The sequence below is a fragment of the Triturus cristatus genome, chromosome 5_2, assembly GCF_964204655.1.
Source record: "Triturus cristatus chromosome 5_2, aTriCri1.1, whole genome shotgun sequence".
Classification (NCBI taxonomy): domain Eukaryota; kingdom Metazoa; phylum Chordata; class Amphibia; order Caudata; family Salamandridae; genus Triturus; species Triturus cristatus.
This window is the reverse complement of record NC_140588.1, coordinates 143,107,381-144,260,813: the sequence shown is the minus strand read 5'-3', so window position 1 is coordinate 144,260,813 and position 1,153,433 is coordinate 143,107,381. Positions and strand designations below refer to the sequence as shown.

The 1,153,433-nt window shown below is 45.5% G+C and overlaps 1 protein-coding gene across 1 annotated transcript; it reads right to left on the bottom strand.

Annotated features, from left to right (window-relative positions):
• Positions 1 to 220,934: 220,934 nt before the first annotated feature.
• LOC146822729 (NFX1-type zinc finger-containing protein 1-like) lies at positions 220,935 to 1,113,708 on the bottom strand. Its single transcript, XM_085606285.1, has 15 exons — positions 1,113,340 to 1,113,708; positions 1,112,405 to 1,112,483; positions 939,679 to 941,436; positions 855,320 to 855,448; positions 824,376 to 824,524; positions 819,110 to 819,253; positions 732,083 to 732,218; positions 692,328 to 692,378; positions 637,914 to 638,164; positions 521,984 to 522,123; positions 467,730 to 467,884; positions 447,289 to 447,434; positions 408,742 to 408,852; positions 345,204 to 345,299; positions 220,935 to 224,860 (listed from the first exon to the last, which is right to left on the bottom strand). Exons 1-15 carry the CDS (start codon positions 1,113,706 to 1,113,708, stop codon positions 222,590 to 222,592), a joined length of 5,985 nt encoding a protein of 1,994 aa, XP_085462411.1. The 3' UTR covers positions 220,935 to 222,589.
• Between the last annotated feature and the right edge of the window lie 39,725 nt (positions 1,113,709 to 1,153,433).

The window sequence follows — 1,153,433 nt, the reverse complement described above, 5'->3', positions numbered from 1 at the left end:
TCCTTACATCCCATGGTCAGAAGATACAGAATGGTCAGTTGGTTTTGAGGTTGTTAGCCGCCCTGACCCTGCCTCAAGCCATAGCTGTTGTTAAATGCAGTGCTCATAAAGCAGTAGTTGATGATGTAGGTAGGGGTAACTCCTTTGCGGACAGAATTGCTAAAGAGACTGCCCAATCCAATACCACTTCTATGTTCGTGACGAGTTCACATAAAGGGATGATAGAAGCAGAGGCATTCAGTAACACTATAGACAGCGTGAGAGAATTGCAATCAGAAGCAACCCCTGAAGAACTAAAATACTGGCAAGAGCAGATAGGAAAGCTGGATGACAATGGATGCTGGGTTGATCTATCAGAAAGATGTAGGTGGCTGCTGCCAAATGCATTTGTAAATGCGGTCGTGTCCATGGCACACGGTCCTGCACATGTGGGGTTTCAAGGTATTTGCGCAATACTAGATCCTGTGTGGTATAATACCAACATACACAGGACTGCGAAGCAACTAGTTCAGCATTGCATGATTTGTCTACAGCATAATCCAGGGGGTAGCATCCCTGTTTTGACTGGTAGCTTTGCGCCACCCACTCTACCTTTTGAAGTACTACAAATGGACTTCATTCAGTTTGAACGGGTTAACAATCTTAAATATGTTTTGGTGGTGGTGTGTACATTTAGCAAGTGGGTGGAGGCGTACCCTACCAAGGAAAACACTGCCCTAGCCACCGCGAAGGCCCTAATCAAAGAGTTCTTTCCTCGCTATGGGGTGCCCCGGGTCATTTGGAGTGACAATGAGAAACATTTCAATGCTGACCTTGTTGAGCATGTTTGCAAGGGTCTGGCAATACAGCAGAAGTTTCATGCGGCTCGCCACCCCCAATCAGCAGGATTGGTGGAAAAATATAATGGGATCTTGAAATTAAAATTGGCTAAGCTGCAGGACACCACTGGTCTAAAATGGCCTGATCTCTTACCTTTGGCTTTACTATCTGTAAGGACCACTCCCCACTCCCGCAGTGGAATATCGCCATATGAAGTGATATTTGGTAGGCCCGCTAATGTATGAGGTGTGCCGCGACCAAAATCCTTTAGAGACATCGAGTATCCTATGTTGGCAGACTACCTTTATGCACTAACTAAAGACCTTCGTTCTATTCACCAACAGATAGCAGCAGTGCTGCAGCCTCTGCCGGAGGGTCCCGGACACGGCGTGGAGCCTGGACAGTGGGTCCTGGTTCGGAACTGCCAACGGAAATCGAGTCTAGACCCACGCTGGACCAAGCCTTTCCAGGTGCTTCTGGCCACAAGGACGGCTGTGAAGGTTGAAGGAAAGCGGCATTGGATCCATGTGTCTCATCTGAAGAAGGTCCCGCTTCCCTTGCCGGATGACCAACGGGACCAAAGAGAGGTGTTGAGACGCGAAAGCGGCAACTCGACCGAAGAGTCACCTCCCCCTGAAGCCCAAAGAGAAACGGATGGGCGAGCGGAGGGTGTCGTAAGTTCGGCGACGTCTGTAGAAGGTAATCAGGCATCTGGGGTTGTAACCGGTGACAGGGAAAGTCACACACTCAATCCTTTACCTGATCCCACTGTGCCTGTTCTCTTCATTAATCCTGAAACACCGGGTCATGTTCGTTATAACCTGCGGCCCCGGCCGAAAGCAAAGATCCCAGGCTCAGGCTAGAGAATGAAAGTGAGAGATCTGAGTAGCCTCTGGGAATAAGTAAAAACACTGGACTGAACCCGTTGAGAGCCTGGAACTGTTTGATATTGCTCTGTTCAAAAAGAAGATAGAGACATTGGTTGATTGGTGAGGGCCCAGGTGGAGTTTTCCTTTCTACAAGAGTTGCGCCAAGTACAACTCCAACGTGAGAAGTTTTTGTGTTCATTTTTCTTTTTGTGATTACATGGAACAATAGGAGTCTGCCTGTGAGGCTCTATAACGGACACAGGAAAGAAGCACCCTCCGGCAGGTTGGACTGCTTATAGATTTTCTGTTTCCCCGAGCTTAGGTTTGGACTTTTAGTGAGAATGTACCCTTTTGCTCGTTTTGTCCCTGAAGAGGAGCGTCCCATAGTACACCGCCCTTTGCATCCACATTTGCCAATGTTTTCCACTTGGAGCTTGCGCGCCAAGATTGTTTTTATTGTTATAATAATTGTCTCATTAATGTTCTGCTTAGGAATGTTCATTTATCTAGAGTTCCGCTATCCTGTGCATACCTTGGTTGCTACCACCCCCGTCCCCGAGGAGCACCATTTTCAGACTTTTGCCCCGCATAAAGAAAGACACCGCCAGACCTATGTAAATAATGCTTTCATTGAAATGTTGCACCAAACCCACAGTTCAACGAATACCACAAACGGCTGGGTATGTGGGCTCCTCCCCTCCGTAATGCACAAACATGATCTGTTCATTTCAATGCCGTTGTCGTATTTAGGCAGTTGTGAAGCATGGTTTAGATTATTGTCGATGATGTATGAACATTATGCAGTTGATGGACACCGATTTTCAGAAAAGGATTATGAGTTGATTCTGGCCTATATAGAAAGGCACCAGGGATTCACTCCAAATGCCGGAGGTACAGACGGTACTCTGGATCCTACAGCTTGTATGAATGTGTATATGGAACATGAGAATGACACCTGGTTAAGGGATGAAGTATCGGATTTTGTGTCCTTCAACTTTACCGAGTATTTTAGATATTTCCAGGAGCGAAATGTGTCAAATGAAAGAATCATCCCGGTCCCTGTGTTGAATAGTTCATCCTCCTTTTGCGTCCATGGTACTGGCCATTTATTGGTTGGTTATAGTAAATGTAACTATACCTATAGGTTACAAACCTTTAGCAGTCCACCTATACTCACTCCCCCGAATGTATATTTTGTATGTGGAGAAAATGCTTACACTTGGCTTCCCAGAGGATGGTCGGGTAAATGCTACTTATCCTTCTTATATCCTCCTGTTTATATAGCGCCTTCTGATTATCACAGATCCCACTCGCTGAATCGACCAGACTGATACCCCTGCCCAACATTTTGTTGATATAATAAAAGGGGTTTTGCCTATGTGGGGACCCATTCTGACCAGTAAAGAAATTAGAAGACTGTCCAGGGTAGTAGAGGGAGTAGTAAATACCACTGCTGGGATACTGACAAATATTACAGTCGAGCTTCAAGCGACCAGACTCGTGACGCTTCAGAACCGTCTTGTTCTAGATGTTATCCTGGCTGATCGCGGAGGAGCATGTAGAGTGATTGGCAGCTCCTGCTGTGTATATATACCTGACTCCGCCCCCTCAGTCCATCTGGCCATACAGAAGTTACATCGATTGGCATCCGAGATTCATACGGAGACCGGAACCTGGTCTATTTCAGACTGGTTCTGGGATCTCCATACCACTTGGGGTTGGAAAATATTCATGGTTCTTCTAGGAATAGGAGGTTTCCTTTTCACTTGTTGTATCTGCATTCAATGTGGGCCTGTTTGCTGCTCCTATTGTGCCACCCAGGTTCGCCTTGCCTTACCTACTCCTAAAGCAAACCCTGGTAAGGTAAATGCTCAACTAGTTCAGAAAGAGATACATGACATAATGCAAATAGACGAGGGAATTTTTGAAGAATAGCTCCATGAATAGCTACATTATGCTAACAAGGGCCGTTCTGTGGAATTCAGGCCAGTATATAAAGTTAGCATAACGTATCTAGGGTTGTGTCTCCCTCTATGTACATAGAACTGCTTCATAAGATGGCTTATTCTTTATAGTATCCTGCATGATAGAAAGGGCCGAAAAGCCACCGTTCAGCCATATTGGATCACGACTAACTATGCCTAGGTCACGTGACTCTCTGTGAATACTGTCTGTATGATTTAGCTCGTACCAGCCTAAAGACAGGGTGAATTGTATTTACGGCTGAGGCCCAAGGTCACATCTGCAGTAGGGAGTACTAAGCTAAATTCCCCTGTGCCCGAGACGAAAGGGAGTCACCCGGCCGACCTTCTTTGAACAAGATAGTAACCTTATACGGGCAGATGGTATGAGCTCATTGAGGAGCTCTAGGACTAACTGGTACTTTTCCACTTGCAATGCTTTGTATGCTGAATCTGTAATGTATATAAGTGTTGTTCTGTCAAGGAGCCAGCAGTCTTCTTCGGCGCACCTGATGGGTGAGGTTCGATGAGGCTCCTCTGCATAGAGTTCTGTTATGGCCAATAAACGCTTGAACCTTCTACGTTGCCAACTGCTTATTATTGACTTGAGATTGTGGGCCACTGGTAAGTGTGGCCCTTGGGATTACTATTAGATTACTTCAGTCCGTCTGAAAAAGTTGAGGGTACAGGATGATTTTGCAACAAGGCTTCTTTCTGCTCTTCTGTTTGTTCTTTCTGTACATTATCCTTCTTCCTGCACTTTTATTCGTCTTTGAGGACTTCTGTTGCTTTTTTCTGCATTTCTTATTTTTTCTTTCTGTGCGTTTTTCTTCTTTCTTCACATGTCCTATCTCTGTAGGCATAGTTAGAAATTAGCATTTAAAAAACCTTTGCAATTCACTGAAAAAACCATAGGTTTCAGGCACGTTATAGTTAGGAATTAGCATTTAAAAAACCTTAGAAATTCACTGAAAAAACCATAGGTTTCAGGGGCGTTATAGTTAGCTGGACTTTTCACTCGTACAAAACCATTGAAATTCCCCCGTTATAGTTAGTTCAGTTAACTATAACTCGCGCGCCCGCAATGCACTGCTGATGACGTCACATATTACATCACTCATGACATGGTCAGTGACATCACTCATGACATCACTGATGACATCTCAAATGACATCACTGATGACATCATCCTTGTGATAGAGTGGCAGACCTCCTCTCCCCCTAATATAACCTTTGAAACACACATTCAAAAATAGAAACTAAAATTTTCAAAACATTGGAAATACCAATATCAGTTACAACAAACTATTCAGTAATTCTAAGATCCACATACACATCCACTCATTCACCAACAGTCCTATAGTCACTCATACATGTACTCACTCATCATATGTACTCATACACCTATACATCCTGTTACACAACACCACTCATCCATAGAGTTACTCACACACATAGTCACTCATGCTAATAAAGAATCAAACATCCATTTACTTGCATATACAGTTATACACACACCACCACACTTACTTCTACAGAAACTTACACATACTTAGTCTTTTAAACAACCACTTATAGAAACACATACTTATTCATACAGGAACTCTTTCAATCTCTCACTCTCACATATACTCAGTTATATACACCAATAGTCACATATACTAGTTTAAAACATATGTAGTTACTCATAAAGACACTATTGAGACAGTTATTCACTCACTAACACACCCATGCACACACTCATCCACCCATACAGTCCTGCACACATGCTGTCTTCAACACATACAAACAGTGAGTCACTCATTCATACGCCTATGCACTACGTAATACCCCCCACCGAACCATAGAGACACTCAGATACTCATACTGATACTCAAAAAACCAACTAATAACCTATATAGACACTCATGTAGCTACTCACCAACCCATGCAGCCACTTATACACAACGTGAGAGACTGATACAGATATTTACATATTTAAACATTACTCACTAAGCCATGTATTCACTAAGATACACTTAACCAGTCAGTTATACAATCAATTTTTCAAAAACTAATCATCCATTTAGACACTTATATACCCATTTATTCTTCCATCGACCTTGAGATATACATATATAAAACATATGTAATTTTCAGAAAAACACACATTCACTGGATGATGCCATCAGTGATGTCATCAGTGATGTCATTTGAGATGTCATCAGTGATGTCATGAGTGATGTCACTGACCATGTCATGAGTGATGTAATATGTGACGTCATCAGCAGTGCATTGCGTGCGCGCGAGTTATAGTTAGCTGAACTAACTATAACGGGGGAATTTCAATGGTTTTGTACAAGTGAAAAGTCCAGCTAACTATAACGCCCCTGAAACCTATGTTTTTTTCAGTGAATATATATATATATAACAAATACCCTGAATATAAAGAATAACGTATGAACATAATATATAAGATATGAATCTAAAATATATCAAATAACTTATAAATATAAGGTATAAAATATAATATGTATATAACGCATGAAAAATGACATGATTTATAATGTGTGTATATAACAAATAATATTTGACAATAATATATAACATATTACGCATGAATATAATATATAGTGTTTGAATGTAACAATTACATTACACATATGACATTCAACATAATAACATATTATATAACAGAATTATAAATATGGCTCCAGGTTTTATGGTATTTATTTTTTTGCCATTTCCGTCTGTATTTATCCATATTTATTTTTGGGGCATTTTATCTGTATTTATCCACATTTATTTTTGCAACAAGCAAAAGACGACGCTATAGCTAGTATTTTTCCACATTTATTTAAATTGACCCCATATTTATGATGGAAGCACAGATCCCTGCTTAAATCTTAAATGGCGTTGCTAGTTCATAGGAGATGGAATGGGGTGTCCCAGCGCCAGCATACCCTAACGGGTGACCAGAAATGCTTTAGAAATGTACCACTGAATGATTGACTGTAAGACGAACTAACAGCTAGGGTCAGAAAGGGCAGATTTCCTCCTTCCCGAGCACATGGCAATGAATATGTTGTTCCAAATTCTGAGATAACAGTGATGGTTTTGGAAGTCAGACATATAGTGCTTTATAGCGCATTGCGCCTCGCTTCTGCTATTTCTAGAGTATGCAAGTAACATGCCTAGTTTCTCTTCCCCTTTTGCTCTCTGCCCATGATCTGCTCTCCACCTACTACCCTTGGGCACTTGGTTTTATCAAATAAATCTGCATTTGACACAATAGACCCAAAATGAAACACCAACAATATTTTTAATGGTTTAAACTTCTGTAAGAGATAGGTACAAATTTGAAAAAGATCCAAAACAACTCCCAAAGAGAATTACTGTACTCCTGGCCTGCTTTCGACCTGCATTTCTCAAGGGTAGGCTCCGCTCTTCTCTGGTTCTTCAGAGGTGCACCATAAGCACAGACCTCCATGAGGTACAGCTGCATGAGTTTGTAAAATGAGGTCCCTTGATAGCAATTAGGCACTAGGATGTTGCTGTGACATGAAAGGGTTCTGACATCCCAGATCATTCGAATGTCTGCCAGCCATAAAAGGTATCGCTTTTCAAGTTTACTTCGCAGGCTTTGTTCTCAAGTAAATGTTGGTGGATGCTGCACCCACTGTGACATCCTTAGCATTATTAGTGCATGTATTCATGTGGCTGCTCTTTTTTTCATGCCCTGTCACCACTTGACATGCCCACAAAATTTTCCATTGTGGAGTTGCCTTGGTGCTGCAGTGCCTGTCTACTGGAGTGTGTTAGGTATGCAATCAAAATGGAATCAAAGATTGTCATTTGCTTTTCAAGCATTGCAGCAGGACACCTCTGTTCGAAAAAAATGCATAATAGCTGTGTCACATGCATGACAAACCAGAGGCACTCCTCATCGTCATCATCACAGCTTACAAAGGTCCATCCGAATTCACTGCTTTGACATGTACCACTACATCGACTCCACTACATCAACATTGATAGTGTTAGGGTAATCTGCCGTCCAACTCATTGGTGCAGCCTCCTTCTCATGTTACTTCAGGGCAGGAGAACCCCATTCCCGGGGTCTTTTTTTTCTTAAAGTGAGTGGTCAGACGCCCCTCCTCCCAGAACTAATAGTGTCCCTGGAGACCCCACCCCCTGGTGCAAAGGATATTTGTAAAGGGGAGGTGTGCGCATGGCCCCCCACCCCGTGCCACAATGGTCCCCAGGGACACCACCCCCTCGGGTCTTTAAGGGAAGGGTAGTGAACAGCCCTCCTCCCCAAGCCAAGTAATGCACAGTGTTGTCCTCAATTATGTAATTTCAGATGTTGTAGTAATTTTATCAATTATATCATAGGACATGTTATGAGTGATGTAAAATGTGAGGTCATAAGCAGTGCAGTGTAAGGGCGTAAGTTATAGTTATTTCACGCTATTTGAGATAACTATAACTGATGAATTTCAGTGGCTATGTTTGTTTAAAATGGTCTGTGTTAAGTAACATTTTCACCTTACTATAACGTCCCTTTAAACATTGTTTTTTCAATGAATTTCTACGGTATTTTTAATGCAAAGTAAGATATTATTACCATACCTAACTATAACATCAATTTGACCTTTGTTTTTTCCAGTATATTTCCAAGTTTTTTTAAAATGCTGAGTAATATTTTATTATCATATGGAACGCCAGTCCCAAGTCATGTGCAGGTCCTGGCATGCAGCCAGGGACTGCACCCAACCCGTGGTGGACAGCGGACCCAACACAAGGCCCTGCCCCCAACCCCATCCCCACCGGTACCCAAATCCCGCTGTGCATGAGCTATGAGCAGCAGGGGGTTGGGTGCAGGGCTTGGCGCCCAACCCCCCAAGGGCAAACAGGACTGAATATAAAGGGTGTCATTTTAAGTAACGCATATCTACTGACTTTGTCAGAGTCAGAACACCAAAATATAAAAAGTGATCCTATTGGCTTTATGAAAATGTTAGGATATTAGCATAAATAAAGCACATTTATTATGATGAAATGTATATTTCATTAATTTCATTCATTCACAAAGTTTAATAAAAGTGATTGTTATTAAAAAGAATTTCATGAAGCTTAATTTAAAAAAAAGCATCAATATGTCTTTGAGGTTTTTCTTTTTACATTTTTCAAGCTACCAAGTGCAGTCATAGAACCACCCACAAGGGACTCTGCAGGCCAGCTGAAGCACAGAGCTGCAGCTCGAAGTGCTTTAGAAAATATGGTACACTCTGTTTGGGTCATGGATTTAATGACCCAGGAGATTAACTGGGTTTTTCTAATGTCTCTGGGGGGCTACTGACTCCCTGCAGCCCCCCACAACAATAAAAAACAATGCATGGCGGTACCCCTGCCCCTTCAAAAAACACCACCAGGCTTAAAAAGATATGTTTAAAAAGCACTAGCAGGGTATTATGGGGCACTCCATGCAATGAGGAGTTAATATAGATAAGCATCTTCTGGCACTCATTTATTATTCATTTTTTAAAATTAAAATATATATTGGGTGTCCCGGTGCCCACCAAGGTCACCCACATTTTTATTTTTTTGTTTTGTTGGTGGACGCGGGGGGAGCCCTAGGGACATCAAAGTTCCGCCAGAACCCTGCAAGAGGCCCCATTGGCTATGTAGCAGCCGGCAATATGTTTCTTTTATTTTTGTTATTATCTGGGGTACCACAGTGCCCATCTGGGGCACCCCACACCATTATTTTTGTTGAGGTCACATTGGGAGCCCCACGCCCCAGTAACCCCAGCCTGCTCCCTGCTACTGCAGGAGTCAGCATCTTGTGTTTTTTTATTTTTAAGTGGGGGGCTCCAGTGCCCACCTGGGGCTTGCGGGAGGAGGTTCATGCCCCATCAGCCCTGCCATCTCCCCTGCCTGCATCTATCCTGCGTACAGTGGGAGCCAGCATTGCTCTCGCCCAGTGGGAGCAGCTTTTTATTTTCCCCCGTCGGATAGGAGGATGTTACACTTTCCCTGCCTGCATTATCAGGCAAGGAAATGCCAAGGTCCAGGATGTTTGGGTCCCCGGGACACTGTCCCTGAGTCGGTTGCAGGGGGGTAGAGTCCCCCATGCCATAGAATGGCTCTGGGAACAAGGGCTGCGTGCTCCTCACTCCATTTTCAAAGTTGCAGCCCCTGGTGATAGGGTCCCTGGTGTTTCCTAAAGGCTTGGGGAGGGGTCCCAAGGGATATAAAATTGACCTCAGGGGATGGGGTCAACAGGGCCCGCAAGAATCTCGGGGAGATATCCCTGCACCCCTCTCCCCTTATTATACCCTGGGGCTAGGGTCTCTGGGGAGTAGTAGAGGTTTATTATACCCTGGGGTTGGGGTCTCTGGGGAGTAGTAGAGCCTGGGACATGCCTCCTCCTCGAAATAAACACATGCACCCCCCGGGGATGGGGGTCAAATATTTTTTAAGGTGCGGGAGCTTTTTACATTTTGTTACCCAAGATTCGCAGGTATTTGTGGATTTACTGCAAGTTTGATGTGTTTTTACAGTGAGTTAAGCAGCCCCCTTCCTCAGCAATAGTAATACATAGCATATCATATTCTGTGCATCTGCAAGAGTGGTTTATACCATGGTATATTTTTATGTGCATTTTTTTTTGCAGAGGTTTTTTCACCAAAACCAGGATGCAAAGGATTTAATTGGTGCAGGATGGTAAAATTGCATTACAGAGACCTCTTCACTATTACGAGAGTTTTTTCCCTATTTAAAGTAATTGTTACACACAATATGTGGTGCAGTAGAAAGGTTTTTTCTTGTGTCACTTATTTCTGTACTACGGTACTAAACTTGAACTTAATCTTTGCACTGTAATAATAAATATGTGAAGGCATGTTTATTAGTACAGTTGCTCTAAATTGCACTTATTACTAGACAGATAGATAGATAGATAGATAGATAGATAGATAGATAGATAGATAGATAGATAGACAGACAGACAGACAGACAGACAGACAGACAGACAGACAGACAGACAGACAGACAGACAGACAGACAGACAGACAGACAGACAGACAGACAGACAGACAGACAGGACAGGACAATACAAGACAAGATGCAGCGATAGCGCCTCTGTAGTTATGGCTAAGGAAACGTTTTTGTTTAATTTTTTCAATAACTTTCACACCATTCAACAAATCTGTATGGAACTTTGCAAAAGAAAAAAGGTGATCTACTTTGGGTCCTTTATGGCATGTTCTGTCAAGCAGAAGTCAAGAAAAAAGAGGGGTTCCAAAAGTGCCATTTTCCATTTATTTTCCACAGGATTCTTTTTTCTTTGATACAGAAACAGTTGAATGGAATTAAGCCACATTTGGCACAAAGGAATAACTTTAGTCAAGGATGTTTGTTTTTCAAATTTGTTGTAAATACTCAATAGTTTTCAGGAAATCAGCATTTAGAAAGGTGCTTGAGTAGGGCATGAAGAGGTTAAATTGTAGAGATATCTGGACTGTTAATTTACAGATATCTGTGAATCCTGTTTTGGAACTGTGTATTCAGAAATATTTGTAAAAAAAAGAAATAAGGGTATAGCCATAGATCCTATCCTCTGGCCAAGCCCTGTTCAGCATCCCTGTGTAGCGGGGATGGCTGCTTGTGAAGGGTTGGGGACTAGCCCTGGCTGGAAGCTAGGGCCTATGGCCAAACATCTGAGGCACATGGGTTTTGGGTGAGTGGCCAATCTCTGCTGTGTACTTCTGCTGTGTATGACTTATATTGGGCTTGGGACTGCACATGGTCAAAAGCCATGGACAGCTGGGTTTGGCCACCTCTGGCGGGATTCCCACAGACCCTGCCCAGAGGCCCCTGGGGCCAACGCCCACTGTGTACAGCCTTTGGTTTGGCTGCCCCTGAAAGGTTAGGAACAAGGGACTGAAAACAATGTGGTTCCATGTGTCCAAACAGTTCTCAACCCAGAAATCTAACAAGCAACCCTAACCCAAACTCCCTTGCAACTAAGAAGGGGCAAAGAAAATAAAACAAATCATACTTAGAACATATTGAACAAAAAATTGGGATAGAGTTCAAGAATTAGCTGAAGGGGAGATACCAATCAAACAAGACAAGTAGTTCTAACAGGGTTACAAAAGGAGAGTACAGCTCCATTAATCAGTTAATTTAAACTCTAGCTGGCATGTAGTCCCCTCCTGATGTCAATGAAAATAGCATCCTTTGAAGAGTCCTGGTCCCTAAGCCTGATCCAGGGATCTGGGTATCACTGGCGTAACAAAACTTGAGGGGGGCCCCCTGCAAGGTATGTCGAGGGCCCCCTCCAGACTCAATCAGGGGCTGTCCAGCCAGAGTATTGTGCTGAGGGGGACCCCTGGAGCGTGGGGGCCCCATGGACCTGTGTTACGCCACTGCTGGGTAGTGCTCTATAGACCTCTCAGTTTTTGCCTCAAATTCATAAGGGCTCAAAAGCGTTCCTTGGTATCATTACAAAAGGCAAGATCCCTCAACCAGGCAATATTCAGGGTTTTTGGTGCATTGTTTTGCGACAACTCGCCATCAGGCTAACACTAGAGCAAGTTCTGCAAATTTAACCTGCACTATTGTAAGACCAGAAACAATCCCCAAGAGGGAGCAGGCAACCCAAACCCCAAGTATAGTAGTTGTGTCTACTGTAATATTAAAACAAAGCCGGTATACGAGGTGGCATTCCCAAAATAGGTGTGTGAAGCGTGCATTGCCAGCAGCATAATGCAGACATTTTGAGCTAAGTTATGCGTTGACTGCAACTAACAGTGCTGAAGACAAACAGCATCTGGTCAAAAATTTGTCATCGACCAATCTACCATATGCATTTGAGAAAACCATCCTGATGCACAGATAAATCCTCCACTCATTGACCATCTGTAGTGTGCTTACCCATGTTTCCATCCTGTTTCTTGAAGGCTGAATTGTGTGTTTGTGAGTCACCCTCCTGAAGAAAAGTGTATAAATTTGTGATTTCCATGATTTCTCTCTTAGCTATCAGACGGAAACTAAATAGATCACAATTAGGGAGTTCCATAAGAAATATGACTAGTTCTTGACAAAGATAGAGCTCCCACTAACAGTGTGCCTTGGTCCCCACCGATGTCCTCACAAAATCCTAGTCCTTCACTGCCTTGAAGGAGGTAAAGATGCATTTGACAGAGAAATTTCTAGTGAGTTGGAAGCCAATCCAGTCCCAAGATGCTTGTTTGCTCACAGATATCCGAGAACCATGATCAAGACCGCAAAAAACAGGGTCTGTATAACACAGAAACCACTACTTTGTAATACCCAGCAGGTGCTTTAGATACCACAAATCTGGGGAAGCAGCTGAGTCTCAATGGAACGGATACTGGAACCAACACTTAGTCCAATACAAGGTTTGGTTCAGAGTTCACTTCATCAAACCAAGAATTTAAATATTTCAGCTGTGAGGCATTTCGGGCAGTACTCATGTTCAAAATATCTATGGTAAATTGCATGGGGAAAATACATTTATAGACCCGTCCTTTTTCTCAGCCTCTGCTTGACGAGTCACCCCAAAACTTTCCATACACCAGCTAAAGTGAGTTGGGTACTAGTTTTACCAATTTCGTGAAGATTCATCAAACAGTGCCAACATTTGTTTGCTCAGGTCAGTATCCAAGTCAAAGTACTACACAAGATGGATTATGACAATTACATTTTGCTGCAATTGAGCGATGTGAAATGTTATGTTAAACTAAGTGCCAATCCAATGCTGGATATAACACACAAAATCAATAGCTGTTTGAGGAAGTGGCATGAACAGAATCTGGTGAATGAGGATGAATATAAATATCTAACAATTGATCATCCAAGGTTTCCATGCCTTTATACATTACCAAAGGTACATAAGAGACTACAATTTCCCCCGGGAAGACCCATCATCTCGGGTATTGGAGCAATTGAGAAACTTTCGCAGTATGTTGATGTGTACCTTAGACCACATGTTTTTAACTTGCCCTCGTACATAAGGGATACGAAACATCTTCTTAATATGTTATTATGTTATGTGATGTAAGGTGGGAACCAGGCATGACCTTAGTGTCATTTGATGTAGTTTCCCTCCACACAAACATAGAACATGAGAAAGGCATATATGCACTGAGACACTTCCTTGTCAAACGACCAATTGACTATCTGATGCATTCAGAGATGTTACTGGAGATGGCACAGCTGATATTCAATAACAACGCCTTCCTCTTTATTAGGCAGTGGTACAAGCAGTCTGCAGGACCGCAGTTGGATCCAGATTTCCACCGTCCTTTGCTAACCTGTTTATGGGTTGGTTTGAGGCGGTGCACATCTGGGGACCACGCAGCCGAGAGTGGATCAGCGACATCCACTACTGGGGTCGTTTTATTGATGACTGTGTGATGATCTGGACCGGTTCACCTACAAGGTTAAATCAATTCTACTCCTTCCTTAATGATAGCGATGCTAATATGGCCTTTACTATGGTCAATAGTGAGACAGAATTGATATTCTTGGATGTTGAACTATACATAGCAGAGGAGAGAATACATAGTCGCATGCACCGTAAACCTACATCTTGCAATTTCCTTTTACATGCGGGCAGTTCACACCCTAAAAGACAAATTAACTTCATCCCATATGGAGAAATGCTAAGGCCTCGCAGGAATTGTAGTCAGGAACACAGCTTTAATGAGAATTTAGAGGATATGAAAGCTCGCTTTGCCCAACGGGGTACAGTAAGGAAGTGGGGAGTAAAGCTGACACTAGAATACGTAAACTAGATAGGGCTGATACCTTGAAGGACAAGAAAGACACCTGTAAGAAAAAAAAGGAGAATGTGATCAGGATGGTTACTAAGTATCATCCCCACTCACAGAAACTATATAATATACTGAATAGACACTGGTCCCTACTTACAGCAGACATGGATTTACATGAGTTTATGAAAGCTCGACCGAACATCACATATAGAAAAGGTAGTACAATTCAGAGTTTCTTGAGCCCCGGCTATCCATTGTTGCCAAAACAGGAAACTTGGTTACATACGAGAAACAAAAGGTTCTATAAGTGTGGGCACTGTACTGTGTGCAAAGTGGCCATGGATAATGTCAAGGAATTTAGTTTGAATAATTCTCGAACATTTGAAATCAGAATACCATTTGATTGCACGACACGTTATGTTGTGTATGTAATTGTGGCAGGATATACATAGGAAGTACCATCAGACCAGTGAGAGAGAGAATTTCTGAACACTTTAGAGCAGTAAAAAAGAGTGATATAAGATATCCGATTACGCAGCACATGTGTGAATGTACAGCACAAGGGAGACATCTGCAATTTCGTTACCAAGGGCTCCAAATGATACCGAGCAATCCCAGGGGAGGCAACAGGGAGCTCATGCTGAGACAGAGTGAAGCACAGTGGATCATGACCTTGAAATCGGTAGACCAGGGGCTGAATATCGATCATGAAATGCAGTATTTTCTATTAGTGTGACTGTGGTGGAGAAAACTGTAAAATAAGGGATCAGATATCGATATGTAGTACCTTTTATGCCTCAGAAAGCAGAATATAGTCAAGATATTTTGAATATGGTAAGGCAGAAAGGATCAACAGAAGTTCACACCTATGAGACACAGTATTCTTTCGGATTATGATTATGAAATATATGAAATAAGAATTGAACTAGTTGCATCTGCGAAAAGATGAGACATATCTTCATGAAATTAAATACAGATGTATGTATTTCAAGTTGATAACTGAGAATACAACGTAACTATAAGAGTCGATTGTGTAAATAACCAGACATGCCTCGTGTTGAAGACCGGTTCTGTGAATGGTTACAGGACTTCTTGATGATTGAGCTTACCTTGAAAGAGAATTTTATCAATTTGGTTTACTGGTGTTTTATTGATGTGAGATAGGATTAGCGCAGGTTTTTTTATTACGGAATAGTATCCGAAAGGTAATAGAGCAAGTGTTAAAAATAATGAATACTAATCTGACCGATGGTTCAAGAAGTGTGACAAACATTTTATACAGGAATATGGTGATTAATAGGAACGATCATGAATTACTAGCGACATTCATATTATAAGAAACTGAATTTCGTTATTGTATATAACCTCTAAGTGATATGGGACGTATATGCTAGGGGCCATGTTAGTTTTACCGTAATAACACGAACAAGAGGTTGATGGCGGTCATGTTGTGTAAGTGTAGTACACGGTTAAGCCAGTTTCTGAAAGTTTGTGGCGTGTTTCTTATTGTTCTTCAAAAATATTTGATATGATAGGAATGGAAAAGTATATGTGATCCATTTGACTTGATTATTTATTTTTTATAAGGGATACTCGCGAGACAGATTTACTTCTGATGAGTGATACTTGAAAAGTATGAGCGCCATGTTGGTGATACTCTAATACGAGTTGGGAGAAGTTGCTGGCGGCCATATTGGACAAGTTATTTACGGCGAATACTTAATTCAAATAAAAAAAGTCTTTGTTTCATATTAGAGAATTACTATAGGTTTGAAATAGAAATGAGATGCTATAATGACAGGTGAATATAGATAATGTTTGAGCATTGGGAGTTATAGATTGACATTATCATTCCCTATATAAAGGAAAACCAAGATGACGCCTGATCACCACGTCATCCGGAATCATGCATGGAGTACTCTCCGCATTAAGAGGTATGTTGGAAAGGGTTGGTTCGCAATGGCGATTAGACGTACGTTAATGCTGAATATATTTGAATTAGAAGGTACGGAGTTATGCCGAGCGTAAATGGTACAGCTGTGAGTGAAACTTGAATACTAAATGGCTGACGGTATCGATACCGTAATACTGTGGTGCTACCTAAAAGGCTGTCCATCTGTAGCTCATTCAACTCGATGATAAAGACTAAGAGTGCTGCCTAAAGTTATGTGCGATGGTTTGATTTGACCTGCGAATGTCATGATAAGTTAAGTTGAGTTAATTTTAGATGTTCTGAAAGGCTAGACGGTGCTTTTAATAAATGTTTATCACTTGTAGGCTGAACAATACGTGGTCTGGTCCTCATTGGGAAAGACGGTAAAAAAGAATTGAGGTGAGAGCTCTTTCTTTACAAATAGAATAGAATACTCTCTCAAGTAGCTGTGAGTGACCTAATATTTACATGGAATTTTTATATCTGTTGTTCAGGAAAGATTGGAAGAATTGATATATTTAGTGGATTTGAGAAGGTGAGCCCGATCATCAATACGTCAATATATGAATAGAGTGTGAAGTCACTCTTGGGGTTGCACAGGTGTCTATCTTATTAATACACAGTTGTTCTGGTTTGCATGAAAATAAAAGAAAACAAGAGAATAAGTAAATAGATAAAGAACTTTCTTTTCACTGAAATGTTTGATTATGTTCACTGAGTTGGCTTTTTTGTTTCTATGTAATACCCTCCCTGTAAAAGCCACTGTGGTTTGAGAAAATAAAGATTATGACAAGGCCTATGTGTCCCCTATGTGTTCCCCAACGTTTCGTGTGGATGTATGTCGTTACAACGCACACTTTTACAACGCATGCACTTACAACGCATTTTTTACAACGCACAATCCATTACAACGCATGACATTACAACGCATTACACTACAACGCATTTTTAAAAACTACCTTTACAACGCATTCCATTACAACGCATACTACCATTACAACGCATACCATTACAACGCATAATATTAAATTGCATTTAAGGTAAGTATTAGATAGTATAGGGGTAAAAATTACTTTTCTAACTCCAGGGGGTGCAACAGTAGGGTAAGTGTTGGATAATATAGGGGTAAAAATTACTATTCTAACTCCAGGGGGTGCAACAGTAGGGAAAGTGTTGGATAGTATAGGGGTTAAAATTACTATTCTAACTCCAGGGGGTGCAACAGTAGGGTAAGTGTTGGTTAGTATAGGGGTTAAAATTACTATTCTAACTCCAAGGGGGTGCAACAGTAGGGTAAGTGTTGGATAGTATAGGGGTAAAAATTACTATTCTAACTCCAGGGGGTGCAACAGTAGGGTAAGTGTTGGATAGTATAGGGGTTAAAATTACTATTCTAACTCCAGAGGGTGCAACAGTAGGGTAAGTGTTGGATAGTATAGGGGTAAAAATTACTATTCTAACTCCAGGGGGTGCAACAGTAGGGTAAGTGTTGGATAGTATAGGGGTAAAAATTACTATTCTAACTCCAGGGGGTGCAACAGTAGGGAAAGTGTTGGATAGTATAGGGGTTAAAATTACTATTCTAACTCCAGGGGGTGCAACAATAGGGTAAGTGTTGGATAGTATAGGGGTTAAAATTACTATTCTAACTCCAGGGGGTGCAACAGTAGGGTAAGTGTTGGATAGTATAGGGGTAAAAATTACTATTCTAACTCCAGGGGGTGCAACAGTAGGGTAAGTGTTGGATAGTATAGGGGTAAAAATTACTATTCTAACTCCAGGGGGTGCAACAGTAGGGTAAGTGTTGGATAGTGTAGTGTAATATTATGCGTTGTAATGGTATGCGTTGTAATGGTAGTATGCGTTGTAATGGAATGTGTTGTAAAGGTAGTTTTTAAAAATGCGTTTTAGTGTCATGCGTTGTAATGTCATGCGTTGTAATGGATTGTGCGTTGTAAAAAATGCGTTGTAAGTGTAGTGCGTTGTAAAAGTTGCGTTGTAAAGGTTGTTCCCCGTTTCGTGTACATGCATGTACGCCATGCATTTTCCCTCCATGGCCTGTCAACCATGATGCCTATGCTATAACGTGGCCTGCCATCAAGTCTCCCATGAGAGAAACGACAAATCTGCACTGAGGCCTACACGTTTTGCATCATGTTTTACTGCACTCGTGCCATTTTCATGAAAGCCCATTTTGTGGCTCAGCCGGAGCCCGAAAAGAGGTTTCAGGCCTCAGACGCTCTGAGAGCTGCAGCTGCGTTTCCTTGGCCTCGCACACTTGGGCCTCAGCCAAAAGGGCCCAGTCCGGGGTGCCGAGATAGTATTGAGCACGGTTATCTGCTTACTCCTACTGAATCACATGCCTGCCTGGAAAAGGAGGAATAAACAAAACCCGCCTGCAAAGGATAGAGCCTAGCCTTTCTGTCTCCCTTTCAGTGATTGCAAAGCTCACGTCAGTGAAAAACCCATAGCCCCCATGTAAGGCCCACGCAGTGAATAAAGAAATAGAAGCCACATCGGCTCTTGGTGATGGGCAACCTATGTCACAGATCAGTTCCTGCTCCGGACTTTAGATATCAGATAATACAAGATGTGCTGGTCGTCCTGACACTGAAGGCCTCTCTTCCAGACTCCCCGACTGCACAGCAACCTTCCCCCAGTTACACGTCAGTTACACATCATGCTCGAGTTGAGCACAAGTAAGGCAAAGTTCCAGTAAAGTTCCAGCTGATCACGCAACCCCCCTCCAGGTACCCACCCACCTATGACACTCACCTATGACTCATCAAGTGGACGCCCACATGGACACCCACCTTCACGCCTACTTACACGCCCACATGCTCTTATCTCATTTTCTCTTGCTCTGCCTGAAGCGCTCCTGCTTACGTATAATATTGAATGTATATATACTGTACTCTGTGAATAAAGTTGCAGAAGACCCTTCCTGATCCCTTGTGGTGATGGAACCATTCTCCCTATAACTTGAGTTATTGGAATAAAGCCCTTTTGAACCTGATACCACGGACTCAGCCTCTTGCTTTATGCATGATCCTATTGATACCTATAGAAATTATGAGTGCGTAATACTTTATTTACGACATTTATATGGCGCCCGAATAGGGACGAATCCCCTTCCCCATGCGCCGGAGATGAAGGTCCAGTTTTGCCCCCTTCTACAGCCGTGACGGACTTCAAGTGTACACGTCGCGGGTTTTCCCGCCAACTCCCTCAGGCCAACGGAGGAGACGGACTGCGACCAGGCATCCATACGAGGCGGTGAGGATTGCGGATCGTCCCGACCCAGAGCCCACCCTGCGAGAGAGCTGTGTCCGAGGTTTCTAGAGATCCGCCAAAGATACGCCATTCCCGCGCATGCGCAGCGTCGAGTGTCCGAGGCCTTCAAGTTCTGCTTCCCGGTGAGTTTCATGGGGGTTGCATAAAGACGGGTTCATTTAATGAACATGGTAAAGACGTGTCTCACTCGTGAGACCGGTATGGTTGTGCTGTATTCCAGTGCACAGAGTTTTCAAGTATTCAAGTATACAAGTGCATGCATAGAGTCATTCAAGTATTCAAGTATTCAGGTGCACCGATTCAACTGTATGAATGTTATTGTCTTAGTCAGGTTCAGTTAGGTTTGAATGTGTCAGGTTTGTATGTAAGATTGTTTCATTGTGATTTTGTTTTAGGTTACATTTCAACATGCCGTTGTTTTCGAAACTGCGTAAAATAGGTACTAGGAAAGGTGTATTAGAGGAATCAGTTAACATTCCGCCTAGAGACACACCTGGACATTTCATGTACTGTAAACATGGTTTAGAGGCCGTGTTGTTTTTAGAGCTATGGGTGGATTACACGAAGGATTTAGAGACACAGTATAGATGGCCTATCACGGGAACGTGGGATGCGGAATGCATTATGAAGGTAGAGGAAGAGCTATGGAAGAGAAAATGTAGACCTGCTCAGAAGGATGCCATTGAGTTTTGGCGCAAGGAGTCACATAGAAGAACAGAGAAAGAGTTCCACAAAGCAGAGAGAAGTAGACAGGAGTCTGAAAAAGCCAAAGAAAAGAAGTTACAGGAGGAAGGGGAGCGGGTAAAAAGAGAACAGGCTGAAACAGAAAGAAATACTGTCGTTGCTGGTATTTATCCCGTCCTTTCAGAGGAACTAGCAAGAGTGGCCCCAGTAGAAAGACCCGTTAGAGTGCCACCACAAGTACCCTGAAAAATAAGACCAACAGCATCCGAAGCGTTTTTTACCGCCTACCTAGAGGAATCCCCACCAGCATACCTAGACGGATCTTTCCCTGCACCCCCAACACAGGCCCAGCTCCAGGAGCTCGAGGACGGCGGGGAGGGATCCGGGACAGCATCAGGAGGGGGGCCGACTGTAAAAGTAGACATCTCCGAATGTATATACGATCCAGATCCAGGAAAGGGCAATATGCTCGTGATTTCACTAAGACTTAGACAAGCAGTCGCATATTTGGAAAAATTACCAGATATGGATAAAAACCTAAAGAAAATGTACAATTTCATAAGAACAGGGGAAGGTCCTGAGTACATAGCAGAGGCCACACAAAACAGAAAAGTAATTATTAAGAACTATATCCTTCGTTTCCTAATTAACTGTCTGATCAGGGAAAAAGACGAAGGTGACGGGGACGTACACCCTTGTTATATAGGTTGGAGTGATCACATAGATGCCGGTCAGCATGATAAATCAGGACAGACAGACAGCATGTTGACCAAAATCCGAAAGGCAATAATAGCCTCACACGAAGCAGGACCGGACGGAAAGGCTGAGTCATCCTCTGATGACGAAGCCGGGGACAAAGACAAAGTACTATACGTGGGCCATGCCCGACGGTTCGAGAGGCCCAAGGGCCTCAATTACCGTAAACAGGGAACGGCTATAAAAGAAAGATATTCCCTTGAGAGTTTATTCCAAACTACCGAAAAGGCCCTGAATAGATGGATAGGTAACGACCAGCCCCTCACCCCGACCGAAAAAGAACTAGCACGGTCAGCCACCCTGTGGGTGTCCCAATATGATACATATAATAATGATATAGTAGCCCAAACGTTCTTGAGCCTCCCACCAAACGAACAGCGCATAGCTGGTGTTTACATGGTCCAACATTTGATTACATCGTATGAGAGTCAATATTCTGATCCCGGTCTATTGTATAAGTTGCTGGACGACATAGTACTAGACAGGTGGACGAACATGGGTACTGAATTGATTAATGTCATCCTAGATCAGCGACACAAATATATAGAATTCGTGACTAGGTCCCTGCTTCCCGCTCCACCCCATGATAGGCGACAGTTATACGACAAGCTGAACCCCCTACGAGAGGTTCATCCTGTAAAAGATACAAACAATGTGCTACAACGGGTGTATTTCTACACCCCCTTGTCGAAATTAGAGATACTGGAAATGAAAAAGATGTTGCCCTCCCATGATAAAGACCCGGGGGGTTTTCACCGAGAACTAAAAGACATTCTCCGCTTAGGAGAGTATACATATGCTGAGATTCTAAAATTATTGAAAGTACTATTGCCTGCTGGTATTTACGAGAAGCTTAAAGAAAAGGACTGGGAGGTGGGAGAGAAAAAGATTAGCTGGGATGTGTTGGAAAGAGAGGATGCAGCCAGACCCCCGGGGGTTGGTCTGGGTCCCCGAGCTGAAGAATTACCTGAACTCCTTGTACAAGTTTTGCCTAGATTATTAGTTACTAAAAAGGAAGACTGGGATGCTATTTCAGCCTGTAAGCAGAAACCAGACGAGGACACAAGCGATTTTTACTCTAGGTTTGAGAAATGTTTTACTATCAATAGTGGCCTTAAGCCCGGTAGCGAATCATATCCCCCATCTTTTCGTGAGAAAACTAGTAGAAAATTCCCTACCCGAGATTAAGAATAGGGTACTGAAGGTTGAGAGTACTTGGCAAGCAAACAGCCCTTCACAAATGTTACAAATGTTACAATATCACCAGAACAGAATTAGAGAAGAACACGAGCAGGAAAAGAGACGCATGAAAGACACAAAGATGAAGATGCTGGTGGCCCAATCGGCACCGGCAAACACAAACACAAACAAAAGTAACGCGACACCAGTTAAAGGGAACTGTAATTATTGCAAGAAGCCAGGCCACTACGTAAATGAATGTGCAGTCCTGAAACACAATATAGCTATAGGTAAAACAAAGCCACGTCCATATCCTCCCAAGGAAAATAACACACATCAGATACGTTTCCACCGCCGCCACCGCCAGCCCATGCACCTGCACCCACCCACGCTACAGCACAAATGTATCAGCACGCTCAACCTAACTATCCAGAATACCAAGCATATTCATGAAGCAGCCTAGAGAGGGAATTCGACTTGCCCCTTATTCCAGTTCCTGTGGACCAAGAGGGTCCCTATGTACATGCACGTTAACTGGGACAGGATAAAAAGTTTTTGATTGACACTGGGGCGAGTAGAACTACCATCAGTCATTCCGGGGTTCCAGGGGCACCCCTCTCGGGCTCAAAGAGCATATCCCTGGGTTTTTCAGGAAAGCCAATTATTAATGAAGTTTCGGAACCAGTCTCTTTAGGAGTTGGTCCACTGATACATACAACAGACTTACTGCTTACTAAATCATGTCCAGAAAACTTACTTGGTATAAAGACATTAAAGGAACTGGGAGCAATTATCTGTTGCTCGCCAGAAGGAGTGCGACTGTATTTACGTGATTTCAAGGGACATTTTGTAATAAAAGATTTTGACATCAGGCTCCAAAATGTACCACAGCACCTATGGGCACAAGGTCCGACTGACGTAGGTTTCATGAACATTACACCACACCAGGTCACCCTCAAAGCAGGTGTAGTGCTGCCACGGATACGACAATACAAGATCCCACCTGAGGCTGAAGTAGGGTTACTGAAATTAATCGACGAACTCATTGCACAAGGGGTGGTGGTGGAGACTGATTCAAACATATGCAACTCACCTGTTCTTCCTATTCTTAAGCGAACTGATCCCAAAGCACCACCTGTCTATAGATTAGTTGTGGACCTGCGAGAATTGAACAAATGTGTAGTCCCACAGTACCCGGTGGTCCCGGACATTTCTTCATTATTGACTGCTATTGACGCAGAGGCTACGTTCTTTACAGTTATCGATCTGAAGAACGCATTTTTCAGTATCCCAATACATCCAGACAGCCAATATCTTTTTGGCTTCAGTTTAAAAGGCCGCAGCTTCAGATTCACAAGAGCACCACAGGGCTTCACAGAGAGTCCTAGCATCTACAGTCAGGCACTCAAACGACAACTAGACAGTATTCATATGCCTACCACTACAGCGCTGATACAGTACGTAGATGACATTCTCATCACAGCAAGATCAGAAACTGACTGCGAAGATGCATCACTCACGGTTTTACACTTTCTGGCTGACAAGGGGCACTGTGCCCCCTTCGAAGTTACAATTCTGTGAACAGCAAGTGGCGTACCTTGGGCACTTGCTGTCCAAGGACGGTAGGCGACTGACACCGGAACGTATTCAATTGATTTCTGGCCTTTCACAGCCCAAGACACAAAAGGAGGTACGTGCATTCATTGGCCTCACTTCATATTGCAGGCAGTGGATTTCCCAGTATGCTTACATAGCCAAGCCCCTAATACAGTTGACGACACAGGAGGCAGCTTCTACTAATGTCCTCCCTTGGACACAAGAACACACTGTGGCATTTGAAGAATTAAAAAGAGCTTTATGTCAAGCACCAGTTTTAGCGACCCCTGATTACAACAAATCTTTTATGCTTTTTGTGACAGAGCAGGATGGAACAGCGCTATCTGTCCTCACACAAGATCATGCAGGAAAACACAAGCCCTGTGCTTATTTTTCTAGTACATTGGACCCAGTAGCCCAGGCTTTGCCTGCGTGCCTAAAATCTGTTGCAGCAACGGCCTTAGCCATAAGACAAAGTGACTCGATAGTGCTGGGCCACCCCCTGACAGTACAAGTACCGCACGCAGTGGAGGTTCTCTTAACCGGACACAAACCCAACACCTGACTGTAGCGAGACTGACAGGTTATGAGCTGACGTTATTTCAACCACACATAGAGATCAGACGATGCAACATACTGAATCCTGCTACTCTTTTGCCCTCTAGTACAGAAAACGTTCCACCACATGACTGTGTTGAAGTAATACATACCGTGACTAAACCAAGACAAGACTTGGCAGATGTTGCACTCCCAGACCCTGACCTAACACTCTATGTTGACGGCTCATGCATGAGGACGGGGGCGGGAGAATTAGTGGCAGCGTATGCAGTGACCACTGCTACTGAAATCATAGAGACTAAAAGAATAGACATACTGTCAGCACAAGCAGCAGAGCTCATCGCTCTGACACAAGCATGCATAAGAGCTAAGCACTTGAGAGTAAACATTTACACCGATTCACAATATGCATTCGGGGTAGTTCACGATTTTGGAGTACTATGGAAAGAAAGAGGTTTCTTGACCTCTCACGGGGCCAAGATACAGCATGGCCCCCTTATACAAGCCCTTCTGGAAGCGATACATTTACCGACAGCCATAGCTATCCTGAAATGCAAAGCACATACTAAAGCCACAGATACCATTTCTCAAGGCAATGATCTGGCAGACCGAACTGCTAAACAGACAGCTCAGACCCCACTAGACATGACGAACTCACAGATACCATCAATGACCAAAGCCATGACAGTCAGGGATCCTTCCAGGGATGTACAAGATATACAGACACATGCTACTCTAGACGAATTAAAGAAATGGTCGGAACAAGGAGGGATACTGACTGATCAGGGTTGGATGACTAAGGGCAAGGCAACATGGTTTCTTCCTGATTCGATGGTACAAGTGATCCTAAATACCGCACATAGTCCTGCACACTTAGGAGAGAAAGCAATGCTAGACAGCTTACAGAATATCTGGTTCAACAAGCACCTGCGTGCTGCAGCGAAACAAAAGGTCAGAACATGTATGATCTGTTGCCAATTCAATCCAGGTAAAGGCATTCCGGTGGAACAAGGTGGATTCTCTCCACCTGACCATCCTTTTGAAGTCCTCCAAATGGATTATATCCAAATGAACAGATGTAGAGGTTACAAATATGTCCTGGTAGTTGTATGTGCACTCACAAGATGGACAGAAGCCTATCCAGTCCCTGATTATACTGCTGTAACTACCGCCAGACAATTGGTGCGAGAGTTTTTCCCACGTTATGGATTACCGCGTGTCGTATATTCCGACAACGGTCAGCCTTTCTCCTCTGAACTCATGAAGCAGGTGTCCCTTCTGTTAGGGTATACCTGGAAGTTTCATTGTGTGCGACATCCTGAAGCAGCAGGCCTTGTAGAAAGGCACAATCAGACCTTAAAGACAAAACTAGCAAAGATTTGTGCAGAAAAAGGTGTAGATTGGATGGTAGCCCTGCCGGTTGCCCTCTTTTACATGAGAATGGTAGCCCATTCTAGAACTGGCTTATCTCCTTACGAAGTGGTCTTTGGTAGGCCACCGAATATGTGGGGCACTCCGATGCCTAAAAAGATTACTGATGTTGATAGTAACATGCTGACAGATTACCTGGCTTCCTTGATGTCTGCACTACTCTCTTGTCGTTCGCAGGTTGCCGCCGCCTTCCCTGACAACACCCAGGTCAAGGAACACTCCATCGCTCCTGGGGATTATATTTTAATAAGGAACTTTGACAGGACGAGCCCTCTTGAGCCGAGGTGGAAGGCGCCGAAGTTAGTGCTATTGACCACAAGGACAGCCGTTAAAGTCGAAGGACGGAAAGGATGGCTGCATATACATCACTGCAAGCGCTACTTCGGGAATAACGACTCTTTTAAAAAGGAAACAAACTTTTCAGACTTTGAGCCCCCTTTACTAGAGGAGACTCCTCAGCAGGAGTACAAAGCTAAACTTAGATCTAGAAAGCCAGACCCCGTTTGATCAATTAAGTCCACTAGGTGATGAATCGGTTGAACATGTATTCTGACTTGCATAAGATCTCGGACAATGATAATCATAAAAAGAGCAAGATGAAAAGCAAATACTGTAAAATATTACGTGGTAGATGTATAGTGACTTTGATTTTTCTATCTCTTCTGTGCATCACGATAATATGTATCAGCTTAATACTACATGCTATTTTTCCTCCTATTGCCTCACTCTTACACTCCTCCACTAATGATACCATAAAGCACACATTTAGTGATCTGCCATCCTATGAGCTATCCTATCGACTTGCCCTGCGCAACAATACCTTTATTCAGATGCTGCACCATTCACATCAGACTAGCAATGCTACAGACTGCTGGGTCTGTGGCCGACTTCCCCCGTATCAGAAGGTGAAGGGAGTGTTGCCTCTTTTCCCTTTTCCGTTCTCCCATAATGGTTCTTGTGGAGCATGGTTTGCCTTAATGACATCCATCAACGGTGATGCCAAAGAATGTCACGACAAGGAGTGTAGGGGTGACTGGGTATGGGGTAACTTGAATAAAGTCATGAATGAAGCATGTTTCCCAGACGAAGAAGGTCTTCCCCAAAGAAAAGGTACAGATCTAGAAAATGAAGAGTATCAGCAAGGAAATGCGACCCTCGACTTTATAATGTTGAATGTCAAGCCCATACACAAAGTAGGTCCATCCTCAATTACAATCCTGCCAGTAAAAGGAGACTTGTGTGTCAGAAAAGAAGGCTCAGTACATTTGGGGCACAGCGAGTGTAATACTATAATAGAGTTTAAAGACAAAGGAAAGTCCTATTTCAGAGCATCACGACAGACCTACTTTATTTGTGGCCAGACAGCCTATGTACAGCTGCCCTTAGACTGGGGTGGGACGTGCTACATATCATTTCTTTTACCACCCGTTTTCTTGGCCCCATCGAACTATCATCAAGATCCCCAACTAGCACTTATCAGACACAGACGAGGGCTCGATGCCTCCGGCATTGACCAGACCGAGACAGCTTGGGAGCAATATACAGATTTCAACAAAGGATTCTTTTTCTTCATAGGTCCCGTCCAGAATAGTAAACTTATCCGCAGGCTAACAAGGATTCTAGAAACAGTTGTAAAAGAGACTGCATCAGCCCTGGGGAACTTGACCCAGGAACAGTCTGCTATGAGAATGGTCGTTCTTCAGAACCGCCTTGTTCTTGACGTCATCCTGGCGGATAGGGGCGGGGCTTGTAGAATCATCGGCTCCATCTGTTGCGTTTTTATTCCTAATAACGCACCATCTGTATACAAAGCAATAACAAGGCTCCACAAGATTGCCCAAAGCATACATCAAGACCCAGGCACGTGGACTTGGTCCAGTTGGCTCTGGGGAGTAATATCGGCATGGGGATGGAAAGTGTTGACCGTCTGTGGGTTAATACTACTAATGGTATTCAGTTGTTGTCTATGTCTGCAGTGTGGCCCGGCCATTTGCGGCCTGTGTGCTACTGCATGTGTTCCACGTCCCCATATACAAAGCATTGAAAATGGAAAAATAATGCTGCAAGGACAGATCGACTGTCTCATGAGAATAGATGTGACATGAAGGGTCCACTAGGGGACAAGGAAGGAATGAGAAAATATCGATTATGACAAGGCCTATGTGTCCCCTATGTGTTCCCCAACGTTTCGTGTACATGCATGTACGCCATGCATTTTCCCTCCATGGCCTGTCAACCATGATGCCTATGCTATAACGTGGCCTGCCATCAAGTCTCCCATGAGAGAAACGACAAATCTGCACTGAAGCCTACACGTTTTGCATCATGTTTTCCTGCACTCGTGCCATTTTCATGAAAGCCCATTTTGTGGCTCAGCCGGAGCCCGAAAAGAGGTTTCAGGCCTCAGACGCTCTGAGAGCTGCAGCTGCGTATCCTTGGCCTCGCACACTTGGGCCTCAGCCAAAAGGGCCCAGTCCGGGGTGCCGAGATAGTATTGAGCACGGTTATCTGCTTACTCCTACTGAATCACATGCCTGCCTGGAAAAGGAGGAATAAACAAAACCCGCCTGCAAAGGATAGAGCCTAGCCTTTCTGTCTCCCTTTCAGTGATTGCAAAGCTCACGTCAGTGAAAAACCCATAGCCCCCATGTAAGGCCCACGCAGTGAATAAAGAAATAGAAGCCACATCGGCTCTTGGTGATGGGCAACCTATGTCACAGATCAGTTCCTGCTCCGGACTTTAGATATCAGATAATACAAGATGTGCTGGTCGTCCTGACACTGAAGGCCTCTCTTCCAGACTCCCCGACTGCACAGCAACCTTCCCCCAGTTACACGTCAGTTACACATCATGCTCGAGTTGAGCACAAGTAAGGCAAAGTTCCAGTAAAGTTCCAGCTGATCACGCAACCCCCCTCCAGGTACCCACCCACCTATGACACTCACCTATGACTCATCAAGTGGACGCCCACATGGACACCCACCTTCACGCCTACTTACACGCCCACATGCTCTTATCTCATTTTCTCTTGCTCTGCCTGAAGCGCTCCTGCTTACGTATAATATTGAATGTATATATACTGTACTCTGTGAATAAAGTTGCAGAATACCCTTCCTGATCCCTTGTGGTGATGGAACCATTCTCCCTATAACTCGAGTTATTGGAATAAAGCCCTTTTGAACCTGATACCACGGACTCAGCCTCTTGCTTTATGCATGATCCTATTGATACCTATAGAAATTATGAGTGCGTAATACTTTATTTACGACAGGTTCTTATCCTATTATTTATGATGTCCCTCTTTCGGATAGGAAATACGATCTGAATCATTTTATGTATCCCTACGGGGCTCATATTCACCAGGGTGTTTGGTGAAGGAATGATAAAAGTTACGAATAGGATCTAAGATGTTTTTGTTTGTTTACTTATAGCCCTAATGAAGTCAGTGATGTAAGAACATCGTGATCTGACAAAACACGTGTTGGCTATATCTGAAGGCTATATTGGAAGATAAGAATTTGTGAAGCAGAAGAATTCTGAAGAAATAAAACAAATCGGAACTAAGAAAGACTGGACATATCGTATTTTCATACTTGTTGGTGCTCAGGAAATTGTGTTTCAAAGTCCTACACCTTGCAAAGAAGTTTCTAGGTTGAATACCCAGCAAATGGGAAAAAAGACATAAAGAAACTCAGGGAGAATAACCATTTTATGTAGAGCTATCCTAGCCACCAATGACTTGAAGAGGCTAATCCACTTCTCTATCTTGGCTTGAAATACATCTAAAACATTGAGCAAATAATATGTTAGGTTATCCTCTTCGGCTCTGTATAAATCCCAAAAATTGAGGGACCAATTAAAAAGACAATTAAAAAGAAGGTTACTTACCATAGTATGATCAGCCATCAACAGTGGCCTAGCCTCCAACTTGTCCCACAAAATAACTAATTCTGACACCTTAGCAAATTGGTTGATTTCCTACGACCTGATGAAAGTTTATATTTGGGTCTTACAAGTACTGGAGTATGTTGTCTGCAGATAAAAACAGCATAAACTTTACCCCAGCACCACTATCCCAAGAAATCTACTTTTCTTTTAGTAGTGGGCTGTGACTCCATTGCTAGAATATGTGAAACTTCAAATCTTTCAACTGTTGTTTTTGAGGCTTTGTTTAGGTATCTTACCTTTGAATAACTTTACGGCTAAATTTGCATCTCAATTTTCACAATTTTGTCTATGTGATAATCAAACAGTTGAAGATGAAAAACATTTTCTTTTAATATTTTCATGTATTCTGATTTGCAGAAAAATGGCTCAGACTCTGGAAGCTCAGCTCACCTGGAACTGATCTGACCATCTGCGCCAACTCACCACGCATCCACCAACCGAGAGCCAAAGAACATCCACCAAAAGCAGCGGTGAGAGGCACTGACTTTCAAAACAGCACGGAGGGACGGTAGCACCACTTTTATAATCATTGCTCCCAGGGGACAGACTGGCAGGTATTCAAGAGCCCGATGAAGAACAAAGTCAATTGATTCTGAGCATCTCACAACAGTCAGGAAGAAGCATATCACAAGCTCCAGTTGCACTAACCAAAAGCTGAAGTGAAAAAAGTACATAGGCAATAAAACGCATCCTCCAAATAGGCACAAACAGATAAATATAAACCAGTTTTTCCAGCAGAGATCCCAAGGCCAGCAACACTCCAACTGATATTGCAGCAACCAATTACGGGTCTTCAATTATACACCACAGAACGTCCAATATCTGACATTGTAGGATCTACCCCAGGATCAATTCTAACAGTCATCCATACTCTGCCATTCCTCATACGTGAAGACTGGCCAGTCAAGCAGGTGAACCTCACGGCCACTACAAGGATGGATCTGTCCATACAATCCATTGCTACCTTGGGATCAAAGAAGAAATGAGGACCATCACTCAACATAAACTGTGTTTTTATCACTCATTGGTGCCTCAACAGTAGAAAGAACTGTCTGTTGCATGAAGTCAGGGTAAAAACTAATATCAGTGTTCTCAGACTCCACAACTCTATCTTCTCGGGCAGCCTTACACACATTATCCCTGTCCTGGTGACTGATAAGTCTGGCTATAATGAGCCACTGGGTTATTGTTTGCTGCTGATGGGAGGCCAAGGGATCTGTGAGTGCTTCCAGCAATTAACACCTCAGAAAGTATAATATAGTAGTCCTTCTCCCCTTCTGGTCTTCAATCCCTTCAAGAACAACTTTAAAATTCCATGCTTTCTAGGTTGTTCCTTCTGTCTTAATGGCAGCTGACCCTCTCCTCAGTTGCACTGGCCCTCGTGACAATATATTCTACTTTCTGCTGTAGTAATTGAAGCTTAAAACAAACTGTGTCCAACTTCGCCCAAATTTGCTTGAAAACTCCCTTTACATCACTCAGAATGGCAAGCATCCCTCCACTGCAAACTCCGGTGAGACAACGGACTCCACCATCATGGAAAGCTATGCAGGCCTGCGGAGGGTGCTTCTTAAAGGTGCTGTTTATTCCTTTACCCTTTTCTGTTTCTTGCAGTGGTTAATGTGTGAAAAAAGAAGTGTGGAGTCTCTCATCAGGAGGCAGCTTGCACCCAGGGGCGGCTCCTTCGCTTAGGGGGAGGAGCGACGCCCGACCGCTCGCAGAGCATGACAAATAAAATAATAAACATTGTTATTATTATTTCATTTTTCTGAGCTACGGGGCTGGGTTAGGGCGGGACAGGGCTGGTAACACAGGGGGAGTGGTTCATGCACTAAGTGTGCATGACGGTTTGGCTGGCTGTTATGGCCTGGCCAAACAGTCATGCGCACTCTGCATGTTCTCCACAGGCTGTAATACACAGCCTGGATGGAGACCATGCACAGGCTGCATGACCCTGTCTGAGCGCCGAACCACGCCGCTCAGACCAATCACAACACTGCATTGCGGCGTTGTGATTGGCTTAGGCGAACCTGTTTGCTTCCGGACTCATCAGTGAAGGAGGAGAGACTGAGACGGCCGTGACGGAAGAGAGACAGAGGCAGCTGAGAGGAGGTAAGTGTTTTATTTTTATATTTTGTCCCCCTCCTGCCCCCCCACTCCCATTCCCTGCCAACCACCCCTGCTTGCACCAAACCATTGCTCCTATTCGCGCCGCCTACAACAGAATTAACTACTAACCATGGGAGAGGATATGGCGTAAAGGCCACAGCTGCCGACTTTGGAGCTGGGGAACTAGGCTTCAGTCTCGGCATAGGCTCAACATCCTGTAATTCTGGGCAAATCACTTAATCTCCTTCTGCCTCCAAAAAATGAATGTGTCCTTAACTGGTGCTCATGATAAGCGTCCAATACCTTTGGGTCGGGTTCATGCTATAAGCGCCGGTGTAGACAATCAAGTGCTGGTGCTGAGCACCGGAAACCACTGGCTCAAATTAAGCACTAAATTATTGTCTTCTTTTTAATACTGAAAAGTTTCCTAAACCACAAAGTAGACAACAAAAATCAGGGGTAGATTGGCTGCACATTGCTTACACATGGCAGCTCAGCTGTCCAGCAGCATTTCGTTAATGATGAACCTTGTTCAGCCTCCCCTGATGAGTAAAGCTGAGAAATTTTATTTTTCAAATCCTGGTGCAAATTTGTTTTGTTTGCAGGATTCACTTCTACCCATGGCATGACTGCAAATGCAGATCTCAGTTTGTGAAGTGAGAACTGACAACTGCACGTGCGTTCCCATCGCCAGCGGGCACACAGGCTCCCCTCCTGATTTAGACGCCCTCCTCTTTAATTGCTCAGCGCCATGGGCCTCAGTTAGAGCAGGGAGGTTCCTTCAAGGACTGCAGAGAACTATCAGCAATTTATTTACCTCATTGAACCTGCTATTCATGATATAAAAAATTAATAGATAAAACTAAAACAAAAAACATATATCCTTGATCGAAGTCCGTTGACAAGATTTGGTTAATTTCCAACCATTTGAATATTGGAACTATATTAAAAATGCCACAGAGTGTCAAACACACAAGAACGCTTAGACTATCCTGCTGTTTCCTCTCCCATCAAGAACCCATGGACTACTGTCTACTCTTAAAAATGTGTACACAACACTCATATACGGGGGAAGGGGTTCCTCGGGGACCTCTTCCTGTTTGCAAATGGCTTACCACCTCCTTTGAGTTGGTGGTAAAATATTAATGTTTGCGACCGGATTCCGGTCACAAAACATTAACACATTCCATAAGTAGATGGTAGTTGGAAGGGACACCCTTAACACGAACCTTTCAAATATCGATTGAGTATAATTTCCTAAATCCATTTGACTATTCTGAAATTTTGTGCATTTCAAAAAGTGTTTTACCAGTCGCAAAACGTAAGATGGCCCTGTTTTAGTGCTGTATACAAATGTAATAAATCAAATAAAGTACAAAAATAAAAATCAATACATTTTCATGGTCAAAGAATATGGCAAGGATGGGTTGATTGCCGCACATTTGAAAATAGTAAATACATTAAACGTGTCACGAAGTATAAAATACACAATACTCATTTGCTAGGCTTCAATATACAGAAGGCTAACAAGCTATTTTGTCAATCTTCTGGAGCAGCATGACAGTGATGTAGCAGTCTAAAGGGCTATTAAGCAGATTGACGGGAGCAGAAAACAAGATTTGCTACTTTTGTTGGTGAGCCCTGTCAGGGTGGAAAGTGCAGCTGAAAGATAGATTAATATGCTGGTAAGTGCAATCAATCAATGCTGTTATTTGCAGCTTTCACTGCATAGAAAAGACGATATGTTAAAAATTGATGCATTTTAAAAGCTTGAGAAAGGAACGAGCCCACCACATAAACAAGCATTGTGGTTATTTACATCTGTTTGAAGTCCCCAAAATATCCAGATCCACTGAAAGACGATTTTCAATTTTCAATTTTATTTTTTATGTTCGATTAGTTAAAATCATGACATGTATATAGCATAAAAGAGAGGTTGGATAAATAGGTGATACAAAAATACATTCTTAAAATTACATAAAAATTAACTCTTAAAAAGGAATGTTTCCCTTAAAAAGAACTGTGGTTACAGGTTCCAGTGCAAAACGAAACTCGAGGGGGTCCCCCTGCATACATGGATGGGCCCCACTCCGGATTTCAACAGAAGCTCTCGGTCCAGAGTACTGTGCTGAGGGGGCACCCCTGTACCGCGGGGGCTGCGGGGGGCATGTGTTACGCCACTGGTAGGCTCGTGTCCCATAAACCAGTTATTCCCCTGGTCCTGCTCGAGTTCCGCCCAGTCGGTTGAACTGTAGACAGTGCGGCTCGGATGGCGTCTCCGAATTTCCCCAACCTTGCAAGGGACTGAGGGGTGTTATCAGAGAAGCGCATGTCGGCTACCTCTCTGCAGAGTCTGAGGCCAGTGGTTCAACATAGAGGAGTGGCGATCGTTAGAAAGGTGGAGGCAGCAACAACACAGCAGGTGGAGCCAGCACTCAGAGTGGTAATTACACAGCCTACAGGAAGATAACCCGAGATAACACTGAAAGACGAACTTCTCAATAAGCCTGCTCTGCCTCCGGGGATTTCTCGTATCATTTTTCAATTTGAGAAATGTTCTGCCATATTTTCACATACTTTGGACAGGGTTTAAGGTTCCACTCAAAATCCAGTGAGTAATTCCATGATGCGATCAGAAAGTTACTGAAAGCCTTCACATTTTCCTCAGAAAAGAAGCAAAGCTTATCCAGAGAAAAGTGCTTGGAATCACGCGAAAAACTGCAGATATTGGCGCACAAAAATATTTGTGTGGTAACCTTATTCAGATGGAGAACATTTAAAAACTCACAATTATGTGGTAATACTGTTATGGTCTTTGTCTCAGGAAAGCAGTTTTACCCCTATTCACTTTCCTGTCCCCTTGGCCCCCATAGATCAGCCGTCGTGTTGTGCTTCTTGTTTCCTGCAAGAAGGCACCTCCCTCCTGTGGAGTAGGTCTAACAGGATGGAAGTCCATAGCGTGAGGGACCTGTCCTGCTATGTGTCACGCATCAAGGGTTAAACTGAAGCATTTTAGTGCTTGTTCCCGCACCTCTGCACTGAAATGGATTAGTCACTTAATTAAACCATCTGTGGGCCTTTTCCGCTCGAGGCCATACGAGTGGTGTATTTTTATTACTGGCACTAGTAGAGCCGGGGTCGAGAGAGGGATAGTTCTCATGGCTACACCAACAACTTTTTGAACTTGTATGGCTGCCATTTTGGCTGGTCCCTTCACCTCTTTCATGTGAACTGATAGACTCATCCAGTTCCAAGCAGGCTGAATGTCAACATGTAGTGTATCCCATGGAAGCCCATTACGACACCCACCCACCTTGGAATGTGTGGGAAGTCTCATGAGGGTATGTAGTGTCAGACTGCTCTAACAAAACCAATCAATGTATCAAGCTTGGTGCAGAATTTTGGTAGAAGTTGCTGCTTAAGTTACTACTGCTCTACATTTTATGCTCTGTTGTATTGCATGTCAGAATGCCCAGCAGTCCCTTCAGTTTTTTTGCACTGAGATGGAGCGGGTCTCTGGTGTTGGGAGCCTCTGATAGCTTGGCATCCTGGTGTCACTGCAAATGATTTCCATACACAGGCACTAGGAGCCATTGTAAGTCTATGGGTATCGGTGCACATCTGCAAACCTGAGGGGGCGGGGGGCTGAGACACATGTTTGATAGCCACACCAGAGTCACGATAATGACTTCAAGCACTCCGGCCCTTGGTTTTAAAACCTATGCCTCGTAACATGCGAGGTGCAGGGGGGCTGAGATATATTTGATGAACGCGAGGGATCAGCTTAATAGCTGATTTATATGACTTTCAAGAGACCATTATGTATGAAATATGTACCCTGCCTGAACAGAAAGCAGCACGCACTGTACTATTTCGCTGTGGTGATGCAGAAGGCTAATAACTGAACTGACCACACATCTGGATACCAGACAGCCCAGCTCGTATAGGGTTATTTGGGGTGAGACCTATGGTATATGACATTATGACCACAACATACCGAAAGACGTACATATATTTAACTCCTGTTAATGTAGAATCCTTCAAGTTCATTAGCGCATCGCAGTGTAGGAGAAGAGCAGTCTTTCATTTTTTGGAAGTAACGTAGGTAGCGTGACTAAGGTGTTTTAATCCCATTCTAGTCAGGGCGATGCTCCTGCTCCAACTCCAGTTTTAGAGAAAGTTTAGATTAAGTAGGGTTAGAATTTTGAGCTCTTTCCTATTAGCTGATGTTTAAAACCCACCTTTTGGTAGTGCAGTTTTGGTGATTGGTGCTTGACACTATCGGTATTTGGGCACAACACATGGGAGTGTACTCTGCACCCTCCACAATATGGGCACTTGACCGTAATTGGAACGAATCGGATTCTTGGACCATATACTCTCACCCTCATGGGGAAGGAAATTCATGTTGTTACCATTTGTCTTACAGGTACTACCGGATTATTCGTACAAGAAGTGGCAAGTAAGGTCCTTGCATGGGACTCTACCACCATGTATCACACATATTTCTGATAAAGAGCTGTGGTGAGTGTTAGTCTAGGGATCAAAGTCCTGATGAAGGCCAACAAACTAAAGTGGTGGCAGATAGGCTGCAACATGTTGACAGCAGATGAGATAACAAAGCAATAATCTCCCTAGTTCATCACAGGAGATGTTTTTTCACCCTGCCTTGGGGCGCAGAATAAAATAGAAAGGGACACTCCTAAGGTCGTTTTAGATGTATAGACTGCATGGTGGAATCCTTTGAGTGCGTGTTTTCAAACTACCAAAAAAAACATTGCTCCACACCTCACGTTGGTCTGTGCAGAGGTGTTTTAGCCTGCCCAATGATGAAGTATGCCACTATTAATGGGTGAGGGCAATTTTAAAACCACTCATGGTATCCCACAGAGGGTGATATACTTTTAACTTGACCTCCTCATCCCTGTTGTGTGTGCTAGGTTATTGGGAAGGGAGGATGGTTGAGGAGTTATACCTTTCACCCCTTTTTATTGTGTGTATAGCACATCTGCAAATCCCAGGACCCATTATAGCAGGCAGGCAGTCATTCTCTGCGGATAGGTATGTTTAGTTTGAACATAATGTGAGTGTCACTCAGAGTCCAGTCTGAAATCATTCACTAGAGCAGGGTGGGTAGTGCAGATCACAAAGGAAATGTTGGTACTGAAATTGCCAGGTACATTGAGCATATTAAAAGGAAAATTAGTGACCTGAAATAAGTACTTCAGGCACATTACAGTTGTCTTGAAACTGCCTTAGAAAAAGAAGTAAAAGGTGTCATTTTTGATATTTATATCATTACATGAGCATGCCACTCAAAGTGTTACACATAATGCATTGGAGTGCCATAAATAGGTATCCTGAAAATACGGAAATGTCACACATAAACAACATGAAAACTTGGCAGCTGTTGGGTCAAAGAACAGTGCTGAACAAACAGGATGCCATTTACCTGCCTTTGCTGTTCCACCTGACTTCCTAGGAACACATTGAACAAATGCAGCGAGTGGAATCCTCCCACGCAGGTGTGATTTGAAACCTCTGCCTTTTGGTGAATACCTCTCAACAAGATACCCTGACCTCCTTTTGCCTGTTAATTGGTTTATTGAAGAACTTTCTAGTCTGTGGAACTCTCGCTGGTGATATACCTTGCCTGTTCCTCATTTTTTAACCCATTGGCTATTGGTGTCTTGTGGGCACTGAGAACCAGTCCCAGTGTGTGCAGGACTTTGGGGCATATGCATCAACATTGCATTTTGCGATTACCAAATTGTGAATTTTACCAAATCGCAATTTGTGTATCACAAAACGGAATGCATGAAACAAATCGCGAATTCTTTGCTATTCGGTAATATTCGCAATCGCTATTTGTGATCCTGAAATACCTACTCGCAAATTTTGCGAAAACACTATTAGCGATTCGCAAATTGCGATTCCCATAATACTATGCAGTATGATGATGTCAGAATCAGGAAGTGACCACACCAATGCTGTTACCTGTATGCTGAGAGTGAGGAGGAGGAAGCAGACTGTTGGAGAACTGCAAATTTGCAATCAGCAACATGGCTTCAGAAACACCACAGAAGAAGAGAAAAAGGAAAAATAAATTCAGTGAAAAGCAGTTAGAGATACTAATAGAAGAAGTGGTGAGGAGCCATGATAAATTGTTTGGAAAACAGTCACTGCAGGTCCCAGAGTCTGAAAAAAGAAAATTGTGGCTGGGAATGCAAAGAAAATTAAATGCAGTGGGAGTTGCTCAGCGAAGCATATCAGATTTGCGCAAAAGGTTGTATGACCTGCGTAGTCGTGCTAAAGAAAGGGTTGCGGAAAGGCTCACTGAAGGCAAAAAAACTGGAGGCGGCCCATCCACCCAAACAACACCCACAGCCATGGAGGACCTTGTGGAGTCCACCCTGCAGCCAGAGGCAGTTGTTGGAGTAACCACAATAGATTCCTCAGCACCACCCAGTACCTCCCAAGGTAATGCACATGCTAATTAACATACACATTTCCGTGTTAGAAAACAAACAGCGTAAGTCAGATCTGGCTTAGCGCAGAACATAGTATTCCAGACCATGTTTTACTTGTAACACACAAATGCATTATAGAAATTTCAGTCATCAAACCCACAAGGGAAGGCTGGTGGGTAGCAAACCAGATCAGTTCAAATCTATTGTGACAGGCAAGCCAGTCTCGGCACACACTGTGTTTCAAAATAACTTTATTGAACAAAACAATGTACAAAAGTGAAAACATGTCCAAATATGCTAACTAATCATGCACTGTTCAACATCACAGATGCACGTGAATAAGAGTCAGAGGACAGTGATGGACATGCAGCACCAGAGAGTGAGTCTCAGTCAGGAGAAGAAATTGCAGTCTCACCAGCACCCACAACACCAGCTCCAAAAAGCGCAGGATCGCAGTGGCACCATTGCCTGCACTTGAAACAGGGGATGAGGGACAATCTGAGCATACAACAGCACAGCATGTGAATACACTTAAATCAAGACCACGTGTACAGCTGCAACGTAGGAACATGAGATTCAGGAGAAGCAGGGCAGCTGCTATGCTGAGAGCTGCCGAAGGCGAGAGTTCCACATCCACCAATGGTCTAGAGAGTGCCATGTTAAGGGTACACAAAGCAAAACCAAAGGGGATGATGGACGGAGTGTTGAACATTGAAGCACTCACCCCCAGTCAACTGATCTGGGTTTAATCCATCATCATTCTTTAGCTCACTCCGCCACCCCAGTTCAGACATGGCCATATGTAAATCAGTCTGACCCTGTGCCTCATGGGAACAGTCCAGCCCGAACTGCCAAGACATGTCTTCCCTGGACCGTAAACAAGCATCCTGGGACCGGTTGCGGGTTCATAACCCTCATCAACCAGGCTATCTTGAATCCAGTGGCAAAGTGAGTCAGGGGGCTTGGCAGTTCGGTCTGGACTGTTCCCATGGGGCACAGGGTCAAGACTGATTTGCATATGGCTGGGTCCAAACCGGGGCGGCGTAGTGGGCAAAAGAATGATGAATTTAACCCAGATCTTTTGACTGGGGGAGAATGTTTGCATTGTCAGCATTCTGTCCATCATTTGTTTGCTGTAACACTTTTCGCCCTAAGTGGGATGGGTATGCCCAGACGTGGGTCCCTTGCTCACTGTGCCACTGGATTCAAGCTAGCCTGGCTGAAGAAGGGTGACATACCCTGAAACCGGTCCCAGGATGCTTGTTTCCGGTCCAGGGAGGACCTGGCCTGGTAGTTCGGTCTGGATTGTTCCCATGGAGCACAGGGTCAAGACTGATTTGCATATGGCTGGGTCCAAACTGGGGTTGCATAGTGGGCAAAAGAATGATGGATTTAACCCAGATCTTTTAACTGGGGGAGAATGTTTGCATTGTCAGCATTCCGTCCATCATTTGTTTGCTGTAACACATGTTAAGGGTACAGCGCCTGCAAGTGAAACACATGCGGTCAATGCAGGCAAACCTTTCCATTCTTGCATGCAAAATGGGGGACATGAGTTACAGTACAAAGCATCTAACAACAGCTGTGCTGGAAGGTCGAAGGGAAACCAATGAACAATTTGGTGAGATGACTGTAGCACTCAGGGACCTATGCAAAGTTTTGAAAGATGATCAGGTGTCCCATTGCAAAAGACACCACAAAGTTCTTGGACGCTTGGATGGGTACACAAGGGTCATCAACCGGCTTAGCACTACAACTGCACAACTAACCCGATGTGCAATAGGCATGCAGTTGGAAATGAGCCATTGCTGCAGAGATGTTGCCAGGGGACTGATCCAAGTCACAAATGCTGTGGAGCAGATGCAGACCAATGCTGTTGCTGCCAGTAGTGTCATGGGGGAGGGTAGTGAGGATGCCTCCAGCTACAGTAGCAGCTTGGCACCAGTGACGGAATGCAGGAGGCGCAGCACACGTAATACGCCAGGATCAGAGAGCTTGCAAAGGGATGTGTCTGAGCACCCAGAACGGGCAATGGGAGTGCGAGGACTCAGGAAATAGTGTGGCCATGTCCACAGGAATCGTTTTTGATGAAGCAACCAGAAACTACATTTGTCTGGACTGATGTAAAGTACCATGACATACCATTATTTCTACACATCATTATTTTCAGGCTTCGCAAGCGTGCAATAAAACTACTGTTTATGTTGGGTTAAATAAATCTAGTTGGTAAAGTAATAGTGTTGTGTTTGATTTAATAAATACACACCTCAAAAATAATTCTGGGTAATTTCTGCACGTCGCTGTCTCCCTTCAGCTGCACTCGCTGCACTTTCTGCTTGGTGTGGGTGTATGTTCTCCTCATCCTCATCGGGGTCACTATCCGATGTTTCAAGTGGTACGCCTCTGGCAGTTGCTATGTTATGCAACATGGCACATGTGGTAACTATTTCACAGCAGATGTCTGGCCTGTACTGAAAGCACCGCCTGTTTTATGCAAGGATTGAAATTGACTTTTCAGCAGTCCAAAGGTCCTCTCAATCACATTGTGCATTGTCCTGTGTGCTGCATTGAACCAGTGTTCACTTGGTGTGCTTGGATTCAGGTATGGTGTCAAGATTAATGGACACACAGCATATGCGCTGTCACCTATGGAGAAACAGCCAATATATTAGTCACTGCTATATTTCACATGTAAAATGAAAATCTGCATAAGAGAGTGACATGCGTTTACCAAGCAGGAATCCTTCTCCAAATTCACCCCCAAAAAGACGTGTATGTATGCCACTGTGCCTAAACATATAGGAATCATAAGTCCTCCCTGGGTTTCTTGCCACTATGTCCGTGATGAAGTACTTTGCATTACATATCACTTGTATGTTCAGTGAATGATATGACTTTCTATTCCTGAAGATATACTCATTCACTGAGGGGGGACATATGGCTACATGTGCCCCATCTATGCAACCAATTACATGCGGGATGTTGGCTATCTGGTAAAAGTCCATTTTAGCTTCAAGCAATTCCTGTGAGCTAGTTGGGAATCTGATGTGTTGGTGCATCCTCAGCAACATAGCGTCCAGGAACGCATTGAAGAAACACGATAGTGAACTTTGGGAAACACCGCCAGCTGTAGCTATTACCCCCTGGAAGCTACCCGATGCTAGGAGGTGCAGAGAACACAGGACTTGCACATGGGTGGGGATGGCATGTGTCCTGCGAGATTGACGCTGCAGAAGTGGGTCTAATTCTGCAATCAGATCATGTATCATTGCTGCATTTAATCTATACTTCTCATAGATTTCTTTGTCTGCCCCAACAGAGTAACACGCACTCTGAAAATGTGCTCCTTTATCCTCCTTCTCCTCTGTGCTGCTGCTCTTAGCCTCATTCTCCTTGCCATGACGTAGAGCGCTGCCATTGTGAAACATTCTGAGGCCTTCTGGACCTGTTTAAATACTTTCCCAAATGTTTCCCACCTGATTTGATTATTTTTACCTGGTAAGTTGGTGGTATTTAGCGAATGCAAAATTGAGATTCCTTATTTATTCGCAATTTGCGAGTCTTCACGCATAGCTTTGCGACTCTGCAGTTGCGATTCGCAAATAAGGATTCGCAGTTTTGGAAATCGCAAAATACATAATCGCAAAAAATTGCAAATACATTGGAAAATCTGCGATTTTGCATGAAGCATTGCTTACTGCTATTTTGCGATCGCAAACGCCCATTTTTAGCAATTCGAACTGTTTGCAATCGCAACATAGCTTGATGCATCTGCCCCTATGAAACGATAGCTTTTTTTGGTTGCACTGCTATAACTGGAAACTCTTTATTTTGAATTACAACTGCTTTGCACTATGGTAGTGCAGGATATCACCTGTTTGTTGGCTTCCTGATGTGTGACACCCGAGGTTGCTGCTGTACAGATACATTGTAGGTAATGCAGTTCTAGAGTACAGTCATTTATTAATTATAGAAATTTCCAGAACTTGATTTGCATGCATCTATAGCAGTAACCCCTTTCCATTTCAGGGTCTATTTCTCTCACCTGATCAAGAAGTGATCCGTCCTCCCTTCGTCTCCTCCTTCAACTTCCATTCAGCATGAATTGCATTGTACTCCAGCCCATTGTGCTGAACCCAGAGTTAATTACTTTGAGGAACGCATTGTAGTTGGCTAGTTGCATACTCTCATTGGTTCATGCATGAGGCTTAGGTTAATGCCTGACAGTGTGAGAAAACCTTTTTCCATTCTAACCAATGGATTCAATTTGTCATTTTTGGGAGAGTTTGACTTAGGTATAAGCACAATTTGCAGATAAAAGTCAGAAAAATGCACTTCTACAGCATCTCATTCCTCTAATGACACTACTCCCAGAGTGCTTTTATAGTGATTCCCCTACATTTGCAACTTGTCAAACCCAATGCTACCTTTCTTTTTAACAAAACCTACTGATTTTACTACTGACCAGTTCAAAGTGGTATTATAATTGTCAATTTGGTAGGTGACACTTTAGAGTGGGCCAACCTTTACTTATGTCAGAATCATCCTATCATAAAAGATTATAATGCTTTAGATCAAGAACATAAATATATGTTTAATTTTCCATAAAGACAGATAGCCTACAGACCAATGCTCATCTTACAGGCCAATGTAATTGATCAAATCTGAAATCAACATTTTTGTAAACGTCTGGCAAACAGGCTACATGTTCTGCCTACCTTGATCCACCCAGACCAGTGCAGCTTCATGCCAGGCTGCATCATCTAACACTGCATCCTCCGGCTGCAGGTGGCCTTAGCCCGACTGCACCATATCCCAGACCTGTGCATTCACAGGGGAAAAACCAAGAACCTGAAGGCTAATACAGCTAGCCCAACTGCAGTCACTCTTTCAGACGATGCACTGGAAGAGGTTGAGGCCTTCACCTACCTGGGCAGTAGTATAGACAAGCAGGGCAGCACAGACGCACACGTCAAGGCAAGAATCGTCAAAGTAAGGGCGGCCTTCATTCAGCTAAAGAAGATCTGGAGCTCCAAGGACCTAAAGCTGCAAATCAAGATCAGTCTTTTTAAAACCAATGTCAAATTCACCCTTCTGTATGGAGAAGAAACTTGGAGGACAACAGTGACCACCACCAACAAAATCCAGACCTTCATCAACATCTGCCTGAGTAAAATCCTCCAAACCCGCTGGCCAAACACCATCAGCAGTAACAACCTATGGCAGCAGACATTCAAACTCCCTGCTCAAGCAGAAATCATGGAAAGATGCTGGGGCTGGATAGGTCACACCTTCTATAAACATGTACCAAACACCACCAGGCAAGCCCTGACCTGGAACTCTCAAGGTAAAAGGAAAGGAGAAAGGCCAAGAAACGCATGGCAGTGAGGCCTCGAGGCAAACTGCAAGGAGATAGGTTATACCTTGAGTCAGATTGAAAGAAAAACCCAGGACAGAGATTGCTTTAGCATCCTGGTCGATGGCCTATACCCCAGGAGGTGTAGTAGGTACAATTAAGTGTGCATTTTTGTTAATTTACTTCAAGAGGCTTTCGGTTCCATAGACTAGATTTTGGAAGTTTACCAAACTTGTTTACCCTAACCCGTCTGCCCTGGTCTGAATCAATGAATCAATAGAGTGCTGTCAGAACCCTTTCCGACACTCCGAGGCACGATGCAAAGATGCCCCTTATCCTTCTTGCTTTTTGCTTTAGCCGTAGAACCCCTAGTGTGACTGATATGATGTGGTGCTCAATTAAGTGGTTGGTGCTGGGAGTGAGGGGCAGAAGGCAGAATTGCACTGTATGCTGATGATGTCCTACTACTTCTCTCACAACCCCTACAGTCGGGCTTGCTAGTACTTGGGTACCTTGCATTGTAGAAGAGGCTTCTGGACTCTGTACTAATATGTCTAAATCCCCATTAATCCCGCTTAAAGGAGAAAACAATATCTCTTGAAACGTGTTTAACTCCGTAAAACCGCTCAGTTTTCAGATCCTAGGGACTACATTACTTTACTCTGCACCACTGTATGCAACTGCATTCTACACCAATGCACTCTACGCCACTTGACTCTACACCACTGCACTCTACGACTCTACTCTGCCACTGAACTCTCTGCCACTGAACTCTATGCCACTCTAATCTGCATCACTCTACTCCGTGCCACTCTACTCTGCACCATTTTATTCTATGCCACTACACTCGATTCTGCACCACTCTATGCCACTCTTCTACACTCTACGCCAATGCACTCTATGACACTCTAATCTACTGTGCACCACTGCACTCTGACACTGCGCTCTACTCCACTTCACTCTGCACCTCTCAATTCTACTCTGCACCACTCTACTCTATGCTAGGGCACTCTAACCCACTCTTCTATGCACCACTGCCCTCTTCACAACTACACTCTATAACACTTTACTTTACCCTGCAACACTTCACTCTACTCTGAAACTATCTACTCTATGTCACTGCACTCTGTGCCACTGAACTTTACGCCACTTTATTCCACTCTGCACCACTCCACTCTACGCTACTGCAATTAACACTGCGCCACTCTACTCTATGCCACTGCACTCTACCCTGTACCACTCAACTCTAAGCCACTCTACTGCACTCTACATTACTCCAGTCTATTCCACTACCCTCTATGCCACTCTACACCATTGCACTCTACGCCACTGCAATCTACTCTGCACCACTCTACTCTATACCACTGCATGCTACTCTACATCACTGAACTCTGCGCCAATGAACTCTACACTACTTTACTCAAAACCAATGCACTCTATGCCACTGCACTCTATGCCAGTCTACTCTGCACTACTTTACGCCACTTTTCTCTAGGCCACTCCACTCCAGTCTATTACCCTCCCGTCGATGACACTCTACTCCATCATACTCTACTCTGTGATGCTCTACTCTATTGAACTCTGCTCCACTGACAATCTTCTCAACTCTACAGCACCCTATGCCAAGTACAACACTACTCCCTCTATGCCACTCCATGCCACTTTGCTTCACTTGATTTTATGACACACTACTCCACTCTACTCCACTCTATGACAATCTACTCCACTGTACGCCACTCAACTCTACAACACTCTACTCCACTCTACGCAACACCCTCTATGCCCCTCCACTCTGCTCTACACCACTCCACAACACTCCATCCCTCTCCACTCTACGACACTCTACACAACTCTGACACTGCGCTCCACCCTACGCCACTCAACTCTACACCCTTCCAGTCTACGACACACTACTCCCTGCACCACACTCCACAACACTGTACGCTACTCCATGACACTCTACTTTACTCCTCCCCACTGCACGCCACTCTATGCAACTCCATAACACTCCCCTCTACTCCACTTTACTCCACTCCACGCCACTCTCCTTTACCCTACTAACTTTTAGCCATGCTGGACAGCATCCACTCTAGTGTACAGTATTGCTAAGACATCTTGGCAAAGCTAATAGCTCCTGCATAAGCGGGACCTATTGGCTTTGCCAATGCTCGTTTTCCCTACACTTTTTCTAGGGTGGGGGCCAGCTCACACTGCTCCTCTGAACTGGAGAGGCCGTAGCAGCCCCCTGCCCAATCTAGCACAGACTGTGTCGGGCGGCCCATTATCACGTACAGAATAACAAGGGGCCAGCAGAAGCAGGCACCGCACGCGCTGCGTCACCTCCAGACACAACCTTAGGGATGACAGGGAGGCCCGGCCTCCGAGCTCTCTGTCCTTCCATAGAGAAGGGGTTTGCTTTCCTCCAGGGGCCTATCTGTCTCTGGCGCAGCCTGTGTAGTGGAACGGTGGCCTGAGGCAAGAGCCCCCGCCCCTGCACCAACTGCTCATACTTCTGAAGCCGCTGGTAAGCCCCCCTAAACCAACCTTCTAAATACATGTTTTAGGGGAACAGCCATTACAACGCGGTTTTTACCACGTGCAGCTTTTACATCGCATGCGTTACAACGCATGCGATGTTACAACGCAATGACATTACAACGCAAGTCTTTACATCGACTTGCGCTAGATGGCGTGCTAACATTACAAATAGTGTAGTTTACTATCCCAACACCTTCCCTACTGTTACGTGGACTGGAGTTGGAATAGTAAATTACACTTTTCTAATGTTAGCACGCCATCTAGTGCAAGTCGATGTAAAGACTTGCGCTGTAATGGCATAGCGTTGTAACATCGCATGCGTTGTAACGCATGCGATATAACTGCACGCGTTGTAATGACACGCGTTGTAATGTCATACATCCCATGTTTTATGAAGGAATGGGATGCAAGTGACAGCACTGCAGGAGCTGAATGCGTGATGATCTGGTAGGAAGGCACAGTCTGTAAACTGAAGGTTTTCATGTTCCTGCAGTCTGTATTTCTGTTTCAATATTTGCAGTGAAAGAGCGAAGAGCGCCATTAGAACATGTGCTTTCATTGCTAAACCTTGCAGTGTCGCACTGCAACCTATTAGGAATCTGCCCCATGCTGGAGGTGTGGCTTACTTTACCCGTTTCTTTGAAAAATCACCTTTTCTTAAGAAAAAGTGGTTATGCCGAGTAAAATATATGATTGAACACTTGTGCCAAAACACAGCGAGTGATGGAAGAGTTTCTTTAATGCTGATGTTCTCAGACTCATTCCGAGTCCACCTGGTTCGAGTATTGACACTCTTACCATAGAGTGCTGCAAGAGATGCTGATTGGTCAGTTAATGGGCATATATTCAAGCTCAGCGTTAAAATTATCGCTGCTTTAGCGGCAGAAAACTGCCGCTAAAGCGGCGATAATGGGCTTGATAATACGCCCTGGAGAATTCCAATAGAAGCCCACGTTCACACCAGAACATGGGCTTCTATGGGAATTCGCAAGGGCATTTTATCAAGCCCATTATCACCGCTTTAGCGGCAGTTTTCTGCCGCTAAAGCGGCGATAATTTTAACGCCGTTTCTTGATAATATGCCCCCTGGGTGCATATTATCAAGCCAAGCGATAAAATTATCGCCGCTTTAGCGGAAAAAAACTGCCGCTAAAACGGCGATAATGGGCTTGATAATATGCTCTATGGAATTCCAATTGAAGCCCATGTTAGATGTGAAGGACATCTAAAATGGGCTTCAATTGGAATTCCATAGAGCATATTATCAAGCCCATTATCGCCGTTTTAGCGGCAGTTTTCCGCCGCTAAAGCAGCGATAATTTTATCTCCCGGCTTGATAATATGCCCCTTAGTTTTTTAACCAACAGAGAATTATGGCGCATATTATCAAGAAACAGCGTTAAAATTATCGCCGCTTTAGCAGCAGAAAACTGACGCTAAAGTGACGATAATGGGCTTGATAATATGCCCTTGAGAATTCCCATAGAAGCCCATGTTCTGGTGTCAACATGGGCTTCTCTTGGAATTCTCTGCGGCATATTATCAAGCCCATTATCGTCACTTTATCGGCAGTTTTCTGCCGCTAAAGCGGCGATAATTTTAACGCCGTGCTTGATAATATGCCCCTATATTCTGAGCTGTGTAGTTCAATTAGTTTCACTTTTTGGTATAGTTTGAGGTGTCACGCATGACACGAAGCTGCTTAGTAATAATGGGGATATTATCAAGAAACGGCGTTAAAATTATCGCCGCTTTAGCGGCAGAAAACAGCCGCTAAAGCGGCGATAATGTGCTTGATAATATGCCCTTGAGAATTCCCATAGAAGCCCATGTTCTGGTGTCAACATGGGCTTCTATGGGAATTCTCTGGGGCATATTATCAAGCCCATTATCGCCGCTTTAGCTGCAGTTTTCTGCCGCTAAAGCGGCGATAATTTTAACGCCGTGCTTGATAATATGCCTCAATGTTCTTTAATACCTGCATATTTGGATCGCCAGCACTCTCTGCAAGCAGTCCTGTGGGAACTACAAGTTAAGTTATGACCAGATGGCTTTTTTAATAGAACAAATGTGCTCAGACCCCTCCCCCCCACCCCCCCCCCCCCCCCGATGATAAAAAATCAAGATTGTTTTTTTGAGGACATACCTAGCTACTAAATGGTTCCATATCCTGCATGACACACCCATCCAGTTTTTCATTTTAATCAATGTCAGGTTGCATTCTGGAACATGTATGTTTTGTTAAAGTCAGTAGCATGCCTTTAAAAATCTAAGCAGGCGAAGTGTTGACAGTTCTAAAGCCAATTTGGCTGATGGGGTCACACATGACAGAGGTCCAATTGGTTGATGTTAATATAGCAGTTTGCAAGCAGTTGCTTATGTAAGCTTGTAATCTCACCACCTATCTCACACCTTTCGGTGAACAATAGTTACACTGTCACTGCCCTTGTTTTTTGCAATTCCATTGCTGACATCTTGTAAATTTGCATAAATTCTTATCCCAAAGCCTTCTGAAGCATCCCAAAGGTGGCGTCTTGGAACTACATGAAACACTGACAACAAAATCTTGTGGCTGGGCCAAACTGCAGAATAATGGATTTTCAATGCAGGAGATCACACAGCTCTCTGGTTTCCCCCAAGTCAGGTGTGAGTAGCACTTTTTTCCTTTGGATTTAAGCACTTGTAGATCTTCGTTTATAGTGAGCAAACAAATCACCCCACACGGTCAGCTGGAACTTAGGGGAATCAATAGGTTTCCCTGCACTTTTAGATGCCTAGGTGTTCAGGTTCACCCTGAAGATACGATGTCCTTGAAGGCAATCTGGGGGCGGCACTAAGGGCTATCCGGGGATATATTTTCCTTTGGAAACCCTACCAGTATCATTGATGGTCCGGATAGCATTATCTAAAATGAAGTAGTTTCTACTGTACTATTTCATGAACCTCACGGGTTGGATTAAATTTAGGTGGTTCAAGGACCTGGAGGCTCTGCTGGCAGCTTTCATTTGGGGAGCGCGGCGGCACAAGGTGAACTCAAGAACCTTGAAGATCCCAACTGGGGAGGGTGGATTGAGAGCCCCCGACTTCGAAGCCTATTATTTGGTGCCGCAAGTGCAATGGTTATCTCAGTGGCTGGAAGGGAAGCAGAGGGAAGATCCAGAAGACAAAGTAAAACCCATGACTGGAAGAGGTTCTCCTGCCAGACACAGGGCAACTTGAAAGCTTTGGTTTCGAAGGAGGAACATGCAAAAAAACAGGCATTTTGAGAATAGTGTGTTCTCTTTCAGATACATAATGGAGATGTTTTAGTGAATCACCTCTGCAGGAGGTAGGCTGAATCGAGCTGAAGTCTAGTAGTGAGTAGGCTGCTTATGATAAGTGGAAAGCAGTGTACTTTTGAATTTAGAACCCTCTGTGGTGGCACCCCATATGTTTCTATTATTTGAATGCATCCAGATTTTCCATGTTCAAATATTGATTTACTACGTTTTTGGGCGTGCGCACAAGGGGCGAGACCCTCTGGTCCCCGAAACTATATTTCACATTGAGAAGCGCTAACAGCATCTGGGCTGCTGCCCCCCTGCCGTTTCTACCTGTCAGTACCTTGTTTAACTTCTTTTAAATTCATAATATCTTATCTTAGGTATTTCTACTCATTTAATGTCCAAAAAGGTTTTCCTTTGTTTTTAGTTATGTTTTTGGGTTAATTCCAAAGTCAAGCAGCGGGATCAGGCAAGAGACGGAGAGAGCAAGACCGGGAGCAGTGGGTCCTTATCTGCAGCTCCAAATCCAACCAATCAACCTACATCAACCCCTCTTTCCTCTGCTAACCATAACACATTTCAATCAACAGCTTAGAGTGAAGGGTGTGAGGAGAGTTGAGGTTAAAGGGGTAAGCAGGAGCTTCTTGGAATTGAGGGTTAGCAAAAACCTCTGGCAACTAAGATTGAGGCTGGAGCTTTGGAGACCTGAGCGTGGAGCCTCAAGGACAGAAATTGAGAAAGGCTTTTGCAGGGGATTGTAGTGCGAGAAGGAGCATGTTGGGCTTAGGTGTAAGCGGAAGATCTGGAGATACAACAGTGAGTGGAAACCATGGGGCCATAGTGTGTGCTGAGCACCAGAAAAGCTGACAATAAACCGAAGTCTCAGTGAATCACATGGTCAGCATGGGTTCCACTGACTTTAGCGTGAGCAGGAGCTTTTGGGTAAATGTGAACCACAGAAACAGGCCTTGGGGTGAACAGGGATCTAAGCGGATCAGCGGGTGAGCAGAATTCCAAAGCAGCTAGGAGTGAGCTCGATTGCAAGGACACCTGAGAGTGAAAAGGAGCCTCTTGGGTTCTGAATGTGAGTAGTAGCCTCAGGGATGTGAGCTTGAGCAGGAATGTGGAGGACCGGAGAGTAGAAATGAGTTTAAAGGCCCTAAGAGAGAGAGGGTAGTTTTAGGACCAGCTGATGATCAAGAACCTAAGGGGCATATTTACAAGCCCCTTTCGCCACCATAACATCAATTTTAGTGACGTTGTAGAGGTGATGGGGGTTTGCCTTATTTGGCTTAACGCTGCTTTGTAAATAAGGCCCCTTTTACGCAGTAATAGTGTGAAAGGAGAGGGCAATGGGTGTTGCTGTGGGCATTCCACCGCAACAGCCATTGATTTTGACACTACCCCCAATTTACAACGGCAGAGTAAATCGGAGGCAGCGCCAAAATTAAGACCAGGCAAATCCTGGTATTATACAGGCGAAGCGAGGAGACAGGGTTTATTTGTCCTCGCTTTTGCTGTTTCCATGTGTGCTGCCTTGTGAAGCACACATAAAAACAACAAATTGCCTATGATTGTTTATGTGCAGGAAGGTCCTCGCGGGAGGCTGCGTTGCATTGCGGGGAGATTTGTTAAATCTTCCCCTAAGTGTCTTAGGGTGAGCAGGGCACCAAGGTCCTTGAGAATAAACAGGAGCCAGACCTAAGGATGAACATCATCTGTAAGTGACCTTTGGCTCAGAAGATAATGAGGATCCCAGCCAATGAGCAGTAGCTCTAGTGCCTGAGAGCAGGGAGGTGACTCAGGGATCTGAGTTTGAGCTCAGGCAAAGGGAGATTCAAAGACCTGAAGGTGAAAGTGAGATAAGGTAAATAATGGAGTTTTCAGTCCCGTCCATGTTACTGGCCCTACAGGTTAAAAAGACTTTATTTACAAAATGAGCCACCTGATAACAACCACGCAATGCTTCACAAGAGGTCATGGTCTATAAATGTGGGCCACTTTTTTGGAGTGCCCAGGCTTATTTTTGTTCCCAATCCGACTCTGTCAATATAGTCTTTATCTCTTACTCACTACAGTTTTGTGCGGGTTCCCAGGCAACGCAAAAGACAGCATCAATTTAGTAGTCATTTTAAGTTCCAAAGTGTGCAGTGCTAAATTGCATTCTTCAAGCGCCTGCGCAAACTGTGGCAAATATGGGCCTATAACGTAAATGCTGTGCATCATTACATATGTCAGTTACATTTCATTTCCCATATTCACATTTTAAGCACATGGACATTAACTGACTTCCCTGGAACGACATGTATGTCAATGACGTGCCAAGGTCAAATTTTGAAACCAGGTCCGAGGTCAAATTTGTAGTCTTAGGGGCAGATTTACAAGCCCCTTACGCCACTTCTGAGTCACTTTTAACATGGGAAAAGTGACGCAAAAGTGGCGTAAGGAACTTGTAAATCTGCCCCTTAGTCTGCAGCTTGGCCTAGACAACATCACTTCCCCAATATTTTAAAAGTAAGTTGTGATGTTTTTCGGATATTTTTAACTTAATCAAGGAGATGTTTGTGTATCTGTCTCGCTCTCAGTAAGCCCTGTCTTGGCCTCTACTTTGTAGTAAGTAAGTAAGTTCTTTATTGTCTCAATTAAATACAAAAAACACATTTACAATTCAATACATAAAGACATAACTGCATTGTTAAAAACTGGAGCAAAATAAAAAAGAACAAAGCTATTTACCCAATAGTCTGACTTTCGCTCCCTGAACCCCCACCCACCCAGGTATTTACGTTCCCACATCTTAATTGCTAAAGTTAAGTATTTTGTAATGTGACTGACAAGTTTGGAGCAGTGCCTCTAAAACAAAATAAAATTGCATCAGCTATCCTTCATATGCCTTCAATCTTAAAAATTGGTTTCAAGTGCTTCCTGCAGTGGTCGAGCATCCCAGGACACAGGCAGAGGAAATATTCCAATGTTTCGTGATCCAGATTACAAAACCGACACACGTTGGTGACTCTAAGGGGCGTATTACATAACCTGTCAAATTGGCTAAAAGGTAGGCAAAAAAGTCTAAAACGCAGGAATGATTTTTTCACCTTCTCATTCATATTAAAATGTACGTATGGTTGTCGCAGAATAGTATACTATCCCAAGGTGTACTTGCTATTTTTATATTTTGGTGACCTCTCAATGCCTGAAGCAGGAAGTGCTTATTTCTTGTTTTTTTTAAAAAGCCTCCATGCTGCTCTGGTCATTTTGTATAAAGCATATGAAGCAGGCAAGTTGTGTGTGGCCAGGAGATCCTTGATGTAATGTTGGGATAACGCTGCTTCTGTGTGTGGGTTTGACAGCTCTTTCTGATATAAGAGTTTAAGATCTCATCCTTCGCCAAATAACAGTCAATAAAAGAATTAATGTGGTTGATAGTGTTCAGGGCGAGAAAAGATGTGTTTTCAAACTAGAGTCTTAATTGGCTTTGTGGTGTTGAGTTCCATAAATTAAACAACTTCCTGATGCAGGACAGAAATATGGGGGCATATTTACAAGTCCCTATCGCCAGCACAAGGTCACTTTTAGTGGCGTGGTGACTATAGGGACTTCGCCTTATTTACAAGGCAGTGTCAAACCACTTAACGTGGCTTAAAGCTGCCTTGTAATAAAGGCCCCCTTTCACCCTCGCATGAAAGGGAAGGGTAAAGGGTGTTGCTGTGGGCGTTCCACCGCAACACCCATTGATTCTGATGCTGCCCCATATTTACAAGGGAGGCATAAATAGGAGGCAGCACCAGTATTAAGACCAGGAGAAACCTGGTCTTAACTTGGAGCAACGAGGAAAAATGTTCAATTGCTCCTTGTTTTTGCTGTTTTCATGTGTGCTGCGTTGTGCAGCACACATGAAAACAGCAAAAGGCTAATGATTGTTTATGTGCAGGAAGGTCCCCCTTCCTGCACATAAACAATACGTTTTTTTCAATGCCGCTTTGCAACTTCTGTGTGTGCTGCATTAAACAGCACACATAGAAGTTACAAAACGGCAGTTAAAGATTGGTTATGTGCCCCTGCACATAAACAATGCTCCCCTGCACACAGACACCCTTGCACAATGGTGCAAGTGTGCCTGCGTTGGCGCTAGGCTGCTAAGTGTAGGGCCAGAAGGGGAAACGCAGGACTGCACCATATTCTTGTAAGTATGGTGCAGCCCTGCGTTTCTAAAGTGGCGGAGTGAGGCGCTAAGCCACGAGGGCTAACGCCTCACTCCACCACTTCCCTTGTACGTATGGCCCACTGTTTCTACTTTTCTCCTTGTATCTGGAGTCCAGGACACTGTGTCATAAACAGGAGCTGAAACTAATTTAGTATTGGCAGCAGTTACTGCTGTTCCAAATGCTCCCCCGCCATATTTTAATGCATATCTTTTTATTGCTCCACTGATTACAGAAACTTTATGGAGCAGATATGATAAGTGAGAGGTCCAGCGTAATCCGTTATCTATTATGGCACCTAAGTGTGTGTAATTCAGGACCTATAAACCACCCATTAAAGTTTTCGGCATCCAAATCACATGACCTTTTTTTTATTGATGTTAATTGTATTTTTAGGCCGATTTGTGAGGTGGAAAGGATAATAAGGTCATCATCATATGCCATGTATGGAACTTTGATGTTAGACAATTTAGGTGCGTGGCCCTTATCCTGGTGTAGAACAATTGGAAGGCCTGAAATGTATAAAATAAATATTAATGGGGCCAGGATGCAACCTTGCTTTAATCTGTTGAAGGTGTCAATTTTGGTGCCAGCCCTCTGTCATCCAGGTGTCGCTGTAAAGGTTAATTAAGATAATTAATAGGCCTTGGTCTATCCCCCATGAGTCCATCTTAGCCCACAGCATAGATCTTTTTACCTTATTAGAAGCAATAGAGAAATCGGTAAAGCATGTAAAATGTTTTTTTTGTCTTATTCAGCTGTGCTTTCTGTGCTAAAATGGAAAGTGCCACTATATTGTCTGTGGTAGGGCATTTTGGGCGGAAACCCATTCTGATGGAATGTCAGTCTTTTGGGGCCAGAGGCACAAAAAGGTCAGTTTGCGATTTCCTTATTGGGAGTTTTTGCAATTAGCAATTCGGAAATTTCAAACACCCATGTACAGAATGTGTCTTAGACACATTTTGCAATTCCCATTGGGTCATCAATAGACCTACCTCATTAATATTAATGAGGTAGGTCTCGCTTTGAGACCCATTGGGAATGGCAAAAAATCACATGGATGGTGGCCTGCTGGGGTCAGCAGACCACCATGTCTGTGATAGCTTTTAAATAAAGCAATCTTTCTTTTTAATGCACCCCATTTTCCTTTAAGGAAAACGGGATGCATTTTAAAAATAAAAATGAAAAGTTTTCTTTTCATTTTTAAAATGCCTGCTCTTAAAAAGTATTTTTACATCCATTCTCAAAGGGGTAGGGGTCCCTTGGGGACCACTTCCCTTGTGCAAATGAGTTACCACCTCCTTCAAGGAGTTGGTAAAATGTGAAGGTTTTGCGACCACATTCCAGTCGCAAAACAGTCACACATACCACTGCGATTCGGTATCAGTAAGGAACGCCCTAAATACACCCATTCCAAATACCCAATGGCAAACCCTATTTGCAATTCGGTAATAGGTCACACAATCACAAATAGGGCCTCTGTACATACAGAAATACTTTATAGCAGCCGCAAACAGCCCGAATTGGACCGTTTGCAAACGCTGAAAAGTTTTGTACATATGTCCCTTGGACTCTTCTGCTATTTTTAGAGATTCATGACTATGGGCCTGATTTAGAGCTTGGTGGATGGGTTACTCAGTCATAAGTGTGACGGATATCCCGTCCGCCGACATCTAAATCTTATTAAATCCTATGGAATGTATATTTCGGTGAATGGGATATCCATCCCTGTTGTTATGGACCATCTACCAAAATATAAATCAGGCCCCTAGTCATAGGGTTTGTTTTGTAACCCATATAGGTTGGACAGGTATTCTTTTCAGATCCCAAATGGAATATATTAGTCTCCCCATGTTTTATAGGAGGTAGTTCAGCACCCACCAAAGACTAGAGGTCTCATTTATGAGGTTTTGTAGCAGGTCAGGGCCGCAAGGAATCTTGCTGCGCTGCCCTACATCAAAAGAAAAGGGCAGGAATGCACCATATCTATGTGATACGGTGCATTCATGTCCTTTTCTTCAGTGCCAGTGCACATTGGGCTGCCATGGTGCAAGGGTGCCTGCGTTGCAGGGCTGATTGATTTTGTGCAGGAAAGGACACCTTCCTGCACCAAAATAATCTTTTCTGGCTATTTCCTCTTTCTATGCATGCTGCCGAATGCAGCACACATAAAAAAAGAAAAGCACGAGGAAAAATTAAAACATTTCTCCTCCCTAATGCCACCCCTGTGGTGGAGTTAGGTTCTGATGCATTCCCAGGTTTACGATTTCTCGCAAATCTGGGAATGCTTCCGATTCCATGAGTGCTGCGTGGGAACACCCACAGCAACACCCATGGAACGCCCCTTGAACACAGTGTTCTGCGTGAAAGGGACACATATCTACAAGGCCATGAAAAGCCACGTATAGTGGCTTTATGTGGCATTGTAAATATGCCAGGGCTCATTGCACCACCGGAACATCAAAAAAGTGACGTCCCGGTGCCGCAAGGAACCTCCTAAATGAGGCCCTAGAAATTGTGCATATTTTTGTGAGGGTTGCACCTTGGAGCTCCATCCAAATCTGCTATTGATAACTTCTTTTGATCTTGGTAACTTTCTTTTCGAAGCAGTTTTGTAGTTATTTTATGGTCCCAAATTTTGTTGGATTGGGATCTGTCTTATAAAGTTGTTAGTTTTTCCCTAAATTATTTTTTTGACTGCAACGGGCTTCAGAATTTATGAAATCTTTTTTTTTTTTTTGGATTTGTTGCGGTCACAAAAATAAACATTTCAGACAGAAGTTTAGAGCACGTTGGGATATCCAAACACAAGTTTCCTGCCTAAGTATTTATATCCTTCATGATTTTGATGAAAAAGGTTTAGACCCAAATATGCGGTAGCTGATATTCAAGGTGGAGTTCCCAGCAATCCTTTTTCCTCCTTTTCCTGTTCAGTAATGATTTGATACTCCTTTATTATGTTGAAATCTGTCAAGTGAATAACATGTAGTCAATAACAGATTTTGACCCTAGTATGAAAGGTCGCTAATGCCAATTGATCTTTTGCATATTTCCCTTTCAGGTGTAGAAGACCCAGGTCATAGAGTAGAGTGATTAATTAAACTGACCAGTTCGGTTTTCTTTCAACAAATATTGCCTCAGGCTCTCCAATGATCTGGTTGGATGAATCCTCCCCACCTTCTTCTGCTAATTGTAATAAAATATTATTGAAGTCAACAGTTAATAACATAGTCACGTTTTTGGTTAAGTCGATTAAGGTTTCGATTTCGTTCAATATTATATTGAATTCTTTTTTTTAAAACTTTATTTATCATTTTGTAAACAATTCACATGGATCACGATACTTACAGGAACATGCATCAAAGCTTTTTGCGATCGCAAACGGAGCGAATCGCAAAAATCGGCCGTTTGCGATCGAAAAAATTGCTTTTGCGATGCATGAAACAACTTGCCACTCGCAATTTAAGAATTCGCAAATGTTTGTGATTTCTTAAATTACGATTGCATTTAAGGAATCGCAAATTGCGATTCCTTAACTGCAATGCAAGATGCCTTTAAAAATAGCGATTTCGCTATTTGGGCCCGCTAATTACCGTGGAATCATACCACATGGTAAATTGCGGAAACTTTGAAAAATGCACTAAAGTGCACTTTTTCAAAGTCGTAGGTTACACACACACATGTCCTTTGGACATGTGTCTGTGTAACATTTGTGCACACATCGATTTCAGGGGTGCAACGGGTATCTTCTTGACACCCTTTCACCCTTGAAATTGCATTCTCAATTTGCGATTCTCTAATTGAGAATCGCAAATTGAGAATGTCTTCCCATTTATTCCTATGGGCCTCTTGGCCCATAGGAATGAATGGGGAGGTATTCCTTAATTGCGACTCGCAATTTGCGAGTCGCAATTAAAGAATGTTTAGAAATCGCTATTTTTCAAGCGATTTCTACATGCATAGGCTTTTGCGATTCCTTAATTGCGATTCCTTAAAAATCGCAATTAAGGAATTGCAACAGCCAATATTGATGCATGTGCCAGTTAGATTGCAGGTACCTTGCTCGCAGAATCGGTGGAGAGTAAAGAACAGAAAAAAGAAAAATACAAAATTAATATTATACAAGCGAATATATCCATATTCGCTTGTATAATATTAATTTTAATAATGAACAGATTCATTCCCTTATTTAACAAATATGGTGCTCATCTGTAATATTAAAGTGAATTCTTTCCTGTTTTTTGCCACTGTGGGAGAGATGCATACATTATTTAAGTGAATCTGAAAATTGGCATCGAGCTTAACTCGTGCTGTGACTAGATTTTTAGATGTAAAGATGATACAATAGCTACCTATCCCCACATCAGTTTTCAGCAATATAGATAGGCCGCCTCTCAGCCTCCTCCTTTGACATTTTAGGACTGAAACAGCCAGGTTAACATAGTTTTGCAAAACAATATCCAAGGTATTCCACATCTCTTATAAACAAATTACATAATAAGAATTCATAAATTAACATAGATAGACTTCACTCTCCTTTATATGACAGTCCAGGCCTACAATGTTCCAGAAGCACACTTTCAGACAAACTGTATTGCTGACTGACCACCTCTTACCTCTATCAGGAGCATAGAGTAAAAGATCAGGCTTTTTTCAAACCTACTGGTAGGTTTACTAGTCTAGCCCTTTGCTGACCGTTTGAACAAATGACAGTAAAATTGTTAACTTTATTAGAATTTACTGGATCGGGGCCTTTGAATGAGGACATATAGGTTAGAGAAGACTTCCTTTTTTGGTCAAAACCGTTTTTTAAAATCATTTTTTAATAAATAAGGATATTGCATGTTTTCAGCTGGTTTGATTCTTTATGATTATTTCCCAGTCCGATAAAGTATTTTTCGCGTAAATCTTTTATAAAATGGTCTTCCGTCGCCCAACTTGTCCATGAAAACTCCGTCTGCTATTGAATATCTATCACAAAAATGAATGCTTAATCGATCGCCTGAGCCTATGTACTCAATCTCTTTGCAATGGTGTAGAACCGAACCATAAGTATATTGCTTCGATTTGAAATATCAAATGACCTGTCTGAAAATATAGGTTGAGGGAAAAGTTCAATAGAAAGGAAGTTGTTAATCCGGCATCCTGCCATGGTGTAGGCAGTTGTAGCTTCCTTCCCACCAGTTTGATCGAGACCCGTGCTGTTTCTGTAGTGTAGAAGATTGTTTGGAACTATATCTGAGTTGTGGTTGGTTAAATGATTTCCTGTGAACTAAACACTGTCAATGGCCCAGGATCAGAACTGGAGTGTCATAGAGTTTTTTTACTATTTATGTGATACCATCAGATATTTTCATAAGGATGTTTCTGTTGCCTCCAGCGATCTCCTGAGTTTCTTGTCCCAACGTTCTGGTCTTCCTACTGTCAATCTTTGAGGCACATATTTTCCTCTCTGATTGATTAGTTATCCTAATATTAATTTGATTAGTTAAGGTTTGTCTGTGATTTCCTACATCTTCTTGATCTGTGAAGTCTTGCCTACTTCTGATTGAGCCCAGGGGGCTTCATTATTGTTAGTTTTAGAGCCTGTATTATGCCGTAACAATGGATCCGTTTGGGAGCCATTAGTAGTGTTTTGTAGGGGTGGGCGAAGAATTCCGCTACGCCGGCGGAGTTTGCAGATTTTGCCTACTGCACGCGGAGTTCTGCTAAACTCCGCAAACTGAAGCCGAGAGGAGTTTTTTCTCTCACGCGAGTGGGAAAGATCACGCGCTAGATCTCCTCCCGGAAAGATTTCTCAATGTGGGCAATCGCGGCCGGTCGCGACTCCTGATGTTGAGAAATCTGCCTCTCATGTTGAGGAAGCTGCCGCTCGATTAGACCATCTACTCCAGAGGCAGAAAGAGGCAGCACCCTCTGGAGCGACGCGTAGTGTAGTTTGCGGTGATTTTGCAGCACAGGACAAACTTATGGTGCTAAAAATCAGTGCTCGCAGCGCGACTTAACACACACCGCCGCTCGCAGAACTACGTGGAGCGCGGCTGAGTTTTTTTCCGGCACTTTGCGGAGTTTTGTGAAGCAGAAGTCCTTAAACTCTACTCAGGCCTAGTTTTTTGTGGTGTGGCAGACTCTGAAAGTAGAGTGCCCTGAGTGGAGGTGGCATTATTGTCCTGGGGGTCTTTAGGCATGTTTTTTATTGGTGGGTTAGTATCAAACATTGAGTCGTTACTTTGCTCATTGTTCTGAAGTGTCTGATTTTCCCCAGCTACTCATTCTAGCCACTTTTTGTTTCGTTTATGCATTTTCTTTAGATGTCTTTTAATGATGTAAGGTTGAAAAACAGCCGATTGATTTTCAGATTTTGTGCTTACTATCAGTACACTTAAGTGACCCTCCACTTCCCAGAATTCAGCATTTTGTGGTGTGCCTAAGGTTAGTGATTTTTTTTGTTGATTCTGCACCGTTGCTTAGTGATTTATTTGAATGGGTCACCGGTGGTTAAATCACACTAGGGAATCAATCAAGAAAACATTTTTTTGGAGCCATTATATGCAGGCTTGGAGGACAATTTTCTTGACTGCAATTTATTCTCTTTTCCCGTCGGTCCTTGGCCTGTTTCGTAATTTTGTTTTCTTTTTGGGGGGACCCTTCTGTGTTTTGTGCTGTATCATACTAGGGTCCACACTGTGATATGACTAAGTTGCTGATGTTATGCTACCGCACTCAGCTAGACCTTTAAGTTTAAGTGGCAACAGTTGTAGTAAGTCGGCTATATGGTCAATACGAACATTGTGCTGTAGGTTTAGGGTTAGTGTATCTGCCAGATCGCCTTGTGTTATATTTTCTATTTTATTGCCTTTTAAAAATGTTATGTTTGTGGACATTTATGTTAGTATCATAGTCTAACTATCCATACATTGTCATTGAATTATCACTGTCTTTGATAGTTGTGATAAGGTGTTGCTTATGGCATTTTTCACTATGAGAACTGGGTAAGTAGGAGGGATATCTTTGTCAGAGTCAAAATCAATTTGAATGGATATTTCCAAGTTAGGCCGCAATTGGATTACTAAATGCTCCAACTCTGGTGGTGGTATTGGATGTTGCATTTCCAGTTGAATCGCAAGCTGTCCCTTTTGAAGGAGAATTTGTACTTGTGTGCCCAACTCATTAAGTAGGTCCTCCCCCCTTTTCCCCTCACTTCCGGGACTACGGGGTTAAAACCCATGATAACACGAGCGCGCAGCGGACGCGCGCAGTGGGCGCGCCGACGGCGCGTCAAAGGCGCGCCAAAGGCAAGCCCGTCTGCGCCCGTCCGCGCCAAGGACGTGCCTAAGCCTGTAACCCCTGCCCAAACTGTTCCTATACTTACGTACAGCTCTGAAGCTTTAAGGTCATTCAACATCCGGAGTGAATACAATAACCCTGCTGCCCCGGATAAAGTATGGGGCTCCTATACATGCCTCAAGTGTAGACAGGTGTTTCTTCACAGCATCCCCACAGTGATCAATAACTCGACCTCTACCAACCCTACTCGCAAAGTCGAGTTACAAGGTGGACTTATTAATGCAAGGTCACTTAGCAAACATTGCCAAGATATTAGGAACCTGATACTGGATATGCAGCTCGATTTCCTGTTTATCACGGAAACTTGGCTGAAAGAATGTTCAAATCCAGACATAGCTGTCGCCCTCCCTCCCAATTGCAATATTTATAGGAAAGATAGGACAGACGGCAGCGGAGGGGGACTAGCTATCATTTGCCATAACTCCCTCTCCTGCTCCATTTTAGACTCAGTCTCCTTCAAAGGCGCAGAAAGCCTAGGCTTTAATATTTCGCTGGATGCCTCACTATCATTGTCGGGTACCCTTATCTACCGACCACCCGGGCAAAGTACCACTTTCCTAGATTCACTAGGAAATGCTTTAAGCCAACCTCTCATTAAATACGCCAATTTTACAATGTTAGGGGACTTCAGTCTTCACTTGGAATCGAAAGCTTCTCCGGGAACCGACAATTTTTTACAAACTATCGAATTCCTCACTTTAAAACAACTGGTCGAGCACCCGACCCACCAGGCTGGTCACATCTTAGATGGGGTCTGCTCCAATTTTACTGCCTTTACGGTGAATCGTCCCATCCCATTAATTTGGACAGATCATTTGATGCTCCCTCTTAACCTTGAGTACTCGACGTTAGGCAGTCCGGTCTATACCCCCCCCAATCCTAAACCCGGCCGCAATTGGTCCAATCTTATGAACAACCCCAAGCTTCTGCCTCTTGCCCAGGCTTACATGTCCACCCTCACAGGCAACCCAAACCTAGACTCAGGCCACTTTTACACTTGGCTCTCCACCATTTGCAATGAATTAGCGCCCCTAGAGCTCCATGATCATAATGGTAAGAGGAAACCAAAAACGCAGAGACCACCGTGGTTCACTCCCAAGCTGTCCAAAGAACAATACCACTGCAAGCAAAAAGAGCGCAAATGGAGGAAGTCCTATGCGATGGAAGACAGGCAAGCCTATAAAACTTGTAGGAAAGTTTACCATGGCCTTATCAAATCCACAAAAAAATTATACTACTGAAAAGTCATTTCGGAGTCTAAACTCGACCAGAAATCTATCTTTAAAATAGTCAAATCCTTTATGAATCCCAAGGGTCTGCAGACGGACCTACCCCCCTCACAATCCTTCTGCGATAAGATTTTTAACTACTTCGAAGAAAAGATCTTCAATATACAAAAAAACTTCCCGCCCACCTCTTCTAGCATTGAGATTGAAACCACCAATCGGGGTCCAGCCCCCGCTGGGTTCTCTACCTTCACACCTGTTCCTCTAGATTCCACCTCTAGGGCGATAAGGACCTGTAAATCAGGCTCCCCATTGAATGCCTGTCCCCCCATGATTTTACACAATCTCATTGATATAAATAATCCAGTCATAAACCAAATTGTTAATTCCTCGTTAAATACAGGCATTGTCCCAGATGACTGGAAACTCGCCTTAGTTAAACCTCTCAAAAAAAAAGAAAATTTGGACGTTTCGGTCCTCTCAAACCTACGGCCCATTTCGCTGCTTCCGGTACTGGGAAAAATCACAGAGAGATTCGTGCTTAAAGAACTTTCCAACTTCATTGAGTCCAATAATATTCTCCACCCTCAACAATCTGGCTTCCGTCCGAGACATTCCACGGAGTCTGCCCTCTTAGAGATCACAGAGGTGCTAAAAACCCTTGCCGACTCAGTCAGGAAAACGGTGCTGATCCTTTTGGACCTTTCCGCCGCGTTTGATACCAACTCCCATGACATCCTTTTGGCTAGGCTCGAACGCGGAGGTATCACGGGCACCGCCCTGGCATGGATCAGATCCTTTCTCACCAACCGTAGACAAACCGTCTCGCTTGGCCCCTTTCTCTCTACAGAAAAGGCCATTGCTACAGGGGTCCCCCAGGGCTCCTCCTTGAGCCCCCTGTTATTTAACATTTACATGGCCCCCCTTATCTCCCTTATTAAATCGTTTGGCATTGAAGTCATCCCATATGCTGACGATACCCAAATGATCGTCTCCCTGGACAAAAATAATATAGAAGCCGAAACCAATTTCAAAACATGCCTTGCCCAAATTTTACAATGGATGAAGAACAACTATCTGCAATGCAACACTGACAAAACCGAAATTCTACCTATCGGTACAAATGTAACCTTCATCCCTAATAGATGGTGGCCGGAAGGCACCTCCACGCCACCTGAAACGGTTAAAGTAGCCAGAAACTTAGGAGTCAAGTTTGACTCCACCTTATCTTTCCTCCCCCATGCCCTTGCCACGGCTGGCACCTGCTTCAGCCTACTAAGGTCTCTGAAGAAATTCTTTGATCTCATTCCACTGGCGGCCAAGAAATCAGTCACAGTTGCGCTAGTCCTTTCACGCTTGGACTACTGCAACAGCCTGTTGGCAGGGTCTAACAAGTCCACAATAAAAAGAATGCAAGTAGCTCAAAATGCGGCAGCCCGTCTGGTCTTAAGGCTTCCCCGCAGATCCTCTGCTTCTTCGGCACTTAATACCCTGCATTGGCTTCCTATCCATAAACATATCCTTTTCAAGATTCTATTGATCACTCACAAAGCCACACGCAAGGCAGGGCCTAAGTACCTTTCAGCACGTTTCTCCACCTACACCACTACCAGGACCCTTAGATCTTCCTCAGCCCATCTCTTAAAAATACCCCTTTACAAACTCTCTTCTAAAGGAAGAAAACCTGTGGCCTACCTCGGCTCTAAAGCATGGAATGTTCTTCCTATCGGCCTACGAATGCAGGAATCAGAACCACTTTTCAGGAAACCATTAAAAACTTGGATTTATAACTTCCCGGACGACCGTTGCTTAGCACTTATTTAATTTCCTCCGTCATCTTCTTTGCTTCTTCCAGCTTCTCCACTTTGCTCCCTCAGCGCCAGGAGGCTCCTTACGGAGTGACAGTTTGCGCTTTATAAATGCATACTTACATTACATTACATTACATAGGTCAGGACCAACTAGTGAGTTACCTATATCTGAATGGTTGTTTGCTGCAATGGTGTAATTTATATAATAATAAAATGGGTTTAGGTCCACCACAAATAAATTTGTTCTCTGAGTCCAAGTCAGGTAGTTCTAGAAACTGCAATGCGTTGGAGCAGTTACTCATCTTATATTATTTTGCAGAGATGCTTCCTCACTTATTGCATTAGAAGGCAGAGCAACTTGACTTGTTGATGAGGAATCAGATATCTGTAGGTGCACTAATGAAAAGTATGACTTAATTGCTTTTGTTTACCTTTAGATGGCCCTTGCTCAGGGTACGTTGTATGTTTAGGCATCTCACCCACCCTGTTGGTCTGACTACTTGATGGTAATTTATGTGTGTCAAAATTTCGAGGTATCGATAGGTGCACTATTGTTACAAGCTGTAAGCGCAAACTGGCCAGGGGAGTTGCCCCTCCACCATAAAAAATTGACCCATATGGCGTGGAAGTTGGTGGGTGGGTCCATGGGTTGGGGAAGACGTTTTACCAGGGAGACCCCCTTTTGGGAGAGTACCGGTTTGCATCACATTGCTGTGTTGCAGGGGTTCTGACCCTGGGAACAAATTGGAATCTCCAGGCTGAGATACATTCCTGATAGTGATGGATTTAAATACTTTGCTGCCTTCAAGAGGAGTTTCAACTTCATGACACCCAATTTTACACAAATACCTGCAGCTTCGCTAAATGCTTATGCTCTATCTAGCACACACATAGGATATCCCAGAATATAGTCCCCTGGAGGTCAAAATATTATTGACCAACATCTTGCAACACAAAATCTTTGCCATCTATCGCTCCTTGGTGGGTCTACATCGCAGACACCTTTCTGGCCTTCAGAGCGGCTGGGGTCCATAACCTAGGCCCCACAGACGATGATTATTGGAGGGAGATGTTGACTTACACACGTGAGGTGGCAATCGCCTCTCAGTACTGTCTCATTCAAGTGTGTTATCTGCATAGGGTCTCCTACACAAGGGAAAGGTTGTGGAGCAGAGGCCTTATTCCATCCGCCGATTGTCCCACTATCAGACTGAGCAGGGAGACTTTGTGCATATGGTCTGGGGCTGTACGGTACTGGCCCCCTTTTGGAGCGGGGTGTTTGATTATTTGGAGGGCATGTTGGGCCTCTCCATAACACGATCCCCAAGGTGCGCCTTACTACACATCTTGGACGGCATAGATGGAAACAGGTACCGGTGGCAGCTCTTGTGGTTGGGCCTTACCGTGTCTAAGCATGATATTGCAAGGGCCTGAAGGGAGCCTCTGGCTCCCTTATTAGAGGTCTGGAAGGAGGGTTTGGATCTTTCTCTAGGCCTTTATCGTCCTGTCTACATTGCCAGGGGCTGCCCCAAGAAATATTTCAAAATTTGGGAGTGCTGGGTGGACTACCGTGGGATACGACTGGAACGTGTCCTCAGCTGGGGACATCCCTGAATGACGAAATCAGAGAGTTTATGACCTAAGGGCCGATCAGAGTGGGGGTGGGCAAGGGGGGCTGGGTAGTATGGAGCAAATGTCATCTTCTTCGCCTTCCTTTTCGACTTATGGGCAGTGCTAGCAGTGAATGCTTTATTGTTATTATTATTGTATGTTTTCTTTTCTTTTATTGTTATGATTGCTTTCTAGATGGCAGTCGTTATCGGACAGCCCCGCTACTTTGGTCATGCCATTGATGTGCTTAATGCTACTTTATTATTTCTACTTTACCGCCCTTTTGTATGCAAACTAATAAAAAAACGTTTGGACAAAAAAAGAATAGATCCATATGTTATAACTGCAGTGGTCATTGGTAACCTGTTGATCATTTTTTGTAGTTCTAGTCAAGGTTATGGCAGGATCTACAAGCGCCACTGCAGAGAAGGGGAATAATGATGACCTAAATTAATGCTTCCAATTGCAGAAAATGGAGAGGCAAGTGCGCCGTGGCTGGCTTCCTAAAGTAAAATAGGCTGATGCAATAGGTAAAAAGCGACACAGATATTCAGTCACTGACTTGCCTCCTACCATTAACCGCTCAGCGGCCACCGCCACAACCCACAGCTCACACCACCACCCAGAGCTTACACTCCATTTTGACAGAAGCGCACATGCTGTCTCACCGCTAAAACCAGCACCACCAGCACCGACAGAAAAAAGAGGGGAGTCCTTAAGACAAGACCACCCGAAATAGGCTGTAGCAGATCTTGTCCTCCAACACTGCTGCTTCTGCTTTTACCACTGGCTAACTGAGGCTACTGCAACCTCCAATCTACAGGTCCTGGGGCCACCACACTGCTTCTCCATTTCCCAATCTCCTATGGCTCTCCAAGGGAGAAGGACACGGTGACGGTCAAAACAGGCCATGAGATGAGAGGCTTAGATGTCAGGAAAGGTGAGTTAAGCAGCAGTTTGCAACATCCCGCGTCTGCCATGGCAGAATGCACAAGTGAAACATTGATGTGGTGAGCACTGTGGGTGGGCACGGCACGGGACACACAGCTAAGCATTGGCAATCTAGTGAGAGGCCAGTTTGATGTGCTATCTTAGCTCCGCCAATTAGTGTGGTGCTGCAAACTAACAGCAGCCTCCTGTAAAAGTGATACCGACAGGTGGCAATTACATATATAGAAAATTAGCCAAGGGTAGATGGCCACAAGGGTATGTTACACATATGCGGATGCGGGAGAGTTGTGTCTCGGGGGGAGGGCGAGAGGGCTATATTTTTGCTCTTCAGCAAACTCTTTAACATTTATTGCCTTCCATCATGAGGATGAGACTATGATGCTTCATACAATGAACACAATTTATAAGGTGTATTAGTTTATTCTTTGCTCCCTAAGAAAAAAGTTTGTTTAATTTCCAGGAAATCAGTGTTAGGAACCTTGACACTCTTGAGAGCTGAACCAAACACAGCACAGTATTCCTTAAAATTACAACTATTAGTCTCAATCGAAAACGCTCTTGGGGGGGCAGACTCACCCCCCACCCCAGCCGAGTACAACATGGTGCAAGTGACACAGTGAGCACGAGGCCCATGTATACCCAAGTTGTAGCTCGATGATGAGCCCATAACTAGGGTGAAACAGGTCCTGGGTTGCTTCTCTTTTGGTTCAGATAGGACCTGGCTTGGAAGTGCGGGCTAGACTGTTCCCATGAGGAGCATGGTCAAGCCTGGTTTGTATATGGCTGGGTCCAAACTGAGGTTGCATGGTGAGCAATAGAACAATGGGTTGAATTGCTTCCCCAAGCTATTGCCAGTGGTTAGATTTATTGCAAGCACCCTTTAATCACCTTTTGTGTGATCTGTCTATACCCTGGCCCTCACTGCGAGAAATGCGGAGTTTCCAATGAGCAGTGTAACAGGATTTACCATATCCATCAGCATTATGAGTAATGCAGGAAACCAGATGACCCATTTAGGTTCCAAGGGGGAATATTTTGGCAGCTCAGGAAGCCAGATTATTTATAGGTAAAGATGCGACCGAGCATGGGGGATCAGCAAAACAGGATGTGTTAAATAAGATTATCCAGCTATTTCCCTTTGGCCCTCAGGGTCCAACTCAGAATGCAGTGGTTTTCCAGCCCTTGGAGATGCTATTCTGGTGGTAATGGTATGTCTGGGAGACTGAATTACTCAACCCATTAATGAGCATCTAAAATAAGGTTGTCTGACCTTCCATTAGGAAATGCTTGTGTCTTCTGTCTCATCAGTGGAGAAAAGGAAACGATATCTTGGAAGTAGTGGTGGGACCTAGTCATTTTAGTTTTATTTAGTATCATCCATTACCAGCCTGCCTTTCAGATCAATGCTGGACTAACTCATCCTGCTGTCTTTTTTTTGCTGGTCTATTCGGCATGTAGGGGTGCGGCGGGACTGGGGCAGGTGGGGATTCGTCATGCAGGGGGCCAAAGCAACCTCTACTGCAGTTTATGACTGTGATGTACGACTATTGCAACTGCTGTTACTCCCTTGACTATCTGGTCCTATTGGATTTCTTGAATTCCCTGGATTCCCTGCATTCTCTGCATTACCCAGAGTGGCACAGAGTCATCCAAGGGTGTCCAAGGCAGCCTGAATTTGGCCTGAAGTTTGCCTTGTAATTCTAGGCCTCAGGTGAGCACGCAGAGAGATAATTATATTATAAGAAACATTTAAGTGGGTGTTGGTGGCTGGGCCCCGAGCCATTTGGAGAGCGAGCAGAGCACCATGCGGCGTGCTGTATCCTCAGAGGATGTTATAGGTGCAAATGTTTTGCCCTGCCTTGCTCTAAATTACATGAAATGTTTAAGTTGAGTTATTCGCTTCTATTCTAACATACCTTTTGGAGCCTTTTTAGAACTTTTAGTGAGTGCTTTCAGTTGTACTAACACATACCAGCTACATCTTCACGAGCACTCTAGCCTTTACACAGCTATTTACTGAAAAGATATTGATGAGGGGTAGAACATATAAGTCTACCAGAAAGAGGGTAATCCGGTGACGGTCCTCCACGCCATCGAGGGGCCTGTGCAGGGAGATATACAGTTTAGTCTTGCACCAAGACAAGGGTAGAAGCATGGACAAATTTGACCTCAAAGTGCCCCTAGTAAAATACTGCAGCCTGAGAAAGTCATGGCTTTTACAGAACTTAGTGCACCTCTTCGACGTTCCTCTATTGCTGTTGACAAGCTGAATTCAAATCGCTCTTGCTACTACAGGCAGACTTACCAGGCTAATCAATTACTGAAAGAAACTCAAAATTAAGGCCATGAAGCGAAGAAGGATAATGTAGCACAATGTGAAACTATAATCGAAGAGGTAAATAAGGTTGAGCATATTAAAAATATCTGTGAGTGGGCTAACTCTCTCGCTGAAGTCGAATAACTAATTGCCAGCTGTATTCCTTCAATGTTCAAGTACACACTGGTGGAGATTCAAGTGGAAACAGAGAGGTGGAAGTGGAAAATCCGAGGTGTTAGAGGAAGAGGGCGGGCATTTTATTTTTTCTAAAGAAAGGCGGAAGGACGACTAAGATTATTCAGTCAGATATGGTAGAACAAATGATTATTGGGTCTTGTAGACTGTCAAAGGCTTCAAAATAGATTTTGTAGAGATTTCTTTTCAGGGATCAAAGCCAAAAGAGTCAGTCCTGGACAAGGAGCACATGGAATTGGTGGATGTAGGGGTGGGTCAGAGGTTACAAAAGGGAGCGATAACAAAAATACACCAACCAGGAATAGGCTTTGCGAGTACTATATTTTTGGTAAAAAAGAAAAAGTTTGGTGCCCAGTGACAAATTTGCACAGCCTAACCAGTTTCCCAGGTTACAGACACTTCTGTCAAACAGAGTAAGAATTTTTTTATATTCAGATGGAGGGGTCTGTTCTATTAATTTCTTTGCCTTTCCTTTCAATTTTTCTTCACCCCTATAGTGCTCTACAAAGATTTGGCATCCAGTGGTTCCTTTTTAGGTCGAGAATAAAGCCAGCGCGCATGCGCTACTCTGCGAGAGCTGTTGTGGTGGAGTAGCGAATAGAAGCCCCCCCCACTCTTCGCCCATGTTTGCTATTGGCTTGTGTCATTGTCTGTCCTAAATGCTGGCTTCTGATTCGTAAATAGGCTTGTTAGTCCCTCCTTAGTACGGACTCCTCTTCATTTGTCACCTCCCATGGCGACTGGCCCCTTTACTGTGGTTTTTATTACATGGTACGTGTTATTTAGACTGTGAGCACTATTTTCTTTATTCAGTTTCTCTTACTGCAGGCGTGACGTGCTATGGTGCCTTCTTTAACCCCCCTCCCTACTGTTGTCATGCCTTGTTAACCCCCCCACCCGTTGTCCGTGCCTTCTCCCTACCCGCCCCCCGCCTGCCCTCCCTTTGTCCGTGATGCCTACCATTTGCAATGCAATAGGTCTCGCATTTACACAACATTGTAAATGACAATGCCTTTTATTTATGTTTTGTTTTTTAAAACATAAATAAAACGCATTATCATTTACAATGCCTATAGCTTAAACGCACGTAAATGCAAACCCTATTGCATTGCAAATGCTTGTTTTTAAAGAGAGGAGAGTGTTTAATCATTTATCTGGACGGCAATCTGTTAATGTCTCAGGATCATTCAGAGTTATTAATTCAGTTGAATTTTCGAAGGAACTTATTGAAGGATCTGAGTCTCATTATCACTGTGAGGAAATCTTTTCTAATACTGAGCCATACTGTAGAATTTCTAGGATCTTAGCAGACATTATTGTTGCCAGGAAAAAAAAAATTAGATAAAGGGGAAATTTGTTTAATTTTAAGGAAAGAGACATTGTCAGTGAGAGATCTGGCTCCTGTGAAATGTCTTCTACCTTCATTCATACAGACAATTTTTCTGGTCCCTTGCATTATAGGCCTCTAGAGAGATTTAAGACAGCAGGTTTAAGAAAAGGGTTGTGGCATGCTGTCAATCTTTGTCGAAGGAAACAGAGGAAAAGTTGATTTTGGGTTGGACAATTAAGCGGCTTGGAATGAACGTGCTATACTGGCTCTACTCTGGATTTTGTGCTAACGACAGATGCAAACCTGGGTTGTGATACTCAATTTGGCGATAAGGAGACAGGGAAAAGGCGGTCAGCAGAGAATCATATTTAGGGGCATATTTACAGGAAATGATGCATCACTGCACCAAGCAGCAATGTGCCAAAATTTCTTGCGCCTCTGTGAAAAATTCTTACAACACCATGGATGCGCCGTATTTATAATACGGGGTTCCATGGTGTAAGGTCCCAAGGATGCATAAGAAATTCTGATGCATCCGTGGGAAGGATGCCGCAAGGTATCCATCCCAAAAGTGGTGCATTGCTGTAGTTGGTCACAAAACTGACGCAACTACAGCAATGTGTAAAAAATAAGAGGCGATGTGTCAGAAGCAAGCAGCCTACTGTATGGGGACTAGTGTGATAGAGTGTGAAAAGTTAAAAACTCACCATGCACTTTATTACATTGGTCCTGGATGTCATGTATACAAGTCGGCATAGTGTACTTATGTGTACCACTATGCCTACGTATGTGTGGCATAAGTCATTAATGGTGTGTAATGCATGATTTACTGTGTTACCCGCCTTACGTGTGCACTTACCTGTTCAGGGTATATGACTTGATTGCAGATTACATTGTTTCAAGTCACTGCAGCTGGTCAAATTCCTTTGCAACAGCCAAAGCATCATTCCTACGCCTGGGTTTTAGAGGCATAGGAATTTTAACTCATCTCAAGCGCAGCGGCACACCTCCCAAAGATGTGTCACCTTGGGAAAAAAAACATAAATACCACCGCGTCAGTTTAACAGGGGATTTTACGAAGGAACGCCTACCTTGCATATATTAATTCTACTACGAAGCAGGCGATTCTGGCGCAACTGCCTAGATGTGTCACTTTTTAAATATGGAGCAAAGAAAGTGCCGCCCGAGTGTCCCAAAAAAATGACGCAACGGTGGTGCAAGCTCCTTGTAAATATGCCCCTTATTGTCTGAAACTGTTGACAGATTTTAATGCTTTGAAAAGTATTACAAATTCTCTGGTCGGCGCTGCAGTTTTGATATTGATTTGGATGGACAATGTGCCAGCTGTGACTTATATCATCCGTTTAGGTGGTAGCAGATCAAATCAATTGGCAGACTTGGCAAGGGACTGCTTCAAACACAAAATTTCCTTAAAGGTGGAATACTAACCAGGAATAGAGAATCAGGTGGTGGATTGGAATTCAAGATACCTAAGGGACTGCAGCGATTAGCTGTTGAGTCCTTTTATTACGTCAGATGGATTGCAAGGAATGGGATCCAGTAGAGTTAGGTAGACTTGTTTGTGAGCAGGCTTACATTTCAAGTAGAGGCTAGACCAGAGACATGTGTAATTCTTGTCTGAGGCTATGCATTCCCTCCATTTGCAATGATCGAGAATTTTGATGAAGATGTATTAATAGAGGTGTCAGTTAATCCTGATTACTCCATTTTGGATATTTCAATCTTGGTTCCCAGGAGTGGTGGAATTAGCAATAGAAGAACATTTTGTAAAAGCACTGAGATGAGATTTGTTGGTAGAACATCCGTAGTTTTGTCAAGAGTTTTGAACGTTCTTGACTGGATTATATGCAGGGAATTCAGGAATGTTCAAGAGTAGCTAAGGAACTTCTCAATGAATCTTGGCTTCAGGAACGAGGAAGAGAAATAAAGTTATATGGAGAATTTGGAGTAGCTCGCACCAGGAGAATGAATGTAGCCTGTGGAGGCCCCTACAGTTAAGGTGTCAAATCTCTTAGCAGAAATAATTCAATAAGGTATTTGTTACAGAATGTTGAATTGTTATGGATAGGCTGTTTCACCAGAACATTTGTTGGTGAATGGGCAAGCTTTGGTAGTAACGTTTTGATATAAGGTTATTAAAGGTATTAAACTTAGGAGACCTCCTAGATCTCATTATGATTTAGCATGGGATGTGAATTTAGTTTTCAACTTATTTGTATCATGGCCAGGGAATAATTTCCAGACTTTGCAGTAGTTATCTTAGAACTTGGCTACTTTACTTTATTAAATGTTTTTCAAACTAGTTCCAGAGATAAAGGCATTGGAGGTAGGTCACAGCTATTACCATCCTAAAGGAGTGCATTTAGGTGTGTGGAAGAGAACTAAAACTATGTCTGAACATGTGTTCTACCAGAGTTTTAAGAATTATGGAACGTAGTGTGTGGAGGAAAGTATACATGCATAGGAGAACTAGGTGGGAGACTTTAGAGCTTCAGGTAATGATCAGATGTTTAATTTCATAAGTCAAACTTACAAGGGAGCTTCTTCAGCCTCAACAGCAAGGGTGAGCAGTCTATATATCGACTTTTTAATATCGAGGGACATAAATATCGAGTCAAAAATATCGAATGTACAAAATATCGAAATAGATAATATCGATGTGAAAAATAGCGTATTTTTTTTTTACTTATATGTCGATGTAAGTAATATCGTTAGTAATAATATCGACATGTGAAAATATCGTCATTGTGTGTTTAGTACATATTTTGAAGTTGTTTGTATAAATAGTTAAAATGTATATAATATGAGAAATATTTATATTGTTTTAGGGGCGGGATGTTGGGTTATAGGGGATAAGGGTGGGGAGTGTTTTAAAAAAGTTAATTAATTTTTTTAATATATTGTAAAATTTAATTAGTAAATTTTATTTAAAATGTGAAATGTATATTTAATTTTAGGAGCGGGATGTTGGTTTATAGGGGATAAGGGTGGGAAGTGTTTTAAAAATGTATATATATTGTTTAATTAAAAAAAAAAAAAAATTTAGAAATTGTAAATTAAATTTAGAATTTTACAAATAATTTTAGGAGCGGGATGTTGGTTTATAGGGGATAAGGGTGGGAAGTGTTTTAAAAATGTTTACATATTTGTTAATTTAAAAAAAAATATTTAGAAATTGTAAATTAAATTTAGAATTGTACAACAATTTTTAGGAGCGGGATGTTGGTTTATAGGGGATAAGGGTGGGAAGTGTTTTAAAAATATTTATATATTGTTAACATTTTTTAAAAATTTATTTAGAAATTGTAAATGAAATTTAGAATTGTACAAATATTTTTAGGAGCGGGATGTTGGTTTATAGGGGATAAGGGTGGGAAGTGTTTTAAAAATGTTTATATATTGTTTAATTTTTGTAAAAATTTATTTAGAAATTGTAAATTAAATTTCGAATTTTACAAATATTTTTAGGAGCGGGATGTTGGTTTATAGGGGATAAGGGTGGGAAGTGTTTTAAAAATGTTTATATATTGTTTAATTTTTGTAAAAATTTATTTAGAAATTGTAAATTAAATTTCGAAATTTACAAATAATTTTAGGAGCGGGATGTTGGTTGATAGGGATAAGGGTGGGAAGTGTTTTAAAAATGTTTATATATTTGTTAATTTTTTATAAAAATTATTTAGAAATTGTAAATTAAATTTAGAATTTTACAAATAATTTTAGGAGCGGAATGTTGGGTTATAGGGGATAAGGGTGGGAAGTTAATTTAAAATGTTTATATATTTTTTAATTTTAAAAATTAATTATTTAGAAAATTTAAATATAATTTAGAATTTTACAAATCCCATAATTAAATATAGATTTCAGTCAGAATAGTAAATTAATTAAGTTCAGTGTCCAGCACTTATCTTAATTAAATATAGACTGGAGTGGGAATAGTAAATTAATTAAGTTCATTGTCCAGCACCTACTGTAATTTAATATAGTTTGGAGTGAGAATAGTAAATTTATTAAGTTCAGTGTCCAGCACTTATCTTAATTAAATATAGATTGGAGTGGGAATAGTAAATTAATTCAGTTCAGTGTCCAGCACATACTATAATTAAATATAGGTTGGAGTGAGAATAGGAAATTAATTAAGTTCAGTGTCCAGCACTTATTTTAATTTAATATAGACTGGAGTGGGAATAGTAAATTAATTTAGTTCAGTGTCCAGCACCTACCCTAATTTAATATAGGTTGGAGTGAGGATAGTAAATTAATTAAGTTCAGTGTCCAGCACTTATCTTAATTAAATATAGACTGGAGTGGGAATAGTTAATTAATTAACTTCAGTGTCCAGCACCTACTCTAATGTAATATAGGTTGGAGTGAGAATAGTAAATTAATTAAGTTCAGTGTCCAGCACTTATCTTAATTAATTATAGACTGGAGTGGGAATAGTTAATTAATTAAGTTCAGTGTCCAGCACCTACTCTAATGTAATATAGGTTGGAGTGAGAATAGTAAATTAATTAAGTTCAGTGTCCAGCAGTTATCTTAATTAAATATAGAGTGGAGTGGGAATAGTAAATTAAATAAGTTCAGTGTCCAGCACCTACTCTAATTTAATATAGATTGGAGTGAGAATAGTAAATTATTTAAGTTCAGTGTCCAGCACTTATCTTAATTAAATATAGATTGGAGTGGGAATAGTAAATTAATTAAGTTCTGTGTCCAGCACCTACTCTAATGTAATATAGGTTGGAGTGAGAATAGTAAATTAATTAAGTTCAGTGTACAGCACTTATCTTAATTAAATATAGACTGGAGTGGGAATAGTAAATTAATTCAGTTCAGTGTCCAGCACATACTCTAATTAAATATAGGTTGGAGTGAGAATAGTAAATTTATTAAGTTCAGTGTCCAGCACTTATCTTAATTTAATATAGACTGGAGTGGGAATAGTAAATTATTTTAGTTCAGTGTCCAGCACCTACCCTAATTTAATATAGGTTGGAGTGACAATAGTAAATTAATTAAGTTCAGTGTCCAGCAGTTATCTTAATTAAATATAGACTGGAGTGGGAATAGTAAATTAATTAAGTTCAGTGTCCAGCACCTACTCTAATTTAATATAGGTTGGAGTGAGAATAGTAAATTAATTATGTTCAGTGTCCAGCACTTATCTTAATTAAATATAGAGTGGAGTGGGAATAGTAAATTAATTAAGTTCAGTGTCCAGCATCTACCCTAATTAAATATAGATTGGAGTGAGAATAGTAAATTAATTAAGTTCAGTGTCCAGCAGTTATCTTAATTAAATATAGAGTGGAGTGGGAATAGTAAATTAATTAAGTTCAGTGTCCAGCACCTACTCTAATTAAATATAGGTTGGAGTGAGAATAGTAAATTAATTATGTTCAGTGTCCAGCACTTATCTTAATTAAATATAGACTAGAGTGGGAATAGTAAATTAATTAAGTTCAGTGTCCAGCATCTACCCTAATTAAATATAGATTGGAGTGAGAATAGTAAATTAATTAAGTTCAGTGTCCAGCACTTAACTTAATTAAATATAGATTGGAGTGGGAATAGTAAATTAATTAAGTTCTGTGTCCAGCACATACTCTAATAAAATATAGGTTGGAGTGAGAATAGTAAATAAATTAAGTTCAGTGTCCAGCACTTATCTTAATTAAATATAGACTGGAGTGGGAATAGTTAATTAATTAAGTCCAGTGTCCAGCACCTACTCTAATGTAATATAGGTTGGAGTGAGAATAGTAAATTAATTAAGTTCAGTGTCCAGCACTTATCTTAATTAAATATAGACTGGAGTGGGAATAGTAAATTAATTCAGTTCAGTGTCCAGCACATACTCTAATTAAATATAGGTTGGAGTGAGAATAGTAAATTTATTAAGTTCAGTGTCCAGCACTTATCTTAATTTAATATAGACTGGAGTGGGAATAGTAAATTATTTTAGTTCAGTGTCCAGCACCTACCCTAATTTAATAGAGGTTGGAGTGAGAATAGTAAATTAATTAAGTTCAGTGTCCAGCAGTTAACCTCATTAAATATAGACTGGAGTGGGAATAGTAAATTAATTAAGTTCAGTGTCCAGCACCTACTCTAATTTAATATAGGTTGGAGTGAGAATAGTAAATTAATTATGTTCAGTGTCCAGCACTTATCTTAATTAAATATAGACTAGAGTGGGAATAGTAAATTAATTAAGTTCAGTGTCCAGCATCTACCCTAATTAAATATAGATTGGAGTGAGAATAGTAAATTAATTAAGTTCAGTGTCCAGCACTTATCTTAATTAAATATAGATTGGAGTGGGAATAGTAAATTAATTACGTTCTGTGTCCAGCACATACTCTAATTAAATATAGGTTGGAGTGAGAATAGTTAATTAATTATGTTCAGTGTCCAGCACTTATCTTAATTAAATATAGACTGGAGTGGGAATAGTAAATTAATTTAGTTCAGTGTCCAGCACCTACTATAATTTAACGTAGGTTGGAGTGAGAATAGTAAATTAATTAAGTTCAGTCTGTAGTGGGAGTAGTATGTTAATTAAGTTTGGTAAATAGCAAATATTAGAATTAAATATAGAGTTGAATAGGAACAGTTAAATTAATTTGTTTTAATTTACAAAAAATCTGTAGATTTTAGTTTTGGTTGGATAAAAGATAGAAGTTATCAGAATGCAAAAACCATTTTTTTTTATAAAATAGTAGAAAGGAAAATAAGATTTGTTTTATAGTTGTTGGAATGTATATTCATTAGAGAGAAAATATTGTTTATTATTACGCATATTCTAATAATTAAATCATTGAAATAAACATGTAATAAAATAATTAATATTTAACATTTGTATTATAGTCATACTTTTTTTATAATGGATATATATTTGTTTAATGTATATTTTGGACATGAATATATGAACACACAAAATATTTAAAAATAAAAAAATCTGATTTTTATAGCTGTTTAATATTTATAAATTTATATTGTGTACTCTCAAAATTTTTAGAATTTAGTTGAATTTATAAGAAATTGTATGTTTTGAAATATATGATTAATATATTTTAATTATTAATATTTATATTACATAATTAATATTGAAATTGTTTACATTTTAGAATATGTATTTTTTTTTTTTTGGTATGTTGTAGATACAATATATTAATTATATCATGTTCATCTATTTATTTTGGTAATATATACAGTTTTATTGATATATTAATAAAAATATTTTATTTATTATATTTATTTTAATACGTTAAATAATTTTCACATAGATAAAAAAAATAGGTATTCTTTTTGAGTATTTTATTCTAATGTTTTACTAATTTTTAAAGTAATGTGTAAAGTTAAATAAATAGTTAGGGCATTTATTGGTATTTTTTTAGTTGTTATGTTTGTTTGGGTCTTTTATTTTGTAACCGCTCGCTGTTGTTTTGGGTTATTTTGGTCGAATCCAGGTCGCGGTCGGGAGCTGTTTCGCGTTTGAGAAGGTAAGAGTTATTTTCTTTATTATTAAATAGTTTTAAGTGTTTTGTGGAAGTAGTAATGTTGTAATAAGTGTGTATGGATTGATGTTTTAGAAGTTAGGGTGTTAGTAATAGTTTGTATACGGTTTTATAATTTACGTTGTGTTCCGTGTTTGTGGCTTTGTTAGTGTTTTGTTATTTCGGTGTGTTAAAGTTTTATAGTGTTTGAATAACGTTTGTAGTGATGTTGTTAGGTGCCTTATGTGTGTTTGTGTGTGGGTGGGAATGTTTGTTTCTCTTTTGTAGGTTTTACGGAGAAGATATTTTCGTCGGTATCAAACACCTTATTTTTTTTAAAGGAAGTGTGTATTAGTTGTGTTTACTAATCTTTATTTTACACTTCCTTTATTGTTCAGGTTTCCAGGAGCGGTTATTTACCTTTTTAATATTTTTCAGGATTTTTATGGTTAATGGATAGTCGTTTTTTTGCGTAGACGTTGTTTTCGATAAACAGTTGTATTTTTACATTTTATTTGGATTTTTTTTGGATACCTATGGATTTTGAACTACCTGGATTTATTTGGAAGGAATGTTATTATCCCATTGGAGTAACTACACAGGTAAGTTCATTTAAATATTTTAATTGTTGGTGGCCAAACCTTATATATTTAATATTGTTGTTGTGTACTTGGTTTGTTTAATTATGTTGTCTAAATATATGTCCATATAATTGATTTATATATTTTAGACCACATAATTAAATATGTGATATAATAAAGTGGTTTATTTATGTTGTGATAGTTGTTTTAGTAGAATTGTGGGTTAATATTTAGGAAAGGGTTTAGAAGAGAGTTTGAACTATTATATTTAAGTACTCAAGTCCTCTTGTGGATGGGTATAGCTGTACCTGTTGTTGTAGGTAATTATACATTTGAGTAGTTTGTCTAGATTGTTTTGGTTTTAATTGTAGGACAGATTGTTGCATTCTTAATTCTTGGAAACTTTGTTCCTTTTGTATGGCAATTAGTAGTTTTTGTAGTGTTGGAGTTGTTCTCCCAGTAGAAGTTAGGAATGCATTATGCCAGCCCTCGACGGCGTTGTTAGTTTTAGCTTGTTGGTTGAGTGTACTTACATATACATTCCACCAAGGTATTTGGAACTTGGGCTGACGTCTATGGCCTGATCTGTGTAGTCTCCCCACCCAGGTATCCTCAAAATAATCTAAGAGGGGAGATAACTTTACTTCATTTTGTTTGTAGAATGGACTTTCTAATAAAAGATTGTAATGTTCTGCAACATCTGTGGTTGGTACATAAGCTAGGGCTGTTAGAAGTTTTATTTGATGTGCAAAACATATGTTAGTGGCATATTCTACACCAAGGTGCCAATTACGATCCGGAAAAAAAAAAACCCGTGCGACTCGTATCCGGTCTTTTTACCGTACGAATCGTACAAGTCCCGTACGAACTGGCAATCACGATTCGCATGGTAAAAAGTCCATACGAACCGCATTGGGAATCATTCCCCACACATCCTCGGGTCGGAAAATGTGTCCGACACGTCCTCGGATGATTTACCGTACAAACGTGAAAAGTCAAGTCCGACCGAGGAATCACGATCCCACCCGTGCGTCCGAACTCACAACCGTATGGTAAAAACACCGTCCGCACCAAACTCCCATTGCAACCATGGAGATATGTGCCCGCATACGCGCCAAACACACCCCCCAGCATCCATACGTTCGAGTCGTACTCCCCGTTAATGTACACCCCCCCTGCATGTACACCCGTGTACGTGTCGAACCCCCACCCGTGTATGTACACCCCAGTACGTTCGAGTCGTACCCACACCCCTGTACGTGTCGTACCACCGTGTACCCACACCCCAGTACGTTCGAGTCCTACCCCCACCCCTGTACGTGTCGAACCCCCGCCCGTGTATGTACACCCCAGTACGTTAGAGTCCTACCCACACCCCTGTACGTGTCGTACCACCGTTTACCCACACCCCAGTACGTTCGAGTCCTACCCCCACCCCTGTACGTGTCGAACCCCCACCCGTGTATGTACACCCCATTACGTTAGAGTCGTACCCACACCCCTGTACGTGTCGTACCACCGTGTACCCACACCCCAGTACGTTCGAGTCCTACCCCCACCCCTGTACGTGTCGAACCCCCACCCGTGTATGTACACCCCAGTACGTTCGAGTCCTACCCACACCCCTGTACGTGTCGTACCACCGTGTACCCACACCCCAGTACGTTCGAGTCCTACCCCCACCCCTGTACGTGTCGAACCCCCACCCGTGTATGTACACCCCAGTACGTTCGAGTCCTACCCCCACCCCTGTACGTGTTGTACCACCGTGTACCCACACCCCAGTACGTTCGAGTCCTACCCCCACCCCTGTACGTGTCGAACCCCCACCCATGTATGTACACCCCAGTACATTAGAGTCGTACCCACACCCCTGTACGTGTCGTACCACCGTGTACCCACACCCCAGTACGTTCGAGTCCTACCCCCACCCCTGTACGTGTCGAACCCCCACCCGTGTATGTACACCCCAGTACGTTAGAGTCGTACCCACACCCCTGTACGTGTCGTACCACCGTGTACCCACACCCCAGTACGTTCGAGTCCTACCCCCACCCCTGTACGTGTCGAACCCCCACCCGTGTATGTACACCCCAGTACGTTAGAGTCGTACCCACACCCCTGTACGTGTCGTACCACCGTGTACCCACACCCCAGTACGTTCGAGTCCTACCCCCACCCCTGTACGTGTCGAACCCCCACCCGTGTATGTACACCCCAGTACGTTAGAGTCCTACCCCCACCCCTGTACGTGTCGTACCACTGTGTACCCACACCCCAGTACGTTCGAGTCCTACCCCCACCCCTGTACGTGTCGAACCCCCACCCGTGTATGTACACCCCAGTACGTTAGAGTCGTACCCACACCCCTGTACGTGTCGTACCACCGTGTACCCACACCCCAGTACGTTCGAGTCCTCCCCCCACCCCTGTACGTGTCATACCACCGTGTACCCACACCCCAGTACGTTCGAGTCCTACCCCCACCCCTGTACGTGTCGTACCACCGTGTACCCACACCCCAGTACGTTCGAGTCCTACCCCCACCCCTGTACGTGTCGAACCCCCACCCGTGTATGTACACCCCAGTACGTTAGAGTCGTACCCACACCCCTGTACGTGTCGTACCACCGTGTACCCACACCCCAGTACGTTCGAGTCCTACCCCCACCCCTGTACGTGTCGAACCCCCACCCGTGTATGTACACCCCAGTACGTTAGAGTCGTACCCACACCCCTGTACGTGTCGTACCACCGTGTACCCACACCCCAGTACGTTCGAGTCCTACCCCCACCCCTGTACGTGTCGTACCACCGTGTACCCACACCCCAGTACGTTCGAGTCCTACCCCCACCCCTGTACGTGTCGTACCACCGTGTACCCACACCCCAGTACGTTCGAGTCCTACCCCCACCCCTGTACGTGTCGAACCCCCACCCGTGTATGTACACACCAGTACGTTCGAGTCCTACCCCCACCCCTGTACGTGTCGTACCACCGTGTACCCACACCCCAGTACTTTCGAGTCCTACCCCCACCCCTGTACGTGTCGAACCCCCACCCGTGTATGTACACCCCAGTACGTTAGAGTCCTACCCCCACCCCTGTACGTGTCGTACCACCGTGTACCCACACCCCAGTACGTTCGAGTCCTACCCCCACCCCTGTACGTGTCGAACCCCCACCCGTGTATGTACACCCCAGTACGTTAGAGTCGTACCCACACCCCTGTACGTGTCGTACCACCGTGTACCCACACCCCAGTACGTTCGAGTCCTACCCCCACCCCTGTACGTGTCCTACCACCGTGTACCCACACCCCAGTACGTTCGAGTCCTACCCCCACCCCTGTACGTGTCGTACCACCGTGTACCCACACCCCAGTACGTTCGAGTCCTACCCCCACCCCTGTACGTGTCGAACCCCCACCCGTGTATGTACACCCCAGTACGTTCGAGTCCTACCCCCACCCCTGTACGTGTCGTACCACCGTGCACCCACACCCCAGTACGTTCGAGTCCCACCCCCACCCCTGTACGTGTCGAACCCCCACCCGTGTATGTACACCCCAGTACGTTAGAGTCGTACCCACACCCCTGTACGTGTCGTACCACCGTGTACCCACACCCCAGTACGTTCGAGTCCTACCCCCACCCCTGTACGTGTCGTACCACTGTGTACCCACACCCCAGTACGTTCGAGTCCTACCCCCACCCCTGTACGTGTCGTACCACCGTGTACCCACACCCCAGTACGTTCGAGTCCTACCCCCACCCCTGTACGTGTCGTACCACTGTGTACCCACACCCCAGTACGTTAGAGTCGCACCCCCAACACAACCTCCTAAGTACGGAGCGCACCCCAGGCCCCAACATCACAACCGCATGTACGAGTCGTACCAAGCCACACACAAGGCAAGCACCGTACAACCAAATGGCCCATGTACACACCGTACACACGCTCAAAACGCACATACACAACCAGGAAAAACCAAAACAACACAAGAATACACTATTTGAATGGCACAAAGCCACTAAACATGGCCAACAAACACTGAAAAAACACATACACTGACCTGCAACTGCCAAAAACAAACAGAGGCACTAAACACCACCACTCCTTATAACACACCCACCCAAACTTCAAACACAGCCACACCCACCAATGGACCAATAAAAAGGGCCCACACACACAAACCATGAGCCTTTGCAACAGACTCACTGCTGCTAGACACCACAGACAACTAACAGCACCTCACTACAAGCTTCACCACACCTTACACTTGCACATCTCCACACAACCACCTTCACAAACACACCCTCATCACATTCACACACACACACACACCTGCACAACCACACCCACACACCCACAACCATCCACACACACCCCCCACCATCCACACCCCCCCCCCACCATCCACACCCCTCACCATGCCCACTACCAAGAATCCAAAGTTCAGTAACCGAGAGTTGGAGGTTCTTGTTGATGAAATCCTCAGAGTCGAGCCACAGCTCTTTGGAACATTGGTCAGAAACACCAGCATGGTAGCAAAAACAGCCATGTGGCAGACCATCATTGATGCTGTGAATGCTGTTGGGGACACCAGAAGGACCAGGCAGGAATGCCAGAACAGGTGGTACGATCTGCGGAGGAGGGTCAGAGCCAAGAGGCAGGAGGAACACGACCAGGCCAACGCCACCGGAGGAGGGCCCTCCCGCAGACCCGTACAGTACCAGCCCTGGGAGGAGAGGGTGATGGCCATACTGCCGGTGGAGGCAGTCGAAGGATTAGAAGGACTCCGAGACCCGGGTGAGTACACAAACAACGCACCTCACATGGGGGGAACGGCATCCACAACCAAAATCACTAACAGGCACGCAACCACCCCAAGCCATCGCATGACTCAACCACACTCCATGAACACGCACATGCCACTGGCGCCACCATGCCCCATGCACCCAGCTGGACAATGTCAGTCACAGGCCACAGAAGACACCAACACATGACACGGTAACCCGGATGGCGGGAGGCTGGGCACCAAAAATCACATAGTGCAACTCAGAAGCAGACAACAATGCCCACTGCCCATATGGCCTAGGTCACAGCCAGACAAACAGTGTGTCCCAACACAGGAATGACTTGCCAGCAAATGGCGGACGCCTTGCATCAACACATGGGGGTGAAGGCACTGTTTCGCACATGACAGCAGCTAATGAACAGCCAACATTGTGAAAGAGTGGCAGCACACACCACCACAGCAGCAGCGCACACACAGACACTACACCCAATGGGTGCCTGGAGATCAGAAACAAACTCACTTCAACAAGCCAAGGCCCATTCAAAGATCTGCTAACAGTGTGTGCCCAGGAAGCTGGCCTGAGGTGACAGAGGGTGACACACAGAGGGAGGGAGAGGGGGACAGAGAGGGAGGGAGAGGGGGACAGAGAGGGAGGGAGAGGGGGACAGAGAGGGAGGGAGACACAGGAAGACGGACAGAGGGAGGAGGGTGACACACGGAGGGAGGGAGAGGGGGACAGAGAGGGAGCGAGACACAGAAGGAGCAAATCAGCCGTGTGGCGTGTGCGAATGTCTGCTCGTCAGCAGGTAGACTGCGTGCATGTAGACAAGGGTGGCCAGTCCCAGAACTCCCCCTCTTCCCCATGGCAAAACACAGGGCTATGTCACAACCTGTTCACGAGCACAACGACAGCTACCTGGATCACATAAGTGTGTGGGTCCACTCCATGTGCACATGTACAGTGCTACACGGAAGGCGCCAATGCATGGCTCGCCACACCTGCCCACTCCACTGCTGACTGCAGTCACACTTGACGCAGCAAGTAAGACTGTGCCACACATAGTTAAAGGGGCCAAAGTGGTTCCCAAGGGACACACCCATGCACAAGTGCACTGTGAGTGGAATGCAAGACAGATCCCAATTCCAAGAGGAAATGTCCCAACTTTGAAACAGATGAAACATGGATGTTGCATGGACCAAAATTAACATTGTCTCTCTCACACACAGGTCAACGTCGTGGTTCACCCCCCAACACTGGGGGGGAAGACTCACAGGACCCGGATCTGCGGGAGCCCGATCCCACCGGCAGCGACCACTCTCACCACTCTGTGGACGACCCCGACCGACCTGGCACCTCTGGTGTCCAACCACCTGCAGCACCTGCATCAGGTACAACTGTGCCAACCACCACCCCCACTCCTGCCACATCCCAGGAGACACCCAGGATCCCTGCCCCAACACCACAATGCAGCCAGGCTGGCCAGGAGGGACACGGTGTCCCGGGCACCCAGGAGGAGGCAGGCGACAACGCCAATGCCACCCCTCAGGGGTCCCGGAGACCCGATGTACCCACAAGTGCAGGCCAGGTGCAAGTGGGCAGGGGTGGTGGGAGTGGAGGACGGCGGAGGCGCGAGCCTGACCAGTTGGCTGGGGAACCGGTATTTGCCCATGTCCGTGACATCATGGACACATACCGGCAGGACACCACGGGCATGGCCCAGGTTGTGTCCATCCTCGAGGGGATCAAGACCCAGCAGGCCCAGCAACATGCCTGTCTACTGCTACACCAACGGAGGATGGAGGACAGACAGGCTGAGCAAGTGACGGCGTTCCAGGGGATTCACGATACACTCCGTCGGATGGCCGACAACATGGCCGACCCTCCCTGTGCCAGAAGGCGGAGAACATCACCACCCACAGGGAGGGATCAGGAGGAGGAGGAGGAAACATCCGATGGAGCATCCCAGACGTCGTCACGGCCTGCTGCTGAGGGTCCCCGCAGGAGGCCGGGTCGTCCACGGAAAGGACCGTGAGGGTCGGCGCTACATCACCATCTCCCAGGACACCTGGCCTGGCACCTGGGCCACTGGACCAACAGCATCACAGCATCAAGAGACATTCTCTGCCACATGGCCCTGCTGGTCACTGGCTGACCAATGTTGACAAAGACTGTGGCATGGACTCTGAGGATTTCAAATGGCAAGGACACCAACTCCCCTACTGAACTTTGGATTCCAAACTCCCGGAAAGCCCCTCACTTTGTCCCCCCCCCCCCCCCCCATAATAAATCACATTATGAAGAGTAGATGCCTGCTGGTTGCATAATTACCTAACATGTGTCTTGTAAAGTCTAAACATGCCTGAGTCATCTATTGTCTTCAACCATCCACACCCTGGGGCCTGAGTCTGGCACAGGACACATGGGTCACAGTGTATTAGGCAAGACAGACATGGAGCACCATACACACCCGTGATGGGCCCAACCAGCTGAGGGGGTGGCCGAACAACCGTGCTGACAGACACATTGAGTACAGCAACAGTCATGCGCAGAGGTCAGGGATCCAGTCCAGTGTCCTGGGGGGCACCCAGGTATGTGTAGACAGGTGGCAGAACCATGTCCTGCAAGCTTGAGTCCAGTGGATGCAGAGAATGGGGTCATGGACAACGTTGGATGCATGGGGATGGCACATGTCACAATACCCACACAGTCATGGACATCATGCCCAATACACAGTCTCAGCACACACACACAGCTTGCATCTTGCTACTCGACACATTGACACATAGCCACAATCAGGGAATACCATGCCAGACATGCTGGATGCACCGTGGCAACACACCAGCATTTGACTGAGAAGAGGCACCTTGGAGGCATAGGGACACCTTTATTAGTCATGTTTTCGGGAGTGCAGAGGCTACTTGAAGTACACATGAACACATCCTGTGGAGTAACATGTGGGTCCAACACTGGAACCCCCCTTCTGCAGCACAAATGTATGTTCGCCATGGAACTGGCACACAAGCCTCGGCTAACAGCTCAACACCCACAGCTGCTCACGGAGAGACTGCCATACACCATTGATCCGCTGATGTGGAAGTCCCACACCATGTCAAGCCAATGCTAACCGTATGTGTCCGAGGGCAGTGTCACACACATTGATGCCATCATCACAATCCCCTATCCCATCACTGATGACTGTCTACCAGGCAGACCATCTATTCAGGTGTACACAGCTGCATGTCTTGTCCCATGCTGATGCCACATGGCTGCAGAGGAACCAAACATCGACAGGGCCAGTGTGCATACATCGTGAACACCTGCCACACCCAATACACCCCTGATGCATCCCTTACCCTATGGAGACTTCCAAACGTGTCCGTGCCTGTAACGCTGAGTCAGCCCACGATGTCGTGTCCAGGAGGAATAGCAGTGCCACAACAATGCAAGCAGCAGACGGCATGCGCAAGTACCTGGGGAAGAGAGACACACAAGAAGTCAGCCACAAAAAGCACAGCCACTTGCATGTGCATTGACTCGACACATGTATGGATGACAACATGCTAGGTCACAATTATGACTGGGGAAATACTACCATCACGGCCACCATCACTCCAGTGACACACCCACACACACCTCTGACTCACGTGCCATACATGCAGGTGGACACACACATCACAACACATGGCACACGGGGACCAATGCGTGCACACTCAGACACTGGTACTCACCACTAAGCAAAGAAGTCGCGTATGAGCCGAGTCCGGATGTCCTCTTGCGGCTCCACATCCTCCACATCACTAGCCACATTGCCAAGCCCTTCGTCCTCCACGGGTGGATGGTCCTCGTCATGTTGATTCAGGATGAGTGGCACAGCTCTTTCAACTGCCATGTTGTGCAGCATGCAGCAGACCATGAAGATCTTGCAGACCTTCGCCGGGGCATATGGGAGTGCGCCGCCGGTCTTGTGTAGGCACCTGAATCGGCTCTTCAGCAGGCCAAACGTCCTCTCGATCACTCGCCTTGTCCGGCCATGGGCGGTGTTGTAGCGGAGCTGGGCCGGCGTGATGGGGTTGCGGAGAGGTGTGAGCAGCCAAGGCATGTTGGGATAGCCAGCGTCCCCTACATGGGAAGCACATGGGCATCGTTAGAAGTGGTGAAGCGGTCGTGCTGGTAGGTTATGCAAAATACAGGACAGACAGACTGTACCCACCAACAACACATGCCCGTTCGTTGCGCAGCTGCATCATCATTTCAGGCATCCTGCTACGCCTCATGATGTAGGCATCGTGTGCTGATCCTGGAAAACGAGCACAGACATGTGAAATCACCATGTTGGCCTGACACACCACAAGGGCATTAATGGAGTGGTAGTGCTTTCGATTGCGGTACGCCACCTCCCGTGCGTGTGGTGGTACCAAAGCTACATGTGTTCCATCTATGGACCCAATGACATGGGGCATCCCTCCCAGGGCATAGAATCCACGCTTGACCTCAGTCATCTGTTCAGGGGTTGGGAACTTGATGAAGTCATCCAGGTGAATCAACATGGCCTCTAAGAAATCATGCAGCACACGGCAGAACATGCTCTGGGACATGCCACCAACATGAGCTATGGTATTTTGAAAGGTACCCGTGGCAAGAAAATGTAGGGCAGCCATTACCTTCAGCTGGGGTGTCAGTGCCGTAGGATACCTGTGCTGCGGTTGCAGGTGTGGTGCCAGTCTCGCCGTCAACTCCACAATCAACGGTTGGGTGAAGCGGTAGAGCCGGATGCTGTCATTCTCCTGCATGGCAGCCAAGTCCGGAATAGGTCGGGCAAGAGGCGGCGCTCTGCAGTAATTAGGAAATGACAAGGAAGAGTGAGTGCACTACGACAACAATTCATATGTACTGAGCACATGTTAATCTGTCAATACACATATGCTACATAGGGAGTCAGGTATGTGCTACATGCCCAGGACACGTATTGCTGCCAGGTGACACTCCTACCAAGACCCAGCTACACACGGAGATTGTGAACCTCCACATGCCATGGCATGGGATTAGCTGTGTCCCAGTGCAAGTGAACTGCCAGACGCAAGACAGGAGTGACATACGCCCACACATCAGCAGCAGTAGGATGCCGATTGAAGAGACTGGTAGCGGAACACTGGATCCACAGGTCACATGACATTCCACTAGGACAGCCCACACACCTTGCCATGCAGGTGCACATGTCATGACTCACCACACATTCCTTGTGAGGATGCTGACATGTCCTTGTTACGCTACTCCGTGTCCCATGCATACATGTGCACCTCACTTCTGATACCACATGTGGCATGGTGTGCAGAACAGTGTGCAATGACTATCTACACACAGACACATGTTGGTTGCTGCAACGGCTGCAGCTTTTGAGGGTGCTCCAACATCAACCTGATGGGAAGCCCCCACACATACATGACATAGTCACATTGTGCACTGTGGGTAGTGACAAGTCAGGTGTGATAAACCCTGTACCGGGCATCAGGGGACACTTCCGTGTGTTGGTGTCCGTGCCATGCCAGTGACGCTAACCCCAAGTGTGCAGTACGACATGCACACATGTCAAAGGAGTCAAGGCCATGCCTGGCACACATTGCACCATCACACGGTACATCTGTACACATCTCATCATACATCTGGTGCCTTCTCCACTCAGGAGTCATGTGCCACATCACAGGCCGTCACACCTGTGCCCCACACATGTAGTAATGCACAGATGATGCCTTGATGTCAATTAATGGACAAGTATGTCCATCCATGGACAAGTATGTCCGCCCTATCCCTACCTGTGTGCCGCCTGTCACCACTGTGATGTGTGAAAACCGCTGTACTGCTGCGAAGAGGGCCTGTGTATGTTCCCATATCACTATGGGAGTGCTGCCGTATGTGTACCCATCGTGATGCAGAGCGTACAGGCATGTGTATGGCCCGTACCACTACGACTACGCATACGCGAGGCCACCCATAGTGATAGGGCCGTACTCACGCCTGTACGCTGACTATCACTATGGGTGGCCTCGCGTATGCGTACTCGTCGTGGTACGGGCCGTACACACGCCTGTACGCTCCCCATCACTATGGGTGTCCTCGCGTATGCGTACTCGTCGTGGTACGGGCCGTACACACGCCTGTACGCTCCCCATCACTATGGGTGTCCTCGCGTATGCGTACTCGTCGTGGTACGGGCCGTACACACGCCTGTACGCTCACTATCACTACGAGTACGCATACGCGAGGCCACCCATAGTGATAGTGAGCGTACAGGCGTGAGTACGGCCCCATAACTATGGGTGTCCTCGCGTATGCGTACTCGTAGTGATAGTGAGCGTACAGGCGTGTGTACGGCCCGTACCAGGACGAGTACGCATACGCGAGGACACCCATAGTGATGGGGCCGTACTCACGCCTGTACGCTCACTATCACTATGGGTGGCCTCGCGTATGCGTACTCGTCGTGGTACGGGCCATACACACGCCTGTACGCTCACTATCACTACGAGTACGCATACGCGAGGACACCCATAGTGATAGGGCCGTACTCACGCCTGTACGCTGACTATCACTATGGGTGGCCTCGCGTATGCGTACTCGTAGTGATAGTGAGCGTACAGGCGTGTGTACGGCCCGTATTAGACGAGTACGAATACGCGAGGAGACCCATAATGATAGTGAACGTAGGCACGCGTGTAGGGGCCGTTGCAATGCATTTGGGGTGCCCTTGGGCCCCGAAACGCACCGTACCTGTGTGTGACGCTGAAAATTACATAGGGGACAAGTATTAAGGCCTACATGCATGCTGGTTGTCATGGAGACCAAGTTCAAATTTCGAAATTGTTCTGGAAGGTGCACAGCAGAAGTCAGTTGGAATTCTTCTACTTTGTTGCAATGTGTTTGTGGGGCTGACATCATGCAGGAGAATGAAACCGATAGAGAACCCACAGACTGCTAGGTTTGAAGGGATTGGAGGAAACATAGGATGCAAATGTGAGTGACCAATCACTCTGTACCCCTGTGCATGAGATGGGCCAGCAAGGCAGATATAAGGCAGCCAGGTCCCATGAGGGAGCACTTGCCTGCACATCTCTGTATTCCACGACCCAGCTGCTGCTACTGATTCCCTGGAACCATGTCAAGGGCTGTGGAGAGGTCACAGCCATTCACCCTGGAGGAGAACATGGCTTTGGTGGATGTGATCCTCCCACAGTACCCCATGCTGTATGGGCAACCAGGTTATCAGGTGAGTGCAGTGTCCACTGGCACAGACTGTGCCCCTTTTTCGTGACTGTGACTTTTGGCATTGTGTCCAGGTGTGACCCACATGCTATGTACTGTAGGGGGGTCCCAGGGGTGGGAATGCCTGATGTCTCCCAGCAGTGCCCTGAGACAGGAGGGGTGGGGGCCTATCACTCCCAGCAGTGCCCTGAGACAGGAGGGGTGGGGGCCTATCACTCCCAGCAGTGCCCTGAGACAGGAGGGGTGGGGGCCTATCACTCCCAGCAGTGCCCTGAGACAGGAGGGGTGGGGGCCTATAACTCCCAGCAGTGCCCTGAGACAGGAGGGGTGGGGGCCTATCACTCCCAGCAGTGCCCTGTAACAGGAGGGGTGGGTGCAGAGTCCTCCCAGCAGTGCCCTGAGACAGGAGGGGTGGGGGCCTATCACTCCCAGCAGTGCCCTGAGACAGGAGGGGTGGGGGCCTATCACTCCCAGCAGTGCCCTGTAACAGGAGGGGTGGGTGCAGAGTCCTCCCAGCAGTGCCCTGAGACAGGAGGGGTGGGGGCCTATCACTCCCAGCAGTGCCCTGAGACAGGAGGGGTGTGTGCAGAGTCCTCCCAGCAGTGCCCTGAGACAGGAGGGGTGGGTGCAGAGCCCTCCCAGCAGTGCTCTGAGACAAGAGGGGTGGGGGCCTATCACTCCCAGCAGTGCCCTGAGACAGGAGGGGTGGGGGCCTATCACTCCCAGCAGTGCCCTGAGACAGGAGGGGTGGGGGCCTATCACTCCCAGCAGTGCCCTGTAACAGGAGGGGTGGGTGCAGAGTCCTCCCAGCAGTGCCCTGAGACAGGAGGGGTGGGGGCCTATCACTCCCAGCAGTGCCCTGAGACAGGAGGGGTGGGGGCCTATCACTCCCAGCAGTGCCCTGAGACAGGAGGGGTGTGTGCAGAGTCCTCCCAGCAGTGCCCTGAGACAGGAGGGGTGGGTGCAGAGCCCTCCCAGCAGTGCCCTGAGACAAGAGGGGTGGGGGCCTATCACTCCCAGCAGTGCCCTGAGATAGGAGGGGTGGGTGTGATGCACAGTGTGAGGCTGGATCTTTGATTGTGTCGTTGCCCTCATTCCACCTGTGTCCTTTCAATGGCACGTACTGCTTTTGCCCTTCCCCAGAGGATCATGTCCCTATGACAAAGGTGCAATGCGTTGGATGCATACTAGGCCTTGTTGTAAACAGCGAATGTGTTCTAATCTGTGTCCCTGTGACATGTGCCAGGTGTATTGATGTAGTGTCACTTGTCCATCCTCACAGGTAGACGCCTCTGCCAAGGAGCAGATATGGCTGGACGCCGTCAGCGCCGTGAGGAGGGCGGAAGGTCGGAAGCGGCGCCTGACCCAGGTGAGGAAACGCTGGCAGGATATCCGGTGCTGGACGCGGAGGATCGCACGGGTCCTGCTGGGGGACTCACCTGAGAGCCACAAGAACCGCGGGCGCCGCCGTCTCTCCCACATCCAGAAACGTGTGCTGGCGGTGGTCTTTCCTGACTTGGACAGGCGTCTACAGGAGATGCAGCAGCCGGAAGGGGGTAGGTACATGTGTGTGTTTGTTGTGTTTCACCAGCATTTGTAAGTGCAATGTTCCATGGATACACTTCCAGGGTTTATGGTGCTGTGCTGATCCTATCCCCCACAGACTTGCTGTGCTCTCCTGCCTCCCTTCCCCTCCTTGCAATGTGTTCCCTGGTCTGTGTGTAGTCGCTCCATCACAAGGTCATGTAGCCTGACACCTTCTACAAGTGTACAATGCCTGCAGCATAATGTGTGGGGGTGGTGTGTAACAGGATTTGGGACCTTACCTGTGCCCTGTACAGTTCTGGACTTGTGGGTTCCATGTCAGTTGGCACTAATGCTGAGTCCAGACATGGGAGTTAGTCTCTCAAGTGTGAGGCCTTACAGTACGCATGTCCGATGTGGTGGCCTGTGACATGATGTGCATGAGTGTGCGTTACGCATAGTGCAGGGATGTTAGCGTGTGTTGCAGTCATTCCCATTCACGAGCATGGAGTTGTGTGGCCACTACTGTCCCCATGGGCATTTTTTCCTAGGTATCATGTGTGTAATCCGAATATGTTGACAATCTCTGTGTCTAGAGCATAGGTTGTGCTCTGTGCCATTGTCCCCTGGCACCATGTATATCGACGTGCGATGTATTACAAGTGTCCACTGTACAGCCTGACCTGATTTTCCAAGTACATACTCACGGTGGCCAATGCCTGTGTGTCTTGTAGCAATCATCTGATGATGCCCATTTGTACATGATTCTTTGGACAGGCGCACCTTGGGTATTTGGTGTGCAACCTTGATTAGTTGCATCCCATGTGTATTTCACCCAGACTAAGAGATGTACGTGCTTCATGTGTCTCCATAGATTTGTCTCATGTAGGGGGTGGGTGGTGCGGGCATGGCCTACATGTCAAGACCTGTCATCTCCTTGCTAGGACTGGCCAGTGTGTGATGTTTGCCTGGACATACACTCAAGGTGCAGTGTGCCAGTCAGGGTGGGCATGTTATCAGTATTACCTATGCTGCATGTGCCTCTTGTTCCTGCCTATGGTCCCTGCTCATCCCTATTTGCTGCCACGCTGTGTGGTGCTGATGCAGTGCTGGATTGTCCCCAGGGCCTTGCTCCTCAGTCAAAATTCCATTTCATCTCATTTGCTAGTGTGTCATGCTCTCCATAGTTATTCCATGGCATGGTGGGTAGAGGAACTGTGTCTTGCATGCCCTACATATGTACCTTGTTTTGTAGATGTAACTCTTCCTTTGTATCAGGCTATGCACTGTAACCTACGTAGATTTGACTCATGTGACATATGTATACAGGTGTATGATAACTTTCTGTCTCTTCACCCTGCCCACAGCATCGTCGGGGGACACGGAGGGAGACATGGACACAGACGGCGTGGAGGGACGGAGCACCAGTGCCAGCGGTGACATCGGGGCTGGCACTTCGAGTGGGACTGAGGCGGTGGAGAGTGAACCCGGGGACCTGTCGACTGGCACAACAGAGTATGAAGCCGACGGGTCCGAGGAGGATCACTCCGAGTGGGCGGTGGCTGCACCACCATCTGACAGCAGCCCTACATCTGGCACCGCCCCCTCCATTGCCATCAGCCACCTCCCACGTGCTCGTGTCCCTTCCCAGCGTGCCCGGTCCCCACATGTCTCCTTCCTGCCAGGCACCGCACCCCCTGCCCCTGTCTCCACTGCTGCCGCCAATGCTGAGTCTGTGGACATCCAGCGGCAGTTGCAGATTGGTCAGACTGCGATCCTTAATGTCCTCCATGGCCACAGCCAGGTCCTCAACAACATGGAGGCATACTTGGAGGGCATTCATTCATCGCAGGCTGACCAACGCAACTTGCTGAGGTCCATAGACTCCACACTGACTGCAGCAGTGGGTCTCCTGCAGCGCTACGTCCCACCCCCTACCCCTGCCCCTTCCACACTTCCCACTCCCATGCCTGTCCCACATACACCCAGACGTAAACATGCACCCACCACAACAGACACAGGCACCACACCAGCAGGGAAGGTCCGCCGCACACCTCCTGACACGCACACACAGGGTGCAGTAGGCACACCCACTGGGTCGGGGGGCAAACGTGTGACACGCAGCCAGAGTGGGAGTCCGCATTCCACCCAATCCACTCCCTCCAAATCCCCTCCCCTCAGCTCTCCTGGCCACATCTCCCCCAAAGACTCCTTCATGGCCGCTCTGTCCCTGAGCCCCACAGTGACGCCACCACGCAAGCGGTCAAGGAAGTCCTCGGTCAGGGTGCTTGAGTCCCCCCCCCCTGTCCACATCCTCCCCCAGTGGCGCTGCGACCCATCCCTCTGACCCCCCCTCCTTGGGGCCTGTGGTTCCTTCGGGTGCAGGGGAGTCCCTGGAGGAACTTGCCAAGGTGTGCAGTGAGATCCTAGAATCCACCTTTGGCCCTGCCCCACCCCCTGTGGTGGAGTCCTCCATCCCTGCACCCAATTCGCCTACCCTTTGCCCTCCTGTCCCTGCGGTGCCTGTTCCTTCCCCCCCCATGATGCCCTCACCCCTGTGGAAGACGAGGACTCGTAACTGTGCAGGCAAGCTAGGGGACACGCATCCCACTGTGTCCCCCATCCAGCTCGGACTCCTGGACTGCCCTATGGCCTTTGTTATGATGGGACTTACGTCATACTAGTTTTTTGCTCATGCTGAATAAAGCTATTTATTTTTTTCCCTTGGAACACTCCTGCATTGCTGGCATTGCTGTTGGTGGGGCTGCTACATGGTTGTGGGTGTTGGTCATGTGTTGGGTGTGTGGGAAATGTAGTGGTGTGCTGCTCATAGGGGGGACCCTGGGATCAGTGTGCCTCACACGGTGTTAGCTACCTTTCTCCATTCATGTAAGCAGTTGCTGCATGTTGCAATTGTCCCAAGGTGTTTTCCTTCCTCTGTGTACCCTGACTTCTTCCCTGCAGGGTGTTCCCAATATTTAGTGCAGAGCTGTGAGTACATTAACTGGGTGTGTGACGGACTCCTTCACCTTGGCACATGCATGCTGAGCCATTCTCCAGCTGCATCATTCGTGGCATCCTTGGTAGTCATTGTACTTGTGTATGTGGACAATTGACATGACTTCATGTGTAAATGTTTTGTTTTTGGCCCTATGCATGCGTATACTTCCATCCTCGCACACATGTGGTACATGTACTGCAGGGTCTTTGTGCACCTGACTGACATTTGTGGGCATGGTATCTGTGACTACTCCACCCTTTGCGTTCCATGGGCACTGCTGGGAGTGATGGGCCCCCACCCCTCCTGTCTCAGGGCCCTGCTGGGAGGACTCTGCACCCACCCCTCCTGTCTCAGGGCACTGCTGGGAGGACTCTGCACCCACCTCTCCTGTCTCAGGGCACTGCTGGGAGGACTCTGCACCCACCTCTCCTGTGTCTGGGCACTGCTGGGAGTGATAGGCTCCCACCCCTCCTGTCTCAGGGCCCTGCTGGGAGGACTCTGCACACACCCCTCCTGTGTCTGGGCACTGCTGGGAGGTCTCTGCACACACCCCTCCTGTCTCAGGGCACTGCTGGGAGTGATAGGCCCCCACCCCTCCTGTGTCTGGGCACTGCTGGGAGGACTCTGCACCCACCCCTCCTGTCTCAGGGCACTGCTGGGAGGACTCTGCACCCACCTCTCCTGTCTCAGGGCACTGCTGGGAGGACTCTGCACCCACCTCTCCTGTGTCTGGGCACTGCTGGGAGTGATAGGCCCCCACCCCTCCTGTCTCAGGGCCCTGCTGGGAGGACTCTGCACACACCCCTCCTGTGTCTGGGCACTGCTGGGAGGTCTCTGCACACACCCCTCCTGTCTCAGGGCACTGCTGGGAGTGATAGGCCCCCACCCCTCCTGTGTCTGGGCACTGCTGGGAGGACTCTGCACCCACCCCTCCTGTCTCAGGGCACTGCTGGGAGGACTCTGCACCCACCTCTCCTGTCTCAGGGCACTGCTGGGAGGACTCTGCACCCACCTCTCCTGTGTCTGGGCACTGCTGGGAGGTCTCTGCACACACCCCTCCTGTCTCAGGGCACTGCTGGGAGTGATAGGCCCCCACCCCTCCTGTGTCTGGGCACTGCTGGGAGGACTCTGCACCCACCCCTCCTGTCTCAGGGCACTGCTGGGAGGACTCTGCACCCACCTCTCCTGTCTCAGGGCACTGCTGGGAGGACTCTGCACCCACCTCTCCTGTGTCTGGGCACTGCTGGGAGGTCTCTGCACACACCCCTCCTGTCTCAGGGCACTGCTGGGAGTGATAGGCACCCACCCCTCCTGTCTCAGGGCACTGCTGGGAGTGATAGGCACACACCCCTCCTGTGTCTGAGCACTGCTGGGAGGACTCTGCACCCACCCCTCCTGTCTCAGGGCACTGCTGGGAGGACTCTGCACCCACCTCTCCGATTTCACAATATGTACGCTCATGACATACACGGATGTGGATACGCTCCATGCATTCGAGGTGAGGGTACGTGTCTTACTTACACTGTTGGGGTGGGGGTACGCTCCATACGTACGTGGGTGGGTACGGGTCGTACTTACACTGTTGGGGTGGGGGTGCGCTCCATACGTACGCGGGTGGGGGGTACGAGTCGTACTTACACTGTTGGGGTGGGGGTACGCTCCATACGTACGCGGGTGGGTACGGGTCGTACTTACACTGTTGGGGTGGGGGTACGCTCCATACGTACGCGGGTGGGGGGTACGAGTCGTACTTACACTGTTGGGGTGGGGGTACACTCCATACATACGCGGGTGGGTACGGGTCGTACTTACACTGTTGGGGTGGGGGTACGCTCCATGCATACGGGGTGGGGGTAGGGTCCGTACATATCCGTCCCCACGCTGTGTGATGCTTGTGCGGGCCGTACCCAGGCCTTTGCCACGTGGGTACGAGCCGTCCCGCCATTGTTGGGGTGACGTGGGTGTGGGCGTGGTTCGACTCGTACCCACGCTCTTCAGGCGTGGGTACGGGACGTACCTGTCTGGTTGTGTTGCCTGTTCGCGTCGTGACGGACTTCCGTTGTGGCAGTCGCTGGCTTATCTGGACACGCCTCCACCCCCTCGTAGTGACCAGGGCATGGGAGTCAGGTATGTCCAGGGCATGTGTGCTGTGTGACTTTGGTGGGGGGTTTGTGGCCTGCCCTGGTCCTGCCACCCCCACCCCACCCCACTTTCCCCCCTCCCTTAGTTGGTCTGACCTTCTGCGGCGTCTGCGTCCGAACCTGTAGAGAAGGTCGATTGCTATGAGGGCCGGGATGACTCGTAGGTTCGGGTCCATGTATGTCCGTCGCGTACTGGTCCTCCTTGTTCGCGTCGTCCTGTCGCGTACTGGTCCTCCTTGTTCGCGTCGTCCTGTCGCGTACTGGTCCTCCTTGTTCGCGTCGTCCTGTCGCGTACTGGTCCTCCTTGTTCGCGTCGTCCTGTGTGTCCGTCGCGTACTGGTGGTCCTTGTTCGCGTCGTCCTGATTTCCCGGCAGTTTTTGGCAGCCGGAAAATATTCACCGTGCGGGATGACGTCGGTGCGAATCGTAATTCCTGGTTCGTGAATGGCAGGCTGCGAGCGTCCCGACGTCAGGTCGGCGCTTTCCCGGATCGCATTTGTATGTTTATTTTGTTCGGTCGGGGTTTTTTACGATTCGTACGGAAATGGTGTTCCCGTGCGAATCGTAATTCCATGTTGGTAGATTTTGACGACCGGGTACGCGTCGGACGGAGAATATGCTCCGTCCGACGGTTCGTACCCGGTTTTTACAGGATCGTGATCGGCACCTTAGTGAAGATTTTTGTAAATGTCTCCATATACATTGGTTTAGATGGAAGTAACATCCTTGGATAGCTGTATGGGGGTACAGTTTTAGAATGCAATTTATCATGGCTTGCTCAAAGTCTATGATAATTCTTTGAGGGTAAAAATCATTTGATTCTTGTTTTAGTTTTCCTAGCATTTCATTATATGTTGTGTTTTGTTTGTTAGGTAATAGTGCATAAATTAAAGGTATGGAAGTGTTGTGATATTGACCGTGTACTGTGTAAAGCTGGTAGAATGGTTTTGGGCATATTGTAAAGGTGCCATCCATCATCCATGTTTGGCATTGTTGCAGTTTAGTTATATTGTTTGCAGTAGCAAACATTATGATTCTTTTTTCTGTGCTTTTGTTATCAAAAAAAATAAAAGGTTCATTATTATGGGTGATAGTTAATTCTGGTGGAATGATGATCTCTTGAAAAGTTTTAGGGGATGGTATAGTTGTTGTGGTTGCTTTTTTGGTCCTAGCAATAGTTCTTTTTATAGAAGCAATTGATGGTAATTGGCCTCTTGCTTCTTTGGGCACTCTAGGTAATAGTTCTTTTAGGATTACACTTGTAGCAGTTTGTGAACCAGTGCTTAATTCTTTGATATTTTCAAGGGTTGATCTGACTTCTATTTCAGAGAGATTGGGTGGATGGTTATGCTCTCTTGTATATAGTACAGTTGTTTCTCTTGTTGTTGCTCGTCCGTAGCATTTGTTAGAATAATATTTAGAACACTTCCAGTTCACTTTTCGGTCCGTCTGCTTTTCTTGGGTGTATGTGTAACCCATGTAACACAATAGGAATTTTCCTTTCTGCGAAGTTATAAATTGGGCTTCTTCTGTCATCGTGATGTGTTAGAAATCTGGAAAAAATGTATATGAAAATATATGTAATAGTACTTTATATATTTAAATGAAAATAGCAAAAAAGCATTTTTTTTATATATACTTACCAAGTGTTTTTGGTTGTATTTGAATGAAGATGTTGTTTGTAGACAAAATGCTGTTTAGTTGATGTAGTCTCTGAAAGTTAAAGAACATATATTGTTTTGGTTGATTTCGTTTTTTAAGTGGGGTGGTATTGCTGTTTGGTATAGACTATATTTTTTTTGTTGAAACGTATTTTATTGTTTTACTAATCAACAACTCAAAAAACATTCCCCCGCCTTCACCGGTCCCGGAAGTACCACTCATTTATCATCAAGACCAATTATTCAGGAGAAGGAACAACCTTCCCACCCAGTTCTCTACCCCCCCCCCCCTCCCCCACCACATGTCAATGTACCCCCATCCCCTACCCCTCTTACTATGTGCCCCTCCTCCCTAATAAATAAGATGCAGTAGCCCAACCTCTCCCTAAGCAAACAGAGCCTTCCCTCATGCCCAGTGGTATAGACTATAGGTGTTAATTTATACAGGTTTTTTAAAACTTAAAAAAGAGAACATGGATTTGTTTAGGGGTTTAGGATGTTTTGGGGTTGGAGTAGGATTTAATTATTATTTTATAAAGTATTTTGATAGTATACTTACTTTTTAGTGAGTCTTTTCTGGCAATCTTCAATATTTTCTTTAGCTGTTTGGAGTAATATCTGTAGTGGAAACATAAAGAGATGGAATATATAAGTTAGTTATTTATTTGAGTAAAGATAAATTAGTGTTTTAGTTTAATTTGGCAGTTTAGTTAGAAAAGAATATTTACTTACGTTTTTAGAATAGTAGTAGGATGTAGGTTTCTTCTGTTTAGCAGAGTTTCTTCTTCGTTCAATGCTTTGGTTTAAGGCACAGTAGAAGACTTGTTTTAATTGGTTTATATAGTGGTTTTAAATTGTTTCTTGAATGTTATTGGTTGTTTTCTGTATGTGGCCTTTCTATTGGATGGTTTGAATTTTTTTTAGTTAATTGGTTTCCTTTTATGGAAAATGCTAAGTAAGAGTATATTTAGTTTTAAAGGAGGAGAGTTTTAAATCATTATATATAAAAAGATTGTTTATAATGTGTAGTAATTTTTTTTTAAATGTGTTCGAAATGCCAATGTGATAATTATTTCAGTGTTTTTTTATTATGTTGTTAAATATTGAGATCGCTATAAATGTTATGTTTATGTTTAAGTAGAATCTCATTTCAAAATGTATGTTTTGGGAAAATATTGTCTTTATGTTGTTTAAAGTGTTGGTTTTATTAGTATTAGAATTGTCGATATATTTAAAAAAAACGATATTATTGATGTCTATATTTTGGTTATCGATATTTGTGACATGTGTCATATTTATTTACTCATGTCGATATTTAGTATTGCGATATTTATGTGTGCGATTTTTGTGTGATCGATATAATTGTATTACGATATTGTAGTGTCGATATTAGTGTCGTTTTTTAAATAAGTATACAATGTCGATATTTTTGATGTTGATATATTTGATGCGATATTTGTGTAGTTCGATAATGTGTCTGTCAATAATATGTCAGAGATCCAACAGCAAGATAGGTGAGCTCTGTGATTTTTGAAGCTAGAGTGGATTTGATCAGATTTGGCACACATTTCTCCAAAAGTGCTATGGCAAGTATGGTGCTTTGGTGCGGTGGAAATCTAAGTGAGATTTTAAGAGCCGCATATTGGTCAAATGAGAGTGTGTTTGCGGTGTTGTATTTGTGACCAATTGAGCATGTTGCCGATGTGGGAATATACGGCTTTCAGCATACAAAATGGTAGTCTCCGGTCTTGTAATGAAATGGCAATTCTCCAAGTATGGAAGAGAGAATCTAGAATTCCAATAGAAGCCCATGTTCTGGTGTGAACCTGGGCTTCTATTGGAATTCTCAAGGGCATATTAACAAGCCCATTATCGCCACTTTAGCGGCAGGTTCCTGCAGCTAAAACTGTGATAATTTTAACACTGTTCTTGATAATATGCCCCAAAATGTCTGCCAGAAAGTTCCATAAGCGTTCCAGTCACGCCCATCGAAGTAAACGGCAATATCAGTCAAGGCAGGTAGAAACTAAAAGAGGCTGATCATTATCTAAGTCTTTGTCAAGAGGTTTTCCCACGTCACTGTCGAGTGACAGTGAAGAAGATGGGTGTGCAATGTTGATGCTGGCCACTGAAAGATGTGCGCATGTGGGTTTGGCTTCTTGCAAAGAAGAATACAAGTCGAAAAAGGATTGACAAGTGAAATTCTTTTGGACACTGTCCCAAAATCAAACTGAAAGTCAATGGTACTGTAAACTATTCATTATAGACAGTGGTGCATCGATAAACATCATGTCAGCCGAAAAATACCATGAACTGTCTATTGTGCCCCATCTCACACCATTGAAAAAATTGCAGGTACGTTACAACCTTTTCAACTCATGTTGGTTTGTTTAGATACAAGAGAGTGAGTTTGGGAGTGTCTTCAGCTGCAGCACTTTTCCAAGATGTCATTCATCACATTATATAGCCTGTCACGCATGCTTTCAATTACAGTGATGATATACTAGTATTTTGGGCCACATGAATGGAATATGATAGAGCCCTTGCACAAGTATGCCATCTACTTGCTGATGTAGGTCTTACGTTAAATGCTGAAAAGTGCAAATTTCCCAAAGCAAAACTAAAGCTCTTTGGGAACATTTTCGTCAAAATGGGGAATGACTCCAGATCCAGCCAATGTTCAGGCTTTGCCATCTACCTCCCCTCCATAAGATATAACCATGCTGCGTTCTTTTCTTGGGATGGCCAGCTACTGTTCCAGGTACATTTGTTTTTTTGGCACCGTGAGTGCCCCTTTGTAAATTTCACAAAACTGAATTTTCCATTTCAGTGATCACAGGAGTTTGATCAAAGTTTCAAGACAATTAAACATGCAATTGAAAATGCTACTGAAATGGATTGCTTTGATTCGAAGTTGCATCCAGAGAATGATGTGGATGTCAGCCCAATGGCCTTTCGGCAAGATTCTTACTCAACATAGTGGACATGCAAATTCACAAAGGCGTAATGCAGCGGATGCTAACCGAAGTTTGTCGCAGACTGAACAAGCTTACTCGAAACCTGAGACAGAAAACCCAGCTGTTGTGTGGGCTTACAAACACTTTCATGTGTTTCTGTAGGGGAAACACTATTTGGCAATCCAAAGGCCAAGATGCCCCCTCGCATTGAGACATGGGGGCTGAAATTGCAAGAGTACATAATTCTGCACCGGGCAGGGAAAGACCAAAACCCTGCCGACTACTTTTCTCGAGCGCCCATTCAGTGTCAGGATACCCCTTCCAAAGGGCCTGTGGTGGCCTACTTTAATTTTATTGTGAGATCCAGCACTCCTCTAGCTGTGTCCATGGAGCAAATAAGTTCTGCTACCAATGCAGACAGGAATCTACTCATCCTCAAAGACATTATGCATCAATCCTGGAGATCCCATGCTCGACCTTTTGATAACGACAGTGAATATCAGAAATTCAAGAATGTGCGTGATGAACTGTCCGTTACACAAGAAGGGATTATCTTGCGAGGTTCAAGAGCAATGTTCCCTCTAATATCTTTCCCCTGTGTGCTGCAGTGAATGGTCTCTGTGCACTGCAATCAAGGCCATGAGCGTCAAAGAAATGTGACAACTCACTAACCAAGTGAGTGTGCTACCAGAATCAGTGGTATTTGTCAGAAGTGTGATCACTCACCCTTTAACCCAAGATGACACCTCAGGGCTGACCCCTCGTCTGACTCTTAGCCCTTCAGCTGATATGAATTAATAAGTCGATAGGAGATGGAAGGACCAGGAGTGGACACTACAGAAAGTTAACAAATCATTTGAGTATTGTATTGCAATTACATTTATATAACACTTATTATTCCTAACAAGGTGAAACAAAAGCAAAGGTGCACCACCAAAGTACAAACAGGGAAAAAATTAGATCCATGTCCAAAGATACATTCTCCAAAGTTCTTCTTTTATTTGATATACGATAAAAAAACACGATCAGGCTGATCTAAATAGCCGACACGTTTTGTCCATACACTTGGACCTTGCATATAAGAAAGGTAACCAGAGGCAGGATGAAGCCAAGTCGGAGTCTGCATACGCGGTCGAAGCGTCTCCTGTTCGGTGGCGTCAGGACGTCGTCCTGATGCCACACGACAGGAGACACTTCGACCGCGTATGCCGACTCACTGAGGTTGGTTATGGCACATTGCCAATAATATTGGGCACAACCCACTTTGGTTGGACCAAGGATCACTACGACTTGGCTTCATCCTGCCTCTGGTTACCTTTCTTATATGCAAGGTTTTTTCTGCATGCCCAAGGAAATAGCCTAGTGGACAAATAATTTGATATCCGATGTGGCATAAACGTATTGATTCGTTTTGACCTCAGACCCTTACGCTCTACTTACATGCAGGGTTTTCTACTTGCTTGACACAATAGACAAACGGACGGGATTATTCTATATCCCCGACTACAGTTACTCTTTGGATAGGTAGTCGTCAGTTATCACGTGCAGGCCAACTATGCCCTGAAGAAGTCCAAGTGTATGGACAAAACGCATCGGCTGTTTAGATCACCCTGATCGTGTTTTTTATCCTATATCAAATAAAATAACTTTGAAGAATATATCTTTGGACACGGATCAAAGATTTCCCTGTTTGTACTTTGGTGGTGCACCTTTGATTTTGTTTCAAATTGTGATACTCCTGTATTGGATTGCATTGTGACAGTGGGTGCGTTACAGTGTGCACACAGATCTCTGGGTATTTCCAGCGCATAGATAACATATAAGGATAGAGGGTCAGGTGCTGTGGCTCATAGGGTTCCACTGTCTAGGTTTTTCTTAGTCCTAACAAGGTGTTGAAGTGCTTTATGCCAATCTGCACTTTGCTCAGAAGCCAAGGTAAGTGGTTAGTCCAGTGGTTATTTTTATAAAGGGTTTAGTATAATTCTCTCAAGGAGACCATTCCATGTCTCCATGCCCACTCTAGTGTCTTTGAGGTGGATTGAAATTAGTATCAGTTAGGTATGATCATTAGTGAGGGTGGGTATAGGAGTTCATGCAGATGGTCGCTTCATTCAGTAGATGAGCTAAAGCAAATTTGGTAGTGTTAGGATGTATGGTCCTATTTACCAAGAAGGACCGATTTCAAGCTTTGGGATGAGGTGAGGACAATTTGCACAACTAAAATAACATTCCTATGCCTCCACAGGGAAGGCATAAGGGAGGTGCAACGAGGAGAAATACCTTTAATTCTCCTCGTATTTCCTTTTTCTATATGTGCTGCATTCTGCAGTACACATAGAAAGAGAAAAACACCTTTCGTGATTGTTTTTGTGCAGGAAGGTTTTCCTTCCTGCACAAAAACAATCACCCCTACAAGGCACACACCCTTAGACCGTGGCACAACAGTGCTTGCGTTGGCGCATGGCAGCCCATTGTGCACCAGCGCTGGCGAAAAGGACAGGAATGCGCTGTGTCTTGTAGATACGGCACATTCCTGCCCTTTTGTTTTGACATATGGTAGCGCAGCACGAAGGCTTGCTGCACTGCCGTGCGTCAAAATATTGTAAATGAGGCCCATAGTTTTTAAACATGAACTAATAACATAACGTGTATTTGTAAAGCGCACGTTCACCCAGAGGTATCTTGGCGCTGAATAACAGATGTTTCTTGTTATCCAACTTAATGATACTCATTTTATCAACCTCAGATGAATGAAAGGCTGAGTGGACCCGCTGGGATTTGAACCTGTGACCATGAGGTCAAACACAGGTCTCTGCAATGGAAGCATCAGTTCACTGAGCCACCAGACCCAGCTAGACAGGTGTGATGTAAACCCTGTAGGTGACCCAGATTGTTAAAGTGCAACATTATAGTCTATTAAATCACACACAATAGGTTTTTGTACAACTGGTATTCTGAACTCATATATTTCAAAGTGCTTTCATATACAAAATGAACAAAATTGAGTTTTGTCAAATAAAATATTTGCCTAAGATAACACAACTTAAGCAGGGAAGCTATATTTTAGCAGGTTTTACTTTGTACAAATCAGCCGCTCTTTACTCTTTTATGCCAATGCTTTGATTTTACCACATTGTGCATTTTCTGCTGTTTTTATTTAGGGCGAGGCATTGGAACATTATACATGAGCACAGGTTACATTGTTTTTGTAAACCTGGGAATATTAAGTGATCTGCCCAGAATCACAGAATGTTGAGCGCTGCCGAGTATCCCCACCTTGGTTCATCAGCTCCAAAGTTAACAGCTCTGGCCATAAGGCCGCAGAAGCCACAAGGAATCGAGTTTGACAGGCCTGCTAAAGATCTAAGTGCATCTACATAAGAATGCACTTCATGACAACAGACCACATTGGTAACAGCCACCTGACTCTGCAGTCACACTTTCCCCCTCCAGAGGCACCATCAGAACTGCTATGGAAGAGCAGGTGTACTGCTCCTGTGACAGTGTGCGCACAGAGAAAGCTTCCTTCAGCTTCAATGATTTAAAAAGCTCTGGAAGTCTTTCTCTTGATGTGCACTCCAGCAGCGGTCCTGCGTGCCTGCAAACAGTGGGGTGTGTGGGCGCACAAGCGTGCACCTTACAGGGAACATAGGTCAAGAGTTATCATTCCTGAAAGTTTACGACAGCAGGTCATTGACGTGGCACATGAGAGACATCGTGGAATTGTTGAGAGAGAGCTCCAGGCTTGTCATTTGTGTAACTGTTTATCTCCCAAAACAACAAAGCATCCTTTGAACATGTCAAATCTTCCAAAACACATCTCAGAGATAATTGCAGTTGACTTCTTTGGACACCTTGAAAATGGCCATTACCTCATGGTGATTATACATAAGTACTCCCGGTTTCTTCTAGTGGAGGATCTTTCATCAATCACTCATGCTCGAGTCACGAGTAATTGAAAGACTAGAAGGCATATTTGCAACCTAGGGTGTTCAGTCCATTCTAAGATCTGACAACGGCCCACCATTCAATGGTTGGGAATTCAAAGACTTTCTTACTCCTTTGAATATAAAGCATCAGAAAAGCACACCTCTATGGCCACAGGCTAATGGAGGTGTTGAACGTTTTATGAGCACTCTTAAGAAGGCTGACCAGCGTGCTGCGCTAGAGGTTCTTGGGCTCAAGTCCGTTCTTGATTGTACTCTTTGTGCCTACAGATCTACCCCCATTCTACAATTGGCAAAAGCCCGGCCACCCTGATGTTCAGGGCAGCCATGGGTACCACGCTGCCCCAGTGGATCACTAAAAAAACAATTGATGCCCAGAACAGTCAACTCCTTGATTCATCTCACCAGTCCAAGAATGAAGACTTATGCAGACAAGCGTCGATGTGCTCTGGATATTGCATTTCAGAAAGGAGGCCATGTCCATGTCAAGCAGAGGCGGAAACGCAAGTCTGATTCTCCATTCGATGCTGATCCATTGCAAGTTGTGACTAGCAAGGGACACATGGGGACTGCTCACCATCCTGGAAAGTCAATTACGAGGGATTCCTCACATTTCAAGTACCTGCCTCAGAGACTGTTGGTTCCAGACATTAGGAGTGAGACTCTGTCATCAGAGGACCAGCAGAGCCCTAGGACTGCCTCAGTGGCTAGCTCACCAGTGCCTGCTGCAGCTGTTTCTCCTGTGTCTCCTCAGCCTCAAACCACGAGGTCTGGATGAGTGGTTCGAGCACCTCAACAACTCACTGAGGAGCTATGGTGTATATATGTTTTGTTTATCTCTTTTTTTAACAAAGGATGAAATGTAGTGTCTTGTGTACTATAAAGCGCAGGAGACCCTTATGCTCCCTAACAGACTTTGTAGTCTAGTGACGCAAGTGATTGGGTGTAGTTAAGTCATGACGGAATACTTTTCACTTAACGCTTACACTCTAAAGAATAAAGATGTATAATACTGAGCTCCGTGTGTGCTGTGATTCATTTTCATGCTACCGGGCTGGAGAGGACACAACACCTTGCACATGGTGCAAGGGTGCCTGTGTTGTAGGCAGGATTGTTTTTGTGCAGGAAGGGGCATCTTCCTGCACAAAAAAAATCCATAGAGGCGTTTTCCTCTTTCTAAGTGTGCTGCAGAATGCGGCACACATAGAAAGAGGAAAGAACGAGGGGAAATAAAGATATTTGTCCTCGTTACACCTCACATAGAGATGCATATCTTTTAGGCGCATTCCCGGGATTACCAGGTTTGGTCAATCTGGGAATGCATCAAAAACCATGGTATTTGCATAGGAACACCCACTTCAATGCCCATCGAACAACTCTCTCGTGCAGAGTAATGCAATGCAGCGATTTGCACTGCGTTGTATTACTCCATATTTATGAAGCCACTCAAAGCCATGCAAAGTGGCTTTGCGAGGCTTCATAAATATGGCTTAGAGGTTTGCGTTGTGCATGTGCCACGTTGCGTGGTGCAAGCATGACACAAACCCCTCATAAATATGCCCCACTGCGGCCAATATTACATGATCCTTCACTCCCACTGCCTGATTAGACAGGTGGATTAGAGAAAGATGATCTGATGTATTCAGATATCCGTCACAGTATTTATAAAGTATGAATGAATGAATAAATGTATTGTAACAATTAATAAAAATTGTTACAAAGAAATCGGGTGAAAATATCTCTGCCCGCACACTTTCTTCTATCTTAGTAATACATAATTAACAAATCTGTATAAAGTACATTGTGATTAATATTCTGTTAATGGCAGAAATTTAAATTTTTTGTAGATGTTTTATTTGAGGCAAGGGAGTTATAGAAGGTATGCCTGTGTTATTTGATTTTTATAGAAACTCAAGATTGAAATCAGAAGAAAGGATGTGCAGGCAAAAAGGACAATTTTGAAGCAACGAGGCATATCTAAGGGTATTGTGAATTTTCTCTTGTTTGCAGCTTCTAAATGAGGAATAAATGTGTGGTTGGGAGACATAGACTTATAGAGCATGTTGTGTTGGAGTTTATTTATTTGTGGTGTAAAAGTGTTCTTTAAAGTGCTGCTTGGGGCAAGCTAATAAAATGTAATGCAGAACATTAGCCTCCGTATCTTTAATGAAATCTACATTCTTTATTCATAATAATTGAAGAGTCAGCATTATTTAGAAAGAGGACGCTTTGGGGATTCCAGCAGTCACCATACCTAAACGAAGAAACAGTAGGAATAGGAACCAATTCCTGTCAGGCGTGCTTTCTTGTTTTTCAAATGGACTTACCCGTTCTGACACACTGGCCAGAAATACTCTGTGAGCAAGAAATACATGTAGCCTCATAGGTTACCAACAGCGGCTGCTGCCAATCTGATTTGGGGGTCACAGCGGGGACAAAAGAATAAAAAAATTAAAAACTTGCCTTTCACTGTTGGCCGCCTTGATCTTCTGCTCCCGCGCCGCACCTTGCTGTTCCTCTACTCCCAGCACTGCAGTCCCCATAAGCACAGGCTCCTAGACTCCCCAAACAATCCTAATGTTTCTCTCATGCAATTACTCCCAGCACGAGAGAAGCTCTGGGATTGGGCGGAGCGGGACGGTTTCATGCTCCAACAGGGACTGAGAGCATGTGCCCCTGAGCACTACTGATATCTCTGAGGAACAGCCTGGAGATACCAAAGTGCGCATGTTGGTTTGGCCATCCTAAGACGGCCGGCCAAACCGACATGCACACTTTCAGTGCCTACCACTCCTCCTACCGCTGCTGCTGATGCTGAGACATGATCGCCCTGCCCCAGACTCGCGGACTGGAAGTGAAAAATAAAATGACAATAAAATAGTTTTATTGTCATTTTATTTTTCTTCTGTCTGCAGCATTTCACACGTGAGGCAACATTCCACCGCCATAGTGGAGAAGCCGCCCCTGTAGGTTACACCCTAATTAACACAGAAGCTTTATCTCATACCAAACATGATGGTCGAGTACAGTTTGAAAGACCATGAGCCACTTGTACCACTATTAGCACTTCAATGCTCTAAAATGGAACAGGGAATTGTAGAGATTTGGGTAGTCACCTCAGATGAAGTTGTGTTAAACAATCAGAAGGTAATCAGATGGAAACATATATATTAAGTCTTTCTAGCCCTGTCTATATTCACTATGGGGGAAGCAAAATTAAAAGGAACATATGAAAGTGGCCCATTGTATGGGCTTATCGCAGCTCAGGCCTTTGTGAGACTGATTGACAAAGGTTCCTCCTTATTTGTCTCTATCCGCTACAGCATTTATTGTTATTGTTAATTGGGATTTGTAGAGCGATTAATCACCGGCAGGTCTCTTAGCGCTAGAGTAGCTATGGACCCCCACCAATGGCTACCTGTTAGTGCCCCGGTCAAAGCATGTGTTGTTCCCAGGCCTCTGTAAATAGGAGGGTCTTCAGTATTTTCCTGAATGGAAGAAGGGCTGTTTCCTTACTTAGTCTTTCTGGTAACTTGTTCCACAACTGTGGGATCAAGACAGAGAAGGCTCGCCCCCCCCCCCCTTTAGTTGTTGTGTTAAACCATGGACAGGTCAGCCGGCCTGCTTCAGATGACAAGAGGGTTCGTCCTGGGGCATACCTACCGAGGCGCTCCTTAATGTATATTGGGGCATGTCCATGAAAGGCTTTGTGGGCGATACACAGGCCCTTGAACCTAGATCGCTGTTTGACGGGAAGCCAGTGCAGCTGCTGCAACAGAGGTGTGGCTTGTGCGTGTCTAGGGAGCTTGAAGAACAGCCTAGCTGCATCAATCATAGCTACTTGCAGCTTGCCTAACATCTTTCCAACGAGTCCAATATCCAGAGCATTGCTGTAGTCCAGACATTTTGAAGCCAGTCAAAAAGCATTAGATCAATTGATTTGAGGAGGAACGTGAATTTAGGAAGCTAATGTTGAATAAAGCATTGAGGTAGCAAGATTACAGCTTGGGCAGTGAAATAGGTCCTCAAAAGCTCAGAAAAAGAACATAAGAATGTAATAGTTAAAAATAATAAGCAGATGCAACCACGCCCATAGGATGCACTGAAAATATCTGCCCATGACAGGGACAGAAAATGTTTTTAGAAATGGTAGCCTGGGGCTACCAAGGCATACCAAGGATGATTTTAACCAGTTATTTCGACCACAGGGTTCCCTAGTAAGTCATCCAGTCAGGCTTAAGCCTGAGGAGGTGAGGTGGAAGCAGTGACTGCCATGAAAAAATAAAAGAAGGTTCCAAGTAACCTCTATAAAGCTGCTATAAGTACTTGGGGCCTGTTACTTGCCCAGGTCTTTAATTCACTTCAGTGTAACAGCATAGTCCTTGAACTCTTAGAGATCAACTATCATAATATCTTTGTATAAAAAAAGGTTCTTGTTCTGATCCCTGAAACTATAGGTCAAATTCTGTACTTGAGGAGGCTCAAATAATCTATGGTAAAGTGTTAAGACATAGGGGACAAAAGTGAGTCCATTGTAATAACATTCTGTGTAACACACAATCCGGGTTCAAGTAAGGCATGGGGAGCTTCGAGCAAGTGTTTACATTACTCATAATAATCTATACAAAGTAATGTCAGCTTAAAAATGCCCCAATGAATGTGACCTTTATAGACATGAAGTCAGCTTCTCACGCGGCCAATCATTCCCTGCTAGATGATGTTAACCTTTGCAAAGTTTGCACAAGTCTTTAACAGCAAATATGGGCAGTTGGTTGAGTCCATCAAGGAATTTGGAATTTCATTTGGAATCTTGCAAGTCTATGTATTGTTCAGTTTATTCATCAATGATGCCAGTAGCTTCTGGTAGCCTGGATCTTGACAAGCCCAAATTGGGAGACGAAACAAATCCCCTTTCTTTTGTATGCAGATGATGCTGTATTATTATCTTTAACAGTTATTGATGCATTGTCTGCTAAGGTGATTTCAGCAGTGTTGTTTAGAAACAAATCTGGTCAACATCATCACAGTCTTTACTGCAAAAGGCCCTCTAAAAAAAACCTTTACTGTGAAGTCATCCGGCTACTGAAGAAGAGCCACTTTAATACCTTGAGTATCCGCAAAGATCATGGTCTTTCTTGGGCACAATAAAGGGTTAATGCGGAAAACTCCTTGAGTTAGAATGCTGGTGCTGTACTAAGATGCAAGGATAAACTTGGTTCAAACTTCTTAAGCACAGTTTTCCAGATCAAAGGCAGTCGCTACATATATCTATGCGGCATAAGTGAGAGGGTATACCAAAACAACCAGTATTCAGAGGCAAGAACATTGATTTCCGATAGCCTTTCTTGAATTAGATGTAGGAATCTTCTAGTTCCCATAAGACTCGATCTTGGCCTGACTTGCATAGGAAGTGTAATCCCAACTGTGAAAAATGATGCTGTGAAATAGATGACATTTTAATCTACACCCACAAATGTATAGAAGGGTCCTTTGTATTATAGGTGTAAATGGTCAGTAAATGTCAAGAAAACTCTTCAGGAGATCAGCTAAGGGGATTTATAGAACAACACTAACCTTGTTAATTCGACCATAGTCAGAGCAATCAGGAAAAGCACTGGACCTGCACCTTAGAACATTCACTTCAAAATACTAAATTGAGCTCCTTGTTACCGCGTATTTTTCCCTCCATTTGTATTGTATCTGGACAAGATTGCCCCCGGCATGCACCGTACATGTTACATCAGGTTTAGGCTGGGTACACTTCCGGTACCTGCTTATGTGGCAAAACGAGGTCCCCAGGAAAGAGCTCAAGGGAACTGTAATGTTAAAATAGTAGGAGTAAAAATGCTGTTCAATTTATGTTTTTGAATGATTACGTTGAGTAGAAGAATTTTGATACCATTGTTTAATCACTACGATATAGCTTTATGCTATAGGATAGTTGCTCTGTACGTATGGGAAGCTTGGTTGCAAACAAGGGATTTGTTTTATGAATAGAAGATGTTGTTAGGAAAACTCTAATTATTGTGGTATGGTTCAATTATTTGAGTTTGTTTTATATTTGGTGAACTGTATGTGTTGTTTTTGATTACGTATCCAGGTGGGGTGTATTGTTAATTAATTAAGCTTTACTTAAAGTTTAGGATGCGACAAATGCGACAGACATCTTGTCCGCCGTATTACAAGTGCATCATATCCAATGGTATTGTAATACAGCGGAACTCTAAATCAGGCCCTTGACTGTTAATACATTTTGTAAAGGGCACTTTCACCAACAGTGTCTTGGCGCTGTGGGGGTGTATCAGACGAATGGGATATGGCATCGTTAATGACGCAAATAGGCTTGTTTGAAAAGCCAAGTCTTTCGATTTTTCCTGAAAGAGGCAAAGTTAGTTTGTGAGTGAAGATATGGTGGCATAAAGTTCCCAGATGGAATGGGCTTGAACTGAGAAGCTGAGTCCACCCATTCCTTTCTTCCTGAATCTCAGGATAATTAGCAAATTATGTGATTAGAAGCAGAGCGGCTGATTATTTGTTTTGTTAGACCCTGGGGGTCCTCAACAAAGAGAGCTTTAAAAGTAAGGCCACATATTTTTTATCTGATTCTCTGTTACAGGGGCAGTCATTGATGCTCCCTTAACAGGGGCGTGATGAAGGAATTCTTCAGCGGTCTGTAAATCAATATGGCTGTTTGGTTCTGTATAGACTGCAGTCAATGGAACATAGTTTTTGGAAGGTTTCAGGGATAGTTCACTGTCAATAATGACTCCAAGACATTTCTGCTTTGTGATTAGAAGAGCTGCACTCACCTTGGCAGGCCAATATAGCTGATTCCAAAGACAGATATTGTTATTTTGAATCACTATTTCAGTTTTATCTGCATTGAGTTTCAATTGATCTTTTCCCATCCATTCCCAGGTAAAACACATGGGGGCTTATTTACAAGTTTCTTGCGCCACTTTTGCGTCATTTTTCCCATGTTAAAAGTGACGCAAAAGTGGCGCAAGGGGCTTGTAAATCTGCCCCATGGTATTTTGAAAGTTTTCCTTGGAGGCTGCAGAACCGTCAAGCCAAAATAGGATTTGGGAGTCATTAGCGTAGTTGTATGATCTGCAGTCTTTATCATCTAATTACTTAATTAATGGTCAAATGTATAGGTTAAAAAAAGTTGGGGGCTGACAAGGAGGACCCATGGGGCACACCATACTTCACCTGTACTACAATGGTCTTAAAGGGGCCAAGATGACCTGGTTGAGTGCAGTTAAGTATTGTGTACCCTTTAATTGCTTTTATTTATTGTATGACTTTTTAGGAGAAACAAGAAGGCTATTTACAAGTATCAACCTAACCTAAGGGAGAAAACAGGGACATCGGACTCCACCCTGTAGGCTTGTCACTCAAGTTGATCATGGATGTCTGCAGATGTAGTGGGTATCTACAAGGCAAAGGTAGCTGCCATAGCAGGCTCTATGCTTAAATGTAATTGTGAATGGCTGTATCTTATCAATATGAAAAACTATATCTCTAATGCGATTCTGTGAAACTTATAATTTCTGAAAACTGCAACAGACAAAGATTGAGTACCTCACATAAATATACATTAACAGTTCTCTGTATGACTTGAACAACTACTTCCAGCTTCATCACTTTGTACCCTATGGAAGATGAGTTATAGTTTCTAACTGATTCTTGTAGAACTGCAAGGTTACCCAACAATGTTAACATTCTGTTGCTCCCTAGAACTGGCCATTCGTACTAGCAATATAATGCTTTACTAGTTCTGTATTGCATTATTCTTGACATCTATACATAATTTGAGCAACATAGTCCAGTCAAAAGGGCTGATTAATATGCTGCCGGACGAAGCAATTACTGTCGCCATGGCAAAGTGCTTTACTCCCTCTATGGTGAAGGTACCCTGCCCGCCGTATTTAGATGTCTACTGCCTCTGCATTTCCAATAAATGCCATCATGGAAATGCATTTTATGTTTGAAGGTTAGCTCCTTCAATGGGACAGAGCCATCCGTCAAATTTACAACTTTTTTTATTTTCTAAAAGAAAGTCCCAAAGTGGGATTTTCCTTTTGAAAATAAAAATATTGACTAACTTTTTGTTTTCAAAAAGAAAATCCCAAAGTGGGATTTTCCTTTTGAAAAAAAAAATGACACCCTCACCATGGAAGCAAATTAGACCCAGATATCCACGATGGCCTCTGTCTTAGAGAATGCACAAAAGCTCATGGCCTGATAGTTCACTATCCGAATGCTGCCACCTAGCATGTTTGTTGAACATGCTCAGACTCACTCCAGATAGTGTTGAAATTCTCCGATGACTGACAGACTTTCCTTCTCTGGATAAAACTCAGGGGCAGATTTACAAGCCCCCTGCTCACTTTTGCGGCGCCGTTGCGTCACAGCGGCGGCGTAAACAAAGCGGCCAATTTACAACGTCACGCATCTAGGGAGATGCATCACGTTGTAAAGCCATGTGTCACATTATACCTGCGTCAAGTATAATGTATGCAGGGTGGGCGGTGCCACGCATGAAAGCCTCGTAAAAGTGACGCAGTGAAATCTACAAGATTTCACTACGCCACTTCTACGATGCCACTGGATCAAACCCTTACGCCGAGCGACGCAGTACAATAAGTATGGGCCTCAACATGCATTGCTGGAGTTGCATCGTGCTTGCCACACTACTCCAGCAATGCGTGTCTTTTGGGCCAACAGATGTGTCAGAATTTCTGACACATCTGTCAAACCTTGTGCCATGGTGCACCGTATTGTAAATACGGCGCACATGGCCGCGCAAGGGTATAGCAGGCTGGCACAGAAAAAACTGACGCATCTTTAGAGATGCGTCAGTTTCTTGTAAATCTGCCCCCAAGTGCATGAGGAATAGGAGTATTTTTTTCCCAGTGCACATCAAGTCCCACATCCTGACATGATCTTAGAGTATAAGATTGTGTAAAGGCCCCCATCTTTTAAGAACCTCTGCCATTAGAAGGGAGTTCTTTTGTGAGGTTGGTCTGTCGTTGTTGGATCACTGCACTCTATGACAACTTCAGAAAGCAGGTTCATCCAGTTCAATGTAGACCATGCAACCAGGTATTAAAAGAAAATGCCTATGAAGAGCATTACTGTCCCAGTGGTTCAAAGATAACTGGTTGACATTGAGATACTTGTGGGATTTCCAATCATTGAGAGGACAGCCAACTTGATATTACCCTACATATAGATTATGTGGAATGAGAGTTAGGAATCTACCTCTTTGCACCAAATAACAATTGGTCTTCTTGACAGGTTGAAACAGTTTCGGAAAGGTATGATTGGTGTCTGAAAGGCATAATATTTTTAATGTTTTATTGTATTTACTGAAAGTGTTATAACAAACAAATATTACGACCAGGTGTCATCATTTACACATGTGTACTATAATAAGCATAGGCCTCTGACAGTGATACCGCTTGTAGACCATAGTTATATACGACGAGGCAAATGGCGGCACATTCCCTATCGTAAGATTTACAGTGGCAGTGATGTCTTCACATTGCAAGGTACAGGAGACCCTCTTGATTAATCACGGTGAAGTCCCAGTTCCAGTGTACGCTTACTTGCCTTGGCCATAAAGTGACCATAGCCCATCTCAAAGATCGTGGTAATAATTATTCCCTCAATACACCCCTGGAATCTATCAATTATTCACAGTTATCGACTTTATGTCACTGTATGCATCTCCCGCTTCCTTGCCCATTAAGTAGCTTGATATGGGCCACTGTAGCTTCTGTGTCGACTCTGAGGTGAAAGCAAAACATTATACACCTCTGACTGAGTGTTGCAGTAGACCATGTCTGTATGCCAATCCTTTGCAGTCAGCGTCTGACAGGCATACTTGGCATCTGAACAGTATGAGTGGAGGTCTTATGGAACCCTAGAGAAGGAAGTGAGGATCCATGCACCCTGCCTCCTGTCAATGGTCATCACAGTCTTGTAAAGAGGAAGGCAAGAAGGGCCTGAGAAACAAGCCAGACACTTGCCAACCCTAATGATTTAGGAGGTAGGCTACTGTCTGTAGGACTTTCTACAACCTAAGTATTTTCACCTAATTCCCATTGCCACTGGCCTTCAATATTATCATTATCTTGCTATAGAACTAGCACACGTTTGGTACTCAGCGAGTCCTTCTCTCCCATTTAGACAGTGTCCCAGTCTAAGGCTCAGCTAGTTGACACTGACAGATCCAACTTCTAGCCAGTCAGCTGCCATCTTGCTGCATCATAAGCAAATGGAGTCTAGAGAAGGTGGTACTGCTGATGTTACTGAACAGCTCAGCTTTGCAGCAGCAGGTCATCATATCACCAGAGAATCACTACCCAGCAGCATCCTCTCGATCCATGTGGCCGCCGACATGGACACTACATAAAGCAAGGTGTGACACCTAGCCAAGTCAAGGCTGTGCTGCTCTGTCAAAAATACAGCAAGCTGATGAGAGTAACGCTGCGCTGCAGTTTCTAAATCAGTCTGTGAGTGTGGAACAATGTCTCTCAGTTGATTAACTTTTCCAGGTGTTTCCATCTGATGTCGCTGGCACCCAGTAGGCGTTTGTACAGATCATTCCGGTCACGTCATGGGCACGAGTATACTGCAGCCACAGCAGACTGGGCTGAATGGAGGGGAGTTGGAGTGCTTCCAGAGAAGATTGCTACATCTGCGAGCAGCTCCCACTACTGAACATGATTCCTACTACTCTGTAGGTGATCGCTGAGGATGAAGGAGCACAGAGAGCAATGAAACTGCTGTCTCATACAAGACTAGGAGGCTGACACACTCAAGGGTATATTTATCAAACGTTCATGCAGCGCAGCAAGCCATCTTGCTGTGCTGCACTGCATGAAAGGGAAAGGGCAGGAGTGCGCTGTACTTAACATTATACTGATCATTCCTGTCCTTTCCTTGCACTGGTGCACTTTTGGCTACCTAGCGCTAATGCAGGCATCCTTGCACCATGGCGCAGAACTGCCTGCGTTGTAGGCAGTTTTGTTTTTGTTCAGGAAGGGGCACTTTTTTGCACAGAAACAATCATCAGAGGCATTATCCTTTTTCTAAGTGTGCTGCAGACTATTTCTCTGTGTTGCACTTCACGGCATAGCATTTTAACACATTCCAAGGTTTACCAGTGTTGGCAAATCTGGGAATGCGCCAAAATCCAGGGGTGCAATGTCTCCGTGGGGCTGATTAATGCAATGCAGTGATTTGCGCTGTGTTAATCCATATTTATCAAGCCAGGCAGGGGCACGCAAGGTGGCCTTGCATGGCTTGATAAATCTTACTTTAGTGTTGCGGCACCATTGCGCCCCCTAGCATAGTGCAATGGCAATGCAACACATTGATAAATAGGCCCCTCAGTGTGTCCTTCATAGGCTTCAAAGGAGGAAGGATGCATAGCAGAACAACCTGCAAAAAAGAGGGAGGGAGAGAACTGGGAGAGAGAGAGAGAAAGAGAGAAAAAATATAGAGGAGGGGCACACAGGAAAGGTGAAAAGAAAAGGAATGAGTGAAAAAGGTCCCCTGAGGACAGTGGGTTCTGTTCACAGGACCTGTAGACAGGTACTGAATGGAGAGCAAACAGGCTTGCGGAAAAGATAAGAGAGATACAGATGGGGAACAGGAGAGATGACAGGGAAAGAAACAGAATAAGTAAAGAGGGGAGGGATAGAGGACTTAGGAGAGGGAGAAGGAATAGGAGCAGGAGGAAGAGAGGGCCCCTGAAAGCAGAGGGCATGGCTGGCAGGACTAAGGAGAAAGCAGAAAGTAGAGAAGAAGAGTGAGAGGGAAGAGGAGTGAAGTGGGGATCTGAAGGAGAGAGTATGACCAAGGAAGGGAGAGAAGGTAATAAGGAGCGAAAGATAAGAAGAAGGGGAGAGGGTAGGAGATTTGACGTGGGAGACGGTTGAAAGAGACAGTTAATAGCTCACGATATCATCTTGGTTAGAAGTCGCCCAGTGTTTCCTCTGATCCATGTTCCATAAATGTGATTTCCTATCATTTCAAACTCATGGCAAAGGATGTGATTTCCAGTAACGTCAGCATTTTGCTAATAAGTGGTTTTAGAACTTGAAAAATAAAATCCTACTTCTTCTTAGAATTTTGGAACTATGAAGTCAGTGAAGCTCCCAAATTAGTAAATTTCACTTATTCAACAACACTACATCATGGTGCACTAACAGTCAGCTTTCTATCCTAGAATTCAGTTATCCCTCCAAGCACACTTTGACTGTGCATTTCTCCATGTTTACAAACAAACATACATACATGCTAAACGACCTCTGCTTAGCAACCCTAGTGGTTTAGGGGACAAGCTACCACATTTTCTTGGCAAACCTACAGTCAGTGCTTAATTTGTGCTGGGGGAGGGCCACCAACACTTATTGTTGGGGACCGTCACTTATTTTTCCACATCAGATACTTACAGAGAGCAACAGAGGGAAAACACACAGATTGGAAAGGTGAAGAAGAGAAAGACAGAATAATGGTCACAAAGGGAGAACGCAGGAACCTGCAAAACTGAAATGAAGTGGCAGAGACTGTGTGGCAGTGGATTAAAGAGGCATGAGGTGGATTTAGGACTACCAGCCTTGGTATTCAGCGTGACAGCGTTTATTTGCGCCAGCCACAAGAATCTGATCAGAGCTTCGCGAACTGGCACTCTTTCCTTTACAGATTAAGCCGCACCTACTGCCTACAGATTCTTCTAGGTCATTCTACTGCTTTTTGGAAACTCCTGAATTAATATTTTCAAGAGGTAAATCCCAGCTCCCTAAGCAGGAACATAATTACCAACAAGCTCCTGAAAGCATTGGAGAATTACATATCCCACTAAGGGGGCATTGAGATACCTGTTGCTGTCCGACCCCACCACTATAATCCTATGCCTTAAACCAATGAATATGTAGACATTGACCGCAATAGATTTGAGGATCATAGCCAACATCTTACTAGCGGCAAAGCAATTACTAGCATTGCGAAGGAAGACCCCAATGATTTCTGCCACACAGGACTGGGTCAGTAAATTATGGACTCTAATAGCCATGCAAACATTGACGTGGTCCCTTGTAGACAAAGAACATAACTTTGAAACACAATGGCACCCGTTAGTTGATTATTTAGTGAATAAAGGTCCATATTATGGTTGCCCCAGATCTTTGAAGTCTTTACGTCTGACTGTTTGAAGGGGAACCCGTTGGTTGGAAACTGCACTCTGTAACTCATTTATAAAGTGTAAGATAATTTGATTTATATGGGTCTCAATGATGTATCTACTTGGCACTTTGTTTTGTTGTGCTGTCAGTGGTCCACTGTGTTTGTGATATATGGTTTGGGGTAAGCAAGAGGGGGAGCTTTCTTGTTGTAACCTGAACAACCAATAGAAGTTCTTGGGTAAAAAATACATAACAAGATACAAAGCACACAATAGAAAATAGATTGGTACCATAAAGAAAGTCCCTGATCAATTCAATCAATTCAATTCTTTATTCCATTATTAAAAACCAATGATCACAAAAGAAACAAAACAAACGCGGTTAAAAGGCTCCAATAAAAATCACAATATTTAAAAAGTGATGACATCACAATTCATCTTAATACACATAGATATTTAAAAAAATTGCAAGTAAGCGACAGATCTAAGAGGGAAAATAAATAGATAAGAATGCATCCTTAGGTCTCAGCATGAGAAATGGTGTTGGCGGGATTCTGCACATATACAGAACTATGCGCAGGAAACCAGGACCTAGGTGTATAGTGGTGTACCAACTACCCACTTTAGTGCCCAAAATCCCAATCTGACAAGCTATAGTGTCTCATTCGTTCTCCGTACTACAGTGAAGCTACCAATGATTAGACAACCCAGAACATGTCACTCCGACTCTCTCAGGAATCGTGGGAGCAAGAACACTCTTTCGCTCACTCACTCATACTTGTCCACAAAATGAGTAATCAGAGACACGGTATAGTTTAAAATGTTGGGGCTTATTTATGAGCCCTTGCGTCACTTTTGTGCCGCCGGTGCATCACTTTTTGAACGCACCAGTGGCGTAAAAAAGTGCACCTTGTTGCATCATATTTACAAAGTGACGCATCTAGGTAGATGCGTCACTTTGTAAACCCCTGCCAGACATTATACCTGCGCCAGGAATAATGTATGCAAGGGGGGCGTTTTGACGCACGAAACAGTCGTAGAAGTGACGCAGTGAAATCTATAAGATTTCACTGTGCCATTTCTTGAACGTTAATGCGTCAAAATCTTAAGACTGATGCAGGGACTAACAACATGGGACTTGCCCATGTGAAAGTACACATTGCTGGAGTTGCGTCACTTTTGTGACACACTCCAGCAATGCATCACTTTTGCGCCTACAGATATGTCAGAAATACTGACGTATCTGTAACTCCTTGCAACATGATTCGTCATACTGCAAATATGACCCATCATTGGTGTCGCAGGGAGAGCACAATGAAAAGTGACGCATCGCTGTTTTCACGCAGCGATGCGACACTTTTCATAAATGAGGCCCGTTTATTTTAACTAACGTGCTCTAAAATGCAGTACACGTGCCAGTACTATAAGCATAATGCATAAACACAATATAGTCAGCATTGTTACAATTCCATAGAATATGAACGGAGATATCATTTTATAAAGGTGGTTGAAAACTGCCTACTGTGCCTTGCCACCCTCCCCGTGCTAGGAACTAGTTTATTATAAAAAAGAAGACCTCTGGACTTTGTCAGGGGGACCCCATACCACCAAGTCTAGAAGCAAAGGTTTACATCTTTGGACAAGCACAGCTCTTCTCTCTGGAAAGGTTTTTCTCCAAGTGTCTCTAACATACATGTATGCAATATTAAAAGCACTGGATCTTCAGTAGTGCTGCTGTGTTTCGTGTTATGTCTAGGTGTGGGGGACTGACCAGAGCAGAATAACAAGGGACATTGTTTTTCGACCTTGTACATCATGTGCAGACGAAAACTACAGAGAACTGCAAGGAACGCGAAAAGCAGACGGTTCTCATGTGAAGAGGCACAAGCAGAGTTTAGTGAAAACAAAGTCATGTAGGACCATGTGCAAAAGCAGCAACATAGCCAAGCTTGTGCTAACTTTTATCAATGTCGGCCATGAATCCACCACCCTCACTACAATGGGCAACGAATGTGCAAAGGACAAAGTATATAAACAAGCATTCTACATCAAATCTCAAGATACAAAATGGTCAACAGACCATATTTTACATTTGCGAACAGCTGACTTTAAAAAACAACCTATGTAAAAACAGGTTCGTAAGTTGGCGGAAAAAATACATAGCTGGCATATACTGGGTAAAACTATACAACTTAAGAATAGGTTTCAAAAACGTTTTTTTAGGTGCTCATAATATTTCCAGAAAAAGAAGTGTACCAGGGTTTGAACTGAGTTCTGTTTTGCCAAACTGACCTAAAGGGAAACAAAGCATTGACCTGATTGATCCTAGCCAAAATTTAACCAAGGGGGACCTTTTCCATGGGTTGGGAACCTATGATAGATATGGTTCAATGAGAGAAGTTGTTTGGACCAGGGCTTAATCCCGCAAGGAAGATTTTCTCAATTCTTCTTGTTCTCTTGCTGAGGTCATATGTTTAAGAAATAGTATCATTCATTCAATTGCTTATTTTGGATTAAAAATCCATAAAACATACAGAACAAGATTAAATGATTTTTCATAAATATACAACTAAAAATGTTCATATGCATTCTCATAAAACACTTTAAATATTTAAAATGGTCAATTATTTCACAATCAAATTCTGTACAAAAGTTCATGTGTTAGATACCAACAGATTAACATTCCATACAATGTTATTGAATAACTGCTTTAAAAATATGAAACTGAAATTGCAGCATCCCAATTAGCATATATTGCACTGTGTGAATCCTGTACCAAATACAATAATCATTTTGGAAGCCTAAGTCATCTTTTGTGGCTCTGTCCGCTGATTCCGAATTATCAATCCAGCGTGCAAATATTTTGTTAGACTGACAGCAATCATCTCCCATGTATTTGTTTTTAATATCCTAAGAGCTGGGCCCAGTGACCTTATGCCTAGTAATCTGCAAAGAGGAATGATCCATTTTCTCCTTTGGACTTTATAAGCTACACAAAAAAAGTGTGGCTTAGTGATTCGGAGACAATACTTTTAAGCAGCAAGCGGTTACCGTAGCTAGCACCTGTTTCCATATCATAAAAGCTTTGAGGAAATTCTTCGATTTTCTGCCTCTGTCAGCTAGGAAAACAGTTGCTGTAGCACTAATAAACTCCAGGCTTGACTATTGCAATAGCTTATATGCTGGAACAAACAAGTCGGTTCTCCATAGATTGCAAATAGTCCAGCATGCAGCAGCTCGGTTAGTTCTACGTCTGCCGCGTAAGTCGTCAGCCTCAGCAGCGCTCAATGCGCTTCACTGGCTCCCTGTTGTTAAGAGGATACTCTTTAAGATCCTCCTAATCACTTTTAGGGCTTTTCACCACCAAGGACCTAAATACCTACAAAATGGTTTTAAACGCTACCATCCAGCACGCTGCCTAAGGTCTGCAGGGCAAAACCTCCTTGTAACCCCCAGATTTAAGCTGGTGACTAGAGGGGGTAAATCCCTCTTTGTACTGGGGACCAAAGCATGGAATAAGCTTCCTTTTGCTATGCGCTCCATGTCCCATGAAACCCAATACAGGAAGGCCTTAAAAACTTGGCTTTTTTTAAGAACTGACGCTGCATGTATGGCAATGGTTTAGGAATGTGATGTTTAGCGTGAAGTGTGTCTCTCCCACCAACCCGCTTCATCTGGGTTGGGTGAGCGCCTTGATACTCTCTGAGTGATAATGGCGCTATAGAAATACATTTTACATTACATTACAATACCACAGACAGGACAGATACTATTGGGGTTCTTGGAGTTAGCCCATCTAGCTGTATATTCTCACCTGGGCAAAATGAATATCTAAATTTTCGATATAGCTGTCTAGGGAGTGAGCCCTGAATGGCCTCTAAGGATGGGTCGTACAGAGGGACGATCATATGATCAAGGAATTGATCTAAAAAAGTCCCTGCTTTACTGTTCTTTACTGTTTCTCACCAGAAATGTTCTCTGCACGGTTCCTTTATTAACTGCCTTGATGTCAAATGAGTCTTCTGGAGAATCTCTGAGATTCTCAAGAGCGTGAGATTGGAACATTGTCTTTATGTACAACAGCCATGGAATCCTCATATGGTCATCTGATTTTAGAATCCCTCTAAGCGGGGCCCTATAGGGCTCCAATTCTGGTACTGACTAGAGGCTTTGCAAGAATAATAATGGTCGTGCCTGGGTGATATAAACTCATATCTTGCATTAGTGGGAGGTTTGGAGAGCTGTATGGAAGGTATGCTAAGAGCTTAAAGAATTTATTCTCCAGTGCTGCTACCTCATTGGCCGATTCATGGTCCCAGAGCTCTGCGCCATAAAGGGCAGCACTCTTCGCCCTAGTCTTGTTTCGGTCTTCCATCTAAGATTGTGTGACAAAGTCCCCCCCAAGTAAGTAAAATCAGGGGCCTGCTCTCGGAGAGTATTGTTAACAATTAGCCCTGGTTTGGTGGAATTATAGGCATTAAAAGCCATGGATTTTGGTCTTGCTTATATTCAATTCTAGGCCATGATCAACACAAAATTCAAAAAATTGGTTCAAAATTAATTGCAGGCTTCTAGGGGTCTTTAAAATAAGGAGTGTGTCGTCCACAAATAACAACAAAGGATATTTTGTAGGACCAATCTTAAGGGCATCATTATCTAGAAAATTCCAAGATTCTGCCAAATTATTGATAAACAAGGAGAAGACGGTCGGGTCTACAACACAGCCTTGTCGTACTCCCTTCTCTATTTTAAAAGCTTCTGTTTGTTCCCTCAAGAAATAGGGGCATATTATCAAACCAGGCAATAAAATTATCGCCGCTTTAGCGGTAGAAAACTGCCGCTAAAACGGCGATAATGGGCTTGATAATATGCTCTATGGAATTCCAAGTGAAGCCCATGTTAAATGTGAAGGACGTCTAACATGGGCTTCAATTGAAATTCCATAGAGCATATTGTCAAGCCCATTATTGCCGTTTTAGCGGCAGTTTTCTGCCGCTAAAGCGGCGATAATTTTATCGCCTGGCTTGATAATATGCCCCATAGTGTCTTGGCTCTGAGAATGTCTCCTTTGGTCAGGGTATGGGAGGAGGTGAATAGCTCGTCACAGCCGATATCACTTGCAACAGGTTTCACATATTTTATGCAGGGAATATAAATACCCTTATCGCACCTCAAACAATCTTGGATGATTTCCCTGTTTAGGCCTGTGTGACTATTGGCCCAGGCTGAAATCCAAAGAGTTACGGGTGCAACCATGATGAGATCTAATATATAGGTCAGTCCTAGATCCTTATGCATGAACAAATGGGAGGTTGATCAGGGGAGATCCAATAAGTGCCGACAAAATCTAATCTCCTCCACCTGAACCTTGGAGACCTCTCAATAGCACCAGATCCCAGCACCATTCGCTAATACTGGTAAGCATTTTCTTGAGTAGACTGCAGATGCTGGCTTGATTGGCTTGTTGCCTACGTGTTGGGCAAAATCAAATAAAGCACTGACTGAGTGGTTAAAGCTTAGGCAACAATTTGCTAAGCCTGGGTCCCAGGAATTTTTTGAGTCAAATAAAATTTCATGGAAGTTCGTAACCTTGTCTATACGTTTACTCTTTATCCAGAAGGAGCCCCATTTTGACAGTTCTCTCGGCGCATACCATGTATTTGGTTTTAGAGATGTTCACGTCTAGATCTAAATTGTCCATAGAAGTGATGAAGCTGTCAATTAATCCTCGTAACCTATAAGGGGTGTGTGTGACATCACAACAGAGGCATCCAAATGAAGAAGACCTAGGACTAAGATGGAATTAAACTGGGGAAGATCCTTGCCTTCAAATTGTAGGGTAGGGTTCAAACCATTAATATATAAGAGGAACAAAATAGGGGTGAGGATACACCCTTATTGGACGCCCCACTGAAATTCAAAGGTACTGGTATATTCACCCCCTGCCCCATACCGTACGGAGGCGTTGACCCCGTAATGTAGTGTCTGAGGGAAGTTACCAGGTCTTCGTCCAGACCCTGCTCCAAATGTATCCACCATAGTTTACTGCAGTTGACTCTATCAAAGGCGGTGCTAAGGTCCATAAATGACAGGAACAGCGCCCCTCCTTAGCTGTTGTGTACTTATTAATGATGAGGTTAAGGTTGAGACATTGCTCAACGGAGCCCAAACCCTCTTTAAAACCATATTGTATGGGAGAAAACACTTGATATCAACTGCCAAATTTTCAAACCTGTTAAGGACAATCTGCCCAAGGATTTTGACAGTTGAATCTAGGAGGGATATGGGACGATAGCATCGGGGATCCTACCGGCAACCCTTTTTATAGACTGGGGCAATGACAGCTGAGTGCCACGGGTCCCGGAGGCCGCTCTTAACAGCTGCATTAACCACGTTGGTGATGACTAGGGCCCAGAAATCTACATTTTCTTTATAGAGGTCTAAGCTTGACCAGCACTTGAAAGCTACACAAGTTCATGTTTAGCTCAGAGGGATAATGTCTTGCATGGGCTGGATGTCTGAAGCCATTTCCTCCCTGGTAGTTGTGAACCACTTATGCAAGGCCATGGAGCACATCATACCTCATGAGAAAGTATGTCATTATCATTGGTACAAGAGCAGAATATCTCAGTATGCCTTGGCTTCAAGCCTACCAGATTAGCCCTGGTTCCATCAAGGGGAAGTACCAGGCATGGCAGAGTATAATCAAGATATGTAGCAGCAATGGAGTAGCCAGAAAATTTAAATACCCCCACTTCAAACCAAAGCTCATATGGCACCAACCCTCCCCAGAAGTGTTCTCTTGTCTCTTCCACCCAAGCATCTACCCAGTCAGCCTTTCATCCTTCCATCCACCCGCTAATATCCAACATTTCCCCTTTACATTTAGTCATGCATTCATTCTTTCATCCATCAGTCAGTCTTTCACCATTACATCTGTCTGCCCATCAATATCCAAACCTATCCATCTATCGCCAACCTATCCATCAACCCAATCCATCCTTCTACCCTTTCACTCTTCTATTCCTCCATCGACCCTTTCACTCATCCATCCATCTTTTCACTTCATCCATCCACCTTTTCACTCAGCTGTCCATGCTTTGACTCATCCATTCACCTTTCTTCCACCCATCCATCCACTCATCCATTTACACTTTCACTCGTTCAACAATCCACAATCCACACTTCCACTCATCGATCCACCCATTCACCCTCCCATCACTCATCGATCCTTACATCCATCCTTTCACTCATCCAGTTATCGTATCAATGGAGCGGGTAGTGCAAAATTTTGTATACCCACCCCCATTCTGCATGTTTATACTAATTAGAATTATCTATTAATTTAATAGTATTAATGTGTTTGCCTGAAGTTTAATCAACATTACTAATGTATGAAATACACGTGGGATTTGCATTTTGCACGGCTAAATCATTTGTAATTAACATATGTATGCATACTAACATTAGAAAAATAGAATATCGCATGAAATATGTTGCTTTTGTGACGTTTTCGTAGTGTTGCACCAGATGACATCAATGGGTGAATATGAACGCCTTAAATGTCGCAATACGCTAGGTAATTACAAGCACATAGGGGAATTAGTGAGGTTTTAACATTTCATTTGTTATTTCTATGTATTAATTACTTTTTTGTGTTTGTTCCGCTTAAGTTGTCCTTTGGGCATAAAGTTAAGATGGCCACCGACATAGTCTGACGAGATGGCCACCATTCCACGAGGTTCCGGACGAAGTGCGCATGCGTTACAACATGCACCAGTGACCTCGACATGACCCTACTCTCGTTGTACCCAAGCAAGGTCACAATGGGAAGCTCGCCAAGTACACTAACAATGGACTGACACAAGGAACCGGATGGATCATGTATAATGACATAACCTCTTGAACTGTGTGAAACCTCACCGGACGATCCTAACCGACCAATGGGAGAAGCCCAAATTTTATAAAAATGTATCTTCGTGACATTACTTTTATTATAAAAATGACAGTAGAATAGAGAGGATGATTACGTTGCGTGCTTTTCTTTTTGCTGACGGAGACGATGGTGACGCTACTTGATGGCAGCGTTCCTGAATCTTTGACAGACTGAATTGCTACCCATTTCTTTGATGAATTGAGGACTTCCTAAAATCTATGGGCACTGATAGATGCTTGCACGGCTCTGGTCCTTGTCCGTTCTTGGGACTGTAGCATGCTGCATGAAGAACTTTCAAAATCCGACTGATTAACGACTAACTTTGATTACTTAGAGGACGACAAGTAGCCAGACTAGGTAAATATGGTGTTTTGTGATTTGCGTAAAGACTTACAAATGTACTAGATGGAACAAAATTCTTGCGTTAATTAGATAAACAAAATATTGATTAACGAGCAAATGTGTTTTGGTGGTTTATTGAGAGAAGATAGATCAGGATCTTGAGTGTGTTTTAGCAGGACTAAATCACCCTACCAATCCAACTAAATGATCCATTGATCACGTGGGAGGAGTATCTTAATGTTTAGGTTTACGATGTGTAGGGATAAGGATATTAGTGTATAGATGTGTAAATAATTTTCTCTCTATAGTTTATAAGGTATTCCTTTCATGTCAGCGCTTGGAATATTCTTCTCTCCTATAAGTGCAGACCAGTGAGAAGGGAAGTGTGAATGTTGGTGTTATGGGCCCCACCAATGAATGATGAGTGAATGTGTTAACGTGATGTTTGGTCTGTGATGAAGGGAGGATATCTGGTACGGGTTTTGTCTTGATTCCTGTTACCCAGGGTTCCGCGCTGCATCAGTTTTTCTCGTAGCAGAGTTATGGTTTTTATTATTTTGGTTTGATGATTATTGCTTGTAAATAGCTTATTGATTATTGATTCGTATTGGTTTATGTATTAACACTCTATGTTGAGTCGCGTCAGGTTCTATGTTGTTTGCATGGCTTCTGGGAGGTAGGAAGTCGAAAGTTTGTAACAGTTCCGTAGTAGGTCAGAGGTAAGCGCTGCTCTCGGGAAAGACGGAATTATTGTTGCCCTGTAGGTACACAGGGGAAACGTGTAACAAGTGAAGTTGCACAACGCATTGTCTGGGTTCGATTCGGTGACATCGTCGTGTGTTGCCATTAGAAATATCTCCTGTATGAAAGAAGTGTATGGTAGCGAAAGTCACCTGTGAAATTTTGGTCTTAGGTACCAGGAGCCCAGAAGGAGCTCTGATAACGCTTATCACTGAAAAGGTAATAGGTGTTCTCTAAGCTTGTTAGAAGGATAAAGTAGAGGGAAGTGCTACTTTATTAACGTATGCCATAATTCTGTAGTAGGACCAGCGACGGCCCGTGTAGGGCGTTTTACCGGGGCGGTGACGTGGCGCAGAGAAGGGGCAGGGTGGGGGGTTGCAAAATGCGGCATACGGCCGATTTCAGGTAAGTTACGAAAACAATTAATAAAACAAATTTTGTTGCACACGCAAGCAACTCTGCGCCACGTCATCGCCCCGGTAAAACGCCCTACACGGGCCGTCGCTGAGTAGGACAGACTGTTCGCTGTTCTCGGGAAATACAGAGTTCTGTGTGAATGAACTACATTTTTCCATGTGAAAGTGCGTGAATGAGAAGGCATTCGGGTTAATTATGAAACTCTGGTTTTATTTCTCAGGAGCATTGGTTCTCCAACTAGGTGTCTTAATTCTGGAGAAACAGTTAGCTAATGATTGCTAGAAGGGTAAGGTAGAGGGATGTGCTACTTTATCAACGGAAGTAACAATTCTGTTGTAGGGCAGAGGTAAGCGCTGCTCTCGGAAAAGACGGAAATCTTGTGAGAAAGGTCTTTTACTATTCCTTGGTTAGCGAAGCGGACGATGGTGGCGTTTTTATGTCGTTACTAACAGATTTGTGAATTTGAAGAACGTAAAAAGCTTACCGAGGGAGTTTTGTAAAGGAGGGGTCAGCAGGAGCAGGAGCTGCGACAGCGAGAAAAGCTGACGTCAGAAAAGCCGCGCTGGGAGTGGCTAGTCAGTGAGAAACGTAGACGCCCCTGATTAATGTGCTAGTGTATGCCACGCTAGGAGTGGAGAAGTACAGGGTGACGTAGACGCTGCTGATTGGTGTGCAAGTGTGAGACGCTCTGGGATTGGAGAATTGCAGAAGTGACGTAGATGTTCCAGATTGGTGCGTTAGTGTGAGTCACGCTACGATTGTTTAAAATAACAGAACAGTGGTAAGGAAAAGACTAGCGATACACGAAAGACAAAATGATGTATTACGATCCACCTGAAAAGGAGAAAAAGTCCTGGTTTGGGAAAATCAAGAAGTGGTTTAAAAAGGACAAACCGATTGTGACTAGGGAAGGACAATTGCTTCCCCCACCAAAAACCCCCGCATCTTTTATGGTTGCGAAATACGGATATCATACTTGTATTTGGTTAGACAATTGGGTAAAATACACCAAGAACGACGGAGTTTTAGCATTTCCAGAGCATGGTTCGTTTAATTTAGCGGTTTTGAGAAATTTGAGAGAGAAAATGATGAATCTAGAACCAAGACCTAGACCGACACAGTTTGAAGCACTGACAGAATGGGAAGATGAGATGCATAACAGAGAAAGACAGAGGAGTGGCGGAAGATATAAGTACATGTTTGGTAGATACGGGCATGACACTCATGATGAGAGAATGAGAAGGTGGCCGAATGCAAGTATGACTGAAGGTCTGTTTCCTGTGAGAACTGCTGTAAAAATTGGAGGTAAAAAATGTACGGAAAAGAGACATAATTTAGAATCAAGAGGGTATGGAGTGCATGAATCGGAGGATGATGTTCTTGATAACATGTTTTATAAAAATCCACCACCATATCAACCAGAATCTGAAATGTTGACACCAAGTGCCCCAATGAGAGAAACTTTGCAAATCATTAAGACTGAACCAGTTCCCCAAGAATTAGGGAAAAATAATTCCATCAGAGAGATAGAGAGAAAAACAGATGATAAAATGAGTGGTGAAAATTCAGCATTAACTGAAAAGATAAGAGAATTGACTAAATATTTAGAAGCTGTAACTGTTCCAGTGACTATAGGCCCTGTGATGCCTATTTTTATAAACAGAAAGATAGTGAACATTTTTTAACAGTTCCCTATAAGAGTAATAAACAGACTGAAAAGCCAAAGCAGAGCCTAAATGAAAATCCATGGAGACAGACAATGATCGAGCCAAACGTTTCGAAAAACCCATTTATAGGTCCAAATATAGCAGAAAGACATACAATGACAATGGAATCAGTATTAGAGACTCAAAAAGACTTAGAACGAAGTAATGTAGAGAAACCAGTAGGCCCATCTTCAGAAGAATTGAGCGAATGGTTGAGAAGCTTGCAGAGAAAAGACAAAGAATCCCAATCAATAGATGTGGCCAAATTACGAATGGTACAAGAAGAGTTAATAGTAGGTACTATCCCCACAGAGAAGTTAAAAACTTATCAGGATGAGGAATTACTGTTTTTGTTCAAAAGCGTAACATGGAGAGCAAAAAATCTGCATGAAAGATTAGAAGAAGTAGCAAATGAAATGGGTATAGATATTGAAAAGGTGAAGGATTTACAAAAACCATATCGAATAGATTTTACTGAAAAAGATATTGAAAATGTGAATACCACAGGATGAATAAGTCAGATTAAGGAGATAATTATTTTGTTGAGAAAATGGGGGGATGTGGATAAATGGAGAAGCAGGTGGTACCGAAAACGAGATGATGCCTCAGATAAAACATTTGCAGCGTTCCCTGTTAGAGAAAAGGAAAAGTTAGTAACAGAATGCCCCATGAGAGAAATTCCAGGAGGAGGATATGTACATGTTCCATGGACTAGACAAGATATTTTGTCATTTACAAATGATTTCCCTCGACTACGTGAAAAGCCTGTCGAGTGGTATAGACAAGTGGACAGATTTGTGAAATTATCTAAATTATTATGGATTGATCTGAATAGTTTATGTGACATAATAGTACCAGCAGATTTATGGGTAAAGTGTAAATTAATGATTAATTGGCCTACACAAGAATACCCTAGGGATCCAAAGACAGGAGCACCTGACCCCGAGGTAATGAAGAAATATGAACAGGTTATTACCTCCCAAAGAAACTGATTGGGTAAAAATAGACAGGACTCATCAGGAAAGTGTGGAGTCGGTACATGCCTATTATGAAAGGTTGATTTTGGCCTTTAAACAGTTCAGTGGTGATGAGAATTTGAGTGAGAAGGATTTGAGTCATTTTGTATACAGATTTGTATATGGTTTACATCCAGAAATTAGTGAGATGATCAAACAGCATACCGTAGATTGGCAAAACAAGAAAATAGATGAAGTATTGAGACACACAAAATATTTCAGTGATGAGATTGAAGCAAAACAGCGTAAATTAAAAGAGAAAGCTATGTGGGCACAAGTAAAAGTGACAGAGAGACAGGAAGCTCAGTTAGTGGAACAAGCGAATAATACAGGACCCAGATCGAAATTAATTCCTGGGAAAGGTAAGGGAAATTTTAATATAGAAGAAGCTAAAAAGAAATTCCCATGTCATAATTGCGGTAGAGTAGGGCTTTGGAAATCCGAGTGTAAATTTCCCCCAAGTACTAATAATGAAAATGCATCATTGAATCCACAGGTGCAGAATGAGGTGAGTGGTCAACCGCAGCGACAGCAGTAGGTTGTTACCCAACAGAATCAGGTGCCAAAACCGCCTTTTCCACAAAGCAAAAACTCACAGAAATACAGTAATGAGACAGGATTCTACAACGAAGAAGAGGTAACTAAGCTGCCGTGCGCTAGCGCTGTTTCGCAGTATTGGCTACAACGCGATGAGAGCGACTCAGAAGAAGGTTATTGACGGTGCCGAAGGGAGGAAGAAGAGTGCGTACCTGGCACAAATGTAGAAGTAGACCAGACAGGCCCATTTGTGGATGGGAAGATAAATAATGAAAATATTGCTTTCCTAGTCGATACTGGTGCTACTCGATCAACTGTTAGGTCAGCTGAAATTAAGAATCTTCCTCTCGGATGAAACGATCCAAGTAGTTGGTGTATCCAACAGACAGATTAAAACTTATCTTACAGAACCAGTGAAAGTTAGCATAGGGAAATTCTCTGAAAAGCACCGCTTTGTTGTGTGCGACACAAGTCCTGTGAATTTGTTAGGTAGGGATTTGCTGTGCAAAATTAATTGCACTATTTTCTGTATCCCTGATGGTATAGCATTTGAGACCCCTGATGAAGATGTGCTGTATAAGATGACTATGGCAAATAGGGAAACTGAGGTTACTGAAGCCTATGCTGTATTTAACCCTGATGAATTACCTAAAGAATTGAAACAGACTGTAAAGGCAGAAGTCTGGGATTTCACGGGAGAAGATGTGAGACTAATGAGAAATGTAGACCCAGTAAAAATAACAGTGAAGGAAGGAATAAGCTATCCAAATGTCTCTCAATATAAATTGACACCTGAGATAATTGAAGAAGTTACTCCTGTGATTGAGAAGATGATAAAACAAGGTATTTTGAGAGAAATAATGAGTAGTCCACGTAATTCCCCGATTATGGGACTGAAAAAGCCTAATGGAACGTTCAGGATAGTGCAAGATTTGAGAAAAATAAACAAAATCGTTATGTTGTGTTGTCCCATTGTACCAAATCCATCTATGATTTTGTATCAGATTCCCCATGATGCAGAATGGTATACTGTAATTGACTTATGCCATGCTTTCTTTTCCATCCCATTGCACCATGACAGCCAGCAAATTTTTGCGTTTTGTTTTGCGAACGCATTTTGGCTTGGTTCCGAATTTCACAAGGGTATACAGAAAGCCCCTCAATATTTAATCAGATATTGAAGAAATCCTTAGAAAGTCGAGAGATGCCCGAAAATTCAGAGTTAGTACAGTATATCGGCGACCTTCTTGTGGCGTCAAAGACTTGTGAAGCTTGTGTAATGGACACTATAGCCTTGCTGAGTCATCTGGCTGATGGAGGACTTAAAGTGTCACCATCGAAGTTACAATTTTGCCAAAAAGAAGTACATTATTTAGGCCACAATTTCGAAAAGGGACTGAGAATGATAACAATAGACAGAATCAGGATCATAAAAGGAATGAGAGCTCCCATGACGCAAAGAGAGGTGAGAATGTTTCTTGGAATGGTTGGAAACTGTCGCCAGTGAATAAGCAATTTCTCCCTGATTGCAAAGCCCTTGGTACGCTTGGCAAGTTGTGATGTGAGAGATCCCATTGATTTGAATAAAGAGGAATTGGCAGCATTTAAACGATTGAGAGATGGTTTGTGTGAAGCGCCAGCATTGGGAATGCCTGATTATGAGAAGGAGTTCGAGTTGTATTGCAGTGAGAGGAATGGATGTGCACTTTCTGTATTAATACAGAAACATGGAAAGCTGAGGAGACCAATTGCATACTTTTCATCAATGCTAGACCCAGTAGCTGTAGCCTTAACTGGGTGCTTGAAAGCAGTGGCTGCTACCTGTCAGAGTTTTGAACAGAGTGAAGGAATCGTGATGGGATATCCTGTGAAAGTGTTTGTACCGCATGATGTGGCCATCCTTTTAACAAGGAGTCGTACTCAGTACATGACACATAGTCGGCTGACTAAGTATGAGAAAGTCATATTAGGAGCAACAAATGTGAGTCTTGTGAGATTCTTGAATGTGAATCCTTCAACGTTGTTGCCTGATGCTGAGAATGTGGAAGTCAGAGACGAAGCGGACCATGATTATCTGGATGTACTCGATTTCTGTACCAAACCACGTCCTGACATAAAAGATGTACCACTGCCAGAAAGTGATTTTGTGATGTTTGTAGATGGTTCTTGCCTGAGAACAGATGATGGAATGTTGAGTGCAGCATATGCAGTATGCACAGTTGCAGCAGTAATGGAAGCATCCTACCTGAAAGGAGTAAGATGAGCTCAAGTAGCTGAACTTGTTGCTTTGACTAGAGCATGCAAGATTGGGAAAAGTGTGAGAGTGACTGTGATAACTGACAGTCAGTATGAATTTGGTGTGGTGCATGACTTTGGCCAAATATGGCTACAGAGAGGATTTTTGACATCAAGTGGAACTCCCATTAAGAATGCTGAAGTGGTTGGGAAGTTGCTTGAGGCGATACAGCTGCCTAAGCAATTGGCTGTTGTGAAGTGTGCTGCACACAGCCAGTCTGGCGATTACATCGCCATCGGCAACAAATACGCCAATGATATGGCCCAATACTGTGCACGTAATCAGAATTCAATTAATAGGGCAAAAGAGAAAGAAGTGACTTCTTGCACCTTAATGTTTGCTAACATTATGGGTACCTGGGAGGAAGTAAAGCAGTTGCAGGAGATGAGGAAATGAAGCAGTGGGTAAAAGCAGGATGTGCACAAAGGGAAAAGGACCATGTGTGGGTCTATTGGGATGGAAGACCAGTTATGCCTGATAGCATGATGTCTGTCATGGCACTGATGTATCATGGTCAGGGACACATAGGAAGAGATGCCATGATCAGGTCATTTAAGCAGACCTGGTACAATGCAAAATTTAGACTTGTAGCAGAAAGTCTTTGTCAGAGATGCCTTATATGTCAGCAATACAATCCTGGAAGAAAGACAGTAGTGAGTCTGGGAACAATAGGTCGAGAAGGATGGCCTTTTACCAGAATGCAAGTAGATTTCATTGAAATACCTCCCTGTAACAGGTTGAGGTATGTTCTAGTTATGGTCCGTTTGTGTTCTAGATGGGTAGAATTGGAATTGGAATTGGAATTGGAATTGGAAGTGCATTTGTAGAGCGCGAATTGCTGCCCGGAGGCGTCCAAGCGCTAAGAATACCAGTAATCCGACCAGTGGGCCCAGAAGTGGGAGGGAAGAGAAAGTTAGACTGAGTGAAATAAAAAGGTTTTCAGCTGTTTGCGGAAGGCCTTTAGCTTGGGGTTGGCTCTGAGATACAGCGGCAGGGCATTCCAGGCCCTTGCCGCGTTGTAGGAGAATGTTCTGCCTCCGGATCTGGTTCTTTTAATTCTGGGGGCCATTGCAAGGAAGGTCTGACTAGAACGTAGGCTTCTTGTGGGCATGTAGTGGGTGATTAGGTCCCGAGTGATCCTGGGGCCAGCGTTCCAGAAGGCCTGATGAGCTATACACATAGCTTTAAACATTACTCTCTGGCGCACCGGTAACCAGTGGAGGGATACCAGTCCAGACCTCACTGACTGTCTGCGGGGAAGGTCGAGTAGAATGCGTACTGCACAGTTCTGGACTGTCTGCAGCCTTCTCAGAGTGGCTTCAGGAGCACCAAGATATAGTACGTTATTAAAATCAAGGCGTGCCTGGATAAGACCTTGTACGGCTACTTGTTTGGCTTCCAGAGGGAGGAGAGGGAGAATTTTCTTTAACATCCTCATGATGCCAAAACAAGTAGCTGAGAGTTTTGTGGATTGTATATTAAAAGACAGAGATCTATCCAGCCAGACTCCAAGACTCTTGATGCTATTTTTGGGAGTTGGAGGAGATCCCAGACTAGGCGGCCACAGGGAGGTGGGGAGGCTGAGATCTGAGGAACCTAGGAGCATGAGCTCGGTTTTGTCCCCATTCAGTTTTAAGCAAGACAGGGACATCCAGGTCTTTACTGCCTCCAAGCACTCTCTGAGCCCGCCACGACCAGATGGACTGGCAGCCTGCGTCATGGAAACCACCAGCTGCGTGTGGTCCGCATAGGAAATGATCTTTATTCCAAATGGGCATTCCCAACAAGAAGAAATGATGGAATCACAGTGGCAAAATTGCTTTTGAGGGAATTTATTCCCAGATTCGGGTTCCCAGTAACAATTGAATCAGATCGAGGTAGACATTTCCATAATGAGATCATAACATTGATTTGTGAAGCATTAAATGTACGACAAAAACTACATTGTGCCTATCGCCCAGAGGCTTCTGGTGTGGTGGAACAAATGAATGGTACTATCAAAAACAGGACAGGGAAAATGTGTTTAGCCACGGGTATGAAATGGCCTGATGTCTTGCCTCTAGTACTCATGAACATTAGATCAATTCCAGACAGAACTACAGGGTTGAGCCCCCATGAAACTATCATGGGTAGAGCAATCCGTCATGTGTTCATACCAGTCAACAAGCTGTTGCCTATAACTGATGACATGGTGTTGGATTACTGTAAAAGCCTGGCTGACGCAGTTCATTCTGTGTTTCATCAGGTTGGAGCGGATGCCACCACCCTTGAAAGGAAGCAAGCTCATGATCTGAGCCCAGGGGACTGGGTAAGAATCAAAGTACACAGAAGAAGAAACTGTTTGGTTCCAAGGTGGGGAAAACCACGACAAGTGATTTTGACTACCACAACAGCTGTGAAGTGTGCTGGAATCAAGAACTGGATTCATGCAAGTCATACATTGAGAATCCCAAATCCAGTGGATAGCACAGAAAAATAATATTTTGATGAATCAGAATCGAGTCTGAATCAGATGATGAAGAGACAAGAACAAAAGAAAACCCTGAAAGGGGGGAATGGGAGTCAGATCTAACTTTTGTCCCGAGAGGTATTTCCCTGAGGAGAAGGTTACAGATTTCTGATACCAGCTCAGACTCAGAGACTGAACAAGGAACTCTACGTTTGAGAAAAGAAAAAGACAGTGAAAAGACAATTAAAGAAATTGCTGAGAGAGAAGTTCCAGATGAAAAATTTAGAGAAATTCCACCTGAAATAACAAATCTAGATGGACAGGTGCCAGATACAGAGAGAGAGGTAAAGATTTCTGAGGAAGACCCCAGAGGAGGTGTAGGGAACTCCAATATCCAGTTAGAGGAAGGGATAAGTAGTCAGCAGGAAGATTGCGTGCCGGAGACTCGAGGAGGGACAGAAGTAGGGAAAACGAAAGAAGTGGTGGAAAGAAAAGTTGTTGAAAGTAAAAAGCAAGCTGAAACAGAGTCAGAGGAAAGTGAAGACGAAGTACCAGAAGGTCGAGTCTTAAGAAAGAGAGCTTGGAGAACTGAAAAGAATGATAAAGGAAGTAAACTGAAAAGAGCAGCAAAAGACGAAGATTGGCCGAATAAAATAAAAAGACTGAGATATCGACTGACACGAGTAAATTCACCAAGAGCTGAACAGGTGAATGAGGTAACAAGTCAAGAGAAATTGAAAGACGAAGAAATAGTTGTAATTGGAGAAAGCAAAAGAACAAGGAAACCTAACCAGAAGTATAAGTCGCCGGAATGGACGTATGTGGCCCTGCCTGAAATAAAAGAAGAGGCGGATAGCCAAGGAAACCCAGAGGTGACTGTACCGAAAGTGGTTGAGGAAGACGAGGAATCGGAAATCCTGAGAGTTATCTTATCCGATATTGGAGAAGAAACGGATGTTCAGGACATTCTGTATTCAGATCACGAAGGAAAGGTGAAAGATGATGAGATGCCAAACTGAATGAAACAAGAAAGCTGATAATGGAAAGACAATAAAAAATGGGAAAAAGATAAAAACTGGTAGAACCAAGTAGGTGCTTAGAGCCTTGGGTTAGACAAACTAGTTGTGAAGTAGAAGAGGCTAAGTCAAAAGAAACTGCTAATTTTTACAAAAATGGCAAACACAGATAGTAGAAAAGGTAGATGTATATTTTTGAAGAGATGGTGTAAAATGTGTTGTTGTTGTACAGGATTATTAATGCTTCTGTGGAGTATACTAGCTCTGATGATCTCATTTAAGGTTACTATAGATACAATAGAAGGACATAGTGAAAACAAAACTAATATAGAAAAGATTCAAAGGGTAGTACCAACTAGAATAGATAGAAACTATTTGCATAAAGACAGCTCTATAACTGATTTTTCTAACAATGTATTTTTGAAATTATTGTATGAATATGTAAAGACAATGGACGTAAGGGACTGCTACGTCTGTATGCAGTTACCTGCATCTGTATCGGAGGGAGTGACCTATCACCACCTTCCAGTAACTTATGGAATAACATTTAGTGTAATAGCTAGTTTATTTTACCAAACAGGGAAGTTAGAGTATTATTTTTCAGATGTAGATAACATATTTTCACAAGTACCGTCAATTAACAAGCTAAACAAGGTAAAACCTGCCAAGGTATTAGGTGAATTTTTCTTAGAAACTAAAGAACTAACATTAGAGTATATATTTAGAAATAATTTGACTTGCAGTTTAAAGAAAGAAGAAAATACATTTTTGGATATGGTTGAAGAAAGGAGATTAAAAATGCAAAGGAAAGCATCTGAGGGAAAAGTGGAAAAGACAGGATGTTGAAATGGAAAAACACTTGAAAGGAGAAGCTAGTCCAACTATGGCTTTAGATTGGCCTCAGAAAGGGAAATTGTGTATTAGAAGGAATCAAACTGCATATGATAGTTACTTTGTAGGTAATAGCGAGTGCCATGATACATACCGAATCATGGGTAGATGGGGATTTAAAGGAGGAAGAGATACAGTTTTTCCTGGATTATACTTTATTTGTGGGAACAAGGCGCATTATCGTTTGCCAGACCATTGGTATGGCACATGTTAAGTAGGCCTGGTTTTCCCAAAGATTTTTCACATGGGAAGAGGAGAAGATGGTGTACATAATTTAGGTAGTTACTTAGCACGTAGAAAGAGAGAATCTTGGTCAGAAATTGTAGGTGATATCTTTGGAGCATTGATACCAGCAGCGGGAATATCTCTGAATGCAAACAAAATTAGAAGGCTATCAACAGTGGTGGATCGCTTGTCAACAAGCACCGTTGGAGGATTTTTATTGGTAAACACTGAAATGGTTGCCATGCATGCCATGGTAATGCAAAATCGACTTGCCCTTGATATATTATTGGCAAAAGAGGGTGGAGTCTGTGGAATGCTGAAAGTTCAACATTGTTGTACTTACATTCCAGACGAAAGTAAAGATTTGAAAATTTATATTAAAAATATAACTGATCTGCATTAGGAAATTGCACCACTGGAGGTTGAAGGTGTTTGGGAAAAGATTGTAAAGAAAATATCTGCTATTTTAATGGTGTGGTGATAAAAATCACCAAAGGGGAGATTGATGGAGCGGGTAGTGCAAAATGTTGTATACCCCCCCATTCTGCATGTTTATACTAATTACAATAATCTATTAATTTAATAGTATTAATGTGTTTGCATGAAGTTTAATCAACATTACTAATGTATGAAATACACGTGGGATTTGCATTTTGCATGGCTAAATAATTTAGCATACTAACAATAGAAAAATAGAATATCGCATGATATATGTTACTTTTGTGACGTTTTCGTAGTGTTGCACCAGATGACATCAATGGGTGAATATGAACGCTTTAAATGTCGCTATACGCTAGGTAATTACAAACACATAGGGGAATTAGTGAGGTTTTAACATTGTATTTGTTATTTCTATGTATTAATTACTCTTTTGCGTTTGTTTCGCTTAAGTTGTCCTTTGGGCCTAAAGTTAAGATGGCCGCCGACATAGTCTGACAAGATGGCCACCATTCCACAAGGTTCTGGATGAAGTGCGTATTCGTTACAACATGTACCAGTGGCCTCGACATGACCCTACTCTCGTTGTACCCAAGCAAGGTCACGATGGGAAGCTCGCCAAGTACACTAACAATGGACTGACACAAGGAACCGGATGGATCATGTATAATGACATAACCTCTTGAACTGTGTGAAACCTCACCGGACGATCCTAACCGACCAATTGGAGAAGCCCAAATTTGATAAAATGTATCTTCTTCACATTACTTTTATTATAAAAATGACGGTAGAATAGAGAGGATGATTACGTTGCGTGCTTTTCTTTTTGCTGACGGAGACGACGGTGACGCTACGTGACGGCTGCGTTTCTGAATCTTTGACAGACTGAATTGCTGCCCATTTCTTTGATGAATTGAGGACTTCCTAAAATCTAAGGGCACTGATAGATGCTTGCACGGCTCTGGTCCTTGTCCGTTCTTGGGACTGTAGCGTGCTGCATGAAGAACTTTCGAAATCCGACTGATTAATGACTAAATTTGATGACTTAGAGGACGACAAGTAGCCAGACTAGGTAAATATGGTGTTTTGTGATTTGCGTAAAGACTAATAAATTTACTAGATGGAACAAAATTCTTGCGTTAATTAGATAAACAAAATATTGATTAACAAGCAAATGTGTTTTGGTCGTTTATTGAGAGAAGATAGATCAGAATCTTGAGTGTGTTTTAGCAGGACTAAATCACCCTACCAATCCAACTAAATGATCCATTGATCACATGGGAGGAGTACCTTAATGTTTAGGTTTACGATGTGTAGAGATAAAGATATTAGTGTATAGATGTGTAAATAATTTTCTCTCTATAGGTTATAAGGTATTCCTTTCATGTCAGCGCTTGGAATATTCATCTCTCCTGTAAGTGCAGACCAGTGAGAAGTGAAGTGTGAATGTTGGTGTTATGGGCCCCACCAATGATTGAATGAGTAAATGTGTTAACGTGATGTTTGGTCTGTGATGAAGGGAAGATATCTGGTACGGGTTTTGTCTTGATTCCCATTACCCAGGGTTCCGCGCTGAATCAGTATCACTAATCTACCCTTTTACTCTATTCATCCATCCTTTACTCTATCATCATCTGTCCATCTACACACCCACTCTTTCACTCAGCTATCCATCCAGCTGTTCATGCACAGATCCATCCAACCTTTCACTCACTCAGTTTCACATTAATGATGAGCCTTTGTCTGCTGAATTGCAGATAGAAGAACTCCAATCCCACTGTATTTTCGCAGGGGGTTCACAATAAGAGTGGGTGATAAACTCCATTCCGCTGGGGGAGTTCGCACAGTTTTGCCTACTTTGCGCTCTGCTTGGAGGACGGAGTTCCGGAAAAACTCCGCCAACCACCGCATGACGGAGTATTTTCTCATGCGTGGCTCGCCAACATAAAGTTGGTGAGCTCAAGTGAGAAAATCAAGCGCTAGAATGCCTCCTGGTGAGGTTTCTCAAAGCGGGCAATGGCAGCAGGTCACTACCATCCGTGTTGAGAAACCTGCTGTCCGAGTAGAAAATCTACTCGAGCGGCAGAAGCAGTGTCCTCTGGCTCACTGCGTGATGCCGTTTGTGTGGATAAATACAGTGCATCCCTGCCCTTCTCAGTGAAGCAGGGCAACGCAGCAATGTGACGCTGCGCTGCCCTGTGCCACAAATTTCATAAATATGGCCCTCCATCAGTAGCACATGTAGTGGGAAGATTGACAGCAATTAACATACTGCTTAAAAACTGTTATTCTCTCAGATGACTGTCAATTGGGCTCTGGGGAAACAAAGCAAATATTGTGTCCTGTTCTGTATAAGGAAGCCATACTTTGGGTGGCAAAGCTAAACAGTTTCACTGCAATTCATCACAACATTCTACTGTACAGAATCAAAGAAACCTTGTTAAATAAGAAATCAACCCAACTTCAGTCATATTGCTCCTGGCCAACAACTAAGCACAAGCATACATGTGCATATTTAACTTGCATATGCATCTCTGCCTACAATGATGCCTCTCAACTATACTTTAATGTCAGAAATTGGAATATTAGTAGTAGGGGGTGAGAACACACCACAAATAATAATCACAGTTCGTGTTAGAGTGAACCACAAAAGTCACTAAATAAACCTGTGCTCAATCGCCCCGTAACTTGGCACAAAAGCAGTCAGGCTTAACTTAAGAAACTATATGTATTTATGCAGTATTTAAACAGTTAGAAACTGAAACCACAACACAATAAAATAATCGTAAACCAATGTAAAAAATAGAGATTATTCTAATAAATATAATCACAAAAATCCAATGAGTATAATTGGATTCATGAATTTTTAAAGTTTAAGGTTCAAAATAGAGCCAAAAAGCAGTATGCGCCAACCGTGGTATCTGGTCGTGCAAGACTGCGTCAAAGTCAAAAGTTAAGGCTGACTGCTATGGAGCGTGGGTTGGATACAGAAAAGAGGTTTCTTCCAGTGAAAAGATTTACCTTCTGACAGTCTCTGGAATGAGTCAAAAATCCTCAGAGAGGCTTGGCAGCAGGCTATCCATGTCATTGAATAGCTGCTGGAGAAGGTCTTGAAGAAGCTGTTGACTTACGTTGGGAAAGCTCATAGCGGGAGAAATGTGAATTTCCCGTCCAGAGAAGATCCTCACCAGTCAGTGAAGTTTTTGGAGCTATAAAATGTCCCGGATTTGCAGTACGTATGGACAGTCACACAGTTTGGTACCCATTTGATCAAGCTGCAGTGTAATCAGTTCTGTTTCCCAATTGTGAACGTAGAAAATTTGCATATAAAACTAATCACTAATGATGCTAAGTTGCCTTAGGTTTTAATACAGAAAAAAAACGCATTTTAAATGACACGCAGAAAAATTGTGAACAAGCATCAAGCTTGCATTTTTCCTGCCAGGCCTCTTCTTTCTATCAAATAGATGCTTTTAGGGAATTATGACCCATGCACAGGTATAATTCAGTAGCTCCACCTGAATGTGACTTACTTAGATTCTGTCATAACTGCACAATGCCGAGTCCATATTCTCAATAAACTAAAAACTGTCAATCAATCAATCAAGAACATTTATAGAGCGCGCTACTCACCCGCGAGGGTCTCAAGGCGCTGGGGGGGGGGGGGTGCCGCTACTGCTCGAAGAGCCAGGTCTTGAGGTGCTTCCTGAAGGAGAGATGGTCTTGCGTCAGTCGTAGGTGGGTGGGGAGGGAGTTCCACATCTTGGCCGCCAGGTAGGAGAAAGATCTTCCTCCGGTGGTGGTTCTGCGAATCCACGGGACGGTGGCGAGGGCGAGGCTGGCGGAGCGGAGCTGGCGGGTAGGTGTGTAGAACGTGAGGCGGATGTTGAGGTATTCGGGGCCCATGTCGTGGAGAGCCTTGTGTGCGTGGGTGAGGAGTCTGAACATGATCCTCTTGCTGACGGGGAGCCAGTGCAGGTCTCTCAGGTGAGCAGAGATGTGGCTGTGTTGGGGAATATCCAGGATGAGGCGTGCCGATGCGTTCTGTATGCGCTGGAGTCTTTTCTGTAGTTTGGCGGTGGTCCCAGCGTATAGGGCGTTCCCGTAGTCCAGTCGGCTGGTGACGAGGGCCTGGGTGACCGTCTTCCTGGTTCCAGTGGGGATCCAACGGAAGATCTTTCTGAGCATGCGGAGGGTGTTGAAGCAGGAAGATGTAACGGCGTTGACTTGCTTGGTCATCATAAGGGAGGAGTCAAGGATGAAGCCCAGGTTGCGTGCGTGGTCCGTGGGTTTGGGGGCGGTGCCCAGAGCCGGGGGCCACCAGGAGTCGTCCCAGGCAGAGGGGGATGGTCCGAGGATGAGGACTTCCCTCTTGTCTGAGTTCAGCTTCAGACGGCTGAGCTTCATCCATTCTGCGACGTCTTTCATTCCTTCCGGGAAGCTGGCTCTGGCGGTGGCGGGGTCATTGGTGAGGGAGAGGATCAGTTGGGTGTCGTCGGCGTAGGAGATGATGTTGAGGTTGTGTTTGCGTGCGATGGCTGCGAGGGGGCTCATGTAGACATTGAAGAGGGTAGGGCTGAGCGAGGATCCTTGGGGTACGCCGCAGATGATCTTGGTGGCCGCGGCGCGGAAGGGCGGGAGACGGACTCTCTGAGTTCTGTCGGAGAGAAAGGAGGTGATCCATTCCAGGACCTTTCCTTGGATCCCGGCGTGGTGGAAGCGGGTTGTCAGGGTGCGGTGGCAGACAGTGTCGAATGCGGCCAACAGGTCGAGGAGGATGAGGGCGGCAGTTTCACCGTTGTCAAGCAGGGTCCTGATGTCGTCGGTGGCTGCGATGAGGGCGGTCTCGGTGCTGTGGTTTGCTCGGAATCCGGACTGCGATGGGTCGAGGGAGCTGTTCGTCTCGAGGAAGGTGGTCAGCTGTTTGTTGACGGTTTTCTCAATGACTTTTGCAGGGAAGGGGAGGAGCGAGATGGGACGGAAGTTCTTGAGGTCTGTGGGGTCCGCAGTGGGTTTCTTCAGGAGGGCATTGATCTCCGCATGCTTCCAGCTCTCCGGGAATGTGGCGGATGCGAAGGAGTTGTTAATGATGTCCCGGAGTTGGGGTGCGATGATGGTATTGGCTTTGTTAAAGATGTGGTGTGGACAGGGGTTGGCTGGGGAGCCGGAGTGGATGGTGTTCATCATGTGGGCGGTGTCATCCGTGCTGACAGGGTTCCAGGTGCAGAGGGTGGTGGTGGGGGGCGTTGGTTCGGTGGATGGGTGCGTTGTCCGAGCGCCGAAGCTGTCGTGTATATCGGCGATCTTGCGGTGGATGAACGTGGCGAGTGAGTCACAGAGGTCTTGCGATGGCGTGATGTCCTTGTTGCTGGCGCCGGGGTTGGAGAGCTCTTTGACGATGCTGAAGAGTTCCCTGCTGTTGTGGGCATTGTTGTCCAGTCGGTCTCTGAAAGATGTTCTTTTGGTGGTGCGGATCAGCTGGTGGTGTTTGCGGATGGCGTTCTTGAGGGCTGTCATGTTTTCTGTTGATTGGTCGTGGCGCCAGGCTTTTTCGAGGGTACGGCAGGATTTCTCTTGGAGTTTTTGAGATTGTCGGTGAACCATGAGGCTTTCTTGCTGTCGGAGATGCTTGGAGGGTTCTTCAGTGGTGCAAGGGCATCGGCGCAGTTGGTGATCCACTGTGTGAGGTTGCAGGCTGCTTTGTTGGGGTCTGTAGTGTTGGCGGGTTGGTTGTGGCTCAGGGAGGAGGTGAGCTGGTCGGTGGTGATCTTGCTCCAGCATCTACGGGGAGCTTGTTGCGGGCGGTGGTGGGTCGTGGTTTTCCTGAAGTTGAAGTTGAAGTGGACGCAGCTGTGATCGGTCCAGTGAAGTCTGGTGGAGTGGCTGAAGGAGATGTGGTTGCTGGAGGAGAAGATGGGGTCAAGCGTGTGGCCGGCGTAGTGGGTGTTGACCAGTTGCTTGAGTCCGAGGTTGGCGAGGTTGTCTAGCAGGGTGGTGGTGTTGTTGTCCTTGGTATTCTCCAGGTGGAAGTTTAGGTCCCCCAGGAGGATGTAGTCGGAGGAGGCGAGGGCGAGCGGGCTGGTGCAGTCTGCGATGGCTTCGCTGAATTGTGTGAGTGGTCCTGGGGGTCTGTAGATGAGAGTACCTCTGAGGGTGGTCTTGGGGTTGGTGTGTATCTGGAAGTGAAGGAGCTTGGCGGTGGTGAGGGTGTCGTCGTTGTTGGTCGTGATGCGGATGGTGTTTCTTTAGACAACGGCGACGCTGCCTCCGGCTTGGTTGACGCGGTCCCTCCGGGTGATCTTATAGCCGTCCGGGATGGCTATGGCGATGTCGGGCGCTGAGGAGGCGTTCATCCAGGTTTCCGTGAGGAAGGCGACGTCCGGCGTTGTTGTGTCGAGGAGGTCCCAGAGTTCGACGGCGTGCTTGTGGACGGAGCGGGTGTTGAGCAGGATGCACTTGAGGTGGTTGTTGTTGGCGCCCGTTCTGGTGGGCGTGGTGCAGGTTCGGAGGCAGGTGAATTTGCAGGCTTGACAGGTGAAGGGTCCGTGGGTGCGCTTCGGGGTGGCTTGGTGGCAGTCGGGTGGTCGTCCGGTGTTGAGTGCGTTGAGGGCGGCGAAGTCGTATCTCAGTCGGGTACCCCGGTTCTGGCAGGGACCAGGGGTTCTGGCGCTGGGTGCGGTCCAGGCGCGGTCGGGCGCAGACGGGCTTGCGCGCCCGCTGCGCGGCCGCTGCGCGGCCTCCATATGAGGGGCTGTGGGAGGGAGTAGCAGCTGGGAGGCGGGAGCGGGGTGGCGAATGGGATAGCGGGGGGCGGGGCCGCAGGGACGCAGCGGCGGGAAGAGGGATACAGAAAGCAAAACGGGGGCAGGGTGGCGAGGTTTAGAAAGGGCACAACAGTGGCGGAAAGGTACAATCAAGGCAGCAGGTGAATAAACAGCAGGTGAATAAAACAGAGAGGCAACAGTGACGGCGAAAGGCACAGCGGGGGGCCTGGCCGCGGGGACGCAGCGGCGGAAAAATGCGGGCGGGGGACAGGTACAAGTAAACCAAGTACAGCACGGAAGTCAAGCGGGGGGCCGGGGGCACAAAGGGGACAACAGTGAGCAGAAGTAGGCAACAGTAAATCAGGGTCAGCGAGCCAAAATAAGATGGCAACAAGTCAGGGGGCAGGAACGGAGGAGACAGGAGCAATCAGGGCAACTTACAGCAAGTGCGGTGGCAGCGGGACTGCGTCACAGGGAGGACCGTGTGGCGGCTGGGGGGGGCGACCTACCTGGTGTACAGGGTCAAGGGTCGCTAAAAACTAAACTTTTCTTTGTCACATGTTCATATAATATTGAATAGAGAACTGTGTTTTAACAATAGATGCTTATAAGAAATATGGATGCTATTACTTAACAGATCTGCAAGCAAATATTTCTGTCTTTAGCGCAGTTCGTTGTTCCTCAGTGAAACATTTAATAAATGATAGACTGAACACTGCACTATTCTTCACTGAGAACCAAAGTTAGCTGGTCCCACTCGCACAAATGCTAACATGGTAGGGTACATTTCTGATAATGGATCGTGAGCTTCACATGTTTACCGCGGGAAAGGAAGAACGGAGTTGTCTACAGTCGGAAGATGCCTTCTAATTAGTTGGGAATTAATGGAGCTGCAACTTTGTGATAACATGTTATTCTCTCTTTTAAAATAGTGCATGTTTCTAGCCAGCTAGTGCACCCATTGCCCGTAGCTATTCTTGACTCTTTCTCCCATTTGCTGGGAGCTGCTGCTGACGAGGTTTGCTGTTGACTGACATTTTGCCGGTGACAATTTCTTTTCCTCTGCCCTGACAGGTGCAGCTACTGCTGTGTCTGTTTTCCTATTTCACCTGATTGAGACTTATTTTGTGCAGTTGCTACTGCGACTTTATACTAATACGTTTGGAGAGATGAGACTCAGCTGAGTTTCAAGAGCTACTCTTGATGGGGAGTTCGATATAATTAATGAGGTACAAGTTGTTCACGTTGAGATGTATAAGTATTTTGTTCGATTCTTTTCTAGCCTAATGGTAATTCTTAAGTATTCAGGTTTATACTCAGAAACGGTCCAGTGGACAGTTGTTTGCCACCCATCTCGTGGACACACGTCTTTCTCATAGGCCTGCAACACCCATATTGCCCTTTGGACAAGTGGTTATTTGTGTCGTAGCTGACCGTGGGCCACTGAATTGAAGCCAAGAATGCTGTTTATATTGTGCACTCTTCAAAAGCCATTACAAAGGGGGTGCGGGCAGTGTCTAGCGTCTAATGGTCCTTCAATACAATTAATTTACAGGATTTTAATTATAAATAAGCCTCACTATTTCACTAATAACAAGACAGTTTACGTGGCTACAGTAGATGGCGCCAGATATCAACGGTTCTGTTTTCTTAATACTTAAAACAGGTACCTATGTATGGCACCTGCCAAAAAACTGTGTTTAGAGTGGGCCGCTTTGCTTTGGGCATAGGCGTCGCAATAAATTCTGACAAGCCTGCGCTGGACAAGTTACTTTACTAAACACATACAATTAATTCAATTTAATTTGCCCAATTTGCCGTTGGTTGGTGAGAGCAATGTCTAAATCAGGGAATATTACAAGCAAATAATATACACGTTATTCGTAGACAGTGTTCTATCGCCGCCTTGTGATAAAATTGTGGAATGACAATGACATCAAATGGCTATTATATAATTTTGAGAACCCATAATCAAATAAATGTACAGGCGTTAATTGTTACCCGTTTTTTTATTTTAAATATAATTGTTGATTCATTCGTTAGAGTTTGCAAGAACGTCAGACCTGTTAGTGAATTTCTGATTTCAATGATTAAAACAAAATAATAAAGAGGAATTAACGAGGGCTTATTTTTAAAAAAAATTCAAGAAGTTAGGGCTTTTTTCGGTCTTTTAACAAATATACGGAGCGATAACAACGTGAAGGCAAATAACCCAACAAACCTATCATGTACCGGAATGCTTTCATTACAATTATGTTGAAAACCGGTACTAACTACCTAAATATAAGCTATCCAGGTTCCATTTGTAAAGGGTACTCAAAGTCTTTCTTCTGTATCTATTATGTAAGATCTCTATCACTTTAGGTGATGTTGGATCTCACCTCGAGGCTCTGTCCCTCAGAGCAGGAGGCCCTTAGCTAAGAGTGGCCACCAGTAATGAGAACACAAGAAAGTGGCAAAAGAAGGTTGTTTCTCCCTTTCAAAACTTTAGGGAAAAGTAATAATAAAACATTTTTTGATCGAACTGTATATCACACCAGGCTCATAGGCACACTTATGGGCCTATTTGAGGCACGTGAGACACTAATCACAGGTGCAAATTCCGACCAGGAAGCAGACCCGCTCTGAAGCCTCTGCAAAAAAGTGGTAGTTACACAAGCTGGTCGAGCATCCTTCTATAAGCTGGCAACTCTCTCACTTTGCAGACAGCACCATTCCACACGTAGAAGGCCGGTGGATGGGCCAATCACGATTTCACTATCTGGCAGCTAACCTCGCTTGTACATATTTTTATTTTAAACAAACTTTATTGGGGTTTTATTTAGCATACATCATATTGCAGTGATATAGTTGGTACATTTAAATGGTAACAGCACTAGAACATGTATTGTGTCTCTTGACCCTTACCGTATCAAGCCTTGCTTGTACAGATGTGCACATGTTGGGCCTATTTTCTAACAACCGTGTACCTCTGTGACTGTAGGTCGCATAAGGCTGTCTTGCCTGTAGTGGACGTGGAAAAGATTTACTACCTGAGGGGCAGTGGGGGTAGGGTGACCAGATTCTCAAAACAAAAAACGGGGACAGGTCATAGACATAGAAGTAGAACTACGGTTTGCAGTAACCATCGACATAAAAGTAGGACTGTTTGACAGCTGTCATAGACATAGAAAAAGGACTACAATGACAGCTCCCTCCACAGACCGAGATGAAGCATTACAGACAACAAATCCGCTATCTTTTATTGGCACCCCTCTCCTTTACACAGCAGCATTAGTACTTTTTATTACATTTACACTTTTAAGGACTATAGCATACATTTGCCAAAAAATCAATAAAACATCACAGGCTAGCAAACGCCAGATTTACTAGCTTTATCAGTGCTTGTTTCTATATCTGCGCGTCAGCACAACGTAAAGTACAACTCACCAATGTTGCTTAGTTGCTCATGACAGAAAAGCATCGGAGGTAAACTGCGGAATGCTAAATTGCCAAAGGGCAGCCATGGACCAATGTAAAAAAAAAACACTTCTCTCCAGGTATTACTGCCTTAGGGTCTTAAGTGTCGCAAAGGCTGGCCGACCACACAGTCCTCCCACATTTGCGTGGTCACTGCTGGGATGTCCTGTTACCTTACTGGGGTATGTTTAGTGCACTCTAGCCATTGGTATCATCTCATAGTGCAATAGTGTGAAGACCTGAGCAAAAAGCTCGAGCAGCGCTGCTCGCCTCTTCCACAGGCGTTAATACTGCTCCTTTAAGTCCTTTCCAGCTAAACAGTTTGCCGTGATCTGAAAGGTCAGTCAAAAGGTCAAGTCATAGCTTTGATACCGAGAACACAGAGCATGCATCAATTGGTTATGAATAAAACATGCAATGAGCAATGCATTAATCCTTGCACGGTATGCATAAGGGCTACTGAAAAGTTTGTATATCTATGAATACAAGCTACAGGACGAAGAAATATTGTTTTATCCAAAGTAGAAACTTTGGCTGGCACGATGACGTAGGTGGCGCTGCGTGTAAAATGTCTCTCTTCAAAGGATTTCCCTTCTTGCTACAGCGCTCACCTCAGTGACGACACATGCCGTAAACAGTGCAAAGAGAGCATGCGCGCGCATGCTCAACCGGAACAATAAAAAACAGGGACATTTCTGAGTTTAACCTGGACACTGTTTGAAAAAAGGGACATTTGAGTCACTTGGAGAAAAGTGTCGGGACACGGGGACACTTCTCCAAAAACAGGGATCGTCCTGGGAAAACGGGGACGTCTGGTCACCCTAAGTGGGGGGAACTATTAGGGACGAGGCTGAAGCCCGGCTCTTGGTAGAAAGCTGCTGAAAATCGACCATAGGACCATCAGAACGAAATCTGGACTTCTCAACATGCCAATACTTCTATGACCAGCTGACACAACTCCACTGCACAGTAACTCCACAAAAGAGAGAGTGCAACTGAACACGTCTCTATTAAAAGATTTGGGGGCATATTATCAAGCACGGCGTACAAATTATCACCGCTTTAGCGGCAGAAAACTGCAGCTAAAGCGGCGACAATGGGCTTGATAATATGCCCTTGAGAATTCCCATAGAAGCCCATGATGACACCAGAACATGGGCTTCTATTGGAATTCCCAAAGGCATATTATCAAGCCCATTATCGCCGCTTTAGCGGCAGCTTTCTGCTGCTAAAGCGGCGATAATTTTAACGCCGTTTCTTGAAAATATGTCCCCAAGCAACAAGCAACGTGGGGCCAGAATAGGGGTCATATTATCAAGCATGGCGTAAAAATTATCGCCGCTTTAGTGGCAGAACAATGCCGATAAAACGGCGATAATGGGCTTGATAATATGCCCTTGAGAATTCCCATAGAAGCCCATGTTGACACCAGAACATGGGCTTCTATTGGAATTCTCAAAGGCATATTATCAAGCCCATTATCGCCGCTTTAGCGGCAGTTTTGTGCCGCTAGAGCGGCGATAATTTTAACGCCGTTTCTTGATAATATGCCCCCAAGCAACAAGGGGCCAGAATATGGGGCATATTATCAAGACAGGCGATAAAATTATTGCCGCTTTGGCGGCAGAAAACTGCTGCTAAAACTGCGATAATGGGCTTGATAATATGCTCTATGGAATTCCAATTGAAGCCCATGTTAGATGTGAAGGACATCGCACCCCCACCCTGTTTGTTGCAGTACCAAATGGCGGAAGTGTTGTCTGTGAACACCTGCACTACTCTTCCTTTGACAGAAGGAAGAAATGCCTTCCGTGCTAGACGAATCGCCCGGAGCTCCAGAAGGTTGATGTGGAGGCCGAACTCCGCCGGAGACTAGAGGCCTCTGATCGTTGCCCCATCCCACGAGTGACGCATCTGTCACCACTGTGAACTCTGGTTGGGGAAGGGAGAGAGATCTGCCATTGACCCAATCATGGTTCGTGAGCCACCACTGCAACTGACGTGCAGTCCCCTCCGAATTCTGGACGACATGGGAAAGCTTGCCCTGATGCTGCGCCCACTGGAACTTCAGGTCCCACTGCAGAGCCTGCATATGCCACCGGGTATGATCCACCAGCAGGATGCAGGAAGCAATGAGGCCCAACAGCCTCAGGGTCATTCTCACCGAAATCCGGGACAGAGGCTGGAACATCGGTATCATAGCCCGAATATCCCGGACTCGTTGCTCGGGAGGATAGGCCCGAAACTGAGTTGTGTCCAGAACAGCTCAGATGAAAAGGAGCTTCTGAGAAGGGTTCAGGTGCGACTTCGGCACGTTGACTATGAACCCTAGCAAATGCAGGAGGGCCGCAGTAGTCTGGAAGTGGGCGACGACAGCCTAGGGCGAGCTCGCCTTCAACAACCAGTCGTCGGGATAGGGGAAGACTGGAACGTCTGATCTGCGCAGATGAGCTGCGACTCCCGCCATCACTTTTGTGAGCACCCGAGGGGAACTGGTAAGGCCAAAGGGGAGCACAGTAAAATGAAAATGCTCGAGGCCTACAGTGAACTGTAGGTAACGCCGGTGGGCAGGCAAGACGGGGAAGTGAAAATACGAGTCCTGCAAGTCCAACGCTACCATCCAGTCTCCAGGGTCGAGGGCAGACAAGCCCTGAGCGAAGGTGAGCATTTTGAACTTCTCCTTCCGGAGGAAGCGGTTGACGTCCCTGAGGTCTAAGATAGGACGTAGGACTTTGTCCTTCTTGGGTACCAGAAAGTAGTGGGAGTAACAACCACAACCTACTTCTGGGACAGGGACGCACCCGATAGCTCCCTTGGCCAAGAGAGCCGTAACTTCCTGACGGAGAAGGGCCAAGTGATCCTACGACATGCAATGGAGTGTTGGTGGCATAGATGGAGGGGTAGTCTGGAAGGGGAATGAGTAGCCCCTTCGGACTATCTTCAAAACCCACCTGTCTGACTGGATGTTGTTCCAGTAGGGGAGGTGATCGCGGATGCTATTGCCCTCTGGCAACTGGTGGACCTGAAAGGTCGGACTAGGAAGGCTTAGAGGCTGCTGCAGAGGGGGCCCTGGTGGACTGGCCCACCCGCTGGCCCCCAGACCCACAGCGCTGGGTCCCACGTCCCCAGCTGCGCAGAGGCTGAGCAGCTTGCGCCGGCCTGTGGCCCTGGGTGGAACGTGGTGGGGCACCCTTTCCGTAGCCGCGAGACTGAACAGGGCGAGAGGTAGTACTGAGGCCCAAGGATCGGGACGTAGCTCTAGAGTCCTTGAAGCGCTCGAGCACGGCCATCAAAGGGCATGTCCAAAAAGGTCGATTGGGCATTCCCGGAGCAGCCAGTCTCAGGGCTACTGACGTCGAAATCGTTCTACCCAGTGAGTCGGCAGTATCCAGCCCACAACGGATGGTGAACTTTGCTGCGTCTCTACCCTCAGCAACCACACAGGAGAGTACTGGCCGGATCTCCTGCGGGCACTGTGGCAGCACCTGTGCAACCTTGTCCCACACTGAGTGGGTCTATCGGCCCAAGAGACATGCCGTGTTCAACGACCGCATCTTCTTCCCAAGATGGTCCAGCTTCTTGGATTCTCTATCTGGACGAGCAGTAAGGGACGCGTCTTTAGAGGATGAGGCTTGGACCACCAAGGTCTCAGGGGTAGGTTGTTGGGAGAGGAAAAGTGGGTCACCCAGAGCCAGGCGGTGGCATCGGGCAATCATCCTATCCACAGGAGCCCCTGTCCTGGGCTTGGACCAGGTGCCCCGAAGTATGTCTTTGAGGGCCTCATTAAACGGCAGCAGGGGCTCCAAAAAGGCCGCTGCGGTTGAAGCACCTCAGTCAGGAGGTTAGTCCTGACTGCCACCATAGGAAGCTAAAGTCCCAAGGCCTCAGCTGCCCTATGCAACCCCACAGCGTAGGAAGCACCCTCCTCTGTAGATGTGGTAGGGGAAGAAAGCATACCAGGGTCTGGGTATGTATCCAGACCACTGGCGTCACCCAACTTGTCTCTCCAGTCCGGCTCTTCTAGCTGGTGTGCCCGAGGGTCAATAGTCCCCTCCCAGTCCTCCTCATCCTCCCCTGGCTGCCACTCAGGGTGAAAAGAAACACCAGGGTAGAACAGTGGTACAAAAGTACCCCCGGGCACCGGTACAGGAGTCGGTCAACGCTGGTCCGGCTCTGTGTCCATGTCGAGGGGGAGGACGGGGTCGATGCCGGCTGGGGACACAGCCAGCGTCGGAGGTGGCGGAGGCATCATAAGAGGAATTGGTGCTGGGGGAGGTGTCATGAGGTCGACCGGTGCCGATGCGAACCCAGGTCTGGATCCCTGGGGGCCCTGCAGCACCGGAGCAGCAGGCATCGAAGGCCTAGAGCCCCCAGCCGAGTCCTCGGGCCCGAAGGCGCAGCGGCGGAGTTGGGCTGCCCAAAGATGGAGTGGAGGGCTTCGTAAAATGCACAATGCTAGACAGGGCGAGCTCCGGCTCCCGGAAAGGAAGGGAGGCTCGGAGCCGTCCCAGCAGGCTCCACGGGCGGAGCCAAAAGACGGCGACCTTCCGCGTCCCGGGTCGCGTCGGCCGACGGACGTGGAGTAGGCGACGAGCAACGGTGCTTCTTTGCCTTCTTTTTGTGTTTTGACTTACCCGATGACGAAGACTTGGAAGAGGAATGGTGGTGATGACTCCGCGACCAGTCCCGCGACCTCCCTCTCGACAGGCACCTCGAGCGGCACGGAGCTGACTGCTGGGCCACCAGAAGCTCTCGGGACCGCTCCTGCAATGACATCGGGTTCAGGGCCCGACAGTTGTAGCACGATCTCGGGTCATGGTTGCGCTCCAGGCACCAGAGGCACACGAGGTGCGGGTCCGTGATCTACATCAACTTGTGGCAGGAGTCACAGGGTTTGAAGCCTGGCCGAGGACGGGTCATCCCTACGAGCACCAGGAGTCGGAAGACTCAAAAAAAGATGTTGACAAAAGTCAAAAAAGAGCTAGTCAAAAATGACTAAGGGTACCTCTCACTCCAGGTCTGCACTGGCTGGTGCAGAAAAAGAAAGAACTGGCGTCAGCACGCAGGGGCGGCGTCTAAGTAGATACCGCGACGTCACCACGGCAATCAAGATGACAAACGTGGATTCGACCAGCGTCACCTACCGACGCGCAGGGGTACTGCTGAGAAAAAATTCTCCGGATCACGTCTGACGCCTGGGGGTAATTCTAAGGTAAGGAATCTGTAACTAATAGTCTCTTTCAGATAGCCCATTCAATGGAGTCAAGCGCTTTTTCTGCGTCTAGAAATACAGTGGCTGCCCTCACATCCAGTTCTAAACGCTGCATGGCACCAAACAATCTATGGATATTATACATTATATTACGGCCTGGCACAAATCCAGCTTCCTCCAGGCGCACCACCCCCGGTTATAGGGGGAGGGTCTATTCGCCAAGACCTTGCAATATAGTTTAGTGTCGACATTTAAAAAAGATAATGGCCCGTACGAGGAGCAGTTATCGTGACTCTTGTTAGGTTTCAAAGGAGTAACTATCAAGACCTCATGCATCAGGGGGGGGCATCACAACAGTCTTTACCATTCACTCATAAAGTGTGACCAGATGCCGTATAAGGAGGTCCTGGTAGGCCTAAAAGAAAGGCCATCTGTGCCCGGTGCCTTGCCAGCCTGCATGCTGGTAAGTGCAGCACGTATCACCGTGGGTCGCAGAGTAGTCATCGGGTGCTCTCTATGCTCTACTGTAAGCCACGTCATAGCTTTAGGTAATCATTAGTGGCAGCTTCATCTGGTATAATGCGCGTGCAATATAGTTCATCCTGAATGCCTATGATCACCTTAATCTCTCTTCTCTTGCGCATCAGGGTCGCCAAAGAGGCCCCCAGGCACTGCACCTCCCCATACATCCAAGCAACATCATATTTGCCCATATGCTTGATCTCGCTGTTGGTTGTTTCATGGTAGTTCTCATTTTTAACCTTGAATTTCCCCAATATCCGGGGATATCCCAAACTCTGGTTCCTCGATTCCATGTCAGCTATCTCCCTTTCTAGGCGCATCAGTCTGCTCCTTAGCAATCTTGCATGTTTAGAGATTGTGATACCTTTAATGTAGACTTTAAAGGTCTCCCATACTGTGGCTAAACTATCGACCAACCCCACATTATTAATAAAGAACTCCTCTATGGCCTGTACTATTTCGGTCCTGGAAACTGAGTCAAGCAGGGAATAAGGGGGGAATCGCCAGTTGAATGCAGCGTCCCTCGGACCCCTGAGTTCCAGCTCCAAAATCACAAATGAATGAGCAGAATAAGTGCAAGGGAGCGGCCCACATTAATTTGCATAGGACACTAGGGCCAGATGTACCAAGAAAATAGCGCCTCGCAAATTGCGAGTTTTTTGTGACTCGCAATTTGCGAGGCACTATTTCCTATGTAAAACAGTGTATTTCACACTGTTAGCTATTCCAAATGGGGCCGCAAATTGAAAGGCTCGTTAATATTAATGAGCCTCTTGCAATTTGCGACCCCATTGGGAATGGCAGGCCCTCCCAGGTAAGGGCCTGCCATTCCCAATGGAATTCCAATTGAAGCTCAGGTTAGATGCCCTTCACATCTAACATGGGCTTCAATTGGAACTCCATAGAGCATATTATCAAGCTCATTATCGCCGTTTTAGAGGCAATTTTCTTCCGCTAAAGTGGCGATAATTTTATCGCCTGGCTTGATAATATGCCCCCTAGTCTCTAACAGCTACGGATCGGATCGGCAGTGGACCACGATATTAGATACAGTACCAGTCTCCAGAGTGCGTCCTGACCACTGCCTATCTAGGAACCCCACGCAGGAGTTCCCCATTTCTGATTCCATGAACTTCCAGAACAACCCGGGTTCCGAGTGTTTAGACTACTGTTCCTCTGTGCTACACGTATCCTCAAGGTCCCCAGAAGTGGCACGTGGAGATCTACGTCTACTCCGAGCCCCCTCCTTCTGCTTGATAAAGTGGAGTACTTGCTTCAGGTCTGTAATTAGTATGCTTTCCCCACGACATAACGCACAGCTTGGCAGGGTATAACATACAGTATTCTAGCTGGAGTTCGTGAAGGTTCCTCTTAGCTGGAACGAATAGCCGTCATGCCTCTTGGACTTGCTGCGTGAAATCTGGATATAGGGACAGGTCACTTTTAATCTTCGAAAAGAAGATTTACATTCTTTACAAGATTTAAATTCTTTACAACAGGGGCACGTTCAAATGTGTGCTTCAACACAGGTAAATTGGCCATCACAAACAATAGGGACGTACAAATTGCCACGACAGATCATAAACAGGCAGCCATCTCCCTCTCTTGCAATCTGACATGAAGGCAGATAATGATCTCTAAGAAAGAACCATCATGCAATCTTCTCTCAATCCAGCAGATAGAGAGTACAATTTGTTTCTGTAGATGAAGAGCCACATCTTTTTTTTTAACATATTTTTACTGGCATTTTGGATTATTCTTCCCAATATTATTCATGCACATCACAGAAATAGATTCCACATATGTATAAGTGAACATGGTAGGGGTATACAGCAGACATACCCATCCTGCATCGTACTGTCCACATCGCTTAACATGTGTTCCAGAAGAGAATTACATTTACGTTCCTCCTTTCCTGGCTGAAGTGTGATTCTCATTAGGTATACTTCAGAGTGTTGCCTAGCTCTGATTTCCAGTATTCGACACACAGTGCAAGAAACCACCCTGCCCGGCCTCACTGCTTCCATCCCCCTATACAGTACTGTCTGTGTCCTCGGTGGTCCCTCCTAATACCCCAGTATCTCAGACCACAGGTCCGCAATGGGGCATCTACACAGTCCTCTAGCATCTTCTCTGATGAGGGCTCTTTTCTCTGCTCAGGGCCAGGTTGTTACATTAGGCATCCTAGCCTCTAAGTGGGGGCCTCCCTCTGACTTCCATGCAAGCACTATGCACCTCTTAGCCAATGTTAAGGCTAAATTTAAGAATCTGGATCCCACCTTCTTCGCCTGATGCCTCGAGAACAGACCTAGCAGACAGGTGTTCTGGGAGCACACAAGTGAGCGGCCTGACACACAGGTCAATCTACGCACTACCGCCCCCCCAAAATGTGCACAGTGTGGGACAACTCTATGTCATATGCTCAAAATTGGCATCTAGGACCCCACATCTAGGGCACGGTCGTGGCCCACCTCAATAAATGACCTGGAGTCTATGGGGTGTTATGTAAATCATGTGTGTGTAGTTAAAATTGTGTAAATTTCTGGCATGTATTCCTGGATATCTGCTTTGGATATGCCGGAACCTTACTCTAATCATTGTTTGGCAATTCACGCCTCAGTAAGGCCACCGACCTAGGGCCTCTTATGAAAAGTGTCACATCACTGGTTGAAAACAGTGATGCAACACTTTTCATTGAGCCCTCCTTGCGACACCTTGGATGTGCTGTATTTACAGTGCGACGTTCCATGTCTCAAGGATTGATTAGATACGTCAAGAATCCTGACGTATCTGGTTGTGCAGTAATGACGCATTGCTGGAGTGTGTCAGAGAAAAGACGCAACTCCAGCAATATGTCATTACACATGGGCGAGTCCCATGTAAAAGGGCATGCGTCAGTCCTTACGCCCGATGTGAAGCAGGCATAAGGATTTGACGCAGTGAATTCGTAGAAGTGGCGCAGTGAAATCTCAAAGATTTCATTGCAGCACATCTACGAGCCATTTTTACAGGGGAATGCCCACCTGACGCAGGTATAATGTGGTGCAGGGGTTTACAAAATGATGCATCTCCCTAGATATGCCACTTTGTAAATATGGTGCAGTGTGGCGCATTGTTTACGCCACCGCAGCGCCACAAAAAAGTCATGCAATGGCGGCGTCAAGCCTCATAAATAAGGCCCCTAGTTCTTAAGGCCAGGAGTGGTCTTCGCGTCATTTCCAACAGTGCTCTGTAGAGCCATTTCACCAAATGACGTGCATCCTCCACAGTCAGCATCAACTGGAGTACTGTATGGGTCTTAAGACTCCTCCCTGGGGTTAGACCACAATTCACAAAATTACCTTGTCAGGGCCTCATACGTTAGGAATTGGCCTGGGAGCAGCCCATATTGTTCCAATAATTCTTCCAATGAGATCAGCGTCACCAGTTGAAAACAGTCCCCTACTGTAATTAGTCTTACGTCTATCCACGGCATCAGCTGTGGTGCACTATAGCATTTCTTTGTTTAATTTTTTTTTTAAATCAAGGTAGGACATATGAAAAAGACAATATAAACATAAATTGGCAATATGGTTATGGTGCCGGGGATACTTATTGCAAAAATAATTACAGGACGACATTTGCAGTCACATTTCTAATGTGTTCAGATCTCGTTTTATTGAAATCAAGGTAGGACATATGAAAAAGACAATATAAACATAAATTGGCAATATGGTTATGGTGCCGGGGATACTTAATGCAAAAATAATTACAGGACAACATTTGCAGTCACATTTCTAACGTGTTCAGAATTCAGATCTCGTTATCAGTATCCTCCCTCGTCCTCGGAGGCTCACATATCCCTCCCCTGTGGGTGTTCCATTTTTCCCAAACCTGCGTCCATTTGTTGGGGCACCCTCTAGCTTTGTATATGGTCTTTTCGGTGACCATACACCAGTCCATATCCTTACCCCACTCCCCTATACTCGGCAGGGTCTGAGCCTTCCACAGTCTCGCAATATTTTGCTTTGCCACCATCAACCCCAAGGTTACCCATATTCGTTCTTTGGAGCTCAGTTCGGTCGGACCCAGGCATTGAGGATAGCCAGTTTTATGTTGCAGCCAATCTTCAGCCCCAACACAGCTTTTATAAGTCTCACTACCGCCTCCCATTACCCCTGGATAATTGCGCACTCACAGAGTGTGTGAATAAAGGTTCCCTCCTGCCCGCATTGTCTTGCACAGCCACCATCTGAACTATATCCCATACAAACCAGTAATGGCCCAGACAGGTAGGACCTGTGAAGAATCTTCGCCTGCACCAAGCGGAGCCTGGAGGAGATGGCCACTTCCTGAGGCAAGGCCACTTCTGCCAGCCACTCATCGCCATCCAATCCTGCTACTTCGTGATCCCATTTTGCCCTGAGCTGGACCACGGGATCTTCTGTGTTGTTAATCAGCTTTTTGTAAATAAGTGATATGGCCTTCTCAGGCAGGTCGCCATCTAAAACTCTATCCTTGAGTGGGGAGTACTCCGGGAGTGTACTTCCTCCAGGGAGCACTACAAGCAAGGCATGTATAATTATTAGGTATCAAAAATGTTCAGATCGTTCCAATTCGTATTCCTGCTGCCACTGGGTGAAAGGGATTATATTGCCTGATTTCCACTTGTCTCCCACCTTGGATATGCCTATGAGATCCCAACGATGAAAGCCCTTCGAGAGAATAAGTCTACTCAGTTGGTCGCTATGCCAGAGTGGCGTGGCCTGCGTTATCTTTCCCTTCCATCCTAAGCTTTTAGTAGCAGCCTTCCATACATGCACTGCACCGCATGCCCGGTTGGGTCGTTCAATACTGGTTTCAGCGAACGCACATATAGAGCCCCCTCAAAGCTACTCCCAGGCAGAAGCCATCTGTCAATCTGGAAGGCAGGGTCACCCTGTGGTCCATACATGCATTGGTTAATTGCCGCGAGGTAAGACGCCCAGTAATATTTCCTGATGTCCGGTAGTCCAATCCCCCCATTGAACCACTTTAACGTGAGCTTATGTGTTGCAATACGGGGGGCTTACCCTCCCACAGCAAGTCCCAGTCAATTTCTTTGAAATACAAGGATTCAACGTGGTGAGGGGTATTATGCAGAGCATATATGAATCTGGGAAGGGATATCATCTTGAATAGGGCTGCGCGTCCCAAGAGGGACAAGGGGAGCGATTTTCAATGCAGGACATCAGACTTAAGATGCCCTAGGGGCGGCAGGAGGTCACACTGGTAGAACCTGGACGGTTCCTTAGAGACCCAGATCCCTAGGTACTTGAAGCCGTCAGTTGCTTCTACTAGTCGAAATCCCAGAGGGAGCGGAGGCATTTTCCCATAGAGAACATAGAGCACTGATTTGGTCCAGTTGCTTGTATAGCCGGCATATCTGCCAAACACCTGAAATATGTTCAGGACCCTGTTTAGGGATGCAGCCGGTGATGCCAGATAGAGCAAAATATCATCCGCATATAACGATATACGTTCTTCCCATCCAGGGGTCCATTTAAGGCCCCTGACAATGGGATCTCTACGGACCCACATTGCCAGTGGCTCGAGGGTCAGGCCAAAGAGAAAGCGGGAACAAGGGGCATCCCTGCCTGGTGCCCCGGGTGAGAACGAAGGTGGGAGATTTCCTGTTAATAACCACTATTTGGGCTAATGGTTTTTGGTAAAGGAGCCGAACCCATCTGATAAATTCTGGGCCCAAACCCAATTTATTGGGGAGTGCAAACATGTAGGGCCACTTGATGGTATCAAACGCCGCTGCGTCGAGTGAACCCACGGCCGCGTCTTCCCGTATTGTAGCAGCACGGCACAACACACAATGGAGCCTACGCAGATTGAGGGAGGTATTTCGAGCGGGCATGAATCCCGACTGGTCCGGATGAACCAGGTGGGTAATGACCCTTAATAAACGAGAGGCGAGGACCTTTGCCAGGATTTTTGCTTCGCCATTGAGCAAAGAGATTGGACTGTAGGAGGAGCATTTGTTGCTTAGTTTGCCCTCTTTATGGATAAGTACGATATTGACAATCCTCTGATCTGCAGGCAGTATCCCCACCTCCTTACTTTCAAGAAACATTTTGGTGAGATAGGGAGCTGTTTTACTCGTGGTAAGTTTAAATAGTTCGATAGGCAAGCCATTAGGGCCCGACGCTTTCCCGCCACGTAAGTCATGAATAGCTTTTTCAACTTCCGTAACGGTGATATCTAGATCGAGGTCCAGACGCTCTTCCGCAGTGAGCGAGGGTAGTGGGATATTATGCAAAAAGGAGGAAGCCTCCTCCTCCGTATGTGGCGTCTGGGACGTATAGATGACCTGGTAATACTGACCGAATGCATCAGCTATTTCTTGTGGAGCGGTGAGGCGGGAGCCAGAGTCTGTCTTTATCTCGACCACAACACAGTGGGCCTGGTCTATGCGGTCCAACCAAGCCAGCAGTTTGCCAGCTTTATCTCCAACGTCATAAATTCTACTGAGCGTGGCTCTGTGATACGATTTGGGGGCCTCAGTGGCAAAGTCAGTGTATTCCTTGAGTTTAATGCGCAGGTTCTGCCGCACCTCCTCCGAATCTTGCACCCTAAGTGCTTTTCTAAATGTAAGATGTCCCCCTCCAAACGGGTCACACCAGCACTCTTCTCTTTCTGCAAAATCGCAATTTGGGCCAGAGCCAACCCCGTATGACAGCCTTATATACCTCCCAGAGCGTTACAGGCAAATCTACTGACCCTTCGTTCTCCTGGAAGTAGAGGTCTGAGTCGCCCAAGATCTTTTCACTGATCTGTGGAATCTTAAGGTACCAGGGGTTGATCGGGGCCGTAAGGCCAATGGTGGGTTCCCCCACCTCCAGGCGACACAGGATTGGGGAATGGTCGGAGATCCCCCTGGCCAGGTGTTGTACTTCTTTGACACTGTCAATTTGGTGTGCTAGCGTCAAGACATAGTCTATATGTGACATACTACGGTGTGCGCCTGAGTCGAACGTGTATTGTTGCTCAATCGGGTGCAATCTCCTTCAGACATCCAGCAGGCCCATTGTCCCTAGGAAGCTGTGGATCCCCATTCGGGAAGGCGGGAAAGCCCTCTGGGGTCATCTATCAAGGGAATCAGAGACAATGGAGTTGAAGTCACCTCCAATTAACACTCTTTCTTCCGGTAACCCCTAAAGGAGATCCCCGAGGTCTGCAAAGGCCTGGGCATGTAAGCCCGGCAGCACACAGACTGAAAGGAGATTTACTTTATACCCCTCCCAGGTCCCAGAAGGGGCCACGAATCTACCAAGGCTATCAGTACGAACAAGGTCAATGGTCATGGGGAACGATTTTCGTAACAGTATGCCCACTCCCCGGGAGCCAGATCCAAATGCTGAATGCGCGACCAATTTAAAACCCCATCTCGACATGGCCTTACAGGCATTGCCAATCAAGTGTATCTCCTGCAAGCGAACTACATCAGGGAAGTGCCGTTTCAAGAATTGGATTACACTATAACATTTAATCGGGTCTCCATGAGAGAACCCTACCAATAGTAATGCTGGGGCATATAATGGTCTCCCGAGAGGATGTGGTCCGTCGGCTAGACTGACGACTTTGGTGCTGGAAACCAGAATTCGAGCCTCTGGGTCGCGTCTACATCCTGTGATTCTGGGCAAATCACTTAATCTCCATGTGCCTGAATGTGTAATGTAAAAACGGTGCTCGTGTAAAGCGCTCCAATACCTTCGGGTCGAGTTTGCGCTACATCAATATGCAACAACAAAAAGAAAAAAAAAGAAAAATTCCAGGTTATGATAGCAGCTCTCCTCGTCTCAGAAGTTCTACCTTTTGGGCTAAGAGTTTCACCAATAGTGCCTCCTGCTTAGCGAATCAACCCGTCTGCCCCATTTCCCCACTCTGGAGCCAGCCAGCCAGTGTCACTCACTGCAGTTGAGCTGACATATAGTAGAGGTCGAAAGCAGGGAGATTAGCAAAAAAATATGAGAGACACAGCAACATCACCATTTTAGACAGTAAAATCCTTGCCATAATGGGCAATTTCAAAGATCGTTATCGCTAGAAAGGAATACATGTCTTGAGGGAGCGGCGAGCACCCTCCAAATTCCCATTCCGTAGGTCATCCTTTAGAGTGAAACACTTAAATTCCCAAATAATTAAAAGTCACTGGAGCCCAGCTGAGCCCATGTGGTACACCATCCAGACTCCGTCTACCAGCCACCACTGGGAATAGACAGGTCTTAGCCTTATTCACTCGGGAAGCCCAGAGTACAGCGCAAACTCATCCAACAAGGCCATTGCATGCTGTGCGCCCGTTGAAACATCATTTAAATAAAGAGGTCATCTGCATACAATGATATTATATGCACCCTACCATCTACCGGCACACCATAACCTGCCCCTTACGTCTAAACAGTTCTGCCAAGGGTTCTATGGCCAGAGCAAATAGAAGAGGCGACAGAGGGCATCCTTGCCTTGTGCCTCTGTAAACATTATATGTTGCAGAGATGCTGTGCCATGTCTTAACTCTCGCTGAGGCAGATTATTACAATAGTCAAAACCATTTCCCCCATTGTTCTCCCAGCTGCATCCAGAGCATTACTATGTAAAGATAATCCCATCGCACCGAGTCAAAGGCCTTCTTTCAGTCAATCAACATAATTACAGTACAGGGACAGATCAGCAGTCCTAGGTGGTATAAGATATGGTATAGCCTACGAAGATTAAGGGATGTAATCCTCTCCGGAATGAACCCATTTTGGTCACTATGCACCAACCTCATCATACAGGGTAATAGCCGATGCGTCAAGACCTTACTGAGGACTTTAAAAGTCCATATTCAGCATGGACTGGTGACAGAAAGTGGAAACAAGGGCGTTCTGTTCCTTAGTCTTTGGAAGAGGGATTACTATTGCCTCCCTAATCGAGTCAGGCAATAATCTTCTGCTAAACGCCTCTGTATATAAGTGTTTCATTTGGGGGCTAAGGAACCAGCATATGTGATATGAAATTCCGTGGGAGGCCGTCAGAACCCGGTGTCTTCCTGTAAGACATATCCTTGATGGCGCCCCTGATTTCCTGAACCGACACTGGCCGCCCAGCTCATTCCTGGTTACCTGGTCCAGCTCCCATAAGGGTACCCTATCCAGGAAAGCTCTTAAACCATCTACATCCATAGGTTCTGGTCTTAAATAAAGGGATTCATAATACTCTCTGAAAGCCGCATTGATCTGCCCAGGGGCATAAAGTGGCGTATCATCCCTTGACTGGACCTGAGTAATAGGCTACCCCTGGGCAGTCTACGAGGTCCCTCCTCGTCATGTGCCCTTTCCATGTACACTTTGTGGTTGTGACAACGCAGGAGTCCTAGTGTGGCATTGTACAGATCCCTGGCCTCCCACTGATCCTAGTCTATGCATGTTCTTTTGCCCCAAAGCGTTATCTAAATCATGTAGCTTGACATCCAGATCAAGTAACGTATTATTAAGCTCTCTCCTTACTCCCACTGTCTGGCCCATGCAGTGTCACCTCACCACCACCTTAAATTCCTCCCATTCAACTGCTGTGGACGAGGTGGACCATTGATTGTGTGTAAAAGAATCTGTAACAGCTTTTGGCAGCGTGTCCCTAAAACATACATTTTTGAGTGACTGGGGGTTAAATCTACATGTGGGAATCTCTGGGTGGTGCCTGATAGATCTAAACTTCATGAGGTGTGGGCTGTGGTCAGAAACCTTATGGCCCAAGTATTCAGTATGTGCCACCCACTGGCTAGACTTGCCCTGGTGGAGCAAAGAAATCTATCCACCGGGTGTGCAGGTGGTGTATATGAGAGTTATAGGCCTAGTCATGATCTAATTCGTGCTGCACCCTCCAGATGTCCACCACCTCTCAGTGCTCCATCCAATTCCTAAAGCCATCTGTGACTTTATGCGCAGATGCCCCTTGTAAGGGAGGGGTAGAGCGGTCCAGTACAACGTCTGCCACACAATTGTAGTCACCTCCCATAAGGAGTTTGTTAGCAGCCATTAAGGCCAGTTGGGTGGATAATGTTTGTAGGAACCCTAACTGGACCTGATTTGAGGCATTTATGCTTTCCAACGTAATGTCCCGGCCCAGAAATCTATCTCGCACTAGGACATAATGCCTTTCCTTTTCGATCAGTTTGCGAGTGCTCAAAGGGTGTCCCTGCCCTAACCCATAAAAGTGCAAGGATCTGCCCTATCCACCTTTGTCTCAGTCGCTCCACCTCACATCCGGTGAGGTGTGTCTCCTGCAGCATAGCTATTTGGACTCCCCGCCTTCGTCAAATATCGATGGATGTTACTCCATTTAGAGGCCGAACCCATCCCCTGATATTCCAGGACATGGACGTAATTGTAAATTTAGGATCTGCAATTCATGGGGTCCACAGGTAGCGCTGCCCCCTACCCTCATTCCTCTCAACCTCCCCTGTAAAGGAAAGACAAGCATGCTACCTCCCGAGACATAATAGAACAACCCCAAACTAGAGTTACAGCCGCCCACCCAAACCTGTGAACAGGAAACGTTAGTAGTAGTATGCCGCCTCCAGAATCCAGGCAAGGGCTAAAACTAAACTGGTGGAGGTGGGCTGGACCCTGAAACACCAGAAGTGCCGCACATCCCTAGTCATCCGTAAGATGATATGTATATGTGAGCCCGGGTATAGAGAGCAGCCACCCAGTCCTTAAACAGCGTAAATCTTAACCAGTGTTATCCTATCACAACCAGCAGATCAACCTGACCTATAATGATAGGAAACATTGCAATATATCTTCCACCTCATTCAAGGTGCAGGAATACCCAATATAGCAGTAGGAGCACAATCAAAAAGTAGGATGTTAGCAGTCACATCCCTTGCTCTGTCCATTAGATCAAGTCCTCCACAGTCTGTGAAGTAACCTGGGGCAGGGCCTCATCATTACTAACACAGGCTTCAGAGTCAGACCCCAGACAGTCATTCCCAGATGGAGTCCAAAGTTCCTCTCGTGTATGCGTCCTCACCATTTCTGCCACAGCCAACAATGTTGCCGCTCGTTGCTGCTCTGGCTGAGATGGGGGCCGTTTTTTTCAGGGATCAACCGCAAGAAGATTTCCTGGAGCTCTTCCTCGTTCTTTGCCCAGCCGCCAATGCCCAAGGCCTGGGTCCGGGAAGGGCCGCACCTGCCGTATAGGCCTCCGGCCAAGCCCGACTGGGTGTGTTTTCCCATCTATGATAATCCGAAGCCTGGCGGGGAACATCAGGGAATACTGTAATCCGGCCTCACGAAGGGCTCTTTTAACTTATGCTGTGCCTGTACCCGAGCCGTAAAATCCAGGAACATTGATACTTTGGCATGGTCCACCACAAATGGGCCCTCCGACTAAGCCCTCTGTAGTATAGTGTCTCTATCTTTATGATCCAGTAATCTGGCCACCAGTGGTCAATGGAGACCAGGGTCAGCGGGCGTGCCAGCACTCTGTGCTGTTTCGGCCCTCTGCATCTTCTACACACTTTTCCAGGGTGTTCACTCTGTCTGACAGGTCTTCTACTTTGCGGACCAGAGACTTTTGTCAGGTTGTATCTCATTCAGGGAGGTTTCAAACCCCCCCCACCAGATCTGCTAGTTTGCGGTGTCCCACGTGTAGAAGCCTCAGGCCCACTGATACAGTACTTACTTCCTGCTGGAGTGTGAGCTTAGTGTCTGCGATAGCGGGCAAGTCTTTGTCAAAGAGTGCCTGCATAGAAGGTTCTGGGATGTCCTGGCCTCCCGCCTCCTTTTCGGCAGGTGGGGGGGGGGACTCCTCCACGCCAGTCTGCACTGTGATTCATTTAGCTTTCGGCTTGCCCATTATTGCACAGATGCCTCTGTCGCTGTCAGCTCCCAGGTCTAAAGCTTGGGACTTATTTGAGTCCAGAGTACCTCTCCATAAGCCTGCTGGCTGTGCCTGTATTGACTCCTCAAGAATGCGTGGCCCCACCGGTTCCAGAGCAAGGGTGGTCCCAACCTGCACCTGGCCGCTGTCACCCCGGTTCAAGTCCACTTCTCTCTGTTACTTCAGTGCCACAAAGTTGGGGTGCCCACCCTACAACACTGCCAGCCGCTCATGATGAACCCTCTTTCCCAGCCATCTGTCCTTGGGGGGGGCGGTCCTCCCCGGTGCCTCCACCTTCCTTACTTACAGCCCAGACTCATCCAGCATTGCCCACCGGGCTCCATGCCATCTCAGCAGAAGGGGTCTTCATTCAAAAAATGTAACGGCCCAGTAGGGCCTCTCTCCTATTACACACCAGGCTTCAGGACTGAGTGTCCCTTCATCCCACACCAAGGGCCTGCACTGGTCACCGTTCCCGATCCACCCACTAGGGCAGTGGGTCAGTCTCATGGGGCCCAACGTACCGTGCGGCATCCTGTCGGTCCCCAAGGAGGCCCCGCCTCAGCGGCTCCCTGGGGTACGAGGCTCTCCCTGAGGCTGCACCGTGTCTGTAGGTAGGCTTCAATCACAAGGCCCGGTGATTCTCACTAAGACAGCAGAGATTCCACTTCGCGGCCTCGCTCCAGTTTCCACCAGTGTCTCAGGAGGCCCCCTAGGACCTCTCCTCACATGCACCCGCCCCAAGGAAGGGGATGCATCCTTTTATTTGTTCTCCTCTGTGTTGTATACCACCAGTGGAGGTGCGGCTCTAGGTTGCGGATTGCAGCACTTCCTGCGTCCCCAGTAGGCCTCATCTCGCTGTGCAGCTCCTCCTCTCCCAAGCACATGTAGGGGTCATCGCTGCGTCCCCACAGGGCCTCCGCTCCAGCCGATCTCCACTAAGGCTCACACACCTTCAGGAAGAGCATGCCAGCCACCGTCATACAGGATAGCATCGGTGGTCTCCTCAGCCTACAAGACCCTCTCAAGAGAGTCCCCTCTCCGCAGTTGTTGTTGTGGCTGCTTTCCTGCAACCAGGGACATGGATGTCAGGAGGATTATCGGTGGGCCGGCGAGGGGCAACGAGCTCATGGGTCCTCCATGTTCAGCTCCCAAGCCACGCCCGAGCCACATCTTAAGTGGTTTTTGCATGGAGCAATCTCCGTGCCAATCACTGCTTTTCATTTCTATGACTGTCAGAAACATACATCTCCTTTAGGGTATGAAAGCATGTACTTTCTTAAAACACGTCTGAAAATTCCCTTTTGAGCAAAATTGTTGGACCAAAGACAATTCTGCTTCCATTAGTACATCTGCATGGACCAATCCACTAGGACACTCATTTTCTGATTCTACCACAATCCATGGCGATTATAATCCTTTAAAGCCCGGCTTTACTTGTAAACTCCTTACATCACCTGCTTCTTTCATTTGTTATCACAAGCTTCTAGAAAATGTTTCTGCATCTATGCCGCCACCTGTGCCAACAAGCACAGGACCACAGACAAACGCACCATTTTCTGACACTATCCGTGTCACTCTATGAAAGGCTTTAACAACTGCAACTACACCTTAAACTCCTCCTTGGATGCCATATTTACCTGCAGTCTCAACATCTTCAATCTTTAATCAGATAATGGCCTATGATCATCAACAGCTGGTGAGAACCAGTGTCCTTCCCTGAATGTTATTTTTTTATTTCTTTGGTTATAATGGGAAACTGGAAACATTGTCATCTTCATCTGTGAATTTTCTTTTGTTCCTGCACCTTTAAAAGTTTCCATACGTTTTTATAGTGATATGAACTCAGGAGAACAAGAGAAAAACAATCAGAAGCTGATGCTGTTTGTCTCTATACCTGTATTAAGCCAGCGTTTTGCATTCAATCAATCAGATTCCATTTTTGTTTTTTGTACCAAGCCACTTAGTTAAATTAGGTTTGTTTGATTTTCTCTTATTCCTTTACTTGGTCCTGTAATATTTTAAAGAATTTCACTCTGTCCAGAAAGGAGTGCATTGGTTCTTTTCCAGACTGATCTTGTGTGTATAGCCTGGTGCAGTAAGCTCTGAATAGGTTTCCTTTCTCTTTCATATCATAGGTGATGTGGCTCTGTGGATTTTCTGCTCTATTGTACTGTCTTTATTAATTCTAGCTTTAAGCTTATGAAGGAACCCACAGTTGAACCTATCCAGTCTCGTATACTTTGCTTTTCAAGGCCACAAGGAATTAGTCTGCTTTGTAGACTTGCAGGGTTCGCAATTGATCCCTTATTGTTGTGTGAAAACGTAGGCCTGCCCTAATGTAAGGTTGTTTGCCTTTTTCTGCAGCTGCTTTTAGATAATGATGGAGCAGGTAAAACAAAAATGTGTATACCTTCTCTATTTTGCATGAAAATACTAATGACGTAAGCAATTTATATATTAATTTGAATTAACTGAGTGCTGTGATTTATTAATCAACAAAGTGCATTTTTGATAAACACAAATTACACACGGGACTAATTGCTATCTGCATGGCAGAATAACTTAATGACTAAATGTGGTACGCCTATTAACAATAGGAGGAGTGGTAACAGAAAATTGCATGATTTATGTTGCTTTGGTGACGTTTGCGTTCCTGTTGAGACCGAATGGTGAGTATTATTGCTTTAAATGTCGCTATAAGCTAGGAAAATACTAATATATAATGGGATTAGTGTGGGTTTAAACATTAGAATCTTCATTTCTGTATATTAATTATGTTTTATATTTGTTTCGCTTAAGTTGGCATTCGGGCCTACCAGGCCATGACATTCAAAATTGAGTTCAGAAGTGGCCACCGTCTTGTGAGCGTGATGTCTACTGCACAGACTCGGATGGCTCCGAAGACCTCCAGGCATCCTCAATTCAGAGCACAGTGTTACTGGTCAAGGATAGGAACATGGAGGACTGCCAGATTTCAGTCAGAGTAAATTACTCGAAGAAACAATAGTCACCTATAATGAAGAATCAACATTGTTGCATGAATGACATAAACTGAGGACATGACCAAGCCGTTTCCCTGAGAACCCAAGACTATGAGAAAGTTGGACCATATTACAATTTTTGCAAGATTGACCAATCACATTGCTTCTCAGTTCAATAAATGTTTCATGTTACCCAGAATTTTATTATAAAAAGGGTAGTAGGATAGGGAGGGGCTAGCTAGTGCGTCCCGAGGGAAGAGTGTTTTCCAGAGGGGTGTCCAGATTTGCGTGATCGACTTGCTTGCACGATTGCTTGGTCCTTTGGATATCTTTGGGACTGTGCCGTGCTGAACAAAGGAACTTTTCGGACATTTAAATCTTGGCCTGCATTCGATTGGGACTATTTATCAAAAGAGATTTGAATTATGCAGAGCTAACAGAATTAGAGAAACGACCCCGATAGCAAGAATAGGTAAATATAAATGTCATGCAAAATTGTGTTGATTAATTAAAATGGAACTCTGGTTGACCAAAATGCTAAATTATACAACTGAAAGCAATTAATTAGATAAACTAAACATTGATCAACAGAGAATTAGTTTGTGGTTCTTTAAATAGAGCATTGAATAAGAATTCCGAAGCTTTAATTTTTTTTAGCTGGTTCTAAATCACCATCAACCAGTCCAACTAATTGGTCCGTCGACCAAGTGGTGCAGTGCCTTGATGTTAAGGTTAGGATTCTATGGGTATTGATTTATATATGTAAAAAATTGTAACATATTTCCTTCCCTATAGGTAATAAGGTACCCCCCCACATGTCCAGCAGGTACATCGCCCTCCTGCGTGCAGATTCCGAATGAGACATGCGAGTGTTGGTGCTATGGGCCCCACCAATGAATGCGTGTGTGAATGAGTAAGTGTGGTTGACGGATCTGTGACGCAGGGAGGATCTGTAAAAATTTTCGCCCCTTTCCGCTGGATCAGTTTTTTCTGGTAGCAGATTGATGGTTTTATTGCATTGGTTTGGTGATTATTGCTTATTGATTTTGATTTCTGATGATTGATTATTGAGTGCGGATGTTTGGTTGATTTATGTACTAACATTCTATGTTGAAGCGGGTTGCATTTTATGTCGTTTTTGAAGACTTCTGGGATGTAGGAAGTTGGATGCCCTGTAGGTACACAGGGAAAACGTGTGGCAAGTGATGTCGCACGGTGTACTGTCTTGTTGCCCTGTAGGTACACGGGGGAAACGTGTGACGATAGGAGTCGCACGACGCATTGTCTGGGTTCGAATTGGTAACTTCGTCGTGTCAGTTATCGGTAGGGATTTTCTGTGTGAAAGTGGTGTATGAATAGCGAGGGCCACCTGTGAAATTTCAATCTTAAGAACAGGAGTCAATTGTGAGCTCTGATTACGCTTATCACTGGAAAGGAAATAGGTCTCCCCTAAGCTTGTAAGAAGGGTAAAGTAGAGGGAAGTGCTACTTTATCAACGAATGAAATAATTCTGTGGAAGGGCAGAGGTAAGTGCTGCTCTCGAGAAATACAGAATTCTTGTGCGAATGGACTACATTTTCTGTATGAATGTGCGTAAGTGAAATAGCATTCGGTTTTATCGTGAAACTCTGGCCTTAATTCTCAGAAGCAGTGTAGTCTCCACGTGTGTTTTATCTCCAGAGAAAAGGTTAGCTATTGCTTGTTAGAAGGGTAAGGTAGAGGGAAGTGCTACTTTATCGGCGAATGAAATAAGTCCGTGGTAGGGCAGAGGTACGCGCTGTTCTCGAGAAATACGGAATTCTTGTGTAAAAGGTCAAAACTATATATTTGGTTTAGCGAAGCGGACAATGGTGGTGTTTTTATGTCATTACTAACAGAGTTTGAGTGAAAGAGAACGTAGAGAAAGTTTGCCGATAAAAATTGTAAAGGAGGGGTCAGCAGAAGCAGGAGTAGCGAGAAAGCTGACGTCAGAAAGACCACGCTGGGATTGGCCAGCCATTAAGAGACATAGATGCTTCGGATTGGTGCGTTAGTGTACGCCGCGCTAGGAGTGGAGAAGTGACAGGGTGACGTAAACGCTCTGGATTGGTGCGTTAGTGTGAGTCGCGCTAGGATTGGAGAATTACAAAGTGACATAGCTGCTCCTGATTGGTGCGTTAGTGTGAGTCGCGCTACGATTGGATAAGACCACAGAATAGTCGTAGAGGGAATCTAGCAATACAGAATAAGGAAAATGATGTATTACGATCCACCAGAGAAAGAGAAAAAGTCATGGTTTGGGAAGATCAAGAATTCATTTAAAAAGGATAAGCCGATTGTGACTAGAGAGGGACAGTTGCTTCTTCCACCGAAATCGCCCGCATCCTTCATGGTTGCAAAATATGGGTATCATACATGTATTTGGCAAGATAATTGGGCAAAGTATACAAAAGATGATGAAGTTTTCGCGTTTCCAGAAAATGGTTCATTTAATTTAGCGGTATTAAGGAATTTAAGAGAAAGGATGATGAGATTAGAACCGAGACCTAGACCTACTCAGTTTGAAGCATTAACAGAATGGGAAGATGAGATGTATGAAAGGGAGCGACAGCGGAGTGGCGGAAGGTATAAATACATGTTTGGTAGACTGTGTGGACAGGAGAATCATGATGACAGAATGAGGAGATGGCGGAGTGCAAATATGGCTGATGGGATGTTCCCTATGAGAAATGCTGAAGAGACTAGTAGTAGAAAGTGTACAGAGAAGAGAAACAATACAGGATCAGGAGGCTACAAGTATGGTGTGAATGAGTCAGAGGATGATGTACTCGAGAACATGTTTTATAAAAATCCTCCACCGTACCAACCAAATTCTACATTGTTGACACCAAGTGTGCCAGTATAAGAGGCACCACAAAATATAAAATTTGAGCCAACGCCACCTGAGGTAGGAAAAAACAATCCCTTTAAAGAATCAGAAAATACACAGGCCGGTAGAATGACAAATGTAAACTCAGCTGAATTAGCCAGAACAACCCTGGAGTTAACTGAAAAGATTAGGGAATTGACCAAGAATGTGGAAGCTGTAACTGTTCCTGTAACAATAGGACCAATGATGCCTGTCTTTGATAAGCAAAAGGATAGTGAGCATTGTCTGACGATCCCTTACAATAGATATAAACAGGCTGAAACGGGGAAAAGGAATTCAAAAGAAAATCCATGGGGACAATTGGTAGGAACTTCTGGGTTAAGTACTCCTAAAAATTTGACAGTGAATCAGAGTCCAACAAATAAAACATTAATGACAACAGAATCAGTACCAGAGTCCCCAAAGAGTCTAGAACAAGTGAGGAATGAAATTATCCCTGTATGTCCCACTTCTGAAGAACTAAGTGAGTGGTTAAGGAGCTTACAGCAAAAAGATGCCGAACCTCGACCTTTAGATGTGGCAATATTAAAAATATCTTTGGAAGAATTGATAGTAGGGACTCTTCTAACAGAAAAGTTAAAAGCATATCAGGATGAAGAGCTAATATTTCTATGTAAAAGCATAACTTGGAGGGCAAGAAATTTGCATGAAAAATTGGAAGAAGCGGCAAGTGAAATTGGTATCGATTTTGAGAAAATAAAGTCATTACAGAAACCTTATAGAGTAGACTTTGCTGAAAAAGACATTGAGAATTTCTATACCGCAGGAAGATTGACTCAAATCAAAGAGCTGATTGTTTTACTAAGGAAATGGGGCGATGTAGATAAATGGAAAAGCAGGTGGTTTCGGAAACGAGACGATGTAACAGACAAAACGTTTTCAGCTTTCCCAGTAAGAGAAAAAGAGAAAGTGGTAACTGAATGTCCCATGAGAGAGATCCCAGAAGGAGGCTATGTGCATGTTCCCTGGACTAGGCAGGACATTTTATCATTCACCAATGACTTTCCCCGTCTTCGCGAGAAGCCAGTGGAATGGTATAGGCGGGTAGATAGGTTTGTTAAATTATCAAAAGTATTATGGATAGATTTCAACAGTCTATTTGACATAATTGTGCCAGCAGATCTATGGGCGGAATGTAAAATTACAAAAGGTTGGCCTACTCAGGAATACCCTAGAGATCCTAAAACCGGTGCCCCTGATCCAGAGGTAATGAGAAAGTATGAACAAGTAGTCACCTTCTTGAAAGATAAAGTACCTCCAAAAGAAACAGATTGGGTAAAAATTGATAGGACTCACCAATAAGTAAAAGAATCTGTACATGCCTATTATGAAAGATTGTTGTTGGCTTTTAAACAATACAGTGGTGATGAAAATTTGAGTGAGAAAGATTTAAGTCATTTTGTATTTCGATTTGTGTACGGGTTGCGCCCTGAAGTAAGTGAAATGATTAAACAGCATACTGTGGATTGGCAAAATAAAAAAGATAGACAAAGTATTGAGGCATGCAAAATATTTTAGTGATGAGATTGAAGCCAAGCAACGTAAGTTAAAAGAAAAGGCCATGTGGGCTCAGGTTAAAGTGGCAGAAAGACAGGAAGCCCAACTGATTGCACAGGCAAATGGCATGAGCCATATGAAACAAAAACCCAATATTGGGAAGGGAAAAGGACAGATTAGTATAGAAGAAGCCAAAAAGAAATGGCCATGTCATAACTGCGTAAAGGTAGGGCATTGGAAATCCGAGTGTAAATTACCCCCAAGTGCTAATGGCGATAATGCATCATTAAATCTGCAGGTGCAGAATGAGGTGAGTTGTCAACCACAGCGACAGCAGCAGGCTATTACCCAACAGTGTCAGGTGCCAAAACCAACTTTTCCACAGAGCGCAAACTCTCAGAAATACAGTATTGAGACAGGATTTTACACCGAAGAACAGGTAACTAAGCTGCCGCGCGCTAGTGCTGTTTTGCAGTATTGGCTGCAACGCGATGAGAGTGAGTCAGAAGAGAGTTATTGACGGTGCCGAAGAGAGGAAGAAGAGTGCGTACTTGGCGCAACTCTGGAAGTGGACCAGACAGGCCCTTTTGTGGATGGAAAGATAAATGATGAAAACATTACTTTCCTAGTAGATACTGGTGCTACTCGTTCAACTGTTAGATCGGCTGATGTTAAAAAATCTTCCTCTCTTGGACGACACAATCCAAGTAGTCGGAGTTTCAAACAGACAGATAAAAAAGTATCTTACTGAACCAGTTAAGGATAAAATAGGGAAATATTCCGACATGCACCGCTTTGTTGTGTGCGACACCAGCCCTGTAAATTTGCTAGGAAGGGATTTGTTGTGTAAGATGAACTGCACAATCTTCTGTACTCCTGATGGCATAGCTTTTGAAACTCCTGATGAGGATGTACTGTACAAAATGACCATGGCCAATATGGAATCTGAGATTACTGAGGCATTTGCTATATTTGACCCAGAAGAATTGCCTCAGGAATTAAAGAAAACAGTGAAAACGGAGGTATGGGATTTCACGGGAGAAGATGTGGGACTAATGAGAAATGTAGACCCTGTAAAAATTACTGTAAAAGAAGGGATAAGCTACCCAAATATTCCTCAGTATAAATTGACCCCTGAAATAATTGCAGGAGTGACTCCTATAATAGACAGAATGATTGAACAAGGTATTTTGAGAGAAATAATGAGTAGCCCATGCAATTCGCCAATTATGGGTCTGAAAAAGACGGAACTTTCAGAATAGTGCAAGACCTGAGAAAGGTGAATAAGATTGTTGTATCATGTTGTCCCATTGTGCCAAATCCTTCTGTGATCCTATATCAGATTCCCCATGATGCAGAATGGTACACAGTCATTGATTTGTGTCATGCTTTCTTTTCCATCCCATTGCACCCTGACAGCCAAAAGATTTTTGCGTTCCAGTTTGGCGAACGTACTTTGGCATGGTGCCGAATCCCACAGGGGTATACAGAAAGTCCATCGATATTCAATCAGATTCTGAAAAAGTCCCTAGAAGATTTAAAAATGCCCAAAAGTTCGGTACTAGTCCAGTGTATCGATGACCTACTGGTGGCATCGAGAACTCAAGAAGCTTGTGTAGAGGATACTGTTGCATTACTGAATCACTTGGCAGATGGAGGACTTAAAGTATCCCTATCAAAATTACAATTTTGTCAAAAAGAAGTACAGTATTTAGGCCATAAAATTGAAAAATGGCTGAGAAAAGTGACTGCAGATAGGATCAGGATAATAAAAGGAATGAGAACACCAATGACTCAAAGAGAAGTGAGAATGTTTCTTGGAATGGTTGGGTGTTGCCGTCAGTGGATCAGCAATTTTTCGCTGATTGCAAAACCTTTGGTATGATTGACAAAGAGTGATGTAAAAGACCCCATTGAACTGAATAAGGAGGAGTTGAAGGCTTTTAAACAATTGAGAGATGGTTTGTGTGAAGCCCCAGCTCTTGGAATGCCTGACTATGAAAAAGAGTTTGAGCTCTATTGCAGCAAGAGGAATGGGTGTGTACTTTCTGTACTAGTACAGAAGCATGGAAAATTGAGGAGACCAATTGCATATTTTTCGGCTATACTAGATCCTGTAGCTGTAGCATTGCCTGGTTGTTTGAAAGCTGTAGCGGCTACTTGTAAGAGCTTGGAACAGAGTGAAGGAATTGTGATGGGATATCCTGTGAGAGTGTGTGTGCCTCATGATGTGGCGATCCTTTTAACTAGGAGTCGCACCCAGTTTATGACGCAGAGTCGTCTAACTAAGTATGAGAAGGTCATTTTAGGTGCAACCAATGTGAGCCTTGTGAGGTGTCTCAATGTGAACCCATCGACATTGTTACCTGATGCTGAGAAAGTGGAAGTCAGGGATGACGTGGATCATGATTGCCTGGAAGTGCTTGATTTTTGTACTAAGCCACGCCCTGATATAAAAGATGTGCCTCTGAAAGAAAGTGACTATGTGATGTTTGTAGATGGGTCATGTTTGAGAACCGACGAAGGGATTTTGAGTGCAGCGTACGCAGTATGTACTTTAGCAGCTGTACTGGAAGCATCTTGCCTGAAGGGAGTGAAATCAGCCCAGGTTGCTGAACTATTTGCATTAACAAGAGCTTGCAAGTTGAGAAAGAATCTGAGAGTCACTGTGATTACCGATAGTCAGTATGGCTTTGGTGTGGTGCATGACTTTGGGCAAATGTGGTCCCAAAGAGGGTTCTTGACATCGAGTGGAACTCCTATAAGGAATGCTAAAGTGACTGGAAAGTTGCTTGAGGCGATACAGCTGCCTAGGCTATTGGCAGTAGTAAAATGTGCTGCACACTCGAAAACCGCTGACTATGTGTCGGCAGGGAACGAGTTTGCGAATGACATGGCGCAATATTGTGCGCATAACCAGAATTCGGTTAATCGAGGCAGGGAAAAAGAAATGAATTCATATCCCTTGCCTTTTACTAACACTGTGAATACATGGGAGGAGGTGAGGAAGTTACAAGAAGAGGCAGGAGATGAGGAAAGGAAACAGTGGATAAAATCAGGATGTGCACCCCGAGAGACAGACCACGTTTGGGTTTATCGGGATGGAAGACCAATCATGCATGATAGCACGGTCTCTACCATGGCACGGATGTATCATGGACAAGCACATGTAGGAAGGGATGCTATGATTAGGCTTTCAAACAGACATGGTATAATGCCAAGTTTAGACTTGTAGCTGAGAGCCTGTGTCAGAGATGCCTTATATGTCAGCAATACAATCCTGGAAGAAAAACAGTGGTGAGCCTAGGAACGATAGGACGGGAAGGAGGGCCTTTCACCAGAATGCAGATTGACTTCATTGAAATGCCCCCCTGCAATAGGCTGAGGTATGTTCTAGAGTGGTAGTTTGCCTATTTTCACGTTGGGTGGACGCATACCCGACTAGAAGGAGTGATGGAATTACTGTAGCAAAACTACTATTGAGAGAATTCATTCCCAGATTTGGTATTCCAGTCACGATTGAATCAGATAGAAGAAAGCATTTTCATAATGAAATCATGAAATTGATTTGTGAAGCATTAAATGTACAGCAGAAACTGCATTGTGCTTATCGCCCAGAGGCTTCTGGTGTGGTAGAACAAATGAATGGCACCATTAAAAATAGATTGGGAAAAATGTGTTTGGCCACAGGTTTGAAATGGCCTGATGTCTTGCCTCTAGTGCTCATGACTATTAGATCTATCCCTGATAGGAATACTGGACTGAGTCCCCATGAAATAGTAATGGGAAGGGCAATGAGACATGTTTTCATTCCTGTCAACAAACTATTGCCTATATCTGATGACTTGGTGTTGGATTATTGCAAGGGGTTGGCTGATTCCGTTTATTCTGTGTTTCATATCTGATGACTTGGTGTTGGATTATTGCAAGGGGTTGGCTGATTCCGTTCATTCTGTGTTTCATCAGGTTGGATCGGATGCAACCACTCTTGAAAAGAAGCCAGCTCATGATTTAAGTCCAGGAGACTGGGTGTGAGTTAAAGTGCATAGAAGAAGAAATTGTCTGGTCCCACTGTGGGTAAACCACGTCAAGTAATCTTGACCACGACGACAGCTGTGAAATGTGCCAGAGTGAAGAATTGGATTCATGCTAGTCATACCTTGTGAATTCCTAATCCAGCGAATAACACTGAAGAAGAATACTTTGAAGAGTCTGATACCAGTTCCGAGTCAGATTCAGAGGAAGCAAGAACAGGACCAACTCCTGGAAGGGGGGAATTAGAATCAAGTCCAGTTGCAGCACCAGAGAATCTACCATTAAGGAGATTAGAGATTTCTGACACTAGCTCAGAGTCAGATACTGAACAAGTACAAGTACCTGAAAGTGTAAAAGAAAACAGTGAGGAAACTGTCAAAGAAATTCTCGATAAAGAAGCTCCACATGTAAAAACGAGAGAAATTCCACCTGAGGTCACAGAAATAGAAGGTGAGGTACTAGATACAGAGAGTAAGGGCAATATTGTTGCAGAAGACCCCCGAGGAGGTGTAGGGAAACCACACATCCAGATAGAAGAAGGGACAGTTAATCAACAGGAAGATTGCGTGGAAGAAACATGAGGAGGGATAAAATTAGATGGAGAAGAAATCTATCGAATATACAGGGTCAAGGTGGAACTGAATCTCTAGACAGTGAAGAAGAAGTACAAGAAGGTCGGGTCTTGAGGAAAAGGGCATGGAGAACGGAAAGAAGTGAAAAGGGAAGTAAGTTGAAAAGGCCAGCAAAGGAGGAAATTTGGCAAAACAAGATAAAAAGATTAAGATATCGATTGACACAAGTGAATTCTTCTAGAGCAGAACAAGTGAATGATGTGTCTAGCCAAGAAAAATCAAAGGACACTGATCTGACACCCTTGGAGAAGGGAAAACGGACTAAGAAACCCAACCAAAAGTATAAGTCACCAGAATGGACGTATGTGGCACTTCCTGAAGTACAAGAGGAAGCAGACAGCCAAGGAGGTCTAGGAGTGACTACACCAGAAGTGGTTGAGGAAGACGAAGATTCGGAAATCCTGAGAGTTATCTTGTCCGACATCGGAGAAGAGACGGATGTTCAGGAAATTCTGAACCAAGACTGTGAGAACGAAGAAAAGAGTGATCAAATGCCAGATTGAAGGGATGAAGGTTTCACAGAGATTAAATCACTAAGCAAGAAACATACCTGATAAGAACCAAGTAGGCGCTTAGAACCTTGGGTTTAGACAGAACTAGTTGTGAGTAGACGAGGCTAAGTCAAAAGACACTGATCATTTCCGAAATGGCCAACACAGAAGGTAGAAAATCTACATGTGTGTTCCTTCAAAGATGGTGCAAAATGTGTTGTTGTTGTTGTACAGGATTTTTAATGCTTTTGTGGAGTGTATTAGCTTTATTAGTTTCATTTAAAGTAACGTTTAAAACGATAGAAGGTTATAGTGAGAATAAGTCTAATATAGAAAAGATTCATGACACTCATCCAACTAAAGTTATAGATAGAACTTATTTACATAAGGATAGGTCCATAACTGATTTTTCTAAAAACGTTGTCTCAAAGTTGTTATATGAATATGTAAAAACTATGGATGTGAGAGATTGTTACGTCTGCATGCAGTTACCTGCATCAGTGTCTGCGGGAGTTACATACCACCACCTTCTAGTGACATATGGAATAACATGTAGTGTATTAGCAAGTTTGTTTTATAAAACAGGAAAACTAGAATATTATTTTTCTGGTTTAGATAAAAAAAAATCACAAGTACCTGTAGTTCCTGAATTGAATAAAGTTTTAGGTGAATTTTTCTTAGAAACTAGAGAATTAACTTTAGAAGCAGTATTTAAAAATAATCTCACTTGTAGTCTGAAAAGGGAAGAAAATACTTTTTTAGATATGGTAGAAGAAAGGCGAATCAAGATGCAAAGGAAGATACCTGAGGGAAAGGGAGAAAAGACGGTTTGGGACGTTGAAAGAGAAAAACACTTGAAAGGAGAGGAACTTTAGATTGGCCTCAGAGAGGGAAATTGTGTATTAGAAGAAATCAAACTGTGTATGATAACTATTTTATAGGTGCAAGTGATTGCCATGATACGTATAGAATCATGGAAGGATGGGGATTTAAAGGAGGAAATGATCTGGTATTCCCTGGATTATATTTTATCTGTGGGAACAAAGCTTATTATCGATTACCTGACCATTGGTATGGCACATGTTATCTAGGCCTGGTCTTCCCAAAGATATTTCATGTGGGAAGGGGAAAAGATGGTATGCATGAGATAGGTAGACAACTAACACGTAGAAGGAGGGAAAGTTGGTCAGAAATTGTAGGGGATATTTTTGGAGCCCTGATACCAGCCGTTGGGATATCTCTGGAAACACACAAAATTAGAAAATTGTCTACAGTAGTGGATCCCTTATCGACAAGCACTGCTGGAGGGTTTTTATTAGTAAATACAGAAATGGTTGCCATGCGAGCCATGGTGATGCAAAATCGACTTGCCCTTGACATTATTTTGGCCAAGGAGGGATGAGTTTGTGGAATGTTGAGGGTGCAACACTGTTGTACTTATATTCCTGATGAGAGTCATGATTTAAAGAAATATATTCGAAATATTACGGACTTGCTTCAGGAGAGTATTCCATTGGAGGTTGAGAGTGTATGGGAAAAGATTGGGAAAGGGTTTTCTACTATTAAAAACTTTTTAATAAAACTAGGTAGTTCATTTATTGGTAAGATTCTAATTCCAGTTACCTGTGTGATATTATTAGTATTAATACTCAGACTAGGATGTTTATGTATCAAAAGAAGAAAATTACAAAATAACATAAAAAGAGAAGTTGCTAAGAAAAGAGAGAAAGAAAGAAGGGAAAGAGAAATAGGAGACATAGAACTGGAAGAATGGAAAGAGAATATGTTTAAGAAAACAAGAGAGGAGGAAACAGGGGAAACAATCATGTGACATAACAAGACTTAAGAGAACTGAATTAATTTCCTTAAAAATTTTATAAGAATTTAGGGGAATTTGTGGTGATATTAAAAATCACCAAAGGGGGGATTGATGGAGCAGGTAAAACAAAAATGTGTATACCTTCTCTATTTTGCATGAAACTACTAATGACGGAATCAGTTTATATATTAATTTGAATTAACTGAGTGCTGTGATTTATTAAGCAACAAAGTGCATTTTTGATAAACACAAGTTACACGCGGGAGGTGTGGTAACAGAAAATTGCATGATTTATGTTGCTTTGGTGACGTTTGCGTTCCTGTTGGGACCGAATGGTGAGTATTATTGCTTTAAATGTCGCTATAAGCTAGGAAAATACTAATATATAATGGGATTAGCGTGGGTTTAAACATTAGAATCTTCATTTCCGTATATTAATTATGTTTTATGTTTGTTTCGCTTAAGTTGGCATTCGGGCCTACCAGGCCATGACATTCAAAATGGAGTTCAGAAGTGGCCACCGTCTTGTGAGCGCGATGTCTACTGCGCAGACTCGGATGGATCCGAAGACCTCCAGGCATCCTCAATTCAGAGCACAGTGTTCCTGGTCAAGGATAGGAACATGGAGGACTGCCAGATTAAAGTCAGTGTAAATTACTCGAAGAAACAATAGTCACCAATAATGAAGAATCAACATTGTTGCATGAATGACATAAACTGAGGACATGACCAGGCTGTTTCCCTGAGAACCCAAGACTATGAGAAAGTTGGACCATATTACAATTTTTGCAAGATTGACCAATCACATTACTTCTCAGTTCAATAAAAAGGGTAGTAGAATAGGGAGGGGCTAGCTAGTGCGTCCCGAGGGAAGAGTGCGTTCCAGAGGGGTGTCCAGATTTGCGTGATCGACTTGCTTGGTCCTTTGGATATCTTTGGGACTGTGCCGTGCTGAGCAAAGGAACTTTTCGGACATTTAAATCTTGGCCTGCATTCGATTGGGACGATTTATCAAAAGAGATTTGAATTATGCAGAGCTAACAGAATTAGAGAAACTACCCCAATAGCAAGAATAGGTAAATATAAATCTCATGCAAAATTTTGTTGATTAATTAAATTGGAACTTTGGTTGACCGAAATGCTAAATTATGCAACTAAAAGCAATTAATTAGATAAACTAAACATTGATCAACAGAGAATAAGTTTGTGGTTCTTTAAATAGAGCATTGAATAAGAATCCCGAAGCTTTAATGTGTTTTAGCTGGTTCTAAATCACCATCAACCAGACCAACTAATTGGTCCATCGACCAAGTAGTGGAGTGCCTTGATGTTAAGGTTAGAATTCTATGGGTATTGATATATGTAAAATATTGTAACATATTTCCTTCCCTATAGGTAATAAGGTACCCCCCCACATGTCCAGCGGGTACATCGCCCTCCTGCGTGCAGATTCCGAATGAGATGTGCGAGTGTTGGTGTTATGGGCCCCACCAATGAATGCGTGTGTGAATGAGTAAGTGTGGTTGACGGATCTGTGACGCAGGGAGGATCTGTAAACATTTTCGCCCCTTTCCGCTGGATCAATAACTTTCAAGTTGAGCTTGTATTAGTGCTTTCTATCTTTTGTCTTTTTTTCTATTGCTTTCATCTGGCTTCGAATTGCTGCTTTAAGAGGTCCCAATATGTGTTTGGAGACGTATCTGCTGTTTTGTTTGTGACCATGTAAGTGTCCATGGATGTGGACATTTTTGTTCTATTAGCTGCATCCTGAAGTAGATATTTATTCAGTTTCAGTGTCCTGTCCCTATGTATTTGTGTGCAAGTGTCAAATTGTAGCTATATGTGTGTGTGGTATTAGAATGCAGTTATGCCTGTACCAGTATCTGACACTGAGGCCAACGCTGTGCTGGAGATTAGAACCATACCTATTTTGGAGTAGGAGTGGTGAATGGACAAACACAAAGTGTAATTCCTGTCACCTGGATGTGCCACTCTCCATGCCTCAATGAACCACAACTCCCAAAATTGTTAATGGACCTGTTTGGTCATTTCCATGCTAGCAGATCAAGTGGGTTCAGTCCTGTTGATTGTGCTTTATAGTAAAGTACTGAAGACACCCATTAGTATTAGCTGCCTCTCTGTAAATCCTGAAAGTGTCCGTAACACCTTCTGTAGGAATCTATCTTGACATTAATTTGGTGAGTACAGGGTGACCATTGAGATCACTTCCCATTTAAACATACCTTTTATCATTGCACTACTCGCATTTTTCTCTACAAGCTACTCAAACACTACCATTTTGAAATAGTTTGCTAGGAGAATGGCCACTCCCTTTACCTTGGTGGGTATGTTCAAGTATTATTGATGCATGTATGTTTTGAACTGGAAATTACTAGAGTTGCCTCTTTTAAAGTGTGTCTCTCGCAGAGCTACAATTTCTGCCTTTTCAGAGGCTAAGAAAGTGTGGATCCTTTTCCTTTTTGAAAGGAGATTAAGCCCCTTAACAATTAGAGATCAGGCCCAGAATTGTGTTCATGATAGTTAATTGTCTTCGCTGAAGTCCATGTGATCTGGAATATTCTGGATCATGTATTCCATTCTGTCCTCCCCAAACCCGACACTTCCCAGTCATTTTGTCAAATCAAACAATCTTTTGTGACATGTACAATTTCAAGTAGCACCATAAGAAAACGATAACAACCCATTAGCAGGTTCATTTGCCACTCTCTGCTGTGGTGTTATGAACAAGCCTTTTGTCCGGTGACTGTAACATCAACTGTCATTTGGCGGAAGGTGTTTAATTTCTGAGTTTCCAGGCTTCATACTCCTGCGGAGCAGCATGTCCTTGGCTACTTCAGCTATCTCCTGATGGGCTTTAATTGCTCCTGCATAAAAGGGTTGAGCATCTTTGCAGGTCTCATTTCATTGTATCCTCTCTTTGAGGATTCTCTGCTGTGATCTGTGACAAAGACCTCCTGTATTTCTTATCACTCTCCTCATCTGTGACCTATGTTTGTCCATCTTGATGGATTTTCTCCACAGCTAGAAGCTTTCCTCTGCCATATAAACATGGTGGTCCTGCCACCAGACTGGAAAAACACTCCACATAGAAACATCCACAAAAATCTGTTTTTTTCATCATTGGGGGCACTAGTTAAGGGGTTCAGCATCCTCCTTTTCTCTAGGATTGACTGTGAGAGGTCTTGCAGTAGTCTGAGCATGTCTCAGCCGTAGTGGAGCAGTGAATGTTTCGTGCTTTCATTACTATGGCCTCCTTTTGCCACAATGAGGACAGCTTTAACACCATGTCTCTGGGCCTGGTATTAGAGTTGACCCCTCACTCAATACCAATTTATCCCTCGTTCATTTGCAATATATTGCCGAACAATGAGTGAACATAGGCAGTTATGTTCGTGCCGTTCACTTTTTCTATCATATTTCGGATTCTAATGTTGTTTCTACCAGCCCTGTTCTTTAGGTCATCACATTTAGGTTGCAGGATGTCCACTTGTGATTCTAACATCTTAATTTTTTGATGTTCTGTGTCGCTTCACGTGAGACTTCTTGTATGTTGGTCTCCAGTTCAACAACTCATGTGGCAATGTGCTCCACTTTTCAGCTCAGTATCAAGAATGTGTTATTGATACTCTTTTTGATGCCCTCCAACTCTTGTTTCAAGTCTGCCTTCCATTCCTCCCTGATTTCTTACAGACAGGTTGTTAAGTCACCTTTTGTAAGAGTGTTAGGCCTTCTCAGTGAAGCCTCTCAAAGAAAGTTCTCCTTCATCTAGTGCCTGAGAAGGAATCTATTCCTTTACCAGATGGCTTTAACTGCTTCTGTGGTATCCAAATTGTCACCTCTGTTAGGCACCCTGTAACAAATTGGATTATTGGTTGAGGTGGAGAAAACCCTACTCAAACAACAACCACAATCCTTGTCAGGGTGAACCACAAAAGTCACTAAATTAACCTGCGCTTAACCCTCTGACAGATTGGCCTAAAAGCACTCAGACCTAACTCAGTGACACTGTGTTAAGTATTTATGCAGCACACAAACAGGAGCAAAATAACAAGAAAAATACCAATCGAATTAAAAAATACAGTACATTTTAATAAATAATTTGAGATCAAAACTAATGGAACCACATCAGTAGACCCAAAGTTATGAATTTTTAAAGTTTTAAATGAAAATTAGCACCAAAAAGAACAAAGAGGTAACCAAGTTCTGGTAGTTCTGGTAGCCAAAGTCAAGAGTTAAGCAGAATGCGATGGAGCGCGGTTTGCCTACATGAGGTGGACTGAGCCTTGCCTCAGTTTACCTTCAGACTTAGAAGAAACTTTGCCAAAATATTCCTGAGAAGGTAAAGTTCAACCGGCAAAGGTAGCCGTGGTATCCGTGGAAGAGGTGTCGTCGTCGGGGAGGCGCTGGATAGAGTCGCTGTGAAGTTTTCCACCTTTAGACTTTGTCACTCTTTTGAAAGTTAAAAATCTCCAGTGGCACGAAGCTGTAGGCTGTAGCTGACGAAGGCACCACAAGCCCGGATACTCTTCTTCAGAGATCCTACTGAACAGGAATTGCTGCTGTGGAGAAGAACGTAGTGGGAGCTACGACAGACCGCTGATGCACCATGGGCAGGTCAGTGAGCAAGTAGGTCCTGGTCTCCTGTCACTTCTTAGACCCCTTTTCAATGAAATTGTTTTAAGTTCCAAGTTTTAGGTTTTGGCTGGAGAAGCACCTTTAGCACCACTTCCAGGGGTCCAGGACTTGTGGGCTCAGTACTCACTCCAGACGCAGGGTTCAAGGTCTTTGCCACCAAAATGACTGTACATGCCATCTGGCTATGCGCAGTGGGCTCAGGGAAGTACAGCAGCCCCATTCATTGTAGTGCTCACTGTGCAATTTGACCATGTGTAGCTGCTCTGTGAATTTTGATTTTGTTTGTAAAACAAATGTTCTAGATTCACAAATAAATAAATAAAATTAACTTATGGATTCAGATAAAGATTTGAGTACGACCCCCGAACTATCTAACTATGCAAAAGCCCTTTTGGAGATCAAAGGGATGGAGGGGTCGTATAGGATTCCCTGGTTGTCTAGCATCAAAACCCTGTTGTATGATCTTGGGATGTGTGACCTATGGGTTAACCCTGATACAGAAGTCTTCCCGGCAAAAAAGGTACTTAAGGATGCGTACTGGAATTATATTAAGAACAGGAGATGTGCTTCCCTTATAGGTCCCACAATGACTGTTACCTTCCTAGTTTTTAAGGATGACTCTGTCTACGAAAGTTACTGGGATACTATCTTGAAGTTCCTTGATCGTAAGTTGTATCACCAGTTCAGAGTGGGCGCTCTACCACTGCGAGGACTCACCAAAAGTTGGAGTCCTCTTGGTAGTGATAAATGCCCCTTTTGTGTAGACAAGATAGAAACTTTGGACCACTTCCTTTTTTGTTGCCCAACTTATCAACTTCCTAGACGTATCTAGCTTCGACCTGTATGTAGACTAATGAGTACTCGCTCTGCACAGGTCGCTAGTAGAATTTTGAAAACAGATACTTCCAATCCTATAGTAATTGGTGTTGCTAAATTTATAAGTTGGGCATGGATCCTTAGGGCTAAGAAACTGAAGCCGTAATCCTTGTTCTTTGCTGCCACACAATAGTATCTATTTTGGTCCTTGGGCTAATTGGCACGTCCCTATTTGTATTTTTTAACATGATGTGACTATTTTTAATCTATTATTTTTATCTACTATTTTAAAGGTTTTATAGTCTTTTTTGTATTGTATATGAAATTGTATTGTAGTCGAATTGTCTATTTGTGTAGTATGTCTTTTATGATGCAAATCGAATAAAGACCTTTTGACTGACTGACTGACTGAGTACTCAATATAAAGGTTGGCTCATGAGTTCTGTGGCAGGATCCAGAGATGAAAACATTTACTTTTTTGCCTCTCCGGGCCCTAGATCTACATCACCCCTGCGTTCAGGGCATGCTCCCCTTGCCCCTTTATGCCCCTCAACACTGTTTTTAAAGACACAGGTGTCAGTGCTGTGAATCCTGTAACGGCAACCGCAACAAACATTTACGGTTATTGACAGACAATATGATTATTCTGATTTCCAGAAGCTCCAAGGACCAGAAGATTCACTGACAATGTAATTTTACCCTCCGAAGTTGCTCAACACCAATTTGTAACCCAAAAATCTTAAAGACTATCAATGGATTTGTACCAAACCATAAAAAGGCCTCGTTCTGAGAAGAGTTCATTCTATCCTAGATTCATCCTAAATTTGATGTCTTTCCAATCTGTAGTTTTGCTGCAGTGCAGTGCGGTGAGGGCAGGGGGGCTTTAAAGCTGGGCATTCAACAACAGATCATTGCTTCAGTCTATGGGCTTAGGGGCAGAAGGCAAAGGAAACAAAAGAGCATTTATGTTGTTGTTTTGTTGATTTTAGCTCAGCTTTCGATCTGGTTGACCGTCGTATAATTTGGGCCAAATTAAAATATCAGGGTATTCCAAATTGCATAATAGCAGCTCTGCTGGAATTGCACAATGGGAACTGGGCCCAAGTTAAACTTGATCTAGATGGGGTCCTCTTGGGCAGAATTCCGTTGGGAAACGGATTAAGGCAGGGCTGTGTTCTTGCACCCACATTGTTTTCCTTGTTTCTAGCTGACCTTCTGGCAGAGTTGGCAGCGACTCATTCATTTTTCCCAAAAATGGAGGGTAGACATGTGTCGTGCCTACTCTATGCAGATGATTTGGCAAATTTGGATATGACCCAAGTAGGCCTGCAGAGGAAATTGATTCAATGTAATCATTATTGCAAGGCGAATAAACTGAAGGTAAATATGGGGAAAACAAAAATAATCACCTTTGGGGAAATAATTAAACTGTTTAAGTGGCAGTTAGGTAATAGCAGGGTAGAGGTCGTGACCTCTTACAAGTATCTGGGTATGACGTTTACTAGTCAGCTGTGTTGGACCTTGCATAAAGTATTGGTGGAGACGAAGGCACAAGCTATAATAAGGGGACTTATTCGTTTTAAAAAGACTTATGGTGGTCCTTCTTGGATTTCCCTTTTAACAGCCTATAATGCAATGGTCCCCACGTAATACCTCTACGGGGCTGAGTTACTAGCCATAAGTATGGAGGGAAGTTGGGAGAGGTGCAAAAGTAAATGTTTGTTAGCCCTCCCGAAAGGTGCAATGTCCCAGGCGATAAGATTAGAAGGAAATTTGCAGACATGGAACTTGGCATATAAAACAACTTTACGATTTTGGGATAAACTTTTGGTCCCGAGCACGCAGAAGATGTCAGCCCTCTGTGTTGTCTAAATAGGAAAGAGTGAAGTACATTAGGCTCAGAAGGTAAAGAAAAGACTAGAAGCCATAGCAGGATCCCTAAAAGTAGAATTAAAAATAGCGGAGGCCTTCCATTTCTCGAAAGCAGAATTAAAAATTGCCTGTAAAAAAGAATCTAGGTTGACTGATTTGAAGCATGTAAGGAACAGACCCTCAGCAAAGTATATGGTATAGATGTATGGGAAAATATGAATGCATTCCCGTATTTATCTGCATTACCAGACGCCTCGCTACGTTTAGAACTATTAAAATTCTGGGTAACATTAAACTTGCGTTATGCGAGAGCTGAGAAATTTGAAGTCTTACTAGACCAAGAGAAAAATTGTACATGTGGATTGCCTTCTCAAAAGTTCAATGTTCATTTTTTAATTGATTGCCATCATTTTATTCAGCTTTGTTGCTTGATTTTAAAACTTCTTTTTTTAAGGCATAACATAAACAGCTGCAATGATGCACTTGCACTTTTGTTAAAAATTGAATCTTTTGATGGGGCATGTGCACTGGCAAGATTTCTTAAAATATGTTTGGATTAGTGTCCCAATGTGTTAGATCATAGGGATTGGAGATTTAGTTCTAACATTGATAAACTGGTATTTATACGGTTGTATAATATGTTAACTGGTTTTAATTATGTTTTAAAGACTGTGTCTAAACATTAATAAAGTATGAATATATATATTAAATAACATAATTTGCAAACGGTGGCTGGTGGTAAGGGTAACTGTAGGGTTCAGAGGTTGGTAATGGTAAAGAGAGGTAAGGATAATTTTAAGGTTCGGGTGGGCAATGGTAAAGGGAGGTAAGGGTACATTTATGGTTTAGGGTGAGCAGTGGTAAAGGGAGGTTAGGAGTAAATAAAAACTAGGGGGATTATCCTCCAAAAAAGTATATATATATAATAAATGGGGTTCTGCAATCCCTATATGAAACCTGTCTTTAATTTCTTTATAATCGGCATCTTGTGACTCACTCAGTCGCCAAATATAAAGAAATTACATCAGGACTTGACTGTAATAGGTGATTACAGTTGAGTTCTGATGTCAAAATGCCTGCTGCCAAAACCACCAGCTGAGGGGAAAGGCTGTTTGAGGAATGAAAAATTAATTGTTGCTTTTCTTTTGCTGCAATGTTTGCTCTAGATGTATGGTGCCAAGCAGAAAGGAGATAATTATGGCAACATGTTTATTATTTTCACTCCTTGGGAAATTATAGAAAAGTTAGAATCTTTCTGCATGTTTCTACTTTTATTAAACTACTTCTAATATATTTTGCAACAAATATCTAACAGCTGTTTTGATGTGTTTAATTTTGGACCGCAGATTCTATTTTTATTCTTCATGTTTGCAAACAAGCTCTCTCTTTCATATGAAAGACGCACCAAGCATTTAGGTGGTTTTTGACAAAGGTGATGGTGTGACTATGTATTAGAAGAAATAAAGCACAGCCTGCTGTAGATGATAAGGATATTGCAAGTCGCCCTGGATTTTCATAGCCAGTCATGCGTGGTAAAGGTAAGCGTTTTAATGTCATACATTCTGAAAGTATGACTTTGGGGCTGTCATGAGTATGTATAAATGTGTTATTTGTGTATTGCGTATCTAGCCAAAAGGCAGAGTAGTACTGTACAATGTTAAACATAAAGATACAAAAAATTATTGGAGAGGGAAGGTAATCTGTGTGCTGTTCAATCATTTCTTGTGCTTCCTTCTCGTGCATCGACACTGCATCACACGTTATGTAAATGCCAAATGCAGATGCTCTGGAAATGTTACATCCCAACAACCTACAGACAGTTGAAGGCTTTGACAGTTTTGAGAAGAATGAGGTTGGGTTTCCGGATGTGGTGAAAAGCAGTGTGTAGTGGGCTATGTGAACTTGTGATGTTAGGGGTATCATATATATGTTTGGAACTTCCATGCTGCACCAAATGAATATAGCATTGAGTCCTTGGCGGGATAAGGCGCAGTCTCCATTTATGGTGTTCTCTTCTACTACACAAACACACACAAAGATTTTTCAGTAGCCACAACTTGTGCCTTGCATACATGCAGACATGACACACTGTGCATATCTTCAGCTTTGGATATCTTCTATCCCACAAAGGCCGTTGCTCACAGCCTGTGCTTGTGCACAGCAGCAACCACATGCAAGCTATGGCAAAGACCCAAGTTCTGTACCCACTCTGTCGAACCAAAACCACTTGCTCGGAAGGCAGGGATGAAGAGATGAAGAATTTGTTAAACAATTAAGACATACCACACATTTTGACCTCACTGATTACTAGAAAAAGAAACGTCCACAAAAACACATTCCAGAAAATCTGTCTCTTCAATACTCTTACATTATGTTGCATAAAACATATCTCCCTGTGGATTTTGTTAAATACCTAAGCTGATGAGATAACTCAATGGGTTAATGTACTTACAAGAAAAATTCCCATACTACTATCTTGCACATCACATATTTGAATTCCAGAAGGATAATGGGATGACAACTATGTTGGATAATACTAACATATATTATTTATAGCTCTGTGAAGCCCCATTATCATGGTAGCAAACACTGCAAGAAAAAAAATCAAAACTATTATGGAACTGACAGTATCAGAGCAGTTATATGTTGCTCAATATATAAATTAGAAAAAAGAATACAGTCTCACCTAACTTGCTCTTCTGGTCCTGCTCTTCTTGACATCTGGTTCCCACAGTGAGGGCACACAAGATCCATTATTATGCACTGATTCTCCTCTATCTGCCTGAATAACCGCCCTCCACTTGTAGGTTACTGCAATCGCCTCCAGATGAAAGATTAAGATGGATTACACTTCCCCATTTTCTACTACTGTCAAATTTGGTAAAGGTAAGCTGCCACCAAATGCACATTTTCATTTATTTATTTATTCAAAGTTTTATATAGCGCGAACATGACCCATGGGTATCAGAGCGCTTAACAAGTACATAGTGGTAAACAACAAAAAATAAAATAAGGACAAAAATGTGCTAAACAACAAACACATCATGGGGATACAATGAAAATAGGGGTAAACAAGGTCAATGCAAAGTACTTGGGTTAGACAGTGTTACTTCGAGGAAGTTTTAGGCAAATAGTAAAACAACTGTACAATAAATGATAGATCTCAACTAGTAAGGACTTACTATAATGCAACAATTCAGGAACAGAGTTGTTATGATAGAGCTAGATGGAGAGAGCAGAGTCATTGCTAAAGGAAAAAGGTAAGAATAAACTGGGTGGCTGCGAGGGTTGAGGGGTGATGAGGATAAAGTTCACTCGACAGCTAAGGTAAGAATTGTTTCATAAGGAAGATTTTTGCTTCATTCTTGAAGGCAGAAATAGAGCTCATTCTTCTGATGTGAGGGTGAAGCAAGTTCAAGATTCTAAGGGCCACTCCAGAGAAGGCTTTGTCATAGTTTTTCTTCTTCTGGAATAAGTGTTGTTTCAGGACTAGATCCCTGGCGCTCTGCAAAGGTGTTCATCCCCCGAAATTTTGATTTTTTTTTATCAAGATACATCAGTGTTTTGTGGTGGATGGCTTTGAGAGTAATACAAGCCAGTTTAAGTTGAATTCTGGCTTTGAATGGATGCCAGTTCAGATACCCTAGATGAGGAGAAATGTGGTCCAATTTCTTTGATCCTTTTAAGAGTCTTGCTGCAGCGTTGCGGCACGTTTTTAGGTACAGCAGTAGAGATCTTGGATAAGCCTGAAAGTGTAGTTCAACCATACTTGATCCTAGAGATGACTAAGGATTGTACTGCCATTTTAAGGTCAGTAGATGAAAAGAATGGTTTCTATTTCCTGTGTTAGCTCAAGTGAAAGTGGGCGTTTTTGGCCATCAAGTTGATGTGAGTTTGCATGTTTAAGTTCTTGTCAAGCCTAATACCAAGAGATTTGGAGGCATCAACCAGGACAGGAGTGCAGTTTAGAGCAGTGATTGACGTGGTCCATTCCTTAACATCGGCTGAGCTTTTGGATGGAGAAATCAAGAGGAATTCTGTTTTATGCGAATTGAGTTTAAGATCATAGCAGGTTAGCTTTAAGGCATCATCCATTGACTTGATCTCCTTCAGAGATGAAATCTTCATGTAAATTTGGGTATCATCCAAATACATGTTGTTTAAATGAGACAAGTCTTAACAGTCTGCTGTATAAGCATGTTGCAATATATCACTACGAAAAGCTCAGTAAATCTGTATTACCAACAGTAAAAATCGAAATATTGGTTTTTGCAGCACTCAGCTGATTGCAGAATAAACAAGGATACGTCTGAGTCATGAAAATACTCAACACAAACTGTAAGAAAGTGGGTTATTAGGTGCAAAGCATGTGGGTCCTTCACAAGTAATACGTTTACAACCTTCCATCTACTGGGAGCCAAGTAAACTGTTGTAGCAATTTATTTGCTCAGGGTTGCCTGGCAGAGCAGTCCAATGCCTTATCAGGAGAAGTGGTGTGAGCTAGTGCCACAGTCAGCAGGCAGTCAACAAACAACACCCAGTAACTCATTGTCCAGCCAGCGCTTTTATTCATAAAAAGGAAAAATACTTGATCTTGCATACAATACTAAGCACCACACATCAATTTACGAACATACAAATAATGGCCAATGGAAATACCTATGGTGATACCCTCCCAACAGATCTTACCCATAGCAAGTCCTGCATCCTAGAAACACCATAACCCCTACATATGCTAGACACAATACAGTGGGGTGTAGTTATCATAAGGCAAGTCTTCTGGCTTTGTCAGGTATTAACACATTAATAACAGCAGAAATATGTTATAATAAATTAATGCGACACCATTAAAAACACAGAGGTTGGTACCATTTTATGATGACACTCATTATATTCTCAATCATACACTTCAATTTTTAATTAAGTGTGTTCATGAGTCTATCATATCAATCAATCAATCAATTCGTCTTTATTCGATCATATTAAAAAGGATCATAAAAGCACATATAAATGAATCACATTTAAAACTAATTTTGTAATTCTGTTTTTAAAAAAGATACAAATAATTCATCACAATTTCTAAGATAAAGACGAAAATACATAAAATGTTAAAAAGAAGTGAGCCTTTTCATGTACTAACTCTGGGTACTTAGGTTATCATTTTTACATACTCAATGGCCTACACGCTGACCGTTTCCTCTTCCTCATGCAAGCCCACAGGAATGACGCGACTGAATAACAAACCAGAAAGTCGGTAAGTGTTTTCAGAAAGTATAATGCTACCCGGCACTGCTTAAAATTCATTGTCTTTAAAATTGGTTTAAGGTAGACAATTCTTTCCCTCTCGTATAGGCTGCAGAATAGGAATATTTGCAATTCTGTTTGAGGTGATAAATTGTCACGGGGCACAAACTTAAGTCAGTGTGGTTATATGTTTTTTCCGGATAGCCTATCATTAAAGGTATCCCGTTAGTACGAAACCTTAATAATATAAATCTATGCTGCATCCAGTTAGAGGTGGGTTGAGGCTATATGCCCGGGCTGCATATTTCTCATTTTGTTGTCCTTTTGTTTGTACTTGGTCATCGACATAAACATGTCACTCGCTCTCTGTTTGGAAACCTTCTTACAGGCCAGGGGATCTTTAAAAAGTTCGTGGAGACCAATCTCCCTTAGCAGTGACTCTACATAGTTGAGCCACCTAGACCTCTTCCATTTGTCCATTGCCAAATAGCTCCTTAGTATTAACTGATTCAATGGAACTGTATCTCGCCTCCAAATTGAGCGCCAGAGGAGGAGTTAGGCTAACTGGATATAGTATGAAATATAAGGTATGTCCAGTTCCAAGTGTAAGATACCATTTGAGAAGGAGGAGGGTAAACTCACTACAGATTTAAAGAATGCATTTTCAATAGTTTGTAGTGGTGTCGTTGCTGCCATACCTCACACCCCAGCTCCATAGGTCGCTGCTGCTTTAACTCTAGCCTGATATATGTTTTTTATCTGTGTTAGTGGTGTAGCCCCCAATTTTCTAGCAAAAACTTTTAAGGCAATGATACCCCTCTCCATCACCATCTTTCTTCCCTCCATTAATTTTGCCCACAACAAATCTTTGTCAAAAAGGATACCCAGATAGGGAAACGAGTTGACTATCTCGATTTTTTGCACCCCTGCACAAAAGTGCAGTACCTTTTCTTTCTTTGTAGCCCTTGCTATTAGTACAAACGAATTGGATTGGTTCACTTTTAGCTTAAGGGAATCCATAAAGGACACGTATGCAGCAATCAGCCTTTGTAGCCCAATCCCTCTTCTAGTGATTAAAACCGCATCATCTGCGTAAGCCAATAAAGGCGGCATTTGATTATCGAAAAGTGGAACATCCCTAGTAGCCACTGTCAATGCCTTTTCTACTCCATTTGTTTATGGGGGAAAAAGAAAAGGGGCCAATACACAACCCTGCCTTACACCCCGGGAGATTCTGAAAGAACGTGTGCAATCTCCATTTTTGGTGTAACACACTGATGCCGTTGCATTTGCATATGATTGCCTGATAAAATTTAATATGGCAGGTTCAACCCCCATCGTCTCCATTATGGACCATAGCTTATCATGGGCCACGCAATCGAATGCTGCACTAAGGTCCATGAAGGCCATGTACAACTTGCTCTCCTTCATTCTGGTATACTTTTCTATTGTCAGTGCTAAATTTAGACCATGATCTACAGTCCCCCTTCCCTGCTGGAAGCCGTACTGGGCCTGGATCAAGATCTTATTTTCTCTTTCCCCAATCCTCTAAACGAGAAAGGAGAAGGCGGCCCATAAGCTTTGATGTTGTATCCAGCAGGGAGATAGGTCTGTAGTTTTTTTGGGTCTGCCCTATCCCCTTTTTTGTAGATAGGTACTATCACCCCTGTGGACCACGAAGGGGGTGGAGCTTCCAGTACTATACTGTTTAAAACGTTTGTTAGTAATGGGATCCATAAATCTGAGTTATCCTGAGAGAAGTCTATTGGGACTCTGTCAGGTCCTGGGGCATTTCCCGAACTACATGAGTCCAGCCCTACTTTAACTTCAGTAAGTGAGAATGATAGAGGAACTTGGCTTAACTCCTGCATTGGTGCGTGACAATTTGATGTGCCTGGGTGTGAAGTAAAAATATTTTCAAAATGTAGTACCCATGCCTCCTCCTCAATGTGTGTGTCTAGATATGGATCAATTGGGGTCTTAAAATAAGGCGCATTTACCAACTTCCAGAACTCAAAACTGTTTCCAGATTTAGCTGCTTCATCCAGATTTTCTCATAGGTCCGCCCTAATTTCCTTTTCTCTTTTTTTCTTGCTAATTTATATGCGGCCCGCAATGTTCTTATTTCTCATAGTTCCTCAGCTTAGCTTTTAGAGCGTATAGCAGAGCCTTCCTAGTTTTTGTGCAAACAGGGTCAAACCAGCTCCCACCTTTGCCTCTATTTAGCACTTTTGTTTTTGTTAGAGCTGATTTTATATTTCCCAAGATATTACAGAATGCTGGTACAACTTCATCTGCTTGAGCGTCTAGGTCTAAACATAGGTAGATATCTTCTTGGGTATTTTCTATGATTTTTGGGACCAGCTTGGTTTTATCAATGTATGCCCATTTGAGCTGTACCCCATTTTTAGGTCTCGCTTAGCCCTGCGCATGCGCTGGCTCGGAGAGACATTTTGTATGTGTGTTTTTTAAGTGCTGCTGGCTGACCTAGCGCTTGCGTGCATGTGAGCGTGCACGCACGCAGCCACCATGCGCTAGGCCAGCTAGCAACACTCAGGAATGCCTTTAGCGTGTCATCGTGATCACTTTCGCTTTCACAGCGATCGCGATGACTTTCGTGTGGCCGCGCACGCACACAACTCCCACTGCTCCCCCTCCCCTACCACATATCACGTCTCGCGGCCGCTTGTTTAAAGCGTTTTCAGTATTGCATACAAGTCATAGTTGCTGCTTATTTATCTTACGCAACTACCAAACATTGACAAAGCCAATAGTCTGGACTTGTTCGAGGTATGATGTTACTTGTTGTATCATATATCTGGATGCAATGACAGAAACAGCAAAATACAAGTTGGGCGGCACACTATACTAAGCACAGATTTTTAGTTTACGTGTTTTAAAGCCACGCCCTTAATGACACTGGCCACACACCTTTGAGATAAACTTCCCCCGCCCAGTTCTTTCATCTCACTTAAAGCCCTGCCTGCAGCTGGGTGGTGCTCTATAAGTTACATATCTTCACACGTAAATATATACATACAAACATACATAATCCTTTAATTCCAAAACATATATTCCTAGTTATTGGCATTGTGGCTTATTTTAAACAGATTTGACAGTATACATAAAAGCTATAGCAACATCAGAATGATGTCTAGCACATCAGGGTTTCCTTTGCAGACTTATTCCCATGAAATATATAATTCCACACAGTATTCTCTTCCTATGGCTGACGGAACTGTGCCCCTTATGGCTGCTAAAACATCTGTCTTGCATAACCCAGGAAGGACATTCTCTTAGACGCCTTACCTTTCGAGGGATGCCGCTTAACTTGCTTGAAGCCCGAGAGAAATACTTTCTGTGAATCCCAGGCAGGAAATCATTAACCTCACAAGTGCTACGCCAGTAAAAGGTCAGTAGAAAGGTTGCGTATTTGCATGCACGAGTTCTTCAATTTAATACACCCTCACATTGGGGAAAATTCCCTGAAAAGCCTTAAAAGAGCTCCTTCCATCTGCATAATAACTTAAGGGTGTTAATCAAGACGACAAAAGCCCGCCCAGCATTTTCAGATCGGATCATTTACTTGAGGGATCAGATACTGACGCGGGTTCGGACCTGCTGTCTTCCATCTACACGGCCTTGGTTTTCATATTTTAAAAGTGAAAATGGCAGAAAGCATGAGTGTAATTGCTTCTTATTTTTCACAAACACTTCAGTTTTATGCTTAATAGTGTAATAGAAATATATCGCTCGAAGTTCACTTGAAGTCCGAAACATGATTATTGAACAAAAATCGCTATTCAGCAAGCCAGATGTTCGCCTGCCGTAATAACTGAGTCTCTATTTAGCCTCTAATGCTAACCCCCTACCATAATTTCCTCAACATCAATACATTTTCTTCACAAAGGAGGTTGAAGCAGCATACACCTAACAAATACACTTTGAATAACAGTTCTGAAAGATGATTCGGTTTCTAGTGAGAAAGAAGAACAAGCATTGCATAGACAATCGGTCTCGCTTTTGGGACCTTATAAGTATTAGTTATGCAGCACAATATCCTTGGTGCAACAACATCAACTGTTGCATGGCTAACCACTTATAAGGTCCCTAAGGCGAGACCTATTGGCAATGCCAATGCTTGTTTCTAGTTACAATAGGTGTATCCGCATTACTTCTCTGTTGTCTCTCAGGTATTAGTACATTCAATTCCATTGAAACTATGGCATGGTCGCTAAAAGTTGTAAAGATGGTATCTACCTTTGCAACCCTTGCGATAAGCGGGCCGTCAATAGTATGTAATCAATCGTTGAACCCACCCCATTTCTTTGGAAGGTTTCCGGGAGGATATCTAAACTAAAATCTGGGTCCCGGGTTATTTCCATATTTAGAGAAGATAATAGCTTATTTAGGCCATTACCGTAGTCACTGTGGACAAAATGTTGTATGGGATTACCCCGCATATCCTCGAGTCCACAAACATGGGCTATATTATGGTTACAGGGATGTATATTAAAATCACCTAACCATATAATGTTTGTGTTCTGAGACTTATTCCTGTATGCGATGTCATATATCATACATGCTGCAACCCAACTTTAAGACCCACCAACAGGAGATCTAGCACTCTGAAGCATTTTGAACAAAAATCCAAGCTCCAGAAATACTTCGTTTATTAAAACACCTCTCCAGGGTCATTCACAAAACCCATGGGAGACATAGGGTGACTCTTCTCAAGTGACATAACAAGTGACTATGGTTTTATTGGGGCCAACCGTTGTGCTAGGGTGACACCCTAACATGGGAAAATGGTGCCCAGTGGCCCTGCCCTTCTAGACACTTGAGTTAAATAAGCAAATGAGGTAGTCCCAGTGCCTTCTGAGGCATGCCTTTGGGCAATGCTTTTTTTTCACTTGCAGTCTTGAAGCACAAAATTCCTGATTCCTTTTTGTGTTCTATCATTATTTTCACCTGGGTGCCCCTTCCACTCTTGAGAGGCACCCGGATTGTACACAACGTAGGTCACACTGGAGCTTATCCTGTGCAGTTGGGTCAGCTCCTGCCACCAACACAGTTGGTTGCTGGTGCAGAGCTTGTATCTTCTTTCTGCTGCCCATTCTGCATGAGAACACTCTGTCTCTCATCTCTTGCCCACAGTCACTTCAGTCAGGGATTGCTGCAGTAGGTGCCTCCTGCCTACCCCAGGCAGGGGCACATGGAGCAGAGGAGGGCACCCAGTGATGCTCTCACCTGAGCTTGGTTGCGCTGAGTTTTGTTCCATGGGGTCTTCTTGGCATGCGGTCTGAGTCCTGAGGGGGTTGGAGGTCTTTGGGGTATTAAAATTAATCGAAGGATGGGACAGGTGCACTCTCCCAGCTGTTTCTGTCGTGGGTCCTTGGCCCTCCATGGAGTTCACAAAGATAAAGAGCACACACTATGCATGCCTGGTTTCACTTTTCTGTGCTTTCTCGGTCCCGCTGGGTCAATCTGGACGATTTAGGGGTTCTTTTACATCCGATGGCCAGCCCTAGCATCAAGGAGAATATATTTTCAGCATACTGGCCTCTAAAAGTTTGTATCTCTGCAGGAGCTTGCTCTTTCCACCCTTAAATTCTGTGCTGAGGACTTGTGCTCTATCCAGCACCTGGTGTTTTATCAGCCTGGGATCGGCTCCAGTGGCACACTGCACACCTTCAGGGCAGACTACCCTCAAAGCCTGCTCTCTCCAGGTCCCATAGCTTCAGTGATCACTTGAAGGGCACCCATGTCAAAGCAGGAGTCAGAGAGGTGGCCATCTGATGAGCGTTACCTCTGCAGACCCAGTCCTCAGAAGTTCCAGGAGAACCATTTTTATCCAGGGTCTTGTCAGCAGGTTCATCCTTTTACTGTCCCTCAGAAAGTATAAGGGGTCCAGCACCACTGAACCTAGAATTCTGAATCCACAGAGTGCCATCCAGTAAGGCCAGCTTACTTAAGGGCCCAAAAAAGGGGGCGGTCTCCTTTATGGTCCGGCAGAAATCTATCTTCTCTCTTTCTTCCCCGAGCAGAGGTTTTTAAGTGAAGTCTGAAGGTTCCAGAAGGTAGGCACCTCTGATCAATCCTATCAATCCACGGATGACACTCCACCCCTGTCCCAACCGTCCTGCACTGCATTTTGTGACATTGCAAGTTGACGACTTGAATAGGCCTGAGCCTGAAACCATGCACCTAAATATGCATGCACATAAAAATGTATAGGCCCTTCTTTCCAAAACTTCAAAGGAGATCCCCTTCTGTGATTGACTCCAGAGGTCTGGTTTTCTTCCCTTTCTACCTACTTGGTATGAGCCTTCCCAGGCGTGGTGCAGTGTAAAAAGTAATTATCACATGCAGATTCAGTCCAGGAACAGGCGCAATCACTGTCAAAGTGCCTAGTCTGTGGGGAGGACTTTGATCCTCGAGCTGGCCAGCAGAGTACTTAATTGGCACACCAGGGGGAAAAAGCAAGTAATCTAACTAGGAGCCAAGAAATATAACAAATCCTCAAGTGCCAGAAGGAGTGCAGATATGATAAAAGTGACACTGAATCTTTGCCTGGGATCCATTTTTACCATATCACACTAGTCTTCAGGCCTAACTATGGCAAAACTGGACTTGGATGCTGATTTTGGCCATAATGTATAATACTGTAAAGCTCACACTCGTTTCATTCATTCAATTCTTTATTTCGGTTATAATAACCATAAAAGAGTACCGTACAATATAAAAACAATCATTATGACAAAGTGCAGCATTTCTGGTGGGTACAAATAATCCATACATAAATACAATATACAGTATAAAAATTTTTAAATATTAATTTATACACAATGTTGGTTTACCAACCTTTTAAAATAAGAGTAAAACATTTTAAGAATTTTAAGAACCAGGCTTAGTGATGATACCATTACATTTTTTGACCATTCCTTTTCCTAATTATCGCAACATTAAATAAAAAACGACTCAGGCTAAATACTATCCTCTGTGATGTGTCGCCCTTAAATATTCTTTCCCCATCCTGGACACGACGAAGACCCAGGTTTAGACAAATAGGTTTGATCCATTTTATCCTTGGCCGCATATATGCAGGGCATATAAATAGGACATGGGTCTCATCCTCCTTTGCGTCCATATCGCACAATTTGCACAGGTCAGATTTATTATTATTATTATTGGGCGCCCACTTAGATGTTCTAGAACTGAGTTGCAAAATACCATAGCGATACTTTAAATACAGTGATTTAGCCAAAGGGGGTTCAATTTCATCCATAAAATATTCGAATTTGCTTCCACATTTAAAATTCAAAAATTTAAGGGTCAATGGTCCAAGTTTGGGGTTATGTAATACAGAGTTATAAATATAGTCCCAATATGTGTCCTTCAGCAATTTTTTGGAAGAATTGGTAAGTGAATCAGGATCTGTCCAAAAGTTGCGTAAGCCCAGCTTTGTGAACCAGTTTTCAATATACGCTAACCAAACCAACTGAGTAGCATTCTTTATTTGAATTATTTCCTTCAATGCATCTCTGTAGTCTGCAAGCTCATCAGTTGACCACAGGCGCACCCAGTACAGTAATGGGCGTAAGTGAGCTTGATCGTCCAAATGGCGTATATTCAAATCCCAAAATAACGGGACAAGAGGGGTACAGCCCGGGATCGCTAAGAGTTGCCTGAAAAAACTGTTTTCTTGGGCTGAAAAAGAATCTCGTGGTACATGGCCCCATAGTTCTGCCCCATATAGGGTAGCTGATTGAACTTTATATTTAAAAAGTTCAATAGCAGGTGATATTGCTTTAATAGGGCTACTTTTAAACTTCCTGATTATAGGGGCTTTATTTTGTATTAATGTTAACCTCGATTTTTCTATTTGCGGTTTCCAGTTCATTTTAGTGTCGAGGGTGATACCCAAATATTTAAAATTATTCACTTGTTCAATCTTTTCCTTGTTTACATTAAAGACTTTGTTAAACCCTCTGTGGGGGTTAATCGTCATAACTTTCGTTTTGGAAGCATTAATTTCAAGGTTTTTATCCAAGCAGTAGGTCCAAAATTTATTCAAGAGATTTTGTAGTCCATTAGGTGTCTGGGAGATTAAAATCGTGTCATCCGCAAATAATAGGGCCGGAACGGCTTGACCACACAACTTGGGAGAGTCATGCTCGCAGCCCAAGAGGGTTTCAGGGATGTCATTTACGTAGAGAGAGAAAAGGGTTGGTGCCAAAACGCAACCTTGTCGGACACCTCTCTTTATATTTATTCTCTCCGATAACTCTCCATTTGGCCCCCACCTTACTCTTGCATAGTTACCCTCGTGTAGCCTAATCAATTGTTGGCAGATGTCCCCAGGGGCGCCCATATCCCTCAACCTTTTCCATAACTGCCCCCTGGGAACCAAATCGAAGGCCGCTTTAAGGTCCACGAAGGCTACGTATAGATGGGATTTCCTTATATTAATGTATTTCCATGTTAAACATAAGAATCTAAAAACCTGGTCTACTGTACTAATTTTGGCTCTAAAACCTGCCTGGTATTTGGTAAAAATAGAGTGATCCTCAATCCACATATTCAATTTATTGAGAAGTTGACGCGCATAAATTTTTTGCAAGACATCTATCAAACTGATAGGTCTATAGTTTGATGGATTGGATCTATCCGCCTTCTTAAAAATGGTCACAATTTCTGCACCCTGCCAGGTTTCTGGAATTGGGGCACCTCTTGCAATATCATTGCTAAGTAGATTAATATAGGGTGCCCACAGATTGTTCTCGTGTTTCCAGAGGTCCCCAGGGATTTTGTCTGGTCCTGGGGCTTTACCTTGTTTAACTGAATTAATGGCTAGTATGGTATATGCCAGGCTAAATGTTAGCGTTGTATCACAAGTGTTTTGCCCTAGGTATTCATTTGTTATTCCTTCCTCCTCCCCTTCACATGAGTATAATGTGGAGAAGTGTTTAACCCAGACCCTTTCTTCTAGAAACCTGTCTCTGGATTGCACACCTTCTTTGTTGCCCTTTGCTATAAGGTTCCAGAACAACGTTTGATCTTTTGATTTACAAGCTTGAAGTAAGTCTACCCAAACTTGTTCATCCCATGATCTTTTTGCAAATAAAATAGTGTTTTTATAAAATGTTCTTTTTTCTCTCAAAATATTTATTTGCTTCCCTTTTATAGCCTTTATTAGTTCTAATTTAGCCTGCCGGCAGGCTTTGTTATACCAAAGGCTCTCCTTAGGCCGGTTAATCCGACAGGCTTGGCCTTTGTTGACCTCTTTTGAGAGGATTTTCCTAAGTTGCTGCATCAGATTCCTATGTACTAATGATACCGAGTGTTCCTCAGTATTGATGTTATCTAAGGACGACATAAGTTTTACATAAAGTACATAGATTTCTCTAATTGTATCGACATTACCCATTACAGCAGGCCATTTTAAAGACCTGCAATTGTTGGACTCCAAGGGCTCATGAATGGAAATATAATCACTAGGTATCAATACCTTAGGGAACATAAACAATGAGCCAGTGATAGTCAAAGAAAGAGGAAAGTGGTCACTTTCAATACGGTTGTCCACATTCAGATCTATGAGCATTGGCCATAGATTCAAGGAAACCAATATGTAATCAAGATGGCTAGTAGAACAACCTCTTTCAAAGGTCGGTTTACTTGGGCAATCAGAAGGGAGTCGACCATTACAGGAGCGTAGGCCATGTTCCATAATCAATCTTAACATCTGCAATGAACTATTTGTGCAAGGTGTTATATAATTTGTGTCAATGCTAGGGATATTATAGGCCTTGTCTTCTTCTCCATGGATATCATCTAACCCCGTAATGGGTTCAAAACTCCTATTAAGGTCTCCTCCTATAATCAGCATAGTTTTATGATCTAAACTGCGGATAAAACCATCTAGTTGGGCTATTGTATCTGATTCTTTATTTGACGGATGGGGTCTGTTGTAAATATTAATAATACAGATTGCCCGTCCTTTAGCGTCATTAAATTTTATAGCCAAAATATCAGGGCTATTAGAATCCACTTGTGTAAAGTCGATACCCAGCGTGATTCTTGCCCAGATTATCAACCCACCAGATGGTCTACCTTTATTTAAGTGTGATGCTGCTATATGGAATGACCTGTAACCTACTTTAAAAGAGTGTTCTACTCCCCATGTTTCTTGGAACAAGATGAGGTCCGCTTTGCTGATATAATTATGCCATGCAGGATCAGACAGATTTTTCTTTATACCAGCAATATTCCAAGAAATTAATTTGACCACAGCTTCCTTAGTACTGTCAGATTGGCTCAAGTCTATATTTGTAACGTCACCAGTTCTTGTTATTGGTGGACTAATATTCCCCACTTCTGTTTGCAGGATTAGGTTATTATCCTGTTTGGCTGTGTCCCTAGTAATACATCCATCCATAGTTGCCTTAATGGGTTTGACAATTAAATCATCCTCTTTATCATAACTTTCTTCAAGTCAATTTGCCTCGTCTAACCCATATAGCTCTGAAAAGCGATTATTTGTGGGTATCTGGAAAAAGTTGTCGGGCCCCCACGGCATAACTTCATATGCCGTGTTTGCCCGGCATTTATATGTACGGGTAGCCTTCTCACTGTAAAAATAATTAAGATTTTTAATTCTAATAGGGCCCTTGTCATTATAATATTCATCATTACAAACTAGTGCCACTACATTTCTATCCCTGAAATTGACTATAATCGTGTCTCCTTGTATGTCTTTTACCTTCCTACCTATCCAGCCAACCCTTCTGACAAACAATATCTCCCCATTTAAGTATCTAGGGATCGGCCTGTTCGTATTCAACCAGAATAACACTTTATTCTTTAACTCTTGGTAGGATTCTGCTTTCCCATTCTTCAGTTCAGGGACGCCAGTGAGTACAATTGTGTAGGGTAGTGAATCTGGTGGTAGGTCAATTGTTACCAAAGGAGTTTTTATACTTCCTTCGTGCTTATGTGTTGTTTTTTCTGTGCTTTGTGGTATTACAGCTTTTCCCTTCGTAAGCTTCCCTGCACTAGGTGTTGGACTTTTAGCACGTTTTTCTAACTTTTGTTGATTACAATTCAGACCTTTGCAATTTAGTACCTTTGTTGATTGTACTGTCAATCCTGCACTTACAGCACTTCCAGCACTTATGGTGCTTGCAGAATCAGCATTGGATAGTGGTAAGTTCTCTGGTCTCCCTCTAACTTCTACCTTTATCAGGTTCTTTAGGGAAGTAAAATTATCCAGAGTTAACTGTTCCAATTTCTCCAGCTTTTCATCTACCAATTTGATCCTTTCAAGGACTGGCAAAATCATTGACCTAACAATGTGCTCTATATGTGCCAGTGACCCATAGACACCCTCATTAGAAGCAGGAGTTATGGTTCCAGTAGGACTACCTGTAGTGATGATTTGAGTAGAACGCCCTTGGTTATCATTGGGCCTTACAGGTATCCTTTTTATGGAAGGTCTTTGCTTAGGGATTTCCAAATCTTGGGTTTTAAATAACTTTGGTTCCCTCCCTTTTTGTACTGCTTCTATTATTTTCCTCTTCGAAGCCCCACCAGTTCTTACTCGATTAGCAATACGTCTATTAGTTGTTTTGGACAGTGGGGTTTTGCTCGTTAAGGGTGGCTCTCTATATGGCCTCGTGTCATTGTGATTAGGGTGACAGATATTCCCATTTGCTAGCAAGGGTGGGGACCTATCTAAAGCAGTAAGGCTCCCACTCTTGTTCAATGACGTACAGAGGGAGAGGGCTGGGTCCTCCATGGCCACTGAATCAGTTGCTGGATCATATATCTCTACAGATGTATCCTGGTGCTGTGCAATTGATATGTGTGGCGCACTAGTTGCACTTGTTGCAGAGAGTGATATTACGGGAGGAGGATTTTTTGAAAATAGGATATTGTGGCTACCCTCAACTCCTGGAAGTCCTACATAAGAGTCCAGAAATGTGGATCCGGGTGAGACTATTGGCTGTTCATTGGAGGAAGGGTTTAGCGAAGCTAGGCGCATGTTAGGGGGAAGTGATAAGCGCCTCTCTGTGCTCTCTATGGCGGTTACAACGACGCCTATGGTTTTCTGCAGCATCCTATCGATCGCAGTCAGGCTCGGCAAGGGGACCTTAGTACCTTTGGTCTGCATTTCCATGGATCGTTTCTTCGTGATGGCTTTTTTTCCCATAATTCAGGTGCCAAGTCAGTCTCCTAGACAGTACAACAGTGATACCTTGTCAGTAGGGTCCTGGATGAGCAGGGACGCGCCTCGATAGACTTTAGGGAGTGGGCCCCAGCCCAGCCTCCTCCGGCCCCGGACGGCCACAGACGGTCCCGCCCTTGTCCCGGGCTTCTCCCGGCGCAACCCGCGCGCGATCCCGCGACGCGGGAGCAGCACCGTGATTTGAAGCGCCTCCTGGCGCGCAACGCTCGGTCACGTGGTTCGTGACCGCTGGGGCACCTGGGTCTAGTGGTTTTTGTGAACCAGTCTCCCCACTGCGGCCACGCGAGATGGAAGTGCGGCGGCGGGAGACCGGGACAGCAACAGGTGACAGGCAGCAAGGAAACAATGTCAGGCAGGCAGCGGGATCCTCAGGGCCAGCCAAGTGAGAAAAAGCAGGGACAGGGAACCCGCTCTGCCGCAGCAGCACCGTGATTTGAAGCGCCTCCTGGCGCGCAACGCTCGGTCACGTGGTTCGTGACCGCTGGGGCACCTGGGTCTTGTGGTTTTTGTGAACCGGTCTCCCCACTGCGGCCGCGCGAGATGGAAGTGCGGCGGCGGGAGACCGGGACAGCAACAGGTGACAGGCAGCAAGGAAACAATGTCAGGCAGGCAGCGGGATCCTCAGGGCCAGCCAAGTGAGAAAAAGCAGGGACAGGGAACCCGCTCTGCCGCAGCAGCACCGTGATTTGAAGCGCCTCCTGGCGCGCAACGCTCGGTCACGTGGTTTGTGACCGCTGGGGCACCTGGGTCTTGTGGTTTTTGTGAACCGGTCTCCCCACTGCGGCCGCGCGAGATGGAAGTGCGGCGGCGGGAGACCGGGACAGCAACAGGTGACAGGCAGCAAGGAAACAATGTCAGGCAGGCAGCGGGATCCTCAGGGCCAGCCAAGTGAGAAAAAGCAGGGACAGGGAACCCACTCACATTTAAGACCTACTGCAACAAGATGCCTATATGCAGATACCAAGCTGAGCTGGACAATAGTCCTACTCACTCATCCTGCACATATGTGTGCACGTGTTCATGTGCATCCAACCCAGAGTATCTTACCCTAGCTGCCCAGGAGCAGACCTTGTTTTGAAAGGCAAACACTGGAAGTTAGCACTCCCAATTCATTTTAACAGTTTCATGCTAATGACACTTCGATAGCGAGACTCACTCACAATAAAAGTAAAAAGAAAAGAGGTAGTCCAAAAGCAAATAATATAGGGGGTTAAATGTGTAGCGACAACTTTTCCTACACAGACCATTCCCTATAAATTCTGGTTTGTATAGTCGACAAGCAGATGATTAATACAAATAAAACCAAAAAGGCTTCCCTCCTTATCTGGCCAATGAAATGCACACATGACTATGCCTTACCACAATGGCAAAAATTAATTTAATTTTGACAGTCAAAATCAAAAAATGTCTGATGAAAGTAATGTATGACACAAAAACAAATGGCTAATGGATCTGATTCCTTCATCCCACTAATTACAGATTGCCTGAGCTCTGTCTAACAGCAAAGGTTGTCTCTGTTAGGCCTAGAAAATACGGGTAAGGCTCTTCATTGTCATTTATTACTTGTGGAAAACTGTAGGAGCTGGTGAAGCTATAAACGTGAATTTTCTGGGGCACACAAACAGTGACTCACTAGACCTCATGTTATTCATAATTGTTGTATATCAAAACAATGAGGCCTTGCAAAGACCTGCATCTTGTACATTTCAATATGTCTACTTGTAATTTTATAAACAACAGGAATTAGGGGGTCAAAGGGAAAAAGTTTATAGACCAGCAAGATGAAGATTCCCCATATACTAAGTAAACAGAGAGGTCATCTCTGGTCTAAGAAGGTAGTGAACTCAAAAGACCAAGGCAGGTGAATTGAATCCCCACAGGGATAATCCCGAAAGAGGACTGGAGCCCTCACTCACCAAGAGGTGACATGCTTCATCATCGGGTTCGTTCCTCCAGTGGAAAAACCTAGTTCCAAAGGGGGCTACAACCCCCTCACAAAGAGGGAGGAGTCCAGGGATTTTGTTCAGCGAGGATGAAGCTGTATGTACAAGGAGTAGTGTTCCTTATACTGTGAGTGAGGTAAAAGAGAGCAGTGCTAGAGAATCAGTGGTGAGAAAACTAGTGGTGAGAAAACTAGTGTTGAAGTTAAAACTGGCTAGTGAATACCAAAAAAGGCTTTACTGTGTAGGTTTCACTGTCAGGATTAAAAAAGTGCATAAGGTAGAGTAGTGGAGATTCGACACTCCTCTTCGCAATAGGTCGACATGTTTCAGCCCTTGGGGTCTATACAAGGATCTGGGCTTTCTTCAGGACCGGGTGAAAGATAAAGCTACTGCTGTGGTGTGCTCAAATTGAACAAAATAATAGTAATAATACTACACCGATGATCCAGGTGTTCAGTATTTATTGGGTCCATCTGAGGGAGATAAAAAAACAACAACTCCCCTGGTCAGAAAGGGTCACTACATATATACAGTTCTAGTAATGCAGGTAATTATATTATTCTGAGTTTTGTATAGCGCCTGGTTACCAGATAGGCATCCCAGCGCTTGATGGCACAAACCACTACTGCAAAAAACAGGGCCTACACGGAAAACAGAAAAGTTTTTAAACGTTTACGAAAACGGAGAATACTAGCTTCCGCGCGCAGTTGGAGGGGCAATGAATTCCACAGGGAGGCCACATTTATAGAGAACCTTCTGCCACCAGTTCTTGCCTTTTTCACCCTGCCAACCTGAAGGAGATGTTGATGGTCAGAGCGGAGAGAGCGAGAGGCCTTGTAAGGCTGGACCATTTCCTCCAAAATGGGTGGGCCCACCCCATGCAGAACTTTGTGGGCAATGCAAAGTGATTTGAATTTCACCCGGTCCCTCACCGGGAGCCAGTGCAATGTTCTCAACGCCGGGCGAGCAGATTGGCACCTAGGGAGACCCGTCAGAAGCCTAGCAGCCGCATTCTGCACTTGCTGCAGTTTATTCAGGGTAGCTTCCGGGGCACCCAGGAAAAGCGCATTGCTGAAATCCAGCCGCGAGATGATAAGTCCCTGGATGAGAAGCCTGCGGGTGGCTACTGGGAGTAAAGGCAAAATCTTCTGGGCTGAGCGGAGCAGGCCAAAACACACGCCAGCAGTCTTTTTGGCGTGGGTTTTAAAAGAAAGGTCCTGCTCCAGCCAGACCCCCAGGCTCTTAATCTCCCGCTTGGGGGAAGGTACCGGTCCCAGACAGTCTGGCCAGCTGCTGGGGGACAGAGATGGAGAAGAGTTCCCCAGCAGCATCAATTCCGTCTTGGAGCCATTTAACTTTAGGGCAGAGCTGCACATCCAAGTGTAGATCTTTTCAAGACACGTGTGCAGCCGGTCGGGATGGTGTGCCGACTGGGAAAGGCCAACCACCAGCTGAGTATCATCAGCATAACTGATGATTTTAATACCCAGCGGCAGTACCACACTCTCCAGGGGGGCCATATAAATGTTAAATAAGGTAGGGCTCAATGAGGAGCCCTGTGGCACACCACACTGGAGAGGGGATGAAGATGATTTTTCCTGGCCTTCCCATACCTCAAATGAGCGACCTTCCAAAAAGGAGGCGAACCATTTGAGGGCCAAACCCGTAATCCCCACCCCAGAGAGCCGTTGGAGAAGCACCTGATGGTCCACGGTGTCGAAAGCAGCGCTGAGATCCAGGAGGATCACTGCCACTGATCCTCCCGAGTCCAGCATGCTTCTTGCATTCTCCACGACCGCCAACAAGGCGGTGTCAGTCCCCTGACCGGGGCGAAAACCCGTTTGGGAATCGCCGAGAAGGGAATTGATTTCCAGAAAGTCCGAAAGGCGGCTGTTCACCAGCTTCTCAGCCACCTTACTGATACCCGGCAGCAAGGAGATAGGCCGAAAGTTAGCGAGGTCAGCGGGATCAAGGTTAGGTTTTTTCAAAAGGGCCTTGACCACCGCGCCTTTCCAACTAGGGGGGACTACCCCCTGGACGAGAGACAGGTTTATCAGGTCCGTCATAGGGCCACCAATTATAGATGACACCTGTTTGAGATATTTAATCGGTACTGGGTCTTTTGGGGAGCCGCTCTTCATAGACCCCAGAACCGCCAAAACTTCCTCCTTAGTGACCGGACCAAGGGAGGCCAGTTCCACCGATTGCGACTTACGTTGGAAGGTGGAACTGTCCTCCAAGGACAAGACCTCACCTGGCCGAGGAAGGGAGGCCAGTATGTTGTCAATTTTACTTTTGAAAAACGAGGCCAGTTCTGTACATTTTTTACGAGGATCCTCGTGGCGAACCGGAGGGTCGGGGGCATTCAGTAGCTCCTTAATAACCCTGAATGACTCTTTAGAAGAGTTAGCCGCCGAACCTATGCGCTCTTCAAAGAATCCTGATTTTGCCACCCGGATAGCAGATTTATACCTGCTAAGTGCCGCACGATATTCTTTGCGACTCAGCTCACTCCAGTCTCTCCTCCAGGACCGCTCTAGTCTCTTGCATCCCTTCCTCAGGGTTCTCAGTTCAGGTGAGTACCAGGGCGCAGAGCCCGTTCTCTTCCCCCTCGTGAGTTGTATCTTTTTAGGTAGAAGAGTATCCAGGGAATCCACGAGCCAGGTATGAAGGTTTGCGTCAGCAACTATAGGGTTAGATCCCAGGGAGGGCTGCGTGGCCTCCAAATGTAGCATCCAGGTGTCAACTGGGAGCCTCGACCAGGCTCTCTCCAGGGTGTGTACCCGTGAAACCACTGCAGTTGGACTATCGAATTGCCATATAGCGGACACCAAAAAATGGTCTGTCCAAGGCAGGGCAAGAGCCGAAGATGAAGTAAGATGGTCCAAGTTGGAAAATATAGGATCGAGCAGATGGCCCTTCTCATGAGTCATGCCCGAATTGGCCAAATTAATTCCGAACGATTTAAGGTCGTCAAGCAAATCGACTCCCGCGGCATTAGTGGGGTCCTCGAAATGGATATTAAAATCCCCGAGGACAACAAAGTTGGCAGTCGAAGAGGCAAGGAGTGCAGTAGTTTCAAGAAGGCAGTTATGGAAACTACCCAAAGGTCCAGGGGGGCGGTAGATCAACAAACCAACCAAAGACACAGTAGGAGACACCCGAAGGGAGAACTGTAAGCTCTCACAATCAGTCACCCCTCCATTCTGAATCTTACAGGCAAGCGTGTCTCTATAGAGGACAGCGATTCCTCCTCCCCTCCCTTTAGGTCTATCAAGATGGGCTATGTGGAAGCCCGGGGGGAGTGCTCTGACCATATCAGGACCAGAGCTGGGGGCGAGCCACGTCTCAGTAAGATACAGTACATCCAACTCGTGGTCTAAGATAAGAGAGTTGATTTCAATGGCATGGCTAGGCAAAGAACGGCAATTTAGTAAACCCATGGAAATAACAGAATTCACCGCCACAGAGTTGTGGCCGGTGAGACAGGCTCTACACGGTAGTAATGGAATAATTCCCATCTGAGCAAAGCTACAACTAATAGGGTGGGGCGACCGCAAAGCCAATAGGGCGTCCCTTCCATATCGAAGACAGGTGGTAAATGGAGCAACAGAGTCGGGTATAATGACAGACCCTGGGCCCGTCTGGGCCCGGACGGGCACAGACGGGCTTGACTCTGGCGAAACTCCGGCGATATTCCGGCGATGACGCTGCGTAATGACGCTGCGCGTCAACATGGCTGACTTTATACTCGTCGCGCGCGAGACTCTAGAAAGACTAGAGCGCTACCTACGCCTCCTACAATGTCCCCTCCCAAGATGGCCACTAGAACGAGACAGTGGGCAAGGACCCGCTAAAACGCGGTGCTTTATCCGAAATTAGGTGGAGGTAAGGTGGCAGCAATGCGGGTGTGTGAGTGGCTGAATTATAAAACCAGGGGAAAACCGAGTAACTAAATTAAAATAAAAGACAAAACGGGACGTTTTTTTAAAAAAATGTCTACAGCAGCGAGCTGCAACGAAATGGCAGTGAGTGCAAGGCAATCCAAAGGTGTTAAGGGTTCTAGTAATGCAGGTAATATATTTATAAAACATAAAAAATGCTAACCCCAAAAGTATGGGTCCCGCACTTACCCAAATAGTTTGGATGACACCCTCACCTCAACCTGGATACAACTCAGGGAAGGGGGCCCGCTCTATTATAAACAAAATGTGTGCTGTCAGAGTGTACAGACAGATCTCTGATCATATGGTTTACTACGAACACAACCACCCACCTAGTTACAACTACAGTATGGCATAAAAAGAAGAACTCAGGACAGGATTCAGTCATTTTAAAATTTGAAGAAAATGATTTTTTTTTATAAATAATAATTATTTTGGTAAACAAATAGGGAAACTGTTAGCTCTGTTAATGTAAGGAGAGAGTATCTAAATTCCAAGCGCAAAGGTTACCTGTCCGTCGGTACCCCGGGGCGGTCAATGAGTTGAGACCGGAGGTACCGAACGGCTGGCCAGGTCTGTGCTTATATAGTGAGTGGAAGACAGTGAATTGTTCCCACCTGTGTCAGTCAGGACCCTGAGGCGGCCAAGTATATCGCCTGGCTTAAAGAATGAGGCCCTGTCATGACTGAGCATGCTCAGTAAAGGAGACACTTATTCATAGCGCGGTGAGTGAGCATGCTCAGTGAAGGAGACACTTATTTATAGCGCGATGAGTGAGCATGCTTAGTGAAGGACATACTTATTCAAAGCCTGAAGAAAAATACTCAAAATTAAAATAAATTAAATTAAATGAAATAGAATGAAATTAAATGGCAATGATGGAGTAAGGCATTGCTTAAAGAGAGGGGGATAGTTCACAGTGTGAACGATCAAAGTAACGAGCAAAAAAAGGTTCTGCTGTAGTGTTGCGCATGTGCAGTGTCAAAGACACTAATCATAGCCCAAGAAGCAGATTTACAATAGAATCATCTCCAAAAGATGTTATATTAAGCACAACCTTGTGCAAATTTGAGGAAATGATTGAGTGGTGCGCCTCAGAGTAGGGTGCGGATACAAAGCATTGGTAGAGGAGAATCAACCACTGGAAATCATGTGTGCTGTATCTTATGTTGTGATGTAACAGATCAGTGGTATGATACATCTACAATAGAAGCCAGGGTATGTCATCATTCAGTCCATTGGCATCAGTACGTAGTTTGTGTACCCATTGTTGTTCTCTGATCAGTAAGACTTGATGAATGTCACTGATATGAGGGGGAATAGTTGGTTTCTCTAGTACCACCCAACTAATGTCATTCTCAGTGTGTCCTTGTGTAATGAAGTGATTGGTCATCTTAGTTGAACTTTTCTTGCATCTCCCATTGCTTTTATTTATTTAGAAATCTGTTTATTGAAGTTGCAACAATAGTCATTTAATACATCATGCAGTAGCTTAGCGCACAGTTACAATTAACGCATGGCATTGATTCATAAGATTATACAATCAATTGCAGTGATCCGTAACAATGGGGTGGCATTCAGTATTGTCTGAAATGAGTGGCCCCTGAGGCTACAAGTGAAATTACCACTGCATCGCATGTTTTGAGGTCCTACCCTATGTGGAGACTATAAAGTAGTAACCTTGGTTGGTATGTACATTCTCTCCAGTTGTTCCAACAAACAGATAACCAACTATTTTGTCAATAAACAATCTCTGTAGTTGGGGAGTTGTCCCTCTACAGATTAGCAACTAAAAGAACAACTGCAGCTCTCAACATGTGTCTAGGTGTCCCCCACCCACTCCCCCCCTACCAGGTCTCCCCCCCAGCCCCCGCCCCCCCCATAGAGAGCGTCATGTCGACAATGGCCTACGTGTTCCTATGTCTCACCACCTGCGTCAAAGCTGCAGTACCCCGTGCCGCGATACCCCACCAGGCAAGTTAGCCCCTTATCAACTAACGCAGCTCCCTCGACTCACCCCTATTGTCTGCCGATTCAGCTACGCCCAATTGCAACAGGGCCTGCAGCATCTCCCCCCACTGGGATGCGATGGGTGTCATCCGGAGCCCCAGTGTTTCCTCCCTCTGGAGGGCCACCTCCTCTGCCTTTGCCCAGACCAGGAATGAGCTACGCCATGCCTGCACATGTGGGGGGGTGTCTGCCTTCCAGCGCTTAGTGAGGAGCCTTTTTGCCACTACAATCCCCAGGTCTATAAATCGAGAGGCAACTTTAGCGGAGGGCGGTCTATGGAAAAGGTGCAGCAAATAGACAGCCCACTCAGCGGGAGTTTCCCATCCTGTGCATTTGCGGAGCGCCTCCCGTATTGCCTGCCAGTACGCGCTCAATGCTGGGCAGCCCCATAACATGTGAATTAGGCCAACGTCCGTTTCCGCACAGCGGGGGCAGCATGCATCCGCGCGATGGAAATAACTAATAATGGTGGCCGGTGTGAGGTATGTCCTGTGTAAGATGAAGAATTGTATTTGACGGAATCTCATGTTCCTGGGCACTCTTCTCGGACCCTGTAGCACCCTTTCCCATTCCTTATCGGTCATAGGGCGAGCAAGATCCACCTCCCATTTATCGCGTAGCGTCCCTAGACTCAACGCCGCGTGCGTCCGTAATACCGAGGCAAACCATTTAATCCGTCGCCTCCCTCGTCCCATGACATGAAGATACTGTACCACTAAGTGCTGTTCTGGCTCCTCCCGTAGGTCTCCCCATTGGCCTGCCAGTGTCTCCACCAGGGCCCGATGTCGGAGAAACTGACCTCGGGCTAGCCCTGTCTCTTACGCAAGGGTCGTGAATGGTAGAAGAGCTCCATCGCGGTATAGGTCCTCTAAGGTATAGATATCAGCTGCATTCCAGTCCCTCAGGTCCACCGCCCCAAGTACTCCCTGTCCACTAGGGGAGCCCTCCAAAGGTATGGCCGGTGCATAGGGGATCCTTGAACTGGTAAGACAGAGACATCTACGATAACATTTACAGGCCACCACTAGCAGCAGCGGCACCGGTCTCATCGCGTCTGCCGCCGGATGAAAGATCCTAAGTATCTCAGCCAACGACAGCGGGAGGTCCGCTGCCGTCGCCGTGTCATTGCGGCCTCTGTCTGCCAGCCAGCCAGCTACCCACTGAAGCTGCGCCGCCAAATAGTAATGCTCAAAACATGGCATTGCAAGCCCACCCTGGCCTACGGGGAGATACAATTTGGGCAGTGCGACTCTGTGCCGCGCCGTTCCCCATATGAAGTCTCTTAGGAAGCGTGTCAAGCCCGTGAAAAAGGACGCCGGGACGTATACAGGCAGATTGGCGAAATAGTACAGCAGACGAGGTAAGATTACCATCTTAACCAGTGCTATTCGGCCGGTGACCGAGAGGGAAAGCGTGCTCCAGAACTTCATCTGAGTCCTGATCGCAGATACGGTTCTTCCCAGATTGCCCTCAACCAGATCAGCCGGCTGACGATATATCTGGATTCCCAGATAGTGAAAGGTGTCCGGCTGCCACTGTACCTGCACTCCTCCAAGGCAGTAACCGGGGTCCCGAGTGTCCGCTCGAAATGCGTATAGGCAGGACTTTGCCGCGTTAACTCGAAGCCCCGAGAGCGCTTCAAATTCGGACAGGATGCATTCCAGCCCAGCAGGAACACAGGACAAGTCTCTGACAAACACCAGGAGATCATCTGCATGGAGGGACACCTGGTGTGTCGCATCTCCCAGTGGGATGCCATCCGCCAGCTCCTTGCGAATCGTCGCCGCTAATGGCTCCATCGCAAGCGCAAACAGGAGGGGGGACAGCGGATAGCCCTGTCTAGTGCCCCGGCCAACCGGAATGGGTTCAGATATGTACGGGCCAGTCCTCACCCGTACCGTAGGGCCCTTATATAGAAGAGCTGCAAGTTGGAGAAAGCCAAGCCCCAGTCCGAAATGCGACAGCGTCGCCACCAGATATCCCTACTCTAGACAGTCGAATGCTTTTTCCAGATCCAGGACCAGACAGCCTGCTCTGGGCCACCGCTGGACACCGTCAGTCGCCACTCGAAAAAACCTCCGCAGATTAAGGGAGGTACTGCGCTTAGGCACAAAGCCATTTTGGTCGCTGTGTACCAGTGCCGGTACCACCGGCGCCAGCCGTTCCGCCAGTACCTTCACCAAAATTTTATAATCCGTATTGATAGGGCAAGTGAACGATAGGACCCCAACTGAGTGGACTAACTCCCTCGGTGTCATGTGTGTCTCTTGAAGGAGAGCTATGGCCGCTGCGTGTCTCTGCAGGTATGCAAATATGGAGTATGTGCGCGCTGGTGTATGCATACCTCGGACATTCCATGTGATTACATTTGTAGTGGCCATACGGAACCATTATGATCTATACATGTGGCGGGGCCCAGGAACACCCACCCGGGGCGGGGGGCAGAGGGCACTCGCAAGTCAAACCAGAGGGCTGCATTAAAAACCAACAAAACAACAACGCACATACATGAAACTGTGTGCATGAACGAGCCAACAAGGCCAATATAACTGCCAGGGCAAACCCCGCTACGGGCATTCGTCCAAACCATGAGTCGACGCTCATAAAGTGCGACTAAGCCCAATGGTGGCTAGTGGGGGCTAGTGTGTGGTGTCAGCCGCTTCAGGGTACTCCCTGACCATGGTGCCTGTGTATATGCAGTGTAAGGGACTCCCTTAACCTGGGCTCGGAGCAGTACGGGGGGGGTTATATAGCCTGAATTACTCTAGCCTTCAGACAGGAGCCTACGCCTAATAGGGTATCCGTTCCTCCCCAGGCAGCTGCTTCCAAGCCCTCCCCCACCTTCCCCCCCTTCCCATCCCTTTTAGAAGTCCGCCAGCAAGACCCCTCCTCCCCTCATCTCACCACTCCGCTGTCCTCGCACTGCAGAGTCACCAGGTGTCAACCACCAGTCCTCATCGCCTGTCCCTGGGGGTTATGCGCCTCAGTGGACACAGCCTCTCCCGTGTCTGCACTTCACATGATATGCTCCGAAGTCTGGGGGGTCACCAGCGGCATCAGCTGGTCGTCAGAAATCACGGTGGACGGGGAAGACGAGCCACTGAACCCCGGGTCACCCCGATCATGGGTGATCGCTCCTCCTCGACCCTCAGGAGACCTAAGTGTGGCCACCGCAGCCAGCGCTTCCTGGTGTTCCAGTCTTATCCTCTCCGGACTGGGAGCCACTCCCAGGCTTAGTCCCTCTTCTCCTCTGGGTCCTTTTCCCCTCCTCTGCCGAGATCTCCTGCCTCGCTGTGTGGCTGGCTCCAAATCCGGTGGCCTCTGACCAGCGCTGCGTCCGGTCTCTTCCAGCCAGTCCCAGACCTCTGATGGGGTATCAAAGAAGCGTGTGCCTTCTCTCGTGGCCACTTGGAGGCGTGAGGGGAACAGCAAAGCGTAGGGGATCTCCAGGTCGCGTAGTCGGCGCTTTACCGCTAGGTAGTTGCTCTGGCGCTTTTGCACCATTGCGGTGTAGTCTGGGAAGAACTGCACCTGCCCACTGCCCACCTTGATTGCCCCCATCTTCCTGGTCTCGCAGAGCACCACATCTCTGTCCCGATAATTAAGAAGTTTAAACAGGAAGGGTTGGGGTCGGGCTCCCGGGCTGGGCCGTTGCTTTGGAACTCTGTGGGCCCGTTCCACTACAAATTGCGGAGAGAGTTTCTCAGGTCCAAGTAGGGCTCGTAGCCACCCCTCCACATATTGCTCCGGCTGACGCCCTTCTTCGCCTTCCGGCAGGCCCACAACTCGCACGTTACTGCGCCGAGAACGTCCCTCCGCATCCTCCACACGGTCTTCTAAGGCATGGACGCGGTCTATTAGGTCTTGTAGGGCGGCTGTATGGGTATTCACTACTGGCTGGACTTCTTGAAGGCTCTGTCCCTGTAGGGCCACCTTGTCCGTCAGTTTGCGGTGATCCGTGTGAAGTAGGGTGAAGTCCACTGTGACCTTATCGATGCGGGCCTCCAACGATGATTTTGTCTGCTCCAGCGTGGAGCCGATCTTCTCCACTGCAGCTAGCACCATATCCAATTTAGCTGCTAGCATCTCAGTTTGCGGTGCTGCATCAGTTTCTCTAGTCTGTGACACATGGCCCGAGTTGGCGGCCGGCGTCTGGCCATCCCTCGTCGTGTTGCGTAGCCTGCCCATGACCAGCTGCTGTGCTGTAGTCATCTATTAGAGGTCAAGGCGACGGGCAGATGATTCGAGTCCAGCAGTCGCGGGCCACCACTCCCCCAAAAGCCGGCGTTGCAAGCCCTCTGCCTCACTCCCAGATCCGGGGCACCAGAAGCAATCGTCCAAAGTCTGTCCGGGTAACAGATTGACCCCCACCTGGGGGTGTACACCGCTTATTGCTCCCTGGCCCAATGGGCCACATCGGCCGCCAATTGTCACCGCCGCTACGTCCCTGGGTCTCGCCACGGCTCCACTCCTCCGCACGGGCACTGACGCCTCTTTGGAACTAGGCTCAACCTGTGTCCTGCGTCACTGCAATCCACGGCTGGAGCCACTGCCCCGTCCACTGCCAAACAGCGTCTCAGCACCTCCAACAGGTCCCCAGCAGAGACCCCCTCCAGGCTACTCCTCAATGCCGGATGCGCTAGGGCCTCCAACAAAATGGCCGCCGTCTCTGGGCTCCATTCATCGCACCACGTGTGGTTTACCACCTCGCCACCTCTACATATCGGCCGATATTCCGAGCATCCAAAGGTCAGGCACTTCTTTGTTTTCACGCCTACCGCGCGCTGCCACCTCCACGTTGCTTCCGACCTGGCACAGTATCTGTAAGGGCACCACCCACTCCACCGTCTCCAGGGGTCCGCAGCCCGGCAGCCACCTACTCCAGGGTACCTCCGGCAGTGGAGTTAGAGGGACCCACACTCCACAGCTCCGACCAGTGAGTCTTCCCTCCGAGGCTGTCTGCCCCCGGCGTGCGATCCGCAGGCCGCCGCCCGCTCCGCTTTTCCCACCAGAGACGGGCCGCACTACGGCGTACTCACAGAGCTCAAGTCGTCCCAGTTCAGTAGCACATCTTCAGAGACTCGCCCGCTGTCCTCCTCTGTCCAGTGTGCCACCCCGGAGGCATACCGGCCGCACCCTGGTTCGTCCGCTCCCTACGTCACAACCACCGCGACCTAAGATCCATATGTGAAGCCACGGCGTGTAGTCGGTTGTGCGGCCGGCCGCTGCACTCCTACTCCGCCTTGCATTCGCCGGTCACAGTCGTCTGCCAGTGGCGCCAGCGCGTACAGCAGTCATGCGCTCTGGTTTTCACAGCGCTGCATCGGGGGGTGATCAGGCTACGTCTCCTCTGGCACCCAACGCCCAGCAGAGGCCCCTAACAGGAGAATTGGCAGGAGAATGGCACCGGCCGGTCAGAGCTTCACAGGCTCGAGGCCATCTTGTTCGCGCGTCAGACCACGCCCCATCTCCCATTGCTTTTATGTTCCAGAATTCTTGTCCTCACCTTTCTCGTTGTCATGCCTATGTACCGCATCAGGCAAGGGCATGTGATCATGTAGATCAGTTTGTCACTATTGCAATTAGTGTGTTTCATGGGCTGTTGGTGCCTATGTCAATTTCTGTAGTCTGTTTTGTTTGTGGGCACGCGGCACAAGAACCACATGGGAAATGCCCTTTAACTGCAGGCAGGCCCCATAAGGACAACTGTTTCTGTGTCTGTTTGGGCTGGGGTCTGGTGTGCACCAGCATGTCTTTTATGTTCCCCATACGTTTGAAAGCAAATAGTGGCGGTAGCAGTGATGTGGGTACGATGTTCAAGATGCGCCAGTGTTTGAGGATGGTTTTCTTGATTTGGTTGGAGAAACCACAGAATGTGTTTACACATGTCAAGCACTGTTGTGTTTCTCTAGGTGGTGCTACCTCAATAAGGGCTTCTCTGTGATTGTTGAGTGCTCTCTTCCTGCATTTGCGTATGATGCTGTGGGGATATTGCCTGTCTTTCAGTTGTGTGGACAGTGATCTAGCGTGTTCTTCATATTTCTCCACACTAGAGCAGTTGCGCCTCACACGTAAGGATTGTCCAAAGGGCAGATTATCCCAAAGGGCTTTGGGATGAAAGCTGTGGTAGGACAATAGTGAGTTTCTTGCCATGGGATTGCGGTACAGTTCAGTAGACAAAATCCCATTATCAGGATAGATTCTCACATCTAGGAATGGAAGACTGGTGTGTAAGAACTCATAGGTAAAGCGCAGAAATTCCATTTCTTGTATTCAGCCAGCTATGAAAATCCACGACGGTCTCGGGCGTCCCTCGCCAGACCACAAAAATATCGTCGATGTACCTCTTCCATACTATTATGTGATCTCTGTAGGGATTAGTTGGATGAAGCACTTCAGTTTGTTCGAACCGGTGTACATAGAGGTTCGCCAGGCTAGGGGCGAAAACACTGCCCATAGATGTACCTGATATTTGTAGGAACAACCCATCTTCGAATTTGAAGAAATTCTCCTTCATTGCAATAGTTGCACAAGACATGATAAAATCCAACGGAGTGATGGAGTCTAGGTGCTCGCCCTCTAGCAGAGACCTGATGGTAGTCAGTGTCTCGTCGGTTTTTCCACTGGAGGAACGAACCCGATGATGAAGCATGTCACCTCTTGGTGAGTGAGGGCTCCAGTCCTCTTTCGGGATTATCCCTGTGGGGATTCAATTCCCCTGCCTTGGTCTTTTGTGTTCACTACCTTCTTAGACCCGAGATGACCTCTGTGTTTACTTGTAATTTTAGCCCCATAAAACAATCTCCCAGGATTAAAAATTAGAGAACAAATAAATTAAAGTCAACAACTTTAATCAGTACACACTGGAATGTTTTGTGTTTATTGATATTCATGAAATGTACTGTGCATAATAATTAGGTTAACATAGCAAAGTGCACTCTATTTTTTTTCTAAACATTACATTATTTGATCTTCAGGATGCAGACATTTGGAGTTTTACACAATGGTAATCTATACAGCTTTTTGCAAGTCCTGACTTCGAAAATATTTTGAAAGGAAATTGTGTAAAACTTTCCTTTTCCTCTTAAGCACTATAACAGGCAGATTCAATATATTTTAATAGCGAAAAATCTTTTAGGATTACAAATCAAAAGTACATGGGAAGTGCAACATCTCAATCATTAGATTAGAAAGTATATAAATCATACCAACATGCAGAATCATAGCTGTTTCAGCAATAAGGAATTTAAGACACACACACACCGGTCACCACTCTCAATCTTCGTGAGGGAATGGGGATCTGTCATTTACATCCTGTAACGTTGATTACTTGAACTAATTCCGTTGTCAAGCATTTATACAAGATACTAAGTAACGCCTAGGAAGGAATGGTTGTGGATCTAAAGCTCACTCGGATACCAGACAAAAATAAAAATAGTGTGTAATGGTCAGTGACTGATACGAAGTTGCGACAGGTGGACAAGTATTCTGCCTCATATCCTGCCCTCTCCACAGTGTGAATCATCTCATATTGATGCTCCCTCAAGATTTCCTCCTACCCCTCCCTTAAGCATAAAAGAATGTTAAACATTCCACAAAATTAGGAGTCTGACTCTCCTGAAGTAAGTGTCTGATACAATTCTTTAGGCGCACAATGTTGCAGCAAGATATCTTCAATGTTGCCAGAGCAGCTGTTCTGCCATTATGCTGCAAATTTTCTGATTGCTATTATTCATCATTACCTGAACCTATTAACATGTTTATGGTGGCGTAACCTTACATGGTCTTATACACTTTTATTGAACTTAGAGACTAGAAGCCTCCTCCACTGCTTTTAGATGATAGGAATGAAAGTCCAACATTGGGATGCTGGTACTGAGTATCAAGTAATATGTACACGTTTCTCGCCCCTCACAACTTACCATCAGGCATCTCTATGAAAAGGCTAACAAATAACAGCGATAGTTCACAATAAGTCTAAAAGCAATGATCTGTAATATCAAAGTAGGATCCAAAGAAATGGTGCTTTAAACAACTGTCATTATAGAGATATTTAACATAATATAGCTCCGAAATCCAAAACATTCTGGGGCTTATTTACAAGGCCCTTGCGCCGCCCGTACGTCACTTTTTCCCATGTAAAAAGTGACGCAGCGATGGCGCAAGTGGCTTGTAAATAAGCTCCTCTATGTCAATTTCCCCTGCCAGAACTGGCTTTTTTCCTTCTAATTCTCTTTCTTCACAATCCTTTATTCTTTATCTCTTTCTCTGTAGCTCTCTTCTCCTCTGCCTCTCTGGAAATTAGGCTAACTGCAAGTAATCTAAAGGTCAAACCTAAAGGGCTAATGTTTCTTTTATTTATTTATTTGTTTATAATAACGACAGCAATATTTTATTGAAGAATGTTATGTATACGAATCTATTACACAGACCTTTCCTCAATTACTTACACAGATAGGTGCAAATTTGAGAGTTCAATACAGGTCTTTCTTGCCTATAGAATTTATAATGCATTGTTCAACTCCACTGAGTTGTCATCTTCATTATTTATGGAAGAGCCGCATTGTGGGCAAACAGGCGCCTTGAATTCGAGCTTCTGGGAGCTGTAAATATGCCCGCTAGCGCACTTGTGCCACCGATCTTGCCTAAGCAGGTTTGTGTCAAGTGTACATTTGTCATGTTGTATCGAAGACACAAGCTCCCCATTTAAGGGACAACGTGCTTTGATTTTACGTTGATACCTTAAGTAGACAGATTGAGGCTTCAACCTGAAGAGAGAGTCATCTGGCAGCGAGACTCTTGCGCACAGAAGCTCGGTCAAACAGGCAATACTGACTAGCTTATCTTGCTGTCTTAAAATATCTGATTTACTTGTGGCAGCTTCAATGCGGTTACTTAGATGTTTAATTTTATCTTCCACTACCCGCTGGAAATGGGGAGGTAGCTGGTCTGCGGCTTCTTCAATAATACCTATTTTATAGAAGCTGTTCATCTTCTCACAGATGAGAGAAATGTCATGCATGGTGATATGGGGGTCCATAAGCTTCTGAGGGACTGCAGTTATCCAAAGAGAAGACTGCAAAACGTTTTTATTGTCGTCAAGGAACGTTTCTAGCTCATGGACCCATGACTGTACAATCTTCCTCTTCACAGTTTCAACGTCAGACAGCGCCTCCTTGATTTTTGCGCCATAGCGTAGATTTTGGCGTATGGGGACTAGGCATTTGGGGCAGGTTTTTAGCCTGATTACGTCATCGGTTTCCTGCTGATTCATCCACTGGGTGAACCCAGAGACTTCGAAAATATGCCGACAATCCCTCAGCTGGATAAAGCGGGACTCTGGGTCGGCTTCTTTCCCAAAAAATAATTCCCTTACCTCCTCGTGGTTGCACTCCCTGCATAGCCTGGGGCAGGGTTCACCACAGAAACCAATGCAGGGATGACCGCACGTGCACAGTTTTTTACCACATGGCATGTCACAGGGCTCGCGGTCACAAGGTTCCCAACAGAGCTTAGAGCATGCGGTATGTGGGCACTTCCACCCACACGGTTCGGTGCAGGGAGGGCAAGGTTCGCTGCACTTACCAGAACATTTCCTGTGGAAACATTTGTTCGCACAGACGCGAAGGCAACAGGCGCAATTTGTAGAGCATTTACCACTACACTGGTGAGAGCAAAAGAGAACACAGCCACACTGTTCAGTGCAGGCAATGTGCAGTTTACCTTGAGCACACTCGCTGCAGCTGCCAGAACACATGTGACCACATGCCAACACTTCAGGACACTTTGCAAAGCAAGGGATCTTTTTACCTCTCAGTTTGGCTTTCTTTTGTATGCAGCACATGAGTGACCTATTGTGGCCGCACTCCATTTCTACCATAATAATCGCTGGGCAGTCCCGGGTGCAGTAGTCCCCACAAGTGTAGACACATTTATGACCACAGGAAAGAATTTTCGCACATGGTTCTTGACACATAAAGGTGCTAGGTTCTACAGAACAAGGAACATTTTGAACATGTCCACACTTTGGGATTTCCTTTTCCATCAGCACCATGCAGCTTCCACAGTTTTGGAAACAGATTTCCTGGCACTTGTGCCCTTCATCACATAGAATCTTTTCACATGGTTTCCTACATTCAAATTTTTTGTGCTCTGGATCATAAGGGTGGCACACCATTGTGCACGCATGGCCACATTCAAGGCGATATTCGCATGCTTCAAGGCACCCTCCTTCAGGAACACTGGCAAAATCCTCTGCCTTTGATACATAACAAATGTTCTTTGGGTGGTTTTCACAGCACAGCTTCAATTCCTTTCCTATTTGGCCATTTGACTTAAGTACCTCAATGATTTTTCTCCATAGTGGTACTGCGGAGAGCATCTGCATATTTCCGATGCAAAATAAACCTTTTTTGGCCCTTGACAACGCCACACAGACGCGGTTTGGTATCGACAGAAAGCCAACCCTACCTTCAGGATTACTCCTCACTAGCGAGAGGATGATAATTTCATTCTCTTCCCCTTGATACTTGTCCACCACACACACTCGGACACCCTCAAACTGAGCCCTGGGCATCAAGCTCTTCAAGCAGAACAGCTGTGCACTATAGGTGGTGAGCACAGTGATCTGTGAGGGCTCGTAGCCCTGGCATATGAAGTAACGACAAAGGGCTTTGACAAAGGCTGCTTCGTGTGTATTCTTGTGACTTTGACCCTCTTGGATGTGTTCTTCGAATTGATCATGCTCCACAAAGAATAGGTTCCCAGCAACTCCCTGGAAAAAAACATAGACACACTTTAAACATTGTGGTAGTAACACATTCAACTCAATGTCAAAACGCGACAACAATACATAAGACTGTGGTTTCACTGGGGTCTCTGGCATCCACAAAACTGATGAAAAGGAAAGGCACTGGCAGTCCATACAAATTTCAGATTTTCTCATCTACTTTTGTGGTGCTGTCTGTGGGAATTTTAATTTATATAAAGGAAACATTTGTTCCAACCACAGACACAATTACAGTACCTCCATATAAAGATTGTAACAAATGCACGTGTAAGAGGCACCTCCCAAATAAACGGGCTATTTATTCCAGATTTGCTCTAACTATGTACTTGATGCACCTCCAAAAGCACATAAGTAATCACTGGTGAAGTTTCATAGGAAAGAATAGTAATGTTGGCATAAACTGTGAGTAGCATATCTGTACATCAATGGTGACTCCTTTAATGGGATATGCAGGCTGACCAAAATCAGAGGTAAATCAAGGCTGTCCCATTCTCAGTTTTGTTTTGTGGTTTTCGGTGGCGTTTTTTCAGTGTTTTTGAACCTTTTGGAATCAGTGCTTATCAGTGTTTATTCAGCTGCCTAACACCCCAAAAAGACAAAAACTGTTTTCCAATGTTTACAAAACAGTTTTTTTTACAGTGAATATTGTAACGCACATGTTAACTTTAAAGTAGTAATGTGGGTATGTAGTGCTTTCCTATTGACAATGTGTCCAACAGATTTATGTTAGACTGTTTTAAGCATAGACAATCAGTGTACTGCACTGTCACATCTCATTATCCATCTCACATTTTATTCTCTCTCAATCTAACTCTGTCAGGAGGACTCTGGTCTACAGGACTATTGATGGATTCAAAAGTGATATATTCAAATGATTTATTAAACACATTTCTGGACACAGCTAGGGGTCATTCTTCTTCTCCTTACTGAATATTACAGCATTATAGAGGAGGACAACCATGTCAACAGCATATAAGCTTTTGAAACCTTTAAAATCTTGAATTACACCAGATTAAGTTGTAGCTCTGCATTCTAAGACACCTGAAACTTGATGATTTAAACATGCTCGCTACTGTTCGTCTTCATTATTTGTCTGGCTACATTAAGGTGGTGCTGCTTTTGTGCGGACATTCATAGCTGCCAAGTGCCCTCATGGCAATTGTCTCACTTTAAATAAGTGCAACCTTTTAATAGGCATCACATTGTATTCTGGGACTTCAAACTTTGATGTTAACGTAGCTATGGGTTAAAAAATCTCAGCAGTAAAGTGCAGTTGGCTAAAAATCCAGGATTAACTAAAGGTATCACATATACAAATAGGACACCTTGCAGCTATACATTTTGCTGGTATGTGGAAAGTCTTGTGTAATGTTTTAACCACTATCCGATGTGCATGGTGACAGTCACATTCTATTCACAGGATCCCATCACTACCTCTTACATTGATTGTCTAAAGCCTAGAATAAAGGTGACATGCTATTAACCCCGACTTGTTAGAAAAGGGGGCTGATCTATCAATGGGTTTTACTCAGCCTCTGTCTGTTTGTAAATATGACAGCTCATATTGCCCAATATTCTTATGATACAGTTATTTTACCAATCAGCGAAATAATTAAACACTGACAAAAGATCAAATATGATTTTATTATCTTCAGATTCTCTACAGTGTATAAAATAATTAGATCAGACCTAAAACATACTTCAACCCCTGCACCTTTAATTCAAGCACACAGAACTAGAGGAAACAAAAGGAAGACACAATATTTTAGTGACATCCCAATACAATTAAACGCAAGCAGATTACGTTTAGACCAGTTTTCTGGCTGCTACCTTGTATAACAAAGTTAAATTGTGTTGGCTCCTTCATAGAGAGACAATTTTTCACTCTCCCTCACTTTCCTTTCTTTAAACAGCATTTAGTTTGTGGTTGCGCAGGTGTTCACACTGATGAGGACTGTTTCCCTTTCAGTGGTGTTTCTCAGGTATTCTAGGTTTAAACTTAAAACAGGACAGCCTACATATGGTTCATTTAGTCTTTACTCATGTGTTTCATGAAACAAATCCTTTTCAGACATAAGGCTTCTGTCCAGGCAGTGCCCAGACTCCGCAGACCCTTCTGAAGATATGCATGCTTATAAGCTTTGGGAAACGTGTCACATGCACCATGTGTTGCAGTCTGTAAAAAGAACAGATGATGGACGGAATGCTGAACAAATCAAACATTCACCCCCGTCACAGATATGAGCCATATGCAAATCAGTCTTGACCCTGCTTCACACGGGAACAGTCCAGCCCAATCTGCAAAGCCAGATCCTCCCTGGACCTGAAACAAGCAACCTAGGATCAGTTTCGGGGTATCACCACTCAGCCAGGCTAGCTTGTATCCGGTGGCAAAGCAGGCACGGGACCCACATCTGTGTATACCCTTCACACATAAGGCAACAAATGCAAAAAGAACAGATGATGGACGGAATGCTGAACAAATCAAACATTCAACCGCCCCCCCCCCCCCATCACAGATATGGGTCAAATCCATTGTTTTTTGGGGCGCCATTCCAGTTTGGACCCAGCCGTATGCAAATCAGTCTTGACCCTGCTCGGGTTATCACCCCCCCATTAGCCAGGCTAGCTTGAATGCAGTGGCATAGCGAGCATGGGACCCACGTCTGCGTATACTCTTTCCACATAGGGGGACAAATACAAAAAGAACAGATGATGCATGGAATGCTGATCACACTCTGATATGGTTAGACAGGAAAAAAAGATGGTCTCTACTATGGATGAAAATGATATCAACAATAGGCGGGGATGGGCCTTCACCCCAAGATGTCTCCTTGGCAGACTTTTAGACAGACAAGATTTTGTCTTCCCTAGATAAGAACCATATGCAAAAGTATTGTCCAGAACCGCCAGTATCAGAAGGGTTATAAAGAAGGTGCTGTCCTCCGGTCATCCTACAAATTCATCTCCACTTCAGCTCTTCATCATGTTGCCTGGACTTTCGGAGGTGGCTTGCTTCAGATTCAAATTGATGCACAGGCACACCTCCTCTCCATTACGACTCTTGTTAATCTTTGGGATACATGATTTACGTTTGTGTGTACCCAAACTCGCCTTATGTTAGATGTGACATGATTGAGTGCCAGGTTTCTACAAGGGGAGAGAGGCTTTCACCAACAGCAGATCAATCTCCCAAAACTGAAATTCTTCCCAACAAAGGAAGGTGTCATTAGTGTCAGAAGCTGCGCCAGAATTCCCACGGAGGCAGAACGCTGCTAGCTCCCAATGCCCACCTCCCGGAACGCACTGTAGTGTACAATGGCTCCAGGCAGGGGGAAAGGGGAATGGGACAAGAAGAGACACTCGAGCTTTTCTGGACTCCTTCTTCTATTCTTGATTGAGTTGTCTTGGAGTACCTAATGCACAGAGGGAGATATCACTTCAATCTTATTTACTCTAATTACCTGGCAAACTCTGTTCTATCATCTAGTTACCTCCCCTACCCAGTTCCGCTGGAATTTGGGCTCCTCTTCTGATTCAGTCGACTACCTCTGGCAGGTGTTACTATCAACCTAATGCACAAGGAGATATAAATTTGATTAGGTGATCGCCTATTCCCTCTCCCTGTCTCTTGACTGATTGCCTCTCCTTCTCTTCTCTTACCTTATGGAGTCTGACTGAATGATATGTTGGGGGTTCTACTGCTAGAGAGGATTGCGCAGCATTTGGTAAGTGGTAAGTTGATTTCTAAGTATTTATGAACTATAGTTCTGATTAAGGTGATGCCATCCACTGGTAATCTTTGGCTTCCAAATGGAAATCGCGCAAAAAGGTAAGTAAAGGGAAACAGAGGGAGGAGAGATTAGGAAAGAACGCAAGGAGGGGTGAAACTGGGGAAAAACGCCTGCGTGCGTGGTCTCTTTTCTTTCAACAAGTTTGTATTAGAGTTTCTAGTCTTATTACAACTGTTCTTACTTGTTTCCTTGCAGTTCGGTCTCCAATTCTTGGCCTCCCTACGATAATCCTTTCGGAGCAGAGAAGGACACGGAATAACTTCTTGAAACTCTTCGGCTTCCGAATCTCCTGGAACTCAATAATTCACTTCTCACTTGAATCCTGGCCTCTCTCGGAACTTTTCTGGCACTTAGCTTTCTCACAGGAGGAGCATGAGGGACTTATCCTCCCTATCCTTAAACTCTGGACTTGTCTCGCCAAAGAATCTATTCCGCCACAAACGGAAGATAATTCTGTCACAAACGGAATATAACTCAACCAGGACGTGACGCACACTTGAAGTCACTCGTAGTCTGCAGAGCACGCCCAAAAACACAGCTTCTCTCACAGGAGTCAAATTGAAGTGCGCATTAGAACGCACGTTGCCGACGCACGGAATCTGGTCTCTCACGAGATTCGCGCATCAATCAGTCTTTAGATAGTTCTTGAGAATCAAGCGGCCATCTTGAAATGGTGTGGTTAACCCTAGTAGGCATTTGTCCACACGTTGCAGCAGGAGGGCTTAACCGTTACTCGAGATCTCTTCTGATCCCAATTGAAGGTAGTAACGGCATTCGCCTTTTCCCTGACAGTACCCCCTCTCAAAGACCGATTTATCGGTCCCGGCTTCAATGGGTATCGCAAATGAAATTGTTTTATCAGTCTTGGGGCATGTACATCAGCTGCAAGTTCCCAGGTTCGTTCTTCTGGTCCATAACCTTTCCAGTCTATTAAATAGACTAACTTGCCTCTAACCCTTTTAGAGTCTAAAACTCCCTTTACCTCATATTCCAGGTGTCCTATAATCTGCAAGGGGGGTGGCGGTCTTTCTACTCTGAGATTAGGAGCTGTCTTTTTTAAGAGGGATACATGAAAAACTGGGTGAATCCGCAACTGCTTGGGTAGTTTGAGTTTGCAAGTGACAGGACCCAAAACTTGTTCTATAGGAAATGGGCCTAAAAATCGAGGCTGAAATTTTCGGTTTCCCTTCAACCCAAGATGTCGGGAAGATAACCATACAGAATCTCCCTTCTGATACTGCGGGGCCTTTCTTCGATGTCGATCGGCTTGTTTCTTGTAACCCTCTTTTGCTTTCAATAGATTGGATTCCGCAACCTTGCGAGCAGAAGCCAATTCCATTAACAAGTTACTAACAGCTGGAACCCCGAAATCTCCCTGATTACAGAAGGGGTTTGGGTGTCTCCCAGAATTTAGAAAGAATGGTGAGTAACCTATCGAAACATTCTTTGCATTGTTGTGTGCAAATTCCGCCATCCACAGTAAATCTGACCATTCACCACCCCGATCCAAAAGAAACAGACGCAGATACTGCTCTAACTCCTGGTTCACCCTTTCAGTGTGGCCATCTGTCTCAGGGTGGTAACTGGTAGAATGCCTGACTTCTACACCCAACCCTCTCATAAACGCCTTCCAAAAGTGAGACACAAATTGTGGGCCACGGTCTGAAATCAGGATTTTATTGACCCCATGAATCTTTACAATATTTTCCCTGTAAAGTTTAGCCAACTCAGGGGCAGAAGGAACTCCTTTTACTGGGATAAAGTGGCTCATCTTGGTGAAGGTGTCTACCACTACTAATACTGTGTCATAACCCTTACTCCGAGGAAGGTCTACGATCAAGTCTAGCGTGACCGTATGCCAGGGATGTCTTGATGTGGGTAACGGTTGCAAAAACCCCTGAGGGGCCTGTCTACTTGATTTCCCTCTGGCACAGAGCTCACATGACTCCACATACTTCCTGATTTGAGACCTCATATTTGGCCACCAAAAATAGCGCTGGATTAAATCGACAGTCTTCAGAGTTCCTTTATGGCCGGCTAAAGGTTGATCATGACAGTCTCTTAGAACTTGTTCCTGAATCTCTTTAGTGGGCAAGTACAAAGCTCCCTGTCGATAAGGCAAGGAATCCTTGATGACTCTTCCTTCCTCTTGTCTTGCCCATTCGGTCATTTCCTCTGCTGACATCTGTCTGCTAATCTCTTCCTGATAGTTCGCAAAAGAAAGTGTGCACACAATCTTAGAGTCTGGAATGATTGGTTGGGGAGTTACCACATGTTCTGTATTTTCCGTCTGGATTCTGGACAAGGCATCCGCCTTGCCATTCTTACTCCCAGGGCGGTATGTAATCACGAAATCAAAATCTGCGAAATAAAGGGACCAACGCAACTGACGTGGTGTTAGTGTTTTTGCAGACTTAAGAAATTGAAGGTTCTTGTGGTCCGTGAACACTGTTATAGTGTGTCGGGCCCCGAGTAAATGATGTCTCCATTCAGTGAACGCATCCTTCACCGCCAACAGCTCTTTTTCTGCGATGGTATAATTAATCTCGGCTGGATTCAACTTCCGGGAATGATACGCCACTGGGTGCAGTTGTCCAGTTGATTTGTGCCGCTGAGACAGGACTCCTCCTACTGCTTGGTCGGAAGCATCTGCTTCCACAAAGAAGGGTTCACTAGGATCTGCATGCAGCAAGATGGGTGCCGAGGTAAAGCTGGTCTTCAGATATTCAAAGGCTCGTTCTGCCTCCGTCGTCCAACAGAACTTCACTCCCTTCTTGAGCAATTTGGTGATGGGGATGATCTTCTGCGAGAATCCCTGGATAAATCGACGATAGAAATTGGCAAATCCTAAGAATCGTTGAATCTCCTTTACATCTTTTGGTGATGGCCAATCCACCACCGCTTGAACCTTCTTAGCATCCATCAAGATTCCTCCTGGGGATAAAACGAATCCCAAGAACTCCACCGTCTGTACACTGAAAGCACACTTCTCTAATTTTACATAGAGCTGGTGCTTTCGAAGTCTCTCTAAAACCGCCTTGACGTGCCCAGGATGTTCTTCGGTATTCTTAGAATATATCAAGATGTCATCAAGATAGATCACTGCCACCTTATCCACCAGATCTCCCATGATGTCATTAATAAAGTGTTCAAAGGCTGCCGGGGCATTACATAGGCCAAAGGGCATGACCTGATATTCAAATAGCCCATATTTGGTCCTAAAAGCGGTTTTCCATTCATGCCCTTCCTTCATGCGAATTAGATGATATGCCCCTCGAAGGTCTAACTTGGTGAATATTTGAAACATTGTTGATCGCCTTGATGGTAATTGTCTGCCCTACACAGGAGCATCGTAAGGAATTTTGCCATGTCGCAGGGATAATTTGGATTGCTTTCACCTTATGCGACACAAGGATACATATACAAATCGATTCTTAGTCCCCAGACTGACTGGTTGTCGTTGTCCTGGTGAAGACCCGACTTTGATGCGTATAAATTCACACGTATTCCTAGGGTCGAAACGTCGACGTTATCTATTTGATTGATCCATGCAATTTCACCATTGGAATATTGAATAATACATATTGTGGTGTTTTATGCTACGAACCACGGATCATCATTCTTTTAATGTTTTTGTCTAAATATATGTTCATGATGTCAAGTCTATGTTGATTGTTTATGTGATTGTACACTATCGTTCACCAAATGTGTTTATGTATTGTCTTTTGGGTCAGTCTTATGTTGCAATAATAATCATGTACATTTAAAAATACATTTAAAAATATATTGAGAACGAAAATCACTTTACGTTGGTTAGAGTAATAATTGTTGTGTGTGTGTGTTTGCTTGTGATTGGGTACACTTTTTTGTAATAATCTTTTGTACACATTCAGTGTTCCTTAAATCAAGTTCACTCCCAACAGAACCAATTTTTTCCTTTTCATATACGTACCCAGGTTCTGAGGGTTACTGGGTTACCCCATTAAATCTAATGGTTGGTGAATATTTGAGCATCTTTAATCTGGTCGAGGAGAACAGAAATCAGTGGCAGTGGGTAACGGTTCTTGACAGTGACCCGATTGATAGCACGATAATCGATGCACGTCCTCAAGGAGCCTTCCTTCTTCAGAATGAAAAAGAGTGGAGAGGATACTGGGGACTGTGACGGTCTGATGAAGCCGTTGGCCAAATAGCGATCTAAGTACTCCTTAAGATAGCCATTCTCTGCTTCTGTCAATGCATAAATTCGACTGCAGGGCAATGCAGCTCCTGGTTCCAACTCAATGGTGCAGTCGTAAGACCGATGTGGCGGAAGTCTTTCCGCTTCCATTTCACTGAAAACGTCTTGGAATTCTAGATATTCAGATGGAACTTCTAAGGTATCTATGACCCCAATTGATTCTCCACTAAACGATAACAAAGTGGCCATGGATGGTTCTGGAATCTTGGACGGGGAAGCAAAGCAATGTTCAGAGCAGAAGATCGAATCCATATTGACTGTCCGATTTTCCCAATCTATTGTTGGATTATGTAACGTGAGCCAAGGAAGACCCAAAATTATCTGAAACTGTGGGGCGTCAATCAAATTAAATTGAAGGATCTCATGATGACCATTTGCCTGGATCAGTTCCACCAACTACGTGTGATGCGTGATTGGGCCTGAGGAAAGGTCAGTCCCGTCCACAGCACGAACAGACTCCTTTTGTTCCTTGCGCAGAGCCAGAATTCCCATCCTTTTCGCATATTTGATGTCACAAAAATTGCCTGTGGCCCCTGAATCAATCATAATGGCCACTCCACCTATTCCTTGATCTCGAAACTTCAAAGTAATTTGCAATATTAAATGTGGCGTCTGGGTCTGAAGGGTATTCATGATTTGATGAACCTCTGGAGTCTGGTCTTCCATTTTCGCCACCTGAGCGACTCCGCCTACAGATGGTTTTGAGAGTTTCCCGGTCTTCGGTCTTTTCGGACACTCTTTCACAAAGTGTCCAGGACCCCCGCAATACATGCATAATTTCTTTTGTCTTCTTAATTCTTTTTCTTCCTTGCTTAAAGGCCCGCGAACAGATCCTATCTGCATGGGTTCACTTTCTGCAGCTCCTCCCAAACCCTTACTCGTATCCGGCTTCGTTCTGTCAAACCGGGGAAGGTTCCAACGAAATTCTCTCGTTTTCCTTTCTCCTCTTCTTTCTGAACTTCGAAAGTCAATTTCAAGAACTAGATCTACCAACTCAGAGAATTCTGTGGGTCTATTAGGAATCTGTGCCAGAGTATCCTTAATTTCATCTCGTAACCCCCGATAGAATAAGGCTGATCTCTTCTCCTCGGGCCAATTGGTTTCAACCAATAATTTATTAAACTGGGTTAGGTAGGTAAGGAGATCCCTGTTCCCTTGGCGCAGTTCTAACAACTCATTATCAGTGGCCTGTGAAATTCTGCGCCTATCAAAGATCCTAAGGAATTCTGTCTTGAAACGTTCAAAATCATATAGAAAGGGGTCATCTCTAGAAACTAAAGGCATGGCCCAATTTGCAGCATCACCCCCCAAATAGGATAAAATAAAGGCTACTCGTGACTGGGCATCAGGGAAAAGAGTGGGGCGACACATGAAGTGTAAAGAACATTGGGTTAGAAAGAGCTGAGCCTTTTGAGGATCTCCATGAAATCTTTCGGGGGGGGGCCAATGGGATCAAGGGGGAAACCGAATGAATTACTTGAGCCACAGTGTGCGGGTCTTGAACTGGCTGGGCACTACCAGAAAATGTTGGGGTTGGAGGTGTTCCGGTGGAGATTTCATTAACTCTCTGGGACAATTGTGTGGTCTCTTGTCGGGAAATTAACAGTTCCTGTCTTAAATTCTTGTTTTCTTCATTTAGGGCTCCTAATTCCCGCTGAATTCCCTCTAACATTTCCCCTAATGCCTTCAAACTAAAACCCTCAGCCATTCTACCCAAGTGGGGAAATTTACAGGCACTTCAATCTGTCAGAAGCTGCGCCAGAATTCCCACGGAGGCAGAACGCTGCTAGCTCCCAATGCCCACCTCCCGGAACGCACTGTAGTGTACAATGGCTCCAGGCAGGGGGAAAGGGGAATGGGACAAGAAGAGACACTCGAGCTTTTCTGGACTCCTTCTTCTATTCTTGATTGAGTTGTCTTGGAGTACCTAATGCACAGAGGGAGATATCACTTCAATCTTATTTACTCTAATTACCTGGCAGACTCTGTTCTATCATCTATTAACCTCCCCTACCCAGTTCCGCTGGAGTTTGGGCTCCTCTTCTGATTCATCCGACTACCTCTAGCAGGTGTTACTATCAACCTAATGCACAAGGAGATATAAATTTGATTAGGTGATCGCCTATTCCCTCTCCCTGTCTCTTGACTGATTGCCTCTCCTTCTCTTCTCTTACCTTATGGAGTCTGACTGAATGATATGTTGGGGGTTCTACTGCTAGAGAGGATTGCGCAGCATTTGGTAAGTGGTAAGTTGATTTCTAAATCTTTATGAGCTATAGTTCTGATTAAGGTGATGCCATCCACTGGTAATCTTTGGCTTCCAAATGGAAATCGCGCAAAAAGGTAAGTAAAGGGAAACAGAGGGAGGAGAGATTAGGAAAGAACGCAAGGAGGGGTGAAACTGGGGAAAAACACCTGCGTGCGTGGTCTCTTTTATTTCAACAAGTTTGTATTAGAGTTTCTAGTCTTATTACAACTGTTCTTACTTGTTTCCTTGCAGTTTGGTCTCCAATTCTTGGCCTCCCTACGATAATCCTTTCAGAGCAGGGAAGGACGCGGAATACCTTCTTGAAACTCTTCGGCTTCCGAATCTCCTGGAACTCAATAATTCACTTCTCACTTGAATCCTGGCCTCTCTCGGAACTTTTCTGGCACTTAGCTTTCTCACAGGAGGAGCGTGAGGGACTTATCCTCCCTATCCTTAAACTCTGGACTTGTCTCGCCAAAGAATCTATTCCGTCACAAACGGAAGATAATTCTGTCACAAACGGAATATAACTCAACAAGGACGTGACGCACACTTGAAGTCACTCGTAGTCTGCAGAGCACGCCCAAAAACACAGCTTCTCTCACAGGGGTCAAATTGAAGTGCGCATTAGAAAGCACGTTGCCGACGCACGGAATCTCATCTCTCACGAGATTCGCGCATCAATCAGTCTTTAGATAGTTCTTGAGAATCAAGCGGCCATCTTGAAATGGTGTGGTTAACCCTAGTAGGCATTTGTCCACACGTTGCAGCAGGAGGGCTTAACCGTTACTCGAGATCTCTTCTGATCCCAATTGAAGGTAGTAACGGCATTCGCCTTTTCCCTGACAATTAGCTGTCAGAGTGCTTCATCTTTACTATGCCATGCAGTGCAGAGTCAAAAGAGGTTAGCTCTAGTTACTACCATAATGGGTCGGCTTAGCATGACCAGGATTTGTTTACTACAAGCTAGGTGCAGCAGAGGATAGTCAGAGCTTGCCACTTTTTACTTGGCCAAACACTGCCTCCATGTAATGCATTTTTATACTAACTAATTAATAAGAATAAACACATTGCTTTCCACAAAAAATCAAATGATTTTTCTAAAAACAGTAAGCAAAATCCTGAAATAGCTGTTTGATTGCCTTTAGTAAAAGGTATAGAACATATATAGCCTGAACAAAAACTAAAGTTAAAAGGGAATTAGGGTTGAGGAGCTTATCAGAGGCTACAGCACACCCCCTCAAATGACATGGTCGGTGTCTATCCACCAAAGGCTTTTTGAATATATAAAGTCATACTCTATTAACGTCTGTACAAAGATATCTACCAGTGTTTTACCTATGACTTAGTTGCAAAACGTGCAGAGAACTCCACAAGGGTAGGTTTACGTTTAGGTGTACATTTAGGCTAGGCAATGGGGTGTGGCAGTAAATGGGGGCAATTATACATAGTGGGGGCAGTAAAGGATGTGTGTGGCACAGGGAAGTACTCGCAAATGCCAAACACACGTACAAAAGAGTAACTCAATTTCTATTGGGTCAAGTTACACCCAAATCTACTCCAGTAGCACTACAGCCAAACAAGATCAAATTCCCACTAAGCCAGGAATTACTCACTCTCCACACGTGGCCTCTCAAAACTACTACAAGCGAGTCACATAGAAATGAGTGGAGACAGGCAAAAAAACACTTCCAGCACATAAAGGAAAATTTAAGAAAAAAGAAAAGAAACTATGTTGAAAAATAACCTAAAACATTGTTTAAAAAAAGCACATTATAACAGAAGAAGAAATGTATTTAAACACACAGACAGCAGTAAACATAGGCAGACATATTCACTTGAGAACGAGTTAAGTACATAAATAGACACAAGGCTAAATTTCCATTCAATATAAACAACAATTGTGAGTCCACCACATACATCAGCAGGCGAAATTCAGTGCATCATCTAACAATCGTACACAGCCTCCCAATATAAGGAATCTACCTACAGCCCACTCCTAGGTTATCTCTACATATGTCAATGCACTCCACTCCCTGGCCACTAGATCTTTCCAGAGGGTCACTGGAGACACAGTGGGCATATCACAGGCAAGTCAATCCCAGTGCTTGCATTAAGTACTGCATCACCGGGTAGGTGCACCAGTATATTTCCATGCCATAATCATTTATGGAAAGGCAATGGATGGCAAGGAAATTCTAAGAATTTTTTCCACTTAGGAAACCTAGGCTTAGGGGCAATAGATTGGCACACTTGAACCACACCACCACCAGGAGCACCATTTCAGAAAGAGAGAATGCTGGCACTCCTTAAATGTGTAAGCTGTCAGCGAAACCAGGGGCTGCTTCACTGATGTGCTTGCTCATTGCCTTTTCTGGCTGCCCGCAAGACACGTACATTTACATACACATCCAGCTGACTACTGTATTTCAGTCAACTGATGGGGAGTTTGGTGTCATTTGGCTACCAGCTAAATTGAACTAGCTCACTCAGGAGCTGCATGTGTACCTGGGGAATTGCTTGACAAAGATATTCACCCATAACTTTTCCTCATCACAATACAACCACAACAGCATTACTGATTGCAAGCATGTACAGAATGTCTGTAGTATACTTATGGTAATAACTATAAAATAGATATCACATTCTTTTTTTAAAGTGAGGTCAAGTATGCCCTCTATCCCCATTGACTCACCCCCTTCTAAAGTCCAGGAGCCCTGATTCACAAAGTTGCAACAACTTACGCATGTGCATGTGAGTCAGCAGAGAGAACTTTCAGCATCCGTAAGTGTTGCTTTATAGAGGCCACCCAGTGAATGATATCACAGGAGATCTCAAAACCTAAGTAGATGTCAAGCACCTGGATTCTCAACAGGAGCAGAAGTGACGTACTCTCCCAGTGCCCTCCTGCCGGCAGAACCCACTAGAGTATAGTGCAGTCTTACCAGCAAGGGGGAAAGGGGAATGGGAAGAGAGAAGAGACTACTCCTACAGCCACTATACTTTTTTGTAGGCTCCCACTACTTCTGAATGTCTTCTTTCGCAAGGAGGAATATCTAATGCACAGAGAGGTGAAGAGAAGGAACAATTAACATTCTAACTACCATATACAAGATTTGCTAACTAGTCAAAACAGGTATTTGCCTAGCATGAGCCTTAGGATTAATAGCTTATCTTCTTTACAATGTTAGATAATTGCAGTGAGAAAATAGAAGATATACAGTACTTTTTAGTTCCCTTGACAACTTCTTACTGTTCAGCATTCCGTGCAGGAACACATAGTTTGTAAAGGATTTTCCTCTTAATACTAGATTGTGCTTCCAATGAGTGAGCTCCTTGTAGCAGTATACTGTGTCGCTGACGCTTATTTATCTCCAGCACATTGGGCGCAAAAAAAAGGAAGCTGGGAAGGAAAGATAGGGAAGGTACGGAAAGGAGAAGCACCCGAAAGGATTTGTCATGCGGAGGAGGTTACGCAGGATGACAGCCCAGGAAGCGAGCGCTCTTACTATCTTACAGTCAATTCTCTGAAGGTGTGATAGCGAAAGCTGTCTCAAGGCTAAATAAAGTTCTGGGGGAGACGCCACTCTCCGACTGAAGGTTGAAAGCTGAGGATGGATGCGCTGAGGAGAGACACCGTTCTCCGACTGAAGGTTGACTGCCGAGGATGGTTGCGCTGAGGAGAGATGCCGCTCTCTGACTGAAAGTTGACTGCCGAAGATGGTTGCGGTGAGGAGAGACGCCGCTCTCTGACAAAACTGACTGCAGGAGACTGGAAGTGCAGGAGGAGAGGCGCTGCCCTCCCAAGGTCTCTCGATACTCTGAGAGTCAAGGTAAGTCTTTTCGAAAGAAAGAACAGAATTCCACAAGTGATGAGTTTTTGTTGAGAAGTACACTAGAACTCTTGTCCTTCCTGTGGTTCTAATTGAAGTGCGTGGAGCGTTGCTTGTGCTGCTGTCTTAACACTAGAATTCTCGCGAGAGTCCCCACAAAAACATTGAATATTTCTGTAAACACTGCAGCCATCTTGTATAGTGGGCCCTCCCGAGGACTCTATATGGTTATCCAATGGTTAATCACTGGACGTTTGGTAAGAACTGTAAGGTTGGATCCCTGCCTACTCCTCATGGGACCCTGCATAATAGTTACCACATTAATCAAGTTCCTGACAGTAGACATGATCAAAAATACCACATTCTGGGATGCCTATTGTTGGTGAATATAAAATATTCAGGGGTAAATACTGGGTAAAGGAGCACTGTTTATTTTCTCTCCACTGGATGGCCCCTTTACATGTCTTGCTTGTATGGAGGTGGGAGTTGGGCGGAGAGGTCACCAGCACCCCCTAATAGTAGTGTGCAAGATCACTGTAACCTGCTGCATGTCATACATCACCATGCAACAGGGCTTGCGTATAGACATTACCGCAAAACTTCAGCCCCATCCAGGTTTTCAGGGTGGGCCACAGTCCAGATGTCAATGTCTACTGATGTGTAACTGACTAGTGTTCTCACTTCACACCTGAGCTGCTAGTCTGTTTGCTGCATCAAAGTTGTTGGACAGTGTCAAGACAACGATGAAAGGTTGACTAAGTGATCATTAACATAAATCACTCTGGCACAGCACTGTTGCATTATCATGCTGTCACAACCAAGCTTTCATTCCTGAATGTAATTAGCATAAGCGCACACATCATTCACTTATTTCTCCACCTTAAATAAGTAGGAGTATGACTACAGCTGCTGAGGCACAATTTTCTACCAACTGTGACCAACAGGGAGTCCCTTGGAGGAAGGAAGGCCATTCATGAGCCGTAGTCCATACTGCTGCACCTTTTATCTAAGAACCCATAAAAGGGCAGAGGGACCCAGCATCTCCCCAGAGGAGGTGGAAGTCATGCGGGAAGGGGTTCTCAAAAGGTTTCCTCAGCTTTATGGGAAACCAGAGACTCAGCTGAGTAATACAGCTCCCATGGACATCTGGGAAAGGACTGCAGTACAGTGTAAAGTTTTGGAAGCACTGGAAACTCCTCTGGTGCTGGACAAGCCCTCTGCACAGGATTCTCCAAGCTTCATTAGTGCTACCCTTGGCTCAGCCTTCTACACTGGACAGTTCTGAGAAGAGATGAGACAGAAGTCTCTGCCCGGCGAGAGCCACATGAGCAGCAAAAGGGCAGTAAGTAATTTCAAATAGTAAGTTTAGTTTTTCATCCATGAATTACAAGTCTTGTTGTGTCATGTCTCCTGTCCTGGATCTTCTCAAGTCCATGTTGTCTTGGTGACTTGGTGTCTATAACTAAATGCTCCTGTGGGTACGTGGTCAGTGTATCTATTGTCACGATTTGTAGACTTAAGAAATTGAAGGTTCTTGTGGTCCGTGAACACTGTTATAGTGTGTCGGGCCCCGAGTAAATGATGTCTCCATTCAGTGAACGCATCCTTCACCGCCAACAGCTCTTTTTCTGCGATGGTATAATTAATCTCGGCTGGATTCAACTTCCGGGAATGATACGCCACTGGGTGCAGTTGTCCAGTTGATTTGTGCCGCTGAGACAGGACTCCTCCTACTGCTTGGTCGGAAGCATCTGCTTCCACAAAGAAGGGTTCACTAGGATCTGCATGCAGCAAGATGGGTGCCGAGGTAAAGCTGGTCTTCAGATATTCAAAGGCTCGTTCTGCCTCCGTCGTCCAACAGAACTTCACTCCCTTCTTGAGCAATTTGGTGATGGGGATGATCTTCTGCGAGAATCCCTGGATAAATCGACGATAGAAATTGGCAAATCCTAAGAATCGTTGAATCTCCTTTACATCTTTTGGTGATGGCCAATCCACCACCGCTTGAACCTTCTTAGCATCCATCAAGATTCCTCCTGGGGATAAAACGAATCCCAAGAACTCCACCGTCTGTACACTGAAAGCACACTTCTCTAATTTTACATAGAGCTGGTGCTTACGAAGTCTCTCTAAAACCGCCTTGACGTGCCCAGGATGTTCTTCGGTATTCTTAGAATATATCAAGATGTCATCAAGATAGATCACTGCCACCTTATCCACCAGATCTCCCATGATGTCATTAATAAAGTGTTCAAAGGCTGCCGGGGCATTACATAGGCCAAAGGGCATGACCTGATATTCAAATAGCCCATATTTGGTCCTAAAAGCGGTTTTCCATTCATGCCCTTCCTTCATGCGAATTAGATGATATGCCCCTCGAAGGTCTAACTTGGTGAATATTTGAAACATTGTTGATCGCCTTGATGGTAATTGTCTGCCCTACACAGGAGCATCGTAAGGAATTTTGCCATGTCGCAGGGATAATTTGGATTGCTTTCACCTTATGCGACACAAGGATACATATACAAATCGATTCTTAGTCCCCAGACTGACTGGTTGTCGTTGTCCTGATGAAGACCCGACTTTGATGCGTATAAATTCACACGTATTCCTAGGGTCGAAACGTCGACGTTATCTATTTGATTGATCCATGCAATTTCACCATTGGAATATTGAATAATACATATTGTGGTGTTTTATGCTACGAACCACGGATCATCATTCTTTTAATGTTTTTGTCTAAATATATGTTCATGATGTCAAGTCTATGTTGATTGTTTATGTGATTGTACACTATCGTTCACCAAATGTGTTTATGTATTGTCTTTTGGGTCAGTCTTATGTTGCAATAATAATCATGTACATTTAAAAATACATTTAAAAATATATTGAGAACGAAAATCACTTTACGTTGGTTAGAGTAATAATTGTTGTGTGTGTGTGTTTGCTTGTGATTGGGTACACTTTTTTGTAATAATCTTTTGTACACATTCAGTGTTCCTTAAATCAAGTTCACTCCCAACAGAACCAATTTTTTCCTTTTCATACACGTACCCAGGTTCTGAGGGTTACTGGGTTACCCCATTAAATCTAATGGTTGGTGAATATTTGAGCATCTTTAATCTGGTCGAGGAGAACAGAAATCAGTGGCAGTGGGTAACGGTTCTTGACAGTGACCCGATTGATAGCACGATAATCGATGCACGTCCTCAAGGAGCCTTCCTTCTTCAGAATGAAAAAGAGTGGAGAGGATACTGGGGACTGTGACGGTCTGATGAAGCCGTTGGCCAAATAGCGATCTAAGTACTCCTTAAGATAGCCATTCTCTGCTTCTGTCAATGCATAAATTCGACTGCAGGGCAATGCAGCTCCTGGTTCCAACTCAATGGTGCAGTCGTAAGACCGATGTGGCGGAAGTCTTTCCGCTTCCATTTCACTGAAAACGTCTTGGAATTCTAGATATTCAGATGGAACTTCTAAGGTATCTATGACCCCAATTGATTCTCCACTAAACGATAACAAAGTGGCCATGGATGGTTCTGGAATCTTGGACGGGGAAGCAAAGCAATGTTCAGAGCAGAAGATCGAATCCATATTGACTGTCCGATTTTCCCAATCTATTGTTGGATTATGTAACGTGAGCCAAGGAAGACCCAAAATTATCTGAAACTGTGGGGCGTCAATCAAATTAAATTGAAGGATCTCATGATGACCATTTGCCTGGATCAGTTCCACCAACTACGTGTGATGCGTGATTGGGCCTGAGGAAAGGTCAGTCCCGTCCACAGCACGAACAGACTCCTTTTGTTCCTTGCGCAGAGCCAGAATTCCCATCCTTTTCGCATATTTGATGTCACAAAAATTGCCTGTGGCCCCTGAATCAATCATAATGGCCACTCCACCTATTCCTTGATCTCGAAACTTCAAAGTAATTTGCAATATTAAATGTGGCGTCTGGGTCTGAAGGGTATTCATGATTTGATGAACCTCTGGAGTCTGGTCTTCCATTTTCGCCACCTGAGCGACTCCGCCTACAGATGGTTTTGAGAGTTTCCCGGTCTTCGGTCTTTTCGGACACTCTTTCACAAAGTGTCCAGGACCCCCGCAATACATGCATAATTTCTTTTGTCTTCTTAATTCTTTTTCTTCCTTGCTTAAAGGCCCGCGAACAGATCCTATCTGCATGGGTTCACTTTCTGCAGCTCCTCCCAAACCCTTACTCGTATCCGGCTTCGTTCTGTCAAACCGGGGAAGGTTCCAACGAAATTCTCTCGTTTTCCTTTCTCCTCTTCTTTCTGAACTTCGAAAGTCAATTTCAAGAACTAGATCTACCAACTCAGAGAATTCTGTGGGTCTATTAGGAATCTGTGCCAGAGTATCCTTAATTTCATCTCGTAACCCCCGATAGAATAAGGCTGATCTCTTCTCCTCGGGCCAATTGGTTTCAACCAATAATTTATTAAACTGGGTTAGGTAGGTAAGGAGATCCCTGTTCCCTTGGCGCAGTTCTAACAACTCATTATCAGTGGCCTGTGAAATTCTGCACCTATCAAAGATCCTAAGGAATTCTGTCTTGAAACGTTCAAAATCATATAGAAAGGGGTCATCTCTAGAAACTAAAGGCATGGCCCAATTTGCAGCATCACCCCCCAAATAGGATAAAATAAAGGCTACTCGTGACTGGGCATCAGGGAAAAGAGTGGGGCGACACATGAAGTGTAAAGAACATTGGGTTAGAAAGAGCTGAGCCTTTTGAGGATCTCCATGAAATCTTTCGGGGGGGTGGCCAATGGGATCAAGGGGGAAACCGAATGAATTACTTGAGCCACAGTGTGCGGGTCTTGAACTGGCTGGGCACTACCAGAAAATGTTGGGGTTGGAGGTGTTCCGGTGGAGATTTCATTAACTCTCTGGGACAATTGTGTGGTCTCTTGTCGGGAAATTAACAGTTCCTGTCTTAAATTCTTGTTTTCTTCATTTAGGGCTCCTAATTCCCGCTGAATTCCCTCTAACATTTCCCCTAATGCCTTCAAACTAAAACCCTCAGCCATTCTACCCAAGTGGGGAAATTTACAGGCACTTCAATCTGTCAGAAGCTGCGCCAGAATTCCCACGGAGGCAGAACGCTGCTAGCTCCCAATGCCCACCTCCCGGAACGCACTGTAGTGTACAATGGCTCCAGGCAGGGGGAAAGGGGAATGGGACAAGAAGAGACACTCGAGCTTTTCTGGACTCCTTCTTCTATTCTTGATTGAGTTGTCTTGGAGTACCTAATGCACAGAGGGAGATATCACTTCAATCTTATTTACTCTAATTACCTGGCAGACTCTGTTCTATCATCTATTAACCTCCCCTACCCAGTTCCGCTGGAGTTTGGGCTCCTCTTCTGATTCATCCGACTACCTCTAGCAGGTGTTACTATCAACCTAATGCACAAGGAGATATAAATTTGATTAGGTGATCGCCTATTCCCTCTCCCTGTCTCTTGACTGATTGCCTCTCCTTCTCTTCTCTTACCTTATGGAGTCTGACTGAATGATATGTTGGGGGTTCTACTGCTAGAGAGGATTGCGCAGCATTTGGTAAGTGGTAAGTTGATTTCTAAGTCTTTATGAGCTATAGTTCTGATTAAGGTGATGCCATCCACTGGTAATCTTTGGCTTCCAAATGGAAATCGCGCAAAAAGGTAAGTAAAGGGAAACAGAGGGAGGAGAGATTAGGAAAGAACGCAAGGAGGGGTGAAACTGGGGAAAAACACCTGCGTGCGTGGTCTCTTTTCTTTCAACAAGTTTGTATTAGAGTTTCTAGTCTTATTACAACTGTTCTTACTTGTTTCCTTGCAGTTTGGTCTCCAATTCTTGGCCTCCCTACGATAATCCTTTCAGAGCAGGGAAGGACGCGGAATACCTTCTTGAAACTCTTCGGCTTTCGAATCTCCTGGAACTCAATAATTCACTTCTCACTTGAATCCTGGCCTCTCTCGGAACTTTTCTGGCACTTAGCTTTCTCACAGGAGGAGCGTGAGGGACTTATCCTCCCTATCCTTAAACTCTGGACTTGTCTCGCCAAAGAATCTATTCCGTCACAAACGGAAGATAATTCTGTCACAAACGGAATATAACTCAACAAGGACGTGACGCACACTTGAAGTCACTCGTAGTCTGCAGAGCACGCCCAAAAACACAGCTTCTCTCACAGGGGTCAAATTGAAGTGCGCATTAGAAAGCACGTTGCCGACGCACGGAATCTCATCTCTCACGAGATTCGCGCATCAATCAGTCTTTAGATAGTTCTTGAGAATCAAGCGGCCATCTTGAAATGGTGTGGTTAACCCTAGTAGGCATTTGTCCACACGTTGCAGCAGGAGGGCTTAACCGTTACTCGAGATCTCTTCTGATCCCAATTGAAGGTAGTAACGGCATTCGCCTTTTCCCTGACAATTAGCTGTCAGAGTGCTTCATCTTTACTATGCCATGCAGTGCAGAGTCAAAAGAGGTTAGCTCTAGTTACTACCATAATGGGTCGGCTTAGCATGACCAGGATTTGTTTACTACAAGCTAGGTGCAGCAGAGGATAGTCAGAGCTTGCCACTTTTTACTTGGCCAAACACTGCCTCCATGTAATGCATTTTTATACTAACTAATTAATAAGAATAAACACATTGCTTTCCACAAAAAATCAAATGATTTTTCTAAAAACAGTAAGCAAAATCCTGAAATAGCTGTTTGATTGCCTTTAGTAAAAGGTATAGAACATATATAGCCTGAACAAAAACTAAAGTTAAAAGGGAATTAGGGTTGAGGAGCTTATCAGAGGCTACAGCACACCCCCTCAAATGACATGGTCGGTGTCTATCCACCAAAGGCTTTTTGAATATATAAAGTCATACTCTATTAACGTCTGTACAAAGATATCTACCAGTGTTTTACCTATGACTTAGTTGCAAAACGTGCAGAGAACTCCACAAGGGTAGGTTTACGTTTAGGTGTACATTTAGGCTAGGCAATGGGGTGTGGCAGTAAATGGGGGCAATTATACATAGTGGGGGCAGTAAAGGATGTGTGTGGCACAGGGAAGTACTCGCAAATGCCAAACACACGTACAAAAGAGTAACTCAATTTCTATTGGGTCAAGTTACACCCAAATCTACTCCAGTAGCACTACAGCCAAACAAGATCAAATTCCCACTAAGCCAGGAATTACTCACTCTCCACACGTGGCCTCTCAAAACTACTACAAGCGAGTCACATAGAAATGAGTGGAGACAGGCAAAAAAACACTTCCAGCACATAAAGGAAAATTTAAGAAAAAAGAAAAGAAACTATGTTGAAAAATAACCTAAAACATTGTTTAAAAAAAGCACATTATAACAGAAGAAGAAATGTATTTAAACACACAGACAGCAGTAAACATAGGCAGACATATTCACTTGAGAACGAGTTAAGTACATAAATAGACACAAGGCTAAATTTCCATTCAATATAAACAACAATTGTGAGTCCACCACATACATCAGCAGGCGAAATTCAGTGCATCATCTAACAATCGTACACAGCCTCCCAATATAAGGAATCTACCTACAGCCCACTCCTAGGTTATCTCTACATATGTCAATGCACTCCACTCCCTGGCCACTAGATCTTTCCAGAGGGTCACTGGAGACACAGTGGGCATATCACAGGCAAGTCAATCCCAGTGCTTGCATTAAGTACTGCATCACCGGGTAGGTGCACCAGTATATTTCCATGCCATAATCACTTATGGAAAGGCAATGGATGGCAAGGAAATTCTAAGAATTTTTTCCACTTAGGAAACCTAGGCTTAGGGGCAATAGATTGGCACACTTGAACCACACCACCACCAGGAGCACCATTTCAGAAAGAGAGAATGCTGGCACTCCTTAAATGTGTAAGCTGTCAGCGAAACCAGGGGCTGCTTCACTGATGTGCTTGCTCATTGCCTTTTCTGGCTGCCCGCAAGACACGTACATTTACATACACATCCAGCTGACTACTGTATTTCAGTCAACTGATGGGGAGTTTGGTGTCATTTGGCTACCAGCTAAATTGAACTAGCTCACTCAGGAGCTGCATGTGTACCTGGGGAATTGCTTGACAAAGATATTCACCCATAACTTTTCCTCATCACAATACAACCACAACAGCATTACTGATTGCAAGCATGTACAGAATGTCTGTAGTATACTTATGGTAATAACTATAAAATAGATATCACATTCTTTTTTTAAAGTGAGGTCAAGTATGCCCTCTATCCCCATTGACTCACCCCCTTCTAAAGTCCAGGAGCCCTGATTCACAAAGTTGCAACAACTTACGCATGTGCATGTGAGTCAGCAGAGAGAACTTTCAGCATCCGTAAGTGTTGCTTTATAGAGGCCACCCAGTGAATGATATCACAGGAGATCTCAAAACCTAAGTAGATGTCAAGCACCTGGATTCTCAACAGGAGCAGAAGTGACGTACTCTCCCAGTGCCCTCCTGCCGGCAGAACCCACTAGAGTATAGTGCAGTCTTACCAGCAAGGGGGAAAGGGGAATGGGAAGAGAGAAGAGACTACTCCTACAGCCACTATACTTTTTTGTAGGCTCCCACTACTTCTGAATGTCTTCTTTCGCAAGGAGGAATATCTAATGCACAGAGAGGTGAAGAGAAGGAACAATTAACATTCTAACTACCATATACAAGATTTGCTAACTAGTCAAAACAGGTATTTGCCTAGCATGAGCCTTAGGATTAATAGCTTATCTTCTTTACAATGTTAGATAATTGCAGTGAGAAAATAGAAGATATACAGTACTTTTTAGTTCCCTTGACAACTTCTTACTGTTCAGCATTCCGTGCAGGAACACATAGTTTGTAAAGGATTTTCCTCTTAATACTAGATTGTGCTTCCAATGAGTGAGCTCCTTGTAGCAGTATACTGTGTCGCTGACGCTTATTTATCTCCAGCACATTGGGCGCAAAAAAAAGGAAGCTGGGAAGGAAAGATAGGGAAGGTACGGAAAGGAGAAGCACCCGAAAGGATTTGTCATGCGGAGGAGGTTACGCAGGATGACAGCCCAGGAAGCGAGCGCTCTTACTATCTTACAGTCAATTCTCTGAAGGTGTGATAGCGAAAGCTGTCTCAAGGCTAAATAAAGTTCTGGGGGAGACGCCACTCTCCGACTGAAGGTTGAAAGCTGAGGATGGATGCGCTGAGGAGAGACACCGTTCTCCGACTGAAGGTTGACTGCCGAGGATGGTTGCGCTGAGGAGAGATGCCGCTCTCTGACTAAAAGTTGACTGCCGAAGATGGTTGCGGTGAGGAGAGACGCCGCTCTCTGACAAAACTGACTGCAGGAGACTGGAAGTGCAGGAGGAGAGGCGCTGCCCTCCCAAGGTCTCTCGATACTCTGAGAGTCAAGGTAAGTCTTTTCGAAAGAAAGAACAGAATTCCACAAGTGATGAGTTTTTGTTGAGAAGTACACTAGAACTCTTGTCCTTCCTGTGGTTCTAATTGAAGTGCGTGGAGCGTTGCTTGTGCTGCTGTCTTAACACTAGAATTCTCGCGAGAGTCCCCACAAAAACATTGAATATTTCTGTAAACACTGCAGCCATCTTGTATAGTGGGCCCTCCCGAGGACTCTATATGGTTATCCAATGGTTAATCACTGGACGTTTGGTAAGAACTGTAAGGTTGGATCCCTGCCTACTCCTCATGGGACCCTGCATAATAGTTACCACATTAATCAAGTTCCTGACAGTAGACATGATCAAAAATATCACATTCTGGGATGCCTATTGTTGGTGAATATAAAATATTCAGGGGTAAATACTGGGTAAAGGAGCACTGTTTATTTTCTCTCCACTGGATGGCCCCTTTACATGTCTTGCTTGTATGGAGGTGGGAGTTGGGCGGAGAGGTCACCAGCACCCCCTAATAGTAGTGTGCAAGATCACTGTAACCTGCTGCATGTCATACATCACCATGCAACAGGGCTTGCGTATAGACATTACCGCAAAACTTCAGCCCCATCCAGGTTTTCAGGGTGGGCCACAGTCCAGATGTCAATGTCTACTGATGTGTAACTGACTAGTGTTCTCACTTCACACCTGAGCTGCTAGTCTGTTTGCTGCATCAAAGTTGTTGGACAGTGTCAAGACAACGATGAAAGGTTGACTAAGTGATCATTAACATAAATCACTCTGGCACAGCACTGTTGCATTATCATGCTGTCACAACCAAGCTTTCATTCCTGAATGTAATTAGCATAAGCGCACACATCATTCACTTATTTCTCCACCTTAAATAAGTAGGAGTATGACTACAGCTGCTGAGGCACAATTTTCTACCAACTGTGACCAACAGGGAGTCCCTTGGAGGAAGGAAGGCCATTCATGAGCCGTAGTCCATACTGCTGCACCTTTTATCTAAGAACCCATAAAAGGGCAGAGGGACCCAGCATCTCCCCAGAGGAGGTGGAAGTCATGCGGGAAGGGGTTCTCAAAAGGTTTCCTCAGCTTTATGGGAAACCAGAGACTCAGCTGAGTAATACAGCTCCCATGGACATCTGGGAAAGGACTGCAGTACAGTGTAAAGTTTTGGAAGCACTGGAAACTCCTCTGGTGCTGGACAAGCCCTCTGCACAGGATTCTCCAAGCTTCATTAGTGCTACCCTTGGCTCAGCCTTCTACACTGGACAGTTCTGAGAAGAGATGAGACAGAAGTCTCTGCCCGGCGAGAGCCACATGAGCAGCAAAAGGGCAGTAAGTAATTTCAAATAGTAAGTTTAGTTTTTCATCCATGAATTACAAGTCTTGTTGTGTCATGTCTCCTGTCCTGGATCTTCTCAAGTCCATGCTGTCTTGGTGACTTGGTGTCTATAACTAAATGCTCCTGTGGGTACGTGGTCAGTGTATCTATTGTCACGATTTGTCATAGTTTATAAAATACATGTATTAAATTAAACAGGAGCATTGCCATGATATGTAGCTTTCTAAAGAATGTCCATGCCACCATGGTCCTATACATTTCTGACACTGGCACTTTATAGTGAAAAATACACATATGACCCATGCATATGTCTACTTCGTTCTTGTCATACAAGATCATAGACAGGGAAAACAGGACATCTTAGCCATTCTGACATTGAAACAGACACAAAATAATGATGTTAAGTTGTGTTCAAACAATGTACACTTAGTGTCAGTATACACCATTACACGTCTAACTTACAGTTATGTATGCTGCACCCATCATTTAGCACTACCACCTGTAACTCTAAATCATGCCTACATTCTTGTTTGACATCATGAGAAAAGGTGAGGGTGACATTGCTTGAGTAATTCAAGGCATTCCAAGTGCAAAGTTGATGTTTGTTTATGTTGAATTCTGGCAAAGCTATATGTTAGATGGGGAAGTGCCATGTGCTTCAGTTGCACCTTTATTGCCCATAGTCACCCACTTTTAACTGTGGGAATATCTAACTTGCATTGGACAGGAGAGCGGCGTACGTATCAGCATCAATCTCTGTAATAGTGTCTATTGAAATAACGGCAATAGGTGTACATGAAGCAGCATACAAGTACTCATGAGTCTTTTCTACTCTCATGAGTCATTTTCAGTGGGAAGCTAATAAGCTAGTGCGTAACAACTGGACTAGCAGCAAACACGGAAAAGGGTTTCAGCCACTTGGTGGGCACAGGAGGATACCACCACCACTGAAGAGGAGGGAGAGGAAACCAGCAGGGACAGAATGCTCACCCTACAAGAGACAAAGGTATAGGCAAAGATACTCCAGGCAGATGGCTGAAGATGACAGAGAATTTTGGACACCACATGCCACATGGAGTCTGAGGATAGGGCTTCTCCTGCCAATGAAAAAATAGCAATAGTGTCCCAAAACTGGGCCCTCCGTCATCAGGGCCAGAATGCCCCCTCTCCATCAAAAGCTAGAACCCCACAAGCCCTGCCACCCCTCCTCCTCCAAAGAGTGCTCCCTCAGAAGACTGGCAGCCAAGGGTGAGATTTGCCCCAGACATCGCTGAACCCTTTTGTGTGACCCAGCACCACCCACTCATTACTTCACCATGGATACTTTCTAGGAGGCTATGAGGCAGTTGTTTACAGGACAGCAGATCATCTACAAGACACTTGCAGAGTTGTTGGGACCAGTCAATGCCCTAAAAGAGTTGCAGGCTGTCTAGTGTCACAAGACAGGCTACCTTCTTTCCTTCTGGACTGTTACCATCACTCTCCATTTTCAAATCCACCAATTCTCATTATTGTCTTTGTGAGCACAAGTGCTTCTTGCCCCTCTATCACCAAACTACACTAGTGTGTTGTACTGCTCAGAACCTGCCACAGAACCTCACAATGCCAGTGCCAGGGGATGATCTCCAAGTGATCCAATTATCCTACCCAGAGGATGGCTAGGAACTTTAACGCTCATCCCAGAACAGCAGCGATAACGCAATGTCTTGGTGGGGAGACTAAATTTTGATTTAATTTGTAACTTTTATTTGGTTTCTGATAGATACTTTGGAGACATTTGTTGGGACTAATGCTTTGAACATTTTCACTGCTTTCCTTTATTTACTGCTTTGGATACTGTATGTAGATTTTTCCCTGGCATTGACATGTTTTATTTTCTGTTGGCCACTCCCGTCCAAGATGACTCATACTCCCTGGACTTAGGCACTATTGTGATACTGTTTCCCATCCCAGATGAAATTTGAAATATATATAAAATCCCCCCCAAAAATGCCCCATTCCTTTTTTTTCTTTTGAAAAACATTTATGATAAATAATGATTTTTTTAAACTTTCTTGTACGTGTTGTGACTATAGAGCAGATTTAGCATTTGATGGAGGCATGATGTCCAATAAGGGAGCAGAAAAAATAACCTCCATTGCACTGGCAAACCTCCGCCCACCAAGTTTAGATATCTTTTCTTGCTTGGTCGAGATCTCTATTCCTTCACATGAGCCACCTTTACAAAAGCTTCTCTGAAACCATTGAATGTGTGAGTTTGTTTTTATAAAACAAAAAATGAATGACCCTGACACTTTGGCAGTTTTCTACCAGGGTGTGGATCACATTTATCTCTTTTCTTCTTTTCTCTTGAGGACCACCAGACTTACTCTGGCAGTCCCAAAGAGAAAATAAAAAGTATGCAAGACCATCCACTCTAAATAGGGTGGAGGTCTGATGTACTTCTACCATCAACTAAAGGCTGTTAGAGCACTGGTGTAAGGTTTCCACCAGCAGAGTAAGAGGGGGCTCCCCCAGTGGAAACATGATCGTCTGACACACTATAGAAGGGTGCGTATGGACTGCCAGTTTGACAGTCGGGGTACTCGGCCACATTTGTGGTCGATTACCCTGTCTGCTAAACTCTAAGGGACCGATTCTGATCCAAGTCGGAAGGGCACCGAACGCGATCCGGCCGGAAAAACTATGAGCCGTATGCGTGTTTTCCGACCGACACGTACAGCTGTACGAGCGAGCAAGTACGATGCGAGCTACGTGAGATTCACCGACCGAGTCGTCTCCGGGTCCGAACCGCTTCGTACATCTCAGTCGGAAGCTAACCGTGACGTGCAATGGATGCGATTTACAACCGAGCCAGTACGATGCACGCGTCGGACAGTCTGTGCGAGCCGGAGTGTCCGGCTCGCAAAAGCTCCCGGAGTCGGACTTCAGGGGTCCGCGTCGGACTCCCTGACACCCGCAGCCCTACGACACGGACACAGGGTCAGACCTATGGGTCTCCCCAACACAGGCATGTACGGTGCGGATGGCACAGATGCATACCCACTGTAGGGGGCGCACTTGTTCGAGACGTGCACATTCAGTCAATGGGAGCCCATGTACGCGTCGTACAACCGGCTCCCATTGACTTCTATGGGAGTCCGACTGAACCGAGTCCGACAGCATACGTGCGCATCGTATTCGCTCGGTCGTACTGTAGGGGTCCGGCTGGGTCGGAAAACACTCCGGATCCGACTCGGTCGGAGTGCTTTCTGACCCGGATAGGAATCGGCCCCTAAATTGGGCCCTCTATTAAGAGTGAGTGTCACAATGCCGGTAGATGATGTGTATGTGTTGCATTAAGAGTGACTGTCACATAATCAAGATGCTCCAACACATTTTAGGACATTGCAAACATGAATCTGTGAAAGCTAATTTTCTATTAAAAAAAATAATGTGCTATATTTGAGCTATTGCTAATATCGAACTGTGTTTACATTATCTTCCATCTTGTTGACATGTCATCCTATATCACGTGATATTATTGTTGATTCCGCTTATAGAATAAACTGATAGTTTCACACAAGTCAGCACAAAAAGTTCTCAGAGAAAGTCTCTTGAACATACTAAGTCAAGGTCAAATTTTGCTCATCCTAGTTCTGTTAACATTGTATCATTTAAACTGTCTAACCAAAACTGTGAGAATGATCAAATCATATTGTATAGGTGGTGGGAAAATCACAGAATGCATTCTACTATTGTTTCAAACTTAATGAATAATGTGTTCCCAACGAATGTATGAACCCTATTGTAAAAAGTCCTATATAAGAGTGTGCATTTCTCTCACACGTAGTCGAGAGACCATACTTCCATTCTTAGAAGGCAAAATCTATACCGGATTTTAGACTGAACTATACTGAGTTCGTATGCTTGATTTATATGTTATGCTGCCAATTTCCTGACAACATATTTTGAATTTTGACTTTAACACTTGCAAAAAGCATTTAAAAAAAGATCTATTGTTTGACATTTTTAAAATAATGTTTCAGAAGTGTTATATGGACCCGATTTGATTCTATAGTGACTGTCCCAATTGGAGAGCACCAAAGATTGCGCTACAGGGACTACGCCTCCCCAAAAATTGAAACCCTAGCGTTGAATTTGTAAGTTTTCAGTTAGGAATCTTGTACGGGTTCCATGTGCTGACAGATCTTGGTAGCAGAGAACGGTTCTGATTCGAGCCAACCTTTGAGTCTATATTAATTGAATGTAGATCTGGGCACAGTACTGTCATGGTCCAGAAGGTTTGCCTTGAGATTTAAATTGACCCCTCCAACCTGATCCGGGTTTGAGAGAGACAAGCGGTGCCTGACAGAAAAACGACAACGTGAGCATCAATAGGGATTACATGAAGTAGGCAGCAAGGCATGTTGGGAGTTGTATGAGGCATTGTGAGAGAGGGATGCTATGAGCAATAATTGAGGATAAATATTGGATGGCTTTGATTGTTGGTCTTATTAGAGTTATTCTGGTTTAATTATGCTTTTTTAAAATTTTAGATGAGAGGTACCTCAAGTTAGAAGCTGAATTGTTAATCTTGACTGCTAAGAGAGGTGTACTGTGAACCACTATCAGTCACACCAAGTGTGAAATATAATTTTCTTGTGTGAGTGTATTAACAGTGCTCTGTAGTGATTCGCTACTGAGTTCACAAGGGATGGATACGCCGAGTTGTGACTTTCACCAGTAAAAAGCTCATGTTAGCGAGAGAGCAAGTAGAAAATCCTTCCCGGTAGAAAACTCTGCATAGTTGGTGCAGGGAAAAAGGAATAAAGTTGGGAGACATTAAAGTGAACGAGGTGTTGCGTCATTGCTGGGCTGCGCTGCGATTGGAGTGTTGTGTCATTGCTGTGTCTTGCTGTGACTGTCACTGAGTAGTGATAGGGTGACCTTTGACAGAGACACGCTGGGTTTGGTGTACGTGTTACAGAGACAGTCAGTGTGGAAAGGTTGAAAATTGAACCAAGACTACTTGAAAACTAAATTAAAATGGGAAATCCTTATTCAAAAAGAGAAAGATATATAAATAAAGAAGAGAAGTTTCCTCCAGAAGGTACCCCTGCTAGGGAAATGGCACAAATATACGGCAGAGATGGGGAATTATCCCCTGAGTGGAACCTTCCACATCCCACGAATAGAGAATTTTAGAAGGAAGATGTACAGCTTAAAGCCGCAACATAGACCTACTCAATTTGAGGCTTTAAATCTTTGGGAGCAAATGTCGATCAAGAAAAGGAGAAAGAAATTTTAATTTTAATTAGAGTTAGGGCTCACTCATGGAAAAAGGAACAAGATGTTGAAAACAGAGAAAGTGGAGAGAGGGAGTTATCGAAACAGTAGGAGCATATCCTCTATTGTAAAAGGAAGAGAAAGAAAAGGCTAAAGACAAGCCCGAGCATCAAGCAGATATAGAAAGTGAGATAGAAGATGGCCTGAGAGAATAATTGCTTAGCATTAGACCACTCTCATATAACACCACTCCTTCAGAAGTGCCGAGTGTCACTGCATTGATAATGCCCAAGAATACAGTGATTGTGGGATTCTTGGTGGAGCCTCGTGAGCCCCCAAGCTATATGGAGACCTCTGTCTTGTCTTCGAATCAGACCCTGTAGCAGTTGCAATAAGCACCTTACCTGTACATGGCATATTGCCCGTTTCTGTAATTGAGACCTCTGCTAACCTGACTCAATGTCAACCTGTCCCGGGTATACCCCAAGATGCAGCCCCCAAGTGCAGGAAGTATGGCTAGAGTTTCCTTTACCAAAGGGGAAACTTAATCAGTAGAGAAAGTCTGGGACATCCCAGAGAATGAATCGGTTACAGTTACAAACAGAATTTGAAGAGTTGGTAAAGAGAAATGTAGGAATGTATTATCTAGAATATTATGGCAAAAACAAGATGCTGTATTTGTGCAAAGAAGTATCGAGAGTGACAAAAGAGGTATATGTTATAATGGAAAAGGTGGCAATGAATGTGATGTTGATATAACGCAACAAAAGAATCTGCGAAGAAATGCTACAATGGATGCAACTGAAAAAGAGCTGTGGATGTTAAAGGTTAAAGGATTGAGAACGCATGTAAAAGAATTGAGGATATTAGAGAATATAGTGATACAGAAACAAAAGGGGAAAGAGGGAGAAGAAACAGCTATGGGTGAAAAGATAAAAGAGTTTCCATTATGAGCGTTTGAGAGAGGAGCATATGTACATGTTCCATGGTCTCATTCAGACCTCTTACATTTTAATAATCCACTTCCAAAACTGAACAGAAATCCTGATACATAGTATACCCAGATGAGGCAGATTGTTTGAAATAGTCATCCCAAAAGACTTGTGGGCAGAATGTAAGCAAGCTGTTATTTGGCCTAGGCAAGAACCCTCACGGTTGCAAGAGACTAATAACACTTCAACAATAGTTAAGACCAAATATGAGGCAGTAATAAGACATTTAGGGCCTCATGTAGGTAGCCAAATACCGGTCGGTAACGGCCGATTTTCGGTAAATATGCCGTTACCGACCGGTATTCAGACAAGTGAGATGTAGGAGTCCAAAAACCACTTTTCGGTAAATATGAGGCGGTAAATACCGATTCATAGTTACCGAATTCTAAAATACCGATTCATATTTACCGAATACATTATTAACGAATCGGTAAATATGAAGTGGTAAATATGAAGTGGTAAAAATTTAAAATGACATGTAGGAGCAGTCGGTAATTAAGAAATCCAGGAAAATCGGTAAATAAGAGTCGGTAATTAACACGGATGGAAAGCAGGTGGTAACCATCAACAATGCACATAAGCAATCCCAAAATGCAACAGCGTGGACAACATGGCCGCCATGTACGTCATTGCAAGGCGCCTACGTCTACAGGCAGCAGGACTGAGGGTGTGGCGACGGGAGGAACAAATCTACAGACAGCGCATCACACTATTCCAGCTGACTGATGCAGAGATACATGAGAGGTACAGGCTACACCCCGAAACCATCATGGACTTAATCAGGGACCTTCACCCACTCCTGGACCAGCCAATAAGAAGGGCGCACGCCATACCCCCACATGTGCAGGTGCTCTGCAGCCTACATCTGTTGGCATCCGGCAGTTATCAGGTGGTGATAGCTGCGGTGGGTGGGGTATCCCAGAGTTGCCTGTCACGTTTCTTCAGGAAGTTCCTGGATGCCATGATGCAGAGAATGCACCACTACATCAGCTTCCCAAACACACAGGCTGCACTGCAGAAAACAAAAACAGACTTTTATCACATGGCACAGTTCCCCCATGTCATCGGCTGTATTGATGGTACACACATCCCAATCTGTCCTCCAGCTGACACAGAGCACATCTACAGGAACAGGAAGTCCACCCACTCCATCAATGTGCAGGTGATCTGTGATGCAGGGAACATCATCACAGATATTGTTGCAAAGTTTCCTGGGAGCACCCACGACTCTTACATCTTCCAGAATAGTGGGATCTACACACGACTGAGAGCCGGAGAATTCGGAGAGGGATACCTGCTGGGTAAGTAACAGTGACGCCCCTTGAAACCTGCAAATCAGAGTGTATAGAGGCATGTAACTGATGGTTCCCTTTTACTCATCCAGGCGACAGTGCATATGCATGCCGTTCATTCATCCTCACTCCCTACCTACACCCAGCAACCCAGAGTGAGAGACGATACAACGTGGCCCACAAATCTACACGCAATGTGGTGGAGCGCACGTTTGGACTGCTGAAGAGCAGGTTCCGCTGCCTCCACAAGAGCGGAGGCGCACGCCAGTACAAACCCATCACCTGCTGCAAGATAATTGCCACTTGTGCAATGCTGCACAACCTTGCCACGAAAAAAGGTACAGATGTGGAACTAACATATTTTGAGGACAACGAGGATGAGTCAGGCCAGCCAGAGGGCAGCGCAGCTAGAGTGCCAACTGCAATCGATGGGAGAGAGAGACGGGCAGAGATCACATGCAACTATTTCTGAGTAAGTGAGGGGACACAGCGAGTCGTGAGAAGTCATGACGTAGTTTAATGTGGCACCACGCCATGAACACATGAACAGGCCAATCTGGCAATATGCCATCTATACAATGAGTATGTCCAGGGTTACGTCACCCAATGGCAAGTGGATAAGCAGGGCCACATCAATGTTTGCGCATACGCGCTGCAGTGGTGGATTGCACGGCCTGTGCATCCTCACTAGAGCCAACCCCAAGCCGCCTGCTGCTCCTGCGTGCTTCTGGGACGGGGGGTGTGATGCTGCTGCTGGTGTCGATGCTCTCCGCAGCATCCCCTGCAGCAGTTGTCGACGCCTGACTTGTCAATAGCACCCCTAGTGCACTTGTCACCTGCACCATCCCCCGTGACAGGTCGCTGCAGCACTGTGTTAGGCCCTCCTGCATCGTCACAGAGCGCCGGCAAAGTAGGGAAGTCGCAGTTGCAGACGGTTGAGTGCCCTGCTGGTAGTGTCCCTTCTCTGGCGTTCCCGGCGCCGTGCCTCGATGTCAGCATCTAATTTGCTGCACAACTGCTGGATTGACTGGGACATGTCCCGAATGCCCGCAGCCATGCCGCCAATGTTTGTGTCCATGTTGACTAAGCTTGTCCTCATCACCCGCATGTGCCTCTGGACTGACATTACTGCCTTTGATTGCAGGCGCTGTTGCTTCAACATTTGGCCCTCGAGCCCCAAGAAGACACCATGGCCGTCAGTGGGTGCTGGTGGACTCTGGACACGCGACCTGCGGCGCCCTCTTGCTCCCGTCTGTGCTGCCTGTGAGGTGTGGGGCACAGTGGGATGGCTCCCTTCCTGGGGCCCGGTGCGGTCTTCTGGGCCCATGCTGTTGTCTGACGAGGTGTCTAAGGCTCGTAGCCTGGCTGCTGGACGCCTCCTCATTCTCACACCTGCAAGCGGAGATGTGGCCGGTGAATCGAACATGAGTGGCGATGCTGGCTCTGGTGGTGGTGATGCTGGCTCTCGGTGAGGTGATGCTGGCTCTGTGTGCGGCGAGGCTGGCTGCGTAGGTGGTGCGGCTGCAAGTGGGCCTGCTCCCTGGTCTGCACTCGTGCTGGCTAGCGGTGATTTTTGTGGCCGTTGTGCCGTCTCCCCTGCAGCATGCCCTGTACTGCATGATGTCACATCTGTGGACAGAAAAACAACATTGGCTCAGTGTCCCCGAAGGGCTGCATTGCAAGCGTCACAATAAATCATTTCACATTCCAATCTGTCCTCTGTCTCCTTGTGCCTCGAGTGCGTGACATGCCTTGTTGCCCTGTGACATTTACGTCATGGTTAGTGTTGCCCTGACTACATCTCCCGGAATGCATTGCCTGTCTGCACTGACACGTGTGGACTGCAGTGTGATTCTCGTTTCACTATGGGGGATGTGGGATAGGGGTAGGGGCGGCTACATTGCTGTGCTTTCGTCTTACCTTGGTGTGTTGCGGCTCTGGCAGAGCTGTCGGCGTCCCCAAGACCCACGACGCTCTCTTGCTCGAGTGTGGCCGCCACCAGCTCCTCCAGTTCGGTGAGGGCAGGTGCCCTGTTGGTACCACCTCCGGTCTGGCTGGCCTCCTTCTGGATGTCGCCCATCTTCCTCTTGGTCACAATCCTCAGGTCATACCAGCGCTTTTTGAGGACCTCAATTTCCCTGTGGGTCACTCCCACAGCATTGACCTGCGCCTGGATGGCCAGCCATATGTTGCGCTTTTCGGCCTCAGGCACTTGCAGGGATTGCCTCCCAAACAGCTTCTGGTGCTGCTTCACCACCTCCTCCACCAGCACCTGGAGTTCCTTGGGGCTGAATTTGAGCTTCCTCCTCCTTTCCCCTCCGTCTTTCTGTGTGCTCTGGCTGGACATGCTGTTCGTTTCCCGCTCGCACATGCAACTGCTCCCTGCCTCTCCTCTGCACTCCGAGCCTCTCCAGGGTCGGCTAATTATGTACACCTGCCTGGGTGTGGCCACTTCGGCTAATTGTGTACACCTGCCTGGGTGTGGGCAGTTCCTGGTTGGGTGGGCTGTCGTTGCACAGGATTAGCTGTTTCGTCAAGTCATGTGATGTTATTTACCGAATCCGTACGTACCGATTCGGTATTTTCCGATTCGGTAGATACCACCTCGGTATTTTCCGATTCGGTAGATACCACCTCGGTATTTTCCGATTCGGTAATTATCACCTCGGTATTTACCGAATCGGTGAATTCCGATTCGTATTTACCGACTGTTACCGAATCGGTAACTGTTACCGAATTTTTACCTACATATAACTTACCGATTCTAATTTACCGATTCGGTACGGCTCGGTATTTAAGAACCGGTAAAATTTATTTACCTACATGAGGCCCTTAGAGACTAAAGTCCCATCAAAGAAAATTAGTTGACCAAGAATATTTTGAACTTCACAGGAACCTGAGGAATCAGTAACTGCATTCTTTGAGATGTTAATGCAGGTGTTTAGACAGCATAGTGAGATGAATGACCGTATAGGCTTAAATATGGCAGGATTTCTTGCTTCTTTTGTGTATGGGTCGATAATCAAATTACGGAAGGTGTTATATGCTGGCACAGCAAATCAGCAGATGAAATTCTACAATATGCCAAGTATTACAGTAAGAATCAAGAATCAAAATGAAAAGGATTGAAAGAAAGGTTTATGACAGGCTAGACCTAATTGGATCAGAATTTAGGGACGAAGGGATTCAAGTCTTCAGTACAGGTACCCGAGTTAGATCCAACTTATGTCACGCAAATATAAGGAGTTCACTTAAGTTATGGGGGAAACATACCTTGAATAGGAAGAGAGGAAGGGGAAATGCAACAGGGACTAATATAAATGCCTTGAAGAAAGTTACCCCGTGACACATATGCCATAAGGGGGGGCTTTGGAAGAGGGATGGTAGATATAATCCAGATCGATCTGGAATAGATTCCCAAGGGGTAAATCTGATTGGTCAAGAAGAAATGTCACCAGTCCCTAAACACCCAATGGCTGGTCAGAAAGTTCTAAAGGCTGGAGAGTTACCAAATAGTTGCATCCCAATGCAGATGCAGGGAAGTATTGCAAACCAACAGAAGAATTACAGAGTTCGCCAAAACCCCATGACAATGCAAGGAGGCCCAGTTCCCATGATGTTGGAAACTGCCTTAAATAATGACGATGTCTGAAGGGGGAGTGCGTACTTGGCGCAGTCCTAGAAGTGGATTAGAGTGGACTATATGTTGAGAGTACAAGACCCCCGAAAGATTAATTAGATTGTCGTTCCTTATTACATGTTTATTGAGAGTACAAGCAGTAAAACATTTACAGTATGTTAAATATTAATCTTCAAAACATGAAAAATCTATTGTTAAATATTAAATAGAACCAGAGAGCACAAATTCATTATAGACATCATAGACAATTAAAAATATTCAGGTAAATCATTAAGCAGCAGACAATCAACATGAGTAGAGTAAGCAACAACCTCTAGTCTGACGCCAAGTAATCTTTTAAGGTCCCCCAAATAAGATAAGATTTCACCATGGATCCCCCAGCCTTTGCTATCTGGCATACCAATTCGTACACTTCCATTACCTCTTTCCACCACTCCTCGTATGTTGGTGGGAAAGCAGATTTCCAATTCATCGCAATATCAAAAATCTAGCCAGAGAGAGGATATAAAAGACCCAGTCAGTAGTACCTATGCCCAACAACTTCATTTTCCGGGGTATTTATCACTCGAGAAGTTTGTACGGAAAGTATTTGCTGCTCAACCGAGAACCAGAAAAAAGAGAGTTTGGGTCAAGTAAAGAACATATAGACAGTATAGGCCACTCCGGCTGAGCAGCATGGGCAACTGTACGTTCCATTGTACCATTTGCTCAGATTGGAGGGGCTAATATAGAAATCGAACAGTGTACAACAGATCTGGCCTTTCAGTTTAGTAGCAGTAATAACCTTACAGAATCGCCCTGGTTCACTGTAAGAGTATCGATGTTATAAACATCGATGTTCTAAATAGCGACTACAAAAATATCGACTCCCATACCTAAACGGGTAAGTACAAAAATAAAGAGTCAAAAAATATAGATGTAAAAAATATAGATGTAAAAATATCGATTTAAATATATACATAAAATAAAATAATATATATTAAATATATTAAATAATAATTTTAACAAAATAAAATAAATGTATTATACAGTTTAACTAAATATAACAAATAAACGTAATTAAAAAAAATATAAACACAAACAATGTATTCTTATACATCTATTTACTTTAAAATAATTTGTTAACTATTATTTTTATTTACTTTTAAAACTTTAAAATTATATAAAAATAAAATATATATATATCAGTAATTTAAATTTAAAATTTCTAGAATAAATTAAAACAATAAACTAGTAAAAAAAAATTCAAACTTACATTTCCCAATACAATAAGTGCAACAGTAGGAAAAGTGTTGGATAGCGGAATAATTAAATTTACTATTCCATCTCAAGTGAGTGCAACAGTAGGGAAAGTGTTCTTACTCCAGTGAGAGCAACAGTAGGGAAAGTGTTGGATAGCGGAGGGGCATAAATTACTATTCCCAATTCAGCGAGTGCAGCAGTAGGGAAAGTATTGGATAGCGGAGGGGTACAAATCACTATTCCCACTAAAGGCATGAAGGAATGGAATTTTTAGAGACCGCCTCACATTGCTCCAGTACTTGTCAAGAGCAAACATGGTCTTAAGTCTAATGTTTTTGAAGAATTCTCTGCTTTGAAATTTGGTAAGACTATTGTTAGGATCATTCGCAACTAAAATGGCATGGAGTCAGTTCTCAGGATAGGGTTCATACGTAATGTGGATACGAATGGTCATACTGGCCCAGTAATACCAGTGCCAATCAGGAAGTTCCCACCCACCTTCAATTATTGAAAGTTTTAAACTTTACCTATATGGAACGTAAGGAGGTAGTGAACGGAAGAGATACAGGATTTTGGGAAGAATATTCATTTTAATTAGGTTATTTCCCCGAATAGGAAATTAGGTAAATGCATCAATTTGTCGTACCTGCGCATTATAATTACATTCATAGCATTGCTCAACGGTGGGTGCTAAAATAATGCCCAGATACCTTGCTAGAGTTGTCACCCTCTGATCACGGATACTTACTCCACCTACCAGAATAAGTTGTATTTAATCTATACCCTGAAACTTGGCCAAAATCTGATACTGAGGTGCCGATTCCGATCCGGGTCAGAAAGCACTCCGACCAAGTCGATCCGGAGTGTTTTCCGACCGAGCCGGAGTCCTGCAATCCGACCAAGCGAGTACGATGCGGCCATATGCTGCCGGACTTGGTTCGGTCGGACTCCATAGAAGTCAATGGGAGCCGGTCGTACGACGTGCACATGGGCTCCCATTGACTAAATGGGTACGTCACGCACAAGGGCGCCCCCTACAGTGGGTAAGCGTCGGTGCCATCCGCACCGTACATGCCTGTGTTGGGGGGACCCTTGGATCTCTCCCTGTGTCCGAGCCGTAGGGCTGTGGGTGACAGGGGGTCCGACGCGGACCCCCAAAGGCAACCACCCGGACGTTTTGTGAGCCGGACACTCTGGCTCGCACCAGCTGTCCGACGCGTGCATCGTACTGGCTCAGTCGTGAATTGCATCCATTGCACGCCGCGGTTAGCTTACGACTCGGTCGGTGAATTTCACGTAGCTCGCATCGTACTTGCTCACTCGTACAGCTGTACGAGTCGGGCGGAACACACACGTACGGCTCGCAGTTTTTCCGTCCGGATCAGAATCGGCCCCTAAACGTTCAACATATTGAATCGGAGGTTCCGAGCAGTGGGAGAATAATAATACATCATCTGCATAAATTGCCAGGGGGAAGCAAGCAACAGGTATGAGTTGCTGGGGAAGCTTCTACGTAAAAGCCTAAAAAATAGCTCCATATATAGAGCACAGAGAGGAGAGAGTGGACAGCTATGTTGAGTTCAGCATGAGATAGCAATAGAGGATGTCTATACCTGATTTATGCTAATCTGAGCTCTGGGGACCTTATAGATAGCCTTGACTATATTAATAAATCTGGGGGAACTTCCAGTAAAATTATCAATAGGTTTCTCAGCACCGAGTAGAATCAGTTTCAGTGGCTCCTGGAGATTCTCAACACATTCTATTAGTCCCGTAATTAGATTTGTATGAGAGGTTGTATCCTTCCCTGGAATGTTGTTTGGGGGATACAAGCTGAGAGATGATCCTATTGACCCGATTAACCAGAAGCTCGATAAATATTTAAGAATCAGCATTGAGATGGGAAATCGGCCAATACGAGCTACACTCTGTAGGATCTTTATCCTTTTAAAGAAATAGTGTAATGACAACTTCAATCCAGGAAGATGGAACCCTGACGGTATTCCAAATCCCTTGTAATACTTCCAAGAGAAGTGGAATGTTTGCGAATGCTAGAGTTTTATTTCTTTCTTACGGAATGCAGTCCTGTCCTGGCACTTTTCCTGATGGCAAACTAGTGATAACCTATCTAAGCTAATTAGCTGAGAATTCCCCATCCAGCATTTCCTCATTACTTATAGCTGGCTAGTTTGGGTACGTCTAAAGGGGCCAGATTGTCTTTGATATTGGCAGTGCTACACTCCAGCTCTTTTTGATACAGCTTAGAATAATAAGCCATAAAGATAGAAGAGATCTAAGAGTGATGAGTACAAACCTTGCCTACGGGATCTTGAATTTGTTCGTTCATAGACCTTGGAGTGTCAACCCAACACAGGCAGGCCAACAATCTCCCTGATTTCTCTACCATTTCGGAATTCATGTCTTGTGCTTGGAAGGCTTTTTTGTTTAGAGTCATTATTAAGGAAGAGATGCAGCCTCGCACGCCCATAATTTGTAAGTGTGTCGCTTGAGCGACTGCTGAATGGGCTGAGACCTGTATCATGTGTAGTTGGATTGAATTATTTAATTGGCCCCAGAGGGCTTTCTCCTCTTTGCTATCTGCTCTAGAAATCTGCATAATGAATGATTGAGAGATTCCCCTAATGTAGGCTTTCAGGACTTCCCAAACCACAAAGGGGTGAGCTGTTCCTTGATTAATAGCAAGAGATTCCTGCATGAATATGCGTAAATGCTCAATATAATCAGAGCGATCTAGCATATACTTGGGGAAGAAATATCAACGTGGATTGTAATTTTGAATTTTTCTTCTTGATTCCCACAAGAAAGTTTCCAATGAAACAACACTATGTGAGAATGCACTGTAGATTGTATTTCCAACTATGGACCAGTCTACTCTGTATTTGACTCCCACTTGACAGTGGACTAGAGTAGGTGATTCTGGTTCCATGGTGCAATACTTGTTCTCCTCGGACAGCCAGTGACATTCGCTGTAGTGTAGTACTCCCATGTTTTTCATGGTCTTTGTACGTTGGGCTATCTACACTTTTGATGGATGTCCATGTTTTACCTTTTTATATGGCATTTGATGTTATCCCCTTTCTTTGATGACTTTCTATCTAGTTAATTATGGACTTACTTTGGTCTATCTATATATAGATGGACGTTCATTGTTCATCCTTTCAAGATGGCGTTTGAACCTGCAATTTATGAGGAGACTGTTTCACCTTGTGTGCCTGGTTATCCCCTGCTGTTGGTAAATGATCCATTATCAAACTTGGCCCTCTTTATTTATTATGGTCATTGTTCTATAAACTTGAGACAGTTATTTATTTCATTTAAGCTACTGGGCCAATGTATATGTTGTAATTTGATTCCTTCTATCACTCCCATATCATGGCTGTTTATATCGAATCCTTTTGAAAACTTTTCTCTGTTCCAATATGGTGTTTATTCTAAGGATAAGAGGAACTATGGACCTTATAGGGCATGCGTGGGAATCCCCGCAGGTCCTCTAACGATCTCGCCAGTCGCCTAGCCATTCCTTATATCTCGACGAAAACTCGTGATTGGTTTGTGACGTTTCAGACGACTGGACCTGAACTGACAGCATGCGAGCTGAATCTAAACTCTGCTGGTAAGTTCTTGTAGGGATATGAGACCTAGTTGGGAGGGGTAACATCCTTCTTCTATTTTATGAGTGGTGGAAGCACGCTGAAACTTCTACACTCAATTCCATTACCTGGACGATATTTATCTGCACTTCTGATCTCGGGACAAGATGCAGCCCATATGCTTTAAAGCTGGTATTTGTTCTTCGAACGGGGCTTCCCAAATGGGGAATAGTAATTCGGACAGTGTTTCATACTAGTAGGAGAACTTTCGATCGCCTTTGAAAACCTAAGCAAGGTTTGATCAGTACCGTAATTGTGTAATTAGTGTTTGTAATATCGGCCCCATATTTTTACATGGTTTTTACTCTAACTTTATTTCTACAGAAGTATTCTCTTGGGTCATAGTGCTGGCCTATTGTAGGGATATCTTTGTATGAACTACACAAAGGAGCATGGGGTCTGGCCACTTCCACTGCTCACTTCCTCCAAGGCGTATTGGATTTTGTTAAGATATGCAACTTGTTCTCATACTCCTCATTTTCTCCCCTTCACCCTTGGACCTTTATCTGACAGAAGCAACATATTTCTGTTCTGTTTGTCTGTCTTTTTCTTTATAGGAGATGGCCTTCTTTATACAGAACGTTGGACACTCATTGTCCGTACACAAATGAGACATAGATATTTTGATATTTTCCTCAATCGTGAGTATTATTTCTGCTAGGGCTACCACATGTCTGATTGTTGCATGTGTTGGGGTGTCAGTTTACTCACACTAAGCTTTTCGGGGTATCAGCACCCTGGTCTCTATATGGTTGATACATATCTGAATACATACCTCAGATAGGTCTCTAAGTATGATTTCTGGATTCAGACCAATGTGCTCTCCTTTTGAAATATATTTTCAATTCTATCTTTATCCTTATATTCGCATGTGGTGCTATATTTCAGGGGTTCTTTGTACAGGTATGCCACTTTTACTTAACATGTATATTTTGAGCATTTTTAGGATTCTTTTGTTTTTCCATAGGATCTCGTCCTGAGTTCAATTCCCCCCCCCTTTTTGCTTGGTTTTCTGCTGTATTTTGCCTCAAAGAAGGAGTGACCAATATTGGGGTCTTCACCGAAATGCACTTCGGAGCATACCTATGACGGGAAAAAAGGACAAGAATACCTGAATTTATTTACTATGACGGCATTGACCTATTATGAAGTATTGAATATACAGTAGATGTACATGGTCTATAAATAGATTGGAAAAGAGACTGTTATCTTGGGTCCTGTGACGTTTCATTGTCATTTCCGTCTTGTTTTTAAAGGTGTTTTGCTGTATGAATGATATTTGTGGTATGATAACGATGTGTGCAATATGTGAGTAAGTATGAGAGAGTTAGAGGTCCATTAGCATGTAGGGCGGAAAAACACCCTGACCGCCATGGAAGCAGAAAACAACCGCCCGCTGGCCCCGTGGGAAACCCGGCGGCCAAATTAGCAATAACCGTCAAAAAAATCAGACCGTGGCGGTACGAGGCCCAGAATAAACGCCTGTAGCAGGCGGAGATGGCCAAAATCCGTCCGCAGCGGTCGGAATCGTGGCGAAAAAACAACAACCCGCCGCAAGTATAGTGGAGACACCGCCCCGGAAATTAGTATATCCCCGACGGGGTACGTACCGCTGTCTCCGACCGCGGCGGACGAACCGTCAAAAATATGGCAGACAAAGCCAAAACCCCACAAAAAGGCCAAAAAGTACACACAGAAAACTAGACATGCCTCCCACAAACACAAACCACACTCCAATGACACAACCACATGGCAAAACGAAAAATACAAATCCAAGGACAACACACCTGTCAGCAACACCCCAATTGGACACACCCACATAGCTGTGTATAAAACCAGCCCCTTCACTGACCACAATCCCATGCAAAACTCCAGGCGAGAAAGGACACATACCCCAACTGACAGGAGAGGCAAAGGACACAACATTACCAGCCACACCACACACAGCACCACCACCACCTCCAAACCAGCACAACTAACCCCCCTGCACAATACACACCATACACAGCATTACCACAACCACCACTCACACTCCTGCACCCACAATCACTTTGCACACCACACACCATGGCCACACAGAAAAGGCCCAAATTCACTGAGAGTGAGTTGAATGTCATGGTAGATGAGATAGTCAGAGTGGAACCACAGCTTTTTGGTACCCTGTTCCAAAAGACACCATTAGCCACAAGGACACAAATGTGGGCTAGGATAGTGCAAAGGGTCAATGCAGTAGGGACCACCCCAAGATCAAAAAAGGAGATCATGAAGCGGTAGCATGATCTAAAGAAAAGGAAAGGAGGAGCAAGAACCGTGAGCTGGCTCAGAGGACTGGCGGTGGCCCTCCCATTCCACGAAAAACATACACACAATGGGAGGAGAAGGTGCTTGCCATACTGGATCCAGAGAGTCTCACAGGAGTAGCCAGGGGAGTGGAGGCTGGTTAGTACAAACAAATGATTACCACCACTCTGCTATGTACTGCCTTGCACAACTACAAAGCTACACCACCTAGGACACACACCATCCATCTGCACCACACACTCACAAAAATATGGCTCACAGACCCAACATTCACCCACTCCCATTCACCCCAAACATAGCTAACAACATAACCATGGGGGCATGTGTAGGCAGACAGCACTACAACAACCACCATGCCCCCTGTCCCACACCTGAGCAGGATGGATTCCTCCCCCACCCCACCCAGGAGCAGTTGGAAGCCATTGCAGTCCACCAAACAAACTTACAGGTAGGTAGCCATCTTCACCATGAGGGTGTTTGTGCCTGGGAGGGCTGCACTACTACTCCCACCATGCCCTCTGTCCCACACCTGAGCAGGATGGATCCCTCCCCCACCCCACCAAGGGGCAGTTGGAAGCCATTGCAGTACACCAAACAAACTTACAGGTAGGTAGCCATCTTCACAATGAGGGTGTTTGTGCCTGGGAGGGCTGCACTACTACTCCCACCATGCCCCCTGTCCCACAGCTGAGCAGGATGGATCCCCCCCCACCCCACCCAGGAGCAGTTGGAAGCCATTGCAGTCCACCAAACAAACTTACAGGTAGGTAGCCATCTTCACAATGAGGGTGTCTGGGGGTGGGGGGCCTGCACTACTACTCCCACCAAGCCCCCCTGTCCCACACCTGAGCAGGATGGATCCCTCCCCCACCCCACCCAGGAGCAGTTGGAAGCCATTGCAGTCCACCAAACAAACTTACAGGTAGGTAGCCATCTTCACAATGAGGGTGTCTGGGGGTGGGGGCTTGCACTACTACTCCCACCATGCCCCCTGTCCCACACTTGAGCAGGATGGATCCCTCCCCCACCCCACCCAGGAGCAGTTGGAAGCCATTGCAGTACACCAAACAAACGTACAGGTAGGTAGCCATATTCACAATGAGGGTGTTTGTGTCTGGGAGACTACTACTCCCACCATACCCCTGTCCCACACCGGAGCAGGATGGATCCCTCCCCCCCACCCAGGAGCAGTTGGAAGCCATTGCAGTACACCAAACAAACTTACAGGTAGGTAGTCATCTTCACAATGAGGGTGTTTGTGTCTGGGAGGGCTGCACTACTACTCCCACCATGCCCCCTGTCTGTCCCACACCTGAGCAGGATGGATCCCTCCCCCACCCCACCCAGGAGCAGTTGAAAGCCATTGCAGTACACCAAACAAACTTACAGGTAGGTAGCCAGCTTCACAATGAGGGTGTTTGTGTCAGGGAGGGCTGCACTACTACTCCCACCATGCCCCCTGTCTGTCCCACACCTGAGCAGGATAGATCCATGCCCCTCCCCCCCACCCAGGAGCAGTTGGAAGCCATTTCAGTACACCAAACAAACTTACAGGTAGGTAGCCATCTTCACAATTAGGGTGTCTGGGGGTGGGGGGCCTATACTACTCCCACCATACCCCCTGTCACACACCTGAGCAGGATGGATCCCTCCCCACCCCACCCAGGAGCAGTTGGAAGCCATTGCAGTACACCAAACAAACTTACAGGTAGGTAGCCATCTTCACAATGAGGGTGTTTGTGTCTGGGAGGGCTGCACTACTACTCCCAACATGCCCCCTGTCCCACACCTGAGCAGGATAGATCCCTCCCGCACCCCACCCAGGAGCAGTTGGAAGCCATTGCAGTACACCAAACAAACTTACAGGTAGGTAGCCATCTTCACAATGAGGGTGTCTGGGGTGGGGGGCCTGCACTACTACTCCCACCAAGCCCCCTGTCCCACACCTGAGCAGGATGGATCCCTCCCCCACCCCACCCAGGAGCAGTTGGAAGCCATTGCAGTACACCAAACAAACTTACAGGTAGGTAGCCATCTTCACAATGAGGGTGTCTGGGGGTGGGGGCCTGCACTACTACTGCCACCATGCCCCCTGTCCCACACCTGAGCAGGATGGATCACTCCCCCACCCCACCCAGGAGCAGTTGGAAGCCATTGCAGTACACCAAACAAACTTACAGGTAGGTAGCCATCTTCACAATGAGTGTGTCTGGAGGTGGGGGGCCTGCACTACTACTCCCACCATGCCCCCTGACCCACACCTGAGCAGGATGGATCTCTCCCCCACCCCACCCAGGAGCAGTTGGAAGCCATTGCAGTACACCAAACAAACTTATTTTTGCTAATCAAATTTTTATTTTCTTGTAAAAGAACAAATTTAAAAGGCACATACAACAGACCAATTGAACTGGCATCAAAATGACGTATCATGGGCTCAATGCCAGGCAGTAGCAAAATCCTCCATCCCCTCCCTTGGCCTCCCGCACTCCTTGCCCATGCTCCCCCCCCCTAGAATAAGCCCCCTAACCATTTCCCCCATACTCTGCGAAACTTTTTAGGGCATCCCCGTGCAACATATAATGTCCGTTGTTGTGCGGCACACCAGTCCACGCCCCTTCTCCATTTAGCACAATTGGGTGGATCGACCTGCTTCCAGGCGGCAGCAATATCTCTTTTAGCCACTACCAGAGCAGTAGTTAGGAAATATTTTTCATTGCGGGATCCGCCCAAACCATCCGTTATCCCAAACAAAGCCATTTTGGGGTCATGGGGGCCCTCCCACCCCAGGACCTCCGTTAATTCAAGCTCAATCTCCCCCCAGTAGCTCCGCAAGCGCTTGCAATTCCAAACCATGTGGAAGAAGTCCGCCGGGCCTACCCCACAGCGGGCGCATGAAGCCTCCTGGGAAAGGCCTGCACAGTAGAGGCGCTCCGGGGTCAGATATGAGGCATGCAGATAATAAAACTGGATGAGCCTCAATCTAGCCGAAGTGGTAATCGTCCTGGGGGCCATAAAGGCGTCTCTCCAATCAGCTTCTTCCAATGGACCCACCCAGGTCTCCCAGCGCTGCTTCAGCCCTTCCCAGTCTACTGGGGTGTTGTTAACCAGGGAACGATAGATATGGGAAATTCCCCTCCTCCCAAGGCACCCCAGCATCACCTGGGCCTCAGGCGGGCTGTGGTCAGGGATCCGTGATTCCAGAGGGATGTGAGTTTGGACCGCGTGGCGCAGCTGGAGGTATTTATAGAATTGCGAAGGGTGCAATGAAAATCGGCCCTGAAGCTCCTGAAAGGAACACATGTGGCCCCCCCGCCACAGGTCACCTAAGCGAGAGATCCCTAGAAGGTCCCATGCTCGAAACCCCTCCAACCCGCTACCTCCCGCATCCAAGTCCCATGCCAAAGTGGTGTGACCAGGGTCAGTGTCCTTGTCCAGCGGGTATGCCGTAGAGCAGCACGCCATGCCAAGAAGGGGGCCCGCGTAACGTCCGAGAGCGACAGGGGGATCGCCGCCCCGTAGAGCATGTTTTGAATGGAGGAGAACCCCACGCGCTGTACCTCCAGCCTATAAGCCCGATCATCCCACCCGCCCGAGAACCAATCATGGACCACCAGAAGCCGAGTTGCAAGATAATACAAATAAAGGTTAGTCATGCTCAGGCCTCCATCGTATGAAGTAATCCGACAACGGTCCAGGGCCAGACGGGGCCTACCGCCACCCCAGAGAAACTTATTCGCTACCTTGTCCATCTCCCGGAACCAGGAGCGGGGGAAGGAGCAGGGCGTATTCTGTAGCATGTATAGGAACTTAGGGAGGATCATCATCTTGTAGAGTGCGATCCTCCCCAATGGATTCAATGGGAGCGACTGCCACTTCATCATGTCCGATCTGGTCTTGTTTACCACGGGGCCACGTTGAGGGCAAAGCAGAGCTCCCGAAGAAGGGTGATCCAGATCCCCAAATATTTAAAGGAGAGTCTCCGGAGGGGAATATCCGACTGCCAATCGAAGCACTCCCTAGACGGGTGCAACGGGACCAGGACAGATTATTTGGGGTTTAGGTGGAGGCCCGATGTCTGTCCAAAACGGCGAAGAATCTGGCGAACATGAGGGCCCGAAACAGCCGGGTCTGAGAGATAGAGAAGGACGTCGTCCGCGTATAGGGCAATCTTATCAGGGACCATACCCGGCCAGTCCCATCCGCGGAAAACTGGGTCCGATCGGACCAGAGCGGCCAGGGGCTCCATCGCCAGAGCGAAGAAGAGGGGTGAGAGCGGGCAGCCCTGTCGCGTTCCCCGCCCTATGGAAAACGTGCGAGAGAGAGCTCCATTCACCAGCACTCGGGCTCGTGGATCCGCATACAGGACCCGGACCATAGCACGAAACTGACACCAAACTAATTTACAGGTAGGTAGCCATCTTCACAATGAGGGTGTTTGTGTCTAGGAGGGCTGCACTACTACTCCCACCATGCCCCCTGTCCCACACCAGAGCAGGATGGATCCCTCCCCCACCCCATCCAGGAGCAGTTGGAAGCCATTGCAGTACACCAAACAAACTTACAGGTAGGTAGCCAGTACGTGCACACACCCATTTTTCCCAAATTAAATGGTGCCATATGACAACACCAGCCCTCACATTGCACAAAGAGCCATACCTACCCCATTGCCAAGCACAGTGTGCACACAGGTAAGCCAAGGAAACTGTCACAACCACCAAAGTGTGACATACCAATGCACAAGTAGAAGAAAGCCTGGGCACATTCATGCACAGCAACTAGTTACATGTGCATCCCCATGTGGCAAGTGCAACAAGGACCATTCTCAAAATATGAAAGCATGTGTGGTGGCACAAATCAAGATATGCACATGACAGGACAAAGGGAGCAGGAGATGACAATGGCCAGTCCATGGCCAGATGTGATGTCTGCTAGGTCAGACAACTAAACCATGAGTCCACAATTAAACACATGTTGTGCCAGGCCCTAGATGGCAACAAGTCCCACTAAACCTCAATTGGACACGGTTCGCATGGTATGCCCTGACACCTCGCACCATGGACAAGTAATGCTTGTACCACTGTATCATGTCAGGGAGCAAAGTACTGCACACAGTCAACTATGTGATGATATGTCAATTGTGCAGTGTACAAAAAGTGAATGACACACAGCTAACCCAAAGCTTGCCGGGTGCACTGCAATGACCATTTCCCATCTGACCCACAGGTGACCAAGAACTCACTGCCGAGGATAACACAAGCAACCTGCAGAGCCAGTCTCCACCCGCGGTACAAGGACTCTCGGATGTTGACTCCCAGGATTTCGTGGACGATGAGCTCAAGGCAGGCCCATCTGGTGTGCCAGGGAGCAACAGGTCCCAGGACCCCAGCGTCCCCCCCACCACATCTGCGGCAACAACAACTCCACAGCAGACCCCTGCTGACACGGCCTGTGTGGCCACCACCACCACCACCACCTGCCTGCAACACCCTCCCTGTACCAGAGGATGCCCCGCACACACCACCCATGGAGGAGGGCAGGGAGAGGATGCGGGTGCCCACAGTGGTGAGGCAACAGGTCCGTGGCAGCAGGGCATGTGGGAGGGGAAGGGTCACCCAGGGACACCAGGAGGCTGGGACCCAATCCCTGGAACACATCACCATAGTCCTGGGCGCTTACGAACAGGCCCAGGGACGAACGGGCCGGTCGGACAATCTGTTGCAAGAGCTCATCCTGCTGATGAGGTCCATCGACAGACGCATGGGACAAATCGTGGACCTCTTGGGCCAGCAAGTGGCGGTACTGAGGGACACGGATGCACCCCAGACAACACCTCAGCCTCCCTCTGGTGGGCTGCACAATGACAGTTCACCATCCTCCCCTGCACCCACAGAGAGGGGTGAGTCCTCAGACCCCACTGGCCCTGCAGAAGGCCCCCCCTACCAAACGACAAAGGCGCCGTCCCAAAAAGACCCTGGGAGTATCTGGAGGCCAAGCACCTGCCAGACACAAGTCACGGAGCCAGCCATGATGGCAGCCCTCTCCGCCACTGCATTGACTCTTTGGACTGTCCTACCCCACACTGCCTGGTGAATGGCATCTGCTTGTTGGACTGGGTCACCACAGCAATGTGGTGACTACTCGACCATCTCATCTACCACGACTGTCAACTCACTCCCCCCCCATGAAAATGTACACCCCCCTTGCATCTCACCATAGTAAATAAAATACCCTCACACACATGTTGTTCTGTCTGCTCCGTCTTCATTGCAGGGTGTACAGTCTTCAACATGATCACAATGGGCCCGATTCACAGAACTAACTTAAGACCAAAGTCCTAAACTTACTACCATTTTGGTATTCACAGAAGGCACTTACTCGTTTTGGTATTCGCAGAAGGCACTTACTCATTTTGGTATTCACAGAAGTTAGGAATCCTAACTTCAGGACTCCTAAATTCCTTCTGTGAATACCGAAAGTCTTAAAGTTAGGATTTTTCTAAATTTAGGAGTAGTATAGTCAGGACTCCTAACTTTAGGACTCCTAAACTGAGAAGAATCCTAACTTTAAGACTTTCGGTATTCACAGAAGGCATTTAGGAGTCCTAAAATTAGGAGTCCTAACTTTACTACTCCTAAACTTAGAAAAATCCTAACTTTAAGACTTTCGGTATTCACAGAAGGCATTTAGGAGTTCTAAAGTTAGGACTCCTAACTTCTGTGAATACCGAAATTAGTAAGTGCCTTCTGTGAATACCAAAATGGTAGTAAGTTTAGGATTTTGTCTTGAGTTAGTTCTGTGAATCGGGCCTAATGTACCAAGACCATGGGCTGTATGTAGGCAAGGAGAAGTCGAAAGCACCTAGGGAAACACAACAGAGCAACTGTCACTGGTCTGGGTGTGGCATCACAGACATCACACAAGCCCTAACACCAGGATAACCCAACATGCACATGGCACAATGGCACCCTAGTGTCACCATACACGTCCCGTTGATGATCCCAAATGACATGTCCTAGAAACATTTCCACCCACCACTGAGTCTACAACTGGCTGATGCTACAATTCTCACATGCCCCTTCATGACAACAGCAATCTCATCAGACAATGGGTATGTTGCATATTGCCACCCACCGTCAATTGAAGTAGCGGGTGATGAGCTGTTCACGCAGGTCAACACCTTCCTCCTCTCCACTGTCCTCATCACTGGACACGGCTTGGTTTGCAGGCTGGGGCCTTGGCTCCTCAACATCATCCAGGAGCAGGGGAATCTCCCTGCGAATGGCTAGATTGTGGAGCATGCAACAACAATCTGACACACCTTCCCGGGCGAGTATGCCAGTGCATCTCCAGTCTTGTCCAGGCACCGGAAACGTGACCTGAGCAGGCCAAAAGTGCGCTCCACCACATGACGTGTCCTCCCATGGGCCTCATTGTAGCAGACTTCAGCCGGGGACCTGGGATTCCGCAGTGGGCTCAGCAACCAGGGACGGTTGGGATATGCAGAGTCACCTAGGTATGACAAACACAAATAGACATTGCAATGTCACAGAGTCTCAGGGGAGCAGGTTACACACCCAGCACACCACACGACTAGGCATACTCACCCACAATCCATGCACGCTCTGGAAGATTAACCATCAGCTGGGGCACTATGCTGTTCCTCAGGATGTAGGAGTCGTGGGCCGAGCCTGGGAATTTGGCACTCACCTGCGAGATGGTGATATCTGCCAGGCACACCACCTGCACATTGATGGAGTGGTAATGCTTGCGATTGCGGTAAATGTGCTCACTTGCCTGTCGTGGCACAAGAGCGACATGGGTGCAATCAATAGCCCCAACAACATTGGGGATGTGTCCAAGGGGATAGAAGTCTCCCTTCACAGCTGTCAATTCAGCACCCCTGGGGAAATGGATGTATCTGTCCTAGTATAGCATCATGGCGGACAGTACATCACAAAGCACCATGCTGAACATCGGCTGTGACATCCCACCAGCGCTGGCCACAGTCTCCTGGAATGATCCTGTGGCAAAAAAATGCAGGGCTGCCATCACCTTATAAGTAGGGGTGAAAGCTGTTGGATATGCCCTGCGTGGCTGCAGGTGGGGCTCCAACAGATCACAAAGGGTTTTCAGGGTGGGTCTGTCCAGGCAGCATTTGCATATGATCGCAACATCCTCCATGTCCTCCAGCACCGTCAAGTGACAAATCAAATTTGGCCTCCTCCTATTGGAGATGATAGTGGACACATGTCAATACAATACACCAAGAGATGTGCACAGCATATCACGCTCTGCATGACACAACGACAACAATGACTGACATCTAGAGTGACTAACAGACCAGCTTACATGTAGGGACACCTTCAGCTACACAAAGGGCACACGTGTCAACTTACACAAGACAAGTACCTCAAACACCACCATTGGCTATGTGAATGCACATAGGGATATGGCCACAGTACACATGTGCACGCCTGGGAGTCTAGCATCCAGCATATGTGTAACTAATCAAAACCACTGTCCTACCTAGCTGCTGTACCGGTCACACCTTGATGCGTCATTACAACCTGGCACACATCCACCACACAATGACCACAGTCGGCGCTGGAATGATGAATGTGTTCATGAGCAGACATGAGAGGCAATGCTAATTAGATCAACATTCATCGAATCAAGCATTGCTGTGATTGTCACTGGACCTCAACACATTGACATGTGTAAACATTGTACAGTCCAGGACTACACTGTCCTGCCTACACCAACATCAAATCCTCAAGTGACATGTGAGTGGGTATAGACAAATGTACGTTACACACACACAAACATGGCATGTGTAGCCATCAGTGGAGTAAATTGAACATTGGCATTGTGTGCATAATGATGTGCCATTGAACATGTTGGTACTATGCACTGTTGATGTTTGACAGATGGCCATTGCCATTGTATGGCACCAATATCACGGTAGCACCCCCATTCACACCAGTGCAGTAGTCATAGGCATGGAGACATGTGGAAATGGCGGTTGGCATGCTCTGCCACCAGAATGGTGGTGCCTCGTGTCAATGCATGGCACCCATATCGCGGTTGCTACCGCCTGGCACCGGCGGTGTGTCACCAGCACCCCCATTCACACCAGTGCAGTAGTCATAGGCATGGAGAATGTGGAAATGGTGGTTGGCATGCTCCGCTGCCAGAATGGCGGTGCCTCGTGTCAATGCATGGCACCCATATCGTGGTAGCTACCGCCTGGCACCGGCGGTATGTCACCAGCACCCCTATTCACACCAGTGCAGTAGTCATAGGCATGGAGACATGTGGAAATGGCAGTTGGCATGCTCCGCCACTAAAATCGCGGTAGCGCACCCCGGGCCCCAGCGGTGTTACACCGCCATGGAGCTCGCCCTAGATCCAATGCAAAGCTCGATAGCGGTGGCATGATGCAATTTTGAACGTTGCGGTAGGCGTGCTCCACCACCGCGGAGGCGGTCATTGGCAGCATTTGAAAGATGCACCTTCGTGGTAGCGCACCCCGGGCCCCAGCGGTGTTACACCGCCATGGAGCACTCCCTAGAGCCAATGCGAAGCTCGATAGCGGTGGCATGATGCAATTTTGAAGGTCGCGGCAGGCGTGCTCCTCCACCGCGGAGGCGGTCATTGGATGCATTTGAAAGAGGCAGACCTGGACCACCAATTGCTGCAGATTGGCACCTTTGAAACGACCCCAGGGGGCTATATATGTAGGAGTGAGCCTCACATTGCCACTGCTCAGAGAGCCTGCTGCCTGAGACCCCTCACCTGCTGCTGCCTGCAGGGGCTGCTGCCTGACACCTCCCACCTGCTGCTGCCTCCAGGTGCTGCCTCCAGGGACTGCTGCCTGACACCCCTCACCTGCTGCTGCCTCCAGGGACTGCTGCCTGACAATCCTCACCTGCTACTGCCTCCAGGGACTGCTGCCTGACACCCCTCACCTGCTGCTGCCTCCAGGGACTGCTGCCTGACACCCCTCACCTGCTGCTGCCTCCAGGGACTGCTGCCTATGGACCCTCGCCACCAAAATCCCCTGCTGTTGTCTCACGTCCACAGTGATGGCAAGGACAGAGAAGATCCGTGCCAGTCCCTTCACGAGCGAGGAGCTGGAGGCCCTGGTGGACGAGGTGCTCACACAGTACCCAAGGCTATATGGTGCCCCAAATGTTGTGGTGAGTCTTAAACAGTGTGTGGTAGGGCAGGGGGGCCACACATGTAGTGGACTGATGCAGTATGCGCCTTGGAGTGTGGGGTAGTGTCATGCACTGCCTGACATGCTGTCTCCAGTGGGAGGGTGTGTGTACCCAATGCCACAGCTTTCCCTCCCTGCAAATGTAAGTATGAGTGACCTGTGTTGTGTTGTCAGCCATACAGTGACACAGAAGGTTGTTCATGCTGTAGTCAGGACAGTGATTGCTTGGCTGGATGGCTGTGTGTGCCCTTGTAGTCCATCTCAGTTTGAGCCCAGCTGGACAGCACAGTCCCCGTCTACAAAGACAAGGACACATCACTTCACTTACAGAGTATGACATCAGTCTTTTCACATTGCACTCCAGCTGTGGGCCATCTCAGCACTGTAGATTGCACACAACCGCCCTTGTGAAGGGCATTTTGTATTTGTGAGATCAAGTCCCTCAATGTGACATCCATGACACAGTTATCTATTCACAGGGCAGGGACATTGAGGGCTGCGCAGTCTTGGACACAGTTGGGTCACCCCCAAACACAGGATGATATGTGATGTATGTGTTACTCAACCCAACAATTGACTGGCGATGTGGGCAGGCAGGATTCAGTGCTGGCATCCTGCATGTGTGTGAGATGTGCAGGGATTGTGTTCCCCCTCACACCTGCATGCTTTAACATCAGATTTTCCCATGCAGGGGTCACATGTGGGCTGTACTATAGCCTCTAATTAAACTATTGTTGGATATGTGATTGTGTTGTATCTTGCTGCTATACTGATAGATGTCGGTACATGGCACTGTGTACCTGATCATTTCTCCCTCTTGTCTCCCATGCCTGCAGCTCAAGGAACACCAGCGTAAGGCCGTGTGGAGGGCCATTGCAGCGAAGGTGCGAGCCCTGGGGTCTTAAACCGACAGCGCACCCACTGCCACAAGAGATGGGATGACATCAGCCGGCTGGCAAAGAATGTGGCGGAGATGACCCTGGGACTGCTTCCTTGCACTGGGCGTCTGGCACGGCGCAGCATGACACCACTAATGGGACGCATCTTGGCGGTGACACAGCCTGAGCTGGATGCACATTTGAAGGAGCATCAGCAGCAAGCAAGGGGTGAGCATTTGGGGAGTCTGACTTTGGATGGGAGTGGCTGCATGTTTACAGAGCCTGTGCCAGCGCTGGCCTCTGTGATGTTGGTAGTGTGATGCTGTGGCATGTAAGTGGCTGCTGGCTTGGGTGTCTGTGGCATGCATTTGCCCTACCTGTACTTACAAAGTTGATATGCCTTCACATTACACTCTGAGTTGTGCTCTTCAGGTTTCTTCTGCATTGGTGTAGTCTTGGGAATCCCATGCGAGGGAACAGGAGTGTGCCCAATCTGACTGTGCGTACATCAATGCGTCCATTGCATACACCCATATTGGGGAGGGCTAGATATCTTACAGCAATGTGCAGCATTCTATTGTCCCCAAGGTACAACATGGTGGGTGGCATGGGCTAATGTCCATTGTGGACTGTCATGTAGTCTGGGTCTGTGTTGTCCCCTCCTTGTGGGAGACGTCACGCAGCTGCAGAGGGAGGTCCGTGAACTCCAAGACTCTTGTAACCTTACAGACCTTAAGCTAGATGACTATGAAGGCTGACTTTGCCACAATATCCTCCGCATCCTAGGAGTTCCGGAGAAATCGGAGGGGCAAACCCCAGACCTATTTGTTGAAGACCTCATTCTCAAACATTTGCAACCTAAAGGCCTTAGTAAATTTTTTGTGATTGAACAAGCTCACAGGGACCGGGGCGGCCGTCCAAAACCGGGCGCTCCCCCGCGGCCCATGTTGGCTTGGGTCTTAAACTTCCGTGATAGGGACGTAATTCTCCAAAATTCCAGAGCTGGCGCCCCCCTCCGCTATTGAAAATGCGGACATCGGGGGAGGAGCCAAGATGGCGACCGGAGCAGACGCTTGAGCGCCCGGCTCCGTCGGTCCGTGGCCTCGGACTACTATCCTGATGCCCATCCTCGCCGATTTTCGAGGTGCACCGTGTGCGAAGATGCGCTGACCGCGTTGCCGCTTTCCCGGAGTCTCAGCCCGCCCAGATGCCCGAGTTCTGGGTGCTTTTGTCCTCTGCACCGAAACCCTGCGCCATTACGGCCTTCGCTGGCCCCCTGGAAGCTCCGCAGTTGCCGGACCAGCTAGCGCTAACCTGAGCCCCGCGGTCCCGATTTCACCTCGCACCACGGATCGTTGCCGGACGAGCCCGGAGAGGGACGGCCGGACACCTTCTGCACCCTGTGCCGGACGGGCTGGAGCTGTGGGGTGGGCCCCTGTGCGGCGGGTCCCCTGCCCCGCTCTGAGTACCGCGCTGTGGGAGGCAGCTGCCCCCTTCACCTATTGCCTAGCCAGCGGCGGAGGGACCCTGCGAGAAGAGAAGCGATTGTCGGCCTTTCCCGTTGCGGCGTAGACCTGAGGGGAATTGACTACTTGCTACGACCCCCCCCCCGGCCATTGCACCGTATAGCGGCAAAACATGGCGTTTAGTGCCTGCTTGCGGTTGGGGGGCGATACTCCGGTCTCGCCCGCCGCCCACTTCGCCCCCTCTCTTCCGGACACCAGCTCCACTGTGCCGTCCCGGATTGCTGCCGCTGTGGGGGCCCAGCCTCCGCTTACATGCGGCTCCGTTCTGGCTGCCCTGCGGGACTTCCAACTACAGATGTGCGCTGGCCTGCAGGCGCTGAGTGAGCGGTTTGACCCCATACTGTCGGCCGCGGGTCGTGAGCGCACTGTGTGCCATCTACAGGGCGTGGGTCTCCCGGTGCTTTTGTCCGCTTGCGGGGACGCAACGGCGGTGTGTGACTGTGTTACTCTGGTGCCTTCACCTGGCGCTCCCGGCGCCCAGGGTACACCGCTCTACACCTCAACTGCGGATGCTCTGTCCCCCTGGTCATGGCTGCCTGCTTCATTGTTGCCTGCCTCACCGCGTCCACTGGACTATCCTGTTGAGAGATGCCTAACGGCTTCGGGGAGCCGTCCGCGGTGGCCCACTGCTGACTTTTTGTGGAACTCCTGTACCTTACTTGCCAGGTTTGGATTTTATGTGGTGCAAAGAGGGACCTTAATCGAGGGGCGGCGGCCATTTCGTGATCCTACTTCACCATCCTTTCACAAGCGACCATCTTGTTTTTGTTTGTTTGGGACACGGGGCCTTCATGCAGGGGCTGGTTTAATCCCAAGCCCGCGATCGGGCCAGGGCTAGACTGACTTCTAATGCCATGGTTTATGGACGGGCTGGCCTGGGACTGGAACTGTATGCATGTTATGCGCGCACTCGTTGCGACTTGTATCCCTTCGCTTACACTGTGGTGCCATGGTATCTTCGCATGCCGTTTTTTTGGCGTAGTGGGCTCTCAGTGTGTGGGGGCCATGACTGGCTGATGGTTTGGGGCGCTCTGGTGTCCCGTGGGCTCCTCCCCGCCTTCTTTTCTGTTTTCTTATTTTCTTTCCTCTATTCCTACTTTCTTTCTCCTCTATATTTCGGGTTCATTGGGCGACAGGCACTATGCTGGGGGGGGGTAGGCCGTAGCCTCCGCATTGGTGTAGGGTGGGGGGGTAATACTCTGTTCTTAATTAGTTCTATGGGCCTTTTTTCCTTTATGTCTCTGCGTTCTGCTTTCTTCGATTCTGGGTCCGGGTGCGGGGTGGATCGAGTGGGGGCGGCTCCGGAGGGGTGCGTACTTGCCCATGTGACTATCCTGTTATATTTCTGCACCGCCTCACTGTTTGAGTTTTTGCTTCAATTGTTGTTCTTCCTGCTGTTGCTGCTCTCCCGTGTGGTGAGGCTATCTTGCGGACTCGAATCTCCTTTGTTCCTATCCTTCATTGACTTTTTTCTTGATAAACTTATCTAAAAACTTAAAATTAACCTTCACTTCTCCTTCCCCGAGTGTCAAAGATATCTCCAGTATGTGATCCATAACTTGTTGTTAATCCTGACTGTTGACGCACGGGGGATTTAATGTGGGTATCAGTGCTTCATTGTATCGTGGCCGGCCTGAAGGTTGTAGGCCCGTATTTGTTCTTTCAAGATGCACGAATAAAGGTTTTTTGAAAAAAAAAAAAAAAAAAAAAAAAAAAAAAAGAAAATGCGGACATCTCCTTTTTCCTGGACTTTACAAAAAGAGTGTAGAAACAAAGGAGGTCATTCCTGTCAGTAAAACGCGACCTGAGAGAAAAAGGCCTAAAATACTCGATGCTATTCCCGGCGCACCTCCGGATTGAGGCAGAGGGAAGAGCGTGGTTTTTTGACCGACCGGAAGCAGAGGCAGAACGGATTGAATACAGAGGAGCAAAGAGCCCGACAGACCGAGGACCCGGGGAGCATGCGGACATTCGGCCTCCCTGAAATGGAGACCTGGACGATGGTGGCCTTCCAGAAAGTAAAAGGGAACATTAATGCAGGATGGGCGGGGGAGGGAGAGATATCTGTGTTTTATTCAAAGAGACTGGTAATTTTCATATGGCTATAAGTCATTAGTTCAATTGGGGTGCAACGTATATATTGGCTGGGGCAGGGGCACGGAGCACACTACTTTCCCCCCTGTCTTTTTTTCTTCCTTTGAATTTCTTTAGGGCGACAGGCACTCTGCAAGTTTCTTGATGGGTAGTTTCAAACCCAGAGTGCAGGGCAGCAGAGTGGGGGGTTGTTGGGGTAGAGTGTATTGTTTGTTTGTTTTATATTTTTTGTGTTTAGTCGGCACAGTAGATAAGTACATCTGCAATAGAACTATTGGAAAAGTGAACACAGAGGGTTGTTGGCATGTACATTTTCATACCAAGAATGATGGGGGATAAGGATGTCATAGTTCTGAGCTGGAATGTTAACGGGTAAGGGGACAAAATTAAACCAAGTGTAGTCCTCCAATATATTAAGAGACACGCTCCGGATGTGGTCCTATTACAGGAGACACATTTAGTTGGAAACCTGTGCAAGGCAATGCACAGGGGGGGATATAAAATGATTGCACACGTGGGATTCACATCAGGATCCAGGGGTGTGGGCATCATGACGAAAAACACATTCCCGCTGGCAGTGAGTTCCACATGGATGGATGATCACTGGTATGTGGGAGGGCCGTTTAATCACTTTTATGTTCATCTATGCTCCCCCAGGCTTACAGGGTACCATGTTTGCTGACTTGGGTGCGGTCCTACTCAAGGTTCCAGAGGGGCTTCTGATACTAGGGGGCGACTTTAACGCAGTCGTCTCCGGTACATTAGATAGGTTCCCTCCCCGGGAGGTGGGGCGAGCTGCCCGCTGGTTACCTGATTTCTTAGAAGCTATGGGCCTGGTCGATAGCTGGAGGCTCTATCATCCAGATCTGATGCAACACACTTTCACTCTGGGGCTCACAATAGTCTCTCCAGGCTAGACTATTGCCTTGTACCAGCCGCACAAGCCACCTACATAAGTGACATTAAACATTTAGCCAGAGGTATTTCTGATCGCTCACCACTTTGGATCCACCTACTTCTGGACCAGTGGACAGTGGGGAGACTGGCCCCAATCAACCCCTGGTACCTGCGTAACCCTAAGATCCGTAAAGACCTTCTTAAGACCATAGATGAATATTTCACCAATAATGTGGGATCAGTGACCTCCTCCCAGTCTCTGTGGGAGGCGTTTAAGACTGTAATCCGGGGACAGGCTTTATCGTTAATATCTGGCTCTAAGAAAGATAAGCAAAAATAAATTCTTCAGCTTGAGACAGAAATTTATAGACTGAAGGGCGACCTGGAGTCGGGGGTAACGCCGGATAAGCTTCATCTGTTAAGCCTAAAGCAGCATGACTATAAAACACTGGTCACGGATAGGGCTAAGTTCCTTAGTAGGGAGCAACAGGGCAGGCTTTATGATCTGGGAGATAAAGCCGGGAAACTCATCTCTTGGCTGGACATAAGGGAATAGGCAAGCCGCCTTGTTCCGGAGCTCAGAACGGAGGGAGACGTCCAAATCACGGAGCCAGAGGAGATAGTAGACAGGTTTGCCGAGCACTTTGAAGCAGTCTATACGACAATATCCCCTCACTCAGAGGCAGATTCGCAGGAACTGCTTCGTGATATCAAACTCCCTTGTCTCTCCCCTGATGACCGAAAATATGTGGATAGTCCCCTTACAACGGAAGAGATTGCTCAAGCAATTCGCTCGCTAAACTCAGGGAAAGCACTGGGCCCAAACAGACTCCCCATCGAGCTCTACAAACTTAGGCCGGATAAACTTGCCCCCTACTTGAAAACAATGTTTGAGGAGTCTAGAGAAGCAGGAGTGTTGCCCCTGGAGCAGAGGGTAGCTACCATTGTCACCATCCACAAGGAGGGAAAGGTCAAGACGAATTGTGCCTGATACAGGCCCATCTCTCTTTTGAACGCACAGCCCAAAATTTTGGCCAAGTTCCTGCTAACCGATTGGTAAAAGTGATCACCGACCTGATAATCTGGCTTTATGCCCCATAGAAACACAGCCCTCAATCTACGTAGAGTACACGGTGTGATAGCTAGAGCCCACACTCTTCGAGAACCAGCCGTGATTGTGTCATTGGACGCGACTATGGCCTTTCACACTATTGAGTGGCCCTATTTGTGGGCAGTCCTGGCTAAGTTTGGGTTTGGTCCAGAGTTCCTCCAGTGGGTACACCTGCTGTACTCAGCACCTCTGGCACAAGTGGTGGTAAACAATAAAGTGTCAGCTTCATTCCCGCTTAGTCGCGGAACGCGTCAAGGCTGCCCGCTATCCCCCCTCCTTTTTTCCCTGGCCTTGGAACCCCTTGCTGCTTGGATTCGTTGGGATCCAATGATGAGAGGACTGAGGTGCTCCCCCGGATGGGAGGACAGCATACCTTTGCACGCCGATGTTATTTTGCTTTATATGGCTTCCCCCCAAAAATCCATTGTGATCGTTCTAGATATTCAAACAGTCTTTGGGCGGTTTTCGGGACTCTCCATTAATTGGGGAAATCCCTGCTGTTTGTCCTGAGGGGGAACCCTCCTATTCCTCCACGAAACTGCCAAATACAAGTTAACACAGTTGGATTTAAGTATTTGGGGATCTTTATTTCCCTCAACCCTTCAGTTAGACATACACTGGAGGAAGCTCCCCATCTCACTCCTGGGCAGAGCCGCCCTCTTCAAAATGATGGCCCTGCCAAGATTCCTCTATGTGCTGCAAAACACTTTAGATATAGTTCCAGCGTCTTACTTCAGGGAAATTGGGGGCCTGCAAAGAGACCTATTATGGGACGGCAGACCTTGAATTGCATTAAACAAACTAATGCTAAACTGGTACGATGGTGCATTAGACTCCCAGATATCAGGAAATACTACTGGGCCTCCCAACTTGCGGCTATTAACCAGGGCATGTTCGGTCGTGCGGACGACCCGGGCTACGCCATGGATAAGTGGCTCCTTCCGGGTGTGAACTATAATAGAGCTCTTTACTCCCGAGCCAAGCGATTTTTATTATCGGGCCCCACGAAACACTCAGTTCAAATTTGGCATGACGCCACTGACTCTCTGGGATGGAGACACAAGTTAACATTAGCCACCCCTCTTTGGGACTCAAAGAAGCTTGGCGATCTCAGGAAAACGAAGGGCTTCGACAGGTGGGATCTTATTGGAATTTCGGTTATCAAGGATATGTGGCGGAAGGGAGGGGTCAAGACCTTCAAAGAGCTTCAAATTGAATGCTAACTGGCAGACTCGGAGTACTTCCGTTATATGCAGGTTCGACACTCACTCCAGTCCTCATTACCCAAAGGGATCGTTCCCCCGGAGGCTTCCCCGCTGGAGGACAGAGTTTTGGATGGTCATCTTCCTTATAAAACGATCTCACTAATATACAAAAAGTTAATTAACCACATGGCAGACCCTCTTAAAACACTGAGAGACAAGTGGGTGCAGGACGGGATAGAATTGGATGACGAAGACTGGCAATTGGCGGTATCTTCTCCCAGAGTGGTGACTATTCCAGCACGCTTAAGGCTGGTTCAACTAAAAATCCTTCACAGAATTTACATAACGGGGCCCCGATTAGTGAGCATGGGGTGGGCTGACATGGGAGAATGCAAAAGGCAATGTGGTCTTACCGGCACATACATGCACAATATCTGGGAATGTATACATATCAGCTCTTATTGGCTTCAAATACATGATATAATCAGCAAGGTGTTACACATCACTCTCCGTCCAGAGGCAAGGAGATGCCTTCTAAATATATGGGAGCCCACGGATTTGAACGCCTCGCAGACGCAGTGTGCCATTTTGGGGTTCATGTCAGCCAAAAGAAATATTGCTCAACTATGGGGGGTGGCACATCCGCCCACCCTGGAGGCCTGGGAAAGGAACCTCGATTGGTGTATGTTCAGAGAAAAAACGGTATATCTGGCAAGGGGGTGCCCCAAGAAGTGGTCTCACATCTGGGGCCAGTGGAATAGCTATAGAGGAGAGATCTGTATACCACCTCGTAGCATTGAACAAGAAGACCCTATCTCCCAGTAATGTTCCTCTCCATTGTAATGTATGTATATTCTTCCACCCATATGTATTGTGATGTATAATTTGCCCAATCCTCTGTACTGTACAATTTGCTGATGTTTGTTAATAAAAAGAGTTATAAAAAAAAGAAAATCATGCCGGATGGGTTGAGAATTCAACCCACCACGTGATCCTGTTAAAAGTTTCACCAAATGCAATGAGACAATATCCAATAAAGCAAGAAGCTAAAAAACAGGTCAGGGAGATCTTAGATCAACCTGAATACCAAGGGGTGATCGAACATTGCACCTCATCAATGAATAATCCTTTGTTTCCTGTCATGAAACCTGACAATACATATCGTTAGTTTTAGATTACAGACATTTAAACACTTGCACAAAGACATTCACTGTCCAAAATGCACACAGTGCCGCATTAATGAATAATATTTTGCCGAAAAAATACAAAACTACACTTGATATCTCAAATGGATTTTTCTGCCAAAATATAGCGCCTGAAAGCAGGTATTTGACCGCATTATCAGCATTGGGGTCTCAAGGACAATTTTGTCGTCTCCCCCAAGGGTATAAAAATAGCCCAGGGTTATTTACAGCAAGAGTAACAGAATTACTCCAAAATTTTGATGAGAAAGCATTGTCCTGAGTGGATGATATTTATCTGACAGACGATGACTTAAAAAGGCAGTTGACCCGGGCGAGCACCATAATCATGGGATTCGCCTCTGAGGGCTACAAATTTAATTTAAAAAACTCAAAATTCGCCCACCTCAATGTCCCATTTTTAGGATATGAGCTTTCTAGTGAAGAGAAAAAGTCTGGCAGCTAACTTTTTAAGAAAAGTGTGCGCTGCTCCAATCTCCAAAATCATTAAAAAATGTATAATCAATACTGGGATTCCTACATTTCGGCAGACGCGGAAAGAGTAAAATCTTTTTACGACTTAATAAACCTGACTTTTCAGTTAGACAATGGACAGAGGAAACCACAAACATCCTACGTTCACTACAAGAAGACATGATAGCTTCAAAACACAGACGCGGGTAAACGTATGCAACTTAGTGATCCGTGTACTAGTGGGTTGTTAGAAATGGGATTTCTGGTTGGCTAAGGCTTGCGCCAAAGCCAGGCACAAACCACCACTCTAGTCAGGGCAAGGGAGTTACACGCTAAAGATAACCCTTGCTCATCCCCTTGGTAGCTTGGCACGAGCAGTCAGGCTTATCCTGGAGGCAATCTGTAAAGCGTTTGCACAACACACACACAGCAACAACATACTAGGCACACCACAAAAGGAACTCCACATAAGGGTATTTCAAAAATAGCCTTTGTGTTATCATAAAACACATTAGAATAGTAATCACACAATATACACTGTGCCAACTGGCACTAGGCAATATTTACAGGGGATTTTATACAAATGACAGGGCCACTTGGACCACTGTCAAAACCATCACAAAGTGACCTTAGTAAATATAGAACATATCATAAGTGTAGAACACAACCAGTAATTACTGGCAAACACTGTACTCAGCATAATCCTGTAACACAAACCATATTATCCACAGTTTCACATTAGGCGTGAAATATATTCTGCGCCAACTTCATAAGTCTAAACGTATTTGACCATAACCTCCTAATCATAACTCACATTAGGCATAAATCACAGTGGAGAATAACCTCCCAAGCATAAACCACAATATGCAAAACCTCATAAACATAAACCACATTAGAGGCATCAATCAGGGTGCATAAATCACAGTACATGAATGACATTTCTTGCACATCACATAAATCACACTAGGGCCTGGCGCCCTATCAACCCAACAGTCCCCCTGGCCAACTGGCCTTTTCAAAGGGGCTCAAATGCCCTATGTCCCCAATGTTAGCGCAGCTGCCAATGCAGCAGAATCCACGTGTGCGCAATTGCGCTGGGGCAGAGGAGTGTATCTCACTCCTATCTCATAAAAAATGCCCCCAAAGAAATGTTGGCCTAAACGTAGCAGCTGACGCTAATTGCCATGCAGCTGGGATGCAAATGGGGCCTGGACACCCACTGTGCCCTTGGAATAAATATGCAAAACGTTGCAGCTGCCCGCGCTGGTACAGCACAGCTGGAAATAAACAAAGGGGCCCTGCTTTGGGGCTCTGCCAAACAAATCTGACCCCATTGTTGCAGCTGGCCACTGTCCGGTGGGGCAGCTGGAAATAAATAAAGGACCCGGGCACCCCTGGTTCCCCACGGGGGCCCTAAAACAATGTGACCCACGTTGGAGCGGCTCACTGTCAGGCGGGGCCGATCAGAAGATAGGCACCGGCATTTGTGCCTCTATCTCGCCTCCCCCCAGCCATCTCCACTCACCGGGCTGCGGGGCAGGCTCTCCTCCCGCTGGACTCTCCTCTCGGCATGCGGGGCTCTCTCCTGACATGGGAGCCCCGTCGACGATCAGGGATCAACTCGCCTGGCGTCCACCGCGCCGGGCCTCTCCTCGCTTTACCCGGGCCCCCTCCTTGGACCCAAGACTTTGACGTGGAGCTCGCGGGGCTCCGGACTTCGGCTATACGCGGCCGGCCCCGCCTCCAGTCAGGCAGCTTGCAAGGCTTTCGGGCCGGCCGTCCTGCTTTCCCTGGGTCGCGGCGGTGAGTCACCAAAATGCGGGGTGGGCTCCCCCAAGTTAAATAAAGATAATGGCGGCATAAAAGCGGGGAGGGCTCCCGCTATAAAAATAACAGCATAAGCGGGGTTGGCACCCGCGATTTAAAATAAGCATAAAGTGGGGTGGGCACCCGCTTCTAAGGCATCATGGGGGAATCCCTACGCTGGGGATTCCCTCAGCAGCAACGGGCAGTCCAGTGCTGCGGCGCTCCAGCGCTCCTCTATCAAGGGGAAATTAAAGCACAGAGCTCCCCTTTCAGGATAATTACAAATAAAAGCGCTCACAGTGCGTACGAGGTCCCAAAAACGTCCTTAGAGTTGATCGGGCATTGCTGGGCCCAGGGAGGTAAGCCCAAGCCCTCATGGCGGTTCCTCCTGGGCCCCAGCAGCAGCATGCCCCAGCAAGGCCAGGAACAAGCACCGAGCAAGAACAATTTCAAGGGGTCACAGCCCCTATACTTATACTACACCATCTCTTTGTCTGAAGTACAGGGCATGGGGGACCAGATGCAACTGGTTCAGGGGGGAATTGGAGCACTTTGTTTTCCAAGCTCCTCTTCCCCTTTGTCAGGTGGGGGCTAGGTAATCAGACACACCACAGGGGGCGGAGCCAGCATTGTACAGGCTGGGCACAGTTCTATTCCGAGTTAGGGGATTACTCCTCCCACTACTCCCAGCACAGATGTCCCATTCAGCCTAGAGCTGATTCCCCCTGCCCCTCCTGGAGCCACACACATCTCCCAGCCCGTGTCACTCACAAGCCAGACATGCAATTCACATTAGGCAGGCAGACACATAGCACACAGAAATGCCAACTTCTAAAAGTGAAAAAACAATCTCGGGTCAAGGCTTAAACGGCAGCAAGGCCTAGCCTATAACTACAAAACAAAAGAGCTGCCAATGCTGTCCATTATTTAACAATTGAATTCATAGTGTACTGATTGAAACATTAACACTAATGACTTTTATTGTCGGATTTAATCACAAATGTATTGAAATAATGAAAATCACATAGTGATACAATGAACCCCAAACCTAAAACTTATCTTCAAGTGCTATACATCAATTATTTTAGTGTGCAAATTTTTGCTTTTTTACGAAAGACACAGAAAAAAGACACTTTCTATTTACAACAAACATTGAAATAACATCACTCATACCCATTCATACAAATCCTATCTACACAAACAATATTGTTTCATAATACATCAGAAAAGCCATCTAAATGATTTAACGTAATTGAGACACTATTTGGTTTTTAGTAAGTTGATTGGCCTCAAAAAATAAGGTCGACGCGTTTCAGATCTCTTTTCTTGGAGAGATCCTCATCAGGACCAATGGTAGGCTGCACGAATGCAGACACGACCAAGAAATGGTAGTATTTCCAATTAGACTTGTGGTGTCTTGGTGGTTCTTGGACCCGACTATGGGCGAACAATAGGAGGATTCTTAGAACGTTGTGTTTCTCAGGCTGGAAGTTGTCGGTCTATTTATTCCTTTGGCTTTAGGTTCTTTCTTTGGAAAGTGGTATCCGAAGCGTTCTATCGCTCACTACCCTGGAAGCGTCGGCGTCTGTTGTAAATAGAAAGTGTCTTTTTTCTGTGTCTTTCGTAAAAAAGCAAAAATTTGCACACTAAAATAATTGATGTATAGCACTTGAAGATAAGTTTTAGGTTTGTGGTTCATTGTATCACTATGTGATTTTCATTATTTCAATACATTTGTGATTAAATCCGACAATAAAAGTCATTAGTGTTAATGTTTCAATCAGTACACTATGAATTCAATTGTTAAATAATGGACAGCATTGGCAGAACTTCTAAAAGTGGCATTTCTAAAATAACCACAATAAATCTGCACACAATAATGCACAGCATTTATTATTACATTTCCAAATATACTAAACTTGACCACACTGCTCCTTCCATATCAAGAATTACCACTGACACACTGAACAAATGCAAAAGTCTTACATCCGAGATGTATACAATGGGCTAATTCTCTTACTGCAACGGATGTTGAATACAGATTTGATCCAAGTCTAAAAACACAAGCATTTCTGCAATTCGAACAAGAATAGCCTCTACCGAATAAAATCTTGCCTCTAGATCAGTATGAATATATAATTTACACTGATGGATCTGCTAAACCGGCCATAGGGAGTAAGCAACAATACAACACAGCATGTGCCATCACTAAAGGTTACATGTGGGATGGAAAGTTCCATCCAAGTTGCACCAAAGCACAAGTTACTACTTGTGTAACGATATATCTGTAAGAGACATTAGTTAGTGATAGATTCCTTACCTTAGAATATCCCCAGGCGTCAGACTGGATACGGAAAGTTTTGCTAGCAGTACCCCTGCGCGTCAGTAGGTGGCGTTGTGCGGCTCCGCGTCCGTCGCTGGCGTCGCAAGCGCCGAGATGACGTCACGGAGACTACTTAGGCACCACCCATGCGCGCTGACGTCAGTTCTGTACACGACTTTCCGCGCCAGGAACGCAGAGCCATGCAAGAAACTGACAACTGGTGCCAATAAACTAGGGCCCTGAAGGGGATGACCTTAACCCTAGAAATCAGTTCGCAGAACGGGGAGGATGGGTGGGGCGGTAAGGAATCTATCACTAACTAATGTCTCTTACAGATATATTGTTACACAAGTAGTAACTTGTGCATCTGAAAGAGACACGTTAGTGATAGATTCCTTACCTTAGAATAGATACCCCAGCAATAACAACCCCGGTGGTGGGTCTGCGAAAAGATTACACCAGAAAGTCACGGAGAACAGAACGGCCAAAGAAGCCGTCTCTCCGGACCTGACTGTCAAGGCAGTAATGCTTGGTGAACGTGTGCAGCGAAGCCCACGTAGCTGCCTGACTAATGTCCTGCAAGGGGACGCCGTGTCCCTAGGCAGTAGTGGCTGCAGTCACCCTGGTAGAATGGGAACGCAGACCCACAGGAGGCTCTTTCTTAGCCAACGAGTAACAGGCCTTGATGCAGAGAACGACCCACCGAGAGATGGTCCGCTTGTGCACAGCCCGACCTCTTTTGGCACCCACATAGCCAACAAAGAGCTGGTCATCCACCCAGAACTGTCGTGTGCGCTGCAGGTAGAACGACAGCGCACATTTTGGGTCCAGACGGTGGAGACTCTCTTCCTCTTTCGAAGGATGCGGATGCGGAAAAGAAGGTGGCCAAAGTGATAGTCTGCCCGATGTGGAAGGGCGTGACAACCTTTGGCAAGAAAGAAGGACGGGTCCTTAAAACCACCTTGTCCGGATGAACAGAAAGGAAAGGAGGTGTGGAAGAAAGAGCCTGGAGCTCACTTACTCTTCTGGCAGTGGTGATATCTACGAGGAAGGCCGTCTTGAGAGTGAGAAGACGCAAAGGACAGGTATGAAGGGGCTCGAAGGGAGAGAACATCAGATATGTCAAGACAAGGTTTAAGTTCCATTGAGGCATTATGAACAGTACGGGAGGAAACATGTGCGTAATGCCTTTTAGGAAACGGTTAACAACCGGGGACTTAAAAAGAGAAGGCTGATCTGGAAGCCGTAAAAAGGCAGAGATGGCCAAAAGATAACCTTTGATAGTGCCCAGAGCAGAGCCCTGCTGGGCCAAAGAAAGAAGGAACAGAAGGACTTCAGAAAGAGGGGCAGAAAGGGGATCCACAGTCTTAGCTGTGCACCATGCCACAAACTTGTTCCACCTGCAGGCGTATGCTGTCTTAGTGGAGGGACGCCTGGCTGCCAGAATGACATTGCAGACTTCGGGAGGAAGATCGAAAGCTGGCAACTGTCGCCGCTCAATCTCCATGCATGGAGCTGGAGGCTGGACAGGTTTTGGTGGAGGACCGTCTCCTGCCTCTGCGACAGAAGATCCTCCTGAAGAGGCAATCTCTAGGAGACTGCACGGCACAGTTGGCAGAGTTAAAAGCATTAATACTGGTACTGGAAACACGGATCGCGAATTTCCCACACTGCTAGTGTGTGATTCTTTTTACTGTGTGCAATCATACAATGAATATTTACACCATTGGGAACAAAATGGGTCCAAAGACGCAAACTACCATGGGCTCAGGTGATTCATACACTGGGTCATCAACACGATGACATTCACGTTGAAGGGAATTCATTGGCTGATGAAGCTGCGAAGGGGGCTGTACACACGGCTTCCGTAGCTGCAATCACTCGTTCAAAAACAAGGATAGACGGTGAGTTTATGGTTGCTGTCATTGCTTCGAGCAAAGGCAGCACAGCAGTATTAAAGAAGTTTCCCCTCAAGTACTCCTACAAGTTAGATACAAACAACATTCCATATGCTCAGATTCCTGGAGTGAGGGACAGAGTGATACCAAATATGGATCGTAGGCAAGGTTTGATTATTGCAGCACACAAGGGTTTGGGCTCTGCGCATACAGGGGTTACAGCGACTATTTCATTGTTGAAACAGCGCTATTGGTGGCCAGGTCTAACAAAGAAAAATAAAAAAAGTCTATGTCTTGAAATGTGACATCTGCCAGCAGATGAAAGGCTCCACAATAACACGCCCAGCACAGACACCGTTATTAAAATCAGACAGACCTCTTGTTTATGTATATCTGGACCACCGCGGCCCCTTACAATCAGATTGGGCCTACAAGTATATCATGGCTGCAGTGGATTAATGCTCAAGATTTCCATGGGTTTGGCCTCAGCGCTCGGCTGATGCTCGAACTGTTATCAAAGATTTGCAAGTCTTTATAGGGACATACGCAGTTGGCACGTTACATTCTGACAGTGGCCTGGCGTTTAGCTCTTGGGCTTACAAAGAGGCCATGGAAAGTATGGGCGTAGCATTGCGGTACTCCTCTCCGTATTATCCTGAGGGAAATTCATTTGTGGAAAGGAAAAACCGGGACCTAAAGCAATCTTTAACAGCTAGGGTGTTAGGCAAGGGCGCTAGTTGGGTCAATCATATATATGGGGTACAACAAGCTCTCAATAACCAGCCAAGAAATTCTCTAGGGGGTGTTACTCCATATGATGTCCCATTTGGGACAAGAATGTGGGTACCTGATCTTGATTGTGAAGGCACAGTGGCGGATGAGAAACCATTTGATATTCATGATCGTTTGGCTGTTTTACAGGATCTAAACGAACCCAGGACACAACAAAGTAACGTCCACCTGAAACAGACCACCACTGGGGAAGTCACTGCAGTCACGGCAAGACCTGTCTGGAACCCAACAGTCAGGGATCTGGTCAGAGAGAAAATGGCGGATCAAAAAGAATTTGGACAATTATACAGAAAGCCTGTACCTGTCCTAGCAATTCAAGGAACAAGAACTGTACTTCCACCGCCTCTTGCCGTGAAAATAGAGAAAGGATTTGTCTCAATCGACTTAATCAAACCACAGTATGTGGCCGACACTGAGCAGTAGGCCTCGTGGACTCCGCTTTAGCAGACGCCCTCCTCTCGCTACAATTCAAGAAGTTCAAACGGAAAGACTCATCACGTTCGAAGAGCCTCCTGTATGGAATGAAGGACTATGCAACAATGCTACGGAGCTCGTTCCCCTTGAACCCGAAGTTCAACTTCAAAATCAAACTCAAGATAACACACAAGTGGCAATAAGACCAAATACCGATGTTTCTGTCAACATGCCTTGACAAAAGCAAACTACGATTTCAACGAATCCCAAAGCAATTCCTACAATTGATCAAACTGCTTCTGGCTACTTCATGAACTTTGATACGTTTTCCTTGGATCCAAGTGAACCAGAAACTACGCCAGCCCAACAAACACGCAAGCTGCAGATTACTGACTTACTGAACTTTCTCAAAAAGACTTACCTGGTATCGCCTTGGGTAGAACTCTGGGTAATTACTGGGATACTGTTGTTTCTTTTCTGGCTAGGCTTAGTTATAACTTTTAGCATGCTTATTAATGGACGATACCTTAACCCCTTCAGTGCCCATGACGAGCTGGACTCGTCATGGGCCGCGGTGGCGCTGTGCCCATGACGAGTCCAGCTCGTCATAGACCCCGCCCGCTAATGCAATGGCCGGCACTGGGCGGGGAAAGGGGCGGGCACTGAAGGGGTTAAACAAAGACCAGCAGCCGAAAAAGTTTCTGAAACCACATCAATCTTCTCATCGTGAACAAAGAGACTTGTCATCAGTGAACATCACAGCAGTTCCTATACCGGACAGTATAATTTGGGACAAGGTTGATTTCGATATATTCGGTCCAACTGAACTTTTAAAAATTTCTCATGTATTTAAAATTTCATTGAGTGGTGTCATTACCTTCAGTACATTTTCTGATGATTGGGACTCTGAAACTGTTAATAACATGTTGTCTGATTTAGAGAAAACTGCAGCATTTCCAAAAACTGGAATGCTAGAAAGTACTTCAGACTATGACACTATGTACTGTTACCAACATTATGGTCATCATTTCTTGCACAAATCTATAACACCTAGAAATGTTTTTGAGTACCACCAGTGGGAACATTGCCCTACACCACCAAAAGGTAGTTCACAAACATTTGCACAGAAATTTTCATATTTTTCAGGGTTTAACAATTCTGACCCGACATCATTTTATTATAAAGTCGCATCCACATAGGCACTGAAAATTGTGACTAACACTAAACAGATTTACTCTGCTTCCTTTATCGCCCGATTGCCAGAACAGGGTTTTGAGCTATGGAAGGACACAATAGACTTAAAATCAGTCTGGGGTTCTAGAGACTGGCAAGTCCAGGGAACAAAAGCGCTATTTAGAGCATGCCTCATTCCACAGCAGATTATATTTCTGAATGAGACTGTGCAACAGACATCCTGTCTTGGACTAGCCAAGAACAAGGACCTGAACACACCTCAGTTTCCAACAGCATCACAAATGGACGGGTGGTAATATTCAACTTCACAAGAATGGGTAGAAGTAGATGACATTTTTCGGTACAATAGATCAGATCCTAATTGGAAAAAATGGTTGGCTTGGCCCAAAGATACGGACAGATGTCAGCAAAGATTCTGGGGTACCACCGAAGGGTTCAGTATCCATAGCCCAGACCCACTGTATGTACAAAGAGAACATCCAGGGGTAGGGAAATCTCACAGTGTTGGCAAATTGTGCCTTGATTGGCTAGAAACATCAGAAACTCACAGAAGTAAAACAGCACTTATCCTTACTCACACTTTTCACTAGGTCACAGGAAACTATGTCCAAAACGTTTCATATATGCTGGCATTTATGCTGCCTACAATGACATTTGGAATATATCCCAACAAGAGGCCGCAGAGAGAATACGGGAAATAGACCATATTAACTTAGAGAAGGCATTAGCAGTAGTGGATAATGGGTTAACAACTTTGACATCCAGGAAATATTCCTTAGGCAACATTGTATCTTCTGCAATAGACATACTGGAACAATATTTGGCCATATTACAACACGGGCAATCTCAGTTACGTTCTATTATGTTGTTAAGCTGGACGCTGCAATCTTTGCGTGCAGGCTATGTGCCATGGCGTTTCATCAACAGTACGTCTCTGTTTTCTGAATACAATCTAACAGATAAACAGGTAGAAATTGTCAGCCCACAAGTCTCTTGAATGAGCCTGTGTCACAATAGATTCCACAGGAGGGAAGATGCGCTCTCCACACTCCTCGAAAACAGCATCTGGCGATTAAATGAAGAGACCCCGCCACAGATAACTTCCTCCGAAAAGTAGGGGGATTGATTAATGGAGTGATCACCACTCTCCCCCAATTTGAGGGACTGGTAATGCTCTTGGAGTACAACAGGACACACGGAGAGTTGCAAGGAAATAAGAAGATCTGTTATCCTAAATTCTGAGATTGCCAATATTCCTTGATATTGTGATACTGCATGTCAACTCCGAGAAAATAGAGATCCAAGCATCAGCCAACGAGTTCCAAAAAGGTCTCCTTATGGACGAGAAGGAGGAGTTACAGTCACTCCCCTTAAGGGTGCAGAAACAGGAGACTTGGACCACACTTGGGCAGTAGTAGAAATGAAAGATTGTCTGTCTATGTACAAATAAGCGGCTGCTCCAAAGTTGTAGAGGCAAAACAAACAAAAAAAAGGAGGTCCCTCAGTCTGTTACAACCAAGTAGTAACAGCGTTATCAGTGTTCTCAAAAACGGCTGAGAAGACTGGTAGGAAAGAGCGAGAGAATGAGGGAAATCTCTTCCGCAGCTGTGTGTGGATGGAGCACCCGGGAAACGTGTGTTCGAACCGTAATTGAATAACCACATGCTCTGAAGCAGAGTACTCAGCAATTGTAAAATCAGCAAGCCCAGGAGCGAAGGGGACGTGATGGCACATGTATTTCAGAGTTCTGCCGAGTCGGGGGTAAGTGGGGAGGGTACAGAGGGCGGAACGGAATGTCTGGGTAAGATGCGCTTACTGGGCTGAGCGACAGGGATCAGCCGAGCAGGAGCACGGCGGAGTGAGGAATTTCAGGACACGACCGTAGGCTTCTGGAAAGAGGTTGCAAAGATGCAGTGCAGGAAATAGCGCGCCCCAGACACAGTCAGGATTCAAATTGTTGCCGAGGATCAGGAAATAAAATAACAGGTCTTTCGGCGTCTTGACAAAAAAGGGGCGTGGTCACGGAATCGGAACAGTAAGCCAAGCAAAGGCTTGTTCCGGACACGTCACTATAAACAACAAACGGTACGTGTTAAAAGAGATACACTGTGTTTGCTAGCTCACCGAGTAGTAAGGGATCGTCTGAAAAGATCAGACCTTCTCAGAATCGACATGCACCACCACAATCCTGTACCCAGTCCCATGATACAGTACAAGAGGCCTGAGTCCTGACAGTTCTTCCACCCAAGGGTCTAATTATGGGGCGGGGTTTTGAGGGATGGAGTGCATGAACGTGCTCAGATGGCTCCCAGGATCTATCGTCTGAGGAATATCCCACCCAATCTATGCAATACTGTAGTTTACCCTTGTACCATCGGGAGTCTAGGATGCGTTTTACTTCATACTCCTTTTCACCTTCCAATATAACAGGAGGAGGGATTCTTCTGGTTCCGCGGAGGGGTTACATTTCTTTATTAATGAACTGTGAAACACCGGATGTATGCGTATTTCTGGGGGCAGTTGTAATTTTATTGTAACAGGAGTTAACACCTTTAGTACTACATAAGGACCAATGAATCGGGGCTGTAACTTTCTAGGGCCTTCTAATCATAGGTTTCTAGTAGACAACCACACCTTCTCTCCTATCTCATAGGTAAACTCAGGGCGACAATGTTTGTCTGCCTGCTGTTTCATCGATTCTTTGGCTCGTTGTAACTCCTTTTTGGGAGTCTCCCATGTGGACAAAAGAGATTCAGGGTGGGCTTTAACTGCAGGGATACTCTCCACAATTGGGGGCAGAGAGAAGGGGAGAATTCTGGGATGGTGTGCGTGAGAGAAATAAAAAGGAGAGATTCCAGTAGAAGAGTGTGTAGTGTTGTTATAAGAAAACTCAGCTAGTGGAAGGGCATGTACCCAGTTGCTGGTAATGGTGGTTAATAAACATTGTAGAAACTGTTCGAGGGTTTGGTTAGACTTTTCGGTCTGGCCATCGGTCTGAGGGTGATAGGCTGTGGATAATCTATGGTCAATTCCAAGGGCAGTGCACATTTCTTGCCAAAATCTGGACTTGAATTGCACATCTCTATCTGATATAATGATGGAAGGGAGTCCATGTAAGCAAAGTATTTGTTCAAGGAATACATGCACTAGCTCTCCAGAGGAGGGTATCTTTTTTAGAGGGATAAAATGGGCCATTTTGGTGAGCATGTCTACTACCACGCATATTGTGTTGTATCCCTGACTACGGGGAAGAGCTGTGATAAAATCCATACTAATGGAATGCCAAGGTAAGGGCGGAATAGGTGTAGTTCTTAGCAATCCAGCAGGGGCACAATGCAAAGATTTTTGTCTAGCACAGACCGGACATGAGTTAACAAGGGTGGTTGCGTCTGTAGTCATCCCCTTCCACCAAAACCATCTTTGACAGGTCTGCAAAGTCTTTTCTCCTCCGGGATGCCCAGCAAGGGAACTATTGTGGCACCATTTTATTATTTGGAGCTGTAATGCAGAAGTGGGTACAAACAACTTGTTTTCATGGTAGTGCAACCCTTCTTTAACATGGTTTACAGGATCGCTTTCCCATTGAGCTGCAGGAATTTCAGAACAAGACTCTATTAACTTTTCCAGGAATATCGACGGTTGGACATCCCTAAGGTCCCCAACTCCAATGATTTTATTGCTCGGTATGATAGGGGGATGGATATCCGGAGTAGCTATTTTTCTAGTCCTAATCTAAATAGTGCAATAGCTTTCCCATGTTGTGGCCCGGGACGACAAGTAATAACAAAATCGTACTCACTAAAAAATGAGACCCATCTCACTTGTCAGGGTGTTAGGGCTCGAGCTGATCGGAAGAACTGTAGGTTTCTGTGGTCTGAATAAATTATAACGGTGTGTGGTGTACCCAACAGAAAATATCTCCATTCCTGGAAGGCTAATTTAATTGCCAGTAGCTCCCGCTCTCCTATAGTATAGTTCTGCTCGGCGGGTAGCAGAGTCTTTGAGAAACAGGCCACCGGATGCAACTGCCCTGTGTCTCGATTCCTTTGTGATAACACCCCTTCCACTGCGTGCTGAGAAGCATCGGCTTCAACGTAGAAGGGTTGTGTGTTATCAGCGTGTTTGTTGATAGGTGCTGTAGTAAATCGCTCTTTCATTATTAGGAAGGCCTTTTCTGCTTCTTCAGACCACACAAACGGGACACCTTTACAGAGTAGTCGGGTGATGGGAGAAAGTATGTCAGAGAAATGGTCTATAAACCTGCGATAGAAGTTAGCGAATCCTATAAAGGACTGAACTTCCTTTATAGGGCTGGGACTGGGCCATTTCACTAGGGCTTCTATTTTCTTTGGATCCATGTGAACTCCTTTTGGAGTGATTAGAAAACCAATAAAATCCATTTGGGTGGTATGAAAGGAGCTTTTATCTAGCTTGGCAAACAATTGGTTTTCTTTCAGTTTTTGTAAGATCTTTTTTACATGTACAAGATGTTCTTGTTCTGATGCAGAGTAAATCAAAATGTCGTCAATATAGACGATGACGAATACATTTAGGTATTCTCTCAGAATCTCATTAACAAAAAACTGAAGGCAGCAGGGGCATTGCAGAGGCCGAACGGCATCACACAATATTCATAAAGACCGAATTTGGTACGAAATGCGGTCTTTCACTCGTCTCCCTCTTGTATCCTGATTAGATGATAGGCTCCTCTAAGATCAATTTTAGTGAATATTTTCGCTCCCCTCGCTTGGTCCAGCAAGACTGAAATAAGAGGAAGAGGGTACTTATTATTTACGGTTACCTAATTAAGGGGGCGATAATCAAAACAAGCGCAACCCTCCTTCTCTTTTGGGAATAAAAAATAAAGGAGAGGAGACAGGGGAGGTGGAGTGTCTGATAAATCCCTTCTCCAGCATTTCATCAATATATTTTTTCAACTATTCAGTCTCAGGTGCTGTTAGGGCACATATACGACTGACCGGTAATTCCGCTCCTGGTATGCGATCGATACGACAATCGTAACTGTGATGAGGAGGCAAAGTTGTGGCTTTTGCCTCGTCAAAGACTTCTTGAAATTCCTCATATATAACTGGAAGACTGGGCAAGTCAACTATCGTATTCAAGGCGCAGTATACTAGATTGTTCCAGTCACTTGCTTCTTTATAACAGCGCAGCATATAATGGTGAGATTTTATAGTCACCGTACGGGAGGCCCAATCAATGTGAGGATTGTGTTTTTGAAACCATGGAACACCAAGAATGGCGCAGAAATTGGGCATATCAATGAGATCGAACTTAAGTGATTGTGAATGCCTGTTACCACAAACTATAACCATCTGTGGGGTCTGATAGGTGATCAACACATAGGAAAGTTCAGTACCATCTACCGCTCTCATCGGCTCAGGACGTGCTTTCGGTAAGAACTGAATCCCTAATTCCCGGGCCAACCTGATGACAAGGAAGTTCCTAGTGGCGCCAGAATCTAATAAGATGGCTAAGTATTTCCTATTTTGAGAGGAGATAACCAATGTAACAGAGAGGGTAAAATGTGTGGGTATCAGGGTGTTGTTATTACCAAGTTTTTGGGGACGTTAGAGGTCACAACACTTGAAGAATCGGTCTCTTGTTTCTCTAAGTGCTCTAGTTTTCCCACAAGGATGCACAAGATTCACTGCTTTCAATGCTCTTAGAGGCAGCTCGGAGTTTTACAGGACAATCCCTGGCATAGTGTCCTCCCTTTCCACAATATAAGCAAAGGTTGTGTTTTCTTCTCTTTTTCTTCTGTTGATAGAGGTCCTTTAATACCGCCTATCTGAAGGGGTTCACAAACATCTTTGGAGTCTTTAATCTCCTTTTTCTCTGTCCTGACCATTAGAAATCTAGAAGGGACACTACGGGATTTTTCGCCTTTTCTTTCGCTCAGTCTATGGTCCAGCTTAACTACTAAGTCAATAAACGCAGGGCAGTCTTCTGGAGGGTCTACGATTTGGAACAAAAGATCCTTGAGCTCATCAGATAACACCCGGTAAAAAAGAGATGTTCTTTCTCTTACGGCCAATGTGTTTCTGCTACCAGTCTATTAAAGCTGGAGATGTATGAGAGTAGATCCTTATCTTAAGTTTAGGTGAGCATTATCGCTGGTCTGCATGAAGGTATGTTTGGAAAAAAGACTTCTCAACAGGGTGAAATCATATAATAAAGGATCATTGTTCTCGACCAAAGGTACTGCCCAATCAGCCGTATTACCTACTAGATACGAAATAACAAAAGCGATCTTGGCCGCCCCATCAGGGAAGCAGCTGCTTTAAATAAAAATTGGAGGTGACATTGGTTCATAAAAATGCTGAATTTAGCACTATCACCATTGAATATCTCAGGCATAGCTACGGGAACAGGACTAGGTGTATGTACCGTAAAGTAAACAGGAGGGATACTTCCTTCCCCCCTTGTGGCAGCACCAGCATTATGAGAAGGCACCGAGAAATGAGCAGGTTGTATAGAACTTCTCTTGTGTAGCGCCTGGAGCCCTAATGTCCAGAGGGGTCTGTGCCTTAATCGGAATTATTTTGGTATGTAGGCATTTATTTTCTGACCTCAACCTCCCTACCTCTGTCTGTAGATCTACTAATGCCACTGCAAGTTCTTCTACTGAGGGACTTTGTAAGGCAGTTTGTAGTGAAGTGTCTAAAGGGGCACTAGTTCCATCTGGGTTCATCTTTGCTCGGGTGGAATATAATTCATGGGCTTGGATTTCTGTTGGCCCACAAGTCTCTTGAATGAGCCTGTGTCACAATAGATTCCACAGGAGTGAAGATGCGCTCCCCACACTCTTTAAAAAGAGCGTCTGGGGGTTAAATGAAGAGACCCTGGCCCTCAGATAACTTCCTCCGACAAGCAGGGGGATTGATTAATGGAGTGACCACCACTCTTCCCCAATTTGAGGGACTGATAACGCTCTTGGAGTACGAAAGGACACAAGGAGAGCTACAAAGAAATATTCATTTAATTTATTTATGTGAAGAGGTTTATATAGCGCTGGCTAGACCCGGAGGTATCAGAGCGCTTTACATGAGAAACGGTTGTACAAAGTTACATAAGTTACATAAGTTACCATAGCATAAAATAAACAGAACAAGTCACTTGGATCGTAGAGGGTGCATGGGGGAGGGGGATTGAGACAGGGTGCAGGAAAAAAAAAAGACAAAGTCAGGAAAACAACAATGGAAGAATGAAAAAAAGGGACCCCCAAAATCAAAGTCCACGTGCCCAATAGTCCGTAGTGGGTCACAGAATGTAATCGTCCAGTGCCAGACTCGCTATCTGTGCCCGAGTACCAAGGGTAGTGGAAGGGGCAACAAGAAAGGAGCGGATCAGGAGTCTAACTGTGGACATCCTTATCGGGGGGGGGGGGTAGTCCTGACGGGGGTGGTCGAATTGATGTTATGTAAAGGCAGGCGAACACCAAGACGAGGACCAGCAACTTGGAGTGGACTTTGTAGCTGGTTGCATCCGTCAAAATGGGGGATCGGGACACAGGCCCATTAACCTCGAGCACAAAATAGAGGGAATACAACACAAAAGAAACTCGGGCGCAACAAGGCAACAGCTCCGGTAAAAAGGGAGGCAGCAACGGGGACCAGGAGGACACGTTTCCCCTCTGAAAGTGAAAAACAAGCTCGGGGGCATCAGACCACTTTGCCGTGAAATTCACCACTGCTGCAACCCAATCAAGGGGAAACAAAGACTCAAGCATCCCAGAGGCACTACAGGAGGCGAAGGAAAAGGTCCGGTAGCAGAGGAAGCAGCAGTGGCCCAAACCTGGAAGGCAAGGGGATGGCCAGATGGGGCGAACCTCAGCCCAGCACAAATCGACAGCAATCCGGAGATCCCGACCAGGCAGTAACTGTGCCGAGACAGGCTCCGTCGTCAGTAGATCCTCGTAGATTAATCCGAAGGAGAAGGAGGAAGGAGACAACATCGGTGAGACGAGGGGAACCAAACCCAATGTCCGGCTGGGTAGGTGATGGCCAAGGGGAAAAAACCCGACGCAGTCTCCTCTGTAGCCAAACAAAGCAGCTCCACTGGGCATCAGCCACGTTTACTCGGACTCCGCGGTCAGGAACACTATTCTCTGTTCTGAGGAAAGAACTCGATTTCAGTCGCGGGAGCTGCAAAAATGAGGAACGTTGTCGACATAATCCTAGGTGAGTAGAAGGGTTCAAGGAGGGGGTAGTTTCCAGGGGACCAGAGCCAAAAGGCAACCCGTGGCCGGGGAGCTCCAGGCTGGAGCTCCTCACCTGTCCGCCATCTTGGCGGCCAGCATCTAAGAAATAAGAAGGTCAGTTATCCTTAATTCTGAGTTTGCTAAGATCCCTTGATATTGTGATACTGCATGTTAACTCAGAGAAAATAGAAATCCACTCACCAGCCAACGAGTTCCAAAAAGGTCTCCTTATGGACAAGAAGGAGGAGCTACAGTCACTCCCCTTAAGGATGCAGTAGCAGGAGACTTGGGCCACACTTGGGCAGTGGTAGAAATGATAGATTGCCCATCTATAAACAAATAAGCGGCTGCTCCAAAGTTGTAGAGGCAAAACAAACAAAAAGAAGGAGGTCCCTCAGTCTGTTACAACAAAGTAGTAACAGCGTTATCTGTGTTCTCAAAAACGGCTGAGATGAGTGTCAGGAAACAGCGAGAGAATGAGGGAATTCTCTTCCACAGTTGTGTGAACGGAGCACCCGGGAAACGTGTCTTCGAACTGAAATTGAACAACCACGTGCTCTGAAGCAGAGTGCTCAGCAATTGTAAAAATGGCAAGCCCAGGAGCGAAGGGGATGTGATGGCACACGTGGTTCAGAGTTCTGCCGCGTCGGGGTAAGTGCGGAAGGGTAAAGAGGGCAGAAAGGAATGTCCGGGTAAGATACGCTTACCGGGCTCAGCAACTGGGATCAGCCGAGCGGAAGCGCGGGGCAGTTAGGAATTCCAGGACACAAGCGTAGGCTTCTGGAAAGAGGTCGCGAAGAAGCAGTGTAGGAAATACCGTGCCCGAGACACAGTCAGGATTCAAAACGTTGCAGAGGATCAGGAAACAAAGTAACAGGTCTTTCGGCATCTAGACAAAAAAGGTGCGTGGTCACGGAATCGGAACAGTAAGCCAAGCAAAGGCTTGTTCCAGACATGTCACTATAAACAACAAAGGGGGCTTGTCAAAAGAGATACACTGTGTTTGCAAGCACCTCAAGTTGTAAGGGATCGTCTGAAAAGATCAGACCTTCTCAGAATCAACATGCACCACCACAATCCTGTCCCTGGTCCCAAGATACAGTACAAGAGGCCTCAATCCTGACAGAAATGGCACAAAGGGGAGCAAAATATACAATACTGCGTATTGAAAAACTGGATAGATTACCATTTATGGCAGCAGAATCACCATCCACAGCATGGCTAATCCATGGCCACATAACTCTACCGGTCACTACTTTTCAGTTTCAATATTGCCTTGAGTAAAAGCAGGCAGGCAAATATGAAAAAATTGGTAAGGAATAAATTAAGGAATCTTGGGAATTACTGTACAGATTTGGATGCCAGAGTGCCGATCGAGAAGTGTTTCTAAGCGGTACAAACTGCAAGAACGCTTTGAGTGGTTCTCTCATGCGCAAGGATATTTTACTACACGGAGCTTGTAATGGTTCAGTATCTTATCCAGTCACCTAAAAGGGACTCCGGCAGTCGTGATTACTCCGGTATTCAATCTGCTCTCGAATGGGAGTTACTTGATGCTGAATAATCAAGATTGTTGTGGGATGCTTCCGGGGATTGCCTATCTGGTCACGGTGAACCCCAGGGTTACTTGCTGTATGCAAGTATTGTTTCCCCCCAACAAATACAGTCAGAGAGGCGCCGCGATGGCCTTCGCTAAATGTTTCCTTTATACAATTTGATTCTTTGAGCAGAACGAAAGCCGTGCTTTTAAAGCAAACTGTGCCCTTAACCTCTACCCGGGAGACCTTTGATATTCAAATCGCAAGGACCTCGGCTGAGATACAGGCACTCATAAGTAAAAACTGCCCCTCTCATTTCACGGAAATGGTGGGACGTATTTTTAATATGTCTGATACGAGTGGTATTGTACACCTATTTAAGACCATAGGGTCAGGATTTCTAAGCACCTTTCAGACAGTCCTCGGAGTTAGTCTAAACTTTAAACACTCCGTATTGGGAAGTATTTTTGGAGGTCTTCCGCTGATCCTGCTCTCAAAAGCAGGTATACTGATTGTTATTTTTCTGCTACACAATGGATGGCCCAATCACCAACGAGATGGCAAAAGCACTCCTGGAGCATAAATACCGTGAATGCATGGTACAACATGTGGGCACACCTCGCCTGCGGGAACTGAGCGCCTCTTGGTTCCTATAGTTTAGACTAGTCTGGATAGACTGCATCTTACCTGTTCTTCGATGCCTGATTTGCGGAGAAGAATGAGTGTTAGATCTCTGTCTGACACTTCCATCGGCAACACCACCGGACATAAATACCATGCTGGAACCTGTGAGGGCACATGCTCGGCAATGTCCCCAGCGTATTCCTATCTCGATGGCTGCATTCCTCGAGAACCCGCAGGGGCCTTTTGCTACAACTGGGTTGAGCATCCGCTCTTTCACTAGTACTCAGGTATTGACTACAGCACCAGCTGCCTCTGCACCAGCTATTGGCAGTTCTGAGTATCATCTGTGCTCAATTGACGGTCTCTGCGAGGTGTTACAGGAATCGTCCTCTGCAATGGCGAGCAACAGCGATGTTTCATCTCCCAGTCAGGACACTCAATCAATTATTGGCTCATCGTGTGCTGGGAAAGAATTCATTTTTTTTTTTCGTTTCTAAACTCAACTAAAGTTGGATCATTTCCTTTAATTGACACTTTTCGCTGGGAAAGCATGGGCTTCTGACGCTTGTAGTGGCTCGACTTATATAAACAAACTCAACTAGGGCTTTGGCTTACAGTGACATTTCCAATACTAAATTTCGAAAATACATTTTTCCCCCCTATTTTGATTATTTTAAAATGTTTTTTAAAGACAATATTTCATGAAGCTCACTGATAGTGTTATGTGCTACTAACTAGTAAAAAGAATAGTTCATTAGCATTTTTTATTGTTGACTGAGGAGTGGGTGTTATGTTTCATATAGGTACCCTAATATAGGCCCAGGTAATATCATACACCTTCACCTACATTATCTCCCTTATACTACACAGTAACAAGCCTTTAGGATTGAACCTTTACCTAGTTCTAGCCCTGGGCACAGAAGGAGGGTTTTTCCTGAACAATATTGTCCTATAACTTCATCAATTAACTCATACAGTATGAATGAATATTCATAAGGGTTCTTGGAAACCAGGCAGAGGCTACACCACCTGCATATTATTATTATTATTATAGTTGCTTATACAGCGCTACTGACACCCTACGGGTAACCTGGCGCTATGTTAGAGTGAGTACTAGGTGAAAAAAAGCCTCTGCCAGACGGAATTAGCAAGAGGCTTGGTGGAAGGCCCAAGGATAAAGCCAGGTTTTGATCCTTTTTCTGAACTGCTTCAGATTGTCTATCTGTCTAATATCCAATGGGAGTGTGTTCCAGAGTCGGGGGGCTGCTGTGCAGAAGGCCCGGCCTCCTGATTTAATTTTCCTGATTCTCTGCACCCTCACCAGATTTGATGAGGAGGAGCGAACAGCCGAGGAGGAGCATACCAGATGAATCTTTCCTGCAGAGATTTTGGCCCTTGTCCATGTAAGGCTTTAAACAATAGGCAAAGGGCTTTAAATTGGATTCTCTGGAGGACTGGCAACCAATGTAAATCCGAGAGTGCCTGCGAGGTAGAGGAATGGCGTGGTCGTCCCAGAGTTAACTTTGCAGCCATAGTCTGTATTCTCTGCAATCTCTCAATCAAATACTGTGGAGAGTTCAGAAGCAGAGCATTACAGTAGTCTAATCTACAGAGAATGGTGCTTCGGACTATCAATGTCCTTGCCTCTGATGACAACATTGGAAACATTTTCCGGAGAGCTCTTATCAGGCTGAAGCAGCTCCCAACTGTCTTATTGACGTGTTTCTCTAACGTCAATTTGTTATCGAACATAACACCCAGGTTACGCACAACAGTACTGGGAGTTAATGATGCGCCAGCTGTGGTTGGCCAAAAATTAGATGGTAGCAGGGGGGGGATTCTTCCTGTTGCACAGTATAAGATCTCAGTCTTTTTTCGCAGTTAAATTGGAGGGAGTTCTCCCTAGCCAAGTCGCTATATCCTGCAGGCAAGCGTGAAAATCTGTTACGGAGACTGAATGCTCGCTTTCTAAAGACAGGATAAGCTGAGTATCATTTGCGTAGTTGACTAAATTAACATTATGAGATCTTATAATTGTAGGTAGGGGGCTCATATATATATTAAAAAGGATGGGACGTATTGCCGATCCCTGTGGGACACCTTGCGGTATATTAGAGAAGTTTGAGCGGAAGGGAGGGAGAGCAATTGCCTGTTGTCTGTTAGATAGGTAAGAGTGAAGCCACTTTAGGGCAGTGCCCGTCACTCCCGCCTCTTCCAGTCTAGACAGAAGGATTCCATGGTTCACCGTATCGAATGGGGCAGACAGGTCGAGAAGGACCAGAACGGCCGACTGTCCCCTGTCTGCTCGCATTCGTAGGTCATCCATAACAGTCACCAGAGCTGACTCTGTACCATGGCCCGGACGGAATCCAAATTGTACCCTGTCTAGAACGTTTTTACTTTCTAGAAACTGGGAGAGTGTCCTACTAACCACTCGTTCCAGAATTTGTATTGGGAAGGGTAATAATGAAATTGGCCTATAGTTCTTCATGCATGCTGGGTCTAGTGTCGCCTTCTTTAACAGCGGCGTCACTGATGCCTGCTTCCAGCACGCTGCTACTGTGCCCTCCATCAGGGATTGATTGCAAATTTGCCATAATGCCGGAAATAACTCCGAAGACAATCCCTTCCAGATTTTATGTGGTAATGGGTCCAGCGGCGATACCGAGGAAATACCCATAGCCATTTTTTCAAAGTCCCCCAAAGAGAGAGCATTAAAGTGATCCAGAGGGTGTAGTGTCCCCCTCTCAGCTTGGTTCAATGGGTACGGTTTCTTAGGCATGTGTCGTGGAACAAGGTCATTGATAATATTACTTATCTTCTCCTCGAAGAAGGATGCTAGACCATCGCACAATGTCTGACTAGGCACAATATTACTCTTAATGCACTCAGGCTTGATCAGAGTGTCTACGATCCTAAAGACTTCCTTAGTGCTATGTTGTGCCTTCAGGATACAGTTCGCAAAAAACTCTGTCTTTGCTAGTACAATTTCTTTTCTGTATCCCACTAAGGCTAGCTTCCAGAGGGTCTTATCCCTCTCGGCATATGCTCTGCGCCATTTCCTTTCTGCTTGCTTGCAGCCAAGTTTCAGGATTCTGAGGTTGTCTGTAAACCAGGGAGACGACGGTCTACCAAGTTTTTTATGACTCTTTAATGGGGCAACTTGATCTAGCTGGGTACTGATATTATTACAATAATTTGTATAATTCTCCTCCACTGTCTTGCCAGTATCATATATCTCAATGGGTGCAAAAACCGGGAGGATCCGTGCTTTCTTTAGAAGGCCTTTCCAATCCCTACTCTGAAATGTTTGATCAGTCTTCTGATGTAGTTTGTTCAATCCCAAATTATACAGCTGGAAAATGATCAGACAGTGGTCTGACCAACATACTGGTAGGACCTCAATGCTGTTCATTAACGAACACCAGGTCCAACGTATGTCCCCCCTTGTGGGTGGATCCCTACACCCACTGTTGTAGGTTAATGAGTTCACAGGACTGAACAATGTTATAAAAAGCTGGATCTAGTATCCCATTTGGCCATAGGTTAAAATCCCCTACGACAAGCAGTCTCGAGTGACACAAAGCCAGATTACTCAGGACTTCAATGAGTCCTCGTTGGAAGACAAGGCCAGCAGCTCCAGGTGGCCTGTAGGCAACCAGACCAGTCAGTAGCTGTCCCTTGGGCTCTTTAATAGAAAAGCCCAAGAGTTCTATCCCTTCCAGTTCCTCAATATCAAGAGGTAAAAACTCCCAGTTGTCCTTAAAGATGATTCCAACCCCCCCTCCCCGGCCACCCGCACGTGGTTTATGAAGGGCTTTATACCCAGATGGGCAGGCCATGCCCAGCTCCATGTCAGAATCAGCATGTGTCCATGTTTCGGTCATAAACAATACATCCAAATCATTCCATTCCACCAATAATTGGATCTCCAGATGATGCCTAGGTAGCGACCTGACATTGAGCAGACCGCACCTCAAGCCATCCTCCCTTAAAAAATCGGACTTCAGCCCAGCCGACCCTTCTAGTTTGATGCAACCTCTCCTACCTCCATCTGCCCCCAGTTCCAGCAGCTGGTTTCTTGTATACACGAACCTCACATTACTCCCCCCGATCCTACCGGTTGGGGCAGCTTGGCTGGCGCTGAGCGTGCCCGGAGCGCGGACGGGCGCAGACGGGCTTGCCTTGTGCGCGCCTTTGGCGCGCCCACGCCATCGCGTCTTTTTAAAAGTGTGGAGCCAAAAACAACTAGACCGACAACCTCCGCAGGCGGGTCCGCTCTAGCATGCGGTCACCGCGAGGTGAAAGCCGGTGAGCACTGGCAAATTTCTTGCAGTTTTAATTTGCTCATCGATTCTAAAAAAGTTTAATAAAAGTATTCAGCAAAGTACAGTTTTTAAAAAACACAGGTAATTTTAAGGTACAAAAGTGCAATAGCAGCGACCAAACACTTCTTCACGCTCGCGCTCTGGGCAGTCTTTCACGCATCAGTTACCTCATAACATACTGCGCGCCCACGCCATTGCGTCTTTTTAAAAGTGTGGAGCCAAAAACAACTAGACCGACAACCTCCGCAGGCGGGTCCGCTCTAGCATGTGGTCATCGCGAGGTGAAAGCCGGTGAGCACTGGCAAATTTCTTACAGTTTTAATTTGTTCATCGATTTTAAAAAAGTTTAATAAAAGTATTCAGCAAAGTACAGTTTTTAAAAAACACAGGTAATTTTAAGGTGCAAAAGTGCAATAGCAGCGACCAAACACTTCTTCACGCTCGCGATCTGGGCAGTCTTTCACGCATCAGTTACCTCATAACATACTGCGCGCCCATGCCATCGCGTCTTTTTAAAAGTGTGGAGCCGGGGGGAGGAGCCTAGCGCCTGACCAAGATGGCCGCGTGAGCTTTGAGCTCCCGAGACCCACGCGCCCTCCGTCGACTATCCTGTCTTCAATCCTGTTTTATATGCACGGCATCTTGCAGATGACTCGTTATGGAAGCGATTGATGCCGCCCGAGTTCGGATCGCCCACCGGGAACCGGAGTTGTGCACGGCGGAAGATTGAGGCCTGTCTCCGAGGGATGCCAGGGGCTGGCGTTGGCAGGATGCCCGACCTCTAATTGAACAACAGCGGCCAGGCGAGGTGTGAACTGTCGGACGGAGGATCCCGTCCTTTCACTTTCACTTTCTCGCCCTTTGTCTGCCTTGGCCCGGGAGTGCTTTCGGCTGCTTTATTACCCTCCGGACGCACTGCGCCCTACCCTGGCTGGCTATTGCAGATCCGACTTCTCCTGCTCCCTCTATCTGAGAGAGGGCCGTCTTTTTGCACCGGATTGCTTGGTGCCAGACATGTCGGGTAAAGCAGAGGTGGATCGGCTGAAACCCAAGGCTACCAGGCGGGGAGCCTATACTCAAGCCAATAATATGGATCGGTATGCCCAGCAGAAGGGGTCGCCTGGTGGATCGAGCCAGTCGCTGGATGGACAGAAGACTGCCTCACCCCCGGCCTCGGAGCTCTCGTTGCAGGACGTCATGGGCGCGCTCGAAGGGATGCAGGCCTCGATTGGGAGACAGTTTGATGCCCTGGCGCACAAAGTGGATACCATCTTGGTGGACGTTAACCTGATCCGCGCGGACTTGGGCAAAACTAATGAACGGGTAAAAACCCTTGATCTCAAGACCACGGGCCTCGCTGACGATGTCTCGGAACTTCAGACTGAGGTTCGTAAGCTGCGGGCCGAGAGTGACCTCTCCGCCCGAAGGCTCGAGGACTTTGAGAGTCGGGCCAGGCGCAACAACGTGCGCATTATCGGGGTCCCGGAGTCCTCGGACGAGGTTTCTGTAGACCTTCTCGTGGAGGACTTGGTGCTTAACCATCTGAAGCCTAAGGGCCTTGGGAAGTTCTTCGCAGTTGAGCGAGCTCACAGAGTGCCGGGTGGGAGGCCCAAGGTGGGAGCTCCACCGAGACCGATTGTCGCCAGGCTCTTTCACTTCCGAGATCGGGACGCTATCCTGCAAGCATCGCGGGTGACGGGCCCGGTCCCTTTTCAGAACGCGTCGGTGAGTTTCTATCCTGACTTCACCCAGCTGGTGCAAAAGCAAAGGCAGAGCTTCCTGGGGGTGAAGAGACGGCTTCGGGGGAGAGACCTGAAGTATGCCATGCTTTTCCCTGCCAGATTACGTGTGGTGTATGAAGACCGAACTTTCTTCTTTGAGTCACCTGCTATGGCTGATGAATGGCTGGATGCTTTGCCCCGACGACGGACTGGTGAGGATGCCGCCGCAGACGGGGACAGTGGCCGGGATGGGCAGGGTTGATGCCTTTGGAGCCGGACTGACTTGATTTGGTTCCGGATGATGACTTGAACTGATTGCAGTACAATACGGAGGGTTGTGGGAGGACAATGGGAGCTCTTTCCTCCCTCAGGGTACTTTTTGTAGATTTGGGTTTTGGTAGGGCGACAGGCACACTGCAAGTTGGGGGGGCTTTGTAAGCTGCAGCAGGGGTGCAGGGTGGGGGGGATAGTTGGGATTTTGGGTTTGTTGTTGGGGGGTTTGTTTTTGCAAGGCGCAGTAATCATTGTCAGGATTTTTCCATGGTGGCTCTTTGGGTGTGGGGTGGGTCTCTTGTGGTGTGGGGATGGGGGGTAGGGGTTTAAATGTTCTTAGCTGGAATGTTAATGGTTTGGGGGATCGCATTAAGCGGGGGATAGTCCTGCAGTTCTTGAAACGGTCTTTGCCGGAGGTCGTCCTACTGCAGGAGACACACCTTATAGGTAATACTTGCCATGCTCTGAATAGGAAAGGTTACAAATTCATAGCTCACTCGGGATTCTCCTCCGGATCCAGGGGTATGGGCATCCTAGTTAGAGCTTCACTACCGTTTGAGGTGAACTCCACCATTGTTGATGATAGGGGGAGGTTTGTGGCGGTGGCGGGGAGGTGGGAAGGGAGAACTTTGGTTTTGGTTTCGGTCTATGTCCCTCCTACCCTGCAGGCCTCCACGTTTACAGATCTGGGTAGGGCCTTGTTGGACCTCCCGGAGGGTATGCTAGTGGTGGGGGGTGATTTCAATGCTGTCGGCTCTGGGCTGCTGGATAGGTGCCCGCCCAGGGACACCGGGGGGGCTCAGAAGTGGCTTCCAGACTTTCTAGACACACTCGGCCTGGTAGACTGCTGGAGGCTCAGGCACCCCACACAGAGCCAATACACCTTCCACTCCGGGGCGCATGGTAGCCTCTCTAGGATTGATTACCTGCTCACTCTGGCTGCGCATGCCTCATTGGTATCTGAGGCCAGGCATATGGCGCGGGGCATATCGGATCATTCGCCAGTGTGGGTCCGGCTGGATGTCGGGCGCGAGGGAGGGGGCAGGGTTGCTCCTATTAACCCCTGGTACTTTCGTGACCCCAAGATGCGCAGTGCGCTGTTGAAGACAGTTGATCACTTTTTTAAGGACAACCAGGGGTCCGTTGACTCGGCCGTGTCGTTGTGGGAAGCATTTAAGACCGTGCTGAGGGAGGGAGGAGCCAAGATGGCGACCGGAGCAGACGCTTGAGCGCCCGGCTCCGTCGGCCCTTGGCCCCGGACTATTATCCTGATTCCTATCCTTGCCGATTCTCGAGGTCAAACGTGTACGACGACGCGCTGTCCACGCCGCCACTTCCCCGAAGTCTCAGCCCGCCCGGATGCCGGAGTTTTTGGTGCTTTTGTTCTCCGCCCTGGACCCCTGCTCCATTGTGGCCTTTGCCGGCCCCCTGGAGGCTCCGCAGTCCCCGGACCCGCTAGCGCAAATCCGAGCCCCGCGGTCCCGACCTCACCTGGCACCGCGGACTGTCGCCAGATGAGCCTGGGGAGGGACGGCCAGACACCTCCTGCACCCTGCGCCTGAAGGGCTGGGGCTGTAAGGTAAGCCCCGGTGAGGCGGGTCTCCTGCCCCGATCTGTGGACCGCGCTGTGGGAGGCTGCCGACCCCCTTCTTCTACTGCCTAGTCGGCTGCAAAGAGAACCCGAGGGAAGGGAGGCGACTGTTGGCTTTCCCAGTTGCGGCGCAGACCTGAGGGGAACTGACTCCTTGCTACGACCCCCCCCCCCTGGCCATTGTACCGTCCGGCGGTAAAACATGGCGTTGTTTGCCTGCTCGCGGCTGGGGGGTGATACTCCGGTCTTGCCCGCTGCCCGCTTTGCCCTCCCTCCACCAGACACCGGCTCCACAGTGCCGACCCGGATTGCTGCCGATGTGGGGGTGCAGCTTCCGCTGACATGCGGCTCCGTACTGGCCGTCCTGCGGGACTTTCGTTTACAAATGTTTGCTCGCTTTCAGGCGCTGAGTGAGCAGTTTGACTCCCTGTTGTCGGCTGCGGGCCGTGAGCGCTCCGTCTGTCATCAACACGGCGTGGGTCTGCCAGTGCTTTTGTCCTCTTGCGGGGACGCAACGGCTGTGTGTGATCGTGCTACACTGGTGCCTGCATCTGGCTTTCCCGGCACCCAGGATCAATTGCTCTCCAGCTTAACAGCGGATACTTTGTTTCCCCGTTCATTGCTGCCTGCTTCATTGTTGCCTGCCTCACCGCGTCTGCAAGAGTACCCAGCTGAGCAACACCTAACATCCTCGAGGAATCGTTCACGGTGGCCTACTGCTTCTTTTCTGTGGAACTCCTGTACTCTACATGCCATGTCTCGACTTTATGTGGTGCACAAAGGGGCCGCTACAGATGGTCGGCAGCCATTTTGGGATTCTACTTCACCATCTTCTCCCAAACGGCCATATTGTCTTTGTCTGCACGGGGTGCGGGGCCTTCATGTAGGGGCTGGCTTAATTTCAAGCCCGCGATCGGGCCAGGGCTAGACTGATTAATATCGCCATGGTTTCACGGAGGGGCTGGACTGGGACTGGAACTGTATGTGTACTTTGTGCGCATTCGTCGCGATTTGTCTTCCTTCATCTAAATTGTTGTGACAATTCATTTTCACACGACCGCTTTTGGGGTAGTGGGTTCTCAGTGTGTGGAAGCCAAAGATGGCCGATGGTTTAGGGCGCTCTGATGATACGTAGGCTCCTCCCCACTTTCTTCTTTTTGGGAGTTTAGATTAGAATAGTCCTATTCTCTTCTCACCCCCTTTAACTTAGGTGTATTGTTTTCTTATCTTTCTTTACTTTATTCTTACTCTCTTTTTTGTCTATATTTCGGGTTTATTGGGCGACAGGCACTATGCTGGGGGGGGGAAGGCCGTAGCCTCCGCATTGGTGTAGGGTGGGGGGGTAACTTACTGTTTCTAATTAGTTCTATGGGCCTTTCTTTTTCTTTATGTTTCTGCGCTATACTTGTTTCGATTCTGGGTCCGGGTGGGGGGTTGACTGAGTGGGGGCGGCACTGGAGGGGTGCGTAATTGCTCATGTGACTATCCTGTTATATAACTGCATTGCCTCACTGCCTGCGATTTTACTTCCATTGCTGTTTTAATGATGCTGCTGCTCTCCCGTGTGGTGAAGATATCGTGCGGACTCGAATCTCCTTGGTTCTTATTCTTCACTGACTATTTCCCTGATAAACTTATTTTGAAAACTGTAAAATTAACCTTCACTTCTCCTTTCCCTGGGGTCAAGGATCTCTCCCGTGTATGTTTCATAAATCGTTGCTAACCTTGACCGTTGAAGCACAGGGGCCATAATGTTTGTATCAGTGCTTAACCGTATCGTGGCCGGCCTGAAGGTTGTAGGCCCGTATTTGTTCTTTTAATATGCACGAATAAAGGTTTTTAAAAAAAAAAAAAAAAAAAAAAAAAAAAGACCGTGCTGAGGGGACAGGCCCTCTCCTTGGTAGTGGCAGCCAAGCGGCGGAGAGATGGCGAGGTTATGCAGGTTGAGGAGGAGATCGCGGCTTTAGAGGTGGCCCTGGAGGAGGAGGTTACAGAGGCCTCACTGCATGAGCTGAGCCTGAAGCAAGCCGAATATAAGGACCTGGTGACGAATGCCGCCAAGACCCTCAGTAGGGAACAGCAGGGCCGCTTGTATGATGTTGGGGATAAGGCCGGGAAGCTCCTAGCTTGGCTGGACAAAAAAGAACTGGTTAATAGAGTGGTGCCGGAGCTGACGAGAGAGGGGGGAGAGGTAATTGTTGACCCTGAGGGGATAGTACAGTCTTTTTTGGATTATTTCCGTATGGTTTATGCCTCAGTTTCGGATAGGCCGACCGAGGACTCGCTTGACCTCCTGCGGGACATCGATCTGCCCTGCCTTTCTGACGTAGATAGGGATGACCTCGATGGAGACATAACGGTCGATGAGGTGGCGGGTGCCATCCGTGCGCTGAACTCGGGTAAGGCCTCAGGCCCTAATGGTTTGCCGATTGACTTGTATAAGCTGTTCCCGGATAGGGTTGCCCCTCACCTGCGCGCCATGTTTGTGGAGGCGCGGGGGGGGCGGGTCCCTTCCGTTGGACCAGAGACTGGCGACGATTGTTGTAATACACAAGGAGGGTAAACCCCGAGATAAGTGTTCCTCCTATCGGCCAATATCACTCCTTAATGCTGAGCCGAAAATTCTGGCTAAAATTCTGGCAGGCCGCTTGGTCAGGGTGCTCGGAGACTTGATCCATCCGGATCAATCCGGCTTTATCCCGCACCGTAACACTGCGTTGAACCTTCGGCGCCTCCATGGAGTGATTGCCAGGGCGGGCACGATCCGAGAACCAGCTGTTGTGGCATCTCTCGATGCCACGATGGCTTTTGATACGGTGGAATGGGCATATCTGTGGGCTGTGCTTGCCAAGTTCGGCTTTGGCCCTGGTTTTTTGAGCTGGGTGAGGTTGCTTTATGAGGGTCCCCTTGCGAGTGTTGTGGTAAACGGGCGGGCGTCGACTCCGTTCCAGCTTGGGAGGGGAACTCGGCAGGGGTGCCCCTTGTCGCCTTTGTTGTTCGCCCTTGCCCTCGAGCCGCTGGCGGCGTGGATACGCTGGCATCCGGATATACGTGGACTTAGGTGGTCGTCCGAGCACGAGGACCGTATATCGCTCTATGCCGATGACATCCTGTTATATCTCGCCTCGCCCAAGAACTCGCTTATAGTGGTTTGTGACGTTCTGACGTCCTTTGGCAGGAACTCGGGTCTCGTCATCAATTGGAGTAAATCGTATTTGTATGTTCTGAGCGGCGAGGTTCCGCCTGTCCCGCGAACGTGTTCGATCCAGATCGCCCAGCAGGGCTTTGTGTACCTGGGGATTTTTATCTCCACTGACTCCACCCTGCGGTATGAGAGAAACCTGCTCCCCCCACTGGCGCGCTTGCGGCGGGATGTTGCGGGCTGGCGGAAGCTGCCGCTCTCCCTCGTTGGGCGCGCCGCCTTGTTTAAAATGATGTCTCTCCCCCGGTTCCTCTATGCCTTGCAGAATACCCTTGATTGGGTACCGGCCAGTTACTTTCGGGAGGTTGAAAGCCTCCAACGATCGTTGTTGTGGGATGGAAGGCCGCGCATAGTGATTGCTAAGTTGACGCTTCCGTGGTACGACGGGGGTATTGCGCTTCCGGACATTCGACGCTATTATTGGGCCACCCAGTTGAGCGCGATTAATCATGGTTTCTATGGTCCGGCTCTAAGCCCCGGCTATGCCATGGACCGATGGTTGCTGCGCGGCGGTAATTATCATAGAGCGTTGTACTCTCGGGCGCTGGACTCGTCCCTCACGGGGCCCACTGGGGTGGCGGTGCGCGTGTGGAGGTTGGCGACTGACTCGTTGGGCTGGAAGGATAGGCTCACCCTAGCTACCCCGTTGTTTGAATCTGAAAAATTGGGGAGGCTCTGGCATACGAAAGGTTTTGATAAATGGGACTTGATTGGAGTCTCCAGGGTTGGAGATTTGCTGATTAAGGGGAGGGTGAAGTCCTTTGAAGAGCTGCAGCAGGAGTATGAGTTGGGGAAATCTGAGTTCTTCCGCTATGTTCAAGTGCGTCATGCCCTGCGATCAGTTCTCGTAGACGGTGAGAAGGTGCCTGAGTCCTCTCCATTGGAGGATCGGATCCTCGACGGCCATATGCCGGAGAGTACGATTTCTCTCATATATAAGAAATTGATAAATGTTCGGGCGGACCTGCTGTTGGGGCTGAGGGACCAGTGGACTAGGGACGGGCTCGAACTGGATGATGAGGATTGGCAGTCTGCGGTCTCCTCTCCTAAGGAGGTCGCGATCCCATCACGTCTGAGGCTGGTGCAGCTCAAAATACTCCACAGAACCTATGTTACGGGGCCTAGGCTGGTTCATATGGGATTCTCTGAGGAGGGTTTATGTAGGAGGGGCTGCGGTATGGTGGGTACCTTTATGCATATCATTTGGGAATGTGGCGTTATCATGGAATTCTGGAGGAGAGTCCATACGGTGATGGGGGAGGTGACGGGCATTGTTATGCAGCCGGAGGCGCTGTGCTGTCTCCTGAATGTTTGGGGGCCTACCGATCACGATGAGGGACAGACCCAGTGGGTGACCCTGGGTAATATGGTGGCTAAGCGAGACATCGCGCGCCTGTGGGGCTCTGCGGGTCCCCCCACATTGACTGCGTGGAAAGAAAACAGGGACTGGAGTATGCTAAGGGAAAAGACAGTATATTGTGCTAGAGGGCGCCCCCGGAAGTGGCACGCCATTTGGGGGAGGTGGAACCAGTATAGGGGGGGCATATGTCTTGCCCCTGATTTGGATCCCCCCGATGAACAGCTCTCTCCTTAACATTCTTTCCAGCTTTTGCATATGTATCTGATTGTGAATTGACTTTTTGGGCCTCTGCTTTTCCCCCTTTTTCCTCTTAATACAGTGTTGTGACTGTTAGACGAGGGGGGTCTGCTCTCCCCTGAGGGGCATTCACCAGTGGTATTCAGTGTCCTTCGCCTTGCTGGGGTTTTGTGTGAGTTTGTGTTTATTTAAAATAGAACCTTTTTTGCTTCTCCTCTATGCACTGTGGACGTTTCTTTGTTCTGCTTTCTCAAAGCTGCCGAACCTCCGGGATGTCGGCTGAATAGCTGTGTCCATGTTTTCAAGAATAAAGGTTTTCCAAAAAAAAAAAAAAGTGTGGAGCCAAAAACAACTAGACCGACAACCTCCGCAGGTGGGTCCGCTCTAGCATGTGGTCACCGCGAGGTGAAAGCCGGTGAGCACTGGCAAATTTCTTACAGTTTTTAATTTGTTCATCGATTTTAAAAAAGTTTAATAAAAGTATTCAGCAAAGTACAGTTTTTAAAAAACACAGGTAATTTTAAGGTGCAAAAGTGCAATAGCAGCGACCAAACACTTCTTCACGCTCGCGCTCTGGGCAGTCTTTCACCCATCAGTTACCTCATAACATACACGTACAAGGTTCATCCCATATGTCATCCTCAAATCCAACAATGGCTACTGCAAGAAAAAAGGGACAAAGAAACCCTAGATACTTTTTGTCTAAATACAGCACATCTTGCTAGGGTTGGGGGAGGAGACTGAGACTTCCAGGCCGACACAGTGACCAGAGATGCTGAGGCTCCTGCATGCAGACGCTCCAGCTGACAGTGGTCTAACACATCCCTCGCAGGGTGTCCAACTCGAGACCAGGACGGGGTCCCACACTCTGTCACTTCAGGTAATGGAGTTAAACAAAATCCTAGAGGGATTCTTGGCTTCACACCTACTCACATGCTAGGTACACTTAGGTAGATCTAGATAGGTATTGTATGAGTATAGGCACTTTTTATCATGCATTTTATATTCATGTATGTATTCATGATTATTGCAAGATGGTAGAACTGTACTATCCTTTTATTTTCACTGTACTGCTAATTTTATATATCTGCTCCTGTCTAACTGTTGTTGCAGCACATCTATTTTACACTAAAAGAACAACTGTGCAATAAATTCTTATTGTAAAACGCCCAACTGTTTCTTCTGTGTAACTCTCTTAGACCGAATAAGTGAGCACGAGTGACTGAGCAAAAACTAGTATATTGCTTCCACCATCCTGGGGGATCAGGGTTATCATGTTCTGAGGTTGCCAGAAACTATTCTCTCCCCGATAAGAGGAGATTCTAGTGGCACTGTGAGCAAGCTAAAACAGAAAGGCTAACATTCTCGGAGGGGGTGCTCAGAGCCAGTCTGCCACCAAACCCACAGTTTATGTTATACGGAATGTGCAGATCCTGCATAGGTAATATAGGAACTACACGACAACACAAGGAGTGGCCAGCTGCTGAGGAAGTCAAGGGGAGACAAAACCCTAGCTGCTGTAACTGCTGGTGCCACCTCCTCACTTATACACCCCGGTAGATACCTGGATGATTTAGGAATTAGCCCCTGAGGTGGATGCTTTGGCAAGAGCTTGCCAGGTAACACTACGGAGATAAGGTCCTTCCAAGTATTGTCATATGGTTATAGTTAGTCTTGTTTTGCTGAGTTCTCACTGAGGTTTAGATGAGATGGGGAAGCATCAGTTGGTTGGATTGTAGAGTGTTTACCTAGGGAGAAGGGAGGGGAGTTGGGAAGGTTCTATATTTACATCAGGCACATGCACAGAGCTGGACAAGTAGCATAAGAAGCATATATACTGACCGACTATACAGCAGATCTAGGCAAGTATGGACAGATGAGCTACACAACAGATATTCTCTGATATCAAACATTCAGCATGGCTCATTATAGAAAGCCACATGCACTGTAAGTGGCTAAACGCCTATCAGGAACGATACCAGACACATCTCTCCTACTTCAGGCGCCACTGAGTGGGTATAGCCATGTTGCAGGAGACACACCTAACAGAGGAGAAGGTGAGGTATTTGGAGAATGGTGTGGCCATTTCTCCTCCACATATTCCTACTATCTCCTAAGCCCTTCCCCTCTGATTACCACAGCTTTCCCAAGCAGACGTTGATACCCTGGAATTAGAGATCACTCATGGTGAGATACTGGCTGTGAATCGCGCGTTGCCGATGGATATGCTCACTGGCGTAGATGGTTTTCCTTCTGAATATCATCAAGCATATCCCGGCCTCCTGGTGGATAAATTATTGTAAATTTACTTAGAGGCCAAAGGAAATAATCACTTGCCGGACACTATGAGGGAAGATATCATTCTTATGGTGCCCAAACCCGGCAAGGATCCCCTAGACATAGGAGCGTACCAGCCATTCTCCGTGCTCAATATGGACACTAAAATATTTGCTAAAACATTATCAAACCGATTATTGCCCAGTATAGGAACATCAATGCATGAGGACCAGTGCAGATTCATATCGAGCCACAACACACTTATGGATATACGGCATCTCACCCATGTCATGGCCTCGATGGAACAGACCAGGGAGGAATGTGTCCTTGTGCCACTCGACATTGAAAAAGCATGCAACTCCTTAGAATGAGACTATATGTTCGAGGTCCTCAGGGAGATGGGCTTTGGGATGAACTTTCTTGAATGGGTTTGACTACTGTACAAAGACCCAATGGCAAGAGTGCAGTTGGGTTGTAGTACATTCCGCAGCTGGAGGGTGGAGAGGGGCACCAGGCAAGGTTGCCCATTGTTGCCGCTGCTCTGTGCTGACAATAGAGCCATTGGCGATCCCACTCCGGTATGAGATAGCATGATGGAATATACAGGAGGGCGAGACAGCACATGTAATATCCCTACACGTGGATGGCGCATTAGTATATGTTACGTGACCTGAGGAGTAGATATCTAAGCTACTGCAGGGACTGGAATCCTTTGTGAAGGTATCGGAACAGCACATAAATAGAAACAAAACTCTACTTTATCCCTCAAGGGTTGGTAACTGCAGACCAATCATACCTGTCTGACCTGGACTTTACAGCAGAATTCAACCTTTAGATACCTGGGGAGTTGGGTCACTCACATTACACGTGCAATCTAGGCAAAACACTACAGGGGCTCAAAGCCTCCATACAATTCTGGATATCCCTCCCTCTTTTAGTGATGGGTAGAGTGGCGCTGGCGAACATCAATCAATCAATCAGGCGTTTGTTGAGCGTGACTACTCACCCGTAAGGGTCTCAAGGAGCTGGGGGGGGGTTTGCAGGGTGCAGTCAATCAAGTAGGGGGTCTGTCGAAGAGCCAGGTTTTGAGGTCTCTTACGAAGATGGGGAGCGATGTTGTCTGTCTCAGGTGGAGCGGAAGGGCGTTCCAGGCTCTGGCCGCGAGGAAGGAGATGGAGCGTCCTCCCGATCTGGTCTTTCTGGTGAAGGAGGACCACGGAGTAGGAGAGCTGGGCTGATCGTAGGGTCCTTTAGTGTGCGTGGAATTTGAGTTGGCTGTTCAAGTATGCTGGTCCGGTGTCATGGAGGGCCTTAGTCCTTTTGCCACGCTGCTAATATCTGTTGCAGAACTCAAAGTAGCCAAGTGCCCCGCTTGTATGTAAGGAAATTGATGGACTGCTGACTCGCTTGGTCTGTGCAGGCTAAAGATGCAGAGTATGCCTATTGGTACTGAAAAATGGATCGGACAGTCAGATCTGAAACTCTACTATATTGCTGCGCAATTAGAGCATGCAGCAAAGTCGTGCTTTGAGGACCCAAACTGGAAAACCACACTGATGAAAGAGGCTCTCCCAAATGGTGCCCTGGTGACATATTTGATGATTAGAGCTCATCAACCCCCTCACATGCCACGACTGATAAAAAAGTGGCTTCAGCATGGAAAGTGGCAGTTAAAAGTGCACTGATAATGCCCATTCTTTAGTAGGACGCTATAAATAGGCATTTAGGCACATACGGGATACAATGTCGCTGTTAGTGTGGACAGACGAAGGGTGCCTAGAACTTGGCGACCTTTATCCAGGGAATAAATTCATAACGTTTGTAGAGCCCTGTGAGGTGTTGAGAATTGGCCCGCAACAGTTTTAAACTGCACTCTTTAACTACCTTCACTGAACCTATTTGACACCACTCAGACTATAGAAAATTAATCCAGCTAGAACCTCAGAATGCCCACACTGCAGCGAATGGGGAGCCAAGTTTTTACATATGGCATGGTCCTGAAGTAAACTGTGGCCGTATTTGGAAGAGGTGGCTAAGTAGCTGAAGGGAGTGACACATATGAACACGCAACAACTGTCAGACATGTCTGTTGGGCATAGCCCGAAGTCCAAAGGCAGCAAAATGGAGCACAAACATGCAATACTGGGCATTCTGCTGGATAGAGATACACTGGCTCTCAACGAAGGGGACAGACCCTCCCCGAATGGCATCGAGATGTGGAAGAGTGGGCGCTGACGGAGGAGATTAGACTAAAAAAAGTGTGACATGACAAGGGGGGAGGTGCAGGACATAGCATGTTGAAAGGCTATGCTGTAAGCCCTCCTTCAGGGCTTACAGGAAAGGAATCCTGTTGGGTGACAGCCCTCCGGCTTGACGACAGCCCGAACATGACCATAGATTTATGGTCAGGTATGTCCCACACGGCAGAGAGAAATGCCAGGACGGATGGAGACATACAGAAGACACTAGATAATCAGATAAGGGATGGGAGTGGGGTGTTTCGGAATGGGAGAGGGGTGTTTCGGAATGGGAGAGGGGGGGGACAGTGTATGAGTCAGGCTGCAACGCACTAGGACACAATTTTTCTAATTGCCACTGACATGTTACTTTATGTAAGAAAAATATTGAACTGCTGTGCTGGTGTAGGCTAATGTTGTTATATTGTATGCCGTTACTACAATGTTCAAATAACGATCACAAATAAAAATAAAAGGGATGTGATGGTCTTTATGCGGCTGTACTAACACTTCCTATTGGCCGCTTTCGTAGCCATCGCTTTTCTTCTCTGTGCAGTGACTCCCCCTCTGCTATTGCCCATCTAATCAATTCCTTTATCCAGGAGATCAGCAGCAGGGGGTTGGGTGATTACCAATGCCTCTGTATTGCTCTCTTTGTCACTAAGAGGGCAAGGTTGATAGATCTGCAGTAAGCCTGGTCTTCTTTGGTTTGGAAAACAACCCTAATACACAACATTATATGTTATCCAAGTTTGTATGTCCTGTCGTACCAGCAATGTCGTCCAACACTTCTGACTAAAAGTGTTTCACTGCTACAGAATACCAGACCATGTGTCTGATTTTTGCTTGTGGGGTGTGACATAAAAGGCAGTCAAATACTTTTACTGGGTATTTATAGTGCTTAATTTCTGAGGTGTTGGGTACGCCATATGTAATATATTGAATTCTAAATATTTGAAGCGGACGTTAGAAGATGTCCTTTGAGGGTATTCTAGCTCTGTGGAGCCCGACCCACTGCAGTCTCCCATTTATCTCGCAATAGCTGAAGTGTTATCCCTGTATGCTCTTGTGTAGCTTTGTATAGTCATGTTATCCATTTCTTGACATTCCCCACTGTGTATATTGTCTTTATCAGTGCATGTGTCTGTGGTTCTGCTTGTGTGTCTTTCGCCTGCGTCTGCATTACATGTACAATTCTGCCATATAACAGGAACTGACCTGTGTGCAACCAATAATTGCCCTCCAGCAGTTGGAAGCTACTCTATGAGTCCTCTAATGTACTTATGCCAACTTGTTCCCAATATGTTAGGTTTCCTGAGGGGAATGCACCGCCTTTCGTGGGGCAGCACTGGATCATATGGTAAAGTTGTATCTGTACATATTTCAGCGTGTTTCTCCAGGTGCAGTTTGGACAAGGAGTGGAAGACCTTTGGGTGCCGAGCACCAGAAAACAGGATTGCATGCAGGGCCCCATCCTTGATCTGCGTGTCTGTAAATCTTGTTTTTCTTAAAAGATGTCACACCAGCCAGTATGCCGCCCACTGCAACTGCGCTTACGGGTAAAAACCCTGTAAATTTGGGGACCAAAGTTAATCTCTACACATCGTGAGCTTCAACTTAGCCAGGTCTACCTGTTGTTCCCCAAAAGAGCACCTAAGAGTGCAACAAGTTCTCGAAAGCTTTGCCCGGGGATTAGTATTGGTAGATTTACAAAATATTAAAGAAGTGTAGGGAGTATTCCCATTTTGGCTATTGTGAATCAACCTGTTATAGATAGTGGCAGTGTGGGCCAGAAGGTAATCTGGAAGCCAAGGAAATACATTGCTCTCTTTAGGTTGCACTTCGATAGGTCCGCCTTTCTGTGATATATGCTCATCCCTAAATATTGGAATGTATGGGATTTACATCAAAGCATGTTGATCCTTATATACCAGAATGTATGCGGTTTTCACCACAGCATTTCTCCTCACAGGATTAATTCATTCTGGGGTAGTGACAATCTTCTAAACGGGAATATGCATGATTTCGATTAAATGACTTTCAATCCTAAGGCCTTCTGGAATCCCGACAAAGTGTCTGCTACAGATTTAAGGTACTCTGTAACATCAAGTATATATAAAGCATATTGTCTGCATATAGGAAGATGGTATGCCTTGCTTAGGCAAGGCATACCATCTTCCTATATGCAGACAATATGCTTTATATGCTTTATATATACTTGATACCCCAAATTGCACCTTGAGCCCTCATTTTCTCCACCAGCGGATCTAGGGAGAATAATATTGGGTAAAGGGGGCATCTCTCCCCAGTCCCCCTCAACACTTTATACATTCCTGAAATGCCTGTTCTGATTCTGGCCGACGGTTTCGCATTGAGGAAAGTGACCCTTTTAATCATTTGTCTTCATATGCTAAATCTTTCAAGTCCCTTTGTCATGTAGTTCCAGTTATGCATGTCTAAGGCTTGTGCTAGGCAAGCAGACCAGGACCAACGGTAGGGGGCCTTCTCAAGGAACTGATGAAATCTACAGATGTTCTGTGGAGGTAATACGCTGTGGTATAAACCCATTTTGGTCCACATGTATCAATCCAGGAAGGTTTTCTAGTAGTTTGTCAGCTAGTATCTTGCTTAAAGTTTTATAAGCCGTATCCAGAAGCGATAGCAGGAGACAGGAGGATAGTGCCAGCAGGTCACATTTAGGTTTAGTAGTGAGACTACCAGTGCTTCATATGTGGATTCTGGTAACTGTTCTAGTTCACCTGCAATTTGGTATAATTATCTAATCTGGGCACCTGCTGTGATTCGTACATTTTATACAATTCATTGGGCAAGCCATCTGTGCCAGATGTCTTACCCCTGGCCCAAGCTCGTATGGCATTTTTGATCTCAGGCAACATTATTGGTGCGTTCAGCCCCTCTCCCCCCTCCTACGGCATTTGGTGGAGTTCTATACCATGTACAAATTTAGCTAGCACATCATCCCATGTGTCTAGTTGATTGGCATGTAATTGTGAATATTAGTCCTTGAACACTGTATTGACATTTCTGGACAAATCAGTTTAATCAGCCATTCAAGGAGCTCACCAGCCCTATAACTTTCTGAATTGCTTTTCTGTGTCTATGTTGTTATTTCAATGCAGCACAAGTGCTCTAGTAATTCTGCATGCCACTCACTGGGGTGCCTTCAACTGCTTACAGTCCTTGGGATTTGCAATCGCATCCAGTTCCAGCCATTGTACAGAGTCTTGTACTCTTTTTAAGTCCACTTCTATTGCTCTTCGAGCTCCTGTTCTAGTTTGTATGCATGTGCCCCCGATTACTACAGTGACAGCCTCCAATTCTACTGTGGGGAAGAATGCAGTAGCTTTGTTTTCCTTATATTAACTCTCAATCGTTACCCTCTATGTTTCTTTTAACAGAGTGTTCTCTAGCCAGGTAGGCTGCACTTTTCAAGTGGGTGTGGATACTGGTTGCCCATCCCAGGTCAGTTCCAGCTCTAGCAGGTTATGGTCTGAGAGTGTGTTCCCTAAGTATGAGCTCAAAATAAGTTTTACGAAAAGTACTCGTTCCAGTGGGGCACGCAGACCACGTGAATAGAAGGAATCCTCCTTCATTCCCATATTTTTACTGATCCATGAGTCTACCGTTTACCAGTCTTCTAACTAGCTGGCCAGTGCTTTTTCATGACATAGAGCAAGTGTGTTGGGTAGTAGTGGGTGTGACTGATTCAGTTCTAGATTTAACACACTAATATAGTTTCCATCCAACACACAAAATATATCTATCCAAGCTGCGAATTTCTGTGCTATCCTTGGTAGAAAATGCAGCTGCTCTGTGTTAGGGGCATACAGAATGCCGATCATTACATTGTGGACATTTAAGTGACCCCCTGATAAGTACACATTTCCCTTCTGTATCAAGGAATACTTTGTCGGCTTCAAAGGGTGCAACGAGCCTTAGCCATATCGACGTCGCTCTAGCAAAGGCCAAAAAGGCAAGAATTTCAAATAAAATGACTGACCCCGTCATCTGCGCCAATGCTTGTTCTTCATTCTCAGTTAAGTGCGTTTCTTGCAAAAAAGCTGTGTTTGTACTGCGTCTCTTCAATTGTGCATGTATCTCTTACTTGCTATCCCGTCCCCAGAATGTTCTGTGCTGTTTTTATGTACCCGCGAGGTGACTGCCTTCTGGCAAGGTATCTGCTTTCTATGTTTGTCACCTTCACAACTGGCTTCGTGAGGAAGAAGTCACTCCATCCATATTAGTATATTAGTTTCCAACTATTCTGTTTCATCTCCGCAGTGTGTCATGTTCCCTTTCCTGCATCTCCTAGACATATGTAAAACTTGCATCTAGCCAATCAACTATAATTAACTAAAAAATAAGAAAACTGAACTGAAGCTAAAACTTTGTTGTTACAATCTCGATTATTTAAATGTGTTTACCCTTGGGATACAGGCTTGTCAGCCTGTCCAAACCCTTGCTCAGAGAGTGGTATTTTACCTGTTGTTAGGAATATGTTCTCACAGCATCTATAGTGTTTTGTCCTCATCACTCATTGGTGTTGTGACATAATAGTGGTATCATATATAATGCGTGATTGGCTATTAGTTCACATAACAACAGTGGCTTGCTCATTCCCTCTTCTCCTTCCCTCATGGATAGCGCACAGTCTATACATATTGCCACAATTTCCCCAGGAGTTAAAATGCATATTTCAAGCTCATACTCATCTCAAGTTCAGTCTTAAGCACTCCGTCCATCCACAGGCACCGTATTTGTACTTGTTACCAAATGTTCCCAGTTGTTTGTGGTGTCACCGTCAGAGTCTGGCACGATCTATCACTTGAGTCCACGCTGACAGTGTCTTCCATTGATTTTTCATTGGACTGGTATTTAGTGCTCTTTCTTACAGCTGCTGCTGATTCCAACATGCATCCTTCTTGTGCTTGTGACTTTGTCGATGTAGTTTTTAATGCACAGTTTTTGAGTATCCGCGGTCGAAGGTTTGTTCTTCTGTTGCGCTATGGCCCATCTCTCTTCCAGGTAGCAAACCGGATTTGTGAGCTCTTTAACCTGATTTGCCATTTCTGTGGTTTGAGAAAGCAGGTCAGATGGGACTGTTTCATTGTGTTCGACCTCTTCATTGAGTTTGCGCTGGTCCTCACGTACAAAATTTAACTCAACTATTACCACGTGTATTTAAGCTTCCAATGCCATTCTCGTGCAGCAAATTGCTGTTAAGATCTGCTCTAGTTTGTTTACAGCCTCGCCTGGTACATCATGCACTGGATTGCCATTTTGGGCCACTTAGGGGCTACTACTGCAATCCATGTGCAATTCCTTCACTCTCACTGCCTGTTGCAGGTTTCTGGAGGTCTCTAGTCTGCCCAATTGGCTATAATATAGGTTTTAAGGTCTTGCTGTCATACTTACTGTCACACTAGACAATTCGCCAATCACACGCAAGAGTGTTTTAGGTACCAAATATCTCCCGGCTGTAAATCACGGTGTACAAAACCCACTACGTGACAACCCTCGGTTGCCACTAGATTAGCATGTGTAAATCGCACAGCCTCATAGCATCTTTAAGACCAGATATTTTTAAACCAGATGCTGCACCACTTCAGCATGCAGCATGCTCACCGTATGTCTTTACTGCATCCATAGGTACCATCACTTGGCAGATCCATTCGGATAACCGCAGCACATAAGATTGCATTTTATAATTGCTGAATATAACTGCATTTATGTTATCTATTTGTCATATGTATATATATGTTGTGTGCTGTCTCCTTCTTCCCCACAGGTCTTTTTTCGCTTTGATGTCTGTAAGTACGCAGACACCCAGTCCACACACCTTAGCGAGTGTGTAGGTACAAAAATAATTTTTTTGATTGTTTTCACCTTTCACGTGGCACTACTCACTTTGCCACTCACCACTTTCACTGGTCCTGAAGAAAGCCCCACTTACATTCCTTTGCGGGCTGAAACATGAAGACCGACCACATAGACAACTACAAGGTAATTACTTCTTTTTTTAGTTGCATCACGTATAATGTTTTAACCATATCCTGAGCCGCCATCAATAAATTTAGAAAGGCAAGGATTCTCAGAGGTATTTTTAATCCACATCACATCACACCTTTGCACCACACCAGCTCCGCTGTAATCAGGCGTCGTAGCACAACCGGGGGGCATTCGGCCACCCGGTTGGGACCCCAATGATGAAGCATGACACCAACCAGGTTGGTGTGTGAGGGGTCTTTTAACAAACCCAGTGGCTTCCTAAACACTGCGAAGATTTGTTGTGCCCAATCACAGCTACAATACTCTCGTCTCTTTTACCTTTGCCTTCTACGAGAACAGCCTTAGCACATCTCCCATTCTTCTCAGCTCTCTTCATAACATCGATAACAGTCTGCAATGGACTTTCTCCTTTAGCTCATAAATGCTCCTGAATGCTTGAATTAGATGACTGCATTACAATTTGATCTCTAATGAATTTATTGTGAAGATTGCCAAACTGACATGTGAGAGCAGGGTTCTGTAGTGCCGAAACGTAATCTTCAATAGGCTCCTCCTTCCCCTGCTTTCTGTGAAAGAACTTGTATCTGTCTACAGCAACACAAAAGGTGGGTTTGTAATATGCATTTAAATCCTCCAAAGCGTTTGTATAACAGTCACTCTGATCAGCATCCCAAGGTTTTTTGTTAATTCTGTTTTTTCTTGCGTAAAATCTTCTTCCCCCTCAAAGGTTGCTATGCAGAGGCGCAACTAGAGTTATATTTCGGGGAGGGGGGCTAATAAAGATTTCGGGGGTGGGGGGGCTAATTCTTCCAGCAATTGGCAGAGTAAAGATGCAGGGGCTCTAAGAAGGGGTGGAAGAACAACAAAGCCTCATTAACAAGAAAAAGACCTGTGAAGTACTCGGGTGCGGCTGTGTGTGTGCCCGGAAGCTGTCTCAGCCCGGGCTGACTAACACGACGGGGGGGGGGGGGGGGGGGGGCTGAAGCCCTTTGTGCCCAATGGGTGTTGCGCACCTGTTGCTATGTAATTAGAGAAATGCTCTCTCCATTCCTCCCATTTGAGCAGGGGCTCATCACCTGCAGAAAGAAAAGGCTGAGGCGGAGAAAGGTTCATTAGATACACAAAGGCCATAGCGCTGGATGAGTGCACACAACAACAAAGTAGAACAGTGACTGAATAGTATAGATAGCTGCGAGAGGAGCAAAAACGCAAAATAACAGATGAAAGAGAAAATAAAATGATAATAATTAACTTGAACCTGCACACGTAAGAGCTGTGCCTGTCAGCGTGGGAATAAAGACAGGCAGATGCTAACAAAATGTACCATGCAAAACGTAGGATTCCTCTAGGAACAATGCAAATTACTTGACCAAGATTGGCAGAATAAGCTGTGCCAATCCGCGAAGATTCCCACGGGGAACGATTAAAATCCTGAAGAATAGAGTAGGCCGTTGAAAAAACAGGATGAGGGCCAGAGAAATTCTTACTCAATACCAAAGCACATGCGTGCTTCACAGCCGCTACGTTGAAGTGCTTCTCTGCAACGCCACCGGAAAGATAATGGCGCACGTAGGCAAGTGAATGGGTGGAAAAAACAAGCATTTGCAATGCCATCGGCCTCGCTTTTGGGACCTTATAAGTATTTAGCCATGCAGCACATTTTTGCACATTACTGCAATGGTCGCCTCACTCACATATCAGGAATTTAAATTCTAGTAAATATTCCGAAATTAATATTTCCAGAATGTTTCCAGCTCTACTTTTATACCAATGCTGATTTAAAGATTTATATTAAGTACATATGCCTACACAGTTTCACTTGAGCATTAGCTATGAAAGATATGTCATTGCATAAAAAAGAGATTGGTAACAAAATAAAGTAGGGTATATGTTGATGTACAGCAGTACAACAGCACGTGCCTGCCCATGCCCATTCCACCTTTAAAGAAAAACCACTAGTAACAATCTACCCATCAAACCTTTCCATCCAGTTACCATGATATGATTTATGTGGCTCAAGGATCTGCAGGGGGTGATAATTCAATGGTGATGCCATGTGACACGATTCACAGTGGCAGTGCAAATGTGAAGCGGCATATCTGACCGCAAGGCTGCACATAATCATACATATTCCCTCATCTGAAAAATACAGTCTGCACTATAAAACGTTGCACACTGATCCCTGCCAAGTAAAACAGAAATATTGTTACTGTGTGAGATGGTGTGTACTTGTGCATCAGGAGCAGCCTGCAATTATGGCACAGTACACTTCGAAGTGCTCCTTTGCTAGTGTTTCGTATAGTGACAGAGTTGGAAGAGCTATCAGAGATGCTCCTTTACCAAAGACAGTTTGTTTCATAGCTGGAAACACCACCGACAGTAAAACATAATTATTTTAATACAACTTCAGGCAAAACTTATGGAGTGTGGGCAATGATCTCCAATTGAGCACACTGTTTGAATGATGCAAGTATTCATGGAATTAGGGCACAAATATCTTGAAAGGAATCTTCTCTCCACATAATCCAGCCTGCTGTGTAGCGGTCACAGATAGAAGCAAAGAGATTACGACCTTTTCTCTCACTTTGTCTACCCATGGCTTGGGAAGGTGTCTGCAAAGGGTGAGGCATATGAAGGAAAAAACGATCACGGAGACCTGGGAACGAAGAACGGGCCAGGTAAAGCAGGGATGAAAAGGGCAATGACAAGGAGGAAGGAGAAGGCCAAGGAGGAAAGCATGGGATGGGGGCACCAAAGAGGGTAGCATCAAGTAAGGATTCTAGGTAAGGCAGAGGACTCACCAAGAAGCGAGACTTGGGAAGGGTGACATCAAGTGCAGAAATGGGGAGGGAGAAATGAGAAAATAAGGATATCAGTAAGGGAGGCGCATGAATATGGGGGTAGGATGCAGCAAGGCCTTTGAAAGAAAAGGGGTGATTAAGGAGGAAGGGAGGCCTGTGAAGAAAGAAATATAGAGACTTGGACAGAATGCAGCTAAGCATGAGGGACACAAGGGAGTGATGGCACGACTTAGGGGACGATGTAAAGCGATATGTGGGTCGGGTGACTAGGGCGGGTGGGCATGGTCAGAGAATACTCAGGATGGTATGAGAAAGCATTGTATGGATGTGAATTCAAAATAGCAAGTGGATAGAAAAGAGGATGATTCGTATGGAACTTGGATAGTAAGGAGTTAAGGGACAGGAGGCGACATTGGAAGAAGGAAATATGGGACAATGGTCACCTAAGTAAGACCATGGGACGGAAATTACAGCAGTGACAGCAGACATAGCAATGAAACTATTGATGTGAGAAACAGATGTTTGGGCGTCGATTAGGGGTGTTAGATGAATTAGTGAATTAGAGTGTGGGGAGGTGTTAGACCTGGCATCATTGGCATGAGTCTCTCCTCCATTTTTTTCTGTTTGCCTCCTCTGTTTACGATGTTTTTGCTGGATTATTGCTTTGGGCACTGTGCCACTGCTGATCAGTGCCACAGTGCAAGTGCTCCCTATGTTAAATTGTTACATGGATTGGTGTTACCATGATTGGCTTGGTTGACTTACTGTTCAGACCCTAGTCTAGTGCACTGCGTGTGCCAAGGGCGTGTAAGTTAACTGCTGCTGGTGGGCTTGCAGCACTGGTTGTGCCACCCACAGAAGCAGCGTGTAAAATGTGTCTCAGGCCTGCCACCGCAGCGCCTGCATGCAGTCCCTGACTGCCATGTCGACTTGGTAAGGAAACCTACTTACCAGTCTCTAAACCTTCCCTTTGCCACATTTCAGATACCTCTATGGTAGGCCCTAGGGCAGGGTGCATTGTTGGTAAAAGGTAGGTCATGCCCTGATGTGTGTGGCATGACCTAATAGTGAATTACAGCCATTTTCGTTTTTCACTATTGAAGGGCTACCTGCCTCCAATAGGCCAGACTGGGCAGACTGATTATTAACTCCATTATAATCTATCTGACTCAGGGAGCATGGTAGCAAGTCGAGTTTAGTATCCCTGAACTCAGAATTTAATAACACACCCTTTAGGATGGATGGTTTTTAAATTCTATGTTTGAAAATAGCACTTTTAGAAAGTGGCTATTTTCTTGTCCAACTATCTACCGGTCTCTGCTGGTTTGGTGTGTGTGTCAGGGGCTGGGTGGCTCCAGAGGTCTGAGTGAGTCAGTGTGGGGTGAATGGGGCGTTTACACATAGAGTGAGGGAAGAGTAGCCTGCCCTGCCTGACACAATACTGGCTCCGCCTCCTGCTGGGCGACTGATAGCCCTGCTCCTGCCAGTGACAATACTGGCTCCGCCTCCTGCTGGGCGGCTGAGGACTCTGCCCTGCTCAGTGAATAGGCCAGGTGCCTCTGCCTGGCAACACCCACAACAAACCTGAGCTGGTGGGAATCTCCCTGCTTGGACAAAGGGAACAAAGGGAAAAAGGGGTATAAGAGAAGGACCCCTGAACCAAGAACTCAGATCACTTCTGACAAGGAAACCTGTACCAAGGACAAGAAGCCTGCTGATCTAAGGACTTGCCTCCCCTTTCTGCCAGAGTGCGTTTTGCTGTGGAGGAACCTGAAAGCTGCTTCTTTATTTTTGCCAAGGAACAAGGAGAGAGGAACTTGGTGTGTACTCTCTGAACACTTGCTAGGAAATCTCCAAGGACTGGAAGAGTGCCAGTCTCCTGCTGAAGTCACAGGGCCAAAGGACTTCACCATTTGCTGAATTGCTGGAAGGTGTTGTTTCCAGTACACAAGGGAAAATCTGCAGTCTCGACGCCGCCGAATCCAGCTCGACATCGTGAGTAACGGCTCCAGTGTCCCGAGCCTTCGACGCCGGCCGCCGGGCCCGATCGACGCCAGCAGCAACACCAGTGAGCAGTGGGTATCGGCCCCGGCTCCAAGTGACCCCGTCTCGACGCCGGTATCAACGCCAGTGAGGAGTGAGTATCGGCTCTACCTCCAAGCGACCCCGTCCCGACGCCGCTGCTGATCGCATCGACTCGACGCCCTTCTCGACGCCGTGAGCGCTGCTCCGGCCCGACATCCCTCGACACCGCTGCGGATTGACCCGACTCCGAGGCACGATCGACGCCGACCTCGGCGCCGACATCTCGACGCCGTGGAGCATCGTTTTCTTCATTTCTCAAGGTACTGTACTTGTGGGGTCTGTTGCGACTCCAGGCTCGACGTAGCGCTTCTCGCGGTCGACGCCGAACCTTGGGAATCTTGTAGACTCGACGTCGTGTGACTCCTGTGGGGGTTACATTGTTGCCAAAGAACTGTGCTCAGAAGAATACTTTGCTAAAGAACTATTTGCCAAGAAGAAACCTTACTTGAACTATTATTTTTCCTTCCAAAGAGTATTTATTAAGACTGTGGTATATTTTTGTCGTTATTTGGTCTTGTGCTAAGCCTTATATAAAAATACTATTTTTATAATAACTTCTGTGTCGTGTCCATCTGTAGTGTATTCACTTTATTACTGTATGTGGTCATAAATGCTTAACACACTGCCTCTGAGATAAGCCTGTCTGCTCTGCCAAGCTACCAAGGGGGTAGCAGGGGTTATCTGAGTGTGTAATCCCCTTTCCCTGACTAGAGTTGGTTGGTCCCTATTTGTCAGAAGTGTATACCTCTGCCAACTAGAGACCGCCGGTTCTAACATTGGTGGTCAGCGGTGAGGATTGAACTTTGCATTTATGACTCATGTGCAGTGATTAGTGTACGCTACATAGTGAAAGCAGACCATAACGCAGCCACATTCTGTTTTGGTAGGATTGCCTATTTTTGTTCTCCGCTTTCCTGGAGCTTATTTTTTTAAACACTGCCAGGTTTGACCATGGAGAATGCCGGAGCTGCTACACCTGTGGAGAATGTTGTGGGGGAATTTGATAAGGAGAAGATAGATTCCTACACGCTAAAAGATCTAAAAGGATTTTGCAAGCAGTTTAAAGTTCCTACCACAGGTGTCTCAAAGAAAGAGGGCTTCCTCAAAGCGCTGAAGGCCTGGTTAGAGGCCAGAAATCCCTCTGATCCGGTGGTGGTACCGGAAGAGGAAGAAGAAGAGGAAGAGGAAGAGCCCACAGGTGGGCCAGTGTCATCTCCAGGCAGTAGTGCGTCCTCTAGGAGCCTTTCCCCCGAAGAATTAGAAGACAGGGAGAAGGAGAGGGGGTACAAGTTGGAAATGGCAAAACTTAAATTAGGAGGGCAGTTGGAATTAGAGAATGCAAGAAGCAAGAGAGAAGCTGAAATGGAGAGCAAAAGATTAGATTTTGAGAGAGTGAAATTAGCGTTTGAACGTGAGAAGATGGTGAGGGAGATGGAGCTTAAAACTAAGAGTTTAGAGGTGAATCCCTCTGGTGGCAGCACTCCATCTGTGCCTGCAGAAAGTAGGTTTTATTTTCCTAAAGATGTGATCAAAGATTACAGTAAGAATGAAGATATTAGCCAATGGTTTAAAGCGTATGAGTTAGCATTATTGGCCCACCGGGTCCCTGAGAAGGATTGGGGAACGGGGTTGTGGAGCCGCTTTACAAATGAAGGGAGAGATACCTTGTTGAGCCTTGTGCTGAGGATAGGATGTCTTATACTCATATGAAAGATGCTTTAATGCTGAGATATGGCTTAACTCCAGAAAAGTACAGACAAACCTTTAGAGAATGTAAGAAGTTGCCTGGTACTACGTGGGTTGAATATGTGTCTTTTTTCTGCAGAACCATGGATGGTTGGATAAAGGTAGCAAGGTTGATAGTTATGATGCTCTTTATGATTTGTTTGCTTGGGAGCACTTGTCTAATAACTGTTTTCCAGAGCTACGCCAGCACCTTGTTGATAGCAAGCTATCTAACCCTAGAAAACTTGCTGAGGAGGCGGACCGCTGGGTCAGTACCAGGGTCCACAAGGGTCCAGTGGGAGACTCAGCCAAAGGTGGGCAGGGTCCCCAGCAGAAGAGTGGGGGGGACAGGGGTAAACAGAGGGAGTTTCAGAAAGGGCCCCAAAGTAATCCCCAAGGGAACCAAGGGAAGGGTTCCCAGCCTCCCCCTGTAAAGAAGCCAGAGGCCCCGACAGGTAAACCTGTTCACAGGGGCCCCATGACCTGCTATGCCTGTAAGCAGGTGGGACACCGTTATTATGATCCCCAGTGTCCCATGAAGGATTCGAATGCACCGCCGCGTGCACCCCCTCGTCAGGTAGCGAGTGTAGCCCTGGGAGGGGAGGAGATGGGTGCCCCCGGTGGGTGGGGTCCCGCAGAAATGTCCCTGGTCTCTTTAGGAGACGTGGAAATGGTCCCTCCAACCCCTCTGCCTAGTAACACTAAGAAATATAGGCAGTGGGTGACCATTAATGGCCATAGGGTGGAAGCTCTCAGAGACACCGGAGCGAGTGTGACAGCTGTCAAGTGTCACTTGGTGTCCAGAGAGCAGGTGGTCCCTCATGCATTCTACCCCGTTGTAGCTGCTGACAACTCACAGAGTCAGTGTGAGGTAGCTCAAGTTCCCTTTGAGTGGGGGGGGGTCTCAGGTACTCTTCAGGTTGCTGTGAGGCCCGCCATGCCTGTTGATTGTCTCCTGGGCAACGATTTGGAGGACTCCCCTTGGGCTAAGGTGGAGAGAAAATCGCATCTGGAAATGTTGGGTCTGCCTGAGTGGGTGTGTGCGACCACCCGGTCCATGTCAGTCAGTAAGGGTGTTGATGGGGCCCTGGAGCCTGAAAGTATGGCCCAGGTCCCAACCGTGAAGAGAAGAGGCAGGGGGCGCGGGAAACCGTCCCCCATCGTTCCCGCGGTCCAGGAGGGAGCAGACCCTGAGGGGGATGCCCTGGAACCGACAGGAGAACAAGTGGCCGAACTGGGAGACCTGCCCGAGCTGACCCATTGGCAGCAGGATGGTGGTCCCTCCAGGGAGGAATTTTGTGCTGAACAGAAAGTGTGCCCTTCTCTTGTGGGTATGAGGCAGCAGGCCTCAGCCCAAACGACAGGTGATCAGTCAGGATCACATTGGGTCTACTGGGAGAACGACCTCCTGTATAGCGAGCCTAAGGCTGCTGAACCTGGGTCAGCCCGTGTGCTGGTGGTACCCCAGCGCTTCAGAGCCTTCCTACTGGGGTTGGCTCATGACGTTCCGTTAGCTGGACATCTGGGGCAGGACAAGACCTATGACAGGCTTGTCACCCATTTTTATTGTCCTCAGATGAGAAGGGATTCAGATATCCATTGTAGGACCTGTCAAACTTGCCAGGCAAGTGGGAAAAGTGGGCGGAAGCAGAAGGCTCCCCTCCAACCTTTTCCCGTCGTCAGTACCCCCTTTGAGCGAGTGGGAATTTACATTGTGGGGCCACTGGACCCCAAGACAGCCATGGGCAACAGGTTTATCCTGGTCTTGGTGGACCATGCCACCCGGCACCCGGAAGCCATCCCTCTCCGAACAGTGACGGCCCCCGTGGTGGGACGGGCACTGATGGGTGTTTTCTCCCGCATGGGGTTCCCCAGAGAGGTGGTGTCAGACCGGGGCACCAACTTCATTTCGAATTATATGAAGTCTCTGTGGAAGGAGTGTGGGGTAACCTACAAGTTTACCACTCCTTACCACCCTCAAGGTAATGGGCTGGTTGAGAGATTCAACCGGACCCTAAAAGGCATGATCATGGGTCTTGAAGAACCAATGAGGCGTAAATGGGACGTCCTCTTGCCATGCCTGCTGTTTGCTTACCGTGAGGTGCCACAGAAGTCTCTAGGGTTCAGCCCCTTTGAGCTTTTATATGGTCACCCGGTAAGAGGACCTCTGAGTCTGGTCAAAGAAGGCTGGGAGCAATCTCCCAGGAAACCTCCCCAGGATGTATATAGTTACATGCTGGCCTTTAGGAACCAGACTCGGCGCTTCAGAGATCTTGCTCAGGCAAATCTGGAGGCCAGCCAGGAAGAGATGAAGCGGTGGTACGATCAGAATGCCACTCTGGTTGAGCTTCAACCTGGTCAGAAAGTTTGGGTCATGGCCCCTGTGGAACCTTGTGCGCTCAAGGACAGGTGGACTGGACCATTTGAGGTTGTGGAGAAAAAGAGCGATGTCACCTACTTGGTGGACTTGAAGTCTCCCAGGAACCCCTTAAGGGTCCTGCATGTCAACCGGTTAAAGCCCCACTTAGAAAGGTCCGAAGTGGGCATGCTCCTTGCCACAGATGCTGGGATGGAGGAGGAGAGTGAGCCTCTTCCTGACCTCCTGTGTGCAAAAGAAAAAGATGGGTCAGTGGATGGTGTTGTCCTCTCTGACACACTGACCCCTGAGCAGCAGCAAGATTGTCGCCATCTGTTGGTACAATTCCCTGATCTGTTCTCCTTAATCCCTGGTGTCACTCAGTGGTGTGTCCATGATGTGGACACTGGGGACAGCACTCCTGTGAGGCACAAGGCCTACAGAGTGACTGACAAGGTCAGAGCATACATCAAGGAGGAGGTCTCCAAGATGTTTGCCTTAGGGGTGGTTGAGTCCTCTAGCAGTCCTTGGGCCAGCCCAGTGGTCTTGGTCCCAAAGGCTGCAGCGCCTGGTGCTTCACCAGAACTTCGGTTCTGTGTGGATTACCGAGGACTCAATTCGGTCACCAAGACTGACGCGCACCCCATCCCCAGAGCTGATGAGCTCATCGATCGGTTGGGGGCTGCCCGGTACCTTAGTACGTTTGATCTAACGTCTGGGTACTGGCAGATCGCCTTAACTGATGGGGCAAAAGAGAGGTCTGCATTCTCCACACCAGATGGGCACTACCAGTTCCGTGTGATGCCCTTTGGGATGAAGAATGCCCCTGCCACATTCCAGAGGTTGGTTAACCAGGTATTGGCCGGGCTGGAAGATTTCAGCGCCGCCTACCTGGACGATATAGCAGTGTTCAGCGCCAGCTGGGAGGAACACTTGCACCACCTCCAGGAAGTGTTGTTGGCCCTGCGCAGAGCAGGCCTCACAATCAAGGCTAGTAAGTGCCAGATTGGGCAGGGTTCAGTGGTGTACTTGGGGCACCAAGTAGGGAGCGGCAAGGTGGCCCCCCTGCAACCCAAGATAGATACCATCCTGGCTTGGGAACCGCCCAAAACCCAGACTCAGGTGAGAGCCTTCTTGGGTCTCACGGGTTACTACAGGAGGTTTGTCAAGGGGTATGGCAACATTGTGCACCCCTTGACCTCGCTGACTTCCAGGAAGCAGCCGAGACTTGTGATCTGGACTGACGCCTGTCAGAAAGCCTTTGACACCCTGAAAACTGCAATGTGTACAGCACCGGTCCTCCAGGCACCCGACTTTTCAAAAGAATTCATTGTCCAGACGGACGCTTCAGAGCATGGTGTGGGGGCTGTTCTAGCACAGATGAATGAGGAGGGCCGAGACTTACCTGTAGCCTTCATCAGCCGGAGGTTACTTCCCAGGGAACAAAGGTGGAGTGCGATAGAGCGTGAGGCATTTGCTGTGGTCTGGGCGCTGAAGAAGCTAAGACCCTACTTGTTTGGGTCTCACTTCCGGGTTCAGACAGACCACAGGCCCCTCAGATGGTTAATGCAGATGAGGGGTGAGAACCCAAAACTGTTGAGGTGGTCCATTTCCCTACAGGGGATGGACTTTACGGTGGAACACCGCCCTGGTACAGATCACGCCAATGCTGATGGTCTGTCCAGATTTTTCCGCCTTAGTGATGAGGACTCCCTGGGTGAAGGGTAGTTCTCCCCACATTTCAGCTGGAGGGGACACGTGTTAGACCTGGCATCATTGGCATGAGTCTCTCCTCCATTTTTTTCTGTTTGCCTCCTCTGTTTACGATGTTTTTGCTGGATTATTGCTTTGGGCACTGTGCCACTGCTGATCAGTGCCACAGTGCAAGTGCTCCCTATGTTAAATTGTTACATGGATTGGTGTTACCATGATTGGCTTGGTTGACTTACTGTTCAGACCCTAGTCTAGTGCACTGCGTGTGCCAAGGGCGTGTAAGTTAACTGCTGCTGGTGGGCTTGCAGCACTGGTTGTGCCACCCACAGAAGCAGCGTGTAAAATGTGTCTCAGGCCTGCCACCGCAGCGCCTGCATGCAGTCCCTGACTGCCATGTCGACTTGGTAAGGAAACCTACTTACCAGTCTCTAAACCTTCCCTTTGCCACATTTCAGACACCTCTATGGTAGGCCCTAGGGCAGGGTGCATTGTTGGTAAAAGGTAGGTCATGCCCTGATGTGTGTGGCATGACCTAATAGTGAATTACAGCCATTTTCGTTTTTCACTATTGAAGGGCTACCTGCCTCCAATAGGCCAGACTGGGCAGACTGATTATTAACTCCATTATAATCTATCTGACTCAGGGAGCATGGTAGCAAGTCGAGTTTAGTATCCCTGAACTCAGAATTTAATAACACACCCTTTAGGATGGATGGTTTTTAAATTCTATGTTTGAAAATAGCACTTTTAGAAAGTGGCTATTTTCTTGTCCAACTATCTACCGGTCTCTGCTGGTTTGGTGTGTGTGTCAGGGGCTGGGTGGCTCCAGAGGTCTGAGTGAGTCAGTGTGGGGTGAATGGGGCGTTTACACATAGAGTGAGGGAAGAGTAGCCTGCCCTGCCTGACACAATACTGGCTCCGCCTCCTGCTGGGCGACTGATAGCCCTGCTCCTGCCAGTGACAATACTGGCTCCGCCTCCTGCTGGGCGGCTGAGGACTCTGCCCTGCTCAGTGAATAGGCCAGGTGCCTCTGCCTGGCAACACCCACAACAAACCTGAGCTGGTGGGAATCTCCCTGCTTGGACAAAGGGAACAAAGGGAAAAAGGGGTATAAGAGAAGGACCCCTGAACCAAGAACTCAGATCACTTCTGACAAGGAAACCTGTACCAAGGACAAGAAGCCTGCTGATCTAAGGACTTGCCTCCCCTTTCTGCCAGAGTGCGTTTTGCTGTGGAGGAACCTGAAAGCTGCTTCTTTATTTTTGCCAAGGAACAAGGAGAGAGGAACTTGGTGTGTACTCTCTGAACACTTGCTAGGAAATCTCCAAGGACTGGAAGAGTGCCAGTCTCCTGCTGAAGTCACAGGGCCAAAGGACTTCACCATTTGCTGAATTGCTGGAAGGTGTTGTTTCCAGTACACAAGGGAAAATCTGCAGTCTCGACGCCGCCGACGCCGCCGAATCCAGCTCGACATCGTGAGTAACGGCTCCAGTGTCCCGAGCCTTCGACGCCGGCCCCGATCGACGCCAGCAGCAACACCAGTGAGCAGTGGGTATCGGCCCCGGCTCCAAGTGACCCCGTCTCGACGCCCGTATCAACGCCAGTGAGGAGTGAGTATCGGCTCTACCTCCAAGCGACCCCGTCCCGACGCCGCTGCTGATCGCATCGACTCGACGCCCTTCTCGACGCCGTGAGCGCTGCTCCGGCCCGACATCCCTCGACACCGCTGCGGATTGACCCGACTCCGAGGCACGATCGACGCCGACCTCGGCGCCGACATCTTGACGCCGTGGAGCATCGTTTTCTTCATTTCTCAAGGTACTGTACTTGTGGGGTCTGTTGCGACTCCAGGCTCGACGTAGCGCTTCTCGCGGTCGACGCCGAACCTTGGGAATCTTGTAGACTCGACGTCGTGTGACTCCTGTGGGGGTTACATTGTTGCCAAAGAACTGTGCTCAGAAGAATACTTTGCTAAAGAACTATTTGCCAAGAAGAAACCTTACTTGAACTATTATTTTTCCTTCCAAAGAGTATTTATTAAGACTGTGGTATATTTTTGTCGTTATTTGGTCTTGTGCTAAGCCTTATATAAAAATACTATTTTTATAATAACTTCTGTGTCGTGTCCATCTGTAGTGTATTCACTTTATTACTGTATGTGGTCATAAATGCTTAACACACTGCCTCTGAGATAAGCCTGTCTGCTCTGCCAAGCTACCAAGGGGGTAGCAGGGGTTATCTGAGTGTGTAATCCCCTTTCCCTGACTAGAGTTGGTTGGTCCCTATTTGTCAGAAGTGTATACCTCTGCCAACTAGAGACCGCCGGTTCTAACAGGAGGTTACTGAGATACTAGGGAGACACAGGCGCGAGTTAACAAAAAGTGCATGCAGATGATAATAACTCCGTTGGCTGTTTACCTTCTTCCCGCTGCCAGCGGTGGACAGAGAAGTCGGACCCGCGGACCGCCTCCTGGAGGGCTCAACACACCTCGGTCTGGGTATCCAGGATCAAGAACTACATTTATGTCTTCATGTCCCGAGGGGCGCTAAAAAGGGTGGACAGAGGGGACACCGGCGGCGCCATGAAACCAGACATGCGCGCGAGTAACCTCTCCTCCTCTCCAGTGGGGCCATTTGTGCTCATCGCAGCCCGCCTCCCAACAGTGCATCCCCGAGCAAAAAGGCTGACCCTGTCAGGACCCAGCAACCTCTACCAGGTCCAGCACCGCCGCTTCTGGGCCCCTCCGCAGCGCAGAGACCCCGGCGGGAAGACACCGGGGGTCGGACAGGCCAGCATCGGGCTCATTGTAGCCCCCCTCCCAACAGTGCTCCCCGAGCAAAAAGGCTGACCCTGTCAGAACCCAGCAACCTCTACCGGGTCCAGCACCGCTGCTTCTGGGCCCCTCCGCAGTGCAGAGACCCCGGCGGGAAGACACCGGGGGTCGGACGGGCCAGCATCAGGAGGTGGCTACAGAAAACCAGGGGCCTCCAGAGAGGCTCCGGGAATAGAAGGGCTGCAGAGCCCTGGAGGTGCCCACCCGTAGGCAGCACATAACAAACTGGGAGCTGTAAAACTGGAAGAAGTGTGGAGTGCTGGCTGTGCTACCTACTCCGGCGCATGTGGTATGCACGTCCCGTTTGGCGGCCATCTAAGAATCAGACAAATCCCCTAGCGACTATGCAAGAAGCTTTAACAGCATATAAATATTTCTTTTGCCCGCGAGCACGTAGTGTATGCTTGTCTGCACTGCCTTAATAATGACCAAGTGGCGGGGAAATCTGTTTTGGGTCAACTGTCCGGTCCCAGTCCCACAGAATAAGAAAAGGGGCTCATTCTGACCCTTTGCTGTTTTAGCCAAGGTGAGCTGTGCTGTGCCGGGAGCTGGAGGAAGCGAGGGGTTCGGGCGCGGCAGTGGAGGCATAGAAAGAGGTGGTGCGGAAGGAAGGGTGGCTGTGATGTCAGGCATCGCTCACATGTCAAATGTAAATGACTGCGCACTACTTTAACAAGCATTTGCAATGCAATAGAACTCACATTTACGTGAGTCCTATTGCATTTAAAACAAGAGTGCGGGGGGGGTTAATGGGCAGAGAAGTCATGGCTTTCAGGAGGGGAGTGGGGAAGCCAGGGGAACAAAAGTGTTCTAAAAGTAATGGGGCCAGTAGCTATGGAAGTATCCAAATGACGACATGGCCATGAGGAGGAGGGACTAACAAGGCTAAAACCAATGGGAAGGCAGCATTTAGCACCTAAGCCAATCAAAAATATGGGCAGAGAGTGGACGGAGCTTCTACAAAGCTTTCACGTTATAGTGTATACTACATGCTTCGCAAAGCATACAGCACATGCGCGCTGCAACGCTCGGCGAGACCTAATGAACAGCGTGCAGCACGTAGAACTTCACAAGGTACTGACGTAATAGAAGGAGATCCAGGGTGCACTGCGAGCAGGATCAGCAGGAGAGAGTGCGTGACCAAGCAGATGACATCATCATAAAAAGAATGCTGTGACAAGCAGGTTTCAATTGCAGGCAAGTCAGCGCACGGCTGTAGACAGTTAAACTGTCACTGACTTTGCTTCCAATAGGCAATCAACGTGTGTCAGAACATGACAAAGCGGCACTGACCTGACCTTTCCTCATGTAGATGCCGCAAGCCGTTGACTTCAAAATAAGTTATGTCCAAGTGAAAACCTGCTGCAAAAACTGCGATCCATCAAACAGTAGCAAAAATGGCACAGATAGGTTTGTTCCGATGTGTTGGAAATCATCGCCACTGTGTAAAGACACTTCACACATAGTCGATAAGTATGTGTCTTTATTAAAATATCCCAAACATCATTTACATGAAGGCCAAGTCGCAAAGGAAGAGGCGGATGCCCGTAGAGCCCGGTACACTGCTGTCATCTGTCATCAACTGGCATCGGGCAACATTCCAGAATGCCAGCTGATAAAGTGTGACCACACAGGTGCTACAGTGCCCTAAGATGGACACAAGAAAAGTACAGTAATTCACAGCAGAGAGCTTAGTATTCTGCTGGATCAGGCAGATACACCACATATCAAGGATTTAATAAATGCACGAAATGACAGACAAGTAATCAAGTCATAATAAAAACACTGTAAACAACAAGATGGCAAAGAAAGAAATCTTAAGATGGTGGACTCACTGTCAGAGAATGATAAATCTTTATTAGTTACCTTAACTCTGTCATACTGATAGACCGACAGGTGGTTTTCTAGCTTATCATAAATGTGTGGCGTCAACAACTGCGCGATTTCAGGCCTCATGCGGTGCTAAAAGACAAATAAAAGCAGATAAACTTTATAATGTGCACACAGGAAAGCACTGAAAGTCTTCATATTTTAATTCATGTTTTAATTTTGCAGCTTTTATGCCAGTAGAACTATGATATAGGTGAGGTGTCCAATATGCTTCCAGCAATTTGGAGAAAACATTCCAATCGACATTCTGTAAACTAGGAAAGATTTACTAATGCCTTACACCAGAGGAGGAGGCCAGGGACTAAATGACCCACTGAGTCTATGCATCTCGGCAACAAGTGCATAGATTTTGCATAGATGTCAGAAGAATTCAGCACCTCTAGGAAGGAGCTGTACATAAAAAAGTATGGGGTGTATTAAGAGAAAGACATTAAGGGCACAAACATCACAAACTGGCAGCTTAGCCACCCATCAAACTCTTGTATCTGCCATCTCATCTAGTGATTTCTGTTTTGAAAATTGTGGTCAGCTTTTAAAATGTAATTTCTAACTATGGCAATTCTAACATCCATAGCAGCAGTGGCATAGCTAGCCCTAAGGCCGCCCATGGCGGTCCCTGTTTTTGCCGTCCCGGCGGCTCAATTGAACAGCCGGGGGGAGGGGGGTTGCTGTTCCCGAGACAGCAGGTAGGAGCGAGAGGATGTCACCACCCCAGACTGCACCCCCCCTTTCTACACCACTGCATGCAGTGTACAGAAATTCCTGGGAGTAGATATAGAACTGTGGGTGCCTAACCCATGTAGTGATACATTCTGCAAGTTCTTGGAAGACTTGGTCTAGCTGCTATATAGCATTGTCTGGAAATGACCCAAAAATCTATCCCCCAATTGCTTATGGCACCAGTGGCCATGAAAGTAATGCTGTTGTAGACTATTCTGCTGTGACCCGCAAGGTGGCCCTGAGGAATCAGACACAAAATAAACCCTGAGAAATCAAACGGAACACTAAACCTCACCAGAGTAGCATGCTTCCCTCATCCATTCCTCTTACTGTGGTCTAGAACAAAGAACACAGGCATACCAATGAAACTGTCCCCACAAAAAACACTGAATAGTATAAGATGGTTTGAGAAGCCATCTTCCAGTATATGAGAACATATTTTGCTAACAAGGTACAATAAGAAATGTGTGCTGCTCAGCTCAAAACTATATTTGTACAGAGCAAATTTACTGGTATCATCAATCAATCAGTGTCGCAAACGAACTCTCCAAAGACCAAACCACTTTCCAGGTTCACTGCCTATTAGCATATCATTTATTGTTTGGTTACTTAAAACCAATACAAACAATAAAACATAAGCAATTTTAAAAGTCCAAGAATGGCTTTCGGAGTTTTTTACATTTACAATCACAAAATCCTTAAGACAGTGTTCTAGTACAAGTCAAATGGCTTTCACAACATTATACGCTACTTAATACCGCTAAACAGATAGCTGCTCCAATAACTAGGAAAACAAGGTGTGAGCAAGGTGCAGAAAATAAGGTAGCAGCAAAACAAGCGCTGAATTCTTAGTGCTTTTTACCCAGCACAGTGAATTAGAGAGTTCATGGACTAGATCAGCTGTAACCAATATTCAGATAAGGGACACTACGCTGAGAGTGGGCATGTTGCTAAGTCCTTGAATTTATGACGGTTGACTAAAAGGAACTGCCTTGATGGGCTGTGAAACTGACATGTCATCCAGAGGACTGCTAGAACTAATAGCTGGAGTCACTCTGCACGTTGTTACATCCACGCTTAACTTCTTGGTCACCAACGTCACAAACTTGACCAGCAAGAGGTTCAGGGTGGTATTGTCAGGGTTGAGGACATTGATAATTGACTGCCGTCATGTGCCTAATTTATTCCATTTCGGTCTTAAGAGCGCTTTCTGCTCTTCTAGCATGTTTGGACAGATACAAATGACGTGCTGAAATGATTCACCATACATGTTACAACCCCTGCACATCATGGACTCTGAAGACTGGTGCCAAATGGCTAAATGATTCAAAAACGTCCATTCTCCAGCCTGAGGACCATAAACTTTAGTTTTTTTAAATATATTTTGAGGACGTACCGTCCAGACAGGGTTTGACATGCCTCAGATGATAAGAGTTGATGACAGCCCAAGCGTGCTTGTGCTTCACCAAGGTGTCCATGTCAACCTGATGTGAGCGAAGGTACACTCGCTTTTTGATGCTTAGTTTGAAGACATTTTGACGTGGATGTGTAGCTCAAAGCTCCCCGGCATTCAAGAGGCTGCAACAATCCCTAAGGTGCAAGGAATATGGTTGTCTGGCACCGTCTGATTGAATTTTGTCCCACAATAGGGCCTCCAGATTTCCTCTCCTGGCAACCCGGAGTTTGTGACAGAAATTCAAAAAGCACTTGGCATTTGATCAGGAGGCCAAATTCGAATCGGATATGAGCAGCAGATGAGGATAACGGTAAACGAAGAACGGCTTTGTAAATCTTGGTAACCAACTTGTTTAAGTGCTTCCATCCTTCCCTTAAAGGATTTCACTGCCATAAACCAGGAATGGGATGATTGTTGCCCTCATTAGCTTCAGAAGTTGGTTGAGGCTCATCCCACACATCGAGCTTGACAATTTTGAAAAAATGATAAGAAGATCAGGGCCTTGGTTTCCACAGCTTCCATGAGCCGGGAAAAGGAGCACCTTGCATCGATTGTAACACTAAGGTATTTATATGTCTGCTCCATCGTGATCTTACTTCCACTGAGGTGCCAGCAGCCCGCCTTGCTGATTTTCTTGCCCATTATTAAAATCTTGGTTTTCTTAAATTAACTTCCTGCCAGTTAACATTGGCCTAAGAGTGCAATACATTTAACAAGAGCTGCATGCCGACTTTCGTTTGACTAAGAAGAAGTAGGTCATTGGCATAGAGCAAGTTGCTAATGTGTTCGACTTTGAATTTGGGTGGATGGGTATTTGAATGATCGAGTGCGCTGGACAGATCAGAGATGTACAAAAAGCAATGGAGCCAGCACACACCCCTGCTTGACTCCTCACGAGGTGCCAATTTTCCTGGATACGCAAGTTCCATCGCCCAATTTGACACAGATCCATGGGTTGGTATATAGATATATAAGTGCATCAAGGCTATTCAGTGGCACACCCCAGTTCTTTAGCTTTATCCCCAGGGCGCTCCTTGGGACAGATTCAAAAGCTGCGCTGAAGTCCACAAAACACCAGTGCAGCAGGGTCCGAGAAAAATTGGCGCTTCATGAAAGTAAGGATATTGCTAACAGGTTTCTCGAGGTACCAGACTTCTCAGCAAACCCTGTTTGACTCTTCAGCATGACACTCCTCAACACAACCCATTGTCACAGATCCTCCAGGAGCAAGCTTGAACATAATTTTGCTTCATTGTCCAAAAGGGCTATCAACCTATAATTTCTGGGATTAGATTTAGATCCACCTTTAAAGATAGGTTGAATGATGACACCGCACCAAGAGTCCGGTATTAAGGAACTCCTTAGACAGTAATCGAATACAGGTGCAAGTTTTCTGGCCCAAAAGTGGATATCCTGCTTGAAGAAGGTCGTTTAGCCCAGGGGACCTGTACGATCTGGGTTTTGCCAGAACCGGTTTCAGCTGGCACGTCAAGAAGGACAGGTCATTAAATGGCGCAGCAGCACTCGCAGAGCCTTGATAACTGACAGTGTTGGGAGATTCCTTGGAACTAGAGAGGCCACGGCCGGGTTCACTGAAAATGGACAGGCTGGGTTCACTGAAAATGGACAGGCCTCACTTCTTGGTTTTCAAAAACCCTACTACCTCCCAAGCTTTGGTCACTGAACGCCAGTAGTGAAACAAAGATAGTTTAAATTACAGATAAGTAATGTTTGCGTTTTCACCCCAGGGAACATTATGATCAATTGAATTTTTTTTTTTTTTTTTTTTAAAACCTTTATTTTAGATCAGTGACACAGCTATTCAGCCGACAACCCGGAGGTACGGCAGCTTTAGAGATTCAACACATGCTTGCGTCCACATATCACTGACAGGAGAGCCAAAGGTTCCATTTTGCATAAACATAAATACAACCCTAAACACAAGCAAGGCGAAAGGTACTGTAAACACCAAGAGAGGTTCCCATCAGGGGGGACGAGCCCCATCACGTCCAACAGGCACAGGTTTATAGTAAGGGAAAGGAGGGAAAGGCAGAGACTCTAGAAACAAACACATATCAGCGGGAAAGCCAAAGCCGGAAAAAGACTAAGGGGAAAGTTGCTCCTCAGGCGGATCCGGGTCGGGGGGGAGGCATATGTCCCCTCTGTACTGGTTCCATGGACCCCACACAGCGTGCCATTTCCGAGGGCGCCCTCGAGCACAATACACTGTCTTCTCCCTAAATATGCTCCAGTCCATGTTTTCCATCCACGCTGTCAATGTGGGCGGCCTATTGGAGCCCCACAGCCAAGCGATATCGCGCTTGGCTACCATGTTCCCCAGGGTCACCCACTGAGTCTGTGCCGCGTTGTGGTCAGTAGGACTCCAGACATTCAGGAGACAACATCGCGCCTCAGGCTGCATAACAATTCCTGTCACCTCCCCCATCACCTCGTGGACTTGCCTCCAGAACTCCATAATAGCACCGCATTCCCAAATAATATGGAGGAAGGTACCCACCATACCACAGCCTCTCTTACATAAGCCCTCCTCAGAGAAACCCATGTGGACCAACCTGGGCCCCGTCACATAGACCCTATGGAGTATTTTAAGCTGCACCAGCCGCAGGCGCGCGGGGATAGCGACCTCTTTGGGGGAAGAAACTGCGTACTGCCAATCCTCATCATCTAGTTCAAGGCCGTCCCTGGTCCATTGAGCGCGCAACCCTAGGAGAAGATCCGCCCGAACGTTGATAAGTTTCTTATGAGTGAGCAATGAATTTGTAGCCCTTTCTGTTAAGTGCATAACACATATTCCCTATAAGGTGGGTCTCCTGCAAGAGAACCACATCTGGCAAGGTCCGTTTCAAAAATTGCAGGACTATCCCACGTTTTATACGGTCCCCTAAGCCATTAACATTCCAGCTGAGTACGTTTAAGCCCCTATCCCCCATCCCTGAACACAAAGAGACCTCCCCCCCCCCCAGAGAACCACAGTCGGACAATTCTGACAGTCATTGCTACGCCTTGCAAGAAAAAACAACAACCCCAAACAACAACCCCAACATCCTGAAACCCCCCCCCCCACCCTGCACCCCTGCGTCAGCTTACAAAGCCCCCCCAACTTGCAGTGTGCCTGTCGCCCTACCAGAAACAAATCTACAAAAGACACCCCAAGGGAGGAAAGTGCCCCTATCTTCCCCCCGCCGCCCTCCCATTACTGCAATAAGGTGCGAGTCTCTGTCCAGGGCTGAATCGAAGCAGGCCAGCACCGAAGGTATCACTTCTGTCCATCCCGGTCGCCTTCCACCCCATCCACGCCGTCCCGGCCGGGCTGCCGCCGAGGGAGTGCATCCAACCAGTCCCCTGCCATGTCCGGCGATTCGAAGAAGAAAGTCCGATCCTCATATACCACACGCAGCTTAGCGGGGAAAAGCATGGCATACTTCAGGTCCATATCCCTAAGCCGCCGCTTCACCCCCAGGAAACTTTGCCTCTGTTTCTGCACCATCTGGGTGAAATCAGGGTAAAAGCTCACAGAGGCATTTTGAAAAGGCACCGGGCCTGTCACCCTCGATGCTTGCAGGATAGCGTCCCGATCTCGAAAGTGGAAGATCCGGGCGACAATCGGCCGCGGGGGGGCTCCCACCTTAGGCCATCCGCCAGGCACTCGGTGAGCCCGCTCCACAGCGAAAAACTTGCCGAGGCCCTTTGGCGCAAGATGATTCACCACCAAATCCTCGACGAGGAGGTCCACGGAGAGCTCCTCCGAAGCCTCCGGGACCCCGATAATGCGCACATTATTGCGCCGGGCCCGACCTTCAAAGCCCTCGAGCCGGCAGGCGGAGAGGTCATTCGCGGTTCGTAGCTTGCGGACCTCAGCCTGGAGTTCCGAGACATCGTCCGCGAGGCCAGTAGTCTTGAGGTCCAGGGACTTGACCCGCTCATTGGTTTTTCCCAGGTCCGCGCGAATCAAGTTGACATCGACCAAAATCATGTCCACCTTGTGCGCCAGGGTCTCGAACTGTCGCCCAATCGAAGATTGTATCCCATCTTTCGCCCCCTTGATATCCTGCAACGATAACTCCGAGGCTGGGGATGAATCGGCCTTCTGTGCTTCCAGCGACTGTCCCGATCCACCAGGCGACCCCTTCTGCTGGGCATAACGATCCATATTGTTGGATTGGATATAGCCTCCCCGCCTGGTAGTCTTAGACTTCGACCTGTCTGCCTCCGATTTGGTCGACATCTCGGACAGCAGGACGGTCAGTCGCAAGAGGACGTCCCTCACTCATGTAGAGGAGACAGGGACGACTAGTTCTTCAACAGCCAGTCAGGAGCGGGTGGAGGTCCTCCAGACAACAGAGGATCTGTATGACGCACTCCCAACCCGGAGCAAACAAAGGGCGAGAAAGCGAAAGTGAAAGTGCAGCGGCATCCGTCCATCAGTTCACACCTCCCAAGGCCGCTGTTGTTCAATTAGTGGCCGGGCATCCTGCCAACGCAAGCCCCTGGCATCCTTCGGAGGTAGGCCGCAATCTTCCGCCGTGCACAACTTCGGTCCCCGGTGGGCGATCTTGGCCCGGACAACGTCAATCGCCCCAGCTGTGACTCATCTGCAGGATTCCGTGCATGAAAATCAGGATTTAGGACAGGATGATTGCCGGAGGGCGCGAGGGTAGCGGGAGCTCAAGGCTCACGCGGCCATCTTGGTCAAGCGCTAGGCTCCTCCCCTCTGATCAATTTAATTTTTGAATCATTAAAATTGGTAGCATAACATTAGAAGAATGTTTATCAATGTTTGTCTTGCAGATACAACCCATCAGGATTATCCTTTTATTACTCTATTCAAGTAAAGTTGCTTTATTCCTGAGAATGCCCTTTGCTGTGCCCCTACCCCAACTATACCACTCTGGTAAATTAAGAAGGTTCTGTAAACTTTTTGTGCAATTTATACAGCCCAACGTTTTTAATAAACATTTCATTTAACATATAGAAAATTATATAGTGCCCTTTCAGTTTTGTACAATATTCCATTAAAATATAATCTTACCAAAGAATCCCAGTAGGCAATTACAACCAAGAGACACAGATGTCCACTTCTTCTTTTTCTAATACATAAGATCTTTTGAGCCATCTTCTCTCTTTGACCCATAGAACAAATCAAGTGCAATCCTAGGTGTTAACACCAGTCACCCCATATTTGCACACATTTGTGTGGACAGCCTCTCGCCTTGTACACTTGGCTCTCGAATGTCATACAGTAATCCCTTTTCGCCATACTTGATGCTTTTTTCCAGTTCCTACAGAATTGCTAATTTACAGGGGTCCAAGTCAATATCAATTGAAGCTAATTGTAATTTCACTAGTGGGTCGACTTAGAACTTCTAAACCATTCTCTCGTTATGTATTGTAGACCCACCTCCCAAAATCATTTTATTTTGCAGTAATACTAATTTGTGTTTATGAGATTTCCTCTTTGTTGTTTACATCTTAGGCACTGTGGGATGATAATTTGACCATATTGCCATAGGCTTGTGGGTGACATCTCTGCAATGTAAGTAATTTTGATCAAATTATTCAAAACTGCACTGCTATATCTGATTCACATGGAGGCCATTCTTGCTTTCTGACACTCAATCTGTGAAATCCCACAGGTCCTCCTCTCATATCTGCCTCAACCTGTGAAATGAGTCTTGGGTGTTGGTTACTAGCAAATGGTACACCTGGAATATTATATGTATATTCAACTTCCCCATTTGCTACTTCGCCTTTAATGGACTGAACATTTGTGTATATGGGTTAACTGCGTGACACAACTGAAGGTACCAGAAAAGTTGGTTTGTATGGAACTTGTGTTCCTCCTGGATACCCTGAAATTTACATAGCACAGTTCTTGGCATCACACCACCAATTTTTGTTATTCCATCGGTGTCTCAAATGTGGAATCCCTACAATCCCGACTCCAGGAACAGCCTCTTCTCTCACCACAAAGGAGACTCTCTAGGTAACCAATTCTTCTGGCCTAAGTCCCTGACAATATTATTCCATATCTTGAAGACTGTGTGGCAGGAATATCTCAGTTGCAAAACTGAGGGTCAGCTTGTATGCTGCACCTCCACTCATTAAATACTATCGATTTACCAACACAATATTGTGGTAAAAAATATAGTTGACAAAAATATTGTGTCAAAAACATAGTTTACATAACACTTCTGCCATCACTCAGATACAGCAGCAGCTGCTCTGGACAGAGATCCCGCGCACACATAGAAGCAACTCTCAGCAAGAGATTGCCTATGAGGTAATGCTTCAATGGTAATACACCCCAGTCCGTCTCCACTCCATGTTCCCTGAGGCCTCTGCGGCGTTATGGCGATGTGGAGAGCAGCTGGGGGACTTTCACCACATATAGTGGGCATGCCTTTCTCGTACCATCTTTTGGAAGGAGATCCTGAGTCATAACAAGGGTACCCTGATATATCCTATATCAGCAGATTATCACACAATCATTTTGGGAATCCATCCCACATCAATGTCTGCTATCACTCAGGCAGACTGGTATCTCATATGTCATATGACATCGCAGTCAAACAGCTTATAGCTCGAGCCTAGAGGTCTCTCCTGGTCCCCTCAGAAGCGTCTTGGTTCACACAACTTTGGCACACCGTTGCTATGGAGCAGATTACACAAAAATTGTCCCTTAAAGATAAAAGGTTTGCTGCGCCTCTTGACGCCTCTTATTGACTACATATCCCGCTCAGAAAACATGTTTTAAATAGTTCGAAGTAATACAACCAAAGGCTTCCGGGGAAGCAGGTGCATTTGCGTCTACGACACTACACACTAAGAATAGATGCTTAAAGGGTAAGTAACATATTCCATTCAAAGTATGTGTTGGCCGTAGATATATATGCTTAGCATCAAATGTAAAGCAGTGGTTCCCTTGCTCCGGCTAGCAACTGGTTGAATTACTTGTTTGAAATAATGTTTCAAGTACAGCTTGACCCACGTTTGCTTGCTGATTGGTGAGGACATCAACACAATAGTGTTTAATACATATATATGGGTTATTCTAAATAGCTGGTTTACAAATATCTTCTATAAGAATATTTCCTAAAAAAGCCATAGTGACTCCTTGTTTATGTGTGGAATGAGCCCATAATGGTACTGCAAGCATCCTTATGGCTTTTTGATTGCATGTCTGAATGCATCTGACTATACAACTAGTAATCCCTGCTTTGGATGTTGGTGCCCTTTGATGTGGTTTGCTAAAAGTAACAAAGAGCTGTTGTGAAAGTGTTCCGAGGAGATGTATCTGTTTAGTTGCCCGAGATCTAGAATAGTCCTTAATGTTTTGTCCTTTTTGGAAATGGGAAAATGAAGGGAGTAGACTCTGTATCCTTGATGTTGTAAGGGTACTATTTCTATTGCTCCTTTTTGAAGGAGAGACAGAACCTCTACCTGTAAAAGTGTTAGATGTTCTTTAGGCATTTTTTTGTGGTTTCTGTGGAATTGTGGGTGGTGTTTGTTTGAGTTCTAAATAATACTTATCTTTGATTATGGACCACACCAATTGGTCTGTGTTGATGTATTGCCATTGTTGATAAAAACTCTGTAACCTTCCCCCCACTGGTGTTATATGTGGTGGGGGGAGGAGTAGGTTGTTTTGAAGGGGTAGGAGTTTTGGCAGTGGTTGCACGTTCCCTACTTCTGGTTCGATAATTTGTTTTATAGAAAGATCCTCTATTAAACTGGTTTTGATAGGAACCCTGCTGTTTATTGCCAATGTTTGAGTCAGAGGAGTAACTTCTCTGTTTGTACCTCTCTTTTGACCCCTACAAAAGGAACCCCGCCGCTGATATATTTGTACAGCCCCATTAATTTAGCTGTTTCTGTGTCTTTTTTGAGCTTTTTGAGCATTTCATCTACTTGTGGGCCAAATAACTTCTAGCCATCAAAAGGTAAATTTAGCAGATGCTGCTGTACGTCTGGCTTTAACCCAGATACTCTGAGCAATGCATGGTGTCTAATGAGTTTACTAGTATTAACCTTGCGTGCGCTGATGTCTGCAGAGTCTAAGGCACATTGTATAGTGGCATTAGATATTGCTATTCCCTCTTTCATTACTTGTGTTGCACGTTCTTGGTATTGGTTAGGGAGATATTGCAGTAGTTTTTTCAAGTTTTTATTTGATTTGATTTAGATCTCTGCTGAGGTCAACAAATACCAAACATATAAATTTAAAACATTTGTTGTAATATACTTTAAAAAACGTTAAAAAGCTCTTTAAAATGATTGCAGAGCTATTGCAGTAGTTCCTGCATTTCATCCCATTTGGCCCAATTATATCGGGAGAGTAATCCCACAGAATTTGTAATGCACATGTGGCTGGCAGCTTCTGCTGCAACTCGTTTACCTGCTTCATCGTATTTTTTACCCTCTTTATTTGTAGGAGATGCATCCCCTCTGTCTTGGAAATTTGCTCTTTTTCTGTCAGTGGTTACAACTAGCAAGTCTGATGTAACATGGCCCTTGATATACTCAGGGCCCAGTGGACATGGTTTATATTTTTTCTCAACACACAGGGTGATTACCCTAGATTTAACAGGTTGCCTGAATATGTACAGTGTGGATGCTAGTATGCATTTAAGCATAAGTAGTATTTAAAATACTCAGGGCCCAGTGGACATGGTTTATATTTTTTATCAACACACATAGTGATTACTCTAGATTTAACAGGTTGCCTGAATATGTACTGTGTGGATGCTAGGCAGTATGAGGGCTTACAAAGAGAGTCTTTTGACCTTTATCCAGCATGTCTTGCAAGCATTCATGAATGGGCTCTATTTGTGTTTTCTGTGGCTCTGTAGTAATTTTTGTTGATTTCGACACAGAGGATGTGGAGGGTGTCGAAGAGCCTACTTTATGTGTTGCAGTTTTTTGTCTTTCTGTTTCTGGTGGCAAAGGCTTACGTGTAGGTTTTGACACCGAAGCTTGTGCAGACGAACCATGTTTTGGATCCAAGTATGTTTTTCGTCTCCAAGTCCTTGTTTGACTTGGATTATGCTGATGAAGCTTGTTTCGGTGTATATGGCTGTTAGACTTGGCACTATTGGCATGGGTCTCCCTTGTATTGTTTGCTGTTGCCTCAACTGTTTTTGCTGGTCTAGATGCTCTGGGTGCTTTACCACTGCTGTTCTGTGCCAACGTGCAAGTGCTCCTTTTTGTAAATTGATGTAATGGATTAGTGATTCCATGATTGGCTGATTTGATTTACTTGTTAGACCCTAGTACAGTGCACCATGTGTGCCCAGGGCCTGTAGATCAAATGCTGCTGGTGGGCTTGCAGCACTGATTTTGTCACCCACAGAAGCAGCTGGTAAAATGTGTCTCAGGCCTGCAATTGCAGAGCCTGTGTGCAGTCTGGGACTGCCATGTCGACTTGGCAAATGCACACAGTTGCCAGTCCCTAAACCTTACCTTTTCTACATGTTAGTCACCTCTAAGGTAGGCCCAAGGTACCCCTTTGGGCAGGGTGCATTGTATGTGAAAGGTAGGATATGCCCTGATGTGTGTGGCACGTCCTGATAGTGAAACGCTGCCAATTCTGTTTTTTCACTATTGCAAGGCTATCTGTTCCCATAGGCCAAAATGGGCAGTTAGTTTATAACATATTATACACATAACTGGCCCTAGGAACACGATGGGAAATAAAGTTTAGTATGCCTGAACTCAGAATGTTAAAGTGCATCTTTTGATGAGGGTGATTTTACATTCTGTGTTTGAAAATACCACTTTTAGAAAGTGGCTATTTTCTTGCCTAACCATCCAGTATGCCTCTGCTAGGTTTGTATATTGCATGTCTGGCTTGTGAGTAACAGGAGATGGGAGAGGGCTGTGCCTCCGGCAGTCTGACGAGTCAGGGCTGGGATGAATGGGCCCTGGGTTGAATTTAGAATAGGGTGAGGAGATTTCCTTTCACCTGCCTGGACATGGTCCGCCTTCAACAATGCTGTCTCCACCTCCTGCCAGGAAGCGGCACCAGTGAGGACAGAACTGGTTTTGGCTGAGTACATACACTCTCTGCCTTCAGAGAACAAAGGATTTTGGTGTATAAAAAGAGGGGCCCAGACCGAAGACCTTTAGATTACTTCTGGGAAATCAAGAGGAAACCTTTGCCAAGGAGAAGAGCCGGATAAGCTGAGGAGAAATACTGTCCCTTTGCTGTTTGCTGTCTGGGAGTGGCCTGCAGTGGCTGCTTGCTGCCAAGGAAAGGAGAAGAAGGACTTTGCTGTTTGCTTTGTCACCTGCTTGAAGAAAAGATCTCCAAGGGCTTGAAACTGAGCTTGCCTCCTGTTCTGAAGTCTCAGGGAAACAAAGACTTCACCACCAGCTCCCCTGAATTTCCTTGCTGGGAATTCCAGCCTGCAAAGAGGTGCCTGCTGCTGTTTAGGACCTCTAGAGACTGTTTGTCGCTGAGAGCTGGAAGATCGACGCAACGAGAAGAAGCGTGTCGCACCCGCACCGATTCCCGGCGCATCACCGAGTCACGGGGAAGAAGCGTGCCGCATCCACACTTGGTTCCGACGCTTCGCCGAGCAACCTGGAAGAAGCAAGCCGCATCCACACCGGGTCCCGACGCACCACCGAGATGACTGTCGCAGCACCTGCCGTGTGACTGAAAACGTACATGCATCGTACCGGACCATCGCATCGCATCAAGCCACCATTTTGTCGCATCGCACCAGATCATCGCATTGAGGCGCCATCTTGTTGCATCGTAACCGTAACGCAGTAAGAAACCGACGCATCCCCTCCTCTCCAGTAAGGAACCAATGCATCACTCACCTCCCCTGCGCTGCAGTAAGGAACCATCGCAGCAAGTTACTGATGCATCACCTTCCTTGCGACCCTTTTGTTTGTTTTGCGTGACGCATCTAAGGTACTTTGTTGGAAAAGTGCCGCATTTACAACTTGCATTGAACTGAACTATTTCAAAAGCCTTAATTTTAATACTGTATTGTAGATTTTTGTCTTTGGTCTTGCATTGGTTTAAATAAAGATTACTTATTTTTCTAAACTGGTGTGGTGTCCATTTGTAATGTTTTCACTGTGTTACTGTATGTGTTCATAAATGCTTCACACATTGCCTCTGAGATAAGCCTGTCTGCTCGTGCCAAACTACCAAGGGGGTGAGCAGGGGTTATTTTAGGAGTGTATCCTTCTTACCCTGACTAGAAGCAATGGCCTCTATTTGGACCTCTGCCAACTAGAGACCCCCATTTCGAACAATGGCGACACAAATTTTAACGGTTTAAATTTTCAACGTTTGTCGAAGGCTTTCCAGGCGAGTGGCCTTTTGTTTGTGTGCCTGTTGAAGAAGAACTCCATGGCCTAAAGGCAGTGGGGCTCTGAAAGCAGGAGTGGGTAGTGTGATAGGGGCTTGGGCTGCTTTCGTCGAGGTACTCAAGTGCCCCTGTATGGAGTCGAGCTCGGAGTCTGAACTGCCCCACTGCTAGCCAGGAGTATTTGTACACCTGTTGGCACCGTCTGTGCCTCCGAGTCTTCCGGTTCTGGACTGGGGTCTGTTGACTGGTCCCTGAAGATATCCAGAGCATCTTCTGTGCTCGCTGCATGTTTGTGTGGGCCCAACGACGCTCTCTTAGTTGCCGAAGTGTCTTTTTTGACAGGAACGCTAAACACGCCTCACAGGAAGTTTCTTCGTGCTCCGGTGGCAAACATAGGTTGCAGACTTTATGTAGGTCTTATCTGAAATATTTTGTGTGGCAATTAGGACAAAAGCTGAAGGGCATGTTTTCCATTGTTCGTGGACGTAGTCCTGTAGAATCGAGACAAAGAAGTCGAAGAACGGCAGGCCTGAGCCCGGGCGGGTACCGTGAATTGATGGATATCACCAGTTGCTCTCTTCCAGATCTGAGATTTGTCGGTCAGTAGAAAAGACCGAGAGCCTATGAAGGCCTCAGTGGAGATTAAAGCTTCGGTCCCCGTGCTGCTATAACGACGTCCAAACCCGATGGCAATACACACCAGAGAAGGAGTCACTATACCTTGTGACTCGAAGAATTCATATAAGAACAACTTTTAATCATTCGAGACCAATACTAGATGGCAGGATAATGCTAAGCATATGTTTCTACGGCCAACACATGCTACAAATATATTGTTTACCACAATATCGTGCCCCTACACTTATAATGGTAAGTACCAAAATATCGGAAAAAAAGATCATTGACACTAATATTGGAAAAGTACTGGGCTTCAGATGGGTAACATTTACTATTCCCACTCTAATCTGTGGAACATAGGTAAAGCGTTGGATTTCGGTGGGGTGAAATTTACTATTCCCACTCTAAACTGCGCAACAGTAGGGAAAGTGTTACACTGTTAAGAGGTTTGTTTTTACTATTCCTACTGCAGTCTAAGCAAGAGTAGGGAAAACACTTGACTTCAAACACATTACTCATATGAATAACCCCATGAATGTAGAAAAAATATTAAACTCAATATATGGGGTCCCCGGGGCCGAATATGGCTTCGGGAGGGATTTATAGAAATACAAATAAAAATAGGGGTCAGGCCCTGGGGGGCCCAGGGCCAATAAAAAAGGAAAGAAAGGGGGGGGGGGCACACAGCCCTCCCTGCAGCACTCTGCAAACGCGCCCCCTGGCGCGTTGTAAGATGGAGAACTAATTCCAATTGAATACTGGGGGTCCCTGGGGGCCAACTAGCCCACCAGGAACCTCCAGTATGCGCCAGGGAGCTGCGTTGCAGAGAGGTGTTCAGAGGCCACTCCCCTTTTTACACCTCTCTGCAACGCAGTTCTGTGGCGCTTACTGGACGTACCTGATGGGCTACTTGGAACCCAGGGGCCCTCAGAATTCAAGGGGACTTAATCCCCCAACTTAAAACGCACCACGGGGCGCGTTTGCACAGTGGTGAAGGGAGGGGGCGGGGCCTGAGGTGACATGTGTGCAAACACACCCTGTGGCGTGTTTTAAGTTTGGGAATTAATTCCCCTTCAATCCTGAGGGCCCCTGGGGGCCAACTAGACCACCAGGTGCTTCCAGTAACCGCCACTGCGCTGCGTTGCAGAGAGGTGATAAAACAGCCACAGGGCGTGTTTGTACACATGTAACCTCAGGCCCCCACCTCCCTTCACCAGTGTGCAAACACGCCCCGTGGCGCATTTTATGAGGTAGTTTTAATCCCCCTGCCCTATTATGTACTAGGGACTCACAGAGGAGGTCATACTTATCACAGGTTACCCCAACGCATAGTGTTCCCTAGTGTGTGTAGATGTTTTCACTGTATTTTAAGTGTCTTTTAGCATAGCACTGGCTCTAGGCCTGGTTAGTCAGAGTCAGTTACCACCAGTACCCGTCTGAAAAAGTTGTGGGCACAGGAGGACTTTATGCTCCTCTGTTGGTTCTTTTTGCACATCACTTCTTCTTCCTGCACTTTCCTTCGTCTTTGTGGACTTCTGTTGCTTCTTTGTGCATTTTCTTTTTTTTCTTTCTGTTCGTTGTTTCTTCTTTCATCACATGTCCTACCTCTGTAGGCATAGCTAGAAACTAGCATTTAAAAAACCTTTGAAATTCACTGAAAAACCCATAGGTTTCAGGCACGTTATAGTTAGAAATTAGCATTTAAAAAACCTTAGAAATTCACTGAAAAAAACATAGGTTTTAGGGAAAGTTATAGTTAATTGGATATTTCACTCGTACAAAACCAGAGAAATTCCCCCGTTATAGTTAGTTCAGCTAACTATAACTTGCGCGCCCGCAATGCACTGCTGATGATGTCACATATTACATCACTCATGACATGGTCAGTGACATCACTGATGACATCTCAAACGACATCACTGATGACATCACTGATGACATCATCCATGTGATCATTTCATGCATCTTCTCACACCCTAATATAACTTTTGATACACCCACTCTAAATTACAGACTGCCAATCTCAAAACCATAGACACTCCAACATCAATAACTACATACCCATTCATTGATTCTTAGGTCTACGCACACATCCACTCACTCACCTGTGCAGTCACTCATACTTACAGTCACTCAGGACAGGACTATCATATACACTCATACACCTATATAGACACTCACACACCGCCACTCATCCATAGAGGTACTCACACACCTAGTCAGTCATGCAAATAATTAATCACACTCCCATTTACTCACCTATACAGTTATACACACACCAGCTCACTTACTCATACAAATACTAGCACATTCTTACGCTCTTATACAATCACTGATACAAGCACACAATCATCCAAACAGCTACTCTCATAATCACACACTCTCACTTATAGCCATGTATATACTCTAACACACATATATACTGCCTTTCACATATGTAGTTACTCACACTTGTACCACTGAGATATACATTCACTCACTAACACACCCATGCACACATTCACCCACCCATAGAGTCCATCACAGATGCACTCTTGAAACCATGCACCCAGTGAATCGCCCACTCAAACACCTATGCACAGTCACACACACCCCACCCACACAAACACTCAGGCACCCATACAGATACTCAGACAACCAATCAATAACTCATATAGATACTCATGTAGCTATTCACAAACCCACGCAGCCGCTTACACACCAACAGACAGACAGATACAGACATTCACACAGTTTAGTCACTAACCCATGCATTCAATAAGATACGTTTAAGCACTTACTTATAGAGTCAGTCACCCACCTACTAAATCATCCATTCAGACACTTATACACCCACTCATTCTTCAATACGCCTTTCCCTATATATATTTAACATATTTAAACTTTACAGAAAGACACAGTCACTGGATGATGTCATCAGTGATGTCACCAGTGATGTCATTTGAGATGTCATCAGTGATGTCATTAGTGATGTCACTGACCATGTCATGAGTGATGTAATATGTGATGTCATCAGCAGTGCATTGCGGGGGCGTGAGTTATAGTTAGCTGAACTAACTATAACGGGGGAATTTCTCGGGTTTTGTACGAGTGAAATGTCCAACTAACTATAACTTTCCCTAAAACCTATGATTTTTTCAGTGAATTTCTAAGGTTTTTTAAATGCTAATTTGTAACTATAACTTTCCCTAAAACCTATGCTTTTTCCAGTGAATATATATATATATATAAAGACTTATTTAAAAAACTGGAGAAACTCATGCGCTCCGAACAATCCAAGTGGTGGGAGCACAAATCTTTCTCCCGCTACTTGGAGGTGGGTCGGATACCGAGAGGCTTGCGTATTACCCTGGCACGAGTTATGACAATCCGGACCACAACATGCTCGCTGAATGGGCCGACTGTAACCTGGACTCGTCAAGCAAATTGGTTGGGATACTTGTCAAATACGCAGAAACTGATCGTGCCAAATTACAAGCGCAGGTAGATGAACTGGAGATAGAAATAGGCAAACTGTAAGTGACAGAACAAATCAAAAAATTAAGGGAAGATATGTATGTACGCTTGCAGAAGGATGAAGACATTATTAAAAGACGCAAAGCGTTCAAATTTGAGAGAGACAAGGCAAACTACCAGAATGGACAGGTATTCACATTCGCTCGCACGCAAATACGACGCAGTCAAAGCAAGGAGAAAAAAAACCCGAGCTTTTCAAAAAGATGCCAATGAGGCAGCCATGGCGCCAACTTCAGTATCAGATCTGAGTTCTGCGGCGGAAAGTGAACCTGAAGGTGAAACATCTAGGACACCAGGATTAGGGTTTATCAAACTGTCCCTTCCGCAGGAAGTAGACTGCTTGTGCCAAGATCGAAGAGACACTCTGAGACCCAGAGGGCAGATTGGCCCAAAAACAAAAGAGAAAACTACAAGTGCAGCAAAGATGAAAGTGCAGTAAACCAAGGAAAGCAAACTACCAAAAAACAGACGAGGGGAAGATGGAATCGTCAACAGAAGTAGAACAAACCCTAGACGCGAACTCAGTGGTAAATCTTACCAACATGGAACTTACAATGGCGGAAAAACCAATACTGGGTTTGGGACTATCGTATAGTCCAGTGAGTAGCTTTATTACGTGGACACCCGCATGGATATCCTTAGATTCGTAAGAAAATTAAAGCTCAATAAATTCCACATGCTACAATCAAAGCAAAAGATTTCCGCACTGGAAACATCAATAAGCAGCCCCTCGCTCTTAACTGCAGGTGATATGAATCTGTTTCAGGAACTCTGGTCGCTGCAAAATGAACAGTCTATGGAAACCGCTGCTTTAAACCTAGAGCCCACTGGCTTCAATGACACGATAAAAACCCCATTCAAGCCAAAGTCTATTTTCCAACCCATAATGGTGCATGGCAATTTGTACGTATACCATGAATTAGTGACAATAGAACTCAAACACCTCTATACAGCAACTTGCAAGGCCCGTCACGGGATTGCTAAACAACATACTTGCTATATTCAGTTAATGAAAAAATTACAGAACAACAACAATATCATTGTGAGGCAATCAGATAAAGGCGATAATGTTGTTCTGTGGCCGCGTAGACTGTAAATGGAGGAGGCATTGCAGCAACTGACCGATACAGAGTGCTACAAGAAAAGCAATATACACATTGTGAAAGCAGCATGGAATGACTATTACTTGAAATTGCTGGCTTGGAAGAGCGGAGGACTGTTAAGCGAGGATGCATATCGCTTTTTAAATAATGAACACCCAGTTATCCCCGCTTTGTACTTTATTCCAAAACTCCACAAGTGTGCTAGTAAACCCCCTGGTAGACCTATCATCTCTGCCATTAAGTATTATAGAGAACACATCCAAGTATGTGGACTATTTCTTGCAAGACTGGGTCAGGGGTCTACCGTCATATATCCAAGATCCATCGGATTTTCTTAGAAAAGTTGACAACACCGTATGGAGTCCAGATTTGCTTTTAATAACATTAGACGTCACATCGCTCTATACATCTATCCGGCAATGTGATGGACTCAAAGCTAATGAGTATTATTTGAATCTGAGACCTATGTGTCGTGCCATGCATAACACAATGTTACTATCAATGATATCCACATGTCTAGAGCAGAACTTTTTTTCTGTTTGATAATCACATTTATCAGCAGATTAGAGGTGTTGCCATGGGGGCCTGCTTTCCCCCCAGCTATGCTTGCTTGCATATGGGGCTGTGGGAGGAGCAGGTCCTCAGGGGTCAGCACAAGGATATAATGGATCAGCATGTAGTGACCTGGCTACGATATATAGACGATTTGTTTTTAATTTGGAGAGGATCTGAAAACAGTGCATTGCATTTTATAGACCAGATCAATAACAACTGTTTCACCCTTCATTTCAACTCAAATATCAGTAAGTCTTCTGTGTACTTTTTGGATGTGGAGGTTTTTGTGGATCAGGGTACTATTTCGACCAGGTTGTTTAGGAAATCTACTTCGGGCAATACAGTCCTGCATGCCAGTAGTCACCATCCGCGCCACTTGATACAGAGCATCCCCTACGGGGAGATGCTACGTATCAAGCGCATTTGCAGCACTGAAAAAGATTGTAATGCTGCCCAGAATATAAGCAGACAAAGGTTTCTAGCAAGCGGATACGCCTCCAACATCATGGACAGGGCGATTAAGAAAACAAAAATTCTGTCCAGAAATGAGGCCCTTGCTTTAAAATCTAGTCAGGCAGAAATCAGCACAGTTATATCACAGCAACAACCCAGGATTATACTTACCTACAATAGACAGCACCAGGCGCTCAGAAAGATCTTAAATCGAAATTGGAGTCTGGTGGAGGGTGACCCAACCCTGAGCAAACATCTACCTGCCAAGCCTGTTCTGACCTTTAGAAAATCAAGGTCGATGAGTAACAGTTTGGTCAGAAGTAGTCCGGAACCCAAACCACCTACCAACTGGCTTACAATGTGCAAAGGCTTCAAAAAATGTCCAAGCTGTAAAGCATGCAAATTTGCATGTAACAAGACTCATTACAATATCCCTTTCAAGTCAGATCCAATAGTTATTAACAAAAGACTGACTTGCAAAACAGAATTTGCAGTTTATGTGCTGGAGTGTCCCTGTGGGTTGACATATATCGGCAGCACTAAGCTGCCAGCTCACAAGCGGATACTCCAGCACATTAGGGCAATCAACAATAAAGATCAACCCTACCCTGTAGCCAGGCACTTTGAGGAACATCATGTGAGCAACCCTGTACATTTGCAGTATTTTGTAATAGACACAATCCCCCTCCCTTAAAAGAGGAGGGAATCGAGAAGCCAAATTGTGCCTCTTGGAAACAAGATATATATTAGAGCTTGACACCAAGACTCCATCAGGGTTGAACGCCAGTGAAGATTTCTATACATGTTTATGAAAATAATTTTCCAGATTTATTAGGTAACATCTTTATTAGTTAGGATTTGTTTCATCTTATCTACTATTTATATGAGAAATTTGAATTCCTCCTTGTTCAGTAACATTTTTTTAATTTTTTTAAAATTATTTAATCTACACTCTTTTCCACTGATTAGGGGTCAACAGGGTGATTCACATATGCTGATCAAAATTGAGACTGAGGTGATTACAATGTTATATAACTTTGTCTGAGCCCACTTGGGCGTGATTCCGACTACGTTTAACGGCAAGGAGTGTAACATCATGACACAATAAGATTTTACCAATATTTAGGTTCATGTAGTTGGACTTGTACAATATAACAGTGCAATAATGACAATGGTATTTAATCTTCTGATGCAATTTGGTAAAGTAATTGTTGGCATTTTTAGCTTTTTACAACTTCAACTTTGGTATGTTTTAACTGATTTTAAATGCCTTTTCCACTATTTTAAAACCATGCATTGTTTATACCATGAATTTTAATACCATGTCTTTTTTCTATCTGTATGCATTTTTTAATCCATATATTTATACATTTATGTATTTATTACGATATTTCTTTGAATGCATATTTGAACCTCTTGCTTAAATGGAACTGAGTAACTATTCCATTGTTATGCATTGGTCACCTCAGCTGATCATGTAACTTCCTGCACTGTCACTTTAAATGTTGATCAGTTTCAAAGAAAAGCGTCATGTGATCAAGGCCCGAGTGGGGGTCGAAACGCGTTATGGCGGACATGCTGGGCATTTAATAAACACATACTGAATTGCACCAAGAACCTTGGGTCTGCTCTTCGTCTTTCCATGAAGGATTGGGAGCAGATGAACAGCTGTTGCTGAGGCGAATCCTATGATATATATATATATATTACCTACTGGCGCTCGCCAGTAGGTAGATATAGTTAGGACCTATTTTCCATAGGAAATCCGCAACATTCTATTTGGAATAACATTAGCGGCGATTGACGAATCTTCGCGAAATTTTCCAAACTTTTGGCCAGCTCCGGTCCGCTCCTATCCTGAAAATTTCACGGTGATTCGTCAAGCGGGTGCCGAGAAAAAAGGGGGATCCCAAAACGCGTTTTCCCCATGCATTTTCCCATAGGACCTGTTGACGCAGCTACAGTCCGAACTGCTGAACGGAATTACACCAAATTTGGCAAAGAGGTAGTCCTCAGTTCAGACTCGTGCCTTTTGCATAAATGGTGTAAATCTGTTCAGTAGTTCCTGACTAAAACATATAGATATATCTATGGCCTCGGAGGATCAGCGCACCCTAAGCGCAGACTCCCCGAACCGAGCGCGCACCCTCGCGATCACGCACTGAATGTTAATTGGCTGTCGAGTGTCTGTCTACATTCGAAACCAGGAACTTTTGGCAGCCATTTTGTGCCTCGGTAGAAGCGAGGCTGAAGAAGTAAGGGGAATAAGTGTTTAAAACATATAAAGGGGGCAGGGTAGAAATACTCTGACCCTCTAGTGTTGTTTAGGGGGTCCCAGAAGGACACCCGTAGGGGGCGTGGATCCGGCCGGTAAAAAAACAAACTCACACGAAGCGTGGGCTTCCGCGCTTCATTAATAATTAGTCCCCAGGTGGGCCAAATCCCGGGGGTAGAAAATTAGATAATTAATAGGGGGAGGGGGGCTGCATCGCCCCCCTCCTGGAGACTTCGAGGGTCCTGGGGACCGCCACCCCCCAGGGTCGGCTCCTACAGTGTCCTGGGGTGCCCACCCCCAGGACACTGTTGTTTGCTATGAGAGGGCGGGAGTTTCTCGCCTTCCCATAGCAAACATTGTTAGGATTTTAAAAGAGAGAGCAGGGAAACCTGCTCTCTCTTTCAAAATCCAAACGATATTGCTTTTCCACATGGGGAGCTGCATGTCAGCAGCTCCCCATGTGGAAAAGCAATGCCGGCTCCCGAAGGATGCGGGGAGCCGGCTGGGACCGTGGGGGCGTTGGGGCTCCCCCCACAATCTCCAACGTTTTTTTATAAGCCCCGGGGGATGGGGTCCCCAGGGATAATAAAAATTAGTGATAGGGGCTATTTTTTTTTTACGGTAAAATTAGGAGTCGCGCATCCTAATGCGTTGGGTGCACGGTTCCTCTCCCGTTGGGTGTGTAGTTTCTAACGCGTTGGGTGCGCGGATCCAAGGGAAAAAAAAAGAAATTTTGGGGAGATAAACATGAAGCTTAAGTGTTTTGTTCTTGAGTGGCTCTAAAAAGAGCCGTTGTGTTCATTGAGAGTTTTTGGTACTTATAAGTAAGTACCTATACAGAGTCTAAAGGTGTTGAGGAAGACTCTGTTTCCTTCATCAGTAAAGTGTACTCCATCTCTCCTATACATCTCTTGCATATCAAAGAGCAGATTGTTATTGTAAATGGACCCCATTCTATAGTCTCGGAGAAAAGCAGAAACAGATTTATTCACATGTTTCCTAGCTTTCTCAATTTGCGGACAAAAATGATTGGACCTGTTCCATTTATGCCTTTGGCATATGTTGGAATACACAAAGGCAGTTTGGGGAAAAAGTGAAAACAATTCTGCAAAGGTGTCCTTCATAAGCATTTCCAGACCTACCCCAGTCAAAGTGCCTAGGTCATTGCCACCACAGTGCACTATTATGAGGTCAGGGTGTTGGATATGCATAAAGGTTTTTACCAATGGCATCAATTGGTGCCACTTTAACCCTCTCTGTCCAATCCATTTAATGTCTACATTTGGCAAACCTAGGTCTTTGTGAATGCCTTTGTTTTCTGCATACCTTTGGCTCCAGAAAATATAGCTGTGTCCCACAATCCACACTCTAAGCATCTTGAAGGGAGGTCTGGATGCACTCAGAAGGTCTCTGTCAATGAAATGGCAGTTTCAAAAGTAAGATTGTTCTAAAATGGTGGCTAAGATGCAGTTTTGAAAAAAGACAAGAAATCATTGGTTGTTTGACAACCATCTACACTGAAAGGTAGGGTGTATGTTTCTGCTTTTTAAACGCATGATTCTTATTGGTTAACAAAAAGTGTGTGAAAGGAACATTATATATGATAAGCTGATATGTTGAAAATCAAGCACACTTGCTTTTGATTAGCAACATTGTGTGCTGAACTTGTGACCTGTGTGCTCAGTTCAGTGTTCCATGATCTGTTCCTATGGTAACAGGCATAAGGCAGATTGAGGGTAGGGTTCAAATTTATGTCATTTGGAAAGGGATGAAATGTTTAACCAATAGAAATGTGTGTTTGCTTTTGAATTTATGTGGGGAGGAATGTGATTTGATGCTTACATGTATATGTGTGGAAAATGAGAGGGAAACTTTGCCATTCTTTAGTTTTGCTGACAGGTGCACAGTGCAGAGATTCTGTGTAAGAAAATCTGGTGTGTGACTGACATACTTCTTAATCTACAAAACAACTTGAAAGGTGAGTTATTTAATTGTGAAGGGATGTATGTGGTCTATTTTGATTTAAATCAGACTAATGTATTTCTCCTGCTAAAGTGCAGGGAGTACTTTTTTTGTCTACAATCTTATTGACAGTGTGTGTGCATGTAGAAACCATTCTGTGATAACCATTTGTGTTTTTCATGTGTTTGCAGACAGATGACTGTGCTGTTTTTATATTTTGGTAGAATTAGAGACCAGTCATTTTTTATGAATTTGCAAAATGAGTCATGTTTCTACACTAAAATGCAGTACTTGTAGATTAAGAAATGTGTTTTGGTAAACTCCTAGGGATAGTGTTGTTTGTCTAGAATCACACTGTGAGTCTGTGTGCATTTGGGTAACCATTGTGAGAGGAGCATTTGGTAACATCATGTATTTGCTGACAGATGACTGTTTTAAAACCTGTCATGTTGTCATGTTTTAGTAGCATTAGAAGCCAGTCTTTGCTTATGCATTGATAAAATGAGTCAGGCATTGACAGTAAAGTGCAGTACTGAAATATGTAGATTGTGAGTACCCTTATCCCTTCCAGAGTAGTGAATCAGTTTTGGTAGACTCCTAGGGATAGTGTTGCTTGTCAAGAATCACACTGTGAGTCTGTGTGCATTTGGGGAAGGATTGTGAGAGAAGCATTTGGTAACATCATGTATTTGCTGACAGATAACTGTTTTTAAACCTGTCTTGTTGTCAAGTTTAAGTACCATTAGAAGCCAGTCTTTGCTTATGCTTTGATTAAATGAGTCAGGTATTGACACTAAAGTGGAGTCCTGAAAGTACCCTTTTCCTTTCTAGACTAGTGAATGAGTTTTGGTAAACTCCTAGGATAGTGTTGCTTGTCTAAAATCACACTGTGAGTCTGTGTGCATTTGGGCAAGGATTGTGAAAGAAGCATTTGGTAACATCGTGTATTTGCTGACAGATAACTGTTTTAAAACCTGTCATGTTGTCAAGTTTTAGTAGCATTAGAAGCCAGTCATTGCTTATGCATTGATAAAATTAGTCAGGCTTTGACACTAAAGTGCAGTACTTAAATATGTAGATGGTGTGTAGTCTCCTTACCCCTTCCATAATAGTAAATGAGATTTGGTAAACTCCTAGAGATAGTGTTGGTTGTCTAGAATCGCACTGTGAGTCTATGTGCATTTGGGAACCACTGTAAGAGAAGCATTTGGTAACATTGTGTATTTGCTGACAGATAACTGTTTTAAAACCTGTCATGTTGCCAAGTTTTAGTAGCATTAGAAGCCAGTCATTGCCTATGCATTGATAAAATGAGTCAGGCATTGACAGTAAAGTGCAGTACTGAAATATGTAGGTTGTGTACAGTACCCTTACCCCTTTCCACAGTAGTGAATGAGTTTTGGTAAGCTCCTAGGGATAGTGTTGCTCATCTAGAATCACACTGTGAGTCTGTGTGCATTTGGGAACCACTGTGAGAGAAGCATTTGGGTACTTCATATGTTTGAATACACATAACTGCTTAAAAACTTTCCTGTTCTGAATTTTTGTAAGACTTAGAAGGCAGTCATTGCTTATGTATTCACCCAGGAAGTGTCCTTGCAATACTGTAAACATTCAGTTAATATTCAAGTAGTAACTGAGTGAGGCAGTCCTTAGCACATGCATTGAATCAAATGCTTATCCACTATGCATGCAGTCCTCTAACTATCTACACAGTTCTCTTTCACACCTTTAATTCCACAGTCAGTATTCATACACTTCAAGCAAAGACCCTGTCACTCCCCATGTACTCCTCTAGTGATCCATTCAGCAGCATATACTAAACCATTCACTTTGCCAAAACCCAAAGACTTATAAATTCACTCAGGCACTCTTTTTGCAGTACTCTTATCATTCAGTCAGTATCCAAGTATTCATGCAGCGAGCCAGGCCTTACAACATGGACTGCTTCAAACCCCTATGCAGTATGCATACAGGCCTCTAGTCACCTACACACTTGTCTTTCACTTCTTTAATTAACTAGTCGGTATCTATATACTTCAATAAACATCCTGTCACTCATCTTGCACTCATCCAGTGACTGATCCAGTACCATGTACTAATCTTTTTACTGCGCCAAAACTGAAAAACTTAAAAGTTTTACCCAGGCACTCTCCTAGCAGTAGTCTAATGATTCAGTCAGTTTCCAGGTACTCATGTAGTGAACCATGCATTACCACATAGAGGGCTACAAATGTCTATGCAGTATGCATGCAGTCTTCTAATACACTACACACTTGTCTTTAATAGCTTCAATTCCCCAGTAAGTAGCCATGTACTTTCAGCAAACATACTGTCACTCCCCTTGCAGTGTTCCAGTGACTTATTCAGCACCATGTAGTAAAGCATTCCCTGCGCCAAAACTGAAACACTTGAAAATTCATCCAGGTACGCTTCTTGCAATAGTCTAAGCATTCAGTCAGTACCTAAGTACTAATGGAGTGAGGCAGGCCTTGGCACATGGATTGATTCAAACGTGTTTCCAGTATGCATGGAGGCCTGTAACTACCAACACAATTGCCTTTCAGACCTTCAATTTCTCTGTCTGTATCTATAAACTCCAATAAACACTCTGTCACTTTAATTGCACATCTCCACTGACTCATTTGGCCGTAAGTACTAACCTATTCACTGCACTAGAATCCAAAATCTTAAAAAGATTCACAGAGTCACTCTTTATTGTAGTACTCGAATGATTCAGTCAGTAGTCAGGTAGTTTTGCAGTGATCCGAGTGTTACTCTATGGACTGTTTCAAACGTCTATCCATTATGGATGTAGGTCTCTAGCCACCTACATACTTCTCTTTCACACCTTCAATATCCCAGACAGTATTCATACAGTTCCCTCAAATACTCTGTCACTCTCCTTATACTTCTCCAGTGACCCATTCAGCACCATGTACTAATCCATTCATTGCACCGAAAGGCAACCACTTATACATTCACCCAGGTAGTCTCCTTGCAGTGCTTTAATCCTTCAGTCAGTACCCAAGTACTCATGCAGTGAGTCAGCCCTTAGCACATGAATTGCTTCAAACGTCTATCCAGTATGCATGCAGTCTTCTAACCACCTACACACTTGTCTTTCACACCTTTAATTCCCCACTCAGTATACATACAGAGCAGCAAATACCCTATCACTCCCCTTGTACTCCTCCAGTGACCCATTCACACCATGTACTAATCCATTCATTGCACCAAAAGTCAAAGATTGATAAATTCACCTAGGCTCTCTCCTTGCAGTACTCTAATCATTCAGTCAGTACCCAAGTACTCATGCAGTGAGCCAGGCCTTAGCACATAAATTGCTTCAAATGCCTATCCACTATGCATGCAGTCCTCTAACCACCTACAAACTTGTGTTTCACACCTTCAATTCCCTATTCAGTATTCATACACTTCTAGCAAATACTCTGTTACTCCCCTTGGAGTCCTCTAGTGACCCATTCAGCACCATGGAGTAATCCATTCACTGTGCCAAAACCCAAACACTTATAAACTCACCCAGGCACTCTTCTTTTAGTACTCTAATCATTTAATCAGTATCCAAATAGTATTGGAGTGAGACAGGACTTAACATATGGATGGATAGAAACATGTGTCCAGTATGCATGTAGGTCTCTAATCACCTACACACTTGTCTTTCATACCATCAATATCCATGTCAGTATTCATATACTTCTAGGAAACACCCTGTCACTCACCCAGTTTGTTTCCTTATAGTATTGTAATCATTCAGTCAGTTAGCATGTACTCTTTTAGTGAGGTAGGGTTAAGGGCATGAACTGTTTCAAAGTAGTATGCACTATGCATGTAGTGTTTTAACCATCATCACACTTGTGCTTCATGGCTATAGTTTCTTAGTCAGTTTTTATATAAAATGTGTTTTTATAGTAATAGAATAGCATACATTTGAAAGTTATTAATATACTTTTATTTGTGATTCTTTTTTACAGATACTGTTTTTCGACGTTAAAATAGAGAAATCATGCCTGAAAAAAAAGAAAAAGAAAAGAACAGAGACAGGAGAATTACTTGAAGAAAAGTCAACCACAAGTATTGAATGTACAAGATAATGTGGCTAAAAAGAAAAAATCTTCTGGGAAGATCACAAAGCAATTTATTAAAAATGTTTGTAGGAGGAAACAGAATGTACAGAACGCTGAATCCACTGAGAAGGTTTCAACTACAAAAAAAAATCAAAATAAGAGGAAAAGAAAAAAAACAACTGTTCAGTCAAAGGAGACAAAGTGTGCTAAAAGAAGGCAAAATCAGTATAAGGAATTACAAAAAAAAATATGTTTCAAGAGAGTAGTACATAATTTGCTGAAAGATGTGAAGAAATATAAAAAGAGAGCTCTATTTTATAAAAAGAAGAAGCATATTGAAAACATTGTTGAAAAGGCTTTTGAAGTAAAAAGGAAACTATTCATTTTAGTATTAAACAGAATTCGATTACTAGATAAACCAATCAATTTAATGAAGGCCTAAGTAGGAGGAATAGAGTAATGAATAGAAAAAAAATGTGTAATGTTTTTTGGGAGAATGGAAACACAGTTCCAGTTCAGAGCCTTTCTTTAATGAAGATAGTTATTTACAGAGCAAAAAATTACTGTTTGCAGTTGACACCAGTGGTAGAGGTTATGAAGTTAGAGATGGTTGTCCAATTGAGAAAGAGAAAATGGTTGAAAGAAATGCAGAAGAAGTGATAGCTGATGAAGTTCTAGGGAGACGTCATAAACACCCTGTGTATACATGGGATTGCAGTAGTATTTGTAGTGTACGACAGGAATCTATTGATAAATTATGTAGTTTTTTACGAGCATATACTAAAAAACGTGTTAAACAAAAGATTAAGGTGTTGCAAGGACTAGACCCTTGCAGAGTGAGATAAATATTGGTTTGCAAGGTCAATCTCTGGCTTGTCTTTCTAGGAAAGTTTGTGAAAGTATTTTTCACCATTTCAGGATGCTGGCAGTACATCATACTCAAATGCGGAAGTTAGTGAGAAGATTGTATTATGCAAAAAAGTCCAGCACTAAAGTTAAATGAGTTGAACAGTGCTCTTTAGCGTGGCTCAGTATCAGATGTGAAGAAGGTTTGTGAGGATATTGAGTTTTGTTACTTTGGTCCTCAGCAAGAGAGTGCAGAAACTGTCACATTAATAGAAGAAAATGTTGAAGATATTGTACAACCTGTGATTACAAAAAATGTTGAGGATGAAATCACAAAGTTTAAGGTAATTTTAAGTGAAAGACCAATTGTTTCTTGTATTTGTTGTCGGCGAACTCACTATAAAAATCAGACTAGGGGTGTCAATCTGTATTTAAAAAGTGAAATAGAAGATAATGATAAGTGGATGGAATTTGCAACTTATTTGTTGGTAGAGGATTGTTTTGATTTGGGATCTGAGCAGCGTATTTGCAAATATTGTTATAACAAATTAGATGAGAATAAAATGCCTGCTAGAGCTATTCATAATAATCTCGAGTTGGTTGCTATTCCTCCAGAGCTGATAGATTTAAATACGTATGAGTCTATTCTCATTCAATGTGTTCACCCGTCTCAGGCTATTGTTCGTATGGAGCCTAAAACAGGTAAATTACCTCCATCAGAGTTGCAAAGAGGATTAAAAGGAAGAGTTGTGTATTTACCGTTAGATTTAAGGAAAAATATGGAAACTATTGGTGTAGACCATGCAGAAAATGAGCCACTAGTCATTCTAGTTAATGGTGTTCCTACTAAGAATAAAAAAATCTGGCAAGAGTTAGTGGATGTTAGAAAAGTGCAAAAGGCATCGTTGTATCTGTTAAAAAATAATGAGTACTATAGAAATGTGTTTGTAGGAGAAGAAGAAATAGATTTAGCAGAAGATACTGAAACAATAGGTGGACAAATTGAAAAAGTGGATATGTCCAGATGTGAAGAAATCTATGAACATTACAGTGTACATCCACTTCATTCCAAAGAGGTGATGGGGAATACGATTGAGTTGTTCCAAATGAAAAAAGCAACAGGAAGTCCCATGAGTGTATGGGAAGAGAGTTTGGAAGCTCGTTGTTTCCCGCAGTTGTTTCCAACAGGAAAAGAGGGACGATATGATGAACGTCCTGTGCAGATTCCTGCATCTGAATATCGGACAACAAGATTATATGCAGAAGATCCAAGATTTCGACAATGTATCCCTTATATGTTTCATCTTCTGTTTGAAAGTGACTTGTCTGGACTTTCATATGCAGTAAATCACATTTTAAAAACTGGAATGCATCTGCAAAATGTAACTGCAAAAGATTTTATGGATAAAGTGCATCAGAGAGATGATCATTTAGAATCTCAGTTGATTAATCTGATGGCATGTCAGCGTGGGACTAATGAATATTGGTACCGTCGTCATGGAGAACTGAAATGTATGCTACGGAACTTGGCAACTCCTACATGGTTTGTTAAACTAAGCTGTGCTGAGTATGCTTGGGATGATTTACTTGAATTTCTTCGAGAGGCAAATGCCAATATAAAAAATATTGAATTCAAGACACCTGGAGAATTGTGCTCATTGGATCCTGTTAATGTATGCAGATATTTCAATCATAGATTTGAAGCTATAATGTCTTTCATCTGCAATAAAAAGAATCCTCCTCTTGGAGAAGTTGTGGATTTCTTTTGGAGAAAGGAGTATCAAGCAAGAGGTGCTCCTCATATACATATGTTGTTATGGATCAAGGACGCCTCCAAATTTGGAACAGATTCAGATGAAAATGTTTTGTCTTTCATTGAAGATTATGCCACATGTGCTGTACCCAATAGCAAAGAACATAAAAACTTAAAACAACAAGTCTTACGATTCCAAAGCCATTGATGTGGAAAATACTGTCGCCGAAAGTACAAGTCAAAGGATAAATTCTATACCAAATGTCGTTTTGGATTTCCACGTCCTGTATTATCCAAAGGAAGAGTGAACAGTTTTATGTCAGCTATGCGACATACCATCACAAGAAAGTCTCCGAAAAATACCTACAACTTAAAAAGAAGTGAAGAATCAAAATACATAAATGACTACAATCCAGTTATTTTATCCATGTGGAATGCTAACATGGATATTCAGTATGTTGCGGATAATTCCATTGCTGTTGCACGATATGTAACGTCCTACATTACTAAATCAGAAAAGACGGAATTGAAAGAAATGTGGGAAGAGATTTCTCACGAGAAGACTCTAAGTAAAAAATTATACAGTTTCAGTTTGAAGATGTTATCGCATCGTGAAATTGGAGCATATGAATGTTCAGATCGGTTATCATCTGCAAGTCTATATTCCAAAAGTAGAAGAATCATTTGGGTGAGTCTAGGTCTTGCAGGAATGCGAAATTGGGTACTAAAATCTGTTCAAGAAATTGAATATTTAGCAGAAAAAAAACCAGAAAGTACAGATATTTTGAAAACGAATATGTTGGACACATATTACCCAAACAGAAGTCATCATCTTGAGAACATGAGTCTCTATGAAGTACTGCAAAACTACACTTATAAACGGAATACTACAGAGAACATCAATGATGGAAAACATGCAGTTATTGGTTCTGAAGGATGTCTGGTGAAACAAAGGAAAGGAAATTTAATTAATCACAGGAAACTGAGTTGCGACACTGCTGATAAAAGGGAATTTTACTATTTAGCCCTTTTGCAAATGTTCAAACCATGGCGTTCAGAACTGGAATTACTTGGAGATATTCAGAGCTATGAAGATTAATTTAATGCTTGTAAAGATAGCATACAATGCAGTGCTTTTGCAAATTATGTGAAAATGTTGAATGATGAAATTGATGAAGAAGCTACAATTGCAGCTGAGATTGCTAGAGACAGTTATCAAGACAGTCAAAGTTCTGCTGCACTGAGTCAAGATCCACTAGGACAACCAATTGTTGAAAATGAAGCAGCAACTGCCCCGAATGAGGTGGAAACAGCAATGTATCAAGCTCAAGAAGATGTAATACAGTTAGGAAACTTGGAAGAACAACTAAATACTGAACAGAAAAAAGTATATCAACAAGTGAAAGAGCAGATTGACCATGGATTACTTCATGAAAAGAAAGGGTGCTCATGTACATAATTTCAACCTATCCGAATGTATCTGAGTGGTCAAGCTGGAACAGGAAAAATTTTCTTAATTAAAGTAATTACAAGTTATCTGCAGAAAACAACTGAGTCGCATTTGTCTTGTGTTGTCACTGCTCCAACTTGATTGGCAGCACATAACATTAAAGGAATTACTTTACATTGTTTACTAATGCTACCAGTAGAGCATGAGAACAAATTGGAATACCACAAGCTATCTGGAGAAGCTTGTTGTGAAGTTTCAAGAGTCTTGAAGAAAAGGATACTTCTCATTATTTATGAGGTGAGCATGGTCTTAAACTTGATGCTTGCCTTTGTGCATTTAAGAATGCAACAAATTCTTAAAACAGAGTATGACGTGTTATTTGGAGGAAAACACGTCATCGTTTTTGGAGATCTATTGCAACTGACTCCAGTAAAAGGACAACCGGTATTTAAAACACTTGCACATGAAGATACCAGAAAGTCTCTTGGTAGTGTTGGTAATGTGAACATTTGGACTAATTTTGAATACAAAGAACTGACAACAAATATTCGACAGGCAAATGATGCTGAATATGGAAGTATTCTTCAAGATATAAGAATTGGAATTCTTACAAAACATGGCAAACAAGCTTTGAAAAGTCGATTACTTTGCAATGTCTTTCCAAATGAAAATGTAGTTCCTGCAAAAGTGTACATGAAAATTGCTGAAAATAAATCAGTGATCCGTTTAATGCCAACACTGCGCGAGCGTTCCATATTCAATGAAGAACTACTGAAACTGGAAAATGAAGAAATTATAAAAATTGAAGCCATTGATAAAATAGAGCACGAAGGAATCACTATTATTTTGACGGGAAAGTTGAAAAGAAAACGGGATTCTTTAGAAAAAAAAATATCTAAAACAGCTGGTTTAGAAAAGACACTGTATGCGTGTGTAAACTGTCAAGTAATTTTAAGGCGAAATTTGGATGTAGAAACAGGGTTAGTTAATGGCGCAATGGGTAAAGTGGTAGATTTTGTTAATTATCAGAAAAAAGAAGAAATTGAATTTTTAAAAATTAAATTTGATCAGATTGAAGAAGTTAAAGAAATTGGTAGTTGTTCAGTTGGTTTTTTTCTTGTTAAAGATTTATATGTCCGTAGGAAACAATATCCATTTTCTCTGGCATATGCACTGACTATTCATAAATCTCAAGGATTAAGTGTAGACAGTGCATTGGTGAACATTGGATCTACTGTATTTAAAGAGGGTATGGCATTATGTTGCTTTGTCGCGAGTCAGAACATTATCTGGTTTGTTTTTGATTGATTTTGATGAGACAAAGGTTACTGCAGATCCAAACTGTGTAAAAGAGTATAATGGGTTAAGAAGGGTGTATGCTTCAAATTTAGGTCAATATCCTATATTTGAAAAGAGTGTGGTTGGTCGAAAAAGAAGGTTTGAGAGTATCTGTTCTGAAGGTGTTGAGAAGGGAATAGAACAAGATAATGTTGTGATTGCAAGTAAAAAGAAATTGGACACTGTTGAAGAGGTTGTTGGTTATCAGTCTGAAAATTGTTCAGGTGTCAACTGCTATGCTAATGTAGTGGTCAATGTTGTTTTTTATCTTGAAGGTTTGCAAGAACACATTATGCAGAATCGGCAACAAAGATTTTGTTGTCTGTTGCATTCTGTTTTTGAAAAATTGACAACAGATACAAGTAAAATACAATCTGTTTCAGATGGTCGTAATCTTTTGGATGTGTGTTCTGGTTCTACACAATTTACACAAAATATCCAACAAGATGCTCAGGAAATTTTAATGTATATGCTTACCATTTTTGAAAATGATGGTGTAGAAATAGAAAATATTTTTGGCCTTTCCTACAAATGGGAACATCATTGTGAAAATTGCATGTATACATGTTCCACTAATGTAAACACTGAAAGATTTCTGTATTTAACATTACCAGACTGTAAATCAGTCTCTTTTAATAAATTAGTTAAAGGTGCAAATCAAAACATGGAGTGTAGCCAATGTAAATCAGAAATGTTATCCACATTATTTTTAAGAAAATATGGACAATACATAATTTTAATGATGCAACGTTGTACAGCTGATGGAAGAAAATTGGATACTTTAATAAAGCAATTTGTAGCAACACAAGTATCAATATCAGGAAGGACTTTTGTAGCAATTGCAATAATTTTCCATGATGGTCCTTCCACCACATCTGGACATTACACTGCCTATCTAAAATGTGACAAAGGCTGGACACTTTGTAATGATTCCCAGTTGGTTTTCAAACAATGTTTGCCTAGGGAATTACCAAATTCCTACCTAATATTTTTAAAGTCAAAGTTTTAGGAAGATAATTCACTCTCTGAGGAATTTATTATCATTTAATAGGACTATCATTGGACAATTTACATAAAAACGAGTGCAAAAATACCATTTGGCCTCAAGGAAAGGTATATGTTTGAATTATGGACTTTTTTGTGCTCATTGACTCGGTGAATATTTTTAAGCGACAACATTTACAGTTTTTGTAAGTTAAACTTATAAAATTTTGTTAGCCATAAGCATTTTATACATGTGTGAGTTGTATCTTGTGGTATTTTACTGAGAATAGCTTGTTGGGTTTTTTTAAACAATCTTTTTGATTGTTTTTTTTTTGCCCGCTGTTAAGTGATGAGTACGATTGAAATCACTATTTCTAGTGAAATTCAATATATTCTGAGAACAGCAAAAAAGGCAAACAAATTACTTTGTTGAAATTATGCTGTATTGTAAAAAATGTATTGTTACATGTTATAACTATTTTTTCTTTTCTTTACAGATCCTAATTCTAAAATAAGCAGTTTACATCAATTTTTATTGTAAAACAAATCTGAAAAAAGTGTATATAATTTTTATTTTCTATTACTATGAAGGTAAGTTTAAGTAAATATAAATATGCACACTGGGCAGATCTGCAAGAACCTACAAAGATTGAATTTTTTAAAAAAAATCTGTTTATACCGATGTAGTTTTGAAATCTCTCTGTTACCGGATATTATGTGACCTGCAAAAAAACAGATTGGAGTGGTTCATCATATTTCCCATTGTACCTATCGAAGGACCACAATAATTTCAATCATTCTTCTTTGAGCATCTTTGCAGACAAAACCCAGTGCTTACCTTCTATCATTCGAAAGCAATTTTAAAACAGAAATATGTCACTTTTTGAAACATAGTTATTGCGCAAGACACTCTTTCATATTTACAAATAGAGGAAAAGGCACTTGTGTACTTTTTCTACACCATGTAAATACAACCTCATCATTCACACCACTTTGCGTTGAAAGGTTGTTCTATAAGTGGTGTTGTGCATGATTGCACTGAATACTCATAGAACAAGACACATCTCTAAATTTATCATAAATCATAAATCTGGATATGTGTGTGAATGCTGCACCATTCTCTAATTAGTGTACGAAAGCACAACAAGGAGAATTGTTGTTTTTCTCCTCATTTTTAAATCGTCAATGCATGCTAAAATGTTCAGCATACATTGAAAGAGAAAAGTGCGTTTATTGATTGTTTTTGTGCATGAAGGTGTGTCTTTCTGCACAAAAACAAACAGCACGAGACAGATATCCTTCCACTATGGTGCAAGGGTGCCTGTGTCACCACATGGCTGCAATTTAACCACTTCCGTGATCAGGAATGCTCCCGGCCGTCATGAGTCACGGTAGTCGTGTGCTCATTATGGTCGGGAGCTGTCCGACTGTTGCTGCTCCGCCCACGCGCAGCTAATTCCCCGCCTGTGCGGGTGAATTAATCAGTGGGTGGAGTTCGGACGGCTCCCAGCCGTCATGAGCACACGCCCACCGTGATTCATGACGGTCAGGAGCCGTCCTGAGTACCTGGGCGCCACGCCCAGCCCGGCCCCCCCTCGCACCGCTGCATAATTTGCCACACGTGGAAGGGGTTATGCAGCCGTGCAGAGAGAAGCATAGATGTGCAACATATTTATGTACATATGTTGCATCCCTGTGCTTCGGAAGTAATACAGCACACTACAGTTAAAGAGGTTACTGTGTGAGGCTGCAGCACTTCCTCATAGTTCTGCACTATTACATTCACCATACGCTATTAATGCATTCATTCAGTAAATTACGTTCTACACATACATTCATCTAAACTTTCACACACCAACAAACAAGTACATAGCTCTTTTTTTAAACCAGGAAAGTTAGTTCTTAGAAGAACTTTTTTTTCTTCTTCTTTTTTCTTGTATATATTTTTTTTATTTTTTGGAACAATTTTTAAATTTTGGGGGATTTTCTTTTTAAAAAAAAAGGTAAAAATAGAACTGGAGGAACAAAACAATGAACTTCAGGGGGAAAAAAAACCAACAAAAAACTAGCAATGGTGACTTTCTTGCTTGCGGCAGATCAGATCGATAGACTGCTCGCCGTAGCATAAAGTTGCATTGCATTTTGAGCAGAGCACTTTCAAAAATTGGAATTGCGGACGGATGTCCAAATTTTGTGCAGATGGATGCACTCTTGAAGTGCTTGGCACTGATGAATCCGTAGGAGCAGGAGCAGGAGCGACTCTCATCCTTCGGCATTCCTCCCGAGCAAGATTTACTGGATGAAGGGTCCTCAGATGCTTCATCATGCTCGCCGTTTCGCATGAACATTTCTTATTTGGATCCCCACGAGACAGCACTCTCTGGCAGATCTTGCAAGTGACCAAGGTGGCATTGGTCTTTGTTTACCCCTCTGGATACGTGAAAAATTTCCACACCACAGATGAAAAACGTGGTGTGCGTGGTGGTTCTTCTATAAATTCATCCTCAGATGAATGAGGAGATCCAGGAGATGCCTGCTGCCCTGAAACCATTGTTTTGTTAGAAAAAAAGTTAGAGCTAAGTGTAAACTTAGTCCAAAAAAGCTTCTTCTCTGCAAAGAGATGCTCCTCCAAAGAAGGTCAAAGAAGAATGATTGAAATGGGTGGGGTCTTTCAATAGTTTGAACAGGAAGTGTAATGAACCAATCAAATCTCTTTTTTTCAGGTCACATGAGATCCGCGCACCTTGCGCTTACGCAGCACGCACCCTGCGCGCATCCGCGAAATTGAATTTAAAAAGAATATAGGATTTGCACGACAAAGGCTGAAACGAGAAAGATGTAATGTACGTTGTGAAGAACGATATGGTATTGCAGTACTGGTTGAAAATGAAAATGTTAATAAAAAGAGTTAAAAAAAAAAAAAGAATATAGGATTAAATGTAAAAATATATTACTTTTATGAGTAGTTTAGAGTTTGTGTTCAATTAATATTCACATAAAATACATATATATCTTTTTTTAAATGTTAAATATTTCGCGGGATTCGCGCACCTACCGCGTCTTGCACGCATATGACGCATCGCGGAAGCGTGCAAGTATCACGTAACGTGCATCGTACGTGTCGCGTATAGGCTTGGAGTCGCGTACTGGTCGCATTGTATTCGCGCACCGAAAACTTACCCAACGCATACCGTACGCGGATGTTCTCGCGTACGGGTCGTGAAGGGTGCGCTTAGGCCAATCAGTTACTTCCAGCTCGAGTTTTTATGCAACTGTTAGGAATGATGGCATCTTGCATCATGATCGTTCCCCATGCCAGGCTACACATGCGTCCACTTCAAGAATGCTTAGTCAGTCAGTGGAACCAGTCACACGGTCTATTTACCGATTGAGGGGCATATTACCAAGAACGGCATTAAAATTATCGCCGCTTTAGCGGCAGGAAACTGCCGCTAAAGTGGTGATAATGGGCTTGATAATATGCCCTTGAGAATTCCAATAGAAGCCCATGTTCTGGTGTGAACATGCGTTACAACAAACAAATGATGGACGGAATGCTGACAATGCAGACATTCTCCCCCAGTCAAGAGATCTGGGTTAAATCCATCGTTATTTTGCCCACTACGCCACCCCAGTTCAGACATGGCCATATGCAAATCAGTCTTGACCCTGTGCCTCATGGGAACAGTCCAGCCCGAACTGCCAAGCCATGTCTTCCCTGGACCGGAATCAAGCATCCTAGGACCGGTTTCTGGCTATCAGCCGTCATCAGCCAGGATAGCTTGACTCCAGTGGCGTAGTGAGCACGGGTCCCACGTCTGGGAATACCCATCCCACTTAGGGCGAAAAGCGTTACAACAAACAAATGATGGACGGAATGCTGACAATGCAGACATTCTCCCCCAGTCAAGAGATCTGGGTTAAATCCATCGTTATTTTGCCCACTACGCCACCCCAGTTCAGACATGGCCATATGCAAATCAGTCTTGACCCTGTGCCTCATGGGAACAGTCCAGCCCGAACTGCCAAGCCATGTCTTCCCTGGACCGGAATCAAGCATCCTAGGACCGGTTTCTGGCTATCAGCCGTCATCAGCCAGGATAGCTTGACTCCAGTGGCGTAGTGAGCACGGGTCCCACGTCTGGGAATACCCATCCCACTTAGGGCGAAAAGCGTTACAACAAACAAATGATGGACGGAATGCTGACAATGCAGACATTCTCCCCCAGTCAAGAGATCTGGGTTAAATCCATTGTTATTTTGCCCACTACGCCACCCCAGTTCAGACATGGCCATATGCAAATCAGTCTTGACCCTGTGCCTCATGGGAACAGTCTAGCCCGAACTGCCAAGCCATGTCTTCCCTGGACCGGAATCAAGCATCCTAGGACCGGTTTCTGGCTATCAGCCGTCATCAGCCAGGATAGCTTGACTCCAGTGGCGTAGTGAGCACGGGTCCCACGTCTGGGAATACCCATCCCACTTAGGGCGAAAAGCGTTACAACAAACAAATGATGGACGGAATGCTGACAATGCAGACATTCTCCCCCAGTCAAGAGATCTGGGTTAAATCCATCGTTATTTTGCCCACTACGCCACCCCAGTTCAGACATGGCCATATGCAAATCAGTCTTGACCCTGTGCCTCATGGGAACAGTCCAGCCCGAACTGCCAAGCCATGTCTTCCCTGGACCGGAATCAAGCATCCTAGGACCGGTTTCTGGCTATCAGCCGTCATCAGCCAGGATAGCTTGACTCCAGTGGCGTAGTGAGCACGGGTCCCACGTCTGGGAATACCCATCCCACTTAGGGCGAAAAGCGTTACAACAAACAAATGATGGACGGAATGCTGACAATGCAGACATTCTCCCCCAGTCAAGAGATCTGGGTTAAATCCATCGTTATTTTGCCCACTACGCCACCCCAGTTCAGACATGGCCATATGCAAATCAGTCTTGACCCTGTGCCTCATGGGAACAGTCCAGCCCGAACTGCCAAGCCATGTCTTCCCTGGACCGGAATCAAGCATCCTAGGACCGGTTTCTGGCTATCAGCCGTCATCAGCCAGGATAGCTTGACTCCAGTGGCGTAGTGAGCACGGGTCCCACGTCTGGGAATACCCATCCCACTTAGGGCGAAAAGCGTTACAACAAACAAATGATGGACGGAATGCTGACAATGCAGACATTCTCCCCCAGTCAAGAGATCTGGGTTAAATCCATCGTTATTTTGCCCACTACGCCACCCCAGTTCAGACATGGCCATATGCAAATCAGTCTTGACCCTGTGCCTCATGGGAACAGTCCAGCCCGAACTGCCAAGCCATGTCTTCCCTGGACCGGAATCAAGCATCCTAGGACCGGTTTCTGGCTATCAGCCGTCATCAGCCAGGATAGCTTGACTCCAGTGGCGTAGTGAGCACGGGTCCCACGTCTGGGAATACCCATCCCACTTAGGGCGAAAAGCGTTACAACAAACAAATGATGGACGGAATGCTGACAATGCAGACATTCTCCCCCAGTCAAGAGATCTGGGTTAAATCCATCGTTATTTTGCCCACTACGCCACCCCAGTTCAGACATGGCCATATGCAAATCAGTCTTGACCCTGTGCCTCATGGGAACAGTCCAGCCCGAACTGCCAAGCCATGTCTTCCCTGGACCGGAATCAAGCATCCTAGGACCGGTTTCTGGCTATCAGCCGTCATCAGCCAGGATAGCTTGACTCCAGTGGCGTAGTGAGCACGGGTCCCACGTCTGGGAATACCCATCCCACTTAGGGCGAAAAGCGTTACAACAAACAAATGATGGACGGAATGCTGACAATGCAGACATTCTCCCCCAGTCAAGAGATCTGGGTTAAATCCATCGTTATTTTGCCCACTACGCCACCCCAGTTCAGACATGGCCATATGCAAATCAGTCTTGACCCTGTGCCTCATGGGAACAGTCCAGCCCGAACTGCCAAGCCATGTCTTCCCTGGACCGGAATCAAGCATCCTAGGACCGGTTTCTAGCTATCAGCCGTCATCAGCCAGGATAGCTTGACTCCAGTGGCGTAGTGAGCACGGGTCCCACGTCTGGGAATACCCATCCCACTTAGGGCGAAAAGCGTTACAACAAACAAATGATGGACGGAATGCTGACAATGCAGACATTCTCCCCCAGTCAAGAGATCTGGGTTAAATCCATCGTTATTTTGCCCACTACGCCACCCCAGTTCAGACATGGCCATATGCAAATCAGTCTTGACCCTGTGCCTCATGGGAACAGTCCAGCCCGAACTGCCAAGCCATGTCTTCCCTGGACCGGAATCAAGCATCCTAGGACCGGTTTCTGGCTATCAGCCGTCATCAGCCAGGATAGCTTGACTCCAGTGGCGTAGTGAGCACGGGTCCCACGTCTGGGAATACCCATCCCACTTAGGGCGAAAAGCGTTACAACAAACAAATGATGGACGGAATGCTGACAATGCAGACATTCTCCCCCAGTCAAGAGATCTGGGTTAAATCCATCGTTATTTTGCCCACTACGCCACCCCAGTTCAGACATGGCCATATGCAAATCAGTCTTGACCCTGTGCCTCATGGGAACAGTCCAGCCCGAACTGCCAAGCCATGTCTTCCCTGGACCGGAATCAAGCATCCTAGGACCGGTTTCTGGCTATCAGCCGTCATCAGCCAGGATAGCTTGACTCCAGTGGCGTAGTGAGCACGGGTCCCACGTCTGGGAATACCCATCCCACTTAGGGCGAAAAGCGTTACAACAAACAAATGATGGACGGAATGCTGACAATGCAGACATTCTCCCCCAGTCAAGAGATCTGGGTTAAATCCATCGTTATTTTGCCCACTACGCCACCCCAGTTCAGACATGGCCATATGCAAATCAGTCTTGACCCTGTGCCTCATGGGAACAGTCCAGCCCGAACTGCCAAGCCATGTCTTCCCTGGACCGGAATCAAGCATCCTAGGACCGGTTTCTGGCTATCAGCCGTCATCAGCCAGGATAGCTTGACTCCAGTGGCGTAGTGAGCACGGGTCCCACGTCTGGGAATACCCATCCCACTTAGGGCGAAAAGCGTTACAACAAACAAATGATGGACGGAATGCTGACAATGCAGACATTCTCCCCCAGTCAAGAGATCTGGGTTAAATCCATCGTTATTTTGCCCACTACGCCACCCCAGTTCAGACATGGCCATATGCAAATCAGTCTTGACCCTGTGCCTCATGGGAACAGTCCAGCCCGAACTGCCAAGCCATGTCTTCCCTGGACCGGAATCAAGCATCCTAGGACCGGTTTCTGGCTATCAGCCGTCATCAGCCAGGATAGCTTGACTCCAGTGGCGTAGTGAGCACGGGTCCCACGTCTGGGAATACCCATCCCACTTAGGGCGAAAAGCGTTACAACAAACAAATGATGGACGGAATGCTGACAATGCAGACATTCTCCCCCAGTCAAGAGATCTGGGTTAAATCCATCGTTATTTTGCCCACTACGCCACCCCAGTTCAGACATGGCCATATGCAAATCAGTCTTGACCCTGTGCCTCATGGGAACAGTCCAGCCCGAACTGCCAAGCCATGTCTTCCCTGGACCGGAATCAAGCATCCTAGGACCGGTTTCTGGCTATCAGCCGTCATCAGCCAGGATAGCTTGACTCCAGTGGCGTAGTGAGCACGGGTCCCACGTCTGGGAATACCCATCCCACTTAGGGCGAAAAGCGTTACAACAAACAAATGATGGACGGAATGCTGACAATGCAGACATTCTCCCCCAGTCAAGAGATCTGGGTTAAATCCATCGTTATTTTGCCCACTACGCCACCCCAGTTCAGACATGGCCATATGCAAATCAGTCTTGACCCTGTGCCTCATGGGAACAGTCCAGCCCGAACTGCCAAGCCATGTCTTCCCTGGACCGGAATCAAGCATCCTAGGACCGGTTTCTGGCTATCAGCCGTCATCAGCCAGGATAGCTTGACTCCAGTGGCGTAGTGAGCACGGGTCCCACGTCTGGGAATACCCATCCCACTTAGGGCGAAAAGCGTTACAACAAACAAATGATGGACGGAATGCTGACAATGCAGACATTCTCCCCCAGTCAAGAGATCTGGGTTAAATCCATCGTTATTTTGCCCACTACGCCACCCCAGTTCAGACATGGCCATATGCAAATCAGTCTTGACCCTGTGCCTCATGGGAACAGTCCAGCCCGAACTGCCAAGCCATGTCTTCCCTGGACCGGAATCAAGCATCCTAGGACCGGTTTCTGGCTATCAGCCGTCATCAGCCAGGATAGCTTGACTCCAGTGGCGTAGTGAGCACGGGTCCCACGTCTGGGAATACCCATCCCACTTAGGGCGAAAAGCGTTACAACAAACAAATGATGGACGGAATGCTGACAATGCAGACATTCTCCCCCAGTCAAGAGATCTGGGTTAAATCCATCGTTATTTTGCCCACTACGCCACCCCAGTTCAGACATGGCCATATGCAAATCAGTCTTGACCCTGTGCCTCATGGGAACAGTCCAGCCCGAACTGCCAAGCCATGTCTTCCCTGGACCGGAATCAAGCATCCTAGGACCGGTTTCTGGCTATCAGCCGTCATCAGCCAGGATAGCTTGACTCCAGTGGCGTAGTGAGCACGGGTCCCACGTCTGGGAATACCCATCCCACTTAGGGCGAAAAGCGTTACAACAAACAAATGATGGACGGAATGCTGACAATGCAGACATTCTCCCCCAGTCAAGAGATCTGGGTTAAATCCATCGTTATTTTGCCCACTACGCCACCCCAGTTCAGACATGGCCATATGCAAATCAGTCTTGACCCTGTGCCTCATGGGAACAGTCCAGCCCGAACTGCCAAGCCATGTCTTCCCTGGACCGGAATCAAGCATCCTAGGACCGGTTTCTAGCTATCAGCCGTCATCAGCCAGGATAGCTTGACTCCAGTGGCGTAGTGAGCACGGGTCCCACGTCTGGGAATACCCTTCCCACTTAGGGCGAAAAGCGTTACAACAAACAAATGATGGACGGAATGCTGACAATGCAGACATTCTCCCCCAGTCAAGAGATCTGGGTTAAATCCATCGTTATTTTGCCCACTACGCCACCCCAGTTCAGACATGGCCATATGCAAATCAGTCTTGACCCTGTGCCTCATGGGAACAGTCCAGCCCGAACTGCCAAGCCATGTCTTCCCTGGACCGGAATCAAGCATCCTAGGACCGGTTTCTGGCTATCAGCCGTCATCAGCCAGGATAGCTTGACTCCAGTGGCGTAGTGAGCACGGGTCGGGCTGGACTGTTCCCATGAGGCACAGGGTCAAGACTGATTTGCATCTGGCCATGTCTAAACTGGGGTGGTGTAGTGGGCAAAAGAACGATGGATTTAACCCAGATCTCTTGACTGGGGGAGAATGTCTGCATTGTCAGCATTCCGTCCATCAATTGTTTGTTGTAACGCTGGTGTGAACATGGGCTTCTATTGAAATTCTCAAGGTCATATTATCAAGCCCATTATCGCCACTTTAGCGGCAGTTTCCTGCCGCTAAAGCGCCGATAATTTTAATTCCGTTCTTGGTAATATGCCCCTCAATCATTCCTAACAGTTGCATAAAAACTCGAGCTGGAAGTAACTGATTGGCCTGAAACTGGCAAATTAACGCCTGAATGTTTCGAACTCTGACTGCCTTGGGAAACGCCGGAGCCCTTTGATATCTACGGTGGCTTCCAGATAGTTCCGAGTTTTGGCAGGCTGAAGATGTGATTTTAACACATTGACTGTGAATCCCAGTTGGTGAAGTAACTGAATGGTTACGGAAGTGTGCTTGCGGCATTGTTGATACGTGCTGGCTTGGATGAGCCAATCGTCCAGGTATGGGAAGACATGGATGCTTTGTCTTCTCAGATGAGCAGCTACTACTGCCAGACACTTTGTGAAGACTCTGGGGGCAGTGGTGACTCTGAATGGGAGTACCTTGAATAGGTAATGTTGACCTGCTACTACCAACCTGAGAAATTTGTGGTGAGCCGGGTGGATTGGAATATGAAAGTAGGCGTCCTTTAAGACTAGAGTAGATAGGTAGTCGTCCTTTTGCAAAAGAGGTAGTACCTGTTGAAGTGTTACCATATGGAAATGATCTGAGTCTATGTAAAAATGTAGTTCTCTAAGATCTAATATTGGTCTGAGAGAGCTGTCCTTTTTGGGAATTAGGAAGTAAAAGGAATGCACACCTTACCCATGATGTTGTGGTTGCATGGGCTCTATGGCTCCTTTTAGTAGTAGGGATTGTACCTCTTGTTTGAGGAGGTATAGGTGATCCTGTGAAAGTTTGTGCGACTTTGGAGGAATATTTTTAGGAGTGTTGATGAACTCCAGGCAATAACCAGAATGGATCATTTGAATAACCCATTTGTCTGTTGTTATTGACTGCCATTTTGGTAAGAAATGTGACAGTCTTCCCCCGACAGGTGTTAGCTGGTCGGGGGGAAGTGTCGGCAAGTCACTGCTTTGTATTGGAGGGAGAGGTGCGTGTGCTACAACCTCTACCTCTGCCTTTGCTGTTTTTCCCTCTTTAACCCCCTCTGAAGTAATCTTTAGAGCCGGAGGGTTGATTATTGCCCTTGTAAGTGGATGCAGTTTCCGTGGAAATGTTTTTGGACCCTGCTCGAGAGGAGCGCCGAAAGGAACCACGGCCTTGTATAGATTGAAGGGCTCCCATTGATTTAGCCACTTCAGTATCTTTCTTCATCAACTCCAGAGAAGAATCTACTCCTGGTCCAAAGAGATGCTCTTTATCAAAGGGTGCATTCAATATGGAGGTTTGCACCTCAGGTTTGAAACCAGATATGCGCAGCCATGCGTGTCTTTGTAAAGTACACTATTGTTCACTGCTCTAACAGATGTGTTAACAGCATCTAGGGAGCACCTGATTTGGTTGTTTGAAATCAATTGTTCCTGCCGTATTAGGTCTTGCGCTTTAGATTTATGTTCTTCGGGTAGAAATTGCATGAGTTTTTCCATTTCATCCCAATACGCACAGTCGTATCTTGCCAGTAACGCCTGTGTATTAGCTATGCTCCAGAAGTTAGCTGCCTGAGAGGCTACCTTCTGCCTGAAGCATCAAGAAGCTTTGATTCCTTACCTCGGGGTGGAGCATCCCCAGTAGTTTGGGAGTTTGCCCTTTTACGTGCATTGGAGACTACCAATGAGTCTAATGGTAACTGTCCTCTTATGTAGACTGGATCAGATGGTGCAGGCTAATATTTTTTCTACACCCTAGGGGTAAGGATACGCACCCTGACCGGATGCTTAAATATGTCATCTACATGCCTGATCATTCCCTTTAGTATGGGTAACATATGTGTAGATGTTTGTGTACTGTTGAGTGTCTCAAAGATGAAATCGTCTTCAAGGGATTCTTTGTGGAGCTGCACCCCATGGTAATTGGCAGCCCTGCCTAGTAACTCGATATAACCCACACTGTCGTCTGATGAAGAGGGTCTAGTAGAATATAGGTCAGGGTCATTGTCCGTGGGTGAGTCAGTGTTGTAGTTATCCCAGTCGTCTGTAGGTCCTGGTTAGCCATCATCATTATCATCATCACCATCCCCATCACTTTGGTTGTCAGGTGTATGTGGTGGTGAGTGCTCAGATGAAGTTGGTACAGGTAGAGACTGAGGAGAAGGTGGTGATGGAAGAGGAGGAGGAAGAGGAGGAGGGAAAGGGTTAGTTCCAACAGTTCTCTTCTTTAATGGAATGTGATATTCCTCTTCAGTATGAGTCCTTCTCTTTAAGGTCACCTTGGTGGTAATATGTCCAGTTTTAGGATGTATGTAAAGCACCTTCAGTTTTAGGTATGGTTTGTCAATTGGATCGTCTAAACTGTGCTTTTTTGGTGATTTTGGGGCATCAGTCTGTTTCGGCGCCGAAGTTTTCGGTGCTGGCAGCTTAGGGGTTGGTGTCTTTGGATTCGGAGGGTTTTTCGGTGCCGAGTGGTGAGATTCGGTTCGGACTTGGGCTTCGATCCTGAAGGCTTTGGCTCGGTGCCTGACTTGGAGTGGGGATTCTCAGAGCCGGAAGGCTTTTTGGACGGCTTAGGTTCCGAGCCTAAAGGTGGGGCATCAGAAGCCTGTTCTCGGTGCCGACCGGGGCCTGAGGGCGTGTGTTGGTCTGGAGCCTTCTTTTTAACTGGTTGACTTGGGAGTCGGGCGAAGAAGGGACTGTACATTGTCCATGCGTGATGTCCTCATCCTGGTCGGAGCCCTCCTCTGAAACGGAGATCGAATCCTGCTCCTCCTCGGCCCTAATCGCGTCACCGGCTTCTTCTTCTGATTCAGGTCCAAAGTGGTCCGGAGTGGAGCCTGTGCGTTGGCTCTGCATGTCGCGTCATCGAGCCTGGCGGTCGAAACGCGTCTTCTTGGAGCCAAACGCCTTACACGCATCGCAGTCCTGTTCTTTGTGTTCTGGTGACAAACACAGGTTGCACACTTCGTGTGAGTCGGTGCGTGGGTATTTCACGTGGCACAGAGGGCAGTATTTCAAGGGAGTTCGTTCCATCGACTGCAAGTCGAATGGAGGTGGTTAGGCCCGATGGCCTACCACGAGTTTTCTGATGAAAAGAGGGTTCTTTCGAAACAAACACGATACGTGAAGAATGGAATACGCAATCAGAAACAATACCGTAGAGGGTGAGTGTTCTACGCACCGAGGGAAACCGAAGGATCGTGTAGAACTGGAGCGCAGCGAGTAACATCTGAACCCAATGGCGGAAAAAAACAATCTGAAGATGGAGTCGATAACTATGTGCACTATCACCGAAAGGAGACGTCACCTACCTCATGACTAGGAAGACTTCTTCGAAGAAAAACAAAGTGCATTCATCTGGGTCCAACACTAGATGGCGATCTATGCATAAGCATGTAATCTACAACTCACATACCTCGAACATACAGTTACCTGATATATGCTTATCACTTCATTGTAAAGACATGAGTGTAAAGGTAAATGCATGATAAAGACCTGTGTGGTACAGGCAATGCATGAGAAAGGCACTGGGCGGTAAACAATGCATGGTAAAGGCATTGCTTCATAATTGTCGTGCTGTAAAGGCTGTTTCCTGCCTTAAATCTAACCCTCCCCTTAAAAACTCCCTTTTCCTTGTACAACTTCTTCCTGGTGGCCTAGTGGCCCGCCCACTAATGCCCCTTTTACCTGTATCCGTCCCTGATGGCCTAGTGGCTCTGCCCCCAACATATTGCTTGCAAATGTCCCCCTCCGTTGCTCCCTATGTATTTTTTTAATTGAAAGACCCATGGAAGTAGAGTGGCAAGCCATCTTATTGAACCCCCAAAAAATGCACTAACCGCCTTGTCCCCCAGGGCGACCTTGCACAGCACTCAGTTCCCCTCGACTTACCCCGAGTGAGCAAAGAGTTGACTGGCTCTTTGTCCTCTCCTGGCCACATGCCAATTCTCCCTTGTGCGTGTGCCAAGAACCAAGAGGACTGTTGTTTCCTCTCTGGGCCTTTTGAGGCCCGTTGAAAGAATGCAGCTATGTAATCAGGTGAATTATTCTGACTAATGACACACCTGTAACTTTACATGTCTAGGCCAGGAAAGCACTGGGTTCACACATCTTGCCTCACTTGCACAAAATACCCCTAGACTAGATGCCCATGTACAAGGGGAGCAGATTAAGGCCTTATATCATTGACTTTTCAGCTAACAGAATTTAACCTTTGTGCAGTCGACAAAACAAGGTGGAAACATTGCCACTCAGGGTTTCAGGGCAAATTCCATAGGATTCAGGGTGATTCTAACCCTTAAGAGATGGGAATGTTTGGAGGTTGCTACAAGGGGCAGGTGCTCCAAGGGGCGGGTCCTTCAAAGAGGCCCAAAACTGAGGCTCAGAAGCTCTTGGTACCACACTCTCCCAGCCCAGCCTGGGGTAATTAAGATGATTTTGTCTCAGTTTGTACTGATTTTTACTCAGCACTCGAGCCAGGCGAGGTGATGATGGAAATGCATACAGGAGAAGAGTGCTCTATTGCAAGCAGAATGCATCTCCTGGTAAGTCTCTTAGAGGAAACTCCAGTGTGCGAAAGCTGTGAAACTGTGTGTTCTCCATGATGGTGAACAGATCTAGCCAGGTCATACCCTACTGATCGAAGATGTTCCTCGGCGTCCAGATGGAGGCATCTACTTAGCTTGTCTGCTCTGGCGTTCAGGGGCCCCTGCTGGTTGTTGGCCACCAGAAAGACATTCTGCTGGCCCAGCCACCTCTGAATTAGAAAAGCCTCCTAACACAGCATCCAAGACCCCATTCAGCTCTGCTTGTTGCAGTATCACAAGGCAGTTGTGCTGTCTACGAGGACCTGCACTGGCCTCCCTTTGATGGGTGGCTGTCAGACTTCCAGAGTGCGATGGATTGCCCAAATTTCCAGAAGATCCATTAGAGACCAGAGGCCTCTGATGCTCCCCTATCCAGATGGCCCCAAAACCCAACAGTGACACATCTGTCACAACTGTAAAGTCTGGGTTGGGAAAGGAGAGTGAACTGCCATAGGTTAGGCTGTCCTCTTCTGCTACTACAAAAGATCCTGAACACTCTTCCATGTAAGCTAAATGGAGTCAGAGAGGCAACACTGATGCTATGTCCACTTACACGTGAGTTTCGACTGCAGGAGACGCATATGCCATCCGGTGTTAAGGACCAGGAGGATGCACAAGGCTAATAGGCCAAGAAACCTCAGAACCATCCCCACTAAGACAGAGGTCTGAAAATGAAACATTAGGATCATACCCTGAAGGTCACAGACTTGCTGCAGCGGTGCAAAGGCATATGAATGTCACTGGATAGTCCAGTATAGCCCCAACTAAGGGAATACTCTGAGAGGGGCTTCAGATGGGACAGCAGCTCATTACTGATAAACCCCCAAGATATCATAAGATGAGCTGTAGTTTCAATGTGCTCTACAACTGACTTCAGCAAGACCTCTTTGAGCCGTCGGCATGTATTCCCGACCTCTGAAAATGGGTCACGACCACCGCCATCACTTTTGTGAACACTCAAGTGGCTGAAGTAAGGCCAAAGGGGAGCTCAGCAAACTGGAAGTGTTCCGACCCCACAATAACCTGCAGATATTACTTGTGGGACTGCTGGATGGGTATATGAAAATACATGTCTTGCAAGTCCAGTGACATGCCCAATGCATACTACCAACCTTTCAGTTATAGGCCATTTTGTAGGAAAATCAAAATCACCATGTCCTATGCCGCCTAACAGCAGTTTGAATAACCAGCTTAGATCAAGTGGCCATAAGAATGTCTGTGACAGCCGCACTGAAAGGCAATCGTGTCTTAGTTGAGACCAGACTAGGTTAAAGCATTTCAGTTAAAACATTTTCTTTAATTTCCTTAGTGGACAAATGTTCTCCATGATGGTGAACAGATCTAGCCAGGTCATACCCTACTGATCGAAGATGTTCCTCGGCGTCCAGATGGAGGCATCTACTTAGCTTGTCTGCTCTGGCGTTCAGGGGCCCCTGCTGGTTGTTGGCTACCAGAAAGATATTCTGCTGGCCCAGCCACCTCTGAATTAGAATAGCCTCCTAACACAGCATCCAAGACCCCATTCAGCTCTGCTTGTTGCAGTATCACAAGGCAGTTGTGCTGTCTAAGAGGACCTGCACTGGCCTCCCTTTGATGGGTGGCAGTCAGACTTCCAGAGTGCGATGGATTGCCCAAATTTCCAGAAGATCCATTAGAGACCAGAGGCCTCTGATACTCCCCTATCCAGATGGCCCCAAAACCCAACAGTGACACATCTGTCACAACTGTAAAGTCTGGGTTGGGAAAGGAGAGTGAACTGCCATAGGTTAGGCTGTCCTCTTCTGCTACTACAGAAGATCCTGAACACTCTTCCATGTAAGCTAAATGGAGTCAGAGAGGCGACACTGATGCTATGTCCACTTACACATGAGTTTCGACTGCAGGAGACGCATATGCCATCCGGTGTTAAGGACCAGGAGGATGCACAAGGCTAGTAGGCCAAGAAACCTCAGAACCATCCCCACTAAGACAGAGGTCTGAAAATGAAACATCAGGATCATACCCTGAAGGTCACAGACTTGCTGCAGCGGTGCAAAGGTATATGAATGTCACTGGATAGTCCAGTATAGCCCCAACTAAGGGAATACTCTGAGAGGGGCTACAGATGGGACAGCAGCTCATTACTGATAAACCCCTAAGATATCATAAGATGAGCTGTAGTTTCAATGTGCTCTACAACTGACTTCAGCAAGAGCTCTTTGAGCCGTCGGCATGTATTCCCGACCTCTGAAAATGGGTCACGACCACCGCCATCACTTTTGTGAACACTCAAGTGGCTGAAGTAAGGCCAAAGGAGAGCTCAGCAAACTGGAAGTGTTCCGACCCCACAATGACCTGCAGATATTACTTGTGGGACTGCTGGATGGGTATATGAAAATACATGTCTTGCAAGTCCAGTGACATGCCCAATGCATACTACCAACCTTTCAGTTATAGGCCATTTTGTAGGAAAATCAAAATCACCATGTCCTATGCCGCCTAACAGCAGTTTGAATAACCAGCTTAGATCAAGTGGCCATAAGAATGTCTGTGACAGCCGCACTGAAAGGCAATCGTGTCTTAGTTGAGACCAGACTAGGTTAAAGCATTTCAGTTAAAACATTTTCTTTAATTTCCTTAGTGGACAAATGTTCTCCATGATGGTGAACAGATCTAGCCAGGTCATACCCTACTGATCGAAGATGTTCCTCGGCGTCCAGATGGAGGCATCTACTTAGCTTGTCTGCTCTGGCGTTCAGGGGCCCCTGCTGGTTGTTGGCTACCAGATAGACATTCTGCTGGCCCAGCCACCTCTGAATTAGAAAAGCCTCCTAACACAGCATCCAAGACCCCATTCAGCTCTGCTTGTTGCACTATCACAAGGCAGTTGTGCTGTCTACGAGGACCTGCACTGGCCTCCCTTTGATGGGTGGCAGTCAGACTTCCAGAGTGCGATGGATTACCCAAATTTCCAGAAGATCCATTAGAGACCAGAGGCCTCTGATGCTCCCCTATCCAGATGGCCCCAAAACCCAACAGTGACACATCTGTCACAACTGTAAAGTCTGGGTTGGGAAAGGAGAGTGAACTGCCATAGGTTAGGCTGTCCTCTTCTGCTACTACAGAAGATCCTGAACAGTCTTCCATGTAAGCTAAATGGAGTCAGAGAGGCGACACTGATGCTATGTCCACTTACACGTGAGTTTCGACTGCAGGAGACGCATATGCCATCCGGTGTTAAGGACCAGGAGGATGCACAAGGCTAGTAGGCCAAGAAACCTCAGAACCATCCCCACTAAGACAGAGGTCTGAAAATGAAACATCAGGATCATACCCTGAAGGTCACAGACTTGCTGCAGCGGTGCAAAGGTATATGAATGTCACTGGATAGTCCAGTATAGCCCCAACTAAGGGAATACTCTGAGAGGGGCTTCAGATGGGACAGCAGCTCATTACTGATAAACCCCTAAGATATCATAAGATGAGCTGTAGTTTCAATGTGCTCTACAACCGACTTCAGCAAGACCTCTTTGAGCCGTCGGCATGTATTCCCGACCTCTGAAAATGGGTCACGACCACCGCCATCACTTTTGTGAACACTCAAGTGGCTGAAGTAAGGCCAAAGGGGAGCTCAGCAAACTGGAAGTGTTCCGACCCCACAATGACCTGCAGATATTACTTGTGGGACTGCTGGATGGGTATATGAAAATACATGTCTTGCAAGTCCAGTGACATGCCCAATGCATACTACCAACCTTTCAGTTATAGGCCATTTTGTAGGAAAATCAAAATCACCATGTCCTATGCCGCCTAACAGCAGTTTGAATAACCAGCTTAGATCAAGTGGCCATAAGAATGTCTGTGACAGCCGCACTGAAAGGCAATCGTGTCTTAGTTGAGACCAGACTAGGTTAAAGCATTTCAGTTAAAACATTTTCTTTAATTTCCTTAGTGGACAAATGTAATTCTAGTACTTCTGCTACCGTTGCACTACTATGGTGAAAGAAGCACTCTATTCCTAGGTTGCCCAGGAGGTGAGTTCAACTCTGCTTCTGGGGATGTGTCGAGCCCAATGGCATTTTGTAATACAGTTATAGCCCTTCATCAGTATAATGAGGATTAAGCAAGTTGTCAACCTCTTCTTCATCATCATGCAGCACCTATAGAATGTCTTGAACTGTGTCCAGATCAGATCCAAATAATGCCTCCGGCCTCTCATAGTATCAGTATAAAGGCAAGGGTCACGGAACAGAGTCTGGGTGTATAATGACCAGTTGAGCTTTTATGATCTCATAGCACAACAAGGCTTGATGCAGCCCGATTATAGTTCAGGGTTGGAGACGTGCCTCAGGATAGGGTCTAGGCCCACCCTGGCAGGGTCAGCATTGGCTGGCATAGAAAGAACTGTCATGGCCCTGGGAGCCGGTGTCCAAGTCTGTAGAGGCATTGATATGAGGTTTGGAACGGGTCCCAAGGGGTCTATTGCAGTGGCGGTGCATCCATTAGGGGCGCTGGGGCGTTGCCCCACCAGCCGCCCACGCCCCCACAGCTCCCTCGGCGGCTGAAGTAAATTGACAATGTATGTCAGTCAGCATGACGCCGGAGTCATGCTGAATGACATGCATTGTCACTGTTAGGCCAAGGGGTGGCGCCGAGCGCACAGCAGGCAGCAGCACAAGTGCGCATGCCTGGGTTAGGTTGGAGAATTTTTCCGCCGTGCCCAGTCAGGCGCACTAGTGTTAGCTGTGGCTGGCGGCTGCGCATTAGGAGAGGGTTGATCAACACGGCAACCCTCGATCTCCTAATGGGAAAGCGGGCGTCGAGTAGTCCTGCCCCTGCTAAGCCAATCCTGGAGCAGTGGCACTGTATTGGCTGAGAGGGGTGTGACGTGACTGTTCCCGTTCAGAAGGCGCCAACGCAGACCCGGTCAGGTACGTTTTCTTTCTTTTTATGTTTTTAAACGCAAGTCCCCCGGTCCCCACCCCCGCACGACCTCTCTCTTTATCCCCCCGACCCCGGTGCAACCTCTCTTTATCCCCCAACCCCCCCCCGCGCGACCTCTCCTCCCAGTCCCGTCCCCCCAGCATGAGTATTGTGACTGCGAGCTGCGACTGCGTACGGGTCTAGTGGCCCTATTAGTTACGAGCTTGGATGCCATCGGTAGACCAGTTGGCACTATGTTTGTCACCACAAAGCTAGTGCCGGCTCCAGCAGTTCCTGCTTGCCCCGATGCTGGCTCAAGATGCAGTGGCTATGGTCGTATCCCCAGCGTGCTGAGATGTTCCAGGTCTGGCACATACCTGCCCGCCAGCCTCTCTGCCATCACCACGCAGCTGCAGGCCTTATTTATATCTGTTTCGGTGCCTCCGCCATGAGCTGCTCTTCTGACCCATTCTCTATCTTTCTTTGGGTGGTTCACTCTCTTCCAGTTTCTGCTCTCCTGTCGGTTTTTCTCCTGTAGTCCCTTGCTTCGGCGTCCCTTAAGTTCCTGCCCTATCTGGCCCCTTTTGGCCTCTCTCCGTACACTCGGGTTTAGTTCTTCTTTTTCTCAGCTCCAGCCCACCTCCCCATTCTCTTTTCTAGTGCTCTTCTTGTCCACTGTGCACCACTCTTGTGCTACCTCCTTGCTGTGTCCCTCTTGCTCTCTCTCTGTCTTGCAGTTTCTCTTGTTATCTCTCTGTTTACTTCCTCCCTGCATTCTCTACTGACTTACAAGTACTCACACTACATTCAAGTATACAATACAGCTTTAGCATAGGCTTGAAGAACAATCGAGGGAAGGGATGTAATGCTTAATGCTTGCTTAATGTTTGACGTAGAAATGTATAAATGTAGTTTTGCAGCTATCTGAGCTACTAGTAAAGTGCCTATTCAAGCCAAGGACCACTTCACAGCGCTTCTAATTTCGTCAGCCTTGGGAGGTCCAAAGCATGAACAGAGACTCAAGCCTTTGACATGAAGTCACACACAGATCTCAAGGGGGTGGCAATAAGATATCTCACGTTCTATTGTTAATACAAAATAAACGTTAGTAAAAGACTCGTGAACATCGAGGGTTGCAAGATGGCATCAGTCTTGAGCCTTCATTTAGAAACCTGTTGTATTCTGGGAGTTGTAGTCGTGGTCCATTTCAGTTAAACAAAGAGACCAAAACACTAGCTCACGGAAAATGCTCAAGACCGGAATATAAAAATCCATCTGTCATGAACACAGCTTGTATTTCTAAAAATCTGGAAATATTGCATGTGAATATGATGTTATGTTAGATGCATTTGAATAGCAAATCCCCACCCTTTCAGAATTTGTATGCCCTTTCAGTTTTGGGTCTCTCGTTCACTGGCGTTAATGCTGTTGTGTTTCTTAGAGTTTATGCCGGTCAGTGGCCAGCAAGCTGGCAATTGAATGCTGCACTGTTTAGTGATGGGTTATAGTGGAGAATACCTGGCTACATCTTGCATTCTCCATCTGTGCGTGGGGCCTCCAGATCCCCATCCCAGGAGGTGCGTTTTGGTTCAATATTAGTTTGTCACTTTTTGGGGCTGCATTTAGTAGAGACATGATGCTTTTTGAGGAACGGGGATCCAAAATCGGCAGTAATACATGGGATTCTTCCGGCTCTTCTGGGAATAATGTCCAGCTCTCTCGGGCCATGCATGATATACTTTCATAGTGCAAGAACTGTCCACGGTCTATTCCAAAATGAGTTCCAAATTCCTCCAGGGACATCAAATCACCATTTAGGAATAGATCTCTTACCCTCTGACAGCCCCCTGCCAGACATTTTGAGACATCCATGGAGTACCGCATGTGCCCGGATGGGCGCAGCCAAAAAATCAGGAGGAGTTTGGCATAGGGCGCCCATCTCAGAACCTGCATAACAGCGCTCTCCAATGCCTGTGCTACACACCGGGCTTTGTGCCCATCCGAGGCGGTTGCCTGTCCAGTTGACCATTTAGGACACAACTAAATTCACCCGCCCAAATGATGGGGAGTCCAACGTAGGGCAGCATTTCACATTCCAGGGTCCGAAGTACTCCCCATCATCAGCATTGGGTGCATGTATATTAAGCTTACAAATTTCCCGTCTCTCTAACATACCATGTAAAAGCACATATCAAGCTGCCACAGTGGCAACCTGACCACGCAGTTGGAACAGGAAACCTGGAGCCACCCATATAGACACCCCCCTGGCATAGGAGGAGTATGCCGATGAATAAAATGTTCCCTCCATTTTTTGAAGCACAATATGCACTGCCTCCATCTAAGGTAGGTGTGGGTTCTATACCGTTTCACAAAGGAGTTTAACCCTCACATTCCATGTGAGCTGATGTAGATAGTCATTCATCATGTAAAGTCACAGTTCCTACAATCCCTATACCTGGTCCTCCCCTGCCCCCAACAGGAACAAATACACAATCAACGCTGCACTAACAAAAACGCTAACCTGTGAACACTTCCCTCCCCGGGTAAACACCTCTAACCTCAACTTGTGTGTTCGCAATCATTTTACCGCACTCACCAAATTAACAATCCCAATAGAACTCCAGTGTGTGTGACATCCTACTGTTGGATATTTAACTGGAGTTACAGCTAAGGGGCAAAAAGCAGCAAGGCGTAAACTCTGAGCAGCCTGTTCACCGTTCCACACCCATGTACCCGGTGACTCTCACACTCTACGTCGTTTAACCAAACACCACGACAAAGAGGAAGAGGAAGGCAAGAGGGAAAAGCAGAAGGAAACAAGGAATGGGGTGGGGCTAACCAAGCAAGCATTTGTCCAGGTCCCATTACTGATGCTGCCCCCGGGTCCAACAATGCCCATGCAAAATAAATACAGCACTAACTTAATGACTCCAGGTGCTCCAATGAGCAGAGACTTAGGGGCTGATTACGATGGTGGGTGGACTTACGTCCGCCCGCCCCCCTATTGTAGACAGGACCGCCCGACAGGCATTATGATATGGCCACCACCACGGCGGTCACAATGCCTATATTTTGCATTGCAATGCAAAATAGGGACACTTTACATATCCCTGCACTACTTGTCAGGCCCCGCATGGTAAAGGGATATGGTGCCCCCCCAGTGCCAACAGCTTAGGGCCAGGAAGAAAGGGGGGCCAGGAAGAAAGGCGGGCGGAAAAGGACATCATAATCCCTACGGCGGTGCCTGGTAGGCATCACCACCATTGTAGTGAATGCGAGGCCCTACACCGCACCAGCGGGCTCAAGGAGCCCGTCAGATGTGTGGCAGTCGGTGTTTCCGACCCTCATCACACCGCCCACCATTGTAATATGGCAGGCGGTAAACCGGTCTACGATGGCGGTGAGACCGCCACTGACGGGCTGTCAGTGGCGGTCTCACCACCATCGTAATCAGCCCCTAAGCCCCAGCTCCCAGGTTGGGCATCGAACACCCATGGGTGTACAAAGTACCTGATCAATCGATCACCTACCGCAGTAAGTCTTTACATTCCCATCAGGAGTGTGCTACGTGTCCACTCCCCCTTTGTCACGATAGTTTCTCCACTTTATCACCTGTGGTTGTCAATCAAATCCTATTCAGTGCAGGAGGACGCAGCAGAAGTGACAGCCTTAACCAGTGCCCTAGCCTGTTCTCGCTCCTGTCACTGTGTCTCCAGACTCAATCTTTATTACCACTTTCACATTGGATCTCGAATGACGTCTACATCTACTTCACTTCCTGGATGCAAGCGATGGGCCTCCCCCATGGCGGACACCATCTTAGATCCGTCTCGAGGACGTTGCCGGGATCCAATAACCTAATTAGATCTCCAACCAGTCCCATATCTCTTCAGGTGTCATAAAGAGAGGAGTTGAGCAATATATATGTCAAATCCACCGCTTTCAATTTTTGCTTGACACTGCTAAGGATTGTCTCTGTAGTTGAACAGCCCTAGTGTAGTCTGGGAAGATGCGTATGCTGTGGCTTTTTGAATATTGGGTCTCCTTGTTTGCAGGCTCCCTGTAGGTCTGCATCGCAGTCCCTATAATAAAGAAACTTTGCTTTTACAGTTCTGGGTAGAGCCCCAGGCTTTGGCGGCATGGCCAGTGTTCTGTGCACCCTCTACACTGCAAAGAATCTCAACAGGTTTGCATTTGGGAGTGCTGACTTCATCCACTCCTCCAGGAAGATTTTTGGATTATTGTCCTCCACATCCTCAGAAAACCCTAAAAATCTTAGATTACGTCTATGAGAATGTCCTTAAGCATCTTCTATCCTTGCCTCCAGTCTACTTAAGAGAGCTTCGGGTGCGGCCACAGTAGCCTTCAGAGTAGAAACCTCCTCCTGCATCTTAAATGCCCTGGTTTTCCGTTTCCACTGACCTTTCAGCTACCTAGCGTAGATCAGTTCTGAGCAGATTGCCGTCAATTGCCATGGCCTCTATCTTTGTTTGTACTGCCAAGCCGGAAGCCTCAGTATCCCTTAGGATCTGGGCCCATGATGGCTCGTCTGTGCCCAGTGGTCTTTCGCCGTTTTCCGTCTGCGGGCCTCCACCCGCACCCAGGGCAGTGAATTGGCCTATTTTTGTTTGTTTGGTGCCCCTGATAGGTCTGTCTTTGCCTATGTTGTATTGGGGGGTTGAGTCAGTCGTGAACAACGTAGGGGCTATTTTTCTCTACAGCCCAGGTACACTCGATCGAACCGCTGGGACTGTGGTGACTCTCAACACGGTTGTGAGGTTCGGTGTCCTGTCAGGTCTCTTACGGCACAGTTGGTCAGTCCCCCAGAGGTGGCCAGAAGTAGCTCCTCAATCGTTGTGCTCTCAAACCATTCAGCAGGCCCCCAGTGAGTATCTTCAATTTAGAGGCGGAACTTCAACTAATCCTCAGGAGGGGTTCATAAGGAGCATCGACTGGCAACTGAGTAGTTTATGGTTGAGGAGAGTGCAGTCCAATCAGTACCGTGTCCCTCGGGCTGATGCAAAACACCTAACACTTACACTTTGCGTCGGGGGGAGGAGGGGTGACTCATCCACCCCTCATTCACTATCTCCCTCAAGGTCGCCGGGTTTAGTGGCGTGCAGGGGCATGCCAGGTAGTTTGCAGACATGTGTGGTGTGTAGATGACAACACCAGCAGCCCCTATGTACTCCCAGTGCAGGGCTGAGTTAGGTCAGTCATAAGCCCCTTACTAATCCGTTCATTCCACAAGAGCCCACTGAGGTCGTCTAGCTCAGCTGTTGCCTCATGATGGATTAATGTATCTCCTGCACAGCACAGCAAGTGGGCACCTTCCATTTTATGGATCACTTCCTTGCTAGTCCTTGGAACCACAAGCAGAGGCAGGGTGGATGAGCTGTAAGTGAACTGGTCATTCGCCTGCCACGTAGTGAAGACACCGGGAGGGCCATCACGGAAGATTGCCTCATCTTTTGCACCTGGATGCTGGGCCCTGCAGCTCCCCATCGCCTCTTTCTCCTGTGACAGGAGGAAGAGTGCCTCAGGCAATGTGTCACTGTCGAGCCACCTGCAGGCTCGAGTGCGGTCGAGATGGGTGTTTGCCAGGGGCCTTCATTGGGTTCTCAGGCCGTTCCTGTAGGACTTCGCCGCATATAGGTACGTCAGTCTCTTTTTATGCAGGTCGTCCCCAGCTCACAAGTTACACGGTTCGATACAGTACTGCGCCCCTTTGCGTACCTCAGGTCTGCCCTGGAGACGCTCTCTTTTTCTGGGCCTTGGACGGGCAGCCACAGCTAAATGGTACCCCTCACTTTTCTTAAGGAGACCCCCTTGTTCCAGACTGCTGCTACTTATGCACCCGAGTGCTGGGTCAACCGCATCTACCTCGCTCAATGCAGGCGATCACGGCTGTACATGCCTTCTTGTTGGCGGCGGGCAGGGTGGCTCAGGGAAGTCACTGGGGAGCTCTATCTCGATACGCCTGTTTGCACCCCACTATACGGTCACGCTTTTAGGCATCAGGAATGCTGAAGGTCCGTTTTTACGGACCAGAGCTCGCCGCTAGTGCTGCTGCTCGGCCATCTTGCTGGCTTCGCCACAATTTTTTAAGTTTCTGAGGAACGTCCAGCTCGTAGATGAGGAATGATTCAAGCATGTGAATCTATAGCAGGCAAGAACCCTAGAGAACTGTAGACACAGGTAAGTAACTTGTCTTTTATTTACTGAGGCCTCCAGTTCAGTACAACGTCTACAGACTGTTTTTTCTTAACACAACAGTACTGTGTGAGTCTCAAAGAAGAGGCTGTAAGTCAAACATCATCTATCCAGAGATTTATGGAGCACTTTATTAACAGTGAAAGAGCTTTACATATTGACCTTGCTAGTGTTAATTTTTCTAATATGTTTCACAAATACAACGAAACACCAGCCATCTCTGCTTCATATAGGAAGGTACAAAGGATTTTATATCATTTTAGTGTCTGGAGTTATGGTCTTTCCTTCCCTCGAGGCATGAGAGCAGTCCTATAATACAATTACATTAATGGTCAGCTCCGTCCATTATAAACATGGGAACAAAAGGTTGTATTTGTTAAAAGGGGGGCAAACCATTACTTTAGCTCCTTTTTAGATGCCAGGCTGAGAATCTTTACAGGACCTGTTGAGCTCCATGTCACTAGAATACCATTTATGAATTTTGTTTATCAAACAGAATCCTGCTGGAAGTTTCAGTCTTGCTTTCCTTCGATTGAATCAACTGTACTTATACACCTTACAGCCACAAAAGAAAAAGGTGCGGCCCATTGACATATTCATCTTGCACCCACTTACCTCATATGTTTTTTTAGAATATTGACTGCAAACTATTGTGCTTGAAAAATATTGTAGATCAAATACTGATTACCAAAATATCATGAAGGCTATGCTATACTGTATATACTATTCTTTACTCCACATCAATTTACATTGGCAATATACATATTGTGAGACAATGGCTTTTTGAAGGATCGCCCCACTTTTTGACTATTAGGTAATGGAATGACTCTAGTGCACTGGGAACAGCTGACCAGGATCCAGTGCATGCGCTTTAACCCTTAAAAGTATATGTTTGATTGGTTTACCATAAATTGGCATAGGCTAACTTACTTATAAATCCCTAGAATATGGCACCAAGGGTACCAAGGGCCTGTAAGTTGAGTGTCCCTTGTGACTGCAGGCATGATTGTGCCACCACAAGTGTGGGAAAGTAAAGCATGTCTTCCAGTCTGCAACAGCAGACTGGTAGAGCAGTTTTTAAGCTGCTTACTCAACTTTGTCATTTAAATCAATTGCAAATCTCAAACCTTAATTTTTAATATTTGTAAGTCACCCCTAAGGAAGGCCTACTGAGCTCTAAAGGCAGAGTGCATTATGTTAAAGAGAAGGGCATGTGTGTTATCAACTCCACATGTCCTGACAGTAAAAACCTTGCTTTGCTGTTTTAACTGTGGAAAAGCTAGTAGCCCCTTTGGAGAGTATGGAGATACACACAGGCAACTCAGCAGTGCTACTATTTGGTGTAAAACAAGTTGTTGCATTAAGCCCGACCTACTGCTCAAGTCAATTTTAATGTAAATAGTTTACAAGTGCAACTTTAGAAAGCTGCCACTTTGTTGCCCAAAATGTTCCTGTAGCTTTTTTCGGTTACAAATAAGGTTGTCCTCGGGACAGTCTGCTGCCCTCCTGGAAGAAGGTGTGAACGACTCTTGGGAAGGGAAACAAAGGACCTGCTAAGGGGAGAGGTGTTACCTCCTCCTGGCAGGATGGCTGGAGTGGGTGTAAGCCCAAAAAGGCAAACTTCAAGGGGTAAGATGTCTTCGAAGGGCAAATTGTAGTCACATTCTGGGCTGCTCTATTGTTTTAACAGAGAGGCTGGCATCTCGTGCAGAGAGGGAAAAGCCATTGCTAAACTAGTTTAGCAAAGGGAGTGTAGACCCCAGGTAGCCACACCTATGGCTCCACACACCGAGAGAAGGGTTTTGGAATGTTGAGAGTGGGTAGACTAGTGTACCCTGGGATAGCTAGATGCCACACTTAACAGGAAGTCATCCTCAGGCGGGAGGGACCTAGTAGCCTGATTGACTAGTTAGTTGCCACAACTCCCTGGCTCGTCATGGGCATAAAAGTGGCACCCAGACCTCATTTCACGCTGGTCTTGGAAGAAGGGCCGAAGAAGGGGTGCCCTAATGCTCCTAGGACCTAGCAAAGAGAGGCTGCACCAACAACTTGACGGCATCTGCTGCACCTTGGGCTAGATAAGAGAGGACTGTGCCTCTGTTGCCCCACTCTAGGAAAAGTTGCCCAAGAGCACCAGACATTCAACATTCAATTTAGCTGATTCCTTGTTACAGCTACAGGGCCACCAAAGCTGGGAAGTCTGCCTTTGGCGAATTCAGTAAGTAGGATTGCATGACTGCTGTTGGACGCCGAGGTGCGGCCTGGAAGGCCGAGTCCTGGCCCTCAAAATTTGCACCCGAGTCTGCTGGACCCTAGAGTGCAGTTTGCTTGGCCAGCATGGAAGCTACTGCAAGTTAAATGGAACCACTGGCTTTGCTATAACCGGAGACCCATTGACAAGTGGAGACTGGTTTTGTGCTGGACCTCACCTGGACTTTATGGGACATCGTCCCCTGAGGCCAACGTCACCCCCCCCATGCTAGAGGACCAAGTGGTGGCCACAGGAAGACCCTCGACACTGGCTCAACATCCTCAACATCATTGAGCATTTTTTTTATTGAGTTTTAATGAGCAACAAACCAATCCTTGAGCATTTTCAGCATCCTGCATCCTTTACATCAAGGCCACTCCATTGACTTCTATTATGCTTCACCCATAGGACCGGAAACTGGAGTGGAGACTTCTCAACTCAAGAAGTAACTGTTCAACTGGACCTGACTGGTCCCTGTGAATTGCTCTCTATAGCAGTTTGGCCCCAGAAGAGTGTTCTAATAGCCGTTTTAAAGTTTCGTGTTGTGGCTCACACTGAACCACGAGACACAGTAGATTAGAAAGATTTATTACATTAGTGACAAGCATTGATTTATTGGTTCTTTTAAAATTCATATCTCCTGCCTATTTTATTATAAATTGGTGTGAGAATTTTACTAGGTTTTGTTGTTTTCTTATTCAACTGTGTTGGTACTTCCTAATGCTTTACATATGTTCCTTTGATAAAGTCCGTCTGTTATGTGACACAACTACCCAGGACTGAGATAAGGTTTTACAAACGAACCTGACTAGACCTGATACGGAATTATGCCTTTATTACATGATCACAATCACACCACATAACAAACCTCTTGCCTCACAGGTCAAGGTACATATATGAGGAGTTAAATATAGAAATGTATACTTAACAATATATATTTACGTTCACAATATTCTTGCAGTTGACATTTTCACTATACATTTTTTGTCACCAAAACAATAGGGCTAAACTTGTTAAGAATTTAACCGGGCACTACAGTCATATCAAAAACAACATTTCGACTGAAGGATGTTTTTGTTTTGTTACAGTCAAGAAATGATCTGTATAATAATATAAAAATCACACAACTCGTATTTGGAAGACTAGGTTAGTTACCACAAGATGTAGTCTCAAATAAAAACCTATTCCACAAAACTTAACATAAGAATATTTCTAATTTCACCTTTTTCTACTCATTTTCAGGACAATCTCCTGCATATTACATGCTTACCATAGGGTTATTTACAGCCAATGAATCTTGTGGAAAGGTAAGGTACCTCGCACTCACTATCCAACCCCGGCTTCAGGATGTAATGGTCTCTTCCAGGACCTCATAGCATGCTTTTCGTTTTCGCTACAGGATCATATCAATGGTGCTCTGTTTTGTGTGGTTATTGCATGGCATGTTTATAGATTATGCACGCGCCCTTCATAGGTTCACTTGTCCGCCATCTTGTCAGGCAACGCCCTCCTGTGAATGTAACTTTAACTTCTACTTAATGTAAAGAACAACAAATCTTACCTGGTAGTCTAGTCGAACATACTCAACATTCATTTTAATCAGCCTCTCAAACATGGAAACCTCTAGATTAAAATTCTTTGCCAGGTCGTAAACATTGGCAGTGGGTCGGAGCTGAAAAAGGGAATACAATGACTTCACTTATGCAATCTATTCTCGCTTACTGTTTTTATTATGACACTGAACGCAGTACAAGCAAACCAAGTTTGTGAAGCAGACAATAAAAAGCTTCAGAAGGTTGTGCAAAAGTAACTGTACAACTCAAGTAAATGCATGCCCAAGGATTTGTTGTAATGAAACACTGAATCACAAAAGATGTGAAATTGGGGCAGCAGGGGGGCAGGCAGAGAAATGGGTAGCTGTGGGTTTAGCCTACTTATCATGATAATGTTAACCCTGACTTATCACACTTCTTCGTATATTAATTCAAGAAGGCCAAGGCACACTGAGCATAGCTGCCGAGGCTTCAGATTGCTATGTGTGACATTTTCATAATTTCTGTGTAATTATGAGTGACATTTCAACATATATGAGTGACACTTGTTTGAGAGCAAAATCAAGTAATGAAGATGAGGGAAACACATAAATATAAAAAATTATGGAAATGTCGCACATAGCTATCTGAAACCTTGGCAGCTATGTATTAGAACGTCAAGTCCGTCAGTGCGTGCAGCTGTGTGTGACAAGAGACAACACACGACACAAAAGGTTAGGCCGCCGTAACAACACACAGTCTCAGTGGCAACAGGCTGCCTCACAGTGAAGAAAGAATTACGATGTAGTAGTACTTACTGTCGTGAACAGACTTCAACTTTTGCTACTAGTCTCAGACAGAGTCGATTCCAGTGACTGCTGCAGCTGGCACTCCACTGACTGTGGCAGGCACTCACTCAGTCCTGGCTGTCTCAGAGCCGAGCGGGGGTCAGTGACGGACCACGCCTGTCCGCGGCCGCGGTGGTGACCCCAGACTAGAGCCGCTGAGCCGCACGGGGGGGTCTGTCCATCGGCGGCCACACAGCAGCAGTGTGCTCTCCCTGCATATGCAGCGCCCGATGCAGCCCAGGCCTCTCATGCCACGCTGTGCCACGATTTTCTCTCAGTGAGACTCTGAGCCTCACCGTCCATGCTGACAGTCAGTCAGTGCCATCCCGACTGCGCCTGTGTCCAACGCCTGCCGAGTAAAACAATTTACAGCGCACTCAGCTCAGGCTGGCTGCCACAGCCAGTGCAACTAGTTTCAGTCTCTGGGACGGCCGACGGGGACATCGTATCGACACTGAGCAGCACAACTCTCCAGTCGGTCGAGTCCCCCGCCGCTTCCCAGAGACCCTCACTTCCTGACTGTATGTCATGTGGTCAGCGCCGGGCGGGAATTAATGCAGGCAGAGGCAGCAGCCTGCCCTGGCAGATGACAGTTTTTGCAACATTGTAACAAGCATTGGGCAAGCACTCCCAGAGCAGCACGATCATGTCAATTACTGTCTCCTGAAGTCCTGCTGGCAAGTCTACGGGGCGCGAGCACTCAGCAGAGCAGCCGGCGCACACAGGTGTCAGAGTTCCCAGCGCGCTCGCTAGCACCCTGGTGTTATGGTAGCCAGTTACAGAGCTGTCAGCAGAGTGCAGCCAGTCTCAGTGGGCAAAATGCGTGACAATGCATTTCAGTGACTGGATGCGGAACATCACACTGAAATGCGTTAGCGTCACGCTTGATGCGTGATACTTGGCAGGACTGACTGAGTTCACTAGCAATTGACCAGAATATGCATCTCTACTGCTAAGGATACAACAGATTGTGTTCACAGGGGCAGATTTAAAATTAGACATGGGGGAAATGTAAGAGGGTGAATATACTGGATGGACGAAGAGATAGTATGAAACCTTAAACGTTTAAGAATGAAAAGGTGGTCAAATGATGAGTGGTGAGGATGGTGATGGAACGTGGCAAACAAATACAAATGAGAAATAAAGAAATGAAGAGTCAAAGGAAACAAAACAGATAAACAGTATGGAGTAGGCAGAGTCTGGATAAGTAATGCATAGTGTGCAAGGAATACAGGATTTGACAGGAGAAAACGCTGTGATAGTCATTTTTAAATAAACGAAAGACACACAAGAAGCAAGCAAATGACATTTGAAATGCATATCGCAGAGAGGGGGATGAATGCAATGAACACCCTGTGAGGAGAAGTTGTGCAGTCAACATAATAAATATATTTTAAAAGGACTGAGGCAGTGACAAGACAGAGAGAGGCAGTGCCTATTAGGCAAAGGACAGAAATGACCATCTAGCTAGTGTCAGTGTGTGACACGAACAGGCAGAAAGTTGACTGCTGATATAAATAAGAAAAAAGATGATTAATAAATGAAATCTTCAAGAGATAGTACTATCAAATATGATAAGGTGTGTCCATGTCAAGGAGGCAGCTCCATCAAGCTGATACCTACTGGAACCCTTACTTCAACTGAAAAGGCAAGTGTATGGGGGTTATAAAGATACTGTTTTCCCTTCACACCACCGGGAAGTGTGTTATTTTGCTAGGTACACATCTTCCCAGTACCCCACAATTGCCTGTCCCGTTCTGCACCTGTTGGTCAGGGGCATAGCTATCATTAGTGCTGTAGGTGTAGGGGCACTGGGGCCTAGTAGCGTGAGGGGCCCGCAATTGTCAATTGAGGTCATGTCTTTCAACTCAACCAAAGGCAGAGGGATCCATGTTCTATGCTTGATGCTTGCAATGGGGCCCATGGTACTAATGACCATGGCTACTGCTGCTGGAGGCTCTATCACTGCACAGAAGAAAGCACTGCTGCTTGGTCTACCTACAGCCTGACCATGTCCTAACAACATAATATTGGGTTGGTGGAAGGACTCTGAAAAGAGGTAATAATGCTGGCAGCAGACGTTTACGCTACAAGTCCACATCGGGCCCTGATAAAAACTAAGCAATTGGATAGGTTTAAATACACTGACAAATATACAGCATTGGTAGGGAATATGTAGTCAATGTGATGATAGCATACAACAATAATGTGTCACTGGGCTAATGGATAATTTGATTAGGCATGTTGTCTGAACCTATTGATTAGGACAGTTTTGCTAATCAGGAAGGAAGAGTTGAAGGAACACTAGTAGGAGTTAGAGTCAAGTATTGGGCCTGCGCAGTAACGGGGAAAAACGTGCGCCTTCCCGGTGGATGGGCACAACGCTACTCCACCCGGTCAGTTGTAATAAAATGGTGTTCCTGCACTTTCAGATGCCTAGGCGTTCGGCCTTAGCCTAAAGATGCGGATGTCCTCGGTGGCAATCTGGGGGAGGCACTGAGGGCTATTCGGGACCATAGCTCCTTCTGGCTTATCCTACCGATATTCCTGATGGCCCGGATAGCATTATCTAAAATGATCATGCTTCGGAAACTACTATACTATGTCGTGAACCTCCCAGTATGGATTAAACTTAGGTGGTTCAAGGACCTCAATGCCCTGCGGGGGTGTCATCTGGGGAGCACATAGGCATATGGTGAAAACAAGAACCTTGAAGATCCTAATAGGTGAGGGTAGATTGAATGTCCCTGACTTTGAAGCCTATTATTTGGCATCACAAGTGCAATGGTTATCTCAGTGGCTAGAAGAGAAGCACTGGAAAGAACTGGCACAAATGGAATGTAGTAAGAAGATTACTATCCTTGTGACCCTAGCTGTGAGCAGGTTCTCTAGGAGAACAGTTACCTAAACTAGTGCATACAGCTATTAAATGCTGGTTCTGGTGCATTGTCAAGACCAAGGGGACACCGCTATATGTGCATCGATTTCCCTGGATGGCCTGTCATGGAACAGGGTGCCGGACTGGCAGGTCACTTCCGCAAGTGGGAGGGCACCAGGTCCCTCACAATAGGGGACTGCCATAGAGATGGGAAATTTCTCACACAAGACGAAATGATGACAGTTTTGCAGCTCCCAAAAACACATTACCTAATGTACTGCGCAATCCACAAGACTGCCAGTGATATGTGGGGAGAGTAGGACGGCGAACCACAGACACACGAAGTTCTCCAGCTATTATTCACGATGAGGGGATGCTCTAAATTTGTATCCTGGTTTTATAAATCTTTCTTGTGGGGACTAAAGATAGATGGAATTGTTATCTGGGAAGGAACATCATAGGGGAAAGAGTGGGGCAGGGTTACCAGCTACACACAGAGAGTATTCAGAAACGCACAACTAAAGTACACACAGTTTAATTATCTTCTCACCACGTATCTCACCCCCAGATGTCTAAATCACATACTGAGCATAGACCCAAATGCATGCCCCTGCTGCTGGGAACGGGACGCTGACTTTCTCCACATGGTGTGGGTTAGACCTGGCATCCTTGGCATGGGTTCCCCTGACTTTTTCCCTCTACCTCCTGTGTTTTTTATGCTGTGCTGGACTATGTGGCTTAGACGCTTTGGCACTGATGAACAGTGCCAAAGTGCAAGTGCTCCCTGGGTAAATCACTATTATGATTGGCTATCCATGATTGGCATAGTTGAGTTATTGGTAAGTCCCTAGTAGAGTGCACTGAGTGTGCCAGGGCCAGTAACTCAAATGCTACTAAGTGGGCTTGCAGCTCCGGTTTTACCACCCACAAAAAGATATCTCAGACGTGCCACTGCAGTGTCTGCGTGCAGTTCTAAAGCTGCCATGACCGCCTGGCAAGTGCACCCGCTTGCCAAGTCCTAACCTTCCCTTTTCTTACACCTAAGGCACCCCTCAGGGAGGCCCAAGATAACCCCATGGGCAGTGTGTATTTTATGTGAAAGGTAGGACATGTACTAGTGTGTGTGGCATATACTGATAGTGAAATACTGCCAATATCGTTTTTCACTACTGTAAGTCTATCTGTCCCATAGGATAGCATGGCAAGTGCTGTGCAAACATCTTGCAAGCATAAGATCCCATCGGGACCAGAAAGGACCATAACGTTTGGACTCCCTAAACTCAGAATTTAATAACACATCTTTTGGTAAAGATGGTTTTTAAATTGTGTGTTTGAAAATGCCCCTTTTAGAAGGTTGGCATTTTCTTGTTTAACCATCCTGTGTGCCTCTGCCTGGTTTTGGATTGACTGCCTGGGTTTGGAGTGGCAGGGGCTGGAGATGTGCATTCACTGTAGGCAGGTCCTGGAGTGGGTTGAGGTGTGCCTGGCCCTTTCTGGATGACTCAGGGATGAGCTGAATAGACATGGACTGCATTTAGAGTAGTGGAAGGCGATTTCCTTGCACCTGAATAGAGCCTGCCTGCCTCCCTTGCACAATGCTGTCTCCCCCCCGTGTGGTCATACTGCACCAGTGAGGACAGAACTAGTTTGGACTGGGTTCAGAGACCCTTGCCAAAAAGAGAACAAAGACAATTTGGGGTATAAATATTACATCTAAAACCCCATGACTTTAGATTACTTCAACGAACAAGATGAAACTGCCAACAAGAAGAGCGGAAGGACTGTGTGAGGAGCGCTGACTTTTCTGTGTGAGGAGTGGGTTGGCCTACAGTTGCTGCTTCTGTCTGTGGTGGAGGAAAAGGACTGATTCTTTTTGCCTTGCAGTGGTATCCTGCTTGAGAAGAAATCTCCAAGGGCCTGTGCATGCTGGCCTCCTGTTCTGGGAAACTCAGGGACATAAAAGTTTCCAGGTACTTTTTCCGTAAACACTCTCTGTGTGCTGTGCCTTCACAGAGCCCTGTGTGTTATGACCTAAAAACACCCTGTGGGCCTTCCTCTCGCCAACCTCAGCGTGCTCTGTCTCCCACAGCGCTCTCCCCTGGAGGTCAGCGTGCTTTTCTGCATACACGCGCTGTGGGCTCTGTTCTCCCAGAGCGCTGCATGTCTTCCCTTCAAAGGGGCTCTCCTGGGTACTGGTGTGGAAGGAGCAGCCTGCCGGAGACGCCGCACTGTGCATTGACTTGGGCCCGAGATCCTGAACATTCCACACATAATTAACGCAGCCGCTCATTAACGAGGCCAGTGCAAGGCAGCCTGCAGCTTTCGGGGCAACCGGCCCCGCAGACCGGAGTTCTCAGCAACATCCCGGAAACCAACACGGGTGCAGCGTCATCTGAGGCCGCCGGCCCCACCAAGAAGAGTACCCGGTTTTGAGGCTTGACGAGCGGCTCACTAGCCGGGATTACAGAGAGAAGCTTACCCTCACCACGCGTGCCGCCTCAGGCCGTAGTGTACTGGTGCCATATTGGCACCCCACGCTTCCCGACGTAGTCAGGTCATTAAAGCGGGCATTCTCTTTGCGATGTGGCCAAGATACATGAGCGCACGGGTAGGCGGCCCGGTTACTTGCCTCTGTGACACCGCACCGGAGCGGTGCTGACGGCCATGCCATCCTCCGAGCTGGTTGGCAGCTCACTCATTCTTTCCCCCTGGCTGGAGATTGCCATGCAATGTTGCAGGGCCTTACCATAGGAGTTGTCTTATGGGGACGGTGATTTCTAAAGGTTATGGCTTCATAACACTCAGTTTATCAGCAAACTGATTACTAAAGGTTATTGCTTAATAACACTCACTTTATCTACAAAGTCACTACTAAAGGTTATTGCTTAATATCACTCAGTCATCTGCAAAGTGATTGCTGAAGTTCATTGATTGATACACTAATTTTTTTTCTACAAGGGTATTTATGTGATTCATTTTTGTGATTTATGGGAACTAATGTATTTTGATGTACAATACAAAAGATATATTTTTATATAACCTTGTGTAGAGCCTCTTTTTGTGGTGTGCCTAGTGTGTCACTGGTGTGTGTGTTGCACAAACGCTTTACACAATGCCTCTGGGATAAGCCTGACTGCTCTGCCAAGCTACCAAGAGGGTGAGCAGGGGTTATCTTGGGTGTGTAACTCCCTTACCCTGATTAGAGAGATTGGTTCTGTCTGGCTTAGGTGTATACCCTAGCCAACCAGAAACTCAATTTATAACAGTGTGGCACTGTGTAGTTGTATGCCATTACTGGAAACAGGTAACCACAACTCTTAGCAGAGTGGCACTCACAGGTTTACAGCCTACCCCTGACATGTGTATAATGGGCTTATTCCCCAGAACGGCGGACAACTGGCCAAATGCCAAATTTGTGGACTTGGCCCTAATTCTGGCTAAAAGGGGCATTGCGATGCACTGGAAAGCGACAGTAGCCCCTGCAACAGATAGGTGGAAATGTGACATATGCAAAATGGCCACCGGTGAAAACCAAGCACTATTACGAGAGGAGAGACTAGGACACTGTTGTCACCCCATTGCTGATCGGCAAGTGACATCCTCACAACTTTCTCCACCCTAGAGCAGATCCCACCCAGTAACCTCTTGAAATCCAGAAACACTAATGTTTCAGAATTAGCTGCACCTTAGCCCGCACAATTAACACACTGAGACACATATGGACCAGCTATTACCGAACTGACGACTATCAAACTAAGCGTGAATATGGGCAGTACTTTTTCTTGTTCACTAAGTTTTTTACATATAGGTTTATTACGCACTACTCATGGATGTACTAGACTGTCGTTAAGCACTACTGGACACACCAATGTAACGCACCTGTAACCACTGCCAACTACTCGCCTAATGTATTTGTGATATTATAACAGTACAGTAACATCATAAGCATGTGATCCTGTATAGGGAAATTATCTATTGGAAAAAGCGTAATAAACATGTGTAAAAAACAAAAAAGAGTTGAAGTCAAGCAAGAGTAAAGGCAAAAACACATACACCAAAATATCAATTGACATTAAAAATGGCAAGAGATATGTATGTGAGGGGAAACATGCAGTAAGAAATACTTACTACCGATAATAAATATATATATTTTTTTTAAACAAAAGTAAAGGTTTCTTTCTTGCAAGATTATCTTTGCAGCCTGAGACTGAATTAGATTATCATGCTTTGCTTTATCCCATCACATAGGTGGTGGTCTTGGAAATCCATTAAGTCTGCTTGAAAAACGATTTGGGCCACAAACATAGGCTTCCTCAAATCGATGATATTTAGCCAAAAGAACAAGTTACTTACCTTCGGTAAGGCATTATCTGGTAGAGACTCTATCTAGCCGCAGATTCCTTACTTTATAATTATCCCTAGAAATAAGACTGGATGTGGAAATTGTTTGTGAGCAGTACCTCTGTGTGCCAGTCGGTGGCGTAGTTTGGCTCCTCGTGGTGTTGTCACCGCTGTTCGGCATGCATATATAGGTGCCACCTCAGTGCGCTGGCATCAGTTTTTTTTATGACCTTCCACGCCAGGAGCGCGGAGCTACGTAGAACACTGATCACTGGTCCGTGAAACTAGGGCCCGTAAAAGGGAAACAACCTTTCACTCTTAATTTGTTCGCAAAGCTGGAAGGATGAGTGGGTTGGTAAGGAATCTGCTGTTAGATAAGAGTCACTACTAGATAAGGCGTTAACAAATGTAAGCAACTTATTCATCTGATAGAGACTTCCAGACACAGATTCCATACCTTAGAATAGATACCCAGGAAATACCTCCCTGGAGGTAGGGCTGAGACAAGGATAATACTAGAAAGTCCTGTAGGAATGAATGGGCAAATTGCCCATCTTGACAGACCTGACTGTCAAGGCAGTAGTGCTTCGTAAATGTGTGCAGGAAAGCCCACAGTGCTGCCTGACAGATATCCAGGATGAGTACTCCACGAGCTAATGAAGTGGTCACAGCCTTGACTCTGGCAGAGTGAACTTGCAAACCTTCAGGAGGTTGCTTTTTGACCAATGCGTAGCAAATTGTAATGCAGAGCACTATCCATCGTGAGATGGTCTGTTTCTGCACTGCATTTCCTTTCTTGGCTCCAACATACCCCAGAAAGAGAAGATCGTTGTTAGAAATCAGGTCTCTAGTTGGCAGAGGTATGCAACCTGCCCAAGTAAGGACCACAATTCTAGTCAGGGTAAGTCAGATAGACATCCTAAATTAACCTGTGCTTACCCTCTGATAGTTTGGCACAGAGAAGTCAGGCTTAACTTAAGAGGCAATGTGTAAAGTATTTATGCAACACTTAAAACAGTAACACAGTCAAAATACCACAAAAAAACTCCACACCAGTTTAGCAAGATAAAGAATATTTTACTGAGTAAAACAAGACCAAAATGACAAACATTCAATAAGTAGAACTTGAGATATGAAGTGCGCTGGAGAGTGCTAGTCCAATAGATATATGGGATCCCCTTGTTGCATTCCTGAGGGAGACTGCCGGCACAGAACTGGTGCCCTGGCTCCGGCGACTCAAGTTGTAGCGGCACAGAGGAACGAATGGGTTACACTGATGACCATGGGGTGGTCTGATTATGCTGTTGCAGATGCTGGGGGGAGGCGGGTGAGTGCCTCTGGAACAATTAATATGTGAGGGCTGTAAGGAATATGACATGTGTAGTTGTGCACTAATGTATTCCAGCACATGACATTTTTTGTCTTTATGCTATGATGTGTCTTGATGCTATTGTTGCCCCTTGCTTGTTTTGAAAATCAATTATTAAAAAAAAAAGTTTTTTTCAAAAGTGTCAAAATAGCACTCAGAAGCAAATAGCTTTTAAAGGGTCGCGCTGGACCAGTCAAAATCAAGAGTTCAGGCTGCCTGCAGTTGAGCGCAGGCCGGCTATAGGAGCCACGCATGGCCAGCTGAGCAAAAGTCCCTCAATCCTTGTTGCAGCAAGAAATACAAGGTGCAGTTGAGCAATTCCTCGATGATCCCTACGCAGTTGCGAGGTTGCACTGGATTTCTCCATGCAGTAGTGGCTATATGTCCGTTCCATGGACAAAGCGGTGATTTCGGAGTGCGGCGATTCCGAAAGCGATGTGCCAGGTTAATCTACACTGGAGGGGCAATGAATCGACCTTCTCCATGCAGTGGCGCGATGCATTCGTTCTGAAGAAGTGATTCCGGAGGCAATGCAGTGGTTACGAGTGCGAACGCTGGTTTCAGTTCCTGCAGCAGCGGTGATACATCGATCTCGCAGCAGGCGATGCGTCAGGTCAGATCGCCACAGCAGCGAATATGCACAGGTTCTTGCAGATGCAGCACTTTAAACTCACTTCCAAGGGCCCTGAATTGGATTGGCAGTCGCTTAGCAGAGCAAGACCTACAGCAAATAAAGTCCGGGTACTGAGTTGAAGATGAAAGTGAAGTCATTGATGACCCTGAGACTTCAGAAACAGGATGCGAGCAAACAATCCCTTGGAGATACTTTGGTTCTGGGATGCAGAGAAGCAAGTCAAGTCCTTCTCACTCCCAGGCAAAGGAGCAGCAAGCAGCAGACCAACACAGCAAAGCAGTTCAGCAAAGTGTCAGTCCCTTCGGCAGCACATCAGTTCTTCTTCCTGGTAGAATATCCTCAATTCTAAAAGAGTTCTGAGTTGGTAATGTCAGGGGTCCAGTACTTATACGCAGTTGTGCCTTGGCTTTGATGTGGGGGAGTGGGGGATATTTCAAAGAGAGGCCTTTGAAGTGCAAAAGTCCCTGCCCTACCTGACCTGGCTTCAGACTCACTACGGGGGGGGGGGGGCATGCAGCACTTTGTGTGGGAACAGACACAGCCCATTCAGGTGCAAGTGTCAGCTCCTCCCTCCCATCCTGCCCAGGATCACCCATCGGAATGTTAATGGCCCATCAGGATGTGCATGAATTGTCAGACAGACCTAATCTTCCTTTGTGTGTGGTTGTCTAGAGGGGATGCATAAAGTCCAACTGTCACCCACCCCAGACGTGTATTCAGCGACAAGCAGAGACACAGAATGGTTAAAGTAATAAAATGTCAACTTTCTAAAAGCAGCATTTTCAGACCTGTAAATTAAAATCCAACCTGACCATAAGTTGTGATGTTAAATTGTGAGTCCAGAGACACCAAACTCAAAATATTTATCTTTTTCCTATTGGAAATTACACTTATAAAATGTGATAAGGTAATCCCACTGTTAGCCTATGGGAGAGATAGGCCCGGCAGTAGTGAAAAACAAATGTAATAGTTTTTCACTACCAGGACATGTAAAACTTAAAAGTACATGTCTTACTTTTTAAATACATTGAACCGTTCCCTTAGACATGTCCTACTTTTTAAATGCACACTTTCCTTAGGGCTGTTGAGGACCTACCTTAGGGATGACTTATATGTAATAAAAAGGAAGATTTGGGCCTGGCAAGTAGGTTACGTTGAGAAGTCGAAATGGCAGTTTAAACTGCATACACAGGCCCTGGAGTGGCAGGCCTGGGACATGTTTATAGAGCTACTGCAGTGGGTGGCAAAATAGGTGCTGCAGGCCCACTGTTAGCATTTAATTTGCAGGCCCTGGGCACATACTTTACTAGGGACTTATAAGTAAATTAAATATGAATGAATAAATGAATGAATGTATTTGTTTCAATTAATTAAACTTGTTACAAAAGCATAGCGTATTCGTGCTAAAATTATCATACTGTTAATTAACACACTTCACTTCTAAAAAGCTAAAAGGAGTTCATAGGCCACAACTAAATTAAGGTTTGTGTTCCAGCTTGAAGCCACACCAGGTTTCTTTAATGTTCATCGATATATGCAGGCATCCCATTAATACATTGTGAAGCTTGCGTGCAAATTTGGCTAGCCCTGCCAATTCCATTGGGATTTTTAAATTAAAAAGATGTTCCATTGCCTCTTTGCAAGAGCGGGTGCCATATTTTAAAAATAGGGGTTTTAGTAAAGTGTGGTGCGCGGTCATCATACTTGGATAAATGCAGAGGAAGTGAGCCAGGGATTCGTGGTTTAATTCGCACAGTCTGTAGGCAGTGACTATCTCCAGACATTTCAAGTGAGTGTTTATGTCTTTTATTGGAAGCGACATGAGCCAGTTTAGTAAAATTTGCTTTAAAATTGGTTGGCTCAGTGCACTATTTAAGTAAGGCTGACATGATTTGTCCCTGTAGGAATTAACTAATACCTGAAGGTTGCTTTCAGAGCTTTCTATGAGTCGCATATCTTCTTGCCAGGGCAAATGTCTAACTTGGTCCCTCAGCACTTTTTTTAGGATCCCCGGTTGATGGATAAATGTGCTCCCATTTGTCATATCTAAGTGTAATTTACTGCAGGCAGTTAGCAGGTGCTCTGACCAAGGGTTATTCTCTTCTATGAAGATATACTTCAAGACTTCAGTCATGGTATTTGGGAGCGCTGCACAGATACTGCTATAATATTGCACCATGGAAGCCCAGTTTTCATATGTTTGTTTATTTAATCCCAACTCCAGTCTTATCAGTGTGTTCCGAGTGTGGCGAGGAATTTGAAAGATCCTTTTAAAAGCCCGGCAATGTGCAGTTTCCAAAGTTTTTGCCAGTGTCCCTGGAAAGGCCAGTTGACCATAAGCAATTGCAGGAAGTAGCTTGGCTTTTATCACTTTACGTATTGCCACAGTAGATGAGCTGCACATTTTTGCGTTTAGTTTACACATGGCATAGATCAGCACCTTGGCCTTTGTTTCTATAGAGGCAATATGCTGGTTGGGCCTGCCTTTGCTCGTAAAACACAGGCCTTAATAGTTGTACTTGAGTGAGGGCCTTATTTTCAGGTTGCCCAACCTCCAGTGTTGCTTGAGTTTGTTTACAAAGGTTCCAATATCACCACATTTGTTTTGTCTGCGTTGGCCACTAGTTCGTTAGCGCTGTTGTACGTACTTAGTGCATCTAGTGCTTTCTGCAATCCCATACGTGTGTGATCCATTAGGACCATGTCATCTGCATACTGCATTAAGAACAATCGGAATAGCCCTATTTTTGGAATGAACAGGTTGGCAGATGTTAAGAAGTTACCTAGGTTCGCCGTGTACAGATTAAAGAGTAGGGGTGCCTGCATACAGCCTTGCTTGAGCCCCTGATCTGTGAACACCTTTTTTGTCGCAGTGCTTGAAGTGAGTTTAACCCGTACCCAGGTTTTTGTATGAAGGGCAGTGATGGCATTCAGCAACAATCTCTGGATCCCTCAGTTTTGTAACTTTGCCTATAGTAGATTTCTATTAACACAGTCAAATGCCGCAGTGTAATCCACGAAAGGCAAAAAGAGGCCGTTGTCTTTTCCGTGTGGCTTGATTGATTAAATAGGCCAGGGCTGTCACGTTGTCCAGTATTGATGCGCCAGCCCTGAACCCTCACTGATATGCTGGGAGTATGTCTTCGTCCCTGACCCTTTTTTGTAGTTCAGGTAAAAGAAGGCTTGCTAATGCCTTTGCCTCAATACCCAGAAGCGAAATCATCCTGTAATTAGTAGGGTCTGATGTAACGCCTTTTTTATGGATCGGTTTTAATAGGGATACTTTCCAGCGTTCTGGGATTGCAGCATTGAGCAAGCAATAATAGAAAAACAGGGTAAATAAGGAAGCCCAGAAGTCATAGTCCTCTTTAAATAACTGGCTGGGTAGCACGTTCGGACCAGGGGCTCCATTGCCCCTGATATTCTTTAGTATTGTTATCACTCTCTTATGCGTGTTCGAGACTTTATTTATCTCATTGCTTACTGTTCCCCTTGTTCAAATTTTTGGACCCAAGGTGTTATGCTGGGCCGTTATTACCGGGCTTCTACAATTCGATTTACAGTATAGTAGGTTTACATGCTTAATCCATGTGAAACTTGAGACTCCATTTCGCCTTTCGTTCCCATGCCCTTCAAGCGTTTTAACAATTTGCCAGAATTCTGCCTGTTTACTTTGTTTTAAAATACTGTAGACATGTGTCCATTGAGATTCTTGTTGTTGTATTTTAAAGTACCAAATGTTTTCCTTGTGCATTTTGCAGGTTATGTTCCGCTTGCGTTGAGCCGCTTCCCCCACATCAGTTGCTTGTTGCGGTGGTTTGCCTGCCTCATTGTCCTTTTAATTTGAGTTATTATTGTACAGTTTGATTGATGACCACAGAATTTCTTTTCTTTGTGTGTTTTATGGGGGGTAGGGGATCTACCGATCAGCAGATGGTACAAAGTAACTTGATGTATCAATTTTCCCCCACTTTAACCTGCAGTTATTTGTGGATTTTCACCCAGCATATTTTCAGGATGGTGGCTTTCTGCCTGTAAAGAAATTTTGATTTGTATGGGGAGGTGATCGCTTACCTGCTGCTGGGGTTAAGAGAAGTCCATAACTAATGGTTGGAAATGGCTACTCATGAAGATGTAATCAATAGCTGCCTTTTTCCCAGCCGGATGTGCAGATTTGACCATCTGGAGTTATATTTTGGGTTGATCTCATATGGCGGGACTTTAAAACTGAGTATAGCATGTTGCTGGCTGGGGGAAACATCCATTACAACGCAATACCTTTAAAACGCGGTCTATACAACGCAAGATCCATTACAACGCATGCCATTACACATATCCCTCAGTGACCAGCACCTTCCCTGAGGTAAGCACCCGGCAGTGTTAGAAAAGTAATTTTCATTGTAATGGAATATGCGTTCTAATGGCTTGCGTTGTAATGGAAGCTGCGTTGTATTGACCACGTTGTAAAGGTATGAGTTGTAATAGTTTGCGTTGTAATGGCCTACATGCCCGGCTGGATCCCTCGATGAATTGATATCTTTGCCTGTTCCTTGTAGGTATTAAAATCTCCTGCTATAATTATCCTGCAGTTTGGGTAGTTGATCAATAAATCTTCCATTGTTCCCACAAGCTCTAACATTTTGCCCTGTTGGGGGCTGTCCTTGCTGTTAAAGTAAACATTTAGTAGTAGAACCAATAAAAACCTGCCATTTGCTTTCAAGCCTTGTAGGTATAAAGCCTGAACCTTATCTGTGCATGCATGGGTTTTTACTGCTTTTACTAATGTATTCAGATTTATGTAGAAGGATAGACCCCCTGACAGCCTTGCAAATAAATTGTACTTTTTGGCAGGGTGTTGAAACTCCGTAATTCTTGGAATTAGCAATGATGTCATGAGCCAGGTTTCCTGTAAGCAAAGGATGTCCCCGGACTGCAGTAATTCAAATGCTTCTTGATTATTCAGCGTTGATTTCAGCCTGAAGACATTCCAGGATATTATTTTTAATATGTTTTCTGTTCCTCTCCTCGCTTGCCCCTTTGATACCTTAAATTAAATTAAATATGCCAATTGTGGATAAGCCAATGTCACCATGTTTAGAGTCCAAAGAATATGCACTTTAGCATTGGTTAGCAGTGGTAAAGTGCCCAGATTTCTAAAGCTAGCAAAAATATAGTCAGTAAAACAAGAGGTCAGAAGGCAAAAAATGAGGGGAAACTACACCAAGGATGCCAGGTTTTACTATTGTCTAACTGGAACTCTTTGGTGTGGTAAAGGAAGAACAATAATGCGCTTTTTGGGGTAGACGATGGCGTCTCTCCTCTTTAGAGGGGTGAGACAGAGCATACAAAATAGGCAGATTGATGGTCTGGACTACAAGAAAGGGAGTGACCACCTTCGGTAGGAAGAATGCCCTAGTCCGACGGACCAGCTTGTCTGAGTAGATGGAAAGGTATGGCAGCTGAGATGAAAAAGCCTGTAGCACACTGACCCACCAGGCAGGTGTTATTGTCACTAGAAAGGCCATTTTTATAGTGATGAACCTGATAGGGCAGTTGCTTAACAGCTCGAAAGGAACGCACATGAGAAACATTAGGATTAATTTAAAGTCCCACAGTGGCATAATGAAGGGTGAAGGTGGAAACATGTGTTGGAGACATTTCAAAAACCTATGTCCCATGGGAGACTTGAACAGGGATTTCCGATCTGGCAACCGCAAAAACGTTGAGATGGCAAAATGTTGTCTTTTAAGGTGCCCAAAGCAGAGCCCTGTTGGGCTAGAGCAAGGACAAACAGATGAACCTGGGAAAGGGATACAGATAGGGGGATCAACTTGCTTATCTGTACATCATGCTACGAACTTGCTCCAACTGCAGGCGTATACCATCTAGTCGGAGGGATGCCTGGCTGCCAAGATAACACTGCAAACTTTGCGCGGAAGGTCGAATGCTGTCAACTGTTGCCACTCAATCTCCACACATGAAGGCAAAAGTTGACAGCTTCGGGTGCAGAACCCTGCCCTGTTGATGCGACAGAAGATCCTCCTGAAGAGGCAGCCTGACCAGAGTATGCACAACATTTAGATTGTGAACTTCTTTTTTTAAAATAAAAATAAAAAACATTCTCGGAAAAATATTGCTCCGTGCGTTCTTGGTACCTCTCTTGGAACTCACAGTCCCTGAAGAGGTAGGGGTCCAAACGCGGGGGGACCGTCCACTCTCTCTTTGGGCCCCACAGGTAGGTTTCCACTGGGGAGTGATCCGAAATACCTCTGGCCCTATGGCAGTTGTCTCGAAATAAGCTAGCCGCGGTTGTGTGTGTAAAAATATAATCTAGAAGAGAGCCGCTGCCATGGGCTGCTGAAATGTGGGTGAATTGCCTTGTAGCAGGATTATGTGCTCTCCAGAGGTCCACCAACCCCATTGCCATCACAAACCCTGCCAAGGGTTGCGCACCCTGGGTTCTATGTACTGTGGCGTTCCTATCCAGCTCCGGCAAGATCGTTTCGTTCATGTCCCCCCCATGATCAAAATTCCAGATGGCATGCTAAGTAGGAGCTTCTCAAGGTCGGGGAGAGTCCTCCCATGCATCCAAGGCGGAATGTAAGCCGAAACGATATTTAGGGTAAAACCCTCCCACGTCCCAGTCAGCGCCACATATCGACCCAGGGGATACCACCACGTCTGTTGCACCACCAAAGGAAGGGAGCTCTTGGACAGAATCGCCAGCCCCATAGAATCAGAGGTAAAGCCAGCATGGGCCAGCAATGTGTAGCCAAACCGGTTTAAGGCCAGGTACATGTTGCCCTTCAAATGTGTCTCCTGGAGGAGTACTACATCTGGGGAGTGCCTGTGGAGGTATTGAAGGACCATGGTGCGTTTTATCCTGTCCCCTAAGCCATTTGTGCACTCCTTTTAAAGTAACGTAATCTGTTATTGAACCTGAGTTTTTTGATCCGTGTGCTTCACCTTTCCTTGTGTTTACCTTACACAGTGAGACATGTACATGGGGCTAGAAGCCAACTAGCTGCTAGGGCAAAGGTGTGCACAACTTGTGCTTGATATACAAAAATTTCAAAACAAATCAACAATGAATATTCTTCTTTTGGATTATTTTTAATGCATTCTTCCTTAATCAAAAGAAACAATGACAATTCTTTTCATAAGTCTCAACTAATACATTGCAACTGAATTTGCATCACAAATTATACAAGCAGCTCAATTAATCCGTGCAATTCAGTTTGATCAACATAGGCCCAATGCATTTTGGAACCAGAGTCCCTTCATCCGGGGCACATCTGTAAAATATACAAAAATCATACTTACATGTACTTTCATGGATCAATATTCGTCATAATACCATTAGCCCAAACTTTCTCCCAAAATCCAGTATCTTAACCTCCTCTGTGGTGTGCCTAATCTTATGCGATATCCTCCTCCACACCAGTGTCATGCAAAATGTGCAACAGTCCAAAATGTCCCGTATCCATATAAGGCATATTTAAGATTCAAGGTTCTGAGCGTTGATTTAACTGCTTGTTAATAGGCTCTCTGGCATTGTACCATTATTGTGAAGTCTGGATAATGCGAAATCTGTTTGTTTTCAGATAGAAGAATTTTTTTTCTCTAGCATTTTGGAGAAGTGTAATCTTTGTCGTTAAGTATCCAGGCTACCACTTGTCAGTGCGGCGCGCCCAGGACTGGTTTCCTCGTAGGTACTTTCTGTGCCCGTTCCATGCCGAACAGGTCGGTTAAGCCGTCTGGGGCTGCCACTTCACGCAGCCATTTCTCCACAAAATGTGTTGCGTTGCGGCCTTCACTGTGTTCTGGTAGACTCAATGCAGACATTGTTGCGTCTCGAGCGTCCTTCCACGTTTTCTATTCTGTCTTGTAATGTGGCCACCTGACGCTGTAGTTGTGTGATTTGGTTAGAGTGTTCTTTGTATCACAGGACTATTTCCATTATTATCACTTTGCTAGTTTGCCATGGTCAGCTTTTAGCAACATAAAGTCTGTAGTCAATGCCCCAAGTTGTTGTTCAATTGCTCGCTGTAAGTCTCGTATTTCCTGCAAGATGAGATCCAGCTTATCAAGTGGTGAGTTCATGATCGTAGGTGGTACGCAGTCTTCTACAGGTGTTAAGTTGGAGCTCTCCATTTCGCCCTGTTGTGTGGTGCCAGTATCCGCCGGTTCCACTGGCTTCCCTCTTGTGCAACCCATTTCCCGGATTGTGTTGATTTGGGCCTTCCTTTATGAGCCCAATGATAGTTCTGAGGGTGGGATGTCGATTCTTTGGTGTTCTCTTTCAGCTGGGGGTCGGATTAATCTTCTCTCAATGTGGGGTGCTGGTTACGGTGTCCAAACCCTTCCCCATAGTCAGCTACACAGTTATTGGGAGTTTTGTAGTACTGCCCAGCGCAACAGGAGGCAAGTCAATACGCCCTTGGAGATCACTGTGGGTTCAAGGAAGAGTCCAGCTCTCCCTCAGCAGGGTGAGAGAGCAGCAGGCAGCACAGCAGTTCTTCCAGAGCAGCAGTCCAGCAGAGTGACCTTCCTTGCAGCAGCAGAGCAGTTATTCTGACAGAGGTTCTTTACAGATCCAGAACTGTCTGATTTGGTGGAGTCAGAGACCCAGTACTTATACCTGGTTGTGGCTTTGAAGTGGGGGTGACTTCAAAGAAGAGTCTTTGAAGTGCAGAGAGGTCCTTTCTTCCCAGCCCTGACTTCAGACTATCAGTAGGGGGTAATCAGCACTTGTGCCTATTCAGGTGTGTCAGCCCCTCCTTCTCTTCCTGATCAAGAAAAGCCATCAGAATGCAGATCAGTACTCAGATACACCTAACATTCCTAAGTTTGTGGCTATCTTGAGGGAACAGACAAAGTTTAGCTGTAACCAACTCCAGACGTGTATTGGAGACAGGATGCAGGAACACAGAGCTATAAGAGCAGAGAAATGTCCACTTTCTAAAAGTGGCATTTCTGAAATAGCAATGTTAAATCCAACGTGACCAGCAAAGAGGATTTATCATTACCATTCCACAGATATGAAACATAACACATCTACTCCTTTCTAATCAGGAATTATAGCTCAAAAGTGTATTAAGGAATTTCCGATGTTAACCTATGAGAGGAGTAGGCCTCACAGAATTGAAAAATACATGTAGGTGTTTTCCCTACCAGGACATGGAAAACTCAAATGTCCTACCTTTTACTTACACAGCACCCTGCCCTCTAGGCTCCCTAGGACCTTTCTTAAGGGTGACTTATGTGTAATAAATGAGGAGTTTAAGGCTTGGTAAAGGGTTTGAAATGCCAAGACGAAGTAGCAGTAAAACTGCACACACAGGCTCTGCAGTGGCAGGCCTGATAAAGGTTTAACGGGCTACTTGTGTAGGTGGCACAATCAATGCTGCGGGCCCACTAGTAGCATTTAACTTACAGGCCCTGGGTATATGTTATAGCACTTTACAAGGGACTTACAAGTAAATTAAGCAGGCCAATTGTGTAAACACCAATGTTACCATGTTTAGGGGAGACACCCATTCACTTTAGCACAGGTTAGCAATGGTAAAGTGCTCAAAGTCCTAAGGCCAACAAAAAGAATAAGCAAAAAGGGGAGGTAAGCAGGCTAAAAGGTTAGGAGACGACCACACTAAGGCTTACAGGTTTAACAGTGTGGTTGTGCAACCTCACCGTGTAATAAACTCACAAACCCATCTTGGGCACGATTAGGCCTTTGCATGAAGCCACAGCTACCCAGGGATGAGCTTTCAGGCTTTGTCATCACATTTTAGAGACCCACTCTTCTACTCCTCCAAGTGAGACAAATCTCTATCTAAATATATTGAGCTGGAATGTTGCCGGTTTGCAGTGGTGGCTGGTGGAATTTGAAACTGGTAGGGCGTATGCAGAACGAATCATCGTATGCGAGCGAGCAGAGCGTGCGAGCCCGACGGCAATATGGTGGGTTCTGGGGGTTCTGGATATACCACACCAGTGAAAACACCTCGCCCATTACTATTGCCACAGCGCACCTGGCCTCCCAGGGCACTTGACAGCTGTGTGTGCATACAAACATTCACCGGTCCCCTTTCCCGCCCTCAGCCATGGTTGGGTGAAGAGTATGTGAACAAGTCATAACATGCCCACCGGGTGTTGCCTTGATTAACCGCACCTTGAGTAGAAGCCTCAGGGTATTTGTAGTGCTTAGAAACAGCAGGCGTGCAGTATGAAGTGCTACATAAAAAAGTTGTTTTTTTATATTTGTAGTTGACTGTCGGGTACCATGGCACGAAATGTCAGGCACAGAAAATGCGCTAAGGTTTGCTAATAAGCTACTGGGTTTCGAAATGCCCGTCTGGCACTCGACCAGGATAAGTCTGTTCATCAGCCCTTGTCCCATGAAATGCACAGAACCACGAAACCACCTCTGGGCCCCCACCTCCAGTCAGCGTTGCTGCCTTCTGGTTGGCGGAGAGTTTCTCCTTGGGCTTCCGCTTGATTTCATTCCATCGCCTCTTGACCTCGTCCATTGTTCTCTTGTGCTCTCCGATGTCATTCACCTTGTCGACGATGTCCCGCCATATTCCAGTTTTGGTGCCCAATGACACGTTGGAGGTGACGAAGAGTTGTTGATGGTGTTCCATCACCTCCGTGACTATGTTCCTGTTCGCTTGCGGACTGAACTTCGTCTTCCTCGTCTTCTTGTCCTTGTCCTTCCCTGTCCCCGAGGTCCCGGGCTGGTCGTCCAGGGTGCTTGTGGGATTGCACTCATCTTCTGCGCCTGGTCCGGCTGCCTCCATGGTGCTTGGGTGTTGGTCAGTTTGTGTTTGTTTGTTTTTTCTGTTTTTATGGTGTTTTTTCCCACCTGTCAGGTGTGTGTTGCAGGCCTGGTGCTGCTTATCGCTGATTTCCTCATCGCGCTTTGGCCCACCGCGTGTTTTTTTGTGTTATGGTTTGTGTTTTTATCTCCATCGAGGTGGTTCTATCACGGATATTGTCTGCGGTTTCGGCAGACTTTCGCATGGTACTGCCGTGTTGTGAATTCCACGTTGTCACGGGGTTATTGTCCCGCAATGGGCTGCGGTATTGAAAGTTGCGTTACGCTACTCATGCCGTAGTTTTCACGCGTTCTTGTGAATATACCCCACAGTATACTAACCTGCAAATTTATGATCACAGTAAAACATCAGGATTGTAGCCTCAAAATGGTAAATATTACAATTGTTGAGATGGCATTCATGTATATTTTATCTTTTGGTACTGTATTATGTAGCGGGCCTATACTTTATTTGATTGTTTATCAACAGTCCAATGTATATCATGCCGCTATTTCATCTGTATTTACATGTCCCTATTGGGATTTTCCTACCTTTTTAGGTCTCGCCTAGGCAGAGCGCATCAAGTAATCTGTATGTGTGTCTAAACTCCACCTACTCCACCCTCTTTGCTTTTAATTGGTTTCTTTGCTTGTCTGCTTAAAGCGCTTTGTAGTTCGTCCTCTTTTTCTTCGGGAAAGTCTATGCAGCACCGCCTAACTACAGTATACATGCTGCTAGTGGAATGAAGTGTTTGTGTTGGAACTCTTTTTATTTTACGTGGCTTGTTATTTACTGTATTTTACAAGGCATTCACACTCGGCTGCATGCCTTTTTTTAAAATGGATTTACTTTTTTTTTTTACTATGCATTCACCGCGCTTTAGCTTTAAAAAGCTTAAGCTAAAACACGGGTGCCGAGATTACTTAAAAAGCAAAGAAATGGATTTCTTTACTTTTAGGCAATCGCGGTACCCGCGCTTTAGCTTACGATGTTTACAGCTAAAGCGCGAGTACGGTGAGTGTAACAAAAGTCAACAAATAGAAAAAAAGGTGCAGCAGCTTTTTTTTTATTTGCTAACTTTTGTTACAATCGCCGCACTCGCGCTTTAGCTGTAAACATTATAAGCTAAAGCGCGGGTGAAAAGGAGAGAAATTGGTCTGTGCTGGGCTCTTCAATAAAGGAAGCTGTAGCGCTTGTTTCCAGCTCTAGGCACTATAGCACAAGTTACTTACTTGTCTAACGATATATCTGTAAGAGACATTAGTTAGTGATAGATTCCTTACCTTAGAATATCCCCAGGCGTCAGACTGCATCCGGAAAGTTTTTCGTCAGAGGTACCCCTGCACATCGGTAGGCGTCGTCGACGTCAGTTCTGTACACAACGTTTCCCACGCCAGAAGCGCAGAGCCTTGCCAGAGACGACTACTGGTGCAATAGAACTAGGGCCCTGAAAGAGATGACCTGAACCCTAGAGAACAGTTTGCAGAACAGGGAGGATGGACTGGCGGTAAGGAAACTATCACTAACTAATGTCTCTTACAGATATATCGTTACACAAGTAAGTAACTTGTGCATCTGAAAGAGACACGTTAGTGATAGATTCATTACCTTAGAATACATACCCAAGCAATACCAACCTCGGTGGTGGGTTTGCGAAGTGAGATTACACCAGAAAGTCACAGAGAACTGAGCGGCCAAAGAAGCCGTCTCTCCGGACCTGACTGTCAAGGCAATAGTGCTTAGTGAAAGTATGCAACGAGGCCCAAGTGGCCGCCTGACAGATGTCTTGCAGGGGGACACCCTGTCCCAAAGCAGTGGTAGCTGCTGTCGCCCTGGTAGAATGGGCACGCAGCCCAACCGGAGGTTCCTTTTTAGCGAGAGAGTAACATGCTTTGATGCACAAGACAACCCATCGGGAGATAGTTCGCTTGTGCACAGCCCGGCCTTTCTTGGCGCACATGTAACCAACAAAGAGCTGGTCATCCACCCAGAACTGTTGTGTGTGGTTGAGATAGAACGAGAGTGCATGTTTTGGGGGTGGAGCCTCTCCTCTTCTCTTGAAGGGTGCGGAGGCGGAAAGAAAGTGGGCAGAGTTACAGTTTGCCCGAGATGAAAGGCAGATACTACTTTTCGTAGAAAGGAGCGATGCGGTCGAAGCACAACCATGTCCGGATGAATCGCCAGGAAAGGAGGTTTGCTGGAAAGAGTCATGAGCTCACTCACCCGCCGAGCGGAGGTGATGGCCACCAGGAAGACAGTTTTCAAAGTCAATAACTGCAAAGGACAGTTATGAAGAGGCTCAAATGGAGCGCACATCAGATATGTGAGAACCAGGTTCAAGTCCCGTTGAGGCATCACAAAAGGAATAGGAGGTAAAAGGTGAGTAATGCCTTTAAGAAATCTATTGACAACCGGAGACTTGAAAAGAGAGGGCTGGTCAGGCAACCTAAGAAAGGCTGAAAGAGCAGAAAGGTAGCCCTTGGTAGTGCCCAAAGCAGAGCCCTGCTGGGCCAAAGAAAGGTGGAACAATGAGACCTCAGAAAGAGGGGCTGCAAGAGGATCAACAGATTTTGCTGTGCACCATGCAACAAATGTTTTCCACCGACAGGCATATACTGTTTCAGTGGAGGGACGCCTGGCTGCCAGAATCACATTACAGACTTCGGGAGGCAAGTCAAACGGAATCAGCTGTCGCCGCTCAATCTCCACGCAAGGAGGTGGAGGCTGAACTGGTTCGGGTGGAGGACAGTCCCCTGTTGCTGCGACAGGAGATCCTCCCGAAGAGGCAGTCGGATCGGGGGATCCACACTCATACTGAGTAGCTCAGGATACCAAGCTCTTCGAGCCCAGTCCGGTGCCACAAGAATGACTTGGGCCCAGTGGTGCCTGATCTTCTTCAACACTCTGGGCAGAAGTGGTATAGGCGGAAAGGCATACAACAGATCGCAACTCCACACATGACGAAAAGCATCGCCTAGCGAGTGCCGCCTTGGAAACTCCAATGCGTAGAACTGCTGACACTGCGCGTTCTCTTTGGTGGTGAATAGATCTAACCAAGGTTCTCCCCACTGCTGAAAGAGCCCTTGCACCACCTCCGAGTGAAGACGCCATTCGTGATCCAACATGCACCTTCGGCTGAGTTTGTCCGCCTTGGCGTTCAGGGTACCTGCCAGGTGTTGAACCACCAAGGAAATGCCTATACGTTCCAGCCACGTCCATAGACGTAGAGCCTCCTGACATAGGGTCCACGACCCCACCGTGCCCTGTTTGTTACAGTACCACATGGCGGTGGTAGTGTCTGTGAACACCTGCACTACTCTCCCCTTGACAGAGGAAAGGAATGCTGTGAGTGCAAGTAGGATCGCCCTGAGCTCCAAAAGGTTGATATGGAGCTTGGACTCTGCCGGAGACCAGCGGCCTCTGATCTCTGTCTCTCCCACGAGGCTGCCCCATCCCATGAGGGACAAGTCCGTCACTACTGTGTGCTCCGGTTGGGGAAGGTAGAGGGATCTGCCGCTGACCCAACGCTGGTTCGTGAGCCACCACTGCAAGTCCTGTGCAGTGCCCTCTGAGATCTGGACGTAGTCGGACAGGTTCCCCCCGATGCTGCTTCCACTGGAACTTCAGGTCCCACTGCAGAGCCCGCATATGCCATCTGGCATGATCGATCAGCAGGATGCAGGAGGCCATGAGGCCCATCAGCCTCAGTGTCTTCCTGACCGAAACCGAGGCACAGGGCCGAAAGATCGGAATCATAGCCCGAATGTCCCGGACTCGCTGTTCGGGATGGTAAACCCGAAACTGCGCCGTATTCAGAACTGCTCCGATGAAGAGGAGCTTCTGAGAGGGAATCAGGTGCGACTTCGGCACATTGATGGAAAACCCCAGCAAATGCAGGAGTTCGGCCGTAGTCTGGAGGTGGGAGATGACTGCCTGGGGCGAGCCTGCCTTCAACAGCCAGTAATCGAGATAGGAGAAGACTGAAACCCCTGATCTGTGCAGATGAGCTATGACCACTTTCGTGAACACCCGAGGGGCGCTGGTAAGGCCAAAAGAGAGCACGGTGAACTGATAGTGCTCGTAGCCCACCGTGATCCGAAGGTAACGCCGGTGGGCTGGGAGGATGGGGATATGAAAATAAGCATCCTGCAAGTCCAACGCTACCAGCCAGTCTTGGGGGTCTACGGCAGACAAGACCTGAGCAAGCGTGAGCATCTTGAACTTCTCCTTCCGGAGGAAGAGATTGACGTACCGGAGGTCTAAGATAGGGCGCAGACCTTTGTCCTTCTTTGGAACCAAGAAGTAGTGGGAGTAACAACCACGACCTACTTCTGGTGTCGGAACGCGCTCGATGGCCCCCTTGGTCAAGAGGGCCGTAACTTCCTGCTGGAGAAGTGCCAAGTGTTCCCCCAACATGCGGTGAGACTGAGGTGGCATGGCTGGAGGGGTAGATTAGAAGGGGAGGGAGTAGCCCCTTCGGACTATTTGCAGAACCCACCTGTCCGAGGTTATGGAGCACCAGTGGGGAAGGTGATGGCGAATCCTGCCACCCACTGGTGTCAGGTGGGCCTTAAACACCAGACTGGGAAGGTTTAGAGGCGGCGGCGGCAAGGGAGGTGGTGGACTGACCTGTCCGCTGTCCTCGGGGCCCACCACGGCAGGTCCCACGTCCGCGTTGAGACTGTGGTTGCACAACCTTGCGAGTCTGAAAAGAACGCGCCTGGGCGCCCCGACCTTGACCTCGAACGGACTGAAAAGCAGACCCCGAGGGAGTACGCGTGGTGGCGAGACCCAAGGAAAGGGCGTAGCCCGAGAGTCCATAAAGCGTTCCAGGATGCTATCTGCCTTATCACCAAAGAGGCGTGTACCATCAAAGGGCATGTCAAACAGGGTATTCTGGACATCCCCAGAGAAGCCAGTAGTGCGGAGCCAAGCATAACGATGGAGCGCCACTGTTGTGGAAAGTGCCCTACCGAGAGAATCGGCCGTGTCAAGCCCACAACAAATAGTACATTTTGCAATATCTCTCCCTTCGGTAATGGCTTGGGAGAGAACTGCCCGTGCTTCCACAGGTCACTGAGGCAGCACCTGTGCCACAGTGTCCCACACAGAATGGGAATTGCGGCCTAGCAGGCACGCAGTATTCACCGCCCGCAACCCAGAGCTGGCAGATGTGAAAATCTTTTTCCCAAATTGCTCCATTTTCCTAGATTCCTTGTCCGGAGGATCAGAAGGGAATGCACTCAGCGAGGCAGAAGCCTGGACAACCAGACTCTCAGGCGTTGGGTGTTGTGTGAGAAAGCTGGGATCACCTGGTGCCAGGCGATGGTGGTGCACCACTCTTGTCTACAGGGACTCCCGTGTTAGGTTTAAGCCAGGTGCCCAATAGGATATTAGTAAGCGCTTCATTGAAGGGCATTAACGGCTCCGCAGAGGAGGACTGCGGCTGCAGGACATCAGTTAGGAGATTGGTCCTGATTGGTACAGAAGGGGGCTCGAGGTTAAGAGCCTCGGCTGCCCTACGCAAAACCACCGAAAAAGTCCCAACCTCCTCCGTGGCCATGGAAGAAGGGGTCAGAGTACCAGGGTGTGGAGAGAAATCGAGATCCACTGGACCCTCCATATCACCTTACCACTCAGGCTCATCCTCGCATTGAGCTGCAAGAGGGTCCTCAGACCCCTCCCAGTATCTCCCTTCGTCCACCAGTTGCTGAAGAGGCCGGTAAGGACGAGGTGCCCTGGGAAACGGGATAAACTTCCCTCGAAGAAATAAAATGGGAGGGTAAGATACCAGTCCCAGTTTGGTGCCGAGGTGCCGCAGGGTATGGTGCCGGCGTAGCCGAGGTCAGAGGCGGCAGCACGGAGACAACCCCTTCCGACAGATCCGAGGGGTGCTCCGGAGGGACCCGGCGGGGTAAACAAATGGTGCAAGGCCGACATAAAGGCCTGCACCTCGTCCGAAGTCGCGTGCGGGCCCGGAAAGGGTGGGTAGGCTGCAGGCAACAACGGAGGCTCCAACGGAGCTGCGGGGGAGTTACTGCCCGCCTCCTCCACTGCGTCCCGCAACCGGTGAGGGGTAGAGGAAGAGCGACGTTGCTTCTTCAACTTTTACTGGCACCTAGACTTACCTGTCCCCGATTCGGACAAGCGATGCTGGTGGCTCCACGACTGGTCCCTTGACCTCCCACGGGATCGGGACCTCGATCGGTGCGGAACCGATTGCTGGACCTCCAACAACTTTTGGGAACCCTCCCGCAAAGCTTTCGGCGCCATGGCCCAACAATCGGGGCACACCTCGGGGTCATGGGCGTGTCCCAAGCAGAAGAAACACACGCCGTGAGGGTCCGATACCGACATGTTTCGATGGCAGGCCCTACAGGACTTAAATACCGACATGTTTCAATGGCAGGCCCTACAGGACCTAAACCCGGGCATCTCTATTGCACCAGGAGTCAAGTACACGACAAAACAAGTTGTCAGAAACCAAGTTAAAACTTTTAACTAGGGGTACCGCTCTCTCTCGGATCTGTGCTGCTGCGAGGAAAAAGAAAGAACTGACGTCAGCGTGCGTGGGCGCGTCTAAGTAGCTCTGACGATGTCATCTCGGCGGCTACGACGCCAGCGACGTACGCATAGCCATACGACGACGCCTAACGATACGCAGGGGTACTGCTGACAAAACTTTCCGGATCCAGTCTGACACCTGGGGATATTCTAAGGTAAGGAATCTATCACTAACGTGTCTCTTTCAGATGCAGTTTTTACTGAACTACTCAAAATGCCGCTGAACATGTAATAATCAATGCTGACGCTAATTTTAAAATATGAGTGGGGGTGGGGATCTAACGGGGTCCAGATTGTATTTATTTAACCCATTAGTTGTTGTTATCTTAAGTGAAGGTTTGTTTTTATCTGTCTAATTTTTTTCTGGAGTAGTGCAGTTACTAAAAAGTTTATTTCCTACATGAAATGTTATGCTATTTGTTTGTATCTATTAAGGTTTGTTTATATAAAACGAATACAATATTTTATTTGTGAACTCATCGACTGACTGTGCTATAAATATATCATTAAAAGTCATTAATGTAGGGCCAGCCTCGCGTTTTGAGTCAACAGAGTCCGACACTGGAAACTTTTTCTGTAAAATTTGAGTAAATAATGTGAATCGTGTCTGGAAGTCATTTTATAAATAAAGACCCATTTCCAGTGAAGCAGTAGTTTTCCATCACATTTAGTGACAGGAAAGCGTGCACAAACTTGAGAGTTCAGGCGAAGTATTGGAGGCGGCAGAGATCTGTGGAGTGAAATATTCACACTGCGCTTTGAATATTGATCTGCGAAACATTCTCGAAGCTGACTTATATATAAGCTTGCCTTCAATATTATAACTTTTTCTGCCAATTTCTCTCCAGTGATTCGCAAAAAACGTTTTTCATCCTTTCCAAATGGCGATTTGTTTTGAGGGTTGAGTTTTGAGCGGAGCTAATCTGTCGATGGCTTTAGTGAACCAATTAATAAACGATGTACATATCTCTCTGGGAACCAGATCTGGCCGGAAGTGTCTTGGGCGCCTTGTGACAGGTGGGGCAGTGATTCCACCTAATCGCTACATGTTCTGTGTGTGGTCTGACCTGACCCCATCTTACAACCCTCTGAACATCAAAGGCACTAAAAATGAACCAGCCCAAGTCATGGTTAACACAGGACTGAGATGGATGCCCGAAGGATTGGAAGCATGAAGAGCAAGGGAGTGCCCACCTATTGCGAGGGTGAGGTGCACTTAGAAGGAGATGCGCACCTTCCAGCGCCTCCTGAACGTGCTAAAAAGCTACTTAACCAAACATGTGTTTTTTTCTTGGAATGTTATCCACGTCGGTAGTTTTCTAAAACAATACTCCTGCCTTTCCTGCATTTTTTTTAATGTCTTTGTCTTGCTGGTCTAGAAATACATACCTCTTGGCCACAGGAGGAATAATCACCCTACACCTTCTGCCACTGTAAATTAGCATCCTGTTCTGCCCCAGTGCCACAGCTCGACATTCCATTACAAAAGAAACAAGTCTTTGCAATGCAATAGGTCTCGCATTTTTGAGAGTTTAAGCTATTGGTATTGTAAATGAAAATTCCTTTTATTTATTTGTTTAAAAAACCAACACAAATAAAAGGCATTGTAATTTAAAATCCCAATCGCTCAAAATCTCGCAAATGCGAGACCTATTGCATTGCAAATGCTTGTTTATGATGCTGCTGTTTTTATTGCAAATGTATTTTTATTGTTTAATGTATTTCTTGCTGTTATTTGACCTGTGCTTTTATGGATATGTTCATATCCGAATAAATATCAAATTGAATTGAAAGAAACAAGTGCAACACATTTAGAAGTACCAGAAAAGTTGAATAATTAAGAAACGCAACACAAGGGCAATCGGATACCAGCTTATAAAAATAGTTCTTATTTTTATGAATTTCTAGTTACCAAAACATACAAAATCCCCTGGAATCCTTCATAGATGTATATTATTAAGCAAAAAAATAAATCACTGCTTTTCATTCAAATCAAAAATAAGCATTGGCAACTAATGCAGTTAGTGGTTACTTGGGACATTTTTGTAAACTTTTGTAAAGTACAATACAACTACTTAAGCCATGTCTGGGCAGTTAACTCTGGCAGAGAGTGTGTCACAGTGGCCAATACATCACTGATTTTCATTCAAATCACAAACAAGAACTGGCAACTACCGCAGTTAGCAGTTACTTGGGAAACTTTTGTGAAGTTGAGTACAACTACTCAAGCCCGGTCTGGGCGATCAACTGGCAGGGAGCGAGTAACAGTGGCCAATGAGGCTTGGCAGGGCAGTTACCTTACAGTCAAAGTAGTCTTCAGTCCAGTTCCAGGTACTGTGGGCTGGGCGAAATGCCAGAAACATCAGTGGCGTGGTCCTGATGTGAGGGATGCTGATGCTGAAGATGCTGAAGGGTGGTGATCAGGTGACAGAGGTTTTTCAAGGGCCATCTCTCAGTCCACAAACACAGTGGGATGACTTTGGCCACTGGGGTCAATGTCCTTTGAAGTGCGGTTGAAGTCCAGCCAAAAACCAGTTGCCACTGGTATACTGGTCTATGGTTATAGAGATATCAGTGGTTCCCTTTAACTGTGGCTAGTGTCTGTCTTGGGTGACCAAACTACACTCCGAGGAGTCTCCCAGCTCCAGCAGACTCAGGTGCAACTGGAGTATTGCGACTCAGTCTATCAGGCTTTGCTTCGGCAGTCTGCAGAGGTCAGTCAATCTTGGCTACCAACTCACCAACGTGGCTCCTCCAGTTTTTGTGGTCCTGTAGCCAAATGACTCTTTTGGAGTCACTTCTTCTGTCTGGGGCTCAGGGATGACTTTTCTTCGAGCAGGGTACCGCAGGCACAGTCCTCTCTTTGCTAGCCAAAGGATCAGCAGGTGCAGTCCAGTGTTTGATGCAGCTTCTTTTTGCTGGGTCAAGGAAACAGCAGGGCAATCCTTCTTTGGTCCTCTCTCCAGTTCAGGTGTGATCTGAGGTTTGGGCGCTTGGGGGGCCACTTTTATTCCCAGAACTTACCCTTGGGGATGCAGTGATTAATCGCCAATGGACTAACAGGTCCGCTACTGCTGATGATGACTTCCTGCAAAGTGTGAAATCTAGCTACCCTAGAATGCAATATTCTGTTTACTCCCAAGATTGTGGAATCCTCTCTCTGTAAGGGGTGATTGGTAGCCCACCATAAAGGTGTGGCTACCTGAAGACTACATGCTCACGGAATAACTGGTTTGGCTACTGTTTCCCCCTCTCTCTTCCTCTCTACCAGAACAAAACAGCAGCCCGCTCTTGAATGTGTCCATAATTTGCCCTTCAAAGGTGGCTTTCCCTTTGAAGCTACCCCTTTGGGCTCCCACCCATTTTGGCCTTCCTGCCAAGGAGAGGTAACACCTCTCCCAATGGCAGGCCCTTTGTGTTGTTTTGCGAGATTCGTTCACATCCTTCCCTAGGAGGGCAGAAGGCTGTTTTGAGGCCAGTAACAGCAAAGGGTCATTGGAAAACTTTGGGCAACAGAGCGTCAACTTTCTAAAGTTTCCATATACTCAAAAGTTACATTAAATTCAATTTGAGCATCAGGATGGGTTTAATGCAACAATTATTTAGATACCTTGAAGTATCAAACTGTAGTAGTCCGAATCAAAATTTAGCACAGCTGAGGAGTCTGCATGTAGCCCTGCACTCGCCATTGGGGCTACAAGCCTTTCTACAGTAAAAACAACTATTTGGTATTTTTTACTGTAAGAACACATAAGACATGTTCCACTTTTTAATATATAGCACCCTGCCTTAGGACATGATAGGCCTGCCTTTAGGATGATTTATATATATTAGAATGGAAGGGTTGAACTTTGTCATTATTTTGATTGGCAAAGTCAAATTAGCTGATCAAAAACTGTTCTGCTAGCCAGCAATGGCAAGCTGGGAGCCATGCTTTGTTTCGTCACACATTCGGGGTGGCCCCAATGGAGCTACAGACCACAAGGGACACTTTACCTTACAGGCCTGGAGTACCCCTGGTACCATATTCTATGGACTTATTAGAAAGCCAACGTACGGCAATTGTGGGGTACCAATCAGATTCATGCTTTTTAAGGGTCAGAGCATTCACCTTACTGAGATCTTGTTAGCAGGCCTCGGCGCACCTTCAGAATCAACAAACCAGCAGCAACACTCCAAAACTTTGGGGAAGGTAATGCAAAAAAAGGCATTTTCTTACAACCCCCAATTCCCCCCTATAACCCTCAACAAGGGGCAACTACTATAACTGAAAATGGGGTGGAGGGCTCGGCCTAGCATTTCTACGATGTGCTGATACTCACACAAAGGACATTACAGTATTTCTGCCTCTCCACTCCCAGGGAAGGAGGGCCAAAAGTCACTAGACACCAGGGAGAAAATAAAAGAAAACAAATGGAAGGGGTGGCCGCCCTAGGCATCAGACCATCTACTCACCCCATAACAGGCCAATTGTTTTCTGCCCCCTAGAGAGGTTTCCCTCCTTCTGCCTACCAAAGCGGGTGGTGTGGGGAGTGGGGGTATGAGAGGAGGTTAGAGAGTCCACAGGCTGCCAGGGAAAATGGTAAAAAACAAAAGGGAGGTGGGAGCAGACCTCCTAGAGACCGAGTCATGCCCCCACCCCAGAACGGCCCAAGGAGTTTTTCTGTCCTTCCTCCAGGGCCCTTTGGTGTTATAGATGGGGTCTGATGGAATGCTGATAGTGCTGGCGCACATGTAGCGCTAGTGCTATCTCGAGAGGGCATTCCCTCATTTGCATGGGGGCATGGCATCATGCAAATGAGGGAATCTCTCTGTTTATGCACCCACACCATATTATAGGCGTGAAAGCAAAGGTAAAGAAGCTGTCAGGGGCAGCCTACTCGAGGGGACATAAGTCTGGATCCCCAGACATCCTCTTGTGAGAGGGTATAGTCACTCACTGCATCCGTCTGCCGGGGGAAAGCTGTCCACTCCCTAAAGTGCACGTGGGTGCCGTCTACACTATGAAACACAGAGCAGCTGATTAAAGCAGCCACTCCCCATTTCAACTTAATCCGCTGCCCTCAGGGCTTGCCTCTAGTTCACGGCTGACCTGAGGGCAGCGCAATCATTGTTATTTGGCCTGGTGCACCTGTTTAATGGTGCACTATGGCGCAAACATGAACCGTACGCCTGATACATAATACAGGCCTAGGCATATTTTTTTTAAAACAGTCCAATAGTCTTTATGCAGTTCCAATGGGAACATTTGAAAGTTTACCCCCAATCTGCCCCTGCCACACAGGAGGGGAGGGTACTGTTTATATTGGGAGAGGAGTGAAAACGCTGGGTGGCTCTCTGCAGATTCCAGAACATTCGATCACAAGAGCATGGTCATAAAACTACTGAAATTATGCTGGCACCATTTAGAATGATGGAACCATTTATGTTTTGAAGTGAAACATAAGAAGAAACAAGCACTGGCAAAGCCAATAGGTCTCAGTTCGTCAAGATCTATTGGCTTTGTCAATGCTTTTTTAGCGATGGTGCACAGTGAGGAAATCTGTGGAGGAGGAGGTCACGGAGGGGGATGGGGGCACTCAAAAATATTGTCACACTGAGTGCCACACACACAAAAGCCAGCCCTGCCGTGCTGCTTATTGGGATGGAAGATGCTAGCATCCCTCAAATGGTCTTTTATTGCGATCTCAGCTTCTTGGCTGTGCTTAATACGGAATGTGTGCACATATGCTGTATTTAAACTCATGTTTCTTGATCAACATCTTATTTTTTGTGTTCTACATATGAATGTCTGTGGATAAGACTGGTATCCTAGTGCACCATAAGGTCATTATTTACTATGCTTTAAAATCTAATACAATAGATTGTATAATAAAAATGTTCAGTAAAATAAACCATTTTTTCTCACATTTTCTTGGGATGAAACCGCCCGGACTCCTGCTCTTGTAGTGGTCAGGCTCGCTCACTGCACTCAGTCGCTGCGCACCATACAGGGGCTGGTCTGACAAAATTTGCCAGGGCTGCTTTGGGTTCCCAGTAGTGCTGGGGGTCCAATGGTGGATGAACCACCAAGTACAGGTTTAATGACAATAGTTCCAGCTGAAGTTCCCTCATCAGAAACCCAGTGAGTTCTCCTACCTCTAAACAAGGCATGGTCAACAAGGTAAGTGGTGCAGGAGATCAACCAGTTTAAGAAAATGTCCATACACCTCTAAACTCTAAATAATCTCCTTAGTTTACTAGGTAGTAGGAATTAAAAATTCAGATAAAGCACAACATAGTAAGTAACACTCAATAAAAATTAATGGCAAGTCAGTGCTATATCTTCAAAGAAAAATACAACATTTTAGAGAGAATAAGACAGCATTGAAAAATGTATAAAATTGATCAAGGGGGTTGAGTGCCACAAGCCATAATGGCCACCTTCTACAATCCACCTGTAATCCAGCTTTGACAAACATAATAGCTGCAAGGCAGCCTGCCAGAACAGAGTAGCACAAAACTGACCAGGATAGGGCAAGTAAGCCAAGCCATTAAAGCAATATCAGGACATGTATGATCTGTTGGACACTTGGCACCAATTGCACCCTGGAATTTCAAAATATACGTTCTACTTAATACTGCATGTTTCTTCACAAAACGATAGGACTTTAGCATACCCTGAGCCACTACATACAACACAGAAGGAGGCCTGACATACTCCACACAACGTCAGATCACTCACAGATGACTCCGGATTTGGCCTTGGAGTCAGACTGTTAAAAACGTAGAGACCAGAGATTCTAACAAGCATTGACATAGCCAATAGGTCTCGCCTTTGGGACCTTATAAGTGTTTAGCCATGCAACAGTTGCATAACTAAATACTTATAAGGTCCCAAAAGCGAGACCTATTGGCTAAGTGAAAGTGATCGTGATCACGATCAAACATCAAAGAGGCCGTGCGGCCGCGAAAATGAAAGTAATCGCGGTAAAGCACGGCGCGCGAGCCGGCGCACATGCACTGTAGCTCTAGGCTGGCCTGGTAGCACTTTTTGGAGCCCTCTCAAGAAGTCTCGCCAGACCAGCGCATGCGCTGGGTCAGGCGAGACCTAAAAAGCAGCACTGTCTGATGCAGTGTTCCTAAGTGAGTTGCATACATATACAATATGCTTTGAAAAAATGTGGTGTTTAGGTCTACATCTTTGGAAAGTGTATATCTATGGTGTGCTGAACTCACTGCATGCTCGATTGGCTGTGGAGAACACAGGGAACAAGTGTATCCTAAAAGAGTAGAGAGAGAATGGAATAATTTGGAGATTCTTATAAATGTGAAGGTGCATATTTGGAACAACAGGGCACAGTCAGATGTTATGAAGGTGAGTGGCTAGGCCGCATACTTGCCCGGTTGATGACGAGGGAGATCAACAAGTCAGATATCTTAGCAGCTGGGAATTGTTTGACTGAAGTGTGAGTTGCTGATAATAATGCCAACTGCAATTTGTACTTGACAAACAATGGGGACTCCCCATACCAAATTAAGCACAACCTGGACCAAACAGCTTTACCACAGACTGAGAGAAAGAAACAGGAGCACCTGACTGAGCCACAATCAAGGAAGGAAGTAAGCACAGAAAAGTCGGACTGTGTAGAAAAAAAACTCCAGGCCCTGATGGGCTGACCTGTCACTTCCATATGAATTACAGACTCTGATCCCTTGTTTGCCATACTTGCTGAATTCATACGAGGAAGCATTAGAAAATGTTATGTTACCACAAATTACGAGGGAGGCTATGAAAACACTCTTAAATAAACTAGGCATACTTGTTTATCTATGTTGTCCTAATTGGCCATTATTGTTATTTTGTTTCAACTGTACAATGCTATCTAAAATTCTGGATTATAGGCTGGCTGCCACAATTATCACAGCTGGTCCTGCTGACTCAGTCAGGTTTGGGCTTGGGCACCTAACCTCTAATAACTTGAGGACGCTACTTGCAACACTCCTCGAGGTCTAGCCAGATGTCAAAGCAGTGAATGCCACATTATATGTCAAGAAGCATATGACTCAGTCATGCCTCTGTTTAGTTCTTCCCACATATGCAGAACAGAATCTGGAATATCCAGATGCCCACAAGGAAGTTATTCTGGGGAAGGGTCAAGCCTTGAGCGTGAAATCAATGTGTAAGGTGTGGTATGGTTGTGTGGCCATGGAAGTGGCTTGCATGACAGGTTAGCTTACTGGTGGCATATTCCCCCATACAGCCCTATGTAGATGTTCACAGGGTACCCATCTTGTCAGAGGAGAGGCACAAGGATATCATGAGTAAACTGGGCATCAAGATGATGGGAAATTCATTAGAGGAGGATACGTCCAAGACTTTGGAACAGTTTCTAAGATATGCAGCATTAAATACAATGCAAATCTTTACCAACCACAGAATAAATAATAATCCATATTTGTAAAGCGGCATGTAAAACGTATCACCCCTTAAGGTTTCAAGGCGCTAGGGCCCGTCGGAGAGATTAAGTGAGCTATTGCCCAGAGTCACATGGCGCTGAGCTGCAGCCGGCAATCGAACCGTGAGCCTCACGCTCTGGAGTCACCCGCTCTGGCCACTGCACCACACCTTTGGCAATAAAACATGAACTGCCTGCATTGTGTCCTGGGTATCATGCACACTAAAGAGGTGCGGTAAATCGTGAGCAATAGCAAGACCTGTTAGGGTAGGGTTGCTAGTACAAAATTTATGTTTGAGCAATGGCAATGCCGGGGCAGGCCAACAAGGCAAGTTTACCTCAATTAGAGACATAAACAATTGCAATTTAAGATTCCTCAAACACCCAAAAAAATAGAAACACTTGTATTTTCGCCCTTCAGGGACAAGTAAAAGATGCAAGTAGGTAGATGCAAATTTTATGCTCTTGGCTTGGGAATTAGAGTGTCACACTGTTTGTTTCAAAAAGAAGACACTAGTATTTATTGTTGACATGAGTGAGCAAAGGTAAACAGGCACCTCATAAGCATGGTGTTGTTGTTCAACAAAAAAATAACTGCATTAACCTGGCTTGGGACCTCTGTACCAGCAGCAAAAAAACTGGTTGTTAGAGTTAGCTACAGGCAATGGCATAGATAAAACATACTGTGGAGCACACCACAGGTCATTAAATCCCAAGATATCTGGGCCCGTGAAGATGTACTTAAATTAAAGTGGTGAAGAACTTTGTATCTGACAACCCCTTTGGTAAGAGACGGATGGTTGTGTACATTATTCAGAATTGAGGCGGCAGCTCCCACAACGGCAGCAGGATTGATCATTTTAGAGTTCTAGGAGTTAAAAACATGATGCTGTTGGAGTGAAAATTACAAAATACATAAATGGGAAGATGTTCATTGCACAAGCTGTCATGCATAGCACAAAAAGTTTATCAAGATATACAACCAATAGGTGTTAGCATCTTCTGCGGCGCATACCTAGCCTCAAATATTTCTGTAGAAATTACTTGCTATGTACAGAGTTTTTATGGTTCATGCTACCCCACTTTAGGAAGGACCTCAGGACCTGGCTCTTTGGATGAACCCAGCACTTAGAAGGATCTGCTCCCACCTCTCCCCAGCGCCTTGAGACCCTTACAGGTGGGTAGTTGCACTTTACTAACCCATGATTGTTTGATTGATTGATGAAAGTGAGACTCGGCTGGACTTAGAAGACTGTGGAACTGAAATTGCTAGAAAGATGGTTCAAACAGTTCTTGAATCAAGACAGCTGGATGCGATATAAAAGATTTGGGCACCTTGATAAGATGTGCAGGTTGATAGGACTCTGTATTCTTGTTTCACCAGCGGAGAAACGGTGTAAACTGAAAAGTATATTTGAATTTGAGATGGATCCTACACCGTGCTACTGTTCAACAGGGCTCCAAGAACTGCTGTGGTCTCAGGTCACCTGGTATCATCCCACAAGAAATGAGCCAACCTGACAAGTTGGCCCATGTGAGGCATAGCATCCATGGCAGGAAAATGAAACTGTGGCCCGACATGCAAGGTGAAAGCTCCCGGCGCGTAAGGGTCACCGATTTTAGATATTTGATGATCAAAAGCTGGCATTGCGAATCGGGTTATAAAATAAATAAATGAATGAATGAATGATCAGTAGGCGAAAAACACACAGCGCCAGCTGAGCAGGCTGCTCCTCCGAAACTGCAGCAGCCACTCCAGCGGGTGTGCTTTCAGCACAGAGTTCTCTGCCTGGGCTCTGCCAAGGAAGTGCCCGGGAAACTTGTTGGGATCAGAGACCATCAGGGCCTCCGCTGACCCAGAGTTCCACTGTAATATCTTTTTTTAACCCATTTGTTTGTTGTCATAGAGTCTAAGAGCCTTGCTCGTGGCCGTATAATACTGTATGCTTTCTACTTTATCCTCTACAAGGAAAATTGGGCTGGGGGGGGGGGGGGGGGCAGCAGACCGCTCGGGAGGCCGGGCCCAATTGGGCTCTACCTTTTGGGGCTGGAGGGAGCAGGGTATTTATGCAGTCATTTTACACGCAGTGTCAACATTTTGAGTAAGGTGACACGGCAACCGGCCAGAGGCTTAGAAAAGCTTTCCCCTTCCTAATTCAATTTTGGGGTTATATTAACATCCTACATGGCTTTCTGGCAGTTTTATTGAACACAGTTGCGTGGGGGGGGGGGGGGGCGATATTTATATTTTGGTTGTCGCTTGAAGCAGGTGCAAGGTGGTTGGCTGGCATCTGGTTTTTACATGGGGACATTTTAAGTTTACGGTTGTGAACAAGTTACACCACGAGGAAGCAATAAATGAGAAGTTAAGATACAAGATACTTAGAAAGGTAGATGTTTATAGAAGTAGGGGTCAAAGTTTAACAGTTAATGACCGAGTAGGGGTTTTAAACAGTTGCAAGGAAAGGATTTAAGGGTAGGAACCTTAGAGGTGGGGGGAGGAGGCAAATTAGATAAACAAATGTATAGTGAGGTGTAGTTTTGTAAGGCAAAGGACAAGGTTAACATTGTCAGGTGCACCTGCCTTCAATAAAACGCCCTTTTTCACACATAAAGAGCATATTTGTGGTCTGTGCTGCGCCTCCTTTGGCCAAATGTTACTAGTGTGCGTGCACACACTCATTTACCTGCTGATGGTCTCCAATTAAGATCAGGTGCTCACAATCAGAGCTAAGTGTTGTCACAATATGAGATTCCAATACTTCTGCTGCTTCTTCAACGATTACAATTTTGGGCCGGATTTCCTGAAGTACCTTTCTATATTTGGCAGCACCTTAAAAAGAAAGAAAACATTACATATTTCTGTAAGGTCAAAGAGGCAGCAGTGATTATTACAGCAACCTCACTTAGCAAGCATTTCCCTTCTGCTCAGTAAGCAGGCCCACAGTTGGCCACATTTACATTCAAAATGTAAGAAACAATTCATATTATTGTGTGGACTAACACAAAATCTATACATCTTTTCTTCAAATATGCTGTTTGTTTTTTTGTGGCTCCCACATAGAAGTTGTATTCCCCATGCGTGCGTCTGAAAAAAATATTTATATTACGATACTGCGTACTGGAGTGATCATAAGGTTAAAACGTTAAAATCCCAATGTACAACGGTGTCTCAGACACTGTTTGCGATTCCCAATGGGGTCGCAAATTGCATGCCTCATGAATATTAATGAGGCACTCACAATTTGTGACCACATTGGGAATGGCAGGCCCTCCCAGGTATGGTGGCCTGCTGGGCTTAGCAGACCTCCATGTCTGGGACTGCTTTTAAATAAAGCCGTTTTTTAAAAGAAATGCAGCCTGTTTCCTTAAAGGAAAACAGGATGTATTTAAAAAAAGACAAATTAAACGTTTTTGTTTTATATTTTAAGGTCAGTTAGTGGTCCCTGGGACCACTGCCTGCCCCTAAAAAATATTTTCCACTGTATTCGCAAAGGGGAAGGGGTCCCATGTGGACCCCTTCCCATTTGCGAGTGCTTTAAGGGTGGTAAACTGCAACTTTTTTGCGACCACAATTGCAGTCGCAAAACAGTCTAAAATAGGGTTCAGACTCGCTATTAGGAAAGGAAGCACTTGGAAAGCCCCTTCCTAATAGCGAGTCGCTAATCCTATTTAGCGAGTCGCAAATCATTTGCGACTCGCTAAACAGGGTTAGCACATGCGCCATTTGATTTTTGCATTTGCAAACGGGTCGTAAACCCGTTGCCGTATGCAAAAAACAGTCATACATCTGGCCCATAATCTTTAGCCACTCCAGACGTTGCATATTTTAAGCAAATAGTGTCTTTTTTGCCAAGTGTTGCACAGTGTACACTGTTCTTAGTAGATACTTTTTAATACTCTGTAATGTATTTTGCATGTGAGCTTCACTGTCTGCAAATAGTGTGGTACAGGGTAAACTCTCTCCATAGAGTAAACACTGTTTTCAGTACCCACTTCTCTACTCATATCAACTTCATTTCTCAATGTAGGTTCGGTGACTGTCAGGGGTTGATACGGATAAAAGCTGTCTGTAGTAGGGCCTTTGTTTTGGAACAAATGTTCAAAAGTCATAAAACTTGGCTTTCTCTAACAGTTATATACAGACTGAACATTGTATGCATTGAAGGTTTTCCATGTATCTCTGGTTGATTATTCATGTGAAGTACTCTACCCTTGAAGTGTATGTTATAGGGTCAATGTGGCACATAACCCATGCTTTCTACACCTAAGGGAGTTGTCTCTGTGATGGTATTAATGATGCTTCTTATTCTTCTGAGCTATTTTGTACTTACTTTCAGAACTCTAATGCTATACCTGTTCATACAATGTGTACAAAAGAAGGATGCCTGATGTCATCAGTGATGTCATCAGTGATGCCATTTGAGATGTCATCAGAGACGTCATAAACTATTTAATTGAACATGTCATGAGTGATGTAATCTGTGAGTTCATAAGCACGGCATGGCGGGTCGCAAGTTATAGTTAGCTCTGCTAACTTTAACTGGTGAAATTCTGGTTTTTTTACTTCAAAACAATAATGATATTATTACTATTATTATTATTTATATTTGTAATGCGTACAAATCATCCCCAGGGGGATCTCTCGGCGCTTGTGGAGGCAGGCTTCGACAGACCCAGCAGCTCAGTTAAATAGCCAGGTCTTCAAATACTTCTTGAAGATGGTAAACTCTGAACAAGAGCGCAAATGTAAGGGCAGCAGATTCCAATGTCACTCACAAATTCACCTAACTATAACATAACTTTAACTTTGTGTTTTTTCTGTGACTATATTATATAGATATATATATAACACAGAATTACTTGTCGTAACTGAATATAAAATGGAAAGTAGTAGTGATGACTTCTCGTCACTTATTATCAGCCTTGTGCCAGCTCCCCCTGCGACAGATCTCTTGTCCAGCTTCCCCGCAGTCCTCTACTCTCTGCTGCCTGTCTGCCTGCTGCCCTGTTTGTTCCTCCACTGCTTGTTTCTTGCTCTGTTTTTCCTTTTCTGCTCATTTGTCTGCCCTCTGTTTTGCCTTTTTCTGCTTGATTTCCTACCCTCTGTTTTGCCTTTTTCTGGCCCCGTTTTGCCTTACCTGCTTGTTTTTCTGCCCTCCGTTTTGCCTTTTCTGCTTGTTTTTCTGCCCCTGTATTGCCCTCTGCTGCTTTGTTTTCTTTTTTTTGCTCATTTTTCTTAATTCTTTGCTCTCTGTTTTGCCTTTTCTGCTAGTTTTTCCGCCCTGTTTTGCCCTCTTCTGCTCTGTTTTGGCTTCTCTGCTTTTGCCTTTTCTGCTCGTTTCTTCCCTCTTCCTGCTGTTTCCCTCTTCCTGCCACGCAGCGCCCCGCCCTCCCCCAGGACCTACTTAATGGAGGCTAGACCGCAACGCAAATGGGCAGGTCCTTGTGTCAGCTCTCCCTGCAACAGTTGTCCAGTCTAGCCTGACCGCAGTCTGCTACCCTCTGCTGCCTGTCTACCTGCTGCCATCTGTTGTGCATCCTTTCCTCGTTTCTTGCTCTGTTTTGCCTTTTTTGCTCATCTTTTTTCCCCGTTTTGCTATTTCTACTTTTTTTTCTGCCCTCTGTTTTGCCTTTTTCTGCTCGTTTTTGCTGCCCTCTGTTTTGCCTATCCTGCTCGTTCTTCTGCATGCTGTTTTGCCATGCTTTCTGCTCATATTTCTGCACTCTGTTTTGCCTTTTTCTGCTCGTTTTTCTGCCCTCTGTTTTGCCCTTTCTGCCCTGTTTTACCTTTTCTGCTAGTTTCTTCCCTCCTCCTGCTGTTTCCTCAAGACCTGCCTTTTCAACAGAAACCTCGCACCCCACCACCCAGATACCCCCAGGGGTGACAGCGCCACACTCTGCAAATGTTGATTGATTGAAAAAATCTTGATGACAGACTCTTGTGGGGGCTATAGGCACGACCACTTGACACACTACTCGTATAGGTATGGAAGTACTTGGTGACCTTGACGGAGTAGAAATGTAACTACTGGGGTAAAGAATTTTGTAAATATCTGTGGAGTTTGATTCAGGAATGGAGGCAAGTGATCACTTCATTTTAGAAAAAGTTGGTACTTGGTTTGTATGGGAATATTGCATCAAGTAGTAGAAAATATAAGTCTGGCATTAACTCTTCCTTTTTAGAAAAGCCAAGATATCCATTGAAGGGATTCTATGCAGATCACATGCATCTTGAGGTACTTACTTATTTGACAGAGACCAAGAATTAGCTGCCAATTTCCTAATTACTTATTGATTGTAATAGACTCCCTTGCTCTGATGGCAAATGGGGACATGCTTTTATGGCCCTTTCTGAAATATGAGATGAAAATGATCTATAGGAAATGATCTTTTCGGATCAATTTTTTAGACAGAAAGTTAACTGCCAATGTTAGAAATTGGATTTCTGGTTGGCAGAGGTATGCAGGTATGCACCCTGTACAAGCAGGAACCACAGTCCTAGTCAGGGTAAATCAGACACATGCTTTAAATTAACCTGTGCTCACCCTATGGTAGCTTGGCACAGAGCAGGCAGGCTTAATTAAAGAGGCAATGTGTAAAGTAGTTGTGCAACACAACACACAGTAACACAATGAAAACACAAAAAGACTACACACCAGGTTAAAAAAGTAGATTATGATTTAATAAATAAATCAAGACCAAAACGACAACAATACAATAAGTAGAAGTCGAGAAATAATTTTTTAAAGAATAACAGTGTTTCTTGCGCTTATAACAAATAAGCACCTATGGGGGTTATCTGGTCACACTGTACCGGGAACAAAAGTTCAGGCCACCCACAATGAAGTTCAGGCTGGCTACAGGACCCACGCATGGGCCGCTGAGCAAAAGTACCTTAATTCTTGTCGCAGCAGAAGATGCATCAATGATCCCCACGCAGTAGCGGTGTTGCGCCAGATGTCTCCACACAACAGCGGTGATGTGTCGGGTCCGTTGAGCAAAGCACCAGTTCCGATTGCGCCGGTTCTGAAGGTGGTGCACCAGGTTAATCCATGCTGGGGAAGAGATGCGTCGATTTTCTCCATGCGGTGGCAGAGATGTGTTGGTTCCGGAATGCTGGTTCCGGATGCAATGCAGCGGTTCTGATAGCGATGTGCCGATTCTGCTTCTGCAACAGCAACAATCTGTTGGTTCTGCTTCCAGCATACAGGAGATGCATTGGTTTAACTGGAGAAAACACCTGGGTTCACTTCCAATGGGCCAGGCACAGGAGCAGGTGATGAGACTTTAATATCCTTGAGTCTCAAGCAACAAGAGGCAGGCCAACAAGCCCTTGGAGATCACTCTGGGTTCAAAGCAGAGTTCAGCTCTCCCTAAACAGGGTCAGAGAGCGGCAGGCTGCAGGGCAGCACAGCAGAAAAGCAGTTATTTCATAGCAGCAGTCCAGCAGTGACAGTCCTTGTAGCAGTAAAGCAGATCTTCTGACAGAGGTTCTTTACAGGTTCAGAAGTGTCTGATTTGGTGTGATCAGATACCCAGTTGTGTTTTTGAAGTGGGGGTGACTTTACAGAAGGGACTTTGAAGTGCACAAAGGTTCTTTCTTCCTAGCCCTGACTTCAGACTCACTACAGGAAGGGTAATCACCCAATTGTGTGGGGACAGGACACTGCCCATTCAGGAGTACGTGTCAGCTTCTTCCTCCCATCCTGATCAGGATAAGCCATCAGGATGCAAATGGTCACTCAGACTCACCAACCCTTCCTTTGTGTAGGGGTGTCAAGAGTGAATGCACAAAGACAAGCTGTCACTCGAGACAGGCTACATGTACACAGAGCTTTGAGAGACGATGAATGTCAACTTTCTAAAAGTAAAAGACACACAATTGATGGACGGAAAAAAGAACAAATCAAAACATTCACCCCCGGTCAAGAGAACTTGGTTAAATCCATCATTTTTTTGCTCACCATGCCACCGCAGTTTAGACCTGGCCATATGCAAATCAGTCTTGACCGTGTGCCTCATGGGAACAGTCCAGCCCGAACTGCCAAGCCAGGTCCTCCCTGGACCAGAAACAAGCATCCTAGGACCGGTTTTGGGGTTTCACCCCTCATCAGCTAGGATAGCTCGATTCCAATGGCACAGTGAACCCAAGACCCACGTCTGGGCATACCTGGCGCACTTAGGGGGAGAAAGCAAAAGACACACAACTGATGGATGAAATGCAAAACAAATCAAAACATTCTCCCCCAGTCAAGAGATATGGGTTAAATCCATCATTCTTTTGCTCACCATGCCACCCCAGTTTAGACCTGGCCATATGCAAATCAGTCGTGACCCTGTGCCTCGTGAGAACAGTCCAACCCGAACTGCCAAACCAGGTCCTCCCTGGACTGGAAACAAGCATCCTAGGACCGGTTTTGGGTTCGACTCCTCATCAGCCAGGATAGCTTGATTACAGTGGCACAGTGAGCCCAGAACCCACGTCTGGGCATACCTGGCGCACTTAGGGCAAGAAAGCAAAAGACACACAACTGATGGATGAAATGCAAAACAAATCAAAACATTATCCCCCAGTCAAGAGATATGGGTTAAATCCATCATTCTTTTGATCACCATGCCACCCCAGTTTAGACCTGGCCATATGCAAATCAGTCTTGACCCTGTGCCTCTTGGGAACAATCTAGCTCGATCTGCCAAGCCAGGTCCTCCCTGGGCCGGAAACAAGCATCCTAGGACCGGTTTCAGGGTTTCACCTCTGATCAGCCAGAATAGCTTGATTCCAGTGGCACAGTGAGCCCAGGACCCACGCCTGGGCATACCTGGTGCACTTACATACCTGGTGCACTTAGGGCGAGAAGGCAAAAGACACACAATTGATGGTCGGAATGCAGAACAAATAAAAACATTCACCCCCAGTCAAGAGATCTCGGTTAAATCCATCATTCTTTCGATCACCATGCCACCCCAGTTTAGACCTAACCATATGCAAATCAGTCTTGACCCTGTGCCTCATAGGAACAGTCCAGCTTGAACTGCCAAGCCAGGTCCTCCCAGGACCTGAAACAAGCATCCTAGGACCGGTTTCGGGGTTTCACCCCTCATCAGCCAGGATAGCTTGATTACAGTGGCACAGTGAGCCCAGGACCTACGTCTGGGTATAAGTGGCGAACTTAGGGGGAGAAAGCAGAAGACACACAATTGATGGACGGAATGCAGAACAAATCAAAACATTCACCCCCAGTCAAGAGATCTGGGTTAAATCCATAATTCGTTTGCTCACCATGCCACCCCAGTTTAGACCTAGCCATATGCAAATCAGTCTTGACCCTGTGCCTCATGGGAACAGTGCAGCTGGAACTGCCATGCCAGGTCCTCCCTGGACCGGAAACAACCATCCTAGGACCAGATTCAGGGTTTCACCCCTCATCAGCCAGGACAGCTTGATTCCAGTGGCACAGTGAGCCCAGGACCCACATATGGGCATACCTGGCACACTTAGGGTGAGAAAGCAGAAGACACACAATTGATAGACGGAATGCAGAACAAATCAAAACATTCACTCCCAGTCAAAAGATCTGGGTTAAATCCATCATTATTTTCCTCACCATGCCACCCCAGTTTAGACCTGGCCATATGCAAATCAGTTTTGACCCTGTGCCTCATGGGAACAGTCCAGCCCGAAATGCCAAACCAGGTCCTCCATGGACTGGAAACAAGCATCCTAGAACGGGTTTCGGGGTTTCACCCCATATCTGCCAGGAAAGTTTGATTACAGTGGCACACTGAGCCCAGGACCCACGTCTGAGCATACCTAGTGCACTTAGGGCGAGAAAGCAAAAGACACACAACTGATGGACAAAATGCAGAAAAAATCAAAACATTCACCCCCAGTCAAGACATATGGTTTAAATCCATCATTCTTTTGCTCACCATGGCACTCCAGTTTAGACCTGGCCATATGCAAATCAGTATTGACCCTGTGCCTCATGGGAACAGTCCAGCCCGAACTGCCAAGCCACGTCCTCCCTGGACGGGAAACAAGCGTCCTAGGACCGGTTTTGGGGTTTCACCCATCATCAGCCAGGATAGCTTGATTCCAGTGGCAAAGTGATCCCAGGACCCACGTCTGGGCATACCTGGAGCACTTAGGGCGAGAAAGCAAAAGACACACAATTGATAGACGGAATGCACAACAAATCAAAACATTCTCCCCCAGTCAAGAGATCTGGGTTAAATCCATCATTCTTTTAATAACCATGCCACCCCAGTTTAGACCTGGCCATATGCAAATCAGTCTTGACCCTGTGCCTCATGGGAACAATCTAGCTCGAACTGCCAAGCCAGGTCCTCCCTGGACCGGAAACAAGCATCCTAGGACCAGTTTCAGGGTTTTACCCCTCATCAGCCAGAATAGCTTGATTACAGTGGCACAGTGAGCCCAGGACCCATGTCTGGCCATACCTGGCGCACTTAGGACGAGAAAGCAAAAGACACACAATTAGTGGACGGAATGCAGAACAAATTAAAGCATTCAGCCCCAGTCAAGAGATCTGGGTTAAATCCATCATTCTTTTGATCTCCATGCCACCTGAGTTTAGACCTGGTCATATGCAAATCAGTCTTGACCTTGTGTCTCATGGGAACAGTCCAGCCTGAACTGTCAAGCCAGGTCCTCCCTGGACCGGAAACAAGCATCCTAGGACCGGTTTCGAGGTTTCACCCCTCATCAGCCAGGATAGCTTGATTACAGTGGCACAGTGAGCCCAGGACCCACGACTGGGTATACCTGGTAAACATAGGGCGAGAAAGCAGAAGACACACAATTGACGTACGGAATGCAGAACAAATCAAAACATTCACCCCCAGTCAAGAGATCTGGGTTAAATCCATCGTTATTTTGCTCCCCATGCCACCCCAGTTTCGACCTGGCCATATGCAAATTAGTTTTGACCCTGTGCCTCATGGGAACAGTCCAGCCCGATCTGCCAAACCAGGTCCTCTCTGGACTGGAAACAAGCATCCTAGGACGGGTTTCGGGGTTTCACCCCATGTCAGCCAGGAAAGCTTGATTACAGTGGCACAGTGAGCCTAGGACCCACGTCTCGGTATACCTGGCGAACTTAGGGGGAGAAAGCAGAAGACACAATTGATGGACGGAATGCAGAACAAATCAAAACATTCACCCTCAGTCAAGAGATCTGGGTTAAATCCATCATTTGTTTGCTCACCATGCCACCCCAGTTTAGACCTAGCCATATGCAAATCAGTCTTGACCCTGTGCCTCATGGGAACAGTCCAGCTGGAACTGCCATGCCAGGTCCTCCCTGGACCGGAAACAACCATCCTAGGACCAGATTCAGGGTTTCACCCCTCATCAGCCAGGATAGCTTGATTCCAGTGGCACAGTGAGCCCAGGACCCACGACTGGGTATACCTGGCACACTTAGGGCGAGAAAGCAGAAGACACACAACTGATGGCCGGAATGCAGAACAAATCAAAACATTCACCCCCAGTCAAGAGATATGGGTTAAATCCATCATTCTTTTGCTCACAATGGCACCCCAGTTTAGACCTGGCCATATGCAAATCAGTATTGACCCTGTGCCTCATGGGAACAGTCCAGCCCAAACTGCCAAGCCAGGTCCTCCCTGGACCGGAAACAAGCATCCAAGGACCGGTTTCGGGGTTTCACCCCTCATCAGCCAGGATAGCTTGATTCCAGTGGCACAGTGAGCCCAGGACCCACGTCTGGGCATACCTGGTGCACTTAAGGCAAGAAAGCAAAAGACACACAATTGAAGGACGGAATGCAGAACAAATTAAAACATTCACCCACAGTCAAGAGATCTGGGTTAAATCCATCATTCTTTTGATCACCATGCCACCCCAGTTTAGACCTGGCCATATGCAAATCAGTCTTGACCCTGTGCCTCATGGGAACAGTCTAGCCCGAACTGCCAAGCCAGGTCCTCCCTGGACCAGAAACAAGCATCCTAGGACCGGTTTCAGGGTTTTACCCCTAATCAGCCAGGATAGCTTGATTACAGTGGCACAGTGAGCCCAGGACCCTCGTCTGGGCCTACCTGGCGCACTTAGGGCGAGAAAGCAAAAGACACACAAGCGGTGGACGGAATGCAGAACAAATCAAAACATTCACTCCCAGTCAAGAGATCTGGGTTAAATCCATCATTCTTTTGATCACCATGCCACCCCAGTTTAGACCTGGCCATATGCAAATCAGTCTTGACCCTGTGCCTTTTGGGAACAGTCCAGCCCGAACTGCCAAGCCCGGTCCTCCCTGGACCGGAAACAAGTATCCTAGGACTTTTTTCAGATTTCACCCCTCATCAGCCAGGATAGTTTGAATCCAGTGGCACAGTGAGCCCAGGACCCAAGTCTGGGCATACCTGGTGCACTTAGGGCGAGAAAGCAAAAGCCATACGATTGATGGACGGAATGCAGAACAAATCAAAACATTCACCCCCAGTCAAGAGATCTGGGTTAAATCCATCATTCTTTTGCTCACCATGCCACCCCAGTTTAGACCTGGCCATATGCAAATCAGTCTTGAACCTGTGCCTCATGGGAACAGTCCAGCTGGAACTGCCAAGCCAGGTCCTCCCTGGACCAGAAACAAGCATCCTAGGACCGGTTTCGGGGTTTCGCCACTCATCAGCCAGGATAGCTTGATTCCAGTGGCACAGTGATCCCAGGACCCACGTCTGGGCATACCTAGCGCACTTAGGGCGAGAAAGCAAAAGACACACAATTGATGGACGGAATGCAGAACAAATCAAAACATTCACCCCCAGCCAAGAGACCTGGGTTAAATCCATCATTCTTTTGCTCACAATGCCACCCAGGTTTAGACCTGACCATATGCAAATAAGTCTTGACCCTGTGCCTCATGGCAACAGTCTAGCCCGAACTGCCAAGCCAGGTCCTCCATGGACTGGAAACAAGCATCCTAGGATGGGTTTCGGGGTTTCACCCCATATCAGCCAGGAAAGCTTGATTACAGTGGCACAGTGAGCCCAGGACCCACATCTGGGCATACCTGGTGCACTTAGGGCGAGAAAGCAAAAGACACACAACTGATGGCCGGAATGCAGAACAAATCAAAACATTTACCCCCAGTCAAGAGATAGGGGTTAAATCCATCATTCTTTTGCTCACAATGGCACCCCAGTTTAGACCTGGCCATATGCAAATCAGTATTGACCCTGTGCCTCATGGGAACAGTCCAGCCCGAACTGCCAAGCCAGGTCCTCCCTGGACTGGAGAAAAGCGTCCTAGGACCGGTTTCGGGGTTTCACCCATCATCAGCCTGGATAGCTTGATTCCAGTGGCACAGTGATCCCAGGACCCACGTCTGGGCATACCTGGCGCACTTAGGGCGAGAAAGCAAAAAACACACAATTGATGGACGGAATGCAGAACAAATCAAAACATTCACCCCAGTCAAGAGATCTGGGTTAAATCCATCATTCTTTTGATCACCATGCCACCCCAGTTTAGACCTGGCCATATGCAAATCAGTCTTGACCCTGTGCCTCATGGGAACAGTCTAGCCCGAACTGCCAAGCCAGGTCCTCCCTGGACCGGAAACAAGCATCCTAGGACCGGTTTCAGGGTTTCACCCCTCATCAGCCAGGATAGCTTGATTACAGTGGCACAGTGAGCCCAGGACTCACGTCTGGTCATACCTGGCGCACTTAGGGCGAGAAAGCAAAAGACACACAAGTGGTGGACGGAATGCAGAACAAATCAAAACATTCACCCACAGTCAAGAGATCTGGGTTAAATCCATCATTCTTTTGATCACCATGCCACCCCAGTTTAGACCTGGCCATATGCAAATCAGTCTTGACCCTCTGCCTCATGGGAACAGTCCAGCCCGAACTGCCAAGCCAGGTCCTCCCTGGACCGGAAAAAAGTATCCTAGTACAGGTTTCAGATTTCACCCGTCATCGGCCAGGATAGTTTGATTCCAGTGGCACAGTGAGCCCAGGACCCACGTCTGGGCATACCTGGTGCACTTAGGGCGAGAAAGCAAAAGACACACGATTGATGGACGGAATGCAGAACAAATCAAAACATTCACCCCCAGTCAAGAGATCTGGGTTAAATCCATCATTCTTTTGCTCACAATGCCACCCCAGTTTAGACCTGGCCATATGCAAATCAGTCTTGACCCTGTGCCTCATGGGAACAGTCCAGCCCAAACTGCCAAGCCAGGTCCTCCCTGGACAGGAAACAAGCATCCAAGGACCGGTTTCGGGGTTTCACCCCTCATCAGCCAGGATAGCTTGATTCCAGTGGCACAGTTAGCCCAGGACCCACGTCTGGGCATACCTGGTGCACTTAGGGCGAGAAAGCAAAAGACACACAACTGATGGCCGGAATGCAGAACAAATCAAAACATTTACCCCCAGTCAAGAGATAGGGGTTAAATCCATCATTCTTTTGCTCACAATGGCACCCCAGTTTAGACCTGGCCATATGCAAATCAGTATTGACCCTGTGCCTCATGGGAACAGTCCAGCCCGAACTGCCAAGCCAGGTCCTCCCTGGACTGGAGAAAAGAGTCCTAGGACCGGTTTCAGGGTTTCACCCCTCATCAGCCAGGATAGCTTGATTACAGTGGCACAGTGAGCCCAGGACCCACGTCTGGTCATACCTGGCGCACTTAGGGCGAGAAAGCAAAAGACACACAAGTGGTGGACGGAATGCAGAACAAATCAAAACATTCACCCCCAGTCAAGAGATCTGGGTTAAATCCATCATTCTTTTGATCACCATGCCACCCCAGTTTAGACCTGGCCATATGCAAATCAGTCTTGACCCTCTGCCTCATGGGAACAGTCCAGCCGAACTGCCAAGCCAGGTCCTCCCTGGACCGGAAAAAAGTATCCTAGTACAGGTTTCAGATTTCACCCGTCATCGGCCAGGATAGTTTGATTCCAGTGGCACAGTGAGCCCAGGACCCATGTCTGGGCATACCTGGTGCACTTAGGGCAAGAAAGCAAAAGACACACGATTGATGGACGGAATGCAGAACAAATCAAAACATTCACCCCTAGTCAAGAGATCTGGGTTAAATCCATCATTCTTTTGCTCACCATGCCACCCCAGTTTAGACCTGGCCATATGCAAATCAGTCTTGACCCTGTGCCTCATGGGAACAGTTCAGCTGGAACTGCCAAGCCAGGTCCTCCCTGGACCGGAAACAAGCATCCTAGGACCGCTTTCGGGATTTCACTCCTCATCAGCCAGGATAGCTTGATTCCAGTGGCACAGTCAGCCCAGGACCCACGTCTGGGCATACCTGGCGCACTTAGGGCGAGAAAGCAAAAGACACACAATTGATGGACGGAATGCAGAACAAATCAAAACATTCACCCCCAGTCAAGAGATCTGAGTTAAATCCATCATTCTTTTGATCACCATGCCACCCCAGTTTAGACCTAACTATATGCAAATCAGTCTTGACCCTGTGCCTCATGGGAACAGTCCAGCCTGAACTGCCCAGCCTGGTCCTTCCGGGACCGGAAACAAGCATACTAGGACTAGTTTTGGGGTTTCACCCCTCATCAGCCAGGATAGCTTGATTCCAGTGGCCCAGTGAGCCCAGGACCCACGTCTGGGCATACCTGGCGCACTTAAGGCAAGAAAGCAGAAGACACACAATTTATGGACGGAATACAGAACAAATCAAAACATTCACCCCCAGTCAAAAGATCTGGGTTAAATCCATCATTCTTTTGCTCACCATGCCACCCCAGTTTAGAACTGGCCATATGCAAATCAGTTTTGACCCTGTGCCTCATGGGAACAGTCCAGCCCGAACTGCCAAGCCAGGTCCTCCCTGGACTGGAGACAAGCGTCCTAGGACCGATTTCGGGGTTTCACCCATCATCAGCCTGGATAGCTTGATTCCAGTGGCACAGTGATTCCAGGACCCACGTCTGGGCATACCTGGCGCACTTAGGGCGTGAAAGCAAAAGACACACAATTGATGGACGGAATGCAAAACAAATCAAAACATTCACCCCAGTCAAGAGACCTGGGTTAAATCCATCATTCGTTTGCTCACAATGCCACCCCAGTTTAGACCTGGCCATCTGCAAATCAGTCTTGACCCTATGCCTCATGGGAACAGTCCAGCCCAAACTGCCAAGCCAGGTCCTCCCTGGACCGGAAACAAGCAACCAAGGATCGGTTTCGGGGTTTCACCCCTCATCAGCCAGGATAGCTTGATTACAGTGGCACAGTGAGCCCAGGATCCACGTCTGGGCATACCTGGCGCACTTAAGGCAAGAAAGAAAAAGACACACAATTGATGGACGGAATGCAGAACAAATCAAAACATTTACCCCCAGTCAAGAGATAGGGGTTAAATCCATCATTCTTTTGCTCACAATGGCACCCCAGTTTAGATCTGGCCATATGCAAATCAGTATTGACCCTGTGCCTCATGGGAACAGTCCAGCCCGAACTGCCAAGCAAGGTCCTCCCTGGACTGGAGAAAAACGTCCTAGGACCGGTTTCGGGGTTTCACCCATCATCAGCCTGGATAGCTTGATTCCAGTGGCACAGTGATCCCAGGACCCACGTCTGGGCATACCTGGCGCACTTAGGGCGAGAAAGCAAAAGACACACAATTGATGGACGGAATGCAAAACAAATCAAAACATTCACCCCCAGTCAAGAGATCTGGGTTAAATCCATCATTCTTTTGATCACCATGCCACCCCAGTTTAGACCTGGCCATATGCAAATCAGTCTTGACCCTGTGCCTCATGGGAACAGTCGAGCCAGAACTGCCAAGCCAGGTCCTCCCTGGACTGGAAACAAGCATCCTAGGACCGGTTTCAGGGTTTCACCCCTCATCAGCCAGGATAGCTTGATTACAGTGGCACAGTGAGCCCAGGACCCACGTCTGGGCATACCTGGCGCACTTAGGGCGAGAAAGCAAAAGACACACAAGTGGTGGACGGAATGCAGAACAAATCAAAACATTCACCCCCAGTCAAGAGATCTGGGTTAAATCCATCATTCTTTTGATCACCATGCCACCCCAGTTTAGACCTGGCATATGCAAATCAGTCTTGACCCTCTGCCTCATGGGAACAGTCCAGCCCGAACTGCCAAGCCAGGTCCTCCCTGGACCGTAAACAAGTATCCTAGTACTGGTTTCAGATTTCACCCGTCATCGGCCAAGATAGTTTGATTCCAGTGGCACAGTGAGCCCAGGACCCACGTCTGGGCATACCTGGTGCACTTAGGGCGAGAAAGCAAAAGACACACAATTGATGGACGGAATGCAGAACAAATCAAAACATTCACCCCCAGTCAAGAGATCTGGGTTAAATCCATCATTCTTTTGATCACCATGCCACCCCAGTTTAGACCTAACCATATGCAAATCAGTCTTGACCCTGTGCCTCATGGGAACAGTCCAGCCCGAACTGCAAAGCCAGGTTCTCCCTGGACCGGATACAAGCATCCTAGGACCAGATTCGGGGTTTCACCCCTCATTAGCTAGGATAGCTTGATTCCAGTGGCACAGTGAGTCCAGGACCCACGTCTGGGCATACCTGGCGCACTTAGGGTGAGAAAGCAAAAGACACACAATTGATGGACGGAATGCAGAACAAATCAAGACATTCACCCCCAGTCAAGAGATCTGGGTTAAATCCATCATTATTTTGCTCACCATGCCAGCCCAGTTTAGACCTGGCCATATGCAAATCAGTCTTGACCCTGTGCCTCATGGGAACAGTCCAGCTTGAACTGCCAAGCCAGGTCCTCCCGGGACCGGAAACAAGCATCCTAGGACTTGTTTTGGGGTTTCACCCCTCATCAGCCAGGATAGCTTGATTCCAGTGGCACAGTGAGCCCAGGACCCACGTCTGGGCATACCTGAGGCAGCTAGGGCAAGAAAGCAAAAGACACACAATTGATGGACGGAATGAAGAACAAATCAAAACATTCACGCCCAGTCAAGAGATCTTGGTTAAATCCATCATTATTTTGCTCACCATGCCACCCCAGTTTAGACCTGGCCATATGCAAATCAGTCTTGACCCTGTGCTTTATGAGAACAGTCCAGCCCGAACTGCCAAACCAGGTCCTTCCTGGACCGGAAACAAGCATCCTAGGACCGGTTTCGGGGTTTCACCCTTCATCAGTCAGGATAGTTTGATTCCAGTGGCACAGTAAGCCCAGGACCCACGTCTGGGCATACCTGGAATGGCATGGTGAGCAAAAAAACGATGGATTTAGGCCCAGATTTCTGTGCTGGGGTGAATGTATGACATTGTTCTGCATTCTGGAGTCAAGCTATTCTGGCTGATGAGGGCTGAAAACCCGAAACTGGTCTTAGGATGCTTGCTTCAAGTCCAGGGAGGACCTGGCCTGGCAGTTCGGGCTGGACTGTTCACATTGGGCGCATGGTCAATACTGATTTGCATATGGCTGGGTCCAAACTGGAATGGCATGGTGAGCAAAAAAACAATGGTTTAGGCCCAGATCTCTGTAATGGGGTGAATGTATGACATTGTTCTGCATTCTGTCCATCAATTGTTCTTTTTGCATTTGTCACCCTGAGTGGGACGGGTATGCCCAGACGTGGGTCCCGTGCTCTCCATGCCACTGGAGTCAAGCTATCCTGGCTGATGAGGGCTGAAAGCCTGAAACCGGTCCTAGGATGCTTGTTTCCAGTCCAGGGAGGACTTGGCCTGGCAGTTCGGGATGGACTGTTCCCATTGGGCGCAGGGTCAAGATTCATTTTCATATGGCTGGGTCCAAACTGGTATAGCATGGTGAGCACTAAAACGATGGACTTGAGGTCCAGATCTCTGTACTGGAGTGAATGTATGACATTGTTCTGAATTCTGTCCATCAATTGTTCTTCTTGCACTTGTCACCCTGAGTGGGACGGGTATGCCCAGACGGTGGTTCTGTGCTCCCCATGACACTGGAGTGAAGCTATCCTGGCTGATGAGGGCTGAAAGCCCGAAACCGTTCCGAGGATGCTTGTTTCCAGTCCAGGGAGAACCTGGCCTGGCAGTTCAGGCTGGACTGTACCCATTGGGTGCAGGGTCAAGACTGATTTGCATATGGCTGGGTCCAAACTGGAATGGCACGGTGAGCAAAAACACGATGGATTTAGGCCCAGATCTCTGTACTGGGGTGAATGTATGACATTGTTCTGAATTCTGTCCATCAATTGTTCTTCTTGCACTTGTCACCCTGAGTGGGACGGGTATGCCCAGACGGTGGTTCTGTGCTCCCCATGACACTGGAGTGAAGCTATCCTGGCTGATGAGGGCTGAAAGCCCGAAACCGTTCCGAGGATGCTTGTTTCCAGTCCAGGGAGAACCTGGCCTGGCAGTTCAGGCTGGACTGTACCCATTGGGTGCAGGGTCAAGACTGATTTGCATATGGCTGGGTCCAAACTGGAATGGCACGGTGAGCAAAAAAACGATGGATTTAGGCCCAGATCTCTGTACTGGGGTGAATGTATGACATTGTTCTGCATTCTGTCCCTCATTTGTTCTTTTTGCATTTGTCACCCTGAGTGGGACGGGTATGCCCAGACGTGGGTCCCGTGATCTCCATGCCACTGGAGTCAAGCTATCCTGGCTGATGAGGGCTGAAAGCCCGAAACCAGTCCTAGGATGCTTGTTTCCAGTCTAGGGATGACCTGGCCTGGCAGTTCGGGCTGGACTGTTCCCATTGGGCGCAGGGTCAAGAGTGATTTGCATATGCTGTGTCCAAACTGGAATGGCATGGTGAGCAAAAAAATGATGGATTTAGGCCCAGATCTCTGTACTGGGGTGAATGTATGACATTGGTCTGCATTCTGTCCATCAATTGTTCTTTTTGCAACTTTCTAAAATTGGTATTTCTAAAATAGTAACGGTAAATCCAACTTGCAAGCAAAGAGGATTTATCATTACCATTCCAATTATACGAAACATGACCGGACTGCTCCTTCAGCGCCTTGAGACCCTCACGGGTGAGTAGCGCTCTATATAAACCCCTGATTGATTGATCAATCAGGAATTACAGCTGAAAGTGTAATAAGGAATTTCCAATGTAAACCTATGAGAGGAGTATGCCTCACAGAAGTGAAAAACGAATTTAGGTGTTTTTCACTGCCAGGGCATGCAAAACTTAAAAGTACATATCCTACCTTTTACTTACATGGCACTCTGCCTTATGGGCTACCTACAGTCTACCTTAGGGGTGACGTAGGTATAGTAAAAAGGGAGTTTAAGGCTTGGCAAGGAATTTTAAATAGCAAGTAGACATGGCACTAAAACTACACACACAGGCTCTGCAATGGCTGAGACATGTTTATGGGGCTACTTGTGTGAGTGGCACAATCAGTTCTGCAGGCCCACTAGTAGCATTTAATGTATAGGTCCTGGGCAGGGGTAGTGCACTCTACTAGGGAGTTACAGATAAATTAAATATCCCAGTTGTGGATAAACCAAATGTAATCATGATTTTAAGAAGAAACACGTGCACTTTAGCACTGGTCAGCAATGGTTAAGGGTTCAGAGTCCTAAGGACAACAAAAAGAATCGGCAAAAAGAGGAGGTAAGCAGGCAAAAGGTTTTTGGGGGAAGACTACCCTAAGGCTGACAGGTCTAACAGCCCAACTGGGTGTCCAGAACCTATGCCAGATACTGAATGTGAGTGGAAGTCTGTAGAGATTACTAGTAGATCTGGAAGGCCCTCCTGACTGTAGCTGGGAATAGTACTGCAGGGAGTAAGGAAGTTGAGGCTGCTGCTGATACTAGTAAGGTTAGCAATATCTTCTGTAGGATACCTAGCGATGACCCCTGGATCCACTAAAGATCTGTTGACTGCACAACTGAAGGACCCCTAAAGACACTTCAGTTTCTTTGTCTGACTATGTTTTGTAATGCATTGTCAATGTTACCAACAAACAGTACTTAACTACTGAATGTCAAGTCAAGGACCCAGTTTTTGAACTCTGTTCTGGAAGAGGAGCTTTTGAGTCAATCGTGTTTGTAGATGCCAATCGATCGCCGGACAACAAAAGTCAAAGATAACATATCTATTGCTGCGTCAATCATTGCAGATGAGCTGTAAAACACATGCCCATACCCTTCCAGAATCACTTCTACTTATTTAGCTATGTCTCACCACATCTGATTGTAAGCAGTTCTGGCCAGAAGAGAGGCCTAAAATATAGAAATGAGTAGTGATGAAGAACTCGCTGATGGGACCGCTGATGATGAGACTACTAATGGTGCAATCAGTGACAACCTTTTAAACTGTAAACTTTGTGCTTTATCTTTCATTTCAGCAGAGGATTTGGAAAACTTCTGTGTGTTTTTTGATGCATTCTGAAGAAACTACTTTACAGGTAACTTCTGATGTATAGAAGTCCAAATTGCCCCTTTTTCGTGCCTTTCTTAAGAGTGCAGCAGGTGTCCATGGCTAGGCTGGAGACCCAAAGCAGCCCTAATAAAAATGCTCAAACCAGCCCTGCTCAGTTCATCTCTGCTCGTTATCTCCCTCTTTCATCCATCCATTTTCCCTCTCTCTTTCTCATCTCTTTCTTCTCCCTCACTGATCACTTTCCATCTATATTCCCCTGCCTCCCTCTCTTTCTCTCTCTCGCTTAAGGACTCCCTATGCTCACTGCAATTATACTGAATGAGTTGGAGAAATTGACAGAGTCACCAGGACCTGCCCCATTACCAGCCTCTAGGGGCTCCAGCTCACTCGGGAAATGCCAAGTGTAATAAAATGTCTGTGCAACTCTGATGGCACCCTCTCTAGAGGATGATTTATTCTTAGTCAGATGGTGTAAAAATACACCTCCTCTGTCAAACAACCTTTTAGAAGAAAATCACCTGTATATCTAGCAACCCATTGCTTTATACACAGGGTAGAAGCAGTAAATACACTCTTCATGGATAGAGAGGGTCCTCTGACTATGACTGAGTTTCTGTTCAGCGCAAGTAAAACCTATGACCAAAGTAAAAAATATTTTCTCAGATCTGTTTGAAATCTTAAGTATGGTGACCAATTTGATGAGTGGAGTGCACTCTCATTGATTAGGTTTCAGAATACACATCATTTAAAGCCTTTTGGCATATTAATGTTATAACTGCAAATGTACATTGACCTAGAATTCCCACAACACCGGCGAATGATTGAAGTATATGAATTAATGAAAAAAAAATCCAGCGCTGAAAATAATATTCCATCAAAAATCAATGCTTTTGATATTAATTTTCCCGAAAAGGTCAGTGACAGTTCCTGGCTTGGATTTCACCTCTGCTATTGCTACAGGAAGCCTCAGAAACAATTAAGGGGCCGACTGTTGGAGCCCTTCCGGCCGAATTGGAACGTGTCAGCCGGCTTCCTTTCCAACTGAGCCATTCCGATGGGCTCGGTCGGAAAGGAATCCGACTCGGATTTCCGGATGGCTGACGACAGGCTCGGAGAGCCCATTAGCCGTCCGGAAATCCCTCAGTACTCCCTCGGCCGCCTCTTTACGGCCGAGGGAGTACGATGGCAGTTTTTCACTGCCTTTTCGTGCCGGTCTTTCTGGCACGAAAAGGCAGACGGAAACTGTCTTTGGGGGCCCCCAGTAGGGCCCCCATGGGTGCTAGGCTGCCGAATGGCGGCCTGGGGGCACCTATGGTGTCCCTTTGTGGATCCCTGCACCCTGTGGCAGGCACCTTGGGGTGCCGGCCACAGGGTGCACGGATGAACTGCACCCCTGCTTTTCACTATGCAAGCATGCATTCCGCTCGGAATGCATGCTTGCATTGTGAAGTATACGAGTGCGGTCGCATCGTACTTGCTGTCGTCGGTTACGGCACCTGACCGATGTCGGACGGACCCGAGTCCGTCCGACATCGGAATCGGCCCCTAAGAAGGGAGTTTAGTCCAAGAACTGTATTTATTGGTCTAGGGTGCATTGACATTAACGAACAACAGAAATGAAACATCACAATAAACCACAGGGAAATAACAAGTTTATTTTGTAAATAAAATAAATGTACTGGGTACTATCACTGTATTTGTTAAACTTTCTCATGCTGCTTAACCACTTCAAATGTGTACCTGTAGTTGTCATGCCAATTATGCGAGCTTTCCTCAAGATAAGTAAATCTTCTTGGTCTCTGAGTTCGTTCATTCTGTTGGTCACCACCTGGTACTCAGCCTCAATAGTGCATATGTCCCGGCGAATATCAATCAGATATTTGGCTCTCCATAATCTGCAATTGTTAACATTTTTATTAACATCATAAATTCCATCATTTACAGCTGAGTATAAGTAGTGCATTTGTGACCCCAAACATTACGGTTTTATCATGGCATTTGCTATTTATACATTATATTCACAATTAGGTATTGTTTCTAAAACCTTGACATATAAGCGTGCTTCAAATTCTTCCTACTGAGCTGTATTGTTTTGTAGGATTTATGTATTGCTTTTATACCTGATTTGCATTGGGTTCTTGGGCACCATTTCACGGAGCATGGTCAAAATGGTGTTTGTTGAGTTTGTCCCAGGTGACAGACACTGGGTGTTGTGCGTGAGGTTTAGACATGTGCAATAAACATGATGAAGCAATGTCGCTGCACATAGGCATAAAAAGTTGTAGATAATCTGAGAAGGGATACAGGTGTGCATCTGAATACCTTATATCTTTTAGGAGTGGTCTGCATCATAATGCAGAAACTCCCACTGGTGTGGATCCATGGGATTTAAAAGATAAATACTCTAAGGAGCCAATCCAAGAGCGACAGAGGGCTATTCTCTGGAGATACTGTTGAATAACTAAGGAACACAGTAAGAAGGACACTGAGACGCAACAGAATCCCAATGCTTCGATGCACAGTTAGGCATCCAGAGAATATGCTATATGGAACCAAGAGTGACAGAAGACAAACCTCTGGAGGGCCTTTTAAAGCAACTAGATAATTTACTATATGGAGCCGCCTTGGAGGCAGAGAGGAACAACTCTGCGTGCACTGTTAAATAATGAGGTAGTATTACTACATGGAACCTGTCCAAGAGTGACAGAAGCCCAATGCCTAGAAGCACCTAGTGAATGTACTATATATAGTGTCACCCAGATAAGGAAGAGGACCAGCCCTGTAGGCAATGGTAAGCAACAGCAGAGAATATCATGAATGGCCACCCCAAGGTGACATAGACCCAACCTCTGAAGGTACTGTTAAATAACCAGGCCACAACATATGAAGTCCACCCAGGAGCAATGGAAGCCTAACCCCCGGGAGCACTGTTAAATAACCAGTGAATATATTAAAGGAGTCCACTCAGGAATGACCAGGGCCAAACCTTGGAAGCGCTATTAAGCATTCAGTGAGTTAACTATATGAAGTTTCCTAAGAGAAACAGAAGTCAACACCTGGAAACCCTTTTAAGCAACCAGAGAATGTACTAGATGGAGTCTAATAGAGGAGACAGATGTACAACTCCTGGGAGGCTTGCTGTTGTGACCTGAAAATCGATTTAGAGATTACTGAAAGAAGAACCAGGAGGAAGTTTGTCTTTACACCTCTAGCATGGTGTTTGGATCTGATTGTTGGAATAAGCTGTCTGAAAGTCCAGAACTACATGAACCATGCTAGGTGATATGGTTTCAGAGAGAAGTATTGATAGAGACCTGTACCCCAAGGCCAGATCCTACTAGAAAACTGGAAAAGCCTAGGGTCTCAGTGGGTGACCCTAGTCATGAGAGCACTCCTGCCACTTCAATATTTTGACTATGCTTCATACAGCAGAGATGAAGTATCTCACTTAAGTAATTTATTGTTGTATTATTGGGTATCACCATACCCTATAGTAAGTTGGAACCTCCCCTGTTTTCCTAGCACACCTGACGGGAGCCCCGCAGGCCAGGGGGCATCCAGGACCACTGGGAACACACATCTTCGTCAAGTTAATCCTGAGTATTGAACTCCCCCAGGAGCTGCAACATGTAGGCTGCGTCTGATTCCTCATTCGCCAAGTAGATCAGAAGATCATCTGCATAGAGGGAGATGATGTGCTTGCTCCCCTCCACCGTGATGCCTTTGTACTGTCCCATCATCTGGATCTTCTCCATCAATGACAGTGGCAAATAGGAGAGGAGGCAAAGGGCACCCCTGACTTGTGCCCGGGTGAATGCCATACGGGTCCGATACAGTGTGTCCCGTCTTTAATCTGGCAGTGGGGCTGGCATACAATAGCTGCAATAATCTCTGATCAAAGGGGGGAGAGAGAAGATGAGATTCATTCAGCTTCCAGGCGTTAATTAATAATCAAGAGGGAATGGATCACTTGTACCTGTGTGACCAGGGTCAGATAGATCTTAAAAACCCTAAATCACGTACATAGGTAGTCGGGCGGTATATCTTGATTGTCCACCTAATTCTTTAATGTGACAGCATCATCATTGGGTTTGTAGTATGCTAACCTCCACCCGGAGGTAGACCAACTGGTGATACAGTAGTGATCAGTGATAAAAATAGTGCTCAAGTCCCAGAGCAGCACACACACTCCTAACGCATGGTCTGGCCCAGGGCCCTCACCGTTCCCCTCATCAGGCGCTGCAGTCTATCTGTGCGGTCAGGAGTGTGCCCCCCTCAGTTTCCCTGGGCACCGACCTGCGCCCCAAATAAAAATTGCTTCCTGTAAAAGCACTATTTCATAAATTCTCTGACTGCGCTGATTTAGGATAAAAGATTACATGCCTTAAATCAAAGATCAGGGCTGACTACGAGTCAGGGACTTGGTAGGCAGAACAATTTGTAAAGACTTTTAGATGCAGATTTCTTGCCTTAGAACAGATACCCAAGCAATACCATCCCTGGAGGTGGGTCTGCAAACCAATTTCAAACAAGAAAGTCCGGCAGGACCTAGTGGGCAAAGTGCCCAACCCTGCGGACCTGACTGTTAAGACAGTGATGTTTGGTGAATGTGTGCAGAGAAGCCCACGTTTTTGCCTAGCAGATGTCCAGGACCAGAACTCCACATGCTAAAGCAGTGGTGGCCGCTTTAGCTCTGGTGAAATGAGCCCGTACAACTTCAGGAGGTTGCTTCTTAGCCAAGGCGTAGCAGATTTTGATGCAGAACAGAACCCATCTGGAGAAGGTCCGCTTCTCCATGGCCCGACCTATCTTTGCAATAACATACACCACAAAGAGTTGGTCATCCACTCAGAACTCTCGTGTGTGGGCAAGGTAGAACGACAACACAACTTTTGGGTCCAAACAGTGGAGTCACTCCTCTTCCTCAGAGGGATGTGGAGGAGCATAAAAGGTAGGCAATGCAATAGATTGACCTACGAGAAAAGGGCTGACAACTTTTGGCAGAAAGGAGGCCCTTGTGCGCAGCACCACTTTGTCAGTTTAGACTGAGAGGTCAGGTGGCTTAGATGATAAAGCCAATCTCCTAATGGAGAGTGATTCATTTGTGGACTATCAAGGCTGGAATCAGAAATAAGTTTCTGAAAAAAGGTACCTCTTCAACCATAGATTATGTATGTTTTAGACAAGATGGAGCTACAAAATTCTCCTTCTTTTGGTTCACCTAAGGAACATTCCTTACTGCGGTTTGATCTTTGGTAGAACTAGTGTTTCCCGTGTCCTGCTTTAGGTATATGCCCAACTTATTTAATCATATTAATATTCATGAGCCAGGTATTTAACTTGAGATGATATCTTTTTCTATTTTTTAGATTTTATATCTTATTTTCTCATTAAGATAGAACGGTGATATACATGTTTAGTGTATATATAAGATAATGAAACAAAGGTTAACATTACATTTTACGCATAGACATTTTATGTACAACTTATATGCAAGTGTCCAACTAGAATTGAGTGTTGGGACCTATTGTTCTTGTGTCTTGATACATTATTTGTGATAGGGTAAGGTCCTGTTGAGGTCAGAGCAAAGCTAAAAAGAAATGTTGTTGTTATCTAAGCACCCTTAATTGTGCATTGGTTTATGGTGCCTTTTTTGCTCCGATCACTTGTGCTAGTAGCTCTTGACCTCAGTTTATATTGTGCCAATGCGTTTCGACCTTCTTGGCTGGACCTAAAGTTGGTTTAAATGGAAGGTCTTCCTCGGGGCGGTGTGTATTCTTTGAAGAACATGTTGTTTTATTGTTTATGAACCTGCCGGTTTCCTAATACATGTCCAGGTCCCCATCACTGAAGGGGTCTTCCATGAGGGGTTGTGGTTGTTGCGCCTTGTATTCTTAGGTTCCTGTGGCTTAAACAGTCAGTCACGCACCTACTAAGTCATCCATTCAGACACTCATACACCCACTCATTCTTCAATACACCTTGGCCTATATAAATTAAACATATTTAAACTTTATAGAAACACACAGTCACTGGATGATGCACTGGATGATGTCATCAGTGATGTCATTAGAGATGTCATCAGTGATGTCATCAGTGATGTCACCATGTCATGAGTGATGTAATATTGGATGTCATCAGCAGTGCCTTGCCGGGCGCGAGTTATATAATGGCCTAATCTCTCTGGTTTTGTACAAGTGAAATGTCCAACTAACTTTAACGTCCATGAAACCTATGGTTTTTTCAGTGAATTTCAAAGGTTTTTTAAATGCTAATTTCTAACTATAACGCCCCTGAAACATATGTTTTTTTCAGTGCATTTCAAAGGTTTTTTAAATGATAATTACGAACTATAACGTAGCTGAAACCTATGGTTTTTCAGTGAATTTCAAAGGTTTTTTAAATGCTAATTTCTAACTATGTCTACAGAGGTAGGACATGTGCAGAAAGAGGAAGAAAGGCGCAGAAAGAAGCTAGAGAAAAGCAGAAAGAGGCAACAGAAGTCCAGAAAGAGGAAGAAAAGTGCAGAATAAAGCAAGAGATATGCAGAAAGAACCAACAGAGGTACAGAAAGAGGCCTTGTTGCAGAGTCATCCTGGGCCCCCAACTTTGTGCTGACTGGTACTGGTGGTAACTGACTAACCAGGCCTGGAGCCAGTGCTATACTGAAAGACACTTAGAATACAGTAAAACACCTACATACACTAGGGTACACTATGGGTAGGGGTACCCCTGTGATTGGCATGACCTCCCCAGTAAGGCCCTAGTACATAATAGGGCAGGGGCATTAAAACTACCTCTAAGTCAGAGGTGTACAAAGACGCAAGAAAAGGGCAGAAAGAAGCAACAGAAGTGCTGAAAGACAAGAGAGGTGCAGAAACAGGCAACAAGGTACAGAAAGAGGGAAAAGGAGTGCAGAAAGAGGTAAGAGGGATACAGAAATTTGCAAGAGGTACAGAAAGAAGCAAGATCAGTGCAGCAAGAAGCACTAGGAGTGCAGAAAGAAGCAAGAGAGGTTGAGAAATAGGGAACAGGTGTGCAGAAAGAGGCAAGAGGGATACAGAAATTTGCAAAAGATATGCAGAAAGAAGCAAGAGCAGTGCAGAAAGAATCAACAGCGGTGCAAAAAGAGGCAAGAGGGGTGCAGAAAGAGGCAGGAGGGGTGCAGAAAGAAGTAAGAGAAGAGCAGAAAAAAGCAACAGAAGTACAGAAAGAGGCAAGAGAGGTACAGAAACAGGCAGGAAAGGTGCAAAAAGAGGGAACAGGGGTATAAAAAGAGGCAAAAGAAGTGCAGAAAGAGGCAAGAGGGGTGCATAAAGAAGCAAGTGAGGTGCAGAAAGAGGCAACAGAGGTGCAGAAAGAGGCAAGAGAGGTGCAGAAAGAGGCAAGAGAATTGCAGAAAGAGGCAAAAGAATTGCTGAATGTAGCAACAGAGGTGTAGAAAGAAGCAAGAGAAGTACAGAAAGAGGCAAGTAAGATGCAGAAAGAGGCAAGAAAGGTGCAGAAAGAGGGAAGAACAGTGCAGAAAGAGACAACAGGGGTGCAGAAAGAAGCACGACAGGTGCAGAAAGAAGCATGGGAAGTGCAGAATGAAGCAACAGGGGTGCAGAATGAGGCAAGAGAAGTGCAGAAAGAAGCAACAGAGGTGCAGAAAGAGGCAAGAGGAGTGCAGAAAGAGAGAAGAGGGGTGCAGAAAGAGGCACGAGGGATACAAAAAGAAGCAAGAGAGGTGCAGAAAGAAGCAACAGAAGTGCAGAAAGAAGCAAGAGAGGTACAGAAAGAAACAAAATGGTTTCAGGTTCATCATCCCTGTGGCAACTATAGCAGTTGCCACCTTACCAAGAAAAGTAAACGGCTAAAATTTCGCAATGGCAGTAAATGGGAGCAAAGGAAGTTTACCAACTGTAACAGCCGCAATGTCGTGTACATGATTACGTGCCCATGCGGCCTCGAGTACATTGGCATGACGTCAAGACCAGCCAAGATCAGGATTGGCGAACACAAAAGTAATTTCAGGTGTAAGAAGAGTACGACTAAGATGGCGTCACATTTCTTATCAGAAACACATACAGTGAATGATTTGAACTGGACAATGATAGAACAGCTACCATCACAGAAGGGGCTTTTTGAGAAGGAGCAACGCTGGGTTTTTTGCCTAGGGACCAACACTAATGGATTAAATGATGATGTTCCTTGGAATCAATTTAGTTAGCAACCACCTTGTATTTATTTCTTTTGTAAGACCATCAGTATCAACCTCTACATCACTCGCCCAGGGTGCTCAGACCAACGCCCTTTTTCAGTACGCCTACTGGCGCTGTGTAGGCCAGTGTTGATGTGTTTTTGTGTGTGGTTAACAAGCCCCTTCAGTCTACCTACAATACCTGGCCTCTAGAAACACATGCGATGTTACGTTACGTACATCAAAAGATCTAACTCCATTGTCATGCAATAGTGTTTGGCTCCACCTATCTAACAGCAGGGGACAACCTTCTGTCTTTCTCCGTAGTACCCATTAAATATTACAAACCAGAAACTCCTCTTGGGTTGACTCTCCCCTTTGAAATCCATGCTCTTCGGCGTGCAGAAAAGAGACATTCCACCTTTGCGCAATACAAATGATTGTTCAACACCTTAGTTTCAAGAAAGTGAGCTGGTCCAAGAGTAGGTCACAATGTCCGGTCTTTTCCTCAGTACCGACCATCTCACATTACAACTTGCATATATAATTATGAAACTGGTTCCTCCTTCGGGATCCTATCAATAGAATTACTTTGCCTTCTGTCACATTGATAAAGACACTCCACACGTGCGCTGTACCACTGTCTATTCAGCGCTCTAGTTTCAAAGGAGTCCGACCTAACACGCATGCCCGGGCGAGTTCTGTCTCGTCCACAGGAGAGGCGCAACAGGTCTCTCGGCCCGTAACCACGACCGGATACACCTGACCAGACACAGAACGTTTGCTTGGCTTTTCTCAATGACTTGTCAATCATCCTATTAAGTAGAGTACTTATACTGGTCCTGCCGCGGTCCACATTTATCCAAGGAGCCGCGGACGGGACAGTCTTGACAGGGAGCACCTACCGTATTAGTGCTATTAAGCACGGGGTCCCTCCGTATTACAGGCTCATGATGCAATTTGCCAATTTGTAGCAAGTATCCACTGTTCCTTCCTTACCTCCTCTCTCTTTCTACACCTCAGAAAAAACTTGTTTGGAACATAGACCACCTAAACAACCAGTGGACTAATGATAGAGTGTATGTTTTATGTTATTTGTTCGTCAGTCATGTACGTGTCTATCTTTTTTATAGGGCACTGCACTGGAGTAGGATGACATATTATGTCTAGAGTGTGCTTTTTCACCTATTTTAGGTCATTAGCCCAGCGTGCTGGATGTTGCAACTAAATACCCCATGTACTTTTTTCCTTCCCTGTGTTCTTTTGATTTCAGGTCCTCATTGCAGGTACTTACAATTTGGAATCTAGTAATTAGGCACATTTAGTCTAGTTTTCACATTTATATCACATATATTGTTTGTAATTTAACAACAATACACAACCCTGATGTGAGTAAGGTGGGGATATGTGCACCCCGTCCTGAAGAAGAAGCTTTACGCTTCGAAACATGTCAACGCACATGAGAGGTATTGTACATTAAATACAAAATACCTCCACCACACCCCTTTTAGCAATACCAGCACTGAGGTTTATTAAAATATTTTTAGCCCTCACATGGCAAGTATTTTTTAACATTCACGCATTAATACACACCCCACCACTCACTTACCATCTAAACCCTCATGCACCACACATAGTTATTACATCAGTGCTCCTGCGTAGTCGTTGGTTAGTAGCACGCCACATTCCGTAGAGGGATGCAAAGACCCCTATGATGAAGCATGACACCAGGGCCCTTTTGGTGTGTGAGGGGTATTTAAAGAACACAGTGTGCTCCCCACCATTGTAGGGACCATACCAATCTCATTCAGGTGGATTCCTTTTGTTTGTTAGAATTGTGGCCGGGCAGATCGAATCCACTTGTGTGTCCAGGTGGACACTTCCTCTCTTCACTTCCCCTTTTGTTATATTTATTGTAAAGGAAGAAGCAACAAAAACGCAGAAAGAGGAAAGAGAGGTGCAGAAAGAAGCAGGAGTGGCCTGCACGCCATTAGTACCAATTTAATACCCACATTAAGCAATAAGTAACAGGTGACCATTCCAGGTTTACAAAAGACCTTCCACCACGCTGTAACACTTGTCGCTGCATTTTTTGTAACGTTTGAGTCGTTTGAGCTAGTAACAAGGCTTTTTTTGTTCAAATCTGCAGATTAGGCAGCAGATGATGAATTATGTGGCTAATGCGGAAAATGTATAATTGTATGAAAGTTGGTGCAGTCAAACAGTCACATAATTCCAGTGGCCCTGCTCATACATCTGACTAGGTCCAGAAGTGCTCCTCAGTAATTCCTTCTTTTTTTTGTCTCATTGAGTTCATAGTTTAGCTTCTATGGAAACGAGGAAGACTAAACCTGAGGTTACCACTCCACAGCACAGACTACCATACCACATAATTACTCTCCGTAACACATAATACCACTCTACATAATTCCTATACACTAAATACCACATACTTTCTATCCACATAATTTCACTGCACAACATACCAGCCACTCCACTCCAAGAAACATTAATAAAACACTTTTAGATTTACAATGCTAAAAGCTAAAAGCTCTAACTCTTGCAAATGCGAGACCTATCACATTACAAATCCTTCTTTAACAACTAGTCGCGTTTGCAGAGTAGTGGAGAAAGGGGGGTGGGCCCCCAACCAGAGCTCAGGAATTCCACTGCGTAGGACTTACAGGATGTACCAGGAGGGCTACTTGGCTGCCACAGTCCCTTAGGAGTAAAGTGGACTTAATCCCTCAACCAGTACTGTGCCAGGAGGCGCGTTTGCAGGGTGGTGGAGAAAGGTGAGCGTGGCCTCGGAAGACCTCTTAGCAATCCCACAATGTAGGATTTAGAGGAGGTAACAGGAGGTGTAGTTAGCCCCTAACGTCAACCTTGGGGGCCAACTACCCGTCCTATTACCTTCAGTAAATCCCATACAGCAGGATTACTAATTTCTCATAGCATGCCACACCCCCTTTCCTCGCCACTCTGCAAACACCTTTGGTGGTGCACTCTTGGACAGGGATTAAGAAAATGTTCAGACTCTGGGGGATGGAGTCCCCAGGCCCAAAAATGTGCTGCTTGACACAGGCCACGCCCCCTTTTTACACCACTCTGCAAACGCGCCCCCTGGCGCACTGCTGCTCGGGGGATGAAGTCAACTTTAGTCCTGAGGTCCTCAGGTCACAAGAGGACCTCATCGCCCCACCAGCAGTATGCCAAGGGACGCATTTGCAGTGTGGTGTAAAAAGGGAGCGTGGCTTCAGACCACTCAGCAATCCAGCTGTTTGGGGCTTACTGGAGGTACCTGGTGGGCTTGTTGGCCCCCAGGGGCCCTCAGTATTCAAGGGACTTAATCCCCCAACTAAAAACATGCCAGGAGGTGCGTTTGCACAGTGGTGCAGAGAGAGGGCGGGGCCTCCCGCGCGACACTGGCTTTTTTTAATTGCTTTTTTGAAGGGGGTCCCCTTCCCGATTTCGGCCCCGGGGGCCCCATCCCCCGGGGCATGGCCACATATATATTTTTTTAATTTCATTATTTTTGAGGAGGGGGGCACGTGGCCTCCCTCCTGAGGCCAGTTTTTGCCCCAGGGACCCTATCCCTGATGCCTGGCCTTATTTATTTAAAAAAAAAAAAATACTACTGGGAGGGGGGCCGCATGGCCCTTCTTCCCTGGGCCAATTTTGTCCCTGGGGACCCCATCCCCCAGGGCTTGGCCTCTTTGATGGGGACCACAGGGGGAGCCCCAATACCCACGCGGTCCCTGCCGGCTCCCCAACTCCTGCAGGAGGCGGAATTGCTTTTGGGCAAGGGAAGCTGCTGACATGCAGCTCCCCATGTCCAGAAGCAATTCTACTTTGCTTCTTGGAAGCTAGAGCAGGTTTCCTGCTCATGCTTCCAAGAAGAAAAGTAGTGTTTGCTATGACGGGGCGGGAGCCGTGCTCCAGCCCTGCCATAGCAAACGGCAATGACCCGGGGGTGGGCAACCAGGGACATCGCAGGAGCCGACCCTGGGGGGGTGGTGGTCCCCAGGGCCATCAAAGGCTCCAGGAGGGTGGCCACGCGGCACCCCCTCCCAATATTCAGATAGCCCAAGGGAGGTGGTTGTCCCCGGGGGTACATAACGGACCCCCATATTAACATAATTTGTGCCCCGGGGAGGTGGTGGTCCCCGGGGTAGTGTGGGGAGGGACAGGAGCCTCCCCACACTTCTGAATGTATATTGGAGCCCGGGGGAGGTGGCGGTCCCCGGGGCTTGGGGAGTCCCGTGAGGCCCCCCCACCCACTATTAAAGTAAAGCCCCAGGGAGGTGGCAGTCCCCGGGCCTGCGGGGGGGCCGCGTTTTCCCCTGCACACTATGATCAAAGCCCCGAGGTGGTGGCGGTCCATGGGCCCCCACACCATAATTAGGAATTGCCCCCGGGACCTGGCCCACCCGGGGGCTCAGAGAAAACGAAGAACGGGAGCTTTTACCGAGTCACAAGATGGCTGCCAACACTTCCTGGTTTGGAGTGTTGGGAGCCAATCAGAATAAAGCTTGTGCTCGGGAGGGTCCGCGAATCCTCCTCGGTGCTCAGATATCAATTTTTTTTTATTTTTGAGTTTCTCAACAACTACTGAAAGGATTTACACCATTTACAAAACAAGGTCGCTTTCTGAACCAAGAGCTACCTTTTTGCCAAATTTGGTGTAATTCCGTTAAGGCTGTAGCCATGTCTAAAGTTTCCTTTGGAAATTAACATGGGGAATACAAGTTTTAAAACCCCCCTTTTTTCTCGGCCACAGTTTGACGAATCACCCCCAAACTTTCAAAACAGGAGCTGACCTGAGCTGGTCATTAGGTTCGAAAATTTCACGAAGATTCATCAAACGGCGCCAAAGATATTGGCAAAAGAAAAAACGCATTTTGAATAGAAACGAGGTACTAACTATAACTACCTACTGGCAATCGCCAGTAGGTAGTTATAGTATGGACCTTGTTTAAATAGGGAAAGCATTTTTTGTTTTGGCAATAACTTTGGCACTGTTTGGTGAATCCTCCCAAAATTATAAAAACATGTTTGCCACTCACTTCAGCTGCTGTATTGAAAGTTTTGGTGTGATCCGTAAAGCGGGAGTCGAGAAAAAGGGGCATCCTAAAACACGTTTTCCTCATGCAAATTCCCATAGGGATTGTAGACATGACTACAGCCCAAACCGTTGAACAGAATTAGACCAAAATTGGCAATACACTAGCTCTTGTTCCAGAAAGATTCCTTTTTAGGTCTCACTAGAGCCAGCGCATGCGCTGCTCTGCGAGACATTTAGTAGGGGCTTCAAAAAGTGCTACCACAAGCTGCTGTGGCTGGCCTAGCGCTTGCGTTCACGCGCGCAGCCGCCAGCTTGCAGCGCCCGAGGCGCTATCTGCCTTTCCTCTCACTTGATTGCTTTCCCGCTCCTCCGCCCTCCCCTCCCCCACCGCCTCGCTCTGCTTTCACTTTCGCGCACGGCCAATGCTTGTTTTATAGTTACACATGCAGTTAAGTCTTTTTAACCCCTGAAAGCCCAAATGGAAAATAAGATAAACTGACAGCCATGAACAAATCAACTGGATAATTTATTCACAATAATTTACTCCAAACGTTTAATTGGCATTTACACATATGTCTTTCAACCAAATTAGTCGTTTTGGGTACAAATTTCTTTTTATACCTTGTGCGCCCTCTTGTGGCATTTTCTAGTAAACACACATTGAATACTTCAGTACAAAGCCTGCAATTGAAACGAACCTTCTTCTTACTGTATGCGCTGATGGTGCTAAGCATTTTCCAAAAATATTTGCAAATTAAATTTCAAGATTTATCTCCCTATGGGTAATGCTCTCAATCTGTAAAATCCACTGTTTTCACTTTTCTGTAGCAAAAATTCCAGATTGCCTTCTCGTACTTTGAATATTATATTAATAATGACTAGCGAGAGAAGCAACTGGTGCTTGTGTAAAGCGCTCGGATACCTCCGGGTCTAGTTTGCGCTATATAAAACTCCACAACTTTTTTTTAACCAAAAACATATTTAATGGATGATCCAACTGCTTTCACATTTCTGCCGAAACAATTCTCGATAGCTTTCTCGTATTGTGAATATTATATCATTTATACCCCAAAATGTAATCCATCAGGCATTGCTATTCGATGATATGTACTATTGCTCTTAATTTATTCAGAATTTTTTATTTTTACAGTTGGTTAAACTTCATATAGTATACTTATTGTCACGATAACAATTATCAACTGTTTTGCTCTATTATTCCCATATTTGCAAGCTGAACATTTAGAAACCCATGCTTGTTTCTAAAACAGTTATTACGTCTTACAAAAGTTTTGTGTTTTAAAAATGCAGCTCGTCCAAGAGCATGCTGGGAACGCTGCCATATACAAACCTTGACTGACAATAACTTGAAACCAATTCATACGATGATTTAATACAAATTTAGATATGCAAATATAAATTATTAAAATTGTAGGAATTCATTTTTTACATGCTAAAATTTTCCAAACCAGAAAGAAACAAAATGGAGCATTTCTTATTTGAAGATATTACCAGCTAACAGCAGTTGCCTTCCTGATTCTCAATTCCAAAGAAAGCAGATTGTGCTCCTGGAATGTTTTCACCACAGGAGCTATCCACATTGGACACAAGGCCGGCTTTAGCGCTATTGGCGCCTGGTGCGTCAATCATTTTTGGCGCCCCCCGCACCATATGAACATCTCCTCGGTTTCTCCAACTACCACCGGGCAAAAGTGCCTCTCTTCTCTCTAATTATAAGTTGTTGCTAAACACAGTGCTCCTGAGGTCAGCGCCCCCCTACACAGGTCAGCGTCCAGTGCGGCTGCGCCAGTTGCCCTGCCCTAAAGCTGGCCCTGAGTGGACATGAGAAATTGACATCAGGGTTAGCCATTTTTAGGTCTTGCTAGAGCCAGCGCATGCGCTGCTCTGCGAGACATTAAGTAGGGGCTTCAAAAAGTGCTACCACAAGCTGCTTTGGCTGGTCTAGCGCTTGCGTTCACGTGCGCTTGCATGCGCGCTACCGCCAGCTTTAAACGCCCGATCAGGCGCCATCTGTCTTTCCTCTCACTTCGCCCCTCCCCTCCCCTGTCACGCTGTTTTCAGTTTCGCGCTTGGCCAATGCTTGTTTTATAGTTACAAATGCACTTGTATACGTAGATTTACAGTGCGAACCTTACTGGGCCGCAACTGTTGAGCACAATTAAAATTTTTGCACATTTAGAAATAGATTACCAGGCTAGTATTAGGCTATTTCCGGTTAAAGAAGGAAGTAGACCCCTCTCTATTCGGCAAGAAGCTAATGTTTACACACCAGCACTGAAAAACACATTTCCAGTCCTGTGTACTCGAGGGAGAGCCCGGTTGGTAAGTGCTTGGTACACTGGATAATATTCTGTGCACATACCTTCATATAAGCATCAATGTCACTAGGTATGTATGGCGGCAGACTTCAGCCGCCATGTTTAAGAAGACCCTGTTACTATTGCGCTTAAGGCTGTTTCATATGCATTACGAACTCAAATTATTCTGAAAGTGAAATTTTCTCGGTCGTGAAAGTGCAACATGCTGAGTTGCCCTGACACGTGTAGCTCCATTTTCCACGAAAGGCTTTACGGAGCTTCTTAGCTGCTACTTGACATAAGCGACTCATTATAAATGTGATACTGATTTGAACTCTCTTGGAGGGTCAAATCATTATTACTACACCCAGTAAGAACCGTGGTGATTGTAGGGGATTGTTTAAATGAAAGAGTTTTTAAAAACTCTTGGAATCTTATAAGATTGGGTGCGGTTTGAACCTCGAGAGGTAAATTGTTCCAGGCTTTCAGGCAACCCGCAAATAGCACAAAGATCTCCACAACCTGTGCTTTAACCCACTGAGCATTCTTACTGGCACTGGATCCAGTCACTCGCAGGGTCACACATGCCCTATTTTGAGAAAGTGCATAAAACTGCTGTGATATCTTCCTGCGACTGAAACCTGAGGGCCAAACTCGAGCTCACAGCCATGCATCCTCCATGTGCAGGAAATGCATATATAAACTGAGCTATTGTACTGTGATGAGAACGCGTGGCCTGCAGGGTAATCCATCTCGATAGAAGGTTCATTCATTTGCTACACTGTCTAACTGGACTAAGAACATGTGATCTGCATTGTTGTACTCAGAGCTCTACAGGTGTGGCTTTAACACATTACCTATTTTATTGGGATTAGAACCTGTGACCTACAGGTTACACACAGATCTCTACAACAGTTGCATTAACCCGCTGACCTCTCTAACCGACAGAGCTGTTTGCACCGAGGCTACACCTGCTCAAATGGCAAGAGAGAAGGGAAGCGCCTCGACGAAATTTTTAAATAATCCTGGAATTCTAGATACTTTTTAAACAAAGAGTCGCACTTAGTCGCAACATTTCTGGCGACGTTCACAATCCCTTAGCCTTTTAATCTATTCCATGCGGGTGTTAAACAATACGGCATTGTTTTTTGAAAATTTTTTTTTTTTTTTTTTTAAACAATTTTTATTAACACAAACAGAAAATAAAGGTACACCTTTCGTCAGTACAGGAATACGGCATTGTTTAAAAAAAATAATAATAACTCTGCTGGCTTTTGAAATACATTTTCATCTTTTGGGCTATGGTGATTTTTTCTGTAGGTCTCTTCCTGTTTTTTTTTAAACAGCTCCGCTTACAGTTACAAAAGACGGCACAGAATTCTGAGCAAAAGCACATAATTTGTACATACAGACAATATTGCAGGATGTCAAATTCAGCGTTATTGGGACACTGACTGCGTGTGCTCTTATGCAGTAGGCTGCTGCACTTGAATCGGAAGTTACAAGCGTTTCTGGGGTGGACTTATACATATTACAACAGGCATTGGCATAGCCAATAGGTCTCGCCTTTGGGACCATATAAGTGTTTAGCCATGCAACAGTTGAAGTTTTTGCACCAAGGATATTGTGCTGCATAACTAAATACTTATAAGGTCCAAAAAGCGAGACCTATTGGCTATGCCAATGCTTGTTTTTATTTGGTGCCGATCCGTTCACTGGTTTTTAAGATATTAGAAGAAAATCAAATTTGCATATCTAGAGGTGCGAATCCTCCACAAATCCAACCTATCTTGTGCAGAGATCTAATTGGCTGCCAACACTTCAACCAGGAAGTGTTGGCAGCAATTTTGGGACACAAAATAAAGGAAAAAGTGCAGGGTAGGAATAACCTGACCTCCTAGGCCTGGTGCCCCCTCCCCCCCAAAAATCATTTTGCAAAAACATTTTTGGTCAAAATCGGAGTGGAGTGGTGAATCTCGGCAATAAAAAAGAAAAAAAGTGTGGTTTCCTGCGCTTGTTTTGTTCTCCTACAAAAGGGAGAGGATGGGTCTGTGAGTGGGTGTGTGAGTGGCTGAAAGGGTCATTGTGTGGTTGTGTGAGTAGCTGCAAGGGTCGGTGACTGGGTGTGTGAGTGGCTGTATGGGTCTGTGAGTGGTGTGTGAGTGTCTGTATGGGTGTATGAGTGGGTATAATAGTGGTTGTGTGAGTGTGTTAGTGGTTGTATGGGTGAGTGAGTTTGTTCTGTTGGGAGGCTATATGGGTGAGTGGCTGTATGAGTGAATACATGGGTATGGGACTAGCTGTAAGGGTGAGTGAGTAGTTGTGTGTGTGACTGTATGGGTGAGTGAGTGTCTGTGTGAGCAGGTATATGGGTAAGTGAGGGGCTATGTGTGTGAGTGGCTCTATAGATGAACGAGTGGGTATATGAGCGATTGGATGTATGATTGAGTATGTGTATGAGTGAGTGGTTGTGTGAGTAGATGTGTGAATGGTTCTGTGGATGATGCCATCAGTGATATAATATATGAGGTCATAAGCAGTGCATTACAGGCGCGTGAGTTATGGTCAGATCGGGTAAATATAACTGCTGAAATTCTGTGGTTTTGTACTTGTAAAATCTGGGCCTATCTATAACGACCCTGTAACCTTTGTTTCAGTGAATATGAATATTATCTACTGGCGGTCGCCAGTAGATAGTTATAGTAAGGACCGAGTTTCCATAGGAAATCTGAAAATTCTATTTTGAATAACTTTGGCGCCGGTTGCCGAATCCCCGCGAAAGTTTCAAAACTAATGGGGCGCTCCACTCAGCTCCTATCCTGAAAGTCTCAGGGTGATTCGTCAAGTGGGGGCTGAGAGAAAAGGGGGTCCCAAAACGCGTTTTCCCCATGCATTTTCCCATAGGACCTTTAGTCGAAGGTACACACCGAACGGCTGAACAGAATTACTTGAAATTTGGCAAAGAGGTAGTCCACAGGTCAGGCATGTGACTTTTGCATATATGGTGTCAATCTGTTCAGTAGTTCCTGAGAAAATTGCATTTAAAAGTACATAAATATCTATAAGCGCGCACCGTGCGCGCACCGTGTGCGCACCCTAACGTGCGCGATCGCAATTCTGATTGGTGGTTACATGTCAGTCAACATTCGAATCGGTCGAAATCAGGAAGTGTCGGCTGCCATTTTGTGTGTTTGGTGTGTGACAGTGAAAAAGAAAGGTGGAGAACGTGAAAAGGGGGCAGGGTAGAGAGTTCCTGACCCCCTAGCCTTTGTCAGGGGGTCCCTGAAGGACCCCGAAGGGTGAAAAAAACATTTTATTTTCTTTTCAAAAGATCGCTGGGTGCGCGCACCATGCGCGCACAGTGAAAAACCTTAAAACAAAAAAAAACATTTTAAACGAGCCATTCCATATTACAGGATACAGTCAATCTATAACTATATACATAGGTAGTTTAATGTAAAATAAATATATAAAAAATATAATAATACATACATAACTTAGCATTTAAAAAACCTTACAAATTCACTTAAAAAACCATAGGTTTCACACACGTTATAGTTAGGAATTAGCATTTAAAAAACCTTGCAAATTCACTTAAAAAACCATAGGTTTCACACATGTTATAGTTAGCTGGACATTTCACTCGTAAAAAACCAATGAAATTCCCCCGTTATAGTTAGTTCAGATAACTATAACTCGCGCGACCGCCACTCTATCACAAGAATGATGTCATCAGTGATGTCATGAGTGATGCCACTGACCATGTCATGAGTGATGTAATATGTGACGTCATGAGCAGTGGATTGCGGGCGCGCGAGTTATAGTTATCTGAACTAACTATAACGGGGGAATTTCATTGTTTTTTTACGAGTGAAATGTCCACCTAACTATAACCTGTGTGAAACCTATGGTTTTTTAAGTGAATTTGCAAGGTTTTTTAAAGCTAATTCCTAACTATAACGTGTGTGAAACCTATGGCTTTTTAAGTGAATATATATATATATATATATATACATATATATATACTTCCACAAAGCTTGCAAACAGCCGCCGCACTCCTGATCAGCGGGCGCATCGTCAAGCAGACCTCGCAAGCTGGGTCCGTAATATGAAAACACACTCCTCACTCAGAAAAGGAATGACGACGCCACGTCTTGACAATCCACATTAGATTTTAATCTTCTGCAGTGTCGGACGCGTTTCGCCTGAACCAGCAGGCTTGTTCACCAACAAAGTTTTGTCAAAAAAACACAATTTTTAAAGCTGTGCATATGACAAGTCACATGATAAACTACAAATGTAGTGCAATGGAGAACAGACTCGTAGTTCATTTAAAACTTATAATTGATGCAAGAGCAGACATAACAGAATTTGAGTCAGTAAAAAATTGATGTAATTCAACTAATACTATTGCTTTACGTTGCGCAAATACGCAATGTATGCTGTATTTCCTATAGATACATTGTTATTTAATTAGACACAAAATATCCCAGATAATGCCCTAGTGGGCATGCCTGATTGCTCTTGCTAACGTCTATCTCATTAAGCTCTAGTGGGCATGTACTACAAATATTTTTGCAACCTCTTATAGCGAATATGAACTTATCTCGTTCTATATAAAAAGTGACACCCAGTGTAAAACTAACAAAACAATTAAATTATAAAATCATATGTTAAAAAGAGATTATACAGAAATAGCAGCAATCATATCAATAGACATTAACATTGAACTAGTTTATATTGATACCTTATCTCGGTCCCTTACAGATGTGTATACAGGTCCTCTTCCATGTTTTTCTTAGGTTATTTTCCCTATCACCCCCTCTAATGTTTGGAGCAATCACATCAATGACAAAGTATGTGAGGCCTAATACAGTGTTCTCATGGTATTTTGCAAAATGCCGAGCCACAGGGTATGCCTTGTCCCCATTTTTGATGGCTCGAAGATGCTGAAAAATTCTTTTATGGACTGGAAGAATTGTGCTGCCCATGTATAATAAATTACATGGACAGCTCAGTACATATACAGCAAAATCCGTTTTGCAATCAAATTGCCCTTTGATTTTTTTTCAGTTTTAGAGCAACCTGTTACATACTTTGCTGTATTTTTACCATGATGACACGCTTTACACTTTGTGCACTTAATAAAACCATTCTTTCATTGCAACCAAGAAGATTTAGGACGTGCAGATATGGGTTTGGGTGCCATGTTGCTCACAAGCATTTGTTTGAAGGATCTTGCTCTTCAGAAGGTTATTAAAGGTCTAGCCGGTACTATCTTACTTAACACAGGGTCATTACGGATCAAATGCCAATGTCTTGCCAGAATATTTCTTACTTGGCCATGTTGTTTATTGTAAGTTGTTATCATTCTACACTCATTTGATCCCGCTTCCCTGCTCTTGGATTTCTTGCTAGACCCAACTTGTTTGAATAAAATATCTTCCCTTGTTTTGTCCTTGACCTTATGAACAGCTGTTTGAATACACTCATCCCCGTAACCTCGGGATTTGAAGCGGGAATATAAATTTACCAATTCAGTCTCCCTTACTTCACGCTCACTGCAATTACGCATAGTTCTCAAGCATTCCCCATAGGGGATGCTTCTGATCAAATTGTGAGGGTGAAAGCTAGTTGCGTGAAGCAACGTGTTTCCTGCCGTCGGTTTACGATAGATTTTAGTATGCAGATTGGCATTTTTTACATACACTGTAAGGTCAAGAAAATGTACTTCTTTATCACTGATGGCGCTTGTGAACTTCAGATTAAAATTATTGGATTGCAAGTGTTTTACAAAATGCCTGGCTGATGATTCAGAACCTTTCCAGACGACAAATAAGTCGTCTATATACCGACTCCAATGGAGGATGTTATTATGCCATTCCTCCTGGTACTCGTTCCGGATCACCTGCTCCTCCCACCAGCCCATAAGCAAATTCGCATAGCTGGGGGCGAAGCAGGTGCCCATTGCAGTACCACACAACTGATGAAACAATTGCCCATTAAAAAGAAAAAAATTGTTCTTTAAACAGGTACCTATCATTGTGATCAACATTTGAGTATGTGACCATAAAGATATTGGACGTGTGCCTAAAAAATGTTTAATGGCGCTCAAGCCATCTTCATGCCTGCTGCTCGTGTAAAGTGTTGGAACATCAATAGTCATTAGGAGCATATCTTTTTCCCACGGTAAGTCATAAATGCTTTTCAAAAAGTCACCCGTATCTTGTATAAAGGAGGGTACCAGTTTTACCATCGGGCATAGAAAGGAGTCAATGAATTTGGAGGTATTCTCCAAGGCACTTCCGATGGCCGAAATAATTGGCCTGCCCGGCGGATCATTTAAATCCTTATGTACCTTGGGTATTAGTTAAAGAACTGGTACTATTGGGTTGTTTATCTTCAAATACAAAAACTCCTCACGCGTTAACAAACTCTGGTCATACCATTGTTGTAATTGTGTATTGTAAAGCTGATGCCTCGCTATCATGGTATTGGAGGGAACTCTGACATAATTCACTCTATTATTCAGTTGTTTATATGCTTCATCCAGGTATTTCTGTCTAGCCCACAGGACTATATTCCCACCTTTGTCAGCATTTTGAACAATACAATCATCATTTGTGGACAGTTTTTTAATAAGATCCATACACTCTTTCTGCTGTTGTGACCATTTTTTATATCTTGCGCCAGTACATTTCTCCAATTTTTTTAAGTCATTCACTACCAATTCATTAAAGACGTCTATTGAGTCTCTTGCAGACATGGGAATAAACTTTGAGCGTGGCCGAAAGTTCGTGGTCTCACTTTCACTAATATTGATCCTTTGTTCCATTGCGATCTCTTCTGTGGTTATATGTCCATCATCGGATGTCGTGATTTCATCGTTGGTGCTACTAGATCCCATTTGTTCCAAATCAACCATCAAATCCATATCATGCACTTGTAGGTTACTTAGTTCTCCTTGCAAAACCACATTGCTATGCACGCCTGTTGCTTTGTATCTCCCAGGGTTTGACGCAAAATGTTTTTTTAACTTTAACATTCGTGTATATTTAAATGTGTCAATTCTCGTTGACACATAATCGAATTCTTGTGGTGGGCAAAAAGACAGTCCCAATTGTAAAATCTTTTGTTCTTTTTCAGATAGGGGAATAGGCGTTAAATTAATCACTGCTGATTGATTGACACTCTGTATTTCATCATTTACTTTTTCTTGCTCTTCCCATCTGTATTGGCGTTGTTTGGCCCCTTTCCGCCTCTGTTTCCTCTGCCTCTTCCCCTTCTTGATCCTCTGTAATTTGTCATGGTTCTTGGTCGGAGGTTGAATCTCCGTTCTTATTGTAAAAAACCAAACTCCTCTATAACGGAAGGAATTTTCTTGCCCATACTGCTACTTGCCCCTTCATCTGCCGATGTTTCCACCTCTGAACTTATAAGACTGCTAAGGCCCGATTGCTCATCGCCTGTCATTCCGAATTCAGGATTCAATTTTTGCCTGCGAACATTCTCGAATTTCTTGGCGAACGTATACATTTGTCCCCTCTCATAATTGCCTTTATCTCGCATACATTTTTCAGCTTTTCCGTTCCTTGATCGATATCTCTAGTTTACGCAACCGCTCCATCATATCTTTCTTATATTTCGTTATTAACTCTTGATCTAATTCCTTATCTAACATTTCCATTATTTGTCCAATTTCTCCATTATTTTAATGCGATCTATATCTGCGTATTTTATCAACATCGCAAGCATTCTGCGTGAAGATTCTTGATTATTTTCTGCCCACTCTGCTAACATATTGGGGTTAGGGTTTTCGTAAGTTGGGGCCACCAAGATTCTTAACCCTCTTGGGATTCTTTTGACTTCCAGATACCTTTGCAGGGACTTTGCTTCCCACCATTTTTTTTTTTTTTTTTTTTTTTTTGAAAACCTTTATTTCAAAGTTCAGGACACAGCTATTCAGCCGACAGCCCGAAGGTTCGGCAGCATTGAGAGTTAGATACAGTGATGTGTCCCCAATACAGTTCAAAGAGTAATGCAAAGGTCCAAGTTTAAGTAAACACAGAAAAAACTCACAACAAACCCCAGCAAGGCAAGGACATTGAAAGCCCATGGCTAAAGCCCCCAGGGGAGGCCGGACCCCACTCATCTACTAGTTACAAGACTGTGTACGGAGGAAGAAGGGGGACAGCAGAGGCCCAAAACGGTTCCTAAAACCAAACTGTGCTGGAAAGTAGGTCAGGGGGAAAGCTGTTCCTCGGGAGGTTCCAGATCCGGGGCAAGACATATTCCCCCCCTGTATTGGTTCCACCGCCCCCAGATGGCATGCCACTTCCGGGGGCGACCTCTAGAGCAGTAGACCGTCTTCTCCCTAAACATGCTCCAGTCCATGTTCTCCTTCCACGCGGTCAGTGTAGGGGGTCCCGAGGAGCCCCACAATCGCGCGATATCCCTTTTAGCTACCATGTTACCCAGAGTCACCCATTGGGTCTGCGCCTCATCGAGGTCAGTGGGCCCCCAGACGTTCAGGAGGCAACACCGCGCCTCCGGCTGTACCGCAGTGCCCGTCACCTCCCCCATAACTGCATGGACTCTCCTCCAGAACTCCACAATGACACCACATTCCCAAATGATGTGCAGGAAAGTACCCACCATACCATGTGGACCAGCCTTGGCCCCGTCACATACACCCGGTGCAGTATTTTAAGCTGCACCAGCCTCAGACGCGACGGGATCGCAACCTCCTTAGGCGAAGAAACCGCTGACTGCCAGTCCTCATTATCCAACTCAAGGCCATCCCTAGTCCACTGTTCTCTCAGCCCCAAAAGCATGCCTGCCCGGACGTTAATCAACTTCTTATATATGAGCGAGATCGTGCTCTCGGGCATATGACCATCAAGGACTCGGTCCTCAAGGGGAGAGGACTCCGGCACCTTCTCACCCTCCACGAGGACTGATCGGAGGGCGTGACGCAGCTGGATATACCTGAAATACTCTGAGGGCCCTAGCTCATACTCAGTCTGCAACTCCTCGAAGGACTTCACCCTCCCCTTATGCAGCACATCTCCCACCTTGGATATACCTATCAGGTCCCACTTATCAAAGCCCTTCGTATGCCAGAGTCTTCCCAATCTTTCCGATTCAAACAATGGGGTAGCGAGGGTGAGCCTATCCTTCCAGCCCAACGAGTCAGTCGCCATCTTCCATACACGCACCGCCACACCTGTGGGCCCCGTGAGGGACGAGTCTAAGGACCGCGAATACAACGCCCTGTAGTAATTGCCGCCACGCAGCAGCCACCTATCCATGGCATACCCAGGGCTGAGGGCAGGGCCATAAAACCCATGGTTGATCGCGCTCAGCTGCGTGGCCCAATAGTACCGTCGGATGTCTGGGAGCGCAATGCCCCCATCGTACCATGGGAGCGTCAACTTTGAAATAGCTATTCGCGGCCGCCCATCCCACAGCAACGTTCGTTGGAGGCCTTCGACCTCCCGAAAGTATTTGGCCGGTACCCAGTCCAAGGTGTTCTGGAGGGCGTAGAGGAAGCGGGGAAGAGACATCATTTTGAACAGGGCCGCACGCCCAACAAGGGAGAGCGGCAGCCTCCGCCAACCTTCAACATCTCGCCTCAAGCGTGCCAAGGGGGGGAGCAGATTCCTCTCATAGCGCACAGCAGGATCCATGGATATAAAAATCCCCAAATACACGAAACCCTGCTGGGCAACCTGTATCGAACATGTTCTAGGGATCGGTGGGACCTCGCCACTAAGAACGTACAAGTACGATTTGCCCCAATTAATCACAAGCCCGAGTTCCTACCGAACGATGCGAGTACGTCACAGACCACTATAAGTGACTTCTTAGGTGAGGCAAGATACAGCAGGATATCATCGGCATAAAGCGAAATACGGTCCTCGTGATCAGGCGACCACCGAAGGCCCCGTATATCCGGGTGCCAACGTATCCACGCAGCCAACGGTTCAAGGGCGAGGGCGAACAACAGAGGCGACAGGGGGCAACCCTGCCGAGTACCCCTACCGAGCTGAAACGGAGTAGATGCCTGACCATTCACCACAACATTCGCTAGTGGCCCCTCGTACAGCAACCGAACCCAACTCACAAAACCGCGACCGAAACCAAACTTGGCCAGCACGGCCCATAAGTATGCCCACTCCACCATGTCAAAGGCCATCGTGGCATCAAGAGATGCCACAATAGCCGGTTCACGCAGCGTGCCCGCCCTGGCGATGACGCCATGAAGACGCCTAAGGTTTAATGCTGTGTTTCGGTGCGGGATGAAGCCAGATTGATCCGGGTGGACCAAATCGCCAAGTACCCTAATCAAACGGGTAGCCAGGAGTTTGGCCAGAATTTTCGGCTCGGCGTTGAGGAGTGAAATGGGCCGATAGGAGGCGCACCTATCTCGGGGTTTACCCTCTTTATGTATGACCACGATCGACGCCAGCCGCTGATCCAACGGAAGGATCCCATCCCCCCGCGCCTCCAAAAACATGGCGCGCAGGTGAGGGGCGACCCTATCCGGGAACAGTTTGTACAGGTCGATCGGCAGTCCATTCGGTCCAGAGGCCTTACCCGAGTTTAACGCGCGAATCGCCCCCGCCACCTCGTCAACCGTTATGTCACCATCCAAATCGTCCCTATCTATGTCAGAGAGGCAGGGCAACTCGATATCACGGAGGAGATCAGACGAGTCCTCGGGCGGCCTGTCCGACACAGAGGAATACACCCTACGAAAATACTCCGCGAAACACTACACAATCCCCTCAGGTTCCACAATCGCCTCTCCCCACTCTCCCGTCAACTCTGGCACCACTCTATTGACCCGTTCTTTCCTGTCCAACCACGCCAGGAGTTTCCCTGCCTTATCACCAACGTCATACAGGCGGCCCTGTTGTTCCCTACTGAGGGTCTTAGCGGCGTTCGTCACCAGGTCCCTATACTCCGCCTGCTTCAAGCAAAGCTCATGCAGTGAGGACTCTGTAACCTCCTCCTCCATAGCCCCCTCAAGGGCCGCGATCTCCTCCTCCACTTTCCGCACCTCGCCATCCCTCCGATTCTTGGCAGCCACCACCAGGGAGAGGGCTTCCCCCCGAAGCACGGTCTTAAAAGCTTCCCACAGCGACACCGCCGAGTCCACGGTTCCCAGATTGTCCTTAAAGTAATTATCTACCTTCTTTACCAGGGCGCTGCGCATCTTGGGGTCTCGGAAATACCATGGGTTGATGGGGGCCACCCTCCCTCCTCCCTCCCGACCTAGATCCAGCCGGATCCACACTGGCGAGTGGTCAGAGATACCGCGTGCCATGTGCCTCGCCTCGGATATCAACGAGGCATGCGCGGCCAGAGTGAGCAGGTAATCAATCCTGGAGAGGCTACCATGCGCCCCGGAGTGAAACGTGTATTGACTCTGTGTGGGGTGCCGGAGCCTCCAGCAGTCTATCAGACCAAACGTATCCAGGAAGTCTGGAAGCCATTTCTGAGCCCCCCCTGTGTCCCTGGGCGGGTATCTATCCAACAGTCCGGAGCCCACAGCGTTGAAATCCCCTCCCACTACCAGCATTCCCCCCGGGAGAGTCAGCAAAGCCCTGCCCAGTTCAGCAAATGTGGAGGCCTGCAGGGCCGGCGGGACATAAACCGAAACCAAAACCAAAGTCCTTCCTTCCCACCGCCCCGCCACCGCCACAAACCTCCCCCTATCGTCAACAATGGTGGAGTCCACCTCAAAAGGCAACGATGCTCTAACGAGGATGCCCACACCCCTGGACCCAGAAGAGAATCCCGAGTGTGCAATGAATTTATACCCCTTCCTATTCAAGGCATAGCACGTATTACCTATGAGATGCGTCTCCTGCAGCAGGACAACATCTGGCATTGAGCGTTTCAAAAATTGCAAAACAATCCCCCTCTTGATGCGATCCCCCAAACCATTAACATTCCAGCTTATAACACTTAAGCCTCTACCCCCCATCCTCAAACGGAAAGAGGCCCACCCCACACCCGAGGAGCCACCATGGAACAGCCCTGAGGATAATCATCATGCCTTGCAGAAATAAACCCCCCAACAACAAACTCAAAATCCCCAAAACTCCCCCCACCCTGCACCCCTGCTGCAGCTTACAAAGCCCCCCCAACTTGCAGTGTGCCTGTCGCCCTACAAAAACAAAAAATCTACAAAAAGTACCCTAAGGGAGGAAAAGAGCACCCCTCGTCCTCCCGCAACCCTCCACAGTTACTGCACACTGTTCAAATCTTCAAGTATGGTCAAATCAAGTCAGGCCGGCTCTGAGATATCAGCCCTGTCCATCCCGGCCACTGTCTCCATGCTCGGCTGTGTCGTCCCCCGTCCGTCGCCGGGGCAAAGCGTCCAGCCATTCGTCGGCCATAACAGGAGAGTCAAAAAAGAATGTCCGATCTTCATGCACCACCCGTAGTCTGGCAGGGAAAAGCATGGCATACTTCAGATCCAGTTCCCGAAGTCTCCGCTTCACCCCCAGGAAGCTCTGTCTCTGTCTCTGCACCTGCTGGGTGAAGTCCGGATAAAAATTCACCGACGCATTCTGGAAGGGGACTGGGCCCGTCACCCTCGAAGCTTGCAGGATAGCGTCCCGATCTCGAAAATGAAAGAGCCGGGCGACAATCGGCCGCGGCGGGGCACCCGCCTTGGGCCGCCCGCCCGGCACCCTATGGGCCCTTTCCACCGCAAAAAACTTTCCAAGGCCCTTAGGCTTCAGATGATTGAGGACCAAATCCTCCACAAGCAGGTCCGCCGAAGCCTCATCCGAGGACTCCGGGACCCCGATGACGCGCACGTTGTTGCGCCTGGCCCGGCTCTCGAAGTCCTCCAGCCGGCGGGCGGCGAGGTCACTCTCGGCCCTCAGCTTCCGAACCTCGGTCTGCAGATCCGCAACATCATCAGTGAGGCCCGTGGTCTTGTGGTCCAGGTTCTTAACGCGTTCGTTCGTCTTGCCCAGGTCCGAGCGGATCAGATTGACATCCACCAGGATGGCATCCACCTTATGCGCCAGGGCCTCGAACTGTCTCCCCATCGAGGTCTGCATCCCGTCGAGCGCGCCCATGACATCCTGTAGGGAGAGCTCCGGTGTCCCAGGCGAGTCCTCCTTCTGGGCATCCGGCGCCTGGCTCGATCCACTCGGCGATGCTTTCAGGAGGGCGTAGCGGTCCATACTGTTGACTTGGGAATACGTTCCCCGCCTGGTGGACTTAGTCTTCAGCCGATCCCCTTCTGCTTTGCCCGACATAATGGACTCCAGGCAGTCCAGTGCAGTTAAGACTGTTCCCTCTCAGAGAGAGGAATAAGGAGTGAGCAGGTCTGCCTTGTGCTGCCAGAGTAGCCCGCCGAGCGTCCTTGGGGTAATAAAGCCACCCAGAGCTCTACAGTGTCCGGGCAGACAAAGGGAACGAAATCGAAAGTGAAAGAGCGAGGACCTCCGTCCGACAGTTCACACCTCGCCAGGCCGTTGTTGATCAACTAGGAGTCGGGCATCCTGCCAACTCTAGCCCCTGGCATCCCCGGGAGTTAGGCCGCAATCTTCCGCCAGTCGTAAGTCCGGTTCCCGATGGGCGATCCGACCGCGGGTAGCATCAATCGCCTCCCTGACAACTCAGCAACACGGTGCCATGCATACCATCAGGATTAGAGACAGGATAGTCGACGGAGGGCGCGAGGGTCTCGGGAGCTCTAAGCTCACGCGGCCATCTTGGTCAAGCGCTAGGCTCCTCCCCAGTGCTTCCCACCATTTTGATAATTCTCCACGTTTAAGTTTTTCTAAGCGTTTGAGTCTTGCCATCACATCAGATACTTTGTCATTATTCACCAAGCCACCCTTATTCTTTGTGCCTTTTTTCATGACTTGTTTGGTATCATCGAAAATTGTTAAGGCTGCTTCCTCTTTCTTTCATCTTTGCAGCCGACATGATAAAATCTGAAATTTGACTTCCGTCAAGAACCGCCAGCATCCGCTTGTCTTTGTAAACGCGGATACAATTTATATACGCTAGCTTTTTTGGACAATTTGATTGATGTTGCACTACTTTGTACTTCATGGCTTTTAACCATCTTGAAGCATAATATCTCATCTATCAATTTGTTCTCTTTTTTGCTGCTACTGTTTTGCTACTTTGCACATATTTTGTAGAAATTTGCACTAGTGCACTTGCACTTTACAATATATATTTAGTGGTTTTTATTTTTTGTCTAACATTTGTTTCTCGAATGTTTAATATTTAGAAGTTTTTAGCATGATGTAATCCCTTTATTTATAGCACTTGCACTTTATTGGAGATTAACATTTTTCATCTACGAATGAATGAGATGAGAAGATTTATGCTATTTAGCTGCTATATATTAAGCTTAGTGACTTCTATGCACTTTATGTTTATACGTAGAATAATATTGTCAAACCATATGGATTTTATTATTTCATCATTATGTGCATTAAATATATTAAGTATGTAATTGGTGGTATAAAGTAATAAGATAGTATATTGAGATATGACGTGTTTATGAGTATACTTTGCCTCTTGTTTAGAATTGTTTGGATGTAATTTGTTTGGATGTAATTTGTCTAATTGAGGTTTTCAGCTATGGCCTCTCCTCTGCATATACATTTATTATTTTTTTCGTTTATACATTCCTCTTCTTGTATACTTTTTTAGTTTTTTGGACCTTTTATACAAGAGGCCAATTTATATAGTTTTCCAGTGGATTTGTGATCAGTAGATGACCAAAACTTGAAGATGTTTAGATTTAACCACTATGGTTTTATTGTGAACAATTTATTGATTGATTGTGTAACATGGTTGTGCTACGAGATGAAGTATTTCTTTCATTTCATTTTACTTGGTCTCACGTGATGTTTGCTGTTTGTCTGTCTCAAACTCCATTGGTTTACACTAGAAGAGGAATGATGTTTTGCACTATATTTACTTGGATTGGTTCAAGGTGTGTCATGTGATCAAGGCCGTGGCAACATGGCCGAAACGCGTCATGCCGATTAAGGAATAAAACTTGCACTATACAATTTGAGCAGCGTGCTGTGGTCTGTACCTGTGCTCCTCTACATTTGGATCAGCGGGAACCTTTGTTCTTTTCATATATATATATATGAAAGTGATATTTTTGTTTTCGTTAAATATGAATGAACATTTTTCCAGTAATAAGCCTCTGTATGATTATACTTACTATAAGTTTGATAACAGTTTATGAGAAAACGGCAGAATGAGATATGTCAATTTCACATGCATTCCATTTATATACGAACTTTGTAAACGGTAAACTGTACAGATAATGTCAGCCCTAGATTATTCAGATCATGATGAATTGACCTCACGATATTGCACAGCAATTGGAGTAAATATTGTTTTGTATTGATTTTCCTCCTCACTTAATTGAGAGACCCAATGTAATGACTAAGTCTGTTTTTTATGTTATTTTATTTCTTTAAATGGACTGAACCCGGAACTTATGGTCATGTGACCAAGAGCCTGTGTGCTCGAAACGCGTCTTGTTTTGCCCGTGAAATAAATAAAATACAACGTCAACTGGATTCGTGTGGCTCGTGCTTGCAGGAGGAAAGAAGGCTGCGAGCTGTCGAAGGATATATATATATATATATTTTTTTTTCCACTGAAAAAACCATTGGTTCCAGGGACACTGTAGTTAGAAATAAGCATTTTAAAAAAACATAGAAATTCACTGAAAAAACATAGGTTTCAGGGACGTTATAGTCATTTGGACATTTCATCGTTCATGACATGCTCAGTGGCATCACTGATGACATCACTGATGACATCTCAAATGACATCACTGATGACATCATCCAGTAAATGTGTGTTTCTGTAAAGTTTGAATATATTTTTTTTATATATATATATATGCCAAGGTGTAATGAAGAATGAGTGGGTGTATAAGTGTCTGAACGGATGATTTAGTAGGTGCGTGACTGACTGTATAAGTGAGTGATTAATCGTGTCTTACTGAATGCATGAGTTAGTGACTAAACTGTCTGAAGGTCTGTATTACTCTGTCAGTTGGTGTGTAAGCGGCTGCATTGAATGGAGAGTAGCTACATGAGTGTCTATATGGGTTATTGATTGGTTGTCTGAGTATCTGTATGGGTGCCCGAGTGTCTGTGTGGGTGGATGGGGGGTGTGACTCTCCACAGATGTGTGAGTGGGTGATTCCGTTGGGTATGGGTTCAAGAGTGCATTTGTGAGGGGCTGTGTGGGTGAGTGAGTGTGTGTATGTCTGTGTTGGTGAGTGAATGGATGTCTCAGTGGTACATGTGTGAGTAACTACATATGTGAAAGGCAGTATATGTGACTGTTGGAGTATATAAATGACTATATGTGAGAGTGAGTGATTGTGAGATTGGCTGTATGGATGAGTGTGTGCATAACTGTATAGGTGAGTAAATGGGAGTGTGATTGATTCTTCGCATGACTGACTAGGTGTGTGAGTAACTATGGATGAGTGGTAGTGTGTGAGTGTCTGTATAGGTGTATGAGTGCATAAGATAGTGCTGTATTAACAAGTGACTGCATCTGTGTATGGCAGTATGGGTGAATGAGTGGACGTGAGTGTAAACCTAGGAATCAGTGAGTGGGTATGTAGTAACTGGTTTTGGTGTGTCTATGGTTTCGAAAATGGTAGTCTGTATTTTAGAGTGGGTGTATCAAAGGTTATATTAGGGTGTGAGGAGGTGGATCAGATTATCACATGGATGATGTCATCAGTGATGTCATTTAAGATGTCATCAGTGATGTCACTGACCATGTCATGAATGATGTAATTTGTGACGTCATTAGCAGTGCATTGCGGGGGCGCTAGTTATAGTTAGCTCAACTAACTATAACAGCCAAATTTCTCTGGTTTTGTACGACTGAAATGTCCAACTGACTATAAAGTCGCAGAAACCTAAGGTTTTTTCAATGAATTTCTATGGTTTTTTAAATGCTAATTTCTAACTATAACGTCCCTGAAACTTATGTTTTTTTCAGTGAATTTCAGAGGTTTTTTAAATAATAATTTCTAACTATAACGTCCCTGAAACCTATGTTTTTTTCAGTGAATTTCTAAGGTTTTTTAAATGATAATTTCTAACTCTGTCTACAGAGGTAGGACATGTGCAGAAAGAGGAAGAAACTCGCAGAAAGAAGCCAAAGAAATAAAGAAAGATGCAACAAAAGTCCAGAAAGACGAAGAAAGGTACAGAAAGAACTAAGACATATGCACAAAGAACCAACAGAGGTGCAGAAAGAGGCTTTGTTACAAAGTCATCCTGTGCCCACAACGTTTTGCTGACTGGTTCTGGAGGTAACTGACTCTGACTAACCAGGCCTGGAGCCACTGCTATCCTGAAAGACACTTAGAATACAGTGAAAACACCTACATACACTAGGGTACACTATGGGTTGGGGTACCCCTGTGATTGGCATGACCGTTTATTTTCTTAACATATTGTAGAGGGGGGGGGGCGGGGAGCCATTAGAAGAGGAGTAGGTCCAGTACTAGTGCTCCCAAAGAACAACGTATTGAACACTAGGGGGTAGCTGTTCCTAAGGTCAAAGAAAGTCACAACCTTTTCTGGTTGGAAATGAAATATGAGAGTGGTCAATCTCAATAAAGTTAGGTTGTTTAGGGTGATGGGGGAATCCCTCCTTTTAGATATGGTGCCCTCACACACCCTTGCAAGTGTCATGCCTTATCCTCAGGCGTTGCTCCTCATGGGGGTGTCACTGCTGTCCTCCACAGGCCCCGTGAGAGGGCTCTTTATCGGAGATCTTTTAAGGAGACGCCGCAGTTATCATGTGGGTATGTGGGCCTAGGATGGTGAGTAAGTGAGTTAAAATTACCAGATGGTACTTAGAACCTAATTTTATTCGGGGTCTGAATGGTAAGGTTAAAATGCGGTGGGATGCTGGAACTCCTCTATGAAACAAATGTGGAGGGGGGGATAAGTGACTTCCCGCTGCTCTCAGAATCCGTGTGAGTGTGTATTAAAGAAAGAGATTGGTCAACATGTTTCGTGCTTCATGTAGGTCCACAAGGGATGCGAGGGTGCTTTGTCAGGACCAAGAAAGGTGTAAACAAGGAAAAGTAAACAGGAATCAGGGAAGAGAAGGCCCTGTATACCTGTGGTACCTATAGTCAGGTGTAGATTTATTTTTTATTTATGTCATTTGTAGTGCGTATTAATCACCCCAACCGGGGTATCTCTGCACTATGGCGGCCCTTGACAGCTAAGCCCAGTGTTTAGAACAGTAAGGTTTTTTATTGCTTTCTGAAGGATAAGTAGTTGGAGGAGAGTCGAATGTGGATGGGGAGCTGGTTCCAGAGGGATGGAGCGACATAAGAGCCGGGTTTGTTTTATGCAAGACAAAAACAAGCTCTTTGGACCCAGCGCGGAGGGTCCTAGAGGGGATGTATCGGGTCAATTTATCTGCGATTTAGTTAGGTCCTAGGTTGTTCAGGGCTTTATATGCCATACAGCAGATCTTGAATTTAATCCTTTTCCGAATGGGCAGCCAGTGCAGTTTGCGGAGTAGGGGGAGTGAAGGTGTTCTGGGGGGAGCATTGGTCACCAATCGAGCTGCTATGTTCTGGACTACTTGTAGTCTGTTTAGGGAAGTTTCCTTAGCGGAGATCAACAGAGCATTACAGTAGTCCAGATGACTCGTGATCAATGCTTGGATCAAAGTTTTCCTTGTGGATAGCGGTAGTAAGATGCTTCCTTGCGCTGAAACAAACGTGTCGTACCGGTTCCTAAACCCAATCTGGCAATATAAAAGAGAGAGAGACACATAGACATAAAAAATGTCATATGCACAACACATGTTAGCAATGGATATCACTGGAACATAGTTGTACTCATAACATGGCAATCGAATCTGCATGCAGTCATATGTGCATGGTTAGTGCAGTGTGCCCCGATAGACAAACTATCTAGTGAGGATCAGAACCAATCTTAAGGCGCCGCTGCCTACTGTGTGGTGGAGTTGACACATGAGTTGTGTCGGTGTCCGTAGGCTGCAATGCACCGAAGGCGTGATGTGTTAGGCACAAACATCACAGGGAACGTGGCTGCCCCGGTATGGACTGGTGGAGTAATGAATAAAAGTGAAAGTAGCATCCAGAAGATTTCACTGGTTAATGATTAAAGTGACACCTGTATTTCGTTAGACACTATACTGAACTCGGGGTGGATTTCATATGTACATAGCTAGATATAGACTGGGATGTGGCGGTAAACACTCCAGTACTAAGCCCAAGTGAGTAGGCACCTCTATGATGACAGTGGTGCTCTCAAGTTAATGATCAATCTGGCATGTGTCCACGTTCTAGGTCGTGAGTATTTCGAAAACGGTAAACCAGCACGGTCTCATATACAGAGCATACAGCGAAGCAATCGGTCATCACACAGGCACACAACATGACGTCTACCCCCAGATTCAGAAAGGTGGGCCACGTCGGCGCTCACTCGGGTTATAAGGCTTAGTATCTGTGGATAATAAAGACAGATTAATCATAGTCAACTCCTGAAGGTCGATTTGGCCCTTCGTAGCAAACAGCCTGGTTACCTTTCATCCAAAGAATGGAAACAGCGGGAAGGCACTTACAGTAGCTCGCCCCATTATGGTCCCAGACCTACCCGTCCATAGTGAGTAGCCAGGATACGTAGATGGGATACGAGTGCCAAGTTATACTACCCGGTCTGTGAAGCAGGCGGAAATGGCGTGTTGGTGGGCGGGCTGACCTTCTCGAGGACGCCAGACGTGGAGTGTGGGTATAGCCTACCAAGCTCTGACTGCAGATACACCAGTCATAGCGGCGGCCATATTTGAACAGAGTAAAATGCCTCCAATCGTTTATACGACGTGTGGCAAGAGAATTCTAAATAAGGTTTGTCATTACAATGGAATGAAGGAATGTGGCGGTGATGTGGCAAAACTGTTTTGGAAAAAATATCCATCCAATGAAAAACGTATGAACAATGACATCGGAAAGTACGTATTTAGCACTCACTAATGCTCCATTTAAAATGCGAAATGTCAGTGGAGATGGAGTGATCTATCAGAGAAAGGAGGACACCCTCAAATGGATGGTTGCAGAGAGAGTGGTCAGGGATCTCATAATGAACCTGAGCATGTAGTGATAACTAGGAATAGGGGATGCAATTCTACGTATGGTGTAGGATGATAGAGATGTATCTTTTCTGTCAGCCCAGATTATCTATCCGACATGAGTGCTGAATGACATGTTTGGGCTAAATACATGTTCGGGACAGTGTATACATCCACAAATATCACTGATCAGAGTAACGGAAGCGTCTGAGTGAGAGGTGCTAAAGTCCTAAGTAATTAACTCCACCCAGGATATAGCGTCATTTAACCGCTCTGTATCACTCTTCAATCTGTGGACCCAGCGTTGTTCCTGCCTGAATAATGTTCTTCTCCAAGAAATGGCTCAGTAACTTTGTATTCATTTTTTGCGTTTTATTGTGCTTTTGTGCTCCCCTATTCTTATCTTGACCGATCTCGTGGTCATGCCTACGTAACTCTTGCCGCAAGGGAAAACAATGGTATAAATACCGTTTTTAGTGTTGCAATTTGTGTGTTTCATCTGTTGCCAAGGTCTAGCCAGACCCAGGTCAATCTGTGTAGAAGCTGTGGTGAGTGCACACATAGAGCAAAACCCACATGGAAAATGTCCTACCACAGGTGGTAGAGCCCAGAGTATGGGTTGTCTTGTAGGGGATGTTCTTGGACGAGTATGGACTGAGTGATCCCTCAGATTATGGGTGCGTTTAAATGCAAACAGTGGAGGAGGGCCAGGGGTAAATGTGCATGTTTCAAAGATCCCCCAGTGTTTCTTTATCACTTTTTGAATCCTGTTGGAGCTAGGTGTGAACGTAGTGACACGTGATAGCCTCAGATTTCTGTCTGTCCTTAATTTCGAGTAGGGCTTCCCTATGGTTGTTCCGGGCTCGTTTGTGTGCCTGGCATATTATTTTCTTTGGGTAGTTACACCTCATCAGGTTGTGAGAGGATCTCGGATTGTTTCTCAAACTCAGTCAGGGTATCACAGTTCCTGCGGAGTCTCAGGAACTGTCCGACTGGTAGGTTGTTCCTTAGTGCTTTTGGATGGTGGCTGTCATAAACGAGGAGACTATTCCTGTCCATGGGTTTTCTATTATTGGTTGTGTGTAGGAAACCGTTATCTAGGGAGATAAGAAGGTCTAGTAAAGGAATACTTTCTCGTGATTTGGTGCTAGAAAATCTTAGAAAGGGGACTAGAGTGTTAATCTACCCACAGAATGTTGTGCAATGTTCTTAGCCCCCCCCTCCAAAAGAGGAGGATGTCGTTGATGTAACAACGCCACATCAAAATGTTTTCTCTGTAGGGATTGTTATATCCTAGGATATATTTGTCTTCAAAATCAGCCGTATAGAGGCAGACTCGATTCGAAGCGAAGGTGCTCCCCATGTTGGTGCCCTGGATTTGGTGGTAAAGTTGAGTGTGAAAGGCAAAGAAATTCTCTTTCAGAGCTATGGAGGCACATTCACAAATGAATGACATACGTGTTTCAATAGGCCATGGTTCTACATTCCGTAGGGTGGACTCCAACACTTCCAAGGTGGCATCCTGGGGAATGTTCGTGTATAGAGCCTCCACATCTAGGGTGACCAAAAGGTTGATGGTGTCCGGTTGAGGGAAGTTTTCAATGAGATTGAGTACTTCAGTTGTATCCTTGAGGTAGAACGGAGTTTCACTAACCAGTGAGCGTAGGTAGAAGTCGTAGAATTTGCTGAGAGGTTCCAGCAATGACTCGATGCCTGACACGATGGGGGGGGCTGGTGGTGAGTCAGGGGTGGCATGACCTCCCCTGTAAGGCCCTGGTACATAATAGGGCAGGGGGATTAAAACTACCTCTAAGTCAGAGGTGCAGAAGTTGACGGAGGGAAACAGAAATTTTCAAAAGAGGTGCAGAAAGAGGCAAGAGAATTGATGAAAGAAGCAACAGAGGTGTAGGAAGAAGCAACAGAAGTGCAGAAAGAGGCAAGTGAGGTGCAGAAAGAAGCAAGAGCACTGCAGAATGAACCGACAGAGGTGCAAAAAGAGGCAAGAAGAGTGCAAAAAGAAGGAAGAGAAGTGCAGAAGAGGCAAGAGAATTGCTGAAAGAAGCAACAGAGGTGCAGAAAGAAGCAAGAGAAGTGCAGAAAGAGGCAAGAGAATTGCTGAAAGAAGCAACAGAGGTGTAGAAAGAAGCAACAGCAGTGCTGAAAGAAGCAAGAGAAGTGCAAAAAGAAGCAAAGGAGGTGGAGAAATAGGGAACTGGTTGCAGAAAGAGGCAAGACGGATAAAGAAATTTGCAAAAGAGGTGCAGAAACAAGCAAGAAAAGTGCACAAAGAGGCAATTGAGATGCAAAAACAGGCAGGAAAGGTACAGAAAGAGGAAAGATGAGCACAGAAAGAGACAACAGGGTTGTAGAAAGAAGCAAATTAGGTGCAGAAAGAGGCAACAGACGTGCAGAAAGAGGGAAGAGAGGTGCATAAAAAGGCAAGAAAAGTGCAGAAAGAGGCAGAAAAGGTACATAAAGAGAGAACAGGGGTGCAGAAAGAAGCAAAACAGGTGCAGAAAGAAGCATGGAAAGTGCAGAATGAAGCAACAGGTGTGTAGAAAGAGGCAAGAGAAGTGTAGAAAGGAGCAAGTGAGGTGCAGAAAGAGTTAACAGAGGTGCACAAAGAGGCAAGAGAGGTGCAGAAACAGGCAAGAGAAGTGCACATAGAGGAAAGAGAATTGCTGAAAGAAGCAACAGAGGTGAAGAAAGAAGAAGAAAAGTACAGAAAGAGGCAAGTGAGATGCAAAACAGGCAGAAAAGGTACAGAAAAAGGGAAGATGAGTGCAGAAAGAGACAACAGGGGTGCAGAAAGAAGCAAATGAGGTGCAGAAAAAGGCAACAGACGTGCAGAAAGAGGGAAGAGAACTGCAGAAAGAAGCAAGAACAGTGCAGAATGACCCGACAGAGGTGCAAATAGAGGCAAGAGGAGTGCAAAAAGAAGGAAGAGAAGTGCAGAAAGAGGCAAGAGAATTGCTGAAAGAAGCAACAGAGGTGTAGAAAGAAGCAACAGCAGTGCTGAAAGAAGCAACAGAAGTGCAGAAAGAAGCAAAAGAGGTGGAGAAATAGGGAAGTGGGTACAGAAAGAGGCAGGACGGATACAGACATTTGCAAAAGAGGTGCAGAAACAAGCAAGAGAAGTGCAGAAAGAGGCAAGAGAATTGCTGAAAGAAGCAACAGAGGTGAAGAAAGAAGCAAGAAAAGTGCAGAAAGAGGCAAGTGAGATGCAAAAACAGGCAGGAAAGGTACAGATAGAGGGAAGACGAGTTCAGAAAGAGACAACATGGGTGCAGAAAGAAGCAAATGAGGTGCAGAAAGAGGCAACAGTCGTGCAGGAAGAGGTAAGAGAGGTGCATAAAAAGGCAAGAAGAGTGCAAAAAGAGGCAAAAGAGGTACATAAAGAGATAACAGGGGTGCAGAAAGAAGCAAGACAAGTGCAGAAAGATACATGTAAAGTGCAGAATGAACCAACAGGGGTGCAGAAAGAGGCAAGAGAAGAGTAGAAAGGAGCACTTGAGGTGCAGAAAGAGCCAATAGAGGCACAAAAACAGGCAAGAGAGGTGCAGAAACAGACAAGAGAAGTGCACAAAGAGACAAGAGAATTGCTGAAAGTAGCAACAGAGGTGTAGAAAGAAGCAAGAAAAGTGCAGAAAGAGGCAAGTGAAATGCAAAAACAGGCAGGAAAGATAAAGAAAGAGGGAAGACGAGTGCAGAAAGAGACAACAGGGGTAAAGAAAGAAGCCAATGAGGTGCAGAAAGAGGCAACAGACATGCAGAAAGAGGGAAGAGAGATGCAGAAAAAGGCAAGAAAAGTGCAGAAAGAGGCAAAAGAGGTACATATAGAGACAACAGTGGTGCAGAAAGAAGTGAGGCAGGTGCAGAAAGAAGCATGGAAAGTGCAGAATGAATTAACCGGGGTGCCGAAAGAGGCACAAGAAGTGTAGAAAGGAGCAAGTGAGGTGCAGAAAAGCCAACCGAGGTGCAAAAAGAGGCAAGAGAGGTGCAGAAGCAGGTAAGAGAGGTGCACAAAGAGGCAAGAGAATTGCTGAAAGAAGCAACAGAGTTGTAGAAAGAAGCAAGAAAAGTGCAGGAAGAGGCAAGTGAGATGCAAAAACAGGCAGGAAAGGTACAGAAAGTGGGAAGACGAGTGCAGAAAGAGACAACAGGGGTGCAGAAAGAAGCAAATGAGGTGCCGAAAGAGGCAACAGACATGCAGAAAGAGGGAAGAGAGGCACAGAAAAAGGCAAGAAAAGTGCAGAAGGCAGCAAAAGAGGTACAGAAAGAGACAACAGGGGTGCAGAAAAAAGCAAAACAGGTGCAGAGAGAAATATGGAAAGTGCAGAATGAAGCAACGGGTGCAGAAAGAGGCGAGAGGAATGTAGAAAGGAGCAAGTGAGGTGCAGAAAGAGCCACCAGAGGTGCAAAAAGAAGCAAGAGAGGTACAGAAACAGGCAAGAGAAGTGCACAAGGAGGCATGAAAATTGCTGAAAGAAGCAACAGAGGTGTAGAAAGAAGCAAGAAAAGTGCAGAAAGAGGTAAGTGAGATGCAAAAACAGGCAGGAAAGGTACAGAAAGAGGGAAGACGAGTAAAGAAAGAGACAACAGGAGTGCAGAAAGAAGCAAATGAGGTGCAGAAAGAGGCAACAGGCGTGAAGAACGAGGGAAGAGAGGTGCCGAAAATACAAGAGATTTGCAGAATGAGGTCAAGAGAAGTGCAGAAAAAGAAAGAAGCGTGCAGAAAGAAGCAACAGAAATGCAGAAAGAGGCAAGAGAGGTGCAGTGGGTAGCAAGAGTGGCTTGCACACCATTAGTACCAATTTAACACACACATTTAGCAATAAGTAACAGGTGACCATTCTAGGTTTGCAAAGAGCCTTCCACCACGCTGTAACACTTGTCGCTGCCTTTTTGGTAACGTTTGAACCGTTTCAGGTAGAAACAAGGCTTCTTTTGTTCAAATCCTCTGATTATGGTGCAGATGATGAATTATGTGGCTATTGCAGAAAATGTATAATTGTGCGAAAGTCAGTGCAGCCAAACAGTCACATAATTCCAGTGGCCCTGCTCATACCTCTGACTAGGTCCACAAGTGCTCCTCAGTGATTCCATCTTTTTTTGTCTCACTGAGTTCATAGTTGAGCTTCTATGGAAACAAGGAAGACTAAACCTGAGGTTACCACTCCACAACACAGACTATCATACCACATAATTACTCTCCATTACACATAATCCTACTCTACATAATTCCTATACACTAAATACCACATACTTTCTATCCACATAATTTCACAGCACAACATACCACATAATTCCACTACACACAACGTACATCCACTCCATTCCAAAGAACATTAGTAAAAAACGCCAATAGCTCTATTTCTCGCAAATGCAAAACTTATTCCATTGCAAATACTTCTTTAACTAGTAGTCACGTTTGCAGAGTGGTGGAGAAAGGGTGCTGGGCCTCAGACCACCGCTCAGGAATTCCGGTGTGTTGGGCGCACAGGAGGTACCAGTAGGGCTTTTTGGCCCCCAAAGTCCATCAGGAGTAAATTGGACTTCATCCCCCATCCCGTAGTCTGCCAGGAGGCACTTTTGCAGAATGGTTGAGAAAGGGGGCATGGCCTCCGAAGACGTTTTAGCAATCCCACTGTGCGGGACTTACTGGAGGTAACAAGAGGGGTAGTTGGCCCCCAAGGACATCCCTTGGGGTCAATACCCCACCTATTACCTCCAGTAAGTCCCACACTGCAGCATTGGTAAGTTCGAAGAGCAGGCCTTGCCCCCTTTGCCCACCACTCTACAAACGCGCTCCCTGGCGCTCCCTTGGATGAGGATTGAAGTCCCCTTCGCTGCTGGGGGTCCTTTAGGGGCCAACTAGCCTACCTCTTACCTCTAGAAAGCCCCACACAGTGGGATTGCTGAGAGGTGGACAAAGGCCATGCCCCCTTTCTCCACCACTCTGCAAACGCGCCCCTGGCGCGCTCGAAGTTGGGGTATTAAGTCCCCTTGAATACTGAGGGTCCCTGGGGGCCAACTAGCCCACCAAGTACCTCCAGTAAGCGCCACACAACTGGATTGCAGAGGTGGTCCGAGGCCACGCCCCGTTTGTACACCACTCTGCAAACGCGCCTCTTGGCGCACTGCTGCTCGGGGGATGAAGTCCACTTGTGTCCTAAGGTCCTCACCCCGGGTGTTATTGTTACCTCGGCCTCTTCTTTTGTTGTTATTTCCCCTGTATCCTTCTCTAAAATTGGGGGATGTTTGTGTTGTATTTTTGTAAGAAGTGGAGGTAGTATCTGTTCCCATGTTTTTGGATCCTCCTCTATAAAAGGAGCGACAAAAGGAACCACGTGTGGATGGAGACTGTAATGCTCCCATGGACTTAGCAGTCTCCGTGTCCTTTTTCATTTTTTCCAGGGCGGTGTCTACAGCCAGTCCAAAGAGTTGTTCTTGATTGAACGGCTGGTTGAGGATGGTGGTTTGTACCTCTTGTTTAAAGCCTGAAATGCGTAGCCAGGCATGTCGTCTGAGCAGCACACTAGTGTTAATGGACCTAGAGGCTGTGTCAGCTGCATCAAGAGCACACTTGATTGAAGCATTGGTTATTAATTTGCCTTCCTGAATCAAGTCATTTGCCTGAGTCTTGTACTGATCAGGCAAGTGTTGTAAAAGGGTTTCTAGTCTGTCATAGTGAGCCCTATCATACCTTGCAAGTAATGCTTAGGTATTAGCTATGTGCCAGTGCTTGGCTTCTTGGGTGGCAACTCTTTTGCCAGAGGCATCTAGCAGCTTAGATTCCTTATCCGGAGGTGGTGCGTCATGGGAGGTTTGTGAGTTGGCGCGTTTTCTAGCGTTAAACACTACTAGTGAGTCTAGGGGTAGCTGTACTCTGATGAAGGCGGGATCGTCGGGGCAGGTTTGTATTTTTATCAATCCTGGGATTGAGAATTCTAGTTCTTACTGGGTCCTTGAATATGTCAGGGGCGTGTTTAATGACCCCTTTGAGCATTGGCAGTATTTGTACAGATTGTTCAAAAGTGTCTAGGAGGAAATCAAACTCTGCAGGGTCTGAATACATGTGAACGCCATGGTAAATAGCAGCTCTGTTAACAAGCTGCCCAAATCCAATATTGTCATCCGGGGGAGATGGTTTTGTTGGATATGGCTGGGGATCTGGGAGGTCTGGGGGATCTATTGGATCGTCATAATTGTCCCAGTCATCCTGTGGCGTGTCTGTATCATTGTCAGGGTGAGTGAAAGAGTCATTGTTGCCCCCCCCTACTTCATCATCATCATCATCCTGTGGTGGTGATGTATTTGGAAGTGGTGTAGGCTGTGGAGGAGAGAGAGGTATAGGAGGAAAAACTGGAGAAGGAAGAACAGGAGAAGAGGGTTTTATAGGTGAAGTGGCAAAGTCTTTTTTCTTCAGAGGCACTGCAGGAGTGTCTGTTGTGTCCAGTTTCCTCTTCTTTTGTGGCACAGTGGCCACATGTCCTGTTTTGGGGTCGATATGCAATTTTTTCTGTTTTGGATCGACGGGATCCGGTCGAAAAAGTTCTTCCTCCGCGACAACCGCTTTCGGCGCAGACTTTTTCTGGCCCGAGCGGGGTTGAGTTTTGTGCTCCAAGGCCTTAGGAGATGTTTTAGAGTCCCTTGGCTTGGCTATGGAGACTTCAGGATGAGAATATGCGGTTTCCTAGGTCCCGAGCTACCGGAAAGCTTTTCCTTTATCTTCGGAGCCGAGCCCGAAGACGGGGCTTCTGAAGTCTGTTTTTGGTCACGACTGGGGCCAGCAGGAGAAATGTCTTGACCAGGGCCTTCTTTTTCTGGGGTGGAGTGGGGGTAGGGGCAATTGTACTCACTCGTTGACCAGGAGTGATGTGGTCATCTGAGTCTGAGTCGTCAGCTTTGGACACGATTTTGAGGTCTTCGGAATCTTCTTCTGGGACATCTGGGCCTTCATCGAAGATGTCCGCTGGTTCCAGAGCTGCTTCTGTGCCATGATGTGTCGTCGGGCCCGACGATCACGGATTGTCTTTTTCGATCGAAAAGAGGCGCAGACTTGGCAATTGTTCTCGTCGTGTTCTGGCGAGAGACACAGGTTACAGACCTTGTGATGGTCACTGTGTGGGAATTTAGCTCAACACTGGAGGCATTTTGTTAAATGGAGTCCTTTCCATGAGCTGTAGGCCCGACGGCGTGGATGGGCCCAACGGCCCGTGAAGACGACCGGAATCGAGTTGTTGAGTTGCGCATCGAAGATCACGCGATCGATAACAATACCGGAGAGTGTGCGCGTCAAAAAGTTTGAAAAACAAAGTTTAGAACCCGAGCGCAAAAGTTACATCCGAACCCAATGGTGGAAAAAAACAATCTGAGGATGGAGTCGATGCACATGCGCACTATCGCCCAAGGGAAGATCACCTATCTCGTAACTACAAAAGACTTCTTCCAAGACAACAACAAGGTGCAAGCATCCGAGCCCAACACCAGATGGTGATCTAATGCACAGTGTATGATCTGCAGCTCATATGCCTCGAACACATATTTATAGGAAAGGGGGGCTGCGTGGCCCCCCTTCCCTGGGACACTTTTGGCCCCGGGGACATCATCTCCCGGGGCATGGTCTCTTTTTTAATTAAATAATTTAAGGGAAGGGGGGCCGGGTGGCCCCCCTTCCCTGGGCCACTATTGGCCCCAGGGACCCCATCCCCCGGGGCTTGGCTATTTTTAACACATTTTTAAATGAGGAGGGGGTCCGCGCGGCCCCCCTCTCCAGACCGATTTCAGCTCCAGGGACCCCATCCCTGGCCATTCTTTCTTTCAAAATTAAAGAGGAGGGGGGCCGCATGGCCCCCCTCCCGGGCCACTCCTGGCCCCGGGGACCCCATCCCCTGGGCCCCCATGCCCCTGGGCCAGCCCCAATACCCCCTCAGTCCTGCCGACTCCCCGTGTCCTGCAGGAGCTGGCATTGCTTTTGAGGAAGGGGAGCTGCTGACATGCAGTTCCTCTTGCTCAAAAGCAATCCTGCTTTGCTTCATTGACGCAAGAGCAGGTTTTCCTGCTCTCGCTTCAATCAAGCAAAGCAGAGTTTGCTATGCCCGCCCTGCCATAGCAAACGTGCAAAATGCAGATTGTGATGAAAAAATTGTGTAAAAATGTTAAAAATAATGTATATTCGGGAGGCATGACCAATAAGAAAATAGATGTGTAAAATACTTGATGTTGTAAAAATGGGCCATTCTAAAGGCAAGTCTAAAAATCTTCGCTTGAGTTCAAACCCTGCGGTGTCTTAGTGTCTAGTTCTAGGATATATTTGGTTTCAAGGGCACGCAATATAGATAGATAGATAGATAGATGGATGGATGGATGGATGGATGGAAGTAAGGAAGTATGCATGGATGGATGGATGGATGGATGGATGGATGGATGGATAGATAGATCAGTAGGTAGTTATAGTTAGGACCATGATCCATATAAAAGTGTTTTAAACTTGCCTATATCATTGGGGCCGTTTGACGAATCCTCACAAAAAGTTTCCAATAATGTGTTCCGATTCTTATTGCATTTGGAAAGTTTTGTGGTGATCTGTCAAGCGGGGCCGAGAAACGGGGGGGGGGGTCAAAAAGGTGTTTCCCATGTTAATTCCCATAGGAAATTTAGACACAGCTACAGCCCGAACCGCTGAACGGAACTACACAGAATTTGGTAGAAAGGTAGATTTCGGTCTGCAGATTACGCTTTCAGTTATTTGGTGTAAATCCGTTCAGTAGAGAAATTTCGGGAAATCCAAATTTGTAAATCTACAATCATGAACTCCACAAATAATGACAAGCTTGCGCAGAGAACTGCAGAATTCTGATTGGATGGTAACACTTCAACCAGGAAGTGTTGGCAGCCATCTTAGACCTCAGTTTCAGCAGAGACCCACAAAAGAACATGAAAAAAAAGAAAAGGGGGCAAAGTAGGGACACCGTGAACCCCAAGCCATGGTCTTGGGGTCCCAGAGGGCAAACAAAGCACTTTTTAAAAGATTCTGTCACAAAATCTCAACGGCTTTGAGGCAAAAATGAAAAGAAAAAATACTACAAATGTGGTCTCCCGCGCTTGTTTATACTAAAACCCCTGGGTGGGCCAGGTCCTGGGGGCATGTAAACATATTTAAATTAAAAAAGGAGGGGGCGCACGAGATCCCCTACAAGGACATTTTTATGCCCCAGGGACTACCACCATGGCTTATGTGTTTACTTACTGTTGTGAAGGGGCGGCATGAACCTGCCCAGAACCTGTGGACCACTACCTCCCCGGGGCCTTACTTAAAAGTAATTGTGTGGAGGCCGCATGGACCCCCAGAACCACCACCTCCCCAAGGTTTTCTTCTTGTTTTTTAAGAAGAGGGGCCACGGGGCACCCCTTCTGGGGCATTGTCTGCCACGGGAGTCAACACCTCCCCTGTGCGGCCCGTGCACAAAAGAAGGACGGGGCTGCGCAGCCCTCTCCTGGAGCCATACATGGCCCTGGGGACCGACACTAGTCCAGGGCTGGCTCCTGCTATGTTGCAGGGTGCCTACCCCAGGGACATGGCTATCTGATTTTGCTTGGTGGGAGCTGTGCTAGCTCCCACCAAGCAAAAGCAAACACTCTAGTTCCAGCGGATGGGAGCTGTCAAGGTACTCCCGCAAGCTGGAAGCAGAAATTTCATCTCTTTCCCTGCCCGCAGACATGAGGGCAGGGAAAGAGTTGAAAGGATTGCTCCTGCATGGAGGGAGCTGCTTTTCCAGCAGCTCCCTCTGTGCAGTAGCACTACCAGCTCCTGCAAGAGGTGAGAAGCCAGTTGAGACAACGGGGGCCTAGAGGTTCTCTACGCGGTCCCCACCCTGCACACTGGGTGCAGAGGGCACCCAGGAGACATGACTGGGCCCCGGAGGATGGAGTCTGCGGCCTGAAATTGGCCTGGGGAGGGGGCCTTGAGGCCCTCCTCCCCCATTAGGTTGTGGCTGGGCCCCGGGGACTTTCTGGCCCTGTTATTCATTTCACAGAAATGAATCTTCAACAAGCAATACAAATATGAGCATACCAGGTGCCCCCGTTGAAGCTTCACGTCTGTAAAGGACAAATGATCCTAACTCCTGAACTTGGTAAAGGCAAAGCAAGTGTGTTTTCTTGGCAATTCCATATTGAAACAATCTGAAATCCTTCAGGAGACGACTATAGTTGATCTATTGGAGCGCAATCAGTATGTGACTGTGACAAGTGGGTTCTTTGTTGTCCTGTCCTGGTGAGAGAAGAGTCTGTTGTTCTCTTTTTAAATTGCTAGGAGTATGCAAATGTGGATATCACTTGGATGCTTCCCTATTTGGCCCTACCCACCTTAGTAGTATTCAAAGGTCTTTCAGCCTTTTGCCAGGATGATTGAGATCTTTACCAGCGGCCTCCCCAATGCGTTATCCTCTGATTTTGGTGAGGAGTTGTTAATGTCAAGGAATATGAGGACATCTCCACCAAACATAGAAGCACATACTTCATATAGTGAAGAGGAAGGGCCCTTGTTTGGAAGAGGTTTACGTCTTTGTAGTCTTGTCGTCTTTTTTATAGGAAGATTCATGCTATCAGATATTTCTGGATAAAGATGCATAAGGAAAAATCACATTGCCAAAACGCACAAAAAGTCACTGATGACATTCCTTTCTGCACCATTACACAGCTGTAGTGTAATGTAGTGTAGAATACGTAGAATACGTACAGGTCATTTACCCAAGAAGGCAGAAAGAACTCCACTTGGGTAGATATTTTGTGCAAAAATGTGGACTCTTGTTGGATAAAAGGGCAGGTGCGGTTTCTTTGTGGCACCCACACAGCTCCTGACACATCCACACAGACACTCACACACCCACTCACAGATGCACTGAGACACTCATGCACCTACTAAGACATTCACACACCCACTCACAGACCCACTCATTCATGCACCCACGCAAAGACCCACTCAGGCTCATGTACCCACTCAGACTCATGCACTCACTCACAGACCCACTCAGAGACTCATGTACCCATTCATACACCCTGACACTCATGCACCCACTCACTGACCCACTCAGATACTCACATACCCACTCACAGAACCACTCAGGGTCTCACACAGTCACTCACAGGCCTACTCAGAAACACATGCATCTACTCACGGACCCACTCAGACATTCATGAGCCCACTCACACACCCACTTACTTACACACTCACTCATAGACCCACCTAGAAACTAATTCACCCACTCACAAACCCATTCAGATATTCACGCACCCACTCAAGAGACTCACGCTCCCACTCGCCGACCTACTCAGACACTCACTGACTAACCCACTCACTCTCACACCCACTAACAGACCTACTAAGACACTCATGCACTCAATCACACACTCACTGTCAAAGGTTACCGATTACAGTTAGGAAATATATATTTTTTTAAACTTTAAAATTCACTTAGACAAACATTACAGGGACGTTATAGTTAGGAAACAGAAAAAAACCTTAGAAATTCAATAAAAAAACAAAGGTTACAGGGATGTTATAGTTAGACTCACGTAGAAAACCGGTAAAATTCAGCAGTTACAGTTACCCGAGTTAACTATAACTTAAGACCCTGCATCACTCATGACATGGTCAGTGACATCTCTAATCATATCACTCATGACATCTCAAACATCCATAGAAGCACTCACACACCCACTCACTCACTCATACAGGCACTCACACAACCACTTACTCACCCATACAGCTACTCATACAACCAGTTACTTACCCATACAGCCACTCACAAAGCCACACACTCACCCATATAGCTACTCACACACCCACTTATTCACCTATACAGCCAGCCCTATACCCATACAGCCTCTCGACACAGCCACTCACTCACCCACACAAGTGCTCACACAACCACACAACCACTTACATACCCATTCACACATCCATACAAGCACATACATCCACTCACTCACCCATACTTCCATTAACACAGACACATACATCTACTCACACACCAACTCACTTAACCAGTCACTCAAACAGCCACTCACTCACCCATACAGCCATTCAGACGTCAACTCACTTACCCATACAGTCACTTACACACCCACTCACTCACCCATATAGCCATTGACACTTCCACTCACTCACCAATATAGTCACTCACATAGCCACTCACTCACACAGCTACTCCTATACCTACGTATACACCTATACAGCCACTCACACACTCATACAGGCACTCAGACACAAACAGTCACTCACATAATATATGTTAGAAATAGTATCACTCATTAGTAGTTCACAAAGTATACTATTTTAACTGTTTTAGTACCTTGGTATATATGTTTAACACTCATAAAGCTTTAGAAAACACTCACACTCACTGGATGATGGCCTTAGTGATGTCATTTGAGATGTCACTCAGGGATGTCACTGACCATGTCAAAATTGATGCAATATGTGAGGTCATAATCAGGGCATTGCGGGGCATACGTTATAATTAGCTCAGGTAACTATAACTGCTGAATTTCTATGGTTTTGTACGTGTGAAATCTGAGCCTACCTATCACAGCCCTGTAACCTCTGTTTTTTTCAGTGAATAGCTCTATCGATCTGTCTATAGATAAAAAACATATATGTAAATAGATAAATAGATATAGGTATTACAATGTCTCAAAGACAAACTACGTGGTCCTTAGCCGCTGTCCTACAACGAGACCCAGTCCCAGGCTCAAGGGAGCCACATTGGAGCGGGTGCACACCTTTGAGTATCTAGGGCTAACTCTTCACAAGAAATTAGACTGGCTACATCACATCGATAGATGCAGACTACAAATCAAACAACATACCGGAGGGCTGATCAATGCGCAGAGCAGGTCAAAATTTTGCCCAGTGTCACCGGCACTGCAAATTTACAAGCAACAGGCCAAGGGAGCACCACTCTATGATGACGAGCTCTGGGGGCACAAAGATGCAAAGGCCCTCACTATAGTCGAACACAGATTTCTACGTCAACTGATTGGCCTTCCAGTCAGCACCCCACTGCTCCCTCTTAAGTTTGACATGGGTATTAGGCAACTATCAGAAGGAGCAGGACTAAGGCCAATTCTGTACTGAAGGAGACTTTGGATAACCCCTAAGCTCACATCTTACCGTGAGGGGCAAGAGGAAATACCAAGGCTACCTGGCTCCGTCAATATCTCATGCATTAGGTACATCAGAAATACTTTGAGAAAATTGGGTATAGGGTCCCTGTGGGAGGACCTGTCGGCAAATGGGTCCATAAGCATGAACACCATTAAATTGCTTTATGATCAGCACAAATCAGATTCAATCCACTCTCAAGCGATGTTTGAACCACTATACGATGCCTTCAAGGCAGCAAAATTCGAGTTTAAGAAGGAAGGGTTCCTTGATGAGATCAAACTGCTGTAAGCCAGGAAACTATATGTGCAGTTCCGTTATGGAACTCTTTTTCTGCTCTCCTTTATCTCGAGCTGGGCTCGCCAGGACAAGCAGGGTAGATGAGACTGTCTCACTTGTGGTGCTAGTAAGGAATCTGTAGAGTATGTGTTCTTCTGTCCTGCCTGGTGGTGATTTCACTTAATTATTAATTGTTAATTAATATTTTTTCAATATTCATGAGTGGGTTGTGGGATTTATGGGTGCACAGGGTTGTAAATAATGTAATTGTAATTAATTGTCAAAAGATATGAATTATTCAATTGATAATTGATTTAAGTGTGTTAGTTTTTTATTTTAGGAGTAGGTTGTGGGGTTTATAGGGTGGTAACTAAATCACATTTAAATGATACATATTTATAACATTTTCATTAATGATCATTTATTTTATAATTTATTATGTTAATTGTGTAATTAATTTATTATTACATTTTAGGAGTATGGTGTATATATTTTGTGGGGGTATATTGTGGAAAGTTAATTATATATAATATTTATTGCTAATAAGTATTTAGGTTAATATTGTAAAATATTTGTGTTTTTATTTTATTGTTAGGTTTTGGTTGTAAGTCTTGTAGGGGTATATGGTGGGAGGAAATTAGAACTAAACCTATTTTATGAATTACATTTATTAATAAAGTTTTTTAAATCAACACATTTTCGACTGCTGCACTGAGTGGAGTGGTAATAGTACATTTTATCCCTCAGCAATCCAACACTTTCCCTACTGTTGCACTGACTGGAGTGGGAACAGTAAATTTTATCCTTCCGCAAACCAGCACTTTCCCTACTGTTGCACTGACTAGAGTGGGAATAGTAAATTTTACCCTTCCGCAATCCAACTCTATCCCTACTGTTGCACTGACTGGAGTGGGAATATACATATATTTTTTTATAAATTCTAATTTTTATTGTTGCGTTAATTGTAGTGGAATAGTAAATTGTAGTATTTTGCAATGTTATATTTAATGTACATTTATATTTATTGTAGTTAGAGTAGTACATTTTATTTTTGTGTAATGTAAAAACTTTTGTTACTGTTGTGTTGTGTTAGGTGGGAGTATTTATTTTTATATTTTTGTAGTATAAAAATGTTTTTTTTTATGTAGTCAGAAATTTGTTTTAATTGTTTTTTTATAACTTATTTGGGTGCCGATTCCGATCCTGTAAAACCCGGGTACGAATGGTCGTACGGAGCGTTTTCTCCGTACGACTCGTACCCGGGAATTCCACCTTACAAACCAGCAAGTACGATTCGTACAGAAATACCATTTCCGTACGAATCGTAAAAAACACCGTACGGCTAAAAAATACATACAATTCTGATCCTGGACAGCGCGTACGTGACGTCCGCACGGAGTCAGGCAGCGTTTTACGGACCAGCAAGTACGATTCGTACCTACAGCACTCCGCACGGCTATATTTCTACGGGAGCCAAAAAGTGCCGGAAAAGCTAAGTACGCTGCGATGCACGATGAAAAGGGGGCCCGCTACGTGACGTACACGCCATCACCCACATCGTACGTGTCATCATGTACGGTGCGTACCCCAACATTGCATATGTATGGACCGTCCCCCCCACGCCCCCATATGTACGGGACGTACCCCCCACCCCCGCATGTACGGACCGTACCCCAATCCTCGCGTATGTAAACACCGTACACCAGGCGTACCCCAATCCTCGCGTATGTCCGCACCGTACCCCAGGTGTACCCCAATCCTCGCGTATGTCCGCACCATACCCCAGGCGTACCCCAATCCTCGCGTATGTCCGCACCGTACCCCAGGCGTACCCTAATCCTCGCGTATGTACGGACCGTACATACGCGAGGATTGGGGTACGCCTGGGGTACGGTGCGGATGTATGGGCGGTGGGGGGTACGGTGTGGACGTACGGGGGGTGGGGGGTACGGTGCGGACGTACGGGGGTGGGGGGTACGGTGCAGACATACGCGGGAGCGGTGGGAGGCTGGGGGGGCCGTATGACTCGTACCCCGGGCACAAGTGTACTCGGGGTAGAGGTCGTACAAAGTTCGCTCCATACGGGGCCTTTTCCATGCGCTTGTGTTTTCGGACGGGCGGTACGGATCGTACTTGCGCGTTCGGACTTCAGTTTTACGATTTGTATGTAAAACTGTCCGGTGACGTCTCGTAGACTTTTCCCGAAGCGATTCGTATGTATTTTTCACGTACGAATCGTACTTCGCCATTTGTACAGGACTTGTACGATTCGTACGTAAAAAAATACGGATACGAGTCGTACGGTAATTTGTTTTAACGGATCGGAATCGGCACCTTGGTGTTGATTTAATTGATATATTTATGTGTTCGATTTATTATAATTATATTTATAATTTTCAATACTGTTTGTTTGTAAATTCTTTATTACATTGTAAAAAATGTGTGTTGTTTTATTTAAATTGGTTTCCTTTTTAAATATTTTATGTGTTTAGTATAGTTAAATATGTATACATATATTTTGGATAATATATTATTTGCAATTTTTCAAATTATATTATTTAAAATATTCGCTTCTTTATTTTTTATACATGTATGTTCATATATATACATGTTTACATTTTTTTAAAGTAGGTTTTTTATTATATTGGTTAAAATATACATTTAAATATATATATATATTTTTTTTAAATTAATGTTAGTATATAATTTATGTTACTTTTAATATTTTAATTCATATATATTTTTGAAAATCGATATTTATTACAACTATATTTTTGTAAATGATAGGTATTTTCTCCATATTTTTGTACTTAACTTTTTAAGTATAGGCAGTCGATATTTTTGTATTTTCTATTTTTGCCTCAATATTTTTGTTTTCGATATCCAGTGAACAGTCCTGCCTATGCTAAGTGGAGAAAAAAATGGATCCTCCCAGTATGTCGAACACTTGAGCCAAGAAAGGATGTAGAGGCCCTTCGTATCTTAAGATACGACACAAAACAATGTATTATCTTCGCCGTATCTCACTACCTCTTGGCGATGGAGAGGACCAGGAGTTTGATCCTTAAAGTAAACATGGGGCCCGTTGCACTGATAACATCGGGGGCTTTTAATGATTCTGTTATCCCACCGACATGAGAAATTCATAACGCAGCGGCTCAAGAGTACTGTGATATTATACAGTAGCTGTCACTACTGTGTAGTTATAGTTAGCAAAGGTTTTAAATAGGAAATTTATTTTTTGGTTCACTAATACATTTTGCGCCGTTTGATGACTCTTCATGAAACTTTCCAAAAAAAAGGTTAAGCCAACTTATCTCCTTCTTGGAAAGTTTTGAGGTGATCTGTCAAGTGGGGTCAAGAAAAATGGGGGTTCCCGAACATGTTTTCCCTAGGCAATTTTCCATAGGAAAATTGAACAGGGTGCAGCCAAAACGGCTGAACAGAAGTACACCAAATGTGGCAGAAAGATAGAAATTTACCCAGAAAGCGTGTTTTTTGGTGTAAATTGGTTCAGTAGTTTAGAAACAATTAGGGTTCAGAATTTATGTGCATCTAGAAATGCAGTAGAACAGCGGGCCCGCAGATCAAAAGATAACAATGTGATTGGCTGCCATCAACAATTACAAAAATGTTGGGCAGTCATTTTAGGACTAGGTCCTGTAAAAAAAAAAAATAGCATATAGAGGCGCAGGTTAGTTTTACTCTGACCCCCCCTAGGTCTTGTGGGTGTGGGGTTCAGGATCAAACTCCCAAGGGCCAAAAGTGAGAAAAAAAACTATGTTGCCCTTGCTGCTGCAGTACCGAAGTCACTTGTAGTTAATATAGAAAATCTACACCCAATTTAGAAATAATTTAGCAAATGATATTTAAATCATGGTACTTGTGTCACACAATATTCTTGGTTTATATCTTCTGACATACACCAGTTATACCATGCTCAAATTACATGGTGGGCACCAGATATTTTGTCCTTGAAGAGGCTCCTGCTAGCTATGCCAACAGGAGGTGTTTCAGGGGAAATGCCCAAATGCACCAACAGGATACTTATAATATGTCATCAACTGCAGGTATGGCAAAGGTGTTTCCTTCCCCTCCCCAGCGTTTAGGCGAGATATCAACTGGATTTAAAATGAGATTCCAAATGTTGAGGAGTCATTGTGGTGTGTGCTAAAGAACCATTTTGTTGGGAAAATAAGTCAAAAATGAGAAAGAGAGGGAGGAGGAGAAAATGTTGGTTAGTCAAATAATGGACAGTAGTAGTTGTTTAATGTTTCTATGGCATGAACACTCGTGACTTAGGGCCATATGTAGGTAGCCTAATACCGGTCGGTAACGGCCGATTTTCGGTAAATATACCGTTACCGACCGGTATTTAGGCTTTTGCTATATAGGGGGAACATTTCAGGATTCGGTAAAATTACCGAATCGGTAATTTTACCGATTCGGTAAATACCGAATCCTGAAATGAGATGTAGGTGACACTCAAATGAGTGATGTGTAGGGAAAATAATTCGGTATTTAGCACCAAATATATGTTTGTGCTAAATACCGAATTCATTGCAAAAAGCAATATTTTGCTGGACTAACAGTGCCATGTGGCTGACATACATGCCCTTAGGGCATGTATGTGTGCCACATGTGCACACATGCAGGAATCAGTGGTGCAACAGGGTGTCAATGTGACACCCTGCCACCCTTGAATGTGCTCCCCCCATTACCGAATCGGTATTTACCGATTCGGTAATGAGGCATCCCTTCCCATTGATTCAATCAATGGGAAGGGATGCCTCATTACCGAATCGGTAAATACCGATTTGGTAATTACCGAATTTCTCCGATTCGGTAATATTTACCGAATGATTACCTACATACGAGTTACCACTTCTTAAATACCGAATCGGTAAAGTTCGGTATTTAAGAAGTGGTAACTTGTATGCTACCTACATATGGCCCTAAGTAACATGCAGATCACATGATATTTCAAAACAAACTTATGGTTTTTATTTTTACTTTATCATGACTATTAAGTTCGGTTGCAAATAGTGGTGTTAGATATGTTTTAGCATAATACAATGTCATAAATATTTGACACGGTATGACATGCCTTGTAACATACTGTACCATGCCTCACACATCACACTTCATGCTAACTCCTATCATTTCTTAAAGAGAGTCTGACAATGCTGATGGAAGACATCCATAGTGGAGGAGTGAGGGCAAGGATGTTAAGAAGTGCCATTGTGACAGCGATCCCTACATTACGTCAGTCCTCCACTCTCCAGTGTGGCAGTGATGTTTCCTCCACACAGGGCAGCTACTATTTTGTCAACCAACTCCAGAGTGCACATTGAATACACATTTTCTCTTGTACTGTACTTGGAAATAGAAAAAGTAAGGCCAGGCGAAGAAAAATATTATTTCAAAGACTAATTTAAAAAGTTGTGGTTCAACAGTTTCCTAAATGAAAGCACACTACAAAGTTGTCAATTCTAGAGAACAATGTTTTATGTAACCCAGTCTAACAATAAAGTTTGGAGAATGAATCGGTGCAACAACTTCACTGACAAGACTGTTCAAGAAGGCAGGTATTTTTCTGTATGCCTGTGAAGAATCAATTAATACCTAATGTACGTCCAGTAAGAGAATAATGCGCAGGAATTTGAGCAAGTACAGTATTATTAAAGGTGGCCAGTGGAGAACAGGGAAGAATGTTTCCTGTGTTTCCACATTATGACAAATGCACCAATTTTTAAATTGAAAGGGCACTCTGTTGACATCTAAAGGAAAAACACTTTAGGAAATAGGCAAAACCTGTATAATTCCCAGCGTTGTTGACAAGGAAGCTGCCAGAGGTCTTCAATGTTTTCAGATAATTCTTCATCCATGTTGTCTGTTTTATCCAATTCCTTCTTAATCAGCCTTTTTAGTTTCTTTTTCATTTCTTTGGTTATCTGTCAAAAACAATAATGAGCATTGTTACTGCACTGCCAGTTACAGCTACTCTAGTTTGTTAATAAAGACACTTGTTAGTTGCTGAGCCCCTATAACAGCAATGGATACCGGGCACGATGTGGGACTGTGCATGTCTAGAACAATTACACAACCAAGATGTGCTCTTTCTCTGTAGCCACTCTTGTTTGGCCTTTAAAAATTAGGATTTTTCTCAGTTTAGGAGTCCTAAAGTTAGGAGTCCTAAATTTACTACTGCTAAATTGAGAAAAATCCTAATTTTCAGACTTTCGGTATTCACAGAAGGCATTTAGGAGTCCTAAAGTTAGGAGTCCTAACTATACTACTACTAAACTGAGAACAATCCTAATTTTAAGATTTTCGGTATTCACAGAAGGCATTTAGGAGTCCCAAAGTTAGGAGTCCTAACTTTACTACTACTAAATTGAGAAAAATCCTAATTTTAAGACTTTCGGTATTCACAGAAGGCATTTAGGAGTCCTAAAGTTAGGAGTCCTAACTATACTACTACTAAACTGAGAAAAATCCAAATTTTAAGGCTTTCGGTATTCACAGAAGGCATTTAGGAGCCCTAAAGTTAGGACTCCTAACTTCTGTGAATACCGAAATGAGTAAGTGCCTTCTGTGAATACCAAAATGAGTAAGTGCCTTCTGTGAATACCAAAATGGTAGTAAGTTTAGGATTTTGTCTTAAGTTAGTTCTGTGAATCGGGCCCACAATGTGCAGAATTTAAGTTTTAAAAATTAAGTACGGGCGAGTACCCAAGATGGAGGCCGAGTAAGTCGCATTTCTGTGAGCTCCGCCAAGTAAAACCTGCATGGAGGATAACTGCCATCTCCGGGGCTCCGCTACAACAGCTGTCCTTCTCCTCGCCTACTGCACGGGGCTGTGGGGGTTGGAGCGGCGGATGGTGTGAGGTGATCTGAGACGCCATCGGATTCATCAGTGACATCGCACATGGGACCAAGATGGCGGCTGCCTCCCTTTTTGCGGCGCTGACTGAGCCATGACACTGTAGGTCCACTCCTGCTATTGGACTCGGGGAGGCCGTTTGCTTCTATGCCAGAATCCCCCTTTGGGGTGCTTACCTGCTAGGAACACTGGGGCCCCCACTTCTAGGCCATCTCTCTGGACAGGGACCCACAATCGTGGCCTGTTCTTGCAGCTGCCGCCGTGGCCCAGGGATCAGATGCACAGGGGAAGAAGAATCTTCGGACTGTTGACGACTCTCCCTGGAGGTGCTGGCCTACTTTGCTTCTCCCTCACTCTCCACCTGTTGGTGCATTGACTGTCCTGGGCGGCGGTGTTAGCTGTGGCCTAAATGCCCGCTGTTGCCTGGTTTGCTTGACCAGTGAGGGTGCAAATAGCACGGGGCCCACAGGGGCCGAGCATAGTGAGCACTATTTGTGTTGCTGGGGACGTCCTGGGGGAGGTAGTGTGGGATGAGGGTTCCTGCTATAGACCTTCTGCAGCCCTCTGGCTTATGGGCTGGTGCATCTCGATTCCCGGTCTCCCCTTATTTTACCTCCTCATCTGGCCCGTGGTGGCCTGTGAAGCTGAGGAGGAGCTGGCATACTAACAGTGATTTTGGCATATGGTGCACAACTCCCCCTTCTATACCATCAGTGATTGTTTGCCAGGATCTGGCACCCTGCAGTAAGGACGTCATGCAACTGCATTAAGGTTTACCTTAGGGGCTGAGTGACTGTACTACACTACCTAGCGCCCCTCACCGGTTTCAGCGCAAGATCCCTACGTCACCCTTTACTTGGCTACCCTAAGTAGGCTCACAGCCTCGAATAAAATCGGAACCTTGAGAAGGTGAGTCTTAACTCAATTTTAGTTGGAGGAATATGTTATTCTCTTTCACATAGCGAGGTCTTTTTTGACACACACATATTATTGTTTTTCACCTCTAATTTTTACACTGGATACTTCTTTGCATTTTCTTCACTGGTGAGAAAGTTACAGATGATGAGAAATGTGGGCAAACTGGTGAGACTCCTACCAGAAGCTCCTCTGGTGAAGCTTATGTGAAGAACTTTCTCACCTTCACACATTTTTTGTTTTTATACACCTTTTATTAGGGGGTACATTGATATGGGGTTGACTGAGAAACATGTGGTTATATATACAAAAACAATATTTTCGGACATTTAGGACTGGTCAAGACTGGTAATTGAGTAAAATCAGCAGTAGGGTCTACAATAAATATTGGATTATGTCTTTCACAATCAGGTCTATTTTGTTTGTTGTACCCTAAGCAGGGACCTTGCATTTGTTATTGCTGCCTTCGTCTGGCTTACCTATCGGCTTCGAGAGCCTTATAATACATGGTACTGCTACCTTGACTGTAGGGGGGGAGTTAAGCATGGACTATATATGTCCTAGAAACATTTAGATTGGCTCTCAGTGTTATCTTTTTACCGGGATTCTTTGCCTAAGGCACTGTTATTGTGACATCACAATAAGATTGCGATGAGGCCTACTCAGACTTACATATCCTCTGAACATAGATTGGGGCAGCTGGCGCTATCCCTGAGGCAGACAATAGTTGGTCCAACATGTCTTCGCAGCATAATGTTAAGAGAGATGTCACTGAAAGACCTCTTTACTAAGACTTCCAGGAAGAAAATGGACCAGGTGCCAGAAACATCACCAACTGTATCATCAACTGAAGGCACTGGGATGGAGGAGGCGAGTTCTAGTGAAACTCCCATAACGAGGCTCTTCTTGGAAAATTTACTTGGGAATCCTTCGTGATGACTTTGCTGCCCTTAAACAAGATATAGCTACAGAGATTAAAGATTTTCGCCATGATGTGGATGAACTGGGCAATTCACTAAAACAAAAGCAGGACTCTCAGGATGAGGAACTGGATGACCATCGTCATAAGCTTTTGAAGCTACGAGACAAAAGTCAGGAGTTGTGTTACCACCTAGATCTTGAAAACAGATCCTGTCTCTCAAATATACGCATCAAAAGAGTGCCTCTGAACGCAATACCTGGTAAACTTGAGGACTTTGCTATCTGCTTCTTTCGTCACATAGCGTTGGAACTTGCAGACCAAGAAATAATTCTCGACAGCACTCATCATGCTGGACGTTCAGCCAATACGTCAAGTGAACCTCAAGATATTCTTACTTGCCCCCACTATTATAGACAAAAGGAAATCATTATGGCTGTGACAGGAGATAAAGCAGTGATTGAATTGAGGGCTCTATCAGGATCTTCCTATGATAACTCTGCAATGTCAGCCGGCGCTCCTACCCTTAACAGACTTCTTACAAGGGAAAGAAATCTGATCTAAATATAAACTAGGCCTGGGAGGTAAATTACGTTCCGCTCGCGGAATTTGGGTAATTTCGCATTACGTGGAGAACGCGGAATTGCCCAAAATTCAGCGTTACGCAGCTTCGCGGAATTTTTTGCTTGTTCGCGTTCTCAAAATGCGTGTTCGCGAGATATTTCCCCCCGAGCACGCAAACAGCATTTGCGAACATGAAAAAAGTTTCGCGAAAAAGCAATTCCGCGTGTTCGCAGAATTTATGCGTGCTTGCGGAGATTTTTTACCATTTCGCAGAGCTTTGCGTAGCGCGACTACGCAAATTCCGCCGACCACTAATATAAACTCCAGTTTGTTTGGCAAGAAGAGCTACGTACCATTAATTGTCTTGATGAAGCACAATCTCTTTTAGACATGCCTACATTGCCAGCCGACCAGCTGGCCTCTTCACCATCTTCAAGACCGGCCACTGACGCATCAAGCTCATGCTGCTCCAGGCTTTACAGGAAAAAACCTGTGAGTAAAGCCTTTGAGGCTGAGGCCCGCAAGGAAGGAATATATGTGCTCTGGCGGGGAACAACCTTTACAACGCAACTTTTACAACGCACTACACTTACAACGCATTTTTTACAACGCAACATCCACTACAACGCATTCCATTACATCGCAGGACACTACAACGCATTTTTAAAAACTACCTTTACAACGCATTCCATTACATCGCATACTACCTTTACAACGCATACCATTACAACGCATAATATTATATTAAAACCCCTACACTATCCAACACTTACCCTACTGTTGCACCCCCTGGAGTTAGAATAGTAATTTTTACCCCTATACTATCCAACACTTACCCTACTGTTGCACCCCCTGGAGTTAGAATAGTAATTTTTACCCCTATACTATCCAACACTTACCCTACTGTTGCACCCCCTGGAGTAAGAATAGTAATTTTTACCCCTATACTATCCAACACTTACCCTACTGTTGCACCCCCTGGAGTTAGAATAGTAATTTTTACCCCTATACTATCCAACACTTACCCTAATGTTGCACCCCCTGGAGTAAGAATAGTAATTTTTACCCCTATACTATCCAACAATTACCCTACTGTTGCACCCCCTGGAGTAAGATTAGTAATTTTTACCCCTATACTATCCAATACTTACCTTAAATGCAATGTAATATTATGCGTTGTAATGGTATGTGTTGTAAAGGTAGTATGCGTTGTAATGGAATGCGTTGTAAAGGTAGTTTTTAAAAATGCGTTGTAGTGTCCTGCGATGTAATGGAATGCGTTGTAGTGGATTTTGCGTTGTAAAAAATGCGTTGTAAGTGCATGCGTTGTAAAAGTGTGCGTTGTAACGACGTACATCCGCTCTGGCAGCTGCACCATCGTGATGGCGCGACCGAAGTGGATAGTGACCACTAACATTCCTAACCAGCCCATGACTGCTATACTATTTTAATGGAAGGCCCCCTGAGTTACGCTTTAGTTATTTTGGCCTGCATCTAGCTCTCCCTGAATATTGCTTCTGATCTTTAGCGGTGGAGCTCATTACCATTTGTGGCAATGTTCGAATTGTGTTATGCTGATCACACGGACACTTGTGAACTAGTTAATATTGTTCCCAGGCAGGAAACCTTGTTATTCTACTATTTTTTATTTCCTTTTCACATTCATTGTCACTCCCTGTCCCTCCCTACTTCCATTGGCTACCTACCTTTAGCACGTGCACCACAGTTGGCTTGGCCCTGCACTCATGTGTGTCCTTCCAAATTGCACTATGCATGCATAGATAATGATATCCATCCTTAAACTAAATGTCAGAGGCCTTAATGCCCCTGCAAAGTGTCTGGCGCTCCTCTCCTTCCTTAGAGATGCAAAGTGTGATATCTGTCTACTGCAAGAGACTCATTTACTTCAAAGAGATTGGAGACGCTTACGCTCTCACTGGTTTGACCGCCAATACTTTTCCTCTGGGGTGGCTAAAAAGGCGGGAAATGCTAAACTTTTTGCAACCCATTTTCCGAGTTGAGTGTCACATGCTCTTATTGATTTACCCAGTAGATTTATGGCTGTTGGCATGGACATATGGGGGAATGGTCTCACTTTAGCATCTATATGTGCTCCCATACCTGGCGTGGCATCGATTGCGGTGGCGAGTAGGCCCTGCTGGCTGTGCATGGTAGGCGATTTTGAACTATGCGGACCCCTCGCCCCCCCTTGCTGACTGCGGGGCCTAGTGCTGTGCAAGGCTCGCTTTTTTTTTTTGCAGAGTTTTATATAGCGCAAACTTGACCCAAATCCAATCAGGTATCAGAGTGCTTTACATAGCACCAGTTACGTTACATTAGGACACACATTCATTCATTGTAAGGCACGGGGAGATTAAGTGATTTACCCAGAATCACAGGATGTTCAGCGTCATTACCGAGACTCAAACCCAGTTCCCCAGGTCCGAGGTCGAGCGCCCTAGCCGTTAAGCCAACTCCTCTCCCCACTCGTAGTGCCTGGCGGTGGGGCCTGGAAGCGGAGGAGTGGCTTGGGCCCTTGAACTGTTTGATGGGGGCTTGGCCCAGCTGTAGAGGCCGCGCTACGTGATATCCCTGTAGTGGTGTGGCCTGGGAGGCTGTAGCGGGCGTGTTCCCCCCCGTGCGACCATTTTCAGAGCCTTATTGTGGAGCTGGGGGCCTTGTGGACTGCGCTGCTGGGAGCGGTAGGCCTGCCCTTGGACCGCTGGTCGGCGGGTGGTGGCTCTTTGCCCCTGCCCTCGACATCGCCTGCGCGACCCGGCGTGGCCGCTAATACTGCGCAATTGTCCAAGAGAGGCCTTGCAGCCCCGTTGGGGGCTTCACTGTGAGCTTTGCTGGGAGGAGACCGGTGGCGGAGGGCCGTTGCCTGGCTTCAAGTTGTGTAGCCCGGTCCGCGTGTCGGCAGACGGTGCGGCAGCGGTAGTGGGGGGGTTCTGCCTCATTCATCTGAGGGGCGATCCCTGACTCTGAGAGCCCCCCCTCCTCCTGCAGTCTGAGGGGTTGTATTTCCTGTGCTGGACTCTGGCTGATGCGTGGGCTGCTTCATGTGGTGACTGAGGGGAGACCTGGGATTGGCGGAGCAGCGGACGACCTAGACTGGCTAGTGGAGGCCTGACCCAGCTGTAGCCAGCACGCAAGGGGCTATTCTGGTGGTGAGGAGCGGGGGAGCGGGGACGACCTTGGGGATCCCCCCCTCTTTCTGTGTGCCCCTTTTGGGCCCTGGGCTCCGGTCTTCCCTTGCTAGACAGATCATACACGAGGGGCTGCAGGCTTGCGGTTCGCTGCCTGGGTTCCACGACCTGGACCCGCCACAGTTAGGCTTAAACTGTAATGCCTCACGTAGGTCGACACGGTCCGCCCTCTTTCTTACGCGCCAGCCCAGCTTGCCCTACGGGGGTCGGTCTCCTAACCATCTCTGACATCTCTTACTGCTGCCCTGCTTTGGTTGCGCTCGGCCGCGCATAGACCCCTGCCTGTGGTGCCATGTCTTCCTCCAGGAGTAGAAAGGACAAACCCTTGAAAGATCTCCTGCAAAAATCGTCGAGCCACTCTGCTTCTCAGTCGGAATCCAAGTCGCCGCAACTCGACGACGATGATGCGCCAGCAACCAAAGCTTTTATGGTCGAACTGTTCATGGCCATAAAGGAGGACATTATGGAGCTCCACTCCCAGTTTACTTCAGACCTAGGAGAAGTTTGACGTGATGTGGATGCCATAGGAGACCGGGTGGCGACCTTGGAAGAACACGACTTAGCAAGAGAAGACGACCTCCACCAGCTCCAGCAGGATGTGATTCGCCTTAAGGAACAGAATCTTGATCTAAAGGCCCACGCTGAGGACTTGGAAAACCGTTCCAGACGTAATAACATCAGAACCCGGGCAGTTCCTTGGAAAGGAGAAGGCGATAACCTCCGTGCTTACGTCTGTGATCTCTTTCATCAGATCTTGGGTAAGGACGGGGATCAGGAAATACAGATGGATCGTGTTCATCGTGTGGGTCTGCCACGTGGTGCTAAAGCTCCCCCACCGGACATACTTGTCTGTGTCCACGATTTCCAACTTAAGGAGCGAATCCTTCGTAAAGTCTGAGATCTCCACCCAGTGCAGTTCCGGGGTCATCAGCCCACACTTTACCAAGACTTGGAGGCCCCCACACTGGCCAAACGTAGGGACTTTAAACCCATTACTAATCATCTTCGGGAACAAGGTATCCCCTACTCTTGGGGCCATCCGTTTCGCCTCATCTTCAAGCACCACAGCAAACTCCTGCAGATTCGCTCTTTGGAGGCCGCTTATGACATATTGGGGTTGGAGCAGCCCCCCCTACCTGGGAACAACGGGTCTCCTTTGGGGCAGCGCAGGCGTTCCACCGAGTGGCAGCGTGTTGGGAGATCGCCCCCCCCCCCCCTCAAAGCCAGACACGTCCACTAGAATGCTGGAGAGAGAGGCGGCCCTTACATCAGTGGCACAGGTGACGGATAATGCAGTTGTCCCTTGATCTTCAAAAGTTTGGCATCCAGTTGGGCTTATCTATCGGTGCCGGTGGAGGGGTGCAGTCTGGTGAGGAGCAGTGTCATCACTCCCCTTTATACAGTGGGCTTGCTCTGTACCCCATACGTGACTCGATCTAGGATGGCACCATGTCCCCCCTAAACATCTGACTTACGAGACAGACTGTTGTCGCTACATTAGACTCTCAGGTTTCCTTCCTTCTAATGTTTTGTTGTATTATTTGTTACGGAAGTGGGTTCTGCGGGATTTTTGGGGTTTTCCTCAACAGTTCTCAGGCAAGCAAGGCAGGTACCTGGTCCAAGGAAATTGACTCATACTGGTCTGTTGGATTTGGGCAGCTAGCTGTCTTCTTTTTCCTCCCTTAGATACTATGGGTAGGGATTTAAAAATTGTAAGCTTGAATGTCAGAGGGTTAAACAACCCGGTTAAACGCTCTGCAACAATTTCTCTCTTAGAAAACGCTGAGGGTGATGTATGTCTGCTTCAGGAAACCCATCTGTTATCCAAAGATACTAAGCGGATGAAGGATAAACTCTTCCCGCTGTGGTCTTCAGGTTCGGCTAAGAAAAATGGGGTTGCAATCCTTTTTAGCACGTGCTCACACTGCAAAGTACTCTCTACTATAGTAAATATCAAAGGCAGGTTCCTGGCTGTCCCCATACAATGGGGGGGGACACAAATGACGGTAGAGTCTTTATATCGCCCGAACGAATGACAAGAACCCTTCCTGCGCCTAGCCCTCTCTGAAGTTATTGCCTCTCCAGATGCGGCGCTATTAGTGGGAGGGGACCTGAATGTAGTGATGGACCCAGGGATGGATAGATCAGAGCAGTGTTCACATCAGACAGGAGCACTGTCACAGGGAGGGAAGCAATGGTTGATTGATTGTGGATTGAGCGATGTGTGGCGCACCCAGCACCCTAATGAGCGCGACTACACTTAATACTCCGCAGCGCACAAAACCTATGCACGCTTAGATCCTTTTTGGCCACCCCCTCTCTCCTCTCACACTTACATGGAGCAGATATCGCTCCCCGTTCCCTGTCGGACCATGCCCTCATCTCAGTGCTACTCACATCCCATGGCAGGCATTTACCACCGCAGGGCTGGCGCCTCTGTGATTCCCTTCTGCACTCGGAGGAAGTCACTACTCGAATTCGGAATACTATAGTACACTACCTCGCAGACAACGACCAAGAGTGCACTCCTCTTGCAGTGGTATGGGAAGCTTTGAAACTAGTAGTGCGGGCGAATTCATCGTCATCGCAGCATCCTTTGCGCGGTTACGCAAAGAAAAGCGTGCTGAGTTGGAGAGGGAGGTGGGAGCCCTCGAAGTAGTGCACAAGCGGACCAGAGCCCCGAGAGTTTGGAGGGAATTGGAACCAAGGCGACGCATGCTGAAACACTTAGACTTGGACAGGGCAGAACATGCCCTCCTGCGTCTATATAAGTTTTATCTCAGTGGGGACAAGGGAGGGAAGATGTTGGCACATAGGCTACGGGCACGAACACAGATGTCAGCTATCCAATCCATCCGGGATCTAAAAGCGGAGGAGCATAACACCGACACCCTTATTGTCGACACCTTTCGCCAGTTCTATTAATGCCTTTACACAGGGGGGAATACTCGCCCACAGGGCACGGAGGAATATTTAAATTCTTGCGATATTACTCCTATGCTTAAATCATCGGCTGACACTTTATATGCCGCCATTCGCATAGAGGAGGTCATCTCAGCGATAGCACGATTGAAAGTGGCCAAATCCCAGGATCCGGACGGCTTCTCAGCACTGTTTTATAAAACCTTTTGTGTGGAGCTGGCTCCCCTTTTAACAAGACTTTTTAACACCTTCCTCGATACTGGGGAGGTGACTCCCTCAATGTCAGAGGCAGCAATTGCTGTTATTCCTAAACCTGGAAAGTATCCTAAGGAATGCGGGTCGTACCGGCCATTTTCACTCCTTAACATCGACGCGAAGCTCTTCGCGATTATATTGGCAGCGCGACTTAGCCCCTTGATGGATGGCCTTATTGACCCGGACCAGTCCGGCTTTATTCCGACGCGACAAGGAGGGGACAATACCAAGCGACTCCTTCACCTCATAGACTTAATACACCGGTTTCGCACTCAGGCCTTTTTGCTTTCATTCGACGCGGAGAAGGTCTTTGACCGCGTCGACTGGTAATATCTATTCGCAGTTTTACGTGCTTTTGGATTCGGTGATATCTTTGTCCGATGGGTCCAGTGTCTCTATGCAGCCCCTAAGGCCGCAGTGCAAGTGAACAGGTGTAAATCGACCCTCTTCCCCATTTCCAGAGGAATGCGGCAGGGGTGTCCCTTGTCCCCGCTGCTCTTCGCGCTCTATATGGAGCCTTTTGCCCAACGCATTCGACCGAACCCTGACATTGTAGGTATCAAATTCAGCGCTGACACACACAAAATTAGTATGTATGCGGACGATGTCATTCTGTCGCTCACACAACCCCATTCCACATTGCGGCACCTGTCGAGAGAGCTTCTTGCTTTTGGAAGTCTCGCAGGGTTCAAAGTTAACTTTTCGAAATCGCAAATTCTCAATATCTCTATTCCTGAAGTTGAGGTCCAGGACCTGCAACAGGTTTTTGCCTTCCAAAGGGTGCACACCGACATTACGTATTTGGGCGTTCGGCTGACCTCGTCTATTGCTAAAACAACTGTCCTCAATTATAAATTACTGGTGGATCAAACGACCAAGGCGTTGTCTGATTGGTCCCGCCTCAACCTAGCATGGTACGGAGGTTAGCAGCAGTGAAAATGACTGTGCTCCCGCGTATCCTTTACTTGTTTCAAATGCTCCCTGTGAGTCCACCACCAGGCACCCTTCGGAAATTACAGGGGCTCCTTAACAAATTTTTGTGGGATAATAAAAAAATGCGACTTGCATTATCACTAGTCACCTCGCCGAAAGCTGGTGGCGGGATGGGCTTCCCGCTAGTGGGAGCTTATTACCCCTGAGACCTTCTGGTGATATGCGCGCTCTACAAAAACATTTGACATTGACATTGACATTACCAAGCATCTTGTCTCCGCTTCATCACGGAGTGGAACAGGAAACACTGGAACTTTATGGACCAAACAGTGGCTGGCTGTAATATCTGTCGCAAACTCTGGCTTCTGCGCAAACACAGAGCGCGGGGCCTATACTCCTCTCCGGTTACATCGCCAACTCTTAAGGTTTGGGATCAGCTAGCACACCAGAGGGGTTGGACTACGTTCCCCTCTCCTATGACCCCTATCGTGGACAACCTCAATTTCCCGCCTGGCCACACGTCCCCAGTCTTCCACTGTTGGAAAGAGGAGGGTTGTAAAAGAGTGGGCTCTCTTTTTTATCTAGATGGCTTGGTCCCCTTCCCTCAACTGCGTAAGGACTATTATGATCTGCCAGAGGCGGACGCTTTCCATTACTCACAGCTTGCACACTGGGTGACCCATGCCTCCAATTTCGCTCTTATGTCCCGCCCCATGACTACCTTTGGAAAGTGGCTGGTCTGCAAAAAGGATGACCGTAAGCTCATATCTGAACTTTATGGGATGATCATTGCACGCCCCAAGAAGCAACGTACAAAGGCGCAGGTCCGTTGGGAGACTGAATTAGGGCGGCATTTCACGCAAAAAGAATGGGAACACATCTTTTACCGGGCACACCACACTGCTTCCAACTCCGCGGGCGCAGAATCTGCCTATAAAGTAGTCAGTTATTGGTACTATACCCCAGCGCACATCAAATCATGGGATGGAACTAAGTCAGACCTCTTCTGGCGGGGGTGTGGTCTTACTGGCACCTTGGTACATTTACTGTGGCATTGTCCGAAACTAGTGCGGTATTGTACAACAGTTCTTGATGACCTTGATACTGCATTTCAGATAACATTCCCACGAGTACCTGAACACACGTTACTGGGACTCCCCCATTCTAAGTCCTTCCTTTTACTGTCGCTGAGGGGAAAGCAGAAAGCTCTAGCATTGCTTGCGGTGAGGCAGGTTCTACTGGCGCACTGGGGTTCCTCGACAACCCCAGACCCTCGAGATTGGATTCAGAGGCTCTGGCACCTCTTGGCAATGGAGCGCCTCTCGCTCAGCATTGATGGGAAGGGCTCGGAATATGCGAAACTATGGGCCCCATTCTTGCAACTCCTTACCAAAGACATGAGGGAAGTTACGTGCCTGAAATACCTGCAAATCCTACAACTCATTCCACTGGAACCACCAGGGGCTACCAAAACTTAATCTGAAAGACACTAGCCTGGGACCGGCTGTTAGGGAGAGGTAGAAATGATGGTTAAGAACTGATGTGGAGAGGGGTGGGGGTGGGGGGGTTTAGTTGTTGTCTATTTCTTTTTTTCTTTTGTTCTATAAAAGTGGTATCTTAGCCAGGTGCCTTATCTTTACGCTGTGGTGTGAATGTTATCGCGGGGTCACCCTCTGGGATGTAGACCTAAACACTGTGTATTGACCATAAGATTACGCTCTGCCGGCACCTTGATGTAGGCAGCTAAGCTGTGTATAATGATTCTCTACCACGCAATAAAACATGATTGATTCTAAAACGACTGAACCAGATCACCTCTGCATTATGAATTCCATTTGCAGCTATGCTGTGCTTCAAAATGGAATTCGGATTACAGAGGTGTTCAGTAGGCCTGGGCGAAGCACTACGCTACGCTCGCGTAGTTTGCGAAGTTCGCGCTACTTCGCACTACGCGAACTGCACGTAGCACAGTGCGAACACGCGTAGCGTAGTGTTGCGTAGTGCTGCGGTCATTTTTTGCTTGCTCGCGGTCCTCAACGTCAAGTTGGCGACCGCGAGCAAGCAAAATGACATCCTGGCGAGACTTTTTCCTTGTTCGCGATCGCGAGCATGGAAAATAAACCTCCCGGCGAGATTCACAACGCGAGAAGGTCAGGTTTCTCATTGTGAGGGGTCGCGTATGCTCGCGACCGCTCGCGATGAGAAACTACCAGTTCGCGTTGAGAAAGCTGCAGCTCGAGGAAAAATCTACTCGAGCAGCAGAAAACTACAGCTCGCACTGTGCAAGATGCCATTTTCAATGATTGCACAGTGCCGGTTGCTTGTCCGCACTGTGCAATCATTGAAAACAACATCTTGCACAGTGCGAACATGTTACTTCGCAGTTCGCGAAGTGCTACGCGTAGCTCGCGTAGTGCGAACTTCACTTTGCGTAGCTTCGCGAAGTGCTACTTCGCGAACTACGCCCACCCTTAGTGTTCAGGCACATTCTGTTTATAAAGCATTTACTGTTTTCACTCTGACGCACTCACCACTTTCAAAGGCCATCAGCCGCCACTGATTCTGAGATGACACCTACAACCTTTTCCGTATTTAGTTTGACTTTAGCTTAGAATAGAGATGCTTCTCGAATGAACGTAATGTTACTTTTATGATATAAATTCTAAAATTTGATTCACTAACTTTTCAAATATTGATTTATTGGTTCCTCTTCTTGCCTGCCTGCAGTTTGTTTCTTTCCATTGCTGCATTTTCTGGAGGGGCAGAGTGTCCTGTCTTCCGCTGTATTCTTCGAGGGGGCTGTCGCTCACACACCCTGGTGGGACTCACAGTCCCAGGGTGCAACACCTGACTCGCTTCAGCTGGTGCTGCTTGGGGTGGCGGGGTCAACGCGCTTGAAAGCGCTGCCTGCCCCACGCAGCGCGGGTTCCTCTTTTTGCCTGCCTGCAGTTTGTTCCTTTCCATTGCTGCATTGTCTGGAGGGGCAGAGTGTCCTGTCTGCCGCTGTATTCTTCGAGGGGGCTGTCGCTCACACACCCTGGTGGGACTCACAGTCCCAGGGTGCAACACCTGACTCGCTACAGCTGGTGCTGCTTGGGGAGGCGGGGTCAACGCGCTTGAAAGCGCTGCCTGCCCCACACAGTGCGGGTTCCTCTTCTTGCCTGCCTGCAGTTTGTTTCTTTCCATTTCTGCATTTTCTGGAGGGGCAGAGTGTCCTGTCTGCCGCTGTATCTTCGAGGGGGCTGTCGCTCACACACCCTGGTGGGACTCACAGTCCCAGGGTGCAACACCTGACTCGCTTCAGCTGGTGCTGCTTGGGGAGGCGAGGTCAACGCGCATAAAAGCGCTGCCTGCCCCACGCAACGCGGGACGCACGCGGGACTCAGCGCGGACGAAGCCCGGACCAAGGGTGGGCCCGTCTGAGCCCGTCAGAGACCGGTGGAGGCTGGGCTGGGCCCCCCCTCCTAACATTGGTCAATAAGTGAATTTGTTGCTGACATTGTTAGATCTTGCAACTGTGGTAACACCTTGTAGTTACGTTTGCTGTGGCTGGAGGGAACTATTGGGTCGACTTAATGGCACTAAGATCAGGGAAAGGGAGGAAGTGTACTTCTGGTGTTATAAGCGGGTCAGTTAAAGGTACCCTAGATTTGTTTATAACAAGGGCAGCAACAGTGCTGGAGCATGAAATTGCTCTTACAGAACGACGCTTGTCACTAGAACCTTCTTTAAACAAACGTTCGTCTTAGGGCCCTATACTCTTAGTAGCATCACCGGAACACCCAGTAACTCAAATAAACAACTATGGTGGACTGGTGGGGGTTAGTGACCAATATCACCATCAAACCGATTCTCAAATTTTGACTGGGCGGCCTAGTATGGAGCTCGGTTTTATTAATGGGTCCAATGAATTACCCACACCAAATACATCAGAGGATCACTTCCCTCAGATACAAACGAGGGCTGGATTAGTGAATAGTCCTAATGTACAGTCTATCCCACAGGCTTAAAACAAAGCGCCAGGTTTAGGCCCTAATGGTAAGAGGAAGCGTGGGGGTGTTCATCAGAAGGGCAGGAGTTTTAAACAAACTAAAACATCAAAAAAAGTTGGAATCTTAGGTACGCAGTTTCAACTACCATTAATTAGCACTGCGCCAAGCTCCTTAGATTTTACGCCAAGTACCCTGTTAGTATCATCTTCCCAAACCCAGGGAACAGTGCCTCAAACTCCCGAAGGTCTCATGGCCCAATTTGAACAATTAATGAAATCCCTAATATTACCTCTACTTGAAAGAATTAAAAATCTCACGGAAAAAATAGGGAGTCTGGAAAAGATGGCCTTGGATAATTTTTTTTTTTTTTTTTTAAAACCTTTATTGACATTTCAACCAAAGACAAGTATGGGCCTACAACCCCCGGGGCCGGCCGCTAAGCAGTCAGAGTAACAGAAAGCAAATTTTAATCACAGGCAGCACCTCGGGGAGCAGATGCTCCATGCTAGTATACTCTTGGCCACTGAACAGCCCAAGTAGGAAACCAGGATACAAAAGGTTTTCATTTTATGATAAGGGATGGAAGGATCAGGTGCCAAACAATTTCCCAGCAGCGAAAAAATGGCAGGCAGAATAGTAAACGTCAACAATAAACAGCAATCTATCAAGTCAATGGCGCAGAAACAGGAGGTAAAGGATGTGGAGGAATATCTCAGCCATTTGCGCCTGCAGTCCCCTGCCCTAAGACCCAGAAAACACCACGGAGATTGAGGCACACATGAAAAAGCAGTGATTGACAGCGAAGGAGACCTACCGTACTGACCCCAGAAAAGAAAGACAAAGAAGAATAAGAGAAGAAAAAGGAGGCCATAGAAACAAAGTAAAAAAAAAAAAAAAAAACCTAAAGAATCCCCTCCCCCAGCCCCCCACCCTGCACCTCTGCAGATGAGTACGGCCCCCCCCCCCAGCAGTGTGCCTGTCGCCCCGGAACCAGACCCAAAATATAGAAGAAACAGAGAAAAAGGAGTAAGAAAGGAAACCCCACCAGACGGGGGAGTAGAGAGAGTATTAATAAACTGGAGGAGGGCCTTCAAAACATGCCCCCGGCTTCTCCCTCCCGCACAATATGTTCCTCCCCAAAGCAAACAGTAAACAACACAAATTCGACCATGTAACAGAAAAATGGGGAGCATTACGCACCTATTACACTATTAGTTATGCCGTGAGAGCACGCAACCCTTGTGCCCGCCCGCCTATTAGATGACAACCTCTGAAGGATCAGCCTTATCCTTGGCCACTCTTTGCAAATCCACCCATGCATACCCATCGACCCAGTGCCATGTCCAATTTTACAAGGGAGAGGAGCGTCCAAAAAAGACCAGGAAGCGACACACACATGTAGGGTGGACGTCTCTGAATACCAACACAGTCAGCATTATGGAGGGTCATCTTTCCGAGTACTGCCCCAGGATCTGCACTGCACACAAGGTCCAGGAAGGCGGAATCAGCCAGAGCAGGCGACCGTTGCTTGAATATTGCCTGGGTCGCCGGAGGCTGCGCGTGGGACAAAGCCACCACCCCCCGCTCAAATCCAAAACCTCCGGAACAGACTAGACCCACAGCCAGCCGATCACACGTTAGCACATCGTCCGGAGTTTCCAGCTTTCCCCTATTCACAGGGGCGGCCACGACACTGTCCTCCTGTGTGAAGTGTAACAAGTCCCTGTGTACCTGGGGACAGGCAGAGCGCAACTGTTCCGACGCTGACGCAGTACCATCAAGCTTTCTCCCCAATACCCAGGCGCCGTGAACCAAGGTGGAATGAAGGGCACCGAGAGCTTCGAGAAGGTCACCGTACCCCAGCACAGCTCCCGGCGCCCGCTCCGCTACGCTCCTCTTAGTCACACACTCCCAATCTTGCTGAGACCCAGTGTACAGGATGATAGACTCCATCCTATCAAGATGGCCGCCGGGTAGGTCCACCCCGGATTGGGACCGGGACTCAGGCACAAGCGCATCAAGTTCCATGTCACTGGAAATAGGGTTCCGGGGGCAGGCAAAAATATGTATCCAGTGTGTGGGCACAGGTAACAGTCACCCCCACCACGGACCAGCGCCCGCGAGAATCCGGGAGCCGCCCGCGAAACTCGGGACGAGTTACGGGCAGCGTCCGGGCAGCTCACCGGCGAAGGCTCAGGCAATTACCGGAGAATCTTGGAATTGCCACCTCGGGCATGCACTCATTCCGCTACGCTCAGTGGTAGGAATGACCACGGCGAAATTCAGGCCAATATTCGCACCGCTCCGGTATTCCGACTCCACCCAGTCACCAATGGCCGCTGTTGTTGAACTGCCGCCCGGCCATGTTGTTCACCCGAGGTCCCGGTTCCAGGGTTGCACAGGCCGCAAACTTCAAATGAACATTACTCCGGCGGTACCGCCGCCAGAAACTTCAGAATCACACGACCGGTTGCCGCTCTCAGCCACCAACACGGGCATATAGCGCAGGCTAAGGATCTCATGCAGGATATCTGTGCGCGATGTGGAGGTTCACGGAGCCGGGAGCCTACGCTGCCGTCCCGATCGCCATCTTGGCTCCTCCCCCCGGCCTTGGATAATTTTGATTTATTAAAAAATCTTCCGGCAAATTTGCTGTCCCCTAGTAATCTAGAAGTAAAGGGTTTAGGCCCACCTTTAGTTGTTAATATCCCAGTAGTGTCCCTTAGTCCAATTGACCCTCTAATTAGGGGCCCTGATGGTCATGTACAAGATGATTTACTATTGAGAAATAGGCCATCGCAATCTAACAGAATAGGACGAAAAGAAGCGGAGGGGGAGTCAGTAAAGGACAGGGTAGAGGGGGAGCACGTAGAAAACATTATACATAAAAAAGAAGGTAATTATAGTAAGACCAAAGCGAAGATTGTTCAAACATGTATTGATTTGCCCCCACAATCCACACCATATACTGTGGTACTGACTGGGGTGCCCGAGCTTAAAAGGGATACAAGGGAAACCTACCTAGAGCTGAAAAATAAGGTTATTTTTTGGTTGAATACTAATAGACCCCTCCCAGGGAAAATACAGGCTGAAATCTTACATGTTCGGAGAGTAGATTGGGTTGGACACAAATTAAAGGACCTTCCTGGTGACTGCATAATAGTCAACTTTAGAGATAGGCGGGCAGTGAGGTACATCTTTGATTGTAACCACCAAGGATATAACGGTGGTATCCAAACTTTGGATTTGAGTAATTTTTATCCGCCTACATATTTAGCCCCATTGAAAGCAACCTTATGGAAGCAAGGGGGACCTATGAACGGCAACAGAGGCAGGTTTGATATACCTACATTTAACCGTTTCGATATGCTGAAAGGGTTGGAGGATGTTGATTGACTGGGTATGGATACTTCCTCCGATAACCATATATCAATGCAAGGATATGACAGATTGAAGGGAGGTTCTGTCATTGAGGGTCTAAATAACATACAGATGGATGATGGGTTTAGACACAGTAAAAGTATTAGGACTGAGGAGGACATACTGAAGGAGAGTAGCATAGATGTGAACATATCCCTAGTGACTGAGCAAGAGGCTGGAGGTCCCAGGGATGCGTTGGATAGTGAGACTAACAATGTCACGTGGTCAATCTTGTATTGGAATATAGCAATTTTAAAGTCAAAATTGAGCAACGAAAATTGGGTTAACTTAGATAATAAATACGTGATTGGTAGCCTACAAGAAACCTGGTCCACGGTGGCACATCATGTATGTGGTTTTAAAACTTTTTTCTCTCCTGCTATTAGTACTCCCCACAGCAGGGCCAAAGGTGGGCTTTGCACATATGTGTCAAATATGTTTCAATGTATTAAAATTGAGTTCGTTTTTAATGATACGTATTACCACAAAATCAGGATAATTGTCGATAAAGCGTTTAGTTTGAATTTGGTACATTTTTATAATAACGTCCCCACAGAGGCTGTGGATGATACTTTCAAAACCATGGCCAGTGATATAAAAACGACTTTGGGCGGGAGAGCTAAAGATGCCTGTATTATATTGGGTGGAGATTTTAACTGTTCAATATGTCAAAGAGGAGAAAGAGGAACCTGTGGAGTAATGCTAGATAATGACATTAGTTTAAGTCATTTCGAGCACACTAAGTGCGGGGACCTCTTAAATGAAATTATCTTTGACTGTGACATGGCTGGACACGAAACACCCTTCTACCCCACATTTAATGGCAGCGGGGCAAACTCAACGATTGATTTTATATTGATGTCTACTAGACACGGGGTAACGGTACGGGCATCCAGTACATTGGATAACCCATTGAGTGACCACTTTCCTCTTAGTCTAGAAATTTTGAGTAGGCCCAAAGTTCAACATGGAAGCTGTACTCGTAAACCTTATCTAGACAATATTGTTATGCACAGAAAAAATGGTTACTCTTTAAAGTGGACGAAAGTGGTCCCGGATGACTTTCTCCACAACCTGATTGTGAATTGTGATCAAAATTTTGATACTTCTCTGGATGGGAATATCGATGACGCTGACTTTATAAAAATGTTTTTAACAATTGCCACACAAATTAAAAACAGCCTATGCGTCGAACTGAAAAACCCTAAACAGAAGCAAACAAGCTGGTTTGATACGGCTTGCACCAAGGCTTATCGTAACCTCAAACATGCCTTAAAATCCCCCGATAAAGATCGCATCCTAATCAAGGCATTGAGAAATATTTATAAGAAGTCCTTGAAAAAAAGAAAAGATATTTAAAAAAAGGAAGCTTGGGATACATTGTGTGAGGCATCTATGTGCCGAGATACCGCTGCTTTTTGGCAAGCAGTAAATGCCCCTTTTTTAAACGATAATACTACGGCCAGGATAGAAGTAGCTATTACAGAGCCAGAGTGGTTGAAGCATTATTCAGTATTATATACTATGGTGAGTCATGGGGAAGACATCTTAGCAAAGGAAGATATATGGGAGGACTCCCATCATTTGAAGACTACTCTGGACCCAGGCATTTCCTTAGTAGAGGTAATTGCAAGTTTAAAAGCAAGCCTGGGGGGAAAAGCCCCTGGACCCGATGGGGTTCCGGTGGACCTATATAAAAACAACACCGACCTCTTACCCAACTTTTCAATGCTACATCTCGTACCGGTCTTCTATCTACTTGGTGTGAGTCTATAATCGTTCCGATATTTAAGCAAGGCAATAGGGCAAGTTGTCACTGTTATCGCCCAATATCGCTTTTAGACTCCACCATTAAGATTTTCGCCCGTGTAATTTTAAACAGACTTCAAACATGGGCTGATGAACATAAAATAATTAGTGATTTACAGTATGGGTTCAGGAAATGCCAGAGCACCATTGATCAGTTCCTGAATTTGCATGTCCTCATAGAAAAATATACCAAAGTGAAGGGTGGCAGCATGTTTTTAACTTTTGTTGACTTGACGTCAGCGTTTGATTGCGTCACCCATAGTAAACTTTGGCAGATTCTCTAGAAATTAGGGGTAGAAAAATCGATCGTACATTTTCTCAAAGAACTTTATTCAGGGGCAAGTGCCTGAGTCAGGTATGGAAAAAATGGAGAATGTACAGAACCATTCAGTATTGCAAGGAGAGTGAGGCAAGGGTGTGTCCTGGCACCTTTTCTCTTTACGTTTTATATTAATGACTTCGAAAGAATATTATTAAAGGAATGCAAGGACATGCCGATGGTGGGAAAAAGATAAGTCCCAGCGTTATTGTATGCCGATGACGCGGTCCTCATGGGTAGGACACCGTTGGCCATACAAACTATAGTCACTTCCTTCTCTGACTTTATGGTTGGCCTTGACTTGAGGATAAATTGCTCAAAGACCTTCTGTATGACATGTGGCCCTGGGGCTAACAGAAGGAGAAAGGCAGTTTTTATTGCTTCTAGCCCAGTTGATTTTACTCCAACCTTTCCATACCTTGGCGTTCTATTTGACCACACTGGTTTATGGAATAATGCAATCAAGACAAGAAGGTTACTGTTTTGTAAATCAATAATGGCTTTAAAATGTTTTAGTAATAAGATGGGCAGGAAACCAATTGGGGAGTTGTTAACGGTTTATAGAGCAACTTGTGTTTCGATCGCCACATATGGCGCAGGACTGTGGGGATACGCAAATGTGAAGTCGTTGCAGGTGGTAGAAAACATTTTCATGAAATATCTTCTAGCTGTTCCAGAAAGTGTTTCCACATATGTTTGCCACATTGAACTGGGGGAACCATATCTAGAAGATATCATAAAGGTCGCTCCGGTTCAGTTATGGCATAGGGTCTGGACCACCGAGGAATGCGAATTTAACCGTACAACCTTGATTGATGCGATGAGGCTAGATAATAGCGGCAAGGTTGGATGGTTAAGCTATGTGAAGAAATTTCTTATGGCTATAGGTCTGGGAGATTATTACGATGATCCTTCTTTTTTGCATGATATCCCTAGAAAAGCCCTGAAGGAAAAGTGTATGAAATACTTGAGAGAGTGCAGAACCGCCACTGAAATGTTAAAAAAACGGTGGTCGCACACCAGATAATAATGATTACAAGCAAAATGCAGCCATATGTTATGTTACAAATGAGTGATTACGAGAGGTATTTACTAACTCGTTTTAGATTAAACTTATTATTCAGGTCACTTAGTTTCCCTAAAATGAATAATTGGTCGAAACTTCTAAATAAATGCCCATGTGATGATTTGTCTGAGCAGTCAGACATTCATATTCTTTTCTTCTGTAAACTTTATTTAATACCTAGGCGAAGATGGATTGTACCGATACTAAAGATTATGGAAGTAAATCGTTGTCGCCCTGCCTTTTTAGCTGTTTTAAGATTAGATAACATTTTAACTGTCGTATCTATCTCTGCGTTTCTTAAAAGTGTTTTTAAACTTCGGAAATCTATAATATCCTGATTTGCAATGACATTATTGTGATTACTGTGTTTTATTGGATGAATTTATTTTCTTAAACATGTGATTTTTCTGTACTTTTATGGTTGTTTTGTTTTAATAACCGAATAAAGTTACAATTGAATTGATTGTTAACCTGTACTTATAACTTTGGAGAATAATATTCAAATAAAAAGAATGAATAACAAAAAGATTTAAAATAAAACCCTTTAACTGAATTTAACTCTCTTTATTGACTGAACTAAAGTCATGATAATTGGTAATATTTTATGCTGAGATTGAATATTGGCGTCTCAGCTGACAACAAAGATCCATGAATCTGAGATGTACGCGGGGTTCTTGTGGATGAGTAAGTGACGAACTGAACCCTGTGCTCCAGCACAGTGATGTTCCATTCCCGGTCCTACGGAATACAGTGAGGGGTGTGTACATTAGTATGGGCCATGTCATCGGTGTGGCACAGTAAACCTGAAAAAGGAGACCCATTACCTGAGTCTGTACTTCAATAATGTTGGCATGTACAGAGCCAATAGGAATGTCCTCTAATGAAAAGCTCACAGCTTTATTTACACACACTGCAAGTGGACACACATTCTATATTACAAGAAGGCCCTAACGACCCCTTTTGTAGAGCCAACCTCTGCCCTTTGAGTGGCCAATAGGTGGGGGGAGGGAGGCTGCTCACTCTGGGAGTGTAGATTGAATAATCTAGCAACAGATTCATAACTGAAGATATGTCTATATGATATTTATAAAGCGTGAACCTAGCCAAAAGTAGAGGAGTTCATATACAGTCAATGAGGGTTAAGAGAGGTTGTTGGGTTCAGGATGCAGATCTGGACATTGTTATTTAGTGCTATTTAAAGAGGTGTAGCTTTAGCTTTCCGCAATTGCAGCAAGTTGGGTCAGTAACGATAGACATAGGGATGTTGTTCCCAACCACTGTTAATTACACAACAGAGAAATCAAAGCTAACAATGTGTCCTAACTTCGGTACTTTTAGTTCACACACTTCACCATATTGACATTTCAAGTTGATACGCCAGTTAATGCCATCAGGTGGAATCTTTGTGCCACAATGGGGTTGAACAATATTATGCCAAGCTTACAGCATGAAGGGGAACACAGTATTTCATTATGCATTTCTTGAAACCATCTCACGCCCTCTTTATGCATGATCTTTCAGTTGCAGAAATGTGATGTCGACTAAAATTATAATTTGTACCTGTAGCTTAGTGAGAGAGTAGAAACAAAATTGTTATGGCCCACTTCATCAAAGCGAGAATTTGCAGAGGTGCTGTGAAAAACAGATCCATCAACTGGTATTGGTGGTCTGGGGTATTATGTATTGGTAACATTCAGTTTGGAGAAACAATAAAAGGTATTTAAAGAAGTGACTATTGTACTGAGTCTTTTCGCCTACACACCGTCGTGAATACACCAAATGACTCTCAAACAGAAACAACAAGAGGGACGACACATTCATGTCTAGAGAGGACTATTTCAATGTTTCAAAGTGCTATACATAACAGGAGGAGGGAAATGAGTGCATGATTACCAAGAATATGAATGCAAAGTTTACATCAAGATTTTTGAAGGTTACAAACAGAAAAAACAAAATGTACTACCTGAGGGCATAAGCGAAGGCACATTTCTGTATTATTCGTACATTATCGATTAGCCCAGAGTTGATATACCTAATGAAGAATTGGACGTTTCCTGTACTACTGTACTGCATGGGAGATATTACTACTATGTTACAACTATAAAACCCAATTAAGAAACTTTTTATTTTAAATGACTGTTATGACCTGCCAGAGAAATGTGTTTAAACCACAACCACTTCCGTTGGAATGGAGTCAAAGATGACAATCTCTTGGCAGCCTTGAGGCTATGAACGTTTTCCTAGTAAAGAAACCATTGTTGATACTTTGGTACTATGATCAGTCATTTTGTGGCGGGGATGTCACAGCTGATCCTGTTGCTGATACACTAAATTTTCCATTAGAGGAGAAGAAGTGGGAGCTTCTTCACCAATTCATTCCAGGAATGCCACAAACTAGACACTTTGGCCTATTCACAAACTGCATTTTGCAGTACATTTAGTAGTACTACACTAGTACTACTAACATACTACAAAACACTATCCACTAACATATGTGTGGAGGTCTACACCTCTGTCTCTCCTATTTTTTATGTCAGAGGTCTCCGAACATGTAGGCTTAGCTTTTAGTAGTAAATGTGGGAGGGACGGGGGAATGGCTGGATAATGGGAAATTCTTACAACAAAAGGGAAGGAGTTAAAAGAAGACTAAAGAGGGAATAGGGGAGAGGTAGGGAGGGGTAGGGAGGGGTTTAGGGAAGGACATACACTCAACCACAAAAGAGTAATCCCCTTCTTAGTCACAAACTGAAATTTTATAGCTACTACAGCTAACAAGCATTGGATAATGCATTAGGATTCACCTATGTGATTAATAATACATAAAACTATTTAGTTACTGCTTCCCCACAGAGAAGAGAAAGACATTTATTTGCTACCAGTAAAATGAATAGAAAAAAATAGCCCAAGGCAAATTTAATGAAATAGAAACCATGGAGAAAAACATCCAAGCGCCCACTGACTGACTCGGCACGAAAAAGGGCTCAAAAATTGAGTATGAACATATTGCAATCTTGTAAAAGCTTCTAACTGTGCATGTAGTTGATAAATGCTCTCAACAAGGCATTTAATATAAATGATATAAATGTCAATGACAGTTGTTTTGATTTGTTGTTGCTTTTCAAAACAGATTTTTTTTAAACATTATTGTGTCTAATAAAGTATTTGCTTAGTGAGAGAGTAGAAACAAAATTGTTATGGCCCACTTCAGCAAAGAGAGAATTTGCAGAGGTGCTGTGAAAAACCGATCCATCAACTGGTATTGGTGGTCTGGGGTATTCTGTATTGGTAACATTCAGTTTGGAGAAACAATAAAAGGTATTTAATGAAGTGACTATTGTACTGAGTCTTTTCGCCTACACACCGTCGTGAATACACCAAATGACTCTCAAACAGAAACAACAAGAGGGACGACACATTCATGTCTAGAGAGGACTATTTCAATGTTTCAAAGTGCTATACATAACAGGAGGAGGGAAATGAGTGCATGATTACCAAGAATATGAATGCAAAGTTTACATCAAGATTTTTGAAGGTTACTTTGGGAGTCTGGACTTAGGAAAAACAATGGCTAATACGGAAATCAGAAAGTACTAGAGGTACAGAGTAAAGATGACTTCTTAGCATAAGTATGCCATTGTCAACCATTGTATGAGACATTGCTCAAAACTGTATAAGGCACCAGGAGAGCATCAAGCTCACTTACACAAACTGTGCTGAAGATTTGAAAAAATCTGCTGATTCACACTGCAACAACAGAAGCATTTGGATCTGAATTCAAATTTTCAAAATGTGAATGTCTTTTTCCGATTCACTTTCTTAATGAATACATATGTTTAAACACAATGGCCACTACATAATCCAGCAAATATGATTCTTATGACCTTCGCTGCCAGGCACCCGATGCTTATTTCATACACAAGACCTGGTCATTAACCGGAGCTGTGAGATTCTGGCAGGGAGGGATATCTGCATAGGGATATGTCCTGGCACGCACCGATTTGGAGTGACTGCCCCCATCTCCGGTAGATGCTAGGGGCCATATTATCAAGTAATTGTGATAATGTTCGCAAAGCGCGCTTAGCGCGTTTTTGTCTATCGCAGTTTATCGCTGAATTACATCGCCGTGTTTGCGGCGTATTAGCAACGCTTTGCTAACAGGCGATGTTCAAACCAGCGATAGACAGAGATAAGGATGATTAGCATGTGAAATCAAGCAATGATTTCACAGCCCTAATGAAAAGCTTGTAAATATGGGAGTGTGGACTTAATCTGTCAATCCACCTCCCATTAAAAAGATAGCTAAGTCTGGATTTTACCTGATGTTAGATTCCTACGATAACCGCGGTTAATGCGGCTATTTTTATCGCATCGCCTGTCCGGTCCGGCTTGCTAACAGCGCGATGTTGTCTGTGCGACTATTTTGCTGTTGTTTTCTGAAGGAACGCCTACTTTGCATCTAATTAGCGATGTGAGGCGTTAGTAAAACTGCTGCTAACATGCGCTAATGCACTGATGATATGGAGATAAATATATCGCCGCTTATCAGCCGAAAACAGCCGCTAAAGCGGCGATGTTGGGCTTGATAATATGCCCCTAGATTTCTACACATGTCACTAGCCTTGGGCTGACGGGTCCTGGCTGTGCACTGGAAGTATACAGAAGGGTGGCCCCGTTGCAGGTGGCGCACAGAGTTCTAGGGAGAACGATGGGCTGGGGTGGAAGAGATGGCACTACAGGAAGAGGAGAGCAGAGGTCTGGGAACGCGTCCGATAGCTGATGACTGGGCTGCACTCATCGCGGCCTTCACAAAGCGGGAATGGGAGGACCGGGATCAGGCTGGGCTCACAGCAGGAGCTCACAGGGCAGACAGCGATAGGACCAAGCACCTCCCATAACATCGTCCATGCTGACATGGTGCAATAGCCAATTGCACTCACACTACTCCTGTAAATGTTCATTGTTGTGGGGGGATGTTTTGAATATTTGTTATTAATTTGATCAGAGACCTTTCCATGACAAACAGAAAAAACAAAATGTACTACCTGGGGGCATAAGCGAAGGCACATTTCTGTATTATTCGTACATTATTGATTAGCCCAGAGTTGATATACCTAATGAAGAATTGGACGTTTCCTGTACTACTGTACTGCATGGGAGATATTACTACTATGTTACAACTATAAAACCCAATTAAGAAACTTTTTATTTTAAATGACTGTTATGACCTGCCAGAGAAATGTGTTTAAACCACAACCACTTCCGTTGGAATGGAGTCAAAGATGACAATCTCTTGTCAGCCTTGAGGCTATGAACGTTTTCCTAGTAAAGACACCATTGTTGATACTTTGGTACTATGATCAGTCATTTTGTGGCGGGGATGTCACAGCGGATCCTGTTGCTGATACACTAAATTTTCCATTAGAGGAGAAGAAGTGGGAGCTTCTTCACCAATTCATTCCAGGAATGCCACAAACTAGACACTTTGGCCTATTCACAAACTGCATTTTGCAGTACATTTAGTAGTACTACACTAGTACTACTAACATACTACAAAACACTATCCACTAACATATGTGTGGAGGTCTACACCTCTGTCTCTCCTATTTTTTATGTCAGAGGTCTCCGAACATGTAGGCTTAGCTTTTAGTAGTAAATGTGGGAGGGACGGGGAATGGCTGGATAATGGGAAATTCTTACAACAAAAGGGAAGGAGTTAAAAGAAGACTAAAGAGGGATTAGGGGAGAGGTAGGGAGGGGTTTAGGGAAGGACATACACTCAACCACAAAAGAGTAAGCCCCTTCTTAGTCACAAACTGCAATTTTATAGCTACTACAGCTAACAAGCATTGGATAATGCATTAGGATTCACCTATGTGATTAATAATACATAAAACTATTTAGTTACTGCTTCCCCACAGAGAAGAGAAAGACATTTATTTGCTACCAGTAAAATGAATAGAAAAAAATAGCCCAAGGCAAATTTAATGAAATAGAAACCATGGAGAAAAACATCCAAGCGCCCACTGACTGACTCGGCACGAAAAAGGGCTCAAAAATTGAGTATGAACATATTGCAATCTTGTAAAAGCTTCTAACTGTGCATGTAGTTGATAAATGCTCTCAACAAGGCATTTAATATAAATGATATAAATGTCAATGACAGTTGTTTTGATTTGTTGTTGCTTTTCAAAACAGATTTTTTTTTAACATTATTGTGTCTAATAAAGTATTTGCTTAGTGAGAGAGTAGAAACAAAATTGTTATGGCCCACTTCAGCAAAGAGAGAATTTGCAGAGGTGCTGTGAAAAACAGATCCATCAACTGGTATTGGTGGTCTGGGGTATTCTGTATTGGTAACATTCAGTTTGGAGAAACAATAAAAGGTATTTAATGAAGTGACTATTGTACTGAGTCTTTTCGCCTACACACCGTCGTGAATACACCAAATGACTCTCAAACAGAAACAACAAGAGGGACGACACATTCATGTCTAGAGAGGACTATTTCAATGTTTCAAAGTGCTATACATAACAGGAGGAGGGAAATGAGTGCATGATTACCAAGAATATGAATGCAAAGTTTACATCAAGATTTTTGAAGGTTACTTTGGGAGTCTGGACTTAGGAAAAACAATGGCTAATACGGAAATCAGAAAGTACTAGAGGTACAGAGTAAAGATGACTTCTTAGCATAAGTATGCCATTGTCAACCATTGTATGAGACATTGCTCAAAACTGTATAAGGCACCAGGAGAGCATGAAGCTCACTTACACAAACTGTGCTGAAGATTTGAAAAAATCTGCTGATTCACACTGCAACAACAGAAGCATTTGGATCTGAATTCAAATTTTCAAAATGTGAATGTCTTTTTCCGATTCACTTTCTTAATGAATACATATGTTTAAACACAATGGCCACTACATAATCCAGCAAATATGATTCTTATGACCTTCGCTGCCAGGCACCCGATGCTTATTTCATACACAAGACCTGGTCATTAACCGGAGCTGTGAGATTCTGGCAGGGAGGGATATCTGCATAGGGATATGTCCTGGCACGCACCGATTTGGAGTGACTGCCCCCATCTCCGGTAGATGCTAGGGGCCATATTATCAAGTAATTGTGATAATGTTCGCAAAGCGCGCTTAGCGCGTTTTTGTCTATCGCAGTTTATCGCTGAATTACATCGCCGTGTTTGCGGCGTATTAGCAACGCTTTGCTAACAGGCGATGTTCAAACCAGCGATAGACAGAGATAAGGATGATTAGCATGTGAAATCAAGCAATGATTTCACAGCCCTAATGAAAAGCTTGTAAATATGGGAGTGTGGACTTAATCTGTCAATCCACCTCCCATTAAAAAGATAGCTAAGTCTGGATTTTACCTGATGTTAGATTCCTACGATAACCGCGGTTAATGCGGCTATTTTTATCGCATCGCCTGACCGGTCCGGCTTGCTAACAGCGCGATGTTGTCTGTGCGACTATTTTGCTGTTGTTTTCTGAAGGAACGCCTACTTTGCATCTAATTAGCGATGTGAGGCGTTAGTAAAACTGCTGCTAACATGCGCTAATGCACTGATGATATGGAGATAAATATATCGCCGCTTATCAGCCGAAAACAGCCGCTAAAGCGGCGATGTTGGGCTTGATAATATGCCCCTAGATTTCGACACATGTCACTAGCCTTGGGCTGACGGGTCCTGGCTGTGCACTGGAAGTATACAGAAGGGTGGCCCGTTGCAGGTGGCGCACAGAGTTCTAGGGAGAACGATGGGCTGGGGCGGAAGAGATGGCACTACAGGAAGAGGAGAGCAGAGGTCTGGGAACGCGTCCGATAGCTGATGACTGGGCTGCACTCATCGCGGCCTTCACAAAGCGGGAATGGGAGGACCGGGATCAGGCTGGGCTCACAGCAGGAGCTCACAGGGCAGACAGCGATAGGACCAAGCACCTCCCATAACATCGTCCATGCTGACATGGTGCAATAGCCAATTGCACTCACACTACTCCTGTAAATGTTCATTGTTGTGGGGGGATGTTTTGAATATTTGTTATTAATTTGATCAGAGACCTTTCCATGACAAACAGAAAAAACAAAATGTACTACCTGAGGGCATAAGCGAAGGCACATTTCTGTATTATTCGTACATTATTGATTAGCCCAGAGTTGATATACCTAATGAAGAATTGGACGTTTCCTGTACTACTGTACTGCATGGGAGATATTACTACTATGTTACAACTATAAAACCCAATTAAGAAACTTTTTATTTTAAATGACTGTTATGACCTGCCAGAGAAATGTGTTTAAACCACAACCACTTCCGTTGGAATGGAGTCAAAGATGACAATCTCTTGGCAGCCTTGAGGCTATGAACGTTTTCCTAGTAAAGACACCATTGTTGATACTTTGGTACTATGATCAGTCATTTTGTGGCGGGGATGTCACAGCGGATCCTGTTGCTGATACACTAAATTTTCCATTGGAGGAGAAGAAGTGGGAGCTTCTTCACCAATTCATTCCAGGAATGCCACAAACTAGACACTTTGGCCTATTCACAAACTGCATTTTGCAGTACATTTAGTAGTACTACACTAGTACTACTAACATACTACAAAACACTATCCACTAACATATGTGTGGAGGTCTACACCTCTGTCTCTCCTATTTTTTATGTCAGAGGTCTCCGAACATGTAGGCTTAGCTTTTAGTAGTAAATGTGGGAGGGACGGGGAATGGCTGGATAATGGGAAATTCTTACAACAAAAGGGAAGGAGTTAAAAGAAGACTAAAGAGGGATTAGGGGAGAGGTAGGGAGGGGTTTAGGGAAGGACATACACTCAACCACAAAAGAGTAAGCCCCTTCTTAGTCACAAACTGCAATTTTATAGCTACTACAGCTAACAAGCATTGGATAATGCATTAGGATTCACCTATGTGATTAATAATACATAAAACTATTTAGTTACTGCTTCCCCACAGAGAAGAGAAAGACATTTATTTGCTACCAGTAAAATGAATAGAAAAAAATAGCCCAAGGCAAATTTAATGAAATAGAAACCATGGAGAAAAACATCCAAGCGCCCACTGACTGACTCGGCACGAAAAAGGGCTCAAAAATTGAGTATGAACATATTGCAATCTTGTAAAAGCTTCTAACTGTGCATGTAGTTGATAAATGCTCTCAACAAGGCATTTAATATAAATGATATAAATGTCAATGACAGTTGTTTTGATTTGTTGTTGCTTTTCAAAACAGATTTTTTTTTAACATTATTGTGTCTAATAAAGTATTTGCTTAGTGAGAGAGTAGAAACAAAATTGTTATGGCCCACTTCAGCAAAGAGAGAATTTGCAGAGGTGCTGTGAAAAACAGATCCATCAACTGGTATTGGTGGTCTGGGGTATTCTGTATTGGTAACATTCAGTTTGGAGAAACAATAAAAGGTATTTAATGAAGTGACTATTGTACTGAGTCTTTTCGCCTACACACCGTCGTGAATACACCAAATGACTCTCAAACAGAAACAACAAGAGGGACGACACATTCATGTCTAGAGAGGACTATTTCAATGTTTCAAAGTGCTATACATAACAGGAGGAGGGAAATGAGTGCATGATTACCAAGAATATGAATGCAAAGTTTACATCAAGATTTTTGAAGGTTACTTTGGGAGTCTGGACTTAGGAAAAACAATGGCTAATACGGAAATCAGAAAGTACTAGAGGTACAGAGTAAAGATGACTTCTTAGCATAAGTATGCCATTGTCAACCATTGTATGAGACATTGCTCAAAACTGTATAAGGCACCAGGAGAGCATGAAGCTCACTTACACAAACTGTGCTGAAGATTTGAAAAAATCTGCTGATTCACACTGCAACAACAGAAGCATTTGGATCTGAATTCAAATTTTCAAAATGTGAATGTCTTTTTCCGATTCACTTTCTTAATGAATACATATGTTTAAACACAATGGCCACTACATAATCCAGCAAATATGATTCTTATGACCTTCGCTGCCAGGCACCCGATGCTTATTTCATACACAAGACCTGGTCATTAACCGGAGCTGTGAGATTCTGGCAGGGAGGGATATCTGCATAGGGATATGTCCTGGCACGCACCGATTTGGAGTGACTGCCCCCATCTCCGGTAGATGCTAGGGGCCATATTATCAAGTAATTGTGATAATGTTCGCAAAGCGCGCTTAGCGCGTTTTTGTCTATCGCAGTTTATCGCTGAATTACATCGCCGTGTTTGCGGCGTATTAGCAACGCTTTGCTAACAGGCGATGTTCAAACCAGCGATAGACAGAGATAAGGATGATTAGCATGTGAAATCAAGCAATGATTTCACAGCCCTAATGAAAAGCTTGTAAATATGGGAGTGTGGACTTAATCTGTCAATCCACCTCCCATTAAAAAGATAGCTAAGTCTGGATTTTACCTGATGTTAGATTCCTACGATAACCGCGGTTAATGCGGCTATTTTTATCGCATCGCCTGACCGGTCCGGCTTGCTAACAGCGCGATGTTGTCTGTGCGACTATTTTGCTGTTGTTTTCTGAAGGAACGCCTACTTTGCATCTAATTAGCGATGTGAGGCGTTAGTAAAACTGCTGCTAACATGCGCTAATGCACTGATGATATGGAGATAAATATATCGCCGCTTATCAGCCGAAAACAGCCGCTAAAGCGGCGATGTTGGGCTTGATAATATGCCCCTAGATTTCGACACATGTCACTAGCCTTGGGCTGACGGGTCCTGGCTGTGCACTGGAAGTATACAGAAGGGTGGCCCGTTGCAGGTGGCGCACAGAGTTCTAGGGAGAACGATGGGCTGGGGCGGAAGAGATGGCACTACAGGAAGAGGAGAGCAGAGGTCTGGGAACGCGTCCGATAGCTGATGACTGGGCTGCACTCATCGCGGCCTTCACAAAGCGGGAATGGGAGGACCGGGATCAGGCTGGGCTCACAGCAGGAGCTCACAGGGCAGACAGCGATAGGACCAAGCACCTCCCATAACATCGTCCATGCTGACATGGTGCAATAGCCAATTGCACTCACACTACTCCTGTAAATGTTCATTGTTGTGGGGGGATGTTTTGAATATTTGTTATTAATTTGATCAGAGACCTTTCCATGACAAACAGAAAAAACAAAATGTACTACCTGAGGGCATAAGCGAAGGCACATTTCTGTATTATTCGTACATTATTGATTAGCCCAGAGTTGATATACCTAATGAAGAATTGGACGTTTCCTGTACTACTGTACTGCATGGGAGATATTACTACTATGTTACAACTATAAAACCCAATTAAGAAACTTTTTATTTTAAATGACTGTTATGACCTGCCAGAGAAATGTGTTTAAACCACAACCACTTCCGTTGGAATGGAGTCAAAGATGACAATCTCTTGGCAGCCTTGAGGCTATGAACGTTTTCCTAGTAAAGACACCATTGTTGATACTTTGGTACTATGATCAGTCATTTTGTGGCGGGGATGTCACAGCGGATCCTGTTGCTGATACACTAAATTTTCCATTGGAGGAGAAGAAGTGGGAGCTTCTTCACCAATTCATTCCAGGAATGCCACAAACTAGACACTTTGGCCTATTCACAAACTGCATTTTGCAGTACATTTAGTAGTACTACACTAGTACTACTAACATACTACAAAACACTATCCACTAACATATGTGTGGAGGTCTACACCTCTGTCTCTCCTATTTTTTATGTCAGAGGTCTCCGAACATGTAGGCTTAGCTTTTAGTAGTAAATGTGGGAGGGACGGGGAATGGCTGGATAATGGGAAATTCTTACAACAAAAGGGAAGGAGTTAAAAGAAGACTAAAGAGGGATTAGGGGAGAGGTAGGGAGGGGTTTAGGGAAGGACATACACTCAACCACAAAAGAGTAAGCCCCTTCTTAGTCACAAACTGCAATTTTATAGCTACTACAGCTAACAAGCATTGGATAATGCATTAGGATTCACCTATGTGATTAATAATACATAAAACTATTTAGTTACTGCTTCCCCACAGAGAAGAGAAAGACATTTATTTGCTACCAGTAAAATGAATAGAAAAAAATAGCCCAAGGCAAATTTAATGAAATAGAAACCATGGAGAAAAACATCCAAGCGCCCACTGACTGACTCGGCACGAAAAAGGGCTCAAAAATTGAGTATGAACATATTGCAATCTTGTAAAAGCTTCTAACTGTGCATGTAGTTGATAAATGCTCTCAACAAGGCATTTAATATAAATGATATAAATGTCAATGACAGTTGTTTTGATTTGTTGTTGCTTTTCAAAACAGATTTTTTTTTAACATTATTGTGTCTAATAAAGTATTTGCTTAGTGAGAGAGTAGAAACAAAATTGTTATGGCCCACTTCAGCAAAGAGAGAATTTGCAGAGGTGCTGTGAAAAACAGATCCATCAACTGGTATTGGTGGTCTGGGGTATTCTGTATTGGTAACATTCAGTTTGGAGAAACAATAAAAGGTATTTAATGAAGTGACTATTGTACTGAGTCTTTTCGCCTACACACCGTCGTGAATACACCAAATGACTCTCAAACAGAAACAACAAGAGGGACGACACATTCATGTCTAGAGAGGACTATTTCAATGTTTCAAAGTGCTATACATAACAGGAGGAGGGAAATGAGTGCATGATTACCAAGAATATGAATGCAAAGTTTACATCAAGATTTTTGAAGGTTACTGTGGGAGTCTGGACTTAGGAAAAACAATGGCTAATACGGAAATCAGAAAGTACTAGAGGTACAGAGTAAAGATGACTTCTTAGCATAAGTATGCCATTGTCAACCATTGTATGAGACATTGCTCAAAACTGTATAAGGCACCAGGAGAGCATGAAGCTCACTTACACAAACTGTGCTGAAGATTTGAAAAAATCTGCTGATTCACACTGCAACAACAGAAGCATTTGGATCTGAATTCAAATTTTCAAAATGTGAATGTCTTTTTCCGATTCACTTTCTTAATGAATACATATGTTTAAACACAATGGCCACTACATAATCCAGCAAATATGATTCTTATGACCTTCGCTGCCAGGCACCCGATGCTTATTTCATACACAAGACCTGGTCATTAACCGGAGCTGTGAGATTCTGGCAGGGAGGGATATCTGCATAGGGATATGTCCTGGCACGCACCGATTTGGAGTGACTGCCCCCATCTCCGGTAGATGCTAGGGGCCATATTATCAAGTAATTGTGATAATGTTCGCAAAGCGCGCTTAGCGCGTTTTTGTCTATCGCAGTTTATCGCTGAATTACATCGCCGTGTTTGCGGCGTATTAGCAACGCTTTGCTAACAGGCGATGTTCAAACCAGCGATAGACAGAGATAAGGATGATTAGCATGTGAAATCAAGCAATGATTTCACAGCCCTAATGAAAAGCTTGTAAATATGGGAGTGTGGACTTAATCTGTCAATCCACCTCCCATTAAAAAGATAGCTAAGTCTGGATTTTACCTGATGTTAGATTCCTACGATAACCGCGGTTAATGCGGCTATTTTTATCGCATCGCCTGTCCGGTCCGGCTTGCTAACAGCGCGATGTTGTCTGTGCGACTATTTTGCTGTTGTTTTCTGAAGGAACGCCTACTTTGCATCTAATTAGCGATGTGAGGCGTTAGTAAAACTGCTGCTAACATGCGCTAATGCACTGATGATATGGAGATAAATATATCGCCGCTTATCAGCCGAAAACAGCCGCTAAAGCGGCGATATTGGGCTTGATAATATGCCCGTAGATTTCTACACATGTCACTAGCCTTGGGCTGACGGGTCCTGGCTGTGCACTGGAAGTATACAGAAGGGTGGCCCCGTTGCAGGTGGCACACAGAGTTCTAGGGAGAACGATGGGCTGGGGCGGAAGAGATGGCACTACAGGAAGAGGAGAGCAGAGGTCTGGGAACGCGTCCGATAGCTGATGACTGGGCTGCACTCATCGCGGCCTTCACAAAGCGGGAATGGGAGGACCGGGATCAGGCTGGGCTCACAGCAGGAGCTCACAGGGCAGACAGCGATAGGACCAAGCACCTCCCATAACATCGTCCATGCTGACATGGTGCAATAGCCAATTGCACTCACACTACTCCTGTAAATGTTCATTGTTGTGGGGGGATGTTTTGAATATTTGTTATTAATTTGATCAGAGACCTTTCCATGACAAACAGAAAAAACAAAATGTACTACCTGAGGGCATAAGCGAAGGCACATTTCTGTATTATTCGTACATTATTGATTAGCCCAGTGTTGATATACCTAATGAAGAATTGGACGTTTCCTGTACTACTGTACTGCATGGGAGATATTACTACTATGTTACAACTATAAAACCCAATTAAGAAACTTTTTATTTTAAATGACTGTTATGACCTGCCAGAGAAATGTGTTTAAACCACAACCACTTCCGTTGGAATGGAGTCAAAGATGACAATCTCTTGGCAGCCTTGAGGCTATGAACGTTTTCCTAGTAAAGACACCATTGTTGATACTTTGGTACTATGATCAGTCATTTTGTGGCGGGGATGTCACAGCTGATCCTGTTGCTGATACACTAAATTTTCCATTAGAGGAGAAGAAGTGGGAGCTTCTTCACCAATTCATTCCAGGAATGCCACAAACTAGACACTTTGGCCTATTCACAAACTGCATTTTGCAGTACATTTAGTAGTACTACACTAGTACTACTAACATACTACAAAACACTATCCACTAACATATGTGTGGAGGTCTACACCTCTGTCTCTCCTATTTTTTATGTCAGAGGTCTCCGAACATGTAGGCTTAGCTTTTAGTAGTAAATGTGGGAGGGACGGGGAATGGCTGGATAATGGGAAATTCTTACAACAAAAGGGAAGGAGTTAAAAGAAGACTAAAGAGGGATTAGGGGAGCGGTAGGGAGGGGTTTAGGGAAGGACATACACTCAACCACAAAAGAGTAAGCCCCTTCTTAGTCACAAACTGCAATTTTATAGCTACTACAGCTAACAAGCATTGGATAATGCATTAGGATTCACCTATGTGATTAATAATACATAAAACTATTTAGTTACTGCTTCCCCACAGAGAAGAGAAAGACATTTATTTGCTACCAGTAAAATGAATAGAAAAAAATAGCCCAAGGCAAATTTAATGAAATAGAAACCATGGAGAAAAACATCCAAGCGCCCACTGACTGACTCGGCACGAAAAAGGGCTCAAAAATTGAGTATGAACATATTACAATCTTGTAAAAGCTTCTAACTGTGCATGTAGTTGATAAATGCTCTCAACAAGGCATTTAGTATAAAGTGCTATACATAACAGGAGGAGGGAAATGAGTGCATGATTACCAAGAATATGAATGCAAAGTTTACATCAAGATTTTTGAAGGTTACTGTGGGAGTCTGGACTTAGGAAAAACAATGGCTAATACGGAAATCAGAAAGTACTAGAGGTACAGAGTAAAGATGACTTCTTAGCATAAGTATGCCATTGTCAACCATTGTATGAGACATTGCTCAAAACTGTATAAGGCACCAGGAGAGCATGAAGCTCACTTACACAAACTGTGCTGAAGATTTGAAAAAATCTGCTGATTCACACTGCAACAACAGAAGCATTTGGATCTGAATTCAAATTTTCAAAATGTGAATGTCTTTTTCCGATTCACTTTCTTAATGAATACATATGTTTAAACACAATGGCCACTACATAATCCAGCAAATATGATTCTTATGACCTTCGCTGCCAGGCACCCGATGCTTATTTCATACACAAGACCTGGTCATTAACCGGAGCTGTGAGATTCTGGCAGGGAGGGATATCTGCATAGGGATATGTCCTGGCACGCACCGATTTGGAGTGACTGCCCCCATCTCCGGTAGATGCTAGGGGCCATATTATCAAGTAATTGTGATAATGTTCGCAAAGCGCGCTTAGCGCGTTTTTGTCTATCGCAGTTTATCGCTGAATTACATCGCCGTGTTTGCGGCGTATTAGCAACGCTTTGCTAACAGGCGATGTTCAAACCAGCGATAGACAGAGATAAGGATGATTAGCATGTGAAATCAAGCAATGATTTCATAGCCCTAATGAAAAGCTTGAAAATATGGGAGTGTGGACTTAATCTGTCAATCCACCTCCCATTAAAAAGATAGCTAAGTCTGGATTTTACCTGATGTTAGATTCCTGCGATAACCGCGGTTAATGCGGCTATTTTTATCGCATCGCCTGTCCGGTCCGGCTTGCTAACAGCGCGATGTTGTCTGTGCGACTATTTTGCTGTTGTTTTCTGAAGGAACGCCTACTTTGCATCTAATTAGCGATGTGAGGCGTTAGTAAAACTGCTGCTAACATGCGCTAATGCACTGATGATATGGAGATAAATATATTGCCGCTTATCAGCCGAAAACAGCTGCTAAAGCGGCGATGTTGGGCTTGATAATATGCCCCTAGATTTCTACACATGTCACTAGCCTTGGGCTGACGGGTCCTGGCTGTGCACTGGAAGTATACAGAAGGGTGGCCCCGTTGCAGGTGGCGCACAGAGTTCTAGGGAGAACGATGGGCTGGGGCGGAAGAGATGGCACTACAGGAAGAGGAGAGCAGAGGTCTGGGAACGCGTCCGATAGCTGATGACTGGGCTGCACTCATCGCGGCCTTCACAAAGCGGGAATGGGAGGACCGGGATCAGGCTGGGCTCACAGCAGGAGCTCACAGGGCAGACAGCGATAGGACCAAGCACCTCCCATAACATCGTCCATGCTGACATGGTGCAATAGCCAATTGCACTCACACTACTCCTGTAAATGTTCATTGTTGTGGCGGGATGTTTTGAATATTTGTTATTAATTTGATCAGAGACCTTTCCATGACAAACAGAAAAAACAAAATGTACTACCTGAGGGCATAAGCGAAGGCACATTTCTGTATTATTCGTACATTATTGACACCTTGGCCTATTCACAAACTGCATTTTGCAGTACATTTAGTAGTACTACACTAGTACTACTAACATACTACAAAACACTATCCACTAACATATGTGTGGAGGTCTACACCTCTGTCTCTCCTATTTTTTATGTCAGAGGTCTCCGAACATGTAGGCCTAGCTTTTAGTAGTAAATGTGGGAGGGACGGGGGAATGGCTGGATAATGGGAAATTCTTACAACAAAAGGGAAGGAGTTAAAAGAAGACTAAAGAGGGATTAGGGGAGAGGTAGGGAGGGGTTTAGGGAAGGACATACACTCAACCACAAAAGAGTAAGCCCCTTCTTAGTCACAAACTAGTTACTGCTTCTCCACAGAGAAGAGAAAGACATTTATTTGCTACCAGTAAAATGAATAGAAAAAAATAGCCCAAGGCAAATTTAATGAAATAGAAACCATGGAGAAAAACATCCAAGCGCCCACTGACTGACTCGGCACGAAAAAGGGCTCAAAAATTGAGTATGAACATATTGCAATCTTGTAAAAGCTTCTAACTGTGCATGTAGTTGATAAATGCTCTCAACAAGGCATTTAATATAAATGATATAAATGTCAATGACAGTTGTTTTGATTTGTTGTTGCTTTTCAAAACAGATTGTTTTTTTAACATTATTGTGTCTAATAAAGTATTTGCTTAGAATACTGGGAGAAACTACAAAACCCAGGATCCACGATACTAATAAACTTTTACAATTTAGAAAGCCGTCATTAGAGTGCCCCATGTTGTAGATGTGGTCTTCTCTCACGTTGGGAAACTGGGCCATATTTTAGAATCAGCTGTACCATGGGGCGCATATAATTTATGGAGGAAGCCATATCAGATAACATGGAACGACACACCTGGGCATGGTGAATTACAATTAAGGTAAGCTCACCAATTCTACAAAGAAAGAAACAGATATTGGAATTTTATGTTTTTCATTTATTTTATTTCAATATAAAATATTTATTTTAATTTGTACAAAGATATATCAAAATGTTGTCATGATACTTTTTTAAAAATAGAAGCAGAAGAAGCATTCTTTTCAGCAGTTCAACATATTTTTATCACAAGTCGATAAGTAGTTGTTAAATTTCATTTGTAAATGTCATGTTTCATTTAATTATTTTCATGTTAACATAACTATTTCTGTAATAACATGTTTCCAAACATTCAACATTTAAAACCAAAAATCAAGTTGGTGATGTGCAGAGACTGGCAGCATGTTGACAAACTACGAGCGTTTCGGCTAGGCCTTCGTCAGGACTCCTTCACAGTGATTTGCTATAATTTGGTCAGTATCCAAATTACACCAAAGGGATTTCTGGATGAGTAGTTTGTCAACATGCCGCCAGTCTCTGCACATCACCAACTGGGTTTTTGGTTTTAAATGTTGAATGTTTGGAAACATGTTATTACAGAAATAGTTATGTTAACATGAAAATAATGACATGAAACATTACATTTACAAATGAAATTTGCCAACTGCTTGTGATAACAATGGGCCCGATTCACAGAACTAACTTAAGACAAAATCCTAAACTTACTACCATTTTGGTATTCACAGAATGCACTTACTGCTTTTGGTATTCACAGAATGCACTTACTACTTTTGGTATTCACAGAATGGATTTACGACTACTAACTTTACGTCCGCACTCGGGCCGGAAATTCCGGCCCGGAGGCGGAGCTTCCGGCCCAGAGGCGGAGCTTCTGGCCTGGAGGCGGGGCTTCCGGGCCGGAGGCAGGGCTTCCAGGCCAGAGGTGGAGATTTTGGCCATGGCTAAATCTCCGCCACTGGCCGGAATCCCCACCTCCGGGCCGGAAGCTCTGCCTCCGGGCCGGAACTTCTGGCCCGAGTGCGGACGTAAAGTTAGTAGTCGTAAATCCATTCTGTGAATACCAAAAGTAGTAAGTGCATTCTGTGAATACCAAAAGCAGTAAGTGCATTCTGTGAATACCAAAATGGTAGTAAGTTTAGGATTTTGTCTTAAGTTAGTTCTGTGAATCGGGCCCAATATGTTGATATGCTGAAAAGAATGCTTCTTATACTTTTATTTTAAAAAAAGTATCATGACAAAATTTTGATATATCTTTGTGCAAATTAAAAGAAATAGTTTATATTTAAAAAAAATAAATGAAAAACATACAAAATTCCAATATCTGTTTTTGTCTTTATAGAATTGATGCGCTTACCTTAATTGTAATTCATTGTGCCCAGGTGTGTCGTTCCATGTTATTGTATATTCCCAGTCAGGGCTATTTATCCTAGATACAGGGGGACCCGTTCTTTACAAAATATGGAAGCCATATCAGAGTCAGGAAGATAACAGTAGTCCAGGCCCCGCCCAATTGTCCGTACCACTTTAATCACTACTGAAACTTACTATGTGCAAGTTATTAAAATGGCATCTCTTGTGACTCAATTACGTCCCCGGCGCAGTGAGGAATGCACAGAATAGATGTATCTGCACCAGAGAACTTGATGTGTTTTTAATATTCAGAAGTAGATGGGGCGCTAGGCTGTAAGCTTTTTCCCAGATATAAGCATGGAGACCACTCATTCCCAGATACCAGCTACCCCTGTAGTTAAGACAGCTCCTAGGTTTAATAATCGCACAGACCCTGTGAAGAACACCTTAGGAAGACTTGTAATGCTCACACCAAAAACACTTTTAAACAACTAAAAGCCAGTGACAAACACTGCATCCCAACCAAACAAAATCTATCCTAAATACTTGTTGCCCACAAAAAGTAAGAAAACGCAGTGCCGCCACTTTCCCATGTTCAGCAGAGCACATAAATGGCAGTGAAGTTAGGCGTGCAGTAAGTAAAGAACACAAGCTACCCAACTTCAAGTCTGTCACGCCACCAGAGTCAACTCGAGCGTGAACCCACCAAGCGCAGAACACATGTGCATAAAGTAAAACACTACCATCTGGTAAACGGTTTAGTCAAGAAAAAACGTTATAAGCGCAAGGTCACACCCCTCACAAAGTCATGCCATTTGTAAGGACCTGTAGCCTGCTGGCAGAATGCAGCTGTCCCATTTTATAGAATAACAAAGACAAAATGTAGTTGGCATAACAAAAGTGGGCAATACAGCTTCGCTGCATTAAATGTACTGGCCAATTGAATGAAGAAAAGGGACTATCAAAGGGAAGGGGACACAGGGGCTGATGTGAGTTGCAGGCAGGAGTGGGCCAGGATAAGATAACTGTCCCGTTTTACAGACTAAAAGGGAAGAACTCAGCGTATGTAGTAGTGGGTGTTAAAAGTGAGCAAAACGGCTCTGCTGCGCTGGACATTGGCCAAAGTGAGTAAGAACAAGGTAGAGTGAAGCTCTGCAAAACATAAAAAGGATTATGTTACTTACCCTGTAAGTATCTGTTCTTGGTATGTAGAGCTGTAGATTCACATGCTTTGCATAGTGTTGGGTCCGAATGTTTGCAAGTAGTGTTTCTTCGAAGAAGTCTTTTCCAGTCACGAGGTAAGGTGACTCTTCCTTTCGGTGATAGTACGCATGGGCATCGACTATATTGTTTTCCCGAAAGAGGGTGATAATGGAGTAAATAACTGTAGTACAGAGATGTCCATGTGTATGTAATGTAAATAATAAGAACTGTAACAACCACAGGTGTCTGGGGAGGAAGCGTTTGAATCTCCAGCTCTACATGCCAAAAAAAGATGCTTACAGGGTAAGTAACATAATCCGATCGAGGCATGTGTGCTGTAGATACACATGCTTTACATAGACTATATAGCATTATTCTCCCAAAGCGGTGGCTAGGCAGTGGGTGTTACAGTTGTTTGAAAAAGTGTTTTTAGCACTGCTTGTCCTACATTAGCTTGCTGACATGCTAATACATCCACACAATGATGTTTGGCAAATTTGTGTGGTGTAGACCATGTAGCTGCTTTACATATGTCAGCTATGGGAATATTACCTAAAAAGACCATAGATGCTCCTATTATGTGAGTAGAATGTGCTCTAGGAGGTATAGTTAAAGTTATTTTACCTTTAACATAACAAGTTTGAAAACATTTAACAATCCATCTAGAAATACCAGATTTAGAGATAGGATTTCCTTTATGAGGTGGAGCAAATGCAACTAAAAGTTGTTTTGCGAAAATCTTTTGTTCTATCAATATAGTATATTAGCGCTCTTTTGACATCAAGTGTGTGTAGAGGCCTTTTTGATACCGAATTAGGTTGAAGGAAGAACATAAGTAACTCAACTAATTGGTTAATATGAAAAGCAGAAACTACTTTTGGCAGGAATCTTGTATTTGTACGAAGAACCACTCTATTGTTATAAAGTTGAAAGAAAGGTTCTTCTAAGCTTAGTGCCTGTAGCTCACCAACATGCCTTAATGAAGTGATAGCAATGAGAAAGGCAACCTTCCATGTAAGAAATTGTAATTCACAATTGTGTAATGGCTCAAAAGGTACACCCATAAGCCTTGTGAGAACAGTGTTAAGGTTCCATACAGGTACAGGTGGTATCCTGGGTAGTATTAGTCTTTTAAGGCTTTCCATAAAGGCTTTTATTACTGGAACTTTAAATAAGGATAAATGTTGTCTGTTTTGCAGATATGCAGCTGCAAGGTGTAGTCGAATAAATGTGTAGGCCAAGCCAGCTCGCTTTAGATGCAAAAAGTAACAAATAATATTTTGCAAAGATGCATCTAATGGATCAATTGTGTTATTATTACAATATATAACAAACCTTTTCCACTTTGCTGCATGAAATGCTCCAGTGGTAGGTTTCCTTGCTTTGTTAAGAATTGTCATACAATCTGGTGGCAGGTTTAGGTAACCAAACCCTATGACATCAGGAGCCAGATTGCTAGATTGAGCTCCTTGGGGTTTGGATGTCTGATTTCTCCATGGTTCTGTGTGAGAAGTTTGGAAGTGAGGTGGAGCTTTTGGTGTGGAACCACTGACAGTTCTAGTAGTGTGGTGAACCATGGTTGACGAGCCCATGTGGGAGCCACTAGAATCATTGTGAGAGATGTCTGCCTGAGTTTCTGAACCAGAAATGGAAGGAGTGGGAGAGGTGGAAAAGCGTAAGCAAATATCCCTGACCAGTTCATCCACAGGGCATTGCCTTTGGATAGATGGTGAATATAGAGGCAAAGTTTGGGTATTTTGAGTTCTCTGCTGTGGCAAAGAGATCTATCTGTGGAAACCACCATTTTTGGAAGTATGGAAGGAGAACCTGGGGATGAAGTTTCTATTTGTGTACTGCTTGCCGTTTCCTGCCGAGGAGGTCGGCAAATTGGTTGCTCAAGCCTGGAAGGTGTTCTGCCAGAAGATGACATTTGTGATGTATTACCCAACGCCAAATGGTCTGAGAGGCGTGACAACTGTAGAGAGTGTGTCCGCCCTGTTTTTGTACATAGTACATAGATTTGTTCACCTGGACTAAGACAACTTTCCCTACAAGGTGAGACTGAAAAGCTTTTAGTGCTAGATTAACAGCTAGAAGCTCTAAGTAATTGATGTGGAGACTTTTGTGCTTGTCGTTCCATAAACCATTAATTTGTAAGTGCTGAAGATGGACACCCCATCCTGTGAGAGGTGCATCTGTTGTTAGTGCGATTTGTGGAATTGGGTCGATTAAGGGCTGCCCTTTTTGTGTGATCCACCACTGCAGAGAGCGATAAGTGTGGATGTCTACCAACACTAGATTTGGTAATTGACCCTGTGATTGATTCCACTGATGTTCTAAGCATTCCTGTAGTGGATGCATGTGTAATCTTGTATGAGGCACTATTACAAAGCATGATGCCATCATCCCTAACAGTTGCATGAAAGTTTTGATGGTTAGGCATTGATTGTTTTGAAACTGTAGCAATAAAGTTTGAAAGTTTTAAATTCTGGCTGTACTGGGAGAGGCTAGCACTGAGTGAGTGTTTATCATTGCTCCGAGATATGGTTGCAGTTGTGAGGGTGAAAGATGGGACTTTTGTGTATTGACTGGAAATCCCAATTGATGAAGGAGGTTTATGGTTACTCAAGTGTGTTGTAGCCACCTTTGCTGTGTGTTGGCTTTGATGAGCCAATCGTCCAGATATGGAAAGACATGAATTTGTTGTCTTCTTAAATGAGCTGCTTCTACTGCTAGACATTTTGTAAATACTCTAGGTGCAGTAGTCACTATGGACCCGATTCACAGAACTAACTTAAGACAAAATCCGAAACGTAATACTTTTGGTATTCACAGAAGGCATTTAGTAGTAGTAAAGTTAGGATTTTGTCTTAAGTCTGTCTTAAATCTGTCTTAAGTCTGTCTTAAGTTTGTCTTAAGTCTGTCTTAAGTCTGTCTTAAGTCTGTCTTAAGTCTGTGTTGTCTTAAGTCTGTCTTAAGTCAAACTTAAGACAAAATCCTAACTTTACTACTACTAAATGCCTTCTGTGAATACCAAAAGTAGTAGGACCGACTTAAGACAGACTTAAGACAAACTTAGGACAGACGTAGGACAGACTTAAGACAAACTTAAGACAGTCAAGACAAACTTAAGACAAACTTAGAACAGACTTAAGACAGACTTAAGACAAACTTAGGACAGACTTAAGACAGACTTAAGACAGACTTAAGACAAACTTAAGACAGTCTTAAGACAAACTTAAGACAGTCTTAAGACAAACTTAGGACAGACTTAAGACAGACTTAAGACAAAATCCTAACTTTACCACTACTAAAAGCCTTCTGTGAATACCAAAAGTAGTAAGTTTAGGATTTTGTCTTAAGTTAGTTCTGTGAATCGGGCCCATAGAATGGGAGTACTTTGAACTGATAGTGATCTCCTGCTATCACAAATCTGAGATATTTGTGATGTGCTGGGTGTACAGGAATACGGAAGTATGCATCCTTTAAAGTCTACTATGGACATAAAGTCGCCTTGCTGTAGAAGTGGAAGCACTTGTTGAAGGATAACAATATGGAAGTGTTCTGACAGTATGTATAGGTTTAACGTTCTGGGATCTAAGATTGATTTTAGAGACCCGTCCTTTTTGGGGATTAGGAAGTAAAGTGAGTAAACTCCTGATCCTTGATGTTATAATGGAACCGATTCTATAGGTCCTTTTGTTAGAAGAGCTTGTACCTCCTGTTTGAGGAGCTGCTGGTGATGTGGCGAGAGTTTTTGAATGCGAGGTGGAATATTGGGAAGATTACTGGTAAGCTCCAGGCAATAACCATGTTGGATGATATCCAAAACCCATTTGTCTGATGTTATTGATTGCCAAGTGGGAAGAAAATGTTGTAATCTTCACCCGACAGGTGATAAGTTGTTGGGGGAATTACTAGCAAGTCACTGCTTGTTAGTGGACTCTATCTCTTCCCTTAAAAACTATTCCCTCTATAACCACCCTTGTAGAATCCTCTAGAGGAGGATGATTGTGTGTGTGTCTTGTATGAAAATGCAGCCGCATCTGTGGTGTTAGTTTTGGAGTCTTCTCTGCAAAAGGAGCGACAAAAGGAACCTCTGGTAAAATGAGATTGAAATGCTACCATAGATTTTGCCAATTCGGTATCCTTCTTCATCTTTTCAAGGGATTGATTTATTTGAGGCCCAAAGAGGTGTTCCTTATCAAAAGGTGCATTACGAATAATTTGCTGAACTTCTGGTTTAAAACCAGAAATTCTGAGCCATGTATGTCTCCTTAGCAGAATGCTAGTATTAACTGCTCTAGCTGCAGTATCTGAAGCATCTAACAACTGATAGAGGAATCAGAAAAAAGTTTTCCTTCCTGCACTAATTCCTGCCCCCTTTTTGGTTTTCTTCTGGGAGATATTGAAATAATTCTTCCATTTCATCTCAGTGAGCTTTATCGTATCTGAACAATAGACCTTGCGTATTAGCTATACGCCAATGGTTGGCTGACTGAGCAGCTAATCTCTTCCCTGATGTATCTATTAGTTTGGATTCTTTATCTGGAGGTGGTGCCTCTACTCATGTTTGTGAATTTGCACTCTACTGGCATTAGAGACCACCAAGGAATCCAAAAGCAACTGACCGCTAATAAAAACTGGGTCAGATGGTGGGGGTTTATATTTTTGTCCACCCTCTGTGTTAGTATACGTGCTCTAACTGGGTCTTTAGAAATATCACTAGTATACCTTCTTATACCTTTTAACATAGGCAACATTTGTGTTGTTTTATGTGTGTTTCCCAAGGTTTCGAATAGGAAACCTTCTTCTAGTGCTTCTTTGTGTAAAAGCACTCCATGATAAATGGCTGCCCTAGCAATGAATCCCTGGTACACGGGGAAGGTTTGCTGGGTACAGATCAGGGTCTGTATCTTGAGGTGGATCTATATTATAGTCATCCCATGGATCAGGTGGTGGCTGGTTATAATTAGCGCCATGCTCTCCTAAATCAGGATTTGTGTTAGGAGAACCTGATGATGTAATGTGTGGAGGATCTATATCTGGTATAATGGGAATTGGTAAAATAGATGGAGGGGTTTGAGGAATGTTGATATGGCTGGTAGCCATGTCCCTTTTCTTCCCCAGAGGGATTCTGTATTCAGTGTCTGCCTTCCTTTTTGAAGGTATTACTGGTTTAGCTGCTATGTGTCCAGAATCAGGATGTATATGAATCTTCTTTTGTTTGGGATTCAGCTTTTTTTTTATTTTTCCCAAAATCGGCTTGGGTGGTTTTAAGGGAGCGTCTTTTTGTTTCGGTGGCGAAATTGTCGGCACCGAGCTAGATTTGGCTTTCTTCTCCTTCGATCCAGAATGTTTGAGAACCGAAGGGGTATTGTCTCGGCATGGGCTGAGCCGGAATGCTTGATTGTCTGTTTTGGTGCAGAGCCCGAGGGCGGGGCGTTAGAACCAGTCTCTCGGTGCCGACCATGGCCAACAGGTAGTGGTGGCCCAGAAGCCTTTTGTTTGGTGGACGAAAGCTTGGGGGGCAAAGGGGCTTTATTACTCATGGCACCCTGTCCCGCTGGAACTCCTTCGAACTCCAACTCAATCTCCAGTTCCGAGTGCGATTCTTGAATAGAGAAGGCCTCCTCCTCTTCCGCTGCCGATGCTTCCATTTCCCCCTGCTCGTTATCTTCACTAAAGATATCCGGCGTGTGTTTAATGTTCTGCTGCTGCATGTCCCTTCGTCGAGCCCGACGGTCCCACAAAGCCTTTTTCGATCGAAACGATCCACAAGCGTCTCAATCTTCTTCCTTGTGCTACGGTGAGAGACACAAGAAGCAGACTTTATGAAGGTCGGTGCGCGGATACTTGAAATGGCACCGAGGACAGAATTGAAACGGAGTCCGTTCCATTGGCAGAAGGCTGGATAATACAGAACGGAGTGTAAGTCGACCGACGCAGATAGGCCCGAAGGCCGCAACAATGTCTTCTATATCGAAGACAGAGTTTTCTTATTTTTTGAACACGCGGAGGATGGTAAAACAAGTAAGAAACAATACCAACGAGGTTACAGGGGGTTGCACACTGAGGGGATCCCAAAGAACGGTTTCGAACCGGAGCACCGAAAACCACGTCCAAACGCGATGGCGGAAAGAAAACAATCTAACAAATGAGTCAATGCCCATGTGCACTATCACCAAAATGAGGAGTCACCTTACCTCGTGACTGGAAAAGACTTCTTCGAAGAAAAAAACCTTGCAAACATCTAGACCCAAAAATAGATCGCAGGAGTATGCAAAGCATGTGTATCTACAGCATACATGCCTCGAACAAAAAGTTCCCCAGAAGTGGAAAAAAACAGTACTTGGACCTCGGGAGACCGATAAGAGCAGAGAACAAGAAATATAATGCTACAGCCAATAGAAATGGAGGGAAAGTAAGAGGCAAGGATGGGAACCAATAAAAAACAAGGGGGCGGGACATATGCCCATTTTAAGATTTATATTGAATACAATAGATTTCTCGCAGGTGAAAACTAAAAAGGACCCAAAACAGTTGGAAAAGCACTCCAGCGCAGAGCTTGATTAAGTCCACAATTGGGTTTATTTAAAAAAAAAAAAATCATTGAAAAATAATTTTCAATCAATTAAAAATACTTAAAGTTATTAAAAATGCTATTTAAAACTACTTTAATAGTGCACTAATGTTTTTAAGCAATAATCTACATCAAAAATACATATATATAATATTTAATATTACATAATAACAGTTAACTTACAAAAAGTTCTAGTTTTTTAACTTTAATAAACTTGTATTCATTTTCCTATACTTTACCATGGGGAGATCACTTTTCCAATTGCAGTGGTCTCCACTAAGTATGCGGAACGCCAACTGAGGTTGTAAGTTAACTATCAGTAGTAAAATTATGGTTGTATTTGAAGTGTTTGCTGACTCCATCCCTTATTTCAGGAGGTGGGGACCTGCAAATCAAAATTTTTTAGTAACTTTACGCTCGTAAATGGTGGATAGCTAAAAGTAGTAAAATTACTCAAAAGAATACAAGTAAAATAACATGTGTATATTTACTTGTGTGTAAGTTTACCTCTTTGAATAGCCCCAAGATGGTGACCTCAGTGCCGTCAATATCATGTGATATATTGTGGTCCTGCAGATCTTGATGACCGAGTTGGAACGTGAAAGAAAGGTACATAGAAATGAACCCAAAAACAGCAGGAGTAACACAGTTACGAACAGTCAAGATCCCCGAAGTAGTAGGAAAAACAACACTGAGCTCTTATTTTGCCCAGTACTAGCAATTCTATTAGTTCAATGTGAAAAGCGAGACTGAAAAAATAGAGACACAGTAACATTTACTGAAAAGATATCGCTTATACATGTATCCCACTCTACAGAATTTTTTTAATGCCTAAATCCAACTAATCTCACTTCTCACCCAATGTGGCACTTGGTTAAATTACTATTTTAACTCCAGCACTAGAATATTTTGGGGCATGTTCTTCATAGTGTGTTCAGGGGAGGAGGGTGCTGATTTGTTTTTATAGTGGATGTTTCGACAGTACAGTTTTTTGCAGTCTAGCATTTTTAGTTGTATGTTTTCACATACTTCCACGTTTTGTGTCTTACTGAGTTCATTTCCATAGGGTTTCCTGACATCAAGTTAGCTTTTTTCTATTGTCTTTGTTTTATAATAGAAGAGCAACCAGGCCCTGGCAAATCCCCTGTCCCAGTCACGCCTCACACTTTCACTTCCATTTACCCTTCACAGAGACCTTTTAACCGCTTGCATCAATTCAATGTATTTATCTATTTCATTTTGCAATCCAATGCCAACACACCATCATCACTCTTTTTTAACAGTTCTCTATAGCGCTTATTCACCTTCAGATATAGGGGTGCTTTGCAACATAACATCAACAATGCCACTATGGACCTACATTGAGTAAAGAAAACAGTATAAACACACACAATCACTGTAGATGGGCGAGAGGTGTAACACAGAGCAATAGGGACCAAGGGGAGTTAAAAGGTAGGGAAGTGAACAAGGAAAAGGAAACAAAGAGTGAGTAGCAATAGGTGGATATGGAAACAGAGCAGGAGTCAACACATAGAAAGATAGGGGTAGAGAGTGGCAGAGAGGGGGACAAAGTAGGAACTAGTTGGAATGGTTAGGTATGAGGAGGGAGCAGAATCAGCTATGTGGGAAGTAATTAGGGAGAGTCAAGAGGACTGCTGGGGCATGCAGCAGATGGAAGGGGACTAAGAGGAAAAAATGGAGGGAATGAATGGATGAGTAGAGGGAGTAAGCAAAAGGACAATAAGTGTGAGAAAAGAGTAAAGAGGGTATACTTTGAATATCAAAATGTGACCATTGTAATATGTACCTTCAGTATTTCTGTATTTGGGAATCCCCTGGCGGACATAAACCTGGGCTCCATTAGGATTATATTTTAATTTGACTTTAGAATGGCTATGTTTTTGAATCAGTGCATTGATTGTTGTACTTGGTTATTGCATCATAGTGTTTGTGATGACATCACAGAATGTTGGAGACGGTGCTCATTTAAAGATGTATGAGACAGTTTAATTAGAGTTGGGATTTAGTTGAAGACTGGAGACTGGGAAAGAGATCTCCTGAAGAACCTTCAATCAAACTGTCCAAGTCAGTGTTTGTTTTTTTTAAAAAAAAGGTACACATGACCCCTTTCATCTTACTGCATGTGAAGGGACCCAGGCATCTGAATTATAGACCCATAATTCAGTAGAGCTAAACTCTTATGTTAACGTGGCACTGTGAGGTGATCACAGGACCACATGTGTGCCATCAAGATACGGAATCAAAGGCAGTTAACAGAACATATTATCCCCATGGATCTAACTGTTGATATAGAAGGTGTCAGGAATATACAAAAGTAAGTTGGAGGTAAAGTAAAGTAGAGTGATCTAGGACAGTACACTGCTTCTTTTTACACAGCAGATTTTCTGTGCAATTTAGAGGATAGCGTACCGCTCACCTTCATCCCCCATTCCTGTCATCTCTTAAACTTCTCACAGCTACTTGTTGACTAACTTTGCCTGCTTCTGCAATCCACTGTCTATATGTCTCTTATGTCATCCATACGCTCGTTAGGCCATACAGTGCATTATGTAAACAAGCAACAAAGTCTGGAAGTTCAAGGATTCCTCGCACTAAACTAAACACATTCTGCATTTTAACCAAATGGTTACTTTAAGTAAGAGTTGTATAAGTATTTACATACATTATAGTATGGCAGATGTAATTTCTTCAAGAACATCATCCCTTCTTATGTGAAAAAACATACCACTTCATTAAAAAATAACACAAGACATATTGCAGTACTTGTACATAGCTACACATATTAATTTCAAGTAAGCATTTCTTTTTATGTAGTATGTATCACTTGATCCGTTCAACAGCACACATATCTGCATTATGAGTCCTTTGTTCCTTAATGCAAAGCACTATTCTGCAGAATGATTTTTTCCTTCCACAGCACACTAATCTACAAGGTATGCAGCGGCTAATAATGAACACAGTTACAATCTTAAAACAGAGATTTCATCCACTAAAAGCTAAATATTTTGCATGATATCCAAAAGCTTACTTGAAATAAGATCTGCATAAATGTGCATCCATCAGTTGATATTCTTCAAGAAACTCATTTTTTTTATTCAAAAGAATGTAAAATAAAAAAATATAAAACATATGACTTTTTATAACCCAGGTCCCCTACTATTGAGCTCCTTTTAGATGTTTGAGAAGTTTGTGCTTAAGCCTTCATAACTTTCCTTCCACAAAATCTAGGCCACATATGTGCCATTTTTTCCCCAAATGTTGGAAATACTAAAAGTACCCAGGGTTTGTAGATTGCCCTGGAGAGAACCAATAAACTGCCAAAATGTAGCATATTTATGTTTTTGGGAGCAAAGGCATCAGCAGAGGTTTGCTGTGCTAAGATCACCATTTCTCCACATTTCAGAAACAGAGTTGTAAAAAAACGTTTTCTACCACAGTTGTTTCAATTTTCTAAGTGACAGCCGATTTCTTCTATTTTTGAAGTTTTTTTATCTACTTGCAGTATATTCCTCGAAAGTAGACACATTTCAGAATTCAGGTGCAGAGTCTGGTCGCTGATGAAGATGGCCATCTAGAGAAAGAGCTCCGGAGCTCTGCTAGGACTAGGGGGAGCTGGTGGTGTGGTCCAACAGTGGTTCAATGGTGGGTACCTGCTCGGTTAGTGGAGGTGGGGTTGTGGCACCCCAAAGCACAACTGTATACCAACACGGACTTCCGCAGGGGCTCTGAGGGAGCAATTGAGATGGCCCGCTCACTGCCCCAGGGATTCTGCATGACGTGCCTTGCCCCACTGAGGAGAGGAGGTGAGCAGCACACTAATCCAGGCCCAGTTGTCGTGCATGGCTAAGGAAGCTCTACAGCTGGGGCCTGCTGTATACCACAAGGATGGAGAGGGGAGCAAAGGTAAGCCCCTGCACCCTCTCCCCACACCAGCCCCATTTTATCACTTGAAAGCCCACTTACCTTAAGTCTGAGGCCTTCTTCTTACCATGGATGGGCCCTGGAGGCTGCCTCCCTCCCCCATAAAATAGGTACCAATCCCATAGCCTATCACAACACTAGCGGTGGGTGGCTGTGGTGCCTGGTCGTGCCCTGGCTCCCACTGCTTGTGCCTGGGACCCTGTAATACAAGTGGACCTGGGACATCTCCATCAAGTCTAGTGCTGCCACCTGACCAACCGCAGGGACCAAATGGAACCCACGCTCTCCTGACAACGATGACCTAGTCTGGCCCCTGGCTTTGACTTTAGACATCAGCCATAGTATGCTACTCCCGGCTTAGGGGACTCCTACTCTCCCCTTTCTGATCAGGTCGGGACCAGGAAGACCATTGGGGCTGTTCACCTCGACCCATAGCACCCACCACACTCACACCTGATGGGGTACTGCTTCTTCTCCTACAATCACTTTTGTCACCGGAGTACCACTCCCCTTTACTTTAATGGCTGGTCCAGGGAACTACAGAATGAGAAGTAGAGAGTTTGGCATGGACTGAGTGCTCCGAAGGTGGGTGAGCCTCCTGAAATCCGGTGCTGTCCACCCGGCCTTCTCTGTCTTCCAAGAGAACCAGGGTAAGCCTGCCCCCTCCCCGTTCAAGTGGTTCCCCGGTGCGCCCCTTTAGGACAGAATCTATCTATCGGATAAACTCTCCAAACATTATTCATGGCATCTGGGAAGCCTTCTCAACAACTGCTCTTCGCGGAGATCATGACTCAAAGCAACTATGCTGCAATGTCTACGGATGGCTACCAGGAGTACACGATGTACCTGGTCCTAAAGGAAATCATTTCAGTGGGACAAAGGCTGTATGTAAGAAGCTGGCTCTATATATACTATACCAAAGTAAGATATAGTGTGCACAGAGTCCAGGGAGTCCCCAGCGGTATAGCAGTTGCTAAATTAGGTAAGTACTAACAGCTCTCTTTGTGGTAGTGTGGGCAAGCAGTTGGGCTTATCCAAGGGTGTGTTAAGCATTTATTGTTTTCTCTCAATCACGGACTGATCACACACAATCAGAGACAGAATCCAGACCAATTAGGTAAGTATAAAAAAGGTATACTTATGTTTTATTTTTAGAAACAAGCAGGACTTGGCACAGGTAAGTCAAATATACTCTCAAATGCAAGACTTTACAAGGAAATGCAGTTGTGGTTGAATTTACAATGGTTACAGGTTTGTATTGAGTTAAAAAACAGTTTAAATTACACAGTAATTACTTTTGGATTACTTTTAGATCACATCGACTATTGGGCGGTATGCCTAGATACTACGCCGGGGATCTCACAATACAAGTTAAGTAAGACTTTTCTTGATTTAAAGCACAGTTACGTTCTTTTCATACAAACAGTAGGTCAAAAAAAATTTTAAGAACAAAACTCGTCACATTGGTTCCTATTTGAAAAAGGTTTACAGGTAAGTAAATAACGTAAAAGTATGACTTTTGAGGGTTAGGACCAAGGTTCCCCAAGGTCCAGGTTGGCACTCAAATTGTACCACCGGGGGCACTAGAGCGGCCAGGTGCAGAGTGCAGGATGCCAATGTGAGCCAATGGGGCACCTCGGTTGGGGGCTGCTCACGGCAGGCCACTCGGTCTCTGGAGTCAAGCTCCTAGGGTCAAGGTCAGGGCAAAGGTATTCCCAGGTCAGCACCAAGTCCACACCACCAGTTAGGCAGGGGCGGTCGGCTGCAGGATGCTTAGGAGGAGTCGGGAGCCCAATGCAATCCTATGGAGGTTGCTAGTTTTGCATTTTGGCTGCAAGCTCGGACCAGGAAGTCTTCTAGGAGGAACCAACAGCTGTGCAGGTAAGTTGGAGGGCTCAGGGATGGTGGTGCACCTCAGGTCCTTTTCTCCAGGGTGCAGGGCGGCCAGAGGCAGGGGTGCCTTTTGAGGTTGGATTTCACCTTACCGGGCCACTCACGGTTTGCGGGGTCTCCATTGCGAGGCTACAGGCGACGTCGGAAAGTGCTAGAGGGGTCAATCCATGGTGGACAAAGACTCTGGAGCGCTGGGGGACCTCGCTGGGACCGGTGGGCCACTTGGACTTAGGCCGTAGGCAGTGGGTGCAGTGGTGGTTCCAGGTCGAGTTTCTTTGTCCTCAGCAGGCTCAGAGCTTTTCTTGGTAGTCACTTTTGAACAGAGCTGCTGTTCTCAGGAGTTCCAGTTATTGTTGAAGGCAGTCAGTCCTCTCAGGGGCTCTGGAGGTCGCTGGCTGCAGGATAAGTCAACTTCTGGGCCAGGGTCTCTTGAAACTGAAGACGGGCCGGTAGGGGTGGGGCCAAGTCAGTTCTTCTCTGCAGTCTCCTCTGCTATACGTCTTCCTCCATCCTTCTTCGTAGGTTGAAGGAATCTCCCTTCTGGGTTCAGGGCTGCCCCCTAAATACTGTATTTAGGGGGCATTTTAGGGGTGTCCGGGTCAGTACCCAATGGGTTACTGACCTTAGGATAACTACATCCTTGGGGTGCTCACCCCACATGGGGCAGTGGGCACAATCCCTAACCCTGATTGGCGAGTGCCTTCCATCTGCAAGATGGCGGGCACTGAAGAGTGGGCTTCACCTCGCCTTCCCCACCTGAGGGGTGGGGTTGGCAGAGGTGGGCACGCCTTCTTGGCTGTTCTATTTTTTCCCCCCTGTCTTCCCGCCATAAAGGTGGTGACAGGAAGGGGGTATGATCCTAATAGCAGGAGAGGCTGGGGTTCGCGTTGCAAAGGCGGCAAGGCCTTTAAAAAGCTCCCCTGACACAGATGGCTCTTCCCGACCTGGGAGAGGTGGGATCACCTCAGCCTAGGAAATGCTTTGCTTCTGGGCCCAGGGAGCGAATGCTCCCACCCAAGGGGGCCAAAAACGTGTCTTGTGGTGGCAGGCTTTTGTCTAACAGTCAGGAACCCAACAGCGGCTGGTTGTTTTTAAGGGGGCATCTCGAAGATGCCCTCTGAGTGCATTTTATAATTAAGCACACACTGGCATCAGTGTGGGTTTATTGTGGTGAGAAGTTTCCTACCAAGCTTCCCAGGATCCAGTAAAGTCATTATTGTGCTGTGGAGTTCGTAATGACAAACTCCCAGACCATATACTCTTTATGGCTTTACTGCACTTACAATGTCTAAGAATGGACTTAGACACTGTAGGGGTACAGTGTTCATGCAACTGTATCCTCACCAGTGGTATAGTGCACCCAGCTAGAGGGGTGACTTACCTATACCATAGGTAGTGGGTTGCAGGCATGGCACACAGGTATGGGTGTCATGTTTCATACAGGTACCCTAATATAGGCCCAGGGGACATCATACCCTTTCACCTACATCATCTCCCCTACATTACACACTAACAAGCCTTTTAAGGGCAAAACGCCTTATAAGGATTCAAAGCCTTTTATGGAGCAAACCTTTTACCTAGTTTTAGGCCTAGGTGCAAAAGGAGGGTTTTTCCCGAACAATAGGGCTCTATGATTTCATCCTTAGACTGACACTACACATATGAATAGTTAATGAGGAAACCAGGCAGGGGCTATACACCACCTTCCTACTATCTCCGCTGCAGCTAACAGTGGTCTAATCATCCCTTGCGGGGTGTCCAACTCGAGACCAGGATGAGGTCCCACACTCTCATTATTCAGGTAATGGGGTTTGTCTAAATCCTAGCGGGACTCTTTGCTTCTAGGCATCTTGGCTTCTTTTACACCTACTCACATTCTAGGTACACTTAGGTACATCTAGACAGGCATCGTAGGAGTATGCGCTTTATTTTATAAATGCATTTTATATTCATGTATATGTTCATGGCTATTGCAAAATGGTAGAACTGTAGTATTCCTTTTTATTCACTGTACTGCTGATCATATATCTCTGCTGTTTAACAGTTGTCACAGCACATATATTTTACACTAGAAGAACAACTGTGCAATAAATTCTTCATGTAAACACGCTCGACTGTTTCTTCTGTGTAACTATCTGAGACCAAATGAGCAAGCACAAGTGACTGAGCGAAAAGTAGTACATTGTTTCCACAAGTCTGAGGAATTAGAGTTGTCGTGTTCAGAGGTTGCCAAAAACTAATCTCTCTGATAACAAGGAGATTCTAGTGGCACTCTGAGCTAGCTAATGCAAACAGGCTAACATATTTGGTGGGGGTGCTCAGAATCAGTCTGCCACCAGGCCCACAATGTATGTTATCCAAAAGCGCAGGTCCTGCAGGGGTACTAGAGGAACTACACTACATGGCGCCCAATGTTGGTACCTACTTAACATGAGAATCAGAGTATTTCAGTCGTGCTTAGTATCAGAGACTCCTACTCACAAAACCAGAGATGTCTGGAGTGGGTGGGCACAAACGCCGCCACAGCTGAGTAGGCAAAAAATTTTATTTATTGGCTGTTGGTTAATCAAGCTTGTGGGACATTTTTCCCAAAATTGTGCATAAAACCTTATCATAGCTTCCTTAGGAAGGTAATCTGTGTTCTGTACACTATGACAACCCCAGTCTTAAATGCAATAAACCAACCACTCCCCGCATCAGATGAGGAGGAAGATGCCAATGCAATACACATTTCTCCCAATGTAAGACACACACTCTACTCAAACATGGTATACTAACCAGAGGACGTATAGTAATATTCGTGTTAGAGGCACACAAAGATTTCCTAACAGAGGTGTTCTGTTCATGGGTTACATTCCCAGCAGCAAACGCTATAACAAAAACTTTTCATTATTAAATACAAGAAGAAGTCCCAGCAGTCTACACTCCGTTTGAGGAGATTGGAATTCCGCTTACCTGCCAGGAACATATTTTCTGGTTCAATGGCGCCTTACCCTACTCAAAAAGAAGAGCAAGACTCATTCCATTAGGAAGACGAGGAGCAACATGGCCGATATTAGCGACCTATGCACCACATCCTGACATTGACACAATAACAAATGATGAATTGCTTTTTCAACACAAAGAGTTGATAAAACTTTACAGAAATATGACACAATACGTCATGATGACACTTGCGGTCCAACCAACAGTAACTACACATAATGCAGCTCCTACACAGCTACTACAATTACTACACAAACATTACACGCGGTAATAGGTCAATTGCCTACAAAACGTGAACAAATTCCTTTCTTGGTAGCTCAGATAATAACCCAGTTAGAAGCAGTATTCCCAAATACAAAACCATTTGAAAAACACAGAATGTTAACAATCTGCTTGCTCATGGGGATTACACCACAGTTAGAGGAGTGTACCTCTTGGGGTACGTTCTTTGCTGCCATATATACCAGAACTCATGGTATTCCTTCATTAACAGTGATACCAGATGTATTAAGACAAATACAAAATGATTACAGAGCAGAGCCTGCTCTGAACCTCGGGATGAAGGTATTAAATAACTACGACCAGGTATCAGCCATAATACTAGCTAACATTGAAGGGGAAGCAGCATCAGTGGCAATCCGCCAACACCTACGGGAGCTCTCTCCATTAGATCAGGAGAATGACCTACCCAAAATAATTGAAACTGCGTATGCAGAGTTAGGCAGGGATAGTTTGGGGGGAAAAGCTGTAAAACCTCACATAATGGTCAGTCCTGAAAAGGACACTTCCAAGTAGACACCTACTTCTTTCAAAAAGAAATGGGATAATAAAAAACAAAACTCTAAAGAAAAGATTTCTCAGTCCCGAGGTAGGTCTCCTCCACAGGAGCCCTCTGAAAAGGGGTACAACCTTAGGAATAGGGATAAGATTAGGAAACCTGACAGGTATTCGGATAAACCTGACAGGTATTCGGATACTGATACATGTCCTCTCGTTCCTTTCAGGGCTCGAAGAAAAACTCTGAGAGAGAAGTACGGTTAGAACATAGAGAGGAGCGCACACAGTCCAGAGACAAGCAGCGCGCTCATGAATTTGCTTCCAAAAAAGAAGATAAGCCAAAATCAAAACCTCAATTTAAGAAAGAGAAAGTTGCTGGTCTGAAAATCAGACATGCTCAGAATTCTGAGGACACAACTTCTGAAAGGGAAATGGGATCTGACGATGCTAGACAATGCGGAAGAAGTAACAATAGCTCGCCAGAACCTGAAGGAATTTCTGGTGACAGCGGACTTGAATGATTACATCACGGTGGAATCACCAGATAAAAGGGTGAGCGTCCCACATAAGTTACATGAAATAACACTACGGATGGAGGGGGACAAGCCCAGGAAAAGGTCTCTTTTGGAAGAACATATCATCTGGTTATGACATCCTGTTAGCCGAAGAAGATTGTCCGCCAGCTTTCGTAATGAAGTGCCCCAGGGAAGAAAGTATAATTTTTCCAGCATTTTCCGACCATGTTACCATTCACCTTAAACATACATATGCAAGGGAGTGGGCAGTAGCCCAAGCTCCAGTACAAAAATCACGCTGGGTGGAATGAGGACTCAACCTACCATGTGATCCCGTTAAAAGTTTCACCTAATGCTCAGAGGCAATACCCAATAAAGCAAGAAGCTAAAAAACAGATCAGGGAGATCCTAGATCAACTTGAATACCCGGGGATCATTGAAAAATGTACCTCTCCAATGAACAATCCTTTGTTTCCTGTCTCTAAACCCAACAATACATATTGTCTAGTTTTAGATTACAGACATTTAAACTCATGCACAAAGACATTTGCTATCCAAAATGCACATAGTGCCGCATTAATGAATAACATTGTGTGGAAAAAAATACAAAACAACACTTGATATCTCAAATAAATGTTTTTGCCAAAATATAGCACCTGAAAGCAGTTATCTGACCACATTCTCAGAGTTAGGGTCGCAGCGACAATTTTGTCGACTCTCCAAAGGGTATAAGAATAGCCCCGGGGTTTTTTCAGGAAGGGTAACAGAGTTACTTCAAAAATTTGATGAAGAAGCGTTGTCCTGTGTGGATGATATTTATCTAACGGACGATGACTTAGAGAGGCACTTGACCAGGGTAAGCACCATTATTATGGAATTTGCCACTGAGGGCTACAAATTTAACTTTAAAAAATCAAAAATAGCCCATCTCAATGTCCTATTTTTGGGATATGAGCTGTCAAGTGAAAGGAAAAGTCTAGAAGCAAACTTGTTAGAAAAGTGTGCGCTGCTCCAGCCTCCAAAATCATTAAAACATTTACAATCAATACTGGGATTCCTAAATTTATTACGTCGTAGAAAGGGTAAAACCTTTCTATGACTTAATGAAACCTGACTTTTCAGCAAGAAATTGGACACAAGAACATACTAATGTTCTTCGTTCACTCCAGGAAGACATGATAGCTTCTAAACACTTACAAACATGCGTAAACGTGCGCCACTTAGTGATCTGTATAATTGCGGGTCAATGCAGGTACGCCTACTTAACCTTCAATGAAGGAGAAACAGTACCAATCTCATACAAAAAACACCTGTACACAAATGCAGAAATGCGTTTCACCTCAAAAGAAATAATTTGGACAGCTGTTCAGACTGCTGTAGCAAAAGAAAGAGCACTGGCACAGCTGAAATGCATTATTGTCGTGACCCCGGTACCGGCTTTAGAAGCTGTTACAAAGGCTAGCATTCCAAATGCGAAAGCGTTACATCCAAGATGGATATAATGGGCTAATTCTCTTACTGCAACGGACGTTGAATACAGATTTGATCCAAGTTTAAAAACACAAGCATTCCTGCAATACGAACAAGAATATCCTCTACCAAATGAAATCTTGTCTCTAGATCACTATGAATACATAATTTACACTGACGGATCTGCGCAACCGGCCATTGAAAGTAAGCAGCAATACAGCTCGGCATGTGCAATCGTTAAAGGTTGCATGGAAAGTTCTATCCAAGTTGCACTAAAACACAATCTCTAGGAGACTGCACAGCTCAGTTGGCAGAACTAAAAGCACTGATACTGGCACTGGTAAATACTGATGACGAATTCCCCACACTAATTGTGTGTGATTCTTTTTACTGTGTACAGTCGTACAATGAGTACTTACATCATTGGGAACTAAACGGGTTTAAAGATGCAAAAGGTGTCACAATTAAGCATAAAATGCTATGGGAGCAGGTAATGGAGTTGAAAAATGAACTACCAGAGGCTCACGTGATCCATACACTGAGTCATCAATGTGATGGGGATCATTGGCTGACGAGAATAGATGGTGATATTATGGTAGCTGTCATCGCTTCACGCAAAAGCAGCACAGCAGTACCTAAAAAATTTCCACTCAAATACTCCTACAAGTTAGATGCACAAAACATTCCATATGCTCAGATTCCTGATGTGGGGGATAGGGTAATACCAAATATGGATTGTAGGCACAGTTTAATACTAGCAGCACATAAGGGTTTGGGCTCTGTGCACACAGGCGTTACAGCAACTATTTCTTTACTGAAACAGCGCTTTTGGTGGCCAGGGTTAACTAAGCAATCTAAAGACTATGTCTTGAAATGCAACATCTGCCAGCAGATGAAAGGCTCCACGGTAGCAAAACTCACACAGACGCCATTAATGAAATCAGAAAAACCTCTTGCATGTGTGTACTTGGACCACTGCAGCCCCCTTACAAACGGACAGGGCTTACAAATATATCATGGTTGTAGTGGATTCCTGCTCGAGATTGCTATGGGTATGGCCACAGCGCTCGACTGACGCTCAAACTGTTATCAAGGATTTGTGAGTCTTTATCGGCACAAACGTAGTTAGCACGTTACATTCTGACCGCGGCCCTGCGTTTAGCTCTCGGGCTTACAAAAAGGCCATGGAAGGAATGGGCTTAGCATTGGGGTACTCCTCTTCGTACCATCCCGAGGGAAATTCTGTTGTGGAGAGGAAAAACCGGGACTTAAAGCAATCTTTAACAGCTAGTGTATTAGGCAAGGGCGGTAGTTGGGTCAAACACCTTTATGGGGTACAGCGGGCGTTAAACAACCAGCCAAGAAACTCTCTGCGGGGTGTCACTCCATATGAGGTCCTCTTTGGGACACGAATGTGGGTACCTGATCTTGATTGTGAAGGCGCAGTGGCGGATGAAAAACCATTTGATATCCATGATCGTTTGGCTGTTTTACAGGATCTAAATGAATCCAGGACAAAACAAAGCAATGTCCGAGTAAAATAGACCGCCACTGGGGAAGTCAAGGCAGACACGGCAAGACCTGTCTGGAACCCAAAAGCCGGGGATCTGGTCAGAGAGAAAATTGCAGACAAAAAGGAATTTGGACCTTTATACAGAACACCTGTACCAGTCCTTGCAGTACAAGGAACAAGAACTGAACTTTTGCCGCATCTTGCCGGGAAAAAGGAGAAAAGATTTGCCTCAATCGACTTAATCAAACCACACTATGTGGCCAATAATAAGCAGTAGGCCTCGTGGTCTCCACAGTAGCAGACGCCCTCCTCTCGCTACAATCCAAGAAGTTCAAACAGAACGACTCATCACGTTTGAAGAGCCACCTGTAAGGAATGAAGGACTAAGCAACAATGATATGGAACTTGCTCCACTTGAACCAGACATTCAAATTCAAAATGAACATCAGAATAATTCACAAGTTGCAATTAGACCTAATACAGAAGTCTACATCAACATGCCTCGTCATGAGCAAAATAACATTTCAATTAATCCCGATGCAATTCCTACAATTGATCCAATTGCTTCTGGCTACTTCATGAACTTTGATACGTTTTCTCTGGATCCAAGGGAGCCGGAAACGACGCCAGCCAAAACACCATTCAAGCAACAAATAAGGAACTTTCTTCACTTTCTAAAAAAGACATACCTGGTATCGCCTCGGATTGAACTCTGGGCAATTTCTGGGATATTGTTTTTTCTTTTCTGGCTTGGCTTAGTACTAACTTTTAGTATGCTTATTAATGGACACTATCTACAACAAAGCTCCACAGCCCAAAAGGTCAACATACTACAAAAGCCAATCCATCATCACATCGTGAGCAAAGAGACTTGTCATCAGCAAACATTACAGCATTTCCTATACCGGATGGTATAGTATGGGACAAGGTTGATTTTAACATATTCGGTCTGACCAAACTTTTAAAATTTATCATGTATTTAAAATTTCATTAAGTGATATAATTACCTCGAGTACATTTTCTGATGATTGGTACTCTGAAACAGTTATCAACATGTTGTCTGATTTAGAGAAAACTGCTGAATTTTCTAATAAAGAAATGTTAGAAGGTTCTTCAGATTATGACACATTGTACTGTTACCAACATTATGGTCATCATTTCCTGCACAAATCCATTCCACCTAGAAATGTTTTTGAGTACCATCAGTGGGAACATTGCCCAACACCACCTAAAAGTAGTTCACAAACGTTTGCAGAGAAATTTTTCATACTTTCCAGGGTTTAACACCACAGATCTACCATCATATTATTATAAGGTTGCACCAACATCAGCACTGAAAATTATGTTGACAAACACTAAACAGATTTACTCAGTTTCCTTTTGGCCCAATTGTCTGAACAGGGTTTCAACCTATGCAAAGACGAAATTGACTTAAAATCTTATAAACAGTAAGTCTCTATTTTCTGAATACAATCCAACAGATACGTAGATAGAAATGGCACAAAGGGGAGATAAATATACAATGCTGCGTATTGAAAAAATGGACAGGCTACCATTCACAGTGGCGGAAGCTCCGTCTAATTCATAGCCATATCACTCTCTCGGTCACAACCCTTCAGTTTCATTAATGCCTTGAGCAAAGGCGGGCAGGCAGATATGAAAAATTGGGTAAAGAATACATTAAGGAATCCTGGGAATTACCATATAGATTTCGATGCCGGAGTTGGGATCGAGAAGTGTTTCTAAGTGGTACAAACTGCAAAAACGCTTTAAGCGGTTCTCTCATGTGCCAAGATATTGTTTTGCAAAAAGATGTAATGGTTCAATAGCGAATCTGTCTTGCCACATGAAAGGAACTCCAGCTGCCGTGGTCACACCAGTTTTCGAGTTACTCTCGAAAGGTAGTTACTTGATGCTGAACGATCAAGGTTGCTGTGGTATGCTTCCAGGCATCGCCTATCTGGTCACCGTGAACACCAGGGTTACTTGTTGTATGCAAGTATTGTTTCCTCCGACAAAAAGAGTCAGGGAGGTACCGCTATGGCCTTCGCTGAATGTTTCTTTTATACAATTTGATTCTTTGAGCAGAATTAAGCCATGCTTTTACAGCAAACTGTACGCTTAACCTCCGCTTGAGAAAACTTTGAACTTCAAATCGCAAGGACCTCGACTGAGATACAGGTGCTTGTACGTACAAACTGCCCTATTCATTTAGCAGAAATGGAGGGTCGTATCTTTAATATGTCAGATACGAGTGGTATTGTACACCTATTGAAGACCATAGGGTCAGAATTCCTTAGCACCTTTCAGACAATCCTCGGAGTTATTCCAAACTTTATACACTCCGTATTTGGACGCATTTTTGGGGATCTACCTCTGATCCTGCTCTCATTAGCTGGAATCCTGATTGTCGTTCACCTGCTACGCAATGGATGGTCCAATCACCATTGAGATGCCAAAGGCTCTCCTGGAGCGAACATACCATGAGCGCATGGTAAAACATCTGGGTACACCTCGCCTCCGGGAACTAAGTGCTTTTTGGTTACTATCGTTTCGACCAGTCTGGATGGACTGCATCTTACCTGTTCTTCGATGCCTGTTTTGCGGTGAAGAATGCGTGTTGGACATCTGTCTGACACTTGACACGGAGATGCCAGAGGACTTAAACACCAGGCTGGAACCACTGCAGTCCCATGCTCGGCAATGTCCTCAGCGTATTCCCATCTTGACAAATGCATTCCTCGAGAACCCGAAGTTGCCTTTTACAACTGGTTTGAGCTTCAGCTCCACCATTAGCACCGAGGTATCGACTACAGCACCGGCTGCCTCTCCACCAGCTGTTGGCAGTACTGAATTTAATCTATGCTCCATTGACGTGCTCTGCGAGGTATTACAATGCCCATCCCCTGCGGCAGCAAGCAGCGATGATGTTGCGTCTCCCGCCAGGACATTTAATCTAAATCTGGCTCATAGTGTGCTGGTAAAGAATTTGGATTTACCTTTTTCATTTCAGTAACTGCTAAATTTGGAACACTTCCTAAAATTGACACTTTTACTAAAAAAGCATGGCCTTCTAAGAACGCTTGTAGTGGTTCAACTTTTACAATCAAACTCATTTAGGACTCTGAATTACGTAATAATTTTTTCAAACAAATAACATTTCAGAGACCATTTTTTATCCTTTTTTAATTGTTTTTAAATCATTTGACGTTTTTAGGAACATTTTAAATGGCTCATTGATAATTTTATGCGCTGACACCTAGTAAAATGAGTATCTCACTTGCGTATTATTATTGTTGAGTATTTGGAGGAGTGGGTGTTATGTTTCATATAGGTACCCTATGTGAGAAGTTGGCCTGGTATATGCTGTCCACTAGTTATAGTGGGCACCTAGCACCAGTCCAAACAACCCTTATTGATGAATAGGTTTAAGACAACCTTTATTGAAAGTTATCCTAGTGGTAGCTGTGAGAAGTTGGGCTGGTATATGCTGTCCACTAGTTATAGTGGGCATCTTGCACCAGTCCAAACTACCCTTATTGATGATTAGGTTTAAGACAACCTTTATTGAAAGCTATCCTAGTGGGTGCTATGGAGAGCAGCCTTCAGTCTAAGTCTTGAAGGAGTGTAAAGCAGCTTGGTTTACCAGATTATAACCTTTTGAATAACTAAATGAAAGGAGCACCACACAAGGTATATATATAAAATATATGTATTTATTTCTAAACACTCTCTACTAACCTCTTTATGAAGTTAGAGAGCAAGTTACACAATAATACAGTTATTAAACGACAGTAAATAGCACAATATACAATGGGTCCCGGGGGGGACCAAACCATATATTAAGAAAGTGGTATAAGAACCACGACTTGACTAGACACAGTGCCTAGAGCACGTAGAAGCGCTGGGACACCAAGGAACCACCCAAGGCAGTGACACAGGGGACCCACGGGGGACGTGTGCAGTGTGAGAACACAGCCGCGAGCCCCGTACAAATCAATGGGAAAGTCGAGGTTGGAATTTTAAAGAATAAGGACACTTAGGAGAGGACTTCGAGCAAACCTTTTCAGACTTAGAGGTTTCTAGGGCCAGCACCCATGGGAGCACCAGACTACTTGTGTTACCTCACCCAGGGAAGCCGGGTGCATAGGTGTCAAATGGTGTTGGGAATCGTCGTTGATTTCAAAAGCGATGTGCTGCAAAGTGCTGCTGCCATGGAAAGGAGAAGTGTCCGGTGTGATCCAAGCCTGGATCAAAGATGTGAAGAACCTGAAAGCAGAGGGGACAGAGTCTGGGTCACTTGCCAGTGACCAGAGGCATGATAGACGAATGCCCACCGATGTCGAGTGTTTCAGGTGCGAAGAGGTGAAGCTTGACTCCACTGCCACGGGGACCAGGAGGCGTCGACGATGACCACAGTCCGCAGGTGAGCTGTTCCATGAAGGATGTCGAGCGCTGGGGGGTCAGTTTCCGGATTGGAGACCAACAAGCCTTGGCAATAGCAACCCACGCGGTGAGAGAAAAATGGCTTTGGTGTGGACCAGCAATGTTCTGTGGACTCCTCAAGCGATGGAGAGTCATGGCACCTCTGGAGCAACCAGGTAAGCCAGTTGAAAGTCAAAGTACCCTTCTCAGGGACCCAGAAGTCGACGGACAAGGGATCGCGAAGATACCTCAAGAGGAATCACTAGATACCAGCCCAAGGGTCACTCGAGGAGTGTAGGCCAGCAATCTTCGTGGAATTACTGTTCGGGATCTGGACTACAAGTAGCCTAAAGCACAACCTCAGGGATCGCCACGAAGTATATGCTGCTGCAAATGGTCGCGGTGTCCAGGGGTTCGGGTTGCACGGTCCCCACGAGGGCTTTGGATTTCAGGTTTGCTGAGAGCACGGGTCGGCTTCGGGGAAGCTTGGAAATCCACCTCCTGTGTTGCAAAATCGTCGGTGTCCTTCGGGATCAGCGTAGATGCAAACCGGACATATGTGTCTTTGGTGCCTGCCTTGCAGGGAAGTAACTCCTTTACTCCAAGGGAGATTCTTCGGTCATCCAACGTCGTGTAGATAGTAGAAGTGCTGGAATTCTGTAGCAGAGTTTCGCCCAGGTAAATCTAAAGTCCTGTAGTCAGCGGTTCCTACTTTATACCCAAGGAAGGGGTGGGACAAACTCTGGGAACCCACCTATGGGAGGGTCAGGACAGAGGTGTGGCTACACCCATATCCTTAGTCCAGTTTCACGCCAGAGCAGGGTCTGAGTGCCCCTGCAACCGGCTTGAGCTGGACTATGCACTGGGACACCAAACGTGCCCCCAGTGCAGACATCAAAGCACTCTTTGAGTGCACCCACCCAGCCCCAATACACTAAAGCTTGTCTGGGAGGTGGTTACACATCCCTGTGACAGGAAACCTGTTGTACAGGCCTCCCCTGCTGGAGTTTCGTCCGGCAGCAGGAGGGCAGACTCGTGTCTGTGGCTGGCAGCATCCATTTTGTGATGCCAGGGTCTGTGAAGCTGGTACCGGGTGCACCGGTAAAGTCATGGAACTCCCTCTAGTAGGGTGGAATCATACCTCCCACACCAGTTACTGGTGAGGAGGTATGATTCCAAGGTGTTTGACACCAAACACGACATGTTTCCGTGCAGCCATTCCAAAGTTAGCATTTACCGCGAGGTTATAATGAACTTAAAAGTATATGGTTTGCCTGCATCACAAACAACCCCGGATTAAAGGTTCCGAAGGCTGCAGAGGGGCTCTGCTCATGGATGGGCACCTCTCACATAAAACCCAGCACCCTGCCTTCAGGATTGATAAGGCCTGCCATAGGGGTGACTGATGGGTTTATATGTGCAGTGATAGGGAGAGACATAGGGAACCTATATCTCAGTAAGGGGTGCATACACCACCTTACACAGGCTGCTGTAGCAGACCTGTTGTGTCATTTTAAATGGCTTCCCAAGGGTGGCACAATACATACTGCAGCCCCTGGTAGGCCTCTGGGGTACCTATACCCTGGGTACATAGTATACCATATACTAGGGACTTATAAGTGTACCCCAGAATCCAATCTGGAGTGTACCTAAAGGTACATGCAATCAATTTAGAGAGGTAGCAGCCAGGCTGGGGTCCTGAATAGAAGGATCCCAGCCAGACTAAGTCAAAAACCAGCAAAACACCAGGAAAAAAGTGGGGTCAACCATGCAGTCAGATTCCACCTTCCTACACCCTAATATAGAGCCAGGGAACATCATACCGTTTCACCTACATCACCTCCCCTACATTACAAACTAACGAGCCTTTTAAGGACAAAGCGCCTTATAAGGATTGAACGCCTTTTATGGACAGAACCTTTCACCTAGTTCTAGGCCTGGGTGCAGAAGGAGGGTTTTTCCCGAACAATAGTGCTCTATGATTTCATCCTTAGACTGACACTGCGCGTAGGAATAATTCATGAGGAAACCAGGCAGGGGCTATACATAACCTTCCTGCTATCTACGCACAAGGTTCATCTCATACGTCATCCTCATACCCAACACTGGCTAACACAAGAACAAGGGACAAAGGGACTCTATATAATTTTCTGTATAAATACAGCACCTCTTCCTATCAGTAGTTAGAGGGAACCAAGACTTCCAGGCCGACACACTGACCAGAGACGCTGAGTCTCCTGCATGCAGTCGCTCCAGCTGACAGTGGTCTAATCATCCCTTGCGGGGTGTCCAACTCGAGACCAGGACGAGGTCTCACACTCTCATTATTCAGGTAATGGGGTTTGACTAAATTCTAGCAAGATTCTTGGCTTCTAGGCTTCTTTTCACCTACTCACAGGCTAGGTACACTTAGGTACATCTAGACAAGTATCGTAGGAGTATGCGCTTTATGTTATAAATTCATTTTATATTCATGTATATGTTCATGTCTATTGCAAAATGGTAGAACTGTACAATTCCTTTTTATTCACTGTACTGCTGATCATATATCTCTGCTACTGTTTAACAGTTGTCGCAGCACATATATTTTACACTTGAAGAACAACTATGCAATAAATTCTTATTGTAAACACGCTCGACTGTTTCTTCTGTGTAACTATTTGAGACCAAATGAGCAAGCACGAGTGACAGAGCGAAAAGTAGTACATTGTTTCCACGGGTCTGAGGAATCAGGGTTGTCGTGTTCTGAGGTTGCCAAAAACGAATCTCTCTGATAACAAGGAGATTCTATTGGCACTGTGAGCTAGCTAATGCCAACAGGCTAACATACACGGGGGGGGTGCTCAGAAACAGTCTGCCAACAGGCCTGCAGTGTATGTTATCCAAAAGAGCAGGTCCAGCAGGGGTACTATAGGAACTACACTACATGGGTGCCATGTCAACTCTTCACTTTTCTCTGCACCAAAACACGCAGCCTGCAATGGCAGTGTGTGTGTGTGTGTTAAGGTACAGTACCTCTGAGGGTGGCACAATATGTGCTGCAGCCCTAAGATGCTTTTTTAGGATTCCTAACTTTACTACTCCTTAATGCCTTTCGTGAATACCGAAAGTCGTACAGTAAGGATTTTTTTCAGTTTAGGAGTAGTAAAGTTAGGAATCCTAACTTTACTACTCCTAAATGCCTTTTGTGAATACTGAAAGACGTAAAGTTAGGATTTTGTCTCAGTTGAGGAGTAGTAAAGTTAGGAATCCTAACTTTACTACTCCTAAATGCCTTTTGTGAATACCATAAGTCGTAAAGTTAAGATTTTGTCTCAGATTACTTTTGTGAATCAGGCTCAAAGTTTTTGACTTAGAGGACAGGAAACACAGAGACTTACAGGCACATGCATCATCATAGGGTTTTGCGATTCCTTAATAGCGATTATTAAGGAATCGCAATTAAGGAATAGCAAAACCCTATGCATGTAGGAATCGCTAAAGAAATAGCGATTCCCACAAATTCCTTAATTGCGACTAGCAAATTGCGAGTCGCAATTAAGGAATGTCTTCCCATTCATTCCTATGGGCCTCCAGGCCCATAGGAATGAATTAGAGATTGCGGGAGCAATTTGCGAGTACCAGCAGGTACTCGCAAATTGCTCCCGCAATGTCGATGGTGCAAGGGTGTCAAAATGACACCCTATTGCACCAATGTATGTTCACTCTGCACAAATGTTGCATACACACATGCTCTAAGGGCATGTGTGTGGGCAACATGAAACTTAGAAAAATGCAAATAAGTGCATTTTTCTAAGTTTTCGCAAATTACCATGAGGTCCAGCCTCATGGTAATTTGCTCACGCTAATAGCGAAATCGCTATTTTTTAAACTGTAATGCATTGCATTTAAGGAATCTCAATTAGGGATTCCTTAAATGCAATCGCTATTTAAGAAATCACAATAATTTGCGATTTCTTAAATTGCGAGTGGCAAGTTGTTTCATGCATCGCAAAAGCTATTTTTGCGATCGCAAACGGCCGATTTTTGCGATTCGCGCCGTTTGCGATCGCAAATAGCTTTGATGCATGTGCCTGAATGTCCGCTTCTTTGGCCTTCCCAAACAAGTGGACCGAGATGATGTCAAGGGCTTTCTCTGTGATCTGCTTACCCGACTCATGAGTCATGCTTTCTCCCCACCTATGAAACTCCATGGGGCACAATGTATACGCCAGCATAGACCTGACATCATGCTATCGAGCTTGTCCGATCATCACATGCTTCTTGTGAGACGATTAGGCCTGCTAGGTCTTGACTGAGGCCTATTAGGATGGACACAACGACTACAGAAGACACAAGATTCAAATATTGTCCGACTTGTCCACGGAAACAGATGAGAAACGGAAAGTGTGAAAAATTGAGTTGCTGGTTGAGGGTGGGTGAAACCGTACTCAAGCAACAGCCACACTCCTTGTCAGGGTGAACCACAAAAATTCACTACATTAACCTGTGCTTAACACTCTGGGTGATTGGCACAAGAACAATCAGGTTTAACTTAGAGGCAATGTGTAAAGAATTTATGCAGCACTTCAACAGTAATAAAGTGAAAAAACAGCACAAAAAAAGCCCACAGCACTTCAGAAAAATAGGGTGCATTTAAATAAATAAATTGACACCAAAAGACAAAAATCTAATCAGTAGAACAAGAGTTAAGAATGTTTAATCTTTTAAGTGAAAAATAGCACCTAAAAGATAAAAGTGCCAACCATGGACATTTAGCTGCTCAACATCGTGTCAAAGTCGAACGTTATGGCCGATAGCGATGGAGCGCGGGTCAGGTAACAAAGTGGATTGAGCGTGGTATCCGCTTACCTTCGGACTTTGTAGAAATTTAGATTAAATCTGATCCATCATTTGCTATCAGACACAAAGGGCTGGTATAAGGACTGTTCTCTGGAACCTTGTAGTTGTGATTTGGTCTCAAACAGGACACTCTGCATTGTATAATGTTTCGTTGATTTTATGTGCATTTGCACAAAAATATATTATTCCATTGTTAAAAGATAGACACTTTACACAGGTTAAACCTGCCTAGCTGCATCCACAAATGCTTTTAGATCAGCATACCTGCTCATATGTTGTATGCTTTTTATCTAGCACTGTTTTCAAATGATCTGGTATAATGAATTGATGTTTATTTTTTAATAGGTATGTGTATTTTTAGTTGTAGGTGATTATTGTATATATCTAATATAACATGCATTTGTCTGATGTAGTACTGATTTTATTGTTTTGGGATTTCTATTGTTGAAATTATACTGTCTTTTATGGTTTTACAAAGAAATCCAATAAAGAAGTTAATGAATTAATGAATGAGCATTTAGATCTCAAAGCAAAAAGGACAGGACAATCAGAGCGGTGGTGGGCTCATGCAAGATAATGGTCTGGACAAGTCTTGCTCGCCGCAGAAGGCTCGCTGGGACTCAGAATGAGGCAAGGGGAACTGCTAATGCTTCCTATGCCATGATGCCTGACTGGCAGATGTGCATCTGTATACTTTATTCTCGATTTTGTACTATTTACAATGTTTGCTGCCCGATTCAATTTTTTGTGTGTTTTGTTCTCATAGGTCTAAAAGCCCACCTGTTGAATAGATGTATACCCTCCTCTTCTCTTACCGCCTATCATGGCCTCTCTCCCGCTCTCAGAGAGTCCTAACTTGTGCTACAGCTTCATGACAGCTGATCCTCGGTACCCACACATATAGGCTTACTACTCTCACCTTATCCCTCCCTCACTGCTGTGCTCCCTTGCTTCTTGCACCGCACCACGCTTACCCCACCCAGCGGCACCACAAGCTGCCCCGTCTTCTTTTACTCCCTCAGTTAAATCCATTGATTCTGCATCATGGAGGCAAAGTCTTTGAACGCCCTGCTGTTGAACGTGCATGGCCTCAAGCACTTTACTATATTAAGCATAAGAAATCACATGTATATCTAAACTCCAAGTATGGTGACATCGATCTATTGCAGGAAACCTACCTCAATAGTGCTGAAGCTGAAAAACCCAACCATGACTGGGTGGACAAAGTCATTCACAGTCGCTGCTCACCTCAGGCACGAAATGGTGACACTTGCATGCCTAGGAAATGCGAGATGGTCATTCTCCAGCTGAAACACTCCCCTGCCTAGTGCTCAAGACATGAACTTCCCCTGAAGTGCAATATGTTTTTGCAATATTCTGAATAAGTGAAAAATTGGTGCATGTGGGCTCGGTTTATGCGCCGGTTGGGTCCAAAGCATCTTCTTTGCTCGAACTCAATCGCTTCCTGACAGAACTGGGCACCATGCTTTTGTTTTTTGGGAGTGACTGGAATTCTACTATCCCTTGATGCTATCTTAGACCACACTGGATCAATCGACATGGCCATCAAGCCTGACACAGCAATCAAACGTGATTTCTTTGACCGGCTATGGCCTTCTTTATCTCTGGCATCTCCTTCTCCTGTCTGACCAGGAGTACTCTTATGTTTCTCCCATCCACAGCACCCAAAGTAGATTGGCCTAGTTTCTCGTCTCTCAATCCCTAATGGCGTTGGTTGAAGACACCATGCCACCTGTCAGGGCACTCTCGGGCACTCCCTGACATGTTTAATTGATCAGTGTAGGGTTGGCAAAATCGATCTGAAAGCCCTAGCACATTCACACCACTCATTACAAGATGTCCACTGAGGGAGAGCTCCTTAAGACACATCTAAAGATGTATCTGGATCACAACAAAGGGTCCATCGCGTTATGGGCGGCAGCGAAAGTCACTATCATGGGGCAGCTCATGCAAGATGTCGCCCTTAATAACAGGCGTAGAGAGGCACGACAGGCTTCCCTTGAGACGGCGACACAGGAACAGACCCGACGATACTCGGTCCGCCAATCTGATGTACTCCAGTGACTACTCAAAAAACTCAAACTAAAGCTGAATACACCTTTCACCTCCAAGGCAGAGTACGCCCTCTATAGGCTTAAGGTCTGTCGAACAAGTTACTTACCTTTGGTAACGGTATATCTGTAAGAGAATATATTAGTCCCTCACTCTAGAAGTCATTTCGCAGAACGGGGAGGATGGGTGGGGCGGTAAGGAATCTATAACTAATATATGTCTCTTACAGATATATCGTTACCGAAGGTAAGTAATTTGTTCATCTGAAAGAGACTATTAGTTATAGATTCCTTACTTCAGAATAGTTACCCCAGCAATATCAACCCTCGGAGGTGGGTCTGCAAACCAAGTTCACACCAGAAAGTCCTGGAGAACTTAACGGCCAAAGAAGCTGTCTCTCCGGACTTGACTATCCAGGCAGTAATGTTTAGTGAACGTGTGCAGTGATGCCCATGTGGCTACCTGGCAGATGTCATTGAGGGGGACTCCTTGTCCCAACGCGGTACTGGCTGCCTTCGCCCTGGTGGAATGGGCACGCAGTCCTACTGGAGGCTCCTTTTTCTCCATGGAATAGCAGATTTTATTGCAAAGGACAACCCATCAAGAGATGGTCCATTTTAGCACGGCCCGACCTTTCTTGGCACCCACATAGCCAATAAAGAGTTGATCGTCCACCGGGAATAGTTTTATGCGATCCAGATAAAATGATAACGCACGTTTTGGATCCAGACGGTGTAGTCTCTCCTCCTCTTTGGAAGGATGCGGAGGCGGGAGAAGGTGGGCAAAGTGATGGTCTGTCCTATGTGGAAAGAAGTAACCACTTTGTTTTTTTTTTTTTTTTTTTTTTGAAACCGTTTATTGCAGTTTGTAAAAGTTACAGGTATGGGCCTACAACCATCCGGCCGGCCGCTAGAATGACAAAAGCATATTGCATACATACAGTAAAAGTCTCTCGGCAGTGCAGAGCAGTGAAACAGGAGTAATCAATGGTGCAGGCCACACAGCTCCAAGCCCACAGTACGGTTCCCGTTTCTTGAAACAAAACAACACCAAAAAACCACACCCGCAAGGCAACCCGCGATCCAAAGTGACAGCACGTGCTCCATAAGTGGGGGATCCAAACCAGCAGCAGAACTCTGGAGAGGGGAATGGGAATAGATCAGGGACTGGGGGACCGCGCGCCCGCAGCCGAGGGAGGGGGGCCGTCTAGGGAGACGGAGCAGGCGAGGCAGCCGGTAGCAGTGGTGGCTCACAAATACCCCCACGGTAGGCGTTCCAGGGGCCCCAGAGTTTCACCCACGCCCCAGGCTTACCTCTCGCCACGTACACCACCTTTTCACGAAACATACACCAATCCATATGCTCTTTCCAGGCCGACACCGCAGGGGGCCTCTGGGATCCCCACAATTGAGCAATGTCGCGCTTGGCTATCATGTATCCCAGAGTCACCCACCGCGTCTGCGGGACCGAATAGTCATTCGGTTCCCATACATTCAGCAAGCATCTCCTCGCTTCAGGCAGCAGCGCGACACGCGTAACCACACGCAGGACCTCATGCACACCACGCCAGAATCGCTCCACCTTCGGGCACTCCCACAGTATATGCATGAAAGTCGCCAACGCACCACAGCCACGCTTACACATTCCGTCACCAGCAAAACCCATACGCAGAAGCCTTGGCCCCGTCACGTAGACCCGGTGAAGGATCTTGAGCTGGACGAAACGAAGGCGAGCCGGGATGGCCACCTCTTTCGGAGAGGCCACCGCGGAAATCCAATCCTCGTCGTCCAGCTCCAGCCCGTCGGCAACCCAAGCCACGCGGAGACTAGTCAGCAGGCACGATCTATCGTTGATCAGTTTTTTGTATATGAGGGAGATCGTGCTGTCCGGGACATGGCCATCTAGGACTCTGTCCTCCAGGGGGGAAGACTCCGGAATGGATGCGACATCCGGGAAGACGGAGCCCAGCGCATGGCGGACCTGTAGGTACCGAAAGTACTCACTGCCCTGCAGCTGGAACTCCGCCTGCAGCGTCTCAAAAGTTTTGAATCCCCCCCTCGTCCAGAGATCTCCCACCGTGCTGATTCCGATCGTGTCCCACCTCTCGAAGCCCTTCGACGTCCACAGGGAACCCAACCTCTCAGACGCATACAGCGGTGACGCCCGGGTCAAACGGTCCTTCCACCCCATAGCTGCATTAGCCGCGTGCCAGACACGCACCATGACACGCGTCGGTCCCGTCAAACGGGAGTCGGGCGCGCCAGCGTAGAGCGCTCGATTGTAATCGCCACCGGGCAGGAGCATCTTATCCATCTCAAATGCCGGGTTCAAGGCGGGCCCGTAAAGGCCATGATTAATTGCAGCTAGTTGGGAGGCCCAGTAATACCGTTTAATGTCAGGGAGGGCGACCCCCCCATCGTACCACGGGAGCGTCAATTTAGCCAGAGCAATGCGCGGCCTCCCGTCCCAGAACAGGCGCCGCTGGAGGCCCTCCACCTCACGGAAATAGCGTGCCGGGACCAAGTCCATAGTATTCTGGAGGGCGTAGAGGAAGCGTGGCAGGGACATCATTTTAAACAAGGCCGCTCGGCCGAGAGGCGAGAGCGGCAGACGCCGCCAGCGCACCACGTCCTCCCTCAAGCGCCGGAGGGGGGGTAGCAAATTCCGCTCATAGCGGGCCTCCGGGTCAAGAGTGATATAGATACCCAGGTACCGAAAACCTTGGGAGGCAATCTGGATCGGACAGTCCCGTGGTAGGGCCGGAGCCTCCCCGGAAAGCACATAGACACAGGATTTCGCCCAGTTGATGACCAGGCCTGAGTTGCGACCGAATGAGCGCAAAACATCAACCAGGACGATCAGTGATTTACGCGGGGAGGCGAGATACAGAAGGATATCGTCAGCATAGAGGGACACACGGTCCTCATGCTCGGGGGTCCAGCGGAGACCACGGATAGAAGGGTGCCACCGCAGCCACTCCGCCAGGGGCTCCAGGGCCAGGGCAAACAGGAGAGGCGACAGGGGGCAACCCTGTCGCGTACCCCTCCCCAGCGCGAATAGGGCCGAGACTCGCCCATTCACTACCACCTGCGCCAATGGGCCCGAATATAGCAATTTGACCCAGCTAATGAAACCCGGGCCAAACCCGAATTTCGCCAGCATCGCCCAGATGTATGGCCATTCAAGCGTATCAAACGCCATGGTGGCGTCCAAGGACGCCAAGATGGCCGGCTCCCGCACAAATGGGACACGCGCGAGCACCCCGTGCAAGCGCCGCAGATTGTGCGCCGTGTTGCGGTGCGGTATAAAGCCAGATTGGTCTTGGTGGACCAAATCGCCCACCACGCCAACCAACCTGTTGGCCAACACCTTGGCGAGGATTTTGGGCTCCGCGTTCAAAAGCGAAATCGGCCTATAGGATGTGACCCGTTCACGGGGCTTCCCCTCCTTGTGGATCACCACAATTGTGGCCAGACGCTGGTCCGGCGGGAGGGAACCCCGCGAGTGGGCCGCCAGGAACATCGCGCGCAGGTGGGGCGCCAACACATCCGGGCGTAGCTTGTAGAGCTCGATGGGAATACCATTGGGGCCCATGGCCTTGCCGGATGCAACCGAGCGAATAGCCAAGGCAATTTCGTCCGAGGTGGGAGGGGCGTCCAGCGAATCCCTGTCCTCCACCGTTAGGGAGGGCAGTGCGATGTCCCGAAGCAGGGCATGGGAATCTGCCTCCGAGCAGGGGGAAACCGGGGAGTAGACTTCGCGGAAATAATCCGCGAAGCAGGAGACAATGGCTTCCGGCTCAGTGACACACGCACCATCAACACTCTCAATCAAAGGCACCACGCGGCTCGCTCTCTCCCTCTTATCCAACCACGCAATCAATTTGCCAGCCTTATCACCCACATCATACAATCGCCCCTGCTGCTCTCTACTGAGGCCCCTGGCCGCCTCCGTGACGAGGGCCCGATAGGCCGCCTGCTTTAGGTGTAGAACATGCAACTTGTCGTCTGTTACCCCGCTCCCCAGGTCACCCTCCAGTTCTGCAATCTCGGCCTCTACCCGGGTCACCTCCTCCCGCTCGCGCCGCCGGGCATGGGAGATAAAGGAGAGGGCCTCCCCTCTAAGGACTACCTTGAAAGCCTCCCACAGGGAGATGGCCGAAGAGACCGACCCCACATTCTCATCGAAATATCGCTGTAAGGATTTAATCAAATCGGCACGAATGGTGGGGTCACGCAAATACCATGCATTGATTGGGGCCACCCTGCCATCCCCCCTCGGGAAGACATCGAAATGCAACAACAATGGGGAGTGGTCTGAGATACCCCGCGCCAGATGGCGCACCTCCCCCACCCTCCCTGCATGGGCCGCCGGGACAAGGATGTAATCAAGCCGCGAGAGGCTACCATGGGCACCCGAGTGGAAGGTGTACTGTCGCAATGCAGGATGCTTTAATCGCCAGCAATCCACCAGGCCCAGCGTGTCCAGAAGGCCGGGCAGCCACGCCTGTGCCCGGGGGAGGTCCCTAGGGGGATGGCGATCCATAGACCCAGAGGCTACCGCATTAAAATCCCCTCCAACCACCAGCAGGCCACTCGGAAGGTCCAGAAGGAGGCGCCCCAGTTCCGCGAATGTGGTGGCTTGTAACCCAGGCGGGACGTACACTGATATAAAGATAAACACTCTACCCTCCATTCTTCCCACCAGAACCGTGTAGCGTCCCCTCTCATCATGGCGCACCTCATCAATCTCCAACGGGAGCGAGTTCTTGATCATAATACCCACCCCCCGCGAGCCCGAGGTGAAGCCGGAATGGGCCGCTAAACGATATCCCCGCCGGTTCATTGCATGAAAGGAGTTACCTATAAGGTGCGTCTCCTGCAGGAAGACAACATCTGGTGAAATACGTTTTAAGTACTGCAGGACCACACCACGCTTAATCCTATCCCCCAGGCCGTTAACATTCCATGACAACACAGTCAAATCCCTACCCCCCATCATACGTCGAAACAATCGGTCGTCCCCCATCGAGCATCCTAAAAACAACAACATAGTAGCGGGTTTGCCCTGCGGTGCTAACAAACAACACACCCCCCCCACCCCCCGGTCCCAACAAAACTCCCCCCTCCCTGCACCCCTGCATGAGCCCAGACAGCCCCCCCAAAGTGCAGTGTGCCTGTCGCCCCATAGCTAAAATACTAACTAGTCCCCCAGAGGAGGAGGGAAGCCCCCAACAGACCCCGCACGACCTCCATATGAGGGGAACATACGCAATCAATAAATGGTGAAGGAACAACGTCCAGAGCAAGGCCTATTCAGTCACCCCTCAATTCTGATCCGGCGGGCCCTCCTCGCCAGCCGCGCCCCCCCTGCCCCCCCGGCCCCGATCTCCAGGCAGAGTGACCAGCCAGTCCCCAGCCGCCTCGGGCCGGTCGAAGAAGTGCGTGCGACCATCCACCTCTACCCTCAGCTTAGCTGGAAAGAGCATTGAGTACTTGAGGTTCAGGTCCCTTAGGCGACGTTTAACACCAAGAAAGCTCTGTCGCTGCTTCTGGACCGCCGGGGTAAAGTCTGGGTAGAAATGTACCTCCATGTTGTCAAGCTTGACCGGTCCCTGTTGTCTGGAGGTCTGGAGGATAGCATCTCTGTCCCGAAAATTAAAAATCCGGGCAATGAGAGGCCGCGGCGGGGCACCAGTCTTAGGTCTGCCCCCGGGGACCCGGTGAGCACGCTCCACCGCAAAAAGCTTACTCAGCCCCCGGGGCTGGAGATGGGTCAGGATCAACTCTTCCACGAAAAGATCCGCCGCCTCCGCCTCTCGTCCCTCCGGCACCCCCACAATACGGACATTATTCCTCCGGGCCCGACCCTCGGAGTCCTCCAGTCGCCGGTCCATCAGGGCGCCCGCCTGGCCAAGGCGGCGCACCTCCTTCTGGAGGGCCACCACGTCTGTCGTGAGGCTCGTTGTGGTGTGGGCCAGGGAGTCGACTCGGTCGTTTGTTTTGGACAAGTCTGCCCTCACAAGGCTCACATCCACCAGGACCGAGTCTATTTTTTGCGCTAAGGTGTCGAAACGCTGGTCCACCGAGGCCTTCATCTCTGCGATGGCGCCCATGACGTCCCGGAGGGTCAGATCCACCGGAGGAGCGGACGCCTCCGTCGGGCCCACCGGGGATGCACGCGATGTCTCCGGAGAACCCTTCTGGAGCGTGTAGCGGTCCATACTGTTGGCCTGGTGCGCCGTGCCACGGCGGGTCGTCTTCACCTTCGCCCGGTCGCCATCTTGTTTGGTGGACATGCTGGCTCTTCCACCGTCGTGCCAAGCTCCCCAAACGGGCCGCTATACCAAGTCACGGGTGCCAGGGGGGGGGCAGGGGCGACCACCGAACCGCGGGTCAACCCACCGCCGGCGGGTCAGCCGGGCTCCTGGACAAGGCCACACCACCGCACCCTGCTCCGCAGTCCGACCCCGCTTGAGAGCTAGGAGGGCGCAAAAGCGAAAGTGAAAGTGCGGGGTACGCCAGTCGCCCAGCCCCGCTCGCCGCTGTTATTCACTTTGTCCCCGGATCGCCCCACTACTCCAATCCGGGGGGCCGGCGAGGAGAAGGCCGCAACCTTCGATCGATGCTCCCACCGGCGTCCGGGGTCCGATTCGAGCCCAAAAAACGGGTGGCGCCTCAGCTCCGGTTCCCCAACACAGTCCCCTCAACAAGGACAGGATATCGCCAGGATTAATTCAGGAGGTCGCGGAGGTCCTCGGGAGCCTCGCACCTACGCGGCCATCTTGGTTGCGCGCTAGGCTCCTCCGAAGTAACCACTTTGGGAAGGGAAGAAGGTCTAGTTCGAAGGACAACCTGGTCCGGATGGACAGCAAGGAAAGGAGGTTTAGAAGATAGAGCCTGAAGCTCACTCACCCTGCGAGCAGAAGTGATGGCAACCAGAAAGGCAGCCTTTAAAGAGAGGACAATTATGTAGTGGCTCGAAAGGAGCACACATAAAGTAAGTTAACATCAGATTCAAGTACCACTGGGGCATTATGAAAGGAATAGGAGGAAAGAGGTGAGTAATGCCCTTAAGAAACCTATTTACATTAGGGGACTTAAAAAGGGAAGGCCGATCAGGAAGCCGAAGAAAGGCCGAAAGATAGCCCTTAAGAGTGCCCAGAGCAGAGCCCTGCTGAGCCAAAGAAAGAATGAACAAGAGAACCTCTGAAAGAGGGACAGAAAGGGGAGCCATAGACTTTGCTGTGCACCATGCCATAAATTTGTTCCATCTACAGGCGTATACAGTTTTAGTGGAGGACCACCTGGCTGCCAAGATGACATTACAGACTTCAGGCAGAAGGTCAAAAGCTGTCAACTATCGCCACTCAATCTCAATGCAAGGAGGTGGAGACTGGACAGGTTCGGATGCAGAAACATCCCCTGCTGCTGTATTAGAAGATCCTCCAGAAGAGGCAGTCTGATCGGAGGATCGATGGTCATGCTCAGAAGCTCGTGGGTACCAGACTCTTCGTGCCCAGTTCGGAGCCACAAGAAGAACTTGGGTCCGATCGCACTTGATCTTCTTTAGCACTCTGGGTAGAAGTGGTACAGGCGGAAAGGCCACAGGAGTCCGCAACTCCACTTGCGACGAAAAGCGTCGCTGAGGGAGTGCTGCCTTGGAAATTCCAATGCGCAGAACTGCTGACATTGCGCGTTCTCTTCGGTAACAGATCTAACCAAGGCTCTCCCCACAACTGAAAGAGGCCTTGCGCCACCTCTGAGTGAAGACACCATTCGTGATCCACCAAGCACCGCCGGCTGAGTTTGTCCGCCCTGCATTTAGAGAACCTGCCAGGTCATGCCCTGATGTTCCAGCCACGTGCAGAGGCGAAGAGCCTCCTGACACAAGGTTCATGACCCCACCCCTGCCCTGCTTGTTGCAGTACCACATAGCGGTGGTGTTGTCGGTGAACACCTACACCACTTTCCCTTTGAGAGAGGGAAGGAACGCTGTCAGTGCCAAGCGAATCGCCCGGAGCTCCAAGAGGTTGATTAGAAGTCCACACTCCGCCGGAGACCAGACGCCTCTGATCTCCACCTCCCCAGATGGCCACCCCATCCTACAAGTGACGCATCTATCACTACATTCAAATCTGGTTGCGGAAGGGAGAGGGATCTGCCTCTGACCCAATCTTGGTTCATTAGTCACCACTGCAATTGTTGTGCAGTTCCCTCCGAGATCTGGACGCAATCGGAAAGATTCCCCTGGTGTTGCACCCACTGGAGCTTCAGGTCCCACTGCAGAGCCCGCATATGCTATCTGGCATTATTTACCAGCAGGATGCAGGAGGCCAAAAGACCCAGTAGCCTCAGGGTCATTCTCACCGAAATCCGGGATAGAGGCTGTATCATTGCCCAAATATTCCAGACTCGCTGCTCGGGAGGATAGGCCAAAAACTGCACTGTGTCCAGAAGAGCTCCGATAAAAGAGAGCGTCTGAGAGGGTGTCAGGTGTGACTTCGGAACGTTGATAGTGAACCCCAGTGAATGCAGGTGGTCCACCGGTGGGAGACGACAGCCTGGGGCGAGCCCGCCTTTAACAGCCAGTCATCAAGATAGGGGAAGACTGGAACCCCTGATCTGCGCAGATGACCTGTGACCACCGCCATCACTTTCGTTAACATCCGAGGGGCACTGGTATGGCCAAAGGGGAGCACGATGAACTGAAAATGCTTGTGGCCTACCGTGAACCTTAGGTAGCATCTGTTGGCTGGCAGAACGGGAATAAGGAAATAAGCATCCTGCAAGTCCAGCGCCACCATCCAGTCTCCAGGGTCGAAGGCAGACAGGACCAGACAGGACCTGAGCCAATGTGAGCATTTTGAACTTCTCCATCCGGAGAAAGCAATTGAGGGACCATAGGTCTAAGATAGGACGCAGGCCTTGTCCTTCTTGGGCACCAGAAAGTAGCGGGAGAAGCATCCCCGACCTACTTCTGGCATCAGTAACTTTTGTATTGCTCCTTTGGCCGAAAGAGCAGAGACTTTCTGGCGGAGAAGGGCCAAATGATCCTCCGACATGCGGTCTAGAGATGGTGGTATGGCGGGAGGTGTAGTCTCGAAGAGGAGGGAGTAGCCCCTTCAGACTATTTGCAAAACCCACCTGTCTGACTTGATGGATTACCAGTGGGGGAGGTGATGGCGAATACTGCTACCCACTGGCCACTGATGGGCCTGAAATGTCAGACTAGGAAGGTTTGGAGGCTGCTGCAGGGGGGACATGGTGGGCTGGCCCAACCTCTGACTCCCAGACCCACGAGGTCACTGGGTCCCACGTCCGCGGCCTCGCAGAGGCTGGGCAGCTTGCGTGGACCGGTGGCTAGACTGGACCGGACGCGGTGGGGCGCCCCTTCCGTAGCCATGAAAGGGGCGAAAGGGAGACTGTGGAGTGCGGGAAGACGCGGTGAGGCCCATAGACCTGGCAGTAGCTCTAGAATCTTTGAAGTGCGTTGTCTGACTTGTCGCCATAAAGACGACAGCCATCAAAGGGCATGTCCATCAATGTTGACTGGACATCCCCTAAAAAGCCAGACGTCCTCAACCAGGTGTAGCGCCTCAATGCTACCGACGTGGCAATCGTCCTGCCCAGTGAGTCGGTGGTATCTAGCCCACATCGAATGGCTAATTTTGCTCCATCTATGACTGTTTGGGAGAGAATGACCCGGGCCTTCTCCGGGCACTGTGACAGCACTTGCGCAACCGTATCCCATATGCAATGGGACTAACGGCCCAAGAGGCATGCAGTATGCACCGACCACAGCCCTAGGCTGGAGGAAGTGAACATGCACTTCCCGAAATGTTCCAGCATCGTGGATTTTCTATCTGGGGGAGCAGAAGGGAATGCGCCCTTTGAAGAAGAGGCTTGGACCACCAAACTCTCATGGGAAGGATGTTGGGTGAGGAAAACTGGGTCGCCCGGAGCCTGGGCGGTGGCAGCGGGCAATCATCCTATCCACAATAGCCCCTGTGCTGGGCTTGGACCAAGAGCCCAGAAGGACGTCAGTGAGGGCCTCATTGAACGGCAATAGGGGTTCAGAAGAGGTAGCCAAAGGCTAAAGTGCCTCTGTTAGGAGCATTTTCCTAAATGCCACCGAAGGAAGCTCTAGGCCCAAGGCCTCGGCTGCCGTCTGCACCACCACAGCATAGGAAGCTCCCTCCTCCGTAGCCACGGTAGGGGGTGAAAGCAAACCAGTGTCAGGAAAGGTATCCAGACCACTGGTTTCACCCAGGTCCTCTCGCCAGTCCGGTTCTTCCAGCTGGTCAGTTAAAGGGTCCAGTGACCCCTCCCACTCCTCATCACACCCCTCTGGTTGGTTGGGAAAACCAGGGCAGAACAGGGGAACAAAAGTATCCTCAGGCAACGATACCGATGTGGGTCCGGCTCCATGTCCACATCGGGGATGAGGTTGGGGTTGACACCGGCTGGGAACACAGCGGGTGCCATGGGCGTCGCCTCAGGATCAGCGCCGGGGAAGGTCGAGTGAGATCGACCGGCGTCGATCCAGATCTAAGCCTTGATCCGTGGGGGCCCTCCGGCACCAAAGCTGCAGCCGTCGGCTTCGAAGTCCTTGGGCCCCCAGCTGGCTCCGCGGGGCCCGAAGGTGTGCCGGCAGAGTCGGACTGCCCAAAAACAAGGTGTAAGGCCTCATAAAAGGTCTTCAGTTCGGCATGAGACAGAAAGAGTGGGAGACTCGTATTTGTCTCAGGAACAGGCAATGGAGACGGTGCCTTCAAGCGACTACGCTCCAAATCTCACGTCGTGTCGGCCGACCGACGGAGGGAAGAGCAACGATGCTTCTTATTTATTTATTTATTTATTTAATGGTTTTATAAAGCGCGTAGTAACTCAAAGAGCATCCCAGCGCTGACCTGATTCTCCAAGGGTTTCAGCCGTCTGATGAGATTATGTCTGCGGGAAAAGGAGGGTCTTTAGAGTCTTTCTGAACTGGAGGTAATTCGGTTCTGTCCTGATTCTTCGTGGTAGATGGTTCCAATGTGAAAGCTTCTACGCTTTCTTACTGTGCTTCGACTCACCCGATGACCTTGACGACTTTGAGTGCGACGAGGAATGGGGGCCCTGCGAGCGGCCTCGAGACCTTCCTCTTGAATAAGATCTGAGCCGACCGCCGGACCTCCAGCAACTTTTGGGACCGCTACCGCAAAGTCTTAGGCGCCATGGCCTGGCACTCGGAGCATGACTTCGGGTCTTGGTTGCGCTCCCGACATCACCAAAGGCACATGAGGTGCGGGTCTGTCACCGACATCGCCTTGTGATAGGCACTGTAGGGATTGAATCCGGTCCGACGTAGGGACATCCCTCGCGCACCAGGAGTCAAATGGCTCAAAAAGAAGTCGACAAAAGTCGCAAAAATTATGGCCAAAAAGTGTCTAAGGGGTAGCTTTCTCCGGATCTGCACTAGGCTGGTGCGGAAAAAGAAAGAACTGATGTCGGCAAGCATGGGCGGTGTCTAAATAGGCACCGCGACATCATCCTGGTGATCAAGACGCCGACCACGGAGGTGGAGTCAACCAACGCCACCTAACGATGCGCAGAGGTACTGCTAAGAAAATTCTCCAGGTCCAGTCAGACGCCTGGGGGTAATTCTAAGGTAAGGAATCTATAACTAACAGTCTCTTTCAGATCCTTTGTCCAAACTGTAAGTCAGAAGTAGTTTCAACCATTCAGTTAACAATGGTAATAAAATATGTAATTTTGATCATTCAAAGAAAAAGTGTGTCTAACAGGAAAATCACTAAGTGCATTTCTAACTTTACTGCTTCCCAAGTTTTCATTTCTGGCCACACTTTTACTACAACGCCTTTATTTTTCATCATGCAGGATGTTATGCCATCTATTTAAAAAATAACACAGGCCGGACAGAATGTGATGATACCACTCCTACTTTTAAGCACAGGCTGCCTAAAGATTTGCAAGGCTGTTATCTGTTATTGCATCCTAAAAGCTGAGTTATAATGTTACCATTCTTATAACACTACAAAGGTATTATAAAATTGGGACACAGCGGAGCAGGACTACGAGTCCCAAACAGCAAAGCGCCCGGAGGCACCACCAAATCCCAGGGCACACCTCCTCACACCACTACTTAGTGCCACTTGATCTCCCACCCGTGTGGGAATTGTGCAGACGGGCCCGTCCTGCGCCCATCAGCGCCAGGAAGAGGCAGGGCAGGGTCATTTCCCTTGTTTCCATAGCTGGATACTCCACGCTATCTAAGGTAAAAGTTTTTAAACCACTCAGGTTTACCTCCTATTTTTGCATTTGTTGGAACCCTTCTGGATTGCTCGTGAGACGTCACGCACATCAGGACTCAAGATGGAGGGACTGCGCTGTTACAAACAGTCGGGTCAAGGACTGTAGAGCCAAGAACTCTCAGCTGCCAGAAGGTAGGGTCCTGCCATCAGCAGGTCTGCTGGGCTTTCTCACACCCTGCAGGTGAGAATTACATTGTTGCTGCAGACACTGGTGTGATGACTTTAGCCAATTAAAAACATACAGGTACACTGTTCTGTAGTAACAACTCTTCAATACCATATAGGAGTGACGCAGTCACCTGAAGAGTTTGCTTATTAGGAGCAAGTGCCCTCACCCACCTGTAGGTGGCATGCTTCATCATCGGGCCTGCTCCTCGTAAGGCTGGCGCCACAATGCCTAATGGGCCCCGCAAGGGGGCTCTTTGCCGGAATTTTTTTTGATGGGGGCCAGAAAAATACTGGGGTGCAAAGTGCAGTGTAGCAGGACCGCTGTTCTGTAGTGTTGCAAAGTCAATACACAGACTCACACTTGGAGATGGTCCCATTTTGTTTTTAATCTAATCGTTCACAGTAAATTTACAGCACTAGTACTTATAGCCAATTTTAACCCACACCTTTTCAAGTCTTTTACTACACTAAACACTGGGACAAACTTTGCACCCCCATAATTTTTCTGGCACCCATTAAAAAGATCCACTTATGTGTGATATCCCTCCAAGCGTGGTTACTACTACAAATAATAGAAGGGTCGTCAAAGGGGACAAAATTGATGATATTGCTACATGCCACATCTTTGTCCCAAATGTATTATTTGTGGAAATTCTGGGCCCTTACGCAGTAACTGATAATAGACTGATCAATTTTGTAAGCCTTCACTGTGAAATGATAGACCAGTTAAAACATAATTTCAATAAAGGGGGGAGGGATCAACTGCCGGGTTAATGCTCTGGGTGGTATGTCAGCGAATGTAGAACTGCCAAAACATCTGTATTAGAAGCGGACAAGAAAGGTGACCAGAGGGAGATAATTGAGGCAAGAAGAGGATACAGGGCAACTCTTTTCAAGTGCAAAAGTAGATGGGAGGCAACACGGTGGGATGGCCTTACAGAATCTCTTCAAAACAAAAACATGAAGGTATTTTGGAAAACAATAGCCAATGGGAGTGGTACTGTTGATATTGACCCCAATGCAGTAGTACAGCCAGATGTATAAGTCACATCACTTCTCAGAATTATAATGTAAGTAGGCTATTAACCTACCTCCCTGCATTGAGGATCTCACAAAGGTCTACTCAGAGCCCAATGATGAGACGAGGATGGAGCCACTGTAGCGTTTGATTTTGCAGAAACAGCTCAGGCATTACATCAAATAGAGAGGGAGAAATCGCCCGTCCCCGGTGGCATTCCAGGGGGAACAACCTTTACAACGCGGTTAGTACAACGCGTGCCGTTACATCGCATTCGTTACAACGAACGCGATGTAACCACGCTGTGCCATTACAACGCAAGTCTTTACATCGACTTGCGCTAGATGGCGTGCTAACATTACAAATAGTGTAGTTTACTATCCCAACACCTTCCCTACTGTTAAGTGGACTGGAGTTGGAATAGTAAATTACACTTTTCTAATGTTAGCACGCCATCTAGTGCAAGTCGAGGTAAAGACTTGCGTTGTAATGGCATAGCGTGGTTACATCCGTTCGTTGTAACGAATGCGATGTAACGGCACGCGTTGTAAACACTCGCGTTGTAACATCATACATCCCATTCCAGGAGACCTGTATTTATCTCAGCCTACAATCTAGGTCCCCTTCTTAAATACCTTGGGTAAAACCCGTCTTAGCGAGGAGCTACCATCATCCCCATCTACAAGAAGGGGAGGAGGAATGCCCCTGTCAATGATAGACCAATCAGCTTAATCGATAATAGTCAGAAACATTTCTGTAGACAGGTTCTGTCAAGACTCCAGTCATGGATAACAGTTCACCAGATTCTTTCAGACTGCCTGGACCTGGTGTTCCACTTTAAGACGATGTGCTGGAAATACAGAGCCTTGAAGCTGGACCATCTATATGTCTCCTTCATGGATTTGAAGGCTGACTCTGACCTGGTCCCTAGAGAAAATCTTTGGAGGCTGTTTGAAAACTTTGATATTCCAGGTGACATATTAAGAATCCCGAATGTCCTGCACCCAGAGACCTTTGCTCAGGTCAGGCAGAATATGGGTGAAGATTTTACCCCAGGATACCAATACATTTTGACGTAAGAAAGGGATGTGTGCTTGCCCCCACGCTGTTTAGTCTATATATTAATGGCACAGTTGAATGGCTGGAAAACTGCAATCTGCAGGTATTAGTACCCCGTTCTCATGTTTGCAGATGATACAGTGCTGCTCTCCACACCCCACTAGGTCTCCAGTCTCACCTGGATAGTTTTTCATCTTTCTGTACATCAAGGGGCCTTGAGAAATACCCTGCAAAGTCACAATTTGTGCCACTGAATCCTCATCGAGGTAGAATGCTGGTCGAGGGGGCACCCTAGGAACAAGTGAAACATTTTGATTACTTGAGCGTTTGACTAGTCAACGATTTGTCTTGGGCTTTCCAGATATAAAATAAAAGAAGAGCCATATTACACCAAGGAACAGCGGCTGTAGTCAAGTCAGGAAATACAAGGCCATCTCTAGTGGAACAGTCATCACAGCTCTTGAAATCTCTAGGGCCACTTCTTTGGCTGGCGCTACTTTTGAAGCAGAGGTTTGGGGTTGTGCAGACGTGTCCCCACTTTTATTTATAAGAAATCAAATTCATCTGATCATGGCTTACTTTGCCTTCGAGTACTCCTGACACCTGATATACAATTTGATTTAGCGTTAAGCAAGGTAGGCTCTGTGGTCCTTCTTAAAACTCTGAAGTAATAGACACGTCTCTGGACAACACTGGAGTTGGCTCCTTACAGGAACGACCTTTTCGAACTAATCAGTGTAGACAAAAGTGCATGCACTCTATGGCTCAAGTAGATAAAATACCTTTGTGTAGTCATTAAAATGGAGGAAGTATGGCAATCCCCAGCATCAATGGGTAAGGATATAACTTCCAAGTTCAAGAAAGATTTTTGGGAATTCATATTATCTAGAACATGGAATGACCAAAAGAGGGAAGTATCACTGAAAAAGTTTTTGAGCATGAATGCATTCCTAGTTTCGAGCCCTATTTGGACAGGATCAGGCCAGCGCAAGCTAAAAGCTTGTATATTAAATTTAGAATAGGCAATTCACCGGGCAGATCTTTTACAGGCAAATGGGATAAGAGCATTATGCCATCTATTGACTGTCCCTTTTGCCAGACGTCCCCAGAGATGGAAGAATACTTTTTATTTTTTCTCCAGGTTATGTTCTTCCTCATACAAGGTGGATTTGCAAACTAATGGGCATACCATACTACTGGGAAGCTCATAGGTTCCATAGATGTGACACAAAGGAGCAAACAGTCTTTGCCACCTCTAGGTTTTTACACTGGACATGCAGAATCACATCAGGCGAACTTGCAAAAGAGGCCTGGCGGCTCACACTGGGGATTTTTGCCTTAAACACATGTAATTTCCTCCACGTTTCAATATCTTGCATTTGAACTTTGAGATTTCCCCTTTGTTATTTAAAACCATGTATTTTTAAGATTGCTTTCTAATAATGTATTTATCCAGCATGTGAATTGTTCTGTATGTAATGTTTTTAATTTATTTATATATATTCTACTTTTATGTTTATTATAAGCCAAAATAAGTAAATATTGATTAATATTACAAAATTGGACTTTCATAATTCAATAGATATGTTAATATGTGGCCTCACATGGTTGAACAATCAATAAATCAATCAGGGTCTTGTAGAGCGAGGCTACTCACCCGTAAGGGTCTCAAGCGCTGGGGGAGGGGTGGCTGCTGGTCGGGCTGTGTGGGGATCATTAGGAGAGTCAGGTCTTGAGGTCCTTCCTGAATTGGGTCAGCAATGCGGATTGCTTGAGGTGGAGTGGCAAGGTGTTCCAGCTCTTGGCGGAGAGGTAGGAGAATGACCTTCCTTCGGTTCTTTTCTTATGGATCCGTGGGATGGATCCTTGGGGCGGTGGTAAGGGCGAGTATAAAGGATCAGAGGTTTCTGGCGGGTACGAGGATGTGAGGCAGTGGTTCAGGTATGCTGGTCCTTCATTGTGTAAAGCTTTGTTGGCGTGAGTGAGGCGCTTGAAAGCGATTCTCTTGTTGACTGCGAGCCAGTGGAGTTGTCAGAGGTGTTGTGTGATGTGGTTGCGGTGGGGGATGTCGAGGACCAGTCTGGCGGTGCCGTTTTGGACATTCTGTAGTTTCCTGAGCTGTTTCTTGGTGACACTGGCGTAGAGTGCGTTGACGTAGTCGTGTCTGCGGGTATCCATCTGAATTACTTTCGAAGCAGGCGGAGCGTGTGGAAGCAGGATGAGGAGACTGCGTTGATTCTGCGGTTCATAGTGAGCAATGAATCCAGTATGATGCCAAGGTTACGGGCATGGATCGTCGGGATGGGGAGAGATCCTAGAAAGGCTGGCCACCAGAAGACGTCCCAAGCTGATGGGGTGGGTCCTAGGATGAGTACTTCGGTCCGATGACATTTGAAGAAATCTGCTGTAGGTAATGTTTTGCTGTATGTTCTTCCATATATCAGATTACTTGGATAGCTATGTGTATAGTTGGATATGCACAGCTTTTTTTCCACAATCTAATTGATATGCTTTTCCTCAGTGTATTTATGATGACTACGACACTATGATCATCTTGACTTGCAAGGGTCCTAAATGATGACATACTTGCGTAACAACAATTTAACTTATCTCTTAGAAACACAGAAAAATGAAAAACAAAGTTGGATTAATTTGCATATCTCTTTACCACATACATTCTGATATTATTGTCCTACTGTGTTATAAACTCGATCATTTTAGAACTGCATGTGTGTATTTCTTATAAGCTGTGTTAAAAACCAGCACACAATACTTCTGCATACATCACTGCAGTCACAAAACACCTTACATGCTGTATTACACTTCATAACACTCTTTAAACACATACTCCACACATAATCCAGTGAACACAAATTTACTCAACGACCCACAATCGACCATCACACAACTAAAAAACACTTTTGACTATAACACTCCACTCCACTATACGCCACACCACTCATCAAGTCATCTGCAAATGTATGATTTACCTTTACCTTTCATTATATAATTTTCACATGTATGTTGTTGTTACCTGCAGGAGAAATGTTTAATATGAGCGCAAGCTCTTTTTTTGATTGAAATGTTGGTAGTTCTGAAAATAATTCTTTTTTCTTTTTATGTTTTTTCCTTTTTGTTCTGTAATTTTATCTATTTTCAACAGGTCAATGGGACAAACAAAAAGAAAAGTAGGTCAAAAGGATACAGGAAGGAAAGGAAGAAAGGAGAAAAAAGTAGGGATGTTGAGGGGGGACAGTGTTGAGCCATCACTAGTTGTTGATGGCTGTTGAGGTCTTTCTCCCCAGCAACTATAACAGTATGGCACAGTAGGCAGTAGGTGTCTGTACTGCCATACTGGTCACATATCTGGCGCTCCTGTCTCAGAAGGTGTGCAGGGACAGTGGTATCAGGGTAGTGAGTGTCCAACTGATGGAGTGGTTGGGAGTGGAGGTGAATCCAATGCTCCAGTGGTTGAAGAGATTGCAGAGTGACACTGTGGCCATTGATGATGGTCCTAAAGCAGCCTCCTTCAACTTCAGCTCCCACCTCTTCTTGGCTCATGCAAACCTTTGTAAGTGGATGGATACAAGATGTTTTCGCATCCCTGACGCCCATAGGAGTACTGCTGCCATGTGCCCTTGAAATAATCTTCTTCCCACTGTCCTCCTATTCCTCTTCCTGCACAAGTTCTTGCTCCTGTCCTTCCTCCTCCTGCTTGCCAGGATGCTGTTGATCACCCATTGTGTTACACACTAGGCACAAGTAGTTAGGAAAGTGCAGGAGGAAATGAAAAAATGCCTTCCTCTTTCAAGTTCCCACTGCAAATGATGAGAAATGGGTGTACACTTTCTCTTTCATGTAATTGACAGTCTTTCTAGCCAATTAGAATCTTTATTACAAACCACAAAGTACTGCAGTACTATCACAGTATTATCTAGGAAGTACCGCATTACCTACAAACCATTTATAACATTTAAGACAGTGAATTCTTTCAATAATACATATTAACACTATAGCATCAGAACAAAAATTATATGTTTATAACAAATACATACATATTACCTTACACAGAGAGCCAGACTACCTCCTTTCCACTCAGAACACACATGAATCAGCTGCGGAGTGCCTCAGGGCTCCTCCCTGAGACCCACTCTTTTCAATATCTACATGCCCCCGTTTGCAGCCATCGTCAGCAACCATGGGCTCAACATCATCTCCTACGACAATGACACCCAGCTAATTCTCTCTGTCTCGAACGAACCCACAGTCGCCAAGAACATCTTCCATGACGGAATGAAGGCTGTTGCCACCTGGATGAAGAAGAGCTGCCTCAAGCTCCATTCGGAGAAGACAGAAGTCCTCATTATGGGCTCCACCCCCTCTGCCTGGGACGACGTTTGGTGGCCTGCAGCACTTGGAACCCCCACAGACCACGTATGAAACCTTGGCATCATCCTGGACCACCAGATCAATGCCGTCTCATCATCCTTATTCCACATGCTACACTTGCTCTGAAAGATCTTCAAGTGGATTCCCACCGAGTCCAGAAAGACGGTCCCCGACGCACTTGTCAGAAGCAGAATTGACTACGGCAATACACTCTACGCCAGCATCACCCAGAAACTTATCAAGAAACTGCAAAACATCCAGAACGCCTCTGCCAAACTTATCCTCAATATCCCCTGCCGCAGTTAAATCACCAGCCACTTGAAAGACCTCCTCTGGCTCTCAGTCAACAGAAGTTTCACCTTCAACCTCCTCACACACGCCTACAAAGCCCTACATGGTGCAGAACCTGCATACTTCAACCACTGTGCCGCATTCCACACACCCACCAGAGAACTCCGCCCAACACGTATCCGCAAGACCACAGCCGCCTGGCCACCATCCTAAGTATCCGCAAGACAACAGCCGCAGGTAGATCCTTTTCCTACCTCGCAGCAAAAATCTGGAACATCCTACCTCTCCACCGCAAGCATTTGCCATCTCTGCCTAAGTTCAGGAAGGACCTCAAGACCTGGCTCTTCTACTGGACAACAGTGCCTGCAACGGACCAGCAGCCAACCCCCCCCCCCCTCCATTAACACCTTGAGACCCTTTCAGGTGTGTAGTCGCGCTTTACAAGCCACCTAACTTACAGGCCACCTCACAAAGTGCACAACTGTTTGGCCGACCCAAGACGGCTGGCCAAAGATTCATGCACACTTACAGAGTGCCCACCACTCCTGCCCCTGCTCTGTGAGCAGAGCAGCTCCACCCTGCCCGCAAAGCTGCCGCAGCAGAAAACATAAAATGATAGTAACATTGAGTTGGTACAAAAGGGGGTGGTGATGGACAGAGCATCAGAACCAATCAAACACTCACACCCAGTAAACAGATCTGGGTTTGATCCATCACCGTTCTTTAGCCCACTCTGCCACCCCAGTTCAGAGATGGCCATATGCAAATCAGTCTGACCCTGTGCCTCATGGGAACAGTCCAGCCCGAACTGCCAAGCCATGCCTTCCCTGGACCGGAAACAAGCTTCCTAGGACCGGTTTCTGGCATTTCAGCCGTCTTCAGCCAGGCTTGCTTGAATCCAGTGGCAAAGTGAGCAAGGGACTCACGTCTGAGCATACCCTGCCAACTTATGGTGAACAAAGCGGTACAAAAGGGGGTGGTGATGGGCAGAGCATCAGAACGAATCAAACACTCACACCCAGTAAACAGATCTGGGTTTGATCCATCACCGTTCTTTAGCCCACTCTGCCACCCCAGTTCAGACATGGCTATATGCAAATCAGTCTGACCCTGTGCCTCATGGGAACAGTCCAGCCCGAACTGCCAAGCCATGCCTTCCCTGGACCGGAAACAAGCTTCCTAGGACCGGTTTCTGGCATTTCAACCATCTTCAGCCAGGCTTGCTTGAATCCAGTGGCAAAGGGAGCAAGGGACTCACGTCTGAGCATACCCTGCCAACTTATGGCGAACAAAGCGGTACAAAAGGGGGTGGTGATGGACAGAGCATCAGCACCAATCAAACACTCAAACCCAGTAAACAGATCTGGGTTTGATCCATCACCGTTCTTTAGCCCACTCTGCCACCCCAGTTCAGACATGGCCATATGCAAATCAGTCTGACCCTGTGCCTCATGGGAACAGTCCAGCCCGAACTGCCAAGCCATGCCTTCCCTGGACCGGAAACAAGCTTGTTCTGCGTTCTGTCCATCAACTGTTGTTTTTGCATTTGTCACCCCGAGTGGGACGGGTATGCTCAGACGTGAGTCCCGTGCTCTCCATGCCACTTCAAGCTATCCTGCGTGACGAGGGGTGAAACCCCGAAACCGGTCCTAGGATGCTTGTTTCCAGTCCAGGGAGGACCTGGCTTGGCAGTTCGGGCTCGACTGTTCCCATGAGGCACAGGGTCAAGACTGATTTGCATATGGCTGGGTTCAAACTGGAATGGCATGGTGAGCAAAAAAACGATGGATTTAGGCCCAGATCTCTGTACTGGGGTGAATGTATGACATTGTTCTGCGTTCTGTCCATCAACTGTTGTTTTTGCATTTGTCACCCCGAGAGGGACGGGTATGCTCAGACGTGAGTCTCGTGCTCTCCATGCCACTGGAATCAAGCTATCCTGGCTGACGAGGGGTGAAACCCCGAAACCGGTTCTAGGGTGCTTATTTCCAGTCCAGGGAGGACCTGGCTTGGCAGTTTGGGCTGGTCTGTTCCCATGAGGCACAGGGTCAAGACTGATTTGAATATGGCTGGGTTCAAATTGGAATGGCATGGTGAGCAAAAAAACGATGGATTTAGGCCCAGATCTCTGTACTGGGGTGAATGTATGACATTGTTCTGCGTTCTGTCCATCAACTGTTGTTTTTGCATTTGTCACCCCGAGTGGGACGGGTATGCTCAGACGTGAGTCCCGTGCTCTCCATGCCACTGGAATCAAGCTATCCTGGCTGACGAGGGGGGAGACCCCGAAACCGGTCCTAGGTTGCTTGTTTCCAGTCCAGGGAGGACCTGGCTTGGCAGTTCGGGCTGGACTGTTCCCATGAGGCACAGGGTCAAGACTGATTTGCATATGGCTGGGTTCAAACTGGAATGGCATGGTGAGCAAAAAAACGATGGATTTAGGCCCAGATCTCTGTACTGGGGTTAATGTATGACATTGTTCTGCGTTCTGTCCATCAACTGTTGTTTTTGCAGTAACATTGAGTTATCATCATTTTATTTTTCCTTTTATTACACTGTGAAAAGCAGTGAGGCGACGCTTCTCCACCTTAGCGGAGGACACGCCACTGGAAAAGGATACCTTTTGTTATAAATAAGCAAGCTTTTCCGGGATTCTTGCAGAGGAACATTTACTGTCTTTTGCAAGGTCACTACATGCTGAAATCTCAGCCCAGCCGCTTGCTGATCTCTCTGCAAAGAGGGATGTCCAACTTGTGACCACGATGGGGACTTACATACTTTCCCTTCAGGTAATGGGGCTGGATCATCGATAGGGCATTCTTGGCAGGACACATATGCACAGGGAGTGCATAGTAGGAGTACACTATCTAGAGACTGTTTTATATGCTTGTATATATACACTGTTTTGCAAGATGGTGGAACTTTTTATTCTGTTCACTGTCCTCATATTGCTCATCTGATTCTGTCTACTGATTATCGCAGCACATATATTTCATATAAGAATAACAATGGTGCAATAAATATTGAAAAAGCCTCCCTGTGTCTTCTTTGTACAATTCTCAGAAAGACATCTTCTGCGGGGGTGCTCGGAATCAGTCTGGCACCATCCCAAAGTATATGTTGCCCAAAAAACGCGTAGTTTCTGCTGGAACGTAGAAACTACACAACACAGTATTCACAATGGTAAACTTAGACAAAAAATCTAACGTCATTACTTTTCGGTATTCATAAAGGTAAACTTAGAACAAAAGTCTCACTTTACAACTTTTCAGTAGTCACAAAGGTAAGCTACTAGTAGTATAGTTAGACTTTTGGTCTCAGTTTACATTTGTGAATACCGAAAAGTAGTAAACTTACACAAAAGTGAAAGTTTACCTTTGTGAATCGGCCCATAATGTTTATATCTGTTCAAATGTAACATAAATACATAATAGGGTACACCATGCAAAAATTCCACATCATCACCCACTATGCACTCCAGTAGGAAAGAAAACATCACAATGAAAAACTAATGAAAAACAGCATCTCTAGTACATCTGTTCTTGCAGAGCACAAAAGAAGAGAGGTACACAACAAAACTATCTAAAGAACTTCCCTAAACCACTCCTGCTGGCCAAAGGGGAACTCCCAAAATAGCGGACCAAGGATCCAAGAAAACCCTAATAACCCCACAGGAAATGGCCAAAACAATGTGGCATACGCATTCCTTCAAAGTCTTCAAGTGACTGTTGACATGCTATCAAGGATGCCCTAGCAGCTTTTATCTGTGTGAAAAATCTCTCTCTTATTTGAGTGACCCACCCAGAGCCTCACAGGGTAGCTCACGGAAGCAGCCAGAACCCTCACCACCATTTCACTTTTCGCAGCAAGCAACTGTCTTTATTTATAGTGTCAGGGTGCAGATCGCGCAACAGCAGTACTCAATTTTGTCCCAGCAATAACATTTTCTTGCCAGTCGATGCCATCAGAATTTCGCCCTTCACTTTAAGAGATTGAAGGACTACCAACAAAGGCCTGCAGACAACAGTCGCCACTACACCAATATTTTTCAAAGTCTTTTAGGGGATCCTGTATGCATGTTTTCCCAGCTGCCGTTCCGGTTCAGGCTGCAGCTTCAATAACCCATGTCTGTTTTTTTCAATTTCCTCATAGGGCATACAGAACATTTTGAATTTAGGTCTCCTTTTGAAATTGTCAATGACATGCAGTCCTGCATTCTGTTTCATGGTGCTTTCCACTACATAAGAAGTAAAGATGACCAGAGGCTCCACTTTACATGAACGGTCCATTTTGTAAACTCTTTGCACAGTCATCTCATGGTTTTTGTCCACACACCTCATTCTATCACAGAATCCCTCTTTTCCTGTTACATGACTTTCACAACAACTTTACTGTTTTATGTTAGAGCTGCATCTTGCATTTTCAGGGAATGCAACTCCCCATTTTTGAGCATCTCCTCCACTACTGGATTCATCGAGTCCCTTCGGTCCATCCTGTGAACAGTATAGCAGGACATTAAAAATGTCTTACTCTTTTCCCTAACCGTCATGCAGGGAGAGAACAGCCAGCCAGCAAAGATTGTTAGCAAAGGCAAATGCTACTTACCAGTATGCATCTGTTCTTGGCATGTAGAGCTGCAGATCTACACACTGTGCATAGATCGCCATCTGGTGTTGGGCCCGGATGTTTGCAGTTGTTTTTCCTTTTGAAAAGTCTTTGGAAGTCACAAGGTATGTGACTACTCCTTTGGATCGTATTGCGCATGGGCTTCGGCTCCATCCTCAGATTGTTTTTCGCCAGCAGGGAAATGATGGAGCGTAGTAAGAAACAGTGAAGATGCCCATGTGTGCTGTATCTAAATAAGATAAACTGGAACAGATAAAGGTAGCCGGGGAGGCGGGTGGGCGTGTGTAGATCTGCAGCTCTACATGCCAAGAACAGATGCATACTGGTAAGTAGCATTTGCCGTTCGAGGCATATGAGCTGTAGATTACACACTGTGAATAGATTATATAGCAGTACCCATCCTTAGCGGCGACCACCAGTATCTGTTGCAGTGGTTTGAAACAATGTCTTGAGTACAGCCTGGCCCACACTAGCTTGTTGCTTAGTTTGCACATCTACATAATAGTGTTTAGTGAAAGTGTGCGGTTTTGACCATGTAGCTGCTTTGCAGATATCATCTAAGGGGATGTTCCCTAAGAATGCCATGGAAGCCCCTATCTTACATGTAGAGTGGGCATTAGGGGGAACGGATAGCGTTTGTTTTGCTTTGTGGTAGCATATCTGAATGCATTTGACAATCCACCTAGCTATCCCAGATTTGGAGATGGGGTTGCCTTTATGTGGTGGTGAGAAGGAAACGAACAGTTGTTTGGTTTTACGAAAAGGTTGTGTTCTCTCGATGTAGTAGAGTAAGGCTCGTTTTACATCTAGTGTGTGGAGAGCTCTTTCTGCAACGGTCTGTGGTTGCGAGAAGAATACGGGTAGTTCCACAGATTGGTTTAGGTGAAAGGGAGAAATGACTTTAGGGAGCAATTTTGGATTAGTACGTAGAACAACCTTATTATGGTGCATTTGCAGAAAAGGTTCTTGAATAGTGAGTGCTTGTATTTCACTGACTCTTCTGAGGGAAGTGATGGCTACTAGAAAAGCAGTTTTGCATGTTAGGAATTGAAGTTCACATTTGTGTAGAGGTTCAAAGGGAGGCCCTATTAGTCTGGTGAGAATGATGTTTAGGTTCCACACAGGTAAGGGTGGCACTCTGGGGGGAATTATTCTTTTGAGGCCTTCCGTGAAGGCTTTTATGGCAGGTACTTTAAAGAGTGATAGGTGCTGCCTGTTTTGTAGGTAGGCTGCTATGGCTGCAAGGTGCAGTCGAATAGACGTGTAGGCTAGATTGCATCTCTGTAAGTGTAGTAAATAGCATATGATGTGTTGAATGGACACATCTAAGGGATTGAAGTTATTGCTGTGGCAATAGACTACAAATCGTTTTCACTTGGCTGCGTAGCAAGCTCTAGTGGTAGGACGTCTAGCTTCTCTAATGACGTTCATACAGTCTGGGGGGAGATTTAGGTAACCGAATTCTAGGATTTCAGGAGCCAGATCGCAAGGTTGAGCTGAGCTGGGTCCGGGTGTCTGATCTCTCCATGGTTCTGGGTTAAGAGGTGTGGAGAGAGATGTAGCTTTTGGTGCGGTACTACCGATAGTTCGGGCAGTGTGGTGTACCACGGTTGTCTGGCCCAAGTTGGAGCTACTAGGATTAGTGTGAGGGAATGTTGTTGTAGTTTGCGCACCACTAATGGAATGAGTGGGAGAGATGGAAAGGCGTATGCAAATCTGCCTGACCAGTTCATCCATATCGCATTGCCTTTGGACAATGGGTGTGGATACATGGCGGCGAAGCTTGGGCATTTGGTGTTTTCTGGGGTGGCGAAGAGGTCTATCTGTGGATGCCCCCACATTTGAAAGTACGGGTGAAGAACTTGTGGATGGAGTTCCCACTCGTGGATTTGTTGAGTTTGTCTGCTCAGGAGATCTGCTATAGTGTTTTGGACTCCTGGGACATGTTGGGCTAGGAGAAAGATTTTTCGGGGTATGACCCATCTCCATATGCTCTGTGCTAGCTGAGAGAGCTGCGGAGAGTGTGTGCCTCCTTGCTTTTGTATATAGTATATGGCTGTCATGTTGTCTGTGCGGACTAGGACAGCCTTGCCTGAGATTTGTGTTTGTAAAGATTTTAGGGCTAAAAATATGGCTATTAACTCCAGATGGTTGAGGTGTCCACCTGCCCTGCATGGTGTGATGTAGTAAGTGAGCTCCCCAGCCAGAGAGCGATGCGACCCTGGGCCTGGTTCTATTGGCGTGCTAAGCACTCTCGGAGAGGACGCATCTGGAGTCTTGCATGAGGTACTATGAATATGCAAGAGGCCATCATCCCTATTAGTTGCATGAACACTCGAGCTGGAAGAGAGTGTTGTGGCAGAAAATTTGGCGCGTAGAGCCTGAATGCTTGTTATCCTGGCAGGACTGGGGTAGGCTAGCGCTCTTGAGGTGTCTATGGTGGCACCGAGGTATTGTTTTACGTGGGATGGTTGTAGATGGGACTTTGCGTGGTTTACTGTGAAGCCCAGTTCGTGAAGTAGCTGGATAGTGGCGTGCGTGTGTTGCACACACTGGTTGTATGAGCTGGCTTTTATTAGCCAGTCATCTAGGTATGGGAAGACATGGATGTGTTGTCTTCGCAGGTGTGCTGCCACTACTGCTAGGCACTTGGTAAATACTCGTGGTGCTGTGGTGACTCAGAATGGGAGCACTTTGAATTGATAATGTTGGCCGTCCACCACAAATCTGAGGAACTTCCTGTGAGCGTTGTGAACAGGAATGTGGAAATAGGCGTCTTTGAGGTCTAAAGTGGCCAGGAAATCGTTTTGGGAGAGATGGGGAAGTACCTGCTGGAGTGTGACCATGTGAAAATGGTCTTAGTGGATATATTGGTTATGGGGCCTGAGGTCTAAGATGGGCCTTAGCGTGTCGTCCCTTTTTGGGATGAGAAGATCTAGGGATTAAACCCTTATATTGTGTTGGTTGATAGGAACTAGTTCTATTGCCCCCTTTTGTAGGAGAGAGATTACCTCCTGCTTTAGTAGTGTTAAATGCTCCTGTGACATTGGGCGATGTTTGGGTGGAATGTTTGGGGGGTAGATGTTAGTTTGAGGCAATATCCTGACCGAATTATTTGTGTTAACCAATTGTCTGAGGTGATGGTAGTCCAGACAGAAAGGAAATTGTGGAGTCTGCCCCCGACCGGAGTGGGATGGTCTAGGGGGAGTGGAGGGATGTCATTGGGTAGGGGTGGAGGCAGAGCGGAAGGTGTTTGTCTTGCCTCTGCCTTTATTATTGTTGCCTCTGTATCCGCTTTATATGAAGTGGAAGCGGTGTCTGAGGAGTAGCCTCTGGATGTGCTTCGAAAGGAAGAGCGGAGAAAAGAGCGCCTGGGAGTGTGTGATTGTAGCGCTCCTATAGATTTCGCTGTATCTGTGCCTTTCTTAATTTTTTCTAGGGCCTCATCTACTTTTGGGCCGAACAGATGTTCCTGGTCAAAAGGGTGATTCAGGATGGAAGCTTGCACCTCTGGTTTGAAACCTGAAATCCTTAGCCAGGCATGGCGACGGAGGAGGACGCTGGTGTTAATTGCCCTAGAGGCGGTGTCAGCTGCATCTAGGGCACAGCGGATGGAGGTATTGGTGATGGTTTTGCCCTCCTGAATTAGTTTATTGGCTCTATTTTTATATTTGTCAGGGAGGTGTTGCATTATGGCTTCTAGTTCGTCATAATGGGCCCTGTCGTATCTTGCCAGAAGCGCTTGTTTATTTGCGATGCACCATATGTTGGCAGCCTGGGATGCAGTGCGCTTGCCCGATACGTCCAAGAGTTTTGACTCTTTATCAGGTGGTGGTGGTGCTTCGCCTGATGAGTTTGCTCGCTTTCGTGCTGTAGACACTACTAGGGAATCTAGTGGTGCTGGCCCTCTGATGTAGGCGGGATCTGTAGAGGCGGCCTTATATTTTTTGTCTATGCGGGGTTAATGATCCTGGCTCTGACTGGATCTTTAAAGACCTCCGGCGCGTGCTTGATAACTCCTTTGAGCATGGGCAGGATGGAGGTGGCCCTGTGTGTCGTGTCAAAAGTATCAAGGAGAAAGTCCTCCTCCACGGGTCGGTATGGAGATCCACACCGTGGTAGTGTGCAGCCCTCTGGAGTAGGTGGCTGAACCCCAATGAATCTTCTGGTGGGGATGATCTAGAAGGGAAGAGATCATCCTGCGGGACGTTAGGAATGTCAGGAATGTTATAGTCGTCCCATGGGTCTGGGGAGCCTGTGGGAGTGGGGTCCCCTGTAGGTTGGTCATGGGGCTCGTCCCCTATGTCATCATAGACATCATCATTGTCATCATCCGGAGAGGGTGTGGGGGAATAATGAGGTGGGGGGAGAAGGAGGTGGTGAAGGAGGGGGAGGTGGAGGGGGTGGAGGAGGGGGCGAAGGTATTCTTAGAGGGGAAGTAGCACAGTCTTTCCTCTTTGGAGGTGGAGCTGGGGCAGGCTTGTCCAGCTGTCTCTTTTTGATGCTGAGCATCAAATGCCCAGTCTTGGGATCTTTGACCAGTGTTTTTTGCAATCGATCAGGCTTAAAAAGTTCTTCTGAGAGTGGCCTGTCCGTCGGCGCCGAAGGCATCGGGGCTATAGGTTTTTTGGTTTTAGAGTCTGCGGTAGTGCGCTGTTTTGCACTATGCGGCTTCGAAAGGGCTGGTTGGTTACTCGGCTCCGAGATGGTTTTCGGCTTCGAGATACCCACACTGTCAGCTCCGGGGACAGTGTGGGTACTGAGGAGCTTGAGCTGGTTTTCGGCACCGAGTGCTTCGGTAAGGAGCTTGGTGCAGAGGAGGAGGCCATTTTCTTTTTCGGCGTCGGTGCGGAGGAGTGTTTCTCGGCACCGACGGTGAGCTGGCTCAAGCCCGAGCCGCCGGAAGGCTTAATAAGCTTCTTTACCGGTCCCGAAGGTGCGGTGTGGGAAGCAGTGTTCTTGGTCGTGCCTAGGCTCGGAGGCGAAGGCGTGACCGAAGCCTTTTTCGGTGCCGTCGAGGGTGTTGGGGGGGGATTTCGGTACTCACGACCCTCTGTGCCGGAGTGATGTCCTCCACATCTGAATCGTTGGCTTCGGAGGCGCTGACGAGGCCCTCGTCAGTGTGTTGTCCTTCCGAAGCGTCGACGCCTTCTCCGAAGATGTCATCTGGGATCGCCGTCGACAAGTGTGCCATAGTTCTTTGTGCCCTTTCGTCTCGAATGGTTTTCTTGGACCGGAAGGATTTGCACGCCGGACAGTCTCGAGCCTCGTGTTCAGGGGAGAGGCAGAGGTTGCATACTCCGTAAAGATCGGTGTGGGGGAATTTGGACCAACATCGAGGGCACTTCTTGAAGGGAGTCCTTTCCATTAGCCAGGACCGGAGCTTGGGTAGGCCCGAAGGCCGTCGTCGTCGACTGGAATCGAAGGTCTTGATCGATGAGAGCCGCGTCGAGTGAGGGGATCGCGATCGAAAACAATACCGCGAAAAGGGGTGAGGATTGCGCGTCGACTGGAGAACTGGAAACTGTTCGGAAACGGAGCGCAAAGATCACATCCGAGCCCGATGGCGGAAAAAAACAATCTGAGGATGGAGCCGAAGCCCATGCGCAATACGATCCAAAGGAGGAGTCACATACCTCGTGACTTCCAAAGACTTTCCAAGAGAGAAAACAACTGCAAACATCAGGGCCCAACACCAGATGGTGATCTATGCACAGTGTGTAATCTGCAGCTCATATGCCTCGAACAAGTGTGTTTTATGGCTTCCAAATGCACTGTCTCCCACGTCTAGGTGTTTCTGTTACAACAGCAGAGTCCTGGCCTGTCACCAAGGGTCATCATAAGTATTATGCAATTTCCGATGTCCGGCCAAATAGAACACCCACCTGTGAGCCATGAATGCGATTGGTCATCTCCTCCCGCCAGCCATCACAACAATGCCACTTTCAGCTACATTTGCCACAGTACACTCCGATATTGAGGGAGAACTGTCTCAACCCTTATTTATGCTGCTGCTCACAGCATGATATATTCCACACTTTCTCTATCCCTGTCACCACATAATAACTGTGCATTTACGCCATCCCCATCGGCATACAGTTGTAAAAAGTGTAGTGTGCCTCACAGAAGTTAGGCTGTGAGGAACCGGAGTGAGTTTGTGGCGGGGAGTTACACAAGAAACTGCTGCCAAATATCTGGTTCATGGCTCAATATTCTACCCCTCATAATGAGGCACTCCAGCAAAGTCTGGGTGTCACTGGGAAATGATAATAAGCAAATTAATTGGAGCAAAGGAAAGGGATCAGGTCAGGCGTCTCAAGATTATGTGGTCATCCTGAACTCCAGATGGCTTCAACCAGATGACAGTCTTTAAAGCTACTGTTGAAATTAACTGCATCCTCCCTTGAAAGAAATAGGTAAAGCAGCTCTTGAATTTATATGTTTTTTCTTCTCCTGGTTTGGTGCAGTTCCACTGTTGAAGACTGAATTTAGGCTTTAACTCTCAATATATCTTAGTTTACTATGCAATACCTGGGACCTAAAGTTAGTATTAGGTGTGTTCAGTAAGTACATAGTATTTACTCTGCTGTGTCTGAGTTTTCCTGCTTAAGACAAATTTTCGGCTGGTAGCCACTTAATGCTTAGTTTCTGTTTTAGTGACACTTAGGTGTCTACTCTAGCTAAGTTTATTGCTTGCTTACTGTTGTGACGTAAGTGTTATACATCTATGTTATATTGTACTGTGGTACATAAAACTTTCAGTGTTGTCTCTTCAAGTAAATGCTGTCTCCGGCTCCACGCTCAGCTTTACTTTTTATGGTACTAATTTTAAATACTGGTAACATTTTTCAAATCCTCAAAGTATGGTATCACTTCAATACTAGACAAAGATGTTAACCATGTGCACTCTCAACCCTCATAATCACAGAGGTAGTGGCTGAACAGACTCAGTTTCCCATGTCCAATTAGTCCTGCAAATGCGACAAGTTTGTAACATGAGCTATATCTACTTGCTACACACTCCGGATGCTCCTGACATATTTGGTTTCAGACCTTGTTTTTGCATCAAAAAAGCAACAATATATCTTGGGGTGAGACTATGGCGGTGACATTATGTGCCTCGCAGGAGCGCCCCGTCTAGGCCTTCTTTTTGCAACAACTTCAGTGCCACAGCAGTGATGAAACCCTCTATATCCCCCACACAGAGGGACAATAGTATGGACCGGAGCTAAGGGGCAGTGGAGCGGGCACAGTGGGCCAGCAACAAAAGCAGAACTCTGGCAGTGAAGCAGGTTGGCCGTGCCGTGCTGTTTTCAAAGTGGTGCCCGGGCTGGCAGCACACAAATAGGCCTGCAGAGACCCTAGACCAGGTGGAGGGATGCAGACCTGCTGCCGCAGATGACCCTGTAAGAGGATGGGAAGTACAGAATCCCCAGAGATGGGTAGTGTTGCAAGAAATTTGGCCTGTGCTGAATCACGGGAGGAGACCGCACATGCATAGTAAGAGAGGAGCAGCGTGGCAGCTGCTAAGGTCTGCTTTCACCCTCCATCAAGGATACACCCCGGATGCTATGAGTTCAAAATAGCAACTATATATCTTGGGGTGAGACTATGGCGGTGACATGATGTGTCTTGCAGCAGTTACCCGTCTGGGCCTTCTTTTTGGCAACAAATTCAGTGCCATAGCAGTGATGATACCATCTATATCCCCCACACAGAGAGAAAATAGTATAGACCGGAGCTAAGAGGCAGTGGAGCGGGCACAGTGGGCCAGCAACAGAAGCAGAACTCTGGCAGTGTTGCAGGCTGCCTGTGCCGTGCCGTTTTCAAAGTTGTGCCTGTGCTGGCAGCACACAAGTAGACCTGTAGAGACCCTAGACCGGGTAGAGGGATGCAAATCTGCTGCCGCAGATGACACAGTAAGAGGATGGGAAGTACTGAATCCCCAGAGACGGGCAGTGTTGCGAGGAATTAGGCCTATGCTGAAACATGGGAGGAGACCACACAGGCATATCAAGAGAGGAGGAGCATGGCAGCAGTCAAGGTCTGCAGTCCCCCTCCATCAAGGAGACATCCCCGGATACTATGAGTTCAAATAAGGAAACAGGGATTGAGCTAAAAGTCTGCACCTGAGGAGATCTGGAGGAATAAACACTTGTCTGCGAAGACAACAGAGATGTCGGGGGAAGCTGTGCTGTGCCCAACAGTGAAAAAGTGGGAGAGAGAAAGGAACAAAAAAAATACAAATCAGAGGCTCAGAGTAGCGTTGTGGACTGCGTATTGAGGGATTGTAACTTACCTTGCCCAGCGAGACTCTTCACTTTTGCTGCTTTCTCGTCCCCCGCCGCCGCTACCACCACCTGCGGCCGCGGAGCGGGGACGCGACTACATCCCCCACAACCCCCAGCGGCTGAGGACCCGCCGACGCTGGTTTGGCGCCAGGGAGGCGCTTAAAAGATCGCCGGGATACCGACGGAGCGGGCTCAGAGTAGCGTTGTGGACTGCGTATTGAGGGATTGTAACTTACCTTGCCCAGCGAGACTCTTCACTTTTGCTGCTTTCTCGTCCCCCGCCGCCGCTACCACCACCTGCGGCCGCGGAGCGGGGACGCGACTACATCCCCCACAACCCCCAGCGGCTGAGGACCCGCCGACGCTGGTTTGGCGCAAGGGAGGCGCTTAAAAGATCGCCGTGATACCCGCGTCGCGGGACCGCGCGCGGGCAGTGCCGGGCTAACCCCGGGACAAGGGCGGGACCGTCTGTGGCCGTCCGGGGCCGGAAGAGGCCGGGCTGGGCCACCCCATTTGGCAGTTACAAGTAAGATATTTTACATATCTTCCCACACAGTTTGCGGTAAACACTATATTTCGAACTTTGCAGTCTTTGTGTCTACAGTACGCGTATATTTGTACTTCTCCACTGCTTGTGCCCATATTTTAAGTATGCCTATAACTCCGCCTATACAGCCATCCAAAGGCAAGACTACACTCTTGGGAGGCCCACGGAAAGGGACCCTTGACCACTTTCTGGCCAAAGCTGTTTCTAAGTTGGACAATGAAATAGCGGACACGGAACGTCGTCTGTCCCATGGTTTACTCTCTGATAAACGTTCCTCTCTGGGTTCTATACAGTTGATTCCGTCTCCCTCACCTGTAACACACAATCTGGTAAATATTTCTGCCTCAATTAGCGACCCGGGCATTCCGCTACTTCTTCAGGATCTGCCGCTGACAACAGACTCTCAGCGGGACTTAATCACCATTAACACAGGTGCGATGACTTCCCCACTCCACGCTATGGAAGGGGATCTACCGAATACGCCTCCAAAAATAAAACCAAGGCCTATTAGGAAAAAGATTTCCCCTAAACAACCCAGACTTGTGGCAACTCTGAAAAGAAAGAGGGGCGGTGCAGGAACAATAGGTAGCTGCTCCAAAGCGCCGAGGTTATCCCCCGGCTCTTCAAAATGCAAAGACACTATGCCACCTTCTGCCCGCGACCCCAATGACTGTCTATTCCAGAGACTTGAACAACTCGTGAAGTCACTTCTTTTACCTCTCTATGAGAGAACAAAACGGCTAGCCGAGCAATTAGACACTCTAACAACTGTAACTTCCTCAAATGGTTCCTTATTGAAGGATCTGGTTATTTTTCAAACAACTGCTGACCAGAGGAAACAACCAGTTATGACCCCCGGAAGAGATGCAGCACTGTCTAATGACACAAACACTCAGCCTCCAGCCATTTCAGCTGTCTCCGAAATTGCGCCTACTTCCTCAGAAGAGAGGGAAAAAGTAGCCCCGCAAAAAACACTAGAAGGAAAAAACACCAGAATTTCCGGGGAGCCAAACTCACGACAGTTTTCTGATAGAATGGACGAATATATTGACTTACCACCCGAATCTGCTCCATATGTTATTATACTTACGGGTGTGCCAAAATTAAGTCCAGGAAAGAAGGAGGGGTTTGTGGAACTTAAAAACAAAGTAATATACTGGTTAAGTAAGAACAGACCTCTGCCCTCAGATCTTAATGGTGAGATCCTATTTGTGCGAAGGCTGACCTGGCTTGGGTGTAGGCCTAAAGATATAGAAGGTGACATTGTGACTATAAATTTTAAAGATCAGAAAGTAGTCACTTACATAGCGGACTGGTTCCTAGAAAGAGGAGTAGAAGGAATATCAACACGGGTTTTGAGCTACTTTTATCCCCAATCCCTCCTTACTCTTCAAGGGAACAGTTCTATTCGTAGGCCGCCTAGACATACAAGATCAGTTGTAGCGCCCCATTACTCAAGACCTATTAATACTGTTCCTTTGTTTCAACATCCTAGAAACCCTAGTCGCTGGAAGGTTTCTCCTTCTTTTTCACCCTTTCCAGACAGGCCTCTTCTTCACCAACATCAGCACATTCATAGCTTACCACAGTATTCAACCTGGCCTATATCAGTCACAAACCGCTTTGAGGCACTTACAGATCTGGAAGACCCTGATTGACAGATAGAACCTAGCCTGGAGTCTGACCTACGTGGAGCTCCCATCTTGACTTCTAACACCCATGCTGCAACCTCATATCCTGGAACGGATATTGTTAATATTTGTAATACGGGAATCCTAAACTGTGTGGCACCTATTGATCAGCCACAAGCCAGTGGTGATAATTTATACCCTACGACTACTTCCAACTGTGACCGTTTAATATCTCTCAGCTCCCCTCTCCCCCAAACCTTAAAAATCAGAGCTGAAAATAAAAATGCTCTTGTTATGAGGGAAATAGGGGATGCTGATAACATCATCTCATGGAACGTTGCAGGCCTTTCTAATAAAATATCACACCAACCGTGGCTAGACATAGTTACATGTTATAGCTTTATCTGCCTCCAGGAAACGTGGGCTATAGATGAACTCCACATTCCAGGTTACCAGACCTTTCATGCTCCTGCACAAATAACCTCTCAGGGGAGAAATAAAGGAGGTCTGAGCACTTATGTTTTAATAACGCAGGGCATTAAGGTACTGAGACATACATTCACTGAGTATTACCAGATTTTAAATGTTAGTTGGGGGCGGGAAAGATCTCTAACCCTCATAAATTTTTATAATAATATCCCCAGTAGCAATCTAGAAAGCCAGATCGATAATCTCATGACGAGTGTCAATGCTATTAAGACCCACAGAAAGGGTGAGTCGGTGTTGATCTGGTTGGGCGACTTTAATTGTACTATTTGCCCACATGTTTCCAAAGGCATTTGCGGCCTTGGTAAACATAAGGACGACAACCCTACACATTTTGCTCATTCAAAACTGGGCGACACTCTTAATTACATGCTTTTTCATTTTAACCTGTCTTTTATTAACGAACTTTGCACCCCAAATACCCCCTTTAAACCAACCTTTCACGGGCGGGGATGCAATTCGACTATTGATTTTACTCTCCTATCTCCACCCAAAGAAGGATTCGTCATCTCCTGGGAAACACTTAATGTTTTCTTCAGTGATCACTACCCAATTGTTTTTAATCTTAAAATTAGAACGATTCAGGAGATCCCTGTAGTTATACCTAAATACCATCTCAATATAAACTTAGCCACAAAAAATGGCTATTCTATAAAATGGGACAGGGTTGACCCTGCCGTTCTTTTACATACCTTAATGGGAACTAGCCTACCCGATATATTAGCCTGTCTAACAGAAACAGAGGAGTCATCAGTACTCTTGACTCCCTTCTTAAAAATCCAATCTGAACTGAAAAAATTATTAACAAAAGAGCGTCAACCTAACACTAAAATAGGCCATGGTTGGTTTGACAAAAACTGCACTAAAGCTCTTCAAAACCTAAAAAGGGCCCTGCATGAAATCATCAAATCACCTGCTGAGATTAGTAAAGCTAGAAAACTGTATTATTTGGCCATAAAAACCAGGAAACAGACTTTAAAGAAAGAGGCCTGGTCGGCCTTAATTGCAGCATCCAAATCTAGGGACAATACAGCTTTCTGGAAAGCGGTCAACGCTCCTTATTTACAGCAAAACCAGACCGATGTTATAGACATGGCTATAAACGGGGAAATTTGGGTAGATCACTTTAAAAACTTATATGACAACTTAGGAAACCTTAATTATGGTTACCCCCTGATTGACGGAGTTATTATTCAACCACTCACAATTCTACCGATTATATTCCCAATAGGGATTTCCTTCAATTGCATGGAGATTACTAAAGCAATTAAAGACAGTCCTTCAGGTAAAGCCCCCGGCCCCGACGGCGTCCCGATGGATGTCTACAAGGCAGAAATCGACCTTTGGGCTCCCCTGTTAACGAATGTTTTAAATAATTTTAATCGACATGGGCTCCCACCATCCTGGTCTGAAGCTATAGTCGTCCCAATTTTTAAAAAAGGAGACAGAAATGTCCCAACCTGCTACCGCCCAATTTCACTTTTAGATGCTTTAATGAAGGTAGCAGCGAGGGCTATTTTAAACAGAATTCAACTTTGGGCAGAGGAAAATAATGTATTATCCCATTTACAGTATGGTTTCAGTCCAGGAAAAGGGACCATAGAACAGAGTTTAAACTTGGCCTTAGTTTTATCTAAATATACGCAGGCAAAAAAGGGAAACCTTTTTGTTACATTCGTGGACCTGAGTTCCGCATTTGATTGCGTGAATCATGAGCTACTATGGTCCATATTATCTGAAATGGGCTTAGATTCTAATATCCTAGTATTTATTAGAACTCTGTATCGTGATGCAGGTGCTAGAGTCCGTTACGGAAACAAAGGCGAGTGCTCTGATAAATTCTCTATTAAGAGAGGGGTACGACAGGGGTGCATTTTAGCCCCCCTTCTTTTTACCCTATACATAAACTCTATTGGCCAATATCTAACAGAATCACAGCATGACTATCCAAAAATTTTAGGAGCTCCGACCCCAATACTCCTCTATGCTGATGATGCCGCCATTATGTCTCGGAACAAGATAGGCCTACAGAGGGCTGTCTTGAAGTTCGCAACTTATATGAATGAACGAGGGTTAAAAATTAACATTGCAAAAACATACACGATGGCTTGTGGTCCGGGAACAAAGAAATTGCCCTGTTCAATCTTTTTAGATAACAGCAGAATCGAGACCACGGACAACTTCTCCTACCTAGGAATACATTTTGACCGGAGGGGAAATTGGCACACAGCGATAAACGCTAGAAATTTGGCCCTCATCCGAGCTATTGGCGCGCTAAAACAGTTCTCAGCTAAATTAGGTGGCAGACCAGTGAAAGAGCTGATTGTTCTTTACAAGGCCAAATGTATTTCTACTGCCACCTATGGAGCTGGTCTCTGGGGTATTGAAAATGCACAACTATTACAAAAAACTGAAAATCAATTCTTGTGCTACTTATTAGGAGTTTCAAAATCTACATCGACCTATTTTATACACATTGAATTGGGCCTGCTGTATATTCTAGATATTATTAAAATTGCGCCTATACTCTTGTGGCATAAGATTTGGATTACTCCGGAGACCAAACTTAACAGAGACTTGATTACTGATTGTCTCAATCTCGACGGAGTAACCAACATAAAATGGCTCACATATGTAAAAAATATGATGACTGACCTTGGCCACCCTGAGTTTTTTATGGAGCCTTCAACCATGGAATCGGTCTCTAGGAAGACCTTAAGAGAGCTGGCTTTAAACCATCTTATAACTAAAAGATGGAATCTGGAAAAAATAAAAAATACAGTTCTCAACTACCAAAAAATTACCATGCAAGAAGGCCTCCAAAACTATTTATTAACTCAGCCTTCTTGTTATGCCCGAATGCTTCTCACTCGCCTTAGATTCGGAAATTTCTATCGTATGATTGCTTTCCCTTTTTGCAACTCCTGGTCGAATGAACTCCCACCCTGCCCCTGTGATGATACCTCTGCTCAATCCAACATTCATTGCGTCCTCTTTTGTAAATTCTATCAGCTGCCCAGGGGGGCATTTCTGAAACCACTTTTAAAGTCCTGGGGATTACGTACTTGTAGGTTGGCTATGATTAGGTTATTACAGTTGGACAATGAATGTACTATCATCGCATTAACAAGCTTTTTAAAGCTGGCTGTTAAGTTTCGGAGCTCAATGTACTAATCTTAACTGGATTCTTTTGTAATTCGATGAACTTTTCATTAACAGGGGACTATACCGATTGACTTTGACTATGTATAATCAAATCATTTTTAGAATTTTTATCTTTATATATATATGTATGAATATTTTGACGTACGCTTTTATGATTTTAATCTCAAAATCGAATAAAGCTTTCTTGATTGATTGATTGATTGAAATACAAATCAAAGAGCTCTAAGATAAGGAAGGACTCCGGGCTTTCAAAATTCTCCCACCCAGGATGATGAGAAGCAAGAGGGGGACAGCACTGGTCCACAACTCACTGTAAAGAAATGGGCTAGCTGCAGTTACCACTAGTTATTAGAACGCTGCAGTCCTGCTGGATATTCTACAGCAAACAGAGTAAAAGTGGATGAAAGTGAATGCCAGTGAAGGCACGGAAATCCATGAGGGCTTCTGCATTCCTTGAAACTGAGTAAAGCAACACAGATAGAGGACATTGCACAAGTAAGAAAGAGAAAAAGGGAAGGAGCAAATGTCAGAGGAGGCAATTTTGAAGAAGAATTACTAGAATCTGCAAATTTCTAAGCAAGAATTCAGGGAAGAACTGAAAAACGGATTAGACAAATTACTTCAAACTTTGAAAGTGGACCAGGAGAAACAGATTTGAGATTTGAGACAAAACATGGACTCAGTGGTTGGCTGAGTCTAGAGGTGGATTCAAAAGTGGTGAATCTTGAGGCAGCAATGAGGACGAAGGACAGCTCTGTACATGCCCGAAGAGTAAACTGAAAAATACAATTACAGAGAAAAAAACATTATAAACACCAGGAAAAGAATGGATCATAAGGAGAACAATAAGGAGCAGGCAGAAAGGGCAGGAGACAAAGGAGAAGCTGCAATAGGGAGAGGCAGGCTGGTCATCGATGGTGGGCTGGAGGACCCCTTCCAGCTCTCAAAGTGAAGGCTATCCCTCAATAAGCAGCAGACCGGATCAGAAAAGGTGATCAAGACAACATGGATTTCAAGAACAGTGGGCCCGATTCACAAAAGTAATCTGAGACAAAATCCTAACTTTACGACTTTCAGTATTCAAAAAAGGCATTTTGGAGTAGCAAAGGTAGGATTCCTAACTTTAATACTCCTAGAGGCTATTTAATCCTAACTTTATGACTTTCAGTATTCACAAAAGGCATTTAGGAGCAGTACAGTTAGAATTCCTAACTTTACTACTCCTAAATGCCCTTTAATCCTAACTTTACGACTTTTAGGAGTAGTAAAGTTAGGAATCCTAACTTTACTACTCCTAAATGTTCTTTAATCCTAACTTTACGAATTTTGGTATTAACAAAAGGCATTTAGGGGTAATATATTTAGGAATCCTAACTTTATTACTCCTAAATGCCTTTTGTGAATAGCGAAAGTCGTAAAGTTAGGATTAAAGGGCATTTAGGAGTAGTAAAGTTAGGATTCCAAACTTTACTACTCTTAAATGCCTTTTGTGAATACCAAAAGTCGTAAAGTTTATATTTTATCTCAGATTACTTTTGTGAATCGGGCCCATCATCTTTTCTTACCAAACTCTTCTATTGAGTGGGGTTCTGGGGGAGGGGGAACAAGAAGGAGATTAATCCCACTCCCGAACAGTTGATTTCATATAAGAATAAAGAACTGTTTGGTGATAATGCCAACAATTGGGGGCTGGTTAACAAGCTCAAAATGTTTACTATTTACAATTTGCTAGTTACCATTTTAGGATTAACTTTTTTTATTGATTGCTGCTGGAAGTGAGAGCGGGAACCAAATTGAGAGAAAGACCTTGGGAATAGTTTACAAGACAATATTAGGCCTAACCAAAAATGAACGCTGAAGGGACTCAATGATAAAAATAAAGGGCAAGGGAGGATATTAATTGGAAACACAGAGACACCACATGTTAGATAAACAGAATGAAATTAGTCTCCCTTAACAGTAAAGGGATACATTTCCCAATCAAAAGAAGCATTGCATGGAGTTGCTTGAGGGCTGTACAGCCCAATATCATTTGCCTACAAGAGAGTAATTAAGGATGCCTCTTAGGGCATTCCATACTGCCCATTATGCATTTGCAGGAACAAAATGTAACAGGGTCACAATTTGTATGAAGGGGGATCTCCCTTTTATACTAGAAGAGAGGAGGGATCGTAAGGAAGGCCGATACCTCATTCCCCGGGGTCACTTGTGGAACAGGACAATTACAGTTGCCACCGCAACATCTAACACAGCACAAAATACCCAAGAGGTTTTCTACATGTACTGGAGCGGCATGCAAAGGGGTATATAGTGCTTACTGGGGACTACAATATGGTATGGAACCCACCGAAGGATAGATCCACAAGGGGGTTTAAGCAGTTGGGAGCTTTTGCTAAAGCATTCAAAAGAGAGCTCTAAGACCTGGGCTTGAGGAACATCTAAAGTGAACGCAGTACGCTAGAGGAAGACTACACTACACCACTCATAAACTTGTGCAGTGTATTCCTTGTAACACCATGACAGCGAAAAAGGACTCTGCACAGATCGGGACTCTCTCTGACTTGGATCATGCACATCTAAATGCGACCATACAAATAGGACAAGATCATAAATGAAGAAGATCGTGCATGACCCCAAAATTTCTCAAGGATCTGGTATTTAAGGAGGAGCTAAAACAGCAAATTGAAGAATATTACATAATAACAACCATGTGGAAGTGGCATACGGGGGAGTATGAGACGCTTATAAAGTGTTAGCATAGGGGTGGCCTTCATGGCTAGAAGCTGGTTCATATCATCCCTAGCTGGCAAGTGGTAAAGACTGAAGATACACGCTATTCACTGCTAACATGTGCTGCTGAGAGCCACAGGTATCCATCCTCACGACCACATTATTTAATCTGCATATTAATCTACAATTATGATCCTACATAACTCCGGTGATGCCTTTCCACCAATATGTGGGCAACACTCAAGTTGAACCTAAAAAACCTCAGCAATAGTTGTCATTAACATCCTCAGAAACTGCCTATAACAATTACAATCTTGAATGCAATAGAACATCCTTCTCCTCAATATTCATAAAACTGAATTTCTCCTCCTGACAACCTCAACCAAAATTAGACTCAATCCCAAGGTTCCAAGGTGTTATTTTTATTGCTGGAAGGATTGCACCTATGCTAAATCAGTCAGCCAAATCCCTCGGCTTCACACTTAACTGGGCGCTCAGGTTTGTCCTCATATCAAGAGGACTGTGATAGCTGCTAACTTTAATCTCCAACACTAAAAAGATCCACCATCTTATATCCCTGCTCTATTAAAAACTGTTCACTAATTATATTGCGATTTGATTTTGGAAATGCATTACTGGTCGGAGTTCCTCTATCATCTTAATTCCCGCTGAGAGCAGTACTACACACGGCTGCTTAGTCCACTCTGCTGATATATTTGACCATAACCTTTACTTGGCAAGCTGCACTGCTAACCCATTTTGGTTAGAATCAAATAAAAAATCTGCTGTAACAAGCACATCCACGAGAACTTCCCACCATATCTTGCTGACCTTCTTACCAACTACAGCAGTCAAATAGGTGAAAGCGGTCTAGGAAGTCACATAACTCCTCTCTTTGAAACCTTGCAATTCAGAATATTAAAACCAAAAAGGCAATTTATCTCTGGTATTGCCATTTCAAGCCTGGATTTCTACTTTCATATTTCAGAATTCTAAACCTACTAACAACCTTCCGGAAGCAAATAAGGGCCTGATAACGAGTTTTGCGGTCCAACCGCCTGAAGTCCGCGGCCTCTAGAAGACTGCAGTGCTGGAGGTCTTTTGACTTCCGTATTACAAGTTGACCATGGTCTCTACAGTGTTGCTGCAGCAGTGGTAAGTACTTTTCCATATGTATCGATGCATTTGTGAGTATTTCGACTGCATATATGTCGAATGCACACAAATGCATGATACATGTTGAAAAATACCACCTACCAATTTCTGGAGTCTGACCCATATATGGCCAGTCCTGGAAATGGGTATATGGTATAAAATGGACTTACCTGTACCTCACCACAGAGAGTGTCCTATTGTTGGGATGAAGATGCTGCTGTGAAGGGGGGACGTGGAGAAAGGGATCCACGTCGACTGCTGCTGGAAAGAACAGGAAAATGTTGAGTATGCACCCCAAATCCTTCATTTCCACCAACCTTTAGAAAGCGATCCGACCGCCACGGTCACCTCGTGGAAAAGCCAACTCGTAATACGGACAGTGGTGTAGCTCCTTTGACCACCCTATGGTGACCACGCTTCCCCGACCATGAGCCCGGCGGTCGACGGCGTGCTGGCCGTGTCAGCGGTTCAGCCGCGATCTTTGCAAAGGCAATCAGACCAACTCATAATACGGCAGTGGGACCGCTGCGCTCGCAGCGGTCGGACCACGATTGCAGGTACGGAACTCGTAATAACACCCTAAATCCCACCTATTCATACGATACCTATTTTAGCGGCTTACAGAAAATACCTGAACTTCATTATCAGACACCTCTTCCATTCATCAATACACTAGCTTTTGCAAAGAACTGCACATCATTGGTTATTGCTCATTGTTCGCTGCACTGTTTACAGTTAAGCTGTTAAACTATCCCCCTTCCCCCAAAATCTCAATGTAATCCTTATTCTCTTTTGGAAACATTTTTATCTTTGTATCTTTGTATCTGTTAAAATAAAACTTTTGCGGATAGTAAAAAATAATTCCCTGCATTTGATAACAGAAGAAGTATAGAATCCAATCAGTGAAGTGATGAAAATGAGATGAGTGAAAGATCAACAGCAGTGTACACAGAACTTTATGTTAGGGCACATTTCAAAACATTTAATAGCTGAAAACACAAGACATCTTGGGGAAAAGCTTTTTTTATTTTACGTTAAAGGTAGAAGGAGAGTTGTATCACATAACTGCATGCTGCATTGATTTAGATGCATTAAGTGCAGAAAGCCACTGTAATAAAAATCACTCAAAAAACTCAAAACAGCAAAACGTTCTGATAGGTATCCTTTGTTACTGTACATGATGGGTGAGTCAAAAATGACATATTCAAGAACAAATTGTTCACAGATTTTATGATTTAAACATACCTCCCACTGGCCAGCATCACCTCTGTTGATACCACTTTCATTCACATCCTCTTCATCATCTTCTAACGTAGGCACGTAGGATAGAATGTCTTTCTGTTTTCTAGCTGCCCTGGCATATGCTTCTGAAATCTGGTTTTTGATATCATCATCGTCCATCATTCTCTCAGCTTGCAAACGCTCAGGTTCTTCGGCAACTTTAATCAAATCTTCGTTGTCCTCTTTATTCAAGCAGCCTGAGTCTTCAGTCGAGTCTGAAAAAAGGAAAAGCCGTCAGCATACCATCATACAGCATTTGGCAGTGTCCAAGTGGTTTAAGTCACAAAATGTTATCCAGTGGATAGAAGGTGGGGGCTTAGAGTGAATTTGTACCATTCCACTTAATTTCCAGACCTGGCCTTCTAGAGACAACTTTAACTGTCTCGTCAGCTCCAAACAATGAATATATATATATATATATATATATATATATTCACAGAAAAAACCATAGGTTTCAGGGGTGTTATAGTTAGCTGGACTTTTCACTTGTACAAAACCATTGAAATTCCCCCGTTATAGTTAGTTCAGCTAACTATAACTCGCGCGCCCGCAATGCACTGCTGATGACGTCACATATTACATCACTCATGACATGGTCAGTGACATCACTCATGACATCAATGATGACATCTCAAATGACAACACTGATGACATCACTGATGACATCATCCAGTGAATGTGTGTTTTTCTGAAAATTAAATGTTTTATATATGTATATCTCAAGGTCGATGGAAGAATAAATAGGTATATAAGTGTCTAAATGGATGATTTGTTTTTGAAAAATTGATTGTGTAACTGACTGATTAAGTGTATCATAGTGAATATATGGCTTAGTGAGTAATGTTTAAATATGTAAATATCTGTATCAGTCTCTCACTTTGTGTATAAGTGGCTGCATGGGTTGGTGAGTAGCTACATGGGTGTCTATATAGGTTATTAGTTGGTTTTTTGAGTATCAGTCTGAGTGTCTACATGGTTCGGTGGGGGGTATTACGTAGTGCATAGGTGCATGAATGAGTGACTCACTCTTTGTATGTGTTGAAGACAGCATGTGTGCAGGACTGTATGGGTGGATGAGTGTGTGTATGGGTGTGTTAGTGAGTGAATGACTGTCTCAATAGTGTCTTTATGAGTAACTACATATGTTTTAAACTAGTATATGTGACTATTGGTGTATATAAGTGAGTATATGTGAGAGTGAGAGATTGAAAGAGTTCCTGTATGAATAAGTATGTGTTTCTATAAGTGATTGTTTAAAAGACTAAGTATGTGTAAGTTTCCGTAGAAGTAAGTGTGGTGGTGTGTGTATAACTGTATATGCAAATAAATGTATGTTTGATTCTTTATTAGCATGAGTGACTATGTGTGTGAGTAACTCTATGGATGAGTGGCATTGTGTAACAGGATGTATAGGTGTATGAGTACATATGATGAGTGAATACATGTATGAGTGACTGTATAGGACTGTTGGTGAATGAGTGGATGTGTATGTGGATCTTAGAATTACTGAGGAGGTTGTTGTAACTGGTATTGGTATGTCCATTGTTTTGAAAAGTTTAGTCTCTATTTTTGAATGTGTGTATCAAAGGTTATATTAGGGTGAGAGGATGTCTGCCACTCTATCACAAGGATGATGTCATCAGTGATGTCATCAGTGATGTCATCAGTGATGTCATCAGTGATGTCACTGACCATGTCATGAGTGATGTAATATGTGACGTCATCAGCAGTGCATTGCGGGCGCGCGAGTTATAGTTAGCTGAACTAACTATAACGGGGGAATTTCAATGGTTTTGTACAAGTGAAAAGTCCAGCTAACTATAACACCCCTGAAACCTATGGTTTTTTCAGTGAATTTCTGAGGTTTTTTAAATGCTAATTCCTAACTATAACGTGCCTGAAACCTATGGTTTTTTCTGTGAATTTCAAAGGTTTTCTAAATGCTAATTTCTAACTATGCCTACAGAGATAGGACATGTGAAGAAAGAAGAAAAAATGAACAGAAAGAAAAAAAAGAAGTGCAGAAAGAAGCAACAGAAGTCCTCAAAGACGAAGAAAAGTGCAGGAAGAAGGATAACGTGCAGAAAGAACAAAAAGAAGAGCAGAAAGAAGCCTTGTTGCAAAATCATCCTGTACCCTCAACTTTTTCAGACGGATACTGGTGGTAACTGAGTATGACTAACCAGTCCTAGAGGCAGTGCTATGTTAAAAGACACTTAGAATACAGTGAAAACACCAACATACACTAGGGAACATTATGCGTTGGGGTCCCCTTGTGATTAGCATGACCTCCTCTGTAAGCCCCTAGTATATAATAGGGCAGGGGGATTAAAACTACCTCTTAAAACAGGCCACAGGGCGTCTTTGCACACGTTAACTCAGGCCCCGTCCCCTCCCTTCACCACTGTGTAAACACGCCCTGTGTCCGTTTTTAGTTGGGAGATTAAGTTCATTTGAATCCTGAGGGTTCCTAGGGTCCAACTAGCCCACTAGGTACCTCCAGTAAGTGCCACAGAGCAGCGTTGCAGAGAGGTGTAAAAAGTGGCACGGCCTGGACCACCTCTCTGCAATGCAGCTCAGTGGCGCTTACTGGAAGCACTTGGTGGGCTAGTTAGCCCCCAGGGGCCCTCAGTATTGAAGGAAAATTATATCCCCAATTTAAAATGTGCCATAGTGCGTGTTTGCACACGTCACCTCAGGCCCCGTCCCCTCCCTTCACCACTGTGTAAACGCGCCCTGTGGCTGTTCTAAGTTGAGAGATTAAGTCCCCTTGAATCCTAAGGGTCCCTAGGGTCAAACTAGACCACTAAGTACCTCCAGTAAGCGCCACAGAGCTGCGTTGCAGAGAGGTGTAAAAAGGGGCTTGGCCTCAGAACACCTGTCTGCAGCGCAGCTCCCTGGTGCATACTGGAGATGCCTGTTGGGCTAGTTGGCCCTCAGGGACCCTCAGTATTGAAGAGGAATTAATTCCCCAACTTACAACTCGCCAGGGGGCGCGTTTGCAGAGTGCTGCAAGGAGGGGGCGTGGCCTCCGGCACGATGCCAGTCTTTTATTTATTTTAATTTTTTAAGAAGGGGGGCTGTGTGGCTCCCCTTCTTATTCTAATTTATTGGCCCTGATGACCCCATCCCCCAGGGCCGGCCACTGTTTTTTATTATTTTAAAAAAATATATATTTATAGACACACCTAGGACATGATGGACAAACCGTACGTACCTATCACCATGACGATTTGCGTGATATTCATTAAAAGGCGACTATGCATGCAATGAATCCACGTGGAATGTATTTACACCACTAGTGAAGCTCTGACATGTCTGATGCCCTACCGTGCCTAATCCCGGTAGACACCCTTGTCGTTTATTTATACAAACATGGGTAGCTATTGACGGGCACATTTAATACACATGCACACCAAGCCATTCAAAGGGGATTCGACAAAATTTCGACAAAAACTATGCAAGACACCCCCCTCACGGTTAATAAAACACACACCCACTGCCGGATGTGTAATACTTTTTATTTTACTCTCTGGAAAGGGGACGAACATCACTTGAGAGTCACAGCGCGCTCCTGGCAGAGCCCAATGCTGTGTTACACCCACCAGTGCCTGCTGAGTGCCACACACCTCTGTGTTGTATTCCACTAGCTAGTGCATATGCTATGACACTCTCTAGCCCATGTGCACTGTAACACCACCCCATGAATATGTCATGCCACACTTGTCTTCGCACGGGTTATATTGCCCCATCTAACGTGCGTTCCTCGATGCCTATGTTATAACGCACAGTGCTATGCCAAACATATTACAATCTGGGATCCATATCTTTGTCACAGTGCATATGCAACGTTACACTCCCCAGCACATATTTTATATTACAACTTTAGAGACTAGTTAGGTTACACAACACTGCCCTGTGCATATTACACTCCAAGGCGCATATCGCATAGCACGCGCTAGTGCCTGTGCTATCTCACGCTCTCCAATGAATCTGTCATTGCGCACAATGTATTGCATATTATTTTTCACGCCCGTTCATCTTATATCACACTTTTTGGTGCATGGTTTATACCATACACTATATCTAGTTTTCATTTTCAATCATGCTCTCAGGACTATGTTCTATATAACACTGTGTTCACCTACCCTTTTCACGGGCATTACATTTTGCGATAGGGGGTGGAGGGTCAGGGGGTGTTTCTGCCAAGTGAGCCCGGAGTCACAGTCACAAACGTCCTCTTCTTCCTGAATAAAAGTGAGATTATGCTGCATACTTGTTCATATTTTAAGTAGTTCGCACAGACACACGTTTTAAAAACAATAAAGTTCCTAATACCCGCCTTCTCTGAACAGTTAGCTTGCTGCCCCATCCCCCTCCTCCCTATCCTCTGTTGTGTGAATCCATGAACTAGCCTCCTCTCTCCTGCCATGCATGGTCTGATGTGCTGCCACTGCCCTCAATTTAGTATGATGTACCAGTCCACTCCTCCTGCCCTTCATTGCCCAATTCTATGCCCCATCATTGACCTCCTGCTTAAACTCTGTGCTTAGCTTGCTGCCCCTATTCTCCTTCCCCCTGCCCTCCGATGTGTTTGTGTATGCCCCTGCTCCATCCTTTTTGCCCACCATGTTCCATGGACCTGCCACTCCTATCTACTCTGCGTGTTCTGTTGAGCTGCCACTCCCCTCCCACCTGCCTAGCATTGTCAGATGACTGTAACCTGTCCCTGCCACCTCCACCCTGCCTGTCCACATGCCATGCCCCTATCCTCTTCCTCCTGCCCTACATGGTCCATTGTACTGCCACACCCTTCTGCTCTCCCTGGTCTGTTGTGCTGCAACTTCTCCTCCTGCCTGCCCAGTGCGGTCTGTTGTGAGGCCCCTTCCCCTGTACTTTCTTGTCTGTGCACAGGTCCTGACCCTCCCTTCTATCCTCCATCGTCCTTTGTGCATGCCCCTGCACCCTCCTTCTTGCCCATCATAGCCATTGTGCTACCACTAAACCTCCCACTTGCCATGCATGGTCTTCTGTGCTGCCATGGCCCCTCCCACCTTCCCTGTGTGGTCAGTTAGCTGCCCCTGAACCCCTCCCACCTTCCCTCCATGGTCTGTGTGTATGCCATCACAGTCTCACTGTTGCTCTTCATGGTGTGTCTTGCTTCTAGTGCCCATCCTGCCTGACCTCCATGGCTATCTTGCTGCTCCTGCCCTGCCCCCTTGCCCCCAGCCCTTTGTTTATATGTGAAGACCCCTACTCCCTCCCTCCTGGTTTGTCTGTTCCATTGTAATGCCCCTGATCCATCCCTCCTGCCCTTTATGGTCTGTTATGCTGCAGCTTTCTCTCCTGTCTGTCCATTATGGTCCTGCCTCTTGCCCCTCTGTTCTCTGTTGTCCATGTGCATGGTCCTGTCCCCTCCCTCTTGCTTTCCATGGATTGTTGTGCTTCACTCCCGTCCCGCATGCCCTGTGTGGTGTATTGTGCTGCTGCAAACCCTGATGCCTGCCCTGCAGGGTCAGTTTGGTGCACCTCTCCATGTCCCTCCTGTCCTCTGTTATCCAAGTCCATGTCCCTACCCCATTTCCTTCCATGATCCAATGTACCATACTTGCGAACATTTTGAACTTGGTAAGAGGGAGATTTTGAAAAAAAACTGGGGTATTGATTTTCCCCTTTGAGTTACATTGAAAAAGAGGAGATTGTAGACAGGAGACAGATAAAATAAAGCCCATTTGAGCTTAAAAACATTGGACGTTTCCTGGCTGAATCGGGTCTGTTGGCATGTATGGTTGTACTACCATTGCCTCTTCCTTCTGCCCACAATGGTCTATTACATTGCCACAGCCTCTCTTGCAAGTCCTGTATTGTTGCTTTGTTGCCCCTGCCCCCCTTTCCACTGCCCTCCATAGTCTGTTGTGCTGCCACGGCCCTTCCTGCCTGCTCAGTGTGGTTAAATTGTTGCCTTTGCACCCTCCTACCTGCCTTCAATTTTCAGGGTCCGTGCCCCTGGCCTCTGCCTCTCAACAGTATCCTAATGAACAACTAGATTGCTAACATTCTATATTTATTACAAAAGTGTGGAACGCCTGACGTCATCTTGATGTAATCAAAACTGTAATACCTAGAGCATTTCCTTTAGAAATTACATATATGAGAGGGTCTTATTGGCATCAAAATTATGGTTAGTGCTCTAAAAGACTAAAATAAGGACATATTTTCTGAGTTTTCAAATAGCGAGAAAGCACTTTTAAATTATTTGTTACCTTTATGTTTTTTTATCCAGTTGACCACTTGATTAAATGTTGCACTTAGGGGAGAGGATGTGGTGTTACTTCCAGAACTGCAGACTTTGCAACTGGGGAACCAGGTTGGAGTTTCTGCTTCAGCTCAACATTCTGTGATTCTGGTCAAATCACTTAGTCTCCCCATGTCTACAACCAAAATGAATTTGTTCTTGTGTGATGTAACCAATGCTCATGTAAAGCACTCCAATACCTGACAAGTCTGCACTAAATAACACTGCAAAAACACAAAATAATAAGTGTTTTGCACACTTCTGTCATTGGGCTATATTTGGGCTACATCTGGGTGATTTTGGGCTACATTTGGGCTCTTTTGTCTCCGGTGGCCATCTTGGGAGATTTATTTGTTATGAAGTTTCCTAATTTCCTCATGTACTGCAGTCTCCTCAGTAGGAAATGCTTTCAGTTTTTTACTTTGATTCCATCATGAAGGTATTCAGATATGTCACACATTTGCCATAATTTCTGAATGTTAGCACTCTAGTTGCTCATTAGATCACTGTAGTAAAACTACTGTTCACCATGGAAGTCTGCTCCTGGTATTAAAAGTGCATGTTTCAGTCTGCATGTCAGAATTTTTTAATGAAATAGAAGAGGATTTGAGAAGTCACTCAAAATGTGCCCTCATTTTCTTTCTTCAGCATTAATCATAATTTCTATGGCAAAATGAACCCCCTCATTGTGTTCCTTTTTAAATTAAATTTTTTAAGTGTTACCAGTTTATTCCAATCAAGATGGCTTCAGGTGTGCCATACTTTTGTCATAATGAAGACAGTAAGCGCTCTAGTTGTTTTTAAGAACACTCTGGGACATTCTGTCATTGGGCTATACTTGGGCTACATCTGGGTGATATTTGGGTTACATTTGGACTCTTTTGTCTCTGGTGGCCATCTTGGCAGACTTATTTGTTATGAAGTTTCCAAATTTCCTCATTTACTGCAGTCTCCTCAGTAGGAAATACTTTCAGTTTTTTACTTTGATTCCAAAGGCATTCAGATGTGTCACACATTTGCCATAAATTCAGAATGTTAGCACTCTTTTTGCTCATTAGATCACTGTAGTAAAGCTACTGCTCACCAGGGAAAACTGCTGCTGGTATTGAAAGTGCATGTTTCAGTCTGCATGTCAGAATTTTTTAATGAAATAGAAGAGGATTTGAGAAGTCACTCAAAATGTGCCCTAATTTTTCTTTCTGCAGCACTAATCATACTTTTTATGGAAAAATGAACCCCCTCATTTTGTTCCTTTTTAAATTAAATGTTTTAAGAGTTACCACTTTAATCCAAGCAAGATGGCTTCAGGTGTGCCATACGTTTATCATAAGTAGGACTGTTAGCGCTCTAGTTGTTCTTTGGAACACTCTGGGAAGCTGCAGTAGAACACAAAGGAATCAACTGACAGTCTCTGCCCTTGTTGGATGTACATGTTTTACTGAGAATGTCAGACTTCATTCTCACATGAATGAGAAAGATAATGTGAATTTACAGAAAATAAGCTCTCGGTTTAGCTTATAGATCACCTTCCTAACCTCTGTGGTAAAAGCATGAGAAAATATTTTTCTCTCAATCATGATATCCCAGCAGAATGCTTTTTCACATGGTGAAATCACCTTAGAACATACCACAATTCCTAAAATGAGTATGGTACCATCAACAAATGATTTATAATGTAACAAAAGTCTTAAAACCTTCTATTAACTGCAATGCTTTTTAATGAGGTGCTATCATGTATATTGGTCCCAAGATGGCTGCCAACACTTCTTGGATGAAGTGCTGACAGCCAATCAGATCTCAGGATGAGATGTGTGGTTAGGCTCCGCCCACATATATATATGATTTTACTTTTGATTTTCTCAGGAACTACTGAACAGATTGACACCAGACCTGCAAAAGGCACATCCCTGACCTGAGGACTACCTCTCTGCCAAATGTTAAGTAATTCTGTTCAGCAGTTCGGGCTGTACCTTGGACTAAAGGTCCCTATGGAAAATTGCATGGGGAAAATGCGTTTTGGGACCCCCCTTTTTTCTCAGCCCCCGCTTGACTAATCCCCCCGAGACTTTCAGGGTAGGAGCGGAGTGGAGCGCCCCACCTATTTTGAAAATTTCGCGAGGATTCGTCAACTGGCGCCAAAGTTATTCCAAATAGAATGTTGGGGATTTCCTATGGAAACACGGTCCTAACTATAACTATCTACTGGCGACCGCCAGTAGATAATATATATATATATAATATATATATATATATATATATATATAGATATATATATATATATATTATCTACTGGCGGTCGCCAGTAGATAGTTATAGTTACAACCTAGTTTCCATAGGAAATCTCAAAATTCTATTTAGAATAACTTTGGCGCCACTTGACGAATCCTCGCGAAATTTTCAAAACTAATGGGGCGCTCCGTTCAGCTCCTACACTGAAAGTCTCGGGGTGATTCGTCAAGCGGGCGCCGAGAAAAAGGGTCCATAGGACCTTTAATCGCAGCTACAGCCCGAACGGCTGAACAGAATTACGTGGAATTTGGCAGATAGGTAGCCATAAGGTCAAGGAAGTGCCTTTTGCAGGTCTGGTGTAAATCTGTTCAGTATTTCCTGAGGAAATAGCATTTAAAAGCATATCAATATCTATACGCGCGCACCGTGCGCGCACCCTGCCGTGCGCGAGCGCAATTCCGATTTTGGTTGTTAGATGTCGGTAAACATTCGAATCGGTCGAAACCAGGAAGTGTCGGCCGCCATTTTGTCTCTCGCAGTCTGAGGGGGTGAAAAACAAAGGTGGAGAACGTGAAAAGGGGGCAGAGTGGACAGTTCCAGACCCCCTAGCCTTGGTCAGGGGGTCACAGAAGGACCCACAAGGGAGAAAAAAATATATATATTTTTTTTAAATCGCGAGGTGCGCGCACTGCGAACCGTGGGCGCTCGGTGCGCAAAGAGCACCGAGTGCCCACAGAGCGCGCACCTTGCGCGCACGGTGCGCGCACGGTGTAAAACCTGAAAAAAACCCATAAAAAATAAAAACATAACTTAGCATTTAAAAAACCGTACAAATTCACTGAAAAAACCATAGGTTTCACACACGTTATAGTTACGAATTAGCATTTAAAAAACCTTGCAAATTCACTTAAAAAACCATAGGTTTCACACATGTTATAGTAAGCTGGACATTTCACTCGTAAAAAACCAATGAAATTCCCCCGTTATAGTTACTGCAGGCAACTATAACTCACGAGACCGCAATCCTCTGCTGATGACGTCAGATATTACATCACTGATGACATATGTGTCTTTCTGAAAAATAAATATTTGTAATATATGTATAGCTAAAGATTAATGGAAGAAGACATGGGTAAATAAGTGTCTAAATACAGTGATGTAATATCTGACGTCATCAGCAGAGGATTGCGGTCGCGTGAATTATAGTTGCCTGCAGTAACTATAACGGGGGAATTTCATTGGTTTTTTACGAGTGAAATGTCCAGCTAACTATAACATGTGTGAAACCTATGGTTTTTTAAGTGAATTTATAACCTACTGGCAGTCGCCAGTAGGTAGATATAGTTAGGACCTATTTTCCATAGGAAATCCGCAACATTCTATTTGGAATAACGTTGGCGCCGATTGACAAATCTTCGCGGAATTTTCCAAACTTTTGGCCAGCTCCGGTCCGCTCCTATCCTGAAAATTTCACGGTGATTCGCCAAGCGGGGGCTGAGAAAAAAGGGGGGTCCCAAAACGCGTTTTTCCCATGCATTTTCTCATACGACCTGTTGACGCAGCTACAGCCCGAACTGCTGAACGGAATTACACCAAATTTGGCAAAGAGGTAGCCCTCAGTTCAGACTCATGCCTTTTGCTTAAATGGTGTAAATCCGTTCAGTAGCTCCTGAGAAAATTAGAGTTAAAAGTACATATATAGCTATGGCCTCGGAATATACGCACACCCTCCCCGCACTCTCCCCGAACCCTCCCGAGCACGAGCTGAATGCTAATTGGCTGCCAACACTCTGAATCAGGAAGTGTTTGCAGCCATCTTGTGCCTCGGTAGAACCGAGGCACAAGAAAACCGGAACAAAAAAAAGGCGCAAAATGTGACAAGGGGGCAGGGTAGAAACACCCTTACCCCCTAGGCCTGCTCAGGGGGTCCAACAAGAACCCCCAGGGCCCTAAAAAAAGATTTTTTTTAAATAAAAATCGGCAAAATTCGTGCAACCAGCGCGAATTTCGGCCAGAAAAAAAAAAAAACTTCAGTGCGGGCTACCGCGCTGAATATCCGGGGGCCAAATCCAAGGGGCTTAATTAAAAAAAATAGTATGGGGGTCCCAATCCCCCACATGCTGCCCCGGGGACCGCAACCCCCCGGGGCTCTGAGATTGTATATGCGGGTGGGGGCTCACGGCCCCTTCGCAACCCCGGGGACCGCCACCCCCCGGAGCTTCGCTATCGTAGGTGGGGGGGCTCGCAGCCCCCCCAGCCCCGGGGACGACCACGCCCCGGGGCTTAGAACAATTTGATGTGGGGGGGCTCTCAGGCCCCCCCAGCCCCAGGGACCGCCACCCCCCGGGGCAACTTATACATGTTGGAGGGGGGACATGCAGCCCCCCTCCTGGAGCTTTGTATTGGCCCTGGGGACCGCCACCCCCCAGGACCGGCTCTTGCAGTGTCCCGGGGTGCCCACCCCCGGGACACTGCTGTTTGCAATGGCAGGGCGGGAGTCTCGCGGCTCCCACCCTGCCATTGCAAACTGCTTTGCTTCATTGAAGCGAGAGCAGGGAAACCTGCTCTCGTTTCAATGAAGCAAAGCAGATTGCTTTTCCACATGGGGAGCGGCATGTTAGCTGCTCCCCATGTGAAAAAGCAAAGCCGGCTCCCGCAGGAGGTGGGGAACCGGCTGGGAACGGGATCGGGCCGGAGGCCACGCCCCCTCCTTACACCACTCTGCAAACGCGCCCCCTGGCGCGTTTGCAGAGGGGGAACTAATTCCCCTTGAATACTGGGGGTCCCTTGGGGCCAACTAGCCCACCAGGAACCTCCAGTATGTGCCAGGGGGCTGCGTTGCAGAGGGGTGTAATGAGGCCACACCCCTTTTTACACCTCTCTGCAATGCAGCTCTGTGGCGCTTACTGGAGGTACCTGGTGGCCTAGTTGGCCGCTAGGTGACCTCAGGATTCAAGGAGACTTAATCCCCCAACTTAAAACGCGCCACGGGGCGCGTTTGCACAGTGGTGAAGATAGGGGGTGGGGCCTGAGGTGATACTGTGCAAACACGCCCTGTGGCCCGTTTTAAGTTGGGGAATTCATTCCTCTTCAATCGAGAGGTCCCCTAGGGGCCAATTAGCCCACCAGGTACCTCCAGTAAGCACCACGGAGCTGCGCTGCAGAGTGTTGTAAAAAGGGCGTGGCCTCTAAACACCTCTCTGCAACGCAGCTCCCTGGCGCATACTGGAGGTACCTGGTGGGCAAGTTGGCCGCCAGGTGACCTCAGGATTCAAGGAGACTTAATCCCCCAACTTAAAACGCGCCACGGGGCGCGTTTGCACAGTGGTGAAGATAGGGGGTGGGGCCTGAGGTGATACTGTGCAAACACGCCCTGTGGCCCGTTTTAAGTTGGGGAATTCATTCCTCTTCAATCCAGAGGTCCCTTAGGGGCCAACTAGCCCACCAGGTACCTCCAGGAAGCGCCACGGAGCTGCGCTGAAGAGTGTTGTAAACAGGGGTGTGGCCTCTGAACATCTCTCTGCAACGCAGCTCCCTGAGGCATACTGGAGGTACCTGGTGAGCTAGTTGGCCCCCAGGGGACCGCAGGATTGAAGATGAATTAATTCCCCAACTTAAAATGCGCCACAGGGCGCCTTTGCACACGTCACCTCAGGCACCGCCCCCTTCCTTTACCATTGTGCAAATATTCCTCTAAAATCCGCCGAACTACGAATTCCGATTTACTCACCTGTTATCAGGAGAGAACCCAGGGCTGCATCTTTTAGACCCGCACTGACCCACAAAAGTAATTCTAAGCGTACTTACCAGTAACTTGCATTTCCTTCCATAGGAATCCATTGTGTGGTTTTCAGCAGAAAATTTTCGAAGTGTCCATTTTTGAAACGTACAAATATTCCTCTAAAATCAGCCGAACTACGAATTCCAATTTACTCACCTGTAATCAGGAGAGAACCCAGTGCTGCATCTTTTAGCCCAGCACTGACTCTGAAAAGTAATTCTAAGCAGATTTACAAGTAGATTGTATTTCCTTCCATAGGAATCCATCGTGTGGTTTTAGCAGAAAATTTTCTAGGTGTCCATTTTTGAAACATACAAATATTCCTCTAAAATCCGCCGAACTACGAATTCCGATTTACTCACCTGATATCAGGAGAGAACCCAGTGCTGCAACTTTTAGCCCAGCACTGACCCTGAAAAGTAATTCTAAGCGTACTTACCAGTAACTTGTATTTCCTTCCATAGGAATCCATTGTGTGGTTTTCAGTAGAAAATTTTCTGTGTCCATTTTTGAAACGTACAAATATTGCTCTAAAATCAGCCGAACTACGAATTCCGATTTACTCACCTGTTATCAGGAGAGAACCCAGTGCTGCATTGTAGTGAAGAAACCAGGCGATTTAAAGGCTGAATTTGTAGGTTTAATCAGGTAGTACGTCTCGCAATGAAAGGGCACTGGAGCAACTGACCACAATAAGAATGCAGAGCTCCAGTGACTCCATCCTATTCCAATTCATAACATTCCATGCCATAGGCTGCACAATAACACACGCATCTTTTAGCCCAGCACTGATCCTGAAAAGTAATTCTAAGTGTACTTACCAGTAACTTGTATTTCCTTCCATAGGAATCCATTGTGTGGCTTTCAGCAGAAAATTTTCCAAGTGTCCATTTTTGAAACGTACAAATATTCCTCTAAAATCAGCAGAACTACGAATTCCGATTTACTCACCTGTTATCAGGAGAGAACCCAGGGCTGCATCTTTTAGACCAGCACTGACCCTGAAAAGTAATTCTAAGCGTACTTACAAGTAAATTGTATTTCCTTCCATAGGAATCCATTGTGTGGTTTTCAGCAGAAAATTTTCTAGGTGTCCATTTTTGAAACGTACAAATGTTCCTCTAAAATCAGCCGAACTACAAATTCCGATTTACTCACCTGTAATCAGGAGAGAACCCAGTGCTGTATCTTTTTAGCCCAGCACTGACCCTGAAAAGTAATTCTAAGCGTACTTACCAGTAACTTGTATTTCCTTCCATAGGAATCCATTGTGTGGTTTTCAGCAGAAAAGTTTCTAAGTGCCTACTTTCACAAACTAAAAATATTCCTAAAAAATAGTCTGTATGACTTAAACACATTCTTTCAACTGTTTACAGGAGGTTGGCAAGTGCTGGGTCCAGGATCCACCACTGAGTAAGAAAAAGTAACGATAACACTACTTACCTGCTAAGTGAATCTTCTACCATAGGATAACATTGGTGATTCTATGTGAAAAATGTTTTAAGTGTCAACTTTTAAAATACAATAAAATTCCTTAAAAATTACTACTGTAACCAAAACGCTTTTACTCAACTCTTTACAGGAGATGTCCAAGGACTGAATCTAGGATCTAGTCCTGTGGTTAGAAAAGTAATACATAAAGTAACTAATTGCATTTAACTAGAAATTCACATTGAGCTCAATGTTGCTTTGTGTTTGAAATTGTGTTGCCCATTGCAACAACTGTAACTACTGTACTTAAAAGTCTGTTGCCTATTTGCCAAGTATTTAAACTAAATTAATTCATTCTGAGAAAGTATATTTTGTATTGTAATAAATAATGTAATTATAAGGTAAATAAAAAAAATATCTAATAATAAATGGTTTAAAAAATGTAGTAAATCAGTATAAAAAAAATCAGTATAACAATTAATACATTAAAAATTGTCATTTAAAAAACCTTTGAAATTCACTGAAAAAACCATAGGTTTCAGGCCTGATATAGTTAGGAATTAGCATTTAAAAACCTTTGAAATTCACTGAAAAAACCATAGGTTTCAGGCCTGATATAGTTAGGAATTAGCATTTAAAAAACCTTTGAAATTCACTGAAAAAACATAGGTTTCAGGCCTGATATAGCTAGGAATTAGCATTTAAAAAACCTTAGAAATTCACTGAAAAAACAATAGGTTTTAGGGGTGTTATAGTTAGCTGCACATTTCACTCGAACAAAACCATTGAAATTCCTCCGATATAGTTAGTTGTACTAACTACATCTTGCGCGCCGGCAATCCACTGCTGATGATGTCACATATTACATCATTCATGACATGGTCAGTGACATCACTGATGGCATCATCCACGTGACAATCAGATACACCTCATCATACACTGGTATAACCTTTCATCACTCACTGTAAAATACAGTGCCAGATTTAAAACCATTGACACACCAATACAAGTTTCGAAACACCCACTCAGTGATTCCTAGATCTATACACACATCTAATCACTTACCTATAGATTCACTCATACATGCTGTCAATTATCAATAGAACACTATCACTTATACACCTATATCGACATTACACACCAGCACACATCCTAATCACTTATGAAGTCATCCTACTCACTTATGCAAACAATGGATCATACTTACTTTTACCTACTTATACACTTATAAAAACACCACTTCATCTATTCATATAGATAATAAATCATACTTAGTGTGTTATAAAAACACTATTACAAGTATACAGTTATCCATACAGTCACTCATACAATCACTGAGACATATTATCTACTGGCGGTCGCCAGTAGATAGTTATAGTTAGGACCGAGTTCCCATAGGAAATCTGAAAATTCTATTTTGTATAACTTTGGCGCCGGTTGACTTATCTTCATGAAATTTTCAAAACTAATGGGGCGCTCCACTCAGCTCCTACCCTGAAAGTCTTGGGGTGATTCGTCAAGCGGGGCTGAGAAAAAAGGGGGGTCCCAAAACGCGTTTTCCCCATGCATTTTCCCATAGGACCTTTAGTCGAAGGTACAAAATGAGGGGGTTCTTGTTGCCATAGAAAGTATGATTAATGCTGCAGAAAGAAAAATTAGGGCACATTTTGAGTGACTTCTCAAATCCTCTTTTATTTCATTAAAATGTTCTGACATGCAGACTGAAACATGCACTTTCAATACCAGCAGCAGACTTCCCTGGTGAGCAGTAGCTTTACTACAGTGATCTAATAAGCAACTAGAGTGCTAACATTCTGAATTTATGGCAAATGTGTGACACATCTGAATGCCTTCTTGATGGAATCAAAGTAAAAAACTGAAAGTCTTTCCTACTGAGGAGACTGTAGTAAATGAGGAAATTAGGAAACATCATAACAAATAAGTCTCCCAAAATGGCCACCAGAGACAAAAGAGCCCAAATGTAGCCCAAATATCACCCAGATGTATCCCAAGTATAGCCCAATGACAGAATGTCCCAGAGTGTTCTAACGAACAACTAGAGCACTAACAGTCTTACTTGTGACAAAAGTATGACACACCTGAAGCCATCTTGATTGGAATAAAGTGGTAACACTTAAAACATTTAATTTACAAAGGAACAAAATGAGGGGTTTCATTTTGCCATAGAAATTATGATTAGTTCTGCAGAAAGAAAAATTAGGGCACATTTTGACTTCTCAAATCCTTTTCTATTTCATAAACAAATTCTGATATGCAGACTGAAACATGCACTTTGAATACCAGCAGCAGACTTCCCTGGTGAGCAGTAGTTTTACTACAGTGATCTAATGAGCAACTAGAGTGCTAACATTCAGAATTTATGGCAAATGTGTGACACATCTGAATGCCTTCTTGATGGAACCAAAGTAAAAAACTGAAAGTATTTCCAACTGAGGAGACTGCAGTAAATGAGGAAATTAGGAAACTTCATAACAAATAAATCTCCCAAGATGGCCACCAGAGACAAAAGAGCCCAAATGTAGCCCAAATATCACCCAGATGTATCCCAAGTATAGCCCAATGACAGAATGTCCCAGAGTGTTCTAACGAACAACTAGAGCGCTAACAGTCTTACTTATGACAAAAGTATCGCACACCTGAAGCCATCTTGATTGGAATACAGTGGTAACACTTAAAACATTTAATTTACAAAGGAACAAAATGAGGGGTTTCATTTTGCCATAGAAATTATGATTAGTTCTGCAGAAAGAAAAATTAGGGCACATTTTGACTTCTCAAATCCTTTTCTATTTCATAAACAAATTCTGATATGCAGACTGAAACATGCACTTTGAATACCAGCAGCAGACTTCCCTGGTGAGCAGTAGTTTTACTACAGTGATCTAATGAGCAACTAGAGTGCTAACATTCAGAATTTATGGCAAATGTGTGACACATCTGAATGCCTTCTTGATGGAACCAAAATAAAAAACTGAAAGTATTCCCAGGAGACTGCAGTAAATGAGGAAATTAGGAAACTTCATAATAAATAAATCTCCCAAGATGGCCACCAGAGACAAAAGAGCCCAAATGCAGCCCAAATATCACCCAGATGTAGCCCACATGTAGCCCAATGACAGAAGTGTGCAAAACACTTATTTTTTGTGTATTTGCAGTTTTTTATAGTGCAGACTTGTCAGGTATTGGTGTGCTTTACCTGAGCATTGGTTACATCACACAAGATTAAATTCATTTTGGTTGTAGACATGGGGAGATTAAGTGATTTGACCAGAATCACAGAATGTTGAGCTGAAGCAGAAACTCCAACCTGGTTCCCCAGTTGCAAAGTCTGCAGCTCTGGAAGTAACACCACATCCTCTCCCCTAGGTGCAACATTTAATCAAGTGGTCAACTGGATAAAAAAACATAAAGATTACAAATAATTTAAAAGTTCTTTGTCGCTATTTGAAAACTCAGAAAATATGTCCTCATTTTAGTTTTTTAGAGCACTAACCATAATTTTGATGCAAATAAGACCCTCTCATATATGTAATTTCTAAAGGAAATACTCTAGGTATTACAGTTTTGATTACATCAAGATGACGTCAGGCGTTCCACACTTTTGTAATAAATATAGAATGTTAGCAATCTAGTTGTTCATTGGGTTACTGTTGAGCGGCAGAGGCCAGGGGCACGGACTCTGAAAATTGAAGGCAGGTAGGAGAGTGCAGAGGCAACAATTTGACCACACTGGGCAGGCAGGAAGGGCAGTGGCAGCACAACAGACTATGGAGGGCAGTGGAAAGGGGGACAGGAGCAACAAACCAACAATACAGGACTGGCAAGAGAGGCTGTGGCAATATAATAGACCATTGTGGGCAGAAGGAAGTGGCAGTGGTAGTACAACCATACATGCCAACAGACCCGTTTCAGCCAGGAAACGTCCAATGTTTTTAAGCTCAAATGGGCTTGATTTGATCTGTCTCCTGTCTACAATCTCCTCTTTTTCAATGTAACTCAAAGGGGAATATCAATACCCCAGTTTTTTTTCAAAATCTCCCTCTTACCAAGTTCAAAATGTTCGCAAGTATGGTACATTGGATCCTGGTAGGCAGGAGGAATTGGGGTAGGGACATGGACTCAGATAACAGAGGACAGGAGGGACATGGAGAGGTGCACCAAACTGACCCTACAGGGCAGGCATCAGGGTTTGCAGCAGCACAATACACCACACAGCGCATGCGGGACGGGAGTACAGCACAACAATCCATAGAAAGCAATAGGAAGGGGACAGGACCATGCACATGGACAACAGAGAACAGAGGGGAAAGAGGCAATGGTAGCTAGCTGACGATAATGGACAGACAGGAGAGAAAGCTGCAGCATAACAGACCATAAAGGGCAGGAGGGATGGATCAGAGGCATTACAATGGAACAGACAAGCCAGGAGGGAGGGAATAGGGGTCTGCACATGGAAACTGAGAGCTGGGGGCAAGGGGGCAGGACAGGAGCAGCAAGATGACCATGGAGGTCAGGCAGGATGGGCACTAGAAACAAGACACACCATGGAGAGCAACAATGAGACTATGATGGCATACACACAGACCATGGAGGAAGGGTGGGAGGGGGTCAGGGGCAGCTAGCTGACCACACAGGGAAGGTGGGAGGGGCCATGGCAGCACATAAGTCCATGCATGGCAAGCGGGAGGGTTAGTGGCAGCACAATGGCTATGATGGGCAAGAAGGAGGGTGCAGGGGCATGCACAAAGGACCATGGAGGATAGAACGGAGGGTCAGGACCTGGGCACAGTCAAGAGAGTTCAGGGGAAGGGGCCTCACAACAGACCGCGCGGGGCAGGCAGAAGGAGCAGTTGCAGCACAACAGACCAGGGAGGGCAGAAGGGTGTGGCAGTAAAATGGACCATGGAGGACAGGAGGAAGGGGATAGGAGCATGGCATGTGGACAGGCAAGGTTGAGGTGACAGGGACAGGTTACAGTCATCTGACAATACTAGGCAGGTGGGAGGGGAGTGGCAGCTCAACAGAACACTCAGAGTAGATAGGAGTGGCAGGTCCATGGAACATGGTGGGCAAAAAGGATGGAGCAGGGGCATGCACAAAGACATCGGAGGGCAGAGTGAAGGAGAATAGGGGCAGCAAGCTAAGCACAGATGCTAAGCAGGAGGTCAATGATGGGCCATATAATTGGGCAATGGAGGGCAGGAGGAGTGGACTGGTACATCATGCTAAATGGAGGGCAGTGGCAGCACATCAGACCACGCATGGCAGGAGGGAGGAGGCTAGTCCATGGATTCAGACAACAGAGGATAGGGAGGAGGTGGATGGGGCAGCAAGCTAACTGTACAGAGAAGGTGGGTATTAGGAACTTTATTGTTTTTAAAATGTGTGTCTGTGCGAACCACTTAAAATATGAACAAGTATGCAGCATAATCTCACTTTTATTCAGGAAGAAGAGGACGTTTGTGACTGTGACTCCGGACTCACTTGGCAGAAACACCCCCTGACCCTCCACCCCCATCGCAATATGTAATGCCCGTGAAAAGGGTAGGTGGACGCCGTGTTATATAGAACATAGTCCTGAGAGCACGATTGAAAATGAAAACTAGATATAGTATATGGTATAAACTATGCACCAAAAAGTGTGATATAAGATGAACCGGGGCGTGAAATATAATATGCAATACATTGTGCACAATCACAGATTCATTGGAAAGCGCGAGATAGCACAGGCACTAGCGCGTGCTATGTGATATGCGCCTTGGAGTGTAATATGCACAGGGCAGTGTTGTGTAACCTAACTAGTCTCTAAAGCTGTAATATAAAATATGTGCTGGGGAGTGTAACGTTGCATATGCACTGTGACAAAGATATGGATCCCAGATTGTAATATGTATGGCATAGCGCTGTGCGTTATAACATAGGCATCGAGGAAAGCACGTTAGATGGGGCAATATAACCCGTGCGAAGGCAAGTGTGGCATGACATATTCACGGGGGGGTGTTACAGTGCACATGGGCTAGAGAGTGTCATAGCATACGCACTAGCTGGTGGAATACAACACAGAGGTGTGAGGCACTCGGCGGGCACAGGTGGGTGTAACACAGCATTGGGCTCAGCCAGGAGCACGCTGTGACTCTCAAGTGAGGTTTGTCTCCTTTCCAGAGAGTAAAATAAAAAGTATTACACATCCGGCAGTGGATGTGTATTTTATTAACCGTGAGGGGTGTTTCTTGCATAGTTTGGTTGAATTTTTGTCGAATCCCCTTTGAATGGCTTGGTGTGCGTGTATATTAAATGTGCCCGTCAATAGCTACCCATATTTGTATAAATAAATGACAAGGGTGTCTACTTGGAGAGTACCCACCGGCGGGGTCGCCGGGATTAGGCACGGTAGGGTGTCAGACACGTCAGAGCTTCACTAGCGGTGTAAATACTTTTAATGAATATCACACAAATCGTCATGGTGATAGGTACGTACGGTTTGTCCAGCATGTCCTAGGTGTTTCTATAAATATATATTTTTTTAAAATAATAAAAAACAAAGGCCGGCCCCGGGGGATGGGGTCCCCGGGGCCATAAGTGGCCTGAGGAGGTGGGCAACGCAGACCCCGCCTAAAGAATAACAAAAAAAAAAGGCCATGACCCGGGGGTTGGGGTCCCCGGGACCGATTAAGGCCTTGGGAGGGCCAAATTTATTTTTTTCAACAAAATAAATTAGGGTGCAGGCCCTGGGGGATGGGGTCCCCAGGGCCAGTAAATTAGAAAAAGAAGGGGGGCCACACAGCCCTCCTTCTTAAAAAAATAAAATAAATAAAAGACCGGCATCGTGCCGGAGGCCACGCCCCCTCCTTGCAGCACTCTGCAAACGCGCCCCCTGGCCAGTTGTAAGTTGGGGAATTAATTCCCCTTCAATACTGAGGGTCCCTGAGGGCCAACTAGCCCAACAGGTATCTCCAGTATGCGCAAGGGAGCTGCGTTACAGACAGGTGTTCTGAGGCCACGCCCCTTTTTACACCTCTATGCAACGCAGCTCTGTGGCGCTTACTGATGGTACCTAGTGGGCTAGTTTGACCCTTGGGACCCTTAGGATTCAAGGGGACTTAATCTCTCAATTTAGAACAGTCACAGGGCGTGTTAACACAGTAGTGAAGGGAGGAGATGGGGTCTGAGGTAACATGTGCAAACACGCCCTGTGGCGCGTTTTAAGTTGGGGAAATAGTTCCCTTTCAATCCTGAGGGACCCTAGGGGCCAACTAGCCCACCAGGTGCTTCCAGTAAGCGCCACTGCGCTGTGTTGCAGAGAGGTGGTCTAGGCCGTGCCACTTTTTACACCTCTCTGCAACGCAGCTCTGTGGCGCTTACTGGAGGTACCTAGTGGGCTAGTTGGACCCTAGGGACCCTCAGGATTCAAATGAACTTAATCTCCCAACTAAAAACGGCCACAGGGCGTGTTTACACAGTGGTGAAGGGAGGGGACGAGGCCTGAGTTAACGTGTGCAAACATGCCCTGTGGCGCGTTTTAAGTTGGGGAAATAATTCCCCTTCAATCCTGAGGGACCCTGGGGCCCAACTAGCCCACCAGGTGCTTCCAGTAAGCGCCACTGCGCTGCGTTGCAGAGAGGTGGTCTAGGCCGTGCCCCTTTTTACATCTCTCTGCAACGCAGCTCTGTGGCGCTTACTGGAGGTACCTAGTGGTCTAGTTGGACCCTAGGGACCCTCAGAATTCAAGGGGACCTTTTCTCCCAACTTAAAACGGCCACAGGGCATGTTTACACAGTGGGGAAGTGATGGGACGGGGCCTGAGGTGACGAGTGCAAACACGCCCTGTGGCGCGTCTTAAGAGGTAGTTTTAATCCCCTGCCCTATTATATACTAGGGGTTTACAGAGGAGGTTCTGCTGATTATAGGGGGACCCCAACGCATAGTGTTCCCTAGTGTATGTAGGTGTTTTCCCTGTATTCTGAGTGTCTTTTAACATAGCACTGGCTCTAGGACTGGTTAGTCAGACTCAGTTACCACCAGTATCCGTTTGAAAAAATTGAGGGTACAGGATGATTTTGCAACAAGGCTTCTTTCTGCTCTTCTGTTTGTTCTTACTGCACGTTATCCTTCTTCCTGCACTTTTCTTCGTCTTTGAGCACTTCTGTTGCTTCTTTCTGCATTTCTTTTTTTTCTTTCTGTGCGTTTTTTCTTCTTTCTTCACATGTCCTATCTCTGTAGGCATAGTTAGAAATTAGCATTTAAAAAACCTTTGAAATTCACTGAAAAAACCATAGGTTTCAGGCACGTTATAGTTAGGAATTAGCATTTAAAAAACCTTAGAAATTCACTGAAAAAACCATAGGTTTCAGGAGCGTTATAGTTAGCTGGACTTTTCACTCGTACAAAACCATTGAAATTCCCCCGTTATAGTTAGTTCAGCTAACTATAACTCGCGCACCCGCAATGCACTGCTGATGACGTCACATATTACATCACTCATGACATGGTCAGTGACATCACTCATGACATCACTGATGACATCTCAAATGACAACACTGATGATATCATCCTTGTGATAGAGTGGCAGACCTCCTCTCCCCCTAATATAACCTTTGATAGACACATTCAAAAATAGAAACTAAAATTTTCAAAACAATGGACATACCAGTATCAGTTACAACAACCTATTCAGTAATTCTAAGATCCACATACACATCCACTCATTCAACAACAAAACTAATTTGTGTGCCGATATGCTCCTTGTGAAAGAGCAGAATGCTGTCACTCACCGTGAAGCCAGCCGATACAGAGAGAGAGAGAGAATTTTAATAAACACAAAAGGTCATGTTAACGCCAGATCAAATTAGGGGCCCAATTATTAAAGAAAGTCTCAAAAGTGCACCCTTGGTATATGTCCTTCAGGGGTGGCTGGTGAGGTTTGTGAGTGGGAAGGGCGGGCATGCAGGAAAATAGGAGACATGGATCTCATGCAGGTAAGTGAAGGGATGCAAAGTAGCAAGAACAGAGCTAGTGCCCTTGCTTGTACGTCTGTCTCATCCAGCCTTATATCTCTCTTTTTCCGTATGTCTCACTGTCCCTGCCGCTTTCTCTTTGTACCTGTTGCTGATCAGTACCTCTCTGCTGCACCTTGCACCGGTCCAGACCTCTCTTACCCTGTACCTGTGGCCATTTACCTATCTTTTTCTGCTGAAAATCTGAGCAATATACACACTATGCACGGATTGTTCTTGTCCCGAATTTGAATTCAGCACTGAAAATGAAGTAGCCAGAGATATATTACACAGCGCCAAGAGGCCGTGCATGTGCACCAATGCCCTTTACACATACTGCCGGACTTTTAACGCTATCAGAATTGTGTGACTTATCCGCAGAAATCTTACAGCTGCTGTGCCCCTGAGAACTTTATAATATGTAATAGGAAGCCCTAGTTAAAAGCAAATTCAGAATTCTTTCAGACCATGTCTAACTCAACAGTGGTAGCAAGGTGAGTTTTTTAAAGGGGGAGGCTTGTAGCATAAATGCTTACCTCGCATTACAGCCATCGCGCAGTTTATGTTTAGGAGACACAAACTGTGCACCACACCATATTTACAGGGTTTTGCTTCTATATTCGTATGCATGCAAATAAGGCCCCATCCGTCATATATATCACGATCTTCATAACATGATTTTATCTCAAATGTTGTACTTACCGGATCGCCAGTCGGGTTCACAGCAAGTCCGTCCTGATCAAACACAGCCAACAGGAATACAGCACACCTGATGCCTGCATGCCAATTATGCCGGAATCAGAGCTGCGCAGTCAACTCTTCCACAGCCCACGTCCCCAGCTTCCATTATCCAACCAGGAGGCCTAAAAGTACCGCGAAGGCAATGGGTGATCCAATTGCTGCCACCCACTACTCTCACTCACCCACTAGCCATGCCCCTTACCATTCATTTAAATAGCGCGCTAATATCGCCTGGGCGACAGTATATGCGCCCTATTGAAAACCAACCATTTTCTGCTTTTTATGGCCACTCCCTTCATGCAGACATCACTTCTAGATTGTGCATCGAGGGCGAGCAATAGTCCTCGCCCCGGCCAGCACATGCGTAGGAGGTCTCTGACGTGACCTCCTCCCTTCCTAAAAAAAAACTGGAATTTGTATTCACAAGAAGCAGTGAGCACTTCATTTGAATCAAATGAAGTGCTCACTGCATCGTGTTGAATACAAATTCAATTTTTTTTTCTAGGAAAGGAGCTGCTACATTGTGTACATATTCTCTTATCTCCTCCCCGTCGGATCCTAGTCCCGAAGCTAGTGGGGCAAAGCCCCTTTCGCCCCTTAACACCAGCTGCCACTGATGTCCTTGCATTAAGGGCAGCAATATGGCTTTCGTGAATTCACACGAATTTACAGCAGTAGGGCAAGAGATAGTACTCCTAGAAAATATTTGTGAATTGCGTTTTAGCATGAGCAAATATGCATGTGTAGATTTGCTCATGCGAAAACCTGAGTGTTTGTAAGTTTGTTTTCCCTCCAACCATTTTTTTCCCAACTCTGGAGGAAAGATTACTTCTGCCATTGTCAGGAGTAAATTTCCAACATCTCAGTATTGGAAAAGATTAGAGAAGAGTTGTTGAAAACCCTTAAAACATGCAAGTTAGTAGGTTTGCACAGACTCAGAAGGACATTCCAACCCTGTAACTATTGTTTACCACTACCTTCAGTCCCAGTATGTAGATCTGCGGAAACGTAGCAACATAAAGGGATTGCTAGTATTCAAACACTACTATGGTATGAGCCCTGGCATAATCAGAGAGGCTATATAAGAGCTCTTATATACTGAGATTGCTGCCATAATTTGTCGCCGCACAACATGGCACAAAGGGACAAGTGGATTTTGTTACAGGACAAGTAGATTTATGAAGCAACCTGCCCCATGGACAAGTAGATATTTTAATAAATTCCCCACCCCTGGTACTCATACACCTATACATCCTGTTACACAACGCCACTCATCCATAGAGTTACTCACACACATAGTCACTCATGCTATTAAAGAATCAAACATCCATTTACTTGCATATACAGTTATACACACACCACCACACTTACTTCTACAGAAACTTACACATACTTAGTCTTTTAAACAATCACTTATAGAAACACATACTTATTCATACAGGAACTCTTTCAATCTCTCACTCTCACATATACTCACTTATATACACCAATAGTCACATATACTAGTTTAAAACATATGTAGTTACTCAAAAGACACTATTGAGACAGTCATTCACTCACTAACACACCCATGCACACACTCATCCACCCATACAGTCCTGCACACATGCTGTCTTCAACACATACAAACAGTGAGTCACTCATTCATGCACCTATGCACTACGTAATACCCCCCACCGAACCATACAGTAACTCAGACACTCATACTGATACTCAATAAACCAACTAATAACCTATATAGACACTCATGTAGCTACTCACCAACCCATGAAGCCACTTATACACAAAGTGAGAGACTGATACAGATATTTACATATTTAAACATTACTCACTAAGCCATGTATTCACTAAGATACACTTACTCAGTCAGTTATACAATCAATTTTTCAAAAACAAATCATCCATTTAGACACTTATATACCCATTTATTCTTCCATCGACCTTGAGATATACATAGATAAAACATATGTCATTTTCAGAAAAACACACATTCACTGGATGATGTCATCAGTGATGTCATTTGAGATGTCATGAGTGATGTCACTGACCATGTCATGAGTGATGTAATATGTGACGTCATCATCAGTGCATTACGGGCGCGCGAGTTATAGTTAGCTGAACTAACTATAACGGGGGAATTTCAATGGTTTTGTACGAGTGAAAAGTCCAGCTAACTATAACGCCCCTGAAACCTATGGTTTTTTCAGTGAATTTCTAAGGTTTTTTAAATGCTTATTCCTAACTATAACGTGCCTGAAACCTACGTTTTTTTCAGTGAATATATACTTATTTATATACTGCAACTGACACATACATTGGCTTTTATTTTCCTAGTTTGTTGGACATGTACCATTGAGACATGTATTGGCTCATCACCACACCCATAAAGATATTCACTCACCCAAACAACTGTTATAACATGTAGTTTTAACTTCATATACCTACTGAATCAACTATTCACACATCCTTGGGCAGTCACACACCCCCCACCGAACCGCACACACATTCACTCTCCCATACAAATACTCAGTTAACTAATCAATCAATAATATAGACTTTCACGTAGCTAGTAACCAACTGGTGCAGCAATTTACACAACAACTTACAAAGTGATACAGATATTCACACAGTTTAGTCACTATCCAATATATTTAGTGAGACACTATAAATTAGTCAAGTAAACAGTCAATCACACTGCTACTAAATCCTCCATCCAGATATTTATATTTATATATCCACTCATTCTTCAATGCAAATTGCTATATATATAAAATACATATTTAAATAACGAACCAAACCACATTCACTGGATGATGTCATCAGTGATGTCATCAGTGATGTCATTTGAGATGTCATCAGTGATGTCACTGACCATGTCATGAATGATGTAATATGTGACATCATCAGCAGTGGATTGCGGGCGCGCGAGATGTAGTTAGTACAACTAACTATATATCGGTGGAATTTCAATGGTTTTGTTTGAGTGAAATATCCAGCTAATTATAATACCCCTAAAACCTATTGTTTTTTCAGTGAATTTCAAAGGTTTTTTAAATGCTAATTCCTAACTATATCAGGCCTGAAACCTATGGTTTTTTCAGTGAATTTCAAAGGTTTTTTAAATGCTAATTCCTAACTATATCAGGCCTGAAACCTATGGTTTTTTCAGTAAATTTCAAAGGTTTGTAAAATGCTAATTCCTAACTATATCAGGCCTGAAAACTATGGTTTTTGCAGTGAATATATATATATAAATACTACCTACTGGCAGTCGCCAGTAGGTAGTTATAGTTAGGACCTATTTTCCATAGGAAATCCGCAACATTCTATTTGGAATAACGTTAGCGCCGAATAACGAATCTTCGCGAACTTTTCCAAACTTTTGGCCAGCTCCGGTCCGCTCCTATCCTGAAAATTTCACGGTGATTCGTCAAGCAAGGGCCGGGAAAAAAGGGGGGTCTCAAAACACGTTTTCCCCATGCATTTTCCCATAGGACTTGTTGACGTAGCTACAGCCCGAACTGCTGAACGGAATTACACCAAATTTGGCAAAGAGGTAGTCCTCAGTTCAGACTCGTGCCTTTTGCTTAAATGGTGTAAATCCGTTCAGTAGTTCCTGAGAAAATTAGAGTTAAAAGTACATATATATCTATGGCCTTGGAGGATCCGCGCACCCTCCCTGCACCCTCCCCGAACCCTCCCGAGCACGAGCTGAATGCTAATTGGCTGCCAACACTCTGAATCAGGAAGTGTTGGCAGCCATCTTGTTCCTCGGTAGAACCGAGGCACAAGAAAACTGAAAAAAAAGGTGCAAAACGCGACAAGGGGGCAGGGTAGAAACACCCTCACCCCCTAGGCCTGCTCAGGATGTCCAACAAGGACCCCCAGGGCCCAAAAAACAATTTTTTAAAAATAAAAATTGGCAAAATACGCGCAACCAGTGCGAATTTCGGCCGAAAATTTTAAAAAAACTTCAGCGCGGGCTACCGCGCTGAATATTCTAATTTGCCCCCGGGGGCCAAATCCAAGGGGCTTCATTAATAAAAAAAGTGTGGGGGGTCCCAATCCCCCCCACACTGCCCTGGGGACCGCCAACCCCCGGGGCTCCGAGATTGTATATGCGGGGGGGCTCACGGCCCCGCCGCAGCCCCGGGGACCGCCACCCCCGGGGCTTCGCTATCATAGGTGGGGGGGCTGTGCAGCCTCGGGGACCGCCACCCTTCGGGGCTTAGAACTATTTGATGTGGTGGGGCTCTCAGGCCCCCCAGCCCCAGGGACTGCCACCCCCCGGGGCAACTTATACATGTTTGAGGGGGGCCACGCAGCCCCCCTCCTGGAGCCTTGTATTGGCCCTGGGGACCGCCACCCCCCAGGGCCGGCTCTTGCAGTGTCCCGGGATGCCCACCCCTGGGACACTGCTGTTTGCAATGGCAGGGCGGGAGCCTCGCGACTCCCACCCTGCCATTGCAAACTACCTCCAGTATGTGCCAGGGGGCTGCGTTGCAGAGAGCTGTAATGAGGCCACGACCCTTTTTACACCTCTCTGCAACGCAGCTCCCTGGCGCATACTGGAGGTACATGGTGGGCAAGTTGGCCGCCAGGGGACCTCAGGATTCAAGGGGACTTAATCCCACCACAGGGCGAGTTTGCACAGTGGTGAAGGTAGGAGGCGGGGCCTGAGGTGATATGTGTGCAAACACGCCCTGTGGCACGTTTTATGTTGGGGAATTAATTCCTCTTCAATCCAGAGATCCCCTAGGGGCCAACTAGTCCACCAGGTACCTCCAGGAAGCGCCACGGAGCTGCGCTGCAGAGTGTTGTAAAAAGGGGCGTGGCCTCTGAACACCTCTCTGCAACGCAGCTCCCTGATGCATACTGGAGGTACCTAGTGGGTTAGTTGGCCCCCAGGGGACCGCAGGATTGAAGAGGAATTAATCCCCCGACTTAGAACGCGGCACAGGGCGTGTTTGCACATGTCACCTCAGGCCCCGCCCCCTTCCTTTACCATTGTACAAATATTCCTCTAAAATCAGCCGAACTACGAATTCCGATTTACTCACCTGTTATCAGGAGAGAACGCCGGGCTGCATCTTTTACACCAGCACTGACCCTGAAAAGTAATTCCAAGCGTAATTACCAGTAACTTGTATTTCCTTCCATAGGAATCCATTGTGTGGTTTGCAGCAGAACATTTTCTAAGTGTCCATTTTTTAAACGTAAAAATATTCCTCTAAAATCAACCGAACTACGAATTCCAATTTACTCACCTGTAATCAGGAGAGAACCCAGTGCTGCATCTTTTAGACCAGCACTGACCCTGAAAAGTAATTCTAAGCGTACTTACCAGTAACTTGTATTTCCTTCCATAGGAATCCATTGTGTGGTTTTCAGCAGAAAATTTTCTAAGTGTCCATTTTTGAAACGTACAAATATTCCTCTAAAATCAGCCGAACTACAAATTCCGATTTACTCACCTGTTATCAGGAGAGAACCCAGTGCTGCATCTTTTAGCCCAGCACTGACCCTGAAAAGTAATTCTAAGCGTACTTACCAGTATCTTGAATTTCCTTCCATAGGAATCCATTGTGTGGTTTTCAGCAGAAAATTTTCTGTGTCCATTTTTGAAACATACAAATATTCCTCTAAAATCAGCCGAACTACGAATTCCGATTTACTCACCTGTTATCAGGAGAGAACCCAGGGCTGCATCTTTTAGACCAGCACTGAACCTGAAAAGTAATTCTAAGCGTACTTACCAGTAACTTGTATTTCGTTCCATAGGAATCCATTGTGTGGTTTTCAGCAGAAAAGTTTCTAAGTGTCTATTTTCACAAACTAAAAATATTCCTGAAAAATCGTCTGTATGACTTAAACACATTCTTTCAACTGTTTACAGGAGGTTGGCCAGTGCTGGGTCCAGGATCCACCACTGAGTAAGAAACAGTAACGATAACACTACTTACCTGCTAAGTGAATCTTCTGCTATAGGATAACATTGTTGATTCTATGTGAAAAATGTTGTAAGTGTCAACTTTTAAAATACAATAATATTTCTTAAAAATTACTACTGTAACCAAAACGCTTTTACTCAACTGTTTACAGGAGATGTCCAAGGACTGAATCTAGGATCCAGTCCTGTGGTTAGAAAAGTAATCCATAAAGTAACTAATTGCATTTAACTAGAAATTCACATTGAGCTCAATGTTGCTTTGTGTTTGAAATTGTGTTGCCCATTGCAACAACTGTAACTACTGTACTTAAAAGTCTGTTTCATTCTGAGAAAGTATATTTTGTATTGTATAATGTAATTATAATGTAATTAAAAAAAATATCTACAAATAAATAGTTTAAAAAATGTAGTAAATCAGTATCAAAAAAATCAGTATAACAATTAATACATTAAAAATTGTCATTTACAAAACCTTTGAAATTTACTGAAAAAACCATAGGTTTCAGGCCTGATATAGTTAGGAATTAGCATTTAAAAAACCTTTGAAATTCACTGAAAAAACCATAGGTTTCAGGCCTGATATAGTTAGGAATTAGCATTTAAAAAACCTTTGAAATTCACTGAAAAAACAATAGGTTTTAGGGGTGTTATAGTTAGCTGGACATTTCACTCTAAGAAAACCATTGAAATTCCTCCGATATAGTTAGTTGTACTAACTACATCTTGCGCGCCGGCAATCCACTGCTGATGATGTCACATATTACATCATTCATGACATTGTCAGTGACATCACTGATGACATCTCAAATGACATCACTGATGACATCACTGATGGCATCATCCACGTGACAATCAGATACACCTCATCATACACTAGTATAACCTTTCATCACGCACTGTAAAATACAGAGTGCCAGATTTAAAACCATTGACACACCAATACAAGTTTCTAAACACCCACTCAGTGATTCCTAGATCTATACACACATCTAATCACTTACCTATAGATTCAATCATACATGCTGTCAATGATCAATAGAACACTATCACTTATACACCTATATCAACATTACACACCAGCACACATTCTAATCACTTATGAAGTCATCCTACTCACTTATGCAAACAATGGATCATACTTACTTTTACCTACTTATACACTTATAAAAACACCACTTCATCTATTCATATAGATAATAAATCATACTTAGTGTGTTATAAAAACACTATTACAAGTATACAGTTATCCATACAGTCACTCATACAATCACTGAGTCATATATATACAACAACTGACACATACACTGGCTTTTATTTTCCTGGTTTGTTGGACATGTACCATTGAGACATGTATTGGCTCATCACCACACCCATAAAGATATTCACTCACCCAAACAACTGTTATAACATGTAGTTTTAACTTCATATACCTACTGAATCAACTATTCACACATCTTTGGGCAGTCACACACCCCCCACCGAACCACACACACATTCACTCTCCCATACAAATACTCAGTTAACTAATCAATCAATAATATAGACTTTCACGTAGCTAGTAACCAACTGGTGCAGCAGTTTACACAACCACTTACAAAGTGATACAGATATTCACACAGTTTAGTCACTATCCAATATATTTAGTGAGACACTATAAATTAGTCAAGTAAACAGTCAATCACACTGCTACTAAATCCTCCATCCAGATATTTATATTTATATATCCACTCATTCTTCAATGCAAATTGCTATATATATATAATACATATTTAAATAACGAACCAAACCACATTCACTGGATGATGTCATCAGTGATGTCATTTGAGATGTCATCAGTGATGTCACTGATCATTTCATGAATGATGTAATATGTGACATCATCAGCAGTGGATTGCGGGCGCGCGAGATGTAGTTAGTACAACTAACTATATATCGGAGGAATTTCAATGGTTTTGTTCGAGTGAAATGTCCAGCTAACTATAATACCCCTAAAACCTATTGTTTTTTCAGTGAATTTCTAAGGTTTTTTAAATGCTAATTCCTAACTATATCAGGCCTGAAACCTATGGTTTTTTCAGTGAATTTCAAAGGTTTTTTAAATGCTAATTCCTAACTATATCGGGCCTGAAACCTATGGTTTTTTCAGTGAATTTCAAAGGTTTTTTAAATGCTAATTCCTAACTATATCAGGCCTGAAATCTATGTTTTTTTCAGTGAATATATATATATATATATTACCTACTGGCAGTCGCCAGTAGGTAGTTTAGTTAGGACCTATTTTCCATAGGAAATCCGCAACATTCTATTTGGTATAACGTTGGCGCTGATTGACGAATCTTCACGAAATTTTCCAAACTTTTGGCCAGCTCTGGTCCGCTCCTATCCTGATAATTTCACGGTGATTCGTCAAGCGGGGGCTGAGAAAAAAGGGGGGTCCCAAAACCCATTTTCCCCATGCATTTTCCCATAGGACCTGTTGACGCATCTACAGCCCGAACTGCTGAACGGAAATACACCAAATTTGGCAAAGAGGTAGTCCTCAGTTCAGACTTGTGCCTTTTGCTTAAATGGTGTGAATCCGTTCAGTAGTTCCTGAGAAAATTAGAGTTAAAAGTACATATATATCTATGGCCTCGGAGGATCCGCGCACCCTCCCCGCACCCTCCCCGAACCCTCCCGAGCACGAGCTGAATGCTAATTGGCTGCCAACACTCTGAATCAGGAAGTGTTGGCAGCCATCTTGTGCCTCGGTAGAACCGAGGCACAAGAAAACCGAAAAAAAGGCGCAAAACGCGACAAGGGGGCAGGGTAGAAACACCCTGACCCTAGTAGGCCTGCTCAGGGGGTCCAACAAGGACCCCCAGGGCCCAAAAAAGAATTTTTTTTAAATAAAAATCAGCAAAATTCGCGCAACCAGTGCGAATTTCGGCCGAAAATAAAAAAAAACTTCAGCGCGCGCTACTGCGCTGAATATTCTAATTTGCCCCCGGGGGCCAAATCCAAGGGGCTTAATTAGCTTAATTTAAAAAAAAGTGTGTGGGTCCCAATCCCCCCCACACTGCCCCGGGGACCGCCACCCCCCAGGGGTCTGAGATTGTATATGCGGGGGGGCTCACGGCCCCGCCGCAGCCCTGGGGACCGCCACCCCTGGGGCTTCGCTATCATAGGTGGGGGGCTCGCAGCCCCCCCAGCCTCGGGGACCGCCACCCCCCGGGGCTTAGACCTATTTGATGTGGGGGGGCTCTCAGGCCCCCCCAGCCTCAGGGACCGCCACCCCCGGGGCAACTTATACATGTTGGAGGGGGGCATTGCAGCCCCCCTCCTGGAGCCTTGTATTGGCCCTGGGGACCGCCACCCCCCAGGGCCGGCTCATGCAGTGTCCCGGGGTGCCCACCCCCGGGACACTGCTGTTTGCAATGGCAGGGCGGGATCCTCGCGACTCCCACCCTGCCATTGCAAACTGCTTTACTTCATTGAAGCGAGAGCAGGGAAACCTGCTCTCGCTTCAATGAAGCAAAGCAGATTGCTTTTCCACATGGGGAGCAGCATGTTAGCTGCTCCCCATGTGGAAAAGCAATGCCGGCTCCCGCAGGAGGTGGGGAGCCGGCTGGGACCGTGGGGGGATTGGGGACCCCCCCATGGTCTCCAACGAGAGGCCAGGCCCCGGGGATGGGGTCCCCGGGGCCAGAAGTGGCCCGGGAGGGGGGCAACGCGGCCCCCCTCTCAAATTAAATAAAAAAATAAAATAAAAAAATAAACAATGGCCTGCCCCGGGGGATGGGGTCCCCGGGGCCTTAAAGTGGCCAGAGGAGGGGGGCTATGCAGCCCCCCCTCCATAACTATTTTTTTTAAAAAGGCCCATGCCCCGGGGGATGGGGTCCCCGGGGCAAATTATGGCCTCAAGAGGGGGATCACGCCGCCCCCTTCCCGATTTTTTTTCAAAAATAAAAATTGGGGTCAGATCCTGGGGGATGGGGTCCCCAGGGCCAAAAAAACAGAAAAAGAAGGGGGGCTACACAGCCCCCCTTCTAAAAAACAAGCAGGGACAAAAAAAATGGGATCGGGCCGGAGGCCACACCCCCTCCTTACACCACTCTGCAAACGCGCCGCCTGGCGCGCTTGCAGAGGGGGAACTAATCTCCCTTGAATACTGGGGGCCAACTAGCCCACCCGGAACCTCCAGTATGTGCCAGGGGGCTGTGTTACAGAGAGGTGTAATGAGGCCACGCCCCTTTTTACACCTCTCTGCAATGCAGCTCTGTGGCGCTTACTGGAGGTACCTGGTGGCCAAGTTGGCCGCTAGGGGACCTCAGGATTCAAGGGGACTTAATCCCCCAATTAAAAACGCGCCACGGCGCGCGTTTGCACAGTGGTGAAGATAGGGGGCGGGGTCTGAGGTGATACTGTGCAAACACGCCCTGATGCGCGTTTTAAGTTGGGGAATTCATTCCTCTTCAATCGAGAGGTCCCCTAGGGGCCAACTAGTCCACCAGGTACCTCCAGGAAGCGCCACGGAGCTGCGCTGCAGAGTGTTGTAAAAAGGGGCATGGCCTCTGAACACCTCTCTGCAACGCAGCTCCCTGATGCATACTGGAGGTACCTGGTGGGCTAGTTGGCCCCCAGGGGACCGCAGGATTAAAGAGGAATTAATTCCCCAACTTAAAACGCGCCACAGGGCGTGTTTGCACACGTCACCTCAGGCACCGCCCCCTTCCTTTACCATTGTACAAATATTCCTCTAAAATCAGCCGAACTACGAATTCCGATTTACTCACCTGTTATCAGGAGAGAACCCAGGGCTGCATCTTTTAGGCCAGCACTGACCCTGAAAAGTAATTCTAAGCGTACTTACCAGTAACTTGTATTTCCTTCCCTAGGAATCCATTGTGTGGTTTTCAGCAGAAAATTTTCTAAGTGTCCATTTTTGAAACGTACAAATATTCCTCTAAAATCAGCCGAACTACGAATTCCAATTTACTCACCTGTAATCAGGAGAGAACCCAGTGCTGCATCTTTTAGACCAGCACTGACCCTGAAAAGTAATTCTAAGCGTACTTACCAGTAACTTGTATTTCCTTCCATAGGAATCCATTCTGTGGTTTTCAGCAGAAAATGTTCTAAGTGTCCATATTTGAAACGTACAAATATTCCTCTAAAATCTGCCGAACTACAAATTCCGATTTACTCACCTGTTATCAGGAGAGAACCCAGTGCTGCATCTTTTAGCCCAGCACTGACCCTGAAAAGTAATTCTAAGCGTACTTACCAGTAACTTGTATTTCCTTCCATAGGAATCCATTGTGTGGTTTTCAGCAGAAAATTGTCTGTGTCCATTTTTGAAACGTACAAATATTCCTCTAAAAATCAGCCGAACTACGAATTCCGATTTACTCACCTGTTATCAGGAGAGAACCCAGTGCTGCATCTTTTAGCCCAGCACTGACCCTGAAAAGTAATTCTAAGTGTACTTACCAGTAACTTGTATTTCCTTCCATAGGAATCCATTGTGTGGTTTTCAGCAGAAAAGTTTCTAAGTGTCTATTTTCACAAACTAAAAATATTCCTGAAAAATCGTCTGTATGACTTAAACACATTCTTTCAACTGTTTACAGGAGGTTGGCCAGTGCTGGGTCCAGGATCCACCACTGAGTAAGAAAAAGTAACAATAACACTACTTACCTGCTAAGTGAATCTTCTGCCATAGGATAACATTGGTGATTCTATGTGAAAAGTGTCAACTTTTAAAATACAATAATATTCCTTAAAAATTACTACTGTACCCAAAACGCTTTTACTCAACTGTTTACAGGAGATGTCTAAGGACTGAATCTAGGATCCAGTCCTGTGGTTAGAAAAGTAATCCATAAAGTAACTAATTGCATTTAACTAGAAATTCACATTGAGCTCAATGTTGCTTTGTGTTTGAAATTGTGTTGCCCATTGCAACAACTGTAACTACTGTACTTAAAAGTCTGTTGCCTATTTGCCAAGTGTTTAAACTAAAGTAATTCATTCTGAGAAAGTATATTTTGTATTGTAATGAATAATGTGATTATAATGTAATTAAAAAAAAATATCTAAAAATAAATAGTTTAAAAAAATGTAGTAAATCAGTATAAAAAAAATCAGTATAACAATTAATACATTAAAAATTGTCATTTACAAAACCTTTGAAATTTACTGAAAAAACCATAGGTTTCAGGCCTGATATAGTTAGGAATTAGCATTTGAAAAACCTTTGAAATTCACTGAAAAAACCATAGGTTTCAGGCCTGATATAGTTAGGAATTAGCATTTAAAAAACCTTTGAAATTCACTGAAAAAACCATAGGTTTCAGCCCTGATATAGTTAGGAATTAGCATTTAAAAAACCTTAGAAATTCACTGAAAAAACAATAGGTTTTAGGGGCGTTATAGTTAGCTGGACATTTCACTCGAACAAAACCATTGAAATTTCTCCGATATGGTTGGTTGTACTAACTACATCTCGCGCGCCCGCAATCCACTGCTGATGCTGTCACATATTACATCTTTCATGACATGGTCAGTGACATCACTGATGACATCTCAAATCTCAGACCTAAGAAGGCTCTCAGCTCTGTCTGGGTTTTGGGGGCTTTGAAGCCAGAATGGTGTAAATCTTGGGCTGTAGGGACACCACCTGGCCGCTTCCTTCCTGGTGCCCAAGTACTCCACAGAGCCCTGCCCCATCTGGCACTTACAAGCCTTGACAGTGATGCCTGCCTTCTGCAGAAACTTTAACACTTCTAAAGGCGCTGCAAGTGTTCTTCCCAGCTGGAACTAAACACTGCAATGTTGTCCAGGTAGGCGGCACTGAAGTCCTCCAGCCCAGCCAACACCTGGTTGATCAACCTCTGAAAGGAGGCAGGGGCATTCTTCAACCCAAAGGGCATCACCCGAAACTGGTAGTTCCCCTCTGTGGTTTAAAATGTTGACCTCTCCTGGGTCCCTCGATAAAGGCAATCTGCCAGTACCCAGACGTCAAATCAAACATGCTGAGGAACTTGGCAGCTCCTAACTGATCAATGAGCTCATCAGCTCGGGGGATGGGGTGTGTGTCAGTCCTGGTGACTGCGCTGAGCCCACGGTAGTCCACGCAGAACCGCAGTTTGGGAGTGGCACCAGGTGCAGCAGCCTTTGGGACCAAGACCACTGGGCTGGCTCTATCCACCCTAGCGCCAACATCTAAGAGACCTCCTCTTTGATGCTGGCACTGACCCGGTCAGTCAACCTGTCAGTCAACCTGTAAGTAGAAACTGGTGACAGGAGGGCTGTCACCAGTTTCCACATCATGGGTACACAAGTGAGTAACCCCTGGTTACTCACTTGTGTACCCATGTATTGGTGGCAGTCACTCTGCTTCGCTGTGGTCTGTTTAGGGGAGAAAATGACACCTTCCACTGACCCATCGTGCTCCTTGGTAGACAGGAGGTCACTTTCCTCTTCCACCCCATCATCTGTCACCAAGAGCATGCTCACTTCAGAACTCTCAAAGTGAGGCTTGATGTGGTTCACATGGAGGACCATCAAAGGGTTCCTGGGAGTCTGCAAATTCACCAGGTAGGTGACATCACTTTTGTGCTCCACCACTCCAAAAGGCCCAGTCCACTTGTCCTGCAAGGCACAAGGTTCCACTGGGGCCATGACCCACACTTTCTGGCCAGGCTGAATCTCTACCAGAGTGGCATTCTGGTCATAACAGCGTTTCATCTCCTCCTGGTTTGCTTTGAGGTTTGCCTGAGCGAGTTTTCTGAAGCAGGCAGTTTGGTTCCTGAAGGCCAACATGTAGCTATATACATCCTGGGGGGTTTCCTGGGAGCTGTCTCCCAGCCTTCCTTGACCAAACTGAGAGGTCCTCTCACAGGGAGCCCATATAGGAGCTCAAATGGACTGAACCCTAATGACATCTGTGATACTTCCCTGTATTCAAAGAGAAGGCATGGTAAGAGGATGTCCCACATACACCTCATGGGTTCTGTTTGACCCTTGATCATGCCCTTTAAGGTTTGGTTGAATCTCTCCACCAAACCATTGCCTTTTGGGTGGCAAGGAGTAGTGAACTTGTGGGTTACACCGCACACCTTCCACAGGGATATCATATAATTGGATATGAAATAGGTCCCCCCGGCCAGAAACCACCTCTCTGGGGAAATCCACGCAGGAATAAATCCCCATTAACGCCCAGCCCACCACTGGCGCCGTCATTGTCCTTAGAGGGATTGCCTCCGGGTACCAGGTGGCATGGTCAACCAATACCAGGATGTACCTGTTACCCATGGCTGTCTTGGGGTCCAGTGACCCCACAATGTCCATTCCAAACCTTTCAAAAGGGGTTCCTACAACTGTAAAAGGTTAGAGAGGAGCCTTACACTTCCTCCCACTCTTACCACTTGCCTGGCAAGTTTGGCAAGACCTGCAATGTCCATCTGACGGCCTTCGCATTTGGGGCCAATAGAAGTGGGCGAAAAGCCTATCAAAGGTCTTGCCCCGCCCCAAATGTCCTGCCAAAGGCACATCGTGAGCCAGACCCAGTAGGAAGGTCCTGAAGTGCTGGGGTACCACCAGCACACGGGTTGACCCAGGCCCAGCGACCTTAGGCTCCCTGTACAGGAGACCATTCTCCCAGTAGATCCAGTGAGATTCAGACTGATCACCAGCTGCCTGGTTTGCAGCCTGCTGCCACAAATCGTCAAGAGAAGGGCATTCTTTGTAATCCCTGCAGAATTCTTCTCTGGTGAGACCACTTTCTTGCTGCCAATGGGTCAGCTCAGATAAATCCCCCAGTTCAGCTACTTGCTCCCCTGTAGGCACCAGGGCGTCCCCCTCGAGGGCATCCGCCTCTCGGACCGTGGGAACCTCAGGGGCGAGTTTCCCGCGCACCCTGCCCTTTCTCTTTGCAGGAACCTGGGCCACTGTTTCAAGCTCCAGGTCCTTCTGATCACCCTTCCTGGCTGCCATTGATTGTGTGGTCGCGCATGCCCACTCTGGCAACCCAAGCATCTCCAAGTGAGACCTAAGCTCAACATCCTTCCACAAGGACTGCTCCAGGTCGTTTTCTCACAGATAATCTACAGGCATGGTAGGGCTCACAACCACCCTCAAGGGACCCGAGACCCCCCCTTCATTCAAAGGGAAACTGCGCAACCTTACACTGGCGCTCCGAGTTGTCCACAGCAACTACTTGGTGGAACGCCCCAGGGACTACTTGCTCCTCAGAGACCAGGTGACACCGGACTGAGGTCACACTGGCTCAAGAGTCTCTGAGAGCCTCTACCCTTTTCCCATTGATGGTCACCCAGGCACTGTATTTTTTTGTGTTAGCAGGTACCTGGTTTCCTGGGACAATCTCACTGTCCCCTAGTGAGACAAGGGTAATTTCTGCAGGATCCCCACCCTCCTGTGGGCACCCCTCCTCCACAAGCGCTACACAAGCCAACATCTTGGTCTGCCTACCGGTGGGTGGCTGTGCCCTCTTGAGACACTTGGGGTCCCCCTTCAAGTGAGCCACCTTCTCACAGGTGTAGCACTTGAGGGGGTCCGTCTCTGCAGACTTTCCTGAAGAGATCCCTTGTTTCTTATATCCTGGAGGATAAGAACCTTTACCTGGGTATTAGTTTGGGGCCCTTTAGAGAACTCTTTTGTTTTACCCTTGTGTCCCCCCCCCACTTTTCCTGCTGTGGACCCTGCCCACCTTTGGCGGAGTCTCCCCCAAACACCTTTGTGTGGACCCGGGTACTCACCCAGCGTGCCGCCTCCATAGCAAGCTTCCTCGGGTTAGTCAGCTTACTATTAACCAAGTGCTGGCACAGCTCTGCAAAACATAGACAAGCCAAGTGCTCCCATGCAATTAAATTGTAAAGCCCGTAAAAATCTGTTGCATTACTGCCCTTCACCCAGCCATCTAGGGACCTGCAAAAAGGATCTACACATTCAAACCAAGTGTATCTATCAGTTTTCTTACTGGACCTAAATTGATCCCTGTACTTCTCAGGAGTGAGACCATACCTGGTAAGGAGGGCCTCCTTCATTTCAGCATAGGTGAGTTTACACCCCTTACCCAAAGCCACTAAAGTGTCCATCCCCTCTTCTAGGAAAAGTGGCCACAATATTACCCCCCAATTCTTCTCAGGGCCCCATTCGTGTGTAAGGATGCCTCATAACCCCGAATCCACCATTGTATGTTGTCCCTCTTCTTGAATTATTTGCCTATATTCTCGGGGATGTGCAGAATTCTATCTGTCTGTACTCAGGAGTTGCTGCCACCATATGTGCTGGGCCTACTTCTTAGCTCCAGCTCCTTAATACCATGTTCATGATCCAAGAGCTTCTTTCTTTCGTCCATGGCTATTCTTTTTCCTTCCCTTTCATTCTCCAGATGGAGTTTCACAAGCTCAACTTTCCTTGCCTCCCGCCTGTCCTCCAGCACCTCTGGGTTCCTCCCCTCCCAAAAGCATATCCATCCTAGGAGTAGTGTTGTGTAGTTCCTAAGACCCTAACACAAACAAAGGATTTAAGCAGGAGGGTCCTAGGGAAATTTTAAAGACCTGCATAGGATTATACCCCCAATAATATACGTTAAAAACAGCAAAATCGTTGGGTCTACTCAAACAAAACAAGGGAGGGTGGTTGTGTAAGGAAAAAAAGCACAAAAGCCACAGACTATAACACACAGACCCAGCTGTGGGCAATTCCCTTTTTAGGACAAAATCTCTCCCTCACCAGAGGTGACATGCCTCATCATTTGAGATTCTCCTCTCAAAGGAAAAACCTAGTTCCTTTGAGAGCTACAACCCCCTCTCTGAGAGGGAGGAGCTGAGGGATGTTTTGATGTGTACTCTACCAAGATATTCTAAATCCACAAGTAATGAGAACTAAAGTGTGAGTGAGGGTGTAGCACAAAGAATAAAAAAACATGAGGAAAGTGACAATAAAACTAGCTAGAGAGGACAAAATGTGACCTTTATTCTGATGTGCTCTGCTAGGATTAAAAACAGTGCACCTGCGGTATGGATTTAAACCGCATGTGTGTGGTGGAAAATCGTGGTCAACATGTTTCAGCCGTAATACCCCTAGGTCGGGCAAGGTTTTCATCAGGACCTATTTAGATGCTGCTGCTAAGGTGTCTTAGTGAAAAAATCAAAGATACAATCAAAAATACAGAACCAATAGTGCTCCTGAATCGTCTTCTTCAAAAGGTGACTCTACGAGCAACTGCTGGGTAAGGAACTCCACCTCAACCTGGCGACAGCTCAGGTAGGGGGCACCGCTCTCTCTGTTGGTACTCCGTGCTGAAATGAGCCTGTGACCGGAGACGACTGAACTACTCATATTTTACTGTTAATATAAGAACCAAACCAACGTTGGCAGCGTCATGTCGTGAAGTTCCTAAGACCCCCCAGGACCTGCGTGTTTTGGATGACCTAAACTGAGGGCTTGGCGTGCAGACAGACTCTGGACACCCCCATAGGATAAGTCAGCCATTAGACCAGCTAGCTCTTAGGTGCCACAACCATCCCCCTGTATTCTACAGTGGTGTATGTAGTTTCTGGCAACCACTGAACATGACAACCCTCATTCCTCAGGTATAGTGGAAAACAATACGGTATATTTCGCTCAGTCTCTCGTGCTTACTTTTCTCAGGATACACATAGAATGACGATTGGTACGGTTTCAATAAGTATTTATTGGTCAAGCGTCAGTCTAGTGTGAAACATATTTACTGTGACAATCAATATAGACAGGAGCAGACAAATGTGATTGCAAGCACTAATATCCTAAATAGCAGATACATTTCTACCGTAGTGCTAATAAGATGAATAAAAGCAGATTATACAAAACAATAGCATTGGTGTACTCCTACAATGCGTATCCTACCTAGGCCTAGATATGTAGGTTAAGCATGTGTACGTAAATGTTTAGGATAGATCCTAATGGAGCCATGAATCTTACCTGGGAAGTGCTAACCCCACACCTGATGGTTCTGAGTGAATTACCCCATCTCTGTGTCGAGGATGGCATCCCGCAAGGGATGTCAAGTCTCTGCCTGTCAAAGGATCAGTCTGCAGAGTCTCGGTCCAGACTGGAAGGAATTCTCCTCTCTTTTGTAAGGGAGAGTGAGGGTCTTTTATACTAAAGTGGTCACTCCAGGTTTTCCCCTTGAATCAATATGTTTTGAAAGCAGGCACTAATCCTTTGCTAATCCTTTTCTAAACAAAAATTATCATCACACACACAAGCGAGAGGTCTGTCTGAAATCAATAGTGGTGTTTCTGGTGGCCTGAGAATGGTGGAACCCTTCATCTGCTGGCAAATATCGCACTCCAGGTCATAATCCTTTGTTTGTTTTGTCAGGCCCGACCACCAGTAACGCTGCTTCAATAATGAAATTGTTGCAGTCACTCCTGCATGTGCTGAGCCCATTCCCTCGTGTGCAGCTATAATTAAACCTAATCTGCGATCCTTGTTTGGGATTACTCTATCCCCGACTCCTGAAATTTGAGCATACGCTGTGTTATGCGCATCTAACTTGTAGGAGTACTTGAGTGGCAAGCCTTTTGGCAGTACGGCAGAGTCATTCTTCGTGGCATTGATAGCTACTAGTATATCACCGTCTATTCTCATGTGTGAACGAGTGATTGCGGCAACGTCAGCAGTTCGCACTGTTGCCTTGGCGGCTTCATCAGCCAGTGAATTCCCTTCAACATGCATGCCAACACGCTGATGGCTCAAGGTGTAAATAACTTAAGCCCGCGGCAGGCATGCCTTCAGCTTCGCCACTTGTTCCCATAACAATTTATGTCTTATCGTGCCACCCTTGGCGTCTTTGAACCCATTCTGGCCCCAGTAGTGAAGATATTCATTGTAAGGTTGCACACAGTAAAATGTATTGCACACAATCAGTGTGGGGAATTCCCGATCTGTATACTGTAGTGCTAGTATCAGGGCTTTCAGTTCTGCCAGCTGCGCTGTACAATCTCCCAGAGATTGAGTAGTCGTATTGCTGGGATGGAATTTACCATCCCGCATATGACCTTTCACTATATCACATGCGGCACGATATTGTTGTTTACTCGGAATGGCAAGTTGAGCAGAACTGTCAGTGTAAATGATGTAGTCATACTGATCTAGAGGCAAGATTTCATTCAGGAGAGGGTATTCTTGTTCATACAGCAGGAATGCTTTTGTTCTCAGTTTAGGATCGTATCTATATTCTACATCTGTTGCAGTGAAAGAATTATCCCATTGTATCCATCGTGGATGCAATGCCTTTGCATTTGGAATGCTGGCTTTGGTTACTGCTTCTAAAGTCTGTGTCGAGATTACAACGATGATGCATTTCTCCTGTGCTAGTGCTCTTTCTCTCCCTACAGCAGTCTGTACTGCCGTCAGTATTTTTTCTGTAGCTACAAATCCATTTTCAGCATTTGTGTACAAATGAGATTTGTATGGATTGGAACAGTCTCGCCTTCATTGAACGTCATGTAGGCATACCCTGATAACCCGGGGACAGCCCTTATTACCAGGTTGCGGATGTTTACTCGTGTCCGCAAGTGTTTTGAAGCTATCATGTCAGCTGGAACTGAACGTAGAGTGTCTGTATATTTTTGAGTCCACTTGTTTGCTGTGAAATCTCGTCTGAGTAAGTCGTAGAAAGGTCTTACTCTTTCTGCGTAGTCTTGAATGTATGTTCAGCCGAAATGTCAAAATCCTAAAATGGACTGTAAACCCTTCAGTCTTTGGAGGCTGGATTAGCGCGCATTTTCCTAGAAAATTTGTGGTCAGGCTTTTGCCTTCACTTGACAGCTCCTATCCCAGAAATAGGATGCTGAGATTGGCAATTCTTGATTTTTTTAAAGTTAAATTTGTAGCCCAAATTGGCAAAACCAACAATTATGTTGTTCACCCTGCGCAAGTGTTCAAGTAATTCATCGTCCGTCAGATAAACAAAGTAGGACACTGTCTCTTCATTGCAAGTTTGTAATAGCTCTGACAACCTTGCAGAGAACAACCCGGGGCTGTTTTTATAGCCTTGGGGCAGACGACAAAATGTACGCTGAGTGCCGAGGGCAGAAAATCCTGTCAAATATCGGCTTTCAGGAGCTATATTTTGGCAGAAGAATCCATTTGAGATATCTTGTGTTGTTTTGTATTTCTTCCGCACAATGGTATTCATTAATGCTGCACTATGTGCATTCTGAAAGGCAAATGTTTTTGTAAATGTGTTCAAGTGTCTGTAATCTAAAATCAAACGATATGTGTTGTCAGGGTTAATGACGGGAAACAAAATGTTGTTCATTGGCGAGCTGCAAGTTTCAATCATACCTTGGTATTCAAGTTGGTCTAAGATTTCTTTGACCTGTTTCTTTGCCTCATTTTTAAGAGGGTACTGTCTCTGTGGAGTTGGAGTAGTTTTTAATGGGATCTCAAGGTGTTTCAACTCCATGTCCCACCCTACATGGTTGCAATATAATGCTGGATCTAGCGCTTGCACCCACTCCCGCGCGTACGAGTGTTTTAAGGAAACAGGAAGGAGGTCGGAAAAAGCAGGCAAAATGACACTTTCACCTTTTGGCCAATCCATTACAAATTCAGGCGGCCAATTTTTTTCTGCCAACAGGATATCATATTCAAATGTCACATTTTCCCAAAAGAGACCTTTAATTTTTCTTGAGATGTCCCCCTGTATCTGGAGATTAATTTTGTGTAGACGGTGTGGGACACTCACTCTTGTATCAGGTGTTTCCACCGTGATGTATTCATTCAATACTGCTGTCACCATAAATTCCTTCAGGTTCAGGCGAGCTATTGTTACTTCTACTGCGCTGTCTAGCGTCTTCAGAGCCCATTCTCTGTTCAGAAGCTGTGTCCTCAGTAACCTGGGCATTTCTAATTTTTAAGCCGGCTACTTTCTACTTTTTGAATTGAGTCTTTGCTTTAGGATGCTCTTCGTGTTTGGTAATGAAATCTGAAGTGCGATGTGTTTCCCTTTTTGCCTTTGGTCGATCTTCATTTTTTTTGTTTTGACCGTCCTTGCCCCTCCAAGCTTTTTGATGAACCCTGAAAGGAACAAAAGGAACGTGTATCAGTATCCTGATACCTGTCAGGTTTCCTAATGTTATCACAATGCCTAAGGTTGTACCTCTTTTCAGAGGACTCCCGTTGGGAAGACCCACCTTTTGACCGTCAAGTGTTTCTTTTATTGTTATTTTTGGATTGATTATTAATATTATTATTATCGAAGAAATGGGTGCTTGCTTTGAGTTATCCTTTTTAGAACTACTCACCACTTGTGGTTTCCCTGGTTTGGCTCCCAAACTATCTCTACCTAGTGAAGTATAGGGTTCCTCAATAATTTTCGGTAATGCACACTCCTGATTTGTAGGACCTGTTTCCGTTCAGCATTGGCGTATAGCCACCGCTGCTGCTTTCCCCTTGATGCTGCTCAGCATAATTTCTAAGACTTGGTCGAAATTGCCCATCAGTTTCATCCCCAATTCCAGGGCAGGTCCTGCCTCATACTCATTCTGTATCTGTTTCAATACTTCAGGAATAACTGCTATGGTTGGGGTACCGTGTATTCTAATGTATACTGCAGCAAATATGGTGCCCCATGTGGTACAATCTTCAAGTGAGGGAACCATTCCCATTGACAAGCAAATTGTTAACATTCTGTGTTTTTATTGCGGACCCGTATAGGAAAATACTGCTTCCAGCGGTGCTATTTTGTGAGCAATCCAGAATGGTACTTGATCCCTCTTTGATGGGAACGCACCCATTATTGATTTTAGTGTCTGTGGAGTAATTATTGGTGTGTGTTGAGTCTGGACTGTTCCAGGTGGAGCAGATCTCGCAGGTTGTAATCTGAGTATTCGCATGACGAACTGGACAATGTGTCAGTATAGCCTGACTACTTCTTTATAAAGTGCACGGACCTCACCTAGTGGGAGCGTGTCTGTCTCAGGATGTGGAGTGTAAGTCGCTAAGACCTGCCATGTCGCTCCTCCTATGCTGAGCGGACCAAGTCTTACGACCCAAGTTGTGTGATTTGGGGCACCTATAAACCTGTTTCTATGTTGCTGGTAAGTTAATGGGACTTCAATGTCTTTGTATGCTATGTATTCTTCCGGTGGATCCACTTCATTGTATTCCTGAAATAAATGTGTCTGTGGATCTGCAGGTGGGAATTTCACCCAGAAATAGAATACCTCTGATCCGAACACCTTGTGTGCCTCAATCACGAAAGTGACATGGCTACCTATTACAGGTACGCAATGTTCTAACAATTTCAGAGTTACTGGTTGCAGCTTTCTGTAATGTTAAGAGCGTTAGCAAATTCGTCTCCTTCTGCAGTTCCACTGCTACTCACAGGTTCAGTCATTTTAAAAGGAGAAGATAGTAAAGGTTTAAGAGGTAGGGTTTAGCACCATACGGGAACTTCTAATCCTTACAAGCTTGTCTAAACCTTCAGCCAATACACAGGGTGTACCTGCTCAGCTGGGGCGGATAAACCTTCCCACTTCAGACGTCCCTGGAAAGTGTGAGATGGGCTGTCTGAGACAGGATGACTGAACTACTCAAATTTTACTGTTAATATAAGAACCAAACCAACTTTGGCGGCGCCATGTCGTGAAGTTCCTAGGACCCCCCAGGACCTGCAAATTTTTGATGACCTAAACTGAGAGCTTGGTATGCAGACAGACTCTGGACATCCCCAGAGGATGAGTCGGCCCTTAGAACAGCTAGCTCTTAGGTGCTACTACCACCCCCCTGTATGCTACAGTGGTGTATGTAGTTTCTGGCAACCACTGATCATGACAACCCTGATTCCTCAGGTATCCGGAAAAATAATACGGTACCTTTTGCTCAGTCACTCATGCTTACTTTTCTCAGGATACACAGAATGAAGATTGGTACAGCTTCAATAAGTATTTATTGGTCAAGCGTCAGTCTAGTGTGAAACATATTAGCTGCAACAATCAATAGACAGCAGCAGACAAATGTGATCGCTAGCACCAATATCTTAAATAGCAGATACATTTCTACGATAGTGCTAATAAGATGAATAAAAGCATGTTATATCAAACAATAGGATTGGCGTACTCCTACGATGCGTATCCAACTTAAATGTACCTGGCCTAGATATGTAGGTGAAGCATGTGTATGTAAATGTTTAGGATAGATCATAATGGAATGAAGAATCCCCCAGGAAGTGTTAACCCCTCACCTGATGGTTCCGAATGAAGGACCCCATCTCTGCGTTGAGGATGGCATTCTGCAAGGGGGTGTCGGGTCTCTGCCTGTCGAAGGATCAGCCTGCAGAGTCTCGGTCTAACCTGGAATGAATTCTCTTCTCTTTTGTAAGGGGGAGTGAGGGTCTTTTATACTAAAGTGGTCACTCCAGGTTTTACCCTAGAATCAATATGTTTTGAAGACAGGCACTAATCCTTTGCTAATCCTTTTCTAAACAAAAATGATCATGCAGAGCTGGCTGTTAGCCATGGATGAAAAAAGGGGTGACCCTCATACAGAATAAATCTGCCCTGCCTGGGGACATGTTTATGTACGTCAGGTACAGGGATTAACATAGAGTATCAGGAGCTTGGTGTCGAAGAGACAGAAGTAAGCTACTAGGTAAAAGGACACTTGTGTAGAACCGTTATGCCGTATGGATGGGACAAAGTTATGTAATTGGTATGTACATGATGGGACTATCGTAAAGGACATGACAGTAGGCCCCTCCGCCTCCCCACTCAGGCTGCTACCCAGGTTCTCAGCGCCTTTTGTAGCTCCTCCTTCCTGGTGAGGCCTCTGACTTGGACCTTCAGGTTTTTACAAATAGGCTTCAACTCCTTGACGTTGTAGGTTTCCAACCTGTCCTCCTCAAAGGCCACTTCTATGGATGCAATTGATGATGCTGCTGTACCAGGCTTGATGAAGTAGCAAGTTCAAGATCTCAACAACTGGCAAGATCAAAAATAGGCCAAAAAAGAAAAAGAACCAGTATGTGGTACGTAATGGTCTGCGATATGGTAGTAGTGTACACCAATCACTGTAGGTCAAGTGCAAACACAAGTCCTATCCTCACTGCTGACAACCAATGTTAGAAATGGGGGTCTCTAGTTGGCAGAGGTAGGTACCTTTGTCCAAGTAGGGACCCTTCTTCCTAGCCAGGGTAAGGAAGTTGCACTCCTAAAATAACCCCTGCTCACCCCTTTGGTTGCTTGGCACGAGCAGTCAGGCTTATCCTTATCACTAACAGCAATACAGTGACAACACTACAAAAGAACACAGCACTAGTTTAGAAAAATAACCAATCCTTTATTTATTCAAAACAAGGCCACAATGTTAAAAATCCAACATACAGTATTTAAAAATATGCACTTTGCAAGAATAACCTTAAAAATGCAGTTCCTTGAAGTAGGTAGCTCTGTCCGGTGCTACCGCAGTGGTGAAAACAACAGAATCTAACAGTTCCATCTGACCGCGTAGGACGTGGTGTCGGCAGACTTGCAAACAGTACCTTTTTAGGTCTCGCTGAGCCCAGCGCATGCCCTGGCTCAGAGAGACATTTTGGAGGTGAGATTTCAAAGTGCTGCTGGCTGGCCTAGCGCTTGCGTTCACGCGAGCGTGCACGCGCCAGCAGCACTTTGAAAACTCGTGCTTTAGCGTGTCATCGCGATCACTTTCGCTTTCAGAGCGATCGCGATGACTTTCGCTTTTACGGCCGCGCGGCGTTACTTTTACTGCCGCGTGGCCAATGCTTGTCTAACATTTCACTTCAACCACACTGTTGACATTTCCAAGTGCAATTTATTCAGAAGTGGCATGCCCAGCTCCCTTTCTTTGTATTCTCTCTCCCCCTGGTACTTTTCGTCAAGTTCTTAAGCTTAAAGTCTGATAATTGTCTGTCATTCTGCAGTATCACATCTCCGGCCTGACCGAATCAGTCGACATCTGCCTACATCTTCTCCCAAGGATTCGGATTGTCTCTCGTGGCTTTCGTTAGCAGTTCTAGCACTGAAAGGTAATGCATCCAGTGCAGCTGCATTCAAAGCTTTCTTTTCTCTTAGGCCATCTCCTCGTTGGAGAAATTGGGCCTAATGGGTACGCGAGGACGGGCTAGGTGGGGCCGGTGCCCCCTCTGTAAATATCCTGGCTCCACCGCCGGAGACAGCCAGCAAAAAACAGGCTGCCTGTTCCCGTTTACATTTCACGAATTGCTTACTCTTGAATTTCTGAAGTATATTTGCTTTTTCCGGGATGTTGTGTTTCTGCTTTATTCATGCATTTTGTTACTAATGTGTAGTGCGTGCTGTGACACAAGTCGCTTGAGGGTAAAGGTCTCATTTATTCAAAAGCTGGTAAGATAGCACAGTGATCTGAATGTTCACCACTGGCAGATGCTGTGGAGTGAAGGCCACTAGTTAAAATCCAAGTAAGGAAGACCCAGACTTCCATATTTTCTGAGGTTGCTATATGGTAAACCACAAATTGAGTAACATATGCGTATAGCGCCTAGAAATGGCAGAAATATTGCGCCGTTCGTATAAAGTTTTCGTTCTCTCTTGATATCTACGATATGAAATGCTATGTAGAAATGAAGTATTAATATTCTCATCATTGGTATTGACCGTTTTTTCTGCGTGTGGCTGGAATCAGTAACAGTCTTTAACTTTTCTGTTTTTGTGTCATCACACATGAGAGACTTATCATACATGCTTCAATCTGATTGGCTATTAACCTCAACGTTCCACAATGCATGGATGACAGCGAGGTGCATCGCAAACTCTCTATTATGAGATCCTGAGTCTGTGAGATCCTGAGTCTGTACAAGGTGGTGGATTTCTTGGAGGGAGGCCAGATAGATGCCCTGCGTGGACTCCTTTTGCTGCCTCCCACTTCCGTCTTCCACTTTTACAGATGGTAGGTCGGAGCTGGTGTGCTGTTCTTCTTATGTCCCCGGAGTTCAGCGGCCAAGCTGAGCCCCAGGCATGTGCTGTCTTGGCTCAGAGTCAGCCATGTTGATTGAACTCTGTGGATTCCAGTGGCGGGGAGAGCTAGGAACAAGAGGAGGTGTGCAGATAAAATGGAGAGAGATAATCGAAAGGTATCCTGTGAAGGCAGACCGAGGGGTAAGGACTGCTCCTTGAGTCAGGCCTAAGGAAACTTAGTGACGAGGCAAGCAGGAGTGTGGAGAAACTTTGAGGAGCACCCAGAGGCTGCTCGAGTACCGTAATCATAGTACATGGAACAACTTTGTATGTTGATTCTGTTCTAGTTCCTTAGATCCATTAGGCTGTTTACAGCTGGCTGCAGTTAGCACTCATTTTTTGGTGTCGGTCTTGCTGGATGGAGTGTTAGCGTATTTCCTAGTGCCCTCAGACGTGTATTGCCTGTTTTTAACCCTTCTCCCCTCCCCCTTGCACCCTTCTTTCCCTCCCCCTTGCATCCATCTCTACCTTGCACTCTTCTCGCCCTCCCCCTTGCACCCTTCTCTACCTTGCATCCTTCTCGCCCACCCCCTTGCACCCTTCTCCCCCTCCGCCTTGTACCCTTCTCCACCTCCGCCTTGCACCCTTCTCTGCCTTGCACCCTTCTCTGCCTTGCACCCTTCTCCCCTCTGCCTTGCACCCTCTCCCCTCTGCCTTGCACCCTTCTCCCCTCTGCCTTGCACCCTTCTCCCCTCTGCCTTGCACCTTTCTCCCCTCCGCCTTGCACCCTTCTCCCCTCCGCCTTGCATCCAAGCATTGGCATAGCCAATAGGTCTCGCTTTTGGGACCTTATAAGTATTTAGTTAAGCAGTACAATATCCTTGGTGCAACAACACCAACTGTTGCGTGGCTAAACACTTATAAGGTCCCAAAGGCGAGACCTATTGGCTATGCTAATGCTTGTTGTTTGGGACGATCACGTTGGTGTGGGCCGGTCGTGGCAACCATCGCAGTGTGAAGCGGAGCGGTGCATCGTGCAGTGCCCTCAAGTCGCAATGCAGGCAGAGGCTTGGTGACGGTCGTCCAGCTGCGTCGGTGAGAGTAGGGCTGTGGTGCAGAGTGAAGGCGGTGCTTGTTGCGGTGCTGACAGATCACAGTGCAGGTGACAGTGTCTGGTGCGGGGAGCTGGCGTCGGTCGGTCCGGACTGCGGTGTGGGACAGGGCGGTGCGTTGTGAGAATTGTGAGTGGTGCCCCCAAGGCACGAGTGTCAAAGTCAGCAGGCAGTGACGATGTCGGTGAGACCGGGGCGGCGAAGTAAAGCGAGGTGGTGGCGAGTGCGGTCCCCACAAGTCACGGCGCAAGCAGCTGCTCGGTGGTGGCAGCGGTGGTTGTCATCGTCAATGAGACCAGGGTTGCACTGCAAGATGAGGCAGTGCCCTCTGCAGTGCCTTCAGGACATAGAGCCAGCGAACAGAGTCAGTGACGGAGTTGGTTGCTTTCCACTTCTGTGACAATTGAAACCATGAATCCAGAGGCAGTACCCAGAGGTCAGTGAAATCTTTGCGGTCCCTGAGACTTCGGAACAGGAGGCAAGCTCTACTGCAAGCCCTTGGAGATACTCAGCAACAAGTATGAGAAAGTTCAGTCCAGTCCTTTCACTGCCCTAGGTAGAAGCAGCAACTGAGGTCCAACCCAGCAAAGCAAAAACACAGCAAAGGTACAGTACTCCTCCTGGCAGTTCTTCCAGCTCTTATTATTGGCAGGTTCCTTGATTCCAGCGAGTTTTAAAGTTCTGGGGTATGGGCCCCAATATTTATACTCAGTTTCTCTTTGTCCTCTTAGGTAGAGAGCCTCTGTGCTCAGTCAAAACCAGTACTCTCCTCTCTGGCCCAGCATCCTAGCAGGAGGTGGATACAGCATTGTGTAAGGCAGACCTGGCCCATTCAGGTGCAAGGCAATCTCCTCCAACTACTCTAAATGCAGCCCAGGTCTATTCAGCCCAGCCCTGACTCATCCAGGAAAGGCGGGACACACCTCAACCCCCTCCCCAGTGGCTGTCTATGGTGAATGCATGTATCCAGCCCCTGTCACTCCAAATCCAGACAGTCAATCCACAAACCAGCAAAGGCACACAGGATGGCTAAGCAAGAAAATGCCTACTTTCTAAAAGCCGTATTTTCAAACACAGAACATAAAAATAATTTTTACTAAAACTTGCATTTTTACATTCTGAGTCCAGGCATACTAAACTCAATTTCCCAATCATGTATCCCAATGGAAAGTTATGCTTATAAGATGTTATAAACAAACTCCCATTCTATCCAACGGGACAGATAGCATTTCAATAGTGAAAAACCAAATACACTGCAATTCACTACCAGGACATGTCACACACACCAGTGCATGTCCTACCTTTAACATACACAGCACCCTGCCCAGAGGGGTACCTTGGGCCTACCTTAGGGGTGACTTACATGTAAGAAAACTTGCCAGGTCCACATGGCAGTTACAAACTGTGTGCAAACACTGCAGTGGAAGGTCTTAAAACCCTTTTCAGGGCTGCTTGTGTGGATGACACAATCAGTGCTGCAGGCCCACTAGCAGCATTTGATTTACAGACCGTGGCACACTGAGTGCACTTTACTAGGGACTTATTAATAAATCAAATATGCCAATCATGGAAACACCAATCCTTAACAAAATTTACTACAGTAGCACTTGCACTTTAACACTGAACAGCAGTGAGAAAGTGCGCAGAGACATTAAACCAGCAAAAACAGAGTCAAAACCGGGAGGTCAGAAAGGAAAAAGACAGGGGAAACATGCAAAAAAAGATGCCAGGTCTAACAGTCAGGCTGCAGGGACATGGGCCTCAAATGGGAAACAGATTAATGTAGACATTTTAAGCAAATACCACCTAAAAGTCATACTAAAAAAATATAGGTAAAGTAAAAAACATAGGCTGATCTCATCAGTCCAGTTTTAGAATTCTCTGCACATGGCTATTATTGGCTGTATTCCCCTTGTGAAAATGTTTTTGCTGCTCAGATTCTTATATGTACTACAGAATACAATGAGTCCCATCCCGACAGCGACCTTCAGGGAATTGCACAGGTTCTTAATATCTCTGGTCTTTGGATGGACTGGGAAAAGAAGTACATTGAAACTAGTCATGTTAGAATTGTAATGGAATGGTGGAGGCCTTCCACTCACAGATCTAGAACTGTTCTATATAGAAAGTCAGCTACAGCATGTGGTTAGATGGTACACCACAGAGAACCACCAAGAAAAGAGACTACTAAATAGAGCACTAGGGGGTGTGTCTTGCCCGGGGTTCTTATAAGACGGACTAGCATACCTTCTCGATATCCATATCTGATACACCAAGTAGGTATGTTTGGGAAATAGCAATCATCAGAGTCCTCTTCCAAGCCTCCCTTCTCAAGAGACTGGGTCTTCCAAGGCTCCAATCATTCAGACGCATGACCCAAGACGTCTGTCACCCAGAGGTGAGAAGGTGACACATACAACTAGAGAAATCTGGACAGGCCTTCTTAGTTTTCACAAAATGTCCCAAATGCTAGAGAGGTTGAAAGCTGATAGGACAAGGTGTCCCTACAGGTCAAACAGCACTTGGCAGACAGACATACGGGTTCCCATCAGAGAATCAAAATGGAAAAAGGCGTGTTCATGGAGAATGAAGTCTCAAGTAACTTACTACACTGCACTTATTTATATCCAATAAATACTTACCACTCTATCGTCCTTCAGACGAAGATGTGGGGAGACAGAAGCAACTTTCATGCACATGACATGGTGATGTCTAATTGTAATCAAATACTGGGAAAACTTGTGATCAGATCACTTACTGTAACAAAAGCACCTGGAACTATTGCCCAAACGTCTGTTAAACATAATTCCTAAGGCTGAAAAATACAGAATGTAGTACAAATCAGCAACACTGGGGCTATTGTTGGTAAAACACCAGATAGCTATACAATGACTCCAACTTAGGAGGCCCAGGTAAAAAGATATTATGAAAACACCTATGGTTGAAGAGATACATATGAAAGCTGTTAGAAAAGATCATAAGTCTAAAGAAAACATAGCCACCTGGGCAGATATTATTAGCAAGCTTGCTGGGGGTCACGAAATGACATGTCACAAATTAAGCTTACTGATTGGAATAATCATATGTGGTACCTAAGTAAATGTGATATACAATGTAATGCTATGCAGACAAGGTTGCTACTGTCCTTGATTTTTTCATACTGAACGTTAAAGTAAAAACTTTACTTCAGTGGAAATAAAGATTAAGCAATATCTATGGCATGTTGATGGCATTCATTGTTTATAAAAACTACAAATAAAGTTAGTTTAAAAGGTGTTTTTGAGTTGTCTCAGGAGACGTTGGTACCACAGACAGGGTGTGACATGAAACAACAAACTCACCTTAAATCAACATGAGCCACAGGTACCTACTTTGGAGAGACATTGCACAATCTGAACTCTGCAGTTATTTTTTAAATCCTGACAAAGGGCCATGTTGGCCCAAAATCTATAGGGGTTTCTTTTACAATTCGAAAAGTTAAATATATGTGTTTATAATGAACTAATAATGAACTGAGTAATTTCTATAATGTAATAGCCAATACATATAAACAATTATTTAAAAAACAAGAAATTAATCTGGAATAAGTGCACATTTTAAATGTACCATTAAAATACTTTGGAAATTATTATTTAAATGTGGTACCCAGAGGCGAAATAGAGGCTGGACTTGAAGATAAGGGGTATAGGAGTAGCGACAACTCATTGTATAATTTGCATTGTTTCCATTACTAGCAAGAATACCATAGTGTATGCCAACTGGACTAAACAAGTATACATATCCAGAATATCGAGAGCAAACAATGACACCCTATTGGTCACTATACGGGACAGCAACACTGAAATGATAATATCATTGATTGGATGTACTTACCATTCTCTTCAATGCTTTTTTCTAGTTGCAGCAATTCAGACAGATTAGTTTCTAAAACAAATGAATAAACAATCAAACAACTTGGTGTCAATAATATTAATATATCGGTCTATTCAAAGAGGTTCAGCAATGATAGAGAATTAATAAACACTTGCACAGACGTCCAACAATAATTGAAAATGGTCTGTAGGGACAGATGCCTAATACCAGCACAGTGACAACACCAACCTTGCCAATTTCTTTAGTCCCTACTGGCTTTCCTAGGTTTTGTAGTTCTGGCAGAGTTTGTGGTACCCCAATTCCTAGAAAGCCCTTAAACTGCAGCTCTGACATCTCACATAGACTCTCTCTGTATGCCTTTAGAATCTGCAGAATCTCCTATGATTCTCTATACATGTAGTGTCAAAAGGGTAGCTCCCTTTGATTTCCTGTGTTCAGACCAGGCTGGTGGCAGATGATTATAATGTTTAGTTAGTGCTTAGGTTAACGGAGCTGAGTTTTCTACTACCCGGTCCACATTAAAATAGGCCCAGATGGGCCATCTTCGGCATTTCTGTATTTGTATCCATTAAATGTTATATTTGTGAACATTACATACAGCCGATGCAGGAGTAACCCTTTGTGAACATTATCGTCTATCAGTTATAACAAATAAGATTCACAGTTACTACCAGTGCATCTGCTTTTAGAGATAATCCTAAGTAATCACAAATATTTATCATGTCATATAACTGCTGTTATGATCCTGTAATGAAGACTGACCACTGCTGCACACCGTCCAAGTCTTTCAACCGCCAGATCAATAATCCATTAACACTTTCATCTCGTACAATAACTTGTCTGGTTCCACTCTTTAATTTTTCTCTCAGTTCTAGTCCTAACCCTGTATGCTTTAAATCAGATATCATCCTATCACTGCTCAAAAAACCTACCACTGACAAAACAACCCTTGTTAACTATGGCCAAGTATTAACACTTCCTTTCGTCTCAAAAACGTTTGTGAAGGAGGGTCTTTAACTGCCTCACTGTTAACCTATTTTACCCCTTACAATCTGGATTCATGTCTGTACAGTCCAAGGAAACTGCTCTTTGTGACATATTTAACTTGAACACATCTGTCTAAAAAAATAAACTTTTTATCCACACTAATGCAACTCAATATTTTGGCTGCTTTTGACACTTTCAGTCACGCTACTCTCTGTATAACACACCACTCATAACTAATCTAGCACTAACTGTTTTTTCTCCTATTTCTCTGACAAATCTTTCACTGTCTCATTCATGTTACCATTGTGAAATGACCAGTTTATACAAATATTGGTACAACACTGCAGTATTGGTTGACACACACTGATTCATATTTTACTTTTTGAGAATGAAAATAATGCAGATTTTTAGGCCTTTTGAACACACTGTACAAAGGTGTTTTTGGTTTATATCCTTTTCGGTAACATAAATTCACTATTTGAAACAACAAAGCCCAACCATTCAGAGGTGTTAAACAGGTCCTGGAGACACATACATTTGAGAGACTTGTAGCAGGCGAAATCTGACAATTGTTTAATTTACCTTTGCAATTATTTGATTCTTAGAAATGTTTCTGACTAAAATGTGAAGTACATATTTATGTTTACCATGATGACAGGAAAGACAACGGTCCCTATTCACAGAACTAACTTAAGACAAAATCCTAAACTTACTACCATTTTGGTATTCACAGAAGGCACTTACTCATTTTGGTATTCACAGAAGGCACTTACTCATTTCGGTATTCACAGAAGTTAGGAGTCCTAACTTCAGGACTCCTAAATGCCTTCTGTGAATACCGAAAGTCTTATTAGATGATTCAAATTTGGAATTGACATTTTACAGGTAATTAAAAGGGTAAAGGTTACACCTTGTGTAGCGCCATTTCTACATAATGTTACATTGCACATATCCCACTGATGTGTAATGCATATGTTTTTTAAGAGACAATTTTCACAATTTATATAAACTCCCCTGTATGATGATTTTTTGATTTTTGAATTGATATCCTTTTTGTGCAAGTACATTTTTTAAGACAGCTTGCACCAAATGTGTATAATGTGATCATACAGGAATGTTTCTTTACATTTCTTTAACTACAACATTACAGACAAATGCATTGCAAATTGGTATGCTATTGCTTGTAAGAGAGATTTAAAAATGCATGAGCTCAGTGCAAATGTTAACAGAAAAGTCAAAATGTAACAGGTAAAAGTGGAGCTTCTTTCCACAATGGTGTTGATTTTGTTCATCATCAACCAACAACAGCAGCGGCCGGACTCGGAAAAGCAGGCCCATGGCGATACAGGAAGTGTGAAGGTGAGGAAATGTGAGTTTCTGCTTTCTATCGGTTCCAATCCACCAGCTAAAGTGTGGAGGTTTTACTGTCATAGTCATGGCGGTTAGGCACATCGTGACTAGTGGTCCTCTATCTGAAAGCTGCTTTTGCCTATTGCACTGTCGACGCGGGTGAACATACCAGGCGAAGTCAGTGGCACTCCAACGGTCTTTCATCCGTTGAACCACCAGCATCTAAATAAAGCGGACGGAGCACCTAGTTCTGGCGGTAGAGAATACGGATCACGAGTTCCCCACACTGACAGAATGTGTTTCGTATTATGGTGTCCAGTGTTACAATGAGTTCTTAATACTATTGGAGCCAGAATGTATGCAGAGATTCAAATAGAGTATACTATGATGCACAAGATGTTTTGGAGAAAGGTGGCAAATCTTAAAGGAAGTTTGTTGTGGGCTCATGTTATTCACACTCTAAGCCACCAATGTATAGGAATACACATTGTAGGGAATTCACTGGCTGATGAAGCCACAAAGGCTGCAGTGCAAACTTCTGCCGTAGTTGTAATATCTCGTTAACACATGAGGGTAGATGGAGACATCATGAGAACCGTTACAGCTTCTTGCTGCAGCACACCCTTACCAAATGCATATCCAGCAAAATACTCCTTCCGTGTTCGCAAGACATTCCGTTTGCTCATCTTCCTGGAGTGGTGGATAGAGTAGTTACAATCACAGACCAGAATTAATCATGGCAGCTCATGAGGGGCTAGCTTTTGCCCATGCTGGTGTAGCAGTTATAGTTTCGATACTACAGCAACTCTATTGGTGGCCAGGTCTGTACAACCAGACTAAACAGTATGTCCTTAATTGTGACATTTGCCAACAAATAAAAGTTTCCACCACCAAACTCCTCTCTTGATTTTGAACAAGCCTCTTGCTTGTGTTTATCTGGACCACTGCAGGTCATCAAATAGTGATGACTCTTTTAAATATATTTTGTTAGAGGTGGATTCATGTTCTAGATTCCTATGGGTGTGGCCAAACCGATCGGCTGATGCTCAAACTGGTATAAAAGATCTGCAAGCCTTCATCGGTACATATGCAGTAGCTGCATTCCATTCAGACCAGGGCCCAGCGTTTGCCTCTAAGGCTTACCGGGATACCATGGGTACCTTGGGTGTGGCTGCGAACTATTCCTCGTCATATCATCCAGGGAAATTCGATAGTGTTAGATTTGGGGTCTCTAATTGGCAGAGGTAGGTACTTGTGACAATTAGGGACCCTTGCCGCTAGTCAGGGTAAGGGGGTACACTCCTAAAATAACCCCTGCTTACCCCCTTGGTAGCTTGGCACGAGCAGACAGGCTTATCTCAGAGGCAGTGTGTAAAGCATTTGTGAACACATACAGTAATCAAGTGACAACACTACAGATGTACACCACACAAGTTTTATATAAAAAATAAGTATTCTTTATATAGATTTAACGCAAGACCATAAACTACAAAAATCCACAATACTGTACTTAAAAGGGTAGAATTGGCTTATTTCTCTTTAGATCTCACATGCGACACTTTGAGTCAATGTACCTTAAGATGCGACATGCAGGGCAACGAAAGTGTTGCAGGGAAGGTGATGCGGTAGGTCCTTACACGCAAAGGCGGTGATGCGTTGAAGATCTGGTGTAAAGAAACAAAGATTGCGTCTTCTTGTTGATGCGACACGCTTCTCCGATGCTCCGAGAGGTCTTGGCTCCATGCGTCAGCTGCAGCGGCGACACCCCTGTTCAGTGATGCGACGACAGCGGCTGCGACGGCGGCACGCTTCTCCGTGGATGCGAGGTGCTTCTTGTGATGCGGCGCAATGCGACAGCTCCAGCGGCAACACCCTTGTTCAGTGGTGCGACGGCAGCGGCTGTGACAGCGACACGCTTCTTCGATGTTGCTTGACATTTCTTGTGATGCGGTGCAATGCGACAGCTACAGCGTCGACACCCTTGTTCAGTGATGTAACGGCAGCGGCTGCTACGGCGACGCTTCTTCGGTGTTGCTGGACGCTTCTTGTGATGCGGTGCAATGCGACAGCTATAGCGGCAACACCCTTGTTCAGTGATGCGACGGCAGCGGCGTGACGGCAACACGCTTCTTCTTCTTGAGTCGCGCTTCCAGCTCCTTGCGACACGCAGTCCCTCAGAAGGCCCAAATACAGCTACAGGCACTTCCAAAGAACTCTTGGGGAGCTGGTGGTTGAAGTCTGTTGTCCCTAAGACTTCAGCAGGAGGCAAGCTCTTCTCTCCAGCCCTTGGGGATCCTTTACAAGTTGAATAAAGTGCACACAAAGTCCTTTCTTCTTTCTTTGGCAGTCAGGCAACTACTGCAGGCCAATCCCCCAGGTTCAGGGATAGTCTCTCCTCAGTCTCTCTGGTTCCACTCCTCAGCAAAGGTTTCTTTTTGTTTCCCAAAGTGATCTAAACGTCTTGGGTTTGGGTCCCAATATTTATACCCAGTTTCTCTTTGTTCTCTGAAGGCAGAGAGGCCTTTGTCTAGTCCAAACCCGTTCTGGTCAGTCCTGGAGCACTTTGTTGACATGACGAACAAGTTACTTACCTTCGGTAACGATGTATCTGTAAGAAACATTAGTTAGTTAGATTCCTCACCTTAGAATATCCCCAGGCGTCAGACTGGATCCGGAAGATTTTTTTGTCAGCAATACCCCTTGCGCGTCGCTAGGCGTCGTCTGCGGCTCCGCGTCCGTCGTCCGCGTCGTGCGCCAGGATGACGTCGTCGGAGTACTTAGACGCCGCCCTCGCGCGCTGACGTCAGTTCTTGTACATAGCTTTCCGCGCCAGGAACGCAGAGCCATGCAAGACACCGACACTGGTGCCAAAAATAAAATCTAGGGGCCTGAAAAGGATAACCTTAACCCTAGATGTCAGTTCGCAGAACGGGGAGGATGGGTGGGTCGGTGAGGAATCTAACTAACTAATGTTTCTTACAGATACATCGTTACCGAAGGTAAGTAACTTGTTCATCTGAAAGAAACACGTTAGTTAGATTCCTCACCTTATAATAGATACCCAAGCAATACCAACCCCGGTGGTGGGTCTGCGAACCAAGATCACACCAGAAAGTCCTGGAGGACAGAACGGCCAAAGAAGCCATCCCTCCGGACTTGGCTGTCTAGGCAATAGTGCCTTGCAAACGTGTGCAGCGAAGCCCACGTCGTCCGTTTGTGCACAGCTTTTCCCTTCTTAGCACCCACGTAGCCAACGAAAAGCTGGTCGTCCACCCGGAACTGTTTTGTGCGGTCCAAATAAAAGGAGAGCGCACGTTTTGTGTCCAGACGGTGGAGCCGCTCTTCCTCTTTGGAAGGATGCGGAGGTGGAAAGAAGGTGGGCAAGGTGACAGATTGCCCAAGATGAAAGGGGTCACCACTTTCGGTAGAAAGGAAGGACGAGGCCGAAGGACAACCTTGTCCGGATGAACAGATAGAAAAGGAGGCTTGGACGACAGAGCCTGGAGCTCACTCACCCGTCTAGCCGAGGTGATGGCTACCAGGAAAGCAGTCTTAAGAGTGAGAAGACGAAGAGGACAATTGTGAAAAGGCTCAAAGGGAGCGCACATCAGAAATGTTAAGACAAGATTCAAGTCCAACTGAGGCATTACGAAAGGGACAGGAGGGAACGTGTGAGTAATGCCTTTAAGAAAGCGTGACACTACAGGGGACTTGAAAAGAGAGGGCTGATCAGGAAGCCGTAAGAAGGCAGAGATGGCAGCAAGATAACCTTTCAAGGTGCCCAGGGCAGAGCCCTGCCGGGCCAAAGAAAGAAGAAAGAGGAGAACCTCAGAAAGAGGAGCGGAAAGGGGATCCACAGCCTTTGCTGTGCACCATGCCACAAATTTGTTCCACCGGTAGGCGTATACCGTCTTTGTGGAGGGACGCCTGGCTGCTAGAATGATATCACAGACTTCAGGAGGCAGGTCAAATGGCATCAACTGCCGCCGCTCAATCTCCACGCATGGAGGTGGAGGCTGGACAGGTTCGGGTGGAGAACCGTCCCCTGCTGCTGTGACAGAAGATCCTCCCGAAGGGGCAGACGTATCGGAGGATCGGTCAACATACTGAGTAGCTCGGAATACCAGTACCTTCGTGCCCAATCCGGAGCCACCAAGATGACTTGGGCCCGGTCGTGCCTGATCTTCTTCAGCACTCTGGGCAGAAGTGGTATAGGCGGAAAGGCGTACAACAGACCGCAACTCCACTTGTGACGAAAAGCGTCGCCGAGCGAGTGCCGCCTTGGAAATTCCAATGCGCAGAACTGCTGACATTGCGCGTTCTCTTCGGTGGCGAATAGATCTAACCAAGGCTCTAACCACTGCTGAAAGAGACCTTGCGCCACTTCGGAGTTCAGACGCCATTCGTGATCCATCATGCACCGGCGGCTTAGTTTGTCTGCTCTGGCGTTCAGAGAGCCCGCCAGATGTTGAACCACTAGGGTGACGCCCTGGTGTTCCAGCCACGTCCAGAGGCGCAGAGCCTCCTGACAAAGGGTCCACGACCCCACCCCGCCCTGTTTGTTGCAATACCACATGGCGGTGGTGTTGTCCGTGAACACCTGCACGACACTTCCCCTGACAGAGGGAAGGAAGGCTTTCAGTGCAAGTCGGATCGCTCTCAACTCCAACAGGTTGATGTGGAGGCGAGACTCCGCCGGAAACCAGAGGCCTCTGATCTCCGCCTCTCCCATATGGCCACCCCATCCCAGGAGGGACGCATCCGTCACTACGACATGCTCCGGTTGGGGAAGGGAGAGGCTCTTGCCCTTGACCCAATCGCGGTCCGTGAGCCACCACTGCAACTGCTGTGCAGTGCCCTCCGAAATCAAGACATGGTCGGACAGGTTGCCGTGATGCTGGGCCCACTGAAACTTCAGGTCCCACTGCAGAGCCCGCATGCGCCGCCTGGCGTGATGCACTAGTAGGATGCAGGAGGCCATCAGCCCCAGAAGCCGCAACACTAGCCTGACCGAAACCCAGGATAGAGGCCAAAAGATGGGAATCAGGGCCTGAATATCCCGGACCCGCTGTTCCGGCAGATAGACCCGGAACTGCGCCGAATCGAGAACCGCTCCGATGAAGAGGAGCTGCTGAGAGGGACTCAGGTGTGACTTCGGCACGTTGATGGAAAACCCCAGCAAATGCAGGAGATCCGCCGTAGTCTGGAGGTGGGAGACGACTTCCTGGGGCGAGCCCGCCTTCAACAACCAGTCGTCGAGATAGGGGAAGACTGGAACCCCTGATCTGCGTAGATGAGCTGCGACCACCGCCATCACTTTCGTGAACACCCGAGGGGCACTGGTGAGGCCGAAGGGGAGCACGGTGAACTGAAAATGCTCCTGGCCCACCGTGAACCGCAGGTAACGCCGGTGGGCCGGCAGGACGGGGATGTGGAAATATGCGTCCTGCAAGTCCAACGCTACCATCCAGTCTCCAGGGTCTAGGGCAGCTAGAACCTGAGCCAAAGTCAACATCTTGAACCGTTCCTTCCGGAGGAAGGCATTGACGTTCCTGAGGTCCAAGATAGGGCGTAGGCCCCCTTTGCCCTGCTTGGGAACCAGAAAGTAGTGGGAATAACAACCACGACCTACTTCTGGGCTCGGAACGCGCTCGACGGCCTCTTTGGCCAAGAGGGCCGAAAATTCCTCTCGCAGAAGATGCAAATGATCCTCTGAGATACGGTGGTGCTGCGGTGGCATGGCTGGAGGGGTCGTCTCGAAGGGGAGGAAGTAGCCCCTTCGGACGAATTGCAGCACCCACCTGTCCGAAGTGATGGTACGCCAGTGGAGAAGGTGATGGCGAACTCTGCCGCCCACTGGCGAGGAATGGGCCGGAAAGCTCGGACTAGGAAGGCTTGGAGGCGGATGCTGCCGGGGTGGATGTGGGCTGACCGCGTCAGCCTCCAGAACCGCCTCGGCGGAAACCACGTCCGCGACCGCGACCGCGCGCAGGTTGGGTCTGCGGCTGGTGGCTAGGCGGACGTGAGGAGGCGCCCCTTCCTTGGCCACGAAAGGGGCGAAAAGCGGAAGTTTGCGATCGCGGGGCCGAGAGGCCCAAGGACTTGGCCGTAGCCCGGGAGTCCTTAAAGCGATTCAGCGCACTGTCCGCTTTCTCACCAAAAAGGCGAGTGCCATCAAAGAGCATGTCCATGAGAGTGCTCTGGACATCCTCCTCATGGCCGAGAGGAAGGCACTGACTTCCGCCGGCGTCGCGTCAGTCCCAGGGACCGGCGGGTATGGGGACTTGCGCGGCGCCTGCGCCTCCGCTGGAGCCGCGGGGGTGGAACCACCCTGACCCTCGGCCGAGTCGCGCGACCTGCGAGGGGAGTCCGAAGAGCGGTGTCGCCTCTTGGATTTCTTGGAGTGCTTCGACTTACCCGAAGACTTGGAGCCAGACGAGCGATGATGACGTCGGCTGCGGCTCCGCGACCGATCCTTGGACCTCCTCCTGGACCGGGATCGAGAGGGACGCGGAGCCGAGTGGCGAATCTCGAGGAACTTATGGGACCGCTCCCGTCTAGCCTTCGAGGTCAGGGCCTTGCAGTCCGAACACGACTCCGCGTCGTGGTCGAGGCCCAAACAGTAAAGGCACCGGCGGTGATGATCCGTAACCGACATCAAGCGGTTACAGTCAGTACAGGCTTTGAAACCAGGCATCCTACCGGCACCGGAGTCGAGACAAGATCAAAAAGGATAAAAAAACTTAGTAAAAAAAGACTAAAAGGGGTAGCTCTCCCGGATCTGCGCTTACTGGCGCGGAAAAAAGAAGAACTGATGTCAGCGCGCGAGGGCGGCGTCTAAGTACTCCGACGACGTCATCCCGGCGCACGACGCCGACGACGGACGCGGAGCCCCAGACGACGCCTAGCGACGCGCAAGGGGTATTGCTGACGAAAAAATCTTCCGGATCTAGTCTGACGCCTGGGGATATTCTAAGGTGAGGAATCTAACTAACGTGTTTCTTTCAGATTCCTTCTTTCTTTTCAGGGAGCAGGGCAGAGACATCAGACACTCCACAGGGGGTGGAGCCAGCATTGTGGAGGGAAGGCACAGCCCTATTCAGGTCCCAGGTGCAACTCCTCCCACCCATCTGCATGGAGATCTCTCTATTCAGCCCTGGCTGCCTCATCCTGTCTCCTGCAATTTCTCCATCCCCTGTCACTCAAACTCCAGACAAGGAATACACAACGTAGCAGAGGCAGGTTTGGATAGTCAGGCAAGAAAATACCTACTTTCTAAAAGTGGTATTTTCAAACACAGAGTGTTAAATCCAACTTCACTAAAATATGTATTTTATCATTCTGAGTTCAGGCATACTAAACTCGAATATCTACCATGTTCCCTGAGTCAGTTAGGATTATATGATGTAATAATCAAACTGTGCATTCTGGCCTATGGGGAACAGGTAGCCTTGCAATAGTGAAAAACGAAAATGGCTGTAATTCACTACTAGGACATGCTAAACACACCAGGGCATGTCCGATCCTTATACTTAAAGTGCACCCTGCCCTTGGGCCTACCATAGGAGTGTCTGATATGAAAAAAAGGGAAGGTTTAGGGACTGGCAAGTGGGTGCACTTGCCCAGTCAGCATGGCAGTACCAGACTGCACACAGGCTCTGCAATGGCAAGCCTTAGACACACTTTTACAGGCTGCTTCTGTGGGTGGCACAACCAGTGCTGCAAGCCCACCAGCAGCATTTGGATTACCAGCCCTGGGCACTCCTGGTGCACTGTACTAGGGTCTGACAGGTAAACCAAACCAGCCAATCATGGAATCACTAATTCATACATCAATTTACAATAGGGAGCACTTGCACTGTGGCACTGGACAGCAGTGGCACAGTGCCCAAAGCATCTAACACCAGCAAAAACACATGAGGCAACAGCAAAAAAGTGGAAGGGAGACCCACACCAAGGTGCCAGGTCTAACAGATAGTGAAAAGGAAAAAACGCAACTTAAAGCAGTCTTTAACAGCTAGAGTACTACGTTCAGGTCATAGTTGGATCCATCACCTGTATTGGGTCCAGGTAGCATGAAACAATCTGCCTAGAAGACTCTTGAGTGGTCGGACTCCCTTTGAGGTCCTGCTCGGCGTCCAGATGTAGGTTCCAGTCCTAGACAATCCTAGCAAAGTGGCGGCAGAAACCCCATTTGATATCACTGAATGTTTGGCTGTCTTAAAGCAACTGAAAGACTTCCAGCACTCCAATGAGCTTGAGAAACTTTCTTCCACTGGCAAATTGAAAGTGCAACCTGCAACTCCTGGCTGAATTCCAAAGATCGGGTATCTGGTCCAAGAACAAATTGTGGAGAAGAAAGAATTCAGCAAGTCTTACAGAGCACCGGTGCCAGTCCTTGAAGTTGAAGGTACCAGAATAGTACTTTTAACACCTCTTGCTGATTGTAAACACAAAATATTTGTGCCAATTGATCTAATCAAACAGTATTTTGTGACCAGTCATACACAGTAGGCACCAAGGGCTCCTGGGTAGTGAGCTGTCTCATCTCACTACCATGCAGGAAATCCTGTTGCAAGCATTAACAAATACAGAAGTTATTGTTCCCTGGCGGGGGATATCTGACACTGACGTTTTGCTACTTTCAGTTATATCTACCAATACCATGCACACACCATATATGAATTCACAGCCTTCTACACCACCGGCTAACAACAATGGGCCATATTCTCAAGGAGCCATTGTAGAGTTAACAGCACTTTAACGCAGCCAAAGTTGTGATAAATGTATCACCCCATTCACAAGCTGGTGTTAACAGCCGATATCACCAGTTTTCCAGCGAAAACATCCGCGAAAACATCCGCAAAAAACATCGCCACAGATGACACTGGCAGCTATCGCTAATGAGATGCAGAGTAGGCGTTCCCGTGCCCAAAGCCGCGACAACACCACACCACAACATTCTCAACGACCAGCCACATCACAAAACATGCGATAAGGCGCGTTAGCACCAGGAAACTAACACCTGCTTCGACCTGGTGCAAAGTCGGACCACAGCCTGCACCACAAAAGCGAGCCAAGACCAGAGCCGCACCTGAAGAACAACAGATGCCATGGAGCCACTGAACATGTGTGCCGGACACCCAACAGGGCCACAACATCCACCACCACCACCCACAACCCCCAACCGGAACCCCCCCGACCAGCACAGATGCAGCGCAGACAAAGACAGCGGACCCCCAGGAAACGCACCAGCCTCATAGACCCAACACCTGACAATATCATTGCCCACTACAGGCTCAAAAGGACAACCATCCGATGCATCCTGACGATCATCGCCCAACAGGCCCATGGCACCAACACAGCGGACAACCAACATCCCACCCCACACAAAGCTGCTGGCTTGGCTGCACATGTTGGCCTCTGGTACCCCGCAAACAACACCCACCAGATTTGGAGGAGTCTCACAGCCAGCCACATCCAAATCCCTCACACCTGTCCTGGACACCACCATCAGGCTGGTAACCCAGTAACTATACGTCCACCACAATGCGCAGGATCCACTGGAGACCAAGCAAGGACCATACGCCATAGCTGGATGCACGCATGTGTCGGGGGCAATCCACAGCACACATGTCCTACCTGTGCCCCCTGGTGATACAGCACACAATCACCGCAACAGAAAGCACATGTCTCACATCAATGTGCAGGCAACATCCGAACACCGTGCAAACTCCACCAATGTCGTCACCAAATACCCAGCCAGTGTGCATGATTCCATCATCCTCCGACAGTCCAACTTCAGCCAGCGCTCCCAGGATGGCAAAAAGGTAAATGCACAGCCCCTTGGCAAGACCCAAATGAACAACACACACCTCAACTCCACAAACATGCAACTCACAACTCTGGCACTGCACACATCACAAAATCACATACAACATACAAAACAACATGCCCACCCACCAGACATGACAAAACAACTTACTGTGGTAACCTGGGCAAGCCGTGAACAGGAGCCATCAACGGCATGGCACCTCAGCCACACAATAGCGGAATGTGGGGAGAGGTGGGAGAACCATGATTGGGAAAGCACACAATGCCAAGAGTGGCGGAGATGTGCTGGACAGACCCATATCCATGGCGACATACACCGATGGTGTATGGAGTGTAGTGGACAGTGGACGCAACCATGTAACCCCAGCCAGTGGGGGAGGCCGCAGAAATGTTGCCTGTTACGTCCCCCCATAAGCGTAAGCGGAGTGGGATGGCCCGGTGTACGCCAGGCCAGCATAGGGGTGTGAATAAAAAGCACGTAGTCCTGGGTGTGGTCCTCTTACGGAATGCCCAACGTCTTTGCCTAGGCGGCGCATCTCACCCCGCCACGAGGCCGACACCGTCCTCATGAACGGATTTGCCTGTGATTCTGTGCGCCTGCTGTACTCCGGGCCGCTGATCGCCGAACCCGTCAGGCTCTCCCCTGCGCAGCCAGGCCACACTGATCACCTGCCCACCACATGCCGGCGCAAGCTCCAAGCTCGAGGCCCGTAACCATGGCAACCTCCTCAGACCATCATGGCCTCCGCGACACAGGCCCGCTTTAGTCCTTTCTCATTGACATACTCTACTGCTGCCTCCGGCTGACACTACGGTCAAGTAGGTCACACATTTGGAACTGAGTCTTGATTACACGATGTCAGAGTACACATGTTCATTGCAGATTTTACATCAGTGTACTCCCTTCGACGTGGTGCCACCAACTCTGTGCATGGCATTCTCGCGACACATGTCTGTTGTCCCCAGCTGACTACTGCCTCCGGCCTACACTATGGACAAGTAGGTCACACATTTGGAACTGAGTCTTGATTTCATGATGTCCGAGGCCATATATTCATAGCAGCCTGTACCTCACTGTACTCCATTCGATCAGGTGGCAGCAACCATGTGCATAGCATCCCAACGACATGTGGCTGTGGGCCCACGCGGACTACTGCTCCCGGCCTACGCTGCGCTCGAGTAGGCCACAGAAATGGAACTGAACATCAATCATTCAAAGGCAGAGTAAGAATCATTGCCCGCAAGCAGAGGCGTAAGAGGAAGATGCAGTTCAGTCAGGAGGAAAAAAAGGATCATCGTTACGGAGGTGATCGAACACTGCCGACAACTGCCGTGGTGTCACTAACTCTGTGCATCGCAAGACAACGAAACGTGTGTGTGGGTCCTTGATGACTACGCCGTCGGCCTACACTGCGGTTCAGCAGGCCTCACGCCAATACACTCCAGTACGTACCAGGCAGGACACGTCATCGTCGCTGACTGAACACCCGCTCGGCTCTGGTGCTTTTGCCTCCATCAACCACAAGTCACCCCCAAATGTCATCTCAACGTCCTGTGTTAGAGTTCCAGGAGGGGCTCGCTGAACCGTGTCTGGCCCTTGCTGACCTCTGCCTCCGGCCTACACTGCGGTCGAGTAGGTCACGCACAATTTTGAATTCAGCCTTGATTTATTTATGGCTGACTTGATGTCATTGTACAGCCCTCAACGCAGACTGCATTCCCTTTCAGCCCCGGTGCCACTAAGTCTGTTCCCCCAGACCCACGGACACTTTCTGGCTGGACTTTGGTGACGACTGAGCCCATGGACTTGTCGTCACCATCATGTCTTTGATACTGACTTTGTGGCGAAAACGATGCCGAGGCATTCCACTCCTCCATTTGCTGCTTCCGGACAGCTTCTACCCTCTGCATCATACCATGGAGGACACCTTCCATTGTCCCCCCCAACCCTCTGCAACATACACCTCTGACATTGATGAGGACCCGCTCAGGTCACATGGCCCATCTGACTGCACCGCAAGTCACCGTCCCGCGGCTGGATGCCTGTGCCGGCCGCAGTGCATCCGGGGCCACTAACTCTGTGCTGGTCAGGTGCGGGACCCCTTCTTCAGATATATGGGATGGCATCTGAGGCGATGGGCTTGGGGTCATCAACGCCATGTGTCTGTGGCCCTGCGCAGTCCGCAGCCTCCGGCCTCAACTGCGGCCCACCAGGGCTCACACATCACATCGAGTCCTGACTGGCCCGGACGTCGCATCACTGCAGGAGGCACACGCCACCACCACCAGGACCGACTCCAACCGCAAAATGCCAGTGTTGAAACGGTCGTACTGGCAGGCTGACGGGGTTGCTCGCACAAGTCGTGGATGCCATCTTCTGCCTGATCACCTGCTCAACACTCCAGGTGCCACTGACTCGGTGTACCACGAATCTGCGTCCATTACTGTCTTGGTTATGTACTGTGGAGAGTTCACGCAGCAATGTCACCTCAGGCGGTCTAGGAGACCTGGGACGACGATGAGGAAGATGATGCAGGTGCGACACCCCCCCCCCCCACTGCAGCTGCATCATGAAGGTCCCGAAGGGACACAATCCTAGACATTTTCTTCACATGAGCGCACTCAGCTCTGGTGCCCCAGACTCAGCGCACTGCAACTCACGGACACTTCTGTTTGCTCTTTGTGTGCCCTCTGGACTTGCTCAGTCTACCTCCATGATGCTCCGCAGTTGTCCCTGTAATGCTGGTGTTGTATATTTCCGTATTCATAGTGTTCACTGTTGTATTTGTTTCCAGCACCAACAACGCACAGAGGGCTGGCTTGCACTGACCCCACACACATCCAGCACAGGCGTCACTGTACATGTGGCCCTGCCAATAAAGGGGCCAGGCACACGTGCCCGTAGCCAGTTCAGCATAATTTCTGCGTGTGTCCCTGTGGTCTTGTTGTATGCATGAGGGCCCTGGGCCCTGCGACATTACATTGTGCTGTGTACAGCGGACGCGGACCTCCTCCAGCTATCCCTGACACCTCAGGCGCACGTTGTAACAACTTAGCGGAATTCTTTTTTAATAAAATTGAAACTACTTTCACCTCATTTCCCCCCATTGAAGATTGTACATTATCCCTCCACACTCATAGCAATAAGCATTTTTTGGAAACTATTCTGGTGATGGTAATGCCAGTACTAGAAAGCCGATTCAGGTAAAAAGTGGGTCGCCCAAAGACCCAGCCCCTCTAAAGATACTGAGGCAGGTGGTAGGAGTTGTTTCCCCTGTCATTTTAGAGTTGATTAATACCTCATTTTCTACTGGAGTGGACCCTCCGCTATGGAAGGAAGCTATGGTGAAGGCACTTTAAAAAAACCTAGCCTTGATCCTTCGACTCTGAGAAACTACCGCCCCATATCACTTCTCCCGGTGGTCAGCAAAATTGCTGAAAAATACTTCAATTCGGTACGGTCCTCTTTCCTAGAGACCCGCAAACTTCTCCACCAGTTCCAGACAGGCTTCCGACCTCTCAAGGGAACTGAAACGGCTTTACTATCAGTCATGGAAGAGTCAAGAAAGATAGTGGACTCCGGAGGCACGGCTGTGGTCCTTCTCCTTGACCTTAGCGCGGCCTTCAACACAGTAAACCATCGTATCCTGGTCCATAGACTCAGAAAACTGGGAGTTACCGGAACTGCTCTGTCATGGCTACAGTCTTTCCTGAGTAACAGATCCTTTCAGGTCTTTGACAACGAGGTGAACTCTAAGCAGATGCCCCTTTACTGTGGAGTACCGCAGGGTTGATCCCTGAGTCCCACCTTATTCAACGTTTACACGTGCTCCCTAGCAGAGGTGGTATTACCTTTTGGGGTACACAAAGTCACCTACGCAGATGACACACAACTTGTGATCGGGCCTAATAGAGCCGAAAGTTGTCCCCCTAGTCTGCGCTCATGCTTAGAAGAAATTGCCAACTGGATGAATGAGTCCTTCTTGAAATTGAATGGGGAAAAAAGCGGGGAAATGATCTTGGGTAATCGTTCCCCCCTTGATCTAAACTCAATTTGGCTGACCACTCTCGGTTCAGCCCCCGCCCCTAAGACCCAGTTAAAAAGCCTGGGTGTCTGGGTCAACCAAGTCCTCACTTTTATGGTACAAGCACGGAAGACGGTGGCCACGTGCTACGGTATCCTGAAAATGATTCGGAAAGTTCTTCCCCTTCTTTCTTTCCAGGCAAGAAAAATCATGGTCCAGGCCCTTATCCTGTCCCGGTTGTACTACGGGAACGCCCTTTATCTAGGTGCTCCTACCGCAACCCTGTCTAAATCGAAGACTATACACAACTGGGCAGCAAGACTTCTACTAGGCACTCCTAAACATCACTCAGCTAAACCTGCTTTGAAATCAGTCCATTGGCTCCCCGTTTGGGAGAGAGTTAATTTCAAAGCTTTATGCATTGTCCACAATTCTCTAGCTGGAATAGGCCCCAACATTCTCCACACCACCATTCAGTCCTACTGGCCCAACAGAAGTCTTCGCTCTGAGACTATGAACCTTGTCAATGTTCCCAGGATCAAGAAAGCCAGAAGCGGGGGTCGGCAATTCTCATTTAACGCAGCCAAGCTCTGGAACTCCCTTCCTCTTCATCTACGAAAAGAAACCAACCACCTAGCCTTCCGTAAACTGCTAAAAACTTTGTTATTCCCTTAGTTGGTGAAACTCCCTACAACTGCTGCTACTAGCGCTGGGATGCCTCCGGGTAGCCATGCGCTATACAAATGTTTTTTTCATTTCATTTCATGTCACCGCAGGCAGCAGGTTAGAGCTTGGACATGGTGCTTTGTCGTCACCCACTCAATTCTAAAGGGAAGTTGACTGGGCTGTCATACGCAGGGCCAACGTGGGTGTGTGACTGATATGTGCGTGCCCCTGGGCGTGGTTGTGTACTGGGAATGTGCATCTGCATGTGTCTCTATGGCAGTGTGTGTCTCCTTTGTGGGGTGCAGGTGGTCCCTGAAGTGTAATTGACACCCACGTATGTGTTCTAGTTCGCCTTCCATGGGGTCGGACCCCACCGCACCTGTTTAGCAACCTCCTTTTGGCATTGTGACACATGCCATTGGGGTGCCATGTGTGGGTAGGTGAGGTGTTGTGAGCCAGCTGTGGTTGTGGGTGCTTCATGATGTGTGGTCTGTGCAGGGGCTGGGGTCTCCTCTATGTAGCTTGTGTGCCCTGGTCCTGGTGGTGGGTGGCGTGGGATGTCCATGGGTTGTTGGGTGTCGGTGTCGCAGTAGTGGTGGTTGTCTCCGGCATCACTGTTGGGTTGTCTGGTTTGACCTGCTGGAGGTGTTGTTTGTCCCTCTGCAATGTGAAGGGGAGATGCATGTTGACATTGTGTTGACATTTATGTTTGCGCATTGCCCTTGTAGACATGCAGACTGTGTGTCAATGTACATTGTGACTGTTTGGGCGGTGCTGGCAATTTGAGTTGGGACAGTGGACATTTGGCCTACATGACTGATGTGAGGTTGTACCTGTACATATGCATCTCACAGTTTTCTGCTCTGTCCAATGGGATTGGCCTGTTTCTGCGCATGGGCGGACCCAGTTGTGTCCCCTGTTCTGCAGTGTCGGTGTTGCACTTTGTGCCACATTGTCATGGGATGTGCTGTGATTGCTATGTGTGTGTGCTGCAGTATGCCACGGGGATGGGTGACATGACCCTGGGTAATTGTGTGTGTGCAGATGTGCAATATTTAATTGTGCATGTGTGCCATTGTGCCCATCTCCCCCCGTCCCCCCAGCCCCCGTTGGATCCTCACCCTGTTGTTGTTGTGGCAGGTCCTATCGAGCTGTGTCCGTACTCCCACCTCCTTGCACCGTCTCCACACTGATGACTGGCCTCCATTTCCTCCAGCTCCTTCTGTGGCGCAGGACTCCCACCTCCTGTCGCTGTTGCTGCCTTCCTGTTGTCAGTGGCTTTGGGCCTGGTTTAGGTTTTAACTTCATGCCAGCGCCTCTTGGCCTCATCCATTGTCCTCCTCGACACTCCAGCTGCATTCCAGGTAGTCTGATTGTGGGACAGTTGCTGGTAGTGTTCTGTCACCTCCGTGACGCTGGTCTTGTTTTCCTGCGGACCGCACCCCGTCTTCCTCTCCCTCTTCTCCTTGACCTTCCCCGACCACGTTGTTTCTTGCTGGTGGTCTGTGGGGCTTGTTGGGTTCGCATTGGCCTCTGCGCTGAGTCAGGGTGCATTCATGTTGCTACGCTCTTTGGATTCTTTCTGGTGTGCAGTTTTTGTAGCTTTTATAGTGCAGTTTCCCACCAGACGCGTGGGATATGCAAGCCTGAGGATGGTATCGCGATTGGCCTCATCGCAGGATTTATTGCGTTAGCGTTTCGCATTGTTGCGTCGAGGCTTTGATTTTAACGCGGTCAGTTGATGCGTTTTCAGGTGACTATCGCATGGTACCGCTGTGTTGTGAATACCGGGTTAACATGGCGCAATATTCCCGCGATCGACTGCGATGTTGGAGGTTGTGTTAAGTAACTTTTGTGATGGTTATTACACGTTCTTGAGAACATGCCCCAAAGTTGTTTATTATGATCCACCTTAGGAGTTAACTACCAATTCTTCACTAACACGTGATGCCCCTGTTTTTGCACAGACTGCCTCTGGCTATTTTGACTTCTCCTCATTTTTTTGCAGACCAATTATTGAATGGAATTTGTGCATTTATGATTTGGCTCAAAAAGACATACTTTGCTACACCTTGGATCTACATTTGGATCACCCTCTTGTTGCTTTTCCTTTTCATCTGGATTGGTTTTGTGACAGTCCTCTTTAATTGTACTCTTTTAATTACTCTTTAATTAATTTACTTGGCCTCCTTTATTCACCAGTTGTTAATATAAGGGTAGGACTTTTGTAAAGACAATGTTGATTTAAAGTCTATTTGGGGAACGTAAGACTGGCAAGTTCGAGGCAATGAGGCTCTGTTTAGCGCGTGTCTCATACCGAGACAAGGATTATGTTACTTTCCCTGTAAGCATCTGTCTTTGGCATGTGTTTTCACATGCTTTATCATAAGTGTGCCATCTAGTATTGGGCTCTGATTATTACAATTTGTTTTTGTTCCAAGAAGTGTTCTTCGAATCACGAGGCTGTGTGACTCTGCGGCTTGGTAACACTGAGCCTGGCCATCGATGCTATCTTCAGATTGTTTTGACGTATGTAGGTGAGAATTTAAGTATGCTATATATGTAAGCAATGAGATGTCCATGCATTAGTATGAATTAAAATATATGAACTGCAACCTACACAAGATTTATTGGGGAGGAGGGTTGGCACATGTGAATTTAAAGCACTACATGACAAAAACAGATGCTTATAGGGTAAGTAACATAATCCATTCGAGGCATGTGTGCTCTAGATACACATGCTTTGCATAGACTGAAAAGCAGTCCGTCTACCTAGACATGTGGGGGGTTGTAGTTGTTTGAAAAATAGTTTTAGGCACTGCTTGCCCAACACTTTCTTGTTGGAGTGCGAATACATCCACACAATAATGTTTTGTGAAAGTGTGTGGAGTAGACCATGTTGCTGCTTTGCAAATATCAGCAATAGGAATGTTCCTTAAAAGCCATGGAAGCCACTATTTTCATAGTGGAGTGAGCTTAAGGAGGAACAGGTAAAAGTCTTATAGCTTTTGCATAACATGTTTGGATGCAATTAACGATCCTTCTTGAAATGCCTGATTGAAAATCGCCTTTCCCATACAAGGAGGTGCAAAGGCAACAAACAATTGTTTCGTTTTTCTGAATGATTTAGTCCTGTCAATGTAATACATTAGGGCCCTTTTGACATCTAAGGTGTGCAATGCCCTTTCTACAACTCTGTCTGGGTGCAGGAAAAAACAGGTAAGCCAATGGATTGATTAATATGGAAATTAGAAAGCACCTTTGTTAGGCAATTTGGGTTTGTTCTAAGTACTACCCTGTCTCAATGTAGCTGAAAGAAAGGCTCCTCAAGAGTTAGTGCCTGAGTTTCACTTACCCTTCTAAGTGGAGTGATAGCTATCAAAAAGGCAAGTTTCCATGAGAAGTATTGCATTTGACAAAGATGAAGTGGCTCAAAAAGAGGACCCATTAGTCTTGTTAGTACAATGTTTAAACTCCATGCTGAAGCGGGGGAAGTAGTATATGAGGAATTATTCCTTTAAGTCCCTCCATAAAGGCTTTAATAATTGGGATCTTAAACACTGATAAGTGTTGTCTATTTTACAAATATGCTGCAATAGCTGCAAGATGTAATAATATAGAAGTGTATGCCAACCCTGATTTGTAAATGTAATAAGTAAGATATAAGTATTTTTAGTTTTGCATAAAGAGGGTTGATGTCTTTTTGTGACAGATGTTAACATATTTTTTCCATTTTGCTGCATAACATTGCCTTGTGGTAGGTTTGCGAGCCTCTTTAAGGATTTCCATACATTCTTGAGGTAAATTCAAGTATCCAAATTCAAAGACTTCAGGAGTCAATTTGCAAGATTCATTTCTTTGGGATGGGGATGTTTAAGTGTTCCATGATTCCATGTGAGACGGTCCGGGTTGAGGTGAATGTTTTGTCTGCACAGTTGTGCTGCGCACACTGCTAGACATTTTGTAAATACTCTGGGTCAGTGTTAATCCCGAAGGGAAGAACTTTGAATTGATAATGCTTTCCTTGAAATTGAAATCTGATGTATTTCCTGTGTGCAGGATGAATGGGTATATGGAAGTAGGCATCCTTTAAATCTAGAGCCGCCTTGAAGTCCCCTTTTTGTAATAAAAGAATGATCTCTTGAAGAGTGACCATATGGAAGTGTTCTGATATGATATAATGATTCAACGGCCTGCAATCTAGAATGGGTCGTGGTGACACATCTTTTTGGGGAATTAGGAAGTATAGTGAGGATACTCCTGTTCCTTGAAACTGTTGTTGAACTGGTTCTATTGCTCCTTTTGGTAACAGAGCTGTTATTTCTTGTTGCAGGAGCATTTGATGTTGAGTAGATAGCTTGTGTTTGCGAGGTGGAATATTTGGAGGAGTTGTTATGAGCTCCAGACAGTGACCTTGTTGGATAATATCTATCACCCATTGGTCTGTTGTTATTGATTTCCAAGTGTTCAGAAACTGTTGCAGACGACCCCTGACTGGTGTTAAGTAGTCTGGGGGAGCTGTAAGGAAGTCATTATTTGTTGTTGTTGGCATTTGAGGAACAGGTATACTTTCCTCTGCCTTTTCTTTTTAATTGTTTCCTCTGTCGAAGGTTTTTGAGGTAGAGGTCTATCCTTGATTTTTGTATGGTGACCCAGTGGTATCTGTGGTAGCAGATTTTGCAACTTGATTGTAATTGTGCCGACGAAAAGAACCACGATATGTGTTAGTCTGTGGAGCCCCATTGATTTTACTACCTGTATGTTCCTTTTCATCTTCTAAAGGGCTGTAACCACTTGACGACCAAAAAGATGATCTTTGTCAAAAGTTAGATTCAAAATAGCCTGTCGTACTTCAGGCTTAAAACCTGAAACCAGTAACCATGCATGTCTACGTAAGAGGATACTGGTGTTGATACCTCTGGTAGTGGTGTCAGCTGCATCTAGTGCACATTTAACAGAATTATTGGTGATGAGTTTACCCTCATTAACTATTTTCTGACCTCTTTTTCTGTGCTATTTTGGGAGGTGTTGGAGGAGCACCTCCATTTTGTCCCAGTGGGCTCTGTCATACCTTGCTAACAGAGCCTGGCTGTTGGCTATAAGCCAATGATTAGCTGCTTGTGCAGCAACTCATTTGCCAGAGGCATCTACCAGTTTGGACTCTTTCTGGAGGTGGTGAATCTCCAGATGTTTGGGAGCTAGCCCTTTTTCTTGTGTTTGAGACTACTAAGGAGTCAGGGGATAGTTGAACTCCAATAAAGATGGGGTCTGATGGTGCTGCCTTATACTTTCTGTCAATGTGTGGTGTTATTATTCTCACTTTGACCAGGTCTTTAAAAATGCTGGGCCCGATTCACAGAACTAACTTAAGACAAAATCCTAAACTTACTACCATTTTCGTATTCACAGAAGGCACTTACTCATTTTGGTATTCACAGAAGACACTTACTCACTTCGGTATTCACAGAAGTTAGGAGTCCTAACTTTAGGACTCCTAAATGCCTTCTGTGAATACCGAAAGTCTTAAAATTAGGATTTTTCTCAGTTTAGGAGTCCTTAAGTTAGGACTCCTAACTTTACTACTACTATACTGAGAAAAATCATAATTTTAAGGCTTTCGGTATTCACAGAAGGCTTTTAGGAGTCCTAAAGTTAGGAGTCCTAAAGTTAGGAGTCCTAACTTTACTACTACTAAATTGAGAAAAATCCTAATTTTAAGACTTTCGGTATTCACAGAAGGAATTTAGGAGTCCTAAAGTTAGGAGTACTAACTATACTAGTACTAAACTGAGAAAAAAACTAATTTTAAGACTTTCGGTATTCACAGAATGCATTTAGGAGTCCTAACTATACTACTACTAAACTGAGAAAAATCCTAATTCTAAGGCTTTCGGTATTCACAGAAGGCATTTAGGAGTCCTAAAGTTAGGACTCCTAACTTCTGTGAATACCGAAATGAGTAAGTGCCTTCTGTGAATACCAAAATGGTAGTAAGTTTAGGATTTTGTCTTAAGTTAGTTCTGTGAATCGGGCCCGCTGTCCTTGTGACGTGTCATACCCTTGAGCAATGGTAAGTATTGTGTGCCTCTTTGTGCATTATACAAAGTTTCAAATAGAAAATCCTCCTCTATTGGATCTTTATATAGCGGGACCTGATGAAAAGTTGCTGCTCGTGCTATTAGATCCTGATAAGCAGAGGCATCATGGGCGGGTGGGATACAAGTCAGAGTCACCTTTAGGCTCAATATCATAATCATCTCAAGCATCCCCTGTTTGTGTGTCTTCTGGAATGTCCTGATCTTTTTCACCTATTAATTGAGGGGCTATGTTACCTGCCTCAGACAAATGTGGTGAGTGAGGTGGTGGAGTAGATGGTGGAAGTGGTCTTTGTGGTGTAGGTGGAGTTGGAAAGGAAATGTGCAATGGACTAGATGCAGCTTTTACTTTTTTACGGATTGAACAGGAATGTCCAGAGCCTCCTCAAAAGTCAACTGCTTCTTAGAAGAGTGTTGTCTTGGTGGCTGGACCACTATTCTCTCGCTTCCAGGTCCGAATTAAGAGTCTTTTTTTGTTTCGGATCGAGTAGTTTTTAAAATTGTTTGAGGATTGGCTCTGGTTGGAATTTCGGTCTGAAAACAAAGCATTTCAGTGGCAGAAGCTTTGTTTTAGCTAGTGGTATGTTCAGATCCAAAATGGACAGTCTCTGTTTCGGTGCCAACACCGAAGATCGAGATGCTGTGGCCTCAGGTGTGGAGGAGGCGGAGGCCCCTGCTGAAGGTTGAATTTTTGGAGCCTAGCCAGAGGATAGGGCTTCCGAAGCAGTTTTTCGGTGCGCGCCGTGGCTTTTTTGCAGTGGTGGCCCATGAGCAGTTTTTTCTGTGGCAGTCGATTGTCCGTGCAAAGGATCAGGGGTAGAAGTACTCACTGTCCGATGCTTCTGTGCCAACTGGACAATAGCCAAGTAATCATGGGATTGGGACTCGGAATCGTGTATGGAAAGTGATTCCTTCTGTGCTGCTGAAGCTTCTTCCTCCTCCTCTTGGCGACTGTAGATGTTCGGGACATTGTCCTTTTGCTTGCACTGCAATTCCTGTCGCTGAGCACGTCGGTCCTGAAGAGTCTTTTTTGATCGAAAAGACGAGCAGGTCTCACAACTGTCCTCTCCATAATTGGGGAGAGGCATAGATTGGTCGGTATGAGGATATTTGGGTGACAATTCGGACAGAAACGGAATAGAGTGCGTTCCATCAGCACGTCCATCTCTCAGAGTGTTGGAAATGGAGAAGTAGGAACTAACAGGGCACGGCCAGTGGGCAGAGCTAGAAAGCCGAAGACCCGCTATTCGGAAGGGTGTGTGGGATGCAATAGGAGACCGATCAAGACAATACCACTGACTGGAGATAATAACAAACAGAAGGGAGCCGGAAGGAGTCTCGAGCCAGAGCACAGGATATTACATCCGAACCTGTCGGCAGAAAAAAACTATCTGAAAATGCCGTTGATGACCATGTACAGTATAACCATTAGGAGGAGTCACACAGCCTTGTGACTCGAAAAAAACTTCTTGGAACAAAAACAACTTGTAATCATCTGAGCCCAACACTAGATGGTGGACTTATACAAAGCACATGTATCTACAGCACACATGCCTCGAACATGATTTTTCTGAACAAGACTGTGCAACAAACATCCTGTATGTGCTTATCTAAGATAGAGGACATGAACACACCAAACATTCCAACATTTGCACATTTTGAAAATTGGCAAACATTCACAAATTATATGGAAGAACAGCTCAACGGTATGCTTCAAAATGGTACATATAATTCTTCAAATTCCAGTCCAGAAGGGTGGCTAGTGTGGCCAGACACTAATGGTTGTCATTCACGTTTTTTGAACAACACAAAGGGTTTTAGAATAAAGAGACCAAACCAATGTTATGTGCAGACACAATACAGTGTGAGATGTTATGTATTCAATGGCTACAATAATCCACGTTGGATGAGGTGAAAGAACACTTGTCTCTCCTTTCTAATGACATAGATTTAGAGGATTTTTGTGAGGTCCCAGAAAGCCACATCATGAACACATTTTGTACGCTATAAACAATGAGTTTTAGAAGGTTTCACAGCGGGAAGGTGCTGAGCTGATAAGTGAGGTTGACAGAGTAAATTCATAAAAGGCTTTAGAAGTGGTTGACAATGGCATGACAACTTTAACAACTAGAAATATTCTTTGAGTAACATTGTGTTGTCAGCTATTGACATACAGAGTGACATGTCCATCTTGCATCAAAGACAGAGTAGGCTTAGATTATTAAACTGGATGCTGCAGACCCTAAAAAGTTGTTGGGCACCCTGAGAACACCTAAACAACACCGAGCTATTTCTGCCGTACCATTTAACACGTGCACAGAAACTAATGGCAAAAAAGGACGCAATATACACAATGTTAAACATAGAACATTTAGATAAGTTAGTTTACTGTGGCAGAACGCCATCAGCAGAATGATTAATTCATGGATTCATTTCTCTGCCAATTTCAACATTTCACTTCACGTCCTGTTTCAAACACTTTCAGGTAGGCAGATATGAGCCGTTTGGGGAGAGATCTGTACAAAAGATATGGATGTTACAATTCAACTACAGGTGTTGAAATGGGGAAACTGAAGTTATACTTCACGGGGCATGCTATGATTCAAAAGCAAACTTAGCTTGCTATCTGAAGGGTTCCCCAGCTGCTGTAATTCGTCCGGCATTCAGCTTGCTCTCCAATGGAAGTTATTTGATGTTGAACAACCAAGGTTGCTGTGGAATGAGACTGGGAGTACCCTATGTGGTAACAGTTTCTAGGGTTGTGACTTGTTGTACGAATGTACTTTTTCCACCCACCCATACAGTTAGATTGTGATGGTTTGGCCTTCAATTTCTAGTTTTAATGTGAACTTTGATAGTCTGAGCAGTCTGAAAGCCATATTGTTTCAGAAGCAAGTTTCATTAACATCTGCAAGAGAAATGTTTGAGCTTCACAATGCAAGGTCTTCTTCTGAAATACTATCACTACTACGCACTAACCTACCACGACATTTCAGAGACCTTGTGAAACACATATTTAATGCTTCAAATGTTGCAGGAGTAGTAAATATTTTCAAAGCGATTGGGTCTCAGTTTTTTAGTACCTTCTAGACTACCTTCGGAATGATTCTATCTTTTATACACTTCTTGATTTCCAGCGTTTTAGGAGCCATACCGCTAATTCTGTTTCTGATTGTTGGGATTCTCCTTCTATTTTTGGTGCTCCACAATGGATGTTCCACTACGCAGCAAAATGGGAATGGCACTACCACATGTGCTGATGTGCCGTGATCACATGATACAGTACTTTGGCGCGCCCTTACTTCAGGAACTGAATAACAACTGGTCCTTGTCCTTTCGACCTATATTTTTATATTGTGTAAAGCCTGTGTTCCTCTGTCTACTGTGCACTTTGAGTGTGCCTAGGAATGCAATCATTCTAATCTAAGGATGTGCAACTGCTGATGGGTCAGTTGAGAATTCATTTTCAGAGATGTCCTATGCGATTGTCGTTGTTGCAAAATGCATATTATGAGCCTTCTGTGGATGCCTCTGCTCATGGATTCTCAGATCCTGGCTTATAATCTGCGGATCTGTCATCTGTAATCTGTCACATCTGCAGCTGCTGCTGAATGGACTGGACATGACCATATTTGTTCTTTGGAAATGGTGAATGGGGCACCAACTGGAAGCATCGTCTGCATAAGCTAGGAACACCATGGTTCCTACTGACTCTCAGAATGTTTGAAACATTCTTGGAGTTTTGAGAATTCTAATTGCGCATCTTTTTATTGAAAGTTTTTCATTCTTATGCAGTATTCTTTGAGTACTTTAAATTGCCTTTTAACACAATTTGGCCTTCTTTGTTCTTTATTATTAAAGATATCTATTTTTTTAGATTTGATTTTACCGTTTCAAGGTTACATATTTTGATTTTAGGATATGTCTTTATAATTAGTTTGAATCTTTTCGTCCCCTTACAGACAAGTAGTGGGTATCGTGAGGTTAATATGGCCTGTGCACAAACGCTCCCATTTTCTACATGTTCAAGTTTAAAGGTGACATCCTTTTAGATGATGACGTTTAGCATATTTTGCTTGCATGCTTGCATGCGATAGTGTACTTAGAAAGGGTTTTTGCTTACAGATACATTTCTTCTTAGTCACATTATCATTCCATCATAACTTTTGCCCACGGACCAAGGACACTGCCCAAACTGCCTTTGTATATTGTTGTCTGTTCGGAGACAGCTCTGAATTGGTTGCATCGACAATGTCAGCGCTCGGGCACAGTGTGGATGGGTCCATTTTTATTATATAAACTGCCCTGAGCCTTTGTTTGGCAGAAGAGCATTTCTATGGATTGTCATGGTCACCCGTGCCTGATTTCCAGCCCTGCTGAATCTCATCACCATCCTAAGAGGGATAGGGGTCTGTTCTACACCAGATTGGCTTCCAGATGAAACACACATAGAGGTAAATGGAGAGTTTGATCACTCCAAGTGATTTGGCAGAACACTTATTCACCCTATGCTCTCTAGGAAAGGCAGTTATAGGCAGGAGTTCAATTATATGTATTCATATGATCAGTGGAATAGTTACAATGATTGAACTGGGAAATGTCCTTTAGGACGAAGACGGAATCACGCTGTGCCTTCACGGCGCCGGCAATATAATGAATGCGTCTTTAGCACGCAAGTCACAACAACAACTTGCTTTAGGGGGGCGCATTGGTGGAATGGTTTAGATATAAAGTCCAACACCTTCCCTACTGTTGCACAGACTGGCGTTGGAATAGTAAATTAAACTATTTCAAAATCCAGGGCCTCCCTAAGGCAAGTCGTTATAACAACTTGGGTGCTGAACAATTGCGTGCTCAAGATGAGTTGTTCTAATGACAGCGTTCCGAAGGCATGCATGCTAAAGGCATGCGGAATAATGTCATACATTTGGATGAACTATTTATTTTCTTTACTATTGTTGTAATGCTGTTTACTATGCTCTGTCTCCTTCTACTGATCATCGCAGTGCACATATTTTACACAAAATGTTTGAAATTTCAATGTTCCTTGTGTCTCTCTTTGGGCATGCCCGAGATAACAATGAAAGGGTAGATTGTTTCCAAGATTTCTTGGGGGGAATTAGGGGGAGTCATGTTCTGATGTTGCAGACGCCATCCGATACCCTGTGAAGTTTAGGGGTCCAGATGGCACACTGTGAGCTAGCCAGGAATCAAGCCAAAAAAAAACATCTGATGGTATGAGTGGACTCAGTCCCCATAGTTTTGATGCTTAAGTTGCCCAATAGCAAGTCTTACTGAATTAGTAGGAACCGTACGACAGAAACAAGTTAGGGAAAACGGTTCATGCACTACTCACAATGATGTAAATGTTAATTGCAATTACTCTGACAGAACAGCATGTGCTTATACTAATTATTTAACCAGGTTCTGAGGAACACATAGTTTCCCTAGTAGCTGTCACGTAATCCTGGAGGGACTGCATTTCACATCCAATATACAAACAAGGTGGCAACACAGATTCAGTAACCTATCGGCGAATTGCTCTATTGGATGTTGAGGCGAAGGCCTATGGAAAATTGTATTACACTAAATAAAGGAATGGGCATCTGGTATGAAATTAATCCCTTTTTATCAAACAGGTTTAGGTAAAAAGCAGTACAGTAGATAATATTGTGGCTTTGCCATACGATACAGCACACTTCAATGCAAGTCTGCCCGCCCCCACGCTTGACTTTCTGTCCCTTTTTGCATGCTTTGTGGATTACTGAGCAGCCTGAGACAGAGTGAACCGAAAGATCCTTTGGACTAAGTTAGCAAAATGGGACATACCACCTATTCCTACCCTACTCAGAGTAATAATATCTCTTTATTCGAATACAAGGGTTCGTATTAAGCTAGGCCGAGAAAATAAAGTCACAAGCCGGATTCCCACCAACCTGGGCTTAAAGCAGGGTTGTGTGTTAGGCCTGATGTTATTTAATCTTTTCAGGAAGCACAAGTATAAATCTAAGCTGTACTGGGGGATGGGCAACCAACAAATATTATACACTACAATATAACTACCTGGGTGTCTGGATGACAGAAAGCAGAAAACCGAGCCTACACCTATAACATATCACGGGAAAGGCCACAGGTGTTATATTTACACAGTGTAAATTCAATAGCTCCCTGCACAGCCCATCAGCGGAAGCCATCATAAAAAGTTAAACAAACCAAGCTACTTTCGACAATTGCTTATGGCCGCCAGGCCTATCCAGCAAACGTTCAACCACTGCTGGACAAACTGCAATAGGCTGAATACCAACGGACTTTTCATCTTTTAAAATATACTCGAGCAACAGAGATATGATTTCTCGCAGACAAAATTTTAAGTCCTAATGGAGAATAAGATATAGTGGGTTTTTTGGGAGGTGTGGCGACCTTTAAGAGGGACAAAGCAGAAATCCAATCCAACACTGTAGAACTGCCAGTGAGATATATTCCAGCGGGTCCAACAGATTCTCTGGTGGAAAATTTTCCAAACTTTTTTCTGGTGCACAAACAAACACAGGAGTACACTTCTAAGGCCCCCTGGACCTCACAAGAGGCACTTAAATCCTCTCAGTGTATCAGGCAGACGCCAACAACAGGGTCCAGTCCAAGTCAGGATGCTACTAATAATTTTAAATTGTGTTACTGGGGTGAATATGGGACTTTGATAAAAATGCTGATGATTTGTATACTGACAACTGTTATAATTAAAAAATGTTTTAAATAAAAGACAAAGACGCCATTAGTGACCGAAGAGGCAAGTCAGTTGCCATGTATCTCATATGGATGGATTCTTATGGAAGGGCAGGAAATTCTCAATTCTGTTAATCATGAACTCACGTAAAGTTTTTAATTCCTATGCCTTTCTTTAAATCAGTTCAGGAAAATTAACAAATATTTCATAGGAGGAGGAGCCTAGCGCGCATCCAAGATGGTCGCGTGAGCACAGGGCTCCCCGGACCCTCGCTGCTCCTCGGAATTTATCCTGATTTTATCCTGATATGGTTTACGGAAGCTGGAAGATGAAGGCTGGCTGAACACGGATCTCCTTTCAGAAATCGAATCGGACCTGGGAATCCTGATTTATCGTGGTCTGAACTTTTGAGACCCACCCGACGGCGGTGCCCGGTGCGAGGGCGAACTGTGGAGCCGGGGCGTAATCGAACAACAGCGGCTGCAGCGCTGTGCCAGTGGCCGCTCCATCACTTTCGGTTTCACTTTTGGACTTCAAAGGGGCTGGACGGCGGAATCGCTTGGAGTGGCTGGGTGTTTCCTTGGCCTCTGCGTGAGGCCTTTGTCTCCGCCTGCTACTAGTGTACCCATTGCCTTTGGTCCCCTCGCACCGCTATACTGCGGACTCTGGTGAGGCGCCCGTCTGCGGTGCCGGTGCCCATTCGACCCTTGATCGACGGTCCCCTTCGGTGAGCGTGGCCCACATGGGGGGCAAGGGGGGCCCCGAGGGGCGTAAGACTAAAGCTTCCCTCCGCGGGGGGACCGGTCCAGGCGAACAACATGGACCGCTACACTCATGGCAGAGGGTCCCCTGGAGCGGCCGGTGCACCCCCAGACGACGCCGGTGGTGGCACGCCCGTCTCTCCGGAGCTGTCCCTGCAGGACATCATGGGCGCCATTAACGGCATCAGGGAGACCATCGCCACGCAGTACGAGGCCTTGGCCCGTAAAATCGACACGGTGGCTATCGATGTCACATTAATTCGGGCGGATCTCTCTAAAACCAACGAGAGGGTTCAAGCGCTCGATGTGCGGACTTCCACCCTCGGTGCGGATGTGTCGGACCTGCAGACCACTCTTGGCGACATCAAGATGGCCAACGATCAGATGGCCCGGCGGCTGGAGGACTTCGAGGGACGAGCCCGACGCAATAACATCCGTGTCATAGGCGTACCGGAGTCCTCCGACAGCCGCCCGGTTGACCTCCTGCTCGAGGAACTCATCCTCCAACAGCTGGCCCCCGCTGGCCTAAGTAAGTTCTTTGCCGTGGAACGGGCCCATCGAGTTCCGGGCGGTCGGCCGCGGCCGGGGGCCCCCCCGAGGCCTATTGTAGCCAAACTTTTCCACTACAGAGACCGAGATGCGATTCTGCAGGCCTCACGGGTCCACGGCCCGGTTCGTCATGAGAACTCGTCAATTAACTTTTATCCGGACTTCACCCAACTTGTCCAGAAACAGCGGATGGGTTTCCAGGGGGTGAAGCGTCGTCTCCGTGACCTGGGCCTTAAGTACTCTATGCTCTATCCCGCAAAACTCCGAGTGGAACACGAGGATCGGACTGTCTTTTTTGACTCTCCCGCGACTGTGAGTGACTGGCTGGACTCGCTGCCGGACAGGGGTGACCGGTCGGGGCCCTCTGCCGGTACCGAAGGTGACGGGTCCCCTTTGGAGTGACTTTTGGTCCTTGACTTTGCCATTTTGCACTGTTCGGCTGGGTTTTACTTCTTTTGTTCATTTTGTCTCACTATGACCTGTGTGGGGGGCGGGCGGGGACGGGTCCCTTTCCTCCTCCGGGGTCTTTTCGTAGAATGGGGTTTGTAGGGCGACAGGCACACTGCAAGTTGGGGTGGTTTTTTGGCCCGCAGGGGTGCAGGGTGGGGGGAGTTGGAGTTGGGGGGGGGGTTGGGGGGTGGGAGGGGTTGTTTTGATGTGTGTTCTTTGTTTTCAGGGCGAGGTACTGTTTTTTGTCCAGTTTTGGGTGCTGCGCTATTGGCTGGGGGACCTTTGATCTACTGGAGGGGATGGGGGGGGACGGGTTGAGATTGATGTCATGGAACGTCAACGGGTTGGGGGACCGTATCAAGCGGGGTGTGGTGCTGCAGTATTTGCGTCGTCTGGCTCCTGATGTGGTGTTTTTACAGGAGACGCATCTGGTTGGTAATGTTTGTCATGCAATGAACAGGGGGGGATACCGCCTCGTGGCCCATTCTGGTTTCACCACTGGATCTAGAGGGGTGGGCATTCTCCTGCGATCCTCACTTCCGTTAGAGATCACCAGGGTAGTCCCGGATGATAGAGGGCGCTATGTGGCTTTGACTGGGAGATGGGAGGGGCAGTCACTTTCCTTGGTCTCAGTTTACGTTCCCCCGGGCCTCCAGAACTCCACCTTCTCGGACTTGGGTCGAATGCTGCTTGAACTTCCGGACAGTCTTTTGCTTATGGGCGGGGACTTCAATTCGGTGGTTTCGGGTGACCTGGATCGTCACCCGCCCAGGGCCCTCCCCGCTGCCCAGGCATGGCTTGGCGGACTCTTGGAGACCTTTGGTCTGGTAGATAGTTGGAAATTAATGCATCCGACACAATGTCAGTACACCTTTCACTCTGGGGCGCATGGGAGTCTTTCCAGATTAGACTATTTTCTTATGCCCGCGGCCCAGACTGCCCGGATTCGAGAGGTTAGGCACCTGGCGCGGGGTATCTCTGATCATTCCCCGCTGTGGCTGCTCTTTGACATCGGGTCGCGGTCTGCAGGGCGGATCGCTCCCATTAACCCTTGGTACCTGCGAGACCCCACGACTCGCGACAGCCTGGTCAAGTCGATTGACCAATATTTCCTTGAAAACGAGGGGTCGGTGTCGTCCGCAATGTCCCTGTGGGAAGCTTTTAAAACCGTGCTCCGCGGACAAGCCCTCTCCCAGATAGTGGTGGCTAAGAAGCTCAAGAATGAGGCAGTGGTGAAGCTGGAGACTGACATATCGGGGCTGGAGTCGGCCTTGGAGGCGGGTGTCACTCCGGATGGGCTCCATGCCCTCAGCTTGAAGCAGTTTGAATACAGGTCTCTTGTTACTGATGCTGCCAAGACTATGTATAGGGAGCAGCAGGGTAGATTGTATGACGCCGGGGACAAGGCGGGTAAATTGATTGCTTGGCTGGACAGGAAGGAGAGAGTGAATCGTGTGGTTCCGGAGCTTCGGGTTTCGGATGGAGCGTGTGTGACTGAGCCTGGTGAGATTGTGGAGTGTTTTGCGGACCACCTCCGGGCCGTGTACTCCCCGGTGACTGATAGGGATGAGGAAGACTCTCGCCTTCTGCTGCGGGATATTGCTCTGCCCGGTTTGTCCGTCGAGGACCGTGAACAGCTGGACGCCCCCTTGTCTGTTGACGAGATTGCAAGTGCGATTCGCTCCCTTCGCTCTGGCAAGGCTATGGGTCCCAACGGCCTGCCTATTGAGTTGTATAAATTGCGCCCGGATAATTCGCGCCTTTCCTCCGTCGTATGTTCCAGGAGTCCCTCGAGACGGGTTCCCTTCCCGCCGACCAGCGTCTGGCTACTATAGTCGTGATCCCCAAGGATGGTAAGCCACGAGACCGCTGTGCCTCCTACAGGCCTATTTCTCTATTAAACGCCGAGCCTAAGATACTGGCTAAAGTCCTCGCCACTCGCTTGCTGAGCGTTATCTGTGATCTGATCCATCCGGATCAATGCGGCTTCATCCCTCATCGTAATACCGCTCTTAACCTGCGGCGTCTCCACGGCGCCCTCGCTAGGGCGGAGTACCTCTCCGAACCAGCCGTACTGGTTTCTTTAGATGCCACGATGGACTTTGATACCATCGAGTGGCCATTCCTCTGGGCTGTCCTGACCAAATTCGGCTTTGGGGAGGGATTTCTTGGCTGGGTGAAGCTTCTTTACGCTGGACCACTGGCTCAGGTAGTCGTCAATGGGCGGGTCTCACAGCCTTTCGCTCTCGGTAGGGGTACGAGGCAGGGGTGCCCGTTGTCCCCTCTGCTCTTTGCTCTCGCCTTGGAACCGCTCGCTGCCTGGCTCCGCTGGGAGCCCTCGATCAGAGGGATCCGGTGGGCCCCGGGCTTCGAGGACCGGGTCTCGTTGTACGCGGATGACATTCTTTTGTATCTCACCTCGCCGCGGCAGTCGCTTAATGTTCTCTTTGATGTCCTTACTTCCTTTGGGAGAAATTCGGGTCTGACGATTAACTGGTCTAAATCTTGCGTGTATCCTATCTCTGGTGGCCCTCCTCTTTTGCCGCCTCGGCTTCCGATCCAACTATCTCTGTCCGGCTTTAAATACCTGGGGGTGTACGTTTCGTTGGACCCGGCGGTTCGCTATGAGCAGAACCTCCTGCTTCCACTTCGGCGTTTGAGGGAGGATACGGCTCGGTGGTGTAAGCTGCCCTTGTCCCCGCTTGGTCGCGCAGCTCTGTTTAAAATGATGTCCCTTCCCAGATTCCTTTATGCACTTCAGAACTCCTTCGATGTCATTCCGGTCGCCTACTTTCGGGAGGTGGAGAGCCTGCAGAGGAGACTGGTGTGGGACGGGCGGGCGCGTATCGCTCTGGCAAAGCTCACTCTCCCCTGGTACGACGGGGGCATCGCGCTTCCCGACATTAGAAGGTACTATTGGGCCTCCCAACTATCGGCCATTAACCATGCCACGTATGCGCCCGGCTTGAACCCGGCATATGAGATGGATACATTTCTGCTTCCCGGCGGTAACTATAATAGGGCGCTTTACTCCCGCTTGGCTGGAAGGACCCTTACGGGCCCTACTAAGATTGCGGTAAGGATCTGGAAGGCAGCTAATGTAGCCATGGGCTGGAGTGAGCGTTTAACGTGTGCTACTCCTTTATTCGCCTCCGACCGATTGGGTAGCCTCTGGACAACGAAAGGCTTTGAGCACTGGGACACGATCGGTATTAGCAGAGTGGGAGACTTATGGGTTAAGGGCGCGGTCAAAACCTTCGCGGCGCTCCAGAGCGAATACGAGCTTACTGAAAGGGAGTTCTTCCGTTATGCCCAGGTTCGGCATGCCCTGCTCTCTGTCTTTGGGGAAGGGACCAAGGTCCCGGCCTCTTCGCCCCTCGAGGACCGCATACTCGATGGTCACGTGCCCGACAGTACTATCTCTCTAATTTATAAAAAACTGATTAATAATCGGGCTGACCTCTTGGTGCGTTTTCGGGAGGCATGGACGGGAGATGGGGTGGAGTTGGACGACGAGGACTGGCAGTCCGCACTGTCGTCCCCTAGGGAGGTGGCCATCCCGGCCCGTCTCCGTCTGGTCCAGCTTAAGATTCTCCACCGGGTTTACGTGACGGGTCCCCGTTTGGTTTCGATGGGATTTTCTGACGACGGGCTCTGTAAGCGGGGCTGTGGGCTCAGTGCCACCTTTCTCCACATCCTATGGGAGTGCCGCGAGGTGGCGGAATACTGGCGCAGGGTGCATGAGGTTATGGGACGAGTCACCGGGGTTGCTCTGTTGCCGGAGGTGCGTCGCTGTGTTCTGAATGTGTGGGAGCCCAATGATTATAACGCGGCCCAGACTCGGTGGGCGGCCCTGGGGAACATGATTGCCAAGAGAGATATAGCGCAGCTTTGGGGTTCCCAGCGGCCTCCCACCGTGTCTGTATGGATGGAGAACATGGACTGGTGCATGTTCAGGGAGAAGACTGTGTATGTGGCTCGTGGTAAACCGGGGGCATGGGGCAGAATCTGGGGGCAATGGAATGAGTATCGGGGGAATATTTGTGCTCCCCCCCTGGTGGACACTTCCGAGGTTGCCTTGTCCCCCTGACCCGTGATGGTTCCTTGCGTATTTGGAATATCCGAGTGTAGACCTGGCTCTCCCGTGAACCCCCCCTGACCTCTTAGTCCTCCTTCCCCTTGACCGCCATCTGGTGGTCAGATGTGAAGTCCCCCTGCTGTAGTCTGACGCCCACTTCATGTCACTACGCCTCGCCTTTTGTTTTTTAGTTGTTATTTATGTTAAATGTATGTATCCTGATTCCCTTATGTGTAACCGGAGCTTCTGTAATGGGCTGGGCCCCATGGGCTGGTTAATGACTTTAACACTGTGTGATCCTTTTTGATTCTAGCGGCCGGCCCTGGTGGTTGTAGGCCCATGCTTGTATCCTTTTTACTGTTCAATAAAAACTTTTTATAAAAAAAAAAAATATATATTTCATACATGAAAAAAAAAATTGGGTAACTAGTTGACTGGGGTGTGAGCCCTGCTCAAGCAGCAACCGCAATCAGTAGCGGCTCGCATAGGGCATGCTGCAGGGTGGTGAGGCGGGGGAGGGGCAGGGTGGGGGGGTAGCAAACACGGACATACGACGGAACGGAGGAATGTAATAATTACGTTCCTCTGTTCCGTCCTATGTCCGTGTTTGCTACACCCACAGCCTTCCCCTCCCCCGCCCCAGAGCCCCAAAGCACACCCTATGGGAGCCGCTACTGACCACAATCCTAATCAGGGTAAGGATCCAGCAAATTCCAAATTAACCTGTGCTCACCTTCCGGTAACGTAGCACAGAGCAGTCAGGTTTAACTTGAAGGCAAAGTGAAAAGTATTTGTGAAACACTTCAAATAGTAAAACAGTAAAACACCTCACAAAAAACATCCCACACAAAGTTAGGAAAAATAGATCTTACTCAATAAATAAAATAAGACCAAAACGACAAAAATCCAATCAGCAAAACCAGAGATATTAAATGTTAAAGTTTTAAGTCAAAATAGTGCCAAAAAGCATAAAGTGCCAACAAGGGATATCTGGCCGCGCTGGACAGGGACAAAGTTACGTGTTCTGGCCGACTGAGATAAACCGCAGGCCGGCTACAGAAATCCAGTTAGGCCAGTTGAACAAAGTACCATAAACCCTGGTTGCGGAGCATTGCATTCTCCATGCTTTCCAATTCGGCTTCAGAGCTGATCACAGCACCGAGACAGCGCTATCAGAAGTTTCTGAATCCATTCGAGAGTCCATGGATCAAGGCGCCTCGGCTATGCTGGCGCTGCTGGATCTATCAGCAGCATTTGATACAGTTTCACACACAATTCTGCTCAGTAGACTTCATCAGGCCGGAGTGCGCGGTACTGTACTATCTAGGCTCCGATCTTTTTTGGAGAAGCGCTCCCAACAGGTGTTTCTTCGTCCTTTTCTCTCAGCTCAGAAACCTCTGAGGTGAGGGGTGCCGCAGGGATTGGCACTCAGCTCATTGCTCTTCAACATCTACCTCGCCCATTTGGCTACTTAGATTGAATCCTGGTGCGTAAAAGTGGTGTCTTACGCGGACAACACGCAATTGATGTTCTCCTTTAAGAATACTCACTGGAGGCATTTCACAATTTTAAGGCATGCCTAAAAGACATCTCAACATGGATGCATAAGAACTGCCTGAAATTAAATGCAGAGAAAACGGAACTCCTATTTTTTTTAGCAAAGCTTCCCCTCCTCCAACCAGTGGAGGCCGTCAGAACTGAATCCACCCCCAACACCCTCAGAGTCGGCTAGGAATCTGGGAATCAGGCTGGACATAGCGTTTTCCTTCTGTGCCCAGATACGGCATATCACACCCACTTATTTCTAGAAAATGAGGGCAATAAGGAGATTCTTATGCTTTCTGCTGGAGGAACATCGGAAGTCAGTAGTCCATGCGCTAGTCACGTCTCACTTGGGCAATGCAAATAGTCTACACTTGGGACTACCTGCATACTTACTGCGCAGGCTACAAATTATCCAAAACTTGGCAGCAAGGCTAATCAGGCGGGTACCTACGCGTCACCATATCTCTCCACACCTGAAGCAACTTCATTGGCTCCTTATAATCAGGAGGATTGAATTCAAGTCACTGATCCTTGCATTTAGGTCCACCAGAAGCTTGGGACCTAAGGAACTCGGCATCATTCCCCACCAAAAAACAATTAAAACTGCATTATTGGGGTCGGGTTTCCCTCCAAGCCGCTGTTAAGCCCAACGAGGGTTGGTTAAAAAGTGAATTTTTAGATTTTAAATCCATTTCTCTTTTAGAACCCTTTGTATACACTATTAAAACCCCTTTGGACAGGAAACTGTATATGCAGTTCAGGTTTGGCATGCCTCCGCTCAACTCATACACTGGCTCATGGCGCAACATTAGTGTGGCATTGCGGTCCTGCCCTCTCTGCACTGCATTACCTGAATCACCAGCGCATGTCTTATTCGCCTGCCCTGTGTATTCTCGCCCTAGAGCAAAATGGCTCTCACCCCTATGGAAACAACTGGGGACTCGCAATCACATTGAAGCTTTGCGCATACTAAGATCCGGTCCGAGACATGTGATAGCCTGTTCAGTTGCAAAGTTCCTGGGCCAAATGTGGGGCATAAGGAGAAAATTAATGCAAAGAGAAGGAGGCTGATAACTATGCGCTTTATCTCTCAAAACCATAGTATGAAACCATTGTGAAGTACTTCTCGCCGGAAATGTACACGTTTGTGTGGCTAGTTGTCCCAGGTATTGAGGTGTTAGAGTGGTTATGGTCAAATGATTCGTAATTTTGTGGTTCTCGTTTCACGAGGTGATTGATATTGATATTGAAAGTGAGTGAGAGGAAGTTGATGGGGGCAAATAATACATCCTCCCAAAAACATAGATATAACACATCTAGATTAATCCTCTAAATCACACTTACTCCATGAGAAGTTACCAGGTGGTTATGCATAGCGTTTGGCTGGCCGCTCAACAACTCTGCTATACAAACATACAAACCTACTACTCTAATACACCAGTATTTCATATGCTGTGTTTCTCTGTTGGACACCCAGAGCATCCAGTCACTTGTAAGCTACAAGAATCAGAAGGTCTTCTAATCGATGTTTCAGGTGAACCTCTGCAAGTAGGCGGTGTTTCTAAAGTTCTTCCCATTCTCAACAGTCACACTTTACTTGCACCTCTTGCTTTGATTGCCAATCTTTGGCCAATCCAATAGTTCTTACTTTACTGTGGTAGTGCAAGCAACACAACTTTGAATGCCAGTGTTAGCATTCCATAGCATATTAAAGCCAGGTGTATTGTCTTGCTCTGTCATGGTTAATCCAAAAACACATTAGAAAACCGTAAAACCCAGACTTAACAAAAATAGGCTCTACAGTCACCTAATAAACGTTTCCTTAGTTATTTTATATGTTAATGGGCACTCAAGAAGGCAGAGGCAGGAAGGCTGTAAATGGGCATAGACTGCATAAGCAAAGTAACACCTCATCACAAATGAAAGCAAATGCTATATTTTGATTGATTACTTTTGGCTGATTAAAACCAATCACAGGTCATTACCGCAACAGAATAGCAATTATATGTGCCGGGGTGGGCTGCCCAGCAAAGGTCTTTAAACATGTACAAACTAGCCAGTTTCTGGCTCTTTATTGAGCATATGAAGCTAGTGTCAAGCCCTGAATAAACTTGCAAATACACTCCTCTTGGGTAGCAGTAGCAGAAAGTGTGTTTTCAGGGTGAGAATGGAGAGGTATCACCCCGATAATTAATGATCACGCAGGGGAATGACATTTTGACCAGGAAAATATTTTCCTATAGAAATACAAAATTCAAAATTTACAAGAGCATACCCAAATGCTTGATACATATTCATGTGGAGTAGTTACATGAACATTTTTGGGAACAGGCAACTGGTGCAAATTTACAGAAGCACTCCAGGAATTCTGTTAGGATAACGGTAAAGGAGACAAATGCAACTTTTGTTCTGGCACATCTGTGAACCGCTGCCTAAATTTATGAACAACATATTAGCATTGTACCAAACAAGTGACACAGAAGGTAGAGTTGTCAATCGTTCAGAGGGCTACTATGACCAAGCAATGCAACACATCATTGTCGTTTCTATTTGGCAGCTCTGGATAAATGCTTCTGATGTCTATTTGAATGTGGAATACAAGCAGTTATATGCTCAAAACCTTCTGAAGTCTAAACATGCTTTTGAATTCTGAATAGGTAACTGAATTTACAGAACTGAGAAGAAACTTACCACCACGGGCACCTTGTCCATAAGCAAGGAAGAAATCTGTTGACTGTTTTCCAGTGTTGCACAGCACAGACACTCCCAACCATTCCAAAATCAGAGTGGATTTCATTAACGGAAAGCTCTCCTCCTCCAGGGAATCCTATAAAATAGTTAATGCGTTATACTCTGCATACTTTTAATGGTTACATGTAAAGATAATAAACTAAATCAAGCTCTCTATCTACTTGTGCTATTACTCAGAGTAACTGATGCATATGAGAACAATATTACTACACAACTTGCTTACCTTGGAATGTAGCACAGGGAGGGTGGGCTCACTACAATATGATAAGATTGATATTGATGGACCTTAACCTGCAGTTGTCCAGCCTACTCTCCAACCTGGTTAGCTAAATGTACATGTTATTTGCTTTAGGGGTCTTTTCTGATTTCCCATAAAATGTTATGTACTTTCTTTATATTACACAACCATATCTATGCTGACTATTCTCTGCATTGTTTCTTGTTCCTCCACAGGTCTATGCAATACACCCAAGAATTCTGAACTACACCTAGTAAAATTACACAAAAACTTGTATTATCTAAAATCGGAAAGCTCTAATGGTAGACTAGATTCATGAAGATAAAATTAAGTCAATTATCACATTTAGTTCCAGTAAGAAATGATATGCACATGTCATTCCACCAGGAGAAGTCTAGGTTCACTTCTGGGGCCTACATCTGCAACTAAATAATCCATCAATGCTTGAACCCACACAAAGCCATTGAGAGTTCATAACAAATTCCTTATGTAAACTTTTTCTAAGAGCTACACTAAATCTGGATTTCTTTCTGTAACAGTACCAGTCACTGGTGTCAGGTGGCATTACTAGACTTCAGTTGGGTCCATGAGACCCCATTTTTGGTGACGTCGCTGATCCAATATAAGACATCAAGTAAGCTGGGGACGTCACTTCCACTAAACCTTTTCCAGACTCTATAGACGCTAATTCCTTTTATTAGTGGATACGCTTAGGGCCCGATTATGACTTTTGGCGTTGCGTGGGCAGGCGGCTCGCCACCGCCAGGCCCCTGCACCACTAAGAGTCGCCGCCTGCCTGTCAGATTACAACTTTTTTGTAGTCTGGTAGGCAGGCGGCGTGGCGTTCATAGGGTGGTGCCTCTTTCAAAGGCGGCGGTGCCTTTCAAAAAGGAATCGCAATGGAAATGCCTCATAAGGTTTCTGCCCGGCATGGACTGCAAAGTCCATCCCATGCAGGACATGCTGTGCTTGCACACAGGGGGCACATGTTATGCTGTCCTGGGTGCATCCACAAGTGGAGGAGGCACAAGGAGTACAGTTGGACCCCTTTGCTTCCTCTACACCAGGGTTGACATGAAGGAGGAACTTCCATGTCACCCCCAGCGGAGAGGAAACTCGTAATATGCTTGGTGGGATCGCGTCAGTCCCAGCGAGCATATTGCAGCCTCTGACTGCCGCGCCACCTCCAGGGAGCGGCAGTTCCCTGGTGAGGGTCCCAAGGGGGTCCAACCACCACCTCCGCACCCACGTGAGTCTGGTGTACGCGGACCGCCAGACACATATTCGAGGCCTCTCTAGTCGTCGATTTTCCTATTTTTTCGGTTTCTACCTACTTCTGATTTCTGGTGGAAACAGGTGTGAAACCTAGGCCAAAACTGGAAAGCTACACATTTATGAAAAGTAGACAACATTTTGAGTTCAGAAGGAGGAGCTGGGAAGCTAAAAAGAAGTCTGAGAGAAGATGTGCATTGATTAGTAAGAATGTCACTGAAGATAAGTAGCTTGTTCGTTTAATGGAAATTGTTTCCTGCTGATTTTTTATGTGAACCACTCCTACTACAGTTATCAAAATGAGATGGGATGAGTGAAAAGAGCATGGAAACTCTGAAGCAACACCCTACTAAATTACGATTCCTCTGTATTATGGGAATACAAATAGTAATACAAAGAGGACAAAGCAGCAGAAACAAATTATCTCCTCTCTAAAGGGAAGAAGCCTTACTTCCAGCTGGGTGAGCTCGAAGACCCATTGGTAGATATTTGCCTGCCAATCTTAACCACTGCAAAAAGATCTATCTTGAAACCTTTTGCTTTCCTATTGTGTTGCCTAAATCTTCGCTTACCTAGCTTACAAAAATATTATCTTCATCCCTCAAATCTTTGTTCTAAATGAATAGTGGCCACAAGTCTTGGTGGGGTCTAGTCTCTTCAACTTTAAGTTTGTTTCAGCGAAGAGGTGAATATTACGAACTCATTGAAAACAAAAGGTTAAAAAAAAGGATTTACTCTTAACATAACTATTATATTTTGAGACTGCTGTCGAAGTGAAGGAGCAGACAATTGCTGGAGTTCTACTTTACTAGCCTAACTTATAATAACAAACAGCAAGCAGTTTAAATAGTGAAAGATTCAAATGTTAAGAATGTAGAAGTTTGAAGGCCTCCGATTTGAAAGGTAAGGACTAATCAGGTCCCATGCTAGCAACACAAAGGAGGCAGAAGGGCACTTATTCTGTAATGCTTTTATAAATTGTGTAAAACGTTGGCAACTTAAATAGTGAACCTTTATCAGAAGAAAATAATGAAGATTAAGTGGATGACAAATATCCTTATATAGCGCCAACCCAAAGCCATATTCTGCCAGGCCAACCACAAACTGAAGAATATTCACGTGTTGCTAATTTTTGAAAAGAAAAACACCAGTCATAGTTATATATTATACATAGAAGGGCATATGTAATCTAGATATCCAGTTATTCGAACTGTTGATCAATATCCTCAAAAAAGAATATCCATTAGATCATTATATTTATATTTATTCTTTGTTAAATGTATAAAAATTATTTATCATATCAAAAATAGAAAGACATTAATTTGTGAGGATTACATAAATGGAATTGATAAATACATGTGTCCAATGATAATAATCAAAACCACATTTGTAGTTGCATCTGATCCAAACAATGATATTAGACAACCAAATCATTAGACATCATAGTATAATCAGTTGGCAGAGTATAGTATTACAACATTCATGATAAATCTGTTGCCAACATTTCAATGGCTTGCTTGTACAGTCTAAACTACTAAAATACATTGTGCAGAGATTGGTGACACATGTTGAAAAAACCAACGCGTTTCGGCAATGACTTCATCAGGACTCTGTCACTGTGGTTAACTAAACAAGGGAAAAAAATATTTTTTAATCTAGAGTACAAATTAGCCCTTTCATGTGTTTACACAATACCTGTCTTTAGAACATTTTTATTAATATTTATAATCTATATGATACACAAATAGCTGATCATGGGTTTCAATTATATGGGCCAAAAGCAAAAAAAAGGAGAACCTACTACGTGATTAGTGATGCTACTAATGAAAAAACCGGGTGTGTAAATACTAAAAATGTGGATATAAAATTCTCAAATTGTACATATTGCAGAATATTACCTCTGCTAGTCACTACTGTGGCGAAGATGTGATCTTATCGAATCGTCAGCATTAGTAAGGACTTGTATCTCATGAAATCAGGGAGCTATATGGAAGAAAAATAATGTTAAAGGGTGGACAGCAATTATGATTAATATGGTGTCCCTAAGCCGTTATAGAGTCAATGAAATGCCAACTCTAGTTGATTTATATAAATTTACTTAAAAGAGAAAATAAGAAGATGTGTACCTTAATTATAAAAGATATATGATGGAACCTCTAAACATTTCATATTAAGTTGGCCATGCTGCAAGATGGTAACCTGCAGAATTATATATAATGAAATTAATCATAAATATATGGTGGAAATCCAAATATGATAGTTCCTATTCTATAAGAATGTTGAGAGAGATACTGGTGTTAACCTTACCGTTCCTATTCTAGTCGTGCTTCTTATTATGTAGTGCCTCAACGTTGAAGTATCACACGAGAAGACTTTATCTCCTATTCAAGGGCTCGATCGATTAAGGCTGTATGAAAATGTATATATATATAATGAGAGTGGTATTAAAACTGCATTATCGATATCTGTAACTTTAGAGATCCTATTCACTTATATATTATATACTAACCTTTTATGGAAGAAACGTAATGATAAATAATTTTTATACATTTAACAAAGAATAAATATAAATATAATGATCTAATGGTGATTCTTTTTTGAGGATGTTGATCAACAGTTCGAATAACTTGATATCTAGATTACATATGCCCTTATGTAACACAGTAAATAGAGTGACTTTTGTGAGTGTGCCGCTCGCATGGGTTGGACATCATGAGAAATGCGCGGGAAAGCACAGTACATGAAGTGATGTGACATGGTACACAAGTGTGAACAATTGTGTGTGAGTGGCAGGAATGGTGTCTAGTGGTCACTACGATGCCCACTAAAACCAAGTGGACAATAGATAGGAGCACATTACGGCGGTGGTCGGTAATATGTTTTAGATGATGGAGATGATCCTACTGCAAACAGTGGCATGAATAGTATCTCGTATTAGCTCATGTGGTATGTCAGTGTCTGAAAAAAAAGTGTACAATATATGCAAACACAGATCAACAGCAATTAACAATGTTGTAGGACAGAGAGACATTAAGGCAAGGAATGGATATGGGATATTGAGGAGACAAAAAATGCGAGGCATACTAGATATGCTGGTTCAACTGAACGAAGAAGGTGGAGGTAAGGTGGTTACCTGTTCCGTGTTTGGAGGAGTAAGGAGAGCAGGCCCCTGTGTGAAGAAGGGACACGAGTGGAGACAGGGATTAATCCAAGACCATGGACATTGGGTAGGGGGAACCTAATGGGAGGTGGATCGGACAAAACGCTTACCATGCAACAAGCGATAATTCCAACCGGGTCTGGTGTGTGCGGTGAACTTGATGTGATGGAAGGTAGTGGTTGTACTATGTCGGCGATCGGCAGTGCGCCGCGTTGAGTTAGAGATGCGGGTGGATGATGGGGCCGCTGGGGGAGAGAGCAACAGGTTAAGAATGATGGCAAACTCAGTGAGGAAGGGAGGGCAAGGAGGGAGAAGCACCTTACCGGGCTATTGAAAAGCTGTATGTTGTGACATCAATGAAACAGGCCAAGGCGGGTGCGCCGGTGCGGCGGGTTGACGTATTGTGCTGCAAAATGTAAATTAGCAATGAGGGGGAGAAAACGAGAGGCTAAAGGTGCTGGACTGCACATGAGGTGAACTTACCCCAAAAGCTGAGTGCGTATGAGTCCAGTGTCTGGTGGAGAGGCAGGGTAAAACGCCGGGTGGCGGTAGACGGTGGAGAGCTGGAATCGAAGGGGCAGAAACGTAAGGAGGGTGGAGGTTTGAATTGGAGCTGGCAGCCACGAGTGGAAACGAAAGGATAGGAACTTACCCCGGAAGCAAAAAAACTATGGCGATCCACGAGGTGTATGTGCATTAAAGGCGGACGCACCTGTAAGGGGACAAGGAAAGGAGAGGGAAGTCAGTGCTACAAAAAAGTGGATAAGGCAAGAATGTAGCTGAGAACTCAGGGGCTGCAGGGAGGCAGCTTACCTTTACTCTGGTGAAGACGAGGTCGAAAGACACTGGAGCTGTCTGGGTAACCCGGGTGGGAATGAATCGGAAGTGATGCGTGTATTTAAGCCGGTCTGCCTGTCAAAGAACTAGACCGCGCAGTGAACGTAGCATGGTCCCGGGAACGAAAGCCGCCATGTTGGTGGGCTGAGGGGGGAGTAACGTGCATGTGTGGAAGACTAGGTAATAGGGACCAGCATGGCCGTTACCACGGTAACAGGGCAGTCCAGACCGAAAAGACTGTCACAAGTGGGGAAAGAGAGAGGAGACGCGTGAGGGTAGAGAGGGCGCCTCGAAGGGTGCGCCATGCGGGTTAAGGAGGCCAGGGAAGTGAGGGCATGAGAAGGAAAGGGGAACGGTAAATGTGGCCTGAGGCTGACGTTCTGCCAAATGGCAAAGCGTGTAGAGGAAATTGATAAGGGTGTAAGCATGTCATATGCACATGCATACGAGAAGTGCAGTTGGTGTGGAAAGAGGCACCAGGAGGAGAGGGGGGAGTGCACCCGTAATTGGCGAATGATACGGGGGGATTATGGGGGGGACACAGTCACACTAATATATGTCTGCTGGAACAAGAAAGCTACAAAAGAATGGGCGTGTAGAGGAACAGGGGTGCCGTGGCCGGAACCAGTGACCTAAGAGGTCAGAACAGCAGCGATGATAGAAATGCAGAGTATGGCATGGTCATGCAGTTGCCCAAATGTGACATGGCTGATGGTATAAAGGACACATGCAGTGACATGAAGAATTTGTCTTAAAGAATTCAGTGCATTAATTCTTGGACGGTGGTCATTCACCCAAGAAGTAATGTAACTCATGGTCCGTGGTAAGTCCATTTTGAACCGTCCGTAAACGCATGATCCACGTGGCTTCCAAGCGTCTGAGCCTCAGTTCTCTGTTGCCGCCCCTGGCGCTGATGGCTGCTACGTCGAGCCCAAAGAAGGAGATCCGTTTCCTTGAACCTTGTTTGGGGCAGGTAGCAGCATGGACTGCCATGGGATAGCAGGTGTCCTGGTGTTGTAGGGCTCAGAGGTGCTCTCCAATGCGTTCTTTCAATGGTCTGATTGTACTGCCGATGTACCAACGTTTGCAGGCACATTCAAGAATGTATACCAACAATTTAGTGTTACAGTTGATATTGTTCTTGATTTGGTATCATTGTTTGTTTGCGGCTGTGAAGTTTCTAACCCCATGTTGGGCTAGCCTGCAGACCCCGCAGCACCCGCATTTAAAGAAACCTAAGTAGTGGGTGGTGAGCCATGAGGAGCTGGTGCTGGGGTATGGTACACTAGGGCTGAGTCTTGTTTTGAGTGTCCTACCTCTTCTATATATGATTTGAGGTCTGGGAGGTATGACTTCTCTGAGTGTATTGTCTGCTAGTAACACGCCCCAGTGTTTGTTGAGGCTCTTCCTCATTGCTAGACCCATGTCACTGTAGTCAGTGATCAGTCTGACCGGTTGGTCCAGATTGGTGGCCTTCTTTTGGGTGTGTAATGTTTCCTCCCTCTTTTTGTTTTCAATTCTTTTTTCTGCGGAGCAGATGGTGCGGGCACTATAGCCCCTAGCCTTAAATCTGTGTTTCATGTTGGCTAGACACTTCTAAAATTCTGGTTCCTCGCTGCAATTCCTTCTGGCTTTCATGAATTCCCCGTAGGGAATTGATTGAATTTGGTGAGATGGGTGTGAGCTGTCTGCGTGCAGGATGGCATTTCATGCTGTCTCTTTTCTATGCAGGTGGCTCTGTAATATGTCGGTTTTATGTAGATTTCCACATCCAGAAAGGTGGTACTGGAGGGGCAAGATTTACTCGTGAACTTCATGTTCATATCGTTGGAATTGAGTTGTGCGCAGAATTCATCGAGTTCATGTTGTGACCCTGCCCAGAGTAAGAGACAATCGTCTCTGTAGCGTCCCCAGTATATTATGGAGTCTACCCATGGTGCCCCTTTGGTGCTCCAGATCCATTTGAATTCTAGGACACCCATGAATAGGTTGGCGAAAGAAGGTGAGAATTTCGAGCCCATGGCTACTCCCTTGTTCTGTTTGTACCAGACATTGTCATATATGAAGAAGTTGTTGTTCAATATGATGTCCATCATAGCCACAAGCATTTGAGTGTGTTGCCATAAGGTGGCAGGTCTGTTGTGGAGCAGGCTGGTTACAGCTTCCAACCCTAATCCTGGTTCGATGGTGGTGTATAGGGAAAATAAATCCAGGGTGGCTAGGATCATCCCTGGTTGCCACTGGACATCAGACAAGATACTCAGAATGTGTTTAGTATCTTGTATGTATGAGGGTAGGTTTTTGACCAATGTACCAAGGAAGAGATCCACATATTGCGCTAGTCTTTCGGTTGGTCCACCAATACCCAATACTATAGGTATCCCTAGTGGAAAGGGTGCCGACTTATGTATTTTCAGCAGGGTGTAAAGCCAGGGGAATGCAGGCCTGTGAACTTTCAGATACAGCAGTTCTTGGTCGTCAATGAGACCAAGCGTGTGCCACTCTGTTAAGCTTTTGTTGATTTTAGTGACAAGTGTGGCCATGGGGTTGTGGGCAAGCTGTTCATAACATAATGTGTCTTGCAGTTGGGACAGGATTTCAGAGTGGTAATCAGATCTATTCATGACCACTACGTTTCCACCTTTGACAGCCTCCTTAAATATGATGTCTCTATTGGATGTGAGGTTCCTCAAAGCTATTCTTTCATCTCTGTGGAGATTGTCTCTAGTTCCGTGCCTGGTCTTGAGTGCTTTGTTTTCATGTCTGTCCATGTCAGTCAACACTAGGTTGTAGAACGTGTCAACAGTGTTGCCCCCTAGGAGCGTGGGTGTCCACTTACTTGGTCTTAAGGCCACTGTTGAGACTAAGATCTTCCTCTATATCTAAATCTTGGAGGTGATTCTCCATGTTGATAGGTATTTCGTCTGAGTCGGTCAGTGAGAGGAGTAAGTGGGTGTCCTTGATGTCCCTGATGCTCTGCACCACGGATGAGTTGTCTAGGCAGATCTTGCTGATGTTTTTGGTGGTGGGTGCAGTGCCAATAAAGTGCTTTTTGATCTTAATGCCCCTTATTAACTTGAAAAGGTCTATCTTGTGTCTATAGGTGTCCTCCTGTTCGTGGGGGTTGAAACTGAGGCCTCTGCTAAGTAGACAGATCATGCTGCTGTCAAGATGCTGGGAGGAGAGATTGACTACCTGTATGCCTCAGTCACCTTGGTCTATTTGTTATTCTCGTTCCCGGATCTCAGTTTCTTTTTGTACTCTTCTGAGACCTGCCCTTTTCCCTCTACGGGTCTTCTGTCTGGGGGTCCTTGCCTTTGTTGTGTTCTGTTCTCCCTCCTTATGGGCTGCACTTACCTTAAAAAAGACTATGTCGTCAGACCTGATCTGTGTGAATTGCTTCCTTGATTCTTGCTTTCACTGTCACTGGTGGGAATGGTGTTTAGTGATGTGGAGTTGGATGAAAGAGAGGCAGTGTCTGTTCTGGTCTGTTTATCTCCCTGGACGGTGGTGCTGACTAGCTTATCGTACTTTCTAGCGGAGGTGTAGACTCGTCCCTCCCTGTAATCAGCCTCGTCTCTCTTGAGGTCTAGTTCTTTGACAGGCAGACCGTTTTAAATACACGCATCACTTCCGATTCATTCCCACCCGGGTTATCCAGACAGCTCCAGTGACTTTCGACCTCGTCTTCACCAGAGTACAGGTAAGCTGCCTCCCTGCAGCCCCTGAGTTCTCCGCTACATTCTTGCCTTATCCACGGTCTTTGTAGCATTGACTTCCCTCTCCTTTCCGTGTCCCCTTACAGGCACACCCTCCATTAATACGCATACACTTCGTGGATCGCCATAGTTTCATTGCTTCCGGGTAAATTCTTATCCTTTCGTTTTCACTCGTGGCTGCAAGCTCCAATTCAAGCCTCCACCCTCCTTACGTTTCTGCCCCTTTGACTCCAGCTCTCCACCGTCCACCGCCACCCGGCGTTTTACCCCGCCTCTCCACCAGACACTGGACTTATACGCACTCAGCTTTTGGGGTAAGTCCACCTCATGTGCAGTCCAGCACCTCTAGCCTCTTGTTTTCTCCCCCTCATTGCTAATTTACATTTTGCAGCACAATACGTCAACCCGCCGCGCCGGCGCACCCGCCTCGGCCTGTCTCATTGATGCCACAACGTACATCTCTTCAATAGCCCGGTAAGGAGCTGCTCCCTCCTTGCCCTCCCTGCCTCACTGAGTTTGCCATCATTCTTAACCTGTTGCTCTCTCCCCCAGCGGCCCCCATCATTCACCCGCATCTCTAGCTCAACGCGGTAGAGTGCCGCTCGCCGACCCAGTACAACCCCTACCTTCCATCACATCAAGTTCACCGTACACCCCAGACCGGGTTGGAATTATCACCCATTGCATGGTGAGCGTTTTGTCCGATCCACCTTCCACCTCTTATTAGGTTCCCCCTAACCAATGTCCATGTCCTTGGATTAATCCCTGTTTCCAATTGGGTCTCTTCTTCACACAGGGGCCTGCTCTCCTTACTCCTCCAAACACGGAACAGGTAACCACCTTACCTCCACCTTCTTCGTTCAGTTGAGCCAGCATATCTAGTATGCCTCGCATTTTTTGTCTCCTCAATATCCCATATCTATTCCTTTCCTTAATGTCTCTCTGTCCTACAACACAGCTTGCTTATCACAGTAGGATCCTCTCCTTCATCGAGACACATTGTTAATTGCTGTTGATCTGTGTTTGCATATATTGTACACTTTTTTTCAGACACTGACTTACCACATGAGCTGATACTATTCATGCCACTGTTTCCAGTAGGATCCTCTCCATCATCTAAAACGTATTACCGACCGCCGCCGTTCTGGGCTCCTATCTATTGTCCACTTGGTTTTTGTGGGCATCATAGTGACCACTAGACACCATTCCTGCCACTCACACACAATTGTTCATACTTGTGTACCATGTCACATCACTTCATGTACTGTGCTTTCCCGCGTATTTCTCATGATGTCCAACCCATGCGAGCGGCACACTCACAACAGTCACTCTATTTATTGTGTTTTCCCGCGCATTTTTCATGATATCCAACCCATGAGAGCAGCACACACACAACAATCACTCTTCACCAAGTGCTTTGTGTTTTATAATTCTCTTCAGATGCACTAAGGGTGATCCCTTTTCCCCCTGATCCCTGTATATGACAACAACTAGGTTATCTTGTTTCCCCTGTATCCCTCACCCAATATGTTGTATCCTTCCCAGCCCTGAAGAGTCACAGGACCACTCCTAGTGACGAAACATGTGTCGGCTGGCTGTTTGGTTCAATACAGTCGTTGCTTTGTGATAAAAAACTTTTCAAACTTACACTGGTGTCGACCGCTGCATTTTTAATACGTATCAAACTTACACTAACATTGTGTTATCCCCACTACGTGTGCTTATTTTCCAGTGTGGATCTTTCGACTCACACAACTCCGGGGGTTATCGGGTAAATCCCCCGACCTGGCAGCACCGTGCCTACTCAGATCCATAGAAGACACCACGCGCATTAGTCTGAGTGCCATTCTTCCTGACTTCACTAAAAACCCCAACCCTAGCCTTCAGTTAAGCTTTGTCATAGAAACAAGTATAAAGCATCAAAAACTACCAATACATTTGAATAAGTAGAAAATGCAACACAATAAAAATACAACACCAATTTATAAACAAAAACTGCATTTTTATCTTTAAATAGACACCCCAATGACAAAAATCGAACGTAGGAGATAAGAATGTTTGAAGGAACAAAAAAATCACAGGGCCCGATTCACAGAACTAACTTAAGACAAAATCCTAAACTTACTACCATTTTGGTATTCACAGAAGGCACTTACTCATTTTGGTATTCACAGAAGGCACTTACTCATTTCGGTATTCACAGAAGTTAGGAGTCCTAACTTTAGGACTCCTAAATGCCTTCTGTGAATACCGAAAGTCTTAAAATTAGGATTTTTCTCAGTTTAGTAGTAGTAAAGTTAGGACTCCTAACTTTAGGACTCCTAAATGCCTTCTGTAAATACCGAAAGTCTTAAAATTAGGATTTTTCTCAATTTAGTAGTATTAAAGTTAGGACTCCTAACTGCCTTCTGTGAATACCGAAAGAGTTAAAATTAGGATTTTTCTCAGATTAGGAGTAGTAGAGTTAGGACTCCTAACTTTAGGACTTCTAAACTGAGAAAAATCCTAACTTTAAGACTTTCTGTATTCACAGAAGGCGTTTAGCAGTCCTAAAGTTAGGACTCCTAACTTCTGTGAATACCGAAATGAGTAAGTGCCTTCTGTGAATACCAAAATGGTAGTAAGTTTAGGATTTTGTCTTAAATTAGTTCTGTGAATCTGGCCACCAGCTTTTCACTCAATGCAATGAATTATTGAAATGCACCGTGGCTCGCAGTTTGGGGTTAGCCATGACAAGTAACTTGAAAACGGCTATTAGGGTACTCTTGTGGTGTCCAAACCGGACAGGGAACCAGTCACAAGGATGAATAAGGTCAAGTTGAACAGTTACCTTGCCGTTAAAGCAGTCCCCAGTCCAGTTTGAGGGTCTATGGGCAAACTGACATAGGGATCAATGTGATCACTGACATACTATCTGAATCACAGAAGGCACTTACTCATTTCGGTATTCACAGAAGTTAGGAGTCCTAACTTTAGGACTCCTAAATGCCTTCTGTGAATACCGAAAGTCTTAAAATTAGGATTTTTCTCAGTTTAGTAGTAGTAAAGTTAGGACTCCTAACTTTAGGACTCCTAAATGCCTTCTGTAAATACCGAAAGTCTTAAAATTAGGATTTTTCTCAATTTAGTAGTATTAAAGTTAGGACTCCTAACTGCCTTCTGTGAATACCGAAAGAGTTAAAATTAGGATTTTTCTCAGATTAGGAGTAGTAGAGTTAGGACTCCTAACTTTAGGACTTCTAAACTGAGAAAAATCCTAACTTTAAGACTTTCTGTATTCACAGAAGGCGTTTAGCAGTCCTAAAGTTAGGACTCCTAACTTCTGTGAATACCGAAATGAGTAAGTGCCTTCTGTGAATACCAAAATGGTAGTAAGTTTAGGATTTTGTCTTAAATTAGTTCTGTGAATCTGGCCACCAGCTTTTCACTCAATGCAATGAATTATTGAAATGCACCGTGGCTCGCAGTTTGGGGTTAGCCATGACAAGTAACTTGAAAACGGCTATTAGGGTACTCTTGTGGTGTCCAAACCGGACAGGGAACCAGTCACAAGGATGTATAAGGTCAAGTTGAACAGTTACCTTGCCGTTAAAGCAGTCCCCAGTCCAGTTTGAGGGTCTATGGGCAAACTGACATAGGGATCAATGTGATCACTGACATACTATCTGAATCACCAATATTGTATAATAGAAATATCATCCATTAAATACTGTTTACAAAAATATTGATTTCCTTACCTTATAATAGTAAGTACAAAAATAAAGAAAAAAAATATTGTTTCACACTAATATCATGAAAAACATACAGAAATATTGTTTCTTAATATATATATATATATATATATAGATTAATGTAGTAAATTGTAAATATTTTAATATATACTAATATAATGTAAATTAAATACATTTCACTAATAATATATATACACTCAATATTGCGACTGGTGCTGGACCTTGTACACTTTGAGAAAGGCTGATTAAAGCCGAAACGTGTCAGTGTTGTTGCTAATAAAGAATTGGTAACGAGACACACTGTTTGGAGAGCTCGCATTTTTCTCGGTTCGCTGAGGGTGATTAGAAATACAGAGGCCGAAGCCCTTACAGCCGCGGAGCACCCACATGGAGGTGGATGCAATCACAAATTGTTTTCCTGGATTTAAGTGATCCCCGCCGCCAAAACAGACATGGCAGAAGAGATCGTAGTGGTTAAGCATTTGAGTGGAATTACCCGACACAGTCGATGAAGATGGGCAGCTCACCGAGAACCGAGGAGGAAGGAAAGAATAGGTTGCAGTGCTGATAAACTCCCGATTGTGGTGAATAACCCCTAAGGGGTTAAAAATAGTGCTCTGAGGAAGAATAAACATAAAGAGCAGCAATGAACAACTGTGATTTGGAGAGAATGGAGGCAGTCTCATATATTTTTGATGACTCGGAGGGGGCTGGGACTATGAGCCGTTTCAGTGGAATGCCAAGTGCGGTTCCAGGTTCTGTGACTTTAAAACAAAAAGTGTTTACGTTGGAGAAACTGTTGAAAAAAGAGAAAAGCAAGTGGTTGGAGTTGACCTCAGTAATGCACTATCTGGAAGTGAATCGGGTCCCGAGGGGTTTAAGAATATTAATGGTCCCTACATATGAGGTCCACATTCAGGTCTATTGGAAGAATGGGCAGATTTTAAAAAATCAAGCAGAGGCATGATGGAGATACTAGTAAAATATGCCGAATTAGATGTTGCCAGTATTCGCAGTGAACTAGTAGAGCTAAAAAATTACATCGAAGGCATGGAAGATCAAACTGCCTTTGAAGAGCTACCAGATAAAATGGTTGGATGACTGCTGAAATATGAAGATAAGAAGTGCGAAAAACAGCAAAAATTCCAGCATGATAAACATGATTATGTGGAAGGACATATACTCACTTTCGCAAGAAAGTATTATATCTATAGAAAGGAGATGCTCCAAGAAGATCTTCAGAAGAAACAGGATCTGAGCTCGACACGATCGAGTTTGGACATTAGTACAGATAATGATGACCTGGATGAAAAAACATGGAGAATAACATCCTCGGGTTTTAACAACAAGTATCGTTAGTTGAGACAAGTCGAGAAACTGAAGAAGGATCAAACCAGCCCCCTCCAAGGAAGATGAAGAGAAAGACGAAAAGATGTCACCAAAGGCACAGGATTGGACGAGGCAGCTGGAGGGACACAGCAGATCGAGCAGCCAACTTGTCAGAAGAAGATCTAAAAGAAAAACTGAAAGTGTTGAATCTGTTGCAACTAAATTTGACTGAAGATGAAATTTCACTTGTGGAATTGGAACTTTCATTTTGTCCCAGCTCAGGACTGAATCAGTGATGTCATTTGAGATGTCATCAGTGATGTCATGAGTGATGTCACCGACCATGTCGTGAGTGATGTAACAAGTGGGGTCATAAGCAGTGCACTGCAGGGGCATAAGGTATAGTTAGCTCAGATAACTATAACTTTTGAATTTCACTGGCTTTGTATGAGTGAAATCTGAGCCTAACTATAACGTCCCTGTAATCTTTGTTTTTTTCAGTGAATTTCTATGTTTTTTTAAAATTCTTTTTCCTAACTATGAAGTATCTGTAACCTTTGGTCTTTTTCAGCGAAATCATATGTATATATATGTGACTTCTTATTGAAAATTAAGGAGTTAGTGTGGACTGTTGATTTGTATCTAATTACGCTTGACATTGAGTCACTATATACGAGCTTAGACCACAGCCTGGGTTTGAGAGCAGTCAAACATTTTTGGGATATGAGAACTTGTGAATTTTATGAACACAATAAGGTGATTTTAACCTCTTCAGTGCCCCGCCCTTTCCCCAACCTGTGCCGGGCGTTGCATTAGCGGGCGGGGTTCATGACGAGATAGTCTCGTCATGGGCACAGCGCAACCGCGCTCCATGACGAGACTATCTCGTCATGGGCACTGAAGGGGTTAAAGCTTATCTCATGGTGCATAAACAACACTTTTTTCCTTTTTGATAAGGATGTTTTTAAACAGTTGAGAGGAGTGGCTATGGGAACCTGTTTCTCCCCCAGCTACGCGTGCTTGCACGTTGGCTGGTGGGAGGAACAGGTTCTCAAAAAAACACATCAGGCACTATTTGAATCATATGTTTTATGTTACCTTAGGTATATTGATGATGTTTCTATCTTGTGGAAGGGTAGTGAAATTGAAGCCCAACAGTTTATTGAGACTATCAATGGTAACTCCATGAACCTAACTTTCAGGTCCCATATAAATAAAAATCAGATTGAGTTTCTTGATGTGAGGCTTTACATCAAAGAAGGTAAACTCGAAAATACTCTGTATAGAAAACCTACGTCTGGGAATATTACGCTTCATGCAAATAGTGCACACCCCAAGCACTTAATTGCTAGTATACCCTATGGAGAAATCCTTAGGTTAAAACATATTTGCAGTGAAGAGTCTGTGTTTACAGAGTGTTTACAGGATATGTCTAGTAGACTGAAAGCTAGAGGTTACAGTGAAAAGATCATATAAGAAGCCATGAACAAGGCTAGTATTCGACCTAGGAGCAGCTTATTTAAAAGCACTAACACTGATCCCCATAATCAAGATAACATAAAAATAGTACCTTTAGCGAGCAATTCTGACACCCCCAGACTCATCACCACATATAGCAATGAGGAACGGATAATCAGAACAATCATTAAAAAGCACTGGCCTATTGTGTTAACAGATAATGTGTTTCGTAACAGATAGGCAGAAACCCCTATGATTACCATTAGAAGAGCAAAATCAATGGGTTCTATTCTGGATAAAAAGTCTCCGGAGATTAGGAAAGCCATCAACTAGCAACAGCCAGCACATGGTTTTAAGAAATGTTCTTCCTGTAGGGCATGCAAATTTGGCTGCAACATGACACATTACTCAATCCCTTTTAATGATTCAGCCATTCCCATCTCTGGCAGCTATAACTGCAGAACTGAATATACAGTTTATGTTCTGACGTGCACCTGTGGCCTTAACTACATCAGTAGTATGAAGCTACAGGTGCATGTCAGAATATTACAACATATACGAGCCATCCTCCACAGTGACCGAGCCTACCCAGTACCAAGGCACTTCAAAGGAATTCACGATAATGATGTAAACTGTCTAAACTATTATGTTATCAATGCTATCCCCAATCCACGGAGGGGGGGCAATAGGGAGCGCCAACTTAGACAGTTAGAAACAAAAATCATTTTGGAATTCGACAATAAGTGGCCCAATGGGTTAAATAACACAGAGGATATGCACAATATCCTTTGATTAAATTTTGAAATGCAGATATTGCTTTTCTCTGTGTTGATAACAGTGATATACAACATTGTGAGCTCTTTGTTACTCTCTTGACACTTCGCAAAATATAAGATGATTAAGATAATTATGTTTGTATTAAGCAGCAATAAGAATAATATCTATAACAACTTCAGTAGCTGCAGTCAACATTTCCCATGATAGATTTTTTAGTATAATGAATTTTTAGCAATATATTTATATTTATATGATCTTAATGGTATTTTCTAGAAAAAGATTTTACTGTTATTAATATATATGAAATTTGCATTTATTTATACTAAATACTATTTTTCAGAAAAACTTTCTTTTGCACTTTACACATTTGCACTTTAGCACCATTTTGCACGTCAGGTTTTCTTTTTTGCTGCTAGGCATTTATGCACTTTACTCCGTTGTCCCATTGGATTTGTCCTAGAATGATTTTTAAGAATATGACAGTTACCATGGGCTTTCGCTCTATATGTGTTTTAAACTACTCATTCAGGATTTAACCCGTGTAGTTATAGGATTACAAACCTAGAGAAAAAAGATACATTTGAAAAATAATTTTGCCATGTATTTAAACATAGCAGAATAGCGATGTTACATCTATGCATTCAGTCAGTTAAATCTGCTCATTGTTTGTCTTGCTTAACACTTTTTAGCGACAGCAATGCACAATGAAATGCAATGTTTTTCCAATCCAATCCAAAATACTTTATTGCGATTGTTTAAAATCATAAAAGTACAATCATAAAACAAAATTCATTTAGAGTACATATTCCAGTTAGTACAAGAAGCCAGTGTCAGAGATCAGGGTATCAAGATAATTTATCAGTAGGCTGACCCCTTTTAGTACCAGTAAATCAATCAGTATTATTGCTTATTAATTTCCTACGAATTATCCACATTGCAAACAAAAACTTAGAAACTGCAACCACAACAAGTGGATTTGTATCGCTTCTCAGGATCCTAAAGAAATCAAGGTAACTCCTAATACCCAAGTTTAAACATAATTGTATGATCCATTTTTTCCGAATACCGACATATGCTGGGCAGAAAAGCACGACATGGATCATAGTTTCCAGTTCGGTTAAACAACCAGGGCAAGTATGCTGGAAACCGCCCACCCATCGATCGGTAAATGAATAAAGAGGGAGGGTTCCATATCTAAACTGTAGATATAGCTTCTTTGCTAGAATAGGCTGGATAACATCAAGGTCAGGTACAAAGGCGTAGTATGATTTAACATCTAAGAAAGCATCAGTCAGACTAGATGGTTTAACTGAACTATAAACTTTCATTAAAAAGTAATCTTTAAATGTTAAGGCAAGAGATTTTTTGGAGATGCCTAAAGTAGAATTCTCTGGGTTAACCCAGAGATGAGCAAGGCCAATGTTAGTTAATGTCTGCCTAACATACTGGAGCCAAGGGATCTTATCAGCCCCAAATGAACCCAGGATTACTTTCAATTCATCTCTGTAGCACGCCAGCTCTGGTGTACTCCAGAGCCTTCTCCAGTACATCATCGGCCTGGCGGCAACGACCTCTGAGATGGAACGGATGTTGAGATCCAACCTCAATGGCATAAGCGGCGTGTTATTTGGAAGGGTTAAGAGTTTCCTGATAAAGTTGTTTTCTGTACTGACCAGGTCATTTGCACGGGTATGGCCCCATAGTTCAGCCCCGTACAGTGTAGAGGACCTAGATTGCACACAGTAGATTTCAAGAGGGGCACTTATAATTTTTGAGCGACATTTCTTATAGACTTTGAGGATGCCCCCCACAGCCTGATTAAGTTTTAAATTAGCTTTACGCATTTGGGGGGACCATCCCATTTCATCGTTCAGGGTCAGACCTAGGTACTCAAATATAGAAACCCGTACTCAAATATAGAAACCCGATCCAGGGCGATACCTTCCATTTTGGGGTGTGGGTAATTGGAGGATTTTACGTTAAAAGCCATATACTTTGTTTTACCTATATTGACCACCAGGTTCCTTTTTTTACAGAAATTGGTAAACTGGTCCAACACCCGCTGCATACCCATTGGGGATTTTGACAGCAGCAGGGTGTCGTCTGCAAACATAAGGGCAGGATATTTTCTAAAGGCCAATTTTGGTGCGTCAATATCAGTAGTGTCCAAAAGATCGTCAATGAGCCCATTAAGAAAGAGAGAAAACAGGGTTGGGGCAAGGACACAACCCTGTCGTACTCCCTTACAACTGGGAATGGGCCAGTCAGGTTGCCGTATTTTCCATAGCGGACTCTAGCGTAAGTCCCATCGTGGAGAATCTTCAATTGGTAGCATAAGTATGGTGGGGCCCCCATGGCTAGCAGTAGGTTCCATAGCTGATTACGATCCACCATATCGAATGCAGATTTCAAATCCACGAAGGTCATATATAGACTACCCCCATCCAATATGACATGTTTCCAATAAAGGATCTGGAGCCTAAATAATTGGTCCATAGTTGATATTTTGGACCTGAATCCCGCTTGAAGTGGGGTTAAAATATTATTCTCTTCTATCCAATTCTGTAGCCGTTGCAAGAGGAGCCTAGAATAAATTTTCTGGCTCACATCTATTAGGCTTATAGGCCTATAATTACCTGGGTGAAGGGGGGATCCCTTTTTGAAAATGGGGATAATTTCCGCACCCATCCAGGTTGATGGTACCGGTAAGCCTTGCAAGATGGCGTTAAAAAGGATTTGAAGGTAGGGGACCCAGACCTTCCGTTCGTCTTTATAAAGGTCCCCGGGAATCCGGTCTAACCCGGGGGCCTTATTCGCTTGGAGCTGATCCAGTGCCAGATCCACTTCTGATAGCGTCCAAGGGGGAACAAGCCAAGATGGATCCATGGCCATTAAGATAGCGGGGGGATCATCTCTCCTAATTGTATTAATGGAATACAAATTTTTAAAATGGGAAGCCCAAGCGTCTTCAGAAACATTGGGATCAATCAAAGTGTTGCCCTCCGGTTTCCCGAAGTGGACAAGGTTCCAAAAGGATCTTGAATCTTTTGCCACAAGAGCTGATCTCATAGCAACCCATCTTTCCTCTTCCCACTCAGTTTTAGCAGTAAGAATTATCTTTCTATATGCCCGCCTTGCTTCCAGGATGAGTGGGAGGTTGCCTACCCTAATGGCCTGTAACAAGTCCTGTTTGGCTAGCCTGCAGCCCTTTGTGAACCAGGGATTTTTATTACCCGGCTTCTTTGCATTGACTGTGCCTATAGTGTAGAAAAATCCACGCAGTGTTTCAACAAGATCCTGGTGGATTTTAACCAAATCCATGGTTCCGTCAGCTACAGAATTATTACCATCCATTTTAAACACCTTTTCAAGTAAAGGGAGTATTTTTAGATACAGGCTGGCAATTGCCATATCGGACTGTTTTATAGTAAGCCAGCGAATCCTCTTCCCCCCTTGAATGACTCTTAGGTTTCCTGCTGGGAGGGGGTCTATAGCTGGCCCTATGTTCAGTAATTGAAACTTTAAAGCAACTGTCAAGGGATCATGGTCACTCTCAATTCGTCTAGTTATCTTAAAATCCAACACTTTGGGCTACAGATCTAGACTGACCAAGACGTAATCAATCACAGATTTGTGACCCATTCCCCTGTAGGTTGACTGCCCCGGTATATCCCCGTTAAAACGTCCATTACACGCTCTCAAAGAGAATGCGTAGATAAGGGAGGTAAGCTGAAGAACCAAGGGGGTCCAACGTTTGACTGCATACATACTAGTGGGTGGTATAGATCTAACCTCATCTTCCTCGAGTGAAATTGGGGTTGCTCCAGACAGAGGCTCGAAGTGACAATTAAAGTCTCCTCCGATCATCAACACGACATCGTCTGGGAGGGATTCCAAAAGGATTGACAAAGAATCGAGAGTAGATGATGTACCACCCCCACGAGTAGGGCGCGAATAAATGTTAATAAGTGCAATCTTAGGGGTCTTTTTATGGGACATAAGAATGCAGATTATATCACTACTATTCGTTTCAACCCTTTTGATCTTAAAGCCAAGGTGGGTGCCCACCCAAACGCACAGACCCCCCGAAGGTCTCCCCCTAAGGCCTTTTATGGCAGGTTGCATATAGGTGATATACCCCAATCTATGTATGGGTTCTGTTGACCAGGTTTCCTGTAATAGGCAAATCCCAAAGGGATCAATAAAAGAACACCACTCTGGGTTGTCAATATTGGTAACTAGACCCGCAATGTTCCAACTAAGAATTTTGAGCAGTCTGTCGGAATTAGGAGGGTCATTTATAGAGTTAGTCTGGGCGGGTAGGGTATCAGTAGTTACAAATTGGTTGGCAGGGGCAACCTCCAAAACCGAAGGTTGAGTGGGGACGTCCCTCGTGGAACCTGAAACGATAGGAGGAATGGCTTCGACAACCGAAGATACAGGACCCACGGGAGAAGTCACCGCTAGGACACCATGGCCTCCCTTGCCACCGGTCTCATCAACAGGGGAGGTGGAGGATAGTTGGTAATTACCTTGCGTATTATGTCATTCCACCTCATCCAGCGGGCTAAACCTATTATTAATTGGAAAGCCTAAGGCTTCGTTAGCAGGCATCCTACCCCGCATACCATCACTAAATTGCTCTCGATCAGCATAATTGAAGGACGGACCAAGGGGCCTTAGGCAAGGAAAAGGAGGTTTGATAGGCGGGGGGTAAAAATAACCTAGATGAAGCGTTTTGATGTTGGAGAATAGGTTGTCAAAGGCGGAACTACATATATGACCAACTACCTCAGGGTTTTTAAAATTGACAATAACACAGTCACCTCCCACATTTTTTAGTTTGTGGCCCACTCAACCAACTCTTCTGACAAACAAGATAGAAGATCGTACATTCGTAGGCAGAGGTCTATAGGTGTTCAACCAGAACATAAATTTGTTTTTAAGTTCCTGGAAAGATTCTGGTCTCTTAGAGGCCAATTTAGGAACATTGGTCAGAACGACCACATAAGGGGCACTTTCAGGGGGAAGATCAATGCGTGGGAGATCCAAGGGAGGAAGAGCCTCAACAGGAGGCTCAGGACAATGGTTGTCTGTTGGAAGTAAGCTAACAGACATATTTTTGGCATGAGATTTAGGTGAAGGAGGCCCCCGTCGTAGACTCTGGTGGGGATTACGTAAAGCTCCCCGTTGTTGGGTCGGCTGAGTGCAATGTTTTTTAGCATCTAAGACTATAGTCTGTCTTCAATATCATTAGTCATGTGACACGGAGTCCTGGAGGTGGGTGGGCACTAAGCAAACACTTAAAAAACCAATATGACGATGTTGTTCTGCATGTGAACAAGGGCTCTTGAAGCCCGAAACGCGTCATGCGTGGGAACAAGATTTTGAATAAATAAAACATCTTGCCTGAGACTGGAATTCGACAGTAGGTGGCCCAATGGGTTAAATAACACAGAGGATATGCACAATTTCCTTTGATTACATTTTGATATGCAGATATTGCTTTTCTACCCTCATTCTGTCTTTTTGGTTCTGTTTTCTTCAATAAACTCTCTCTCTGCAAGTTCTCTACTTTTTTCAAGGTAGTCTCTAGGAGATCTTTTCTATAACCTCTAACTAGAAATCGATTAAAACTTTCCTTGGCTGCCACATCGAAGTCACACTTTCTAGAACAATTGCGTTTTAGCCTAAGGAACTCCCAGTAGGGTATGCTGTTCTTCAATTTAGGGGGGTGGCTGCTGGAAGCATGCAACTTACTGTTGCCGGCCGTAGGCTTTCTAAAGAGGGCTGTTGTTAATTTCCCATCTTGTATCTCTACCCTCAGGTCCAGATAGTTTACTGCCACTGAACTAATCTCCCCTGAGAATCGTAGGTTGACTTCATTTTTATTCAAGTGTTCTATGTATTTGTCTGCCTTGTTCATGGGGCCTTTCCATATTAAGAAAAGGTCATTGATGTATCGATACCACAACACTATATCTTTTGTCCAGTCTTCATTGGTAGTGGACCAGGCCACCTGCTCCTCCCACCAGCCTACAAATAAATTTGCATAGCTGGGAGCGAAGCAGGTGCCCATTGCGGTCCCAGATACCTGCCTGTAAAGGTCTCCCTGAAAAAGAAAAATGTTATTGCACAGACAGAATTCAATTAGCTCTAACACCATCCTATTGTGTTCCGCGAATTTCAATGGTCTTTTCTGCAATAAATATTTCACTGCGTTCAGTCCCTGCAAATGATTTATACATGTGTAGACTCGTTATATCTAACACAATTAGACAGTACGATGGATGCCATTGTATTCCTTCAATATGACTGATAAAGTCAGTAGTATCCTTGATGTAGGAAGTTAATTGTACCACTGACTCAAAAAGGAAATGATCTATAAACCTAGAGAGGTGTTCTGTTAAGCTGCGCAAGGAGGAAACTATCGGCCTGCCAGGTGGTCTCAAACTGTCCTTATGAAATTTAGGTAAGTGATAAAAAGTTGGTAAAATGGGATTCGTTGTTCTCAAAAATAAATACTCGTCCATGTCTAGTATCGATTTTTCATGCCATGTAGTAAATTCCAGAGGGAGTGTAGGCAACCACCGATGGGGGGTTGCCAAACGCTGATCCACAGCGAGATGTTTGTTGGAGTGATGGTTTTAAATAATTGCTGAAACAGATCGCGATTTTTTCAGTATTATACTGTGCAATATAATGATATTTAATTGTGATTTAGGAAACAAAATTGATCATGTTTCTATATTAGAACACTGATGAACTTGAGTAAAAACCATTACAAAATGGCGCACAGGATATGTTGTTCGCCATCCCTCTTCTGTTTCAATGCCCAACTGTGTGATGCGTAAAAACATGGCACCTCCCAGTGCAAAATGTAAACATTGACGAAGGATTGATTCCGAAACGCGTCTGTTTTGCTGCGCTAAAGATATAAATTGAAGCTTGCTGAAACTTATCCTTGTGAGTGCTGATATCCTTTCACGAAAAGAGAGGGATTTTGGAGCAGTTATATATATATATATTCACTGAAAAAACCATAGGTTTCAGGGGCGTTATAGTTAGCTGGACTTTTCACTCGTACAAAACCATAGAAATTCCCCCGTTATAGTTAGTTCAGCTAACTATAACTCGTGCGCCCGCAATGCACTGCTGATGACGTCACATATTACATCACTCATGACATGGTCAGTGACATCACTCAGTGAATTTCTAAGGTTTTTTAAATGCTAATTCCTAGCTATAACGTGCCTGAAACCTATGTTTTTTTCTAGCTATGCCTACAGAGATAGGACATGTGAAGAAAGAAGGAAAAACGCACAGAAAGAAAAAAAAGAAATGCAGAAAGAAGCAACAGAAGTCCTCAAAGACGAAGAAAAGTGCAGGAAGAAGTATAACGTGCAGAAAGAACAAACAGAAGAGCAGAAACAAGCCTTGTTGCAAAATCATCCTGACCCTCAACTTTTTCAGACGGATACTGGTGGTAACTGAGTCTGACTAACCAGTCCTAGAGCCAGTGCTATGTTAAAAGACACTCAGAATACAGTGAAAACACCTACATACACTAGGGCACACTATGTGTTGGGGTCCCCCTGTGATTAGCATGACCTCCTCTGTAAGCCCCTAGTATATAATAGGGCAGGGGATTAAAACTACCTCTTAAAACGCACCACAGGGCGTGTTTGAACACGTCACCTCATGCCCCGTCCCCTCCCTTCCCCACTGTGTAAACACGCCCTGTAGCCGTTTTAAGTTGGGAGATTAAGTCCCCTTGAATCCTGAGGGTCCCTAGGGTCCAACTAGACCACTAGGTACCTCCAGTAAGCGCCACAGAGCTGCGTTGCAGAGAGGTGTAAAAAGTGGCACGGCCTACACCACCTCTCTGCAATGCAGAGCAGTGGTGCTTACTGGAAGCACCTGGTGGGCTAGTTGGACCCCAGTGTCCCTCAGGATTGAAAGGGAATTATTTCCCCAACTTAAAAACGCGCCACAGGGCCTGTGGGCGTTTCGAGTTGAGAGATTAAGTCCCCTTGAATCCTAAGGGTCCCTAGGGTCAAACTAGCCCACTAGGTACCTCCAGTAAGCGCCACAGAGCTGCGTTGCATGGAGGTGTAAAAAGGGGCGTGGCCTCAGAACACCTGTCTGCAACGCAGCTCCCTGGCGCATACTGGAGATACCTGTTGGGCTAGTTGGCCTTAGGGACCCTCAGTATTGAAGGGGAATTAATTCCTCAACTTACAACTGGCCAGGGGGCGCGTTTGCAGAGTGCTGCAAGGAGGGGGCGTGGCCTCCGGCGCGATGCCGGTCTTTTATTTATTTATTTTTAAGAAGGAGGGCTGTGTGGCCCCCTTTCTTTTTCTAATTTATTAGCCCTGGGGACCCCATCCCCCAGGGCCTGCACCCTAATTTTTTTTGTTGAAAAAAATTATTTTGGCCCTCCCAAGGCCTTAATCGGCCCCGGGGACCCAAACCCCCAGGTCATGGCCTTTTATTTATTTTTTTATTCTTTAGGAGGGGGGCTGTGTTGCCCCCCTCCTCAGGCCACTTATGGCCCCGGGGACCCCATCCCCCGGGACCGGCCTTTGTTTTTTATTTTTTTTTAAAAATATATATTTATAGAAACACCTAGGACATGCTGGACAAACCGTATGTACCTATCACCATGACGGTTTGCGTGATATTCATTAAAAGGCGACTATGCATACAATGAATCCACGTAGAATGTATTCACACTGCTAGTGAAGCTCTGACATGTCTGACACCCTACCGTGCCTAATCCCGGCGCCCCCGCTGGTGGGTACTCTCCAAGTAGACACCCTTGTCATTTATTTATACAAACATGGGTAGCTATTGACGGGCACATTTAATACACATGCACACCAAGCCATTCAAAGGGGATTCGACAAAAATTCGACCAAACTATGCAAGAAACCCCCTCACGGTTAATAAAACACACATCCACCGCCGGATGTGTAATACTTTTTATTTTACTCTCTGGAAAGGAGACAAACCTCACTTGAGAGTCACAGCGTGCTCCTGGCTGAGCCCAATGCTGTGTTACACCCACCAGTGCCCGCCGAGTGCCACACACCTCTGTGTTGTATTCCACCAGCTAGTGTGTATGCTATGACACTCTCTAGCCCATGTGCACTGTACCACCACCCCGTGAATATGTCATGCCACACTTGCCTTCGCACGGGTTATATTGCCCCATCTAACGTGCCTTCCTCGATGCCTATGTTATAAAGCACAGCGCTATGCCATACATATTACAATCTGGGATCCATATCTTTGTCACAGTGCATATGCAATGTTACACTACCCAGCACATATTTTAAATTACAACTTTAGAGACTACTTAGGTTACACAACACTGCCCTGTGCATATTACACTCCAAGGCGCATATCACATAGCAAGCGCTAGTGCCTGTGCTATCTCGCGCTCTCCAATGAATCTGTCATTGCGCACAATGTATTGCATATTATATTTCACGCCCCGGTTCATCTTATATCACACTTTTTGGTGCATAGTTTATACCATATACTATATCTAGTTTTCATTTTCAATCGTGCTCTCAGGACTATGTTCTATATAACACTGCGTCCACCTACCCTTTTCACGGGCATTACATTTTGCGATGGGGGGTGGAGGGTCAGGGGATGTTTCTGCCAAGTGAGCCCGGAGTCACAGTCCCAAACATCCTCTTCTTCCTGAATAAAAGTGCGATTATGCTGCATACTTGTTCATATTTTAAGTAGTTCGCACAGACACACATTTTAAAAACAATAAAGTTCCTAATACCCACCTTCTATGAACAGTTAGCTTGCTGCCCCATCCACCTCCTCCCTATCCTCTGTTGTCTGAATCCATGGACTAGCCTCCTCCCTCCTGCCATGCATGGTCTGATGTGCTGCCACTGCCCTGCATTTAGCATGATGTACCAGTCCACTCATCCTGCCCTCCATTGCCCAATTCTATGGCTCATCATTGACCTCCTGCTTAGCCTCTGTGCTTTGCTTGCTGCCCCTATTCTCCTTCCCCCTGCCCTCTGATGTCTTTGTGCATGCCCCTGCTCCATCCTTTTTGACCACCATGTTCCATGGACCTGCCACTCCTATCTACTCTGAGTGTTCTGTTGAGCTGCCACTCCCCTACCACCTGCCTAGCATTGTCAGATGACTGTAACCTGTCCCTGCCACCTCCACCCTGCCTGTCCACATGCCATGCCCCTATCCACTTCCTCCTGTCCTCCATGGTCCATTTTACTGTCACATCCTTCTGCCCTCCCTGGTCTGTTGTGCTGCAACTGCACCTCCTGCCTGCCCCGCGCAGTCTGTTGTGAGGCCCCTTCCCCTGAACTCTCTTGTCTGTGGCCAGGTCCTGACCCTCCCTTCTATCCTCCATGGTCCTTTGTGCATGCCCCTGCACCCTCCTTCTTGCCCATCATAGCCATTGTGCTGCCACTAACCCTCCCGCTTGCCATGCATGGTTTTCTGTGCTGCCATGGCCCCTCTCACCTTCCCTGTGTGGTCAGCTAGCTGCTCCTGACCCCCTCCCACCTTCCCTCCATGGTCTGTGTGTATGCCATCAGTCTCAATGTTGCTCTCCATGGTGTGTCTTGTTTCTAGTGCCCATCCTGCCTGACCTCCATGGTCATCTTGCTGCTCCTGCCCTGCCCCTTTGCCCCCAGCCCTCTGTTTCCATGTGCAGACCCCTATTCCCTCCCTCCTGGCTTGTCGGTTCCATTGTAATGCCCCTGATCCGTCCCTCCTGCCCTTTATGGTCTGTTATGCTGCAGCTTTCTCTCCTGTCTGTCCATTATGGTCAGCTAGCTACCATTGCCTCTTTCCCCTCTGTTGTCTGTTGTCCATGTGCATGGTCCTGTCCCCTCCCTATTGCTTTCTATGGATTGTTGTGCTGCACTCCCGTCCCGCATGCCCTGTGTGGTGTATTGTGCTGCTGCAAACCCTGATGCCTGCCCTGTAGGGTCAGTTTGGTGCACCTCTCAATGTCCCTCCTGTCCTCTGTTATCCGAGTCTATGTCCCTACCCCAATTCCTCCTGCCTACCATGATCCAATGTACCATACTTGCGAACATTTTGAACTTGGTAAGAGGGAGATTTTGAAATAAAACTGGGGTATTGATTTTCCCCTTTGAGTTACATTGAAAAAGAGAAGATTGTAGACAGGAAACAGATCAAGTAAAGCCCATTTGAGCTTAAAAACATTGGACGTTTCCTGGCTGAAACGGGTCTGTTGGCATGTATGGTTGTCTGACCACTGCCTCTTCCTTCTGCCCACAATGGTCTATTATATTGCCACAGCCTCTCTTGCCAGTCCTGTATTGTTGGTTTGTTGCCCCTGCCCCCCTTTCCACTGCCCTCCATAGTCTGTTGTGCTGCCACTGGCCTTCCTGCCAGCCTAGTGTGGTCAAATTGTTGCCTCTGCACTCTCCTACCTGCCTTCAATTTTCAGAGTCCGTGCCCCTGGCCTCTGCCTCTCAACAGTATCCCAATGAACAACTAGATTGCTAACATTCTATATTTATTACAAAAGTGTGGAATGCCTGACGTCATCTTGATGTAATCAAAACTGTAATGCCTAGAGCATTTCCTTTAGAAATTACATATATGAGAGGGTCTTATTTGCATCAAAATTATGGTTAGTGCTCTAAAAAACTAAAATGAGGACATATTTTCTGAGTTTTCAAATAGCGACAAAGAACTTTTAAATTATTTGTAATCTTAGTTTTTTTATCCAGTTGAGCACTTGATTAAATGTTGCATCCAAGGGGAGAGGGTGTGGTGTTACTTCCAGAGCTGCAGACTTTGCAACTGGGGAACCAAGTTGGAGTTTCTGCTTCAGCTCAACATTCTGTGATTCTGGTCAAATCACTTAATCTTCCCATGTCTACAACCAAAATGAATTTGATCTTGTGTGATGTAACCAATGTTCATGTAAAGCACTCCAATACCTGACAAGTCTGCACTATATAAAATGCAAATACACAAAACATAAGTGTTTTGCACACTTCTGTCATTGGGCTACATTTGGGCTACATCTGGGTGATATTTGGGCTACATTTGGGCTCTTTTGTCTCTGGTGGCCATTTTAGGAGATTTATTTGTTATGAAGTTTCCTAATTTCGTCATTTACTGCAGTCTCCTCAGTAGGAAATGCTTTCAGTTTTTTACTTTGATTCCATCAAGAAGGTATTCAGATATGTCACACATTTGCCATAAATTCTGAATGTTAGCACTCTAGTTGCTCATTAGATCACTGTAGTAAAGCTACTGCTCACCACGGAAGTCTACTGCTAGTATTAGAAGTGCATGTTTCAGTCTGCATATCAGAATTTTTTAATGAAATAGAAGAGGATTTGAGAAGTCACTCAAAATGTGCCCTAATTTTTCTTTCTTCAGCACTAATCATAATTTCTATGGCAAAATGAACCCCCTCATTGTGTTCCTTTTTAAATTAAATGTTTCAAGTGTTACCAGTTTATTCCAATCAAGATGGCTTCAGGTGTGCCATACTTTTGTCATAAGTAAGACAGTAAGCGCTCTAGTTGTTCTTAAGAACACTCTGAGACATTCTGTCATTGGGCTATACTTGGGCTACATCTGGGTGATATTTGGGCTACATTCGGGCTCTTTTGTCTCTGGTGGCCATTTTGGGAGACTTATTTGTTATGATGTTTCCTAATTTCCTCATTTACTACAGTCTCCTCAGTAAGAAATACTTTGAGTTTTTTACTTTGATTCCATCAAGAAGGCATTCAGATGTGTCACACATTTGCCATAAATTCAGAATGTTAGCACTCTAGTTGCTTATTAGATCACTGTAGTAAAGCTACTGCTCACCAGGGAAGTCTGCTGCTGGTATTCAAAGTGCATGTTTCAGTCTGCATGTCAGAATTTTTTTATGAAATAGAAGAGGATTTGAGAAGTCATAATGTGCCCTAATTTTTCTTTCTGCAGCACTAATCATAATTTCTATGGCAAAATGAACCCCCTCATTTTGTTCCTTTGTAAATTAAATGTTTTAAGTGTTACCACGTTATTCCAATCAAGATGGCTTCAGGTGTGCCATACTTTTGTCATAAGTAAGACTGTTAGCGCTCTAGTTGTTCGTTAGAACACTCTGGGACATTCTGTCATTGGGCTATACTTGGGCTACATCTGGGTGATATTTGTGCTACATTTGGGCTCTTTTGTCTCTGGTGGCCATTTTGGGAGACTTATTTGTTATGAAGTTTCCTAATTTCCTCATTTACTACAGTCTCCTCAGTAGGAAATACTTTCAATTCTTTACTTTGATTCCATCAAGAAGGCATTTAGATGTGTCACACATTTGCCATAAATTCAGAATGTTAGCACTCTAGTTGCTTATTAGATCACTGTAGTAAAGCTACTGCTCACCAGGGAAGTCTGCTGCTGGTATTGAAAGTGCATGTTTCAGTCTGCATGTCAGAATTTTTTAATGAAATAGAAGAGGATTTGAGAAGTCACTCAAAATGTGCCCTAATTTTTCTTTCTGCAGCACTAATCATGCTTTCTATGGCAATATGAACCCCCTCCTTGTGTTCCTTTTTAAATTAAATGTTTTAAGAGTTACCACTTTATTCCAATCAAGATGGCCTTAGGTGTGCAATACGTTTGTCATAAGTAGGACTGTTTGCGTTCTAGTTGTTCTTCAGAACACTCTGGGAAGCTGCAGTAGAACACAAAGGAATCAACTGACAGTCTCTGCCCTTGTTGGATGTACATGTTTTACTGAGAATGTCAGACTTCATTGTCACATGACTGAGAAAGATAATGTGAATTTACAGAAAATATGCCCTCAGTTTAGTTTATAGATCACCTTCCAAACCTCTGTGGGAAATGCATGAGAAAATAGTTTTCTCTCAAACATGATTCATGATATCACAGCAGAAGGCTTTTTCACATGGTAAAATCACCTTAGAACACACCACAATTCCTAAAATGAGTATGGTACCATCAACAAATGATTTAGAATGTAACTAAAGTCTTAAAACCTTCTATTAACTGGAATGCTTTTTAATGAGGTGTTATCATGTATATTGGTCCCAAGATGGCTGTCAACACTTCTTGGAAGAAGTACTGACAGCCAATCAGATCTCACGATGAGATGTGTGGTTAGGCTCCGCCCAGATATATCTATATTTTTAACTCAAATTTTCTCAGGAACTACTGAACGGATTTACACCATTTAAGCAAAAGGCACGAGTCTGAACTGAGGACTACCTCTTTGCCAAATTTGGTGTAATTCCGTTCAGCACTTCGGGCTGTAGCTGTGTCAACAGGTCCTATGGGAAAATGCATGGGGAAAACTCGTTTTGGGACCCCCCTTTTTTCTCGGCCCCCGCTTGACGAATCACCGTGAAATTTTCAAGATAGGAGCGGACCGGAGCTGGCCAAACGTTTGGAAAATTTCGCGAAGATTCGTCAATCGGCGTCAACGTTATTCCAAATAGAATGTTGCGGATTTCCTATGGAAAATAGGTCCTAATTATAACTACCTACTGGCGACTGCCAGTAGGTAATATCCACTCATTCTTCAATGCAAATTGCTATATATATATAATACATATTTAAATAACGAACCAAACCACATTCACTGGATGATGTCATCAGTGATGTTATCAGTGATGTCATTTGAGATGTCATCAGTGATGTCACTGACCATGTCATGAATGATGACATCATCAGCAGAGGATTGCGGGCGCGCAAGATGTAGATAGTACAACAAACTATATCGGAGGAATTTCAATGGTTTTGTTCGAGCGAAATGTCCAGCTAATTTTAACACTCCTAAAACCTATGTTTTTTTCAGTGAATTTCTAAGATTTTTTAAATGCTAATTCCTAACTATATCAGGCCTGAAACCTATGGTTTTTTCAGTGAATATATATATATATATATATATATATATATATATATATATATATATATATATATATATATATATATATATATATTATATACTGGCGGTCGCCAGTAGATAGTTATAGTTAGGAACGAGTTTCCATAGGAAATCTCAAAATTCTATTTTGAATAACTTTGGCGCCGGTTGACGAATCCTCGCGAAATTTTCAAAACAAATGGGGCGCTCCGTTCAGCTCCTACCCTGAAAGTCTCGGGGTGATTCGTCAAGTGGGGGCCGAGAAAAAGGGGGGTCCCAAAACGCGTTTTCCCCATGTATTTTTCCATAGGCTGAACAGAATTACTTGAAATTTGGCAGAGAGGTAGCCATAAGGTCAAGGAAGTGCCTTTTGCAGGTCTGGTGTAAATCTGTTAAGTATTTCCTGAGAAAATAGCATTTAAAAGCATATCAATATCTATACGCGTGCAGCGTGCGCGCACTGTGTAAGCCCTGTGCGCGCACCCTGCCGTGTGCGAGCGTAATTCTGATTGGTTGTTAGATGTCAGTAAACATTCGAATCGGTCGAAATCAGGAAGTGTCGGCCGCCATTTTGTCTGTCGCACTGAAAAGGAAAGGTGGAGAACGTGAATAGGGGGCAGAGTAGGGAATTCTTGGCCCCCTAGCCATTGTCAGGGGGTCTCAGTAGGACAACGAAGGGCCAAAAAAAAGATTTTAATTTTTTTTAAAAACATCGTGGGGTGCGCGCACTCTGCGCGCACCCGAAAAAAAACCTTAAAAAAAAAGAAATAAAAATCAAGTTCAAGTGTTTAGATATTAGGTGGCTCTAAAAAGAGCCCTTGTGTTTATTGAGTGTTTTTCGGTACCTACAAGTAAGTACCGATGCAGAGTCTAAAGTTCAAGAGGAAGACTCTGTTCCCTTCATCATTGAAATGTACACCGTCTCCTCTATAAATGTCTTGCATGTTGTAACGCAAGTTGTTGTGGTATATAGAACCCATACCATAGTCTCTGAGGAAAGCAGAAACAGACTTATTGACGTGCTTTCTTGCTTTGTCAATCTGTGGACAATGTTGGTTGGACCAGTTCCACTTTTGCCTTTGGCATATATTAGAATATACAAAGGCAGTTTGTGGAAAAAGTGACATCAATTGCAAAAAGGTGTCCTTTACAAGCATTTCCAGACCTACCCCAGTTAAAGTGCTTAGGTAATTTCCACCACAGTGCACAATAATAAGGTTAGGCTGTGGGAGATGTAGAAAGGATTTCACCAAAGGCATTAATTGGTGCCACTTTAACCCTCTCTGACCAATCCATTTAATGTCTACAATTGGCAAAGCAAGGTCTTTCACAATACCTCTTTTTTCTGCAAATTTTTCACTCCAGAAGACATAGCTATGACCTACAATCCACACTGTGAACATCTTCCAAGGAGATCTGGATGCACCCAGGAGGTGTCTTTCAGTAGAATGGCAATATGAAAAGAAAGACAGTTGAAAAATGGAGGCATACATACTTTTTTTAATAAAAAGAACTCATTGGCTGATTCAAACCATTTTACAGTTAAAACTAGGCTGTATGTTTACATTTTTAAAAGCATGTTTTGGATTGGTTCAGAAAAATGTGTCCCCACTGAACATTACTTTGGATTTGCTGTTAGGTTTGAAAAGTCAAGCACTCTTGCTCTTTGGATTAGAAACATTGTGTGCTGAACTTCTGACCTCTCTTCTCACACCAGTGTTCCATGACCTGTTGCGTGTTGCTATGGTAGCAGGCAGAAGTCATGTTGGGGGAAGGGATGATTTGGAAAAGGGTTGAAAGTTGCAACCAATAGAAATGTGTGATTCCATTTGAAAAAATGTGGGAAGGACTGTGATTTTACATTAACATGTATATGTGTGAAAAAAGAGAGGGAAACATTGCCATTTACTGGTTGTGGTGAGAGGAGAGAGGTGTACAGCTCTGAGATTCTGGCTCTGATAATCTGCTGTTTGAGTGCCACATTTCTTTCTCAACTAACTAATTTTAAAGGTGAGTTATGAGTTTGAGAGGGGATGTATGTGGTGAGTTTTGATATAAATATTAGAATTGTCATTCTTCTTTTAAAGTTGTGTTTTACATTTTGTGTTTTAGGCGATATTTAACTGTCTTGAACTTGTAAGATATTATGGAGTATGTCTTCACTATAAGTTAAGGTGTACTGGTATCACTGAGGAATACTGTTTTGTGCCTAGAATCACATCATGAGTCTGTCTGCACACAGGATTTGTTGTCAGAGATTTAATTTGTGTTGCTCTTGTTCTGTTAGCCTTGCACTCGCAGGAAAGGTGCAGTTTGTTTTCTTAAAGTGTGATGGTTAGCATTCAGCAGAAATCAGGTACTCACAAATGAGAGTCAAATGCAAACACATTTGAAAATAGCATGGTACATTTTCCTACCACTTTAAAAGTTGTGTTTTACATTTTATGTTAAGGAAGATATTTAAGTGCCTTGAACATGTTAGATATTATGGAGTATGTCTTCACCATAAGTTAAGGTGTTTCTGCCTAGAATCACACCATGAGACAGTGTGCACACAGGAATTGTTATCAGAGATTTAATTCGTGTTGCTCTTGCTCTGTTAGCCTTGCACTCGCAGGAAAGGGGCAGCTTGTTTTTTTTAACACATGGTCATGGTCTCAAGGAGCTGTTAGGACATGTGCTCTTTTCTGCTTGTCTAAAATATAAGGAAAATGTGTCAGGCTGTCACAGTAATTATCACTTGCTCCACCACAGTACTAAATGTGCTTTCAAATTGCCAAAGAAAATATCGCTTTCTGCCTAGAATCACACCATGAGTCTGTGTGCACACAGGAATTGTTGTCAGAGATTTAATTTGTGTTGCTGTTGTTCTGTAAAACTTGCACTTTCAGGAAAGGGCCAGCTTGTTTTCTTCAACTGTGATGGTTAGCACTCAGCAGAAATCACTATCTCACAAATGAGAGGCAAATGCTAACACATTTCAATTCAACAGGGTAGATTTTCCATCAAATCTTGCAATGGGTGAGGTAGTTCCTACATGTTCAAAACTCAAATTAACCCTTACCACACATGTACTCTTACACACATCTCTGCACTCTTCATGCAGTTGTGCAAGTCTCTATGCAGATCTCTCTTGCACCTGACAATACACAGTCTCCAGAAACACACTCTGCACACATGCAGCAGCTTCTCCTACACTCCCATGCGTAATACTCAGCTCTGTTTCCTGTTTCAGATAGCAGTGTGTAACGCAAACACATTCAACGTCACCAAGGCTCATTTCCTTTGCTGTAGTCTAATCACTCACCCTGTAACACATGGTCATGGTCTCAAGGAGCTGTTAGGACATGTGCTATTTTCTGCTTGTCTAAAATATAAGGAAAATGTGTCAGGCTGTCACAGTAATTATCACTTGCTCCACCACAGTACTAAATGTGCTTTCAAATTGCCAAAGAAAATATCGCTTTCTGCCTAGAATCACACCATGAGTCTGTGTGCACACAGGAATTGTTGTCAGAGATTTAATTTGTGTTGCTGTTGTTCTGTAAAACTTGCACTCGCAGGAAAGGGGCAGCTTGTTTTCTTCAACTGTGATGGTTAGCACTCAGCAGAAATCACGATCTCACAAATGAGAGGCAAATGCTAACACATTTGAAATCAACAGGGTAGATTTTGCTTCCAATCTTGTAATGGGTGAGGTTGTTCCTTCATGTTCAAAACTCCAATTAACCCTTACCACACATGTACTCTTATACACATCTCTGCAGTCTTTATGCAGTTGTACAAGTGTCCATGCAGATCTCTCTTGCACCTGACAATATTCAGTCTCCAGAAACACACTCTTTGCACACATGCAGCAGCTTCACCTACACTCCTGTGCGTACTACTCAGCTCTGCGTGGTGTTTCAGATAGCAGTGTGTAACGCGAACACATTCAACGTCACCAAGGCTCATTTCCTTTGCTCTAGTCTAATCACTCACCCTGTAACACATGGCCATGGTCTCAAGTAGCTGTTAGGACATGTGCTCTTTTCTGCTTGTCTAAAATATAAGGAAAATATGTCAGGCTGTCACAGTAAATATCACTTGCTCCTCCACAGTACTAAATGATCTTTCAAATTGCCAAAGAAAATATCGCTTTCTGCCTAGAATCACACCATGAGTCTGTGTGCACACAGCAATTGTTGTCAGAGATTTAATTCATGTTTCTCTTGTTTTGTAAGACTTGCACTCGTAGGAAAGGGTCAGCTCATATGATAGGATTTGAAAAGCTAAAAAAAAAATTGTAATGAATTAAAATTACATAAAGGTATTTTTTTTTAGTTTCTTGCAGGTTTTGCTGAGCAACAGTGAAAAAATTTAAAGATGCCTATAAAGTCAAGAAAGAGAAAAGAAAAGCAACAACAACTATATTTGAAGACAACTGGTAAAAAAAAAAAATAGGAGGAGAAGCTCGTGTTGGAAAAAAGAAAAAGTCTTCTGGTAAGCAGACTAATGAATTTTTAAAAAATATCTTAAAAAAAAAAATGTTAAAAAGATATCTTCAAACAGTGTTTCAAGTACAAAACAACAGCAGAGTCGACAGCAAAAACAAAATGCTAATGTGCAATCAGAAGTAAGAAAGAGTGACTTAACACGAAAAATAGATTTTAAAAACATTAGTCGAAAAATGTTTCAGAGAAGAGTGATGTTAAATTTGCTAAAGGATGTGAAAAAATATAAGAAGAAAACCAAATTGTATAAGAAAAAGAAATGTATTGAAACTATTGTTACGAAGGCTTTGGAAATAAAAAAAAACGATTCATTTTAATTTTGAACAGGATGCGTAGATTAGATAAATTAGTCAATGCAATGAAGTCACAAAGCTAAAGGAAAAGAGTAGTGAAAAAAAATTACTTTTGTAAAGTGTTCTTAGGAGAATGGAAGCATAGTTCAAGTACTGAACCATTTTTTAATGAAGAGAGTTATCTTCAAAGTAATAGTTTGTTGCATGCAGTTGACACCAATGGTAGAGCATATGAAGTTAAAGATGGTTGTGTAATGGAAAAGGAGAAAATGGTTCCAAGAAATGAGGAAGAAGTGATGGCTGCTGAGGTTATGGGGAGACGTCCTAAAGCCTCAGTGTACACTTGGAATTGTAGTAGTAGTTGTACTGTGCATCAGGAATCTATTGATAAATTACGTGACTTTCTAAGAGAATATAGTAAAAAGAGTGTTAAACAGAAGATTAAGGTGCTTCAAAGACTAGATCCATGCAGAGTGAGAGAGAATACTGGTTTGCAAGGACATTCTCTGGCTTGTCTATCTAGGAAAGTGTGTCAAAGTGTTTTTCACCATTTTAGGATGCTGGCAGTACATCATACTGAAATGAGAAAGTTTGTGAGAACATTGTATTTTGCTAAAAGTCCAGCACTAAAGTTAAATGAGTTGAATAATGCTCTGTTCCGTGGATCTGTATCAGATGTAGTGAGATTCAGTTTTGTTACTTTGGTCCAGAACAAGAAAGTGCAGAAAATGACACAGTTATTGATGAAAATGTGGAAGAGAATGTAGAACTTACTGTTAGTAAAAATTTTGAAGATGAAATGACAAAATTTACTATCATCTCTAATGAAAGACCAAATATTACTTGTATTTGTTGCCGGAGAAGCCATTATAAAATTCAAACAAGGAATGTTGATCTGTATAAAAAAAGTGAAAATGAAGATAATTATAAGTGGAAAGATTTTGCAACATATATATTTCTGGAAAATTGTTTTGAATTGGGTGAAGATCAGCGTATTTGTAAATACTGTTATAACAAGTTAGAAGAAAACAGAATGCCAGCTAGAGCTGTACATAATAAATTAGAATTGGTTGATATTCCTCCAGAACTTTCTGATTTAAATACGTATGAGTCTATACTCATTCAATGTGTCCATCCGTTTCAGACCATAGTGCGTATGGAGCCAAAAACAGGTAAATTACCTCCTTCGGATTTACAAAGAGGTTTAGAAGGAAGAGTTGTCTATTTGCCATTGGATTTGAAAAAAAATATGGAAACAATTGATGCAGATACTTTGGAAACTGAACCATTAGTTATTCTGGTTAATGGTGTACCTACAAAGAATAAGAAAATTTGTCAGGAGATGGTGGATGTACGAAAAGTACAAAGAGCAAATTTGTATTTGAAAAAAAATAATAAATGGTATGAAGCAATTTATATGGATGAAGATGAAGAAATTTTACTAGAAGACACAGGAATACCAACTGGTCAAATTGAAAAAGTGGATAAGTCAAAAGAAGAAGAAATTTATGAACATTTCAGCATACATCCTCTTCATTCTAAAGAAGTTATGGGAAACGCTATTGATCTGTTTCAGATGAAGAAAGCAAAAGGAACTCCTGTGAGTGTATGGGAGGAGAGCTTGGAAGCTCGTTGTTTTCCCCAACTGGTTCCTACGGGAGAAGGTGGACGATATGATGAACGTCCAGTACAGATTCCTGCTTCAGAGTATCGGACTACAAGATTATATGCAGAAGATCCAAGATTTTGTCAAAGTATCCCTTATTTGTTCCATCTTTTATTTGAAAGTGACTTGTCTGCACTATCTTATGCAGTAAATCACATTTTAAAAACTGGAGTACATCTACATAATGTGTCAGCAAAGGACTTTATCAACAAAGTGCAACAGCGAGATGATCATTTGGAATCTCAATTGATCAACTTGATGGCTTGTCAGCGTGGGACTAATGAATATTGGTACCGACGCCATGGAGAATTGAAGTGTATGTTACGGAATTTAGGAACTCCTACATGGTTCCTTACCCTAAGCTGTGCTGAGTACGCTTGGGATGATTTACTGGATTTTCTGCGAGAGGCAAATTCAAACATTACAAACATACAATACAAGACAGCAGGAGAATTGTGCTCATTGGATCCGGTTAATGTTTGCAGATATTTTAATCATAGATTTGAGGCTATGATGTCCTTCATCTGCAATAAAAAAAATCCACCTCTTGGAGACGTTGTGGATTTCTTTTGGAGAAAAGAGTACCAAGCAAGAGGTGCTCCTCATATTCATATGCTGTTGTGGATCAAGGATGCCCCAAAATTTGGAACAGATGCTGATGAAGCAGTTTTATCTTTCATTGAAGAATATGCAACATGTGCTATACCTAGGAGCACAGAAGAGAAAAACTTAAAAGAGCAAGTTTTACGTTTCCAAAGTCATCGGTGTGGAAAATACTGTCGGCGAAAGTACAAGAGTAAAGATAAATTCTACACAAAATGTCGATTTGGATTTCCACGACCTGTTCTTTCAAAAGGAAGAGTAAACAGTTTTATGTCAGCTGTGCGACATACTATTACAAGAAAATCGCCTAAGAATACCAACAACCTAAGAAGAAAAGAAGAGTCAAAATATATAAATGACTACAAACCAGTCATTTTATCCATGTGGAACGCTAACATGGATATACAGTATGTGCCTGACAATTCTATTGCTGTTGCTCGGTATGTCACATCTTACATCACTAAATCTGAGAAAACGGAATTGAAGGAAATGTGGGAAGAGATTTCTCACGAGAAGACTGTCAGTAAGATGCTATACAGTTTCAGAAATTGGATCCTACGAATGCTCAGATAGGTTATCATCTGCAAGTCTGTACTCGAAATCCAGAAGAATAATTTGGGTAAGTTTAGGCCTTGCAGGAATGCGAAATCGGGTACTGAAATCTATTCGAGAAATTAAATATTTAGCAGAGTTCGAACCAGAAAGTACAGACATTTTAAGAACAAACATGTTGGACACATATTACCCACAAAGAAGTCATCACCTTGAGAACATGTGTCTCTATGAAGTGCTGCAGAACTTCATTTTTAAACGGAATGCCACAGAAGACATCAACAATGGGAAATATAAAGTCAGTGGTGAGGAAGGATGTTTGGTGAAGCAAACAAAAGGAAGTTTGATAAATCACCGGAAGCTGAGTTGCGACACTCCTGACAAAAAGGAATTTTACTACTTGCCACTTTTGCAGCTGTTTAAACCATGGCGTTCAGAGGACGAACTACTTGGAGAATTCCAGAGTTATGAAGATTCCTTCAATGCTAGCAAGGACAGCATAGAATGCAGTACTTTCACAACTTATGTTCAAATGTTAAATGAAGAAATTGAACAAGAAGCAACAATTGCAGCTGAAGTAGCTAGAGACAGTTCTCAAGACAGTCAAAGTTCTGGGACGTTCAGTCAAGATCCTCTAGGATAACCAATCGTAGAAAATGAAGCAGCAATAGCCATGACTGAAGTCGAAACAGCTATGAATCAAGCTCAGGATGATTTAATAAACTAACCGAATTTGGAAGAACAACTGAATGATGAACAACAACAAATTTATGAAGAAGTCAGAAAAAAAATTGATCACGGATTACTACATGAAAATAAAGAGTGCTCATGCACATCTTTTGAACCAATGAGAATGTATGTAAGTGGACAAGCAGGAACTGGAAAAAGTTTCTTAATTAATGTAATTAGAAGCTACCTACAGAACAAAACGGATTCAACTTTGTCTTGTGTTGTTACTGCTCCAACTGGGTTAGCAGCGTATAACATAAAAGGAGTTACCTTACATCGTTTGCTAATGTTACCAGTAGAGCATGAGAACAAAATACAATACCACAAACTAGCAGGAGAAGCATGCTTGGAAGTTTCAAGAGTATTGAAGAAAATGAAAGTACTCATTATTGATGAGGTAAGCATGGTATCAAACTTAATGCTTGCCTTTGTGCATTTAAGAATGCAGCAAATGGTCCGGCCGGCCCCCCACAGTTACGAAATGGAAAGAAAACATGGATTGGTGCATGTTCCGAGAGAAGACGGTCTATGTGGCCAGAGGCAAGCCTAGGGCATGGAGTAAGATGTGGGGTCCCTGGAATTCCTATCGGGGAGATATCTGCGCCCCCCCCTTGGTGGTCGCACCAGACGTAACGATGTCCCCTTGACTTTGATGTTCCTTGTCGCTTTGCGGGAGTGATGACCGATCCTCTCCCTGCCCCCCCGGCCCTTTTTCACGCAAATAAATGTGTAATTGGCCGCGTTGTCGCTGTTGTCCCCCGCCCATGAGAGAGCAAGTCCCTGTTAATAGAGTTCTTTTGCCTGGTGTAAGTTTCTTTTTGTTGTTTTATTTATAAAAAGTTAATAAGAAACCTTTCTGTAATACTATGTCTAGTTGTGGGCGGCTGCGGCCGTTATGCGTGCGGTTCGCTTCGGCTCTTCTAACTGCTGTATTGTTGTTTTCTCTACATTAGCGGCCGGCCCAGACGGTTGTAGGCCCATGACTGTGAATATTCGATGTGTAAATAAAGGTTTTTAAAAAATAAAAAATAAAAAAAAAGAATGCAGCAAATACTAAAGACAGACTATGACGTGTTATTTGGAGGAAAACACGTCATAGTTTTTGGGGATCTTTTGCAACTTACTCCAGTTAAAGGACAACCGGTATTCCATACACTTACACATGAAGACACGAAAAAGTCGTTAGGAAGTATAGGCAATGTAAATATTTGGACATATTTTGAGTATAAGGAACTCATTACCAATATGAGGCAAGCCAATGATGAGGATTATGCAAGTATTCTGAAAGATATAAGAATTGGACTACTCACAGAACATGGCAGAGAAGCATTACAGAGTCGATTGCTGAGTAATTTGTTTACAACAGAACAAATAGTTCCAGAGAAAATATACAAGGAAATTGCAGAAAAAAATACTGTAATCTGCTTAATGCCAACACTACATGAATGCTCTGTATTCAATCAAGAACTTTTGAAATTGGAAAATGAAGATATCATAAAACTGGAAGCTGTGGATAAAATTCAACATGAACGAATAACTATTATATTGACAGGCAAATTGGCTACTAAATTGGATTCTCTGGAGAAAAACATTTCAAAAACAGCTGGTTTGGAAAAGAATCTTTATGTATGTATGAACTGTAGAGTAATTTTAAGACGTAATTTGGATGTAGAAAAAGGTTTAGTGAATGGAGCTATGGGTAAAGTTGTGGGTTTTGTAAAGTACCAGAAAAAAGATGGAATTGAATTCTTAAAAATAAAATGTGATCAGATTGAAGAGGTTAAAGTCATTAGTCGTTGTTCAGTTCGTTTTTTGCTAGTGAAAGACTTATATGTACGTAGGAAGCAGTTTCCGTTTTCTCTAGCATATGCTGTAACTATTCACAAGTCTCAAGGATTAACTGTAGATAGTGCTTTTGTAAACATTGGATCTAGTGTGTTTAAAGAAGGTATGGCATATGTTGCTTTGTCACGCGTGAAAAATATTCTCTGGTCTATTCATGATAGACTTTGATGACTCAAAAGTAAGTGCTGATGCAAACTGTGTAAAGGAGTATAATAGATTAAGAAGAAGCTATGCTCCTCATTTAGGTCAGTATCCTGTGTTTGAAAAACGTGTTGTTTGTCGGAAAAGGAGATTTGAGAATATCTGTAATGAGGATGTACAGAAGAGAAAACAAAAAGACATGATGTGACTGCAAGCAAAAAGAAAAAGGACAGTGTGGAAGAGGTTGTTGGTTGTCATTTTGAAAATAGCTCTGGTGTCAACTGCTACGCAAATGTAGTGCTGAAAGTTGTATTTTATCTTGAATTTTTGCAAGAGCAGATAATAGTAAATCAGGGAAAAAGATTCTGTTTTTTGCTGAGTCTCCTTTATGAGAAGCTGAGTAATGATAAAACTAAAATAGAAAGTGCTTCTAATGTTAGAAATCTTTTAGATGTATGTTCTGGATGTACACAGTTTACACAAAATGTCCAGCAAGATGCACAGGAATTCTTAATGTATATGCTGATGGTACTGGAAGATGAAGGGGTAGAAGTAGAAAATGTATTTGGTGTCTCTTATAAATGGGAACATTGTTGTGAAAATTGTATGAACACATGCAGTAGTAATGTTGATTCTGAAAGGTTCATATATTTACCATTACCAGAAAGTAAATCAGTGACTTTTAGTAAATTAGTTAAAGATGCTAATCACAACATGGAATGTTCTGAATGTAAATCTGAAATGTTGTCAACGTTATTTTTAAAGAAATATGGACAGTATGTAATTTTAATGGTACAACGTTGTAGAGCTGATGGAACAAAATTGGAAACTTTACTAAAGAAGTTTGTTGGTAATCAATTATCTATATCTGGAAAAACTTTTGTAGCAGTTGCAATAATTTTTCATGACGGTCCTTCTATAACTTCTGGTCATTACACAGTTTATCTTAAATGTGAAAAAGGATGGACACTGTGTAATGATTCTCAATTGATTTTCAAGCAACGTTTGCCTTCTGATTTACCCAATTGTTACTTAATTTTTCTGAAACCGAAATTTTAAATACTAAATTCAGCATCTGAAGAAAGCATTATTTATATTTTAAAGGATTAAAATTGAATATTTCACTCAAAAAGGATTTTAAACTTACCATTTGGCCTCAAGGAAAGGTAAAACAAACAATTGTGGACTTCTTTGACAGATATTATTTTGGCATATGTTCTTTTGCAACAAGGGTTACAGACGTTATTTCTTGAAAATTATTATTGTACTTAAAAGGTATTTTTAATATAAATGTGACATTTCTATCAAGGTATGTTTTAGTGAGGATACATTTTGGGCTTTTTTAAACAATCTTTCAGATTGTTCTTTTTTTTTGCCCGCTGTTAAATGATGAATACAATTGATTTCACTATTTTCAGTGAAAATCAAAACATTCTGAAAACAGCAAAAAAAGGGCAATAAATTGCTTTGCTAAATATGACAAAACATGTACTGTTTAATAAAATGTATTGTTGAATATTAATACTTTTTTTTCTTTTTTTCAGAACTAGAAAGAAAATTTAGAAAATGTAATTCAGTTTCCTTGCAATTAAATAAAAACATTTATTTCTAAATAAGTTACTTTGATGGTCAGGTAAGTTTCAAATATCTGTATTTCTCACTCCTTTCGTTTCATCCTTTTCTTCACCTCTCCTCACTCTGCTTTTCTCATTTCTCTTCTCTCTCTCTCTTCCTGCTTTACTACTCTTTCGTAACTCCCTCACTCCTTCTCTACTACTCCCCTACCTTTACTACCTCCATCACTAATTTTTCATCCATGTTTCTTTCTCTGTATCCATATGTCTTAGTCTGTTTAACTGCCTTACTCCTTTTCAGTTGTTTGCTCTCTGTCTCTGTATCTGTCACTCTCTGTTTGTCTGTTTTACCCTTAATTTCCTTAACACCTCTGGGGCAGATTTACAAGCCACCTGCGCCACCACTACGTCACTTTTCTTGACGTACTAGTGGCGCAGGGTGCTCCTCCATATTTACAAGGAGAGGATAAGCCACTCTGTGTGTCTTTTCCTCTCCTTGTAATTACAGTCAATTCAAATGCAGCACTGTGTGTTGAAGGGGTATTCTATGGGTGTTGTAGTTTGTGTTCCCACACAACACTTATAGAACTACACCAATCTCCTGATTTACGAGAAATCATAAGTCTGAACTTGTGTGTGAATACTACGCCACCCTAGAGGTGGCATAGCGAAGCACAACAAGGAGAAATGTTTTCATTTCTCTTCATTTTTTCCTCTTTCAGTGCGTGCTGCATGCTGCAGCATGTATTGAAAGAGGAAAAAGCCTCTTGTGATTGTTTTTTGGGGAGGAAGGTGTCTCATCCTGCACAAGAACATTTTCCCCACCACACAGGCATCCTTGCACCATGGTGCAAGGGAGCCTGTGTCGGCGTATGGCTGCAGTTTTGGCGCCAGTGCAAGGGAAGCATAGAGATGCGACATTTTCTTGTAAATATATCGCATCTCTGTGCTTAGAAAGTAACGCAGCATGGCGCAGCATTATGACTTCCTGCACAATGTTGTGTATGTTTGTAAAAAATCTGCCCCTTTGTTTCTACCACTCCTCCTCTCTGCATCACTCATTTTCAATCTATGTTAATTTTTTTACCTTGTCTGTCATTCTCTTTCCCTCACCTTGCCTAACTGTTACTATCCTTTCCACATAGTCACTCCTATTCTCCTACTTCTCTTCCTTCTGTATGTATCTCACACTCCTTCTCCTTTTTGCAATCTTTCCTTCAATCTCCTTCACTCTGTTTTGCTCATTGACATCCTGACTCCCTTTCTCTCAGTGCAGTTTCCTAAATCCCTCCATCTCCTCACTCTCCATTTCTCATTTTCCCTTATCCCCATTTTCTAATCCTCATGCCCTTTAAAAAAAAAAAAAAAAATCAAATTTAAATGTTTTGATGGTGGTTGGCTCTAAAATGAGCTATTATCTTTTTTGATAGGTTTAGGGTACCTATACGTAAGTACCGATGCAGAGTTTAAAGTTTAATAGGAAGACTCTCTTCCCTTCATCTGTGAAATGTACACCATCTCTTTTTTAATTACTTTGCCACTCCCCTATCTTTGTCAGGGAGTCCCTGAAGGTTTACTAAAGTTGAAAAAAATGATAATTTTTTAAAAAAAACATCATTGGGTGCGCGCACCCCAAAAAAAAATTTGACAAATAGATTCAAAAAACAAACTTTTGTGTTTAGATTTTAGGTGGCTCTAAAAAGAGCCCTTGAGTTAATGTAGGGACAGAGGAAGAGAAAAACGAAAAAAAATAACAAAACTATGGCCTAGTGCAAGAGTGCTGCTCAAATCTTCTCTGAATGAGATCAACACTGCTCTCACCCATAGAAATAAGAGTACCACAATCCATGCACCGTGTAGACATCCTCGCAAAACAAGGACGTATATCCAGAGGTGTGGAAGAAGGTGAAGGCACCATTGCAGAAGAAGTGCTCGGCTGAGCTGCCGAAGATGTGCTCGGCTGAGCTGCAGCAGATGTCGTCAGCTGAGCAGGTGGAGGGTTTGTCCCAGAATCTTGACGAAAAGTCACAGGATGCATTTTTTCAACGTGCCTCAACATTGTGTGAATACTAAAAGAGTACTTCTTATTAGCATTCCCACGTGATAAGGTCCGCTGACAAAGTATGCAGGTGACTTTTGGTGCATTCACCTTCTTTTGTCCCTCAGGAAAAGTGAAAAACTGCCATATAAAGGAGTCTTTCTGCTTCCTCTGCCTCTGTCTCTCAAGAGTGTCCTGTTCACTCTCAGAAGATGGCTGGTGCTCTGCCATTGTCTCACAAAAACAGAGTAGCTCCTTCTCCAAGGGAATCAGAACTAACAATGAGGGGAGTGGGTGTGGTTTTGGAAGAATCTGGAACTGAAAGTACTTTGAACCAATGAAAAGTGATGTTTCTTGATCACATGACTTGCCATGAGGGGATTGGGTGTGGTGTTGAAACAATCTGAAACTGAAAGTAATGAAAACCAATTAAATGTGTTGTTTTAGGTGGGGAGGAGCCAAGATGGCGACCGGAGCAGACGCTTGAGCGCCCGTCTCCGTCGGCCCTTGGCCCCGGACTATCATCCTGATTTCTATCCTTGCCGATTCTCGAGGGGAAACGTGTGCGACGACGCGCTGTCCACGCCGCCGCTTCCCCGAAGTCTCAGCCCGCCCGGATGCCGGAGTTCTTGGTGCTTTTGTTCGCCGCCCTGGACCCCTGCTCCATTGTGGCCTTTGCCGGCCCCCTGGAAGCTCCGCAGTCACCGGACCTGCTAGCGCAAACCCGAGCCCCGCGGTCCCGACCTCACCTAACACCACGGACTGTCGCCAGATGAGCCTGGGGAGGGACGGCCGGACACCTCCTGCACCCTGCGCCTGAAGGGCTGGGGCTGTAAGGTAAGCCCCGGTGCGGCGGGTCTCCTGCCCCGATCTGTGGACTGCGCTGTGGGAGGCTGCCGACCCCCTTCTTCTATTGCCTAGTCGGCTGCAAAGAGAACCCGAGGGAAGGGAGGCGACTGTTGGCTTTCCCAGTTGCGGCGCAGACCTGAGAGGAACTGACTCCTTGCTACGACCCCCCCCCCTGGCCATTGTACCGTCCGGCGGTAAAACATGGCGTTGTTTGCCTGCTCGCGGCTGGGGGGTGATACTCCGGTCTTGCCCGCTGCCCTCTTCGCCCTCCCTCCACCAGACACCAGCTCCACAGTGCCGTCCCGGATTGCTGCCGATGTGGGGGTGCAGCTTCCGCTGACATGCGGCTCCGTTCTGGCCGTCCTGCGGGACTTTCGTCTACAAATGTGTGCTCGCTTTCAGGCGCTGAGTGAGCAGTTTGACTCCATGCTGTCGGCTGCGGGTCGTGAGCGCTCCGTTTGTCATCAACACGGCGTGGGTTTGCCAGTGCTTTTGTCCTCTTGCGGGGACGCAACGGCTGTGTGTGATCGTGCTACACTGGTGCCTGCATCTGGCTTTCCCGGCACCCAGGATCAATTGCTCTCCAGCTCAACAGCGGATACTTTGTTTCCCCGTTCATTGCTGCCTGCTTCATTGTTGCCTGCCTCACCGCGTCTGCAAGAGTATCCAGCTGAGCAACACCTAACATCCTCGAGGAATCGTTCACGGTGGCCTACTGCTTCTTTTCTGTGGAACTCCTGTACTCTACATGCCATGTCTGGACTTTATGTGGTGCACAAAGGGACCTCTACAGATGGTCAGCGGCCATTTTGTGATTCTACTTCACCATCTTCTCCCAAGCGGCCATATTGTCTTTGTCTGCACGGGATGCGGGGCCTTCATGTAGGGGCTGGCTTAATCTCAAGCCCGCGATCGGGCCAGGGCTAGACTGATTTATATCGCCATGGTTTCACGGATGGGCTGGACTGGGACTGGAACTGTATGTATACTTTGTGCGCACTCGTCGCGAACTGTCTTCCTTCATTTAAATTGTTGTGACAATTCATTTTCACACGACCGCTTTTGGTGTAGTGGGTTCTCAGTGTGTGGAAGCCATAGATGGCCGATGGTTTAGGGCGCTCTGATGATACGTAGGCTCCTCCCCACCTTCTTCTTTTTGGGGGTTTAGATTAGAATAGTCTTATTCTTTTCTCACCCCCTTTATCATAGGTGTACTGTTTTCTTATCTTTCTTTACTCTATTCTTACTCTCTTTCTTGTCTATATTTCGGGTTTATTGGGCGACAGGCACTATGCTGGGGGGGGGGGCAGGCCGTAGCCTCCGCATTGGTGTAGGGTGGGGGGGTAATTTACTGTGTCTAATTAGTTCTATGGGCCTTTTTTCTTTTTATGTTTCTGCGCTATACTTGTTTCGATTCTGGGTCCGGGTGTGGGGTTGACTGAGTGGGGGCGGCACTGGAGGGGTGCGTAATTGCTCATGTGACTATCCTGTTACATAACTGCATTGCCTCACTGCCTGAGATTTTACTTCCATTGCTGTTTTAATTATGCTGCTGCTCTCCCGTGTGGTGAAGATATCGTGCGGACTCGAATCTCCTTGGTTCTTATTCTTCACTGACTTTTTCCCTGATAAAATTATTTTGAAAATCTTTAAAATTAACCTTCACTTCTCCTTTCCCTGGTGTCAAGGATCTCTCCAGTGTATAATTCATAAATCGTTGCTAATCTTGACCATTGAAGCACAGGGGCCGTAATGTTTGTATCAGTGCTTAACCGTATCGTGGCCGGCCTGAAGGTTGTAGGCCCGTATTTGTTCTTTTAATATGCATGAATAAAGGTTTTCAAAACTAAAAACAAAAAAACAAAAAAAAAAAAAAAAATGTGTTGTTTTATTAATCACATAACTCGAGGTGCGCGCACGGAGCAAGCTCAGAGCGCGCACGGTGCAATTACGCATGCGCGAACGTGTACGCGCGCATGCGCATAAGTATTATGCGCGTACGTACCGCGCATACGCAGCTCGCGCGCATGCGCGAACGTCAGCGCGCGTACTCCGCGCGTATGCGCGAGTGTAGCACGCGGAGCACGTACGACGCACGCATACGTACGTGGAGAACGTACGCATGCGCACACCACGTACGTACGAATGCGTACTGGGTGCGCGCTGCGAGCGCGTACCAAAACGTACATATGCCAATGTAGATAACGTACGCATGCGTACACAAAAAACGTACGCATGCGTACTAGGTGCGCGCTGCGAGCGCGCACTAAAACGTGTGTATGCGTACGTAGATAACGTACGCATGCGTACATGAAAAACGTTTGCATGCGTACTAGGTGCGCGCTCTGTGCGCGCACCCTAAAAATTTATAGAAAAAAAAAATGAATTAAAGTGTACATAAGTTAATAGAAGATATTAACTATGCTGTTCAACTTTATCCAAATTCAAAGTAAAAAAAAATGAGCCACACCAAATAAAAGGATACAGATAATCTATAAATGTATACATAGGTACATTTTTGTAAAAGAAATATATAAAAAATATATTACAAAAATCTAAAATTAGCATTTAAAAAACCTTTGAAATTCACTGAAGAAACCATAGGTTTCACACACGTTATAGTTAGGAATTAGCATTTAAAAAACCTTGCAAATTCACTGAAAAAAACATAGGTTTCACACATGTTATAGTTAGCTGGCCATTTCACTCGTAAAAAACCAATGAAATTCCACCGTTATAGTTAGTTCACCTAACTATAACTCGCGCTCCCGAAATCCACTGCTGATGACGTCACATATTACATCACTCATGACATGGTCAGTGACATCACTGATGACATCTCAAATGACATCACTGATGACATCACTGATGACGTCATATATGTGATAAAATAGTACATCTTCTCCCACCCTAAAATAAATTTAGAAACACCAACTCAAACTTTCTGACGGGCAATTTGGTTACCATAGATACTCCAATACCAATAACTACATACCTGCACATTGACTCTTAGATCTACATGCACCTCAATTCACTCACCTGTACAGTCACTTATACTTACAGTCACTCCGTTGAAGACTATCATATGCATTTATAAACATATATAGACACTCACACACTACCAATCAAGCATTTAGGTAATGACACACCTAGTCATTTGTGCAAATAAATAAGCACAGTCAAATTAACTCACCTATACAGTTAAACACACTCAAGATTACTTACTTATAAAAATAAAAAAACATTTTGACACTCTTACACAATTTCTAGTACAAGCACACACTCATTCATACAGCCAGTTCCGCTATCACACACTCTCAGATATAGATACTTATATACTCTTACACACATATACACTGTGTTTCATATATGTACTTACTCTCACATCTACAACTAAGATGCACATTCAATCCCTAACACACCCATACATACACTCACTCAACCATACAGTCCGTCACAGTTGCACTCTTAAAACCATGCACCCATAGGATCACCCACTCATATATCTATGCACAGAGTCACACACACCTCTCCCACTCATACACCCATACAGATACTCAGCTAACAAATACATAACCCATATAAATACTCATATAGCTATTCACAAAACCATGCAGCCACTTATACACCAACACACAGACACATACAGACATTCACACAGTTCAGTCACTACTCTGCAGTAATATACATTTAATGACTTACATATAGACTCAGTTACGCACCCAGAAAATCATCCATTCACAAACTTGTACATCCACTCATTCTTCAACATACCTTTCCCTATATATATTAAACATATTAAAAATGTTCAGAAACACACAGTCAATGGATGATGTCATCAGTGATGTCATTTGAGATGTCATCAGTGATGTCATCAGTGATGTCACTGACCATGTCATGAGTGATGTAATATGTGACGTCATCAGCAGTGGATTTCGGGCGCGCGAGTTATAGTTAGGTGAACTAACTATAACGGTGGAATTTCATTGTTTTTTTACGAGTGAAATGGCCAGCTAACTATAACATGTGTGAAACCTATGGTTTTTTCAGTGAATATATATATGTATGTATATATGTATTCACTGAAAAAACCATAGGTTTCACACATGTTATAGTTAGCTGGACATTTTATTGATAAAAAACGACTGAAATTCCCCCGTTATAGTTAGTGCAGGCAACTATAACTCACGCGACCGCAATCCTCTGCTGATGCTAATACTGTATTTAGACACTTATTTGCCCATGTCTTCTTCCATTAAATTTTAGCTATAGATATATTACAAATATTTTTTTTTCATAAAGACACATATGTCATCAGCAGAGGATTGCGGTTGCGTGAGTTATAGTTGCCTGCACTAACTATAACGGGGGAATTTCATTGGTTTTTTATCAATAAAATGTCCAGCTAACTATAACATGTGTGAAAGCTATGGTTTTTTCAGTGAATTTGCAAGGTTTTTTAAATGCTAATTCCTAACTATAACGTGTGTGAAACCTATGGTTTTTTCAGTGAATTTGTACGTTTTTTTAAATGCTAAGTTACTTTACGCCATTCGTGGCGTGCGCGCCCACTTAACGCAGTTCGTTCCGTGCGCGCACGGTGCGCTTCGCGCACCGTGCGCGCACAGTGAGCACGCGGTGCGCGAACCACGTTACGCTAGATGGGCCATGAACGCACGATGCGCTTCGCGCACCGTGCGCACATGGAGGACATATGATGAGCATCGTTGTGACAGGTAATATATTATTTTTTGTTTGATGTGATATGCCATGCACAAATGGTGCCTGGCATGCACCATTTGCACATGGGGTGGGGAGAGTGTGGATAATTTTTTTTTTTTTATTGTTTTCGAAAAAATTAAAATTGCCTTTTTTGACTTGGGGGATCGTTGGGGAATCCCTAAACATGGCTAGGTGCTTGGGAGCTGTCTAAACAGCCCCTTTACATGTTTTTGCCCTTTGTTTTTCAACCCCCTGTCAGAGTGCAAGAGAGAAAATGGCGGCCGCCGCTTCCTGGTTTCGACCGATTCGAATGTTTACTAAGATCTAACAGCCAATCAGAATCGCGCTCGCGCACGTCACCGTACGCGTACGGTAAGCGCACCGTAAGCGCACCGTAAGCTGGCTCAGATATATATATTGATTTAAAGGCTATTTTCTCAGAATCTACTGAACAGATTTACACCAAACCTACAAAAGGCACTTCCTTGACCTGAGGACTACCTCTCTGCCAAATTTCATTTAACTCTGTTCAGCCGTTCGGGCTGTAGCTGTGTCTAAAGGTCCTATGGAAAAATGCATGGGAAAAACGCGTTTTGGGACCCCCCTTTTATCTCAGCCCCCGCTTGACGAATCCCCCCGAGACTTTCAGGGTAGGAGCGGAGCGCAGCGCCCCACCTATTTTGAAAATTTGGCGAGGATTCGTCGACCGGCGCCAAAGTTATTCAAAATAGAATGTTGCGGTTTTCCTATGGAAACAGGGTCCTAACTATAACTACCTACTGGCGACCGCCAGTAGGTAATATATATAAATATATAATGTTGGCAGTCAGTTCAGCTGCTGTATTGAAAGTTTCGGGGTGATTCCTCAAGCGGGACTGCGAAAAGGTGGGCTCCCAAAACGCGTTTTCTCCATATTAATTTCCATAGGAAACTTTATACACAGCTATAGTCCGAACTGCTGAACGGAATTACACCAAATTTGGCAAAAAGGTAGCTTATGTATATATGGCCCCCGCAGCACCATGGACCGCCACCTCCAAGGGCTAAATTCAAAAGATGCATGGTGGGCTCTAGCACCCCAACACAGCACCGAGGACCACCACCTCCCGGGGCTTAAATATTATTGGAGGGGGGCAGCGCGGACCCCCTCGTGGATCCATAAATGGCTGTGGGGACTGCCACCCCCCAGGGCCAGCTCCAGCAATGTCCTGGGGTTCTGCCATGCCATAGCAAACTCTGCTTCGCTTCATGGAAGCGAGAGCACTGAAAATGCTCTTGCTTCCATGAAGTGAAGCAGAATTGCTTTTGGTCAGAGGGTCTGCCTAAAAGCAAGGCTGGCTCCAGCAGGAGGCGGGGAGCCGGCAGGGAACGTTGGGGCTTTGAGGCTTCCCTGCCAAGTCCCAAAAATGGCCCAGGAGGTGGGCCGCTCGGCCCCTCCCTTTTTTTTAATCTCAATAAAAAAATGGCTGGGCACGGGAGATGGGGTCCCCGGGGCTGAAATTGGCCTGGGGAGGGCGGCCGCGCAGCATCCCTCCCTTAAAATAAAGAAAATTTTGAAAAAAGAAATGGCCAAGCCCCAGGGGATGGGGTCCCGGGGCTGAAATCAGCCTCAGGAGGGAGGCTGCATAGCCTCCCTCCCTCTTTAATTTAATTCTTAAAAAAATGGGCCAGGTCCCGGGGGATGGGGTCTACGGGCCCAAAAGCATGAACAGGAAGGGGGGGCTCACAGCCCCCTTTCCTAAAATATAAAATAAGGAAGCTGGTAACTCGGCGGAAGCCCCGCCCCTTTTCTCCACTACTCTGTAAACGCACCTTCTGGCGTGCTCTTGATTGGGGGATGAAGTCCACTTCGATGCTGAGGGTCCTTAGGGGCCAACTATCCCTCCTGATACCACCAGAGTGGTGGAGAAAGGGGGCGTGGCCTACGACCACCTCTCAGCAATCCCACTGTGTGGGGATTACTGGAGGTAATAGTTAGGCTAGTTGGCCCCTAAGGAGCCCCAGCAGTGAAGGGGACTTCATCCCCCAACCAAGAGCGCACCAGGAGGCGCATTTGCAGACTGGTGGATAAAAGGGGCATGGCCTGCTGTCAGAACTCAGCAATCATGCTGTGTGGGACTTACTGGAGGTAACAGGAGGGGTAGTTGGACCTCAAGGACATCCCTAGGGGCCAACTACCCCTTCTTTTACCTCCAATAGGTCCCACACAGCAGGTTTGCTGAGAAGTTGTCAAAGGCCACGCCCCCTTTCTCCACCACTCTGCAAATGTGCCTCCTGGTGCACTACTAGTTGGTGGATAAAGTCCCCTTGGCTCCAGAGGGACCTTGGGGGCCGAGAAGTCCTCCTGGTACATCCTATAAGCCCTACGCAGCAGAATTCCTGAGAGCTGGTCAGAGGCCCAGCCCCCTTTCTCCACCACTCTGCAAACGCAACTGCTAGTTAAAAAAACCTTAGAAATTCACACACAAAAAAAAGTTACAGGGGTGTTATAGTTAGGAATTAGCATTTAAAAAACCTTAGAAATTCACTGAAAATAACAGGTTTCAGGGACGTTATAGTTAGGTATTAGCATTTAAAAAACCTTAGGAATTCACACAAAAAACACAGGTTACAGGAACGTTATAGTTAGGCGGACATTTCACTTGTACAAAACCTGTGAAATTCAGCTGTTATAGTTAGCTGGGCTAACTATAACTCGTGCCCCCGCAATGCACTGCTTATGACGTCACATATTACATCACTCATGATGGTCAGAGACATCACTGATGACATCTCAAATGATATCACTGATGACATCGCTGATGACATCATCCACATAATCTCTGATGCACCTACTCACACCCTAAAATAACCTTTCATACACCCACTCTAAAATTCAGGCTACCATTCTCGAAACTACAGACACACCAATACCAGTTAGTACATACCCACTCACGGATTCATAGGTCTTGGTCTTTGTTTGAATTACCATTACAAACAGCGCAACAGTATGGAAATATCTGGACTTTAGAACGGGTTACATTTACTATTCCCACTCCAGTTTGTTCAACAGTAGGGAAAGCGTTGGACTTCGGAGGGGTAAGATTTACTATTCCCACTCCTGTCTGTACAACAGTAGGGAAGGCATTGGACTTCAGAGGGGTTAAATGTACTATTCCCACTCCATTCTAAGCAACAGTAGGGAAAGAGTTGGACTTCGGACAGGTTAAATTTATTATTCCCACTCCAGTCACTACAACAGTAGCGAAAGCATTGGACTAAGCAATAGTAGGTATATTCCACTTTAAACATATTACATACTTAAATAACCCAACTAATTTAGAAAAAATATAAAACTATAAATATAAACATTATTACTTAACAAAAATTATAAGAATAAAAAAACAATCATCCAATTTACAAAATTCATAAACAATGTAATGATCAATTTTCAATTAAAAAATGTTTATTTAATTAATACTTAATTAACTTTCTACTCTATACTCTTGCAAACCTAGCAACCCACACCTAAAATATAATGAAAATAAATAAGAATAACACAATTTACATAATGTATAAACAATTACATAATTCATAAAAAATTAATAGTTAACCCCTTCCATGCGTGTGATGGCTCCCGGCCGTCCTAGCACCCACCCATGGGGGGAGCGCTTGGTAGGCCGCCCTATGAGCAGCACTCGTCAGGGAAGGGAGCGGAAGCCCCTTCCACTGCCCCCTCGCCCCCTTCCACATCAGCGCTCACCGCACCTCAACATCATTAGATGAAGTCGGACGTGCTGGAAGCCATTTGCTTCCAGCGCGTCCAGAAAGAGGATGTGAGTTTCTCCTCGGGGGGGGGGGGGTTAAAAACAAAGAGGCATTGGGGGAAAGGAAAAGGATTTCCTTTCCTCCGATGTCTCTTTGGAGCATTCCTGCTGCACGGTCACGCATGGGGCGCGAATGTCCACTAGACATCAGAGATTTTTTTTTTATCAATTCTGCCTTTTCGGGGAGTGGCCCATTGAGGAAGGGTCGCTCCCCTTGGGGGAGCAATCACGTTTGCCGTTTTTGCCTCCCTGGGGGGCAGATCAGCAGTTGTTTTTAAAAAAAATTGTGTGGCCCACTAAGCGACCAGGGATTTCATTTTGTTTTATGTTGGGAAATTGCCCCTTGGGCAAGGGTTACTCCCCTTAAAGGGGTTCATTATTTTGGCTGTTTCGGTCCCACTTGGTGTCAGATTGGCCTTTTGTTTTAAGAACCACCAGGGATTTTCTTTGGCAATGTCGGGGTGTGGCCCCTTGGGCAAGGGTCACTCCCTTTTTAAGGGTAATTCTTTTTGGCCGTTTTAGCCCCCCTTGGGTGTTGATAGACCTCATGTTTTTATGCCCATCTGCCCCCAAGGAGAGCAAAGTCCACTAGACACCAGGGATTTATTATTAATAACTTTGGCGATGTTGGGGAGCGGCCCCTTGGGGAAGGGATGCTCCCCTTAATTGGGGTGATTTTATGAGGCGTTGCTGCCCCCCTTAGGGGAAGATTGGCCTTTGTTTTTAGGCCCATCTCATCCCCAAGGAGGGCAGAAGCCCCTAGACACCAGGGATTTCTTTTTTAAATCAGTTTTGGCGATGTCGGGGACTTGCCCCTTGGGGAAGGGTCGCACCCTTTAATTGGGGTGATTTTTTGGGCCGTATGTTTTTAGGCCCATCTGCCCCCCCAAAGGGGTTAGAAGTCACTGGACACCAGGTATTTCTTTATGGATCAATTTTGACGATGTTGGGGGGTATAATCATTACCTGGGTGATTATTTTGGACGTTTCTGCCACAAATGGGGCACATCGGCCTTATGTTTTTAGGCCCTTTGCCCCCAAAGGGGGAAAAAGCAACTAAACACCAGGGAAGGCTGAATGTTGTTGGTGGGGAGCAGCCCCTTCGGCAAGGTTCACGCCCATTTCAGGGGGTGATTACTTTGGCTGTTTCTGCCCCCCTTTGAGGCAGATCAGCCTTATGCCCAAGGGAGGCAGAAGCCACTAGACACCGGGGTATTTGGTTTCACTAAGTTGTTTTTGGGAAGAGACCCCTTTTGGGAGTGCATGTTTTGGCTTTGTTTTTAGGACCATCTGCCTCCCAGCTTGGCTGGTAGATTGGGGTGCATCACATGCATTTGTGATTGTAAAGTTTTATTTCTCCTTTTTGTTCTAGTGCAAAGCTATTGATTCCTGTTTGCAGTTTTGGCAGTGGTTGATCTGCAGTTTGCGTAGTTGTAGGTTTTTGGCAAGAAACATTTTTTTGTTGTGTTTACTCCAAATGAGTATCATTGTCATGCATGAATGATTTTTTTTGTAAGTGGTGTGATAATAGCAGCATATTTAGCTTATGTTTTGAATGTGAAATTGTTTTTGGATTTGTGCACGATGTGTATTGCCTGGTCTCATGTGTAATTTTCTTTTTAATTTTAGTGGGATATTGTTGGTCTTTCCTGCATCTGTGCAGAGTAGGTGGTAGTGAGTCTAGGTGTTTCTGGCAAGTGAGTGATATTGTTTTGGAGGACATAGGCCTTTGTGATAAAGCCACATTTTGTTTATTACTTATTTTACAGAGTGTTTGTTGTTGTTGACTTGTTTGTCACGTTACCTTTATTAGTAATGATTATGGCTAGCTGCAGGATTACTACTCAGCAGGTGGCAGGTATGCATTTTTAATCTCCCTCTGACCATGATTATGAGACTGACAGTGCATCTGAGGCAGAGGAGGAAGTGCAAGATTCTGGCAGTGAGTTTTTTGTCCACAAAGAATCATCTGATGATGAAGCTATTCTCAGTGTGGATGACGCTACTCTCAGTGCGGATGAAGTGCCTGTTTTAGAGAAGGACACTGATGTGTTGATGGTGCAGCATCTTGATTGCAGCATGGGGCTGCAAAGCTTCCCATTGGAACTGCTGGACCCTGGGTTGATTCAAACATGGGGCAGCCAGTGTTGCCTGCCTTTAGTGGTGATGCAGGGTGTAGAGTGAATTGTGATTTTTTTTGCCTAAACAGTTTTTCCAGTTGTTTATGGATGATGCATTTTTGGCTGAGATTGTTGAGCAGACTAATTTGTATGATGAACAGTTTTTCAGGGACAGCAGTGCCAGACTTAGGCCCCGCTCCAGAGCTACCGGTGGACTCCCACAAATAAGGATGAGATAAAGAAGTTTTTGGATTTCACTTTTTTGATAAGCTTGATAAGGAAGCCGTCCCTGTCTTCATATTGGTCTACCAGTCCCTTGATGGCAACGGCCATATTTCCTGCAATTATGAGTCGGGATCGGTATTTACTTTTGCTTCTGATGTTGCATTTAGTTGATAATGCTTCGGCATGCCACCGAATCCCCCTGATAGTGACCGTCTTTTTAAGATTCAGCCTGTTCTTGATCACTTTGTAGATCGATTTTCAGAGATCTATATCCCAGGGAAAGAAATAGCTGTTTATGAGTTTTTGGTCCTGTTCAATAGCAGCTTGATTTTTAGGCAGTACATTCCTAGCAAGAGGGCACGTTATGGAATTAAGGTGTATATGTTGTCTGAGAGTAGGACAGGATGTGGATAATTTCCAGCTGTACACTGGTAGGGATTCCACTATTGACCCCCCTGGTTGTCCGTCCACTTGAGGAGTTCCAGAGAAAATTGCGTGGGAACTTGCTAGATGATGTTTTAACAGAGGTCACCATTTGTACCTAGATAACTTCTACACTGCTGTGCAATTGTTTACGGAATTGTTCAAAGTGGACACTCTTGCTTGGGGCACAATCTGCTCTAACCGTAAAGGTTACACAAAAGCTTGAGAGGGGACAGTGCAGTGCCTTGCGTAGTGATAAACTGCTAGCTGTGAAATTTGTGGTCTGGAGGGATGTCTACATGCTGACTACCATCCATGATGAAAGTACTTCACCTGTAACTGTTTGGGGTCAGGTTGCTGAAGTGCGCAAACCTGTGTGCATTGTAGACTACAATAAGCACATGGGTGGTGCCGATAGAGTAGATCAGAGGTTGGAACCTTATACTGCTGTTCTTAAGGCTTACATTTGGAATAAGAATTTGGCCATCCATCTCTTCAATTTAGCAACTTTTAATGCTTTTGTTGTGTTCAAGGAGTGTTAAGGATGACTTTTGTTCAGTTTCAGGAGTCTGTGATAGGCAGCCTTGTTGTATTGGAACAGGCAAGCATTCCCAGAGTTGGAGTGGTGGAGGATGTGGCTAGATTGAAAGTTCGCCACTCCTGATTGAACTCCTCCCAGGCCCAAAAAAACAACCCCTGTAAGAGATGTAAAGTCTGTTTCCGAAGAGGTATGTGGAAGGAGAGTCATATGCACTGTGCTCATTGTCCTGCTAATCCTGGGCTGTGTGTGCCCACATGTTTCAGATTGTATTACACTCAAAAGAGTTTTTGGGAGTAACCCTGAGTCTAATAGTGAACTGCCTGGTCTGTACCGTTTTATATTTGTTGTTCTGTTTCACGGTTGGCATTAGAATTATATACTTAGTTACTGCTGTTGTGTTTGTAGTTATAGTTTTGTATCTAGTTCCAATTGGTTGTGTTTTCTTTCTTGTTAAAAAAATTGATGACGGTGTGCGTGGACTGGTGTTTGGCATGCGGTGTGCATGGACTGGATCTTGGCTGGCGGTGTGGGTGGACTGGCGTTTGGCTAGCAGTGTGCGTGGACTGGCAGTGTGCATGGGCTTGCGCTTGGCTGGTGGTGTACGTGGACTGGCGTTTGGCTGGCGGTGTGTGAATAGTGACTTGCTGCTGGTCATCACACACACTGCTAGCCAAACGCCACTGGACACACTACGTCAGCCGCTAGCTGGTGTGATTGTTGTGTCAGTCATGTCGGCGTATGAAAGTGGTGGGCCCTTGAATGGCGTTGTCTGTTGATGTGAATGTTGTAATGTGCTGGGCCCGAGGTGTGAATGGTCTTGTGTGTGTCATGCATGAAAGGTGTGTAAATGGCCTGTAAATAGGTTGGTGCCTTGCCGTGGCTTTACAGCTCACGAGCAGTGAGTCATTGGTTTAGGTGTTTAACCTTTTATTATTAACAGTGCATTTCTCTTTTTGTGAAATCTCTTGTTAATAAAATTTTACACTCGTGCCAAATCCAACCCGTATGTGTGTGTACTTAAGGATGTTAGTTAAGAAGTAATATTTGTCTTTTCTGTCTTTCTCTGCCTGGGTGTACATTGTCTCTATATTGTCTGTTGATGTGAGTATTGTAATGTGTTGGGCCTGCAGCTGGTGGTGTGAACGTGTGTGTCAAGTATGAAAGGTGTGTGAATGGCCTGTAAAGAGGTTGATGTCTTGACGTGGCTTTACAGCTCACGATCTGAGAGTCATTGGTTCAGGTTTTTAACCTTTTAATTATTAACAGTGCATTTCCTTTTTGTGAAATCTCTTGTAAATAAAATATACATTTTGAACCTTTCACTCACCCTCGTGCCAAATCCAACCAGTATATGTGTGGACTTGTGGAACAGATGGATAGGCAGTCATGGTTGTCTTGTCTGTGTTTCTGAGCTAATGTGTAGTTTGTCTCTAGGAAAAATCTACCAGCTTTAGATATTTTTGTAATTTAAAAAAAATGGGGAATACTGGGTGGTATGCCCCTCCTGGATCCTAACAATATTTTTACTCACAATACCACGTAAACCTCAAAATGTGACACTAGTCACACATTTTCCTTGCATTACTGTGTCATAATCTTCTGGTATCAGAAAAACCACAAATTTCCTACTACTCATCATTCTCCCAGGTCTCCCGATAAAAATGGTACTGCACTTGTGCGGGTGGGCCAAGGGCCCGCGACAGGCAAAGGCCCAAAATCTATTGTGGAGACAGCAAAATTAACTATCACAAAACGACCTGGCTTTGCAAGGGGGGTCACCTGGGTTTTAGGCCCCCGAGCTCTGCGGCCATCAAGGGAAACTTACCAAACCAACAGGTTTCTGAAAAGTAGACACCCGGGGGAGTCCAGGGATGAGTGGCCTGCGTGGATCCCCCAACGTTTTCCTACCCAGAATCCCATACAAACCTCAAATTTAACTGAAAGAAATCATATTTTCTTCACATTTCTGTGTGGGATCACAATGCTGGCACAAATGTCCTACCACACAGCGTTCCCCTTGGTCTCTCGAAATAAATGATGCCTCACTTGTGTGGGTGTCCAATGCAGAATCACCTAAAAAAGAATTTTAAAAAAAGATTCAGCGCTTAGAGTTCGCTCTGCTGTCCCCTTAATCCCTATGTTTTTGACCCTAGGTCCACCCACACAAGTGAGGTATCATTTCACTCAAGAAACTGAGGGGAACGCTGTGTGATAGGACATTTGTGCCGGCACGGTGATGCCACACAGAAATGTGAGGAAAATTCAATTTTTTCATCTAAATTTGAGGTTTGCAGGGGATTCTGGGTAGGAAAAGGCTAGGGGATCCACGCAAACCACACATCCCTGGACTCCCCCCTGGGTGTCTAGTTTTCAAATATATGTGGGTTTGGTAGGTTTCCCTAGATGGCTGCCGAGCCGGGGCTAAAAAGCCAGGTGATTAAGGTCATTTTGTGATGGGTAATTTTGATGTCTCCATAATACGTTTTGGGCCCTTGCCTGTTGCAGTCACTTGGCCCACCCACACGAGTGAGGTACCATTTTTATCAGGAGATCTGGGCGAACGCTGGGTGGTAGGAAATTTGTGTCAGACCAGTGATCCCACAACTTTCCCACACAGAAATTTAAGAAAATTTTGTTTTTTTCAGTTGAATTTGAGGTTTGCAGGGGATTCTGGGTAGGAAAACATTGGTGGTCCACGCAAGCCATACTGCCCTGGGTGTCTAGTTTTCAGAATTGTGTGGGTTTGGTAGGTTTCCCTAAATGGCCGCCAAGGCCAAAAACCCAGGTGACCCCCCACTTGCAAAACCAGATCGTTTTGTGTTAGGTAATTTTGATTTTTCCACAATACGTTTTGGGTCCATCCCTGACCTGGGCACTTGGCCTACCCACACAAGTGAGGTTCCATTTTTATTGGGAGACTTTGGGGGATGCAGGGTGGGTGGAAGTTTGTGTAGCCATGCAGATTCCAGAACTTTGCATCACAGAAATGTGAGAAAACTTTGGGGCATATAATTAAGGACTAGCGATAACTAACGCTAACCTAGGTTAGCGCTAGTTTTCTTATCGCCGTCTATCGCCTGTTTCTTCCGCCCTGTTATCGCTCTATAATCAACACGGCGCTAACAGCTAATAGCTTCCACAAAAACTGCCGCTAACCGCTGCGAGATGGCGATAGGAAAACCGACGATAGCGGACAGAAACAAGCGATAAGCTTTTACCGATAAAAAAACGCACGCTAACCCGCAGGTGTGGACTTTGAAAAAATTGTCTGTCAGACCACCTACCATAGAAAAGATGTACAATTACAGTTAAATGCAGATTTGAGCACCCATGGCCAAAAAACGCATGCTAACCCGCAAGTGTGGGCTTTGAAAAATTGTCCACCTACCATAGAAAAGATGTACAATTACAGATTTGAGCACCCAGTGCCAAGTGCAGCACACATCAACAACCCGCCTCAAGCCCCCCAACATTCTGGATTACCATGATGAGATCCTGGATGCCCTGCTGGACTTGCGCCTGTGACGTCTGCGCAGTACCCGCTGTCTTCTTCGTCGCTGCCTCGGGGGTGGTCCGGGGGGGTGGCATTGGCAGTGGTTGTTGTTGCCGTCGTGGGACCCCTAAACTGCATGATCACCACCTCCATGGTGTCTGTGGCTCTTCTGATGGAGCGCTGGCCTAGTCTTTCCGATGTAGCTCCATTCATCACCAGTTTAAGTCATGTTTTTATCTGGTGTTAAATTCCTGGTGCTAACGGGGCTTAGAGCGACTTTTCTTGTCAGTTCGCAGGTCCGGGTCATCACTGATAATAGTGCGATGTTGTGTTAGCGACTTTTTCCGTGAAGTTTTGGGAAAGAACGCCTACTTCGCATGTCATTAGCGATAAATATCGCTGGCATGCAAGGCTATAAAAAATCCGTCTGCTATCACCGGAAAGCTGTCGCTAACGCCTGTTAGTGCCAGCTTGATAATAGCGTGATAAAAAAAACGCGTTAGTGGCAAAGCGGCGATAACTTGCTTGAATATATGTCCCTGTGTTTTTTTTGACAAAGTTTGAGGTTTGCAAGGGATTATGGGTAACAGAACCTGGTGAGAGCCACACAAGTCACCATATCCAGGATTCCCCTGGGTGTCTAGTTTCCAAACATGTATAGGTAGGCTAGGTTTCCCTAGGTGCCGGCTGAGCTAGAGTTCAAAATACACAGCTTAGCACATTGCCAAAAAGGGTCTGTTTTCACTGGAAAAAAGTGATGTGTACACGTTGCGTTTTGGGCTGTTTCCTGTCCTGGGTTCTAGGGCTAACCCCACAAGTGAGGTACCATTTTTATCGGGACACTTTAAGGAATGGTGGGTGGAAGTTTGTGGACCCACGTAGATTCCAGAACTTTCCATCACCGAAATGTGAGAAAAATGTGTTTTTTAAGTAGGTTTGCAAGGGATTCTGGGTAACAGAACCTGGTGAGAGCCATACAAGTCACTGCATCCTGGATTCCCCTGGGTGTCTAGTTTTTGAAAATGTATAGGTTTGCTTGGTTTCCCATGGTGCCAGCTGAGCTACGATTCAAAATCCACAGCTAGACAATTTGCAAAAAAAAGGTCAGTTTTCACTGGAAACATGTGATGTATCCACTATGTGTTGTGGGCCGTTGCCTGTCGTGGGCACTTGGCCTACCCACACAAGTGAGGTACCATTTCTATCGGGAGACATTGGGGAATGCGGGGGTGGAATTTTGTGGATCCACGCAGATTCCAGAACTTTCCATTACAGGAATGTGAGAAAAAGGTGGTTTTTTTTTTTAGAAAGTTTGAGCTTTGCAAGGGATTCTGGGTAACAGAACCTTATGAGAGCCACACAAGTCACCCCATCCTGGATTCCCCTGGGCGTCTAGTTTTCAAACATGTATAGGTTTGCTAGGTTTCCCTAGGTGCCGGCTGAGCTAGGGTTCAAAATCCAGAGCTAGGCACTTTGCAAAAAAAGGGTCAGTTTTCACTGTAAAAATGTGGTGTGTCCATGTTGCGTTTTGTACCTTCCTGTCGCGGGCACTAGACTTATCCACACAAGTGAGGTACCATTTTTATCGGGAGACTTTGGAGAATGTGGGGTCCATGGAAGTTTGTGGATCCACGCAGATTCCAGAACTTTCCATCACGGAAACAAGAGGAAAATGTGTTTTTTATACAAAGTTTGAGGTTTGCAAGGGATTCTGGGTAACAACCTGATGAGAGCCACACAAGTCACCACATCCTAGATTCCCCTGGATGTCTAGTTTAAAAAAATGTTTCGGATTGATAGGTTTCCCTAGGTGCCGGCTGAGCTAGGGTTCAAAATCCACATCTAGGCACTTTGCTAAGAAAGGGTCAATTTTCACAGTAAAAATGTGGTGTGTCCACGTTGCGTTTTGGGCCGTTTCCTGTTGCGGGCACTAGGGCTACCCACACAAGTGAGGTACCATTTCTATCGGGAGACTTTGAAGAATGCGGGGGGTGGAATTTTGTGGATCCACGCAGATTCCAGAACTTTCCATCACAGGAATGTTAGGAAAATGTGTTTTTTTTTAGAACGTTTGAGGTTTCCAAGGGATTCTAGGTAACAGAACCTGGAGACAGCCACACAAGTCACCCCATCCTGAATTCGCCTGGGTGTCTAGTTTTAAAAAATGTATAGGTTTGCTAGGTTTCCATAGGTGCCGGCTGACCTAGGGTTCAAAATCCACAACTAGGCACATTGCAAAAAAAGGGTCAGATTTTACTGGAAAAATGTGATGTGTCAACGTTGCGTTTTGAGCCGTTTCCTGTCGCAGGCACTAGGCCTACCCACACAAGTGAGGTAGCATTTTTATCGGGAGACTTAGGGGAACAAGTGTTATTACCAATTGACTTTCTCTGCATTTCTGCCTTCCAAATGTATGACAATTTGTGAAAAAAGAAGTCATTTTGAAAAAATTACCTCTAATTCACATGCTTGTATGGGTAGCCACAATTTTGGAGATGTGCAAATAACCACTGCCTGTAAACTCTATGGGGCATATTATCAAGCGAATTATCGCCGCTTTAGCGGCACTTTTGTGCCGCTAACGTGCTTTTTTTTATCGCGCTATTATCAAGCTGGCGCTAACAGGCGTTAGCGACAGCTTTCCGGCGATAGCAACTGGATGTTTTAACGCCTTGCATGCCAGCGATATTTATCGCTAATGACATGCAAAGTAGGCATTCCTTCCCAAAACTTCATGGATAAAGTCGCCAACACAACATCGCACTATCATCAATGAAGACCCGGACCCGCGAAGGGACAAGAAAAGTGGCGCTAAGCCCCGTTAGCACCAGGAAAATTTAACACCAGATAAAAACATGACTTAAACTGGTGATGAATGGAGCTACATAGGAAAGACTAGGCCAGAGCTCCATCAGAAGAGCCACAGACGCCATGGAGGTGGTGATCATGCAGTTTAGGGGTCCCACGAAGGCAACAACAACCACTGCCAATAACACCCGCCCCCAGGACCGACCCCGAGGCAGCAACGAAGAAGATAGCGCGTACTGCGCAGACGTCACAGGCGCAAGTCCAGCGGTGCATCCAGGATCTCATCATGGTAATCCTGGATGTTGGAGGGCTTGAGGGGGGTTGTTGATGTGTGCTGCACTTGGCACTGGGTGCTCAAATCTGTAATTGTACATCTTTTCTATGGTAGGTGGACTGATAGGCAATTTTTTCAAAGCCCACACTTGCGGGTTAGCATGCGTTTTTTTATCGGTAAAAGCTTATCGCTTGTTTCTGCCCACTATCGCCCGTTTTCCTATCGCCATCTCGCAGCGGTTAGCGGCAGTTTTCACGGAAGCTATCGCCTGTTAGCGCCGTGTTGATTTTAGAGCAATACCAGGGCGGAAGAAACAGGCGATAGACGGCGATAGAAAAACTAGCGCTAACCTAGGTTAGCGTTAGTTTTCGCCAGTCCTTGATTATATGCCCCTATATTTTGTTCCCATTTCGGACATATCTTGGTTTCCTTGGTGCATATTTTTCACTCTATATTTTACCAAATGAATTGCTATATACCCAGTACTTAATGAAAATCCATTGCAAGACGCTGCTCAGTTATTGGCTTTGGGTTCCTCTGGTTCTTGGTGAACCTACAAGTCCTATATATCCCCACAACCAGAAAGGTCCTGCGGATGTAACACAAAAATCTGTCATACTTAGAAGAAGTTACAGGTGAAAACGTTGGCACAAATGTCTGTTTTTTTCAACTCAATTTAAATATTTTCTATTTAAAACTGATAGTTTCTATAAAAACCCTTGAAGGATCTACACAAATTACCTACCCCTTGCTGAATTCAGAATGTTGTCACTTTTCAGAAATGTATAGCTTTTGAGGATCCATTATTGCTTTCACACCCTTTACTACCACTAACTGGAAAGAGGTTGAAAGCAAAAAAAATTGTAAAGATATACGATGTCCCAGTAAAATTCCAAAACTCTGCAGAAAATGTTGGTTTTCTGACAAAAGTCTGCCTGTCCCTGAAAGCTGAGGAGGTGGTGATTTCAGCACCACAAACCCTTTGTTGATGCAATTTGCAGGGACAAAACCAGACGCTTTCTTCTGCAGCACCTTTTTCCCATTTTTTCAAATAAACCAACATTTTGCTGTAGTTTGGGTAATGTCTGGGTCCCCTCCAGGGAAATCTACAAACCCTGGTTACCTTTAGAATCCTCAGGGTGGACAAAACGTTACAGGGGCCTAAGTTCCAACTACCCCAAATAGCTAAAACAAAGGCTTAGTACGGGGGGGGGGGGGAGGACTTGCAGCGAAGGGGTTAATTGTTAATTAATTATTACTCAATTGAGGAGGAGCCAAGATGGCGGACGGACAGGACGTCTGAGCTCCCGGCTCCGCAGCCCGTCTGTTGTTTACATGACATCCTGATTTTTAATCCTGCCTACGGCGCGAGCAAATGTACCCACGAATGCGCTGATACTTTCCGCATTCCTCCGATGTTCCCGCCGGCTTTTTTGATCGAGGATTCATAGAGTTTGCCGACTTTGGACTGTGCCCACGCATTCTGGCCCGACCACCACCGCCGGACACCGCTTATCACGTACGGTGAGACGACCTGGGGCTGGACCGGCGCCGGGGGAAATGTGACCGGACGTGGAGTGGGCGGCCTGGCGGAGCCTTCTTCGCGACGGAGAGAATTCCTGTACGATTGGGTCCGGGCTGGCGAATCTTCCTTTGTCCTCCTACCAGCGGTCAGAGCGGTGACCGTTTGAGAGCGCCCACCACCCGCATTGCAATACAGCCGAGGGCTCTCCCATCGTGTGAGCCCCGTATAGCGAGCAGCAACTCCTCTTGCCCTCACTATTGTTCCTCCGCCCTATGGAGTCGCCCTCACCCCTCCGAGGTGGGCTGGCGGCGGAAATGGTGTCGGTGCCGGTCTGCTTCGCCGGAGAGGCGGAGGCCGCCATGTCCCTGACGCAGGCTTCACTGCCTGCTGTCGAGCTGGAGGGTGTCCCGATGGCGCCTTTACATACAGTCGGCATGCTGCAGCAGGGAGCAGACCTGACCTATGGTGATATCCTTCTAGCCCTGGGGGACTTGCGGGCGACATGGTGCCAACGCACTCGAGAACTGGAGTGGAAGATCGATGCTGCTATGCCATCCAGGGAACTACTGCGGTTGTCTGACCCCCCAATGCCTCTCATTCCCTTCGAGGCGGATACAAATTGGCGGCAGGGGGATACTATGGATCGTCCTCTCCCTGGTTACAGTGTCGAGGGTTTTTCTAATGTTCAAGTTGCAGATACAAAGCTCCCTTCCACTTTACAAACTGAGACTCTGCTTCTGCGGGTGTTGCCGTGTCTGCCTCAACATCGCCGGAGTGTGTGCCGTTCGGTGGGGAAAACTGTGTTTGTCACTATCGATGTGGTGATGGTCTATGACTGGGAACTCTCGCTTCTTCTCCCTCTGCGTCTTCTTTGCCGTGAGCGGCCATCTTGCTCCTTTGTTCTGCCTGAGGTACACTCCCAGCGGCGGCCATGTTTGGTGGGGTCTCCGCGTTCAGGCCAGGGTTGATGTTGCCTCCCTTGATGATCCTGCTTGATCGCCTGGCATGACCCGGACTAGAATATTTGCTTATGTATCGGTTGTGCCGCATGTGTGTAAATTGTTACTGTTTACCGCGGGGGTGGATCTGTGGGGCCGCTCAGGATCGGGCCGGGGCTGGGCGATTTTCTTTAATTTGCTGTACGTATTGGCGGGCGGGGACTAGGATGAGGCTGCTAACTATCTGCCTTGCTCGCACATTTGGAATGGAGTCTCCCCACCTGCCGCTTTGCTTGCTTCTTCAGTTGTGCTGATGATTATCAGGGTGGGGGATGCTTAATGGGCTGTGGTGACCGGGAGTATGTAACATTTCCTCCTCCTGCCTTCTCTGGGAGTCGGAGACTGGGAGGTTATTTCCCACTCTCCGGACTCTCTTTCCTACTTGGGGTTCATTTGGGGCGACAGGCATGCCTATTGGGGGGGGGGGTGGGCCATGGCCTTCCGCTGGTATGCAGGGTGGGGGGATGGGATGTGTTCTATGTCTTCTTCGTCTCTATGGCCCTCTCTCTCTTTCTTTCTCCCTTCCTTTTTGGTTTCCTTTTCTTTTATGTTTCTTTGTTTCTTCGGGGTCGGGGTTCAGTGTTAGTAAGGAGCTTATTGTGTTTTATCATTCTGTGGTATATTGTATGCTCTTAGTTCCTGGATGGTGGCCACCTGTCTCCTTACCAATGCCTTCCTATATAACGCTTCCTTCTGGGTGCTCCGTGAACGGTGATGTCTCTCCTGGTCAGTGATTAGCTTCGACTCTTTTCGAAGTACACTATGTTGTACTCGACAAAACCATAAAATTAAACCTTTTCTTATCCTGACATTATTGTTTCTATGTTCTCCAATGTCATAGCGGCCGGCCCCGAGGGGTTGTAGGCAGACGCTGTGTATTGTGCATCTACCGAAATAAAGGTTTTAAAAAAAAAAAAAAAAAAAAAAAATTATTACTCAATTAATTTCCCCCTCACAAGCCTAGCAGCCCATATCTAAAATATAACTAAAATATATAATTATTACATAATTTACATAATTATTTATCAATGAAATATTCAATTATACAATAATAATTATATTTTTTCATTGTTATTTAACTTCCCACTGTATACTCCTACAAACCTAGAAACCCGACACTAAAATGTAACTTAAAATAAATACATATTGCATAATATACATAATTAATAATCAATAAAACATTATTAATCAATTGTTAATTATCACTTCATTAACTTCCCACCCTGTAACCCGAGCAGCCTGCATCTAAAATATAACTACAATATATGATTATTATACAATTTTACATATTTAATAATCAATTACATAATTAATATTATATTATAAATGTATTGTACATTAATTATTACCTAACTAACTTCCCTTCATGTGCCCCTATAAATGTAGCAAACCGCACCTAAAATATAAGTATAATAAATCAATATTACATAACACATTTCAATCATATTCTTATTAAAAAAGTTATTACTTAATTAATTACTACTTCATTACCTTCCCACCCTATCTCCCTACAAAACCGACAACCCACAAGGATACTAAAAAGTCCTATTAATAATTAAATAAAAGTATGAAATCAGTTAAAATTACAAACTATATTTTAAAAAAATAATAACAATTATACAGACAATACTAACACATAAAATTACTATATAAACTAAAACACATTAAATTAATTAAAAAACGATATTCTTAACAACTAAATTATTGAAAAAGATATTTACAACAATTATATTCTAAACAACGATGTTACTTACCTGAAAAAGGAAAATGTTACTTACCAGTATGCATCTGTTCTTGGCATGTAGAGCTGCAGATCTACACACTATACATAGATCGCCATATGGTGTTGGGCCTGGGTGTTTGCACTTGTTTTTGGCTTGGAAAGTCTTTGGAAGTCACGAGATAGGTGACTCCTCCTTTGGATCATAGTGCGCATGGGCATCGGCTCCATCCTTAGATAGTTTTTTCGCCAATAGGGAAATGATGGAGTTTTGTAAGAAACAGAAAGATGCCCATGTATGCTGTATCTAAATAAGATAATACTGGAACAGATAAAGGTAGCCGGGGAGGTGGGTGGGCGTGTTTAGATCTGCAGCTCTACATGCCATGAACAGATGCATACTGGTAAGTAGCATTTTCCGTTCGAGGCATATGAGCTGCAGATTACACACTATGCATAGATTGTATAGCAGTACCCCTCCTTAGCGGCGACCACCAGTACCTGTTGCAGTAGTTTGAAATAGTGTTTTGAGTACAGCCTGGCCCACATTAGCTCGTTGTTTTGTTTGCACATCTACACAATAGTGTTTTATGAATGTGTGCGGTGTAGACTATGTAGCTGCTCTGCAGATGTCATCTAAGGGAATGTTCCCTAAAAATGCCATTGAAGCCCCTAGCTTTCGTGTAGAGTGGGCTTTAGGAGGAACAGATAAAGTACGTTTTGCTTTGTGGTAGCAAATTTGTATGCATTTAACAATCCATCTTGCTATCCCAGACTTTGATATGGGGTTGCCTTTGTGTGGTGGTGAGAAAGACACAAAAAGCTGGTCTTACGAAAAGGTTGTGTTCTCTCAATGTAATAGAAATAGAGCAATGCTCTTTTAACATCCAGAGTATGAAGCGCTCTTTCTGCGACTGTTTGTGGTTGCGAGAAGCATACAGGCAACTCCACAGACTGATTGAGGTAGAAGGGAGAAATAACTTTAAACTTGTTATGATGGATTTGTAAGAAAGGTTCCTGAATAGTTAGTGCTTGTAGCTCACTAACTCTCCTAAGAGAAGTGATGGCCACTAGGAAAGCAACCTTCCATGTTAAAAACTGAAGCTCACCTTTATGTAGAGGTTCAAAGAGAGGACCCATTAGTCTTGTGAGAACTATGTTTAAATTCCACACAGGTGAGGATGGTACCCTGGGGGGAATTATCCTTTTGAGGTCTTCCATAAAAGCTTTGATGGCAGGCACCCTGAAAAGTGATAAGTGTTGTCTATTTTGTAAGTATGCTGCTATGGCAGCGAGGTGTAATCTAATAGATGTGTATGCTAGATTAAACTGTTGAAGATGTAGTAGATAACCTATGATGTGTTGAATAGACACATCTAAAGGATTGATGGTGTTGTTGTGACAGTATACCACAAATCTTTTCCACTTGGCTGCATAGCAGGCTCAAGTGGTGGGATGTCTAGCTTCTTTAATGACGTTCATACAGTCAGGGGGAAGGTTAAAGTAACCGAATTCTAAGACCTCAGGAGCCAGATCGCAAAGGTTGAGCTGAGCTGGGTCCGGGTGTCTGATCTCTCCACAGTTCTGGGTTAAGAGGTGTGGTGAGAGGTGTAATTTTTGGTGCGGAACTAAGGACAGTTCCAGTGATGTGGTGTACCACGGTTGTCTGGCCCAAGTTGGAGCAACTAGAATGAGAGTCAGTGAGTGTTGCTGTAGTTTGCGTACCACCAGTGGAATGAGTGGGAGAGGCGGAAAGGCGTATGCAAATCTGCCTGACCAATTCATCAATATCACATTGCCTTTGGACAATGGGTGTGGAATTTGGCGGCAAAGCTTGGGCATTTGGCGTTTTCGTGCATGGCGAAGAGGTTTATTTGTGGTTGCCCCCACATTTGAAAGAACAGTTGAAGAACTTGCGGATGAAGTTCCCACTCATGAATCTGTTGCGTTTGACGACTTAACAGATCGGCTATGGTGTTTTGCACTCCTGGGACACGTTGGGCTAGGAGAAAAATATTCTGAGATATAGCCCATCTCCACATGCTTTGTGCTAGTTGGGAGAGCAGTAGAGAATGTGTCCAGCCTTGTTTCTGTATGTAGTACATGGCTGTCATGTTTTCTGTGCGGACTAAGACAGCTTTGCCTGATATTTGCTTCTGGAATGCTTTTAAGGCTAGGAATATGGCTAGTAACTCCAGGTGGTTGATGTGGAGTAACATTTGTTGAGGAGTCCTCCTGCCCTGCATGGTATGATGTAATAGGTGAGCTCCCCAGCTGGGGAGCGATGCGTCCGCTGTCATGACAATCTGTGGAACTGGCTCTAGAAACGGTCGCCCTTTGGAAAGGTTCTTGGTGTTCCACCACTGCAGAGACCGATGAGTACGACCGTCTACCATCACCAGATCTATTAGCTGACATTGAGCCTTGTTCCATTGGCGTGCTAAGCACTCTTAGAGAGGACGCATCTGGAGTCTTGCGTGAGTCACTATAAATATGCAAGATGCCATCATCCCTATGAGCTGCATGAACACTCGAGCTGGAAGAGAGTGTTGAAGCTGAAATTTGTTTAGGAGAGCTTGCATGCTTGCTATCCTCTCCCTGTCCATGTCCAAACAGGTCAACGCCGTCTCCTCCTCCTGCTACAACACCCTCCACACACTTCGCAGGATCTACAAGTGGATCCCGACCGAAACAAGAAGAACGGTGACACAGGCCTTCGTCACCAGCAGGCTAGACTACGGCAACACACTCTATGCCGGAATCCCAGCCAAACACCTACGACGACTACAGCGCATCCAAAATGCCTCCGCCCGACTGATCGTCAACGTCCCCCGCCGCAGCCACATCACCCCCCACCTGATAAACCTACACTGGCTCCCCGTCGACAAGAGGATCACCATCAAACTCCTCACCCACGCACACAAAGCACTCCACGACACCGGACCAGCCTACCTGAACAGCAGACTCAGCTTCCACACCCCCACCCGCCAGCTCCGCTCCGCCAGCCTCGCACTCGCCGCCGTCCCCCGCAACCAACGAACAACCTCCGGCGGCAGATCCTTCTCCTACCTTGCCGCAAAGACCTGGAACACCCTACCTACCCAGCTACGGCAGACCGAAGACCTACTCGCCTTAAGAAGACTCCTCAAGACCTGGCTCTTCGAGCAGTAGCGCAACTAACCCCCCCCCCCCCCCCCCCTCAGCGCCTTGAGACCCTCACGGGTAAGTAGCGCACTTTACAAATACCATGGTTGATTGATTGATTGATTGATTGATCCTGGCTGTATTCGGATAAGCTAGCGCTTTTGAGGTGTCTATTGTGGCACCGAGGTAATGTTGTATGTGGGACAGTTGTAGATGAGACTTTGCATGGTTTACTGTGAACCCCAAGTCGTGGAGTAGTTAGATAGTGGTGTGAGTGTGATGTACAGACTGACTGTATGAGCTGGCTTTTATCAGCCAGTCATCTAGATATGGGAAGACGTGAATGTGTTGTCTTCTTAAATGGGCTGCAACTACCGCTAGGCACTTGGTGAATACCCGTGGTGCTGTTGTGACTCCGAAAGGGAGTACTTTGAATTGATAGTGTTGCCCGTCCACTACAAACCTGAGATATTTCCTGTGCGCTGTGTGAATGGGAATAGGGAAATAAGCGTCCTTGAGATCTAGAGTAGCAAGGAAGTCGCCTTGTGAAAGAAGAGGAAGGACCTGTTGGAGTGTGACCATGTGGAAATGGTCTGAGTGTATGTACAGGTTTAGGGGTCTGAGGTCTAGAATAGGTCTCAGAGAGCTGTCCTTCTTTGGTATGAGAAAATACAGGGAGTAAACTCCTGTGTTTTGTTGGTGCAGGGGAACTGGTTCTATTGCAGTTTTTTGTAGGAAGGAGATCACCTCCTGCTTTAGCAGTGATAAATGTTCTGACGACATTGGGTGCTGTATGGGTGGTATGTTTGGAGGGGACGAAGTAAGTTCCAGACAATAACCCGATTGAACTATTTGTCGCACCCGCCTGTCTGTGGTGATGTTGATCCAGACAGGAAGGAACTGTTGTAATCTTCCCCCGACAGGAGTGTAATGGTCTGGGGGAAGTGGAGGGAAGTCTTTGGGTAGGGGTGGAGGCAGAGCGGGTGTTGTTGGTCTTGCCTCTACCCTTGTTATTGTTGCCTCTGTAGCCTCCTCTCTGGTAACCTCTGGTGAAAGTAGACTGTGTGGGAGCCTTGTAAGAGGTGATGGGGTTGTCTGAGGATTAGCCTCTGGAGGTGCCTTTGTAAGATGAGCGACGAAAGGAATGTCTGGGAGCTTGCGACTGCAAGGCTCCCACTGATTTAGCTGTGTCCGTATCCTTTTTCATCTTTTCAAGAGACTAATCTACATTAGGGCCAAAGAGGTGTTCCTGATCAAATGACTGGTTTAAAATGGAACTTTGTACCTCAGGTTTAAACCCCGAAATGAGTAGCCAAGCATGCCTATGTAGAAGTATACTTGTGTTTACTGCTCTGAAGGCGGTATCTGCCACGTCGAAAGCGCAACGGAGGGAGGTGTTGGTGATAAGTTTACCCTCCTGTATGAGGTCCTTGGCCCTGTTTTTGTATTTATCTAGGAGGTGCTGCAGTAGGGACTCTTCTCCATCATAGTGTGCCCTATCGTACCTGGCTAACAGAGCTTGAGTGTTGGCGATGCGCCAAATGTTAGCCGCTTGTGACACCGTTCTTTTGCCAGAGGCCTCCAAGAGTTTAGACTCTTTGTCAGGTGGTGTAGCATCACCTGATGTCTGAGAGTTGGCTCTCTTTCTAGCATTGGAGACTACCAGGGAATCTAATGGTACAGGTCCTTTAATGTAAGCTGGGTCTGTAGGGGCAGCTTTGTACTTTTTCTCAATCCTGGGGTTAATAACCCAAGCCCTCACAGGATCTTTAAACACTTCCGGTGCATGCTTAATAACCCCTTTAAGCATAGATAGAATAGAGGTGGACCTTTGTCTAGTGGTACTGGGCAGTTCTGTGGACAAGCTGATTAAAGCCCATGGTGTCCTCTGGAGGGGAAGGCCTTGAGGGGTAGATGTCATCCTGTGGAACATTAGGGACATCTGGCGTATTATAATCATCCCAGGGGTCAAGGGAAGAAGGTGCACTAGGATCCCCTAATGGCACATCATCCGCACCCTCCCCTGTGTCATCAGAGGTATTATCATTGTCTACTGGTGTAGGAGATGGTGTGGGAGAACGGTGTTGTGGGGGAGGCGGAGGAGGAGGTGGAGGAGGTGGTGGAGGAGGAGGTGGAGAAGGGACCCTGAGAGGAGATGCGGCAATGTCCCTCTTTTTAGGTGGTGGAGTCAGTGTAGGCGCATCTAGTGGTCTTAAGAGTCAGTTGACCAGTTTTAGGATCTTTTATGAGAGTCTTTTGTGCAGGGTCTGGTGTGAACAGCTCTTCTGATGGAGGCTGGTCTTTCGGCGCCGACCGTTTCAGTTCCGGAGGCTTCTTCGGCACCGACTATGAAGTGGTTCCATGCTCTTTTGACTTGGAACTATGCGGTTTTACAGTCTCTGTGGCCTGTGGAACGGGTTGTTTTTTTGGTTCCGAGGCTTTTTTCGGCACCGAAGAGTGTAAGTCCGAAGTTTTTGGGAGCGGCTTTTTGCTCAGCTCCGGCTTTTTCGGGGTCGAAGAGTCGGTCAAGGATTTTAGTGCAGTGTGCTTGGATGTGGAAGCAGCAGTCGGCATGGGGGAGGAGGGCGGTTTCTTTTTCGGTGCCGGTGACTGCGTTTCGGTACCGACGGCAGGCTGACTCGAGCCCGAGTCGCCTGAAGGCTTAGTAGGCTTCTTTGCCGGGCCGGAGGGCGGGGCATGGGAAGCAGTCTCTCGGTGTGAACCTGGGCCCGAAGGTGAAGGTGTGACCGAAACCTTCTTTGATGGTGTAGGGAGGGGGTCGGGGTCGACGTGTTTACTTACGACCCGCTGCGCCAGAGTGATGTCCTCGACGTCGGAGTCATCGGCTTCGGAAGCGCTGACGAGGCCTTCTTCGACCCGCTCTCGCTCCGGCACATCAACGCTCTCTTGGAAGATGTCGTCGGGAATAGATGTCGACAAGCGAGCCATAGTTCTTCGAGCTCGCCGATCCCCAATGGTATTCTTGGAGCGGAAAGAGGCACAAGCTGGACAGTCTCTGGCCTCATGCTCCGGTGAAAGGCACAGGTTACACACATCATGCAGATCAGTGTGGGGAAACTTCGACCCACATTGAGGACACTTCTTGAACGGCGTCCTTTCCATGAGCCAGATGCCAAGGCCCAGGTAGGCCCGAAGGCCTTCGTCAATCGATCGGAATCGAGGACTTCGAGTTGAGGAGATGCGCGATGATTAGGGTTCGCGATCGAGACAATACCGTCGAAAGGATGAAGGATTGCACGTCGAAAGTGGAATCAGTAACGGTTCCGAACTGGAGCGCGACAAACACATCCGAGCCCGATGGCGGAAAAAAACAATCTGAGGATGGAGCCGATGCCCATGCGCACTATGATCCAAAGGAGGAGTCACCTATCTCGTGACTTCGAAAGACTTTCCAAGACAAAAACAAGTGCAAACATCCGGGCCCAACACTAGATGGCGATCTATGCATAGTGTGTAATCTGCAGCTCATATGCCTCGAACATGTTATTTTCGACAACTATATTTCTTCACCACAATATTTTTGCATCGCAATATTTTTATTTCCAAATGCCAATCAGTAGAGTGGTCCTGATACAAAAGATGCAGGATCCTGAAGATGCTAAAGGATGCTGAGGATTTCTCCCCTGCAGACTTCTGCCACATTGTGTGGAGCTTCTTGGTCATTCGGGAATACTGGGACAATGTCCAGATCACGACAGTGGTGGTAATGGGTCGATCACAACTAACTACGGTGGAAGACTGTCTTCTAGGCACAAATGCTAGATCCTCTAAGACCAAGGTGGCTACAAGATTTAATGACCTCTTGCTGATACTGGCCGAACGCAGCATCACAAGATGAAGTAAATCTTCACTGAGGTGCTTCACTGGGCCGAATCTAAGAACAAAGCCCTTCACAGGGAAGAGAGGCGGAGCTTGAGAAAACAATTGACCGTTTTTTATTGGGACACCTTGATTATGGACCTGAAGCGATACGAAAGAGGACGATGAACTCCCTGAACCTTCCCAGAGATAAGGGGACAGGGGCGGCAGTCAAATGGGGCCCACGGAGGGGAATTCACAGTAAAGTCTAGTATCCTCCTAAATTTTCCCTATCTAAATTGTCCATCCTACCCCCTGAAGCATTGTATTCACCTGCCCAGTTCCTGAAGTGTATAAGCAATTATATCCACTGGAGTGGCGCTCTTCTGCGGCCTGTCACAGTCCTGTTCATAGGGGCCATGAGTGGGTTTGGATTTTTGTTGGGTATTGTTTTACTGTAACTGTCTGATAAGCTACCAAATAAGTCCTACTACTTTAGTCAATGTAATTTCACAAACATTTTACAGGTACCCTGCATGTGCTACGGAACTTGAGAACAGGCCTCAAATTATTATTGTGAGTAAATGTTTCCTGTTTTGGGTTGTTCTTTAAAAAACAATAAAAAATGTTTGAAAAAAAGGATGCAGAGACTTTTGAGCCCATGTTGAGGGTTTCCTGTGGCGACGCCTTGGTCCACGAGCATGGAGGAGTGACTTTGGCCTCAGGAGTCGATGTCATAAGAGGTTCGGGTGAAGTCTAGCACAAAACTCGTGGTCTAGTGGTCTCCGGTTATAGCAAACCCAGTGGTTTCCTTCAGTGTGCAGTAACGTCCATGTTGGGTGACCAAACTGCACTCTGATGACTCTCCTGGGTCCAGCAGGCTCGTTGCAACTTTTGAGGGTCAGGACTTGGTCTCCGAGACTGCACCTCGACGTCCAGCCGCAATCAAGCTTCTTGTCACTGGGCTCTTAAAAGAGCAAGCGTCTCAGCTGTTATAGCCCTGTGGCTGTAACAGTGGGTCATCAAATTGACTCTTGAAGTCACTTTATCTATTTGGACCACGGGAATGAATTTTTCTTGAGAGGGGTTCCACAGGCACAGTCCTTTCTTTGCTAGCTTAAGATGCAGCAGGTGCAGTCCACTCTTGGTGCAGCCTCTCTTTGCTGAGTCCAGGGAACAGCAGGCAAGCCCTTCTTTCCTCCGCTCCAGTTCAGACGTGATCTGAGGTCTGGGTGACAGGGGCGTAATTTGTATTCCTATTACGAGCCTATGTGATTATCTAGCTAATGAGCTACCAGGTCCCGTCCCACCTGATGACAATGTCCCACGACGTGTGACATCTAGCTAGCCCAGAATGCACTATTCTACAAACTCCCTACATGATAGAACCAATCCATACAAAAGGGTATTTTAATAGCCCTAGTAACTACCGCCCCTTTAGTCTCCTTGCATAAAATCTTCTGCCAACAAGCTCTGGGTCAACTTACATTTTGGATGGAGGATAACCATACCATTTCGCATCTCCAAGAAGGAATTAGGGCAAATACTGGAACCATCGACCAGGCCTTTAGGCTCTGTGAGGCCACACTAAAGACAGTGGAAGTTGGAGGCGGCACACTTTATGTTGCCGTCAGCAATTTAAAAGCAGCATTTGATTTAGTTTCAAGGGCAAAACTGTGGGAGGTTTTCACCGATATAAAACTCCTGGCAAACTTGTTAGATATATTCATGCGCCTGCATGAGGGGATTTATGGTAGGGTTCAATGAGGCCCAAATGAGGAACCAATGGACCAAATCATGTAGCCAAAGTAGTACACCAAAGCTGTGTTCTGACCCCCACCCATTTTCTCTTGTTTATAAATAAATGTAAGGACTATTTGGTGAACTGTATTAATGACTCTCCATCCTTGGCATGTAAAAAGTTGCCGCCTTTGTTTTTTGGCGATGACACTTTATTGCTTTCTAAAACACGCTCCTGCCTCTATGGGCTAGAGATAAATGCTTCTAAGACCAAGTTTAGGGTTTATTCCATCAAAAAGAAACTCTGTGGCACTGTTAGTCTGAGTGGGATTCCATTAGAGAAAGTTATGGATTTTGATTACCTGGGGATTAGATTGTCAAACGAGTCTTGGGAAACCCACATCTAAAAGAGCTGTTCATTAATTAACCAGAGAGCATCTGCTAATTTGAGGATTGTCAAAAGAGCCCTATCCCACCCGATTTCCCCTGCGATCCAGATCTATCATACACAGGTTAAGAGTGCTGCTGCCACTTTAATACCTTTCTACATGGTGTGGGCCAAAACAACTTTATAAGGCCATTGTCAGCCTAGGGCACAGAACCCTGTGTTATATTCCATATAGGTACCCTAATATAGGTGCAGGTAACATTGCAACCTTTCACCTATATCCTTCTCTACATTACATACATAACGGTTCACAGGGACTGACCTTTTACCTAGATACGACACTGCATTCAGAACACAGGTTTTCCCTAGTTCGAATCTCATACATTATGCATGAGGTTTCTTGGAAGCACAGCAGGACTACCATCTCCTGTATAATATCTCTGTATAAAGTTCAGGTCCGACGTCACCCTTCAGGCCGACACAGTAACACAGCAAGGTAGGACCCCTGGGGAGACCTATGGGTATATATACATCACATCTTGCTAAGAAAGACAGAGGAGACCGAGACTTCCCGGCTGACACACTGACCAGAGACTCTGAAGTTCCTGCACGCAGACACTCCAGCATGCAGTGGTCTAAACATCCCTCGCGGGGTGTTCAACTCGAAACCAGGACGGGGTCCCGTAGTCTCTCACTTCAGGTAATGGGGTTGACTAAATCCTAGAGGGATTCTTGGCATAACACCAACACAAATGCTAGGTATACTTAGGTACATCTCGTTAGGAAGCATCGTAGAAGTAAGCACCTTTTACTGTCATGTATTTTATATACCTGTATGTATTCATGACTACTGCAAGATGGTAGAAATATACCATTCTTTTACTTTCGTTGTACTGCTAATCATATATATCTGCTACTGTCTAACGGTTGTTGTAGCCCATCTATTTTACACTAGAATAACAACTGTGCAATAAATTCTTATTGTAAAACGCCCGACTGTTTATTCTGTGTATATCTCCGACAGAAACTAAGTAAGCACGAGTGACTAAGCGAAAGGTAGTACATTGTTTCCACGGGCCTGAGGGATCAGGATTGTCATGTTCTGAGGTTGCCAAGAACTATTCTCTCCTTGGTAAGAGGAGATTCTAGTGGCACTGTGAGCTAGCTGATACAGAAAGGCTAACATACCCGGTGGGGGTGTACAGAGTCAGTCTGCTACCAATCCCACAGTTTATGTTATCCAAAAGTGCAGATCCTGTATAGTTCATATAGGAACTACACAACACCTGCTCCTGCCACTCAGATTGGACCTTGCCCGTAAGCTTATCACACAAGTGGCAATATTGCTACCCCTAATGTATTGGCTTCGGGTCTAGCGCACTGTGTCGGGTTTATGGTCTTTCTTACAGTCTCGAGGCGTTGGGACGGTTCTCGGCTTCGGTTCTTGTAAGTCCGGGTTTGGCAGAGATAGGAGTGACCCCTTCCGGTAGCCACGGTGCTGCCGAAAATGAAAGCCTAAGCAGCCAGTGCTCTCCAGAAGGAGTCCCGAGACGAAAAACTCCGGACGGAAAAAACCTCTGATGTCGATGATGAGACTTCAGGAATGAAGAAGAAGACAAGGAGTCAGAAAACACTGGAAAACCAGGAGCCCAAAAAGGAACCAGGAGAAGACTGGAAGACAAGCTGGAACAGAAGGCGCAAGGGGAATACAGCGCCAACGGAAAGAAGGAATCACCAAAAGAGGAGCCACAGGACCAACAGGAGCGCGGAGACACCAGCAGGAACCAACAAGAGCGAGGACACACCAGCAGGAACGAACAGGAGCGAGGACACACCAGCAGTAACAAGGAGTGTTGCAACGCAAGGAAGGAAAGGTTCTGATCCCTTATGTACAGAAAAAACAGGAAGTGACATACAGGAACAGGAAGTGACATAAAGGAACAGGAAGTGACAAAACAGGAAGGAGAGGTGTAGCCATCTTGGATAGTGAAAGGAGTGAAGTGCAATAATATGGCTCCCAAGGAAGGGGGAATCACCAGACTCCCCCACCAGGTGGGTGTCATGTCCCAAGGTGCCTCGGGAAGCAGATAGGCCACCGTGCAAGTATGCGGCGTGCCTGAAAACCAACAGGCATCGCGGGTGCTTTCCGCGATGCCGTTGAAATGGCCACAGCATGCCGCGATGCTGTACCACAGCGCCCCCGAAGAGGAGGGAGGGGCGCCGCGGGCATCACCGCAGCCGGAGAAGAAAAAATGGGTCGCAAGTCGGCCCGCAGCGTAACACACTGGGGCTCTAAGGGCCATATGAATGAAATTCCCTTTTTGGCTTTCCTAAATAGCAAATCCTAACAAATCAGTATTTAGGAAATGCAAATTGGAATGTACAAAAACTTTGATTTCCTAATAGCGATTTCTACGGAGTAGCAATCGCTATTAGCAAATCGCAATTTAGGAAATGCAAAATCATTCGCACCATGGGCCTTAGGTCCCCCCCTTAAATGTATGGTAAAAAAATAATGGTGCACATGTAAAGCGCTCCAATGCCATGGGGGCAAGTGCGTTCTCTATGGCACTTTAAAAAAAGCAGTTTGGTGTGATTTTTTTAAATTTCACCAGGTTACCATTGGATTGGATCCGATGGTAATAGCATTTTCTAAATGCCCATTTCGCATTTAGGAAATGCTATGCACATGGTGTTAGGAAATCGCAAATAGGAAATCCCTATTTACTATTTCCTATTTTGGGAATCGCAAAATGCATATTTCAACTTGGTAAAAAGTCAATTTTGTGACTGTGTTTCCCCTTTTGTACATATGGAAAGCCTATTCAGCATTTCTTAATGGCCTGAAATTGCAATTCGGTCCATTAAGAAATTCTAAATGGCTTCGTACATGTGGTCCTAAATCCCTATAGTAAAGCCCTAAGTGAGATTTTAGATTCAAAACATTCACATAAAATTCCCTAGTTAGCACACATCCAACATACCTTTATCAGTTTGGGGCTGGCTAATTTCTGGGATAATCCCCTAGCTATTAATAGCACCACTAAAGGTATAATTAAAAGGGTATATTAGGCAACTTTTATCACACAAAGTAAGCTCTGCGATTCCACAGGAATGAAGACCAAAGCTTTTTTTCTGTACAAAAATATATTTAAAGTATAGGATGCCCTGGATTACATCGGCTCTACTCAAACCCATTCCCTTTTTCTGCACTTTCAATATGGTGGGCCTGATTCACAGAACTAACTTAAGACAAAATCCTAAACTTACTACTTTTGGTATTCACAGAAGGCATTTAGTAGTAGTAAAGTTAGGATTGTGTCTTAAGTTTGACTTAAGACAGACTTAAGACAGACTTAAGTTAGGATTTTGTCTTAAGTCTGTCTTAAGTCTGTCTTAAGTTTGTCTTAAGTCTGTCTTAAGTCTGTTTTAAGTCTGTCTTAAGTTTGTCTTAAGTTTGTCTTAAGTCAAACTTAAGACAAAATCCTAACTTTACTACTACTAAATGGCCTTCTCTGAATACCAAAAGTAGTAAGTTTAGGATTTTGTCTTAAGTTAGCTCTGTGAATCAGCCCCGGTGTTCTTCCCCTGGCCACCTATACATTTTCTTGGCACTCGGCAACCTATAGGTCGAAGCTCTGCCCTGCCTGTTGCTCTGCAGACAAATCAGAGCAGCATTTCCTATACTTCTGAGGGGCATATTCCAGATCGAGATCTAGGTGGTTTGCAACAATGTATCAGTCTTTCGGCTTGTCCGGCGGCAACAACTCACTGAGAATATGTAAAAGGGCCACTGTGGTGTGTGCAGTGGTAGATCCCTTCTCTTAGTGTATGGAGCTCTCCAGCCCATCACAGAGTTGTGGCTACTTTGGGACTACCCGCCCACAGAAAAACAGTTTGTCAACAGTTTCTCCCTCTTTGTCCGAGATGCCAGCTTGTCTGCTAAAATAAAAGTGGTGGCCCTCTCTGGTGTGACTACCATTTACCCTTCAAAGGTAAATTTCCCTTTAAAGCTCATCTTTTGGGCTCACACCCTCTCTGGCCATCTTGCCCAAAGGAGGTCACACCTCTTCCATTGGCACTTCCTTTGTGTTCCTTCCTGAGAGTGGTTCACACCTCTCCCAAAGAGGGCAGAAGCAGTCTCGAGGGCAGCAGCTTGTGTGCTATCGTAATCGATCACCGGAATCTTTGGGCAACAAAGTGGCAGCTTTCTAAGTTGCCATTTGTTCAAATGTTACATTAAATTCGACCTGAGCAACAAGTCAGGTTTAATGCAGTGATTCTTTTGATATCTTGGAGTACCATATTTAGCAGGCCCATTCGGAAGTTAGCACTGATAAGTAGTCAGAGAGTAAATCTATACTCGCCAATGGGGCTACAAGCCTTTCCACAGTAAAAAAGACAATGCAAGGTTTTTACTGTTAAGTCATGTAAAGCTAATAAAACAATTTTTCATCTTTTTAATATTGTGCACCCTGCCTTTAGGGCTCTGTAGGCCGGCATTAGGGGTGTCTTATAAATATTAAAAACCGAAGGTCTTGGCTTTGCCATAGGTTTAAATAGCAAAGATCCGTTAGCAGTTTAAAAACTACTTTGCCTGCCGGCAATGGCGAGCTGGGAGTCATGCTTTGCTTTGTCACGCTCGTGGTGGCACAGTAAGTGCTGCAGTCTACGGGGGAGACTTTAAGTTACAGGCCATGGGTACCTATGGTACCATATACTAGGGACTTTTAAGTAAGTTAACTTATGGCAATTGTGGGTGAGCCAATTAGACATATACTGTTTCAAGGGTCAGAGCCCTTGCACTGAGGCCTGTTTGGCAGGACTCAGTTCCCTTTCAGAGTACTTCCAATAAGGCCTCAGAATTGGCTACTAACCCTTGGAAGTTTGTTTGTTTTACACTTCTATCATATTGTTCAGGCACTGAGGACTGTCTGGCATAACTCAGTGCACTTTAGGAGTTGAAAAACTAGCAGCACCAGTCGAAAAACTATGGGGGGTGATCATGCAAAAAGAGGGTTTTCCTTATAATATACACACCTCAATGTAACATGAAGAATCTATGAATTCAATAAGCCTTACTGCTACAAGTGATCTGTAAACTGAACAACATGATAGCAATGTAAAACAAATGAACTTCAAGAGTTAGTTGTCAATAGCACTGTATCCTTATAGTATCCGAATGGCTCACTCCCTAACAAAAAGCCATGAATCAGCAAATAAAGTGTTGTATTGTCACCTATGTAAATACATCAAAGAATGTACCTTAGCACTCTATTTCAAACTACTCTCAAGTCATTACTGCAGTCTAAAAAAAGTGATACTTCATGCCCCATCACTAAAACAGGAACACAAATAAGACTCTAGGGCCCATTTAGATAAGTAAATCTATTGGTGTACATTTACTACTTACACTTTTACAAAAATATTTTTTATTGATACATTTTTCCTGAAAAACACAGTACAGGTACATTTGTAAACTGTAGACGAAGAACATCAAGAGACATGACGACTTTGAATCCAATTGGCAGTGGTACAAATACAAATCGTTTTCGGCACAGCCATCACTAAACAGTATTTGTTAAATCATACTGACATATGGTGTGTGTAGGAGGGGGGGAGATATCCTGCTTCATATGGCTTCCGGTTCCCTCGTTCCTGGCCTGGGTTTTTCTGAACCACTCTCTATTTCCAGCCCATAATGTCTCAGCCAGGGGCCCCAGACCTTGGTAAACTTCTTCGGGGACCCTCATCCCCGGTATGTCACTTCTCTGCACCCATGTAGAGGTCCATTCCTGTCCTGCATTCAGTCACTATGGGGAGGTCCGGGACTCCCCAATATCTGGTAATATCTCTCTTGACAACTATCAACTCTAGGTTACATAACAGGAGTTTGTAGTTGGGGAGATCCACCTCGGAGGGAATACCTAACAGGAAGTATTTGGGATCTATGGGCAATTGTGTCTCTATTACCTTGCCCATTTCCTCTATTATGTTGGTTCCAGTACAGTTTTATATGGTGGCATTCCAACATCATGTGTTTGTAGGTCCCGCTCTCTGTCTTACAGCGGAGACATTCTGGTGAATCAGCCTTCCCAATTTGTGCAAACATGCTCTATCGAAGTAGGCCCTGTGTAGGATCCTAAATAGTATTAGCCGTAGCCTTAATTTAATGGCCACTTCTCTCGGGTGAATAAATGCTGCTTCCCAATCTATGTCCTCTAGCTCGCTCGTGGTGGCTTCCCATTGTGATCTGGGAGCTTTCAGGTTGTCTGGTCTATTATTTATGAGGGTTTTGTATGTCCATGAGATGGCTTTGTCTGGTATTTCACCCTGCAGTAATCTTCCCTCTAGTGGTGCGAATTCTGAGATATCTGATGTGTCTAGTTTCTCTGCTCTGCAGGCATGTTGTAGTTGTAGGTACTTATATCTTTGAGTGTCATTCAGCTTGTATTCACGTTGGAGTGAGCCAAAGGAGATCAGGGAGCCCTTCTCTAATAAGTACCCAAGTCTGGATATCCCTATTGTGTCCCACGATCTAAAGCACTGCAGTTTGCCAAGTTCTGGCAGGCGTGTCCCTCCCACAGTGGAGTCTCCATCGTACATTTCATGTCCCACTTTATTTGACGTTCTGCCACTTTCCAAGCATCTATTGTCCTCTGGGTTGCTGGGAGCATCTGTCTTGCTCCTCTGCCCCCATATATGTAGTGGAGTTATGTACGGGATTGAAATTGGAGCCCCTCAAGAGCGTATGTTGGATGGTCACCTGGCAGGTGCCCCCATTTATTTATGATCACCAGGTGTGCTGCTCGTTAATAAGATCCTAGATCTGGGAGCGCTATCCCCCCATTATATTGACTGTGTTGAAGTGTCTGGGGGCTACCCGTGGATGTCCCCCATTCCATAGGAGTGTGTGTGTCTCTTCATACATTGTCTTAAAAATCTCCACGGGATTTTGTGGTATGTATTTTGGAGGACGTGGAGCAACTTGGGGAGGGTGATCATTTTATACATAGCAGCTCTATCTAGTAACATCAGAGGGAGCCTTCTCCACCGTTCCACGTCTTCATGGAATTCCATCAGTACCCTCTTGAAGTTGGGGTCAATGCTCGTCGCTATATTGGTAGTTATATAGAGGCCGAGTTATCGAAATCCCTCTCACTCAACGTGCAGTTGTCTGGGAAGACTCCGTGTATTTAGGCATCCCCCTACCGGATATAGGCTGGACTTATCCCAATTTATCCGATAACCCGCCTGGCACCCATAATCGTTGAATACCTGCAGTATTATGGGGAGTGTCACGTCTGGGTTAGTGACATATAAAAGGATGTCGTCGGCGTAAAGTGAGATCCGCCCATCTATGAGCTGCCCCAGATCGCCTCTAAAACCTCTTATGTCCGGGTGATTTCGGATCAGGCATGCCAGTGGCTCAACTATTAAGGCAAATAGCAAGGGGAAGAGAGGACATCCTTGTATGGTGCCCCGGCTCACTGAGAAATCTGCCGACATTACTCCGTTTACCCGTATTAATGCCCTCGGGTTTGTGTATAGTAAGTCTATCCAGGCTAGGAAAGTGGGGCCAAACCCAAATTTCAGTAGCACTTTGTCTCATAAATGGCCAGTAAACAGCGTTGAACGCCTTCTCGGCATCCAGGGATTAAAAACACATGCGGGTCAGATCTGTTTTGCACTGTGTCCAGCCAGTTGGCCAGTCTACAGAGGTTAAATCTTTTTGCCCTTTTGGGCATAACTCCAGACTGGTCACAGTGTATGACGGAGGTAATCACTGGCTAAGATCGTGGCCAAAATTTTTGTTTCAACATTCAGTAATGAGATTGGCCGGTAGGACCCACAGTCTAAAGTGGGCATCCCTGGCGTACGGATCACCACTACTGTGGCTTTACAAGGGTCTGGTGGAAGAGTCCCCTCTGCCCGTGCCGCCAGGTACATATTTAGGAGATGACGCCAATGGCTTCAGGTCTGACAGCTGGGTAGACACTGAGCCAGCGGCACAGAGGGAGTTGGGTTTAAGATTTTCTTTGGTTGCCGAAACTGGGCGTAGAGTCTGAAGTTGACAGTCGGTGCTGACCATGGCCCAAAGGCAGTGGCAGCCCAGAAGTCTGCCTCTGTGGATCCAGAGCAGCTGAACATCCTTTATGGGGAAGAAGCTCAAAATGGTGTCAAGGGAGAGGGAGAGCAGCAGCTCTATCACGACCCACTTAGCAGACAGGAGATCTTAGATTTCAAGGTTGGAGCCGGAACTTTGTTCGGCGAGAAAGGCTCCTTCCTGGTCGGCAGCCGTAGGCTCAGGATGATATTTCTGCTCAGGGATCACGAGTGCAGATGACGTCTGGCGTATCATTGCTACTCCTTTGTGATATCTCGAGTCGATGGTCCAGGCAGTCTTGAGGAGTCTTTTTCACCTGGAGAGGCCTCATTGTGCTCGGGTGAGAGGCAAAGATTACAGACCTGGTGGTCAGCCCACGGGTACTTCCCACGACACCGAGGACAATATCGAAAGAGCGTCCGTCCCATCACAGGAAAGGCATAGTGAGAGCAGACCTAGTGGAATGAAAAGAGGCCACAGCGTGGGTCAGAATTGACCAGAGAACCATCCCAGATGAGACTGTAGACATAGACCTGATATGAGAGAAGGGAAAATGTGATCGAATACAATACAGACAGAGGGAGAGGAACCCTGAAGACCGAGAAGAACACCGCAATGGCATTGATTTAGGGCACACATCCAAACCCAGCGGCAGAAAGAAAACAATCTAACAATGGAGCCGATGACCATGTGCATTGCAAGCAAGAGCTGGAGTCACAGTACCTCATGGCAAAAACAACTAGCACACATCCGGGCCAAATACTAGATGGCAGGAGTATGCACAATATGTGTATTTGCAGCCACGCATGCCTGAAACACAAAAATTACAGTAAGAAAATGAATGATTGAGCTGTTTACTTGTTATTGTTTTGATACTTTACCTTTGCTGACAGTAGACTTTTAAGGTGCTTGGCTGAAACATACTTTTCCAAGGTATCGTATCGAAGTACCCCTCTAACAGCAGCTTGCAGAAAGGCTGTCTTGTCGCCAAGTTCTCGCTGAATGTTACTTTGTTTATCTATTAGCTGGTGAATTTGGGAAAGAAAAAAAACAGTTAAAACAGCCATGTACAACACTTGGTCTGGGGTGTTTAAAGATAGATTACTAAATATAGATACCAGACACAGTAATAAAACAGGAATGAACAGAAAATCACGCCTGCACTTTGGGAAAATATTATTATTTTTATCTGTGTGATAAATCAAACCTACAGGAAAAGCAATATCACCCAGATTAATAAGTATTTGCACACAAATGTGTGCTACAAAATTAAATTTTCTGTATAAATGTAAAAATGCTCAACTCTGCATTTACAAATGGCACATTGTAGGAGGAACAAATGTGCTGGGCAGTGTTGGGAGTGCCAGACTTCTTTAAGTATGCGGGAATAAAGCATGTGAACAATTGCACAATGGACAACACAAGATGCCAGGAGATGGGCCCAAGTCTGAACCGCCACACGTGAAAGCTGCCTTTGAGCGTGCACAGTAACTGTCTAACCATGTAAATAGGCGATATGCGACCTTTAGGCTATGTTACTCTTATAAAGACTGATTTAATGTCAGATAATGAAAATGTTTATTTCTGTACCTTTGAGGGTGCAGATGTTCTTGTATGTAGAGTGATTCAAAAATATATAGCTAATGTTCATCTTGTCCTCAACAAGTCTTAATAGTAGATAAGTCTAACCTCTTGTGACAAAGAAAAAAATGTAATTTGTTATCATTTATTAAACAAATAAATAGCCAAAATGTAAAAGCTTTGAGTGAAAACGGACAAAAGCATATCTACAGAGAGAACAATCATCAAGTGCAGCAGGTACATTGTATCCCACATGGACACCACACACAACACACAACATAGACAGACTGGCACAACTTGACCACACGTCCCATACACAGGGACGTATAAATGGCCTCACTTATGGAGGGCTGGACTAGTGTTTAGAGGAGAGGGTTGGAAGGCATTCTTCCACAAGGATAGAGAAAAAAAGGTCCAAGTATCTGAGACAAAAATGCTGCCTCCTTTGCCAGTCTCCTCATTTTCCAGGATAAGGAGCAATAGCCACCCTGTCTCAGAGGAGAAGGAAGTTTCCAATATGCTCTGCTCACAAAGAGCATAGTTAAATCATGGAGTGCCCACAATGTCCTTGCATGCCGTATAGTTCACTAGGGACAGTTTTTCCAAGACATACACAATAAATGTGTCACAAAAGATTGTACTACTACAGATACCCGCTCTTGGTGCTTTGGGAACTTGACACATTTTGTTTTTACATCTTATTGAAATTTTCATCAGAAACAAATATATAACAATTACAATAAGTTCTGCCAATTGAGTCAATTTCTGCAAGTTGCTGTCACAATGGTGTATATGATCACAAACCAACTAATGAGGCTGTGAGTGACAATTTCGCACAACACAGAATTGCAGACTCTCCATGAGTGGATCCTGATTTTAAGCTTTAATAAGTCACAACTCAAGCCTTGGGTTAAGTGGTGGAACCATAACCACAAGGAGTCAGCCCAAGGTAAAGTTGTGTCTACTATGACAGTTGTAATCAAAACAATCTGGACTATACGCAAAGGTCACTTACACTTGTGAGTAAGTTAAATATGTAAGGAAGGTAATTCAGTTAGGGGTTCAACTGGCCACTAGTCAAATGCAGGGGCATGGACGTACTATAGGAGGCGCTATAACAACAAAGTTACAGGGTCAATCCTCACCTTCAGGGGCTCATATTAACAGCTGGGTGCTCTCAAGAAATTCCAGTAGGGGAAGCACCAAGGGTCCTAAGGCACTGACTTGACCCACCAGTTTGTCAGTTGGGAATGGCAAACTGGGATTTAGAGGTGGGGTCTAGGCGCATCTTTAAGGCATAATATTTGCAGAACCATAAGGTCAATATGTAATTAACAGTTGTGGCTTCAGGGAGACCATCTATATAATGGAACCTCGTCCCAACTAGTGTCCAAAGGAAATAGTGATCTGTGTTTCCCCCAAGTTCTGCCAAGAGATAAGGGGCACTCAAAGTCAAACTGGTTGAGGGCAGGTTAGGCACAGTGCAAGCTTTACAATTTGACAGTCCTGGAAGTTTTTCCGCAGCTCCATGATACTTATATGCTCCTTCAAGATCCTGGATTAGTTCAGCGAGCTAGGCTGAAAGGTCAACATTTCTTCTTTGCTGGCCCTATTCCTTACGTTTTCCACACTATTTAGTGAGCTGAGATTTGAAGTACTCTGCCTTGGTCGTGGGAAGCCCTTTTCCTAAGGAGGGACAATTCAGCTCTCTTTTATTTCATGAAAAAGTAAGGTCTGGCTGCAGTTCCTAAGGCTTGGTACCAGCAGATCCATCAGCTTGGCTGTGGAAAACATCTCTCTGGAATAATGTACACAGTCTCCTTAAAGTCAAGATGAAGAACAAATAACTGGCTGCAAACTTTGTTTAGTTATAGTCAGGACAGTTGAAAAAAACACGTTTAGCCAAGAAAGGCATGTAGATTATCGTCCAACCCTCAGGCAGTTCTATTTTAAGGGTAGGACCCAGGAAAAAAGCTGCATGCAGTTTTTAAAGTCCACAGAGAACAAAGACAACTTGCAGAGGAACCACCATCTTCTCCAGAACAGCCTACAAAGTACTCTATGTCATCAGTCAACCTGCACACAGCGCCCATGGTGCACACAAAATAAACATTCATGTATCCTTGTTCACAGTAAAACATGCACTGTACAGAAAGTGAGGACCCCAGTCAAAAGGTACTATACACATTTTACAAAGGTATACTGACAGGTAGCCCCTTGCCAGGGTTGCAGGTAAAAATGCCTGTAACCCTATTTCATGTATTAGTTGCTTCCAATTCACTATCACCTTAGTTGGCAGTGAATTCTATTAACTCTGGGTGGGGTACCCACTACATGCACTCCCCTCTCAGTAAATATGAAGCAAGATCATGAAGCACCTCCGGTAGACTCTCAGAATTTTGAGGTCACTGGTGTAAAAACATTGGGCAGGCCAGGAAAACAAGCAGGTCAGAGCAGAACAGTTTTTCTATACCATTGTAGGTCTTTTGAAGGAACATTAAGCTCAGTCTTTGGTGGTTGCTGCTACAGATCTCGGTGTGTCGCTAGAATCTGACCATGATTTTTGCCATTTAACACTAAAATGTGTGCTAAATAAAATACTTTTAGTCATTTCAGGTCAATACATCAGTTACAAGACAACAATCATGAGGCACCTTCATAACATGACTCGATAATCAATCTGAGAGTCTGGGTGAGATAACAAAGAGTGACTTTATCTTCCACCCAGACAAATCTTTCAAGCAAATACAAGGGTAACTACAAATATTAAGAAGACATGTGTCAGAGCTTAGTGTTTTACTGTATCATGCTATAGATTTGGTTTGTACTGTCATATAGACATATAGACGGGTTTTAATCATTTAAATAATGCCTTTTCTGAATATAAGAAAGGTATGGTTGTCAAAAGTGTTTCTTTTTTATGGCCCTCTAGTCGGTGTTGCTGTTACATGCCATTTATTGAACCTAGGTACCAATAGATGGAGAGCAGACTGTTTGAATAAAGCATATGCAGTTGCAAGATCTATTCAACCATGTAAGTTACTGAAAGATGGCTACCACTCATAAAAGGTGCCATTTGTAACTTCTTATGGGAACCCTGGGGAAAGGAAGAGGTTTAGGTTTAGGGGATTTATAAAGAGCATGGCTGCCCAAGGGCTTCCCAGGGTTGCAGAGAGGAGGCAAGGAGGTATGAAGGAGTGCTCATGGGAAGAGCCAAGTGTTGAGATTTTTCCTGAAACTACGTTCGTCCTTTGAATGTCTTAATTCAGTGGTCATTGAGTTCCAGAATTTTAGGACCAAATGAGAAAAAGATCTCCCTCCCCATCTAGATCTCTTTATCCTTAGTGTGTTCATGAGTAAGTCAGATGAGAACCTGAGGGATCTGTTGGGGACATATGGGGAGACGAGAGACTTTAGCAGGGCTGGACCCCTGCCATGCATAGCTTTATGGGCTAGGCAAAGGGCTTTAAACCTGACCCTGGATTGAATAGGTAGCCAGTAGAGCTTTTTCAGATAGGATGCTTGGGTATCTTTAGGAGCATCCTGGCCGCAGCGTTTTGGAAAACCTGAAGCCTGTTGACTATGTATTTGGGGGCCCCCAGATACAGGGAGTTACCGTAAGTCCAGTCGTGAGACCACCAATGCCTGGAGCACCATTCTGCAGGACTGTTCTGGGATAAGGTCTATAATGCTACAGATCATCCCAGATTTACAGATCCTTAGTAAATAACTCACCCAATACCCTAGACCAACTGCGGTCCTGATGGGAGGGATGGCTGGGCCCCCTGACAGCCGAGGATTGGTGGGACGCCCTTATGGCACCCCGAGTAATCACCATCTCAGTGAGACTGCGATTAATCCAGTTTAATTATCTTCACTGTGCGTTTCTTACTCCTAGTAGAATTCACCGAGCAGGGCACCTACAGAGTCCCGACTGACCACGATGCACAGACACGCCCGCAGACTTTTATCATATAACATGGTCATGCAGGGTCATAGTGAGGTACTGGAGGCGTGTGGTTGAGGAGCTGACTGAGGTATTGGGGTGGGAGGTTCACCTTGCGCCCCGAACCTTAATCCTGGGAGTGATGGAGGGAACAGGAGGAACAAAAGCAGACAAAGCCTTCTTAGGTACAGACAGTATGGTGGCAAAGAGGAACATTGCTTTTAAGTGGAAAACTCCCAGCCACCCGCGATCTCCCAATGGCGCAAAGGACTGGACTGGTGCGCTGCGCAAGAGAAACCAGTGTATGAAGCTCGGGGTTGCCCACATAAACACAAGAAGATATGGGGCAAGTGGTTGGACATGTTGGGCTAAAAGGCAAAAGGGATGGGTCTTGATTCAAGAGGTGGCCTGTGCTGTAATGTATACAGTAAGAGATGAATTGCATGGAAATGATGTCATAGATTAATGTGTTGACTGTCTGTACACCATGTAGAAATCCAATAAAATTGAGTATAAAAAAAGAAAAAGTGCCATTTACCTGGTAAGCCAATATGCTATAATCAACATTAGGATGCAAGAAAATAATTATTTGTCAGCTCTAGGCTATTTTCTATTCGTACCTCACCATACAAGTCCCTCAAGTGTCCCCGCATCAACGAGAGAGCTTCTTTGTTCCTACGAATTTTAGCCAGACTACAATTTTTCATAATCTCACTGTTGCTTCGTGATCCTACTCGAATTATTCCATTGTTTAAAAACAAATGAATTCCTGCAAGACAAAACTGCACTTTTACTGCAAAGAAAATAGAACTAACGCAAGGTAAAGCATTCACGTGCTATAACAAAGTCAGGGAGACCCGATTCATGAGATAGGGCATAACACTTTTAACAGCAATAGCATATTATAAAGCACATCATTTTTAAAAAAAATATATTCTCTATTCCACGCTAGATGTATTTACGTTTTGTAATTTTTTTTCATCTTTTGCATATTACGTCTTAATTCATTAGCAAGATTGAGATCTGTGTCCTTAAAAAACAGATTCCCATTAAAATACCATCTCAACTTGATTATCAGTTCTCTGTCCTTGACTTAGAAAACATTACCTACCTGCACCAGCTGCTTAGGTGATTTTACCTATTGTAAATGAAGATGCTCTGCACATTTTGCCACCTGTAGATGGGCTTGGAAATAACGTTTTCCTTTGAAGTAAAAACCAAGGGGCATTTTCTCAAGGACTTATCGATGATTCATCTGCACTTTAGTGCCGCAAAAGTGGCGATAGATTTATTGCTCCATTCTCAAGCTGGTGCAAACTGCCGATATCGCCAGTATTCCAGAGATAGCTGCCGCAAAAAACATCGCCACGGATGAGAGCGAAAACTAACGCTAATGATATGCAGAGTAGGCATTCCCGTGCAAAAACACACGAAAACACCACTTCACGTTATTCTCAACGACCAGCCAGATCTGCAATGCAATCCAAAAACCGGCGATAAGGCGCGTTAACAGCAGGGATTTAACACCTGGCTTTTATGGTGTCAAGCAGGAGGACAACCTGCAGTATGAAAGGGAGCCCAGCCCAGCGTCACATCTGAAGACCAACACATGTCATGGAGCTACTGATCAGGCAGCTCGGAGACCCAAGAGGGCCACAACACCCACCGTCACCACCCCTGGCCCCCCTTCCCGGACCCCATCCCCTCCTGCGGACTACCACCTAGGCAGCGCAGAACAAGACAGCTGACCTTCCGAAAACGGCATGGCCCCTCAGCCATACAATTGCAGAATGTGGGGAGAGGTGGGAACCAAGTATGTGTGAAGGAGGCAAGTCACCAAGAAATACGAATGTGCACAATGCCAAGTGTGGCGGTGATGTGCTGGACAGACTTTAGTATGCAGAGCACAGACATGTTCATGTGGACATATTTGTAACAAGACATTTAGCCGACCCAACTTAAGGTATTGAGTCAGCTGATTTGACCGCTTCAATGTCCAGACGTGGGCAGTCCCTCTGTGGGAACGTAAAACCAAGTTAAGTACTTAAGCATTAAGGACAGCCCCCTCTGACCATGGCTGTTGCTGGACCTAACCTTGGCTGATCTGATGCCGATCCGGGAAGGGATCAACACGTTACTTACTTATTATTGCCACAGGCTGCTGGAAGCGGAGATCCACAATCTTCTTTTGCGCCTGCCGCCCCCCTTGTATCAGGGTCCTTATGGAGAGTGACTACTTCCGAATGGCCTGTCTTGGAGACATAGGGCTGTTCTTAGCAGACCCTGACACCGTTCGGCCCTGTTGGCCGCCTATTGCTATACTTGTTGAATCTTCTTTTTCTAACCCCTCCTTTTCCTTTCCTAGATGCACTGCTGCTGGGGGATGTGGTTTGGGGGAGAGGCATCCTCGAGTCTGTGGGGAATGCAGTCAGTGCCCTTGCTTACTCAATAGTACTAGATGGTCTCCCGACTGTATTGACCTGCCCTGAAACCCTCGGAGCGTAAGAGACTTCGCCGCCGTACTGGCCAACTGCTTAACACGGGAGACGTAACCTATTAGACTTAACATGGCCAACATCATTAAATTTCTCTCACTAAATGTTAAGGGTCTTAACTCTCCCAATAAACGACACCAAGTATGGCGTTACCTAATTCGTCAGGACCCCGACATTATTTTCCTCCAGGAGACTCACTTGCTCTCTTCTGACACTCGCTTAATGTTCCACCCCAAATACCCTACTCAATTTTGGGCTTGCTCTTCTTCTAAAACTGGAGGAGTGGCCATCTTCCTCAAAGCCGGGCAGACTGTGGTGCCTTCTAAAGCTCCGATGGACAAAGATGGGAGGTTCTTAAAAATCCTAATTCCTTGGGGTAGGGCGCCTCTGACTCTTGTAAATATATACGCCCCTAATCAAAATCAGGATGCCTTCTTACGGTTACACCTTAACGAACTATTACATTCGTAAACATATACGCCCCTAATCAAAATCAGGATGCCTTCTTACGGTTACACCTTAACGAACTATTACATTCACTTACAACACTAATCATCCTTGGGGGGTACTTTAACCTGGTTTGGAACCCAGAATGGGACCGCACAGCACAAGTCTATCAAAGCACTGGGGCTATGTCTACAACTCTAAAAACATCATTACAGACTTCGGACTAGTAGATGCATGGCGGTATTTAGACCCTGACTCTAAGGATTATTCCTCTTTCTCGCATGCACATCACTCATATTCTAGCATCGATTACTTCTTTCTCTCCTTTCCGCTAGTGTACACCTTAACTGAGGCTGACATATCAGACATCTCTCTATCAGACTATGCAATGCACATGTTTCGGTATCTCTACATTCCCCCAAACCTCAAACAGAAGCACACCCTAGATGGAGATTGCCAGCCCAGGCCCTCCGGGATCCTGTTGATGTAGCAGATATCCAGAAAGAGATAGAAGCCTTTTTCGTAACGATTGACCTTATCGAAACCTCAGAAGCGTTCAGATGGGACGCCTTTAAGGCTACTATATGGGGAGTTATCTCTTCTATATCAATAGCCAGACTGCAGGAATCCCGTCTAATAGAGACATCCCTTTCCGCGGACATTAAGACTCTAGAAAGACCATTTACAACCGTCCCTCCGTAATAAACGACTGCTTGCGGACTTATGGGGTCAGCTACGATTACATCGCACAAACAAGGAGGAGAGACACCTGCTCGCCCTTAAACAGAAATTTTATACGGAGGGAGATAAGGATGGGGCATGCCTAGCGCGACGTCTCCAGGCTAAGACATCGAGAGCACATATTGCCAAACTCAAACGCCCAGATGGTACATGGGCTATTCGGAGCCAGACAAATGCTTGACTCTGACGAACTTTTTTAAGGAACTCTATGCAGACATGCCTTGCTCTCATGATGCAGTCATGGGCTTCCTCGACTCCTGCCCTTGGGACAGGATTGACTCTTACCATAGGAAATTGATGAGGAACCCATTTCACAGGAAGAATTAGCTAAAGCCCTGAAGCAGCTTCCAGTAGGGAAGACACCGGGCTCCGATGATCCACCGGTAGCGTTCTATCAGATTATTTATCCGCAGCTTCGCGACTATTTATTGCAGCTCTTTAATAGTTTCTCAGACGTTTCAGGCCTTACTCCCCCCATGTCCAAAGCGAAGATGGTTCTCGTTCCAAAGCCAGGTAAAGATCATTCCCTGCCTACTTCGTATTGCCCTTTCAAACACTGATGCCAAGATTTTCACCGAAATTTTGGCGAATCGACTGGAAGGATTAGTTACTTACCTGTAATCCTAGTTCTCTTCCAGGGATATCCTCATCAAAGTCATAAGCATTAGAATATTCCTGCCCATGCGCGGGATCCCGGAAACTCTATATTATATGTGCCCCACATATATATCCATATATATATCTATATATATATATAAAAACAAGCAATTGCAGCCTACTAAACACCAGAGCTGAATCATGCCATAAGGATTCTCTTCCATACATGAAAAACATGCATTAGAAACAGGAGAAAACAATAGCAAAACTTGTTTTAGAAACTGTTTTAATGCTCAGCACACAGTAGAAATCCTCATAAATCACTGAAAGCATAGGAAGCTCCCAGGCTGCATTGCAAACACCCAGTCTAAAAAGACTGAAAAGCTAACTTGTAGCTGCATAGCAATAAACTGACACCGTGCCTTTAAGGCACACCTGACCCCCAACTTCCCATCATGCCTCAGGGGTGACAGTTAGGTCAGTTGTTCTTTGCGGCGACTGAAAAAGCCATGGCACAAAGAATTAACAACATCTTCAAAAGATAACCATCCTTTGCCCGGAGAGGATGGAGGGCTGCTTATGACCTTGATGAGGATACCCCTGGAAGAGAACTAGGATTACAGGTAAGTAACTAATCCTTCTCTTCCAGGGGATCCTCATCAATAGTCATAAGCATTAGAATAGAATAGCGAGCCTTACCTCATCTCCCTGCGGGCAAAGGGGAAAAAACAGAAACATAATCAGTAGGCTTAGAAAGAGCTACCCAAATAAATTCCTCAAGGAGGCTTGGCCTACTTGAGCATCAGCCCTGGAATCAGATTCTAGGTAGTAGTGCCTCGTAAAGGTATGAACCGATTTCCAGGCTGCCGCCTTGCAGATCTCTGACATTGGGACGTCATGCAAGAAGGCAACAGTGGCCGCTTTCCCTCTAGTGGAATGCGCCTTAGGAGGCAACGTTAAGGGCCTTTTCGCCAGTTGGTAAGCTAAGGTAATGCAGGACACAATCCATCTGGAGATGGATCTCTTAGCGGCTGGGAAGCCTGTTCTCATGGCGCCATAATTGACAAATAACTGATCTGTCTTCCTGATGCCCTTGGTACTTTCTAAGTAGAACTTAAGTACCCTCTTGAGGACCAAGGAATGAAGCGACCGCTCAGCCGGGGTCGCTGGATTCGGAAAAAAAGAAGGAAGGGAAATGGACTGATTAATATGAAAATCATGTGTTTGATAGGAAACAAGGGAACCCCAATATACGAACCTGGGGTGGTACAATGTGAAGAGAGACACAATGGTTCTAAATGGCCTAAAAGGTCCAGGATGGGAAAACCTTAAAAAGGTAAACGTTTAAATAAAGGTTTTTAAATTAATTTTGAAAAGAGAGAGCGATAGTTAATATAGAACAGGGACAAGAAGGTCAAGGTATAATAGATATTTATTATACAATGAAGTAAATTCAGATGCTCACATATTCAGTGACAGTAAGCGTGACAAAAAAAGTGAAAGTGAACTTTAAAAGAAGACATCGCATTGACAACAGGAGTTGAACCACTTTCTTTTAGACTTAATATGAGGGGTTCATGTTGTAAGCGGTCGACGACGTTTCGAACTCAGTTAGTTGAGTTCATCTTCAGGACAAAAATGAGCATCTATAATTGTCAGTGTAGATACAAGGTAGAATATTAGTTTTACTGATCACGAGAGAATCAAGTGCAAATTACTGCATCAAAGTAGAGCCCTTTGTCATAGCAGGAGGCTTGAGAAACGTTCTTAAATCATTTAAACCATTTAGCCGGGACCTCAGGGATTCAGGTGCCGGGCGGATATAGTAATTAGTCCGATCGAAATGCAATGAATGCGAGCCTCCCGGTAAACAAGTCCTGTTCAAGTGCTGCTAGCGCTGTCCCAGCGCTAGCAGCACTTGAACAGGTCCCGGCTAAATGGTTTAAATGATTTAAGAACGTTTCTCAAGCCTCCTGCTATGACAAAGGGCTCTACTTTGATGCAGTAATTTGCACTTGATTCTCTCGTGATCAGTAAAACTAATATTCTACCTTGTATCTACACTGACAATTATAGATGCTCATTTTTGTCCTGAAGATGAACTCAACTAACTGAGTTCGAAACGTCGTCGACCGCTCACAACATGAACCCCTCATAATAAGTCTAAAAGAAAGTGGTTCAACTCCTGTTGTCAATGCAATGTCTTCTTTTAAAGTTCACTTTCACTTTTTTTGTCACGCTTACTGTCACTGAATATGTGAGCATCTGAATTTACTTCAATGTATAATAAATATCTATTATACCTTGACCTTCTTGTCCCTGTTCTATATTAACTATCGCTCTCTCTTTTCAAAATTAATTTAAAAACCTTTATTTAAACGTTTACCTTTTTAAGGTTTTCCCATCCTGGACCTTTTAGGCCATTTAGAACCATTGTGTCTCTCTTCACATAATATGAAAATCAGACACTACCTTAGGGAGAAAAGATGGATGCGCCCTTAAGACCACTTTGTTATGGTGAAAAACAGTGTAAGGCTCTTTGGTACAGAGAGCCTGGATCTCGCTTACTCTGCGTGCCGATGTAATGGCTACCAGAAAAGCGGCCTTCCAAGACAAATGCTGCAAGGAAGCTCTATGGATTGGCTCAAAGGGAGGGCCCATCAATTTGGATAACACCAGGTTCAACTCCCACGGAGGAGAAGGGTTTCGAACAGGGGGATACACCTTCTTCAACCTCTGTAAGAAGTCCTTGACCACCTGCATTTGGAAAAAGGAGGGCTGACTAGGAGATCTCCTGTACGCTGTAATGGCAGATAAATGGACCCTGATAGAAGCATACTTTAAACCTGATCTTGCTAAGTACAGAAGGTAAGGGAGAATGACATCCTCCTGCCCCTTCGTAGGATCAAGGTGATGTTCTCTACACCAAAGAAAAAACCTCTTCCACTTGAACGCATACGACGCTCTCGTGGAGGGTCTTTTCGCTTCTTTCAAAATATGCATACAATCAGGAGGCAGATTCAAATGTCCGTATTGCAGGACCTCTGGAGCCATGCTGCCAAGTTCAGTGAGGGAAGGTTGGGATGAAGAATCCTCCCGCCCATATTGGTCAGCAGGTCCGGCCTGCAAGGCAGTCTCCTGTGTGGAAGTACCGACAGATGAAGAAGGTCCGGGTACCACCACTGCCGTGGCCAGTCTGGACCAATCAGAATCATCGTCATGCTGGATCTGAGAAGCTTGGACACCACCTTGGGGATCAGGGGCAGCGGAGGAAAGGCGTTGGCATATGTCCCTGACCAGTCCATCAAAAGTGCATTCCCCCTTGTCCCTGGACGGTGGAATCTGGACGCGAAGGCGTGGCATTTTGTGTTTTCGTCGTCTGCGAAGAGATCTATCTCCGGACGACCCCAACGATGGAAAAGGTCCGCCACCACCTCGTCGTGCAGCACCCAGTCTGGCTGATCTTCGAAGTGCCTGCTGAGTGCATCTGCCTTGATATTGAGCTCTCCTGGAAGGTGCACTGCCACTACCGAGAGGTTCCGGGCGAGAAGCCAGTGCCAGATCGCCTGAGACTCCAGGGAAGTAGGACGTGACCGAGTTCCACCCTGTTTGTTTAGGTAGAACATGGTCGTCGTGTTGTCGGTCTGGACCAGGACCGAATCGGACTCGATTGCCGGTAGGAAGGCTTTCAGAGCAAGGTGGACTGCTCGGAGCTCGAGCATATTGATGTGGTAGGTCTGTTCCTTCGCCGACCACCGCCCTTGTATCTGAAGGCACCCCATGTGTGCCCCCCAGCCTTGCAGGGACGCGTTTGTCACCACCAATTGCACTGGAAGCGGCTGGTGAAAAGGGACTCCCACCATCAGATTCCGCTGCTGAGTCCACCACGTGAGGGAGGATCTCGCCGTCTGGGAGAGAGATATCTGATCTTCCCAGCGACCTGTTAACTGATCCCACTGGTCCTCCAGAGTTTGTTGCAAAGGCCGCATCCTCAGCCGTGCGTTGGGGATAAGAAAGATGCAGGACGCCATGGATCCCAGCAGGGATGCCACCTGTCGGACTGACGGGTTCTGCACCTGGAGCAGGAGTCTGCACTTCCGTTGCATTGAGGACAGTCTCTCCTCCGAAGGATACGCTCTTCCCACGCTTGTGTCCAGAACGGAGCCACGGTAGTGGATGGTTTGGGTGGGCTGCTGCACTGACTTCTCCATGTTGACATGAAGGCCGAGATCGTGCAACTGTTGAAGACAGATCTGGAAGTCTTGCCTCACCTGCTGCTGGGATGGACCTTTCAGCAGCCATTCGTCTAAGTATGGGTAGACGAAGAGACCTTTTCTGTGCAGACAGGCTGCCACCACTGCCATGCATTTGGTGAATGTAGGAGAGTAGGGTCGGATTTCTATGTTCACCCCCACTTTTTGCTTTTGCTTTACTGGTTTTCGACTTAGATGTGGCTGTGGGCCTGCTAATCAGACCCACAGCCCTGCTGTTCTCTCTCTAAATTGATACTATGTACTTTAGGTGCATAACCCATTTGGATAGGATCACCTTATTGGCCCCTGTACAGTGTACCCTAGGTACCCAGGGCATAGGTGTACCCTAGGCCTACCAGGGGCTGCAGCATGTATTATGCCAACCCTGGCCTGGCCTTCCATTATGACACAACTGGCTGATCACTCAGCTGGGGCAAGGTCGTGTAATCACCCCTTGCTTAGGTGTAGTATTCCTATACGTAACTTACATATAGACACATGTGTACCTATCAGCCACTCCTATGGCAGGCCTTAACAATCCTGGAGGCAGAGTGCTTGGTAACATGTGAGATGGTGCTCTAGCATGAGCTGAGCCTGTCTGCAGCTTTCGGAACCATGTCCTTATAGCTGTTCTATGATATAGCCTACCATATACTCTTAAAGTGCCTTATAATCTTAAACGGTTATGGTAACTATGGTTTGGCTTTATCAAAACATGTCGTGTAAGGTGTCTAACACTTTGGAATAATACCCCCATCCCATTTCTGGGGATGAGGATCTTATCCCTCCCTTCTAGAGGGAGAAGACATGTTGTAACCTACTTACCCGGTGAAAGTTAACCAGAGCCCCAGCATCACAAAATGGATGCTGCTGCCACAGACACGAGTCTGACCTCCTGCTGCTGGGAGTGATCCCGGCAAGGGAGGCTTGGACAATAGGTTTCCTGCCTTGGGAGGTGCGAGCACCACCCCAGACAGGCCTTAGTGTATTGGGGCAGGGAGGGATGAATAGAATGAGACATGCCTGGGGCACACAAGGTGTCCCGTGCATAGTCCAGTTCAAACCGGTGCTGGGGCACTCCAGCCCCAGTCCTGGCACGAAACTGGACAAAGGGAAGGGGGTGTAACCACCCCCCTCCCAGGTCCCACCCATAAGGCGTGACCTAGCAGGTAACCCAGCCACCCAGATTTGGATAAGAGTGGTAGCTGGGCCCCAGGAGATTAGATTATCCTGAACCTGCAACTTGAACAGAAACTCTGGACCTTCGACATTCGACGAAAGAAGAAGACTGAAGAATCTCCCTTGTGGCCAAGGAGTGGCTACCCTGTGCAAACAGGCACCATCAAGAGACTACCCTCTGCTTTGCTAAAGTTCTACGAGGGACCGACTGCAGAGCCCGACCAGAGCCTTGACTTCCAGACTTCTCCGACCCTGATCCACATCCACAGCCGAGCTGAGATCCGTGGAGGCGACGGGAGACGTGGGACCGGCTACCTGGGAAAAGTGGCTAGTATCTTCAAGCGCAGCTTCTGAGGCACCCTCGAAGTTGTGCACCGGGGATTGAGAAGCCCCAACCCCAAGCACCATCTGCACCGAAGATCAGCCCCCCACACTCCACGAGTCCTGCGTGGGGCCCTTCTGCATTTTCCTGCTTGCTGCGTATGTCCGGTTGCTTGCCCGCTGGCTAGTGGCCTTTGTGACGACGCACCCTGAAATCTTCACCGCTGTGTGGTAAATAAAAATTCCTTTACCGGGACTGAATTTGATACAGAAACATTATAAAATAGCTCAGTAAAATGAGAGGCAGAATCCGTGATATTAGAGTTTCGGAATGGGCTTTATTCCAATAAACGATTATAATCGGATGCTTCAAGTTCCATCACCACGGGGGTTCAGGAAGTGAAGTACACACTTTATTGACAAGAAAATGACTTTTATAGTACATACATGACAATGAAGTAAATGCAGTAGGCGTAACAATTGATAAGGAAAATGACGTTGGTCCGCGTAACCGAAAATGGGTGTAATAATGAGTAAAAAGGAACATGATTGGTTATGATGTCATGTATAGGTGGATCTATAAGATAATACTTGGCATGGATGCGCGCGCAGCAGTATGACGTGTAATTGACGTGTAACTAGGGGGTGACGGGGACTTGACATTTAGCTCTACATGTGGAGACAAGAAGTCTGGGGGGTCAAGTCAACCTAATCCCAAATCATATCTAACATCCTATGTTTAAAGAACTATGTTATCCATAAAAGAGGGACTCTCGGACAGAATCTATTCTATACTGACTGTGCGTGCGTGTACAAGCGTCTAAGTGTCTACACTGAATGCGAGGGGGTAGGAATATTCCATGGTAACAGGGCTATGAATTGCTTGCATAAGGACAGAGAAGATGGGCCTTTTTGCTTGGTAACTGGAAGAATGTTTACTTAAACTACTAGGCAGGAATGCATCGGCTGAGGGGGAAGCAGATAATTCGAAGGTGAAATACAGTTCTTGGCAGAGAGTAAGCTGATGTCAGGCTTCGTGAGCCGCGCAGAGAATGAGACAAAGTTCATGGTCACAGATGCAGGCTCGGGCTGGAGCTTTCAGAGGCAGAAGGCAAGAGGAGTTTTGATGACAGAATCAGGGCCTACTTGCCTGGACTGTAAAATGGCATAAGTGAACCATATAAAGCCGGTGGCTTTTCATACTTAGGAATGGAATATCCGGCCTATTTATGGCGGATCTGACAGAGGACATGTTGACGGTGGACGCACATGTGTTTGCGTCTTTTATAACTGGAACTGGAGGGAACACACAGGTACTTGTGACATGCACATAGAACTGTTGGGGTCCAAGATAGGGGACATAACTGACCAGAAAAATCCATATTTCCACATTCCCTCCTTGTCCCCTTCTTGCCCTTCAAGAGATATCAATCTTCATCAATCCATTGATCTGTTCATATAGCATCATTTGTTCTTCTTTCTTCTTCCGGGATCTTGAATGAAAATCTTGATGTGGAATGCACGATGTGGCACACAGACCACAAATTGCTGGTCCACATTGTAGACATAGACAGCAACTGAATAGTATGAGAAGGCCAATACCTAGGAAGGATAAAACTCTCCATCCCCAGGCTGATACCGCATTCCAAAACCAACTGGACCAAGTCCAAGTGCCTGGGTTCTGGTGTATCTGGCTTACAATCTTATGAAGGCGAGTGATGGCTTTATATACGGATGGCGAATTTTCTGGTATGAATACGCAGCAACTTGATCCGATGACCCTACAAGCTCCGCCCCTATCAGCCAGGATGACGTCAAGGACAAGACGATTTTGAAGCACAACAATCCGCATAGCAGACTGCTCTTCCGTTAAATTGCCTAAGGCGGAAATAGTCTCATTCACTACTGCTTCAAGGGTTCTAGTTAATCTACGTATCAGCTTACTATTAGTAACAGTACCTATATAGGGAAAGATACCTTTATTAAAATCTACATACTTGTCCCATGCCGTCTCAGTATAATCGACAATGGGGAGATCTCTCCGTTCTCTGTTGTGTACTAAATGAATATTTCTGTAATAATCAGGAGGAGCTAGGAAAACAGGTGGCAAAAGGAATGCTATGTAGCAGGTACCATCCCAATCTAGAGGTAGACGCATATATGCAGTCTGACCACATATAAAGTAGGAGTGGCGAGAAGCTCTAAATGAAGATTTTCCTTGATCACTGAATTCTACTATAGTAGTGCATTTACTATGGCCCATATGTATGGAACCAACCTTTCTTACACACAATTCACCTTTTGCTGGGAATACTGACATGGTGGGTAAGACTAGCTCCACTTCGGATACGACATTTAAAATCATGAGATTAGGTGTAAAATTACCTAATCCATACACTTCATTTTCTAGATCAGTTCCTGTTCTTTTGGGGCGACCCTCCTTGTCAGGGTAGCAGACTTTGAGTAAAACTAGGTTCAGGTTTCCCCATATCCAATGATCTTGGTAAACTGCTGTGTCTGAGTCTATGGAATTGATTAAACTGAACCATGCTCCACAGGAGCCATTATGTGTGAATGGATGTGGAAAGAAAGGCAGGACTCCTTCATAATTCTGATAGGGAGGGAGTCGGCCACACACCCAACAATTAGTAGCATTACTAGTCTGATGGGAATGATGTAACATACTAATGAAAGTGTTATTGCGCAGCGCAAGTCTATAGGACAATTCATGCGGGGGTAAGTCACTAAAAGAATGTTCTGCAATAACATTGTGAACATTTCTGGCAATAGGGTAATATATGTGCAACAACATACTGGTAATAATTATTAAAAGACTTAAGGAAAACAAAATTAATAATGTCCTTATACAATGGCTACGCAGTGATTTACAATACGCCTGTCGTTTCATCATTTTTCGCGACTGTTCATGATTCAGGTCTAGAGGATTCATGTCAGAGACAGATTCAACCGCTTCACCTAGGGGAGGACTTAAACAATCAAACCGTCTGACGTCCTAGGCCTTAACTTAACTTTGTAAAGTTCGCTTTCAGTTTTTCCCACCAAAGGAAGTTTTGAATCAGTCTGTGAGGGAGTGCAGGGCACAATGTCTATATCCGAGGATAGTCCATGAAATTTCTTGATGTGGCTTGAATGAATCCAGCCCTTGCGGCCCTCGATCTTCACGGCTGTTCTTGTAGTGAGCAGAACCAACTTGGGTGTCTTCCACCTGGGCTCCAGCTGAGTCTTTCGGTCGAAATTCCTCACAAAGACAAGATTACCCGGAACAACGTCATGGGGTTTCACCTCAGTGTTGTCGGGAGAGGCTGCAGCTACCTGTGAACGAGAAGATTGTAGTGCAGACATCAAGGAAGCCAAATAATCTGTCAGCATATTACAGTCAATATCAGTTATTTTGCGTGGTATAGGCGTCCCCCACATATTCGGTGGTCTACCGAAGATCACCTCATACGGGGATAGCCCTGTTCGTGAATGTGCTACCATTCTCATGTAAAAGAGTGCAACTGGTAACGCTACTACCCAGTCGACACCTTTCTCTCTGCATATTTTGGACATTCTAATTTTCAGTATCTGGTTATGTCTTTCTACGAGACCTGCTGCCTCGGGATGTCGGACACAGTGGAATTTCCACTGATAACCTAACAGAAGTGAAACGTGTTTCATTAATTCGGATGAGAACGGCTGGCCGTTATCTGAGTAAACAGCACGTGGTAAACCGTATCGTGGGAAGAATTCTCGAACCAACTGTTTGGCAGTAGTCGGGGCAGTGTAATCTGAAACCGGGTACGCCTCCGTCCAACGGGACAGAGCGCAGACAACTACGAGAACATATTTGAATCCTCGACATCGTTCCATCTGGATATAGTCCATCTGGAGTACTTCAAAAGGATGATTAGGAGTATGAAATCCACCCTGTTCTACGGGAACGCTTTTTCCTGGGTTGAACTGACAACAGATCATACAGGTACGGACCTTTTGTTTTGCTGCTGCTCGTAAATGTTTATTGAACCAAATGTGTTGAATGCTGTCTAGCATAGCTTTTTCTCCTAAATGTGCTGGACTATGTATAGTGTTAATTATGACTTGGACCATTGAATCAGGAAGGAACCATACAGACCTTTCCTTCATCATCCATCCTTGGTCCGTTTGGATCCCTCCTAATTCAGTCCATTTCTTTATTTCGTCTGGTGTAGCATGTGTCTGTATGTCAATTACGTCAAGAGTAGGATCTTTAACTGTCATACAATGTGTCGGTGTCGGGACTATTGTCTTTGTCATATCGGGGGTTTGAGTTTGAGCAGTCAGTTTAGCTGTTCTGTCGGCTAGATCATTGCCTTGGGAAATGATATCAGTAACCTTTGTATGGGCCTTACATTTCATAATTGATACTTTAGTGGGTAGATGTATTGCATCTAATAATGCATGAATGAGGGGTCCGTGCTGAATGTGGGCACCGTGGGAAGTTAAATAACCTCTCTCTCGCCACAGCACGCCGAAGTCATGTACAACTCCGAATGCATAACGCGAGTCAGTATATATGTTGACTTTTTTATTTATGGCTTGAATACAGGCTTGTGTCAGAGCGATAAGTTCTGCGGCTTGAGCTGACAAAGTAGTTATACGATTAGTTTCAATGACCTCAGTATCTGTTGTGACTGCGTAGGCGGCTACTAACTCTCCTGTACTTGTTCTCATGCATGAACCATCTACATACAAGGTCAGGTCTGGATCTGACAATGGGACATCGGTTAAATCTTGTCTGGGTTTTGTTGTTATTGTAATAACTTCAATACAGTCATGGGCTAGTGGGTCTGTTCCGACTACTGGAAAAAGTGTGGCAGGATTCAATGTGTTACAGCGTCTGATTTCTATATGTGGCTGAAACAATGTAAGTTCATACCCTGTAAGTCGTGCTATGGTCAAGTGTTGTGTTTGTGTTCTATTTACAAGAACCTCTACTGCGTGTGGTACTTGAACTGTCAATGGATGTCCTAACACTATGGCATCGCTTTGTCTGATTGCTAAAGCTGTCGCTGCCACTGATTTCAGACATGCAGGCAAAGCCTGAGCTACGGGATCTAATGTACTAGAAAAATAAGCACATGGTTTGTGTGCTCCTGCTTGATCCTGTGTGAGTACTGACAAAGCAGTACCTTCGCGTTCTGTAACAAAGAGTGTAAACTGTTTTCTGTAACATGGTGTTGCTAAAACAGGTGCTTGACATAAAGTTTTCTTTAGGCTTTCAAAAGCTTGTGTATGTTCTTGAGTCCAAGGGAGAACAGTCGATGTGGCTGCCTCCTGGGTTGTCAACTGAATGAGTGGTTTTGCTAGAAATGCATATTGCGGGATCCACTGTCTACAGTATGAAGTGAGGCCTATGAAAGCCCGCACCTCCTTTTGTGTCTTGGGTATTGGCATGTTAGCTATCAACTGAATGCGGTCTGGTGTAAGCTGCCTTCCCTCCTTGGACAGCGAGTGTCCAAGATAAATAACTCGCTGGACACAGAATTGCAGCTTAGAAGGGGACACCTTGTGCCCCTTTTCGGCTAGAAATTGTAAAACTGTCAGTGATGCTTTTTCACATTCAGGTTCGCTTCTAGCGGTGATCAGCAGATCATCGACGTATTGAAGCAGAGCAGTGTTAACTGGCATGTGGATACTGTCAAGTTCTCGTTTCAGTGCTTGGCTATAGATGCTGGGGCTTTCTGTAAATCCTTGAGGTGCGCGGGAGAATTTAAAGCTACGCCCATTTAAACTAAATCCGAACAAATATTGGCTTTCCGGATCTATTGGGACGCTGAAAAAGGCATTCTTGAGATCGATTACAGTGAAGAATGTCGCTTCGGAATCAATAGCTGTCAGTAATGACGAGATATCTGGGACCACAGGGAATTGTGGCACAATGCATTTGTTTAACTCGCGCAGATCAATAACCAATCGATATACTGGCGGAGCTGTAGGATCTGTTCGTTTAAGAATCGGAATTATCGGCGAATTACATACATTGGAGTCTGTTTCTACAACTACTCCTTGGGCAATAAGCTCGTCAATGATTTGTAGTAAAGCCGTTACAGCATCTGGTGGTAACTTGTATTGTCGCATTCGTGGTAGCACCACTCCTGCCTTTAGTGTGACTCGATATGGTGTAATATTCATGCAACCAACATCAGTAGGGCCTTGTGCCCATAGATGTGTAGGTAAAGTCTGCAGTCGGGGATCCATGTCTCTAGATACATAGTGACCTTTAAAATCACGTAAAAACAATCTTACTCCTTCCGGAGAACAACATATTATAGCTCCTAGAGCTTTTAACGTTTTTATTCCCAATAGATTTTCTGGACATGATTTAGTAAGCAATAAATCTGTAGTTCGGGTCAAAGGTCCTATCGTAAGTGGCAGAGGTTGTGACACTTCATTAACAATAGGTTTTCCTGAAAAACCAAGGGAAATATTCTGTGAGCCTGAGAGGGGTGCCCCTGGAACTTCACTACGTTTTATGGTCGTTCGACTTGCCCCTGTATCGAGTAGAAATTTTCTATCTTGACCTAATAATTCACTATGTACATAAGGTCCTTCTTGGTCTACTGGGATTTCAATAAGGGGTAAGTCAACTTCCCTCTCTAGGCTTGTTCATGCGTAACGCTGATACTCGGGATATTCATACTGTGCGGTCTGATACATTTGTCGTGTTGTTGTCTGTGTGGCAGCAGCAGGCAACGGTGGTGCAGCTGGCACAAACTGTATTGGCTGTTGTGCGGCTGGCATGGCCTGGGCATGCTGCGTAGCTCCTTGTTCATTCTGATCTTGTCTTAGTGGCCGTGATCTTTCTTGTGTTTTACCTATGGCGATATTATGTTTTAGAACTGGACAATCGTGTACGTAATGACCTGGCTTTTTACAATAATTGCATGTCCCTTTTACAGGTCCTGCTGAATCGGAATGTGTCATACCCTTTTTATGTCCTTCAGCTGGAACTGTCTGGGAAACTAGCATTTTCATTTTCGTGTCTTTCATGCGTCTGTGTTCATGTTCTTGTTCCTCTTTAATTCTATTGTGGTGGTACTGTAACATTTGTAACATTTGTGTTGGAGTGTTACCTTGCCAGGTACTCTCGAATTTTAATACTCTATTCTTTACTGGGGGCAGAGCATTTTCTACTAATTTTGTTACAAACAGATGTGGGTATGATTCGCTACTTGCTTTTATGCCACTATTTATACCAAAACATTTTTCAAATCGGGCATAGTAATCACTAGTGTCTTCATCTTGCTTCTGTTTACAGGCTGAAATTGTACCCCAATCTTCCTTTTTCGTAGTTAATAAACGTGGCAGTACCTGTACTAGTAGACCTGGTAGTGCTTTAGTTTTGTCCCCAAGCCCCGAACCTGGACCTCGGGCCCTTTCTTCTGCTTCTAATGCTGACCATTCTATCTTTTGATCACCTACCTCCCACTCTTTTTCCTTGAGTTTCTCATAAATGCCAGCAGGCATCAACACCTTTAATATTGTCATAATGTCGGGGTAGGTATACTCTCCCATGAGTAACATGTCTTTAATTTCTCGGTGAAAACCCGCTGGGTCTTTGTCATGACTGGGTACCACTTTCTTCATTTCTAACAATTCTATTTTCGATATGGGCGTATATACAAATACGCGTTTAAACTGATTGTCCTCACCCTTTATTGGGTGCACTTCTCGTAAGGGATTCTGTCTATCTATGTGATACGTAGTTCTTTCCTTGACGGACAATGGAACATGTTCTGAACATACAAAAAGAATATACTGCTTTCTTGATTCTAGAATTTCTTTAATTAATTCAGTACCTGGACCTCTCCATTTATTCATAAGTAATTCGGTCAGTATGTCAGGCAAGGGACCAGGGTCCGAATGCTGACTCCGATATAGTATAATGAGTTGTTGAATCATATAAATCCCAGCTAACCTTTGTTCATCTGGGGTAAGATTCAAAAATGTGCGTACTACTGTATCATCACTATATTTTCCGGGACTGTCCACCCAATGGACAGCTGCCCTGGCTAAATCTTGTTCATCCATAGACTCGAGGAAATGATAACCCCTTCGTTCTCGGAGTAGTTTGTCAGCGGTTTGGAACGAATGCTCGTTAGACCTTATATTAATTATAGGTATTTGAAAATTCCTGTTATTATCTGGACATATCGGATGTATTGAGTCAGTATGATATCTAGTCTGATTCCTATTACAAGATCTTCCTTTACCTACATAGGCTATGGTGTCCGACTGTCCTGTGGGCAGTCCTGACCCTTCTTCCTCGTTTTGTTCGAACTCGTCTACCTCTAATCGCTCTTCGTGTAGGCGTTCTATTTCTTTACGGATCTTTCGGCACATGGCTATTATACAGTTTTGTTTATCATGTCTCCCTTCCGATATATTCTGGCTCCATCTTGTAAGAATTTTCATTGCTTCCGGGTCTACCCCCGGTCGGTCTTGATTTCTGATCACACAGTTTATGAGGAAACGTAACAGTTCCCCCTGTATCTCTACTTTCTGGTATTCCATGGCTCTGTAAATACATTCTGGATCTTGCCCCGTTTGGACAAAATGATATATATTATCTAGATGCGCAGTCATTCCTGGTAACTTCGCTAAATACACTGCGGCTCGTCTGATACGCAATGATGCTAGGGTCATTTCGTCCTCTTTTCCAGGCACCGGGTCATATCTACAATCTATAAGAAGTTCCTTAAGCGCACGGGTACTAAGGAGTTTGGGTGTACGTGAATGCGCTGACTCTTGAAAAGTAAGTTTATTTATTCTGGGTGGCGTAAAAAAGATATTGGTAGCTCCTCCCGCGGCCCCATCTGGGGCGTCGGGTGTAAAAGGATTCGTCGAACGTGACACAGCAACTACAGGTGTGGACATAGCCATAGAAGTAGCTGTAGGAGCGGATACAGAAACAGATGTGCTTGCCGGAACTTGTGACTCGATTTGTTGCTGTAGGGATACGGGCACTGGATCTTGACGTTGAACCTCCCTGGTATGCGGTCTACGTGGGGCGGAATTAGCATACTCGGGAACTGCGTCATCTAAATATGAAGAAAGAAAAACATCTTCTGCGGTTCTAGGATGCCCCTTAGGATGTACCTTTATTGGGAACAATGGGGTTGGCAAGTCTTTTGGTGTTTCTGGAGTAGCCTTAGGTAATCCTTCGGCCAGAAGGGGATACATACCATTCATAAGGGCATTTCTTTGTCTGTCTACTTGTTCTGATTTCACTCGGATTCCTTCCTCAATTAATATATTCTCTCGAACTTTATTGGAATTCTCTTTACTCTTCTCTTCCTGTCTACGTGCTTTTTCTGTTCGTCTATGTGATTCTTTACGCCATAATTCAACGGCGTCTTTCTGTGACTGTCTGACTTTTCTTTTCCATAACTCTTCCTCGACTTTCATGATGCACTCTGAATCCCAGGTCCCCGCTGTGGGCCACCTCTGACTTTCTGGTAATCCCTTGGTATAGTCTACCCATAAATCAAGAAATAATATAGCGTCTAAGCCATGTTTGTGATACATAAAGTGCCCTGGAGTGTCCCTAGGAGGAATAGGGACGGCTTCTTCGAGAACCCCTTTTCTGGTAGTGATCTGTCTTAATTTCGAAAAGAGCGGCATATTGAGAACTGACCTTATACTTGATTTTGACCTGATACTTGAATTTGAACAGACTTAATACAATAAACACGATAATGAACAGTCATTCATACCACGATATACAGAACATACTTAAACACTTTAAACATTAAACATTAAACCTTTAACTGAAACAACAATGATGATCGTCTGCATAACTAAATCACCATGCTTAATTCTTGACACTAACTAGACAATAACTAGATACTTCGGAATACTTCGGAATACTTGATATACTGCTAAACAGTACAGATACACTGCTAAAACAGTGCAGACCGGATTTGTGTACCCAAACCCGTCTTGACCGGCACAACCTATGTGCACGTCAGAAATGCCTCCCCAGCAATGGTACTCACCGGGTAGCTTCGGAAACGGAAGGCCTCAGTAACTTGAACTTGAACCGGACCGGACTCGACTCGACTCGACTCGTCGGACACTGGGCTTGACTTCGGACTGGTGGGTCTCTGTATACCTCGGATCTTGCTCTCTCAGCTAGGCTCTGGTCGGGATACTTCGCACTTCTCACCGCCTCGTCTGGGTGTTGATCGCAGTCTCAGTCGCCCCCGCTTGACCGGAGGGAGATACAGGAAATCCTGCTGGTACGCGTTATTGTCCGTCCAGCTGTGGCAGGAGACCGGGCCTGCAACGCACCGCCGGCGCGTGAGATGAGAAAGTGTCCCTGTTCGGGCGCCATCATGTGGTAAATAAAAATTCCTTTACCGGGACTGAATTTGATACAGAAACATTATAAAATAGCTCAGTAAAATGAGAGGCAGAATCCGTGATATTAGAGTTTCGGAATGGGCTTTATTCCAATAAACGATTATAATCGGATGCTTCAAGTTCCATCACCACGGGGGTTCAGGAAGTGAAGTACACACTTTATTGACAAGAAAATGACTTTTATAGTACATACATGACAATGAAGTAAATGCAGTAGGCGTAACAATTGATAAGGAAAATGACGTTGGTCCGCGTAACCGAAAATGGGTGTAATAATGAGTAAAAAGGAACATGATTGGTTATGATGTCATGTATAGGTGGATCTATAAGATAATACTTGGCATGGATGCGCGCGCAGCAGTATGACGTGTAATTGACGTGTAACTAGGGGGTGACGGGGACTTGACATTTAGCTCTACATGTGGAGACAAGAAGTCTGGGGGGTCAAGTCAACCTAATCCCAAATCATATCTAACATCCTATGTTTAAAGAACTATGTTATCCATAAAAGAGGGACTCTCGGACAGAATCTATTCTATACTGACTGTGCGTGCGTGTACAAGCGTCTAAGTGTCTACACTGAATGCGAGGGGGTAGGAATATTCCATGGTAACAGGGCTATGAATTGCTTGCATAAGGACAGAGAAGATGGGCCTTTTTGCTTGGTAACTGGAAGAATGTTTACTTAAACTACTAGGCAGGAATGCATCGGCTGAGGGGGAAGCAGATAATTCGAAGGTGAAATACAGTTCTTGGCAGAGAGTAAGCTGATGTCAGGCTTCGTGAGCCGCGCAGAGAATGAGACAAAGTTCATGGTCACAGATGCAGGCTCGGGCTGGAGCTTTCAGAGGCAGAAGGCAAGAGGAGTTTTGATGACAGAATCAGGGCCTACTTGCCTGGACTGTAAAATGGCATAAGTGAACCATATAAAGCCGGTGGCTTTTCATACTTAGGAATGGAATATCCGGCCTATTTATGGCGGATCTGACAGAGGACATGTTGACGGTGGACGCACATGTGTTTGCGTCTTTTATAACTGGAACTGGAGGGAACACACAGGTACTTGTGACATGCACATAGAACTGTTGGGGTCCAAGATAGGGGACATAACTGACCAGAAAAATCCATATTTCCACAGCTGGTTTGGCTCCTCCAGACTGGCTCCTGCTTCTTTGAAAAAGAGAAGCACCCCAGACCTTCCTGGTCTGCACCAGAAGCAAGTCCTCCGTTCTTCGTGGGTTCCGCTTGCCAAGGCTTGGTGAGTCCTAGTCCAACTTCGACGCCGCCGACAGCAAGAGCCTTCGTGGGACAGCTCGCCTCCTGGTCCTGGTCGTCCTCGACGTTCCCTGGTCCTCGTGGCTGCCACGACAAGCTTCACCTTCACCTGCAATCTTCACGACATCGCCTGGTTCCTTCCTGGTTCCACGTGGTCACTGGCTAGTGACCTTGACTCTGTCCCTATTGCTTGCAGGTCTCCTCTCTTCTTGATCCCAGCCTTGGGATCCACCGGACACTCTTCACTGACTGCCTGTCAGCAACTTTCCTTCAGGCATCCATAGAAGTCCACGACGAAACTCGACGCAAGTTCACACCTATGCACCCGCAGCCTGTGGGCTAGGTAACTTGGGTTCTTCGGTGCTCACAAGGGTAGTGACTATCCTAAGGTCTAGTTTCCGAGTCTCGACTCTCTAGCTGCTTCAGAAGTGTCCTTAAACTGTTTATATCTAAACTGTACTATTTCTATCGACTATACGCATTACGCGTGAGTGTTTCCACTCTGCACCTGAATCCCGTGGGCCTCCCACTTCCTAACTGTTGCTAGTGTAGTGTAGCCCCAGCGATTCCCTAGGCCTAGGCCTATCCTATTTCCGTGACAGTGGTCCTTATACCACTTACTTAGTATATGGTTTGCGTGGCCCCTAGGGCCTAACTGTATTACTTACCTGTGTGACTTAATGTATGCTTAAATAAGACTGTGTTGTACTTACCTCTAATCTCATAAAGAGTGCTGAGGGTTTTGACTAGAATAAATACACTTTATTTTATATATATATCTGTTGTGGTGTCCTTTCATTTGGTATTCAAGGGATTATATATGGTATCACAGTTGGCTTCACATGCCATTCAGAGTTTAGCCTAAGACTGCTCTTGTCCATGCTACCACTAGGATAGCTGGTCTATAAGGTTGACTTTACAACCAATCACCATAAGGGTATTTGGACTGATATAAGGTGTACACTAGAACTAGTGACATCATACATCAGGCCAACTTCTCACAGTGAAGACTAGCGGAGCAGACTTGAGTCCAAAGGGCAGGACCTTGTATTGGTAATGCTTGTGGCCGACCACAAACCGCAGGTACTTGCGATGACGCTTTGCAATGGAAATGTGGAAGTACGCATCTTGGAGGTCCACCGAACACATCCAATCCAGCTACTTGGAGATGTGGACATATTTGATGAAGTGCCAACATGCGAAACTTCTCCTTGACTATGACCTTGTTCAGAAGACGAAGGTCCAGGATCGGCCGAAATTTGTGCTCCTGATCTTTTTTGGGGACCAGAAAGTACCGGGAGTACACTCCCTTTCCAATTTGAGAAGGTGGAACCTTTTCGATAGCCTGCTTTTGAAGAAGGGCCCTCACCTCCTTTCGAAGCAGCTGTTACTGGTGAGGACGGGACTTTTTTGGCGGTATGTCCTTTGGAAGCGCACGGAAACAAAGCGCATATCCATTGCGCAGTATATTCAGCACCCAGCAATCTTTTGTGATGCCGTCTCACTCTGCCAGATGTTGTGAAGCACTTCCTCCCACTGGAGTGGGCAATGGCGGCGGAGGAAGCCACTGCTCATGACTTCCCTCCTCTCGCCGTGGTAGAGGACTGCTGTTGGTGGCCCCCTCTACCTCTGCTGGACTTTCCTCCCCGATATTGTGACTTTCCCTGGGCCTTATTCTGGGAACACTGAGGGGTTTGAACCCTCTGTTGAGGCCCCTTGCGCTGGTTGGGTCTGTAGCGGCGCCTGAACTCTTTCTTTTTCTCCAACCCAACCGCCTTGAGGGTGTCCAACTCGGTCTTCATGCGACCCATCTCTTCATCCGCATGCGTGCCGAAGAGTGAAGAGCCAGAGAATGGAAGGTTCAAGATTCTCTGCTGCGCATCAGGTTTCAGCCCTGTTAGTCTCAACCAGGACGATCTCCTGGCGTATACTCCATGCACGTAAGAATGCGCTGATAGCACCGCTCCATCCGCCGCCGTGCTAATCTTCTGATTAGCCACCAAGGATCCCTCCGTGACTATCTCCTCGAAATCCTTCTGGTCTTCCTTTGGGAGCTTGGATTTGAACCGCTCCAAAGAGTCCCAGAGAGCTCTGTCATAACGGCCGAGCAGCACAGCCGCGCTGGAGACCTTAAGGGATGCAGCCGCCGACGTGCAGGCTTTGCGACCCCACGAATCCTGAGCTCTGCTCTCTTTATCTGGCGGGACAGAAGAAGATGACGATACAGCATGAGTCTTCCTTGCCGCCGCTACTATTACCGAGTCTGCAGGAGTGTCCATCTTAACAAAGACCGGATCAGAGGTAGCCGGCTTATATTTCTTAAGGATGCGAGCCGGCACCGCCTTGATGGTTGCTGGAGTTAAGAAGGTGTCCATGACAGGTTCCAGGATCCCAGGAACCAATGGAAGCAGCGGTCGAGATGCAGTCTTCTGATGCAAAGTCTCGAAAATCACCGTCGTCGTGACTTGCGGGACTGACATCTCAATGTTGAGCTTCTGAGCCCCCCTCTGCAGAACCTCATGGTAAGTGTTGATATCGTCTATGGGAGAGACCCTGGACGCTGGGCTGTCCGATAGCGTGGGGGAGTAATCTCTCTTTGAGGATCGGGTGGAGGAAGTCGAGGAAGTAGATGGTGTCCTTCTACCTCGTCGATGATCACGGGCCCGTGATCTGACTGCACGATCTTCTCGCTTGGGGGAGCGCGATCTATGGTGCTGTCTCTCCGGTGACTTCTCGCGTGCTTGCCTGAGAGGGCTCACTCTGTCCACTTCGTCCACCAATCTTTGAAGCGGGGATCTATGCACCAGACTGGCATACTCTTGCAACCTCCTTGTAGCCCCTGAGTCCTGCCAGTGACGTACGGGTAGCAGCCATCTGGGCGACAGTGGAACTGCAGAAGTGGTCTTGCGTTGTCTGGAAGGAGACCTGCGGACATGGCTAGCCACTTCCCTCCCTGAGAGACCTTGCGGAGTAGCTGACCTTGGAGAAGCCCTGGATGAATGAGAGGATGAATGGCGCGAAGCTGACTCCATCACTAGGACCACCGATCCATCCTCAGACCTCACCGAGGCCTGTTTCAATGTCGAGTGTGCTCTCGACGTCGATCTGGGCTCCTGCCTTCCTGCTGGTCGGGCCTCTCGTGTGCTCGACGTCGAACGCCGTATCGACGGCGACCTGTGCCGAGAAGAATGATGCCTCGACGTCGAACAGCGATGTGAAGCCAACGACGGAGGGACTCTCTCACTCGACGCCGAACGTCGTCTAGACGACGGCGGAGCTCGTCCAATCTCAACATCGACGGTCTGCGCGACGACGGCTGAGGGGTATTACTCACCCTCGAAGCCGAACGCCGTCGAGACGACGACAGAGACATCATTCTCGACGCCGATCGTCGCTTGGTTGACGACGGCGGAGGAGTCTTCGCTCTCGACGTCGATCGCTGGTGGAACTGCGACGACGGAAGTGAGCCTGCCCTCGACGACGGAGGGGTGACACTCCTCGACGCCGATCGACGCCGGCGGAGGGTCTCTGCTCCTCGACGCTGATCGTCGCCAGGTTGACGACGGCGGAAGGTCTCTGCTCCTCGACGCCGATCGTCGCCGGGTTGACAACAGCGGAGGGGTCTTGTCTCTCGATGCCGATCGTCGCCGGGTTGACGACGGCGGACGAGTCTTCGACGTCGACGATGTACCTTTTCTCGACGGCGAGCCCGCTGTAGAAGGTCTTTTCTTTGAAATATGACCCACCTGAAGATCTTTTGTCAGCGCCGAGCTCAACGCTGAAGCAGAAGGACGCGAGGACTTGTTTCTAGAAGGCGTTCTAGACCTCTTGGAGCCCTTCTTCACCGGAGAGCTTCCTCTAGATGGTTTACCAGCCAGGCCATACAGGCGAATTCTTTCCCTGTCCTCAAAGTTCGTCTGGACAGGTTCTGGCAGTGAGGGCAGGTCGTAGGATCATGGTCTTCCGGTAGACAAAGGATACAGACCCTATGAGAATCAGTCTTGGCCTTCTTTTTGCCACAAGAAGGGCAAGGGTCAACAAGAGATGGAATTTTAAGATATTAAAAAAATGCCCAAACCTGTCAAAAAGGACAGCCTCTTACTTTAACTGATGAAAAACGTCGAAGTAAGGAATAAAAGTTGTGAAAAGTGAAAATATTTTCTGGCAAAAGTCAGAAAAGAGTGGAGCTGTGTTGCCAGGATCCTTCCTGAAGCAGCCGGAAAGAACAACTGACCTAACTGTCACCCCTGAGGCATGATGGGAAGTTGGGGGTCAGGTGTTCCTTAAAGGCACAGTGTCAGTTTATTACTATGCAGCTACAAGTTAGCTTTTCAGTCTTTTTAGACTGGGTGTTTGCAATGCAGCCTGGGAGCTTCCTATGCTTTCAGTGATTTATGAGGATTTCTACTGTGTGCTGAGCATTAAAACAGTTTCTAAAACAAGTTTTGCTATTGTTTTCTCCTGTTTCTAATGCATGTTTTTCATGTATGGTAGAGAATGCTTATGGCATGATTCAGCTCTGGTGTTTAGTAGGCTGCAATTGCTTGTTTTTATATATATATATAGATATATATATGGATATATATGTGGGGCACATATAATATAGTGTTTCCGGGATCCCGCGCATGGGCGGGATTATTCTAATGCTTATGACTATTGATGAGGATCCCCTGGAAGAGAACTTCACCTTCCGGACCTCATTGATCCAGATCAGGTGGGGTTTATACATCAGCGTCAAGGGGCAGATAACATCCGCAGGATTGCCCACCTCATCGAAAAAGCACAGTTTGGAACATACCTGCGTGCTTGGTGTATCTTGATGCAGAAAAGGCCTTCGATCGGGTGGATTGGGGTTTTCTAAGGGCGGCTCTGCGGAAAATAGGCCTGGGCCCTGTGATGATTTCTAGGTTGATGACCTCTTAAACCCATCCCATGACATGCATTTGCCTTAACGGGCGGCTTTCTGCCACATCCCGATTTATCGAGGCACTCGTCAGGGGTGCCCATTGTCCCCTCTTGTTATTTGCACTGGTAGTGGAACCTCTGGCCATGGCTATTTCACACAATCCCGCAATTCAGGGCATTCCTATGGGGGAAGGGGGTCCGACCATAAAAGGTCTCTCTTCGCAGACAACCTTCTTCTCTCTCTTTTCCCCGTCTACTTCTCTTCCTGCGTTAGCCACGTTTTTGCACTCCTTTGGGGGAGCATAAGGTTTCCGAATTAATCTCACTAAATCACCTGCCCATAGTCTCACACTCCCGGCTACAGAGGTCTTAAAATTGCAAAATCTTATACCGCTGAATTGGTCTAATAAATCAATAAGATACTTAGGTTTAGACTTGACTCCCTTGCTTTCAACCTGGACTCCAGGAAACTTGCCTAGATATAGAAGTGCCATTCGGGAGGAACTGCACAGATGGAGAGACCTTCCTCTTGCATGGTTAGGACGTATCAACACAATAAAAATGGCGCTTCTCCCAAAGATACTATATCTATTTCAATCCCTCCCCACCCCTATATCGCAAATGGACCTCCTGTCTCTACAGCAAGACGTTACTGATTTTTTATGGGTAAATCCCGTCCACGCTTTTCTAACAGGATCGAGGAGGACTGGCATGCCCTAACCTTTTAGAGTATTACTGGGCCTGTCCCCTACTATTCATATCGGAGTGGGTTGTTCGAGAGAGCGATAAGCTTTAGGTTCCACATGGATCGTGTGGTTTCATGCAGATCTCTGTGGGACGTGGCTTGGCTCCCTTGAGGGGCACGCCCCCGTAGAGCGTACATAGCTACCCCCACTAAAACCGCCCTAGAGATATGGGATAGGCTGGCGGTCTCTTGAGTGTTGACTACGTTTTCTTTTCCGAATACGCCTTTACTCCGTAATCCCCTGCTCCCTCCTGCGCTGCAACCTCTGGCATTTAGTGAATGGTCGGAGGGCGAATGTCGAGTAATAAAAGATCTGTTCTAGGGCAGTAAACTCCTCACTTTTAAACAATCCAAAACAGCTTTTCGTTTCAAAGAGGGGGCTCGGATGCAATATTATCAAATTCGACACTGGCTGCTACCACAGGAATATATCCAAGGTGCAACCAGAAAACGTACTGCCTTTGAAGCTTTAGTTCGCAGCTATGGGGGCTCGAAGGGTCTGATATCTCATACTTATACTGTCTTGCAACATGCACAACAACCTACACCCCACACATACTCCCGGAGGACTGGGATCAGTTGTGGCGAGACATCCTGAAGGTATATTACAGCATCCCGCAACGCAAGTCAGCATATAAACTCATGACACGATGGTACTATACCCCAGCCCGCTTAAACTGAATGCTACCAAATTTTCCCCTGACATGTTGGAGATTTCAGGGTGCTACAGGTGATCTACTACACATACGGTGGTCCTGTCCGGGCCTCACGATCTTCTGGAAGGAAATCCTTAGCCACATTAAGACCGTTGTGGGGTTCCCCATCCCCTCCTCTCCAGCTGTGACGCTATTAAGCATTAGACCCCCGAAACTGGCTGCTATGACACATACAGATTGACGCCTGATTTTACAAATGTTGGGAGTTGCCCAGCAGATAATAGCTCTATTCTGGAAGAAGTCGCAACCTCCCCCGATAGTCACATTGGGTCAGATTTATGTTCCCTGGCGCATCCCTGCAAATCAGCATGGATGAGCCAGGGAAGATGCGTCACGAAAGTTTACCCTTGCACCACAATAGATGCGCCGCATTTACAATGCAGCGCATCGTGGCGCAAGGATAAACAGATGCGTGACGCATCTGATGGCGGAAGGTTGGCGCATTGCTGGAGTTGCGTCGCAAGCGCGACGCAGCTCCAGCAAGGCTCGGGGGTGCCCTATCGTTACAATGCTGCGTCAATGCTTACGCCTGCTTCAAGCAGGCGCAGGGTTTTGACGCAGAATGGCCGGAAAAGTGACTGAGTGAAATATTGTAGATTTCACTCAACCACTTTTCGGAGGCGTTCCTGCGCCGGAACGCCCCCCCCGTGCAGGTACGCCCACATGTGGCGCAGGCTTTACAACGTGACGCATCTCCCTAGATGCGTCACGTTGTAAATGGGGCGCAACATGGCGCAGGGTTTACACCGTTGCTGCGTCACATAAGTGACGCAACGGCGGCGTAAAAGTGGCGCAAGTCCGTTATAAATCTGCCCCCATGGTGTCCCCGTCTATGGCACACTCTAGCCCTTGCACTACTTACTGCCCATATCAACCACACAGATGCCTAGTTCACCCGCAACTGGCAGGCTCTAATACACTATTTTTTTTAGGACCGAACACTCCAGGCTGGTTCCCCCTCGATTGCGAGCTCTACAACTATTTGAGAATTCTATTGAACCCTACTTTAGGGGCCTACAGCTGGAGTCCCCAGGGTCACTGCCCTAGCAGAAGAGGCGCTCTCCCCCTCTCCCTGATGAGACCTCGCACCCCCCCCTCACATTTAGGCTTATACAACGCATCTCCCCTTTCCTCCTTCTCTTCTCCACTGAAACTTTGATTTTCCCCCTAGTTTAACTAAAGTTGTTAGTATGCACCCGTTAATACCAGGCTTCGACTAAGGCACACGGGTCAAACACAGTGCTTCTACATCAGACCATACACACATAGTCGGACGCTCACTCCATACTCTAGGTGATAAGAACGGCTTTTCAAATAACCCTAGTAAAACTGGGCACTCCATTTGACCTCTACATTACAGGGGCGGGACTTCAAAATAGTCTTGCCGGAGACCGCTTCATATTGCTCCTACCTCCAGCTCAGCGGCTCTTTCATTAGCATTATTGGATTTACGAAGTATGGTAATGGCTGTGCCTTGCAGGCTATTGTTGTTGTACTGTGCTGTTGATACTGCATCTTGAATGCGACTCTATGTGCCCTTCTAAGAATGTTTATTTTCTACCTGGTTGATTTTCTTTGAATGTCATAATTTCAATAAACAGATTTGAAACAAAAAAAAAACACTGGAGTGAATTATCAAAAATAACAGAAATGAAGGAGCAGGCATTTTCTGACACATATTCACAATCAAACAACAAAAGTTTTCAATCTCTCTTCATAACTACTTTGCAGAGATGCCCATCTCAACTAGGGGCATTCATTATTTCTCCTCATTAACACCTAATGAACTTATGTTGCTTTTAGTGGAAAAACAAAGTGATACAAAAGACAATATATATTTAACATGCACCACCAGAACATGGATGTTCTCAATTTTATTCCGAATTGGAGAGGGTGAGATTTGTATATTACCTTCTGGATATGGAAATAATTTAAACTAAGTTAACTAAGTTAAACTGTATTTAAATGTCCAAGATCCAATTTTAGCAGTAACATGAAGCTGGATCTAGGCCCTACAGAAGACTAGAATGGAAGGAAGCCTTAGGCTGCCTGAGAGAAGTGGACATTACATTTGGATTCAAGCTTGTACAATATAACGTTCGCCTAATAATTGACTACATATGACTGTAATTAAAGATATCTAGTAGGGCAGACATTGACTTACGTCTTAGTAAACGCACACACGGAGGCACATTTTACTACATACTTTGGTCATGCAAGAAGATTGCTTCTTTTTGGTGTGAAGTATGAAATTATCTGGAGAAAGTCACTCATTCCTTGTCCCCCTAGATGTGAAACTTATGCTCTTGGGGATACTGGGAGACCTTACCCCCACACAACTATTTTAGAATTGTGTGTAGCTTGGGTGCTAATGATTGCTCGCATGGATATTGGAAGACTCTGAGGATATCAAAAAGTACAGATGGCTGGACTTTGGTGTTCCAACATGGATTGGTGCTTCATAATTGAAAAAGCAGTCTACGAATAAGAGGCTTCCCCAAAAAGTGATCAATTATGGGTGCAACAGATCTCGCAGTATGGATTTAAGGTTTACATAGGACCTTAAATCCATGTAATTCAAATAGCCATTCTGAAGCAAGGTTTCTGGACTTCTCTGATTTTATCCCGAGTATAGATTGCCTTATGTATACTGTTGACAAGACATGCAATGCAAGATACATTGCCGGTTAACAATATGTCTCTTCTCATGTATGGGGAGCAGAGGGGACACAGACACAAGTATGGTAACTGACATCTGTGTGAACCAGGACTCGATGCTGTGTAAAACGAGTCGGACCGCATTTAAGAAGTCCAATGCAGCCGAGGAATGACTTTGGGTATTGCGATCTGCTCACTCTCCAGACCCCTGGCACCCTCATTGGTATTTAGGGGCCACAATCGAACACAGGAAGAGCAAACTGGCCACAGGGACCCCCGCCCGAAAAATACCCATAGGCTATCACACACTTGCGCAACCTGCTCTAGTTTTCAGTTTACACGGTTGTGAATTTCATTGTAGGCTTCCCCTCAAATATTCTTATCTAGTGAGGCTAACACCTCTTAATGATGCGGATACACAGGGATCTGACGATGTATCACGTTCGTACACACCTTAGATATCCTTCAAACAAGCAAGGTTTGACTGATTGACAAGGTGATATTGTGTTTATAGTGATTGAACCCTTTAATGCGGTGGGAGTGATGTATGATGCTTACTGCAAGAGGTCATGCGCTTGCTACTTCTGAGCCCGGTCGGTAACCGGGCAACTTATGTGTTACTGCAGATGTAATTATTAAACCGTTGCAAATGATAAATGCCAGTAAAAAAATGTTTTAAAAAAACAATATGTCCCTTCTCTGCAGATGACAACCGGACCCCTGTTTATCATGTGTTTTATGAGAAAATCAATACAATTGTTTAAAAACAAACCAATTCTAGCAGTGAAATAAATATTAAAATACAAGTAACAAAACCGACACTACCTTCCAGAAACTGGTCCAGGGCGTGGTTTGTGAAGCACACCACCAGAATTGGCCTATGTCCTGTGGGATTCCATAAGCCTGCATTAGCAAGGAGAGCCTTGACAACTTTCAATCCGACATATGTCTTTCCTGAAGAGAGGCGACAGAAATTACATGATTAAATAAAACAATTGGTTATTATACCGTTCAGCATTTGAGCAAAAACAATAGCACTGTCAGCAAAACAGTTGCAAGTGTTAGTCCTTATGTTGTAAAATATAAAAGAGGGTCTGGAGAGTTCATTCAATATTCTGGGTTTCTATTCTATTTTTTATCATTTTTTCTAGTTTAAGATTTTAATTCATTTTGTTCTGAAACAAGTACATTAGTAAACAAAAAGGAAACATCCAAAACGTTTTCTCGTTTCACATTTTAATTCTCTTTGTTCTGAAACAAGCACATTGGTAAACAAACAGGAAACCTCCAAAACGTTTTCTGGTTTAACATTTCAACTGCTGATTTTCTGATTGTTTTAAGAGTGTTTCAGTTTGAACCAACAGAATGAAAAACTCTCCTGGTGGAAGTTATGCCCAATCTAAAAAAACACATGAGGTTGTCTGTGCATTTTCCAACATATCCTGCATTTCCTACAGTAAAAGCGTGCTTTCCTTGGTTCAGAGGCGTAGCTAGAGCTTGTGGCGCCTGGGGCTATCCCTCAGATTGCCGCCCCTGGGGAGGGGGGGTTGCTGGGGAAAAAGGACGGCGAGCACTTGAAAGAGGTCTGAGAAACACGTAGTATCGCCGCTAATAGTTACCTCGATCATGCAAGTTACATGCACATACATGACACGGTCCAAGGTTGCACAGTTGAATACACCGGTGACTGGCAGTACAAAAGAAAACACACAGACTGCATGATCTATCTGGGGACTCAGAAAAACTGCATGTGACATCCATCAGAGAGCTGCATGAATAATTACCTGGTAATCCCCTCAGCACAATGCAAACATGCACATACATGACACTGTTCAGGGATCCATCATCTACAGCTGACATTAAATGACCATTCATCATGGTCCCCCCATTAAAGCAGTGCACTTTGTGATCTGCATGGTACATGTTCTTTGCAGCAGGCACATTAACCCTCGGTGCAACCTTTCCAGGAGTCAACCCTTCCACTAGACAAAACTCCGATCTCTCTCTAGGAAGAACATTAATCACCGCAGTTATCATGACATTTTTATTGTTTCTGAAAATTGCTGGAGGCCAGGAAGGAGGCAGCAAGTTATTTTTAAACCATAATATACTTGCAAACACTACGCACCCACCCAAAATAGGTACCCAGTGCGGTCACACCGTTCACATCGCCCTAACCTGCTGAAGGTTCATGTGATCTCAGTAACAGAGTCACAGAGACTAAATCACTGTTGCTCTAGGGTGTGCTGCTTCGTAGGCCTGCCCGCAAGACAGGAGATGAACTTCAGTATGGATTGTGGTGGACAGGCCTTCAAGGTTAACCCACAATTGACACCACTAGGGTACACCTGCTTGTGCTAAGACATCAAGCCTTCTAAGGTCTAGTGGGGCCTTCTAAGGTCTAGCATGGGAATGTGCTCACTCAGTAGAGCGGTCTGGTGGACTGGTCATGAAGGCTGAACCCGGTTCCCCAGTTCCAAATTCGACAGCTCTGGCCGTAGTGCCACATCCTCTCCCCCACTGAACACCATACTTCCCCACTGAGAGAAACTCGCACTGCCTTCAGCTATAACCTAATTGTGCCCGCTATAAACACTTGGATGTGGCTCAATTCAAATTATGCATTTTATAAGAGTAATATGCTGCCTAAAAAAAAAAGTTAAAGCAACCACTCATAGGGAATGCAAGATTAAGTAAAGCATGTGAAATGTAAGCAGAAATAACATGGTTACCTTAACGATCTCTCACTCACTATTCAGAAATCAGCGAGTGGTTTTACCTGAAAAGTTAAGGACATGACTAGAGGGCCCTGAAGGGAACCAATTCAATGTCCATTGCTTATATCCTTACAAAACGTAAGCAGTATGGTTTAAAAAGACCACATCCATAAAGACAGAGCCATGGTACACATTTTGTTTTCCAATCCACCCATCAACCAGGTATTGCAGTACCTCCAGGAATGGTACACTTTCCCACCTGGGAACAACAATGCTGTTCAAAGAAAGACGAGAAAACAAAAGTAGCACTTCACTGGCAAATTCTGTAAAGTTATGCTGATGTATTTGGATGTAAATAAAACCAACCTGGCCACTTAGCAACCACTCGGTCTTGCTTTATTTAGTTATGTATTTATTTTTCATATTTAAAACCTTCTATTTCTCTCCATACCACTGCACTTTGGAATAGAAAAATGTCAGAAAAAGGGCATTTCTCGCAAGAGTGTTTTTCTTTTTTGGATCCATTTCAGGAGGGAAGCAACTAAATGAAAGAAGGAAAGAGAGGTTGTGAACCGTTTCTTCAAATCACGGTTTTCAGTAAGTGAGGAGCAAGACAGAAAGAGAGGGAATAATAGGAAGAGAGTGGGGGGACAGCTGCCAGCACAAAAAAGAAGAGGACATTGCCCGAGTCCTATTCCTTCTCTGCCCGTCCCCGAACGTCCACGAAAGTAAGCCGAGCCTTATCTGAATGCCTTTGTCCTCCCCCAAAATAGTGCCGCCTGGGGCGGACCGCCCCCACCGCCCCACCCTAGCTACGCCACTGCCTTGGTGTGTGTACGCAAGTGAGTGTATTTAAGGTTTATAGTGCATACCTGGCTAGAAAGCAGCAGAGCGCTTAACAGAAGGCGTAGGTCAGAGGATACAATGAAAAATTTCCTAGCTATCGTAACTGAAAGTTTCAATTCTATTAAGGACTCGGAGGCGAGGATTATGCTATTGTTTCCTTCCTTTATTTTAACAGCAGCCATTTTAAACTTCATAAACAGACCACATTTCCCAAACACCCTCGGGAACATGATGGTTAAAAGAAACAAACAAGGGACAACACATCCCCAAGTCCATCAACCAATCACGACGCTGTATGCCTGATATAGTCTCTCTTCGAGTCACTGCCCATCCTCTTTTGATGCGTGAGTCATGCCCATCTTCTCCAGTCAACATTCCTATTTCCCAGGGTCACCTACTGGAATGAAAAGGACAATATCAGGACTAGAAGACCAACGGGTAAAACAACTCAATACCTATATATAAACACCAAAGGCACAACCGACCCAAAACACCCAACATTGGAAGACATTTGCAGTCTGAGATATACAAGAACCAATGGAGCACAATCAAACGTTAACTTGAACCATTGAGCAACATTTTGCACCATAAAAATTAGCTTAAAATTGTACTTACTCCTTAATGGGCGGGCGATGCAGACAACGTCCAAGGGTGGGATAATCCTATCCTTAATAGAATTGAAACCTTCCGTTATGATAGGTAGGACATTTTTCATTCTATGACAGGACCAGAGGCTTTGGATTATGCTATTTTAAAGCTTACTTACCACCAAATGCGCCATATCAATTATAGGCTTGAAATAAAACCTTTTAAAGGTCGAATCAGAGGACCAGTCCGCTGCGTTCATGATATCCTCCAACCTTGCCCCAGTGCGAAAGCCTTAGAGGCCATTGCTCCCCTAGCTGAATGGGCCCCAAATTGCCGCAGACTAATGCCTGCCTCTTGCATGACCCATCGCACCCATTGTGCGATTGTCAGAGTGGAAATCGCTTTGTGTGGTTCTCTGAGAGCAATCAAAAGTTGCCGATCTCCTGGAGGCCTCAACTGCAAAGACATTTCCTCGTATGCCTTCAAGCAGCGAACCACACACAGCTTAGGGACGTCAGGGAATGTTGGGTATTAAATTATTCTAGTATGACACTTCGTCCGACGCCTGATCGTAAAAGACAACCCCGAAGGAGAAAAAACCCTGCCCGTAATGTCCAGGGCTCGTACATCGGACACTCTCCTGCAGGAGATTAGACAAAGAAGCATCGCCAACTATGCCGTCAACTCTTTTCGTGGCAAAAAGTTGTTAGGTTGCCATGACAAAAACAGATTAAGCACCCTATTCACATCCCATAACTCAGAATAATGAGGTTCTGGGGGTAACGACAAGCGGAGTCCCCACAAGAGACGTCATGCAAAAGTAGGTTCCCCCACCAGATTACCTTGAATTGGCACATGCCCCTCCGAAATAGCAGATTGAAAGGTATTTACCTAACGATATGCCAAACCCTGTTGGGCCATACCGCCAGAAAATTCAGCAAGTGAACTAAATCTGCGCCCACGGGATCACAACCCCGTTGCATACACTAACGACACCATCGTTGCCAGGCAGATGTATAGTGTTTGACTGTGCTGTCTGCCCAGGCCTTGGAGAAAAGGCCCTCAGCGAAGCCCGAAAGGCCAGGGAGAGACCATCTACTCCTGTAATCCTCCACACCATGAGCTGGAGGGCTCCACTGAGCACCATCTGATGAGGGATCCGATCCGGGTTGAGAAGTAGCTCTGGAAAGTGGGGGAGTCGGATTGGAAAATTCCAAGAAAGTTCCAGCAGAACTGGAAACCACACTTGCGATCTCTAAATTGGAGAGATGAGAACCACGTTCGCTTTTTGTCTCCTGATCTGGGCCAATACCCAAATGATCATCGCGAACGGGAGAAATGCATAGTCCTGTTCCTGCGTCCAATCCTGTAGGAATACATCCTTGGCTACCGCTAACGGGTCTGGTCGCCAACTGAAAAACCTGGGAACCTGGTGGTCCAGCCTTGAGGCAAAAAGATCCACTGAAAAAGGAGCCCAATGTTCCTGTACTAGAGAAATAATGTCCGGATGCAACTTCCAGAGGCTTGAATCCGTGAAATGGCACAACTGCCAGTCTGCCACCTGATTCTCCCGACCTGGGAGGTACTCTGCCTGTAACGAAATGTGATGGTCCAGGCAAAATTGCCAGAGGGTTATCGCTAGATCCGACAGCACCTTCAAGCGGGTGCCCCCTAGGTGACTGATATACCGTACCGCTGATATATTGTCTCTCTTCAACAGAAAACACAACTGGATTTGCTCCTTGGTCCAGCATTTCACTGCAAAAGAGCTTGCCAAGAGCTCCAGACAGTTGATGTGCAGTGTTTGCTCCTGAGGAGACCAAGACCCTCCTGTGGAGAAATCTCCACACCTGGCCCCCCCAACCGAACCTGCTGGTGTCTGACTCGATGACCAAATCTGGAGCTGAACAGAAAATCACCCTCCTATTCCAGGCTTCCATGTGGGAGAGCCACCAAATAATCTCCTCCCGTGCCTCGTCCGACAGGAAAACCAGATGGGAGTAGGGACACCCTTTCCGCAAATGCCGAGTCTTGAGGCGCTGTAAGGCCCTGTAGTGGAGCGGACCTGGAAAACTCGCGTGGATGGAAGCGGACAGAAGCCCCACCACATGGGCGATCTGTTGAAGGGGAACCCTCTGCTTGGCCAGAGTGTGTCGCAACTCGTGTCGGATTTTGCTCAACTTCCGCGCCGGAAGGCTGAGGGTCGCGTCGACCGAGTTTACCACAAACCCTAAGAACGTGACTTTTTGAGACGGGACCAATAACGACTTCTTGACGTTTATTACAAACCCGAGGCCTTCCAAGAGATCGACCACTTGTTGTAACTGGGTTTGAAGCAAACACGGGTCCTGAGCCAACAGAAGCATGTCGTCCAGGTACACAATAAGACGAGTTCCTCGTGCTCGGAGGTATTCCACGACCGGTCGGAGGACCTTCATGAAGCACCACGGAGTGGAGGAGAGCCCGAAAGGAAGAGATGTAAATTGGTACACCTGATCTCGCCAGAGAAACTGAAAAAAAAATCTGTGCGGCAGAAAAATAGGAATGGCCAAAAAGGCATCTTTTAAATCGAGATGGACCATCCAATTCGCTGGACGCAACACATCTCTGAGGAGATGACTTCCCTCCATTTTGAAGTGGCGATATACTAGCCACCCGTTGAATTCTTGGAGGTTCAACACTGGGCGCTGGCCCCCATCCGTCTTTTCCACCAAAAACATATTGCTTAGGAAACCCTGCAGATGCCAAACGGTGCGACAAATGGCCCCTTTGTCTAACAGCGCGAGCACTTCCGCGTCTATCAAGGCCGCTTCATGGCGGGAGAATTGGAGAGGCCGGGGTGGAACCAACTGTTTGGGATTGCCGCAAAACTCTATTTGAAACCCCTGGATGGTTTGTAACACAGCATCGGACGTGACTGTTTCCCACTGTCTCACAAAACCGGCCAGACAGCCGCCCACACGCACTACAGACTCGGAAGAAACACTTACCGGCGGTAGAGGAGCTGTCCCGACCTCTGGAACGGCGTCCGCGGCAGGGGTAGATATTGTTGTACCTCTGCTGGTTTTGGTACTACCCTAGACTGGTGCCTCGCCCCCTGGTGTACTGGGGTGCCTGGCTGGACGAGCAGCCCCTGCCTCGACAGGCCCCACGGAAAACCCGGGAGGAAAATACTTTTTTAATAGAAGACTGGGCTTTGTCGAGCGATGTGAACGTGCTCACGAACTTGCCCATCTCTTTGATAAAGGGTTCCCCGAAGAGACTCCCTTGGGCCACCGCTCCTGCCTCGGAATCCGCGAAGTCACCAAGTTTCGGATCAACCTTTATAAGAAAGGACGTCTGTCGTTCTGTTGACAGCGCACAATTCGCGTTGCCGAGGCCCGCTGAGCCTATCCGGAGAGGGCCTCTGGTGAGATAAGGGTGCCGGACGCTTTTGCGTCTTCTGCCATCTCTAAGATCATGGTTAGGGGTCCTAAGGCATCCAACAATTTGCTTGGCACGCCCTCCAAGATCTGTCTATCCCTTTCTTGGGATCTCTAATTAATTTTGCTAAAAATGTCACCATCCTAGGATCTAACTCGGGGGTATGCGTGACTGTCCCATCCAAAGAGGGGCCGGGACACTCCGACCAGAGCCGGCTACGGGTGTCTTTGCCCATGAGAGTTCGAATTCTGCCCGCCACGTAGCCTGCCACTTTCACGGAGGGGTATATTCGAGGACCTGGGATGCATGAGGAATTCGGGGGCTAACATGTCCGAAGTACCCCCTATTCCCTGCGGCTCTGAGGGACCCGTCCCTGATGTTGGGCGTTACGTTCTAGAGGTTTCAGGCTCTTTATCTGTGTCGGCCTGGGTGTCATCCCCTTGGGACGGGCTAACTGGGTCAGCGAGGGCCGGGGAAGGAGTATTCTCTACCGGCATGACCAGAGGCTGGCTCTGAGCCAGGAAGGCCTCACGCAAGCGTGCAAAAGAGTCCTGGTCCACCCCATCTACTCTGGGACGTTTAGCCAGAACGGGATCAGTCCCCTGCGCATTCTGGCATCTAGAAGGGGTAGTAGGCGCTGCACCTTGGGGTGTAGATGAGGTATTGGGTGCTACTGGAGCCCACCGAGCACACAATTGCTCAAGGTTCTGGGACAAAAGCTCCTCCATAGGAGCCTTTACTTCCTCCACTGCCCGGTAGATAGACGCATCTACTGCGTCATAAAACTCATTGTCCCAGGGCAGTTGGGCCAGGGGATCCTCCTCCCCACTGCATGTCGGCCTGGTTAGACATGCTCTCAATCCGAAGACGTTAAATTTGGCTGACAAGGGATTACTAGTGCCAATAGTGCCTCCACAGCCAGAGAGACTGCATTCCAGGTGCTGGTGGACCAGCCAATTGACTAGGGCAGAGCCCTAAATTAATAACCACGGAGGGCCAAACTACCCTTCAGGGACACCACCTGCTAACTAGTATTCACAGGCCTAACAACCCTGGGATCGTGTCCCTGCAGGTCTTGCTTTAACCTGCTGCTGGCAGTAATACACCCAAAGGGTGTCCCAACACAAACACACCGACTCAGGTTTCAGCCTGAGTGCCAATAGCCAGCTGAAAGCACTACGGACCCAACCAGGGCGTAACTCTCCAGGGCAGAGGGACACAGGCAACGGCTGTGGAGTGAGCAGAAACTGACAAACGGACTCTGTCCAACTCTGCGCTCACTGCCAACGAGGCGAGAGAACGTGCGTCATGCGTCCTACAGCGGCCCCTGGCGGTCGGACGCGGACTGCACCCCGCAGCAGGTAAAATGCACAGCGTCGCGTAGGCCCCTCAACGGGACCCACGAGCCGGTGCCTGGAAGCCGTGATTGCGTTATGAATTGTTATACACGCAGTCTATGACATGAGGTAAAGAAAAACACTCATCTGAGGGCTGCGAGCAGCAAAGAAAGAGGATGGGCAGTGACTGAAAGAGAGACTATATCAGGCATACAGCATCGTGATTGGTTGATGGACTTGGGGATGTGTTGTCCCTTGTTTGTTTCTTTTGACCATCATGTTCCCGAGGGTGTTTGGGAAATGTGTGCTGTTTATGAAGTTTAAAATGGCTACTGTTAAAATAAAGCAAGGAAAGAATGGCATAATCCGAAGCCTCCGGTCCTGACATAGAATTCATGATCACTTTAATGAGGTGGGCTGACATAGGTACCTAATGAGCGTGCAGGTACTGCTCTTTGAAAAGATGGTGCTTCCTGAATATTTTTTAGATTGATCTAGTTACAACACACCATTATCAAACACGAATTGGCAAAGCATGTTTTCTGACCTTTTTTAACTACTATTCTCACAAGAGGGACAGGGGATTAGGAGGTCCAGCATACAGGCCCCATGGGATTTTCGTAAAACTACTGACACACAATGTTTCTCAAAATTATGCCCACATCACATTTTCTTTTACACGTTCACACACGACAATGCCAAACACACAATGTTCTTACACACACAAACAATGGTCACAGTGGTAGTAATGATGGCAGCCATTTCTAGCTCTAGTAGTGGGGATAGCGGAAATTATGACAGCGGTAGAGGTTGTAATGTTAGTGTTAGGTATGAGGTGGCACTAGTAATGGTGGTGATTATGATGGAAACAGTGCTGGTGTTGATAGAGGTGGTAAAAGCCATGGTGGTAATGGAAGTGGTGTTAATAGCTGAGATAATGCCCCGGTTACTTACCGGTAATCTCCATTACTCCGAGTATTGTCTTCCTCGCCATATGAGTTACAAAGTGAGCTTCAGCTCCACACCAGAACCCTCCAAAGCAAAGTCAGAATACCATGCCTCCCAACCCTCCCCAACATGACCAACCATCATCACCCATGACCCAGTATAAGGGGAGAGTCGGCCCACCCCACTTCCTGTAGAACTACCAAGCCCCAAGAACCAATAAAGCTGATAGAAAAACAGGAAGGGAGGGATGTGAAGTCATGTGGCAAGGAAGACAATACTCAAAGTAATCAAGATTAACGGTAAGTAACTGAGGCATTGCCTCCTCGTAAGTCTTCCTCACCACCAGAGTTACAAAATGAGCAATTACCCAAGCCCAGCGGCTTCCTGGAAACTCACAATAAACCACAGACAACTCAAGGAAGCAAAATAACAGGTTTAATCCAAAATATAAAACAATTGGGAAACAACCAGGAAGGAGCACAGAAGGCGGGAACATTAAGAGCCGGAGGAACCAGCCCAGAGAACCGCCTCAGCAAAACCCCCAGTCGAAGGACCACCCAACACCAACCGGTGGTGATCAATGAACATGTGAGGGGCGGACCAGGTTGCGACCCCCTTGAACAAGGCCCAGGAGACAGACAGACCCCTAGTAGACTGACCCTGCACCCGGGCTGACACCTCAGAACCCTGAGCACCATAGGCCAGCAAGATAGCCAGCCTGATCCACCTACTCATTTTATGACCAGACTGGACAGGACCAAAAGTGATAAACAAGTTGTCACAGCAGCAGAAAGATGCAGTCCGCTCCAAATACAACACAGCACGCCGGACATCCAACAGCGAGAGAGCAGAATCCACCCCAGACCCAGTGACTGGAAGGAAACTAGGTAACAACACCTCACGGGAATGGTTGACAACTAAGGGGATCTTGGGCAGAAACTTAGGATCGGGCGCAACACAATACAGTCTGACAGGACCCGCAAGAATGTAGGATAGCGCAGAAAGGAACCCAGCTCCCCGATCCGACCAGCAGAGATGATGGCCACCAAAAACACCACCTTCATGGTGAGGAATCTGACATCCACTGACCCCAGGGGTTCAAAAGGACCCTCCTGAAGGGCCCGTTACACCAATGGAAGATTCCAGGATGGCGCAAGGCAAATAGCCCTAGGACGTTGCAAACAGCAACTACGAAGCAGCCAAGCCACCAAAGGATCCAACCCATCCAACAGAGGACTGCGGAAAGCCCGCAAGGTCACCCACCGAACCCGCAGAGTAGAAGAGGCCAGGCTCAAGGCTAAGCCTTCGGAAAGGAAATCGACCACCCTCATTGGATCCACAGACACAAGGTCCAATCCTTCTGAAACACACCACAGAGAAAAGGACCCCCAATGGCGAGAATAAGAAAGAAGAGTAGCCGGGCAGTGGGAGCCCTGAAACAACTCCACCACCTCCAGGGAGCAACCCCGAAACAGCAGGCTCAAGATGAAGCCGACGGAACACCCCCACAGGAAATGGAGGGCCCTGCAATGGGTACGGAATATCGGGATCGCCCAACACTTTTGGACGGCCATCTCCCTCAGAAGAGGAAACCAAGGGCGGCGAACCCAGCCGGGTACCACCAAAAGAACAAACGCTGTGTCCTGGCGAACCTTGCAAAGAACTTGCGCAATCAAAGGTATAGGAGGAAAGGCGTAAAGCAGGGAGCTCTCCCAATGGAACGACAATGCATCCAGCTGCCACGCCCTCGCGAGGCAGGTGAGCATTGTACTCATTCGCGAAGAAGTCCATTGGGCACCCAAACTGGTCATGCAGCAGACGGAAAACAGCCACCATCAGGGAGATGGAAGCCATGTGAGGAAAGACCCTGCTCAGGAGATCTGCCACGCAGTTCGTCTTCCCCGGGAGATATACCACCCTGAGTGACAACACGGACATCTCTGCCCAGGACAGGATCGCCTGTGCTAGGAGCCAAAGGGAGCGGACCCTGCAACCCCCTGATTATTGAGGTAGCCCATCACCACCCCATTGTCTGTTCAAAATAGAATATGATGCCCCCTAAGGGCTGGGGCAAACTCCAGACAAGCCAGATGGATGCCTTAATTTCCCAGAAGTTGGACAAGCATACTTCCTGCAGGCAATCCCACCGACCCTGCACAGACCGGGAATCCAAAGTCGCCCCCAGCCCTAGAGGGTGGCATCGGTCGTAGACTCCCGGAAAGGGGGCACCAGATACGGAAGACCCTTGGAGAGATTGGACTCCACCAACCCAGATCGGACCGAATCTGTGGAGACACAACCACCAGTAGATCGTAACAAGGGGCCCAGATGGCTCACCAATGGGTACAAATGGAGGCGCGCCCAGGGAAGCACATTGATAGTGGCCGACATCAACCCCTGCACTCTCAACCACTGATGGACAAGAGAGTAATCCAAGGCCAGGAAACAACCCAGACCCCTCCACAAGGTTGCCCTCCGTTCCTCAGGCAAGAACACCATCCCCTTGACAATGTCCAGGAGACCCCCAGATGAACACAATGTCCTGGGTAGGCTCCAGATAGGATTTCTTGTGGTTGATCAGGAACCCATGATGTGCCAGGACCTTGGAGACCCTCTGGACATGAAGTGTCCCCTTAGAAAAAGAAAAGGCAGAGATCAGCCAGTCATCCAGGTACGGGAATACCCGAATCACTTCCCCATAGAGGATCCCGACCAAGGGGGCCAAAACCTTGGTGAAATCCCTTGGGGCAGAAGACAAACCAAAGGGGAGTTCTGGAATTGGAAGTGCTTGTCCTCCATAAAAATACAGAGAAAACGCTGAAATGACGGGTGGACGGGCACATGATGGTAGGCATCCAGGAGATCCAAGGAAGCCACCACCTCCCCCTGAACCAGTAAAGGAAGGATTTCCTGCAAAGAGAGCATCTTAAATTTAACACGAGGGACAAAAGAATTCACCCTCTTCAAATCCAATACTGGAAGGAAGACCCCAGAAAACCTTTCTCACCAGAAACAGGATGGAATGAACTCCAAGACCCCTCTGACAAGCCGGAACCAAGACCCCTCTGACAACCCGGAACTGGACGAATGGCCCCTTTCTAGAGAAGATCTTGAATGCCTGCCAACAGTGCCTCCCTCGTTTGCATGGCTGAAGGCAGGGAAGTGACAATGAAAGTGTCTGGAGGGAGGGAGTCGAAAACAATCGACTAGCTCTCTGGCACAATCCACAGAGCCCACTGAACCGACAGTGAGCACTCCCAGGCCTTGGCGAAAGTCAACAGTCACCCCCCAACTGGAGCCCTGACAGCCGGGACCCAAGGATAGTCAGGATTTGGACACGAGGTAGATGCAGCCTGCTGAGACCAAGATTTGTTGGAAAATGGGGTGCCGCAACCCCGACCTTGAAAGGGCATGCCCCCCTAGAAGAAGTAAGAGCAAAAGCCCTCTTGAGACCAAAGAAACAGCCTCGGGAAGGACAGACAGGAGCCAACAGCTTACTGTCCTCAGCGGATTTTTTCACCATATCCTCCAGGGAAGAACCAAACAGCTTTGTCCCTGAAAATGGGATCTTCATAAGAAGGGCCTTCTGGGCAGCGTCTGCCTTCCAATGACACAGCCACACCTGACAGTGAGCTTGAATAGCCGCACCCCCAGCCGCAGCTGCGACTCCCAAGGTATCGAAGGAGATATCAGATAACAGCCTTGTCTGTTGCTCCACGACCGCTAGAGTAGGCAGTATATCAGCCCCCTGTTCCAGCAGCTCGGCCAGAGATTGAAAGTCTTTCAACAGAGACTGGACAGTAAAGGACAAATAGGCGGAAGCCCTAATGGAGAAGTTGGCGGCTGCATAGGAACGCTTAACTGCCGCCTCTACTCTCTTATCGGCAGAATCCGAGGGAGAATCATCCTCCGCAATGATGGACCCTTGAGAAGCCAGTCCTGCCATCAGGGAATCAACCTTCATGGAAGATGGAAAATTCTTGGCGGAATCCTGAATGACGTAGCGCTTAGAGAGGTAACATGGGAAAGCCTGCTTGTCCACTACCTGCCACTCATTGTCGATCACCCTTTTGACTGAAGGATGCAAGGGTAAGGACTCGGGCTCCTTCCTCTGATACTGCATGAAGACGCCCTTCTCCAGCTCCTCTACTGGAGGAACAGAAAAGGCCACGTTGCCCATGTACTGTAGGCCCTCCCTTAATTCTTGGCCCTGCACATATCTTCCCCGAGATCCTCCTCCTCACTCTCACCCTCAACGCAGGGGGTGGGGTTCCAGGCGCTGTTGTTTGGGGGAAGAGGTGCCATCACGCTCCTTAAAGGCTGCTGGAATGTAAAGTATGAAGATACAGGGAATCAGCTGTAGGGTGAGTGCTGGGCCCTGCCACCACCGGAGGATCCTCACCAGGCTCCATAGCCAGGACACACCACAGGAAAAACAGCAGGGAAAAAGACACACTCAGGAGCTACCAGGCACTCTGACCGAGGAATACACTGTCCACTAAATATACTCCACTATGTCGTGAAGAAGTGTGGAGGACCGAAAACCAGCCGGCAGCACAGGTTGCCAGGCAACCCAATCAAGTTGGAAGCCGGCCGTGTGAGGCGCCGTCCCCCTGAAGACAGGATAGGCAGGAAGACTGGCGGACGTAAAGACCTCCGGACGCCCTACTGTAGCGTTAGGATAAGAGACGCGAGATCGAGCGTCTCACGTCCCATGCAGGAGGATCAGCAGTCGGCCTCTGCTGTAGGCGCCGTCTGCGAGGAGGCATGAGCCATGTCTGCTACGCAGCTCAGAGGGAACTGACCCTGCATGCTTGGGTGTCAGCAGGAGCCGAGACGCAAGCACAACAAGGTAAGCCCGCAGTTCAGGGGCCGTTGAGGGCAGAACAAGCTGCTGCTGCATGCTTGTGTCCCAGCATGAGCCGAGACGTGAGCACAACAAGGCAAGTCCGCAGTTCAGGGGCCGCTGAGGGCAGAACAAGCCGCCGCATGCTCACGTCTCAGCAGGAGCTGAGACACGAGTGCAACAAAAGGTAAGCCCGTAGTGCTGGGCTGAACCGTTGCCCGGAGCCTGCCAGCCACCAGAGTTCTCTCGTGAAGGGCCGCTACAGCCACAGAGCCCCCATACCCCAAGGCTTGCTGAAGCAGAGCCATAAAGTACAAGGTGTGGGAGGAGAGGGGATACCCCAGGAAATAAACCTCTTGGGTAGGGCCTCCTCCTCAGCGTCGTGGGTCCTGTTAGAGCAGGACCTCGACTTACTTGACATGCGCACTTGGAGAGTCCAGCGCAGAACAAAAAAAACAGGAAGTAGGGTGGGCCGACTCTCCCCTTATATTGGGTCAAGGGTGACGGTGGTCGGACATGTTGGGTAGGGATGGGAGGCATGGGATGCTGACTTTGCTTTGGAGGGTTCTGGTGTGGAGCTGAAGATCACTTTGTAACTCTGGTGGCGAGGAAGACTTATGAGGAGGTAATGGTTGTTATTTATGGTAATGGTGAGAATGATGGTGGTGGTAATAGAAAGTATATATTGCACTGCCTAGCCTCCCTGCAAGATTGCCTAATGGAGCTCTGGGTGGAGCAAGTGTTCGGGCAAGTTTTGCTCCTAATTTAGCTGAAAAACACAGTAGTGCCCAAACATCCTGTCCTCCTCTCTACAAAGATGTGTTTTGATTTGAAATTCTGGGCCCAATTTAATATTTGGCGGTTGGGTCATCCTCTTTCGGGTGATGGAATAAATTACTCTGCCGCACTGGCAGAAGCCACGATTGCCAAATTCTGAAATAACCATCAGGCTGGCTGACATTCCAACCATTACCAGGAAACAACTTCAAGGCTTTTCTTGCCAATGATTTGTCACTTTGCCGTACGGCTCTATCAAACATGAAGGAGCTGTACGACAAAGTTGCACATTTGTTTTTGCGCCTGAGTACATCGCCAACATTTAAATAGGAGACAAACAATAAATAGCTCTAGCAGAGAATATAAATAGGTCCCACTGTAATCTGCCTGTATGCCAATGATACAAAAGGGGCAGACCTGGAGCAAGTGAGGCTAGCACCATGAAGTAGTAAGTACACCTGTGCTGGTACATGCAAAGCAGAAGGATGCAGAACAGATAAGAGGCTGCAGGTGCGCTTACTGAATACGTGCGCTATTCCCAAAGAATGGGCACACTGTCTAGAGCAGCTTTAGCAAGTGAGCTGATGCCCAATCCTAATGCAACAGAATTCTTCAACAAAGATGACTCTGAACAGGGCCAAACCAGTCGTTCCTATGTGGCTATTCTCCCATACCACTCAAATATTACAAATAAAATAAAACTTGGGTAAAGTGAAGAGCTTTGCAGAGCCGCAGGCAAGCTCACCACATATTAAAGCTGATGGGCCCGCCATTCCAATGTGCCACACTTGATGGAACGATACAGCATCGGTTGTTTTAAATGCTGTTTGTGAGTTACATTACTGGGCAGTGATGTACAGCAAGGCATGTCAGAGTGTCACTTCAGACCTCAATAAAGGGTCCATACGCAGGTGACCGCAAAGAGACTCCTTGATGAGGACTCATACTGCAAATAGGAAACATGTCACCACTCACACAGCCTGACCTTCTGAGCCGTTGTTTGTAGTTGACTGGGGCGGACTGCAAGTCTTGGTCACTCCCTGTGGCAGAGGAAGCCGCTGACATCCTTCTCGCGCCAGGAGGCAATTTGAAAAGGTCATCAGGTTCCCGCAGCGCGGGAGCAGTTCTTTGTAGTTGACTGGGAGCCGAGTGCAAGTCCCAGCCACTCCCTGAGGCAGAGAAAGCCGCCGCCAAATTTCTCTCACAAGCAGGAGCTTTGAAAAGGCCGTCGGGCTCCCACAGCGTGGGAGTCATTGTTTGTAGTTGGCTGGGGGCCGACTGCAAGTCCCAGCCATTCCCTGAGGCAGAGGGAGCCTCCGCCATCCTTCTCGCGCCAGGAGGCGCTTTAAAAAGGCAGTCGGGCTCCTGCAGCACGGGACGCGCCTGGGCCAAGAGTGGGCCCGTCTGTGCCCGTAAGAAGCTGGAAGAGGCCAGGCTGGGCCTACTCTCCTGGCCCTCTTGCCCCAGATTGCAGATCCAGATCGTGAGGTGGCCCATAACGGCCAACTGAGGCAACACAAGACGAAGAACAAGGCGCAACTTGGTGCAAGACAACCAATAAGTAAGTGACACTGCTATTGCTGTGGTGTTCCTGGCATCCAATTCTTAAAGTGATAATGGCGAAGCACAAGATTGGCGGTATCAAAACCCCCACTGAACCCAATGGTGCAACAAAACGGACTACTATGGACTCTTTCTTAGCACGTGCAGGAGAGAATTGGGGATTAATATCTCGGGGTAACTGTTGGTGTAATAACACAGCTGCTGTCCCTCCCGGAGTATCCAATGATTGGCTGCCCATATGTTCATTGCTTGTTCTCTCCTGGCCCTGAACACTGCATGCCCAATTTGCTTGCTCAACTGTATGTATAGCCACAATTGAGCCTGGTGCAGACAGTGATAGGTCTTTTTCACCGGCAGAAGCCAAAGGATCAGGCACCAACCCTTCTTCTCTAACCCCACGGAAATCAACTGCAGAGTCCTACAGGGATCATCGCTCAGCCCTACCCTCTTCAACATCTACATGGCTCCCCTCGCCGCCATCATCTGACAGCATGGCCCCAGCATAGTGTCCTACGCCGACGACACCCAGCTCATCCTCTCCCTCACCAACGACCCCACCACCACCAGACTCATCTTCCAGAAAGGAATGCAGGACGTCGCAGCCTGGATGAGCAACAGCTGTCTGAAGCTCAACTCAGAGAAGACAGAAATCCTCGTCCTTGGAACCGCCCCATCGGCATGGAACAACACCTGGTGGCCCACCGCCCTCGGCAGCCCCCGACTCCCATGGACCACGCCAGAAACCTGGGCATCGTACTCAACGTCTCCCTCGCCATGAACAGACAGGTCAACGCCGTAGCTTCCAGCGGCTTCAACACCCTCCGCATCCTCAGTAATACCTTCAAGTGGCTACCCTCCCAAGGCAAGGAAGACAGTCACCCACACACTCATTACCTGCAGGCTGGACTACGGAAACGCCCTCCATGCCAGCATAAACAAGTCTCTACTCCGCAGGCTCCCGAAGATACAGAACGCGGCTGCCAGACTCGTCCTCTGCATTCCGCGACACCAGCACATCAGCCAACACCTACGGAAGCTCCACTGGCTCCCCATCAAGAAGAGAGTCACTTTCAAGATACTCACCCACACCTACAAATGCCTACACAACACTGGACCCCAATACCTAAACGACAGAATCAACCTCCACGTACCCAAAAGAAACCTACGATCCACCAACCTCTTCCTCGCCGAAACCCCATGCATCCACAGAGCCAGAGCAGGTGGAAGATCCTTCACCTACACCACGGCAAAGACCTGGAACAAACTCTCGACCGACATCAGGCACGCCCCCTCCCTGAACAACTTCAAGAAGGCTCTGAAGATCTGGCAGTTCAGCTGAATAGAACTGCTGACCCCCCCCGCCAGTGCCTTGAGACCCTCGCAGGTGAGTAGCGCTCTTACAATTACCCTGATTGATTGATCCTGCCTGTACCAAACAACTTCGAGTTCTTAAACAAGCCCTGAATCTCCCCGCCGGACACCTCGGTCATTAAAACATTGCGTCTTCAATATAATCAGGCTCTGGTGGCAAGGAAAAAAACATTACAGAATAAAGCACGGGGTAATCTTGCCCTTGTGGCAGATACTAAGAACACTAAGCTGTTTTGGGACACAGTGAATGCGCCCTTTTTAAAAAATGAAGAAAATTTGGTGTTTAGCTGTAATGTCCCTTGTGACAGTTGGGTAGCTCATTTCTCTCTTTTTTTTTTGTCCTCATCTCAGCAATAGGCTTCTGCAGATCTTAAAAAGCCGTCTTTCTCCAACTGGGCACCCTACGACTTACTGCACTTGCTTAGGTCGACCCGACCGGCCACTTTTTATGGAGGCTTGGTGTAATCATAGGACCAAGAGGAAAGCCAACAGAGATTATATTAATCTCAAGTCTCGGCCCCAGCTCATAGGGGGGTTTACAGATGTTTATGGAGCTATCCCCGGTTCCATCCTGTCTAGGCGGGCCATAGCAAATGAGGCTTTAAGCCATTCTTCTCTCTTCGGAGGTTGGGAATCTTTCCACTTCATGCATATTTCTCTCCGGGCGAGCAACACCAAGTATAACAGCAACCCACAATGAATCTGCGATAAGTTCGAAGTAGATAAGCCATCATTCCCAAAAAACACTACTGATAAGTTAACCTCGATGTTTGCTTTAAAAATGCTAATTTCTCTAACATTTTTAGAAAGAATATCGAGGACTCAGCTGGGCTGGAAGTCGACTTGGGGGTAACCAAGCGCGAAATCTCCCTGGAAGAAGTCATGCTAGCCTTACAGGCCAGCGCTGGTGGAAGGGCCCCGAGGCCAGATGGAGTTCCAGCTGATGTATATAAATCTGGAACGTCACAATCACCGCCACCAGTGTGCAGGGGACTTCAAGCCCCAGAAGCCCTCATTGTCTGCCCAGGAGGAGGGGCTGCCAGAAGCGCTCAAAAGCACCAACGCACTTCCGCAACTTGGGACGAGCGCGGGCCGCGCCCGGGCCGCGGGTAGTCCCATCCTTGCCCATCACTGCTAGGAAGAGGCAGGGCAGGGCCACCCCCCTTACGTTTGGCCGTCGGCAGCCCTGCGCAGGTCCTTTTGATTTTTTTCTATTCACTGGCCCCGGTCAAGGTTTGAGCATGAACTATTCATTTAACAAGCAAGTTGGTACGGTCTGCTGCCTTATCCTATGATATTTTTTAGGACAATTGACGCTGGTTATCTGCTTTTGCCAAGACCCTGGACCTTGCATTGGTCAAATTAGTTACTTTTTGCTTGCAGTAGTCTCCCCCAGGACCCTGTATTGGCTGCACCCACACTTACTGCAGCAGGGGAGAGTCATCTAGAAAGTTTACGTTTTGTGTTGCCTAGAGAGTATCTCCCCTTGCCTTGTTTCAATTATTTTGTGGGCTGGATTATAGTCCTTTGCTTGTGTAGGCTAACTGTTGAGCTAGACGCCATTATCGCCCCCTCTCTGCTTTAGCATCTTGTTACTCTGTGCTGGGAAAGGTCTAGACCGTAGTTGGTTTTCATTCACCTTGGCCTGTGGGATAGGGAAGAGAAAATCTATGGAGGTTATGGGTGGCGGGCAAGCTGGGAAAGGAAAAAAGGTCAGGAAATCTCTTAAACATCCAGCCAACAATTGCGTATTAGACCGTATTGACAGCCTGATAAGTGAGTGTGAAGATATTTTAAAAGTCGAACCATCCGCTTTTTCGCTGACCAACCCTCTCCCAGAACCACTAGCCCCAGTCGTTCACCTGCCATCCCAGCTATGTTTAAAAAGTAATTTCCTAAGGGGGCCCTTGCACGTAATCAGGAGGCCTCTTCTCACATTGTGAGGACTCACTCTCCCCCTTCCAATTTTTCTAATCCCCCCTGTAGCACAATACTACAGTTGGAAACCATCATCTCCTGTGCTAACAGGTTTACTCCTCTCTTGGACCTGCCCGATGAGCCAAAGGAAGACCTTCCCCAACAGCCTTTTGTGCTTTCTGATGTGATTACACCTACTCCAAACCCAGAGCCTCAAAACTTGAGCACCCACCAACTCATCACTGATCTCTGGGTCGAAGTAGGGACCTTGAGAGTAATGATTGATGGTCTCACTACATTAGTTAAACCATTAATACAGAACGGCCCACCACTCGCATCGTTTGCCAAACCCATGTCGGGAGATGACATACAAACCAATTGTAACCATCCCATACGCCATCAGTCAAATTTACGTCAAAGAGATACCCCCACTAATGGCCCCCACTGTTACACCCTGCTACTATTCACTGCACTCAAACATTTCCCAAGCTCACTGCCAATCGAGCTAACTATCCCCTTAATCCAACGGTTGTGCATGGGCCCTGTAATCGCTTTGGGATTAGCAACACCAACCTGTCTCAGGGGCAACCATCGTCACATTATGGCAGGAATCGATCGATTCAACCAGTTCTTCATGTCTGTTACCCGCCCAGAAAATCTTTATGGTTAATGTCCCTAAACTTGGTTAAAGGAAGGGACATGAGGGGGTAGACTCTTTGATCAACAAAGCGATCCACTGGATCCGTCACGTCAGAAGTTTTCATTCGGTGATTTGAGATGACATCATTAGGGCGTGCAGATGCATATTACCAGCTCAATCATCTGATTGCATCGAACTCACACTAAAAGGGCTAGATTTAGCTGAGAACCTCCTCACCCTAGAATACCGAAACTGCTCCCCTGATGCTTCTTCAATCCAGTTTAAGCGCTCTGTACCCCATCAGCTAACTTTATCTCCACCTCTGGGGGGAAGACTTAGTGGTTTCACCTTAGAACCTAATGATTGACTCCCGAAGGAAGACCACCAGTTCCCTAAATCATGCCCTACTCCCCTTTCCCATGTAGATATCCACCCAAATGATGAGGCTCCGCAGAAGGCGCCCCAACTAAGGGAGGATGGACCTCAGCTAGAAGCAGGAGCAAGCAGTGCCCCTACCAACTCTAGTGAGTCGGAGGGTATACTCCTGTACGGTCTACAATTCCCAAATACCAACCCAGGCCCCTTCAAATTATTGTCCCTCCAACCAAAATGCTGTGTTGCCTCCTAGCCTGGATTCCCATAAACAGCATAAGGTAATATCTTGGAACGTGGCTGGGCTAAATAGCAAGATGTCACTCCCTCATTGGAATGCTCTAATTGAGGGATATGACATTTGCATCTTCCAAGAGACTTGGAGTTTGGTTTCCCTTTTTAAATCAGGCTATGTATGCTATTGCTCACCAGTAACAACAATAGGGAGAGAGCATCCAGCAGGGGGGTTAATCATTTGGGTGGGCATTGAACTGGGGTGCCAGATTACCCTCCAGTCTAGCTCCAGTCCAGATACTTGAGGATTGGTATTAAGGGACCCTTGGGTCGTGACTCCATTGATTTGTTTAATGTTTATGTGAGAGGGACTAAAGGGGGCAGGATTTCACCTACTCCCATCCTATTGGAAGAAAGCCTAGCTAGTTGTTCATGCCACTAAAGAGTAATAGTAGCAGGCGACTTCAATAGCACTTTCGAGCCCCTTGATAAAGAAGATCTATTAGGCAATGAGGATGATGGCCTTAAATGGGCTGTCCCCTGTCTAAACCTATCCCCAGTCAAAAGATGGACCCAGACGGCGCTCCACCTTAATGCTCTAAATGTTGAGTTTGGTCTGAGGGCAGCTAATGGTAGAACTCCGTCGGACAGGCACGGTGCACACACGTATAACAGAGTTAGTTGCCCATCCTGCATCGACTACATCCTTCTTGATGTGAGGCTTTGGAGAGATTTGGTAGACATGAAAGTGGGTGCAACAACAGAGAATGACCATGATCCTCTTTGCTTAAGTATGAACCCTTTGTGGAAAGCATCCTACTATTTCATGCGCAGTCCACCCCGTACACCAGAGAGGTCCTTCCCTCTAACGACAGGAGATACTTAAAATGGCAAAAGGTCGCTTTACAAGAAAACAAGATTAAAGGTATTCAGCATGGCCTATTAGTAGGCACTTCCAAGCTCCAGTCCTTGGTTGCTAGCAAATGTGGAATGGCCGATGTAGCCACGGCTCACTCGCAAACTTTCAACCGACTTAGCTCATACTGTTTAGTCCCTAGGTCGGAATAGAAACTCAGCATCTCACCAGGAGGAACATATTCTTGGTACACAAAGGATTGTAGACGTGAGGGATCCCTTCTAGCTTCAGCAATCAAAGCTAAGAACGGCCCTTTGATTAAAGCATCCAGGAAGGGCTATCAAAAATGGCTTGGGATAGGGAGGAGCCAAGATGGCGACCGGAGCAGACGCTTGAGCGCCCGGCTCCGTCGGCCCGTGGCCTCGGACTACTATCCTGATGCCCATCCTCGCCGAATTTCGAGGTGCAACGTATGCGAAGGCGCGCTGACCGCGCTGCCGCTTTCCCGGAGTCTCAGCCCGCCCGGATGCCCGAGTTGTGGGTGCTTTTGTCCTCTGCACTAAACCCCTGCGCCATTATGGCCTTTGCCGGCCCCCTGGAAGCTCCGCAGTTACCGGACCAGCTAGCGCTAACCTGAGCCCCGCGGTCCCGATTTCACCTCGCACCACGGATCGTTGCCAGATGAGCCCGGGGAGAGACGGCCGGACGCCTTCTGCACCCTGTGCCTGACGGGCTGGAGCTGTGGGGTGGGCCCCGGTGCGGCGGGTCTCCTGCCCCGCTCTGAGGACCGCGCTGTGGGAGGCTGCTGACCCCCTTCACCCATTGCCTAGCCGGCGGCAAAGAGAACCTGCGGGAAGAGAAGCGACTGTCGGCCTTCCCTGCTGCGGCGTAGACCTGAGGGGAATTGACTCCTTGCCACGACCCCCCCCCTGGCCTTTGCAACGTACAGCGGCAAAACATGGCGTTGAGTGCCTGCTCGCGGCTGGGGGGTGATACTCCGGTCTCGCCCGCTGCCCACTTTGCCCTACCTCTTCCGGACACCAGCTCCACAGTGCTGTCCCGGAATGCTGCCGATGTGGGGGCCCGGCTTCCGCTGACATGCGGCTCCGTTCTGGCTGTCCTGCGGGACTTTCAACTACAAATGTGCGCTGGCCTGCAGGCGCTGAGTGAGCGGTTTGACCCCATACTGTCGGCTGCGGGTCGTGAGCGCTTTGTTTGTCATCCACAGGGCGTGGGTCTCCCGGTGCTTTTGTCCTCTTGCGGGGACACAACGGCGGTGTATGATTGTGCTACACTGGTGCCTACATCCGGCGTTCCCGGCACCCGGGATCCACCGCTCTCCACCTCAACTGCGGATACTTTGTCCCCCTGGTCATGGCTGCCTGCTTCATTGTTGCCTGCCTCACCGCGTCCGCAAGAGTATCCTGCTGAGCGACACCTAACGGCTTCGAGGAACCGTCCGCGGTGGCCTACTGCTTCCTTTTTGTGGAACTCCTGTTCTTTACTTGCCAGGTTTGGATTTTATGTGGTGCAAAGAGGGACCTCAATAGATGGTCGGCGGCCATTTCGTGATCCTACTTCACCATCTTCTCACAAGCGGCCATCTTGTCTTTGTCTGCTCGGGACACGGGGCCTTCATGTAGGGGCTGGTTTAATCCCAAGCCCGCGATCGGGCCAGGGCTAGATTGACTTCTATCGCCAGGGTTCATGGACGGGCTGGCCTGGGACTGGAACTGTATGTATGTTTTGTGCGCACTCGTCGCGACTTGTCTTCCTTCGCTTAAGTTGTGGTGACATGGTATCTCCGCATGCAGTTTTTTGGCGTAGTGGGCCCTCAGTTTGTGGAGGCCATAACTGGCTGATGGTTTGGGGCGCTCTGGTGTCCCGTGGGCTCCTCCCCACCTTCTTTTCTGTTTTCTTAATCTCTTTACTCTATTCCTACTTTCTCTCTTGTCTATATTTCGGGTTCATTGGGCGACAGGCACTATGCCGGGGGGGGGGTAGGCCGTAGCCTCCGCATTGGTGTAGGGTGGGGGGGTAATACTCTGTTCTTAATTAGTTCTATGGGCCTTTTTCTTTTATGTCTCTGTGCTCTACTTGCCTCGATTCGGGGTCCGGGTGTGGGGTGGATCGAGTGGGGGCGGCTCTGGAGGGGTGCGTACTTGCTCATGTGACTATCCTGTTATATCTCTGCACCGCCTCACTGCTTGAGATTTTATTTCCATTGTTGTTTTTACTGATGTTGCTGCTCTCCCGTGTGGTGAAGCTATCTGGCGGACTCGAATCTCCTTTGTTCTTATCCTTCACTGACCTTTTTTTCCCTGATAAAATTATCTTAAAAACTTAAAATTAACCTTCACTTCTCCTTCCCCGGGTGTCAAAGATATCTCCAGTATGTAACTCATAACTCGTTGCTAATCTTGACCGTTGACGCACGGGGGATGTAATGTGGGTATCAGTGCTTTACTGTATCGTGGCCGGCCTGACGGTTGTAGGCCCGTATTTGTTCTTTTAAGATGCACGAATAAAGGTTTTTAAAAAAAAAAAAAAAAAAAATGGCTTGGGATGAATCCCGCTGGCTGCAGCTTAAGGAAGCCAGCAAAGGACCTTAAGTCATTCTGGTCCTTAGTCACCTGGGGTAGTAGCTCAGGAGCTCAATCACTTCATAACTTTATCACTGGCCAGGAAGGGTATGAGCACTTCCGAAAGCTCTATACAACCTCTGGAGACACGCCCACAGCGGAGGTGGCTGAATTCTACAGCATCCCTGTGGATTATGCTTTTTTCACCTTGGGAGAAATAGAGGCCGCAATAGGTAGAATAGTGCCATCCAAAGCTGCAGGCCATGATGGAATCCTGGGGGATCTATTTTTAGCTGATATTCCAAACTGGGCCCATTACATTTTAATCTTGTCTAATGCAATAGCTAGCAGTGCCCCAGTCCCAGAGTCTTGGAAGGGCGCAGAGGTGATCCCAATCTATAAGAAAGGAGCTAAAGATGAACCCTCAAACAATAGGCCCATAGCCTGATCGACGCCCTACAGAGGGTCTCCTGCAGAGTTGTGCTGCAGAGGATCCAATTGCCACACAATTGATGGACGGAATGCAGAACAAATCAAAACATTCACCCCCAGTCAAGAGATCTGGGTAAAATCCATCACTTTTGCTCACCATGCCACCCCAGTTTAGATCTAGCCATATGCAAATCAGTCTTGACCCTGTGACTCATGGGAACAGTCCAGCCTGAACTGCCAAGCCAGGTCCTCCCTGGACCGGAAACAAGCATCCTAGGACCAGTTTCGGGATTTTACCAATTATGGACGGACGATAATGCACTCTTATCCCGGTATCAGGCTGGCTTTAGGGTAAAGACGGGGACTATGGATCAGGTATTTCGGCTTCTGCTCCTCTATTGGAAAGTGGTAACGATCGGCAAGGGCAGTCTTTACTTACCTTTCATCGATTTTGAAGACTGCCTTTGCAACTGACTTATCGCATCTCAGTAAGTAGGGGAGTTCGACAAGGTTGTGTCCGGGCTCCCACCCTATTCTCTCTCTACATGAAAGGAGTGGTGAGCTTTCTGCAAGAAGAACCAGCAGACGCACCAACCTTGGAGGACGACAAGGTACCGACCCTCTTGTTCGTAGACGACACCGCGCGGGTGTCGAAGATCCCAGCGGGGCTGCAGCGGATACTTAGCAGATTCCACTCTTTCTGCGTCATTAGGGGGTTGGTTATTAATATGTCTAAAACCAAATTTATGGCCTTCAACCCCCACAAGTCCTACAAAGGCAGTCCCTCGGTAGGTGGGGCTCCCCTGGAAAGAGTTGGCACCTTCGACTAATCTCGGGTGTCAGACTCTCAGACAAAATGACGTGGAAGTCTCACCTAACTAAGATGCTGTTGGGTTATAAGCGAGTAATGGGGTCACTAGGAAAGGAATATCGCGCTTCACATAGTAGGCCGGTAGCCCCAGCCCTTCAGGTCTATGACGCAAAGGCTGTTAGCACAGCTCTGTATGGTGCAGAGCTGTGAGGCTTTGACAAGATCCATGTTTTTTGTAGATCCGAGCATACATTTTTAAGGGATTTAGTGATGCTGCCCTGAAAAATTCCTCTCACTCCCCTAATTCTCGACATGGGTAGGCATTCCATCTGTGATATAGCGAGGTTTTGCCTGTTGCTTTTTTGGGCTCCAATTAGGAGGAACCCAGAGCTCGTACATTTGGCGGAAGCTCTGTCTGAGGTTATTCAACTAGACACAAGTAATAAGGTAGGCTGGATCACCAATGCCAGGAAGCTGATGTCTGCACTAGGGCTTCAAGCCTAGTGGGCAAAGCAGGATCCCCCGAGGAAAGATGTGCTCAAACGACATTATTGGGAATGGGTGGATCAGCAAGAGTCCAGCAGACCTAACTTGGGGAGACTAACCGCAGAATTCCATCTCCACAAACAGATTAGACACCTGGAATCCTACCTAGACATAATCCAGGTCCCTCTGGACAGGATGTTGTACATCCATTTTAGGTTTAATACACTTCCTGTCTGCTAGACAACAGCTAATTGGCACTCACGCAACTCAACATCAAAGGATTGCCCATGCTGCAAGAACCCGGTGGAAAGTGTTGCCCATGTTATGTTTGCTAGTCCGGCATACGTTAAACCAAGGTCGGAATGGCTAACACAGATTTGCCGGCAACTGGGCACACGGAACCATCGGGTCGCCTTGCGCATTTTAAGATCCAACTCTAGACCACTTTTTGCCTGCGGAGTGGCCAAGTTCTTAAGCCATTCATGGCTTATAAGACAGAAGGCTCAGATACGAACGTCATAGCACCCTTCAGGATTAGGACCACACATAGCCGTACAAGGGCTCACTGGATGGCATTTCATGCCTTTAACCATACGTCATGCACATGCACTTTAGTGCTTTATAGTCTCTTTGCAATGTTGTCCCGTGGAGGGTTGTAATAATCAATAATAAGACCCCCTGGGAATTGGGAACTAGGTCCAGCTGTATAGGCCCCAAATGTGAAAACACTGTGATGTTTCTTCTTTCCGTTCATTTTGTTTTAATGGGAAACATCCATTAAAACGTGGGCATTGCATCGCAATGCCTTTACATTGCGGTCATTACAACGCAAGTCGTTACAACGACTTGCACTGGATGGTGCTTTAACCTAAGAATTAGTATGATTTACTACTCCAACACCTTCCCTACTGTACGTAGACTGGAGTTGGAATAGTAAATCATACTATTTTTAAGTCCAGCGCCCTACAGCGCAAGTCATTGTAACGACTTGCATTGTAACGAACACAATGTAAAAGACCGCATTGTAAATGTATGCGTAGTAACATCATAGATTCTGTTTTAATGTATGCTTTATCTCTCTATCGTCGTTTTAAAACTGCTTTTTACTACTGACCTGTCGAATTTTATATTGCTCCTCTGTTACAGCTGCGCATAAGACGAACTGTTCGTACTTATTTAACTGTCACAAGCTGTTGCATGAGTTGTTTATTTTTTTATATCTCTATTTTATTCTTCTAACTGGTGTTCTTATAGCTTTTATGACACCAGCTGTCGAAATAAAGCTTATACATACATACATACATACATATAAATCTGCCCCTGATCTTTGGGGACCTATTTTGACTAGGGTTTTTAACACTGTATCGATGGACAGTATCCCATCCTCCTGGGAGACATCTATTATTATCCCAATATATAACAAGCATTTGCAATGCAATCGGTCTCGCCTTTGGGACCTTATATGTATTTAGATATGCAGCACATTAGCCTTGGTGCTAAAACATCTACTGTTCTTTAACATGGAGGGAAGGTAAGCACCAAACTACGTGACACGCCAGGTATGGAAACACATGGAGAGAAATATTACCTTTCAACGGGTAATGGGATAGTCCAAAGCTCTGTTTTTAATATAAAATGAGGGCCTTCGGTGGTGAAATCCCTGAAAATACAAGATTTAAAAAAAATATTATTGTCTACGTGTGCACAGAACAGAGCAAGGGACAAGTATTTCAGTGGGGGTGGGGCATTGCACGTGGAAGAGAGCAACAAAACATGCACTCTCTTTTGGAGCACGTAAAACAGTGCTTGAAATGGAAAACTAGAAGTTGTTTGTTTCTGAGAAGTGCCGGTACTCTCCAATTAAAAGTATTACATGTTTCTTGACAAGTGCAGGTACTCTTCCTCTCAAAATAAAAACGTGCCAGTACTCCGTACAGGACAGTAAAACCCCCCTTAAAGCACAGGCATAAAATGAAAATAAAATTTTGATTTCATAAATGTGCACAGTGGAAGGATACAAGAGAGCCAATTAAAAGAATGGTAAAGAGGCTATACTGTCTGAGAGGGGCAACCAGATAATTCCAGACCGCTGAGCAAATCACTTGCGGGCAGTGATGGATAAACATAGTAACAGAGCAGAGCTTTTTGTAGAAAGATGACCACACTGGCATTTGAGATGTAAACAAGTGCAAAACTTCACTCCCTCTATAGTAACTGTTGTAATTCCTCTTGGTACGCCACGCCACCCCTCTGCCCTTCCACCCCTTGGTACAGCCCAGACTAGAACGTGTGAACATTCCACAGCTGACTCCAGCTGACTGGAACCTGTGATGGTGTTGAGACTGAATAAAGAAGACTCCTGATAACTTACCTGTATGTCTCTTCTTTGTAACACTGGCGACGCACAACCGTGTGGGGACGGTACACCATCACCCCCAATACGTACTCCAGTGACAGCCAGTAATTTTATAAGGTTCCTACCTTACCTGATGCTGATGATCGGACCTCTGCCTCATGATACTTGAATCTTTGGGTATCACAACGCTTCTTATCAGTTCTCCAGGAAACCACCAGTGTCTGGGAAGTCGATTTCATCCTACGACCCTCCAGCCGTCCAGAGCATCGGATCGTCCAGTTAACAGAGAAGTAGAGCGGCACCCCTGTGTCGCAAGCGGTCCTGTCACAATTGCAGTGCTCTGACGGGGACGTAAGCCCGGTCGTCTGGCAGACAGTGGTCGTTAAGTGGCATCGCTAATGTGAGTACTCCACAGTGAAGGGATCGGCAAGGAGAAGGAGCAGCCTCCTGTAGATCACAGGTACTGGCTGCCCAAGCGTTGTGCCCCTGTGCAAAGTATCAGCGTGAAAGAACTTTACGGCAGCCCCAGCCAGTGCCCGCGTAGTTAAAGGGTTCGCGGGGGGCACATTTAGCATATCATCGCAGTCCTTGTGAGCGGCAGCCCCGGGGGCTAAAGTTAAGTGTTATAGGTGTGGCAGCCCCAGCCACTTGGCTAATTACACAGGTTGTCAAGCTAGATCAGTCACCTGGCACAAGTGTGGGAGGAGGGGTCACCTGGCCAGACTCTGTAGAGATCACCAACCCAAAGTGGTTCTGACTATTGAGCAAGAACCTCCCCAAGAAGCCAAACTGGTGTTCCAGTTACAAAATGATTGTAAGACTAATGATTTCCTGTCTTGTACTATCATCTTGGACAAAAGAGAGGTGACAGTGTTTGCTGATTCTTGCTCACCCTACACTCTGGTGGAAGCTGAGATGTTTACCAAAAGGTTTCCCTCGTGGCAACAAAGCATGCAGCCTCCCAACATACATCCCGGGCGTTATAATGGGGACCCCATACCCTTATTAAGCATGACAACCATGAATATAGGGTTCAAATGTAGGAGTACGGTACGCAAGATTTACATAACACAGAAAGGATCCAACTTGTTAGAGTGGAAGCACCAAAGGGAACTGGGTATCAAGCTAGACCCTAATAGCCCTGACCAGGTACTCCTGGTGGACCAGTCAGTGGGGCGAACTGAGATTTGTGATGATTTCCCCAAAGTCTTTACTAAGGAGCTGGGCCTACTAAAGAACTACCAACACTCCATCAAATTAAAAAGTAATGCCAAACCAGTAGCCCAAAGAGTTAGGCCAATGCCACACTTGATGCAAGCACCCCAGCAAGCAGAGTTAAACAAACTTTTGTCACAAGGGGTTATCGAACCCATAGAAAGCTCACAGTAGTTGGCCCAGATTGTCCTTACAACCAAAGCATCTAGCAAGGAAATCAGACTATGTTTGGACCTCAGAGACTTAAACAGTAATATATGGGTGGATAGGCACCCATTACCACGCATACATGAGGTCCTTACCCTAATCAAGGGGGCTAGTTGTTTCAGCATATTGGACCTTTCGTCTGTCTACCACCAGGTAGAACAGTACCCAGACTGCCGCCATTAACCACATTTATAACTCCCCTCGGGGCCTTCCAGTACATGTGCATGCCCTTCGGGTTGGCATCAGCAGCCGCTGCCTTCCAGAGGATCATGCAACATGTGCTGAAGGACCTTCCCAGTACTATGTGCTTCCAGGATGACATCCTCATCTACGGGAAAGACCTGGAGGAACATAATACCATCTTGAGGAGTGTGTTGACCAAATTGGAATCAGCGGGTTTGACATTAAAGAAAGAGAAGTGCCGCATAGGGGTAGGATCTGTAGAGTACCTGGGTCAAACGATCTCTGAGGACGGTGTAAAACAAAAAGTAGACCTGGTGGAGGCCATTCAAGGGACGGTCGCTCCAACATGTGTGGAAGACTTGAAATCATTCTTGGGGCTATCCGAATACTATGCCAAGTTTGTGAGAAATTATGCAAGTATTGTGGAGCCTTTGAGATCTTTACTCAAAACAAGGACCCCTTTTGTATGGAACGAGAACTGTCAAGCGGCGTTCATCACAGTGAAGGAAAGTATTGCCTCCGCCCCATCATTGGGCAGGTTCGATCCCACTAGATTCACTGTCCTATGCACTGACGCAAGTAATAAAGGGTTTGGGGCTAGCCTCACCCAGATCGTCAATGGCAAGGAATAGGTGGTTGCCTTTGCTTCATGCGCCCTCAAAGGGGCAGAAGTAAACTACTCCGTGGTGGAAAAGGAAACACTGGCATGCGCATGGGCCATCAAACATTTCCGTTTTTTCCTGTGGGGCATTACCTTCACTCTGAGGACCGACCACAAACCCCTCATGTATGCGTTCACAACCAAAGGGTATGAAAAAATAACATCACGGATAGCAAGGTGGATTTTGGGACTGGAGGGGTACAGTTTCACTGTAAAATATATGCCAGGCTCAAAAAATGTGGTAGCAGATTTACTGTCTCGCTCACCTACTGAAACAAATGATTGTGCAACCCTGCCGAAGAAGAGGAAAGGGTCCTAAAGCTGTCTTGCCTAAGCAAGGAGGAGTGGGAGGAGTGCTTACGCAATGACATGGATATGCAAACCTTAAAAAACCTCATTGTCAAAGGGTGGCCTAACGAAAAGAGTAAGGTCGCCACCCCATTGAGCGGGTTCTGGGAGGTGAAACTGGAACTTAACATTCAGGACGGTATGGTTCATAGAGGTGAGAAAATTGTCCCACCTATATCCCTCAGACAGAAAATTGTAGACCTGGCCCACATTGGTCACTTGGGGCGTAGCCTTACTAAGAACAAGATAAGACTGGATTGATGGTGGATGGATACCATGGCGGAACACACAGTGAGGGACTGCCTTGAATGCAGCAAATCTGACAAAATCCAACAGTCAAGGAAACCCCCATCTATCCCCCGTCTTGGTGCCTGACAGCCCCTGGTCCAAGCTAGCACTCGACATAATTGGCCCCCTCAACCTCAAGAGTTTGAAGGAACGGTTCATATTGGTCATGGTGGATTACCACACGAGGTGGGTGGTTTATAAATGTGTCCACCAAATAGACACAAAGGTACTCATAAGCTTCCTAAAGGATGTCTTCTTTGAAGAAGGCATCCTGGATATCTTGGTCACCGATAACGGGGTGCAGTTTACCTCAGAAGACATGAGGGAATTCCTAACTGCATGGGCATCGTCCACCATAAAACCGCCCTCTATTGTCCCCGTGCCAACGGGTTGGTGGAACGTATGAACCGCCTGGTGAAAGAGTGCATACAGCGCGCAGAGATTTTAGGCATCTCGGCAGAAGAGACACTGCAAGAAACCCTCTGGGCCTATCGCACGACTCCCAACTTAGTCACAGGGGTATCTCCTTTTAGCTCATTAAAAGGGAGGATTCCCAAAACCAGACTCTCGCCCCCTTTAAAAAGGCAGAATAGGTGTCATGTAAACCGTGAAGAGATTGGTAGCCGAGTAACAGATCACCAAGCCAAGTACAAAGCAAGGTATGATGCAAACCAACATGTAAGTGCTTGCACCATCAGGGAAGGCGACTGGGTCCGGATAGACCTACCTAAACCACGCAGAAGGGAGGCCACAAGATTCTCTGAACCCATTAAGGTAACTAAAGTGGAAAGAAATGTTGTCCAGCTGGCCAACGGACATACGTGATGCATGGACAGGGTTGTCCCTCACAGGGAAGTGCATGTCCCCCAGGTAGCGGCACAAATTTGTAGTACGACTAGAGTGGCCCCAATGAGGTCATTAAGGCCCACAGTTGCACCTAAGTGGACAAAAGACTACTGTGTCACATGATAACTTTATGTGATCTGTTTTCTGGTATTGTTTTGACCTTCTGTTAAGCGGTCCTTCTGACCCCGTTCAATTTGTATGGTTTTGTCCTCTAGGCAGTACTGCTACTGCCCTGCACCCCGGTCCTTCCTCCCTCCTCCTTCCTTCCCTCGGTAAGGAGATGTGTTGTAATTCCTCTTGGTACGTCCCGCCACCCCTCTGCCCTTCCACCCCTTGGTACAGCCCAGGCTAGAACGTGTGAACATTCCACAGCTGACTCCAGCTGACTGGAACCTGTGAAGGTGTTGAGACTGAATAAAGAAGACTCCGGATAACTTACCTGTACATCTCTTCTTTGTAACAGTAACCTAGTAGAGTTCTTTGCCGAAAGAGGACACCGTGACATTTCAGGTGTAAAAATGTGCAACACTACCATCACTGTATAGTAAGCAGAAATAGCTGGCTACAGAAAGAAGGCCACAGCGGGATTTCAGATGTAAACCTGTGCAACACCACAATCTATGCATAGTTACAGGGTAGAGCTGTTAACTCATAGGACAACATTGGAATTTCAGATGTAAACGTCTGCAAAACCACAAACCGTGCACACTAACACATGAACTATATGCAAGTAGATGGCACTAATATTTCAGATGTAAATATGTGTATATGTGTAACACCAGAGCCCGTGCATAGCAGCCGAGTACAGCTCTCTGCAGAAAGATGACACCCTGATATTTCAGATGTAAACAAAGTATTGAAACGTTTTTTTAGATGCAAGCATGTGCTACACCACAGCCTGTGCATAGTAAAAGAGTACAGATATATGACACCCTTATAATTCAGATGTAAACACGTGCAACAACACAATCCCTGTATAGTAACATAAGAGTTGGCTGCAGAAAGATGACCCCATCAGTGTTTCAGATGTAAATATGTGTAACACCACAGCCCGTGTATAGTATACATCTCACCGCAGAAAGATGACACTCAGATATTTCAAATGTAAACACATGCAACACCACACTCCCTGTATAGCAACCAAGAGAAACTGGCAGCAGAAAGATGACCAAACCAGTATTTCAGATGTAAGCATGTGCAACACCACAGCCCAAGCAGAGTAACTGAGTACAACTCTGCAGAAAGATGGTATAGTGATCTAAACACATGCAACACCACACTCCCGGCACAGTAACCTACAACAGCTCGCATCAGATAGATGGTCTACAACATTATTTAAGATGCAAGCATATGCAACACCACAGCTCGTGCATAGTAACCGAGTACAGAGTGCAGACACCCTGCTTTTCCAGAAGTAAACACGTGCAAAACCACAATCCCTGTCCAGCAACGAAGGGCTGGTTGGAGAAAGATGACCACACCGGTATATCAGATAAAAGCAAGTACAATGCCACAATCCCCGCATAGTGACCGAGCCGAGCTCTAATCAGGAGGCACCCAGACCAGTAATCAGATGTAAGGTACAAAACCACAATCGCACTGAACTTTCTGCAGGGACATGACACTAACATCCCAGATGAAAATATGTGCAGCAACGCAATCTTAGTGAAGTAATCTGCACTATTAGCAAAAAGATGACTTTGCTTGCATTCCAGATGTCAAAATAGGGAACGCCACAATATCTGCATAATAGCAGAGCAAACATGAGCAGCACAGTCATATGCAACTTTGCTATAACAGACTGGGACTGCAGAGAGATGACTGTAACGGTCTAGTCGTTCAAGGCACTTCGCCAGACCCGGAAGGACATTCACACAATGTATCACTCTCTGGCCATGCGTGGCCAGAGAGCTTAAATAAAGGGGCCGGGGTCGCTCTTTACCTTCCGGCCCGTACCAGTGTAACAGAGCGTACTGTCGCTATTGCTGCTCACCGCATATGCGTATGTTCATACCCATAGCATTTGAATATACTAGCGCCGCTTACCAGGGCCACGACACTGGCGACGAGGGTGGGATGCATCATGCCCACGGACCGTTGGTGGCGAAGCCGGTGAGAAGTAACGCCTCCTAGCCGGCGAGGATCGAGTCCGCTACGACCTGAAGATATAACGTGCCTGCCGATGCCAAAGAAAATCCTGCGAACCAACGCAAAGGTATTTGGCCCCGCAAGACTCAGCGCTGCCCCCAGTGCGCGCACAGTGATCCCCAGAGGAGAAGCGAGGCGCGTCTGAAGCTAACAAGGCCAGTTGAGCGCGTCAGGCTGAAGGAGGCGCGCATGCGCAGTGACTAAGCCGATCAGCGCTATCAAGAACCGGTGAAGCCAGTAGAGATCAAAGCGGACGCGAGTCCGTCAAATCAAGCGCCCTGCCAGCAGCACATGGGCAGTGTCAGACGGCATTAGAGAAAAAAAAAAGGTCAAAGAAAACAAACAAGCATTGGGCAACACAACCAGTCAGTGAGAGGCAAACATAAAATGGCACCAGTGAGAGGGGCAGAACCAAGCCATCAAGTCAGCAAACATTGAACAATACAAGCAAAATAATTGGAGAAGAGCACAGTCAGAAGCCAGTGTGCCCCAACACAATAACCCAAGTAAGGAAGGGCAGCACCCCCATTGACAATAATCCTCTGAGCCGTAACTGCACCACAGTAAAGAAATATAAACCCTGAACATGGTCAACCAGGCAGCAGCAGTGCCACCTCAACAGCAAGTTGCCCCAGTGGCCCCACCAGCTCACATACACTCGCAAGTTAGTGCATTACCCCCCTTCAATAGAGCTAATTGACCCCGCAACGGCTTCGCCCAGATGGAAAGTATGGATAGGCTGTCTCAACAACTATTTTATAGCCACCAGAGAAACGGATGGAGCAGTGAAGAGGTCACTCCTACTGCATTTCGCAGGAGATGAGATATACAAATTGTTTGCGCACCTCCCTAACACAGGGCCACCGACAGACTACGACGCAGCGGTCAGAGCATTGAACGCTCATTTTGACCCCCAGCTCAGTCAAGATTACGAGCGTTTCAAACTGCGACAGGCTCGGTAGAGAGAAGGAGAATCAATGGACACATTCCACGCCCGCCTCCGGGAATTAGCTAGCACGTGCACAGAGGATGACCCAATAAAAGAAGTGCGGACACAGTTAATCCAAGGGTGCCAGAACAAAACATTGTGGACCCTCATCCTTCGGCAACCTTGCATACTGCTGGAAGATATACTAATCCTAGCTCGATCACATGAGCTTTCGGATGTCCGGGCATCCGCGATGGAAGCTGCCCTCAACGCGACGACCGAACAAACAGTGACCGTCAAGACCGAGTGAGTAGACGCTGTACGCTCAACACCTCGTGGAGCACGAGGAAGGTGGTCTAACAGAAACCCGCGACAATCGCAATGTGGGTACTACTGGAAGGAAGAACACCCACAAGACAGTTGCCATGCAAGAGGAAAGACGGACACGAAATGCAGCATTCCCAACCACTTCGCGAGTGTGTGTCGAGGAGGCGCGAGACCCAGAGGGACCTCAGGGCATAAACCTACATACAGGCAAGTGAAACAGCTATCACTGGATGAACCCGCACACTCGAAGCAAACAAGCACAGGTACCCAGCGTCGACTATACCTAGAAGACTCATCATCGGAGGGTGAGGAAGAATGTCACTTCGTATCCTTTGTAAATGACCTTAAGCGACGCCGCCGCGCGCAGCACACATGTGCCATTAGGATCGCCGGGAACCCAGTCACAGCCCTCATCGACACAGGAGAGTCTGTGAACGTCATGGGATACCAACATTATCAAACGCTGACACCAAGACCAGCACTAACACCATCCAGAGTGAAAATTCTCACGTATGGAAGCCAGACCCCACTCCCGCTGAGAGGAAAAATGTCGGTACCCGTCCGATCAGATGACCAAGAAGTAACCACAACTTTTCATATTGTAGATAGAGAGGCGGATATATTACTTGGGAGCCATACAGCCGAAGACCTAAGTCTGATCACTTTCGCCAACACTGTGAGATCCATTCAGACCGAAGACATCCTAGAATCATTCCCACAGCTATTCGAAGGACTAGGGAACATAAAGAGGCCTCCCATAAAGCTACATATTGACACTGTAGTGAAACCGGTTGCTCTGCAACATAGACGAATTCCATTCCATCTGAGGCCGTTGGTTGAACAAGAACTGGCAAAGCTCGAACAGCAAGGTGTCATAGAGAAGGTGACAGGCCTGACCCCGTGGGTGTCTCCCATGGTAATCGCAGAGAAGCCACATCAACCTGGGAAGATTAGGATATGCATCGACATGAGAATGCACAACCAAGCAATTAAAAGAGAACGGCATCTAACGCCAACTGTTGATGACATAGTAGCAGACCTAAATGGGTCACAATGGTTTTCCAAATTGGACTTAAACGCTGGTTACCACCAGCTGAAATTAGACAAAGAAAGCAGGTACATCACAACGTTTTCAACGCACCTGGGCCGGCGAAGATACAAAAGACTACATTTCGGGATATCCTCCGCTGCAGAAATATTCCAAAACGCGGTGAAGGAAGTACTGTCAGGATTGCAAGGGGTCATCAATGTCAGTGATGACATTTTAATACACTCTGCTACCCTTGATGATCACCATTCTCGACTCAAAGCAACCCTGAGACGCTAGCAGAACACGGAGTGACACTCCAGAAAGAAAAATGTCAATTCTTCCAACGATCAATTGAATTCTTTGGGTATGTCTTCAGTCAAGACGGAGTAAAAGTAGACCCCAAGAAGTCGCAAGCAATTCAGTTAGCCCCTGCACCTAACACCACTTTGGAAGTCAGAAGCTTCATGGGAATGGCGACCTACTGTGGGAGGTTCATCCCGAACCTTGCCACGATTGAGGAACCGCTACGTAACTTGACAAAGAAAGACTCCGTGTGGCACTGGACTTAAGCGGAAGAAGAAGCTTTTCAGAAGGTAAAATCAGCACTGCTAGCCAGCACAACCATGGCGTATTTTGACACCAACCGACAGACGGAGTTAGTAGTAGATGCCAGCCCAGTAGGGCTAGGCACTGTGTTAACCCAAGAGACAGAGCCAGGGACGTGGGCGCAATTGGCGTTCGCCAGCAAAGCACTGACAGCGACAGAAGCTCGCTACTCCCAGATAGAACGGGAAGCACTCACCATAAAATGGGCTTGCAACCATTTTTATTTATACGTCAGTGGCCATCCACTTAGAGTGGTGACGGATCACCAAACACTACTCTCGCTCTTCAGAGGGACAGCGCCCCATCCCCCACCCAGGATTGAGCGGTGGGCTATACAACTCCAAAACTATCAAATGGAGCTGGTATATCGACCCGGAGCCAAAAATCCAGCGGATTTCCTGTCGTGCCACCCAGCACTGTCAGCAGAGATAGACTCTGGTCAAGAGCGGAAGACAGAAGAATTCATCAATATGATCTCTCAATGGGCATGCCCACAAACGATCACGAAGGAAGAAATAACATCCCACATGGAGTCTGACATAGTCATCAAGAGAGTGACGGATGCAATACGGAAAGGTTCCTGGGATGGATTTCTGCAAGGCGTCCAAGGATGGAATGAGATAGAGAGGTCCCGACTGGGGAAGATGTGGAGGATCCGAGATGAATTAAGTACCGCAGAATGCGGCCTTCTGCTGAGAGGATCGCGCATCGTCATCCCTCAAAACCTGCAAGAACGCTCAACCATACTAGCGCATGATGGTCATCAGGGCTCAGGAAGGATGAAATCCCGGATGAGAGAAAAGCTGTGGTCCCCGGGGCTCGAAGAAGTTGTGGACGATGTAGTCAGAAACTGCCGAGCATGCCAACTTACAGGAAGTGCGGAATCGCCGGCACCAATAATAACTGAAGATCCTGCCCCAGCACCATGGTCATGGGTGAGTCTGGATTTCGGGAGTTTCCCCGATGGGAGGGTCACAGCAGTGCTAGTTGACAGCTACACAAAATACCCCTGCGTTGAAGTCCTACCATCCACAGCTTTTAACCATCTCAAGCCAGTGCTCACAAGGATATTTGCACTATTTGGGCTGCCCCACGTGATCAAGCTCGATAACGGACCTCCGTTTCAAGGCAGCGAATTTAAAGAATTCCTATCTCGGCTGGGGATAAGATATCACCGCATCACACCACAATGGCCACAAGCCAATGGAGAAGCTGAGCGCTTCATGAGGACTATCAGTAAGATCTTACGCATAGCCGTAGCCGAACACACAGACCCTGAAGTGGCGCTACAGAAATTTCTACGAGAATATCGCAGCACGCCCCACTGCACAACTCAGAGATCCCCGTGGTCACTGATGCTAGCAGGACCCCGAAGGGACTATTTCCCAGTGGCTGACAACTGGTAACCCGAACCTTACAACCCATCAATCACCCAAAATAGAAGAACAACAAACAATGACAAAGCAAGTCACCGAATACGAGCCAAAGTCCGAACACTCATGCCAGGGTGCACGGTACTAATACGGAATCGTAGGAGTGGGGGAAAGTTCTGCACCCCATATGAGGTAGGGCTGTGGACTGTGCAAAAAGTCCAAGGAACAGCTGTAACCGTAAAACGAGATGGTGAAGTAATACCCAGAAATGTCTCATGGTTTAAGGAAGTACCGAGACCGACCATTGAATAACTGAGCCCTGAAGAATCATCCGAGGTCAACACCACAATCAGAGACATGGAACTTAACCGCACTGATGAATCTCCTCATGGTCAAATTCCATCGACACCCGAGGCAGAGCGCGATCCCCAAGTGCTGAACAATGAGGAAGAGGCTGCTAGACCTACCAGAGGGTCGAGCAATGAACATCATCGCTACAACCTAAGGCCAAACCCTAGACCGAATCGCCAGTTGGCTGAGTTTGCGTGGGGACGCAATTTCGACGCAAAAGAAAAGAACTGATTTGGAAGGGGATGTAATGGTCTAGTCGTTCAAGGCACTTCGCCAGGCCCGGAAGGACATTCACACAATGTATCACTCTCTGGCCAGGCGTGGCCAGAGAGCTTAAATAAAGGGGCCGGGGTCGCTTGTGACCTTCCGGTCCGTACCAGTGTAACAGAGCGTACTGCTGTTATTGCTGCTCACAGCATATGCGTATGTTCATACCCATAGCATTTGAATATACTAGCGCCGCTTACCAGGGCCGCGACAATGACCACATTAAATTTCAGATCCAGCTACATTCCCTGTATATGAACCCAGTAGAACTCTGCAGAAGGCTGACCACACTATCATTTTCGATTCGTGTGTGCACCACGATCCTTGAACAGACTGGAGCTCTGTGCAGAAAAAACCACGGCACAAACGGTTCATATGTAAACGTACAACACAGCAATCCCTGTATTATAACAGATCAAGGACCCTTCAATAAGTAATCAATGTGATGTTTCAGATGTAAACATGTGCAAAAAAATGACTATAGACCAGAACTACAGGAACCTGCCACTCTAAGCAAGTGACATAAAAAAGAACACTGGCTACTGTCTCCTCTATATTAGTGAGACACACATCACTAAGCTGACCGCTCATGTTCCATATGTAAGCATGTACAGCTCTGAATAGTAACAGAGTAATGTCACCTGCAGAAAAGCAACCACAATGATGTTCCATAGGCATACGTGTGCACTTTGAGCAACATGGAAACTTTAGTTATTCACACATACACCAACGCTTTCCCTTCATATTAGGAGATTAGTGCCGCCTGCAAAAAGTGACCACAATGAAGATTCTTATTTGTACAGCATCACGAACCGTGTGCAGGAACAGACCAATCATGTCTGCAGAAGGGTAGGAAGATGTGCACAATGGATATGTACATTTGCAATGCCAAAAACCTCATTGAGTAAGAGACCAGTCCTCTCTGCCGGAAACTAACAACGTGCGCACTTCAGTTACATACACGTGCAACACCAGGACGAGTCCTTTACAGGAAACGCCCGACACTTACATTTCTGATTTAAACACGTGTATCACCACAATCTTTCTACAGTGACATACTAGTATTGTATGCAGAACAGCAACACCATTTACCTTTCAGATATTAAACACCACGATCCTTGAATCCCAATAGCCAAATGTACCCTGTAGAGTGTTTTTCACACTGACATTTTAGACATATAGATGTGGAACCCTACAATACAGGACTTTGGGGTGGGGGTATATACGTGGGCACAAGGCACCTCAATTCAATTTCAATTTAATTTTATTGATATAGATCTCTTACGAGATCAACAAATTGTACATAATTCATTTTATAACATAAAATTATTGTATAAAATATCATAAAACTGCATATGCAAATCACACATATTTAAAACAAAAAAACACATTTTTTTTTTTTTACAATTTATAGCACACAAATTCATTTGGTGGATTTTTAAAAAGAGCTATTAGATCTATGGAGGAGGAAAGGTGATGTCTAAAAACTATAGGTTTTAAAAAACGGTTTCGAGCCCCTACTACCTCCTTGTTAGAACATAATCATAATATATGTGCTAGGTCCTGGTTTCCGTAATTGCATTTATCACATACCCCACTATCATTATTGAGGTTGTTCCAGTGTTTAGTAAAAACCTTTAGAGGAAGTAGTCCTAATCGCAAAATGGTACTGCATCTCTAAAGTAAGGCACCTCATTTTACAGCTAAAGAACACACTCTGTTGGGAGACCAGTACATGTATTTTCTTCCTTTACCAATATCGCGTTTCCCTTTCCATTAAACATCACTTGTTTACCATTTAGCATGGCATCAGACATTTTCTTTTGCTTACAATCAAACCAGCCAAATCAGGAGGACTGCAAAGAAAACCCAAACTCAACGCACACAATGAGAAAAGAAAATAGTCACCTTGTTGTAGCTGTAGTAACCCAAACACTGGGAAAAGTCCAGATTGGAGGGGTCTCTCAGAGGGAACTGCCAGCTGCCGCTGGATAAAATCGAACATCCATAGTCGTGTTATTTTTCTAACTATTTGTTAGAAGAAGTGCCCTTGTGGACCTCCGGGAACGTCTGTTTTCGTTATAACCAGGCTCATTCACAGTTCAAGTTGCTGAGCCCAGCATCAGGGTGCAGAGCCAACGGGTCACATATACACACGCACAGGAAACTCGAAAGCGAGAAGTCCACCTGGATGTCTCTACCTTGTTCCAAACAGGAGCTGGTCTGCTGTTTTAATTTTTTTTAACAGAGTCCCAAAGGATCTGCCCGTGCATTGAGCAGCAGCTGCTGTACACACAGGAGCCACGCAACCAGCACTGATACGTGCCAGCTCCCCCCACTCTGCTCCCTGCCCGAGAGAGGATGTACACAACAACTATTGGCCTCACAGCTTATAAGGTAATAGCAAGCGCCTCGCCAACCTATCGAAAGCCACAGCACAGCTAATAAGCTAATGAGAAGCGCGTCGTCGACCTATCAAAAGTCACAGCACAGGAGCCAATGTCACGGACCCAATAAATAACCAGTGCGAATTCACCCAGTAAATCCCATGACAAACAAGCATTTGCAATGCAATAGGACTCGCATTTACACGAGACCTATTGCATTGGAAACAGGAGTGCGGGTGGGTAAGAAGGCATGAGCGGGAGTGGGGGGAGGGTGAGGGGGGAGCCCAGAAGTCCCGGACTGCGGGAGGGGGCGGGAGGGAGGACACAGGGAAGAAAATAGTGTTGAAATAAAGTGGCCAGTAACCAGGGAAGGATACCAATGATGACGTGGCCGTCAGGAGGAGGGACTAACAAGCCTAGAACCAATCGGAAGGCAGCAATTAGGATCTAAGCCAATAAAAAAGATGGGCAGAGCTTACACGAAGCTTCCACGCTATACTGAATACTGCATACCTCGCAAAGCGAGCAGCGCATGCACTGCAACGCTAGGCTCGACCTAAAAAGGGGGACAGAGCTGATCCCAAAAACTATTGCCCAATTTTACTTTTAGACTCCCAGATGAAAATAGTGAGTAGAGTCATATTATCAAGGTTAGAGGACTGGGCAAAGGAACAATCGATCCTGACCCCGGCCCAGTATGGTTTTAGGAAACAGATGGGGACTGTAGAACAGTGTATTAATCTCGAGCTCCTAATAGGGAAATATACTAGGGCCAAATCGGGAACTCTATGCTTCGCAGATCTGAGTAGTGCCTTTGATCTGGTAGACCATAATTTATGTGCACCAAGATAATACCTAAATCACTTCAGTTAATTTCTTTTGCTACCTGGGCATCGCATTTGCAGGCAATGGCTCTTGGAAACAACATATGCTAAATACCAGAACCAAAATGAGCAAGGTCTCCCAGGGGATCTTAAAATTTGCCTCTAAATTGGATAGCAGACCCATTCGAGAAATGGTAGCCATTTACAAAGCTAAAGGCGTGACAACTGCAACATATGAGGCGGGCCTTTGGGCCCACATGTTAATGGACATTTACTACAAACTGAGGAAAATACATTTTTAAAACAACTTTTATTTTTGCCACCGTGCGCATCTAATTCAATAGTCCACAATGAGGCAGGCCTGCAGTTCCTTGAAGAACATCTTTTGGTGAAACCCCTTTTATTATGGCTATCTATTTGGGCAAGGAAAGAGACCAGATTTACCAGAAACATTATTCTTGACAGCCTGGCTATGGGTAAGGCCTTAAATATTCCCTGGTTATCATATATTAACTCCTACCTTGGCAAACTGTTTAAATTGTCAATTTGGTCTGACCCCATCCGGTTCACATCATTATCTAAGAACAGGACTAAAAGCCTATTTATTCAAAATAGGCAATATAAACGCAAGTCAGACAATGAGCTTAAACAATAGTCACATTTTATAAGTCCCTAGATAAGGAAGAGAGAGATAACAGCTACCTGTTCTTTGTAACCATTATGCAGCACAGATCTGTGCTGACAAGGATGAGATGTGGAATTGAACTTCACCTTGTTGCCTTCCCCCTCATGAGATCCTGCCCCTCCAATATATATCCTTGTCCTTGTGATGGATAGAGTAAACAGAGCACTTTGCACTTTTTATTGTTCTGCAAACTGTACGGGAATTTCAGGGTATTGTATCTGAAATCTTTGTTTGTCACCCAGAATATCAGATCTTATAAAGCAGGTGATGAAGCATCTGGTGACATTGGATGGTCCCTTTCTGTGCCTTAATATTGCACTTTTTATATTGAACGCAATGAAAATTAGAAAAGCTTATTGTATTGGATAAGGAACTGATACTTGTTTTTACTTTTTAATTAGATTTATTTATTTTGATTGATGCCAAAATACCAATGATCATTGTATTTATGAATTTATAGCTGATGATTGACTACCTTTTTTTACTATGTTTTCCCTGTACTAAAACTTTGAATTTATGATGTGACCGGATTTTTGTCGCCTCTATTTTATATTGGTATGAGTCTTTTATCGATGTACTTTTATGATTGTTTTATTTTCAACCGATTAAAGATTATGAATCAAATCGATATTAAAAAAGAAACATAGGCTAAAAAGCATGCGTGGAGCTCGGTGTCAGAGTGCACCTCAGAAGATGATACAGCATCAGTTGTCTTTAATGCTGTTTGTGCGTTGCATTCCTGGGCAGTAATGTAATGCAAGGCATGTCAGAGTGTTACTACAGATCTCAATAAAGGGTCCATACGCAGGTGAGCGCAAAGGGACTCCTTGATCAGGACTCGTACTGCAAATAGGAAACATGCATGTCACCACTCACACAGCCTTACCATCTGTACTGTGAACGGTTGTCCTGCAGACTGGATGACGCTGACAATAGGGGCTTCTGTGGGAGCCTACCATGGGGAGGCACTGCTGGTGATTGGCCAAATAAGGGGTCCGTGGTGGTGTCGGATGGACCTCGGGAGCCATTAGTTCCCAGCCATGACACAGCGGCTGGGAAAAGGGATGGGAGCAGCTTTTTCAAGCATTTATCGCGTTATTGTGAGCGAGGTGGGGGGCATGCAGGAGGACATGGTGAGGAAAAAGCTTTGCTATCTTAACAAAGCGGGAAACAAGGATTTTTGTTTCTGTTGAGTCAAGGCGGGGATAAAGCAGGTGGGGCCAAATTCACCTGTGGCAGAGAAAAGCAGATATTGTGGCAGCAGCAGTGAAGGGTTGTTCCCGCCCAAGCGTCACGGTGGGTAGGTTGCCCTGGAAGCATGGGGCAACAATAGGAAGAGCAGCAGCTCAGGTTTTGCCTTTCCATTTGGAAAGGGGGGTGGGGGGCGTCAGCTTGGGCTTTGTGAGTTTGACATGTGGGAGCTTCTAAGCTGACCACAGGGGAGCAGGACAGCCCAAGAATATATTTTGAGGCATGGTCCCAGTTGCACAGCATTGGCGAGGTGGAAGAAGGGTCAGAGCGGCGAGGGCCAGATGCCTGCGATGACAACAATTGGCCACAAGGGGTGCTAGATGTGCAAGGAGCAGCCTCCCTCCTCAGGCGTGCAGCATTTAAGAAGGGTACATTACGTGGGCGACAGGGATGGAGAAAGATAGCCAGGCAGGTGCAGACAGGAGAAAGTCAGAGGGGCTGCGGCAAGGCAAGGTCTCTGCCATAGTGGTGGACATGTTGGAGTGGAGAGGGGGTGAAGGTAGTGGGGGGACTGAAAAAGAGCTAAGGCAGGGCGAGGGCAGAGGATGGTGGGGGGACTGCAGCAGGCAGGGAGCAGTTCAGCAAAACCCTTGAGTTGCTTGAAATCAAAAGGCAGATGGGAGGGCAGGAGCTGCAGATGAATGTAGGGGTAAAGCAGTTGCCTGGCTCAGGTGTGGAGAATTATATGTTTCCTCCAGTGGGGTTGGTAGAGAAGGGCAAGGTGGTTAGAGAAGTGTCAGTGGGGAAAGTTAGGTGGGTGTGAATCCAAGAGTAATGCCAGGAGGAAGGGGAGGAGGTTATGATACCTGACACACCGGGTCTTTGCTTCAGGGAACTCCCAGACGATGAAGAAGCAGTACCTGATTCAACAGAGTCTAGTGTGGCGTTACTACCCCGAGGTGAAGCGACGGCAGGGTCCAGGGCGACCACTTTGAATTCAACATTAGACAGGACTGGCAAGGACAGGGCAAGGGCTGGTGTGATCTCCTAGGAAGCAAAGGAACGGGACAGGAACAATGAGTGGTTGTTAAGTGGTGCCATAGAAGAAGAAGAGTTGTCTGGCCCTAGTGATGTGCAGTTCGAAAGAAATCAACCAAATGGATGGGTGGTGCGTGATTATGAAGAGGAGGAGCTGTGGAAGGGTAACTGGTGGAGGAGTATAGAGTAGAGGAAGAGGCCGGGAATGGCGTTGGCAGAGAGACAAGGTAGACAGAGTGTGAAAAGTAGGTCATAAGAAACATGAGCAGTTTCATGTTTTGCAGAGAAAGACTCTAGCGCTGGCAGTGGTTACTGGCAAGGCTCAGACCGAGGAAACGAGACTGGTGGCAAGGAGGCATGTTTACGTGCGGGTGCCGACCTTAATGCCATGTAAGCTGGAGGGTCAAAAGGTGTTAGGGGAGAGGAAGATGGTAATATATGAGGTTTCAGCATATGTTTACAAAAAGGAACACATGGTTGATATGGGGAAGGGGATGGACAAAGTGCTGGGAAATGAGAACAAAGTTGCAACAGATATAGGGGTGGGGAATGACAACGTTCTTGGAAAGGTGGAGAGGGCTTCAACAGAAGGTCAGACAACACGCCGAAAAGACAAAAGGGGGATTTGGGTTAAAGTACGGCAGGCATGGAGTGGACAAGGGCAAGAGCAGCAAGAAGGCTAAAGGAGACAAGGAAGAGGACATGGGGGAAAGAAAGAAAGGAGCTGAAGATGAAGAAGCTTTTTTACATGGGGATCACAAAGCCCTTGGGGCACACTTCATGGCCACAACAAAAGTGCCCATATGCAAATGTGAATACATGGAGGTGTTTAAGCTCCTTCATAGGTAAGGGTGGGTGAAAAAGGGTTTTAAAGAGAAGAACGAGATGGCCAAGAGGCCGATAGTACGGGTGACAAAAGAGGATTGAACAGCGGATTTCCTAATATACACACGTGTATATTGTAAGAATCCAGGGCAGTGCGTAGCACTGTTCAAATACATGGATGTGATTAGGAAGGCGCACATTACTTATTGGGGGTATGCATGGGTTAGATACAATGTGGAGTTTAGGGCAAGGTTGTCGGAGGACGCAGAGAGAAATAATGGTTACGGACAATGGTCCCGATTAGACCAGGTCCAACAGTCTTCACAGCTAGTGGTTTACCACAAGTGTATTGGTCCATTCAAGGGTGTTCCACCCAGAGTAGTGTGGGAGCAGTGGGTAGAGTACAGCGGTCACAAGGAGGAGCATGCTGGGCATTCAATACTGGGTTTTAGTATGGGTGCTGCATGTGCCGGGCACAACACCCGCTTAGACAATCTGGGGGCAATGCAGGTAGGGAGCAGGGGACACCAGGGGAGTCCTAACAGCAACAGCCTCAAAGGGGGTGAGGTAGAGGGGGTCAAGGAGCCATGGTAAAGGGCTCATACTCACGTTAAACTGGACAGGAAGCAACACTGGGTTAAATATTATGACAAAAAATAAGATGCTGTACTACTTTTGACTTGGGTTAGAGCTGGGTTTACATTGGGGTATGACGGCCAGCGGGGGAGGAGTTGGGCAGCAAATTTATAGTCAGTGAGGAAACACCAGCAGTGGTGAGGGAAAAACTGGAGAAGGAGGTAGAAGAGGGGAGAATGGCAGTGTCATTCGATGATTGGCCAATGGAAAGCCTAATTTTGTCACCCATTGTATTAGTGCCCCAAACAAAACAGGGCTAGTTTTGACTGCTACAGCATCTATCTTGGTCAGAAGGCCATATTCCCAACGACTTGGCGACAGTGTAATTTTCCTCAGTAGATGTTGCAATTGACCTGGTGCAGCAGGTGGGGGCAAGTGCAAGTATGGCAAGAGTGACATTAAATCTGTATTTCGACTGATGTCAGTACACCCAGAGGGTTTTAATGGATGCTCAATCTTGTGTGCCTAGTTTGAGAAATTCAGCCAAATTCTTCAATGACTCTTCTCGTGGGTGACGGGGGAAAGGACAGTGACACATTACCTGGATGACTTCTTCTTTGTAGGGGCGCCCGGCTCTGTGGATTGTCAGCTAATTCTGGCTAGTTATGAAGAGCTAATGGGATATTTAGGAGGCCCCTTAGCTAGATAAATCAGACAGTTGAACCAAACACAGTGTTGCCATTTCTAGGCATTGATACTGACTCAGACAAAATGGATACAAGCTTGCCAGGGAACAAGAGACAGGCAATGATTTAGCTGATTGATGGGATGTTGGCAAAAATAAGTAGAGAAGAGGGAGGTGCAAGTTTTGCTTGGGTCTTTGAAATTTACCTGTAGACTGGTGTCTGCCATGCAGACATTCTCAGGAGAATAGGATTGGCCCTGTCTGGGCTGTCACTTCCACACCACAGACTATGATTGTCAGCAGAAGTGAAGGCAGATTTGAGACTGTGGAGTAATTTCTTAAGAGTATTTCAATGGTATATCCTTAGAGGGGTTTGGGGATGACGCAGCATGGAATGTACTATATTTTTCTAATGCGGCAGAAGGGGTAGGTTTCACTCTATGCTGGCAAGGACTCTGGTGTGCTGAGAAAAGGTAAAAACAGTGGAAGAGCTGTGGGAGGAGCACTGACTTGCTGCAATGTGTCCTATATAATAGGCTCAAGCTGACAAGCAAACAAATCACGCATGAATTCCATCAGAAACTAAAACGTTTCACACCACTCGAGTTGATAACAAATGCCAAAACTCCTAAGAAACCCATTACTGTGCTATATAGGATGGTGTAAAAGGTAATACACATCCTTGAGGTGACAATCTTTCAGGTAGCGACTCTATCTAGCCACAGATTCTTCACCTTTTGAATATTCCCCAGGCAGCAGATTGGATCTGAAAACGTTTCACCAGTGCCTCAGTGCACTGCTAGGTGGCACAGTGCAGCTCCGCATCAATGCTGTTCTGTTCCAGAAATGACATGCAGAGCCAACATAGGCGCCAACCCGGCGTGCTGACATCAGTTACTTTCAAGGCTGTCCGTATCCCTAGACGCAGAGCCCCAAGAGCGATACTGATCAAGAGTAGTGTGCAGAGTTTGGACTTGGGATCTTATTAACACATACAGTCCAATCACAGAACAGGAAGGATGGGAGGGTCATAAGGAATTTGCGACTAGATTCTCTTTCAGAAAGAGCATTACCAAAGGTAAGTAACTTGTTTTTCTGATAGAGACTTCTAGCCACAGATTCCACACCTCTTAGAAAGATACTAAAGTAATAACCAATCGGAGGTGGGTGTGTGATTTCACTCAAACCAGTAAGTCCTGCACGACCGATCAAGCAAAATGTCATCTCTTCAAACCTGTGAAGAAACAATGGGGAACCCGGTGTCCCTCAGAACCTGGGTATGTATATAACAAGCAGCAAGTGGTTCTGACGGGTAAGATAATTCCTTTAGAGATCATACAATCCTACACATAGCAAAACAACTAAAGATGTTTATATTACATTTCTAAACAAGTAGAAGTTGGGACACAAAAGAAAGGAATATGCTACTTACCAGTATGCATCTGTTCTTGGCATGTAGAGCTGCAGATCTACACGCTATGCATAGATCGCCATCTGGTGTGGGGCCCGGATGTTTGCACTTGTTTTTTTGTCTTGGAAAGTCTTTGGAAGTCACGAGGTATGTGACGCCTCCTTTGGATCATAGTGCGCATGGGCATCGGCTCCATCCTCAGATTGTTTTTCGCCAGCAGGGAAATGATGGAGCTTTGTAAGAAACAGGAAAGATGCCCATGTATGGTGTATCTAAGTAAGATAATACTGAAACAGATAAAGGTAGCCGGGGAGGCGGGTGTAGATCTGCAGCTCTACATGCCAAGAACAGATGCATACTGGTAAGTAGCATATTCCGTTCGGGGCATATGAGCTGGAGATTACACACTATGCTTAGATTGTATAGCAGTATCCCTTCCTAGCGGCACCCACCAGTATCTGTTGCAGTAGTTTGAAATAGTGTTTTGAGTACAGCCTGGCCCACACTAGCTTGTTGTTTAGTTTGCACATCGACACAATAGTGTTTTGTGAATGTGTGCGGTGTAGACCATGTAGCTGCTCTGCAGAGATCGTCTAAGGGAATGTTGCCTAAAAATGCCATTGAAGCCCCTATCTTTAGTGTAGAGTGAGCTTTAGGAGGAACAGATAATGTACGTTTTGCTTTGTGGTAACAAATCTGTATGCATTTGACAATCCACCTAGCTATCCCAGATTTTGATATGGGGTTGCCATTGTGTGGTGGTGAGAAAGACACGAATAGTTGTTTGGTCTTACGAAAAGGTTGTGTTCTCTCTATGTAGTACAGCAGTGCCCTTTTGACATCTAAGGTGTGAAGAGCTCTTTCTGTGACTGTTTGTGGCTGCGAGAAGAATACAGGCAGCTCCACAGATTGATTGAGGTAGAAGGGAGAAATGACTTTAGGGAGGAATTTAGGATTAGTTCTGAGTACAACCTTATTATGATGCATTTGCAGAAAGGGTTCCTCAATAGTTAGTGCTTCTCCTTCACTAACTCTTCATAGAGAAGTAATAGCTACTAGGAAAGCAGTTTTCCATGTTAAGAATTGTAGCTCACATTTATGTAGAGGTTCAAATGGTGGCCCCATTAGCCTTGTGAGAACGATGTTTAAATTCCACACGGGTGAAGGTGGTACTCTGGGGGGAATTATTCTTTTGAGTCCTTCCATAAAAGCTTTTATGGCAGGTATTCTGAAGAGTGAAAGATGTTGTCTATTTTGTAGATATGCTGCTATGGCAGCAAGATGCAGTCTGATAGACATGTAGGCTAAGTTGCATCTTTGGAGGTGTAGTAAGTAGCCTATGATGTGTTGGATAGACACATCTAGGGGATCAGTGTTGTTGTTATGGCAGTATATTACAAATCTTTTCCACTTGGCTGCATAGCATGCTCTAGTGGTAGGCCATCTAGCTTCTTTGATGACGTTCATACAGTCAGGAGGAAGGTTGAGGTAACCGAATTCTAGGACTTCAGGAGCCAGATCGCTAGGCTGAGCTGAGCTGGGTCTGGGTGTTGTATCTCTCCGTGGTTCTGGGTTAGGAGGTGTGGAGAGAAGTGTAATTTTTGGGGCGGAACTACGGAGAGTTCCAGCAATGTGGTGTACCATGGTTGTCTGGCCCAAGTTGGAGCAACTAGGATGAGGATGCCACAATTCATGATCCACGGTGCAAACCATTACTATCCACTCTTATTCCTTTTTCAGACAGGGATGCTGGAAAATACAAAACAAGGGATAGCTGAGCAAGGCAGTAAGCTAGAAAAAGAAGGGCTGGGAATTAGAGGCCCACTCCTCTAGGGCACAAGTCCTGGGGGACAGCCTTCAAGTCCAGAGCCTGAGGACAGTGCTGTTGGCTCCCAGCAGCCAAAACCAACAAGCCCATCAACAACAGGAACAGGAGCATCAGGCCCAAATCTGCAACTGAGTGGTTTCCACTGGCAGAGCTTAAGTCCAATGCAGAGGCAAAAACAAAATAGGTTGAGCATGGTGGAGCACCAGCAATGACCATTGAGCGGATGGTCCAGGCCTATCTGAATGACCCAACTGAGGTCTATCCTGATCAAAACCCATTGGTGTAGTGGTATGGGAAGAGGCACCAATGGCCAGTGCTCAGCAGTCTGGCAATAAACTGAAGGTAATTTATTTTCCTTTCCCTTTGAGAAATAGTGAGATTTGTTCACCGGGTCCACTCCACACTGCTTTGTTTAATTGTTTAACTGCTTAATACCCCTCAAAGAGTCAGACCCGACGAGTCCCTTAGATAACTCAAACACGAATCTAGTCAATACAAAAAATGACTCAATGTTTTTCTTGTTGTGCAACAACAAAATTGTACTACAGGTTGATCTATTGCATTTGAATCGGCACTCCTGACACCGTTAGTACGGAGTTGGACACCTTATTTGAAGTCAGGAGGATCAGAGATGACGGAATGATTCAGGGCATGGGCGTGACTATTTCGAGAATTGCCACCAGAAGAAGGAAGTTTTCAACTTCACTGAAACCAACCGATTTAAATGGCCTAAAGTTAAACAACAGACCTACACAACTCTGCGTAATGGTGATGAGTGGTGGCAGCTGTGCGTTGATTTTACTTGTTTGGGAAAATGCAATGTTGCTGGGTGTGTGTGCTCAGTGCTGTCTGGCTCAGATTTGAAGCTAAGTGGCGGTTCGGTGGGGGAGCCTATTGTAGAAGGTAACTGGACACAGACATTTAGTCAATAATGATAATCACATTATGCATGGGCTGTTGCTCTTAGGCTACATATTATTGTCATGATCCATGCTGATGAATTGATGATCATGACAGTTGCAAGTTTGATCAGCCCGATACCGTTAGTTACATGAAGCTACTTTTTGTGTGATTTGTTTTGGTTATAAAATTGCCCTCACCTAATTGTTCACACACTAAGCATAAAATGAATGAGTGCAAAAAGGACTATTTCTCTTCTCTCTTGTGCTGCCTCTGAGTCTACCCAGTCCACTCCTTATGCAGTTTAATTTCTTTCTCCTTGATTCTTCAATATCATTTTTGTTTTTCAATCTACAGGCTCTCCTACCCTGCGCCATGCTGGAAAAACAACATAACACACTTCCGCTTACCTTACAGAACCACATCCGCCACGCACCCAAGATTGACGGACAGTACAAGAGGAGTGCAGATGCAACTCCCAATTTGGAAAATACAGCATCATTTTTTCTTTTAGTGATCATTAGAACTATGTGTGTTGTTTACTTGATTCCTACAGATATTTAATTTGTAATAAATATATTTGCTATTTGTCAAAAATCTGTACCACAGAACATTTAGATATATAATGTAACGTGGGTCTCTCTGGGGCAGACAAACAATTTGGGTTGGTTTACCTGTACTCATCATTCCTTCCTTTCCTTTTCCTCCCATAATAGATTTATAGTGGTCGGCTGCTCATTGCCACGATGAATGCTGTCCTTGTGTAGTGTTTGTCTTTGTCATCTTCCCATCCATTCATCAAACCCCAAATCCATTCCCCCGGGCTGCGTGATTTATTGAGGTGTGACTTAATCATTTACACCATTAATTGATCACACACTTGGTGGGGCAGATGTGGTGAAAACAACACCAACTTAGTGCAGTGCATGAGGATCTTCAGCTCCAAGTATAGCCCACACTGGCAATATTATACCAGCCACCCACGCACAGTGTTCGATATTTTTTTCAGAGGAACATTATTGCCAGCATCATCATTCAGGCACTGTATTGCATCAAAGGAAATGCATTTTGTAACTTTTACCTGCTCACTATTGTTCTGATTAATTAGATTTTGCATTGCTTATCATATTTTTTCTATTGTCTCTCTTCTTTTGTACTAGTAGTCTAGTCTCTGGTGACCGTCTCATTTTTTTTTTTAAAGCTTGCATAAACGACATTAACTTAGTTTTTATTTCAATTTGTTTTGTTCCCTGCAATGAATAGTCCTTATCATACAGTTCGGGTTTGCCTAGCACCTTGGGAAACCATGCAGCCCCCGCTTCATCTAATCAGGAAAGAGAACTGCGGTTGATTCATTGTTGAACTGCAATCATTCAATATACAATGGAAATTGACACACCCACCCCCTCTGAGTCCTTAGGAGTTGATATAGTTGCAGACCGCAGAGACTAGGAGGAGAGAGTAGTAGGACAAGGAAGGGTACAACATAACTATTTTGTTGTTACACTACCAAGTCAAGTCAAGTCAATAATAACTTTATTTCAGTCAATTTGACCTTAAAAGTGCATCTAAAATTGCATACGATTCATTTACTTTAAAATCGATATGGATAAAAAGGAGATAAAACAAAATTAAAATACATACAATAAAAACAGTTAAATATAACATACAGGGGTATGACCTGGCACAAGCACCTAGTGTGATCTATTCAGACAGCTCCACAAGTGAAAAAAATCGGTACATATGAGACAATAAATTGATCAAAGATTGTAACAGTGATGGCAATTGAAAGTGAATGTGCTAGCTATATAAACAAGTGTCAGGTCTGGTTATCAGAACTTGATATTAGCCACTAGAAATAGATTCTCGCGAACAACAAGCCAATATAACAGTGGGTCTAAAATGTAAATAGAGTGCATCAATAGAAGTAATCTCAATTGAGCAGCAATGGAAAAAGATCTTTTTAAAATTCCTCATTTCATTTATGCAAAGCTATGGACCTTGTTAATTAGGTTGATTTTAAAATTGCTCTGCGAGTAAACCACATGGAGAATAGAAAACCTGCTACCAAGTATACTATCGGGATACAAGAATCGTAATTCAATATCCTGAAGGCCTCGCAACAGTGCCTGGTACCTAGGTTTCTACAAATCTGTACCCAGCCACCGTTTTCTCGCTTTGTGGTAACCGGAGCAGCTAAAAAACACAGGAGTTCTGATTCTGTGGGGCAGTCACATGCCGGGCACCCCAAAATTTGCGAGCCCGCCCACGTGTTTGTAAAAAAGCGGAGTGGCAAAACCCCGTGTCTGAACTGCAAATAGAGCTTTCTTGCGGTTGCTGGCTTGATGTCGTTCAGTGCCGGTTCTAGGCTGAACCTATCCTTAATTTCTAGAAAGACTGCAGTAAGCTTACCCACTAGAGGGTTGCTTTGGAGTTGGGCCAATTTGAACTCCCCGTAGCAGTTCTTTAGCATTTTCCTGGAGGTTGAGGCACAAGCAACCTCCGGGTCACCCCAGAGGCCGCCCTCTCCCAAACTCTCTAGTGTATGTCGGATATAGGAAAGCCAGGGTAATTTGCCCGCCCCTGGTAGACTCATCACCTCTTTTAATTCCTCCCTGTATTCTATAAGTTCTGGGGTAACCCACAGGCGCCACCAAAATAGAAGGGGTCTGAGATTAGATTCATCGTCAATGGCCTTTACCCCCAAGTCCAGTCGGAGCGGCGTAAGAAGGGTGCTCCGTGGGAGGCTAAACAGTTTTCTGAGGAAGGTGTTTTCTGTCTGCGTAAGACTCTCCGAACTGCGGTGTCCCCATAATTCTGCTCCATACAGCGCCCCTCCCCTGGCTTGGACCTTATACATTTCTATGGCAGGGCTCACAGGTTTATGACCAGCTTTTCGGAAAACCTTCATTAATCCCCCTGATGATTGTGCCAGTTTCAGGGTTAATTTTTTAATTTGGGCCCCCCAGTCCATAGATTCTGTAATGGTGATACCGAGGTAATCAAAAGAGGATACTCTCTCTAAGGGTTTGCCATTTAGGGATGGATTCAGTCGAGTGCTTTTTGCAGTGTTAAAACGCCATGAATTTGGTTTTTTGAAGGTTAATTTCAAGCCCTCTTTCTCTGCAAAATGCATCGAATCTATTTACACTATCAGCAGATCTTAAAAACTGGCTGCGGCAAAGGCAGCATTGCGAAGTAAAACTAACTGTACAAATAAGATTTTAATTATAATGTACAGCTATAAAAAGATGTATTCCCCCAACAAACATAAATAAACTAGTAAATTCACAACTGGTCCACCCCTCTCCCTAACCCCAACCAATGTCCCAAGTAGTGTCCAAGTCCAAAAGAGGAATTGTCCTTAAAAAAAAAAAAAATCCCAAAAATGCCCTAACTCTCACGTTCCCACCCTCTACCCACAAAAAGTCCCACCCACCAAAATAAGGATTCAAAAAGGGGCAGAAGAGTAGGCCTAACGGCAGGCTAGGAACTTCTTCACATGTCTCTCCGTGTCCATACGTTCCTCCTGCCTGGCTTCCAGGCACACCAGCCTCTGCATAATGCGGCGTTAAAATGAGTGGATGAAGGGGGGAGCAGCAGTGGTGGAATGGTGGCAGGCAGCTGCCTTTGGACCACTGTGATGGTGTACTGGAGGCACTCTGGCCTGGCTGGGGCTCAGGGCATCTGCAGCTGACGCCTCCTCCTCCAAAGCCACAGCCGCTAGCACTGAGCCCATGGGCAGTGGTGGAATGGCGGCAGGCGGCTGCTTTTGGACCGCTGCGATGGTGTACTGGAGGCACTCGGGCCTGGCTGGGGCTCAGAGTATCTGCAGCTTACGCCTCCCCCTCTAAAGCCACAGCCGCTGGTACTGGGTCCTGATGGCCTCCAGTTTCCTCTGCCGGGTTGGGGCTACTCTCTACTGCCTGTTAGGTGTCGAATCAGCAGGAGCTATATCAAGAAAGAAAAAAGACATTGTAAGGAATATGCTACTTACCAGTATGCATCAGTTCTTGGCATGTAGAGCTGCAGATCTACACACTATTGCATAGATCGCCATCTGGTATTGGGCCCGGATGTTTGCAGTTTGTTTTTCCTCTTGGAAAGTCTTTGGAAGTCACGATGTCGGTGACTCCTCCCTTGGTCCGTATTGCGCATGGGCTTCGGCTCCATCCTCAGATTGTTTTTCGCCAACAGGGAAAGATGGAGCGTAGTAATAATAGTGAAGAAACCCATGTGTGTTGTATCTAAATAAGATAGACTGGAACAGATACAGGTAGCCGGGGAGGCGGGTCGGCGTGTGTAGATCTGCAGCTCTACATGCCAAGAACAGATGCATACTGGTAAGTAGCATATTCCGTTCGAGGCATATGAGCTGCAGATTACACACTTTTGCATAGACTATATAGCAGTTCCCAACCCTAGCAGCGACCACCGGTATCTGTTGCAGTGGTTTGAAAAAGTGTTTTTAGTACAGCCTGGCCCACACTAGCTTGTTGCTTGGTTTGCACATCTACACAGTAATGTTTAGTGAAAGTGTGCGGTGTTGACCATGTAGCTGCTTTGCAGATATCATCTAAAGGGATGTTCCCTAGAAAAGCCATAGAAGCCCCTATCTTTCATGTAGAGTGGGCTTTAGGGGGAACAGATAGCGTGCGTTTTGCCTTGTGGTAGCAAATCTGTATGCATTTTACAATCCAACTAGCTATCCCTGATTTAGAGATGGGGCTGCCTTTATGTGGTGGAGAGAAAGAGACAAACAGTTGTTTTGTCTTTCTGAAAGGTTGTGTTCTCTGGATATAGTAAAGTAAGGCCCTTTTAACATCCAGTGTGTGTAGAGCCCTTTCCGCAACAGTCTGAGGTTGCGAGAAAAAAAACGTTAATTCTACCGATTGGTTTAGATGAAAGGGGGAAATGACTTTGGGTAGGAATTTTGGGTTGGTACGGAGGACAACCTTGTGTGGGTGCATTTGGAGAAAAGGTTCTTGTATAGTAAGTGCTTGTATCTCACTGACCCTTCTAAAGGAAGTGACGGCTACAAGGAAAGCAGTTATCCATGTGAGAAATTGCAGTTCACATTTATGCAAAGGTTCGAAAGGCGGTCCCATTAGCCTTGTGAGAACTATATTTAAGTTCCACACAGGTGAGGGTGGTACTCTGGGGGGAATTATTCGTTTGAGGCCTTCCATGAAGGCTTTAATGGCAGGCACTCTGAAAAGTGATAGGTGCTGTCTGTTTTGTAGGTAGGCGGCAATTGCTGCGAGTTGTAGCCGGATGGATGTATATGCTAGGTTACACCTTTGTAGATGGAGTAAGTAGCATATGATGTGCTGTATAGATACGTCTAGAGGGTTGATTGTGTTGTTATGGCAATAAACAACAAATCTTTTCCACTTTGCCGCGTAGTAGGGCGTCTAGCTTCTCTGATGACGTTCATACAGTCAGGGGAAGATTAAGGTATCCGAATTCTAGGATCTCAGGAGCCAGATCGCAAGGTTGAGCTGAGCTGGGTCCGGGTGTCTGATCTCTCCATGTTTCTGGGTTAGGAGGCATGGTGAGAGGTGTAACTTTTGGTGTGGCACTACCGAGAGTTCCAGCAGCGTGGTGTACCACGGTTGTCTGGCCCATGTTGGAGCTACTAGAATCAGTGTGAGGGAGTGCTGTTGTAGCTTTCGCACCACTAATGGAATTAGTGGGAGAGGTGGAAAGGCGTACGCAAATTTGCCTGACCAGTTCATCCATATCGCATTGCCTTTGGACAATGGGTGTGGGTATCTGGCGGCGAAGCTTGGGCATTTTTTGTTTTCGTGGGTGGCGAAGAGGTCTATGTGTGGATGCCCCCACATCTGAAAGAATGGGTGAAGAACCTGCGGGTGAAGTTCCCACTCGTGGATCTGCTGCGTTTGTATGCTGAGCAGATCTGCCATGGTGTTTTGTACTCCTGGGACATGTTGGGCTAGGAGAAAGATTTTGTGCGGAATTGCCTATCTCCATATGCTCTGTGCTAGTTGAGAGAGCTGTGGAGAGTGTGTGCCGCCTTGTTTTTGAATGTAGTACATGGCTGTCATGTTGTCTGTGCGAATAAGGACTGCCTTGCCTAAAATGTGAGTGTGAAAGGATTTTAGGGCTAGAAAGATTGCCAGTAACTCCAGATGGTTGATGTGGAGTAACTTTTGTTGTGGCGTCCATGTGCCCTGCACTGTGAGGTGTAATAGATGAGCTCCCCAGCCGGAGAGCGATGCGTCTGTTGTTAGGATTATTTGTGGAACCGGGTCCAGGAACGGTCGACCTCTGGAAAGATTCGTGGTGTTCCACCACTGCAGAGAGCGATGGGTGCGACCGTCTACCAACACCAGATCTGTCAGTTGCCCCTGGGCCTGGTTCCATTGGCGCGCTAAGCACTCTTGGAGTGGACGCATCTGGAGTCTTGCATGAGGCACTATGAAAATGCAAGAGGCCATCATCCCTATCAGTTGCATAAACACTCTTGCTGGGAGAGAGTGTTGAGGTATGAATCTTTGACGCAAAGCCTGAATGCTTGCAATCCTGGCAGGATTGGGGCAGGCTATGGCTTTTGAGGTGTCTATGGTGGCACCGAGGTATTGCTTTGTGTGGGATGGTATTAGCTGGGACTTTTGGTGGTTCATCGTTAAACCTAGCTGGTGAAGTAGTTGGACTGTAGTGGCGGTGTGAAGTACACATTGGTTGTAGGACGTGGCTTTTATTAGCCAGTCATCCACATATGGGAAGACGTGAATGTGCGGTCTTCTGAGGTGTGCCGCTACTACCACTAGACACTTGGTGAATACCCTTGGTGCTGTTGTGACCCCGAATGGGAGCACCTTGAACTGGTAGTGTTGCCCGTCCACTACAAATCTGAGGTACTTTCTGTGAGCATGGTGTACCAGAATGTGAAAGTATGCGTCTTTCAAGTCCAGTGTGGTGAGAAAGTCGTTCTGGGAGAGGAGCGGAAGTACCTGCTGAAGTGTTACCATGTGAAAATGGTCCGAATGTATGTATGTGTTTAGAGGCCGGAGATCTAAGATAGGTCGTAGAGTCTCGTCTCTTTTTGGTATCAGAAAATATAGGGAGTAGACCCCTAAATTTTGCTGATTGGCAGGGACTTGTTCTATCGCCTCTTTTTGTAGGAGGGAGATTACCTCCTGTTTTAGTAACGTGGAATGTTCTTGTGACATTGGGCGTTGCCTGGGTGGAATGTTGGGGGGGTAGATGTCAATTCTAGGCAGTACCCTGAACAAATAATTTGGGTCACCCATCTGTCTGATGTGATGGACTCCCAGACGTGAAGGAAATGTTGTAGTCTGCCCCCGACCGGAGTGGGATGGTCTGGAGGGAGCAGGGGGAAGTCATTGGGTAGGCGGTGTGGCAGAGCGGGCGGTATTTGTTTTGCCTCTGCCTTTATTGTTATTGCCTCTATAGCCGCCTCTTTGATAACCCCTTGTGAAGGTGGATTGAGCAGGGGATTTGTAGGAAGTGGACGCGCTATCTGAGGAGTAGCCTCTTCCCGTGCCTCGAAAGGAAGAGCGGCGAAAGGAGCGCCTAGGAGGGTGTGACTGCAGGGCTACCATAGATTTCGCCGTATCTGTGTCCTTCTTCATCTTCTCGAGGGCCTCATCTACCTTTGGACCGAATAGATGTTCTTGATCAAATGGATGATTTAATATGGAGGCTTGTACCTCAGGTTTAAAGCCTGAAACTCTCAGCCAAGCATGGCGACGGAGGAGGACGCTAGTGTTAATGGCCCTGGAGGCTGTGTCTGCTGCGTCTAAGGCACAGCGTACAGAGGTGTTAGTTATGGTCTTACCCTCTTGAATTAATTCATTGGCCCTATTTCTGTATTTTTCTGGGAGATGGTGCATGATGGTTTCTAGTTCATCATAATGCGCTCTGTCGTATCTGGCCAATAGCGCTTGAGTGTTGGCGATACGCCATATTTTGGCTGCCTGTGATGCAGTGCGCTTTCCTGATGCGTCCAGTAGCTTTGACTCTTTGTCAGGTGGTGGTGCTTCGCCTGATGCCTGGGAGTTTGATCTCTTACGTGCAGTGGATACCACTAGGGAATCCAGTGGCGCTGGCCCTTTGATGTAGGCAGGATCTGTAGGGGCAGCTTTATACTTTTTCTCTATGCGTGGGTTAATGACCCTAGCCCTGACTGGGTCTTTAAAAACCTCTGGCGCAGTGGAGAGAAAGAGCTCCGTGAGGCCTGGGGTGATTTGCATTACAGCTGAAAGCGGATCTACTGCGAGGACTCACATATGGAGCTCGTGTTGTGACCTGTACAAGTGAGCTGGTACATGGATCTATGGCTCAATAAGGTCCCCGAATGAAAGGCTAAGAGGTGTCCCCGACTGGTGCCAAGCGACTGTATTTGCCCTGAAGAAATCGCTACAAATATTTTGGCGATGAAACATGTTGGCATAATACTATGGTATGCATATTAAGGGTATAAAGATAGAATATCGACGGGAAAATATCGACTAGCATTAATATCGTGGTAAGAATATCGACTGTTAAAAATATCGTAATAGAAAATATCGTTGTAAAAAATATCGTTTCGTGAGAATGACAAAAATATCGTCATAAAAAAATATCGATGAACAGAATATCGTTGATCAAAATGTCGTTTTATATAATATCGACACAAAAATATAAGGTGTTATAAAATTTATAAAAAAATATGTATTATGTTTTTAAAAAACTTACAAAACTCCTACTAGTTATAATATGTGTTAAAAAATATTTTCTACAAAAGAATTGTTAAAATTTTAGTAGCGGGTTATTGGTATTATAGGGGATAAGGGTGGGTAGTAATTTAAAATTTGGTTTTTAAAAAATTTATAAAATATAAACAAATTAGAAAATAATTAAGAAATCGAAATTTTAATTTGAAATTTCGAATTGTTCACGAAATTAAATTTGTAATTAAATTTTAAAATTTCAAATAAAAATTTTAGGAGCGGGTTTTTGGTATTATAGGGGATTAGGGTGGGTAGTAATTTAAAAATGTAGTGTTAAAAAATTGTATAAAATATTAATAAATTAGAAATTTATCATGAAATCAAAATTTAACATCGAAATTTAAAATTTTACACGAAATTTATTTTTTAATATTAATAAAAATTATTACATTAATATTGAAGAAGCGTTATTTTGGTATTATAGGGGAATAGGGTCTAAAAAATAATTTAGATAGAAAAATTTATATTGTTTACTAACCTGCACATTTCCTGACTTATGTTGGATTGGAGTTAGAATAGTAATTTATTATAGTTTACTATCCAGCACTTTCCCTGAGTTATGTTATGTTTGGAGTTAGAATAGTAATTTATTATGGTTTACTATCCAGCACTTTCCCTGACTTATGTTGGATTGGAGTTAGAATAGTAATTTATTATGGTTTACTATCCAGCACTTTCCCTGACTTATGTTGGATTGGAGTTAGAATAGTAATTTATTATAGTTTACTATCCAGCACTTTCCCTGAGTTATGTTATGTTTGGAGTTAGAATAGTAATTTATTATGGTTTACTATCCAGCACTTTCCCTGACTTATGTTGGATTGGAGTTAGAATAGTAATTTATTATGGTTTACTATCCAGCACTCTCCCTGACTTATGTTATGTTTGGAGTTAGAATAGTAATTTATTATGGTTTACTATCCAGCACTTTCCCTGAGTTATGTTATGTTTGGAGTTAGAATAGTAATTTATTATGGTTTACTATCCAGCACTTTCCCTGACTTATGTTGGATTGGAGTTAGAATAGTAATTTATTATGGTTTACTATCCAGCACTTTCCCTGAGTTATGTTATGTTTGGAGTTAGAATAGTAATTTATTATGGTTTACTATCCAGCACTTTCCCTGACTTATGTTGGATTGGAGTTAGAATAGTAATTTGTTATGGTTTACTATCCAGCACTTTCCCTGAGTTATGTTATGTTTGGAGTTAGAATAGTAATTTATTATGGTTTACTATCCAGCACTTTCCCTGACTTATGTTGGATTGGAGTTAGAATAGTAATTTATTATGGTTTACTATCCAGCACTCTCCCTGACTTATGTTATGTTTGGAGTTAGAATAGTAATTTATTATGGTTTACTATCCAGCACTTTCCCTGACTTATGTTGGATTGGAGTTAGAATAGTAATTTATTATGGTTTACTATCCAGCACTTTCCCTGAGTTATGTTATGTTTGGAGTTAGAATAGTAATTTATTATGGTTTACTATCCAGCACTTTCCCTGACTTATGTTGGATTGGAGTTAGAATAGTAATTTATTATGGTTTACTATCCAGCACTCTCCCTGAGTTATGTTATGTTTGGAGTTAGAATAGTAATTTATTATGGTTTACTATCCAGCACTTTCCCTGACTTATGTTGGATTGGAGTTAGAATAGTAATTTATTATGGTTTACTATCCAGCACTTTCCCTGACTTATGTTGGATTGGAGTTAGAATAGTAATTTATTATGGTTTACTATCCCGCACTTTCCCTGAGTTATGTTATGTTTGGAGTTAGAATAGTAATTTATTATGGTTTACTATCCAGCACTTTCCCTGACTTATGTTGGATTGGAGTTAGAATAGTAATTTATTATGGTTTACTATCCAGCACTCTCCCTGACTTATGTTGGATTGGAGTTAGAATAGTAATTTATTATGGTTTACTATCCAGCACTCTCCCTGACTTATGTTATGTTTGGAGTTAGAATAGTAATTTATTATGGTTTACTATCCAGCACTTTCCCTGACTTATGTTGGATTGGAGTTAGAATAGTAATTTATTATGGTTTACTATCCAGCACTTTCCCTGAGTTATGTTATGTTTGGAGTTAGAATAGTAATTTATTATGGTTTACTATCCAGCACTTTCCCTGACTTATGTTGGATTGGAGTTAGAATAGTAATTTATTATGGTTTACTATCCAGCACTTTCCCTGACTTATGTTGGATTGGAGTTAGAATAGTAATTTATTATGGTTTACTATCCAGCACTTTCCCTGAGTTATGTTATGTTTGGAGTTAGAATAGTAATTTATTATGGTTTACTATCCAGCACTTTCCCTGACTTATGTTGGATTGGAGTTAGAATAGTAATTTATTATGGTTTACTATCCAGCACTTTCCCTGAGTTATGTTATGTTTGGAGTTAGAATAGTAATTTATTATGGTTTACTATCCAGCACTTTCCCTGACTTATGTTGGATTGGAGTTAGAATAGTAATTTGTTATGGTTTACTATCCAGCACTTTCCCTGAGTTATGTTATGTTTGGAGTTAGAATAGTAATTTATTATGGTTTACTATCCAGCACTTTCCCTGACTTATGTTGGATTGGAGTTAGAATAGTAATTTATTATGGTTTACTATCCAGCACTCTTCCTGACTTATGTTATGTTTGGAGTTAGAATAGTAATTTATTATGGTTTACTATCCAGCACTTTCCCTGACTTATGTTGGATTGGAGTTAGAATAGTAATTTATTATGGTTTACTATCCAGCACTTTCCCTGAGTTATGTTATGTTTGGAGTTAGAATAGTAATTTATTATGGTTTACTATCCAGCACTTTCCCTGACTTATGTTGGATTGGAGTTAGAATAGTAATTTATTATGGTTTACTATTCAGCACTCTCCCTGACTTATGTTATGTTTGGAGTTAGAATAGTAATTTATTATGGTTTACTATCCAGCACTTTCCCTGACTTATGTTGGATTGGAGTTAGAATAGTAATTTATTATGGTTTACTATCCAGCACTTTCCCTGAGTTATGTTATGTTTGGAGTTAGAATAGTAATTTATTATGGTTTACTATCCAGCACTTTCCCTGACTTATGTTGGATTGGAGTTAGAATAGTAATTTATTATGGTTTACTATCCAGCACTTTCCCTGACTTATGTTATGTTTGGAGTTACAATAGTTAATTATAATGGTTTACTATCCTATATTATATATTTTTATATCAATAAGTATTAGGAAAACTAAATAATTATATGTGTGAATAGTTTTGTAAAGTAAAATAGTAAAAAAAGTGAGTAAAATAAAAGAATAGTGCATATCCAGTTGGTAATAAAAAGACGATATTTTTTGTATATTTCTATAAGCAGATAGGTCGTCGATGTTAGTGTAGTCGATATTTATGTCTAAGGTAATGTTATTTAAAATAAAGTCGATAATGTAGTAGTCGATATTTATGTTGTCGATATTAGTGTGAACGATATTAGGGTTGTCGCTAAAAAAAAATCGATATTTGTGTGAATCCTTGTTTAAGCATAGGATGACGATATTAATGTAAGCGATATTTTAGTGACGATATTTATTTCTGACGATATTTATGTTAACGATATTCCATCATGGAACCCATATTAAGCAACCTTTTTAAGTTTTGAATTGGGTGCACATATAAGGAGGAATAAAGTTGGTCCTATAGAAAGTGCATCCCTTTCATTTTTTAAACTTCACTTTTCAGTCGCATTTTGGTATGTGATTATTTCACTATTTACCTTCACATTTTGGATTTAACCTTGTGGACACTGTATTTATTTTTTTGGGGCAAGATGACAACCGATGATGATAAAAGTGGGCAGAGCTGGTGAGTACCAATCAGCAAGCTCAATTGGTGTTGCGCACGTGAGGTGTCATCTTGTTCTCTCACATTTTTTCAAAGGATTGTAAAAACACCTGGTGTAATTGACGTGGGGGTTTTTACACTGAGAAGGTCATTAGTGGGGATTGCCATAAGTAAAACTTTTTAGTAAGTTGGTTTATAAAAATTAAAAAATTAAAAATTGAAGGTAAACGGCTGTTGGTGACTACCTCAGATTGAGAAAGGAGAGAGATTGAGAAAGGAGAGGAGTACAAAATACCCTAAGACATAGGGATTTGAACCACAGTTTATTGTGACTATACCTTCCTAGACCCAGTCCTGTGTATATGAATATTGATTGAGAGGAGGGTGACTTGGGTTTATTTCCCTCTGTAGCTCCTTATTGTTTGCATGTTTTATTACCCCTTTGAGCATAGGTAGTATAGAAGTAGACCTATGTGCGGTATCAAAGGTGTCGAGGACGAAATCTTCCTCTACCGGGTCAGTGTGTAGCTCTACCCCGTGATAATGTGCCGCCCTCTGAAGTAGGTGGTGAAAACCTAATGAGTCTTCTGGTGGAGATGGCCTGGATGGATAAAGGTCATCTTGTGGGACATCTGGATTGTCTGGATTATTATAATTGTCCCATGGGTCTGGGGATCCTGTAGGGGTGGGGTCTTGTGGCACATCCCCTGGATCGTAGTATGGGTCCCCCTGATCATCATGGTCTGGAGACGGAGTCGGAGAGCGATGAGGCAGGGGTGGAGAAGGCGGAGGGGGCGGAGGTGGAGAGGGTGGAGGAGGTGGAGGAGGTGGGGAAGGCACTCTGAAAGGGGAGGTAGCACAGTCTTTCCTCTTTGGAGGTGGAGGCAGGGCTGGTTTGTCCAAATGTCTCTTTTTAGAAGGAAGTGCCAAATGTCCAGTTTTTGGATCCTTGGTAAGTGTCTTTTGCAAAGGATCCGGTGTAAACAGTTCTTGAGACAATGGTTGTTCGGTCGGCGCCGAAGGTTTCGGGGCGGACGCCTTTTTAGGCTTGTCCGTGCCGTGCTTTTTTGGAACCTCAGATTTTTTGGTCGGCGCCGAGGCAGGCTTCGGCGCGGGAGTGTCGGTGCCGAGGGCCTTATGATGTTTGGTCGGTACCGAGAGGCTGGGTTTCGACACCGAGGGCTTTGGTGCGGTGCTCGGTGTTGAGGTAGAGGCCGCTCTCTTTTTCGGTGCCGAAGTGTGTTTATCGGCACCGCTGGCAGGCTGGCTCAAGCCCCGAGCCGCCGGAAGGCTTATTAGGCTTCTTCACCGGGCCCGAAGGTGGGGTGTTCGAAGCAGTGTCTTTGGTCTTGCCTAGGCCCGGAGGCGAAGGCGTGACCGAAGCCTTTTTGGGTGTCGGTGCGGGTGTGGGAGGGGGTATTTTACTCACAACCCTCTGCACCGGGGTGATGTCCTCCACATCCGAGTCGTCAGCTTCGGAAGCACTGACGAAGTCCTCTTCGGTGTGCTGCTGTCCCGGAGCTTCGACGTCGTCCCCGAAGATGTCGACTGGAACGGAGGTCGAGGAGTGCGCCATGTTTCGTCTGACCCTTCGATCTCGAATAGTCTTTTTGGATCTGAAAGACTTGCAGGCGGGACAGTCTCGAGCCCCGTGTTCAGGGGAGAGGCAAAGGTTGCACACCTCATGAAGATCGGTGTGGGGGGATTTGGACCCACATCGAGGGCACTTCTTGAATGGAGTTCTTTCCATCAGCCGGGACCGGCGCTTGGATAGGCCCGAAGGCCGCCGTCGACGACTGGAATCGAAGGTGTGTCGAAGAGGAGGTGATTGAGGAGATCAGGATCTGAACAATACCGCGATGAGCGAGGATTTCGCTTCGATCGTCGAGCTGGAAATGTTCGGAACCGGAGCGCGAAGTATTACATCCGAGCCCGATGGCGGAAAAAAACAATCTGAGGATGGAGCCGAAGCCCATGCGCAATACGGACCAAGGGAGGAGTCACCGACCTCGTGACTTCCAAAGACTTTCCAAGAGGAAAAACAAACTGCAAACATCCGGGCCCAACACCAGATGGCGATCTATGCAAAAGTGTGTAATCTGCAGCTCATATGTCTCGAACATAATGTTCTTACCAAAACATATACAATTATAAAGTGGCACAGTGGCAGTACATTTGCTGGTATCCTCAAGCAATTCGATTTTGATGTGATTCGAGTTTCAGGCATTATGCACTATGGAGTATACAAGTATTCTTCTCTCTCTTGTTGATCTAAATTAATGTAGGCATACTAGCTCAGCTGGTGCCATAGACAGAAATACTTGTATCGCATTACTTTGCTACTGTCTGCAGGTGGGGCAGCTGTACTAGACAATTATCTTATTCCTATCATGGCCTTACTCTGTTAAATGCCTCAATTTCACCCTGACTACAAGGCAAATTAATACTTACTATGAATTATATATGTCACGTGAGGTGCTATATAAAAACAATTATCTGACAGACATCTTTCTGTCTGCCCGTGGGAAAAGCAATGCAATGCACTACAGTGCCGGGAAAGGATTAAGGAACAGGATATTGTAATTGGCATGTTCATCACAGACTATCCCCTCCGCAAAATGCAACAGCACTTACTTTTAGTCTCACTTTACTCTCTAGTCTCACTCTCCATCACCACATTTGACATGACTTTTTTCCACCAAAATTTTTTTGCTTGGCAGTAAGGAAAAGAATTATTAACTTAGTCTACTGCAGGTAAGTTAGAGGGATTAGGCCGGATAGGTAGACGGTTCAGTGATCATCATTATCAAATGCCTAAGCTTTTGCTAGTAGTGAGTCACTTTGTTCGGGAATTGTTGAAAGGGAAAGATTTGAACTGACGTAATCTGTTCTGGAAGCAATAATAAAATATATCACTTGGCCAGAAGTAAGTGGCACATTCAAAGTATGGTTTTTTCAAATTTTTACGGAAGGCTGGGACAGATAGAACTTAGGAAAGGAGTTATATACTAGCAAGTGACTGAGTGGGCACTGGGAGTGAAGGCAAACACAATGATTTTTTGCATTGCCATGAAATTTGTGAATGAACTTACACATTAACTGAGGCACACGCACAATGCAGTAAGGCCGAAGTAACCATGCAGCCGATAGGTCACCCATAGGTCACTGGCGAACTGCCATGGGTGGGGAGGAAAGGAGGTAATTGATGACGGGTGGGTAGTAATGATACATAATATATGTCACGCTTGAAAACCACTGTGAGTCAAGGGAGTGGTCTGAAATACTATCTCAACCATTTGAAACAAAAACCTTGATAAAACCCATTCCAAGCAAGTAAAGGTGAGAAGAGAGCTCTTAAGAGGAGCACCTTAGTCCCTTGTTTATACTTCTTCCTAAGGATTTTTCCATTCATCATTGAATTCTTCTTCTAGTATTTTTATTCTTCACCCGTGGCTTTGCTACTCACTGTTCAAGTTTTACATGTCTTCACCATTGAAAACCATTCATCCATTCAAATATCCATCCATCCAAACATGGCTCTCAGTCTCAAGAAAACTTTCACCAACATACATTTCCCATTTGCCCACCCATGCGTCCTTTCGCCCATCAAACCTACCGAAGGATTACTTTCAACTACCCAGGCAGGCACCCTTTCACCCATACACTTTCACCCACCCAGGCAGGTATCCTTTCACCCATCCTCCACCCACCCATGCATCCTATCAGCCACCTATAGAATAAGCATCCTTTCACCCACTCATCCTTCTCTTCCAGTTATATTACAATTCACCCATCCTTTCTCCTTCCATCCTTCTTTCCCTTTTCCATCAACCCATTATTGTTAAAGGTCTACATTAAACTTTGTTTGCTGAGTTGAAGATAAAAGAGGCCAACATTTTAATCAACTCACGCTGTATATGCCAAGGGGTGACCGCCCACCACTGCCTCTAGCTCAATCCCTACCGCTGCTGCATCTGCTGACTGGCAGAATCCGCCGTCACTGGCGCCCTGGCACTGGTGATCGGTGCAGGTAGAAAAAATACACATTTTTGGAATGCCAGATACGCATCCCCGTATTCATTTTTTATAGCAAAATACAGCACACACATCACTACAATTCGGATAGAGTATCTTCTATCAAAAAAATCAGGTTGGGCATTTGTTGGTGTCAATTTTCGAAAAGCCTCAAGACAACCTGTAAAGAAGTGGCTAGAGCTATTGATGAATCTGAGGTTTTGAAAAGAAATAACAGAGTGGACAACTGGACATATGGTCTTGGTTGGCAAACGCAATGGGGCCGTCCTCCTCATACTTCCTTCCAGCCATGTTGCAAGGTCATCAGTTCACCAACTACTGCTAATAATACTAGGCCTAGCTAAGAAGACACAACTTTGGGGTGTCCAACTTGACCATGGCCACTCTCTCGTTTTACTGATATTGCATGAGAAAGTAGAAGAAAGCCTTCTCATCTCAACAAACAATCATGCGTAAAATACTTTGCTTGGGCATGCATTGTGCACAGAAGAGTAATAGTAGTAGTATGTGACCAATGGGTTCTCTGAGTTTTACAGTACCACCACTAGGCAGTCCACAAAATATAATATAAGGGGAGAGGGAAAGCTGACTGACAAAGCAGAAGAAAGGAAGCTAAAGACAGACTAGGACACAGACAGTAAGAAGTAAAGTACAGACTCTAGGAATATAGAAAAAAAGTAAATAGGATAATGCAGGGATAACAAGAATTTAGAAACGAATAGATCGAAGAGGATTTGGAAAAACAATAGGAAACGGGTAGGAATAATTCAAAATAAGGAGCGGTAAAAATTAGGGAAATAAATATTAATGTTAACAACAGGCGGATTTACTGGGGCCAGCAGAGCCATCGACTGAGGAATGTTCAGACTGGGAGGCACCTCCAGCTCCCTCACCCGCCTGAGACCTCTTAGTGCCCCTGGGTGCTGATGTAAGACATGGAGCCAAAATAAGATTGGTGGTAAATAAATAATCTGGCCAAAAAGATTTTTGGCCAGGAAAAGGCAATTGCAATTTCATAGAACTTTTCTAAATCAGATCGACTAGTAGTAGATTAGTATTGCAGACCGTCCTATCCTATTCCAAATTTCGTAAACCTACCTATTCCAAAGATTTTGGAATTACTAATAAATTGCAACAAATGATGTTTGCTTCTTATCATTTAATTTGCAATCTCAACCCCTTTTGACGGGCCAATTCACTAAGTCTGCATTTTTTATTTAAATGCATAGATGGACGCATGCATGCATTCACCAAATTGGTTGCTAGTCACTGTACGAGCTACAAAAAAACGCTCTAAGAGCTGAAGTGAGAGGACGTGCAGCGCTAAATTACAAATACTAACTACTACTATCTAAGTGACAGGACAAAGGAGTCTCTACATTACTTAAGTTCTTACATAATCAGCCCAAGCGAGCGCCAACAAGAATGATTAGGTAGCTCCAAGCACCTGTCTAGAATAATAAATCACATAATATAATATTTGTAAACTTAACTTACCTGCATGTGAGCAGCATGCTTGCTATTTGGGAAACAATATTAGCAATAGCATAGAACACTAAAGTAATAATAATAATAATAATAATTAACTACTCACTGAGCCCAGCAACCTCAACCCCAAGCAAGTCCAGCAGGTCCTGCTCTCAGGTCCAGGATGCCGGACCACCGGTGCTTCAGCTGATTATAGGTGCGCCGGACCCCAAAGCAGAGATACACTGCCCAGCGCACCATTGCACAGCTCTGCTGGCGCTCCTGGAATCCGTACCAGGACCCAGGCCTGCTGCCCGTGTGGCGGGGAGGTGCCGCTGAACGCAAAAAAACTGTGCTACCACCTCCACCTCGGAATACAAGGCACGGGACTGCACCCCTTCCTGGCGCAGGCTTCCACAAGGAAGGTGGCTCCTTGCTGCGGGTGTTTTTGCGTCACACTTATCTGCCATGGTGCTGGGGGGTTGAGGGGCGGAACAGAGAAAATGCAGAAACAGGAATACGAAGGAAGGAAGGAAAAAAAAATAGGAAGGAATTATGAGAAAAAATAAAGTACATAACTCACAAAAAAGTAGAAAAAACGTAAAATACACACGCAGAAAGACAAAAGGTAAGATAATAAATAAAACAGATGGGAAAAAAGTTTTAGAACACAAGGATTGCAGAGATTCAGGAAGGATCAAAAGGTAGGCCCCAGCACAATAAACAGTTAGAAACTAGATGGCCGCGCCCACGTTGTGCATTTCGAGAGACATTTCCACCCGAAAACGTAATTTACGTTGCCGTACAGCAGAAACTTTACGCGAAAGGGTGGAACAAGGAACTCCGCCCATTCAGCAGAGTTTTTTTCCATTTCAAAGAGTTCCGTGCAGTACTGCTACGTGAACTAAGCCTATCCCTAGTGGTTAGCACAGATTTTGACCCCTTCCTCAGGACACAATATCTCCCATACATGGGTACATAGTATAAAAATACACCTGTGTAAAAACATAAAAATCCAACAATTATCATTCACATGATAATAATCATCTTTATTATAATTTTTTTTATTATACATTGTTTAATAACATTTCATTGAATCAAAATTAAACTTAGGCCAGCGTAAGAGTGGTGTAAAAAATAGTCAAGAAAAAGTTCTTGGGGTAATTTATTCAGTTCCTTAACCACATATACTCAATTATATCTGCTGCTTCCCATATTGCAAACATCATACAATCCTCTACTTCTATTCACTTATCTTTCACTCAAATCTACTCACATTTACAGTTAGTCTAAGTTTGAAATTAAGAGGCTCACCAAACAAAAGCAATAGTCTTTAGTATTCAATTGGCTCAATTTTAAATGAGTCTGATTTCTTCGATTAATCCCAAATCTTAGTATTTAAGGGTCCTTGGCCTCGCAAGTCGCTAGGAGTTTCAATTACTCCAGTTCTCCCTTGGAGTGCCCATATTTGTAGCACTCAGTACATTGGGGTACAAACCTCCCTGTCTTAGGATCAAAGAACCCCTTCTTCTTGGGATCAGACAGGGACTGGTTACCACTACTCCCTTGAGAGTTATTTCGTTTTTTTTTGTCTCCTCCCTCTTTCCTCTGTTGGGAACCCTGTTCACCTTTGTGGGAGCATTCCCCCCGATACCTTTATGGACACTCTGGTACTAGTGCAAAAACAACAGTTGATGGACAGAATGCAGAACAACGTCATAAATGCACCCCAGTACAGAGATGTGGGCCTAAATCCATTGTTTTGTTTCTCACCATGTCATTCCAGTTTGAACCCAGCCATATGCAAATCAGTTCTGACCCTGTGCCTCTGATGCAGATTGGGGTGTACAAAATCTCCCTACTTCCACGGATAGAGTAATTTCACAGTTACACGCACATACATTCACCATACACTAGGGCCCATTTCACTAACATACACTCAAATACTCTACCAGCATTGAACCTGTGGAAAGAAACCTCCTAAAAGTCCTAAACCCCACATCTACACCGAGGTCGATAAGACCTAGCTATTGCAATTGTCATAATCTAAACAATCTATATATTAATAATCAAATAGAGTACTCAATAATTGACAAGAAATAATCACCAACACCGTATTTAAAATTATGATTCTTTATCTAAATTAGTCAAAAGAAATTAATCAGAATAAATCATTTTCTCATAATTACCTATTCTAGCTAAATGTCAGAATGGGTCATCAGGACAAGTCTCTCAGTAGAAATCTCCCAAGTCACCGTCCTCACAGCATCGATCCTCACCAACGCATGGCAAAGTGGCAAAACGCAATGGAATGAAACCCTCTCTAGTCTAGTATATTTATAATAATTCAGACAAAGGAAAGAAACATTTAACATTACTTCATCCGCCGAACCGCTGAGCAGAGCGAGAAGGAAAGGATGTAGCATCGCTACATTTTTAAAAATCTCCGCTCAGAAAAAGTCACAAAAATAAAAAGACAGAACAGGAACTAAATCTTAAAATGTTTCTTCTCAACTTCCACACATTTCCTCTGGTGAGCTCAGAGTTTAGAGTCTTTCTTTAAAGCTCCTTTGTTTTCCAAGGCTGCCAAGGCTGCTGTCCCAATGCATCTGGAAACATGCCCAGATCTGCTGCTGTCCTCACGGAAAGTTTTAACCAGGCAAGGACTGTGGACAGATGACTCGCGTCCATATTCAGCAAGGCCTTTTCCATCACAAATTCTCACTCGAAACCAGGCTTCAAAAGTCAGCCATCTTTTAGTAGGCCACAATAGGCCACAATAGACCATCTTAATTAAAAGAGACAAAACAACGTTACCACAGCATAGTGGTTAAACAGTGTTAACCCCACTAATACCCTTATGTGTATGCAATTATCTAGCTTTAGCAACACAAAAAAGCATTAATTCAAAAGCGTTTTGTGCTTAAAAATAAACAGCACTCAGCAACGTTTATTTAATAAAACATGCACATTGTCAATAGCAACACGTAAGCGTTCCCTCGTGTCGGTTTTCTCTTGTTAATACATACATATTGATTAATAAAAAACATTTACACAAAACAAATAATTAATGATTAAAATTAGTAATTTTATTTTTACCACGTTTAGACAACTGAAGCTTCAAAACCCAATGAATTTTCAACAGAAAACTCTGCTCCAGCAATCCCCCCTTTGGTGATTTTATCACCAAATAATCCACAAAAAAAGATTTAGTGAAATTTAGTCCCATTTTAGGAGAAATTTGAAATGTCTTTTTCCTCCTTACACAACACTACACACCAGACACTCTTTCATCATCCCTCTTTGTTTCTAAGTAGACACTCTCCCTTAATTCTTCTAATTCAATTTCTTGTGGTTCTCTTTTCAACCTTTTATTTCTCTTTTCATTGTTTCTTTTAATTAACTTCTTTTTCCCTCCCCTGTTTTTACAACACAAACACACTAATCTCAATATCAATAAAGCAACAATTATACAAGTTAAAGGAAACAATACCTTACCTACAATAGTACTACCTATTTTTGCAATAAAACTCTTAACAGCTATCACCTTATTAGCTACTTTAGTCCAGATACTTTCAGCTTCAAGTGGTACTAATTCTTCATGCAAATCAGTAATATTTTTTATATAAACCTTCAGGTCTTTACTTTCATCTGGAATGTAAGTGCAACAATGTTGAACTTTCAGCATTCCACAAACTCCACCCTCCTTAGCCAATAATATATCAAGAGCAAGTCTATTTTGCATAGACATAGCACGTACGGCAATTAATTCCGTATTCACCAAAAGAAACCCTTCAGCGGTATTTGTCAATAAGCGATCCACCACTGTTGACAGTTTCCGAATCCCATTAGCATTTAAAGAAATTCCCACTGCTGGAATTAAAGCTCCAAAAATGTCACCCACAATTTCAGACCAAGTTTCCCTCTTGAAGCGCATTAGTAAATTAATATGTTCTACATCTTCTATTCTATCTATATGAAAAATCTTTGGAAAAACCAGGCCCACATAACACGTGCCATACCAATGGTCAGGCAACTTGTAATAAGCCTTGTTCCCACAAACATAATACACTCCTGGAAAAATTGTATCTTCTCCACCTCTGAAACCCCATCCTGTTGCAATGAAGTATGTATCATGACATTCACTAGTCCCAACAAAATATGTATCATATTGGGATTTCCCTCTTGTAATGCACAGCTTACCCTTCTGTGGTGCATCTAAAGCTAAAGTTGGACTAGCTCCATTTCTCAATTCTTTTCCCATCTCAATGTCCCAAATTGTCTCACTCACTTTATATTTCCCTGCCTTTTCATGCATACTCAATCTCCTTTCCTCCACCATGTTCAGGAAAGCTTTCTCCTCTTCTTCCAAACTACAAGTTAAATTATTCTTAAAAATGGAATCTAATGTTAATTCTTCTTTTTCAATAAAAATCTCACCAAAAATGTTAGCTTCTTTAGCTGGATTCAGCTCTTTGTTCATTGGCAAGTGCCCAAAAATACTATCTTTATTAGACATCTTATAATCTATTTTCCCTAACAAATAAAAAACACTACTTAATACACTACAAGAAATTCCATACGTAGCTGGTAAATGGTGATAAGTAACACCCTCTGAAACGGATGCAGGTAATTGCATACAAACGTAGCAATCCCTTACTTCCATTGTTTTCACATATTCGTATAACAATTTTGAAAAAACATTACTAGAAAAATCATTAATTGACCTATCTTTATGCATGTAAGTATTACTAATTCTAGTTGGAACTACTTTTTGCGAATTCTTTTCTACATTTGTCTCATTCTCAGTATGTATTCCAAATGTACCTATTGAAACTCTAAATGTAACTAATAAAGCTAAAATACCCCATAGTAGCATTAATAATCCAGTACAGCAGCAGCACATTCTACACCATCTTTTTAAGAAGGCACATTTACTTTGATTATTCTCTATGTTAGCCATTTTACTACTTTGACCTTGTCTTTTGACTTAGCCTCTACTACTCCACTACTGTAATTTCTCAAACTTTGGATTACTTCAGACAGCTGAATTTCAGACTTTCTCCTTTTCACTTTTTCCAAGTGATTTCTTCAGTTCACTCAATTTGGATATTCATCACTTTTCACTCCTTCTTCTTCAGCAACATCAAACTGTATCAGATCATCAACAACATCCTGTGCATCTGACTCTTCTCCAATGTCAGTCAGAATAACTTTTAAGATTCCAACAGATTCTTCCTTTTCCTCAACCACTTTTCTCAAGATCCCTTCCGGATTATCTCGAGTCACTGTTTCTTCTTCTCCTTCTTCAGACAGTGCCACATAAGACCATTCCGGTGATCTGTACTTTTGTTGGGTCTTCTAATTCTCTTTATTTCCTCAGGTTCTCTTGACTCCTTTTGCTCCTTTCTTTTTACTTCGTTTTGACTCGATACTTCATTCACTTGTTCAGCTTTCGATGTATTTCCTCTTATCAGTCTGTATCTCAGCCTCTTTACTCTGTTATTAGGCCAAAAATCTCCTCTTATGACCTTTTTCGGTCTTATTTCTGTATTATTTCTTTCTCCAATCCAAGTTCTCTTTCTCAGAACTCGACCCTTTGATTTTTCACTTTCACTTTCATCCGATTCTGTTTCAAATGCCTCTTGTTCTTCAGCAGTTTTCTTTCGCTCTTGTTCTTCTGTCAGTCGTCTACCCCTCCTTTACAAAATTTCTCAGTAGACTTCGTGTCGAAGTTCTACAAAATCTATTAGTTACAACATATAAACATCTCCATTGTCTGCTTCGCTAACCAAAGAATAGTAAAGAAAATCTATTTCACAAGAAACCTCTCGTTGACACAGTAGCACATCCCTCTACTCTGCCCTTCTAACATACATTCATTAACTGTTTCCTCTAGGACTTGTCCAAAGAGTCTTACAATCAACTAAATGTATAAACATTCACGCACATTCATACAAGAAAATATAGTACATACACACAGAATCCTGCTTTTCCCGAGAACAGCGGACAATCTGCTCCACTACAGAATTATAACACACATCAACCAAGCAGCTTACTTCTACCCAGTTTCTCAAACAAGCTCAGAGAATACCTATTACTTCTCCCGCGATAAGCTTTAACGGCGAACCTTACGGATCCATGGGACTTAAAACCAGAGTTTCATAGATAACCTTCACTACCATACGCACTCCTTATATACCAGAAATATCTCTAATAGTAACATACAACAATGTCACTGTTTCCGAACCCAAACAATGTGAATTTTCCTGCATACGTACAGGACCAACAATCCCGTCTTTCCCGAGAGCAGCATATACTTCCCTCTGCCCTACTACGGAACTGCTACTAGCTCCCAAGTTCCAGAAGCACTACATATAACTCAACATGACGACTCCAACATATAGTATTAGTACATATACCAACATCAATCAATAATCAATAAGCTAATGTACAAGCAATCTAATCAGATCAAGACAATCATCAATAACCATCATCACTCTGCTACCAGGAACTTGATGCAGATTGGGGTGTACAAAATCTCCCTACTTCCACGGATAGAGTAATTTCACAGTTACACGCACATACATTCACCATACACTAGGGCCCATTTCACTAACATACACTCAAATACTCTACCAGCATTGAACCTGTGGAAAGAAATCTCCTAAAACTCCTAAACCCCACATCTACACCGAGGTCGATAAGACCTAGCTATTGCAATTGTCATAATCTAAACAATCTATATATTAATAATCAAATAGAGTACTCAATAATTGACAAGAAATAATCACCAACACCGTATTTAAAATTATGATTCTTTATCTAAATTAGTCAAAAGAAATTAATCAGAATAAATCATTTTCTCATAATTACCTATTCTGGCTAAATGTCAGAATGGGTCATCAGGACAAGTCTCTCAGTAGAAATCTCCCAAGTCACCGTCCTCACAGCATCGATCCTCACCAACGCATGGCAAAGTGGCAAACCGCAATGGAATGAAACCCTCTCTAGTCTAGTATATTTATAATAATTCAGACAAAGGAAAGAAACATTTAACATTACTTCATCCGCCGAACCGCTGAGCAGAGCGAGAAGGAAAGGATGTAGCATTGCTACATTTTTAAAAATCTCCGCTCAGAAAAAGTCACAAAAATAAAAAGACAGAACAGGAACTAAATCTTAAAATGTTTCTTCTCAACTTCCACACATTTCCTCTGGTGAGCTCAGAGTTTAGAGTCTTTCTTTAAAGCTCCTTTGTTTTCCAAGGCTGCCAAGGCTGCTGTCCCAATGCATCTGGAAACATGCCCAGATCTGCTGCTGTCCTCACGGAAAGTTTTAACCAGGCAAGGACTGTGGACAGATGACTCGCGTCCATATTCAGCAAGGCCTTTTCCATCACAAATTCTCACTCGAAACCAGGCTTCAAAAGTCAGCCATCTTTTAGTAGGCCACAATAGGCCACAATAGACCATCTTAATTAAAAGAGACAAAACAACGTTACCACAGCATAGTGGTTAAACAGTGTTAACCCCACTAATACCCTTATGTGTATGCAATTATCTAGCTTTAGCAACACAAAAAAGCATTAATTCAAAAGCGTTTCGTGCTTAAAAATAAACAGCACTCAGCAACGTTTATTTAATAAAACATGCACATTGTCAATAGCAACACGTAAGCGTTCCCTCGTGTCGGTTTTCTCTTGTTAATACATACATATTGATTAATAAAAAACATTTACACAAAACAAATAATTAATGATTAAAATTAGTAATTTTATTTTTACCACGTTTAGACAACTGAAGCTTCAAAACCCAATGAATTTTCAACAGAAAACTCTGCTCCAGCACCTCATGGGAACAGTCAAGCCCGAACTGCCAAGCCAGGTCCTCCCTGGACTGGAAACAAGCATCCTAGGACCGGTTTTGGGGTTTCACCCCTCTTCAGTCAGGATAGCTTGATTCCAGTGGCATGGAGAGCACAGGACCCACGTCTGGGCATACCCTTCTCACTCGGGGTGACAAATGCAAAAACAACAGTTGATGGACAGAATGCAGAACAATGTCATATATTCACCCCAGTACAGAGACCTGGGCCTAAATCCATCGTTTTTTTGGCTCACCATGCCATTCCAGTTTGAACCCAGCCATATGCAAATCAGTCTTGACCCTGTGCCTCATGGGAACAGTCCAGCCCAAACTGCCAAGCCAGGTCCTCCCTGGACTGAAAACAAGCATCCTGGGACCGGTTTCAGGGTTTCACCCCTCTTCAGCCAGGATAGCTTGATTCCAGTGGCATGGCGAGCACAGGACCCACGTCTGGGCATATCCTTCTCACTCGGGGTGACAAATGCAAAAACAACAGTTGATGGAGAGAATGCAGAACAATTTCATACATTCACCCCAGTACAGAGATCTGGGCCTACATCCATCGTTTTTTATGCTCACCATGCCGTTCCAGTTTGAACCCAGCCATATACAAATCAGTCTTGACCCTGTGCCTCATGGGAACAGTCCAGCCAGAACTGCCAAGCCAGGTCCAGGCTTGACAGTTTGGGCAGGACTGTTCCCATGAGGCAGAGGGTCAGACTGATTTGCATATGGCCATGTCTGAACTGGGGTGGCGGAGCGAGCTAAAGAATGATGATGGATTAAACCCAGATCAGTTGACTGGGGGTGAGTGCTTGCAATGTTCAACACTCCGTCCATCATCCCCTTTGGTTTTGCTTTGTTCGCCCTAAGTTGGCAGGGTATGCCCAGACATGGGTCCCTTGCTCTCTTTGTCACTGGATTCAAGCTAGCCTAGCTGATGACGGCTGATTAGCCAGAAACCGGTCCCAGGATGCTTGTTTCCAGTCCAGGGAAGACATGGCTTGACAGTTCGGGCTGGACTGTTCCCATGAGGCACAGGGTCAGACCGATTTGCATATGGCCACGTCTGAACTGGGATGGCGGAGTGAGCTAAAGAATGATGATGATTAAACCCAGATCAGTTGACTGGGGGTGAGTGCTTGCAATGTTCAACACTCCGTCCATCATCCCCTTTGGTTTCACTCTGGTACTAGCCCAGAGGTCCGTCTCCTTAGCAAACTTCATGGAGTCAGTTCGCCTGCTGTCAACTAGGTGCTGGCGCAACTCAAGAAAACAGATACTGAGCATGTACTCTCTCATGATAAACTGGTACAACCCATTGTAATCACTAACCTTGCTGGTCCACACACAACCATTCAGTGGCTTACTGGAGTAGTCCAGAAAATCTACCCAGGAATAGTAGGGGAGCTTCTGGCTGTCCCTGAATCCTTGGCAATGCTTATCAGGGATCAGCCCAAATTTGGCAATTAAAATGGCCTTCATAGGGATGTACTTGGTTTAGTCTCCAACCTCTAGTGTAAGAAGTGTGTCCCTTCCCAGTGTAGGCATGTGTTTCCACAGACCCACCCCCAAACCCTGTGCTCCCCAGGAACCCTGTGATCCTTCAGTGCAACTTCATACGCAGAAAACCATTTATCAATGTCATCTCCCACCAAATAACTGGGCACCAAATCCATGGGTATACGAACCCTCTTTTCTTCATCAGATACTGCATGTTTGATGCCACCATCACTGCTAGAATCTACCTGTTTGGGCTCGATATGCAGTTCCTTCAGACTCAGTTCATGAGCCATTGAACGTTTTTCGCTGCTAAGGCTCTCTCTGCCTCAGCCTTCTTTGCCTCTCTTTCAGCCTTTTTCTCTGCAGCCTCCATTTTTAATTTGGACATCTGCAGTTTGATTTTTCTCTCCTCCATCGTCTCCTTCAGCTCATCGGGGGATAGGACACTGGAAGAGACACTCCTTTCTGCTCTCACAGGGAGCTCAAATTAAGGGGTTTCACCCTCAACCATTGCAGGTGGTTCCTCAGAAGAGACATTCTCAGGGTCTCCCAAACTATCAGTCTCCTATGAGCGGGCTTCTGCCAAGGCCCTCCACGCCTTTTGAAATTCCACCTTCCTGGTGGCACCCTTGGCAGGAACTCCCATCTCCTTGCAAAAGTCTTTGAGCTGGGCCACTGTGTAGCGTCGGTTTACAGATTAGCCAGCTCAAATTCCATGGTTCCAGTTGTAGAACCAGCAGCTAGAGACATGATTTTTAGGTAAAATTAAAAATGCCAATCAGGGAGATTATTTTTTTTAAATGGTGTTGGATGTGGGTGAGTAGTGTAAACTAAGTTACTCTATGGCACTGAACAAACACAGTTCCTATCCTCAGCCTCAATCACCAATGTTAGATATTGTGTTTCTGGTTGGCAGAGGTATGCACCCTATCCAAGCAGGAACCACAATCCTACTCAGGGTAAGTCACAAACACACCCTAAATTAACCTGTGCTCACTCTCTGGCAGCTTGGCACAGAGCAGTCAGCATTAACTTAAGAGTCAATGTGTAAAGTATTTGTGCAACACTTCAAACAGTATAACAGTGACAACACAACCACACAAAAAGACACCACACCTAGTTAGAAAAACAGATCTTAATTCAATGACGAAACAAGACCAAATGGACAAAAATATAATTAGATGAACAAGAGTTCTGAATTTTAAAAGATTAAACTGAAATGTAGTGCTTAAAAGCATAAAGGCAATCTGATCATGCTTGACCGAGTCAAATCCTAAAGTGCAGGCTGATCGCAATGGAGCATGGGTCAGATACATGGACTAGGTTTGGTCTGCTACAAAGTACCTTAGGTGCGTTGTTGTCGAGACACAGAGTGCAGAGGAGGTGATGCGTCATTGACAATGTTTAGGATGAAGGCGATGCTTCATCTCCGAGTCGTTCAACGGCAAAGGTTGTGTCGAAAATGGGGTTAATGCGCAGCGCAGTTGGTGATGCATCACTGTCTAACCTCGCAACGGTAGCAATGCATCCACAGTCGTAGAGATGGCCTAGTCCTGAGCTTTTATCGTCGACGGCGATGCATGGATTCTGCTGAAGCAGCAATTCAGACCCACTTCCAGGGGTCCTGGGCAGGGTAGGCACTGCTTGCCAGGGCAGGCTCACAGATGGCAGAGTCCATTGAAAAGTCATTTGAAAGGGTGGGTGTCTGAAAGAGGCACTAACTTCACATCTGTGTTCATGAAGTCATGTGGGATGAGTGTGGTGTGACTTACAAGTTCACCACATCCTGGTACCCTCACACCAATGGCCTTGTGTAGAGATTCAACAAGACCTTGAGGGGCATGATTATGAACCTACCTGAGCCTATGGGGTGTAAGTTGCACGTCCTCTTGTCACGCCTTCTGTTTGAAAACAGGAAAGTGCCACGGAAGGGAGTAGGGCTCCTCTATGGCCATCCTGTTAGGGGACCTCTGAGCCTTGTCAAGGCACTAGCCTCTTGTAAGTGCTCGTACCAATAGTCTTAATCAGGCTGAGTGATCTCATAACCCAGTTTATTGTCATTGCTAGAATCCGTCTTGAATAGGGAATGCAGAGAGTGTTGATGACCCAGCGGATGAGGTGGAAGATCTGGGGAGTGGCGCCATGGATGGATTTGGACAACTTCAAATGAGGTCAGACAAGTATCAACACAGTGCTGGTAAGAATACTCAGTTCCGCCTCTATAGGTGGTGAAGTTAACATCGGCCTCAACCTTCCCAGGGCTGGCATGGGTCGTAACACTGGATGCTGAGTATGAAGAAGAGCAGGAGGTAATGTGGGCTTAGAAGGTCCAGCTGGCGCTGAGGCGTGAACCCGCCAGCATTATCCTAGGTCTTTGGGACCTGAAGGCATGCCAGAGGGAATTGGAAGTTATATGAAAATCCAGAGCAAGGCTGCGCGGAACTCTTTGATCTGGAGCAGCATGGCTGAAGGCCCGGGAAACTCGGGTTGTGCTGGAACCAGCTGCAAAATCGGTTCCAATGTTAGCCAACTTTGGGACCGAGATTGAGAAGAACGGCAACACCCTTGTGCCTATTCAGAAGACTGTGAGTGGCACAAGGGAGCAAAGTCTCACTTAGACTTCTTGTGTTTTTATGCTTACCTGAGGATTTGGAGCTTGACATTGAACCGAAGTCTGGAGCGGTTCCGTTGACTCCATGATCGAACTTTGGACACGGAGCACGACTTGGAATAGTCCCAACACAGAGTTTTCTTCAGCATGGCAGCATAGAGTTTGGCAATGCGTTCCCTGATGGCCTTCAGGTTAATTGAAGTACAGTTTCCGTAGGCCCAGGAGTCATGGCTCAACCCAAGACACCACAGTCCCACCTGGTAAAGGTCTGTCAAAGACATTTGTTTGCAACAGTCCCTACATAGTTTGAAACCTGTTGTTTTAGGGATTTTGGAGAAAATCAGGATGAGTCTCGGAGAGACAAGGTGCTCCAAATCCACATCTAGTAGTGCGGAAAGAAAGATCCTGACATCAGCGCACAGGGGTGACGCTAGGTTAGGCTCTGCATGTAATTTCCGGAGTGGAATGGCATTGATGCGGAGCCACATGGCTCCACTACTGGCGCCAGATGTACTGCTGAAACGTTTGCAGAATCAGTCGTATGCCTGGGGAATATTCAAAAGGTGAGGAATCTGCGGTGAGACATCGCTGTCAAAAGTGGGAGTACTTTTGGTCCCAAACGGGCATGGTATTCTCTAGAAAAAGGTTATGGTTAATAGACTTCATTTTTACGTTTATGAAATATACTACACCCCAGCAGCACTACACAAAAGAGACCTCTGACCCGACCATCGCTGCAAATGCTGTGGGGCAACTGACGTCTTGTTTCTGCATCTTGCATGGAAATGTGGGAGATCCGTAAATTTTGGGAAAATGTCTCTAATATGTTGTAAGAAATCAGTGAAGTAAATATGGAACTAAGACCACAGATGGCACTCTTAGGCTGGGCAAAGAAAATACCGCACACCCAATGGAAATGTCTTCCACTTAAGCTGCTTCGAGCCATGTACTTGGTGGTAAAGCATTGGTGCAGGGGACGAGTCCCAACACTTAAACTGTGGCTGACGGAACTGACATTCTGCAGTGACCAATTAGAAATATATGTAAAACTACTGTGGGAAGCCTCCCGCCCGAACAGCATATCAGCGCCATTCTGAAACTTTGCGCTCCTTAACACCAATACTACGTTCTTCTTCGATGAAAACTGCAAAGACAGGTGGACCTTAGGATGATATTCACATGTGTACAAAGACAATGGCTTAGTAGTACGTACAACCAGTGTCATAATTATATGGTACAATATAAACTGCATTGTTTTTTGTTATATAAAAACCCTGGTTAAAGAAAAGATACAAAAAAGAGCCACTTAGAAAAGCAGAGGTTCTCATTATTTTTAGAAGCAGGGCAACTGGCAAACGCCAAACACTCTCCATGTATTAATAGAAATATATTTGGAAGGAGTGGGCTGGAGCTGCAGCAGGTGGGCTTTCCACCTTGCTCAATTTGCTACTCAAAGAAGCATGTCCTACGAGAAGGTCCACTGCGAGCTGACAATTGTGCCAGCTCTTGCTGACTCCCTGGCTTACTTATGGACCTGCCTTGAACTCTACAATTTGCCCTTGCAGACAAGTGTATCAAATATATGATTGCCAGGCTATGAATGTGGCCAGCCCTCAGACCCTCCCTCCCCAGCCGTGCCTGTGAGGATCTGCTGAGGCTGACACATCCCACATACGTACATTCAAAATGTCAAAATATGATGTGCACCGCTGGCCACCAATTAACACTTGGTGTATGGAGACTCGTAGCAGTATTATACCCAGGGTTAGGACTGTTTATCCCTTTAGGTATGCTGCCTGTTCAATTGATTTGACAGGTACCTTGGCAAAATCTTCCTTTCTGATGTCCGTAGACAGCGTCTAGCAAATTATGATTAGGGTATACTACCAGAACATAGTGGCCTAATTATCATCTCACAAAACATTGTGCCCTAGATATCACTTACATAAATTGCCCTATCTCGAGTTAGTAATATAAAGTCTACAACCTGTGGAGCAATATTTTTAGGCCACACTATTCATGTCAACCAACATTTTTCCATCTATATTCTGACATACACTCGAGATTGGGAAACCTCGAAGGCAATCATCCTTTCATTGTTCACCGATAAGGATGTGGTTAAGGCTACACCAGTGGACAGGGCACATAAGACACTGACTCAGTGACAACTTCCAGAATCCTTCCCATGTACTTTCATGATATGAATGGCAAGATAGAGTAACAGTGTGAGGCTTCTTACTGTAGCATGAAAGCAGGACAAGCTCACTTATAATAAGAGTAGGATTGGTTTGTATCTACACTTAAGAGTGGAATCTCAAAAGAAGAGCTGTTCCTTTGAAGAAGGAAATGGAGGCACTAAGATAGGAGCATTTCTTGTGCACTGGTGCGCCTATGCACTGAGGTCAAAGGAAAAAAACATTTTCTATATTGCAAAAAAGACACATTAGACTATACTGAAATGTTAGAACCTGTCACATTGCCACAGTTGGTTAATGAAAGAGAGTGTGTGTGTATGGGTTAGTGTGTGTGCATTTAAACATCTAAGTGTATCTGTGCAGCCAGTTGGTGAAAACACCAAGAAATGTAGTTGTTTATGGGTATTCACAAAATGTGTCTATCTCTTTCCTACCACACACTGAGATTTACTCCTGCTAGGGATAAGAGCAATCTGTTTCCATGGTGGGAATGGAAACAGAATGCAGGTTCATCCAGTAGTCCATACTGTGCATCTACTGAACTCGTTGCAATCTGTTTAATGCAGTAGAACACCCAGAGAGAACAGTCAGACTATTTGATTGCTGCTATACAAATCAAAGGCAAAGTCAATATGTAATGCACCATGAGTGATTGTGAGCAAATGGGAAATTCACTTTACCTGTTCCTGGAGGACCCTGTATAATGGCAAGCTCCTTCGTCAATGCCGTCTGAAAGGCTTTTAGCTGGGAACCATCAAGTTTTAGTTGCTCTTTAGAAGGCCAACTCTTAAAATTAAGCACATCAAATCCTGTAACTGGCTCCACCAGAGTGCTGTTAGAGACAGTTATTAGTGGAGCATGTTGTTTCGTGCACCGATCACTCTGCTGCTTTTCTATGAGATGTGACAGTTCTGCCTCTTCTTCATCGCTACAGATGTCCTTATCTTGATTTCTGCTGCCATTCTCAGAATCACTCAGATAATCGCAACTGTCATGAAACTCTCTCAGTGCAAGAGACTGATCCAGTACCAGCCCCTTCAAGCTGTATGCCTTGCTGTTGTTTTCTAAGTATGCTGGGGAAGATACATTGGTTTCACAGTGTACAATGTACTTTTGTAGGGGGATTTCACGGCTTGCCATTTCTTTCAGACCTTCTAAAACATGGCGATAGGCTTCAAAATAGGCATTTGTTTCCACCATCAAGAAGCGGTCGTCTGGTTTCATTTCAGCAAGACTTAGCCGGCTTTCCTCAGTAAAATTCAAAGTTATGATGCCCTTTGCAAGTTCCTTCTCATTTCGGTCTGCCACTGTAGCAAACAGCATTGTCTTAAATTGGTCTTTGGAGAGACAGACAAGAGCACCAAATAAAAGGCGCTTTGAGCTCTCCCAACGGACGCCCTGGAGGTTTTCCACACTGAATTTGACTTGATGAACAATACCAGTCCGCGTGCAGATCGGCATGATGATTTCAATGCTGAAATAAACTCTAATATCATTCAATTTTGCCTTCATCATTTCCTTCCCTTGTAGGCTTAAAAGCTGCAAGATGCCGTCTCTCAGTGGGCGAATAAAATCCTCCCTTAAGAGGCGAAAGTGAGTGTCTAGATAAGCATGTGGACTAGGATACGATCCATTGAGTATGTTGGGGCGCATTACTGGATTTTGCTCCAAATAAATATCATCATATGTTGGGAAGATGGACATATTTCGAAAATCACTCAGACCTGAACCCTCGTGGTTCTCCATGAGATAGGTGTATCTGTCTGACCTCAGAGTGCCTTCACGCTTCTTCTCTTGGAGATGCTGTAAGAATGTATGCAGAGTGGTCACATTCTTTGTGATTGTTTCCGGAATAGTAACCTCACTAGACAGCAGCTTGGCAACAGTAGTCTGTAGTAAAGTATCAACTAGGGAGACCTCCGATGCGCAACTAGATGGAAAAACGCTAATTAATTCAAGGACTAACGTGAGGATATAGCTAATGACTGGCAACATTTTCTGCATTTGTTCTTTACTATCCTGCTTCATACCTAAGAGATAAAAAGGAAGAACCTGCTTCAGAAATGCAGAGTCTTTGACATTTACCAGAAGGTGGAGCAAGTTCTGTCGACTGCTTTTGCATCCAATTGCTTTATGCATGACCTCAAGGATAAGTTCTACAAGTTGACTGTGGATATCACTTTGATCAAGGAATTCCCGTAGCCCACTTCTGGGAGCAGCTAGCTTCATCACGATCTCGGAGGGTTCCAACATGGAGATTTCTGTGAGCGATCTATGGCCCAATTTAGGCTCACCCTGAAATCCCTTTCCTCCATCTCTATCTTCCAAGTTTCCAGAGTCACTCAAAAATTCCGTAAGAGTCAGTCCCCTTCTAGTTCTGCTCTGACGTATAGCCATTTTTGTTTGATTTTTTGGGAAAATGTTTTGCTGTTTTTTGCCTGCAAATGACAAATTAAAATGTACATTAATTGAATATAAGAATTCTGATTTTTGTTGAATTATAATTCCAAAAGTTGCAAGCATAGCGAGTCACTCCTGAAATGGGAAACATATCATTGTTTTACCAAGACATGATCACTTTTATTTTTGCGTGGAGACTATAGAGGTGTTTTGCTTTGGAAAATGTATATGGCACTAACATCTTTTCAAGAAGTACTTTACAAAAATAACTTTTACAATATTATTGCTTTCCATAACATCTTAAATCAAACGTATCATTGCATTCCATAACACAAAAAACAAAATTTAGGTTAACAATATTTATTTGCAATTTAGAAGCACAGGTTGAAAAGTAAGACATAAACTTTCACTGCAGAACATTTTGTAAATCATTTGAAACATATTGCAGATATTATGAACATTTTGTGTATATATGCACAAGGTAGGTATAGTTAGGACCATGTTTCCATAGGAAAAGCACTTTATGACTTGCTGATTGATATCTTTGGCTAGGTTTGACGAAGCTTCACAAGATTTTCTAAAACAAGTGCCCTGATGATTCTTGTTGTGCACGGAGAGCTTTGGGGCGATCCATCAAGGTGGAACCAAGAAAAAGGAGGGGGAGGGCAAAAAAAGTGTTTTTCCAATGTTAATTCCCATAGGGATTTTAGTTGTGACTACAGCCTGAACAGCTGGACTGAATTACACCACATTTGACAGAAAGATAGATCTTGGTCCAGAAAGAACACCTTTTGTTATTTGGTGTAAATCTGTTGAGTAGTGTTGGAGATATGAAAAAAAATCTAAATTTGTAAATATAGGGAAGCGGATCCTTTGCAACTTGGATGCGGTGTGCAGCGGATCCACGCGTCAGGGGAAATGCTGTTATTGGCTGCTCGGAATCTGAATAGAACATTGCGCCTGCCATTTTGTATAGTGCACCCGTGTCCCGGGGGATGAGTATGAAGGCAAATAGTATAGAATTCGTCAAGGTAGGAGTACTCTGACCCCATGGGTGTGTTGCAGGTGTGTATAAGAGACCGTTTAGGAATTTTAAATATTTTTAACTTGTTTTTTTACCACTTGAGTGGAGCCGCGACTTCGTCGAGGTGCTCAGCGTGCCCCCAGTGTAATGTTGCAGCGGAGTCGCAAACCTTGCCGGTAATTTTTAAAAAAAAGCTCCAACAAACATTACTTATACAGTTATATACACACTCATAGACTCACTCAGTCACATACATCCATACACTCACCCACTCAGGTCATGAACCACTCAGACACCCACTCTGAGATTCGTGCACCCAGTCAGAGACCCACTCAGACACTTATGCATCCACTCACAGACCCACTCACAGGCTCACACATGCACTTACAAACCCACTCACGTATGCACATATTAACATACCCACCCAGAGACACATGCACTCCCTCACAGAGCCACTCAGAGACTGTTGCAGACACTCACAGACCCACTCAGAGACTCAGGCACCCAGTCATAGACCTAATCACAGTCTTATGACCCCACTCACAAACCCACTGAGATACTTATGCACCAACTCACTCACCTACTTAGAAGCTCATGACCCCACTCACAGATCCATTCAGGCACGTATGCATCCAGTCACAGACCTACTTAGAGATTCACATCTTTTAACAGATTCAGACACTTTTGCAGCCAGTCACAAACCCACTCAAAGACTCTCTCATCCACTAACAGAGTCATTCAGACACTTATCCACTCATTTACAGACCCACTCAAACACTTATGCACCAACTAACTGACCATTTCATACACTCATGCAGCTACTCACAGATATACCCTGAGTGGCTGTATGGGTGATTGAGTGGATGTGTGTGTAGACCTATTAATCAGTGAGTGGGTATGTAAGTGCTGGTATGGGTATGTCAATGGTTTCAAGAATGGTAGTGTGGATGTTGCTGTGGGTGTATGAAAGGTTAGATAGGGGTGTGAGTGGGTACGTCTGAGATTCTGTGGATGATGTCATCAGTGATATCATTTAAGATATCATCAGTGATGCCATGAGTGATGTCACTTACCATGTCATGAGTTATGTAATGTGAGGTCATAAGCAGTATATTGCAGGGGCGTGAATTATACGTAGCTCAGCTAACTATAACTGCTAAACTTGACTGGTTTTGTACAAGTGAAATGTCAGCCTAACTATAATGTCACTGTATAGTTTGTTTTTTTCTGTGAATATCTAAGGGTTTTTTTGATCCTATTTCCTAACTATAACAGCCCTGTAACCTTTGTGTTTTTTTCAGTGAATTTATAACCCCTTTGGTGCGCAAGCACTACCTCCCTGGTGCGGCGCACGTCCATTGGCCGTCACCAGGGAGGGCCCCCTTTAAACCTCCAGTGCATCGCACCGGAGATTGTTTTTTTTTTGGATTCCCCCTGTGGGAGACACGGAAGGCTTTTCGCGTCTTCCCCGCCCCGCCCATCTGTGACATCAGCCAGCCGCGAGGCACTCTGACGTCACTGATTTCCCCACCGGAGCCGAGGACAGCAGCAGGTAAGGCCTCGCTCGACCCAATGGGGAAATCTGTCCGAAAATGGCCTCCCCAGCTTTCAGGGAGGCCTCGTTTGAAAGGGGAGAGTCTCCCCTTTCAAATGAGGCCTGCCTGAAAGGGTTTCCAGCCCGTAGATCGCGGCAGCGCTGAGATCCATGGCCAGGAAACCCCACTAGACGCAAGGGATGTCTTTGAGGGGGGTCGGCCCTCGTGGTAATGGGTCACCCCCCCCCCCCCGGGCATATTTCTATATTTTTTAATTTTCAAATGTTGGCTTTCCTTGGAGGGCGCGATCGCCCCCAAATATATATAAAAAAAGGAGACATTTTTAAAAAATGGTGGCAATATTGGCAGGGGGTCGTCCTCTTGCTCAGTGGCCGACCCCCTGTGGGGGCATATTTTTTATTATAAAATGTTGGCTTTCCTTGGGGGGCACGATCGCCCCCAAATATAAAAAAAACAAACATTGAAAATGCAATAGGTCTTGCCTTTGATTAAGGTAAAGCCATTTGCTTTGCTAATGGTATTGTATAGCAAAGCACATGGCTTTAACTTAATGAAAGAAGAGACCTATTGCATTTTTAATCCTTGTTAAATATGGGAGTGTGTCTTCCTCACCTCAAAACCAGTCTTGCAGCGGTATTCAGTAATAGCTAAAGATGGTAAATAAGATGTGTCAGTGCCCTTACCCGAAATGCATTACAGTAGATCATCTGTGAGATGATGAGAGCTTGGGTCAGGTCTCCCCTTGCTGATTTATAGATGAAAGGGAGCCTTGTTTGATTACATTAAGCGAGCGAGCAGGAAAGAGTGAGGAAACGAGTGAGGATATTAGGGAGAGGTGAGAGAAAATCCAAAAAGGATTACAAGGGTGAGAGGGAGAGAAGAGAAGAACGAAAAGAAGTTAGGAAAAGAGTTAGTGAAACCGAAAGATGAAGGTAGAACGCAGTAAGAAGTGAAAGATGCAAGGAGGGTGCTGAAACGAAGGAGAAGATGGAGGATAATGAAAGGATAGAAAGTTAAAAAGGTTGAGAAGAAATACGTTTGAGACAGTAGGAGAGGAGATGAAAGCAGGGCACTGAAGGGGTGGATGCAAGCTAAAGCAGAGAGCAGGGAAGTGACAATGAGGTAGAGAAGTATGAAAGCAAAGCAAAGGATGGAGAGAGGAAGCATGAGAAAGAGTAATATAAGTGTCCTGGTCTGTAAAAAGGAAAGAGAGGATAGTGCCTCAAACACACTTATTTGGCTTCCTTCTGTGTAAGACAAGGAGACAACCTGTGAAATGAAAGGTCTGCCCCACCCATATACCTGCTCCGCCTTCTCTCACAAGAGAATATGCAACCTGTATAAATGTAAATTAATCTGTGTGCGTTTTGCTCTCTCACTCATTAGCCTCTAATTGGAGCCACCTAAAATGCCTCCATTGCTTTTTATCTTGTCATCATGCAAAGCATGTTAGGATTGCTACTCACTCAAAGAAACTCCAAACTATTTAAATTACGAGTGATGTTGTCACGGATTCAGTCTGTTGCCAAGGCGTAGAAGAGGTCAGGAGGACAAGAGTCGGTGTAATTACCCGTTGGAATGCAACCCAATAGATACTAAAGCTTCCCTTGCTTGACAGCACCATGGGAAGCAGGAAGTGACGCGCAGCGCCTCGAATGGCGCAGAATCGCTGCAGGCGTCTCTGCATTCCTCTAATGTGCACAGTCCTCATGTGTGGCAGCCTGAACCGCTGCTTCGTTATCCGTCTCCGACAGGAGCATGGCTTTTGTTTATTTCGAGAAGGCGAGCAAAGCTCACGCGATTTCTGGGAGCAGCCGCTAATAAATGAGCAACTTACGTAAATCTCTATCATGCCCTACCTCTTTGGCCATCCTGTCTCCATGACGCACCCCACCCAAACGGTGACCAATATCCATCAGGGTCATATTTCCATCCATATCCCACCTTCCACCAAAGGCCACCACCCTCATGGCCCAGCTACCTCGAGGCCCTCCCTTACCCCCTTTACATCATACTCCCTCTGTGAGATCCCTCAGTTCATGAGCCCTTCCCTCTATGGCCTACCCCTTTCATTGTCTATCTGACTCTGTAGACCCCTCCCTCCAACTAAAGCCCCCCTTTACGGCCCACAGTCAGCGGTCATCCTCATTCCGTAACTCGTCGAGGTACATTTGTCACCTGTCACCCTTCTCCTGCCCCTCACTCCTGTGTTACCGGGCAGCGGGCTCTGTGTCCCATTTTTAAGAGAGTATGGAAAGTTATTTGATTGAAGGAGGTGTAGATGATATGGAGGAGAGGTTGGAAGGCCATCTCCATGGAGGAATTTCATGATGGGTGGTAGAATGCAGTCTTCACATGGGGTAGTTTTGAGAGATTTCAGGCGGTGTACATGTTCATTGGGACATAAGAGGTAGCAGGTAGACCACTAGTAGCACAGTGGGGATGATGGGCAGTATGTTTGCCTGTTTGATGTGGTCAGTGTGGGTTCAGCTTTTATCTTCCTAGTGAGGAGTGGTGCCACATTTATTGACAGTTGTGTCAGTGAAACTTCACAGGAGGATATTTAAGTTTCATTAACACATACAAAACTCAACTTCTCCAAAGCATAGAGACTGTAATGGTCTGAGGTGTGGTGTTCATAGTTTGCCTGAATAACACATGGAGAACTGAACAATCAAAGGAAACCATTTCATGTCAGAAGAGTGGATTTTTGTTGTTAAAACACGTATTATTAGACTTGGCACTCCTAGCGTGAATAAATAAATGCCTCCCAATTGCTTTAAAAAAAGACTACTGATATATGCGAACTACAGCAAGTAAATTACTGTCGAAAGAAAGCGTCACCAGGGCATAAATGGTTTTAGAGTTATAGGCCAAGTAGGCCATGAAATAAAAAAAATTACAAAAAAATAGTCTGATGAGTTTTTGTACCCACAACTTCATTAGCTATACAACCATTCCTAAGGCTAATACACCACAAATCCTGTAAGCATACTGCTTATTTACATGCTATTAAAACACCTTCCGCGTTTTGTACCATTCTGCGCTGCTACCTAACAGAAGCACGAGCTTGCACGCTTAACTTTTTGTAACTCCAACAACAGCCACACTCAGACGAGGTTTCCAAATATTACATTGTTGTGGACTAGGGGAAACACAACCACTTGCTTCACTATAGCCCTAATGACCAATAACAACAGGACTGGGGACAAGATGTCAGTCCTCTGGTTTTCACTGAGATGTCCCAACCAACTAATTACCACTTGCCACTGCTACCAAATGCTGAAATACTAGAGAAAATTAAAAGCAACTTGCTCGCTGTCAATTGCAAGTGAATGTATGTGAAAGTACATTGTGAAATAAGAACAGTCCTCAAACAGCCATTACACTCCATGTGCGTCAATGACAGAATGACATAACGGTCAGTAATACGGGCAGAGAAAATATAACGCGTGTAATTATTGCAAAGATTTTCATGAATTTTCAAAATTTACATTTTCACTATCATATGTTAGAACATGCCTAATACTCTGTGTAAACGTATTGGCTCTTATGTGCACAGGAAAAAGTTAGTTGCAAGTTTTGTTTCATTGTTGTTGCAGTGTCAAATAAGCAAAACGCAATTCTACATCGCAAAGAAGATGCCGTCCAGTCAGTTAACACAGAAAGCAAACATGCGATAGTCACTTCAATGTTAAGGCTAGTACAGCAAGGCATTACACCGGGTTTCGTTGGTGTACAAGCGGATATTTATGATACTGTTGAGTCCTTCCGTAAATCGTATTTTAAACAGGTAAAAACGTTTCTTAGATGTTTACCACAGCCATATACTTTTCTGGGTAAAAGAAGCAGTAGCATTGCAAATAGGGTGGTCCTTTAGAGCTGGATTAGTGCAGGCATTGGAAACACTCGTACATTTTAAACTTTAGTGCATGGAGCACTGAGCAGGCCTTTCCTCAAGGAAAATAAGTAAATAAACGGAGCGGTGTGTGCCTGAAGCGGGCGCCGCACTCCGAAATACAGTAAACAAGGCGCATATCGGTTTGACTGCCCTTCAACAAAAAAAGCTGTCGGCGTTGTGTGGAAAACATAGTGCGCCCCAGCTAATGAAGCAGAGTGTGTAACGCAGCAAGTGAGAGATCGAATCCCGGTGGGCGGGGCCAAAAGGAGACAAGGCGGCAACATGGAGGGACTAAGAAGCCTCCTTTGCAATGAAAAGCCTACGTTTTGCATACTACATGACGCGAACCAATTAGAAAGATGGGTGGGGCTTCCAATCCACCTCCGAGAGCTTCGGAATCTGGATCGATTCCAAGAAGCTCTTGAATGCCGAGAGCAGCGCATGCGCTGCTTTCGACAGCCGAGACCTGAAAAGGAGACATTTGAAAAAAAAAATGGCGGTGATATTGTCAGGGGGTCGGTCCTCTTGCTCAGTGGCGACCCCCCGTGGGGTCACAATGTTGCAACAAAAAAAAAAAAGTTAAATGGGGGCATTTTTTTTTTAACGCCATGTGCTTTCCGTGGGGGCCACAATCGGCCCCCAGGGAAGCCATAGCTATCAAAAAAAATCAAGAAAGAGAGGGATTTTATATAGAGAGAGAGTCTCTTTCTCTCTGTAGATGATATATGTGTGTATATATGTATCTATATACATATGTATGTGTATATAGATACATATATATACATAAGTCTACAGAGTGAATGATATATAAACGTATCTATATATTATTTATTTCCAATATTAGTACTGTATGCAGGATTTTGCACATGTAGGCATGGTCCCTGTTCCATTCTTCGTACATCTAACTTTAACCCTAGCCATTGTTTAACGGGGGAATTTGATTGAAAACCTTTGCTTGTATATGTGGTAGCTCTATCTCCTTTTGGCTTAGCTTTGCTTTAATTAGTGCAATCTGTACAGGATTGCATATTTTGATACTTGAACTGTCTAGTCTTATGCAACACGTGTTTTTAAAGATAATATTTGATTTTCTCTTTATCTTTCACCTTAGCACTTTATATTTATTCATGATTGGGAGAGGTTGACTGATCATATGTTTCAATACACATATTATATTTATATGGACTTTGTTACATATAACCTGTCAACCGAGTTGTATACTAGTCATTGTGAAAATAATTATATGGTTTCAGACCAAGCATTCAGGCATTGATTGTAATACGGGCAGCTAACTCTGCACACGCTTGCTGTAATCAACAGTAGTCTGATATCATTAATAATTCAATGATCAACGCTTGAGATTACCAGACATTTGTCTGTACTGACTACACTATTTTGCTTCTCATATTCTATGTGTGCAGCATGGAGTAATGTCATTGGGCTTCGTATGTAATACGTAGTACATTTTCAGTTTCACTGACTGTGTCCCCCACGTGATGTTCAATTAACTGGGTTTGTCAGTTTAAAAGCTGCACTCATTGGTGGGTACTTTGTCATGTGAGCAAGGCTCGGAGGAGCCGAAACGTTATGGCTGTTTGCTTTTAAATAAATCAAATTTGCACTTAGCTGAGATCTGTGTCCCTAGTTTGCTGATATCCGGATGATTGCCGAAGTCACGACGAGGTAACAAGGATATATCTGTCCGTTTCTGGTTTCACACGGCTTCAACACGGGACCCTCTCCAACAATTGGACGGCGCCTGCAGTGAAACCGATTCCAGGTTTACCCGGAAGGAATCGTTTCCGGAAGGAAAAGTGGTGTCTGACCCCCCTGGTACCTATTTTCAATTGTTGCATACAGAGAAGGAGCCGCTGAATTGTAGTCGGAGGACGCGGCGCAGCGGTTTTAAATCCGCGCAACCTAATTCAGGTACTGAGGGGCGGAGAGTGAATGTGCAGTGCGGGGATGGCCACGGAAGAAGCTTCATAGTACCCGGGTTTGGGCCCCCCATGCGCAACATAATATTCTTAAACCTTTAAGCATGTTGGCCGACAATGTACGCGAACGGGAGGCTGCAGCCATGACCATGTTCTCTGACAGCCTCCCGATACCAGCTAATATTCCGCCATGTCAACAATGCGGATATCGACACAAGGGACAGTTCTTTAAAAGAAAAATACAAAATCTTGGAAAAAAATTACGGAGTGAGCAAAGTAAGTGGTGGGAATCAAAGTCCCTCCAACGTTACATAGATGTAAACAGAATTCCACGGGGATTAAGAATATTAACGGCCCCAAGCTATGAGAATCCTAACCCCGAGCTCATGCGCGAGTGGGCGGAAAGCAACTTAGAATCATCTCGACGATTGCTGTTGATTGTAATCAAATATGCGGACACTGATAGAGCGCAACTTCTGAAGGAAATAGCTGAAATCAATGAGGAATTAGATAAAATAGAGACCACTGAGGAAAAAACAAAATTATTTAACAATATGACTACAAGACTTAAGAAGGAGGAAGGCATTCAAATTCCAGAGAGATCTAAATGATTATAAGCTTGGCCAGAATTTTACATTTGCTAAGAAATATGATGCATTGCGAGTTCCCAAGGCTAAGGGTGCACCGATTCCCAAAGGACCTAGCAGGAACACCAACGTAGTCGACACTTCACATTCCGAATTAAGTTCAGCAGGGGGCAGTGATTCAGAGTTGCGCAATGGGCTGGCAACAGGCCAGATTTCTAAACCATCTCCGAGAGAAGAAATTAATTTTTTATGTGCGGAGAGGAGACAAACTCTACGTCCGAGACCAACAGCAAAGAATTACGACGAAAGCGCGCCAATTATAGGCACAGGCAGAGGTACAGGGCGAGGAAGAGGAGCCCCAAATCAAAACAAGAAGAGGGGAAGAGGTCACTGGATGAAAAAATGAATCTTAATGTGACTAGCAATAATACCATTGTTAATTTGACCCCACTTACACTCACGGAGGATGAGGAAACTATTCTTAAACTTGGGCTTTCCTTCTCACTTCATGTTAATTTATCAGCAGCATTCCTTACGGGGAAATGCTGCGTCTCAGAAGGATTTGTAGCAATGATGATCTTAAAATGGCACAAGCCCTGAGCAAACAGAGATTCAGAGAAAGAGGCTATTCCTTGAATACAATAGATAGTGCCATTACCAAATCCATGAGCATGATTAGAGAAGAGTTACTGGGTCGTAACACCACCACGGCTCATGTACCGAGGCAGCAGGTTATTAAATTAGCAAGAGCCAAAGTGAATACAACTAACCCCTTCAGAATCATTATGGGTTATAGTCGACAACACTCTAGTCTTCATAAGATCATCAATAGTAACTGGCCCATTGTACTCAGTGACCCTGTTATTGGCCCTATGCTTCCACTGAGGGTATCGATTACACACAGCAGGGCACCGTCTATGAGAGATTGTTTGGTTAATACCAACCCAGAAGTGATTAATAAGTCTACTTGGTTACAAACCAATAGTGGGTTTTACAAGTGTAAGACTTGTAAGGCTTGTCTCCATGGGATTAATATTAAGACCTATGTGGATCCCTTTAGCTGTAGGGAACACAAGATCAACAAACTGTTAACCTGTAAAACGGATTATGCAGTTAATGTGCTCACATGCCCTTGCGGACTTAGATATGTAGGGAGCACTAAGCTAGCCGCACACAAACGCATATTGCAACATCTCCGTGCAATTTCCAACCAGGATAATACTTATCCAGTTGCTAGACACTTTAGAGAAGCACATACCAGTGATAACAGTGGCATTAAGTATTATGTCATCGATGCCATCACACCTAGCAGGAGGGGCGGTGATAGAGAGTCCAATTTGCGTAGATTAGAGACCCGATATATTCTTCAATTGGACTCTATGTCTCCAGCGGGCTTGAATATCACAGAGGATCTCCACACATGTCTAGGTTGAATGTTATTCTAGGTGGTCTTTGTTCTGTAAAACGTTATTAAAAACACTCTGAACATGGTTTTCTTACGCTCCTTTCCCCGTATATTGGCCAAACAAGGTTTTATATTGTGACAATACAACTTTGGGTTTTATATGGTATTGATTTTAAAGGAATATATGATATTCAACACTGAAGAATGGTACTACTAAAGGGAGGTTGCTATTTGGTACTAACTCTCTCAGGTTAATTGGAATCATGCAATATTTTATTGATTTGTTCTTAACCTATTTATTCTTCTATTTATGGATTTCCAGTCTATATATTTATGTATTTATACTGTTATTTATTTCCAATATTAGTACTGTATGCAGGATTTTGCACATGTCCCTGTTCCATTCTTCGTACATCTAACTTTAACCCTAGCCATTGTTTAATGGGGGAATTTGATTGAAAACCTTTGCTTGTATATGTGGTAGCTCTATCTCCTTTTGGCTTAGCTTTGCTTTGCTTTAATTAGTGCAATCTGTACAGGATTGTATATTTTGATACTTGAACTGTCTAGTCTTATGCGACACGTGTTTTTAAAGATAATATTTGATTTTCTCTTTATCTTTCACCTTAGCACTTTATATTTATTCATGATTGGGAGAGGTTGACTGATCATATGTTTCAATACACATATTATATTTATATGGACTTTGTTACATATAACCTGTCAACCGAGTTGTATACTAGTCATTGTGAAAATAATTATATGGTTTCAGACCAAGCATTCAGGCATTGATTGTAATACGGGCAGCTAACTCTGCACACGCTTGCTGTAATCAACATTAGTCTGATATCATTAATAATTCAATGATCAACGCTTGAGATTACCAGACATTTGTCGTTACTAACTACACTATTTTGCTTCTCATATTCTATGTGCGCAGCATGGAGTAATGTCATTGGGCTTCGTATGTAATACGTAGTACATTTTCAGTTTCACTGACTGTGTCTCCCACGTGATGTTCAATTAACTGGGTTTGTCAGTTTAAAAGCTGCACTCATTGGTGGGTACTTTGTCATGTGAGCAAGGCTCGGAGGAGCCGAAACGTTATAGCTGTTTGCTTTTAAATAAATCAAATTTGCACTTATCTGAGGTTCGTGTCCCTAGTTTGCTGATGTCCGGATGATTTCCGAAGTCACGACGAGGTAACAAGGATATATATATATGTGTGTATATATAGATATATATATATATATATATGCTCCTTGATGCACAGTGAACGACGCACTCACGGACGGGTGCATTACAAACGCGGGGTGTGCCCGCGATATTTATGCAACTGTTTCATTGTTTCCCAAAAAGAAAAATAGCACTCGCGGGGGCAGTTGCTAGAGTTTATTGGCAATGCAACATATTGTGTTGCCAATTAACTCTAGCAATTACCCCCGCAAGTGCTGTTTTTCTTTTTGAGAAACAAGGAAACGGAGCTTGGATATATATATATTCACTGAAAAAAACATAGGTTTCACACATGTTATAGTTAGCTGGACATTTCACTCGTAAAAAACCATTGAAATTCCCCTGTTATAGTTAGTTCAGCTAACTATAACTCGCGCGACCGCAATCCACTGCTGATGACGTCACATATTACATCACTGTATTCACTAAGATACTGTTAATAAGTCAGTTATACAATTAATTTTACAAAAAAAACCATCCATTTAGACACTTATTTACCCATTTATTCTTCCATTAAACTTTAGATATACATATATAAAAAATATTTATTTCTCAGAAAGACACATATTCACTGGATGATGTCATCAGTGATGTCATGAGTGATGTCATTTGAGATGTCATCAGTGATGTCATGAGTGATGTCACTGACCATGTCATGAGTGATGTAATATGTGACATCATCAGCAGTGGATTGCGGTTGCGCGAGTTAGTTAGCTGAACTAACTGTAACAGGGGAATTTCAATGTTTTTTTACGAGTGAAATGTCCAGCTAACGATAACATGTGTGAAACCTATGGTTTTTTCAGTGAATTTGCAAGGTTTTTTAAATGCGAATTCCTAACTATAACGTGTGTGAAACCTATGGTTTTTTAAGTGAATTTGCAAGGTTTTTTAAATGCTAATTTCTAACTATAACGTGTGTGAAACCTATGATTTTTTTAGTGAATTTGTAAGGTTTTTTAAATGCTACTTTATGTATGTATTATTATATTTTTTATATATTTATTTTACAATAAACTACCTATGTATATAGTTATAGATTGACTGTATCCTGTAATATGGAATAGCTCAGCTCTTTTTTTTGAATTTGGATAAAGTTGAACAGCATAGTTAATATCTTCTATAAACTTATAAAGTTTAAAATGTTTTTTTTTTTTAAGGGTTTTTCACTCACCCCGCGATTTAAAAAAAAATAATGTTTTTTTCACCCTTCGGGGTCCTTCAGGGACCCCCTGACAAAGGCTAGGGGGTCAGGAACTCTCTACCCTGCCCCCTTTCCACGTTCTCCACCTTTCTTTTTCACTGCGACACAGAAAATGGCGTCCGACACTTCCTGATTTCGACCAATTTGAATGTTGACTGACATCTAACCACCAATCAGAATTACGCTTGCGCACATTTGGTGCGTGCACGGTGCGCGCATATAGATATTAATGTACTTTTAACTGCAATTTTCACTGGAACTAGTGAACAGATTGACACCATATATGCAAAAAGCACATGCCTGACCTGAGGACTACCTCTTTGCCAAATTTCAAGTAATTCTGTTCAGCCGTTCGGGCTGTACCTTCGACTAAAGGTCCTATGGGAAAATGCATGGGGAAAACGCGTTTTGGGACCCCCCTTTTTTCTCAGCCCCCGCTTGACGAATCACCCGAGACTTTCAGGGTAGGAGCTGAGCGGAGCGCCCCATTAGTTTTGAAAATTTCGCGAGGATTCGTCCACCAGCGCCAAAGTTATTCAAAATAGAATTTTCAGATTTCCTATGGGAACTCGGTCCTAACTATAACTATCTACTGGCGACCGCCAGTAGATAATATATATATAAAACTTATTGCACCAGAACTTGGGCCTGCATTCATATGTTCCTGTTTGAAAGGAGTATGAGAGGTGAAGCAGGAGATATATATATATATCACCTACTGGCGGTCGCCAGTAGGTAGTTATAGTTAGGACCTATTTTCCATAGGAAACTCATTTTTTGTTTTCCCAATAACTTTGGCGTCGGTTGACGAATCTTCGCGAAATTCTCAACACGTATGGCCCGCTCCGGTCAGCTCCTTTCCTGAAAGTTTCGTGGTGATTCGCCAAGCGGATGCTGAGAAAAAAGGGGGTCCCAAAACGTGTTTTCTCCATGTTATTTCCCATAGGAAACTTTAGACACGACTACAGCCCGAACTGCTGAACGGAATTACACCAAATTTGGGACAAAAGGTAGCCCTTGGTTCAGAAAGAGATCTTTTTTTAAAATGGTGTAAATCCGTTCAGTAGTTCCTGAGAAATTCAGAAAATAGAGGTCAAAAAATCAATTTCCCATAGGAAACTTTAGACACGGTTACAGCTGAAACTGCTGAACAGATTTACACCAAATTTGGCAACAAGGTAGTGCTTGCTTCAGAAAGCATCCTTTTTTTTAAAAGGTGTAAATCTGTTCAGTAGTTGCTGAGACAATCAAAAATGAATATGCTACTTACCAGTATGCATCTGTTCTTGGCATGTAGGGCTGCTGACATTCATATCTGTGCATAGATCGCCGCCTAGTGTTGGGTCCGGATGTTTGCACGTTGTTGTCCTGGAAGAGTCTTCGAAGTATCCTGAGATAGGTGACTCCTCCCTTGGACCACAGTGCGCATGGGCATCCTCTCCATCCTCAGATTGTTTTTCGCCATTGTGGCAGTGATGGAGTAGATACTGAAAGTGATGACCATGCTATACAGTAATTCTGAGAGCTGCAGCTGCTGCAGGCGCCGGGGAGGAGGGTGGGCGATATGAATGTCAGCAGCCCTACATGCCAAGAACAGATGCATACTGGTAAGTAGCATATTCAGTTCGAGGCATGTGGGCTGCTGAATTCATATCTGTGCATAGAATACATAGCAGTACCTCCCATTAGCGGCGGCTACCAGTGCCAGCTGCAGCGGTCTGAAACAGAGTTTTGAGAACAGCCTGTCCTACAGCTGCCTGCTGTTTTGATTGCACATCTACACAATAGTGTTTGGTAAATGTATGTGTAGTGGACCAGGTGGCTGCTCTACATATATCATGCAAAGGAATGTTTCCCAGGAAAGCCATGGAGGCCCCTAACTTACGTGTTGAGTGGGCTCGTGGGGGAATCGTTAATTTGCGTTTTGATAGCAAATTTGAATACATTTAACGATCCATCTGGCTATACCTGCTTTGGAGATGGCGTTACCTTTGTGGTGTGGGGCAAAGGCAACGAAAAGTTGTTTTGTTTTCCTAAAGACTTTAGTCCTGTCTATATAGTACATGAGGGCTCTCTTTACATCCAGTGTATGGAGCGCTCTTTCTGCAACAGTTTGTGAGTTTTGAAAGAAAACAGGCAGTTCAATGGTTTGATTCATGTGGAACTGCGATATCACCTTGGGCATGAATTTGGGGTTGGTACGTAGTACGACCCTGTTGGCGTGAACCTGTATGAATGGCTCTTGAACGGTTAGTGCCTGGAGTTCACTAACTCTCCTCAAAGAAGTGATTGCTACTAGGAAAGCTACTTTCCAGGTGAGGAATTGAATCTCGCATGAGTGTAGAGGTTCAAAGGGTGGACCCATCAGGCGTGTGAGGACCAAGTTGAGGTTCCACATTGGAGCTGGTGGGTGGCTTGGAGGAATTACTTGTTTGAGTCCTTCCAAGAATGCTTTGATGGCAGGCACTCTGAATAGAGAGAGGTACTGCCTGTTCTGGAGATAGGCTGATATTGCGGTCAAATGGACACGTATTGAGGTGTATGCCAGATTGCATCGGTATAGGTGTAAGAGGTAACAAATTATGTTTTGGATGGATGCGTCTAGCGGGTTAATGTCATTATTATTGCAATAAATGACGAACCTTTTCCATTTGGCTGCATAGCAAGCTCTGGTAGTGGGTCTTCTAGCTTCCTTAATGATGTCCATACAGTCAGGTGGCAGGTTTAGGTAGCCAAACTCTAGGACTTCAGGAGCCAGATTGCCAGGTTCAGCTGTTGCGGATCTGGGTGCTGAATCTCTCCATGGTTCTGCGTCAAATGCGCGGGTTTGATCCGCAGCCTTTGATGCGGCACCACGGAAAGTTCGAGAAAGGTGGTGTACCATGGTTGGCGTGCCCATGTTGGAGCAACCAGGACGAGTGTCAGTGAGTGTTGTCTGAGTTTGCGTGCCACCAGCGGTATCAATGGTGCTGGGGGAAAAGCGTACGCAAATCTGCCGGACCAGTTCATCCATATCGCATTGCCCTGCGACTGCGGATGTGGGAACCTGGCGGCAAAGCTTTGGCATTTTGCGTTTTCGCTTGTGGCGAATAGGTCTATCTCTGGATGACCCCACTGTTGGAAGTACGGTTGGAGTACTGACGGATGTAGCTCCCACTCGTGCATCTGGTGGCTGTGTCTGCTGAGCAGATCCGCCATCTGGTTGTCCTTGCCGGGGAGGTGTTCCGCCATGAGGAATATGTTCCTCTGAATGGCCCACTTCCACATGCTCTGAGCCAGATGAGACAACTGTGGAGAGTGTGTTCCTCCCTGCTTCTGTATATAGTACATGGCAGTCATGTTGTCCGTCCGGATCAACACGACTTTGTTGCACAAGTGTACTTTGAATGCTTTCATTGCCAGGAAGATTGCCATCAGTTCCAGAAGGTTGATGTGCATCTTCTTTTGCTGTATTGTCTATAGTCCCTGCACTGTGTAATCGAGTACATGAGCTCCCCATCCCTGGAGAGACGCGTCCGCTGTCAGTATTATTTGTGGAACAGGCTCTTGGAACGGTCGGCCCTTGCAAAGGTTTTGTGGATTCCACCAATGCAGAGACTTGTATGCCCGACCGCTCACCAACACTAGGTCTTTTAGTTGCCCTTGAGCCTGATTCCATTGACGTGCCAACCACTCCTGAAGCGGGCGCATATGTACTCTCGCGTGTGGGACTATGAAAATGCAGGAGGCCATCATGCCTATCAGCTGCATGAACACTCGCGCGGGAAGGGAGTGTTGGGGTTTGAACTTGGAAATCAGCATTTGCATGCTGTTGATCCTCACTAAATTTGGCTGAGCTGTGGCTGCCAGAGTGTCTATGGTCGCACCCAGGTACTGTTGTACGTGTGCGGGTTGGAGATGTGATTTCGGGTAATTTAGTGAGAACCCCAGACTGTGTAGAAGGTGAATGGTGCGGGACATGTGGCTGGCACATTGCTGGGCTGACTTTGCCTGAACAAGCCAGTCGTCCAGGTAAGGGTAGACGTGAATTTGTTGCCTCCGTAGATGTGCAGCCACAGTAGCTAGGCACTTTGTGAAAACTCTGGGTGCTGTTGTCACGCCGAAGGGAAGAACCTTGAATTGGTAGTGCTGCCCTTGAATAGTGAACCTGAGATATTTTCTGTGTGAGGGGTGAATGGGTATGTGGAAATACGCATCTTTGAAGTCTAGCGTGGCCAGGAAGTCTCCCTGTTTGAGCAGCGGGAGGACTTGTTGTAGGGTGAGCATGTGGAAATGCTCTGAGAGAATGTAGCGGTTGAGGGGTCTCAGGTCTAGTATAGGTCTGAGTGACCCGTCCTTTTTTGGTATTAAGAAGTACAGGGAGTACACCCCCGTACCTTGCTCGTGGACGGGCACGACCTCTATTGCGCCTTTTTTCAGCGTACTTAGCACTTCCTGCTGTAATAGCGCTAAGTGCTCTGAGGACATAGGACGGTGTTTTGGTGGTATGGTGGGTGGAGTGGAGGTTAATTCTAGGCAGTAACCGTGTTTGATAATATCTTTGACCCACCTGTCCGTGGTGATGGAGTTCCACGTGGACAGGAACCTTTGTAGCCTTCCCCCGACAGGTGTTATGTGGTCGGGAGGAAGGGAGAGGGCGTCACTGTTTGTTCTTGGGGGAGGACCTGGTATTGCCGTATCCGCGTCCTCTACCCTTTGTGCTGGAGCCACGTTATCCACCCCGGGTGTTTTTATCGTAAGTACTTTGTGTGTTGCCCTTGTTGAAGGTTTGCTGTGACCCCTGTCCTCTACCTGCTCCTCTATTTCCGGGGCGACGAAAGGAGCCACCCCGAAAGGACTGTGTTTGGAGAGCCCCCATGGACTTTGCAGTGTCTGTGTCCTTTTTTATTTTTTCTAGGGTGGTGTCGACCTCTGGTCCGAACAAGTAGTCGGGGTTGACCGGCTGATTGAGGATGTTATTTTGAACCTCAGGTTTGAATCCGGAGATTCGTAACCAGGCGTGTCGTCGTAACATGACGCTGGTATTTATTGCTCTAGCAGCTGTATCTGCGGCATCCAGTGCACACTTAATGGATGCGTTTGTGAGGAGTTGTCCCTCCCTGATGAGGATCTCTGCTCCCTCTTTGTATTGGTCAGGGAGATGATGGAGTAGGGTTTCTAATGTGTCATAGTGGGCGCGATCGTAGCGAGCTAGGAGCGCCTGTGTATTGGCAATACGCCATATATTAGCTGCCTGGGCTGCAACCCGTTTGCCGGAGGTCTCTAGCACCTTGGACTCCTTGTCCGGGGGAGGAGCTTTGCCAGTAGTCTGTGAGTGCGCCCTTTTGCGAGCATTAGCGACTACGATGGAATCTAGAGGCAACTGGAATCTAATGTACATAGGGTCCCCAGGCGCCGACCTATATTTTTTGTCGATCCTGGGGTTTATTACTCTTGCCCTAGTGGGTTCTTTGAAAATGTCCTTTGCTGGTTTAAGGACACCTTTCAGCATGGGTAGAGTTTTGATATTCCTTTCTGAGGATGGGAAAGTATCCATTAGAAAATCGTCCTCGATTGTGTCAGAGTGGAGTTGCACCCCATGATTGGCCGCAGCACGTTCAATGAGGGCGTTGAATGCGGCAGTGTCCTCTGTGGGAGACGTTTTCGCGCCATAGAGCTGCGTGTCCTGTGTATCCATAGGCGCACCCGGGTCATCCCAAGCCTGGTCAGGGTCCTGTTGGCCTTCAGGGTCCATCTCTCTGGGGTAGGGGACATCGTCACCCATGTAGTCCTCCAAAGCATCGGTTTCGGAGGGTGTCGGAGAGAAGGGCTGTGGATCTAGGTAAGAGGTATGGAGACGTTCGTAAAGAACTGGTTCCGAATCCGCTGGCAGCTTTTTCTTTAGCGGGATCCGGTAGGAGTCCAAAGGCTGCTCGGAAGATATTCTCCGCTTGTGGAGCATAAGTCTGCCGGTGTCGGCATCGATGATGTGGGACGGTGACGTCTCCGTAGGAGAGCATTTGGCAGGTGTGATCCTAGTTTGGGTGACACGTGTCCTGATTTCAAACAGTTTGGGTGCCATGGATGGTGGCAGCCCAAAAGTGATGTTGGGTATTGCTGGAGAAGCTTTTTGAGCTTTTTTCGGCTCGGAGCCCGACGTGTGTTGGAGGGCTGCCTTTTCTTTGATGCGTTGCAAGGACGCTGCAACTTGTCGAACCTGTAACGCCGATGGTTCTTTGGCGCCGAGCAGTTCTGCAGAGGCAGGCGTGTACTTCTTCGGGGCCACGGGGTCATCGAGTCGAGGAGAGGTAGTAGCTGTCGACAACGTCGATGATTGGGCCTTCGGTGCTGCTCTCGAAGCGATGTGCGACGCAGCGGCCATTTTGACCTTTGTGGCCGGAGCCGATTGTTTCGGTGCCGGGGGCCGAGGCGGCTTGGCGGTACCGATGGCCTTTTTCCGTGTGTCGGCGCCGACGTCGGCTGCTGCGAGTTCGGCACCGAAGTCCCGTTTGGTGCGGTCGGTGCCGACGGGTTTGGCTGGCGTCGAAGGTGTAGTGGGCTTCGATCCGACCAGTGGTAGTTTCACTTTCGGTTTCTGGGGAACCGATACGACTTTTGGTTTCGGTTTCGAGGAAGGGAAACCAGTCATTTTGGGCACTAATGGCTGTCGCTGAATGTCCGAGGCCGGGCCAGATGGCGGGGCCGAAGAACTGCGGGATAGGTCTTGGGTAAGGCCCGAAGGCGATCCCTCGACCGGAGCCATTGACTGACGCACTGGGATATCCTCCGTCTGTACGGGTAGGCCTTGCTCGTCATCGGATCTACTTTCTTCGGCCCCTAAGGCCTCATCGTAGTCTCCTACCTCGGTGTCGGCTTCTTCCCTGTGAAAGAGTTGTTCTTCGATGTCTTCCGATCCGGAATCGTGTTCGGAAGCGGGGCTGGAGGGTAGGTTCTCCACGCCTTCCACATCTTCGTCCTCGGCGCTGAAGATGTTGGTCGGGGCCGGTGCCGCTTGCTGCGCTTCAAGTCTCGCTGCTCGTCGATTCCGGAGAGTCTTTTTGGATCGGAATCGGGCACAGGCCATACATGTGGATTCGTCGTGATCAGGTGAAAGGCATTTGTTGCACACCGGGTGGACGTCGACATGGGGATATTTCGCATTGCAAACAGGACACCGCTTGAATGGTGTCCTCGATTCCATCGTCGATGTAGGGTCGATGGTCGGAAACGATGCGAAAAAGTTGTTGTTGAAGTCAGTAAACTAACAAGTAACTGTCGATACCGATCGGGAACAGTACCGACGCGAACTAAAGGCCTTTTGGCCTGAAAAAGAGTTTTTCCTAACTTGAGTCAAGATAAGCACATCCGAACCCAATGGCGGAAAAAAAACAATCTGAGGATGGAGAGGATGCCCATGCGCACTGTGGTCCAAGGGAGGAGTCACCTATCTCAGGATACTTCGAAGACTCTTCTAGGACAACAACGTGCAAACATCCTGACCCAACACTAGGCGGCGATCTATGCACAGATATGAATTCAGCAGCCCACATGCCTCGAACATAAAGATAGTGATATCTATGGCCGCAGTAGAAACACCTTGACCCCCTAGGCCTGCTCATGGTGTCCCACAAGGGCCGCCAGGGCCCAAAAAAGCATTTTTTTTAAAAAAAAGAATCAGCGAGATTTGCGCACCCAGCTCGAATTGCGGCCCAAAAAAAACCCAAAACGAAGCGCGGGCTCCCACGTTTCGTTATTATTTAGCCCCCGGGTGGGCCAAGTCCCGGGGGCATTATGAAATATAATTGCTGGGACCAGGGGGCCCCATTGTGGCTCCTGCGGTCGTACATCTGTGCAAAAACATTAATAGAGAGACATAACGTGGCTCGGGAGCACGGGGAGCCCCGTGACAGGGGAACAGCAGTGATAAGGGGGGGGGGGGGGTTATGCTTGCTTTCTTCGGAAAAGTTCACCATTATTTTCCACATCCCTGCTTCTGTGTTCTTGCAGGGGTGGGTGTTTTATTGCAATAAAGGCCCGCTTTGTTTTCCAAGCCCACGACAAATACGTGGCTGCGTAGTCATCTCGCGCTTTGATCTCTGCCTTCCTTTATAGCACATGCACGAATATGTCTGGTGTGGGTTTTTAATTATGGCAAATCACCGCGGGGGAGCCATGGGATAAAGAGCGCGTATTGTAAGGTTGCATTCCTAGTGCCGGAAGGTCTCTCACCCCCACTTCTACACCGTGTTTTCCAGGCTGCTCAAACAGCGGCGAGGCTTTGATGATTATTAATACAACAAAAGTAAGTTCTCGTTTTGTTGTCAGGAAAGATCAATGCTTGTAAGTGAGAGGCCCGACAAAGGAGCCCTCTTACCACTCGGCCATCTAGCAGTTTCGGAACAGCTGGCACCTAGCGGACAGCGAGAGATGGCAGGCTGCAGAGGAACTGCGCTTGGAGAGAGCTTGCAGCTTAACCCTCATTCCCCCTTTCCCACTGGCCAGCAGTAGACTCTGATGCTCACACACTCTCGCGACCTCACTATCCACTTGTCGCTACATTTCCTCTCCAATCTAAAGCTCTTTTACTCTGGTGTAAATTAATCAGCAAAGACAATTATCCCTCAAACTTTCGCAAAATCTCCCCTTGGACGGTCTGTAAAGTCACCGAGCCCTTCCGTGTTTGCGCACACTTGCCTGCTCAAATGTACATGTTTATGGTGTACGTTCACTACAAGCTCCCACATCTCGCCCCTGACCCACCATTAAGCCCCCTTTCTCCTTTGAGATTTGTGGTGCTGTCATCCAACAGCACTGGGCCAGAAAAGTTTCCCCCCACTAAACTGCTGTGCCAAAGGGTTTTTCATGTAATGCGCATTTCCTGTGATTTCTAGGAATATGTTCATTTTTAATTAATTGCATTTTCATCCCTCGTGCATTTTATTAGAGTGGCATAAAGGGGCTTGTGACTGACGTACTCGAGCAGAAAACACAAAAAACGGGTTTATTTTCTTTACAGCATAATGGAGGGGCTGCCAATCAGAAGACCCGGGCTCAGCTCCGCTATTGTCTGCTTGCTGACAGGGATGATGTTGTTGGCTCTGCTGCGGTCCCCTCTGCGCCCCTCTCCCCACACAGCTCTCTCCCCTCTGTCTCCTGGTCAGTGAAAAGGTGAAACGAACAAGATTAGAGCTGACAATGGGGGGGCTCTGTCTGCACATCAGCCAGATTTTCCTCCAGAGCCTGTGACAGGACGGGGAGTGAAAGAGGCAGAGTGAGGCAGGAGGACAGCGCAGTACCCCTCCCCCTCCCACAGAAGGCAGAGGAAGAAGTGCAGAAAATAGACGGACAGGCAGGTCCCCGTGCTCCGTGCCTCCACTGGAGCTGGCACATGTAGCCGAACCGCCAAGGAAGAGCAGCCAGCGCACGCCAGGCAGGTACCTACCTAACTCACCAGGCAAGTACCTACCTCACTCGACGCCCAGCTGTCTTGCTAACCCTCAGCCCAAGTGTCTAACTCGCTAGCAGGCACTTGCCCGCCTCTTTCGCTACCCACGTCCCTGCTCCATCCCTTAGGCACATCTCTGCCTCTCACCCCCGACAAGAAACCGCCTCCTTCCCAGGCAAGTCCCGCTCCCCTCCCTGGTCGAGTGGCTCCCCTTTCTTCTTCTTCACGGGGTTCCTGCCTTGTGTTTTCTGTTTCAGTGTAACTGCTGCATGCCATGGCACAAACCGGGATTTTTAGGTCAACTTTTTATCATCGAGGCAGCCCAGACCACGATCGGTTCGAACAGACAGAACTAGAGCCGGGACTTTAGGGACTGTCTTACCTTCGTCCCTCAACCTTGTTTTCAAATGTCGCAACGTGATACCTGCTATCATAAAATCATTTCTTAATATCTATCTATCTATCTATCTATCTATCTATCTATCTATCTATCTATCTATCTATCTATCTATCTATCTATCTATCTATCTATCTGATCTTTCTTTCTTTCTACCTATCTATCTTCAATAGATGTCTTTGCCTGCAGTTGTATTCATATCTGAATGAATTATATACATGTCCGCCTGCCTATCTTTTTATTTATATCAGAGTCAGAAATGCATTTAGTACAAAAGCTGTCATGTGCACATTGTTCGTGAAAAGATCCGTATGCAGAAGGATAGGTTGACAGATACAAAGTTACAGAATGTGTGTAAACCAGATGTGAGATTGGCATTAAAATGTCTGTCCTAGATTTGTCTCTGAATAAACAGGTGAGTGAAGATGTGTAGCGCATGCTTGTTCCCTGCTGTGAGCACAATTATATCTTCACACACTGCAATTTTGGGTATGGTATCAATTAACGCTGCACACTATTACCCGCGAATCACTTTATATAAGTTCGAGTTGACGTGATAACTCGCCGGTTTCATGTTCGTGAAGCGGAAGCAAACATGCAAGCATAAAGGTGTGCTACCAGACACATGCCTGCAACTGAGAGGCACTCACTGCAGGGTTTGGGACGTGTATTTCCTTACTACTAATTGCTATCGTGCGACGTCCTGCATACATATTATTGCAAGTGTATTTCAGTGCATATTTCCGGCATGGGTGTGTGTACGAGGGTCGCCAGTGACATTCCCCCATAAACCCAAATTGTACCATCCTGCTCTGCCGTGGTGGGGGCTTGAGTTTAAGCCTGGGCAAAGCACTACGCTACGCTCGCGTAGTTTGCGAAGTTCGCGCTGCTTCGCACTACGCGAATTGCACGTAGCACAGTGCGAACACACGTAGCGTAGTGTTGCGTAGTGCTGCGGTCATTTTTTGCTTGCTCGCGGTCCTCAACGTCAAGTTGGCGACCGCGAGCAAGCAAAATGACATCCCGGCGAGACTTTTTCCTTGTTCGCGATCAGCAACATCAAGTTGGCGATCGCGAGCATGGAAAATAAACCTCCCGGCGAGATTCCCAACGCGAGGAGGTCAGGTTTCTCATTGCGAGTGGTTGCGTATGCTCGCGACCGCTCGCGATGAGAAACTACCAGTTCGCGTTGAGAAAGCTGCCGCTCGAGTAAAAATCTACTCGAGCAGCAGAAAACTACAGCTTGCACTGTGCAAGATGCCATTTTCAATGATTGAACAGTGCCGGCTGCTTGTCCGCACTGTGCAATCATTGAAAACGACATCTGGCACAGGGCGAACAAGGTACTACGCAGTTCGCGAAGTGCTACGCGTAGCTCGCGTAGTGCGAAGTGCACTTTGCGTAGCTTCGCGAAGTGCTACTTCGCGAACTACGCCCAGGGTTACTTGAGTTGCAATGTATGTGGCAGGCAGTATTTACGCCACGGTTTCGGTGCTTTTCTGGAACCTGGGTCACAGTTAAACTCACCCACCGCCCACCAATCGCACGCTGCCGGGTTCCAGCCAGGCAAGGTCCCAGGAAGAAACGTTGCCCGTTAAAATGACCACACGCTCTGATATAGCTGAAGAGTGTTTGTTTAAATCATGTGATGGTTGGAATCCTGTTGTGCACAGTTATGCAAACCAGTAACCACGGAGGAAAACACTGACCAGCAGAAGCAGAAGTGTAAGAGAGAGTGAGTGCGTGGAGAGCGGTGGGGGTTACCCACGGGGCACTTGTCACCTTGGCACCTCTGTGACCTTGTCCCAGTTACCAGAAGAATTCAAGGTCAAGCTGTGCCTACACTCGCTGTTTGAACAGCATGCACACGCGTGTAGCATGTTTGCAACATGTCAGGAACACACAACGTTTGGGTAGAGCCGGCAGCTGCTTCTGAGGCCAGAGAGATGTCCAAGACGGTAACTCTGAGAAAGGAGCTGCGTCCGTGCTGAGATCCCAGCGGATACCCTCTCCCACCTCGGGCCCAGTCGCGATCCAGCGGATTCCATCTCCCACCTCGGGCCCAGCCGAGACCCAGCAGATTCCCTCTCCCACCTCAAGCCCAGCCGAGACCCAGCGGATTCCCTCTCCCACCTCGAGCCCAGCTGACACCCAGCGGATTCCCTCTCCCACCAAGGGCCCAGCCGAGACCCACGCCCCTTTTTACACTTCTCTGCAACGCAGCTCTGTGGCGCTTACTGGAGGTACCTAGTGGGCTAGTTGGACCCCAGGGACCCTAGGGATTCAAGGAGACTTAATCCCCCAACTTAAAACGCGCCACGGGGTGCGTTTCCACAGTGGTGAAGGGATGGGGTGGGGCCTGAGGTGATATGTGTGCAAACACGCCCTGTGGCGCGTTTAAAGTTGGGGAATTAATTCCCTTTCTATCCTGAGGGCCCCTGGGGGCCAACTAGCTCAACAGGTGCTTCCAGTAAGGGCCACTGCGCTGCGTTGCAGAGGGGTGGTCCAGGTCACGCCCCTTTTTACACCTCTCTGCAACGCAGCTCTGTGGCGCTTACTGGAGCTAACTGGTGGGCTAGTTGGACCCCAGGGAACCTCAGGATTCATGGGGACCTAATCCCTCAACGTACAACGCGCCAGGAGTCTCGTTTGCAGAGTGGTGGAGAAAGGGGGCATGGCTTTTGTCTACCTCTCACCAATCCCACTCACTGCGTGGGGCTTACTGGAGGTAAAAGGTAGGCTAGTTGGCCCCTAAAGGACCCACAGCTGTGAAGGGGACTTCAATCCCCATCCAAGAGCGTGCCAGGGAGTGTGTTTGTAGAGTGGTGGGCAAAGTGGGCATGGCCTGGTACGAGTACTTACCAATGCTGCTGTGTGGGACTGACTGGAGGTAATAGTTTGGAAAGTTGGCCCCCAAGGATGTCCTCGGGGCCAACTACCCCTCTTGTTACCTCCAGTAAGTCCCACACAGTGGGATTGCTAAGACGTCTTCGGAGGCCAGGCTCCCTTTCTCTACCACTCTGCAAACATGCCTTGTGGCAGACTATGGGATAGGGGATTAAGTCCAATTTAGTCCTGAGGGAGTTTGGGGGCGAAGAATCCCTCTTGGTACCTCCTGTAAATCCTATGCAGTGGAATTCCTGAGCGATGCTTTGACACCCAGCACCCTTTCTCCACCACTCTGCAAATGCGACTACTAGTCAAAATAGCATATTTTTGCACCTCTGACTTAGAGGTAGTTTTAATCCCCCTGCCCTATTATGTACTAGGGCCTTACAGAGGAAGTCATGCTAATCACAGGGGTATCCCAACACATAGTGTTCCCTGGTGTATGTAGGTGTTTTCACTGTATTCTAAGTGTCTTTTAGCATAGCACTGGCTCTAGGCCTGGTTAGTCAGAGTCAGTTACCACCAGTACCCGTCTGAAAAAGTTGTGGGCACAGGATGATTTTTCAACAAGGCCTCTTTCTGCTCCTCTGTTGGTTCTTTCTGCACATGTCTTGCATCTTCCTGCACTTTTCTTCGTCTTTGTGGACTTCTGTTGCTTCTTTCTGCATTTCTTTTGCTTCTTTCTGTGAGACTAGCATTTAAAAATCCTTTGAAATTCACTGAAAAAACCAAAGGTTTCAGGCACGTTATAGTTAGAAATTAGCATTTAAAAAAACCTTAGAGATTCACTGAAAAAAACATAGGTTTCAGGAGCGTTATAGTTATTTGGACATCTCACTCGTCCAAAACCATTGAAATTCCCCCATTATAGATAGTTCAGCTAACTATAACTCGTGCCCCCGCAATGCACTGCTGATGACGTCACATATTACATCACTCATGACATGGTCAGTGACATCACTTATGACATCACTGATGACATCTCAAATGACATCACTGATGACCTCACTGATGAAATCATCCAGTGACTGTGTGTTTCAGTAAAGTTTAAATATGTTTAATATATATAGGGAAAGGCATATTGAAGAATGAGTGGGTATATAAGTGTCTGAATGGATGATTTAGGAGGTGCGTGACTGACTCTTTAAGTGAGTGATTAAACATATCTTACTGAATGCATGGGTTAGTGACTAAACTGTGTGAATGTCTGTATCCGTCTGTATGTTGGTGTGTAAGCAGCTGCATGGGTTTGTGAATAGCTACATGAGTGTCTATATGAGTTATTGATTGGTTGTCTGACTATCTGTGTAAGTGCCTGAGTGTTTGTGTGGGTAGAGTGTGTGACTCTGTGCACAGATGAGTGAGTGGGTGATTCACTGGGTGCATGGTTTCAAGAGTGCATCTGTGATGGACTGTATGGGTGGGTGAGTGTGTGTATGGGTGTGTTAGTGAGTAAATGTATAGCTCAGTGGTACATGTGTGAGCAACTACATATGTGAAAGGCAGTATATATGTGTGTTGGAGTATATAAATGGCTATAAGTGACAGTGTATGATTGTGAGAGTGGATGTATGGATGAGTGTGTACTTGTATCTGTGATTGCATAAGAGCGTAACACTGTGCTAGTATTTGTATGAGTTAGTGAGCTGGTGTGTGTATAACTGTATAGGTGAATAAATGGGAATGTGATTAATTATTTGCATGACTGACTAGTTGTGTGAGTACCTCTATGGATGAGTGGCGCTGTGTGAGTGTCTATATAGGTGTATGAGTGCATATGATAGTCCTGTACTGAGTGACCGCAAGTATGTGTGACTGTACGAGTGAGTGAGTGGATGTGTGTGCAGACCTAAGAATCAGTGAGTGGGTATGTAGTTATTGGTGTTGGAGTGTCTATGGTTTTGAGAATGGCAGTCCATAATTTAGAGTGAGTGTATCAAAGGTTATATTAGGGTGTGAGAAGATACATCAACTTATCACATGGATGATGTCAATAGTAAGGTCATCAGTGATGTCATTTGAGATATCATCAGTGATGTCACTGACCATGTTATGAGTGATGTAATATGTGACATCATCAGCAGTGCATTGCGGGCGTGCAAGTTATAGTTAGCTGAACTAACTATAACGGGGGAATTTCAATGGTTTTGTATGAGTGAAATGTCCAACTAACTATAACACCCCTGAAACCTATGGTTTTTTCACTGAATTTCTAAGGTTTTTTTAAATGCTAATTTCGAACTATAAGGTGTCTGAAACCTTTGGTTTTTTCAGTGAATATATATATATATATATATATTCTGTAACAAAAAGGATGCTTCACTCCAGAGATTGGTTTCAGAGTTGCTTTATTTTCACCACGACTGGTGGTAGTGGTGGTGACAATAAAGCAACTCTGAAACAGGTTTCTGAAGTTCGTCATCATTTCTGTTTCTGAATTTAAATATCGGGTTGCTGCCTGCACCAGGTATTGAGTGCGCTGACATTGGGAATTAATTGTTTGATATATATATATATATATATATATATATATATATATATATATATATATATATATATATATATATATATATATATATATATATATATCCTTGTCTGCGATCTGATCCAAAAACTTACCTGCAGAAACTGATGGTGTGGGCTTGACTTAATCTGCTACGTCAGATTGTGATTCTTTGAGAATATATATATTACCTACTGGCGGTTGCCAGTAGGTAGTTATAGTTAGAACCTATTATCCATAGGAAATCCGCAACATTCTATTTAGAATAACTTTGGCACCGGTTGACGAATCTTCGTGAAATTTCCAAAACTCGTGGCCCGCTCCGGTCCGCTCCTATCCTGAAACCATTGCTTTTTGCCTTATATATTAATCCGTGTATTGAGCACTTAGGTAATAGCCCGTTGATCAAGCCCTTTGTAGCACAAAATATCGAATACTCAGTGTTTGCTTATGCTGATGATATCGCAGTGACTTCGGTTGACCCATATGTTGCTCTTCAAGAGATTGAGCAGTTAGCTTTTTGGTCAGGTATCCGGTTACTTATTGAATGTCAAAAAAACTCAAATATTATGTACTGATAATCTTGTACTTCATGATGACAGAGTGTTAAAAGAAGTGACATCTGGGTATTAAGATAAGGTCATCGATGCTGGAAGATGTTGATGCTAATTGGACTGCACTATTACGTAATATTAAGGAATCATTAGATAAGTGGGCTCGTCTACAACTTACTTTAATAGGTAGATGCAACATCATCAAAATGAATGTTTTACTGAAGGTTTTATACCTATTTAGGTCAATACCTATGAAAGTGACAGGGGCCAACTTCAACATTTACAATCTATATGCACTAAATTTCTCTGGGCCCCCAGAAAACCTAGACGTGCTACTAGATTCATGACGCTACCAGTTGAACGTGGTGGTTTAGCTATTCCTGATTTTGCTTTATATTTTTATGTATGTTTTTTTTAAAGATGCGTATTCTATTGACGGGGGAGGATATTGTTAATAGGGCAGAGGCACCTTCGATTTTTCAGATTTTATTAGGGCCGGAGGCACGACAATGTTTGTTTAAACAAATTGATGGCAACTACTTTAAGCGAACTAGGTTTAAAGTCTTGAAATCGGCTTTTAAAGTATGGAAGAGTATTTGCAAATTATGCTTAATAGAGAAACTATCTCAATACACCGCTACGGATGCTGTAAAAATTCTTCCGCCAATTTTTTGGGACAGTGTAGCACTTTCCTGGAGGAAGAAAGGTATCTCTCAATTAGGGGATTTTTTTGTTTCTGGTGGACCCCTTATGTCTTATGAAGAATTAGCTAGACAATATAATTTGTCAAAATTTCAATTTTTCAAATTTCTTCAAATTAGAGATTTTATAAATCGGAAAAATGTATCAGCTGTATCTAATATAATAGTCGAGGCTGTTAGGCGTCAGGAGAAGATTGGGGTACTATACAGGATATTGTTATCTTATAGAGCAGATCATTTAGGAAAATAAATTACTAAATGGTCTACGATACTGGGGGTAGATAATGTATGTATAGAGGACGCCATTATGAGATCTAAGGAAGTGTTACTCTCTGCGAATTTGAAAGTGCAATTTTTCAAAACTGCCTTTAATTTATATTATACGCCTGCACGTATGTCCAAATGGGGGGAGGGTACAATGGCAAATATTTTCGGTGTGAGGCGGATACTGCGGATAGTTTGCATGTTTTTTTTTGTTGTGCCAAACTATCAACTTATATTACGGGGATCGAGAAATGTATGTCTATGTTAATGGAGACTACTCTGTTTATCACTCCAGCCATTATGCTTTTGGGAATTGGTTCAGGACTTGACAAGGGGACTCCTTTGTATAAACATCGACATTTTATTTTTATTGCTATGACGGTCGCTCGGTTGTGTACCGCGGCTGAGTGGCTACAACCTGAACCTCCTCTTTTTGAACGTATGTATAACTTATTTCATTTAGAGTGGAGCCTATACTCTGTTAAAGGGGCTAAGAAACGTAAGATGGGACTTGTCATTTGCGGTGTTTTTAGTCATCATATGAGTTCATGAATTGTAAAAAGTGCAATATATTTTATATTTGTGTTACTGTGGCACAAAAATAAAAAAAAGGAGCTCTCTTCAATGTATAGGAGAAAGGTTTACAAGCATGCTGTTTTCAGCATCTGTATCCTAATGGAGTTGGTGGTAGATATGATGACCGTCCTGTACAAATACCAGCAGCTGACAACACGATGATCAACACGACTATCTTCAGAAGATCGTAGATTTCTCCAGTGCATTCCCTATATATTTAATCTACTATGTGAGAGCAACTTGTCAGACTTATCTTAAGCAGTAAATATCATTCTCAAAACAGGAGTAAATTTGCAAGATCTTACAACAAGGAAATTTGTTGAAAAAGTTCAATGAAAAGATGAAAGCCTGGAATACAACTTGATTAATCTAATGGCATGTTAACGTGGTACCAATGAGTATTGGTATCATTGTCATGGTGAACTGGAATGTATGTTGACAAACCTAGGAGCCCCTACTTGGCTTCCGACACTCAGCTGTGCTGAGTATGCGTGGGATGACCTGCTTATAATTCTTGCGAGAATCAAACTCAAACATAAAATACATCAATCTATAGACACTATGAGAACTTTGCTCGATAGACCCTAACTAACTAAATTAATCGTCCTCTTGTTCAAGTAACTGATTTACTTTGGCGCAAAGAGTACCAAACTAGAGGTGCTCCAAATAATCACGTGCTGGTATGGGCAAAAGATGCTCTGAACTTTGGTACAGCCACTGATGTGTCTGTGTTGTCTTTCATACAACAGTATGTGACATGAGCCATCCCAAACACAATGCTGAAAAGGGTTGGAGACAACAAGTTCTACGGTTTCAAAATCAATAGTTGTGGGAAGTACTGTAGTCGAAAATACAGATGCAAAGGACATTTTTACACAAGATGTCGTTTTAGATTCCTAAGACCTGTCATCTCAAAAGGAAGAGTCAACAGCTTTTTGTCTGCAGTCAGACATACCCTGGCACAGAAATCGCTAAATAAAACATACAACCTGAGAACAGAGGCTTCAAAGTATATCGATGACTACAACTCTGTGATTTTGAAGATGTGGAATGCAAATATGGATCTACAATTTGTTGCTGACAACTCTATCACTGTTGCTTGCTACGTGACTTTATATTTTACAAAATCAGAAAAGACAGAAGAGAAAGATGCAGGAAGAGATTTCTGCAGAAAAGTGACTTACCAAGAAATTGTACAGCTTCAGCTTGAAAATGCTTCCCCTCACAGAAATTTTATGAATGCTCTGACAGGTTGCGCTCGGCTAATTTGTTCTCCAAGTCAAGAGCAATTGTGTGGGTAAGCCTAGGCCTTGCAAGCAGTCACAATCGAGTACTAAAGTCTTGCCCAGTAATACAGTATCTCGCAAAATTTGATCCCGAGAGTAGAGACATTCTCAAAACTAACATGCTGGATACGTACTACCAAAGAAAGAGTCCTTATCTTTAAAACATGTGTCTCTTTAAAGTACTTCAGCACTATACATATAGAAGTAATGTAACATCAAACATAGAAGAAGGAAGATATGCAGTACTTGGGTGTGACGGCTGCTTGGTGAGACACTACAAACAGAATCTAATTAACCACAGAAAGCTTAGTTGCCAAACTCCAGAGAGAAGAGAGTTTTTTTACTTGCCACTTTTTCAGCTGTTCAAGCCATGTCGTGCAGAATCAGATTTACATGGTCAATATGACTCTTACAAAGACTCTTTCAACGCTGTGAAGGACAACATTGAGTGTTCAGTCTTTCAAACCTACTCATAAATGTTGAAAGATGAGATGGAACAGGAAGACACAATTGCTGCTGAGATAGCCAAGGAGAGTTCAGAAAGCAGCCGGAGTGCTGCACCAGCGAGTCATGGTCTTCCTGGAGAACCACTCATTCAAAATAAAACAGTGTTAGCTATGAATGAGGTTGAGACTTCAATGCAGTAAGCAAGAGAAGAAACTGTTAAAATTCAAACACTTAGTAGACCAACTGAATAATCAACAAAAAGAAATTTACAATTAAGTTAAAGATAAAATAGAGCATGGATTTCTCTATGAGAAGAAACAGTGTGATTGTTCTTCGTACAAACCAATATTACCACACATCAGTGTCAAGCTGGCACTGGAAAAAGCTTCCTAATTAAAGTTCTAAACTGACCATGCACACGAGAAATGTAATTATGTTGATGTAACTGGCATAATACAGCTTATTAAAATAGAAACAGAACAAAGTAACACAACCATTAGGCTTCCCACAGCAAATGTATCTAGCAAAACCTAAGTCTTGATTGTAGTTTTTAGTTCATTCATTATTATGAATCAATTGTCCTCTTTTTACTAAAATCACCATACAATTGCTTTGCAAAAGCGTTTCATCCCTCTTGGGACTTCTTCAGGGCTACAAAGCAATTTACAAAACACTATTTGCAGTATATTCATATTAAAAGCATACAATGAGTTACAAAACAACACTTAAGTATCATTTTATGTAAAACAGTATTATATGGCCTACAATTAGCCATTCTACATGATTGTACATGATGATATTCTTAATACAAGGTTAACATGCTGGGAAGCCATTTAGTACAGTACCTAATATTTCACAGGTTACATACATAAGGGGAGGAGCACATCTACTCAATACTGCTTGGAAATAGTACATTGACTATATTCAATTTGTGAATAATGTCCTTAGTTAATGACAAAAAACTAATGTCATTTCACAGTCTCATGATTCAAATTGGTCATCAACAGTTCATAAACCATACATCAAATCCACTGTGGATAATCCATAGTTCTAATTCAAGTCGCAATTTTATCCATAATATCAAGTCACTTTAATCATTTTATCCATACCTTATTAACGTGTTGTGTCTGTTGTTGATGATAAGTATGGCTCCAGGCCAATCTTAGCAGCAACGTAGGTAAACACTGTGTATCTATAAATAAACATAATTTTTTCTTCAATTTTTAATCTTTAATTCAATGCATGCACATTGCAGATTCAAACATATGTATCATAGTATTACTATGCTAATACAACTCGATGCTATATTGCACATTGAATTTACAGAAAACAGTAATGCACTGAACAAAGAACATAAATATCCTCATGTCACCTCCAAAACGTTGATAATCCACAACCTATTAATGAGTTGCTGGTTATATTCACAACATTATATATATAGGTGCAAAGCACTTCTTTTAATATTCGCAATAATCACATTGGCTGGTACCTTACCAGTTGTCATATTTTAACCTAATAAAATCAAACAATTAAACAGAAAACCTGCCTTATCCTACTGCCCATAAAGTTTATATCAAATATAGGCGCTGAACTTACTCGTAATGATCTTTATTTTGTTGTTATTTTTGTCTCATTGACTTTCCTAAGGCACCACACCCATCTATATTGGGTGAAGTAGTTTCAAAGAAGTGTTCATATATTGCAAAAAGAACCGAAAAGTGAAAGATTGTAGACTCGTCGTCTAATATCCATGTCTACATCATGCAAAAAATTATGCTCTGAAATACATGTACTAAAGTACCTTTTCATTCCATTGGCATCGTCCGAAAAGGATGTCCAAAATAATCTTACGTACTCGCAATAATGAGGGAACTGTATGGGGATAAAAATATATATGTCAGGGGGTATTTCCATGTCCAAGTCTCAATGCAAATTTAAGGGCTATATTTTGTAACCTGCCCCAAATAAGGGAAGTAAAAGAACACTTACTAATAAAATAGAACGCGGTTCGTTTAAATGTCTCCGTGCGGCTGGTGAGTACTCTGAATATGAGTTTTGCCCTATATCCAAAAAGATTCAGTTCTCTCTTGAGTGTCAATCTAAAAAATATAAAGGGCAGCCTTAAGCTCTAATTGCCATCTATCGTGTTCATGTTGCTGTCAGATTTAATAGCAACACATTTCACAATAAGATAATCATAAAGAGAACACATCATAATGGACCCATATCGCATAGTCCCAATGATTTTGAACGTTACGAGTGTAATGCATCTAGGCTGAATATGTAGGTACACTCACCCATCTATTCAGTTCAAATAAGTGCACAGATATCACGATTATTAAGAACTATTTTCATCAGTATAGCTCTTTAGCAGGCTCATGTCCCGAATCATTACCATAGCGATCATAACAGTCTTACCAATAGGGCCACAAACCGTTCTCTATGCGAAAAAGCATATCGGTTTCTACTTGATAGCCCACATATCTCAAAAAGTAATGCATCTCACCACCCTGTATTCGCTAGTCATGTAAATTAAAATGAACCCAAATGACAGTTCCAGACAGACCGTGTAAATCAAACATTTCCCAAAGGCACTAAATATACAAAGCGAGTAAATAATCCGAAAAGTTCTCGGTTTCTCGACAATAATGTACATACCCCAAGTAAGCCTATGTATATTTACTGTTCGGCAGGTATAATTGTACTTACAATGCAATGTTGCCTTCTCCATACGCGCACCACCCAACCGTTTATCCGCAGTATAAGGGAACGGGCATTTTTCAACTCTGTGTTTTATCCTCTCTTAGAAGCGCTCATACCTGTTGCTTGCCCAATTGGTCCCACGATCACATGACCCAAAACGCCTCGGTGAGCGCCATCTTAACATATACACATGCGTGATTTAAACAGCATTTGAATGCATTACATGGTTTTACTTGTAATTAATATGAGATTTAACCATATCATATCGGTATCTATATGATTTTGTCTGTTTTGAAAAAATGAGGCATCCAAAGAGTCTTTCAAAACACGAGTCGATACGCGTACATATAGTCCCACGATCACATGACCCTAGACATAACGATGAGCGCCATCGCAACGTGTGCAAGTGCAAAGTTTAAATAGCATTTAAGTAAGTTATATAACTTACACCCCTGTTAATATGAAATTTAGGTGCATCATATCGTTATCCCTATAGTTTTGTCTTTTTTTTAAAATAAATAAAACATCAGAATTTTGCACAAAACACGAGTCACAACGCGCACATAATGTGCTCAATACTCGATCATAACAAAAAAATAAACAAATAAGTCTAACATGCGTCATTTGTATTGACCACACGGTTTACAATTTACCGATATCATCTGTATATAAAAAAGTCGGTAACAGCGGAACTCCTCAAAAATTACATATAATATATATTCAGCGTGTCGACTCAGTGACACAAATGCTGATGTTTATGTCATATCAATTAGGAAAAGAATTGCTAATTTATCAGAATACGCCCCCGGATTTGGCAAAGTATGTGAAATAGTATCCTCAGAGAAATATTATTAATTATTAAATTTAAAGAGAAATAGTGATCCTCAATCCTAATTATACATTCATTAGAAAGCCAACTTGCCATTCGTATGGTCATTGATCAGGTATATTGTCGCTTATAGGGTGAAAAGGTCCATAACCTTATATAATGACAAATATATGTTTGTGAAGTGCCCGATGCCCAAATTCATTCATACCAGTAATGGTATTCGCAAGATATATTAATACCATATTTCACATACATAAATAGTAATTTGGAACCTACTCTTCTCTCAAAGTTTAATATCCCATCGAGTTCAGTAGTCAAATCACTCGATCAGTCACATTAAATCATCAAATATACACTGGCTCCCGATGTCATTATTTCTAACCATTTACACCTTTGTTTATGATCTTCTTGTTATCTTATTATTACCATCACATTTAATCATGAGATATCCACTGACACCCGATGCTCTTATTTCTAATCAGCCTTTGCATCCTTTGATCTTATTGTCAGTAACACATACTCACTACACCATTTACATAAGGGATCAATAATATAGATAACTATCTATCATAGAAAATGATGAAATTCATTATTGTAATTAAGAGCTAATGTAACTATTCTCAAGCGGCAAATTCATAACGCTTCGGTTTGTCTCAACATAGTCATCCTGTCCCCTCCTCTGATGTTATTTTTTTACCTGATCAATTGCATGGAATGTGATCTGTGGTCTATCAGGATGTGTGTCGTGTATATGTTGGGCAACAGGAGAATGGATATTTTTATTTTTAATGTCTCCAACGTGTTCTTGTATGCGGGTCTTTAGACACCTGATGCTACTGCCCACATAAATTTGGTCACATGCACACTTTACTATATAAACTGTATGTGTAGAATTACAGTTTATAAAGGACAGTATACTGTATTTTCTGGAACCATTATACTGAAAACTAGCACACTTATTTTGTCCAAATTTACAAATGCAGCAACTGCCACAGATGTGAAAACCATCCGGTTTATCTGGCAGCCATATTTGTGATGGTACTTTTGGTCCCCTAACATGGCGGGGACAGAGCATGTTTCTCAATGTTTTGCCCCTACGATAGATAACCCGGGGTTTGAGAGAGACAATATTCTCTGGCAAAGTCTTAGATTGTAAAAGATGCCAATTCTTACGCAGTATATTGTAAATATGTCCACTGTACATGTTATATTCCATCACAAATACAACCTGATCTGAATATTTTGTATACACCTTTGGGGCTCTATCTGCAAGGGTATCTTTTCTACGTAATCTGTTGGCCTTTGTTGTAGCTTTCTTAAGGCAGGCACTGCTATATCCCATTTCTTTAAAGTCTCCCTCGATACCTTTCAATGTTCTCTCAAAATCATTTTCCTGGCTGCAATTACGTCGGGCCCTTACCATCTCGCCATATGGAATGGCCGTGATGGTAGAGCTGGGGTGGCAACTGTCAGCACGTAGCACACTGTTGCAAGCAGTAGTTTTCTTAAATATATTGCTCTGGATACTATCTCCTGAAGTATATAATCGCAAGTCCAGATATGTGATCTCTATCTTAGAGCTATTAGATGTTAGTTTTACATTAAAATTGTTGTTGTTAAGATATAGACAATATTTTTGCAAATCTTCATCACTGGCCTTCCATATCAACAGTATATTGTCAATATACCGGACATAGAATAAAATATTCTCAATCCAGTGATGGGCTCCTGGGCCCCAGGCATGCTCCATCTCATATAGCCCCATAAATAAATTGGCGTAGGATGGAGCAAATCTGGAGCCTTGTTGTTGTAAGAACCACTTCTCTCCATGCATAAAAGCATTTTGGGTCAGTATTAGTTGTGCCATCACTAGCAACATTTGAGTGTGCTCCAGATGGCTAGCATTCCTCTTATAGAGAAAACGTGTCAATGATCTCAGGCCTTGAGTCATCTCTATGCACGTGTACAAACTCTCCACATCCATCGTGACAAATGTGAAGATGTCTTTTTCCCATTGGAGATCCTCTAGTTTGCAAAGGAATTCTTTGCTATCTCTTATATAGGAGGGGAGATTTCTAACAAGAGGTTGGAGGAAAGTATCTACATACTCCGCCAGGTGATCCGTGGGTCTGCCATTTCCTGACATTTTCGGGCGACCCGGGGGAAACTCACCCCCCATATGTATTTTGGAGAGTATGTAGATGCAAGGATGCCGGGAATTCTGAGCAAAAAGATATTTGTATTCTTGGTCAGTAATTAGACCAGATTTCCACCAATCAAATAATTTAGCATTGATATTACTCTCAATTTGTACTGTTGGGTTAGATTTAAGTTTTTTGTAACACTGTAAATTATTGAGCTGATGATCTATTTCAGCAACATAGTCTGTGTAGTCCATCAGGACTATATTCCCTCCCTTATCCGCTTTGCGGATCACTATGCTCTTATCATCTCTCAAAGTGTTCAGGCACATTTTCTCTTCTCTAGTGAAATTGAATGAATGTTTGCATTTACTATGTGTGTTATGTGTTTCTTCTAGATGATAAAGATCCTGTGTAACCCTTAGTGAGAATTCATCTATTACAGAACAAGATTGACTAGGAGGTATATACTTAGAGGTGTTTCGTAACCCACTATCGACTGTTGTGTCCTCCATAACCTCCAGACTGCGTGCAAAGTCTACCAAATCATTGGTGTCCCCTTCATCATGCAGTGTTGCTATGGCATATGACACATTGATGTCTGCAATGGTAAAATTAGACTTGCATGCATTATTAACTGAAACATTACGTGCTTTTGGATGTTCATCAAAGAATTGTTTTAATCGCAATTTGCGAACAAATTTGTACAAATCCACGTGTACATTTTCTAGACATGGTTTCTCAGTAGGGCAACAATTCAATCCTTTACACAAAACCGACAGTTCTCCTTCACTTAGAGCTCTTGAGGACAAGTTAACAACATTTAGTACATGTGTATTATTTTCTGTATCATCACTGTCCACACTGGGGCTCACAATCTCCTTATTTATTTGGTCTGTCCATTTTATATCCTTGCCTTTGTGCCGGCCCGTGTATTTTTTGCCACCCCTCCTTGTTCTTCTGTCTGATTTTTCTTTTTATTCTCAAGTCGGAACCTTTGGACTTCACTTAAAAAAACAGAGGGTGGCTCTATATTAATCATGTTGATGCTGGGTCCCTCACTTAGATCACTCCCTATAGAAGAGAGGGAAGCAGAGCTGAACGAGACACTCGGGTCTTTAGTAACAACCTCGGGGGCTTGGGCCGGTTTATTGGAAATGTCATCATACTTTGTAGCGAAAGTAAAAATCCGCCCTCGTTCGTAATCCCCCTGATCTCGTTGTATTTTTTGTAACTTTTTGTCCTTCTTATAGATTTGATAATTAGCTAGCTCTTTTTTTAAGATGACATATTCTTTTGTATGACATCCGTCATATTAGTATCACTGATTTCTTTCTCTAATTGTACAATATCATCTCTGATCTTCTTAACCTTACGTTCCGAGTTTCGGATCAAAATATTCACCATTTTATAGGAGGCATCATATAAGCCATCCTCCCACTCGCCTAGGTGGTCCGCATCCAGATCTTCATAATTTGGGAAGATGAGAATTCGGAGAAACCGTGGGATTCGCCTATTCTCTAGGTATTTCTTAAGTGTCGCCCGTCCCACCATTTGGCGAGATCCTGCTTTTTCAATCTCTCCAAACATATCAATTTATTTTTTAACCCTTTGGTCTTCGGTGTTTTGGATAATATCTGTGTAATATTAGTGTCATTTTTTCCAAATAAATGTCCCAATAACTCCTCCCTGTTATACAGCCAGATATCTATTAAACAACTGATACTACTATGTCACCCATAATGCTTTTGAACAAGCTCTCTGTGCTGCTTTAGCAGTATGCTAAATTGATATTTAAAAGAGCTTGCCAAGCTTAAATCGTCTCTTCAACCGCATATAACTCACCCCTAAGGTAGGCAGTAGATAGGTTATACGCAGTTACCTATGTGCTTAAATTCGAAGGCATATACTTTCAAGTTTGAGTGAATGACATCTGCAGCTATAGGACCCTATGCAAACTTATACATCCAGTCTCACAGTAACACTGCAACTCACATGCCTATGTCCTAAAGCACAGAGCCACTAATACACAGTCACACACTCAGTACACCACCTAATCTGTCAGTGAGATAAAGACTTACATCGTATGGTGCTAGCTCTACTGGAGGCAATTCTCCAAACACACTTAAATATTAAAAATGTATCCGTTTTTAATGTGGTATGTACATCTAGGGGACTTTCATTGTTTCTCTTTAAAGATAACTACTCCTAGTGAAAATGTGTCCGTTTTTAATGTGGTATGTACATCTAGGGGACTTTCATTGTTTCTCTTTAAAGATAACTACTCCTAGTCACAAATAAAGATGTACAATGCCAAAGAAAACTGAGAAAAGAGATACACCAGAAAGCATATTATGCTCTTACAACACACAAAGAAAAGAAGCAAAATATTGAGAATGGAGTAAAAGAGAAAGTAACTATTGGTAAGAAAACTAATAAGGGGCATATCAGCAAGGGCCGGCGATAATTATCGCTCAGCGCTCTTAGCGTGAGGATAATTATCGCCGGCCAACTCTGAATTTTATCGCGGAGATAGCGTGCTATCAGCAACGCTTATCTCCAAAGCGATAAAATTCAGAGCGCAAGCTGCCAATTGTGAGATTATCGCTGGAAATACAGCGATAATCCCACGAGGTTTGGCGATAGCTTGCTGATAGGGATAGACATACATAGCCATGATATCCACCTTACATAGGATATCATGGCTAAGTCAGAAAAATACCAGACGTAAAAAAGCACCGTTAACCGCGGTTAGTGCTGCTTTTTTTTTATCTCTAACAGGGTTAGCGATATCCTCGATAATAGGAGAAATGTCACTTCGCGACATTTCTCCTATTATTTTACTCTGGAACGCCCCCTTTGCATCTCATTAGAGATGCAAGGGGAAGCGTAGAGTAAAAGGGTGCTAACAGGCGAATTTGCGTGTTAGCACCCTGTTGCTGATAGGGCGCTAGTTTTATCTCTGCTTTTTTGGCTTTTAAAGCCAAAAAAGCAGAGATAAAGTCATTGTTGATATGCCCCTAAGTTTCTTAAAACAGTATATGTAAGGTTGCAAATTGAGCAAAACCAACTAAATAAGATGGATGGTATCAATTTACGTAAGAATTGACAAAAAGAAAATTACATTAAGCGCTCAAACAAAAGAAGTGTGTTGAGGATGTAGTTGATAAGGCATTTGCCCGGAAGAGGAGGCTATTCCTTTTGACTTTGTGCAAATGAGAACACTGGATAAAACAGTGTTGTTTATGAGAAAAAAAAATCCAGAAAACAGATTTGTCACAAACGTTTGTAAAATTTCAATGGTGAATGGAAGCATACTTCCAGTAAAGAGCCTTTCTTTAATGAAGAAAGGTATTTTCAAGAGAACACATTAGTGCATGCAGTTGAAACTACTGGGCAATGTTATGAGGTGAAGATGCTATTCCCATTCCAAAACAAGAGATGGTTCCTAGAAATGTTGAAGAAGTGATAGCTGAAGAAGTACAAGGAAGGCGTAGACAGGCTCCGTATACAAATGGAACTGTAATAGTATTTGCAGTGTTTGGCAGGCATCAACTAACATATTGGGAACTTTCCTTCGAAAGTTTTTGTGCAGACGTCTTACACAGAAAATTGTGGCTTTGCCAGGATTAGAGCCATGCAAGGTAAGAAAGTATACAAATTCACAAGAACATTCACTAGCATGCTTATCAAAGAAAGCGTCCCAAATCACCTTTCATCATTTGAGAGTGTTAGCTGTACACCACTCAAAAAGGCGAACATTAGTTAGGAGACTGTACTATGTCAAAACTCCCGCACAATGTTTAGGAGACATTAATACAGTTCTTCTGCATGGTACAGGAGCAGAGGAGCAGAGGTACAAAAGGTTTGTGATGATATCCAATTTCCTTTCTTTGGTCCTGAGGAGTGTAGGGAAAATGAAGACTTGGTACCTGCAGGTGTACTGGACCAGGACACAGGAACTACTGTTGATAACTTTAAAGACGAAATTTGAATGTTTAACAGAGTGTGTTCAGAGAAACCAGACTGTATTTGTATATGTTGTCGACGCACTCACTACAAAAGTTAAACTCGTTATGTTGTCTTCTAAAACTGAAAAAGACAATAGACATAAATGGCGAGAATTTGCAGCTTATTTATTTGTATAGGAACGCTTTGATTATTCCACACAACAAATTATATGTAAGTATTTTTATGATAAGTTGGAGAATTGGAGGATAATAAAATGCCAGCTAGAGCAGTCCAGAACAAATTAGAATTAGTTCCTATCCCACAAGAACTTCAACATTTAAGTGTTTATAAATCAATTCTAATACAGTGTATACATCCTTTCTAAGCTATAGTTCGTATGGAGTCCAACATGGGAAGTTACCTCCAACTGAGCTACAGAAAGTTCCTAACCGTAGAGTTGTGTACTTTCGATTAGTTTTCAAGCACGATATTGAAACTGTAGGATTGCAGAGAGATATGGAAGAAGGACTTATTCTAGTCAATGGTGTCCCTACCAAGAGTAAAAAAATATGGTAAGTTAGTTGATGTAAGTAAAGCAAAAAAGCAACATTGTATCTGGTACAAAATAATATTTATTATATAAATATAGATGCTCTTCAAGATATTAACACATATGGAGGGTGACACATTACCATCAAAAAGTCAGACTGAAAAGGTGGATCGATTGCGACCAGAAGAAATTTATGAACACTGCAGTATTCATCCTCTACATTCTACAGGAATTATAGGTGATGCTATTAATCTCTTTCAAATGAATAAAGCAGAAGGAGCTCCCTTCAATGTAAAGGAGAAAGGTTTACAAGCATGCTGTTTTCAGCATCTGTATCCTAATGGAGTTGGTGGTAGATATGATGACCGTCCTGTACAAATACCAGCAGCTGAGTATAGATCAACACAACTGTCTTCAGAAGATCGTAGATTTGTCCAGTGTTTTCTCTATATATTTCATCTACTATTTGAGAGCAACTTGTCAGTCCTATCTTCAGCAGTAAATATCATTCTCAAAACAGGAGTAAATTTACAAGATCTTACAACAAGGAAATTTGTTGAAAAAGTTCAATGAAAAGATGAAAGCCTGGAATACAACTTGATTAATCTTGGGGGACCCCGCTGTTAATTTGCGGGGATATCAATATTAATCTAACTAATCAGGAGCTGCTGAATACCCCCCGATGGTATAAAGGCCGCAAACCACGGGTATTTAAGGCCCTATATAATCTGGTAAATGATCATGGTATTGTGGATGTGTGGGGTAAATTACATTTGTTGGACCCAGGTTATACATTTTATTCTTTTCCCCATAAAAAGATGGTACGACTGGATTATTTTTTTGCACCAAGTGTTTCTTTGGTAGGGGCTTCGATTAAAATGTATCCGAGGATATCCTCTGATCATTCACCAATTGTATTAGAAATTGCTGCTGCTGGTTGTTATGCACCTCCTGAATCATTTTCATTTGATCGAAAATTATGTTTAAATGACGATTTCAAAGATCATATGTCTCGCTGGATTAATGAATTTTTTCAGAACAATAGATACTCCGCTCATAGCGCAATTGTTTGGGACACGTTTAAAGCATGTTTTAGAGGGGAGGTATTAAGCTTTAGCGTTAATCAGCAAAGAAAGAGGAAATCAGAGATGCAAATATGATACTCTGCTTTGAGAGATGTGGAGGGTAAATTAACTCGGGGTATAACTTTGCAAGGCAATAATATATTGGAGTTAGAAGATGCTGTTGCTAGATCCCGGGCAAAAATTCAGGGAATTTGGAATATAGAGAATGCCAGAAAATATTTGGTGTATAAAAAACAAAATCACGAGTATGGTGAAGCAGTAGGTAGGTGCTTAGCATTAAAATTGCGTATGAAAGAATCCGCACGCTGTATTAAGGTTTTAAAGGACGAAGCAGTAATAGCTTGCCAGGAACCTGCAGGGATCCTAGCTATTTTTCATCAGTTTTATACAGAGCTTTATACGAAACAGGTAGAGAAGGGTATTGATTTCGGTAGGTGTTTGGTTGGGGTTATCTCACATTTAGATCCTGCTGAGGCGGCGCAGTTAGAATGTCCAATTACGATGGAAGAACTAGAACTCGCAGTTAACAGTTTAGCTTCAGGGAAGGCTGCCGGACCTGACAAGCTCCCGGTGGAGATTTATAAGCGTTTTTTTGATTTATTAAAAAATGATTTGCTGACCACAATCAGGGCGGCTCAGGATGAACATACCCCTAAATCTTGGGCAAAAGCTAACATAGTGGTTTTCAGTAAAAAGGGCAAGGACCCAGAATTAGTGGGGTCTTATTGTCCGAATTCTTTATTAAATTTCGATGGTAAAATTTATTCGAAGATTTTGGCTTCCCGTCTTTCTAAGATTAATAATTCAGTAATTTCACAGAATCAGCATGGCTTTATACCATCACGAGGGACTGTCACTCATGTAAATAAGGTATTGACATTGTTTGATGTTGCTCAGACAGAGAAACGGGATCTTGGGTTAATTTTATTGGATGCGGTGAAGGCATTCGATCGTGTGGAGTGGGAGTACTTGTGGGAATTGATGTGTCGAATTGGTTTTGGTAAGAAGTTTATGACTGCCCTGCAGGTACTGTACACCTGACCGATCGCTAATATCGTTTCAATGGGCCTATTCTCGGATCCTGTTGTTATTACTAGGGGCACAAGGCAAGGGTGCCCTTGTTCACCATTGCTTTTTGCCTTATATATTAATCCGTGTATTGAGCACTTAGGTAATAGCCCGTTGATCAAGCCCTTTGTAGCACAAAATATCCCATACTCAGTGTTTGCTTACGCTGATGATATCGCAGTGACTTCGGTTGACCCATATGTTGCTCTTCAAGAGATTGAGCAGTTAGCTGTACTTTTTGGTCAGGTATCCGGTTACTTATTGAATGTCACAAAAACTCAAATATTATGTACTGATAATCTTGTACTTAATGATGACAGAGTGTTAAAAGAAGTGACATCTGTGTATTAAGATAAGGTCATCGATGCTGGAAGATGTTGATGCTAACTGGACTGCGCTATTACGTAATATTAAGGAATCATTAGATAAGTGGGCTCGTCTACAACTTACTTAATAGGTAGATGCAACATCATCAAAATGAATGTTTTACTGAAGGTTTTATACCTATTCAGGTCAATACCTATGAAAGTGACAGGGGCCCAACTTCAACATTTACAATCTATATGCACTAAATTTCTCTGGGCCCCCAGAAAACCTAGACGTGCTACTAGATTCATGACGCTACCAGTTGAACGTGGTGGTTTAGCTATTCCTGATTTTGCTTTATAATTTTATGTATGTTTTTTGTTAAAGATGCGTATTCTATTGACGGGGGAGGATATTGTTAATAGGGCATAGGCACCTTCGATTTTTCAGATTTTATTAGGGCCGGAGGCACGACAATGTTTGTTTAAACACATTGATGGCAGCTAATTTAAGTGAACTAGGTTTAAAGTCTTGGAATCTGCTTTTAAAGTATGGAAGAGAATTTGCAAATTATGCTTAATAGAGAAACTATCTCAATACACTCCTACGGATGCTGTAAAAAGTCTTCCCCCAATTTTTTGGGACAGTGTAGCACTTTCCTGTAGGAAGAAAGGTATCTCTCAATTAGGGGATTTTTATGTTTCTGGTGGACCCCTTATGTTTTATGAAGAATTAGCTAGACAATATAATTTGTCAAAATTTCAATTTTTCAAATTTCTTCAAATTAGAGATTTTATAAATCGAAAAAATGTATCAGCTGTATCTAATATAATAGTCGAGGCTGTTAGGCGTCAGGAGATTGTGGTACTATACAGGATATTGTTATCTTATAGAGCAGATGATTTAGGAAAATAAATTACTAAATGGTCTACGATACTGGGGGTAGATAATGTATGTATAGAGGACGCCATTATGAGATCTAAGGAAGTGTTACTCTCTGCGAATTTGAAAGTGCAATTCTTCAAAACTGCCTTTAATTTATATTATACGCCTGCACGTATGTCCAAATGGGGGGGAGGGTACGATGGCAAATGTTTTCGGTGTGGGGCAGATACTGCGGATAGTTTTCATGTTTTTTTTAGTTGTGCCAAACTATCAACTTATATTACGGGGATCGAGAAATGTAGGTCTATGTTAATGGAGACTACTCTGTTTATTACTCCCGCCATTATGCTTTTGGGAATTGGTTCAGGACTTGACAAGGGGACTCCTTTGTATAAACATCGACATTTTATTTTTATTGCTATGACGGTCGCTCGGTTGTGTACCGCGGCTGAATGGCTACAACCTGAACCTCCTCTTTTTGAACGTTGGCAGGCAAAAATGTATAACTTATTTCATTTAGAGTGGAGCCTATACTCTGTTAAAGGGGCTAAGAAACGTAAGATTGGACTTGGCATTTGCGGTGTTTTTAGTGATCATATGAGTTCATGAATTGTAAAAAGTGCTATATATTTTATATTTGTGTTACTGTGGCACAAAAAAAGAAAATAAATAAATAAATAAAAAAGGAGCTCCCTTCAATGTATAGGAGAAAGGTTTACAAGCATGCTGTTTTCAGCATCTGTATCCTAATGGAGTTGGTGGTAGATATGATGACCGTCCTGTACAAATACCAGCAGCTGACAACACGATGATCAACACGACTATCTTCAAAAGGTCATAGATTTCTCCAGTGCATTCCCTATATATTTAATCTACTATTTGAGAGCAACTCGTCAGTCCTATCTTAAGCAGTAAATATCATTCTCAAAACAGGAGTAAATTTGCAAGATCTTACAACAAGAAAATTTGTTGAAAAAGTTCAATGAAAAGATGAAAGCCTGGAATACAACTTGATTAATCTAATGGCATGTTAACGTGGTACCAATGAGTATTGGTATCATTGTCATGGTGAACTGGAATGTATGTTGACAAACCTAGGAGCCCCTACTTGGCTTCCGCCACTCAGCTGTGCTGAGTATGCGTGGGATGACCTGCTTATAATTCTTGCGAGAATCAAACTCAAACATAAAAGACATCAATCTATAGACACTATGAGAACTTTGCTCGATAGACCCTAACTAACTAAATTAATCGTCCTCTTGTTCAAGTAACTGATTTATTTTGGCGCAAAGAGTACCAAACTAGAGGTGCTCCAAATAATCACGTGCTGGTATGGGCAAAAGATGCTCTGAACTTTGGTACAGCCACGGATGTGTCTGTGTTGTCTTTCATACAACAGTATGTGACATGAGCCATCCCAAACACAATGCTGAAAAGGGTTGGAGACAACAAGTTCTACGGTTTCACAATCAATAGTTGTGGGAAGTACTGTAGTCGAAAATACAGATGCAAAGGACATTTTTACACAAGATGTCGTTTTAGATTCCTAAGACCTGTCATCTCAAAAGGAAGAGTTAAAAGCTTTTTTTCTGCAGTCAGACATACCCTGGCATGGAAATCGCTAAATAAAACATACAACCTGAGAACAGAGGCTTCAAAGTATATCGATGACTACAACTCTGTGATTTTGAAGATGTGGAATGCAACTATGGATCTACAATTTGTTGCTGACAACTCTATCACTGTTGCTTGCTACGTGACTTCATATTTAACAAAATCAGAAAAGACAGATGAGAAAGATGCAGGAAGAGATTTCTGCAGAAAAGTGACTTACCAAGAAATTGTACAGCTTCAGCTTGAAAATGCTTCCCCTCACAGAAATAGGTACTTATGAATGCTCTGACTGGTTGCGCTCGGCTAATTTGTTCTCCAAGTCAAGAGCAATTGTGTGGGTAAGCCTTGCAAGCAGTCACAATAGAGTACTAAAGTCTTGCCCAGTAATACAGTATCTCGCAGAATTTGTTCCCGAGAGTAGAGACATTCTCAAAACTAACATGCTGGATACGTACTACCAAAGAAAGAGTCCTTATCTTTAAAACATGTGTCTCTTTAAAGTACTTCAGCACTATACATATAGAAGTAATGTAACATCAAACATAGAAGAAGGGAGATATGCAGTACTTGGGTGTGACGGCTGCTTGGTGAGACACTACAAACGGAATCTAATTAACCACAGAAAGCTTAGTTGCCAAACTCCAGAGAGAAGAGAGTTTTTTTACTTGCCACTTTTTCAGCTGTTCAAGCCATGTGGTGCAGAATCAGATTTACATGGTCAATATGACTCTTACAAAGACTCTTTCAACGCTGTGAAGGACAACATTGAGTGTTCAGTCTTTCAAACCTACTCATAAATGTTGAAAGATGAGATGGAATAGGAAGAAACAATTGCAGCTGAGATAGCCAAGGAGAGTTCAGAAAGCAGCCGGAGTGCTGCACCAGCGAGTCAAGATCCTCCTGAAGAACCACTCATTCAAAATAAAACAGCGTTAGCTATGAATGAGGTTGAGACTGCAATGCAGTAAGCAAGAGAAGAAACTGTTAAAATTCAAACACTTAGTAGACCAACTGAAGAATCAACAAAAATAAATTTACAATTAAGATAAAGATAAAATAGAGCATGGATTTCTCTATGAGAAGAAACAGTGTGATTGTTCTTCGTACAAACCAATATTACTACACATCAGTGTGGAGCTGGCACTGGAAAAAGCTTCCTAATTAAAGTTCTTACTGGTTAATCTACAGAAGACTACAGAATCAAATTTGTCATATGTAGTAACAGTTCCAATAGGATTAGCTGTATATAACATTGACGGTATTACTTTACATTGCCTACTAATGCCACCTGTTGAACATAACAATAAACTGGAATACTAGAGATTTTCTGGTGAAGCTTGCCAAGAGGTATCAAGAGTATTGAAGAAACTGAAGCGTTTAATAATAGCATGGTATCCAACTTGCCTGCATACACTTAAGAATGCAGCAGATTTTAGGAACAAACTACTATGTGCTCCTTAGAGGAAAACATTTGATTGTATTTGATGACCTACTGCAACCTGTGGCAGTTGGCGACCTTTAAAAGTGGTAGAGCATAATCTCTGGTTCAAATTCCAATGAGCTTCTTCTTGAAGGGTTCTTACACACTTTCTTGCACTAAAGGTCTAATTTACGACGATTTGGCACACTGCAGTGACACAAGTAATTTTGCTGTGCTGCCCTACGCCAAACTGAAAAAGCATGAATGCACTGTATCTAAGAGATACAGTGCATTCCTATCCTTTCAGCCAGCGAGGTGCACAATTTGGTGCCTAGCGCCAATACAGGCAGACTTGTTCTGCCTTGTTGGCAGGATTTTATTTGTGCAGGAAGGGACACCTTCCTGCATAAAAACAATCCATGGAGGTGTTGTTCTCGTTCTATGCATGCTGCACAATGCAGCACACATGAAGAGAGGATGAAATTAGAAGAAATGAAAACATTTCTCCTCATTACACCTGCTCCGAGTAGACGTAAGGTTTTGGTGCTGTCCCAGGTTTACAGGACTTTGAAATTCTGAAGCAGCGTCAAAATCTATGGGTGTTGCGTGGAAATACCCAGCACAATTCCCATGGAATGTCTCTTTGGCACAGAGGAAGGCATACAGCACTTTGCGCTGCCTTGTCTCACTCCATATCTATAAGGCCATGCCAAGCCACACATGATGGCTTTGCGTCGTCTCACAGATATGACTGATAGGCCTGTGCCACTGGAGAATCTAAAACAGCGAGGCTCCGGCCTCCTGTAAATAACCCCCTAAGTTTACTGTCTCACTTTTACTCGCTCAGTTTCACTTTGTCTCACTAATTCACGCAGTATCACTCATTCTACTCTGACCCACTCTGTCTCACTCTGTCCCACTCATTCTGAATTACTCAGTTTTGCCTCATACATAGTAACACTCATATACACTCACAGCCATCCATCTTTGCACTCACTCATCTATCTATTCATCCATCCACCCTTTCATTCATCCATCCATCCATTCATCCAGACATTCATCTACCATGCCTTTCACTCACCCATCCATTGTTTTACTCATCCATCTTTACATACATCCTTTCACTCGTCCAGCCATATTTTCACTCCATCCATTCATCCATCCTTTTACACTTCTACTCATCCATCCATCATTTCAATCATTCTTCCATCTATCCATCCTTTCTCTCATCATCCATCGATCCATCCTTTCACTCCTCTATCCATTCACCCTTTCACCTATCTATCCATCCATTCATCCACACTCCCTTTCACTCAAACACCCTCTCTGCCTTTCACACTTCCATTCTTACATCCATCCTTTCGCTCATTCATTCATGCATCTATCCATCCACCATTTGATCCATCATTTGACACATCCATCATTTCACTCACTCACCCTTCCAAGTTAGTTATGAGCCTTTGTCAGCCAGGCTGCAGACAGAAGAGGCCCATCAAGAACCCTACTGTGAGAAGTTGGCCTGGTATATGCTGGTCACTAGTTAAAGTGACCACCTTGCACCAGTACAATTCGACTCTTATGGTAGATAGGGTGAAGACAACCTTTTAAAGAAAGCTATCCTAGTGGTAGCTGTGGAGAGCAGCCTTCAGGCTAAGTCTTGGAGGAATGTAAAGCAGCTTGTTTTATCTTATAATCTCTTGAATTACTAAATGAAAGGACACCACACAGGTATATATATCAAATATATATGCATTTATTACTAGATACACTCTACTAATCTCCTTATGAGATTAGAAGTCAGGAACATATGCACAAATCAACATTTCACAATAAGTTAAGCACAAATATGGCTGGGGCCCTAGGGGTGTACCAGACCATATGCTAAAAAGGAGACTTAGAGATAACGACTTGAGAGGAGACAAGGCCTAGGGCCTTCAGAAGCACTGGGGGCCCACTAATCCACCCAAGGCAGGTAAGTAAAGGACCCAGGGGAGACGCATGCAGTGTGAGAACACAGCCGCGGATCCCAATTGACTTCAATGGAGTAAGTCGCGGTTGGAATTTTAAGGTTTTAGGATACTTCGGGAGAGTCTACAAGCAAGTCACTTACAGGGTAAGTAGTTCTAGAGCCAACACACACAGGAGCACCGTAGTGCTGGAGTTACCTCACCCCCGGAAGCCGGGTGCATAGGTGTCTTTTGGTGTCAGGTCACGGCGTCGTTTTCAAGGGGAGCCAAAGAAGACTTGCTGCTTGTGAAGACAGAAGAAGTGTCCGGTGGAATCCAAGGCTGGATTCGGAAGAAGGAAGACCCGAAAGCAGAGGAGACAGTGTTCAAAGTCACTTGGCAGTGACCCGGGGCAAGGAAGATGGATGCCCACAGTCGTCGGGTGATTTCAGGTGATCACGGGTGTCTTGACTCTTCAACCACGAGGTCCAGGACGCGTCAACGACAACCAGGAGCTGGATTCAGCGTGTCCCACGAAGTCTGCAGCTTACTGCGGTGTCGGTGACTAGATCGGAGCCAACAAGCCTTGGTAACAGCAAGTCTCGTGGAAAGGATAAAAAGTCAGCGGTGCAGACCAGCACGGTCTGAGGGACTCACCCAGCGAGGGTACGTCAGGGCAGGCCTGGAGCAACCAGGGGAGCCCTTTGAAACTGTAGAAAGGTCTTCTGGGGACCCATAAGCCAGCCGGCAAGGGATCGCGAAGACGCCTCGGGAGGATTCACTCACCAGGAGTCCACGGTCACTCGGGGTGAGGTAGGCCTCTGATCTTCGGAGGAAATCCTGCTGGAGGCTTGGACCACAAGTGGTCCAATGCACAAGTTCGTAGAACGTCGTGTGGGGGTCGCACTCGACAATAGTGCACGGTACCCGGGTAATGCTGTTCCTCGTCACTCGTGGGGTCCACTTGCCTCAGCGTCGCTGGGGACTCACGATGGCCTTGGAGAAGTCAGAAAATCCACTTCCAGGGCTGCAGGGACTTCGGACTCCGGCAGAAGCGGGAGGTTGAATATTTGGCCATAAAATGTTATCAGATTATCGGTATAAAGCAGATCGGCCGCTGTGCTGTACGTTTTTTGCTACTGAAAGACTTATATATGTGGCCCCAACAGTTCCCACTCTCTCTAACATATGCTGTTACTGTCCATAACCCACAAGGTTTAAGTGTAGATGTGGCTTTTTTGATATTGGAAGTACTGTATTTGAAGAAGGAATGTTATGTGTTGCTTTGTCATGAGTTAGAACCTTGCCCGTTTGTTTTTGATTGATTTGGATGAGAAGAAAGTTAGTACCGATCCAAGCTGTGTGAGACGGTACAATATTTTAAGAAGTGTATAAGCTCCTCATTTAGGCCAATACCCTGTTTATGAGAAACAGATGATTTGTCCAAAAACGGAAGATTACAAAAGAGTGTACTAATATTGAAGAAAAGAAAGCACACAAGCACAATCTACAAGCTATTAAAAAGAAAAAACTGGAAAATTACAGAGACACTGTAGATTACTAGTTGGAAAACAGTTCAGGTGTCAATAGCTATGCAAATTTTGTTTGCAATGTACTGTTTCATTTAAAACATCTAGTCAATCAAATTCAACAAAAAAACAGATAAGAGGCAGTGTTCTGCACTGTATCACTTGCTCCAACATTTACAAAGTGATAGAACTATGATACATTCTGCTTCAGGTATTTGAGATCTTTTAGATATTTGTAGCAGATCAGTAATGTTTACTCTCAACACACAAGACGCACAAGCATTTATTATGTTTATGTTAGGAGTTTTTAGAAGAAGATGTAAATATTGATGATTTATTCGGATTGAGTTACACATGGGACCAAGACCGTGAAGATTGCAATTATTTCTCTACCACTCACATAAATTCTGAACATTTCCTCTATTTAACATTACCCGATTGCAAAATTGTGCATTTTTATAAATTGTTGAAGAATGCTAACCAAAATATGACCTGCACAGACTGTAGATCAGACGTTATATCTACGTTGATTCTAGGACCAACCAGAAAATACATTATAGTAATGTACAAACTCTGCAGAACAGATGGTTCTAAAATGGAAACTCAAATTACAAACTTCAAAGTTGGATAAATATCTATTTCGGGAACAACTTTTACTACTAATGCTATGATCTTTCACAAAGGAATTAATACAACCTCTAGACACTACACTGTCTATTTACAGAGTAAAACTGGATGGACAGAATGTAATGACATCAACCTAAAATTCAAACCAAAACTTCCTTTCAAACTACCAAACTCTTATTTTTTCTGTCTACAACCAAAGTTCTATGGAGGAATTCTGGATAAAAAAGTGACCTATGGAGTTTCTTCTACATGGTTCATCAGTGTTTTAGACATTACACGGACTATTAGGGGTAATGTCTTTAAAAACGTCTTCACAATTTATCAGTCCTTTTAGCTCCCACAAAGGAGTTTCTATCACATCTAACTACTACACTGTCTAATTAAAGTGTGAACCTGAATGGACATCATTTAATTACAGCAGTCCTATGCTGAAAGGAAAAACTACCTTCAAAACTAAAAAAATAACCCTTTTGTTTTATCAACCAAACCTTTAAATATCATTTGTGGAAAAAGCCAACCATGGGATCGTTTATATGTGGAACATCAGCGTTTTGGACATCATTTAGACAACCAGGGGGATGTTTTCAAAAGCATCTCCAAAATTGAAGAGTGTCTAATAGTTGTTTGTAATATTGTACCACATATAATAGTTTTAAGAAGTAATTTTAACATAGGTTTGTTTAGAGTACTGTAGTAATTTCAGAAAAAGCCACAAGTTGATGATTTGCAGTGAGTTCAATGCATAGTATCACTTATTTATAGTGAGCTATTATGAAGCTGTTTTTTTCTCACAATTCATTGATTGTTTTTCCCCATTGTTTAAGGATGATGCTTCATACAGACCACCGTATATGGTGAAGAAGTATGAAAGCTGAGAGCACTAAAAAAGGAAAATTATATTTTTACAACATTGCAATAGTGTTAGAGTATAAGTAATGTGAATTATCTTTCTGTAATTTTGAAGCTTAAATACTAACATATCTTTATATTCTTTTTCAATTGCGTATGCAGTTGAACATTGTCAGATGTCTCAAAACACTTTTTTCTACCACAGACATACTCTAAGAGATATCCATGGATAGTGTTTTGCACATAAAGTACAGTTCCCATAGCTTCTCGTAAGTTTATTTTGCCCATTTTGTAAATAAAATGTTCAGTATTATAGTCAGTCACACAACAACTCACTCAATTATTCAGGTATTCATAAATCTACTCACATATCCACTATTTCATTCGTAGAATGCATTACACCCCACTCATTCTGTGAAACCGTCACTGACGCACCCATTCACACACATAGTGCACTCACACACACACTCCCAGTTACTTATACAGCGCTTCACATACCCACTCACTCACATTCACAATTACAGTCACTCTCACATGCACTCACTCACCCATACACACATTAACACACCCACTCAATCACCAATGCAGCCAGTCACAGCCACTTACTGACTGATCTTGCCACTCATATATCTACTCAAAGACCAATACACTCACTTACAGTCACTAACTCACCCATGCAGCCACTCACAGTAACACAAATTCACCCATGCACCCACTCACGTAGGTAGTCACTCACCCATACATCCAATAATAGATCATGACACTCATCCAGATACCTGTATCCGAAAATCACAAAGATACAAAAAGAGTGATAGCAAATATATAGAATTTATTTCGTTCTATATTTATTTCTTGTTCCTATTTTTCCTCCAACAAGGACCACTGTCTTACTCAAAATTGATACCCTAGGTCCTTGGTTACCTTATAGGGTTCCCTTGTCTTTAATTAAAAATTGTTCTGTGTTAGAGGCATACATGCTGCCAAGTAGTATTGGCCCCTCCTAGAACGCATATCACCCTTCCGGGGCTACCTTCCGGCAAGTCTCTAGAAAGGGGACTCCTGGATGGATCCAGACTAGGGCACCTCTTGCATACGCTGAATAAGTCGTGGCGCAGAGAGAGCCGCGCCACTTCTTCTGGAGCTTGTCTAACTCTCCTTTCGCTAGGTGAGTCTCTTGTAGCAAGATGACCTGTGCTTGCTGGCGCTTGATATATGCATAAATAGCACAGCGCTTTCTAGCCGTGTGGATACCCCTGGCATTTAGAGTGAGAAATTTGATATCTGTTGCTGGGGTCATGGCGGCTGAAGGGTCGCGCTGCGTTGGAAGCTGGTCCCGGGAGTCCTTGTGTAAACCCCCAAGTGTGGATAGTTTCTGCCTGATAGGAGGTGTAAGCCTGTGAGCGAGTGCCTCAGCCCCTTGCGGTGAGATGGGTGGGTGGTCAAGATGAGGTAGGGGGTTGAACCAGAACATTGTGGGGTTTGAAACCCAATGCAGGGGACCTGCTGCAATGTGCAGCACGTCCATAACAGTAATACCGTGTACCCATTAATGAAAGGAACGGGTGGTCCATCTGGCTAGCGTACGCCCGTAAGGTCCCTGTCCAAAACGGTACTACCGTGTACCCATTAACGAAAGGAACGGGTGGGCCATCTGGTTAGCGTATGCCCGTAAGGTCCCCAAGCGGGAGCCCCATGATGACGCGTGTCTGGTGTGCGGCGCACCTTACGCTGGTGCGTCTAGGGATTGTTACCCTTGCGAGGCACATTATGTACTGTGGTGCTAAGGAGTGTGGTTGGTTTCTGGAGTTCTTATATTTACCATCTGTGGGAGCTTCAGATGAGTGTGTCCGCAGTCTACGGTGTGACCTCTGGCAGGGTCCCAGAGTTCTCTCCCGAGTCGCTGGAGTCTTTCGGGTCCTCTTCTGGCGTGAAGATGTGCGGAGTGCCTTCATGGTCCGATGCAGAAAGATTCGTTCCCAAGTCTGCCACTGCTTGTATTGCCTTCTGGCGGTCTATTATGATCTGTACCAAGTCCAGGGACGTCAGCGACTTGTGAAGTGACTGCATGTCCGATCGGAATTGAGCTTTCTGGTTGCAGCGTCTCGGAGGCTTGAACGACTTGGGTATCGGTGTTCTAGTGTTTCCTTGCAGCGGATCGAGTCGCAGATGCAGCTCCATCCAGTTTGCTGCTTCCTGTGTGTAGGAAGGTGGATATCTGACTATGGTTACCCCCAACTTTTTGCTTAGTGTCTAGCTGGTTTTTCGACTTAGTTGGCCTGAGATCCTGCCATTCAGGGTCTCAGGCTGTCTGCTCTCTCTTTAAAATGGACTCCATGTACCTTAGGTACATACCCAATTGGTAAGGATCACCTTATTGGATCCTGTACAGTGAACCCTAGGTACCCAGGGCATAGGTGTACCCTAGGCCTCCCAGGGGCTGCAGCATGTATTATGCCACCCCTGGTCTGGCCTTCCAATCAGACATAACTGGCTGATCACTCAGCTGGGGCAAGGTCGTGTAATCACCCCTTGCTTAGATATAGTATACCTATATCTGCCCTTAAAATAGACACATGTGTGCCTGTGAGCCACTCCTATGGCAGGCCTTAACAATCCTGGAGGCAGAGTGCTTGGTAACATGTGAGATGGTGCTCTAGCATGAGCTGAGCCTGTCTGCAGCTTTCGGAACCATGTCCTTATAGTTCTTCTATGATATAGCCTACCATATACTCTTAAAGTACCTTATAATCTTAAACGGTTATGGTAACTGTGGTTTGGCTTTATCAAAACATGTCGTGTAAGGTGTCTAACACTTTGGAATAATACCCCCATACCATTTCTGGTGATGAGGATATTATTCCTCCCTTCTAGAGGGAGAGACATGTTAAAATCCTACTTCGCTGTTTAACTCTCACCAAAGCCTCAGCATCACAAAATGGATGCTGCTGCCACAGACACGAGTCTGACCTCCTGCTGCTGGGAGCCCTCCCAGCCAGGGAGGCCTGGACAATAGGTTTCCTGCTTGGGGAGGTGCTAGCACCTCCCCAGACAGACTTTAGTGTATTGGGGCAGGGAGGGCTGAAAGGGATGAGACATGCCTGGGGCACACAAGGTGCTCCATGCATAGTCCAGTTCAAACCGGTGCTGGGGCACTCCAGCCCCAGCTCTGGCGCGAAACTGGACAAAGGAAAGGGGGTGTAGCCACTGCCCTTCCTGGTCCCACCCATAGGAGGGACCTTGCAGGTAGCCCAGCCCACTAGCCCAGTATATTAGTAGCTAGTTGGGCCCTGCTAAATTAGATTATCCTGAACCTGCATCTTGAACAGAAACTCTGGACCTTCGACATTCGACGAAAGAAGAAGACTGAAGAATCTCCCTTGTGGCCAAGGAGTGGCCACCCTGTGCAAACAGGCACCACCAAGAGACTTATCCTTTGCTGAAGTTCTATGAGGGACCGACTGCAGAGCCCGACCAGAGCCTTGACTTCCAGACTTCTCCGACCCTGATCCACATCCACAGCCGAGCTGAGATCCGTGGAGGCCATGAGAGACGTGGGACCGGCTACCTGGGAAAAGTGGCGAGTATCTTCCAGCGCAGCTTCTGAGGCACCCTCGAAGTTGTGCACCGGGGATTGAGAAGCCCCAACCCCAAGCACCATCTGCACCAAAGATCTGCCCCCCACACTCCACGAGTTCTGCGTGGGGCCCTTCTGCATTTCCCTGCTTGCCTCGTCTGTCCGGTTGCTGGCCCGCTGGCTAGTAACCTTTGCGGCGACACACCTTCGATTTTCCACTGCTGGTTTGGCTCCTCCAGACTGGCTCCCACTCCTCTGTAAAAGAGAAGCACCCCAGACCTTCCTGGTCTGCACCAGAAGCAAGTCCTCCTTTCTGCGTGGGTTCCGCTTGCCAAGGCTTGGTGAGTCCTAGTTCGACTTCGACGCCGCCGACAGCAAGAGCCTTCGTGGGACAGCTCGCCTCCTGGTCCTGGTCGTCCTCAACGTCTCCTGGTACCCGTGGCTGCTGCGACAAGCTTCACCTCTTCACCTGCAATCTCCCGACATCGCCTGGTTCCTTCCTGGTTCCACGTGGTCACTGGCTAGTGACCCAGACTCTGTCCCTTCTGCTTGCAGGTATCCTTCCTTCTTGATCCCGGCCTTGGGATCCACCGGACACTCTTCACTGACTGCCTGTCAGCATCTTTCCTTCAGGCATCCATAGGAGTCAACGACGAAACCCGACGCAAGTTCACACCTATGCACCCGCAGCCCGTGGGCTAGGTAACTTGGGTACTCCGGTGCTCATTAGGGTATTGACTATCCTAGTGTCTAGTTTTCAAGTCTCGACATCCTAGTTACTCCAGAAGTGTCCTAAATCTTAATAATTCTAAACTGTACTATTTCTATCGATTATACACATTACGCGTGAGTGTTTCCACTCTGCACCTGAATCCCGTGGGCCTCCCACTTCCTAACTGTTGGTAGTGTAGTGTAGCCCCAGCGATTCCCTAGGCCTAGGCCTATCCTATTTCCGTGACAGTGGTCCTTATACCACTTATTTAGTATATGGTTTGCGTGGCCCCTAGGGCCTAACTGTATTACTTACCTGTGTGATTTAATGTATGCATAATTAAGACTGTGTTGTACTTACCTCGAATCTCATAGAAAGTGCTGAGGGTTTGACTAGAATAAATACATTCTATTTTTCTATATATCTGTTGTGGTGTCCTTTCATTTGGTATTCAAGGGGTTACATATGGTATAACAGCTGGCTTCACATGCCATTCAGAGTTTAGCCTAAGACTGCTCTTGTCCATGCTACCACTAGGATAGCTGGTCTATAAGGTTGACTTTACAACCAATCACCATAAGGGTTGTTTGGACTGATACAGGGTGTACACTAGAATTAGTGACATCATATATCAGGCCAACTTCTCACACTGTGGGTCTGTGAAGAATATTGCGGTGTGTTTGTAAATGATTTTGAGTCTCGCTGGGAACAACAGTGAATACTGAATATTCTAGTAATGACACTCACTTTCTCTGCACTGCTCTGGAATAATCTGGGAAGAGCATAACATCTTTGTCCTCCACCGTGACGGGGTTACCCTCTCTAGCAGCTCGTAGTATGGCAATGTCTGTCCCGGAAGTGGGGTAGTTTCACCAGCATGGGGTGAGGGAGCGAGCACGGGGGGAGCGGCGCACCAGCAGCCTGTGCACTCTTTCAATGGAGAAGTAAGCCATAAGTTCTTTATGTGGTGTGAAAGACTGGATCCAGGACTCAGTATACTCGATGGGGTCCCTGCCCTCCACGCCTTCAGGCAGGTTCAATATTCGCAGGTTGCTCCTCCTAGATCACCCCTCCAAATCATCTGCTCTTTCCTCCAGGGTTGTGACTTGGGCCTGCAGGTCCTTTATGGAGACTTGTTGCGCTTTGGTTTGGGGGTCTATCGTCACCAGTGTTTTTTCCCCGTCCGCCACCTTATCCGCTAGCTTGCGATGATCATCCCGCATCAGGCTCAAGTCTGTGGCCAAGGTCCCGAAGCGCTCTTCCATGGTAACTCGCGAATGCTCTATTGCTGCCAGGACTCTGTCCAGTTTTTCTAACATGATGGCGTTAGAGTCTGTGTCCATCTTTGAGCCTGCTGCGGTCAGGGATGTCGATCTGGCTTGATGGGCGTTTGGGGAGCCCCGGTTGCCTTGAGGCGTCCCATGGCTGCAAGTGGCGTAGGAGTCACGTGGCTGACCAGTAGAATAGCACAGTCCACACCCATACCAGACCCCAGGTCGCTGTCCCCTGCAGTGTTTACTTCTCTCTCTGCTCTCGTGCCAGGGGCCGGGTCAGGATCGCCTCCCACACTTGTCTCTCCTGGTAATATACTGCGTCGCAACTTCCCTGGCAAGGTCTCTCGACTCCCTCACTCTGTGTCTTTGCGGGCCCCATTGCCGTCTTGTCTGGCTTCCAAGCGTAGTGCCCGGTTGTCTGCCCTGAGTCCCCGTCTTAGTGAGGGGAAGGATCAGTAAGGCTCTTTCAGCCTGTTATGTGTTGAGTTCGCCCGCACCTGCGTCTGCTGCTATTGTGCGTCTGTCTGGCTTTGTCAGTGTGCCGCCCGCCCGGGCGTGGGTGCTGACGTCCCACTAGAAAGCCTTACCGCCTCCGCTGCGTCCTCCGATTAGCAGATAGGCCCCACGGTGATGAGGTAAGCCCCCACTGTCCCTTCTTCGGTGGCCGCGGACCTCCTTGCCTGTGTACGCTGTCCTCCCCGACTCCGGACTATATGGTGACACTTCCCTGGATTGGTTGTCCTTTCTCGGGTGTTGCTGGGTCTCCTGGGGGGTAGCGGCGGGGGCGTAGATTTGTCCCAACGCCCGTGTTGCGGGCTTCGCTGCTGTCTCTCCTCCCCGCCTGCCCACACTCACCCACCACCTCGAAGGTGCTCACGGGGATCTGCCGAGTGTCTACTGTCCACGCACAGTGAAGCGCTGGAGCCAGTCGGGCAGGCCAGCCGACTGGTTGGAGGAAGAAAGCGTGGGCCCTCCTGCTGGCTGCTGCTGTTCGGGATCACAGCTCCCTTGTTCTGTGCTACGGGTGGAGCCTAAGATTACTCCAGTGTCCTGCCCCTGCACCGGCCTGGCCAGGTCCTAGGGTCACCCAATCAACCAACAGGGCTCTGCCCTTGAGAGGTGCGTGCCGTTGCCTTTCCTCCTGCGCGGGCAGCTAGTGGGTCCAGATCGGGGGAGCAATGTGCGCCTTGGGGCCGTTATTTTAACGCTCTTTTCCTCACCTCGGCAGTGGCCCAGACCTCCCGGCGAAGTCACAGCACCGGGCCCCACCGCAGCCCGCTCCACTGCTCTCCGCCGCCCGCACAAGTTTGTTGCCTGTACACTCACTCCCACGTCGTCTCTTGTTGCCGGGTGCCCTCTCTTCGGCGGCCCCATAAGGTGCCGGCTGTGGCTCCGGGGATCACTGAGCCAGCAACATTTTGAGGTCAAGTGTCTGGTCCCGTCTCAGTTTCAGAGCAGTCGCCTCCGGCTCTTGTCTTCGTGTTGCCGGTTTTACTCCAGTACTGCCGATATGTCAGAGCTCGTCCGGAGTCTTCTTGACGGTCCTACGATGCCTACCGTAGCTGATAATTGCAGCTTGTCGGGCCCCGCGCTCGGAGCCTCAGCAGAACGCGTCCGCCATCTGGCCAGTCAAGCCACACTTATGTAGTTTAATTTCTAACGATGGTGCAAATGAAAAAGAGATTGATCAGCATTATGATGAAGATGATGAAGATGCTGAATTTGTGTCTGAAGTAGAGTGCATGATGATCTCGGAAGAAAGATGGTGTGCATAACTGAAGCCAGATTTAACACTTAAACAAGTAATGCAATTTGTACAACAAGGTTGGAATGATAAAAACAAATCTTTCAGATGGATGTAAAGCATTCTGGTCTGTGAAGGATGAATTATTGTTTTGAGGGACGAGACTCATTGCTCCTACAACTTAGAGAAAAATTAGTTGCATTGGTACATGAATGTCATCAAGGTATATCCAAGACAAAAGAGAGGTTAAGCAGTTCATACTGGGGGCCAGGATTGGATCTGCAAATTGAGAGAGCGGTACGAGATTGTGTGCCCTTAGCAAGAAATCTAGAAAGCCAAGAGTACAACCCATGTTGCTCAGGGAGTGTTCGACAGGCCCTAGATATTGTTGGACCTATTCATGGAGATGGATGTGAAACCTTTGTACTTGTTCTGGTTAGCATGTTTTCAAGGTGGCCATAGATTTCCCTTCCACAGCCATCATTATAATACAGCGGTCGGAGGCAAACCATCAATGTCGGGCAGAAAGCCTCTGACCAGCTGTTGGATTGCTTTCTGCGTGACATCGAAATCAGGCCCATTGTTTTGTTGGTAAATTGTGATTGATGAAAATGCTGTGTATCGGTTTTCACCAATGTATACTGTTGTATTGCTTGTAATTGTATTTTTTTTGTGAACTTCAGAAGCAACTGTTTTTTATTACTTCTGTTGTTCGTTGTTTCGTTTATTAAGGGAAGGAGGTGCTTGGTAGCTGACATTCTAATGAGAATGTCAGCATGTCATTGAAATTTGTAGAGATGACACGGAATGTGAAGGACGAGAAGCTGGGAGGCAATGCCAAGGGGCAGCTGGATGAGATCTTCTTACTGTGAATAAATAACTTATCTTGATTTTTATCTCAATCAGAATACCAGAGTGTTTCTTTAATTACCACACATATACTAATTAATGTGCCCATAAATCTCGAAGAAATTCACTTCTCTGCACAGTTTCATCAACTCCAGGAAAGACTGAGTAATTTCTAACTGAGAAGAAAGACGTCTTTACCGATAATATCTATCTATTAAAAAGCCACAATTTCCATTGTTTTCAATCCTCTTTTAACACCCAACAAAGACTTTATTCTTGCTAACATGACTGGGTTCAGGTCGGGGGACAGGAGGGCCCTTCGTCCCACAAGCCTCAGGATTCCTTCTGGATTGCAGCCTGCAGTACAGTCACATTAGTCAACTGACCCAGGTTAGTCATGATTATGACTCCTCATATTCACCCTCTTTGGACTTTTACTCGGGATGCAGAAACCCTCCATCCTCTCTGGCTGCACACTACAACACTGTCCACACACCTTCAAGCTTACTGGTTACATTTCACACTACAGCTGGCAAATTTCCACCCACCAGATAGGACCAGACCCCTGTGACTTTAAGCCATGACACCCTGCTGATAGTGTCCAAAGTCTTTTTGCTTTCCCATGTTTATCATGCTCCAATATGCACAGCCTGTAAAGTCAATGAACGGTCTAGAAAATCATTTAGATACAGCATGGAAAAATAGAAATACACTTCCCATTATGAGCCTCGAGGATAACAGCTCTGGTGTCCATGTTGCACCTTGGCATGCTCCAATCCTCTTGTTTTCTGATATCCCATTTTCTGATATCTCTTTAATCTCCTTTTTTTCAACTGGTATTGATTACAAAGTATAAGAGTACAGTGGCACACTAACCATGCATGTTTCTCCTAATGTACAGAATAACAACATACAGGTACAATATGCATAGCAGTAAGCATTTAAATATTCTGGTGTTCAGACAAAATATCAAGATAATAATATTGATTGACACAAATATTGAGTTGGAAATAACGTAACAGAGAAATATCATGAGTAAGAATATCGTGGACAGTGGGGGGACCTGTTGAGGGATCTGAAACGTTGGGCTCTTTTATTACCAGAAGTGGAAGGGGGGGACACTGAGATCCCAAGCAGCGAGATGGGTCACAGGAATCGACACAAGACAGAGTCAAGACATCACAAAGATATTTGTCATAAGTGCCAGGCGAGGGGGGCTAATCAGTATTGACATAGAATGTCAATGTACTTGGAAACAAAATTTAAAGGGGGCTAGTAACTAGATATTTTAGAAGGCTCAAACCCGACATAAGCCTCCTACAAGAGACACACCTCAGAAGCAGGCAATGTACCTTATTAGGGAGGGGCACTTACAACACACTAGCCCTGAGGATTCTAATCTGGAGCTAGAGAAGTCGCAATACTAGTTAAAAGAACAACCCCATTCCATATAGTCAAAACCTGGGTGGATCCCAACAGTACATATGCCACGGTACAGGCAACAAAAGGCCGGAGAGACCTCCATTTGATTAGCGTCTACGCACCCCCACGGTTACAAAAACAACAAGCATTTGCAATGCAATAGGTCTCGCATTTATACGAGTTTGAGCTATTGGCATTGTAAATGACAATGCCTTTTATTTATGTTTTAAAAACCCACACATAAATAAAAGGCATTGCCATTTACAGTGCCAATAGCTCAATCTCTTAACAACTGCGAGACCTATTGCATTGCAAATGCTTGTTCTTTTATATTGTAATTTCGCGACTGTGGCATCACACTTCAAAGTGTCCGCCTGTAGGAAATGAGAAAGCTGGACGTTGTTTTGGTGTGACCCGTGATGTAACGTGGGGGCTTTAAGCTATTAAACAACTGGTAACTGTTATCAACAGAGCGAACTCTGTGCCATGACGTCGGAATGAGCCGCTCCGGTCTTCATTTCTTCACAGCGCCAAGAAGTCTGGCATGGTGGGAAATCTTCCAATTGTTCTTTTATCGGAGGCTGTGGCAGCAAATAAAACCCACAGAGCCTGACTTTGAGATTGTTATCTGTTTGAGAGCACCGAATGATTGATGTCTGGTGACCCATAGGTAAGAAGTATCCCACAAACACTGCAATGTTGCTTTGAACCTTAGATCCCGTTTGTGGTGATTGCTACAGTTGTAGGCGCTGTTCTGTTTTATAGGAGCAGTGAAAGGGAATCCCATTATGATAGAAGGAAGACGGAAACTTTATAATAAGAAAATAACAAACTGTTTGTAAGTGTGCTAGGAGAGGAATACTAAAATATATGAAGTTGAGGGTAAAAAGGCAAAAAAATAAAAATTTTGAAAAAAGTATTTAACAAACCTGAAATCCTATTGGTAATTATTATTCCGTGTTAAATTATAATGCATTCTGGGATATATACAAAGCGACAGACGCGTCCACCTTTGATAAAGGGCAAGGCCGGATGACCTGTGCAGCTAACGTTAAAAGAAGGACTTTTCTACAGTGTCTGCTTTCATTTTCCAGCTGCTGGGTAATCCCAGCCTGTGTTGGAGTTTTGCACAAGAAAATGCCTGAATTTAAAGGAGCAGATGAATGAGGAGTGGATAATGGGAAGGGCAGAGAGGGGGCCACAGGCAGAAACACTACCCCTGTGGGCAGCAGTCGGAAGACCCTTTGTCGGTGTGGCCCCAAGCCTGGCAACCTGTTTGTAAAATAAAAGGGGTCTGCGGGTTTTATATTGTGAAGGGGGAATATTGCATGTACTTGAAGCGCAAACTTTATAAACTCGGTTACTTCTCCTGGCAGCAGAAGCGGGATCCACTAGCAGCAGAGGAGGGAAAAGTACCTAGCACGTTAGAGTTCCACCGAGGGCGTGCTTTTGTCACTCTAGCTGAGGGGAGGGAAGGGGGAGGTGAAATGAAAGGGGGAGGGGGAAGCAAATGGAGGTCTGGCAGCACCCTGCCGCGGAGCTCTAATCTCGTGCTGTAAGAATGGAGGCGGCGGGGGGAGGAGCAGGGGGACAGCTGGTTTCAGTGCGTGAAGAGGTCAGTGCTCTGCTTTATATAACACTGCCCCCCTTTGGGGGGTTTCTAGGGTTTGACTCGCCTTTTGCAGCAACTGCTGCAGAAAGTTGCACAGGGGACGTCTCCACGCAGCTCTGTTTCCTGTCCCGTTTGCTTTACGTTTAACCGCTCTCTGACCAGTTTTCTGCTCAGTATGTTGACGAGCTGTTCTTTTCGTCCACACCGTAAATAAACACATAATTTTCTTGCGAAGCAACAACAAAAAATACACGCCATTACTGCACACCCCTTGCATTACGTTGTGGCTGCTAAGAAAGGAGCATACCACACTGGATTCCGAGGTGAAGTGGGGGATGGTAGTGGGGAGGGGGTCAGGGGTGTAAACAGTCTAACATCAGAGGTGGTCGACAAGTTAATAGAGGGAGTCAGAGCCGAGTGAAGAAAAGCCGGGCTTGCCTCAGAGTCCGTGCACAAAATGAACATTGAAAATATTTGGCATGTAAATCACGCAAACGATGTCATGTAAATAACAAGTTCTCTCAATTTTAGAGTAACTAATTCAAAACACATTATATAGAAACTGTGAATATTCGTTTTAGGACCGTGTGTAGTGATTAAATTAGGAAAGATTATTTTCGAAAATGGTGCACAATGTCTGTTAGATGGATCAAACTAACGTGCTCTCTTATTAAGAAACTGCATCGTTCCAAGATGTCTGCGTTCTTTGCCTGGTCTGTGCACTGAAGCCTTTTGTTTATTGTTAATAATTGTATTAGTCACGGCGCTTTGATGAACATTGCGATATAGTTGTGAAATTGTGAAGAACAACCTCGCCCAAGTAACCCGAGCTGGATGGTGACAGGTACCACGTGCGGGTGCAGGTACCACGTGCACTTAAGAGACAGACAAGGAGGTACTAACACTCTGGGGTCAACAAGACAGAAAGAACCGTATGAGATTCGGGGGGTGAAAACTGTTGCATATTGTCATTTGAATGTTTCTCATTCCGAAGTTGTTCCTTAAATGTGTGGGCACTTGACCTGGAACCACCTGGTAGACTGTCTAAAAAACATGAAGACACCCCTGACAGTTCCCTCATACCAACACACGACTCTGAGGTTAAAAAGATTAGATCAATAGTTGTTGGGTGCTTGGTGTTTGAAAACGACCCCGCGGGTTGAGGTTATTGAAAGATACCCTGTAAAGAACTTTAGGCGGAGGCATGAGTCGGGAGGGAGGAGGGCTGGTTGGGTGATTGTCTGTTGACAGAAGTGCACGTCTTAGCGCCAGATATTTATTTGTGCTGCCGCCTGAATGGTCCAGCTACACTCAAATGACGGTAATTTGGGATGAATGCCAGCTGCTGGGCAATGCTTACCTGAGCTGTACTTCTGATGGTTTAGATGATAAAACGAATATAAACCTGTTAATAACAAAAAGCAAGGCGGTATTCGGACGGGCCAAAGAGATCCTGTGCAGGGCTACAGAAGCCTACTGGGAAATGAGGAGATTCTGCCCCGCCGCAGGCTGCCAAATGGTGCGCTCGCTGCATTGTATAAGAAGCGCGCACTGAAGTTGACGAGGAGGGAGTGGGAGGGGGGAGTGGGGGCGGGCACAGTGCAAATGGTGTGCACTTTGATGTCCTCAGTGGCCGCGCGGCTCACTGAGGACATCAAAGGGGCCGCGAAGTGATCAGGCAGTGCTTTTCAGGCTGCCAAATGGTGCGCGCGCCCGGGGCACATGCACTGTATTTGGAGGCCTGAAAAGCACTGTTTGCACTTCCAAAACTCGCTTACTATAAGTCTCGCCAGAGCAGCGCTAAAGCGCTGTCTCAGGCGAGACCTAAAACTAGATAAAGTGGCAGGGATACCTCTAGAGTCCAGACCCTCGATACACACAATGGGGGGAGTTTTCAATGATGTAGTAAATCCACTGACGGACCGATCAAGCACAAGTATGGGATCATATAGGATGACGCCACTGGCTGAGTTTCTGCACACCTTAGGACTGACCGATCTTTGGCGATCACTCTCCCGAATCTAATCTACATCATACAAAACACATTTAGTAAACTGCCGGAGGCAATCTTTAAAACAATTGACGAGGAACTGCGCACTCTTTTATGCGATGGGGTCATCTGAGAGTGGCACTTCAGATGCTAAAACGTAACCAATACAATGAGGGATCGCTCTCCCAGACATACATTCCAAATACAGAGCGGCACATCTCATTGTAGTAAATGATTGCCGACATATGCCGGGAGATTACCCCACCTATGCCCTCGAAAGACTCCAATTTCAGACACACACATACCTCCACTACATTTATGGGTGAAAGTGAATTCAGCAATTACTGCTGGCAGCCCAGAGAACAGTAGAGGCCTGGAAAGGTACAAAACGACAAATGCCAAAGGACAAGAGATACACGCGAGAAACACCACTATGGCAGGGAACGAGATTGCCAAAAAACAGTAGACTCGAGGGTTTTGGACACTTGCACATGATAGGGATTTTCAGGCAGCGAGACATCCTGGAGAGGGGCACCCTGGTCTCATTCAGCTCGCTTCAATGAGAACTGCGCGATACCCAAAGATATAAATATCTACAGTTAAAACACTCATGAAAGGCCGAGAAGTTAGATACATCCGACATGCCTGAATTTGCACTTCTAGAGGGAAGGTTATTGCAGGGGATATATAAAACCCTAATTAACAATATCCCGGATAGGCTGACAGCCCTTAGAGCCAAATGGGAAGCCATAACCGGTGTTTTAGAAGACATTGACTGGGAGGTGGCACTAATGCACCCTAGAGAGGTGGCCATTAAGCTAAGATTGCAAATGATTCAATTTAGGATCCTACACAGGGCTTACTTTGACAGGGCACACCTACATGCAATGGGGAGGGCTGAGACACCAACCTGCCTACAAAGCAAGACAGAGAGAGGCACCTATAAATACATACACTTTGGGAATATCACCTCCTTAAACAATACTGGTCTCAGCTAATAGAAGAAGTGAACAAAGTTCCTACTGGGAATCCCCTCGAAAGTAGACCTTCCCTGCCCCTAACTCCTATTATGTAACCTGGGACTGGTAGTCGCCAAAAGAGACATAGCCAGAAACTGGGGCATCCCGAACCACCCTACAATCACCGAATGGAGGACAAGCATGGACCTATACATGGTTGCAGAAAAGGTAACATATAAAGCGAGAGGGTGCCCCAAGAAATTCAATAAGATCTGGAGCCCCTGGATAAGATAATACCAGTTGGAAATGAGAGGGGAGAAAGACACACAGAGTCACAGTTGCGAACTGCCAGATAGACGCCAGGTAGGGTTGGAGGAGCTTCCTCTCCTTGGTCAATATCTAGTATGTGTATTTAACATGGAATGCTGTTATGTTGCATATTTTCTGTGTTCATCATGTATCTCGCTTTGATCTATCAAACTAATACCAATAAAAAAATTTTTTTTAAAGAACATCATGAACAAGAATATCGATTTAAAAGTAGGTAATATCAAAGTTAAAAAAATTCTTGTTAATACTATCGATTTTTTATTATGTTTATGTATTTCAATATATATGTTAATTGTATATATTTTAATATGTTTGTTTAAATAATGTTAGTTTTTTAATATGGTTTGCGAATCAATATTTGTTTTTATTTAATGTAATTGTTTTTTTATTATTTTTAGTACCATAGTGGGGTTTATAGGGGAATAGGGTGGGAAATACATTTATTAAAAATAATTAATGCAGTTTTTAAAATAATATTAAATATTTAAATGATAATTATTTATGATATTTGTATAATTAATATTTTTGTTACGTTTTAGGTGCGGGTTGTGGGTTTTGTAGTTATATAGGGTGGGAAGTAAATTAATTATAATTAATGAATAAATATTTTTTAATTCATAATAATTATTTGATTGATAATAATGTTAATTGTATAATTAATATGTTTTGTTTCTACATTTTAGGTGCGTGCTGTGGGTTTTGTAAGGGTTTAGTGTGGGACGCAAATTCATTATTATAATTCATTTATAATTATTTTTTAATTATTATTAATTAGTTAAATGATAATAGTTTATGTAACTAGTCTAATTCAAGGTTTTTTTTTTAAGTTTGAGGTGTGGGTTCTGTGTTTTCTAGGGTATAGGGTGGGAGGTTAAGTAATTGGAATTAATTATTACTTCATTTTCAATCATTTATTATTATTTAATTGCTAATTATTCATGTTAATTGTATAAATATTTTGTTTCGTTAGATTTAACGTGCAGGTAGTGGGTTTGTATGGGTATGGGGTGAAAGTAAATGAATTATAATTATTTGAGAATACTTTATTATAAATTATTATTTAATTGATAATTAATTATGTAAATTGTGTAATATATATTTTGGGGGGGTTGTTTTGCGGTTTTTGTATGGGATGCGTAGGAAATTACAATAATGAATACATAGTGTTAATTTTTAATAATTGTTTAAATGATACTTATGTAAATATGTAATTGAAATATATTTTAGGTTATATGTTTGAGTTGCATTTGTAGGGGTAAAGGTTGGGAAGATAATTAAATATTATTAATTTATTCTTAGTTGATTAGAAATATACATTTTTAAATTGATTATCAGGTATGGAAATTGTTTAATTATTTTTTTTTAAATTTATATATTAGGTGCAGGTTGTACGGAAAAAGGGCAGAAAGGTAATTACATGTAATTGTTGTATTAGTAGTTAATTAATATGTATATTTGAATAGTTTTTAAATTATGTAAAATGTGTAAATATTATGAATTTAAATATACATTTTAGATGTGTGGTGTGTAGCTTGTAGAGGTATAGGGTAGAAGGTCATGTAAATAATTACAAAATTAAGAAGAGTAATATTTCTTTTAAATGTAAATGTATTATTGTATGTGTTGTGTCATGCATTGTGATTGTAAATACTATTGTATTCAATGGTTGTAATTATTTTGACAATAGATTTTGGTATTTTGATAAAACTATTTTTTGTATTAATTTTTAATGTGTATTAAACAAGGTAATAAATATATAATTTGTTAATTTGAAAAAATATAGATTTTTTTATATTTCACTATTTTGTTTTTATTTATAGTTTTGAAATTATTTATTTTACTTGAAGTGAAAAAGTCTGTTTCTAATGCCGCATTTACTGCAATGGCATTAGTAAATTTTACCTCTCCGCAATCCAACACTTTCCCTACTGTAGTACTAAGTGGAGTGGGAACAGTACATTTTACCCCTCCAACATCTAACACTTTCCCTACTGTTGCATTGACTGTAGTGGGAATTGTAAATTTTAAAACTCCTGAGTTTGACATTCTAATGCTGATTACAATGGCAGTCGGCGTTGCCTCTGGCCAACTTCACCGTGGGATGCGGAACCGAATGACGTCTGGCTAGCGGTCCCAACACCGCAATCACGATGTGACCCTACATGGTGCGGTCGGAAGTTCCCATAGAGAAATGGGAGTTTCTGTTAATCCATGAACCACTTGGCAGGCACACACGGTGCAGGGATCAACAGGGGGCACCATAGGCCGCTGAGAGATGGGGGTCCTGCTAGGGGCCCCCAAAGTTTTCATGTCGGAAAGCCTGTCATGACAAGCCTGTCAGAAACTGACATCATAATCTCCACGGCAGAAACGCCGTCCATAGGGGATTATTTGAGGCATCATACTGGCAGACAGGGGCCTTGGGCCTGTCTGAAGCCAGTTGGTCCGACCCGCCGGTTCAAACTCTGATTGCCTACATTGTAATTAGGCGGTTGGACTTTAAACCTACGATGTAGAGTGGAAAGCCTCCGACCTGCGGTCGCAGGCTTTCCAACCTTCATCGTAATGAGGCCCTTTGTCGACCAATTATAAGTTGCAGTGAGAATAGTTAGTATATGTATTCATTTAAAAATGTTGTTGTGTACTTTATATCGTTTAAATTTATATCAATATGTTTTTTGTCATTCAAAATTATAATATTTATAAATATTAATGTGTTAAAAATATATATGTATTTTTTATATTATAAAATGTAAGAACGTATTAAAAAATAATGTAAATTCAAAATATTTAGTACTATTTAAAAATTAGATATATGTAAATAAAAATATGTATATTCATGTGTTTACATTTTTTAAATAATTAAATTGTTATATTTTTCCAAAAATTATTACATATATATATTCTCATATTAGTATTATTATTTAATTTAATTAAATGATTTATGTTTTCCAATATTTTAGTAATTTTAATTACAAGTATAGGGAGTCGATATTTTTAAAATCAATATTTTTGACTCAAGATTTTTGTATGTAGATATTTTGGTAGCCGATATTTTGTCAGTGAACCAAATATTCCATATATCTTTGCTGATATGGTAAGCAAGAAGTACATTTCATTAACATGTAGAGGGCCTAATCCTACACAGCAGATGACAGCAAAATCACATAACATGCAATTATTACCAACTGATCCAAATGAGAAGCCTTACAAGCCAATTCATTCTAAGGAAAGCTAGCATTGAATAGGAATGTGCGCTAGGGTCACCATATATCCTTTGGCCTCTAGGATCATACAGCCTGGCCGCTTTTATGGATCCTTCAACCTCGTCTGTCCTAAATGACACACTTGTGCCTAGCCTTCAATCTTGTCATCCAGCCTTTAATCGGCTTATATACTTGTCTGTGTCTCTGTGTTCTACCTTCCTTGTCTTTAGTGAACTCCAACATGGAAGGTCCCATGGACTAGTTAGCATAGAGCCTGCGATAGCATGCGCTAGCGCATACGTATTGCTTGCGAGACGCAGTTGTTTGGAAAAAGGGCTTAGAGCCCTCCCTGTTGCTTAATATTTGCTGGCTTGCATGGTACTCTTCTTTACAGCCTTTTAGCCGGTCACTGATGCCCTAACATAATTTCCGTTCCTTCGTGTAGAGCAGAGACCAAGCACTGATTGATTCAACTTAATTAGTGCCCATCCTCTTTGTTCTCTTTAACTTCCATTGCCCTGCAAACAGAAGTGGTGTGACTGGCAAAAAAAGCTCCCAGCAGAAGAAACAACATTGTAAAGCTTTATTTTCTATAGTTAAGTTTATTTTATTTTGCCTTTTCTTCTTTTCTCACTTTGCACGCATGTTTTATTTTATGCTCGTGGGCCCTGTTCTGAAAAGATGAGATTATCTTCTTCTATGTATTGCAAGGCAACATTGTTTCTTTATGTATAATTATTTTAATTATGCAATGCAGTCAACCCAATCCACCCTACTCCAATCCAATCCACCCCACTCCAATCCACCCCACCTCCCCCACACCAATCCACTCAATCATATCCACCTCACTCAATCCAATGCACACCAGACCAATCCAAACAACTCCACTCATCCCAATCCACTTCAATCCTCCCAAACCACCCCACCCCACTCCAATCCAAAATAATCTGCCCCACTACAATCCAAACAATCTGCCCCACTCCAGTGTAAAAACAATCTGCCCCACTACAATCTGCTCCTCTCTATTCAATTCACCTCACTCCATCCCAATTTATTCCCTCTAATCCAATTCACCCCATATCAAACCACCTCACTACACTCCAATCTACCCCAATCCAATATAATCTGCCCCACTCCAATCCAAAACAATCTGTCCTACTACAATCTGCCCCACCCCGATCCAAAAAAATCTGCCCCACTCCAATCTGCCCTGCTCCAACCCAAAACAATCTGCCCACTCCAAATCAAAACAATCTCATTCACTCCAAGACAATCTGCCCCACTCCAATCTAAAACAATCTGCACCACTCCAATCCAATCCACCTCACTCCATTCCAATTCACACCCCTTCAATCCAATCTACCCCACACCAATCCAATCCACCCCATACCAATCCAAACAACCTCCATCCAATCTACCTCACATCACTCCGCCCCAATCTAATCTGGCCATCTCCAATCCAAAATAATCTGCCCCACTTCAATCCAACATAATCTGCCCACTCCAATCTAAAACAATCTGTCCCACTACAGTCTGCCCCAATCAAATCCCAAAAATCTGCCCCAGTTCAATCCAAAACAATCTGCCACACTCCAATGCAAAACAATCTGACACTCTCCAATTCAAAACAATCTGTCCCACTCCAATCCAAAACAATCTGCCCCTATCTAATCTGCCCCACTCCAATGCAAAACAAATCAGCCCCACTCCAATCTGCCCCATTCCAATCCAAACCAATCTACCCCACTCTAATCCAAAGCAATCCTGTCCCAACCCAACCCAAAACAATCTGCCCCACTCCAGTCCAAAACAATCTTCCCCACTCCAATCCAAAACAGTCGCCCCACTCTAATGCAAAACAATCTGCCCCAGTCCAATACAAAACAATATGCCCCATTCCAATCCAAAACAATCTGCCCCACTCCAATCCGAAACAGTCTGCCCACTTGAATATGCCACACTCCAATCCAAAACAATCTGCCCCACTCCAATCTAAAGGAGTCTGCCCCACTCCAATCCAAAGGAATCTGCCACACTCCAATCCAATGCGTCCCACTCCAATCCAATGCGCCCTACTTCAATCCAATGTGCCCAACTCCAATCCAATCCGCCCCTCTCCAATACAATCCACTCCGCTCCAATCCACCTCTCCCCAATACAGTCCATCTCACAACAATGCAATCCACCCCACCCCACTCCATCCCAAACCACCCCATCCCAATTCACCCCACACCAATCCAATCCACCCTAGTCGAATATACCCTACTCCAATCCACCTCACGCCATCCCACTCCATCCCAATCCACTCCACTCCAATCCACCACAATCCACTCCACTCAAGTCCAATCCACCCCACTCCACTCCAATGCCCCCACACCAATCCACGCTAGTCCAATATTCCATACTCTAATCCACCTCACCCCAACCCGCACCCCAATACAACCATTTGATCCATCCCAACCCAGTCCACCCAACTCAATACAGTCCACCCTACTCCAATCCAATCCACCCCACTCAATCAATACAATCCACTTCAATCCACCCCACCTCAATGTAATCCACCCCACTTCACCCCAATCCAAACTACCCCATCCCAATCCAACTTGCCACGCCCTACCCCAATCCATAACACCCCACTGCCCTCCAATCCACGCTAGTCAGTCCACCCCACCCCTATCCAATCCACCCCATTTCAATTCACCCCAATCCAAACTAGTCCCCCTCACTCCATTCCACCCCACCCCACGTCACTCCAACCCAATCCAATCCATCCCACTTAATCCACACAAATCCATCCCAATCCAGTCCACTCCACCCCACCTACTCTACTCCAATTCACCCCACTTTACCCCAATCCAATCCATCCTACCCCAGTTTAGCCCACCCCATCCAATTCATCCAGCCCACCCCACCCCACTCCAATCCACCCCACACCAGCCCAATCAAATCCACCCCACTCCAGTCTAATCTAATCAATCCCATTCTACTCCAATCCACTTCAGTGTACCCCACTCCAATTCAATCCACCCAACTTCAATCCACCCCACTCCAATCTGATCCACCCTACTACCTCAATCCATACCACCCCACACTATGCCAATCTACTCTACAACACTGCACTCCACAACACCCTCTGCCACTGAACTCTCCTCTTCTCGACTCATCTCTACAACACTCTACTCCCCTTACTCCACTCTGCGACACTGTGTTGCAACAAATCAACTTTACGACACTCCACGTCACTAACTTTTAGCCAGGACTCAGTATACTCGATGGGGTCCCTGCCCTCCACGCCTTCAGGCAGGTTCAATATTCGCAGGTTGCTCCTCCTAGATCACCCCTCCAAATCATCTGCTCTTTCCTCCAGGGTTGTGACTTGGGCCTGCAGGTCCTTTATGGAGACTTGTTGCGCTTTGGTTTGGGGGTCTATCGTCACCAGTGTTTTTTCCCCCTCCGCCACCTTATCCGCTAGCTTGCGATGATCATCCCGCATCAGGCTCAAGTCTGTGGCCAAGGTCCCGAAGCGCTCTTCCATGGTAACTCGCGAATGCTCTATTGCTGCCAGGACTCTGTCCAGTTTTTCTAACATGATGGCGTTAGAGTCTGTGTCCATCTTTGAGCCTGCTGCGGTCAGGGATGTCGATCTGGCTTGATGGGGGTTTGGGGAGCCCCGGTTGCCTTGAGGCGTCCCATGGCTGCAAGTGGCGTAGGAGTCACGTGGCTGACCAGTAGAATAGCACAGTCCACACCCATACCAGACCCCAGGTCGCTGTCCCCTGCAGTGTTTACTTCTCTCTCTGCTCTCGTGCCAGGGGCCGGGTCAGGATCGCCTCCCACACTTGTCTCTCCTGGTAATATACTGCGTCGCAACTTCCCTGGCAAGGTCTCTCGACTCCCTCACTCTGTGTCTTTGCGGGCCCCATTGCCGTTTTGTCTGGCTTCCAAGCGTAGTGCCCGGTTGTCTGCCCTGAGTCCCCGTCTTAGTGAGGGGAAGGATCAGTAAGGCTCTTTCAGCCTGTTATGTGTTGAGTTCGCCCGCACCTGCGTCTGCTGCTATTGTGCGTCTGTCTGGCTTTGTCAGTGTGCCGCCCGCCCGGGCGTGGGTGCTGACGTCCCACTAGAAAGCCTTACCGCCTCCGCTGCGTCCTCCGATTAGCAGATAGGCCCCACGGTGATGAGGTAAGCCCCCACTGTCCCTTCTTTGGTGGCCGCGGACCTCCTTGCCTGTGTACGCTGTCCTCCCCGACTCCAGACTATATGGTGACACTTCCCTGGATTGGTTGTCCTTTCTCGGGTGTTGCTGGGTCTCCTGGGGGGTAGCGGCGGGGGGGTAGATTTGTCCCAACGCCCGTGTTGCGGGCTTCGCTGCTGTCTCTCCTCCCCGCCTGCCCACACTTACCCACCACCTCGAAGGTGCTCACGGGGATCTGCCGAGTGTCTACTGTCCACGCACAGTGAAGCGCTGGAGCCAGTCGGGCAGGCCAGCCGACTGGTTGGAGGAAGAAAGCGTGGGCCCTCCTGCTGGCTGCTGCTGTTCGGGATCACAGCTCCCTAGTTCTGTGTTACGGGTGGAGCCTAAGATTACTCCAGTGTCCTGCCCCTGCACCGGCCTGGCCAGGTCCTAGGGTCACCCAATCAACCAACAGGGCTCTGCCCTTGAGAGGTGCGTGCCGTTGCCTTTCCTCCTGCGCGGGCAGCTAGTGGGTCCAGATCGGGGGAGCAATGTGCGCCTAGGGGCCGTTATTTTAACGCTCTTTTCCTCACCTCGGCAGTGGCCCAGACCTCCCGGCGAAGTCACAGCACCGGGCCCCACCGCAGCCCGCTCCACTGCTCTCCGCCGCCCGCACAAGTTCGTTGCCTGTACACTCACTCCCACGTCGTCTCTTGTTGCCGGGTGCCCTCTCTTCGGCGGCCCCATAAGGTGCCGGCTGTGGCTCCGGGGATCACTGAGCCAGCAACATTTTGAGGTCAAGTGTCTGGTCCCGTCTCAGTTTCAGAGCAGTCGCCTCCGGCTCTTGTCTTCGTGTTGCCGGTTTTACTCCAGTACTGCCGATATGTCAGAGCTCGTCCGGAGTCTTCTTGACGGTCCTACGATGCCTACCGTAGCTGATAATTGCAGCTTGTCGGGCCCCGCGCTCGGAGCCTCAGCAGAACACGTCCGCCATCTGGCCAGACAAGCCACACTTATGTAGTTTAATTTCTAACGATGGTGCAAATGAAAAAGAGATTGATCAGCATTATGATGAAGATGATGAAGATGCTGAATTTGTGTCTGAAGTAGAGTGCATGATGATCTCGGAAGAAAGATGGTGTGCATAACTGAAGCCAGATTTAACACTTAAACAAGTAATGCAATTTGTACAACAAGGTTGGAATGATAAAAACAAATCTTTCAGATGGATGTAAAGCATTCTGGTCTGTGAAGGATGAATTATTGTTTTGAGGGACGAGACTCATTGCTCCTACAACTTAGAGAAAAATTAGTTGCATTGGTACATGAATGTCATCAAGGTATATCCAAGACAAAAGAGAGGTTAAGCAGTTCATACTGGGGGCCAGGATTGGATCTGCAAATTGAGAGAGCGGTGCGAGATTGTGTGCCCTTAGCAAGAAATCTAGAAAGCCAAGAGTACAACCCATGTTTCTCAGGGAGTGTTCGACAGGCCCTAGATATTGTTGGACCTATTCATGGAGATGGATGTGAAACATTTGTACTTGTTCTGGTTAGCATGTTTTCAAGGTGGCCATAGATTTCCCTTCCACAGCCATCATTATAATACAGCGGTCGGAGGCAAACCATCAATGTCGGGCAGAAAGCCTCTGACCAGCTGTTGGATTGCTTTCTGCGTGACATCGAAATCAGGCCCATTGTTTTGTTGGTAAATTGTGATTGATGAAAATGCTTTGTATCGGTTTTCACCAATGTATACTGTTGTATTGCTTGTAATTGTATTTTTTTTGTGATCTTCAGAAGCAACTGTTTTTTATTATTTCTGTTGTTTGTTGTTTCGTTTATTAAGGGAAGGAGGTGCTTGGTAGCTGACATTCTAATGAGAATGTCAGCATGTCATTGAAATTTGTAGAGATGACACGGAATGTGAAGGACGAGAAGCTGGGAGGCAATGCCAAGGGGCAGCTGGATGAGATCTTCTTACTGTGAATAAATAACTTATCTTGATTTTTATCTCAATCTGAATACCAGAGTGTTTCTTTAATTACCACACATATACTAATTAATGTTCCCATAAATCTCGAAGAAATTCACTTCTCTGCACAGTTTCATCAACTCCAGGAAAGACTGAGTAATTTCTAACTGAGAAGAAAGACGTCTTTACCGATAATATCTATCTATTAAAAAGCCACAGTTTTCATTGTTTTCAATCCTCTTTTAACACCCAACAAAGACTTTATTCTTGCTAACATGACTGGGTTCAGGTCGGGGGACAGGAGGGCCCTTCGTCCCACAAGCCTCAGGATTCCTTCTGGATTGCAGCCTGCAGTACAGTCACATTAGTCAACTGACCCAGGTTAGTCATGATTATGACTCCTCATATTCACCCTCTTTGGACTTTTACTCGGGATGCAGAAACCCTCCATCCTCTCTGGCTGCACACTACAACACTGTCCACACACCTTCAAGCTTACTGGTTACATTTCACACTACAGCTGGCAAATTTCCACCCACCAGATAGGACCAGACCCCTGTGACTTTAAGCCATGACACCCTGCTGATAGTGTCCAAAGTCTTTTTGCTTTCCCATGTTTATCATGCTCCAATATGCACAGCCTGTAAAGACAATGAACGGTCTGGAAAATCATTTAGATACAGCATGGAAAAATAGAAATACACTTCCCATTATGAGCCTCGAGGATAACAGCTCTGGTGTCCATGTTGCACCTTGGCATGCTCCAATCCTCTTGTTTTCTGATATCCCATTTTCTGATATCTCTTTAATCTCCTTTTTTTCAACTGGTATTGATTACAAAGTATAAGAGTACAGTGGAACACTAACCATGCATGTTTCTCCTAATGTACAGAATAACAACATACAGGTACAATATGCATAGCAGTAAGCATTTAAATATTCTGGTGTTCAGACAAAATATCAAGATAATAATATTGATTGACACAAATATTGAGTTAGAAATAACGTAACACAGAAATATCATGAGTAAGAATATCGTGGACAGTGGGGGAACCTGTTGAGGGATCTGAAACGTTGGGCTCTTTTATTACCAGAAGTGGAAGGGGGGGACACTGAGATCCCAAGCAGCGAGATGGGTCACAGGAATCGACACAAGACAGAGTCAAGACATCACAAAGATATTTGTCATAAGTGCCAGGCGAGGGGGGCTAATGAGTATTGACATAGAATGTCAATGTACTTGGAAACAAAATTTAAAGGGGGCTGGTAACTAGATATTTTAGAAGGCTCAAACCCGACATAAGCCTCCTACAAGAGACACGCCTCAGAAGCAGCCAATGTACCTTATAAGGGAGGGGCACTTACAACACACTAGCCCTGAGGATTCTAATCTGGAGCTAGAGAAGTCGCAATACTAGTTAAAAGAACAACCCCATTCCATATAGTCAAAACCTGGGTGGATCCCAACAGTACATATGCCACGGTACAGGCAACAAAAGGCCGGAGAGACCTCAATTTGATTAGCGTCTACGCACCCCCACGGTTACAAAAACAAAAACTAGATAAAGTGGCAGGGATACCTCTAGAGTCCAGACCCTCGATACACACAATGGGGGGAGTTTTCAATGATGTAGTAAATCCACTGACGGACCGATCAAGCACAAGTATGGGATGCCACTGGCTGAGTTTCTGCACACCTTAGGACTGACCGATCTTTGGCGATCACTCTCCCGAATCTAATCTACATCATACAAAACACATTTAGTAAACTGCCGGAGGCAATCTTTAAAACAATTGACGGGGAACTGCGCACTCTTTTATGCGATGGGGTCATCTGAGAGTGGCACTTCAGATGCTAAAACGTAACCAATACAATGGGGGATCGCTCTCCCAGACATACATTCCAAATACAGAGCGGCACATCTCATTGTAGTAAATGACTGCCGACATATGCCGGGAGATTACCCCACCTATGCCCTCGAAAGACTCCAATTTCAGACACACACATACCTCCACTACATTTATGGGTGAAAGTGAATTCAGCAATTACTGCTGGCAGCCCAGAGAACAGTAGAGGCCTGGAAAGGTACAAAACGACAAATGCCAAAGGACAAGAGATACACGCGAGAAACACCACTATGGCAGGGAACGAGATTGCCAAAAAACAGTAGACTCGAGGGTTTTGGATACTTGCACATGATAGGGATTTTCAGGCAGCGAGACATCCTGGAGAGGGGCACCCTGGTCTCATTCAGCTCACTTCAATGAGAACTGCGCGATACCCAAAGATATAAATATCTACAGTTAAAACACTCATGAAAGGCCGAGAAGTTAGATACATCCGACATGCCTGAATTTGCACTTCTAGAGGGAAGGTTATTGCAGGGGATATATAAAACCATAATTAACAATATCCCGGATAGGCTGACAGCCCTCAGAGCCAAATGGGAAGCCATAACCGGTGTTTTAGAAGACATTGACTGGGAGGTGGCACTAATGCACCCTAGAGAGGTGGCCATTAAGCTAAGATTGCAAATGATTCAATTTAGGATCCTACACAGGGCTTACTTTGACAAGGCACGTCTACATGCAATGGGGAGGGCTGAGACACCAACCTGCCTACAAAGCAAGACAGAGAGAGGCACCTATAAATACATACACTTTGGGAATATCACCTCCTTAAACAATACTGGTCTCAGATAATAGAAGAACTGAACAAAGTTCCTACTGGGAATCCCCTCGAAAGTAGACCTTCCCTGCCCCTAACTCCTATTATGTAACCTGGGACTGGTAGTCGCCAAAAGAGACATAGCCAGAAACTGGGGCATCCCGAACCACCCTACAATCACCGAATGGAGGACAAGCATGGACCAATACATGGTTGCAGAAAAGGTAACATATAAAGCGAGAGGGTGCCCCAAGAAATTCAATAAGATCTGGAGCCCCTGGATAAGATAATACCGGTTGGAAATGAGAGGGGAGAAAGACACAGAGAGTCACAGTTGCGAACTGCCAGATAGACGCCAGGTAGGGTTGGAGGAGCTTCCTCTCCTTGGTCAATATCTAGTATGTGTATTTAACATGGAATGCTGTTATGTTGCATATTTTCTGTGTTCATCATGTATCTCGCTGTGATCTATCAAACTAATACCAATAAAAACATTTTTTTTAAAGAACATCATGAACAAGAATATCGATTTAAAAGTAGGTAATATCAATGTTAAAAAAAATCTTGTTAATACTATCGATTATTTATTATGTTTATGTATTTCAATATATATGTTAATTGTATATATTTTAATATGTTTGTTTAAATAATGTTAGTTTTTTAATATGGTTTGCGAATCAATATTTGTTTCAATTTAATGTAATTGATTTTTATTATTTTTAGTACCATAGTGGGGTTTATAGGGGAATAGGGTGGGAAATACATTTATTAAAAATAATTAATGCAGTTTTTAAAATAATATTAAATATTTAAATGATAATTATTTATGATATTTGTATAATTAATATTTTTTGTTACGTTTTAGGTGCGGGTTGTGGGTTTTGTAGTGATGTAGGGTGGGAAGTAAATTAATTATAATTAATGTATAAATATTTTTTAATTCATAATAATTATTTGACTGATAATAATGTTAATTGTATAATTAATATGTTTTGTTTCTACATTTTAGGTGCGTGCTGTGGGTTTTGTAAGGGTTTAGTGTGGGACGCAAATTCATTATTATAATTCATTTATAATTATTTTTTAATTATTATTAATTAGTTAAATGATAATAGTTTATGTAACTAGTCTAATTCAAGTTTTTTTTTTTAAGTTTGAGATGTGGGTTCTGTGTTTTCTAGGGTATAGGGTGGGAGGTTAATTAATTGGAATTAATTATTACTTCATTTTCAATCATTTATTATTATTTAATTGCTAATTATTTATGTTAATTGTATAAATATTTTGTTTCGTTAGATTTAACGTGCAGGTAGTGGGTTTGTATGGGTATGGGGTGAAAGTAAATGAATTATAATTATTTGAGAATACTTTATTATAAATTATTATTTAATTGATAATTAATTATGTAAATTGTGTAATATATATTTTGGGGGGGTTATTTTGCAGTTTTTGTATGGGATGAGTAGGAAATGACAATAATGAATACATATTGTTAATTTTTAATAATTGTTTAAATGATACTTATGTAAATATGTAATTGAAATATATTTTAGGTTATATGTTTGAGTTGCATTTGTAGGGGTAAAGGTTGGGAAGATAATTAAATATTATTAATTGATTCTTAGTTGATTAGAAATATACATTTTTAAATTGATTATCAGGTATGGAAATTGTTTAATTATCTTTTTTAAAATTTATATATTAGGTGTAGGTTGTACGGAAAAAGGGCAGAAAGGTAATTAAATGTAATTGTTGTATTAGTAGTTAATTAATATGTATATTTGAATAGTTATTAAATTATGTAAAATGTGTAAATATTATGAATTTAAATATAAATATTAGATGTGTGGTGTGTAGCTTGTAGAGGTATAGGGTAGAAGGTCATGTAAATAATTACAAAATTAAGAAGAGTAATATTTCTTTTAAATGTAAATTTATTATTGTATGTGTTGTGTCATGCATTGTGATTGTAAATACTATTGTATTCAATGGTTGTAATTATTTTGAAAATAGATTTTGGTATTTTGATAAAACTATTTTTTGTATTAATTTTTAATATGTATTAAACAAGGTAATAAATATATAATTTGTTAATTTGAAAAAATATAAATTTTTTTATATTTCACTATTTTGTTTTTATTTATAGTTTTGAAATTATTTATTTTACTTGAAGTGAAAAAGTCTGTTTCTAATGCCGCATTTACTGCAGTGGCATTAGTAAATTTTACCTCTCCGCAATCCAACACTTTCCCTACTGTAGTACTAAGTGGAGTGGGAACAGTACATTTTACCCCTCCAACATCTAACACTTTCCCTACTGTTGCATTGACTGTAGTGGGACTTGTAAATTTTAAAACTCCTGAGTTTGACATTCTAATGCTGATTACAATGGCAGTCGGCGTTGCCTCTGGCCAACTTCACCGTGGGATGCGGAACCGAATGACGTCTGGCTAGCGGTCCCAACACCGCAATCACGATGCGACCCTACATGGTGCGGTCGGAAGTTCCCATAGAGAAATGGGAGTTTCTGTTAATCCATGAACCACTTGGCAGGCACACAGGGTGCAGGGATCAACAGGGGGCACCATAGGCCGCTGAGAGATGGGGGTCCTGCTAGGGGCCCCCAAAGTTTTCATGTCGGAAAGCCTGTCATGAAAAGCCTGTCAGAAACTGACATCATAATCTCCACGGCAAAAACGCCGTCCATAGGGGATTATTTGAGGCGTCATAATGGCAGACAGGCGCCTTGGGCCTGTCTGAAGCCAGTTGGTCCGACCCGCCGGTTCAAACTCTGATTGCCTACATTGTAATTAGGCGGTTGGACTTTAAACCTACGATGTAGAGTGGAAAGCCTCCGACCTGCGGTCGCAGGCTTTCCAACCTTCATCGTAATGAGGCCCTTTGTCGACCAATTATAAGTTGCAGTGAGAATAGTTAGTGTATGTATTCATTTAAAAATGTTGTTGTGTACTTTATATCGTTTAAATTTATATCAATATGTTTTTTGTCATTCAAAATTATAATATTTATAAATATTAATGTGTTAAAAATATATATGTATTTTTTATATTATAAAATGTAAAAACGTATTAAAAAATAATGTAAATTCAAAATATTTAGTACTATTCAAAAATTAGATATATGTAAATAAAAATATGTATATTCATGTGTTTACATTTTTTAAATAATTAAATTGTTATATTTTTCCAAAAATTATTACATATATATATATTCTCATGTTAGTATTATTATTTAATTTAATTAAATGATATATGTTTTCCAATATTTTAGTAATTTTAATTACAAGTATAGGGAGTCGATATTTTTAAAATCAATATTTTTGACTCAAGATTTTTGTATGTAGATATTTTGGTAGCCGAAATTTTGTCAGTGAACCAAATATTCCATATATCTTTGCTGATATGGTAAGCAAGAAGTACATTTCATTAACATGTAGAGGGCCTAATCCTACACAGCAGATGACAGCAAAATCACATAACATGCAATTATTACCAACTGATCCAAATGAGAAGCCTTACAAGCCAATTCATTCTAAGGAAAGCTAACATTGAATAGGAATGTGCGCTAGGGTCACCATATATCCTTTGGCCTCTAGGATCATACAGCCTGGCCGCTTTTATGGATCCTTTAACCTCGTCTGTCCTAAATGACACACTTGTGCCTAGCCTTCAATCTTGTCATCCAGCCTTTAATCGGCTTATATACTTGTCTGTGTCTCTGTGTTCTACCTTCCTTGTCTTTAGTGAACTCCAACATGGAAGGTCCCATGGACTAGTTAGCATAGAGCCTGCGATAGCATGCGCTAGCGCATACGTATTGCTTGCGAGACGCAGTTGTTAGGAAAAAGGGCTTGGAGGCCTCCCTGTTGCTTAATATTTGCTGGCTTGCATGGTACTCTTCTTTACAGCCTTTTAGCCGGTCACTGATGCCCTAACATAATTTCCGTTCCTTCGTGTAGAGCAGAGACCAAGCACTGATTGATTCAACTTAATTAGTGCCCATCCTCTTTGTTCTCTTTAACTTCCATTGCCCTGCAAACAGAAGTGGTGTGACTGGCAAAAAAAGTGCCCAGCAGAATAAACAACATTGTAAAGCTTTATTTTCTATAGTTAAGTTTATTTTATTTTGCCTTTTCTTCTTTTCTCACTTTGCACGCATGTTTTATTTTATGCTCGTGGGCCCTGTTCTGAAAAGATGAGATTATCTTCTTCTATGTATTGCAAGGCAACATTGTTTCTTTATGAATAATTATTTTAATTATGCAATGCAGTCAACCCAACCCACCCTACTCCAATCCAATCCACCCCACTCCAATCCACCCCACCTCCCCCACACCAATCCACTAAATCATATCCACCTCACTCAATCCAATTCACACCAGACCAATCCAAACAACTCCACTCATCCCAATCCACTTCAATCCTCCCAAACCACCCCACCCCACTCCAATCCAAAATAATCTGCCCCACTACAATCCAAACAATCTGCCCCACTCCAGTGTAAAAACAATCTGCCCCACTACAATCTGCTCCTCTCTATTCAATTCACCTCACTCCATCCCAATTTATTCCCTCTAATCCAATTCACCCCATATCAAACCACCTCACTCCACTCCAATCTACCCCAATCCAATATAATCTGCTCCACTCCAATCCAAAACAATCTGTACTACTACAATCTGCCCCACCCCGATCCAAAACAATCTGCCCCACTCCAATCTGCCCTGCTCCAACCCAAAACAATCTGCCCACTCCAAATCAAAACAATCTCATTCACTCCAAGACAATCTGCCCCACTCCAATCTAAAACAATCTGCACCACTCCAATCCAATCCACCTCACTCCATCCCAATTCACACCCCTTCAATCCAATCTACCCCACACCAATCCAATCCACCCCATACCAATCAAAACCACCTCCATCCAATCTACCTCACATCACTCCGCCCCAATCTAATCTGGCCATCTCCAATCCAAAATAATCTGCCCCACTTCAATCCAACATAATCTGCCCACTCCAATCTAAAACAATCTGTCCAACTACAGTCTGCCCCAATCAAATCCCATAAATCTGCCCCAGTTCAATCCAAAACAATCTGCCACACTCCAATGCAAAACAATCTGCCACTCTCCAATTCAAAACAATCTGTCCCACTCCAATCCAAAACAATCTGCCCCTATCTAATCTGCCCCACTCCAATGCAAAACAAATCAGCCCCACTCCAATCTGCCCCATTCCAATCCAAACCAATCTACCCCACTCTAATCCAAAGCAATCCTGTCCCAACCCAACCCAAAACAATCTGCCCCACTCCAGTCCAAAACAATCTTCCCCACTCCAATCCAAAACAGTCGCCCCACTCTAATGCAAAACAATCTGCCCCAGTCCAATACAAAACAATATGCCCCATTCCAATCCAAAACAATCTGCCCCACTCCAATCCGAAACAGTCTGCCCACTTGAATATGCCACACTCCAATCCAAAACAATCTGCCCCACTCCAATCCAAAGGAGTCTGCCCCACTCCAATCCAAAGGAATCTGCCACACTCCAATCCAATGCGTCCCACTCCAATCCAATGTGCCCTGCTTCAATCCAATGTGCCCAACTCCAATCCAATCCGCCCCTCTCCAATACAATCCACTCCGCTCCAATCCACCTCTCCCCAATACAGTCCATCTCACAACAATGCAATCCACCCCACCCCACCCCACTCCATCCCAAACCACCCCATCCCAATTCACCCCACACCAATCCAATCCACCCTAGTCGAATATACCCTACTCCAATCCACCTCACCCCATCCCACTCCATCCCAATCCACTCCACTCCAATCCACCACAATCCACTCCACTCAAGTTCAATCCACCCCACTCCACTCCAATGCCCCCACACCAATCCACGCTAGTCCAATATTCCCTACTCTAATCCACCTCACCCCAACCCACACCCCAATACAACCATTTGATCCATCCCAACCCAGTCCACCCAACTCAATACAGTCCACCCTACTCCAATCCAATCCATCCCACTCAATCAATACAATCCACTTCAATCCACCCCACCTCAATGTAATCCACCCCACTTCACCCCAATCCAAACCACCCCATCCCAATCCAACTTGCCACGCCCTACCCCAATCCATAACACCCCATTGCCCTCCAATCCACTCTACTCAGTCCACCCCACCCCTATCCAATCCACCCCATTTCAATTCACCTCAATCCAAACTAGTCCCCCTCACTCCATTCCACCCCACCCCACGTCACTCCAACCCAATCCAATCCATCCCACTTAATCCACACAAATCCATCCCAATCCAGTCCACTCCACCCCACCTACTCTACTCCAATTCACCCCACTTTACCCCAATCCAATCCATCCTACCCCAGTTTAGCCCACCCCATCCAATTCATCCAGCCCACCCCACCCCACTCCAATCCACCCCACACGGATGTATGTCGTTACAACGCACACTTTTACAACGCATGCACTTACAACGCATTTTTTACAACGCAAAATCCATTACAACGCATTGCATTACAACGCATGACACTACAACGCATTTTTAAAAACTACCTTTACAACGCATTCCATTACAACGCATACTACCTTTACAACGCATACCATTACAACGTATAATATTAAATTGCATTTAAGGTAAGTATTAGATAGTATAGGGGTAAAAATTACTTTTCTAACTCCAGGGGGTGCAACAGTAGGGTAAGTGTTGGATAGTATAGGGGTAAAAATTACTATTCTAACTCCAGGGGGTGCAACAGTAGGGTAAGTGTTGGATAGAATAGTGGTAAAAATTACTATTCTAACTCCAGGGGGTGCAACAGTAGGGTAAGTGTTGGATAGTATAGGGGTAAAAATTACTATTCTAACTCCAGGGGGTGCAACAGTAGGGTAAGTGTTGGATAGTATAGGGGTAAAAATTACTATTCTAACTCCAGGGGTGCAACAGTAGGGTAAGTGTTGGGTGCAACAGTAGGGAAAGTGTTGGATAGTATAGGGGTAAAAATTACTATTCTAACTCCAGGGGGTGCAACAGTAGGGTAAGTGTTGGATAGTATAGGGGTAAAAATTACTATTCTAACTCCAGGGGGTGCAACAGTAGGGTAAGTGTTGGATAGTATAGGGGTAAAAATTACTATTCTAACTCCAGGGGGTGCAACAGTAGGGTAAGTGTTGGATAGTGTAGTGTAATATTATGCGTTGTAATGGTATGCATTGTAAAGGTAGTATGCGTTGTAATGGAATGCGTTGTAAAGGTAGTTTTTAAAAATGCGTTGTAGTGTCATGCGTTGTAATGGAATGCGTTGTAATGGATGTTGCGTTGTAAAAAATGCGTTGTAAGTGTAGTGCGTTGTAAAAGTTGTGTTGTAAAGGTTGTTCCCCACCCCACACCAGTCCAATCAAATCCACCCCACTCCAGTCTCATCTAATCAATCCCATTCTACTCCAATCCACTTCAGTGTACCCCACTCCAATTCAATCCACCCAACTTCAATCCACCCCACTCCAATCTGATCCACCCTACTACCTCAATCCATACCATACCTATGCCAATCTACTCTACAACACTGCACTCCACGACACCCTCTGCCACTGAACTCTCCTCTTCTCGACTCATCTCTACGACACTCTACTCCCCTTACTCCACTCTGCGACACTGTGTTGCAACAAATCAACTTTACGACACTCCACGTCACTAACTTTTAGCCATGCTGAACAGCAGCCACACTGGTGTACAATATCACAAAACACATTGCCGATAGCTCATGTATAGGAGAGACCTATTGGATTTGCCAATGCTTGTTTTTTCTTGACTTTGCTCCGGGTCTTGGTAGTAGCAATCTCCAGCAGGGGGAAGTTAGTTCAAAACTACCAGGAATTTCAACACAGTAATTCAGTTACATAATGTATTTGAGAGCTATACGTAGTATCCTCCTAATTCTGCAGCTCACCCAGTGCCTTCCTATGAAATTTAAGGGTGCCAGATACCACTCCAGGCACTAAACCGAACCCTGAAACCTAGTGTGTTTCACTGCCATCCACTGAAACATCCAGTAGCTCCACCAAGAAGGACTAACCTCTGTCTCACGAGTGGAGACCGCAACGGACCCACCATACCTTTCCAGTGCAGTAATCCGGAATTCAAGGGAAGAACCAGAAGTACTTGTAGTGTTGTGCCAGCCCAGATATTCGCCAATAACCACGGCACACACAGAGTAGTTTTTACATGTTTTTTTCAACTGCATGGAAGTCCGAACTCAACATTCTAAGCCTGCCATCAACTCATGCCTCCAATGTTTACGCCACAGGCCAACAGTGTACAGCGGGAACCAAAAGAGTTCCAGCATTCTTTAATTTACAAGACACTTTGTTAAATAAAAAGTTACAACTTTTTCAAACTTGATAAATAAATATACGTATGAATACATGAATAAACACACAAATGAATATAGATACACCGGCAATTATAATTATTTCATTAATCGTCTTGGCGCTTGAATCATACATCCTGATCAGGTTACTGGAAACCAGGAACTGGCAGGCAATGTGTCAGTGATCTGCACAGGTGAGGTGGAATCATCAGCCGACACAGTCATCAACAGTCTGACGGGACCCAGTCCCTACATTAACATCGATGTTTGGTGAGTGATGGGCCACATGTTGAAAATGAGAGAAATCTCTCGTAAGGGATTTCCCAGGACGCTTCACAGTCATCAGGAGTCTTTTGTTGTTAGTGATTGTAAATGGTTCAGCCTCAGTAGGAGCATCAGACGTTCTTTTTCTGGGTTGTCAGACAAGCACTTGATCTCTCTGGTAAAGATGACATCTTTCACATGACTTCGCCTGCCAACATATATTTTCATTTTCTGTTTGTGACAAAGTCCATAGTATGAATGTCTTCCTCATTCTTGGATCTGAGGTTCGCCCATTGGGGCAGTGTAGTCGTCATGGCTCTTCCAAACATCAGTCACGGGGCTTTCCCCTGTGCTTGAGTGAAGGGTTGAATGGAAAGCTCAAAGAATACTCATGAACCGTTCTACCATTCCATTGACCTGGGGGCTAAAGAGGAGCACTTTTTTGATGCTTTATATTGAGGTGATTTAGAAAATCTATGAGTTCTCGACTATGAAAAGGTGGGCTATTGTCAGATTTTAAGATTGCAGGTACACTCCATGTTGCAAAGATGCCATCCAATCTTTGAACACCCTTTTCATGTGTGCTGGATGAAAAGTCTTCTACCAATGGAAAACAGGAGTATTCATCAACAATGAGTTGAAGATGATGTCCATTCTCAAGAGGATCAAAGAAATCAACAGCAATTCTCTCCCAAGCATGATGTGACAATTCTGACATGTTCAAATTTGGCTGAATACCTTGAGACAAAAGACAGTTGCATATATGAAAAGTCATTAATTCTTTTTCAACCCTTTTTTCAAGATAAGGAAACCAGACTCGGTCATGGAGAGCTTTCTTAGTTGCCCTCATGGAGGATGTCAATCACCTTTTGTCGTAGTCTCTCTGGAATAACAATTTGTGTACCTCGCAAAATTAGGCCTTCTTGATTCACTGAAAGTTCATCTCTTATATTTTTGTACTTCAAATACTCACTGTCATTATTGAGAGTTCAGGAGTGCTGGTTCCACGATTGATGAGTAATAATGTCTTTTAACTTTAACATGTCACTATCTTGGGTGATGGCAGTGGCAATTTGATCTGAAGACATGGAAGCTGGTGTGCTCGATTTCACAATAAAATTGATGTAGTCCTACACTGTCTAATATGGGGTACCAAGACACTCTTGAAAAATAATCGGCAGGATTCTGATCTTTACCTGGACAATGAAGAATTGTATAGTAATTGTAAAGTGCTAAAATGTCGCAATAGCTGGAGGTGAGTCTCAAACTAACCAGCTTGAAACAGCACGGACTTCACAAGGATGTCAAAGCCGTGTTAAACACGAGGATTTTGTCAATTGAAAAATAAATTTTTGGGTATTAAACGCTTGGGTTGCTCTGACGCTGTGGCGAACTCTGGGACCCATTTAAAACTTACCTGCAGCCCCTTGCTGTAGCTCTGGCTGCTCCTGGACCCATTTTCTCCCGCCGTCGCCTTGCTGAAATCGCGGCCGCCGAGTGGAGAGAACTACACACCCCAGCCTCCCCTGCTCCGGTGGGCCAATCAGGTGACGTTATTCACGCGCCCGGAGGCGCTTTAAATTTCTGCATACCTCCGGGGGAGCGGGTGTTGCTCTGACGCTGTGGCGAACTCTGGGACCCATTTAAAACTTACCTGCAGCCCCTTGCTGTAGCTCTGGCTGCTCCTGGACCCATTTTCTCCCGCCGTCGCCTTGCTGAAATCGCGGCCGCCGAGTGGAGAGAACTACACACCCCAGCCTCCCCTGCTCCGGTGGGCCAATCAGGTGACGTTATTCACGCGCCCGGAGGCGCTTTAAATTTCTGCATACCTCCGGGGGAGCGGGTGTTGCTCTGACGCTGTGGCGAACTCTGGGACCCATTTAAAACTTACCTGCAGCCCCTTGCTGTAGCTCTGGCTGCTCCTGGACCCATTTTCTCCCGCCGTCGCCTTGCTGAAATCGCGGCCGCCGAGTGGAGAGAACTACACACCCCAGCCTCCCCTGCTCCGGTGGGCCAATCAGGTGACGTTATTCACGCGCCCGGAGGCGCTTTAAATTTCTGCATACCTCCGGGGGAGCGGGTGTTGCTCTGACGCTGTGGCGAACTCTGGGACCCATTTAAAACTTACCTGCAGCCCCTTGCTGTAGCTCTGGCTGCTCCTGGACCCATTTTCTCCCGCCGTCGCCTTGCTGAAATCGCGGCCGCCGAGTGGAGAGAACTACACACCCCAGCCTCCCCTGCTCCGGTGGGCCAATCAGGTGACGTTATTCACGCGCCCGGAGGCGCTTTAAATTTCTGCATACCTCCGGGGGAGCGGGTGTTGCTCTGACGCTGTGGCGAACTCTGGGACCCATTTAAAACTTACCTGCAGCCCCTTGCTGTAGCTCTGGCTGCTCCTGGACCCATTTTCTCCCGCCGTCGCCTTGCTGAAATCGCGGCCGCCGAGTGGAGAGAACTACACACCCCAGCCTCCCCTGCTCCGGTGGGCCAATCAGGTGACGTTATTCACGCGCCCGGAGGCGCTTTAAATTTCTGCATACCTCCGGGGGAGCGGGTGTTGCTCTGACGCTGTGGCGAACTCTGGGACCCATTTAAAACTTACCTGCAGCCCCTTGCTGTAGCTCTGGCTGCTCCTGGACCCATTTTCTCCCGCCGTCGCCTTGCTGAAATCGCGGCCGCCGAGTGGAGAGAACTACACACCCCAGCCTCCCCTGCTCCGGTGGGCCAATCAGGTGACGTTATTCACGCGCCCGGAGGCGCTTTAAATTTCTGCATACCTCCGGGGGAGCGGGTGTTGCTCTGACGCTGTGGCGAACTCTGGGACCCATTTAAAACTTACCTGCAGCCCCTTGCTGTAGCTCTGGCTGCTCCTGGACCCATTTTCTCCCGCCGTCGCCTTGCTGAAATCGCGGCCGCCGAGTGGAGAGAACTACACACCCCAGCCTCCCCTGCTCTGGTGGGCCAATCAGGTGACGTTATTCACGCGCCCGGAGGCGCTTTAAATTTCTGCATACCTCCCGCGTCGCGGGACAGCGCGCGGGCAGTGCCGGGCTAAGCCCGGGCAAAGGGCGGGCCCTCTGTGGCCCTCAGAGGCTCGAGGAGACTGGACTGGGCCTATTTATTTATCGATTGTGTTAAAATATCTTTTATTATTTGTATTATATTTTTCTGGTGTGCACATTCGCCTTGTGATTAGGAACCCTTCGTCACTCTCCCTCAAATATTTCATCTTCTTTTAATTTTAACATATATTTATTGTATTCTTTTGGGGTTATAGTACTTTGTTATATAAAGATGTCAGCCAAAAAACTACGGTCCGGGAGAGTAATAGGGGATAGGGTCTGTATAATGTCAAAACCCATTTCCCCTAGCAACAGATCTTCTAGTAATTTGCTACTAAAGGGTCAGTCCCTGCTGCCTCAATTTTGGGAGAAGACGGTATCTAGTAGGGGGAAAAAAGATCAGTCAGACATCCCTCCTCCTGAAGATCCCTTCCTACCGCCATCTGATAGGTCAGGAAATAATGGGGATGTTTCTTTTTATCCTAAGACTGGACAGCAAACCAATGCGCCTGCCGTCTCTGCAGAGTTTCCCCTTGCTGACCCCATTGGAGGTCCACAATTAATGACGGACAGTAAGGGAGTTTCTCAGTTGTCAAGTATTGACCTGGAGCTCTGTGGTCGATACTTAGCTGACGGTCCTTTGAATTTACCTGAAGTGATTGAACCCCCGACTGGTGTTTCTTCCTCTGGTCTCTTTCTTTTTAGTAGTACCCCTTCTCTAAAATTGCCAGATATTTTTTCTCAGTCTAATTTCTCCATGAGTCCACTGCTTAATTTATCTGACACTGGTCATAAGGGTCTACTCGGTTATGATAAAGTGGAAAAACCGATTTCTGAATCCTTGATTGCATTGGAACATTTGCTGGCATCCATCCTACAGTTATTGAGTAAATTTGTGGGAAGTTCCGATTGCATTCTGGAATCAGTCACCCAGATACTAAAAGCCTTAGTGTTAAAAGCTCAGGAAAAGGTTCCTGATGTTGTTTCTAAAGTAAGCCCTCTGGGGCATGAGTTGGGTAGTGTGCTCTTAAATGAAAATGTAAACTCAGTTCAAAATAAGCCCCCTGTAGCTCCCATTTTACCTGTATCTAATTGCGCAAAGCTTTGCGACCTTGAAATTGAAGAAGAAATCATTGAGGTTGCTGCTCCAAATCTTGAAAGAGAACTATTTTCAATCTTTTTACCTGAATCAAAGGGATCAGGGGGGGTTGAAAAGGGAAAAATTAGAAAACAAAGAAAGAATCTAGGAAAAAAGAGGAAACCAATCCGTAGATTCAGAAAGAAAAAGCAGAAACAAATCATTTTTGAGGATTCCCAGGTCTTAGACTCTAAGTTCCAAATGACGGGAGAATTAATGTGTAAGGAGGTGGTTTCCCATTCTTCTGATATCTTAAAGTTCTCAGTCCCGGGCACAGAAATCATTTCTGATTGCCCTGGGAATGGTCCCCCATCGGATGTAGGGAGATGGGCAACTCCCCTGCCCGAGGTAGAATCGCCTGGGCGGTCTGTAGCTCTTGATCCTTTTGCCCCCGTTTTTCCTGCTTTGGATGTGGGAGAGGTACGGCCCCAGCATTTGCCCTCAAAAATTCCTGAAGTCTATGTAGATACATTTACAGTAGATTTTTTACCCTTATTTGATTCAGACTTATCCCTAAATAGAGCATGGCTACTCAAATATTTTAAGGATATTGAGAGCCTAAAATTGATTCAATCTAATGATATTGATTTAGTCTCTATATTGGGAACAGCGTCCGCTCCCTTTGTTAGGGTAAAATTCTATTCTAAACTTATATTAAACCTTATTCTACAACAGGCCGAGAGTTTTCAGTGTAGGGGAATTGATGTTTTACCTGTTCTCCCCTTTGGGAGAAATTGTTTCCCTCCAAATAGACTTTCTCAGCAGGGCAATGGTCAAGATACTCTCTTTTCCCTATATGATGAATTAAAGATTTCTGTTTCAAAAAATACACGCCGGGTGACTCAGGTAAAGCCAGTTTCGCTTTCCCAGAATATTCCCCCAAACAATGAAAATTCTCAGTGGAATTGGTTGCCTGGGGTTTTGTCTACTAAAACTTTAGACAATCCTAAGCTTTTTCAACATCTTTAGCAATAGTTTAAAAGTAATCTCTTGGAATGCTGCTGGCATTCATAATAATGCTGAGAAATTACAGTATTTATTCTCTATGAAAGCTAGCATTATTTGCCTCCAAGAGACCTGGTGTTCTAGTTGTTTATATGCAGGAAAAGACTATTTTGTCCTAGAGGCTAGGGCATTACCTTCAAAGAAAGGGCATGCATAAGGTGGTCTTGCGTGCCTCTTGTCAAATAGATTGAAATGGAATTTTACACATTATGTTGATCCAAAGAATCTCTTTCAGGCAGTGACCCTCTGCTCGCAATCAAGTTGGGGTACCAATACTTCATTAGTAATAATAAATGTATATATTCCCCCGGATGAATGTTTTAATATTTTATTGAAGCAAGTCTTTTCATACATTAAACAGCTAAAAGAGCTAGATCCTTCCCCCCATGTACTGTTAGTTGGCGATTTTAATTGTAAGGTTTCCAACACTAGTTTAGAGTTATTCAGAAATAAATGTAAAGAAGAAGCCTACCTTATCCCTCAGATTCTCTTCCCTAATAAAATTAAAACTAATAAAAGAGGGAAGTTGTTATTGGAAGAACTTTCTGCAACTGAGGGGATAATAGTGAATGGTAGGCTTCCCTCCGATTTTCCTGCTAACTATACTCATAGATCCCCCTTCAGTCAGTCAATCTTGGATTATGTAATTATTGATTATGATGTCTTTTCTCTAGTAAAAGATCTGGTAGTCTTACCGACATTATTCAGTGATCACAACGTGATCACTATAGATTTGTCTTTATTTTTTCCAAATTCTGACTCATGGCATCTTAATAGCGATATATTTAATTTTCATAAGAATACTGGAAGATGTTTCTGGAATTTTAAAGCCAGGAAGGGCCTGAAGTGTATTTTAGGAAAAACTATCCTAGAATTGATCTATTGGCAGGGTTCTGAACTGACTCATTTTGAGGATTTTATGAAGGAGGTTATTCGTGTTGCTAATAGATCCTCCTTTTCCAAAAAGAGGAGCTTTGTTCCCAGTTCGCTGATCCCTTTAAATAAGGCAATAAACAGGTTAGTGCGGGAACAATTTCTGTGTAGATCTACTGAATTAAAAAACAAAATATATTTGTTAAAAAGAAGGAGAAGTCGCATCAAGAAGAAACTTAAAAAGGAAAAAGAGGATTCTCTTTGGATCAGATTAAGGGAGGCGGTTGTTCATGGCAATACTAGAAAATTTTGGTCTCTCATCGGAGAGGGTTGTGGAGCTAGAGTCAGCCCTCATCCTATTCCTATTGCCGAATCATTATGGGTGTCGTTTATCTCCGCCCTTTATGCTGGGAATGGCGTAACATTTGAAGGTGAGTGCTCCTTAGAAGCTCCGAGAGATGTTGAGCTTTCTATTGAAGCCCCTTCAGAGAAAACCATTGAAATGGCTATTAAGGATATGCGTTCCTCTGGAGCTATGGGGCCCGATGAACTTCCCATTTCGATACTAAAGTTAGATCCTGTTCTATGGAGTAAAATCCTCTTTCCTTTATTTAGTGCTTGCTTTTCAAGTAAGACTGTGCCATCCTCTTGGAAGGGGAGCATTTTGGTGCCCCTGTTCAAGAAGGGCGATAGGAATAATCCAATGAACTATCGTCAGATAGCTCTCCTTGATGCTATTGGAAAAGTCTTTTCCAAATGCCTTCTAGCTTTAATCACTGATTGGGTCGAGGCGAATCAGATTTTGCCTCTTGAACAAACGGGCTTCCGCAAAGGGCATAGTACTTTGGATAACCTTACAGCCCTGCAGGTTATCCTGGACAAATATGTAAGAGTTCGGGGTGGAGGAGTCTATGCGGCTTTTATTGATTTCTCTACAGCATTCGACAAAGTGGATCGTCCTCTGCTGTGGAGAAAGCTAGCTATATTAGGTATGCCCCCTCTTCTATTAGACCTAGTACGATCTCTACATTCGGACACTTGGGTGCCGATCACAATCCGGTAAAAACCGGGTACGAACCGTCGGACGGAGCATATTCTCCGTCCGACGCGTACCCGGTCGTCAAAATATACAAACATGGAATTACGATTCGCACGGGTACACCATTACCGTACGAATCGTAAAAAAGACCGACCGAACAAAAAACACCTACCAATGCGATCCGGGAAAGCGCCGACCTGACGTCGGGACGCACGCAGCCAGCCATTCACGACCCAGGAATCACGATTCGCACCGACGTCACCCCGCACGGTGAATATTTTGCGGCAGCCAAAAACTGCCGGGAAATCAGGACGACGCGAACAAGGACCACCAGTACGCGACGGACAGACGACGACGCGAACAAGGAGGACCAGTACGTGACGGACAGACATGGACCCGAACCTACGAGTCATCCCTGCCCTCATAGCAGTCCACCTCCTCTACAGGTTACGACGCAGACGCCGCAGAAGGTCAGAATAACTAAGGGAGGGGGGAAAGTGGGGTGGGGTGGGGGTGGCACTACCAGGGCAGGCCACAAAACAACCACATGAGTGACACACTACACATGGCCTGGACATACCTGACTCCCATGCCCTGGTCACCACGAGGGGGTGGGGGCGTGTCCTGATAATCCAGCGACCGCCACAACGGAAGTCCGTCACCACGCGAACCGGCAACACAACCAGACAGGTACGTCCCGTACCCACGCCTGAAGAGCGTGGGTACGAGTCGGACCACGCCCACACACGTCACCCCAACAATGGCGGGACGGATCGCACCCACGTGGCAAAGGCCTGGGTACGGGCCGCACAAACATCACATAGCGTGGGGACGGATATGTACGGACCCTACCCCCACCCCGTATGCAAGGAGCGTACCCCCCACCCCAACAGTGAAAGTACGACCCGTACCCCCACCCGCGTATGCAAGGAGCGTACCCCCCTGCCCAACAGTGTAAGTACGACCCGTACCCCCACCCACGAATGCATGGAGCGTACCCCCCATGCCAACAGTGTAAGTACGACTCGAACCCCCACCCACGAATGCAAGGAGCGTACCCCCCAGCCCAACAGTGTAAGTACGACCCGTACCCCCACCCACGAATGCAAGGAGCGTACCCCCCACCCCAACAGTGTAAGTACGACCCGTACCCCCACCCGCGAATGCAAGGAGCGTACCCCCCTGCCCAACAGTGTAAGTACGACCCGTACCCACACCCGCGGACGTACGGAGCGTACCCCCAGCCCAACAGTGTAAGTACAACCCGTACCCCCACCCGCGGACGTACGGAGCGTACCCCCAGCCCAACAGTGTAAGTACGACCCGTACCCCCACCCGCGGACGTACGGAGCGTACCCCCAGCCCAACAGTGTAAGTACGACCCGTACCCCCACCCGCGAATGCAAGGAGCGTACCCCCCTGCCCAACAGTGTAAGTACGACCCGTACCCCCACCGGCGAATGCAAGGAGCGTACCCCCCTGCCCAACAGTGTAAGTACGACCCGTACCCACACCCGCGGACGTACGGAGCGTACCCCCACCACACCAGTGTCAGTAGACTCGTACCCTCACCTCTAATGCAGTGTGCGTAACCCCACCGTGTATGTGCCAAGCGCACATATCCAGAAATCGGAGGTGTGTGTGCAGAGTCCACCCAGCAGTGCCCTGAGACAGGAGTGGTGGGTGTGGAGTCCTCCCAGCAGTGCCCTGAGACAGGAGGGGTGGGTGCCCATCACTCCCAGCAGTGCCCAGAGACAGGAGGGGTGTGTGCAGAGTCCTCCCAGCAGTGCCCTGAGACAGGAGGGGTGGGTGCAGAGTCCTCCCAGCAGTGCCCTGAGACAGGAGGGGTGGGTGCCCATCACTCCCAGCAGTGCCCAGAGACAGGAGGGGTGTGTGCAGAGTCCTCCCAGCAGTGCCCAGAGACAGGAGGGGTGTGTGCAGAGTCCTCCCAGCAGTGCCCTGACACAGGAGGGGTGGGTGTGGAGTCCTCCCAGCAGTGCCCTGAGACAGGAGGGGTGGGTGTGGAGTCCTCCCAGCAGTGCCCTGACACAGGAGGGGTGGGTGCAGAGTCCTCCCAGCAGTGCCCTGACACAGGAGGGGTGGGTGCAGAGTCCTCCCAGCAGTGCCCTGACACAGGAGGGGTGGGTGCAGAGTCCTCCCAGCAGTGCCCTGACACAGGAGGGGTGGGTGCAGAGTCCTCCCAGCAGTGCCCAGACACAGGAGGGGTGGGTGCAGAGTCCTCCCAGCAGTGCCCAGACACAGGAGGGGTGGGTGTGGAGTCCTCCCAGCAGTGCCCAGACACAGGAGGGGTGGGTGTGGAGTCCTCCCAGCAGTGCCCTGAGACAGGAGGGGTGGGTGTGGAGTCCTCCCAGCAGTGCCCTGACACAGGAGGGGTGGGTGCAGAGTCCTCCCAGCAGTGCCCTGACACAGGAGGGGTGGGTGTGGAGTCCTCCCAGCAGTGCCCTGAGACAGGAGGGGTGGGTGCCCATCACTCCCAGCAGTGCCCAGAGACAGGAGGGGTGTGTGCAGAGTCCTCCCAGCAGTGCCCAGAGACAGGAGGGGTGTGTGCAGAGTCCTCCCAGCAGTGCCCTGACACAGGAGGGGTGGGTGTGGAGTCCTCCCAGCAGTGCCCTGAGACAGGAGGGGTGGGTGTGGAGTCCTCCCAGCAGTGCCCTGACACAGGAGGGGTGGGTGCAGAGTCCTCCCAGCAGTGCCCTGACACAGGAGGGGTGGGTGCAGAGTCCTCCCAGCAGTGCCCTGACACAGGAGGGGTGGGTGTGGAGTCCTCCCAGCAGTGCCCTGAGACAGGAGGGGTGGGTGCAGAGTCCTCCCAGCAGTGCCCTGAGACTGGAGGGGTGTAACACATGTGTGTGAGGCCAGAATTATCCACATGCATACTGGCTACAAGGGAACATGTCCCCATGAACTCATGTCAACAGACTCCACACACAAGTACAGTGATCACCAAGGATGCCACGATTGTCGCAGGTGGAGACATGGCCCTGCATGCATGGCCAAAGTAGAAGGGCTCCGTCACACACACAGCTCATGTAGACACAGCTCTGCGCTAAACATTGGGAACACCCTGCAGGGAAGAAAGCTGGGTACACAGAGGAAGGAATACACCCTTGGACAAGTGCACCATGCAGTAACTGCCTACATGAACAAAGAAAGTTAGCCAACACCTTGTGATGGCACACAGATCACAGGGTCCCACCAATGAGCAGTACACTACTACATATCCCACACACCCAAACCCTTACACACCACCCAAAACCATGTAGCAGCCCCACCAACACCAATACCAGCATAGCAGTAGTGTGATAATGAAAACAAAATTAAGCTTTATTCTGCAGGAGCACAATGTCCGTGGATCGCAGGCAGTTCAATCTTCACAAAGCCCATAGGGCAGTCAATGATTCTCAGCTGGATGGGGGACACAGTGGGATGCGTGTCCCCTACCTTGCCTGCACAGTCAAATGGCATCGTCTTCCACACTGGTGAGGGCATCAGGGGGGGGGGGAGCAACAGGCACCGCAGGGACATCAGGGCAAAGGGGCGGCGTTGTGGGTGCAGGGATGGAGGAGTCCACCACAGGGGGTGGGTCAGTGCCAAAGGCGGAGGCCAGGATGGCACTACACACCTTTGCAAGGTCATCCAGGGAGTCCCCTGCACCCGAAGGGACCTCAGGCCCCAAGGAGGGGGGGGGGTCAGAGGGATGGGTCGCAGCGCCACCGGGGGAGGGTGGAGACAGGGGGGGAGACTCAACCACCCTGACCGGGGACCTCCGTGACCGCTTGCGTGGTGGTGTAACTGTGGGGCTCAGGGACAGAGCGGCCATGAAGGAGTCCTTGGGGGAGATGTGGCCAGGAGAGCTGAGGGGAGGGGATTTGGAGGGAGTGGACTGGGTGGAATGCGGACTCCCACTATGGCTGCGTGTCACACGTTTGCCCCCTGACCCAGTGGGTGTGCCTACCTCACCCTGTGTGTGCGTGTCAGGAGGAGTGCGGTGGACCTTCCCTGCTGGTGTGGTGCCCGTGTCCGTTGATGTGGGTGCATGCCGACGTCTGGGTGTACGTGTGACAGGCATGGGAGTGGGAAGTGTGGATGGGGCAGGGGTAGGTGGGGGGAGGTCGCGCTGCAGGAGACCCACTGCTGCAGTCAGTGTGGAGTCGATGGACCTCAGCAAGTTGCGTTGGTCAGCCTGCGATGAATGAATGCCCTCCAAGAAAGCCTCGATGTTGGTGAGGGTTTTGCCGTGGGCATGGAGGACATTAAGGATCGCAGCCTGACCAACCTGCAGTTGCCGCTGGATGTCCACAGACTCTGCATTGGCGGCAGCAGTGGAGACAGGGGCAGGGGGCGCGGTGCCTGGCAGGAAGGAGACATGCTGTGACCGGGCACGCTGGGAAGGGACACGAGCAAGTGGGAGGCGGCTGGTGGAAACTGAGGGGGCGGTGCGAGGTGTTGTTCCGCTGTCAGCTGCTGGTGCAGCCTCCGCCCACTCGGAGACATCGTCCCCGGACCTGTCAGCTTCGTAGTCTGATGTGCCAGTCGACAGGTCCTCGGCCACACTCTCCTCCGCCTCTGTCCCACTCGATGTGCCAGCCCCGATGTCACGGCTGGCACTGGTGCTCGGTCCCTCCGCCTGGTCTGTGTCCATGTCTCCCTCTGTGTCCCCCGACGATGCTGTGGGCAGGGTGGAGAGACAGAAATTATTCAGACACCTGTACACATCTGTCACATGAGTCCAATCTACATAGGTAACATTGCATGGCCTGAAAAGGAAGATCCCTAACATCTACTGAACAGGGTACCGATGTAGGGCATGCAACACACAGTTGGTTGAGCCACCATGCCACTGAAATACCATGGAGAGCATGAGACAATAGCTAAACACAGGAAAAGGAGTCTGACATAGCACCCAGGTCCTGGGGACAATCCAGCACTGCATCTGCACCACACAGCGTTTGCGAAAATACCGATGACCAGGGACCATATCCATGAACTTGAGACACATGCTGCATAGGTAATGCTGAAAACATGCACAACATGACTCGGTCACTGCACATTGCGTGTGTGTCCAGGCACATCACACACTGCCCAGACCCAGCAAGTGGTAATCAGGATTTAACACATAGGCATTGACCGCCCCAACAAGACCCTACACGAGGCAAATTGTGGAGACACAGGTGGCACCAACATCTCATGGTCTGGGTGATACACACAGGGGCAGGCAAAAAGCAAGATTGGACGCCAAACAGCCAAGGTGCGCCTGTACAAATAATGAGGTACCAGTGGCCATCCTCAGATGAGTATAACAAGACACACAGGCACTGGCAACTGTGAGTATGAAGAAGGACAATCAGGTCAGGCTGCACAGTGGACACCTGTACAAATTAGCACGTCTATATACATGGTGACAGGGGACAATGGCACAGAGCACAACTTACGCTGTAGACACTGACAGTGGCCACGTTCATGATGACACATACACCACTGAGGAAAAGGTGCCCCAGGGGACAGTAGTGGGCACGCAACTACATGCTACTGAATGGTAATGACAGCAACACACGTCACCATCCCTGCACTATGTGTATCGCACGGTCATGCACATCATGTCACAGGCCACTACATAGGACATGCGCGCTGTAAGGCATGACACATGAGAGACCAACTCCCATGTCTGGAGTCAGCATCAGTGCCAACTGACATGGAACCCACATGCAGTGAACTTGACAGTGCACAGGCAAGGTCCCACAACCTGTTACACACCACCCCCACACATGATGCTACAGACATTGTTCCCGTGGACAAAGCGCCAGCCTACATTACCCTGGGAAGGAGTGACTACACACAGACCAGGGAACACATTGCAAGGAGGGGAAGGGTGGCAGGGGCACAGCGCTATACTGGGCCAAACAGGATCTGCACAGCACCTTTAAACCCTGCCAGTGGATTCATGCTACTGTGCCCTTACAAATGCCGGTGACACACAACAAACACACATGTACCTACCCCCTTCCGGCTGCTGCATCGCCTGTAAGCGCCTCTCCAGGTCTGGAAAGACCACCGGCAGCACACGCCTGTGGAGGTGGCTCAGACGGCGGCGGCCGCGGTTCTTGTGGCTCTCAGGTGAGTCCCCCAGCAGGAGCCGTGCAATCCTCCGCGTCCAGCACCGGATATCCTGCCAGCGTTTCCTCACCTGGGCCAGGCGCCGCCTCCGACCATCCACACCCCTCACGGCACTGACGGCGGTCAGCCAGATCTGCTCCTTGGCAGTGGCGCCTACCTGTGAGGAGGAACAAGTGACACCACATCAATACACCAGCCACATGTCACAGAGAGACATATGGGTACAAATTAGCTGGTAACAACAAGGCATGTCATGCAGCCAACGCATTGCACCTTTGTCATAGGGACATCATCCCCTGGTGAGGGAAAAAGCAGTACGTGCCACAGTGGGTACACAGGTGGAATGATGGCAATGTCACAATCAATGATCTAGGCTCACACTGTGCATCACACCCACCCCTCCTGGCTCAGGGCACTGCTGTGAGGACTCCACACCCACCCCTCCTGTCTCAGGGCACTGCTGTGAGGACTCCACACCCACCCCTCCTGTCTCTGGGCACTGCTGGGAGGACTCTGCACACACCCCTCCTGTCTCAGGGCACTGCTGGGAGGACTCTGCACCCACCCCTCCTGTCTCAGGGCACTGCTGGGAGGACCCTGCACCCACCCCTCCTGTCTCAGGGCACTGCTGGGAGGACTCTGCACACACCCCTCCTGTCTCAGGGCACTGCTGTGAGTGATAGGCCCCCACCCCTCCTGTCTCAGGGCACTGCTGTGAGGACTCCACACCCACCCCTCCTGTCTCAGGGCACTGCTGGGAGGACTCTGCACCCACCCCTCCTGTCTCAGGGCACTGCTGGGAGGACTCTGCACACACCCCTCCTGTCTCAGGGCACTGCTGTGAGTGATAGGCCCCCACCCCTCCTGTCTCAGGGCACTGCTGGGAGACATCAGGCACCCCCCCCCCCCTGGGACCCCCCCGACAGTACATGGCATGTGTGTTACACCTGGACGCAATGGCAGAAGTCACAGTCACCACATAGGGACAGTCTGTGGCAGTGGCCTATGCACTCACCTGATAACCTGGTCGCCCATACAGCATGGAGTACTGTGGGAGGATCACATCCAGCAGAGCCATGTTCTCCTCCAGGGTGAATGGCTGTGTCCTCTCCACAGCCCTTGACATGGTTCCAGGGAATCAGTAGCAGCAGCTGGGTCGACGAATGCAAAGATGTGCAGGCAAGTGCTCCCTCATGGGACCTGGCTGCCTTATATGTGCCCTTCTGCCCAGTCTCATGCACAGGAGTACAGAGAGATTGGTCACTCACATTTGCATCCTATGTTTCCACCAATCCCTTCAAACCTAGCAGTCTGTGGGTTCTCTATCGGTTTCATTCTCCTGCATGATGTCAGCCCCACAAACACATTGCAACAAAGTAGACAAATCCCAACTGACTTCTGCTGTGCACCTTCCAGAACAATTTCCAATTTTGAACTTGGTCTCCATGACAACCAGCATGCATGTAGGCCTTAATACTTGTCCCCCATGTAATTTGGAGCATCACACACAGGTACGGTGCGTGTGGGGGCCCTAGGGCACCCCAAATGCATGGCAACGGCCCGTACATGCATGCCTACGCTCTCCATCACTTTTGGTCTGCACGCGTATGCGTACTCGTAGTGGTACGGACCGAACACTCGCATCTACGCTCACTATCACTACGGGTACGCATACGCGTGCAGACCCATAGTGGTACGGACCGTACACTCGCATCTACGCTCACTATCACTATGGGTCTGCACGCGTATGCGTACCCGTAGTGGTACGGACCGTACACTCGCATCTACGCTCACTATCACTATGGGTCTGCACGCGTATGCGTACCCGTAGTGGTACGGACCGTACACTCGCATCTACGCTCACTATCACTATGGGTCTGCACGCGTATGCGTACCCGTAGTGGTACGGACCGTACACTCGCATCTACGCTCACTATCACTATGGGTCTGCACGCGTATGCGTACCCGTAGTGGTACGGACCGTACACTCGCATCTACGCTCACTATCACTATGGGTCTGCACGCGTATGCGTACCCGTAGTGGTACGGACCGTACACTCGCATCTACGCTCACTATCACTATGGGTCTGCACGCGTATGCGTACCCGTAGTGGTACGGACCGTACACTCGCATCTACGCTCACTATCACTATGGGTCTGCACGCGTATGCGTACCCGTAGTGGTACGGACCGTACACTCGCATCTACGCTCGCCATCACGATGGGTACACATACGGCAGCACTCCCACAGTGATTTGGGAACATGCACAGGCCCTCTCAGCAGCAGTACGGCGGATTTTACACATCACTGTGGTGATAGGCGACACACATGTCGGAATAGGGCGGACATACTTGTCCATGGATGGACATACTTGTCCAGGAATGGACACCAAGGCATCGTCTGTGCATTACCACATGTGTTGGGCACAGGTGTCACAGGCTGTGATGTGGAACATGCCTCCTGAGTGGAGAAGGCACCAGATGTATGATGAGATGTGTACATGTGTACTGTGTGAGGGTGCAATGTGTGCCAGGCATGCCCTTGACTCCTTTGACATGTGTGCATGTGGGACTGCGCACTTGGGGTGAGCGTCACTGGCATGGCACGGACACCAACACACGGAAGTGTCCCATGATGCCCGGTACAGGGGTCATGACACATGACTCATCACTACCCACAGTGCACAATGTGACTATGCCATATATGTGTCCGGGATTTACATCGGGTTGATGTTGTTGCACCCTCAAAAGCTGCAGCCGTTGCAGCAACCAACATGTGGCTGTGTGTAGATTGTCATTGCACACTGTTCCCAACACCATGCCACATGTGTTACCGGATGTGAGGTGCACATGTATGCAAGGGACACGGAGTAGCGTGACAAGGCCATGTCAGCAAACTCACAAGGAATGTGTGGGGAGTCATGACATGTGCACCTTCATGGCAAGGTGTGTGGGCTGGACTAGTGTAATGTCATGTGACCTGTGGCTCAAGTGTTCCGCTGCCAGTCTCTGCAATCAGCATCACACTTCTGCTGATGTGTGGGTGTATGTCACTCCTGTCTTGCGTCGGGCAGTGCACTTGCACTGGGACACAGCTATTCCCATGGCGTGGCATGGGGAGGTTCTCAATCACCGTGTGTAGCTGGGTCTTGGAAGGAGTGTCACCTTGCATCCATACGTGTCCTGGGCATGTAGCACATGCCTGACTCCCTATGTGGCATGTGTGTATTGGCAGATTTACATGTGCTCAGTAGACATGAGTTGTTCTCGTAGTGCACTCACTCTTCCTTGTCACTTCCAAATTACTGCAGAGCGCCTCCTGTTGCCCGAAGAATTCCAGACTTGGCCACCATGCAGGAGAATGACAGGATCCGGCTCTACCGCTTCACCCAACCGTTGATTCTGGAGCTGACGGCGAGACTGGCACCACACCTGCAACCGCAGCACAGGTATCCTACGGCACTGACACCCCAGCTGAAGGTAATGGCTGCCCTACATTTCCTTGCCACGGGTACCTTCCAATATACCATAGCTCATGTTGGTGGCATGTCCCAGAGCATGTTCAGCGGTGTGCTGCATGATTTCTTGGAGGCCATGTTGATTCACCTGGATGACTTCATCAAGTTCCCAACCCCTGAACAGATGACTGAGGTCAAGCGTGGTTTCTATGCCCTGGGAGGGATGCCCCATGTCATTGGGTCCATAGATGGGACACATGTAGGTTTGGTACCACCACACGCACGGGAGGTGGCGTACCGCAATCGGAAGCACTACCACTCCATCAATGCCCTTGTGGTGTGTCTGTCCAACATGGTGATTTCACATGTCTGTGCTCGTTTTCCAGGATCAGCACACGATGCCTACATCATGAGGCGTAGCGGGATGCCTGATATGATGATGCAGCTGCGCAACGAACGTGCATGTGTTGTTGGTGGGTACAGTCTGTCTGTCCTGTATTCTGTTTGGCCGAGCAGCACTACCGCTTCGCCAGTTCTAACGATATCCATGTGCTTTCCATTTAGGGGACGCTGGCTATCCCAACATGCCTTGGCTGCTGACACCTCTCCGCAACCCCATCACGCCGGCCCAGCTCCGCTACAACACCGCCCATGGCCGGACAAGGCGAGTGATAGAGAGGACGTTTGGCATGCTGAAGAGCCGATTCCGGTGCCTCCACAAGACCGGCGGTGCACTCCCATATGCCCCGGCGAAGGTCTGCAAGATCTTCATGGTCTGCTGCATGCTGCACAACATGGCAGTTGAAAGAGCTGTGCCCCTCATCCTGGATCAAGATGACGAGGACCATCCACCCGTGGAGGACGAAGGGCTTGGCAATGGGGCTAGTGATGTGGAGGATGTGGAGCCGCAAGAGGACATCCGGACTCTGCTCATACGCGACTTCTTTGCTTAGTGGTGAGTACCAGGGTCTGAGTGTGCACGCATTGGTCCCCGTGTGGCATGCGTTGTGATGTGTGTCTCCACCTGCATGTATGGCACGTGGGTCAGAGGTGTGTGTGGGTGTGTCACTGGAGTGATGGTGGCAGTGATGGTAGTATTTCCCCAGGCATAATTGTGACCTAGCATGTTGTCATACATACATGTGTCGAGTAAATGCACATGCAAGTGGCTGTGCTTCTTGTGGCTGACTTCTTGTGTGTCTCTCTTCCCCAGGTACCTGCGCATGCCGTTTGCTGGTTGCATTGTTGTGGCACTGCTATTCCTCATGGACATGGCATCGTGGGCTGACGCAGCGTTACAGGCACGGACACGTTTGGAAGTCTCCATGGGGTAAGGGATGCATCTGGGGTGTATTGGGTGTGGCAGTTGTTCACGATGTGTGCACACTGCCCCGGTCGGGGTTTGGGTCCTCTGCAGACATGTGGCATCCCCATGGGACACGACATGCAGCTGGGTACACCTGAATAGATGGGCTGCCTGGTTGTCAGTCATCAGTGATGGGATGGTGGATTGTGATGAAGGCATCAATGTGTGTGACACTGCCCTCGGACACATACGGTTAACATTGTCTTGACATGGCGTGGGACTTCCACATCAGCGGATGTATGGTGTATGGCAGGCTCTCCGTGAGCAGCTGTGGGTATTTAGCTATTATCCGACACTTGTGTGCCAGTTCCATGGCTATCACGCATTTGTGCTGCAGAATGGGGGTGCCAGTGTTGGAGCCACATGTTACTCCACATGATGTGTTCATGTGTACTTCAAGTTGCCTCTGCAATCCCAAACACATGACTATTAAAGGTGTCCCTATGCCTCCAAGGTGCCTCTTCTCAGTCAATGCTGGTGTGTTGGCACGGTGCATCCTGCATGTCTGGCATGGTATTCCCTGATTGTGGCTATGTGTCAATGTGTCGAGTGGCAAGATGCAAGCTGTGTGTGTGTGCTGAGACTGTGTAATGGGCATGATGTCCATGACTGTGTGGGTATTGTGACATGTGCCATCCCCATGCATCCAACGTTGTCCATGACCCCATTCTCTGCATCCACCGGACTCAAGCTTGCAGGACATGGTTCTGCCACCTGTCTACACGTACCTGGGTGCCCCCCAGGACACGGGCCAGGATCCCTGACCTCTGCGCATGACTGTTGCTGTACTCAATGTGTCTGTCAGCACGGTTGTTCGGCCACCCCCTCAGCTGGTTCTGACCATCACGGGTGTGTATGGTGCTCCATCTCTGTCTTGCCTAGAAAACTGTGACCCATGTGTCCTGTGCCAGACTCAGGCCCCAGGGTGTGGATGGTTGAAGTGAACAGATGACTCAGGCATGTTTAGACTGTACAAGACACATGTTAGGTAATAATGCTACCAGCAGGCATCTACTCTTAATAGTGTGATTTATTATTGGGGGGGGGGGGCCAAGTGAGGGCCTTTCCGGGATTAGGGAATCCAAAGTTCAGTAGGGGAGTTGGTGTCCTTGCCATTGGAAATCCTCAGAGTCCATGCCACAGTCTTTGTCAACATTGGTCAGCCAGTGACCAGCAGGGCCATGTGGCAGAGAATGTCTCTTGATGCTGTGATGCTGTTGCTCCAGTGGGCCAGGTGCCAGGCCAGGTGTCCTGGGAGATGGTGATGTAGCAGCCACCCTCACGGTCCTTTCCGTGGACGACCCGGCTTCCTGCGGGGAACCTCAGCAGCAGGCCGTGACGACGTCTGGGATGCTCCGTCGGATGTTTCCTCCTCCTCCTCATGATCCCTCCCTGTGGGTGGTGATGTTCTCCGCCTTCTGGCACAGGGAGGGTCGGCCATGGTGTCGGCCATCCGACGGAGTTCAGCGTGAATCCCCTGGGACGCCGTCACTTGCTCAGCCTGTCTGTCCTCCATCCTCCGTTGGTGTAGCTGTAGACAGGCTATTAGCTCCGCATGTTGCTGGGCCTGCTGGACCTTGATCCCCTCGAGGACGGACACAACCTGGGCCATGCCCGTGGTGTCCTGCCGGTATGAGTCCAGGATGTTACGGACATGGGAAAATACCGGATCCCCAGCCAACTGGTCAGGCTCGCGCCTCCGCCGCTCTCCACTCCCACCACCCCTGCCCACTTGCGTCTGGCCTGCACTTGTGGGCACATGGGGTCTCCGGGACCCCTGAGGGGTGGCATTGGCGTTGTCGCCTGCCTCCTCCTGGGTGCCCGGGACACCGTGTCCCTCCTGGCGAGCCTGGCTGCATTGTGGTGTTGGGGCAGGGATCCTGGGTGTCTCCTGGGATGTGGCAGGAGTGGGGGTGGTGGTTGGCACGGTTGTACCTGACGCAGGTGCTGCAGGTGGTTGGACACCAGAGGGGCCAGGTCGGTCGGGGTCGTCCGCAGAGTGGTGAGAGTGGTCGCTGCCGGTGGGATCGGTCTCCTGCAGATCCGGGTCCTGTGAGTGTTCCCCCCCAGTGTTGGGGGGTGCAGCACGACGTTGACCTGTGTGTGAGAGAGACAATGTTAATTTTGATCCATGCAACATCCATGTTTCATCCGTTACAAAGTTGGCACATTTCCTCTTGGAATTAGGATCTGTCTTGCATTCCACTCACAGTGCACTTGTGCATGTGTGTGTCCCTTGGGCACCAATTTGGCCCCTTTAACTATGTGTGGCACAGTCTTACTTGCTGCGTCAAGTGTGACTGCAGTCAGCAGTGGAGTGTGCATGTGTGCCGAGCTATGCGTTTGCGCCTTCCTTGTAGCACTGTACATGTGCACATGGAGTGGATCCACACACTCATATGATGCAGGTGGCTGTCCTTGTGCTCGTGTACAGGTTGTAACATGGCCCTGCGTTTTGCCATGATGAAGAGGGGGGGTTCTGGCACTGGGCACCCTTGTCTACATGCACGCAGTCCACCTGCTGACGAGCAGACATTCCCACACACCAAAGGACTGATTTGCTCTCCCTGTGTCTCCCTCCTTCTCTGTCCCCCTCTCCCTCCCTCTCTGTCCCCCTCTCCCTCCCTCCGTGTGTCAGCCTCCTCCCTCTGTCCGTCTCCCTCCCTCTCAGTCCCCCTCTCCCTCCCTCTCTGTCCCCCTCTCCCTCCCTCTGTGTCCCCCTCTCCCTCCCTCCGTGTGTCACCCTCTGTCACCTTGGCCCAGCTTCCTGGGCACACACTGTTAGCAGATCTTTGAGTGGCCCTTGGCCTGTTGATGTGAGTTTGTTTCTGATCTCCAGGCACCCATTTTGTCTGCTGTGTGTCTGTGCGCTGCTGCTGTGGTGGTGTGTGCTGCCACTCTTTCACACTGTTGGCTGTTCATTAGCTGCTGGCATGTGCAGAACAGTGCCTTCACCCCCATGTGTTGATGCAAGGCGTCCGCCATTTGCTGGCAAGTCATTCCTGTGTTGGGACACAGTGTTTGTCTGGCTGTGACCTAGGCCATATGGGCAGAGGGCATTGTTGTCTGCTTTGGAGTCGCACTATGTGATTCTTGGTGCCCAGCCTCCCGCCATCCGGGTTACCGTGTCATGTGTTGTTGTCTTCTGTGGCCTGTGACTTGACATTGTCCAGCTGGGTGCATGGGGCATGGTGGCAGCAGTGGCATGTGCCTGCTCATGGAGTGTGGTTGAGTAATGCGATGGCTTGTGGTGGTTGCGTGCCTGTTATTGATTTTGGTTGTGGTTGCAGTTCCCCCCATGTGAGGTGCGTTGTTTGTGTACTCACCCGGGTCTCGGAGTCCTTCTACTCCTTCAACTGCCTCCACCGGCAGTATGGCCATCACCCTCTCCTCCCAGGGATGGTACTGTACGGCTCTGCGGGAGGGCCCTCCTCCGGTGGCGTTGGCCTGGTCGTGTTCCTCCTGCCTCTTGGCTCTGACCCTCCTCCGCAGATCGTACCACCTGTTCTGGCAATCCTGCTTGGTCCTCCTGGTGTCCGCAACAGCATTCACAGCATCGACGATGGTCTGCCACATGGCTGTTTTGGCTGCCTGGCTGGTGCTTCTGACCAATGTTCCAAAGATCTGTGGCTCGACTCTGAGGATTTGATCAACAAGGACCTCCAACTCTCGGTGACTGAACTTTGGATTCTTGGTAGTGGGCATGGTGAGGGGTGTGGGTGGGGATGGTGTGGGTGTGGGGGGGGGTGTGGATGTTGGGGGGGGGTGTGGATGGTTGTGTGTGTGTGTGAATGTGATGAGAGGGTGTTTGTGAGGGTGGTCGTTTGAAGGTGTGCAAGTGTAAGGTGTGGTGTAGCTTGTAGTCTGGTTCTGTGGTGTCTGGCAGCAGTGAGTCTGTTGGAAAGGCTCATGGTTTGTGTGTGTGGGCCCTTTTTATTGGTCCATGGGTGGGTGTGGCAGTTTTTGAATTTTGGGTGGGTGTGTTATAAGGAGTGGTGGTGTATTGGGCCTCTTTTTTTTTTGGCAGTTGCAGGTCAGTGATTGTGTTATTTAAGTGGTTGTTGGCCATGTTTAGTGGCTGTGTGCCTTTCGACTGGTGTATTCTTGTGTTGTTTTATTTTGTCCTGGTTGTGTACGTGCGTTTTGAGCGTGTGTACGGTGTGTACATGGGCCATTTGGTTGTACGATTTTGTCCTTGTGTGTGGCTTTGTAAGACTCGTACATGCGGTTGTGATGTTGGGGCATGGGGTGCGCTCCGTACTTAGGAGGTTGTGTTGGGGGTGCGCCAGGAACGTACTGGGGTGGGGGTACGACTGGAACGTACTTGGGTGTAGGTACACGGGGGGTACGACACGTACAGGGGTGGGGGGTGTACATTGACGGTGGTACGACACGTACTGGGGTGGGGGTACGACTGGAACGTACTGGGGTGTAGGTACACGGGGGGTACGACACGTGCAGGGGTGGGGGGTGTACATTGACGGTGGTACGACACGTACTGGGGTGGGGGTACGACTGGAACGTACTGGGGTGTAGGTACACGGGGGGTACGACACGTCCTGGGGTGGGGGTACGACTCGAACGTACTTGGGTGTAGGTACACGGGGGGTACGACACGTCCAGGGGTGGGGGTACGACTGGAACGTACTTGGGTGTAGGTACACGGGGGGGTACGACACGTCCTGGGGTGGGGGTACGACTCGAACGTACTTGGGTGTAGGTACACGGGGGGTACGACACGTACTGGGGTGGGGGGGTGTACATTGACGGTGGTACGACACGTACTGGGGTGGGGGTACGACTGGAACGTACTGGGGTGTAGGTACACGGGGGGTACGACACGTACTGGGGTGGGGGTACGACTGGAACGTACTGGGGTGTAGGTACACGGGGGGTATGACACGTACTGGGGTGGGGGTACGACTGGAACGTACTTGGGTGTAGGTACACGGGGGGTACGACACGTACAGGGGTGGGGGGTGTACATTGACGGTGGTACGACACGTACTGGGGTGGGGGTACGACTGGAACGTACTGGGGTGTAGGTACACGGGGGGTACGACACGTGCAGGGGTGGGGGGTGTACATTGACGGTGGTACGACACGTACTGGGGTGGGGGTACGACTGGAACGTACTGGGGTGTAGGTACACGGGGGGTACGACACGTCCTGGGGTGGGGGTACGACTCGAACGTACTTGGGTGTAGGTACACGGGGGGTACGACACGTCCAGGGGTGGGGGTACGACTGGAACGTACTTGGGTGTAGGTACACGGGGGGGTACGACACGTCCTGGGGTGGGGGTACGACTCGAACGTACTTGGGTGTAGGTACACGGGGGGTACGACACGTACTGGGGTGGGGGGGTGTACATTGACGGTGGTACGACACGTACTGGGGTGGGGGTACGACTGGAACGTACTGGGGTGTAGGTACACGGGGGGTACGACACGTACTGGGGTGGGGGTACGACTGGAACGTACTGGGGTGTAGGTACACGGGGGGTATGACACGTACTGGGGTGGGGGTACGACTGGAACGTACTGGGGTGTAGGTACACGGGGGGTACGACACGTACTGGGGTGGGGGTACGACTGGAACGTACTGGGGTGTAGGTACACGGGGGGTACGACACGTCCTGGGGTGGGGGTACGACTCGAACGTACTTGGGTGTAGGTACACGGGGGGTACGACACGTCCAGGGGTGGGGGTACGACTGGAACGTACTTGGGTGTAGGTACACGGGGGGGTACGACACGTCCTGGGGTGGGGGTACGACTCGAACGTACTTGGGTGTAGGTACACGGGGGGTACGACACGTACTGGGGTGGGGGGTGTACATTGACGGTGGTACGACACGTCCTGGGGTGGGGGTACGACTGGAACGTACTTGGGTGTAGGTACACGGGGGGTACGACACGTCCAGGGGTGGGGGTACGACTGGAACGTACTGGGGTGGGGGTACACGGGGGTACGACACGTACAGGGGTGGGGGGGTGTACATTGACGGTGGTACGACACGTACTGGGGTGGGGGTACGACTGGAACGTACTGGGGTGTAGGTACACGGGGGGTACGACACGTACTGGGGTGGGGGTACGACTGGAACGTACTGGGGTGTACATGGACGGTGGTACGACACGTACAGGGGTGGGGGGGTGTACATTGACGGTGGTACGACACGTACTGGGGTGGGGGTACGACTGGAACGTACTGGGGTGTAGGTACACGGGGGGTACGACACGTACTGGGGTGGGGGTACGACTGGAACGTACTGGGGTGTAGGTACACGGGGGGTACGACACGTCCTGGGGTGGGGGTACGACTCGAACGTACTTGGGTGTAGGTACACGGGGGGTACGACACGTCCAGGGGTGGGGGTACGACTGGAACGTACTTGGGTGTAGGTACACGGGGGGGTACGACACGTCCTGGGGTGGGGGTACGACTCGAATGTACTTGGGTGTAGGTACACGGGGGGTACGACACGTACTGGGGTGGGGGGTGTACATTGACGGTGGTACGACACATCCTGGGGTGGGGGTACGACTGGAACGTACTTGGGTGTAGGTACACGGGGGGTACGACACGTCCAGGGGTGGGGGTACGACTGGAACGTACTGGGGTGGGGGTACACGGGGGTACGACACGTACAGGGGTGGGGGGGTGTACATTGACGGGGGTATGACACGTACTGGGGTGGGGGTTCGACTGGAACGTACTGGGGTGTACCTAGACGGGTGGGGGTATACATACACGGGGGGTACGTGTCGGACGTACGGGGGCTGGGGGGAGTGTTGGGCGCGTATGCGGGCACATGTCTCCATGGTTGCTATGGGTGTTCGGTGCGGACGGTGTTTTTTCCATACGGTTGTACGCTCGGACGCACGGGATGGATCGTGATTCCTCGGTCGGACTTGGCTTTTCACGTTTGTAAGGTAAATCGTCCGAGGACGTGTCGGACACATTTTCCGACCCGAGGACGTGTGGGGAATGATTCCCAGTGCGGTTCGTATGGACTTTTTACCATGCGAATCGTGATTGCCAGTTCGTACGGCACTTGTACGATTCGTACGGTAAAAAGACCCGATACGAGTCGCACGGGGGAATTTTTTACCGGATTGTGATCGGCACCTTGGTGTCGAGTGTTACAGGGTGGAGAAAGGGGACTCTCGTGTGCTATTCCCTCCACTAATGGTTTAAAACAAGGTTGTCTTCTGGCTCCTCTGTTGTTCTCCCTGTATATTGCTGATCTTCCAAACTCGCTCGCATCTTGTGTTGGTATAGCCCCGGTAGTGGGGGGTTATAATATAGCCTGCCTTTTATATGCTGACGATATTTTAATTTTAGATTTAACTCCTAAAGGCTTAGCTAATCGTCTGCAGGCTTTACATGATTTTGCTGAGTCCCACTTTTTGAAGATAAATGCCTCAAAAAGTAAAATGATGTGCATCACAGGGAGGAAAAAATCCAAATCTGAGAATTATGGTTGGTCAGTAGGTGGGCAGAAATTAGAAGTGGTTAAATCATATACCTTTTTAGGAAGAATTGTTTCAGCAAACCTGAGCGAGAGGCAACACATTGATAACAACTCTCGTAAAGCCCTGTCTCAAGGCAAAAGCTTGAGTTCTCTTTATTCCGCTACAGGGAGAAGACATTTTGCTCTTTTATTAGAGGTTTATAAGGCAAAAATCCCCTCAACCCTCCTATACGGAATAGAATTGATGGATTTAAAACACTGGGGCTTCCTTCATATGATTGAAGGAAAATTATTAAGGTCTTTAACCACCCTGAATTCGGCTTGCTCTACAGCTGCTCTTAGACTAGAATTTGGTCTGCGTAGCAGTTGGGTACAGGGCCTGTCTGCATTAGTACGTTGGGTCGCCAGCCTTGCCAGAGGAGAAATGGGGACTTTGAGATCCCTTCTCAAGAGTGAATTATTGGGAAGTTTTAAAGAGCACTCTCAAATTGTTAAGAATTTCAGAAAGGCAGTGGCACTTCTTGAATTAGATGAGAGTTCTATTTTTATTATTTCTTCTTCCCAACTAAAATCTCTTTTGAAGCAGGCTTCCTGGTCTCTTTGCTTCAGGAGGGATAAAGAATCCATGATAGCTAAGAAGCGAAGTGCCCTACTGTGTAACTCTTACTCTAGGAAATTTGTTCAACCTTATGTATTTTGGAATTTAACACATGGTATTCGGAGATTTTGGTTTCTTTTGAGGCAAGATTTATTGCCGCTTAATTCCCTCTTGGCTAAATGGTATGGGTCTTCCCCCCTATGTAATCTCTGTAATATGTCAGCACAGGATCGTACTCATGTATTGTTTATTTGTCCTGCATTACGTTTACTTCGTTTAAGGTGGTTAAAATCAATTTGTCTACAACTAGGAATCCTTGATGCGAATTCCTTTTTAAAAGCTTTATATACCCCTCCCAATGAAATGTTTTGCTTCAATATTTTTAACTTTTTTAAAGGTTTTTTAGATATTTATTGATGAAATGAGGAGGATTGTGTCATAGTATGCCCTTTTCGATGGAGAATGTTGTAATTGTTTATTTTTTCTTTTTATGATGGAATATGTATATGTATTTTGTGTATTTTGTTTGTGTGGCCCTCTTTGTAGTGCCAAAACATAATAAATAAATTGAATTGTATAGTTGTATTCTCGTAACTTCAAATCCCAATGTTAAATTCGAGGAGGTATTTATGCTTTGGGATTCCCAAATATCGTCAACAGTGCTCGCGATCAGTCACTACTGTGAAAGGCTTTCACAGATGGAAATATTTGCAAGCCCAGACCACGGCCAAAATTTCTTTCTCAGGTTTCAGTAAGCATGTTTCGTTTGTGACAGGCTTTTACTGACATATGCAATGATATCTCTCCGGGCATTTGGATGTCTGTTTTGCTGTGCAAGGATTGCGCCTAACCCAACAGGGCAACATCACCTGCAACCCCTGCATGAAGTTTGTGATCCTAGAAGGTCATTTCAGAGACACTGTCAATAACTTGCTTGATTTTTTGGAAACTCTTCTCATATTCACGTGACCAATGAAAAGATACATTCTTTTTCATCAGTTCTCAGAACGGTGTACTGACTGTAGCCAAGTATTGTATGTATCTAGAACAGTAACTGGCCATTCCAAAAAATTATCATAACATAGAAATGTCTTGTGGGGGATTTGCAGTAGATAGTGCTTGCACTTTACCTGGATCAGGTTTCACACCCTCATCTGAAAAGATATGGCCAAAGAATGTCAAGCTTTTCTTGTGGAGTTCACATTTCTCAGCATTCAGAGTTAAACCTGCATCGTCAGCCTTTCTGTGTGGCTCCGAAAACCAGTATGTCATCACTATAGTTAAATGCATTTACTACAGGCTGTATGACATGTCGAATGATGTCTTGGAAAAGTTCTGCAGCAGAGGAAACACCAAAACGCAATTGGTTATAGCGAAACAGACTAATATATATAATAAAGTTTGCCATGTACCTGTATTTTTAAGTCTTGCCTAGGCAGCGCCTACACTGTATTCAGGATATGGGCATTAAGCTGCGCCCACTTTTCGCCCATCTTTTTAATTGGCTCCTGTTACTGCGTTTTGTAAATGGTGGCTTTTCATTCGCTAATAGGCTTAGTGGTCCCTCCTTAGTACCCCTTTTCTCTTATTGTAACCTCCAATAAGGACTGCCTCTGCTCTATGCCCTGTTACTCGTTGTGTTATTTATTAGTTTCAGTGCACTCTTTTCTTCTTTTTGCTTCTTTAAGCTCAGGAATTGCACGTAGGCACGCTTTCTTCCTCTCCCTGGCTGCAGCTGACTCCTCCTGCTCCCCGTTCGCTTCCTCTCTTCGGCTGCAGCTGTCTTCTCCCTCCTGCTTTTGTTGAACCATTCATACACAACAAGGGCCAAGAATACACTTATGGGGGGAGGAGCCTAGCGCGCAACCAAGATGGCCGCGTAGGTGCGAGGCTCCCGAGGACCTCCGCAACCTCCTACGTTTATCCTGTCTTCATCCTGGATCGGTTGAGGGGACTGTGTCGGTGAACCTGAGCCGAGGTGGTACCCGTTTTCCGTTTTTGAATCGGCCCCCGGGTGCCGTGATGCGCATCGACTGAAGTTTGCGGCCTGCTCCTCTCCTGACCCCGGACTTGAGTTTGGGGGTGATCCAGTGGAGAAGTGAATAACAACGGCGGGACGAGCCTGGCGAGCCGCGTACCCCACACTTTCACTTTCGCTTTTGAGTCCCCTTGCCGTCATCGCGAGTGGGATCACGGCGCTTCTTTGTGTGGTGGTTGCCTCGCTTGGGGATCCTGCCTGCCTGCGGGGACCTGCTCCGCCTTCCTGAGGTGACCTCCGGGGTCCTTGGCCTCGATTGCTCGTTCTCCGCTGCATGACTCGTGGGGGTGCGAGATACAAGACGATGGCCACGAAGCAGGATGGGGATCGGCTGAAGGCCAAATCGACCCGGCGTGGCGCCGCACTTCAAGTCAACATTATGGATCGCTACACCCTACCAAAAGGTTCTCCCGGTGGGTCGCATAAGTCTTCCGAGTGCCCTCCGGATGCCCCGGATTTGCCGACGGATCTGACTTTGCAGGACGTCATGGGCGCCATAGCTGAGATGAAGACCTCGGTGGGTCAACAATTCGACACCCTGGCGCACAAACTCGACGCGGTCCTCATCGATGTCAACCTTGTTAGAGCAGATCTATCCAAGACAAATGACCGGGTTGACTCTTTGGCCCATACCGCGTCGGGCCTCACGACTGAGGTGGCGGCCCTCCAGACGGAGGTGCGCCGGCTCCGGCAGGCCAGTGCGCTCACGGATCGGCGACTGGAGGACTCCGAGAGCAGGGCCCGGAGGAATAACGTTCGCATTATCGGAGTGCCTGAGGGACTGGAGGATTCGGCGGCGGATCTCTTTGTGGAGGATCTGATTTCTACTCATCTCCAGCCTCGAGGACTGAGTAAATTCTTTGCGGTGGAAAGGGCCCATAGAGTTCCTGGCGGCAAGCCGAAGGTCGGAGCTCCCCCGCGGCCTCTTATTGCCCGTATCTTCAACTTTCGGGACAGGGATGCGATTCTACAAGCTTCCAGACTGCGGGGGCCGCTTAAGCTGGAGAACATGGAGGTGAACTTTTATCCTGATTTCACGCAGGCGGTCCAGAAGCAGAGACTGAGTTTCATGGGCGTCAAGCGGCGGCTTCGAGACATGAACTTAAAATACGCAATGCTTTTCCCGGCCAGGCTGCGTGTGGAGTCTGATGGTCGCACTCACTTTTTTGACCGTCCTGAGACGGCCGGGGACTGGTTGGACACTTTGTCTGGGGGACATGATCGGGATGGGATGGGGGCAGCGGGAGGAGAGTGCCCACCAGACCGTGTATGAGGTTTTGACACTGGGGCTCATTCCTGATGATGCCACTTTTCGGCCAAGCTCAGGGTTTCTTGACTGTTGTATCTCGTTCCCCCTCCATTGGAGGTTGTGCTGTGTCTCGAGGGGGTTCTCTTTCCTCCTCTAGGGGGTCTTTGTAGTTTAGTTCACACAGGGGCGACAGGCACACTGCAAGTTGGGGGGGCTGTCTGGGCTCATGCAGGGGTGCAGGGAGGGGGGAGTTTTGTTTGGGATGTTGGGTTGGGGTTGGGTATTGTTTATTTGTACCACAAGGCAGAAGTATTGTTGTGCTATATCTAAAGTGCTCTCTGGGGGGAGACTGATCGGTTTTGGCTGTGATGGGGGGTAGGGGACTGAGACTTCTGTCCTGGAATGTTAATGGACTGGGGGACAGGATAAAACGGGGGGTGGTCCTGCAGTTCTTAAAACGGATTTCACCTGATATTGTATTTCTGCAGGAAACACACCTTATTGGCAATTCCTTTCGTGCCATGAACAGGCGGGGCTATCGCCTTGTAGCCCATTCGGGCTTCACCTCTGGTTCGAGGGGTGTGGGCATTATGGTTAAAACCTCGCTCCCGTTGGAGGTTGATGAGGTGCTCCATGATGATAGGGGACGGTATACGGCTCTAGTGGGTAGATTGGAGGGTAGAGTGATTGTTTTGGTTTCTGTTTATGTCCCGCCGGGGTTGCAGACGACTACTTTCGCGGATTTGGGGCGCCTTCTTCTTGGACTGCCGGAGGGGACCCTAGTGGTTGGGGGGGATTTTAACGCTGTAATTTCCGGAACTGAGGATCGTCACCCACCCAGGGTTCTCCCCCGCGCCCAAGCTTGGTTGTCTGGCCTCTTGGATACCCTGGGACTGGTGGATTGTTGGCGGCTGAAACACCCTACGCAGGTACAATACACCTTTCATTCCGGGGCTCATGGCAGTCTTTCGAGGCTTGACTATGTTCTGATGCCAGCGGCACAGGCGGGGAGGGTTGGGGAGGTGCGGCATCTAGCTCGGGGTATTTCCGACCACTCCCCGCTCTTGTTGCACTTCGATATTGTCCCGAGGGGGGAGGGGAGGGTGGTCCCGATCAACCCCTGGTACCTGCGTAACCCCACAATTCGCGCAGATTTGGTTAAATCCCTTGAGCAATATTTTGGAGATAATGTGGGATCTGTGTCGTCTGCTGTTTCTCTGTGGGAGGCGTTCAAGACGGTAATCCGGGGGGAGGCCCTATCCCCCATTTCCCATTCCAGGAGGCGCGAGCGGGAGGAGGTGACCTGTATCGAATCTGAGATAACTGAGTTGGAGGGTGATCTGGATTGTGGTGTCACAGACGACAAACTGCATGCTCTCAGACTCAAACAAGCGGACTACAAGGCCCTAGTCACGGAGGCGGCCAGGGGCCTGAGTAGAGAGCAACAGGGGCGACTGTATGATGTGGGTGATAAGGCTGGTAAACTGATTGCGTGGCTGGATAAAAAGGAGAGAGCGAGTCGAGTTGTCCCGTCGGTTGAGAGGCTGGATGGTGTGTGTGTCACTGAGCCGGAGGAAATTGTTGATTGCTTCGCTGAGTATTTTCGCGGGGTGTATTCCCCGGTATCTTCCCGCCCGGAAGAGGATTCCCACGACCTGCTTAAAGATATTGCGCTGCCTTCCCTTTCGGAGGAGGATAAATTGTTGATGGACGCGGCTCCGACATCTGAGGAGATTGCCCTCGCCATACGTTCGGTCGCCTCTGGCAAGGCCATGGGTCCTAATGGCCTTCCCATCGAATTGTACAAATTGCGGCCGGATACACTGGCTCCGCATCTCCGTGATATGTTCCTCGCGGCCCGTTCGGCGGGTTCCCTCCCGCTGGACCAGCGTCTTGCCACTATTGTGGTTATTCATAAGGAGGGGAGGCCGCGGGATCGGGTCACGTCTTACAGGCCCATTTCGTTGTTGAATGCGGAGCCGAAAATTCTGGCCAAGGTGCTGGCCAATCGGCTGGTCAGCGTGGTGTGCGATCTGATCCATCAGGACCAGTCCGGCTTTATCCCTCATCGCAACACCGCGCTTAACCTGCGGCGTCTGCATGGGGTGCTCGCGAGGGTCCCGTTCATACGTGAGCCAGCCATTTTGGCGTCCTTGGACGCCACTATGGCGTTCGACACGCTTGAGTGGCCGTATATCTGGGCGACGCTGGCGAAGTTTGGGTTTGGCCCGGGATTTATTGGCTGGGTGAAATTGTTGTATTCTGGACCGCTGGCGCAGGTGGTGGTGAATGGTAGAGTATCGGCTCCTTTTGAATTGGGCAGGGGCACGCGGCAGGGCTGCCCGCTGTCGCCGCTCCTCTTTGCTCTCGCCTTGGAGCCCCTGGCGGAGTGGCTGCGGTGGCACCCTTCGATTCGTGGTCTCCGATGGACTCCTGAGTATGAGGATCGCGTCTCCCTTTACGCGGACGATATTCTTTTGTACCTTGCTTCCCCGCGGGGATCGTTGATTGTGTTAGTGGATGTATTGAGTTCATTTGGCCGCAACTCCGGCCTAGTCATCAACTGGGCTAAATCCTGTGTATATGTCCTCTCAGGGGAGGCTCCTATCCTTCCGCGGGGTTGTCCTATCCAGGTTGCTCCGCAGGGATTTAAGTATCTGGGTATCTTTATTACCCTGGACTCTGCGGCCCGATATAAACAGAACCTGCTCCCCCCCCTCCAACGCCTGAAGGAGGATGTGGCGCGTTGGAGGCGCTTGCCGCTCTCGCCACTCGGCCGTGCGGCGCTGTTTAAGATGATGTCGTTGCCACGTTTCTTATACGCTCTACAGAACACGATGGACGTCGTCCCGGCTCGCTACTTTCGGGAGGTGGAGGGTCTGCAGCGCCAACTGTTTTGGGATGGGAGGCCGCGTATCGCCCTCGCGAAGCTGACGCTCCCGTGGTATGACGGGGGGGTCGCCCTCCCAGACATCAAACGGTATTACTGGGCCTCCCAGCTGGCTGCGATAAACCACGGGCTTTATGGGCCCGCCCTTAACCCGGCTTTTGAAATGGACAAATTGTTGTTGCCGGGTGGCGACTACAATCGTGCGCTCTACTCTAGATCGCTCGACGCATGTTTGACGGGTCCTACACGGGTCGCGGTACGGGTGTGGCACGCGGCAAACTTGGCGATGGGGTGGAAGAATCGGTTGACCCGGGCGACGCCATTGTATGCATCTGAGCGATTGGGCTGCTTGTGGACCACGAAAGGCTTTGATAAGTGGGACACGATTGGCATCAGCAGGGTGGGCGATCTCTGGACGAGGGGGGGATTTAAAACGTTTGATGTGCTGCAGACGGAATTCCAGTTGCAGGACAGGGAGTACTTCCGGTATATACAGGTTCGTCACGCGCTGTGTTCTGTATTCCCGGATGTGGCGTCCATCCCGGAGTGCTCCCTTCTGGAAGATAGAGTGCTAGACGGGCATGTTCCAGATGGCACTATCTCATTGATTTATAAAAAGCTCATCAACGATCGCTCGGGACTGCTGACTGGCCTTCGTGACGCATGGGTTGCCGATGGATTGGAGCTGGATGACGAGGACTGGGTATCTGCGGTGGCCTCCCCGAAGGAGGTGGCCATACCGGCCCGCCTTCGTTTCGTCCAGCTCAAAATGCTCCACAGGGTATACGTTACGGGGCCGTGTCTGATGCGTATGGGATATGCCGTGGATGGGATGTGTAAGCGTGGGTGTGGTTTGTTAGGGACCTTCTTCCATACTCTGTGGGAATGCCCGGAGGTGGCGCGATTCTGGCGTGGTGTACATGCGGTATTGCAAGCGGTCACGCATGTGACGCTGTTTCCCGAGGCTAGGAGATGTCTGTTGAATGTGTGGGAACCGACTGATTACACGGTGCCGCAAACGTGGTGGGTGACACTGGGATATATGGTGGCCAAGCGTGACATAGCACAATTGTGGGGCTCCCAGAGGTCACCAACGGTTTCGGTATGGAAGGACAACATGGATTGGTGTATGTTTCGGGAGAAGGTAGTGTATGTGGCGAGAGGTAAGCCTGGGAAATGGGTGAAAGTGTGGGGCCCCTGGAACTCCTATCGTGGCGGGATTTGTACCCCGCCACTGACGCCTGACATGGCAGCGGCCCAGTCTCCCTAGTCTGCTTGTTACCTTGATTCTGTGTCATCATGCCCACTTTGTTTCTGTCCCGGCCCGTCCCCCCCCCTATTCCTGTGGATCGGTAGGGTCCTCCCGAGGGGAGCACATAATGCTGCTTAGACTTTTGCTGCCTTGTGGGTTTGTTTGTAGTTTTTCATTAAAAAATGGAACCGCCATTTGGGGGGTCTGGACGGTGTGGCCGCAAACGCTTCCTTCGACTCTGGGGACCTTTACCACTTGCCGCTTGTGTTTTATGACTGTGTTTTATGATCCCACTGTTTGCTAGCGGCCGGCCTGAAGGTTGTAGGCCCATACTTGTATATCTATTGCATTCTGTAATAAAGGTTTCAAAAACAAAAAAAACAAAAAAAGAATACACTTATGATTACGATTTACGCTTTTTATGTGACCCATGGCTTCGCAGCACTTTAACTTTTACTATGGTAGCCGTGCGCCTCACTGACTTAACTCTTTTTTTTAAGCAGCGTGGCACTTCTTGTAGCCGCGTGCTTTTCTTTATGCCAGGCTCATTGTATTTTTCATCAAGCACACAGGCCAGACACTTGTTTTTTAAAGCAGCGCGACGCGCTTCATGTTGAACAATGGCGGGGCTCCCTCTCCTCCCCACGTCCAGCGTTTATGCTGCTTCTTTGCAAGCATTGGTGTTTTAAAGAATGCAAAGGCTATGAAGAGAGTAGACTTGGAAATGTGACCACTTGGGACCCCATTTTTTAGAGAGCGGTTGTTTTGCAAGCTCTATCATTTTGGTGGAAACAGGCAAGTGAGCCTTTTTCCATTTCAGTGTAAGTACATCATTTCCTTTAAATTATATTGTAGTGGTATTTCCAGCCAGATTTTTGTTCTCCATTTTTAGTTGTTTGGTATGATAAAAATGGTAGCAAAGTTGCATCCTTCAGCATATTTTCTGGGAAACATGTATATGTTGAAATGTGTTCCGGTATCTTGCATGTGTACGGAAATATTCTTTTATAGATTCGGAGAGAATAAACATGGTGAACTACGACTACATGTAAGTAACGTTTCCATCTGATCGATCCTGTGTTTTAGAATCATTTAACCGCTTATATCATGTTGGAAATATATCCACGTGTCTCTGAATCATCGCACGCTGGTTACTACCTTGTTTGTACAAAGCTGTGCTTTCCTAGCATTTATCTGCTTATTTCATGTTGTAAATATAGCCACGTGTCTCTGAATAATCACACACTGGTTACTAACTTGTTTGTACAAAGCTGTGCTTCCGTAGGTTTTGCTTTAAAAAAAAATAATAACTCCATAAAATCAAGTAACTTTCAATCGAAAAGCGAATATAGCTTTAACAATGGGCTGACTTGTGAACAATTTGATAATATGTTTTGTTTCGTGCATAGATCTCCGACCCAAAGCTCTCGATTTAACACCATTGAGGTGCTTGAAATCATGCTCCTCATTTCTTAGGAGGATCCTTGTGGTGAAGTAGTCTCCAATGTGCGTAAGAGAGATGTAATAAGCATTTGCAATGCAATAGGCCTTGCATTACTGAAAGTTTGAGCTGTTGGCGTTGCAAATAATAATGCAACGTCAATGGCTCAAACTTACAGTAATACAAGACTATTGCATTGCAAATGCTCCTTCTTTATGTTCCAATTGGTGATATCCTATATTTAAGTCGAGTTGAGAGAAGAATTTCGCACCATTCGATTGAGTTATCATATCAGCAGTGTACGGACCTGGATGTCTCTCATGCTCAATTGCTTTGTTGGTCCGACGCAGATCAACACAATTGCATACAGCTCCTTCACTGTCTATTACACTGGGAGAAACCCATGGTGTTGGATCACTGGAGCGTTGCAATTATGTCATGTTTAAGCAATTAGTTCAGTTCAGTTCAGTAGTTCTTTATTCGGTTGTTAAAAACACCATAAAAGCACATATATACACAATTCATTATTTAAAAAACGATTAAATCAGCATCATAAGAACTCTGATAAAAAAGAGGGATACATACACAAGAATGGTGCATAAATTCATAGCAATCACAGATTTACACCTAGTCTCTGGTTGCTCTTAACCTCAGTGCAACTTTGATAAAATTCAATATACAACACAGAGTCAGTGGGTCAGCAGCCCGTTGTAAAAAAGTAACGCAGGTTTGGCTTGAGTCAGCTTGGCCCTTTTCATGATATCAATTAGAAATCTCCTTCTCGGCATTAAATAGAAAGAACAAAAAAATACAAAATGAAGGGTGTCCTGCGGAGACATATTGTCGCAGCCGCAGGCACCCTTCTGCTCAATCGAAACGGTGTAACCTAATGGATCAGCTAATAAATATGGTAAAAGATGGAGCCTAAAACGAGATTTTAAAAATCTATCCTGAGCATTATGCATGAGGTAGAGATAAGGCTCCATGCCCTCAGTGGTCTTAACGGTACTATGTGCACTCACTGATCCCTTACTCCCTTCCTTTAACATTCTGTTCGTGTTGCTTTGAGCCAGGAGCAATCTTTTTAGCTTGAGTTTATCCTGAACTCTAATCACTGACGGGTTAACAAAAAGGTCTAAATGGCCCAGGTTCTCCAGACTAGTTTTAACAAACTTAAGCCAAGGTATATTCATACATCTTTCTCTTCCTAAGCAATCTCTCACTATTTGCCTGCTTATCTCGGCTTCTGGTTTTATCCATATATTAAGCCATGATAGAATAGGTCTATACTTGGCCATATCTGTAATATATGGCCTGCCAAGCTCAATAACAGCTGGGGTGCTCTGGGGTATTTTAAGTACTGAGCGCATGAGTTTATTTTCTTCCCGCTGTAATTGTTCCACATCTACAAAGCCCCAAACTTCAGCACCGTACAAAGCTTTAGAGCAACAGATGGAGCTATAAAGAATCATTGCTTGTTCTGGGGACCATCGCCCTAACCTCCGCCCGTAATTAGTTATTGCACCATTTGATGAGATTAATTTCCCACATCTCTCTTCTACCAAGTGGGTAAATTTTAATCTCTCATCAAACAGCATACCCAAATAGGAGAAGGTCTGCACCTTCTCCAATGTGTGGGTCCCTATTCTGTGGGTAAACTTGGTCCGAGGTTTGTTACCTGCCATCATAACAAATGATTTGCCAAGATTAACGGAAAGGTCTAAAGTTCCCATAAACTTGACAAAGCCGTTGATTAGGATCTGTAAGCTTTTCGGCGTGCGGGCCAACAGCACCGCATCATCTGCGTAAAGCAGAACTGGGATGTGACGCGTGCCAACTTTTGGGCAGTCAGTGTTTAAATTAATCAGAGTTTGCTCTAAGTTATTGATATATAATGAGAATAAGAAGGGCGCAAGAATGCACCCCTGTCTCACCCCACTGGTGCATACAAAGGGATCAGTAAGTCCCCCTTCAGTATTATAGCGTACTCTAGCTGTAGTATCCCTGTGCAATTCCCTGAGTATGGTGATCAGGCCCTGGTCAATACCGGGCTGGGTCATCATTAGCCACAGCTTGTCCCTATTTACGTGATCAAAGGCGGCCGCCAAGTCCATGAACCCTAGGTGAATAGTTTCATTAGTTGTTTTAGTGTACTTGGCGACTAACATATAGAGATTCAAACATTGATCACTGGTTGACCTCCCTGATCTAAAACCATATTGAATGTCCGATATGATATTTTTTTCCTCGGTCCATTCAATTAGTCTATTGAGGATTACCCTTCCCAGGATTTTGGCAGAGACGTCAATCAGCGAGATAGGCCGATAGCACTGGGGGTTGTCCCTATTGCCCTTTTTAAAAATGGTAACAATAATGGCAGTAGACCAAGATCGTGGCAAACCAAATGCAATTGCAGCGTTTATCACCCTGGTCATAATTGGGGCCCATAACTCCACATTACTAATAAACAAGTCGGGTGGGGACCCATCAGGGCCGGGTGCCTTGTTTTTAGATAATCCCTCAATGCCCTCTGTAATTTCTGCTAGAGTAAACTCAACCAACTGTTCCGACGAGGCGGCACCTTCCTTCGTGGCAGTCGTCTCAATTCCATGGTCATACAAGCTTCTAAAATGGGAGACCCACTGCTCCGGTAGGATGTTTGTACCCACCTCCGGGGTGCGGCTATCATGAAAGCAGGGCTTATTAATTATACTCCAAAATTTCGTAAGGTCCTTTCTTTCTGCTGCCTCCCTTAAATCCGCCCACACTTCCCCCTGTAGTGCTAGTTTTCTCCTTTTAATCTTACCCTTATAGTTTGCTCTACACTGGGCTACCCTGCTTGTATCCCGGGGTTTCTGCTTGAGGCAACTTTTTAGCTCCCTGAGGGCCCGCGAGCAGTCCCTATCAAACCATCTTGGTTGATTGTAGTTTTTTTTTGGGTTATGTGTTGTCAAAAACCTTTCAACCAAACTAGTTATCATCCCAAATGCATTTAATAGTTGTGGCCCATCAGTTCCAAGATCTAAACATTCTTCGATGGGCTGTTTCCCTTGCTCCATCAGGGCTCTATAAAATGCTATACTCTCAATTTTGGCCCACTTGAGTCGCCTTCCTTGATCTGTTGCCCTCACAACTATACTCCCCACGATATCAATCCTAGAAGGGACCTGGTATTGGAGCACCAATGTTAAAGGATTATGGTCACTAAATGGGCTCCACTCGATCCCAACTCCCACAATCCTGCTTTTGAGAGGCCTAGAGACTAAAACATAATCAATAATTGATAAACACCCTCTCCCTTTAAAAGACGGGGGAAGGGTGCCATCGCTCTCCAAGGCCATCATGTCTATAGTATGTTCCATATCGTGATTAGTCAGGATCTTACTCAAGTCCCTTCCTTCTAGTGTGTGGACAAAGTGAGGGCCTTTTTTAGTAGGGCAACGTGACCAATCTAAACTAATTGGGAGAAGAAAAGGGCATAGATGGGTGTTTAAGTCACCCATGATTATATTAAATGGGAGCCTTGCCCCATTTGTGTTTGGATATACTTTACTCAGACTTGAGTCTAATACCCCCAGAGTGTAATTTTCCTCCCTGCCAACTCCCGTATTATAAACATTATACAAAATCATTCCCAGTCCCTTCCCCATGAACCTTACAGCCTGCACGTTTTGGGAGGGGCTTGCTATATTGGACCATTTGCCTTGCACCCTTAAATCCACAAACAAGGACAAACCACCCATAGCTCTGCCTGAGCTAGATTTTAGGGCTGGGATAAAAAAGCATTTGTAGCCCTGTATATGGAAGGGACTGTTATTAGTCTCCCAGGTTTCCTGAAGGCAAATTACCTCAAATTGTTCAATCTTTTCCCTCCACTCCCGATTATCAAACTTGCTTGCTAAGCCAGCTATATTCCAGGAGATAAAATTTAGACCACCCTCTAGCTTCTTTGCCCGCCCTGTACTTTGGGTATTTCCCTGCACCCCATTAAATTCTCCTGAGGACCTTAACATCCTACTCATACCCTCAAGCCCCTGGTGGGTTTCACCTCTCTCCATCTCCCTTTCCACTCCATTAGCATGCAGAGTGTCTCCAGGTAACATGTGCCCTCATTTTGAGCGAGCTGGCGAGGGTAGAAATAATCCAGGGGCTGTGGTTTTATGAGCCCAGTGTAGTTTACTAATCTCCTGTAACATTTTTGGGCCTATTTCCGAGCCAATTCACCCTTCTAACCAGGAGGATCTCCCCATCTTTCCCCTTTGGCAACGGTTTGTTATAACTCAACCAATGTGTGGTTTTATTTTTTAGTTCCTGGTGGGATTCCTTTTGTTCACCTTTTAATTCTGGAACCCCCGCAAGGATCACCACTAGTGGGCACGCCTCTGGAGGTAAGTTAATCGTAGGAAGGGGATCAGTGGGTGCTATCCTAGACATATCCATTGACTGGTTGGTCACTTTGTTTATCTGGGATGTATTCAAAGTGCTTGGTGCATCCCTTGATGTTCTGGGGGGAACCTGTCCTTTCCCTCCTTTATACAATTCCCTTTCCCTTGCACGGATAGCCTCAGTCTGCTGGATTACATGGGCCTCTTGAGTTGGAATCAGTGTATTTAAAACTTGTCCCTCCTCTGAGCTACTAGTTGGCCCCTCTACTAGAGGGGCTTGATTGGGTCCGATAATAGTGGTGGTGGTGGTGTCTGTCACTAGCCTATGTACCCTATCCCTACTTTTTACTTCATTGATTATTTTATCCAGTCTGCTTACCAATGGTTTAATTTGACTGACTATAAAGATTTCTAAATGTGTTTGTAGGTCAGCCACTATTTGCGACATCCAGATAGGTGGTATCGCATACTGTTTTGGCTCGCCCTCCCTCCGTTCCCCAGGTTTAGTTTTCACAATGGACGGGGCACTGCCAGTTCTTGATCTCTTTGGTCTGGCTTTCATTGGGCCAGCTTTACGTTTCCTGCTTGCCTCTGGTAATGCGCCCATAATATGAGTCCCCGTTTCCCCCTCGAAATTCTGCTGAGCACAAGGGAGGTCCATAACACTAAACTCCTGGGCAGGGGAAGGCGAGATATCCACATTATCACAATCAAGCACCTGGATTGTATTTGATAGATCAATCAATGGGGTGAGAGATAGGCGTCTCTCTGTTCTTTCAATTTCGCTGGAGACTGCCCCAATTGCTTTTTGTAACATGCGATCGATTGCTGTTGGTTGAGCAATCTGTGGGGGAGTGTGCCATCTTCCTGTGAGAGCAACTTTAGCTGGGTGGGCGGCCTGAGCTTAGATTTGGTGGAACGTGTTGTAACTGTGCCTGCCATACATTGTGTAATTTAGCCATGGGTCTTCAGGCAATGCTCTGTTACTTATATTCTTACCACCCACTCTCCGAGGCCCCTACAAAGAATGAATTATCAGCACCCCCTTTAGTCACCACTTGCTTATAATTCGCCCAATGACTTTGCCTTCAAGGCCACTGCAACCACTTCGCAGTAATCCTGGAACCCAAACCTCCACTATAGAGCCTAGAGGGATTGCCCAAACCAGCCACCTTTGCCCCACCCTTTCCCTTACCACAAGCTCATAGAACAATAGTGTGATAGCAGAGAATCATCAGTTGCCTTGAGTCCCTATACAGTTTCCTCGCAAGGCTATTCCAGAGCACAACGTCAATATGAGCGAAATGCTTACTATAAGTGGTGGTAGTAGATGTCCAATCGCCCTTATGAACCACAGCAAGGATTCGATGTCAGAGGGGTGGCCCTGCCCTGCCTCTTCCTGTCAATGACGGGCAAGGACGGGCCCGCCCTTGGCCCGGGCTTGGCCCGGGCGCTGCCCGCGCGCGTCCCGCGCTGCGGTGTTCCCGTGTCTCTTTTCAGGGCCCCCGACGCTGCCTGATGACACCTGAAGCGAGCGCCGGAGTGGGATGCTGGGATGTGTGGTTTCGGACCAGCCGTTCCCCTCACGGCAATCTGTGGCAGTTTGCGCTGTTGTGGCCGTTCCCCTCACGGCGGAGTTTAGGTAGGTGAATGCCAAGTGCGGGTCTCCGGAAGATTTGCGCCTGCGTCCCACGCTGCGGTGTTCCCGTGTCTCTTTTCAGGGCCCCCGACGCTGCCTGATGACACCTGAGGCGAGCGCCGGAGTGGGATGCTGGGTTGTGTGGTTTCGGACCAGCCGTTCCCCTCACGGCAATCTGTGGCAGTTTGCGCTGTTGTGGCCGTTCCCCTCACGGCGGAGTTTAGGTAGGTGAATGCCAAGTGCGGGTCACCGGAAGATTTGCTCGTGCGTCCCGCGCTGCGGTGTTCCCGTGTCTCTTTTCAGGGCCCCCGACGCTGCCTGATGACACCTGAGGCGAGCGCCGGAGTGGGATGCTGGGATGTGTGGTTTCGGACCAGCCATTCCCCTCACGGCAATCTGTGGCAGTTTGCGCTGTTGTGGCCGTTCCCCTCACGGCGGAGTTTAGGTAGGTGAATGCCAAGTGCGGGTCACCGTAAGATTTGCGCGTGCGTCCCGCGCTGCGGTGTTCCCGTGTCTCTTTTCAGGGCCCCCGACGCTGCCTGATGACACCTGAGGCGAGCGCCGGAGTGGGATGCTGGGATGTGTGGTTTCGGACCAGCCGTTCCCCTCACGGCAATCTGGGGCAGTTTGCGCTGTTGTGGCCGTTCCCCTCACGGCGGAGTTTAGGTAGGTGAATGCCAAGTGCGGGTCACCGGAAGATTTGCGCGTGCGTCCCGCGCTGCGGTGTTCCCGTGTCTCTTTTCAATGCCCCCGACGCTGCCTGATGACACCTGAGGCGAGCGCCGGAGTGGGATGCTGGGATGTGTGGTTTCGGACCAGCCGTTCCCCTCACGGCAATCTGTGGCAGTTTGCGCTGTTGTGGCCATTCCCCTCACGGCGGAGTTTAGGTAGGTGAATGCCAAGTGCGGGTCACCGGAAGATTTGCGCGTGCTTCTTGCATGTGAAACGCAATTGGTTTGTCTGTGTTGTTGAGCAACAGGACGAACATCCTCATTTATATGTAACTATAATTTCATATTTTCAATTTTCCTAATCCATGAAATAATGAAGGAAAGGCTTGCAATTTCATGATGATTATTCATATTGTAGTTCATTGATATCAGTTCCAGATCAGCAGCAGTGTTGAAACGCAGCAGACAGGCACTTGAAGCTGTTCATTGAAGAACATGAATGGGAGCTTGCACCACAGTTTTCTTATGCTTCATTGCAGGTACAGAGGAACCTTGACTTTTTAAGAGCTATGAGGCATCCCAAGTGTATATTTTAGAGCCTTTGACTTCATAAGTTGTGGTAACGGAGATAATTCTTGATACTTTCTCAGTCATGATATTTATCAACTCACCGCTGTCAATTATGAATGGTATTGAACACCCATTTATCTTTAGAATGATCTTCAGAAAATGCTTGAATGTTTTTGGTGCTTTTTCATGTTGATTTTCTTCACTTTGAGTTTTTCCTCACATTTGGCTAGACTCACATGTGCATGCCTTTCTGAAGTAAACATTGGCATTAACAGTTTTCATTGTCACTTTCACTGGAAACTGATACTGAGGAACTCTTTGTCGATCATTTAGATGACAATCAACTACATTTAGGTTCTACATGCCTCAGTTGATGTAACCACTTGGCCTTGTGAGAGTGTGTTGTACATTGCTGAGGTAGCAGTCAGTTGTCCATTTTTTCTTCATGCTGTTACACTTACTTTTCTATTAGTTTTGCAATTTGTCATGAAATGATTTGCTTTACCACAGCCGATGCATATTTGTCCAATGGCAGAACATCGACCTTTGTGTGGAAACGACAGTCCACACCTGTAACATGTTTTCTTTTTCTGTGGAGACATTGCTTTGTGTCCTTTGGCCTTGTACAGTGGCTTACTTTTCATGCTCATCACTGACCTGCCTGGGCGGCCCATGGTGATAGGAACCACGGGTGACCTGAGGCTGGAGCGGCGGTGCTCCGCTGGATCTCCTGTCTGCCGGGGTCGTCCGGCCGGAGGAGGTAAGAGGAACACCCTCGCTGTAGTGACCGGCCTGACCGGGGAGCAACTCCATCGCCGCGACTCCGGTGAATGCGGAGAGAAGGGCTGCGGTGCACAAGGCCCAGTGACGGCGCTCACCATGAGGGCCCAGTATAGTGGACCGGGGATCGCCGCCCCCCTCACCCCACCTCGGGGCCCAACAACATCTTCACGGGCCCACCCCGCTGCACCAGAACTGCGGGTGAAGGCTCGGTGGGGGTGACCATTGCGAGTGCCCGGCAGAGAAACCTCTGCAGCCCAGGGTCGCCACCACCTCCCCTCCTGGGGCCAGCAATAATCTCAAAGGCCCCCCTGCTGCACCGAGATAGCGGGTCTAGACTTGGTGGGAGTGATCATCATGAGGGCCCAGCACAGAGGCCTGTACGGCACAGGGTCACCATTGCCTCTCCCCTCGGGCCCAGCAATACTTCCACAGGCCCTCCGCTGCACCGGGGTTACGGGTAACTTGCCCCCAAAGGCTTTGGAGGTCAGCAGAGGGTCAGAGGTAGAAAAACTTGTAGGGGGAACTGCAGACGCAATCACAAAACACCAGGAGAGGTATTCCCCAATGGGCGCAGCACCCAAGCACGCTGAGCCAGGGAAACAAACCAGACGGCTAAGAGGGGAGCAGTATGGCTTAGGACCTGAGAAGTGGCCGCCGTCAGCCCAATGCCATCTGCACCTAGGATCCGGGAGAGACTACTAAACCAAAAACACTACCGCGAGTAACCGGGCGGGAGTCCGGGCGCCATGGCCCAATGGGCCGGCGCAATCAGGCCAGATCCAGCAGCACAACCCTACACCTAGCCCAGCAACACCTTCACTGACACCCCCCCCCCCCCCAGAATGGACCCGCTAAAGACTACGCATAAACCCTTCTGAGCGGCACCAGACCAACATAAACATCAAGGGAAGGGCACTAAGACAACAGCAACCGCAACCGCCTGGCGCAAGAGGGAGCGCCATAATTTTTTAGCACCCTTGCCTACTACAGGGACTTTAACACTGCATCCATAAAGTGCCCAGCAGGTAACCTTGCACACAACGCAGGGATGGGTCGCGAGGACCCTAAACAACGTAAACTGAATTTTGATAGGCCGGGCACATCAGAACACACAGACCAAAATCCTGATGGAGGTAGTTGGCTGGAACGGAATGAGCAACCAGCCATAATGGCGGAGCTCCGTGTTGGATTCCGCTCCATAGACTCCAGATTCGATTCCCTAACCTCCAGGTTGGATAAAATGGGGGAGCGCTTAGATGGACACAGCATGATGCTCGATGAAGCAGAGCAGCGCATCTCATCCCACGAGGACCAAGCCAAATATACAATGCGTCGGCTGAAGCTATAAAAAACAAAGACCTAGAGGGCAAGTCACGGAGAAATACCATTCGTATACGGAATCCACAAACATCGGGCGGCCTGGGCCATTCGTTGAAGCGATGCTGGTGGAACTGTTTGGAACCAAATATTTCTCCAAAACTTTCATTGTGGAAAGAGCACATGGATCCCTCGGCCCGCTCCCCCCTCCGGGTGCCCAGAATCACCTGCCTGCCTAACTACAAGGACTGCGTTGCGGTCCTCCGCCTGGCTCGGGAAAATGCACCGATGAGGTACCAGGCCGCCATACTCTCCTTCTACCTGGACCACACAGCTACAGTCCAAGAAGCCGGTCGCAAATTTGTGGAGGCCAAGCGTCAGCTCCGTACAATTGGCCTGAAATACGCCATGCTGTACCCGGCTAGATTGCAGGTACTAGTGGGCAACAAACCCTGTTTCTTTGATAACCCTGTTGACGTGTTTGCTTTCTGCAAGCAGCACCAAAATAACATCCGTAAGAGCCCTACCTGGTCCTCTGGACACTCCTCTCCAGACCAACAGCTAGCTGCCAGCGCTGAACTTTTTACCTCGGAATGATGGTCACCTATGCTTCCTAATCCTGATGACCCGCAACCATCACGCTGTTCAAAACGCAACTAGAACTGAGTGTTGGATAGTATAGGGGGTTAAAAATGACTATTCTAACTCCAGGGGGTGCAACAGTATGGTAAGTGTTGGATAGTGTAGGGGTTAAAAATTACTATTCTAACTCCAGGGGGTGCAACAGTAGGGTAAGTGTTGGATAGTGTAGGGGTTAAAAATTAATATTCTAACTCCAATGGTATGCATTGTAATGGTATGCGTTGTAAGGGTATGCGTTGTAATGCCTGCGTTGTAGTGACATGCGATGTAGTGTCTGCGTTGTAATGGTATGCGTTGTAATGGTATGCGTTGTAGTGTCAGGCGTTGTAAAGGATGTTGCGTTGTAATGCCTGCGTTGTAAGTGTAGTGCGATGTAATAGTTGCGTTGTAAAGGTTGTTTCCCATCTGAACCTATGGCTAGACCCCTGATGCGACTTCTCTGACCCCATACAAACTACTCAACCACATGCCTACCAAGCAATGTGGGATTTAATACAATCCTTGACTCTGCACGACATCTGGCAGTCACACCATCCAGGTGCACCGGGATATACCTTTCACTCGACGCCCCACTCTACCCGGACATGTATAGAATATTGGCTCACTTATGCTCTTGGCTGTCAGTGGACCAGGGGTATAGAAACGCTGCCCCGCACGCTCTCAGACCATGCTCCAGTACTCCTTCACTTAAGAAGACCGCACTCCACGGGATGGAAACAAAGATGGTCATTTCCAGTTACGGTCCTGCTGGATGCGCTGTTTAAATCTGAACTTCAAGAGGCAATAACAGAATATTTCACCCTAAACACAGGGCCAGTGTCTAAATACGCAACACTATGGGAAGCCTTTAAGGCATATGCCCGCGGTATTTGCATACACAAACAGGCGGGGGTCCTGCGCTCGATACATGGCAGTCTTGCCAGGGTTGAGGCAGACCTGTCGCAATTGGACACATCACCAATTACACCAAGCACATTCAACCTACGCAATGCCCTCATACTCGAGTTCAACAAGCACGCAGACAGGGAAGCCAATCTGCTAGGCAAATACCCCACAGGACGCCGATATGGAGAGGGGGAGCGCTCTGGCAGGACACTAGCATGACTGGTGTGACCGACCACAAGGAACCGGACACATTGCCGCACTGCGGCGGTCTGACAACTCCGTAGCTACTGACGACACAAACATACTATCAGAATTAATCACGTACTATCGGTCATTATATGTAACCAAGCTCCCCAAGGATTTTACACAACACTTAGCCTACCTAGAGGAGATTGCAATGGTGTGGCTCATCACTGGGCAGGCGCAATTCCTCGGTGAACCCTCCACCCTGGAGGAGGTAACACAAGCAATAGACGCTCTAGATGGAGCAAAGGCCCTGGGGCTGGACGGCCTGACAGGAATATTCTACAAGACATTTAAGCAAATATTAGCACCACAGTTGCTCGAGGTATACGCTGAGGCACTTGAGGAGGGTGTACTCCCCCTTCCATGAGGGAGGCAGCTATATCCCTCCTGTTAAAACCAGGTAAGCAACCCACCAACTGCACCTCCTATCGCCACATTTCCCTAATAAATTTTGACGACAAAATCCTAGCCAAAATGTTATTCACCAAACTGCCCTGTTGGTAGACAAAATACTTTCACCGGTGCAATCAGGCTTTATCCCACATAGATCTACCGCTCTAAACCTCTGGACCGTGTTTTCAGTAATAAACAGGATAGAGCTTAGTGTCCCGTGGCGGTAGCTTTTCTCGATGCAGAGAAGGCCTTTAACTCTCTGGAGTGGCAATTCCTCACTGCCACACTTCATAAACTTGGCATCCCAGCAAACTTTATTGCTTTGATTGCGCTGTTATACTCGTCCACCATGGTCAGACTCAGGGTAAATGGTTCACTTTCCCACTCGATTCGAACTCCCGTGGCACCCGCCAGGGATGTCCCGTCTCCTCTACTTTTCATAATAGCCATGGATCCCCTAGTATGACATTTACAAGAAAACACATGTTCCGCGGCCTCCAGTTCCAGTCAGGACCCCTGCTGATGTCTATGTACGCAGACAATCACCTACTCGGCCAACCCAGGGGGTTAGAACTGCCCCTCCGATGGGGGTCAGATACTACCAAGAATCTAAGCATTTTTCTACACAGAAATAAGGACCAAGTTATCAGCGTTAACTACGGGCGAGCCATAGATCAGCTTAACTCACAGATCGAGAGGTGGATCCAACTATTGATATCTATGGCCGGATGCATTGCCCTTATTAAAATGAATGTCCTTCCCCGGTTTCTATATTTGTTAATATACCAATCCCACTTACAAAAGCCTTTTTCACACAGCTGTGAGGCCTGCTTATCTGCTTGGTCTGGGCAGGACATAGACCGCGAGTAGCATGGGACACCTTAACACTTCCCTATGAGTGAGGTGGATTTGCAGTTCCGGACTTGTATCTTTATTACCTGGTTGCACAGGCTCAATTTGCCTGCCATTGGTTTCATTCAGATGCCCGTATACCGTACACAAAGCCTGAACGACACTTGGCTGCCCCTATCCCATTGGGGCACTGTTCCCCCTGGGTATACCGCTCGACCCAAACAACATACAGCCCCTATCCACAACCTGCTGGGCCTGGCGTAGACTGAGTCTGATACTGGCTCCCTATATTCACCGGATATCACACTGCAACAAAACCCATTTCTGCCACTCACCTCTGAGACGGTGGTGCAACGCACCCTCAATAAACTGAAACTATGCACCACTGGCTCCCTATTCCCTGATGGACAGGCAATACCCATGGCAGACCTGTCCGCACAAACTGAGATGTCTTACATGGACAAATTTGTAGCGACCAGACTGCTCGGTGGACTCCGCTCGGCCACTCCTTCTTTCCCCTCTTAACCAGTTGAGTCACACCACTTATGCTGCTTATAACTGACAAAGAAGGGGCCCACTTAGTCACCAAGTTATACCAGGAATGTATGGCGCCCAAACAAGTGCATGACAGTGGGGTGCGGCGCCAATGGGAGGACGATCTGGGCCAGCCACTGATGGACAAGGAATGGGCCTGTTGTCACGAACAAATAAAGAGAGTATCCCCAACCATAGACATAAATTGCTCCATTTCAAGTTTATACACTGGGTTTACATAACCTACGACAACTGACCAAGTATGACCTCACCAAATCATCCAGCTGTCCAAAGTGCTAGGCTCCGGACACAGACTTTGCACACATGACATGGACATGCCCCCTTGTAGCTACATATTGGACGGACGTGTTCCAGACACTCTCTGACATGGTCTCCATGCCACTCTCCCCCTCCCCAAAACTGGCCTGGCTGGGAATAGTCAGCGAAATAAAACTCTGCTACCGCAGGTTCATTCCCATAGCACTGCTGTTAGTGAAAAGCAAAATTGTGCTACATTGGGGCACCAAACAACGTCCCATAAAAGAGGCATGGCTCCGAAGCATGTCGTATTGTAACATGCAGACCGAAAATATGCTACTCTTCTACCTCACGACCTAAAGGTGTTTGGCAAACTTACCACAGTTATCTACAACAGACACAACATACCTCTTCAACTCTCTCTCCTACTTACCAACTAGCACCAGAGAGATCCACACCCTCAGCACCTCTACAACCCTCCTCGGAATCGGCATGCTAGACCTGTACATGTTCCCCATCACATCGGATGTGGCACTAAATTGCTTACATATTGATAACTTATTCGGGAACACAGGAAGAACCTGATATACCCTACAGCATAATCGCTATATTGGAACATACAGAGAATACATGTGGAAGCCCTCCCCTTCTCCGCCCCCCCCCCCAGTCCCTTGCTGCGTTCATTTTTTGTTTGAATGTTAATTATGTTAGATACTAATATATGAAAGGTGTAATTTCCTTAAAAAAAATAATACTGACGATCATTTTGTAGTTGCCTTATGTATATGTGATTTTTCTTTCAATAAAATCCTCCCCCACCAAAAAAAAGGAATCTGACAGACATCAATTGATTTCTCTGAGGCGGTAGCTTTCACATCATTGAATATGCAGTGCTTTACCAGAACATCCAGGGGGATATTCACAAGAACGTGTGATAACTACCGCAAGAGTAGCGTAACGCAACTTCCAATATCGCAGCCCATCGCGGGAAAATAACCAACGTGTCAACATGGAATTCACAACAAGGCGGTACCATGCGATAGTCCGCCGACACCGCGGACAATGTCCGCGATACAACCACCACGACGAAAATAAAAACACAAACCACAGCACCAAAAAACACGCGATGGGCCAAAGCGCAATGAGGAAATCAGCACTAAGCAGCGCCAGGCCTGCAACACACACCTGGCAGGCCGAAAAAATCACCATAAAAGTAGAAAAAACATCCACACCAAAACTGACCTACACCCAAGCATCATGGAGGCAGCCGGAGCAGCTGCAGAGGATGAGTGCAACCCCACAAGCACCCCGGACGACCAGCCCGGGACATCGGGGACAGGGAAGGGCAAGGACAAGAAGACGAAGTTCAGTCCGCAGGCGAACAGGATCATAGTCACGGAGGTGATGGAACACCACCAACAACTCTTCGTCAACTCCAACGTGTCATTGGGCACCAAAACTGCAATATGGCGGGACATCGTCGACAAGGTGAATGCCGTCGGAGAGCACAAGCGGACAATGGACGAGGTCAAGAGGCAATGGAATGACATCCAGCGGAAGACCAAGTAGAAACTCTCCGCCAACCAGAGGGCAGCAAGCAGACCGGAGGTGGGGGCCCAGCGCCACAGATCGTGCTGGATGACATGGAGGAGCTGGTGTCGACAGTCATCAGTGTGAATACTGTGGCTGGAGTGACCACCAGGTACTGGGGGGACGGGTAGAGATGGGCATGATGGCACACATGCACAATCAAGCAGGGCACAGTACACACCCATAATGACGCTGGCACCTCGCCCAGACCCACAGACTGTCAGAATGTACAATGCCATGCTGTCAGAATGTCAACCTGTACATTTGTGGCTACATACATGTGGACACATTGTAATACACCATCTCCCCTTCACATCGCAGGGGCATCGTCAACACCTCCTGCAGAGCAGTCCCAGCCACTATTAACTGATGACGAAGAAGACAACACCAGCATCGAAGCACAAGCCCTCCTAGACATCATTGACCTCATCCGCGACTCACCTCCAGGATCAGGGCAGCCCAGCTACATCGAGGAGACTCCACCCACATCCAAACCACCCAACAGGAGGCACCCACAGCCCGGCACCCTCCCAAGTCCCCCAGGAACAACAAATGGCCTTCCAATGCCGTGTGCTGGAGTACCAGAGGGAGACGGTTGAGCAGGTATGGGTGGGTTCGAACTCATGGCTGCCAAACTGGATGCCATCTTTGGGTGTCTATGTCCGCCCCTATGGTCTCCAATGAGCCCTGACTGACATTGCTGGAGTCATGACACAGAGAGTAGAACAGCTGTCCGCTCGGGGTGGCTGTAGCGATACCAGCCGTGAGCTGGCACACATGTGGAGGCTCATGGAGGACATGGTGCGTATGGAGGCGGAAAGGATGGCAGCCACCGCTGCACATCATCGGAATGTAGCTGGGATCTATCATGCCCTGCAGACACCCATCATGGCATTGCCGCCTCAAGGCGTGGCGCTGATGAATGCTGCTGCCCCCACACCATCCCAACCCCCTGGTGTGTCAGTGCCTCACAGTGAGGCAGACATATATACACACAGGCCCCTGATGTGTCAGTGGCACACAGTGCCGCAGCCGGGACTGCGACACCCACAGGGGGGGTGGGCAGGGCACACATCCGGGGATGAGGACGTGGATGGGTTTGTGATCAGGAGGCACTAGCATTCATTTCCGCCACCTGGCCTGTTTCTGCTTGGTGTCGCACATGGCCTCATGAGCTTCCAATGACCCCCGACACACTCCGATGCACTCACCTTGGACAGCGACATGGACTGCCACATCCTGTTCGACGACCAATGACATGGCGGAGAGAGTGCGGACTGTACCCTTTCTCTTCCGTAGTACATGTCATCCCCGGATGGCCTCTGGCTGGCCCTCCATGGGCACCTATTGTGTAGTGTGCTCGGCATTGCCCTGTACCGCTCCAGATGCATAACTGCACTGGATGTGCAAATAAACATCCAGTGACGCACTGCTGTGTCATGTCTTACATCATTCAGGTAAGGATGTGTGGATGAATGTGGGGACAGTGCCTTCCCTTGCGTCAATGATGTTCATCCTGTGGGATGCGAGTCAGAGGGTGCGACATTGCATTTTGTGCACCTGGTCCCGTGAACATTACAACATGGACACACACGAGTCACTTCCTTGTCCGGACATGGACTGGACCATGACCGAGCCCACGAGTCATTGTGGCAAGCCGTGCGCTGGTCCGGCGTACGGCAGGCCAGACCACTCTGATGACGCACCGAGGGGGGGCAATCATTGCTACTCGTCGCAGGCGTACTCGCTGGTGGTGTGCAGGTCACTGTTCTAGTCGTCAGCATGCCACAGCCACTCCCTGAGGGCAGGTTTGCACACACACCACACCCATCCGGCATAGGCGTCACTGGCCATGTGACTCCACCAACATAAGGGGCCGACAACGTCACATTCCCCTCTTCCGGTGGTGACTGGATGACGGCCGCTCCACGCTTCTCATTCATAAAGGGCCCATGAGTTGTTGCGCACAGGGTTGGTGGCATCTGAGGCCTGGCGCACGACACAGGCCTACCGCCACGTGGCGCTAACTGGGCTTGCACAGGGTTAGTGGCACCCGAGGCCTTGCTGCCGGCACGGCCCTGCCACCATGTGGCGCTGACTGGGGTTGCACAGGGTTAGTGGCACTCGGAGCATTGCGGCCGGCACAGGCACCCCGCCAAGGGACGGTGACTTTGGGTGCACTGAGTCAGTGGCACCTTAAGCTGCTGAGCGGGTGTGCAGCCTGCGATGATGCCCCGTCCCGGCAGTCCAGACTGCTCAGGTTTTGTGTGCCCTGCTGGACCGCAGTGTAGGCCAGAGCCAGCGCGGGCCTACCGCCACGTGGCGTCGCTTCCGGGATCCCAGAGTTAGTGACACCCATTGGGCTAAGCGGGTGTGCAGCCTGCGATGGTGCCGGGTGCACTTGTATGTCCTCTGCCATGGAGTAATCAAGACCCAGCACCAGATGTGAGACATGTTGGCCTGCGGAGCGTGGCTGCATGGTGTGGAGGGTGTCATGTCCGCAGGCACTGGGCTTGTGGCTTGCAGCGGCACGTGGTGGAACCTCCCGTATACGCGCCGGTGGCGGAAGGTGAGCAGTGATGCCTGGGTGTGCATTGGCAGGCATGCTCCTATGGGCGGTGGGAGGGGTTGGGGTGCCTCTGCCTGGGTGTGCATGGGCGGGCAGGCGATGTTGTCTTGTGCAGATGTGTGTACTGTGCCAGTCATGTATCTGGACTCTGTTTCAGCTGCCGGCTCTGACTCAGTTGTATGACCTGGTGAACTGCGATAAATACCTGCACGAGGTTGGAGACACACCGGTGGCAGCAGGTGAGCAGTGTGGCCTGGGTGCGCAGGGGCAGCACTGTCTCACTCTCCCCCTCTCTTCATCTCTCTTTCCCCTCTCTTCATCTCTCTCTCCCCCTCTCTTCTTCTCTCTCTCCCCCTCTCTTTCTCTCTCTCCCCTTCACTCTCTCTCTCTCTCTGTCCTTTGATGTGCGGAGGACACACCTTCTCATCATGATTTTTGTCTTGCAGGCTGGGACCTACGGATTGTCCGGAAGGAAGCGGCCATGTATCTTCATTTCATTTCAGTGTTCATTTTAATAGTTTCATTTATTGCTTCGAAAGTGAATGTGTGCTGCTCTTTTTTGTGTCGACACATGCATGTCACCAGTTGTGATTGTGCGATGTCAGGCTGATTATTTTGTGCATGTTTAGGTGTAGCTGATGTGGCATGTCTTTGGTCGGGGGGAGCCAGGGAGGGGTGGTCCTGGGGGTGGTGTCGGTGGGTGTTGTGGCCCTCTTGGATGTCCGTGCCACATGATGGGTGGCTCCATGGCTTCTGTTGCCCTTCGGGTGTGGCCCTGGGCTGGTCTCTGTTTTGTGGTGCAGGCTGCCGTCCGACTTTACACCAGGTCAGAGCAGGTGTAGATTTCCTGGTGCTAACGCGCCTTATCGCCTGTTTTGTGTTTTTATCACCGATGTGGCTGGTCATTGAGAATGTTGTGGTGTGATGTTGTCGCGGATTTTGGCACGGGAACGCCCACTCTGCATCTCATTAGCGATAGTTGCGCGGGTCCTCTGTGGCGATGTTTTTTGCGGCTGCTATCGCGGGTAAACTGGTTGTGAATGGGGCGATGGATTTATCGCAACTTTGACTCGGCGATAGTTTCTTGTAAATATGCCCCCCAGTCTCTCTACAAACTCATTGATGGTTTCACCTGGACTGGCGTTCTTGACTGAATATGTATCTTTCATAATCCATATTCTGCACTGGATTAAACTTGACATTCATGGCTGTTTTGATTTGATCGTACATCACTTCACCTTCTTGTGGTATCTTTTTATGGTTGCTTTCACAGCTTCACCAGCCTTATTCCTCAAATACTTTAGAATCTTTTTATCATCCTTTTCATCTATTGCATCTATGAAAACTTCAAAAGTCTCTATCCATGCAGTCCATCGATTGTCAATATTGTGTTTTTTGGCAGTATCAAATGCAGATGGTGGTTTTAAGAATGCTGCAGCCGTATATACATTTGTGGACAGTTGTGGTCCCTCAGGCGCTTCATGTGGAACTAGATCAGACAGAGCTTCGCTAGCGCCATGCTGGCTTTGGGGTCAAACGTATCGACTTTTGGAGCTTGGATTTCACCCAGGCTTCCATCAGAGCTCTCTACTTGATGGTAGCTGTAGGTAAGGAGGATCTTTCTGACATGGTTATGTTATGTTAAGTTAGAATGATTTATAACGCGCGCGGCTACTCACGAATGTCCCGGCGCGAGAAGCCAATGTAGAAAACAACAAGGAACTGAGAGGGATTACCGATTAAATAAACAACAGTGTTTTGAGTCTTTTCTTAAACAGGGAGGGGTTATGAGTGCTGCGCAGTTCGAGGGGCAGCGACTTCCAGGCTTTCGGCTGCTTTGAAGGATAGAGAACTAACTCCAATTCTTTCCAGCCGAAACTGAGGAATAGACGCTAGGCACTGTGAAGCGGAGCGCAGATGCCTTCGCAGGGTATAAAAACTAAACTGTTTCCTCAGATAGAGGGGCCCTGATCCATAAAGGGCTGAGTGGGCCATCATGAGAGCCTTAAATTTGACTCTTTGAACCAATGGGAGCCAGTGCAGATCCCGCAAATGATGTTTTACGCTAGACCTGCCCGGAATGCCCATCAGAGCTCTGGCCGCAACGTTCTGTATTACTTGGAGTTTCTTGAGCTGGTATCCTGGTAGGCCAATATAGAGTGCATTGGCATAGTCAAGGCAGCTGAGGATCAGAGCATGCATGACCATCTCCTTGGCAGTCCTAGGTAAAAGAGGAAGAAACTTCTTAAGGGACTTCAGTGTGCTAGAGCATTGACCTGCCAGTTTCTTTATTTGCATAGAGAACCTGAGATTTTCCTCAAACCAGACATTCAAGTTCTTAACTGCCGGTCCCGTAGAACTGGGGAGGGGGTATTCTGGTGGCCATAGGGCTTCCCTGAACTGTGAGGGAAAGGATCCGTACAAGCGGATTTCGGACTTGTCCTCATTGCACTTTGACTGGACAGCTGTAAGCCATTTAAATACGGCTATTAGGCAGTTTGTTGGTCTCGTTGGAGAAGTATCTTAGTCCTTCCATGTGAAGAGGAGCTGGGTATCGTCTGCGTAAGCGATGATCTTAGTTCACAGCTCCTCAGCCAGATATACCAAAGGGGTGACATATAAGTTAAAAAGGAGGGGACTCAGGGTAGAACCCTGAGGTACTTCGGTAGTCACCTCTTGTACGGTCGATGAAAAAGGGAGGTAGCCACACTTGTTGTGTTCTGTCTTCCAAAAATGATTTGATCCAGTCCCACGCTAAGCCGACAAAACCAATGTTTGCCAGGCGCACTAATAGCAGAGAGTGGGGCACCGTATCAAAGGCAGCGGAGAGGTCCAATGGTTGACTCCACTTTTTTCCTGTGTCAGTGTGTTTAGACTGCAGTACACTGGGATCATCTGTGCTCTCTCCCCTAAATTGACTTAGTATATACTTTGTGCACCCCACAATTGGCATACTGGTGTACCCCTGTAAGTTCCTAGTAGATGGTACTAAGGTACCCAGGGCATTGGTACACCAGGGGTCTCCCATGGGCTGCAGCATGTATTATGCCACCCACGAGAGCCCTTGCAAACTATGTCTACAGGCCTGCCATAGCAGCGTATGTGAAATGGTGCATGAAGCTTTCACCGCAGATATAAGGTTTACCTTATATCCCAGTCACTGCACTTAGACCCTATAAGTCACCCCTAAGGTAGATCCTTCAGTCCAAAGGCAGGGTGCATGCCCTATGTGTGAGGGTGCCCCTGCATGAGCAGAGGCCCCCCTACAGACTCCATTCACGGGCTTTGTAAGTACAGAAAGCCATCTTAAGATATGTAGCGGACATTGTTCAACAAGAGATGTTCAACTACATAATGGCTTCACCTAACCTAGTTGTGTGCGGTATCAAACATGTTAGAATCATGCAACGACACTGATTTCAGTCTTAGCTGCCTGATACCATGGGGCAGATTTACAAGCCCCGTGAGCCATTTTTGTGCCGCCGTTGCGTCACTTCCGTGACGCAGCGTCCGTGACGCAGCGGCAGCGCAAAGCTAGCACCATGCTGCGGGGAAGTTACAACGTGACGCATCTAGGGAGATGCGTCACGTTGTAAAGCCCTGCGCCACATGAAACCTGCGTCAGGTTTCATGTGGGCGTTTCAGCGCAGGATCTACAAGATTTCACTCAGTCACTTTTCCGACCGCGTCAAAACCTTGCGCCTGTTGAAGCAGGCGTAAGGTGTGACGCACCATGTGGAAGATAGGCCAGGTTGGCACAGTGCTGGAGCTGCGTCGCGCCCGCGACACAACTCCAGACTGCGCCAACCTTACGCCGGCAGATGTGACACGCATCTGCCTATCCTTGCGCCATGGCGCGCCGCATTGTAAATGCAGCGCTTCCGTGGTGGCGCAACGATGGCATTGCATGTTGCACGTTTCTTGGCGCATCCCTGCTGATTTGCAGGGATGCGCCAGGAAACGTAAATCTGCCCCTATGTGTGTAGCCGTGCAGGTCTGCGAGTAAGCCAGTGCTGCCGCCGAACCCAGACACTGCATTGCCCCCCTGGTGCTGAGCCTAACTTGGGCAGGGGAAGGCAGAACAAAGGATTTTCTGTAGAGGAGAGGTGTAACCAACTCGCCTTTAGAATTAGGTGTCTCTGGGCTAGGGGTGGGGTTGCTTCGAAGCGCCTACAGGGTGCTTTGAAGGGCACACTTGGTGCCCTCCTTGCATAAACCAGTTTACTCCAGTGCAGGAGCCCTCAGTTCTAGCTCGAAACCAAACCACACTGCAGAAGCTATCCAACCCCCTTCCTGGGTTACTTAAGGGCTCCCTTGAGGGTGGAACCCTAGATTCATCTGGACCAAGATTCTTCTGCAAGATTCGTCTGCAAGACTCTTCCACAAGACTTTTCTGCTGCTGTGCTGGTCGGGACCCCAGACAAGACTGCATCTTGTAGAAGGACTCCTACCACGACTTTGTCCCGTTCTCTACAAAGATCCTGCAACCTCAGTGGCACTGCATCCTCCCGAGCACTAGAAATATTTAGAAACAAACAAGAGCAACCCTTATGTCCATGTGAACAGGGGTATCAAGTTATCCTTCGAACAAACATTCACATGGAATTCATTTTGGAAATATTTCTCAAGTATCGCAGATCTTTCTGTGTAGAATAAATCTTTGTAACGTCAATCTTGTTCTCAAATAACAAAGGAATACAGTGAAGCCAGTATTTGTGAGTAACAGCGGTGCAAAGGCAGACTGTTTTTCATTTTCTGCGATACAATGATTTATTCCCTGTGTCTTGAATTGTATTGAATTTAAAGTGCTGTCCTTTGATATAACGCAACCAATACACCGCTTATGTTCACATTTTACTTCACTGTTCTTTGATTTCGGTTTTTGTTGTCTTTACACCTGGGGTCCACCGTTTTCTTTCTTTTTTTAAAAATTCTTCTCATGGTTTTGAGATACACCTATGAAGTGTTGATCTGAATAATCTTCGTTAAATAAAACTTGGTTTGGCTGATCCGCAGTTACTCACAAATACTGGCCTCGCTGTATTTCGTTGTTATTTAAGAACAAAGTTGATGTTACACAGATTTACTCTACACAGAAAGATCTGTGATACTTAAGAAAAAAATCCAAAATCAGTTCCATGTGAACGCTTGTTCCAAGGATAACTGCATCCTCCAGAGTCACAAGGTGTGCAACAAGGACAGCTAGAAGGAATCTCCCTTGGAGTGAATGAGTCACCCCCCTGCGGCTGCAGGCACCTCAACGACGATGGACGGCGTTTTGATCCTGCTGTCTCACCGACTCTCCCAGGCTCTGCAACACAGGTGGTGGTTTTGTAGCTCTCCAGAGGACTGACCTGTCTTCTGTGCAATTTGTAAGTCTGCAATCCCTGCTGTGTCCACTTTACATCAAAAGGAGTACAGGGAGTCGGAGGTAAAAATATTTGGTTCATTAAAGCTTGAACAGATGCAAGACCCACAAGAAAAAGGCTATTCTGTGTAGGTAATGAATGACCACACAGAATTCTCCTTTCATATTTATACAATACTTTAAACTAGTCTGCATACACCCCTTCACTTCCCTCCCCCTAATCCATTGGAAAATTCCTTCCAATTTTACAAAAAGAAAAGCTAACCACACTACATTTTCAAGATAAGCGATCACAACCCATTGCTTAATTGCAAATTGAACGGAAAAAGACCAGCATGATTTTCCATCTTAGAGAAACACAAATGATTAGCAAAATGTAATTATTCTAACAGGCACTCTGTACTTTTCCAAGGACATGGAGAGAAAAAAATAAAAGAATGTACAATGTCAGAAGTGCATGGAAAATTACTCAAACTATTGTTGTACAAAGTTAGGTGGATTAAAAAAAAGTCTGCACTCATGTTCATATTATATAAAGGTTTCCACAGTGCACCGCGTCTGGTTGTCGTTGCCAAGGCTTGTTGGCTCTCCAGTTCAAAGGACTTCGAGCTCCAAAAAGCCCTAGCCTCAAGCATCACACAACTGCAAAAGCTACGTCCTCACAGTATCCCCTGCGACATGGGCCTCCATCTTCAGTGTGCTGCTGAGGTTCCCCTGCGATTCATTGTGCCTGCTGCCTGAGGGTCTCTCCAGGGTCTCCATAGATTCTTGCTGGGTCTCCTGCTTGATGAAGGCCGGCCCTAACTTGCCTGTAGTGTGTGAGTTCCTTGGACCTTGCTGGTCTCTGCATTTCTTCCTGCACTTCATCTGTTGCATTTGCCAAGGCTAGTTGGTGGCTCAGCTAACCACTGACCCTCCTGCTCGTCGACTGGCATGGTACAGCTCGTGGACAACTCCTGTGATCCTACAGCATCGCCTAGACTCCACCGCTGCATCTTCAAAGCCTCCGTACTCCAGTGAAGTACCCCCGTGAAGGGTTGGCATTGTGCTCCTGCACTTCCTGGATGACTCCGGGAGGCTTGGACTCTGTTTCCTCTCTCCTCAGATACTCGTCATCCAGGATCCATGCCTGGGTTCCACCGACATGGTCCACAGGTCACTGTAGCAGCTGACCATCCAAAGATCCCCATTGTCTTCAACAGACAGGTCCCACACCACTTCACATCTATGTACCTGGCCTCCCTAGTGTAGGTAACCTGCTGCACTGGGTATCCACTAGTAGTGGTGCTCTCCAACCTTCTTTGTCCCAATGGGTTTTCTCTGGGTAGTCTGGGAAGGGTCCTGAATCTGCAAAATCCTAACCGTGATCTCGACCATGTTATCCTATGAACCTTGACTCGGGTATCACCTCTGCATACAGGCACCTGGGGAATCCTAGCAACTTACCTTTGGTGGTTACGGCCTTCCCCTGACCTACAGGCCCTTAGGTGGTAGTCTCGATTAGGTACCCTTTTCGTATTCCATTTTTTTAGTAAATGGTTTTGTCCCTCTATAGGGGCCCATGTGTTTTATGTCATTACTCACCTGTTTTTATGGTATATTTTGTTGTGTATTCATATCCCTAGGTAGGAGATATACCAAGTAGTTTAGTGTTGGTGTTATAATAAATACTACATTATTTTTCTAACAGTGGTTTGGTTCTTTCTTGTGTGAGAATCAGTAACTGACTATTGTGATAATTGCACCCACTTTACACCCTCCTGGATAAGCCTTAACTGCTCTCCTCAGCTACCCTTTGAGAGCTTTTGTTATCAGGGACCCAGTGCAGGGTGTATCACCCATAGGTGTACACCATATACTGAGCCAGCCTCCGATAGTAATCTAGGGAGTTGTTCTAGGTCCCTATGCGGCAACTTTGGTGCTGGCCCACACAGCTGTCAAACACAACCCCGACCTTTCTTCTGGGGCCACTTCGCAGCACGTCACTGTACGATGAGTCGTTTGTGGTTTCGGTAAGTCGAAAAATCTTTGTACACTACAAGTCTATGAAAACTGTTCAGATTGATCAGCTTTGAATTTAAACGTTTCTTCACAAACACTTGGCTATTCTCTGCTTTATAGCACATAAATTTCAGTTTGACTCGACTGACCTAATGCTGTGCACTGCTTTCATAACCAGGTTGCATCCACCTTTAGCGTTTTTAGCCCGTATAGTGAATGGCATTAATTTAGGTAATGGCAAACTACCTTTTATTTGCGGCAGCTTTATTCGGATTTACTGACTGGCGTTGTGCGAGTCCACCACTGCGAAACTCTATTCTGCACTTTGAATGCAGCACACATGGCACCCATGAGTAGTTTGCTGGACCACAGAAAACTCTCTAGAAGAACACTTACAGTGTAGGGCTTCATGTCCCCTATCTCATCACCAGTTGTAGCGTCCTGCCAGCCCAGGTATTTGCCAATAACCATGCCACACACGGACAGTAGTTTTTACACGTCTATATTACGCCGTGTGTAGTCAGAACTCAACATTCTAAGCCTGCCTTTGATTCATTCCTCCAAAGCTTACATCACAGGCCTACGATGTACATGTTGTTTAAAACGAATAAAAGATTGGTTCCATTAGGCAATTAATTTATTACTCCAAAGGCAGCATCTACATTGCTTACCTTACATGGACCTCCAGAAACACTTTATTGCATATGATGAATTGCATAAAAAGAGGCCGCAGACCAATTGTAAATTGGGACAGTCCGCAGACCCTGCGACTGTAACTGTTCTCTCGGCCGCTCTATTTAATTGAACAAACTGTTCCTGTTTTGCCAACGCCCCTTGTCTTGTTTTTTTTTCATGGTATTTCATGCTCAACCAATATTTTGGCAAGCCACCACCAAAGCTGATTGGTACCTCGACTGCAGCCAAAGGAAGGAGAGCAAATTTCATCTCATCTTACATAAAAAGGATAGGGCAGCAAGCTGGGGTGACATAACACTTCAACACAGCATACCACCCACAAACCAGTGGTTTGGTGGAGCCGTTTAACAAAACACTCAAGAACATGATGAGAACTCTGCCGTCGAAACTCAGGAGAATATGGGATCTTCTACTGCCATGTTTCTTTGCTTACTGAGAAATTCATCAGAAGGAGTAGGGCTCAGTCTCTTTAAGCTTCTGTACAGACACCCGATTCAGGGCCCACTCACCTCAGAGTCTCCACAAAATAATGTGGTGGGCTATGTGATTTGACTTAGGAAGTTCATGGTGCAATCTATGAGTCAAGCAAAAGAAAACCTTTAGGCTAGCCAAGCACTTATGAAGAAATACTACAACCATAAAACTATGCTGACTGGGTATCAGGAAGGTCAGGAGGTGTTAGTGCTAAAGCCAATTTATCCCAGGGTTCTGGAGGACAAATGGTGTGGGCCATACAAGGTAGTTCAGAAGGTTTAAGAGGTACATGGTGGACAAAGGTGCCACGAAGAAACCCAAGAACATGCTGAAGCCTTACCTCAGGAAATATTGCTAGTGAATATCATGACTATGGTGGTGGAAATTGAGGAAGATAGTGAGCCTCTTCCTGAATTACTTCATAGTGGTGTGAGGGACGGCAATATGGAAGGGTTTATTAGTCCCGGTGTGACCGGCTGAGGAGCAAAGAAACTGTAGAGAGGTGTTGGGATGGTTTTTCAACCTCTTCTCGATGTTTCCAGGATGGGCACATGCCTGAGTGCATGACACAGACACAGGAAACAGTCTGCAAATGAAGGGCAGAATGTACAGAATGTCTGACCAGGTTCAGGGATGCATTAAGGCAGAGGTTGCCAAGATTTTTAACCTGGGGGTCATTGAGCAATCTCATATTCCTTAGTTATAAATTGGGTTTCTGGTTGGCAGAGAGGTGTCCACTCTGTCCAAACAGGAACCACGATACTACTCAGGGTGAGTCAGAAACACATCCTAAAATAACCTATGCTTACCCGTTGGTAGCTTGGCACACAGCAGTCAAGCTTAACTTAAGAGGTAATGTGGAAAGTATTTGTGCAACACATTAAACAGTAAAACACTGAAAACACTACAAAAAGACTCCACGCCAGTTTACAAAAATAGCTTATATTTACATGAACAAAACAAGACCAAAACATCAAATATCCAATAATTATACCAAGAGTTATGAATTTTTAAAGAATAAATGATAATATAGTGCTTAAAAGCTTAAAAAGAAGACTGGAGACATCAGGTCGCACGTGTCTGTGGTAAATCCAAAAGTTCAGGCCACTGCAATGGAGCGCGGGGCGGATACAGGGACCAGCCTTGGCCCGCTGCAAAGTCCCTCAAATGCATCGTCAACGGAGACCTGATCGCCACATAGATTACATAGGATGTACCCAAACACGACACATCAATGTCCTAGAGGCAAACTGACGGAGGCGGAATTAATACATATGCTGTGGGCATGACCATGTCTAGCAGAGGTCTGGTGTGGGGTTAAACGAATATTAGAGGGGACTACACATCTCACCAAATATGGCTCGATACTGGAGTACTTGTTGGGCCTTCGTAAGCGTAGGGCTTCGCAGAAGGTCCAACTTCACTTCCCGGATCTGGCCCTTATTGTGGCCAAGAGATCTATCACCATGCGCTGGAAATCAGCTAATCCCCCTGCATTATAAACATGGCACAGTGAACTAACCAGATGGGGTGGAGCCGAAAGAGCTGTCCTGAGTAGAGAGGAAGCCTGAGGGTTAAGGAAAAACCCGATATCACTGGAATGGGACACAATGCTAGAAGCCCTTAAAAGCACTGACCCAGACGACATTTCTGATACTCTGACCACACAGTAGGTACTGGTGCAAAGGAGACATAAATAGTCCTTAAATAATAGACAGGGAGAGGGAATGCGCACAATCTTGAGCACAAGAATGAGAGCGCAATGTCGGGACACAATGGGAATTCATATCGGGACAGAGAAGCCAGAGCCTGGAGAGGTGGGGGGGAGAGTGGGAGGGTGTTACTCATTAAAAGTTTTTGATCTAGTAAATACATACTTGTGTCACAGCACTCATTCATATTGGAGACGACTACCTGTGTAATGGCTGTGCGGTGGACCATATAAGAGATGTTGATCATGTTACAGGCTATGACAACTGTATGCAATAAATATACAATAAATATACAACGGTATAAGCATGTTGAAATGTAACAGGAACAGGTGGAAAATCAATAAAGTATGTTTTTAAAAAAACGGAGACCTGATGCGTGGAGCAGAGGAGGTGATGCTTCGTTGTCAATCTGATAGCCAGAAACCGGTCCTAGGATGCTTGATTCCGGTCCAGGGAAGACATGGCTTGGCAGTTCGGGCTGGACTGTTCCCATGAGGCACAGGGTCAAGACTGATTTGCATATGGCCATGTCTGAACTGGGGTGTGTAGTGGGCAAAAGAACGATGGATTTAACCCAGATCTCTTGACTGGGGGAGAATGTATGCATTGTCAGCATTCCGTCCATCATTTGTTTGTTGTAACGCTTTTCGCCCTAAGTGGGATGGGTATTCCCAGACGTGGGACCCGTGCTCACTACGCCACTGGAGTCAAGCTATCCTGGCTGATGACGGCTGATAGCCAGAAACCGGTCCTAGGATGCTTGATTCAGGTCCAGGGAAGACATGGCTTGGCAGTTCGGGCTGGACTGTTCCCATGAGGCACAGGGTCAAGACTGATTTGCATATGGCCATGTCTGAACTGGGGTGGTGTAGTGGGCAAAAGAACGATGGATTTAACCCAGATCTCTTGACTGGGGGAGAATGTATGCATTGTCAGCATTCCGTCCATCATTTGTTTGTTGTAACGCTCGTCGTCAATCTTTGGCATGTACACGATCAGTCGGTTCTGAGCCGCGCAAAGTCGGGGATGCGTTGAAAAAGTAGCTGATGTGCCATACGGATGATGAAGCGATGTACTTGAGCCTAGCAGCAGATGCGTCGTCGTCGAAGGAGATGCGCCAGTTCTGCGCTGCGCAAAGACGGGGATGCATCGAAAAAGTAGGGGATGCGCCGTGCAAAAGGAGAAGCGATTACTTGATCCTCGCAGCAGATGCATCGTCGTCGAGGGAGATGTGCTTGTTCCTAACGGCGCAAAGACGGCGGAGCATGGATTCTGGCATTTGCAGCCCTTTATAAGAACTTCTAAGGACCCATTTGGCAGGGCAAGACTTGTAGCATGCTAAGTCCAGGTCCTGTTGCAGGTGCATGGGAAGTCTTTGATGTCCCTGAGACTTAGAACAGGGGGCAAGCCAACATGTCCTTGGAGTCTCTCTGGGTTCAAATGAGATGGGTCCAGTCATTCCTCAGCAAGACAGAGAGTAGCAAGCAGAAGGGCAAAACAGCAGAAAAGCAGTTCTTCCAGAGCAGCAGTCCAGCAGATTGACAGCCCTTGAAGAAGCACAGCAGTCCTTCCTCCTGGCAAAGTTCTTCACAGGTCCAGTAGTGTCTGATTTGGTGCGGTCAGAGACCCAATACTTGTACCCTGTTGTGCCTTTGAAGTGGAGGTGACTTCAGAGAGGGTATTTGAAGTGCACCAAAGTCTTACCTCCCAGCTCTGTCTACAGACTCTCTAAAGGGAAGAATGCAGCCCTTTGTGTGGAGACAGGACACAGCCTATTCACGTCTAAGTGTCAGCTCCTCCCTCCCATCCTGCCCAGGATGACCCATCAGGATGTGGAAGGCCATTCAGTCACACCTAGTCTCCCTTTGTGTGTAGCTGTCTAGAGGGAATACACAAAGTCCAGCTGTCACCCACCTCAAATGTGTATCATGCAATCAGGGCTAAGAGCAGAAAAAATGCCATCTTTTTAAAAGTAGAAGAAAATTACAGCTAGAATGCACTCAATAATAAACTAATTCAAACCAAATATTCTATTCTTCAAATGTCATCAAATTAAAGTGTGCGCCCAGTAGGGGGCTCTGTCAACCTCCTGATACAAAAGTAGACAGCAAAACCTGGATAAGTATCCAAGAACTCCAGGTGCACTACTGTCATGTCACTTAATCCTAAGTATACAAATAATTACATGTAGCAATGTGAATATATCAATACTAATGAAACAATCATAAACAATGTTCAACTTGAAATCCAACAAATGTATCAAAACACTTTCGAAAACATCAGATGTAGAAGCTGTCAAATAACAGAATCTGCTTTTATTCGGTCCATAGCAAATACTCTTCAAAAAGGAACACAATGCTTGACTCAGCAAAGCAAATCAGCTGAAAACGAATTTTCCCAATGCATTTCGGGCTGAACTATGCCCTTCGCCAAGGGAATCTAAAACATCAATATTTACAATGAGTATAAAAGATCTTCCATCAAGCTGCGTAAAGGGAACATAAATATGATAAAGAGCTCATTAAAAGAAGCACCAAGGCTGGAGATTAGATGAACAAAGGTGCAAACATCTAATAGTAACTGATAACGAGAAACAGAACAATAACTGTAAAATGAAGTCCATAGAGAAAAATATATATTAAAGACAAGCGGTCCTGAGCAAGAAAATAGTCCTGGAAAAGACAGTACACCCAACATACAGTGCTATAGTGATGAAGATAATCGTTACAATACCTGAAGTACAACACCAAAATCAAAACACGATCAAATCCTGTGCCATCAGCGGTGAGATTAAATGAAAATAAGGATTCAACGTGAGCTAACATGAAGTGTATTTAAAAATGCCACCAGTGCATAACGAAAGATAGGAGATGATTACCTCTGGTGATGACTGTACTCATTCCACTTAGAAGTGAAAAATCCTATAATGTGAAAAGTATGTACACTCGCAAGTTCAAAACGGGATGCTGAGGACGTGAATACAGCGTAATGCCGCTATAAAAATAAATGATACAAGTCTTACCAAAGCGCAAGAGTGCACTCCTGTGAAGTTCCAAAGCCGGTATCACTAGCTCAAAAATAACGCCTAGCCAGAGGTTTACAAACCAGTGAATTTGAATGCGGAAAGCGCGGTAGTACGTGCCCGACATCAGTACTAGAGAAATGAAAAAAAGACTACACCAAGAGAATAGAAAAGAGTGAATGTGGTGGTACAGAAATGAAAAGCGGGCTGCAACAGCAATGTCAACAATACCGCTAGTGACATTCAGTGTAAAAAAGACAATGATTCAAACAATAATACGAAACTATGAGAAAAATAAACAATAGTAAAAATATTAAAAATTATTAAACAATATAAGAGAACGAAAATATAATGAGACCTGCCTATACAAAACTAACGTAGTCCCTATCTATACAAAACTGCTCTGTGGTGAACAACTGTGGAGAATACAGTACAGTCAAAGTTAAAATTAAAATAGAATGCAAAAACAGTTAACAGACATATAATTACGATAACCAAACATGATAAGGACCATGAATGTACAGAAAAACTCTCAGATCGATGCGATGTTATAGAAATAATACAGTAAAAGTTCAGTAAAAGTTCACAAAAAACACGACAATTCTATCTTATCATTTAGCCCTTTCGGGTGAAGAGTCTCCAGAAACCACATCCAGTGTGTTTCATGCAGTAGTAACAATCTAGATAGATCTCTTCCTGGTAGTGGTTCGATGACCTCAATTACACTGAATCTAAGTTATGCTATAGTATGCTTGTTGTCTAACCAATGTTTAGACAAGGAGGAACTCAAAGTTCTAGTGCGTATTCTACTTTTATGTTCGGTGATGCGTGTTCTTAAAGCCCTCTCAGTTTTACCAACATAATACGGGCCACATGAGCATTTGATCACATAAAGGACATGCGAGCTGTTACAATTTGCAGTGAAATACAATGTGATGTTATGACCTGATCTAGGATGAGTAATCTGTTGCCCCACTAACACATTGTTACGATGAGAACAGTGTTGACACTTGGTCATACCCTTGTATGTGCACCTTATGGTAGATATAGGTGATGTCAATATCTACTTGAGGTTTCGTGATCGTTTGTAAGCAAACAATGGGGGATTAGCGAATAAACCTTGAAAATCAGATTCAGTTTGAAGTAGTTCCCATCGATTTAACACTATTTTCTTAATCAAATGCGACTGAGACGAAAAAGTGGAAACAAACACTACTCCCAGTTTGCTAGGATCAGGCGCATCACTTCTGATCCTGCTCTAAGTGACCAGACCATACAGGAATATAAGCAACAATTTATGGTCAGGGGGTACCCTCGTGATATAGTAGATCAAGCTAAGGCTAAAGCATTGCAGGGGGCAAGAAGCGATTTATTAAAGAAGTCCACCAACAGGCAAACTACTCCCAGAGAAGTGTTTGTTTCCACTTTTTCGTCTCAGTCGCATTTGATCCACCATAGGGATTACGATGTTACTTCCAGCCGGCCATTTCATGACGGTTTACTCTACATGAAAAGGCTGGCGGAAAGGGACATTGGGGGCCCGAGCGGGTCCCCCTTCACCCTGGCCCTCAGCCTTGGGCTTTTAGGGGTACTCCTACATATCCCGGCACCATGTGGCAGGCACCGCATGGTGCCTGCCACATGGATATGTCTGATGTGTATGTTTTGTACTGCGGCGTGTGCTGCAGCTCGCAGCACCCGCCGCAATACAAAACATACACATTGCGCCTTGAAGGCGGTCACATTGTAATACCTATGGTGGGACCGCCAACTGCAAGTCTGGCGGTCGGACCGCCATCATAATCAGGCTTTAAGTGCTAGGAATTGAGATGTGACAGAGAGATAGGAATTGCCGATCTTTAGAGGAATGTCAGGGAAAAACCAAGGTGAGTCAGGTATCAATGTCTACAAACTAACACAAAAAGTGACTGACGCATAAATAAACAAAAAAGGTACACATACTTTACCAGACAACACATATAAAACCTGAAGCATGCGAGAAGCACACAAAGAGAGCTGAGGAGACAAACATATAAGCAGAAAAATAGGAGGGGCAGCCTCCCCTAACTGATAGTCTTACACTATGCTACGCAAACAAATGATGGACGGAAGCTGAATAAATCATACATTCACCCCCAGTCAAGAGATCTTGGTTAAATCCATTGTTCTTTTGCTCACCATGCCACCCCAGTTTAGACCCAGCCATATGCAAATCAGTCTTGACCCTGTGCCTCATGGGAACAGTCCAGACCGAACTGCCAAGCCAGGTCCTCCCTGGACCGGACCCAAGCATCCTGGGACCGGTTTCTGGGTATTACCCTTCATCAGCCAGGCTAGCTTGAATCCAGTGGCAGAGTGAGCAAGGGTCCCACATCTGGGCATACCCATCCCACTTAGGGTGAAAAGTGCTACGCAAACAAATGATGGACGGAATGTTGAATAAATCATACATTCACCCCCAGTCAAGAGATCTGGGTTAAATCCATTGTTCTTTTGCTCACCATGCCGCCCCAGTTTAGACCCAGCCATATGCTAATTAGTCTTGACCCTGTGCCTCATGGGAACAGTCCAGACCGAACTGCCAAGTCACGTCCTCCCTGCACCAGAACCAAGCATCCTGGGACCGGTTTCTGGGTATTACCCTTAATCAGCCAGGCAAGCTTGAACCCAGTGGCACAGTGAGCAAGGGACCCACGTCTGGGCATTCCCATCCCACTTAGGGTGAAAAGTGCTACGCAAACAAATGATGGACGGAATGCTGAATAAATCATACATTCACCCCCAGTCAAGAGATCTGGGTTAAATCCATCGTTATTTTGCTCACCATGCCACCCCAGTTTGGACCCAGCCATATACAAATCAGTCTTGACCCTGTGCCTCATGGGAACAGTCCAAACCGAACTGCCAAGCTAGGTCCTCTCTGGACCAGAACCAATCCTCCTGGGACCGGTTTCTGGGTATTACCCTTCATCAACCAGGCTAGCTTGAATCCAGTGGTACAGTGAGCAAGGGACCCACGTCTGGGCATACCCATCCCACTTAGGGTGAAAAGTGCTATCAAACAGGGAGGGCCTGGCAGTTCGGGCTGGACTGTTCCCATGAGGGACAGGGTCAAGACTGATTTGCATATGGCTGGGCCCAAACTGGAATGGTATGGTGAGCAAAAAATCAATGGATTTAGGCCCAGATCTCTGTGCCCGATTCACAGAATTAACTTAAGACAAAATCCTAAACGTACTACTTTTGGTATTCACAGAATGCACATACTACTTTTGGTATTCACAAATGGATTTATGACTACTAACTTTACGTCCGCACTCGGGCCAGAGATTCCGGCACGGAGGGGGAGATTCCGGCCCAGAGATGAGACTTCCGGCCCGGAGGTGGGGATTCCGGCCCGGAGGTGGAGATTTCGGCCATGGCTAAATCTCCGCCACCGGCCGGAATCCCCACCTCCGGGTCGGAATCCCCACCTCCGGGCTGGAAGTCCCACCTCTGGGCTGGAAGTCCCACCTCCGGGCTGGAATCTCCGCCTATGAGCCGGAATCTCCGGCCCGAGTGCGGACGTAAAGTTAGAAGTCGTAAATCCATTCTGTGAATACTAAAAGTAGTAAGTACATTCTGTGAATACCAAAAGTAGTAAGTTTAGGATTTTGTCTCAAGTTAGTTCTGTGAATCAGGCCCTCTGTACTGGGGTGAATGTATGACTTTATTCTGCATTCTGTCCATTAATTGTTCCTTTTGCATTTGTCACCCCAAATGTGGAACGGGTATGCACAGACGTGGGTCCCATGCTCTCCATGCCACTGGAGTCAGGCTATCCTGGCTGATGAGGGGTGAAACCCCGAAACCGGTCCTAGGATGCTTCTTTCCGGTCCAGGGAAGACCTGGCCTGGCAGTTCGGGCTGGAATGTTCCCATGAGGGACAGGGTCAAGACTGATTTGCATATGGCTGGGTCCAAACTTGATTGGCATGGTGAACAAAAAAACGATGGATTTAGGCCCAGATCTTTGTACTAGGGTGAATGTATGACATTGTTCTGCATTCTGTCCATCAATTGTTCTTTTTGCATTTGTCACCCCGAGTGGGACGGGTATGCCCTGACGTGGGTCCAGTGCTCTCCATGCCACTGGAGTCAAGCTATCCTGGCTGATGAGGGGTGCAACCCCGAAACCGGTCCTAGGATGCTTGTTTACGGTCCAGGGAGGACCTGGCCTGGCAGTTTTGGCTGGACTGTTCCCATGAGGCACAGGGTCAAGACTGATTTGCATATGGCTGGGTCCAAACTTGAATGGCATGGTGAGCAAAAAAACGATGGATTTAGACTCAGAGCTCTGTACTAGGGTGAATGTATGACATTGTTCTGCATTCTGTCCATCAATTGTTCTTTTTGCATTTGTCACCCCGAGAGGGACGGGTATGCCCAGACGTGGGTCCCGTGCTCTCCATGCCACTGGAGTCAAGCTGTCCTGGCTGATGAGGGGTGAAACTCCAAAACCGGTCCTAGGATGCTTGTTTCCGGTCCAGGGAGGACCTGGCCTGGCAGTTCGGGCTGGACTGTTCCCATGAGGCACAGGGTCAAGAATGATTTGCATATGGCTGGGTCCAAACTGGAATGGCATGGTGAACAAAAAAACGATGGATTTAGGCCCAGATCTCTGTACTGGGGTGAATGTATGACATTGTTCTGCATTCTGTCCATCAATTGTTCTTTTTGCATTAGTCTTACACTATAGGCACTCTGAGGGTAAACAATGCAGTTATGAAAGAATCTGCAACACAGGAACAATGAATGGTCAAATAAAAATGAATGATCAAATACCTCAATTTGTATCAACAAGTACTGGTACTACAGTTATCAGACAGACCGTTTTCCGTCTGATATCTGAGTTAATGATATGAGCAAATTGTACTCTAATCTAGAGTCTTTTGAACTGAATATAATTGCACTATATTGTCAACAATGCCTCTGGAATGTTGTTCTTCTTAAGAAACACTTTTGCACCATTGTCACCTATCACTTTCCCTGTGCTGCCTTTGGACCATCTATTGCATTGCTTTCTACTTTAGTTAGCATTCCTGCAGAAACTAGAAATCTGTTTGAATTGATTCAATTATATGAACTTCTTGCTATAGAAGCATAGGTGTATTAGGTTTCTCCAAGGAAATCTTTGTTTCCATAAGTATATACATGTTTATATACCCAGGTTATCAGGGTTACCGGGTTTCCCTGTAATTAGTTTGCTCATTAAAAAATTCTAGTATCACACATCTGTAACAAGGTGAGCCATTGTCATTCCCATACCACTATTTGCTTCTTTGCAATAATCATACATACGTAATACTGAAATTCAGTACATTCATTCATATCTTTAATACTAACGCATGACAAACATAGGCATGACAGGCTGTCCCATTAATATCAAACATTGTGCATCCAGACCTGGACTTTCCCTTTACAATTCATTATTATTAAATACATTGGTCCTTTGGAGCAAATTACGATTACTTACTGTACCTTAATGTCCTTAAATGTAAAATTTGGGGCACCAACAAGAAAATTAGCTCACCTGTGTAAAGTTGCTTCGTACTTAATATATTTAGGCATTCACAAAGTGCACACCAAAAATGTAACTGTTCTTGGCTCACATAAGCGAAGTCATTCAGGCCGTTCTTTAATGTTTCTGAATGCATGTTTATGAAATGGGTAATTTCAATAAATGTCTATCAAAATGTCACTCAGTACAGTGACTTAATGATACACATATATAAAAAAAAGAATGATTTTTTTTGTTGTTGCTTTGAGCAGTCGTTATACTTTGATATCACCTGCTGTGATACAGGATATGTCTTGAAATGAGCGAGCTAAGAGCACAGCCAGACCTGACTCCGCTCTGAGGTTAGCAGTATGCGCACCGCTCGATGTGTATGGGGTATTAATTTCAAGGTGGATTAACACTGAAATGCTAGAACCCATCAGGGACATTTTATGGACTTTTGGGGTATTTGGCCAAACATATTTTGGGAGTCCCCGCTCAGAAAATATTTGAAGTTATTAACCGTTTCAGCTCAATCATGCCCTCTTATGTAGTTCACATACAATTTTATCTTAATAACTATTGAGGCACTCAGTTCAAACGTATTTTTGGGACCCCAATTTATACTTAATCAGTCATACAAATTGCACATCTTCAAAATGCAATTCCCCCATATGGATTCCTGGCTAAGGAATAAGGACTACAATTTACAAGAGGCCATCTGCTTACAAGAACTATAAGCCCAGTTCCTCAAACATAGAAGAAAGATAGATATTAAGGATTTTTTTTTAATTGCCACTCATGTAAGCGAAATGTGGAATATACTGTGGCGAAATGTGAAATGTACTGCAGCCTTATCAGGATAATTTTATGGTTTAAATCTTTTTATTAATTTTGATGCAAGAATGAACATTAACCACCACCTACATCTATCGGCCAGTGGGAATCGTTATTTGAAAAACGTTCAACACTGATAACGAGAGAAGCGAGAGAAGAAAGGAAGGAGGAAAGTAGGAAATAGAGAAGACAGCAGCTAGAGTGGGCAACCAGAGAGTCTCTGTCTTCCTGAGGGATAAAGAGGGTGGTTATGACTTTAGCTGGGGTTGGTTGCCTATCTGGGAGTGTGTGATAGACAGGCAGAGTACTCGCAAGTATCTTGGGCAAGTGAGTTCCACAAACTCGGAGGAGAGGAAGTCTATAGTGGTGCCCCACATTTTATAGAACCTGGGGAAAGTGCGAAATAAGCCAGACGTAATCTTTCCATGCCCACTACCTCCCATACCCGATAAAGCCAATCCAATTTAGTCGGGACCTCGTCCGTTCCCCACCTAGCCAGTAACACCTGTTTGGCGGCTCCCAGGATTAAAGTAATGGCTCTCCCTCTGCATGACTTAAGAGGGTAGGTCAGGGGGTTAGGCGATCCCAGCAGGGTGTAACTGGGGAATCTGGGGATTTCGGTGTGATGTATGGCATCTACCTCCTGCAGGATTGTGTTCCAGAAGGACTGTATTTTCGAGCATTGCCAGAGAATGTGAGTTAACGTACCTGGCTGACCACAGTTACGCCAGCATAGATTACTGGTACCAGGTTTCCATTTAGCAAGCCTGGCCAGGGTGTAGTACCGGTGGTGGGCTATCTTTAAAAAAACTATTTCCCTGCCGTACTACAAGAGGAGGCTCTGGCCCTATGGATGATGTCTTGCCATTCTTTGGGAGAGAATTCCCGCTCCAACTCTGCTTCCCATCTACACTATGCTGGGGTTTTATCTCTGTGTTAGGTTTATTGAGAAAGGAGTAGATGTATGAAAGTAGGCGCTTGTCTGAAGTGCGCGTGATATACCATAGTTCAAATTTTGTAAGAAGGCGGTAGGCGTGAGGTTGCATATGCGGTCAAGTTACCCAGTGTCGAATCGCCAAGTACTGCCAGTAATTGTCCCGGGGGAGTCCAAAACCAGATACCAACTCATCAAAGCCCATGTTCCCTCTCTCATCAAATAGGTCGCCTACCCTTTTACAGTCGGCTTTTTGCCATTTCAAGTACCCATTCCATTCCTGCGCTGGGGGGAAGTCGGGGTTGCCTATTATAGGGTTAAGCGGGGAAACAGGGGACGAAAGGCCATATGTTTCTTGATCTCTATCCCAGGGCCCCATGGTCGCCTTTAGTACTGGTGATAGATAAGCTCCTGAAGGTCTATGTCGTTTGGGTAGCCAGGGGATCTTCCAGATATGCATCCCTGCAACGCCACGATCAATGAAACACCAGTGTTTCTCAGATTCCCGTTTGTACCATTCAACCATATATCGCAGCTGCACTGCTTGTAAGTATTTCACTAGGTGTGGTACCCCGAGACCCCCGTCCACCTGCGTGGGAAAGGTTTGCTGTCGCGCCATACGAGCTCTTTTACCCACCCGGATAAAGTTCCGTTAGGTATTGCAGTTGCGCCAGCACTTGGGGTCGGGGGCTTAGCAGCAGCGTCTGCCTCACATAAAGGATGCGGGGCAGGAGGGTCATTTTGACGGACGCCAGCCTACCCAACTAAGGAGCTCCCGCCGGGTTTCCTTCAATAAGGTGGAGTAGTTGGCCTTGGCCGTGCGTTCAGTCGTGGGGAAGATTTGCAGCCCCAAATAGGGGATGCCCCCCGGGACCATGCAAAGGGGAAATCCTGCCTCAACTGATCCTGCATCGCTCGTGGGAGAGTAATGCTAAGAGCTACTGTTTTTTTATCATTAATCTTAAAGCCCGAGACGCTACTGAATGATGCGAACTCCTCCAACAGAGGGGGGAGTGACGACGTTGCTGTGTGAGGAACAACTTCACATCATCCGCATAAAGAGATACTTTGTGCTCCCTGCCCCCATGCGGATCCCTGTGACCGTCTGAAGATGACGAACCCTCTCTGCGAATAGCTCCATTAAGAGCGCGAAAAGCAAAGGGGACAGAGGGCATCCTTGGTGGGACCCTCTCCCTATTCGCACCGGCCTGGAGGTTATCCCATTCACTTTAATACACGCTTCCGGCGCATGATATATGCACCGCACCCATCGTTGAAAGTGGGCCCCTAATCAAATCTGTCTAAGACTAGTCCAAGGTATGGGCAGTGTACTCGGTCAAATGCCTTTTCGGAGTCGACCGCCAAAATCAGGATAATTTTATGTTATCTGCACACATTTTTAACATCCAAACATGCTACAACATTTTGAGGTAGAGTTAGTTGGGGTCAGAACAGAAGTAATAGGTTCTGACTTTGTTCATATAAATCTAATCATATACATCTAAGCTTTTGACAACAAATCTATGTCTCAGGTTACCCAGATCTTACCACAGGCTCAAGATTCACACAGGAAACTTATCCTAAAGTTACACATGCAAAGGTTGCAGACTCAGGTATCAACTCCTTGGGGTTAGGTCACCTTTTAAATTAAGCCCTCTGATATGTTTCTCAAAGCAGCACCAAGTGTGCAACCTCAGACTGTCAACATCAGATTTAACCCACACTCTACACAGGTCTCACAAACTCAAGCAGCAGGCAGCAATTCTGTCAGATATGTATGTGACATCAATAAATCTGGTGAACAGTGGGTCTAAGGGAAAACAATATTTATAGACCTGCCCAATTTCCAATCCCCTAATACTAAACTGAACACAAAAACAGAAACTGGGGGTCTAGTAACAAAACAGCACGAAAGTGATGAACAAGAAGGAGCCCAGGTGCACTAAGCCAAAACTAACCATGAGCAGAGCATGGATAACCATCAATGGTACTCAGCAAGTCGAGCAAATAGTGAGAGAAAGATGGCTCTCATGATCATTAATATCATTTGGTGATCCAACTATTGGCAGAGATATATCCCTTGATCATGGGGATTGTCTCGCGGGATTGAAGCTCTGTTGCTCAAGCTGGCTAGTAAATTTTGACCAGCAACACACCAGGTGTGAAGGATACGGAAAGGGGAAAATATCCTATGAAGTGCAGTGCAAGTAACTGCTATGTTAAGGTCTTAACATAGCAGTTACTTGCCAGCACTGCTATAACCTTGTTACACCCTTTTAATCAAGGTGTGGAGATTGTTTGGAATATTGAGAACTATCCCTTCTACATAACCTTTTTTAGCTTTCACTAATTCTTTTTCTTGCACTGCACTTCATAGGATATTTTCCCCTTTCCGTATCCTTCACACCTGGTGTGTTACTGGTCAAAATTTACTAGCCAGCTTGAGCAACAGAGCTTCAATCCCGCGAGACAATCCCCATGATCAAGGGATATATCTCTGCCAATAGTTGGATCACCAAATGATATTAATGATCATGAGAGCCATCTTTCTCTCACTATTTGCTCGACTTGTGAGTACCATTGATGGTTATCCATGCTCTGCTCATGGTTAGTTTTGGCTTAGTGCACCTGGGCTCCTTCTTGTTCATCACTTTCGTGCTGTTTTGTTACTAGACCCCCAGTTTCTGTTTTTGTGTTCAGATATGTATGTGACAGCAACAGCATCCCTCAAATTACATATATACTACAGATATAGTGCCTTATTTAGAGTTTGGCAGACAAATGTAATGGATACCTCATATGCCATATTAGACGGTCATTATAGCTTATGGCACTTGTAGTATGGCAGATTAGATATTCGCCACGTTTGTGATGGAGTATACCGTCCTCCAAACTCTAAATATGGTTCCCAGACTTCTAACAGCAAGGCTACTCTTGAGTTACATCTACCTTACAAGCTCAAGTATCTACATGGGGTGTGGAATTCCTATAGCCCGACTCCCATGACATATTTTTTGGGGTCAAAGACAACATGTTTTCATGCTTTTTAGGTCTCGCCTACGCAGCGCGCATGCGCTGCATATGAGGACCTTTAGCCCTCGCTCTGCTCATTTTCAAGCACACACTCGTGCTTGTGGCGGCATCCACCTTGCGGGAGCGAGCAGGGGCACGCCTCAAGCATGAGTGCAGTGCTTGAAAATGAGCAGACTGCGCACGCACGCACCACTCCCGGGCTTGCTCCTTCCATGCAGCTACCAGCAACACGAGCGCCCGCGCACCACTCCCTGCCGGGCTTGTCCTTTCTTGCGGCTGTCTTCTACTTTCTCTTTCTCTCTGTATCTCCCCGTCCCCCTTTCCATATATTTCATTCCTCCAAGTGTTCACACTTTTTCTTTCCCCCTCTTCCAATCCTTTCCCCTCTCTCCCTCTGCACGCTCGCTCTATTTCTCTCCCTTCAGTTTCTCGTGTCTCTCTCTCACCCCTCGCGCATACTCCCCCACCCCTTAATCAGTATTCAGTCGGCACCTAATCTACTTGGACACAAGACACAGCACTCTTGTTCCATAAACGGAAGACCCAGCACTCTCTCAGGACTGACTGAATACTGCACGATGCCGTTGCTATGCCGATTAGTTTGTACTCGCTATACCTCGGCTGGGTACAAGCCAGACCCCAGCACCCACCTCCCGTTGAAAACTGATTACCTTTCTTTCTAAGAATGAATACTTACCCAAATTTCAGTCAGTACGTTTTCTGTGCGCTTCCTGCCTGAACAGAATCCTTAGCGCTCCTTCGACCTGCCCTGGGGTGACAGGGCTGTGGCTGCCTTTGACAAATACTAGAATGCGCACCATTTTTACCTCTTGGCTAGTACACAGGGAAACAAAATGGGTTTGCTGAAGTGCCACGTATTGGCTACATTTTACACTTGGGCGAAATGGTGCAAACGAACGAGCGCTTTGCTCCCAGCTTACATAATTATATTGAGGCAAACCGGTATTTTGTCAGACACAATGTTTGTTGCACATGGGGAAAAAAGAGAGCGAGTCCGTATCCTGTACCTATCTCCTCCTGTTCTCACCTCTCCCTGAATCTCTCGCATGCCGCATTTCCTACCATCTCATCGCTGCCTTCCTCCCCGTTTCTGTGCCAGGGTGTCCTTCTCCCACCACCTCTCTCCCCACAAATCTGCTTCATACCCTCCTGCATCTCTGCACTCCCACCCACACCGGCCTCTGTGCAGGCCCCCTGCCGTCTCTCGCTCTCTCCAGTTTCTCTTCGTATGTCTCGGTCACCACCTTGCAGTGTATTGCATGTAGCGTTTCTATAGCGTTTTCCTGCCCCTTGACGTTTACTCCTCTGTGTGACCCTCTACCCCCTTCCCCCACCCTCCTCCTTCCCTCGACCACTACTGCACTCCCCATTTTCATTCTCACGCCCCCACCTGATCTCGTCTCATCCTGAGTTGTCCTTTCCACTTCCTGCATCCTCACGTGTCTCTCTCTCTAAATCTCACACTCTCTCTCTGGTCGGTTGACATGCTAGCTGTCTATTTGGGAGTAGGACGTAGCTGATACTCAATAGTTACTATGTAAACAAGCATTGGCATAGCCAATAGGTCTCGCTTTTGGGACCTTATAAGTATTAAGTTATGCAGCACAATATCCTTGGTGCAACAACATCCGTTCCGTGGCTAAACACTTTTAAGGTCCCCAAGGCGAGACCTATTGGTTATGCCAATACTTGTTTTGTCCTTGGGACAAGTAGGCCAACCTCTTGCAGCACAAACCCTTTGGCTGCCAGTTTACCCCATTATGGATCTGGGAAGCGCATTGTCTGCAGATAACATAATATTTGTGTCCTTATATTAATGCTGTCTACACTTGTATTTATGGTTCAGTAATGCAAAGCTTTTATTATTAGGGTGAGAGCTCTAAGGAAATATAAGCTTGTACTGCTTGCTGACCTTGGTACCAGTACAAAAATGTGTACACACGTTTGCAAAGTTTAACAATATGAGGCTACATATAATGCTCCCAGGATGCTCTCTAATTATATGCAAATATTTGCAGAAGCTTGAAAGCAAGATTCTTTACTTTCAAATTAAATGGTCATAAAAAATGCAACTAGGAAAAAAACGTTTGCTAAACTACTGTGACATTTTAGGTATCATTTCTTTCAAGCATCATCTACTAAAATGGGTTGATGCATGCTAGTATTCCCCAAAAATATTCATAATGGCTAATTAGTGCAACCAGTTTCAATAGGATTATGGAAAACATGAAAATAAAAAATTATTGGCAAAGCCAATAGGTCTGACATTGGTGGTCAGCCTATCGGTTTTGTAAATGCATGTCTTGTTTTGATATGGGTTTTGTAAAAATGTATAGTGTTGTGGGAATTGCCAGGCCCTCGCCATTATAACAAACATTGGCAAAAAGCAATAACATTTTTTGGTATCAAAAACCACACATTGCAGCAGTAGTCTCTGGCACTGAACAAAACCACTTTGTGTGCCCATATGCTCTTTGTGAAAAATGTAGAATGCTGTGACTCAAAGTGAAGCAAGTCTATAGATCAGGGGAGAGAGACATTGTTTTAATAAAAACGAAAGGTATTGCTTAGCTCAAGACCTAATTAGGGGCCCAATTCCTAAATAAAGTCACAAAAGTGCACCCATGACATATGCCCTTGTTTTAGTGCAGAGTTACAGCTTTACCCAATATTTTACAGAAGTAGGCCAGGAAATTGTTGTCATAGAAAATATTTGTGAACTGCATTTTAGCACAAGTAAATCTATGTATAGATGTGTTCATTCGATAATCTGTTGAGCGTTTACAAGTCCACTTTCCCTCCAACAACTTTTTTCCCGCCTGTGCACTCGTAAATTTACGATTATGAGGCAGTTTTGTGAATTCCAAACAAACGTAAACTTACACAAAACTGCTTGTTTACCTTTGTGAATCAGGCCTAATTTGTTTGTGAGAATATACTATCAAAAAATTAAACTTGTAGAATGTAGAGAAAGATGCACAAAAAAGATTTCTTGCTTAGGAAGCTCTCACGACAGGAGGGACTGTATGTCAACATATTAATGGTGAAGTTTGCTAACATGTAGGTGAGTATACAAGAAAACATATAAATATGTGCCACATACAGGACCATGCTCTAATTGTAGTTACAATACATATATAAGAAGTCTGTATAGCAATATGTATTTTCAATAATGTGCTAATTAACGTTATCACAAATAATCTCTATGACTCTTTCCCATATCTCATAAGTGAGGTTCTGTTTTGATAGGAACTGAACTTTTTAAAGATATTGCACAGGGTTAAAGACCATTAATAATACGTCTGTGAAAAGTTTCTGTACAGATTCCTACATATCACCCCAGTCTCCCCCTTACAAAAAAACTACATGAAAATGATATTTAAACAATCAATGATGAGCAGAATTTGGGGTTATCAGGGCAGGACTGTTAGCACAACCCAGCCAGCTCTGTCACACGGTTGAGAAGGAGCCCCATACTTCCAGATGGCCCCACTTTGCTAATGCCATAAAATCTCTCTGAATGCTCTGTCTACACTTGTGAACCAGTCAACAAATTGTTTAAGGATACCCTTGTTGTTTTAAAAAATGGATCTGGATAACATAAGTGCGGCCCCTTCGAAGGTGGAGGGCCTGGACAAGTGCCCATTTTGCCCGTGCCTTAAAACGTCTCTGAAACCCACTAGTTTTACTTTACAAGCCCTATGGTAAGAGAGTCTATACCTATTAACTCACCCTCATTTAGTAGATGGTACGCTATTTTTAGGTCTCGCCTGACCAGCGCTTTAGCGCTGGCTCTGGCGAGACTTATAGTAAGCGCGTTTTGGAAGTGCAAACAGTGGCTTTGCAGGCCTCCAACTACAGTGCATGTGACCCGTCCGGGCGCGCGCACCATTTGGAGTCCTGCAATCACTTGTTTGCTTTCACTTTAGCCGTGATTCATCGCACCATTTGGCAGCCTGCGTGCCCGCCCCCACTCCCCCTCCCACTCCGTCAGCTTCAGTGCGCGCTTGTTTTATATTCCCTCCTCTTCAAATCTCACTCTCGATCAATGTAATGCAACTTCAGCACTCCGCATCGTATTAAAAACGCAGCGCTTCCAGTCGGACCCTCCAAACCTACCGAAAGTTATTATTAACTCCAATCACCACGTTATAAATACTCCGCTCACGCACCTCCGCAAGCTGTACAATGCGTACTTTCAAGGCAGCTTGGAGCCTAAGCCACTCGGGACACTGCTCCGACATTTTTCGTAAAACAAAGAGAGCAAATGCAAGCCCCGCCGGTCACGTGTCAGCAGCACACACACATTTACACAAGCTGATCCTCTGGCTGCACCCCAACCCCCTACCTTCCGTTTTTACCCAAAATGCAGCTCCTACGGTCGGCCCCTACTCCCCAGCTTCATTCATTTTTAATAAAAAGAACTTACCCGGTTCAAAATGCAACGCTCGTGCTGCTCCGCTTCAGTACAGAAGAAAGTATGCAGCCAGGTTCAAGCGTCTCCCGTCAAGCCCCTTCAACAAAAGCAAACTCATAAGCAGCTTCCGTCCCTCTAAGGAATACATGTTCACTTTAATTACATGTAGCTCAGTAGATTAGAAACACTCTTTATGCACACCTCCGAACGGCACGATCTCCTTCAAATATAATGCAACTTCAACAGCCGCATCGTGTTAGAAACGCCGCTCTTCCGGTCGGACTCTCAAAACCTACATAAAGAGATTATTAACTCCAATCACCACGGTCAAAATGCTCCTCTCACGCACCTCATGGGAGCTGTAAAATGCGTAAATTAAAGGCAGCTTTAAGTCTAAGACACTCTGGACACTGATCCTACATTTGCATCAAAACAAGGAGACCAAATGTAAGCCCCACCGGTCACGTCTCAGCAGCAGACACAGATTTCCACAAGCTCATCCTCTGGGCGCACCCTAACGCCCCTATCTTTGGGTATTTGTCTAAATGCAGCTCTAACAGTCGACCCCTCATCCCCACCTTCATTCAATTAAATTTAGGATAACTCGCCCGGGTCAAAATGCAACGCTTTCGCAGCACCGCCACAAATTAAGGTGCTGTCTTACAATGCAACTTAACCAATAGAAGCGTTGGGACCATGCTCCTTCATTTAAGTACAGAACAAAATGAGGAATATGGTAGCTGGTTGGTTTACTAAAAGTGTACTTCCAAATGTACATTACATGCCTTTGTATATTTCTTCAGTGGTTTCGCCTCCCCGTCTTTCCTGTACTTCATTTGTTTATTGTCACTCGGAGCCAATAACCCACATTTAGACCCAGACTCATATATTATTTCATTTCACACTTTTGTACGTGTCGCAGTAAAAACAACCAGGGGTAAGTTCGCAAGGAATTGCACCGACACCTTGATTAGCGGCAGGGCTGCATTAGAGAACAAGCATTTGCAATGCAATAGGTCTCGCAGTTACACGAGTTAAAGCTATTGACATTGTAAATGACAATGCCAATAGGCATTGTTATTTGCAATGTCAATAGCTCAAACTCGCGTAAATGCGAGACCTAATGCATTGCAAATGCTTGTTACTTATTCTCACCCTCTTCATTTAGTGCCTCAATGAACTTCAATGGGGACGCCGTCTTTTCACACCTATATCATCAAAATGTTCTTCATTCTCCATTCACCTTAACGGGATCGCGCTCTTAAAAGTCTGACTTAACTTTAGTTTTAGTCAACAGGTTGCAAGTATGAAAATCAGTGGATAGACAAAAAGTGTTTGCAAACCACGGGCATAAAGAAGGAAGTAGGAGGAGGCCAGACTTTGGGGCATATTATCAAGCACGGCGTTAAAATTGTCGCCGCTTTAGCGGCAGATAACTGCCGCTAAAGCGGTGATAATGGGCTTGATAATATGCTCTTGAGAATTCCCATAGAAGCCCATGTTCTGGTGTCATCATGGGCTTCTATGGGAATTCTCTGCGGCATATTATCAAGCCCATTAACGCCGATTTAGCGGCAGTTTTCTGCCGCTAAATCGGCGATATTTTTAACGCCATTTCTTGATAATATGCCCCTACCTATTCAAAGCTGATGAGGTGAATATCTCGTTGAAATTCGGCCAAGATTACTGTTCTACTTTATATTTCACAAATAAACTCATGGTGTTACAAATAGGGTCAAAAATATAACTTTTTGTGCAACAGACGAGATTAATTTTCTACTCCAATTTGTGCAGTAATATTTCACAAATAAACTCGCGGCATTACAAATAGGACCCCAATTTATAACTTCATGTGCAGCAGACGACGCGCAATCCCCATCAATATAAATGGCTGGGAAGTGCCATCTCATTTTATGTACCATGAAAGCCTTGCGGGGCTTCCTTCCAATCCAGGCTGCCCGGTTCCACTATTGTATGATTAGATTAGATTAGATTAGATTAAAACATTTCCCATGCGCTCGTCAGGGACTCACCTACCCCGGAATGGACTTCGCACCTTCCTCTGCCAGCCCTCCGCTCCCGAGTCTCGAGCCTGCCCGCCCGGCTGCTTCCGAAGGAGCGGTCAGGAGTGAGGGAGGGACAGAGCCTACATCACGCAGCGCACCGGCCTGAAGCCAGTTTCGATTCCGCGTGAAACGAGACAGAGTGAGCAGCGCGCGACGGTTTCGTTTCTCTGATGGAAAAATTCCGCCAATCCGCCCTCGACCTATGTTTACACTGGAGCAGGGTAACTTTGGCACCACCCCTACAGTCGCATTAGCATAGCATGGACATGCACTTAGCAGGTTTCCTGTGTGGCCTAACTAAAGTGTTGCATTTGACATCATTATTCATACGTGCCTTAACCATATTAAATGATTTTATTATTTGAAGACTTGATGAATCAACCATCCTCAACTATTATAAATGTATTAACTTTAGAAACAAATTTGCTTTATGTAAGGTGTGCACAAATGTTTCATAATTCCATTAAAAAATAGTTCTTAGTCATACACCCATATTCAAGATTTAACTGTATGCCACATGTAATATGAGTCTAATGTACTGACATTTTATATTAATTTGCGTTTGAAAGTGCACATGCCTGGGGGGCATGGCTAAGACACGGAAGTTGGTGGATGCATGAGCAATCGGCTACACTCTGTCCCACCACTAATCCTTTGGTACTTGTTATATATCAGGCCTTACAGCTGGCAGGAGTGTGCGCCATATGCGTCTACGCTGCTGCCAATAACAGCACGCCTACTCCATGTCCGCCCACCTTTATTTAACTACGCACTCCGCCTTCCAACGTGTGCGCAGGGGTAGGACATTTCCGGCACGGACGCCGGCAACAAAGTAGACCGCTAACAGTCACATCCCATCCCAACTCAGTCCTTGACTGTTCCCCATAAGTCTCACAACTCACTCACTCGGCAGGAAAGGTCCATCAGGCGAGTGCTCGGCTGGGGATTGTCTCTCAGAGCATACATGGGCTGGCCACGGCTGGAGCTGGGGTCCAGGGTTGGTACCATGGGTGAGGGAGGTGTTTCTGTAGGCTCTTCAGGATGGCGGTCTTCTGCTTCTCTGGATTCCGCTTGGCTAGCCCCTGGTTCTTCGGGGTCGTTGGTCGCTTCGGTACAGTGGCTGGGGTTGATAACGTGCTTGAACCATGAGATGTTACGAGTCACAGTCTCCCCTTCTTTGTCGACTGTCACCATGGTTCCCTTCACGTCGATCACTGTCCAGTACCCAGGTTCATAGCGAGTCCGGAATTTCCCTCCGGGAATCCGGTCCCTCATGATAACGGATACAGTTGACGAGACACGGCTCTTCTGGCTCGGCTGGCGGTGCTGTTACGCTTCTCCTTTCTCCTGAGGGCGCCTTCTTCATCAAAGGGAGGGGTTGTCTACCCCGGGGCGGTAGGGAGGCCATGCCTGCGGGTGCCATTGAACATTAGTGCCCAAGGTGCTTGGTGCGTGGAGCTCTGAGGGGTGCTCCGGTTTTCCCGCAGGAACTTCTGTAGGTGCTGTTCCGGGTCGGTGTGCTCAGCTACTGCAATGCGAAAAGCTTTATTGATGGTCCTCATAAAACGTTTGATTTCGCCGTTGGCTTGGGGCCACTGCGGGGTGATGCGTCTGTGTCAGATGCAGTGGTGTTGTAGGAACTCTCGGAATTCATGTTCTTGGAACGGGGGCCCGTTGTCACTCTTGAGTTCCTCTGGACATCCGAACATGGCGAATATCTTCTCCAGTGCTGGGCCAACATGCGAGAAGGCCGTTGAGTTGACAACCTCCACGATGGGGTACTTGGAATAGCTGTCAATCAAGGCTAGGGTGACTCGGCCGTCCGGGAAGCTCCCAAAGTCCACATTTAGTCTCTCCCAGGGGCTTTTACCGTGCTCTTCAGTGTGGATAGGTGCAGGCCTCTCAAGGCCACTCGTCACTTGACAGGAGGGGCACCTCCAGACAGTCTCGTCGACGCGGACATCCATGCCCGGGAACCAAACCTTTTCCCGCATGCGGGCCTTCATCTTTTCCACCCCTTGGTGCCCTCCGTGGGCGAGTTGTGCTGGAGCAGAGTTTTCTATTAGAAAATTCTGGGGCTTTTGAAGCTCTGGCATGTCTATGCGTCTTATTAATTATTAATAATTAACAATTAATTATTTGTCTTGTGCAAGTGTGTTCTATTAATCAACCTGTTTGTTTTAACACAAGAGAAGGTTACACAAGGGTTAGCGTGTGTGTGCTGTATTTGTATTTACAAATAACGTGCAAGTTTTCCATGTTTAAATGTTGCTGTGTGCTATTTATTTTGAGCACAAAACGCTGTCTGAATTAATGCTCTGTATGTCGCGAAGCTAGATAAATGCATACACATAAGGGTATTAGTGGGGTTAACACTGTCTAATCATTATGATGTAGTAATCTTTATTTTGTCTCTTTAATTAAAGATGGTCTATTGTGGCCTATGGAGGCCTTTATGAAAATAACCGAGAATAATTTGAAGCCTGGCTGAGCTGTGGTTCAGGCGTAGAAAAGTTTGGTGTATCAAGGGAGACCCCTGCTGGTGCTCAGCTAACAGAAAAACTGTCGGCAGTCCTTATAAGGAAATTTCCGGGAGGACATCAGCAAGCTTGGAGGATCTCCAAAAGAAATGTTCGTCCTTGGTGAACAATGGAGTTTCAGAAAGAACTTTGTGCAAAAGCTTGTTTGCCGAGGAAGAGAACTTTAAATGTTTCAAGTCTTGATTTCTTTTCGTATTATGACTTTTCTTGAGCGGAGATTTCAGGATGTTGCAGAATTACATCCCTTCCTTCTCGTTCCGCTCAGTGATACAATTAATTCATGTGGGTTTTCATTGTATTTTACATTATAAAATGTTAGCTTAGGGAGGGCTCTCCCCACTCTTTCTTTCGTCGCCTTGCTGCGTGAACTTGCGTTGCAGATGACCGATGCTGAGGACTTTATCCTGAAAAGACTTTTCAAGAGACTGGTCCTGACCCGTTCTGACACTAGTTAGAATAGGTAACTATGAGAAATGATTTATTCTGATTTTATTCTGACTAATTTTAGATAAAGCAATATAACTTTTGAACATGGTGTTGGTTGTTTCTTTCCTTGTGGTTTATTGAATTATTATTGATTATTGTTTATAGATTGTTTATATTATGTTGGACAGCCACTAAAACTGGTCCTATCGCCTAGATACAGATGCAGGGTGTTTAGGAGTTTTCTTTCCACAGGTTTGCTGCTGGTAGAGTATCGGAACATATGTAAGTGAAATGGGCCCTAGTGTATGATGAATGTATGTGCGTGTAACTGTAAAGATTACTCTATCCGTGGTAGTGAGCATATTTTTATCACCCAGATCTGTATCAGATTCTCTGGTAGCAGAGGATGGTTTTAGATGGTTGTCTTGATCTGATAAGATAAGATAAGATTGGTTGTAAACTAGCTTATTGATTGTTGATTTATTTTGATGTTTTGGTATATGTACTAATACTAAATGTTGGAGTCGTAATGTTGAGTTAAATGTAGTGCTTCTGGAACTTGGAAGCTGGAAGCAATTCCGTAGTAGGGCAGAGGAAGGTGTATATGCTGCTCTCGGGAAAGACGGGATTGTAAGGAATTACGTGTGACAATAGAAGTTGCGCGTTCATTCATTGTCTGGGTTCGGAATCAGTGACATTGTATGTTACTATTAGAAATTTCTGGTATATAAGGAGTGTGTATCGTAGTGAAGGTTTTCTGTGAAACTCTGGTCTTAAGTCCCAGGGATCCGTAAGGATTGCCGTTAAAGCTTATTGCGGGAGGAGTAATAGGTATTCTCTGAGCTTGTTTGCAGAACTGGGCAGAGGTAAGCTGCTTAGTTATTGTGAGTTATAATTCTGTGCAAAGGCAGATTGTGCGCTGTTCTCAAAAAGCAGGATTCTGTGTGTATGTACTATTTTTCCTCTCTCGTATGATTGTGCGTGAATGCATATACATTTATTGATTGTAAGACTCTTTTGGATACGTCCTAGAGGAAACAGTTATGAGATGTATGTAAAGTTGTTGACTCTTGAGAAATAGATTCTTTTACTATTCTGTGGTTAGCGAAGCAGACAATGGAAATGTTTTAGTGTGGTGACTAACAGATTTTGTAAAATTTTGACATACGAAGTCTACTGAGAGTTTTTGTAAAGGAGGGGTAGACAAGTGACAGAGACAGGAGACAGAGACTGCAGCGGCTGCTGACGTCAGGAGGTTCGCGCACTGATTGGATAGTGACTGAGAGAAGGGTTCGCGCTAGGATTGGTGCGTTAGTGTGAGTCGCGCAAGGATTGGAAGAGCTGCTTAGTGACGTAGACGTCCCAGGACTGGTGCGTTAACAGAAATTAGGTTTGCAAACCTTTAAAAGCAGAGAGTTTAATAGGAGTTAGCTAAAATGTATTATCAAGAGGAGAAAAAGAAAAAGACGTTCTTTGGAAAGGTTAAGAAATGGTTTAGTAAGGATAAAGAGGTTAAAACAAGAGAGGGTGAGTTGCTACCTCCAGCGAAAACACCTGCATCCTTCATGGTTGCGAAATATGGATTACATACCTGTGTATGGTTACAGAATTGGGTTAGGTATACTAAAGAAGATGGTGTTCTAGCATTCCCGGAACATGGTTCATTTAATATGGCTGTGTTGAGAAATTTACGGGAAAAAATGTTATGCTTAGACCCGAAGCCGAGACCTACACAGTTCGAGGCTTTAGTGGAATGGGAGGAGGAAGTTCATGACAGAGAAAAACACAGGTCCAGAGGGTACTACAGGTACATGTTTGGGAGGAGACATGATAGTGAGACACATCAGGAAAGAATGAAAAGGTGGCGAGATGCTTGTATGACAGAAGGATTATATCCTATGAGAACAGTTGAAGCTTCAGCTCCTTCAGAAGAAAGGGTTTCTGAGACAGAAAGGAGAAGGTATGGAGAGTATGAAGATGAGGTTTTAAATGACATGATGTACAAGAGACCACCTCCATATAGATCAGAATCGGAAGAGCGTACACCAGTGGTTTCTCCGATAAAAGATACAGTTGAGAAAGAAAGAATGACACCTGAATCAGTAAGTGATAGTTCTCTTAGAGAGGAAAATGCCAGAAATGCCAGACAATTAGCAAAGACGACAACAGAACTGACTGAAAAGATTAGAGAGTTGACGATGAACATGGAAGCTGTGACAGTACCAGTTACTATAGGTCCGATAATTCCTATGATTGACGGACAAAGAGCAGGTGAAAATGGGCTGGTAGTTCCATATTTTCCAGGTAATATAGCTGGTCCTTCAGGAGAATCAGGTAAAAGAACAGGGAAAAATGACCTGAGACAAACAAGACATGACACAGATAGCGAATTAATGGAAGTTAGTGATTCCAGTAGTTCAGGAATGCCAATTTTAGAACCACAAAGAAAAGGGGTTCCAGTGAGACAGACAACAGAAATAACAGTAAAAGACTTAAACGACTGGATGAAAGTTCTTCAGAAAAAAGACAAAGATCCACCAATTGTTGATGTGGGTAAATTACGTGTAGAATTAGAAGAACTAGTGACAGGAACAATTCCGACAGAAATTTTGAAAAGTCACCATGATGGTGAATTATTGTATATGTGCAAAAGCATAACATGGAGAGCGAGAAATACACATGATAGACTGAGAGCGATAGCAAATGAACAGGGAATTGATATTGATAAAGTAAAAGCTTTGCAGAAAACGTACAGGATGGATTTCACAGAAAAAGATATAGAAAATTTGAATAATTCTGGTAGAACAGGACAGATTAAAGAAATGGTGGCATTATTGCGTAGATGGGGTGATGTAGAAAAGTGGAAGGATAGGTGGTATAAAAAGAGAGAGGAATGTGAAGATAGAACAACTTATTCAGCATTTCCAGTGAGAGAAAAAGAGAAACCAGTGGAACAGTTTCCTATGAGAGAAATACCTGGAGGAGGATATGTACATGTTCCATGGACCAGACAGGATATTTTATCATTTACAAATGATTTCCCTCGATTGAGAGAAAAGCCCGTCGAGTGGTATAGGCAGGTAGACAGGTTTGTGAAATTGTCAAAAGTGCTGTGGGTTGACCTGAATAGTTTGTTTGATATAATTGTTCCAGGAGATTTGTGGACTGAGTGTAAAATAGTTGTGAGTTGGCCTAGTGAGGAATATCCAAGAGATCCGAGAACAGGGGCACCAGATCCAGAAGTGATGAGGAAATATGATCAGGTGATGGTATACCTGAAAAGTAAAGTTCCTCCAAAAGAGACAGACTGGGTTAAGATAGATCGAACACAACAGGAACCAAAGGAATCAGTTCATGCTTTTTATGAAAGGCTGATACTGGCTTTTAAACAATTCAGTGGAGATGAACACCTGGGAGACAAGGATCTGAGCCATTTTGTGTACAGATTTGTATATGGTCTTAGACCTGAAATTGGTGAGAGAATTCGTGAAAACACAGTGGATTGGCAGAGTAAGAAAGTGGATGAGATTCTGAGACATGCAAAATATTTCAGTGATGAAATTGAAGCAAAGCAAAGAAAGCTGAAGGAAAAAGCAATGTGGGCACAGGTGAAAGTTGCAGAGAGACAGGAAGCACAGTTGGTGGAACAGGCAAATAATCCAGGAAATAATACAGGGAATAGACCGAGATTTACAGGAAAGGGAAGGGGAAGTCTTGAAGAAGCGAAGAAGAAGTTCCCATGTCACAACTGTGGCCAACTGGGACACTGGAGATCGGAATGTCCTAATCCACCATTAAATGAGGGTAAATTATTGAATCAACAGGTGCAGAATGAAGGGAATAACCAGCAGCAACAACAACAACAGCAGAAAGTTGTGAGACAGCAGCAGAGTCAAGAGCCAAAACCACCTTTACCGCAGAATAGAGGGGTACAAAAGTACAGTCAGGATTCGGGATTCTTCAATGATGAGCAGGTAAACAAACAAAGACGTACTAACAAGGTACAGCAGTACTTGTTAAAGAGTGAAGGGAGTGAGTCTGAAGGTGATTACTGACGGTGCCGAGGAGAGGAAGAAGAGTGCATACTTGGTGCAACTCTAGAAATAGACCAGGCAGGACCATTTGTTGATGGGAAAATAAATGAAGAAGGTGTTACTTTTTTAGTAGACACAGGTGCAACAAGATCAACTGTCAGGTCAACAGATGTTAGAAATATTCCTCTCTCGGATGAAGTAATCCAAGTAGTTGGTGTAGCCAATACACAGATCAGAACACGTCTTACTGAACCAGTGAAAGTACAGATAGGGAAATTCTCAGATATGCACAGATTTATAGTCTGTGACACAAGTCCAGTGAACCTGTTAGGTAGGGACCTATTGTGTAAGATGAACTGCACAATTTTCTGTACACCAGATGGAATAGCTTTTGAGACACCAGATGATGATGCTTTCTATCAAATGACTTTAGAAACTAGAGAAAGTGAGTTAATTGGTACATTTCCAGTGTTCAATCCGGAGGATTTACCTCAAGCGCTGAGAGACACAGTGAAAAGAGCAGTTTGGGATTTTACAGGAGAGGATGTGGGATTGATGAATAATGTAGATCCAGTAAAAATTGCTGTGAAAGAGGGAATTGCATATCCTAACATTCCTCAGTATAAAATGACGCCAGAAATAATTGAAGGGATAACTCCAATAATTGAGAAAATGATTCAGCAAGGAGTCCTGAGAGAATTATTGAGTAGTCCGTGTAATTCACCGATAATGGGACTGAAAAAGCCTAATGGTAAGTTCAGGATCGTACAGGACCTGAGAAAGGTTAATCAGATTGTGGTGGCATGTTGTCCCATCGTGCCAAATCCATCAGTGATTCTGTATCAAATTCCACATGATGCTGAGTGGTACACAGTGATTGATTTATGTCATGCATTCTTTTCAATTCCATTGCATCATGACAGCCAGCCGATTTTTGCATTTAGGTTTGGCCAGCGTATTTTAGCATGGTGTCGTATCCCACAGGGGTATACGGAGAGTCCTTCGATATTCAATCAGTTATTGAAAAGATCGTTGGAAAGTTTGATCATGCCTGAAAGCTCAGTGCTAGTACAATACATTGATGACCTGCTTGTGGCATCAAAGACACGTGAAGCTTGTGAAGTGGATACCATAGCTTTACTGAATCATCTGGCAGACGGAGGGTTAAAGGTATCCCCAGCCAAATTGCAGTTTTGTAAAAAAGAGGTGCATTATCTTGGACATAATATTGAGAAAGGTCTGAGAAAAGTGACTACTGACAGGATTAAAATAATCAGAGAAATGAAAGCTCCAAAAACTCAGAGAGAAGTGAGAATGTTCCTGGGTATGGTGGGATATTGTCGTCAGTGGATAATTAATTTTTCCCTGATAGCAAAGCCATTGATTAAATTGACAAAATGTGACATGACAGATCCATTGGATCTAGATGCAGAACAATTGGCAGCATTTGAAGAGCTTAAAACAAAAATGTGTGAAGCTCCAGCTCTGGGTATGCCAGACTATGAAAAAGAGTTTGAACTATACTGCAGTGAGAGAAATGGATGTGCACTTTCAGTGTTAATCCAGAAACATGGGCAATTAAGAAGGCCTATTGCATATTTCTCATCGACACTTGACCCTGTAGCTGTGGGTTTACCAGGTTGTTTAAAATCTGTGGCTGCAACATGCAGAAGCCTGGAACAGAGTGAGGGGATCATAATGGGGTATCCTGTAAGGGTATTCGTACCTCACAATGTGGCAATTCTCTTGACAAGAAGCAGAACTCAGCATATGTCAAACAGTAGGCTGACTAAGTATGAGAAAGTGATTTTGGGAGCATCAAATGTGACTCTTGAAAGATGTACAAATGTGAATCCAGCGACACTTTTGCCAGACATTGAGAATGTGGGTATAAGAATGGAAGATGATCATGATTGTTTGGATGTGCTGGAATATTGTACGAAACCAAGACCAGACATCAAGGATGTTCCTTTGCCTGAGAATGATCATGTGCTGTTTGTAGATGGATCATGCCTGAGAAATGATAATGGTGTGCTATGTGCAGCATATGCAGTGTGCAAGGTTTCAGAGGTTATGGAAGCATCACCATTGAAAGGAGTGAAATCTGCGCAAGTTGCTGAATTGGTGGCATTGACAAGAGCTTGTGAGATTGGGAAAGATTTGAGAACAACTGTGTTGACTGATAGTCAGTATGGATTTGGAGTGGTGCATGATTTCGGCCAATTGTGGCTACAGAGAGGTTTCTTGACATCGAGTGGAACTCCAATAAAGAATGCTGAACTGATTGGAAAATTGCTTGAGGCGATACAGCAGCCTAAGGAGTTAGCAGTTGTAAAATGTGCAGCACATGTTTCAGGAGAAGATTTTATCACTGTTGGCAACAGATATGCTAACGATGTGGCGCAGTATTGCGCCAAAACGAATCAATCAATTAACAGGGACAGGATGGAGGAAATGTCTTTTCTTTCTGTGATGTTTACTAATGTCTTAGAAACATGGGAAGAAGTGAAACAGTTACAAGATGAGGCAGGAGAAGAGGAAAAACAAGATTGGGTTAAGGCAGGATGTGCTCCAAGAGAAACAGACCATGTTTGGGTCTACAGAGATGGCAGACCAGTGATGCCAAACTCAATTTTGTCGTCAATGGCAAGGATGTATCATGGCCAGGGACATCTGGGGAGGGATGCGATGATTAGGTCCTTCAAACAAACCTGGTACAATGCAAAGTTTAGAGCAATTGCGGAGAGCATCTGTCAAAGGTGTTTAATTTGTCAGCAATTTAACACTGGGAAAAAGACAGTGGTGAGTCTGGGGACAATTGGCAGAGAAGGAGGTCCTTTCACAAGAATGCAAATTGATTTCATTGAAATGCCCCAAGTGAACAGACTAAGGTATGTCTTAGTAGTAGTCTGCTTGTTTTCAAGGTGGGTGGAGGCCTATCCGACAAGGAGGAATGATGGATTAACAGTGGCAAAATTACTGTTGAGGGAGTTGATTCCTAGGTTCGGGTTTCCAGTCACAGTTGAATCTGACAGAGGTAGTCACTTTCAAAATGAACTCATTGGTTTAATTTGTGAAGCATTAAAAATACAACAGAAGCTACATTGTGCATACCGACCAGAGGCTTCTGGTGTGGTTGAGCAGATTAATGGCACAATCAAGAATAGAATTGGGAAGATGTGCTTAGCCACTGGCATGAAATGGCCAGATGTTCTGCCTCTAGTCTTGATGACTATGAGATCTACTCCAGACAGAACTACAGGTTTGAGTCCACATGAAATCATTATGGGACGTGCAATGCGCCATGCATTTGTACCTGTGAATAAATTGATGGCAATAACTGATGACATGATTTTGGATTACTGTAAAGGCCTGGCTGACGCAGTTCATTCTGTGTTTCACCAGGTTGGAGAAGAAGCTACCACACTTGAGAAGAAGCAAGCCCATGATCTAAGTCCAGGAGACTGGGTGAGGATTAAGGTGCACAGAAGAAGAAATTGCTTGGTTCCAAGGTGGGGAAGGCCAAGACAAGTTATTCTGACTACAACGACTGCAGTAAAGTGTGCTGGAGTGAGACACTGGATACATGCAAGTCATACTCTGAGAATTCCAAGTCCGAGAGAGGGAACTGGTGAAGAGTATTATGAAGAGTCAGATTCCAGTGATGAAGAAGATCCTGTAGATACAGAATCAGTGAGAAAAGAAGCAGAGAAAGCTTCAAGAGATTCACTGCGAGTATCAGAAGGAAGATCAGATTCTGATTCTGTGAAAGAGCCTGAGGTTTCGAGTAGCAGTGGAGGAAAAAGAAAAGAAAAGAGAAAGCACATAGAAACTACTCCTGAATCAGAAGAGGAGGAAGAGATTGAAGAACCACTTGAGATTATTCTTGAAGAAACAGGGTCAGAAGAAGATAGAGAGGGACAGATTGCGGAAGACCCCCGAGGAGGTGTAGGGAACATTGATGAGGAGCTAGGTAAAGGGACAAATAGACAGCAAGAAGATTGCGTGTCGGAGACCCGAGGAGGGACAGAAGTAGGGAAGTCTCAAACAGTGGTGAAAGAATCTGTGCAAGAAAAGAAAACTGCTAAGAAACGAAAGCAAAAGGCAATTGAAACAGAATCGGATGATGAGAATGAACAAACAGAAGGTCGAGTTCTGAGAAAGAGAACTTCAATTGGAGGAAAAAGTGTCAAAGAAGTAAAACCGAAAAAGGTTGTGAAAGGAGATCGTTGGCCTAACAACAGAGTGAAGAGACTGAGATACAGGATAATAAGAGCAAATACATCGGAAGCTGAACAAGTGAATGAGGTATCCAGTCAAACTTCAAAGGCTGAAGAAGGAGAATCAAAAAGAACAAAAGAACCAGTGGAAATAAAAAGAGTTAAAAGACCCAACCAAAAGTACAGATCACCGGAATGGTCTTATGTGACACTGTCTGAAGAAGGAGGAGAAGAAACAGTGATTCAAGATAATCCGGAAGTGGTCTTGAGAAAAGTGGTTGAGGAAGAAACTGGTGAAATTCTGAAAGTATTCTTGACCGACATCAGAGAAGAATCAGACACTGAAGAATCAAGTGTTGGAGATCTGATACAATTTGATGTTGAAGAAACTGGAGTGAAAGATGATGAGCATCCAAACTGAGTGAAAAAGGATTCACTTGGACTAAGTGAACAGAAAGATCTTTGAAGAAAGCTGAAGAGTTTGGAACAAACGTGGGAGATTTGAAAAGTTCTAATTACTGTAGTGGAGTAGAAGTTAAAGCAGAATGGCTAACATAGAGAATAACCCAAATAGATGTGCCTTCCTTAAAAGGTGGTGCAGGATGTGCTCCTGTTGTACTGGAATATTAATGCTTCTATGGGGTGTTTTAGTTTTATTAGTTACTTTTAAGGTTGAATTTGGGATGGACGAAGACATGACTAATATAGACAAGAATTCACAGAAAATAGTCCCAATCAAAGGGGGTAGTTACATACACAAATATAGGTCAATTAACAATTTTTCTAGTAATGTTTTTTCTAAACTGTTATATGAATATGTGAAAACAATGGAAGTGAGGGATTGCTATGTCTGCATGCAATTACCTGCATCTGTTTCGGAAGGTGTTACTTATCACCATTTACCAGCTACATATGGTATTTCTTGTAGTATTTTAAGTAGTGTATTTTATTTGTTAGGGAAAGTAGATTATAAGATGTCTAACAGAGATAGTATTTTTGGGCACTTGCCAATGAACAAAGAGCTGAATCCAGCTAAAGAAGCTAACACTTTTGGTGAGATTTTTATTGAAGAAAAAGGACTAACATTAGATTACATTTTTAAGAATAATTTAACTTGCAGTTTGAAAGAAGAGGAGAAAGCTTTCCTGGATATGGTAGAGGAAAGGAGAGTGAACATGCAGGAGAAAGCGGGAAAATATGAAATGAGTGAGACAATTTGGGACATTGAAATGGGAAAGGAGTTGAGGAATGGGGTTAGTCCAACTTTAGCTTTGGATGCACCGCAGAAAGGTAAACTATGCATTACCAGAAGGAAATCCCAATATGATACATATTTTGTGGGAACTAGTGAGTGCCATGATACATACTTCGTTGCGACTGGTTGGGGTTTCAGAGGTGGAGAAGATACTATTTTTCCAGGAGTGTACTATGTGTGTGGGAACAAAGCTTATTACAGGTTGCCTGACCATTGGTATGGCACATGTTATGTGGGTTTAGTTTTCCCTAAGATTTTTCATACAGATAAAATAAGTGGTGTAGAAGATATTAATGTACTAAAACGTTTTAAAAGAGAAACTTGGTCTGAAATTGTGGGTGACATTTTTGGGGTTTTGATTCCAGCAGTGGGAATTTCTTTAAATGCTTATGGAATTCGGAAATTGTCCACAGTGGTTGATCGTTTATCGACAAATACCGCAGGAGGATTTCTTTTGGTAAATACGGAGTTAAGTGCCGTACGTGCCATGTCTATGCAAAATCGACTTGCCCTTGATATTCTTTTGGCCAAGGAGGGTGGAGTTTGTGGAATTTTGAAAGTTCAACATTGTTGTACTTACATTCCTGATGAAAGCAGAGACCTGAAGGTCTATATCAAAAATATTACTGATTTGCATGAAGATTTAGTACCACTTGAAACTGGGAGTTTATGGACTAAACTAGCTAATAAGATGATAGCTGTTAAGGATTTCATTACTAAAATAGGTAGTACTATTGTAGGTAGGATACTATTTCCTTTGTCTTGTATAATTGTTGCTGTGTTGATACTGAGATTAGTGTGTGTGTGTTATAAAAACAGGAGAGGGAAAGAGAAAATTTTGGAAAATAAAAAGAAAAATAAGAAAAACAAGATTTTCAAGAATTCAAAAAGAGAACCAGAAGAAATTGAATTAGAAGAATTGAGGGAGAGTGTTTATTTAGAAACTAAGAGAGATGATGAAAGAGAGACTGGTGTTTAATGTTGTGTAAGGGGAAAAGACATTTCTGATTTCTCCTAAAAATGGGACTAAATTTTCACTAATTTTTTTTTTGGGTTTATTTGGTGATAAAATCACCAAAGGGGGGATTGCTGGAGCAGAGTTTTCTATTAGAAAATTCTGGGGCTTTTGAAGCTCTGGCATGTCTATGCGTCTTATTAATTATTAATAATTAACAATTAATTATTTGTCTTGTGCAAGTGTGTTCTATTAATCAACCTGTTTGTTTTAACACAAGAGAAGGTTACACAAGGGTTAGCGTGTGTGTGCTGTATTTGTATTTACAAATAACGTGCAAGTTTTCCATGTTTAAATGTTGCTGTGTGCTATTTATTTTGAGCACAAAACGCTGTCTGAATTAATGCTCTGTATGTCGCGAAGCTAGATAAATGCATACACATAAGGGTATTAGTGGGGTTAACACTGTCTAATCATTATGATGTAGTAATCTTTATTTTGTCTCTTTAATTAAAGATGGTCTATTGTGGCCTATGGAGGCCTTTATGAAAATAACCGAGAATAATTTGAAGCCTGGCTGAGCTGTGGTTCAGGCGTAGAAAAGTTTGGTGTATCAAGGGAGACCCCTGCTGGTGCTCAGCTAACAGAAAAACTGTCGGCAGTCCTTATAAGGAAATTTCCGGGAGGACATCAGCAAGCTTGGAGGATCTCCAAAAGAAATGTTCGTCCTTGGTGAACAATGGAGTTTCAGAAAGAACTTTGTGCAAAAGCTTGTTTGCCGAGGAAGAGAACTTTAAATGTTTCAAGTCTTGATTTCTTTTCGTATTATGACTTTTCTTGAGCGGAGATTTCAGGATGTTGCAGAATTACATCCCTTCCTTCTCGTTCCGCTCAGTGATACAATTAATTCATGTGGGTTTTCATTGTATTTTACATTATAAAATGTTAGCTTAGGGAGGGCTCTCCCCACTCTTTCTTTCGTCGCCTTGCTGCGTGAACTTGCGTTGCAGATGACCGATGCTGAGGACTTTATCCTGAAAAGACTTTTCAAGAGACTGGTCCTGACCCGTTCTGACACTAGTTAGAATAGGTAACTATGAGAAATGATTTATTCTGATTTTATTCTGACTAATTTTAGATAAAGCAATATAACTTTTGAACATGGTGTTGGTTGTTTCTTTCCTTGTGGTTTATTGAATTATTATTGATTATTGTTTATAGATTGTTTATATTATGTTGGACAGCCACTAAAACTGGTCCTATCGCCTAGATACAGATGCAGGGTGTTTAGGAGTTTTCTTTCCACAGGTTTGCTGCTGGTAGAGTATCGGAACATATGTAAGTGAAATGGGCCCTAGTGTATGATGAATGTATGTGCGTGTAACTGTAAAGATTACTCTATCCGTGGTAGTGAGCATATTTTTATCACCCAGATCTGTATCAGTTGCAATACTCGTGCCTTAAGAGACACACTGGGATAACGATCCGAGACCCTCTTAGCAGGATTCCTCTTTGGGTGACGCTCAGCTCATTCCTGAACCTTCACATGTGTATTAGGCTCTCTTTCTCTGGACAGGACCACGAGTTGGCTGACTGTAGGAACTTACGGCAGTGTCCTCCTTGGACGGCAGCCGGGACTTTGGCGATGACTGGGTCTGCTTCCGCTGCGACTGCCACCTCCTCGAGGGTCAGCGCTTGAGGGCATGTTAGTGTTGAGATCATGTTCAGGTGGGCTTCAGTGGAGTCAGCATCCGGTCCTTCACCCCAGTCCTCCGCTGGGGCGGGGTGTCTCGAGAGGAAATCAGCAGGGCTTTTGGAGCCAGGCCGGTATACTACGTCCATCTCGTACTGCTGGAGCCCGACGGCCCACCGTTCGATGCGTGGCGGTGGGTGTGGTGCCGAACCTTTGAACAACGACACCAGGGGTTGATGGTCCATGATGATCTTGAACGGGTGGGTGCCATATGTACAGGTGGAAATGCCTGCATGCCCAGCGGATTGCCAGGGCCTCCCTTTCAATCTGGGCGTATCGTCTCTCGGTCGCTGAGAGTGCTTTGCTGGCATAGGCTAAAGCGACCCACCGTCCGGGCTCTTTCTCCTTGGTGAGGATGGCCCATAGCCCTACGAGGCTGGCGTCCACCAGTATCTCTGTCCATCTGGCGGGGTTGAAGTACACAAGTGGGGTGTGGTCAAGGAGAGCATTCTTAACCGCTTGACAGGCTGCCTCTTTGGCCGGGCCCCATTGCCATATGGCATCTGCACGAGTGAGGTTTTGGAGTGGCTCTGCGATGGTGGCAAGGTCTGGGATTTAGCAACCACAGTATGTGGCCATCCCAAGGAAACTGCGGACCTCAGCCACTGTTAGAGGTACTGACGCGTCCTTGATGGCCTGGGATTTCAGGGGGTCGACCTGTATTCCTGAAGGTATAGCCGCAGAACTCTATTTGTTGCTGGAACAGCAGGCATTTCTCCTTGTGTAAGGTGACCCCGTAATCCTGGAGCCTTTTCAGCATGGCTCTCACGTGCCAGTAGTGCTCTTCGGCCGTCTGTGAGTGGATGAGAATATCGTCACTCACATTCAACACGCCAGGCAGTCCAACTAGGATCTCTTTGACCGCGTTCTGGAAAATCTCGGCGACTGAGGGTATGCTGAAGTTCAGGCATTTATATCTTCTGAGTCCTAGATACGTGCTGAACGTGGTTATATATCGGCTTTCTTTTGCAAGCACTACCTGATGGTAGCCGGCATTCAGATCCAGCTTCGAAAACCATCTGGACCCGTTCAGGTCAGCCACAATGTCATCCGCAGTTGGCGTTATGTGGCGTTCACGTCGAATGGCTGTGTTGGGAAGGCGCATATCAATGCAGAGTCTTATCTTCCCAGGTTGGCGAGGCTTTTCAGCGGTCACCAAGGAGGACACCCACGGCGTGGGCCCTGAGACCTTCTCTATGACCCCTTGATCTTCTAGCTTCTGCAGCTCTTCTTCCACTAGCGATTGGAGATGGAAGGTAATTCTCGTGTGCCTCAGCGCCGTTGGTGTGACAGTCGGGTCTATGTGCAGTTTTATTGGAGCTTTCTTTATCAGCCACAGTCCTTTGAACAGGTTTTCAAACTAACTGAGCAGTTCTTTGGTCTGGTCAGCTTACACGCTTCTAGCAAATTTCACCAGTCCCAAGTCTTCTGCTGTGTGACTGCTCAGCAGTGTATCCGCCTCCTGGTTGGTGATGTGGATGTCGACTGTGATCTCGGTGTCTCCTGACCGTACCGGCACGGTCATCTTGCCCCGGAGAGGCAAGGGTGAATCGCTACCATATGCGAAAATCTTCGTCTTAGAAGGCCGGAGCTCTGGCTTGGGCTTCAATTTGTTGTATTGTTGTATTCCCATGATGGTGACTGACGCGCCAGTGTCGATCACAGCATTGATTTCTGACCCGGATATGTGCACCGTGCATCTGAGCTGAGGACGTCTTCGCTTTTTCAGCGCTTGGGTGAATGAGACTAGGTACGTCTTTCCATCCTCATCAGACGATGAGTCGTCCGCCTGGTAAGCGGTATGTTCCTTCTTCTTTCTTCCTGGCGAGTACGACAACGAGACCCTCGATAGCTGGTGGGCCATTCTCCGCGCCTGGTTGGGTCGTTTCCCCTCTTTTCGTTGCGTCTTCTTTCTGCACACCGAGGCGAAATGGTTCGCAATCCCACAGTTGGGGCACATCTTCCCTTGTGCTGGGCATGATTGTGGGGGGTGTTCTTCATACCCCCAATATCCACATTGGCCCTTCGGGGTAGGCGGAGGGCAATCTGTTGGTCTGTGGATCTTGTCACGCGTTCTGATGGCATCAGCGCATTCAGTCTTGACGGTGACGCCCTTGTCTGCGCTGCACACCAGCACAAGGTCCATTTCCTCCGCCCGCACGGCTGAAAGGTCGTGGGATCGTGCAACACTAGTACGTCGTTCATCTGTATGGTTGGCTGCCTGAGGATGAGGCCTCGTAGGACCTTGCTGCGGATCCTGAGGATTAGTTGTGCTCTGAATTCGTCCGCGGCCCTGTCCCCTGCAAGGTGAGTACTATTGAGCTCCCTCAGCCTCGCATGAAAAGAGTCCACTGATTCTCCCTCTCTTTGCTTGGCTTGCCGCAACTTGAAATGCTCAAAGTCTGGATTTAATTGAGGGTCAAAATGAGAATTCAAAGCAGTCACTGCCACTGCATAATCCAGAGGGGGTCCAGTGTTAGGGAGATGTTTGAAGAGTAGGTAGATTTCCTCCCCAGCACAGTGGAGAAGCAATAAACGCTTGACAGCGCCGTCTGTCTCTCTGGTGGCAATAAAGTAATTTCCTAGGCGGACGAGCCAGACTTGCCACTTTGGAGCTTCCATGGCTGGGTCAGCTGACTCACTGAAAGGAGGTAGGACTTCTGTAGGAGGGTGCTGTACTGCAGCTATTGCTGGGGCTTGCGTGTCATCCCCTTGATCTCCCATGGTGCAGGCAAATGAAACAGCTGGGTGTCACTGCGAGGGTGTTACGCTCTTACAGACAGTCCTGATGCACTGGGCGGTAGAGCTGGCACCTTTGGGGCTGTGCGCGGTCAGTGCTTGTGAGTGCGGCCTTGCGGTACGTGGTCAGGCCTTGCTGGGTGGAGACAACTTTGGGAGTGGCCACCGCAAGTCATGCGCCACTCACGCCCGTTGATGTGGGTGTGTTCTTCCTCGTCGCGCGGCTGCCTGGTGCTGGGGCGAACCTTGCCCGTTTTCACTGGTCCCAGTGTAGCTCTGGTAGCAGGCGAGAGGCCTCACCGCCTCGCCGTGTTGCATGTGATGCATGCTGTTACAGGGGCGGCTGTCTGAACGGTCTGTATGGGCGTGTGGGTGCGCTGCAACTCCTCTCTGCTGGGAGTACCATGGAGCGTGGGTCGCTCTGTCCTCGTCGCCAGTGTTACATATTAGGCCTTACAGCTGGCAGGAGTGTGCGCCATGCGTGTCTACGCTGCTGCCAATAACGGGACGCTCACACTGTGTCAGTGTTCGGGCACGGACTGCCTAGTGCAGCACTGCCCACCTTTATTTAACTACGCGCTCCGCCTTCCGGCGTGAGCGCAGGGGTAGGACATTTCAGACACGGACACGGGCAACAAACTAGACCGCTAACGGTCACAGTGCTGACCTGTGGGCGGGTGCCAGTGGCCCTGGACCCTCAACTTGCTGGCTGGGGGCCTCGGTGCTGCGACGGAGGGCTAGCAAAAGCTCCTGAGGAAGACGACGAGGACGGCCAGAGCAAAGTCCGGGATGCGAAGCAGTGAGTCAGAGACCAGATAGGGCCTCCTCGTGGTGAATGATCCGGCGGCGAGACATGAGTGGAGGTGGAGACCTGGTGGGTGCTCCTTCTGTTTGCCTGACTCTGTTTCCTGGCGGGTGGACAGGCAGACACCGTCATGGAAGGGACCCCAATAAACCCAGCAGCGATCAGACGGCTCCCCGCTCTGACATTCGGAGGCTGTCGTGGTGAGGGCCTATGCAGTGAACGTGGCCATGAGGTCGCGGAACCGGCGGCTCACTGAGAGATGGGCAGCTGCCAGGATGAGTCTCTAGAAGGAGACTGTGAGAAGTTGGCCTGATGTATGATGTCACTAGTTCTAGTGTACACCTTATATCAGTCCAAATACCCTTATGGTGATTGGTTGTAAAGTCAACCTTATAGACCAGCTATCCTAGTGGTAGCATGGACAAGAGCAGTCTTAGGCTAAACTCTGAATGGCATGTGAAGCCAGCTGTGATACCATATATAATCCCTTGAATACCAAATGAAAGGACACCACAACAGATATATATATAAAATAAAGTGTATTTATTCTAAGAAAACCCTCAGCACTCTTTATGAGATTAGAGGTAAGTACAACACAGTCTTATTAATGCATACAGTAAGTCACACAGGTAAGTAATACAGTTAGGCCCTAGGGGCCACGCAAACCATATACTAAGTAAGTGGTATAAGAACCACTGTCACGGAAATAGAGTAGGCCTAGGCCTAGGGAATCGCTGGGGCTACACTAGACTACCACAGGATAGGAAGTGGGAGGCCCACGGGATTCGTATGCAGAGTGGAAACACTCACGCGTAATGCGTAAAAGTCACTAGCAATAGTACAGTTTAGAAATAGATAGATTTAGGACACTTCCGGAGTAGCTAGGAAGTCGACACTTGAAACTTAGACACTAGGATAGTCACTACCCTGATGAGCACCGGAGTACCCAAGTTACCTAGCCCACAGGCTGCGGGTGCATAGGGTTGAAGTTGCGTCGGGTTTCTTCGTCGACTCCTATGGATGCCTGAAGAAAAGATGCTGACAGGCAGTCAGTGAAGAGTGTCCGGTGGATCCCAAGGCTGGGATCAAGAAGAGAGGAGACCTGCAAGCAGAGGGGACAGAGTCAAGATCACTAGCCAGTGATCACGTGGAACCAGGGAGGAACCAGACGATGTCGTGAAGAGTTGCAGGTGAAGGTGAAGCTTGTCGCTGCAGCCAGGAGGACCAGGAAGCGTCGAGGACGACCAGGACCAGGAGGCGAGCTGTCCCACGAAGGCTCTTGCTGTCGGCGGCGTCGAAGTTGGACTAGGACTCACCAAGCCTTGGCAAGCGGAACCCACGCAGAACGGAGGACTTGCTTCTGTTGCAGACCAGGAAGGTCTGGGGTGCTTCTCTTTTGCAGAGAAGCGGGAGCCAGTCTGGAGGAGCCAAACCAGCGCAGAAGATTTCAGGGTGCGTCGTCACAAAGGCCACTAGCCAGCGGGCAAGCAACCGGACAACGCGGCAAGCAGGAAAATGCTGAAGGGCCCCACGCAGAACTCGTGGAGTGTGGGGGGCTGATCTTCGGTGCAGATGGTGCTTGGGGGTGGGGCTTCTCAATCCCCGGTGCACAACTTCGAGGGTGCCTCAGAAGCTGCGCTTGAAGATACTAGCCACTTTTCCCAGGTAGCCGGTCCCACGTCGCTCGTCGCCTCCACGGATCTCAGCTCTGCTGCAGATGTGGATGAGGGTCGGAGAAGTCTGGAAGTCAAGGCTCTGGTCGGGCTCTGCAGTCGGTTCCTCGTAGAACGTTTCACAAAGCAAAGGGTAGTCTCTTGATGGTGCCTGTTTGCACAGGGTAGCCACTCCTTGGCCACAAGGGAGATTCTTCAGTCTTCTTCTTTCGTCGAATGTCGAAGGTCCAGAGTTTCTGTTCAGTTTTGCAGGTTCAGGATAATCTAAAGTCTTGAGGCCCAACTCCCACTCTTATACTAATCTGGGGGGCTGGGATACCTGCTAGGTCACGCCTTATGGGTGGGACCTGGGAGGGGGTGGTTACACCCACTTCCCTTTGTCCAGTTTCGCGCCAGAGCTGGGGCTGGAGTGCCCCAGCACCGGTTTGAACTGGACTATGCAAGGAACACCTTGTGTGCCCCAGGCATGTCTCATTCCTTTCAGCCCACCCTGCCCCAATACACTAAAGGCTGTCTGGGGAGGTGCTAGCACCTCCCCAAGCAGGAAACCTATTGTCCAGGCCTCCCTGGCTGGGATCACTCCCAGCTGCAGGAGGTCAGACTTGTGTCGTGGCAGCAGCATCCATTTTGTGATGCTGAGGCTTTGGTCAGAGGTTACACAGCAAAGTATGATTTTAACATGTCTCTCCCTCTAGAAGGGGGGGATAATATCCTCATCACCAGAAATGGTATGGGGGTATTATTCCAAAGTGTTAGACACCTTACACGACATGTTTTGATACAGCCCAACCATAGTTACCATAACCGTTTAAGATTATAAGGCACTTTAAGAGTATATGGTAGGCTATATCATAGAACAGCTATAAGGACATGGTTCCGAAAGCTGCAGACAGGCTCAGCTCATGCTAGAGCCCCATCTCACATGTTACCAAGCACTCTGCCTCCAGGATTGTTAAGGCCTGCCATAGGAGTGACTGATAGGTACACATGTGTCTATATATAAGGTAGGTATAGGAATACTACACCTAAGCAAGGGGTGATTACACGACCTTGCCCCAGCTGAGTGATCAGCCAGTTGTGTCTGATTGGAAGGTCAGACCAGGGGTGGCATAATACATGCTGCAGCCCCTGGGAGGCCTAGGGTACACCTATGCCCTGGGTACCTAGGGTACACTGTACAGGGTCCAATAAGGTGATCCTTACCAATTGGGAATGTACCTAGGGTACATGGAATCCATTTTAAAGAGAGAGCAGACAGCCTGAGACCCTGAATGGCAGGATCTCAGGCCAACTAAGTCGAAAAACCAGCTAGACACTAGGCAAAAAGTTGGGGGGAACCATAGTCAGATATCCACCTTCCTACACAACCCCCCCCCAAACGAAAGGAGATAAGGCTGGCCTTTACAAGGTAAGCCTCTATTGCCTGAGTGGCCATATAAGGAAGAACCAGCACTGGCATGGTTACCCCCTGTCTCATGGTCCACTAAGCAATCCCTCATCCTAAAGATATCATAGGGTCTCCACCATAGGGAATCTCTACCTTTGGTGTGTCTTTGCAAAGAAAAAGGCTGGTGTTGAGATGGAGTACTGAAGTGAGTGTCCCCAAAGGGAGGCCTCAGCTTCCTCCAATCATCCTCCACCATGGATGCCTTTCTTTCTCTAACTGAGTTGCACTGTGCTCTCAGGGTCAGCCTCTGGCTACCTAAAGCTGGAGGCTGGGTCCCTTTTGTGGGCTTACTGGAGGGACAGGTCAGGTTTGGGGCCCTAAGGTCCCAGGTTTGCCTGTGCCCAACAGAATCCCTCTGGGGGAGGTCCCTAACTACCTGTGAAGGGGATCCCTCAGGAATGTTTTTACCCATCACCTGGCTAGGGCAACTAACCAGGCAATCCTCATTCTTTTGAAGGGGGGGTTCTTGTGGACAGGGGCCCTCTTGGGGTCCACTGGCCTCCCTGACCTCTGCAGCCCTGGGCTGACTGAGGCAGGGTAGAGAGAGGCAGGCTACCTGCACCAGACTGGGTCCCACCTTGGAAGGGGCCACTGACATCAGAGGCTCTGCCAGGCCAGGCCTGGCTACCTCTGGGGCAGTTCCTTCACAAGGGGTGAGGTCAGATCCCTGAGGAGGCTGACCTTTTCCTAATGTCTGGGGGGAGGGAGACTTTTCTTCCTCCCCACTACTCTCTGTCTGTGTGGAGTGATCCATTGTTTCAGGCTTCACTACACCTATATCAGTCTGAGTGTGGGCTGAGACCATTACAGCCTTGCCAACCTTTTCAGGAAGGCACTCAGTTTGTGTTTGAGCTGTGACTGTCACAGCTCTGCCAGTCCCTACAGGGAAGTCTGCCTGTGCCTGGGCTGTGGCTACCACTGCCCTTCCAACCTTTTCAGGGAGGAAAGCTACTTGGACAGGGGTTGTGACTGGCACAACCCCACTACCCTTTTTGGAAAGGCCTACCATTTTGGAATGGGTGTCTTGTTCAACTCCAGCCCAAGCTGAGAGTTCTAAGTCATTCCCCAGCAAGCAGTCCACAGGCAAGGTTGGAGACACTGCCACCCTTTTAGGGCCAGTGACCCCTCCCCAGCTGAGACATACCTCTTCCATGGGATGACTGGTCTGTTTGCCATCAATGTTAGTTACCTGGTATGAGAAACCAGGCAAAAGCTGCTCAGAGGGAACTAGCCTATGGGCCACCATAGTGATGCTAGCTCCAGTGTCTCTGTAGGCCTCAGCTTTTCTACCATTGATGTAGGGTTCCTGTCTGTACCTACCCAAAGTGTTGGGACAGGCAGTGAAGTTGGCAAACCCCATGCCACCATCACAGACAAGAGTAGCTGCTGTAGGGGAATTGGCTAAGCCAGGATCCCCCTGTGTTCCCCAAGAAAACCCAACCAAATTTTTGGGGGCACTCCCACCACCTGGGGGATTACTGCTGACAGCAATAGGTGGTGTGACAGGAGTAGTTGGAGGAACAGTTTTGTTTTTAGCCTGCGGACAACTGCTGTCAGTTTTCCAATGCCCAGGTGTTTTACACACATGGCAGTAAGGCTTTTTAACTGTGGTAGAGGAGGGAGCTTGGGACCCACCACCCTGTGTGGAGTTTTGGGGCCCTGAGGAAGATTTCTCTTTTGCTTTATCCCCACCCTTCTCTTGAGGCTTGGTGGTATCTTTCTTTTGGTCACCACCCTGATTTTTAGGCCTAATCCTGGTCCTGACCCATTTATCTGCCCTCTTTCCCAATTCTTGGGGAGAGGTCAAATCTGAGTCTACCAGGTGTTGATGGAGAAGCTGGTTTTGACAATTACTAAGGATCTGCTCCCTCATAATCAAGTTGTACAATCCTGTATAGTCCTGCACCTTGCTGCCAGTTAACCAACCTTCCAAAGCCTTAGTGGCACAATCCACAAAATCAGACCAGTCCTGTGTCTGTGTCTTCTGGGTGTCTCTGAACAACAACCTATATTGCTCAGTGGTTAAGCCAAACCCATCTATCAGAGCACTCTTCAGGACTTTGTAATTATTTGCATCCTCATCACTGACTGTGAGGAGCTTGTCTCTACCTTTATCAGAAAAGGAGAGCCACAAGATAGCTGCCCACTGACTTTGGGGTACCTGCTGTACTTTGCAGGCCCTCTCCAAAGCAGTCATCCATTTGTGGATGTCATCCCCATTCTGATATGGGGGGACTATCTTGCTTAGGTTTCTATGGTCATAAGACCTATCCCTATCTCTAGGAATGTTGCTGCCACCAGTGGGTTCTGACCCACACAACTTTTGCTCTCTAGCCAGAGCAAGCTTCTCCTTGGCAAGGGCAATTTCTTCCCTCTGAATCCTCAGATTAGCTTCCCTCATTCTGGCTTTATGCTCCTTTCTCTCAGGTGAAGTCATTCCCCTGTGAGAGGAAGCATTAGAGATGCTAGAAACATGGGAGTGGATGGATTCCCTTGAAGGGGATCTGTCCCTCCTGTTTCTCTGTGAAAGCCTACTTGTGGGTCTGTATGGGGGGACCCCATGCAAACTCCCATGTAAACTTAGGTTAGCCTGGCTAAGTCTCCTTACTTGGCCCTGGCTGTCTACCTCCCCATCTGAAGGCCCATCTGACTCCTCTGTGGTGGGTAGACCCCCATCTACAGCTATGGCACCATCCCTGGCAGCTCTTTCAGCATCATAGGCCTCCAGAAGCTCCACTAGCTGTCTAAGGGTAGGGTTTGCACCCTGTCTTATTCCTCTGAAGGTACACAATTGTCTCATCTCCTGGAATGTGAATGCATCATACCTAGAGGGAACCTGTCTAGGATTCTCCTCTCCTGAGGGAGCATCAGTGTGATCTCCATCCAGGGGCATGATTCTAGTGAGGGTGTGGTGTGTGCACCTACCTACACTAGTTGTATCTACTAAACCTCTCTAGTAGTTGTAGTCAGGGTGTGTTACTCCCTTCAACCTACAACTACTAAGTCCAGTAGGACTTAAGTATACTAACTATGTTATATGTACCTAGACAATATCTGTGTGATCTTTCAATTTAGTATCTCAAGATTACAATGGTATTACAACAGCAAGCTCAGATCCCAACCGCTGCTCACCAATGTGAGAAGTTGGCCTGATGTATGATGTCACTAGTTCTAGTGTACACCTTATATCAGTCCAAATACCCTTATGGTGATTGGTTGTAAAGTCAACCTTATAGACCAGCTATCCTAGTGGTAGCATGGACAAGAGTAGTCTTAGGCTAAACTCTGAATGGCATGTGAAGCCAGCTGTGATACCATATATAATCCCTTGAATACCAAATGAAAGGACACCACAACAGATATATATATAAAATAAAGTGTATTTATTCTAAGAAAACCCTCAGCACTCTTTATGAGATTAGAGGTAAGTACAACACAGTCTTATTAATGCATACAGTAAGTCACACAGGTAAGTAATACAGTTAGGCCCTAGGGGCCACGCAAACCATATACTAAGTAAGTGGTATAAGAACCACTGTCACGGAAATAGAGTAGGCCTAGGCCTAGGGAATCGCTGGGGCTACACTAGACTACCACAGGATAGGAAGTGGGAGGCCCACGGGATTCGTATGCAGAGTGGAAACACTCACGCGTAATGCGTAAAAGTCACTAGCAATAGTACAGTTTAGAAATAGATAGATTTAGGACACTTCCGGAGTAGCTAGGAAGTCGACACTTGAAACTTAGACACTAGGATAGTCACTACCCTGATGAGCACCGGAGTACCCAAGTTACCTAGCCCACAGGCTGCGGGTGCATAGGGTTGAAGTTGCGTCGGGTTTCTTCGTCGACTCCTATGGATGCCTGAAGAAAAGATGCTGACAGGCAGTCAGTGAAGAGTGTCCGGTGGATCCCAAGGCTGGGATCAAGAAGAGAGGAGACCTGCAAGCAGAGGGGACAGAGTCAAGATCACTAGCCAGTGATCACGTGGAACCAGGGAGGAACCAGACGATGTCGTGAAGAGTTGCAGGTGAAGGTGAAGCTTGTCGCTGCAGCCAGGAGGACCAGGAAGCGTCGAGGACGACCAGGACCAGGAGGCGAGCTGTCCCACGAAGGCTCTTGCTGTCGGCGGCGTCGAAGTTGGACTAGGACTCACCAAGCCTTGGCAAGCGGAACCCACGCAGAACGGAGGACTTGCTTCTGTTGCAGACCAGGAAGGTCTGGGGTGCTTCTCTTTTGCAGAGAAGCGGGAGCCAGTCTGGAGGAGCCAAACCAGCGCAGAAGATTTCAGGGTGCGTCGTCACAAAGGCCACTAGCCAGCGGGCAAGCAACCGGACAACGCGGCAAGCAGGAAAATGCTGAAGGGCCCCACGCAGAACTCGTGGAGTGTGGGGGGCTGATCTTCGGTGCAGATGGTGCTTGGGGGTGGGGCTTCTCAATCCCCGGTGCACAACTTCGAGGGTGCCTCAGAAGCTGCGCTTGAAGATACTAGCCACTTTTCCCAGGTAGCCGGTCCCACGTCGCTCGTCGCCTCCACGGATCTCAGCTCTGCTGCAGATGTGGATGAGGGTCGGAGAAGTCTGGAAGTCAAGGCTCTGGTCGGGCTCTGCAGTCGGTTCCTCGTAGAACGTTTCACAAAGCAAAGGGTAGTCTCTTGATGGTGCCTGTTTGCACAGGGTAGCCACTCCTTGGCCACAAGGGAGATTCTTCAGTCTTCTTCTTTCGTCGAATGTCGAAGGTCCAGAGTTTCTGTTCAGTTTTGCAGGTTCAGGATAATCTAAAGTCTTGAGGCCCAACTCCCACTCTTATACTAATCTGGGGGGCTGGGATACCTGCTAGGTCACGCCTTATGGGTGGGACCTGGGAGGGGGTGGTTACACCCACTTCCCTTTGTCCAGTTTCACGCCAGAGCTGGGGCTGGAGTGCCCCAGCACCGGTTTGAACTGGACTAGGCAAGGAACACCTTGTGTGCCCCAGGCATGTCTCATTCCTTTCAGCCCACCCTGCCCCAATACACTAAAGGCTGTCTGGGGAGGTGCTAGCACCTCCCCAAGCAGGAAACCTATTGTCCAGGCCTCCCTGGCTGGGATCACTCCCAGCTGCAGGAGGTCAGACTTGTGTCGTGGCAGCAGCATCCATTTTGTGATGCTGAGGCTTTGGTCAGAGGTTACACAGCAAAGTATGATTTTAACATGTCTCTCCCTCTAGAAGGGGGGGATAATATCCTCATCACCAGAAATGGTATGGGGGTATTATTCCAAAGTGTTAGACACCTTACACGACATGTTTTGATACAGCCCAACCATAGTTACCATAACCGTTTAAGATTATAAGGCACTTTAAGAGTATATGGTAGGCTATATCATAGAACAGCTATAAGGACATGGTTCCGAAAGCTGCAGACAGGCTCAGCTCATGCTAGAGCCCCATCTCACATGTTACCAAGCACTCTGCCTCCAGGATTGTTAAGGCCTGCCATAGGAGTGACTGATAGGTACACATGTGTCTATATATAAGGTAGGTATAGGAATACTACACCTAAGCAAGGGGTGATTACACGACCTTGCCCCAGCTGAGTGATCAGCCAGTTGTGTCTGATTGGAAGGTCAGACCAGGGGTGGCATAATACATGCTGCAGCCCCTGGGAGGCCTAGGGTACACCTATGCCCTGGGTACCTAGGGTACACTGTACAGGGTCCAATAAGGTGATCCTTACCAATTGGGAATGTACCTAGGGTACATGGAATCCATTTTAAAGAGAGAGCAGACAGCCTGAGACCCTGAATGGCAGGATCTCAGGCCAACTAAGTCGAAAAACCAGCTAGACACTAGGCAAAAAGTTGGGGGTAACCATAGTCAGATATCCACCTTCCTACAGAGACTATCGTGGGGGAGAACTGGAGTGGCACCGCCCTTTAAGACCGGACAGCGAGTGCAAGCAGACTTGGCTCGAAGGGCCAAGTGAGCCAGATCCCAGTGAGGCACTGAGGACTGGGGATGTCCTATGAGCAGTACATGAGGCCTCGCCGAGATCGAAAATGGCTGCCAAAAGAGAAGACCCTAAGGCCGACACCCGCCCCTGATGGGGTAGAACCGAGAGGAACCCATACGCTCCGGTGGGACTGTGGGGGGTGAAGGTAGGAAAACGCAACGCTGCCCTGAGAGCCTGACAGCGAAGACAGTGGAGGCCAGGGAGATCGGGACCTCCTAGTCATAAAGTGGAAGCCCTAGACCAGGGCAAGGAAAGGAAAACGACGTACTAAGGGGGCAGAAGCCTTCCTGGAGACCACCTGGACTTGAGGAGACACCAGTTGCTGAACGGTGAGGGCTGAGATGCGGACTGAGCTCGGGGTCACCAAGGAAGCTAGCGGTGGGTTCCATTTAGGAGCTGGGGAGATAACATTCATATGCCCGCATAGATGAGACAGGGGCACCTGGCTAGGTGGCGGTGAGTGAAAGTGCCACAGAGATGAGATCCAGGCCCTATATTGGAGGACTGCTGGATGCAACTCAGGGGCGTATCCTCCGCAATGGCAGGGGAGTGTCACCCCACTGGCAGAGCCAGCAGCTAAAAAATAAAACAATACTTGATTATTCTTTTATTTTTAAGCAGCTAGCTGAGCCAGTTTGTGCAAGGGGGGGCTGGGCCTGAGCATGGGAAGGGGTAGTAGGTATTTAGCAAACAAAAGAAGGAGTATGCCCTCTGAGGTCAAATGATACCTCCAAGTTTAAGAGAGGTGTACTGAAAGGGACAATCCTTTTGTTGAAGACCCCTCACTCACCAACCTAGTTGGTGACATGCTTCATCATCGGGGTCCCACCCAGAGGCCGAGTGCCATCTGGGTGTGCTGCGACACCTGATTACAGTGGAGCTGGTGTTATTTGTGTGTGCAAGTGATTGTAGTGTTATTAAAAAATGGTCAAGTATTTAACTCAGTAGAAAATATTTAATCATAGAGCACTTGATCAATGTTAAAAGAGTAAATGGGGATACCCTATAGGGTTAAATTGGCCCGTGGTATCTAGTAATAAAGTGTGTAGTGAGTGAGAAAAAATATATATATATGTGTAGTTGGTCATATATATAAAAAGGTCAGGTCTACATGTTTCAACCCTGGTGGAGAAAGTCTCCGGGTTTTCTTCAGGACCGAAGGTGATGGTGCTAACCAGGGTGGTGTACACGCGCTAAGGTGTACCCTGCCCTTGGTTAGGAGTAAAAAAATTCCTACTGAAAATCCAGTGGGAATAAACTGGTAATGCGGGGAAAAGATGCCTCGAAAATGTCGAGAGCACGGACAGAAAGTTCACCTTCAATATGGTGAAAAGGAAGATCAGCTATTTCGCCTACAACCGTGTCCCGCCACCGCGTCCCGAGAAATGCCCGAGGGGTAGTAGGTGCCAGTGCCGTAATGAAACCTGAGGCCCCCCCCCAGCAGCCTGGTCCCCCACCTACCACTTTGCCCCACCGCCCACAAATCTGGTATATTTTGATTTGAAACCTCCAACATTTGATGAAATGCCTCTAGATTGTCTTGATCAAAGTTCTAATAAGAAAGTGGGAAAAACTCTTAACATATAAGCTACGCCATTTGTAACAACAGTGTCAAACTCAGATTATTTAACTGAGGCAGCAATCAGAATAATGCCAAGGAGCGATCCTATTGTCTCAGGAACTGCCTCTGCCTCAAAAACAAAGAACAACTATGAATGGTCTGAATTAGAATTGCCATTAATGGACAATAACTTGAAACTTTGAAAGACAAACCCAAACCTGCTCGACTGACAATATAAATGAGAAGTACACAAGATATAACTCAGTTTCCTGCGAAAATCAAGAGAAATAGACTGGTGAATTATCTGCATGCCACACACTTGTGACTGTCAAGAGTTGTGCATGATAATAACGTGAACTGAGGAAGCAATTTCAATTTCTACCATCGTGTCTTTATTAGTAAGCATTACAAAACAGGCAGGCAAACAAGGCTGAGGATGAAAACTGTTTGGATGCTTCAGAACATTGATGCAGATGTTTGTCTGACTGAATGTACCATTTCTGTAGTGTAAACAATGCTAAATGCAAAATTTGGGTGTGGATGTAAGTGTAGAGTGGGACCAAAGACTTTATGGTTAGTGATGGGCTTGTTTGAGTGAGATCGCAGATTGAGCAGTGAGGGGGACAGGTGAATGAAGTGTCACATGAGTGCACGGTGAGTAGTGTGTTCGTGGGACTGCAGGGTGAGGTACAGGGTGAACAGGCCAAGTGCATTTTGAGTGCGGAGTGATGACTGAGTGCAGGGTGAGCGGGTGAATGGTGTGAGTGCATCGTGATCAGTGTAAGTGCATTGTGATCGCTGGGAGTGCAGGGTGAGAGTAAAAGTGAAAGGCGAGAATGAGGAGTGAGTTGTCTGAATTCATTGTGCCTTCCCAGACACTTGAAGTAACTCAGCATGTTATTGACGGCGGTGTAGGGTTTCATATATAAGTTAAACTATTGCTATTAATCAGGGATTGAGGGTGTAGGAAATAAATAATGTGCTGATCCTGCAACAAATTTCCAGTCTTATGATTAAAGTTTTCAGCTCAATATTTTGATGTCCCAGATGGGACAAAAATAGGCAGTCACCTAAAGCCGTATTTTTAGCACTAATCTGTGCATACTCCGAACAGCAAATATAAAGAGAAAGCACTTTAATTGTGTTCTAGGGCAGCCTGAATGATGAGGTCCATGGCTGATAATTAAAGGGAACAAAGACAGAAAAGCCACATTACAAATGAATACATATTTTTTTATTTATAACCCTATTCAAACAACACATGGCTGGCATTTTTCTTTTGGCAACCCTATTTTATATTCCTTTTCATGAAATGCATTATCACACTACAGCAGTAAAGGTAAATTTCAAATGCAAGAAATAGGCAGAGTGGGGGCCCAGGGGTTACTGAACCAGAAAAAAATAAGCATCTGTAAGCAGTTTACAAAGGTATGTTGACTGTGCACCTCAGATAGAGCGTACAGCTGACTGTTGTGGTGCACTGTAGCACCAAACAACACGTTTCAATAATGTACATCACACGCAGACCTGTAATATCGCACACTGGGTAGAGCTTATATAGCACTTAGCTCAGAAATACCACATAGCTGGATGGCACACAGCTCCCAATAGCATTGTAAGTAGTATGAAACACATGCAAACATCATACAGAACGCACTGGAGAGGCCTTGCATACACCCGACAAAGTGCAGATATACTATACAGCTGGCTGCAATGTGGCCCGAAGAGCATTTTTCAATAGCATGAAACACACACAAACTTCCAACACAACACATTAAATAGAACATTTTGCTTACATCTAACTAAGCACAGACATGACATTTGGGCCGTGTTCCATATTTACCATAGAATGCAGTATATAAACATAAATAACGTAACATAGCATGTAATTGCTGCCTCTATAGTTGTGTGGATCTATCTATAACTTGGTCATCGGAATGTGCTTCAACAAAGACGATGATGCTGGGCTGGTAAACAGGAGAGAGGGGCAACCCATCTTCACTACTGAGATGCTCAGAAGAGCACCATTTAATTTATGAGGCAGGCCGCAGGACTGTTATGAGGCAACTGGTGCACCCATGCACATTACAACTACTGCGCTGATGGGGCCCCTGAAGGCTGGAACACGGGGATGGGGTGCCTATATTACGTTCTACGCCAGGCCCCATGATGCATGTAACTGGCATGTTTTGTATGCTGCCTAGCCCACACCCCACCATCTGAAACTCATCCAACAGACTCATCTGAGGCCTGGCCTGCAGCTTCAGTGGCAGGCGCGAGCGGGCAGCAGAAGACCGGGCAAGGTTAGCCAGGGGCTAGCAACAAATAAATTATGGCGCACGGTCCCTCTCAGCCGCCTCACGCGCACTTTAAATTGCGCACAGTGGCATGTGCACGACAATGACCAGCCCCACCCTATGCTCCACCCTAATGGTGAAGAGCCTGAAGACGCAGCTGTGCGCCATTTAATTTATAATGAGGCTGCGGCGAGGTGCAACGACGGCGAGCGTAACGTACGTTACGTAAAGCACATTCCAGACGGATGTGTGTAGTGCTAAATGCTTACTGGGTGCGCGGCCGCGGAGGGGAGCCCTGGAGTGTGTGCCCCCCCACCACACAGGAGGGCTGCAGGGGCCTGGGTTATGCCCCTGGGAGGCGTGCTGTGTGCACCCTCTAAGTGCGAATATTTGTTTTGCCGGCAGTCTCAGGCCGACCAAAACACACATGCACACTTAGGTTTCTCCAGCCCGGCTGCATTGAGCAGCCGGGCTGGAGAAACCCTACAGACTCCCTGACCTGAGCGGAGCGGAGCATCTTTTCAGCCCGCTCAGGCTAATCTGGATTGGACAGGCAGTCTGATGAGGAAACACCCAGTGGGACACGGCCTGCAACTTACTGTAAGTTTTTTCTTTTTTATTGTACTTCCCCCTGCGCTCCCCCTCCGGCGCGCCCCCTCTCCCCCGCCTCACTACCTTTTGTATGTGACGGCCGCCACTGATGCAACCACCGCAGGATGAACCGGGAACGGCAGCATTGAAACAGATACGTGGTAGCTACAGTGATTAAGGCTGCCACAAGTGCTGAGATTAATACTGTGCTGACATGTCGAGGGGGACAGCACATGCTGTGTACACCGCTGCTTTGCAAGGTTCCTTGGTTAGTACCCTGAGAAGATATAAATGACCTTGCCTCCTCCATACTATGGCCAAGAGTGGAGTAGGAGATCATAATGGGGAAGTTGCGATTAAAACAAGGGGGCATGCCGTCTATGGGGGAAGAGCCCTCTCAGGCCACCGCAGGGACTGGGGCAGATGAGCCAGATGCTGCTGACCAATCAATACACACGCATCCAGATAAAGTACTGGCTGCCATTGCAGATACAAAAGTCACTCTGCAACAGGACATAGGGGCAGTGTCTGTTAGGCTAGGCCTCCTGCAGCCGGAACATCTTAAACTAGTGGATAGAATGAAGGAAGTAGAACTCGCAGTAGAAGTACTACGGCCAGAACAAGCAGCCTCATCCCGCAAGCTTGATGACTTAACCACCAGAATGTCCATACACAAACGACTGGCTTAAGACGCAGATACATCACAATAATGTTCAAGTGGTGGATGTCCTGGAGGGCACGGTGGGCAAAGATATGGTGGCCTTCCTTGAGGACTGGCTCCAGACCAAGGTGCCTCCAGGACTACTCTCACAGTTCTTTGCTCTAGAGAGAGCACACAGAGTGCCATGCACGACTGCTGGTGCCGGGGCAACCTCTACGCCCAGTGGTGGCACGACTAATGCACTACAGGGCTCGGGATAATATAATCCAACATTCTCACACCAACGGTCCGTATGTGATTGACAACAGTAGGGTATCGATATTCCCAGGTTTCACTTCGACGGTCCAGGCCCTGAGGTCTTCATTCCTAAAGGCAAAAAAGGTTCTGAGGGAGAAAGGCATTCAATACTCCTTACTGATCCCAGCCAAGCTCCGAATACCTCTGGATGGTAAACCTTACTTCTATAACTCCCCGGAAGAGGTGTGGTTTGGTTGGAGACCTATAAGACAGGCGCACCGCCTTCTCTGCCGCAAGTTGGCCCTGCGGCAGCAAACAATCCAAAGCAGAAGGGATTGTGGCGATTTGCCATGAGAGCTGCATTGCCGAAACCCAACTCGGCCCAGACAGCACGGGAAAGACTGGCAGCGCTGAAAGTGGTGGCAGAGGTTATGTTGACACAGACAGCAGAGGGGGGCACTGAAGGGTCCTTGTTAGACCTGGCATCAGTGGCGTGGGTTTCCCTTGTATTTTTTGCCTTTGCCCCCTGTTTTTTCTGTGTGTTGGACTTTGTTTTTGCAGGTCTAGATGCTTTGGGCACTTAGTCACTGCTATTCAGTGCCAAAGTGCAAGTGCTCCCTGTAAATTGTGTTATGAATTAGTGATTCAATTATTGGCATATTTGATTTGCTAGTCAGTCCCTAGTACAGTGCACTATGTGTGCCCAGGGCCTGTAAATCAAATGCTGCTAGTGGGCTTGCAGCACTGGTTGTGCTACCCAGATAAGCAGCCTGTAAATGTAACTCAGGCCTGCCATTGCAGAGCCTATGGGCAGTCTGGTACTGCCATGTCAACTTGGCAAGTGCACCCACTTGCCAGGCCCTAACCTTCCCTTTTCTTACATGTCAGCCTCCCCTAAGGTAGGCCCAAGGTAACCCTGTGGGCAGGATGTGGTGTATATGAAAGGTAGGATATGCCCTGGTGTGCGTGGCATGTCCTGATAGTGAAATACTGTCAAGTCTGTTTTTACTATTGCAAGGCTACCTGTCCCCATAGGGTAGAATGGGGAGTTTGCCTATAACAACTTATAAGCATAACTACCCCTGAGAACCAGGTAGGAAAATTAAGTTTAGTATTCCTGGACTCAGAATGTTAAAATGCATCTTTTAGTGAGGGTGATTTTTACATTCTGTGTTTGAAAATACCACTTTTAGAAAGTAGGTATTTTCATGCTTAGCCATCTAGTGTGTCTCTGCTAGGATGCGGATTGCCTGTCTGGTTTTGGAGTGTCAGGGGCTGGGGAGGAGCCGTGGCTCCAGATAGTCTGATGAGTCAAGGCTGAGCTGAATAGACCTGGGCTGCATTTAGAGTAGGGGGAGGAGATTTCCTTTCACCTGAATGGGCCTGGTCTGCCTTCCACAATGCTGTCTCCACCTCCTGCCAGGAAGCTGCACCAGAGAAGACGGAACTGGTTTGAACTGGACACGGGGCTTCTCTGCCATCAGAGAACAAAGGATTGTGTGCTATAAAAAGTGGGGCCCAGACCCCTGAACTTTTGATCACTTCTGGGAAATCAAGAGAAACCTTTGCCAAGGAGAAGAGCCGAGAAGCTGAGGAGGAATACTGCCCCTGTGCTGTTTGCTGTCTGGGGTTGGCCTGCAGTGGCTACTTGCTTCCAAGTAAAGGAGAAAGGAACTTTGTTATGTTATGTTAAATATATTTCTAAAGCGCACGTACACCCAGAGGTTTCATGGCGCTGTTGCGATGTCGTACTGGATCAGGAGGATTACTGGTAGGCTTGAGTGAATAAGAGGGTTTTGAGAAGGGATCTGAAGTGAGGCAAAGATATTCCGAGTCTGAGTTCTGGAGGAAGGGCATTCCATGTTTGAGGTGCTAGGAAGGAGAAACTAAGCCCGCCGTGTCTTTTCCGGTTGAAGCGAAAAGGGGTGAGGAGATTGGCATGCGACGAGCGGAGAGGACGCGTGGGGGAGTAACGGGTGATTAGGGAGGAAATGAAGGCGGCCCGCTACCCATTAGGGCTTTGAATGTAGTGCAGCCCAATTTAAACAAGCAGCGTTTGGCAACAGGGAGTCAATGAAGAAGTTTCAGCAAGGGGCGGATATGTTGGGTACGAGATTGGTGGGTGATAAGGCGAGCGGCCTGATTCTGGACCAACTGAAGGCGATGGAGTTGATAGATAGGAATGCCAACATAGAGAAAGTTGGCATAGTCAATCCGGGAAATGACTAGAGCCATGAGAATCACAGTGAGGGCCTCGGTGGTGAAAAATCTTGCAATCTTCCGGATTCTGCGTAGGTGGAAAAAGCATGTGGAAGTAACTGCCCCGATCTGGGGCTTCATGGACAGGTCATTGCTAATTATTACTCCAAGGCTTTTGACTGATTTGGAGGGTGTAGGGGGAATTCCTAACGAGGGGGGCCAAAAATTGTCATTCCAGGGGTTTGTAGGGCCAGTCAACACCAGCTCGGTCTTATCAGGGTTAAGTTTTAGTTGGCTGGTATTCATCCAGTCCCTGATAAAGCATAGAGTAGCCTGAAAACCGGATACAGACGCAGTAGTGGGATTAATGTTAAACACAAGTTGAAGATCGTCCACGTAATTAAAGCAGACTACTTCAAAGTTGCGGAGTGAGTAGATTAAGGGAGCCATATATAGATTAAATAGTAAAGGGGATAGAGAAGAACCCTGTGGTACACCGCTGGTGAGAGTGTTTTTTTTGGCTGAAAAGGTTGCAAGGCGAACGGCCTGCAAGCGGTCCCCCAAAAATGAGGAGATCCTCTTTAAGGCCGTGCCCTGGATGCCAGCATCTCTGACACGGTCGATCAAAAGCTTGTGATCGACCGTGTCAAAGGCGGCCGAGAGGTCTAGGAGAACGAGTGCCTGAGAAAGTTTGTTATCTGCTCCCCTGCGGAGTTCATTCATCACGGCGAGAATGACCGGCTCAGTAGAGTGCGCTGGCCTAAAACCAGCCTGGCGGGGGTCAAGAAAAGACGAACGTTCGATGAAAGAACTGAGGCATTGTGTAACATGGGCTTCCAAGATCTTGCTCAAGTAGGGAGGAAGGGAGATGGGACGGTAATTGGTGAGATTGGTTGGATCGGCATGAGGCTTCTTCAAGATGGGAATCACCTCAGCAATTTTAAAAGAAGTGGGCACGACTCCAGTTTGTAGTGAGTTATTGAGAAACGCAAGCGGGGGATCGGGGCAAGAGAGAAAGGCTTCTCGGAGGAATGGGGGGGGGCAGGGATCTGAGGGAGAGCCCGAGCTGACCTTTTTTAGGAGTATAAAAAATTCTTCTTTGGGGATCAGAGGGATTTGATCGAGGAGCTGAGTGTTTTTGGGTGAGGTCCCCAGAACTGATCGGGGGATGGACGGAGGAATACTCTTCTTGATAGTGGAGATTTTCTGGATGAAAAAGTTGTTAAGAGCATCACAGAAATCCTGAGTTGGTGCTGATTTGATGGTGACTCTGTCAGGGAGAGATAGTTCATTGACAATGGAAAAAATGTCTTTGGTGGTGGTAGACGAGTTAGTGATTTTTTGCGAAAAGTACGAAGATTTGGCTGCAGTAATGAGTTAATAACTTAGTGAAGATATCTTTTAAGTTAGTGGAATAGCTACGTCTCCACCTACGTTCTGCTTGTCTGAGGAGAAGCTTTTTATGTTTGAGGTCCTCAGTAAACCACCGCTGGGTGTCATGGGGCCGCCTGATGATGGAGAATTTGCAGGGGGCAACAGTATTACTGGCCGCACATAGCCAATTGTGGATGGCAGTTTCTTGAGCTTTAAGACAACTGGTGTCCGTGGGCAAGGAGGTGGAGAGTAGGGAACAAAACTCCTCTTTGTTTGCTCGGCTCCAGTTCCTGGTTAGCAATTTTTCTGACGTTAGAGGTTTAACGAATCGAGGTAGGTCTAAAGAAAATTGGATAGAGTAATGGTCAGACCAGGGGCAGGGAGAAATGGATAGAGAGGAGATGGACAGATTAGCTGTCCATAACTGGTCGAGGATATGTCCTTTAATATGAGTGGCAGTGCGAATGTGCTGAATACAATTAAGGCCCGAGAGAAGGTCTGTGAATTCTCGGGAAAGAGGAGTTTCATTAGGGTCAGAAGGCCAGTAGTTGAAATCACCGATTATCATTAATTTAGGGTTATTTATTATGATTTGGGAAATAAGATCTTTGTAGCTTACTTTGTCCCCCGGCTTTAAGAAAAGATCTCAAGGGCTTGAACTGAGCTTGCTCCCTGTTCTAGAGGTTTCAGGAACAGCAAAGACCTCACCGTGTCTGTGGGCACTGTCTTTAATCGTCTCCGCAGAAGAAAAGGGTAACCGACTCTGTCATCGAGTCCATCGCAGGATTCCATGTCCTGAAAGCACCGCTGAGAGCAACGCCTTGCTTTGCAACGCAACCCTGGTCTCACCGACTCCGTCAATAGGCCACTCTTTGCACAGTGTCCTGTGGGCACCGCACACCGCAACGATTCGCTACACGCTGCACGGACATCACCGACTCCATCGCTGCCCGACCCGAACATCTAACCGGCTCCGTCGCCGCACCGTGACCTGCCAGCACCGCAGACAGCATCGTCTCACCCTTCAACACAAGCCCTGGTCTCACCGACTCCATCAACGAGCCGCTGCCTGCACCGAATCGTGAGGACACCGCCCATCGCAATGCTCCATTTCACAACGCGACCGCGACGTTTGCCACGACCGAGTCACACCGACATACTGGTCGCAACAAGAAAGGTACTGTCTCCGAGTCTGTTGATGCTTTAGCTGGCCCGTATCGACGCGGTCGGCTGGAATTGTTTGACTCTGTCGTATTCAGTATCGCGGTAGCCACAGGAGGAGCTACTGAGTCAGAGGAACTGTGTTTTATTGATTTTCCTGTAATTTTAAGGTTATTTTGTACTATTTCTCAAGAGTATTGTATGTTGGATATTTATCTCATTCGGTCTTGTTGGTTTAGATAAGATTTACTTTCCATTTGTAGTGTTTTCACTTCATTACTGTATGTGCTCTCAAATGCTTTACACACTGCCTCAGAGATAAGCCTCTCTGCTCGTGACAAGCTACCAAGAGAGTGAGCAGGGGTTATTTTAGGAGTGTATCCCCCTTACTCTGACTAGAAACAAGGGTCTCTATTTGGACAAAGGTACCTACCTTTGCCAACTAGGGACCCCATTTCTAACAGTCCTCAGACCACAAAGCTGTACATTCGGACACAGGGGACTTGGTCCAGAGTGAGGTGTTGCTCCCCGTGGTGACCCCGAGGTCGGTGGTTGAACTAATTTAGCACCTGTGTGGGGGGCTTGGGTCTACCCGGTGGTAAGAGGGGGAACACAGGACCTTTTTTCTTCTGTCTCTATACGGGGAGCTAGTAAAGGCCGGGTGGAGGCGGCTTGATTGTTGGGGCGGCACACACTGACCTCACAGTGTGAAGGTGAGATATTATCCTGAACTGGGGCCACAGGCCAGACCCTGGCTGCTACTGCTTCTGAGTAATAGGTTGAAAAGGGAGATACAATTATTATTTGTCGTAGCCTACCCTCAACTAGATTGCCCCTGCTAGGAAACTGGGGTAGGCCATCTATTCTTCCTGCTTTTATTTCACAGGTTAGGGCGGCCAGATGTTGCAAAGCTACCAGCTGTTGCAAAGCTGCTCTTGTAGAATGTGGGGGGGTTGAGTTGAGGGATTGGGGATTGAGGTGGTCTTAGCACACGGTTATGTCAAGTGTTAAACAGCTACATCATGAGGTGAAATAATTATCCTGGAATGTGAGAGGGATGGGGTCGGTGGCCACACGCCATAAAGTTCATAGCTACATTACCCGAAGGGGGGCACATATAGTGATGTTGCAAGAGACCCACCTCTTTGTAGAGCAGGGGTGCCAACTATACGCCACCTCCTACTCTGCATTTTCGAGGAGAGCACTGTTGTGTATCAGATATGGCATGCCATTTGAAGTGGAACACTCTCTTATCGACCCTGAATGCAGATATGCGCTAGTGCAGGGCAGATTGATGGGTAGAGTGCTCACACTAAGGAGTATTTATGCCCCGAACCAAGCCCTGCTTCAGTATCTTAGAAAACTGTCCACGCTCCTCCCATCCCTGAGTACAACCAACCTCCTTATATGGGGAGACTTTAGCTGCGTTGCAGACACCGAACTGGACAAGTCGACCCCGCTGCGTGGCACACTGGTTTCCAAGACAACAAAGGGGTTCAGGGAGTGGATGGAGCAATGGGAACTCATAGACATTTGGACAGTACAGCATGGACTGTTACGGGACTATTCTTACTGTTCTCACCATTACAGACTTCATACCAGATTAGATATGTTTTTCTGTTCCACTTTCCTGGCCATGCTGTAATGCACACTAAATATTTGGAGCGCACTTTATCTGATCACAGCCCACTACTACTGTGTTTTCGCTCTCTGGCGGAACCCACTGTGACCCCCACATGGCAGCTTAATCCTGCCTTTCTTGAAGATGTGTGATTCAGGGATTCTTTACGCATGACGATCTCCGAGTATTTCCAGTTTAATCAGGGTTTGACCGCCTCTAGGATGGTAGAGTGGGAGGCATTCAAGGAGGTGATGAGGGGTACTGCTTGGGGCAGATAGTGGAGTTGTGAAAAGAACTGATGGGTGAGCTCTAGAGACCAGCCTACACAATCAGGACATCAGACTGTCCACAGATGGCAGTGGCAGCTTGCATAGGGAGTGCTGTGAGGCGGTGAGGCGGAGGAGGGGCCGAGTGGCAGGTAGTAACCTCCATCATAAGGGGTAATGGAGTTAAATAAATAAATAAAACAATTTACATTGCGCGCGCTGCAAAGCCAACTCGGCGATGAGGCGCGCGCAATGTAAGTTGTTTTATTTATTTACTTAACTCCGTTCAGCCGTATGTCGGAGTTTTGGGGGAAGAGACCATGTCATTTCCCTTTATTCCGATGTTTTACTGCTGTATTTGGGGGATAAAAGTCAAGGGGTGGAGCAGGCATTCCTTTCTGAACAAGTACTCTGCCTTGACGGGCCATAAGCTCAACAAATCGAAAACCCATATCTTCCCACTAATGGGCGAATATCGATGCCCTGGGGCTGTCCTGGGGTCCTGACCTGGTCCCTACGCTCCCTTAAATACTTAAATATGATATTCCACATTATGGAAGTCCTGAGAGACGGAAATCTGAACCCCGTCATGAGGTACCTCAAGACGTGTGTCCAATTTTGGCGCTCACTAAAGCTGCCACTGATGGCCCGTATAGTGTAGTCTAAAATGATAAAGTCTCCCAAACTCTTATATTAATTTGTGAACCTGCTGGTGCTGGTCTCATCCTCATGGTTTGTGGGCCTAAATAGGCTGCTCTTGAGAACTGATCTGGAATGGAGGACGGAACAGGGTCTCGTTTGTAGTGCTGCAGAGAGCTTCAGAGGAGGGAGGACTGGGCACACGGAGTTTGAATTATATTATCTGGCCGCTCAGCATCAACGGCTACCCCAATGGCTGGATGGAAGGAACCTTGAGTTGCTGGGCACAATGAGCGTAGTAGATAACCAAGGATTTCTGCTGGCCAAGCTACTGCATCCATCGGTGATTACCCCAGAACCGGACGTGTTGTTACAGACAACTTTGCGAAGTTGGAGGAGGTATCTCCAGCGCACAACCGAAGTTCCCCTCTATGCACCAGGCTTACCCCTGGTTGGAATTCCGCATGGTGTCCCCTTTGCCCCATTCTCAAGGCTTCAGTTGACAGAGTGGACGTCTGCTGGGATCAACACAGTGGGAGGCTGCTTCCAACAGG

Coding starts and splice junctions, on each gene's coding strand:
- LOC146822729 (XM_085606285.1), bottom strand. CDS start 1,113,708: ATGAGGGACCGGATTCCCGGAGGGAAATTCCGGACTCGCTATGAACCT. Junction 1,112,484..1,113,339: donor TGATGGACCTTTCCTGCCGA/GTGAGTGAGTTG, acceptor TCCTGACCGCTC/CTTCGGAAGCAGCCGGGCGG. Junction 638,165..692,327: donor AAAAAGCATTGAAGAGAATG/GTAAGTACATCC, acceptor TCCTTTTTTCAG/ACTCGACTGAAGACTCAGGC.